At 39.5% G+C, this 1,136,921-nt stretch overlaps 2 protein-coding genes and 2 pseudogenes across 8 annotated transcripts; 2 read left to right on the plus strand and 2 right to left on the minus strand.

Annotated features, from left to right (window-relative positions):
* Positions 1-211,134: 211,134 nt before the first annotated feature.
* On the minus strand, positions 211,135-423,184 carry Runx2 (RUNX family transcription factor 2). 7 transcript variants are annotated; one of them, XM_026394442.2, is made up of 8 exons: positions 423,112-423,184; positions 330,582-330,940; positions 321,799-321,955; positions 315,663-315,767; positions 263,208-263,381; positions 243,242-243,403; positions 213,181-213,246; positions 211,135-211,613 (listed from the first exon to the last, which is right to left on the minus strand). In XM_026394442.2, exons 1-8 carry the CDS (start codon positions 423,167-423,169, stop codon positions 211,135-211,137), a joined length of 1,560 nt encoding a protein of 519 aa, XP_026250227.2. In that variant the 5' UTR covers positions 423,170-423,184. The 7 variants fall into 7 exon arrangements, with proteins under 7 accessions (XP_026250227.2, XP_026250228.1, XP_026250230.1 ...); XM_026394443.2 differs by lacking the exon at positions 213,181-213,246 and having other exon boundaries at positions 423,112-423,169; XM_026394445.1 differs by lacking the exons at positions 213,181-213,246; positions 423,112-423,184 and having other exon boundaries at positions 330,582-330,785; positions 330,864-330,956.
* Supt3h (SPT3 homolog, SAGA and STAGA complex component) lies at positions 375,710-834,131 on the plus strand. The gene is made up of 12 exons (XM_026394451.2): positions 375,710-375,860; positions 385,199-385,299; positions 600,459-600,543; positions 686,551-686,637; positions 689,626-689,716; positions 697,057-697,196; positions 725,580-725,655; positions 731,978-732,090; positions 732,935-733,042; positions 737,136-737,303; positions 744,405-744,515; positions 833,812-834,131. Exons 2-12 carry the CDS (start codon positions 385,199-385,201, stop codon positions 833,851-833,853), a joined length of 1,122 nt encoding a protein of 373 aa, XP_026250236.1. The 5' UTR covers positions 375,710-375,860; the 3' UTR covers positions 833,854-834,131.
* Positions 404,973-405,310, plus strand: LOC113186863 (eukaryotic translation initiation factor 1 pseudogene; annotated as a pseudogene).
* A 177,012-nt stretch (positions 834,132-1,011,143) lies between the features above and the next one.
* On the minus strand, positions 1,011,144-1,012,092 carry LOC144256551 (ras-related C3 botulinum toxin substrate 1 pseudogene; annotated as a pseudogene).
* Between the last annotated feature and the right edge of the window lie 124,829 nt (positions 1,012,093-1,136,921).

A 1,136,921-nucleotide genomic window follows, 5' to 3' on the forward strand; every position in this document is an offset into this window, starting at 1 on the left:
CATCGTGAGCAGGGCCCACATAAGTGGTTGACAAAGAATAACCTCAGCTTCCATGCTGGAGATGATGGAAAGGTAGGAGTGGGACTGATGTTTTAGTCTCTAGCAAAAGTGGGTAGTGTTTAAAAAGAGATCGTTGGCAACAGGTCCATAGGAAATCTGCTCTCAGCTTGAACTAAGTGGCACCAGACATGGACAATAAATATTTACAAGGTGCTAGAGGAGATTTGGAATGAAAAGGAGGAAGGAGAAGCCAAAATGCTCTTTCCAGAGCAATGGCCTATGGATCTCAGGTAGTAGGAATTCAATTTCTAGTTCTTACTAACCAGTGTGTGACCTTGAACAAGTCAACGCCTATCTCTAAGTCTAGGTTTTCTTACAGATGGAATAGAATGAATCTAGTTCACTGATCTAAAAACCATGCCCCTTGAAACCTATGTCAGGAAGGAGGAGGAAAGTGGTTAAAAAAAAAAAAGAAAAGAAAAGAAAGAAAGAGAGAGAGAGAAAGGGGAATAGGATGTTTGTCCTCATCCCTAGTTCAATCCAAGTCTCCATACTAGTAAGGTCCTAGAACTGGTTCTTAAAAGAACATTGTATAGAGGCAACATTACTTTTAAAATAACCTAAACCACCCAAATGTACACTATGAAAATTAAAAGGCACCAAAAATAAGTGAGGAAAAGCAGAGTTACCTCTCCCATCTCACACTGTCTGGGTTATGCTGTCATTGAGCCAAGTGGCAGGCTGGGTTCCAATCTCTCTCTCTCTCTCTCTCTCTCTCTCTCTCTCTCTCTCTCTCTCTCTCACACACACACATACACACACACACACACACAGGATTAAATCCTTTCAAATGCATAAACTAATGCTACTGCAATGAGCTTCCATTTCAAATTTCAAATTTGGTTAGCAAAAAGCTTTCCCAGCTATAAAGAAAAATAATTGACACCAGTAAACTAGAGACTGGGATGCCTTCCACTCCAACACACCAGAATCCAACAAGAAGAATGTAAGCTTTGGATTCAGGAGACTTATTAGAGGAACTTGGACAGAGTCCATCCAAATAAGGGGAAATTGGGGCAATTTATTTGTGCACCTAATCAGACAACCAACAGGTGTGGGAATTGGAGGGAAAATAAGCCAAAATATGTAAGCATTTCTGCATGAACACTGGAAGTCCAACAACAACCACAAGAAGAAAAAAAAAACACTTGGCATCCAGCAGATCCATAACCAACTGGCATCTCCACAAGTAACTGGTTACAAAACAGGAATACAGGAGACTCTATAGGCTGTTTCCTGAAGACATCATCCCAAGGTGATGTCAGGGCCAAAAAGGCCAATAAAATCCAAGGCACATCATCAGCATGATTGCCTTTTTGGCAATACAGACACTTGATCCAACTCCTTAATAAAGGCATGGCGTAATCCATCCAGGGTCATTTGCATTGTGCTCATTTTCCCATCCCCAAAAGGTATAATGAGCTGGACAAGGCAACCCACGAGACAAAGAGGGTAAAGAGAGCAAAGAAGCAAGAGGATGGGAGGGAGAGGGAGAAGTGAAGACCAAAGAAAAGCATATCAAAGAGAGGGACTGAAGTTATTAAAGTGGTAGAAGGTTTTTTTAATCAGGAACACCTGAGAAGGATCTTACCACGAGCTCTAAACTATCTACAAAATCACAAAAGAGAAAACAAGATGGCGGAGGGCTTTCCCTGGTGTCTCCCTTCCTTCTCCCCAATCATAGGAGCTTGAAGAAAATAGTTTGGGACTCACAAAACCATACTCTCTTTATTCAATAAAGTAACATATATTTAAAGAATACCATGGGCATTTTATTTATCTGCAGGAAATGCATGGTACTTGCTATTCTATGAAAAGAATCTAATGGTTGTTATACATTCAAGAAATTATAAAAAATCACAGATACGTTTGAGAACTTGTAGTAAGAAGATTATAACTCTTTATTTATCTTTAACTGTAGACTAGCCAGTTTCTTATGGAGGACAGCTGTCTTCTTAAAACAGGAGGATGTTCTGGAGAATCTGCCTCAAGTGTCTTTAGGATTCTCCATTAGTCTGCTAGTTCCTGGAGGGATGGACCAGTCCTGGAACTTCCTCACATCTTGCTAGCACACTGTCGTGTACATATTCAACAGTCATTAACAAACCACATTGCATTGATTCATTGAAAGAGTTGGTAAATATGGTCTCTCTAAAAGCCTCTAGGTGCTTTCAATGTTCCAATAGGAGACTTGAGATGCACTCCTAATAATCATTACATGCCTTGTCATCTGAAAAACTGCATTTTCTTAAAAGAAAAAAATTCTTTGGAAGATTTAACCTGTTTGGTTTTCCAAGATTTGTATCTAATAAACCTTTAAGAAAAACATTCAATTTGAATAACAATAGAATAAATTCAGCCTATTTGTGATACTAGGAAACAGTCAGGTCCAATCAATTTCAAAACCAATCTCACAGTTAGGGCATCCAAATAAAACAGCAGTTAACCAACAATTTTCATCAGAGCATGACTGTTCATGCTGAGCCTAAGCAGGAAAAGGGTTATTCATGAGCTATCAGGTTTGTCATCGGCCCCTTTGAGGATTAACCAACCAAGACACAGGAGATGGGGAATTAGAGTCTAGTTCTATGGTGAATTAACTGTGTGGCCTCAGGTGAATGATTTGGTCACTCTGGGCCTCAGTTTCTTCATCTATAAATATGAAGAAATTATCAACTAAGGTCAAACCCCAATCCTAGAATTCTATCCTTTTAAATCTATGGGTTAAGAAAAATATTGTGTTTTCTGAAAACCGAGGTTTTGATTTCTTTTCCTAAAAAAGATAAACTATCTTATTATAACTTAACATACAGTTCCTAGAGAAGAGTCTCTGTGTGTCCATGTGTGAGTGTGTGTTTGTGTGTTTGTGTGTGTGTGTATAGGGTAGGGTAGTATGGTATGGTATCTTAGATAATGTAAGAGTTTAAATAATAAACTCCCTTTAAACTTCCTTGATTCTAGGAGCGAACAGCTTCTCTCTGTGATGTGACCACAAGTCATACCACGTTTCCATGTGTGGGACAACCCTCCAAGAAGAAATATTCCTTCTGAGAATCTTCTTAAGGCCCACCCTCCACTTTACCTCTAGAGGAAGATCCCCTTCCATTTGGAAACTTGAGGACACGATTATTAAATGATCAAGAAAGAAAAAAGCAGAGTCCAAGGCAAAAGAATGAGCTGAGGGAGGTGTAAGAAGTGGGCTGTGGAGAATGGCGAGAAGTCTTGCCATAGAAGTCAGAGAGGAGTGACTCATTCCAGACACCATGAACCCATGAGGAAATGGAAGGACTCCTTCCAGAGTTCCAGATCTTTTCCATCCACACAGAACCCAAATCAGTGAACTCCATGCTCTGCAGTGACATACCAACAGGCTCTGAGAAAGAAAATGAGAACAGAAAAAGGCATGCTTTTTAAAAGGTGAATGGAACCAAATGACCAGTGTTTCACACATGGTAAATGCTATCTATGTAAGTGTTTGCAAATAAACAAAAACAAAAAACACTTGTGGTTCAAATCCTAGGTGAACTATTGAGCCTGCCCCAAGCATCTTGAAATGTTTTTGGCAATGTTATCTGCAAGGCTTTCTCCATTTATGAATAGTGGACTCGAGTTGTGTGAGTGTCATAACAAGTCTGCATGGAGAAAGGTCTTTTCACTTGCAGCCAACATCAGATGAATTGAAGGCATATTTTGTCCTGTGGCAAAAGAGGATATAACCAAGTAGAATGTGTGGCCTCTACCCACAAGAAGATCGCAATTGCTGGGGAGGTAAATTTATACACGTGTCCAGAGTTAAACATCTACCCGAGACGTGCCACCAGAAAGTGTAAGAAATCCCAGATGATAAAGGCCACAGGACAGAATGTGGGCTAGGCAGGTCAGAGAGGGCTCTGCAGAGAAGTGCTTGAATGGTAAGTATAAGGGGCATAGTGGAGAGAGAAAGAGAGACTTCCAGAAAGTTGGAACAGTGAATTCAGGAACCAACATCAGAAGAGAAGGGCAGTTTGGGCAGGTTAGTATGGAGAATCCCGGGGCGGGAGCGGGGGGAGCAGGAGTAAGATATGATGTTGCACATGCTCAAGCTAAGCCACTTGGACTTTATCTAATGAATAATAGGGATCCTTAAAGAGAGGCTCTTGGCCATCCAGATCCCTCAGTGAGTCTAAGATAGCATTCATTTCTGTCAGTGGTAGTCCTTGGCTCCTAGAAGCCATGAAAACACTATTCAGAGGTGCTGCTTTTCCACGGTGTCTTGTTAGATCTTCCCACATTATGGACATCCCACTAATCTTGAACAAGATCTTAGACTTGTAAGAAATTACCAAACCCTAGGTCCTAATCGTGTGCGGATTATATTTTATTATTTAGTTAGTTTACAAGATCCTCAGCAGCATTGTGCTCCCTGGGCTGGCATAGTAGACTGAACAGAGGAGAAACTAAAAAAAAAAAAAAAAAAAAGTTGGTAAGAAGCAAATGGATCCAACTATTTCTTAACCATTCTAGTAATTTGGACCTCACTTGCAGGCTCAGGCAGAATTTACTATTCAGAAAGTTCTTCCTTACCTTGAGCTAATGTCTGTCTGTGGAATCCTGACCTTCACTGGTTCTAGTTCTGCTGTTTGAAGAATCATTTGACAAATTCATGAAGACACTTGTTGGGTCTTCCTAGACTTTTCCTCTCAAAATTAGTGTCTCTACTTCCTTCATAGGGAGCTCAAAGGAACCAACCTGCTGGTGTGAATAATGCTGTATTCCTTTTTTTCTTTTTAATTTTCTGGGAAAGACAGGTTGCATAAAGGGTTGGATTCTGAATTCTGTATTCTGGAAGGGAAAAGTTCCCTCCAGAGGCTAGATCCATGAGTCCCTGAACTTTTGGACACACATGTTCCTCCAGGATGTGTTCTCAGTCTCACTACAGCCAAGTGGGCCACTTTCCAATGAGTCTGGTCCCTTCTCCCCACAAGTCCCCAAGACCCCCTGCTGTAGAAGATCTGGGCATCTGTCATCCTCCCCCACTTTCATTTCCCTCAGATGGCATTTTCCCAGGCAGGAGCATTGTCAACATCTGCTGGCAGCCTTTACCTCCAGCCTCTCTCTCTACTCTAAATCTCAGCCATTACCATTTAAGCCCACTTCCTCCAGTTCAGTCCCCAGTGCCTCAAGCAAGCAGGAGCAGCTGGTTCCTCATCCTCCACACCATAATCCTTCAAATCCTTGAAAACTTTCATTAAATCACAATTCCACCAATGTCACCACACCCTTAAGCTCCAGGGAATGTTCAACTACAAACCAACATTTCACCTTCAAAAATAGAGAGTCATAGTCAGCCTTAAAAAAAAAAAAAATAGAAAACACTAGTGGTGAGCAGAGCTATTCTGTGTCTCGGTGCATAGAGTTTTTTCATGCATTGACATGAAATGTTCGTATCTTTGTTATTGTGGATTATGGTCAAAAGAGTTTGCTAGTTTTCCCCCAGCTCAAAGTTATGGCTGTCCCTAGCTAAGGTCTGAGCTCACAGGGCTACATGGTAGAAAGAGCACTAGGTCAAGGCTATTAGACTCTGGGCCTCAAGGTAGACACCACATCTCTCTTGTTTGGCAACACCATGTCTAGCTCAGAATTTGCATAAGGGGAGTGTCTAATAAGTATTTGCTAAATGAACACCAATCACTGGCCAGATGACCTCTGAGTCTCGGTTCCTTATGTAACTCTCAGTTCACCATTTCGTGATGAACTTCGAGTCCCCTCAAGTCCTAGTCTAATAACCTAAGACCATCCATGAGCCCTGGAAAACACTCTTTCAATGACAAAGGTTGGCTCTGGTAAACTCTCTGTTCCCCAAACTCACACTGCACAAATAACCACCCTCTGGGTAGGAGTTATCAGGATAAGCTGGTGTTGAAAAAGAGCTAAGAAAAAAATAATAATAAAGTAAATTCTGCCCAGTGTATGTCATGTTGTGGTTTATACTAGATTAATGAAAGCCCCACGTGGCTTGATTGTGTTTACAGTGAGCTTATAGGAGTTTTCCCCCAAGGTAGGGAAAGGGGATGAGGTTAAACAAATTATTTAGCTTTCCCTGACCTGGCTGGCAACAGAGATGGAGAACAGTGGCTGAGGAATGACCTTCTCCGTTTCAGCCCAGGTCATGCGTATCTTGAGCTGCTTTGCAACAGGGCACTGGTCTTCCATCAGGAGGTGGGAGAGAGTTTCAAGGTGTGACCCGAGAAGATCTAAAAGCTCCAAATTGCTTCCTGTGGGCAAACTGTGCCTTGTCTAATCATGTGGAAGTGACTTCCAGCTACAAGTTAGTAAGCAGCTGGTATGGCAGGAATAGAAGTCTCTGCCTTTTTTGGATGGGAAAACTGAAGCAAAAAGCCAATGTGAACGCCTAGAACTAGAATTCCATTATCTTTTTTTTTCCTTTTTCTGAAAGAATGTCATTATCTTTATTATCGTCACCCAGCTACTTCCCACACTTCATGGAATCATGTGCAGCCCACCCCTAAAGGAGGTAATATCCTGAGCTGCTATTAAAAAGAACACACCAATCCTATCTGGATGCTGAGTCTACACAACACCAAAGAATCTAGCTTGAATTAACATTTTACCAAATGAATTCAATGAATTACATGTTGTACTGGCATGTTTGACTTTGGTCTAAAAACAAATTAATTTTAACTACAGCTCGGGGAGTGTGGATATAATTTTGCTTAGTTTTTATGGTTGATTTTTTTTTCTGTCAATCTATGGCCATTGCCAGCTTCTCTTTAGTCTGTAAAGATATTTTTAGGTATGAGACTGTACTAACAGGATGTATGTAATTTATTGGCAGAACTTTTCCGTCAACCCGTCAGTCATTTTTGATTCCAAATTACATGGGCCCAACCCAGGTCTGGGATACATTCACATTAAATGATTGTGGATCATTTATTTCAGAAATGATAGGTTGAAGAAAATGTGCTTTGCACATGAGAAATGAAATCCCACAGCACATCAAGTTTCCTGTTTCCTTGAGATCCTTATTTTTCCATTTAGCCTCTATTTTAACTTTTCCTCCCTTTTACTTAAAGGACTTGAGAGGATCCAAAAACAGACTACAAAAGGCCTCGCCACCCACTCCCAGAGGGCAGGAAGGAAATAATCACAATCACAACTGACACTTTGTAGCACCCTCGGGATCCCAGCAGAGATGTTCTGACCCCCACTATGCAGGCCAGAACACCTCATCTCACCTGTATTAGGTGATGTGACCAAGGTGACCCAGTAAGGAAATCGGGGAGCCAGAACACAAACCCTGCTCATCTGTCACCCACTGTGTTCTCTTCCCACACACAGTCTTTTTCCCAAAAATGATTTCCACCATTTGTTGAGTCTCCTTGTATACAGTGCCTAGCCCAGTGCCTGTATCCACATACCAAATTCAGGGTGGTCAGGATTGGGTCAGAAAAGCAAAACCCCTGTGATCAAACGGCGCAAGTTCTGAAATGGGTCCTGCTCTGGTCTTGGAAATTGGCTAGCGTGGGCAGCTGGGAAAGGAAGAAGGAGGTGACATGGGGGAGGCCAATGACCAGTAGAACAGGGCACTTCTCACCACCTCCAGCCCTGTGACCTGAAGCTGTTGGGATGAGCTGGTCCCTTACTTGGGAGCTGCACGTACACTGGACCCAGGCACTGTAGAAGCTGAAGGAGGATGTCTGTTGGAGCTGGAGGCCATTAGGACCCATGAAGAGAGCCAGCAGGTCAGCAGCACTGTGCCTGAGCACCAATAACACCTGCCCAGAACTTTGTGAACAAAGTTAACAGGACAATTATAGAGGTTCTACCCTGTGACAGTTCTTACATAATGATATTACTATTTACATTTTATCTATTTAAGCTTTTCAGGTATCTAATGTACACACTGTGATTCTTATGTGTAATTGTGATTGACTATGACAAATGCATACATCTGTGTAAAGCACACCCCTTTCAAGATACAATGTATTTCCATTATTCCAGAAAGTTCCCTTCTAGTCTACACCCCACCAGAAGCAACCACTCTTGTGATTTCTTTCCCAATAGATTGACTTTAGTACTAGGTTGGTATTAATACTCCAGTAGTACTAAAACTTGGTATAAATGGAGTCATACTGCATTTTTACCCTTTTGTGTTTTGGAATCTTTCATTTGAGATAATATTTAATAGATTGTCCATGTGGTTGCATGTATTAGTAGATCATTCGTTTTTGCTGCTGAGTACTATTTTATTAAATGAACATACAGCAGTTTATCCCTTCACGTTGACAGCATCTGAATTGTTTTTTTCATTTGGAAGCTTTAATGAACATAGTGACTATGAACATTCTTGAACAAGACATTTTGGGGGAAAGGTGTGACTCTGCTTAGCATGGGACTACTGAGTCATGAAGTAGGGATGTGTTTAATATAATTAGAAACTACTTTTCAAAGTAGTCATTTATGACATATGTTGGTGTCCTAGCACCCAATACCTCCGTATGTGACTATATTTGGAGATAGGATCTTAAAAGGGTTAATGAAATGATAATGAGGTTACTAGACAGGGCCCTAATCCAATATGACCAATGTCTTTATGCAAAGAGGAGATGAGGACATAGACACCCAGAGGGAAGACAAGGTGAAGACACCAGAGGAGTGGTCATCTGCAAGCCATGGACAGAAACCCCAGAAGAAACCAACCTGCCGACATCTTGGACTTCTGGTCTCCAGAACTGTGGGAAAATAAGTTACTCAGGCTACACAGTCTGTGGTGCCTTGTTATAGCAGCTGCATGAACTAATACACAGTAGCACCATTTTTATACCCCCAACAGAAATGTGTGTGATTTCTGAATCCTCACCAACACGTGAGGCTGATGGCATTTTTTTTATTTTTAGCCTTTCTAGTGGGTAGATAGTACAAATATTTATAATTTTCATCTGCCTTTTCCTGCTAGCACAATTTCGGATGCCACTTGCCCAGAAGTTCACCATATCCTCGTTGGCCTCTTTCCAAACCATTTCCTCCACAAACATCTGATCCCAGCTACCATTCAAAATCTTTAAATGACTTCTCATTTTTCATAAGATTGACAATTTGTGAAAAGGGAAAAAGAACGAATAATAACAGAATCTAACCTGGGAATACTTCCCTTGAATACCTTATAACTTATATTTTATTTAGCCAATAGGATTTGTAGCATTTCATGGTGCAGATGGTCCTGGACTTAGTTTAACTTACAATTTCTCAATTTTATGATGGTGTGAAAGTAATACATACACAGTAGAAACTATGCTTTGAGTTTTAATCTGCTCTTGGGCTAGCCACATGTGGTACAAAACTCTCCAATGATGTTGGGCAGTGGCAGCAAGCCATGGCTCCCAGTCAGCCCTTCAATCACGAGGATAAACAATCAGTACTATACAGTGCATGGTATTCAACAAATCACGTGAGGCATTCAACAGTTTATTATGAAATATCAGATGATTTTGCCCAACTGTAGGTTAATGAAAGTATTCTGGGCATGCAAGGTAGGCCAGGCTAAGCTATGATGAAGTATGTTGGATTTATTAAATTCATTTTTCAACTTAGCAGTATTTCAGACTTATGATAGATGGATCAGGGTGTAACCTCATCATAACTTAAGAAGCCTAGTGCTTATTTTATGTTATTTATACACATTTCAATAAAGTCTCAATATGGATAATACCCACTATGATTCTAGTACATTTTTCATAGCGGCAAATTTCCTTTACTCAGGTATAGCAAACACTAGAACTTGAAGCACAATATAGTAGTGCAATAAAAGGACCCTTAGAAAATTAAAAAGAGGGATAATAGAAGAATTAATGATAGGAGATATCATTTTGTTAATTGCCTGCCTGGAACATTACACGGAGTCCCCTGTATAAGACCCTTAAATACAACAGATGTCTTCAGCTTGAGTTGTATAGAAATCACAAAAACTGGTCTCAATAGGAACATAAAATAAAATCTGAAGGCACATTATCTATCAAGAAATATATTTCAGGAGCTGGGGTTGTGACTCATTGGTAGAGCACTTGCCTAGCACGTGTGAGGCATTGGGTTCGATCTCAGTATCCCATATAAAATAAAATAAACATCCATCAATAACTAAAAAAATTATTTTAAAAAATATATATTTCTTCAGGACCCTTGAGCACTATCTTTGTTCTAGTAGTGTGGTCCTATGACAAGTGAGATTCTGTCATGATGCTGTACAAACCCAGCTCTTCTCACAGTAGTTACCAGGACAACAGCAATGGCACAAGAAGTGAAAGTAAGATTTCTCCAGGGAAAGATGAGACTCCCAAATGCAAATGATAAGTAGCAGTGGTAGGGAGATACTCTCTGCCCTGGCACAGAGATGGAACCTGAGCCCAGTGAGGCTTAGGTGTTTAGGGATCCGAGCTACCTTCTGCCTCCAGGATTCGATTTTGTAACTCTCAGGGTATTTGTGCCTAATGGTAGGTATAGCGCAACCACCCCACAGGTGGTGATCACCTGACAAAATAACTGAGAAAGCTTTGTGACTATGAGTTATTGTTTTCAATCCAGGACAATGCAAAAATTAAACCCATGGCAATGCAAAAATTAAACCCACCATTTCTAAACGAACCCTCTCCTCTTTTTTTCCTATTTGTAACACTCATTTCTAGACCATTATTCCCCAAACTCCTGAATAGTCACTAAATATGGATTGCCACTGAGATACCATTTACTTCTAATTGGTATATATAGACCACTTATATTCAATGCAATTATTAACACGGTTGGATTTAGACCTGCCATTTTATTATTCTTGTTTGTTCTTCTGGTTTTCCCCCCTCATTCTTGCCTTGTTTTGGATTACTAAAATAATTTTATTTACTTTTTTGGCTGTATCTCATCAACCTTTCTTGGTATCTGTTCTATACCTAATCTTTCACAGTCTAAACAGAGCTAATATTTTACTTTATGTAAAATGAAGAAGTCCTCATGTAAAATGTAGATACCTCACTATCACATATGTCCCTTCATGTGTCCCCCTTTGTTATAGTTGACTTATGTATCATATTTTCATACATATTGCATACATGTATTATATTTGCATGAAGATTCCACCAACGTTATAATGTTTGCTTTTGATGGTTATACATATTTTAAGGAATTTTAAGAGAAAAATAGTCTTATAGTATATTTACTCAGATATTTACCATTTCTTTTATTTCCAAACTATAAAGCTTTCCTCTGATACTCTCTTTCCTGAAAAACTTCTTTAGCACTTTTTTTTTAAAAACAGCAGATCTGCTGGCAGAATTCTCTTAGTTTTCCATCATCTAGGAATGTCTTTAGAATTCTATATTGTTAGAGAAAAAAAATCCCTCAAGAATAAAGATGACATCTTTTGGCAATTCTTTCCTGTCAGCACTTTGAAGATACTATTGCACCACTTTTTGTCTTCCCTTGTTTCTAATGATACATTCACTCACTCAAATTTTTGCTTTCCTCTATAGTTTTTCTCTCTGGATGTCTTAGAATTTTTTTTTTTATCTTGGGTTTTGAGAAATTTGAAGTTTGATTAGGATGTACATGAGCTAGGATTTTTAGGGTTTATGTTGTAAAATCTCACTGAGATTCTTGAATCTGTACATTGGTATTTTCACTAACTTTTGGATGAGCTCAAACATTATGTCTTCAAATTTTTCATGCCAATGTATTTACCCAGTTCTTGTGAGACCCACTTTGGACCATAGGACCCCATTTTTAAAATTTCTCTTAATGGGAAAAATGGTTTTATCATAGGGTCTTAGGTACTCTATCTATCACCACAGTGATTGGATTGCAGCTCCACAAGGTGCCAATTTCCAAGCAGGTCCAGAAAAAAAAAATCCATATATGGACTTCCCCATACTCTTAGGCTTGCAAGAACACCTTTCTTTCTGACCAGAAAAAAGAGGATTGTTCTCAGATAATTTGCTGGTTTTGCCCACTGAGAGGTTTCCATGGCTCAAGCCACCCTACACTCAAGTCAGGGTTGTGAGATTGGGGGAGTTGATGGAGACCTTCTTCAAGTTTGTTTCTCTATCCAACATATCTGCTTACTTTCTTTTCAGAGCCCTTAAGTACTCCAATTTCTATTTCATCCAATTTTTAGTTGTCTTTAATGAGAGAGTTGAGTTCTACCACTCTTAATCAATCTTCATCACCAGCAGAGGTCCTACGGAAACTTAGCAAATATGAGAGATGTGAAATAGTCATATTTTCTAGTTCTTCCTGTGTTCATTTGGGTAATTTGTATCTTGCATTTGTCTATTTAATCTTAGTTATAAAATTCACTGGCAGAGTTATTCATAATATTTGTTATATTTTTAATATCTTAGACTGTATAAAATATCATTTCTCATATCAGTAATTTACTATTTTTTTTCTTTTGTCTTGATCAACCTAAATCTAAGGGCTTAACAAATTTTGTGATCTATCCACATAACTAATGCTTAGTTTTGTTGGCATTCTATATAGTTGTCCATTGTTTATTTCATTGATTTCTGCTCCTGATTGTATAACTTTCTTAATTTCACTTATTTTGGATTAAATCTGTTCTTTAAAAAAAAAGTTAAAAGAAAGTTTAGATCATTGATTTCACCTTCCTTCTTTTCTCAGTTAAGTATTTAAAGCTACAAATTCCCTCTCAATACTACTTTAACTACATCCCACAAAATCTGATGTTGTGTTTTCTTTATAACTCAATTCCAAATATTTTTTTCTTTTCCTGCAATTTCTTCTTCCATTTATAGATTATCTGTATTGATTAGTTTCTAAATATTTTGGGATTTCTCAGTCATCTTTTAATAATATATTTCTAATTTAATTCCACAATGGTCAGAATTCAGGTTATATATTATTTCAGTCCTTTGATGTTTACTTAAACTTGTATTGTAGCTCAGAATAAGATCTAACAATTAAGGTTTCAAGCATTTGAAATAAACTTGTACTCTGCGGTTGTTTGGTGGGGTATTCTGTAAATGTCAATTGGATCAAGTTAATTGCTAATGTTATTAGAGTCTTCTATGCCTTAACTCATTTTCTATTTGTTCTATCAATTGCTAAGAGTGTCAAACCTCACCAATGATAATTTTGGATTATTCCTTAGGTATAGATTTTTGTGTCATGTATTCTGAAGTCCTATTGTTAGGTGCACATACATATAAAATTATTATGTATTCTTTATGAGTTGACCCTATTATCATTTTGAAATGTCCCTCTTTGTCATTGGAAAGATCCCTTCTTCATAAATCTACTTCATCTGATATTTATATAGCCATACATGCCAACTTTTTTTATTAGTATATCCATGGTGTATATTTTTACTTTTTTTCCCTTTAATCTGTATGTGTTTTACATTCAATGGATTTCTTTTTTTTTTAAGAGAGAGAGAGAGAGAGAGAGAGAATTTTTTTAATATTTATTTTTTTAGTTCTCGGCGGACACAACATCTTTGTTGGTATGTGGTGCTGAGGATCAAACCCGGGCCGCATGCATGCCAGGTGAGCATGCTACCGCTTGAGCCACAACCCCAGCCCTCAATGGATTTCTGATAGATGATATATTAGAATCTTGCTTTTTATCAGTCTGAGAAATTTTGCCTTTCAAAGCAAATGTTTAGTCCATGTATATTTAATGTAATATTTGATATGGTTGAATGTAAGTCTGTCATCTTTTCTATTCACTTTATCTGCCCTTTTACTTTTCTCTTTTCCTGCCTTATTTTGGATTTAGTTTATTGTATGAATGAGGTAAAAGGAAGGTTAATTTTTTTCATTGATAATCATTGTGCTTCATTTTTCCCTGTTGTTTTGTTTTGTGAAAATTTATTATCAAACTTTAACTTATGAGTCCTCCAAAAATAAGATTTTGTTATTTCATGCACAAGAACAAGTCTCAAAAATTATACTTCCATTTACCCACCCCTTGTACTTTATTATCATACATTTCAATTCTCTATATATTATAAACCCTAAAACACATTGTTAATATTTTTTCTTTAAACAGTCTACTAGTCTTTAAATAAATTATGAACAAAATTTAGAAGTCTTTGCATTTATTCCGTATTTAGCATTCCTAGATCTTTTTATTCCTTCTTATGCCTCTGAGATTCTGTCTGGCATCATTTTCCCTGTGGTGAACCTTTCTCCAAATACTGACTTGGTAATGAAAAAATCTCTGAGCTTTTGTTTATTTAAAATGTCTTTTTTAACCTTAATCTTTGAAAATGTTTAGTTTTCATTTTGTGGAAACAAAAAGGAAATATTTTAGTTGATGTTTTTTATTTCGGCACTTTAAAGATGCTTCTCTTGTCTTCTAGGTTATGTTGTTTCTAACGAGAACTCTTTGATCATTTTACCATTGTTACCCTGTTTGTTTGCAGGATGTCTTTTTTCTTTTATGACTTTTCTCTTTTCTTTGGTTTTCAGTATTTTAATTATATGACTAGGTTTGTAATCTTTTTTTTCTGTTTAGAGTTTATTGAGCTTTTTGAATCTGTAGAATTATATGTTTCATCATTTTTTTTAAATCTCAGTCTTATTTCTTCAAATATTTTTCTATCCCATCTTTTTTTATTTTTTCCTTCTGAGATTGCATGTTAGAGAACTGAATATTGTCCCACAGACAACTGACATTTTGGTCTTTTTTTTTTTTTATTTCCCCATTTTTTTTTCCTTGTTTCTTCTTTCTGAGTGTTTCATTGAACAATTTACCTTCCTGTCTTTAGTCTCATCAGTCTTTTATTTGGTAAGTGCTCAAGCTGTGGTTTAGCCCATCTATTGAATTTTCTACTCTGACACTATATTTTTTTAACTCCAGAGTTTCTATTTATTTCTTTTTTTAATATAAATTTTTTCTTGTCCATTGATATTTCTCAGCTGTCTTCTATTATTTAAATATTTTCCTTTAAATTGTTTACCATATTTAAAATAGTAGTTTTTAAATCTTTGTCTACCAATTTTAGCATCTCTGTAATCTATCTAGGTTTAATTACATTGACTAATTTTTCTCCTAGCTATGGATCACATTTCCAACATTTTGAGTTTATATATCAGCTTTTAATTGTATAGAGAACAATGTGGCTACTATTTTTAAGGCTTTTGCTGCATAAAATCCTCTAGAAATACTTTACCACATCTCATTGATTCTTAGAATTAACTTTTCCATTTTAAATCTTCTGTAATGAAAATGCATTCTGTAATTAATGACACATAAATTTTCTTACTTTTACATAAAATAATGGTACTTCTTTTAGTTGTTGGTTCTTAAATTTCATGAAATATGGTACTAATGTCCATTCCATCAATAGTACAAGGAAGTTACTCTAAACTACTTCAATACAAATTATCTTTTCCAATACAATGGATGAATAAACAATAAATTTTTATTCCAATTTGTGTTCCTTAGCTATTAGAAGGGTCATTTGACATATAAAGTATCTGGGACCCAGGAAAGCAATTAACAACCTGATGTAAGTCCTTCCTGTCCCACTCTACTCCACACATATCTTTGGATAAATTTTACTAGTTGGAGAAATCCAAGAGTCTAATAATAATTGTTGCCCTTCACTATTATTGTACAGGCAAAACAAAAAAAAAATAATACTCACTTACTCTAAGGACTGTTATTCAAACCAGCAAGCATTATGACAGCTACACAAGATATTAAAATATTGCCAAGTGCAATCACACTTGCCTGTAATTCCAGCAACTCAGGAGGATGAGGCAGGAGGATGGGAAGTTTGAAGCCAGCCTCAGCAACTTAGGAAGACCCTCAGCAATTTAGCAAGACCTTGTCTCAAATAAGAAAATTAAAAAGTTCTGGAGTTAAAGCTCACTGGCAAAGTGCCCCTGGATTAAATCCTCATTACTAAAAAAAAAAAAAAAAAAAAAAAAAAGAGAAGAAGAAGAAAAAGAAAAAGTTAAATGACATGTTTCTATGCAAGTTGGTAAATAAATACCACCTAAAGCAGCTGAAGTGTTCCCAGACATCAACCATCCTAGTCATTCCTGTGATTCTCAAGGACCACACAAATCTTTCCCACTTTGTGCTATTGCCAATGGTCAGCCTTTAAGAGAAGCAGAGTGCATAATGGAATGAAGAGGACATTGACCTTCCAGTTATCCTCAGGGTTACCCCAGTACTGGGCTACTCAGCCTTAAAAATGTACCCTCAGAGAGAAACAGGGAAGGGGATATCATTTTCAAAAGTGGGACCAATAAGAAGTTGCCTACAGTCCTAAATCTTAATCACTTGAAACATTAAATTTTACTGTGTGAAATCTCACTTACCTAAAAGGTAAATTCTACTTATCCTGTTGGTCAGCTGGTTAGCATTACGTATTATCTACCACAGTAAGGGCACAAGTTGGTTTCTGAAAAGTCATATAGACTATGGGACAAGGACAAAATGAGATTCAGGAACAACTGAATATCTGATGTTTTTACCAGTAAGAAATCCTCATAAACACCATGAGCATGGTTTCTTACATAGAGCTACTCAGAAAAGGAAGAGACTTACCTCTGAGTTAACAAAGGAGAATGCCAAGACCAGACACATTACGCTGGCCTTCATGGAACAACACAGCAAACACATAAGAACCCATTTAGACAGCCTCAGCTGTTCCAGCTCAATTGTTCCCATTCCAAGTCTCTGCCTAGGACCATGCCTTGGTCACCTTGAGCTGCTGGTCACCACTCCCTGGCTCAGTGTTCAAATGCTTAACATTCTTTGATTACTGTGCAGGTCTTAGGGAAAGAGAGTCCTGGCCTCCTGGATCTTCCATCTAGACCACACCCTTCTCTTCCCCACCCTCCAGTGTTCCTGCAGAGATGCAGCTGGCTGCAGGCTTGCCCAGACATTGGGTGGTGGGACTGATCCCAAATCAGGGCAAGTCCTCCTCAGACACCAAGTTCCTTCTTTCCCCAAGATTGAAGCAAATTTTTTTTTTTTTAAAAAAGTATCCCATTCACAACTTTTCCTATTGTTTGGGAGAGAAAATTCTCTCTAGTATGGCAGTGTTTGGGTATATTGTTTTCAAGATGCAAATCACTACATCCTTGCTTATTTACATTCTAGAATGTACAAAAGAAAGATAAGCAGCATAAAATAATTCCAAAGAAATTTAGAAAAAAAAAACAAGAACTCATATTCTATCTGCTGCTATCACCACTGCTGACTGATTAGATATGAAAGTTTTTAAGAAATCATATCTGCTCTCCAGGATCTTACAATCTTACTTGAAAGGATGTATAAAATCCAGAGCTAATCTAATTCCCATAAGTCATTTTCAAGAATCACTCAAGTCTCCATTTTTAAGCTCTTGCTAAGAACATTAAAATCCCAATTCTGTTTAAATGAATTTGGAACATCTAAGATTAATGTATCCTATTATTTTGGTCAATTTAGCCTACCAGTGAAAAAGCAAAATAGTCAAACCGCTGACTTGGAATTGCGTGGATACCTTCAAAAAAGTAAAAACAATCAAACTGACAACTGAAATTCTGGGGATACCCTAAAAAAGGCAGCAGTGTCCACTTTTCAATGATTATACAAACATGGGTTTGTTGAGAAAGTTCATCAGCAAAGAAAAATAAAAAGAGAGAGGAAGCCTTGTACCTTTCTCCTCTATCATACTGGAAGGCCAGTTAATAAGAATTTCAGATGAGCAGAGAAATATCTATTAAAAATTTGAGTTCCTGTCTTCACAATGCCAAAATATCTAGTAAGTCTGGCTTTAAAAAAAAGATGTCAACCCAGATGTTTGGCACTGCATAGACAAAACATCCAGATGACTAGCTGAACTTGTGAATCAATGGCTGAAATGGACCAGATGTTCCAGCTACTTAGGGCTTCAAGGCCCAGTAGTCCTTGAGGACCTCAGGAGAGCAAATGGCCCCACCAGAACTCCAGCACTTGCACGCCTTCCCTGGAAACAGCAGTGGGTGTGCAACACAGTGAGGTTGCAATTAAGACCACTGAGGACCACTGTAGGAAAACCTAGTAAAAAGTTCAAGAAAGACATAATGCAATACTTATCTGAAACCCATGTTTTGGGAAGTTGCTGAGTCACCTCTGTCTGGAGGCCTTGTGGTTGCATTTCCAAATATTTCCCTTCTGTCTTTCAGCCTAGTCTCTGGGATACCCTTTTCTAAACCAGGGTGCTGTGGGGCTTCTTTTAATAGCCAACAGACAAAACAGAAATCTAGAACTTTCTCTTTTCCTATCACTTGCCCCCTGCTTGCTCCATTCTCTCTCTCCTATTCTGTGCAAAGTGGGGAAAGGAAGAATAAGAATTATACCTAGGGTAGCCAGGTGTGGTACACATGCCTGTAATCCCAACTACTCGGGAGGCTGAGGCAGGAGGATCATGAGTTCAAAGTCAGCCTCAGCAACTTAGCAAGGCCCTGAGCAACTCAGCGAAACCCTATCTCTAAATAAAATATTTAAAAAGGCTGAAGGTGTGACTTAGTGGTTAAGCACTCCTGGGTTCAATCCCTGGTACCAAAAAAAAAAAAAAAAAATCATACCCAGGGGCCTTCTGCTCTACCCAAGCATGGGTAAACTGCAGACAAGGCCCAGAGCTGGAAAAGGCAGAGTCAAGCAGGAAGGGACCACAGGGACGCTACCACTGGGAGAGGAAACCCTCCATGGGGCTGCAGCCAGAGAGACCCAGGACAGCACTTAGGAGACTGTTAACTGGCAGGGTGGGACAGAGCCACAGAACCTGGAGTCCCCTCCAGCAAATTTGTCTAAAATGGTACCTTGCAGGAAACTGAGGGCAGCCGGCAGGGAAATGTCTCAAAACACCATGTGATTACTAAGCTCCCAACTGTATTTAGAAAGCAGCTTTGGCTGCCGTCAGAAAGTCCTGACATGCATTTCATCTGTTATATAACTTTTTGTTTTCCGAAAGGGGTTTATTTTGTTTCTTTTTTGAAAATTCATTAAAATAGTTCCTTCATGTCAGGATTTTCTGGGACCTTCCCTGGGACAATTTCTGGTGCATTTTAGAAGAAAAAAAGAAAAACTGCTTTCTTGCCTCCTTTCAAGAGAGACTTATTAAAGCAATCTTCCTACTGCCACCAGAGGAGGACTTAATGCTCATCAGGATACAATTAATAGAAGGAGTGAAGAGATGTGGGAAAGAAAATAGAAAAAGGAATAATTGCCTATTTCCCTCATGAAGTCAGCTCAAGCCTCTGATGGTCAGAGGAGATCAGAATCCCAACTGGAAAGTTCAAAGAACATCAGCTACACCCCAGCCCTGACCCCAAAGCACATGGGGCGCACCCCAATTTCACTAACTCGGAAAGATGGCAGGGGCAGACAGGAAAATTTAAATATGAAAATAAAAAGTATTATTTTCCTCTCTTTGGATGAAAACATCCCTTCTCCCGTTTCTAACCACCCCCACCCTGCCTCGCTTCCCCCCTCCCCTCACCCCCTCTTCTCTCAGGGATTGGCTTTATTTAAAAAACTATATTTCTGCCCAGGCATTCAAAAATGCTGAGTGCCTCAAGCAAAGTAGTAGAATAAGCATGTTTCTTACTGCTTCTTGGCAACTCTGCGGCCCAAGACCTGCTTCCAATTAGAGATCATGTGGCTTCAGTTTAGTATTATCATGAAAATGAAATTACCACTTTAGAAAAGTCAAGTTATTTTGGAAGTGAAAACTGCAGGTCAGAGCCCACCAAAATTCCAAAAAATTTGCTCAAGAAACATCTTGTTGAAGGGTCAAAATGGCCTGGCTGATAAACATCCTGGGGTCGTGATTTGTGCCACTCCTCCAACAGGCGCCCCCAGCCCTGTTGGGAAGGTCAAGTTCATTGTCCTTCAAGAAAAGGCATCCTTCTGCTGGCAGATCCCTGCCTGCCCTGCGTACAGAGAGGCGGCTCCAGCTTCTCAGGCCCCTGACATGCTTGGCCCGTGATCTCAGCCACTCACCTGCTGGCTCTCTACCTTCTGAAGGTTTATGTCTTTTCCCTTCAATCCCCCCCAAAGATTGTAAATTCCTGAAAGCAAAGGCCATGTCTTTACCTTTTATGTAGTTTCATAAATTCTTAGACTAGGAAAAGACCTAGTCCAATCACTTAATTTTAAAGATAAGGCATATTAGCTAGTTTCTGGCGGACACGCTCTGAGGACCAAGGCCTCCAGCAATATTGGGTCTTCCTTACAACCCCTGAGTGCCTGACCACAGGTACCCTTGAAATGTGAAGTTGACCCCACACTGCAAGCCTTGTATACCAGCACTGTGGTTAAGACCCTGGAGATTCACAGGCACTAGGTCCAACTCCACTAACTAGCTCTGTGACTAGAGAAATTGCTGATTGGAGCTTTCATTTACTCCTCTGCAAAACTGGGGAAATACAAATATCTATCTCACTGATTTGCAAAAGATTAAATAAGACAGTGCACGTAAAGTATTTAGTCTATGTACATACAGTCAGTAAGTACTGAATCAATGATGATTGTTTTATTGTCATTATTATTATTATGTGGAATGGGTTTGATGGAACTCAAACACAGGGTTTCTTTTATAGAAGGTCCTACAGCATGTGATATGAAAACATGGGTTTGTTTAGAGGAAATGGCCTGTGTCAGCTTTCTGGAACCATCTCTGTTATTATGAAATTCCAGGAACTGGAATAAAATAGCAAGCGGGTGGGAGAGAGGGTTGAGTAGGTTCTTTGCGAAGCAGCTTGAACGGCCAGCCAGGGATCAGCCATGGGCTGAGCACAATGCATGGGGCACTGTGTGGTGGACTGTGGGAAACTCGGCAAAGGTTCAGCTCAGGTTCTGTCTTCCAGTCTTGTTGGCTACATGGAGTACATGGGAAGAAAACTAAAATTCCAGCTCTGTATATTGTCTCACAAGGTCTATTAACAAGTGCTTCAAATGTACCAAAATAATAATAATAATAATAATAATTATATATCTCAATGGCTTCCAAGTGGTTTGGGTAGGGAGGATGTCACAGAGAAGGTGAAGATGAAGGTAGGTTTTCAAGGACTGGGAGGACTCAGCCAGCTAGAGACAAAGGAGCATTCCTCCTGATGCACGGAGAAGGGTATATGCTAAGGCCCAGCTGAAGTCAGTTTTGGATGTGTGGCAGTGACAGCAGACTGGCTAAAGCTAATGGTACCCTTAGATTAGGGAGCTGAAGAGTGGAAGAGGTGCTTGGAAACGCTCTTCAAAGCACCTGGAATGATATACTTATTACGGGGCCTCAGTACATTCGTGCAAGGGATGGTTGTACCTTAGAATTGTGCAGGGTACAATCTTAAAGATGGTCCTAGCAACTTGTCTAACTTTGGAATCATCCTGCAAGTAGCTGGGAGGAGCTGAATTTTTCTAAGATTTTTTATTTGTATCTATGATGTTGAGGATCACTTGGAAACTTTTTTGGAAATTGGCAGGAAGTTGATGAAATAACGGACCTGCATTTGGAGGGTAGAATAAGAGAAAAACTGTGGTGCTTTAAAGCCCTTTTTTGGCATTCACGCTCTAAGCACCTTTGGAGGCTAAGAATCCTGATTCAAGTTAACAGGGTGTTTGAATTGAAGGGGGTAGGGGGTGAGGGGGGTGGATGAATTCAGAATAAATGTATCACAGTTGTCTGACCTCTCTGTGAGCTGTTCTAAAATGCTTCTTACCTAATAATAAAATTTATGGAATGGTTTAAGGGGAGAAGGGGCAAGCTGTGGGGCTGAGGGGAGGGCAGGAGGAGCCATGGTCCTATCTATAACCCATCACAGTGGCAGGAAATGAATGAGAAGTGGCTAGGGAGGAGGATTTGGTCACAATTGCCCCATTTCTTTTTTCTTTTTTTTTTTTTTTTGCTGTCTTTGGGAACAATTGTTCTGTGGCCTATGTCTAAAATAGAGACAAATCCATGATTGTGCCAAGAAAAACTCAATGACGTAGCACACACGAGGTGGGGGTGGGCCAAGGAGGGAATGTATTGCAAAAGAAAACAGTGGTGTGTGGTCCCCCTCACACTCACACACGTTGGCAATCAATGGGTAACTTCAGGGATCACAGGCTACTGGCGAGTGCCACTCAGCTCTGAGTTTTTACCAGGCCAGGCGGACAGAGAGGAGCTCGCAGCACCCTGAGGCTCTCAGCTCTGGGTTCCACTAGGAAAGACCAAAGTTCAAAGGCGACTAGAGCTTTTCTGCAAGGTGTGGAGCAGATGCTGGGGCGGGGGTGCCAATAGCATGCGAACAGATGCCTGGGAGTTTCTGCCATCAACACCTACTTGTAGATTCAAGTTTGAGCTGTCATTTGCAAATGCCTGTGTAAAATAATCCTTCTCCCATGACCTCAACGGGGCATGACTTGGCTGGGACTGAAGCATCCTGAGGAGAAAAGCAGCTTGTCCAGGACTTCACAGAAAACTTAAAAGATCCCGGGGAGGGCCCCACTGCTCCAAGGCAGGAGGATACTGTGGAGGTCAGGGATTCCACCACCACACCAAAGAAGTTTCTCCAGACTGCTGTGAGCAGGGAGGAGGAGGTGGGGTGGGGAGCCCACAGGGATGGAGCAAGGCTTCTCCCCATAAGGTCAGGTCCTTCTTACTGTGCCCCCACCTAGTGCAGTGCCTCCTGAACAGGCCCAGGCAGAGGCCAGTCCATCCCATAGCTTCCCATCCAGTCCAGGACAGACCCCCAGCTGCCCAGCCTCAAGGTATTCCTTGAGAAAGAAAAGGTCTCAGAATAGCTGACCGGCGGCCCAAGTCCGTGGACTGCAGGAGCTGGGGACATGTGTAACATGTCAGTTACAGAAGGGGCTCTGGGAAATGGCTTTGCACCCAAAGGTCTCCAGGGAGAAAGGGTGATTACCTCCTTTTAACTGTCCTCTTTCATTTCCAGTGTTGCTTGGATCATTTAAATCAAGGTCCCCAAAAGGATGATAGAGAAGAGAGAGAGCATGAGGCCCCTCCGTGCAGGCAACACTGCCCTTTGGGATATGTGATGCTTCCCTCTTCCCTTTGCCAGCCTCTGCCTGTTGACTGCCCTTTTCTCCCCTACACAGGTGTGTGTGTGTGTGTGTGTGTGTGTGTGTGTATACACGTACACACACATATAGGTATATATTATATAAGATATCACAACATGTTATGGTTTAGATATGAAGTGTCCCCAAAAGCTCATGTGGGACAATGCAAGAAGGTTCAGAGGAGAAATGATTGGGTCATATTCTTAATCTAATCCGTGAATTAACCCCTGATGGGATTGACTGAGGGGTAACTGGAGGCAGGTGGGGTGTGGCTAGAGGAAGTGGTTCATTGAGGATGTGGCTATGAGGTATCTATTTTGTATCTGGAGAGTGGCGTCTCTCTCTTTGCTTCTTAATCATTAAGACGTGTGTGGCTTCCCTCTGTCACACACTACACCATGATGTTCAGCCTCATCTTGAGCCCTGGGAAATGGAGCCAGCCTTCTGTGGACTAAGACCTCTGAAACCGTGAACCCTCAAATAAACTCTTTCTCCTCTACATTGGTCTGGTCAGATCCTTTAATCACAGCAGCAAAAAAAAAAAAAAAAAAAAAAAAGCAGACTAAAACACAACCCAATGCAACCCAACACAGTCTAACACAAGGGGAATCCACACAATGTCTTGCATGGCACCATGGACGTCAAGACCCTTGACATCTTGATTTTTTGACAACATCAATTTTACCAGCCCCACCATGATGAAATTCAGAAAGAAAAGGCTCCCTCCAAGACCCCTGCCCCCACTGCCATTTTCCCATCAGGTACCACATCCATCAATGTTCCAAATATTGTTTGTGGATGCATGTTTTGCTCGGTCCTCAAACCCAAAAGCTCCTGGGTCACTTGAATAGCCAATCATCAACAGGCTCCAGAGGATGACTTCCATCCAGCCTAGACCCACTCACTCTTGAGGATGGCAGGAGGGGCTCCTCCCAGTGCCATGGGCTCTTGGGCCTCCTTTCCTGAATCCGTTTCACCTCCTCATCTGCTCCTGTCCCCGGAGGAATCCTTGGACCTCACTCCTGCCCGTGCCTAGGTAGTGCCAGCAGGTGCATCCCTCACTCTGTGAGTTGCCGATTCCTAATTCTCCTGCTCTTTTATATCCCTGGACATTTAAAGAAAAAAATTCTCCCAAATTTTATTCCAAATGTTTTAATATTCATATATCTGTGGACATTCAAGTCACCCTCAGGTCCCCAAATCTGAATTTTGAATCACCCCAGCCATCACCCCAGCCATTTTGACCACCCCTGAGTCACCCCCAATCTCATCCGGTGACTCCTACATCTCCCACTAGGCTCAGAGATGCATCTGCCTGCATCTCATCCCTCAGTAGACCTGTTCACTATTTCATCAGCAGACATTTGTTGAACAGGCACCTCGGTTAGGAAGCAACTGTCGAAGTCCTTCAGGGTCTCACAATCAGGAGGGGAGAAGATAATAAACAAATAATAGTCAGGGAGTGACAACCATGAAAGAAAAATCCAGCCAGCTAAGGGTCTAGAGAGTGACTGAGTGGGTAGCCTTTCGGGTGGTAAAGAGCTGACCAGGAAGGCCTCTCTGAAGGGCATACACTGGCCAAGAGTGAAGGACACCTCTCCCCACTGAAAAAAAAAATAGCCTCAATTCTCCTGGCAATGAAAGGTAATGATAAATATTCCAAATCCTCATATTATGGTAGCACTTCATCATCACCAGATCATTTGCCCCTCACACCTCCATGGGCTATCAGCTGTACTTCAAAGATACTGACTGAAGCTGAGGCACAGAGAAGGGAAGGGACTGTCCCAGGACCATTCAGAGAGAAGCCAGTGGCAGAGCTGAATTGGAACCCAGTCCTCCTCATTCCCAGCCAAGGGCTTCCTAAGAGAATGGATCATGTTGGAAAATTCTGACCTCAGGTATTTTGCTCAAGATTTCCATCCGAAGCACATCATTCCTGGCTGGAGACTTCTGCATTCATTTTTCCACCAGAAATGCTCTCCCCAAGGTAAAGAACTTCCTGAAGTAGAGAGGATGTTTGTTTCTTCTAAAATAGTCTCAGTTGTTGACTGAAAAGGGTAAAGTCTTTAAGGATGAGAATGGGAATAAATGGGAGAAGAAGGATGGAGCGTGAAATAAGAAAAGGAGAAGAAAGAGAACAGAAGGTGCAGAGAGAAAACAAAAGAAGTCATGGGTGGGCGGGTGTGTGCAGAGGTAGGCACAGGAAATGACCTGGAAAAGCGTTTCCAGAGCTTTGTGATCTGTTCCTTGTATAACACATCCGGGCTTCATTAATAAGAAAGTGTGTGTGTGTGTGTGTGTGTGTGTGTGTGTGTGTCCTGGAACATGTATTAATCATACTGGCAACAAGCAGATGAAATGGATGATTCCTGAAACTTCCTCTGAAATCAGCTGGATATGCCAGGTACATGATGTTTCCTCAAACTGGAACCAATATACACATCCTCCATGGGCTAGTGTCCAGGATGCCTCCCTCTTGTGCTCACCCCTCACTCTGGGATATACTCCCAAACTCTTTTCTCCTTCTCTCCTAGAGGAGGGAGCTTTGTGTCATCTCCCCAACCGGCTTCTGCCAGGGAAAGCTTTTACTTCTCAACATTCACACTTTTCCAACAAACCTCATTACTCCACTTTCTTCCTTCTGGTTCCTTTTCCCATGGGTTCTCCCATTGGAATTTCACTTTTACTCATACTTCATCCCAATCTTTCAGAGCTAATCTTCAAACGGAGTGTACCCAAGGAGAACCAGAGAGATACCATGCAAGAGGGATACCATGCAAGAATGATTTCAGGGAATGGTATTCCATGTCCTGAATGTCCATAAATGCCCTGAAGTTTGGCACCGTGAGTCCGCCTTGTTTGCTTTCCCACTTTTTCTTTCATGGCCACCATTTTCCTACCTGACAAGACATGGCACATTTCTTGTCACCCAAATCTTGCTTTGGGGATTACCTTGGTGAGTAAAAACCTCTGGGATACCAAACAAAGGGACCGTTTGATAGTGTACAACTCCTGGAAGGAATCCCTTGAAATCAAAGCTACAAATACTTTGGTAAGAACCTTATTTTATCCAGGAACCAATTAATGGCAGTACTCTGCACCTTTCATTGTGTGTCTATCTAGCTATCTGTGAATTAGAAATGGATAGCTGTCATAGATATGCTTTTGAATGAAACTTTGTCAGATACTTTGCTAAAAAAATATAGGGCACATCTGACTGATTTGATGACGTAAACCACCTTTGCCAAGGAGAATTTATATAACTGGAATTTTCACAAACTGAATGAGTGAGTGCTAAGGTTAGGAGATAAAATATATTTAAAGTGCATACACAATATGCAGACATTACAGCATTTGCAACTATCAAACTTATAATTGAATTTTTCTAGATGTTACAATAAATCATATTTTTGTTCCCAATTATTCACTACCTTCCTTACAAGTGACTCGACTTGGATCAAGCATGGCTGTATGACCTGCATTGGCTCATGGAAAATGAGGCATACTCGTACAAAGACTTGAAAAGTCACCACCTAATTCTGGCAGAGTTCTTTTCCTTTTTCTATAATTGGCATGTCCCAAACAATATGCTCCTTCAGTCTGGATCCTGGAAAACAAGTACATGTGTCACAGAGCCACAGACAATCTGTTGCCAAAGCATTGGATAAACAAAAACACTTTGTTTTTACAAGTAAGTAAGATTTGGGGTATGCTTGTTATAGCAGCATAATCTAGTAAAAGCTGACTAAAAATAGCTGAGTGGGTAAAAAACTTTTCAAATTATTTAGAGAATGTGAGAACAAAAATACTACAAATCTCTGGTTTAGATCAATGACAATTTCCCATGAAATAAGTCGTCTTTCACTCATCCCATTCTTTACGCTTATTGATCAGATGTTGGTAGTGAGCACTGGAAATACAGAGGAAGAACAGAAACTGCCCGTTTTCAAGGAATTATAGTCTAATACAGCAACAGTATGTGTCACAGATGTCTCTGTCTGATTATCATGCCCATGGACAGGAGTCCAGAGAACAGAGGCCTCAAGGAGAAAGGAATACTGCACACATGTAAGGTAGGGGACACGGAGGAGAAATTACTGCAAGAGATCAAGTAGGAAAGAATATTTTAAATAGAAACAGAGGCATTTTAAATCCATAGAGATGTTGTAAAAGAACATGGTATGTTGACAGAGCTAGAAACATCTAGTACTTCTGCAGTCCATTTCGGAAGTAGTGGAAAAAGGTAACACCTATGGCAGACAGACCCTAGCTCCCTGCCTTCTGGTGCTCTTGCCTTTGTGTACTGCTCTTTCTTTGGTAGTGGGAAGGACCTATAGCTACTGCTAACCAACATGAAGACATGTTGCCTCATGATTTCATTCCAATGCACAGGAGATTCAAATGCCTGTCCTGGAGTCTCTCTTCCTCTTGCTGGCTGAGAAAGCAAGCCACCAGGAAGTAAGTGCAAATCCATGGTCAGGGCACTGCCGAGGCCTCCGGGAGCCTTAGGGATGGCCTCAGACATGGCCACACAAAGCGACAAATTCTGCTAACAATCCAAGTGAACCCATAGGTGGGTTCTTCCCCCACCATAAGACCACAGTCCAGGCTGATAATTTAACTGAAGCTTGTTGAGACCTGGAAGCAGAGAACCAAGATCAGTTTGTTCCCAGACTCCTGACCCACAGAGACTGTGAGATAATAAATGTGAGTTGTGTTAAGTCACCAAGTTCATGGTCATTTGTTACACAGCATTTAGTTAAAAGGCAGCCGGAGATGTGGAGAGAGGTTGTGCTAAGGAGCTCAGACTTTATTAAGTAGGTCGTGAGGAGTTCTCTCCAGGAGGAGCTCTCAACAAGGGAATGCTGCAGAAGTTCAGTTTTCAGAAGATTGCTCCGACAAGGAGCAGGGAGAGACTTCAAGGACAAGGCTGGAAGCCTCTCATCTTCCCCTAAGCCAGGAATACAAATGAGCATTTGACCTCAGACCAAGAAAAATCATGAAACATGTATTTATTGAACATCTACAGGAAGCTGTGGTCAGTGAAGAGGAAGACAGTAAGAATTACAGAGCATGGTCCCGGCCCTTAACACACTGTGTCCAGTTGGGAAGCGAGGCTCAGAGGCAGACAAAGGTCAGTTGATTGGTTTTGTTTCATCTGATCTTATTCACTAACAATTTGATCAGTGGATGATTACTTAAAAGAAGAAATGGATTAAAATCTCTTCCCACGGGTAAGGCAAGGAGGAAACCTGGGAGGAGAGAAGCTGAGGTCCATCTTGAAGGGTGGGAGGATTTGGATGAGCCAAAGGTAGTAATGGAATGGCCTGCAGACAATTTCTTGTTGAGAAAAATACACAGAGAAAGCCTAGATCTGGGAACCTGGGGAAGGAAACCTGGAAAGGGTTGAAATGAGACTGGGAAAACTTTAATTGTTCCCCTTCTTTGCCTCTAGTGCTGACCACATTTTAGAAGGGCTACCCAAAAAGGCTTCATGGAAGAGGTAAGTGAGATGGTTCTGAAAGAGAGGAAGGCTGAGATCAGTGTCAAGGAGCAGAGAGAATCTTTCTGAGGGGAGGAAGAGGAAGCCAGTGCATAGCAGGGAAGTGGGGGACAGGGGGAAGACCCACTTGTTAGAGAATATGAAGAAGCAGGGAAGAGAAAAGTCAGGTAGGACCAACTCTTTACTTCAAAAGTCTTAAAATCAGTGTCCTTTCGAGTTCAGATGTCCTAAGCACATCTATGATCACGTCACTCCCTATTTATCTCCTTGTACGATTTCATATTTGGGATAAAATCAGTGCTCCCTCCCATCAGGTACAGAGCATACCTGCTCATCTCTCTGCCCTCAACTCATACCCCACAGTCCCCAGCACTCGGCCCATCTCTGCAGAACACCCAGTTCCTTCTGTTCTCACCAGGCTCAGTGAATGGAGGAAGTAGCAGCACACTGGAGGCGAGACTTCCCTGAACTCACCCCCATTCAGGTCCTCCTTTGCCACTCGCTGTCATGGCACCTGCCTGCTTTGTGGCACGTAGCACAGTTGGGACCACAGCCTGGGTAATGGGTGGCTCAGTGTCTGGGTGTGAGTAGAACACACAAGGCCTGGTCTGGGTAGTCTACCGCCATGTTATCAAGGTCCAGCATGGTGTCTGGCTTAGAGCTGGCACTCAATAAACATGAGCCCATTGAGTGGAAGGACCCCCTGGCTCCACCCCCTGCTGGAGCGTAACCCAGTGTAGAGGTCAAGGACAAAGGCTTGAAGCTGTTGCTCCTTTCCCAGAGCATGAGAAGAAGCCATGTCTCTAAGGCTTCCTACTCACCCACTTGGGACAAAGGCGCCACTAGTTGGCAGTAAGTTGAATGCTTTCAAGGCCAATCCTCAAAACAAGGTGAGGAGAATCACAGGACAGCGAAACTGCGGCCACTTCTAGCAATTTATTATTCTCCAAAAAAAGCAGCATTAAAAAAGAAAGGAACAGGATCTGGCCGGCACCCCTGCTCTCACCGTAGCTGCAGATGCTTTTACTGGCAAGTTCTCAGAACAAACTTATGGGTTTGTGTTTTTTAAATCACCATTGATAGATAAGAAACCAAGAGATTTTGATATGCCTAAGGTCACGTGGCAAATTAGCAGTGGAACTAAGGTTCAAACTCAAAAACCACGGGAGAGTCAACATATTTATTGAACAAGCATTGTTCAGATGTGAGCTCTTGGGTTTCATCTGGTGACTTCATTCCAATTGTATGTAGACTGAGAGAAACCTCAGTCTGGCAGAGGGCTTAATAATTAGAATATAAGAGGATTTAGGACTCGCTGGGGTTGGTGCCAAACTCGGCACTGAGGACAGTGAGTTAAGAGGAAATGAGTGCCTGAGAAAGGTGACCTTCTCCAGAGAGGGAAGTGGGGAAAGGACAGCACTGGAAAGACTCAGCCAGGATGCTGGACGTCCCAGGAGGTCCCTGCGCAGGGGAAAGCAGGTCAATGGCTGGTGCTTTTAGAAACTGAGAAGAATGGTTTAAAAGTGGGATGTGGTGGTGCATGCCTATAATACCAGCTACTGGAGAGGCTTGTGACAGGAGGATCACAGGTTCAAGGCTAACTTGGGCAAATTATAGAGACTCTCTCAAAATAAAAAATAAAAAGGGTTGGGGATGTGGCTCAGTGACAGAGTGCTTGCCTAGCATGTGAAGCCCAGGGTTCCATCCCCAATGCTGAAGAGAAAATATGGGGCCACTCAACTGGGTTTGAATCCTGGCTCTAGTACTTCCTCTCTGGATGATCTCGGGAAAGTGACTTGGTCCAGTTAAGTAGTTCCTTCCCCCATGGCATTGCTACATAAGTTAAAGGGGACAATTCAAATAAAGCAGGGTGGTCAGATTGAACCCACTCCATGGCTCTGTGAATAAAGCAGAAGTAGAACACAGAAGCACGCATTCATTTATGAGTGCACTGTCTTTATGCTACCATGAGGAAGTTGGGGGCTACAAGGGAGAACTTATGGCCGGCCAAGCTGAAAATACTTACTATTTGTCCTTTCAGACCTTTGATGTAAAGCATTTAGTATACACATCCATTGAGTAAAATACAGTCAGTACACAGCCTCGTGTGCTCAATAAATTCAGATGGTCCCCAGTTTACAATCTTTCAACTTTATGGTGGTGCAATAATGATACACATTCAGTAGAAACCGTAGTTTGAATTTTGAATGTGGGTCTTTTCCCAGGCTAGTGATATATGGCATGAGGCTCTCTCGATGAGCTGTGCAGCCTCTGGGAACCGCAGCTTCCAGTCAGCCCTGCCATCACGAGGGGAAACCAGCGGTACTCCGCTGTACAGCATTGCTAAGCTAGGATGTTTAGTAAGGTAGGAGCACTAAATAATCTTTAGCTTACAATATTTTCATCTTATTTCTTATCAGGACAGAGTCCCATCATAAATCAAGAACATCTATATCATCTCTTATCATCTAATCCCTCTTCTCATGAGACTTGTCCAGGACTGCTAAGTAAGGTAGTAGAAAAAGAAACAGGGTTCAATAAAGAGAGTTTGGCAGGAAACCTGATCCCAGAGAAGTGCATGTCCAGCTCACTTCAAGGAAATCTGCACATCAAATCCCATGTCTTATGAGTTGAGCTGAATACAGAAGCAAAACTGACTAATCAAGAATAAAAAGGCTACAGATGGTAACTTTCCTAATGTGTGTTTATTTTCTTATTAAGAAAATTCAGAAGGAGAGACTTGGAGAAAAAGTTTTCCAGAAAGGATGCTTGATAGCAAGCCATTATCTGAATTAAGTTTGGGAACTGTCTAATCTTTGCAGTCCATGATTCACATGCCAGTGAAGTAGATTGAAAACTTTTTTTTGGAGAGGTTTGTAACCCAACAAACACCATCTAAAATGTAAATAATGATAACAAGTGTTAGAGTCTGTAAACAAGTCTGGATGGCGCCTGGCATTTTGCCAGAGGGAGTGGTTTGTGAAGTAACTCCAGCAAGACATTAAGTGTGGAGATTTCTTATTGGTTGACTGCTGTATCTAGTTTATGTTAATTAGATAAGCTCTGTGGAATGTATAAATACCCCTCTTGTCCTACGATAAAGGGCTCCTACTCCTGCTGTATCAAGGTACACAAGTTGTTCGTCACCCCCCCCCCACCCCCCCCCCCGTTATTTTGCCGCAGCTGGACTGTGGCAGACAGGCACAGTTGGGTCAATCATACTGATTATGTAGATACTCGTCACCTGGCTTCCACATCGCTATCCATGCAGACATTACTAGTTGATTACAGCACATTTTTCTCCCTGATTCCAGACTACTTCAGAAGTCTCTGGACTCTCATACTCTATGAATCTACCAGGTGGCATTCAAGATGAAATAAAATTGTCATTCCCTAGATCCATGGCACATGGTAGATTTTTTTAAGTTTTAATTAAATGATGAATAAATAATTGAATTAATGAATGGTTGAATAGGGATGTGATTCAACAGTGGACCTTTCTAGATGCACCTGACTGATTGCAGCAGCAAAACTTGTTTGCTTATTCAGTAAATTGTAATTGCATTAGTCAGGATCCCAGCAGGATATAGACCATGAAGAAACAGATCAGCTCAAATGGATTCATTTTGTGAGTTTAATGAAGAGATTATTAAAAAGGACTGTGCAGTACCCTGGGAGTAGAGATGGAGGGAGCCACCATGTTCCACGAGTCTGGCAGGAGATGTGGCTTCAGTGCAGGGTCCCAGCTGACTTGAATGCTGATTTGCTCCTGTCGCCTTTGTTAGTTGTGTCCAAAGGGAAGCCGAGGGCAGGGGAGCCCATGGACAAGGCTCACAGGAGCCAGCTCAGGGAGCATCGCAGGGTGGGCAGAGGCAAGGGTGGATCTGGAGGGGCAAACAAAGATGCCCAATAGTGTCGCATGAGACCCGCTCTAGACACAAAGGCACAGCAGTGAGCAAGACAAGGGCATACTCATAAGACGATTGAGGTCTAACAAGAGAAACAGTAAACCGATTACTGTGTTAAAATAAGATAATTTCACACATATGAGAAAACCCAAATCTGGTGGTATTTGTTTCTATTGCCTTTTCCTAAATTAAAAAATGAACCATCACTAACAGATAATACCCATGCCAGGAGAGAACACTCTGCCTAATCGACTGTTTACTCTTTAAAAAGAAACTAGGCTCTGTTTTCCTATCATCTTTTTATCACATGCTTGTTTCCAAAGTCAGTCTCTCTTTGATAGTTGGAGAAAACAGATTTTTCTGGTTTTGGAATGGGAGACTTGTTTAATCCTGGTTTCTGCAATCTTGGTAAATCAGGGAGAGAGATATGTCCAGTGGGCAACACAAGAATGCTTTATTTGCGTAAGAAAAAGAAAATAATTTTTTTTTCTGAGTTGCAGGAAGACAGTCTTGATAATACTTTGGTGTTTAACATCCATCATCTCAAGAGACATTTTATTTCCGATCTGTTCTGGATTCTATCCAATGAGGACCATGACGTTTCTATTCACCAAGAATCTTTCAAGGTTTTCCCCGTAGGATAGACCTTAAAGGTTATTTAAAAAAAAAAAAAAAAAGTATACTGGGCCAGGGGCTTTGAAGATTCTCTAAAAGGGGCCTGATGGAGGGGAAGCAGAGGCGAGTGGCTGGCAGGGTGTGGGGGTGAGATGGGGAGAGATTCTCTCTCTATTCTGGAGTGTTTATTACCAGGACACCAAGTCCTGATCCCAGAATCAACCAAGCTCTGTCTTAAGTTAGGAAAATAGAGAAGGTCTGGCTAGACTTCAGGAAAACACACAAGCAAATGCACAATGTGATAGGTTCACAATATTAAATTAAGTATTCAGCAATCAAACTCTTAAAACACATTCCAGAACAATGAAATGAGAGAGAGAGAGAGAGAGAGAGAGAGAGAGAGAGAAAGATCCCAAACCAGCTGAGCCAGTATTTAAAGCCTTTTTAATTTCACAGAACCCACTTTTTTTTTATGGCATCCAGGATCTGCTGCTGGCTTTTCGATCGGTCACATGATCTCTTGTCCAGATGTGAGGGTGTATATCTGGGACCTGACCAGCCAAAAACCGCAGCACTTTCCTTCAGCTCGTAGCTTGTTACTGTAACTCAACCGTACTCCTCTCTGCTACAGAAGCCCCACATTAATATGTGGTACAACAACAATAACACAGGAGGGGATAAAGTTAACCAAAACATTCGCAGGAATCTGGAAAAGAGGAGAGGCCGGGGCAGGGCGGGAGGGGAGCGAGGGAAAGCCCGCTCAGATAGGTTTATTTGTCAGCTCCACACAACACTGAAAATGAAACCTCCAAGTGCGTGGTGGTCTGAAAACTTCCCTTTTTCTCACCTACTGTGAACAGCTTCTACCCGGGACAAGACTTCCTGGAGCTTTCTTCAGGAAATTAGCAAATGCCTCTGTTTGGAACCTCAGGTTGCAGGAACCCACAGCAAGGCCAGAAAGTGCCTCAAGAACCACAGAGTGCAGGGCTTCTCCTTCAAAGAAATTTCTGGAAGCCCAGACCTTGACCACAGAGGGGGGTGGGGAGGGGGGGGCAGCTGCAAGGAGGCAACCGCCTGCCTTTGTGCCTTTGCCAGTGACCTTTGGGGGACTAACCCGTCAAGCTGTTCAGACAGCTCCTGGCATTCAATTAAATTCGTTAAGCCCTGGTTTCTTCATGTGTGAAGTGGAGATAATAATAGAACCCGCCTGAAGGCAATGCACCAGGATTAGACGGAAAGCACCCAGCATAGAGGGTGCTTCCATTCCTCCTGAATCCACAAATATTGACTGAGCACCTACTATGCACCATCTGTTTTAGAGGCCTGGCAGACCTCTGTGAACAAAACAAAGATCCTGACCACAGGTCCTTGGTATGGAAAGGAACAGTAAATAAGCCAGCAAATTAGCATGCACGAAGGAGACAGGTGCTCTGGCAGGAAGGACAGTCTGCTGGGGTACCCAAGGCAGGTGGGGAGCCTGTGTCCTTCAATAAAGACAGGTCCTGATGGGATGGTGGACTTTAAAACGAATTAAATAAATGAATGTTATTTCTAATCTCAATGCACAAAACACATCTTTCCACCCAGCTGGTTCTTCTACCCAATTTCTAACTCTAGCTGTTGAGAACAAGTGACTTCATGTGACAGAATGGATTTTTGTGGACAGATAGTTCCAACTGAGAAGCCCTTCCCTGCCAGGCCAACCTCCGATTGGCTGGCCAAGGAGGTGGAGCAAGTCACCCCTGTGGGGTGCCCATCATGTTGCTGGCTCCAGCTGGCTTGTGTGTGTTTTCTCCCACGGTTAAAGCAGAGTGGTTAAGATGAGCAGAGACCCAGGTCCCCTTCATGACATCAAGACTGTCCTCCAAAGGGGTATCAGAGGCGAGAGCCCAAGATGTATTGAGGGGAGGTCACACATTCTTTCTGCCTGACTCACCCACTTGCAGGCCCCCAGAGCGGATGTCCGCTTCCCTTACCTGACCTCGTCCACATCCAGGAGGACACTCCTCCCTCTTCCCCTGAGTGTCAATCCTTCCAGATCCTCGGTGCTCTGCTCCCTGTGACTTCAGCTCCAGTGGTGAGAGGGGAGATTTATTTCCATAACTTTCTGTGGAGAGCGCCTCACAGAAGACGCATTGTTCCAAGTGAGATTTTTACCAGGGCTGTGGAAAAGGCAAGAAATCGCCTTCCCAGAAAAAAATGTCGCATTTCTTTGAAGTCATGGACTCTGAAAAAGGAATAAAGAAAATAAATGGCAATCATTTCCTTAAGTGGTACGCAGGTATCTGTACGATGTGTAGGTTTCATGTGGGGATGTCAAGGAATACCTACACACGGTAGGTCACATTATCTCAGGGTCGGAAGGGCGATTGCAGCAAGATTTCTCTTCTCCCACGAAAGCACCGTGAACTGTGCCTGCAGGAAGTATATCCTGGGTCACAGCCTGGGGCAAACCCCTTCCAGGCTGCAGTCCATCCATCTGCTCAAATTCTGCAGAGGGTACCTGACAAGGCCCGGATCTTAATTCACAGCCTAAAGGTGATACTTGAGTTCATTTTAAAACATTTCATCTAGTTTAAGATGGATTTAGAGGCAAAGAAGTTAATAAACCCTGACTGAGTTTTAGCAGAGTTTCCCGTCTCCAGTGGCTCATAGGAACCTTTTGGAACACACTGTTTTTAATTCATACCTCAGTCTTCACCACCAGCGTTTACTCTGCTAGGTTCATTTTTGTGGCAGCAAGAAATAGTCCATTAAAATAACGAAAATGGGTGGCAAGAAGGCTCATGTATAATTTCCCCCTGATAATATCTGAAGTATAAATTACTTTCCTCTCCTCTCCTCCCCATAGGCAGACTCTGATTTTTTTTTAATTGAGCCTTTTGATTCTTCTTGCTGTAAGAATGTGATGGAGTTGAAAGAATCGTGGTCTGGGAAACGTGGTCCTCTCTGGTTCTGACACCAACGGCCTGATTCCTTTCAGGAGGGTTGTTTATCTTTCTGGCTTCAAATTGCTCTTCCATGAAAGGCCAGACTGTCCCAGGAAATCCTGAAAATCCCATGTTTTCAAAGAGGGCATTAAAATTATGGAAGGGGTGTGCTTCAGTTATCAGAGATGAGCATTTGATCCACAGCTCAGCCATTTCCTAAGCAGGTGACCATGGGCTTGGGTCCGTTTCAGAACAGTCATTGGTGAAATTTATTGGGAAAATGAATTGAAATAATATATGTGTCAGGGACACACATTTGCAAAACAGACATGATAAAATATTCGTTTTCATTTCATTGGGTTCCCTTTCTCCCCTCAAGCCCCTGAGTTGACAGGGGACTTGAATAAGGTACAAAATGGTTTAGAAATCCATCCACAAGGAATTCCTACCCATTTGAAAATCATTCTTTTCTACCCATGTGGCCCAAAGCAGAGAATTGATCATGTGGTCAACAGATTCTCTTCTCTTTCTGGAATCGATGAGCCATGTTGGGCGGCCAATGGTGGTCGTTTAAGGCTCTGGCAGGACATTTAGGAAGCAACCACCATTGGGCACCTCCAAACCACATTCCATAGTCACCCACTGGTTTTTCCAATGTCAGATGAACCTTACTTGTCACGGTCACTTCCCTGAATCACATCAGGTTGGACCCTCTGCTTATCTGTCTTTGGGTAAACATGATGTTTCAATCTTTTCATGGGAGGGAAGAGAGTCTTGAGAAATGTCTGGAAGGAAAGCAGACATTTTCTTCCCCGCCTCAAAAGGCTTTCCAATAGCCCAAGTATTCTGAGAATGTGTCCAGCCCTCTATGGGTGAGACTTTCTTCCAAGATGGAATAATCCTTTTGATCAACCCAACATGTCAAACCCAGAGATCAATAAGCCTCTGGGTTTGATAATAATTCCTTGCTGCTCTGAGGCAGTATACGATTGTAGAATACAAGTCTGGTGTGTTGATGGTTTTGTGAGCCTGGCCATTGGAAAAATATCTAAATCTGCTTTGTTCCCTGAATGAATATGATTTGGGGTGTGGAGGTGGAAGGGAGAAGAGAAAAATGAACAGGAGCTGTGTGAAACTCAACCGTTTCAGTTCACAGGGCTTTGAGTTAACTTATTTCAGTTTCGGTTCATACAGATTTCCCTCGTTTGGAGAGAAGCTTTGACTTTCAGGTTGAAAGAAGCCAAACAGAGCTGAAACCACATTATTTGACGTACTTTCATGTTGAGTCAAGGAGAAGAAAGAGGTGGAAGGGCTGCCCCAGCCTCATTCCAATTTCTTCTACAAAAACTCACACCTGATCCAGAGTTCTCCTGCTCAACTTTCCTCCCAGCTAGACTCAAGTTGGAGTGTGAATGCAAACTGCCCCTAAGTAACTTATCTCAGGGGTCCACTCCCTGAGCCCAGGCCTGACCTGGAGGGAGAAGTGACAGTCAGCAGGCAGAAGCAGGGCCCACCCTGAAAATCTTGAGAAATGTCTGGAAGGAAAGCAGACATTTTCTTCCCCCCACCCTCAAAAGGCTTTCCAATAAACCAAGTATCCTAAGATAGTCCCCAAATTTTGCCCTATTGGTTTTCTGAAATCCTCCTTGGGGCCAGGGAAGGTGATCAGCAGAGAATACCGAATCCAGCCCCACCTTCACGACTTCGGATCAGTAGTGATCTAATCACCAACCTCTTGACGTAGATGTCAATGTTTTGGTGTTTTTTCGTTGTTTCTTTGTTTTTGTTTTTAATTTCTAACATTTGTCTTACTACCCAGAATCACATTGTCTCTGACATGTTGGCCAAGTCAACGTGCTTAGTAAAGATGTGTTCATGGTTGCCAGCCCAGTCCCCATGAAAGTGCTACAGGGTTTCTGGAGGAATTAGTAAAAGGTGGGTAAGAAGGGTTCAGGAGCATAAGAGGCTGCTAAGCACTTGATACAGACAAGGATGAGCAGAGCACAAAGTACCTAGACCCCTGAGCTTGGGGCTCACAGGAAGATGGAGGTTTATGGAGTGGAGCTGGAGAATGTGGAAATCAACCCCACCTATTCCAGATTTTGGCTGCAGACAGGAGACACGCTCAAAAGAATGTGCTCAGCTCCTCTGGAAATGAAGGCCCCTCACCAGTGGGAGGGCCCTCTCAGTCCTACCCTTTCAGGCCAAGGTCATCTTTCAGGCCAGATCACATCCTGTCCCCTGTGAGGTCTACCTGAGGAAAAGGTTGACCAGTTCCCCAACCCCATGTTACATGCATTTCCAAATAGAAGAGAGAGAAAGAAGGAGACAGAGAGGGGAAAACACAGAGATAATTCTCCATGGAGGAAGACTAGCTGCTTCCAAGGTCGCTTTGATTTCCAAAAAAATTAATCAGCATGCATCCTGACAAAATTCCAACAACAGGTGGAACTGCTTTAGATAGAGATCACTCACTGGAAGGGGAAGGAGAAATCAGATTGGATCCTAAATAAGAGGAGGATCTCCAACGAATACAGATAAGCCCCAATCGATGAGAATGTGGTTTGCTGGACATTTGGGATAAACAAAAGTCCACATTTCATGGGCAGAAGAGCCTTGGTGAGATCCTATCAGGATAGATATTTGGGGAGGTCTAGCATTGTTTTTCTCTAGAAGTAGATACAGCTAAAATGTCCAAGGCCTGACCTGGGCTCAGTATTGAATCAAGCCAATCTTTCACAGCCTGAACCTCATCAGCTGATCCCACAAGCCCCACGTGATACACAGCTCTTTACAGTCACACTTCAGGCCTTTGCAAAGTCAGCCCAAGGACTGAGGGACAAAAGTATCCGTCCCCACTGTGCAGGGTGAACTTGATGTCACTGCAGAGCCTGCTAGAAGAAAGTAGTTCTAATGAAAATCCCTGAGGTATGAATCCAAACTCAGCCTGGAACCCCAAAGACCTCCCTGAGCAAAGCAAAGGTAGCAGACCACCTTTCTCCAAACTCCACAAATGCTGGTAGCAGTGAAGTACTGACTGTCCCTTATGTCTATCCTCTCCTTCCACAGAACTAAGATTCATGTGGTTTTGTGGGCAACCAGGATACAAGGCTAAGAATTGCATTTCCTGGGCTGGGGCTGGGGCTCAGTGGCAGAGCACTTGCCTAGCATGTGTGAGGCACTGGGTTCCATCCTTAGCACCATGTAAAAATAAGTAAATAAAATAAAGGCCAAAAATAAATAAATAAATAAATAAAAAGAATTGCATTTCCTAATCCCTTTTGCAGTCTAGCGTGACCATGCGACTCAGTGCTTGTGTTTGGAATTCACGTGGTGTTCACAATTGACTGGAAGTGGTTTGATAGCAAGGTTTTGCCCTTTTCCCAACCTGGGTCCTTCCCACTGGCTCTAATGTAGATATAAGGGCTGGAGTTCCATCAGCCATGGGACAATGGCTGTGTAACCTGAAGAAGGTACACATAGCAGAGGATTAGGATCCCAGATGTCATGGAGTGCCATGTCATGTCAAACCATGGTGGCCATGGTTTGACCACCTGCACATTTCTTGAACACAAGGTGGAAATAAACTCCTATCTTTTTACGCAGATGCTCATAGCCGTGCGGAATTGTAACTGATACTTTTTCCCTAACAGGTTGTTTGTTTTCACACTTATTTCCTCATCTAATTATTCCAATATTTTCTATTTCAATCATTCCAATTACTCAGTTCATAAAAATTAAGATACATAGAGCATTTATAGAGCACTTATATGCCAGGCACTCATCAAAGTATATGTGAATTTATTTATCACAACAACTTACGAAGTACACTTTCTTTCTACTCAAGAATATTTATTAAAAGAATGTTTGCAATAGTTAAAGATAGGAAACAATCTATACTAATAGGAAACTGACTATATAACTGTGTGTGTTAGTATAAATAGAACTATGAAGCTCTATATACTGTGTATTTTGGAAGCCTCAGGTGTGAGGTTAAGTTTAAAAATAATCAAAGTGTGCTTTTGAAAATCAGGAAACTGAGACGTGGAATGCTTAAAGAACGTGCTCAAGATTACATTTCTTATAAATGGTTTGGTGCCTGAATCTTGCTCATCTAATTTCAACTATGGAAAGTGGTGGAGAGGGATGGTTGGCCTGGGTTTTCAGCCACTGAGTGAGGTTCACAGTGACAAAGGATGATTCCTGAGATCCATTCTAGTTCTCAAAGTTCCAACACTCCGTGGACAGGAGATGTTGAAGGCCCTCTGGTAACCAGCGAAGATTCACTTGTGAGCATTACACTTTTCTTCCTGAGGGAAACAGTGAAGTGGAGCCTTTAAATATGATGATTCTAGATTCATCAGGAAACTCAGTCACAATTTGCATTTCCCCAACTTTCTGGTCCACTGAGCCTCCTTTCCTTCTACTCAGGATAAATTCAGTCAAGATAGAACTAAATCCTTTCCAATATTTTCTATTTCAATAATTCCAATTACTCAGTTCATGTAACTCCAGAATGGTCAGGGACATTTAAAAATAAAATTTTAAAAAACACACACACACAATAAAGAACACAAAATTATCCAAAACCCCACATAGACCATAAGCTCTTAACATAAAAGAATCCTATAGAAGAGTCTGAGACTTGAAAGCAGAAGATGTTGGCTTACGTCCTGGACATTAGGAAAGTCACTTCTGCTCTCTGAGTATCAGTTTCCTCATATTCAAGTTGGGATTGATAAGACTTGGCTCAAAAAGTTGGCATGAAGATTAAGTAGCATGAGCAAAACACATTGTAAATCAAAAAGAACTAAAACATGTAATTCCTAACTGCCCTTCCCGAACGTTGCACCTCCTTCATACGCATTTTCTCTATCATTCGTTCCTCGTTACAGTCCCATGGGGTGTGTAACATGGACATTATCCTCATTTGACAGAGGAGGAAATGGAGAACTGGAAAGGAAGAAAATTGGCCAACTTCACACCTATGACACATCAGCTTTTCTAGCAGACCCCCCCCCCCAGAGCCCCAGTCAGCCCTGTGCCATCAGTGAAGCAACAGACAGGGAAACCCGTGGTTAAGAATTTGGATGCTGGAACCAGACTGCCTGGGTGTGACTCCCAGATCTGCCACTGTAGCTTGTGGAACTTTAAGAGATAGCTTGACCTCTCTGTGCCTCAGCTTCCTCCTCTATAAAACGGGGATGTATTAAGGTCAGAGGTTCGTGAAGGCTGAATGATTCTGTGCACTATTTTAACCATGTTTTAGAAGTTTTGTTTTCAAATCTCCCCACCTCAGGCTGGCACCTTTCCTAAATGACAGTGCTCTGCCTGGTTCAAAGGGGCAATGGAGTCTGTCCCCTTTTGTTCATTCCTGCCTCTGGGCTACAGTATCTGGTGTCCACACCCTTTGCCATACTGGAAGGAAAAGGAGATCACAAAAAGCATACTGTTTCCTTGGAACCCCAGGCTATGAGCTCACCCTGGGCAGAGAATCTCCATCTCTGAACAAGAAAGGGTAGAACCTGGGGAGCATCAGGCAAAGTGGGAGGAGGGGATCCAGTCCCGGCGTGTAAATACTCCCGGGCTGCACAGACTCCCACGGCCATGCTCGTGTATGCATTTACATTGGGACGAAGGGGATGAATTGGCTCAATTCACTAACACCCTTGTTTAATTTGGAGCCATGCACACCCGACTGCAAAGCAGAATGGCCGTCTTAGAAAGCACTTGTGTATTTAGGGAACATTGCATGCATTTTAACCAGAGATTTCCTCTGTGTGTTTATTTCCAATAGTGCAAGAGCCAACGGCTGGCAGGTTTGCTGCATCTCATCTGTGGGTGCTGGGGCAAGATGACACAGGAGGCTGGTGAGGGGAGTGAATTCAAAGTCAGTGGGGTTCCTCTGTTCCCAAGGGCTGGGGAGAGGAAAGGGCCAGCTTTGTGGAGCAGGAGGAGGATATGAAAAATCTGAAGCACAGGGTGCTTTCTGAGGGTCTATTTTATCCAAGCCATCAATGTAATGCTCCCTATTTGAATATTGCTTTTCACACCTATTCTGTCAATCACTAGGCAGCAGGGAGGCTCTGATTACATCTTGGGGTTTGCACAAGATGACCCTAAGCTCAGGTAGGCTGCCCAGCTCCACAGTGGCAGGGGCATGCCCTTGTTGAACCAACACCCCGTTCCAGGCATGTGATCGTGGACAGGTGATTTAACCTCATTATTCTTCTCTTTCCTCATGTTACTAGTCATGAGATGGTGAGGATTACTTGAGTTCGTGCATGCAAAGAACTTAGACTAGTACCCAGCTTGTGGTGAGCACTCAATAAATATTAATGGCTGCCATGGCAAAACCGGTGATTATCAATGGTGATGATCTGATGGTGAAGATGCTTCTCTCTCTTCCTTTTTGACCAGTAACAGTAACAGATTACAGTCACTTAATGCCTAGTATGTGCCTCTGATGGACACTTGGTGTACATTATGGTTGGAAAAGTTGAGCCTCATGAATGTTAAATAGCCGGCCTAATAAAAAACAGAGGATTTGGATCTGTCCCTCCTGGGTCCACGGTGATCTGCCATACCCCATGCACACAGCCACTTCATCTCTAGGTTGGTGGAACCACACCAAATGGCTGCTGGGAAGGGTGGCATGGGATATAAATAGATGAAGGTGCAAACAGACCTCCTTGATGCTTGCCTCTTAGCTGTTCGTCCTTCCTCTCTACATTGTATTTCACTTCTGTCTTTACTTTTATGCCACCACCTACCAGCTCATGTTTCCAAGTGTCCTGTTCATGATCTCTCTCTTAGGAAATTGCTTTAGGAAGCTTAGAAGATTTAGAAGTCTTCCTGAGGTTCCAGGATATTTCAATACTAGTTTGGAACTCCTGAGTTAAGTGGAGAAACTGGTGACCAAAAATGATAATGGCATGTGATCTATTGCAGGGGCCAATAGAAACTGAGCCCTGAAACCCTGACTGGGCACGGTTTTGCCTACAGAGACAAAGTCCCTACTCTCACAGGCCTGAATTCTGGAATGCGATGCTACAGCTCCGGATATGTAAATGACATAATCCTACCCCTGTTTCTCTGAAGCTGCATTCTTTATGGGAAACCACATTTCAAAGCATCCACCTGTTCAGTAGAGCCTGGAGTTAAGAATCTCTGCATCCAGCTCCATTTGGGAAAGACGGGGTGGGGTGGGACACCCAAGTTCAACCTTGGTTCTTCTTTCCTCATCTTTGATCTTCAGCAAGGATTGGCCCCTCTGAGCCTCGGTTATTCCTCTTCAAGAAAGACAATGCTTAATACCTCCATAACAATGCCTTGTTTTTTCTAATACTTTTAACCAAAAAATATGTTTCACATTAATATCATATCTAATCATGTGAAGCCCATCACCAGAGTACATCTCAAGCATTGATTCTCTGGGTTTCTCCCTAGCGAACAAAGTGGTAGCTGACGACCCATATCACTACCAAGTGACCCAATTCCTTTTGCAGATCAGGGTACAGAATTGAGGAGAGTAACCCCAATACTACCGGATGTGCTGACTGAGAATGAGCAGTGTCCAGGAAGTGAGAGGAGGCTGGCTGGCCCCAGACAGGTGGCCTGTACCTCCCAGGCCCTCTGGCTTGCTCACAGTTGCTACTTAGCTTGCCAACAGAAATACGGTTGCAGATACCTACAGTCAACCAACCAACCGTGGCCCAAAAAATATTAGGTGGAAAATTCCTAAGTGTTAAACTGTGCACCATTCTGAGAATTGTGATGCCACCCTGCTACGTCCCGCTCTGGATGACACTCAGGCCTTTGTCCATTGCATTCGAGCCAGGTGGGGACTGTCACTTAGGAGCTGTCTTGGTTATCAGATCTATTGTCACAGTATCACAGTGCTTATGTTTAAGTAACCATTGTTTTAATAATGTCCCTAAGCAAAAGACAGGTGATGCTGGCGATTTAGATATGTCAAAGGGAAGCCATGGAGTACTCTGTTTAAGAAAAAAAGGTGCAAGTTTTCAATAAAAGAAAAATCTGCTGAGGTTGCTAAATTCTAGGGCAAGAAGAAATCTTCCATCTGTGAGCTCATGAAAGAAAAAGAAACACCCTGGTTTTGCAATTGCACCTCAACCTGCACAAGTTTTGGCCACAGGGTGTGATGGTCCATGCCTTGCTAAGATGGACAAGGCATTAGAGTGCAATGCTCAATGCTATCTGAGGTTCCAGGCTGTTATAGTTTGGATGTGAGGTGTCCTCCCAAAGCTTACATGTGAGACAATGCAAGAAAGTTCCGAGGAGAAACGAATGGGCTGTGAGAGTCTTAACCCAGTTAGTGAATTAATCCCTTGTTGGGGATTAATAGGGTTGTTTCAAAGACTCCATCAAATAATATGAGTCAAGAACTTAGGGCAGCAACCACTTAAAATGTATATAAGAATGACTAATTTTTATCAGGTAGAGGCAGGAGGAAGAAGAAAAGGGGGTTCAGGAGAAATAACAGGAGTCCAACACTTTAATTCAAACATTCATAATAAACTTTAATTCAAATATTCATAACTTGGGCTGGCTCTAGCTCAGCGGTTCCTTCGCCAGAACACTTACAACCAAATATTCATAACTTAATTTTATATTTAGAAATTGATTTTTTAATGGTTTTCATAATCTACATTGCAAGATACAAAGTCCACAGGAATGTAAATAAAAATAGGCCCCAGTTTTATCCAAGGCAGGAGTTAGGGTTTGGGTCAGTGTAAAATTGCCATGCCTTTCAGTAGCCACCAAGGGTGTGTAAAGGACTCCTCAGGGTCCCCCTGGTTGTGAGATTCTAACCGATGGGGGAAGGCAAGGGGGAGTAGAAGAGAACCCTGCACCTCTGAGCCTGAGTGGGGTGGAGAGATGAGTGTGGCCACGAGGCTTCGTGTCCCTCACACATCTTGCCAGCTCCTGGCCCTTGTCCCAGTCCCCACTGAAATGGTGTTGAGAGCCACAGCCAAAGGGGCCCCAACAAACTTCCAGCTGCCAGCAAACTTCAGACTGCCAGCTGATGATTGGCTCACAGTGGCCCCAGCAACATCTAGCTGATTGGCTCCTCTGCAGTCATGTTCATTGGGCTGTTTCCCTGCCCTTCAGACTGCCAGCTGATGATTGGCTCACAGCGGCCCCAGCAACATCTAGCTGATTGGCTCCTCTGCAGTCATGTTCATTGGGCTGTTTCCCTGCCCTTCAGACTACGGAACTGCTCATTGGGGGACTTCTTTGGCTCCGCCCACGCGACCTAGCCAATCGGCCTCAAGAGCAGGAGGATTGTGGGAGGTGATTGTTGGTGTGGGGGTGAGAGGCTTGTGGAAGCCGTGGTGGCAGTTGGGCTCTGAGGGTTTTTCCTGAGGAGCTGTTTTGCTTGGCGTTTGTAGTTCTAAAAATAAAGTTAGTTTCTTTTGACAAGTGGCTCCTGAATTGTGCCCAGCCAGACTGTGACAAAATGGGAAGCAGTGTTTCAAGGGGTGAGGACGTGGGGGCGGGTGGCAGTAGTAGGTTTTACAGGCCGATGTTTTCTGTCTGCCTCTTCACAGAAGAGGCTCAATGCTGGAGTTCAAATACCGTCAGTATTCCAGAATGCTCCAGAGTCCTCGTGGGATTTTTCAAACACTCTCCCAGATATTTAGGAGGTGGGGGTGGGATGAGAAGGAGTATTGACATCTTTGGCTTCCAGACACCTGCTGCAAGTTTGGAGATCCATCTTCTCCTACCCTCCACCTGCTTCCCACTTAAGCCAAGCCCGCAGAGGATCCTGGGTGACTTCTGCTTCCTCCACACCAGGTTCTGACCTTCAGTGCCAGTCACCACTGCTTCCACTGGCTGGACCGCGGAGGGCACCTGCCCTTGGTAAGGACCACAGAGGGCACCTGCCCTTGGTTAGGACCACAGAGGGAACCTGCCCTTAGTAGAGACTGAACCAGACTCAGCCCTCCTTTCCCCTGCCCAAAGCAGCCATCTCCTGTCACATCTGCTAATCTGACAGACTGCCAGACCATTGTTGCCAGGTAGGCTAAGACCAGCCCTGCGACAGCTGTAGGAAGAAGTTGGACTACTGGGGGATCACCACCTGGACTTCCAATGCATTCTGGTCCTGCCAGAACCCAGACCCTACTCAGGCATCCAGGATGCTGCCACCAGACTCAGTTGGTAGCATGGGCCTCTGACAAAATTAGGGCCTGGGGAAACCTGAGCTTCCCTCTTCTTGGGCTATGTGGACTCAGAGTGCATCTGTCCTATTCACATCTGTGCCTTCAGAGAAGCATGCAGGAATGAGGAAGAGGTGCCCCAGGCTAGTCTGGAGAGGAGCTCAGGAAAACTGTGCCAGGTGTGCACAAGACACCAGACTCACAAGAGTGAGAACATTGGGTGGCCCAGGGAGGTCACAGCCAGCCATGAGCCATGGACACACCCTCCCTCCATTACCCACCTGAGTTGGTTGTCTTAATAATGCCTGTATGTAGATAGGGAGGAGGCTAAGGGAGAATCTAGATATCTCAGGGATACTTGTCCCCAAGACCACAAAAAGCACTCACCCAGCCCTGGCAGGTAGAAATAGACTCACGCCATCTTTAAGGGCCACGCTTCTCATTCGCTCCTTTATCACAGTTGCCAAACTCCTCCATCTGCTCCAGCAGTGTGCAGGGAGGTAGATGACTGCTCAGGGATGAAGAGACTGTTTCACCAACAATCCCCTTCCTAGACCTGAAGAAGACAGAGGGCCTTCCCTGAGCACAAGCCTCTGCTCCCCAGAGCTCCACCCCCCACACCTCCCTCTGGCCCTGTGGCATCCAAGATGGCAGCCCTATCGCAGTCTCCTTGCCAGGACTGATTAGGCAGACAAGCCTTCCGCCACTGCACTGGCCCAGGCCCAAGTTCCCTGCACATGTCATTGCACCCACCAGCATTGGGGGAAGCAAGTGCCCTTAGGATTATTTAGCTGAAGTTTGACCCAAACCGTGGATGGTCAAGTGGAGAAAGAGCCTTCTTTTTCAAGCCCAGTTGAACTGTGTTATTACAGTTTCATTTGTGACTCTTCTTGTAACGTGTGGCTCATATCTATGTCGATCACAAGAACTGTGGTGTAGTGACTCCCAACATGATTCCTACTTAAAAGATCCCTAAGGGTCCCTTCAGGCCCCCTGCACAGGAAACTTCTCTCCTGCCCGTTTGCAAAATCCAAGGGATCACCGTCTTCAGAGTTTCATTCCTTTCGGTTAAGTTAGTGTCCTCTGTCAAAATATTAAAATTCCAGGGAGGGATAACACACCGAGTATCAGGCTCCAGCATCTGGGAATCCATTCATCATGTTTTCATCGCCTCCTCGCTGGCTGCCACGTGCTGGTCTCCCCTCCCTCCCACCCATCTTCTCCCCTGCCAGGGAGAAACGACCTGCATGGTCCCTTCTCGTTTCCCTACCTGCAAACCTTTGCTAACTCCCCTTCTCCTCCCAATGCAACCCAAACTCTGAGACTCCTGACAGTCCAAGGTCTCTGCCTGGGAGACAGCAATCCTTCACCGGCCTCACCTTGCCTGAGCCCCTCAGGCTGTGTGCTAGGCTCCTTGGTGTCCCCAGAACTAGCCAGGCCCTTTCACACCTAGCTTGTTCCAGGCCATCCCACTGGCCTTCCTCCACTCTCCTCCTGAAGAAGCTCACCTCACTTCCTTTGAGATCTGCCTGGAATTCTCCTTGATCGTGCTGGTTTTGCACACCAACCTACTCTATGCACACGGTCCTGCCCTTCATCACCCTCAACATTCTTCCTGGAGAGCTCTGTGCAGGCATGCATCATATGGTCCCATGATCATATAGGAATATACTTGATACCACGTTGCTCTGAGCTTTTGTAGGATACTATAATCCTACCCCCTTTCAACTAGGAATTCTTTATGGACAAGGACTATGTCTTGCTCATCTGTACACCCAAATCTCAGCCTTCCACGAACATGTCCTCTTTAACCCCTGACAGTCACCTGGGAGATTTTTATTCGGGAAAAGGAAGTGATGTGTGGTGGGGGTGAAGGCAAGGAGGGTAAATGCAATCAGTACATCACACACACGTGGACTAAAGACAACAGGCAGCCACATGAAGCCTAGATGGAGATGATTCCCCAAAAGTAAGAACCTGGAGCAGATGTCACCAGCCAATCCATGGTCTCCAGGGCCAGCCAAAGCTCAGCCAAGAGTGCTAGCGACTTTAGCTTTTAACATCTCTCTGCTAGACTTTACATTATTTTTTTTCTTTGATGACCAAGTTATTTAGAGATTTGTTTACATTTCTCCATGTGCATGTTATCTTTTTTGTTATTTCTACCCTGATTGCATTGTAGTCAGAAAACAGCATTTTTGTGATCCTGATTTCTAGTGCCTGAGGTTTGGCCAATTTCTATGAACATTTATACCAGAAAGAAGTTATGAGCCCCATCTGGGGTGCAGGGCTCTCTATCTGTCCATCACACAGGTCCTGTTCACTGAGTTGTTCAAAACCTCCACAATTATGCTCGGCGGCCATCCACTTGATGTACAGGACACCATGCTGAACACCACCCATGTGACGGTGCACCCATGGGACGGTGGGATCCACGCACTCTCCTTGTCTTCCATTCATACTTTATAAACTGGTCTGCTCTCAGTTGCCTCCAAGAGTCTGTTGCCTCCAAGGATGAGAGGGTCTGCAAACTGGAAAGGTACATGTGCAGATTAGTTATTACTGTCGAAAAATTTTGCAAGACCTGTGCTCATTGTCAGAATAAAACCCCTTTCAATAGCCCCGTAGGCCTTCCCCACTCCCCAGTGACAGCACGCAGCCTGCATGAGGCTCTTCTCACCCCTTTTGGGGGTGCCAGTGGTCACAGAGGGAAGAGCCTCGCTCAGGTCCCTAGTTAATAAACAGAAGAGGCTGGCACAGAGCCCAGGCTGGCCGTCTCCAGCACCTGTGCTTTACTGTGTTTTTTTTCATTGCTTAAATTGCTTTTGTAATGACAAAACGCTTAGTATACACACAAGATAATACACATAACGCTATAGAGAAGGTACAAAGAGTAACAAAACAAAACCCGTGTCCCCACTCAACCCAACACAGAGCCACCGCGAATGTCTTTGAATTTCCTCCCAGTTCTCATTTCCATCTCTCCTTCCGTCTCCTAAATTTTGTGGGATATTTTCACCTTGACTTTTTTATCAGTAATTTTACTATGTAGGTATATACATAGATGTGTATAATGCTGTTAGGAAGTTGTGCCTAATTCTGTACCTTATGTAAATAGGTTTATACTATACTTGTTCTTCTGCAACTTGGGAGATGCATCTGTGTTGCTAAGTTGGGGAGGAATACATTCCTTTTGTGCTGTGTAGTATTCCACTATATAAATATCTCATCATGTATTTATTTTTTTCTACCGTTGGTGGGCGTTTAGTTTGTTCCTACCTTCGCTATAACAATAGCACTATAAAGATTCTGACCTCTTAGTGCACCTTTGAGTTTTTCAAGTGTCTGAATATGAGAAGTATATCTTGCTTCAGATTCAGTGGCCTAAGCAACAGAAATTTATTTTCTCGCAGTTCTGGAGCCTAGAAGTCCAAGATCAAGATTTCTGGTTCCTGGGGCTGGGGATGTGGCTCAAGCGGCAGCGCGCTTGCCTGGCATGCGTGCCGCCCAGGTTCGATCCTCAGCACCACATACAAAAACAAAGATGTTGTGTCCGCCAAGAACTAAAAAATAAATATTAAAAAATTCTCTCTCTCTCTCTAAAAAAAAAAAAAAAAAAAAATTCTGGTTCCTGGCAATGGCCCTATTCCTAGACAGCCACCTTCTCCGTGTGTCCTCACACAGCAGGGAGAGAGAAACAGGTGTCTCTTCTCATAACTAATCGACACTCATGACCTCCCCGAATCCTAGTTATTTCTCAAAAAGCCTCATCTCCCAATACCATCCCCTAGGGTGGACACAGGGGTAAAGGAAAGCTCTAACATGAGTTTTAGGGGTGCACAGTTCCGTTTTTAGTAGAGTGGAATGCTGGTCCTAGTGTACGCAGATCTTCACCTTAACTCAATAAGTGGTGTAAAGAAGTCAATTCAAAATCCATGCCCTGAACGACTTCCTTTGACAGACCTGCCATGAACATCCTCCAGTCAGATTCAAAACATTCTCTCTCCAAGAGCTTGAGAATCCTCCATGTAGCATGACCTGTCTCCCTTTCTGTCCCTCCCCCAACTCCCTGTTCACTTCTCGCCTCCCACCTGGAGCTCCCCTTCTGCTTGTCTTCCTGACCATGACACTGGCCTGAGCTCACCCATCTCCCCAGAAAGGCAGAGCACAAAGGCCCCAGAGAGAGAGACCTCAGCCTGTCCACAGGCAACCATCAGGAGTCAGCCATACTGCTGTGATCTCCTTTTAGAGGAATTTATGGAGGGTCTTTTTATGTCCAGAGAAAGCTAGCAATGATCAGCATCTTATACCCAGGGGTTTGTTTATGGCAAGTGACAATTCCCCTTATCACCCATTTTTCCTTCCTTCATTCAGTCAGTCTTCATTGGGCAGCTGCTACGTGCCCTGTCGTAGGTACTGATGATGTACTAGAGGAAAACTTTGGTGAAACCCATCTTTCTTTCTTTTCTTTTTTCAGTGCAGTGCTGGGGATGGAACCCAGGGCCTTGTGCGTGCTGGACAAGCACTCGGCCACGGAGTGACACCCAGACCTCATTTTACTTTTATTATTTTATTTAGAGACAGGGTCTTGCTAAGTGTCCACGGTCGGCCTTGAACTTGTAATCTTCTGGCCTCAGCCTCCTGAGCAGCTGCCATTATGAGAGTGCGTCACTCCCAGAGCTGACTTTCTAACGGATGATGACCAACAGAAACCAAACCAACTCACCAACACAGGCCTTCATCCCATCTGCCATGTGCAGCTGACCCGGTGAGAGAACTCTCACGGGCTCTGGGCAGTAGGCCAGGGACAGCTTTGGGGGCAGCCATTAGTCTGCTGACCACCAAAACTGCTAGAAGGCTCTGAGTAGCAGAGGGATGTCATGTGACCTACTTTCTAAATGGCTTCTGGGGGTGGAAGAGACCAGGGAGACAAAGGTGGATGTGGGGGAACGGGGAAGAGGGGAAGGACCACAGGAGAGGGGGAGGCGTGCATGAGCAGTGCAGACTGTGGGAAGGCCTGCTGCAGGTGTGCTTTAAAAGGAGAGCCGGTGGGATTTCCTGACGGATTGGACCTGGAGGGTGACAGGAAGGAAAGAGTTGGGGTGACCCAAGGACTGTGTGCTCAGCACATTAGAGATTGAAGCTGTTGGAGGAGCAGACGCCCCATGAGAGGTGGGAGAGAGGAACCCAAGAATACTTCCACCAAGAAAAGCTGAGCTGTACATCCCTTTAGGATCTTCTGTGTTAATCGAGGAAACAAAACACCCGGGAAAACACAACTGATCACTGACTGAAACATCAGACCTCATTCTTACCAACACGCACTAGCCCCAGGGCCCTCATCTCGGGAGGCCATGCCTGTTTATTCCAAGGCTGCTGCCAAAATATTTTTGGAATCCTCTTCTAGGACTTGGGTTGATTTACGGACCATACAAGAAAATCAGCCTTAGCCAGGCACAGTAGCACACTCCTGTAATCCCAGCAACTTGGGAGGCCGAGGCAGGAGGATTGCGAGTTCAAAGCCAGCCTCAGCAAAAGCGAGGCACTCAGCAACTCAGTGAGACCCTGTCTCTAAATGAAATACAAAATAGGGCTGGGGATGTGGCTCAGTGGGTTCAATCCCCAGTACCAAAAAAAAAAAAAAAAAAAAAACCAAAGAAAAGAAAGAAAGAAAGAAAAAATCAGCCTTGTCATTTTTTTTTCCCCTCACAAGGTCCTTTTAAACCTTGACTTTATAAATCAGACCTGACTTCCAATATTGAAATCATTTCCCCCAGGATGACCATCTGCCATCACCGCTGAGGGTACACAGGTCTCCAGCTCTGGTCCGGCCATTGGAGAAGTAGCCTATAACTTTGAGGGAAGACGAGTTTCCTCCTACACACTCATCTCTGCTTCGTGGGAGGGAGGACCACACTCCTCCCGAGCTCCAGGGCTTCCTGTGAACACGGGGCAGCAGGCTGCAGTGAGGGTCTTTTTAACAGCCTGGCACTTGTTTGGATGAAAAGGTGCTAGAATAATCGGATTTAAAGTTGTGTTGCTGTGTGATAGTGGGTCATCCACACATTTCTCTTACCATCCCAACGAGCACGTCCCTGATCTCATTTCTTGATTCATTCTCGAAAATTCTTTGGAGGGAGTCTGTTCATCTGCAAGATGTGAGTGGTAACTGTGTCTCCTTCAGAGGGGGATTTTGAAGAGGAAATCAGATACTTCATAAAAAGCACTTCACGAAAGAAGATGGCGGCGAAGGGACTGCATCACCCCAGGGCGCCGCATCGCTAAGTGGGAGAAAGACAATGCAAAACGGCTGAAGGATATCTTTGGGAAGTTCCAGTGAAATTGAGGTGCTCCAGAATCTAGTGGACAGATTTCCATCGTGCGAAGTTCGGCTCTGAGAGCTCCATTTCCCCGCACGGAGGGTCGCATTGCCTGACAGGCGATCGCCCGGAGGCTGGAGTCTGTGGCGCGCGCCGGGGAGCGGCAGGGTGCCGGAGCGGGGGAACAGCGATACGGATCCAGGGGGGCTCCCGCCAGTGGTACATCGGAGCCCATAGTGCTGAGTTCCAGCTTTGAAACAGAGGAGAGAAGCGGCCCAGTTTGGTTCCAGACACCGGTCGGACCACAGTGGAGAACAGCAGCCGCCATTTCGGAGAGATGATGTAATCATCCCCGTGTTCTACTGATCTCAGCCCATTCAACTACGAACAGGTGATATCAGGCTGGTATTTGCCTGCGTCTAGCAGACAGATTTCTTGCTCAGGCTCGGGGCGGGGGTTCTTGTGGAGAATACTCCTAGAGGCTCGTGCCTGGCAAGGCGTGCGCCGGGCACTGAGCAGCTGGATTTGGGTTCCCGGGGCTAACCTGGCCCAGGTCTGAGGAAACTGCGGAGACTGCCGGCGGAGGCCAGCTCCAAGTGGAGCGTGCGCTGAGCTTGGGGCGACTGGGTTCTAACTCCTGGAACAGTTTTGGCCTGGGGCTGGGGAACCCGTGGGGGTCGCTCCCTGGAGCCAGCTCCCAGCGGAGAGTGTATCAGATCGGAGAGGCGGGGTTCCGGCTACCTAAGCTGCTTTGGCCCAAGGCTAGGGAACCGGCGGTGACTGCTTCTCAATCAGGGTCCGGCAGGGTGTTGTAGGGGCAGATTGGAGCTTCCTCCTGCGCCCAGAGCAGGCCAAGTGACCCGCCGGCGTGGTACCATGACACCCCAAACGCAGCTGGGGCTGAAGAGAGCAGCCGCCCACGCCTAGAATAGGACCAGCGATTCCACGGCGCAGTAGCCAAGTAACCTCATTTGGAGTAGGGGCTGTGCGGAGCTGCCATCCGAGCAAGCAGGGCAGGCAGACCTGCCGCCAACTGGCAAGACAGGCCAGGTAGCTTGCCACCGTGGTGGACACGTAAAACCGAGGCAGTCGCGTCACACTGGTTGGAGTGGGGGTGGAGCAGGGTCGCCGCCCGGGTCCGGAGGGGGCTCAGCGACCCATTGGAGAGGTAGTCAGGTACCCCCATTGGGAGTGGGGGCTGTGCAGAACTGCGACCCACCGGCCTACAGGTCTGCCAGCGCGGTAGACTCGTCACACCAATTGGAGTGGGGGCCCAGCTGAGCCGCCACCCACATCCAGATCAGGACCAACGATCCCAGGGCGCGGTAGTTACGTTACCACAATTGGAGTGGGGGCAGAGCAAAGCCACCACCAGTGCACGCAGCGGGGGCAGACCTGCGACCGATCAGCTGGGTAGACAGACCACCATAATTAGAGGAGGAGCACAGCCAATACCCTCCCAGCAAGGGAGACTTCCCAACTATACAAGAGCAACATAAATAAATAGGGGGTAAATTTCAAAAACACAACAGTGGCACCAAGCAGAAAGAAACGCCAGCAGTATGAAAAGACAAGGAAAGAAAGGACCACAAGTAATGCAGGTCAACTCAACTTTAGAAGAGGTAATAGCTGCAACAGATGGAATGTCAGATAAAGACATCAGGATTTATATGCTTCAGATGATCTGGAGTCTCAAGGAAGACATGAGACAGCAAAATCAGACAATGAAAGATCACATTGACAAACAAATCCAGGAAGTAAAAGATCAATTTCACAGGGAGATAGAGGTAATAAAAAACAAACAAATAGAAATTCTAAAAATGCAGGAAACTATAAACCAACTTAAAAACTCAATTGAGAATACTACCAGCAGAGTAGATCACTTAGAAGAGAGAACATCAGACAATGAAGACAAAGTATTTCAACTGGAAAAGAACATAGACAGCTCAGCAAGTCTGCTAAGAAACCATGAGCAGAATATCCAAGAATTATGGGATAATATCAAAAGACCAAATTTAAGAGTCATTGGGATACAGGAAGGCACAGAGCTCCAAACCAAAGGAATAGAAAGTCTATTCAGTGAAATAATACGAGAAAACTTCCCAGACTTGAAGAATGAGACAGAATCCCAAATCCTAGAAGCCTACAGGACGCCGAATGTGCAAAATCATAAGAGATCCACACCTAGACACATTATAATGAAAATGTCCAACATACAGAATAAGGAGAGAATTTTAAAAGCTGCAAGAGAAAGAAAGCAGATTACATTTAGGGGTAAACCAATCAGGATAACAGCTGATCTCTCAACACAGACTCTGAAAGCTAGAAGATCCTGGAATAACATATTTCAAACACTGAAAGAAAATGGGCTCCAACCAAGAATCGTGTATCTGGCGAAATTAAGCTTCAGATTAGAAGATGAAATTAAAACCTTCCACGATAAACAAAAGTTAAAAGAATTCACAGCTAGAAAACCATCTCTTCAAAAAATCCTTGGCAAAACATTACAGGAAGAGGAAATGGAAAATAACATTGAAAACCAACAATGGGAGATAGGACAGTAAAGGGGGGAAAGTAGTCAAAGAGGATAACAAATCAGGGTTAGTAACATCAATAAACAAATATGGATAGAAGAACAAACCATATCTCAATAATAACCCTAAATGTTAATGGCTTAAACTCACCAATTAAGAGACATAGGCTAGTAGAATGGATCACAAAACAAGACCCAACAATATGCTGTCTACAGGAGACGCATCTGATAGGAAAAGATATTCATAGACTGAAGGTGAAAGGCTGGGAAAAATCATACCACTCATATGGACCGCGGAAACAAGCAGGATTGTCCATACTTATATCTAATAAAATAGATTTCAAGCCAAAGTTAATCAAAAGGGACAAAGAAGGACACTTCATACTGCTCAAGGGAACCATACACCAACAAGGCATAACAATCATAAATATATATGCCCCAAATAATGGTGCAGCTGTGTTCATCAAGCAAACTCTTCTCAAGTTCAAGAGTCTAATAGACCACCATACAATAATCATGGGAGACTTCAACACACCTCTCTCACCACTGGACAGATCTTCCAAACAAAAGTTAAATAAGGAAACTATAGATCTCAATAACACAATTAACAATCTAGACTTAATTGACATATATAGACTATACCACCCACCATCAAGTAGTTACACTTTTTTTCTCAGCAGCACATGGAACCTTCTCAAAAATAGACCATATATTATGTCACAGGGCAACTCTTAGACAATATAAAGGGGTAGAGATAATACCATGCATCTTATCTGATCATAATGGAATGAAACTGAAAATCAATGATAAAAGAAGGAAGGAAAAACCAAGCATCACTTGGAGAATGAACAATAGGTTGCTGAGTGATCAATGGGTTTTAGAAGACATTAAGGAGGAAATTAAAAACTTCCTAGAGTTAAATGAAAACACAGACACAACATATCGGAATCTATGGGACACATTGAAAGCAGTTCTAAGAGGAAAATTCATTGCTTGGAGTTCATTCCTCAAAAAAAGAAAAAACCAACAAATAAATGATCTCATACTTCATCTCAAAATCCTAGAAAAAGAAGAGCAAAACAACAGCAAAAGAAGTAGAAGGCAAGAAATAATTAAAATCAGAGCTGAAATTAATGAAATTGAAACAAAAGAAACAATTGAAAAAATTGACAAAACTAAAAGCTGGTTCTTTGAAAAAATAAATAAAATTGACAGACCCTTAGCCATGCTAACGAAGAGAAGAAGAGAGAGAACCCAAATTACTAGCATACGGGATGAAAAAGGCAATATCACAACAGACACTTCAGAAATACAGAAGATAATCAGAAATTACTTTGAATCCTTATACTCCAATAAAATAGAAGATAGTGAAGGCATAGATAAATTCCTTGAGTCCTATGATCTGCCCAGATTGAGCCAGGAGGATATAGACAACCTAAACAGACCAATAACAATAGAGGAAATAGAAGAAACCATCAAAAGACTACCAACTAAGAAAAGCCCAGGACCGGATGGGTATACAGCAGAGTTTTACAAAACCTTTAAAGAGGAACTAACACCAATACTTTTCAAGCTATTTCAGGAAATAGAAAAAGAGGGAGAACTTCCAAATTCATTCTACGAGGCCAACATCACCCTGATTCCGAAACCAGACAAAGACACTTCAAAGAAAGATAACTACAGACCAATATCTCTAATGAACCTTGAAGCAAAAATCCTCAATAAAATTCTGGGGAATCGGATTCAAATACATATCAAAAAAATTATACACCATGATCAAGTAGGATTCATCCCTGGGATGCAAGGCTGGTTCAATATACGGAAATCAATAAATGTTATTCACCACATCAATAGACTTAAAAATAAAAACCATATGATCATCTCAATAGATGCAGAAAAAGCATTCGACAAAGTACAGCATCCCTTTATGTTCAAAACGCTAGAAAAATTAGGGATAACAGGATCATACCTCAACATTGTAAAAGCAATCTATGATAAGCCACAGGCCAGCATCATTCTGAATGGAGAAAAATTGAAGGCATTCCCTCTAAGATCTGGTACAAGACAGGGATGCCCTCTCTCACCACTTCTGTTCAACATAGTCCTCGAAACACTGGCCAGAGCAATTAGACAGTCAAAAGAAATTAAAGGCATAAAAATAGGAAAAGAAGAACTTAAATTATCACTATTTGCAGATGATATGATTCTATACCTAGCAGACCCAAAAGGGTCTACAAAGAAGCTATTAGAGCTAATAAATGAATTCAGCAAAGTGGACGGATATAAGATCAACACGCATAAATCAAAGGCATTCCTGTATATCAGCGACAAATCCTCTGAAACGGAAATGAGGAAAACTACTCCGTTCACAATATCCCCCCAAAAAATAAAATACTTGGGAATCAACCTAACAAAAGAGGTGAAAGATTTATACAATGAAAATTACAGAACACTAAAGAAAGATATAGAAGAAGACCTTAGAAGATGGAAAAATATACCCTGCTCATGGATAGGCAGAACCAACATCATCAAAATGGCGATATTACCAAAAGTTCTCTATAAGTTCAATGCAATGCGAATCAAAATCCCAACAGCATTTCTTGTAGAAATAGATAAAAGAATCATGAAATTCATATGGAATAATAAAAGACCCAGAATAGCAAAAACAATGCTAAGCAGGAAGTGTGAATCAGGCGGTATAGCGATACCAGACTTCAAACTATACTACAGAGCAATAGTTACAAAAACAGCATGGTACTGGTACCAAAACAGGCGGGTGGACCAATGGTACAGAATAGAGGACACAGTAACCAATCCACAAAACTACAACTATCTTATATTTGATAAAGGGGCTAAAAGCATGCAATGGAGGAAGGATAGCATCTTCAACAAATGGTGCTGGGAAAACTGGAAATCCATTTGCATCAAAAAGAAGCTGAATCCCTATCTCTCGCCATGCACAAAAGTTAACTCAAAATGGATCAAGGAGCTTGATATTAAATCAGAGACACGGCATCTGATAGAAAAAAAAGTTGGTTATGATCTACATACTGTGGGATCGGGCCCCAAATTCCTCAATAGGACACCCATAGCGCAAGAGTTAACAACTAGAATCAACAAATGGGACTTACTCAAACTAAAAAGTTTCTTCTCAGCAAAAGAAACAATAAGAGAGATAAACAGGGAGCCTACATCCTGGGAACAAATCTTTACTCCACACACTTCAGATAGAGCCCTAATAACCAGAATATACAAAGAACTCAAAAAATTAGACAATAAGATTACAAATAACCCAATCAATAAATGGGCCAAGGACCTGAACAGACACTTCTCAGAGGAGGACATGCAATCAATCAATAAGTACATGAAAAAATGCTCACCATCTCTAGCAGTCAGAGAAATGCAAATCAAAACTACCCTAAGATACCATCTCACTCCAGTAAGATTGGCAGCCATTAGGAAGTCAAACAACAATAAGTGCTGGAGAGGATGTGGGGAAAAGGGCACTCTTGTTCATTGCTGGTGGGACTGCAAAATGGTGCAGCCAATTTGGAAAGCAGTATGGAGATTTCTTGGAAAGCTGGGAATGGAACCACCATTTGACCCAGCTATTCCCCTTCTCGGTCTATTCCCTAAAGACCTAGTAAGAGCATGCTACAGGGACACTGCTACATCAATGTTCATAGCAGCACAATTCACGATAGCAAGATTGTGGAATCAGCCTAGATGCCCTTCAATAGATGAATGGATAAAAAAAAAATGTGGCATTTATACACAATGGAGTATTACTCTGCATTAAAAAATGACAAAATCATAGAATTTGGAGGGAAATGGATGGCATTAGAGCAGATTATGCTAAGTGAAGCTAGCCAATCTTTAAAAAACAAATACCAAATGACCCCTTTGATATAAGGGGAGTAAACAAGGACAGGGTAGGGACGAAGAGCTTGAGAAGAAGATGTACATTAAACAGGGATGAGAGGTGGGAGGGAAAGGGAGTGAGAAGGGAAATCGCATGGAAATGGAAGGCGATCCTCAGGATTATACATAAGGACATATAAGAGGAAAGGAGGGGTAAGACAAGATAATACAAATCGAAGAAATGATTTACAGTAGAAGGGGTAGAGAGAGAAAAGGGGAGGGGAGGGGAGGGGAGGGGAGGGGGGATAGTAGAGAATAGGACAGACAGCAGAATACATCAGACACTAGAAAGGCAATTTGTCAATCAATGGAAGGGTAACTGATGTGATTCAGCAATCTGTATACGGGGTATAATTGGGAGTTCATAACCCACTTGAATCAAATTGTGAAATATGATGTATTAAGAACTATGTAATGTTTTGAACAACCAACAATAAAAAAAATAAATAAATAAAATAAAATAAAAACTCCCCTATAGATTCCACTGTGCTAAAAAAATAAATAAATAAATAAAAAATAAAAAAATAAAAAGCACTTCACACACTATCCAAGAAACTCTGAAGAGACCTCAGCCAGGGCTGCTTTCCTCCACCCACATGTGTGAGCGCCGTTACTAGATTACGGCTCACCTTTTGTTTTTCCCTAGAAGAAACCTATTTTCTGATTCCAACTGATTTTTGCATTCTTGTCACTCTTTTCTGGCTTTCCCAGGACTCCCTTTGAGTCCCTCTACTGCCTGGCTAGTTTTGGGGGAGGGTGGCTGGGTAAGCTCTCCTCCCTGTCTTCCTCTCTCTGCCTGCCACTAATGTCCCCCAGGCCACCGTCCTGCCAACCAGCATGTTACCAATCCTCAGCCTCCTCCACTTCCTTCAGGACTGACGTGTGGTTGTCAGTGACCGACTGCCCTGGCCTCACCTCACAGAATGACATAGATTTCACAGGTGCAATGTGGGATGCCCTGTCCTTGCGGATGGGGGTGAGGAGGAGGAGGGGTGAGACCCAGCTAAACCTCAGCTCCCCCCCGCCCCCCATCCACACATCCTCACATTTTCCATTAGTCTGAGAAATGACCATCTGCTGTAGCAGGGGCACGTTTCACCTCTCACAGGGAATTTTAGGGGCATGTTAACAGGGGGATCCTGAAGTCATAGTTCATCCTGAAAATCTGATTCCCTTGTAGTTGGTTGTTTGGAAGTTTAGCACCATGGGGGAGATGGTTTTGACTGAAATGTCTTCTAGAAGCTGCACACACAAGTTGCAGAGAATCATCATCCATTTCTTCTATTGGAACACAGGTTAGCGGGGACCCTAGGGGCAGCTTGAGGCTGTGTCCACCCACTCCTTCCCCTTTCTGTCCCACTTCTTCTCTAACCCTATTCCACCCTTAAATAAGAGTCAGTACCCGGGTTGATTAGGTCATTGCCCAAATTAGATGATAAAATGGATTTAAAAGTGCCTCTCTCTGTGCCTGGCACCTAATAGTCACTTTGAAGACAGGTTAATGGTTTCTCCCATCCCCCATGTCTGCCCACCAAGACCATGAAGTCGGGAACCCAGAGACCACATGCCGACATGCTCCTGCAGGACAGTCTTGTCCGTCCTATGGAGGCTTCCCAGCCAGCTCCTCACAGGCCAGCTGCAACCGCCCAACCCTGCCTGTCTGTCTTCCTGAGACTCTGGATTTTGTAGAAACTTCCAACCCCTTGATTTGACAAATGACTTTTTGAGTGGAAGGGGGTTTTACATTTAATACATATCATAAGAGACATCAGAGCTATGCTCAGGAGATCAAATAGTTTCTTCAGCTAAGAATGTAAGCATTATCCCTATTAATATCTTTCCAACAAAGGCCCTGAGTTCTCCACCCCCGGTTACTCTATGATCTCAGTTTATTAATGTAGCAGTCCCTCCCCCTGTTAAGCTTCCCTCACCGCAGACTCTCATTCCAGCCTGATGTATACCCTCCGTGGAACACACCTCCTTGGCAAGCATTTAATGTAAGGGGAAAAAAATCCTCCATCATCATAAATCGTAAAATCAAACAACTGAACACCATCTCCTGGGAAATAAATTCTGAAGAGTTAAGAAGGGAAAAGAGAGGGCTATGATTATTTTAATCCAATCCCAGATGCTCCAGTCCTCTCCCCAAACAAAGCCCGAATTAAAGCTGAGCCTCATTCAAAGGGATAATGACTGAGCAAGTGTGTAAGACAACATTTGGCAGATAGTAGATGCTCAGTTAATGTTTACTTAAAAATAAAGGAATACCTGCATCCAGCAGTCCTGCGGACCATGCTCCAAACAAGTCCTGGCCTGGAAAGACAAGATGGGCTTTTAAACTAAAGTCCCCACCCCGACCCGCAGGTGCTCTGCTTTTCAAAACTGCCTTCGTGCTAATTAGCTAGTTTGACATAGAGAAGCTTGCACTTGTCCTTGAGAGAATGTACCTCTGCGAAGGCCCTCCAAGAATGAACTAATCCAGACAGACCTGCATGAACACTGAGAAAATTCTGTTCTCCCAAGATTTTGTAACCATTTAAAACATTTGAAATCTCTATGAATACTACAAAATAAATAACAAATAAATAAATAAATAACTGAGATTGGGCCAAAAGGGTACAGATATTGTAGAATGGATACTTTGACCTCCAAGGTCAGAATGGCAAATGTACTAGCCAGAAATGTTCCCTTGTATTTAGCCAACGCAGTCAGGAAATCAATGTCAAAATCATGCACCTCCTGGTGGATACATCTGTACAGTGGGAACAAGGAGGTGGGCTCCACTTCCCCGCCAGGATTGCTGGGGGATGAAACTAGACAGTATAAGATCCTTGCAGAAAGGAAATCCATACATACGAGCCAGCCACAGTAGGTGAAGGACAGGTCACGTGAGAACCAAGGGGAGACGTGCTTGGTGCTGAGCTGAAGAGAAAGCCCCTTGCAAAATGACACCAGGCAATAACCAGGGGTTACTGCAGGTCCCATTCCTTAATGACAAACAGTAGATCCCAGGCCCTGGTCATATTGCTAGTCCAGGACCTTAGCTCTCCTAGACGTAACTCCCAGAGTTGCCATCCACATGCTAGAGAAGATGGGGCTTCTCTTGCCTCCCTGCTCCTCACTTCTTATAGGTCGGGTAAACTAACATCTCCCTCCCAGAGAACTGCTGTCAGAATCCGGTGAATCCCAAGGCCAGGGCTCCCAGAGGTACTGCACACATGTGAATTCAACCTGAAAGTGTGGTCTTCAAAGAAACCATTCCACTCTCACAGCCCCTCAGAGGCGAGACGGGCTTCCTTACAGCTTCCTGTGTAAATTTTTCTCCAGTTCTGCCTCATTGCTCTGGGTTTCCTCCTACCACCCGCTCTGTGGCACTTCCAGGAGCCTTGGAGAGTCCCATGCTGGGAAGCAAATGGCCCTTTCCCTTAGGCTCTGTCTTCTGCTGACTGAGGTAGTGTCCAGAGGGCAGGGAGGACAGCCCAGCCTGGTGTCTGGTGGCTCCTGGTCTGCATGCCAGCTCTGGACTGGGCGGCTCTCCCAGCAGGCCCCAAGCTGCATGCAAAGCAAAAGGGAGATAGACAAAATCCTCCCACCTGGCCACCCAGGTGTGTTCCCCTCTGTCCCCACAGGCTCAGATCCCAGGAGTGCTGCACCTGCTCGCCCACCCCCATGAGAACCTCCCATCAGAAGAACTCTGGGAACCAGATAGGACTTGGAGATCATCTGTCCCAGACTCTAACCTGGGTCCCTGAGCCCACTAGACATCCTGCCAGGCAACCATGGGCTTCCTAAAGGTATCCTCAATGTTTTTAAAAAGTAATCCATAAAGCATCTAAATTTGCCCTTAAAGAAACCAGGGGGGCTAATTGTGCTTCAAATTTCTTTTGCTTTCAGTGAAATTATACCAACTCAATGTGATCGCTCTGCTTAGCAGGTAACGATAAAAGTTCTGACTAGCAGTTTGTAATTTAATTATCTTTTAATAAATGCTGCTTGTAACATTTTTTGGTTTTGTCTAAAACAAAGTCCATAGGAGAAAAAGTAATGAAAGAGTGCCTTAGTGGAAAAAAGGTGGAGAACCCACAACCTCCCCTCAATTTTACAGGTAAGGGATTAGGTCTTTCCCAAACCACGGGGATACCCTGACTCAGAAGCAAGAGTGCATATCCTGGGGTCTCGCCTCCTGCTCCAGTGTTGCCTACCACATCCCGCACGCCATGTGGAGCCTTTCAGGCAGCCTTGCTAATTAAGTGGCCCTAACCATGAAACTACTCATTGGCCAAGTGACACATAGGTGTGAACAGTTCCTTCTAGAACTATGTTGTCCAACAGGCCACCAGTAGACACGAGACTATTTAAATTTAAATGAATTCAAGTTGCATAAAATTTAAAATTCAGTTTCTCTAGCCACATATCAAGTGCTAACTAGTCACATGCAGCTAGTAGCAGCTGTGGGCTAGACTGAGCAGATACGAATCAGCTCCATCATTGCAGAAAGTTCAGCTGGGCAGACTGCTTTAGATGTGGTGATTCTAATAGGGAATGGTCCCAGCCCTATGATTGACGGACATGTAGGTGCTTCTCACTAGACTTATGCCCCATGGGCTGTCAAGGACCTAGGACCAGACAACCTGACTCCATTCCCTGGGGTCAGCTGGAACCACAGACGGTCCCACCTTGGCCAAGAAAAGATCCTCCTTGGAGTGGCCCCGTGATTTCCATGACTAGAAACTTCTCTCAAGATTCAGCCACTCTGAATATCCATGAGTTTCTCTGTCCCGGGATGTCAGGGGAAGGCGGTTCTTCACCCACCATTGCCTCTTACCAGCTGTGCACCTTCAGCAAGTAGCTACCCCTCTCTGGCACTCAATTCCCCACTAGGGAAACAACGGAGGCTTTTGAAGTCTTAAAATTCTCTGCTGCTCCTGTCATCAGTTCATGCGTCTCCCGTGGACATGTCTCATCTTTCTTGGGTATGTGTGCATTTAAAGGATTTTTCATTTTCGTCAAGGGAGTACTGTGGGGGATCACCTTAGCCAACTCCAAAATGTGTTTGAATGTAGAGGATGCAGCTCTGCAGACCCTAAGGCGCTGTTCTCCACACAAGAGTCCAGTAGGGGGCGATATTGCACAGAGGCGATTTCCTAACCGACTTTCCCTACAGCTTGTCCTTGTTCCAGCACCAACTCCGGAGGGGAGGAAATGTCTTTTTCATCCTTACAGCGCCCCGTGTCTCCTCTCCATGTACAGGGACACTGTGAGTCACAGCTGACAGCCTCCAGACAGGCTCAGGAAAGTCCCTTGTGCCCTTTCTATGCATTTAATCCTAATGAATTTTCTCTTCCCATTTCCAAATTACAAAATTGAGGTTATTTTCTCAGGTGCCTTATTTAGCAGCTGTCAAAAGTTGGATTCTGGCAAGATCAACCATTTTGAACAGCTTGACGTCCCAAAGGGGTTTTCCCCTTCTCTGCCCTTCCTCTCCCTTCTTAGAGCAAACTTTTATAGTTTGCCGGTTACCTGAGACCCTGGCAGCACACCTCTTGATAAAGAATGTTTGTAAGGAAACAAAAATGCATTTCCCATTCACCTGCCTAATTGTTTCATTTTCCTTCTCACTTTGACATGACACTCTGAAATACTCCCCAGATGAGAGTTGACGCCACCCAGGATCCCACACCATTAATCTCTCACCATCTTCTGAGAATGAGACTGGTCTGACCTTAGCACAGCTAAGAACAAAAGGTTCATTGGAATTTCCAGCTCCTGTGATTTCTCCCTTCGGTTCTTCAGAGGTAATGTGAGAGTGAAAGATGTACAGAAGGCCCAGACTGCAAGCAAGTCGGGTGGGGTGCAGGGGGTCATCAGGGCCAGCATCCTTTGCAACTTCACCACAAGTTTCCGTACAAGGGCTCCTTTCTTTGTAAATATCCCATTGAAGGTGTGAGGACTCCAGATTCTAGAAGGTGGGCCTGGATCCAGTCTCACCAGCATCACCCCATGCCAGACATTCTCTCTCCTGCAGGTGAAGGGGTGCTGAGGACAGAGACCTCCAGCAATCATGTCCTCAGTGGAAACCAAAGGCACCTGTCCCAGTCAGTAAAGCTATGTACAGCAACCCAGTTGCTGTGTCAGAGCAAAGAAAACACAGCTCTAGGTGGAGAAGGATTTTGTTCCCTGAGGGTAGCTCTGCAGGCTGAATAGACAAAGGTGCAATAAATGGGGAAATTCTCAAGCAAAATAAGGTATATTTGCTGAAGGTCTATCTGAGTGGGGATTTTCAAAATATTTTCTAAAGCTCTGAACTGTTTGGAGAACTCAGCCACATTGGATAGAGAAATAAATGCCTGTGTTCATTAGCAGAGCTGGGGGTGTGGTGAGAAGTATCCGGGCTTTAGGGTCAGACATTGGTTCAAATCCCAGTACCATCACTTTCTACTCAGATAACCTCCGAGAGGTCCCCTGGACCCGCTGAACCTCTGTTTTCTCATCTTTAAAATATTATGGTACCTTCTTTTATAACCGATGGCCAGGAGCACATTAAATGCTCTGGGTAAAGCAGCACCGGCCCTGGCATGCTCTGAGCACCCACTAAGTGTTAGCTTCAGCCATTACCTGGATAAAGAAATAACCCCACCATGTTCTTCTGAGTGTGGAGATGCAAAGGTAAAGACAGTCCTGTTTCCACAAGCAGTGGTCAAGATTAAAATTCTGATGCCCTGTGACTGACCCACAAGGAAATGTCATGGGGGCTTGTGACAGATGCTTCCTAAAATTGGCTTCACGTTCTTCCCAGTGGCCCTTGTGTGTTCGGTGCTCTAAAAATGAAGCCACATGTCAGTATAAATGGCAGAGTATTAATCAACTGAAAAACAAATATTTCTCAGATCCAAGGCAATAAAACCCTGTGGAAACACCCCACTTCCACCCCATAACTTGAACTCAGGCAGGAGACTGTCTGTCCTCATTCTAGCTCTCAATACTCTGAGCCTTGCTCAGAACATCCTCGTGGAGGGGGATGTTCCTCGTGGAGGGGGATGTGTGAGGCAGGGTAGACAGCCCCATGTTCCCCGAGGCCGCTGCCCTGTTGGTGTTGAATGGCTGGGGCCTCAGTCCTTCCCCTTCCTCCTAGAGGTGCTCCATGCTCACAGGAGACTCAGGACAGCCTGTCCTGGGACTCCCACACCAGCATGCTACTATTGCTAGTGAGGAATAGTAATAATGCAATAAGTTCCTTGGGTCCAGGCAAATAAAAAAGAATAATAATAATAAAAGTTTTTAATAAAGAACATCATTTCCACATCCTAGGACCTCAAGATTGGCTAGAAATTAACTATGATTCTTTCCACAAGTGGTCAGTAATATGTTGTCACTAACAAATGAAAACTGGACTGGTTTATTCATTTCACAAATTTTTATTATGTACCTATTGAGGGTCAGGCCAGGTGCCAGGTCAGGAAATCTAAAACGAACCAGACACAGGACCAGCCTTCAAAGACCTCACCAGGGGGCCAGGACATTGACAAGACAGGGGGATCAGAGCCACGCAGGGTGTGCATGGGGTACCATGGAGCCTGCAGGAGGGAGACAAGCCCAGGCAGTTGACACTGAGTGCTTCTCCCTACAACCATAAGGCCAAGTTCTGTGTTGGGACAGTCAGCACAGCCTGGGGCATGGGAGGACTCCTGGGGACACAGAAGAGGAAGCAAGGGAAGAGAGCCTGAGGTCAACAGGGGTCAGGGAGGTACAAGGGCTCCCAGGTGGCCACAGGTGAGAAGCTCCGACTTTCAGAGAGTAAGGGAACCTCATTCCAAAACCTCATTCTTCCCCCAACCCACAACGTCTCTGATGAGCAGTTGCACCAGATTCAAAATACACAAAGCCAGAGCACAATTCACACTGAATTTGAAAGAACAAAATTCAGATGGTTGTTCTGGAACTAGAGGGGACCTGCAGGTGTCCCTAAACATGTCCCTTCACGGTACCCCATGCACACCCTGCTTTTTGGAAACAGATCTCCCTGTCTTGTCAGGGTCCTGGCCACCTGGTGAGATCTTTGAAGGCTGCTCCCGTGTCTGGTTCCTTTTAGCTCATCTCCCCGACCCACCAGTGCTGAAATGAGGACCACGTGGCCAGGTTGTACAGCTCCCTGAGGAAGCACACGCCACAGCCTCCTTCCACAGCATTCCATGACCTCAGTCCTCAAATATGGAGAAACCTGTCTTCACATGGCCGCCATCACACTGTGCGCCAACGGCCTCTTGCTGGGCACTCATGATGTGAACAGCCTAATATTATTAGTTTAATAACAACCTTAAAAAACAAAACTTGTGAAGTCAAAGAATGAATCAAATGCCCAGACATTACACTCCACTCCCTCCCCTAGGTCAGCAGCTACAGATGTAAATGCTGGTTTCGAGCTGCTTCATCTAGTCCATGAGCAGACCTGCGGCCAGCTCAGCCCCACATTAGGTAGGATTTGAGAGGCGCCAACGGGCCTGCCTGCCCTCGGTGGCAGCGCTCCAATGACTTATTCATGTTTTAAGTGAAGGTAGTGGGAGTTTGGGGTTTTGTTTGTTTTGCCTATTTTAAAAGCAGTGGCAACCCTCTTTCATATGAAATCTTGCTGAGTACCCCTGTATGGATCATAATAGCAAATTCCTAACTGGCCTTGACTCTGGGCAGGATGTTGGACCTCATCTGGTCCAGCAGCCACCCTGGCCGCCAGACCCTGCTGTTGTTCAAGCCTCGGTGCAGAGAAGTGAACTTGCCCAACACCCCACAGATGGGAGCGGGTAGAGTCGGGGTTCAAACGCACCTGGTTTGCTTCCAGAGTCCCCCTCTCACTGGCCGAATGTGTGACCCCAAGGCGGAAGGCAGATAAAAGCAGACCAGCCCTGGTTGAGACCAAGGTGGAGGACAGGAGTTTTCAAGCTCTTCGTGGTGACCTCAGGACACATCTGTGGAAGCTTAGGACTCTGTGACACACAACTTAGATGCCACTTAGCTATCAAAGATCATTTGAAGGTAGCTTCTCCTTCCTGGAAGAAGTGAAAACATTAGTGCGTTCGTGGGGATCTGTTTTCAAAAAGCAGGGTTCTGAAGAGAAGGGGACTTAGGACAGGAGAGTGGTGACTAGAGAGAGCCCAGCTGCAGGGTGGGTGCAGACCAGGCAGAGAGAGGGCTGGACTCAGAGCCTGAGCAGGAGGAGGAAAGGGGCCTGAGACAACAGAGCGTCCTACCAGGGACCAGGCTGACAGCAGATGTTTGTGAGACTGTTCACAGGGGCCTCCTGGTGGCAATTTTCTGGGCACCGAGCACTAAACAGTGGGGTAACTCCCTGGCAGAGGTATAGCGTGACTGCAGCCCTGGGGGGAAGGTCAAGAGAGCAGTCTGCTATGAGAGCATCAGGGCTCCCCATAAGGTGACACTCTAGGTTTCGGTTTCTATCTTGATAAAAAATTTTGCAATTTTCGCAATTGCAGAACAAATAGAACCATGACTCATATCTCACAATTTGCCTGGCAAATCTACTGTAGGGTCATGTCTCTGTCAAATGCATGTTTTTCAGGGATGAAGGCATATCAGGTAGACTCTTTGGACCAAGGAGCACATGATAATGGGCACAGCAGGACACACGTTGCCCGCCCCTCCCATCTCAGGTTCAATACCAGACACCAGTCATGAACCTGGTAAACGGGTTTCAGTGGACCTGGGAGCCCAAGACTGTACATTTTGAAGTCTACGCAAGTGCATTTACTGTCTGCTTTTAAAATCATCTCTGAACCACCTTGTTATCCTCTGTAACTTCATGAGCTGAGTTGTTTGAGGTTCATTGTTTTTAAAGGGCTTAAAAATAAGAATGGTAAAAGTGTGAGTAGAAACTTTCAAGATAATGTAATTCAGGAGCTGATGATGCACAGGGTGAGATCTTGACATTTTAAAGGAAAAAGTTAAAACACATCATGAAACTGAAAAAACAGAGTTTTGCCCTTTGGTTTCTAACTAGAGAATCAAGTCAAGAAGTTCACAGTCTCCTGTGGAAGAAAAAGACTCAGAGGCCAAGTCTGTGTCACCAGTAGACAATGACCAGCATCATATCAGCTACATAAGAGATGTTAGGAACTGTCAGAGGAGCGGGTGAAGGGTAAGAATACACCTACAAACATTCAAGCTACTAAATCTGCGGGAGCCAATCTTGCCAGGCTCCCTACCCACTAACCAGATCTCACCACATTTTGGGACCATGTTCTTAGTCAAGATTGTGATTTTTTTTCTTTTTAAATATGTATTAATACCATGAGAATGAGTTAATACAAAACTAATCTTCTCCTGGTTATATCTCACATTCGGTCAGCACCTTTCACTCAGACCCTTTGAAATCATCCATATTTTCAATTCTCAGGCCAACAGTGGGCTGCGAAGCCCCAAGGTAAAGGTCATGGTTTCCCATATCTCACACCATCACTGCCTTTTACGCTCTCCCGGGTGCTCCTGGGGAACAGAAACCCAATTCAAGGGACTCAGTAGAATCCTATTCATTTGGAGAATAGTCTGAAATGAGTCTTTGTTGTGTTGCCTACCTACACAGGCACGGGACAAACTTAAAATCCTGGTTATTGAATTTCATCCTCCCAAATCACCCAGGAGGGAAGCGTAATTTTGTTCATTTTAGGAAATAAGGAATTGAGAGACTTATCCAAGCCCCAGACAGGAAAGGGCAGAATTAGGATTCCAGGCCTGGTCAAACCCAGTGCCCATGGTCTTTACATCAAGAGCTCACAGCATTAGTGAACGTAGGACTGGTCAGAAACGGGCACCTTAGCAGGACTAACACGGCAAAGGATGCTATTTGGCAGGGTTTTTCAAAAGGCCCTTAGGTGGCGGTGATATTTAAGGAGACCTCACTGCAACTCAGTTCTCACCATGTAGCCATCCACAACTCCATGGTTGCAGCAGCTTCTCAACAGGTCCCAAGTCCACTCTTGTCCCTGCCCAGGCCACCCTCCAAAGTCAGCCAGATTGATTGAATACAAATACTTTAAAGGCACCCCTTTCACACTGAAAACCCTTTCACACTGCCCATAGCACTTGGAATAAAGGACCAAATCCCCATATACCAAGATATCCTGCCCAGCACTGTCCACCCCCGAAGGCCCATCCCACTCCTCTGCCCATGCTCTGTCCTTCAGGCTTGGGTGTCCACTTCCTTCTTCCTGCCACAGAGCCTTTGCACATGCTTCACACCTTCCTCCCTGAGGGTCCTATCCCATCAGAACACCTTCTGCCCTTCTCGATCTAAAGAGTCCCTTCCTTGGAGAGGCCTCTCCTGATGACAAGGTGAGGCCCTCTGCAGGGCATTCCAGAAAGCCCCACACTCAGCTTTCATTGCACTTTTCAATGTTGGATTGGGATAATCATTTTTGTGTCACGTCAGTCTCACGTACTGCTCAGAAGGGGAGATTTGAATCAAGAGATAACTGTACGGGCAGGAAGCCCCATCGGTCTTGTTCATTTCCGTGTTTACTATCTGTGTCTGCCTCAGCATCCAGCATGTAGTAGAGGCTAAATCAATGCTTATTCCACTCACCAGACAATTAGTCATAAAATCAGGACACTCGTTAATCTAGTTTCGGGCCAAAGAGGCTAGTCATCTCCCATATCTACTATCTGACACCCTCAATTTCTGTCAGAACCAATATATGAGATGCTGATGGAGCACAGAGGTGACACACATGTTCTAGCCACCCATTTGCCAGGCTCCCCACACTATTTAAATAAGTGGAATAACAGTGACATCTAACATCTAGTAAGTGTGCTAAGAGATTGTCATATAACATAAGCCCGAACACTGTGATCCTGTACGGTTTTCACCTCAGGGGGCCTCGTCTCATTTCCAGGAAGAGCCCAGGTTCTAGGTTTGGCTCCTCTCTGACCTCATCCCCGCCTCTCTCTGCCCCTCTCCCAGGGCCACAATGGCAGCTTGCAGCCTCCAGGACACACCTAGAAGCTCCCTGCAGGCCTCTGTGCTCCTGACCCCCCAGCCTGGAGCTCCTCTCCCCAGAAGCTGCAGCTCAGATCCATTGGCTCCTTCCAGCCATCTTCCCATGGGCCTCGCCATCTGTCCTGCTCTCCCTAAGCCCCGTTCAGCTCCACTTTCCAGCTGCAGTACCTGAAGGTAACACAGGGTCGCTGCCCCTGTCTGTCCACTCACTGCCTGCCGCCCCCACCCCAGGTGGGGGCAGTGACCTCTGTCCATTTTGCTCCCTGCTGTGTCCCTACTGCCTGGCACACAGGGAAGACATCAGTGCCCCACGAGTGGATCCTTTCATTTCACGCTGGCCTCAGGCTGAGGGACAGGCACACCACCCGGGTACCTTCCTTGCCTCCTTTTCTGCTAATGCAGCGACTGCCCTGCTGGCTCTTGGATCCTCAGGCCCTAGGACACATGGGGTTCACACCACACCCTCTGAAGCCTGCTCTGAACAGGTGGCCTGTTTCAATTTCCCACAGCATTAGCCAAAGGTGAGTTTCCTTATGTCTCAGTCGATCCTCTGCCGTTTGTCAGATGTTTGCTGGAAATGGAGGCCCTCAGCGAGCCGGCCACCTGCCGGGTTAGATGCCACGTCTGCCTCTCAAAGGCCACTTCCGGTTCTTTCTGTTGAATTGTTCTCCTGTTCGCTCATTTTTCTGATCTCAAAGGAGTTTTTTGGGTTTTTTAACCTTTTCAGACATGGAGCACTTAAGAAACTTAGCATTTTAAAATAGTAGTCATGACCAGAGTTGGGAGAAAGTCTTACACACACACACACACACACACACACACACACACACACATGCACGCATATGCATGCACTCATGCGTGCACACACATACACTAGATACACTAGGCCTAACCAACAGGAGTAAATGACTGTAGCCTGGCACGGAACAGGAAACTTCCACACCTGCTCAAAGCAGCCCAGGGCTCTGTTTCTGCACACAGGGCAGGACCTGGACCCTGGGATAGCCATGAACTTGGTCTTTTTCATTTTGGAGGCCATTTCTCTGAACTCTTCACCTACCCATGACACTCAGTGCCACCATTCATTCCTCTAATCACTTTGCTTCAGTTTGAGGCCTGGTTGTCCCCTAATGAACATCCCCAAGAGGCCCTACCAGGCTCTCCACTTCCTGTCCTGCAGCTACTTTTCTATCCCTTCCACCTGCATTAAGCTCTGTCATTCTCAAAGCTGCCCCTTGATTCAGTACAACCAATTTCTCTGGCTCCATCAAACCACCCTGCTTGCAAATTCCTCTCTCTCTCTCTCTCTCTCTCTGGCACCCTCCTCAGCCATCAGCCCAGATTCCTCTGTGTCTCCCGCCACTCCACCCTGAGAATCTGAAAGGGAAGCAGTAATAGTGGAACTGAAATTCAATGTCAGTTTCAGCTAACTTGAGCAAGGCACACTTTCACCCGGGTGTCTCAGATCTTGCTCCTGGTAGATGAAGATCACACAAGCAAGGAGAAACGGCCTTTTGTCCCCTACATTCACAGATTGGGCAATCACAGTCAGTACCTGCTGCTGAAGAGAGGGTGTGACCTTGCCTTCACTCTCTGCCTCAGAGGAACCCTCAGGGCTCCATGCACCTGCTAATTCCTTGATTCAGTGTTTTGTGGATGCAGCAGTCCATTCAGGGCTTATTTTTTTGCTGAAGGTGTCATGATCTTCAAGAATTTCCTATAACTTGCAAATATTCTATTATGTATTATTGAATAGAATTCAATGGATAAAATTCAGTTCTTTTATTTGCACTCCCCTGGCATTTTGTGACATGCTAAAAGGACACTGGACTGGGACCAAGGGGCACTGAAGAGGAACTCTGCTTATTAGACTTCCTGGCTGGTTAACTATAGGCCTGACCTCCCCAAGTCTCAACCTTGCTCCTTCCCTACCTGCATCACAGGGGTTGCTATCCCTTATTATTAATCTCAGTGTCCTTAGCAATCAACGAAATACCTGACATGTGGTACAGAGGAAACTGAAAATATTTCAATTAAATTGAGTCCATGGTAAAGAAGGATCTTACTGTGGAGTCAACCATCCCAGTGATGAAGGCCTCATTTCTACATAAGGAAAAATCTCTGCATCCTTCAGGGATGACCATGGAGTGAGTGATCCATCCTCCAACCCCAAGACAGAAAAGAGCCCAGGAGACTGGGCAGTGTCAAGTACGCCAGGCCATCCCTAGGAATCACAGCCCACAGGAACAGAGCTCTTGAGAGGGACGACAAGCAGAGACCCAGGGCAGGACTGAGTCTGGGAAGCCAAGCCCTGTCAGGGAGAAGGGACAAATAAGGACCCAGAGTTAGAAAGGGAAGGCTCTAGGCTGTGGGCAGCAGGGATGGAGCAGATAAGAGTTGAGAAACAAAGTGGGGTGTTTTTGTGAAACAAGTAGAGATGGTATCGAGGGGCAGGTACACAAGGACAGACTCACACTCTGAGTGTCTGGAATGTTCTCATGCAGCTGAATCATGCTGAACGGAAACCATCCCACCCTTTTTCAAATCCCATAGCAAGGCGTACTTCCCAGGGCACTGCCCAAATGGCCTATCTTTGTGGTTCTTTGAGGATGTGTATCTTCCCGCCCCTACCAGACTAGAAAGTCTGAAGGCAAGATCCAGGTCTTACTCATCTCTGGGCCCTTCTCAGCCCACACCCCATGCATAGCCCAGTGTCTCGCACATCATCCATCTAACAAATAGTTTGATGGGTTAATAAAAATATGACACTCATTCCAAATATATCCAAATAAAATATAACCCCAAACACTATTGATTCTTATAAACTAGTTTGCTCATTTAGCTTTAAACTCCTCTGCTCTGGGTTTGTGAATTTTCTCCTCTATTTTTCAGAATTTTATAGCATACTTACTTTACTATCCAAAGATATCGCTATTCGCTTGACTGTGTTTTTCATACCAATCATGTAAGGATGGTTATCATGTATGGAAACTTGGGGGCAAAATAGGTAGCTGTTGGTCAAAAACACTTGGCAGACCTTCCAGAGCAGTCAATCATTGCTAAGAGGTGGCTGCTGAGCTAAGACTGAGTGCCCCAGCTCCTTGTGTTTGGGTGAGACAACAAAACCAGGGCTCATCAATGAAATGTGACCCCAAACAAATGCTTCCCATTAAAGGCCAGGGCTATTAAGATACTGATAAAGCTTCCCCACTCTCTCCTTCCCTTTGCCACCTGGAAGCAGAGGAATTCAGGTCCCAGTCATAACATGAAAGACTAAATCATTGAATGACAGCTAAGAAGGCCTCTTGTGTCCTCCACTTAGAGGAGCCAAAGGGAGTCACAGAGAGAAGCCTGGATCCCTGCGTCACCATGTGGAGGAGAGCCTCCTGCTTTCTCCAGTTAGTCTATCACATGGGCAGAAAATAAACCCAGATTCCATGAAACCACTGGAACTTGACATTTTAAACAACTAGTGTGAATGAATACAAGTACCTACTGCCTGCTAGGCACTTTATGCAAATTACTTCACAGGACATTTGCACCAGCCCTGCATTGTAGATACTATCACTATCGCTCTTTTTATTTTCCAAATAAGAAAACAAAAACAAAAGGGGTGAAGTTACTCAAGTTGTCACAGCTAATAAGTGTTAGAGCTGGAGTTGGACTGATATTTGCCTGGCTGTAAATGCTGTGTTTTTTCCCACTACGTCAGACTGCCTCCCATCCATCAGGGATCTTGGAACTGTCTTTGACATCATTTTTAAATTAGGGATTTCTGCCCTGATCTCGACCTACACTTTTCAAAAGCAGTTGAGATATATGTCTCCTCTTTCTTTCCAAAACTCCTACCATCACCTGGAAGAATTATGTATTCCAACCCCTGGAGTGTTCTAAAAAGACTTTAATTTCTTCCTCACCTGTTCTGACACAATTCTTTTACTATCAGAACCGAATTCTTTCTCTAGGTAAATGCTTAACCTAATACTGTTTGACTTCTGTTTTTTCACCAGTTTGAAGGTTAAGAAGAGAATTCATTATGGGTTTGGGGTGGGGGACAGGAAAGAGAGCGGGGGAAAAAAAGAAAGTGTATGGATTTATCAAATCCCAACTAGTCTCTGCTTGCTGCAGAAAGCCCTCTCGGGCATTTGATTAATAAGATTTATGTCAGTGTTCACTCTGTTGCTTTTTTATCTTCTGACTGAGACATAGAATAGTTCCAGTGACTTATCCAGGGTAATACACTTTCAAGAGGCAGACATGGAAAGAAAACTAAGTTGGCGTGGAAAGAAATAGGAAGAAGGGTCAATAAAAACCCATCTACAGGGGCTGGGGATGTGGCTCAAGCAGTAACATGCTCGCCTGGCATGCACTGGGCGCTGGGTTTGATCCTCAGCACCACAAAAAATAAAGATGTTGTGTCCACCGAAAACTAAAAAATAAATATTAAAAAATTCTCTCTCTCTCTCTCTCTCTCTCTCTCAAAAAAAATAAAAATAAAAAATAAAAAAAATAAAAATAAAAACCCATCTACAAATAGGAATTCATAAAAACAAGGTACTTCAAGTGATAAATAATGATAGTTATTCAACTTAAAAAGAATAAGGAGGCGACCACCCAAATTATTTTTGAGTAATTGAAAATAACTCAGCTATTTTGATAGTATCCTTTGTAAAAGGTTACTTGATGTATGTAAACTATATTCTTGATAATTCAAGATACATATCAATTATATTGAATTGGATTATTAACTGATGAAGTTTTCAGAGGGCATCAAAAAACATAAGGCTGTTGTCTCCATACCAGATATCCTTAAAATGCTGTCTACTACCAACCAAGTGGACTCTGAGGGCAAGGATTTCGTCTGTCTCCTCTGCTCAAGCACCTAGGCCAGTGCCCAGCACATAACAGTTGCACAGTAATAGCTTCTACAATGATTAAGTAAATGGGTAAACATTTTGCTTCCTAACCATTCCATCTTCTTCTTTGACTTGAGATCATTTTTGTCATCATTCCATGTCCCCTTAATTTGCTGTTTGCCACAGGTTGAGAAACTAAAAGAGAAAAAAAAATGTATGGATAAGAGAAATTGTAGTATAAATCAGTAGAACTTTTAGAACTTTCTGCTGTAATGGAAACTTCTGTGTACCTTGTCTACTTACTATTATTGAGCACTCTAAATATGACTAGTTCAGCTAAAAAACTGAATTTTTAATTTTGTATAATCTTATTAATTTAAATTAAATTTAAATAGCCCAGTGTGGCCAGTGGCTATTGTACTAGACAATAGAGGTTTTAAAGTAGGAGTTAAAGAAAAGTCAATAGGACTTATCTGGGGCCAAGAGACAGATATTTTGAAAATTCAGCAGACTTTATTTTTTATTTTTAACCTCTGCCTGTTGTCCCAAGGTCTAGGCACAGGCCTGGAGTTGGGCAGGTTAGTTTGGCTCAAGGGGGCCAGTTTCCTCTGTGATAACAAGAAGAAGTGGGAGCAGGTTGTCTGGGATGCTCCTGAGGTCCCAAGAAGCTGCAGAGGAATGCTGGTCTTTTAAAGAGAAACCTGTCACGGTGTCCATCCTGATCACTCAGGGCAGGCAGACCCTCAGAGCCACCCAGAGCAGCCCAGCTCCGAAGCCCCTCGGGCACAAAGCACACAACTGCTACCAGCCTAGTCAAGGTCAGCACAATGGGGGTTTTGTTTGCTTGCATTTTAAATCCCCAGGTTGGAAATGCTTTTCAACAGGAGGCTTCAAGTAATCACAATTAGCATAAAGGCTCCTAAGACTGTCTCTATCCTCAAGGGAAAGGATTGTTTTAATTTAGGCGGAAACTTCAGGATCTATTCATACATACATATCTCTTTCCTGGTTGATGATGACATTGCTCACACACAGCCTGCAGGCACAGACCGCTGACCTGCCACTGACTCCCAGGAACAGGTTTGGTCTTAGCCACTCACTCGGTGTACCAGGTCCTATTTCATGACCAAGTTCGTGTCATTCTTTTGCTTTTCAAATATATATATCCATATCTATGCATAGATACAGGTATGTATCATATGCACACAGGTATCTATACCTACACATACATGTGTATATATGTAATATAATAGCAATGACTAATCATTAAAGAAATTGTAAAAATCAAAAGCAAAAAGCGTCCCAAAGGTCTCCATCCAAAGGCAACTTCAGTTAACATTTATTTTACTGCATTTTTTACCTGTCGTTCTTCTAGGCATAGATGGGGAATTTTCCCACTTGACCTGATTGTAAGCATTACATACAGTGTGTCTTGTTCTTTAGTATCTCAGGAGCATTTCCCCTAAAAATCATATAGACTTAGCAAACATCATTTATACTATCTGCACAGTATTCTGTTAAGAGAAGGTACCATATTCACTTAATCCTTCCCTTTTGAAAGACATTTGCTTTCTATCATTGCCTTGTATGAAAGCATAATAGCAAATAACTTTGTGCACACAGGCCACACATACCCCCCCACACACACACACACCAGTTTCTGATACCCTCTCTAGCATACAAACACAGAAGTAGAACTTCTAAGTTCATGAACCTTGGTTAAAGGGAAAATGCCATGTTTTGAAGATAAAGAGCAGAGGGTCAAAGTGGACAAACAGAATCAAGTCCATAAACCAATGATCTTGACCGACTTTGTGTAGGCAGGGCAGAATCAGGGGGTCTCATTACAGAAATAAGTTTACATCCTAGCTTCTTATTAAAACGTTCACTTAATCATGCCACATAAAAATATGAAAATTGAGATCCCACTGATCCAAATCACGGTCTTCCTTTGCACATTGAATGTTACTCTTTTTCTCAACATTCCCCTAGCTGAGCCTGCCTGCCCTTCCCTCTGCTAAGACACCGAGTCTTCTTTTTTCTGGACAATAAGGAGGGGATCTCATCTGTTCTCATTATAAACCTCAAGGACTTCACTGGATTTTAGTCATATAATGTTACAATGCCGCCTAAGGAAAAGTGTTTGGAATCATTGACGAGATCCTCCAAGGAGGACAGGGACCCTGGCTCCCAACCAGGCTGTGCAAAAACACTCTGAACTCTTACCCTGTCCCTGAAGCCGAGCGTGCGCCCACTGTGCTCCTCTGATCAGGGAACAATGGGTTCACCCCAAAGAAAACTGAGAAACAAAGACAGACACAGAAACCAATCAAAAGCAGGGACCAATTCTGAACTGTACAGGACTTCAGGCCAGGCTGGGTGTGATTGCTACGGCTACCACCCAACAGGACGGGAGGGGAACAGCGGGCCTCCCACATCTTGGCCCTGGGTCAAAGTCTCCTTCTCAAAAGAGGCGCTGAAAAGAGTCTGAGTATTAATTTGTCTTTTGTGAGACATTTTAGTGAGGCTATAAATCACTCTAGATCACAAACAGGCCCTCTGAAGAGGTGTTCCTAAGCTGATTGAACTTGATGAGATCTGAAAGGAAGCAGTTTCATCTCTGTTGGGGTAGGGGACAGCTTGATCTGCATTCAGCCATTTGAAGAGATTGCGATGCCACAGCTCTGGTGCCACAAGACCTTCCAACAATAGAGAACCCGGCACCTGTGGGGCCCTGGCGGTGGAAAGATTTTTAAGGAAGCATTTCTCAAAAGCAGGATGTGTTGAGACCCAGAGACTGAGGTTCAAGGTCAAAGGAAAGGAAAGGGCAATATTCAGCTATATGTGAGAGGCTTCCTATCATTATTAACCAAGCAGTCAGACAATCCAGGGAAGTCAGGTATAAAATTGGGAAGATGGTCCAGGCACCAGTGGCCTGTCGGGATAAGACTACAGTGTTAAGACTTTAGAGTTGCCTTCCTCACATCTCCAACCAGGTGGCCCTGGGCCTGATTCAGGCACCAGCCCCAGCCCCAGGGTCCAAGGCTTAAGTGCTCCCAGATGTAGAAAACAAAGGCATGGCCCCAAGCAGAAGCAAGCTATTGTGCTGTTGTTTCTTATATAACTCTGGTATTAAGAGGCTCCTTTTCTTTCGAGTGCATGAGAAAGGCCTGGAGAAATCTCCAGTCCAACATCGAAAAATTCCCAGGGTGGAGCCCATGCATGTGAGGCTAACTCCTCTGCCCCTCCAAGGGATTCTGATATTGGAGTTTGAGGGAACTTACTATGGTTTGGATAGGGTTGAGTGCATCCACCAGGAGCCAAGGGTTGGAAGCTTGGTCCTCGGTGTGACCATGTTAAGAGGTAGGCCTAGCAGGAGCTCATTAGTTTATAGGGACATCACCCTAGGAAAAGATTGGTGTAGTTCTTGGGGCACCCTGGTTAGTTCTCATGAGAGTGTTCTTTTAAAAATGCAAGCCCCTCTTTGTGCCCCTACCATGATGCCATCCACTGTGTGGTACAGCAAAAGAGGCCCTCGCCAGAACTAAGCCAATACCGGTGCCATGCTCTTGAACTCCAAAAACTGTTAGCTAACTACATTTCTTTTCTTTATCAATTATCCAGCCTCAGGCATTGCATTATGGTCACAGAAAATGAACTAATACAGCCTTATTATGACCAAGACCTTCTCCCAGAGCCACATGCCTGGTTCCATTCATGGACCCAGACATCACACTTTTAGTCAGGGTTTGATTAGCTCTGTAACAAGCTCCATGCTCCTGGGGTGAAAAGGCCATCATTTGTGACCCTCTTTTTTGGAATGAATCACATTCATTGTCCTTTGTGCATAAAGCTGATGACTCAATTCTGGCAGCAGCCTTCTTGTAAGATGGTCCTTGCCAGGCCCCATAAGCAAAAGATTTAGTCAAATCTGCTAATGCAGGTAAGGCTATAATTAGCTGACTATGGTTTCATCCTCAGAACGGCCCTTTCGGGTTGTAATATTATTCTCCAATACTAATTCACCCCTTTTCAATCTACCAGAGCTACAGCCAACACAGCCCTCAAATAATACAAGCAAGAAATAGTGAGCGGTTGGGGCTGTTAGTTATCGTACCAAGAACTGCCTAGCACATCCCAGTTCCTTGACAAGTGAAGGAATATAGTACATTCTTTCACCCAAAAGGCTTCTTTTAAACACCTACCATATGCCAGGGATTATTCAAGGATGAATGTGCGGACTTGACAAACAGAGTCCTCCGGCCATCCCTGCCCCTCAGCTTTATCCCCCTCTGCTCTGGAAGCAGATCTCAGAACCCTTTCAAGGGCTCTCCAGCTAACTCCAAATTAAAGCCTTAGTCCTTTGTTCTGGGTTGTGAGATCCCACACAGAATCTGGCTTTTGTCAACTCTGGACCTCATTTTGTGCCACTCCCTGTGGCCAAATCTCCGGACCCCTGGGCCTCTTTGCTGTTCCTTGAACATTCCAGGCAGGCTCCCGAGCTCAGGGACTTTGTGTTTGACTTTCAGAGACACCATGGGGCTCACTCCCTCACCTCCCCCACTGTCACCTTGTCACTGAAGCCTTCTTTGAATACCCAGGCGGGGCGGTACCAGCCCCACTTACTCCCCCACCTCACACACTCAGGACCATGGCAACTGTCTTGGCAGTTCTCTGAGCTTGCTGTCCAAGACTGAGGTCCCCGAGACACACCAGAACATGCTGCTTGCCCTTCTGCACTGTGCTGGCACTCGCACTGATGGTGCAAAAGCACTGAGGAACTAAAGCACTGATGCCTGCACATGAAGTGCGTCATTAACCACGCTGGCGGTCATTGTCCCTCACTGCCACACACCCACTATGAAAATATTAAGAATGTCCCTGAGGAATCTGAAAATTAGTAACTTTATTGAATCTCAGTCCTTGAGCTCATGTCTTTTTTTTTTTTTTACACATTTTTTAGTTGTAGATGAACACAATACCTTTATTTATCTATCTATATGTGGTGCTGAGGTTGGAACCCAGGGCCTCACATACACTAGGCAAGTGCTCTACCCCTGAACCCCAGCCTCAGCCCCAGCCCAAGCTCATGTCTTTTTAATATGCATAAAGCCCTTTTGCCACCTACCAAATATCAAGGGAAAGCACTTGTGCAGTTGTGTGAGTTGCAAACTGAACTAGCAATTTTTTTTTTCATGGAACACATTTTTGGTTGCAAGAACAGAAGAGACAATCAATGGTTCTTCAGCCTTGGACATTTGAAAGGCATTTTCTGGAAAATAATTGACAGTGTTTGTTGCCAACAATAAAATACAGGCTTTCGAGCAAAGATTTTAAAGGTTAAAATTTGTATCTGCTACTTTCCAATACTTAAGGGCTTTTCTGGTGATATTGGTGAAGATTTTTTGTATTATCTAACAGTATGTTAACAGTTCATAATATGGTGACTCCATACTTTCCAAATGATCAAGTCATGAAGTATATAGAAGATGCTAAAAGTGCAAGATAGACAGGTGGGTTTTAATGGAACAGTATGGTTAGAGTTTTAGATTTGATATTGCAATTGACCTGTAAGAAACTACTGCTTGCTTAATTATGGTAAAGTGTCAAAAAATATATCCCCACAAGTAAACAAAAAGATTATTAAAACACTCTTTCCTTTTGCAACTGTATGTCCATGTGAGGTCAGAGTTTCTTTATAAGCTTCATCCGAAACAATTTATCGGCACAGACTGAATGCAAAAGCAGGTATGAGAGCCAGCTGTCTTCTATATATAAACTAAAGAGATCTGCAGAAAGGTGAAAAAAGAAAAAAGAAAGAAAGAAAGGAAAAAGAAAAAAAGTGCCCCTTCTCCAAATTTTTGTTAGTTTTGACAAAATAGTAATTTTTCTCTGTTACTTGCACCAAATGTAATAGAGATCGTATTGTTATTTTAAAATATCCATGCATAAGTATATTTTTTAAATTTCTCAGTTGTAATGTCTAGTATTGGAAATCTTGACAGTTCTAACTTACATAAAGGATAGCTCTTTGAGGCTCTGGGTAACTTGAGAGTGTAAAGGGTACTGAGACCAAAAAGTGTGAGAGCTGTTGCAGCATGTAACTTACTTAATAACTAGCTTTTCGCCTTCCTCCTTTGGAAGGCAAGTTACAATAAGGCAGAGATTGTTTTCCGTCTTGTTCGGTGCTGAGTAGCAATGCCTGGCAACAGTGGGCACTCTGTGGGGACCTGCTGGATGCCTGGAGGCATGGATCAGTGCATGAATGAAAGTGGCCTCAAGGATCCTCGGAACTCGCCCAGGCACAGCCTGCAAAGAGAGCCCAGGCCCCCAGGGCCCTCCACCCACTGTTAAGGTGTTTTCCACCCTCCCATCCTCTCCACATCCAGTGCTCTCTCCCTTCCTGGACCCCCAGGCTCCGATCTTCATTTTACTCATCTTGGCCCTAATGGCCACTGGCTTCTTACCTTGTTTATGTGAATTTCCTTTTCTTCCTGCCAGACTGAAAGATCATGGAGTTGCCACAGTTCAGGATTCTTGAATCTCCTCTCAGCTCTGAGGCAGCACCTAAGGCTGAACGGGTCTTCAACAAATGCTTTTTACCCACAAGGGGGACAGACCACATGAACAACGTGAACAGCCTTCCACATCGCGTGCACACTAACACTCAGAATTGTTTGCCTCCAGCAGCCAATTTAAACCTTTCTCCAGTGGCACCTGGACTCTACACACTCCTTTTCCTACAGCTAAGCCTTTCCAGGGCTCTTGAAGTCTCCCCCGCCAAGCCTGCCCCAGGCAATCCAGCGCAGCAGTGAGAACGACTCAGAGTCAGTGCTTCTTGGTGGGGATCCCTCACTAGCCAGTGCCTCAGATCTAGGTTTCTGCCTTGTGGCTGTGGACTCTTGGCCTGAGTGACAACGGCAGCATTTCTTGAGCAGCTACTCTATGCCAGTGATCAAGGACATAACAATATGTCCTCCCAAGACCACTCGACATCTAGTAGGGAGGGACCCTAGGAACTTGCGGTAAGGATCGTGTCTGATTGGTTTGTTGTGTCTCCGGACCCCGCAGTGCTTGGTATATAACGTGTGGCCAATCGATGTTCAGTGAATGAGTGAACCCCATAAGATGAATGCTCACTTCCCATTTTACAGATGAGCAAACTGTGCCTTATAGAGGCCACCTCGTCCCTCCATCATGACACTGTTCCACTAGTGACCTTTACCTGGACTTTCCCCCACTCTACTCTCTCCACCCAGGTGCACAAACCCCTTGTTCAGGTCGCAGGCCTTCCTGGTCTTATTGTTCATTCAGTAATAGTCTCTCGGTTTCAGTCACCTGAGACAAGGCACTTGGGTCCTTCCAACTCCTGTCACCCTCAGCAGACCCAGCAGACCCAGTGGCAAAGGCTGATTAGCCCTCTTGATTTCAGCTGCTTAGGAGCCAGTCAGAGAGCAGCCCTCCCAGGTCACAAAGCCACCGGCTGTCGATGCACATGCCGCCCAGAGCCCTTCTGTAGGCTCCCCAGGTCTCTGTAGCTGGGAGAAGAAGACAAAGAGGAGGTTGGGCCAAGTCAGGCTGATCTGCCTCTCCAAGTAGTCCCAGCCTCCCCGCCCCGAAGAGCTGCCGTGAGCCAGTGGACGCAGCTGAGGAGCAGCAAGCAACGCCCAAGTTCACCTCCTGCCCCAAGCCCAGACACTCAATGGCCCGCTCACTCGCATCCTTTGCCCAGTGATTGCCACTGACAGTACAGGGATCCAGTGGCGCTGTGTGCAAGCCAACTCCATGGCTGAGGGGGACGGCCAGGCTTCAGGCAGGGGTGGCCGACCCCAGCATGGCAGTCCTCAGGCCTCCTGGAGCTCTTGCCTAAGAGACAGCACCTACTTGGCAATGGGGGTAGAAATGATAAGGACAGTCCCTGCCCCTGAAGCTTCTGCACAGAACACAGAGACTATAGGGGCCTTCGCCAAAATGATAACAATGACAAAATAGTTTATATTATTTTCTACTTTAAAAAGTGGTACACTTCAAAGGCAAACAAGTCAAATAACACATTAAAGCACTCAGAGGAAGATTTCAATTACTGTAACCCCACCCATTACCTAGAATTAACTAGTGTGGCGATTTAGTACAACTCTTCTTTCTTCTCTATATATATCTTTTTCTTTTTTTCCTTTTTTTTTGGGGGGGGGTACTGGGGAATGAACTCAGGGGCACTCGGCCACTGAGCCACATCCCCAGACCTATTTTGTATTTTCTTTAGAGACAGGATCTCACTGAGTTGCTTAGCACCTCACTTTTGCTGAGGCTGGCTGTGAACTCATGATCCTCTTGTCTCAGCCTACTGAGCTGCTGGGATTACAGGTGTGCTCCATCATGCCCGGCGGTACATATAACTTCATTTGGTAATATATTCCTACCTTAATGTTCATCCTGTTTTGTAAATAAGCTATCCACCTACCCAACCTGGTACACATTTTCTCCACCAAGTAAATATTATTTTTTTTAATTTTAAAAGCATCCAAATGGAATTAATTTAAGCATTAATTTGTTTAACTATCCCCTCTTATTGACCATCTAGGTTATTTCCTTTTGTCACTATTCTGATCATTTGAAAATACATCATGAACTTCTTCAATTATTTTCTTACTAGAAATGGAACAACTGGGTCAAAATATGTTTTCATATATATTTTTTAAATTTTAAGCTTTATTAAAATATAATTGACATGCAATAATTGAAGTGCACAATTTCATAATTTTTGACATATGTATAAACCCAGGAAATCACTCAAAGTCAAGATTTAAAAAAAAAAAACATTTCCATTACCCCCATAAATTTCTTTTTTGGCTCTTTCTCATCCCTCTCCCAGTAACCACTGCTCTGCTTTCTGTTGCTGCAGATTATTTAGCATTTTCTGGGGTTTTAGATGAATAGTATGCAGTCCATACTATTTTTTCCTCTGGTTGCTTTTGCTTAGCACAATTACTTTGAGACTCATTCATACTGTATTATCAATAGTCTGTTGCTTTTCACTGCTGAGTCATCTTCCACCATATGGATAAAAATGTGCGCCTACTTTTTGTACTCTTGGTGCAGCCTACAAAATGGACTACAGAGCTTCTTGAGACCCTTTATCACAAAAGTATGGTTATTTAGAGGGTTGACCCCCTACAAAGTTGACATTGCAATTCCACTTATTGTAAGTGCTTCATTCTTCCCCCGAAATTACATGACCTCTGACCCTCCCTGTTTCTAACACTGTTTCCTGGGAGAAAAGAAAAACCCCAGCACAAAGACCAAGAAGAGACCAGGAGGGAGACCAGCAGTCGGATATTGAGCCCTGTGGCTGGAACCTCCACTCTGCAAGGCCAGCAGGGGCTGTTCCTGGGCCCTGCCTTGCTGGCCAAGGAGGTGACACTGAGCCAACCTTGCTCACAGGGCCCAGGCACGATGCAGCTTCCCGGAGCACACAAACATGGTGTGAGGTCCCTGTTCTCCCTGTGCCCTTCACCCTGCATGAACACTATCGACTCAGACAAACGAGACTCTAAAACAAGAAGGGAAAAGCCACTGTATTTGTATCTGCTTCCCCACTAGACGGTAAAACCACTAGAGGGGACACTCTGCGGCTGACTCATCCTGCCCCACAGCTTCTCGGGCTGGTGAACTCTCAGCACACTGTTCCTGAAGGCTGCTGACTACATTTTCTTTGAAACAGCTCAGCTCCTACCCAGAACCACCGAGACAGAAATCAGGGGACCGCAGAGAAGACGGCTGGGGGCTGGGCCAGGGCCTGCCTCAAGGAGAACATACCAGAGTGGCCTGGTGGTGCTCCCCTCCTGCGGGCTGCTCCTCCACAGGCAGCCCTGGGCCTTCCTTGAGAGCCACCTCCAAACTCCCTAACAGAGCCGGCCACTTCCTCCAGCTCCCTTAAATCCTGTCCACTCAAGTGGATTGGGGACCTACTGTGTGCCCGGTCCCCCACCCCCCACCCCCACACCCTTCATAGAGTCCAGAGCTGGTGGAGACCACTGCCATCCCATGTGTTGGAGGGACACAGGCCAAGGTGCCTCTGAGAGCAGCCTCCACTCCTGGAGTGGATAAGGAAGGAAAGGGGGTTTTCTGCAGGCTCCAAAATAAACCTTGAAAAATAAACATTATTAGATGCAAGAGGTCAGGAAGGAGGCGGAGTCCACACTGCAAGGGGCAAAGGCAGAAAGGAGGTGGGTGTGAGGAGAGATGACCAAGGTCTCCCAAACCCAAGCCTACTTAAAAGTTGGAGTGACTGAGGTGAACATTTTCAGCAGATCTCTTGTGCTGCAATTTGGGAGTGAGTAAGGAAGCTGAGACCAGCCCAGACAGACAGTATTAGAGAATCACAGTCATCAGCCAAAGAAGTATTAAAGGATTAGCGAGGAGAGTGTTGGCGGATGCAGAACCAGGGATTTAGAAGGTCAGATCGGTAATACTTAGTGTTTCATGGCAATGTGGGGGTTCAGGGGAAGGAAGAAGTCAATGGCGACTCAGGTTTCCAAAGTGACATATGTGTGGGTGCTGTCCCCATTAACCAAGACAGATAAGGCTTATCCTCCTTTCCACCCCGAGAGGCCAATACAGTTTCTAAGATATAACCAGCATTTAATAAAATGTTTCTGAACGGATTAATGGATGAATCAGTATAACAACAGCCCCAGTCTTGCCTTCACGTTCCACGGCAAGCAGACATCTATCTACACAGAGCACAAACTGGTGCCCTGGAGCTGAGCAGCTGGAGATCCTTCAGGAAAACCTTGGGTAAGATAATGCACATAGTATATGCTCAATAAACAGCAGATTTTATTATCAGAAGCAGAAACCTGTCATACAACAAGTCAACCTTTCTGAGCTTCACCGCAAAAATAAACAAACAAAAATATGATCAGGTTTTGTAAGAATTAAATGAGATAATGGAGAGTGATGTGTTTGTACACTGTAAAGAACTGCCTTAAAACTAAACTGATTATTGTTGTGTAGTATTAGGAAGGAAACTCAGACCCCTGACTCTCCTGGAGAGACCAAGGATATCCACCCAAAGCTTATGGCTTTTTGTCCTTGATTCAGAGCCTGTGATTCAGGTTGGAGATCTGCACACTGGGCTGCTTGAAAGCCAGGCTTGGGACCTCCAGGACCACCCAGGAGCCTGTACAGCCATAGGACACCAGCGTCTTGTTGACTTAAGAATATGAACCACTGGAATGTATTACACCTGTCTACTGGCCACCTAGCCTTTTAGTTCCTCAAGGTGTTTAATTTAATCTGCAGAACTCTATACAGAGGGGCCCTCATTCCCTGTGAGGTTATTGCTTGCTTTTATAACATGAAGTTAGGAAATTATAAAATTGCAGAGTGTGGGAAAAATATCAACAAAAACCTTGGTTTGACCACCTACCTACCCACTGTGTGGTCCTGAGCAAAGCATTTCATTTCTCTAAGACTTGGTTTCCTCTCCTACAAAATGTAGCTCATAATCCCTGCTTATCTCCCAAGGTTGTAATGAGGGCCAAGAAAGTATTTTGTGCAGTATAAGTCATTTAAGCGTACAAATATATGAATTTTTTTTGTCATTTCTGATGTATTAGTTAGGTTAGGCTATACTATGCTCCAATAACACAAGAGTCATATTTTCTTCACCAGAAGTAAGAAAGATGTGGATTGGGTGGCTCTTCAGAATAACTCTTCTCCATGCAGTGATTCAGGGATCCAGGTTCCGTGCATCATGCCTTGCCAATATCTGGACATCTGGTTTCCAAAGTGACTGTATCAGAGTAAGTGAGGGATGGTGGTTTACCCAGAATGTTATTTAATGTGCCTGGGAGTTGTACATCACTTCCCCTGGAAGCACCCAGTCATATGGTCCCAAGCAGAGGTTTCAGAGGTGGAAAGTTTAGAAGAGTCCATGAGGTAACTGGTGAATACCACAGTCTTTGCTACCCCTGCATTAATGACAAAGAATTAACATGTTGAGGAAAGTGCAGGACAAAGAGCAAAGATTTACAATCAAACGAATTTGCAACTTACTGCTATATGACTGAGAGGTTCATTTAATTTTTTGGATTCCCAGTTTCCTCATCTTTAAAATGTGGAAATTGGGTGGGGGAATTGTTCAATGACAGAGCCTGTGCTTAGCATGCACGAGACCCTGGGTTCAATACCCAAGAGTGAAAACACAACAAAAACCTAAAATGGGAGGTGTTAATAGAACGTACCTCACAGTGTTGCTATAAGGATTATATTCAGTAATGGACATAAAGTGCTTTATATTTGGTACATTATACATGCTTAATAAATGATAAGTGTTTACATTTGTTTTCTATTCTATGAACTTGGAAACTGTGGCCTCATTTCTTTAAGGTGAGTATTCTGTATCAATTTCAGAAGGAAAAAATTTTAAATATCTATCCTACCTATCACCACTGACACTTTTTTCCTATTATAATTTGATCAAAATGAGCTTTGGAAAGAAGCAGTCATCTGAAAGACTATATTTGTTTGTGAAATAAACAGGTTGCATGGTGCTACAGGGGCCAAGGGTTAGGACTCCCACTACTACACAGAGGACCTGTTGGCAAGTTATAAAAAGCACTTCCTCTTGTGTATTGTGATCCCGTGGGACTTACGGCTTGATAAGTATGGATTCCACCCACTCCTCACCCAGGCACCTTGGACAGTGACTAACCTGCACAACCGTAGAGGGATTTACAATGAAGAACATCTAGTGGGGCCAATTCTCAGCGCGCCAATGTCTTTGGTTTCCCTGAGTGGAGGCCACTCCCAGCCCAAGGCTCAGAAAATGTGGCCTATTTGAGACACACACCACATCCTTCCTGGGATGGGAAGCCTGGGAGGCATCTTCAAGACCCTATCTCTACGCTAACAGGTCCCTTAACCTTCCCTTGTCTCAGTTTCCCCCCACATAGAATAAACACAGGGTAAGTTTCAAGTGTATTGTGGGGGATCTAGGATGAACAGCATGAACTTAGAGAAATATAAACCAACACAGACGCATGGAGCATACTATTCACTTATGCGTATAATTGATGAGCCTGTAGAACGATTAGCAGTCATGGTTTCTGAGGAAATACCTTATAGGACACAGCTTTACTTAATTGTTCTGAGCATTTGCTTCAGGTGAGGGCAAGGTAGGTGCTAAAGGGTGATGTCAAGAATTACAATAAGGTGGGGCTGAGGTTGTGGCTCAGTGGGAGAGAATTTGCTTAGCACATGTGAGGCACTGGGTTTGATCCTCAGCCTCGGAATAAATAAATAAAATAAAGGTATTTGTCCATCTACAACTAAAAAATATTTTTAAAAAGCTGGGGACATCCCAGAAGCTCTGAGGCTGAGATACGAGGATTGAGAGTTCAATGCCAACCTCAGCAACAGCGAGGCACTAAGCAACTCAGTGAGACCCCGTCTCTAAATAAAATACAAAATAGGGCTGGGGATGTGGCTCAGTGGTCAAGTGCCCCTGAGTTCAATCCCTGGTGGAAGAAGAATGAGGAGGAGGAGGAGAAGAAATAAACAAAGTTTAAAAAAAAAAAGAATTACAATAAGCTACAAATAAGAAAAGTTTGAAAAACAAGAACATAAATGATTGAGAAATCTTTTTTCTTCCCCCTCATGTAACTTCAAGTTCAGGAACAAGGGATCCAGAGCAGATATGGTGGCGTTTCCATCAGAGACCCTTGCTCTTTCTGTCCTTCAGTCATTCATAGCTTGTGCTGTCACCCTGAGTCCCAATGTCCTCCAGCAACAGGTTCCCATTCCAGGTAGGAAGAAGGGTTGGGCAAGTCCCTGCCCTCCTTCAAGGAATGCTGCTCAGTACATGCTTCTTATTGGCCAAAGGAGTATCATATGACAACCCCTTTCTGCAAGAGAAGCTAGAGACTGTAGCTGGGCCCATGGTTCTATAGCAAGGAAGAAGGGAAGAACGGATATTGAGAAACCCTTAATCGCTCCAGATGGCACAGATGACTAGTTGATCCAAACAAGGAAGAAAATAAGTGATTTTTAAAAAGAAAAAAAGTACATGGGGTAATTCCCAGTATCAGTCATCTCCTTCTGCTGTCATGCTGCCTTACAATCACAAAACCTCAGCGACAAGCAACAGTGAGCAGCTAGGGTCAGCCGGGGATCAGTTAAGAGGCTCTGATGATTTTGTCTGGGCTTATTCTCATATCTGGAGTTTGTCTGGCATTTAGATAATCTATACTCAGATGGGACAACTGGGGGACTTGGCTGTGCTCCTCAGTGTCTCCTCCTTCAACGGGCTACCTTGAGCATGTTGTCATGGCAATGGATGATGCACAGGAGCAAGAGGGAACATGCAAGGCCTCTTGAGGCCCAGGTTTGAAACCAACACACACTACTTTCTCTTTCTCCTGTTGGCCAAAACGGATGTGTGACTAACTCCAGAAACACCACAAAGGGCAACACCAAGTTACATGGAGAAGGGCATGGATATGGGGAAGGAAGAACGGGATCATTTCTATACTCTTCCACCGGCCTCCTCCTTGGCTCTCAGACCTAGGAGCTAAAGGGGCAGTAAGTGGTTAAAAGGATTCTCTAGAAAAAAAGGTTCCTCACATGCACACTCATAGATCAGAAGCTAGAAGTTATGTCTGAGTAACATAGCTACTTTTTTTTCATTTTTGAAACTATAAAACAGTATATCATATATCTAAAACCTGACACTGCATTTAAAAAAAAACATCCTAAATATGCATTTTTTAGATTAAGAGTTTATAGCATTTTTCCCCATTTTTATTATGATAAAATACATATAACCTAAAATTGACCAACTTAACAATTTTCAAGCATACAGTTCCAGTGGTATTAAATACACTCAAATGCTGTGCAGCCATCACCACCATCCACCTTGTTTCATCTTATAACACTAAAGCTACACCCACTAAACACTGTGCCCCCAACCCTGGCAACCACCTCTCCCATCTCTCTGTTGTTGGCTACTCTTCCCCGTGTAAGTGGACTCACATAGTGTTGGTCTGTTTATGATTGGCTTATATCACTTAACATCGTGTCCTCAAGGTTCATCCCTGTTGTAGCAGGAGTCAGAATTTCCACCCTTTCTAAGGCTGAATAATATTCTGTCGACTGCATGTACCTCGTTTTGCTTATCCATCATCTGCTGATGGACCCTTGGGCTGCTTCTTAGGAATAATTCTGCTGTGAATATATGTGTGCAAGAATCTCTTTGAGACTCAGCTTTCAATTGTTTTGGGGATTGACTCAGAAGTGAAATTTCTGGCTCCTAAGGCAATTCTATCTTCAATGTTCTGAGGAACCACCATGCTGTGGAGACAGGCCTTTGGCATTCCCACCAGCTGTGCAGAAGGCCTTACTCCGGTTCCTCCACACCCTCATCAACCCTTGTTGCATTCTGGTCTGTAGATAGTTTGTTTTCATCTTGGTGGGTTTGTAGCCATCCTCATGGTATATGGAGGCATCCCATTGTGATGCTGATTCAAATTTTTCTAATGATTCATGACGTTGAGCATCTTTTCGTGTTTATTGACCTTTTGTACATCGTCCTTGAAAAAATACCCATTCAAGTCCTTTTCTAAGTTTTTAATTGGGTCATTTTGTTGTTGTTGAGTTTGGGGAGTTGTCTATACATGCTGGAGATGAATCGCTGTGCCAGACATGATTTGCAATCCTCTCCTCTCCCCTTCTGAGGGTTGTCTCTTTACTCTGTTGATGAGTAAAGAGAAAAGAAAAAGTGGGGGAGGGAACGTCTTTCCAGAAAAGTGGAGAGAAAATGTCAGAATTTTCATTTATTTATTTATTTACTTACTTATTTGGTACCAGGGATTGAACTCAGGGACACTCAACACTAAGCCACATCCCCAGCCTTATTTTTTGTATTTTATTTAGAGATAAGTTCTCACTGATCTGCTTAGCACCTCGCTAAGTTGCTGAGGCTGGCTTTGAACTCACGATCCTCCTGCCTCAGTCACCTGAGCTGCTGGGATTACAGGTGTGTGCCACCACCCCTGGCCAGGATTTTTAAGAGAGAGAAAATCCAGGGGACCAGAGCTACAGACTCATGGAGGAAACTTGTCCAGATATCCCACCGAGTCTGTTTTGAAGCTGTCTGTCACAGTGCTTCTGCTGTGTGGTGGGGGTACAGATTTAGCTAACCCTACCAAATCCATCTCCCTAGACACAGCCTGCAAGGTTGCTATGACCACCAAAGGTAAAAGACCAAAATGAAGCTCGCTCATCAGTAGCCTTGCTCCTCCCAGAGTCACATACTAGAAAGAGGTTTTTCCTCTGGGTCTCGTGCTTATTGTGTGTTTGTGGTCCTGTGAGTCACAGCAAGGAGAGAGGGACACCAGGGAGAAAAAGAAAGTGTCCACAGGAAATGGCCAACACAGAACCCAGGCTTGAGGACCAACCAGCTCTGAGAATCGTCAAGGAACCCTCTTTCTCTACTGAAAAAAGGACAGAAATGCTTGTGCTTAGGGTGAAGGAGGATGGATTGCAAGAAGCTGGAGTCCTACTTTGGGCTGTTTCCCCAAATGAGCAGGTGGAACTAGGTGAACTCAGGCTATGTGTTTAGAGAGAACCCAGGTGCCACCAGCACAGAGTACTCCTGGGGACCATGTATGTGTCCACCCCAGTGGGGAGAAGATGGCAGGCACGCTCCATCCTGGGATGGTGAGGGACTCCTAAGAGCTCCAAGCCCAGGAGAGCAGGCTTCTCACTATGAGCCTATGAGAAGGAGGTGGGTGTTCATGGGAGTCCTTGAAGTGGGACTGTCAGAGAGAAGAGGGAAGAACACCCTGAGAGTGGATTGGGATAGGGGGGTGATGGAGAAGGGGTATTTGGCAAATATCCCTTTTTGCTTAAGCCCTCCTAGGAACTGGAACAAGGAAAGCCCTCTAGGTACATGTGGGCAGCCTCCACAGTAGACCACCTCAGTTCCCAGACCCCAAAAGGGTGGCCATGTCCAACCGAGAGGGCCAGATGGCATTTTTGAACCTGATGTGCAGTTCTAAAAGGAGAATGGATTGTTGTATTTGTTATTGCAATTCAGGGGCTCAGAGCCTTTAAATTCAATGGACCTAAACACCCATTCATCAACCAGACATGATCTGGCCACCCACCCTGGGCCTGTCACCTGTGGGGCATCTTGTTCCCTTCCTATCTCTGTGCCATTACCCGTCTGCCACCTGTGGAGACCCTGTCTGTCCTGGGAGATACGTTAGAGCTACCCCTCAGTCCTGAACAGAAACCCAGCAGGAGGGCCTCATTTCCTCAGCCTCTCTTCTAGACCAAATTTCCTGCCCTGAAATGCTGTCCACGGACAGACCAAAGAGCAAAAAAAAAAGAGAGAGGCCTTTGAAAATGAACATCCGGGGTATGTGGCCGGTGGGAGGAGGGCAATGCAAAGAAGGATCTTGGAAGAGCTCCAGCTATTTTATTCTGGCTTTTCATTTCAGTCTGGAGATCTGGGACACATTGATTCACAGCTTTATAGTTCTTATTCAGCATTGATTTATGGGCTGACCAATCTGGGCCTAATCAGTTGGAGAAGGATTGGGGATTTTTTGTCTCATAATGTTATATTTATGAGCCCACGAAGTGCACCTTGGCTGCAGCCCGGCCTGGAGTCAACAGCACAGAACTTCTAAGCTCTTGCAGAGGGAGCGCGAAGTCCATTTTCTGCCCTCGTGTCATGCTTAAAGCTCCACTCTATGTTAAAGGCTCCTGGTGTCATCTCATATTTAAGCTCCAAATGGCTTTCCCGTAAATCTGTATAATCTGTAACTACCAGGAACAGCTACAGCAGTCTGTTCGCAGTTCCGTGTGCCTGTCACTTTGGTTTTTTCCTCTTTCCTCCTCTGACCATGGCAGTCACTAGCTGGAGGTGGGAACTCCAGCCACTGTTGGATGCTTGCTGGATATCTCCCAGCTGCAGAGAGACCAGGGCAGCATTTATTTGCTTGGAGAAGCCCAGCCAAGGCCGCGCAGAGTTCAGCGGGTTATCATGCACTTCCGGCTTGATTTGTGGTTATTCTGGTTCAGTGACTATAAAGAAATGAGTGTCCTGGCTAGACAGGAACTAGTTGAGAAGGCTGCGTGGTGGGAGGAAATAGAGGCACTCAGATAGCAAGCATCTTTATATATTTCTTTGATGGGAAAGGCTTTTCCTTGTCACACTCTAAGCAGCTGTCTGTTCTCAGCCCCTACCTTGGGTCAGCTCCCACCATGTCTTTTGCAGGGTGCCTTGGGCAGCAGTGCCACCTCCCAGCTCACCAGCAGTCAATGGTAACTGTGATCCCTTAGTTCGCCTTTGGAAATCTCCTGACAAATTTAGCATCAGCAAGAAATGCAGAAGGAAGAAAGCTGCTTATTCTAAATTGCAGGGCCTGAGCCCTGGGGATGTGGCCAGAACTACCTGTAAAGAGAGAGACTTCAAGCCTGAGAACCATTGCTGGGTGAACAAATTGATCATCCAACCCAGGGAGGGGCACACATTTCTGCAAAGGGGCAAGAGTGGGTATATTTCCAACTTTGAGCATCACAAAGATGTCTGTCATGTATTCTTTTTTTACAATGATTTTAAAATGTAAAAATCATTCCAAGTTCACAAGCTTGTAAGAATAAATAGTTCATTGACCACATTTGCTGAACCCTGGTTTGGGATAAAGTAGAATTTTTTTTTTCATTTAAAATTGTTGATTCATTCCCACGTGTGAACACTTGCATGTACACAAACAAGCTGGAAGACTGGGAAGAGGATGAGCGCGACAGCTCCAGGCAGTCCTAACCCGCCACACCTCATCCTTCTGGGATGGATGTAACACTGGAAAAACTCAGTCCAGGGGAAGCCAAGAGGTGGCACAGTAGAAAGAACACAGGCCAGGAGACAGGAGGTTCCTCCCAGCCCAGCTCCGCCTTTGCCTGGTGCCCCTGAGCAGATCCCCTGGTCTTTGTAACCTTTCCAATAGCCTTCATCAGGACCCAGGAGGTCAAGGCCAGTCGATGTCCAAGTTCCCTCTCAAACGTGATCTTCCTCGTAGGCATCTCTACAGAGAACAAGATGTGTTGTCAGAGAAAGGATGGAATAAAACTGTTCCACGTGTTCACTCTAGCTCAAAGCACGGCCAAGTTCCAAGTGACCACCCTGCATCAGAAACCCTCCCTTTGGGAGCAGAGTGGCTGGCACAGGCCTGATCAGGGACACCCAGGAGGAACGCTCCTTGGCTGGGAGGACTGGACATCACTGCCATGCTCACCACGGAAACAAGCTCTGCGGCCCGCACGCTGCGCCAAGAATCTGGGCGGCTGGAGGAGCCATGCCACTGTGGGCAGACATGGAGGCTCCCAGAAAGCAAGCAAAGGCGAGGCCCGGAAGCTGCAGTGGAGACAGGTCGTCCTGACCTTCCCTCCTGGGCCAGCGCCAGACTGGCCCATAGACAGGTCTCCCTCTCCATCCAGGCAGCCAGGCGTCCCTCAGGAAGCAAGAGACGGAGTTCGCCACAGCCGCGCTGTGCCTCAGGACAGCTCCCCCCATCAACATGTACTGGGCACCAGCTGCATGCTTGGATGGTGCTGGGAATCATGGGGACAGTGTGGACAGACCACAGCACCTGCTCTGGAAGACATGGATGGGCCAGAAAGTTAGCACCTCCCGCGAGCATGAGAGTCACGAAAACAACACCTGGGGCATTTTGGAGGTAGAAACTGGAGCCAAGAGCCTGGGAAGATGCTCTTGGTGGTCCCTCAATGGGGACTTTGCATGTTGATTTTGTGGAAATGGTCTGAGCCCACTGGGAACCCAGCTGGCCTTGTTCATGAAAGCCTGCTGGAGCAAAGAAGCAGTGAGGGTCTTGTTTTATAGGAGGCTTAGTAATAATTTGGTGGCAAATGCCCCCTGGGCCTTAGGACTCTAATGTAGTCACCACAGGGACCTGCAGAAATCCTGGCTTTTTCAGATGCTCTGGGCAGAACTGGTTGTTGAAGTCAGATGGCCTGAGAGGGGAGGGAGGAGGGGAATAAAATACAGTAACAACAAGCAGGGTTAGGTGTACATTAAGTATGGTTATTGGCATTGACCTGAAGGACCTGGAGAGTTATCAGTGCTTTGGAGCCACCAAGGTGACACAACTCTTCTGTCCTGTAGTACTTCCCTCTCTCCCTCTCCACCTGGAGTCAAAACCATGCCATTGGGGATGTAGCTGGAGGGCAGTGGAGGCGGAGGGTGACAAAGTCCCTTGTTTTTCACTTTCCTGGCGTTTTCTCCTTTTTCAGAGACATATTAACTTCCAGAAAGCAAATATGCTGCCACCCAGAGGGACAATCAGCAGCCAAAGGCAGCTCAACGGTTTTCAGGCTGTGAGCTACTAATAAAAGAGTGAGGCCACCCTGGATGGTGGCATAGACAGGGCTTTGGACACAGAAGTTCTGTTAGGTACCAGCTGTGTAATCATGGGCAAGTCACATGGCCTCTTTGTGCCTTGGCACAATAGGGGTCAGGGGCCCCAGTTTCCAACTTGACTTATAGGGTCATGAGAAATAAATGAGATCCTTTATAGAGAGAATAAGCAACATAGGACAGACACTTGATAAGAGCGCAATAACTGTTCGTGCAGATGTCCTTCTGATAAAGGAAGATGGACAGGATCAGTCCCTGGGAAGCATGCTGCTGTGGTTTGAATGTATGTCCCTTTCAAATTTATATGTTGAAACTTGGGCCAAATATCATAGTAATAAGTGATTAGGTCTATAGAACTCTACTCTCATAACAATGAGTGTTGGTGAGGATGTGGGGAAAAGGCACACTCATACACTGCTGGTGGGACTGAAAATTGGTGAAGCCAAACTGGAAAGCAGTATGGAGATTCCTTGGAAAAATTGGAATGGAACCACCATTCACCCCAACTATCCCTCTCCTCCATCTATACTCAAAAGACTTAAAAACAGCATACTACAGGGACACAGCCACATCAATGTTTATAGCAACACAATTCACAATAGCTAAACTGTGGAACCAACCTAGATGCCCCTCAGTAAATGATGGATTTTTAAAAATGTGGCATGTATACACAATGGAATATTACTCAGCAATAAAAGAGAATAAAATTATGGCATTTGCAGGTAAATGGATGGTGTTGGAGAAAATAATGCTAAGTAAAGTTAGCCAATCTCCAAAGAACAAATGCTGAAAATTTTCTCTGATATAAGGTGACTGACCCATAAGTGGGTAGGGAGGGGAAGCATGGGAGGAATAGACAGACTCTAGATAGGGCAGGGGGGTGAGAGGGGAAGGGAGGGAGCAGGGGGTTAGCAATAATGGTGGAATGTGATGGACATCATTATCCAAAGTACATGTATGAAGACATGAATTGGTGTGAACATACTTTATATACAAACGGAGATATGAAAATTAAGCTCTATATGTGTAATACGAATTGCAATGCATTCCACTGTCATGTATTTAAAAAATAAAATCAATCAAATATTTTTTAAAAAAATGAATGGATTAATGGCCCTGTGGAAAGGATGGAGGGAACTAACAAGCTTGTTTTTGCCCTTTTGTCCTCTACCACGTGAGGACTCACCAAGAGAAGCAGATAGGACCCTCACCAGACATTAGACCTGCCAATACCTTGATCTTGGACTTCCCAGCCTCTAGAATTGTGAGAAAATACATTTCTGCTGTTCATAAATTTCCCAATCTCGGGCATTTTGTTACAACAGCACAGAGTAAGATATGTCTTACGGGCAAGCTGGCTTCCTGTCTCTCAGAGTGGCAATACACACTGCTTTACCCTCTCTTACTCAGGGCCTCACAGCCACCAAGAAGGCTCAGAAAGCAATCCGTCCGCACTCTGCCCCAGAGCTGTCTCTCTGGGACTGTCTCTTATAGCATACTCTCCTCTCTTGAGTGGCTAAGAAAGCCAGGGTCAGGGGGAGGGTATTCACCTCAGGGCTCTACCTATGGCTGGGTCCAGAGGGCAGCATCTTCTACTGGCATGAGCAGGGCCCATGTTAATCTCTATGGACAGCCGCTGTCTTTAGATCTACTACTGCTGTGACTCACAGTACTCTGTGACAATCATTTGCCAATTTGCTGTCAGCAGCATTACCACCTTCTTTGCTCTGCTCTGTCAGAGGGGCTGGGTCCCCATAAACTGCATTTCCCAGACTCCCTCCAACTAGCTCCTACTGGTTCCCGGAAGGGGCAGCACCGGCAGGGGACTGGAAGGTGGGAGGAGAAAAGTAACTCGCTTTTCCCTCTGGTCTCCAGTGGGGTCTCTGGCAATTGTGATAGCTCTGGTGACATCTAAAGGTGACAGCATCAGTATTGAGGACTCTGGCCAAACAGTGCTGTCCCTGAGTTCCTGCCATAGCACCTCAGTTTTACAGCCAGGGCCCTGCGATTACACCAATCCTGGGTCCCACAGAGACCTCCCTTGCTCCTCCAGTGAGATGGCAGCACTTTCCTGTTGCTGCTGGTTTCTGGGTGACCTTACCTCACCACCACTCCTCTGGCAGCCCTTCTAGAACCCTTATTTCCAATTTCTGAATTAGATGCCCTCCGTGGAAAACTCTGGATGGCTTCTGTTTCTCACCAGACCAGGACTACTACCTCATTTCAGTGACCACGCATGAGTCAGTTCTTCAAGGTAGGATAGTGCATCTCTGGTCGGGCCTGCTGTGCTCTGATTTTTAAGTTTAATCTCCAGGAAACCAGTCTTGTTGTTATTTCCCCATTTCCCACAAGTTCTTGAATGAAGCCACCCCAAGCCGCCCCCCTCACCATCCTCCTACTGGTCATTCACTTCCCCTTTTTGAACCTTGAGGAAGACATAGCAGTAATCTAAAAAAAAAAAAAAAATGTGGAAGTGGATGTCCTGGGTCCCGCAATCCTACCTCTAGGAATTTAACATCATAATTACCAAAGAGCAAAAATATGTAAGCTCATATATATTCCTTACAGCATTTACTTATAATAATGAAAAGTTAGAAGCATAAGGAGAAATTGTTTATGCAAATTTTGCTCTCTAAATAGCATCTTATTTTAAAATGAAAAGACTTCCATCTTCTATTTTTGAGATTAGAGAAAATGAAAGGTTAGAGAAGAGCAGGAATACTGTGATCACAGGTAAATCGCACACATAAGATTTGCACATAGACACAAATGTTACAAAGTGTGGTTGCTAAAATATGGACAGTTGGGCTGGGGATGTGGCTCAAGCGGTAGCGTGCTTGCCTGGCATGTGCGGGGAGCTGGGTTCAATCCTCAGCACCACATAAAAATAAAATAAAGATGTTGTGTCCACCAAAAACTGAAAAATAAATATTAAAAAAATTCTCTCTCTCTCTCTCCCTCCCTCCCTCCCTCCCTTTAAAAAAATAAAAGAAAAGAAAAGAAAAGAAAATATGGACCATGGTTATCTCTTGGGAGTGGAACCTTCAGTGGGCTTTATATTCACAAACCACCTAGTGGGCTCTGGCCAAAGGCTCAGTCACTGCATCTGTATTTAGGATTTATATACCAGGCCCTCTTTTTCTTGAAAAATTTCTATTTTTATTGCTTTTAATCTAATGCAAAGGAAGTCAGATCAAATTGAAATAAGAAGCTATTCAAAGAAAAATGAGTAAAATCTGATGCTCCCAGTGGGTGCTGTTGAATGCCAGGTTGGCTCTTCTTCAGCTGAAGGGAATACCAAAGGGCAGTCCCTTTGGTCCATGGGCTCTCTTCCTGAAAATATGAAAATGTGAGTAAGGCTGAGGGCCTCAGACCTGGAAGGCAGATCAGACCAAGGCTGCCTCCAAATGATTCAGGACCCAGGAAAGAGGAAGTAACAGTAACCCAATAACCATAACAGGGCACTTGGGCAGCACTTCCTGGAGTGCCTAGCCCCTTCACCTCCATGCTTGATTCACGGAGCAGGTGTCAACCCCATTGTATACAGGTTAGGAGACCAAGGCTCAGTCACCCAAAGTCAAACCACAAGAAACCTGTTCTACCTGTGAGTGACATTGTCACCACACCCTGTGGCTTCTCCTCCATCCCCTTCAAATTGGTTACAAGCTGGAACCCTTGATAATCCCTTTCTGTGAGACACTAGGCTGGGAGGCCCTGGGGGACAGGAACCTGATCACATTCATCCTTGTGTCCTCCTGCCCCACCCTGGAGCACCAGCGTTGTAGACATCAGTAAATGTTGAATTGGAATGAACTTCACTAAAACTTCCTTAGAAGTGAGTGGCTAGAACTAACATACCTGCCTCAGAAGGAGAGAGAGAGAGAACCATATAAAAGTTTTAGTTTGAAATTGAAGACTTTAGGCAGCTGTGGGGTACAAAGACAAGCAGAAGTTGCTGGAAAACAAGGTAACCTGAACTGGCCAGAATCCCAAAGTAGGCAACCCCTTACAACTCACTCTCCATTCAAAGCTGTCTTAGACCAGCATCAAAATCTCCTTGGAGTTGATTAGAGATGCTGAGTCTCAGCCCCCACACTCATTCCCTCCCCCAAGCTGTGGAATTAGAGTCTATTTTAACTGCTCTCCACATGGTTCCTGCACACCCAAGTCTGAGAAGCACCAGGAGGGGTGGGGGTGGGGGGCTGCAGGGACCAGGCTGCTACCAGCACCAGGACAGAAGCTGGGAGCCCTGCAAAGGCTGGGGATGGAATTTTACTCTGCGAAATGTGGTTTCAGACCCTTGGTTTGTTTCTGGAAAAGGAGCAGCATGTTTGCTTCTGGCAAATGAGCATAACTTATTAAAATTCTCAAATAGGAAGGTGAGAAGAGCCTGCTAGGGAGTCAGATGGGGAGAGTTATCTCAGATTTCTGAGATTTACCTAAATAAATGGATTTCAACCAGGGGACACTGGAAATGTCTGGAGGCATTTTAGGTTGTCACGGTCAGGAAGGTGGAAGTTAGAAGTTGTCACAGTCAGGAAGACTACAGTCATCTGGTGAGTAGAGGGAGGCCAGGTTTGCTGGATCCACCCATGTTGCCCAGTTACTTGGGTCCAGAAGGAAGGAATGGAGAAATGGGAGTTTTAAAAACTCATGAGAAGTATTAGAAGGCCACTCTTCATAGATATGAGAAAAGGTGAAATAAGATGCCAGGAGTAAAGGAGGGAGGGGCCAGGCCACTGAGTCCTGGAAAGGAGGGCAGATGGAAGGAGGCAATGTGAACCCACAGGCTAACATCCAGAAAGTGGATATAAAAATTTTTATTTATTATACAAAATACTTTCTTATTATAAAAAAAAGACTTAAATACCCACTCCCATTTTCCCAAATGCATCAGTCTCTTTTCACTTCTCTGTTTTCCAGACTTCTTGAAACATGGTTATAATGAGAAAAAATATAAATTCGTTTCTCAGAAAAGATTTTTAAGAAGTAATGTGTGAAAGTCACCAGAGGGGGATACACCATCCTCAGCTCAAGAAGGAAACTCTGGAGCTTGAATTAATGCTTTGGTGACAGTTTTTTTCTCCCGCTGTCTCCCCACATCACACACAAGTCACAGGAGGTGGGTGGGGAGCATGGTTCTCCAAGTGTCTTGCCCAGGCACAGTTTCTGCCTGGAGCTCAAAACAAAAGAAGGGCATTTGAAAGGCCAGGAGGGTCCACAGGATGGGGCCGCCCAGCCCGAGAGCTGAGAGGCAGCTTCCAGACTGAATCACCAGGGACGTCCATTCTGCTAAGCAGGCTGATCAGAGCAACCGGTTCTTTTACTAGGTTTGCTTGACTCCCAGGGACCCACCGGCAGGGAGGCCTTGTGCACTGGGCACCCCTTGTCTTGGATGACCCAGCAGCGCTCTTACTCCATTAGTTGGCATCTGGGGCATCTGGCAGGGGCTGGGGCTGGGGTCCCAGGGAGGAGGCCAGTTTAGTGAGGGCCCTCGCTATGACGTCCAGGTGGCCATTCATCGTCCGCAGCTCCACCAGTATGTCCCCGACATTGGCCTCCAGGCTGGCAGTGGCGGCGGGCCGCGCGCAGGGCGGCGGGGAGGCGCGCGGGTCCTCGGTGCCCTCCTCCTTGCCCGCTGCGCCAGGGCGCGGGGCACGGCCTGTGTCCTGACCCTGGGCGGACGTCCGCTCCCGCTCATCCCTGCGGACGCAGGGAGAGGTGGCCGAGGGGCAGCCGGGCAGCCAGTCGACAAGGCGTGGGGCAGCCTCGGGGGAGGAGGCGACGACCGTGTAGAGGCCAGCGCGGCGAGGGGCGCCAGAGCCAGGGGGCGCGCCGGCGGGGAGTGATGGCGGCAGCAGGGGGGTCAGCACCGCGGGGCCTGGGGAAAAGGCCTGTGGTTCGCAGGAGGAGGAGGGGGAAGGCAGGGCGGTCGTGGAGGGACCGGGCTCCTCCGAGGAGAGGAACAGGGTGGTCGAAGACTGCGAGTCCAAGGTACTGGGCTCTGAATCTGTCAAGGGAGAAAGGAGAGAGGGTCACTCAGCCATCCATACCCATTGGCATTTATCAAGTGCCAATTCTGTGGCCAACTCCATGCTAGGTATTTGAGGAAATGAGTGAAAAGGTGGAAATTGATTTCCTACCCCTCAGAGCTTGCAATCCAGTAAGGAAGAGTTGGTTATATAGTAGCTAATGTCTCAAGAAAGAAATGGCCAGGGCTGGTACAGAAACCAGGCACCCAGAAGGCATCCTGGTGAGAGGATCTCCACTGGGCCTAGAAAGGTAGTACTGGCAGGAAGACAGAAGGAGTTTCAGGCAGGGGATGACCTTGCATTCCATCTGGGGGCAGTCTGGCCAAGGGCAGTAGGTGAACACTTGACAAGAGGGCCCTTGCCTAGGATTCTCAGAAACAGAAGTGGGCTAAACAGATGACCCCCCAACACAATCCCAGAGTCTCTGGATGAATTTCAAGGAGTTCAGGGCCAGGAGCCAGATGACCTTAGTGCTCAGTTTGCCAAACAAGGCCATAGGACAGGGCAAACCCTGTTTCTCCTTTGGAACTTGGTTTCATTTTTCCAACCATTCAAGAGAGTAAGGCCTAGTTACCTCCAGGACTCTTCTGGACTGATTAGTCAAAGTGCCTTCAGAAGTCCTCAGTTGGAATAACTGATCTCAGTCCACATCACTCTACAAACATACCTGTGTCAGTTTTCCCCTAATCCTTTCAGCCTCCAGGTAGAAAGTGGGTGGCAGCTTCTTGTGACTGGGAATGGTAACCAGGTTTACCAACCTCAGATCAAAGGTTCTACATGAGTGAGAACCACCTGAGCCCAGCTGTCTTAGCTGCGGTGTTTGCCATCTTCGGGTGCGTGGTCCATGCTCATCCTGGAACCAGTTCTGAGTTTTACTGGAGCCAAGTCTCTGAGGCTCCTCTCCCAGTTCCAGCGAGAGTATCTGCACTTGGCTTCCTGCCTTGTCTGTCCCTTCTGCCCCACCCTTTGGGGATTCCAAGCTTTTCAAGGCAGAATTTGCAGGAGTACCTCAGCTCATTATCTGAGGAGAATGGCAGGATGAGTCATGGGTGAGCACAGCCACTGCACGCGAAGATGTGTGCTCTCCCCCTCGTCATGGGTGAGCTGCTCCTTCATCTGGTGTCTGGCTGACACTCAGAGCAGCCCTAGTCATCTGGTGAGCGCTTGGTCCCACATCCGTCCTGACTTCAAGGTCCAGACAAGTTCTCACAGAGCTCTCAGCCCCAGATCTTCGGATATTTAGTTGGGTGGTTGGGGGGGTCACATCTTACTGGGCCAGAGATGCAATTATTCCTCAGGCAACACCGTGCCACCCCATTTTGAGAAAAAGCCACCAATGAACCTGAGAACTTCTGATAGAAATTTCATGGCGCCTTCTGCTATCGACTTTCCCAGAACTGCCTCACCTCCATCAAAAATAAATTTCCCAGGTTACCATGATTATCTTCTTTTACAAATCAAGAATCACAAATGCTCCTAAGCATATAACTAGATACAGGAGAAACTCCACAAACGGTTTAGTCTGATTTCACTTGAGAAAGATGTTAATGAGCTTCACATATTCAATCATTGGAGAAGATGAGAGACTTGTACAGTCAATCAAGTCTACTGTGTAAAAATGAATAGAAGCAAGCACACAGAATGTTCTAGAGCAATGTTTCCCAAACCTGAATGTCCATGGCATTTCCCTGGGACATTGTTAGAGGGAAGATTATTATTCAACATATCAAGGGTGGGATCTGAGATCCTGCATTTAATATATGGGCTTTTTAAATCAATGTCATCATTTCTTTGCATCTTCAGGGGTTCCTATAAAATAATATCAGGGTCTTGCTGTACAAACAGCCCTTTCTGGAGGTTGGCAGCCCCAGTGTACAGGTTGGAATTCCTCAAGCTCCGTAATTTCCTTCCTTGTCCCTTCCCACAGTCCTAGATCCTTAGCCTGCTTCTCTGATTTTCTGAGCATTATGACCACCTGACTCTGTGTACTTTGTTGTTGCTGTTGTTTACTTGAGTGTAAGCCCAGTGAAGGCAGGGCCCTTGCTTACTTCATTCTCTGCTGTGTCAGCAGGATGCAAATGGTGCCTGGCACATAGAAATGTTCAATGAGTTCTTATTGAACAAATGCCATGTAATCATCATCAGTCCAGAAACACAGCTCCAAACACAACAAACTGATCCAGCTGCATGCTATTTAGCCATTCAACCCTCCAATTATTTGGAACCCATGCAATATTTGGAACATACTTATGCTAAAAAAATATTCCTTGCTTATCTGATACTTGAATGTTTCTGTGCATCCTGTATTTTATCTGGCCTCCTTACAAAAAGTCTAAGCTTTCATCCTGTTTCATAGATAAGACTAAAGCAAAGATGAGTTAAATGTATGCATAGAATTAGAAGAAATCTTTGCTGCTATTTGGATTAATTGCTTTAAATGCAGAAATAGAGATCAATGAAGAACTTGCTGTTCTGTGACACAGATGAGAACTGAGTGAGAACGGCACCTCCTCCCTCCTAGTGGGCTCCCCATCATTCAGTCACAGGTCAAATATGCACTGAGGGCCTCATGTGTACCAGGCACAGCTTGAGGCTCAACTAGACAGGGTCTCCATCTGAAGGATCAGATGGGGCCATGGGATCTCTCTTCTCCCACAGGGGTTAGGTTGCCTCCTGCTGCAGAACAAAACCCAGTAGGCAGATCAGAACGGGGAAGAATTCCAAAAAAGCTGCGTGACAGATGCCCACCAGCTGGTTCGTTAGCACGGATTTGCTCACAAGGTTCTGAGCCTTACTCACAAACATGGGCTAGGCTGGTCGTGAGCCATCATCACCCAAAGATCAGGTACAAACTTCCCAAAGTTACACTCCTTCTCTCCCCCTCCATCCTCAGCCCTCATTTACTCCACCATTCTGGGGAGAGCTGCTCCTTGAAATGCAAAAGATAAGGTGTGACAAAATTCCAGTGATTCCTGTTCCCATTCCAGTCCTAAAAGTACTTTTGGAAAAATTGCTTGTGGAAAAAAAATCCTGTAAATCAATATTTGAAAAAATATTCAGGGCTGGGGATGTGGCTCAGTGGTGGAGTACTTGCCTATAATGTGTGAGGTCCTGAGCTGGGTCCCCACTGGGGGGGGGGGGAATAAAAAAAAATGTGCAGTGTCTCTAGAAATGAAAGAATGACAAATGAAAATAATAAATTACTATTTTTCACTTGTAAAATATTCAAAGTATTCTCAGGCAAACACTCGCTGAAGACAAGATCTCCAGGAAAGACACATTCTCATCCCCTGTTGGTAGCCAGTTGACATGACCATTAGCAGTAGGACACCTCTGCCTCTGCAGAAAGCAAAGCAACTTAGAAACATGTGCTCTACTATTGAGTGAAAAAAGGAAATTTCCAGATCTCATAATGTGGATGATCTTTCAACTGCTTATAAAAAATATGTACAATAAAGATTGGGAGAAAGCACATAAAGATGTCAGGCATGGGATTCCTTGAGCTTGCCTGAATTTTCAAAGACTTCCACAACAACCACACACAGGTAGCCTCCCCTCCTACTGACCTAGGCAGAAAGTGACCCCTTCACACCACGCCTGTGTGGCCAGGTCTACTGGCCACTTTCTGTTCAATCTTGTTGCTGAATTGGGCTCCATCATTTCTTGACTGGCAACTATGCACTTGGAAAATTAGGACCCATTTGGCATTCCCTGTCACCTCCCCAGACCCCCCAGGCTGAGGATGCCTGTGGAAGGACTGAAGTGTGCAGCCTGACTATGGGAACTTGAGACCCTTCAGATGTTCTTCCTGAAAACCTGTGCCTCTCACTGACCTTCCCTTCCTGGTGAATAGCCTTCCATTTGTTCAGCCAAACCCCCAGGGTCAATCCTGACCCCTCTCTTTAATTCACCCTCCCCACCTCCAATTCACCAGCAGTTATTATCAGCTCTACCTTCAAACTAGATCCAGCATCTGATCCTCTGTCTCCAGGCAGGGCCCAACTATTGGTGGCTGGGCTCAGACCAGGAAATGAGCCTCCTGAGTTCTAGGGCTCATTGTCCCCCACACCTAAAGCCTTCTAGATTGGAATGAATTATTTAGAATTGTCCCTTGTTCTTCCACCTCTCCCAATCCTTTCTGACCACCCACTACCACTGTCCCAGGAAAATCCTTTGCCTAAGTGGGTCCTATTTTGGGCATTTTAGGTAATAGCTAAATTTATTCATTGATTCATCCAGTAAACACGTACTGAGTCCCTACAGAGTGCCAGGCAGGATTCTCTACAGTGTGTAAAACCAGAGCTAAACCCTGCTCTCATCATGGGGGCAGAAAATAGTCAAATAATTGCACAAAACAAATATGTACCTGCAGCAATGATGCAATCTACATGTTATGAACTAAATATGTAGGAGGCGGGTAAAAATCTGCTAAAAGAGGAGGGTTTGACCTAATCAAGGACTTTCCCTGAGGAACCACTGCTGAGGCAGATCTGAAGGGTGAGCAGTTAAGTAGCAAGGGAGGGGAGAATGTTGGAGCGTGAGCAAGTGCCTGCGGTGGGAGAATGTGCTACAAATACACAGACACCTAGAGAAAGTCAGTGTGGCATGGGTGGAGAGAGCTAGGGGAAGGGGGCAGGAAGAGAGAAGGCTCAGGAGAAGAGTAGGGGTCAGGGGCTGTAATATATGACATGTACTACCAGTTGTCACCCAACATCCATTCCCTCACCCTCATTTTTAGCTGGACTATGACCCCTTAGAATAAGATTGCATTTTCTAGTTTCAGCTAGCAATAGCTATGTGACTAAAGGCTGTACAGAAGAGTGAAAAATGTTATAATTCCTCCTTCTGTAGCCTGGGGGTTGGTTGCAATGGCTGGAGCCCAAGCAGGCCTCTTCAATCATAAGGTGGAAACCATATATGTAATGATGACAGAGCAGAGAACTCAAGTAGCCTGGGTACTCCGTGACTTTTAGGAGTTGCTGTGCCAATTCTAACTGACTAAATTGTAGACTTTTCATATGAGGAAAAAGAATTTCGGTTCAGTAGTAGAGGACTTACTTAGCATGCGCAAGGCCTTGGGTTCAATCCCCAGTACTGAAAGAAGGAAGGAAAGAAAGGGGTGTGGGAGGGAGGGAGGGGAGAGGGAGGGAATAAGGGGGAAGGAAGAAGGAAGGGGGGGGGAGAGAGAGAGAGAGAGAGAGAGAGAGAGAGAGATGTTTATCTATTCAAATTTGGGTTTTCTATTACCAACTCTTAATATACATGGCCTTCCTAGATGTTTTAAGGGATTTTGCTGTTATTCTAAAAGCAATGAAAAGCTTTGGAAGGGTTTTGAGCCTGAATGTGTGTGTGTGTGTGTGTGTGTGTGTGTGTGTGTGAGTGACGTTCAGTTTTGTATTTCGAAACGTTCACCTGTCTGGCAGGTGAGAGGTGGTTGGGTGGAGTGGGCAGGACAGAGCTAGACAGAGTGAGAACAGTTAGCAGGTGGCAGTTACAGGTGAGTAGGGTGGAGGCTCTGGAGATGCAGGGGAGTAGACAGATTCCAGAGGCAGCTGGAATCGGGAAATGAAAGGACTTAGTATCTGCAAGGATGTGGGGGAAGAAGGTATCAGAGAAATGGGGGTCCTCCCAGGCTTCAGTGCAAGGCTCCAGAAACCCTGCCTCTGGAAAGAGAACTTTCCCTTTCCTGCTCTCTGGAGTCTGGGAGGCTCCTGCCCAGACCACACCCAGGCCTCTGGCACAGCTCATCCCTGACACACCTCATCAGAGGCAGCCCTCAAACAGTTTCCCAGGAACCTGGAGGAGCAGAAGCTCTGGAGCCCCCCGGGGTGGGGGTGGGGTTGCTGGAGGAGCAGAAGTCTGTGGGAGGTGGGGAGCTTGGTCTGCAGGAGAGACCTCACGGCTCAGCACTGCAGCTGGGCCTCTGCCTTTGATGGTTCAGCCTTGGCTGGGCTGCTGCCGGCTCCCTTCAGAATGACCGGCACACAAAAAGGAGAGCTGAGTGTCTGATGAACTCAGCTCAATAATATTCACTTCTTTTATTTTCCAGGAACGTCATGAGTCCCACAGGGCAATCTTCTGGTTTTAAGACCTGGTGAGTCAAGTCTGCAAATACCTCTGACTCAATCTGATCCCAAGTTCTCACCAGGCATCTCCCAGGAATGGGGCTCAGCAGGAGAGCGGGGACTGGCCCACCAGTGATAGGGCGAGGACGGTCAGCTTCTGAGAGAGTGGGGTGGAAAGAGATGGATACTTGACCTGAACCACACTCTCAGGGAGAGCCCACGTGTACTGGGCACTTACTAACTCCAAGCCAGGCGGCATCTCTTCCAGTCTTCATGGAGCACTGCATGGATTCTGTTATTGATCTCATCTTACCATTGAGGACTGCAAGGCTCAGCTACACTAGGTCCCCCACTCCCTGGCACAAAGCTGGAAGCTTATGCCAAAGGCTCTTCCATGTGAAGGAGGACCTGTGCTTTGGGAAGTGTTGCAGGCACCAAGAGAGGGGGAAGGAGGAGGGCCTCTGTGACGGGTCTGCTGTACACTATGCCAGAGATTTGCCACTAGGACTGCACGATAAAAACCACCTGGGAATGCCCAGCATGGAAAAAAGAAACAAGAAGTTCATCTGGAGAGCCTTCTAAACACTATCTGTGTCCCCAAAAATTCACTGAGGATGTGAGTGGGGTGGAGAGTAGGTGCCCTGTGGTTGAAAAGCTCCCCAGGTGATTCTAATATGAGGTTTGCCCAACAAAAGCAATTCCTGTGTTTTCTCACTTAATTCCAACAGTGACCCTATACTTGTTTGCAAATGGACAAACTGAGCTCACAGATTCTGATGGCTTGGACATAACCCACAGTGGGCAAGACCCATATCTCAATCTGTTTCTGAATGACTCCATTCCAATTGTGTTGCTCATTCATGTTGATTCCATTCTCTCAGATCTTGAAGAACAGAGAGGGTCAACCTCCTCTGTTTTGTGTTGAATTTTTGTCCCTTTGGCCTCCCTTTTGTTTAAACTCAAGTGCCGTCCAGCAGCTGCCTGAGAGGAGCAGGGCAGGCTCCAGCCTCTGAGTCCGGCGGATGGGCCCGGGGCAGCCAAACCACGGGCTCTGCTCCAGCCCCAGCAGGGATGTGCCCATTGACTCTCCCAACAGCACTGCCCACCTTGGTGGCCTCAGCCCCTGCTGGGCCACCATCTAAGGGTTAGAGGCCCAGCCTTGGGGAAACTGGGAAAACCCTTGTTCTCTATTTCCAGCAATGTTAGTGACTTCCCAAGGAATGACAATGGAAAAGCCATCACTCATTTACCTCTGTGTAAATCACTCAGCCTCTCATTCCCTGGTGACTGAGGGTTGGGCTAAAGGAGAAGGACATTCCTCATGAATCAAGTTCACAGCAAAACTCTGGGAAGGGTGAGGGAGCCATACGGACCTATCCTATCAGCTGGAAGGTGCTCCTTGCTCAGAGTTCTCTTAAGGAAGGGAGGAAGAGGACATTAAAGCAGGTAATGGACACTCATGGTCACAGCAGCAGTGTGCACAATAGGTAAAGGGTGGAAGCAATGTGTCCACCAGTGTATGAACAGATAAAGGAAATGTGGTACATACATACAAGGGAATACTACATGGCCGTAAAAAGGATGGGGATACATGTAGCAACATAGATAAACCCTGAAGACATCATGCTGGGTAAAATAAGCCAGTTGCAAAAGTTTATGCACAAAATAGTATATGATTCCTCTTGCATGAAATTCATGGAGTAGTCAAATGCATGGAGACAGAAAATAGAATAGTGGTTGCCAGGGGTTGGGGGCACAGGAGAGAAGAGAGTATTTCATGAGGACAGGAAAGTTCTGGAAATAGATGGTGGTGGCGGTTGCTGAACAATGTGAACATCCTTAATGCCACAGAACCATATGCTTAAAATGGTTAGGATGGTAAAGTCTGTGTTGTATGTATTTTACTATAATAAGGCCAGGAGGTATGACATCTTAATTCACAATTTTGCCCCAGAACTTGAAAAAAAAAAACCCTACATATGCATTTTGTAAATGTCCACAAAAGTAAAATGGAGGAGAGGTGACAAAACACCTGCTGATGAGGACATTATAGATCAGATGCCATGAAACACCCCAGGAGGTCCCTGAGGATAAGGAATACTTACCCAGCCCAGGCCCCAGGCTTCAATGCACCTCAAAGATGTTTCTTGTGCCAGTCAGCAGAGTGAAAAAATTCTATGAAAGCCTCTTTGTTGAGACTGCAGATGCAGGTTAGAGGAAAGGAAAGTCTAGAACCACTCCTAGACCCATTCTGGTTTCTCAAGCAAAATGCTCGCCACCTCTAGCACTTCCCAGCCAGGCTGCTGCTGCTTCCTCAGGATCACGCATTCCCACGGGCAACAATGACCACGGACACAGGAAGGAATTATTTCTGTTCAAGAGTTCCGTGGCCCTCCACCACACTGCTGGCCACCTCACCCTGTTAGCCTTTGCCCTGCTTTAACTGCTCTTTGAAGCAACAGGGGGGAACCAGGCATGCTCCCGCCTCAGGGCCTTGACACTTGCTGATCCCTCTGCCAGGGATGCGCCTCCCTCAGTCACTGCATGGCTCGCACCCCTCAGTCCTTGCTCAAAGCACCTCCTCATGAATCCTCTTAGAATCCTACCTACATGTGCCACCCCCACCCCACCGCCTCAGCCTTCTGTCCCTCTGACCCTGTGCAGTCGATGCTATAACTCTCCTGTTGGCGCGCCCAGAGCACTCTAGATGGATCAAACCGTGCCTGCATGAGGCTTGGAAGATCATGTCCTCAGTTTGAAATGACTGAGTGTCGAATGCACAGGCCGAGGGACTTCATCAAATGGCTGAAACTTTAACGAGGACAGAAGGTGGAGAGAGCTTCTCTACTAAGCCAAAGAATTTGAACTTTAAGCAGGCAATGGGGAGCCACCAAAGTGTTTTAAGGAGGCGAGTGATAGATTTGATTTGCGTTTTTAAAAGATTACTCTGGCATTCGGCCTAGTGGAGGCCGACCTGGAGAAGTAAGGCTGGAGGGGGGGAGACCAAATGTCCCAAAAGATGCTTCAGCAATAAAGGAATAGAAGAGTGAGTCCAGCCAACCAGTATTAGAAACATTTTTTTTTCTAGGAATAGATTGAATTTCAGCAAAAAGAAATTTTCCTGCCACCCTTTATGACAATACTGTGAATGTTGGCTCCTGCCCTTGTTCACGTTGGCCACCCTTGGTCTTTCATGCATCACCATTCAATAAAAAGCAAGCATGGGTTTTATGGGATTGTTTGTTAAGCCCTGAGCCAAGCTTTTTTGCTCGCTCAGTCTGGCCACTCTGCCAATTTGTAAATTGGCTGTCTTTTACATATAGGGTGTGAAAGATAACTCAATGCATCTTGGTGAACATCTTAGAAGCAGACAGATGTGACTGTACATAATAGATTTTTTTTTTTAAAGAGCTGATTGTACAACCTGTATATTCTTTGGCATGAATATGTCTGAAGTACGGGGAAAAGGAGAAACAGAATGAGAAAGCTATTCCTACCCCATAACCAACTTTGGCTCAGGAAGCAAAAGTCAAAATAGATTATGTTCCTTAGCAATGCCTCCAGGGTTGAACAGTTCCCAAATCAACCCATTTAATCCTTCCTCCTGGAAGGCCACTCACCTTTGAACTTTCTTTTCTAAAATACCATTAAAAAAATAACAATGTCAGGGCACAGTCCAGACCCTGCAGAAGCCCAGGCTCCCTGCCTGCAGAGGAAGAACTCATCCAAGGGGCCATCTCACTTGTAAAAAGCAGGCAGCCTATGAACTCCACGGAAAGAGCTGGGCTATAAAAGACGGCATTTTGGCTTTAACAAGGCCAGGAAGCCCGAGCACAGCCAGCTGGGTAGTCTGAAGGAACCCAAGGATATTAGAACCCGGGGTCACATGGAGCCAGGACGCCACCAGGAATGCAGGGAGCAGAGACAGTCTGGCGAGGGGCTGGGGGAACAACTGGACCCCTGGCCCCTAGCTGCTGCCAGCTCCACATGAGTCAACAGGAGAGGGAGGCAGCTGGGACATCAGGCGGGAGGAGCGGTCTCACAGGATGGATGACAGGCAGCTCTCTGCTCAACCATGTGGGGCTGGCCAGCACCTCTTCACACAACAAAGCTCCAGAATCTCTGGGGGTGCCAGGTATGGCAGAGGTACACAGCCACGTCCACCCACCAACTCATCCAGGACATGCATCTCAGAGTTTGCTCCAAGACGCCCCTTGCCAAGCCACCATCTGCACTGAGGAAGGACATAGTGGGACACCCATCTGGAGAGGGGAGGGGGTGATGGCTCCATCCCCTGAAGCGCCAAGCAGCACGGCTTTCAACACAGATAATTAGTGAGTTAGGACAGAGCTGAGGAAAGGGCCCAGGGTGCTCCAGGTCCCTACCTTGTCTTGGGGAATCAAGTGACCCACTTGGTTAATATTCATCAGTTGAATAGCCCTATCTCCCTGGCATTTTATGCAGCCCTGGGAGCAGATCTTGGTTCCTAAAAGCTGAGGCCCTTGTGTCTGCTGCCACCTGTGACCACAACCTCCATTCACTTAGGAGCAAATACTCCTAAGAGATGGCAGGGCCAATGTAGGTTCTCTAATTGCCCCAATGAGGCACTTTTAATACCCAGTCCTTTCTCCCAAGGATCCCTCTGAGGCTGGACTCCCAGCCGAGCAGCTTTGTCTCTCCCTCAGGACCTCTTTTCTAATTTGGGCCTGAGCTTTCCCTTCTCTTCATTCCATGCCATTCCTCCTAATGATAACCCTTTGTGCCAGGCTCAATTATATACAGAGCTCAAATGAGCAAGCCCAACTCTAAATTTGGCCTTCTCCATTGGAAGGGAGGGCCTTGGGCATCTTGCTTTGCCCAGAAGGAAAGATACTGCTCCCCGTGGAGAAACTAAGCCAAGGAAGGGGGAAAAACTTTTGCAAAAATAAAAATCTAGAATGAAGAAACAGACCAGCACCAGCTGCCCCAGTCACTGGGGCCTAAGGCTGAAGCCACATCTTCAGCCAGGCCTATTAGGACTCTTTGCCCTGCCACAGGCATGCAGAAGCAACAGACGGGCTTTGATTTTTCCTTTTAAAAACGTCCTCCAGCCTGACCCTACCTATGCTCTCACTGCAGGGTTAGCAGAGGGTGAGATGAGAACATGCGCCGGGAATTTCCTGACTTCTGTGAATTTTTCTCAAGATCTGGCTGTGAGTCAACGTGATGCACTTGTGACACGTGGAAGAACTTGCAGTGGCTTCCCCTCCCTTCTGGAACACCATGAAAAGTATCTCCCTGCTGAGTAACAGAGGATGAGAATCCAGAATGTCCCCTCCCCCATTCTCCCTCCATACTATCCCCCAGGGAGAGGAGCTAAAGGAACTGTTTCCACCAAACTCCACCAAGACATTAATACTCTGCAGAACTACAGGAAGAGCTCTGTGCATGCAGCTGACCTCCTTTCAAAATTAAGCTCTTGTATATGATTTTGTTGAACTTTACATTTTTGGCATTTAGAAAATGGTAGGGGGTAAGGAGAAAAGAAATGAAGAAGAAAGGAGGAGCCTGGCTCCGATTTACAGTGTCTGACATAATCTGAGAACCTAGAGCATTCCCTGAAAGTCCAGGCCACCTGAGGGGAGGTAGGTTGAGTCACTCTTTCAATCATATTGATGTGGACAACCAATCTCAGATCCTCAGACTAAGTAGCTTCATTACAATTTCATGTGTGAGTTGTCTGGCTACCAAGAATGGATGTCACTTGCCAGTGGAAACCAGATACCACCTGTCTCTCCTAGTGATAGTTGATAATTGCCCCCCAGAGTTTCAGAGAGGAGTACTTAAATCAACGACATCTTCAAAAGATCCTGGAATCAGAACTAAGGGAGTGTGAGGATGAGACTGTAAATGTCTGCGAAGCCTGGCCTCCCACATGGGGTTAGGAGCAGATGATCAAGCCCTTTGCCTACTATGCAAGCACACCCAACAGCAGAGGTTGTGTCACCATCCTTAGGGTGCACAAGCTTCAGCTCTTGAGACCAAAGATGAACACCTTTGACAAATACAGCACAGAATTTCTAAGGTCCTTGTGAGTTTAGGTGGAATATCTTTCTCTTTTTCAAAACTGAAAAAGGAGGACAGCAAGAGAGTTGCACCAAGAGTGAAAATAAGACTTCTTGTGCCCAAAAGCCACGCCTCTAGCCACTTAGACCCCATCTCCTTCTAGCCCAAGACCCTAGGGGACAGCCAAGCATAACTTGAAAAGGGAAACCTCAACTTGAAGCAAAAGCTAACTTAGGAGAGTCCCCCTGTCTCTCCCCTCAGTCTTTCCTGAGCGCAGACCTCAGCTCTGAACAGTGACAACTAGAGGTCGCGTGCCAGAGCAGCTCTGCACCTCCACAGATCAGGGCATGGGTTGCCCTGCTCTCCCCAGGATAGACTTTGGCCACACACACTGGGCCACCACCAGACGTGATTCCTGAGGCCACCACAGGCTCTCACACTTTCCCCCACTCTGGGTACTTTGTGTCACTCTTGGGTAAAAGTGAGACCTGTATTTTCCAGGGTGCTCTCCACCAAGGTCATTTCTCTTGTTCCCCTTCCCTCACCCTGTCCTTCTCACATGCACAAGCACACTGGCATGTGGTCTCACCACTGTCAAAAGAGACAACCTTTCAGTTTCCCTCTCATTCTGGAGCGGGGGGAAACTGGGGGGGTTATTTACTTATAAAAACCAAGAGAATAAGAATGAGGTTAATAACATGAATCAAATCTTAATGAACTAAGATTATAAAATATTTCATCTTAAATTTTAATTGTATATTATAGACATGGTTTGTTTATGGTTAACAGAACTTTTTCTTTTCCTGACCAATCACTTCACTGCTGGCTCTTTGCTTGTTGTGGGGTGGGAGGGCAGGGAAGGGCATTCTGAGCTGAGGTTCTACCCAGAGGGCAAGCCAGAGCCTCAGCCTGGATTTTGTTCAAGACCCAGACAGGACACTCTCATTGGTGGGCTCTAGAAACGTTCTCTTTCAACTCTCTGCATAAAAGCGGTAGTTCCCTTTATATAAGATGAGCAAACAAACACTCCTTTCCATGGTTGATAGGAAGAAGCTTAATTATTGTAAATTTGTAAAGTGTTTTAAGGTGCAAATATTAAAGGAGTAACATGAGGGGAAAAAACACTACCGTGAAGCAGATCCTGCTTAGTTGTCATGCAGGACCCGCAGCCCTTCCCCAGGGTCTGATGATACTTGAAACAAGTACCAGGAGCTCTGAAGGCTTTAGAAAGTCTTCATGTAACTTCTTAACCTGACTTTCTTTACCTTTTTAAAAATTTTGCCTTTTCCCCCCTCTAAATTCAGCCAAACCCTTTGCCTTCTCCGTGCATAAGGAGAATGGAAGTCCTCTTGGCATTTCCTTGCCTCCTTCCGCCATGCCTCCCTCCAGTGCCCTTGTTCTCCACTTATACCTCCTGTTTTCCCACTTGGCATGTTTTTGTAAATTAAAATAAATTTGACTTTGAGCCCTTAGCTGTAAATTTTGCTTCTGCCTCTTTGACTGAGCACCAAAACCAGGTACTGAGTCCCCTTCCTAAGCCGGTGCCCTGGCAAGGACACAGAGTCAGAGTGGAGCCCTGTGCCCAAGGAGCCCAGGCAGCACCAGATGGCTCTTCCCTACCCAAGGCTTTGGGACATAGCATTACACTCAGAGTGTGGGAAAGCACCCAGGCAGCTGCTCAGGGTGGCCCTGGAGCAGCAGCCAAGAATGCTCATTGTCCTGGCTGCAGCTGTGTCCCTAAACAGGTGCTGCCTGGAGGCTAAGTGCCCAAATGGGTGACAACCTCCCTGCCCAGGCACACAGAAACATCCCAGATCAGGAACCCGAGGGCTCTCTCCAATTCCCACTTCCTCTTCCTGAGGCTACAGAAATAGTGAGCAGAAGGCAAGTCACAGGTACCAAAAGGCAGCCGGGGCCATGTTCTCTCTGCCCTCTACCCTCAGCATGTGATTAACAGGACACTCAACAGATCAGGGCAGCCCCTCCCTGACCCCAGACTGCTCTGGCATCACTCAGGGGAGGAAATGTCCTCAGAGGAGGAGGCATCTGGTTCTTCACTGGCTGGCATCACACCAGGCACCAAACAGCTGCTGCCACCCACACCACCCTCCCTGAGAATCCCTGCCAGGCTCAGTGTTCTGCTCCCCAAGACCAGAGGAAGCAAATAAAGGAGAGATGGAGTGGGTCTCAGCCTGGGGACAGGACAGAGCTAGGCAACCTTCCTTCTGCCCCTGGGGCCCTCTTTGCCTCATCACTTCTTTCTTCTCCTTCACCTGTTCCTCCTCCTCCCCTACCAACATCTTCTCTCTTTGTCTCCTCTCCTGCTGGTCTATGTTCCCCCCTTCAGCCAGTCCTTCTTTCTTCCTTCCCAGCAGCATGATGTCTTCTCAAGGCTGGTTACCTTGGTGTGTGTGTGTGTGAGGGGTGTGTGTGTGTGTGAGACATCTCTTCAGTGGGGAGGGACTGAGCCTGGTACAACTGAACAGCAACCCCCATCCTATAATCGTGTTTTATGCATCCCTGCAGAAATGAAAACCAGATCAGAAACACTGGATGTGAGTCCTGCTGGCTTCTGTGTATAAATCTCCTACCCCAATGCGTTGTGCCTGGGGAATAAACTCCTATCTTTCTTATCTGTGTTCCACTTTGAAAACAGGGTTTCCAAGGGGCTGTTAGCTGGGGCTCCATGAAAATTCAGTCCCATGATCAACTCATGCTGATACATTCTGAACTAAACAAAGCTAAGTGGTTTCCTTACTATAGGAATTCTCTAAAACCGTAACATGATGAGGGGCATGGTAAACATGCAAGAACAAAAGACAAAATTCAAACTTTTCTCAATTTATCAAGTCCTCCATTTAGGGGAATAGTTTAGTTTGAGAGGTAAATATCCCCCTTGGCCCATGCTGCAGTAGCCATCAGCTCCTGAGTCTGCACAGTGTCTAGCACAGGACCCTGGAGAGTCTGTCCCTTAATAAACACCAGCCCCTCTGCCTTCCTTCAAGCCAGAAGAGCAGAAGTTCTTCCAGAACCTCAGACTGTCCCTTTGGCAAGTGAGGAACTAGTGCAAGTCTTTATTCTGGGGTACATTTTAGCCATGGAAAAAATAAAGAGATACCAAGGTTACTCTGTCCCCCATAAGGCCCCCATACAAAGCCACACCCCACAGATGTTCGTTATCAGCAGTACCTGCAACAGTACAACCGACTCATTGCAAAACCAGGAGAACCACAGATCTGGCACTGCAGCCTAGGACTATTTTGATTAGAGCCCTTGCCCTCCTGTTCCCACTTCCTCGGACCTGCCTCACTCTTTCAAGCCCCTCACTAATTGACATACACTTCCTGAATCTGCGGGAGCTAGGGCCCTAGGACCATGTCCTGGTCTAGAACCCTCCAGATGGCCCCATGGCCAGGACACATGCCCTTGGCCAATTTTGTTTCCTTCAAATCAGGGGAAAGTGAGGGGTCTTCTTCCTGGGAATTCCCAGAGCTGTCTGGGAATGTTGGCAATGCTGCACAGCATGGGACTGAGGTGGGTAGGAGGCACTGTGGGGGCCAAGCCAAGGAAAGGGCCCGGGGAATTCCCACAGGGCGCCATTAGCATGGAAGCTTTGAAAGGCGGCCTGTTCTTTACAAAGGATCCTTGCACCTATTGCCATTCAGAGCAGCAGTGTTGCCAGAACACTTGTTCCTATCATTTCCTTCTTATTTCCCAGTGACACTGTCCCTACAAAGAGGAATGAGGAGCATGTCAGAATCAGGCAGGTGAGAGTACCTGAACAACTGTCACTCTGCTAAGAATCATACCAGCACTGCAGACCAATACATGTTCCTTCCTCTTCTGGTGCCTTGGCAGAAGTACCTGGGGGCAGGCAGGAAAACACAGCTCAGGAGCACCCACGCCTCTGTGCCCAAGTGTAAGTCACTTTCCAGCCTGGAACTCAGTGTGCTCATCTGCAACATTCGCATAATGGCTCTCTCCTGGCCTCTCTGGTGGGGGCCTCTGAGATTCTTGTTGGTGGACAGGATATGTGAGAGCCAAGTACTCCTCACTCTTTATCCCAAAGCTTTCCCTCTTGCTGCTCAGCATCTCTTCCTCTTGAAGACTCATCCAGACTCCCTCTCTGCTAACACAGGAATGGACAGGAGACCCAAAGTTCTCAGCTTGTTCGATTCCAATAACAGAATTTCACAGCAAGTGTCCCCTGAGCTGCCTTACCTGGAACAAACTATGCATCTTAGAAAAGACAGGGCCCACCCTCCCATTCCCACTTGCCCAACACTAACTATGGCTGTCTCCTCACCTCTGCAAGCCCTTTCCAGAGAAGCTGTCTAAGAAGTGGCAGAGCAAGCATTGCTTTGGACCTGTAGAGATTTAATCAAGGTGACCTCACCTCCATCTTCCTTCCACATGTCACTCACATGAGTGAGAGGGAAGTAAACTAGTGGGGGGAAAAACTGAGGAGGAGAGAACAGGCCGGCTCTCTCACCACTCCAACGGCCAGGGCCTGTACTTCCGCCACAGATTCTCTGAGGCTGGTTCCCAGCATCGTGACCAGCATGATTCATTTGGAGGCCTAAGAAGAGAAGATGTCTTTCCCCCAGCAGAAGAGCCCTCCAAGTAGCCCAGGGCTCAGGAGAGGTGCCCAGTGCACCTTTGCCTCCCTGACTATGACTCACAGAGCCCCATTAGCCCAGGCCCAGAATTTGGAGTCCCAAGATGGGTCCCAGCCCTTCCACCCGTCTCTGTCTCAGGGAGGAACCTACTGGAGTCCTGATTCCCAAGCTGATACTGCAACTTCCCTTCTTTAATGTCAGAGCCAGAATGCTCAGTGCTTGAGGTAGCACACAGAAGAGTCCAGAAGCACCACCTGTAATGTGGGGACCCTTTATCTAGAGACAGCACACATGGGGAGAAGCAGGAAAGGGAAAAAGAAATGGGGAGAAGAGAAGAGAAAAAGGGAAGAACGTTAGGCCAGGAAACCTTTAAAAATGAACTTTCTCTTCCCAAAAAGAGGGGTCTGAATGGCCAAGGAATGCCGCAGAAAGGAGCACATACAAGTAAATAAAAGTCTGGTTATTTTAGGACTCGGTGGAGAATGGCTGCTGGTGGTCTGCGCCTTCCTCTTGGGGGGTCGGCATTCATCCCAGGGAAGAAACTGGCTCATCAGCAGTCTGGCCCTGCCGCCCGCAGTGGCCAGCATGGCAGCACGGTGGGCGGCCACACGGGTGGCGGCTCCGGCCACACCTCAAGGCTGTCCATCCATGTGTGAGAGCAGCACTTTGATATCTGGCCATGAAAGGGCAAGTTCTCAAAGCCCCCATTCATGGACCCTACACACAGGAGCAGCAAACAGAAAAAAAAAATAGTGTTTCCCATTGGTCTAGAAAGGTGGGTTCCTGTTTATTAATGGAAGACCACATAAAGAATGCATGGTTGCAAATGTTTCTTCCAAGCAGCACAGAAGCTGGTGGCTGGAGGTTAAAAAAAAAAAAAAATTCCATCCAGGAAGTACTTGGGACAAAAAGTTGCCGCTGTGGGCCCCCATACTAGTTTTAGAGGGAGAGTTCTACCAAAGCACAGGCCTTGCCTCACTAGGTCTGATTTAGGGTATTGGGGCTTCCCAGAGCCAACAGTGGGGATAGCAGTTGCAGTGACCCCCTCCTCACCATCCTGTTTCCTGCTAATTCCCCCCTTTTTCTTCCTCTGACTCTGCAGCAGTAACACCCAGGGGGAATTTTTTTTTTAAGTCATTGGCAATTAGCTCCCTGTGAAAATCAAAGAAGGGTGCAAAAGAGTTCCCTTGGAGGAAGGAGGAAGCCGGTGGTTCTCAAGGCAAGGTCGGCTCCCGCCTTCCATCCCAGACCACAGGCTGAACTTCCCACCTACAGCAGGACCGTGGAAAGGGAATTAAGGAGCAAACTGGAGATAAGATGGAGGCTAGGGCTCTCTTTTGAAGCTTAATTAAAGCAAACTGATCAGTCTTGTGCTGCACATGCCACAGACTATACAAACAGCGAAGAAAATCGTTAACAGGGAGATATGTTGTTCAAGAGCAGGGGTGTGGAGAGGAAGCCGGTTCAGACTTCAAGTGCAGTGGAGAAAATCTGGACTATGATAATTAAACACAAATCATGCCTGGAGGTGGAAAAAAAAAAAATCCTGGTCTCTCCAGATAAGGAGGAAAGGGACCAGAAGGAGAATGGATTCAGAGCTATCTACATTTAATTTATTTCTTTGGCTAATCCTTATTTCTAGGTGAAGGGATCAAACAGGCCTGTCACCAAATCACAAAGTTGTCTCAAATATGTGCAGAGTGTACCCCATCTAGCTCCCGGACCACCAGCACGTTTTATGATTTCTTTACACTACAAATATTTGGCAATGCTGAAATCACCCAATAAAATGAAACTGGGGCTTCATCTGCAGTTCTGAGGTGCTCTCCAAGTGTTTTCTGGAGACTGGCCCAAAATAACCACTGCTCATCTTATTCTAATATCACAGCAAAATATGTCCTCCTTCCCGTCTGCCTACCACACCTGTGAGGGGAGGGGAGGTCTTGATCTGGCGTGTGCGCTCGCTGCTTTTGCTGTTGATGCAGCCTCTGTTGTTTTCCATACACACAGACGCAGACGCGGTCAGGATGGATTGCCCATTGGTGACAGCCAAGTCCCATGAGCAGACTACAAAGCCAGTCTTGACCCACCGCAGACAAGGAAGTCCAGGCTAGCCAGCAAGGCAGGGGCCACACCTGCCACTGTGGGCACCCACAGAGGTAGCTTCATGGCCTGAGTCAGGAGACCAAATCACAGAATTCTTCCATCCTGAGCCTTTCTGCCTCTTACCCTCCACCTTCCAACCTAGAGAATGAGGTCAGGTCAAGTTCAGTCAGGGATGCACAGGAGCAAGTGGGGAAGAAGGCGTGTAGGAGACAGAAGGATGCCAAGGTTCAAAGGTGTCTGCCTCAAGAGGTGGGTATTGTAAGCAAGGAGAGGGAAGAAAAGCAGGAGGCAGCCTCCAGGACATCAGGCAGAGAGGCACCATCAGCAGCCACCGAATAAGAGCTCACCCCACATGAAGACCCTCACCTTTCCCTGCTACACCAGGTAGAAGTGCTTGTGTGATTTGGGTTTCACTCCAACCATCCTGGTCTTACTTAGAGGATTTGATGTACTTTTCGTTTCTTCATAGATGAGAAAATAGGTGCGAAGAATAGGTACTAAATGAATCAGAGGAAGGCAGGCAGGATTCCTGTGGCTGGGCCTAACACTCTACCATCCAGAGTTGCTCAGGATTGATGAGGAAGGTCTCAAACACCTTCCTGAAAGCCTGCAGGAATCTTCAGTTGCCTTGCTAAGCACCTGTCTCCAGGAGTCCCCATGAGTGAGTTCTAGACCTGAACTTGATGAGCAATTTCCTCCACAAGCCCACAAACTTCTAAAGCCTGGACCACACTAGGAAGGAAGCAATCCAGGACGGCAGCAAAAGGACCTGGCATTGCACCCTCCTCCCCCTGAGCCGAGCTCATGGACCCAGCAGGTTCCATCAGCATCCCCCCCCCCACACCCACACCACAAATGTGCCCCCTCCAGGAATAAAAGCTAGATCTTGGCCCCAGAGTGTAAGATAAAAAAAAAATCAGCTCTGCTGACCGTCAGATGGAGGCATATCTAAAAGACCCGAGAAGAGCAAGACAAGGACAACACAAGTCAACGTTTCTCCCAAGATCACACCATGCTGCAAAATGCATCACGATCTCTCTTTTTAATGATTGTTTTGTCAATGATTTCCCCAATTCTGCTTCTTCCCTCATGCTCAGCAATGGCTGAGATACCAACTACTAAATGCCCCCCCCCACATGCTGACATGCAACATGGAGTAGGTCTGTTTCCTCCAGTCCCTCCTCAAAATCATTTGGTCTTATAACAGTCCCCTCCCCTTTCTGTCCTCCTAAGATGCCCCTGGTTCCCGAGGTATGTTCTTCCTTGCTTCAGCAAGTTAACAAACCTAGTTCTAGTTAATGATGGGTTTATTGTCAGTGATTATCTGTTGGATTCAGTTTCCAAAGTAATTAAGGCTAAGTCTTCCTTTAGACCACGTTGTAAACCCAGCTTCCACCAGGACGATGCTGATGTTCTGCTGAGACATCCCCTAGTCACCAGCAATTGGTTTTCCAGAGAGTTGTAACAGTCCCAACCACAAGGTCAACCATCTGTGTCCTTCACCTTCCAACTTCTCCTGGAGGCTGCATTTCTAGTATGCAACCAAGGGCTCTAGGAGAAGGAAAGAAAAGGAGAGGAATACCCTGAGCTCTGAAATGCAGGAGTTATCTTTGTACTCCTGTTGTTGTTTTTATTTTTGCAATATTTTATAATTTTTGAAATAATAAACACTGCAAAAAATTCAAACTCTAGAAAAAAACACAAAAAATAAAACAAACTTGAAACCCACTAACCTATTAGTCACCATTAACATTTTGGAAACCATTCTTTCATCCATCTCTTTATATCTAAATATATGAACCCATACACAGTTCAGTATTAGTGAGATATCATGGGCACTCTTAGTACCCACCTTTTTCTCTTGTATGATAGTTATTTCATATATACCAGCTCCCCACTTCCACAGTCCCAGTCAAGGTAGCCCGTGTTAGCTCTTGGGCCTCCTGCCATGCTATGCCCTGCTCCACTGAAGGGTTAGGTTTTAACAGTGGCTTCCAGGGAAGAAATAGATGGAGACCCACATATGCAAGAAGGGAGTCTCTAGAAGTCATAAGACCTCAAAACATAGACACTGATGTGCAGCTGTCATTTTAATGATCACTGGAGTTGTTGCTGAGCCATAACTGAGTTCTGCTTAAAATACACTTGTGGAACAAACAGAGCTGCCTTAAGATGTCCCCCTCTGCCTCCTCCCAGAACTAAGTCAGATGAGTGGGAGGGCAATGTGGATTCTGACATTCCCCACCGCCCCTTTAGGTGATTTTTTTTCTGTAGGTATTTTCTGATGGTTCTCCATGTGCAGCAGTGATTTGGGCAGGATGGTACCAAACCAGGTCATTTATAGCCTCCTTGATGGCTCCACTCCCCACACAGAAACCTCTCCCCAAGCATACTAAACCCAGCTCCACTCTACTCCCATAGAGTAGCTGCCTCCTGTCTCTCTTTTCCCTCAGCAAATTACGCTAGATCTTGATTTTCCTGCCCTTCACCTAAATGGGCTAGCCATGTTTTGCATTGAATTTTTCATGCCCGCCAATGCATGCCACTTATTCAATGTCTTGAATGACATCTTCCAGATTCCAAGTAAGATAAATGCCCTCTTCATAATAAGCTACACTCTACAGCATGTGAGAAAAATAAGTGTCACTTTAATCAAATCTGCTTTAAGAAATTCAGATGTATACTGAAGATGAATTCGATGGTTATTTTTTTGCTTATAAAACAATTATTTGCATAAGGAAGGAATATCCTATTTGGGGCTACAGAAATAAGTGATTTGTGCCCAAGGTTACAGGAGTATACTTATTGCATTCAAGAGAGGGGTGCACATCTGGCTGCCTGTCTGTGTGTGTTTTCTGCATCCTTGAGCCTGGGCCTCTGGTCTTTGGCCTTTTAAAATCAGGACCAGGTTGCCTGCCACATAGCTCTCCCTGTGTGTCACTCTCCAGAAGCACCCCTGCGAGCCAGATCTCTGCTGTGCAAACAGGTGCTGCAGAGTTCACCCAAAAGATTTTTTAAAAAAACAAAAAAACAAAAACTTTCCACTCAGAGCAGGCAAGCTTTACTTTTTTAAAATAAGTGTTACTTAACAGAAGGCCTCATAAAGCTCAGAAAACACGGGAACATCTGGTAAATGGTGTCAACTTTACACTTTCTCCAGCACAGGGTACAAGACTCTTGTTTCCACTGGCATTAACTCAAGGATACAGAGCTCTGAGCTGGTGCGTCTCTGCGTTCCTTGCCCATTCTGATTTTCATGGGACAGTCCCAAGCCAGCAGGTCTGTCTTTGCCTTCAACCAGGCCAGCAACAGGCAACCTCAGGGCCCCAATCCAAGAGGCAGGGAAGAGGTGGAGAGGGCAGAATAAGATGAAAGCCCAAGGACATCACCCCTGCTTGACAGACACCCTGCACACTGGGAGTTGGGCCACCAGGGCTGGGGGAGCCAGGGGTGTCACATGTGATGGCCTTTTCTGGGTGCCTTTAAAATATCATGAGAAATTGTGGTGTTGATATTCATTCATTTATCCTAGATGTTAAAGGCCTTTGCCTGAGTTGGGTGCCAGGAGCTGGGGAGGGTTACTCAAAAACATGTAAAGTCAACATTTCTGAAACTCTCTGGAAATGCAGTCAAAGTTCCATCAGCAGATGCTATTTTCTACACCTGTTTTCGTATCATGGCAAGTAAGGGCTCCACAGTGAGGTCCTGGCTCTTCTCTTGGACAAAAGGATAACTGCCTTCCCATTGTGTGACTTTGAACCCCAAGGGTAGCCATAAGAAAATGTCAGAGAGACTATCTAAATTTTGTGTCCCTAAGAAACACCTCCAATAGCAAACACTCATCTTTGTGCAAAGCCTTTTGGAATGCATCATATTCAGGGCTCAGGACCTTCTCACTGCCCTAAATCCAGCAGGCACCTAGCAGACCAAGCACCTGGGGGCAGCTGAGCACCTGGACGTGAAGGAGGACAGATTATATGTTCTTGGGCAAGACCCTCAGCTCAGTCTCAATGTCTTCATCTGAGAAACTGCTCTTTCTCACAAGACTGATATAAGAAGCAAAAGACTTCACACATATGAATGTGGTTTATAAGCCATTTCACAATTGTTATTTATCATCATACATATATGATTGTGTTTTCTGAAATCTTCATTTAAAAACTCCATCAGTCTAATGAAAAGTAACAGAAAGTCTGCCAAAAGATTTCTTGGAAAGAAAGTTTGCTGCTGGTGAAATACACTGTGTTAGAGAAAAGAGTTCTTTGGCATACACACCCCCACCAGTTCTCTGTGTCTCCTGCCTTTGAAAGTGGAGCTGCAGCAGCCGTTCTGTAATCGTGAGGCTACAAGCCTAAGGCTGCAAAGTGAATATGTTGAAGATGGCAATCTATGCCATCTGTGCCCAGTCTGTGGCAGGAAGGAGGCACAGAAAGGGTCTGAATATTTGATGATATCACTGAATCAATGCCAGCAAATGCCTGCTTTAGGACTTTTTGTTGTTGCAGGGAGGTGTGTGTCTATTTACATAAACTATCATTGATTTGGTTTTCAGGACTTACAGCTGAAAGAGTTGTAACATTATCTGGGCCCTCTGTTCTCACAGGACCTTGTGTTTTCCTATAATAAATTCATCATATTATAATCCTTAGTTTCTGTGAGTGTGCTTATCTCTTTAATTTCTCTAGCCCCAGTTAGGTTTTAAGTTCTATAAGGGTAGCAATGACAGCTGTCTGGTTCACCATCAAACCTCCAGTTCCTGGCTCAGAGCCCAGCATACAGCAGAAGCTCAATAAATACTGGTTGAATGAATGAATGAATGAATGAATGACTACTACTTGTTTTGAATAGACACTTGTCACTTTACTTCCTACTCCAAGAAGGATTAATATGAGGATCTCTCAATTTAGTATTTAAACTCTGGCATCATGGAATGACCTCGCCAGCACTTTCACTCCAACACTCATTTGAGTCAGATTTTCCATGCCAGTCAAGCCATCTTTCCTTGAGAATAATGCCCAATGTAGACCGCCTAGAGGAACCTCAATACGTACAAATAAAGATCGAACAGAATTTGCAGCTGCTGAGAATCATTTCCCATAAGATATATGCATTGTTTCTAAAGGGCGATCAAATCCCTCCCTCTAAACCTCAAGCCTCTACCAAAGCTCTGAGAGCAGGAGATCCCTCCGTGAGCAACAACCCCCATTCAGTTACCTGATTTTGCTTCAGGAAGCAGGAAGAAATTTTTCTTAATGAAAATACTTCTTTAGCAAAGGAGCTGCTCCTGCCTGAGCTGTTACTACTTCTAGTCTCAGCTGGAACTAGCAACCAAAAAGCTGTCCCAGAAAAGAGAAGGAAAAAGAATTAAATCACACCACCCACCAGGGAGCCAGAGTTTACAAAACAGTTTCCCAGGGGTTGGCTGTGAACACGGTGTGGAGGGTGGCCTCTTTCCTCCATTGCTGCCCCTTGTCCTCTTGTGCCAAAGGGTGTATATTACCTTTCCCCCTCTGCTAATGCCAGCACACAAACTCCTGGAAAGGGTCCATCAACAATTCCGATGCAGGATCTCCCACATAAAGCAGGAGGATCCTGAGTTTCAACTTCCTGTCTCCACACTCTACCTCCCAAAAGGAGGGAGGCTGGCTCCCTGGAGGCCATAAAGCATAATGGTCAAGAACCACTATTCCAGACCTGGGAACTCTGCCACTTCCTGGTTATATAACCCTGGACATTTTATCCATCTATAAAAACTCGCTCTCTGCTTTGGTAAAAATGGGAAATAAATGAGATAACCCATGGAAAGTGCAGGCTTGCCATTTAGTAGATTCCAAAAATCATCAGATATTATTTCATCCAGGCTCAATCAGAGAAGCGCTTGCCTATGGCCCCATTCTCTGGGAGTTGTTGAATGTCCCTCAAGGCCTTTTCTCCTGATTGGTCAGTTCCCACCACCTATATCTCCAGTGCTGTGTGTCCTCTGAGTCCACCTGTCCCTCTGAATCTCTCTCCCTCTAGATGAGTTCCTTCAATTTGAAAGCCGCCTCTGGGGAGACACAGGGCCCTCAGTCACAGCCTTTGTCACCCTGAACTCTGCTCTCCCATTCTTTGTCAGGGAAATTACCTCCCCTCAGCCTGTTTTCATGGTCTGAAAAAGCAGGCATAACAATTCCTACTTTGCAGGATTGTTATAAAGTTTAAAAATTAAATATCTGTAAGTGCCAGGCACATACCAGGCACTCAAATCATGCTTAATGTTGCTATTAATATTATTCCTCAAGATCCAAGTAAGCATATGCCTAAATCAATGGGGGAAGGGGTAGAAAAGCAGCAAGGGCGAAAAAAAAATTTTTTTTCTTTTCTTAAAGTTAAGATGCAATTTGGCAATCGGCTGGGGTCTGGAAAGGGAGCCGGCCAGCCACCCAGCGCGCCGCTGCTTCCCGTTAAGATCCTGCTTTCGAGCCGAAGTCCCGCTGGGCAGGATCCAGAGATGCTTGGCACAGGACTGGCACCACCACACAAACAAAGAAGAGTGTGGCTGCAAATACACACACAAATTTGGATTAAAAATAAAGTCCCCGGATGGATCCACCAAACTTATATTTTAGAAGGATTTCTTTCTCTGTGTCTCTCTGTGTGTCTCTTTCTCTCTCTGGCAATGTTCAAGGCTCCTGAAAATAGAGGTTTATTATGGAAATGCTGACAGACCCTTAAATAGAGCACTGTATTTGCAACACTGTAATTATGCCTCCATTGAAAAGCTCCAAAGAAAACATGATTTCCTTGTGCAAATAAATCACGCATGGCTTTAAAGGCCCAGATTTAAATCATTCCACCCATAAACAATAGTTGTCTTCCCCGTAGGCATAGATTATAAATAATAACGACTTAAAAACAAGTAGGCCTACACCAGGGAAATATAGGCAGATCATGATATTTTGTAAAAATGAATTCACATCTCACTACCGTTCTGTGTGAGTAGGCACCAGATGAACCTTGTCACTGCATTGATTTGACGGGGCCTAGAAATTGCCCCTGGATAAATGAATAAGAGATCAAGATCTTCTTCCATTTATTCTCAGCACAAGATTCTTTGTCTCTCTCTCTCTCTCCCATCTAACAGTATTTGCTTTCAACCCTTCCTCAGCAAGATAATTTGATGTTGGACCCTGAAAATAACTACCTCAAGGTGACAGGATCTCGGATGTGTCCAGTGGCTACAGTTGCACTCTCCCCTTCCACAGAAAATAGTGTGTGCACTTCTCTGGGCTCTCGAAGTCTCACCGAGACTTGACAGTACCGTGAGCTTGACACAGAGCGTGTGTCTGTAGCCTCAGCAAAACATGCTCCAGATTTCACAGTCCTGCACCAAGATTGGATAAGGGGCCATTATGTGAGTCTGCAGCAGCTCCCAGCAGTAATAAGACGCACACCGTGGCATTGGATGATGGGCTTTTTTTTTTTTTTCCATCCAGATTGTGGTTTGCTTATTTTCAAACAGTTATTGATACTTCCAAATGGCAGTCGCTAAATGACAAGTTTCATTCTGGCGATTATCAAAAATGAAACTAGCAGAGTTGGGGCTATAATTCTTTTTCTGAATAGAAAAAAAATCTGCATGAAAACTGAATAGATGTGGCTATAAATACTTATTTATACCTATAAAAATTAAAGTTAAAAATTAAAGCATTAGTTTTCCAATAATGAAATTCTATCTGGATTTTTCACAGAGGTGAAAAATCTCATTTGGGGATAAGTTAACTCTTAAGTGGTCTTTCAAATTACAAATGAGAGGGCTGGGGTTGTGGCTCAGTGGTAGGGTGCTTGCCTAGCACATGTGAGGCACTGGATTGAATCCTTAGTACCACATAAAAAATAATAATAAACAAATAAAGTTTTTAAAAAGGTTTAAAATTAAAATGAAAGATTAAATTTTAAATCACAAGATTTTCTATCTTGTGACATTGTAACATAAGTCTATCTTGTAATATTCTAATTTTTTCAGAACTGGGTGGGAGTTACCTAAATCTACATACAACACATACAAACCAAGGAGCCCTGCTACCCAGGCTTGGTGCAGTGCTGTGTTAAAAACAATCCTACAGAAAACAAATATAATTGAAAGTAAATTGAATATTTTCTTGTTATTTTTAGAAAATATCAACTGAAGAGAAGGGAAATACACATGCTTAATACAAAAAATCTCTCTTTATGGACTGAATTGTGTCACCTTCAAAGTCCATACATGGGAGCCTTAACTTTCCAGGTGACTATATTTGGAGATTGAGCCTTTAAAGAGGTAATTATGGTTAAATGAAGTCATAGGGTTATCAGGGTGGAATTCTAATCCAACCAGTGATGCATGCATAAAGAGAAAAGGCCATGTGAGCACACAGCAGACGGTAGCCACCTGTAAGCCAGGAACAGACTACACCTGCCAGCGCCTTGATCTTGGACTTCCAGCCTCCAGATGTGAGAAAGCAAATGTCTGTTATTCCAACCACCCAGTCTGTGGCATTGTGTATGACAACTCTAGCAGACTAGTACAAGGCTTTTTAGATATCTTTCACACTTATTCTTTCTCTTACACCTACCAGTGCCCTTTCCCCCACTCCCACACCCTATATCCTTCAAACTTTCTACTTTATTCCTGCTTTCTCTTTTTCCAGTTCCCTCTTTGGCTTAGTCTTTATTGTATATATTTACTGGGCTTCTCTGACTACTTGAGATATTTGTATTTCTTTCTCTCTCTCTCTCTCTCTCTCTCTCTCTCTCTCTCTCTCTCTCTCTCCCCCCCCCCCGCCACCCCTTTTCATCTTACCCTAACCAATATAGGAGATTCCAGAAGATTAAGACCTTTCCCATCAGGATCCTACGGAAAGAAGTGAGGAGAGTGGTTATGTACATACTACATTTTTATCATTATTATGCACATTATAATGTTGTCCTTTTTGTATACTTCAAGATCATAATGTAGAAGTGGCTGGGAAAACAAAAAAAAAAGGGATAAAGGTTCAGAAGGACAAAGATGCAAATAACAGCACTGTCTCCATGATTTTTAAAGTATAGTAAAAATAAAAATAAAAGACCAAGTATTGGGCTGGGGTCATGGCTCAGTGGTAGAGCACTTGCCTAGCACGTGTGAGGCCCTGGGTTCAATTCTCAGCACTGCATACAAATAAATAAAAAATAAAGGTCTATTGACAACTAAAAAAAATTTTTAAAAGGCCAGTATTTTTGTCATTTAAAACAAAGAATACAAATATTTGACTAATATGTTTGCCACACTGACAAAATTGACCAAAAGTCTTGACATCCTGTCCACCTGGTCAGAAATGAGTGTGAAGGTAAACAGGTTGAGACGGTGTCAACTCTGGGACTCTCCTCTAGGAAAGAGCAAGCAGCTGAGTAAACCTCGCTGGGCCATCGCCAACAGAGGAGAAAGAAGGGAACCGGAAACGATGCATGGAACAGGGACAATTTTCCAAGCACCAATAGAAGATTGGATTTTTGTTTCGGAATGGGCTTGTTTACAATTGACAACCAAAATATTTAGAAATGTAATGAGAAGAAAAGGTCACCACCAGTTCCAACAAATTCTACTGTTAGTCAGCAAAGTGCCTGCCAGTCTGGATCCAGGCATCTGTGTGCAATTATGATAGCATTTACGATACCTCTTCCCCTTCAAAGCCCTTTCCCCAGCATTAGCTAATGAGTCCTCACAATACCCTTATCCGGAGGTGTCTTAGAAAAAGGGGATGAGATGGCCCAAAGAGGCTCCACCTTCCCTAAGCTGGAGAGAGAGGTGTCTCCTGGAGGTACAAATGCTTGGCAGTCTCTGATGGGGTACATACCCCCCAGGTCTTCAAGGACTTCAGAGTTCCTGGCCTCCCCTGACTGTAGGAGCCATCCAGAGAGGAGGCTATGAGCTTTATTGCTGCCACTCCCCACAATCTGTCTGAAAGACATGGCTCCCTTTCCCAGGAGGGAAACTGGCATCTATCCCTCTATCATTGGTTTTCACAGTCCTCCTGCAACATGGGCTGGCTTTGGGCTGTGTCATCCTAGTAAAGCTGTGACTAGAATTCCCAGAATTCCCTTCTCTTTCTGATTCCAGGTTAGGGTTTTCCTAACCCTAGGACAAAAGTCTCCAAAGGAGCCCAATCTGGAAGATGGAGGGAAGGAGGTGCAGTGTCCCAGCACCTCTGTGGCTTGCAATTGCTGCCCTGGCCCACTCACTCCTCCATCTTGAGCAGTGGAGCAGAGCAGTGGAGCAAGTTCCTGCAGATCCTACAAGATCAGATCCCTCCTTCAGCTTCTCTGAGTCCTGGCCTAGGCATGTACTTAGAATCATGGTGAAGGCCAACAGTTCCTGCAAGTCTTCTGCATTGTCAAGTTGGTGATGGTCATGAACTGAATGTTCAGGTCCTCCTAAAATTTATATGTTGAAACTAAATCCCCACTGTGTAAAATGAAGAAGTGGGGCTTTTGAAAAAGTACCCTTATAAAAGAGATTGAAGGGAGCATGTGAGGACAGCTAGAAGGCACCATCCATGAAGCAGAAAACAAACCTTCACCAGACACCAAATCTGCTGATCCCATGATCTCAAATTTCCCAGCCCCACCTCCATGCTATATATAAATTACCCAGTATTTGTTACAGCAGCCCAATGGACTAAGACACTGAGTGACACACAGGAGTTCCAGTTGTCTTTATAGGGGCTGTGTACAGATACATTCCAATTCGTCCTTGGCTCTCCCCACTTCACATCCAACCTTTGCTTCCCAACTGCTGGCCTTCAGTGACTTCAAGCCTACCATGACCTCTTCCCCAGCTCCTGCAAATGTGTAAAGTATAATCCCCATAGAAAATTCCTATATACCATATTACTCATAGTGGTTCAACTTTCTTGACCAAACCTAACTGACACAGGTGATCTCAGAACTGCCAAACAAAATGAGGCCCCAACCAGGAGTTGCATCCCCTGGAGCCACCCACAGTTCAGATGAGCCTCTCAGTTACTCCATCTTTCTCTCTCTTGTAGATCTACTTGGCTTCATTTCCTATTAAACAGGACTCAGAAGAGCTGTGAATCTGAGTTCTAAGTCCCTCATCCACCCACTGATGAAGTCACATAAGTGTCTGTAGAATGAGGAGCTGCCTAACAAGGACTCCACCTGTACAAACTTCAGTCTCAAGTGGGAAACTAATTTGGGAGCCTAAATTAGCAGTCTAAATATTTTCCAAGAAAGGCCAACTATGGAAGAAAGAGAAATGGTTCAGTATCACCCTCCCAAGGAGCTACCACTTATATAAGGTGAGTGCATTCACATTCCCTAAATCCACACTGTAAAGGAGGGCCAGTGGAGTGTTGGGGAAGGCTATCGATGTATGGATGCTGCACTGATCATTTGCTTGATACCATCAGATCCAGACTCCACCACTTCCCACTCACCCATCTATTCAAAATGGGATGACCCCTGTAAGCTACCTAGCTCCCCCAACCCCACATACACTTCTTCCAACTCCACTTGGCCAATGAGAAACATAGGCAAGAAATTGGAGAATGGGCAGGAAAGAGAAGCCAGGTTTTAACACTCCTCCTGCATTTTGGACCAAGTCAGCCACAAGATTAATGATCTCTGAAAGCCTCTATTTCTCCAAGGGCTGGAAGAACAACAGTATTACTTGAGGTCCAGAATTTGAGTCCCCAGTTGGAAGCTGGTTCTAAGACAAGTCCAACTGGTACTATCCTAGATGGGGAAGAATTCATTTCCACAATGTCTAAGTTACTGGGACTAGCTTTTTTCTATTGCTTGTAGATAACAATATACAAAGTGCTAAAGAAGAAGAAAATCAAATGGTATCTCTGCACCCAGTCTTTGGTGGGATTGTGGGGTTAGAGAAGAGACATTGATTTAAGTTTTCCCCCTAACCTGTAAGAGCAGGTATGTACTAGAGGAGTTTCTCAAGTCATAGTGATGGGTTTCCACTCATTCCTTCCACATCATCTTACTCAAATTTCACATCTTTCATATATTCATCAGCATATAATGAATATCTGAGGATACAAGATGGACAAAAATGCTACTGATCTCAAGGAACTTCCAATCTAGCACTCAAGTATGGTCACATAAAGGCCCATTCTAGTTTCAGCCCTTTCCAGTTGATCAAAGGGCAGTTAACTAACCTTATTGGACTGAACCAGTGGGATTGGCTTAGAATTACCTACTCCAATCAAAAGAGTGGGATAAATTCATCATAGCTAGGCTCTTTCTAGTTCCTGGTGTCAAGTGTTCACATATGTAACACAGGGCTCTTCAAGTTCATCTTCATGGCAATCCCCCATCCCTAGAGCCATTCATATTGGAGGTAGTGACAAGCACTCCCAGGGAGCAGATCATCTTCTCCTCAAAGTTACAATCCTAGTCTCTTCAGGGTGGGACATTCTCATCATTCACATCACTGCCCTGTGTCCTCTGACCATGGATAGTCCCATCTGCTAAACCTTCAAGGTGGTTTTATCCTTACATAGTCAAACTCTGTATCTTCCCTCTTCTTCCTTCTCCAAGTGAGACACTGACCCTCTTCAAGGTTCCTTCAGATTATCTATCCACCTCATCCTTCTTATCAGCTTTGAATCCCTCCTCAGCACCTAGGAGGTTCTGAAAAATAGAAGGCACTCAACACATGTTTGTTGAATGAATGGGTGATTAGTCTGGAGTGGGAAGTAGCCACTGATGTGTTAACTAAACATTGTCTACAAAGCACTGGTGTAGAAACCCTGCTATAAGTGCAGCAACGTGCTCATGCTCAGGCATCACTGGAGCTAAATGCTAAAAATACAAAGAATAGCACTGAAGCCCCAGCCCATGCACTGGTCAACTGTCCACAAAAGCAGGCTGACTGCTGTCTCCAGACTTGCAAAACTAGTTTTTCCCAAGATTCAGCTGGTTTTATAAAATCAAGATTTCTAAGGAAACATTAGAAGCATCCACTTCCGAGTCCCATCCCCACTGACTCTTGCAGGAAGTTGGCTCAGTGTGGATCTTTAAAATCGTCAACCAGCATTTCAACTTGCTTAAAATGTGGATCACAACAGACTATGTAGGTAGACAACTTCTTCATTTTCCTTTACCAAAGTGGCCTACAAGCCAAAAACCCACAGAGAAAGTTCCCCAGATCACAGGAGAGTGTCTGTTAGTAGCTATAAGACTTTCCTTATTCCCAGACCTCAAACCAGGGTCTCTGGCTCATTTCAGTCAGAGGTAGACTTCCCTGAGGCCCAGACCTATGCCCGGCCTACTAGAAATAATCAAGAAGCCAGAGATGACTCAGCTCCTACTTAGACCCAGGCTGACTCTTCTACCAGTCAGTGCTGTTGTTTCAAGGTACCTGGCCATCCAGGTTCCTGACCCTGCTTGCTTTCACTGCCAAGGCATGTTTGCCCTGTTCAGCCTTCACCAAGCCATTGGCTGACCAGGGGTTTGCCTTGACCTCTGGGAGGACAGGCTCTTCCCTCTTGGCCTGCAGACCCCAAGCTCAATTCCTGCTCCCTGTCTGCATGTCCAGTCCTGACAGGAGCCACCCACACTCCGGGCTATGAGTAGCTCTCCCCCAGGAGAAAACAAAACAAACACAAACCAATAAAAACCCTGGCTGAAGATTAGACAGCAGATTTGCAGCAACTTGGGCGCCATGTAGAATGAACACAGAGTGCCTCATGCCATAAGATGAAATCAGTGTTCAAAGATGAACCCAAGGATGGATTATAATGTCCCCCTGCCTTGCTGGGATTGGGTGGCAAAGGCCTGTCCTTTCTCTGCCTTCTGGGCAGGAAGTCTTCTATGGCTCTTGCATTCCATCCAAAAAACAAAAGAGGGGGTGGATTTCTCTGAACCCTTGCCAGGTCGCACTGAGGTGGGTGTTGGGTCTTTTGAAACTGTCAGAATGAGTATGCTTCTGATTATGGGGTTCCCAAGACTCTGAGCCAGGTTTTTTTTTAAGCACATACATTTTCTTCCTGGACCACAGCCACATTGCTCTGGCTATGTTAATCCCCCTAGTAGTCACACTGCTTCCCAGGGCATCCAGGGAGTTGCTTGTTTTAGGGAAATCCTGTTAGTTTGAACTCCATTCAAGAATGTGCCCAGTGTACTTCAGCCCAAGAGCAAAGTAGATTTTGCCTGGAGAGTTTAAAGCACTTGGGGTGTGGGGGCAGAGATAATCTGTGAACTTGGGAATCAGGAAGGATAGTGTGCACATCCAGGGGTCAGTTAGCTCAGCCTTGCAGCCTTCTGACCAGTGATCCTGGACTAGCTACTGGAAGATTCCCAGGATGACCCTTTAATAAAGCATCAGTTTATACTGATGTGGCAAGAACAACCTTAGAGAGGGATTTGTCTTGGTCATTATAAGACCTTCTTTTTCCAGTATGTTCTCTGGGCCCGTGTCTGTGTCTGACAGACCCAAGGCTTGTCGATGCAGTACATTTGCCGATAAGATGATGTGCTTCCAGGCTTTCCCCTATTACTTTTCCAATTCATCAAAACTTGCTCACCCTCTGTCACTATACTGATAATAGACAATTATTATTCCCCATTAATGTTTTTCACAAGAACCCTTAAAAATAACTGGAGCTGGACTGGGGCTGGGGCTCAGAGGTAGAACACTCGCCTGGCACACGTGAGGCACTGGGTTTGATCCTCAGCACCACATAAAAATAAAATAAAGGTATCGTGTCCACCTACAACTAAAAAATAAATATTAATTTTTTTTTTGAACTGGAGCAGGCCACTTCTTACATAATGGGAATTTAAAGCGTGCCAGTTGTTTGCCACCCTCACGCTCGGGACCCTCCACCTCTGCCTGAAAACTGCTAGAAGCTCACCATCAAGAATAATTTATTTGGCTGAAAGTTCTTATTGCATGTTAAAACGCAAGGTGGAGAGGCAGTGGACAGAAAATGGGACTGAGAATCAAGGGCCCAGTCCTCTTCCTGGCTCTCCATTGGCTAGTTTCGTTAACTCAGTCATTTCACTTGTCTGGTCCTCCATGTGCCAGGAGTCTATCAAGGTCCCAGGGAATAATGGCAATGTACTGACTCAATGAAATTACGCAGCCTGTAGGGGGCGCTGTCTAAATATAGCTGCACAGATGAGTTCTTGCCGCATACCAGTCTGCCTGAGAGTGAAGATGTTGTTCTGGCTTGCACTTGTGCGTTCATCCCGGATTCTTTTCTGATACTGAGTTTTATTTCTGAGGTAGAAAGAAAGAAAAAACTGGAGAAAGGAAGGTGGGCTATAGAGATAATGAGCTAGAATGTAAAACATGTCACCAAGAAAAGGAAAAGAAAGCAAAAAGGAAATTTCAAAAGGACTAAATAGTGCCGAGGAGAAAATAAGCCTGTCTTGCTCAACTTTGTAAACCTTCCTTCCTTACATCACAACTAAAATATACACCAGGGCCTGTGGCCCAGTAAATTGCGCTAATAGAGAATGTTCTGAATTTGAATCCAGACTCTTTCTCTCATTTTAGAAAAGTTATTTCACTTCCTTATCCCTTGATTTCCTATTCTATAAAAGGGGTTTCTGTTAGTCCTTAGCTGGCCAGGGACTAATTTTTATTTTAAGACTAAAAGCAATAAAGCATGTTAAGTTCTGCCCAAATGATGCATGTTAAGCTACCCCCATAATGAGTCACTGTGTGTAGACTATTTTCATTCTTAGAGGGGAACACAAATGACCTGAACTCCAGGAGGTGCAAAGGAGATCATATTCTTTAAATAAGAGGACAAAGATGGTGAGTGTTGCAAATGGGAAAATTGGCTGTGCTGAATAAGCTACATGAAGGAAGTGTCTGAGACCTTCTTAATAACCGCCAAGTAATCCATAGACACCAATTTACTCCTCTTCCGAGTGCACCCCCTGCTAAATGTCAAGTTGGACTTATCATAGCAGGGGACTTACCCTCACATGTATGACCTATTTTCTGTGACGCATTCTGAATTTTGATGGTTCTTAACCAATGAGTTATTTTTAGCTAAGAATGAACAGTTAGACAAAAGCTCTTTAAAAGTTAAATGATCATCCTAGAACCAGGTCATCTGAAGCCTGGAGATACAGCCATGCTCAGAAGGAATGAAGATGGGTTAAGTGGGTGTGTTTTCTTCTCAAGCCACACCCTGAGATTTTTATCACCATCAATAATGATGTGGGCTCATAGCTTGAGCAATGTTGTGAACTACTAGGGCACAAAAATAGTTTGCTCAAAAAGAAAAATGATCTAATAATTTTTTAAAAAAATTATTCCATAGGGTTCTTTTCCAAAGAATAAAGTAAATAAAATCCAAAGTCTTACAATGGTTTCAGTGTCTTACATAACCCAGTCCCTTTTGTGACCTCATCTCCCTTCACTCTTCCCCAGCTCCTCCTCAGTCACTGCCAGTCTCAGTCTCTCTTCAACTTGTCTTACTGTGTTTCTAGAAATTTCTCCCCAAATATCTACATGGCTTGTGCTTTCACTTCATTTAGGTCTCTCTCCAAATGGTACCTTATCTGAGAATTATTTTCCCTCATGATTACTGTGGTGTTTACATACAGTGCCTGGCACACGGCAGGCACCTAATAAGTATTTCTTGAATTAATGTATGAATGAATTTACTGAGTGGATGAATGAATGAGCAGAGATGCAGTAAGGTGGCGGAGTCATTAAGCTAGTGTTGGTTGCAGGAGGTGACTCTTCTGGAGAAAGCTGCATGGTAGTAATCCTATATGTTTTATGAAGGGGAACCCAAAATAGAAGATCTGGCCATAATGGCAATCCATTGGGTATTCTTACTTAGTCCTAAAAGATACAAGTTCCTCTTCAACTCATTGTTGTATGTACAGAAGCCTAGATTGGAACGAGGACAGTTGGATTCAATCCCAATTCAGTCACGTCTAGTACATGATCTTGGACAAAACACATGCCAGAATCTGAACTTCCTCATTGTTGAATAAAGCTAAAGACAACATCTTCCTCTGAGGGCAGTGAGAGTTAAATGAGATGCTGTACTCAAAAGATCTTGCCTAAGAGAACAGATCCTAAGTATTCTCACCACATATACCAAAAGGCAAATACATAAGGTGACAGAAATATTGATTATGGTAATCATTTTCAGACTGTAAAATAATAATAAAACATCATTGCATACTTCAAAAAAAAAGATCTTGGAATTGTAATATACGATGTCAATGGGGTGGATGCCAATGTTATATGAGAAAAGTTAGAAGGTGGCTTCCTTTTGAAAATTCAATATTTGATGAAGTGGAAGGAAGTAGAACCTGCTTCCTATCACTAGAGCAATGTTTTTTGAAACCATGGGACTTTGCCTATTAGTGGGTCATGCAATCAATTTTACAGCTTAGAACCAACTTTATGTGTGTTTTCTCTCTCTCTCTCTCTCTCTCTCTCTCTCTCTCTCTCTCTTGTTTTGTCTTTTGTTGTTTTTGTAACAAGTAAGAAAATAATGAAAAATATTTCATAAACTTTTATTTGAATTTTATGGATGTGTTTATAGTGTTATTAAATCAATTTGTCACTGTGGATTACCATTAGAAAGTTTGAAAAACTAAAGACAGTAGAATGAATCAGACATAACTTTTCTATGTTCATATATGAACACACAACCAGTGAAACTTCACATCATATACAACCACAAGAATAGGGATCCTATTTAGAATAAGCTATACTCCATGTATATATAATATGTCAAAATACACTGTACTGTCACTTATTTCTAAAAAGAATTTAAAATACATTTATTCATTTTAAAAAAAAGAAAATTTGAAAACTGCCATGCACAGTGGCACACGCCTATAATCCCAGCAACTTGGGAAGTTGAGGCAGGGGGATCACAGTTCCAGGCCAGTCTCAGCAACTTAGCAAAACCCTAAGCAACTTAGTGAGAACCTGTCTCAAAATGAAAAATAAAAAGGGCTGGAGATGGGGCTCCAAAGTCAAGACCTTTGAGGTTCAATTCCCAGTACAAAAGAGGGGGTGGGGAGATAAAGTTTGAAAACTACTGATTTAATAGAATCTATTCTGGTCCTGATTTGGGTGATCAAAACCTGAACTGGAGTACAACACAAGTAACTATTATTGCTATTTCATGTTGTCTCCATAACTCTATGGAGTAGGTTCTCTGTTACTCTTGGTTTTTCAGAGATTGAGCATGTTCACAGTCATACAACAAACAAGTTCCAGCCCAATTTTTACTTTTGGTTTCAGTGTCTCCTCCTGATCTTACAGTCCTATCACTGGAGTGGAAGAAGTGGAAAACTAAAGGAAAGAGGAGTCAATATTCACATCAAGGCTTCAGTCCTGAGTGGCTAGAAAATGCTTGTGCAAATGTCCAAAAGGAGCACATCAGCAGTGTGAGTTGGCCCATGGAAGGGAATGGAAAAAAACCTGAATTTTAAATGATGGAAGGATGCCTAAGAGTCTATAATTTTCAAGTCAAAAGAGAATTTCAGCCCTTGGTACAGAATTGCTGGCATTTCATAAGACACAAAACCTCTCTGGGTTTGTATATACTGGGATCAGAGCCAGCCCCTTCCCCTCCTCTTGTAAAGGAGCACGTCCTGCACCCAAAAGGCTAACAGGCGCTTAGGAACCACGTACTTGCCTCATCATGGCACCGACATCTTATTGACACATTTGGATTGTGGGGCCATCATCCTTCCTTTCCTCCTCCAAATTGTAGCCGCCCCCCCCCCATTCAGAGGTCAAAGAACATGACTAAAAAGTAATTTCCTGTTGTGCCGCTTCCGGCTTTGAGGGTATCTCTGAGCTCCTTTCTAACAGGTTCTTCGGAACATCTCAACCTAATTTCTCTGACTACCATGTGAGGACAGTGTCTTTAGAAGGTGTGGATACCATGTGGGCTGCAGCCTTGTGAATAAATGCTGACCCAGGGCAGCCATATACTAAGCATCTAAAGTGAAAGTCAATCTCATGAGCAGAGTGAAACTTAAGGTTCATATATCAACAAGGAGTTACCAACAGGACACAACACTGGTGTCAAGGGACTTAAGCTATTAGATAACACCTCTCTTCTCAGTTTAGTGACCCTCTGAGATGAAGATATAGTCTGTGGTTAAAGCTGTGGGATCTGGAATCAGAAAAGGGAAAAACAACAACGTACATAAATGACTAAGCTGCTAACCTAAGATGTTCCATAACATTCATGATTAGTCTGCATGATAGGCTAATAATAGTTCCCCCAAAGATATCCACGCCTTAGTTCCTAGAACCTGTGAATGTCACCTTATGTGGGCAAAAATAACTTTGCAGATGTTAAGGATTCTTAAGATGGAGCATGATATAATTTGGATCTGAAAAGTTCCCCAAAGGCTCATCTATTAAAGGCTTGGTTCCCAGTCCATGGTGTTATTGGGAACTGGGCACCTTTAAGGTATGGACCTTAGTGGGAGGTTTTGGGTCATTAGGGACATGCCATCAAAGGGGATTGTGGGACCCTGAATCCCTTCCCTCTCTCTCTCGTTCTCGCTCTTGCTGTCGCTCTCGATCTCACCTCACCACCATGAAATGGACAGTCGGCTCCACCACACTCTCTGCCGTGATGTGCTGCCTTACCACAGGCCCAAAGTAATGGAGTCAATCAATTGTGAACTGAAACTTTCAAAACTGTAAGTCAAAATAAACCTTCTCTTTATAAGTTTATCATCTCATGTGTTCTATTACAGTAACTAAAAGCTGACTAACTCAGGAAGATTATCCTGAGTTATCTTAGTAGACCCTAAATAAAATCACAAGTGTTCTTATCAGAGAAAGGCAGAGGGACATTTGACACTCAAAGAAGAAAAGGTAATGTGACCACAGAGGCAGAGACTGGAGTGATGTAGTGCAAGTAATGCTGGAAGTCACTACAAGCTAGAAGAGTCAAAGAACATACTCTCCCCTAGTCCCTCTGGACAGAGTGTGGACTTGCCAACACCTTAATTTTAGTAATGATTCTGATTTTCAGACTGACTTCTGGCCTTCAGAATATGAGGGAATATATTTCTATTGTTTAACACACTGTTTGTGGTAAATTGTTACAGCAGACATAGGAAACTAATACAGTCTGCAATGCAAGAGATGTGAAAATGCCTAGCATAATTAATGTTACATAGTAGACACACAAAAAATGTTTGTTTATTGCCTAAATGCTTTTTCCCAGCTCTTTCTACCGTTTTGTGCCTTTTGTTTTCTCACCTTCTTTTAAAAAGAACATTCAGTGTGTAAGGTACAGAAAAAGGAGCATAAGCTTTGGAGCTTCAGTTCAAGATCAGTTCAAGTCCCATTGCTACTCAAGAGATGAGAAAACTCCAGCTAGTATGTGACCTCTCAGTCTTTTCATTTGTAAAATGGAGATAATGTCCTCTACTTCACAGGGTTCTTGTGATAAGCAAAGGATGTAAAATACCTAAGTTTTCTATCATATATTCATTTGCCTTGCAGGTTCAACTTTCCATATTTGGAGAAAAAAAGAAAATGAGGAAAACATAGATATAATACATGATGATAATAATTAAACAGTGCTGGTAATTAAGACCAATGATTTTCTCTAGGCATTTGCCCAGGAAGCATGTTGCCCAGGAAGCATGTGAGATGAAGCACATGGATATACTCTTTCTTCCAGGGCCTCAGGCCTTGGATGGTTCTGCTGAAGGCATTGGCTGTGTGCAAGTACAATAGTCAAAGACGTACTTTTAATAAAGCAAGACAACTTTTTTATCTGGTGCCTCCAAAGAAACAGAAATATTTAGGAAAAATCACCAACATGGTGTCTTTTTCTGGTATTTTCATTTATAGTTTAAGCAAGCATGGTGCACACTGCATAGCCAACTTTAGAATGTAGATCCAGGCGCCATGAGACTGATGTTATGCTGATCAGGGATGCTCTGTGCCCACTCTGCCCTTTTCTTTAAACCTTCTCTGAACCAACTCTCAGGGAGCACTATAGGCACAGTGCCTGGTTTACTAGTCTTTCAGCAACACGTATTTAGGCACAATTATCCTGCTTATATCTAATCTTCATTACAAAATATTAATGCAGACTTGCGAAGATGCCACCACAGGGCTTGACTCCCCAAAGTTGGAGAACTAAAAGTTCATGAGACCCATCAAATACCACATCATCTGTACTTTGCCCTCATGCCCTCAAAAAATAATAATTCTTTTTTTTTTTTAGAGGACACTGGTCTTCCTGCAGCATCTCCTACCACTTCAAAAGTGATTTTTAAAAATTATGGCAAAATTTATTGCTAAACAACCACATCCATATCCCCTAGCTTTTGGGAGGTAATAAAACAGAGAAATAGCTCTATTAGAGTCATAACAGCCAAAACCTGTCATTCCACTCAAAAGGGAGAACCTACCCACCTTAAAAATGGGAGTCTCTCAGAAGTAGGGGGAGGAAAAAATGCTTCTCTGGCTTCTTTAAATATCTTCCTGTATTTAATTTCACTGAAAACCACACTTCTGGCCCTACCATGCCTGCAGCCTTCTCATTACCTCCAGCAATTTCCACGGCATCTTTTTTGAACTCTGAATTCCCGGACAGAGTTGAGTGTGGTGTTGCAAATTAGTGAATCATAAAAATTAGAGCTGGAAAAGGCTTGTGGGGTCATGGGGTTATCCTCTGCCAATTCGAGATGGTTCTCTGTGGTTTATTCCTGAGTGCTTTGTTCAAACTGGTTTTAAGTCAACAGTACATCCCAGAGGGAGGGGAAGAAAGAACAACAACAAAAAAGTCTTTGGCCCATCTGTTTCAGTAGCCAGCCTAACCCAAGAGAGGGAAGCCTGGAGCCACCAACTGGGAAAGGCAAGATGAATCATGGAATGGAGGGCTGGAAGGGACTGTAGAGGGCACAGGGACCAACCTTAAATCTTACAAATGAAGAGAGAGGGGTTCAGGGAGTTTAGAGCACAGTACCATGTGGTTCGCATGAGACCCATAACAAGGAAAGTGGGGCCTGGACCATCAAAGGGACTCAACAAATATTGGTTCCATTTCCTCCATCGGATCATCTTCTGCTTGCCTTAGAGTTCTCGCTGCATGTGCACATTAAATTGTGGCTTGCGAATTTCGTGAGGGTGGATTCCCTATATTATTTATTTTTACATCCTCCACAGTGCCTAGAGCAGGATCTTTAAGAATGGGATGGTTTAGCAAGCGCTAGTCATGTGGAGTTCAGTTACTATAAAAATGGTCTCTCTTCTTCATACAAATCTCACTAGCTTGTTTGTCCTTGCCCTAGTCTTCCAGACTTCAGAATGATGGGTGTACATGAGAAGAAGTGGGGTTTAGGTCCATGTGAGCAGAGTTTTCTATGGACTACTCTGAGATGGACTGGGATGCCTCCAGAGAGATGTCAGGCACAACTGGACACTGGGCAGAAACATGAAGGAAGAGGACTCAGGCATCTGAATTAGGTTTAGAGTACTGACCTCTGAGGTCTCATCCACCTTCAAGTTTTTAGACTTAATGATATAAAAGAGTTTTATTTCCAAATGCACATAAGGTTTCAACTAGTTGAATCCCTTAAAAGTCAAAGCCCTCTCAAGACAGATCCCCATAGTCTCTCACGCTTATAAATCAAACACATCAAAATATGGCTCCAACTGAGGGCAAGGGGGGAAGAGAAGTCCCCAACGTTCTCTCCCAAATGCACCTCTTGATCTAGCTTAGAGACTTCAAAAGTTATCCTTTAATACACTTTTTAAAACCTCATTTAACATAGTCCAAAGTGGAATGAGTTCTGTGAGTTAGTTTGGCAGAGAGATGAAATCACATCAAATCCATATTCATTATGGACATCCCACATGTCATCTGTAAGGATGGATGGGTGCTCTCGTGTGGGAGGAAGGGTAACTCAACAAAAAAGCTCAGGGGTTTACAGAGACCTGTCTGCTGCCTTCCTGTTTCACCTCCCTTTAATTGATTCGTCCCCAAACACTGAGCAGCCAGGGAGACTCATCCATCCCAGCTAAAACTCTTTTATGCTTAATATTCTTCCCAGTCTTCACATTAGCTAGTTATGTTTAAGCAGGTCTTGGAAGTCATTTGAAAATTTTATGTATTGTTCTTTTAAATTCTAATATATTTTGGTAGTATCATTACAAAAAAATAGAAAATATAGGTAAACACAAGAAAAACCCCAACCTTTTGGGGAGAATCCTATGTAAGTTTTAAATCTTCCTTTCTCCCCTGGTTCCTCTAGGGCAATAAGAAAAAATAGGGTTAAAGATAACTTTATAACTAGGGTCACATCAAGAATCTGCTATAACTTTTAGTTAACTTTACTCTTGAACTTTGAACAGGAAAAACCTATAATAGGGGGTGAATGCAAAAAACAGAAGTGATACAGGCTATTTAAAATATTCTCCCCCTTTTGGAGTGGAGAAGGAAGAAAGCAATGCATAAGGCCTTTTGACCTAAATTATTCAGATTTTCAGTCATCACAATCACAGCTAGCAGTTATTCAACATTTATAATGTACCCGGCATCCTTCATCTCATTGAATTTGGATCTTCTGGAACTTTCCTAGGGGTGTGCTAGAAAAGGGATAACAACGGGCATACCTTGGACGAAAGCCCTGACTTGTAGAGTTTGCCATTTTCTGTGGTGTAAATACTCACCAACTTCAAGCTATGACACAGAGTTGGAAAGAGATGCTGAGGAATACATCATTGAGCATTTCCAGCACTTAGACATAGGTATAAATATCCCCAAAAGAATGGATAATAAGTGAAATATAGTAATATAATTAGGAAGTGGTGAGCTCTGAGTATTTATTACTTATGTTTTTTAAAATATTAATTTTTAGTTGAAGGTTGAACATAATACTTTTATTTATTTATTTTTATGTGGTGCTGAGGATTCACAACCCAGGGCCTCACACGTGCTAGGCGAGTGCTCTACCCCTGAGCCGCAACCCCAGCCCCTTACTTATATTTTTAATAAAATTTATTCAATGAAAAGTTTGTACAAATTAATTTTTATTAATGGCTGTATTTAATAATTGGCTTGCAAAATTCTTCACAAGAACTAGACACAGTACTCCACTGAGACTTCCTCACGGCTTCTTCTTCACCTTGCTCGGAAAATACAACTTGATTTGTGAGCTTTTGCTTTACCTAGATTTAGACTTTGTTTTAATATCTTCTAGAAGTTTCTCTTCTTCTCCCCCTCCTTTGATCTTGACTATCGCCAACAGGAGAGGTTGGGGTAGAGAAGGGAAGTTGATGTCCAGAGTTAAAGAGTCTTCCATTGAATAAAATTTTGAAAAAGAGGAATCATAAAAGCAAGAAATGTAAAGCATGATCAAAATGATAACCAGAGCTACATGTGCATGCTAAGCACTTGAAATGTGGTCAGTTCGAATTGAAATGTGCTAGAACTATAAGAAACACACCAGATTGGAAGACTTAGTTCGAACATAGGTTAAATATCTCACTAATAATTTCACATCAATTATAGGTTAAGATGATATTTTGTACATGTTAAGAATTTACCATCAAATTAATTTTGTCTGTTTTTTTTTCTTTTAAAAATACATCTAAAGAAAATTCTACTTATGTAGCTTGCATTATCTTTCTCTTGGATATCACTGCTCTGAGGAGTAGCCAGGGGTCAAGGATAACCTTGTGTAGAGATGGCAATTTGAATTATGTAGTCTCAGATTTCTCAAGTTAGAGGCACTGTTTCTGAAGCTCACAGGCAGGCTTGGTGGGAAGGTTGATTCTCTCAGAGTTTTTCAGAAACTCAGGCTGACTCTGATTTATTTATTGCTGACTACGAGGTGCTGTGTGAACAAGAGCCAGCATGTGCTAGCACAGCATGAACAAACACTGCCGCTCCTTCACGCCATCTGACTTCCTTACCACTACTGTCCCCCAGACCAGCCACTTTAATCTAGGTCTACTGAGGAACTCCTGAGAACAGCTGGAGTCAAATTATGAAACACTTGCCATGAGCTAGCCCTGAGCTGGGTCTGTGAAAGACTGAGATTCAGATTTATGGAAGAAAGAGGCCCACAGATAGATGGTCAATCAATTTCTGACAGGAACAAAAGCATTTCAGCAGAGAAAAAAATTATTTTCAACAAATGTTGCTAGAACAATTATATATTAATATGCAAAAAAGAACTTCCATTCCTACTTTGAACCACTAAAAAATTAGCTCAAAATGGCTCATAGGCCTAACACTTAAAACTATAAAAATTTTGAAAATAAATTAATAACTTCTGTTCTTGGAAAGACAGAAAATGGAAAAGGGGCTAGGGTTGTAGCTCAGTGGTAGACCGCTTGCCTAGCAGATGTGAGGCACTACGTTTGATCCTCAACACCACAAAAAAATAAATAAATAAAATAAAGGTACTGTGTCTGTCTATAACTTTAAAAAAAAAGTAAAATGGAAAAGTGAAGCCTCAGACTGGGAGAAAATATTTGTAAATCATGCATCTTATTAAAACTTGTATCTACAATACATGAGAAACCCTCAAAACTCAATAGCAACAGAGCAAGCGACCCAATATAAAAATCGGCAAGTTGTTTGAACAGACATCTCACCAAAGAGGATAGACTGACAAAAAGATGCTCATCATTATCAGAGAAATGCAACTGAAAACCACAATGAGATAACATTACCACTAGATACCTATTAGAATATCTTAATTCAAAGAACTGACCATCAGTGCTGTAAGGATATGAACAAAGGCAACTCTCATACAATGCTGAGTGGGAAGATAAAATGGTATGACCACCTGGAAAACTGTTAGTCACTTTCTGAAAAGCTAAACATACCTGTATGCCCCCATTCTACTTATAGGCATTTACCCAAGAAAAATACAAATATAGGGTGTACGATATCACTCATATGTGAAATCTAAAAGCATTGATCTTGTAGAAGTTTATCGAATAGTGTTCACCAGAGGCGGGGAGAGTTGAGAAGGCTGGGGAAAGGTTGACCAAAGGTACTAAGTCATAGTTAGGAGAAAGAAGTTCTGACATTCTATTGCACAGCAGGATGACTATGAATAATAATGTACAGAATATTTTTAAAAGCTAGAAGAAAGGATTTTTGAATGCTTTGACTATAAATAAATAATAAATATTTGAGGAGATTGATATATGTATTATACAATGCATACTCAAAACACAATATGATACCCTATAAATATGGACAATATAAATATGTACCAGTTAAAAAATAAACTAAAAAAGAAAAATGCATGTGTATGTCCATACAAAGGCTTATACATGAATTTTCATTGTATCTTTACTTGTAATAGCCCAAACTGAAAACATCCTAATGTTTGTCAATAGGTCAATGGATACAAAGATGCCCAACATCTGAACAATGTTATATTACTCCACAATAAAAAGGAGTGAATTATTTACATGCAGCCACATAGCTGAATCCTTGAATGAAAGAAACTGAATGAAAGAAGCCAGACCATCCCTGCAAAAAGAATATATATTATTTGTTTAAAATCCTAGGAAATACAAACTAATCTATAGTTAATAAAGTAAATCTTTGGTTGGCTGGGGATGGGGAAGGTTAGGGGGAGTCAGGAGGGAGGAATTATAAAGAGCCACAAGAAAACTCTTTGAGGTGATGGATATATTCATTTGATTGATTGTGGTCATGGTTTCATGGGTATATACATATGTCAAAACTCATCAAACTGTACACATTAAAAATGTGTAGTTTATTTCCAATTATACCTTGAGAAAAAAAAAGTATAAGGGTTGGCCTTATCCTTGGGGAGCCTACAAGAGAAAGTACATAATCAATCACCCTGACTTTCCCTTTAAACCAACTAATGGATGGTGGCCGCAGAGTTTCTACAGAACAGGGGCTTACAGATGATATTCATGGGTGAAAATGGGGCCAGGAGCTCCTGGTAACTTATCCTGAAGGCCAGTGAGCATTGCAAACTGTTGGGCTTTTTAGATTGTTTATTTGGGTGGTTCATGAATGTTTATGGAGGTTACGGGAGGGCTGCTGATGCCCTCCCGCATCTTCCTGTTCTGCTGCAGAGAACACTCCGCTAAGAATCCTAAGTAAACAAGTAAACAAGATGGATTACATTTAGTATCTGGTCCCACATGGCCAGTTGAGGGCCCACCCACAGCAGTTTCCCCACCTCTCTAGCACCTTCTTTTGTCTCAATTCCACGCATGCTCCCTGGGCTACCTTGTAGCTCTCTTCTCAGCTACTCTCTCGGAGAAATTAGTGCCTGGAAAATCCTTGTGCTATTTCTCTCAACAGGATTTGTGTTTTCCTAGACCTACAGAAAAAGACTCAAAAGGATTCACATCTAGAAGGGAAATTTCAGAGTCTGTTGGAGCTAAGGAGACCTTATCCCTGCATGGACAATCTCCTGCAGTGGCCTGCCTTCCAGTGACAAGTCAGAAGAGCTTGTCCTCCTGGTTACTGGCTTGCTGGCAGGGGGAAGCCAAGCCAGTTACTCACTTCCTTTCAACTTAAACACTTGCAGAAAAGCATACGGTGGGGAAGCTCTGGACCTGTGCTGCCTATTGGAAGCCCAGTCACGCTGGCCACTGAAGTTCCACCTGTAATGGTGAAGTCCACACTGAGAAATGGGAACAAACTCAATGTCCTGTGAAAACATGTGCCAGTGAGACCTTGCCTGCCAAAGGGTAGCTCAGGGTCTCCATGAAGAAGAGTCCTTTTTCCCTCCAGGTCATAATGACTGAGCCAGGTTAGTTCTAGGTGGGGCTGGAAGATGAGCGCCCAGCTTTCTGAGATGGCACAGGCCAGCCCTGCAGGTGGCCTCTCCACAGCCCGGCTCTCCCAGGGATGGTTGAGCTCCAGGTCAGAACGCAGTAAGAAAGACAAAACAACAATACTTCTGCTAGAGTGCTTTTAATTGTTCTTTTGATTCTTTGGAAACTTAACACAGGATCAGGAAATCTCAGTTGGAAGAACAGTAGAAGTATTCTAGCCGACTCTCGCTGATACATGAATCTCTACTCCATCATCCCTGAGAAGTGGCTGTCTAGTTCTTGCCTGAATGCCTCCAGGGAGAGCTTTATTTTAAAACAAGCTCTAATTGTTAGAAAGCTCTTCCTTATATGTACAGCTGTGAAAAAGCATGAGGAAGTTCTCTGTCTTGATGTGGAAAAATCTCCAAGATACACTATCGAGTAAAAAAAAAAAAATGTGAACAATGTTTATAATATACTAAATTTTGGACCCTAAAAATGAGAAAAAGTTGATATTAATATTTGCTTATATATGCCACTAAGAAGCTCTAAAAGAATACACATAAAACTTTAGAAAACAATGACTGCTTATAAAGGAAAGGTGAAACCCAGCTGAAAGTAATGAGAGCTACCACATATGTGAAATTTACTTCATGCCAGGAACTGTTCTAAGTACTTTACACATATGAACTCAATTATTTCTCACAACAACTAACAAGAAAAGGACAGTTATTGTCCCCCTTTTTCAGATTAGGAAGCAGAGGTTAAGTAATTTGCCAGAGATTACACAGCTAGAAAGTAGCAAGTCTGGGACAAACCCAGGCCCCTGAGCTTCAGAGACTGCTCTCTTAGGACCAGGCCCAATAGTACCTACCAGAGCAGAGAAAAGGAAAGGAGGTTTGTCCTTGTACTTGTTTTTAGGTTGTTTTTTGTTTGTTTGTTTGTTTTTTGTTTTTGACACTAGAGATTGAACTCAGGGGCACTCTACTACTGAATCACATCCCCAGCCCTATTTTGTATTTTATTTAGAGACAGGGTCTCACTGAGTTGCTTAGCACCTCACCATTGCTGAGGCTGGCTTTGAACTCATGATCCTCCTGCCTCAGCCTCCTGAGCTGCTGGGATTACAGGCATGCACCACTGTGGCCAGCTGTTTTTAGGCTTTTAGTTAGTTTAGTTGTTGACTCTTTGGTTGGTTGGTTTTTGATCCACGTGAGTAACTATATATTTAATAAGAATTTCTCTGGCTGCTGTGAGAAGAGAATATTAGAAAACTGGAGGAGCCAGTCTGAGAAAGAAAGAAAAAGAAGGGGAAGGAGACAACAAGGGATGGAAGATAGAAGGAGGATGAGAGAGAGAAAATTAAAGTTCCTTCCTAGACTGAACCAAAACCTCCTTTCCTGAAGTTTCTTTTGCTTTTTGGTCCTAGGCTGGTTCTCTGGGAAGCTACCAGGTCCTGCTAAATAGACTTCCAGTTCTTTCTGCTGATTCCCAGATGCCCTAGGCTTCTATACTCTTCACCTGACTAGTTTTCTCAAATGTGCTCCATGATATCCACTACTCTCTTGATGCTGGGGCCTCAAACAGAACCTGGATCTCCCACACTGCTCTGGCCTTAGGATTATTACCTCCCTTGTTTTTACACTCGATTTCTACTAATACAGCCTGTTTGCACGTGCTTAAAAAAAAAAACCTCATTTTTCTGTTACAATTAACTAAAAGTCCAACACTTACTCCCATATATTCCTGTTTATTCAACTCTTCCCCACTCCTGACTGGTATAGTAGTTTTCTGAGCCCAAGTCTGGGACAGTAAATCTCTCACCATTAAACTTTATCTTGTTAATCTGTCTGTTCTATCTCATTGTTCTAGCCTGGCCCAGTTGGATGCTGGCTCAGTTTTCCAAAATCCTCAAGATCCCTCCTGGCTTTATCTCAGCCATTTGGACAGATAAATACACTTAGTTCCATAAAGGGGGGATTTGCCTGAAATCTCACAGATTATTGGTGCTGGGCTCTTACCCTCCACTCAGTGCCCATTCCAGAAAGGCCCTGTGTCACCTTAGGACCAACTTAGCCTGGTGCCTGCTGAAGAGCTCTATCCTGCATGTACTGTGTAGGCCCAGCATCCAGCAGGAGCACCTTCGATAGGAACTGGGAGGAAGTATGCAAAGGCAGTCCCATGACGGAGTGGTACAGTCAGAAGAGAAGGCCCTCATGTGCATGGCATATGTTCAAAGTTGGCTGGTGATTATAGAGGCTTAATACATCATGTTCTAGATTAGCTGCCTGGGGTTTTCTGAAGCTTGTGCCGAAATCAGAGATGCCGTGGGGATGACATCTTCCTTATCTGTGAAGTGATGTGCTGTGGAGTTACTCAACAAGCAATCCCCAGAGACCACGAACCAAGGAGCTGATCCAGGAATTCCACTCCCGTCCGCCTGCCAGATGTGCAGGTTGAAGTGTGTTTCGATGCTCCGCGTGTCTTCTCTCCAAGAGACAAGATCAGGCAACTATTTCAGATGAATTTTTAAAAAGGGGGGTGAGGTGGTGGGAGGTTGCCTACCTAATTCTTATGCTGGCAACATGTCTGATTGGCAAAGTGGGTGGACAAAGTGGAAACAGGGCAAGTCCTTAAGATATCTTAATGTGTGATTGTAGTGACTCCAGAAAGCATGGCAGGGAGACAGAGAGGTGCATTTGGGCTGATCGTACTCCATCACGTTGTCCCTGGGAAGAGTCAGGAAAGCACAAGTGGCAACGAGTGACTCCTCAAGAACTACAAATGCTTGTGAGCTGAGGTGATGCTGGTTGAGGAGCAAGGAGCCATAAGACAAGTGGAAGGCCAGCCTTCTGTAAAGGTCATGGCAGGACATACCACAATGCTAATCAAGTCTCAGATGTCATCAGAGACTTGGGCTTGACTACACAGGGGTGGAATTTACAATGAAAGCTTACTCTAGCCTAGAACCAAGTGGTCTCCAACTCTGACCCTTCCTCCCTAGAAGGGCCCTTGACTATTATATAACCACTGTGTGCCTCAGTATCCCCAACTGTGGGATAGCTATCAGAAGGGTAGGATGCCGGATAACAGAGATGATTCATACCATCCACCCTGCCAGCCTACCTGATGTTCCATAAATAGAGAGATGATAACAGCAGGAAATTCTAATATCTGAATTACTTAAAGAATGATGGAGAAGAAATAGGATTCTTTATTACTGCTATTTTGATGAGATTCAAAAGATTACCTATGGGGGTATGTTTTTCGAAATCCTGAAACAAAATTTCTTTCTCAACTACATAACAGTCTTCACCTTGTCAAAACATGTAATAGAAAGTCCCCAGGACTCCACCAGGAAAATTAAAACCCTGAAAAAGTGGAAAGGCCCCTAAAACATGCCCTTCTGACCCCACACCAGGAGCGGGTTAGTGCAGGAAGATGTCTCAAGTATGTTCAATTGTGAACTGGGTGCAGCTGGCACCCCTTAATGGAGAAAACTGGTTCCAAGTATGAGTCACACTGATTATACCCTTGGGACATCGTTCATAAATATCATCTGTCCCCAAAGACTTCCAAAACACAGGAGTCATGGCAAAACACACACACATATATACATGTAAGCAAGGGTTCCAACAATTGGGCCATTGTTCACAGTAGAAAAACCAGGCACACCCTTTATCTAAGATAAAAAGAAAATGCAAAAAAGCAATCAAATGAAATCTATCTTGCCTAACCTGAAAAACGACAGTTGGATTAGAACATTGTCTATGATCCATTTTCTGTGAGCCACCTTTCTGGGAGCTTTTCAGTGAGAAAAAAATCTATTTTGGCCAGCCCTCTCCTAAATAACAAACTGTTCCTTGCCATCTTCCCTGGGTCCCTTTTGTGGCTATCCTTGCAATCAATCCCATTCTCAGGGGCTCCTATAAAAATGCGTTCTTAGAAATTAGTTTCTCTCTCTCTCTCTCTCTCTCCAATTGGGAGATAAAATTTTAGCAATAACTGCCATTTTCAGCATTCTGGGCACCTTCAATCTCCTAAATAGGTGAGGTGAAGTGTATTCTCCTCTACTCCACAAGGTAGAGCCTGTATTCAGCTCCTCAGGACATTCCCTTCCTCCTTCCTCTTCATTTCTGCCCAGATCAGAAAGTCACTAGCCTTCCACAATTGCCTCTTGTTGCCACTCTGACATCCCACCCCCCAAACAAAATTCTACAGGATGCTTTTCTATAGTAAGGCCAGGTCCAGCTGCTTTCATCCTTACTGAGCCCCAGCAATGGGGTAGAGCTTGGAAGTTTGAGGGCTTTGTCCCCAACCTATTGGTATACTTGGTAGGGCTCAGGAGCCTTTCTGCACATACCATTTGGAGATACACATATAACTTGAGAACTCCTCTCTCAAATGCAAAATGAGGAACTAAACAGGAGTCCTATTCCCTCATAAAAAAAAAAAAATCCAAATGAGGTCACAACTCCCACATTCTACAAGAATACCATCTCAAAAGAGAAATGACTCACCTTATGCCTGTCCTTTAAAGGGCTTTAGTCAAACAACTTCCCATTGGACACCCATCTAATCTGCCCATCCAGGGAGCAAATGGAAAGTAGTAGTCTAGCATTGATTCTGCATATTCTGACACTCGTATAAAAGGAGAGAGACACCACACAGAGAAAGAGACAGAGAGAGGTAGACAAAGATAGGCAGAGAGGAAGGGTGATTCTCATAGACCACCTTTCAATTTCTTCATAGGTCCATTTGGTTTTTATATGTATTCTGAATCAACTTGAGTAATATACTTTAATAGGAAACTGTCCATTTAAAATACCAACTTCAGGCTGGGGTTGTGGCCCAGTGGTAGAGTGCTTGCCTAGCACATTCAAGGCCCTGGGTTCCATCCTTAGCACCACATAAAAATAATAAATAAAATAAAGGTATTTTCAACTACAACTAAAAAAAAATACCAACTTCATGGCATAAGATTATTCATGGTATTCCTTTATTTTTAAATTCCTATGTTTATAATTATGTGCCTTTTAAATAGTTGTTCATGCAAATTTTGCCCTACTTTGTCAATTCCCTGTTTGTTTCTGTTTCATTAATCCCTGCTCACACATTGTTTCCCCTCCTTCCATTTTCTTTACCTATACTCTTAAATTTCTCCTAATTTCCTAAGTTGCTCATTTAGCTCATAAAATATAGACTTTTCTAGTTGTAATGCCCACTCTCAACCAGTCAGTTACATGATCACATAAGCCCCGTGGGATCCACTCCTCTTAGGAGAATACAAGGAAGTACAACACACCAGCCCAACAGATCAGTCATGTCTTTCTGTGGAAGTCCTCACCATAGTGCAAGGGCTATTCTCTGGTTTTTAAAATGAGGTCCCTGTGGTCCAGTGAGAGAAGTAGTTTAAGATCAACAGCAAGTTAGCAGCAGGGTTGCACCTAGACCTTAGATCCTCTGTCTCTTTTCCATACTGTCTTAACTGGAAAACCAAATGGTAAGTGTTTAAGCATTAAAACTCTACCTCTACCAATTTCTTTGTCAGTCAACTGGAAATATGATCCTTCTTTTGACCATTCCAGATCACAATCTTTGGAACAAAACAGTTGCCCATAGTTAAAGGTTTTTGGTTGATTGGTTGGTTATGAGTGTGTGTGTGTGTGTGTGTGTGTGTGTGTGTGTGTGTGTAGTATTGTTGGTGATCATCATTAAATGATGATTCAATGTTTATTACCAAGTCAGACTGAGGTCAAGATGTCTTTTTCTTGTCAGTTGGTTTGCCTGATCCCTGATCTCTACATTTATTACCCCAAATGAGCCCAAAGATCATAAGTCACTTAATTCATCAAATCACATCAATGGATATAGCAGATTTCCACAGAATTCAGTGCAGGAGAGAAGTTCTACCCAGTACTATGACACATTATTATCTGGATGGGACAGAGAGAATAGACCCAAATTTATTTGAAGCCAATTTCCATTCTATATATTTTAATGGAAAGACTTTCTTTACCAGTTTAATTTCTTTGTTATAAATCCATTGAGATTTTCTGTTTTTTCTTGAATTCGTTCTGGCATACTTTCCTTTTAGGAATTTATTCATTTCATATAAATTGTTTAATTTATTGTCATAAAGTTGCTCATAGTGTCTAACCCCTTAATCTTTTTATATTCCATAGGGTAATTACCAACTCTGGTAATTTATGTCTTCTCTCTTTTCATCCAATAGCCAGTTAGTTCAGTTACAATTATTCAAGTTTTGTTGAATTTTTTTCCTAAGAATAGACTTTGGATCTCATTAAATTCTCTTATTGCTTTTCTGTTTTCTATTTTTTTCATTCATTTTCTCTCTATAATTTCTTTTCCTCTGCTTGCTTTGGGCTTAATTTACTTTTCTTTTTTTCTAGTCTCTTCAGATATAAGCTAAAGTTACCAATGTGAGATCTTTCTTCTTTTCAAATATATATTCATGGAACCACACATTTCCCTCTAAAAGCACAGGAATGATGATGTGAGGACCCCTGAACATTAATTCCTCCACAGAAGCAAAAACATTGGCAAAAATGTCAAAATAAATCTTTATGGAAATCTTTAAGTCTTTGTCTATCCTTGTGTCTTTCTGTCTAGCTATTCTGCAAGTATTGAATCTAGGGTTAATGCCCTAATAATAAATGGTCAATAGAGGGTTAATACATTCATTAAGGCTTCAACTATTGTCAAATTATCTATTTCTCCCTTCAATTCTGTCAATCTTCAGGCATTTTAGTACTCTGCTCTTCGGTATGCCTAGTCTTAAAATTTTTATAACTCCCTGGTAAATGCACCCAAGTATCATTACAAAATATCCCTCTTTGTTCTTAATGTTTTTGTCTTAGAGTCTATTTTTGTCTTGAAATTCATTTTGAAATTAATGTAGCTAATTCCAGCTGTCTTATGGTTCCTATTTGTATCATATTTTTTTCAATCTCTTTGTGTCTTTGAATTTAGTCTCTTGAAAAGTAACACATACTGGAGTTTTGTTTTTTATCCAGTGTGACAATCTCTGTCTTTTTTTTTTTTTTTTTTAGAGAGAGAGAGAGAATTTTAATATTTATTTATTTATTTATTTTTCAGCGGACACAACATCTTTGTTTGTATGTGGTGCTGAGGATCGAACCCGGGCCGCACACATGCCAGGTGAGCATGCCTCTGCTTGAGCCACATCCCCAGCCCCCAATCTCTGTCTTTGATTGGAGTATTTACTCAATTTATCTTTAACACAATTACTGATATGCTTGGATTTAAGCTGCCATGTTCTTTTTTTAAAAAATTTATTTATTTTTATGTGGTGCTGAGGATTGAACACAGGGCTGCATATGTGCTAGGTGAGTGCTCTACCGCTGAGCCACAACCTCAGCCACTTCTTTTTGTTTTCTAGGTGTCTCATGCCCTTTTTAATTCACTGTTCTTCCTTTACTATCTTATTTTGTGCCAAAGAAATAATTTCCTAGTGTGTCATTTTAACTCCTTTGTTTGCTTTTTAAACTATTGCATTATTTTATTAATGTAATAGTTTAAAAAGAGATCACACAATTTCTTTTGGATTAATATTAACTAAATTCCAGAATAGCATAAAGTTTGCTCCACGATAGCCCCATTTTATCCCCTCTTCTTTGTGCTATTATTATTATTGTCATTGTTGTTATTACTATTTTTTTTGATATATTTTTAGTTGTTGATGGACCTTTATTTTATTCAATTATTTATATGTGGCGCTGAGAATTGAACCCAGTGCCTCACACCCATGAGGCTAGTGCTCCACCACTGAGCCACAAGCCCAGCCCTGTTGTTATTATCGATGTTATTATATTATATCTTTATATGCTCTAAGCCAGATAATACAGATATATGAATTATCTTTTAAATATTATATGAGGGATAGGAAAGGTAGCAGAATACAACAGTTACTAATATGGCATTATGTAAAAATGTGGATGTGTAACAGATGTGATTCTGCAATCTGTGTTTGGGGTAAAAATGGGAGTTCATAACTCACTTGAAACTAATGTTTGAAATATGATATGTCAAGAGCTTTGTAAGGTTTTGAACAACCAATAAAAAAAAAATAAAATAAAATAATATGATATGATATGATATGAGAACGAAAGAGGAAAACATATAATAGTCTGTATTTATCTATGTAGTTACCTTTTTCAGTGTTCTTTTTTCTTCATGTGGCTTCAAGTTATTCTCTGGTGTCATTTCCTTTCAGTCCAAGTTACTTCCTTTAGTATTTCTTGTAACATAGGTCTGCTTACCAATGGACTTTCTAGTATTTGTTTATCCAGGAAAGTGTTTAAATCATCTTAATTATTGAAGAACAATTTTGTTAACCACATATGCTTGGCTGGCTTTTTTTGTTTTTCCAGTACTTTGAGGATGTCACAGATTATCTTCTGACTTCGGTGTTTGTGAAGGATATTGAACTTCATTATTCTTGTGTATGATGTGCTGCTTTTCTCTTGCTGTCTCAAAATTTTCTGTCTTAATATTTTCTTGTGTCTAGAAATAAATCTCCTTTTTCTTACAGTACTTGTTTATTGAGCTTCTTTGATATTTAAATTAATCTTTTAAATCAAGTTTGGGGAACTTACCACCATTGTTCCTTTAAATATTTTCACTGCTTCTTCCCCCTTGCTTCTCCTTCTGGAACTCACACCACATACATGCTAGCATGCCTGACAATGTTCCACAAATCTCTGGGGCTCTATTTATTTATTAGAAGCTGGGGTTTTTTTTTCTGTTCTTCAGTTTGGATTATTTCTATTGATCTGTCTTCATTCTTCACATTTGCAGATTCTGTCTATCATGATTTCAAATCTACCATTGAGGAATCCTAGGGAATTTTTTATTTCACTTATTGTACTTTTCAACTCCCAAATTTCAATCTGATCCTTGTACAGAAGAATTTATCTCTTTGTTGATATTCCCATTTGATGTGTCATCACCATGCTTTTCTTCCATCCTTTAAACATGGTTTCTTTTAGTTCTTTGAACATGTTCATGGTATCTCCTTTGAAGTCTTTGTCTGGTTAGTCCAAATCTGGTTTTCCTCTAAGACAGCTTATTTTGGCTGCTTTTATTTATTTTATTTTTCTGTGTATGGATCATGCTTTTCTGTTTCTTTACATGTCATATTTTTTGTTGTTGCTGAAAACTGCACATTTCAGTTAATATATCAGCAACTCTTGATTCTGATCTTCCCCACTGCTGAGGCTGTTGCTGCTACTTTGGTTGGTTGGTAGGACATCTGGTTGGTTAGTGATTTCCTCAGACTAACTGTAGAGTCTGTCTTTCTAGAGTGTGTAGCCACTAGTGTATCTGCTCAAATGTTTTTAAGCATAGTTTCCTATGCCTTATGTTCAGCTAAAAGTGTGTGGAAAGTTAGAGCCCTCTCTGGTCACTCCAGAGCCTCGCACTTTGGTGTAGCTTTCCAGTATTTCAGGGATGCTCTCAATGTCCACCATGGCTGTCTCACTCCTTTGTTCATTTCCATCAAGTTGCCTTCTTATTTGCCTAAACTAGGACTGCAACCTCAAGGTGGCTACAATTGATCTTTCTTATTCATTTGTCACCAATATGATTCGTGCTTCCCTAGGGTTTTCTGTATACTACTTCAAAGCAAGTCATTGTCCTCCAGCAGCAAATCTGCTGGCTTTCAAGGCTTTCCCTGCACTGGTACGATTACTGTGAGATGAGCTGGAGTGTGGGTGGGGAAGAGGAGCAAGTCCCACTCCAAAATGCCACAGGTTTGCTCTGATCTTAACTAAGGTTCAGTAGTTTATAGTGAATAAATGCTTCTCGATTCGTTGTATATCTTTAGCTGGTCTCTCAGAGTCCTTGTTGTTTTTGATAATTTTGTCCAGTTTTATCACTGTACCGGGAGACTTTTGACAAGTTTTTCATTCTACCATTCCAGACATAAATCTCATACTATATCTGACGTGCACAATACTGTAAGGTAATATTATTGTGACCATTCTATTGACAAGGAAACCAGGTTTCATAGAGGCTGAATAACACGCTGAAAGTCATGACTCATGTTTCTCAAAGGTATGTACAGAGAATTCAGGGCTCTCAACTCTGGATCTGAGGTTCCCCACTTCTTTGAGGATGATCTTTATAGAGATGTCATCTTGAATAATCTTATACATCTTCACAAATAAGGTCAGGAATCAACACTCTGGTTTTGATTATTCAGAAAACTCTGTCTTGGTCTTCGTCATGCATGATGCAGATAGAGGTTGTTTTTATGATGTACAGCCCATGGTCCACTGCCAAGCAAGGTGCTGCCACATTGCAAATTTAATCCTCACAGCAATCTGGAAAGGAGGGAGGGATGCCTGGTCATGCTCATCCTAAGACTATAGAAGCTCAGGCCCAGAATTTTCTCCATTTTTAAATGATGGAGGTAGGATTCAAACATAAACTTCAGACTCTAAGGGCTAGTGTCGTACATAGTTCAATGTTCTCCTTCAATTGGAATGTCATCCAGCTAAAATAAAGCAGGGAACATGGAAAAGCCCTGAGAAAACCAATATGAATAATGAAATATTTAGAAATAAATCAAAGTAGGAAACTAAGGATGGGGATGATTTGGTCTAGAAAGGAGCTAAAATAATAATCTTCAAGTATATAAACTGATACCAACATTTGATAAGCACTAGATTTTATTGCTGAGGAGAAAAAAAAAAAGCAAACAATAGGAAGTGTATTTCTATTCCATCAGGAAAATCCTGTTTCTTCCAAAGATTCATAAGACACTAAAGCCGGATACTCAAAGCTTCAGGAACTAACTGTTTTTCAAATCACCTTATGGTAATATGGTTCAGATAATTACAGGTGAATGGGTCAATGAGTACTGAGAAAGGAGAGGCTTGTGGAAAGAGGGCTGACCTGTGCCCAGAGATGTGTAGGCTACTAAAGACGTGAGTCCCTCACAATCGTCCTTCAGTCTAGCCTTCACTCAGATTATCCAACATTTATTCCTTGGAGCAAAGAGTTAGGAGGGGGACTTAAATCCTGCACAGCCCTGACTGTACCCCCACCAGCAGCTAAAACCATAAGCATATGTTTTTACATTCACTTTTATATTAACTTCATTTTGCTAGAGATTTCATTAAAACCCACTTCCACTGCTGATATATGCAACATGAAATCCTCCAGATGAATTGGTTCTGTAGATGGTGACAACACTCTTGCCACACTCCATGGATCAAATTGCTCTTTATCCACTTGACTTGGCTGGAATGTAAAGGCAAACGCTAAGCAAATGCTCTGAAATCAATAGCTACAGAGTGTTGGTTGGTTTTTTTCTTTTTTTCCCAGTGTAGATCCCAAAGGAGACTGACACACAGATTAGACAAATCACTTTTCATAATCCTATGGACGGCTGCATGATGTATCCAGAGTATTAATCAAAGGCTGAGACCGAGTAAAATGTGAATTAAATTTCTTAATGGAGAGAGACATGAACTCTCTGTCCTTAGATCTCTGGTTGTGGATGTCTCTAAGGCAATGAAAAATTTAGCTACCCAGTTTATAATATTCTGAGAGATATATCACCAAAGTGACAAAACTTATCATGGTTACAGTTTCTGTTTAGAGAACTGGGTTTCCGATGTGGTCAAAGGGAGCTCAGGGGCTGCTGGCAGAGAATTTAAGGGTAGCCCATGAAAACCAAGGTCCTCTATATTTGGGGTCATTTAAAGATTCCATGATCCTTCCCACTAGTGCCTGGGGGCCTGAGTCTCTACCAAACACCCGGGCTTAATATTTTTTTTTTTAATTTTGTCCATAGAATTGCAATGAAGTGAAATATTTTGCTTTCTATGCCAGAAAAGCCAAGATGAACCTAAAAGAAATAAGACTAAAAGCAAATGAGATTTAATACTAAAACTGGAAATAAGCCTGCATTGTGGTCTTCTGTGAAGGTCAAAGTCACACCATCTGAAGTCAGTGCTATAACACTGGTTGAGATAGGGATCAACAGCAAGAAGAAAATGAAAAGTCAGTAGAAGTGTTTGTAAAATGGGAACTTTTTTCTTGCCCCTCACAAAAATGTTTTGGGAGTGGGGTACTACCGAGTCAGTCCTGTACAACTGTGTATCCCAGGAGGAATGAACACAGCAGCAGTTGGAGAAGACTCCTCACAGAGATTGTCTCGGGTTCCTTGGGGATGGATGGAACCATCAACCCATGTGGAAATGTTACCAAACACAGCATTTGTATGTAAGGAACTTTCTCCTAGGGAATTAAAAGACTTTTATTGGTAATACCTGACTATCCCATGACCATCTGGTAGAATGAGAGATTTGAGGGGATACCAATCAGAAACTCAGAAAGCTCATGCTAGAAAGTGACTGACCTGAGAGAAAGCAAGCTGGTGAGAAAGAAGTAGAGGTGTCCAGTTTTCCAAGAACTCAAGAGCTGCAGTTTACATGCCTTCCCCAAAATACACACACACACACACACACACACACACACACACACACACACAGAAAGAGAGAGAGTCTGAACTTTCCTATGACTTGGTTTTCCTCATTTTAAAAACTGAGGTTACAGTGACTACCTCACAGGATTTTTTTTTCTTTTTTAGTACCAGGGATTAAACCCAAGGGCACTTAACCACTGAGCACATCCCCAGCCTTTTAATTTATTTATTTTGAGACACAGTCTAGCTGAGTTGCTTAGATAGGACCTTGGTAAATTGCTAGGCAGGCTTTGAACTTGCAATCCTCTTGCCTCAGCCTCCTGAACCACTGGGATTACAGGTCTGCACCACCATGCCTGGCAAGATTCAGGGAGATGATCTGAGCAAAATAATTGATCCTAAACCCTTCCTTTTCCATGTCCATCTAGAAACGACCAGTCACTGATGGAGGCAAAAGGTAAGGGGCAGCCAGTTTGGCTATGGAAAGAGTGAAGCCTCTTGCGACCCCTCAAAAAACTGAATTCAGTATATATTCTAGAGTTGATGTGGTCTGGATTAAAGCCACATGCCAAAATGACTTGCATTTTGTCAAGCTGTGAGAGTGCACTGAGTCATTACTGGAAGTCAGGCTTCTTCGGCCATGCCTATCTGCTTCTTTCTGTCTCCGATGGTGTTCATGGTAATAGGGAGGAGGCCAAGTTCTCTTCCAGTTTGGAGATTCTGTGAGATTATCAGCAATTATGCAGTAAATCTTGAAGATCTATTCCCCCGCCCCCCGCCCCGCCTTGAATGCAGCATGATATAGCACACAAGGTTACAAGATGCATAATTAGAACCCATTCAGCTGACAGATTAATGGGGGTGCAGCAAAGGCCACAGAGCAGTAAATTAGGTAACTAAACACAGCAACATTGGGCAGAACACTGGCACTAAACTGCACATCTTTGGCAGTTTGCTGGCCAGTTCTCAGAGTCCTAAAAGAGTATCTGTTTTATGAGGTTATTTCTTTTTAAAGCACCTCAGTACAAATACTTCTGTGGGGAGCTTGTCCTACTGGCATGCATCCCTCCGTTGCCCTACTTCAGAATCACCTGCTTACTATGCATAATATATGGCCATGGCCAATTGTGGGTTGAACAGTTAGTTAAATGTATATGTAACATCAATGACTTCTTAGGAGGACTTAGAACTACACTTTCTAACTAGCCAAAAAAAGAAAATTAACAAGCTCGAGATGTTCTTATTACCAACCGCTTAAATAAAATTTGGTAAAAAGGAAGTTTAATTCCAGAGTGTTCAACAGATAAAACCAATAGACCTGAGTGGTTAGGATAGCCTCATTCTAGATTGGACAGTTTGCTGAGACTCACATTGCCAGACAAATTCAGTATCTCCTCTCCCAGTATCTCTCAATTCTTTTTACCTTTGTCCACTTCTTTTCATATTTCTATAATTTTGAGAGCATGTTTTTCTAATCCCAAGACCCCTGTATGCCTAATAATGAGTTTCCTCCTTGTCTCTGTCTCTAATCTTTCTCTAAACCTGGGGTCTTCCAATGATTTTTTGTGTCTACCCTAATTTTTTTTTATTAAATTTTTTAGATGGCATCTGAACTTCATTATGTTGTGTTTCGATCTCTAAAAATGTACCGACTGGCCATTTGTGCACTGTACTTGTATTTCAACTCTATTCTCATCAAAATTTTCTTGCAACAGATTTAGATTATTGTGCATTTGGGAAATGTCTACTACATGACCTAAATGGCAAAACAGTCTCATTGTCAACCCTACTAGCCAAATCAGACTCACTTTCTCACAAAGAAATTCTAACTCCATTTTTCAGCTCAACTAAGTGTTTAAATATATGTTCCATGCCACAAATTTATTTCTGAATTGTTCTAACAGACCCGATGAATGAGTGGATAGATGGATAGTTACTACACATACAGGTATACATGGTGCTCACCATGAACACACACACATAGGTTCACTATAGCTTTGTCAAAAGACAAATAATTTCTTCCCCCTGGCAATATGTCTCCCTATGGTTCTTTGCTTTGTTCTCCTGGGCCTCTGCCTTGGGAGAAATGCCTCTCAAATGATCCCATTGTTTAGAGACCTAGAGGATATTTAGAACCTGATGTAATGTTCTAGAGTGAGATTGGGATGGGTGGGAGAATTATTTTTCTTTCTTTCTTTCTTTCTTTCTTTCTTTCTTTTAAAGTATGAGAAGGGCAAAGTATAAGGGAAGATTGGAAAGGAAAACGAGAAGTATGTTCTCAGGCCATCAAATGTTAGAAAAGAGTGTGCATGGAAATTGAGGATCTGGAAATCCAGGCCAGTAAACCACCTGCATCTATATAACCTCTGGAAAATCTTCAGGTACTGCAGGAAGGATGTACCACCTCTCAACATAAAGATGACTGTGCTTGATAAAACACACAACATGGGGATTATTCTGGGGCAAGCCCAGAGAAGCACCATCTGCTCCTGTTATTCAGCTGTTACAGGCAAGGAGCATCCCTGAGGGATCCTCATTCACTTATTCATTCAACAAACATCTTCTTTGTGCGAGGCACAGGCTTTGAATGTTCCCTTGACATTGAGTAACAGAGACCATCTTGAATGGTCACTGCCATCAAAATACATAGGTGCCTACAAGCCATCCTTTGTGATAAGTTCCTGTCAAACAAAACCAGGGCATGTGTAGACAGCAACTGGTTACTTGGTCAGAAAAAATCTGCCTGCAGTATTTCCAGACACTCGAGCCATCTAGATTCCAGACCTCGAGTAAAATAAAATAGTAGAGGTGGGAGGGGTGCCTGAGGGAAGAGGTCATATCCTAAACTCATCATTAAATTGCTGGGAAGTGTGAGTGATGAAAAAGGCCAGAAAATATGATCCTTTGGTGAATTGGGATCTTGCTAATGTTTAATTGGGTCTCCTGTGAGGCATTTAAATCTATGGGCAGTTATCAAGGGTGAGAATTCTACTCTAGTGGCCCCCAAATGATTTCACCTTCACTTTCATTTTAGTGATGGAGGAAAGCCAGGACATTTGCTAAAATATTTGAACTGTGGGTGTGTGTTTTAAGGCCTGTATGTGTGTGGTAGCCACCACTGAGGAAATTTAGTATTAGATGATCTCTTTCAGCACATTGGTCACCAAAACCCAGGGCAGTCACATGGAGGTCCAATCACCTTAGACATGCCCTGCATTTCTGTTCCCCTCCATAAGTCTCCTTAAGTCTGAAATTTAAGTGCTTCCAAATAAACAAAAATAGTTTGCAAAGCACTCCATAACTTCTGCACCCAAGCCTCTTCAAAATAAGCAAAAAAAAAAAAAAAAAAAAAAGTTGAATTTTCTTCTTTTAAATTTCACCTCATCACAGTTTGGGGACTGGAGACATATAGCAAGAGCACTGGACCAGGAGGCAAAAGACGCAAGTTTTAAGTCAGCTTTGTGGAAGGACTTAGGGGCTCTAGGGGTAAATATGGGCTCCAGGGTGTAAATCTGGGCTCCACACTACCTTGCTTTGTGATCTAGATGAGTTATATAACCACCCTTTGCCTCAGTTTTCCCATCTGGAGAATGAGGAGCCCACCTCACAGGAAGTGTGGCCTCAAGCCCCCCCCAACACACAGAGGACAGCTCCACCACAGCTGCTATGACATGGCAGCGGTCAAGGAACCTCTTAGTTTCTCTAGGCCTCTGTTTTCTGCTCTTCTCTCCCAACGTGGAAAAAAAAAATAAAACAAAAAGCAACACTTCATTTTTTAAATTTTTTACCAAAAAAGCAAATGGATCACATCCAGTTTCTTCCTCCATTAAACTGCAAATGTCTTTAGGCCTAGGACCCAACTCTTGTTTTTGTATCCCAGTCCTCTCCATTGCCTAACAGCGTCTTATACATGGTAGCCATCAATAAAATGTTTATTGGCTCGAATTATCTCTGAGTTTAACTTTGTGATAAGGAGTAAATGGGTGAAGCAGTTTTTGTGGGGGTGTTGAAGTGAGCCTGGGAGAGCCTGCTTGAGTGAGAGTAGGTGTGTTTATTAGTGACTTAGCAAGGGACTGGGGGCGGTGGGGGGGGGGGGTACTGCACAGGGTATAAACATTTCTGTAATTACTGAGACTGCTTGAACTGACCAAAGACTTCACCATAGCATAAATCTCCATCTGGCAGGCAGAGATGCTGTTATTAAAAGAGAGAGAGAGAAACACAGAGAGAAAGGCACATTTAAACTCCCAAATGAATCAGATTTTGACATTGATCTTCCAAAGATAAATTTGCATGGGGAGAAAATGAGTTGCATGTTTTCCATCTTTGCCCTTTCTTGCCTTGGTTTATCAAAAATATCACCTAGAAGGGGGCTTTTTTTTTTTTTTCACTTCAGGAAACAACAAAAATCAACCCATGTCTCTCCATGGGGGCCGCACCCATTACAGTTGTGAATAACACCAAGCACAGATAAAGCTTTTTGAAGTGAGCCTGGGTATCCAATACTGTACTTAAGAAATCTAAAATTAAAAACAAATCTAAACAGTGGCTATTACTTTGTTTTATTTTTCTTTTTAAATAAAGGAAAGAAAACTTTAAAAACACCCAGCATTTTACCTAGTATGTGTTTGTAATGACTCACCTCCAGAGCATTCTGGGGGGGAAGCCCACTTCAGTTCTACCTCTAGGAAATACCCTTTTCATGGGAATGAACGTCTCTGCTCCCACGCTCACAGGTCTAGAGACCATGGCCTTAGAAAGTGGGTCTGTCTCCCCTCTAGAAGCCACAAGCCCTAAGGCGAGCCAGTGCTTTCTCCCTAACCAGATCATATTTTTGGATCTGAACGATTTTATGGAGGGGGCTTAAGCGACTTCCTACATTCCTGTTGTTGCTCTTAATTTCTTCTACTTGCAGTGAAACCCCTACAGGGAAGCTGTAAAGAAAATAGAATAAATAAAGAGGGAAGAAAATGTTTCTCTTCTCTCTCCTCCCTAAACCCCCTCATAAACATCCCACCCCATGTCACAAAACGTATGGCGAGCGCTAAGCCTTGGCAGTATTTTGACACGGTGCACAGTCCTTTTCTCCTCCCCTATTCCTTTGAGGTTCATCTTGCAGCCCAAGGCTCTGTTCCCCTGCCAACTTGGTGGGAGTGTTTAGTGACTGGAAGGCTGTGGCCTGCTCTCCCCAGAACTTCACACTTCATTTTTCCATATCCCTGGGAGCAGCAGCAAATATTTCACCAGCCTGGTTTGCCGGCTACTGCCATAAATCAGACTTAGGCCTCAAAAAAATATCCAGGCCTGTCAAGGCATTAAGCTTTTATTTTCTGACTCGATCCAGTGGTAAATGAGAGCTTGTATTTTCCTTCAAAACTGTAAAGGGATTTTTAAGGATTGTCACTGGATGGCTGCCAGCTATGAAAGATACAATACAGAGTGTAGCTGGTTAGGAGAGATTTGAAAAAAGTCTTAAGTATGAAAAATGTCTTTTCCTAAAGGTTTTTCAATGAAATGAGAAACAGGGCTTAAATTTCATAAAGGTTAAGAGAAAAAAAAAAAAAGACCTGAACTATTTATGAGAGAAGCATTAGGAAATGGAAGAGTGGCGCTCTTGGAGAAGTATGAGTTATATTTGTTATGCGTGCTTACTCCTGCTCGCCCCCCTTTCTTCCTCTTTCTTCCTCTGTGTACACAGATACTCAGGCCGGTTCATTAGTCAGTTCCTGCCATCATTACTGATGATATGACAGCAAGAACAAACAGACTGGACAGTTTTATGTGCTGTATATTAATTGCTTCATAATTTAGGCCTGCAAACCAGGACAGTGAGGCAAGTCCACTTGGAAAACCCCCTGCTTAAAATTCTGAGCAAGTTTGCAAGGTGCAAACCATGCCTATGAGATCACTTCATAATGTTTCCCCTGGTTGAGTAATCAAATCTTAAACCCCAAATGCTGAACACCTTCTTGCAGTTGGAAAAGTGATGGAGTTCAAATATGCAGGTACTGCACCAAAACATCATGTCCAGGAAATCTGGAAAAAGGTGCAAGAGAGCAGGCTAAGATCGGGAGTAGGTGTAGAAAAACAGTCTGCTGAGATTTTGTGATGTGTCATGTTTCATTGAGTTTCCCATGTAATTTCAGTAAAATGTAATTAAATGAGAACAAACATAATCTTTCCTCTGCCTAGACCAGGACATATACTTGCAGGCTGGGATCTCAAGGAGGTATGGGAAGGAGGGCAAGAAATAACTATGGAAATGCTGAACCTCTGTGAAGTTTTCCAAGTAACATTTAAATCATGATGTGACTGATGCAGACAATAACCAGATCATTTCTACAATGTGATCTGACTTTATAGTCAGCAGAGTTGGGTAGGACTTATGGGAGCACAATGGCAATGGACCCTGGAAAGTGGAAAAGAAATGAAGTTCAAGGTTGTAATTGTAAGAAGAGTGGGGGCGGGGGGGGACACAAATCCTTGGTGACTTTACAAGGCTCCCACAGACCTTCGCCCTGACTAGTGAAGTTATTTATGTAAACCTCTTCCACTACAACCTCAAGTCGGTTAGTTGAAAATTTCAGGTGTTCTCCAAGTGTGGGAACCTTGTTTTTCCTGGGTGTTGCTTTTTCTTCTTGAGGGAGTTCAGAAGAACCTAAAACTAGACTTCCTGTCTTCAAGTAGTTTGAGCAATGGTTCAAATCTTGGTGCAATCTCAGAATGGATGTTTCTAAAACTCACCCTCCGCTACTTCAAACCTTTCAGTGGCACAGGGAGCCAAGCAGTCAGTGTCCTCTCTCCAACCACATCCCTCACCTCTTGCCTCCCATCCATAACCTGTAATAATCTCTTTTTGGAGGAACTTGCTCAAGGTCCTCTTATCTCCGGTCTTTCCCCTCAGCCTGAAACATTACCCCAAATGTCTGCAAACTATGGCGCATAGGCCAAACCCAGCCTGCCACCTATTTGCGTATGGTTCACAGGCTAAAAATCATTTCTACATTTTTAAATGTTTTTATTTTTAGACCAAAAGAATAATAATATTTTGACAAGTGAAAATTATATGAAACTCAAATTTTAATGCCCAAACATGAAGTTTTTCTAGGGCACAGCCATGTTCACTGTTGTACTTATCATTTCCGGCTGCTTGCAGACCATTACAGTGCAGGGGAGTAGCTGTGACAGAGATCGTGTGACCTGCTACTATTTACTACCAGGCTCTTCACACACAAAAAAAGTGTGCCAACCCCCACTCAACCTCCCCTGGCCAACCACAAAAAATGTGCCTTCCCCACACTGAGCTGAACAACCAGGCTGCCCTTCAGATCCCCCTTCTGACTGACTCCAGGCTAATTGTTCCTGCCTTATACAGGCTACATCACTTCTTTCAGAACAAATATTTTGGAGCATTTCAAATTATAATATGACAAAAACTATTAGATGAAAAACTTAAAAAGTCATCAAATCAATCACTGAAAATATCCTAATTGAAAACTGGAATAAAATACCCAAAATGTTCATTGTGGTTACCCATAATAGTGGTATACAAATGAGTTTAATGTACTTTTGATTATTTGTATTTTATATGTTTCTATATCTGTTTTCGAAATGTTCTCTATAATAGACTTGTTCCAAATTTTCTATAATGTATGAAAGTTATTGAGTACCTTTCCACACATCGCCTGAGCTAAACACCATGGGAGAAATGCAAATTTGACTCACTGGGTTGACCATTCAGGAGAGCAACTGTTACTACTACTATCTGCTGAGAAAATGTGATTAAGTGTTACTGGGTTTTGTTCTCTCTTCCAGGGGCATCAACTTATTTATCATAAGTCCTTGATATGTCTATATCCTTTTTTAAAATTAGAGCAGATGTGTTTGAATTTACATTAAAGACATTCTGCTGTGATATCATTCCTTTACAACTATTTAAGAATTGTTTTCCTAATTTCCCAAAAAGATTTTGATTATTGTTAATTGTCCAAAGACCTTATGTTAAGTGAACTCTCAGATATGTTGTGGGCTTAGCTGCTGTTGTGAATGGTATCTTGCATTTTCTCAACTTTTCTAGTTATTGCTGGGGGATAATGACTCTTGAATAAGGCAAACTTGCCAGAGAAAGGAAGACACAAATCAAACAACAGAGGTTTCTCTTACTGACCACTGTACTGCAAAGTATGGAGTTTCAGTCCAAACCTGAGACCTAACAGATTGGAACAAGGCAGAGCAGACAGGTGAGGGTGGGAGAGACATCTCTTATCTGTTCCCAATCTCAATTCTATGCTCTTTGTGCCTGTGCACCTAGCATGTCTGTGTACCTGACACCACTTTGACTATCCAAACTCATCATACAAGCACGACCCACCAAGTAATTCACCTTTCCTTAAAAAAAAAAAAAAAATCCTTAAACATCCTAATTTCTTTCCTTGGAGTCTTGCTGAGACTCCAGGCCCATAATCACTTCAATTAATCCTTGGGAGCAGCAAGCACTGGCTGTGTCCTCTCTCTAGGTTGTTTGAACCCCTGAGCTTTCCTGGTAGATTTAACATGGCCTCCAGCATCTTGCAGATGGCAACGGATGGAGCACACCTACTGGTTCAACAACATTCGGAGAATTCTGGAGTGATTGTTCATCAGAGGTTTTCTGTCCTGGCTGGTCCCTTTTTCTGCCGCCACTGCCACCTGGGCTAAGTCATTTCATTGTCATCACTTCCTATTTTCTCCAGAGGTTTGCTAAGCATGTCATTTTGTCAGGTGAAAAGCAAATCAGACAATATATACCCTTTGTCTACATCCATGAAGTATTGAGAATAAGTTTTTGAGAAGCTTGCCAAGAGGCATTAGATAGTCAAGCCATCCTTAGCTGATATTTGCTCAGCAATAAGCAATGCTAACTCTTACCATGGCTGTGCCCAACTCTTCCCCAGTGACGTGCCTTCTAAGTATAGTGAGTCATCTGTTTCCTTCAATAACTAGACCAGTGGCTTCTGATCACCTGGGAGCTTTTAACAAATACCACCCCACCCCAGCGAAACTGAATCAAAATGTTCCCATCAGCTATGCCAACAGTATCATATTCTGGTCTGAGACCAAGCAAGACACTTCTGTGGGGGCAAGGAAGGAGGAGTGGGATAGAAAGCATGTCTTCTGACCCCACCTCTCTCTAACCACATCTAAGTTAAAACCACAAAACCAAGTAAACAGGCAAAGGAAGGTTGATATAGCCATGGGAAGGAAGGGGGTGGGGTGGGTGGGAAGGATGAGGAGGATGACAGGCCCCATTTCAATAACAGAATCTTCCTCAAGTTCAGAGTTTCCATGCCCCGTGGTGGAGATGATCCTTGAATGCCAAGGCAGGTTGCTGATGCTGACATGGGAAGGACTGTACTATTCTAGCTTCTAGGCCAGATGTTACTTCCGTCTCTCCCTGCAGCTCCAGGCCACCCTCCAGTTTGTCCGTGTGTCCCCCGTGCTCACACACTGCACCTACATAAATTCTGCCGATGCTTCTGAGTTTTCCACCCACCTCTGGGAATTCACTTCCTAAAATGCCAAAACTTTGGCAGGCCATTTCAGGATCAGGGTGGACATATGACTTAGTAGGATGTGTACTAAAAACTATGGGTACTGATTTCATTCTGGGGGTACTTGCGGTGGAACAGTTTGCACAGTGGGGGTATTTCTGAGAAAGGAGGAAACTCACACTTCGAGTCCTTGTCTGACACATTCACCAAAGTTACAAAGAAACAGAAAGAGCATTGTCTCCATTTCTGTTTTCCTAAATGACTCTTTCCTGGCTCAGGTCCTCTCTGCTTCCTCTCCATGCTAATAAATAGCTTTTTAAAAATTTTAATTTGTTATATATGACAACAGAATGCATTACAATTCATATTACACATATACAGCAAAATTTTTCATATCACTGGTTGTACACAAAGTAAAGTCACATATTTCATGTCTTCTCATACATGTACTTAGGGTAATGATGACCATCGTATTCCACCATCTTTCCTACTCCTATACCCCGTCTTTTCCCCTCCCTCCTCTTTTCCCCTTTGCCCTATCTCGAGTTCATTCAATCCTCCCATCCCCCCCCATAGCATATTATGAATCAGCATCCTTAAATCAGAGAAACCATTTGGCATTTGGTTTGGGGGGATTGGCTAATTTCACTTAGCATTATATTCTCCAGCCCCATCCATTTACCTACAAATGCCATGATTTTATTCTCTTTTAATGCTGAATAATATTCCATTGTGTATATATACCACATTTTCTTTATCCATTCATCTACTGAAGGGCATCCAAAATAGACTTGTAGAACAATGGTAAAGAATAGAGAACACAGAGACTAACCCACATAATTACAGTTATCTTATATTTGACAAAGGTGCCAAAAACATACATTGGAGAAAAGATAGCCTCTTCAACAAATGGTGCTGGGAAAATTGGAAATCCATATGCAACAAATTGAAATTAAACCCCTATCTCTCACAATGCACAAAAATCAACTTAAAGTGGATTAAGGACCTAGGAATTAAATCAGAGACACTGCATCTATTATTAGAAGAAACATTAGTCCCAAATCTCCATCATGTCAGATTAGGCCCCAACTTCCTTAATAAGACTCCTATAGCACAAGAATTAATATCAAAATCAATAAATGGGATGGATTCAAACAAAAAAGCTTCTTCTCAGCAAAAGAAACAATCAGTGAGGTGAATAGAGAGTCTTCTAATTGGGAACAAATTCTTGCCACATGCATGTCAGGTAGAGCTATAATCTCTAGGATATGTAAAGAACTCAAAAATCTTAACACCAAATAAATAAATAAATAAATAACCCAATCAATAAATGGGCCAAGGAACTGAACTGAACTGTAACATCTTTCATGTCTTCTCATACATGTACTTAGGGTAATGTACATGTACTTCTCAGAAGAAGATATATAATCAATCAACAAATATATGAAAAAAAATGTTCAACATCTCTAGTAATTAGAGAAATGCAAATCAAAATTACTCTAAGATTTCATCTCACTCCAGGCAGAATGGGAGCTATTAAGAACAACAATAAATGTTGGTGAGGATGTGGGGGAAAAGGCACACTCATACATTGCTGGGTGACCAATTGGTGTAGCCAATATGGAAAGCAGTATGGAGAATCCTTGGAAAACTAGGAATGGAACCACCATTTGACCCAGCTATCCCACTCCTTGGTCTATACCCAAAGGACTTAAAAAACAGCATACTACAGGGACACAGCCACATAATGTTTATAGCAGCACAATTCACAATAGCTAAACTGTGGAACTAACAAATAGCTTTTATTGAATGCTAGCTATATTCTAAGTGCAATGCATGAACTTGTTTTCTCTCTTTGGTTATATTTTGTTTGTAGATGAAGAAATGGGGGCCCAGGGAAATTAGAACGTTTGCCTCAAGTCACATGGTCAGTAGTAACAGAGGAAGGTTTGCACTCAGGTCTGTCCAAGACCAAAGCAATGGCCTGTGACCTCCACATCATGGTGTGAGCTTTGCAGGCTACTGACTTGGTTTGTCGGTAAAATTAAGAATTGTTATTCAAAGGGTCTGACCACTAGTAACCCCATTCATCAGAACTCAGAGCTACTTGGGTAATTCTGATTGAAGCATTGTGGGCTCTTTTGGGGAGTACCCATGGGCTTAGGATCAGGTACTTGACTCTTCCAACAGCATTTGTAAAATGAGCCAATAGCACCTGCTTCATAGAGTTGTTGAGGGAATAAGATAACACAGGGGCAGGGACTGGGATTGTGACTCAGCGGTAGAGTGCTTGCCTAGCACTTGGAAGCCCTGGGTTCGATCCTCAGCACCTCATAAAAATAAGTAAATAAAGGTATTGTGTCCAACTACAACTAAAAAATAAATATTAAAAAAAGATAACATAGTGGCAACATTCAGTACAAAGCCAGGTTTACCATAAGAGTACCATAATGTAGCTATTTCATTAATAGTATTATCAGAAATATAATTGCCAAATATTTCCTCACTCTTCCAGTGAACAGTGACAGAGGGCCCTGTACCCGTCACTGAGGTACCTTTATAAACTATATATTTAGTACTGTTCTCAGTTGATGTGTTCATTATCTCCCCAATTAGACATCCTCTATGGAAAGTCAGTCACTGTTAAGAAGGTTGCCTAAAACCGTGGAGTCATCAGAGCCAGTCATAATGGTATTTTGAATTGTGACTATTTGAGGTGGCCACTTCCCTTCATATACCTTTGAATACTGGAACCAAGATTCAAGAGAGCCTGTCCTGTGGACAGGAAGGTTGGGAAGAGCAGGGAACAAGCCTTCTTGAGCACCTCCATGTAGGCTGCCTATAACCCCCAGTGCAGGAGATGCTTTTAGGATGCACCTGAGATGCTTTCATGAGAGATAAAGGCATTAATAACACTGACACACGAGAAAAGAAAGAGTTCATGCTGAAAAACTCCAGGATCAGGATCAAATCACTTTGATTCCCATGTTGTCCACACCCCTAACTAGCTGTGTTCTGAACAGTGATTTTTTTTTCTCTCTCAATCTTGATGTGCTCATATGGAAAATGGATGGACATAATAAGATTCCTTTCTCATATGATCATGTAGGTGCTAGTGGGAAGATATTTGCAGAGGGACTCAACAACTTTTACCCATCTTTATTATCCTCGGTCAGATTTTCTTATTAGTCCAAGAGGAAAGTTTCTATTGAATTTGTTGATAAATCTAACACTTGGTAATCTCCCACTTGAACCAAAAGAGAGCAATCCTGAGGCCCAGAGACTTCCACAGTCTAGCTAGGACTTAACATTGCTTTCTTCTCATTGGTGTGTGTGTGTGTGTGTGTGTGTGTGTGTGTGTGTGTGTGTAAGTATAGGTGGTGAGAGATAAACATTTAAATAAAAGAAATAAATTTTAACGGAAATAATAGAGCAGGTTGCAGCTAGAGAGTGCAGTCTGACATTCTGACTGCAGCATTCAAATGACTCAAGTTTAGGGAACATGACAGGGCAGTATCCATGCCATTGCTTCTGGCCTCCAGTTAGAAATAGGAGACTTCAAAAGATAGAGGTGTAGAGCCAAGCTTGGAGTATGGTTTTATCTCTCTTTACCGCTCTGACCTTTACCAATATGTCCTACCAATAGAATTACATCTTTGCTTTTGAGCTATTTTTCAGACTTCAGAGACCACCTCACGTTTAATGATCCCCTTCTTCTAACAGGTCACACTCCATTGCTGTAGTTTCACTCCATGGAATTGCTTCCAGGCCGGGGGATATGGGCTAGTCCCATAGTGGTATGAATTTGTTTTTTGGGTCTTCTTAAAAACTGTTTCTAGGTGTGGCCAACTTTTACGTATGGCCAATCTCACTCAGAAGGCATCACTTCTGACTACTTCCTTCCTTAGATGGCAATTGTGGCACCTTGCTGTACGTAGCCTCTCATGTTCCAACCACACATGTGAGCTAAATGATCACCTCTGGGACAGATGACAGGGAGCCAAACCCACATGAAGGGTTTATCTTGTGGCTCTGATAACTGTTTCTCACTTAGTAAACCAGTGACTCTTGGAAGACACTGTTGGGAGTAAACAGTATTACTTTGCACAGCTGTGGTTATGGGTCCTAGAAACTAGTGAACTAAGAAACCCAAGAGATGTGGATAAGAATAAGAGATGAGAATCATAGAATTTAAATGAAGTTCCCTAAAATGCAAAGCAGTATAGAGAATTCTTGGAAAACTGGGAATGGAACCACCATTTGACCCAGCTATCCCACTCCTCAGTCTATACACAAAGGGCTTAAAAACAGCATACAACAGGGTCACAGCCACATCAATGTTTATAGCAGCACAATTCACAATAGCTAAACTGTGGAACTAACAAATAGCTTTTATTGAATGCTAGCTATATTCTAAGTGCAACACATGAACTGCTTTTCTCTCTTTGGTTATATTCTGTCTGTAGATGAAGAAATGGGGGCCAGGGAAATCAGGACGCTTGCCTCAAGTCACATGGTCAGTAGTGGCAGAGGAAGGTTTGCTTTACACTATTCTGCTTTACTCTGCTCTCACATGAGGCTGTGAGAGATTACTTGAGCTGCCCAAGATCATACACATCTCCAACAGAATCCCTTTGTGTTTCTGAACCAAATTTGACCCTAGGCCTCATAAATTCTTGCCATGTCTTCTTTCTTCAATGGATAATTTAAAATAAAAATAGTAAATATAATTCCTTGTTGTACATATGTAACACCTTATTTCTGATAAATGGTGTTCCTTCAGCCTGATACACACAATGGAAGTGCTTCCGTGATAGCTCTGACTGAAGCCTCACTTCTAGTCCACACATACCACTATCAAAAGTATAGCTCAAAGAATCACTAACAAAGAGTACAGGGCTTATGTGTCACAGGCCTCATGTCTACTGTGCACTTTAGAGCAGTGCTGCAATTAAAATCCTCTCCCCCATAATATATATAAGAAATATTTATATTTAAGTTAATGAATTTTTCAAAACTACAATGAGATAGCACTTCGCTCCAATAAGAATAGCTATTATCAAAAAGACAAAAGAGGGGGTGGGGATATATCTCAGTTGGTAGAGTGCTTGCCTTGCATGCAGAAGGCCCTGGGTTCGATCCCCAGCACCACCCCCCGCCACACACACACAAAAAAAATGACTAGGAGTGTAGCTCAATGGTGCAGCACCCCTGGGTTAGATCCCAGTACTACTAAAAGACAAAAGATAACAAGGGGGGTGAGAATGTGGAGAAAAGGGAACCCCTGCACACTGCTGTTGGGAATGTAAATTAGTACAACTATTAAGGGAAATAGTGTTGAGTTCCCTTTAAAAATTACAATTAGTGCCAGTGTGGTGGCACACGCCTGTAATCCCAGCAGCTGGGGAGGCTAAGGCAGGAGTATCACGAGTTCAAAGCCAGCCTCAGCAAAAGTGAGGCACTAAGCAACTCTTTATTAAGACCCTGTTTCTAAATGAAATACAAAAAATAGGATTAGGGATGTAGCTCAGTGGCTGAGTGCCCCTGAGTTCTATCCCTGGTTATGTTACCCGCCCCCCCCAAAAAAAAATTACAATTAGAACTACCATATATTCCAGCAATCTCACTACTGAGTATATATCCAAAATAAATAAAATCAGAATGTCAAAGAGACATCTATAGTCCAATGTTTATTACAGCACTATTCATAATAGCCAAGAAGATACATCAAGTGATGAGTGGGTAAAGAAAATGTATTACATATACACAACAGAATCCTATCCATAGAATATATATAATCCTATACAAAGAATAAAATCCTGTCATTTGCAACAACATGAATGGAACTGGAGATCATTATGTTAAGTGAAGTAAGCCAAGCACAAAAAAGACAAGTACTTCACTATCTTACTCATATGTTGCATCTAAAGGCATTGATCACATACAGATTGAGAGTCGATCTCATGGAGTTGTAGGCCCTTTTGTGTGGTTAGTACTAGTAATAGTTGTACTAATAGTAAACAGTGGCAGTATAATATAGCAGTAGTAATGGTAACCACCATCATGTATTAAGCTTTTACATGGAAAGCCTTTATGTCCACTATCTTACTTAATCTTTACAAAAATCTTAATGATGTAGATATCCTTCCACCTTACTGATGACATAAACTGAAACTCAGACATGTAACTTGTCCAATATTACCATGCAAATTAAGTAAAGTCTTGTCTTTTTTTTGGCAATAGGGTAGACTAGATTTTTAAAGACTCCCTCAGAAGATGAGGAAAAATATAAAAACTGTTTAAAACATTTGACAGATCTAGCTAGAAAGTGAATAATTCCTTGGATTCCACAAATTACTAGAAAGCCCAAATCCAGAGTCATCATCAAATGACAGAGTTAGCATTTCCCTCACATGAGAGATAAAACCTGAATCCCATGATAAGTGAAAGGTCAGAATGGAGACTCTCAAACAAATCCAAGATCACTGAAGGACAATATTATTACTGAGTGAACTAGCAAAACAACCACCCTCAAAAACCAGATGATGGAGATACATGCCTGACTTGGCCTTCACTCTAAGTAAAGAAGAAACAGAAAAAGAAAAAATTCCTCTTCCTATTTCTAATTACAAATTTGCACTTTTATGAGTTTTGGGCCTAAATATACACAGCGAGTGTGGCCAAAAGAAAACCCTGAAAGTTTAAATTGGTTCCAAGTTGGTGATACCCTTAGGCATCTAGCAGAAGCACGTTCCAGTCTTCTCAGGAAGAAAATACTTTTAAATAGTGTTTCAACAAATTCCTACATATTAAGTTAAAAAGAAAATAAGTTCATTTTAAAAAATCACTAAACACACAAGTAAACAAACCACCCTTAGTGAGAGACAACAGAAACAAGGCCTTCAGAAGTCACAAACACTTGAATTATTTGAGCCTAGAATATAAAATTAGGATGTTAAATATGTTCCAAAAATATGATAAGAGATTGAAAGCACAGTAAGGGAAAAAGAGACCATCATCACTGTCCACATTTGAAAAAGGATAAGATATATTCAGAAATAAAAATATGATAAATTAGAATTTCAACGAATAGGCTAAAAAGGATAAAATGGACTGGGATACTGAAAAGACTGCACAGACTCTAGTAATTGAGGAGCGGGGAGCAATGAGAAATACTAAAACATTTAAGAAAATTTCTAGAGGAAGCAATAAAGAAAATGGAGAGTAGCAGTATTACAAGAGGTAATAACTGAAAAATCTCCAGAATTAATGCAAGACATCAGCTCACACATTGAGAAAGCCCAGAAAATATCAAGCAAGATAAATAAAAAGAAATTAATTCCCAGATATGCTACATTAAAAATGTAGAACAAGATAGATAAAGAGATTCTTAAAAGCAATCAGAGAGAATAGGCAGATTATCTAAAAAAGAATTACAAGTTGATATCTGGGTTCTCAAGAATAGCAGGGAAAAATAGATATATTAATAATCAATTATCTAATGTAAAATAAATAACAGCCTGGAATTATAAGACAGGACAGTTATCTTTCAAAAAACGGGGGAGGGAAGTCAAAGAAACACAATTTCAAACCATTGCAAACTGAGAGAATTTATACCAGAACACTCTCATTGTACAAATTTTAAAAGGATGTACATTTCAGAAAGAAGGAAATTATCCTAGAAAGTAGGTCTGAAATTAAGTGAATCAATGGAAAATTAATTGTTTTATTTATTACCTTTAGATATTACCAAATTTATTATCTTTAATTAGTTAATTAAAGGTAATAAATAAAGGTAAACAGGTGGATACAACCAAATAAACACTTACATCATAAAACAAAAATAATGTATAATTCATGAGTTTTTAAAAATCAAGAGATAATTAAAATACTGGACAACAATTACACACAAAATTTAGAGGTGAGAAATTAGAATGCAAGAATTCTTTGTTTCTTGTATTTTTCATAAAGATCTTAAATATATTGATTAACCTACAATTATATTATTTTTAATATGTATATTAATATTTCTATGGTGACCACAAAAAATTAGAATATGAGGGGGAACCTGAAAGGGTAAGATGAATAGGAGTAATCAATATAAAACAAGGAAGCAAAAGGAAGATATAAAAAGAAGGATACATGCTATTAGAAAGCTCAAAATGACAGAAATTAATCCAAACATTTTGTTATTACAAATAATGTAAATGGACTAAAATTTCCAATTAAAAGACAAAGACAATGAGGCTAGAGTCTGGCCTTGGGAGAAGTCTTTTTTTAATTATTAACTAATTAATTAATTTAATTAATATCTTTTTTATGATTAAAAACTCAAAAATAGGCAATGGGCTTCTATAGAATTTTCAGTCAGGAAAGACTTGAGAAAGGAATGTTCTTTGGGGAGAGGAGCACAAGATAGACTGAGAGATCAGGATACAAAAAGTAAAGTTGGAGAAGAAAAATGGGACAATTAAATCAACCAGTATGATAAATGTGTACAGAAGGAAAGGATAAAGTAAAAGCAAAGAGGTGACAGAACTTGTTGACTGTTCTTGTTCCTACAGCTCAGTGGTAATAAGAACAACTGAATGAAATTAAAGAAAGAAGCAAATTACTTCATGATCATGATATCAAAATTTTCTCCAGTTTGCTCTGGTGGGAAGCTCACTTCCTGCACATTCTGGAGCTTCCATACAGAATAGTGGCCCCGCTTTCTGATATCTTTCCTTTCAGTTGTCTAGCATAACAGGAGGTAAAGCACCACTATGGCCTTCAAAGCCTCCTAATATGCAAGTCAATTTAAAAAAAAAAACCTCATCTGAATGTTCCCCAAAGACCCTCCCTAATCCCAAACCACAATACTGGAGTATATGGAATAACCCTGGACTTTCACATAAATTGTTGGAAAGGAGCGGTAAGTAACCCAACTGTGTCATGGCTTTCTAATGGGGCTGGCAAGCACACCCTCTATACTCTGAACCAGGCTCTTCCTGAAATCACATTTGTCCAGTGGTTAGGTACTAAATCTTAGGCAACCAAAAGGAAAAGAAACAGGTGAAAACAGAGGCACCATTTCAGCACCTTTGGAATGGTATCATTTTCAGTGCCTTTGGAATGGTATCCAAACTGACCATTCCCCAGACCTTCTAGAGCTCTACTTGTATGACTAGCACAAGTCACTTAGACTCTCCGGGCTCTAGTTTCCTCATCTGTAAAATCATGATGGCAATAGCAGACTTGTTAGTTTGTTGTGAGAGATAAGTAGCATAATGCTATATAAATTATTTGGCAAGGGGCTGGGGTTGTGGCTCAGTGACAGAGGGCTTGCCTAGCATGTGTAAGGTACTGGGTTTGATCCTCAGCACCACATAAAAATAAATAAAGAAAATACAGATAAATATCTTTAAAAAAAATTACTTGGCAAAGTACATTGGCTAGTTCACTAACTTAATACTTATTTATTTAAATAAGATTTTAAGAGTCTTTCCATTTCTAGAGAAATGCTAGTGGAAATGTAAAGGGAGATACAAATGATAGGGAAAAATATGGAAGAAATGTAGTCAATAGGACTGATTAAAGGGGATGAAAGAGATGGAGTCTTTATGAATGTGGAAAATAAAAGCCTGTCCTATTATGGAAATCATATTATCAGTGACCAAGGTAAATATGTCAAGAGGGTAAGCCTTGTTTCTGCAATGAGATGACAGGATCTTTGAGGCAAGAAACTCTGCTTCCTCACCACAGCACTGAGCACAGATCAAACATTATTTCAGTTCTGAAAAACTAAAATCATTTGTTAAATAAATAATGATCAAGTGAAAGAGTACATGAGTGCAGGGGAAAGGACAGCAGGAAAGAGAATGGGAGAGAGCAGGAGGAAGGGAAGGAAAGGAGAGCAAACCATCAGGGTGGGGGGGGAGTGGGGGGGATGGGGGGCAGGGCAAGTGCCGCCTCCTAAGGCTGCCTGTCAGCCTTGCTAGTGGAGGAAGCAGCCCCATAGCACCCTCACCAACTTCTCATCCATTCAAAAGCTGGATGGAATTCTGAACCTCGAGGCCATTTGTACATTTTAATCAGAATCCTTTCTCAGTAGGCAGCATTTTCTTAGACTTCATCCCCTGCCTCCTCCTGGCATTTCTGGAGATCTGAGCCCTGCAAAATGACAAAAGGCCTAGAAAGATGCACAAAGGAAGTGGCCTTCATTGTTTTTGCTGCTTTGTGGGTCCAGAGGCAAGTCTGACCCTGAAGCTCTGGTGCCTGCCCTGCTCCAAGCCCAGCTTCCACCAGAGCCTGCCTGTTCCCATGGCACTAGCCAACTCCTACCCTCATCACTGGTATGTAAAGTCAAATTCAAGAATCCGTACATGGAGTCAGGAAATGGAAGGAGGTATTTATTTTCCTGAAGACAGTTTGTTCTCTTGATAAACTACAGTTTTATTTTATTAATGCTAATAGTGGATTATGTTTATTCTCATGATTAAGCTTCTTCACCCCCTTCAGACTTCAGCTATAAATAGGAACTTCTTTGTTCTGTCTCCTCTGGGCAATAATTGCAAACATAAACTGGGGGAGACACCCTCATGTCCTCCATGTCTGTTGGTCAGTTTCTCCACAAGTAGGCAGTCACACAAACAAACAGGCAGCTTTGTTTGTGTTTTCTCTGAAGTCACAATTTCTTCCACCAAATGTTTATGCATTCCAGCATCTCGAGAACCTCAGGACCAAGATTGATGGTATTTTTATATTTGTTTGAACATGTGCACTTAATGTGCTTGGTTAATTGGAGTAATTAGTAGTCTTTTCATTCCAAGGCCGTTGCTGAAATTAAAACAGGGCTGTTGTTTCTTTTAGTCACTAACTGAAGAATTTTTATTTTGAAAGTGACTCAGGGTTTGTGGGTATGAAGTTCTGTGGTGTAACAGGAGGAAAGGACAGGATTCCAAGGATCTGGGCATCTTTGGGGAGCATTCCCAGCTCTATTTAATCTTTCCAAATTTTGATCTGTCAATGACCACAAAACCCAGGGTGATACAATTTATCACTCAAACTAGGGCACTTGTGAAAATGAAATGGGATTCCATTACTGATTTTACCCCAACAACATTCCTAAACAGGCTTTGTTCTGGCAAACCAGAGTATGGTCACCCTACCAATGCCTCATATGGTCACTTTACCAATCCCTCACAGGTTTTTGTTAAGGACTCATTACTTCCCAGCTGTTCCTTACACTAAACCAGGAGGATAAAGCCTCGCTCAGCTCTAGTTTCTCTTATTCTTATTCTTTGCCCACCACACTGGCCCACACACCTGGTCAGGCAGACGGTGGTTGGTGGCATGAGAGCATGTTTGGCAGGACTGTGAAGTAGATGAGAGCCCAAGTGGCAGAGGAAAGAACTGCACCAATGAGTGGGCAGGACATCCCCGTGTGGAAGGCTGAGCATCTCCATGAGCCTCAAAAATGGCTGCAGCCTTGTGTTCTCTCCCAGCTCTGCCCCCAGGTATGGATGTTCCTACAATGAGCTCCAGGGAGCCTGTGTGGCAAAAGGAGATTAACTGAAAAAGCATGAGCTGTCATGACAGAATCTTTCAGAAGATAACTCTATACAAGTTTCTAGACTGAGAGGACTGGCCACAGGCAGCCATGATTTGTGTCCTACTATGGTAACTCTGTGTCACCCCCATCTGTGACTTACCCAGCAGGCAGCACTGATTCTATTATCATTTCTACCTGTTGCTTCTCTCCACCTCCCACCTCTCCTATTCTCATCCTTCCTGCTTGGTGCAGGCTAACGTCCTCTGCTCTGCTAAACTAATTCTCCCTGATAGCAGCATCTCTACCTTCACAATTTGGCATCCCTGTGATGTTTCCCTGTGTACATTTTCCTGTTCCATGTATTCTCATTATTCAGGTATCATCACTCAATAACCATTCGACAGCAGTAATACTTTTCACATGGAAAGAATTGAGTTTTTATTGATGGCAAATGTTGTGATGAACTTTCAAGCCAGCTTGGAGCCAGCGCAGCTTTCTACTGGGTGAACCACACTAAGATGTGGTTCCAAGGGAAGTCTTTGAAGGGTAGACTGAGATCTGCTTTTGAGAATGGGTCCTGTGAGCCAGCAAGGGGAGGGGAGAGTTTCCCATTAGCAAAATCTCATCAATTCAAATGTAGAATAGTAACATTATTAATAACCTGATAGTTACATCCCACTGGGTATTTTTTTCAATCACTTCCCTGGAATCCTAAAATGAAGGCAGGATTAATATTATTCTTTCCATGTCACAAGTTAGACAATGTTGTAACTGAGCAAGGAGTCATGTGATGAGTGGGAAGGTGGCACGTGAGAAGGAGATCTCAGTAGGCCTGAAGGACATCTTTAGAGATCATAGATGCTCTCTGAAAATCAGGAGTTCATCTGAGGTTAACCTCTACTCAGGGTCCCTTTTTCCCAGTCCAAATATTAAAGCCTGGCCACCAAGTCCAGGCACAGTGCTCATCTAAACTGCTTACCTACAACACAATTAAACTTCCTAGCACCTAATCCAGACACAACAGGAAATCAGGAGTTATTTAGCACCACTGGTATATGGTGTGGCAAACAGAATGTGAATGCCATGTAGTGACTGTCTCCAGCTTGGCTGAAAACAATATTGACAAGACTTGGTCATTCCCAAGTGGACCTAACAAGACAATGACAAACACCAGGTGCTGGACTGGTGGTGATAGTGATGCTAGTGTATTCATACACATGAGCCCGTCAGCTTGTTTGGACCTAGCCCACCCCTGTACTCCTCAGAAGCCAGTCTTAGCACTGCCTTTGTTAAAAAAGAAAACTGGGGTACTGGGGTTGTAGCTCAGTGGTAAAGTGGTAAAGTGAGGCCCTGGGTTTAATCCTCAGCACCAGCACCACATAAAAATAAATAAATAAAATAAAGGTATTGTGTCCATCTACAATTTAAAAAATTAATTTTTTTTTTTAAAAAAAGAGAGAAGTGAGGAATAAAACAGGAACTTAAAATTGATATAAGGCTGCCACCATCACCACCATCACCACCATTCTGTAAATATGGAAGCTAAAGCCTCAAGACTGAGGGAACTTGCCTGGTAGCAAGGTTAGCCAGGGCAGAGCAGTGCTAAGAACCCAGGTCCCTGGTAGAGAACGTCACCCAGCCTCCTGCATTGAACCAAAGGCTTTCTAACTGTCCATGACTTTTCTTCTTCCTCCTTAACCTATTGACTTTCCTTTGTCTGCAGCTGGTATTCAAGGGACTCAGCAGTCTATCTGAGTTGAGGATGTTTTGTCTACACATTTGTTTTCTCCACACTCCCTGCCACACTTATCGCCGTTGCGTAGTGTAGCAAGTGTCCATCCCCTTCCTTACAAGGGAACATCCCAGCAGAGCCCCGTGAAGGCAAAGTTCCTTGAGCAGCAGTTTGTGCAAGGAGCACCTGAAGGCTGCTATGAGCCCCACAGAATGTCTTAATTTAAGAGGGGAGATGCATGCTCAGTGTGCACCAGGCATGCCCCTGGAAGCTCACTGTGGCCTGTATCCTCAGCGCAGCCTCAAGCTTGTCCTGCTTCTAAAAACACCACATTTTCTGGGACAGGGTTGGGAGGAAAGGTGCTTTTATTTCTAGGCCACCTCACCTACTATTCAGGCATGTCCCTTATTAGGGCCACCATCTTATTGCTGGTCTTATTAATTGGTTCCTAATATAGCATTCAAACTCTTTGGACCTCAGATCTTCTGTCACTTCAGACCTAACCTCCCTGGCTCCTATTTCAAAGGATGTTTTCCTTCCTATCCATTTGGACTTTTTCTAATTCTTCATTTGCTTTTTATGTTTTGATTGGCTTATGAAATGTCATATTTCATTCTCAGCCAATAGGATGCTCCTATAACAGTTCAGTGTCAAAGAATATTGAAGAGAGGGCCTAGACCACGATCAGTGTCTACACTTACAGATTGTAAGACTGTAGAAAATGCCGTCTAATAGATCTGCAGCTGACCCATGTCATATGTAGAATTCTTAATTTATATTTTGCTTGACAAATGAACCAACCACTGGAAACTTTTTTTCTTCTTCCTTCCTTCCCCTCAGAATCAGCCATCTAGTGCTACTACCCCCAGCATTTGGTTGAGGAGGAAGTCAAAGCCACCAGACAGGGATGATGACTAATGAGGCCCTGCTTTCACAGCTGTTGTAGTCTCACAGGTGCCTGACCTGCCACACTGTTCTATCGCATCCTCCATCCTTTCAATATCACTCACTGTCAGGTCTTCCTCATTCCATCTTTGTGGTTTGTTCCCCTTGGGTTCTTCTGAGGAGGATTGCTTCAGGGCTGCTTTCCCATACACTCACAGCCCATTGCTCTCTACACTAAATAGTATCAAGGATCAAGTAGCTATTCCATGCCAGACACCATGCTAGGCACTTTCTGTATTTTTTCATATATGATATACTTTATATTATTTCATGTAATCCTCACCATGTTCTTACACAAAGAAATAAGAAAATCAAACTCAAAAAGGACAGAAATTGGGCCTGGGGTTGTAGCTCAGTGGTAGAGCACCTGCCTAGCATGTGTGAGGCCCTGGGTTCCATCCTCAGCACCACATAAAAATAAATAAATAAAATAAAGGTATTGTGTTTATCTACAACTAAAAATATTTTTTAAAATATAGAACAGAAATTGCCCGAGATCAACAAAAGATTCAAGTCATATACACCTAATCCCAAAGCCTGTGCACTATTCAGTATTCCACCAAGTGTTCTCAGGCAAACAGTTTCTACCATGGACGTCTGCCAAGCACAAGAACTTTCACCATAGGCCAGGTTTTCTCCTTGACCTTTGTATTTAGTTAATTCTTTCTCGTCATATTACTGAAGCCCACAATCACGGATCTGCCTTCAGGAAAGCAGATGCAGTCCAATGAACAAATACAGTTTGTGGTGCAATTAGCAATCCTGAAATAACAAACCCCTCAACCTCAGCCATATGATCCCAAGCACAAGCTGATCCCAACTGTACCCTAGCCTAGAAAGTTCATTTGTGGTTTCCACACAGACTCAAAAATTAGGAAGAGTCTCAAGGAAATCCAGAAATCTCCTAAAGAAAATTGTCTCAAAACTTTGAGGGAGCAGAAAGAGGAGAGATGCTGGAGCCGGTGAGCCCATTGTGTGTGCATCCTTCTCAACACTGGTTTTACTGACGCCATATTGGTAGCTTAAAATAGCTAATGTGATAGCATTTATATCACAAAAATCAGCAAACAATACAAACAAGAGTTTTTGTCTTTTCCTTCTCCTTCTCCTCCTCATCCTTTTTTTCCCTTCAGAGAGATAGTTATTAAATATTTGTCAGCATTTTCAGAAATATATAGCGTGGAAAGAATAGAGGCTCCCTTGTAGGCTTTGAGTGACATGCCCCACCCCCAGCAAACTCCACCTGTTCCAGGCCCATTTGCCATGTTGTCCTCTCCCAGGCCAGATCACCATGCCCATTTAGGACCCCACAAGGCTTTTCCTCCTCATCCTCCTTCCCCCAACCTTAACAAAAGTAGTCACCAGTACGGCTCTACCTCGGAGGAATTGCCACTTGGCAAGCAGTGGTGCACCTGACAAAGACACAGAGGGACCATGACTCCGTGCTGAGGAGAGCAGTGAAGTCTTCTCTGTATTCCTGGTTGGGGGAAGGAAACCTGCAGGCACAGCAGGAAAGTCAGAAAGAACTTTGCAGGGGCAGGAAGCTGGGTTAAAACTGGAGATGACAAAGTTTCTGGGTTTAGAGTTTTCATGTTTTCCTCTCCAAGTTGTAGGAAAGGACTGCTCTTCCTTGAAAACCCAGATGTATTCTCTAGTCCCCTCCAGGGTCTGTGGAGTCCCCTCCTTCCTGGCAAAGGCCCCAAATTCCCTCTTATTCAGTTTTACATTTTAGATAAAAGAGTTGAAGGAAAGAGAGGTGGAGGGAAGGTCAGAAAGAAAGAAGGGCAGAGAAATGGAGCACCAAACAAAACAGAGCCAGAAGCTGAGGAGGAGAGGCAGGGGGAGTACGGCTCTTTCTGAGGGACCCAGGATAAGGAAGAAGAGTGGGTCAGGCTGAGGACAGCCAATGGGCAGAGGCGAAGGCCTCCATTTCACACACATCTGCCATGAAGGATTTCTCAGCTCAAATCCATTCTATGCCCTGCAGCCAAGTGAGCCATCCCAAAACGTTACTTTCACTGGCCACCTTAGAAAAACTTCCAATGGCTTCCTCTGGCCCAAATCAGCTTGGCACCTGAAGTCCTCTTATCTGGCCTCAATCTCCCTTCTCAAGCCCATCTCCTTTTTTCCAAGAGCAGCTCTTCTCAGGCATCCAAGCCTTTGTCCTCACTGAGTTGTCTGCAGAGGACATTCCCAATTAAAAGAGACTAATGAGGCACAAGAGCTAATGCAATGTGTGATCCTTGATTGAATCCTCGAATTTTTGTTAAATCACTATAAGTAATATTGTTGGGACAATTTGAGAAATTTAATAATTATGATGTGGCTCAGGGGTCGTCAAGTGCCTGAGTTCAATCCCAAGTACCCCCCAAAAAAAATTACTATTTAATACATTTCATATTATTTTCTATATTAATATATTACTTTAATATTTAAGTAGAGGTAAATAATGTTTTATTGAAGTTTCCTGTGTGTGATCATCATATCTTGTATATATGTAATAAATATTTAGGTACAAAGAGTCATAATGGTTACTTTAAAATGTTTGAGAAAAAATACATATACATATGTGAATGTACATGTGTGTGTACACACACACAGAGAATTTGGTGAAATATCAGTTGGTGATTAATCTAGGTGTAGAATATTTATTGTGAAATTCTTTCAATTTTTCTGAAGCTTTGAAAATGTTTCTAATGAAGTTGGATTAAAAATAATACAACAAACCTAAGGTAACTCATACCCACCATTTACCACCATCTGGCTTGCCCAGTCACCTCAGAATAAAATCTAAAGACTTTCAAGTCTACTCATCCTCCATGGTCTGGCCTGATTCCATCTCTTACCGCTTACACTTACTCTCTATTTTCTAGCTACATTCTAGACACATAAACCTCCCCATTGTTTCCAGAGCCAAGCCTGGGAATAATAACTAAGGAAACAAACAAATATATAATCAGATAAAGAATTACAAGATTCGTTTGTGTAAATGTAAGAAGAAAAAGTGTTTGCCTGCCCCAGGGCCTTTGTATTTACCACTCCTGTTGTTTGGAATGGTTTTACCTAGAGTTATAGCTCACTCTCTCTTCCTTCAGGTTTCTATCCAAGTAGATCCTCCTCGGGAAGCTCTTTTTGGGTTAGGGGTATAAGTTAGGCACTTTCCTAGCATGCAGGAGGCCCAGTTTTATCCCCAGCAAACTCCCCCCACGACACCCCTTTCTTTGCAATATCCCCACTCACTCCTTCTTCCTTTGCTTTTAATTTATGCAAAGCCCTTATTACAACGTGATATTATCTTATTTTATTATGCATTTACTATTAACCTGCCTTTGTTACCTACAGTGTCTTCAACAGTGGATGGCACATATTTCATGTGAAATATACACACGAATGAAGAAATTACTCTTTAAATTTTAACTTGGCATAGGCCATGCCTGACTGGGTATTGTAGGTTATCTTTTCATGTGTATGTGTTCTCCATCACACCTAGTTATGGTAAATTACTTTTGATTTAATAATTTTGCCTGAGGATAATTTCAGGCATCATATACACAAATTCTTCCTTTGGAAAGTGCACGTAGAGAGAGCCTGTGTTGTAATCCTGGCTCGCTCTCCCACTTGCTGTTTATAGGACCTTGGCCAAGCTGCTTAACCTCTCAGAACCTTTGTTACCTTGCTAGTAACATCATTACCTACTCTACTTTAAAGCTGCTACATTAAAAGATCAAGTATGTGAATGCTTTATAGTTTACAAACTATAAAGTACTGCAAAAATATAGTCTATTATTTTACCTGTGAGAAAGACTTGGAAAAATAAATACCTCAAGTACCACTGAACTATTAATTAAAATAGCAACAGTACTATTATAAAAATGCAATTTTCCTATACTTACTCTTTACAGCAGTACTGTCCAACAGAGCTTACCATAATGATGGAAAACTTCTCATGCCATCGAATCCAGCAGTCACTACCACATGTGGCTAAGGAGCCCTTAAATGTACATAGTGTGACTAGGAAACCACATTTTAAATTTTATTGATTTTGTTAAGTATTAGAGTTGTGCTGTCGCATGTGACCAGAGACTATGCTATCAGACAACACAGCTCTAAGGCATTGTTTTGCAGAAAACTCCTTTAAGCCCTAACTATAAAGGGATTGGGTTTTGCAAGAATCAAGAAGCTTGGTGACGGAATGGAAATCTTGTGGTTTAAAAGAAAAAGTGTGGCATGGAATGAAGACCAGAAAAGAAGGACAGCAGAGGGTGGCTTCCTTTGTCCATTGCCACACAATTTTGAAAAGGCAAATGCAATCTGCCCCTTTGAAATTCCTTCTTATTTGTTGCATGGCCTTAGACAAGATATTGAAGCTTTCTGAGCCTTGGTCTCTTTACTGTTAAATGGGAATGCCTACCTTATAGGATTATTGTGAAGATTAAATGAGACCGGTTAATGATACAAAGTGACTCACACAATCCCTAACACAGAGCAAACTCTGAACCTTCTAATCCTCCCCTCCCCACACCCTTCTGCTACTAGAGAGCACAAGGAGGTGGGGACCGCAGCCTTTCTGGCTGCTGACCTTGCTGCTGATTGGAGCTGCGCAGCCGCACATGGAGCATCACTCCAGCTGCTGCAGCCCCAAAGCAGCCCCACTGGCTTACACCCAGCCTTCCTCCCTCCATTCAGCCTTCTGAATGCCTTGACCTCACCCAGTACTTTGCTCTGAAGATCTCTGAAGGCTTCAAAGCTTCCACTTTGGATTCAATACAAACGATGTTCCTTCTGGGTATGTACACAGGTGGGAGAAGGCTGAGGGTGGGGCCCAACCACCTCCTCAGAATCAATTTGTCCTTCACTTGGCTCTTGGGGAGATTTCCCTGCACCACCAATTCCTCTGATGATGGTAGAAAAAAATGCAAAGTCTAGTTCAGCCCCACAGGGGCTACTGAATGAAAGGGTCTCTTGGTGTCTGCCGGGGCATCCCCACTCCACTTAAAAAGCAGGTGGTGGGGGCTGGGGTCATGGCTCAGTGATAGAGCGCTCACCTAGCATGCATGAGGCACTGGGTTTGATCTTCAGCACCACATAAAAATAAAATAAAGATATTGTGTTCACCTAAAACTAAAAAATAAATACTAAAAAAAGAAAAGAAAAGAAAAGAAAAAAGCAGGTGGGGTGGCTCCAGGTTACAAATGTAGCAAATGAAAATCTTAAGCAAACCTAGAGACCATCCATCAGTGCCCAAATCTCATCTCTCAGACTGTCTCTACCCTGTAAGTAGCACCAAAGCCCTTTGTGGAGTAGTGAACTCTGCCAGCACTCACTGTGAGTGGAAGTTCAACAACATGCTGGCAAGTTCTTGACACTCCCACTTTAGAGTTGGGGCCTCCCCTTGAAAGTAGGTGGGCATGTGACTGCTTGGACCAATCTAGTACAGAGAAAACAGGAACATGTGACTTCTGAGCTGTCATGAAAGACTAGTGCTCCTACAGGTGGGCTGGGACACCTGCTGTAGGGGCCTAAGCCCCATGGCAGATGACCTTCTAGTCTAGTGACCTTCACTGAGACTGCTGCCCTGGAGAAGGCAGGGAGAGTCCTCCAGGAGGCAGTCTCAGCTAGGACCACCCCTCGACCAACTTAGCATGTCAGGGAAGACACCTCAGAAGATTCTAGCACTCACCTGTTAAGTATCCCCCTGCCTTTTGGAGTCTTCCCAGTGGAGGCCACAGACATTTATAGAGTAGAGACGAGCCATTCCTGCTATGCCTGTTCAAAACTCTGACCCACAGAACTAGGAGCATAATCAAATGTTGTTCTCTTGCATCACTAAGTTTTGGAGTGATTTATTGTGCTGTGACAGACAAGGGCCTGATATGATGTCCCATCTGGAAAACTAAATTCCATTGACTGACGTGCCCTGACTCCTTGTCAGTGGACTCATGTGGTTCTTCTACCTGTTAATAAAAAAAGAAGCAAAGTTGGACATGCATAAAAGTCGTCTGGAGTAGAATTGGCTGGTGGGGAGGAGGACACAGCCACGAGGAAGACTTCCTACGTTTTATTTTCTGAACTTGGATCTTTACTTTTTAAAATAAATCAGGAACTGATAGAAAGGAATGAAGACCTGCTAATGTAATTTAAGTAGGTGGCTTTATTTGGAAATTTTCATGTTGAAATTTGTTGGTTTTATTTGTTTTTTAATGTTTTGCTCTATTTATTAAGCTAGCATTTTCTCTTTTGGTCACTCCATGTTCCTTTGAGTCACATGGAGTATACCCCAGAATAAAGACAAAAAGTGGACATTATGAGTTGCAGTGTGGCTATGATGAAAAAATACATTATGCATTTAAAGGGACTTTATTGTATATGGAACAAGAGGAAGAAATATGGATCCACCAACATGTTGCTGAAGCTTGGGCAAATCATTTTAACATCACCAGGCTTCAGGGTGGGCATTCACAAATTGGACTGAATGAATTCTAAGGTCCCCTTTTCTGATATTTTGGAAAGAAAGAAGTTGATATATTTAAGAATAGCTTAATCTATAGATTAAGATTATAGAGATTATTTTATTTATTCATTAAGAAAAAAGTTCTGAGAGCCACCATATTTATTGTGCATATGAGGACAACAAGGGCTAGTGAAATGAAGAGTCCCATTGCTGGGAAGAGGAGGGGTGCATTTCTAGAATCAGCATGAACACCTCCAGGGAACACTGGTTTCACAGAGTTTCCCATCCCTTGTGCCCAGAGGCTTCCAGAATCTGGTTCCTTAATCTCTAATCCTCCATGGTTGGGGGGGGGGCTGGGTGGATCCTAAGTACACACCTATATACTGTCATTAAGAACATAGGTATCGTGAGCTGGGAATGTAACTGAGTGTAGAGCCCTTTCTGGATTCAATCCCCAGTATTAAAAAAAAAAAAAAGAGAGGGAAAAAGGGGGATTGTGACAAGAAATGTTAGCCTCTTTTTCTGGAGTGTCACTGTTCTGCTTCCCTGAAAAGGGGGCTCTTTGAACCCCACTGCATCTCTAAGTGACAGCAGGGAAGCCCTACCAGCACCACTGATCCCAGGTGCTCTGTCTGTGTAAGCCTAGAAGAATCCTGTCACCTAGTTTTTCCCTGCAGATCTTGAAACTGTCAAGTGATATGAACTGGCATTTTTCCTTTAACAAGAGTCCCTCAAGTGTTGGTTTTCTGATATATACTTAGTTCATCTCAGGACTCAAGGAAGCATATAATGACTCCTTCCACAAAATACTAGGGATTCACTTTTTTTTTTTTTAGAGGATTACCTTTGCTACCAAATAGAAACCTCTTCCATTACCATGGTGCCTCTTACCCTTGTATTTGAAGAAGAAATGTCTACCTGTGCAGAGATGCCTCCTGACCCTAAATCCCTTTTCCTTGCTACTGATGCTAGAATTCTGAAGTAATCACAGAATGTTGACCAAGTCCCATGCAATCAGACCTGAGAGGGATCACTGAGAACTGTGATATATAAGAGAAATCATTGTAGAATGGCCAAGGCCATGGGTTTCAAAGTCAGATGAGATGGGTTTCAACTACATGTGGTGGTTTACAAAGAACAGAAAATTCTCTGCTTCCTCTCCCCCTGAGTTCTGCACTAGCTTCTGTGATTAGATTTGACCAATAGAACACAGTGGAAATGATCCTCTTCCAAGGCAGCCCTTAAAAGATCTGCAGCTCCTGTTTTGGTGCCTCTCAGAAATCTGTTCCATGAAAGAATTCTGACTGCTCTGGAACCTGTCAGGAAGCCCAAGGCAGCCATGTGTGGAGGGGGAAAGGCCTGTGGAAGACTCCCAAGAAACTAAACACACCCTTCTTGGACATTGCAGCCCAGCCCCAACTGAATGCAGCCAAGTGAGCTCCCCCAGTGGATCCCCTGTGGAGCAGAACCATCTTGCTGAGCCTGCCTAAAGTCCTGACCCACAGAATTTATTTGTGAGCAACAAAATGACTGTGGTTCTAAACACTAAGTTGTGGCATAATGTGTTAGCCAGCAATGGATAACTAAAACAGAGTCAAGAGGATTAGAGTGCCAAACTCATGGTATAACCTACACATACTACCAATGAGATATTGGGTCAGAAATGTAAGGGAATCTCTCTAGAGGAGGGACCTAAAGATTTGTGGGAAAGGAGTGGACTTGTATGAGTGAAAGGACAGGGTAGAGGGGAGAAAATTCTACAAGATGCACTTCTTAAGGCTCTGGGAAAATGCCCTGAACATTTTGGACAGGAATTTTCAATCACTTCTACTGCAACCACCTAACAGCCTTAACTCTGGAGAGCTGGGCCTGAATTTGGCTTAAAATTATCTCTGTAAGTAAAAGGATTTCTCCAAAGTCCTGTTTTAACTTTATAACTGTTATGAATTCTACACTGCATCATGTAATTTATTCATCTATACTTAAATATAAAAAATGGTCAAAAAATTATTTACGTATTAAATTACTTAATTTTGCCCCACCCACACAAATCTCTTCAAGGAAAATAAATACTCTCAAAGAGGGGTCACAATGACACCTGAGACTCTGTCAGACTCTCCCTTCCTCTGGGGGCAAAGACTTGGGATTTTTCTTTCAGGGTCTAGTCACATATCTCCAGCAGCCAGAACTGGCTTCTGGGTTCCTCACTCTTGCTCAGTCCCACCTTGAAGCTAGGCTTATGTTAACAAGGAATCCCAGTCAAAGAGACCACTTGATGACCCTCTCCAGACATGGCTTAAAAACAATCCAGTTGTCTCTGAACTAGTCGTGTCCAGGTCCCCAGACCTACAGAGTGTCTGAAAAGCAACCTAATGCAATTCTATCTTCTCAAATGTACTCAATGCTCCCCAAACTTTTTTTTTCCTTCAGGCAATTCACATATATGTCTATAGCCTTTGTGGATGTTGACACTTGGAAGCAAAATAGAGGAAAGCTTTTATTATTGTTTGCCATTTGAAAATGATTATCAGAGCGGGTGATGTGTATTAAAAGAGACAGCTTGCAGTTAGCATCCCAGAGAAAGCTTTCTAGACCTGGGTGAGCCTACACTACCTCTCTGCTTTGCAAGAGGGGACTGCCTGGTGCCAGACTTGGATGCCTACCAACTCAAATGAGAGGACTGAGATGCCTCCTGGACAGGGAGGAGGATGCTGGAGTGAGAATGCTGAGAATTTTAAAGGGATCATCACCTCAGTGGGAGACCAAAAATCTGCCCCAGACAGAGTAGCTACCCCAACAGATGGTGCCCTCCAGTCCAGTAAGGCTGATTCAGTATGACTGTGAAATTCCAGGCCCTGTTTCTCTCCCTCCATCCCTCCCTCCTTCCCTCCCTCTCCCTCCCATCTCTCTCTCTCTCTCTCTCTCTCTCTCTCTCTCTCTCTCTCTCTCTCTCCCTCCTCTGTGTGCACACACACATCCCTCTTGACCCAGCCCAGGATCTCCACTGCTCTCCACAAGAATGACTCCCTCTCCCCTCTCAGTCCTATCTGGAAATGTAGCTGCAGCTTTTTAAAAGTGAGGAGCCCTAATAAGGTACTTTGTGAAAACCAAGTTAACTGGGCCAAACTTGTATTCAAAAAGTAATCTAGAGGTGGGAACGGGTGCAACTGCTTCTTGCATACAGGGCTTCCATTTGGGGTGATGAAAATGTTTTGGAACTAGATAGAGATGATGGTTGTTCGATGTTGAGTATATGCTAAATGCCCCCAAATCCTTCACTTTAAAAAAGTTTTATGAATGTTACCCCAATTAAAAAAAAATCCTAAGAAAGTAAAAAACCCTCTAGAATCCTACCTGCCAACACACCTTCACGCTGGATGTTAGTCTCCCATTTGCTAATGGGAAGTTGTAGGAGAAGGAGCAGTTGTGGCTCTCTCTGATAGTTCTGATTCCTAGTTGGGCAAAGACTTCAGATAATCCCAGGACACAGAGAAAATAAGATCAGCAAGCTGCCCAGTAGAGCTAAAATTCACTGGCCTTCCACAAGGTGGATTTGGCAAGTGGCTGAACTTTTCCTATGTTCCTCCTCTGTGAGCTCAAACATATCATATGAGACTCTGGAGAGGAGTCCATAAAAATGACTATAAGACTCAAAAACCTGGGGAGCTATATATCTGAATCCCATAACTTCATTTCTTTCTCAACCACTAGCTAGCAGTCAGCAATAAGTGCCTACATCAGGCAGTGCAGGATTTTTTTTTAATATGTGATTTTTATCTTCAACAGCCCTTGCCAATACAATTCAAAATAAATAGAAGAGAGACTATGGGGATCGTGCACCACACAAACCTAAAAAGAAAATGAAAGGGGTCCTTCTTACTTCAACAAGTTGACTTGATATTTAGAAAATGATCCTTTTGGCAGAAGAATATTTTTACTTTGTGTGTCTATATAAATACTCTTGATTTTTTATATAGAAAGCACATCACTAGTCTCTAAAACGAAACATGGTTTTGATTGAACCAGACTTGCATTTATATCTGAAGCTCATTTGCTAACAATAGAACTGGCTTTTCCATTTGCCAAGATCAATGTTGACCTGTTTTCACCTAAGTTTTATAGATGTCAGAAAAAGAAACTGTGCACTGCTCAGTGGCATACCCTGGCCTTTTTCAGCCACACTTGCTTGCATTTTTGCAGCTCCTTTAAATTCCCCTTGTCACAAAAGCTAACAATAAGGTCAAGTATTTCAGTAAGAAATATTGAATTATTATCCAACTTTGTCAAACAGCCAAGAACCTACGAAAGCTAACCACGAAATGTAGAAGAGAGCGGCTTAACCTCAGGCCTCCCGGTCCTGCCTCCATTGCATAGGGAAGGATTTTGGCACTGGGGGGTTGGGGAGGAAGGAGGGTGGGTAGATGGGTGGAATGGGAACTGGACGGCTCACAATCACGTCCAGGCTCCCGTCCCTCAGGGGTGTCTTGTTGCACTCGTTTGCTGCTGCAAAGAGCCAGCTTTGATTTTTCTTGGAGAGGGCTCCAGGCACCCTACCATCTCAGCCATGCCAACATCACGAGGCTGCCGAGCTCTCCTGAACCCCTGGCCATATCCCTGTCCATCAAGGCTAATTTCTGTGACAACATAAACTTCGCTGTGTAGCCAATAAACTCAAACCCGATGGAACTTGATGTGGCCAGGAAGGAGAATGACAAACTGGCAAGATGTTAGGGCTGGAAATAGAACTCATTTTACCAGCCAGTGGTTTAGGAGGGGGTAGAGATGGATTTATGTGTGTGTGCATGTGTTTTATTTGTCCTAATAACTCTAATAAAGATTCCATTAATCAATAAAGTGACTCTCACAGGAACAGAAATAAATGCAAGGCTCCAAAATGAGCCTCAGGTAAAACCATAACTCTCATTTTCACCCTACCCATGGTGGCTAAGGGCACAGATCCTTACTTGAAGTGATCTGTGCAGGGTACTTGGCAAGAGAGAGAGGAGAATGAGGCTTGGCCTTCAGCTGGACAGGCAAGAGCAGCCTGAAAGCACAGAGCAGCCCCAGGATGGGAGATGAGAGAGGCCAAAGCATCTCAAAGCACTTCCAATCTTCCCAGCAGCCTATGGAGCTTTGGGGGTGAGGTTTTAGTGATTCCAGAAAAGCTTCCTTAGAATACAAATACACTTCCTCAAGGGTCAAAGTCAGGACAGGTTCATTTCATAAAAGGGGAGGTCCACAGGACATGGTTAGCAGGTATGAGCCTGGGAGAAAGGATGAGTCTCCATATTGTCCTTTAGGGGCAAAGTGGGCCTCCCAAAGAGAGGTTCATATATATGGCTAGAGAAGACCTCAAGGTCCTGCTTTTAAATCTTATTTAGGGTGAGTCACAGGCATACCATAGTGGAACTCTCTGAATGAATGACATTCAGAGTGTAGATCTACCCCAACCATTTATGTTTGTCTCCCTTCCCTATTAAATACTGAAGGGTCCTATGTGCCATAATTTTTCACTTGGCAGTAGATGCTGGACAAGCAACTGGATAAAATATATCCATGCTGTGTACTGAAAGTGTGATATTTTATGATACCATCTCAATATTTGTTAGATCTATATCCTCTTGTTAAACATTAAAATTTCATGTTCTTTTTTTCTACATTTTGATAACATGGCTTTTAATTATTACATTCTACTATTGAATATGGCTTCCCAAAGTATAACTTTTATCCCACAGAGATTCTGATTCTGCTCAGTCTGCCCTACTCACTCCAACTCCTTACAGAATCCCTTTTGCTCTTCTTATCACAGGGCCTGGGGTTACTCTCGTCTCTTTTTCTTTCTGAAGAGCAGTCCTTGGGAGCTCCGTGGTGGAGGTATATGCCTGCTCCCAGGTACTGTGCTGTGGGGGAGATGGGGGGCTGACACCAGCTCAGCGTTAGACCTAGAACAATACATTCAGATCAATTCAAATGTCATCTTCCTGACTTTCCCAGGAGTTGCTGTCTCCTTGGTGTCCCCATGTCCTTGGTTCACATCTCTGTCAAGGAACTTTCCACACTGTTTCTCTCCGAGCAGATGATAAGCTTCATGAGGGTAAGAAATATGTCTCATTCATTTCCATAAAGTGAAGCAAAGAAAGAATAAAATACCACCTTTCTCTTAAGATCAAACTGGATTGAGAACTGTGAAGCAAAGAAATGACAACTGTTTTCTTTTAAAAAAATAGATTTTTTTGGTTTTAGGTGGACACACTATATTTTATTTTTTATGTGGTGTTGAGGATCGAACCCAGTGCCTCGCGCATGCCAGGCAGACGCGCTACCACTTGGGCCACATCCCCAGCCCAATAACTGTTTTCTAAAATAAGGGATAAGGTGAAGCTATAAATTCCTCTTCTCAGCCTCCCCCTCCTTCTGCCCTATAAATGTGAATGTCTTAGTACTTGTATCTGATAATCAGTTGGCACAGTGACGGTTGTGTCTATCATTAAACAGGAGGGTTACATGATTATGTTACTAGTTTTGTCTAAAAACACTACACTTTAGCTGTGTGCACTGTCATTGCCCTATTAGCATGGGTTTCCTGTTCTATTTTTAAATTGAAGAGACATTGGCTCTAGGTAACTCAGATAGCAAGCAGATAAAAGGTACAATTGAGATGAGAAGTATTTTTCAAGATTAGCACTTCCATTTGTTTAGGTGGCTAGGTTATAGTGTTAATCACATTAAGTCTCATCTCTGTAGAACAAAGCATGAAAAACTAGAAAGGCCTTTCCATCTCAAGGGCATCTGTCCTTAGTATGGAGGGCAAGGGACTTGCGTGAGAAAAGCCCTCCTCAGGGTTATACAAAATTACATACAAGAGGAAGTGAGGGGAAAGGGAAAAATAATACAAAGGGGAGAAATGAATTACAGTAGAGGGGGTAGAGAGAGAAGAGGGGAGGGGTGGGGAGGGAGGGGAGGGGGGATAGTATAGGATAGGAAAGGCAGCAGAATACAACAGACACGAGTATGGCAATATGTAAATCAATGGAAGTGTAACTGATGTGATTCTGCAATCTGTATGCAGGGTAAAAATGGGAGTTCATAACCCACTTGAATCAAAGTGTGAAATATGATATATCAAGAACTATGTAATGTTTTGAACAACCAACAATTAAAAAAAAAAAAAAAAAAGAAAAGCCCTCCTGTCTACTAAGGGAAAATAAGCTCAAAACATGTTGCCAATGGACAGGTCATCTTTGACTCAGAAGAAATGGCACCAATGCTCTCAGACTGAATCTTTCACCAATAAGGTAGGCCTGGTAGACAAACTTCAACCAAGTTTTTATAAAGTAATGAACAGCAGGTCTTCTTTAGGTTAGCTAGAGAGTGTGTGGAATCAGTATGTTGGAAATTAATTTATAGTATAAGAAAGTTTTAATGAATCTAAGTTTAATGCCTAAGTTTATAACAAGTCGAAATAGGCTCATGAAAACTAGAAAAGTAAATATGTATAACTGGTTAATGAAAGCAGAGCAGAAGATGCTACTGTTATAAAGGAAGGAAATGTCTCTTTCAGTAAGCAATTTTAGGAACTGCTTGGAAGTGGACTTCCTAACCCTTGACTTCCAGTCATCTATCTACAGGGTGATTTGCTTCAGTGATTTGGGACTTCATTTCCTCATTCTCTATAAAATGGACACTTTTTTGCTGGTTCCACTACAACAATGGACCCTCTTCTCTCTCCTGAGGCAAGGCAATTCCAACTGCTTCTCAAAACTTCCTATGGTTTCTCCATTCCACCTCTGTAGGTAAGAGTGGCATGGTCCTTCAAGGGAATATCTGACAGGCAATTGATGACCATCCACATTTAAGGAGAAGGTCTGGAGAGGTTAAGTGGCTAGTTCAAATAACACATCGTGGGCTGGGGTTGTGGTTCAGTGGTAGAGCGCTCACCTGGCATGTGCAAGGCCCTGGGTTCAATCCTCAGGACCACATATAAATAAATAAAATAATGGTATTGTGTCCAGTTACACCTAAAAAATAAATATTTTTTTTAAAAAGATAATGCAGCAAGTTAGAGGGGATTAAGGATCTGGAGCCCACATCTTTTGCCACCTCCTGCTGCCTCCTTTTAGATACACTGTTCAATCCTTTAATGCAGAATTGGCTTCATAACTGCTACACCAGGGAGGAAAAAATGGACTATGTGAAAATCACCCAGTTTTTAAACACCACACCACCCATACATGTGGTGGGAATGAAAGGTTCATGTGACTAAATATAGATGCTAAGTACCTTACAAATACATAAGTGTTTTAGGAAATGAGAAATAGGAAATGAAATTGGCTATAAACAGAAATCAAAACTACCTAAATTCTCTCTACAAACAAATGGCTAACTTTTTAATCTCTATTTTTGGCAATCTGTTTTTAGCCTTCTGAATTTGCTTAAAATAAATAATGGCCTCATTTACGGAGATGGAATAAGAAATTCCATCTGAACAGAAATGCTTTCCGCTGTTTTCTGATGGTGGTTGGTAGTCTTCTTGTGTATTGCCCTGCCTATGGTAGGTGTTCAATAAATATTTATAGGGACGAGAAAGAAAAGAAGGCAGAAAAGATGGGAGGGAGAGTGGTCATTTCCATTATCTGAACTTTTAGTAAAATGGAATGAGTTCCATATGAAATATATTTAAGACGACAGTCTGTTAAATGCTTTAAGATACATACGAAGATACCCACCTATTCATTCAGTGACTTCAGTGATGTAGTGGAGCCCAGCCCTGAGCTCCTCTGGCTTCTGCACATGGCACAAAGCCTTGCCCACCATAGGGTTCCAAGTCCCCTTCCAGGCTTCAGCCAGTTTTCCTCAGCCTCTCGCTTGCACCCCAGCCCTCTCCACCACACTCTTAGTGTTATCAAAAACAGGGGAGTCAGGGGCGCCCCTTCATCAGGTGGACCTGAACACCACTCATGGGAAAGAAGGGTTGAAGTTGACAGTAGTTTCTTGGTTTGGGTCTTTGTCTTATATATATGAAACAAATGCTGGCAAATTAAGTTACTTTTCACTAAAAAAAAGTTAGATTTTTCTCAGTAGCAATGTTTACATGAAACTAAATGGAAAACCTTGGAAGAGACCACAGATTTGAGACTGGGATCAAGGTAGAGTCAACATTCCTGTTCTGAATGTGTCAAAATGTCTCTTGTATTTATGTACTATGTGAAGAGATGTCTCTGTGTTCTTTATGGAAGGTACCCATAATAAATCTACTGCCAAACTTAGCTTTGATGGGCAATACGGAAAAAAAAAAGTTTGAAAGTGAAAAATATCATTTTCAAAGAGCAATATTTTTTAAATACTAAAATAATATTTTTACAAAATTGTTCCACTTGGAACTTCAGCTCTATTGTGATCAAACTAATTAAAAATCTTATTTATGCTTTTTAAAAATAACTATCTTAATTGTTATAAATAATAATAATAGGTGGCATCTATTTTACATCTATTATGTGCTCGACACTTTGCTATCTCACTAATTCATTTACTTCTCATGACCTCCATTAGACAGATGAGAGGAGATTGTGCCCAGAGTTGTAGCTTAGGAACACAGGCGTTGGGATCAGGCAGATCTGGGCTTGAGTCTTAATAGCTGTGTAGCCTGGGACAAGTCTGAACCTCAGTTTCCTATCAGTAAAATGAGGATGAAAACAGTACCAGCTTCTTCATAGGTTGCTGGGAAGATTGAGATAAGACCTGTGAAATATTAAGGAAAGTGCCAGGTACATAGGCCATTATGCTATTGGTAGCAGCTCTGACTTTTCCCCAGAAGAAAATTAAAACAATGGCTTCCAGTACCATCCTAAAGGGAGAAGCTAAAAAGAAAATAGTGAGGAAAGCGTGATGAGCCTGTGCTGCACGGGAAGGAGTGACAGATGGCGAGAGGAAGGATGGGGGCTTAGGAGGCCGAAATTAAGAGGAAGTGTAGCAAAGGCGGCTTCTTGGAACTTATTATTGGAGTGAGCTCCTCACCAGCTTCTATTATCCCTTCCTTCTCTCTCTCTCTCTCACTTGCCCATTGGCCTTGGGTGCCAAGCCCCAAAAGAGACTAGAAAGTTTTATGTACACCCCTCCCTGGAAGCACCTCTGCTCTCCGGAAGTGACATCAGGGAAGCATTCCAAGGTGGCATGAGCTGGCAACAACGTGCCTCCTGGTCACAGTCCATTCTGGTCATCCTAGCCCCATGGAGCCCCCCACTAGCTCTGGTAGGTCTCTGGGAAAGAAAGTAGTACGTTACATGCATGACATATTCTAAAACAAAATAGTATCTGATAGATTTGATAGAATCTTACTGGAGACACAGGAGTGAAAAAGATGGAACAAAGATGCCATTTTAAAATATTGGCTTATGTTCAGGATTTCACTATTTTCTATGGCAAGGAGCAAGTAAAAATTCCTGCTATTTTTCTAGAGTCACTGAAAGCCCAAAGACCCAGGGCTTCTGACTTTCCCTCTTGGGAAAGCTGAAGCTGGTCTTCTGGATAACTTAGAACAGGGTTGGATGGCAAAGACTAGAGGCTCAAAGGCCCCCAGTAAGCAGCTCAGCTAAGGAATGGGTGCAGGGGGGACAGAGGGACACACTGTGTTTTCAGCTCAGATTCTGTGATGTCTCTGCCAAACAGGGGTTTACAAAGCAAAACCCTCCAGAGAATTCTCATACTTTCTGGCTTATTCTCCTGGTGTTCATCTTAACAGGAATCAGCTGTTTGCCTTCTCACTTATACAGCATGTTGCCGGGGAGAAGTTAGCATCTGGTCTGGCTATTATTAAAAACAAGAACATCCTGCTCTGCTGGGAGAACAGCACCACTGGCAATAAAAGGACAGAGATCATTTGCATTCAGGATTCCAGAGATGGGTTTCGGCTTAATATCTGCTAGCCCTCCTCCACCACTGCTTTCATTTTAAAGTTTCCTGTTGTATCCATCATTTGGTCTCCTTTTTCGGAAACAGAGCGTACTTTTTCCTCTCACAGGGAGGCAGGAACTCTGGAGCTGTTCAAACTCTATCTGGTCCTGCAGTGTGATAAAGTTGAACTACCAGAGGAATTTTTTTCTTTCTCTCTCTCCCTCTTTTTTTTTTTTACAACTGAGGAAATGAAAAAGTAAACAAGACTGGGACAGCATTGGTATTTAGGCTCCAGCTTTTTGTTGTTGTTTTTGTCTTTTTCTGCTTTTGAGCATTGGGCTGGAGCCTGAAGGAACCATATAATATGAAAAACCCTAAGAGGGTTTTATTAGCTAATAAAAAAACTTAGTTCCTATTAACCACTTAACTCCTTACTAAAGCTCAGCATTTGCCTCCTTCTTGGAAGTTTCTCTGTCCCTCATGGCCGCAAGGACTGAAAGCTGGTCCACCAACCTCTCTGCAGTTCACAGTTTGTGTTCCAGAAGATGTGGCTGGGAATGATATTCAATAGTGATCTCCACTCTTGTCGCCTGTGAGTGTACCAATGAGAGGATTTCTATAAGGAGTCCAATTTTCTCTGTCCCTAGATCCACTATGCCAAAAAAGACTCTTCAGGCAGAAAGAAGTCAAGTTATTTTGATTTTAAATATTAATAACTTTACAGAAAACATAATGAGGTGAAGGTATTACTAGAATATGGAATGATCCCCCTGTTTGGGGCAAAAGAATGAAGAGAAATAGAGAAACAGAAAGTAAAACTGGTCAGAGTCGTTTCCCTGCTGGGGACGAATGGAATTATTTTTGAAAAATGAATTGATTTAGTAAGGAAAGTATATCAAAGGAAATTTACATCATAAAGCCGTTTTACTAATATTCCCACAATTTCGTGTTTCATGTGGTTCTGTTGTCAGCTTTTTGCTGTTTTTTAAATCATGGTTTGCACATTTACCTCAATCCATCATCCAGTTGCGCTTTGGGGGTTCTTGGTACTCCTCTAAGCACACCCTTGTGTTGTGCCACTGTAGACTTTATCTCTGATCCCACTAAACCTGCTCCCTCCTCCTTCCCTTTCCACATTCAGGCTAATACTGTTACTTTGGGTGCTCCAGGAGAAATTTTCTGAGGCCTATGGAGCACAGAGCCACTTGAGACCTGGTTGAATTTTTTGTGTACTGGGTCTAGTTCCAAGGACTAGAACTTAGCTCCAAGAACTACTCTTTGAAGGGCTCAAGAGAAGAATTTTGCTCTTTTAAAAAAACATTTTGCTATATGTTCTTTGTTTTATTTATTTATCTTGGTTTCAGGGATTAAACCCAGGGGCACTTAACCACTGAGCCACATCCCCAGCTATTATATATATATATTTTATATATATATTATATTTTATATAAACAAATATATATATTTGTTTGTTTTATTTTTGTTTTAAGACAGGGAATCACTAAGTTGCTTAGGGCCTAGCCTAAGTTGCTGAGGCTGGCTTTGAACTTGCAATGCTAAAACATAAAGCAAGTTTTTCAGAAAACCCTACTAAGTGGCCCAACATCATTACAACATAAGAGTAAAAAAATGAAATACATTTTAGTAAAAGTTAAGTGAGTTTCCAGAAACTTGACCTGCTTTCTGACTGGCTGAGCATATCTGAATAGCAGGACTGGGTTGAGTCAAAAGAAGCTTTTGAATAACAGCTTTACAAAAATGAATAATAGCCTCTTAAATGTCAGCTTCCACCATGCTCCCTTAACCGACATCTCAAGGAGTGTCCAGGATCCCTTTTCCTAATAACTGATCAGAACAAGAATAAGTAACTTCTTCACCACTTGTGGAGTGAAGGTGGTGTTTGTTGTTGTTGTTGTTGTTGTTGTAGCAATTGCAGGAATAACAAACAAACAGCTAAGACAAATCAATGCTGTGCCAAGAAGTGAGTTTATGGGGACAGTGAGCCTCATCTCCCTTTCCATTCTTCCTCCTCATACCCTGCTCTCTCCCTTCAGGTAAGCATGCATACATACACACCTGCACATACACACACACACACACTCTCACACACACCTTGGCATATTACTCTTTGTATCTTCAGTGGATCTTTTTCTTTGCTAAATTTCAATTCATAGCTTTTAAAAAATCACATTTCCAAGACCTCCAAATTGAGTAGCTACTGCTGAAAAGCCCCTGGGAAGTCATGCGGAGGTTTACCAGGATGCATGGGAAGGATTGGCAGGAGGGGAGATTGTTTTGCCTTTACTCAGAGCACATAACTTAAATATAGAAGATCAGCTTTCTGTGTATTCGTTCCTATTTGGTCTTTATTAAGCACCTTTTCCAAGGTCAAGGAGACAGTCCATGGAAGACAAGCAGAGAAATGGTTGGGGAATTATTTGGAGCATATCTGGGGTGGGTAGTCATAGGATGCAAGAGGGCCATCTTATCACCCACAAAGTCATGTCATTAGTGCTGGGACAACTCTGCCTCTTAAAATTGTCTCTGGGAGCAAATGTGAGAGTGTGCCTGCAATTTCACAGGTAAGCTGACCCCTACTCAACCAAAACTGCAGCAACCACTCTTTGTTCTACCTCTCTAGAAAAATGTAGACTGCAACAGTGTTATCATAAGCCTTCTACCTTTTCAGATGCCCCTAAACCAATTGTTTCCTTGGAAGTATCTCTAAACTGATTTTCAAGTAGTTGGGACAGAGAGGCGAATTGATTGGATTGCTTACAGTTTAAAAGAATGTAGTTCATTAAATCAAATGAGTCGGTCTCTCCATTTTTGCTGTGGTTCTTAGCTGTGTTATTATTATTTACCACCCATTTCCAGAGGGAATAAAAAAAACAACTCATGACAGTCTGTAAGACCTGTTCTCACTGACTGTGAATGAGGGCTTCCTCAACATCCTCCTTTGCTTTTCAGAATGTTTTCACATCCCATAAATATAAACATGTGGCTCTTCAGCCACATCTGTAGATAATAACTTCAGGGGGCTTCCTGTTTACATGGTAATACCCATTTCCCAGCCAAATAAACTCTGTAACAGAGAGCTAAGGTGTTTATTGGGCCAGACTCAAGCGGGTTTGAGTTAACAGGAAATACTCACTCTCACAGAAATATCTGATGATTAAATATTTGGGACATGAGGAGTCAAAAACACTGAAGAAACTGCTTTCTTCTTCTGCCTATCCTTTCAGTGAGAACAGAGAAGCCGTGATAAATCTGGCCAACCAGTTTAGGCCTAGCAAAGCCCCACAGCTGTGCTATTCACTGACTGTTACAGATCAAGGTGCAGACAGGAGGAAGAAGCACAGAGGAAAAGCCAGAAGCACTCTCACATTGCATCCAAACCTAAGGGTCCATCAGGTAAAGGAAAAGAAAAGATCCATGAACATCTATTACTGAAAAGCCTCTCAGTCTTCTGCCTGGTGACCACTTTTTAATAAGCAAGGTATTCTCATATAGCTCTGGCAATAAAGTTTGACCTAAGAATTCAGACAGAACTATAATCCAACTGTCCCCCATCAATGGAGATTTTTGGCCTCCCCCACCCTCACCCCAGGGACATTTGGCAATGTCTGGAGATACTCTGGGTTGCTGTGCCTGGGAGGTGATACTAGGATCTAGTAGGTAGAGGCCAGGGATGCTGCTAAACGTCCTAAAATGCTCAGGACAGCACCCCTGGAACACACAACAAATAACTATCCAGGCTGAAAGGTCAATAGTGCCAAGGTCTAGCCCAATACCTTTCCACAAGCCAAGAAACTGAGACTCAGGAAAGTGATGTGCTGTATACCTTGATGTTGCACAAAACTGAAGAAATGCCCATGACACCTCCCTTGTGGATGACCTTTAAAGTCACACAGATGTTTAATCTCAATAAATAAGTAAATATACATCCTCAAAAAGTCGAAAACAGACTCCCTGGCCTGAGCTCATCCAAGTGCTTCTAGGAGATTCCTATTAGAAATCAGACTTCTCAGAAAATAGGGAAGGGTTAAGACTGAACACATTTTCCTAACGGAGGCACCTAACTCTCAGTATGATGTGAGCCAGCTTGGCGAGTAACCACACTTCTCCATAACATGGTTTCCTGGGTCCCTCTTTTAGAACTATGGTAAGCCAAAATATATAAAAAGCATAGGTCATGAAGCAAGAAACCCCCCTATCCCAGGCCCTCAACCTTATCATAGGGGAGAGACTTACCAAAAATAAACAGTGGCCAAGAAATTAAAATTTTCCAATCTACAGTTTTGTTCACTAGTAGAAATTTTCTGAGGCTAGAGCTCTCTAGACCACGGTCCATTTTTTTCTTATCCTTGGGCTTTGGCTGACTTCATTTTTAAGAACTCAAAAGAGATGGGAAGGAAAATAGAATATTCTCTATATCTAAGCTACTTGAGACCTGACTACAGCCAGGGATTCACTTCCTGGGCCCTATTCATGTTCCCAGAGATTAGGAGACTGAAACCATCAAGGCTGCCATTTATATGCCATGACTGGTCCCACGGGTGCAATACAGCTTTATCCAAGGACAGAGCGAGCACTACTTTTCTTCTGACAGGTTAAGGACACGAGTTCACTGCTAGATGCTGTGTTCACCCCTCTCCAAGCATAGGACAAACAAGAGCATAGTGCTTACCAAGATTTTTTCCTCTCACCAGTAACATTTGATCTCTGATCTTACCCAGCCCTTGCCAGCCCTGAGACCAATAAGTGCCCAGGTATAGGCAGAGTAGGCATCAGACTGAAGAAAACGCGGATGAGAAAAGATCCAATGTACACACATAACAAAACCAAAAAAGCCATTTTATTGAAAATTAAATTCAAACTTCAAATTAATATTACAATCATGAGAAAAATGCCAAATAATTCAATTTACAGTTGCAACATACAATACAAATAGTCCCTTTGAATTTAAGAGTAAACTCATCCACAATCATGACCTGTGGCACAAAGCAGAATTTGTACAATATGTGCATGGAAAGCAAATCTTGGGCAATAGCAATTGGAAAAAAAAATAAAAATGAAAAGCTTGTATTTACACAAAATGCTACAAATATTTTTGTTCCACAGAAATCTAAAAATGGTAAAACATATCCAAAAAATGGAATTTTATTCAGAATACCTAAGAAATTACTGTAAGTTATGGTTTTGGCTGATATATTTTAAAGTACTGCATTAAAAAGCAAACAATTATTTGTAAACATGAAATAAACAGACAACTAAAAAATTCTCACATAAAAAAGTATTTTTAAAATGTATTATCTTTTAAGAACAACAAATTCAAGTTGGAAGAGTTATCTTTTATTTAGTTTATTGTTCTTTCAAATATCATAAGTATGATGATTAATTTTGCTAATGCTGTGTTTTCACGGTTAGCCTCTATTCTGGGGGCCCTTTCCTCAGTATGAAGGGAGCCCTTTAAGTCATCACACATATCTCCTCCTTTCTGAATTTACAGTGGATAGTCTCTAATGATGTGGATTTATTTCTCTGCTTCTTTTAAAAGGGCTCTGGGGGTGGGGAGTAGTGGGTAAGGGGCAGGGAATGAGACAGTGTAGAGACCAAACAAGTTAACCTGCTAAGACTCAGTTCCAGCCTGGATGTCACTTCAATTAATCCAAAATCAAAGCTGTGGCACCTGTTCTGGAACTCAGACATAGGTTAAAATTTGTGAGACAACTTGAACAGATAAAAAAAACTATGGCTGTGTTGGTCACACTGTGAATTCCAGCAATGTTTGTGCTACATAAAGAATGTGATGTTAATCCCAAGGAAGCAGAATGCTGACTTGGTACATGGTTCCATAGTAGGAGGAAGAGTGCTTTGGTCTCAAAATCACAAATCATACACATGACCCAGTGCAAAGTAAGGGTTCAGGGGAAGAGATGGGGGATAGGGGTATGAATTAATGAATTTTAGCCCCCAAGCCAAAAAAGACAGAATTTGTTCTAAAACAACGTGAATTATGCTTATTGGGGGCGGTCAGAGTGAGGGTGGAGAGAAGTGCTTGAATTTTTCCCAAGGAAAAAAACTTAAAGTGTTTCTGGGTTGCTGCCTGCAGCCACTATCATAACACTTCAACATTAAAGCATCCCTATGGTCACTTACTATGTGTACTGTAAACTTAAAAAAGCCCTTTTAACATTAAAAAATAATGTACAAATATAGTACCTTTTTATTAAATAGGGTGCAGCGGGCACTGATGGTAACATTTTTATGTCAATTAATTAAAAATTGAAATGTGTAACCAGACACTGGCTTTTTTAAGTGCTGCTGAAACAAACACATATTTTATACTTACAAATAAATGGACAGTGGTGTGCTTCAAGCTACCATACACAAACAATAAATTAATAAGTAGTAATAAAACAATTACTACTTCCATCTTAAGTGATAGAAAAGTGGCTTATATAGCTAAGCATACTTGGTATACAACCTTTAGAAGGCAAAGTGTTTGGGGTGGGGGTTGTTTGTTTGTTTCCCCTTAATTTGTATTAGGAATTAGGATGAATTCTAAGGGAGACTCTCCAGGAAGCAAACATAGGTCTGCCTGCCCCAAGGCTGTCCTGCGTTGTTTGTGGCCTTGAGAAGGACTAGAGCGCAAGAGGGCGACTGGGGACCAAAAGCAAATTTCTGCAAAAGTTCTATTTAGAAAATCATGGGATTCAGATGAAAGTGCCCTGATGTGAGGGTGAGAGATTGGGGATTTGCCTGGTGATGTCATTAAATGATACTGACTTGGATTGAGGATTCACTCGTGGGAGTTGGCCACATGGGTGCCAGGAGTGGTCAAAGTACATCCTCAAAAGAGCTCTAGCTCAAATTTGTACATGGTGATAGACACCAATCCACACACTCAGCCTGCTCTTGGCCCTTCTGTGTGAAAAATATAAATGTCAAAAGTGGTTATGTAGGTCCCCGCAGCTCTAGGTTTTCTCCCATCAGCTACCTGCTAGAGCTTGGAACTCAGATGACTAGCTCCCCTAGGTCAATGACTACATTCTGTTCCTTTAAATGCAAATTATTTGGAAAGCTGCCAGAGGGGCCTTGTAAAGCAGATTAGGTTCCCCTGATTTACTGTTCAATAAGGCTGGTTAAGAATCTACCGTGTAATTTTACTTTCCTGTAGTATGTGTATTATCACTGAACCTTTATCCACATGAGTGGTTTTAAGATGACTATGTCTTCATTAAGAAACCTGGCGATTTAAAGTTTTGCTTAACTATAAAACCACAAAACATTTTTCTGCAGTTCAATGACTCACTTGTGCTTGTCTTTTTAATGACAAGAGTCATAATTATCTGAAAGAAATTAGGAAACCACGTAACTCCAGCATTTCATGCTGATAAAGGGCAACACACGTGATAAAGGGCAAAGGGTAGTTTTGTAAATTCCTAATTATTGCTTTAAAAGGCAAAGCTGTGTTAAAAGCAATCAAAGATTTGAAAGAACTAAACAAAAATTTCCTTCATACATTATAAGACAAGCTACATCTAAAATATTTGGAGATGGAAGTATTTTTAAAAATCACATTGTGCCTGGATGAACTGAAATTGCTTAGCAATATTTCAGATATGGCTCTAGCCCACTGAAGAAATTTGTTATTTAATAAAGAGCACTTTTAGAGACCGAAGTCAACATATCAATATGCTAAGAAATGTTTCAAAGGTCCAAATGTCATTAAATAATTATAAATATATCTTTAAAGTTATATGACCATTCACGTTAACAAGTTACCTCAGATTTTACACATATTCATAATTTAAAAAAAAAAAGAAAACAAATAACACACAGCCAAACGCAAACACTATCTATACCATTATGGCTACAATAAGGTATTGCCATTTTCAGTTTTGCATAAAAGGAGAGAAGGATCCTAGGGGTGGGATTTCTTTTTGGTTCAATGGGAACAGGGGGGAGTATTTTTGAAGTCACTTAGAATAGGGGGGAAAAAACTGAACTAAACAGTTCAAATGAGTGCCTGCAGCAAGTCTGAAAGCAAAGTTTGGAATAGTTACTCTGAATGGATGGTACCGTAAGGGAAGCATCCATCTATCTCTTGTCCCTTAATGTGCACCAAGACTGGCTTTGTAAGCTGGCCTGCCGATACACTGGTCCACACACAGCTGCAACCATGAAGTGTGTGGTTTTAAAACACAGAGAGGAAGCAGCTTTGCTCTTCTTCCTCCTGAGTCTGGAGTCCACCTCTCTCAACTGGCCTATGAACAGGTTATTTATAATAATAGACCAAACAACAACAAAAATACCTGTTCCTTGATTGTTCCTTTGTAAAAAATACATCTTAAGTAGTAAACAATCTGAAAACCAATTATAATTGTCTCTCTTGGGCCTCTGTTTTATAATATCTACCCTCTATGGTTGCAAGATCATGACTGAGTGAATGAAAAATCTTCTAGAAAATAGGCACTTTGTAGCTAATCGATATACATATATATGCACTCTCTTTATATATGTATATATTGACACATGTGGGATGTGGCCCCCCAGATGTCACTGGGCCACTGCTGAGGAATTTCAATATGGTCGCCAAACAGATTCATCCATTCTGCCACTAGAATTCAAAACAGTTGGGGAACTGCTGTGGCTTCCATCAGCGTCAACACCATCATTCTGGTTAGGCAAATTTGGATTTAATAGCGTGCTGCCATTCGAGGTGGTGGTGCATGGCGGAAGCATTCTGGAAGGAGATCGGTCTCCCCCCGGCACCATGGGGAACTGATAGGATCCTGATGAAGTGCCATAGTAGAGATATGGAGTGCTGCTGGTCTGGAAAGGTCCACTCTGGCTTTGGGAAGAGCCGGGGTAGGGTGGTGGCAGGTAGGTATGGTAGTGAGTGGTGGCAGACATACCGAGGGACATGCCTGAGGTGACTGGCGGGGTGTAAGTAAAGGTGGCTGGATAGTGCATTCGTGGGTTGGAGAAGCGGCTCTCAGTGAGGGATGAAATGCTTGGGAACTGCCTGGGGTCTGAAAAAGGGCCCAGTTCTGAAGCACCTAAAAATTACAACAGAAGATGGGGGGAAAAATCTGTAAATATCAATTAAAATGATAGAATTTTTACAAGAAAAAAAAAAAGAAAACTTTAGCCTTCTCAAAAAGGAACAGCAAGTCACAAACAAGACTTTCAAACACACCAGTCACTTTGCAGTCTTTTTTCCACTTTTATAGTTAACGGCATTGATCCTTAAGCTCTTCACCCCCAGAGAATCCCAAAGGACTTCAAAAATCCAAATGTGTGCTAGGTCATATGTGTAAGCCAACCCAACACTGATTAGATAGGTTCACTCACCAGATTTTAAGACCAAATCCTCATTGACTTTTTTCCCTCTTTTTGTTTCTTCTTGCACTTCAAATATTTGAAGTGAAACTTTTACTAAGTCAAGCAAATTTGTTTTTAACCCAATGTAAAGAAATTCTAAAATGATTAGTTCTATTATTGGTTCTCTTGGCAGGACTCCTTCTTCAATGAAGGGACATGAAAGATACCCTAACATGTTCCTACCACTTCCTTCAAACCCTTAAAAGAATTTAAAATCTTGTTACAATCTTCATCTGAGTTACAGTGGAACCAAACCAGCTTTCAATGTAATCTGAAACGATCTTGCTTTTCTGGGGGCAAAAGGGAGAGTCTAGTCCTCAGAAAATCTCCCTAGGGTCATAAGCTAGATGAGTAGGTTTTGAAAGTACGTAAGGAGGGAGGACAGGGAGGCTTAGCACTGCATTTCAAGTCTCCATGGGAGACACAGGACCTGATTTAAGCCAGGAGCATACAACAGCTTCTGCAAAAGGCTCATTGCCCAGGTAGATTAAGAGCAGAATACCTCCCCACCCAACTACTAGGTCCCCCCGGCACCAAGTCCTACAGGATTACCTTTAGGTCAATTTGATGCAGTGACCTACAGGCTATGACACTTCTCCTAAAATGTGAAGTCCTTCAACTTCTCACGTTACCAAAATGCCTCTTTAACAGCTATTTCTGGTGCCCAACCATAGTTATAAATGAACACATGTGGAAATTTGTTTTCTGAAATGCCTAAAAACACATAGTTGTGATATCTAAAGATTGAGTTAATTATAATTTTCTAGAATTGACAGAACTGGGATGAGCCCTTTCATAACACCAGTGTTCTTAAGATTTTGATCCCTTCTAAAATCTTCTAATGATTTAGGTCTCATATATTTGTTTTTCCTTTTATCTTTTAGCTATAAAGGGAAAATACTTGGCAATTCTCTAAGACCTTAAGTGAATAGGTTATTCCTTCAGTCACATTTTTTATTCTGCCTTTGTTCTTGGATATTATAATGTCTATTAAAGGAATAATCCTAATATTTATCTTTAAAGATACTGATTGAGGGTTTTTCATTTTTGTTAAAATGCACATTGCTTATAATCTTCATAAAATGCTAGTAGTAAGTATCACAATGTGCATTTATAATAAAAAGTGACTTATAAAAGCAACATATAGTTAACAAAACTTTTTCTCACAAATCAGACAATACCAGTCAAACAGCCCAGCCCAGCCCAGCCCTACCCAGCCCCACAATTGTTTGAAAGTCTCACCTGCCTGGCTCTTCTTACTGAGAGTGGAAGGCCAGAGGCAGAAGTCAGAGGTGGCAGTGTCATCATCTGTAAAATGAGGGGGAGGAGCTCTAAGTTCCCTTCCAGCTCTAATGTCCTATGACCATGACTTCCAAGACAGAGGAGGAGCAACAGCCTCAGGAGAGGAGTAGACAGAGATTCCCACCCTCACTAGTCCCGTCCCAGAACCCACAGGCCCATCTACTAAGGGTGAAAAGCAAGTGAGCAGCTTCTGACACCAGAAGCAAAAGCTTTCAAGATGACAAGTCAAAACCTAAGCAGCCAGGCAGCTACTCTAGGCTTTTCACAAATCCCTCCCTACTCAACTTGCTTCTCCCTCACCCCTCCCCAAAATGAAATTCTGAGTTTTGAACTGTGGAAGCAGTGATTATGACAGAATCAGAAATGGGAGCAGATGAGATTTAACAGATGAGATTGAGATATCCCTCAATGTTTATGCACTATTCTAAACATTACAGCAGTAAGTGGAAGCACAGCTGTTCCTTAGAAGACTCTCACTGCAGAGCATCTAGGTGAACTTGAGTCAGCAGAGCTAATAGTTATAGACAGGTCACTTCTACATGCATTAAGTTCAATACTTAGAGCACATGAGAAAAAACAGAATTATGTAAGCAATTTAAAATGGAAAGCAGTTGCACTTAAAACGTCAATGTTTGCCCCCACAGAAGCAGAGTTCACACAGATAGACATGTTAATGTTTAAAAAAAAGCTTCTCATAAGCATTTGTACTTAAAATATACTATAGTAATAATTAAAATTCCATGTAGTTTCATTTATTTTGATGCAAAAACCTCATTAAAACCCTTTATGGGGGCCCTGCTAGTAAACTCCAATATGTTTTTGAATTTACCACCCCCACCCTCTCTATTTTTACCTGATACATTCTGCTGATATTTTTATTACCCATCACATGCCAGAACTACTGAAACTTCTTGGTTTATGGATGCTAGCTAACACAAATTGACATTCATTTTTCAATTAATGAGCTCTGGTTATGGTTTATAGAAAACAATGCAACAAATTTCCGCTAGGTTTACAGTATTTGACCAATCACTTTAGTCATTTTAGACTGTAATATCTTAAGAATTAACCCTTCTTGACAAAATGAACTAAAGTGAACTTTATAGGGATTACAGAATAATTTTTATAATTTACAAATGACAAAATTTCCTGGAATTTGCTTAGTCATTTTATGTTACCAAGAAATGTTTCTGAAACACACTGCAAAGTGTTCTATGAAGAAACATCAGCAATTTGCTGTAGTATGATGTAATTCCTTACTTAATAACATATGGTAAAGAGGTGGGAGGAATCCTAAGCTTAAAAATAAAGAATATAAATCTCTTTCTAGTTTTCAGTTTATTTTTCATCATTGTTGCCAAAGCAAATAACAACTACATCTTTCTCCTTGAGTAGGTAGGTATGTATCTGTATTTCCAATCCTTGTTTTAGAGATAAACTCATGGTTTCCTTGAGATCTCATTCTTTGGTTATTTCGACACTCTGTCCTAACTATTCATACCTTGTGTCACTAGCCCCATTATGACAACTGAGCTTAAAAAAAAAAAAAAAAACCCACTGTGTATTAAATCAACTAAAGAAAAATGTTAATTTGACTTAACAAAAGAGTCATCAAGATGAAAGTCTAGAGTTCCAAAAGTGTTATTACATCAATCTAAGTTCATAAATGCAACCCCCAAACTATCCCAGTAATGTACGTGGTAGCCTCAGAGCTCCCCAGAGCCAGTTTATAACTCCTCGCTGAAATCTGCTGAGTAAATAAAATAGCAAGGAATGACTTAACACTAATGTATTCTTTCTGCTGTTATCCATGTACCTCTTCCATGTCCAGCACATTAAGCACATTAAGCTGAACCATGTAAACTGCTCAGAAGTCAAAGGTACCAAGTCAATACAGATCTTTTGGTTCTAAGAGTTTCAAAAGAACATGAACCTACATTTTGCGGGGGTTAGGGTCTGATGGAAGTTACTGAAACCTTATCAACACAGTGCCTGTCCCTGGAGAAAAAGTCCACTAAACAACAAACGTAAATATGATATGAAGGAAAACTCAACACTGAGGTGAATTTTTAGATAAATAAAAATGACTTCAACAAAACTCTGCTATGCCCTTAGAACTCCTAAATTAGCCATGAACTCCTTCTGCTAGTTGAGATATTCTCATGGCAAAGTCTAAACTCATAATTTACTGCTTAGATAACTACAATCAATCCCCATTTGACAAATAGAGAAGCTGAAATCCAGAGAAGGGGAGCCATTCACTCAACATCACCACACAGAACCATGTCTAAATAGACCACTCTTGACTTCCAACAAAGGACATGCAGTATTAGATACTCCTCTCTCTCTCCCCTCCTGCTCTTCCTCTCTCCCTGCCTCTCTACCAACTTAGAAGTATATTTGCCTAAATGAAAAACACTTAACCAGATCCTTCTGATGCCTAAGTGTTGCCCCAATAAGAATTACTATTTTGGGGATACTATTAACAACTCTTTCTAGCCTTGTTGTTGATCTAATCTGCTAAATAGTGAGCAATTAGTTCGGTTGCTCACAGCATAATGTGAATAAGACCAAGGTCAAGGGTTTGATCCCCTTAGGACCTGCTGGCTTCCTACAGATGCATTTCATTCCAAAGCTGTTGTCTACACCTCTAGCCACAGCCTGACAACTTGCAAACAAATGGAGTTGTCATAAAGAGAGCTTCAAGATCCTTGCTCATTAAAACAGCAGCAGCAGCAATTTTTCACAGCCTAATATACATAGGGAAAATGTTAATAAAATTCCTATGAATTTCAAATAAAAATAAAATCAATGTTAAAAGTAAAAACGTCTTGCCCCTCCCCACAAAGTCTATGAAGAAAAAGGAAAAAAAGTCTCTCTTAACCCAATCAGGGTCCTAGGGTCTTCAGAGAAAGTGGAAACTGGATAAACCAAAACAAGAGGTAGTAAAAGAAACCCCCTGCACTTCTTTAATTCTCACAGCCTGCAAGCCTCCACTGAATCTTGCACATACTGCTTTCTAATGCTATTACCCTGGGTCATGTCTAACTCCCAACTGAAGAGTGAGCTCTTGAGGACAGAGATCTAATACTGCTTTGTCTCCCCTTCGGAGCCTACTAACAGCTAATACTTGACTTTTCTAGGCCTTTATTTTAACATACATTGTCTCATTTAATAATAGATGGTTTATTTAAAGTGGGAAAGGAGATCTTAATTAAGGATTAAAGAATTAAAGATTAAAGATTAAGAATTAAAGAGAGGGGCTGAGGAACTAGCTCAGTTCATAGAGTGCCTGCTTTGCATGCACAAGGCCCTGGGTTCAATCCCCAGCACCACAAAAAATTAAAATTAAAATTAAAAAAATAAATAAAAGGAAATCCAAGTTTGAGAAGAGTAACCAATGAGGTACTTGCCATTTAGGGCTATCAGCTGAGAAACATATTACCTTTCCCTCTAAGCAGCAGAATTTACACATCCCAGCTGAAGAGGCAGGTCAGGGCAGAAAAAAGGAAAAGGGCTTTGAATCCCAACTGAACATATGTTGGCACATTCACAGTCCTCTGTCCTATTTCTTTCATGCAAAAAGCCATCATGCTTCTCAGCAATGAGGTGTTAACTTCAAAGCTTCATTGGGGCCTTTTAAATTGTAGGAGTTATTGCTTCAACAAATCTCAAATAAAACCCAAGAATGTTTTATTAACCCCCTCATGGCAGCCTTTCTATTGGAACATATACAAGATCTTTGCAAAGCAGCTGCTCTCGGGTAACTAAGAAGCTTCTTCCCCTTTTGCAACACTTTGGCTGAACCTTTCCAACTGCTTTCTTCTGTAACTTCCTTCTTCACTTCTCTTCCAGTAGTATTTATTTCTATATCATTCTTTTGGGCCCTTACTACTTCATTAAATTATTAGTTATTTCTTATACTTTTCAACTATAGTCAGCTTTAGGTGGTAAAAGATTTATTTTTTCTTCTCACATCTCTCTCAGAACCCAGTACACATTGTAAGAACTTAAAATGAAGAAAAAGTGGGTGTATGAAAGGATGAACAAATGAATAAGTTAATGAGTATAAGGATCAGTAACTGTACAATAGCTAGTACTTTTTTGACACATTAAATAACAAATTATATTGAAATATATTTAAAGTAGTAAGCAGTGCTGATGTCAAACCTAAAATGTATTCCATACTGAAAGAATACTGTACAGCTCTCTTTCAGGGTTCAAAGCTATTCTTGTCTATGACTATATCACTTGACTTCACACTGCATATAGGGGCCCCACAAGTAGCTGTTTGCCCCTAGTAAACAGGTGCCCTTGGTTTGGGAGCTCTAAGGAGATGCATAGCCTATCAGAAGGTTAGCACATCCTGGGTTAAATGTTGCCATTAAGGCCATGCATTTATTTGGAGTGAGCAAAGTAACAGGTAAAACTTAAAACTCTCACATGTCTGACTCTGACTTTCTAGACAAGTGTATAGGGCCAGTAGGTAGAGTATCAAAAATCATAGGTATGGGCTGGGAGTATAACTCAGTGGTAGAGTACCTACCTAGCAAGTATACGGGTCAACACCACCAATAAAAAGAAAGAATCGTAGATGACTTTGATAGTTAAAACAGGAAGCCTGCAGACATGGTGGATCTGAGAGGCAGCTTGAGACTCTTCCATGTTTCTCCCAGCTCAAGTCCAGTGTTCTATACTAGTCTAACACAGCATGCCAGTGGAAAAGGGTAGAGGATCTGCCTTGAGCTTCCTTAGATCTACATTCCATGAAAATACCCATGACATGGGAAATTCTTCCATTCACATCACTACTTAAAGTCACACAGGTGGCAGAACCTTAAAACTAGAGTATATCATCCCCTACACAAGCATTGGTTTACCGTCTTTTAAAAAGCACAACTAAACAACTCTGCAATAAAGAGGCAAAAAAATAGGGAGGCAACTGGAGGCATATTGAGAAGCCTCTGCCCCATTTGCTAAAATCATGTCCCACTGCTCCTCAGAATGACCCCCTCTTCCTCATGGTGTGACACAGTCAGGAGCCTCAGAGTAGCTTTGCTCAGAGGCCTCTCTTCTCTCTGCCAGACCAATGTAAGCAAGCACTCTCTGCAGAGCTCACAGTTACACAAAGACTTCCAATGTGATGTACAAATTATCAGCATCATTTTTTACCATGCACACCTTGGACACTTATGTATATAAATTTTGCTGCCCCATTTATTTTAAGGTATTATCATTGTTTTTGGTAAATATTTTCATTTTTCAATTAAAAAAAACAAATTAAGAACAAAATATCTCTGTTAGACCCTAATACATAATCTAGTACTGAAAAAGATCAGAACTTTGAAAAAATTGCTAAACAGATGAGTTATATGCATAGTCTCAAGCAGGCAACATGTAATAAGCAGATATGCTATATAAACATTACTTAAAAGTCAAATTTAAACTATATGCAAAATATTACTTTGTGTTTTCCATATGAAGATCTTCAGGGGTTTTTACATTAGTTCTCTGAAATTCCTTTAATTTATCCCTCCACACTAAAAAATAATCAAGTATTTATCACTAAATTAAATCTAATTTCATCAGATGATAATTAGGGAAATATGCCATATGTGGGAGAAATGTAATGGATCATGCTGATGGAGAAGGAACCAGCAAATTGAGAAAGTAGAAATCAATTTTTTAAGGTAATGAAATGACTAGCAAACTTCATAGTTTAAAGAGAGAGAAAAGTGCCCTCAACTATCCAGTATAAATATTTGTTTTCTGTGTTGTAATGAATTGTACTTTTCCACTGCATGCTCACAAATTCTGAAAGACTGCTTGATTCTAAGGCGAAAGTATGTTAATACTGAAAGGGAGGGGAGACTGGCGATCTTCAGAAACATAAACCATGCCTTCAATCCACCCAAATGTTAAAGATATTGCTGGAATAGCATATTTCCTTTTTGTAAAGGGAAAGGGGGCAGGCAGTAGCTGTTCGAGTGAACATGTATGCAGATTGGGAGGGAGACTAAGACAGAAAGAAGGAGCCAAAGGAGAAGGAGGTAGGAGACAGAACGGGGAAAAAGAAAAAGAGATCCTGGTAGGCCTTGATTAGGAACTTTTTAAATCCTAGGAAGGGTGGATAGTCTTTGAAACCAGATCCGCTGCAGGAAGGAGGCCAGCACCCAGGACACCGTGTCTTTCAGAAGGGGCCACCCACGGTGCCGTGGCGGTCATATGACTGCTCTGTCACATCCTGAAGCCATTTCCAGCCCATGCACACGTCTGTGCTCCCATTTAGAGAGGATGGGATATATTGGGAACACACATATGGAAACACTTTCAGAGAATCAGTTTCCATGAAATTCATAATGAGCCAAGTGGCTTCAGATGTGGTTGCGTTCCTCCGATTAGCCAGGAAAAAAAAGGAAAAGAGGAGGAAAAAAGGGACAAATCCACCCTTTCAGACTTTATTTCGGTTACAGAAAAATTAAAAACCACTAATAACTTATGGCTACCAAAACATGGAGCCACAATTAAGAGAGGAAGAACTAGGAAAAAGAGGCAAACAGGTTTAAAAGTGATAGACTTTCCCTCATAGAAGTAACAGCTCAATATTAGTAATCTTTTCCTAAATCAGGGGAGGCTTTCCTGTGATGTTATCTGCCTAGAGTGGCATAATTAATTTTCTGACATTCTGGCAGAATGTAGTGAGCATGCACACATGAGGGGGTGGGAAGAGATAGGGAGGCAGAGACTACAAGACCAATTCTTATTTGATAACATATGTGGTCAATTAAGATTATTTTAAAAATTGCAACTGAATGATAAATTGTTCCTAAGTAAATCTTTCAAAAAAGACTGAATTCAGAGAGGACAGTCTGGTATTTTCCTGTAGCCTGTGCTAGTGGTAACTTGGACTATATTAAAAACAGAAATTTATGAACTGGTTGAGATGTTATATATTATACACCAAAGCCTGGCTGATAGGAAGGCATGAAATACAAGAAGAGGACAAATGGGGGAGGGTTCCTAGAGGGGGACATTTAACTGATATTAGAATAAGTTAAAACATTATTTTTATATTAAAACTAAGATAAACATAAACTTCATAATGAATTTTTAGATACAACAAGAAACTTGAAAGTATTCTCCTTGGGGAAGAATGGGGAGAGCAGGCATGGTGAAGAAGTGAAGGAGCCCTTAGTTTTCCTCTGCCCTTTGGGGTGCATCAGTGGAAAAATCTGAGCCACATTTCCTTCAAGCTTGGTAGCAAGCCGAAACCCATTGTGCAGGAATGCTCTGACTCGAAGCTGCCTGATGATGAGCTGGGAACCAGACCTGACTATTGCTTAACAGACCAGTCTTTGCTTTTCCACAACCATATGAATCCTATAAGTGATTTAATAGTCTTAGTATCCCGTAGTGTTAGCAAAGATTGACTAAGAAGAAAGAGTGGCTAACCAAGCAACTGAGATACCATTGTCATGGCCCAGTGCTGCAGAGAAGATTTACCCCACCAAAGCCCTTCTATTGGGTACACAATGTCACCAACCCCATTGTGGGGAACTAAACTCAAGCTCAAAGGAATGAAATTATTTCCTCAGAGTTACAGTAAATGGTGGCCTGGGATCTGGCCCTAGATCTGTGGGGCTCTGCTACTACAGTCTCCTCTAAGGTGCATAGATTCAGGTCATTTTCAAGAGAATTCTAACAGCTGCCCATAGCTCATGGAGGGCAATGATGAAAAGGCTCCTGATCAATTATCAATGACAGCCCTTTGGATTAAGATAGGGGGGACATAGAATAGGGAGGCTAATGCCTGCCTCTGATTTGCCATGCTTAACCAGCCCCGGAATTTGGATACTGTTTTTACTACTAATGTTCTCAGTGATCAGAAGCAAATGGCATTTTATATTCCTCAGGTTATTATTACAGAAAATACAGTCCTAGCTAGAAAATATGTGAATTGAGACTCAGAATCCTGAAGTTCCTGAATAATCCCATGTACTCAGCTCCAGGTTCAACCAAACTCTTCTGTAAGAATACTGAGAAAAGAAATGCTGCTAATGTAGAAAAAGGAGACTAAGAAAAGCCAACAATCACCTTAAAGGCCAGTTTCTGCCACTCCTGAACTGTGTTTTCAGAATTTTAATTCTCCACTTCATAAAGAAGCCATTATAAATCAAGGATCAGCCCAGTCTCAGACTATGTCTAACCAAATCTACTAGTGATCCAGAAGATAGGCCCTGGGAAAGGAGAAGTCAGCTCTAGGTGGCAGTTGATTACAAGGAAGAATCATGCAAAACCTTACAGTGTTGGTGAACCATTTTCTCAAATGCAATTCCCCAAAATAAGCAAAATAGACTGGAAAGGCTTCATACCCTGGCAGGAACCAACAGTGCTGGTGCCATCCTGGACCTTAAGGCCTATGGCTTAAACTGCCCAATGCCCCAGATCCAGAAACTGAACTGAATTACCACAGTGCTATTCAAGTCTCAGAAGTCAGCTCCAGCAGACTCCTCCACCCAAGGCCTAACACAGCCCATATTAATCTAGAGCCCAGGACAACAGGCATTAGCCTCAAAGCACATCCTGCCAGGATCCTCATCTTCATCCTTTCGTCCTTTCTCCCTCCATGGTCAGATGCTTCCACTTACCTGTTCCCCAAGGTAGGCCTGGACTGGTCATGCCCTGGGATTGGTTCCTGTCCTAGGAGGAAATGTATAAGAGGCTTCCTGATTGTGACAGAGGGCTGCCTTATATGCAAGGTCCTCTTTTGTTTGTGTTGTATCTTCCGCTCAGGTGGCTTATCTGGATTCCTGAATCCTTTCTTGTTCAACTTCCTGGTTCCTTAGAATTTCCTTGTTCTTTGCTGCCTACCTGGCCTGTGACTTCATGTCATGCTTTTGTACTCAGGCATGTTTATATTTCTAGATCTCTGCATTAGATACACACAAACATTGCAGGACCAACAATCTTGTCCCAACTTACCTTTCCAATCTTGTCTCTCATTCTACTTCTTTTTGACTTTAACAATCTAGTCAAACTGAGGCCTTTTCCATTTCTCATTTTCCCATCTCTGCTGCCTTAGTTTTCCTTATTCTCTCAGTCCTTAGTATTCTCCTTTCTACCTTACCTCAGTTTCTTGAAATTCTAAGCAGTCTTTAAAAATCTACTTCACAATCCCCTTCTTCCTGGGAGCTTCTTTGTACATTCTTGCATTACCTGCCCACCTCCCCCACCACACCACCACAGCAATCTCTCCTTCTGGAGTTACTTAGTTCTTCATTGGTATCTCTCCTGTAGGCACCTTATCACCTGCCTCCACTGACTTTTAAATTTCTTAGGAATAGGAACCTTTGTCCTACTTAATTCTAATAAATGTGTTATAGACCCTCTCATATTAAAAAAACATATAAAAATATTTTTTAAATGATGCCAAAACCAAATCTGACCTCAATTCTTGCTCCAAATGTAGTTTGTGAGTACCTTCAAACTTCTACTGGTACATCTTCAACTGCCATTCTTGACCTACTATACATCTGGGTATCTGAACCCAGTGCATCTCTTATTCTAGCCTGTGTCCTGGCTTGCCCTCTTGTTCGACCCATTGAACCTTTCTCTGACTCCTTTCAGTCCCAGTAAATGATAAGTTCTCACATTCAAGACTGACTCTCAAAAATAGTAAGTAAATATAACATCTCAAATTTGCACATTACTTTTTCACTGTTTTATACATCTGGCCAATCTTCACAAAGAATCTGTAAAGAAGGAACAATAGGTAACAGCTGATAATAAAGCTTAGTCAAAAAAAAAAAAAAGCCCATCTCAAGGACAGAGCTAGTTTAGTGGCAGAACCAAAGTGAACTATTTAGGTTTCTCATTTGTGCTCCTTTCCCACTACCACTACACTTCCTTCACTAGCATGTACTACTTTTCAACCAAACAGAATTCCTAATAATGGAAACAACAATGTACCTTTAAAAATTAGGGACATTTCAACTATTTATTTTTAAAGTGATAGCTAGTATGCTTTCTCACATTAGATATTTGGATCCAGTGACATCAGAGACCAAACTATTACCTTCTATTTAAAACTGACTTACTTTGAAAAGAATTTATTTTTCCTTGTTGCTAGGATTTAGTCTAAAACCAGTACAAAAGTCTCTGCATTACACTGAGACAATGCTCCTTATGTAACTTCCAAATCCAAATGTGGTGTTGCAGTAACTCGTTCCTCTGACAGTCTCAGAGTCTTTCCACTCAAGCCCTGCACACGGAATTAACTCAAAACTTCTGCAAGAAAAACGTCCCTTTTAGAGTTTGATTTGGCATCAATTTCAAAGAGCTGTTTGTATATTTTAGAATATGTAGAATTTTCCTTTGATTGAAACCTCTCTTTTAACAATGGACAAGAGATGATTTCTCTTCTGAGTGATTTAAATAAAAACAAACACATCTTAGTTACATACAGCCTTGTTCTCAGAGTGTTTTTTTTTTTTTTTGAGAGAGAGAAATCAAACCCTACAGATTGTTAAGCATTTGGCAAAAGCCTTCAAACAGCCAAATTCAAATAGTGAAATTTTTCTTGTTTTAGGAGATAAACAAATACTACAGGAAATGAGGGGGGAGGATCGAGACCTCCTTTCACTTTCTCCTCTGCTAGATAACACTCTTCCTGATACATACACACACACACCCCTCCAGAGGGGTTTCATCTCAATGTTTATTCCTGGTGCTATAGCAATAAACTTGCCACAAATGGACATTTTCAACATCTGTTTGTGGTACTCCCAGACTCCTTGTATTTCTCTGGGACGTGAAGCCTTCTGTCTCCCAAGTGTAAACAGACACACCTAATTATGTATTAAGGTATCTGAGAGGAGCTACTTGTTTTGATGACCAAAAAAAAAAAAAAAAAAAAAACTCGGGGAGGTGGTGGGGAGGTTGGTGAGAGAGTAAGTAAGGTCTGCTCAGTGAGCTGTGGGACAAGGGACAAACACACAGCACTCCAGTAGTAGCTCCTCAAACAGTGAAGTTCTCCGCCTTCCAAGGACAAAATCCAAGTCCTATTTTTTTCAGTCTGAGAATAATGTTCACTGAGACCACTCCAGATGTGGTCCAATACAGCTGGTGACTGATCAAGAGAGATGGTGCTACTACAGATGAAAGGCAAAACCTACTCAATCTCTTCAGAAGGACTTAATTTTAGGGTAAAAAGAAGAAAGGAGCAAAAAGGGGAGGAAAAGATGGTTCCAGGTGAGATGGTTCTGTTTTGTTTTTTTCCTTCAGGTCACAATGGCCATGTACAGCAATAAAAAAAAAAAAAAAGGAAGGAAGGAAGGAAGGAAGGAAGGAGAAAAGAAAAGAAAAATGAATATCTGCAGCCTATGAGGAAGGTAGCAGGCGAAAATAATTCCAGAGCATTGGTCCAACAGTAGGAAATGTGGGTTCTGGCCCCAACACTGCCCCCACTGAGCAGGATGATGAGGATGGAATTACTTCTTCCTGACCAACATGTTATCCAGTTAAAGGAGGGAATTTGACTAACTTATCTCCATGGGCTTTTCAGATCTAAAAGTCTGATTCTGCTACAAATGAGACAACTCTGAGAATTCCAAAACTATCATCAAAAATTCTACTAGAATTCCTGAAAAGAGAAGACCCATTCATTAAAAAACAGCATTACAGTTTTCAAAATGAGGTGATAAACTTACATACCCAATGAGAAAAAAAAAAAAAATCTAGGTTTTCTCTCCAGTTACAAAATGTCAATTCAACATTTTAGAATATTTGCCCATAAAATTAAAATATGTAATTATTAACAAAACTTTGTAACACAAGCCAAAATAAAATAGAAACACCATTAGTTTTTTAAGAAAACTTTTATCATTAAGATAAATGGAGGTTAAAACTAATGTGAGATTTACACATTCAATGAGTAATGTGAGCCATTTCTTTATTCTTTGTTCTAGATTCTTTAAGCAAATTGATTTAAGTTATCTGAAGTTAAAATAAATAATTTTATATCAATATTTCAATTCCTACAGGGTAGTATATGTTGTTATGTATAATTTAAGTAGCCTTAAATTTCTTTTTCTTATATATAAAAACACAGACTTTGAATTTTAATATGCCATTAATATGAACATTTTAGCTTCTAGAATAAAATGTTTCTATTTATAAAATTGGGAGGTAGACTATTTCCACTACTATTTCTCGTTAGAGATTTGGTAAGTTTTACTTTATTTTGAGTCCCCTGACCTGCATCAAGCATGTGTGCTGGCTACTCAGTAGGAGCTACTGGTGTTATCTAGCTGTGGCCTTTAAGAACAGTAAAATATTGGGCTGGGGTTATGGCTCAGGGATGGAGCGCTCACTTAGCATGCGTGGGGCACTGTGTTGGATCCTCAGCACCACATAAAAATAAATAAATAAAATAAAGTTTGTTTTTTTTTTAAAGAATAGTGAGATAAAATTCTTCTTTGGATGATACCCAATTGGGCTTCTGTATCAAAAGTCTGGTTTTGAAGTAGAGATTCCTATGATAAAGCATAGAAAGCATAGTAGGAAAAAGTATATTATTTGGAGTCAAAGACCTGGGGTTGGGATTTTATTCTCCCTCTCTTTCACATGTGACTCAAGACAAGTCTTTGTCTCTAAGCCCTAATTTCCTACTGGCAAAATACAAACCATAATGATAGTGATACTCCAATGAGTTGTTGTAGTGATTAAATAAGATAATGTCTGTCAAAGTGTTTTCTATGTATTTAAAACAATTAGTTACATAGCAGTCACATTGTTCTAGGTGTTATATGTAATCTAGAGATGATTTAAAATACATAGGAGGATGTTCACAGGTTATATGCAAATACTGCATCTTCTTATATAAGGAACTTGAGCATCTGTGGATTTTTGGTATTCACAGAGGGACCTGGAACCATTTTTTTTTTTCAACTTTAGACTTGGTTGGTGTGATTATTCCCATTTTTCTCTGCACTTAAGTTGTCTTAGGTTCTAATATGGTATACTTCATCTCTAAGCCTTAAGTAATTTCTGCCTTCAGAAAAGCTACTATTTCAGATGATGTGAGTGTCCTGGGTCTTTTTAATTTCCTTACTCTCTGGAGTTCCTGAACTACCGCAGAAGATGCTTCTGAAAATGCCTCCTCCTCCTTCCTGCTGGAGTCCTTATTTTTTTCTTCATGTTCTTTGCACCTGTCCAAGGCTCGGTCTCCTGGCTAACACTGCCTCTGGGCCGGTGCCTTTAAAGACAGCATCTTGACAGGCTAGCAGAGTATACTTGTCAGTTAACTGTGCTGGGCCATGGGCCTCTTCACATGCAATGTGGTGCTGTGGGAACTCAACAATCCTAACACAGAGACTGTATTTTTATCTTTTTATTCTTTCCCTGTTTCTCTCAGTGATAACCTCATTATTATATTTTTTTAAAGTCTCCTTGTCTGCCACATTTTTTGGTAACTTAAGCATTTTCATTCAATGTGAATGGCTCTATTTCACTTTCTACATAACCCAAACAGGTTCTGTTTGACTTCTAGAAACCTTCAGGAATATTTTTTCAAATTTTCAATGAGAAGTTCTATAATATGCGGTTTGAAATTTAACTTTATTAAAGTATTTGTAGGAAGACTCTCAGGTGGGGTTCACTTTGATGAAATAGTTTTTTAGTTACCAGGAAGCATAGTAAAGAAGAGCAAAAGATGCAGATTAGCATCCATTAGGGACCCATGGCATAAGCTGTGGTTCTATGAAGCCAAAACCAATACCAGCTTCGGAAACTACAAAGAGCTGAAATATAATCGTATCTTCAGTTTTCTAGCTTTAAGTTTCTTAACTATGTATTTAGTTACCTATCTCTCTAACCCATTTTTGAGATGATTTTCAATAATGTAGTTTAAAAGATCAGTAAAAAGCCATAACTGGAAAGGACTGTGAGGATGAGCAAGCCTAGCCTCTCATCTTCAGATGAGGCAATTTAATTATAATACATCTGTAACAATAGGATTCAGACCCTCTGGCTCATGGGGAGAAAACACCCATCTTTCTAGTAGATCACCCTCTCTTTACAGCTTATTTCTTTTAAAAATTACTAGACAATTTTTTATCCAGTGGCTCATTATTTGCTATTTGTCAGTCTGGCTTTGCACTCTCCTTACAGTGATTTTTTTTTTAACTTAGATTCTCTTTTACTGTACCCTTCTAAATAAAAAGGCCACAGAAAGGTTGAAAAGTACATCTGTCAGCAAAAGAAACAGCAGATCTGTCATCCAGTTTCAACCTATAAAGTTATCAGAGCTCTTAGAATTATTCTTTATTTCCTACATGGATTCCCTTTGAATGGCATCTTCTTCTGGGTCCTTTGAAATTCCAAAACTCAAAATAAAGCCATCAAGTACAGTTTCAGTAGCTTAGTGCACTGGGAAATGTGCTTTCTAGGTCCTGACTCTACTGTTCCCCATTCTTTTAAAATAAACCAACAAACAAATGGCTCTAGTGATTTTCAATACACACACCTCTGTGTTTTGGGATTACAAGCAGAAGAGGAAATGCGACCAAGCTCAGCAGGAATTTTGTTACTTTTCAAACAGGAAATGTAGGAAAAACTGCTCATATATCCATAAGGACTTGAAGCTAATTTCTATAGCTCCCAAACTGAAGATTTTCATGAGGAAGAAGCTCTTTTTCAAATTTTTTTTTGTAGTTGTAGATGGACAGAAAGCCTTTGTTTTGTGTGTTTATTTTATGTGGTGCTGAGAATCAAACTCAGTGCCATCACGCATGCTAGGCAAGCACTCTGCCACTGAGCTACAGCCCCAGCCCAGAAAGAAGCTCTTTTTTAGGGCACAGTTAACGGATCTGAGGAGGGAGTAATGGCTTAGTACAACGGTTATGCTGACAGTTTTACCTATTTAAAGCTTTCTCTTTTAATTATAGCTTGTGGTTAAGGTTCTGCTTAGAACGAGTTCCTCATCCTTAATTAAAGAGCCTATCTATTTCAGATGTGCCCGAATTTCCCAGTCCTCTAAGAAGAAGCTGTGCTGGATGTCTGTTCCATTCATGGACAGGACAAGTGCTAATATATTGCTCAGCTTTGAACTTTTCTCAGATGCAGGGTTATTAGCTTACAAGCTGGAGTTACTACTAGTCTCTTGCTCAGCATTCTCTTTACTTCAAGGACACTGCCACACACTACCCAACATGACCAGCAGAGCCAGTTTAGTCATACCTGGCAATTTTTATTTCAGTCCATTTTAAAAGCAGCAAAAGGAACTGGTGTGAAAAAGCTATGAAAGATAGGAAAACATACTACCTGCATTTTAAGAGGAAGAGAACATACAATACTCAAAATTCATCTCATCATTATACACTACTAAACTGAAGTCTGGGTTTACACAGTGCCAAAGAAGAGAAGCTACTGGAAATAATCAGATTATTGTTAATCTGATTTTTGAAAATTAATAATTTTCAACCAAACAAAACAATTTGGTTCTTAAAATAGATTTCTGGACTGAATTTTCCAGGTGGGTGGTTCTGTACTCACCTAATAAGTCAAGTAATTCCTGAATTACCACTTCATTTTGGAGTGTATGAATAGTATCAAAACAATAATTAAAAATTTATAAGATGCAATATTACTCCTTTCAAAGTAAACTAACAATTGGGAGAAAGCATCTACAAAAGGCTTTTGATGACCTAGCCAAATGCTCTTCTCTCCACTCCAGCAGCTCCATCCCACCACTTCTGGGCAAGCCACCATCCTTCCATAAGAGTGACTGCCACACCTACAGACCACACTCTTTTCTTCCTCCCTTACCCACTTCTAATTCTCTACCCAACAGTGAGAGTGGTCGTTTGTAAACAGAAATCAGTCTGCATCATGGCTCTGCTTGACACCTGACAAAGTTAACACTGCACACAACAGCAAATCCAAACCCCTGGTCTTGATCAGTAGAGGCTCTTGAAGTCCCTGACTTCCTGTCGTCTACATACTCCAGCCATGGGGCATCCTTCTTGAACACTCCAAATCCTTACTACCTAAGGGCTCTTTCACTAGCTTTTCTTACCACCTGGAATGTTCTCCCTTCTCCTGTACTTCACAGTGCCAAGTCCTTGTTATTGAGATCTCAGCTCAAAGACTGACTCCTCATCACATCACCTAGTTTTACTTTTTTCATAGTACATATCTATCTCTGGTTAATATTTTCGTATTTTCAATTGCTTTCCTTTCCAGTGACAGCTAACATTTACTGAGTGCCATTACTCTGAGGGCTTTACACATTCTTTAAACAATCTTTTGAGGCATTGTTTAAAGTATTACTATTATCACTTTTATTACCATATGCCCATTTTTCCAACAAAGAAATGAGGAACGAACCAGCTGAGTAAACTCTGCAATGATACAGCTAGTGGGTGAAGAAGTCTGGACTTGCACCCAGGAAATCAGGTTCCAAAGACTAAGTGTTTAATCTCTTATGTCATAAGCCAATAGCAAAAGATCCATGCATTTTTCTGAGTCCATCTAGTGAGTAGAACAGTGTTCAATGAATGAGTGAATTTAATGTTGGTAATAATTTGTATTAATAGACATTTTTATCATGTGATCATAAAAAACTATGACAAAAATGGTTCATTTTTTTTTCCGGGAAGTATATACTTTATTCACATACTTAAAATCTGTAACTAGTAAAAGGAACTCTGTTGTGATTCAAATCACACTTTCTCTAAATATATCTAATTTCTTTAATATTTTAGAAAGCCTTTCCTCTGATCTCATATGTTTTCTTAACAGAATTCACTTTTTTTTTTTTTTTTTTTTTTAGGTAGAGTCTTGCTATACTGCCCAAGCTGTCTCTAACTCCTGGGCCCAAGCAATCCTCCCTCCTGCCTCAGCCTATTGAGTAGCTGGAATTACAGATAGGGATTACTGGTCCCAGCAGAATTTACTTGTTCTTGTGTCTTGGTAACTCTTGGCTCATTTCTCCAGAAAGATAAATTATACCTCATTATAGCCATTCTCAGGTAAAGAAGATTAATGCAAATAAATTACATACAATCATACAAAATATCAATAAAATAAAGTTCCTTAACTTTAAATTAAACCTGGGGTTTAAAATCTGTCCATGGACTGTGTTACACACACACATATATGGGGTTTCACCTTAAGCCTCTACTGGAATCAAACATAAAGTTCTAGAGGTATAACTTTTTTACTTTAATCACCTGACCTTAGGTTCTTCCCTTCAGAATCTACTGAAGTGCAAAAGAAAGATTTTCTTACCATCAATCTATAGTTATTCCTATTACTTCAGTTCTTCAATGAAATACTATCCTAGCCTTTGTTGATATTATTGATGATAGTATTTAGTTTTCTGATATGATGATTACTAAATCTTTCCTGTATGAAAACCTACCTTTTCAGACTTTAATTTAGAAAAACAGACATCCAAAACTATGCTATGTTGGAAAACATCTTTCCCAAATAATTCAGTTCACACACGCGAAACTAAGACCCATAGAAATCCAGTGACCTGCTCAAGAACCCAGGAGCACATCCAAAGTTAAAAGAGAGGCTCCTCAATTCTTAGCTAAGCTCTGTGCCCAACACACTGCCAACAATGCTATGAGTGTTTAATCATGAGGCCATATGCCTGGATCTTGGGAAATTGTCTATGGGAAAATGTTTTCCTGATAAACCAAATCAACACAATTTTATGGAATGACTTCGAAAAAATAAATAAGATCGACAGACCCTTAGCCATGCTAATGAAGAGAAGAAGAGAGAGAACTCAAATTACTAACATACGGGATGAAAAAGGCAATATCACAACAGATGCTACAGAAATACAGAAGACAATTAGAAATTATTTTGAAAACCTATATTCCAATAAAATAGAAGATAGTGAAGACATTGATAAATTTCTTAGGTCATATGATTTGCCCAGACTGAGTCAGGAGGATACACACAATTTAAACAGACCAATATCAATGGATGAAATTGAAGAAGCCATCAAAAGACTACCAACCAAGAAAAGCCCAGGACCGGATGGGTACACAGTGGAGTTTTACAAAACCTTTAAAGAAGAATTAATACCAATACTTTTCAAGTTATTTCAGGAAATAGAAAAAGAGGGAGCTCTGCCAAATTCATTCTATGAGGCCAACATCACCCTGATTCCGAAACCAGACAAAGATACCACAAAGAAAGAAAACTACAGACCAATATCTCTGATGAACCTAGATGCAAAAATCCTCAATAAAATTCTGGTGAATCGAATACAAAACCATATCAAAAAAATTGTGCACCATGATCAAGTAGGATTCATCCCTGGGATGCAAGGATGGTTCAATATACGAAAATCAATAAATGTTATTCACCACATCAATAGACTTAAAGATAAGAACCATATGATCATCTCGATAGACACAGAAAAAGCATTCAACAAAGTACAGCATCCCTTTATGTTCAAAACATTAGAAAAACTAGAGATAACAGGAACTTACCTCGACATTGTAAAAGCTATCTATGCTAAGCCTCAGGCTAGCATCATTCTGAATGGAGAAAAATTGAAGCCATTCCCTCTAAAATCTGGAACAAGACAGGGATGCCCTCTATCACCACTTCTATTCAATATAGTTCTCGAAACACTGGCCAGAGCAATTAGACAGACGAAAGAAATTAAAGGCATAAAAATAGGAAAAGAAGAACTTAAATTATCACTATTTTCGGATGACAGGATTCTATACCTAGAAGACCCAAAAGGGTCTACAAAAAAACTACTAGAACTAATAAATGAATTCAGCAAAGTGGCAAGATATAAAATCAACACACATAAATCAAAGGCATTTCTGTATATCAGCGACAAAACTTCTGAAACGGAAATGAGGAAAAACACTCCATTCACAATATCCTCAAAAAAAAATTAAATACTTGGGAATCAACCTAACAAAAGAGGTGAAAGACTTATACAATGAAAACTATAGAACCCTAAAGAGAGATATAGAAGAAGATCTTAGAAGATGGAAAAATATACCCTGTTCATGGATAGGCAGAACTAACATCATCAAAATGGCGATATTACCAAAAGTTCTCTATACATTTAATGCAATGCCAATCAAAATCCCAATGGTATTTCTTGTAGAAATAGATAAAGCAATCATGAAATTCATATGGAAAAATAAAAGACCCAGAATAGCAAAAACAATGCTAAGCAGGAAGTGTGAATCAGGTGGTATAGCGATACCAGATTTCAAACTATATTACAGAGCAATAGTAACAAAAACAGCATGGTACTGGTACCAAAACAGGCGGGTGGACCAATGGTACAGAATAGAGGACACAGAGACTAATCCACAAAGCTACAACTATCTTATATTTGATAAAGGAGCTAAAAGCATGCAATGGAGGAAGGATAGCATCTTCAACAAATGGTGTTGGGAAAACTGGAAATCCATATGCAACAAAATGAAACTGAATCCCCTCCTCTCACCATGCACAAAAGTTAACTCAAAGTGGATCAAGGAGCTAGATATCAAATCAGAGACTCTGCGTCTGATAGAAGAAAAAGTTGGCTCCGATCTACATATTGTGGGGTCAGGCTCCAAATTCCTTAATAGGACACCCATAGCACAAGAGTTAATAAGAAGAATCAACAAATGGGACTTTCTTAAACTGAAAAGTTTTTTCTCAGCAAGAGAAACAATAAGAGAGGTAAATAGGGAGCCTACATCATGGGAACAAATTTTTACTCCTCACACTTCAGATAGAGCCCTAATATCCAGAGTATACAAAGAACTCAAAAAATTAGACAATAAGAAAACAAATAACCCAATCAACAAATGGGCCAAGGACATGAACAAACACTTCACAGAGGAGCACATACAATCAATCAACAAGTACATGAAAAAATGCTCACCATCTCTAGCAGTCAGGGAAATGCACATCAAAACCACCCTAAGATACCATCTCACTCCAGTAAGATTGGCAGCCATTATGAAGTCAAACAACAACAAGTGCTGGCGAGGATGAGGGGAAAAGGGTACTCTTGTACATTGCTGGTGGGACTTCAAACGGGTGAGGCCAATTTGGAAAGCAGTATGGAGATTCCTGGGAAAGCTGGGAATGGAACCACCATTTGACCCAGCTATTGCCCTTCTCGGACTATTCCCTGAAGACCTTAAAAGAGCGCACTACAGGGATACTGCCACATCGATGTTCATAGCAGCACAATTCACAATTGCTAGACTGTGGAACCAACCCAGATGCCCTTCAATAGATGAATGGATAAAAAAATGTGGCATTTATACACCATGGAGTATTACGCAGCACTAAAAAATGACAAAATCATGGAATTTGCAGGGAAATGGATGACACTAGAGCAAATTATGCTAAGTGAAGCTAGCCAATCCCTAAAAAACAAATACCAAATGTCTTCTTTGATATAATGAGAGCAACTATGAACAGAGCAGGGAGGAAGAGCAGGAAGAAAAGATTAACATTAAACAGAGACATGAGGTGGGAGGGAAAGGGAGAAAAAAGGGAAATTGCATGGAAATGGAGGGAGACCCTCATTGTTATACAAAATTACATATAAGAGGTTGTGAGGGGAATGGGATAATAAACAAGGAGGGAAATGAATTACAGTAGATGGGGTAGAGAGAGAAGATGGGAGGGGAGGGGAGGGGGGATAGTAGAGGATAGGAAAGGTAGCAGAATACAACAGTTACTAATATGGCAGTATGTAAAAATGTGGATGTGTAACCGATGCGATTCTGCAATCTGTATTTGGGGTAAAAATGGGAGTTCATAACCCACTTGATTCTAATGTATGAAATATCATATGTCAAGAGCTTTGTAATGTTTTGAACAAACAATTAAAAAAAAGAAAAAAAAAGTTAAAAAATGGGGAAAATGCAGCTTGACTGAGTGGACAAATATGAAAAAATAGTGCGATGTGGTCACCAAAAGAAAAACAGCCATTTTAGCCCACCCTAGCAAAGGCTAAAAATAAAGGAGGAGTTAGACTCTGGTACCAGGTATTAAGATGGACACTGACAAACTACAGTGCACCTACAGACCACTGACCATGACAGTGAGGTGACATTAAACCACATCCCATAGAAAAGGTTCAAAAACGGAACAGGAGTATATAAAAATTCCAACTTGAAGAAGGGAAGAGTTCATGAGAAATAATAGTTGTCAAAACCAGAACTTTTGTTCTCTTTTAGAGGAATACCTTTGCCTTTGGTTTACAACTTAGTTAATATAATTTCTATCATTTCTCAGAAAACAACTTTGACACTTTATTACATGATGACTATAATTATTGTCAGATTCTAAATTAGAAATCAAAAATACTATTTGATCATTTGATTTCAAACTGGACCTAAAGTATGTCTTGGCATTATTACTAACTGTTAGCAACAAGTTCTGGAAACAGATGTAGTCTTGATATGTGTTCTGAATATGAAATACATTGCAAAAAGTCTTAGAGACTTTAAAAAATACATACTGCTTATATACACTCTTACTGCACTATTTCCTGTCCTTATCAGTAATAAAGTTTCCCTTGTTTTGCCCTTTCTTTGTTATTCCATGTGAACAATATCTTTTTTCTTCTTTTTCACTTTCTTCTTCTACCTGCCCTTCTTCCTTTTTTTTCCTATCTTCTTTCTCACTAATACTTGTTTCATTGCACATTACCAAGCACCTACTACATGCCAAAAACTGTGCCAAGCTATAAGGATTCAAAGGCACTGTCCTTGAGAAGTTTACTTTCTATAGAAAGAAAACAGCACATAATCAAAATATTATACTAAAAGAAGATGTATACACATTAGAGGTGTGTCCAAAATATAGAGATGACACAGAGAATATTCTAGATAAGAGAATGATTCACTAGGAGAAAAGTGGTAGCTGAAATGGGAATTCCTAAGAGGGAACAACAGGATCCTCCCTACCAATGCAGAGAAGTGGGCTGCATGGAAGTGGAAAGCAGCATATGGCATATTTCAGAAATGTCAGGCATCTGCAAGAGAAAAGGAGCACTCTTTAACCAAAGAGTCAAATATTCTTGAAGGTAGCTAAGTAATGGCATAAATGGATTGTTATCTTTAATTAGGTCTATTTTATACTTGAGATGATATAAATGACTGCCTAAAGGTGAATGTTTAGAAATGTTATCTATGAGCAAAAATTAAGAAAAATATTTTTAATTAAAAAAACAGACTAAAGATACTAAAGATATGGAAAACCATTTGATAACAGTTTCTATGGCAGAGGAATTACTTCCTTAGGGAGAAATGCATAAAATATTTTCTAACAAGAAAGATCACTGACAAAGTAACAAAAGGAATTAGGGAGATATCATTTCTAGGTGCAACAAGAACATCCTTATGTTTTTAAAACTACAACAGCATCCTTACAAAATAACACTATTAAATAGTAGAAAAAAATGCTCCCTCCTCTTAAGCTATGAAAAGACATGGAGGAGACTTAAATATGTATTACTCAGTGAACGAAGCCAGTCCAAAAAAGCTACATATTGTATGATTCCAACTATATGACATTCTCAAAAAGGCAAAACCAAAGAGACAGTAAAAATATCTGTAGCTGCTAATTTTTCTTAATTTTGCCCATTTCTAAACATTCCCCTTTAGGCAGTCATTTATATCAACTCTCCTTGGGAGGAGAGAAGAGAGGGCAAGATAAATAGGGGGTGTATAGGATAGGGAAACTATTCTGTATGATGCTATAGTGGTGGATACGTGGTAGTATACATATTGTCAAAACCTATAGTATTGCATAACACTTTGAAGGAAGCCTAAGGTAAACTATAGACTTAATTTCCTAACAATGTATCAATATTGATTCATCAGTTGTAACAAATGCAAGATGTAAGTAAAGGGGACAAAGTAGAACAGAAGATAATAGGAGAGATGTGGGAATTCTGTACTTTCTGCTCACTTTTTCTGTAAACCTAAAACTCGTCTAAAAAATATGTATTGATTTAAAAACACATATATAATATCATTTTTCTACTCTTTTGAAACTAGTGATGCAATGCAGTTTTCCACTGGTATTCACTTGGTAAGGCAAATTTCCTTACTAAAAGTCCTAAGAACAAATGGACAGATGTCATCTTAATCCTTACAGAACCTCTAGAGTCATATAGATGGGCAATTTTGAGTAATTAATTTATACAGGACCACTGAGACACAATAAATGAACTGATTTATCTTCAAATACCAAAGAATCTTTAGTGACATTGAAAATAAAACTCCGGTTTCCTAAGTTAAATTGCCTCAACCTTCTTCTCAGATACAGTGCACCAGAGAAATCATTGTATCATGAGAAAATTAATACTTTTGGTGAAATGAGGCTCACACTCCCAGGTTTACTTCTATGAAAAGGAGACTACAGCAAATCTTTCAATAAAAATTTACAACCATGTGTTCACCATTCCTGCATAAGCATGATTCCTTTCATTACTAAATCTTTTCCCTATGTGTGGGTGGTTGTACATGTGTCAGAACTAAATCCTCACAACAACAACTGACAAGAACCACGTATAAAACCAGAGTCAAACTATGTAGGGAGGTTTCATTCTGAGCTTTCATGCCTCAGTCTAGCTACAAATAACTGTAATTAGTCATATAATCAAACTTAAGTCAATTTTGTAAGCAGGGTCAACTACCTCCAACTGATCTGGCAGGAATAGAAACCACTTCTTTGGTCCTCAGCTCAAGTAACTCAAAAGTTAGAGTAAACTGAGATCCAAGTTAGATTAAAACACATCTGCTCTTGTCAAAAGATAACCTATTTTTAGGGAAGAAAGCATAATAAATTTTGACTTACAGAATGCAAAAAAACCCCAATCAATCATGGTTGATAAAAATGGAGATGAATATTAAGCATTCCATTGTTAACACAGGGCTTTGCCTTTGTTTAGGGTCCATTAAATTTAATAACTTCCCCCTCTGTGGCTTTAAACAGAGAACTTCTTCAAAATAAGAGCAGCTCCTATTAAACTTAATTACTTGCCCGTGGCTGCTGTGGCAGAGGTATGTTTACCAAACAGGTGGCTCTTAATAAAGGAATGGGTCTGCAGTAAAAAGTAGATGTCTTATTATGGTTACTTTAACTTTCTGGTTTATTAGTATTAATTGCTGGAGTTTTCCTTTTAACCTTTCTTAAGGCGTTGTTCCCTCCTGTGCATTAGAGTTGCTATGTTAAATGAATGCTCACATATACTTGGCACATTACTGAAGCTGCTGGTTTCAAAAACTTGACTCAGGGGACTTGGTAAAGACTAGGTTATAAGGAACTTTTTTAAGTGAACAATATCAAACACCATGGGTTTGAAATTACATAAAACAATCCTCCTGACAGACCTCCAGTAACCAAATGCATTTTTCCACTGGCAATTTCTAGATTTTCTAGTAGTGATAAAATAATTTCTTAGTTAACTTTACTTACTAGACTAATGACTATTCTTTGACCTTTGGAAAGAGAAGTTTGATAACTGAGAGTCAGAAAAAGGAATAATTCTTCAATAGTCCTGTGCAGTTAAGTGAAATTTTTTAAAAATATTTTGAATGAAGAAACTCAAGACTATCTGCTTAAATAGTATTTTAAAAAACTTTCAGAAATATTATAGTTCTTAAATTTGTTCTATGTTTTAAAAATCTCACAATTACGGAGAAAAATCTTCCATATAACATGTAGTGACTTTCCAGAGCAACCAAGGCAGCCAACATCTATGACCCTTCCCTATGCATTTCCAATGAATATCTCCAAAGTTTCTATGATTCCTCCAGAGAGCATCAGAGAAGTACACAATAACCAAGAGACAAATATGTATGTAAGTCCCTTCCACCTCCTGTGTGCCAAACAGTGGGACAGTGTTGGGTCAAACAATGCTATTTCATTCAAGTGGGTGAGATGGGGAGGAGTTATGTACAGTAAAAAAAAAAAAAAAACAATCACGTAGGTTCTTCTTTAGGAAAATTATTAATAAGAGTTCATATCTAACCTTCAAGTCAAGAACCAGACTCTATAAACAGTTGTGCCTCTTTTCATGATAGGATTATTACATAAATACAAATATACTTTGAAGGTCAGCAATTATTTTGTAATAACCTCTAGAAAAGTTATTATAATCTTGTGTCAAGCTTCACAAGTGCTTTGAACATCCAAAATGCCATGGATGATATCATTACAATTATAAAGACATGCAATAGTTAGGGTTGTGTACAATTTGCTGGACCTTGCTTTGCCACACCATGCACTTTTAACAGACTCACTTAGAAATAACTTTGGTTACCTCTGTATAGTGAAATATTCTTTTAAGACCATATAAAATTGAGATAACATATAAAATCATTTGGGGGATAAAGAATGGTACTTAAATACAGCTTATTACATGATAAGACCATACTTATCATAGTAAGTGAGGGGGAGGAGGACCAACTCCCACAGGGCTGCTTCAGCACTATAATGTCATCAGACTGGTTTCTGATATGTAGTATTTGGTCTTTACAATTTAACTGAGTATAATCCAAACACATTACAGTAAAGTAGACCCTACTTGTCAATTGCGTGGCAATTACATATTGTTCAGTTATAAACCTATAATCTATAACTGTTATATATTTATTTTTTTCTGAGTGATGGGGTTCAGGGCATTGAACCCAGAGGCATTCTATAACTGAGTTACATCCCCAAACCTTTTAATTAAATTTTATTTTCAGACAGGGTTTCACCAAGTTGCCAGGGTTGGCTTCAAATTTGTAATCCTCCTACCTCAACCTCTCAAGTAACTGAGATTACAGCTATATGCCACTGAATTCAGCTCTATTATGATTCTTGTTACAATATTTAAGGTATATAAAATTAAGGAAATATTCCTGAGTCTTTATATTGTACCTCTGAACTTTAAAACATGTAGTATACATCTTTCTCTGCAGTTAAGTAGGGATTGTAGGTAATATACCTTTATCGTTTTATTTTATCTTTATTTCATTTATAATTTCTTTCCAAAAAGGATATGAGGAAGGCTACAGGAATTAAATGATATAATATCATCATCATTATTATAATTCACTAAGTTCTAGCACTGTGACAAACTTGAAACAGTATTCTGAAGGAAGAATAATAATAAAGGAAATTGTAAAATTAGTTCCTCTAAAGATCTTTAAATAGATTAAATCATGGTCTTTCTTTGACATGTTCTTTTAGGATGAAACACAATTTCTTTCTTCCTAAAAAGATCTTCCTACGGAATCTTTCTTTATTCCTCTAAGCCCTTGAAACAGAACATTATCATGCCTAGTCAAAGTAAATGTAACTCAACATATTCTATTTTACTACATAATTAAACAGCTATTTTTTCTTAATGTTTTATTTACCTTTTGGGAATAGCACCTAGTTGCTTTTAGCCTTTTAAATATTATTTTAAATCTACATAATAAAAATAGTAAATGTGTGGGTACTTTTTTTAATTCTGCCAAAATTTATTTAACTTTTTCCTATTTTAGGTTCTCTTCAATTATTCAATATTTTTTAAATGTCAGTTGAATTTATTATTGTATTACAATATCTTTACTTTTTATTGGTTCTTTTTAGTTATATGTAATATTAGGATTTATTTTGATATAATTATAAAAGTACAGAACATAATTTGCTCTAATTTAGTCCCCAGTACTTCTCCTTTCTTCTATTCCTCTCTCCCTGTTTCCTTCCCTCTAAATGTATTAAGTACTTCCATGTGCTATGTACTGTGTTAAGTGCTTTCTGAATGCCATGAGAATATTAGCTCATTTAAATACTTAAATATTCCAAAGGATTTTATTTTCTATGTGTTCTGTGGTGATCCATTTTTTAAATCCCCTTTAAAAGTTTAGAATTTTGTTTACTTGATTCATTTAGGCCAAGACTTGCCAAAAAATTATGTATGGGTATATAATTTTTAAAACATCAGCTACAATCTATTTGGCACATACTGTATGTCAGGTCTATCCTGAGTCCTTTATACCCTCACAATAATTGAGGAGATAAATATTTATCCCTATTTACAAATAATAAAATCAAGTTTCAGACAAGTAAGAAGCTTGCCTGATATTTATAAAAGCTGTAATTCAAACTTGGATCTGTACCTCTAATCTTACTATGTATGTGAGAAACTGTATTCTTTCTCATCCAAAAATCATATAAGGACTAATTTCTGTTCATGAAAAGATGTAATGCTTTGTTTGGAAAGCACCTCAAAAAGGGATCACAGGACTGTTTAGGGATGTTGATGGAGGTTTATAGCTTAGCTGCCCATGTTATAGGGAAACAGCAGTTGTCCCAGGAGTTGTCTCAGTCCAGAGAGTTTTATTTACTAAGACATTGAAGCTCTCTCTCACTCACACACACACACACACACACACACACACACACACACACACACACACTCCTCATTATGAAGTCTCACTTGTAGAAGGCTCTATTGTCGTGGATCTTAAGGATGGCTTTAGATATTGAGGAGAATAATAATAAAATAGAAACTGTTTAACCTGGCCTCTAGAAACCTATGAGTCAGGCTCGACTCCAAAGAGGTTCTCAGGATGGTCCCAGTGAAGTAAAGAAGGTGCCCACTCCAGGCAGTGCTCCAGTGTGCAGGCACAACTCCACAGCCAAGAGCAAGGTCAGGTGAAGCAGGGTTCCTCCAGTTCCCTGACAGTCCATGTCTAATTGTTTCTTCCTGTTTCCCTACATGCTGACAAGAGGGATTTTCTGTTCTCTGTATGTTTATACAGAACCTCCCACCTTGGCCCCATTTTACTTCTTTACCAATAACTCATAGAGATGCTTGTGAGGAGGAAAAAACTGGATTAAACTCACTTTTAAACCAGTTTAAGCAGGAGTTCATTTCTACATTTGGCCAAAGATCAATAAACAGCTGTATAACTAACCAGTTATCCTACCCACTTCTCTGTGAAACAGGAAGAGTTATGGTGTGTTTTATAGAAATTTTTAAGTAATTCTCAATAAAAAGACTCAAAATAATCTGACTTGTTCTACACTACACATGTAAATGATAAGCTGTGATGACTATCTGTTCAAGCAGCATCCTTTCAATGTTATTGTCAATGGTTTTCCTGGTGAATTCACATACAAATACACTTCAGTAAGCAAATGCTATAGATAAGTGTCTCTATAACTATAACGGTTCCCGGAGGTTTTTTCTTCTAGGTACTGCTACAGAAAAAAAAAAGAGCAAAATCTGCTTCAGTTGCAGAGGGTTGGGCAGACGGAAGCCCAAAGAGACCTCTACACACAGTAAATTTGCACAAATTTTGGCCCTATGTAAAATAAAACAGATTCTTGGTATGAAATACTGAAGGAATGACCAGAACTAACTCAACACCCTCAAATTCTGGGACTTCACCCCCACACCAGCTTTTGTTATCCCCTTCTGTGCCTACTCCTCCTTTCCTGTGTTTTTAATTAACGTCTGCCTAAAGGAGATAGAGATTCCAGTCAAGGGAGTTGATAACTAAAATTCTATACTCTGCACAATTCTCCAGTAAATACCGTGTGATTCATAAAAATAGTAATAGCAATCATAAATGAAAAGTGGTAAACATGGTTTTCCAAAGACTCTTGCGGTTCTCCCTCCACCCCTGTTTGTTCCCTACTCACCCCCATGGAAGTCCATCTGCTGCAGAAAATGTGAAGGCACTAGGACCAGAGAGACCTTTCCTGCTATTTGCTTGAGAAACAAAGCTTTCCCTCCTCCCAAGGTGAAAGAAATAAAGGAGTCTGAACTAATCAAAACCTGCAAGCCTGCTGGTGGAGCTTCAGCTTGTCAGTGATGCAACTCAGCGGAGAGAGTAACGGCTTCGAGCTTTGCAGAAAATGAGAGAGGGAGAGAAACAGAGACAGAAACACAAAGAGAAAGAAAGAAAGGCATTAACCTGGCCAGGAATCACTCAGGTGCTTGGGGCCCGAACGCTAAGAAGACAGTCTGGCAACATGGGATGCAGTATGTGTGTGTGCTTCTATGCATGTGTCTTTAGCTATTCTGACAGGGGACAGCATTGTAGTTCATAGGTCAGGGTGAATGGGCAGATTGTTTTTCTTATTCAAAGGACTCAAATGATTGGCTGAAGGCCTTTAACTTTTCTTTACTTGTTAGCCTAAAGTCTTACTGACATTTTCTGGCTCCCTATGATGAATTTGCCAGGATAAGAAGGAAGCAGCCATGTTATTTTAGCACATGTATTTCCACCATGAGGCATAAATTTGTTGGGTACCTTTTAAATAGTGGATTTGTGGGTACTGAGGCTACCACATTAGAGTTGACAGCAGTGTGCTGCATGCTTCCTGGAAAGGCTGCCTTGGTCTTGAGTGGGCCACTCATGGGCCACACGTTGCCTTCTGGGACTCCTCCAGGCTTCATTGCTCTTCAAATGACTAGTTTCTGATAAGGATCCTAAGTTTCCAGGATGTGTGTCTGTCTGTCTGTCTCTCTCTCTCTCTCTCTCTCTCTCTCTCTCTCTCTCTCTCTCAAAACTGGCTAGAATGGAATCCTGGCATTTATAAGTCTTTAGGAATAGTGGGCTATACCATCCATCTGTAATTTGGTTTACAGGCAGATGTTAGGAAAAGAAAGGAACACAAGCATAGAAAGGTATAAGACCCTCAGGAGAAGGCCCTAGTTGCGAGATAGTGCACCCCCCACTTCAACAGGATACTAACTGGGTGACATTAAACACGATCTTAAGAAAAGTGTGCCAGCTCTGGGGATTTTCAGTCTCTGAACTTAAAATGTTCAAATGTTTGATAATCCCATAATTCAAAAGTCCCAGTTGCTTATTGTCATTCCCTTGCTCACATGCCTCTAATAGAGAGTTACTGTGAGCACAACAGATAAGACAGGCTTGGTCCATCCCACTTCCCCAACCCCTGCACCGGGGTGGGTTTTCAGTTAAAGCTCAGTCTTTACCTGAAATACGCCTGGGCACATCGGTGATGGCAGGAAGCCCAGTACCCCGTGTGGAAGACAGCGGGGTGGTGGAGTGAATGGATGGGGACGTCATCTGGCTCAGGTAAGAGGGGTAAGACTGGTCATAGGACCACGGTGGGGAAGACTGTGCCTGCCTGGGGTCTGGGAAAAAGAAGAAGAAGAAAAAAAAAAAAAAGCTTTAGTATATCAGACACTGAAGCCTTAGAAACAAGCAATCCAAATTTAGAAAGGGTAAAGCAGAAAAAAAAATGAGAACATATAAGAAATAACTCTTCCTTACAGCCTCACTCTTGAATGCCCTGAAGAGCACAAAGCTTTCTAGACTTCAAGTTCCACTGAAAGCAGTGACATGGATCATACATGAGGACTATCGGTCTCTCTTATATATAAATATTTCCATTTGGATAGTTTAATGTCATTTAGAAAACAATCTGCTCTGGTTATTTTTACAGAGTGAAATTTATTTTACTTATTTTCTGTGTTCTCTTGAATTCCTCCATTGATACATTTTTATTTTTTTAAGTTAGAATTTCATTTTTTGAAAAATTAACTTGGTTAAATAACATATACTGTGTCCTTTACTATTACATATCCAGGTACTATTAGACGTGCTTTTTGGTTTTAAAGTGCATGATTCCATGATTGTAGCACTGTCCAATCTCTTCCCAGGCATGTCAATGGAATAGTACTTTCTAGCATAGAGATCAAGGGCTGGGATAAGAGTTAGAACAGAGGTAGCAACATATAAAAGGAGTAGAAAAGAGGAAAGCAGGTTTAAGAATTCCTGCTAAATTAAACCAGAAAAATAACCTTTAAGAAAAAAAGCAAACTTAATTTCAAAGTCAACTACATTAAAAACCAAAAAGCTTCATCGCTATCCAGTTTTAATGTTAAGCATATGAGTTTCTAACAGTAAGTGACTCAAAACAGGAGAACAGGGAAATGTTTTTAATCTGATTGAAACGTGTTTTTAAAATGTCACATATCTGGAATGTGGCCTAGTATTACCTACAGTCACTATAATAATAAAAGTAATGGGCAGAAAACTAGTTAGGGTTAATTGCTTAGAATTAACAATGTCTTTTGATGCATCTCTATGGAGTTTCTTGGAGGTAAAAACTCAAGGCCAAATAAATTTATTAAACGACCTTCAGTCTATATAAGAAAAAAAAAGGTAAATTTTCTATATGTTCCCAACATAAGAAAGTGTGCACGATTTCAAACGGTTTTGCTTACTTGAAGACTAGGCGAACAAAATCATAAGCAAGTTTCACTTATATGTTTTAAAAATCTAATAGACCAGGCTATTTACAGGACAGCTTGGTATATCAGAAAATGCATGAACTTCAGAATGTTCAGAATTAGGGTCAGAATTAGTTCTGAGATGACTTCTTTCTGTATGACCTACGTTAATTACTCAGTCTGAGCCTCCATCATCTAAAAAAAGGGAGGAAGGATTACAATACCTACACATCACAGGGTGTAAGATTCACATGAGAAAACTATCATGATGAAGACTAAAATGGGAGATATTCAGTATGTATAAATTCTCTTTTTAAAAAACAGCTCTTAGGAACACAGTGCTAGTTCCATGTTTAAAACACAGCTGAACTGGAATGAATACATTTGGAATAGACTTAAAATTATCACCTATCACTCTTTGAAAATGAAAAGCTTAATTTTCAAAAACTATTAATGTATTTAAACAGTTAATTTAGGTTTATCTATAAAAATAAAAAGGAGTATATAATAAAACAAGGATTTTCCCTGAGATGATTCCTCTCAAAGTCCCTCAGTGTTTCTATACAGTCAAAGCAACTGAGTTTCAGCTATTTCTTGTTTATTTGTTCAATTCAGAAACAATTTATTTAAAGACTGTCTAAATAGGACATACTTCCTTGAGTGGAAATAATTAACTACATCTGGACATTTATCTCATGCTAACTAACATCAACAAAGAGAAAAATTGTATCCAATTGAATTTTAAGGAATATTTACCTAAGTTTGAAATTTGAATAAAAAGTGCAGTAAATGGTCAACATAAACTTTTCCTTCAGAAATCTAAAAGATACTTGATTATTAAAAGTAATGAACTTCTGGGCTGGAGCCTAGCTCAGTGGCAAAATGCTTGTCTAGGCACAGGGTTCGATCCTCAGCACCATATAAAAATTAACAAATATAATAAAAGGCATTCCATCCATCTACAACTACAAAAAAAACTTAAAAAAAGTAATGAACTTCTGAGTTTTAAAACTTTCAACACTGAGGTTATATAGACTGGCAATATTTCAAATGTGAGTGACTGGTCCTTATTACACATCTGATATTGACATACTTCCTTGCCTTACCCTACAAATATAATTCACTATTCATGGAACTGGTAAACAGTCTTCAGATGGAAAAAGATTCATTCCTCACAGTTCAGGAAAGCAACCTCCTAAAGGCAAGCCTACTTTCGAGCAACATTTCCAAAAGACAGAAATGACAAGAACCACATAGCTAAATGAAGTGGGCACAGGACTAAAATTTGAATTTGAGTTCTAATATAACTTCATCAGATAACACCCTAAACAAGTAGTTTAACCTGTATGTCCATTTCTCTATCATGAAATGGTGCTAGTAGTGGGATAGGAACCTTTGCCTAAAAATGGAGGAAAAAAATACAAGGAAATGTAAAGAATGACTAAAATGACTAAAGTTAGTTTAAACATGTCACAAAGTAATTACGGTACTTAACTTAGATGTAAGAGACATTCTTGTGCAGAAAGGCAGCCCAGTACAGTGGGAAACAGGTGGGCTTTTTTTTTTTCAATTGTAGATGGATATGATGTCTTTATTTTATTTATTTATTTTTATGCAGTGCTGAGGATCAAATGCAGTTTCTCACATATGCTAGGCAAGCGCTCTACCACTGAGTCACTATCCCAGTCCCACGGATAGGCTTTTCTAATGAGAGAATCTGAGCTGGAGTCTCAGCTCTGCTACTAAAAATCTGACTTCGCCTGGGTTATCCATCTTTATGAATCTACTGTTTCTCATCCAGAAATTAGGCAGTGTAATACAGCAACATGAACACGGCAAAGTGGCTGAGCATACTGATTGGGCAGACAAACCTAGACTAGAATTATAGCTCTCTACTGTGCTGATCAAGTCACTTAAACGTCTGGGGCCCCAGTGGCTCATTTGTAAGATGAGAATAATGATATTTTTTGTGTTTTTTTGAGCACTACATGAACTAGGCCACATTTGATAAAAGTATCTGGCACTCTTAGCACATATTAAGTAGATAAATAAATAGAAATGCTATCTGTAAAATGACTACAGTAATAACTACTGTTGTGATTATTTGGAAAATCAGATGAGATAATAAATGCAAAAGCATTTTGATAACTGTAAAGTACTATATTAAAACTATTATTGTGCGTTTTAGGAGCTCACATGGCCAAGGCTCAGCCATGTCACCTTGGGTTCTTGCTTAATTCTGCTGAGTTTTAATTTCCTCATCTGTAAAGTGAGGGTAATAGTACTATCTCAGTTGGATTCTCAGAAGAAAATCAAATAATATATAGTGAATGGCAAGTCATCACCATTATTCCAAAAGGCTAAAAAATCTGACTTAAGCTATCTGGGGTGCTGGGTTTATCTAGTGTTTTTCTTAAAGATTTCTAAGATCAGGTTCAGTATAATTAAGTGTAAGGCCTTACGCATAATAGGTACTTAATAAACAGATATTGAATGAACCTCCACAGTGGCTTGAGTAATGGAATATTAAAACAAGGTTATAATTAGTCATTCTCTAATTTCCTCTTCAGCTATGAAACAGTTGTATCACTGAGGTTTTAGATTTTACATAAACTTCCTGGCTGCCAGAATATATACTTAGAATACTCTATTAAAAAATAGTTTTGCTTTTTTAGTGAAGACCTTTCCTGAAGATATCCCAGATTAGAAAAAATAACTTCTCAATATCCCTAAACAAGTGAAAAGCTCTTTGTTTTTGGACTCTCAGAGGACAGGCTATAGTCTAGCCAATCTCTTTCAAGGCCATTGTCCTAAGATTCTATGATAATGATAAAGAGAGAGAATTCCTAAAGAAAAATAAAATACAAAAACTGCCCCCAAGGGATTCCCTAGCTCTGATACAAGTATGTTTAAAGGGGGCAGAAACCTTAAAAAATACAAGGCAAGAATCTCCAAACACCCCATGCACTGTCTGATACCCTGAGAATGAGTCGTCATCAATCTCATCTACATGGTTTTTGGACTGCACAAATTATATAACCTATCTAAGCTTCAAGCATCCTCATCTGCAAAGTGAGAAGAAATAAGAATACCTCCTCCATAAAGTTTTTGTGAAGATTAAGTGAGATAATGTAATAAAGAGCTTAGCACACGAAAAGAACCAAATAAATGTTGACTACAATTAGAACCTCTACCTTCACTGAACCTGTATTTGCAATCAGCCCTTACCCTCTTCTTTTGGCAGAGGAAAATTTTCAGAGAGAGTCCTGAGGTTAGTGGGTTCATAATTTGAAAAATAAAATGGTGTTAGTCATGTAGATATCCCTTATGATCTTGTTTTATTAAATTATTTATTTATTCTAATTTGTTATACATGATGGAGAATGCAATTAATTTCATATTCCCTCATGATCTTTTAACTTTAATCACATTCATTCTCAGTCTTGGTAGCTTCCCACAAAGAGAAACTCACATCTTTTTAGTGTATTTTCAAATACTGTACCCTTTGACTTTTTCAATCTTATAGTAAAAAAAAAAAATTGCTATAAAATATTTTGACTTTCTAAGTGCTCAATCATTAAGAAAAATATAATCCTATCATAAATATATAATTACAGCATATTTGCTTTCTGTGAACAATTATTAATGCTTACAGTAGAGAAAAGTTACCTTAACCTGATCTTATGAAGAATTTCTGAAGTTCAGCTTCCTGAAGAAACCTGAGACTTCTGAGATTCATTCTTAACTTGGATGAGTCAGAGCAGGTGATAGTTGTTTTTTAGCCTTCAACAATCAATCCTAAAGTCACTAAGACTTTAGGGCCTTAGGAAGACATGAGGCCTTGCTATGAAACAACCTACAACTAATTAACCATGAATAAACATGAAACTGTCCTTATCTCACTTCAAGTCCCACAGAGCAAGTATAACCCATGCCCTTCCACAGCCAGAGGTACTTTGAATATATCTTTGTCTTTCTGAGTTTGCAGAAACTCAGAGGAAGTATCATGCGCTACAACTCACAGCATAAATAAGTACAGCCTTGATTTCTGCATATCTGAGGTGTTGACGGTGGCCTTGAGATTACATTCTGGGTGGCGTGTAATTAAGTGAAGGCATTTACCTATTTTCAGAAGATAACTCTATATAACTCTATATTTCACAGAGAACATCAAAAAATGAAAACTGTTGTTGAAATTTAAATATTCTTACATGATGATTTTAAAACTATAATTAATTCTTTTTACAATGGAAATTGTCACAAACCACATACATGTTATTTTTATCACTAGGTTACAGAAATTTAAAGTATCAACATGTTTTTATAAAGAGATAACAGCTTAAAAACATAACCCTCAGAGTTTATTTTTATGTGCTTGGGAAATCTGAAATACTAAATATCACAAATGCATTTAAATATGACTTCACCTCCATTTCTCTGCAAACTTCTATCCTGCCACCTAAAATAGGGAGTTTTCAAGGGAAGTGGAAATCAAATTGGACTGTAAAAAAATTGAGAGACAAAATTAGGTCTTTCCTATATAATGGGCCTGCTGTATTTATAGGAAGGATGTGATTAATCAAAATGCCTAAATGAGAGAGAAGAGAGAGCACCAGAGAACCAAGTTGCTCCTAAAGACCATGAAGATGATGCACATATTTGACCATGAAGATGATGCACATGAGAAAATAGTCCCCAGTGCTGTGAAAGCAAGCTAAAACCTGCCACCAGGCATATGTGGCCAAGCCTTTATTGGACCCCTTATATCTGTAATTGCATAACTCTAGAAGAAACTGTGGTTTCCTTTGTGAGAGTAGACCAAATCCAGCTATTAAGAGTCAGATTAAATTCTCCTCTCCTGTCTTAGGTAGAAGTCACCAAAAGCCAGCAAAGGGCACCAGTCATTTGACATAATGAATTCCTTCAGTATTTGTTTCAATTGAGGCAAAGTCTATCACATGCATGTGTTTTTTTATTTCTTTAAAAGCTCCAGAGTTAGGAATGAACAGTGGAGCACCAGTATCAGAGTATTCCTTCTAGGGTAGTGTACCTTCAGCTTAGACTTCCTGGAGAGTGCTGGCATCTGCCATCTACTCTATAAAGCCCCCAAAACCTAACAATACAGACTGGAATGTACCCAGGTATGTTGGAGAACTCTAACTGGGAGAGGGGTGGCTCATATATCTCAAACTACCTTTCATCAGGCAAAAATGAAGACAACCACTGATGTAAACCTGGGACATAAAGAAATCAAACTGTCTTCTTTGAGCTGGACCAGCACTTTTGAAATTCAATCACTGGTACAGGGAAGAAGATAGGGTAGGTGCACACTTCCTAAAATGACATATAGAGTAATGGGCTCTAACAGTCTTTATACTTTCAAATAACTGAAAAACCAAATTTCATGTCTGCATCACTGAAATTTAAACACTTGAGGTCACAATAAAAAAGGAGGGAGTAGGGCAGATAGTTATGGGGAAAAAGGAACCACAGGAAAATGAACTGACTGCAGGAAGACTTGTAGAATTCCTTTCTGGTAGATTTCAGTCGGGGAAGCAGAGCAGGAAGAGAGCTTATAAAAGTCCAGTAATGGGTCCACATGTAAGCTCAGAGGTTGCTGTTAGCAACTGTTTACCTCCCTTGGTAAACTCTTTGGTTAAATGTGTAGGTATGCAGAAAGGTCTGCTTTCCTAAGAAGCACTCATGAGGCACACCATGGACCTGGTGCTAAACTTCATGTAGGATGGGAGCAAACAAGTCAACAGGGGCAAACCCTGAGCTAGCATACAAAATGTTTCCTCCTGTTTGTGCTGCCAGTAGGCTTCTGGGTAAAATGACTCCTCAACAGCCAGAGGTTTCAGCCAAAGCTCAGTATGTCTGCAGTGAACACCTGCTCTATTTGAGGAGTAGGGTACAATCAGAGATTCCCCCACATTCCCACCCCTTATCCTCCACTCAAATTGGGCTATGTAAACCTCAAATATTTCTTGAAAAAAACTCGAGTATTTAAAACAAAGTATATAAAGCATCTTCTAGTTCAGAACTATGCCTCTTGATTACTACCAGGGTCAAATATGGTCAATAATCTTAACATAGAGAAGCAAATTTATCATTTTCTATGACCTTTTCTGTCATATTATTTTTTCTGTCATATTATTGTCATTCATCATATAAATATTTCCATATTAATACATACAGAGATTCCTATTTCAAAACAATTTACACTGAATACTAAATGTTAAATTCTATGTCTTCTCTAAGAAACCTTCTAGCTAGACTGGATTTTTTTTGAATGGCTCTCTCTAATCACTCCTGGTTTTCTTGACTAAAAGGAAATATGGTTTTAAAACAAACAGCCTCTTCAAGCATAGGAAGAGCACAGACTGGGGATTTGGGTACTACCTATGCAGTTGTGGACCAATAAATTACCTTCTCTGAGTCTCACTGTTTTGACCTATAAAATAAGAATAGATGAGTTATCTCTAAAATGTTTTCCAGCTATAAAAATGATATGATTCTAACTATGATTCAGAAAATCAAGCTCCCTAAACTCAGTTCTTTATGGAGACAGCAGTTTTAATAGAAACTACTGAAGTCAGCAGATCTGGGGTGGCTGATAGGAGCTGATAATCTTCTTATGGAGCATTTGGTTCATATCAGCAAAGCCCCCTAAATGCCTTCTTGTCTCCACCAAGAGCTGACTAAGGTGGTTACCAGAATCATTCGGCAGGAGACCAAACCAATTGATTCAGAGTTTTAAGCTGAAATTTGAGGAAAAAAGCAATAAGCTGTTTGAATAAAACTGGGTGCTATTTAGAGAACAAAAGCGTAATAACAAGTTTATAATGAAAACAATGGAAGAAAAAAGATTTAGTAAATGTAGGAGACAAAAGCAGGGAAGAGAATGAGAAATGATTAACAAAAGACAGCAGAAGGAAGTTGCATTGTTAGGACAAGGTAATAAGAAATGCCTCTGGAATATCACCAACTTTTGGCTAAATTGGACTCACAACTGACCCACAGAAATGGGGGTGCTTTTCTTATTTAAAAGAAAAAAAAACCTGAGAGAAGAAGCAGGAGGAACTACTACATGTCACACCTAAGCCTTGACATATCCTAAACTTCAATGATTAAGCCAGGAGAAGGAGAAGAATAAGATACAAATGGGTAGTACCAGAAGTTGAAATGTAACTGGGATGTAATTTCTGGCCAAGTGGCATGACCTTTAATTCAAATCACAACATCAAAGTGGTTGTAGTACCACAAGAATGGGAAGTTATACTCCATGTATGTATGATATATCAAAATGCATTCTACTATCATGTATAACTAAAAATTATAAATTTTAAAAATCATCCCTTAAAAAAAAGTGGTTGTAGTAAATTCAGGTTTGAATCAGTTGGTGTCAACATCCAGGGGGTCAGATACAGCAGCCTGTGAATTACCAAAGGTTCCCAATCATGGATGAAGATATCTATGGCTCTAAAATTGTCTTCCAGTCATTCATTCTTGCATTTAAAAAATATTTATTGAGTGTCCACTCTAATACTGTGCTAGGCAGTAGGGATATTAATAGTAAAATAGACCTAATTCCTGCTCTCATTGAGTTTACAGTTAGATAGGAGAGACTGATATTGATCAAACAATCATATAACTGTGATAAGTGCTAAAAAGGAGATATCCATGGCACCATAAGAACTCCAACTTCACCTGGGCATCAGAGAAGTCCTCTCTAAGGTGATGACTAAGCCAAGACCTGAACAGCAAGCAGAAGTCCAGAAATGACTAGGGAATATGAAGAGGACTTTAGGCCAACAGAACAGAATGTATCCAGTTCCTGAGAAGGAGGCAGTATGGCAACTTTTTTTTTTTTTTTTTTGAGGACTTGATAGGAAGCCAGTGGGTTTGCAGAGAACTGACAAAAGCTTCAAAATAGTGTGAGATGAAGATGCAGAGCAGAGAGGGAGGAGCCAGGTTATGCAGAACCTGCTGGGCTAGGCTACAAGTTTTGGTCTTTATCCTAAGTACAACAGAAGGTCAACTTAAGTTGTTTTTATTATAAGGTGACATAATCAGATATGCATTTTTTAAAAATTTCCTCTGAGTATCTTAACAGAAACAGGTAGGAAGTTCAGACTCAGACCAGACATCCAGGGATGTATGGGGAAAACAGCAGCTGAAACAGGGTGGTGACCAGAGGCTGCACTCAAGAAATCCAGAAGCAGATTTAGGGCATTTAGTGGCCTCCACATATCATCTGACTATGGGGATGAGGCTCCTGAGAGATTCAGTTTCCAGGCTGAATTAAGATTGGCTCTTGGATGGGCAAGGTGACCTGGGGGTAATAGGCCTTAAGCATTTTGATTGGCTCTACCTCATATGTTCTGGCTCAAGGTTAAAGAATGGCCACCTATACTTTTTTAACAATCTCCCCAGGTGAGGCTAATATATGCCAAAGTTTGAGAACAATGGGCATAATTTTTATTCATGACAGTTAGAAAGGAAAATTACCCAACACTATTTTGATTTAATCATCCCTATCAAGAATAATGATCTTCAAATAGAAAGTGCAGAACAAACATGCTTAAGAGGAAATTAAGGTCCAAGAGAAGTGAGGAAATAAGGAAGAACAGCTTGCTGCTTTAAATGAATTCAAGCCTCTGCTCCAAAATGAATTATGTCCCAAGAATTTATGGCAACTAGTAGGTGGTAAAGGCCTTCTACTTGACAGAGCAGGATCTAAAAAGTTCTTCCTTATAAGAAAAATATGTCTCCCTATAATTCTACTCACTACTAATCTTAGTTTTGATCTCTGGATTTACTATTCAATGTTCATGTGATAGTTGGTAAATGACTTCAAAGTTGACTACACAATATTCAGTAGGTTTTATATTCCCTTACTCCATTTACCTTATTCTTCAATGTCTTTGCTATTGGTAAATGTTTCGACTGTTTTTCTGGAGCCACTGTTGGTGTTAACTTGCTTGCAGTCCACTAAAAACATAAGTCATTTTCAAAAGCCTATGTACAAAGAACTCTTCACACTTGTTCACCACATTAACTCAGAAAGCAAAAAGACTTCACTAAAAACCTGTTTTCTAAGATGACTAGGGCAATAGATTAGAAGAAAACTCACCTGCCTATTATGTAACTGAACCTCAGCAAAGAAAATGCCTTATCTCTAATGTGATTTATTGGTAATTAGAAAGCCTACCAGAAAGTGTGTTAATACAGATCATGGCCAGCTTAGAAATAGGTATACAGTAGCACTATAGTCCCAGATCTGTCCAGCTTCTTCACCAAAGTCTTAAAGCATTAGAAGCAACCTTTCTTAGCTTCAAAATAAGACAAAATTGTGAACCAACATAATGGATAAAGAATCAGAAGTATAAAAATAATCCTGTAAGATGGAAAGAGGAAACCAGATACAATGATTCATTTGGTCAACTGCAAGACAGGATAGGAGAAGCCTATCCCTTGGACTGCAAGCCACAGTGTGAAGGAATCACAAAAGGTGAACATAACCTTAGGATACTTTAATGAAATATCAGCAAACCCCTACTGACCTTATCAGACATAGCTTGAGGTGAGTATTTTTTAAGAACAATTGGCATAAGACTGAAGCCCTGGTGAAGTCAGAACAGGGTGTGGGAATTTCCTCTGTCATGTGAGGATGAAGGAAAAGTCAAGAGTTTCCACCTTCCCTCAACCTTTTTAAATCATACTTCTACTTCCCACTTGAAGTGAACTCATATTTCCTCCTAACCCAACTGCAGTTCAACACCCAAGTTCACAACATAGGTTAATTCCTCTTGAGAAGCCTTCTTTACCACACTCTATCTCCTGCTAACTGGCTCAGCATCATCCTGTTTCCCTAACTTATACTATGTCCTCCTTGGAGTCCTAGGAGAAGATGTCATCACACTGAGGACCTATCACACCACAGCCTGCTCCTGTTCACAAACTGCCACCACTGCAGGAGATGATCACACATCCCACTGCTTGTCCCTTCCAATTACCTAAAAACTTACCATTTCTCTTCATTCTTTCCCCTACACCTTCACTGTCTTCCCCACCTAAAAGTATCTTGTCAGATTTCACCTTCCAGAGACACACATTTACAATTTTAGTTCTGCAGGTTTCAGAAATCTAGAGCCTCAGTTTTCTTATTCAGTAAATAGGGTTCACAATACTGACTCTCCGGTTAAAGCTGTCTTCTAAGTACTATTAAAAACATATTGTTTTTAAACCACTGAAAAGCAAGTCCTTATCACAATAAACAAAGCCCTAAAAAAAATCTGAGAGTCAGAACTGGGAGTAGTGTCACACAATTTTATTCCCAGAATGCTTTTCCATATATTAAAATGAATAAATGAAATAAAAATACTTTTTTAGTCTAAAAAAGTCTAAATATATTATTGTTTCTATTAATCCTCGTTAGGCAATGTATCTCTACAGTGTGAAGCCCTGGATACCTAACCATGATTAAACATTGAGATATACCACCATAGCATCCCTCATACCAAAGTGCAGGCCTGACTTGCCCCTCTCCTGAGCTACCCCTATAGTTGATTCCTTCAAAGGTACTCCTGATCCTCTTTTCCACAGTCCATCGAAAAAGGTAAAAGGAATGAAAAGGGTTCCTAGGCAAATAGTAAAGGGGAAAGGTAAGTATACATGTATGCAAACACATATACACACTCAGTTGTGTACTAAACTAAAACCAAACATAAAACTATAAAGAGAAAGATGATGCTTTGGAAAAAAATGGGAGAATGAGACCAAGATTTCCTCAGGGCAGAAACCTAAAGATGGACTACAAATGAAATAGTCTTCAGGAAGAGAAAAATAAAATGAAGCATTATACAGGAAATGCATGGACTCTTCTTATCACAACTATATATTAACTATGTGTTTTCAATTCCAAATAGAAGAAAATTACATTTGTGGAACAAGAAATTAATTTTCTCTGAGCATCATTTCTAAAATCATGATAAAGCCAGAGTATCTTTAGATAATAAGGGAATTCCAACTGACAGAAATATAAGCAAGAGTACTTTTAAGAAGCTAATCTGTGTATACTGCTAGCAGGCTAGGCAATAAAACAATTCATTGACCACCAACCCTTCACAGGGTCCTATGGAACATTGTTCTATAAAGCCAGCATAGGCTGCACCTAAATTCTACTCTTCTTCAGAAGATGAATGCCAAAGCTAAATAGATGAGAAATAGTGTTTACACACAGGATTTGTGCTTTTTTTTCCAAATAAAGATTATGATCAGCAACTTCCTCTAAAGAGATTTCCTACATATGCCTAGCAGCAGAGTATTTACCCAGCTAGCCCACCCAAAGAATCTCAAAGGAAGAAGACAGGACAGGATTTCCAGTAACTTCTGAAATTCAAACACAGTACCATCAAAGTAAAGAAAATTACTTCCAAAAATGTGTCTTTTATGGTGGCTCCAGCTACTTAAGACACAAGTTACCTACAAGTGAGTAGGACTCAGTGCCTATGGGCCTGAGCTTCATGCCCCTACACTTCAGGTAGCCCACGGTCTTTCATCCTGCTTACCAACAGTTCCTGAGGCTCTAGTGGGTTCCCTCTCCCTCACACTTATAGCCACTGCCACCCATGCCCACTTCACCTCCCAACTTGTTTCACATTACAGAATCATGCAGTCACCCAGCACTTGAAGAGAATGGTAATTTGAGACACACACTACTTAGTTGTGCTTTCCTATTTATGAGAGGGTTAGACTGTTAAATCCTTCAGGATAAGCACAGTGAACTCAGGCCTATGACTGCCAAACATGGCCTAACTGGCTTGAGAGCCACTTCACTATTAAAGGAGTTATGGGTAAAGAATCATACTGAAGCTGGGAGGAAATCATTTCACTTCAGTCAAGGAAAACTGAAGATAAGATTTTTATTCTCAGGATATTTTTTTAAAGATATTTCTAGAAATATTACCTTGAATAAATGCCTTATATAAGTATAATTTAATCATATACTATTTTTGTTGCATTTTAAAGTATAATAATTCAGATACCTCTATCACATTCCTTTTAGGAAAATATCACCTCCGAGGATCCTAAATAATACCCAATGAAGAGAAGAAAAATAATATATTTCCTTAGGACACATGTCACTTAAATTGTCAACAACATGCCCAATGTGATGGGGATAAAGGTGACTGCCTGCTAAGAATCTGGAGTTCACAGTCAACTATAAGAGCTGAGGTGGACTTCAGCATGTTCTCTTTTTTTTTTTTTTTCAGAATTGTTTTAAGGATTTAATAAGAACTCATGTAAAACTAGATTGTATCTGGTAAAGAACTGTTTAAATTAAAGTTGTTAGATATAGAAATGGAAGAAAACTGAATCATGTCAAAACCACATCAGCCTCCCAAGGTTGCACAGTGGTTAAGAGCAAGTCTCAGGCTTTAATTTCTATAGTCACCATTTTCTAAATGTAAGTGGGATCTTAGGTGAGTTATTTTACTTCTCTAGCCCTCAGCTTCCATAATAATGCTACCTATCTCACAGAGCTATTGTGAGGATATATGAGTTAAACTCATTAGAACAATGCCCATCATGTGATAAGAATTTAATAAATGATTGCTAATGGTAATTCAACCAAATAGGTACTATAAAATATTAGGGCTAGGACAACGGTGGGTTCCTGAAGAAGTCAATGAGATAGTTATTCATTAGCATACAAAAAGTCATCAAGCAGCAGGCCCTATTTAATACAACAGGGACATAAAGATAAAAAACATGGCCCAGACTTTAAAAAGTTCAAAGTCTGCTGGAAGAGACAGACATGCAATCAAGTAATTGTCACTATGTGGAACATGATATAATAGAGGGTTGCATAAGGTGCTATGGGAGTCTGACTCAGCTTGAGTAGGTCAGAAGAGGTGGCAGCATTTCATCTCAGTTTTCAAGAAAGAATAGAAATGTGTTTGGAAAAACAATACAAGGAAGAGTGTCCAGAATGAGAAAAAGGCATGAATACAATGACACATTAAAAGCAACAGTCCAAAAGAAACAGCAGGTGAAACTTCAAATGAATTGCACGTACATTACCAAAGGAGAAAGTCACTAGAAATAACATGATAGAATAACTAGCAGCAAATGCGGAAGTATCAAGAATCTACTCCTGGCTGAAAGGCCACACAAAATAGGGGTCTGAGCCAAGGGGAAAAAAAAAACTGTCCTATATACTTCCTTCCAATATTCACATACAGGCAAAATCAATTTTCAATGAATGCTCAAAAAAAAAAAAAACTAAGAATCAAGAGACACTTCTTTTTTTAGTTGTAGTTGGACACGGTATCTTTATTTACTTTTATGTGGTGCTGAGGATCAAACCCAGTGCCTCGCACATGCTAGGCAAGCGCTCTACTGCTGAGAAACAGCCCCAGCCCCTCAAGAGACACTTCTAAAGAAGAAAGAAAAAGAAAATTACAAAAGGGAATGATGCAAACTAGGAAGTATCCAGCAAGTATCATGGGAGGAAAAACACCTTGAATGGTTCTCAGGGAAGTTTTACGAGCTACTGCAGAGGTGAGAATGTTTCCTTCTTAGCATACTCTTCTTTTCTCCACCTGACTGTTTCTCTGAACTTCCCAGCCCAATCCCAACTCATTCTCCTTGAGTCTTACCCATGTAAATAAATGGCACTGCCATCCTCCAGTTGCTGAGGTAAAAAACCATCAAGTCTTATTTTCCCCTTGCCACCAGCAAGATGGAATGAACTACCACAGTTCCCTGAACATAACCCTGCTTCTATCTTTGCCCATTATGATCCATTCTTCTTCAGACAGCATCCAGACTTTCTTTAAACATGTAAATAATTAGATAATATCCTTCTCTTGTTTCATATTCTTCAATAGCACATCACTGCAAATAAAAGCTCTTTATCATGGCCATCAAGATTCTCCATAAGCTAGCCCCTGCCTAACTTTCTATATTTTTTCTCCCTGCATGAGTTTCCACCTTACAGATCTTCAAAGGTCTTCAAAACTCTTTCTCGACTTTCCAACCAAAATTAGCTCCTTCCCGCCTGAAGTTGTTCTCTATCAATTATTTCATTTCATTTTCTCACAGCACTTATTATTAGAAATAATCTTGTTTATACATTTATTTACCCATTTATCTGTCACTAAAAATAAGTTCCTTATGAATAAAACTATTTTGATCTTATTCACTTATATTGATGCCTAAAAAAGAGTAAGCACTCAGTAAATATTTTCTGAATCAATGGTTAAAAGAAATAGCAGCACATGTTCCACTCCAAAGACGAGATTAATGTTCCAACCTGTCAGACCCAAGTGCCTAAATTAGCAGAACTATTTTTCCGTATATCTGGTCGATCCAGAGTGTACTGAGTTTAAAACAGTAATTATCTGAGAGATACCTCCTAACATAGCATCCTGACCCTACTGCCATCACCACCATCATTCTGCATCAGAAGTAGACATTTGTTACAGACTAAGTGTTTCCTGATGCCCAGAGACAGGCAGCAGCTGTATGAATGATAAAAAGAGGTACAGAGGAAGCCACTTCCTCAGGAAGCCCTGGGGAGACCCTGGGTTCTCAAGTGCAACATCAGCCATCAAAGACTTCAAAAATGAGTGACACCACTGAACTGGCCATGCAGAGAAGGCAGTGCTTTGCCTTGGCTTGAACCTTTGGCCCTAAGAATTTCAGGAGGCATTAAAGAAAATTAATTATGAGACACTAAATACTTCTAAGTTCCTTGAATTTCATTTTGCTCTTCTGAGACTCTGAAGAAGTCTTTTTTTATGTTGGCAAGTCAAAGTAGTAGTAATTACTATACAACCATGACTATTATCTTGAGTTTTGAGATAAGAACTGGAGATAACAAAAGTGACAAACCAATAAGAAGTAATGGTCCTATTTCAAACATCTTTGTCCAAAGGATGGCATAAACTAAAATTCAAATGTGACATCATGGCATACAGCAAAGAAGCTACAAAATCCAGTATAGGCAAGTTTCAGGAATGTAAATTTAATCATGCAATTATGGAGATCCAAAATTAGAGTAAAACCAAATGGTTTAACTACATGCTGTTACATTGGAATGTTATTTCTGCTATTGTTCATCACCAGGGAACAATGGTACTCTGGGATAAGAAAACAGAAAAAAAAACAGTTAATGCTAATAAGAAAGGCATGATATCCCAGCCCTTCTTGCACTGATTTCTTCTCATATAAATTTTCATTAATTCAATATTTAATGAAAAATTCTGTTAGGCACAAAAGAAAATAAATCCCTACAAAAACCCCTCAGAGAATTTACAATCTAGAGGATAGAAAAGGAAAATATGCAGAAGCTGTTAAAAAAAAGGGGGAGGGGGATTCTCAATCAACTTTTAGAGATGGATAGGCAACATTTGGACAAAGATTCCAGGACTCTTTCCTGAAGACAGATTAGTGACCTTGAAGGATGAATGAAATATTGTTAGCAGACATACTGTAGACAGAACAGCCTCAGTAAAAGGGTGCAAGGAGGAAAAGGTGTGCTCGAAGAACAACAGTAGTTTAGGCTGGGGCCCAGGACATGTGGTGCAAGGGTGGGAAGGACCCAGACTGACTCAGGGACATCACTTTTATCCCCTGCTCCCCACCCACATTACCTAAGACCCTATTCTCTATACATCTGGTAGGTTCTAGGTCATACTTATTAAATACATATGAGGATAAATCCAGATATTAAAAAGTTAAATCTATTCAATTAACTTTGATGATAATGATGCTCTGGGGTATTCCTGGATTTTCCTGATTATGTGGGTTCCAGAAGAACTTTGTCCATCCTTGGTTAAGGACAGGTACTTATATTATCTCTCTAATGTATGGGAACATTTAAAGAAAGTTCACATGACCAAGAACAAGTAGATGGCAAATTTATATTTGTACATCTGCAAATTTGGAAAGTTGCTGGATCTACTACCTTGCAAATAAGAATAACAAGGAAGAGGAAGACAAGAACAATGACTGATCTATAAATCAATTCTAAGTACTATAATCTCAAAATGAAGAGCTAATACCCTCCCCCCACCACCCATGCCAGGGATTGAATCTAGAGGCACTTAACCATTGAGCCACATCGCCAGGCCTTTTTATGTTTTATTTTCAGACAGAGTCTCACTTAGTTGCTTAGGGCCTCCCTAAGTTGCTGAGGACCTCACTAAGTTGCTGAGGCTTGCTTTAAACTCATTATCCTCTGGCCTCAGCCTCCCACGTCACTGAGATTATAGAAGTGCACCACCACACCCAGCTAAAGAGCTAATATTCTTACAGAATTTCCAAAAAGCTATCAGTACCTATAAATAAACTTGTTTTATATTTCCATTTTATTTGTTTACTTATTCTCACAATACTTGGGATTGAACCCAGAGGCCCTCTACTACTGAATCTCACCATTTTTTATTTCATTTTGAAATAGGGTCTCACTTAGTTGCTAAAATTGACCTCAAACTTGTGATACTCCTGCTTCAGCCTCCTGAGTCACCAGGATTATAGGTGTGTACCACCATGTCCAACTATAATTTTATTTTTAGAAATATACTCACTACTCAGCTATTAACTTACTGTGCAACTGCAGACAATAAACTCAACCTTCCTGAGTCTCTCAACAGGGAGGAGGGTGAAGAGAAACTGACAGCCGGAGGCGAGCCAGGCCTGAGGAGATGGCCACACCCATGAACTAAGAGATGCTCTTCTGGCGTCAAATGTCCCGACCTTCTCAGAGCCTCACTATGCACCTACATCTGGTGTACAGGGATGCTGCTATACACAACTTTTCCATCCTTTGGCTGGATACTATCTAAAGCATCTGAAACTTCTAAAATGTCCTCTAGATCTATTTTATGATCTTGTTTTTAGATGTAAGCACAAAGCCTTGAAAGAAGCATCTTAAGTGAATCTAGTACTAGGCAGATTTCAAAAGCTGTTTTAAAAGCATCAGCCATTAACATAACAATTAGCAAACTTAAGAAACTAGAACATAGAAATCAAACATTTAAAGAACTCAGTGTTTGGCAAATCATAGAACATGTATGTATGTCGATGTGTGTACATACCCATCCACCCTCCCCACATACATACATACACACACACACACACACATACATACAAACACACATAATTAGTCATCCTAAGTCCATTACAAATCATATATAAATATACATACACATATGTACACACACACTCATGCACAGATTCACAGAAACTAAGGATTACTATAAGGACAAAGGACACATATTATGAGATTTAATCAAAAAGCTAAAGTCCCTACTATAAATGCAGTGGATACCTAAAGCTACATGCTTCAAATTCACAAGTTAGTGTGAATTTCATCCTTATATTGTTATCAAGGACACATGTCTAATGTCATGTTAACCTTCTGAGTCCTACATATCAGTGTCTAAAGTTTCACAAAACATGGCCATATTTCTCAGAACTCTAATATTCTTTCTTGACATAAAATTCCTGGTTCTCTTATCAATTATGTGTGTATGTATATATATATACATATATGTATATATATATATATATGTATACACACATATGTATATAATATTGATATATACACACACTCAAGCAAACCTATACATTCAAACTAATAAACATATATTCACAGAATGTAAAACCTTTGCATAGTATGGACAGAAATCAGGAGAGGTAAGTCATTTCATTTACAAACAATTATGTTTTGAGACTACTAAGGACACTTAAGTCTTACCACTACAGACAAAAAATCTGTTAAAAAAAAAAAAAGGTTTGTTTTGAGAGTTTATTACACATTTTGTTTTACTTTCTTTCTTTCTGTTCTAGTCCACCTCTGCCAACAATAGTAATTAGATGACACCTAGAATTCCTTTCGGCTCTCAAGACTTTTGATCTCCAAATTAAAGATCTATGATGATTAATACACTATCTTTTCACCATGATCTAAAAGCAATCAAATCAGTCTTAAAACAAGATGTTTTTGCACAAATAAAGCAGAAAAAAAAACCAGTTGGGGATCTTAATGCACTAAATGTGAATGATTAGCCTGCAATTTAATGCTGATGTTAATTTTTAAGAAGAAAGGTAAAAAGTAAGAAGCTTATTAGAATGTATAAGGATAAATGTCGTATGAGAAGCTAGAGGTAAATGTAAACCAGAATAGAGTTCTGTCTACCTGATGAGCCATGTGTTGATCTTGCCTTACAGCCACCAATCACAGCTTCTGTTAGCCCTGAGCATTCTTCAAGCAAACTTAATGAAACAATTGTACATGTGAGAAATGTAAGCCCAGATCTGAGTAGGTAATACTAATTTTCTGACAGTGAGGGTGTGATGTTATTCCCTACACCACCTGGATACAACACAGAAACTTATAGCAAACATTTTCCCAAAGAGTACAGTTATAACCATCCCACCAATGTGCAGATTGATAGTGTGGCTGAGTACAGCATTAGTAGAAATTTCCCAAAAAATTTTATCCCAGAGTTACTGAATATCAGAATTCCCTTAATAAAAAAGAAGAAATAAGTATCTTCAAGTCTCAATTCTTTAAAAATAAGCCATTCCACAGCTCCAAGAGTTTCAAAGTGAATACATCTCATCTGGTAGCCCCTCACCCCCAGCCTGCCAGAGTCTGCAAGTGAAACCTATGAGTCTGTCTTACCTGTAATCTGACTCTGTCCTTGTGGATTAAAAGGACTTGGTGCAGAGTTCAGGGAGGGCCGTGGGTTCTGAGGCGGGACACCTACTCTCATACTGGGATGAGGAATGCGCCCTAAATCACTGAGGCGGTCAGAGAACAAACTAGGTTTAGAGTCATCAAGCTTCTGTCTGTGCCCTGGAAACAGCAAATCATAAAATAAAAGCATATTAATTAGCTGAACAATTGACCATGCTAAATAGATATGTGAACATACATATGGGGTGGTTTAAGCCAAGGAATTATCAATATAGATATTTATAATGATGTGTCTATATAATGTCTATATAATGCCTTCCTTTTCAAATTGCTTTTTAAGTATTATCTGCTGGCAAGCATTTCTAGTTCTGTTGTATAAATGGAGAGCTGAACATTCCAGAGGGCAATTTAAGAGTTGAGAGCAAGAGGAGCTCTCTGGACACCTCCTCTGGCCTCTCAGTGAAAAGATGGAAAAAGTAGAGTTTCTCTGTTTCATGATGAAGGAAACTCATTTGAAAACTCAATAGTCTATGCATGTTAGACATGCTATCTCAAAGTTTGGGCAGAAGCAGAGGCAAACATAGTTTTCAAAGAGAAATATTCCTGAAGACCATATTGACTTTTTTTTCCTTTCTGTGTTACAACTACCCCTTGCACTGAAACCCTGTTCTGAAAAATTAAAACTCACACCTAGAGTCCCTCTAAAATAAAAAAATAAAAAGAAAGAAAAAATGTAAGCAATGAAATAAAATTATCAAGAAAAATCTAGATATTTCGTGATATGCCAAAGCCCAAAAGCATATAATAAACTCTGTTAAATCACAGAGAATTTTTTTTTTTTTAATTTTAAATCTACTGCTGTGGTTTTATAAAAGAAGCTGAAAATACTCTTTGGCTAAACATGTGAATGTGACAATCATGTTTTTTAAATAACTTTTTCTCTTCTAGGTTATTCAAGTTTAAAACCTAAGGAAATTCTGAAAATTGAAGAAATCTGCAAATTAAAATATACTCAAGATAATAAGATTTCTTAAAAATCATCAGATAATTCTTAAAGGAGAATATCAGAGACTAGGCACAAATATAATAGAAAAGCATCAGAATCTGGGTATGACCTAGTGTAATGTACCTGCAGAGTGGTTCTGCAGTGAGTTCAGGGTTAACACACACACACACACACACACACACACACACACACACACACTGTGAGGGTCCCCCTTCTCTACGTTCTGAACCATGAGGATCTAATATGCTGCCCCATCATTTTCCTAAAAATGTTTTGGTAACTGAAGTTGATTCAAGGAATAACTGCTGAGATGATGACTGCATTAAGAATTTGCACTTTGAAGAAAAACTAAGGAAATTAGGATTATTATCCTAAAGGAAAAGTCTTGAAGGAGTACTGTCAAAACTACTTGAAGCATGGGAGTTCTTCACAATTTCACTGCTCTGTGGAGAGTGCAAATATCTCATCTCCCACTTAACACAGGACAAGAGGAATCTATCAGGATAGGGTTAAGTTGAACATTAGAATTTCCCAACTATAAGCTGTCTTCATAAGAAAAAATCCTTATTTTATTTGCCCCAAAATGTATTTTCCTGTCTCCTTTTTCATTGCCTACCCAGCCCAAAGAAAACAGACAGGAAGCCAAGGCTCAGTAATATGAGTGTAGCTGTCTCCCCAGCCAAACATGTTTCAACTAGGCCCATTAACTGAAATGCACCCACCACCCTATTTCCTGCCAGTGCAAGTCTAGGGCATCTGCTATAACAGAGGGACTAGATCTCAAAAAAAAAAAAAAAAAAAGACTAAGAAAAACTAGGAGGATGAACTGTTTGCTAATAGTTGTTTTCCCCCTTATTTATGGGTTTTTTTCCCTCCAGATTACAAATAGATTTTAGACCCTAAAGGACTTTTAGAGGGGATCCAAAATAATTCGTAGACCCCTGCTAGTAAGGTGTTTACAGACAAAGTGTTTACAGATGAAGTAGTCGGCAGAGGTAGGTCAACTAGCCAATGGTCTTCAACTATTGACTAGCTCAATTCCAATGCTGGAATGCTACCTTCCTGTCCCAGTTGCTATGGAAGACTAAAAATTATCTAGATCATACAGTGAGACACCTGAAACTAGGCCCAATGAGTGAGGCATTAAGGCTGGTTTTCAACATAAGCAAAGAGAGTAGCAAGGATTCAATAACAAAGTTAATAACTCATCCATTACCCTAAACATACTGTTGTAGCCTAACTCACCAAACTTCTATCAGTACATCTTGCTGGGTCTAACTATTTTCACAGTTAGTGATTTACATAGTACTCATCACAAATCCACAGAGTCTGTGTCTTACACACACACACACACACACACACACACACACACACATTGGTGTGTACTAATTCAGCTGTAAATATTAACAATAAAAGTTGTGGGATTGTCTGTGGAAGCTATTTTTTAATAGGCCATATTTTTGGAATGGCAGATTCCCTGAAGACTAAAGGCTAGGCTACATGATCTTGCATGGTTCCTTTATACACTGAAACTTTATGTGGGGCATGGGTCATAAGAAAATTTAATAAACTTTGCCTCTGCTTTCTACATACTTTTCATTAGGTTTTCATGGAGACTACATGAGATGTGAGCTCAGTGATTGGATGTGGGAGTACATTTTTTTTCTTAGCCCAGTGCTTTAGGAAGTAATGGGAGGTTATAGGTAAGAATAAAGGACTTGGAATAGTACTAGTGTGAAAAATTAAGAGCAGAAGAAATTTTAAAATCTCTCAGTGATTTTCTTTTAGAAATTATCTTCAAAGAGAGCTACCAAGCATCTATCTGGGGAGATATATATATATGCACATACATACATACACACATATATACACACACACACATATATATAAAACATATTCAGTTTCCCCTGTAGATATTTTCCCTTCATAGCAACCACCAAAACCACAACAAAATTCTTACAATACAATGAAAAGAAAAAAGCCAAACAGGTTCTTCATCTTTCAACCATTCTACCACCAAACTACATCACAGTATACTCAAATGACAGGCTGAAAGAAGATGTACTTAAACCTTCAGCACCAAGCAAACCTTTCAGAAATTGAGAACTCAGGAGACAAAGGACACACTGACTTGGATCAAGGACAGAGTACTCTGCCATGTTGCAGGGAGGACTAAACCTCATCCAAAGGGCTGAAGAGGAGCTCTTCCAAGCAAGAGGACACTATAAAGAATAGAAGATTCTTTTGTGTTATACGTGAACTCTTTATGTAAAAGCTCAGTAGTCCTGGATTCTCTTCACTAGCTGAACTTTTTCCCTAAAACAGTGGTCCCTTCCAGCCTGTGGATAATGAAATCCCCTAAAGGGTTTTTGGAAAAAGTGGCTGTTCAGACCCCATATCAGATTAATACAGAATTTCTGGGGTGGGTCATGAGGAAAAGTTGTTTTTTAAAAGCTCACCACGTGATAAAATATATGTCCAGGGATGGGAATTACTGCCCAAGATGTAAGTTTTAGTCCCATCACAAATGCCTCTGCCCTGACTTGCAGGTTTGTGTATCCTACTGCCTATTTGACAGTTCCTCTTGAAATATCTAGAAGGTATTGTTAAATGCTTCATACTCAAAATAGAATTCTTGATTCTCTTTCCAGAAAAACCTTATTCCTTCTTAACAGTCCCCCATATCAATGAATGGCGCTAGCCACTCAGTTGCTTTAAGCCAAAAACCTAGACATTTTCCTTGATTTCTCTTTATTCCCCACTCCCCACATTCAACTCGTTACCAAGTCCTGTCTTCTTCATCTCAATACTACATCTTAAATCTATTCTATTCTCTGCTTTTCTATTGGCACAACCCCAGTCCAAATCCCTATCATTTCCCTCTGGGCATCTGACTTTGTCTCCTTTATAGTTTTCCATCCCAGGACCTTCCTACATCTCTGAAATGCTCTCCCCTTGTTACTTTGTATGACCCATTCTCATCTTTTTCATCCCTTATAGCGAGGATGAATACCACTTCAAGATACCATGTCTGGCCTAGCACAGTGAGCCGGCCTGTAATCCCAGTGGCTCAGAAGGCTAAGGTAGGAGGATCACAAGTTCAAAGCCAGCCTCAGCAATGGTAAGGTATTAAGCAACCCAGTGAAATCCTGTCTCTAATAAAATACAAAAAAGGGCTGGGACTGTGGCTCAGTGATCGAGTATCCCATGTTTGCCTACCATAACCAAAGTGGGTTCCCACCTTTTCAAGCATACCCTCTCTTTATTTCCTTCCTAGCAGTTATCATAATCTGTAATTATCTTGTGTTTTTAATTATCTCTCCTGAAAGAGAAATTTCATGGAACTGAAAGTGCCATGAGAATGAGTGTTTTGTCTTGTATACAGCTGTATTCACAAAATCGAATTCAGTGTCTGCCATACAGTAGGTTCTCAATAAATGTTTATGCAATAAATGAATGAATATTCCCCTCTTTTAGATAAATGCCTTGACTAAAAGAAAATTTTCTGGCCCAGGATATCCTATTACAATACTATCTTTCCCAAAATACTCTTCTCTTTTTGTCTGGTAATCTAATGAAGTCAGGGAGCAAAATCTTTCTTTAGAGACAAGCCCCTACTCGTGCTTCCTATGAAACTACACTGAAGGACATTCACTTAAGTAAGAGCTTGCTTGCTTCCTGAAAAACCATCTTATTTCACTATAATTCTTAAACATTGTTGAAACTAATTTAGAAACAGAAAAATGAAAAAGGAAAATGGATATAATTTAGATTCTAAATTTTAGAGCAATGTACTTCTTCTACAGAAGAGGACCTTGAGTCCTTGAGAGGGGATGTGATTTACCCAGAGTCCCATATTTAGTGGCAGGACTAGAACCCAGGTTTCCTGATTGCTGGTCCAGTGTTCTTTTTTTCATTGCCAACCAGCTTAATTTAGAACACAACAGAGCAGCAGAAGTCATTCAGGGAAAATCATGACCAATAATGAATTTAAAATGAAGAAGAAAAAGTAGTTTTCAAAAAAGATTTCTTTCAAAAAATTGAGTGTGTTTGGCTGAATATGACCTTTGTTGCAATAAATTCAGGGACACAAGAAGAATGCATGACCAAAAGGTCACAGCATTCACACATCCTTAAAGCTAACACACATAAGGATCTGTTTAGTCACTAAGCAGTAGTCTAGCTAATTGTTCCATTTATCCCTATCCACAATGAAAGTTAGAAATACTGCCATTATAACTTCTGCCTTCAAAAAATCACACATCTGAAACTCTAGAGTCTTCATGTTAGAGTAAAGACTCTAAAAATGTCAGCTCTATAAATTATAAAAATAAATTTGCCTCAAGTGTGACCCACTTTGCCCATTTTTATAAAAGTTGATTGAGAAATGCTTGACATCTCTGGAGAAGCCCCAGACAGAGGCTCACATTCCACACACCATATCCACACTAGGGTGCACTATATCAGATAGAGCACTCCTCCTAAAGGATGGCAAAAATGCACTTACAAAAAACAAAACAAGATATCTCTTTATGAAGAATGCACTATGCAGTGTCTGGTCCACCCTAACACAGTACAGCAGAGTCATTCTGCTCATTATTTAGGATAAAATTTGGCAACATCTTTTATAGTAGTATTTTAAATTGATTTTCAACACTCACTCTCTTTATAAGGTATCTACTTGTATACTGGGTATCATGAATTATTCTTAAATAAAATAACTAAAGTTAAAGCAAGATCTGCAATCTAGCATCAATACCTTCAGTATCACATCCATAGAAGGGTCAGTTAGTCTGGCTGACTAGTGTGTGTTAGATACCTACTACATGCAAGCCTCATTGAGCATTATAAAGACAAAGAGATAGAAAACTGCATAAGATAATGTCCTTGCCTTCAGAGAGTTTACAATCTATGGAGAAGAAAGGCAAGTCATTAAATATAACCAAAGAAAGACTGTGGTGAGGGCAATAACTAAAATGCTGTGCTTGGAGATCCACTGAGTAAATTTGATCATGGAGTACTTTAAAATATTAAGAAAGTGGTGATTTTGTGATTTTTCTAAGAAATGTCCTTAGTTTTTTAGAAGGGCTAACATATTTAGGATTTGTTTTATTTTTCTTTTTAATATTTTGGGCTTAAGTACCATGATATCTGGTATTTGCTTTAAGATATTTTGGCAAAAAAATAGATGAAGCAAATGTGGCAAATAAATAAATAAGGTGGTGGGTAGATATGATTGGATTAAATACAATCTGTATTATCATGTATGTTTGAAATTTTTCTTAACAAAAAAATTTAAAATAATAAACTACTATAGGAAATACAGGGGAACAATTGATTTTGATTAAAAGGAAAACTTCCCTGATAAAACCATTATGACTGTCCCTGAAGGCTGAGTAGGACTCTGATAAGCAGAGAAGAAGGAAGGAAGGAAACTAGCTGGAGGGCTCATGACGGAAACATGATAATAAATATCTTGTGACAAGATGATGCTAAACATATATGTGATATGAATCTAAACAAGCACACCATTCTTCAAATCACTTAATTCCTCTAGCCTACACATTAATTCTTTAAAAGCTATGCAATACATAAGAGAATCTGTCCTTTAAAGATAGATCTCCTAAACTATAAAACAAAACCTCCTCTATCATAAAGGCAGCCTTCCCTGGAGAAAAGAAGTGACTGGGGAGACATTAGTTGATTTTGTTGTCACCAAGTATGTAATAGAATAATATCTGGTCCAAGCTCTAGGGTTCAAGCCACAGGATATAACAATTTAAGAATGTTCATGTAATAAATTAATGAATATTGTCCTTTTTTAGACAAATGACAGTAATCTTCACAGTAAAAAGAAAGAAAGGAGAAGAACTTCGTTAGAATTACCATTTTTCAGAGTAAATTTGTTATGTCAACAAAGTTTCTGTCTACAGCAGCTCTGGAAAAAAATAAATAATGAGGCCCTTTAGCTTTAATCTCTCTGTTCTGAAAGTATCCCAAGGAGGTGTATGTTTGTAGGAAAGGATTAGGGAAAAAGCTGGCTAATTTTAAAATTTATATATGTTTAGCATCATCTTGTCTCATGATGTTTATTATCATGTTTCTATCATTTGCACTCCAGTGAGCTTCAATTCCAAATGATGTTTTTGGGAATTCTACTACTGAGGAGACTTGGTGAATCTTGGGCGTTTTAGTTGATGGTTTCTAGCAAAAGCAATTTATCAGGGATAACTACATAGACTCAGGAAGTTCTAGGAAAGCCATGTAAAGCTCTAATCCAAATACTTCATAACTACCAAGGCTTGAGATTTAAAAAACCTAATTTTCTGCATCCCTATACATGTATAAAAATGCTAATGAGGAAAGTGAAATTCTCCTCTGTTTACATTCAGATGACTATATTTCACTAGTGATTTGTGAAATCTAGAAATCAAAGACCTATACTCTTATAATGTTCAGTTAAAACCATTGCCCCTCCACCCACACCAAACAGTCCCAAGCAGTTTCTCCTCTGATTTCCTTACTTTCATGAAGAAAGGAGGAAATCCAGCTTAGGGATATCTTTGCCACCTCCATTCCTAGTCCGTATCATCTACTCAAGCCCATCCCTACACTGTCCACAGGGATGGACCCCTGCTTTCCATTCCCACTGGAGCCACTCCTAGGCTCTAGCATATGGCTCACACCAGAGGAGCAGCCTGACATATTGGGAAGGACACAAATTATTCATATGACCACAGGAAGGGGTTTAATGGAACTCTGAGGTTTAGTGTCCTAACCTACCAAAAATAGTTTGTTTCCATAATGTTTAAAGTTATTTCTGCCCCAAAATACTAACATTGATGTTACTTACCTGCTCAAATCCATTTCGTGGCTGTTGAATTAAATAAAGTCCCTTGAGCAAGGAAACAAGAAGCTAAAAAGTCTATTCCCAACGTGCACTGCATACTCATTTCCGATGGCTACCCCTCCACTGCTCCCAGCCCATGCTCTCTTTACACTGGTCTATCCACAGCGTTTTCAGAGACCTGGTGCCTTTGCCCAAACTGTCCCCTCAACCTGGAACACTCCCCACCTACTCCATTTAGCAAAATCCTCTCCTTCTGGTTTTTCTGTCTCAAGGGCCTCAGTGACCCTCTAGTTTCTATCATAACAAGCTAAGAGTAGCTGCAACTGGTTTTTGTGTGTAACTCTTGATTACACCTAGGTGTGATAGGCATTCGGTAAGCATTAACTTACTATCAACTGACACAAAATATTTACACAAAATTTCAAACCCTATTATTCTAGATTTTCTAGACTTGACTATAAACTCAGCAGGGTTGTATCATATTCTATGTCTAGCACAATCTTGGAGCCTAGGTACAGAAAAGAAACAAAACAAATGCTGTTGAATTAATAAACATGAATATGGATAAACTTAAAATTACCTCTCCTTTTGTCCAGTAAAAGAGAGAAGGGGGTGGAGGAAGGTGGCTATTGGGAAACATTTCCCACAGTAAAACTGATGAGTCTATAGTCTTTGCTGGGAAAGGCTGCTGAGTCATCTTTTTTTCCCTAAGAGTATAGTGTCTGGTTCAGGTCAAAAACTATTTCTGGACTAGAATAATGAAATAGACTAAAAAACTGCCTTCATGTTTAAAGCCTCCAGCCCCTCTGAGCCACTGGAAATTAACAACCATGCAATATGACACAGGACAGCTCATGAGAGGAGACAGCCCTAGAGCAATGTTAGTGTGTGGCTTCAGACAGAGGACTACAGACCATAAACAAGGCTCTTTCCAGGAGATTCTTCTCTGATGGCATTTCAAAAATGAGCTTCTCTCTAAGGGCTCCTCTTAATATGTAAACCAATTTCTAAAGGAAAGAAATCATAATCACTACCACATATCTTCAAAAGCTCCCTTTCAGCCCTTAAACAGAGTAAGGCATGTAGGATTCAGAGTTTATCGAGACAGAAAAGAGGAAGAACAATTTTACCCAAAGAGGTCTGAAGCCTTTCCAGTCTCTTGGGTAAAACATAATTATGGAAAGAAAAACATAAGCTACTCAAGAGACATAATTACATAGTTAAGCCATAGATTCCATAGAAATATTCTAGGAACTCCAGTTCTTAAAAAAAATGTTAAAAGTCAAATTTGCTTTCATTTAATATTAAAAGGCACCAGTTTAGTGACAAAAAAGTTCACTCAATCTCATATGTAGTAATATTTTAAGTATAATTAGATGTGTGACAGAGAGAATCGAAGGCCTGCTCATTTCAAAATTTAGGCTTCTGAATTTAAAGAATTCAAGATTTTTCAATAAAATGCAAATGAAAGTATTATGAAGTATTAATTTGCATGTAGATAAGTGCCAATTCCTTTATAACTTTTAGCTTTCAGGTTGTAGTAAATCACAATAATTAAAGCATAAAGTATCTAGAAATAAGGACAGAACTATCTGGCCAGTCTAACATCAGCCACACATCAGAGAACGAATTTTCAAAAACATGCTTAGGGCATATTTTTTTTACTTGAAATAATGGACCTAAAAATTTTAATATACCTAAAGAAAAGAAATTCATGGGATGTTAAAAAGAAAAAGAATTTGAAAAACTTAAAGAAAGACCAAATGAAAGCATAATGAAAATATACAAGAGGAGATATGAGTGACACTGTGTAGGGAGGGAAAAAAAGAGCTGACAGGGAGTGTGGCTGGCTTTACCACAGCCCATTCTCCCACATCCTAACACATCTCTAAGCTAATATGCCTCCTCATCCCAACTCTCCCATACTTTGTTGCTCTAATTCTGCTACATTTATTTTATTTTTTTGTACCAGGGATGGAACCAAAGGACTTAACCACCCTTATCCAGATGGGTAGCCACATCCCAGCCCTTTAAAAAAAAAACACTTTTTAGTTGTAGATGAACATAATACCTTTATTTTATTTATTTATTTTTATGTGGTGCTGAAGATCCAACCCAGTGCCTCACACATGCTAGGTAAGTACTGTACCATTGAGTCACAACCCCAGTCCCCCAGCCCTTTTTTTTTTTTTTAGAGAGAGTGTGTGTGTGTGAGAGAGAGAGAGAGAGAGAGAGAGAGAGAGAGAAGGAGAGAGAGAGAATTATTTAATATTTATTTTTTAGTTCTCGGCAGACACAACATCTTTGTTGGTATGTGGTGCTGAGGATCGAACCCGGGCCCGGGCCGCACGCATGTCAGGCGAGAGCACTACCGCTTGAGCCACATCCCCAGCCCCATCCCCCAGCCCTTTTTATATTTTATTTTGAGACAGGGTCTCACTAGGTTGCCATATCCTCACTAAATTTCTAAGGTTGGCTTCGAAACTGTAATCCTTCTGCCTCAGCCTCCTGAGTTTCTGGGAATACAGGAGTGCTCCAAGCCCAGCCCAATCCTGCTACTCTTGACTTTGCCTGTTACTTTGAAAGAATATTTCTTTCCCCCCTGCTTGCATTCAACAGAAAATTATATGAATTAGAACTTTTCAGAGCTATAAAAGAACACAGATTTCACTACATCAGGTTGTTCACTTTAGAAAAGTGTTCAATGTCTACGTGTTTTTGTAGACCATAACTTGCTTGAAGTCATATACAGTGATATTGGGAGCCAGGCTTCTGACCTGACCCAGCCCCTTTTTTTTTTTTTTTCATGAACCAAGCTGTCTTAGAAGGAAAGAAGAAACAAGCTAAAGAACAGAGACCAACCTGAGTACAGTGGTGCACACCTGTAATCCCAGCAGCTCAGGACCCTCGAGACAGGAGGGTCGTGAGTTCAAAGCCAGCCTCAGCAACAGCAAGGTGCTAAGCAACTCAAGTGAGACCCTGTCTCTAAATAAAAGTACAAAATAGGGCTGAGGATGTGGCTCAGCAGTCAAGTGCCCCTGAGTTCTATCCCCAGTACCCACTCCCCCCGAAAAAAAGAATGAACAGAGACCAAAAGAACAGAATAAGAAAAAGTGGAGGAATTTAGCAACATCTTTTCTCCAACTAATTACAACTGATACCCATAACCATCCAAGGTCATCTAAATCTTCATCTCTCTTTACTTTCTAAGGGAAAAAAAAACAATCTCTTTTTGTATGTCTACACTTTACTCCCAAAACTTGGTAAAACTTTAATATTTTAGTTCTGAAACCATTTCCTTTGCCTTCTTCTACATACTCTCCACAGTTTTTTTGTGTGTTACTAGCACACATAGAGCCCTCACTGGGAGATGTAAAGTTATTTTTAAGTAACATTTTTAGCAATGGAAATGGTAGTTTCCACAGTGGTTCAAAAAGTATTGCTTTTATTTGCCAATAATACAGCTAAACATGGATGGCATTATTCTTCAAAGAGTACAGTGACAACTAGCCTACAAACAGACTGCCATGCAACTCCTGGATCCTGGCTCAATCTCCTCAGCATGCAATCCTGTTTCCCTTTCATTATTGTGGAGATATATATATATATATATATATATATATATATATATATATAGAGAGAGAGAGAGAGAGAGAGAGAGAGAGAGAGAGAGAGATGGAGATATATATATAGAGATATATATATAGATAGATAGATAGATATATGGAGTATATTTTGTGAGATGAGAGAGAGAGAACACAGAAGTAATTAAAAAGTTCAAGGAGCTTGTCTCTTGACATTTGCTGCTCCAGCAGCAGAACATCATTCTCAATTTTCCCATTTTTGTAACAGGAAGAAAATGTTAAAAAGCAATAACCGAGGGAAAAGGCAGCCAGCTTCTGCAGCCTGTTCTTACTGTGCTGAATGGCAGTGAAGACCATAGAGGAAAAGAAAAAAAGCAAAAGGAGAAAAAGGGGGAAATTTTCCTTGCTTAAACTGGACAGATTCCAGTTGGCAAGAAGAGGTGGTTTTCTTAACGCTTGCGAAACCTGATTACTTTTTTTAAAGGAATGAAGAAGGAAGAGATGTAAACACAGCCATTAAAACAGATTTAAGGTACTTAGTTTTAATCTAGTCTAAGGCCTCTCCAATTGTATGCTGCTCTGCAATTCTCTGCTTGCTAGACATTAATATGGCACAGACGGCGCATGTCACTGTCCTCTAGCCAGTGAATGCTGCTGGTTGAGCTCTGTGGTTACCCTCTCAGGTCAGGCATGGAGGGAACAGCAGCTTAAGCAATAATGGATGGATGTCTGTTATGTGCTATGTCTGTCAGAAGTCTGTTTTACTACATTAAAGGACTATTGTGTTTATATCTACACAACAGGTCTTAAACAGATTGTTTAAACATGATTAAACAAGAGATGTCTTTGAAACAACCCCTAATAAAATTCAGATGGGTAAGGAGCTGAAAAATGCAGTCAACAAAATAAAAAGAAATCATTTCTCTCTAAGTTGCAAGGGTAACATGATATAAACTCCAAAATGAAACAGTTTTTACAAGTTAAACTCAAAGGATTACCTCATATATCAGCACCCTTTTCCAATGGAATAGCATTTACCCACTCATCCATCTACCCTTCCTTAATGCTGTTGCACAATTTACTAACCTTGATAGACAGATAATTGCTTTATTCAGCCATGTGTAATGAATGGAGTCTACTGTCTTAATCCTGGTATTCTTATCTTCTGTGAACTCTGAATAAGGAACTGAAAACTCTATCTCTTCATTCCAAAACTACTGAAGTTTACTCATATTCAGATCTGCTAAAGTGTTCTTACATTCCACTCTGTCACTAAAGGTGCCAAGTATTTTGAGTAGGATCAAGTTATTGTTATATATAAGGAAATCTAAAGCAGGTTTAAATGGAGTTAGAAGACAGCGAGTTCTACCCCTTCTTTTGAAGCACAGCAGAGAGAAAAGTGCATTATTTTCAAGCCAAAGGAAGTGGGATGGTGTAAATTAATAAAACAACAAGTGATTAAAATTAAAACTTTTTTTTTAATTCCAAAAGCAAAAATGGTGTTTTGTGGATTTCTGCTGGCTTCATGACAAATTATTTAATCTGTAATGACAGTTTGGTGAAATTGTTTCTTTTGTCCATGTGAAATATATAAATTATGCCCTTTCCACATATACATATATATGGATAGAAATTTATGTTGTCTCTATCATATGCATTCATGTATATATACAGGGAAGGTGAGTCCGGTCAAAGGGATAATAATGTCACTAATGTGAGTTCCATGTCTCCTTCCTAGTAATTAGGGATTATGTTCTCTTGAGGCCCAACACGCTTTATAGTACTCTACTTCCATCAAACACTAAAAGTCCTCTCTCTACTCAACACACCTTTCCTTGAAATATGATGTTCCCATCCTTCAGCCTAATTACATGCCTTTATTTCAAAGTGGTACATGCTCAAGAATCTATAAAGCTCACTAGAAAAAAACAGTAACACAATCTGGAATAGTGGAGTAATCAATGAAAGAATATTATCATTTGATTATTTCTCTTTTGGGTCCTGTTTCATAAACCTTTCACTGAGAATTTTCTCAGAAATTATATTCTTCCCACTCAGAAGATAATCTTTTCCCAAGAATTAACTAGCCTATTGCTTAATAGATCCTACTAAAAAACCTTGAGATCCAATAGCAAAACTCCATTTTATAGAACTTATTATTGCCCAAAATATAATAAGAAAAAGAAGTGACTGAAAAGAGGCATAGGTTCTACCTCTAAGGATAAGTTGTAAACTTCTCATGCACACAATTTTGCTTCTATAAATTAACAGACTATCTAACTTCCAATTCTAAGAATAATTCATGATGTGGATTCCTTTCCCACTAGTGTGTGGTGCGCATTTACACACATACACACACACACACAACACACACACACACACACACACACACATACAATGAATTTAATGCAATAGTTTAAAAGACCAAGGAAAAATGTGATAATCCTATATTTAAAGCTGGGCCTGACTATCCAAAGAAAACTTGGGAATCTATTCCTACTTTGCTACTAATTTGGTTGTGAAGCCTTAGGCAAATACTCCATTACCTCTATGACTCAACTTCCTCATCTGTCAAACAAGGATCAAGGTATCTGCATTACATGTCATCAGTATGAAATTATGAGAGGTGAAAAAGTACTATACTGAAAAAAATCACTATGCAAATATAGTATTCATTTATCCAAAAAATTTCCTAAATCCTTACTATGTACCATGAACCACGCAAAGATAGGGGGCTCATAATGTAGTAGGGGATGTATCATTATAACAAATAAGCAGGACTGGGTTGTGGCTCAGCAGTAGAGCATTCACCTAGCACATGTGAGGCCATGGGTTAGATCTTCAGCACCACAGAAAAAATAAATAAATAAAATAAAGGTATTGGGTCCAACTACAACTAAAAAGTAAATTTAAATAAAAAAGCAAAGCAGTATGATAAACAGTATAATCAAGGTATGAACTGGCAACCATAGAGGAACCAAAAAATAAATGCTTAACTTCCAGAGCAATCAAGAAGAGTTCTCAGAAGACATGGCATTTGAGGAGACTTAAAGAATAAGTAGAATTCAGTCAAGCAAATGCAGAAGACATTCCAACCATGAGGAACAGCAGGTGCAAAAGCACAGAGATAAGAAAGTACAGAGTGAAGCAATTTGGCATGGCTGGAGCTCAGTCACAGGGGTGTGGGTGGAAGACAGTTGGGCAGCTCAGATGCTGGAGAGCCTTGTCACTATGCCACAGTGTCTGAACTTCATCCTGCAAAAAACAGGAGCTACATAAGTATTTAAAGGAAGAGTGTGCCTTGAGTTGGTTTACAGTTTAGGAAGACCATTTTGTTTATGGAGAAGATAGATTTAGAAGGGAGAATAGTTAAAGGCATGAAAAGAATTAGGAAATTATTTTTATATTATAGGCCAGAAGATAAATACTGAGAGAGAGAGTGAACAAAGCTAATGCAACATGAACAGAGAGATACAAGGGAAAACATTTGAGACTTAGAAGTATAGACACTAGTACAGTGGGATAATTAGATATTAGATGTAAAGCAGAAAGGATGAATCAAGTTTCTGTTTAGGTCAACTGGATGAACTGTGGGATACTCAAAACTGGGAAAACTGAAAGAGGTTCACATTTGGACAGGGAGATTGGGAATCCCAAATGTTGTGCTAGACATGACTTGGAAGTACCCATGGGACACAATGCAGGTGCAAATACCCAGGAAGCAACTAGAACTACCTGCCCAAGGTTCAAAAGAGGTTCAAGTTGCATTTTTAGTAGTAATGGAAACATAAAGCCAGTTGTGTCAATGAAGACACCAGAGAAATGCGTCTAGAAAAGGTAGAGGAGAGATTCTACAAGGGGACCTGAAGAAGCACAAACATTTATAAGGGATAGGCAAAAAGAAGATCCAGTAAAGAGATTAGAAAAGAGCAGTCAGTGGTGTCATGAAGACCAAAGAGGAGGCAACATCCCTCTGGAGGACACAAACCAGGAAGCAGTCATTGAAATCAGTCTGAATCTTTTCTCATGCTGCTTCAAGGGCCCTGGGGAGCTCGGCCAAAGAGCCTTCTATTCCAAGGCCAAGAATACAAAATTAATTTGGCCACTATGGTTAAAAGGACAACTCTCCTCCCTTCTTTCCAAACTCATTCCCCAGGTGGTTTTGTTAACACCAATGCCTTCAAGTTCCTATGACTACCAAAAAATGCATCTCTAGTCTCTCCTGAACTTCAAATTCATATTTCTAGTTGCTTCCTGAGCATCTTTTTGTAAGAATACCCCTAATAAATATATAAGTGTGCATAGTATCTTCTGGGTTCAATCTTGATCATGTAAGTTTAAAGGAACAGGAGAAGAACCTGGTCTATAAGCCCTCCCAACTGTGTGGCAATGGTCCTTTTCTCAGCCAAGTCACAAGTCAGACTGTGGCTGGGTACCTATTACTTGCACAGGTCATAGAGTAAGCAGAACTGTTCTAGTCTAAATATGACATTGGGAATGCCAAGATAAAAGAGTCCACATTAAAGATGAGAGAATGTAAAAGAAGACATGAAGCTACAGCAAAAATCTAAAATTAACCATCATCCTGGCATATCTCCTAAACAAAGCTTCTCCCCAAAGCCTTCCCGAATTTCATGGGACAGATTATGTGACTACCTCCATCTTACCATTTGCTGCTCCAGTAAGTTTAAGAGAAATATGGAAACAAAACAGACTCAATCCCTCCTTCTTCTCCACCCTCCTTCTTTCTGCATTTTTACTTCTAATACTACCAGAAAGTAACACATGCTGAAGGATGTATATGAGAATGGAAGAAAAGAATCCATCTGTTATGGATGGAGATATGACAGGGATCCAATGCAAATAGTATGAATTATACCATTTGTAGAGCTGCAAACTTAACTTATAAAAGGACTTAGAAAAGAAAGTATGAGGGCTGGGGTTGTGGATCAGTGATAGAACATTGCCTCACATGTGTAAGGCACTGGGTTCAAGTCACAGTACCACATATAAATAAATGAAATAAAGATCCACCAACAACTAAAAACAAATTAAAAAAAGAAAGAAAGTATGAGCCATTAAGATAAACTGAAGATTTTTAGAACCTTACATGAAAACTGAAATCCTGAAGTTGTTAAATTCTAAAATAATTTAGAAAGACCCTTGAAAAAACATGATTATCACCTCTACTGATTTTGTGATGGGCTTATTTTCTAAAAATGCAAAATTACGCTCTAAACTGATCTATAATTTTATGTACTAGTTCACATTATAAATTTTTACTCCTTAATAATAATCTGAAAACAAACTTCAATGTGTATTAAAGAAATTAATTCAATTACCTGACCTATTTTATTCAATCAAATTATTTTCAATTGGCCATCTATAATGAATGAGATGTTTCACAATGGTACTGGTGCAGTTCAACAATTATCACTAAGATCAACAATTACAGAATGAAAAAAAAAGAGAAGGTAGCATTTTAATTTAATACTAAACATTAAATAGGCCCTAGATTAATCTAGAAAAGAGCAAATGATGGATGAGTTAGAAGGAACCACCTGAACCAAAGCACTAAAGCATCTGCTATTCCATTCCCATAGAATAACTTCCACCAACAGATCTGCCAATGAAGCCAAAGACAAGACAGGTTGTGAAGGGACAATTGCAAAAATAAAAAACACGTAGCGTTAGTCTTCTGAAAAGTCACAATCTACTTAGAATTTAATACCCAAAATTTTCAGCCAAGAAACCCAACTACTGATTAACATTCACTTCAAATTTCTTGTCTTCAATAAAACTTTCCCTCCACCCCTGAACAAAAGTAATCTGAACTTCTATGTCATTTCAGCTGCCACCATTCTCATTTCTCTTTTCTCATTTTCCATCACTTTCTGTTACACAGTCACTGTTATTGATATTCATGATATCCATGCCTTAATTCTCTTAGATTAAATTTCTAGGCCATATGATGGACCAGGGATGATCAGGTCATCTCTTAATTCCCATAGTTTTAAAGTATGTATGGTATGTTTGTTGAATAAAAGACTAAACAGGAAGATTGTTCCTCCCACTCCAAAAAAAGAGATGAAATCCAAATGACTCATTACAATGAACACACAGGACATATTATGTAATTAAATACATTCATAAAACTTAAAAAGATTGTTGATATTAGTTAACATATTTACTTACCTTATTTCTTCCTCCAATATTCCTTATCCATTATACAAACAACACTTTTACTCACTTTACCTATCACTCTAATATAGCTGTCTCTGGGGCACACTAGAACTGTGACAACTAGCTCAGGGGAAAATTTTATAGCCACTGGCCAAATTTGCACTAATGTTTTAGACAGACAGAGTGCCATTATCCTGACCTTAAGCAATGTTTTTGGTGTTGAAAAATCATGTTTCACTGCATTAAGGGCAATTTTTCTTTTAAGAACAATATCTTCTGGGGCAGGATGATCACAAGTTCAAAGCCAGCCTCAGCAATTTGACAAGGCCCTGAGCAATTTAGCAAGATCTTGTCTCAAAAACCAAATAGTTCAGGCTGGGGTTGTAGCTTGGAGGTAGAGCACTCGCCTCAAACTCATGAGGCCCTGGGTTCTATCCTCAACACCACATAAAAATAAAGACATTGTGACAACCAAAAAAAAAAAAAAAAAAAACCAAACCAATATCTTTTCTATGTGAATACACTATAATAAATCTCGACATCCACAAGACTTGTATCCTAATTAGAATAAGATAAGATACATTCACTGTTTCACTGTTTTTATAAATATGTCAAAATATACTCTACTGCCATGTATAACTAACAAGAAAAAAAATTTTTAAAAACTAAAAAGTAAACAAATATGAAAAAAAGAACAATATCCCTTGGCCCAGATAATAATTCAAACATTTGCACCTAAAGGAGCTAGGCTGTTTTGGCTTCATCAGCTTCTTTCTAAATAACTTATACCTAGTGACCATGAAGACATTTATGAAAAAGGCAAGGAAACATCTGACTTTCACAACTACACCCAGGATGAAAACTTGACATTCATTCTACACATATGTGACTCCTTTCAAGAACTCCTGACTCAAAATTTCAGAGGGAAGTGGCCCTGTAATAACATCTCTTCTGAGAATAGTGCCATATGGTTTTAACAGAAGTTTATTTCCTGAACCCAAAGAGGGCTGCTGATTCTCAATCCAAGGAAAATAATTATGCAGACAATTTCACTCTATTGCTTTCAGTTAAACCCATTCTGTGTGGTCCACACATGCCCACTGACACCTTCAAAGAAACATTAAGCCATTTTTATGTACTATACCCTTGATGGGTGGAATGCAAGGTAAATTTCCTTGAAGATTAGCACCTGTCGTCATGCATAAGGCACCAGCAGCCCCCACCTTTGACTACAACATGTTAATTCTCTGAGTAGGTCAAGAAAAAGGAAAAAAATGAACAGGACATCTAAGTTAAGTAACAATTAATTATCAGTCAGATATTAAGGCAAACACATACACACACACAAAACCAGAAATACTGCATCTCCCAAAGTCAACAGCCCTGCTGGGAAATTACTTCAGACACAATTGGCTGGTGGGAGGACTTGGGGGAGGGTAGAGATGAGGGAATGGGGAACCACTCCCTTGTGTAAATTCTAGCAACATTCAACTGCTAACCTTAATATAATCAAGAGAATAGGAAAATAAAATCCCTTCTGTGCAAAGACTGAACAACACAAATGCTGTAAAAATAGAGATTTAAACCAAAGAATACAACTATTAAACAGTGCTTTCAAAGAAGACCACCCTTTAAGCCTAAGAGTGTTCCCTGAAGAACAGAATAGGCTAACTCATGCCAGGTTGCACCTGAATCTGAATTTTATTATAGTAGTTGGCTATGAAATGAACTTATTCTCCCCCTCTAGACTATTAAATATCATCAAGTTTGAAAATGAACTGGTGAAAACTGTTTTGTTTTGTTTTGTTTTAATCTTGCCAACAGACTTGGTATACTGCAGAATGATTCTCTTTTCTTCCCATAAGATCTCTGCCCTCCAATACCCATCCACCCACTTCTTTTTTAATCAACACAGAAACCACAGTGGCGGGGGGAGGATAAAGATTCTCTAGAGGTTCACAGAAGTTTCACTAACTTGAATCAAATCAGAAGTATTCTTTAAAAAAGAGAGAGATGAAGAGATGAAAGCAAAGACTGTAAGGAAAGCAATGTCCAGGCCCACAATGTCAGAACAGGAACCAGATACGAGCCCGCAAAGGATTAACCCCAAGGCAGGCCCAAGAGCTGCTCCCTGGCTGTTTTCTTTAGACTACCTGAAAGTCTTGCCAAGAAACAGACAGATGCTCCTGAAAGAGTATCTTCCCCAGCTGGGCATCTGGGTTCTGTGACAGACAGCCCTACAGCTGTGCGTGTGTGGCCTATGGAACACATCGAAAGCTTGGGAGGGAATGCTTGGCAAAATGGGAGAAAACTTAAGGATGTTCTCTCTTGGGGTGAGAAGGGAATGTAATTCCAACACCATACATATCTGACTGAAACTTTCCCTTTGATTCCCATACCCAGACTCAAATTTTGTTTCTCACTTTTGCTATGTTTCTTACTGACTGAATAGAGGAATCCCTCTGCTCACTTTCATTTCCAGTAATACTATTGCATCTAGTTTTTACACCAGTCAACATCAAGGCATTTTTATTTTTAACATTTCAGGGAATGTTTAAATAAAAAACAAACTAAACTGAAAATCTTGAAATTTCTTTGGGGTACTAAGGATTGAACCCAGGGGTGCTTAACCACTGAGTCTCACTAAAGTGCTTCCCTTAATTCCCCACCCTGTTCCTACCCCCAAAGTGGCTGTGTTTGTTAAGATGGTTCCTGGGTTGATTTCCTCCCAAAAGCCACAGGATCCACCAGGGTCTTAAGCTAACAAACATTAAGAACTTGCTACATTGCTGAGGCTGGCTTTGAAGTTGTGATTGTCCTGCCTCAGCCTCCCAAACTATAGGGATTACAAGATTGCACCACCTGAAGTTTCTTAAAAGACAGAAACAACTGGAAATGGCCTAGCTATGCATCAGAACTATGCTGCCAAGCAAATTTTGGTTGAATGTTTTTAAATTAAAAAGAAAAATTCTATTAATGTTCACTTTTCAGATTCATTTTTTAAAACATTAGCAGTAACAAAGTTTAGCTTCAATACTATATTGACTAAAGTGAGAGAACACAAATAGAGTTCTGTTAGAGAAAGAAAACCAGCTTCCACTGTGTGTCCTTCAAAGTAAAAAATCAGAGTTCAACAGAGAAAAGGAGGGTATGCCTGAAAAACTGTCCATTAAAAATGAATAGCTAGTTTACAATCTTAATGAAATAATAGAACATCACTTTCTTGACTGTTTTACCTTATTTAAACAGATTTTAGGGCTAGGGGTGTCACTCAATGGTCAAGCACTTGCTGAGCATGCACAAGGTCCTGGGTTTAATACCCAGCACCATAATAAAGTTTAAAACTTGATTTAAAGATACCAAGGATGAGGGACATAGGTACTGCTTCAGGTCTGCACGGGAAAAAAATGTATAAAACACTCTTTTTAGGTTTTTAGGAATTTAAACACAGCAATTTTCTGTTTGTATGCATATATGTCACCCACACTCTAGCACTTTGTAAGAAAGCCACACATATTTCTTACAATCAGAAACTCTCCTTTGTTCTGTACCTGCTTTTTGATACACAAATCTGGTGAAGTCAATGAAAAGAAACTACTCCACCAAATTTAAAAGTTAGGCACTTCACTGAAAGACAATGGGAAGAAATGTAGTAGTAATCTCTATTAATCCCCCACCCTGTTCCTACCCCCAAAGTGGCTGTGTTTGTTAAGATGGTTCCTGGGTTGATTTCCTTTTGTCCTTGGTTCTAACTGGCAAAATCAAAAAACTGTAGCATAATAGTTACCAGAATACCGTTATTTTATAAACTCATCTCAGATTTGGGGACTTGAATTCACCAAAGTCTACAAAAATTTCCCTAGGACAGGGTGGTAGAGGGAATGGGTTAAAATGAATCAGTTCCATGGAAACTTTTTGCCCTCCCAAAAGCCACAGGATCCACTAAGGTCTTGATCTAACAAACATTAAGAACCACAGAGTATGTAAACTGAGCATCTCTAATCTGAATATCTTAAGTCTAAAATCCCCCAGAAATTCAAAACTTTTTGAGGATCCACTCAATACTCCAAAAGTTTCAGATTTTGGAGCATTTCGGATTTCAGATTTTCAGAATGGGAATGTTTGACTAGTAAAGCCTACACAAATATTCCAAAATCCAGCCAGGCATGGTGGTACATGCCTGTAATCCCAGCATGACATGATTGCTGGAAGACTGAAGCAGGAGGATCGTGGTTCAAAGCCAGCCTCAGCAACTTAGCGATGCTGTAAGCAATTTAGTGAGAGACCCTGTCTCAAAATAAAAAATTTAAAAAAAGGACTGGAGATGTGGCTCAGTGGTTGAGCACTCTTGGGTTCAAACTGTGGTACCAAAAAAATACCCCAAATCCAACAAACTCCAAAACCTGAAACACTCCTGGTCCGAGGCCTTTCAAATAAAGGACACCAACATGCATTACAAACGGAAATAGGCCAGAAAGTGAGAACTTTAATGTCCTACCTCACTGCTACCGAAAACAGTTTCTGGGCCCAAAGGAAAAAACTCATAGAGTCTCAGAAGTATTTCAGGTAACAGAGAAGAAAAAGAACAATCTGATTAAAAGACAATCTTAGACTCAGAAAGGGGCCAAAATCATTGTGATACTCTTATCTGTCTCACTTGCATAACATTTACATATACTTCTTTGCAATATCCTTCAGAAGATACTTACAAATTTCCTGGCTCTATATAAAATCCTGGAAGGCAGAGCACATCTTTGGACTCTACTGGGTCTCAAACTACAAGAAGAGCAGTTTTTTTAATTGAGTGAATCATCTAGACTCTGGGTTTTTTTTGTATCAAGCTGGGGTCTGGACTCGAATACATGTGAGGCAAGAGATGGAAAGAAAGTAATGAAAATCAATCATGTCATTTGGCTATATCATTTTCTTGGATCACTTTACATGGTCTCTATATTCAAAGACAAATACTTCCTACCTCAGGAAAAAAAATTATAAGCAAAGAGCTATTAAATTTCAACATAAACAGTAACAATGTTTTTTTGTTGACCAGCACCTATCATTTAACTATTTAATACATGAAAACCCAACCAGGTAACTACACATTGCCAGAGTGCTGCAGTTACACAGACAGAAAAAATAATATCTACTTTTCCAGTGGCAATGGTAGTGTGCAGTAGCCTAAATGTGTTTTTCATTGTCGAAAGGGTCTGATTTCTTTCATACGGATATTGTTAGGAGGCCAAGAATTGGTGATGGAGTTAAGATGACAGAAAATGAAGCCATGGCAGGAAAGAATGTACAAATGTTTCATGCTTCTCTGGTTAGAGATGAAAGGTGGGTGGAGTGGGCACTGGGTCTTCCTAGCTCATGTCATTGGAAAGAGATGCTCAAAAAGTTGAAAGCTTTCAGTTCTTGGAAATTTTGCTTATTCTTTCAACTGTATGTGTTAGAAGATATTGAGGGAATTACCCATAGTGGTTTTGAGGTTCCTGAATAAAAGGGGAAAACAAGGGAATTACAAGGGCATCCTGATTGACTTCAAAGGTGATTTTATCTGCACATTTCAGAATTGAAAAAAATGGCAACTGTATCCACATTTTCTCTAAAATGTTGGAATGTTGGTTTAAACTCTTGCTATAGATAGAGAATGATCTTATCTTTAATAATAATTCCAATGACTATATATTCATAAATATATATGCAAACCAAACCATAAACCTACAGATTTTTTGTTTGCTTTTCTTATAATTTGTACTATTAGAAATTAATGACATAAGGATACAATATAAATACCATAAAAACAAAAGTTTTAAATGCTAAAATTGGAATCAATCTTTCCTTGTTTTTCTACAAATATTCTTTTCAAAGTATATATTTATTTACACAATAAAACCTATTCACTTGGCACCTATTGCGTGCAAGGCACTGTCCTAGAAACACAAGGGAACATAACTTCTCACAATATGTCTATATTTAAAGACAAATATTTCCTACCTCAGGAAAAAAATTATAAGCAAAGAGCTGTTAAATTTCAACATAAACAGTAACAATATGTGTTCTGCATCAAGGACCTTACAAGCTGACAAGTCAGGGAATAGCTGTACATAAATAACTAACAATAAGCAATAAGAATTGTCAAGTTTTAAGAATTGTCAAGTGTCCAAGCCAGAATTCCACCAGACTTCAGACTGACAGACATCATTCGTGAAGGAAAGTTTAATGGAGTATGAACCATTTATGCTAGAGAGATAATGTTTCACAAGGGTAAGGTTTCAAAAGGTGGAAGCAAAAGAAGATATTCAAAGTAAATGGCAAGGAGGAAAAGAGGTGTGCAGCTAGGAAAGGGCAAGGAATGTTTGGGAATGGCTGGAGTAATGCAATGCACCTTCCCAGCACAGTTTCTTCAAACCCCAAGAGGAGTTTTGGAAATTTGTGGAGGCAGTTTTGATTATCAAATGGTTGGGGGTACACAAATGTAATCTGATTGACACAGGTTAGGATGCTAATTGTCCTTCAGTACACAGGACAGTCCTACAGCATTAAATGTTTTTCCACATCCCTCATGGCTTTGGAGAAAACCCATCAAGAGTGAGTAACCTGAGCCTAGAACCTAATTCTACTTCAATATACACATTTTTTTTTCTTCTACAGTTTTAACTCATTGAATTTTATAGGAATAAAACTATCTGGAAACCAAGGGAAGAACATACTTTATTTTGTTAGAAGCAACAGATTTCAGAAAATCTTTACCAAGGGTAATGTTGCTCTTGGTACTTGAGCCACCAATATACACATAAATCAATCTCAATTTGTAGCCATCACATTCGAGGTTGTTCTACACATGTTCAAGTAGGAACTAGTTCATTATGCTTTCTAGCATATTCTCCCAGTATTTGGATATAAAAATAAGTAAATATAGTTGTTTAAAATGAAGTTCCTTTTTTTTCTTTTATAGTATAGTTACGGCATTATATTGATCTTCTGAAAAATATGTAGATAGACACAGGAAATGTATGGATTTCATTTCAGGATAGTAAAGGGAGATCATTAACAATATGATATAGAAGAATACATTTAAAAACTACTAGACTAGAATGTAGGTAGGTAGGTGACCAGAGTTGTAAAGATAAAATGTTCTAAAGTCATTCTTTCCTAAAGGTTTAGGAAAACAGACTGAGAAGCCTGTAATTGAGTGTGTAACAGGTAGAGTAACCACTGAAGATTTCACAGCGTGAACCCACCATGATGACATAATAAAAGGAAGCCTTAAGAGGACTGAGGCGAAGACCTGTGTAGAGAGAACTCTAAGGTGAAAAACTTGTAGCTATGAGAATCATGTGCAATCCTGGATTATCACTACAACTCCCTATATTAAAGTAAGGAAGGGATAGCTTTTACAGAGGCACATTATTTAAAGATCAAAAGAATTTCTGGCATTTGGTTTTAGGGATAAGGAAGACAGAAAGACTGAAGATAGTAAGGATGAGTTGCTTATAAAATCAAGGTGACTGATTGTGTTTGTGACTGATAATTTAAATGAAAAAAGAGAAGAAATAGGGAGAAAGGAATGCCATGTTCAGAATTTTTGGTAATGTACGCTTTTAAGAGATAGTGGGGAATCTAAAATATAAATCAAAAGAGAAAGGAGAGAAGCCAGACAGACAGGAGGAAATTAGAAAATGAAATGAGAGAAGACAAGGATCAAAACAGAAGAGGTAATCAACAGTCTGCAGAAGGGACAAAGATGAAGAGAGTAAGTCTGCCAGAGTGAGAGGCATGGGTCAATGCTAGCAATCTTCAGGGTGGCAGTCTCAGTCAAGCTGGGGAAGTAGAAGCCAGACTGCAGGAGACTAGGAGTGAGTGGGCAATGAGGAAGTGGAAGCGACAAGTCTGACTCTTTCTAGTAGTTTGGCGGTTAGAAAGAAAGAAGAGAAGTAAGATGTTAGCTCAACAGAGTAATAAAAAAGGGGATGTCTTAGAACAATAAATCTCACCAAATAAACAGTAAAACATTACAGGGATTGTTTGTAAATTTTGTCATCTGTAAAATAAATAAGTTGAACCAAAGTAGCCTTTGTTACAACTCTAAGATTCCATGATGAACTGCTCAGCTGTACAAATTATATTAAGAAATAAAGCACTTCTAACCTAAAAAAAAAAAAAAAAAAAAAAAAGGTTTCAAAAGTCTGTTTTGTAGAAACAGGATTTATCTCTCCCTAAGATTAAGAGGTAAAAAGATACTTTTTACTCCTACTAGACTCCTACATAAAAACTACCAAAGCATTATCATACTTGGAGGACTCACCAAGGCCACCTGTGAAGAGATGTCAAGGCCAGACCAGCTACCCTTCCTGGAAACCTGAGAGACTACTGCATAACCAGACAGAAAGATGGTCTCATCCTGACAAGAACACAGGCTTGGACTCCAATGCTGGCTCTGCAATTCACTGGGTTTGAGAACTTGGGCACATTACTCTCCAAGCTCCTTCCTCTCACATTTCAGTTGAGATCATATTTGCACCTATGGGCTATCATAAATACTACACAGTGTTAGGTATTATTATTGATATTCTTAATATCCTAAGATTAGAGCTATAAAGATTAGATTAGTTTTCCTAAATTTCTCCAGAAAGATAAATTTACAAAAGAGAAATTTCTAAGCTAAATACATATGACCACATGAACTAGACGAGATTGCTTTTTAAAAAAAAAAATATTTATTTTTTTGTAGTTGTACACAATAACTTTTTTATTTATTTTTATGTGGTACTGAGGATCAAACCCAGGGCCTTGCACATGCTAGGCGAGCGCTCTACCGCTGAGCCGTAACTCCAGCCCCAAGACTGCTTTTTTATAACCTAAAAAGTCTGTACTAATTCAGATCAAATATTATATTTATTATATGAGGTAAGTGCAATACTAAAATCCTTTGCAAATAGAACTCTCATGACCAATAATATTTACCTGTAGATAATTACCCCCAAAATATTATATAATTAACTATGAAAACTAATATTTCAGAAGAATGAACTAAAAGTTGTGATATGTTCATTCTACTGCCCTTAGATGATTACACTGAGCAATGTCTCTGAAATATCCTCAGAGATCATAATAGAAACTCAGAGTTTTCAATTATCTATGAAATGCCCATAAAAATGGCTTGGCCAAGAAAGGTGAACTTATTTCAGAAGCATGCTGCTCTCCCCAGAGCACTGGGTGAATTATAAGGATCTACAGTAGAAACAAAAAGAGTCAATGAAATTCTAAAGCATTTCCCCAGCTTATACACATTTATCCTATAAAACACACAGGACCACCAATCTATGTCCTCAAGAATCAGTGTTACTTCCCTGAGTTTCCCTGTTTGGAAAGCAATGAAGCAGCCACATTATATTCATGTTCCAGATGATTAAATGGCTGCCACAATCCTACTGTGCAATGAAATACACTGTTATTCATGCTCAGCAGAGGCTTTGTCCAGACAACTTTAAAAACCATAAATTTTACTAAGGTACAAGGTAAGAACCTATGACTATCAAAATGATAACTTCTGGTATTACTGATGATGTGGGGATATTCCATTAGGGTAAAATGAGTGAATGGACAAGCTATACATCTGCTCAATTTTTATATACAGAGTCTGAAGGAGGAAATTCCTCCATTTCCTGTAAGAAAATAAGTACTAGGTAATGTTGTGACACTGGCCTAAGCTGGTTTTTCCAGCTCTGTTGAGAGCAAAGTAAAGGACACAACAATCTGGTTTTAGGCAGCAAAAGCTACCCAAGGGCAATTGCAGATGCAGCTTTAGAAGCTGACATTTTTCAAAATGAAATAAAGGATTTGTATTTCATTTTTCATTATTCTTGTGTCAATATTCTAATTCACAAATGGGGAAAATCGTGTTTATATTTAAGGTACTTATTTGGTTTAGCAGTCAATTATCAGTTCACTTACTTATTTGCAAACTTTAACGTTAACTACCACCTAACACGGAATGAGCCAGGACCTGTATATTACGATGAAAAGACATAGTCCCTGATACAAAGAGAAACTATAAATGATTATTTAGGAATCAAACTTCCTCTGCTGTTCTGGAAATTTTTCTTATTTTGAACATAATCCACAATAAATCCAACTCATTGTATAGTTAGTCTTATCCCACAAGTTAGTTAAGATGGAAAAATTCCCAATCATTTGTGTATTTCCAGAATAAAGTGAAGATTTTGATGCAAATACTTCACTGTACTGCCTCAAAACAACATAATCCAACTTAAGAAGAATAGCAAATAAATTGAAATATCCTATTCTTTCCAGGGAAAAGTAAACTAAAAGAGAAAAAGTAACAAAAGTAAGAGTAGGGAGAAGTAGTTTTCTTAAAAATTTTTAAATAAATTTGGCATCATTGTATACATAGATATCTATGGTTTAATACTGTGATACTTATGCTGAGAAAAACTGATCAGTTTTAATTCTATTATCAAAACAAAAATCTACAAAACCCAACAAACACCAAATGAAATAAAGATTAAAGTTAAAAAGAATTTTTCTCCCCAGCTAAAAAGGAAATACCTCCCCCCTTCTCATTTTTTTTGAGTAACAGAGCACTTAAATTGCCATAATACCATAATAGCAGCTTGTTTAGCATACAGTCTACCTTATAAAATTACTTTAATATTTTATGTCTCAGTCAATTCATTTACTTTATACTCTGCGTGAGGATAATATAAATGCTTCCCTGTACAGCCTTTTCCTCTTATTTCTGTATGGCAAGATTTTATTTCTATTGGAGAGTAATGGTATGTATTTTATTTCCATTGGAAAGTACCAGCATGTATTTTATTTCCTATGTTTACAGGACCAGAAAGAAAGAAGTGACCAGGAACTATATTGTTTGGTAAAGATTCCTTCTCTTTAGAAGTTGCTAATATTAAGTGTAAAGAGAAACTGGCTGTGGTGTGCTCCTGCTTAGTTCAGACAAACAAGTAGCTGTTGCTCTGTGCAGCCATTCTGCCAATGTATGCATCCTTCACACAGACTCAGATCGGAGGACAGCAGCACGTCGGCAGCCTCAGTTCTGGCCAGCAGGCACAAGCCTGGGGTTACACAAGCAACCTGTTCCTTTTCTTCCAGGAGCATAGAAAGACAATATTACACTATGGCTCACAAAAATGTGATGCTTTCCAGACATCAATGTCAAAAGTAACTTGTAGTTGATGCCCACTTGCTTAACTTTAATTCATTCGAGTTCAAATTATTTGCTCAGAAAGGGAAATGTTTACTTTTATACACATTTTAGTTTCAATCTCCAAAATCATTGCTAGAAATTAATCTTAAGCACTGAACATCTGCTTAAAAATTCAAGCCCAAGTCCATAATTTTAATGAGATCAATTACAAATATACCCTACTGTGAATTGTGGCATATTGTCACCACACAAATCATTCAAATCAGAATCCTAGCCCTGTTAAATTATTCAAAACTATAGTTCACAAATTAGTGGGCATTCATTATTTCATACTTAAAGTTAGGTTTCAGTCAATACAAGAGCTCATTTATTCAAGTATTTATTTATTCTCACCTAAATCTTCAGGTACAAGTTTTGTGACTGTTCTGTAAATCCTTCCACAGCTATACATAATACTTGTATCTTCACATATTGCTATAAATAGGTGCAATCCAACTCACTAATTCTAAACCCTTTCATTCATTTAAAACAATTTCCTAATACGGACTGCCATAAATCCCTTTCCTTTTTTTTTTATTTTTAAGTAAGGATTGTGCCCACGGGTTCTTCACCACTAAGCTACATCTCCAATCCTTTTTATTTTTTTATTTGGGGACAGGGTCTGGCTAAGTTGCTTAAGGTCTCAACAAGTTACTGAGTCAGATCTCATACTTTTGATCTTTCTTCTCAGCCTCTCAGATTGCTGTGATTACAAGCCTGCACTACTGTGCTGGCTCCCTTTAATTTATTTATTTATTTTTAATTTACTTTTTAGAAATAGTTGAAAACTATACCTTCATTTTATTTATTTTTATGTGGTGCTGAGGATCGAACTCAGGGCCTTGCTAGACTAGCGCCCTGCTGCTGAGCCATAACCCCAGCCCCTCCCTTTATTTTAAATCATTTTTTCTCTATATGTATATTGTCTAATTTATCTTAATTAATGTATTTTATTGTGATTGCTTACATGATGAGTGTCACATGAAGGGCTGTGGGGTGGGACTTGGATTTGACAATTTTTTTTAGCAGTTGGACAAGCCAAATCTAGTTATAGTTTCTAACCACAGCTGACCTGGGAACATTTTTAAGCCTATTTAAGTTATACTGTAAATTCCTTTTTTAAAATTAATGTTGCTAATTCATTTAATAAATATTACTAATTCATTTAGCAAACTATGTGATAGGCATAGAAAAATATGCAAAATCCCTTAGAAAACAAAAAGAAAATGTGAGCCTAGTTCCAGCACAGTTTGGCTTCCTCCCACACATTTCCTGCCACTAAGTGTGTTTTAGTCATGGCTTAGAACAGAGCAAGAGTGCTCAAGGAGTGTGGAGAACAGAATAGCACACAGTAGGTACTACTTGTTGACTGATGAGCTAAGACTCGTTTCATGAGTGTTTCCCCCTTCTTAAAACACTCCTTTTCTTTTTGTACTTTCCTTTTTTATGATGTTAACATTGACTTTAATGACATGTAAACTTTCTAACAATAAAAATTCAATCCTGATTCTCATTGCAGTTAGTATGTAAAATACCTTGCCAGCTGGCTTCCTTGCCTCCATATGTTCCTGACTTCCTGTGTCTTCCTTTTATTTGGTTTCTGCTGCTTCTCCCAACAAACTAAAACATCCTAGTTGCTTCAGAACACTGGAGCTCTTCTGTAGACAGAGGCGGAATTTGTTCTAATCTCTACAATTCCATATCAGGAAGAACTTCCAACCGGCTCCCCTTCAACCATCCTGCTGGAGAATTAATGAGGCCACTCACCCTACCACCTGTCCTGCTCCATCAGCTCACACTCTTCTGAAAGGCTCTAACAACCTGAATTTCCTCTTCCCCCAACAGTCATTCTCTGTTCCAATCCAGCCTTTCTCTTTACTTCCTCTTCATGTTTTCTATCTTTCCCTTTCTTTTGCCTCTAACAAATGCCTTTAGCCCACCCAATCATTCATATCCATCTTCTTCAGGACTCAACTACCTCCAAGTGGTCATGTTTTTCTTTTAGAAATCTTCTTACCCACGAATGATGACACAACGTTTGCATTTATGTTGCACTTTAAAAAACAACAAACTCTTAATATGTTTTCTTTTATAGTCACCATTATAAGTAGCTTTTATTATTACCATTTTCTGCTGAAGATATCAAGGATTTAAAGACAAAGTGGTTTGTCAAGGGCCACTTACTCTGGATAGATGAGATTCAGTTTGTTTTGTTTGCAATACTGGGAATTGAAACCAATTATACTCTACCACTGAATTACATCCCAAACCCTTTTTTGTTTTCAGAAAGAATCTCACTAAATTTCCCAGGCTAGACTTGAACAGCCAGAACATTCTCCTGCCACAGCCTCCCAAGCAGCTGGGATTACAGGTGTTTCCTGTAAGAACTCCAATTTCATAATTCAAAAATCTAAATGGTCTTTCTCTAATGCCATATCCCTGCTTCTTCATTACCTACCCATTTCTCTTGCCCTTTACAGCCAACATTCTGAAAGGATGATTACCTTCTAAATTCATTGTCCTTGCCTCATAACCCCCATTTCTCTTAACTCTAACCAAAACAGTGTTGAATCTATCCTTCCACTGACAACTCGTCTGCCAAAATTGCCAATGACGTCCACATTGCCAAATCCATGTAGTTTTTGGTTAGCAAGATTTGACACAGTAAGTTGCATTCTCTCTGGAACGCTTGAGCCCCTTACTTCCAGGATACTACATTTTGGGGGGCTCTTCCTACCGCACTGGCTGCATCTGCTCAGTTTCCCTCACTGGCTCCTCTTCCTAATCTCATTTCAAATGTTGGGAATTATTCCAGGGTTCTGTCCTTATCACTCTTCCCTATCTAAAATTATTTCTTCCTGGGGCTTTAAATAGCACTTCAGACTTGACCCACAGCCTGATTTCCAGATTCACAATCTAGATCCTCATGATGTGAGCCTTCCAGATCCACTGTATGCCCTTACCTACTTCTTCACCTCATCACCTATCACTCACTTTGCTACAGCCGCACTGGCTTCCTTGTAACTCCTTAAACATAACCAAAGAGCTTAGCTGCAATGTCTTTGCTTTTAACATCCTGCTGCCTGGATCCTTGCCTAGATATTTATAGGTGGCTCATTCCCTAAGGCAATTCAGGTCTCTGATTAAATGTCATCCTAACATCAAGGCCTGCCTATCCTACATGAAAAAGCATACTTGCTCTCCATTATCTCTATCTCCTTACTCTATTTTGTGTGTGTGTGTGTGTGTGTGTGTGGTGCTGGGGATTGTGCATGCAAGGCTAGCGCTCTACCAACTGAGCTATATCCCCAGCCACTTCTATTTTTCTTTAAAACACTTGTAATTATCTGCATATCTGCATGTTTATGCATTTATTTGTTTACTAATAGTCTCTCTGTTCTAACAGAAAGCAAGCTTCATGAGGGAAAGAAATTTGTATTTTTCTTGAAGGCCACATCTCTAACACGCAGAAGAAAATCTGGCCTATATTAGGACTCAAATACTTGTTGAAGAAACAAACATGTGAAAGTATCACACAAATGAATTCATAAGTGCCTTCAAATTGTTAATTATAGTACTATCTGCTGAACCATATTTTAATTCCTTAAGAGTAGAATTTTGTGCCGTATATTCCAAATTCGTATGCAGTTGGCATAGATGTAGACACATAGTTTTGGGTGCTCAATAAAGACTGTGGCTGCCTGATTTAAAAAAAAAAAAAAATTGTATGTGTGTGTGTGGGTGGGTGTGATGCTTGGGACTGAACCCAGGGCCTTGCCTCATTAATTTGAGCAATAAAGAGAAAAGAAGGATCACAGAAATATATTCAACAAGAACTCATTTTTAGGTAATTCTGTGAAGACTACTATGAAGAAAAATAAATGATACAGGCCCTGAAATGTGGAAATATAAGTTTTATGATACTAAAAATGAAAAATCATAATATATATGACATAAAAAGGTATACAAATAAACTTGTCAAGCCATTTTGGCAAGAATCCAAGCTAAGTTAGGTTAAACTGACAAAATAAGCATGAAGAGAGAATGTGGGCTTTTTCACTCAAAAAATCTGAATAGTTACATACAAAAGAAAAAAGGGGATTAATCAGGAGATGGGAAGGAAGAAGGTTACTGTGGCTCTCAGGTTTTAAGAACAAAGAATACAAAGAATGCTGCAATACGTCTCTGTCGACAAGTTTTCTCCTGAGAGAATCGAATATGGACCAAGAAGTGTATATCAGCAGCACCCACCACTTCAAACCAGAAACATTAAGAACACAGCAGTTCTGGAATTTCAAGGTGTCAAGAAATTCTATAATACTTCTGGATCATCTTAAAACCAATTTGCCTCTCCTGCCACACGAGTGTTATTTAGAATGGATATATGAACCTTGACAGGTTCATTAATCTAATAGAAGTTTCTATTGGCAGTTTGTTTTTCAGATGTTTTTGATGAAATTTTTTATATTAAAAAGGAGAGGGGCTGGGGTTTGAGCTCAGTGGTAGAGCACTTGCCTGGCATGTCTGAGACACTGGGTTTGATCCTCCATACCATATAAAAAATAAAATAAAGGGATTCTATCCATTTACCACTAAAAAAATTTTTTTAAAAAAGAGGAGAAAACTCTACAAATCATTTTTGTTGACTTTATTTACATGGAAAAAGGGATTAGAAAGGTCATATTGTACTTGCCAGCTAACACATTTGGGGCACTGAATGAAAGTATGCTTTATTTAATAATAACTCAGTATTTCTGATTTTTCAAAGTTATAAAGATGAAATATGAACTCAAGGAAGCTTCATCAAGATTTAAGATGTTAACCAATACTCTGCATTGACAAGTTAGAGCTCTTTTTGTTTTAAACTTCAAACCCCAGAACATACTGAATTTGTTTAGACCCCATATAGTCAGTCATTATTAAAAAATGAAACCCAATGGGCTCTAATATTGCCAGACAAATGAGAATAGGAAATTTATACCAATATTTGTTAAAACAATTTCCAAAATATTCATCTTTACCAAGCAGTTTTGGATGAAGAGTTGCCCTCTACTAATTCAAATATAAATTCAATTTAGAAGATGAAAAATAATTATGAAGTAAAAAGTATATATGAATATATATGCATACAGATATATATTTAGATTTTAAAGGAATCACATCAAAATACTAAGTGAGATTATCCTTGATGTTGATTTTCAAGGAACTTTTACTTCTTTATGCTTTCTGAATTTTCTAAATTTTTTACAACATGCTTTTCTTATGCAATAATCCAATTAAAATAAGCATTATTTTAAATGTTAAAAAAAATTAGAAGTATTGAATATCATAAATACACTTTTGTTACCAGTCCCACAATTTTATTTTCACTAAAACAGAACTTTCCAGATAATCTAAATTATCAAAAATTAAAATATTACTATTCCTCTGTAATGGCAGAGCATTTATCTATAATAGCATGAAAAACTTAACAGAAAATAATCTCATGTAGTAGATGAGAATATTCACTACTTGTGATTAATAATATTCTTACTTCCCTAAGAAGAGCAGGCAGTTTAATAAAGACAAGCAAAGCCCAGAGGAGTTCAAAGGTATATTCTGATCATCACATGAAACTCTCTTTACCCTGCTCCTTTGCTTTGCTAATTTTCACACTATAACAAGCACAGATAAAAGGATCTCAAATGATATTAATTTTTTTTAGTTGGGCTGGGGCTCAGCAGTAGTGCACTTGCCTGGCATATGTAAGGCACTGTGTTGGGTTCTCAGCACCACATATAAATAAATAAAATAAAGGTCTATCAACAACTAAAGAAAAAAATTTTTTTTGATTTTTGTTTAGTTGTAGATGAACACAATATCTTTATTTATTTATTTGTTTTTAAGCAGTGCTGAGGATAGAACCCAGGGCCTCACAGCTATAAGGCAAGTGCTCTACCATGAGCTACAGCCCCAGCCCCTTAAGTTTTTAAGTTAGTTTTTAAGTTTAGATTGGTCTTAACTAGTGATATTTATACGATTTTATAAAATTTACTCTGAGAACCCCAGATTATTCAAGCTGTAGAAAAAGTACTGAGCTGAAGTCAGAAAACCATTGATTTTCCTACTGTGAAAGACTTGGGTAGGTCAATGCAATCTCTTGAGATCTCAATTTCCTCATTTGTAAAAGAGAAACTACAGGATGTAAAGCATCCAGCACAGAACTTCATGAACTAATGAGAATGTTTGTTTTTATCCTCTCTACCACCCCCCACCAAAAAAAAAAAAAAAAAAAATTCTTTCAATTAGACGAATGTTTGTTTTATTCTATCAGCTTTGGGACACTTCCTTTAAACCCAAATGTACTCAGGATCCCCTTTTGTCAGGCAGAGAAGTGCTCCATTTCTGTAGTCAGAAATTAGGTCTAACGACTGACAAAAAGAGAAAGGCACACAAAGAAGTAGCATGATAAACTGAAAGTGGGAGACTGAGGGACTGAGTCCTCAATCAGGGAGTATGGTAGGGACACGGGACTGAAATGTGGATGTGGTTCTTGGCCAGAGGGTGGATGACTGACAGTAACATATGGGTTACTATGCAAAAACCTTTATGAGTTATTAGAAATAAAATCATTTGCTTTAAAAATTAAATTCTTGATGTCCAAATACTCTCAAAATACTCAAAATAATACTGGGCACTGATCTTGGCTTCATTACCAATTCTGCTGGTGGCCCTTTTAAATTATTTCATCAGCACCTAGCACTCAAATGCCATGAGATAGAACAGGCAAGGTATAAATGTTTGCCAATTAATATAGAAATAAAGGATAGATGTTATTAAAGTTGATTTTCTTTCCTAAGGTCAATTTATTTTAATTACCAAGATCACTGAGAACAAAAGGATGTAAGTATCAACATTAAAATTCCACTGGAATACAATTATTTTTGTCAACTAAAAATAAAATAAAACTTTAAGAATTTAATTGAATTGCTACTGATATTTTTTTAAGTTGTAGAGAGGTGCAAGGATTTAATATCCTAATATACAGATAATATTTTAAGCAGTTAGTTTAAATTACAAACCATAAGTTTTCCAATAGTCTAGCTAAAATGTGGAGGAGGCCAATATGATTGCATTTACCTAACGAATTGTCCAGGGATTGTACCAGGAGTAGAACTCAGCTATGGTTCAGCTTTAAAAAAAAAAAAAAAGAAAGAAAGAAAGAAAGAAATCTTCCAATAGCTTTTTTTTGGGGAGCAATTTGTTCCAATTTACAAAAAAAAAAAAATGGAAGAAGACATTTAAAATAAAACAGAGGTTCCACCTATTTCTTGAACAGGAGAATTTCCCCCTCCCCATACAAGATTTTATTTACAGTTATAATTGACTCATGGATCGAGTTCTTAACATACAGGTGCTCAGCAAAAGTGGTAATAATCAGAAGCATCTATCTAGATCTTCAGATTTCCTTCCTCTGGTCAGTTTGTGCCACAAATCTCTTGTTACAAAAGCTACAATTCATCTTTTGGTGTCAGATCTTTTTTCAATTCGGGTGCATTTTTTTTTTCTTTACAACATTTCAGCTTTTCTAACAAAAGAGAATGAAGAAGTGGTGTCTTTGCACCCCATTAGGCTTTCTCCAGAACTTTAACTGACAATGGAAGGTTGACCCTCAGCAAAAAGTAATGTCTACAACTATTTGTATTGTAAAGTCCCTTTCTATTAACTCACTCCCTAACAGCACTGGGCTAGGAGGTAACAAATTTTAACTACAATACAACAGTTTCTCCACATACCATCCTGAGCCTGAGTCCTAGATGACCCTGGATGGAAGCAAAGGGATCTGGCATCTCTTCTTCCTACATTATTTAGCCAACTTGGTTCTACCAAGGAACTGAAGCACCATGTCTCACAAAATATAGAATCAACACATAAGGTACAGAAAGAGGCAAAAAATATGATCTATAAAAAATGAAACAGGTATCCATCCTGCATTTTGGACCATCTATGCTTTCCCAATTGTAGAATCCAAAAAATATTGCCCACAGAGAATTTCCTTACTAAGTCTCATCTGTGCTACTAGAGTAGAATTTCATAAATACCCAAAGAGAACCCATGTGGAGATTCCCTGAGAAGTAATCAAAGCATAAGACCTTCATTGACATGAAATTCAAATCATCCACTTTTATTCCCTTAATATCTCAGGACATCAGTCACTAAAGCCTTTGTCCATCTTGATTATTCTTTGAACATTATCATAGCAATGCATACAACCTTCTGTAAAGCCCTGGCCCCTAAGAGCTCTCACTCTCTCTGCACCACAGTTCTTCTTAAGGAAAAAGAAGCTAGTTCTTAAGTCCTTCTCTTAAAGTCCTTAAGGAAGAAAGGAGCTTAGGGAAGAAGAGATAAACAAACCATTTTTGTGTGCGTACACTAATGAGCCTTTTGTTGCCTCAGATAAACCATATACAGTTTCACAGCTTATTCCTCAGGAAAATGCAGCCAACCTCAGTCATGGCATTTCAAAGGTACTGAAAAATATGGAACAAGTGCCCTTCTACTGTCCCCATTGTAAAATGAAGAGACTTTCTCTATAACAATGTATGTAGAAAAGGGTTCCTTTTTATAAAGATTAACAACAGAAGAAAACCAAATCTCTCTTCAGCCAGTTTTCCTTCCAACTATCCATGCTTCTTTGGCCTCAAAAGTAGAAAAAGGATAGAGTACTAATCCCCTTTAGGTTGCCTCAGGCAGCTATAGTTTTTAAGAATTCTTAGAAAGGGTTTTTAAAATAAATTATCTGGGAGTGAGAAGTGGGGGTGACCCAAATGTAGAAATCATGAAAAGGACTAAATAAAGACCAATAGTGCCAAGGCCACTGAACAAATATCACAGAAAAGAAAGAATGGAGAGCGAAGGAATTGGGCTGTGTCTTCTGACCCAGCAGTGGGCTGCGGATAGCTCTCCCATGGAGCTGATGTTCTGAGAAGGTGAAGTGTAGTGGTTCAAGGGTCTAAATGTGTTTGATGATCCAAGGAGCCAAGTTATTTTGGGAGGAAAGAAAAATATGTTTTCTGAGTATTTTTCCTTCCCCTAGCCTAGCACCACACCCACTCAGTCTTCTTCCCAGTTGTGTCACCTGTCTCAAAGTCTGTTTCTTTGGTCTCTTTGATTAGTTTTTTCCTTTAGAGAAAACTATATCCACTTAGTTCAAAACAAAGACCTCATCTGAGAACTACATGTGCGTGTGTAGTTTGCTTCTCATAGTTTCATCAGTGATCTGTACTTAGTGGTTACAGCAAACTATCTGTAGATACGATAATTTATTATTATAAAAGTAGCTCACAAAGGTTTTAATATGCTGAGGAGTGAATTAAATAATAAACTTAAAAACTGTAATGTATGGCTTCTCTGAGAAGGGTTAAACTAGCAAGCAGGGCTCTTTGCTTTTCTGTAGCTCCAGCCTCCAGGTGGAAAAGAACAGCATGGTCAGCCAGCGTTTCTCAGATTTGCTCTGCTTGGCTTCACTTCTCTGTCAACTTTTAAATGCATGGAGGTTTATAATCCTGCCTATTTCCTCTCTCCTTCCTCCTGTGTGGTGATGAATTCCTTGAGGATGATTTTTGGATTCCACCCCTCAAGCTCCAGGTTATAGGAACTTTGGTGTCACCTGGAAATGTTTTTAATTTCTCCCAGGAAGAAGGAAACAGAAAAATGAATCAACTTCATAAAACCCTATCTTTTGTATCTGGAATATACCAATCACATAAACCTGAGTTTTCCTAGCAAAGCATTCTTACCCTCAGGAGTAAATTCCTCAAAATGTATCTATTCTGCTTATCAATAGCAATTTTTTGATCATGTGGCAGATCTATTCCTGCTTTTGGTCATATTTTTTCTCAATTAAAGATACTAATGGCTATTGAAGCAAGACAAATTACCCTCATCATTTATGTCTAAAACCTCTGTGATTCTGAGCTTCAGAATTATAATGGGAAACAGAAATCATGTCTTTGATTTTAAAATTAGAAAGGTGGCATTTTGCTGCACTTCATAAGGACACAGAGAATCACGAAAATGGAAGAGATTTGAAAAGCCTTCCATTCAACCCTTCAGCCTTCAGTAACCCACTCTTAATTAACAACCCCTATAGTGAAGAAGTTCTTTAAATCTAACCTAAATCTATCATGCTTCACTTAAAGCCTATTTTTTAACTTCACCAGAAACAAAACAGCTGGCCACCATACATGGCTTAATAACTCTCATAATTTTGAAGTCTGTTATTAAGTCATTTTTCAGTCTCCTCTTCTTGAAGCTAAATAATCCCAAGTCTTTCAACTTATCCTTATAGGTTCAATTTTACAATCCTTTAATCATCGTCAATGCTCTCTGCTAAACATTCTGAGGTATTCCATGTTGTTCTTATGTTTTGAAGCCTAGCTCACCTTTGCAATTGCTTTTCATTGTCCATAAAAGCCCAAGGTTTAAGTGCATTACACACAGTCCTAAGAGAATCTACTCAAACAGGTAAAGTACTGCTTTGTTTGGGTTATATTTAAGACAAGCATGCTTCTATGGCTCCTTCTCAAAGAAAAGCATGTTCTTTGGGACCCAGTGTCAGTTGTAGACAACTGTCCCCCAACCACCATCTATTCCCACTCCATTTTCCTCTTCAAGATTTTCCTCAACCTACTTTCCCTACCAATTTGGGTCTTATGATGCTTTATTATAATATCAGTATCTAACTAATCTGATTTGGTCCACTTATTTAAACAAAGTTGTTTTTTGTTTTTAGAGAGAGAGAGAATTTTTTAATATTTATTTTTTTTAGTTTTCGGCAGACACAACATCTTTGTTTGTATGTGGTGCTGAGGATCAAACCCGGGCCGTACGCATGCCAGGCGAGCTCGCTACCGCTTGAGCCACATCCCCAGCCCTAAACAAAGTTGTTAACCAGGGGGCTGGGGCTGGGGCTCAGCAGTAGTGTGAGGCACTGGGTTTGATCCTCAGCACCACATAAAAATAAATAAATAAAATAAAGGTATTGTGTCTAACTACAACTAAAAAATATTTTTTACAAAGTTGTTAACCGAAAATGTCTTAAAATGTGTTACCCTTTGCAGATAACATCTATGAAGATCCTGTCCTCAAAGCCCTAACTCAAATAAGAATCCCAGGTACCTAGTAAGAATAAAATGAGAGAAATTTGAGGCCAGGAGGAAGGACATGAAGAGTCCTTCTGTGCTCCTCAATTATACCACAACAGTCTTGGGAAGAATTATGAAAAATATAATTTTAGGGCACATGATTCTACTCTACTCTTTTTTGCAAATTTCTCTTTTCTCAACCATTTAGACATTCTTAATAACCTCTTTTCTATCAAAATTAGATGTTAGATTTCAATACTGATTGTGATCAGGCCTTTGCACATGATATATACTTTACCTTGAAGTCTCTTCCATAATTAATCCTTGACCTAGTTTTTTCTTATCCTTCTAGTCTGTGCCCAAAGGCCTCCCCAAAGAGGCCTTCCCTGGACCACACTAGAATAAGTTCCTTTCTGACCCCTGCTGCCTCATTATTCTTTATTACTATACCAGTTTATTTTCTAGCACTTACCATGATTTATAATTTGTGATACAATTACAAATAAATGTTCCTTTACTGGTTCCTTGCCTGTCTTCTATACAAAATGTAGGCACCTCAAAGGGGAGGATTTGCTACCTGGCTTTGTGTGCCTGGCAACCTGGCTAACAGGAAGCACTAAAAATAACCTTTTGAATGAATAAATTTCCCCACTGTTGGGAATTTTAGAACACACCTCTTAAGGTCACCAAAAAAGGCTATGTCCCCTATTTATAAAGGGGAATGGTGTTTTTAGTGGTGGGAGAGTATTGGGGGCAGAAAGGATCCTTTGCAGATCCATCTGGTCTCACATCCTTCAGGAAGACTGGCCCTCGCCATCTTAGAGACAGCCATAAGCTAGAAATTGCATCAGGCTAATAGTCATGCTGCTACTTAGAGCAACTATTCTCACTTCCATTTCTCTCTCTCCTTTGGGCTTCAAGACATTATTCCATTCAGCAGAATCCCATCATTTTCTTGATGCTATTTGCTCAATGCTGTTACCCTCACATCTGCACTAGCACTATCAAAGAAAAAAAATTCAAGAGGATACCTATCACAATATTAGTAGTGGTGATCTTCAAAGACACTTTTTTAAATTTTTATTTATTTATTTTGCAATAGTGGGGACTGAACCCAGGGCCTTGCACATGCTAGGCAAGAGCCTTATCAGTGAACTATAAACTAGCAGGGAGGTGCAATCTTTTTTTTTTTTAACCAGAGAGTAAACCCAGGGGTACTTAACCATCCCTGGCCCTTTTATTTTTTATTTTGAGACAGGGTCTAAGATGCTTAAAGTCTCGCTAAGTTCCTAAGACTGGCTTTGAACTTGTAATCCTCCTGCCAGTGTCTCAGCCTCCTGAGATACTGGGATTACAGGCATGCGCTACCTGCACCTAGCATGGTGATTAATTTGATTAATTTTTATTTCCTAATTTTTCTGCCACATATGTATTTGTCTACACTTTACACTTGTATGATTTTTTTTAAGTTGACTTTTTTTAAAAGTACTAACCTTATTTCATTGATATACAAATGCAACTCTACTGAGGACTAATGTCTTCAACTTGTTAGTTTCATCTCAAAAAATTCAGTGTTTCCAGCTTTTGGATAAACTTTCCTCTTAATGAATTCAATGTTCACTCAACAAATACATATATATCTATGAACTCATACCTGCTGGGTTCCAGGCCTTAAACCTTGGGCTAACTGACTATTTGTCACTGCTACTACATCATTAGGCATGCTTCTCACATAACACTACTTTTTTAGCACCACCCAAGAATGCCCTGGGCCCAACAAGCAGGAGCTTCCACAACTTTAATGACAAAGACATCAGGAGCTTTACAGTGACTAACTGAACAGGAAGAGACCTGGGATCCCTGCCCATCTCTATAAATCATCTACCTACTTACAGAGTGACATAAGGCAAATGAATTTTCAGGTGCCCGTGCCTCAGTTTACCTTCCTGTAAAATGCCTCCCTGAGAGGGATGTAAAAAGAATCAGTGAGGTAATGTCTAAGTGTTTGGAACTCCTTGGTTGAAAGGCGCTACATAATTACTATTTGGTATTTAAGCTGCCCTTCATGTGTGCCAAGTACTTTATGATCATTCCTTAGGAGTTACTCCCAGCTACTCTGTGAAGTTATCTTCATGTCTATTTCCATTGAAAGGATGAAGAAAGTGAATTGGAGAAAAGTTTAGTGATTTGCTTAGGGTCACTAAGATGGCACAAAAGTCTCAAAAGAGGACTTTCCAAGTTCTCCGCTTCTAACCATAAGTGAACTCACACCTTAATACAAACCACCCTCACAGATGAATTCTGTTAGGCTACTCTTAAATAGCTGTCTTGGTATATAACACTCACCATCACTTGCAGGATAGAGTGAATGGTGAGGAGCTGAAACAGAAACAAAAGCTCCAGAATTGGTAATCCAGAATTCCCACTCACCTTTTTTTTAGCTTACACATCTATATTGTTCTCCCTTCCTGAGAACCACCTTTATAATTGGTACCTTTATAATTCCCTTACAGGCCCCATATTTTTCTACTGGTAATCTCCAGAGCAATCCTAAAGATGCATAAAAAGCAACAAAAATCATCCTGAGTATCCCCACAACCAAAACACACCTGAACATTTTTATGAGGTATAATCTCAAGAAAATTAACTTCAAGAAGGTAAAGAATGAGAAGAATGGGAATGCTTATCACAGAAGGTACATATGCCACCCAAGGATTGACAGAAAGACACAAAGTATCAGCATGCTTCCATGCCAGCTGACCTCTTCCCCACCAGCCACTTCCTACACAACTCCAAGGCGAGGCACAATAAGCCACACTAGAGTCAACCTAACCACCTGGCCCAGAAATCACTCTACCCTAGATCATGGTCTCCCGGCTCTCTTAAACCATGCCTCTGTAGTCCACACATTTATTTTATTACCTCTTCTTCATTTGGTTAATTTACCATATAAAAGAAGCAACATCTTTTGGTTCTGAGTCCTGTATTTTCATTAAAATGACTAAAAATGTGTATACACCAACATCTAAGGATTACTGTTCTGGATGATCAACAGCAAATGACCTCTTAGGATCAAAAATGATAGAGTTCCTTAACATGAATTTGGATAGGAAATCCCAAAACTTAGGATCTGTCCACAATAAAACTGTAAAATAAAGTGATTTAATTTCTTCTTTCTTTGCCTTCTCTTCTGCAGTGATTCCACCTCCTCACCACCCACGGGCCCTGGACTCTTCAGAGTTCCCCATGGTGACAAGCACTTAAACCCACTTCCCTTCTTCCATCTTCCCTCCTGTATTCCACCTTTTTAAATGCTACTCCAGCTAACCTGATAATAAAGACCTGAGAGTCTTAACACTAAGGAATGAGGAAGAGTGTGGCTCGAAGGCACTCAGAGCAAGCAGACTTTCGGCACAGTGCCTCTAACTTCATCACGTGTTGACAGCAGCCACTGAACACAACTGCTAACATTTTCAGGAACAAAAACCAAGAGCTTGGGCTAGGGTTGTGGCTCAGTGGGAGAGTGCTTGCCTAGCGTGTGTGACATACTGAGTTGTTTTCTCAGGACCACATATAAATAAATAAATTCCATTGACAACTAAAAATTTAAAAAAAAAACTGAGAGCTTACCAACAGGTTCTTACTGAAGGTACTATATCAAGAAAAAGAAAACAGAGCCCAGAAGGAAGAAGTGAGGTATAAGAAGGATGAAAAAAAATAAATCAATAAATATAATAAAGAAATGTAAAATAAGTATAAACAATTTTAAAAACTGATAAAGACTAATCCAGGAAGTATAATGTGAGCATAAACTAGAATATCACACAGTAGGAAGAAAGGGTGACTGTAGTTTAAAGGATACTAACATTCTTATATGGATAAACACCATGGTTAATTTTATTAAGACAAATATACATGTTAAAATGCTAACAATAACTACTAAAAAATTAAATGATGATTTTTCAAAGTGGTAGGGGAGGAAAGTTATCACATATCTAGAATAAAACTAGATAAAGAATTTTCTATGAAATAGAAAACTTCAAAAGTAGGAAATGCAGAATACAAACACCCCAAATTCTCACCTTAAAATTACAAAATACTACACTGGAACTGAAAATCATTGAGAAATCCACACTGCTACAGTTAACCTTCAGTGAAACTGATGCTTGAAGTAGACTCTGCACACTTTGACTCAGTGTTGATTATCTAGTGCCTAGGAGTTCACGGGTCACTCCTAAAACCTGCACCCATGTAAAGATTCTATGTAACTTGTTTTTACCTCGCTATGAATTTAAGTCTGAGTTACTTTTTCCAGAGGTGCTTGGGTTAAAGCCTTAGTCCTCAATTTTAATGAAGGGTTTTGGTCTACTAGCAAACAGATTTTAACCACCAGTGCACATTATCTGAGAAATTTTCAGAAGCATAGGGAATGCTTCCTTTGCTACTTGAGCATGTCATAGTCTAATTTTACCTGTTCTGTATGATCTTGAATTAATATTTTGGACCTAAATGGTTTTATGCTCTCTTTTAATTTCCAAAAGTTACCTGAAAAACAAGAAAAATTATTGTCCATACTTGCCTAAATTAAAACTTTTGGATTTTACATGAAGAACAAAGATGTGCTTTAGTTAACATCATAAAGGTTATCTTTTAAAAATCCTAAGTAGGGGCAATTATGAATATCAAAAGCAACACAGCAAATCTTTTGTCCCTGTTTTTTTTTTTTTTTTTTTTTTAGGATAACCTATTCTCCTCTAGTCTAGTCCTCCTTGAAGAAAATGCTATATAGCATAAACAAAATGGAAATAAACAGAGTATCTCATTGATCTATCATATTATCTCTCTTGGGAAGGAAAAGTAAAAAAATAAAACTTTTTCAAGTACCTCTTACTGTTTATTCTAAGAATGAATAATTTCTGACCTACACCGAGACACAAACTACTGACACATTTAGATGAAGTATGTGTGTGTTTTTAGAACACATATCACTTGAAAACCTGCCATGCTATATTTAGTTAGAAGTAAATATATCAACTGAAACATATGAATACAGAAAATGTGTTCTTATTGTGAAAGCTGCAGCTCCTTGTTAACACAAGTCCAATACCATGAGAAAGCATATTCAGAACTAGGAAGCCAGGAAGAGTGCAAAGGAGGGACATGAGCATGTTTTAACGGTTGTGATAATTTGCCATGAAAGGATGTTAAGGCCACAGCTCCTTGCTGCAGCATGCCATGTGCTGCTGAATTAAATTACTGCCATGCAGTCTGCTAGCAAAGGAATGTGTAAACAGGCCATATATCCTTGCATCAGTTCCACAGAATGTTGCACAACACAAAATGCCTCTCGATGTGTCATTTCCTTCTTGGCCATCTTCCCAGCTCCTGACAGTCAGTCAACAAAAAATAAAAAATAAAAAAAATAATAAAGTACTGAAAGAGATTTAAAACTTCTTTTCTCAAGAGTACATTCCACCAACCACCAGACATAACCCCCCTCCCCTCCTCATACTTCTGACCACCCACCCCCATCTTCCTTGAAGAAAGGGGAAAGAGGAAAATGTGATTTTTTAAGCTGCTGTTATTCATTTAAGTCAAAGATCTTTGACAATATTTTAAACACTGGGGGCCAAATGATTTGATACCTTTGACAATCAAACTGCTGCTTGTATTTGCTAATTTGTATATACATTTACCCATTACTTCTATTCCTTCTGCACTTCAAGGACAATGAAGAACTCAGGGAAAGTCTGCAAGTCAAGAAGTTGAGGGCTTTCCTGCTAATGCTTTGCACTAAAAAATAAAATTCAGACTTGTGGCATCAGAAGCATAACACAAGGCCTATCAAGTGTTTTGTCAATTATCTTTGTAGGTAATTATCTTTGTTGACAGCAGGAATGGGAATGCAAGTACTGTATTCAGAGATATCAAATAACCGTAAAACATTCTTCTGCTATTCCTCTATCCAAAGCATCTTACATGTCCCCCACCTCCTTTCACATATGACCATCCTCTGATAAGAATTCACTGTTGGTGAACATGCAAAGGTCATGGCCAACCAGCAAAAAAGGCAATTCCTTTCTCAAACAGGATAAAAAGTAATGAAGGATAAAAGTGAGTTGTCCCTGATATATCATCTGGAATGAGGAAGATAAAATGCCAAACCCCCCATTCTCAGCACACTTCATGGGTCTAGACAACATTCTCAGAATCAGATTCAACAGCTTGAGAGAAGAATGAGATGCTGCCTTGCCCAGTCCACCTGTTGTTAAGTCTGTTACCTTCAGTTTATTGAAGTAAAACTTTCTCAATTAAACAAAGTCTCAAGAATATTAAAAAATAAATTTTCTGTGGAGAATAATAAATTTGTTAATTAAATTGGCAGAGGTGAGAATGAACAAACAGAAGAAAATGGTCTGGATGCAGTACACTTAAACCTACCACGCCAAACCAACCAGGCATTAAGGCAGGCCTAGAAATACAAATAGCACCCTGTACTTCTGGATAATCACTTACTCACCTAAGCTCCAGTCTCTATTAAAGTTACCTAGGGAGGCAAGCAGAAAAATGTTGCAGCCATGTACTCCATGCCCACAGGAAAGAAGCTAGAGATCTCTCAGGGGAAAGGCAGAGCTTCTCCTTTCTCCCATCAGGTCAAGACAGGTGGCTCGGTAGCAATGAATGTTAGTGCCCCCAACAGGAAGTACACAGTTGACAGCTTTGGTTTCTCCTGGAAAGTAACTATGCTTTACTTCCTTAAGGTTCAACACAATAAAAGTCTTAGAAACACACTCATGTGTGTCATATATATCACGTTTGCAGGTATACAGCAAAGAATTTTCAAAACTGGATGATAAAACCTTCAGGCTTGTCCATTCTAGGATTCATAAGATATTTCTGCTACAAATTTACCATGTCACCACTTCAGGCCCATACCTCTTTTGGTTAAAACACCTAATATTCTTCTCTTGTATGAATATTGATCTCCCTCAGCTTGATACTGATATGCTAATATCAACTACATCAAAGAATACCTACCCTGAATTCATATAATATTTGCCAAATTTGTTCAATTCATAATGAAGCTACTAAAATTTAAACCTGGAGTTCAAATTAAGTTAAAGTTAACGTTAATAATAATAAAGTCATAATGTAGAACTTTAAATGTTCCTGATTTTAAAAGTCAAGAAGAAAAAAAAATCCCACAGGGCTAGGCATATAGCTCAGTTCATAGAGAACTTGCCTCACATGCACAAAGCCCTGAGTTCAATCCCCAACACCACAAAAAAAAAAAAAAAGTTATTTTTCCTGTTGCAGCAATGACTTTTGCTAGCTAAGCATTTGTGAAAGCTGATGATGTTGCTGGTCCAAAGAACCACTCTCCCATCACTCAGATCTTTGTGTGATGTCTTCCTCTTGAGTCAGGGCTTCACCTTTATCTTGCTTTAACCAACAGACTATGGAGGAAGCAACTCCATGCTAGTTCTGAGCCTAAACCTTTAAAAGACCTGACAGCTCCCACTTTGGCAGCTAAGAGATCAATGAGCTGCCATGAAAAGAGTCAAGACTCTGCTAGAGAGACCTCCTGGAAAGCCCACATGGAGAGGCCACATAGAATGGGAGAGGTCCTAGTACTACATGGAGAGAAAGGGGAGCCCAGTTCCTTCTTTCCAGCTCATCCCAACCTTCTAGCCATCCTATAAAGGCACAGGCATATGAATGAAGCCATCTTGGAAGATCCAGCACTAAATACCATCTGACTGTAGCCACTGTGCCCTCAAGCAAAACCAGCAGGAAAACAACATCCAGCTGAACCCCAGTCAACCCATGGAATCATAAAAAAATAATAAAGTTATTATTTTAAGCCATTATATTTTGGGGCAGTTTATTATATAGCAATAGATAACTGAAAATGCATCAAGAGAATCAGAAAGACATATAAAATTATTATTTTCCATCTTATGCATAGCAAACAATACCATCGGTCCTCTTGCTAACTTGGAACCATTACTATATAATATGACATGGCTAACCAAGTTTTCATCTTTCTACAGAAATTATTTAAATTAGACTGGAGTTGGAATCAAGTGCATAAATGGAACAGAGGATCCTCATAGAAACTGATGTCTAAAAGAGATAGGTATCCAAATGCATTACTGTTGCTGCTGCTGCTACACTGACTTCTCCCACTGGTGAACATACAGCAATGTTTTTTCAGAGCTAACTTGACAACAGAAGGTCAAAACACCTTGCCTGAACACAAGACTTACAAATTTTGGATCTTAAATACGATGTCATGTCTTAAAATGATAAGCTGCCAAAAAAATAAATGGTATTTTGTAAAGATGTGCACCGTTTTCATGTTTATGCTACTTAAGATGAGGGTTCTAATAAGTCATCGGCTATGTTCCTTTAAAGGGAAGTTTTATAACTGAGATGAATCACAACTGCAAAAGATCAAAGTTAGAAAACATCAATGATGCCATGGGGTACTTTTTAATCTTGTAATGAGTGATGATCATGTGCTCTTATGAAGTTAGTCCAAGTGCCAACGCCAGATGTGTATATTAAGAAAAGAAGTTGTTTGTGATGTGACAGCACTGGTTCAGCTGCCAGAGACAGAAAACATAGAAGGATGAAACCTTTTGGATTTTTGAGTGAAAAGCAAGTCTTGGCAGATGTGTTGATAAGCAAGGCCTCAGAAAGGGTACCAATGTCCTATCACCCTGCCTTGGACTTTGCTACAAATAGGAATTTATCACCAGTTCTGCACAGCTATCCCTGTACATCATGAATATCTGCACCAGGGAAGATTTATAACACTTTTAGTATCATTTACTATTGAGTAAAAATTAGTAAAGCCATCTTTAGGAAAAGAAATAAGACTAAATATCAGAATTTAGATGGTATCCATTTCCTGGCATGTACTGTAAGCAAAGTTCTATCGCAAACTTCTGACACTCAAGAAAAGTAATGTAATAACAGTTAACATTTAATGACCATTTACTACATAACACCATACTAACAATTTCATATGCATTACATCATATACTAATGAGGAAGATACTATTTTTATTATTCTCACTTTTTTGCCCTGGTGCTGGGAATCCAATCCAGAGCATCAAACATGCTAGGCAAATGTTCTACCACTAAGCTACTTCCTCAGTTCTTTTTATTTTATTTTGAGACACTGCCTTACTAAGTTTTTTTTAATTTTTTTTTAATTATACATGGACACAAAAATCTTTATTTTGTTTATTTATTTTTATGTGGTGCTAAGGATCGAACCCAGGTCTTACACATGAGAGGCGAGCACTCTACCGCTGAGCCACAACCCCAGCCCATGCCTTACTAAGTTATCTTAAACTTGCAATCCTCCTACCTAAGCCTTAATTATTCTCACTTTCAAGGCAGATTTTTGCCTGGAGAAATCCAAGGCAAAGAGAATCTAGGGAACTTGGCTGCTTTCAGGCAGCTAAAAAAAAAAAAAGAATGGTGAAATTAAGATTGCAAACCAAGTAGTCTGAACCAAAGACTCAGTTAATCCATGTCTTGTCCTTGTTCAAACAACTTAGCTACCCAAAGCAGCCTTTTCAATATATACTCATATAGTGAGAAAATCTAGAAAAATTCCATCTCTAAACAGTAACCAATAGTACAAAACCCTCAACTCCTTCAAACTACTACAGTAATGAACAGAAATATACTACCTTCTGTGACAATAACCACTACTTAACAAATTATAATTTGGGAAGAGAAAATGAAACAATTGCATTAATATCTCTTTTTTCCCCCTCTAGGAAAGCCTTTTACTAAAATGTTTCTCTATTAAAGGTTGATAAAATAAACCACCTTGAAATCTGAAGTAAGGGTTGGTAAATGACAATTTCTGGGCCACATCTGGCCTACTACCAGTTTTTGTAAATAAAATTTTATTGGAATACAGCCATACCCATGTGTTTATACACTGGCTTTGGGTCCTTCTGCACTAAAATGGCAGGGTTGAGTGCTTGTGACAGATAACCAAAAACAAGATGGAAGGAAAGATTCCATTACAGATTCCAGGCTGTAGGATTAAGCTGTTACTGATGCCAGTTCTATCCTTATATCCAGGCAAGTCACCACAAGACGTCAAGGAAATGACATCACATTTTCACAGATATTTTCGGTTTACAAGAAACGTTACTCAGGCTGAACTGAGACAGGTGGTCTGCTACTTGTAGATCTGTATCTCCTTTCCCACCTACCCTCAGCACTACCCAAAGTCTGAACTCAGGTCATACATATAGCATCTGGCCCCTCCATCCCAAAACCTCATCACTTTAGAAGATGTCTCTGCCTTTATAGAGCAGTGGTTCTATCAACTAATTCTGCCATAAACCTCTCTGAAATTAAGTAATGTTACCCACACTTGAATCAGAAGTAGCTTTCCCAAAACTACCGTGCCTCCTCACCTTTTGTCATATCTTTTAAAATGAGGAAGCATCAATTCTTCCATGTTTCCTTTTCTAACCATCAACTTTTGAGCACCAACTCCTAAGTGTACACACACACACACACACACACACACACACATACACTCTTTCTCCCTCTCCCCTTCTCCCTCTCCCTCCCTCCCTCCCCCTCTCTCTCTCTCTCTCTCTCTCTCTCACACACACACACACACACACACACACACACACACACACACAATAATGACTTCTCTAAGTACTGAAGAAAACAGCTGATATAAACAGGAAACATTTTTTAAAGACAAATATTAGCTAGGTACAATGGCACATGCCTGTAATCCCAGCGGCTTGGGAGCCTGAGGCAGGAGGATCACAAGTTCAAAGCCAGCCTCAGTGACAGCAAGACACTTAGCAACTCAGTGAGAACCTGTCTCTAAATAAAATACAAAATAGGGCTGGGGAGTGGCTCAGGGGTCGAATGTCCCTGAGTTCAATCCCTGGTACCAAAAAACCCACAAATATTAACGGTGCTAAATGTTAGTGTTAATGTTATCCTGCTTTGTGCATTACTAGAATTGTGACTGTTGCCTTTCAAGGAACTGGAGGAACTACTTAGGTAGAAGGTTAGAAGATGTCTTCCCTCATAAGGCATCATTCATGATTTGTGGCAAAAAAAAAAAAAAAAAGTCAAGTGAAGCCCCAAACCAGGCATAGCCCCTGCCCTCTTCTGATCACCTGCACTACATAACCAATGATATGTAGAACTGGAGACTTGGTGCTCACACGTACTGTGCACCAAACCACCTAATAGGATATTCCCAAACTGAATAGACAGAATAGCCCTGACCTAATACAAATTTAGAAGAAGACCATACACATGAAAGAAGGAGAACACAAAACCTCACAGCTTTTTGAGGCAGGAACCCTCCCCTAGTTCAGACAAGCAGTCGGCCTTTAAGAGAGCACAAAAGGGACAGAATCTACTGTATATTTCCATTGCTAAAAGATGTGCTATATGGGGAGAGGCAAAACCTTACCACCTCTTTTCTACCTAGAAGAAAAGATATGCTACCCTCACAGTATAGGCAGCTGTACTATCATAGAACAAATAATCTTCCAGTTATACCTCCACCACAAACCAAATGAATGCAATGGCTAGGACCTCAGTGAAGTCCCTCAATAAAGGCAGAGTTTTGTATGATACTTTCATTGGCACATAGTGTTAATGTTTTTTAATGTCAAATAACCTTTAATTTCTAAATATACTTAAATATTACCATGATGGGTTTGTTCAAATCAATTTGGGTATTGGGATGGAGGGAAGTAAACCCATTTCCATTTAGATTTAGGAGGAAAGTACATATTGACCCAAATAGGTTATGTGCATTACCTTAAACCTTCTGGATACCCAGACAGAATTAAATAAACCAAGGTAGATTTAAACCTGGTTTGACTCTGTTAAAGAAACTATCTTAACAATTATTGGAACAGGACCAAACAACAGTGTTGTAACAATCAAGCAAGTTATCATTTGCAAATAAATTCTTTGTAATTAAGCAGTGTGCTCTTTACAAAGGGAATTGAGTGGGCGAGTTAAAAAGCTAAAACACATTCTTAGGCCATGGGAAACATACCCAAATGCTTTTTGACTAAGCTTAAGAATTTTTAATTTATTCTTTGCTTCTCCTGGTTCTGTTCTGCCCTGTCCATTGTGTAGAGCAGATGAGCACAATTTCTTAGCAAATAATTGTGATGACAATAATTATTTATTCATTTACCAAAGTTATAGAGGCCTTTGCAATTTTGTGGCTAAGGTTAAAACTATAATTTTATTTTCTATTAACTGCTAAGGTCTACTAATTGTCCCTCACTAAAAATACATGCAGATAACTAACTTTGCAAAGACAGTACTTACAGATAGTATGTACATTACAGTAACATTAACTCATTTAGAACAAATTCCTCATAGGCTCTCTAAAAACTATCACTATTTTCAATAGAAAGGCAAGTACTTACTTCTGGGTTCCCGGGGTCCATCCACTGTAACTTTAATAGCTCTGTGATAGGTAGCTACTTGGGGAGGATTTGTGAAGACTGTTATGGTCAAGGTGAAACTCTTGCCTGCAGATTAAGGGGGGAAATACAGAGTAAATATAAAAGGCAGTATTGATGATTATACAGCAACTGTCTAAATTTCATTCAAATCTCTTTTACAATGAAACAGAGAGTCAAAAGTCCTTACTCTAAACTGGAAACCCCCTGACAGCCACTTTTAGGATGATTCTAAATTCATTCAGTATTAAGATCATCTTTTTCACTACAATACTATATAAGAAGGTTCTGATTCCTCCTCAATAGCTCCTCAGTAGCAATATTTGTAAATGAAAACAAAAACCCTAGTCCACTTGGGAAGAGTTCTCTTCCTTTTAATTTTTCTCCAACATCAGGAACACATCCAAACACAATTTTAGAAGCCCTTATTTAGGATTAGGTCGTGACCCCATGAGAGAACAATAGTAAATCATTGTTGATTATGTTATTTACTTCACATGGCTTTAGCATTTCATTTGCTTAAATGAACTACAATAAGAAGATGAAAGAGGGAAGTTCTTATGGGAATCATTTTAACAGGAGCCAGTGTCTCCTATCCTGGCCTTAATGTGCCTGTGGTATGATGATTTCATCATTACTGGAACAAAGTTTTTCTCCTCCCTGCCCAACCTTCCCCTAACATACATCCCTGCTGTTAAATCTTGAAATAATGCCTTGATAGTTACTTATTTTCTGCTAAATGTATAGGACATCTCTCAACATAAACATGAATTTTTACTTTTAGCAGAGGCTGTGCTTCATTGAAATACTATATCTGATGCTTCAAATTAATGAGCTAAAAGCAATGAACCAGGGTTGGGGGTGGGTTGGCAGCAGATTTGGATGTCTGCTTTCTCCAGAAGACACCAGACTCTGTTACACAGACTCACTGACAGTTGTAATCAGTTAGATTTGCAACGGTTAGTCATGTCAGATAGTCAAAACTGCAAACTGTTACAAGACAGGAAAAGGTGGGCGTGAAACAGTGACTCAATAAAACATTCAGCAATCTGGGGCCAGAGTACTCATCTAGTCTGCTCCTGTAACAGATAAAAAGCTCATTTTGTTTTGCTTTGTTTTTTGGTCAGACTTTCCTTTCTTTTACTGAAAGCTGAGGGTATTAAATCAAAACACAAATCTTAAACAATATGTAGTAATGCAAAATTTAATGCAGTCTTTTCAAAGCTTAATATGGAACAGGTTATATATAAGTCTTAATGTAGAACAGGTCTTTGGCTGTCAAGTCTAGTGAATGGGTTTTCTTTTCAACCCAGACCATGTAAGTTCCTAAAATCTGTTTAAGACACACATCATTTGTTACTGAGTATACACAGCCTTACGCCAAGGTTCAAGGGGAGGGGGCAGGAGAAAGGAAAGGAAAGAGAAAGGGGAGAAGGGGAGAATTAGATGAATATTGATTAGAAATCCATTAATCTCCCTCTAGTCCATATACATTCTCTCATTTAACCCTGCACAGTTAGATTTATCACCCTCATTTACAAACAAAGCCAAGAGGGGCTTAGTAATTTATCCAAATTCACACCATCAATAAGTGGAAAAAGTGAGGATCTAAACCCAGGCCATTCTGACCTTAAAATTAATGCTCTTTTTAAAAATTTTATTCTGCCACTCTGCCAGAGAACATGAAAAAGAAATTAATCGGTAATTTACTTCTAAATGTGTCTCAAATAGCTCTCTGTGCCCAAGAAATAGTAAATATATAGAAAGTAATGTAATACTTTAGGCAAGTATGATGAAAATACTTTTAAAGTGTCAGAGATATATCATATTTCATCCACTACATAGTAGATATCACATGGATTTAAGTAATTTAATTCATTAGGAAACAGAGGATTTATTATCAATATTATGATTAATCAGAAGAAAAACAACACAGCCAGGAGTTTAACTTAGTCACAGAAAACTGAAAATCTATAGAAATGGACATTAGAAACTTAAATAGGAACCACTAGGTTCAGATTAAGGCCTCAAAATAGTGGAAAGATTTGGAGGACTGAAATAGTCGATTCTCTAGACTGCAAGTTAATTTCCATTAAAACATTTTAAAATGTGCTTTTAGATGAAATTAGTGGTCCATGGATCCAGAACAGCAACTCTAATACTGGTTCCAATGACTTTGGTCATTGAAAGACCGTTACCATCCATGACACTAATCTTAATAAATCAAAGATGTACGTTTCTCAATTATCCTTAATGTCTCTAAATAACAACATTCTATGCATGAATTTACCTAAACAAGGTTTGAGAATATTTCTATTTTGGATCCTTACAACCTTGAGACATTAAAAGTCATCCATGCTTCAAATTCAGGGAAACACTCATGTAAAGACAAAAGTCAAATAGAAAATTCACCCTTCAAATCTAAAGCACCTAAATTCTCAGAGCAGAACCACTTTTCCCTTAAAAAGAGGTGGGTTGGGTTTGGGGTTGTGGCTCGGTGATAGACTGTTTACCTCACATGTATGAAGCACTGGGTTCGATCCTCAGCACCACATTAAAAAAATAAATAAAAGGTATTATGTCCATCTACAACTAAAAAATAAATTTTTTTTTTTAAAAAGAGGTGAGTTTGCAGGCATTGTGAGGCAAGTCTATAACACTAGCAACTTAGGAGGCTAAGGCAGGAGAATTGCAAGTTCGAGACCAGCCTCAGCAAATTAGTGAGGTTTTAAGCAACTTAGTGAGACACTGTCTCAAAATAGTGGGGGAAAAAAGAGAGAGTTCAGGGAGGAAACAAGTATTTAGGTAACAAATTTCCCAAAATCAAATCCTATGGATCACAACTAAAACAAAAATTGAAAAGGTTCCATCTACTTCGGATTGGCCTGTTCAGTAGGAACAAGCATGTTAAGTTGAAGAAACTATGACCCAACTTGACATTTGGTTCTTGTTTTCCTGGGTCAAATGTTTATGTAGGCATGATGATTTTCTTAAATTAAGAAAAGTTTTTCCAAATTTCATTTTTTAGCTCTGTGGTAAAATTAAATTGACTTTTGTCCTTACATGAGTGTTTCCCTGAATTTGAAGCATGGATGACTTTTAATATCTTAAGGTTGTAAAGATCCAAAATAAAATTGATAAAAATACAGTTCTTACTTAGGGATAACAAATTGTATCCTCCATAGTTTCATTTAGGAACTAGTTCTGCAGTATGTTCTCAAATCATATAGTTTTCAAGATAAATATAATGAACTGTCATTGATTGTCAGTTCCAATCTGAGGGGCTGCTTGGAATAGACAGGAGAGGTAAGACTATAAGCCAGAATGTATCCTAAAATGACAAAATACTGTAGATGCTTTAAAAATGCTAGTAAACTATAGGGAAGAGGGGAGGAAAGGAAAGGGAGGAGGCAGGGGATTAGCAAAAATGATGGAATGTGATGGCCATCATTATCCAAAGTACATTTGTGAAGACACAAACTGGGTGTCAACCTACTTTATATACAAACAATGATATGAAAAATTGTGGTATATATATGTGTAATAAGAATTGTAATGCAAAAAAAACAAAGTACATGTATAAAGACATAAATTGGTGTGAACATACTTTATATACAAAGATATGAAAAACTGTACTCTATAGATGTAATAAGAATTGTAATGCATTCCGCTGTCATGTATTTAAAAACATAAAATCAATTTTAAAAAAAGCTAGTAAACTAAATTTACAATTAAAAATCATAAGGTATTTCTAATTCAATGCAAGTTTCATTGATAATCTACTCCTATTTCAAGCATTTTTAAAAGTTGTAATAAGACAACCCATAAAGTCTAGTGACATAACTCATTAATAAATCCAAGACCATTTGTCAGTTTCTGAGAGTTTACATTTCTATGAGTGAAAAGGGGAAATAAGTGTAATATCTGGGGAATTTGGTGGGTTTTTTATTTTTTTAACACTATTGAAAACAGAAAACTTGTAAAGCCGGGAAAGAAAATACAATAGTAGCAGCATGTTGATAAGACACAATAACTTAAGAGAAATGGAGAAGTGTGAAAAATCAAAGAGGAAGCTGGAGTCTGTTATAAAAGCAGGTCAGGTACAAAGGGTACAAAGGCAAGTTAAAGGGTTTCCTGACACTGAAAAACTGACCCACTTTTTTTTAGAGTGTTACATCTTATCAGTGTCTCTCTGTTTTTTTCTCTCTCCATTCCAACTTGATATTACTGTCTCCTTGCATACAGTGTTGATAAAGAGATATAAAAATCTATTATTAGTGATAAATCAATTTTTCTGTCTCTCTCCACTGCTCCCCCCAACCCCCATCTAAATCTTGAAGACAAGTCTGGACCAATTTCTCCATCCTGCCTCTGGCAGCAGACTGTAGCATTTCAGATCCTCCACCAAGTCCCGGCTGCTTCAAAGGAAAAATCCTACTTTCTTCAGTTAAGATCATAAGAAATATAGGGGGAGGGGGTCAGCTCTGTTTGGACATAATTACACTTCATCAAAAGAAGCTTTCTTCATCTTCCATGCGTGAAAAGTCTGCAAGCAGTTAAGTCTGTCTTTTTTTTTTTAAATATAAAAATTGCTATTTGGGAAACCAGCCAAAACTCAGAAAGCCAATATAGTAAAACAGTGCACACCCTTTGTTTCTCTTTGAAGTTTCTTAAATAAATACGTTGAGGGTTTACAAAGTACACTATCACTTTGCCATAGTTTCTACTCAAATTGATCAGAAAAAGTTATGTAGCATCTATATACAAAAAGACAATAAAAACACTAGATTGAATCTGTAAAATTAAATATAACACCCAATCCTTCAAATACTAAAATTCATTACTCTAGTTAAAATTAAGGTAATTTTACATAAGAAGAAAGATTCAATCTAGAACATACAGGTATATTATCATGTTCATATTTTTCTTAATTTTTACTAGGATAAAAGAGAAACTTTAATTGTACTATAGTCCTGCATGATAAACTGAAATAAAAGCATTATTACATACACACACACACACACACACACACACACACACACGCCCCATCAGTCCATAATGATAGAGCATATGTCTTCTTTTCTTTTAATCAAAGTAAACTAAACATAATGCAGTGATAAACCCTCTAGTTTGGGTTCTAACAGAGGCTCTGAGCCTCACTGTATTTCAAATAACCTTTCAGTGACAGATTCTCATTAGCATGCATCATTTTTTCTTTCTTAAGTTAAAAAGTACAACTTCTTGGCCCTGTTCCTAGAAAGTAAACTAAAACTACTCATCGGAAACAGCTTTGCTTGAATTTCCCTTATCAAGTTTTTACAATGGTAATAATTTGACATCTGATCCAAACTACAGAACAATTATTAGACATGGTTTAAAAATTGGTGCTTCTCATTTCCTAATTCAAACCTGGGCTGCAGTGAATTCATAAGGCTTTCAATTCGATTTAACCTTATTCCTAAATAGATCTACTTAGTATCTTCTTGAGATACTTAAAATTAAAATTTATCATTCATTTGTTCAGGCAACTTTATATCGTCATCCTAACATAGTAATACCATTAGTCACTTATTCAAATGAACAGCTTTCTATAAAATATCATAATTTTAACAGGTTCTTATATATTATGAGAACAAATTAAATCACATAGAGACAGCCTGCAATAGTGAAGAGCATTATGTTAGCTGTCCTTGCTTCAACTTAGAGCAAAATTGATTAGTATCAAGAAATTGATTCAATGTATTCATTTTACTTTCCCCTTTGCCAATTTACTCAATTATGTGACTCATAATTCAGAATTTGATCCTCCAATTGGTCTTTTCTCTATCTTATGTGCTCACAGTCAGTGAAATTAGGAGGTAGTTCTTCTGGAAACATTGTTTGAATTTTCAGTATCATAAAACAAATGAAAAAGGCCTGAGTACTCAGAAAAACACTCAACTGCTTCTGGATGCATTTAAATAAAATTTTCTGTAATTCTATTCAGTAAAAGAAGGTGTTGATTTGTAGGCACACTAGATTTGTATACAGACAGTCCACATTTCATCAGAGGATCCTAATGTGCTTATTCCATTATCAGTATTAAAAATCAGAGACCTACCTCGTCCACTCCGGCCCACAAATCTCAGATCGTTGAACCTTGCTACTTGGTTTTTCATTACAGCAGAGGCATTTCGGAGCTCAGCAGAATAATTTTCATCGTTACCCGCCATGACAGTAACCACAGTCCCATCTGGTACCTCTCCAAGGGCTACCACCTACATAAAACAGGAAACACAGCAGCAATAATGGCACATCAGAAAGGCTTAAAAAAATGAGAATAAATTCTCATTGTAAGTGATGTGTCTTATCAAGACTTAGTGCTCTGGTCCAGTAATGGCAGAAAGGAATGAAGCATCTGTATATGGGTTATGATGCCACTTCAAACAGACCAATATTTCAGGGTCCACCCATTTCAAAGGCAGGCATAAATTTCCCTCATTTGTTTTTGGATTCTTCACAGAATATATGTACATTTTTATTAAATCCCCATGTTAGGCTGTCCACAGGAATTATGCCTCAGAAGAAAGGTTGATGCCCCATCTGTAGATTGCATCACACACATTAAGGCATCTCGTCTACAGCTTGGAGAGCCATGAGGTGTTCTCATCCAAATCTCTGGCTAAAAAGTAGGAAGTGTGATCAGCTCTGCAGAAGAAACCTTAAGGCGTAACATTTGATTTCCTGACTATATGGAGCCCTGGATATAGTGGAGTCCACATTTCATCTCCTTACATGGGGCTACATATTTAGCTTGCGATAAATGCCTACTTTGTAGTGGGACCCAGTGAAATACTTAAAAGTCTAGGTACAGAATATATATACTAAGCTGAAAATAATCAATGACAAATGAACAGCAAAAACAAAAAATATACCCACAGCCATACTTCTAATCTGTTTTATTCCATCTACCATCTTGGAATGACACATTTGCCTCCTTAATCTTCAACTGTTAGGCTGAAGCAGATTAACTCAGTTGAGTAAATATTCAGAATAATCAGTCTTTGAAACTAACAGACATTTTCGCTGCTCTACCTCTAGGGAACGGAGTTTATCCTGGTTAGCCAACTTACATGTGTACCTGTGATTAACATGGGGCGTGGTAATAGAATACTAGCAGTGTACAAAACTCACTATTCATAATCCACTACCAAGATCCTGCCCCCCAATAATACTTTCTGTCAACCAACTTCTAGGATCCTCTATTCAGGTTATTTCCATCTCCTCTTCACTTAGCATCCAGATGCCCTCTTGGTAACCCAGCTACAGGAGTACATTGTCACTGGTCTCCAGCTACAGGAGTCTATTGTCAGTACTCTCTGACAATGTTACTCTAGTGTCACTCTAGGGTGCTTGCCTGTCTGGCAAATATCCCACTTATCTTTTTCTACATATAGTGCTACTCTCTTCTTTTTTAATATTTCCATAAGATGAACCTAAGCATTTAATATAATGTTCCAAATATGCTGGTACATATTTTCAATAAAGCAAATTTCTTATAATATAGTAAAATAGACACCATATCTATATTTTAGGGATAAATTTTCCCCATCCATGAGTCTCACCCCTCTCCTACATCTTTTCCTCCAGCAAGGAAAACAAACAAAACCTTGTCATTATTTTCATCACCCTTACTTTTCTCTTAGGTTATTCCTAAGTTCTATTCCTTCTATTTACCACCTTGTTTTTCAATCAATCCAAAACCATAAACCTTCCTGAAACTATAGGGCCCACTTTCCCAACAGCCCACTATACTCAAGTAATCTTCATTTTAATGTGTGTTTCTGGGTGGATGTGTGTGTGTGTGTGTGTGTGTGTATAAGTATATATGTATGATCAACCTACTCCTTTTGATACACCAACCCAAAGCTGAGAGACTCACAAGTCCCAATTATATTAGTTTGAAAACTACATGAGGGAAGGGCCTTCATTTCATGTCTTATTTGCAGTTATATGCCTAGCTCCCAAAACAGTGTCTGGCACATAGTGTTTAATAAACATTTTTTTAAATAAATAAATGAAAGAGCTCCATAAAGAGAACCACTTTCCTTAGCCAGAAGTCTGTGGGGCTACCAGATAGAACTCTGAGAACCAGTTAAAGGGTGAGTCATCATCATTCCTCACCAGCAATAATGTGCCCTTGCTTCAGACCAGTTTTCTGACTTTTTCTGTCCCAGAGGAGAGGAGATCATGGTAATGACCCTTTACTTGTAGTATAAGGTTATTCTCAATCTGAGAAGTCTTCAAGGTCAAGAGCAAATCTTTTGAGAACTAGACTTCCTCCCTGCAGCTTGATCTAGTACTTCAAGAGACTACTGAATATAGTTAAAACTGTACTCCTGAGGGAGGCCATGTATCTTTCAAATTCACAATGACAAAAATGTGCACATTTGAAAATACTCAAATAATTGATGTTTGCCAGTATTCATCTGAACCTTCGATATTTTGTTTTAACACCTGCTGTGTGGCTCTCTCTGTCAAAGTAAATATTATAAAGATAAGAGAAAAGCTCTACTGTTCAGAAGAGAATGAGCGCACTAAATTTAAGAGTCTCCAATTTTTCCCTATTTTTGCTACATATCTACTATTTCCCCACATAAGTAACTTCATCCTCAGGAGCCACCATTTTTCAATATAATTTGGAAATAATTTTTTTAAAGTCTGTCAAATATATGTGTATCATACTATATAAACAGAGAATTGTTACAATGATCTGCTTTTTGTAAGATGAGGAGGATAACATAGTGTTCTGCTCCAACCCTGCTGATGGCTAAACAGGCTTTTATTTAGAAGCATCCTTAAAGAGTTCAACTGAATATGTGATTCTTCACTTCATGTCCTGGGATGTTCTTTGGTGTTGTTGAGGATAAAAGGATGACTACTGGTGGGTTTCACTCAACTAAGGCTAAACTACAGGAAATAATAAAAGAAATTTGCCCCAATATGATGGTTTTCAAGAGCTATGGGACATTATTATTTTACTGCATATTTTTAACATAATGAATTTTTTTAGTTAGAAGAAAAATAAAATTGATTCAATATGGGAAAATATGAAAAAAGAGGCTAAGAGTGAAATACATAAATCCATTTTACTTTGCTTAAGCAGCATAATAATTACCATATTAAATAATGGTATGTTTTACATGTCACATTTAACAAAACAAATAATCACGAGTTCACGAGTTGTGTAAGTATTCTATGAGGCTCAGAACTTGGCCTTAAAAAAAAAAAAAAAAACTAACACAATGCAGTGACAACCTTCCATGTTATGGCTGAACTCTGGTTTAATGGCTAAATATATTGTGTTTTCTGCTATTCACTCTACCAAATCAGATTGCCCAATGATTTTCTGAGGAGGAAAAAAGTGTGTGTGTTGGTGTGGAGAGTGTGTAGCACTGTATTTGACTTTATATCAATCAGAAGGGTAATTACAAGTTTGACATTTTGTTTGTTTGTTTGTTTGAAGTAGATCTCTGAAGCTAAAAAGTTTCCCTGGGAAATTCTCAATTGTGTTTATTTGAAAGAAAACCAAAAGAAGGAAGAAATTTTTACACATTTCATGTATAACAAACCCAAGCAATGGAAAAATATTTTAAGGAGTTAAGAGCAGTAAAAAATGGCTCTTTAACTAGCTAGGCGTAAGCATGAGTTAAAATTTTTATCCATATTACCCAAGATAAAAGTACTGCTACACAAATAATTCATGATGAAACCTTTATCCATTACATTTCTAGGTATTTTTAAAATATAAAATCTACAAATTAAATAAACCTCATGGGAAAGAAATTTTATGCACTGACATTTCTGAATTGATGAAGGAGTTCTTTTATTTAACATACTTCAATATAACCAGCATTTAAATCACATGTATATAGCATGTACAAAATAAAATAAAAGGATATTTAATTCTAGCAATGGATTGAAATTTTGTCTGAAACTCATGACTAAAACTGTGAATCACACTAAAAGAGGAGTAATAGAGAATTAACTTAGACCCTTAAAATTATTTCTGTGATCTTAATATTGGATATTAAAATTACTCATGAAATTTTCATGGATAGAAGTATAATCTTAGCTAATCAATTACTCTTACAAAACAATTTGCAGTATAATTAAAATATGATTATTTTTCAAGACAGAATCTGACCAAATCTCTCTTTATAATAAAAAGAGAGGTTGAGCCAATAATTAAAGAAAGCAAAAATTTTAAGTAAATTATCAAAAAGTTTCAACAACTACTACTAACTTTTAGAACTTAACCCAGAATTTACAAATTCTAAAGAAAAAAAATGAATATAATATACCATTTCAAAACATTTTTTGAAATTCGAAGAAAATTTTGATGGAAATTGTTTCAATTTAAGCCAGCAATTTATATGTCATGTATTAAGATGGTTTAAATCACCTAATAATGAATATTCTGGAATTTTGAAAGGACACAAATGGCAAGGCCAAAGGGGAAAAAATGAGACACATGTACCCTACTTTTTCTCAAACAGAAAGTTTCTAAAATTTTAAAAAATATTTCCACCTAAAAGTATTTATTCCAGCTAACTTACCAATAAGTTTTATATGTTCAATCCTAAAATATTTAACTTTAAATAAGTTTTATTGCATTTAAAGATATAACAAAAAAATGTGTCTATCTTCATATAACCTGAAATCTGCTATGATTTACATAATTTTGTATGACAATTTATGTTGTTTAATAAGGGTTTAACAGGTTTAACAACCTATTTCCTCTTTAGGTATACTTAGATTTTAAAAGATATAAACACAAAATCTGATCATTAAATACATAGGAAAAATGCGATTCACTAGTGTCACATATTTATAAACTGCATACTTGCTTTTGAAGAGAGGAAAATGGCTAAGGATGTCGAAAAATGATTTTCAAAGAGAAGCTGCTGTCATTTTGAAACTTTCTTTTTATAAATACTGAAAAGTATTATTAAAGATAGAAAATTAACTACAAGTAGTAGATCGTATAGCTAAAATTATGTTTTCTTTCTTTAACTTTGCCAGAAAAACATATGACACTGGTAAACATATATAGTCCAGTGTTCTCTTAACTGAAAACAGTGCTATAGGCTTGCACTACTTTTAGTTTTAAAATATACATCTGGACCTAAAAATTTCTGCATACTGTTTCAGCTTGAAGCTATTTAAAGAAACTTAGTTATGAACCCTGAACACAAAGCTTCACAGTGGAAACGCTGACAGACCCCTAACTAAAAAAAGTGCTACTGGACTGCAGAGTTGACTCTCCACTATTTCTACCTGACCATCAACTAATGAGCTGAATTTGCAAATTGCTTCTTTGTCACTAGAATTATCTGAGACAGAAAGGGCCCTGAATCTTCTAATAGCATGCCTTAACTATTTTAAGCTTAAAGTGAGATACACCTGAAAGAAATGTTAAAAATATTTCCATTTCCTTGACACCTGGGGGGACTGAGTATTTCAAAACTGCAGAACTTTGTTAAAAATATCATGCTGATAAACAACTGTATATAAAGTATAAAAGTTGCTTTTGTATTTTTATATGTTGAGGAATAATGAATTATTTTAATATAGTCCTAAAACAAAATCATATGAACAATACTAATACATTCCCTACTTAATGTAATACGCTGTCAATATCAAGCTGAAGCACTATTTTAAATTATTATATGAAAACAGCATACTGAATTCATCTGATTGTCTATATTTCCAAGCTCAGTGATAAAATAAGAACTCAGTAAATACTGTATTGATTTTAATACCAGACTTCTCAACAATTCAGTTCTCTGTATTTTTAAAAGCATTTATCCCTGGCTGGGGTTGTGGCTCAGAGGCAGAGCGCTTGCCTAGCATGTGTGAAGCATTGGGTTCGATCCTCAGCGCCACATTAAAAAAAGCAATAAAACTTAAAAAAGAGACACTGTGTTCACCTATAACTATAAAACATTTTAAAAATTTTAAAAAGCATTTACCTATCTGCTATCTACCTAACAACACTGTAATTTATTCTGTACGGATCTGTGAATATGATAACCAATTTGCTGTCATCACTTTTAAAAAGGAGACTTCATATTATTTTTTCATTACACGTGTATTTGATTATGTTGCAAGAGTGTAGAAAGTCTATTGCTTTCAGGCTTTTATCCAAAAGAAGGATATTTTTTAAATAGGAATGTTTTTACATCATTTGAATGAAAAGGATAAAAACTGCTGTCAAAATCTGAATGTTCAAATATCTATATACATTTTTTTAGCAGAGATACAACTTCTAAGTAAATCTCAACTGTCACTCCTTTTTTTAATTCCATTAAACACAAATATGGGGATGGTAAATCACTGAATCAGGGTTTAAGTTAACACGATTCATTATTCAATTAATATAAATTGCAATATTCAATTTAAAATAGTTAATAATAATAATAATAGTTAATAGTGGTATCTATGGTCTGTTAACTAGTTAAAATAATAAGAATATGTTCTGTGTAATTAGTAAGTATGATTAATAGAGAAATTTATTTTCAAAATAGTTTTTAAAGGATTGAAGTGAGAAAGCCTAGCCGACAGCCAAAATATCTGAGAATAGCTCAAACCACATAGAATTTTATCTTTATGTGAAAACATCCTTTCTATAGAGAATACTCATGCTCAAGATCAATTCAGCATCATAAATCGTAAAAACAGTTCAAGACAGTTATACCTTAAACGGGTAGCAAAACGTTACATCAAACATGTAAATGATATCATCTAAGAACCTAGCCTTATATGTTCACATAGCCTCATCTGTGACATTATACCTACTAAATATCTACTTATTTGTATTTTTTGCTGTTTTCATTCAGGTTTTCTGTCTGGTTTGGAGGCGCTAGGAGAGACTGATGTTAACAAATTTCCACCCTCACATAAGGCTAATTAGAACATTCTGGGCCCTCATGCGATGAACATTATGAAATACACCTCTCAAGTGGAAATTTCACTTTCTACAATTCACTTATATTCTGACCTTTTTCATATTTCAAGGAAGAAAATATTAACCTACCTACAGAATGGGTGCTTGATAAAAGGAGGAATGTCACTTTTAAATCATTTTAAAAGACCATTTCTTGAGCCAACTGCAAAATGAAACCTGCCCTAGAATACAACATCCCCTTTTCCATAACAATTCATTCTGATTCCTGTTCTGATAGGAGACCCAGCGAGATAACCGGCTCTAATTGACCCGGACTCCTCTTTCTTTCCACCCCGCCCACACACGGACTCAGAATCGGTGCGTGGGGTGGGGGTGACCCACAACTGGGAACTGCCAAAGGGCCCGTGGGAGTTTGGCCCCAGGGTCCACCCTGGAGGGACTGACAGGATGTCTCCCTTTCCCCCCCTCTTTTCTTTCCCCCCAGGCCTTGCTGATCCTGCTCCCCACAGTTCCCAGAACCTGGGGGACCCAGGCCCCCTACTGAGTTGGAGGAGTGCTCACCTCGAGGCTGGCTCACCGCCCCCTCCACCCGGGTCTCTAGCCCCGCGAGTGCGGACGGCGGGGAACCGCTCGTCGGTCCGCCCGGGGCGTGCTGCTCCCGGGGGGGTTCCGTGTCTCCCCCACGGCTAGGGCTGTCCCGAGAAACCCAGCCGCGTGGCGGAGCCGCCTTGGCACTCGGCCCTGAGGGAGGCTGGGGACCCCACACCCTCAACCTGCGACCGCGGCTGCTACTCCCGCTGCGGCCGCCCACCCGCAAACTAACGGGCCCGCGGGGCGGAAGAGGCCTCTCGGAAGCCGCGGACTCCCACCTCCGAGCCCAGGCCACGGGCGGGAGCCACCCGCGACCTGGCACCGGCCTGAGGAACCGAGGGGACTTAAGGCCTTTAAGAATAATAGTCAAGTAAACCTGCACATTTTCACCTCCCTTTTCAGGTCTGGCGAACCGAGGTTGTTCCACAGGTTTCCCTCATCCCTCTCAGGCGGCGCGAGGCGGGAAGTTCGGTCCCCGCTGCAATAGGCGGCTCGAGCGCCGGCCCCTTCCCGCGGCCCGCGCCTCCCCGCACTCCAGGTTCCGCGCTCGGGACCCCAGAGCTGCCCCGCCTCGGGGTACGCGAAGACCCTGGCGGCCCCGCCTTCCTCCGGGTAACGGGAACTGGCGCGGGTCAGCGAACAGCGCAGACGCCCCCTGTCCCGTCCCCCCTACCCCGCCCTCCGTCCCCAGGCTGGCCTGGGACCCTCCCAAGCCCCCGCCACGCTGCCCACGCGCCCCGGTCGGCACCCAGCGAACGCCAGCCCCCGAGCCCGGGAGGGGCCGGGGCCACGGAGCTCCCGCTGGTCAGGGAGAGGGAAGCCGGATAGGCATCTGGCTGGGAGGGAAGAGGGAAGGACCGCACGGAATCCCGGAGAGAGGCGGCACGGGCACCCGCGGTGCGGGGCTGGCCGGGAGGAGGACGTGGGAGTCCTCAGGCAGTGTGCCGGGGACCCTCGCCTCCTGGAAAGGGGGCGGGGAGGAGCGAGAGGGGCTTCGCTGCAAAGAGTGGGCACCTTGGGGCGCCGGGGGGAGGGGAGATGGCGCAAGCGAGTGGGTTAGAAGAGGGGCCGGGAGATGTGAAGGGTGGGTACCTGGAAGGGGGTACGTGGGGCTGAGGTCGAAGTGGCAGTGGGCACAGGTGGGAAAGAGGGGGTTTGCGGGACGACTGCCCAGAGCCCACCGGGGCATCCAGGGGAAGAAGGCCAGTCAAGGTCCCTCCTGTCGGAACCGCCGGGGCAGGAGGTCTTGGAGGACCTCCGGGCGGCCCCAGTGGGCTTGGAGACGGCCGCTGGCAGGTTCGGCGCGGCCTGACCAGGGGCGGGGGGCAGCAGTCGCCTCTTACCTTGAAGGCCACAGGCAGGGTCTTGTTGCAGCGCCAGTGCGAGGGCAGCACCGAGCACAGGAAGTTGGGGCTGTCGGTGCGGACGAGTTCGGCCGGGTGGTCGGCGATTATCTCCACCATGGTGCGGTTGTCGTGCGGCGGCCGCAATCTGGGCACAGCTGCCGCTGCCGCTGCTGCCGCCGCCGCTGCCGCCGCCGCCGCCGCCTCCTGCTGCTGCTGCTGCTGCTGTTGCTGCTGTTGCTGCTGCTGCTGCTGCTGCTGTTGCTGCTGTTGCGCAGCCACCACCGGGCTCACGTCGCTCATCTTGCCGGGCTGCAGGCTGCTGGAGGGGGGGCTGAAGCGCCGGCTGGTGCTCGGATCTACGGGAATACGCATCACAACAGCCACAAGTTAGCGAAGTGGCCGGGGGAGGGGGAGGAGGGTGGAAATGGGGGGCGAGGAGGAGGAAATTGAGGGGGTGGAGGCGAGACGAGGGGAAAGGATGGAGGTGATGGGGCTGAGAAGGTGAGAAATCAAGTTCGACGAAGCCAACTGCGGGGCAGAGTCTGATGGGGGCCCCCGGCGGCGATGCGGAGCTGTCGGGTTGGCGGTTAGGGAGAACCAGGAGGCGCAGATCTCTGCCGGAGCCTTTGGATCACCCGGGGTGGCAGCTGTGAACGGGCGCGGGGGTGTGTTTGGCCCGGGGAGGCGGGGGACTTGAGTTTGCAACTTGCAATGGGGTCCCTTGGGGCACCGCGTCCTGGGTGCGCTGGCGCCCCCTCCCAGTTCGAATCCGGCGGTGGAGCGGAGTGGATTCAGCAGACCAGCCCCGGGGTCCGCATTGCCCCGCGCTGCCCGCCACCGCCGCGCCGCGCGCTGCAACTCAGCTACAGGCGTCCGCGCCGCCGCCGCCCGCCCGCGCCGCCGCCGCCGCCGCCTCCTCCGCGGCGGCTGCCTCTCCCCCCGCGCCGGCTGCACGCTCAGATTCCTCCAGCGGCGGCTGCCAGCTCGGCTCCTTCCTTTTTCTTCTCTTCGCGCCCTCTCACTGCCACCTCCTTGCATCCACTCCCTTCTGCTATTTGCAAAGCTTCTTGGTCCCTCGCGCTTCAAGGTGCTAGGGGGTAAGTCGTGGGCAGCGGATCTCGGGGCAACGGATCTCGAGCCTGCGAATCGTAGCCGCTGCCGCCGCCCGCCGGCCGCGAGAAGGAGCCCCCGGCACGCTGAGTTCAGCTGCCGAAGCCGAAAGAGGCGGCCCCAGTCTAGGGGGATCTCGCTTGGGCGTCTTTTTGCTCCCCCCAACCCCAGGACGAGGAACCCCTTCTTGGTCCGACGAGGTTGAAGCTGAGATGCCAGAGAGCAGCCGGCTGATCTGACTGTCGTTATTTTTTGTTGTAACTTCAGGAGAGGAGGAAGGAAAATACTTGAGTGTCTGTGCTGACTTCTCAGCGCTCTTCACCCTCCCCTACCCCACCCCCACCTCTGCCGGAGCAGCTCCGGGTAGGGAAAGACAGATTTTGCTGGATTTGGGTATTTTTTGTTTTAGGTGACATTAAAAAAAAAAAATAGAGGCTGGGGAGCTTGTCAAAATAGTTTTTAGAAACTAAAGTGGAGACCCGAACACTTCTTTTATCTTATATATTCATTCTTGTCATTCCTAGAGAACAAGGATGAGTATTTTTTTAAAACTGGGAAAACTGTCAGCTTGATAATTAAGTTGCAGAAGCCTTTGCTGGGGGAAAACCCTAGCAGTTTTCCATGAATTTCAATCTTTTATTAAATCTATCCTGCGTCTCAGACTAAATCTAGTGTCTTAACTTTCTTCCTCACCGCTCCCAGGGGAAAATTTTTTTAAATAAAAAAATGCTTCAATGGATATTTATTTATGTATTTATTTCCCAATGTGGGTTTAAAAAGCGACTTTGGATCCCCCAAAAGGTTGTGGTCGAGAGGATGAAGGAGCGCGGAAAAAAAGCGGCAGATTTTTACCTAAAATGTGGTTTTTGGAGGCTGGGATTTCTAATGATTAGGTTTTTGTGGTTTATATAGACACGACTTTGGCTAAGGCGATCATTACGCTGATGAGAGTCAGAAGCACGTGGGTGTCTCCGACCAGCCTCAAACTCTGAGTCTTCAAAACAAATAAAACAATGTGCGGCGCCCGCAAAAGCCGAGAAATCCGCTGGAGGCAATTGCACCCAAGAAGCGGACACGAGGCTGTTTCACCTTCTGTGTTGTGTACTCTTACATTTCCAGTTTATTAAGTTATCTTAAACCTCCCAACACCTGACAACGTGTATGCAAAAAGAACAGTCATTTGTTCTAGTTTCAATGCTTCCTAATAAGGTATATGACAGTAATAAGTTATTTTATAAAATAAATGAAAAATTGGAATGATGGTTGAGTCATTACTTATCTCCTCCCATCTTATTTAAAGGTCTTCACATACCTATTATTTGGTGTTTTTATTGCTCAGTGCAAAAACTTCCCTCACCCTGAAGGGACCTGCTGCGACCCTCGGTTCACTTAAAAACACCACTTCCAATGGATGAGTCTGTGCCGGGGGTTGGCGCTCGGGCAGGGGCCAGTATGGGCTCCGAAGGCTTACGGGACGCGGAAGAGGATTCTCGGTGCCGGTCGCGAACCTCGGGGCCCATTTCAAGCAGAAGATGAACTTGTGGTCGCGCTACTTGGAGACCCAGATTGCACAGCCAAAGACATGCTCGGGGGATTGAGGGGCTTCCAGACACCGTGGGCGGTAACTAGGCGTGCCCTCTCACCCGGGTAAGGATGGAGATGCGGGACACTACTCTGTCCTTTCTGTTTGGTCTTTATTTTACCTTCCCTTTCTCCATTCACAACTTCACGCCTTCCTCGTCCTTCGTTCTCTTTCCCACTCTTCTCTTAAGTTCCTGGCTTTTCCCCAGATCCCACCACAAACACGAGCCTCCTCGCCGCGCCTCTCCCCCTCCCTCTCTCCACGACCGCCTGCCACCGCCACCATCCTGTACACGGAGAAACAATTCTGTGCCAACCTCTGTGACACACCCTCCCCAAACTACTCCTCGATCCTAGTGGCCTCCGTGCCCCGCGCGCCACGAGGGTGTGAGAACCCTCTTATCCTGACCAACTGGAAACGCAGCGAAGAACTCAACTGTGTCCTGCGCGTGCGACTTTAATTATCTTTTCGGTCACAGGGGAGAGCTCTAACCTTGGGTACCGCAGCGCGCGCGTAGTGCATTCTTAAGTCTCCCCAGGCACAGGCGGCCAACACAGGAGAAGCCAGGCTTCCCCTCAAAAAATATAGGAGCTTTTTGTACAAAAGTTTTTACTCTCCGCAAGCCTTACACACCCACTCACATGTGAACTTGCGCATCCACACACACACACACACACACACACTTATGATGACAAAACTCATACGTGTGGCTTTTTTTTTTTCCTTTTCTCCTTCAACCCCACCCCACTCCACTCCTGCCTTTAGTAGGGCAGTTTTATTTGGGGCAAGTTGTGCCACTAACAGAGGCGTTTGACTTGTTTCGTTTTTAAATGTGTGGGGACTGCGAAGGAAGGGAGGAGTTACAGGAAATGAATTATTTCTGTGACCAAAGATAGAAATTCCTTAGTAGGTGACATTCTACCTTCTCTGAGACTTGTTCACAGAATAGGGAACTCCCCGTAAATTTGCAGGCACTGGAAAGAGTTAAGATTTCAAACATGAGCTCTCAGAGGGGCTTTTTAGAATAAGAAATTCTAGGGCCATTTGAATCTAAGAAATCATCTTGGGACTTTTCCAATCTTTCTCCATCACTATTTAATCCTTTCTTTGTTTTACTTGGTGGGTAGGAAAATATGCAGGCCTCAAATGGTTAGAGGTTTTAAGGATGATTTAATCAATAGTGAGATTATTTATTTTAATTAATCATATCCGGTAATTCAATTTTATAGGCTTCCTCTGCATCCTCCCTCCATTAAATATTTCAGTGGAACTAATATAAGCAGCTCTTGGAAGTTACTAGTCTTGGATCCCTTAAAATATCCTACAGTTATTTATAATGTGGAAATGAAATTTTCCACTGAATACCCTAATAACATTTCAGGTATCTGGCACAGCAGATTTTGTCTCCTTTCAAAAATATCCTCTTGCTGAACATTCACACTTTCAACTGGAACTGACTGAGTCTGGAACTGATGATGTCTTGGCTCTGACCATTATATTTAAAGAAGAAAACATTTTTTACAGACCCCTGAACTAAACCTCTCCTGGTAATAGCAGACACAGGAAAATCATGAGGTTTTACATTCGTGTATTTTATGCTATATAGTTTGCTTGATCTCATCCCTGAGTTTAGATTTTCTTCTCTATCAAAATGTTTTTGGGGAAAAAAACCCCCCATTATATTTCTCTCTAGAAACACTTATCTTTTCAGTTGTATGTTATGTCATTAAAAAAAAATCATACTTTTTTTTTCCTGAAAAGTGACAACTCTGGAAGACACAAGCATAATTTCCCCCTCCCTGTCCTTTAACCCTTAATACAACTGTTTAGTAACAACACCTGGCAATTCTGACTTTCCAGGCAAAGAATATGTGAATTATTTATCCAGTCAAAGAACTGAACTCCCAAACTGGAAACAAAACTTGGGCTTCTTTATTCTGGTTTCTTGATCTAACTTCTATATGTTAATATTTTAAAAGACCCTGTAAAATCTTAAAATATTTTTCAATGGATGGACCAGCTAATAAAGTGGAAGAATCAAAGGAAAATTATGAATATACTGATAATCCCTAAAGCTTTCAATGTGTTATATGGAAAACTTTGCAAACACAATCATCGTTGTAGAATTTTCCTTTAGACCATGATTGAGTGAAGGTTGAACCCTGAAGAAGTAGCATTGTCAAGGGACCAGGAGTCATCATACACATAAGGCCAATGTGCTAAATCTGGCCTAATGGCTATTTTTGTAAAGCCTACAAGTTGAGAATAGTTTTTGCATTTTAAAATGGTTGAAGAAATTGGGGCTGGGGTTGTGGCTCAGCAGTAAAGTGTTCACCTTGCACTGTGAGATCCTGAGTTCGATTCTCAGCACCACATAAAGAAATAAATAAAATAAAGGTTTTGTGTCCAACTACCACTAAAAATATATTTTAAAAAAATGGTTAAAGAAAGTAAAACAATAATATTAATGATTCAAGAAAACAATGTTAAATTTCAGTGTCTATAGATAAAGTTTTATTGAAACACACCTATACTCAGGTGTTTATGTATTGTCCATAGCTGCCTTTACCTAAACCAGAAAAGTTGTTTATTTGTGACAAGGACTGAAATGACCAGAAAGCCTAAACTATTTACCATCTGGTTTTATAGAAAAAGTTTGCCACCCCCTGCCCTAAAATGAAAAGCAATCTAGGAATGTAGTGGAATCAATACCTTTATTTTTTAATTTATTTTTATGTGGTGCTAAGGATTGAACCTAGGACCTCGAACGTGATAGGCAGGCACTCTACTGCTGAGCCACAACCCAGTCCAGTGATTAGGTTTTTTTAAAGTAAAAAGTGTATCATTTTTTGTTTTATGTATAAACTGTTAATTAATTGGGAAAATATTCTTTTACTCAAATACAGAGAGAAAAGAATGAATTAGTGTGTTTTCCTGGAATTCTTAAGAAGAGTTGTCTAGTACATTTCTATATTTCCGTATCTTCCATTGTTCTTCAAATATAATGATAACATATTAACGAGATCAGAAAAGAATGAGGGGCTGGGGTTGTGGCTCAGTGGTGGACCACTTGCCTCACATGAGTGGGGCCCTGGGTTTGATCCTCAGCACCACATAAACAAAATAAACAAATAAAAGATATTGTGTCCATATACAACTAAAAAAATATATATTTAAAAAAATAGAGTGAGGAAACTCTCCTGTAGTCTGACATGGAAAAAAATAGCGAAGGCTTTCTGTTTTATACATGATTATACAAGAAACACAAATGAGTTTACCAAGAATTTTCTGGAATGTAATATAATCACAAGTCCTACATATACTTTTAAGACAGCTTAATAACTTAAATGATCCAAAGCTTTCTGACATTTTTTCCATTTTAATTTTTTATACAGTTAACTACTGTCTGATTTGTTTTAAGCTCAGTAATTTTTTCCCTTTGTCAACAGATTATAATTATTTGCATGGCTGTAACAAGAGATAAAATGTTTGTAGTAGCAGACTTAGCATCATAAATCTTTCCTTGTTGTTCTAGTTAACATTCCCATGGGCCATCTTTGGGTGCAATGTTGTCATAAAAAGGGTGATGTTTGCCATATGATCTTTCAGAACTCTATTTATGCAGTATCTATGTAAGTGCTCTTGAGGAAGGATATTGACTAAAATACCAACTTACTAAATGACATCCTAGTTACCCGAAGAAACCGTTTTCTAAAAAGAGTCTATCACCCAGGAGTCAGAGAAATAAAACATTTTCCCAAATCAGCCCTTTGGTATTTGGGCAATTGGCCTATGGCAATGATCAGTAGCAGTGATCTCTGAGCAGCAGTGGAATATTATATATAAAATTTACAGAAATCTGAAATGAAACATCTAAGCACACCCTAAAATTAAAGGTTTCCTGTAGTAATTCAATCATTTTTTAATCAAATGGATCTCAAATTACCTTCAATGCACTAAAGAAGGTGCTGTCTAACTCTACACTCATTTCCCATGGTTCCAAAGTTTCACTTTTGATGGGGGTGGCTACTTAACCAGGTGTGCCAGCCCCATACCCTGACATTAGCCTGAGAAATGTAAATCATAACACTCTCAATACATCTAACAAAGTTTTTTTAAAAAGTCATTATTTTTACCACGTGAGAAATTTGAATCACAAACTAGGGAGGTTTGAAAAATAGAAAAAAAATAGCAAGAGTCCAACTTAGTCACCATTCTCAGTGCTTTGTTCCTCTGGTTTCCTCATCAGAAATGCTTCTTCCAATTTCCGCCCACACCCCCAAGCTTTTCTGGATTAGACTTTTCTTGGGGAAAACACTTTCTTCTTTCCACCTAGTCATGATCAAATTCTATCAGCAATGGCTCTTTTATCTTCTCTGACTTGAAGTGATTCTCCTGATTTATCTTTTTAATGGGCCTATCTTTTTAAATCACATTCCAATCAGTCACGATTTTTCTTTTTTTAATATTTATTTTTTAGTTGTACACAATACCTTTATTTTTATTTTTTATGTGGTGCTGAGGATTGAATCCAGGGCCTCACACGTGGTAGGCAAGAGCTCTACCTCTGAGCCACAACCCCAGCCCCAGTCACGATTTTTCTGCATGACCATTTTTCTGCCTTAGGCACGCCAGTTATCAATTCACTCCCTCTCAGCTCCAAATTCACCCTTTTTAACCGGTTCTGTGAAAATGGTTCTGGGCCCATTATATATTTCCCTTTACCAGCTGACATTGACATTTTGTCAGAAGAGGGCATTGGAGAGACATTGCAGAAGGAAAGATTTTTGTTCATATAACAGGTTTCTGCAGTGAAGCACATGGATCTTACCAGCTCATGATTCCTATAGTATGCACAGACACACACACACACACACACACACACACACACACACCCCATCTTCAAGGGCCAGGTGCCACAGCAAGGCTGGCTTCTTCAGAACCACATTCCTGCAGTGCACATCAGCCAGCAGCAGCTTCCCCTAGCACCCTCCCCTCCTGGGCTATTTGTAGCAATGTGCCTCTAGTGAGATATCACCTTGTAAACAGCTTTCCCCTTCACCCTCCAAGATATATTTGCAGTAAGTTTTAACAGCATAACTTCTCAGACATCCAGTGAGTCAAAGCTTTGGAAGGCCTGTACCTCAGCTCTGAAAAGGAAGTGGGGAAGATTCCTGGAAATAGTGGATGCTCTTTATTTTCTATATTCTTTTATTTATTCTCTTTATTTCTTTTTTAGCCAATTCCTTATTACTCCAATCTTTCTATTATAGTTAATGATTCTTTATATTAATTTTTTCTGTTCAATTATTATGTAATTTCTCTCTTTCCTAATGAGACCCAGTCTGAAATGCTAAGGTTTCCATTTTCTAGCCTCAAGGATAGTCATGTTCACATTGGTTCCCATTTTGAATCACTCCATTGGGTCATTGTAAGATAAGAATTTCCAATAGTATGCACATTTATTAAGTGACTTGTCTTTATCTGATAGATATGATGAGTATATACTTAGAAGGTATGTACATTCTTAAGAGATGAAGATGTGGACTGAGAATAAGGCTATTTTAAAGCCCAAAGAAAAATTGGTCAGTATTTTCCACCAAGTCCTCTTGACATCTTCCATGAAATCCCATAGCCCACACTGCAATTGAAATGTAAGTAAAATCACACACAAACACTCCAAAGCTCCTCCATGTCTATGTCTAATAAAAAGCCAGTGCCAAGGAAGGAGGATAAATATCTTACAGTATCAGAATAGTGAAATGCTACTACCAAGGAAAGGGGATTAGGTCTAGGTGTTTTCTGCCTTATCATAGTTGAAGTCAGAGAGTAGATGATGCTGTGGCTCTATAATAAAACAAAGTTGGGAAAATACTGGATTAAACAGAATAAACAGGGGCTGGGATTGTGGCTTAGAGATAAAGCCTCGCCTAGCACGTGTGAGGCCCTGTGTATTGTGTTCAACTACAACTGAAAAAAAAAATTAAAAGAAAAAAAAACAGAATAAACAGATTTAGTATGGCCAATTTTCTCCTAACTTTTAACATGCAATGTGTATCTTGAATCTCCATAAGAAAACTTAAAATACAATATTTACAACCTTATGTAATCGTTGCTTGTAAAAAAAAAATTAAAGATCTTTGAAGTATTTTAGAAAATACTGAACTACATCAAAGGGGAGAATATGTTTTGGGGGCCCAGCGCGGTGGTGCACGCCTATGACTTGGGAACCTGAGACGGGAGGATCTTGAGTTCAAAGCCAGCCTCAGCAACAGCAGGACATTAAGTGACTCAGTAAGACCCTGTCTCTAAATAAAATACAAACTAGGGCTGGGGATGTGGTTCAGTGGTTGAGTGCTCCTGACTTCAGTCCCCAGTACCCCTTCAAAAAAAAGGGCTGGGGATGTGGTTCAGTGATTAAGTGCCCCTGGATTCAATCCCTAGTACCAATATATTGACATATATTTATATGTATGCACACAGGCACGCATACATACACAAACACGTGTGTACGTGTGTACGTGTCTGGGTGCATATGTGTGTGTGTGTGTATTAGGACATTAAAGAGATCATTCTGTCTAGAAGAGAAAATAGTAGTGTAGTAGAGAAATGTAGTCATAGCTAAGTCACAGGAGGCCTTGGTACCATGATTCCCGTCTTAGATGCACAATTATAAAAGTGAGAAAATTCAGGATGCTTTTAGAAGCAATACTCTTGGTCCTTGCTATGCTATTTCAGCCCATCACCCTCCTTGGTCTGAACAGGAGAGTTGAATGATGTTTCTCTGGTTAGGGTTGGTACTAGGATGAAGTGGAAAAGTCGTGCAATTGCAGAGTCTAAGATACTTTATCAAGGATATTTTTGGTATTAAATTTAAATTTTAAGAATTTTTTAAAAATATTTCTTTGAATACTAGGCTTTTTGGAACCCTCTTACATCATGTACCCAAAGCAAGTGCCTTATCCATTTCATTCTGGTCCAGTATCAGCCTGTTAGTATCCAGAACTTCCAGAATGATTTCTGACTTCCCTATTTTATCAACATCTTTTATATTTAATGTATTGCCAAATTTAAATACAAATTGCATTAACTCCATATTCTCCAAGGAAAGAATGCATTTTTAAACTTTCAGTACCCAATCGAGATATCAGTGGCAGAGTTTGACCTTCATTATGTGAGGGTATTTTGTGCATATGTCTGTGTGTCTAGACAAAAATACTGTCACATACCACACACATGTGTGATACATTTAGCTGGTTATCACTCTTTATCAAAAACCACACAGATTATCTGTTTATTATTAGGCAATTTTTTAAAGGTAGAAGATGTGCCTTCTTTATTGTTTTTATACATTTTAGAACTATCTTCAATTTTAGTTAAATATGTTGCAAACACAATTTATTTAGGATTGTTATCTTTCATTTAAGAATGTCCTTGATATTAAATTAGTTAGATTCTTTCTTTTGGGAGGATACTGGGGATTGAACTCAGGGACACTCAACCCCTGAGCCACATCCCCAGACCTATTTTGTATTTTATTTAGAGAGAGGGTCTCACTGAGTCACTTAGTGCCTCATTGTTGCTGAGATTGGCTTTGAACTCGAGATCCTCCTGCCTCAGCATCCAGAGCCCCTGGGATTACAGGCAGAGCCCAGCTGTTAGATTCTTTAATAAGTGAAATGGAGTCCATTATCAAATGTTTTCAAGAGTTTAAAAGAGGCAATTCCCACTGTGCCACTTTACAGGTAAACTTTCACCAGTGGGAAAAAGTAGGTAAAAGGGTATAAGGAAAAATAAAATCTCAGTTGGCCAATAATATTCTTTGCTCTGTCAATATAGTTATTTTTCTGTCTGTTTGTATCTTTGCCCATTATTTCATTTTCTAACTTTTTGTATAGTTTTTTAAAAAGTATTTTTAGTTGTATACAATAACTTTATTTTATTTATGTATTTTTTATTTTGTGCTGAGGATGGAACCCAGGGCCTCACATGTGCTAGGCAAATGCTCTACCACTGAACCACAACCCAGCCCCAACTTTCTGTATAGTTTTTGATAACCAGGTTTTCATCTTAACTATGACATGTTGAACAATTTATTTATTTATTTATTTATGTACTCAGGGGTGCTTAATCTGGCCTTGAACTTTCAATCCACCTGCCACTGGGATTATAGGCCTGTACCACCATGCCACTGTTCCTTTGATTTTTTTTTTTAAAGATAGAGAGAGAGGAGAGAGAGAGAGAGAGAAAATTTTTTTAATATTTATTTTTTAGTTTTCGGCAGACACAACATCTTTGTATGTGGTGCTGAGGATCGAACCCGGGCCGTACACATGCCAGGAGAGCGAGATACCGCTTGAGCCATGTCCCCAGCCCCATCCTTTGATTTTTAATTAGGGATATTTCACACACCTTAAAACCACATTCTTTACTCCTCATATATACAATAGAGTCTTAGCAAGTTGTAATTAAGATTTTTACTCAATGTTTAGGCTAGATTTATATATGTGTTTAACCAACAAATCCAAAATTCTATTGGGTGACATTATTCTCATTATTTCCAGGTAAGAAATTCTCCAGTAAATTGAACTGAATGGAATGTTCCAAATCTTCGTCTGATTTGCTCAGCTTAAAGTTTATTGTTTTCAGAATGCTGAAAATATGAAAATATGAGTTACATCTAGCAGTTTCATTAGATATAGTTTTTTTTTTGTTTTTGTTTTGAACTTGCTTCACTGGTGTTTATTCGGGTTTTACTAAAGAGAATTAATATGTTGTGCCTGTAAGCATAAACATGGAAACTGATTGAGGGGCTAGAATTTATTATCCATTGTCATTCACAATTTACTTATGGATTCTCTGATGCTGTTGGCATGGCATTGATTCCTACAGAAATAAATACATTTTTCAAAGACTTCTGTGATAAAATTTAATGTGAAAAATAAATTGATAGAAAGAGAATTGCTGGAAATATGACAGATAAGCAGCATAATTTATCTTACAGTCAGCTTGAAAATTGAAAGCCTTTCAATTTTCAACTTCATTTTGCTAGAGTTTACAAACTCAACCATAAAAATTCCCTCTAGGCAGAAATCTGGCAAAAATGTTCCAGTTCAACACTAGACTTTCTATAGAATGTTTTTTATTGTCATTGTTAAAATTATAAAACTGGAAGAAAAAATAGTTGAAAAGTTGCTTTGCATTTGAACTGAAAAAATGAGGGGAGAGCATATATCTTAAGAGATTAGAGTCTAAACCATCTATCAGTCCTTTTTATTAGACATGTATGAAAAACAAAAGAAATTAGTTTTAATTCACTCAATCATTCAATTGAACAATTGAAATTGTTCTGTTATTCGAAAAACTAGAGTGGCCTTGATAATTTTAATGAGTTACTCAATTTTGTGAACTTCTCACTTGGAGAGTATACAACTTTGAGCCATTTAAAGAAAAAAACACTTTCAGAAGGCTTTAAATTTTCGAGCTGACTGTAAGATAAATTATGCTGCTTACTTGTCATACTTCCAGCGATTCTCATTCTATTAGAATGGAGACCTGGTCTCTTCCCTTTGAACACCCTCTTAGCAGCAGAGCAACTAGACCACATGTAAACGATATTTCTTCTCAGCACATCCTACAAAAGTAGGTAGAGTTGCAAAATGGAAAGTCCATTGGGAAACCTATTTAACTCACTCACTATAAAACACTAAAAAGCAGGGCTGGGACTGTGGCTCAGAGGAAGAGCACTTGCCTCGAATGCATGAGCCACTGGGTTTGAGCCTCAGCACCACATAAAAAATAAAATAAAATAAAGCTATTGTGTCCACCTATAACTAAAAAATAAATATAAAAAAAAACACTAAAAAGGGATCTAAGATAACCAGTGTTATGGGATCACAGAAGTTTCCATAAACTCCACAAGGTCAATATGTTCAATGTCCCCTCCTGATTGTTTCAGGCAGAAAGAAAACAAGGGGAGACATTTATGCTCCCAAGTTCCACCACCACAACATTTTTACTTTTTCTCTGTCTTAGTAGTACCACTGTACATTACAAGAGTCTTATAATGGCAGGAACTACATTTTCCTGGTTCTCAGATTATCCAAAACCACATCATTGAAGAAAGCCAGGGACCACCATTCCTGCAGTGGCAGTCTTCTAACCAAGTGAAATGTAATTTGCTGTACCATTTAAAAAATATTCATTGTCATGGAAAATAAGGAAAATAAATAAGAAAGATAAATGAAACTAAATATAAAATCTAATAACTTGTGAGACATTAGACATTAAAGGAAATAAAGCTTACGCAGCCTGAAAGCAGGGAATAGGGGAAAAAAGAGCCAAGAGCACCAAATATCCATGATACACTAAATATGTGTCAGAAACTAGTTATTCATAAGGTCTTCAATTGGCTTCTCCTTCATGACATTCATTCTGGCCCAATAAATTCTATAATTGCTTATCAATTTAATTGGCAAGTTAAAATTGTGGTTATGTGTACACTAACACACCACCCTCTGCCAAGCCCTGTTGCTTAAACCTCAACTCCTGTTTGTAACCCTTGCACCGAGAAGGGAACAAGATACATGAACTTTGCATGCATAGATCAGAACTCAAGAGTAGTCCTTCCATTCTGCTTGTATTCTATCCTAAGCCATCTTAATCCCTTTGATTTTCTTTCTGTTTTCAATTAATTCAATAATTTGCATGATTTGAATTCTTAATTTGGTCTGAAAACCTTTGTTCAGTGACTTTTAGGATAGCTTGCCTTTTAGTTTTCTTAGCGAATACCTTTGCATCAAGGCAATTTCCCACATGATGCAGAGTTTTGTATATATATACATACCTGAAGGACACAAAAACTTACTATGAATATAGAACATATGCAACCTCATTTGTGGAGGGTTGGGGTAGAGGAAGATAGATAATTTTAAAAGAATTGATTCTCAAATCATCAAACTCATGTATATGCCTTCCTGAAAGTGAACTTTGCTGGTGAACTTTGCCTGTGGTTCCAAATTTCTCCTTCACATTTCCCTTTTCCTATTTCCCAAAAGAAAGAACACCTCACATCTGCCACCCAGAGTCCTTATTAAAAACACCACTTCATTCAACTTCTTTAAAGTGAATTTTCAAAGTAAAAAAAAAAATTAATTTTCATGTTTAATAATTATTTATGAAAAGTTGCAATGTAGTTATGTTATTTTTATCAATTAAATACTATGAATATAATAATATAATAACTCAAACCAGAAGTATTTTAAAAGAAACTATGTACCTTGGAAATTTGACAATTTGCAGTTTCAATTTATATACCTATTTTTCTGCTAAGAAATAGTCAAGCATGACTAAAGAATACATAAAGAATAAAATATATGACATTAAAATGTGGCAGAAGTGGAATAGAAATAATGTAAATTTTCTGACTGAAGAAATTCATTCATGTATTTTCTAAACGAATGAAGGCAGTCTCAAAGCACTATGGTGTTTAACTTGCACAAAATACCCCTGAAAGAGAGAAATAAATATACAGGCTTTAATTTTAAGGCAAATAACTATAATACATTGGAAATGGCATCCTTTGCAACTGTTTTAAAATATGATAAAGTATGTTAGGTGTTTTGTCAATCAAGTCCAATGAAGAAAACAGAAGTATTTCCAGGTATTTTTTAGTGAAGGAAATTTATTAAAGGCATTTACAGGCTATAGGAGAATTGAGGAATCAGCAGGGAATGTGAAACAGTCCAGAGGTTAGCAAGAGCTGGAATTGCTCCCAGCCCAGAACTATAGAAAAAACAGGACTAGGTATTGTAACCAACACTCAGAAAGCAGGGCCACCTAGGAAGCAGAAGCACAGTGGGACCACCCTGAGGATCTGGGAACCACAGAGAGAAGTGTTATTTAATGTAATGTGGAGCCACAGAAGAAAGACATGAACTGCTGGCAATAACACCTAAAGCTGGGTAAAAAACAACAACAACTCTCTGGCTTTTCCCTTCCACCTGTCCTCTAATACTCCACTAGTTCCTCCATCATCTGACACTGTTAAAAGACTCATTCACAAAAAGTGTTTCTAAGAATGCTAGTTAGATATGGGATTCAGAATATGTAATTTCAATGGCTGGATGTGTCCCCCAACTATTTTGCATTTAAATCTCTATTTATTCCCAGGATGTGGGCTCCCTGTTTATCTCTCTTATTGATTCTTTTGCTGAGAAAAAACTTTTTAGTTTGAATAAGTCCCATTTGTTGATTCTAGTTGTTAACTCTTGCGCTATGGGTGTCCTATTGAGGAATTTGGAGCCCGACCCCACAGTATGTAGATCATAACCAACTTTTTCTTCTATCAGACGCCGTGTCTCTGATTTAATATCAAGCTCCTTGATCCATTTTGAGTTAACTTTTGTGCATGGTAAGAGATAGGGATTCAGATTCATTTTGATGCAAATGGATTTCCAGTTTTCCCAGCACCATTTGTTGAAGATGCTATCCTTCCTCCATTGCATGCTTTTAGCCCCTTTATCAAATATAAGATAGTTGTAGTTTTGTGGATTGGTTACTGTGTCCTCTATTCTGTACCATTGGTCCACCCGCCTGTTTTGGTACCAGTAATATGCTGTTTTTGTTACTATTGCTCTGTAGTATAGTTTGAAGTCTGGTATCGCTATACCGCCTGATTCACACTTCCTGCTTAGCATTGTTTTTGCTATTCTGGGTCTTTTATTATTCCATATGAATTTCATGATTGTTTTATCTATTTCTACAAGAAATGCTGTTGGGATTTTGATTGGCATTGCATTGAACTTATAGAGAACTTTTGGTAATATCGCCATTTTGATGATGTTAGTTCTGCCGATCCATGAACAGGGTATATTTTTCCATCTTCTAAGGTCTTCTTCTATATCTCTCTTTAGGGTTCTGTAATTTTCTTTGTATAAGTCTTTCACCTCTTTTGTTAGGTTGATTCCCAAGTATGGGAACAAATCTTTACTCCACACACTTCAGATAGAGCCCTAATATCCAGAGTATACAAAGAACTCAAAAAATTAGACAATAAGATAACAAATAACCCAATCAATAAATGGGCCAAGGACCTGAACAGACACTTCTCAGAGGAGGACATACAGTCAGTCAATAAGTACATGAAAAAATGCTCACCATCGCTAGCAGTCAGAGAAATGCAAATCAAAACCACCCTAAGATACCATCTCACTCCAGTAAGATTGGCAGCCATTATGAAGTCAAACAACAACAAGTGCTGGAGAGGATGCGGGGAAAAGGGCACACTTGTTCATTGTTGGTGGGACAACAACAATTTGGAAAGCAGTATGGAGATTTCTTGGAAAACTGGGAATGGAACCACCATTTGACCCAGCTATTCCCCTTCTCGGTCTATTCCCTAAAGACCTAATAAGAGCATGCTACAGGGACACTGCTACATCGATGTTCATAGCAGCACAATTCAACATAGCAAGATTGTGGAACCAACCTAGATGCCCTTCAATAGATGAATGGATAAAAAAAATGTGGCATTTATACACAATGGAGTATTACTCTGCATTAAAAAATGACAAAATCATAGAATTTGGAGGGAAATGGATGGCATTAGAGCAGATTATGCTAAGTGAAGCTAGTCAATCTTTAAAAAACAAATGCCAAATGACTCCTTTGATATAAGGGGAGTAAACAAGGACAGGGTAGGGACGAAGAGCTTGAGAAGAAAATTAACATTAAACAGGGATGAGAGGTGGGAGGGAAAGGGAGTGAGAAGGGAAATCGCATGGAAATGGAAGGCGATCCTCAGGGTTATACAAAATTACATATAAGAGGAAAGGAGGGGTAAGACAAGATAATACAAGTGGAAGAAATGATTTACAGTAGAAGGGGTAGAGAGAGAAAAGGGGAGGGGAGGGGAGGGGAGGGGAGGGGAGGGGAGGGGAGGGGGGATAGTAGAGAATAGGACAGACAGCAGAATACATCAGACACTAGAAAGGCAATATGTTAGTCAATGGAAGGGTAACTGATGTGATACAGCAATCTGTATACGGGGTAAAATTGGGAGTTCATAACACACTTGAATCAAACTGTGAAATATGATGTATTAAGAACTATGTAATGTTTTGAACGACCAACAATAAAAAATAAATAAATAAATAAATAAATCTCTATTTAAAGACAGACACACACACGCACACATACATACATACATACACACACACACACACACACACACACACACACACACACACACGAAAGTCAGTTGGCAAGGAAGGGAACCTGGGAAAAGCAATTCCCTGAAACATACAGCAGAACAAGGAAGGGAAGACACATAAACAATCAGAATACGAGTCAACTTAAAAATGGGTGCGTAAAATGCAAAATAATGAAGTTAGACCCCTACCTCACACAATATCCCAAGGATATCTCTGAAATGGATAAAGGCCTAAAGGTGAAAGGTAAAACAATAAAGCTCAGAAAACAACATAGGTACAAATCTTTGTAACCATGGATTAGGCAGTGGTTTTTTAGATCTAAAAGACAAGCAACCAGGGCTGGGGATGTGGCTCAAGCGGTAGCGAGCTCGCCAGGCATGCGTGCGGCCAGAGTTCGATCCTCAGCACCACATACCAACAAAGATGTTGTGTCCACCGAGAACTAAAAAATAAATATTAAAAATTCTCTCTCTCTCTCTCTCCACTCTCACTCTCTCTTAAAAAAAAAAGACAAGCAACCATGTAAAAAAATAAATTGGAGTTAAACACAGGAGTTAATTGGTTTTGTCACTTGACAACTTTATGTTTAAATTTAAAATGTTTGAACACCGAAGAATACTATTGAGAAAGCTTACAAAATGGGAGAAAATACGGTATTTCAAATCAAATATCTGATAAGAGTCTAATGTTCAGATTATATAAAGAACTCTTCTAAATTAAAAAAAAAGAAAAAAGAACTCTTCTAAGTCAAAACAAAAAGCTAAAGAATCCAATTTTTAAATGAGCAAAGGACTAGAACAAACATTCCTCCAAAGAGAAATGCAAATGACTAGCCAATAAGTATATCAAAAGATGCTCACCTTCATTAGTCATTAGAAAAATGCAAATCAGCCTGGCACAATGGTGCAGGTCTGTAATCACAGTGATTTGAGAAGCTGAGGAAGGAGGATCATGAGTTCCTCTTGCCTAGGAGAGGTCAGCCTAGGCCACTTAGTGAGACCTTGTCTCAAAATAAAAATTAAAAAAGGGGTGAGGGTATAGTCAGTAGTAGAGTACCCCTGGGTTCAATCCTTAGTACCCCTCCCCCCAAAAAATTCAAATCAAAACCACAATGAGACAACAAATACTCACTAAGATAGCCACACAAGCTCAGCAAACCTAATTTGAAAATTGAAAATCTGGAATATTCCAAAATCTGAAACTTCTTGAGTACCAACCTGACAATGCAAATAGGAAAACCCATACCTGACCTCATGTGGCAGGTATTGGGAGTTGCCCCAGCTCCAAAGACTAACTTCCCCATCCCCCAAGAAGAGCTGTCCAATGGTGAGCCTTGCTGGCTCACATGATCCTTACCCACGAATAAGACTAGTCCTGCTGCCTCACATGATTCTTACCCACCAGTCAGAAAGCACCCCAGCCAACTGTCAAACCATTTAACCATTAAACTGTCATAAATGTCAAACCGTCCCCAGTTCTATAAATATGCAGAGCTGTTCCTCAATAAATGGGCATTTTCTCCAACAGCAAGCCTTGATCGTTATTTCAGCAGGTAATAGTCAAAACACAGATACCCTAAAACTATTATTCAAAAATTATCTTCAGGGCTGTGGATATAGCTTAGTTGGTAGAATGTACAAGGCTCTGGGTTCAATCTCCAGCACCACAAAAATAAATGAATAAATAATCTTCAGGCTATTTGTATGAGGAGTATGTGAAATAGAAATGAATTTCATATTTAAACTTGTGTCCTATCCCTAAGATATCTCATTATGTATATGCATATATTCCAAAATCCAAATATGCAAACATTCCAAAATCCAAGTACTTCTGGTCCTAAGTATTTTGGATAAGGGATAACTAACATGTAGAAAAGAATGATGGATGATAACAAATGTTAGGGAAAATGTAGAGAAATTAGAACCTTTATACATTGCTGGTAGAAATATAAAGTAATGTATCCATTGTAGAAAACAAGTTTTGTAGTTTCTTAAAAAATTAACATAAAATTACCATTCAACATGCCAATTAACTCCTAGGTTTATATCCAGAAAAGAGAAAACATATTCTCATACAAAAATTCATATATGGATATTCATAGCAGCATAGTTCATAGTAGTCAAAACGTGGAAACCAGTCAACATTGAATGAATAAACAAATGTCACATGTATATTGTTGGGAGTTACCCCAGCTCCAAAGACTAACTTCCCCATCCCCCAAGAAGAGCTGTCCAATGGTGAGCCCTGCTGGCTCACCTGATCCTACCCACCAATCAGAAAGCACCCCATGCCAACTGATAAACTGTTCAACCATTAAACTGTCATAACTGTCAAACCGCCCCCAGCTCTATAAATATGCAGAGCTGTTCCTCAATAAATGGGCATTTTCTCAGATGGCAAGACTTGATTGTTCTTTCATATATATTGAATGAAATGTTTGCCATAAAAGGAATGAAGTACTGATACACAGATGAACTTTGAAAACATTAAGTAAAAAGAAGCCAGACACAAAAGATCATATATTGTAGGTTTCCATTTATATTAAATGTCCAGAATAGGTGAATTCAGAGGGTAAGAAAGTAGATTAGTGGTGATCAGGGGCTGGTGGGAAGGGGTAAAGGGCAATGACTACTATCAGCTATAAGATTCCTCTATAGGATGATGAAAATGTTCTGCAATTAAATAGCAGTGATCATTATACCACCTCATGAATATACTTTAAAACGCTGAATTGTACTCTTTAAAAGACTGAATTTTGTGATATAGAAATGTCTCAATTTTGTAAACTAAACAATTAAAAAATGAGTGAGTGGGCCCATCATTTTCCAGAACTTTATGAGGGGGAAAGGAGCTATAGCATTTCAATTGGGAAGTTATTCCCTAGAGAAAATGGGTATATGTGTTTTAGGAGAATGTGAAGTATTGACAGCAACTCTAGAAACCATGATAAATGTGTTGTGGAGCATGTATGCATGGGGTACTATCAACAGTGCAAATGACTAAGCCAACCACACACAAAATGATTGATGAATCTCAGGAACTTAATATTGAGCTAAAACAACACATTGTTTGAGAATAAAGACATATATGAGAATGATCATAGCTATTCTCTCTCTCTCTCTCTCTCTCTCTCTCTCTCTCTCTCTCTCTCTCTCTCTCTCTCTGTTGTAGATGGACAGAATACCTTTATTTTATTTTTTTTATTTCTATGTGGTGCCAGGGATGGAACCCAGTGCCTCATACATGCTAGGCAAGTGCTCTACCACTGAGCTACAACCTGGCCCCATAGCTGTTCTCTCCATAATACCAAAAAGGGATATACTCAATGAGCATGAATAGTAGAATGGGTAAATCATGATATATTGACACAGTGGAATAATAATATGAGCAGTATAAATGAAAAACTAAATCTCATAATATCATCAAATACAAAAGCCAGGAGTGTATAAGTTGTATGGTTCTCTTTACATAAAATTCAAAACCAGTTAAAACTAATCTGTAAGACCCTCATGGTTTCACCTGCTTGTAATTCCAGAGACTTGGTGGCTAAGGCAGGAGGATCTCATATTCACAGCCAGCCTCAGGAATTTAGTGAGACCCTCAGCAGCTTATTGAGACCCCGTCTCAAAATAAAAAATTTAAAAAGACTGGGTGGGGATGAGGCTTAGTAGTAAAGCACCCCTGGGTTCAATCCCCAGTACCAACTACAGCAAACTAATCTATGAGATTAGAAGTCAGAATAATCATTACTCCAGGCAAGAAGGAGAGTAATAACTACAAGGTGGTATGGCAGACAAGGGTTTCTTGAATGCTGGTAATATTAGGTTTTCCTATCTCAGTGCAGGGTAAAAAAATATGTTCACTTGTGGAAACTCACACAGAAACACATTTGTGATCTGTGCACTTCTGTATATATGCCATATTTCAACTAAAAGTTCAGGAGGTAAAAACAACTAGTTGCTGGAGAATTAGTGATTAGGATTTCCTTTATATAGAGTTCAATAACTTGCAAAATTATATAATATATTGGAGAAACAAGCATTGGGTAAAATTATAAACGAAATCAAGGAAATGATACACCTCCAAATTCAAGCTTGTGGATCAGAGACCAAATCAAAGTTTTTCAGGTATAGACAATGTTTTATTTCATAATCAGATTGAGAGGTATACAAGTATTCATTGTGTTGATAGTTTTTATATCCAACAGCATATTCCAAATATCAATGTCTATAATTTAAATCAAAGCAAATGTGTTTCCCAGTGCTGTCTCGGACTGGAAATTGATTTGAAAAATCCGTCATTAATTTTAGTATCTTTACATACTCAATCAAGATATTAGGGAAGCAAAAGGTTTTACTTAAATTCAATGTGAGCCAGTTAACAAAGAAAAATCAATCGGTTAATCTCTATGTATAAACATCAGTTAATCAATTCAAAAGAATTGCATTACCAAATTTTGTTTGCAAAAGGATTTGGGGGGCATTGGGAAACAAATCGATACTTTCCCACAAAGCAATATTGTAAATATTGGTCAAATTCCTACCTGGCCCTGGCAAAACTTATTAAATCTGCAATAAGACAGCACATATTACTTAGAGTCTTATATTATTTCCATTGATTCTATGGAAAATAGGCCTATCTTTTACCTGAGAATTCAGAATGTCAGAACATAACCATTCTATTTCTTTAGTCCCAGTCTGTTAGAGATGATTTATCTAGAGAAAGGGATTTCTATCCCATGGCTACATTCCCTGATAGTAGCGGGAAGTAAAGAGGAGTCTCTTACAGGAGCAGAGAATGTGTACTAAGAAGATGTGGAAGATCATGATGTTGCATAGATTGAGAATGATCAAATTGTGAACTTCCTTGAAAGCTTTACAAACCAGTAGAGAATTTGTGAAGAGATGATTTAATAAAAATTAAGCCATCATTTGTTTAATATATACTACATACCAAAGACTTTTCTAAGTAATTTATGCATAAATTCATATTCTCTCCTTACTTTATGAAACAGACAATTTATTACCTTCATTTTCAGATGAAGAAACTGAGAAGCAGAGAGTAATATCTCACTGAATGTCATGTAAACAGTAAAACCAACATGAACTTGGGCTACTGATTTGTAAACTTGTCAGTTTCCATGGTGTAATATTACCCAAACGCTGAGTTGGAAAGAAATGTACAAGATTGGCTCTAGATGCTGAGGAGCACCCGCTGAATAAAGATTTTTCAAATGCTTATTGTACAAGCATACAAGAAGCGCTATACTGAGGCACAAAATTGTTCAGTCGGATGTGATGGCGCATGCCTATAATCCCAGCGGCTCAGGAGGCTAAGACAAAAGGATCAAGAGTTCAAAACCAGCCTCGGCATGGTGAGGTGCTAAAACCATGTCTCTAAATAAAATACAAAATAGGGCTGCGAATGTGGCTCAATGGCCAAATGACCCTGGGTTCAATCTCTGGTACCAAAAAAACAAAATTGTTTAAGTTCCAGCTCTTACTGTGTGGTAGTGATAGTCTGAATGGAGAGATAATATTTGTATTTATGAAACATTAAATATCATATATACAACTTTATAAGGGAACAATAGTTTACATTTATTGCCAAAGAAATGTTAGAGATGTTAGCTTGTGGGTGGAAAATTACAGTTACCTCTATGGGTAAGATTTTATGGAAATTATTGATAAATTATTAAATAATTGCAGAATTTCCATGGGTAGAGAGGAAAGCATTCTAAATAGCTAACATGTTCAAAAGTGTTCTTTAAGTAAGTTAATGTTCTTTGAAATTATTTAATAAAATCAGACTACGAAGAAAAACTGGGAAACTTCTTTCACTGGAAATTTTCCTAGCAACCTTGATAAGTTTCATCATTAATTTGCTAAGAGTCAGAAAAATGAATCAGATAATATTTTTGAAATAAAAATTTCTAAGTTCTTTAGATCTTATGTCTGTATCACTTCCTTTCTTTTTTGGGGGGGTGAGGTATGGGGGATTGAACTCAGGAGCACTTGACCCCTAAGCCACATCCCCAGCCCTATTTTGTATTTTATTTAGAGACAGGGTCTCACTGAGTTGCTTAGCACCTCGCTTTTGCTGAGGTTGGCTTTGATCCTCCTGCCTCAGCTTCCTGAGCTGCTGGGATTATAGGCGTGAGTCGCTGCGTCCGGCCTGTATCACTGTCTTTCTAAAAATGTACTCAGGAAGACATCATTCAAATCTGATCTTTCAAAATAAAATGTCCTATCTAGAGTTCATCTAATCCTCCTATGCTCCCCCTCCCAACCCTCCACTATGAATCAGCCTCCTTATATCATATGAGAAAATATTGGGCATTTGTTTTTTTTTGGGGGGGGGATTGGCAAACTTCACTTAACTCTAGATAGGGTAAAGGAGTGCAAGGGTAAGGGAGGGGGCATGGGGGTAGAAAAGATGGTGGAATGAGATGGACATCATTATCCTAAGTACACGTATAAAGACACGAATGGTGTAAATATACTTTGTATACAACCAGAGATATAAAAAAAATTGAGCTCTATATGTGTAATATGAATTGTAATGCATTCTACTGTCATATATAACAAATTAGAATAAAAAAATTTTAAAAATAGAATGTCCTAGTTCTGGGGTACTTGGAATCTTCCTCTGACTTAAATGTAATTTTATAAGCTTCTCTTGTTAAACTATGAAGTTTGCCCTTTGGTCTATTTCCTAGTACTCATCAGGTTGTTATGGGCCAGGCTATATGGGCAATGACCAAACAGACTCCATTTTACCCTGAGACTCCATATCATGTAAGAAATGCTTCTCCCATGGGAAAGCCCCACCTCTGTACCCATTAATAGTTACCTAGCATAACATATTTGGCAACACAAAATGGCAATGCTTATACAATGTAAATTTGTTCTTTTTGGTTTCCATTTTTCTTGGGCAATGTACCTTGTCAGAATTGTCAGATGTTAATAACTATTCTCTAACTTGTACTGAACTAGGGCCATTTTGACCCACTTCCCTTCTGCTTGCTTGCTGCTATGCCAACCTGGAAAGTCCCATGGGAAATACCAATGTACCCATTGCATTGTCTCGCTAACTGCCCAATTCAGCTTCTGTACCTGCTTGCTTGCAGCTATGCCAACCCAGATGTGGTTTTTGTGGGTTTTGCCTTTAAATAGCCTAAAATGCTCAGGCTCAGGGCTGTTCCTTGCAGAGACAGTTATGGGTCCTGTGGTGGGTCGTCACCAGCAGGAGGCTAAATAAAGACTCTTCAATTTGGACAAAACAGGAACTTGGTGTGTTTTCTGAGCGACCCGCCCCACAACAAGTTTGGTCCATCATGCTGATGTCTAATATGTTGTTTACACACACCCTGATAACTGTAAATTGTAAATTCAGTTCAATTGCATGTCTATTTTAAAGAATCAATTAATACATGTCAATCAACATTATCAAAAAGAATGGATGAGCTAAAAGAGGGAGGGTGCAGAAAGCTGCGTCCATACTAACTGAGGAAAATGGGGGGGACACCATTGAAGGACAAAGAGGAAGAAGTGACAAGGGAGGGACTTGGGGAATGGTGACATCTTAGAGGAGGAGAGGGTGTCAAGAAAGTGGGTCTCTGCATTTGCAGTTCCTTATGTCTAGAACACTTTGTCCAGGATATCTACCTGGTTCACTACCTCACCCTTTTAAATGTCACCTCCTCTATAAGTTCCCCAGACTATGTTTGTAAAATAGCAGTTTTACAAACTAGCTCCCTATTTCCCTTCTCCTGCATTATTTTTCTCCATTTCTCCAATAGTTCAACATTTGATGTATCTTTACTTGTTTATTTGGTTTATTTGTTTATTTGGTTATCATCTGTTTATTTGGTTTATTTGTTTATTTGGTTATCATCTGTCTCTCTCCCCCTAACTCACACTCTATTAGAATGTCAACTCCAAGAGATCTTGTCTGTTTTGTTTACCACTGAATCCCTAGCACCAGGAACAGTGGTTTACACATAGTGGGCATTAACAAACATTACTGTGAATCCAAGGAAATGAAGATGGTGTGGTCAAAGTAATAGAGGTGTTCTAGCTCCTAGAATGGACTACATCTCCAACATTGGTAAGGTATTAAGAAGAAAATCAACATGATTAATTATGGAAGAAGACAGCTTAAGCCCATTGCCAACCACTAAAGAAAAAAAAAATTGAATCCTAATTTTACATTAGTAAAACACTTAATGTAATGAACTTGGATCTTTACTATAAGGTTGTTGTGATCATATTATTTTGTTTGATATCCTTAAGAAGAAAAATGTCAACAGTGAGTGTGGACTACTTTATTAAATTGCATAAGTCTACCAAAATGTTTTGTTATACGTGTGGTAGAATGTATTTTTAAATAAAATATTTTTTATTTTTTAAAAAAAGATAATTATGTAGATGTTTAAATGCTGATTGTCATATCCAAGGTTTTAAATGAATTTTACAACTAATTATTATTTTGGGCATTTTATAAGAAGCTCTATAAAAATTCTTAAAAATATCAACTGAGAACTATATAAATGTTAATATGTATTTACTCAACTTGGGCAAAACCCATTTTAAGCCTCTTAAAATCCTTTGTATTCTTCTGTTAAAATGCTAGTTTACAGGGGTTGGGGGGATTGTACACTTGCCTAGCATGCATGAGACACTGGGTTTGATTCTCAGCACCACATACAAATAAATAAAATAAACGTCTATCAACAACTAAAAAATATTTTTAAAAAAATGCTAGTTTGCTGAGCACAGTGGTGCATGACTGTAATCCCAGAAGCTCAGGAGACTGAGGCAGGAGGATTGGGACTTTAAATCCAACCTCAGCAAAATCGAGGTGCTAAGCAACTCAGTGAGACTCTGTCTCTAAATAAAATACAACAAATAGCTTGGGATGTGGCTCAGTGGTCGAGTGCCCCTGAGTTCAATCCCCGGTACCAAAGAAAAAGCTCGTTTTAAGTTACCTGCTCTGGAAAACATCCTGGTATTGACTGTTCTTTCATAATTCAGTTTCTGATATATTATTTTTGCAACTCCAAGCTTGATATGAGACAATTTGCAAAATTCAATGGTTATTAAGGGAACAATTGTTTTCAAATTCCATTTATGTTAGATTCAACTAAGGAAGTAGACAAGTTAGAAGAAGATAAAAGATTTTTAAATTATTTTCAGAAAATGAAGTGGTAAAAACTCTTCAATGGGTAAAGAAAATTTGTGGAGAAGTAGATGAATACACAGTGAAATTATCACTACTATTAGTATTATTTTTTGTGGTACTTGGATTGAACCCAGGGGTGCTTAACCACTGAACCACATTTCCAGCCTCCCCCCCCACCCCTTTTTTTTGGTATTTTATTTAGAAATAGAATCTTGAAGAGTTGCTTAGGGCCTCACTAAGTTGCTGCGGCTGGCTTTGGACTCATGATCCTCCTGTCTCAGCCTCTTGAGCCAGTGAAATATTATACTTTAAGAGCATAATGAACCAACACTCCCTGGTACTTTCTAATCCATTTTTCTTAGATTAACAGGGAGCCAAATGGACATTGCTTTAGGTCTCAGACGAAACTGGTGGAACCAAGGCACTCAGGACCCAAAGCCGAAGACAGAGAAGTTGGATATCATGACCACTATGTGGATTGACAAGGACAGGTGAGTTTTGTTTGTACCAAATTGGCACTGCAGAAAGTAGCGGTTCTACAACAGTCTGAACAGTAGTAGCTCATTTAACAGGGCCTCACATGGGAGTAAGATGAGGGAGGGAGGGAGGCCCTTGGGAGATGTGAGCTTCCACATAAGGGAAATGTGCTGGCATTGGAGTGCCTGTTGTTCATTAGCCAGAAAGGCAAGGACCCCCAACAGTCAATCACACAGTCCATTCACATAAACAGGTTCTGCCCTCTTTTCATTATCCAATTATTCAATTACTGGTTATAGTTTTAAAAGCCCACATTATCCAATTTAATTCTCATGGCAATCCTGTGAGGTAGGCATGATTTAAAAATCATACCTTTTTTTCAGGTTAGGAAATTTGGAAATGGACTCAAAGAAATTATACAGCTAGTCCAAGGTCACACAATTATGGAGAAAGCCAGGACTTAAACTCACTCTTTGGCTCCACATTCCCTGCTTATTCTAAAATGCAACATGGCGTTCAGTGTCTCTTATGTATAAGGCATTACTAAGTTGCTAAACGTGTTAAAGAATATGTAAATAGGTATCAGATGGCTTTTTCTCTTGAAGAATTTTTTTTTCTTTTGGTATGGGAGATTGAACCCAGGGGTGCTTAACCACCCCTGAAACACAGTGTCTTGTTAAATTGCTCAGGGCCTTAATAATTTGCTAAGGCTGACTTTGAACTTGCAATGCTCCTGCCTCAGCCTTCTAAATTGCCACAACACCTGGCTTAAAGCATTCTGAAGGAGGTTTTGGTTGAGGAGATCTTAAACAGCTTGAGTGAAAAGATTAAGGGTGTGGTTAGTAAATAATACAACAAAGAAAGCTAAACTGCTTTCCCTAAGAAATGAGCAGAAAACCTGGCAGGGTTTTCTATTGGAAGATCATTTAGAACTGAAGAGAGTAGGATGGATAGCTGAATGACTTGGCAGAGAGGCTAAAGGGATGTTTTGTTTTTCCTAATATTATGAAAAATTTAAAACTGCAAAGTTGGAAGTTATTTTTGTTTTGTTTTTCTTTGTTTTAATTTTTACTACACTACCCATACACTCACCACCTAGGTTCTGCCTTAATCTGTATACCTTCCCACCCCTCTAAGTATCCAGAAACTCATCTTTCTAAAAATATGAATTGCAGGGCTGGGGATGTGGCTCAAGCGGTAGCATGCTCGCCTGGCATGCGTGCGGCCCGGGTTCGATCCTCAGCACCACATACAAACAAAGATGTTGTGTCCACCGATAACTAAAAAATAAATATTAAAAATTCTCTCTCTCTCTCTCTCTTTAAAAAAATACGAATTGCATATTAAAGTGCTAACATAAGTATAGTTAAAGGCATTTTTTAAAGAATTTGTGTTGCTATTCAGTAAAGCTTACCATACACAAAGTGTCCTTGTGAAAATGGTATTTTTGAAAAATAAAAATTAATGGAAGTGGATGTAGAGATTAAAATAAAAGAATAATAGGTGTCACACTCCGTGTATGTGGGAGATTGGTTCAGGACCCCTTATGGATATCAAAATTTGCAGATGTTCAAGTTCCTTACATAAAATAACATAGTGTTTGCATCTAACCTCCACATATTATCCTGTATACTTCAAATCCTCTCTAGATTGCTTATTATATCTAATACAATGTAAATGATATGTGAACAGTTTTTATTTTGTATTGTTTAGGAAATAATGAAAAGAAAAGAGTTTTCAAAGGGTAAAGGAGGATTTCAGTACAGATGAAATTTAAAAAATCATTTTTACCCTGCAGATATGGAGTGCTGGCTTTGATCAATAGTGGAGAGAGCTCAATTCAGTGGAATCAGGAAGTCAGAACTAGAGGTGACCATGACTATTAACTCCCAAAATGTGAAGAAGTCTTAGGGAGGGCATCAGATTTCACACAAGTTTAACAGTGGTCTACTTTATGCTTTGAATATAGCCTTTGCTGCTTTGCCACTGCAATTTATTTTTAAAGGACTTTCTTCTCTCTCTCTCTCTCTCTCTCTCTCTCTCTCTCTCTCTCTCTCTCTCTCTCTCTCCCCTTCTCTAATCTCTCCCCCTCCCTAATCTGAGGGGAAACAGGATTACCTTTCTTCCCCACCCTGTGATAGAGTTATCTGTCCTTGAGTACACACCCTTCTGAATGAAGTAATTCAGACTCAGATATCAGAAATGATGATCTCCCAAATTAAGTAGTAAATTACAACTCTGTCAGAGAACATGTGGAATGTAGTCTTTGAATCACCTTTTTAAAAGCCCCTTGGTCCCCCTGTTGGGCAGAATGACAGCCTAAAGGACAGGAATCCCCTGTGTTTCTCATTTGCTAGCATGGCAATAAAATTTCTTTTCCCTTTTTCTCAAAACCGCGTCCTCATTATTGGATTGGCATCAGGGACAAGGACCAAGCTTTGTGTAACTCAAGGTGGGAATATAGATTTGAGCCCATTTTATCTAAATCTTCTAAGGCACATTATAATGAAAAAAATGCCTAACATACAGAATAAGGAGAGAATATTAAAAGCCACGAGGGAAAGGCATCAGATTACATATAGGGGGAAACCAGTTAGGTTATATGCAGATTTTTCAACACAGACCCCAAAAGCTAGAAGATCCTGAAACAACATATATCAAGATCTGAGAGAAAATGGATGCCAACCAAGAATTTTTGTATCAAGCAAAATTAAGCTTTAGATTTGATAACGAAATAAAAACTTTCCATGACAAACAAAAGTTAAAAAAAAAATTTACAGGTAGAAAAACCTGAGGTGTTCTATCACAAAAGGAAACAGCCATTGGAAGGAGGGGCAGGAAGGAGAGGACAGGAAATAGGACTCAGCCACTGCCCGTGATTCTCCCCCACCCTCACCCCTCCATAATTTCTCTTCTTCCTTCCAAACTCTCTCTCCTGCTTCTTTCCTGCTACCCATCCATTCTTCCTCTTTCCTCCTCACTCCTTCCTTTCCTACCTAATTCTCTTCTTCCCTTTGGATGGGGAAAGAAACAGAAAAACATGGAGAGAAAGGAAGATGAAATAAAGAAGAAATGGGAAGAAAAGAAAGGGATAAGGGGAAGAGAAAAGGAAGCCCACTTTGGACACATAGCACTTCTCTCTGCTTCCATTGTGGATCTTGCTCAATTTCTACTTCTTCCTTGAGACTCTTCATTAGTATAGAAAGATGAAAGGAGGCGAAAACAAACTGGGAGGAAGAGTAGAAACATGAGAGAGAAGAGAAGGAAAAACTCCTGCAAGGTATCATCACTAATTTTTCAAAACATCATTCCTATGCACAAAATCTCAAATTCAGTTCCAGCAACTAAGTCTCACATTCCCAAGTGGATCAATGACTTTTTAGCCCTGATTAAAAATTTCCCTACAGTTTGCTTTTGTAAACAAAAGCTTAAAACATTTTTGTGTGTGTGTGTGTGCAAGAGAAGATAGCCCATGAGAGTCATAGAGATACTGTTTTCAATATGATCTCTTCAGTGACTAGAGGTGTGACTTAAGGACAATCACCAAACTACATTGAGTGTTCATCTTTTTTACATGTAAAATAGGATCAAGAAAACATACGTTCCTAGGTTGCTCTGAGGACTAAAGATGTCATGCATCACAGCATATGCCACACAGCAAGTACTCAATAAAAGATAGTTATTAATGTTACAAGGAGGAACATCCCAACTTGGATCCATGAGTGATAAACTAGTGTGAAGGTGAGAGGACCTGTTTTGTGGGGGGACTGACTGACTTCAAGAACATAATTTAAGGTGAGTTAGAAAAACTGTTCAATATAAGTGCAGACATCAAATGTTGTTAAGAGTTAGGTAGTAGTAACCAGGCATGGTGATGCACACCTACAATTCCAGTGATAAGAGGTCACAAGTTCAAAGCCAGGCTCAGCAACTTAGCCAAGCCATGTCTCAAAATGAAAAACAAAAAGGGCTGGGAGTATGGATCAGTGGTTAAGCACTCCTAGATTCAATCCCCGGTACCAAAAAAAAAAAAAAAAAAAAAAGATTTAGGTATTAATAATAATGATAGCATATTGTATTTACTTGCAGTTTCTTTAAAATCTTGTTCTTCATATATCTTTGGAATATTTGTAAGTTTGTAAAAGTTATTGGCTTCAAAAGAAAGAAAATTCATATAAAAATATTTTGAGGAGGAAAAAAAAAAGTAGCCAATCTACCATTTTGTTAATGGAAACTATAGCTAAAGTTTGGCTACAAACTCCTTTTATTTATTTATTTATAGTCAATAAATAAATAAATAAATATCTGGCAAATAAATAGATAGATAGATAAAATTGAGCCCAGGATCAGGCTCTACCACTGATCCCCCGATACACTGTTAAAATTTTATTTTGAGACAGGATCTCACTAAGTTGCTGAAACTGGCCTTAAACTTGTGATCTTCCTGTATCAGGCCCTTCCCAACCCACATCTGGGCTGGCTGTGGACTCTTCAATGGTAATAGTTCATGTTTATTGAGCACTGCCGTAACCAGGCTATGTGCTAGAGCTTTACACAGATAGCCTCACCTACTCCTCACTATAATTCTATGTAACAAATATAATTAATAGGTGAGGAAACTGGGGTCTAATAAAGAGACTAAGTAACTTTCTCAAGTGTACATAGAAAGCATAAAGTCAGGCAATCTGACTCTACATCTTACCCTCATAACTACTACATTTTATTGCCATGTGTTCCAAATCCAGGGAGGCAGCTCAGTGGGACCCTTGGCAAAGTTTGAAGGGGAAAACCTCACACAGCCTGGATTTCCAAACCTGAATGTGAAACAATAAACACAAACCAAACATTCAAAATGTTTTAGGCACAATGCTAGGGCTTGATGTTAGTTGCCAATTAGGGAATACTAAGATGAGATGGGCTCTGTGCTTTTGAAGACCTTAGCAGGTTTGTGTGGTACTGGGATTTGAACCTGGGACTCGAACCTGGGACTCTCTATACCATGACTTTTTTATTTTTTATTTTGAAAGACAGAATTACTAAGTTGTCAAAGCTGGTCTTGAATTTGCAATCTTCTTGCCTCGGCCTTCTGAGTAGCTAAAGTAAAAGGCATATGCCACCAAGCCCAGATGCTTCAGTATTGATATTCTATTGTTTTGTCTTTAAATTCAAAGACAATTATACAACAATTATATTAAAAGTATATGTGCAATTCTTGCATAAAATTTAAATTGAGGGCTGAGGTTTTGGTAGAGTGCTTGCCTAGCACATGTGAGACACTGGGTCCATCTCAGCACTGCATAAAAATAAATAAACCAAATAAAGGTATTCAGTCTCTCTACAACTAAAAATATTTTTTCAAAATTTAAATTGAACTAGGCATGGTAGTGTGTGCCTATATTTCCAGCTACTAAGAGGCTGAGGCAGGAGGATTTCTTGAGCCCAGGAGTTGGGGCTAGCCTAAGCAATATAAAGAGATGGAAATCTAAAAAAAAAAGAAAAGAAAAGAAAATTGAATCTGAAATACTCATTGATAATTCTTTATTTTAGTTCCTTAAAGTATTATGTATCTAGCAAAAGATTTAAATAGACATTTCACCAAAGAAGGTATAAAAATGATTAATATGCCATTCTTTTTTTTTAAAGAGAGAGATAATTTTAATATTTATTCTTTTTAGTTTTCGGCGGACACAACATCTTTGTTTGTATGTGGTGCTGAGGATCCAACCCGGGCCGCATGCATGCCAGGCGAGTGTGCTACTGCTTGAGCCACATCCCCAGCCCCTAATATGCCATTCTTGAAATATTAATAATTATCACAAGTCTGGCATCAGTAGTCATTAGGGAAATTATTCCACAACCACCAATATGGATATAATCAGACAGACAATAATAAATGTTGACAAGGTCATGGAGAAATAGGAAACCTGAAATATTACTGGTGGGAATGTTAATGGTATAGCTACTTTGGGAAACAGTAGCATTATTTCTTTAAAAGTTAAACATAAATTTATCACATGACCCAGAAATTCTACTCTTAGGTTTATACTCAAGAGAAATGAAAATATACACCTACACAAAAAGTGTACAAAGTACACGTACCCATTATTCATAGCAGCAGCATTCATAATAGCCAAAACATATAAACAACCTAAATGTCCATATACTGGTGAATGGGCAAACAAAATGTGATATATCTATTTGATACTTATTGATATTTGACAATAAAAAAGAATGGAACTGACATGTATTACAAAATGGATGATCCTTGAGAACATTACACTAAGTGAAAGAAGCCAGACACAAATGACTATATTTTCACATGATTCTCTTCTTGTGAGATGTCCAGAATCAGCAAATACATAGAGACAGAAAATAGATTTGTGGTTGCCTAGGAGGGCTAAGAATGGGAGCCAAGATTAACTGGACATAATATAATTGAAGTGATAAAACATTTTAAATCTGGATTCTGGTGATGGTTGTTCAACTGAGTAAACTCACTAAAATCACTGAATTATAAAACCAAAGTAGGTGAGTTTATGTTATGCAATACCTTAAAAGGTTCTTTTAAATCCTAAAAAATATTATGTGGGTAAAATTCTCAAATGTTTTAGCTGTGAATGTGGGATATATTTCTGTTCTACACGATATTTATTTTGACAAATATATTCTATATAACATTTGTTAGAGAAGTTTCCTATACTAAATCTTTATAATTTCCTGTCACTAGATCATACCTATTTGGTGTAAATTCTATCTAAATTTTAAAGCACTTAATTAAGAAATATTTTCATAAAGCAAAGAATCATTATTAATATAGTATACTTAATTAATCTTTATATAACCAATTAACATTGAAAATGGTTATGTGGGGGCTGGGGTTGTGGCTCAGTGGTAGAGTGCTTGGCTAGCATGTGTGAGGCCCTGGGTTCGATCCTCAGCACCACATTAAAAAAAAAAAAAGATATTGTGTCCAACTACAACTAAAAAATAAATATTAAAAAATAAAAAAGAAAATGGTTATATGGTGCACAATATATTTTACATTCTATATTTAAATTTTTTTTTGTTTTAGTTGGAAATGGATGCAATACTTTTATTTTTATTTATTTGTTTTTAATATGATGCTAAGGATGAAACCAAGTCACACATGCTAGGCAAGCACTCTACCACTGAGCTACAACCCTAGCCCCACAATGCATTTTATATTCTTACTAGGACTGGAAGTGTAACTCAGTAGTAGGGCGCTTGCCTAAGAATGTGTGAGGCCCTGGGCTTATCCCCAGCACAATAAATAAATAAATAAATAAGAAAGAAAGATGCTCACTTTTATTGGTTATGATGTAAAGAACCACAGAAATTGCCTCCTTTTGCACTGAATTTTTGTGATAGCTTTTTCTATTCAAAATGTTTTTTTCATATATTCTTAATTTACCTTCCCTTTAAGTCTGTGTTTAGGAAGAATGGATTATTATATTCATTTTATAGATGAAGAAATCTGAACTCAGGGATGGGGGTATATCTCGGTGGTTAAGCAATTGCCTAGCATGTTTAAGGCCCTGGATTCAATTCTCAGTACTGCAGGAAAAAAGAAAAGAAAAAATAAAGAAACCAAATGTTATATTTCAGAGTAATTTTGGAATTTTTCTCCAAAGGATAGGCCCTCCTCTACTGTACAAACCTAATCTTTTTAGGCAGCATGGATTCCCAATCATCTCCTTTTCCCCTATGATTTTCATATCTCTATTTTAATTGTCTTTTCCTTTTTTTTTTCTGTGAGCTCTTTTTTAAGGGAAAAAAAGAAATCCACAACCAAGTCTTTCCATTTATGCAACTACCCCTTCCACCTTCCATCTTGTTCCTTTTAACTGCTGAACTTCTCAAGTGACATTTAACATAGTCACATTTATACACCCATCATAATGGAGACTTGATACATCACATTAAAAAAAATTGAACTCAGAAGTCACTTCTCAATTTCTTATCCTCTTTTAAGTTCCCCATGCTTTAAAATGTTTTTATAAAGCAAACAGTTCTTTTGTGAAGTGAATAAGCACATGATAATTTATGTGTCCCTAGTTGTTTAAAAGAAAGGCAGGAGCTATGATTTGGATAAACATTTTCCCAAGATCCATGTGCTAAAGGTTTGGTTCCTAGGGTGGTGGTATTGGGAGATACTGTGTACTGTAAGAAGAGGGGACATTATGGGAGGTCTTTTGGTCTCTGGGGGCATGTCCTTGAAGGGAATTATAAAATCCTGGCTCCTTTTTCTTCCTCTCTTTTGGTAAACAGTTTGCTCCACCACATACTCCCTGACCACTACCATCTGGTATGCCCAACAGAGGGCCAAAGCAGTGAGTCCACCCAATCTTAGACTGGAAGCTACAAAACTGTGAACCAAAATAAGCTTTTACTTTCTCTAAGTTAACTATCTCTGGTATTTTGTTATAGTGAAAAGCTGACAACAGAGAAGTGTTCCTGAATACATCTCAAGAGTGATATTCAGGTTGAGGAGTCTGCCTGCCTTAGGCAACAAACATATCACTGTTCCAAGTAACTCACTTTAACTTATAAGAGATATAGCATACAAATAAAAATGCCGAGTTACTGATTGACAATTAGAAAATACAACTGTGAGGTGTAATGTAACTTACTATTGGTCTGATTATCATATTATTTACAAGGAAGATATTGTTCATGGAAACCATCATATTATTCACGGAAGCCAAAAAAATCTAATGCTTTCTTTGTTGACAGAGAATCAGATTGAGGGGAGTTTGTTACTAATTTGAATTTTAAAATGATATTAGGACTCTGATAGCCTGACCGATATATTTTCTTATTTAACCTCCACCATATTGGCATGTACTACATAATACATTCTAATTGTGTTTATTCTATGTTTCATGACTAATTTCTCTTATTTCCATAATATTTTAATCATAATAAAGGTTTTCTGGCTTGGATCTATATTCCTATTGTAATCTATTAATTACTGATTGTACAAATTAACTTTCAGAGATTAGTTGTCTTCTTTTTGTGTGTGTGTGGTGCTAGGGATTGAACCCAGGGCAATGTGCATGTGAGGTGAGCACTCTACCAATTGAGCTATATTCCCAGCCCAGAGATTAGTCTTATCTGTGCATAATTTGGGAATATTTCATTGTTACTGTATAGATTACTACAAGTGTCTTTCATATATATATATATATATATATATATATATATATATATATATATATATATATATATATTCCAGGGTTTGAACTCAGGGGCACTTGACCACTGAGCCACAACCCCAGCCCTACTTTATATTTTATTTAGAGACAGGGTTTCCCTGAGTTGTTTAGTGCTTTGCTTTTGCTGAGGCTGGCCTGGAACTTGCAATCCTCCTGTCTCAGCCTCTGGAGCCACTGGGATGACAGGCTTGCACCACTGTGCCTGTGTGTCATATTTCTTTAAGCAAGGTACACCTGGTTAAATCAGCCTGATCACTCATGTGTATACTTGGCTGTAAAATAAATCTTTAAGATCTTTTTATATCATGAATGTGTTGAATTGTCCATTGTTTAGGACATTCAAGAACATTCCCCAGACCATGAAAGTAGTTCCAAATTAGGTTCCAAATACTTGAGCAATGGCAACATTGTTGGAACAATGAGAGTATAAAATGACTTTATTATTGATATGAAAATAAAAATTATAGTCATGATCATGTGTTCAATTAAAAAGAAACTACTGAACTCAGTCTGACTAATTTCAAGTTTCATTGATATTCATTTACTATTTGTTCACTTATTTTGTCATATGTTAGTACTTGCTGCAAGATAACCAGTAACAAGGGCCAAAAGTTTAAGAAAAATTTATGGGAGAATAACTTAAAATTGAGAAAATTTAATTCATAAACATTTTCCCCCATGAATTGAGAACGGATCATCATTATTTAGTTAGAATGAGATGACACCAGTGCTGGAGCATAATTTGAGAACTGCTATTAGAGGGTGAGTCATTGAATATTTCTGATGCAGTGAACAACAATTTCATTATTCTCTATTATAAATGTAAAAATTGAGCAGAGAGGGAGGCAAGATTTTTTTTTTCAGTATTTGCTTTGTAAAACTTGGAATAAAGGGATCTCTTTGTTCTGTTTTTAAAAATCTTGTATAACACCCATTTCCAGAGAGAAACCAGTAGGATTTTAAACATCCATAAGGATATTGTTTCAAGTAAATATGTTTTCTTGTAACATGGAAAACATTACTAAAAAATGATTAGGATGTGGTAGAATATCATAGTTTGTGCTTTATCAGTGCCTGATAGATGGGGAAGTCACAAATTCTACAGAAGCCCTAGTGCAAGGGGTTCTCAAAATCAGTGTATTTCAAAATTACCTGGAGAGCTTGTTAAGGCAGGTTGCTGAGCTCCACCCTCACAGTTTCTGATTCTGTGGGTGCTGGGCAGGACCCAAATGTTCATTTGTAACAAGAAGCAGATGCAGCAACTTACTTTGAGAACCACTGCTCTATACCTGGGTTAGCTGCAATTTAATGAGTCTCTGGTTCTCTCTCTCCCATTCCCCCTGAGTGGTTCAACCAACTTTTATCACCTCATTTGGGGTTGACCCTGTCATCCTTACTTTTTCAGTAAAATACAATTTCTCTCCTCTATTAGGAAAAATTGGTGTCATCAACTATGAATTGCTTCATCAATTCTTTTTCTTCCAGTCTCTCTTTTCCATTTTAGGGCTCATCCTAAATCTTGGATTCTTAGCCAAAAGGTTCCTTTGTCTTCCAGGTTTAATTCCATCCTGGCTTCCTAGTGATTCTGTCATTTGCTCTCTTCTATATTGAGAGTTCAAACTTCCCTCTCTACCATCTTCCCCAAAGCCTCCAAACAAGCTCAAATCTTGATCCTGAAAATCTTTTCCTTGGTCCTGAATATTTTCTTTTTCACAGATCAGTTCTTGGAAATAATAAGGCAATTGATTGTTCCACTTCCTTATCTACTCTCCTCCTTTGAAGTTATTATAGCCCAGATTTTATTCCTATACTTCTACTCAAGTAGTTTTACCAAAGGTCAGCTTGAACTGGCCCAAACAAATTCATACTAATTCTCATGTTAGTGTTATTAATATATTAATATTTTATTATGTCTTTGAAACTCTGCTTTCCTGGTCTTTGGAGACACTACTACCTTCTCAATGTCCTTTATAGACTCAGCCTGCCCCACTTGTTGAATGTGTTTCAGACCCAGTCTTTGAACTCACTTCACTATTCTATACATTCACTTTGGGGCATTTCGTGGTCTCCCTTGGCTTCAGTTATGCCCATGTAGATCCTCATGAGAATGTTTTCAGGCTGCATCTAGCAACAGGGCTGTTTCATATCTAAGTGACATGTGTAGAATAATATATGCTGTATGCTGGTGGTTCCTAAGTCTAAATGTTTACCTACTCTCCCAAACTGCAGATTGTGCTCTAGCTTCTATCCCCACCACTTTGAATATTTCAATTGGTTACTGGTGATGGCCACCTTGGGTTTTGTAGTTACCTTAAACACAACATGTCTAAAATTGCCTCTTGTAATATTCCTTGTTTTGATGAATGGTACTACCATCTACTCAGTAAGTCAGGAAACCTTGGAATTATCCTTGAGTTTCCTCTTTGGATAACTTCTATCTTTATATTTTACAAATAACTATGTCCTATAAAATTCAACTTCCTTAGTCTTCTGTCATCTTCTATTCTTTCCTACTCTGTTGACTTAGTTCTAGTCCATATCATTTCTTTCCTGAATTAGTAGCTCATTTGAATCTTTCATCCTTCTAAATTTTCTTGCACATTACTGCAACTTTCTTACAGGCAAATTTAACCATGTCATTGCATTTTAAAAAAATCATCCAAGGCTCCTCATTTTTATTAGATATATCCCAAATTCCTTAATAAAACACAAAATATTTTGTTGATCTGGTCCATGCTAAATTTTTAGTTCTCTTATACCCTGTGAGCCCATCACCCTGGACAAAACTTGCAATTAATTTCCTGTAACACACTGTGACTTTGCTAATGCTGCACCCTCTGCTTAAAATTAGCTGTGCCCCTATAGAAAAGCCATGACATACTTCCCAAGATAAGAGTTTGGGTTATCTTCTTAATGGTAATACCAATAATAATGAAAAACAACATTCATTAAGTGCTTACTATGTGTGAGCCTCATGTAATCCTCATAACAAGACTTTGAAATTCATTATTTTGTATTTATAGATGAAATCATTGAGACTTGGAGGGGCTTCCTTTCTTGACATCTTTTCCTGCTCTAGTCAACATGTAGGGCCCTCAAATAACCTCCCCAACTGTGTCTCTGTTATGATCTATACATAGAGAGCTGAAATAATTTGTACTACGGCTGATAATTTTGAAGGAAATTATTCCAGAATTGTTAAAGAAAATACATTAGTAAAATCCTAGTGCATGATGCAAACCTGTAATCTCAGTGACTCCAGAGGCTGAGGCAGGAGGATCATGAGTTCAAAGCTTCAGCAACTTAGCCAGTTCTAAGGAACTTAGTGACACCCTGTCTCAAAATACAAAATAAAAAGGGCTGGGGATGTGGCTCAGTGGTTGAGTGCTCCTTGGTTTAATCCCTAGTACCAAAAATTTTTTTAAATAAAAATATAGAAAGGGGTTGGGGTTGTGGTTCAGTGACCAAGTGCTTGAGGCACTGGCACACCACATAAAAATAAACAAAGTAAAGACATTGTATCCATGTACAACTAAAAAATAAAAAAAAATAGAAAAATACATTAATAAGATATTAGGTTGCTAATAAGTTATCAAAGACTGGAACTGCTAGAATGTAAAAAAAAAGATAACAGTATCAGACATAAATAGGAATATGTGAGTAGAAAATAGGAATATGTGAGTAGAAAAGAGCAGTAAACATTCAGTAGGAAGAAGATCGAAGGGCATTGTAGAGAAACATTTACTTTTGTGTTTCTGTGATGCTTCAAAACTTTAGTAAATCTAGTGCCCCATACAGAGTTTGGTGAAAATGCTTTTATGTAAAATCTAGGAACAGAGATACTTTCCACATTTGAGAGAATAAACTTTAATTCCCCAGATAAAGAAATCTTGTGTTGGGCATTAGGCTTGTAAATAGGTGGGATGGATCAAGCCAATATTAACCTAGAACTTAAAAGTCAGGAGATCTGCCAAGCATGGTAGTTCATGCCTATAATTCCAGCAGCTCAGGAGACTGAGGCAGGAAGATTGCAAATTCAAAGCCACCCTCAGCAATTTATCGAGGCCCTACACAACTCAGTGAGACCCTGTCTCTGAATAAAATATATATTAAAAAAAAAGGGATTGGGGATGTGGCTCAGCACTCCTGGTTCAATCCCTGGTACCAAAAAAAAAAAAAAAAAAAAAATACAAAGAGAGAGACAGAGAGAGAGAGAGAGAGAGAGAGAGAGAGAGAGAATATTAAGTTGTCATATTGATAAAATGCATTAAAAATATAAACATAAAAATTTTTAATAACTAAAAACTAGAAAACAATGACAACTACAAATCACAGAACACTTTCAATTTGTTAGGAATATTCCATTTAAATCCTAACAACTCTACCATGTAGGTATGTATGCTTATCCTTATTTTACAGTGGAGGACACTTATTTTCAAAGAGGTTGAATAACTTGTCCAGGTTACTATGGGTAATAAGTGACACCAAAGGCCATATTTTAATACTGTATCGACTGAATTAATGAGATTGTTTTAAATATATTCTGGAGTGAGAAAAATATAGCATAAGCTGCATCTGAAAAAATAAAGTAACTTGGTTAAACTTGTTGGTATAGTTCTCTGAACACTAACAACTGATCTAAGCACTACTTAGTCAAAATACATTTATTGCATCCAGATTCAGAGTGTGAATTAGGAATAGCAGGTTGTATTAGCCACACTGTGGTTTATTTCACATGGCACCAATTAATTTTTGGCCCTGTTTCCACGTGTACTAGAAAAGGAAGGCAGTTATTTGAATAATTCACTGAAACACATCCAGTTTTACATTTAAAAACTTTACTGAAAATACTCTAAGGAACTGGAAGTTTTCATATATTTATCTCTGAGTAAACTGAGTTCTCCAAATTGCTTTTAGGTATTGATAGATCCCCAACATTTCCTTTAAAAATTCTTTTTTATTTAAAAAAAAAAGGATAGTTAGCTTTTCTCACATTTTCTTAAAAGAAAAGTAAAATATTCCTTGATATATACTAGGCAGGTCTAAATGAGCTTCTATTATACAAAAAGGATCAGAAATTAAGTAATTATTAAATGTTACAAATCTAAATGTTCTTTCATTTTCTTATCTGTGATGGCAAAAACACTAAAGATTACACAAATGTATTTAACTAGTACATTTATTCCCCAAACTGAATTGTTTTTTTCTTTTTAAACTTTTATTTATTTTATGTGGTGCTGAGGTTCAAACCTAAGACCTCACAGGTGCTACGCAAGTGCTCTACCACCGAGCTACAACCCCAGCCCCACAAACTCAATTCTTGATTGCTTATATTAACCCAACATAGTCCACATCCAGACTTACCCATCTCTGCTAATATAGGCAAATTCATTTTTCCATTTTCTCAGACCATTTGATCATCTTTGATTTCTCTATTTTTCTAGAACCCCAAATCCATTATGTCATCAAATCATTTTCAAAATATATCCAGAACCCAGCTTTGTCTCAAAGACTTTACAACTCTAGGACAAGATACCATCAATTTTTTTTTTCTCGGCCTGGGATACTGCAATAAGACCTCTGTCACTCTGCACACTATTTTCAATTCAGCAATCAGAGTAAGCATTTTAAAGTCTAAATCACATGATGTCAGTCCTCTGCCAAAATCTTTCCAGGCCCAGGCACATAAGATCTTCTACTCCATGACTTCCTAGTACTCCTCTCACCTCTTATAATTTTCTTCCTGGGTCAATCTTTGTCTGATAAAATGTCCTCCTGGCAATTCTTTAAACTTTACAGAATTGTCCCTACCTCAGAGACATGATATAGGTTGTTCTTTGCTGTCTGGAATACTTTCTTCAGTTATTTGTACTTTCCCAAACCCTTATTTAAATACCACTTTCTCAGTGAGGCCTACCCCACATGCCCAATTTAAAATTACAACTCTTCCATTTCACTTGTGCTTTATTTCACTCCATATCACTGGTTTTACAATTTTTCCCCCTCATAAGGCTCACTGTCTTATAACATATTATCTAACGCAGGTATTTATTTTATTGTCTAATTCCTTCTATTGGAATGAGTTCAATAATGGCCTGGATTCATGTCTCTTATTCACTGCTATATCTGCAGCTTCTAAAATATGTCAGGAACATCGTAAACCCACAATAAATATTTGTTGAAATGTAAAGTTGTTTGTTTCTAACATAAGAATCTTAGATATTGGATTCCACGGGAATGGGAATAATTAAGTTCCCATGTGCCTACAGAGTTCAAGGGCTTTTTGAAATCCTGATATTCTGATTCCCTTCCCATTCTTACTCTTAAAAACACAAACTGCTTTCTTAGAAGCCAAATGCTAATCTTAAAATATACTGGAGTGTTAAAACTACAAGAGGTTAATGATGATTATAGTCTCATAAGTTACCTTAGTTCTCTCTTTCCCCCCCAGTGCTATGGATTGAACTCAGGGCTTTGTGCATGCTAGGCAAGTAGCACTGCAATTCTTAACATTTCTTTTCTCAACATTGTGTTGCTCTTCCTGCTTTGAAATATGAGAATATAATTGGAAGGTATAGGAAGTAATTTAATTGCACATGAATAATTTTGTGATCCCCACCACCTCTATATGTCAATAAATTTGATTTTTTTTTCATGTTGGTTTTTATTTTGAAATGAATACATCAGTTGAAAATCCAGGTCAGCCTAAAGCAAGAGTTCTGCATATTCACATAATTTTTGGTAGTATAAATGCTATCATTATTCTGTACAACTTTAGAATCCATCTTTGGCCATTCCTATATTAAAGGGGAATAGAATTTCAGGACTGCAAGTTTTTTAGCTCATTTGGTTCAATCACCTCATTCTACAGATATGAAAACTGAGGCTTATAGACTTGCCCAAGTACCACACAACTGTATGCTTTTTTTTGGTCAGAAAAGGTCGCTCTAAAAATAAAACAAGATTTGAGATTATAATTGAAAAATAGTTCTCAATGTTAGAAAATTAGATGAATATAGTAACAAATGCTATTTAAAATTCGAAGTAATGTGCAATTCTACCAGTTTACTTCCATCATGACAACTTCAGTATTACAAAACTAAGGCAAATGTAGCAATGGATAAAATAATTGATAAATATTAATAAAGTTTCCATAGGCATCCTAACAAATGAGTCCTGACTCACAAGAGAGTAAAAATTTGCAGGCCACTTGAAGCAAACTATCCCCATTGTATCCACAAGTGAAGAAACCACTTTATTACAGAGATGGTTGCAAATCAGCCACAGCTTGTGCTGTTCTTTAGAGAATGACAGCAGCTTTTGTTACTTAATCCAATAATTTTTATGAAGCCAAAGGACCTTTTTACTTAGATTCGTGGACTTTTCTCTCTGTATAGGTGACTCTTATATGAAGGTTATCATTCCAGAGGAATGTAAATATCTATGCTAACACTGTTTCATATTCCTTTAGTGACTTTGTTCAAGATATAGGGACATTTTTTGTGGTGTGATGAATTAATCCACTTGGTCTCCTGATGTGTTTCCTCATCAAACTCTTAACTTCAGCAACAGTTTTATTGCTTGAGTTTTGTTATAATTAAGATATTCTAGTAATGTTGATAGTTTAGGATATTTGACACTAGTATAATAGAAAGTAATTTTGCACCACTGTGGACAACAATGTCTCAAACTACAAGCAAAACTGTGGCTAAATCAAACTCTGAAAACCAAATTTGTACAGATTACAGGAAGTAGAGGCACTAAGGTAATTCAAGAGACTTAAAGCCATGATCTCTGCCAACAGTATAATTCAAAATGTCCTAAGAATGAATTTTTAAGCTCTCTGTACCAAGGCCTTAGCTCAGTTTTCTTTCTCCATGTTCCACTTTCATTAACTCCAGTTGTATGTGATCATAGGGGAGTAAAAAATCAGTAGCCTGACAGTAAGATATGTATTCTAGTCTGATAAGCTAAGTAAAATCTGATTTCCATGATGCTGGTAAAACTCCCATGCACCGGTTACTACATACAGCAATATTAACTGAACATAATTTTAATTAAGATAATCTGCTTGGAGTTATATTTCTTTCAGTATAATTTTTCTCTTGACTATTTTCTTGGCAATGTATTAAACATCTTTTCAACTATTTTATATAAATTAGTCTCCCTTTTTAAGAAGTTAGGACAATTCTGTTGCTTTCTATTGTACTGCACTGCCTAGCAGGAACTGATTCTGGATTTACATATTTTTCTGAACTTTCATAACCTGTAAATATTTGTTTTTCCCAAGTTTTAAGGATTTGGCAAATATCAAAGTGCTCGAGCGATTGAAAGGAACCAAACGCAAAATGCATAGATAATCCAACTACAATTCATAGAGGAAATAACCAAATAAATCACTATTTTAAACAACATAAGCAAATAGGAGAAAGGGATTATTTCAGAACGTAGTATTCATAGGCAAGAAAATAAATGAAGCAGTAATGCTTGCAAAGACCTGGTAAAGGTTAACAGTTGAATTTCTATTAAATATTTCATAATATGTGACATGTAGGAATGGATGTGAGCATGGATAATCGGTTTTCTTTCCTAAGCAACTGAAAATATTACAAATATAAATAAGAATCTAAATGTTCCAAAGAGTGAAAACAGCCAAAATCATTGTCTTATAACTGTACTATTTAAAGATTTTCATCTCTAGCCAAAAATCGGGAGAGAAGACTGTTATTGAGTTTTGGGGCCTTCCAAGAAGCTGGGGCAATGGGAAGACCCCTTCTCCAAATCCTGATTCCTGCTACCAAGGCTTAAATTGCTTCTTAGAAAAGAAAACATGTGGGGATCAGCACAGTGGGCCCATTTTACAGAATTATTCTCTTAACCTCATGTTCCCACCATTCCCACCATTCTTGAAGAGAGCACTGTGTTGGCCCCTTTGGGTTCTAGAGTGGAAAACAAACTCCTTATGTAGGTGACGGAATCCTTCAGGAACGCTGGCTCTCCCACGCCAGGCCCACTCCTAAGGCCTTCAAGCCCCGATAGCGTACACCTTTTGGCTCCCATCTCAGTTCCAAACCACTGGCGACCAGAGGCCCGTAGAGCGACTTGGCACTGCACACTTCGGGCTCTCTGGCAACACAGCGCCCCGCCCCCGGGAGCCTGGCGGAAGTAGCTTGCTCAGGACGGAGGCCGCGCGTCACCTGGCTCAGTGCGCATGCGCCCGCGCCGCCAGGAGTGGGGGCGCCGATATCGTTACCAACGCAGTCTCGCCCACCCCCGCCCCGCCGAGTGGAGCTCCCGCCATCTTGCCCCGCCCCCCCATAGCCCAGTCACCTTTTCCCTTTCTACACTCTCTGTCCCCCACTCCGTCCCGTTTCAATCGTGTCCCAGGCCTCAGCAGCAGAAACCGCGCCATCTCTACCCCTACATTCTCCACGCGGGACGCGCAGCCGTGCCTACAAGTGTCCTTAAAGCAGAGGTTGTAGGGAGTGTGGGGAGCGGTGGGGAGCGGGGAAGAGGTCAAGGGACGCGATGGGCGCCGCGCGCGGAGCCCGGCGTTTCGCGCTCGCGTGCATGCCCCGCCCTGGCCCCGGCTGCTGGCGAGCAATTGGCGTGTCCGCCCGGGGGCTGCCAAGCGGGCGGCTGTGTGCGGCGCCGGCCCAGCGCGGCGCCTGGGTTCCCTGCGGTTGTGGGGTTGACTCCTGACTCCTCCCCGTTGGCCGGTGGGCGTGGGGCTCGCCTAGCTGGGCCGGCGAGCCGTGGCGGTGCTGGGCTCTACGCTAAGAGGCGCCCTCGCGGGTGTTTTAGGGAGTGCTGGGGGAGCGGGGCTCTGGAGGAAGAGGTCGCAGCATGGCCCGGTGGAGGGAGACTTCGGAGAGCTTTACTCCTCGTGTAGCGCCCAGAAAGGAAAAGCTCCACCGTTCTAGATGAAATGAGCCCACATCTGTGACCACCGGGGAAATTATGTAGCCTGTCTTTGCCTCGGTTTCGGGGTCTGTGAAATGGGGATTGTAATAGCTTAGTTTAAAATGGTGAGGTTTCTAGAACAGTGTTTGGCACTACTCAGTATGACAGCTATGATGGTTTTGATCTCCATGTTTCAATAGTTCAGAAAGACTGATTCTTATTTTCTCAGTTAAATATCAGGACACTTGGCTGACAAATGAGACTGAAGTTGTGGTATAGTACCTAAAAGAGCATCCTGGACACGGTGCTATTATTCTACACGTGAATAAATTAGCATATCTCGGGAGATAGAAACTTTACGTTATTCTGAAGAAGTTGAGTATATATTTATCTGGGAGGAGAAGACCTCTGCAAAGATGTTCTTGAAGAAGGAACTGGTGGAATTTCTGGAATGTTCCAAATAGGCTGAGTTTGACCTGCTGTGAGGAATAATTATTTGATAGTATTCTGCAAAACCAGAATGCACTTTTTTGTGTGCAGTTGCATTTTTCTTGTCTCAGGATATTCAAGCAAAGTGTTATAAGTCTAAAGGCACACTGCCCAATAGAACTTTCTGCCATAACGGAAATACAATGCAATGTTATTTAATCTTTGTGGTCTCATTATGATAGCTACTAGGCACCAGTTGAAACTGAGCACTTGAAGTGTGGAAAGTGCCACTGAGGAACTTTTTTTTTCTTTTTTTAAGATTTAAAATTATTTTTTTCTACATTTAAAAATTTATTTATTTTAGAGGAACTTAATTTTAAATTTTATTTATTAATAAATTAATTCCAATTTAAACAGCTGTATATGACTACTGGATACTGCTTGTGATAGTGAAGGTCTAAAATTTTGACAGCCCTTCTAATTTTTGTTTTGGTTGAGTTTTAAATCAGAAAAACCAGGTCTTGTAACATTTATTTTCTTAAGTATCATCATACATATATTCAAATAATGCTTTTAACTCAAATACTATAGTTCAAATCATTGGTCTGTTAGTATATATTTATCTTTGACAATTAAAGCAAAGGATTCTTTGGACTCCTAGCTTGTAAAACGACTGCAGGATTTAGTTGGCGAGGCCTAACAATGCTAACTAGAATCATTGTTATACTATATTGTGATCATGGGTTTCCATCAACTTTTATAATTTTGGTTATTTTCTTTAAAGCTTTTTCCATTTGAAAGATTTTTTTTTGGTGTTTTTAACCTTTTGTTTAATAAAGCAGTTTGATAAATTATAGTAGTTTGAAAATGGAAAATTTTCCATTATCATTTGCAAATTGGGACATTTGAAAAGAAGTTTTATTATTTGTGTTCAAAACTTGGATACGTGAAATTTGTCGATAGATCTTTCAAAGATTCTTTGAAATATGTGTTTTTCAGCACATAAAATATAAAAATAAAACATTTAATTTTTTTTTTTGGTTGCGCTGGAATAGAACCTGGAACTCCCAAATGCTAAGCATGCTTTCTACCTACCACTGAGCTACCCCCAACCTCTGAAAATAAAACTTAAAGAACCCCAAAAAACAAAACAAAAACTACAGATAGCAACCTTAACTCTGGCCTGATGCCTGTACAATGACGCCTTTTTTCTCAAGGTTGAAGATAGTTGGTAGATCTGGAACAATAACTTAAAACTCATGAATTAAGTCATATGCAGAGAATAGTTCATAACATACTAATCAAAATGGGTTCTTATGTAGGGTGGCCCTATACTTTAATGCTTCTGGGAAGCCATGTTTGTTCTAGTATAGTTATTAATAGAACCTTTTCCACTATCAAAAATGTCTCATTTGGGGTCGGGGTGTTGGTTCAGTAGTAGAGCTCCTGCCTAGCATGCATGAGGCACTGGGTTCATCCCCGGCACCTCATAAAAATAAACAAAATAAAGGTATTGTGTCTATCTACAACTAAAAAAAATAGTAAAAAAATGTCTCATTTGGAACTAAATAATAATATGGTCACCATATTTTCAGGCATGTTGAAATCCATAATATATAATTTTAGAGAAATTAACCATACTGCCATTTCAGAAATATTACTACTTCTAAAACAGTAACAGTTACTGCTTTTGTTTTTAAGTAATAGATGAGACACTTGGAATAAGGCCAGCAAGTTACTTGTCCATTTCAGGCACTGGTAATTTTAAGATTTTGTTTTGGATAGAAATCTTAAGTAGGTTGATTTTTGATTCTTGGAGTGGGGGGATCTGTTGTTGTAGGGGACTACAAAGAAAGTCTCTCTCAGTCAAATCAGAAGATTGAGAATTTGTATTGAAATAACATCTGTTTTGTTTTATGGTGACGTTGAATAGTGAAATCCGAAATCTGCTTGCTGTGTGTTAGAATGTTAAAGAATTTGCTTAGAGTTGTTTACATAAATAATGAGAAATAATTCAGACAAATGCATTATTGTATTAATTGAATTTGTACTGTAGTGGATAAAGTATTTTACTGAGTCAGGCACGCCTAGTTTGAGTCTTTGTTCAGTTACTTAATAATGATGTGATTTGGGGCAAGTTATTTAATTTTTCTAAAAAGCCTCAGTTTTTTTATTTATAAAATGAAGATAGTAATAGCACCCACTTCCTGACTTATAAGAGATAAATGAGATGCAACTTTATAAATATTAGCAATTATAGCCTTACGTTTGATCTTGAAGAGACACTAATATTCTGAGATGCACTGTGGATTGATGAAAAGAACACTTAAAATGAATTAAAAAAAAAAACTAGCTTTTGTCCTTTCTACCATATTCTCTTTGCCACTTTAGTTAAGGTATTTCACTTTTCTGAGCCTCAGTTGCCTCTTCAGTAAAATGAAATTAGTACTTCTTTCCATTCTCGCCAAAAGATTGTTGGTGAGCATCCAATAAGATTTATATTTAGCTGAGCGTGGTGACACGTGTAATCCCAGTGTCTTGAGAGGCTGAGGCAGGAGGATCGCAAGTTCAAAGCCAGCCTCAGAAATTTAGGAAGGCCCTAAGCAACTTAGTGAGATCCTGTCTCTAAATAAAATTTAAAAAGGACTGGGGATGTGGTGCAGTGGTTAAGTGCCCCTGGGTTCAATTCCTGGTACGTGCGCGCACGCGAACACACACACACACACACACACACACACACACACACAACACACACATACATTTATAAATTGTAGTCTTATTTTATTGACATTTTTATGTTTATTTTATTTCATCTTGTCAACCTAGTACCCCTGGCCATAAAGACTGACTCTAAATCTGTAAAAATTGTATATTTTGTGTAAGAGCATAAGTAGTATATAAAATGGCACTATTACTGCAAACTTTTTTCCCCCCAGACAATACTGTTGAGTCATTGCAGTGGTGCTTTATTGAGCTGGTTACAACTCTGTACACAGTATTAGCAACTCTACTAATATTGCTAAGACAGAACCAACCTTTTTCTTGGGCACTTGATGTGTTTCATGGAATTTGCTGAAAATACTTTCCCTGTATTTATTTATCCAGGCATGTAAATTTTATCTAATGATACCAATGATGCTCTTTCTTTCTAGAACGGGTTTGTCAGGTGTGTGTTTTTTAAGTATATATATATTTTTTAGTTGTACACAATACCTTTATTTTATTTATTTTTATGTGGTGCTGAGGATCGAACCCAGGGCCTCGCCCGTGCTAGGTGAGCACTTTACCGCTGAGCCACAACCCCAGCCCTTGTCAGGTGTTTTTGCACTCTAGTACTGGCCATGATAATATTTGGCTGATAGTTATTGAATGTTTAAGGTTAAATAAAGATAATGAACATTAAAAAATCATGTTATTTGGCATATGGTATGTGATCATTACTGAAAAAGTGCTGTATTCATTGAATTCAGAGGACAGTATATAGAAATAAGTTCTTTAATATTTGCATAATAAACTAAAGTATTAACAAATGTAAATTATTTAAACTATCTTGACTTGTACTTTGCTATTTTAAATGGTGTAGCTGTTTCTGACTGAATCCTATATATTTTAACTTTATTCATATATCTTCTTTTTTAAAAAATATATATTTTTTTAGTTGCAGTTGGACACAAAATGTTTATTTTATTTATTTATTTTTATGTGGTGCTGAGGATTGAACCTAGGGCCCCGTATATGCAAGGCAAGTGCTCTACTGCTGAGCCACAACCCTAGTCCTTAAACAACTTTTTTAGACATGAGGGAATTGAGGCAGAGAGGTGACATGACTTGCTCAAAGTCAGATGGTAATGGATAGAGCCTGTGTTTGAACCCCATAACCCTCCTCTTGACTGCTGCATTGTGGTTCTATTTAGGTAGATATTTCACAACAAAATTTCCTATGACAAATTGTGGCAGTCTTGTGAGTTGTGATAAACTTTTTTTTTTTTTTTTTTTTTTAATTTTATGTTTCTTGTTGGATGGTAGAAAGAACTCTGGACTACAAGTCAGCGGGACCTTAGTTTTAGTCCCGACTTGTATTGCTAAATAGTGGTGTGTCCTTGGGCACTTCAAGAAACTTCAATCAGAATGGCAATCATCAAGAATAAAAGTAAGGGGCAGGAGTTGTGGCTCAGTGACAGAGCGCTTGCCTAGCATGTGTGAGGCACTGGGTTCGATCCTCAGCACCACATAAAAATAAATAAAAAATAAAGTACATCAACAACTTAAAAAAACATACAAGTAACAATAAATGTTGGTGAGGATGTGGAGAGGAAAGGTACTCTCATACATTGTTGGTGGGACTGCAAATTGTTGCAACCACCATGGAAAGCAGTATGAAAATTCCTTAGAAAACTTGGATTGGAACCGCTGTTTGACTCAGTGGTTATCAATATCTAAAGGACTTAAAAACAGCATAATACAGTGATGCAGCCACATCAATATACTAGATATGGAAGTTTTGTGATACTTTGTACATTTTTAAAAATTTCATTCTCAGTAATTGACCATTTGGTATTATTTTTCACATTTGTAGAAATTTAGGTTATGCTATAACTTGAGTTTAAAAAAAAACAACAGAATTGATGTGCCGTGTATAATAGTGTTGCTGTAACCATAATTGTTTCCTACCTTTGGGGTTTTATGAAAATATTCCAATTGTGAAAATTTATTTTATTATGTGAGATTTTCAGACTGGATGATTAGAATTGAGACTGTATGGGTTTACAAAATTAGTGTATAGGTTTGAATTAATTTTTCTTAGCAGTGATGTAACAGGAAATGAAAAATTCCATTTTTATTATCTGATAAATTCCACTAATTAATGGATTGATTGCTAGATTTCACAGTCTAGATTTTGCTTTGAGGGTGCAGAAACTAGTAATAATGAGATTCTTAAGTCTTTGATGTCTTCTAAGCTTAAAGATGTTTCTCATGGTAGCTCTTCAAAATATGATCTCTAGATGGAAACCCAGTGTCATGTTCCTTGCATTTTGTTTGATTCATTTTTTTGTGTTTACAACAAGTAACAATTTTTTTTGGGGGGGTGGCGGCGGTATTTTCTCTGGAAAGAAGTATATCCTAAATTCCATTGCTGTAAATTAAAAAATGCTGTTTTTTTTTCCTTTGAAATGGGATTTTACAGGTGTGACATAGTATTGGCTATTGGTCAGTGATCAGGTTTACATAGTATTAATCAGAAATGAACTTCTTCTTGGGTTCACATTTAAGCTGTGGCATGTTGAAATAATCTTGATCCCAATCTGCACATCTGAATTCATTTTGTAAAATATGGCAAACAGCTGCATTTCAATTGAAAGCTGAAACAACTGTAGGACATTAACCCATTGAGAAGATTACAGTAGGTTTTCAGTTCCATGTTAACTGTATTTATTAGAGAAAATTGACTTGAGTGCTTCTGCTTTTAACAGACTTTTTTAATGTCTGGAAGAAAGGAAATAAAGCATTGAAATGATAGGACTTTGATGTGTAAAGAAGTTAATGTCTAAAGAAGTTAATTATCTAAATCATCAAACAGAATATATGGGTATGGGAAATAATTATTTTAAAAAGTCTAATGAGCTATCAGTTCATCATGTCAAGAGAAATGTTATTCACCTGTTTGATTTAAAAATTAAATAACTTGACTGTAAAAGGATGATCATGGTTATTATAAACTAGGACTGGGATCCTTTACCTCTTACCAATAAATACCCTTGATGTGAAACATTCACAGTAGGGAGACAACTGAAGAAAGCTGTGTGTGTGTTTTGTGGTGCTGGGGTTTCCTTGCATGCTAGGCAAGCACTCTATTATTGAGCCACATCCCCGGCTCAGAGCTGTGGTCTTAATATCAGTTTACTTTATGAAGTATCTCCTCTTCACAGAGGGTTGAAGCAGGGTGACTTGATTTTAAATGTAAAAGGGGCAGATTGGTCCAGCAATGTCTCAGTGAAGTTTTGGTCATAGGATAATTCTACAGAATAGCATATATATCAAATGTGGTATGAGTCAACTTAAATCATAACTGTTTTGGAGACTGGAGTTAATATGTAATGTTGAGTTTAATGTTTTCTACTAAATGTCACTGTCAGCTTTGTGTTGGGACAACAGGGGAACATATTCTGAGGTCCTTGAGAAATGCAGGCCTTCCCCCCCCCCCCCCCACATTGTCTTATTTCTTTTGGACTGTTCGTGGAAGTCCTTAGTTTCCTACCTATTTTTGCCCAATTCTGGACTGGTGATGTCTTTTTTTTTTTTGGCCCAGGTTTCAACAGGTAATGTTTCTTTTCCTGTAAGTTGTCTGGTAATAACTCCAGAACTTGACCTCTTAGATATTTTCTAATATCATATTCTTTTAAAAAGTCTTTATGAAAAATTAGAAAAAAAATTAGGGTTAAAAAAGTGATATTCTTTCTTGCATTAGATTCGTCATATATTGTGGAATTCTGGACTTTAAGTTTAATTTGAGTGGAATATTTTTTTTCTCTTTCTTTGGCCCTTGTTCTGTGCCTAGTGGTTTTGTCTGGGCCCTCAGATGAGGCCAGAAAGGTCAGTGTGCTGCTTGTCTTAGCTCTTTGTCCTGTTGCTTCTTCAGAATTGAAGCACAGAGAAATTAAGTCACTTGTCCACACTTGTGGCAAGGTAGCAGAGCTGGCAAATCAAACTTAGGCAGTCTGCCTTTGAGGCCAGACATTGACTAGATTTCTTCCATACATCCTATTTAACTTCACTTACCCTTTAGGTGAAATATGTTTTCTTTCATTATATTGAATTTGATCAGCTCAAGAGAGCCTCAGGGTACTACCCACTCTTGCCATTCTATAACAACTCAGGAACTACACTTGGGCAAGCTAAATCAGTGACAAGTCTAGCTTGAACTGGTTTCTTGAGATTTGCAGAACTGAAAAGCATCTTCAGATGTGTAAGCCATTTGTTCCACAAACCTCCACTTGTGGGGCTGGGATTGCACCTCAGTGATAGAGCATTATTAGCCTAGCATATGTGAGGCACTGGGTTCCATTTTCAGCACTGCATATAAATAAATGAATAAAATAAAGGCCAATGAATGTCTAAAAAAAAATGAAAAAAAAAAAAACCTACCTGTGAAAAGGTGCTTATCAGTCTGGTGTTTCCCCATCTCCTATTTAAACTGACCCTAAACCAACCCCCTGGGCAAGATGATCCTTTAAGTTGCCATCTCAGCTCATTTAGTTAATCCATAAGAAGGTCTTTCTCTACCACTGCCTTGTCTCCTGAATGAGTGAGTCTTTTGTCTGGTAACAATTCCAGAACTTGCCTTCTTAGACAACATTTAAAGTTCCAGGTGCTATTTTATGGTATGTTCTGATTTTTTTTTGTCCCTTAGAGTCTGTTTTTATTTTAAAGAAAATTACAATATTGCAAAGTTTACATCAACTTTATATGAAATGATATTAAACTCAATTGTATAGTAGTTGAACTTTTACCTACTTTCATTGTGGTGCTGAGGATTGAACCCAGTGCCTCGCACTCAAGTACTCTACCGCTGAGCCATAACCCCAGCCCCTCATGACTTTTGAAATGCTATTTTTTTTTTTTTACTAATTCTTATTTAATGTTATATTCATTTTTTTAAAAAATTTATAGTTGTAGATAGACAGAATGCCTTTATTTTATTTGTTTATTTTTATGTGGCCCTGAGGATCAAACCAGTGCCTCAAGCATGCTAGGCAAGTGCTCTGCCACTGAGCTACAGCCCTAGCCCCAATGCTACATTCATTAATTAAAATAGTATACATTAGGATTGGAATCTAGTTTTCTCATTATGCATTTGCTTAATTTTATGGGGAAAAATCACATTTTAGATTAAATGAGTTATTTACTCATAAGATTATAAAATTTCACAATGCTTTTCTGATCTGTTGACTTTATTTGTATTTTAGACTTTGGTTCAAGTAGAGATTACATTATGTTCTAGGTTTCTAATTTCATATTTTATAATTGTAGAACTCTTTCTTTAAATGAATTCTTACTTGGAATCCCCATATATAAAAATCAGTAGAAAAATCAGTTTTCTGGTAGTCTGGAAGAAATCGTGTTCAGGGGCCACTGGGAGCTCTGAAGAATTACTAATGAATCTCAGCGTTTCCTGGAACACATTTTGAAAACCACTGAGCTCTATTAAAATATTTTAATGAATACTTTTGTTACATTTTATAGAGAATAGGTACTGAAATGTTTATCACTCAAGTAATTGTTTATCTTACTTGACTAAGAAGCTTTTTCATCCATACTATTTCATTTGAGTAAAGAATATTAAGTATAAGCAAATAGGACTTATGCAAAACAAATGATCAGAAATATAATATTGTGGATCTTTTTGAATGGAATTTATAATTGCTTCAGTTTTTTCTCATGCATTTATAAATTTTGTAAGCTTTATGTCTCCTTTTTATTTAGATGAATAATACTGCAGCTAGCCCAATGTCTGCTGCCACTTCAGGTAGTGCAAGAAGTACAGGAAAGGCTATAAGCTTTGCAGCAGAATTGCAGAGTATGATGTAAGTATGTCTTTGCATGCTATTACTATTTAAAATTTATTTGTTGAAGAAAGACAATAGAAATAAAATTTATAAAATGTAACTTGTAAGTAATGTGTGTTTAAGCAAGTAATAGTGAAAAAAATCTCTTAACATTTTAAAGAGCCATGTGCACAACAGGCAAAATTGGATAAAAAAAATGCTATAAGGGAGTACTGTATTTGAAAAATGAATGTTGATGCATCTTTTTAAAGATAATATCATGTAAACACATTTTTTTGTAATTATTATCTGCCTTAATCTGTTATGGATTGTTTATTGCCACATTAGTTTTAGATTTAAAAAATTTTGAGACTGAGTATATATTTGGATAGTCAAATGTTTTCAAAGTTCTTAGTTTCTTTCAAATGTCATAACTTTGTGAACCTAGCTTAAATTAGTTTTTAGTTTTGATATTTGAAATAACTATTTCAGAATGTTGAGGAAAATTTGAAACATTTATAAACATATTTATTCAGTCTTTGAGTAATTGCACATTCATTTATATTTCTTTCCTAAGGCTCTATTTAGGTTGATTTTTGGCTTTGAGCATTGAATGAGACTATGTATTTTGATTTGTGTTGCTTTTATTAGAAAACTCTATTGGCACATACTGGTTTTTCTTTTTTATTGTTTCAAGAGACTGATTTTATATTATATGTTTTATATATTATTGGTTCATTGACTAACTTTATATTTTTAAAGCTTTAATGTGGAAATTTCCAAACTCTTAAAATTATTATCTGCACAAGACTGGGGCAACATTACAATTATTCTTTTCTGATGATTTACCAGGCAGTTTAAAAGAATATGTAAGTTGAAGGTTTAAGTATCTTCCTCCTGTGGGTATTGATAGGCTTCATGGTGGACTAATTTCACTGTGTGATGGTTATTGTTCAAAGGTGAAATAAATTTGTATGTCTTGTGGTTGCTTGTTGAACATACTTAAAACAACACTGAAAATATTTAGGTCATAATTCCTCAGATTTTTCTGGTCTGGGGATCTCTTGTTTTTATCAAAGACCCTAAACATTTATCTGGGTTATATTTGTAAGTATTTAGTTCTTTGTATTTAAAACAGAAAGAGCTGGGCACTGTGGCACCTGCCAGTACTCTCAGTGACTTGGGAGGCTGAGAGAGGAGGATTGCAAGTTTGAGACCAGCCTCAGCAACTTAGCAAGGCCCTAAGCAACTTAGACCTTGCCTCTAAATAAAAAATCAGAACCACATCTGATTAAGTGCCTCTGTGTTTAGTTCCCAGTACCAAACAACAACAACCCCCCCAAACAAACCCCCAAACAAAAACAAAACAGAAATTTAAAAAATTATACATTTATTTAGAAAGTAATAAACATTATTTTTTAATGCAAATAATGTATTTTTTCAAAAATTGATAACACTTATTAATAGATAATATGGAAATAAATTAAACATCAGTGTATATTGTGAGATTTTTTTAAAATTGTGGAATATTTTATTATAATTATATAATCTTTTGTGGATTACTTTTAAGTTTTTTCATTATGGTTTAATGGCTTTTTGTTAACCATCTTATGTTAATTATGTTTAAAAGTATTAAGACTCTTTTTAGAAGGTCTTAAATAAGGTCAGGAAATAAGGTGAGGAAATTCATTTTCCTGTAGAGCAGGTTCACTGACTAACTTTATATTTTTAAAGCTTTAATATGGAAATTTTCAAAATTTTAAAATTATAAAGCATAGTATAATGAACTCCATGTATCCATTATCTGGTTTTAATAATAATTGTCTTATTTAACCTTTCTCCCTACTCTTTTTTTTAAATGAAGTATTTTAAAGCAAATTTTAGAAATTTTATTTCAGAATTCATAGTATATATTAAAACAATGTATCTCTGAGTAGATTATAAAAAAGACGACCTAAGGGTTTAGCAAACTACAGACAAGGATTTGTTGTCGTTGCTGTAAATAAAGTTTTATTGGACCACGACCATACACTTACATGTTGTCCATTGCTACTTTCATGCTACATAGCAGAATAGAGTATTTGTGACAGAGACTATATGGCCTCTAAAGCCGAAAATATTTACTATCTGGTCTTTTACAGAAGCAGTTTGATGACCTCTGATCTATGAAAACAGCTCTCTATAAGAAGAAAGCTGTAGAGTAATGTTTCCCTTTGTCATTTATAGTTAGGAAAGGTTCTCCTTAATGCATTTGATGGACCTCAGGCCATTTAAGAAACTGAAGGGAGAGAAAAAAGCTAAATTTAGTACTTTCTTATTAAACACTTTGATAAACATCTTTCCAACTAGTTGGATTCAGAATGCAAAAGTTATTGTTGGCTACAACTCTGGAAGAAATGTACATTTTTCTTCTATTTCAGACCTTATAGAGAGGCTATTCTTAATAGTTAATATTCATCATTTAGAGTCCGAAGTTATTTTTTTCCCTTTATGAATTTCTTCACAGAAAGGGAAGTAGGGCCAAAATTAGGGGAGTCTTTTAAAATTTACCAATATTTTCTATTGGTATAAGATTTTCAGGTTTTCAATTTTATAAAATTAGAATCAATGTACATTTGATCATTGTTTATTATGCTTTTTTTCAGATGAGAAAGTATAGACTTAAGCAGTTGTGTTTGTGTTATAGGAATTTCATTCTCTGTATCCTTCCTTTTCTGCTGTTATTTCATACTTCTTGTAAGCCTGTTGATATTGCTGGTTTTCACCCTCTACTGCTACTTTTTTTCTGTCCCCTCATTGTTAAAGAGCTGTTTTCTTTTTGATTTTCTTCCCTCTAATTGAGGAACAATTGGTTAGTGTTATTTCCTGGGATTGATTTCACTGAAAGGTATTACCAAGGAAATTGTCTTTTCTGCTATTGAATGTAGATCTGGTAGCCAGTCTGTTCTGTTAGGGCATTATCATATTTTAAATTTAAGAAGTAAATAACACCAGTGAAGCATTTTTTAGAAATTGCTTCTACAGATTTTAAACTAAAGGATTGTAGTAAAACAGTTATCAATGGCTTGGGATGACAGTAGCTGTCTCTTACCTTATATAGTTCATATAACTGAGCACATTTATGATGGAACTCCTTATCACAGTTCTTTGAATAACATGGATAGGGTCCAGAAGTTTCTTTGAGTTACAGAAGTTAACCTATTCAATCTCAGGTTTTCAGTTCTGTAAATATTTTGATTAAATGGACACAGGTACATGAGAATAGGTTGTAAATAATAATCTAGAGTTTATAAATATTATTACTATTATATTATGTTCTTACTGTGATTATATTTTGATTATATGTTATATACTAAGTTTTTATAGGTGTTCCACATCTGGGACAGTGGGACAAAATGGATGTAAATTAAAAGGCGAAATCTTGGGGCTGGGGTTGTGGCTCAGTAGTAGGGCTTTTGCTTCACATGTGAGGCACTGGGTTTAATTCTTAGCACTGCATATAAATAAATGAATAAAATAAAGTTTCATCAATAATTAAGAAAATATTTTTTAAAAAGTAGAATATTTTCAGTTAACATTGAAGGTATTTTTAATGAACTCCTTAAGAATTTTAATGTACTTCTAGAGTCTTCATTAGGTTCTCTCTCCCTTATTTTATCCATTAATTAATTTTCTGCCTTGTTATGTATTTGTTCAGACTTATAGGCCTCATGATGATGCCAGGTTTTGTTGTTTGGAAGCACTTAGTAATTCTCTGACCAAATTAAAAGAAAAAAAAATATTTACCTATTAAAAGAATTCTTCAAAATGAAAAATTCATCCTTACTAAAAATCACGGAGTGAAAAAAATTTTGAATCATTTTTTTTTACATTTAGTAAAATTTACTATTGTATAGTTCTACAAGTTTTGCATTTTTAAAAATCAAAATTTATTGAGTTCTTATTATATGGTAAGGTCTAAATTTCTTTAAGAAGCATGTATTCTTGCACTAGAGAAGTGTATATAGACAACCAATTGTCATGAAATAATGTGAAAAATTTCATGGTAGTACAAAGAAGGAAGTGATCAACTTTTCTGGGAGTGAGCTCTACAGTTTTAATCTGTACTTGTAATTATTTCCTGGAATATCTTGAAGTATTCTATGAGCACCACAAACATAGTATATTCACAGTTGAACTAATAATTTTCCTAGTAAGATTTTTGTCTTTTGGGAATTTTTGGGATAAATAGCAACAGTTTACCCTTTGCTTCACTGGATTAGTGCATTTTTGTATATTACAGTATCACTCACATATTCAGTTGGCTCTTCATAGAATTATAAAGTTAAGAGCTGTGAAAGAATATACACCCTGTTTGTTCTTACCTTAATCTGGCTTTAAAGAACCCTTATATGTACATAACTGAATTATTAATAGATGGCTTTTAAACTGACAGACTTCCTTCAAATATTGTTTCCCTAGTACATTTAATTAGTTTTACAGAAACTGAAAGAGAAACTTGTGAAGATAAGTTGTGCTAATATTGATATATTTTAATAAGATGCTTTTGTGGAGCATTCTGTGTACCAGACAGTCTTGTGAGTGCTTCCACATACCATTTTATGTCATCCTTACACAACCCCATGAAGATAGATGCTGTTATTCCCCTTTTGTAGATGATGAAGTTGAGACACAAAGATGGACTAACTCACTAAATATTACTCTGTAGTCAGTGGACAATCTTGGATTAAAGCCAGAAAATTTGATTCTAGAGTCCATGTTCTTAGCATATAACCTAAACTATATTTCAATTAATAAAGTTTTTAATTTGATTTATAAATTTAATTCATAAATTTTTTATGAAGATTAGTTTTGAATAAATGTTATGATAATATGAAAATTTGTTTTCTATACCTAATCACCAAGTCTTTCTCAACAGGGGCATATTAGTAACCAAGAGAAAGTATAGTTTTTCAAAAAAATTTTATACTTTTTATGTATTCTCTAGAGACATATTTGTGTTATTTCATAATTTTGGACATAAATGTGACCACATTGTTGTAGAATATTTAAATGCCTGCTTTTATATTTTATCACTATTAAATAACATCAATTCCTGATATTTAAATTACACTAAAATGTCTATAAACTTATACTTTTTATGAAATGTATGTGTTCAGGTATTTTAATGTATACTCTGGTTCATAAGTAGAATAATAGGAAAATTTTCAAATTGTAATGTAAATTTGGTCACAGTTTTTCCTGAAAATGAGAATTTGTATAAAAGCAGGTTGAGAATATAAAATCACTGTTTAGTGAAAGTTGGCTATACTTTTTTCCTTTGGAAAATTAAATAAAAAATGTTTAAATTTCTGGATCCAATTGAGTTATGTGCTTGTATTAAGAGTGTCATTTTATAAATGTGGCAAAATAAAATTTTGAATTTTGTATATAAATATCACTGTAAATTATTTTCTATGGAGAAAATAACTAGAACTTTCATTTTCAGTTAATAATATAGTTGCCAGGGAGAAAAACATATTGCTAACTCTTTGAAATGAATTCTTGAAATTCAGGGAGATGGAGTCATTTGAGTAATTAATTCTTTGATGAAATTTCTTAGTTATATGGGGAAAAATAGTTAACAAAATCACAAATTAATTATCTTAAAATTGTGTTATGGTTGCTAATTATCACACTGGAGAATGGAAGTTCTGTTCATAACTAATTTGATTTCTGAACCTTATTTGTCTTAATTGATGTGCAGGGTTTTTTGATAGTCTTCACTTATCTTTAGTGTGAACAATCATGTAAAGATATTGTGTTTCTGAGTGTTTCCCTAGACCTTTCTGAAGGTATTATATAACATTTGGTTTATGGACAGCATTAAATTTCTGAAATCTTAGAAATACTGAATTCGACAATTCCTGATTCAGGTAAGGGATTGTGGACTTGGATCTACCTCATGAGGTTAATATGAGGATTAAATGAGTATGGTTCTTGGCACATTGTAAACACTGTTAGTTGTTGTTATCGCCTTTTTTTTTATTTTAATTTTTTAGTTTTTGGTTGTAGATGGACGAATACCTTTATTTTATTTATTTATTTTTATAAGGTGCTGAGGATCCAACCCAGTGCCTCACACATGCTGGGCAAGCGCTCTACCACTAAGCCACAACTCAGTCCCATGTCATCGTCTTTTAAAAAAATAATTATCATCATCAACCTATAGATTAGGTCACTTAAGTTGTCCATATTGGCTTCCAACTTGTTATTCTTCTACCTCAATCTCTCCAGTAGCTAGGATTATAGGCCTGTGCCACTATGCCTGGCTTACAAAGTATTTTAAGTGTAGGAGGAAAAATTTGCAATTTTATGGGAAGAAAGCCATAATTATAGAGAAAAAAGGGTATGTCTACATTATAGCATGCTGTTCAGTAGAACTTTCTGTAGAGATGCAAGTTTCTGTTTCTGTGTGCTGTTTGGTGTGGTAGCCATGAATCATGTGTACCTGTTGAGTGTGTTCAATAAGCTATGTAACAGAGCATCTGAATTTTAAATTTTATTTAATTTTAATTAGGTTAAAATGGAATAAAATTAGTTTAATATGGAACAAGAGGCTACCATGTTGGATAGCATAGAAGAAAGGAAGAAAATATAAATTATGCAATACTTTTTTTCTGCCATGTCTGTATTTTTATTGTAATAGGGAAAATATATTTTATATATATTATGTGATCTGTTGATTTCTATATCTGCTTATTAAAAATATTTTTAATTTTTTTAAGTTGTAGATGGACACAATACCTTTATTTTTTTTGTGGTGTGAAATATTAAACCTAGTGCTTCATGCATGCTAGGCAAGTGCTCTGCCATTGAGATACAACCCAGCCCTTATGTCTACTTTTTTCTTAAGTTTCATTGTCCTACTGTTCTTTAAAGCTTTGAAAATGTTAATTTTTGGCTACTTTAGCTTGTTAGGTTTGATTGGTAGTTTTAATATTACATTAATTTTGCATTGTAAAAAGTATGAAAAATACCGAAATGTGTTTTTTATTCTTTTTTGAGTACATGTATTTATACTTACTATTTCTGCAAGTACTATAACTCCAGCTCTGAATACATTTCATTACACTCAATTATGCCAGCACATGTATGTAACTGAATATGTAATATTATGAGTTTTGAGTCCTTTTTTTATTTTCTTTTTGTGGTGCTAGGAATGGAACCCAGGGTCTCTCACATCGTAGGCAAGCACTCTACTGAGGTATCCCTCCAACCCTTGGTCCTCATTTTTCTGTAGTAAGACTTGGCCACATTTCTGGTAGATCTAAAATTAGCAATATGTTGTGTTGTTTCTTGTTAATTCATTGTTTTTATTATGCTCAGATTTTGAGAACTTGTTGGTTCTTGATTAAATTAATCTTTTAAAAAAGTGCTGGGTAGGAATGGATTGTTCAGTAGTAAATATATCAGTGATTAATAACTTTGGGTATGAAATTAAAGTTTCGTATCCATGGTTATATATTAATTTATAGTGAATCATGTTGATACAGGATATCAGCATTCCAAATTAGAAAAACGTAATTTCGGAGTAGTAGATTCTTAATATAGAGGAATTAATCTTTTTGATTTTTGACTTAGTAGATTCTAAAGGTTCATAGCAGTTTTTAAGTTTGCCAGAGCAAATTTTTGATTTTCTCTAGATGTGAAATACTTATGCAGTTTTACATTATAGCCAAAGAAATAGAAATTAACTTATTCTGTGATATATTTTATTAACACACATATATATTAACTTTTCTTCTACAGCTATTTTTTCCCACATGGAATTTTTTTTAATAACTTTTTAAAAATTTTATTTATTTATTTTTATGTGGTGCTGAGGATCGAACCCAGGACCTTGCACGTGCAAGGCGAGCGCTCTACCACTGAGCCATAACCCCAGCTTATTAACTTTAATTAACATTTATATATATAAATTTCAATCTTGAATAAAATACTATATGCCTTTAAAAATATGTTGGTATTTTTAATAGGTTCTCTAATTGTCATTGCATGTTTTCCTAGGGCAGAACAGCGTTTATAAACCACTTTCTATAGAATAGTGAAAACTAATCCTTAATCTGTTAATTTTTTTTATATTTATTTTTTAGTTGTAGTTGGATACAATAACTTTATTTTGTTTATTTTTTTTATATGGTGCTGAGGATTGAACCCAGGACCTTGCAAGTGCTAGGTGAGCGTTCTATTGCTGAGCCACAACCACAGCCCCTTACTTTGTTCTTTGACTTTTTTCTTTACTTTTGATAGGTTTTCTGTCTTAAAACATCTCATTATGATCTGTTTTTGTCCTGACTAGAAGAGTTTTACTAGCCTTATGTGGCTTTTTCATTATTCCTCTGTTAAACTGTTGACAATGTGTATTTAGTAAAAAGGGGTAAATTAAGTTTTCAGGGGTCTGGTGATTAATATTTATTTTTTCAAGAAAATGCCATTTTTTCACATCAATGTTCATAGCAGCTCCATTCACATTAGCTAAGGATGGAACCAACCTAGGTATGCTTCCACAGATGAATGGATAAAGAAAATGTGGTACATATACACAATGGAATATTACTTAGCCATAAATAAGAATGAAATTATGGCATTTGCCTGTAAATGGATGGAACTAGAGACTCTCATTATAAGTGAAATAAGCCAATCCCCACAAACCAAAAGCTGAATGTTCTCTCTGATATGCAGATACTGATTCACAATAGGGGCAGGGAGGGAGGAGTGGAGGTTCACGGATATGGCGGGGGAAATGGGGGAAGAGAGGGAGGATGGGAATGGGAAAGACAGAATGAATCAGACGTAACTTTGCTATGTTCATATATGAATACATGACCAGTGTAACTCCACATCGTGCACAACCATAAGAATGGGAGGTTATACTCTATGTGTGTATGATATGTCAAAATACATTCTGCTGTCATGTGTAACTGAAAAGAACAAATAAAAAATTTAAAAAATGCCATTCTTTTTTGTATGAAATTATTCTCTAAACAGTTAAACTTGGAGTACAACTCATCTTTTGCTCTTGTTTCCTCTAATTCTCTCCCTCCTTCCCTTTCTCTATTATTGGGGTTTCTGTGTGTTGCCCAGGCTAGCATTCAATTCAGCCTTGAGTAGTTGGAATTGTGGGAATGCACCACTTTTCCTGGCCTTTCAACCCATTTCTAAGTTAAGCACTGATAGTATTTTTTATTTACCTCTTGGCATCCTTCATATATCTCTAATCCTTTGTAAGCGTGTGAACAGCTAATGTTTATTTTTAAAGGACAATAAAACTTCACTTCTGTGCAATTTGTAATAAATTATAAATATTTTAATTGGCAAATTGATTTGAAGAAAAATAATGCCACATCTAAGTGAGTGATTAAGGTAGCACGATACAGTGGAAAGAACTGTAGATTTGGAGATAAAGTTCTTGGTTCACTTTTCTATTTTACATGTTAACCCCCCCCCCCAATTAAAAAAATCTGGAAATGTTCTGGGTAGGGGACTTGAATTGTTATCATTTTATTCAGAGTGGTGTGATTGTTTTATATTTATTATAGAAGAAGTTCATATTATTTTCTGAAAAGAAAAAATTCAGAAAATACAGAAAGATTACAAGGAATACCTAGCCTTTCTGAGTTAGTGCTAATACTGTTTTGGTATTTATTGTTCCAGTGCATTGAAAAAACTTAAATACCAAAATCTTATATTATAATTACTTCTGTGTAACTTATACAATCAGATTTTTCATGTTGACAAAATACAGTATTATTGCTTTAGCTACACTGATTTATATTCCATTATGCGGCTTTAAACACTTATTAGATATCTTAGGTTGTTTTTAATATTCTGGTATTATGGAGAGCATCGTAATCCATCCATCCTTTATTTTATCTTACTAATTTGTCTTCTTACCTGCTAACTATCTTTGAACCTGTTATAACTGGATATTTCATTAGGACCAATCCCCATAAATGGAATTCTTGGCTCAGAAGACATTTCTACTTATTTTTAAGATTATTTTTTTTAATATTTATTTTTTAGTTGTAGTTGGACACAGTACCTTTATTTGTTTTTATGTGGTGCTGAGGATCGAACCCAGGGCCTCGTGCTTGCTAGGCGAGCGTGCTACCACTGAGCCACCACGCCAGCCCATTTTTAAGATTCTTGATGGATTTAAGTAAGTTATATTTCATTGTTATAGTTTCACCAATAGAATACTTATTATGCCTTGCCACCATTGAATAATGTTTTTTATATATATACATATGATTTATATATATATATATATATGAAAATTGTTTTCAGGATACTTTTACTAGTAATACATGTATACATTTGAAAATAGAAATCAAAAAGTTCTTATACTTCTGTTGCTTGGTTTCCTCCCTCTGAGTTACAACTTGTATTTTTCCTTCTGTATTCTTCAAGAGTTTCTTTATTCATATATAAACACATGCAGATATATTCTTTTGTATCTTTTCACAGAGAACTTTGTTGGAGATCTTTGCATAGAGGAGATTATTTGTGTGTATATGAGTGTTTGTCTTTCGAGAACTTTGTAGTTACTTTTTGATTAGCTCAGGAAGTCTCAATAAATATGTGGAAGCCTCTCATTCAAGAAAACTGAGACACCTACTAAATGAGTTACCTAACTCAGAAAAGGTTATAAGATCTTCATATTCATAAGCAAAAAACCATAAAATCTGTCTAGAATCCTTTATGAAAGGAGTATCCTACATTTGAGGTGTGTGAGTTGATTTTTTAAAAGTTCTTAGTAACTTTTAATCATTACTGTCCTTTTTGTGATATCTGCCTTTTTTGCATACTCAATATATCTTGAACAATTTTCTGTTATGTGACTTTATTTCACTGTAGGAATATCTATCATGTTATTAATTCCTTGTTGAATCATTAGATAATGTTCAGTTTCTCAAATATTATTAAAAATGATATAATCTTGATAACTGAATTAAATTCTTAGAAGAAGAATTTTTGAGTCTAAAGTCTTTTCTGATACCATAACTTCTTAGTTTTTCTTCTAGAAAAGTTGAATAGATGGGGCTGGGATTGTGGCTCAGTGGTAGAGCACCCGCCTAGCACATGTGAGGCTCTGGGTTCAATCCTCAGAAACACATAAGTATAAATAAAAATAAAGGTATTGTGTCCAACTACAACTAAAAAAATATTAAAAAAAAAGTTGATGGGCTGGGGTTATAGCTCAATGGTAGAGCACTTGCCTTGCATGCGTGAGGCACTGGGTTCAATCCTCAGTACCACATAAAAAATAAGTAAATTAAGATTAAAAAAATGTTGAATTGATTTACATTTATATCACATTTAGGAGCACCTCCCTCCATCTCTCCATCACTAACACTTTAACAGTAGGAACATGTGTTTAAAAGCTTTTGGTTGCTGAGTTTTCAAATATTTTGGCCATTTATATTTCTTATTTTGAGGTTCTACATATTCTTAGCATAGTTTTACCAAGTACTTATTTTTTCCTATTGCTTGTTAATGACTTTTTTATATATTTATTTTTTAGTTGTAGTTGGACACAATAACTTTATTTTATTTATTTATTTTTATGTGGTGCTGAGGATCGAACCCAGGGCCTCACACATGCTAGGTGAGTGCTCTACCGCTGAGCCACAACCCCAACCCCTATTAATGACTTTTACCCCTATTAATGACTTCTTATAGATTAAGAGACTTTAACTCTTTGTTGATTATATATGGCATCTTTCACCAATCTTTTGGTTTCCTTAAGGTTTATTTATTGTGATTCTTTATTTTTTATATTTTTAAATTAAAAATTTTTTTTATTCCATCTGCTGTTATTTTATAAAAAACATTTTTGTTATCAATGAACCTTTATTTTTTTAAAGTTTTATTTATATGTGGTGCTGAGAATTGAACCCAGAGCCTCATATATGCTAGGCAAGTGCTCTACCATTGAGCCACAACTCCAACCCCTGCTATTTTTATTTATTTATTTTTATGTGGTACTGAGGATCTAAGCCAGTGTCTCACACATGCTAGGTGAGCCACAACCCAGTCTCTATCATGATTCTTAAATATGTGAGATTTTATTTTTAATGTAGTTTAATCAGTTTTTTATATCTTGTTGCTTCTGCCTTAGACCTTAAGTCCTATCCTCAATTTTGATACATATGTCCATATTCTTTTATATTTTATATTTTTAGTTTGTACAGTTTAATACTTGATCCCTTTGTTGTATGATGTCAAGAAGTTCCAAGTTTAAACAGTTTTATTTTAAATTGATTTGCCGGTGGTCTTAACCACCACAAATTACATAAGCCTTCCTTTCCCCTCTAAATTGAAATTCTACCTTTATCAGATAATAAATTATTACTTTTGACTTTTCTGCTTTGTTCCATTGAATTTTCTATCCCCTTGCCAGTACTACATTATTTTAGTTATTATAGCTTCTTAATATGTTTTAATATTTGATATTACAGTTCAAGTTAATCCACATAAGCTTTCTTTTAAAAATATTTCTGGACTTTTATTTTTATTCCTCCAGTTGAATTTTTAGGAATCATTTCATCAAGTTCCAAAACAAATTCTTAAGTGCACATTTTAAACAGTTTCATTTTTCTTTTCTTTTTCTGATTTTTGTTATATACTCAAATTTCAGACATTGGTCTTTGCAATTCATTTTACTTTTAAAGTTGATTAATGAAGTGATTTTACATTTAGAAAGTTTATTTGAAACAACACTGGATAGAAACAGTAACAACAACTAACTAATGAGTGAGTTGGTTTACCAGTTTATGATTAGAGACTGAAAATCTTCTCAATTTTCTTTAATATTTGTTTTTCTTGTTCAGATGTAGAATTTTGCTGTGACTGCAGTATATAAAACTCAGCCAACTTATTATCTTAATTTTAAATCCTACAGTCATTGTCTTCTTATTAAATGGTGGACATGGTTGGAAATAAAAGGCAAGTTTAATTTTTTAATAGGAATGTAAAACTGCATTCTAATAAATTACATATTGATATCTAATCTCATAGAGAATAAATACATTTATTTTATAAACATAATTTTGTGATCAGGTTTTTTTTTGGCCATTTTAATGCAAATATTTCTAGAGTAGATTGTGGACATTTTTAAACTACTTACAGAAAGAGTAACAGGTATAATTGCACTATAGTCCATTCCACCTCTGAGATGCTCTATCCAAGACATCATAGAGGCATAAAATGTACTTTGCTTCTATGATAAGTTGTCCTACTTTGCCATTTTATTTGAATTTGTATATTTGAATAGTTTTTATGTTTTCTGTTTCATTGCAGCTACTAATTTTGTTGCTGTCATGTCAGGTTTTTAGTTTATAATAGACTGGGAGCTGCGGTGTTTCACCTTCTCCCTTTTCAAATGCTGCTCCCACAGTCTACTCTAGACTATTAATCAAATGTATTAGGTCTTATCTAAAGTAAGAGTCATAAGTTAGGAAAATCTGACATACTTTCTTTTCTGAAAAAAAATTACTTGATCTTAATAGCATTTTTGAAAGTTGAGTTGCTTGTTTCTCAATTTCTTTTGTTTTATTTTCAAAGGCTGAGATTGTCAGGTAGTAAATATAAATTCATTAGTTTTATGTTATTTAATCTCTTTCCGTGAAATAATGTTAAGACTTTTACTTAGATTCTTGGATTAGTTCTGTATAATTTTTTTTAAAGCTTGTATAGAAGGTCTGAAGTAATGATAATTTTTAATTATGCCTAATTACTCTTCATACCATTTTGAAGAATTAGGCAAGGCCTCTGGCAAAGAAAGGAGATAGGGAAGCTTGAGAGTGGTGAAGGTTTGTAATGCCAGGAGTAGAGTTAGGGAGAGAAGCTAATTAGAAATATGGTAAGTGTTGCATAAGTTGTTAAGGGTTCAGCTGAGCATAGTCATCTCTTGGAGCTAATAGGATGTCAGCAGTAAGGTTGTATAGTTTTCTATAGCAGTGCTTAGCTGCTGGGCACAAAGCTCAGAAATAGATGATTAGATTGATTCAAAAAATTGGAAAGACATACACTGTAGCTTGGGAGGCCAAGGCAGGAGAATCACAAGTTCAAAGCTAGCCTCAGTGAAGCAAGACACTTAGCAACTCAGTGAGACCCTGTCTCTAAATAAAATACAAAATAGGGATGGGGATGTGGCTCAGTGGTTGAGTGCCCCTGAGTTTAATCCCTGGTACAAAAAAAAAATTTTTTTTTTGAAGGACAGATGTAGAAGAAGGTTATTGAACTTGAGGTGTTGGTGATTCTGATCACTGAGCCTAGTCTGGTAGGGAGGGATGGGATAAAAAATACAATGGGATTTATTGACCTGGAGAAAAATGGGGGAAGAAGAGATTAGAGATTTCAGTGACTAAAAAGGAGGTAGAATACCAGTAGTATTTAGGAGAACTAGAAAGATACGAAATTAACAGAAAGTAGATGTATCATCTTGGACATATCATATCCTCCAGGAAGTTTTCTCTGACCTTTCTGGTATTGTAAATTAACTTTATGTGTTTGGTACTTTGTAAAACTCTTCATTTTATGGTGGTTTATTTTATTTATTTATATTTTCTGAAATAGAATTACAGGGATTTTTCTTGTTTTACAGTGCCTAATACCTAGTAGATGCCTGTTAAGTGTTATTTTTGTACAATGACCAGGAAGTTGTGATAATAGTGGGGTAGCATATTAGAAGGACAACCTCCATGGGTATGGCTCAGTTGGAAAGAGGTTAAAAGTCTTCAAAGTAGCTGGGTGTGAGGGTGCACCCCTGTAATCCCAGTGGCTCTGGGGACTGAGACAGGAGGACTGAAGGTTTAAAGCCAGCCTTGGCAGTTTAATGAGGGTGTGAGCAACCTACTGAGACCCTCTCTTGAAATGAAAAAATAAAAGGGGCTGGGGATGTGGCTCAATGGTTAAGTGCCCTTGGGGCATGGGTAATCTTTATATGGTGCCCATATTAGAAATTCAAATGACTGCTTTGTTTTGGTCTTTTTCTTATTTTTTTTAAGACTTTGAACATTTTAATGTATTAGGTAATTTTTTTCTTCTTTATTATTAACTTTAGAAATAAAGTTTAACATCCCAGTATTCTCATTACATTGACTTTATTTTTTTCATCTTAGCCTCATGAAAAACAGTTTTAGGTGCTACATTCTATATTTAGAATTCTGATTTACTTGGCACCTCTTTACTGCTTCCTTAGAAAATTATAATATATATGAAAAAAACCCTAAAAAATAAAAATTATATATAATATACATGGTCTGTGAAAGGAAGATACTGAAAGTTTACAAATACAAGTGAGTCCTATTCTATTTTAAAATATCTCTGAAACTTATTTATGAAATCCAAATAACATCATTCATCTGAGTTCTTGGGTGTGAATTAAATCAGATTATACGTGTAAATCATTTACATAGTGTTCTGTGCAGAGCTCTATATAAATGTTTATACTTTTAAAATTAGATTTTGTAGCATTACAGATAGAATTGAACTTTAGTGTGTATATATTTTTTTTTTAAAGAGAGAGAGGGAATTTTTTAATACTTATTTTTTTTAGTTTTCGGTGGACACAACATCTTTTTTATTTTTCTGTGGTACTGAGGATTGAACCCAGCACCCCGCACATGCCAGGAGATCCCACTACCGCTTGAGCCACATCCCCAGCCCCAAACTTTAGTATATTCTTGTAGGACCAAATATCTGCTATTTAGAAGCAAAGGAATCTGAATAGTATATCACTTAGATGGAATAGAAATCAAAGTGTCTTTAGAAATTGCTGTAATTGGTGTTGACTATTCCTCTCTTATTCTTACTTTTTAAACTGCCAGCACATATTTAGTTCTTTATTTTACTTTTATATTTGAGATGACACTGCAATATTGAACTCACTTTAAAGTGATGGGCAAGGACATACAGACATACAGACCTTAATTTTTTTATGTGCTTTAAGTTCTGTTCAGCTATTATAAATTTGCTTTGAAAATGTAATGATTTTATTTAGATATTACTGGGATGTCTTAAGTTTCATAATCAAAAATGGAAATTTACCTGACCCAAAAAACCTTAAACTTTGTTTTTTGTTTCTTTCGTATTTCATAACTTTTTGTTAAAAGACATAGTGGTGTAATTATAGCCACTTTTGGGCTGTGGCTGTGGCTCAGGCTCAGTGGTAGTGCACTTGCCTGGCATGTCTGAGGCACTGGGTTCGATTCTCAGCACCACATATAAATAAATAAAGGTCTATCAACAGCTAAAAATATATTTAAAGAAAATTATGGTCACTTTTCAGAAGCCAGACATTATTTTTACAAATTATTCTTTGCTTCAAAGTTAGTTTTTCCCCTATTTTTCCCTTTCATTTCAACTCTTAATATGTAATCTAAAGTACTGCTACTCAGCATAGCCAGTTTGTGAACTGTGACTGATCTGTGAGATACGTATCTTGAGCCAAAATGTATATCAGTTTCCTACTTCATTGAGATAGTTTTCTTATGCTACAAGTGTAATTAAGTGAAGTGTATTAGAATCACCTTTGTAAAAAAATTTTTTTGTAGTTGTAGATGGACAGAACGTCTTTCTAAAATTTGTTTATTTATTTTTTAATGTGTTACTAAGGATGGAACTCACACATGCTAGGCAAGCCCTCTGCCACTGAGCTACACCCCCAGCACCTAATGCATTTGGTTTACATTCTGGTGCAGACATCTTACTTCTCATTGTAGCCTTGAAACAAACATTTCTTAGACTAGCATTTGTTGGCAGACCACATTGGTTCTAGAAAAACAAATTTGTATTGTATGCTAATTTTTTTATACAATAGTATTGTAGTATTAGAATCTAATGTTTTTTGTTTATTCATTCAACAAATACCTTTGATTGGCTCTCAAAATATGGCAGTGAATGAAACCAACAGAATTCCTAATTTCATGTAGCTTTGAATTCTAATTCATTTAGCAATAACATTATTAGTTCCCCAAAATGCTGTTGTTTTTGTAGTAAACTCTTGTACTTTACAAATTTACGCCCTAAAAGCCTTTGATTTAATTATATATACCTTTACGTAGGTAGTAGGATTATTTTAAATTGCATTTTTCAGCTTAGATTTTTTTTACTTATGACTTATAAAACCTTTGAAAAGAGTAATTTTGTGTTTGAGCCACTTTCTACTTCTATTGAAATTAGTTTTTTTGAAGCAAGGATCTTTTGCTTTAGAGGTCATAGAAGGAATGAGTTTCCAATACAATAGAATAGTGATAACATGAATTGTTTATCCAGCAAATGGAATAGACATTAAACAATCATCATTTCCTTTTTTATATTACTGACAGATGACCTGTTGGTCAAACTTGAGAGTATTTCATAGGTTACACTGAAATATTATAATTTTATTGATGAAATATAAAGACTGGAAAATTAAATTGATGAAAACCAATGAAACAACATATGACTTCAAAAACAAGTCCTCTAATGCAGTTGTTCTCAAATTTCAGTGGGTGAAATATGTATGTAAAACCATTTACCAATATCTAGACATAGAGCATTTTACTGAAATAGACATCTGCTTTTGAAGTATGAATTATTTGGTAAATAATATCATTTTTTTAAAAATACTTTTTGTAGTTGTAGATGGACAGAATGCCTTTATTTTGTTTATTTTTATGTGGTGCTGAGTATCAAACCCAGTGCCACACGATTGCTAGGCAAGCACTCTACCACTGAGCTCCAGCCTCAGCCCCTAACATACTAATTTTTAGCCTTCATATAGGTAATGAGAAGAGATTTCACTTTTTTTTTTAGTGAAATGAAAAACATTCTATTACAGTTATATTTTAGAATCAAATCTGGTAAGTCATTCTTTAACCTTGTTGTTCTGATGAAGTGAAATTTTTATGTTTATAACCTAATATTTTATACATAAAAGTTATTCATTTGAATTTCAGCCTTTTATTGAAGATACAGTCCCATAGTATTGTGTTTCTTTATTTATTGTGTTTCTTTTATTTGTATTTCTTTTTATTTTACTTTCATAGACAGACTAGCCTTACTAAGGATGCCAGAGTTTAAAAATGTATGGAAAGAATGGAACACTTTGTTGCATTTATATTTATTAACTGATTTTAAAAATTATTAAAGGGTGAACTTTGTTTTTTAGTTGTAGTTGGATACAATACCTTTATTTTATTTATTTATTTTTATGTAGTGTTGAGGATCAAATGGAGTGCCTCGCCCAGGCTAGGCGAACGCTCTACCGCTGAGCCACAACCCCAGCTCCGAACTTTTGTTTTTCTCAAAGTTATCTTACCAGTAATGATATATGCCTATTCTTTTTGGGTTTATTATGATTAATAGTGATTTAGGTTGAGTTATTTCTTTTGTGTACATCTACTACCAAGAAATTTTAAATACAGATGTAGAAGTTTACATTTGTAGCTTGAGAAACATGGAAATACATTTTAAAAAGAAAATTGAAACACTATTCCTTAACAATTACACATAAATCAGTGAAATAGAATTCATTTAAAAACTTATAATTTCTCACTGTAGTTTGCTATATGCCTTAATTTTAAGCTGATGTATGTAATTTGAGTTTAGATATTAGCCAGACATGATATAAATATTAAAGCCTTAATATGATATGTGTAAATAATTTTGTTTTTAGTTTTGGCATTTTTTAGCAAATTTACACTTAGATTTTAGTTGGAAACATGTCCAGTTTTTTTTTTTTTTAAATTACGAAGTATCTACCACCTTTTTTCCTGTCCAGCCATAAATGCTATTTTTTAAAGTTTTGTCCTTTTTCTTTTGTGGTATTTAGCATGTCTTTTTCTTCTTTCTCCTATAACTGTTAACAAATCTCTTTTCTAAGTCTTCGACATTGTGGTTCATTTGTTCATCTGTCTGCTCATTAATTCAAGAAACGTTTGTATATTAGGCATTTGACTAGATGTAGGAAGAAAGTGAGCAGAAGAGAGAAAGAAAATGAATTCTTTTGTTTTTGTGCTGTCAGTATTATGCAGTATGTCTTTTGTATCTTGTGATTATGTGATCATCGATGAGAAGTTTTGCTGTTTTCATTTTACAGTTGTGGATTTAAATTTAAAGAAATTAGAAATTTGAATAAAAAATAATTTGTAAGTAGAAGAGATAGGCTTTGACACCAGGAATATCTGATTTTACAGTGTTGTCTTCTTACATGGATTATAGGTGAGTAAAATAAGTACACTTCTTGTTGTCTTGGAGTGTGTAGTTAAGTGTTCATTTTTATAGAGTATGTAGTTTAGTGTTCTTTGTCTCTGTGCTTTGTGAAGATGCCTGTGGGGCCACTCAGGAAAGGGAGTGAGGTTCCAGCTCCCTCTCAACCCTTCTTCCAGCCTAATAGTCTTCTTTCAAATTTGATTTTATTTATTGGGTTTTCTTAGAAAATCCCAAGAGAAAAATAGAGTTTTGCAGTTTTAATCATACTAGAATCACCAGCCTAGAATTATATATGTTTACATATACATAGAGAGAAACTGAGACCAAATGATGTGGTAGATAGAACTCGGTTGTAGGAAATTTAGATTAAACTGTCAATTAGTATCACAATGTGGGAAGCTTGAATGGTAGGCTAAGGAGTTTAGTCTTTTCCACAGGCCATTTCCACCAAGGAAAGTGAATTGTATCATATGTCAGCTATCCAAAACCCCCACTCTTTTGACCCCTTTGCTGATGCAAGTAAGGGTGATGACCTTCCTGTTGGCACAAAGATTACATTTCATATTAGAATTCAGCAGAGAAATGTTAGGAAGATAGTTACTATTGTCCAAGGAATTGCTGATGATTATAACAAAAAGAAACCAGTGAAGGCATTTAAGAATAAATTAGCCTCCAGTGGTACTTGAACATCAAGAATATGGAGAAATAATTCAGTTATAGGGTGACTGACCAGTGCAAGAACATACACCAGTTCCTTGTAGAGGTTGGACTGGCTAAGGATGATCAGCTGAAGGTTCATGGGTTTTAAGTGCTTGTGGCTCACTGAAGCTTACGTGAGGATTTCCTTGCAACGAGTAGAATTTCCCTTCTGTCCCTTGTCACAAGTTTAAAAACCTCACAGCTTGTATAATGTAACCACTTGGGGTCTGCTTTTAACTTGGACTAGAGTAACTTTTTCCTGTAGTAAAATGGAAAGAACCATGCTGTCTAGTCTTAAATTCTCTCACTTAAAAATTTGAGATCAAGCAATAGGTGCCTGGCAATGTCCACCCTGAAACAAGTAATAATGTGGTGTTTCAGCAAAGCCCAGATCCCCAAGATCAGATAGTTGTGTTTGACCAGAAACTCTTCACTCAACAGAGTCCCCTGTCCTAAGAGTGTTATGACCTCAACAATCTAGAGGATGGGGTAAGACAGCTGTACCACCAGAGGGGGCCTTTGGTAGTTAAAAGGAAAAAAAAGTCCCTGGTATCTAACCTGACCAGGTGGGCAGAACTCAGGCCCTTGTCCTTCCAGTGAGGTTGTGACATCTGGCTTGCCACCAAGGTTTTCTTTGTGACCAGACATATTCTAGCTAAAGGGTATCAAAACTACAGAAAGTGAGGCTATCTTAATATCAGTTAAACTTTTGACAAGGGAACAAAGCCAAACTGATGGTATCAGTCCTGTAGCAGCTATGGAACCTGGGACTCACTGGGCTGGGGTTGTGGCTCAGCGGTAGAGCGCTCACCTAGCATGTGCAAGGATCTTCGTTCCATCCTTAGCACTACGTAAAAGTAAACAAATAAATGTATTGTTTCCAACTACAACTTAAAAAGAAAAAAAGGAACTGGCAACTCACTAGCAACAGCCGCCCAGTGCCATATGAAGTAATAAACTGGTTTTGTTTTTTTTTTTCCCTTCTGGTTTTAATGTTATGTAACCTATTTTAAACACTTGTTTAAATAAAACTTGTTTTCAGGGGGAAAAAAAGATTTTAAGATTGTCTGTTTTCTGCTTGTTTTATTGTCTCCCTTGTCTTTGCTCTGAGTCTTGGTATATCACAGTCTATTTCTGAAGTGGCCTTCCTCTTCCACAGAGTCTTAAAGGCAAACTCACCTTTCATATTTAAATTTTTTCTCTAAGCCTTCTTAGCTAAGAGTAAAGTGTTGGTTTATACATAGCTTATTTACCCAGTTAAATGCCTTTTTTGAATACTCTTAATTTTTAATGCATTTTGTGTTTGTGGCAAGCATAGGCTCTTAATAGTTATATGTTTTAAAGTGGCTGAGTGCTTAATTAATTGATTGTTACTATTCTAGGTGATATTAAAAGAGAAAACTACAAACTTTCTGCTATAAATTTAGAATGTAGGGCGATGCTCATGGTATACCAGTGAAAAGAAGGTTCAGAGAGAAGAAGGAAAAGAGTAATTAATGCATGAATGGGTAATAAAGTGTATTTGCAGCTAAAGGCAAGCCTGGTTTAGTAGTGGACAGCAAGAACAAATGCATGGGTAGGGGGAGTTTTAGGTCAAGTAAATGAGGGAGTTTCCAATATATAAGAAATAAGGTAATCAAAAGTTCTGCCTAAGTAGTCTTTTTTTTTTTTTTTAAGTTGGAGATGGATACACAATATCTTTATTTATTTATATGTGGTGCTGAGGATTGAACCCAGTGCCCTACACATGCGAGGCAAGTGTGCTACCGCTGAGCTACAACCCCAGCCCTGCCTAAGTAGTCTTAATGAAAATTTTTTCAAAAGATGTTTCTAGGGGTTCTAATGGACTAACTTTTAGTATATGGCTGAATCTAGCAGATGTTTTCTTTGTCACATTTATTTCATATTGCCTTTAATCTCTAAATAAAGGAAATATGAATACTCTGGCTTGATAATTCTTCACACATAATATTGTCTTTAGTATTTCTTGTTTTATTCAGTCAGTTGTCTTGGAAGAGTTGGGTGAAGAATAGGCAACTGTGATTGTAAAATATTTTACTAGTAAACAAGTAGTGTGGAATATCAAAGGGGTACTACATGCACAGTGGAAGTTTGAAGCATCTGCTGTCTAAATTTCTAGAGTGAATTATTAAAGGCAGTATTTCTTTCTTTCTTTCTTTTTGGTACCAGGGATTGAACCCAAGAGCGCTTAACCACTGAGTCATATTCCTAGCCCTTTTTATTTATTATTTTGAGACAGTGTCTCACTAAATTGCTTACAGCCTTCACTAAGTTGCTGAAGCTGGCTTCAAACCTGCGACCCTTCTGTAAAGACAGGATTTGGGAGCTACTAGAGTATGAATGCTAGGAGCCAAATGGTTTTATTCACTGTAGCCATGCCTCACAAACTGCTATTTCAAAGCTACTAAATATTGTCTTAAGAACATGGAATCGATAGCATTTGACGAGTTAGTGGTGAGATATCATTGACAACATGAAGAAATATAGATGAGTAGCTCTTAATACTGTTGTGCAGTTTAATAATTTGCTGAATGTCTCACATTATTGAAGACATTGCTCAATAGGAGGACTCTCTTGTTCAGTCATGGGTATACTGAGGAGGTGGGTGAATGTGAGCATCATCTTCAGATTTGAAAAGTTGCCTTTTGGAAATGGAATTAGATGAAAATTTTCTGTAAAAAAGTCTCTTGATTCCCCCAGAATTAGGAATTAGAAATAAACAACCTGGTGCTTTTCTTAATGTCAGAGCTCTGTAACAGATGAAGTAGGTGACTTCAGGGATTGGTAATAAACAAATTGGACACTCTGATAGGTGAGTGTTGTTTTGAGCAGACTTCTCAAACTTTGTTTCCTGGAGATCTTATTAAATTGTAGATTCTGATTTACAAAGTCTGAGGTAGGGCCTCAGATTCTTTGTTTTAGCAAGCTTTCAGGACATGATGCTGCTGCTGGCCTGGGGACCACATTATGAATAGTTGAGTTTAGATTTCAGAGGATTTAAGGATTGAGGTGGGAGGGAAAAGGAGGAGGCAGAGGATTAGCAAGGATGGTGGAATGTGATAGACATCATTAGCCAAAGTACATGTATGAAGACACAAATTGGGTGTCAACATACTTTATATACAAACAGATATGAAAAATTGTGGTATATATGTGTAATAAGAATTGTAATGCATTCCGCTGTCTTTTTTTAAAAAATCAATAAACAAAAAGGATTTAAAGATTGGAAAGTTGGTTATACTCAAATAATTGTCAGATTGAATGTAGGCACTTTACATTTTGTTTAATTTTCACAGAAAACTTTCCGACTAGGTGATAGTATGTAGATGAGGAAATTTAGACACAGGGGGTTTAAATAGCTTGCTCAAGTTTATAACTTGTATAATTGGGATTTAAACTTAAAGAATATCAAAATACTTGTTATGTTTATCATGTTCCATGACATCCTGTGGTTTTTGTGATAATAATTTCTCCACTTTATTTAAAAATAGTTTCTAATTCGGTCTTTGGCTCTATTTCTTACAGCTGGAGCATGTAAAAATGAAAAAATGGTTCCCTGTATCACAAACTTTTTGTATGGGTTTAGGAAAGATAACCTTTTCAAACATTAAAGCATACTATTAACTGAATTTTTTAAATTGTAATATTTAGTCAGTTTTAAAATTAAAAATATTGGCAAATATATAAAAAACAAATTTTCTTGTTTCTTGCCACTTCTTAAACTTAACTGTTTACTGTTTGGGGTCCCTCTGACATATACACACATCCCTTTATAATTAAAAAAAATGAGATTTTGTTGTATATAATTTTTTCTTTCTAAGCACAACTTTATTAATGACAAAGAAAAAAACTCTTTTTACCCTTTCCCATTTTCCTCATAATTGTTAGTATCATCACGGTTCAATCCAGACTACAATCTCATTTTCCTTATTTTTTCCCTCACCTAATAACTCTGCTATGAAATTCTTCTATTAATTTCTTTTTAAAAATAATTTTAAAAAAATGTTTATTTTTTAGATTTAGGTGGACACATATCTTTATTTTATTTTTATGTGGTGCTGAGGATTGAACCCAGTGCCTCACGCATGCCAGGCAAGCGGGCTACCACTTGAGCCACATCTCAAGCCCCTATTCATTTCTTTATAATATCTTCCACTTCCCTATGTTTTTTGTGTTCAGTCTCAGTTGTTGTATACAATATTAATGACTACTACCCATGCTGTTCCGAAATTTATAGTATTCCCTGCTTCCCTGATTGACTACTTTGGATGTACACAAAACTTTTTGTCTTACATCTTTAGTGTCTTCTGATGAAATAAGTGTGAACATTTGTGGAGCCTATTTTAAGGGCAATGCATTATCTTAACTCTGTGCATTTTTATTTCTAATTACATCTTTTTCTAATTTCTTGCATCCATTGTCAAGTAGGCTACTAGAATTTAACTTGTATTAATATCCCAACTACTGAAGACTTTTAACTTATTCCATAGTTATTTCAAAAACTATACTGTAGTTTGCCCATTTCATTGCTTTCCTTCTCTTGAGTTGTACTTCTTACTAAGTTGTCAAGACAAACTCACTTTTAACCTTTTTCTCTGGACATTTCTCATCAAAACAGCATGTTTCCTTTTCTAAAGTGTTATGTTGATTTTTACGCTTGTATATGAGTTCATTTAATTGGTAAATCTACCTTACTAGTCTTCTTAAAGTTGTTGGTTTGATCATTAAAACATAGTCTGTCAAATTAGACGTGGGTGCAGAATGATTGGAGAAGTCTGCTGATGTTTGCAGATCGCCAAATAGCTTTCTCTTCTCCTCAGTTCTTTATCTTGGTAACAAGTCTTGTTTGACTACTATCACTTATGGGTTTTAGTCAGGGCATCTTTTCTCAGTAAAACCACATAGACTGAAAAAACATAATTTTACAGCTTTATTTCACTCTATACCAGCGTAAAAAGTAGGTACAGTTCTTTTGTGGCTTCTCTGAGAATTTTTTAAAAAAGTAGTGTTGAATTTGTTGTGGATGAAATTGGGGTGAATAGTACTTGTCAAAGATCGTTTCTAGAATTTTGCACAAATTTTGTTTCTAGAATTTTGTATCTTCTTGGTAGTCAAAGAATAAGGTTCACTTACCAGTGAATCTTTAGGAATTTTACAAACGAATAAGAATTTAACAAATTATAATTAGAAATTAAGGTTGTATAGGTCACTTAGCATAAGTGTGGGGGTACATTTTAGATAGGACAGGTACTATAATTCTGGTTTAGGAATACAGATTAATATAAGAACTGGGATTTGACTCCAGATCTGACTGACACCAGGGTCCATTGTTGTACCATTATTATTTTAATTTCATACATAAGGAAGGATATAAATTTTTGGTGTTTAAGGTTTAATTTTTTAACTTCTAAATGGATTTTCAGTACACCTGTAGTATATGCTGTGTGGTATGGATATTGAATAAGATTATTATGATTGGTTAGGAACTGATTTAGTTCCTTGAAATTTTCACTTTCTAATCAAACCTAAACTAAATCTTATCCACTGATCATATACTGTTTTTGGTTGGGAGTAGTGCTGGGAATTGAACCTAGCATGCGCTACCACTTAGCTATATTTCCAGCCATTTTTTATTTTGAGACAGGCTTCATTAAGTTGCCCAGACTTGCCTCAACTTTGGGATCCTCCTGCTTCAGCCCCTTGAGTAGCTAGGATTACAGGTGTGCACCACTGTGCTGGGCTCCCTTGATATTCTTTTATTTTGTCTGAGTTCCTTTGGTTCTTTCTGATCAATCTTAAAGATGTGTGTTAAAATAATTGAGAAACACAAAGATTATTTCCTGTTTTTTTTTCTTGTATTTTGTCAGTTTAAAAGCTTTAGAGTAATTATGTTTTGGACAACTAACGCTTTTGCCAGTGAAATTGAGAACTAGAAAGTTACTTCATTAAGGTCACGAGTAACACTATGAAGTAGTAATTAAGGGTTAAAAGGCTTGAGTTTGAATGTTAACTCTTCAACTGTGTGACCTTGAGCAGGTTTCATTACTTCATTCTGTTTCCTCATCTGTAAATAATTATGGTACCTACCTCATATAAGAGACGTGATAATTAAAGGAAGTGATGTTTATAAAAGGCTTATCACAATACCTGGCACAGTAAACACTCAACAAAGAAAAACTAACATGAAAACAAAGTACAGTTTCAGCTGAAGTGTACTCTGTAAAAATCATAGGTCTCGTTAGGCACTTTGATTTTTCAAAATATATGAATATGAACCCAATTAAAGTTTAAAATGCTGTATTTTTGGAGTAGATTCATCATTACTTAGAATAGCTATTTGAACCTATTAAAGAAATAAAAATACTGATGTTTTTGGCTTTGTTCATCTTACTGAATCATCTGTCCTTCTTTATTTTCTTCATTAATGTTATTAGTCTAGTGTTAGATGACTAACATCTCTACTAGAAGAAAGGGAAGGAAAGAAAGGAGCTATTAATGTTCTACTTCTTGTGAATAAGCTTTAAAATGTTTAGTGGGGAGACAGTTTGGAATTGATTTTTTTTTTTTGTATATCCATCTTGTCTTTTACCTTATTTTAGGGCATATTAAAAGTCCGCATTCTCTTGTCTTCCAAATTGGCTAATTTATCTGGGCATCTTTTTAAAAAACTTCCCAAGGCTTTTCCTCCCTCATTTGTTATCCCAAACTTCAGGCAGTTTGGTTGATCAGCCATATTTAGATACCATTGGAGTATACAATTTATGTATAGCTCTGTGAAATCTTTAATAGAACATACTCTCTCAATTAAATTGTTTAGAAAAGCTAAGTAACTTAGTGAGACCTGTCTCTAAATCAAATGTAAAAAATGGCTGGAGATGTGGCTCAATGGGGAGTACCCTTCCCTTGAGTTCAATCCCAAGTATCAAAAGAAAAAAGAAGTGTTATAGTCAAGTAAAAAAGCCACTTGATTAACTTTGAAAGATATTATTGGCAAAGACTTTTAAAGAAAATTCCTGAGCTGTTTGTGTGCTCTTAAAATAACTACTGATAGAGATTAAAATCATTAGATCTAAACTATTTGCGCCATCTGACTACTGATTAGAGTGTATAGTGATATTATTCTTTTAATGTGTTTAAATGTAAGTACATACATAGAACATATAAATCAGTATCATAGACATGTAAGTCATATTTTTAATTTTTTTATTCTTATATTCCTGTGTTTCTATGTTTTGTGTTACTCTGCTTAGTATATGTTTCATGAAACGATCTTTACTAATAAGAGCAGAACTAGGACTATAATAAGACAAGCAAAGTGCCTAAGGCACAAAATTTAAACAGATTTTCTTTTTGAGGGTTGTATAAGAAAGAGTATGCTTCCTTAAATTTTACACCTTAGATGCTTCCTGTGTCTCATCCTAGTCCCAGCTTTAAAGTAGTAGTCTGCATATAAATTATTTGATTTTAGTTTAGCATAGTCTCATGCCTGCTTGCAAATTTAATATAAAATATTGACAAGATGAAAGTAATGTAGTCAAATCCAAATTTATGTTATCCAGAATAAAAATGTTAATTATTTGAAAAAATTACATATTCTTGCATGCTCAGGAATTGTCAGAACTTTGGAAAGTCCATTTTAGTAGACACTGAAATAGTCTGACACTGAAATGAGCTTGGTTGTTTTACTTACTGGTAGCTACCTGAAGTCAGTGCTTTTGTAGCTAATCATAAGTTTTTTATTTTGATGGATAGTACCTGTAGCTCTTTAAACTTATGGGTGGTCATTGAAGTAATTAATATGTAGTGACTCCAGTTTTGCTACATTGTATTAATTTAGAATTCTTTGAGAATTTGCCTATGATTGTGTGTGTGTGTGTGTGTGTGTGTGTGTGTGTGAGAGAGAGAGAGAGAGAGAGAGAGAGAGAGAGAGAGACAGAGAGAGAGAGAGAGAGAGAGAGAGAGAGAGAGAGAGAAAGCGCGCTACATCTGGAAATGCTCAAAAGTTGTTTGCCTTTTTAAGAGAACAGTCTGCAGTGAAAGTAGGACTTCTTTAGAGGTGAGGTTCAAGTTAAGGAATCATGAACTATAATGTGAGGAAGCATAATACTGTGAATTATTTGGCATACATGCCTAACGTTAGGCACTGGCTGTGATAGCCATTTGTGAAGTATCACTTGTAGAAAGCTAGAGAGATAGTCTACACAGAACTTTCACTGTAAACTCTCAGAATGTAAACTAAACACAACTTAGTTTTTTATTCAGTAAGGACTAAATTCTATAAATTTGATATGCTTGTAGGGTCCATGATTAAAATATAATTAGGGTATGGAAGGAACAGTTAGAATAATGTCCAAATTTGTATATGTGACATCATTGAGAAGTTAGGATTTTTATTCTTTGAAGTTAGAATTTATTTAAATACGCTTTCTTTTTTCCAAAATAAATTTTTTATTTCTACTTACAGTAGTGCCAAGATAAGTTTTCCCAAGTAGAATTATTCAATATTCAGGTCCACTGATAGTATTTAAAATAAAAATAAACCGATAACAACCAAGGGTGGAGGGGTGTCTAGATTTGTTTTTAGCTTTCTTTTTCATGGCTTCTCAGAAGTGTATCATATTATAAATACATTCAAAATGTTTTGCTCTGAGGATATGTAGCATTCCTATAAAGGTTAAATCAATAAAAATGATTTGGACACATTCCTAAGCATGGCTAGAACAGGTAGCTCGTTGTTTTAGGTACCCTTGAGTTTCTGGAGCAGATCATTATGGCGTAGCAAAAGAACTTACTAAAAGTTGCTTTCTATGTGTAGATGCATCAGCTTTAATAAGATTTTCTAGCCTTCTAGAAATGAGTATTTTAAAAGTAGCACTGTATGTATTGATTTTAATTAAGTACTGGAAACTCAGTTTAAAGTTTGGAGGTTTTTTCTTTTGAATGCTGAAGATACATCATAATTGATAAGGAAGAGGTACGTACAGGAAAAATGCAATGGTCAAGGCTTTTCAGCAAATTTAGAATAAATGATAGTACTTTGATTAAAGAAAGTATCACATAATGAAAAATTAGGAATTAGATATTTCTTTATAGTGTTGCCAATTTAGAAGAAAATTCTGTAGTCATTGAGTTGTTCTGTTCATTTGAGCCGTTCAGAAGGCAAGCTTAAGTTTGAACTTTTATTTTAAAAAGCATATGTATATCTTCTGAGCTCAAAGTTGGCCTTTTGTTATGTTGTTATTGCAAGTTGTTTTATTTCATGTATTTTTGCATTTTCTTGTTTGTTTTATATTTTGAGTATATAAGTTTTCAGATCACAGTTTTATAGCTACTTTTGAACAAATATATGTCAGTTTATAATAATGAATAAGACCATTTTTCTTAGTTTCCTTTAAAGCAGAGTTGAAGATATTAAATGTTCTTGTATTAAAAAGAAAAAAATTGCAATGAACTGACCGTGAATTTGAATAATGTTTTAAATAAAGATAGCCAACTTGAGTTACATGTATTAATGAAGTCTCATCATATAAAGTATCTTTCTATCTTTTGTACATGTTATATGATTGATTACTTTATAAATAAATACTTTATATAGAATAATGTGTTACATTATTTGTTGGAGCACATGACTTAATTTCATAGCTAAGAAAATGGTTTGGATATGTCTCAGTAAGATGTATATATATATATATATATATATATATATATATATATACATACACACATACATACACACACACATTTAACCATTTAATAATAAATAATTCAGCAATTTAAGTAAAATATTTTGCTTTATTAAGAGAATAATTATTTAATTGTGTTTTGATAGATTTAGAATGTTTATGAAACTAAAAATAAGCCTAATAATCAACATATGTTTCTAAATTTTCTTTCTGGGTCCTTGTTAATGATGATTTTAAAAAACTGAGTGTGTATTTTCTAATCTTATTGGTGCACTTGAATATTTTATTATGCTGCTTATGCATGTTATAAGGGAAGTACACTTTTAAATCTTTACTATTGGATCAAGAAAAATTCTTCAGATAACACTATTGCCCTTATCTAGCTAAGATAATACCATTTTAAAATGAGAGGGATGATGGTTGTAAAAGTTTTAAAAATGTTGTTTTCCTTCTAAATTATGGAGGAAGGGAGGGAGTGGTGCCGGGGCGGGGGAGAGAAGAAAAAAGGGAGGGAGGGAAGAGGAACTGGGATGTATGTGTATGTGTTTGTTTAGTTTTAACAACTGGAAGAATTCTTTGTGTATACTGGTTTATAAGAATTTGTAAAAGAAGAATTTCTGCTGTGGAGAGAAGGTGGGATCAATGACCAAATATTGGATTACATTGCATTTATGTTTACGTTCCTTTATAAAAGCACTGTAATACATTGTCTTTATGAATAGTATCTGCCTTATGGATTGTCTTCTATAATATATTCATTTTTATATTGAACTTTATATTTATTAAGAGAAATAGCAATTTTTTTCCTGCAGTTTTTGAAGAGCTGAATTACCTAAGAACTTTACAAATTTCATGAGAAGTAAAAATTACTAGGTTATCTTTTCTAACCAGTTATCTTACCAAACAGTAGCATGCTACTTTTTTGATGGGTATTTTCTTACAGACTTCTCGTAATGTCTTAAATTTTTTGAATTAGATATTTAGGTTTTTTTGTGTGACATGCTTACATAATTATATGGGTATCAGTTTTATAGAAAACACAGAGATCAATTATAGTGTGGATTATTAGCATAAGGAAGTTTTCTTTCTGTGATACCATATTGTTGCATATATCTGTAATCTGATTGAAGTTAATGAAATAAAGTGAGAGTTCACTTTTCTCCATAAACAGGGTTTTTTGAGCTTCATTTATAGAAAATACCTTTTCAGATTATTAAAGAGAATCCATACCCTTTACCTTTTTGAAACTCAGAAATCTTTTTTCTATTATCAAGTGACTGTGATATAGCAATGAACTGAAATACTAATTATAGAATATAATGCTTTATCACATAAGTATGTTGATCCTTTATTTTTAGTTTCAAAGTGAATTCATGTTGGTTAGATCATTTAAATAATTTTAAATTATTTGGTAGAAGTAATTTAGCCTTTAAAGGACCTTTTAATTCTGTAACTCATCTTGTTTGGGGATAATACATTAATTGATGTGGTTTCCATTTATTAGAAGAAAGCATGTTTATGAAAAAATATGCTTTAAGGTTAACTCCTGTTCTTCAATAATAACAAGAAACTTAAAATGTTTTATAGGGTATTGCTTACATTCATTCAACACTGTTCCAAACTTTGAATATACATAGGATATTTTTCATTTAAAGATTAGCCTGGGAATTTAAAGTTTTAAATTGAGAAGTTTAGTACAGAGATTTTTTAAAAAAATAATATTATCAAAATGATCATAAACTAATGGTCCCCACTGCTTTGTTCACCCAGTTTACATGGAGAATGAGTACACATATAGAAGATATATCTGTTTAACTTACAGTCAGGGTTGCTCTTTTTGATGTTATCCATAAACAGGTATCTCTTATCAAATTAATTCCATTCATATTTGTCCTTGTAAATGTAATGATTTATGTAGCCTACATCAGTTTCTAATAATTGTTATTAAGTGTATATCTAGAAAATTATGGTATTAATTATTTTTACTTCTTGAATTTCTTCACAGATGCCTAATCTGTTACTGTTTTTATAGATGTTTCTCAGTGTACTTGCATAAAGTATTTTTAAGGAGCTACAAACAATACCTCAGTTAAAAATTTACAGTTATTTTTCTTGGGTAAAGATCATTATTCCAAGTTCTATAGTCACTAGTTTGTATGCATTCACACTCATACATATGTAAATTCTGTATATAAAAATTTTAAGTTAGATCAGTGGCCAAAGAACTTAGGTTGAACATATATGGCAGGCATTTTGTTTCTTTATAAAAATATTCCCATATTCATATAAAGTTTCATGGAATACCACAACATTGTTATCCTAGTTTTTCCAAAGAAAGACTGTGGTATATGTTTTAAAAATTTTACTGATCATTGTAACTGTGTTTTGGCTAGCATTTTTCCTTTATTTTTTGCTTTTACTGAACCACAAAATAAATTTAGTTGTGAGATACCTGACCATAGAAATAGGTAAATAATGGTTTGGCACACTCAAGATTTATGTAATTTTTTTTGGGGGGAGCACTATAAATTTATATTTTAAGTTTTTGGAATTTTTAAAATATTTTTTTTAGTTGTAGATGGACACAATACCTTTATTTTACTTATTTATATGTGGTGCTGAGTATCAAACCCAGTGCCTCACACGTGCTAGGCAAGTGCTCTACCACTGAGCTAAAACTATAATCCTAGCCCATATTTTTGGATTTTTAACATAATCTTTTTTATAAATATATATTTATAGTTGCTAGCATAATAATTCCAGGTGACCATAATAATGTTAAAAAGTCATTGGAACTGAAAGCAGTATAATAAAATAAGTTATTCAACTTTGTGGTAAAAATTATTTGCCTTACATAGGATATTTAAACCTACCATACCTTGTTAGAAATGGCACTAATCGTGTGTAACTCAAGAGAATTGTCAGTAGAACTAGTGGAGATAACAAAGACTTTAAACTAGTTGTCAAAATAATCTTAATTACATTTTTGAGAATAAAACGGTTAATAGGTAATTTTCTAATATCAGTATAATTTTTAACTAAACATCATTAATACTGTATTCACTTTGTATAGAAAAATTTCATTTCTTCTGGCAGGAAATATAAAAATGATGAAAATTATTGAATCAAGGTAAACTAACATTTATCATCTTTCACTTAGAGTCTAAATTATACTAATAGGTATATATGATTTCAGGTTCTTTGATACATGCTAGATTTTACTTTTAATGGTACTGGTGATTGAACCCAGGACCTTGCACATATGAGGCAAGTGCTTTCCTACTGAGCCATACCTCCAGCCCTTATATATTGAAATTTTGTATATTGAAAACAACATAGGATACATTTTTAGGAAACATGAATAACATTTTTTTCACTGCAAATATTAAATGCTTAATGTAGCAAGTAGCCTTTAAAGGACCTTTTAATTCTGTAACTCATCTTGTTTGGGGATAATACATACATAAATGGTTTCCATTTATTAGAAGAAACATGTTTATGAAAAAATATGCTTTAGAGTTAGCTCCTGTTCTTCAATAATAACAAGAAACTTAAAATGTTTTATAGGGTGTTGCTTACATTCATTCAACACTATTCCAAATCTTGAATCCTATGTCCTTAATAGTAGTATAATGGGGAGGAAATTCCTATGAATTCCACATAAGGTGAAGATATTGTGTACAATATAATAAAGAAGCATTGAATGTTAGTTGCTATACAGGTCTTAAAAAGTTATTTGGGAATGTATGGTCTGTTTTATGTGTATTTTCTGTTGAATGGACAAAAGCCTGTGGTTAACTGTGGTTAAAATTGTAAGGAAACTCCCTTTGAATAAGGTATAGAGTTTCACCATTATTTTTTTTTGAATTGTAACACATTAATCAAAATATATATCCAGCGAATTCCATAATCTTTTTGAAATGACAAGAGGTTGTACTAAGGTATATTATTTCATTATGTGAGAGTTCCTTTTAAAGATTTGTTTAAAATATTAAAACATTTCAGATTTGATGAAGATTTTCCACATACTTTAGACAGAATTCTTAAGAAAATAATCAAGTATTGAAATTTATCATTATCTTTATTATAGTAGCTTAGTGGTAGTTTTTTTTTTTTTTTTTGAGTAGAAGTTAGAGTTCATTGATATAAGAGGGAAAAAGTAATGCATTAAGGTAACCTGTTAGGAAGTCTCTGCCTAAGTTCGCATTGAAATTGCTAGTACCCGTTTAATAAGCCTGGCTTGGAAAATGACTAGAGAAAAATAGTTATGGATTGTATAATTATAATCTTAGTTTTGGCAGGAAGGATTTTTTTCTTTTCATATTGAATTGATGTTATTTGTCTGCTTGGCCACATGTATAATATTTTTAAAGAGACACTGCAGAGGTAGATAGTTATAGTGAATTCTTTATATAAATATGTCTCTAAAGACTTTAAGTAATAAAATTTTCAATCTTAATGCTTCTGATGAGCTTTTGCATGACTTCACTATTGACATAGAATTGTCAACAAATGTCTAACAAGTGTTAGAATAGCATGAAAGGTTGGTATTTGTGTGCTTTGGAGAGCATTTTGATGTTACCCTGTTTTGCCATGGGTGTTCAAGTATGCACGGGTGCATCATTAATCATAGGAAATGCAAAAATAAATAATTCAGTCCCATTGGATTTTTTTATATGAATACTTACCTTTTCCCTTTTTTATATATACAGTTGAGGTATTTAGGTAACCCCTAACCTTTTGCTTTAACAAAGAAGTACAGTATAAAAATATTACCACAGTTTTCATTTGAGCAGCTCTTGAGAGAGTGAAAAAAAGCTTTCTAGATGAATATTTGTTAAAAAAAAGTTGTGATACAGAATGTCTTAACTCAGCCCCAGTATAGTACTTGAGGACCACCAGTGTGTAAAATTGAAAGCACATGAGTTTTGAAGCACTAGAAAAGGTTTGTAATTGATTAGCGCTGCTTGAAAGTATTGAAGTACAGTGAGATTTGATTTGTGAATGGTTCTATTCAATAAAGATTAATTCTGTGTGTTTGATAAAATCTTAGTGCCTTCAATGAGTTAGCTACCCCCGCCCCCACAGTTTATTTAACCATCAAATATTTCAGTGTTCTTCTAACAAACTGGAACATTTATATCTTACTGGATTTAACTTTAGCATAACTGATTTAAACAAGTCAGACTATTAGTGATTAGTTTGAAGAGTGTAATTGAATAGATTAATTTTTGTTCCATTAAAAGAACTAAAATATATCATAATGTAATCATGCATATTTCATGCTTTTTTGTAATTTATAGAGACTATCTGGAGATTCATACACACTAACAAGATCTTTTTCTTTGATGTCTTTTGAATTTTTTATATATTTTAACATTTAAAAATGAAACCTTCAATAATTTTTCTTGTAAAATTAGAATTTTATAATTTAAAATAATTTATAATATAAGTCTTTGGAAATTGCTTGGTATTTTTCACTTTTTAATAGTTGTCTTCTTTGTTCTTGACTTTTTAATTCATCTCCCTGGAAAGCAGAATTTAGCTCTCTTGTTTAAGGAGCAAATTATAAAACTTTGTCACTAGTAAATCTTTAAATTATAAAAGTATTATTGATATGGAGCATAATTATTGTTTTGGAAATCACTCTTCACACGTGATGTTTAATCAGTTACTTTGGTCAGTTAAAAAGATTTTTAGTAGAAATTTAATCAGTCAGCAAATATATTTTCGTAAATAAGTTCTTAATTGTAAGATACTTGATTAATCAGTCTGTTTATAACAGGTTTTAATTATGATAAATAATGGGCAGATTTTGAGTAGCACATATTAAAAAATCTTGATTAATTTAAAGTGAAATATACCAAGAGATCAAGGACACTGAGACTCACACTCTCTTTCTTTTTTACACACACAAACACACATTTTTAGCTCATTATATTTGAGATTCAGTAATTGGTCAATGTATGCTTTGTTCTTCATCTAGAATTTCTCTTTTGCAAAATTGGGTCACATACTTATTATATTTATACTTTATTAGGTGGTTATGATAATCATTGCAAAAACGTAAAGTCTAAAGTGAGGTTTTAAGCTTGACAGAGATTAATTATGGAATGGTAAGATGTGTGCAATGAGTGTACACTACTATAAAGAATGTCCACTACTCACCTGTAATTAGTCTGGTGTAGTGGATTCATAATTAGTTTTCTATCCAGACTCAAAAGTACTATTGGATTGGTGGTGGGGGGAGGGTGAAACTTTTCAGAAAGGGAAGGATTAGTTATAATGGTAAAAAAGTTTGACATGCAACAGAAGATGAGCTTTATTTAGTTTACTTTTATGTCTTATTTAGGAACTGGCTTAGATTTTGGAAATTTTATTATTGATTGGCTATTGAGAATGTGACAACAATATAAGATGCCTGTTAAGTTAGAATTAGGAGCATTTCAACATATTCTTGGGGACAATTTTAACATATTCTTTGTGGCAGCTTTACTTGTAATGCTGAGGTGTTTCTTGAAACTTGTGATGTTCCTGATCTGGTTAGAAAAAAAATCTATTTTTAAAATAAAAAACTAAGTAATATTGTGAAAGATAAATTAAACTGTTTGAAGTGCCTGTTAAAACTAATTCTTCTGTACAACAATATTTTAAACCATTTCTTTCCTAGGGTAGTAAGCGAAAGTTCTCATGTATGGGGCTATAATTATAACATGAGCTATAAAGCAGTCTAGTTGTAGTTATTTTCTGCTTCCTAAATTCAGAAAGTTTTAAAGTAATGCTTAACACCTACCATTAAAATTTTAATAATCTTTGATTATTATATTATATGTATTGTAACTTTGAGAAGACTCACTTATAGCTATTGAGGGAGTTATTACAGCAATTTTACTTTTTTTTTTTTTTGTAAAATACAAAGTACACTTCCTTAACCTTTAAGAGAAATTTTCCCTACTTCAGGTTTTATTATTTCTCTTTGACCTAAACTAAGACTGATCCTCTAGTAGTAGCCAGTTAAAATGTGTGAAGTAGGAGGAGTAAGGGAAACTCCAATCGTTAGTTGAAAATTGCAAAGTTAAGTTAATGGAGGTATATGTAGCAAAAGGATTTATTTTAAAGGATAAAAGAAAAATTTAAAAAACTGCCTTGTAGCTGGAACATGTTGGACACCATAAGGAGAATCTTGTAAGTGCTTAGATATTTTATAGTAATACCATGTCAGCTGATGAATGTTGAATGTTTACATATCTGTATCAATACTAAATATTAAAGGACTATATTATGCCTGTTTTGTTTAAAAGTCGAGCATGATTTAATAGGTATGGCTCTTTTAAATCATACAGGGAGGGTATCCTTAAGGAGTTTTGTTTTTCATGAGACTAAAAACGGTATTCATTTTGGTAGGTCCAAAAATGTGATTAAAAGACGCTTAGACATTTTGATGTCTGTTATGTTTATAAGAAGTGCTATATATGGGCAACAGTATATAGATGTAAACTTAAAATACATAGAAAAGTACAATTGTATGTACGTTTTAAAAGACTTCCATGAACTTTTAAATATCCTGGGCAACTCCAAAGGTCTTTTAAAAACAGCTATAATATACTTAGAATGATTTTTATTTCAGTTGAATGTATATTTCAGTTATATAAAGTTGTTTAGAAATAAATTAATGTAGTTGTCTTGTACAGTTTAAAATTATAAATACATTCCTTTTAGTTGAGCTGGTTAAATTGTTAACTTTACTGCAGGTTTATTTCTATATTGTACATGGTAGACTGTAACATTGCATTAATTCTGTGATGTGCTATTTTGTAAAATTGCTTCCTTTTTGAAGTCTTCTCAAATTTTGGGAGCTGCTTTGTCGATAAGTCATAGCAGTGATTAATTTAGCATCAGATTTTTTTTTCTAATGAGGGCTGATAAGTATATTACATTTCACTGTTTTAACGTCTCATTTCTGTAATTCTGGGAAGTCATTTTGATTAATGAATATAATTTAATTTTGTCTATTTCAAGTATTACTCTGAGAGTTAAAGTTACAGAAGCCAATATAGCATTTCATTTTTCAATTTGTAATGAACAAAACCGCATTATTATTATTATGATCTTTAATATGCTATTATCTCAAAAAGCTAGCAGTTTTAGAATCAAACCTTTATATTTAACAGATTAATACAGGATTTTAAAATATGGGAATACTTACCCCAAAAGAAGTTTTGCTGACATGGTGTCACTGTGCTGAAGAGGCTGTTTGATGCCATAGTCCCTCCTTTTTTTTCCAGATAGAACTTGTACCCTCTGTTGTAAATACTGCTTGCAGCCTTAAACTGAAAATACAAACCATACCCAAATCTTGTTTTAGTTTTACAGTATGCCTGGAGTACATAGACTTTATATTTATTTTTTTCTGTCAAGAAATTATGTAGCTGGTAACATGTGAAAAGCAAGGAAACAAAACAAAAAGAGAATGAACAAATATTTGAAGGACCTACTATTATTGCATAGACTGTGGTTAGAGAGCACTCACTGACTCTGTTGGTCTCGGTGGCTGGTAGTGACCTGCGGAGATTAACCATTTAAAAACCAGAGACTTCTTGCTGTCCTCCTGGAGAAAGTTTGCACCGCACTTGTGGTTCTGTGGTTGTTTGTGAGGCGAATGAAGCATTCACACAATCCAAAAAAGCAAAAGCTTTAAAACTCCTTTTTTTGCAAGCACTATTACTGGAGAGACAGAATCATGTGGTTTGTGACCTCACAGTACTCAAAGTAAAGTGGGACTGCCTACTACTGTGGCTTTCCCCCCCTTGCTCTTTCCTTTCTCTCTCTCTCTCTCTCTCTCTCTCTCTCTCTCTCTCTCTCTCTCTCTCTCTCCCTCTCTCTCTCTCTCCCTCTCTCTCTCTCCCCCCCCCTCTGTCTCTCTCCCTCTGACAAAAGGCTTGTGGTAAGGCCTTTCCTGGCATCCAGAGGGATATAGCTTTTTAATTTTTGTGAGTCATGAGGATTTGGATAGAATACAAATACTGAAGGAGACCAAACTCCTGTAAGGTTAAGCATTTGTAGAACAGAATGCTGCAGTTAAGGGCTTTCCTTTCCTACCACCTCTCTCTCTCTCTCTCTCTCTCTCTCTCTCTCTCTCTCTCTCTCTCTCTCCCCCCCCTTCTCTCTCCCTCCCTCCCTCCTTTCCCCCTCCCCCTCCCTTCCTTTCCCTCTTTCCCTCTCTCTACCCCTGTCTCTCTCCCTCTCTCCCTCCTCCTTTCTCTTTTTAGCATTATTATGTTTGTGGAAAAGTTAGCAAAATTGGCTCAAGAGGCCGTGTGAAATTCTGAACAACAGTGATGATTTACAATAATTTACATCTTTGGATTGTATCACATTCTGGGGTCTGCTTCATATTTGCTAGGGTGGCTGAATTCCTTCTGTTTTCCTTTTTCTTGTCTTCTTAAACTTGTGAATCTGTAACTCATTGTAAAAAAAAAAAAGTTTACCTTTCTTAAGGTCTGGTTGCAAACTGCTTGCTGGGCTTGACTATAATTGGCTGTCATGAAAGTGTTAGTCTGGGGATTCTTTAACAAATATTAAATCATGTCTGTCTACCTTATTTTCAGTGTGATTGTGGACCTTAAAATAAAGGTTAGTTGTAATTAATATCACTTAATATTATGTCTACCTTTATCTCACGACTACTTTGAAGATCTTAAAAAGCAAATGGCAGAACTATAACATGTAATCTATATATATAACATGTTATAGTTTGTTGGAAGAATATTAGTTTTCTATTTTTCCTAATTTTGTCATTCAGGAAATGTACTCATTTTGTGTAATCTTTAGTTTGTACCATAACAGTTTTTGAGTGAGAATCTCATATAAAGTAAAATACTATAACTTGGATTGCTCAGTATTATGTTTTATGAGCTCAGAAGGGAGTGGGTTAACAGAAGCTGTATTTTTTTGTTTATAATGGAAGCTTTGAAATAAATTACAAAATGCTGTGTGTAGTAAGGAATAATGCACACAGACAGAATATGTTAGTCGTCTCGATTTGCTAATTCTGATTCAGAAGAAAATTGAAAACATCTTTGTGAAACTGTCTTTTTTTTTTTGCCCCTTTGGATATGTATGTATAGAACTCATTTTCTTATTAGGATGATTATATATCATAGGCAGTGAATTTTATATTTATGAATACTGTTTCCTGTTTTCATCAGTTGAGAGCAATGAGGTATTTTTCAACGAAAATTATAAAGGTGAATAGACCAATTTTCTAGGCATTTTTGCCATTTATCTACACCACTCTGAATTTGCATGTTAGACGTCTTATTATTGTGATAGTAACTAAGTTGGTGAGAAATGACTGGGAGTATGGGCGGAGACAGTGAATTACAAAATATTATTTGGAGTGTACAATAGAGTGAGGACAAAGAAGGGTGTTAGAACTGTGTATTCTTCCTAGCACAGCTCATTATCAATTTTTAGTTCATATTAGATAAAGATAACTAGACAAAAATATTCAGAAGATTCTTCAGAAACATTTTCAATTTATTCAAAATACAGTGGGAGGACATGGGAATGATTTAGTCCTTTATTATTTAGATATCCTGAACTTTTTCAGAATGAACTTCTGATGTAGAAATCCATAAATACATGTTGGTGATTTATTTTAAATTTAGATGTCATCATTTCTTGTTGTGCATGTGAACACATTTTACATTAAAAAGTAAAAGTTTTCATTTAACAAGCAGTTATTCTTGCAGTGGAGAGAAGAGTTAGTTATCCTCTTTCATAAATAAGGTGTGATCTCTGTTATCCAAAGTAAATAAAAGGATTTTGTCCATATAATTTGTGGAATTTCCAAACATAGTTCCATATGCACATTTAGTAGCAGAGACAGACAATTGAAAAAATTTGGGTAGCTGTTATATTATAGTAAGCAAATAAATACTTTTCTCCTTTTTTTTTTTTTTTTTTGTATTGGCGATTGAACCCAGGGACTTGAATATGCTTGCATTCAATCCCTAAGCTGCGTCCCTAGTCCCATACTTTTCTTTTAGAAATGAGTTTTCAGTTTCTGCATCAAGATTCTCTTACACTTCTCACAGTCCTAACTTTTATTGCCAAATATTCCCTTCCTTAAGTTTTTTTTTTTTATTGTGTACTTGGTTCTCCAAATGGATGTGAAATGAATTTAAATAATTTTTAACGTCTCTTTTGTCTTTTAATAGATTGTTCTCTTTTTGTAGGTAACCCTCCTGCATTTAATCTTTGGGTGAGGATTTACACTCATTTATAAGAGTTAAGTAGATATTGTTGAATATGTCCTTTCTGTCCTTTTTTAAGGCCCATCAAATTCTGGCAGGAGAAAGATAGTGAAATCATGTGTTTTATTAAAGTTTTATATTTATTATCCATATGTATTTTCACATCCTAAATCATTCCTCTTTGGAACAAATATCTCTTTTAGTAAAAATTAAAAAAAATACAGTGATAACTCCAGGGTACATATTTGATAATCTATAGTGTTTCATTAGAAATGGCTTACTACATATGATGAAAAGAGCTCGATTCAGTGCAGTCATTGTAGATAAAACCCTTGATTATAGATTTATACTATCCTTATAATCAGATATTGATTGTAAGTTTCATTATATAAATTACGGTTTTTAATGCTCTTAAAATAGTTTTGAACTTGAAATTAGTGTCCAAAAAACTGAAACAGTTAGTGTCTTGCTTTCCATCACTTTATATTAATAAAATTTGTCAAAATTGGTAGAGCTTTTAAAAATACCAAGACATATAGAATAAAACAGTATAATAATGTTTTAATGCTACATGTGTTTTCATTGTTGTGTTTTGAATTCATTTTTATTGTCTCAAGTAATGATTGTATTTTAATATAATGGTTTTATTTTCTTAATACTGTGTCCATTTCAGGGTTTTTTTTTAAGAGATTGTTACTTATATTTGCTGTTTTTAAAAATTTCTTTTAATTGAAAACAATAGCAAATAGTTCGTAGCAATTTTATAAATTGTAGAAATTCTAACTTTGCTTAAATATTATGGTTATGAGGCTTTAGCAAGGGATTTTCTTATTAACTTGATATTCGATATGTTTTGACAAATTTTTTTAGATTATATATAGCTGTTTAAGCTTATACAATATGTATTGATGACTTGAAACTTTGTTGTATTAGTAAAATATGTACAGTTTTATTTTTAAAATTTTGATTGAGACATTCCATTTCCTTATTTTAGTGGAGTATATGTGTGTATATACAACTAGATGCTTATTTGTCTGAGTTGTTTAAGTATATAAGGTACTATTTTGTACTTTTTTGTTAATGAGAATAACTTTATTTTGTTCAGTTTGTTTTAATTTGATCATGGTAAAACCCAAATGTCATCATTTCCTTGATTGTTTGAATAAATTCATTTGGTTAGTTTGAGCAGCTATGTTTCTAAATGTGATATTATGTAGAAATTGGATGTCAGGAGAGAAAATACTAAATCAGTGTCAGTCTCTCCCTTTTTCTGTTTGTCTTGTCTCCTGCCTCCTTCTTTGTCTCTTCCAGGTTTTCTTTTGTTTTGCTTTTTTTTCTTTGTTTCTCTTTCCATTTTTTGACATCTTCTACAGTGTCAAAGTAGATACTGAAAGTTCTAAGGGATATTGACATTAATTCACACTAATGAATTATCTAGTAGATTTGAAGCTTTTGACTTTCATTGCAAATTGTTATATGCAATATATGCAAATTGATATAGTATACCTCATTTGTTAAAGAATATTGGCATCTGGTTACAGAGATTTTCTTTCTTTTAACTGCTTTGACTTTCTTGAATCCTTCCTTTATGCTAATTACATTAACACACTGTTTCACATGATATTAACCCACAAGGATTACTTTGTTTTTTTCTTTTATCATTCTTTGAAATGCAGCATGATCCATACTTGATTAATGTAGCTGTAAGAGTATTGTATATTTCTTATGTTTATCAGAACAATTCATCTTCTAATGCTGTCACTTTTGTAAGATGAAAAAAAAAGGTGACAACTTGCAGAAAATATAGGAAACATGCTCATATGACAGCTAAGGATGTGGCTAGACTAAAGCAGGAAACTACTACCCACAATGCAATGTTACATACACTACCACTTAATAAAATTTATATCAAACATGCTACTGACAAAACCAAAGAAAAATAATATCCAAACGCTGCTGGTAAACGTATTCAGGGAAAAGTGAAACTAATCTTTTTAGAATTTTTGTACCTAAGAGAATACAGTAATTGAAACTCTGGGACATCACAGTATATTACAGTAGTGCTGTAATTTGCCTTTGTGTTATAGGACTTGATTGTGGGTGAAAGTGCTCTACATGAGAACCTTTTGAGTATTAGCTTTCTTGGAAAAGTCACAAAGGGACATTTCTCTTTTTCATTTGAATTGTTTCTGTATGTAATAGTGTTCGAAGATATTGTCATCTAGAAGGGAAAAAAGTTAAAATTTGAGATACTGATCCTTGATTATTGAAACTTTCTATATAGCCAGGTATTTTCATTATTGTTTAAGTTGTCCTTTATTGCCAGAGTGGGGTGAGGGGTGGCATTTGAATTATCCACTGAGACATTTCAGAGTAATTGTGTTTATTTCTCTTTATGTTAATCTACATGTACCTTACCCAGTAACCTAAAGCAAAAATGTGAACTGCTTTTATAATGTGGTCAAAAACAATATTAAGACATCTTCTTTAAAAAATCAGGTTTTAATATATTTATAGAGTTTACTTTTATAAATGTTAATGTGCTGTGCTCTTAGCTGTCAGATTTAAGCAATTTTGATGAATTTGGTACCTTAGTAATTTAGATATATTTTGAGGCTTTAGAAAGGATGTTGTTTAAAGCTTACATAAGAGCACATAATAGAGTTTTCAAATTGATAAATGCATAGAAATTTTATTAGATGAAGAATAGAAAAGACTATAAGTTGGTGTTGCTTATGAAACATCCCATCTGAGTATTCAAATCTATAAATTTTTCTCAATGTTTTATTTCAGAATTGGCATGGTAATTGTCACCTCATCATTTAAATGTGAATATCATTGTCTATCTAAATCTCTATTAAGGATGATTTGCTTAATTGTTTGAAGTTTTTTTCTCCTTTAGAAACTGCTTATCAATAACAGCTGTAGCATTGTGGCTTTTCTCCATGGACTCATGGTGGTCTTTGGAACAACGTTATTCAACTTTGACAGGTGAGACAGAGGCTCTCCAGTGCCACTGCTTTTGGATGAATCTTAACTGTGGTTGGGTAAAGTGCATCTTGCCAAAATATATGGGTGAGACCACACACAGCCTTTAAAATAGTTATTGTAGGCTTATTTTTAGGAATACATGTCTTGACAGTTCTTTTATTTGCATGCCAGTTCCATTGCCGTGTATAGATTTTTCATTGGTTTCAGTGAAGGCAACTGCAGATTTAGGACTCCTTTTCCTAAGGTTTGTATATAATTTACGCTAGAAAATACTCTGCATTCACGTGTATAGAACATACATTGAAAATGAGACGTTAGAATACTGATCTGTTTTTGTTTTGATAAGTTTGACAGTATCCTGTTGAAAATCTTAAATTCTCAGATGTTTTAGCAGTGACAAATTACTTCATTTTGACTTTAAAAAATTTGGAAGTGGATGCTAAAATTTTCATGTTCTATAATAATATGAATACCAAAAATTGTTATCAGAAGTATATATTCTTATAATATTGTATAATAAGGCATTGTTTAAAGTATAATTTCATATTTTAGGAAAAGCTTAAAAACATTGAAACAAATTACTGAAGAATTCAGTTTGTCGGGGCTGGGGATGTGGCTCAAGCGGTAGCGCGCTCGCCTGGCATGCGTGCGGCCCGGGTTCGATCCTCAGCACCACATACCAACAAAGATGTTGTGTCCGCCGAGAACTAAAAAATAAATATTAAAAAATTCTCTCTCTCTCTCTCTCTCTCTCTCTCTCTCTCTCTCTCCTCTCTTAAAAAAAAAAAAGAATTCAGTTTGTTAACATGTGGGCCTAATATGCAAGTTATCCAGCCTTATGGGATAATTAAAACTTCATTCAACTTGATAATTACAAAATTTAAAGCTATAATTAAAGCTAAAGGTTTTTAAAAAAGTACTTTAAATCTTTAAAAAGTGGCTGTTTTCAGTGAATGGTAGAGAAACTCCACTGTAGACTTTTACAAAATTTTGTTCCTTTATATAAAATGATGTATTTGAAGAATTAATCATTGTTATTACTAAGTTATTTGTGATACCAGTATTAAAACTTCTTGAGTTTTGGCAGGTCAGAAACCTTTTTGCTTGATGAGTGAATGCTCTTATATATTTTTAATATGTTTAACCATCTAAGATAAGATTACAGTTTTGTTCTAGTTTTATGGGGGGAACGATCTACAGAGATAATTGGAATCCAAATTTCCCCCCACTTCTTTTGTAACATCCTTCCATTGCTGAATTGTTCTTGCAAGAGTACTGGAGTAATTGTGTTTGTATAGTTTTTCCAAAGAATGCTTGGGAGAGAAAAGAGTGTATGTTATATACAAATAGGTTGTTTTAAAATATTTGGTCTTTATCTCTCAGAAATTAGCTAGATATGTGAATCTTGATTGGATGCTAGATTGAAAAGAGAGTTTCATAAGGTAGTTGTAGACTATTTGAGAAAACTCAAATATGGACCTTTGATATCAGTTATATTATGGAATATTTATGAAATTAGTCTTTTTTAATTGGTTTTATTTTTTAAATACATGACAGTGGAATGTATCACAATTCTTACTACACGTATAGAACAATTTTTCATACCTCTGTTTGTATATAAAGTATGTTCACACCAATTCTTGTCTTCATACATGTACTTTGGATAATGATGTCTATCACATTCCACCATCCTTGCTAATCTCCTGCCCCCTCCTTTTCCCTCACACCCCTCTGCCCTATCTAGAATTCATGTATTCCTCCCATGCTCCCCCTCCGTAACCCACTATGAGTCAGCCTCCATACATAAGAGAAAACATTTGGCATTTGTTTTTTTAGATTGGCTAACTTCACTTAGCATTATCTTCTACCATGCCATCCATTTTGAAATTAGTCTTGTGAATGTTAATGCCCTTATTCTTAAAAGAGATGCATGCTAAATTATTGTTATGAAGTCAGTAATATACTTAAATACTTTTATGAAACAATGTATCAAAATCTTAATTGATGAAGTTAGGTAAAGGGACATAACTGCATTCATTTGATTGCTTTTCAGCTTAAACAGTGAAATTTGAAAGTTGGCACATTTTTTTAATGGTTATAGGAATTTGATTTGAAATTGAAATCAAATAATTGTTTGAGAATAATTATTTATATGTATAAATAGTAAATTTTTAAAAAAGAATGGATAGTTAATAGCTTAGACTATACACATATATGTATCAATTTTACAGTTATACTTTTATCTTAAAATTTTATTTAGAGCAAAAAATAATTTTTTTAAACTTACTTGTGACAAATACAAAATGAAGATGATAAACTGTTCTATAAAAATCCCAGTTTTAAAAATATTAAATTTGGTCCCCCACAGTGGTGCATGCCTGTAATCCCAGTGGCTTTGGAGGCTGAGGCAGGAGGATCCCAAATTCAGAGCCAGCCTCAGCAATTTATTCTATAAAATGATATACATTAGATCACGGGTTCTGTAAATACAGTAGAGGTAGCAGGAGTGAGAAAACTACTGTAGCAGTCCAGCTGCTTAGTGGAATACAGTTACACTCATTTAATTACTTATTGTCCACATTCAGATTGTGCTGGTAGATCCTAAATTCACAGAAACCCTATGGGCCACAAAGCCAGTCCATCATCTGGACTTGAACAAAAAAAAAGGATGTTAACCTCTGATAATATCAAATAGCATAACACATTTAAAATTAATATTTCATAGATAGAGAAATAGACATCTGCTCATGAAATACTGCTTCAAAACCTACTATTTGGAAGTAATTTAGTGCATTTTAGTAGTAATTATTTAACATCAATTAATTTAAAAGTACTTGTTTATAGCCTAAAAGAATTAATTAAAAATATTAAAAGTGGTAAATGAACAACAGATGCTTGATTTGTTCCTCTAAAAATACTTGATTTTTTCTTGGGGTGGGGTGTGGGGATTAAGGGCGCTTAACCACTGAGCCACACACCCCTAATCCTTTTTTAAATTTTTAAATTTTGTGATAGCGTGTCAATAATTTGCTTAGGACCTTGCTAAATTGCTGAGGCTGGCTCTGAACTTGTGATCCTCCTGCCTCAGTCTCCCAAGCCACTGGGATTACAGGCGTGCATTACTGCAGGTGACCAAACTTAAAATTTTTAAAGTTGGGATTTTATAAAACAGTTTAACATCTTCATTTTGTATTTGTCACATATAAGTTTATAAAAAATAATTATATTTTGCTCTGAGTAAAATTTTAATATAAAGATAAAAGTAAAAGCTAAAATATAAAATTGATACTTATATTTGTATAGTCTAAGCTATTCATCATGTATTCTTTATCAAATTTACTATTTATGCATATGAATACATTTTTCTTAATACATTTATTTGATTTCAGTTTCAATTCAAATTCCTATAACCATTAAAAAATGTGTCAACTTTCAAAATTCACTGTTTAAACTGATAAGCAATCACATGAATGCAGTTATATTCCTTTACCTAACTTCATTAATTAAGACTTTTTAATAGTGATCAAAAGTTTAAAAAAATATTTTTAGTTATGGCTGGACATAATACCTTTATTTTATTTGTTTATTATGTGGTACTGAGGATCAAACACCATGCCTCACATGTGCTGGGAAAGCATTCTACCACTGAGCTACAACCATAGTGCCATGTTCAAGGTTCTTATAAATTAAAATGGAATTCTTCAAAGTATTGACAAGATCTTTTAAAATAGTCTATTTTCATGTGGAAGGTGATGTCTGTTGTGTTTAATAATCATCTATTAACCTGAACCATCTAATGAACTTATAGTGCAAGTTCTTTTTGGTCACCTAATTATTATATTGTATATAGTTATAAATTACCTTGACATCCTTTTAAGGATAAAATTGGTATACAAATAAATAATCTTGGTTAGACTCCATCCCTAAATTATAAATCTTGGTTTTTATTTAATTCTTTATTTTTTCTTCACTAGTAGGATGTTGTTTCCTATTCCTCTTATTCACAGAAATGTTTGCTTTTTAAAAAATTCATTGACTTTAATGCCCAAGTATAATATATGTAAAAGAAATCTTACTGATGGTTGTGATTAGTTACTTTTCCTATTTTTGATCATATTTTAATTTTATCCTGATTGGCAAAATTTTTATTAATTTTAATATTACTTAATTTCCAGAATCATTCGTTGTGCTCACCAATGGACCTAATAACCTCCAAAATTAGCTTTCTGAAGAATCACCTATTTTATCTGGACTTTGAGTATTATTTATTTGTGATGATGATGATAATAACTACTGTGTATTTTTTTATTGGTGAAGATCAAGTAAACCCATGTTTTGATCTGAATTTCAATCCTTTACTGTATTAATACTTAAGGTTTGAAAAAAACTGTGATATGTATACATAGACATATATACAATGGCTTTAAGTAACAGCTTATGATTCATATTATTGTACACCTTTTTTTATGAATGATTATTTTAAGCATTTCCAGTTATTAGACACAATAGCTAAGGATCAGACAGTTGAAAAAGTATTGTTTGTCTTACGTAATTTTATAAAGGAAAAGTCTTCCTGCCACCTTCCTTCTCTCTTACAAAATCTGGTCATTGCTTGTTTGCTCTCATTTATGATAAAGTGCTAACATGATTATTTAGACAATTCTCTCTTCCTCCCAGTATTTGATAATAAGACAGACACATAAAACAATGTAAGTAGTAAGGATAACCTGTTTGGGAGGAAAACAAAAGAAAAAAATAGAACAGAAACTCAGAGCTTCATCCAGGGTCATTTAGTATGAAGACAGATTGGTTGCCTTATCTACTTTAATAAAGTTTTAAAAGGGTAATCACTGTTATAGTAATTTGATGTACCAGAGCTGGAGGAACGTTTAGATTGTTTACAAAGATTAGAAAATACTTATGTAGGGAAGATTTTCTTCCAAAATTAATAAGCTAAAAAGTTTTGTCATTTAAAGTTATAATATTCACTTAGGAAAATAAACATCTGAGCACTGAAACCTTACTTAATAATAAGTCATCAATATAGATGTATATATTTTGTTGTCTTTTGGTACCATTTTATATTTCTAGGACTCTTGCTCAGTTTTGTTCTAAGTTCATTCTTGAAAAGAATTAAGATGGCATATTTCTGAAAGAATTTATGAATTATTGAATGTATATATATACTATAGCATTTGCTATTTAATTACTTAAATATTTTTAAAGTTTGCTAGTGAAAGTGTCAAAAAGAACTGTTTTAAACAAATTAATTGATTTTTAAAGTGCTGTTTTAAATTTATAGAAAAATTGAGGAAGAAAAATTCACATAAATTCCTTTTACCTCCAGCAACCCCCAACTTTCTTTGTTAACGTATTGCATTGGTGCCTTACTTTTGTTAATGGTTGATGAACCAATATCAATGTTATTGTAATGAAGTCTTTATTAGAATTCATTCTTCCTGTGGTAGGTTTTATGGATTTTGCCAAATTTGTAATGTCATTTATCAAGTACTGTAGTACAGACATAGTCATTTCATTGCACTTAAATTTACCTGTGTGCCACAGATTTATCCCTTTCCCATTCCTGTAAACAATGATCTTTTCTCCACTTTATTTTTACTAATTTATTTTTCATATGTGTGCATTTGCGCAAGTATACAAATTTACCAATTTAACCGTTTTAGCAATTGATATTTTAATTCTTATCTGTGACATTACTTTTTCCAGAATACCATAGCCTCTTTAGACTGGTTTCTTTAACTTAGCAATATGCAGTTAAGTTTCCTCTGTGTCTTTTTGTGGCTTGATAGCTCATTTCTGATTTAGTCTTCAATAATATTCCACTGTTTGGATGTACCGCAGTTTATCCACTAACATATTGAATGACATCTTAGTTGTTTCCAGTTGGCATTTATGAATAAAGCTGCAGTAAATATTTAAGTACAGCCTTTTCTGTGACATAAATTTTCAGCTCCTGTAAGTAGATACCTAGAAACACAATTGCTAGATTTTTTGGTAAGAGTATATGTTTAACTTCATAAGAAACTACTAAACCATCTTTTGTAGTGGCTGTATTCTTTAGCAGTCCCATCAGCAATGAATGAGAATTCCTGTTGCTCTACATTATAACATTTGCTGTTCTCAGCATTTTGGACTTAACCATAATAAGGTATATAATGGTATCTCAAACATTTTTTTACTTTACAAATTCTACATTTTGATGCTGACCATCTTTTCATATTCTTATTTGCCATCTATATATCTTTAGTGAAAGTTTCTTCGTGTCTTTTACCCTATTTTTTAATTAAGTTGCCTTTTGTATTATTGAATTAGAAGATTCTTTGTATTTACTATATTTATCGGTTTTATCTGTTGATAGGCACTTGGTTGTTTCCACTTTTTGGCTATTGTGAATAATGCTGTAGTTGAACACTGACAAAAATATCTGAGTTTTGTTTCAGTTCTTCTGGGTATGTATAGCTGGGAGTAGAATTGTTGGGTCATAGGGTGATTCTATGTTTAGTTTTTTGAGTATGTCCTAAACCATATAATGTGTGTTTTACAAATATATTCTCCTGGACTGCGGCTTGCATTTTCATTCTCTGTGCAGTGTGCTTGACAAAGCTGCAGTGTTTCATATTAATGAAGTCTAACTTAGGAATTTTTTATCACAAGGCATACTTTTGGTGTGTGTCAAAAATTCTTTTATTCAGAAGTGCCAGTGTCACTAAATGTTTTGTTATTTTTTAGAAGTTTTAGGGTTTTGAATTTTATGACTTTATATTTAGGATTATGACTCCTTTAGAGTTATTTATTTATTTTTATAAAAAGGTGTGTGTGGGGAAAAGGTGTGTGGGGGGTCATTGTCTATATGCAGGTTAGTTGTTTTTAAGTTTCAATTTTTACTTGAATATCCCACTGTTCTAGCATCTCTTTGAAAAAACTGTCAATTGGATCTCTAGGTGCTTTTCAAAGATCAGTTGATTGTATTTGTGTGGATCTCTTTCTGGATTCTGTTTACTCATTCATTTATTTGTCTATTCTTTTGCCAGTACCACAATATATTATTGTGTCCTTATTATATTAAAGTAACATTCACTTTCTTGATATCCAAAACCTGTTGGGGTTTGTATTGGAGTTTTAATGAAAGTGTACATAATGTTGGGAAGAACTGACATTTTAACACTGTTGATCCTTCCCATCAATAAACATGCAGTATCTTTTTATGTATTCAGATGTTTGATTTCTTTCATCAGAGTTGTTTAGTTTTCCTCATACAGCTCTTTTTCTATATAATTTTTTAGGCTTTTTCCTAAATATTCTTTTTTTAATGCTAATGTGTAAATGGTACTTTAAAAAATTCATCTTCTAATTGTTTATTGTTGGAGTACAGGAAAGCATTAATCTCTTTTTGCTAACATTTTACCTTATAACCTTTCTATAATTACTTCTTATTTTTAGGAGTATTATATTGAGTTTTGGGATTTCCTACAAAATCATGTCATTTTTGAACAAAGAGCTCTTTTTCTTCCATTTCAATCCTTAAATTTCTTATTTCTTTTTCTTGTGTTATTACATTGTTTAGAACATTCAGTACACTATTGAATAGAAATGATGAAATGCAATATCCCTGCCTTGTTAGTAATCTTAAAGCATTTAATTTCTCAGCCATTAAGTATGATTTGTTTTACCACAATGAGGAAGTTAATTCCCTTCTGTTCCTAGTTTGATGAGGTCTTTATTATGTGTGCTGTTGTATTTTATCAAATTCTTTTTCTGTATCTGTTGATAGGAATATATGATTGAGTGGTTTGTTCTGATTTATTATACATGACAGCAGAAGGCATTTCAGTTCATACTACACAAATGGAGCACAATTTTTTCATTTCTCTGGTTGTACATAAGGTAGAGCCCCATTCAGGTCTTCACATATGTACCTAGGGTAATGGTGTCAATCTCATTCCATCATCTTTCCTACCCCTGTCCCTCCTTTCTCTCCCTCCCCTTTGCCCTATCCAGAGTTCCTCTATTCTGCCCATGCTCTCCCCCGACTGCCATTATGGATAAGCATCTACTCGTCAGAGAAAACATTTCAGAGTTTTGAAACTTTAAAAATTTCAGAGTTTGGTTTTTGGGATTGGCTTACTTTACTTAGCATGATATTCTCCAACTCCATCCATTTATCTGCAAATGCCATGATTTTATTCTCTTTTAATGCTGAGTAATATTCCATTGTGTATGCATAACACAATTTCTTCATCCATTCATCTATTGAAGGGCCTCTAGGTTGGTTTCATAGTTTAACTATTGTGAATTGAGTTGTTCTTCTTTTTCTAGGGCTTTGACATTTAATGTTAGGTCATTTATTTGTTGACTTTTTCTTTTTTTTTAGAGACAACTCCATGCAATGAATTTTCCTTTTAATACTGCCTTCATAGTGTCCCAGAGGTTTTGATATGTTGTATTGGTGTTCTCATTTGCCTCTAAGAATTTTCTAATATCTTCTTTGATGTCTTCTGCAATCCATTGTTCATTTAATAGCTTAGTATTTAGTTTCCAGGTATTGGAATAGCTTCCATTTTTTATTTTATCATTGATTTTTAATTTCATTCTATTATGATCTGATAGAATGCAAGGTAGTATCTTTATTGATTATATTATCAAGTTTTATAGTTTCTTTGTTAGCTTTTGCTTGGAAAATTTATCCAGTGGTGTAAGAGGTGTGTTAAAGTCATCCAGTATTATTGTGTTGTGGTCTGTTTGACTCTTGAAATTGAGAAGAGTTTGTTTGATGAATGGAGATGCTCCATTGTTTGGGGGCATATATATTTATGATTGTTAAATCTTGTTGATGTTTGGTTCCCTTGAGCAGTTGGTAATGTCCTTCTTTATCTTTTTTGGTAAATTTTGACTTGAAGTCTGCTTTTTGATATGAGGATGGAAACCCCTGCTTGCTTATATTGATTTCTGACCTGCCATGTTGGTTATGATGTTGCTCCTATTATTGGATTTTTAAGGAAGAGAATGTCTGATTGCAATGTGGAGAATAATACATAGTAGAAGGCACTAGGAGGATTTTGTAATGAAAAGTACTGGGTTCCTAAAAGAACTATCATCATAGAAGAAAAGGAAACTCTTAAAACCATTGTTGAAACTCTGAAACCATTGTTGATGTGGCTCAAGTGGTAGCGTGCTCGCCTGGCATGTTCGGGACGCTGGGTTCGATCCTTAGCACCACATAAAAATAAAAAATAAAGATGTTGTTTCCACCGAAAACTAAAATAAATAAATAAATTAAAAAAGTTGACAAAAAGAGCATTTTGTTGAAAATTATTAGAATAGACACATCTAAATGAATTTGGGGAGATATATTTTTTAAATGACTTTTGTCACTTCTTGAAAAATTAAAAACACAAGAGACCACATTAAATGAAGTAATTGTTAAGTAGAAATAATAAATATTACAGTTATATTAAAGCTGATATGAAACAATATGATGTCATATTATGCAGGTGGTGATATGAAATGAGTTGTTTAATAATGCAAAAGCTGTTAGTTTATCTGCTAAAGGCAGACATTTCATATTTCAAATAGTGTAGCTAGTTTGGTGTTTTAGATTTTGAAATTCTATATGCTAGGGTCAGTATTTTTTCTTGAGTTTATGCTTTCAGATAGATAACACTGCCCTTTTTTTGGATTTTCCTTTGGAAAATAAACAAACAAATGTAAAAAGAATGGAGGAAAATCCTATCCATGAGTGATTCCTGTTGCAACATTGTGTCTTCAGAGTTTAAAGATCAGATCTTGGATCTAACAGAAATAGAATTAATCCTTCCTTTGTTTTATGTTCTTCAGGTTGAATTTCTTCAGTCAGCTATTTTCAAGTTCAGAAGTTTCACCCTGCTTATTTCTTATATTCTTGTAACATTTGTAATATTGAATACTATTTCAAGTTTTTTTTTTTTTTTAAGATAAAGGAAAACAAAGTTTTATTGCTTTGCCAGCAAAGGAGAAACACAGGGGACTCCTGTCCCAGAATTCTCTCAAGTGGGTTTTAATGACAAATATATTATAGATTGGTGTAGATTTGGTACCATTGGTGCTTAGAAAAACTAGTTACAATGGCATTGTGCATTTTCTTAAGTTGTTTTTTGGCATTCTTAATTATTGAAATGATTTTATTGATAGTGTGAAGAACTGAAAATACAATCATTGAAGCCATTCTTTTCTGTTTGTGTGGGTTTTTTTCTTTCATTTTGACTCTTGTTTCTTTCATTTTTTACTCCATGTTCTTAATAATTTCTTGTTGCCCTTTCCTTTTAAGAAAAAAAATCCCCCCCCCAAAAAAAACTTTAGAGATGTGTCAGTGCCTGCTAATAAGCCGTTTAGTTTTAGAAGAATAATACCAGCCTTTTAGAGCACTAGAGTAGTCATTGGTATTGTTAGTTTCAAACACAATAATACAGTGGTGGAAAATTAATTATGTCTAACTTTTTGGATTAATACATTGAAGTGTGTTTATCTTTGAGCAAAATTTTAAAGTGATTTATCTTTCCTTTAAATTATTTAAGTAAAATTCTTCACTATGATGAATTGGTTTCCAAAATTAACAGTTCTTTAATTTGGGTGAGTGGGAAGAGAATAGTTACTGTTATCTATAGTATTTTCTTGTAGCAAGTAGTTTTAGATATTTTTTTTTTTTTTTAGAGAGAGAGAGAGAGAGAGAGAGAGAGAGAATTTTTAATATTTATTTTTTAGTTCTCGGCGGACACAACATCTTTGTTGGTATGTGGTGCTGAGGATCGAACCCGGGCCGCACGCATGCCTGGCGAGCGTGCTACCGCTTGAGCCACATCCCCAGCCCAGTTTTAGATATTTTTTAATGTATTCATAAAATTATAAAAAAAATTAAAAATGCAATTGGCTTTTATTTGCCATTCTGGAATCAGGCTACACCTCATTCTGTAACGTAGAATGAGTGTACCAATGAGGTAAGCAGAGGAAGCTGGCTTCGTGGACAGAAAATGGCTGAAGAAGCATAAATAGGCAATGGAAAATGACTAGGTTGTTTTGTAGTTGCTTTACTTATAGGATAAAAACAGAGGGGACTTCTGTCATACTGATGCAGGTAAACTATGTCTCTTCTCATTGGTTTTTGTGAATTACCTGATTTTTTGAAAACCAGCTCATTTTAGTTTATTTGGTTATATGTCACTTAGCATGAATGACTACTCCATTCTGGAGTAGACTATTTCCAAGACTGTATTATTCTGGTTTGGTCTGGTCTGCTGTGGTCTAGTGCAGAGGCTAGTTGAAAAAGCTTTGTTGATTATAAGTCAAATCCACTTGAATAAAGGGCATTGACAGATTATATACTTTATTATATATATACTTATTATATATAACTCATATATAAGTATATAACTTATACACGTGGGTATAAGTTACATTATAATAAAGTATAGTTTAACTGAACAAATTTTTTAAAAAAGTTTTCTTTTTGGTGCTGCATACCAGCAATATAAATATCAGTAAAGCCAATTCATCCTTGCTTTCAGTTATATGACAATTTAAAAAGACAGTTTTATAAACATAATGTTAAATCATAGCTATGAACAGGGGTTTTATGGACACAAATTTGAGCAACCACTTTTATGAAGTGATGTGACATGAATTAGAATTTGATAGGGAAGAGAAAGATCATATCAGGCAGAGCTGAAGGAATCATTCCCTTTCTCCTCTTCACCCCCAAAACAAATAAACCCACCCCTAAACATCCAAAATGATTAAACAGAAACTCAAAACTAAAATCAAGGGATAGGGAATAGAAGGGGAAATAACCCTTACCATTGTGTTTTAATAGCTGAAAGCCATACAAAGGTGGGATGGAAAAGAGCATAAGCTGGGGCTGGGGATGTGGCTCAAGGGGTAGCGCGCTCAGCTGGCATGCGTGTGACCTGGGTTCGATTCAGCACCACATACAAAGAAAGATGTTGTGTCTGCCGAGAACTAAAAAATAAATATTAAAAAATTCTCTCTCTCTCTCTCTCTCTCTCTCTCAAAAAAAAAAAAAAAAAAAAAGAAAAGAGCATAAGCTACAAGGGAAAGAGTTAATTCATACTAGAGCTGTAGTTGCTATATGATCTGTAGGTAAGTCCCTTAATTTTAAATTGTGTTTTCTTTTTCTTTTTTTAAATTTTTTTGTAGTTGTACATGGACAGAATGCTTTCATTTATTTGTTTATGTGGTGCTGAGGATCAAACCCAGTGCCTCACACATGCTGGGCAAGCGCTTGGCCACTGAGCTAGCCCATGTGTTTTCTTCCTTATAGATACTTTTGGTACCTCACATAGGGTCCTTTTACCTGGATGGTGTATCTCTGCCTCACCCTCATTGTGGAGTTGGTGACTCACAACTCTGAGTTCTTAACACCTCCATGAAATTGCTGGGAGCTACCTGCCCAGAGACACCTGAGATAATAACTCACCTCTTTTCTAGGAGGTGGGTAGGTGACCTTGTGTAAAGAGGTGTCTTAGATTTTACTTCTCAGGAACTTGACCTAACCAAGCCTTCTTCCTCTACTTATAAAAATTGTGATTAGATGTACATAATAAAAATTTACCATAATGTTAAATTAAATATCATCATCATCATCATCTAGTTCCAGAACTTTTCATCAACCCATAAGATAACTTTAAACCCATGAATCAGTCACTTCCTATTCATCCACCCCTAAATAGTTACTGATAACAGAGACTGTCATAACACCTAGCAGTCATGATATTGATAACACCTAGGAGTGCAATATTGGGTCATGTACTAATTCTGTTTTTAATTTATTGAGGAACTCCCAACTCTTTTTCCAGAGGCTACGTCATGTTACATTACTAAGAGCAATATCCTAAGATTCCAGTTCTTCACTTGCTTACCAATACTTACTCTTTTCCATTTTCAATTTTATAGTTATCTAGTGGATGTGGACACTTTTCTCTGGAATTGAACTCATAGTCATCTTTTTTAAAATTTTTTTCTTTTTTTTATTGGTTGTTCAAAACATTACATAGCTCATGACATATCATCTTTCATACATATGATTCAAGTGGGTTATGAACTCCCATTTTTACCCCAAATACAAGTTGCAGAATCACATCGGTTACCCATCCACATTTTTCCATAATGCCATATTAGTGACTGTTGTCTCATAGTCATCTTAAATGGCAAAAATCATTTGGGATATTGCAAAGCAATGTACAGTGCTTTTATGTGATTTGTGGTTCAAACTGAATTTGCATTTAAACAACAGGTTTATGTTTAGATTTTTTAAGACTTGAAAGATATCATAAAACTCAGTTGTGGTAAATCATAGGTTGAACTTATTGAATTCTACAGTATTAACCTTTTTGCTTTTCTCTTTTGCAATTAAAAGATGTTGCTCTGATGATATAGTTTAATTGTAAGAAGAAAGAATTGGGAACCTATTTCATGTCCAGTGCCTCCTATTGCTTAAAGGGCTACTTTTACTAGACCCTGTTGTTTTGTTGTTTTATAAATCATGTTTATATACTGTGGGAAATAAAACTCCAGCAAAATGTTGGGCAATATGAAAAGCATAAAAATACATAAAATTATTTTTACTAGATATGAAAATTTTATTTTTTCTGTATGTATTTGAGACACATATGTATGTATATATTGATACCTATATGATTTTGTTGATTTTAAAAATTATCATATTTTGTGTTTTCTGAATGTATTAGAAATCTCTGTAGCATCATTTCAGTGACTATTTAATATTGCTTTTTGGGGGTATTATAACATTTTGATATTATTAGACTTTTATTTTTCTATTCACGTGACATATTTTTGTGTGTGCAAACATAAGATCTTGTATCTTTAATCAAACATAAGATCTTTTATATTTAATTATTTTAAGATTTTTGTTTTGTTTCCAGGGTTACTTTCTTTATAGCTTGGTAATATTGTTTTTACATAATCATCAGTTTAATATCATTGCTTAAAAAAACATTGCTTCATGTAATTCTTTTTCTTTTGTTAGTTGTCAATGGACTTTTATTTATTTTATGTGGTGTTGAGAATTGAACCCAGTGCCTCACACATGCTAGGCAAGTGCTCTGTCACTGAGCCACAACCCCAGCCCCTGCCTCATGTAATTCTGTAGAATACTTGTACTTGTTTTGATTTTTTAAAAAAATATTTCTTAATTGTCGATGGACCTTTGTTTTATTTGCTTATTTATATGTGGTGCTGGGAATCAAACCCAATGCCTCACACATATGAGGCAAAGTGCTCTACTGCTGAGCCACAACTCCAGCCCCTGTTTTGTTGTCTTTAACATCATACTAGAGTGATTTTATGACTTTCTGTCAGGAATAATGAAAAGTTATTGTATAAAAATGATACATCCTTTTGAACCATTACTTTTATTCTGTGGTAACCTAACATAGATTCTTGTGAGATTAAGATAAAGTTGGCAAGAAATGTAAAGATAAAACTGGAGATTTCAAGAATATTTCATATGTTCCAAAGAGTACATTGGTGAAAGGTTTAGTTTGCCATATGTGATGTTTTCACATTTTATCATTCACATTATTAGAAAAATAATGATTACTTTGGTAACCTGCACACATTTTCCATATTTGATCAGTTCTGGTAGCTGTGTTTATTTTATAATGTATTGGCTGGGCATTTGAGTAATTTTTTAAGAGTTAGACAACATTTTAATAAATATTCTTGACTTAGTTTTGGACCCATTGAGGAAGACTCCTTTCTGATTTTTGTAAACAGTTCTTTTCCTATATTACAGTTGAATCATGGCACAAGTGTCTGAGAATTAATTGTCAAAAATCTCCAATTCTCAGGATTCCTTGTTCTTTACTTTTAAGTAATAAAATTAATTTTTTTCCTGATCCTAAAACTTACACATGTACATTGTTGAGTAGTGTAGGAAAACAGAAATTTCTAGTGGCACCATTATTTTTCCAGTAATTAGTTTGGTACTTGTATTATTTGGCTTGTTAATTTTTGTTGGTTACTGTCAGTTTTTTGCCCTCTTGTCTCCCTTCTTTTATTTCAATTTGTCCGTCTAACCTTATTACCCTTTGACTTATGAATTATGATTTGGCTTTTCCACCTCTGAATTTATGTACTCTAGTAATTTAGTAATTTTTTCCCTACCTCTCCATTAATCTTTACAAATCTCCTTTATGTTCTCATAAGTTAAATGATTGTTTGGTTAATGGAAGTGACCAGATGTCACTTCCCAAAATTGCGCTGTCTTCTGTGTTTGTGCTTCAGTTTGTTTCTCTGTCTGTAATGACCTCTTTGTCTTTACTTCCTGCAGTTCTGGTCACCCATTAAGTTATTACAGGATCTATCTTTTCATAAAACTTTTAAATATATCCTTAAATGAAATGAGCTTTACTGTGAGCAGAGCATGAGACTTTGAAAAAAGTACTAGCTTTGGATTTTGTCAGAACATTTTCTGGTCCTAGCTCTGTTGCTGTCAACCTGGTGACCTGCAGCAAGTTATTCATCGTCTGTTTTTCTGCTCCTTTATCTCTGAGACGGGCATAATAATCCAATTAAGGATATTGGTGAGCATTAAAGGAGATCATGCTTGTAATGTTACAAACCTTAGTGCATATATATAGCACCCAATACAAGGAGCTGGTAAGCAACTTAAGTTGAACTGTTCAGTAAATGGTATGGGATGTCTGGTATGTGCTGGGCTTTCTTTGGGCATAGGGCTGCATAGGTGATAGATGTTGAAGTTTAAACTTTTTCATACTATTGATAATTTGGAAAATTGCAAGTATGAAACTGCCTGAAAGCAAGATGGTCTTTTTTATTTTTAAGAACAAGAGCAAAATTCTCTATGCTTTAGTGTCTGGAGGGTCTACTTCTTATATAATACTGCAACTTAGAGACTTGTTTACAAAATGTAAAGCATTTGTTCAGACCTGGGTAAGCATGGGAATGGAGTGCTATTGGATAAACCCACTTTATCTTTAAAGTGGGCTTAAGACTGTAAACCCCTTCTCTATTTAATGCATGTAAAGAAAGCAAAGTGCTACCTGCTATTTCTCATAATAACACTATGGAATAAGTACTGTTATTTTCCCATTAAAAAAGATGAACAGATGGAAGTATAAAAAATTAATGGACTTATTTATATTTTTCAGTTAATTTTAGTGACATCCAAAGCGGCTGTTACCCACTTCTCTTACTTCTGATCTCATCAATTTTGACTGCATTCATTTTCTAATACAGATCTTTTTTACATAGGAGAATAGAAAATTGGAGAGAACTACAGTGAGTTTTCCTTGGCTGATGGTGTGATTTGGATGTGGTTTGAGTTGTGTCCCCCAAGGGTTAATATGTTGGAGGCTTGGTCTTTAGTCTTAGTGTGGCAGTATTGAAAGGTAGTGTGGACTTTCAGAGTTGAGGCCCAGTGAGAGGTCCTTAAGTCACTGGAGGCCTTCCCCTCAGAAGGGATTAAGATAGTTCCCCTGAGGTCTGGAATTAGTGCATATGAGAGGAAGTCCAGCCCTAGAACTGATCTTCTCTGGCTTCCTGTCTTGAAATGTGATCTCTTTCTCCTGCAAGTCCTCTTGCTATTTTGATTCCATCTCTGTGAGTTCTTAACCAAAGTTGAACCAATGCAGTGCCATGTCCTTGAATTCCCTGAACTCTGAGTAAATAAACCTCTTTTTTATAAAAAGTTACCCAGCTTCAGGTATTTTATTTCAACAATGAGAAATGAACTAATACAGCTCATAAGTTTGATAGGAAGTGGCATTTCAGTGTTACTTAGTGCTGGTAAAGGGACTAGAAAATCTTTGTATTCATAATTACTGTTAGATTATTGAAAGATCATAGGAACTGATAATTTGCCTATGGTTCAGATTAATTTTTAAGATAATAAGTAATGTTTTTGAAAACTATTCAACTTGGTGACACCATTGCTATAAGAGGAAAGACTCAGTACCTTTGATATTTCTAGGGTCTAATTAATCTATGCATAATTCTGTGACTTCAGGTAAATTATATTGATATTAAAAAACTATCTTAAAATGTTATAAGGGATCATAATGTATCTGGAAAGATTATTGTTAGGTCTAAATGAGGATGTTTAATTCCATATGGCATAATAGTTAGCTCATAGTAGAAATGATATTTATGTTTTATATCATTTAATTTTCATAGGCTGTGAGGGTGGTTCTGTTTTTATCCTTATTTTGTAAATGAGGATACAAGTTCAGGGAAAAAGTTGTATGAATTGCTCAAGTTTACGTAGCTAATAAGTAGTGGATTCAAGATTTGGAGGCTTATCTATCTGTGGGTCATTGGTAACTAGAATATTGTTTAGTAGAATGGTATCATTGATGGAGATTTATAGTAAAGAGGCAAATTCAAGTCTACTGATAGTTTTCATAGAAGCTTCCTCTCAATTTTTTTTGTCTGTTTTTTTTCTTTTTTTCTTAGTTCAAAGGATTGAACCACGGCCGCACACATTGATAAGCAAGCACTCTATCATTGAGCTACATCCCCAGTCCTAGAATTTTAAAAAACTTGAAATGTAATATATATGTATCTTTATGGTGTACATTATAACAACTTGTTACATGTATACAATGTGTAGTTATCCAGTCAGATTTGATATCAGGAGTTGTTAGCATTTCCATCTCAATCATTTTTATGTGTTACAAGGTTCATACTTTTCTAGTCATTTTGAAATATATCTTAGATTTTTTAATCCTTAGTGACTCTACTGTGATATAGAAAAATCTGAATTAATTTTTATTCTCTGTGTTTTGCTTCCCATTATTGAACTGCTTTCTTTCCCTCTTGTTCTCTGTACTTCCTGGTCTCTTAGAGACCTCGTTGTGTTCCATTCTTCTCTGAGATTAGTGATTCTCACAAGTGAACATGTGGTGTTTGTCTTTCTGTGTCTGACTTGTTTAACTTAACATAATGACCTCGAGTTGTATCTTCATTGCTGCAAATGACAGGATTTCATTATTTTTATGGCTGTGTAATATTCCATTTTGTTTATAGAACACATTTGTTTTATCCATTCACCCCTGAAGAGTAAGTAGGTAGGTTGATTCCATATTTTAATATTGTCAATAGTGCTGCAATAAACATGGGAGTGAAAGATCTTTGTGATATCATGATTTTATCTCCTTTTGTTATATAGCAGTAGAGGAATTTCTGGATAATAGTTCTATTTTCAGTTTCTTGAGGAATCTCCATACCATTTTCCATCTTGGGTATACTAATTTTGCATTCCCACCAAGTGTATGAGTGATCTCTTTCTCTGCATCCTAGCCAGTATTTATTTTTTTGTGTTTTTTGATAATAATCTTTATAAGTGGGGTGAGATGATATCTCTTTGTGCCTTTTATTTGCATTTCTCTCATAATTAGTGATATTGAGCATTTACAAAAATCTGCTTTTTCTCTCTTGCGGCCTTTAAAATCCTATCCTTATTCTGTATGCTAGACATTTTCATTATAATGTGTCTTGGTGTACATCTGTGGAAATTTTGTACATTTGGTGTCCTATAGGGCTCTTGTATTTAATTTTCCAATTCATTCTTCATGCATGGGAAGTTTTCTGATATTATTTCATTGAAGAGATTGTACATTCCTTTGGTTTGAATCTCTGAACCTTTCTCTATCCCAATAAATCTTAAATTTGGTCTTTTGATGGAATCCCATAATTCTTGGATGGCTCAGTTCTTGGTTTCTTACCATTCTCACTGTGAGGTCAACTTTATTTTCAAGATTGTGTATTTTGTCTTCATTGTCTGAGGTTCTGTCTTTCTCTAGTCTGTTGTTGGTGCCATCTATTGAGTTTTTAATTGGCTTATTGTTTCTTTTATTTCGAGAATTTCTGTTTTTTTTTTTCAGTATCTCTTTCTTGAAGTAATCTCTTGCAACCTGTATTTGTCTCTTTGTTAGAGTGATCGTTTTTGCTTCTATCAGCTCACTTAGGTCTTTTTTAAATTCCCAAATCATTTTAGTTATATATATTCTGAACTCCTCTGATATTTTATGTACTTCACTATCTATGGATTCTATTTTTGTAGTATCTTCTTTTGTTTGGGGCACTTTCCTCCCTTGTTTTTTCATGATGTCTATGTGTCTTCCTCTCTGCAGTGTAGATCTGAAGTATTATAACTTCTGCCCTATTGTCTTTTAGTGTGCCAACAGATTATCAAAACCGCATGTTTAAGGGAGAGATCAATATTATAGTACTCAGTGTACCCAACATGCAGCCATATGTCAGGTTCTATTTTTACATTTACAGTTTGTCATTATAAACAGAAATGATAAGTTATCTTCAACCATATAATCAATAGGTTTGCGTAATGGTTTACAGTTTCTGATGGTGGAAGGGGGGACTGGAGTGTTGGCTGAGATGTTTATTAGGTAGGATGTAAGAATATGGAGGTATTAGATTTCATGACTAGTGAGAGGGTAATCATAGGATCTGGCTATTAGTAGGAGAAACAAGACCTAGGCAACCCTATGCAAGACACCCTGTTACCTCAGCCACAGGCTACCTGTTAGCACCCCTAGTAGAGAAACCTCTGGTGACATCTTACCAGGTCCTCATTGTTGTCTCTTGGTAGAAGCAGTGATATCCCAGTTTCATGATGGTGGCAGCCTCAAGCCTGTATGTTTCCTGATGTTGGGCTATGGAACCGCGCTTTGGTGAATAAGGAACCCCAGTGTGGGGTGGCTCTGCCCCAGAACTCAGGGCTCCAGGATGCGGGTGTGGGGCGGATGGGCTCTGCCTATGGAACTCCAGGCCACAGTGGGCAGGCCGGGGGGATATAAAACACTTTTAAAGGGAGAACATGAATTTGGTAAGGCATAAAATAATGTTAATCTGTGTGTAACTGTTCTCTCCTTAGCACTTTTGGTGAAAGCCATTGAGAGTTCTGCAGTTGGTTTCCCTTCACACACAACAGATCCTCTATAATTAGTTGATGTTTTAAGAGGATCAATTTATATGTTTTCTTCTTTCTCAAATGTTTAGAATTCCTTGAAAAGTAAGACACAGGAGATTGGCAAATTATGATAAAAATACCAACTTTTAACTAATAAGCTGATTGGAAAACATGGTTCTCTATCTCTTAAGAATTTTTGCTCACATTTTTGTCTTTAGTCCTAGAGAAGTATTTGATTTGAGGTAATCTTTGGTATAGATAAATTTTTGTGGTCTTATTATTTCATGAGACTGTAAGGCACAGAAGGAAGTATGAACAAAAAATTTCCACTGTTAGGCTCTTGAAAGGTTTATCCTACTGCATTTAGACATTTGTTAATGAGGGTACTGAATTAATGTGTGTGAAATGTGGAGTGAGAGCCTTTTTTTCTCTTTTTGTTATTTACAGGGTCTGTTCAAGTATCATTTCCAATGTTTAGAGCTTTCTCACCCATTTACCTAGTTAAATCATTCATAATCTATCTGCCCAGTGTGACTTTCTCTAGGGAAAGAAATAGTAGAGCAAATCACTCTGTGTGCTTCAATTAGTGATTTGTTTATGTAGTCTTGGAAACCCTGCAATGACTGTAGACTTTGCTGAGTTTCTCTGTATTTGACTTTAAATGTAATGAGCCCCTGTTTTTTTTATTTTTTATGTTTAAAGATGGTACCAGAAAATGAATGCATTGGTAGAACACAGTATCATCTTTCTTCTTTCTTAATGTTTACTATGATTTAATAGTCTAGGTAGGTATCCTTTGAGCTGTGTTCTTCAATATTCCCAAACCATGCTGGTTGTCCCAGTAGACGTATACTATGTTGTCTTCCAGTTTGGGCTGTGTTCAGGGAAGTTAGGTTCTTTGTTTTATCTTTACTGCTCTATTGTGATGGCATTCAATTATTCTTATCTCCTGGGTAAAAATTAGTCTATATGGTATCTTTGTGTAAATTAAGGAGTCCTTTCTTGGCATTTATTTAGAAAAGGACTCCCTCTCTGGGCTAAAAGCCCTTGGCTATACACATTGATGAGAAGATGGCAGCCATAAAAAACAAAAACGATTTCTTCTCTCATCATGTACTCTCACAAAAAGGTACATAACTAAGGTGATTCAGCCCTTGCCCATTTTTGTAGTCAGGTGTGCTTTTTTTACCTTGTTTAATTCTGATATGCATCTTTGATAGCCCTGTTTATTTATTTCCTATATTGAAAACCATGTGCCATGGAATCATTTTACCCTTTCCTTCAGTTTTTCATTCTTAATAATTTTCAGTATACCATATAGTTATATTTGTGCTTTGTTATGGCACGGAAGAGAGATTTAAAGAATATTAAAATATGTTAAGTGTTAAATTGGGGGTACCTAATTAACCTGCATTTGTCCTGATACATACTGAAATTGAATCTTAAGGGAGGTAGTAATTATAGCTAACATTTAAAGACTATGTGTCTCGTTATCTTCTAAGGCCGTTTTCCTCTTTCCTTTATAATTTTAATAGTTTAAAAAATTACAATTAGCATTATTGTATCTTTTAAGGCCTTATATATATTAATTCCTTATCATCTCAACAACCCTGTCATCAGCTGGCAGTCTGATGGGCAGGGAAACAGCCCAATGAACATCACCGTGGAGGAGCCAATCAGCTAGATGTTGCTGGGGCCGCTATGAGCCAATCATCAGCTGGCAGTCTGAAGGGCAGGGAAACAGCCCAATGAACATCACCACAGAGAAGCCAATCAGCTAGATGTTGCTGGGGCCTGATTGGCTCATAGCGGCCCCAGCAGCATCTAGCTGATTGGCTCCTCCACGGAGCTGCTCATTGGGGGACTTCTTTGGCTCCGCCCACGCAACCCAGCCAATCGGCCTCAAGAGCAGGAGGATTGTGGGAAGTGGAGAGGCTGGTGTGGGTGAGAGGCTTGTGGAAGCCGGTGGTGGCAGTTGGGCTCTGAGGGTTTTTTCCTGAGGAGCTGTTTTGTTTGGCGTTTGTAGTTCTAAAAATAAAGTTAGTTTCTTTTGACAAGTGGCTCCTGAATTGTGCCCAGCCAGACTGCAGCTCTTGGTGGCCCGTACGGGGAGCGACTAAGGGTAAGTAAACTGCTCGCCCCTGAGGTCAGGGCGAGAGGATGGGTAGCCATTCTAAGTTTCCTCTTTTGTTTTGCTTCATTTTTGTTTTAACTTGCCTGTCCTTGGAGATGAGTGAGATGGAAGAAAAACCGCTCACATCTGAGGAAAAACTATTTGCGTCTGAGGAACAGATAGGGAGAAAGGACGGATGCACACGTCAGGAGGATAGAAAGGCTATAATGAATTTTTGTTGTTCCATTTTTATTGGATTCTGTCTCGGTTTTGTTTGGCGTCATCTTGTTGGATTGTATTATAGTAGAAATATGGGATCAGAAATTAGTAAAAAACAAACCGAAAGAGTGTTAAGTAAATTGTTAGAGGAAGGAGGCATCTTAGTAAAATCAAGAACAGTCAGGGCATACGTTGATACAATACAAAAATGTAGCCCATGGCTTTTTTTTGTAAGAATTTTTAAACATTTATTTATTTATTTTAGTTATTGGCAGACACAACATCTTTGTATGTGGTGCTGAGGATCGAACCCGGGCCGCACGCATGCCAGGCGAGTGCGCTACTGCTTGAGCCACATCCCCAGCCCCTAGCCCATGGCTTTTTAAGGAGGAGTTGTTAAATATATCACAGTGGGACCATCATGTTGAAGATTTAAAAAGAATAGAAAAGAACAACCCAGGGACTCTGCCAGTTGGCACATTGCCATTGTGGACGTTCGTATCTGGTTTGCTTAGTCCAAAGCCTTCAGTTCAGACAAAGGTAGAGGAAGGAGAAGACATATTGATTCAAGTAAAAGAGAATGTCTCTCAAGTTAGTCAGAAAGAGGAAAAGATTCAAGTAAAAGAGAAGGTCTTTCGAACTAGTCAGATAGAGGAAGAAAGTGTAAAGCAGAAAAAGCCAGGGGAAAAGTTACAACAGGAGTCTGCTAATAACACATTTCTATCAGAGAGCGTAAGTGTCCAACCAACAGCACCACCTCTACAGGAGACTGCTACTAACAGCATTCTATCACCAGAGGGCATAAGTGTCCAATCAACAGCACCACCTCCATATGCTAGGAGACTCCCAACCCCTGCAGTTGATAGTTGGGATCTTGAGACAGGATCTCAAGTGTTAACATGCCCTGTATTTGAGGTAGGAGGGCAGCGAATTTACCAGGGTTTTATTTTCAAAACAGTGAAGGAGCTAAAAGAGGCTGTAACAACCTATGGTCCTCTAGCACCCTTCACTGTAAGCTTGGTTGAATCCATTAAAAACTTGAACATGACGCCAGCAGATTGGGCTAGTATGTGTAAAGCTGTGCTAAATGGAGGTCAATACCTGTTATGGAAGGTTGCCAATGAGGAATTTTGCAAGGAGACGGCTAGGCGAAATGCAGCAGCTGGTTATCCTCAGAGAAATCTAGATATGTTGTTAGGAAAGGGACCTTATGAGGATCAGCAGCAACAAATTGCTTATGATCCTGGCGTATACTCACAAATTGCTGCAGAGGCGATTAGGGCATGGAAGACTTTACAAGGACATGGAGGTTTACAAGGTCAATTATCTAAGGTAATACAAGGAGCTAATGAACCTTACGCTGAATTTGTAGATAGGCTTATTCAAACAGCTACCAGAATTTTGGGGAGTACAGAACAAGCAATGCCATTAATAAAACAACTGGCTTATGACCAAGCGAATCGTTGGTGCAGAGATATCATTAGACCATGGAAACAGGAAGATTTAAACACATATATTAAATTATGTAGAGACATTAATGAACAAGGGCAAGTCATGGCAGCTGCAGTAAAACAGGCGTTAGATGCCAGAGACATTAATGAACAAGGGCAAATTGTGGCAGTTGCATTAAAACAGGCTTTATATGCCAGGAGAAGAACATGCTACAATTGTGAACAAACAGGACATTTTAAAAGGAATTGCCCCATAGGAGGAGGGTTTAACAAAACTAGGTATCAAAGGAGTAGAATACCGGGTATTTGCCCACGATGCTGGAGAGGGAGACATTGGGCTCATGAATGCCGTTCTCAAACTACCATAGAGGGTTCTCCATTATCAAAAAACGAACAAGGACAAGGTGTTTATCCACAATATCGTGGACAAAAGCATCGGGTTCCGTTGCCAAAAAATGGACAGGGGGCCCCAATGCTCCGGGGCCCCAAACCACAAATATATGGAGCACTGGAGGAACCCAGCAACCCCAGCAACCCCATCAGGGTAGTGCCCAGGACACATTGTCCATCAGATCCCTCATCAGACAAACCAGAGGGAGCACAGGGTTGGACATCTGCGCCTCCGCCAGATCAGTACTAACTCCAGAGATGGGAGTTCAGATCATTCCCACAGGGGTGAAAGGATCTCTTCCCAAAGGAAGAGTAGGCTTATTATTGGGATGCAGCTCTTCTACTCTAAAAGGACTTTTGATAAGTCCTGGGGTAATTGATCCCGATTATGAAGGTGAAATAAAAATTATAGCCAGTTCTCCAAAGGGTATATCAGTAATTTCACCAGGAGATAGAATAGCACAGTTACTAATAATACCAAGCCTACATGATAAATTTTCCAGTCATGCTGTAGAAAGAGGTTCCAAGGGATTAGGCTCCACAGGTGTAGATTGGGCTATGCTTTCTTTAAATTTAGATTCTCGCCCCATGCTAAAACCAAATAATCAAGGACATGAATTTAATGGGCTACTGGATACAGGTGCAGACCTTAGCATCATCTCTCGTCCAGAATGGCCAAAACATTGGCCATTACAACAAGCCACTCAAACGCTTCGAGGCCTAGGAGTGGCGACTAATCCCCACAGAAGTGCAATGGTATTAGATTGGAACGATCCTGAAGGATGTGAAGGAACTATACAGCCATATGTATTGGATCATCTTCCCGTAAATTTATGGGGACGAGATGTCTTAGATCAATTAGGCTTGACATTAACAAATAATATCAATCAAAATGCACCCACTATTATGGCTAGACAAGGTTTTTAGGAAAGGAAAAAAATTAGAAAAACAAGAACAAGGTATAGCAGCACCAATACAAATAGATCAAGGAACAGACAGACATGGGTTGGATTTTCACAAAGGGCCACTGAGACAATAAAAATTACATGGAAATCAGAAAGACCAGTATGGGTTCCTCAGTGGCCCTTGACTAAAGAAAAGATACAAGTAGCCCATGATCTGGTCAAACAACAATTAGCGGAAGGACATATACAACCTTCTGAATCTACCCATAATACTCCCATTTTTGTCATCAAAAAGAAATCGGGTAAATGGAGATTATAGCAAGATTTAAGAGCCATTAATAATGAAATGGTCATTATGGGACCTGCTCAATCGGGGATTCCTCAATTGTCTGCTTTGCCAAAAACTTGGTATGTTTTAGTTATAGATATTAAAGATTGTTTTTTTTCAATTCCAGTTCATCCTGAGGATAGTCCACGTTTTGCATTTACTATCCCTGCACTGAATCATGAAGGTCCTGATCAGAGATATGAATGGAAAGTATTCCCTCAAGGGGTGGCTAACAGCCCAACTATGTGTCAAATTTATGTTAACAAAGTAATCCAGCCCCTTAGAAATCAAAATCCTGAACTACAAATATTTCACTATATGGATGATGTATTATTAGCACACAAAGCTAAAAATACATTGCTAGAATGTTATGCCACACTTACAAACTTATTAAAAAATTATAATCTAGAGATAGCAATAGATAAAGTACAATTAAATTTTCCAATTAATTATTTAGGAGTTCTATTATCCTCAACCATGGTCTGTCCACCAAAAATTCAAATACGAGTAGATCAACTCAAATCACTTAATGACTTTCAAAAGTTATTAGGAGATATAAATTGGATAAGGCCTTATCTAGGTATTCCAACAGGAGAATTGGGACCTTTATTTGATATCCTAAAAGGTCCATCAGATCCAAATTCACCCCGAATGTTAACGCCTGAAGCAAGAAAGGCATTAAAAATCATTGAAACATATATGGAAAATATGCATTTGGATAGAATTGATATAAGTTTGCCTTTATTATTTATTGTACTACCAACAAAAAATATTTCTACAGGAGTATTTTGGCAAGAAGGTCCATTATTATGGATACATTTATCTTATTCTCCTAACACTATTCTTACTAGGTATCCTGAGGCTGTAGGACAGTTAATACTCAAAGGAATAGAAACAGCAAAGGGAGTATTTGGAATTTCTCCCAATAAAATTATTACTCCATATACTATGAATCAAATTCATGAATTAGCTAATGAGTTAAATACTTGGGCAATACTCATGTTCAAATCTAATAAGATTCAAAATTCTGTTGAGGAAATTCTCTGGACTTGAAATAATTGTATTTATGCAAAGGAAAACAATGAAAATCCTAGCTGTTCTTTTCTCACGAAACACTTCATAGGGGAAATTTCAGTTCGAATCTAAATGATTTTTTTTCTTTCCATTAGATACTCTATATACATTTATTTTTCTGACACGGTGGTCTTCTCTCACATAAAATCTTTCTTTTTCTTTTATGATGGTTCTTGTGTTCTCAAAATTTTTGCCTGTCTTCTTCTTTCCTCTCTCTTTTGTCCTTTCTCTTCTTCATCATCTTTTCTCCCTCCCTCTGTTTCTTCCTTGCTTGCAAATACTATAAGAGTAAGGCATTGTACTAAAAGCCTCACAGATAGTGGTTTAAACAAGTGGTTTTTAAATTTTTTAACCCCTCCCTCACTTATTGTAAGAACAGGATGGATAGTTCAGGGTTGTTGTGACTTTCAAGACACTTGCTTTCTTTTGTGTTCTTCTTGTCTATCAGTATGCTTTCTTTCTAATAGTTGGCACTACTATTAGTTTTATCCAACCTCCACTGTACTTTCTTATGCCTACCATTATCTTTTGTTTGATTGTTTCAGAATGACTTTATTGAGATATAATTTAAATATCATAAAATTCATCCACTGTAAGTGCAAACTTCAGTGACTTTTAGTAAACGTAGAGAGTTTAGCAATTATTATCCATATTCAATTTTAGAATGTTTTCCTCACAGCAAAATAGTCATGTCAGCCATTTGTAGTCCAGCTTTGATCCCATCACAAGTCCCACCTGATCACTGATCCTCTTTCTGTTTTTCATAATCTCGCATTGCCTTTAAAGTTTGGTTAGCTCACTTTTGAGTTAGTAACATTTTTACCCATTGCTGATGGATTTGTTTGTGGGCTAGAGATCATTTCATGTTATGGCTGTGTTAAAAATCTCCTTTGTCTTTTACTACTTTTGTGGTATCTCATGTCTTTTCTGTGTATGGGTATACACACTATAGAATACTGATGTGTAGATGACTGTACCCAGGTTGGTCTCTATTGTACGTGTACCCAACCCCTCCTCCATCTAGGGGATGTGAAAGGCTCATCAGCCCTTGTTTGGCTATTCTTTTGTTAAACCCTTGGCTAATCTTCCTGTTTAGTGCTCCATACCTAGTGAGCCCACTTTAGCAGCAGCTGCTGGTTATCATTGCTTCTTCTACTCTAGTTGAATTACTGTGCTGATAGAACTTTGAGTGATGAAATCATTTTTGGGCTGAATTCTTCACACTCATGCTGTGTTTTTTTTTTAAATTTAATATTTTTTCATGAATATATGCTTCTCAGTTTGTTGTATTTTCTTGCTTGATTTCCACAGATGTTCATTTTCAAAGTTTTTCCAGCTTTGTAAGTGTATTTGTTGCCCTCCTTACTGTGTCATACCCAAAGTGTATTCCTAGCCCTATTGTCTCTTGCCTGTTCCCCCACTTCTGTGGCCTCAAGCCTCCACTAGTATCCTAGTTTCTGTCCTTGCTCTCCCTATATTCTGTTACGCATGTAGGCACTGAAGTTTAAAAAAAAAAAAAACCAAAAAGGTATTTTTTTTGGGGGGGTACTGGGGAATTAACTGAGGACCTCACACTTGTTAAGCAAGAGCTCTATCACTGAACTATATCCCCAGCCCTTTTTATGTTAATCTGAGACAGGTTCTAGCTCAGTTGCTCAGACTAGCCTCCAACTTATGATCCTTTTGCATCAGCCTCTAGTTGGGATTATAGGTGTGTGCCACTGCCCCTGACTTAGAGTAAAACTTTAAAAACAAAAATCAGATCATGGATTTTTTTTTTATTGTTGTTGCTTAAAACCTCAGTGGTTTCCTATTTTGTTCATAGTAGAAGCAAGAAAGATTTATGAAGGCCATTGTAGTCTTCCATGATCATTCTCCTTTATCTTTCTGATCTTTTCTCTCCTATTTATCCCCTCTTACTATATTAGTTTCTTTGAATTTCCTCCGAAATGCCAAGGATATGCCTATGCTAGCTCTCGTGCATTTATTCTTTTCTCTATCTGGAATGTTGTTTCTTTAAATTCACATAACCCATATCCTCAGTACCTTGAGCCTGTTTTGAAATGTGAAGACTTCTTAGTGAAGCCTTCTCTCATTACCTTATAATACCTCAAACTCACAAACAATATTTCCCCTTAAATACACCAAATATCACTAATTTTCCCCTAGCATTTTATATTGTAGATATGTATTGACTCATTATATGTCTACTTCATTCTGATATGAACTTCACTAAGATAGGTTTTTCTTTTTTCTTTTTCTTTATGGTTCTGTCTATCTTCAGGGCCACAACTGTGCTTTTCATAAAATAGGCCATTATTACATACTTACTGGATGAATGAATGGGCACAAGACTTTTCCTTTTAGGTAGATAGTGTTGAGGACTATTGGTAAGACATGGCCCTTTATAGATTAGGTGCTGATTCAGTGGGAGTTAAGTAGGATGTACTAACTACAATGTGAGGAGTTTGTGCATAATATGTGTTCAATTAGGAATCTTGTGCTGGTTTAATTTAGCTTGTAGAAGTCCAGAAATATTTCACTGAGGAAGAGACCTTTGAAGTAAGCAAAGAAGTCTACTGAATGGTAAAAGAAGAATTTTGAAAGTATCCATTCTGTTCTTTTCCAAGCAAATAAGGAAAGAGAGCCTCATGAGATAATAGTTTTATCAAGGAGGAAATAAAAATCTATTTAGAAATCCTCTTCAACTGTCAGTGTATTACACATTCTACCTAAGATAGTCAAGTGCAGACCTGTTGAGAGAAAGCAAGCTGGGAACATGCTTCAGTATTTCAGAATGTCTGCCTTTTGAAAATTGGATTAATTGTAGAGTCATTAACTGTGAGGGAAATCCACAGGGTGATGCATATGTATGGGAAATACTATTTACTTAGTTATTGTATTCTTGACTTGGAATGCTTATGTAAGGCTTTTGCTACTGTGTTTAACATTTCTCACTTTTCTTTTTTCTTTGAGTTCAAATTTTTGTTAATGATGATATTTTTAATTCTTTGAGACTTTGAACATCCTATAAGGCTTCTTCTTTGCTTTGCTTAGACTGGTTTTCAGTGTAGTGCTTGAGGTCTCAAAGGGAGAGAGAAGTGCTTTGCTTAACTCAGGCTAGATACACATCCCAGATAAGACTTTTTTTTTTTTTTTTGGTAATAAACACGTGAAGATATCTGGAGACTGGCTTTGATATTGTTAAACTCATTGAGCCTGTGTGCATCCAAGGGAGCACTGATTGTCACCCGTTTCATATGTAGTTATCTTTGTTTATTTCACTAGAGAGAAATAGAGATAGCTGCAGGAGGGAAAAACATAGGTTGTTTAATCTCCTATGTGGAAAAAGAAGAACTCCAAATGTTATATTCTGGGAAATTATATCTTAATTTGCAAACTATCTAATTTGATTCTTAATCAAATTCTTATCAAAACTTTATGAGGCATGCGTATCAGTATATAGTAATAAATACATTTTATAGATTTAAAAAGCTGAATCTAAAAAAAGAGTAGTGATTTGTCTATTGTGTTTCTGCTATTAAAGAAGAAGCCTTGAATCCACTCTCTGGCCTTTTGATTTTAAATAAGTTTAGGTGCGAACAGATAATACTTTAGACCCAAACTCAAAAGCAAAAGTAAAAAGAATAAATAAGAGTGCTAAAAAGTAGGATTATCTCTAGTTACTTTTCAGTGAAAACTGTTACTGATACTTTTTTTTTAAAAAATTCACAACCAACCTGCTTATTAAGGGCAGAAAAAAAAGTAAAACAGAGATAAATGCTAAATATTGTGTGATCTACCTCGCTATCATGTCTACCTCTGAGCTCACTGTCTAGTTCAGAAACAGACATACAAACAAATCGTAATATGGCATGAGTAATGACTTAATTGAGATATGATAGCTTATATTTATATATGCTATTTTTATTATAGTTAGAACATGTCAGTATTTTGTTCCCATACACCTCTCTTGTTTTATCTTTCACTATTCCTAACATGTATTCTTTGCTTCAGCTAGCAAAATTATTTTGTTGTTTTGATAATTAATCTCTTTCATTTTTTTTCCAGTGCCTTTACATTTCCCTAATGCTGGGGTTCCATTTTTCTACTTGTAATACACGTGTCTTTCAGTTACTAATATTATTTTATGCCCTGTTGTACTGTAGGGCTTTTCAGGCTTAAGAAGGAATCATTTTTTACTTTGAATCCTCAGTACTTGGCCAGTGGTAAGTTTTAGTAAAAGTTTATTAGCTAAATTGAATTGTCTTAACTATAGCTTCATAACATTCTTTTGAATTCATATTACTATTCTGAATTTACATATAAAGTAATGACTGTGATATTGAGATAGTTATTTAAATTCTCACAGTTGGCAAGTGTTAGAGTCAGAATTCCATTTGTATTCTTGTGCTTTACCTGAGAGATATACCATTGATGACTATTCAGCAAAGTAAAGGTGACAGATTGTGCTGGTTTAATTTATCCTGTAAGTACTTGACTCGCTTATCAGAGAGTAATGGAGAAAGTAAACAAAAGTCTTGAAATCATTACAAGTTTGCAGTGGAGTGAATTTTTTCCACTGGAAATTAAATATTTCTAGGTCCCTTATTTTGACTTAATGATGTCTTAGCAATTCAAGGTTTTTTTTCCCCTATCTATCTATCTATTTATTTATTTTTAAAATTCAACTTAGTAGTACATGGAGAGCAGAATAACGATTCAAATCATCTTACACAAATGGAGCATAACATTTCGATTATCTAGGTGTACATGATGTAGAGTTACCATTTATGTAATCATACATGTACCTGGGGTAATGATGTCCATCTCATTTCACCATCTATCCTATTCCCATGAACCATCTCTTCCACACTCTCCCCTTTGCCCAATTCAAAGCTCCTCCATTCTTCCCGTGTCTGCCCCCTTTCCGCATTATGGATCATCATCCACTTATCAGAGAAAACATTTTTGAAGATTGGCTTACTTTGCTTAGTATGATATTGTCAAACTCCATCCATTTACCTGCAAATGCCATGATTTAATTTTTTTAAAATGACAAGTAATATTCCATTGTGTGTGTGTGTGTGTGTGTGTGTGTGTGTATCACAGTTTCTTTATTCATTCATTCATTGATGGGCATCTCGGTTGGTTCTACGATTTATCTATTGTGAATTCAACTGCTATAAATATCTATGTGCCTGTGTCACTATAGTATGCTGGTTTTAAGTTCTTTGGGAATAGACTGAGGAGTGGGGTAGCTAGGTCAAATGGTGGTTCCATTCCAAGTTTTCTAAGGAATCTCTGTACTGCTTTCCAAAGTGGTTGCACCAATTTGCAGTCCCACCAGCAATGTATGAATGCACCTTTACCCCACATCTTGCCAACACTTATTATTGCTTTTATTCTTGATAACTGCTATTCTGACTGGAGTGAGATGAAATCTTAGTTTTGATGTGCATTTGTCTAATTACTAAAGATGAGCATTTTTTCATATATTTGTTGATTGCTTATATATCTTTTTGTGAGATGTGTCTGTTCAGTTCCTTAGCCCATTTATTGATTGGGTTATTTGTTTTTTTTGAAGTTAAGTTTTTTTTTAGTTCTTTATATATCCTGTAGATTAGTGTGTTTTCTGATGTATGTGTGGTAAAGATATTCTTCTATTCTATAGGCTCTCTCTTCACATTACTGATTGTTTCTTTTGCTGAGAAGAAGCTTTTCAGTTTAAAGATTTGGGCCTACTTTTTCTTCTATTAAGTGCAGGATCTCTGGTCTAATTCCTAGGTACTTGATCCACTTTGAGTTGAGATTTAGGCAGGGTGAGAGATAGAGGTTTAATTTCATTTTGTTGCATATAGATTTCCAGTTTTCCCAGCACCATTTGTTGAAGAGGCTATCTTTTCCCTAGTGTATGGTTTTGGTGCGTTTGTGTAGTATGAGTTAACTGTATGTATGTGGGTTGGTCTGTGTATCTTACATTGTGTACCATTGGTCTATACATTCTATTTTGATGCCAATGCCATGCTGTTTTTGTTACTATTGTTCTGTTTTATAGTTTAAGGTCTGGTATTGTGATGCCTCCTGCTTCACTTTTCTTGCTAAGGGTTGCTTTGACAATTCTGGGTCTTTTGTTTTTCCAAATGAATTTCATGATTGCCTTATCTAGTTTATGAAGAATGTCATTGGGATTTTAATAGGAATTGCATCAAATCTCTATAATGCTTTTTGTAATATGGCCATTTTGACAATATTAATTCTGCCTCTCTAAGAGTATTGGCGATTTTTCTGACTTCTAAGGTCTTCGTCAATTTCCTTCTTTAGTGTTCTATAGTTTTCATTGTAGGGGTGTTTCACATCTTTTGTTGGATTAATTCCCAAGTGTTATATTTTATTTTTTAAATTATTGTTAAACCTTTTATTTATTTATTTATATGTTGTGCTGAGAATTGAACCCAGTGCCTCACACATGCCAGGCAAGTGCACTACCACTGAGCCCCAGCCCCAGCCCCAACCCCAGTATTTTGTTTTATTTTTTGAGACTATTTTGAATGGGATAGTTTTCCCAATTTCTCGTTCAGTGGATTTATCACTTATGTATAGAAATGCATTTGAAGTATGGGTATTGATTTTATATCCTGTTAGTTTGCTGAATTCATTTATTTATTCTAGAAGTCTTCTGGTGGAATTTTTTGGATTTTCCAAATATAGAATCATATTGTTGACAAATAGTGATAGTTTGAGTTCTTGTTTTCCTATGTGTATCCCTGTAATTTCTTTTGTCTCTCTGATTGCTTTGGCTAGGATTTCAAGGACTATGTTGAATAGAAGTGGTGAAAGAGGCTTTTGTTGCCGTATTTGGTGGGGGCAGGTCTCAGATCTGATCTCCATCTGGACAGGTACCTGGTATCCAATGCTGCCCCCCTCCCCAGCAGCTATAACCACTCAACAGTGACCACCCAACACAAAAAAAGCACTCAGTTGGGCATGTGTTCAGTTCGACCAGGGCGCCGCCTACCTGGTGTGAGCCTTAGTGTGAGAGGTCCCACAGTTGGAAACTGGTAAGTGAGAGGGAGATGGGTCTAAAGTTTGGAGCCTAACAGAGAAACCAGGAACTGGGAAATCTCCAGGCAAGAGAGAGAGAGAGAGATAATACCAGGTGCTCAAGTCAGATGAGCGGTCCCAAAAAGAGACCCTTGAAGTGCAGTCTTCCTGCACGGTCTGGCGGGTGCCACTCCTCCTTTCCAGATGCCCTGCACCAGGACCAGTCTTCCCATCCTGGTTTCCTTACCCATCCTGAGGGCAGAGACACCAGCTTAAAACATTCAACCCCACCTACTGGATGAGAAGAGAAACAGAAAATATCCGAATCTCGAAAACTAGCAACAACCCAGGTTTTTTCTTTTGAGTATTTTTTTTTCTTTTTCTTTTTTCTCTTTCTTTTCTACACCCATATCCTCCAGCCCTCACATCCCCAACATATGTGAAACCAAGAACTTAGCATGAAATAGGATTTTGAGGACTGAGTCATCTGAATAATATAATATAGAGGAGTTGTATATGCCCTTTTTTCTCTTTTTTCTTCTTTCATTTTTCTTTTCCCCTCCAAATTTTACTATTTTAACATCCTATATTTTTAAAAGTTTTTAAAAAATTTATTATTATTATTTTAATATTTATTTTTTAGGTGTAGATGGACATAACACAATGCCTTTATTTTTATGTAGTGCTGAGAATCGAACCCGGGTCCCGCCCATGCTAGGCGAGCGCTCTACCGCTGAGCCACAATCCCAGCCCTAACATCCTGTATTTTTCTAAATATATATGTGTTTGTATTATGTACTCTATTGTTTTCTCAAGTACTTGTCTACCCTAAATTACTTCTTGTCTATTCTCTTGCTACTAACCCTCTTTATTAGATTTCTCTTTCACATTTCCTAAGATATATTAACTCTATATCCTCACATCATTTCTCCTCAGGATATTGTTCTAGCCCACACTCCTAGTTCATTGTCCACCGTCAGAAACTGTAAACATTTTTACAAAGCTACTGATTGTATTTTAGATAATAATTGAACCCAACGTTTCTGTACGTTGAAACTAAACTGTAAACGTTCTTAATAATAACAAATTATTAATAAGTGTTTATCACTATACATTGTTTTTTTTATTGTTGGTTGTTCAAAACATTACATAGTTCTTGATATATCATATTTCACATTTTGATTCAAGTGGGTTATGAACTCCCATTTTACCCCGTATACAGCTTGCAGAATCACATCAGTTACACTTCCATTGATTTACATATTTATATACTCATGTCTATTATATTCTGCTGCCTTTCCTATCCTCTACTATCCCCCCTCCCCTCCCCTCCCCTCTTCTCTCTCTACCCCCACTACTGTAATTCATTCCTCCCCCTTGTATTATTTTTCCCTTTCCCCTCACTTCCTCTTGTATGTAATTTTGTATAACCCTGAGGGTCTCCGTCCATTTCCATGCAATTTCCCTTCTCTCTCCCTTTCCCTCCCACCTCTCCTCCTTGTTTAATGTTGGTCTTCTTCTCGTGCTCTTCTTCCCTAGTCTGTTCTTAGTTACTCTCCTTATATCAAAGAAGACATTTGGCAATTGTTTTTTAGAGCTTGGCTAGCTTCGCTTAGCATAATCTGCTCTAATGCCATCCATTTCCCTCCAAATTCTATGATTTTGTCATTTTTTAATGCAGAGTAATACTCCATTGTGTATCAATGCCACATTTTTTTTTTATCCATTCGTCTATTGAAGGGCATCTAGGTTGGTTCCACAGTCTTGCTATTGTGAATTGTGCTGCTATGAACATCGATGTAGCAGTGTCCCTGTAGCATGCTCTTTTTAGGTCTTTAGGGAATAGACCGAGAAGGGGAATAGCTGGGTCAAATGGTGGTTCCATTCCCAGCTTTCCAAGAAATCTCCATACTGCTTTCCAAATTGGCTGCACCAATTTGCAGTCCCACCAACAATGTACAAGTGTACCCTTTTCCCCACATCCTTGCCAGCACTTATTGTTGTTTGACTTCATAATGGCTGCCAATCTTACTGGAGTGAGATGGTACCTTAGGATGGTTTTGATTTGCATTTCTCTGACTGCTAGAGATGGTGAGCATTTTTTCATGTATTTGTTGATTGATTGTATGTCCTCCTCTGAGAAGTGTCTGTTCAAGTCCTTGGCCCATTTGTTGATTGGGTTATTTGTTATCTTATTGTCTAATTTTCTGAGTTCTTTATATACTCTGGATATTAGGGCTCTCTCTGAAGTGTGAGGAGTAAAGATTTGTTCCCATGATGTAGGCTCCCTATTTACCTCTCTTATTGTTTCTTTTGCTGAGAAAAAACTTTTTAGTTTGAGTAAGTCCCATTTGTTGATTCTAGATGTTAACTCTTTTGCTATGGGTGTCCTATTGAGGAATTTGGAGCCCGACTATGTAGGTCGTAGCCAACTTTCTCTTCTATCAGATGCCGTGTCTCTGATTTGATGTCAAGCTCCTTGATCCATTTTGAGTTAACTTTTGTGCATGGCGAGAGAAAGGGATTCAGTTTCATTTTGTTGCATATGGATTTCCAGTTTTCCCAGCACCATTTGTTGAAGATGCTATCCTTCCTCCATTGCATGCTTTTAGCCCCTTTATCAAATATAAGAAAGTTGTAGTTTTGTGGGTTGGTTTCTGTGTCCTCTATTCTGTACCATTGGTCCACCCGCCTGTTTTGGTACCAGTACCATGCTGTTTTTGTTACTATTGCTCTGTAGTATAGTTTGAAATCTGGAATCGCTATACCACCTGATTCACACTTCCTCCTTAGTATTGTTTTTGCTATTCTGGGTCTTTTATTCTTCCATATGAATTTCATGATTGCTTTCTCTATTTCTACAAGAAATGCCGTTGGGATTTTGATTGGCATTGCATTAAACCTATAGAGGACTTTTGGTAATATCGCCATTTTGATGATGTTAGTTCTGCCTATCCATGAACAGGGTATATTTTTCCATCTTCTAAGGTCTTCTTCAATTTCTCTCTTTAGCGTTCTGTAGTTTTGATTGTATAAGTCTTTCACCTCTTTTGTTAGGTTGATTCCCAAGTATTTTATTCTTTTTGAGGATATTGTGAACGGAGTGGTTGTCCCGTTTCCATTTCAGAGGATTTGTCGCTGATATACAGGAATGCCTTTGATTTATGCGTGTTGATTTTATAACCTGCCACTTTGCTGAATTCATTTATTAGTTCTAATAGTTTCTTTGTTGACCCTTTTGGGTCTGCTAGGTATAGAATCATGTCATCTGCAAATAGTGATAATTTAAGTTCTTCTTTTCCTATTTTTATGCCTTTAATTTCTTTCGTCTGTCTAATTGCTCTGGCCAGTGTTTCGAGAACTATGTTGAACAGAAGTGGTGAGAGAGGGCATCCCTGTCTTGTTCCAGATTTTAGAGGGAATGCCTTCAATTTTTCTCCATTCAGAATGATGCTAGCCTGAGGCATAGCATAAATTGCTTTTACAATGTTGAGGTATGTTCCTTTTATCCCTAGTTTTTCGAGAGTTTTGAACATAAAGGGATGCTGTAGTTTGTTGAATGCTTTTCCCACATCTATGGAGATGATCATATGGTTCTCATTTTTAAGTCTATTGATGTGGTGAATAACATTTATTGATTTCCGTATATTGAACTGGCCTTGCATACCAGGGATGAATCCTGCTTGATCATGGTGCACAATTTTTTTGATATGTTTTTGTATCCGATTTGCCAGAATTTTATTGAGGATTTTTGCATCTAGGTTCATTAGAGATATTGGTCTGTAGTTTTCTTTTTTGAAGTGTCTTTGTCTGGTTTCGGAATCAGGGTGATGTTGGCCTCGTAGAATGAATTTGGAAATTCTCCCTCTTTTTCTATTTCCTCAAATACTTTGAAAAGTATTGGTATTAGTTCCTCTTTAAAGGTTTTGTAAAACTCTGCTGTATATCCATCCGGTCCTGGGCTTTTCTTAGATGGTAATCTTTTGATGGTTTCTTCTATTTCCTCAGTTGATATTGGTCTGTTTAGGTTGTCTATATCCTCCTGACTCCATCTGGGCAGATTCTATGACTTAAGAAACTTATCGATGCCTTCACTATCTTCTATTTTATTGGAATATAAGGATTCAAAATAATTTCTGATTATCTTCTGTATTTCTGAAGTGTCTGTTGTGATCTTGCCTTTTTCATCCCGTATGCTAGTAATTTGAGTTCTCTCTCTTCTTCTCTTTGCTAGCATGGCTAAGGGTCTTTCAATTTTATTTATTTTTTCAAAGAACCAACTTTTAGTTTTGTCAATTTTTTCAATTGTTTCTTTTGTTTCGATTTCATTAATTTCAGCTCTGATTTTAATTATTTCTTGCCTTCTACTTCTCTTGCTGTTGTTTTGCTCTTCTTTTTCTAGCATTTTGAGATGAAGTATGAGATCATTTATTTGTTGGTTTTTTCTTTTTTTAAGGAATGAACTCCAAGCAATGAATTTTCCTCTTAGAACTGCTTTCAATGTGTCCCATAGATTCCGATATGTTGTGTCTGTGTTTTCATTTAACTCGAAGAATTTTTTAATTTCCTCCTTGATGTCTTCTAAAACCCATTGATCATTCAGTAACCTATTGTTCATTCTCCAAGTGATGCATGATTTTTCCTTCCTTCTTTTATCGTTGATTTTCAGTTTCATTCCATTATGATCAGATAAGATGCATGGTATTATTTCTACTCCTTTATATTGTCTAATTGTTGCCCTGTGACATAATATATGATCTATTTTTGAGAAGGATCCATGTGCTGCTGAGAAAAGTGTAGCTGCTTGATGTTGGGTGGTATATTCTATATATGTCAATTAAGTCTAGATTGTTAATTGTGTTATTGAGTTCTATAGTTTCCTTATTCAACTTTTGTTTGGAAGATCTGTCCAGTGGTGAGAGAGATGTGTTGAAGTCTCCCATGATTATTATATGGTGGTCTATTAGACTCTTGAACTTGAGAAGAGTTTGCTTGATGAACATAGCAGCACCGTTGTTTGGGGCATATATATTTATGATTGTTATGTCTTGTTGGTGTATGGTTCCCTTGAGCAGTATGTAGTGTCCCTCTTTATCCCTTTTGATTAACTATGGCTTGAAATCTATTTTATTTGATATGAGTATGGACACTCCTGCTTGTTTCCGCAGTCCATATGAGTGATATGATTTTTCCCAACCTTTTACCTTCAGTCTATGTATATCTTTTCCTATCAAATGCGTCTCCTGTAGGCAGCATATTGTTGGGTCTTGTTTTGTGATCCATTCAACTAGCCTGTGTCTCTTAATTGGTGAGTTTAAGCCATTAACATTTAGAGTTATTATTGAGATATGGTTTGTTCTTCCACTATACATTGTTCATATTGGGATCTGTTAACATTGTCTTTCCCCACAAAGAAGGGATCTTGGAACCCTACAAGAGCACTATAAATCTATAGGGTAAAAACAATAACATCCCAGACCCACAGAGATGGAAAGGAAGACACACGAGCAACTTGAAAAGACAAGGGAAGAAAGTACCACAAACAAATCAAAACACCGCATCATTACAATCATTGGCAGTCACAGCAGAAAAATTACAGAGAAAGATTTCAGGATATACATGGTTAAAATGTTCTGTGAACTCAAGGAAGATACAAGAGAGCAAATACAAGCAGTCAAAGATTATTTCAACAAGGAGCTACATAAACAAATCTAGGCAGTGAAAGATGATCTCAACAGGGAGATAGAGAGTCTAAAAAAACAACAACAAAAAACCAAAAAACCAAACAGAAATCCTTTAAATGAAAGAAACAATAAACCAAATTAAAAGCTGAAATGAAAGTATCACCAACAGAGTAAACCACTGGTAAGATAGGACATCAGACAATGAAGATAAAATATATAACTTGCGAAGAACATAGACCACACAGTGATAATGGTAAGAAACCAGGAGCAGAACATTCAAGAAATATGGGAAAGCATAAAAAGAACAAATTTAAGAGTTTTTGGGATAGAGGAAGTCATAGAGGTCAAACCCAAAGGAATGAACAATGTGTTCAATGAAATAATATCAGAAAACTTTCCAAACATTAAGAATGAATTGGAAATCCAAAATAAAGAAGCCTACATGACGCCGAATGTACAAAATCACAATAGATCCACGACAAGGCACATTATAATAAAAATGCCCAACATACAGAATCAGGAGAGAATTTTAAAAGCCATGATAGAAAGGAATTAGATTACATATAGGGGAAACCAATTAGCAGAACGGCAGAGTTTTCAACACAGACCCTGAAAGCTAGAAGATCCTGGAACAACATATATCCAGCTCTGAAAGAAAATGGGTGCCATCCAAGTATCTTCTCTCCAGCAAAAGTAAGCTTTAAATTTGAAGATGAAATAAAAGCATTCCATGATAAACAAAAGTTAAAACAATTTATAGCTAGAAAACCAGCACTATAAAACATCCTTGGCAAAGTATTCCATGAAGAGGAAATGAAAAACATCATGAAAATTAGCAGAGGTAGGTAGTATCCTAAAGGAAAATCTAATCAAAGAAGAAAATCAAGTCAAGTATAATAATGAAAATAAACAAATATGGCAGGAAATACAAACCATATCTCAATAATAACCCTGAATGTTAATGGCTTAAACTCACCAATCAAAATACATAGGCTAGCAGACTGGATTTAAAAAAAAGACCCAACAATATGCTGCCTACAGGATACTCATATGGTAGGAAAAGACATACACAGACTGAAGGTGAAAGGTTGGGAAAAATTATGGACTGTGGAAGCAAGTAGGTGTTTCCATCCTCGTATCAAATAAAGTAGACTTCAAGCCAAAGTTAATCAAAAGGGATCAAGATGGATATTACATACTGCTCAAGAGAATCATACACCAACAAGACATAAGAATTATAAATATATATGCCCCCAAACACTGGTGTAGCTGTGTTCATCATACAAATTCTTCTCACGTTCAAGAGTCAAATTGAGCACAACACAATAATCTTGGATGACTTTAACACACCTCTCTTACCATTGGATAGATCTTCCAAACCTAAGTTGAATAAAGAAACTATAGAACTCAAAATGCAATCAATAACTTAGACAGAACTGATGTATGTAGAATATTTCAACCTGCATTAAGCAGATACACTTTATTCTCAGCAGCCCATGGATCCTTCTCTAAAACAGACCATATAATATGCCACAAAATAACTCTTAGCAAATGCAAAAAAGGAGAGATACTACCGTGCATTTTATAAGATCATAATAGAATGAAATTTGAAATCAATGACAAAAAATAAAAATTTCTCCAACACTTGGACACTAAACAATATGCTATTGAATGAACATAGACAAAAAGGAGAACCTAGACATAAAGGAGAACATAGACACAATGTGTCTAAATCTCTGGGACACTATGATAGCAGTACTAGGAGGAAAGTTGTTTGCATGGAGTTCATTCCTTCAAAGAAGAAAACATCAACAAATAAATGACCTCACATTACATCTCAAAGCACTAGAAAAAGAACAAATCATCAGCAAAAGCAGTAGAAGGCAAGAAATAATTAAATTTTGAGGTGAAATTAATGAAATTGAAACAAAAGAAACAATTGAAAAATTGGCAAAAAGTTGGTTCTTTGAAAAAATAAATAAAATTGACAGACCTTTGCTATGCTAATGAAGAGGAGACAGAAAACTCAAATTACCAGCACATGTATTGAAAAAGGTAATATCACAACAGACACTACAGAAATACAAAGGATAATTAGAAATTATTTTGAAAACCCACCAATAAAATAGAAGACATTGAAGGCATTGACAAATTTCTTAAGTCATACAGTTTGCCCAGATTGAATAAGAATGCTATGCACAATTTAAACAGGTATCAAGTGATAGAACTTGCCATCAGAAGCTTACCAACTAAGAAAAGCCCAGGACCAGACAGATAATCATCGGAGTTCTACAAGACCTTTAAAGAAGAACTAATACCAATACTCTTCAATTTATTTTAGGAAACAGAAAAAGAGGCAGCGCTTTCAAACTCAATTCTATGAGGCCAATATCACCCTGATCCCCAAACCAGCCAAAGACACATCAAAAAAAGAAAACTTTAGACCAATATCTCTAATGAACATAGATGCAAAAATTCTCAATAAAATTCTGGCAAATCAAATACAAAAGTATATCAAAAAGATTGTGCACCATGATCAAGTGGTATTCATCCCAGGGATGCAAAGTTGGCTCAACATATGGAAATAAATAAATGTAATTCATCACATAAATAGACTCAAAGATATGAATCATATGATCATCTCAATAGATGCAGAAAAAGCATTTGACAAAATATAGCACCTTTACATGTTCAAAACAGTAGAAAAACTAGGGATAACAAGAACATATCTAAACATCATAAAGTCTGTCTACACTAGGCCTCAGACCAGCATTGTTCTAAATGGAGAAAAATTAAAAGCATTCCCTCTAAAAGCTGGAATAAGACAGGGATGGCCTCTTTCACCACCTCTATTCAACATAGTTCTTGGAACAGTGGCCAGAGGAATTAGATGAAAGAAATTAAAGGGATATGTATAGAAAAATAAGAACTTAAATTAGCGCTATTTGCTGACGATATGATTCTATACCTAGAAGACCCAAAAAGCTCCATCAGAAAATTTCTAGAAATAGTAAACGAATTCAGCAAAGTAGCAGGATATAAAAATTAACACCCATAAATCAAACCATTTCTGTATATCAGTGACAAATCCTCTGAGAAGGAAATGAGGAAAACTACCTTATTTACAATAACCTCAACAACAACAACAACAACAAAAAAAACTTGAGAATCAACTTAACCAAAGAGGTGAATAATCTATACAATGAAAACTACAGAAACCTAAAGAAAGAAATCAAAGAAGACCTTAAAAGATGGAAAGATCTGCCTTGCTCTTGGATAGGCAGAATTAATATTATCAAAATGACTATACTACGCTAGAATCAATACATACTCAACAACTGTTAATTGAGCAGCTACACTATGCTGAGCAGTTTGTTGCTGCTGGGGACATAGAAATACAGAAGGCAGATGTGGTCCCTGTACAAACTGTACACCCTACCAAAAGCACTATACAGATTTAATGCAATTCCCATCAAAATTCCAATGGCATTCCTCATAGAAAAGGCAATCATGAAGTTCATCTGGAAAAATAAGAGACCCAGAATAGCTAAACAATCCATAGCAGAAAGAGTGAAGGAGGTGACATCACTATACCAGACCTCAAACTATACTACAGAGCAATACTAACAAAAACAGCATTGTATTGGCATCAAAAGAGACTGGTAGACCAATTGTAGAGAATAGAGGACACAGAGACTAACCCACAAGATTACAGTTGTCTAATATTAGACAAAGGTGCCAAAAACATGCATGGGAGAAAAGATAGCCTCTTCAACAAATGGTGTTGGGAAAACTAGAAATCCATATGCAACAAAATGAAATTAAATCTCTCTCTCTCATCCTGCACAAAACTGAACTCAAAGTGAATTAAGAACCTAGAAATTAAACCAGAGATCTTGCACCTAATGGAAGAAAAAGTATGCCCAAATCTCCATCATGTCGGTTTAGGCCCCAACTTTCTTAATAAAACTCTTGTAGCACAAGAATTAACTAAGAATCAATAAATGGGATGGATTCAAATGATAGAGTTTCTTCTCAGCAAAAGAAACCATCTGTGAGGTGAACAGAGAGACTACATCCTGGGAACACATTTTTACCTCTTTCACGTCAGATAGAGAACTAATCTCTAGGGTATATAGAGAACTCAAAAGGCTAAGCACCAAAAAAACCCCCCAAATAGCCCAATTAATAAATTGGCCAAGGACCTGAATAGACACTTCACCGAAGAGGATATACAATTAATCAACAAATAAATGAAACAATGTTCAATATCTGTAGCAATTAGAGAAATGCAAATCAAAACTACTCTAAGATATCATCGTACTATAGTCAGAATGACAGCTATTATGAAGACAAACAACAATACATGTTGGCTAGGATGTGGAGAAAAAGGTATACTCATACATTGCTCGTGGGACTGCAAATTGGTGCAGCCAATATAGAAAGCAGTATGGAGATTCCTTGGAAATCTGGGGATGGAGCCACCATTTGACCCAGCTATCCCTCTCCTTCGTCTATACCCAAAAGACTTAAAAGCAGCATACTACAGGACACAGCCATATCAATGTTTATAGCAGCACAATTCACAATAGCTAAACTGTGGAGCCAATCTAGCCCTTCAGTAGATGAATGGATAAAAAAAAAATGTGGCATATATACACAATGGAATTTTACTCATCAATAAAAGATAATAAAATCATGAGATTTGCAGGTAAATGGATGGCATTGGAGAAGATATTACTAAGTGAAGTTAGCCAATCCCCTCCCCCCGCCAAATAAATGCTGTATGTTTTTTTCTTATATAAGGAGGCTGATTCATAGTGTGGACGGAAGGGCTAGCATGGGAGGAATAGATGAACTCTAGATACGGCAGAGGGGTGGGAGGGAAAGGGAGAGGGCAGGGGGTTAGCAAGTAGGTGGGATGTGATAGACATCATTATTCAAAGCACATGTATGAAGACATGAATTGGTGTCAACATACTTTATATACACCATAGATATGAAAAATAGTGCTGTATGTGTTTAATGTATGTGTAATAAGAATTATAATGCATTCCGCTGTCATTTATTTAAAAAAAAATCAATAAAAAATAAATATGTTCTAATGTTCAAAAAATAAATTTGCTGCTGAACTTAAAAACAAACAAAACAAAAAAGTGGTGGAAGAGGGTATTTCTGCCGTGTTCCAGTTTTTAGAGGGAATGCTTCCAATTTTTCTTCATATAAAATGATGGTGGCCTTGGGCTTATCATGAATGGCTTTTACAATGTTGAGTTTTGATCCTCCTATTCCTAGTTTTTCTCATTTTTTGACCATGAAGAGGTGCTCTATTTTATCACATGATTTTTCAGCATCTATTGAGGTAATCATATGATTTTTATTTTCATGAAATATATGAAACAACCCTAAGAGGCAAGTAGCACTGCTTTATCAACATTTACAAACATAAAAACTGAAGCTTAAAGAAGTTAGAAATTTGAACATGGTCATGCAGTTTATAAGAGGTAGAACTCATAATCCAATCCAGGTCTGTCTGACTTGAAAAGTAGAATCTTTAAGTATGATGTCATCCTTTCACTTCCCTCTACCTAATCCAAGGTAACGCTATTCTTTTTTTTTTGTTTGTTTGCATTACAATTCTTAATTCAAATATATACTACAACTTTTGTATCTCTTTTTGTATATAAACTATGTTGAAGGCAGGGGATGTGGGGATAAGAAAGATAGTGGAATGAAATAGACATTAGTACTGTATATATGTATGTGACTGTATGATTAATGTGATTCTAAAATATGTATACTCAGAAAGATGAGAAATTGTATCCCATCTATGTATGATATATCAAAGTATATAAGTGCATTCTACTGTCATGTATAAGTAATTAAAAAAAATAAAAATTTAAAAAAGTAAAAAAAATGTGTATGTCCTCCTGTTTCAGTTTGGGTAGAACATACATTTCTAAAAATTTATCAGTGTCTTTGAGATTTTCTATTTTATTAGAGTATACATATTCAAAATAGGTTGTAATTATTTCAGTAGTATTGCTGTAATATTTCCTTTTTCATCATGAATTTTAGTAATTTGAGTTTTCTCTGTCCTTCTCTTTGTTACTTTGGCTAAGAGTTTATCAATTATATTTACTTTTTTAAACAACCAACTTTTCCTCTTGTCAATTTTTTAGATTATTTCTTTGGTTTCAATTGCATTGATTTCAGTTATTTCCTGTCTTCTATAACTTTTGGTGTGGATTTGTCCTTCTTTTTCTAAGACTTTTCGATTTAATGTTAGGTTATTTATTTGTTGACTTTTTATTTTTTTAATGAATGACCTTAATGTAATGAACTTTCCTCTTAGTATTGCCTTCATAGTGTCCCAGGGGTTTTGATCCGTTGTATAGTGTTCTCATTTGCCTCTGTGAATTTTTTAATATCCTCCCTGATGTCTTCTGGAAGATCTTTCCAGTGGTGAGAGAGGTGTGTTAAATCACCTAGAATTATTGTGTTGTGGTCTGTTTGTTTCTTGAAATCGAGAAGGGTTTGTTTAATATATGTAGATGCTCCATTGTTTGGGACATAGATATTTTTGATTGTTATGTCTTATTGATGTATGGTTCCCTTAAGCAGTATGAAATGACCTTTTTTAGCCCTTCTGATTAACTTTGATTTGAAGTCCACTTTATGTGATATGAGGATGAAAACCACTGCTTGTTTTCTCAGTTCCTGTTCGTGACATGTTTTTCCCCCTCCCCCATCCTTTCACCTTCAGTCTGTGAATGTCTTTTCCTGTGAGGTGAATCTCTAGAAGGCAGCATATTGTTGGATTTTTAAAAAATCCAATCTTGCAGTCTGTGTCTTTTAATTGATGAGTTTAGACCATTAAAAATTAAGGTTATTATTCAAATATGGTTTGTATTCCTGGTCATTTTGGTTTATTTTTGGGTTTTAAACTTGACTTGTTTTCTCCTTTGATTGCCTGTTACTTTAGTGTAGTTCCTCTCTTAGCTGATTTTCGTTGTTGTTTTTCATTTCCACCTCATGGAATATTTTTCTAAGAATGTTCTGTAGTTCAGGCTTTCTAATTATAAATTCTCTTTTGTTTTTTATGAAAGGTTTTTATTTCTTCCTCAAATCTGAAGCTTCATTTTGCTGGGTATAAGATTCTTGGTTGGCATCCATTTTCTTTCAGAGCTTGGTATATGTTGTTCCAGTATTTTCTTTAATGGTCTGTTTGAGAAATCTCCTGAGATCCGAATTGGTTTTCTTCATATGTAATTGGACATTTTTCTCTCATGGCTTTTAAAATTCTGTCCTAAGCATTTTCATTGTGATGTCCCTTGGTGTGAATCTATTGTAATTTTGTACATTTGATGTCCTGTAAGCTTCTTGTATTTGATTTTCCAGTTCATTCTTCATGTTTGGGAAATTTTATGATATTATTTTATTGATGAGATTGTACATTTCTTTGGTTTGTATCTCTGTGCCTTCCTCTAATGCCTGTGCTTTCTGATAATTCTTAGATTTGGTCTTTTGATGTTATCTCATAATTCTTGGATGTTCTGTTCATTGTTTCTTACCATATCTACTATGTGGTCAACTTTATTTTTAAGATTATATATTTTGTCTTCATTGCCTGAGGTTCTGTCTTGCAGATGATCTAGTCTGTTCTTGATGCTTTCTAGAGATTTTTTTTCCTGCCGGGACCTGAATGATGTTCTTGTAGGTCCAGGATGTTGTCACTAGATCGAAGCTTGTGGGGAGAGCCATCCACATGTTGGTTGATGGAGGGCTACAGCATGATCACTCCCCTCCTTTTGTGGGGTGGGCTGGGGTGACAGGCTGTTTCTCCTCCTTCCTCATGGAACAATTGAAAGTTGATAATCAAATTTTAGGTTTCAGAGATGACACGGGGCTGGGGCTCAGCAGTAGAGCGCTTGCCCAGCACTTGTGAAGCACTGTGTTTGATCCTTAGTACCTCATAAAAACAAATAAAACAAAGGTGTTGTGTCCAACTACAATTAAAAAATAAATATTAAAAAAATTTAAAGATGACACAGTAGTAGTGCAAATCTTTTTGAGTAAGAGGGTCAGTGGAGCCATCTTGAAGAAATTCTTTAAACCCATTTATTACTATCACATATTTTAATGAGATGTAATTAGTTTTGCTTCTTCACTGTAAGTTTAATTTTTTTGATCACCTTGGCAAATAAAAGAAAGTTGCCTGGTGAAATTTCCCCCATTTTATTGCACTGAAACAATTTAAAAATATGTATGAAAACACTTTCTATAAAATACAATATGATTTTGTACCTGTCTAAAAATGAGATTACACATTCAATCCAGTTTTAAAAAATGTACTGAATTAATGCATTGTTTGTCATTTCTGTTTTTATAGGCATTGCATAAGCAATAATACTTATGCAAATGATACTTCTCAAATAATGAGATATTTTTATTATTTTCATTTTTATTAATCTATTTTTAGTAATTCATCACTTACTGCTTCCCACATTTCTGATACATCACCACTGAGTTGCTCCCTAATGAGATAAGTAATATTTTTCTGTAATTAGAATTTGCTTATTTAATCTGATCTGATTTTCTTTCAATGTTATGTTGGAGGATTGATCTTCTGGAAATTATTTAAGTATGTACATAATACATTTATATAGCTTATTGATAAGTTAACATAATTTCATATAAATCCATGTACATCTTTTAAAAATTATAATTGACTTACCACTTGTACAAATTTCTGGAATTCAGTGTGATATTTCCATACGCATACATTGTGAGCTGAGCACACCTAGCCAACCATCTTTGACCACTTCTACCTTGTCCCTAGTAAGTCTTCTTCTAATTTCAGCTTATCCTTTTTCTTTTAAATTTATAAATTTGAATATAATAGGACTGGTGTTACTTGTCTTCTCATTTCTAGCTTTTTCTTCCTTAACATGATTCTCTTTCAGTTTCATCCTTGCTGCAAATGACCAGATTTCATTCTTTTTTTCTGGCTGAATAATATTTTATTGTATGTATATGTGCTTTATTTATTCATCTGTTATACATTCAGCTAGGTTGATTCTGGATATATTGGCTATTGTGAAGTGTGCCACATTCAATGAGGGTATGCTGATGTCCTTTTCTTTCCCTGAATTTCCTTTGAATATATACCCAGTAGTAGGATAGCTGGATCATGTGATAATTCTGTTTTCAGGTTTTTGAGGAACCAGCATACTATTTTCCCTAATGGCTATACTAATTTATATGCAAAGCCCATCAAATTATCAGTGAAATTCTTCACAAAACTAGGAAAAAATTATTCTAAAAAATCATATAAAAACAAAAAATACCCCAAATAACTAGAGCATTCTTGAATAACAATAGTTTACAAAGATCCCTTTTTTCCTACACATCCTCACCAGCATTTATTTTTGGTTTTGTTTGTTTTTGGTAATATCCATTCTTATTGGGGTGAAATGGAATTTCATTATAGATTTGATCCACATTTCCCTGATTGATATTGAACATTTTTTTCATTTATCGATCATTAGTATTTTTTCATTGAGAAGTATCTGTTTATGTCATTTGTCTAATTTTGAATTGGATGGCTTGTTTTTTTTTTAAGTTTCTTTTGAATTCTTTTATAGTCTAGATATTAATCTTCTGTTACTTGTTTGGCAGGTAAAGAGTTTCACTTATTCTGTAGGCTGGTCTTTTCAGTCTCTTGATTGCTTCTTTTGTTGTATAGAAGGTTTTTTTTTAATTTGAAGCAATTACATTTTTAAATTCTTGATTTTGTTTCCTATGCTTTGGAGTCCTTTATAGGAAATCATTGTTTTTACCAATGTCTTAAGTATTTCCTCTAGTAGTTTCAGAATTTCAGGTTTTATGTCAAGTTCTTTAATCCATTTTGAGCTGGTTTTTGTACAGAATGAGAGAGAGGGGTCAAGATTTAGTCTTGTTCATAGGCATATCTAGTTTTCCCAGCATCATTTATTGAAGATACTTTTCCTTTGATGCATATTTTGGTACCCTTGTCCTGAATGAGATAACAGAAAATGTGTGGATTCATTTCTGGGTTCTCTATTATGTTTCATTGGTCTGCTTGCCCTTTTTTAATGCCCATACCATTATATTTTTGTTACTATTGAAATCAGTAATGCTCTGGCTATGTTCTTTTTGTTCGTTTTTGCTTTGGTTATTTGGGGTATTTTTCCTTCCATATGAATTTTAGGATTATTTTTTCTAGTTTTGGGAAGAATGTCATTGGTTATTCGATGGGGCTTGTATTGAATCTGTGAATCACTTGGGTAGTATAGATGTTGTACTAATAGTCTTCCAATCCATGAACATGGGAGGTCTTTCTGCCTTTTAATGTTGCCTTTAACTTCTTTCTTAAGTGTTTTCTAATTTTCATTGTAGACATCTTTCACATATTTATTTACATGTATTTCTAGGTAGCCATGTGTACCTTATATAACTTTTTCACCTGTGGTATTTCCAGTGTGATTCCCAAGTTGAAAGATTCTTCCCTTAATGTAAAGGTTCAGGTAGAACAGGTGATTGAGACTCAAACAAATGATTTTATACAGTAAGGATGGTTTTAAAAAATGTATTTGACAATATGTAGAAAATAATGCTCACAATAAATTATATTGTATTTTCATATATAAAATTGACAGCTATCATTTGGAGCTATATAGACTTGGACTGTTTTTCCCTACCTAGTTTCTGTGTGAGAATATTAGAAATTATAGTACTTTTGTAAATAACAGTTTCCTGGATAGGACTCCAAAAACACAGGAAACAAAAGCAAGAATTGGCAAATGAAATTATATCAAATTAAAAAGCTTCCCCATAACAAAGGAAGCAGTCAACATAGTGAAGAGACAGTTTACAGACTGGGAGAGAATTTTAGCCTGCTATTCCAAATTCTAAATGGGATGGAAAACGACCTATTTTATGTATAGATTATAATGAAATAAGTAAAATATATCATTAATATAGTACCTAGCACATAGTAGGTATATAAATGTTTCCCCCCTTCTTCTTTATTTCCTTTTTTTCCTTTTTCTTCTCTCTCCTCCCTTCTTTTTCTATCTTTCTTAATAGATAAAGGACCCCACAGGTAGGAAGTTAACAGGTAATAAACCATAATTTGTGACAAAGTCACAGTTTTGAGAGGGCATAGCATTTAAATGCTTATTTGGTTGAATCTGTTTTGAAATATATTACTAATTCTCTGTTTTATGTTGTTGTAAACATTAGTTAGCTCTTTTATTGACTCAAGTGACCCACTGTGACATTTTCATTGTTTTTAGATAAGGAATTTACTCCAAGGAGTAGGACTAGGACTGTGACACAGCTAGATCAAATGTCTCTGCTGGTAATTTTCATCTTAATGGCTTCTGTGACTCAGTTTATGTTTTCATATATTTCTTTACTCCGAGAGTAGATATTGAATTGTGATTTTTTTTTTTTTGCTATTTACTGAATTGGTAAGAAATTCTTCTTTTGTTTACATAATCTTTCTATGGGTAACCCATGTAAGGAGTTTTTGGTGACAAAGTGTAGTGAGGATTTTTTTGGATATCTTCATACAGTTATTCGATAAGAAGTCAGCAGAAGTTATTAAGTATTCTTATGCAGTTAATTTGTTGTTTTATTTGCTGAATTAAAATGAGGAGACAAGAAGTAATGATCTGTATTATAAAAGACCTAAACATCTATAATAGTTGGCCTATTATTAATTTTAATACACTTACATTTAAAAGTGATGTATTATGATTGTGTTTCAATCAACATGGTGTTTATTTAGAAAGCTGAAATTTAGTTTAAATTTTTATAAACATATTAAACTATTTTTATTGATTTTTTGATAGTAATAAATTGAATGTGTAATGACTTTGGCAGTTTTGACCATAATTATTTAGATAAACCACAACTAATTCATAAAAGTGTTGTGGACCCTTCAGTATCTACCCATTATGGGCAGACTGTCAACTTGAAAGTTTCCATGTGAAACATTCTTTCACTTGGCCCCTGAAAAACTCCCTATCCTACTGCATGGAACTTAGTTTATTTACTGAGAAGAAGGAATGGTTGAGTCAACTCACAGGAGATAAATCTGTGGTAGATATTACAGGACTGATTTTTAAACCACACAACATCTCCCTCTTTTAGTTTCTTTTACTTGCTAATATGTAAATTTTATTGATGAAGCCTGCCATGCTCATTCAAAGGTTTTTTAGGCTCCTTTTCATTGGGAAAAAAAAAAAAACCCAAAACAAAACAAAACAAAACAAAACAAAAAACAGTGCCGTTGTGGGAAAACAAATTAGTTTTGTGAACGATAAATGAGTTCAAAACATTTAGAATGAAATTAAGTTTTTTATTTGATCTGTGTTAAGACATGAGAAAAATAACCATCCAATGTTAATTTATGTTTAAGGATTAATTTACACTGTTAAATTGCAGCATTCAGTGTTATCTTCCTTCAGATTAACTGAAGTGAGCCTGTCTTTTCTTTTTTTTTGGAACCTGTCATTTTCAACATCAGTTATGTACATCAACTTTATGCTGACTTTAATGGAAGGGATCTGTGTAAACAGCATCTAGGTTGCAACCAAGGCCCAGACAAGGCACCAAAGATACTAGTTTTTACATAGTTTGATTTTAAAAAGAGGAGATTTTTATGCACTGAAATTTTCTCTTTTAAAATGGGCACATTTCCCAGTGCAAATATGATACTTCTATACTAATCAGGATGGAGTCTTATCCTGCAATGGGACTTACATTTTGGGCTTTTCACCACATCATTGCTGTTTTCTACATGGTCAAAAATAGATATAGAGTAAACCAACCCCAAAAGTCGATTACAGGGTTTTATAGTGATGTACTGTGAAAAATTTGGTCGTGTTTTTCATTATACAGAATGTTCTTTCCAAAGACATAAACAGTAAAAGCACATATGTTTGATTTTAAAAATAACTCTGCTTAGCTCTTTCAAATGCTGGAGACATTCTGGATGCTTTTAAATGATCAGTATTATAATTTATGATAAACCTATCTGAAGGAAGGCCTTGTTTGTAATTATTTGTTCAACTGTTGCCACCCACCTTTAAAATGAGTAAACTCATTTTGCACAAAGTAAGTGCTCCAATGTACTTTATTACTTTTGGAGTGTGCATGTTGATTACAGGTATTGCATTATAAATGTTTGCAAAATGAAAAACCATTTGTTATGGAATAATATGTAAAATATGAATTATGAAATCAACTTTCTAATATAATTATTAGAGTAATGTAAAGTAGTTTTAAAAATTATTTAAAATTAAACTTTTCATTTCTAAACTTATCTAAGCCTCACAGAACTTTAAAGTGAATGAAGAATTATTATAAGGATATTTTATTGGAAGAGATACTTTGAAGCTTTGTAATTTAAAATCCTGATTTTTATTAATGATTATTTGCAATATTTTCTGCTTTAAACTCCAGTTAATTTTCCTTGAGGGTTATAAAATGTGCAGGTAAAATCTATCTTGTTTAATACTTTATTTACTTCTATAGTCAGGCTTAATTTTAATAGTAACATTTCAACCTAACCTAAGTTTTGGTTTCTTTACTTTATTCAAATAATTGCTTCATTTGTTTTGAAGCATTTTATTGACTGCCGAAATATTTATCCATTTACTCATGCAGATAGTACTAGCAAAATAGAAACTGAATGGTAATTCTTTTTGAAGTGTGGCAATTTCTCTCATTTCTGAGATGATATAAACAAGTAAAACAAAAATTTTATTTGTTTCCATATATACCGGTTGCAGACACTATCCTTTGGACTGATCAAGAACCATTTCATACCTTTGCTCTTTCTGGAAGAGCATTAATTTTCCTAAGAAATCCTGAGTAATCTAATCCAATTATGGTTGTTCTGATTTGAATGCCCCCTTCAAAATGTATGTTGACATTTAATTACAGCACTACTAAGATGTGGGATGTGTGTGTGTGTGTGTGTGTGTGTGTGTGTGTGTTGGGAATTGAACCCAGGGGTGCTTAACCACTGAGCCATACCCCCAGATTTTTGAAAATATCTTAGAGACAGGGTCTCCTTAGGTTACGTTGAGCTTCACTAAGTTGCTGAGGCTGACTTTGAACTTGTGATCCTGCTGCCTCAGCCTTCTGAGTTGCTGAGATCTCAGGATGTGCCACCATGCCCAGCAAGATGTGGGATTTTTAAGAGGTAATTAGGCTATTAGGGCTCAGTCCTCAGGTGGGATTGATGACACTATAAAAGGATAAGATTGGCCCCCCTTTGCTTGCTAACTTTCTTTTTTTTTGACACAGTATTTTTCATTTTATTTTTATGTGCTATTGAGGATTGAACTCAGTGCCCTGCACTTGCTAGGTGAGCTCTACTGCTGAGCCCCACAATCCTAGCCCCACCTTTTGCTTTCTTGACCTTCAGTTGTTTGCCATGGAATGTTGTAGCAGGAAGACGCTTGCCAGATATTGGCCCCTCCATCTTGCACTTCACATCTTCCAGAACTCAGCCAGTAAATTTCGGATCATACACAGGATTCAATCCGTGATAGTTTGTTATGCCAGCACAAAAGAAACTAATACAAAACTTAAGTATTTCATTCTTTTTATAAGTATTTCGTTTAGGAAGGGTCTTGTGATCCAGACCTAGTCTGTGAGATATGAAAATTCTAAATGGCTTCTGGGAATCTTTCCTCACTGATAAAAACAGACTGCTTGGAGAAGGCTGCCTTTCTCACATTGGATAATAAAATAAATGCCTGAAATTGCTCCAGGCATGAAGAATTGAGGCCAGGGAGCCAGGTTGCTTGGCTTAAAATCCCAGCTTCTCCTGTCCTAATGTTGTGACTATGGGCAATTTATTTAATCTCTGTGTATCTTTTTTTTCTTATTATAGGACTCATATGGTACATTAGTTATTAGGGAATAGCTCATTAAGGAAATGCACATCAAAATAACCAGATACCACTTCATATTCCGTAGGATGACTAGAATAAAAAAGTCATATAATAAGTTGTGTAGAGGGTGTGGAAAAATCAGAAACTTCGTGTCCTGCTGGTGGGCATGTGAAATGATCCAGCCACTTTGGTACAGTTCCTCAAGAGATTAAACAGAGAGTCACTATACAACCTAGCAATTTTATTTTTAGATATATTCTCAAGAGTATTGAAACCCAAGAGTATTGAAAATATATACCAACAAAGAAACTTGGACCCCAATTTTTATAGCAGCATTATTTATAGTAACCAAAAGACAGAAACAATAATAGCCAAAAGTTAGAAATGTCCATCATGATGAATGAATAAGTGTGGTATATTCATATAGTGGAATATTATTTAGCCATAAAAGGACTGAACTACTGATTCAGGCCACATTGGTGAACCTTGAAAATATTTTGGTAAATGAAACAAGCCAGTTATAAAAGACAATATTGTATTATTCCAGTAATATGAAATTGTAGGGAAGTTTGTACAGTTAGAACATGGATTAGTGTTTCCTTGGGCTGGGAGAAGGGTGTTCAGGCAGATTGGCAGTGGGAGCCAGGAACAGAGGAAAGTACTATGATCTGAATGTTTTTGTGTCCCTTAAAAAGGGATGTTGAAACCTCATCCTCATTGTGCTTCTGTTGAGTTGTATAGTCTTTAGAAAGTGCTTAGTAGTAGGCCATAAGGGCTCTGCCCTCGTGAATTGGATTAGTGTCCTTATAAAAGATGCTTTGTCCCTTCCTCTATGTGATTGCACTGAAAAGAACCATTGAAGAGGGACACTGTCCTACCAGACACTGAAGGTGCTTAATCGTGGACTTTTCAGCCTCCTTAACTGAGGAATAAATTTCTATTATTTACAAATTACTTCATCCTCGATATTTTGTCACTGCAGCTAAAACTAACGGTAATAGCTAAAGGATTCCAGGTTACTTTCTTTTGTATGATAAAAGTGTTCTGAAATTGATTCCAATGATGGTTGCAAATATCTGTGAATATATGAAAAGATATTGAATAGTATACTTCAAATGGGTGGTGTGAAGTATATCTCCATAAAGCTGTTAAAATGGGTTTAATAGTATCTGTGTGTTCAATATATATTATATATTAATATTAATATATTCAGTTCTTACAATAGCCTGTAATGAATGCAAAGTTTGAAAAACTGCTTGGTGCAATGCAAGTATTCAATAAAATAAATATGGTAAAAAATTAGTTATATCCATGTGAGGAGCAAGTCAAGAAAAAAGATAATACTCAGAAGAAGGAAGGTCCTTGAGTTGGAAAGAGCTCAATCTGCTTTGCTTTGGGGCTAAGTATGTTATAAAATAAAGCATGTGATTTCAGGGTTTTTTGTTTCAAAGTTTTCTTGTAGCTCTAGGCATTTTATTTGCTAAACCTTTCTTCTGTAATCTTACTTATCATTTTCCCCAGCATTAAAGCTGTTACCTTCTCTGAATTTTTGTAATTAGAGATGTTGCCATTTTTAGTCTTCTATTACTAATATCTGTGTGCTTATTTTTAGTTTGTTTGTCATCACTGGGTTAAACACTTGTTTTAGGGCATGGGCTGTATTTTAAATTTTGATGTCTTGTATACCTCGAATTGAGGATTGAGCTTACTAATAGTACATAGTTAATTGTTAATTAGAGAGTAAAGGAAGTGACTTAAAATTTTATTGCCTCTAAAATTTGCTAATTTATTCTGCTTCTTTTCTGTGCTTATGTTTCATGGTTGAGATTTAGTAAAACTTATGTTTGTTTTTCGATTTTGATTGAACTAGAAATAATGTTTAAAACGCTAATAACTACTTGACTGAGACATTTACCTAGTTGCCAAATAAAGTGAGACTTCTTTTCCTAATTATCAATTTGGCATATAGTCTTTCAAAGAAAATGTAGACACAAAGTATTTTTAAAAAGTATAAAATACTAGTAAACCCAACACTTCAAGACAATGTCAATTTGTTCTTTGATATATATTGCTTCAAATACTGATACTGATATAAATTTAGATGTAGATATAACTGTGTGTATACGTACATGTATTTTTTTCTTTTTGGTGAAATACATGTATGTACACACACACTTATATCTACATCTAAATTTATATTGGTATCAGTATTTGAAGCTTACTCTTAACTTTTGATTTGTGATATTTATATATATATATGTATGTGTGTGTGTGTTTCCCTGGTACTTAAATTTTAATTGTGAGTTGGGAATAGAATGGGGTCAAATGGAGATCTGGATTAAATGAAGTCTAAAAATTATGCTCAATTATGTTCTCTGGGAATGGAGTTCAGTTGCTCAGTAGTGGTAGGTAATTAGTAGATTATCCCTAACTATGAAATATGGTTTTGATTTCTAGGTCCCTACCCATGCTCTGAAGAATTTTTTTTTTTTTTTTTTTTTGCACTGAGCTACAATCCAGAAGTTTTTATTTGTTGAGATAGGATCTCACTAAATTAGGGCCTTACTAAGTTGCCAAGGCTGACCTTGAACTTGTGATACTGCTGTTTAGCCTCTCAAGCTGCTTGGATTAACAGGTGTGCTGCCACCGAACCCCGAACTTCAAAAAGATTCTTTTTGAATTATGCATCATTCCTTAGGCAAGTTAAAAGTATTGAGATATTTTCTATTCTGAGTTATAATCACTCTCTATATTAAGGGAAGTTCTTTAAATTTTTTATATTGCAAGAAGTTTTCAGTTTATTACTTGAAACAATATACTTACATGTTCATAATATTTATTATTTTCATTCAGAAGTTTAAAAATCTGTATATCACACATGACAGTTTTCTTTCTTTTGGTTTTCTGGTCTTGGTGTCCTGCTGTGTAAATACTTTTTGGTAGTATTAGTAATAATTTACTCTCTCATAGCTACAATGAATAGCTTAGTGAAGACAGCTAGGATTACATGTTATTTATATGTGTGTATGTGTGTGTGTGTGTATAAAAGTTTTTTGTAGTTGTAGATGGACAGAATACCTTTATTTTATTTTTTGATTTTTATGTGGTTCTAAGAATGGAACCCAGTGCCTCACACATGCTAGGCAAGTACTCTGCCACTGAGCTACAGTCCCAGCCCATGGATGTTATATTTTTAGTCTATTTTAATGATTATTATACACGATTTCCCCATTTCTTCTTTCCATCATAACCCCAAACTACTCACTTATGTTTATCTTGTTGATTACCACTAAATATGATTGGCATGTTAGGATTGTAGAAAGTATTTTTTGGATATCATAGAAGTAACTGGTAGATACCTATTTCTCCTGAATTTATGTTTTTTCATTATTTTACTAGAAATAGGCTTCACAGCATAAGAGGTACATTCCAGTGAAAGTTTTTATTTTAAAATTGTGGTATAAATCATTTTTGGACTAAAACCATTTCACTTGTAGAATTCAGTCAGGAGCTCTCTCTCCCTTATTAATTGTGACCTTGCCAAATTACTTGATCCTTCTCAATAGTTTCTTGTCTATAACGTGGAACTAATGCCCATTGTTGACAAGGATTAAAGGACATGTCTATAGTATGTTATGTGGTACATAGTTGGGAATCAATAAATATATGCATTTTTTGTTATCTACAGAATTTTGTTTATGAAATATCCCCCTAAAGGCCAATGTGTTCAAGACTGGGCCCCAATCTCCTGGCACTACTGGGAGGTGGTAGTTCTTTAAGAGTGGATCCTAGTACTTGGAAAATAGGCCACTGGAGACATACCTTCACAGACATGTGGGATTCCTTCCCTCCTCTCTGTCTTTAAACTGTCCCTGACATGAACAGATTTCCTTTGCAACATTCTTTCAATATGAGATTTTTGCCTTCCCACATGCCCCAAGCACCCCCACTTAAAAGAAAAAATGGGGTTTGTGTGTGGGGGGGATTTTGAAAACTTCAAAACTGTGAGATATTGTTTTCTTTTTCTTTTGGTACAGGTATTGAACTCACTGAGCCATATCCCAACCCTTTTTATATTTTATTTAGAAACAGGGTCTCACTAAGGGGCCTAGGACCTCATTGAGTTGCTAAGGCTGGCTTTGATCCTCCTGCCTCAGCCTGCTGAGCAGCTGGGATTAAACATGTGTGCCATCCCACTGGCTAGGTATTTGTTATAGTAATTGAAAGCTGACTGCCTTATTATTATTCTCCTTATTTGAAACATAAAGGTTTTGAACACATCCTCTTCATCTTCCAGTCCTCTGGATATTTTCTTCATTTTCATTCTACTTCCCATTTATAAGATCTCTTTGATTTAAGAATAATTAATTGAAATTTAATACTTGATGTAATGTTCTAATTATGTTCTTATATGTAGCCTTTATTTTCTTGGTGTCTTGTTCTTTTACACTTATTTTTTTAGGGAGGGAGGGAGAGAGAGAGAGAGAGAGAGAGAGAGAGAGAGAGAAGAAGAAGAAGAAGAAGAAGGAGGAGGAGGGAGGGAGCGGGAGAGGGAGAGGGAAGGGAGGGAATATTTTTAATATTTATTTTTTAGTTTTCGGTGGACACAGCATCTTTGTTTGTATTTGGTGCTGAGGATCGAACCTGGGCCTCACGCATGCCAGGCAAGCGCGTTACCGCTTGAGCCACATCCCCAGCCCTCTTTTACACTTATTGACAGTATCTAAGACTTTGGAGACTCTATAGCCTTGTGGAAGAAACAGTTAAATTTATCAACAGGTAAAGAGAAATTCACTTATTTCTCTGACTTTTTCCAATGACAAAATGAAGCTAAAATTTGCACCCCCATTCCAGTATGCAAGGTATGTGAAAGTTCTTTGAACTTGGGAAATATTTCAGTTCTGTAATTATTGGGTAATGATATTTCATTGAAGTATATGCTTTTCTTTTTTACTTGAAATGTAGTTTACTCTATTACTATGGGAGTTTTTTAGGACTCAAATTGTCATAAATACCTTTATAATTAACTCTGTGTGGGAATTACCCACAGCAAATTTTTAATGTTACTCTTTCTACTGGTATTAAGTAATCCTTTTGGCAAACTCTCTTCAGAGACTTTTATTTATTTATCTATTTGTTTCTTTTTGGGTACTGGGGATTGATCTTAGGGGCATTCAACCACTGAGTCACATCCCCAGCCCTGTTTTGTATTTTATTTAGAGACAGGGTCTCACTGTGTTGCTTAGTGCCTCACTTTTGCTGAGGCTGGCTTTGAACTCATGATCCTTCTGCCTTAGCCTCCTGAGATTCTGGGATTACAGTTGTGCTTCACCACACCCTGCTCTTTATAGTCATTTAAAATATATCTACAGAAGAAACTAGTTTCAGAAAAACACCATTTAGATGTTAAATATTGTTGAAAATTTGTATATAACAAATTATAAAGCTAAGCATAATGGTTGAGAATATACATACACATTTCAGATTATTTTTGAATAAATTTCATATTTGACAATAGATTTTAGGTTGCAATTCATTTTTTCATAAAACTTTGATGCCTTTGTCCCATTCTTTTCTACCTTCCATTTTCACTGTAGAGGAGTCTCATACTATCTGATTTATAGCTTTTCTTTCATGACCTTTTTCACCCCTTATTACCGACCTTAGGATCTTTGATCTGTGTTTTGAAATTTTATTATATTGTGCTCTGTTATTCTTTTTATTCATCTACTTTGTTGTAAACATTTATCTCCAGTTCTTGGAACTTTTCTTTCATAATTTCATAATCTTTTCTTCTAGCTTTCTGGAATTACTGTTATTGAGCAGTTGTACTGCTTGAATCAGTCCTTCAGCTTCTTATTTTTTCTGTCCCATTATCCATCTTTTACTTTTTCCTCCTACTTTCTATGGTATTATTCTAAACTTTGTCCTGGAAGCTTTTCATCAGTTTTGGTTTTCCTTCTAGTTTTAATTTGAATTTATAATGGTGCTCCATAAGAACTTATGCTGTATTCTGGTCTTTAGTCCCACCAAGCATCCCAGTCTTTGGTTCCCAAACTTTGTTAGGGTTTCTGTAGCACAAACCTGCTTGAGTTTTGTTGACTTGTTCTCCCGGGGGCCTTGATTTTTTACTTCATGGGGTCTGCTTTCTAGCTTCCAAAATGTGATTAACAATTCTCTTTTCTGTCCTCTCCTTTCCCTTTTTCTTTATTCGTTTGTTATTCATTTAGTAGTTTTACTAAAGTAGATATATTTTTACCTCATTGTTTTTAAGTGTAGGGCAGAGATAAATGTCCTTTAACTAGACATATCATTTTCTTTTTAAGTTAGAGCATATAATGGTTACATAAAAATTTATCTACATGACAGACAAATGAGATACAGGAAAAGTAAAATGACAGTACAGATAAAGATAAATATCTTTATAGAATGATATATTAAATGTCAGAAAATGAGGAAAGATTATGGTATTTAACAAATCAATTACTGAAATATTCTCCCATCTATTGTATAACAGCTCCTTTATTGTGACTATTAAAGTTTCTAAATTGGTAATATATATAGGAGTGGAATTGCTAGATCATATGGTAGGTATATGCTTGATTTTATTAGAAATGAACAATTGTTTTCCAGAGTAGCTCTAAAATTTTGCATTCAGAAAAACAGTATAGAGAGTTGTAATTCCCTTGCATCCTCATTGTTACTTGCCATTGCTAGTTTTTGTTTTAATTTAGCATTCTAATAGGTATTAAGTGGTATCTTATAGTTTTAGTTTTCAGTTCCCTAGTGACTGATGTTGAGAATCTTTTCATGTGCTTAGTAGATTCTGTATGTGAATGGTGTTAAAGCCACACATTGAGAAACATTCTTTCAGTATGTCATACTTCCTTCTCCTCAAATGATGAAATACTGTAGATCCTTTAATAATCCCATTGAGAGAATTTCATGCTACTTAGGGGAAGGACTTACTTACACGTGGGTCATGACATCTTTAAGTGGACTATGCAGTGGAAATGAAAAAGGCCTCAAATAGTGAATGGTAAGAATGTTGTTGATTAATTTCAAAGACATAGTTGCATTTTACCTGTCTACATTATTATATATGACTTTTAATACTGTCTATATATTTTAAATCATTTATTTTTATACAGTATTATCATATATCCTAAAGTTGATGTGTATAATATATATTCAACTCAAATATTTGTTCACATTTTTATGATTTTTAAATGTAATCTTTATAAGCATTTCACTCATAGGAGTGTGTGATTTGTAATTTAACATTGTTAGATTAAGATTGTATTAATATTTTAGATTAAGGAATTCAAAATACCCCAGTAAATTAGAGCTTCAAAGTAAGGTTTAAGTAGAATTCTGAGTTTGATTATATGTAATAATTTACATTATAATGTGATAAGTATAGCAAATATATATTTATAATATTTATAATATTTTTAGTAATTTTGAACTCTATTTATTCAGAATTTGCTGGAATTTAATTTAACCCACAAGCTACCTCTAATTTATCTGTTATAAGCAGGTAGATAAATTAAGGATATATATCAAGAAAATGTTTAACTTTTATAAGTAATTTCTTTAATATACACTGTAGAGTATGAAGATTTATTAATCAATAAAAATTTAAGTCCTATAGGTAATTGATATTTTAATTTTAGGAATCTCATATTTTAGGTTATAATTACTAATTACAGAGGAATTTACATACCTTAGTGAAATTTTACAATAGCCTATTGTATAGTTCTTTTCTTTTTTAAATTTCAACTTTTTTTGAGATAATATTCAATTCAAATATATTTTCAAGAAAAAATATGGGGAGATGTGTGCATACTTTATCCAGTTCCCCCCCATTAGTAACATTATACAAAACTACTATCATAGTCAGAATATTGACATGGATAAAATCCACTTATCCTATTCAGACTTACAGTTTTACGTGTGTGTGTGTGTGTGTGTGTGTGTGTGTGTGTGTGATTGCTCTGCTTATTTATTTATTTTTGGTACTTGGGATTGAACCCAGGGGCGTTTAACCACTGAGCCATATCCCCAACCCTTCTTGTGTTTTATTTAGAGACAGTTAGGGTCTCACTGAGTTGCTAAGTGTGTAAGTGCCTTGTAAGTTACCAAGGCTGTTTTTGAACTCCTGATCTTCCTGTGTCAGCCTCCCGAGCCTCCGGGATTATAGGTGTGCGCCACCATGTTCTATTTATTTTTATTACTTGTACTTCCAATTGTCTATGGCTGTAGTCAAGATACAGAACAATTTCTTTGCTGTGGAATTACTTGTGTTGCCCTTTTATAACCTCTACTAAATCTGTCCCATGTCTTCCACCCCTATCCCTATCCTCTGGAAACACTAATTTGTTCTTTATTCCTCTAATTCTGCCATTTTAAGAATGTTAGATGGATTTATATAAAATATAGTCTTTTTGGTATTGATTTTTTTTTTAAACCATGCATAATTCCATGGAGATTCACCCAAGCTCTTGCATTCATCTATAATTTGTAGTTCTGTTGCTAAAACATTTCAAGGTATAGATATATCATGGTTTATTTCATATTCATCCTTTGAAAGACATGTGAGTTCTTTCCCATTTTTTGCTAGTATAAATAAAGCTTCTGTGAACATTTGTATACAGGATGTTATGTGAACATGTATTTTTGTTTCTTTGGAATAAATACTCAAGAAGATAATTGCTGGATCATATGATAATTATATGTTTAGTTTTTGAAGAAACTGCTAAACCATTTTCCAGATACCTATACTATTTTATGTTACCACTAGCATTGTGTGCGTGAGCCAGTTTCTCAGCATCCTAACCATACTTTGGTGCTCTTACTTTTTTTTTCCTTTAAAAAAATTTAGCTATTCTAATAGATATATAGTCTCTTCATAGTTTTAATTTGTACTTCCTTAATGTGTAATATGTTGAAAACCTTTTCCTGTATTATTTGCTGTCTGTTTTCCTTATTTGGTGAATATCTGCCTGTCCCTTTTGCCATTTTCTTATTGGATTGTTTGTTGTTTTACTGTTGAGATCTGAGTATTCTTCCAGATTGTAGTTTGTCTTTTCATTCTTATAACATGGTATTTTTTGGAGTAAGAGTTTTTAATTTTGATGAGTTCCAGATTGTCAGTGATTGATGTATCTTGATTTTGATTCTTAGGATCAAGCTTACCTCTAGTTCCTGAAGATTTTCTCTTAAAACTTTCATGTTTTACTTTAGGCCTGTAATCTATTTTGAGTTAGTTTTTATACAAAATGTGAGTATTAAATTGAGTTTCTTTTTGTTTTTTGCATAAGAATGTTTAAGTGCTGCATCACCATTTGTTGCAAAGGCAACATTTTCTCCATTGAATCACAATTGTAAATTTAAGAATCCAGTAGGTTATATTTGTTTGCTTTATTTCAGGGTTCCCCATTCTGTTCTATTGTTATATTTGTGTATCCACTAATACTATCTTGTTTTATTATTGTACTGAATATTGCATAGAATGAGTCTTCTCATTTTGTTATTTTAAAAGATTTTTTTAAGGTATTATAGGGCTGTAATTGAGAATAAGCTTCCCTATTTCTTCAAAAAAACTTTGATGAAATTATGATAGGTGTTGCATTAAACCCACAGATCAATTTAGGGAGAATTGACATCTTTAATATGTTGAGTTTTCCAATCCATGAACATGATATGTCTCCATTTATTAATCTTTGATGTCTTCCATCAACAGTTTATATTTTTCATTATATAACTCCAGTTCATGTTTTTTACACTTGATCTTAGCCAAAAGGCCGAGAAGCGATGAGTTCATGTTTTTTAAATATCTAGGAATTCAATTTTCTGTAGAGTAATTATAATTTATTTAAAGAGTTTTAATTTATCTTTCAACATATTCATTGTATGTATATATTTATGTATGTATGTATGTATGTTTGTAGTTTCAAGAGATTCTCTTTGATTCCAAAAAGATATACCAAACTTAGGATATACATAGTTGGTAGCCCATTTGAATAAGGAGAAGGGAGACAATCTGTTAGGAGGACAGTTCTAGGCATTGTTCACTCTGATAATTCCAGGTGGGCACATTCTCTTCATTATAAGCATTTAGAAATGGTTTGATTTTTGTTTTGATCTTTTATTCTATAACCTTACTTAACTCACTTATTAGTACTAGGAGTTTTTTTAATAGATTTTTTTGGTGATTTTTTTCTGTGTAGATAGTAATGTCATCTGTAAATAGGAACCATTTCTTCTTTTCCAGTCTTTATGCCTTTTATGTCTTTTATTTGCTTTATAATAGTGATAGCTAGAACTTCTAGTAGTATGTTGAGTACGACTGGTGAAAGTGGACTTCTTGGCTTTGTTACCAGTGGGGGTGGGGGCTTGTAGACTTCCATGAATAATTTAGTTGTCATTTTATTTTTTCATTGTCATTTTTTGTTATATGGGAGAATTTGAGAGTTTTTAATTATGAAATTATATTTGGTTTTGTCCATTATTCTGGCCTCAGTTGATGTGATCATAATATTTTCCTTCTTTAATGTGATAGATTACATTGATTTTATTTTTGAATTTTGAACCAGCCTTGATTATGTGTAATTTATTATGGTGTGTAATTGTTTTCATATATAGTTGGATTTGATTTACTTATATTTTTGTTGAGGTTTCTCACTTGTAGATTCGTGAGAAAAAAATGGTCTATTATCTTTTTTCCTAATTTCTTTTGTCTAATTTCCTAATGTAATTTTTGTAGTGTCTTTCTTTGGTGTATCAGAGTATTATTATTTTTCTAAAATGAGAAACCTTCCTATTCATCTGTTGTATTGACCAGATAGTGAAAATTTATGTTAAATGTTTTTTAAATGTTTGCCTGACTTTTCCACTGAAACAGACTGGGCCTAGAGATTGTTTGCAGGGTAAATGGGGGAGAGTGGCAGTGCTTTTAAATACAATTTCTTGAGTTGTATGGGGCAAACATATTGGTTGTTTTGGTAGTGTGTGATTTTCAAGGCATTAGTCCATTTCTTTTAAGTTTTGACCATTGTAACTTTAAAGTGTTTTTGTAGTATTCCCTTATTATCCTTTAAAAATGGCTAAAAATATTTATAGTGATGTCCTCTTTTTCATTATCAGTGTTTCTAGAGATTTATCAATTGTATTGTTTATATTTTTTCCAGCGAATCACATTTTTAAATTATTTAAGATTTTTTCTTCTGTTTTGAGTCTACCACCCCATGTCCTCCTTTTTTTTTTTTTTTTAAGAGAGAGAGAGAGAGAGGGAGAGAGAGAGAGAGAGAGAGAGAGAGAGAGAGAGAGAGTTTTTAATATTTATATTTTAGTTTTCGGTGGACACGACATCTTTTTTTTATTTTTATGTGGTGCTGAGGATCAAACCCAGTAGGCTCTCTATTCACCTCACTGATTGTTTCTTTTGCTCAGAAGAAGCTTTTTAGTTTGAATCATCCCATTTATTGATTCTGGTGGGACTGCAAATTGGTGCAGCCAATATGGAAAGCAGTATGGAGATTCCTTGGAAAACGGCAAATGGAACTATCATTGACCCAGCTATCCTACTTCTCAGTCTATACCCAAAGGACTTGTAAACAGCATGCTACAGGGACACAGCCCCATCAGTGTTTATAGCAGCACAGTTCACAATAGCTACACTGTGGAGCCAACCTAGATGCCGTTCAGTAGATGAATCAATAAATAAAATGTGGTATATATACCCAATGGAATATTATTCAGCATTAAAAGAGAATAAAATCATGGCATTTGCAGGTAAATGGATGGAGTTGGAGAATATAATGCTAAGTGAAGTTTGCCAATCCCAAAAAACAAAATGCCAAATGTTTTCTCTGATATAAGGATGTTGATTCATGATGGGGTTGGGAGCAGGGAGCATTGGAGGATTAGATGAAAACTAGCTAGATAAGGCAAACGGGTGGGAGGGAAAGGGAGGGGGCATTGGGGTAGGAAAGATGGTGGAATGAGATGGATATCATTACCCTAAGTACATGTATGAAGACATAAATGGTGTAACTCGACTTTGTGTACAACCAGAGATGTGAAAAATTGTGTTCATATATGTGTAAAATGAATTGTAATGCATTTTGCTGTCGTATATAATGAATTAGAATAAATAAAAAATATATCATGGAGGATGCACTCTAGATGAAGTTTGTTAATCATATAGTCACAAAATTAGTTTTTAATTGATATGTAATTTATGTATATTTATGAAATACAATGTCTTATTGGAACACATGTATCTGTTATGCAGTGATAGAATTAATTAGCACATCCACCTCAAATATTCATCATTTCACAAAGGATTACCCTTATATATTTTTATATACTCTTATCTTTGTCCTTTTAAATGGAATATTTTAGCCATTTTCATTAAAGTTAATTAGAATAATGTTTTAGCTTGTTTTGCATGTTGTTTCTTGTTTTCTGTATATTTTGTTACATTTCTAATTTTCTGATTCTTGAGTACTTGAGCAGTTTTTCTATCTTGATTTATTTATAGTATTTAAAATATATTTTATATAACTCTGTATAATTTCCATACTGGTTGCTTTGGGTGTTAAAATAATCATATCATTTATATTGTTCTACTGCTATTGGTATTTTATCTCTTTTAATGAAGTGTAGAAAGCCTATTTGTATTTGGGTCACTTTACTCTCTTTTAAATATTATTATCTTTAGTATCAGATATTGTTATATGTTTTGTTCCATCCATCAAATAAGGTTTTTGAAAACTTTGGAGAACAACAGCTTATTGTATGTATCCATACTTCTGCTCTGTTTTTCCTTACCAATTTTCCCTTTTTCATTTCTTTTAAAGAAGTGTCTTTAGCCACTCGCCTCAACCCCAGGACCCCTCCCTCTATGGGAATTGAGCCCAGGAATGTTAACAAGGCTCTTAAGACTGCTCTGGCTTTGAAGTCATTAACACTAAACATATATTAGAGCTGTTTGCCATACTTTTTTTTTTTAACTGTTAGGGAAGACAGAATTTGTCAAAATATAATTCAGTGATCAAAATGTTATAATAATCTGCATATTTGTAATATTTTGTTAAGATTGAAATAATAATAGTATCTTAACAGTAATATGAACATAGTATTTTAACAGTAATATGAACATATTATAATAAATCTATTACATTTTCCACCAATTCACAGTATGAGTGAAGTAGAGTTATATTTTCAGGTTGTTGGGGATGCCAGGAAATAGATGTTATTAATGGAAGTGTCTTGTTTTGAATTTTCTCAGCTAAACTGGAGCTCTCTTACCTTGATAGTATACTCATAAAAGGTGATGGCAATTAACTTTGTAAATTGTTACATATGAATTTTATTGTCTTGAAGTAAATTAGGGTTGTATAAGCTTCTGGCGCTTACCTTTTATATGAAATTATTTTGACTAGTTTTGGAAATAGCTTTCTAATGACTTACACCTAATGACTTACCTTAATATCCTCAGAATGTGTTTTTCTTGTGTGTTCGTAAGTGGCTAAAATGAAATAGTCCTATTTAAGAATCTGTACTTCATGAACATTTTAAAACATGTGTTTTCATTGTTTTACATTTATAGAGTTAATCATTAGACCAAATTTTCTTCAGTTCTTTGTATATTTTTTCTGTATTTCTTTCCTTTATTTGATTTTCTTTCCTTAGCTTTTACTATCTCTGGTATTTTTGAATGTTGTCAATCAAGTAACTTTCCCATTTGGCATAATTTTATTCATTTTCAGATTATATTTCCTTAGTTATTTTTGCTCCTCCCTAACTACCACTATTGAGAATGTGTGTGGTCACATATTTAAATTTTTTTTCTAAGGTGGTATAGAAAACTGCTTTCTTCCTTTGGAGCTGTTATGTACTTGGGTGGTCACTGACTAGTTTGATACTGAAGCTGTGTGCTATGCTTTCTGACTTATATATTGTTTTATTGTTGCAGATCTCTTCCTATAGTTAATCGCTTTTAGTATATTGACTTTTTTCCCCCTGTGCTTTGCAGTCTCAGAATTTTGAATGTTGTTGACATGTTTGTTTATATTTAAGTATAACTATGAAAACTTAAATGTATTTTTGAAACTTTGAAATAGTTCCTTTACTACCAACTTTCAAAGCTGTCCATAGATCATTGATTCCAAGATGAGAACTTAATAGATCTTTTGGTAAAATGATAGTATTTTATTTAAAATTATTATCTTAATTGTAAAATTGGAGTAATTTTGGTGTGACAGACTAAAAACTTAGAGACATTTGTATTGTTACCAGCTTTTAAATATTCACCTAATAGTTAATGGTTGTCCTTGTTTTTGATTTGTTCAACAGATGATTTTAGATATAATCCTAGAAATGAAACCACTGTTTCAACAGGATTGTGCTTTTAGAGATATGATTAATATTACCAAATTCTTAAGTGAATGTTCTTACTTTTACTCTTTTTAAGTGTCTATGGAAATTTCTTTCTTCAGCAGCTTAAGCACTAATGTTTATCTGTTTTGTCTTGCCAATGAAGACTGACAGTTTTTTCCCCCCTCTCCTTCTTTGCTGTACTGAGGATTGAACTCAGGGCTTTTTGCATTCTAGACAAGTGCTCTATAGCTGGGCTATAACTCCAAACTTTCACTGATAGTTTATTTAATTTACATTTCTCTTAGTGGTATTGAACATTAAAAGAAATGTTTTGGCCACTTAATATTTGTTTTTCTGTGAATTACAAACCATTCATTTCCTTTTGGGGCATTCATTTTTTTATATATTATATTTAAATGGCTCTTTACGTATTAAAAATATTGACTTTTTTTTTTTCGTAAAATGTGTTACATTCTTCATCCAGCAGTTTGCTTTAGATACAGTTGATCATGAGAATGCTTGCATTTAGGGATTGTGTTTGAACAGTGAGTTCTCAAAGGTGGACATTCAGTGTGGTAAGATTCTCAAGCTAAATGAAACATGAGGGAAAAGACAACCACATCTAAGTAGGAAAGAATGTATTTAAATAATACTGCATCCCTTCTCCCCTTTTTTTGAGTACTGAGGAAAGAATGGTATTTAAATAACACTGGATCCCTTCTCTCCTTTTTTTGAGTACTGAGGATTGAACTCAGGGGAACTGTACCACTGAGCCACACTCCTAGCCCTTTTAAAAAATTTTATTTTGAGATGGAGTCTAAGTTACTGAAGTTCTCTCCAGGTTGGAGGCTGGGCTTGAACTTTTGATTCTCCTGCCTCAGCCTCCCCAGTTGCCGGGATTACAGCTGTGTGCCACTGTTCCTGGCTTCAACACTGGATCCTAGAAGATTATTGCCTAAGAGTTGAGGGAAGGTCTTTTTTCTTTTTCTTTTTTTTTGGTATTGGGAATTGAACCCAGAGGTGCTTTGCCATTGAGCTACATCCCCAACCCTTTTTATTTTGAGGCAGAGTCTCACTAAGTTGCTTAGGGCTTTGGTAAACTGCCTAGGCTGGCTGTGAACCTGGGATCCTCCTGCCTCATCCTCCCAAGTCACTGGTATTACAAATATGAACCACCATACTTGGTTATTTAGAATTCTAACGCAAGCAAATTGACAGCTGTGAAGTCAGAACAAAAAGTATTTTAGATATTCAAGCATTCAGAAACAGAGATACTTTAGGTATCCTCTTTGGAAGTTTCTTGAGGGTGCCAGTAAAGTAAGGGAGAAAATTAAGAAAAAGGAAGTCCTAGGACCTGGAGAGCAGTGGATCCATCACATGTGTGGGTATGCACATCCAGTGAATGGAATTTTGAAAATTGAGGTTCTGGAAGAGTATTCTGCAGGAAAGAGAAGGAGACTTCTTGTAATAGAGCAACATGATTTAATTGAATGGAAAAACTTGAAGACTTCAGGACATTATTTTTCAACAACAACAACAACAAAAAAACAATTTAAATGCCAGCCCTAGAAATTATATAAGAAATTCAGGAAAGAAATAAGAAGTATAGTAAAATGAAACATGATTTTAAGTGATTGATAGAGTATAATAAGTAAATATGTTTGATTTTGCTACTAAAACACTTCTCTTTTAATTAGCCTAGGGATAATTGGATAAGCACAAAACATAATCATAATAACCATAATTTGTATTGTTTTTCATTTTTAGAGTCACTCTGGTGAAAACATAAATGACTTGGTTGTGTTTAAGGGGCAAAATATGAATCTTAACCACGTTTGTAATATAAAGACAAGTATATATGTAAATGAAGAGGAACATTGCAATGGTTTGAATCTGTCTTTCAAGTTTATGTATTAGAAACTTAATGTGGAAGTGTTTGTAATTGTGGGAGTGGCTGTGTATATATTACAAAGCAGTTGCAGCCTCCTGTTGCTTTCTTATGTATACACACTGAGAACCCCTGCCCCTCCATTTTGTTATTCTTTTATAGCAGCACAAAATGGACTAAGACACACAGGAAAGGGCAGAAAAGGGTAGGAGTCTTAATACCATAATGGTACAACAAATACTGTAGTATGGTAAAAATTAAAATTTAATTTACATTTACAAAGATTAGATTTTTCCTACCACATAAGTGTATATTTACAACTTTTGCATTTGTGCAATTTTCATCTATATTGTTGTTATGTTGGGAGATTTTAAATTAAAATTTTATCTGTATAAAAATGGCAATGTGATAAATGAGTCCTCTGAAAAAATACATTTTCCCAGCTCCCTCATGGAATGGTCAATGAAATTGAATTATTGGATGGAGGCACTACAGGAATAGTATTAAAAAGAGACTGGCTCATCCTGAGGCTTATCTTAGCCCCCTTTTCTTCACTTTTTCTTCCTTGAATTTCTGCCTGGTGGCAAGAGGTATAGTGGCCACATTGGAATCATGAGGGAAATAAAAGTATTGTAAAAGACCTGGGCTTTGAAATCTTTGAGCTGTTTACATAGAATAATGGACCCCAAAGAAGTTTCATCCTAATCCTTAGAACTCATGAATATTTTAGTATACATATGAGAAAGATTTCATGGATTTGATTAAAACTCTTTTAAAATGATAAGATTGTTTTGTATTATCCAAATGGTTCCAATATGTGGTTATAAGGGTTTTTATTAGAGGAAGACAGAAGAGTTATACTGAGAGAATCAGAATGAGAATTAAAGATATACCACTGCTGGCTTGGAGGAAGGAGCCACAGGCCAAGGAATGTGGGCAGTTTTAAGAACTGCATTAGGCAAGGAACAGAGACCATATCTGAAGGTGTAGGTGAGACTTGCCAACAGCTTATACTAAATCAGTGGCAGCTAGACTGAAGAAAAGTACAAAAATGTGAGAAATGGAAGAATTAGAACTTAGGAAGCAGAATGGATGAGAGTTCAAAAGTCTAGAATAGAATTTTGACCTTGAGAGGTGATCTGTTAGCCAAAAACTAGCATAAAGGAAATATAGTTTTAGGAAGTGATGCTATCTTCTATTTGAAGCAAGTGAAACTTGAAGCGGGACTTCAGTTGATAATCTAGTATTTTAACTACTAGATTAGTTAAAATATGCATGTAGAAGAATTTGTACACTAAGGAATTAGCATATGTGTAGCAGTTGAAGCCATGGCCATGTTTGCGTTTTCTCAGAGAGAATGTGTATAGGGCACAAAAGAGTCAAATAGAGACCCTTAAGATACACCAAAATTGTGAATGTTAGCTTTTTATTGCTATAACAAAATACCTGGTACAATTAATCTATAAAGAGTAATGATTCATTTAGCTCCAGTTTTGGAGGTTCCAGTTGTTGATTTATTTACCTGGTTGCTTTGGGACTGTGGTAAGGCAGCATAGCATGGTGGAAATGCATGGTAGAACAAAATTGCTCACCTCATGGCCAGCAAGAGAAAGAAAGAGGAAGGGTCTGGTTTGCGATTGTGGGTCCCCTTCAGGGGCACGCCCCTTATTTCCTAAGGACTTCCCTCTAAGGCCCAGCTCTGAAAAGTTCCATCACCACCATGTAATGCCACACTGAGAACCAAGTCTTTAACAAATGGGCTTTTGGGGGACATTAAAGATCCAGACTACTGTGTCTGAAAATTATTTGGAGAAAGTGAAGTAAGCAAAAAAACTGTGATGAAATAATTAAAGAAGAGATAATACCAAACACGAGTTTCTAAAAGTTTGAAAAGTAAGATTTTCAAGGTAGAATTTATCGAGAGTATTAAGGAGGATAAAAAGTGCTAAGTACTCCTTGTGTTTGAGGGAAAGAGCTGATTTGTGGCAATGGAGAGAAACCTGTCAGTAGAGTAATAGAGGAGAGGAGCACAAGCCAGATTATGAGAGTAGACTGAATTCTCTCAGCCTAACAGAAGTATCTGTGTCTGGACCAAAAATACAGTTGGATTCCTGAAGTGCATTCGCCTCTCTTCTCATTCCCAACTGTGAGGGTCCTTTCTTCCTTCACATGCTTTTCTAATGTCTATCCTTCATTTCAGTCCTTGATATTCCTATATTTCCAGCAAATCAAATCTTTGCTGTGGTTATGGATGTGGCTTATTGGTAGGGTGTGTGTTTAATATGCACAAGGCCCTGGGTTTGATCCCTAACAGTGAAAAAAAAAACAACAAACAAAAAACTATAGCAACTTTACAGTCATCTTCAACTCCTCTTTCTTTCACAACCTACATTAATTTCCATGTCTGCATATTGGCTAAGCCATCACCATCATCTTTCATCTGGATTCAAAACAAAACAAAACTAAACTAAACAATCTTTTAATTGGTCTTTCTGAATCTACTTTTACCTCTTTCATTTCTATCTCTTATCCCTATCTTTATCTCTCTTTTTTCGCATGATAGCCAGAGTAAAACTTTAAAATTCAGTTCACTTTCATTTGCTCTTTTGTTCAGAATTCTCTAATGGTTTCTCATTTTACTCAGAGTAAAAGCCACATGTTTTATGATGGATTATGTGTCCTTGTTCCTGTCTACTTTTCTGATCTTGGTTCTTAGGGCGCTTACCCTTACTATCTGCTGCAAATTTACTATTCTTTCTTGAAAATGTTAAGTGAGCTCCTGCATTAGGGCCTTTATACATTTTTTTTAAGTCATTTGGAATGTTTGTTCCTCAGATTTCCTCTTAATCTGTTCATGTCTTTGCTTTAAGGTCACATCATCTTTGAAGATCACATTAATCACCCTATTTGAAATAGCAGTCTTTCCCTTTCCCCTTTACTTGTCCCTACCTTATTTTTCTCCAAAGCCTTTCCAGTGACTTTGTAAATATTTAACATATATTTATTTGTTCATGTATCATCATTCTCTATTATTAAAGTGCGTCTTTCATGAAGATATTTTAGTCAGTTTTGTTCACTGGTATTTTCCCAGTAATTGGTAGGTTCAGAGTAAATGAGTCTAACATTCTGAACAGGGAGAAAGACAACTAAAAATTAATATAATGAAATAGCAAAAAATTTCAAGTAAGCCTTGTAACCTGTATTCAAACTCCAGCATTGTTGAGTCTAGACTCCTCTTTCATAATTTTGGTACTATAATGCTTCCTGTTAAGATAGCTGGAGTAGACCTTGATCAGAAAAACGGTGGTGAGCTGAGCTAGACTAGTTAGTAGTCTAGTTCCAGAACTACTAATTTAGCTGTGTGACCTTGAATAAATTGCTTACTTTTTTTTTTTTTCTACCCAGGGCATTTAGCCAGGGAGACATATCCCTACCCCTTTTTATTTTTTATTTTGATATAGCCCCTGGCTAAGTTGCTGAAGCTAGCTTTGAATTTGTGAGTCTATAACCATGCACCACTATGCCTGACAAATGCTTACTTTTTTGAACTACAATTCCTAATCTATAAACAGCATATGGTAGGCCATATATTTCTTGTGTCTTCTTGCCTTAATGCTTAGCAAATATGTTTAGACTTTTGTTTAGGTTCTGGGGAATGGTAAAATACAAAAGGATGTAGTTCCTCCCCAGTGGAATTTATAGTTTACTATAGAAGCCATCAATTAAAGTTAACAATTACGAGTGTAATCAATACTGTGATTGAGAAGTTGCAGGTACTCTGAGTTTGTAAGAAGATCCCACACAGTCCTGAGGGATGAGTTGAGGGATGGTCAAGGAGGACTTCCTTTGGAAAGTTACAAAGCTCTTCAGAAAGCTGTCTTGGAGATAAGAGAGAGAAAAATATCATGTATAAGAGGAACTGAGAGAAGTAGAAGTCCTTCATGGCATTGGCAGTAGGCTCCACCCAAGGCTAGAGAAGTACAAGGTCTAACTGGAAATATAAGTTGAGAACCCAGTCAAGAGGCTTCACATTTAAGATTCCCTGCTTTGTTCTGAAAATGTTGGCAATCCATTTAAACTTTTCTTTTTCTTTCTTTCTTTTTTTTTTGAGTAACACAATTCAGTTTGCATTTCAAATAGACCAAGGGAGACTGACTACCTTGGATGACTGAAAAGTAGTTCATGTGAGAGTGAGTGTGAACAATGGATGGTGTTACAGGGGAACTAAAGATGGGAACTACAGGTTAACATAGGAGGTAGAATTAACAGGAATTGGTGATAGGTTAGCTACATAGTGTAAGGGAGAGGAAAGAATGACACTTGAGATTTTGACCTGAACAGTTGGGTCAGAATGTCATTTATTAACTTTATGACCTGTATCTCCTTTAGTTTTTTTTCATGTTGTTTTCACGTACCATTTTCTATTTCTTGTGTTCCATCAGTATCTTTGTTTATCAGCATCTACTTCATGTCCCCATGTTCTCTGAGGTGAGCATGTGTTTTGACTTGTGTTCATTTCATTTTGAAACCTTCTAATCCATGGTAGAAGATTTTCTTTGTGGAGTGTACCATTGATAGTCTTAGTTTTGATTATGTTATATTTACTGTGTTGTTCATCATTATCTGTGTATAATTGTAGTTTACTGTGTTGTTTGACATTGAATTGTAATTGCCCTCTAGCTATTTTTATTTCTATATATATGTATTTATAAGGTGTCCCCAAAATTTATATTGTAATTTTACTCTATGTGTTGAATATCTGCACCTGAAAATCAGAGTAAAAAGCACAAATACCACATCTTGTTACATAAATTTTTCTTTGTAGAATTTTATATTGTTTTAAAAGGTCAGATTTATATTATTGAGAAATATTACCTGGTCTAGGTACATACACTAAATTAATTAACAAAAGATATTTAAAGTAGAGACTTTGGAGCACTAGTGATATAACACTTTTTTTTTTTTCCTCTTGACGTTAGCTATTAAGTAAGGTTTATGGACAATATTATGTAGGCAGTTTTCCTAAATGGGACATTTGACTACTTTATACAAAAGGTCATTGAGTAAAACCAATCTGATTACGTTTATGAATTTAGTAAACACTTTTAAATTTACTGTCAGAAGAAATAGTAATCTTAAATTTGTGTTACAGATTTTTGCTTTTTAAATATTTTACTACGAAGCTTTGGAGACCATTACTATTTTCCTGTTTTGCCTTTCTCTCTCTTTTTTTTCCTTTCTCTAAATATTTTGTTTTTGAATCATACTGGAGCTGATAGTTATTTTAATCCATTTCATAATTATCTGCAATCTTAAAATTTTGTAGAAGTTTCAAGAAAGATACACTTAATTAAAAGATTCTTATGGTATGTTATGTTTTATAGTTCATGATTTACTTTATTTTTAATTTATAATTATTGGGTAAGTCAAAAGATAATAATTGAAAATTAATAGTATTGATATCTAATTTTTATAACTTGATTCCTTTTTCTGGAGGAGGTTATATTCAAAGTGAAATTAAAATGAAGCCACTTTAATATTAAAATTAATTTGTACCATTTTAGGAAGTGACATGAAGGCCAGTCAAAATAAGTGAAATTTCAAAATTTAGGAAATTACTGATGTAAAATGTTGACTAGGTATTCATGCCATGCTACTTTTTACCGTGTTAATAAAATAGAAAATTTGAACAATCTTTTATAAGCTTAACCAGTTATAAATTAAAGCTAAATAAAACCATAATGTTTTACAAACTAAGCATAAGGCAGCTTGGTAAAATTTAAGAACATGAATGTTTTAGTTGGAACAGATGTAAAAGACATATTATTTTAAAGAAAAATGAGGTCCACAACTATCTGTTTGGAAATGTCTTTCAATTACACTGGCGTCCCTGAATGTTGGATTTGAATGAAGATTTGGCTAGAACCTTCCTCCATCCTATTCTGTATTTCCTTCTGAATAAGAAATAGCATGTGTAAAATACATTTACAATAATGCATTCCATGCTGGCTAATAAAAATTCTGTGAAGAATGATTATGCACAGTAGGAAATTATCCCGATTATATGTTTTTTTTTTTCAGTTTCAGCTGGTAGTATTTTAAAGTTTGTATAAACGGTAGAGTGTGTTGATATATTAATTTATTTTTAAAAATAGGAATATGGAATAACTAACTCTCATTATAGACAATCACATTCCACTGGTGGTGTGACTTCCTGTATTTAACCAAATGGGAAACATTATTCACTGAAAAAAGAAGTAAAACACTTTTCTGAGTGAGCAACAAACCAAATAATTAGAAATGAATTGCTTGCCTTTTTGGGACATTGCTAAATGAGATTATTTGCATTTACCAGTTCTTACATTAAATTCTAGGATTGCCATTAGATCTTTTTTCTTTTTTAATATAGGGATAATTAAGACATTTAAAAGGGTAAATTTAGTCTAGACTAAAAAGAAAATGAATGATTTAGTATCTATATTATTCAAACTTAAATATTAAAATTTCAGTTAATAAAACTAGATTTAATGTATACACTTATTAATGTTAATATTTGATACTGATTGTAAGAAAATATTGTATTTATTTTGAAATTTATTTTTATAATTCTGAAATTTTCATAAGGAAGTAGTATGTATGTGTGTAGATTTATACACATGATTAATTAAAATTGCCAGTTGATAAACATGATCATTGATAAATATCCTTTCAATGTAGATGTTAATTAGCAAGGTACAAAATAAATAATTCATTACAAGTATAATTTGTATAAGGTTTAGGGTAGTATGCTTAAATCAGAATATTTACGTATTTGATCCAGGAATTGGTATTAGTGAATGTCACAGTTTCTTTTTATATTTCAAAGTCATATTTAATTGTGATGCTTACAAAGATAGGTAGGCCTTAAGAGCATGAATTGGAATCAAATTGTCGCTTAATAACTGTGTGACTTCTGTTCAGTTTCTTAACCCCTCTGAGCTTTATTTTTGTTATCTTTAAAGTGAGGGATATTTTGGGCATTAGGGAGTTCACAAATATAAAGTGCTTAAGCACAGAACTTTATACATAATAAGTACTATTAATATATATAATATGTTAGATTACCAGCATACTTAAATAAATATGTCATTTTAGTATCTTCTTAGGATTTGTATAAAAAATATCTCAGTAAAATCTGGATGTGCTTTAAATGCTTTACTAGACATTTTGATTATGGACTAATTTTTTGTTAAAGTATTATTTTAATACTGGAAAATTTGCCTTTAATATTAGTAATTCTTAGAAAATCAGACAACAAAATACATAGCAATAATATGAACAAATGTTGTACACTAATACAGTTAGAGAAATTTCTAGATGTTTATAGAGGCCCTGGCATCCCATAAATCTGGCACTCATTATGATTACATATTAAGACTTTGTTAAAATGTTTGCCAAATTGAAATATGTTACATAACTACTTACATTTATGATATATAGTTACTAATTATTTATACATGTTTTACTTTATCTGAATTTGCTTTTCTTTTTTCTCTGTTTGTTGCATAGAATAATAGTTTGTTATTTGGTTGATGGAAGATGTAACATTCGACTAAGTGCCTGTCCTGCAGATAGATATCTGCTAGATGGAAGCTAGATTCTGACATTTCAGATTCAAACTGACTGACTTTCCCTGGAACAGAAAAATTCTTTTCAGTTAAGCCACAGACTCAAATAAATAAGGTTCAGGTCTTAAAGAAACATAATGTTTAACTGATCTTTGAAAAATCTGAGTTCAAAGTCATGCATTGCAAAAAAGGAAAACATTTCTGAATTATGAATGTTTTTTGTAATGCTGACAGATAAAAGATATTACTTTTAGGGTTAAAGATTGAAAAAAATACCCTCAGTGAAACAGAAAATGTGTTATAGGTTTAACAGTGGTTTATAGTAATGTGAAAAATTATGCTACTATAAAACTACTGAAGAATTATCATCTAACTATTGAATTACCTACCAATGTCAGTCTTCAATATTTGGTAGGGTTTGTTGCCTGACCATAATATAGGAAAAATAGTCTATTTGACTTCAATTTTTTTGTATGTTCAAGTGAATGTTTATATGATAAAAATGTGAATAAGTAATCAATGTGCAAAAAGTAAATTTTTCATAAAATTATTTTAGGTGTTACTGAACTGTGAAGGTTCATGCTTTCATTGGTAATTCCCAGATGACCATTGTATGCCTCAGATTACATTATTTGTACATAATGTAAGCTTTGAATGGTGTGAAAACACTTGGAAATTAAACTGAATTTTTTTTTCAGTAAAGAAAAATAAATTTGATTCAATTGGAAGTATTCATTAATCATATCTATAAATTTACTTCAATATAACAACATTTACAATGTTTTTATAGTATAGTTATTATCTTTTCATTAATAAATTTTAAAATATAAACTTGTATTCATTTCCAGCTTGAAATAGACTGTCTCTCCAAAGATGACAGTAGACTTTTTGGAGCACTACTTGAAGATGCAATTATACCTCTTAGATTTATACCTCTTAGATTTTAAGTTGTTATAACTTAATACAAATATTTGTACAGAAAGTTAATAGCATGAGAAAGTGTTATAATTATTCTGTTTGTTACTATTCTTTTACATTTTTCTGTACCTTTAAACAATATGTCTTGTTTTCATGTTATTCAGAGCTTAAAGTGATAATTGTGATTTGAAGTTAATATTCCTACTCAAAAAAGAAGAGATAGGTATTTAATAGTAATAATTAAGACATTAGTGTTTCAAATATAATTGCAGGAAGTATGACTTAGCCCAGAGTAACTCAAGAGCTCTCTAAATTGAATTAAAAAGGAAATAGTACCTTACATAGTCAAAAACTACTTATGTCAGCTAATATAAGTAACCAGGCTTAGTATTCCTCAAAATCAATTTTATTTCATGAAGTTAGAAATGGATGTTCTTTTAAGTGTTGAAGATGGGGAATTGATTAATTGTTATGTGGTTATTCCTAAATTCCAAAACTTTATTTATTTTTACAAGTTAAATTTTCAGGTATTTATTCTAATATATTGGTACTAGTTCATTCCTTTTCTCTCCATTTTCTCATGGTTAATTTAAGGGAAAAAAGATCTTTTACTCAAAAGCTATTATAAAGTATTAGGAGGAAAGTTTGTAGTTTTAAATTGCAAGGTTTGTGTATACCATTAACTGCTAGGGTTTAATTTTGCATTTCTTTCCATCTCAGAACTTATGATTATAGTAAATGGGGTAAGTAGACATTTATACTTTTATTCTCCCCCCCACTGTTCTAAATACAAAAGGACACTCCATTTTTTATATAAGTGTTCCCGTTTCAAATTAAAAAAAAAAAAACTACATGAGTGGAATATATATTCTTATTTTGAAAAGCTGTTTTAAAAATATTATTTTGTTCCTGGCTTTCATATTGATTAGACCAACTCTTGTTTTAGGAAAATCTGATTAAGTATCATTTGAAAGTAATAATGGGCAATTTAAAGCAGCTAACCTTTCAGATAATATTTTTTTCACCAGACCAAAAGATGAGAACTTTGAGACATTTTTAGATAATCTCTGGAAATGCGTAATGCAGGGTTTTCAAGTTTGTGTTAAACAGCATTCAGAGTAGGAAAAAATTAGCTCCGAATGATTTTATAAGTTTCAGTCCTGAATGGATCCCAAAATGAGATTAGAAAAATGCATCTTTGTTTCTTAAGTAGTGCTGTAATTTGTATATTTTTTGAGATTGTATTTGGCAGTTAGATTCATATTCTGATTTATCAATTCAAAGAAAAACAATCGTCTTAAAAATTTCATATGCAATAGTATAAGATTTGGGGAAGTAAATACTGCTGGTAGATTATATATAAGGACCTTAAAAAGCAAAGCATATTAATTTTATGGTCTTGATCTTGTTTTCACTAAATAAGAAAAATAACAAAAGTCAATTTTTTCTAAATGCTCCAGAACCTTTCTATTTGTCTGTCTCTTTTACATTGCATAATATAATTTGATTTTTTGCATTATTTTCATTAGTTTAAAAAGCATATAGTAGAAGGGACCTGTAAGTATTAATTAAAAAACACATTTATTGAATCTTTAGTTATGTTTACTGGTTAAGTGTGATTGGCAAAAATGCATATAAGAAAGAAACTCCTTTAAAACCAGAGCCACTTAAAATTTCCTTGTTAATTTCCCTTTCATTCATTTAAGTAATTAGATCACAGTATGTCATGTTTATTTACTAGTGTTTGTTTCTTTTTTTTCGAGAAGGAGTCTGTTGTTTCATCACTGGTTTCAAATTCCTGGGCAGAAGTGATTCTCCTCCCTCAGCCATCAGTGTACCTGGCTATTGTGCACACTACTGCACAGGGCTTCACTAATATTTGAATCATTCAGTTAAAAAATTTCAAGGAAAGCAAAAATTATATGAAGTGATCTAATACCATTTTGTTTTCATTTTTTTAGTCATTTATTCATTAAGTGTTAATTCAGCACCTTTTTGTTTTTTTTTGAAGGTCAGCTTTTTTATTGAATAAATCAGAGACTAAACAACAATATTTCAATATTGCTAGTTTAAATAGGTAGCATTAGGAATTTTAATATTGAAATGAAAAATAAAAATATTGAAAAATTATTCCTGGTGACAAAACTTTTTTCTACCCTTCCCTGTCACGTTTAACATTAAATATTGTTTATTTTCACCCTTTGTACCAGGGATGTTTTCCTCTTCTTTCTCCTCTTAAAAAGCTGAGGATGTGTTATTTTTAGATATATACCCATAACAGGGAATAGACACTAAACTATGTTGTGGCTTTTATATATTTTATAAAGGGAGTATTTTTTTCTCCTCCTTTTTCAAATTAACAGCAACATAGTAAATCTGTCTTCCCTATGTTTCCCTGAATCTTTTTCATATTCTTGCCCTTAGCAGTAATTTTCACAATATTTTTGTGGAACCAAATGCCTCATAATTGAAACACACACATAATCTTCAAGAAGTCATAAAAATACAATTCTTCTGCTTAATGACATCCAGAAAGCATAATATTCTGAAAAAAGATATTCCCTTTAGTCAATTTAGGATTAAACACTCTAATGCAAAAGGATATCTAAGGTGAAAGATGTTTGTGTAATGCTAAACATAACCAAAGAAACTGTGGTTTTAGCAAAGGTACTATTGCTCTATTTTATCAAGTGCCAGAAACTGCATAATGGAGGTCTTTCAGTTAGTGAAAATATAAGTAAAAAAACATAAAAATACCACCCAGCTGGTAGAGATCTTCCTAATTTTTACCTGATTGTATTTCTGAAGAAATATGGCAGGACTGTCGTAAATTTTCAACATGAACTGCATTTTTGTTGCCAATTTCCATATCCTTTAAAAAGTGCTGAAGCGTGCATTTGCTATTTATGTTTGCAGTAGACTGAGTACACTTTTACTATTTGTGGTTTTAGAAATTGGAAACAACCAAACAGTGGTGCTATGGTCTAAAAAAATAAATTTTAAACAGCTGCAGGACAGTATTTTTAGAATGGTAGGAGTCCTTCTAAAGTAATGTAACTGCCCCCTCCCTTTTTAAGTGATGGAATATTATCACAGATATCATTCAGTAAGGTTTTCATTGTCATTTTATCTATGATGGATTAGATAAAGTAAACAGAAGTATGCTTTTGATTGATGTGAAACATACTTTTATTCTCCCTAGTGTTCAGGTCTCTGCTAAATGGTGAATGTTAGTCATTGTATGCTAGATTTTAAGACTAGACACTTCAGAATATAAAGACCCTTCCTTGGATAACAACTGTCATTACTCCTGTAGTACAGATGAGAAAACTGAGGATTCAGAGGCAGTTAACGTGCCTGGAATTACAAAATTTATTAATGTTAGACCTGGGGCTAGTTCTGTCTATTCTAGCCCCACTAATCCAAGTGTTTTTTAGTCTTATTAATAAGTGCAGATCTCATTAAAGAGTGAAAAGAAATCCAAATGGACTCCATTTTTCACTTAAAGCATTTTTCAACTAATGTTATTTAAATTTGTACAAACATAAATATGTATATAACAATTCCTAATTAAAATAAATTGAACCCATGATATAAATCACTGTCTAAATAATGATTTAAATGTAATATAGCAGGCTTCTGACTCATGGAAATCAGTCCCCTTTCTTAATGTTTTAATGATGTGTACTCTAAAAGTTGGTCACATATTCCTAATGGTTTGCACTCTTCTTCACTTAATGGTATAGTAAAAAATGATAATATTCATGGACCTCTTAATGTAGAAGTAGTGGGTTGTTCCTGAGAGCGGACAACAAACCAAGGGACTCTTAAATGCTTCTGGCCCCAGCCAGCCACTCCATACACTGAGGGGATTGAAATATGTTGTAAATTCTGCTTATTTGTTGTTGTTGTTGTTTCCTTGAGCCAATTTAATTTCCTGTGCCTTTATCTATTCCAGTTATTACAAAATATTGCATAGTATTTCACAGCATTGTTTGGCCATCATTTGTACATTAAAGCTAGGCTCAATCCACGTTTTCTCTCTCTGCCCTTTCCATTATCCTGCTACAACTAAAGAGGCTTTGGCTGCCAGTTGACTTTTTTTGTTGTTGTTGACATACAATTTTTATTGTACAAAAAAAATTAGAAAAAACTTGGAAATTCCCAAGAATTAATGTCCAAACTTTAACTAAACAACATGTTTTATAACTTGGATCCTGGAAACAGATAAATGTGCTACAAAAGTAACTACTTCTTTTGGAATCAAAATTGTTAAGCATTATGAGATTTGATGAATACTACTCCAGATGAGATTGGGCTTAAATTGAATTGAGTCACTATAATAAAAATAATCACATTAGGTTCAGTTTAATTTTCCTTCAATTGCAGCTGCATTCTTTTTGTTGCATACAACTATAGCACATTTTCTCTAGAACTAAATGTTTTCCTATTTGTTTTGGGGCCCTTTTGGAGAACTGCTTTTGACTTGATATTTAGGTGTGTATTTAAAATATTTTGTTACATACATTAGAAATTAAATTACTTTTGTATCAATAATTTAGTCATAGAGGGTTTTAGTGATAATTTTACTCTGCTCATTTTGGGGAAAACAGTTATCACTAATACAAAAAGCAATTGGATGGTATTCCTTGAATTTGTGATTTTTAGGTTTTCCTTTTAAATAATTGTTTTAGTTAAATATACATTTACAGATGTATGACGGAGTTGGGTTTTTTCCTTCCTGTACATCACTAACAAGATTTTTAAAAATTTTTTTGGTACTGGGGATTGAACCCAGAGATGCTTTACCATTGAGGTACATCCCAATGAGGCATGCCAGCGGTCTCCCCACCCCTTTTAATTTTTGATTTTGAATCAGGTAATCTAAGTTATTTAGAGCCTCTTTAAGTTGCTAACACTGGCATGGAACTCATTTGTCCTCTGACCTCAGCCTAGTGGTGCTTGGCACCACTAACAATACTTTTTGTTTTCTAATCAACTAAGTTTCATAAGACATGATTCTCCTAGAGACAAAGGCTATGTATGTTGTAGTAAAATAAAGTTAATATAAGAATGATAGAAAACTGTTTTCCTATTTTATCCTTTTTAATGGAAACTCTAAAATCTACACATTGACAGAATCTTTTTGGTTGTGAACTCATGTCAGTTGTGAAACACCAGCATAACCTATGATTAAACTTACCAATAATCAACAAAAAGTTTTCATTAATTGCTAATAAATGAGTGAATTAGAAAAGGAAGTTGAACACTTGGATGTATAAGCTGATATTTTAAGTTTCTAATGTGGAAAAGCTACATATGCTGTTCAGTGTCTCTTTAAACTAAGAGACGTTTAACAAAAATAGATAAAATAATTTAAATTTCAAAAGCATGTTATAGAACTAAAGTTAATTATTTTTGTGTGTCAAAACCTTATACTCTACATGAAGGCTAATTTTTTACAATACTTCTGTGTAACAGTCTTTGATATTTATCTCTACTATTATAACTGTTATTGACTATACCTTGAACGTTTTTAAAAAAGCTAATAAGAGTACATTGACTTATTCACTGGTGTTCACTTGTTCAGGAACAAGTATTCGTTGAACACAGCCCTGTTGTAGACACTGAGAATACAGAAATTAATTTGATGCCATATACTCATATTTAGTTTTTCTTATCAATGTTTTTCATGATGTAATTTTAAAATATTAAAATATCCTTAATTTTAAAAAGTCAGAAATTTTTAATTAAGATTTAGAACTGGATTTTAAAATGTTTTATTTTATTTGGGACTTCAAACATTCCTGAACAGGGCTTATTTATAAATAATATATTATTTTAGGGACTAATGTATACCATTTATATCAATGTATATTCCTTCTAATTTTGGGGATGTATATTTGTTAATCCAAACCATTGGTGTCAGAGAGCTGCCTTGATCCCTGACTAAACATGCCTGCATTCTGATTTTGTCATCCTTGCCGTCCCTTTCCTTCCCTCCCTTGCCCTTCCCCTTTCTCTATCCCCTGCCCCTTCTCCTTCCCCAGGGATCAAACCCAAGGCCTGGAACATGCTAGGCAAGCAAATATTACTTAGTCACACCTCAGCCCTGATAATTCATTTTTGAAAAAGTAATGGTCATGATCTGTCTTAATACCAACCATGTGAGTTTTAAAACGCCATCATAGAGAGTTCTTTGAAACTCTATCATTGCTGTTTGTTTTTGTCCTAGTCCTATGACCTCTACTTTTTTAGATTCCATATACATGTGAAACCATGTGAGATTTGTCTTTTTCTGTCTTTCTTTATTCAAAATTATGATCTCCGGTTCCACCCATGTTGCTGCAAAAGACAAGATTTTGTCCTTTTTATGGCTGAGTAGTATTTTATTGTATGTGGCTAATCTTGTCTAATATTTGCCGCTAAGAATGTTTAGATTTGATTAGTTCTTGGATAGGAGTATATTTAGTTTTGTAAGAAACAATCAAGCTCTTACAAAGTGGGTGCTATGTTTTACATTTTCATTAACAGTGAATGATAGTAGCTGTTGGTGTAGTTTTTTGCAGCATTTGATAATTGTCAGTATTTGCTTTTTTTGCATTTTAATAAGTGTATATTTTTAGCTCATGATTTTAGTTTGTAATTCCCAAATAACATGTTGAACATTTTTTCATATGCTTATTTGCCATCCATAAATCTCCTTTTATGAGGTGTCTGGTCATCTGTTTGGCCTCTGTTTAATTGAGTTGTTTTCTTATTGTTGAACTGTTAGTGTTCTTTGTATATTTTGGATAAATTTGTTTATCAGATAGATGTATTTTTCTTCTCTTTAAGTATGTCTTTTTGAATCTTATAGACTATGTGCATTTTATTTTTTATTTGTCCTAATTAATTATACATGGCAGCAGAATGCATTTTGACTCATTGTACACAAATGGAGCACAAATCTTATTTTTCTGGTTGTATGCAATGCAGAGTCACAGCATTCATGCAATCATACATGTACATAGGGTAATAATGTCCATCTCATTCCACCATGCTTCGCAACCTCATACTCTCCCCCTCACCCTCACTCCTGTCTGCCCAATCAAAAGTTGCTCCATTCTTCTCCCCACTCCACCCCCATATGGATCAGTGTCCACTTGTCAGAGAGAACAGTTGGCCTTTGTTTTTGGGGGGATTGGCTTCTTTCACTTAGCATGATATTCTTCAAATCTATCCATTTACTTGCAAATGCCATTATTTCATTCTTCTTTAAGGCTGAGTAATATTCCATTGTGTATATATACCACAGTTTCTTTATCTATTCATTGATTGAAGGGCATCTAGAGTGGTTCCATAGTTTAGCTATTGTGAATTGAGCTGCTATAAATGTTGATGTGGCTGCATCACTGTCATATGCTGATTTTATGTCCTTTGGGTGTAGATCAAGGAGTGGGATAGTTGTGTGAAATGGTCATTCCATTCCAAGTTTTTAAAGGAATCTTTGTACTGCATTCTGTAGTGGTTGTACCAATTTGCAGTCCCACCAATAATGAACGAGTGTACCTTTTCCTTCACATCTTCACCAACACTTAATGTTGCTTGTATTCTGGATAATTGCCATTCTGAGTGGAGTGAGATGAAATCTTAGCATAATTTTTATTTGCCTTTAATTGTTAAAAATGTTGAACATTATTTAATTTTGTAATATATATATTTTCATATATTTGTTGATTGATTGTGTATCTTTTTTTGTGAAGTGTCTGCTGAGTTCCTTAGCCCATTTATTGATTAGGTTATTTGGGTTTTTTGGGCAGTGAAGTTTTTTGAGTTCTTTATATATGCTGAAGATTAGTTCTGTATCAGAGATACGTGTGATAAAGATTTTGTCCTATTCTATAGACTCTCTCTTCAAGTTATTGATTATTTCTTTTGCTGAGAATAAGCTTTTTAGTTTGAATCCATCCCATTTATTGATTATTGATTTCTTTTTTCTTGTGCTTTAGGAGTGTTGTTAAAGAAATCAGGTCCTTAAGCAGACATGAAGAAGATTTGGGCCTGTTTTTTCTTCTGTTAGATACAGGGTCTCTGGTCTAATTCCTAAGTCCTTGATCCACTTTGAGTTGAGTTTTGTGTATGGTAAGAGATAGGAGCTTCTTTTCACTTTGGTGCTTTTGGTTTCCAGTTCTCCCAGCACCATTTGTTGAAGAGGCTGTCTTTTCTCCACTGTATGTTTTTGGTGCTTTTGTCTAGTATGAGATAACTATATTCATGTGGGTTTTTCTCTGTGTCTTCTGTTCTGTACCATTGGTCTATATGTCTGTTTTGGTGCCAATACCATGCTGATTTTGTAACTATAGCTCTCTAGTGTAGTTTAAGTTCTGGTATTGTGATGCCTCTTGCTTCAGTCTTCTTGCTAAGTATTTCTTTGGCTATGCTGGGTCTCTTATTTTTTTCAAATGAATTTTGTGATTGCCTTTTCTATTTCCATACAGAATGCCATTGGGATTTTAATTGGAATTGCATTAAATCTGTATAATGCTTTTGGTGTTATGTCTATTTTGACAATGTTGATTCTGCCTATCCCAAGATTCTGGGAGATCTTTCCATCTTCTAAGGTCTTCTTTAATTTCTTTCTTTAATGTTTTGTAGTTTTCATTGTATCGGTCTTTCACCTGTTTTGTTAGGTTGATTCCCAGGTATTTTAAATATTTTTTTGAGGCTATTTTGAATGGAGTAGTTTTCCTAATTTCTCTTTCAGAAGATTCATCACTGATGAACAAACATGTATTTGATTTATGGTTATTGATTTTATATCCTGCTACTTTGCTGAATTCATTTATTTGTTCTAGAAGTTTTCTGGTTGAAGGTTTTGGATCTTCTAAGTATAGAATCATGTCCTTGACAAATAGGGAAAGTTTGAGTACTCCTTTTCCTGTTTGTATCTCTTTACCTTCTTTTGTCTGTCTGATTGCTCTGGCTAGAGAAGTAGTGAAAGAGGGCATTCTTGCTCTGTTCCAGCTTTTAGAGGGAAGGCTTTCAGGTTTTCTCCATTTAGAATGATGTTGGCCTTGGGAATAGAATGTGGAGATAGAATAAACATAATATAATATGTTTCTATTATCCCTAGTTTTTCTAGTGTTTTGAACATGAAGGGGTATTGTTGTTTGTCAAATGTTTTTTCTGCATCTATTGAGATGATCATATGATTCTTATCTTTAAGTTTATTGATGTGATGAAGTACGTTTATTGATTCTCTGTCCGTTTAACCTAACCTTGCCTCCCTGAGATGAACCCCATTTGATCATGTTACATTATCTTTTTAATATGTTTTTGTATTCGATTTGCCAGAATTTGAGAATTTTTGCTTCTATGTTCAATAGTGATATTGGTCTGAAGGTTTCTTTCCTTGGTATGTCTTCGTCTGGTTTTGGTATCCAGGTTATACTAGTCTCAGAATGAGTTTGAAAGGGTCTCCTCCTTTTCTATTTCATGGAATAATTTGAGGAGTATTTGTATTAGTTCTTCCTTGATGATCTTATAGAACTTGTCTAAGAATTTATCTGGTCCTGGGGTTTTGTTGGTTGGTAGGCTATTGATGCCGTCTTTTATTTCAGTGCTTGCAATTGATGTGTTTAAATTGTGTATGTCCTTCTAATTTAGTTTGAGTAAAACATATGTCTCTAGAAATTTGTCAGTGTCTTTGAGGTTTTTTATTTTATTGGAGAATAAATTTTCAAAATAGTTTGTAATTATCGACTCTATTTCAATAGCATCTGTTGTGATTTTTCTTTTTTGTCATGAATTTTAGTAATTTTAGTTTTCTCACTCTGTCTCTTCATTACTGTTTCTAAGGGTTTATCACTTTTATTTATTTTTTAAAAGAACCAACTTTTTCTTTTGTCAATTATTTTGGATTGTTTCTTTTGTTTCATTTTCATTGATTTCAGCTCTAATTTTAATTATTTCAGCTCTTATTAGTCTTCTACTACTCTTGGTGTTGATTTGTTCTTCTTTTTCCTAGGGCTTTGAGATGTAATGTTAGGACATTTATTTGTTGACTTTTTTATTCTTTTAAGGAACGAGCCCAGCGCAATGAACTTTCCTCTTAGTACTGCCTCCATAATGTCCCAGAGATTTTGATATGTTGTATTATTGTCTCATTTACCTCTAAATTTTTTATATCTCCTCCTTGATGTCTTCTGCTATCATTCATTAATCAGCAACATATTATTTAGTCTCCAGGTGTTGGAGTAGCATCTATTTTTTTATTTTATCATTGATTTCTAATTTTATTCCATTATTTTCTGATAGAATGCAGGGTAGTATCTCTATTTTTTTTGATCTGCTAAGAGTTGCTTTGTGACATAACATATGGTGTGTTTTAGAGAAGGACCAATGTGCTGCTGAGAAGAATGTATATTTGCTCAATGATGGATGAAATATTTTATATGTGTCTGTTAAGTATAAATTATTGATTGTATTATTGTGTTCCATAGTTTCATTGTTTAGTTTTTATTTGGAAAATCTACTCAGTGGTGAGAAAAAATATGTTAAAGTTACCCATTACTTTTGTGTTTTGGTCTATTTGATTCTTGAAACTGTAGAGAATTTGTATGATGAACACAGATGTTCTATTGTTTTGGGGCAAAAATATTTACGATTGTTATATCTTGTTGATGTATGATTCTCTTAGCAGTATGAAATGTTCTTCTTTATCCATTCTGACTTTGGTTTGAAGTCCGCTTTATTGGATGAGAATGGAAACCCCTGATTGTTTAAGCAGTCCATGTGAGTGAGATATTTTTTTCCCATCCTTTCACCTTCAGTCAGTGGATGTCTTTTCCTAAGAGATGAGTCTCTTGAAGGCAGTATATTGTTGGGTCCAGGCCATTAACTAATATTTAGGGTTATTATTGAGACATGAATTGTATTCCCAGTCATTTTGGTTTATTTTTTATTTTTAACTTGACTTGGTTTCTCCTTTGATTGGCTTTTCCTTTAGTGTAGTTCCTCCCTTAGTTGATTTTTATTGTTGTTTTTCATTTTCTCCTCCTGGAATATTTTGCTTACAATGTTCTGTGGTGCAGACTTTCTAGTTGTAGATTCTTTTACTTTTTTTTTTTATCATAGAAGTTTTTTATTTGTCCCCAAATCTGAATCTTAATTTTGCTTGATATAAGATTCTTGGTTGGCATCCATTTTCTTTCAGAGCTGGGTATATGTTGTTCTAGGATCTCCTAGCTTTGAAAGTATGAGCAGAGAAATCTGTGTTGGTTTCCCCCTGTATGTAATCTGATATTTTTCTCTTTCGAAAATTTAAAATTCTGCCCTTTAAAATTCTATCTTTATTCTACATGCTAGGTATTTCATTGTAATGTGTCTTGGTGTGGATCGGTCATAATTTTGTACATTTGGTGTTTTTAAGCCTTCTATATTTGATTTTTTAATTCATTCTTTATGTTTGGGAAATTTTCTGTTATTATTTTGTTGAAAAGATTGTGCATTCCTTTGGTTTGTTTCTCTGTGCCTTCCTCTATCCTGATAATTCTTAAATTTGCTTTTTCATGTTATTCCATATTTCTTGGATGTTCTGTGCATGGTTTCTTATCAGCTTCAGTGTATGATCAACTTTATTTCCAAGATATGTAACTATATTTTGGGGCTGGGGTTGTGGCTCAGTGGTAGAGCACTTGCGTAGCTGGTGTGAGACACTAGGTTTGATTCTTAGGACCACATATAAATAAATGAATAAAATAAAGGTCATCAACATCTTTAAAATATTTTTAAAAATTAAAATTAAATTAAATAATTAAAAAACATTTTGTCTTCATTGCCTGAGTTTCTGACTTCCAAATGATCTGGTCTTGTTGGTGATGCTTTCTACGGAGTTTTTTTATTTAGTTTATTGTTTCCTTCATTTCAAAGATTTCTGTTTGGTTTTCTTTTCAGAATCTATCTTTATTGAAGTAATCTTTTCCTACCTGTGTTTGCTCTCTTATCTTTTTATTGAAGTGATATTTTGCTGCTGGCACATGCTCTCTTATATCATGCTTACTTTGCAGATCATTTTAATTATGTACATTCTTCTACTCTCCTGCCAGTGGATTCTATTATTGTAGCATTTTTTAAGTTGTAGAGGAACACAGTACCTTTCTTTAAATTTATTTTGATCTACAAACCCAGTCCCTCACACATGCTAGGCAAGCGCTCTGCCACTGAGTCACTACCCCAGCCTGCATCTTGGTTTTTGTGTGGTGCTTTCTTCCCTTTTAATTTTCATGCATTTGTGTGTCTTCTCTGTCCGAGTGGATTCAAGGTATTTTAATTTCTCCCTTATAATTTTATAGTGTCTTTGTAGGTTTCCAATACCTCACCTTTTAGGGGAAGATCAATATTAACAGCATCCAATGCAAACAGTATACATCCTTAAACCAAATAGCTTTTATTAAGATGTTTACAGTTTTGTTGCAATAAACTGAAAGGATGTTTTCGATTATTAACTACAGTATAAACAGTAGGTTTGCGGAAGGGTCTACAGTTTCTGATGGTGGACAAAGAGAATTAGGGTGAGGTGTAGGATGAATTTATAAGGTAGGAGGTGAGAATATAGTATTAGATCATAGGAATTGTGAAAAAGAAGTCAAAAGAAGTTTGCAGTTAGCAGGAGAAAAGAGAGAAAAAGACTACTGGAAGACAGATAAGTGGGAGGAAAATAGAGAGTGAAAAAAAATTTAAAAAGAAAAAGAAGAAAAATGTGAAAATAAAAGAATATATAACAAACCTGTAATATACTATTCAGACACCCAGTCCTCAGTAGTCTGATGCATGAGAAGTACTTGCTTTCACAAATGTTGGGGATGTGAAAGCAGAAAAAGAAAGAAAGAAAAAAAAAATCTTGAAGGAAAAGTGAATGATTGTTTCTTTTGGAGTTCAATATTTTCCCTGCTTCCCATTCTCTTGGGTTAGGTGGGGTTGTTTGGAGTATGCTGGTATCTCCACCCTCAGGATGGTGAGGGTTACTTGGGTTATAGGGTCAGTCCTGGAGGTGGAACACCTGGAGGCAGGTTATAGCAATTGCGGGTTCATGTTGGAAGATTGCTCCACAGGAATCTACTTTAGGGTCCATTCCTGTAATATGGGAGCCTGGTCTCAGCCCTTTATATCGCCTGTGAACCCCACATTTCCTGGTCTTTAATTTAGTCTCTAAACTATATCTCTCTTGTCCCTTAACTTTCTCCTTCATGAACCTCTCTATCTGGAGGTCCTGAGGGCTGAGTGCTGGGACCTGTGTGCTGGTCATGGAGATCAGGACCAGGTGTTGAGAGCTGTGGGTGGCGGCCACATAGCTGCAAGTGCTGGGCCCAGTTGGCAGCTAGGGGGTTATTGGGAGACTGAGATTGGGGAGCTGGTGGGCTCTGTTGATTGCCAGACTGGCGGGACCAGATCATCAGTGGGTGCCAGATTGGGGAGGGAATTGGGGAGTAGCCTGGTGTCTGGTCCTGGCAAGTGCTGCCTGAGTTGGCCCAGGGAATCCAGTTGGTTCTGGGCTGGGTGTGTGAGTCATGATCAAGATTCCTTCATACCCTCTTCTATCCTAATGACCATGTGCTAGGCTCTCTTCTGTCTCTGCAGCAAGATGGTGGCAATTACTACACCTAGTGGGGAGACCTCAGTGTAACCAACTCTGCAAGAACCTTGGTGATGGTCTGCTAGGCCCTAGCTGTTTTCTCTAGATGGAAGTGGTCATGTTTCTAATTGGTGGCGGCAGCAGCTAACCAGTAGGTATCTTGATGTTGGGCTTCCAGGCAATTGCTGTGGTCCCAAGATGGAAGTTGCCCCAACTAAAGATGGCAATGACAGCATTGGAGGTAACCCAAGATGTTGGCGGAGGTGTCTCAAGATGAAGACTTTCAGAACTGGGGTATGGAGGATGGGCTGTGCGGTGGAGTTGTGCAGGCTGTTCTGAGATCCAGTGTTGTGGTGGGCTGTGTTGCAGTGAATGGATGCCTCCAGGCCCTGTCCTCTATCTCAAGGTAGAGGCTACCAAGTCCAGGGAGCTATGGAGGTAGCTGCAGGGTCTCAAGATGGAGGTGGCCAGAAGAGCTCTGTGTTGGTAGGTGGTGGCCTTTTACGGGAGGTCCTGTGGGGGTGGTAGTCTCTTGCACTAGCGGTGGGGGCAGGGTGACTACATTTTTAAAATCCCTATTTTTATTCAGACCTAAGGATCCATTCCCAGCTTAATTTAATGATCCAAATGAGAATTATTCCAGAAAAACCTGTATAATTTTTCACTTCATTTTCAGCACAAGAGATTAGTATGTGTATAGAGTTTAAATATGTAAAAGTGTTTGTATAATTTGAATGTCAGATTTGAAATCATTTGGTATGTCTTGCTTTTTGAAGCTTTGCCCTGAACCACTGATTTCTTTGGGTTAATTAGAGTTTCTTATTCATTTTACTTTATACTTAAAATAATAATTTCTTCAACTGTGGAATTTGAGTATTTTTGTAGGATGTGTATATAGATTCTTTTTACCCATTAAATTTTTATTTCTTAATCACATATTTTGGGAAATATTTTACACTATATTTTATCATTTGGATATTAGCAATACACATTAAAATTCTTAACACGTTTTTAAAAAACAAATGTTTTTTATTTATTTATTGTAATAAAGTCCTTGACAACGAAACCTGCTCTTTTGGAACTCTCATTAAAGGTTTCAAAATGCCTTTATGCAGAACATTCCTGAAGAAAATGATGCCCTAGAGCGGCATTCAGTAGGAAAATCCCTTGGCCTAGTTCCAACGGGAAGATAAGTTAAAAAGTTTAAATTTTTGCTATGAGCATAGAGGGATTTTTCTTTGGTAGTATTTCAGAAGATATCTCCAATCCTGTGTTTATTAAGTTGCCATTTGTGTTTCATATAGTTTGGGACATCAAGAAAAATGGGATTATTACTTAATGGCTTTCCAATTAAAATACAATCATTTGCTATTTTATAAAAAAGTGGTCTCAAAGGTAAGGGTTTTGGTTTGATTCACAAATAATTCTTCTGGAAAGGGTGTTGTTTTCTTTGGTGGTAAGGACTTCCTTTTTGATTTTCTAAGCTTTGATCAATGAAATGTCTCTGGGTGGCCTTTTAGCTTGGGGGATTGATATAGAAGTCTTTCTTTACCTTTTGTGATAAATAGCCATTACAGTTGTCCATATTCAAACTTCATGTTAATTTCCTCTATAGGTTTGACCAAATGAATAGGATTGGCTCATGTACTTTTCTGCGGCTTTCTATTTTAAAACAGAAACATGTTTTCCTGAAATTTTGTGCTGACGAGAATTTTATAATTTTTTATGTGAACTGAAATGAACCTAAGATCTGTTTGCATTGAAAATCATACTTTTCATTTTATAGACTGATATTTCAGAAGTTTTTTTTTCTAATTTAAGACTGAATGAGCCTTTAATGCCAAGTTGTCATTTATGAACATAAAAAGGAAAAAAAACCTCTTCCTTTTGGCTTTTCATTCTTCAAGAGTCTATTGTGTTTTTGAAATTTGTAGGTTAACTTTCTATGTAGCTTTCTGCATTCATTCATTCTTCATATGCTTATTTTCCTTGAATATTTTATTTTGCTGTACAAAGTCATTTTAGTACATACATTCTATATTATTTCTAAGTCTGTTAAAGATGGTTTGTAATTGGCTTTTTAGGATTGTTATTTCTTAAAATAAAAGAAAGGGGGAATTGGAGAAAACTTTTTATTTAGATCAAAGAATGAATATCAAACCTATGTAACAGCACTCAGTGATATAGTAATTATATCACTTTTTATTTTACTGCCCAGAGTTTATAATGCCTTATAATGCTTTTGCCCACCACAGTTTCATTCATTTGGGAACAAGGTAAATGATCTCTCACATTTGTACTTTGAAAATTTCTTTCTGGGGAATTGCCAATGATATAGTCACCTTAAAGAAGATTTATTATATAGTGAATTAATTTTCTAATTATATAGCAGAATAAAAAGATTTCATTGAGGTGAATTCATATTACCTATAAAATGAATATCATAGTTTAAGGAGGTAGACATTGTGCTCTAGTGGAAAGAGATCTGAACCAGAGACCAGAAAGTTGTTTTCTTAGCTCTTCAAATGCATCTGGTATGCTCCCCAAGCACCCTTTGTACTTGCTAATTTCTTCTAGAATTCTCTCCTTAGCCCATGTCTCCCAATATTTTCATAATTTTACTCAATTCTCTTCTCATATTACCCCTTATGAGATCACTTCCTGTCCACTCTATCTACATTAACTCTCGTTACTCTGTTCCTTTTTTTTTCACTGATTTTTAATTTTTATACTTTTTTGCTTCACTGTACTTTTTTCTACCTGTCATGATAGTACCATGGTTGAAGGATAGTAAGCACTGAGCACACTGTGTAGTGTGCTGTAGGAGAGAGAGATCAGAAGCAGCAATGGGCTGAGAGTTTTTTTGATCATTAAATGTTGGATTATGTGATATGCTTCTGTATCAGTTTCTGTGATTCTATGTTTTCCTTAATCTGTTGATACAGTGTATTATATTCATTGATAAGTGTTTTAATTGCTTTTTCTATCTGGAATGAATTTTACTAGCCATTTTGTATGATTTTTAAAGTCTATTAGTGGGTTTGATTTTCTGATTTTTTTGGTTGAGCATTTTTGCATCTTAGTTCATGAGAAATATTGGTCTATCATTTCCTGTTCTTATTCTTTGATTTTGTTATGCTTTGGTCTTTTTGTACTGTGTTGTTTTCACAAAAGCAATTGGAAATTTTCCTTGGTCCTTTATTGTTTGGAACAGATGTGTAAGTTTTATATGTAGAAGAGAAAAATTATCATTTTCGTACTCATTGTAAGTTCAAGAGCAGGTTAATAAGAGAAAGGATAAGTTTATTTAATATAAGTTTTGCTTGTCTGGATAACCTTCATAAGGAAATGTAGACCTGCAGAAATAAGTTTAACCTGTATATTTTGATGTTAGATTTGATGAAGGTGTGGATGGGCATGGAGAACTCAGTTGGATGAAAATGTATGAACTAATGGTAATAAACTAGAAGAAACATAGTAAGTTCTGTTTGTTCAGTTTGTTTTCTGTGACCCTGTATCTTCAGAGGTAAGGATATTCCTTTCTTCTAGGTATGGAGAGGGTCTCTATCAAGTGAGGGCCGAGGGCCTTTGTCAGGGGCAGTTCTGAAGGCTATAAAATCTTATGACCTGCTTCAGGAGTAATGATAAGAAGAAGGTGAGAGTTGGACTTTGTGCTCCTGAGATTTTCTCAAATTCCTTTAGCTTAACATATTTTGGGGTAGTGTGTCCTGAACCTGTTACTATTTTTAACATTTGATAGAATTTTCCTGTGAAACTCTCTGGGCCTTGAGTTTCTTCATCATCTCCACTGCCAGCATCCAGTTCATCCAGTAAGTTCATTTTGGTTATAATCTGTTTATTTTTAAAATTTCTTTTTCTTTTTCCTGAGGCTTTCTATTTTTTAAGATTTTTTTTTTTTTTTTTTGTGGAGAATTGAACAGAGGGACACATGACCATTAAGATATATACCCAGCCATTTTTATTTTTTATTTTGAGACATAATCTAGGGCATTGCTAAATTACTGAGGCTAGTTTCAAACTTGGGAACCTCCTGCCTCAGCCTCCAGAGTCACTGGCATTCCTTGTGTGTGCCACTGTGCCATCTGTTTCAAGAGAATTTTAATGGCTTTTTGAACGTGTCTATGATGGTTACTTTAAAACGTTTGTCAGATAATTTTGTCATCAGATTCAACCTGGTTTAACATTCCTTGGTTGTTTTCTGTCATTCATGTTATGATTTTCTGGTTCTTGGTATTACCGGGATTTTAAAAATCAAATCCTGAGTTCTGAATCATGTTTAACTAATCAACCTCTCTCCATCACTCCCCTGTTCCCTACCTTGCTCTTCTAGGCTCTGTTATAAAATGAGAAGGGCTGGCTGGTTGAGTATATATGTTCAGCTTCCTACTGCCCTCCTGTTATGGTTTGGATATAGGTGTCCCCCAAAAGGTCCTGTCTTGACAGCAGGATGTTCAGAGGTATAGTGATTAGATTATAAAAACTGTAACTGAATCATTTATCCTAATATGAATGGGCTGAATGGGTGGTGATTATAGGCAGGTGGGGTGTGCCCTTGGGGTTTATATATTGTCCCTGATACCTTAGTCCCCCCCACCCCCCAGTCTCTCCCCCATCTCCCTTTCCTTGCCCCCTGCTTCCTGGCTGCCATAGGTGTGTAGCTTTCCTCTGCCACACCCTTTTGTCATGATCCCTCTCACTTTGGGCCTAGTGTGGGTAAATCAAGGTCTAAACCCTTGAAAGGAAACTCTTCCTCCTCTGAAGGTTCTTGACAGGCACTTTGGTGACAGCATTAACACACTTCCAGTACCACTACAGCACAGTGGAACACAGACTTGTGCTTATGCTGCCTTGGTGCAGATGAGGATTTGGAAGTTTACCACCTCTTTAGCTTTCTTGTGAAATGGGCCACTTTCTTGCACTTCTTTTTTGGCAATGGTTTAGACTGTGAGATCAATTCCCTGCTGAGTCCACTGCCACCCATAGTGGGAGGGGAAAGTGGAGTACCAACTATCTCTGCATCCTACCATCTCCTTTGGCCTTACTGATGCAGAATTTGTCCCTTTAACCCTCTGGGTCCTACTGACCTTGAGGGTGGGTTTGGCATGGGGAATGGAGTTCTGACTTACCTTTGGTGTTGCATCCCACAACTAAACACTGGAGGTCACTCCAGGTGAACTGGGCTGGCACGAAATAATCACGCAGTCAAAGAAAAATACCTTTTTCTTTGGGTCCTGTGACAGCTCCTCTGACCTTAGGGGTTTGTGGAAAGAGAGGGAGCATGAGGAGCACTTGCTGAACCCTTTTATTGGGGAGAAGCCATACAAATGAGTCAGGGGGTCAGGTTTCAGGGGGTTGAGTCTAGCTTCCTGATGTCTGTTGTCAGCAGATTGACTTCTGGGAAGGCCTTGCCCATCTCATTAGCTGTGTGGGGGTCATAGGCAGAGTGCAGGAAAAGACCAGAGCGAGGCCTGCCCAAACAGAGGGGCAAGGTTGGTTCAGTCCACTTTGTGCACCCAGTGTTCATAGTTCACACATACACACCCATGGCTGGCTCGACACATCTCCACATTCTCATCGCTCAAGAGTAAGGAGCGCTCATTTCCTAGGTGGTAGCTCCTGACACCTTGGCACTATCTGTTCAGTCTCTTTGTTGCTAGGTATTCTAGCTCTATCCTGGGCCTCAGTGACACCAGGAACAGGAGAAAAGTATAGCTCTGACCAGCCCTCACTTGTACTGCCTTGGTTAGTCTCTTTGGTGCTATTTGGGGATGGAGGTACAGCTCCTTTCTGGCTCCTGCTGACAATAGGCCTAGCAGTAACTAGTTTTGTTTGGAACTGTGAGTTAAGACACCTCATTGCTACTAGATGGACATGGGGGCTCAGCTTACTGCTGTACCCTGGAAGAGAGTATTCTGTTGGAGTATTGAAGCAACAGCGGAATTCCCCACCTGTGCTCCACTGGCAGCATCCCCAGGAGTGGAGTTCGGCCCCCCATGGATCTACATGTTGGATGATGGACAATTAGCTTGCCAACTTCTGATTCTTTATTGATCGGTGAATTAGGCTGCTTTCAGTTGGGTGGTGATTTTGGAATGAAAATTTAATTTACCATTTGGTCTGTTGAAAGGAGGGTAGAACTCTTTTTTCCATGGTGATTGGTTAGAGTGAGGCAGATATTGCCAAAATGTTTTGTTTGTTGGAACACCTTTTTTTTTTTTAAAGGTTTTGTTTGTCTCTGCTTCTTCATGGCAAGAAGGAAACCTAGGGGACTCATTACCATGTTGTTCCTCAAATTGTGAGGTCTGTAGGCATCAAGGCTTTCTTTATTTTCACCTTTCAGAAATTTCATGTGTCCTTTTGTTATGTGATGTCCTGGATTTTTTAATTTTAAGAGGAAAGGCCTGGGAGTTCTGGGACTTTCTATCTTTGTGGAATCAGAGATCTCTAAAGATAAGGTCTTTTTTATTCATATGGAAGCACTCAAAAATAAATCTTCTTGGGGCTGGGGCATGTACTGGCCTGGCATGTGTGGGGCACTAGGTTTGATTCTCAGCATCACATATAATAAAGGCCTATCAACAACTTAAAAAAATCTTCTTAATATAGTGGAGTAATATTTGGTGAGATTTTTTTTCCCATGAAGATTTTCTTTGTTGTCTGTATTGGACTGTGATTATTATTAGATAAGCTTTCCCCTATGTCAGATATTTTTCTTATGAATTAAGGAATGCCTGTGACTTTAAATTTTTTTGTGGATACAATGCAATATAAAGTTTGCAATCAAACCATTTTTAAGTGTATAGTTCACTGGCATTACATTCACAATAGTGTGCAGCCATCAACAGTATTTCCAAATTTTTTAAACACTGATTTTTTTTGAGAAGTTTTAGGTTTACAGAAAAATGAAAAGAAAGTATAGTGTCATGTACTTTCTCTTTCTCATCCTTCTTTTCTGTTTAAAAAGTCTTTCATTAGTGTGGTACATTTCTCAAAATTGAGGAGTCATTTTGACAAATGTATAATGACTTAGATCCACTTTCACAGTATGATGTAAATTCACTGCCCTAAATATCCTGTGCCCCACCAACTCATCCCTCCCTCTTTTCGCTTTATGCTAACACTGAGGTTTTTTTTTTTTTTAACTGTCTCCATAGTTTTGTCTTTTCCAGAATGTCATACAGTTGGAATCAGAGAATATGTAGCCCTTTTAGATCAGTTTCCTTTACTTTTTAGTGTGCATTTGAGGTTCTTCTGTGTCTCTGTGGCTTAATAACTTTTTTTGTTTATTGCTGAATAATATATTCCAAAGCATTTTCATCACACTTAACAGAAACACTGTACACATTACATAAATCAATCCTCATTCATCTCTCCTTCAAGTTCTTGGTAAACACTAATCTACTTTCTTAGATTCGGTCGTCTGTGTTGTAGCACGTATCAGTGCATCATTCTTTTTTATGTGTGAATAGTATTCATTTGTATGTATATGCACTTTTTAATCCAGCTATCTTTTCTTGGACGTTTAGGTTTCCAATTTTTGGCGACTATAAATAATATTGTAAGGTAATATTGTAAGGAACACTGATATACAAGTACTTTTTAAAGTCTCTCTTTACAAGTTGTTGTGTATATAGGTAGCAGTAGAACTTCTGGGTTGTGTGTAAATTATGTTTAATTAAAGAATCACCCAGCTATTTTCCCCAATGATTGCACCATTTCATATTTTCGTCACCAGTCTACAATGATTGCAGTTGTTCTATATCAGTCCAATTCTTGTTATTTTCTGGATTTGTGTGTTTGTGTATATGTGTGTGTGTTTGTTATTAGACTTAAAAGTAGTTGCGAAGTAGCATTTTTGTGCCCATCATTTTTTTCTTGATGTAAAGATAGGTTGTCTGAAAAGCAAATATATTAATCTACCCTATCTTCTGTAGATAAAAGACTTCATGTTAGATTTTACTAGAATCAGATACCACATAGGAATTGCCACTTAAAAATTGAAACACTTTGGTGTGAACCTAAAACTGCTCTAAAAAAATATAAAGTGTGTTAGAGAAAGAACCACTGAGTTGTTTCTGTGTAAGGTCCGTGGCACAGTGGTATCGGCAGCAGTAGTTCCTTCAGAATATTGAACAGTAGACATTGGAATAATTGGTTCAGGTTCATCTTCTATTATGAGTATCTTTCAAGGCAGCAGCAGCTGAAGCACCACTGGTCTGTAGTACATAAAAATTTATTAAGTTGTAAAACTGAAAAAAGGGAAAAACTTCAGGAAACTTTAGGGTAGGCTTTTGGCAACCACTGTGCCTTTGAGACTACAACTAGTATTTCCTTTCTAAGCATACATTTACTTAGTCACTTTGAAAAGCAGTTTTATTACACAAAGTATTTCTTTCCCTACCACTATGGTGTTCTAGTAGGGTGCCTTCAAATATCTGTTATTCAGTGAACTCATGAGTTCTGGGTGCTAGAGATAAAAAATGTTGGTGAAGTGGCAGTAACCTGTGTCATCCAAGACTTCATTCTAATAGTAAAAGATGATCTACTGGACATATAGTATTTTTGTGTGTGTGTGTGTGTGTGTGTGTGTGTGTGTGTGTTTATTATTGCATGTAAACATAAAAGTATGTTATTGTACATCTATATGCACAACAAAGTTTTTATTACATGGTAAGTGATATAGTAGGAAGTTCCATGTAAATAAATACTGCTGTTTACTATCTAGAAAATATTTTGACAAATAACATTTTAGATGAATCCGTGAGGAGAAATAAATGAAGATATTTTAGATAGAAATTTCAAGGATTAGCTAATCATTTTATTTCTATATATACCTAATTATTTATTAAAGTATTCATTTTTTAGATTATAAAAACATTTGGGGAATATAATTATACTTCAAAATGTCAGAAAGATGAAATAATAATGTAAAAACTTTAAAAAATATTCAATTTAAATAGGATCTCTTTCTACACACTATTGTGTTCTTTTGGAGTATTTTCCAAAGGTGCTATTTTGGTTTTTAGCTTATAAAAGTGAAAGTCAATATAAGCAGTTAGCATTGTGTGCCACTAAGGCTGTTGATGGTCATGTTTGCCCAGAGTTCCTCTTACTCAATCTCTCTTTTTTTTTCTAGTATTTATTTTTTAGTTTTAAGTGGACACAATATCTTTACTTTATATTTATGTTGTTCTGAGCCACAATCCCAGCCCTCAACTTCACTTTTTATAATTTGTGGTTCTAAAATTACCTTATGCTCTTTATCTTCTTAGATTTGGAGCATATATAATAGATTCTCAATAAAGTGGTCAGAATCTTTTATGATATGTTCTTAAGTGTCCTTATGAGAGAGGAAACAAACTTATTTGAAGAAAATCAAAAACTAACATGTATTAGAGTTTTACTTTGTGATAGTGTCTTCATATATTAAGTCTGTTGACAAACTCAGGGATCAGAACAGTGGGTAATTTTGTACACAGTCACATAAAGTGTTTATGGCAGAACCCTACATTATCTTGTGCACTATTTAGTACTTTAGCTAGGAAGGGTGGGCTACACATTCAAACTTTTCTTCAGACTTCTTTCCTTTGTGATGTTGAAACCTAGTTGCTGAAGTGAGCTATAATGAAAGAATAGAATCAGGTGGATTCCATTTATTCCTGGATACAAGAATTGTTAGACAAGTTTCTTTATTTAACCATTGGGGCTATAGTGTAATACACATGTGCTGTTATTAACAATTCTGTAGGCACCATAATACAAAGATAAAAGAGCAGTGTTTTGAGTAAACAATAAAGTGGATAGTGACAGTACAGTGTGTTCAGTACTATAATAGGAATACATGGTAGAGTATTGGTGATGTCTTTTCATAAAAGCGAGTAGCTAAACTGAATTTTGTTTTCTTTAGCACTAAAGGTATGTTAATGTCTTTGAAGCATCTGTCTTTGAAGCATATGACTTTTAAAGTACATATGTTGCCCTTTGTGGCTCTGTGTTGACATGGTTTTCCTAATCCCTCAAGTTTCCAAGCTGTGCTTGAGAAACTTTGGTTTTCAGTTATTGGTTTAGAACCACTGAAAAGCATCAAATTTCTGTATATATTACAAGATAAGACTTGTCAGTGATAATAACACTCAATGAAAACTAGTTTTGTGATAGTAAGATATCAGCTGTTAAGTTCACTAGACCTGATTTGACTTAAACCCTGCTCCTACAACTATGTGACCATGAGTAAAGTAGATAACCTCTATAAAACTGCTGTTTTGTCAATTATATGAGGTTATGCTTATACAGGTCTCAGTGCCTGATATGCTCAGAACTGTTAGCTGTATTTATTAAGAAATGACCCTTACCTAAATTGTGTTTATAATTGCAAAAAATATAGTGGTTACTTTAGTGCTAAATTTGTGCTGAAAATAGTTAGAAAAATGTTCTCTTTAAATTTATGTAGACTTACAATAATATTTTCAATAGTAACCATAAATTTAAATGTGTGTGAGAGAGTGAGAATTAAGAACATTTTTATTTTGGTAAATAGATATTTATACAGTGTTTTTCTAAGAAATCCACAAAGAATTACCCGGAGTTTTTCATTATGTGGTATCAGGATGTTTGTTATTTGATTGTTAACGTGCATCATCTCCAGTATTTGTAACTCTAGATGCTTTGTGTACATCTGTATTTTATCACCTCTTTGGACTGAAAAGGATTTTTGTTTTTGTTTTTTGTTTTTGTACTGGCAGATTGAACCCAGGGGTGCTCATCCACTGAGCCACATCCCTAGTCCTTTTTGTTATATATTATTCGAGACAGGGTCTCACTCAGCTGCTTAGGGCCTTGCTAAGTTGCTGAGACTGGCTTTAAACTCAAGATCTTCCTGCTTTAGCCTCCTGAGCTGCTGGGATTATAGGCATGTGCCACTGTGCCTGTCAAAGTTTTTGAAAAATCAGTTTTTTTTTTAATTGATAATTCAAGATTGGTTCTTTGGTCTGCTGAAGGATTACCAATATAATTGCTCAACTACCAATTTTTTTTTCTGTCTTTAGGGGGTTTATCGCCAGACATCTTTCCTTTTTTGAGGGACATGTTCATATTTAATCATAAAAAAGTTGTGATCCCTGGTTTCAAGAAGTTAAAAATCTGAGAGGAACAGGGCTGATATAGAAACATAATATATAATTAAACTTAGGAATAATAATTTACACAACAACAAGAACATGAATATGTATAAGTGACCATGTTCCATTGGAATCCTGGCAATTTTTAAAAATCAAGTGGAATTTCTGTGAATGAAATGATTTTAAGAAATCATCTACATTTATGACACCTATTTAATATTACATTAGATTATGATCTTTTATCAATATTGAAGTGACTTACTGTTCAAGTTAGGGGCACTGGTTTGAAAAGTCCTCTTCAGTTATAAGCCATAAAAATGCCACGGTGGTTTGGGGGTTTGGTTAAAAATAGCATGTGCTGATTTCTATGTAGGTGTGCTTACCATATTTATTTACATTTATTCAATGTTGGTTTTGCGTTTATTTCAAGCAAATATTTCCTAAGTGTATTTTTGTCTTGTTTGTGTTGCAAAATACAAAAACAAAACAAAAACAAAACAAAAAGCCTGAATGTACAAAATCATGCACAATTTATAACACTAAATAAAGTATTTGTTCTGGAAAATAATAGAGAAGTTGCCTTTTTTTTCTTTGCCTCTTTTTGAACTTTCCTCCTGTTACATTGTAACCTTGAAATTAATGAAAACTTATTGTACAGATCATGCCTAACTGTAATACAGGAAAAAAAATACTATTTAGAAGTTTGGACAGTTACTAAGCATTTAAAAACAGCAGTAGCTTACATGTATGTGCTACTTTTACAGAGCCTTGTATCTACAGGATGTTCTTCCTGATTTTATTTAAACGCAAAACATGCACAAGGACTTTTTCTTCATTTTCTTTCCTGCCTAGCCTAGCATTCAGATTCCAGGATTGCTCTTTCAAATATGGCCTTGCAATTCTTGGAGGAAATGTTGCAAACATTCTCAGCACAGTAAGATTTGTTGCATATAAGCAGCACTTCCAGCTTCTTGACTTTGTGGACTAGGTAATTCTGGAAGTCACTGAGTAGCATGTGTGCTGTTTTCTTTTTGCTCCTAAGCAGTGTTGGGCATCAGATGTGACCCTGGAATTTAATCTGTACTCTGTTGTCAATGACTGTGGGTTTCCACCAGGTAGGCTTAATTTTGTCCTGTTGGTATGACTCTTTGTCAGATGAACCTCTTGGTTGTCTTTTTTTTTTTTTTATAAACTATATTGGGCTTTAAATGAGTTTGAGAGGGGCAAAATGCTGAATAGGAGATAGCTGCTATCTCCATCAACAGTACTAAAGAGGAGAGAACAGGATGTCTTTTCAATGCTACCACTATTATGATGAAGTGTCGGTATCTCAGGACTTGCCTGTGTCATGGCACTTATTAAGTGACACCACCAGAATGTTAAGCTTTAGATAGCATGTTCTTTTTTACATTCCACAAGAAAATGTTTTGATTTTAAAATTGATCTTGGATATTGGACAAAAAAAAATTAAGCAATTATTCTAATGTTAATAGTTAGGAATAACAGTGTGGAGGTACTGGGCAAAAGTTGGGCCCTATGAAAATATCTTAGTTAAGTAAAAGCAAATTATCATTCATATTTTGAAAATAGAATTGCATGAGAATACAAGATTCAGAATTTTTAAAGGAAAATAAAATAAAAACAAACCCAAACTGCTTGTTTTCCATGTAAAGTCATTTTTTATTTCAGTGATGCTCTTCAGATACACCATTTAAAATTACAATAGCCTTGTGAGCAGGTTTGTGCCTGTAGTTCCAGCTACTCATGAAACTGAGGCAGGAGGATCAGTTGAGCCCAAGAATTAAGGACCAGTGTGGGAAGCCTACTGACCTCACCTCTCTTTTAACAGTGCTTATGCTAAACTACACAGATATACTTTTTAAAAAGTTATACATTAATTGTGTATATTAGTGACATTCATTATTATATTCCATATATGCATACAGCATGCATTCCTCATTTCCAACCACCCTTCCTGCTTCCTTACCTTCCACTTCCTCAATAACTATCCTTGTCTCTTGTAATTACTTTTCTACTATCAGGTTGGCTTTTTTTTTTTTTTTAAGTTTACATATATGAGGAAGAACCACTTGACTTTTTGTATGTGGGTTATTTTGCTAAACATGATATCCTCTAGTTCTGTCCCTTTTGCTGAAAATGACAATTTCATTATTTTTATGACTAAATAATACTTCATTGTATATATACATTGTATTTTCTGTATCCATTCATCTGCTGGTGTACCCCTAGGCTAATTCCATATATTGGTCATTATGAAGAGTGGCACAGTAAATATAGACATGTAGGTATCTCTTTTACATGCCAACTTCATTGTCTTTGTATATACATTCAGGAGTAGGATAGCTGGATCATATGGTAGATCTGTTTTTAGTTTTTTTTTTTTTTTTTGTGGAAACTTCATACTGGTGTCCCTAAAAGCTGTACTAATTTACATTTCCACCAATAGTGTATAAAGTTACTTTTTCTCCACATCATCTCCAGCATTTGGTATTTTTAATTTTTTTTGTAATAGTCATTGTAACTAGGGTGAGGTGGTATTCCATAATTTTGTTTTATTTTTCCCTGATGGCTGATGATATTGAGCCTTTTTTCCCATATATTTATCGGCCATTTGTATTTCTTCTTTTGAAAGTGTTTATTCAAATCATCTGCTCCCCCACTTTTGTAGTGCTGGGGGTCGAACCCAGGGACTTGTGCATGTGAGGCAAGCAATCTGCCGTCTTCCCATTTTTTAATTGAAATTTTTGTTGTTGTTTTTACCCCTCCATTTTTGATACTGGGTATTAAATGCAGGGACACTTAACCAAGCAGCTAAGTCCCCAGTCCTTTTAATTTTTATATTTCAGACAGGTCTCACTAAGTTTCTGAGACTGGCCTCAAACATAGGATCCTCCTGCCTCAGCCTCCCTGATCACTAGACATACAGGCATGCACAACTATGACCAGCTTTTGTTAATTTTGTAATGTTTTTAAAAACATGTCCTGAATATTAATCCTTTGTCAGATAGTATCTAGTGAAGATTTTCTCCCATTATATAGGCTGTCTCTTCCTTCTGGTTTTATAAATCATTTCTGCCTCCTTGGGGCTATGCCCTAGTGACTATTTTAAGTTGTTAGACTATAAAGTAAGTATTTTTACCCACTGGCTTGAAACTTAACTTTTTCAGTTACGAACAAATTACAGTTAGAGCAGTTTATTCTTTTTCATTGACTTATTGTTTTTTCATATACTCATTAGCCCTTGAAATAATGCAATGAGGATTATTTAGACATTTTCAATATGTCATTGTTTTGGCTAGAAAATAATAAAATTAAATTTCACAGAATGAGGCTTTTAAAGTAACGTCTTAGATCACTAGCACTCATCAAGGCGACATCACTGAATAATCTGAAGAACTTTTTCTCAGTTTCCCCAGATGATTTGATTGCACAGGTCTGAAGTACTCCTGTGAGTGGCATAGTTTTATAAAGCTTCTGAGAATATGATTCTGATGGACATTCATAATGCAGAATTTTTTAAACCGAATGGCTTACTGTTTCATATGAGTAAAATGAAGTCCTCGAACATGTTCTGATTTATCCATAGATTTGCTCTTGATAGAGCCCAGATAAGATCTTGGTTTCCTGCCTCAGTTCTTACAGTTTTTCTCCACTTTATCAAAGTTGTCTCCAGACTTGGATGTTTATACTAATACTACAGAGCCTTCTTTTCGTTTTCTCAGTTGTTTCAGGCTAGTGAGCTTTTAATGCATAGGATCATTTACTTTTTTGTGTGTGTGTGAATCGCTATCGTATGAAATGCTTTTAAAAATCTCTAAGCAGTGATATTAAATATTAAGCAACTGTGATATAGGGATCAAACATACTGAATGCTGTGTTTTGAATAGTTATTTTTACAATGCCACTCAATATTTATTAAATGCATAAGTAATTATAATTTGAAATAATGTAGCATCTGGAGCCACACATACTAAGTTCGAAGTTGAAGCTTAATTATATTTATTGGATAAAAGCCAATCTTCAGGAAGTCTTTTTACATTTTTAAATCTAATTTTCCACATAATTTATATAGAGTTTAGAATGACTTTTATTTTTCTAGAATAATTGTTTTGTGTAATAGCACATTTGTTACTACTGAGTAGTAAAAACAAGAGTAGTGGATTTAATGTGAAGCTGAATTCACATCACTTCATTTGGGCTCAATTTCTCTTTATTTGTAAACAAATGAGTTGGGCTGGATTTCAGCTCTATTATTATATAAATATTTTTGATATTATAAAAATATATAGACTCTAACTATAAACTTTTTATCCCCCACCCCCATTTCATTCTGTGATCCATTATAGTTAGACTTCCACACCCATCACCCCACTAAAACTAGTCCAGTGTTAATATTACACACAGTTGACAAGTCTATGAAGTCTCTTGAGCAGATCAGCAAGTTTTTGTCTTTAGTTTCTTATCCCTCCAGTCACTCACTCTGCAACATATTAAGCATTATTTCATAAAATTTAATTCTGTATTTTCATGCCCGAATCTCTTTAATGACATTTTTATTCTCTATCCCTGTGTTTTTTAAACCCCGAATGCAGTTCATTGGTGGATAGTGATTTAAAAGTATTTCATTTTATGTACATCTCTGGGGCAGTGTAACTAACAAGCCCCCTCCCCCCCTACACACAGCAAGACAGAGCATGCACGTGCAAGAGAGAGCATGAGTGTGCAACAGAGATATGGTTTGGAGATGTTTGAGCCCAGATTTCATTGTATGTTATTGATGGCCTTTCAGAGTTTAAGCCAAGTTTTCCCTTCTTCTCATAGTTTTTTATTAAAACAACAAGAACAACAACAAAAACAAAACACCTTTTCATTCTCTTTCTGTGCAAGGTACTTATGTGCCCACCTGTCTGTTCACAGTGAACACACACAATCCAACTTTGGCTTATTTTTAACCTGAACCTGATGGAATTAGAACTCCAGGTTCAGGGATTTTAAGTAATTAAAAGCAATGATGGAGAGTTTCACCTGAGATCGTACTGATTTAGTAACAGGATAATTTGTTCCCAGATGATGCCATTACTGCTGATATGGGAAACACATTTTGATATTTCTTATAAATCATGAATCTTCAATTCAGAGCCTGTAGAGATTTGGTTCTAGACCCCTATCCTAGACCCACTGAAATAGAAACAATAGAATGGGGCCCAGTATTTGTATAGTAATAAATCTTCCAGAGGATTCTGATGCATTCTTAAGTTTAAGGACTATTGCTATGCCAAAGAATATGGTTTACATATTCCTGTACCATTTCTTAAACTCTTCTTTCAGCCAAGTTTAGAAAGAACCTACTATTAATACTCTTGCTAACTTATCCTGATTCTTTTCCATCCTAGAAATCACAGTACAATGCAGACTCCCCATCAGATATATCCAGTTGTAAGACAATTTCTTTTCTTTTTTCCAGCCTTTCTTCCTTTGCTCCTTTCTCTCTTTCCTTCTTTTGCTCACCCTTCTCTACTCTTTTCACCTCATTTCACTCCACCTTAGTACCCAACACTATATTAAGCAGAAGAGAAAGAGCAGTGAGGAAAACAGGTTCTTGCTCTCAAGGAAGTAATAATGTTTCCTCTACTCAAAGCAGATAACATGCCAGATATCTCCCTTCTAAAATGTGTAACATAAATGATGGCAGTCCTAAAACCTTTGAAGAAAAAAAAAAGCAGGGTAGGGATACTAGAGAGAAGAATAGAAATCTATCTGACTAGGTGACATTGGAAAAGAGTCCTGAAAAGTAAAGAAATGTGATATGTGGGTATCTTGGGGGCAAGGATATGTTATGTTTGTATGTTCAAAACTACTTTATTCATAATAAGTCAAAACCAGAAAACTTCAGTAACTGGTAAATGAATAAATAAACTGGTACATACATACAGTGGAGTCTAGTCACAAGAAAAAGCAACAAATACAAAAGTCAATATTGATATTTCTTAAAAGCATTATGCTACTTGAAGAAAGTCAAATGTAAAAGACTGCATATTATATAATTCCTAATGGTGACACTGTTTCAGAGATGAGGAGATGGGATTAACTATAAGGGTCATAAGGAGACTTTTGGGGAGAGATGAAGATGGCACATGCCTGTAATCCCAGTGACTCAGGAGGCTGAAGCAGGAAGATCACATGTTTGAAGCCAGCCTTAGCAATTTAGTGAGACCATGTCTTGAAAAATAAAAAGGATTATAATGGATGTGGCTCAGTGTTTAAGCATCCTTGGGTTTGATCCACATAAATAAATAAATAAACAAACAAACAAATAAATAGCTTTATCATCATTTCAGTATCTCAAGGTGAAGAATTCTAACAGTTTCACAGGAAAGATGAATGCTTAGTATTTAGTAAGCTCTTTGAAAGCCGTGGAGCTAGATATTCTAAGAGAGCAGCCTTTGGTGTAACTGAAGTATATGCTGAAGTGGATGCTTTTCTTCTTTGTTCTTGTCATGCATTAGGTTAAAGTGATGAGAAAGTAATGACTTTGGCTGGCTCCTATCCATACAAAGCACTTCATCTAGGTCAAGTCTTTTTAGAGATCCTGGTGTGCTTCTGGCAGTTCAAATTTAAGGCTATTGTTTAACCATTTATTACCTAACAGTGGGACTGCTGGGTCATACAGTTTGTGTTTACTTGTACGAAAAGTTGTTAAAGGATTTTCCCAAGGGCTTTTGTATAATGTTACTGACCTACTAGCAATGCATGAGAGTTCTGGTTTCTTCATATTCTCCCCAATACTTCTTGTTGTCAGTCTTTCAAATGTTAGCCATTCTAATGGGTTTGTAATGGTATGAAAGTGTGGTTTCAATGACCAATTGGATTGAACATCTTTTCATGTGCTTCTTAGCCATTCAGATATCTTCTTTTAGGCAAGTGTCTGTTCTAATCCTTTGCTAAGTTTTTGTTTATTGTTTTGTTTTGTCTCATCATCTTCTTATTGAGTTATGAGAGTTTTTATTTAATCTAAATACAGGTTCTTTATCAGGTATGTGTTTTACAGATATTTTCATCCAATATGCTGCTTATTTCTTTTCCTTCTGAGATTATAATTTTACATAGGTGAGACTATTTAATATTATTACTAAGCTCTTCAGTCCTCTGTTCTCTTTTTTCCTTTTGTGTTTCAGTTTGGATTATTTCTGTCTGCTCACCTGTCCTCAGGTTTACTGATTATTTATTTAGTTCTGTCGTTACTGCTGGTAAGTTCAAGAAAGTCATCTCTAATGTTCAATTTTTTATTTCTATTATTTCCATCTTTTTTTTGGTTGGTATTGTATATTTCTGCTGCAATCCCCCATCTGTTCATGCATGTTGTACATTTTTTCCACTAAGACCTTTAACTTATTAATACTAATTATTTTAAAGTTCCTATATAATATTTCCAGCATCTTTGTCATCTCTAATACTTTATTGATTATCTTTTCATAAAGGTTGTATTTTATTTACATTTTTTTGTGTCTCATGATTTTTGATTTAATGCTTGATATTGCCTGTTGAAGAACAGTATACAGTGTCCTAAATAGTATTTACTTCGGAAAATGGGCACAGCTCTGTTAAATGTAAGTGCTTGAGTCAATCAGTGGTTGAATCGGTTTTGGATTTTGTTGTTGCTGTAGTCATCTTTGGAGCACAAGACTTCTATTGCTGATATGTTTTCTCCATTTTCCAACTCTTAGGAAAGCTTTCAGAGTCCTTGAATGGTTGTACTACTTTAGTAGACCAAAGACTGAGTCCAATAAAGTTTCCTCTTGCTTTTTGGTGCTTTCAGCTTTTATTTAACAGTATGAGATAATGGGGAAGAGGAATGGATTTCATGTGTCACTGAGACCCATACTCACCCTTGGAATTTCATTAAAATTGTAGCTATTTTCTTTTTACCCACTTTTATGATGGTTGCTTTTCTCTCTCTTGCTCCCTGAATGGTGAAACACTTTGTACATTCAGTCTCGTGTGGGAGATTCTTGTTATTGTTTGGAATTTTTTTAATTTGGTGTCTTAAAACTGTGATATGTTCTAGAAAAGTTATAATGTTGTACATTATCTGGATTTTTTAAAAAATATTTTTTTAGTGGTTGGACACAATATCTTTATTTTTATTTTATTGTTATGTGGTGCTGAGGATGGAGCCCAGTGCCTCTCACGTGCTAGACAAGTGCTCTACCGCTGAGCCACAACCCCAGCCCCCATAATCTGGATTTTTATTATTTATTTATTTATTTTAGGGGTGTGTTCTTGCTATGTCACGTCACCCAGGCTGGCCTAAAACTCTTAGGCTCAAGTGATCTTTTTATCTAAGCAGGGACTACAGGTACATACCATTGTACCCAGCATTTTATTTTTCTCTTAGTAAAGGTTGAAACGACATATTTTGTATTGGTGTTTTATGTCCTAAAGCAGGGTGCTCAATACCTTCAAAAGTATTTTTAATGCTTCTGAAAATATGAAAAAAATGGAATAAATTTTTTATGACGAAATAAAATATGTTTATAGCAAACTTTTGCATATTTCTCAAACTAGTATTCATATTCCTCTCTTCTGACTCTAGAGAAACTTTTGTGGAAAGTTTGACAAGTACTGAGTCTTAGGCCAAACACAAAACAAAGGCAGAGAAACGTACCTTAAAACCTCATCGAGTCATCAGTAAGGATACCCTGGTAGGATGGCTAACTCAGCACTCATTCCTAGACAACTTCCTTATCTACCCTTATAAAGAGTATGGGAAAGCTAAATACGGTCAACTAATGTAGTTTGTGGTTTTTATGTTCTATAAAGTCATCATGAACACTAAATTAGTTAATAATAATTTGTGTGTGTATACACATACACACATACACATTTATATTGACTATAAATCATAAAAACAACTCATGCTGGTAGATTTTATTTTCCATTCTAATAGATTTTATTTTATTTTTTTTACAAAAAAATAAGCTGAGATTCAGATTTATGACAACTTTCTGAGGCTACCTGCTAACAGGTCCCAAATTTGGGATTCAGGCCCCATTCTCTGTTCTTTGAGTTGGAGAGCCATTTTTTTAATACTGCACTGCCCACCAGAGTTTCCATCTTCCATCACCTCTGTATGTGAGCTGAAACAAGAAGACAGAGTATCTCCTTGTGAGTCCTCAGCTGGGAGTATGTGCTTTGGGCAGCTTAGATTTTTCATTATGTCTACTAACAATCATGAGAATGCTACAAGTATTGATTTTGAAGTTGCAAGTAAATTTTAGTAAGTGTGCAGATACACAGCGTGGAATTGCAAACAAACAAATAAATAAATAAATAAATTTTCCAGTCTCTCTAATAGTTGGGGGTAGGTTTATGATGGAGTTTTGTCTAAAGAAGAATAACTAAAAACCTGCTACAGGGCTTTCACTTCTTGACAGAAGTAACAAGTGACCAGTGCTATCTGACTCTTTTCTTTATGAGTTAATTTTGATTTAAGTTGGAAAGTGACAACATACTAACAGACATGAGGATTAAAAACAGAATAGTACAGTTGAAAGATCCTGGTCCTTAGTTGTGCCAGTGACAGCTAACCCCATCCTAGCAACCAACTACCTGTAGTTACTTTAATTTAAAAGAACAACCTTTTGCTTATATAAGTGATTGTTGATTAAGCTGTTATTTGGAATACAGTGCTTTCTTAATTGATGTAGCCAATAATTGTACTTTTACATTTTTTTAAATTAAAATTGAATGTTAGTATACTTATTGGCAGTTGATTATGATCATCACTGTATGCAAAATTTATGTATTATATTAGATAGAAGATCATTTTTTTTTTTTTTATTGGTCGTTCATAACATTACATAGTTCTTAATACATCATATTACATGGTTTGATTCAAGTGGATTATGAACTCCCGCTTTTACCCCGTATACAAATTGCTGTATCACATCAGTTACCCTTCCATTGATTGACATATTGCATTTCTAGTGTCTGATGTATTCTGCTGTCCGTCCTATTGTCTACTATCCCCCCTCCCCTCCCCTCCCCTCCCCTCCCCTTTTCTCTCTCTACCCCTTCTACTAGAAGATCATTTTAAACTGTTTCTGTTCATGAAAATGCAAACAGTGATTTTCAGTAGTGTTGGTGGTACCTACTTTTAGATGATGTTTTAAAGTTCTGTTTCATTTTTCTGAAGACTATACCATAAATTGATTTTTTATTAGACAGCTTGGTCATGTCCTTCAGTGGGAGTGAAATGGGACTTAGAGATAGGATTCCCAGTACAATAACTTTGGATCTTTTTGATAGACATTATTATGAATTCTAGAATGTACAAATAGTGATGGATAACCAGTCAGATTGAGTGGTGTGTTCCTTGCCATTTGGATTTGAGCCTTTTACACTCTTATTTCTTTGCCCCTGTACCTACCTTTCCCACTTTGGAGTCCATTGCTTAGCAGGGACCATATCTGCCTGTGGGTAACTAGTACTAGGGTTATCAGTTGTTGTTTTTTCTTTATCTACATATTGTGGTGATAGTGTGCTATACAATGTATTATGATTATGACTTCTGGTTCTGTACCTTCATAATATAAAACAGGCATGTTGGTGTGGTGGGCAATAGAAATATTTCTGGAAACCATTCTTCTACCATGAGGAAGTTTCTATTAACCATTAATTCCAAACTAAAGGTATCTCCTATTCATCTCTCCTTAGCAAGATTCAAAAAATGCCTGTTCTGGAAAAGTATTATCCTGCATAGGGGTCAGATCTTCTGAGTTGGTTGTAGTCAACCTAAAAATTATAATGCAGCTGTGAACTGTTATTCCTTCTGGGGCCTACGAATTGGTTCTATAGACAAGCTCTATAGTATCCTCCAGATACTATACTTTCTTAAGTTAAATATTAAGTTAAATAGAGGCAGGAAGGTTATAGATTAGGGTATAGGAAAATGAACATATATGAAGGACTTCACATTATAAAGTAATGATATTAGTTTTCAAAGGTTTTAATTTTAGAAATATTTTTAGAATTCTGATCACGGTCTAGAGCAAAGATTCTTATTCTTGATTGCAGATTACAATTATCTGAAGTGCTTTTTAAAATACTAATGCCTCAGTCCCTACCCATAGTAATTGAATCAGAATCTCTTGGGGTTGAGGTTTGCGTATTTTTCAGATCTGTAGATGATTCTAATGTGCAATCTGAATTATAGAATGGGGGGTTAATATCGTATGAATGATATGTCAAATATATTCATCTTTGTTTTTAAAATTATTCACTTTTATAATAATGTGACATTTCAAAGTAAAAAAATTGACATCCTGTTTTCTTTATCTTATATTGATTAAAAAGACTTTTGAATCTTATATTGATTTCTATATCTTATATTGATTAAGCCTCTCCAATTATGACATTATTGCAACTTCTTTCTACAGTGTTATGTAAAACAAAATAAAGTTGAATAATAGTCTGTGAAGCTGAAACAAGGAAAAGTGAAGGTTTTAACAGTGTTTTTAACAACAAAAAAACCCATATTTTTTGGCCAGGAGATTTCCTTTTCATGGAAAATTGTAGGACATAGTATTCCTTTAACTCATTAGTATTCTCTGATCTAATCTGCAGAAATTTAATGTAAGTGGTGATGCCTGTTAATTATTTACACATTTCTTATAGTTATGGACATTATCATAATCCCACATTTTTCTCACTAGAAACATAGAAATTATGGCCTTAATAAATCATTGACTCACTTCTTTATATCACTTTTTACCAAAAAAAAAAAAAATAGAAGTTATTTTAAAAAGTCATTTTGATGAAGTGGAAAAATATTTTTATCACTTTAAAATAGACATATTTTAATAGAAAGCCAGTTTCAAAAATATTATATATTTATTTCTTCACCCTTGCTTATAATTACTATCACAGAATTCAATCATTAAAAACATGTTTCTTGTTCTGAAAAAATTCTTAATATTTTCTTGGGGCTGATCGATGAACACAGCAAAGATGGCATTGATTTAAACATTTTATTATCAAAGGTTCCTGAAAGCTTTTTAATCCTACTTAATCTTTAAAAAAAAAAAGAAGAAAGAAAGAGAGAAAAGGCCACATTTTGAAATTTATGCCAATCATTAAGCATATCCTTTTAAAAACGAAATGTATCTCAAGAAGTGTTTGCATTGGACCCTTTGACCATTCTAGTAGTCAGGAAGGATTGAACAGTTTTGTTAGTTAAAAAACACTATACAAATGTTGAGGATGTCTGAATTCACATTAGGGGATTGAAAGCATTTTGTCATCCTGTGATAAGAACAAAACCAGGTGGCTCTCTATTCTGTGGCTTAGGATGTGGGTTTCTTTGGTTCTGCTAGTCTTAGACACTAAGAGAAACATGTTACATATGCAAAACGAGCTGTTCTTTTTAAAGCTCCTTATAGCTTGGTACCATAATTATTGGCCATGTAATCTGTTCTACTGACCATTTCGTGTGAGAAACTGTTTGTTAAATTCCATAGTTTAGATGGGTCATGCTAAGAAATCACACATGTATTAAGATAAAAATAATGAGTTTGGCTTCATTTTGTTGCATTTGAATGTCAGGTGAATTATTTGCTCTAATGTGTATTTCAAAAATGAAAATTTGCCCGTTTGTGGCTAGATTGACTTATCAAAGGGCATGCACGCACACACACACACACGCGCGTGCGCACACACACACACACACACACACACACACACACACATATATTTTGGGTGTAATTCAGCAGAGGCTCCTAGTAGCCTTGACCCAATACCCTAGGGTTTTTCCTGAGCACAGTGACCTAGAATCTCAGTCCTTTAGTTCCTCTTATCTTAGTTTTCTGTGATTCTTTAAAATCAACATTCTCAAGTCATTTGTCCATAAGGTAAAATCTACTTAATATTTTATGAGAAAATTCATGGTTTTTATGCTTTGTGTGGGGATTAGAAGTAACCAGCTTACTCACAGATTTTAATCAGCCTAAGAAGTTTCTCCTTTTAGTTTCTACTTGTTTCACACTAATTTTGGTGTGCTATCTTTCTCAGATCTACCTTCATTTTTTCTAAGATCTCCAGAGTTACACTCTATAAATTGAGGATCAAATACTACCTTCTCCTTAGACCATGTGTTGAAATCCACATATCAGACACTTAGGTATAAGTCATCTTTCTTAATTCTCATGACATTTGTAGAAATTTACTTCTTTATTTTAAAAAAATATATTATTTTTCCTTGTAGATGGACACAATACCTTCTTTCTTTCTTTCTTTCTTTCTTTCTTTCTTTCTTTCTTTCTTTCTTTCTTTCTTTCTTTCTTTCTTTCTTTCTTGTCTATGTGGTTAACATCATATGATCATGAGACAGATTGTCAGCAGTATTATTCTTATTTTAATATAGCTATTCCAATAATAGGAAGCATTGGTAATAAGGACTCACTCTACCTTACACCTCAAATAACTCCCTCCATTTAAGTTTTACTTAAATACAAGATTCTAGTTATTCAAAAAAGAAATAGAAAATTACTTGAAATGACTGTGCTACCTAATCTTTAAAGTCTATTGTTTTACCCTAGTCAAAGGCTCTACCCCTGAGTTATAACATCAGCTCCCTTCCTCCCTCTCTCCCCTCTTTCTTTCTCCCTTTCTTCCTTCCTTCCTTCCTTTCTTCCCTCCCTCCCTCCCTCCCTCTCTCTCTCTCTCTTTCTTTCTCTCTCTCTCTCTCTCTTTCTTTCTTTCTTTCTTTTTTTCTTTCTTTCTTTCTTTCTTGTACTATTTTTTCCTTTCTTTACTATTTCCTCAGACTAAAGAAGACATTGAATTCAGAGACAATTCTAAACATGAAAATAAAATAAAATTGAATTTTTCTAGAAATATAAATGATGATAGATAATTCACTTCCATAGACAATATGGAAGAATTTGTATAGAAAGGGACTTTAATGTTTACAAGTATGCAGGCATTTTGTGTGGTGAAGGGTGATTAAGGGAAATACATGATTTGACAGGATGGGGTTATGGAAATATTGTCACCTCATATTAGTAAGAAAAATTAAACCTAATGAAATTAGTAAATTTTTCATACCTATTTTTATTTTGGAATTATGGGCTTGGAATTCAATAAGTGTATAGCACCTTGTGAATGTTTAGCATTATCTTTTGACCTATCTTTGGTTAACACAAATAAGCACAGTCATTTTCTATTTAAAGTTTTAATAAAGTATTACAGTTTCTGTGTAGGTTTAGCCATCGGTTTCTTTTCATTATTCCATTATTAATTTTACTTTGTCATTATTTTCAGTTATTTCATGAGCATAAGAAATACATTTTAATGCCTCCCTGTTATCCCTATTTAGTGATTAATTCCTATTGTGGCTATTAATGTCTCTCTTAAGGGACTGATTAATTAATTGTTTTGCCTACCATCCTTGAGTTATTGTTCTAGGACTAGTGAATAAGATAAAGTTTCTGTCCTCATGAAGCTTACATGCTACTGGCAGAGGTAGAAAACAAATACAGGATGTGTATAATATAAATGTTCTAGGAATAAAATAAAATAGGGTGAAGAGATAGAATGAGATAGAAGGTGACTTTTGTTTTTAAGGGGGGCGTGGAGGGATGCTGAGGATGAAATTGAGGACCTCAAGCTTGCTATACAACCACTCTACCAGTGAGCTACATCCCCAGTGTAAAGCTGATCTCTTCAATATGATGATCAAGAATGGCCAATATGAAAGGAAATGTTTGAGAGGAGATCTGAATGAAATTCTGCCAATAGGTGGGGAAAGAGCAGTTCCCATTAGTGGGAATAGCAGATGTTAAAAATATTTACTTGGGAGTGTATTTTGTGAGTTTGAGTATCAGCAGGAATGGTTGTTTGTGTAGCTAGAATTGATTTTGCCTTTTTAACCTGAACTTAATTTGTCAAACCACTCAGTGTCATTTCTTTATCTGTAAAATGAGTATGATAATAGTGTTTATTTCATAGAGTTACTGTGGTAATTAAATGGATGGCTATTGGTATTTAGAATTCCAGCCGGCATATAGAAAGTGTTTAACGAATGTTAATTGTATCATGTGTCAGAGTCAGCCTCAGCAACAGTGAGGTGCTAAGTCACTCAGTGAGACCCTATCTCTAAATAAAATACAAAATAGGGCTGGGGATGTGGCTCAGTGGCTGAGTGTCCTTGAGTTCAATCCCCTGTATAAAAAAAAAAAAAAATCAAGACTACGTCTAGTTCATCCAGTATTGTCGCTCTAAAGAAATCTTTTGTATTAGCTATCAGTCATTGAGTCTATTTGTATTATTGCTACCTGAATTATGTACATAATCTTTTTAGCTATTAACTGTGAGTAAGAAATAAGAAAAAAAAAGGGCTGGGACTGTGGCTCAGCGGTGCAGCACTTGCCTAGCACATGTGAGGTACTGGGTTCTATCCTTAGCACCATATAAAAATAAATAAAATAAAAATATTATGTCCATTTATAAATAAAAAACGTATAAAAAAGAAATAAGAAAAAATGTTTTAAAACCATAATATGATCTAATGTTCTTCAGAGTTTTTGGTAAACAGTAATTGGTTAAATATAATAGAAGTCACTTTATAAAATCAGAAAGATTTCATTCTGTATTTTTATTGCCAGTTACTTACATTTTAACTGGTCTTTCTCTGATTATTATGTGTTTTAAGTCATTCAATTTACTTTTAACTTTAATTTATAATAAAAATATTACAAAAATAGAGGCCTTCCTCTGAAGAATGAGACATTATTTTCATGATAGTCTAATTGAAAAGGGGGAGATTTTTAAATAAGGACTGTGTTTATATGCTTTAATTACAATTTTTCTCCAATATTTATGAAGATGATAATGCCACTGAACATATCAAACTCTAGGAGATTTGAGTGCTATTTTATGACATGAGAGTTGAAGTTAGTGTTGCAAAAATAATACATTTCACACTGGTTTTTACCTACTGTTAAAAATTGATACATAGTATAAAATTTACTATGTGTTGACTGATTTTTAGTAAACTTATAGAGGTTTGTAACCATCACATTGCAGTTTTAAAAATTTCTATCCCTATTAATTTGCATCTTCTGAACATTTCATATAAATGGAATCATATATTGATAGTATTTTCCACCTGATCTCTTATATAAAGCAGAATGGTCTTAAGATTTATCCACATTGTAACATGTGTTGGTATTTCCTCCATTTCAATAGCACGTCAATGTTTTCCTTACAAAAATGTTTTTTTTAGTTGTAGATGAACCCAGTATCTTTATTTTTTATGTGGTGCTAAGGATCCAACCCAGTTCCTCACACGTGCAAGGCAGGTGCTCTACCACTGAGCCACCGCCTCAGCCCCAAGCAAAACAATGTTTTATGAATATTTGGTTTATGGTTTACCAATTGGATACTATTTGCTTTTTATTTCTTGTGAGTAATGCTGCTATGAACATTTGCGTCAAGCTATTGCATGGATTTATGTTCTCTGTTCTCTTTGATGTATTGCTAGGACTAGAATTATTGTGTTATATGTTCAGTGTATGTTTAATTAAGAAAATGTCTGGTTCTACCAAAGTTGTTGTATTACTTGATACTTTTACTAGTAGCATATGAGGATTCCAGATTCTTGTGTTCTCAACAATACTGTTTATTGTTTGTCTTTTTGATTATAGGCATCCTAGTAGATATGAAGTTTTATCTTATTGTGTATTTGATTTGCATTTCCTAATGAATAATAATCTTAAAAATATTTTGTTTTATTGCCCGTTTGTATAGATTCTTTGGAGAAATGTCTACTCAAATCTTTGCCTGTTTTTGAATGTGATTGCTTATCTTTCTATTGAGTTTTAAGGATTTTTGTGTGCACAAGTCAGTCCATTTGATATGCAGATATTTCCTGTTATGTGTCATAAGCCTTTTCATTACTTTGTTTTTTGAAATGCAAAAGTGTTCAATTTTCAATAAGTCCAATTTATCAGTTTTATTTTTTATTGCTGTTATGTAAGTTGGGTGTTGACCATATTCATGTTCATTTAATGTAAGCACATACTGTTGTGGTTGGATTTACAGCTGGTATATCTATCTATCTATCTGCTTTTTTTTATTAGTTGAACACTTTAATACTTGTGCTTTTTGACTTTTTTAAAGGTATGTCTGTTGTAATACGTTGTCTCTGTTGTAGTATGTGGTATGTCTATGTGTGTAGTATGTTCTAGGAATTATACTATACTTTTATATTTGTTCTTATATGTTTCAAAATAGTACTTCCTTGATTCTGGTAAAATATAGAAACTGTTGAGGTATATTTCCTTTTTTCTCTCTTTTGCTCTCTTGTCATGTATATTATACTGGTCTATATTGTAAACCTGGTATACAGTTATAATTAATGTTTTTTACAATCATATATGTGTGTTACTTTGCATTTTACATTTTATGTAATTTAAAGAAGTTGAAAAAAGAAATGTGAAAATGTATATTTTGAGGGTCTTTTATTCTTACCCCCACTTTTTTGTTTTAAGTACTTTACCTTTTGCAGGATTTGAGTTACCTTGTCATGATGTTTGCATTAGTATTTCTTTTGAGCCTGGTGTGATAGCAATACATCTCAGTTTTTGTTTGTCCTTCAGTTTTTATTTTTTATTTATTTATTTTTTTTTAAAGAGAGGGGAAAAGATTATGAGACTCATATCATTCTTTTATTTTTTTATTTATTTTTTAGTTCTCGGCGGACACAACATCTTTGTTGGTATGTGGTGCTGAGGATCGAACCCGGGCCGCACGCATGCCAGGCGAGCGCGCTACCGCTTGAGCCACATCCCCAGCCCTGTCCTTCAGTTTTTAAAAATGATTTTGCTAGATAGAGATTCTTGGTTAACATTTTTTTTTTCTATTTTTTTCATGCTCTGAATACAATCCATTGCTTCTTGCATTCATTGTTTTTTAATTAGAAGTCAGCTGTAAATCCTTCTGTGATTCCTTCATATGAAATGAGTCATTTACCTTTCACTGCTTTTAGAATTTTTCTTTTTGGCATATAAGATAATTAAACATGGAGTCTCTGAATTTTTACTAATTGTAACTTATTGAGATTAAATGTGTATTTTAGATTTTTCTAAGTTTGGGATGTTTTCAGTTTTTTTTAAGCTATTTTTCATCTCCTATTTTTTCCTCCCTACTACTTCTGAGACTCTAATACAGGTATGGTGCACTTGGTGTTCTCAGAGGGTCTTGCTAATTTCTTTTTCAATTTTTTTCCCCCTTTAGAATCAACAGTTTGTGTAGTATTCTGTTTAAGGTCACTAATTCTTTCTTTTGATATCTCAATTTTGCTATCCTGTTTCTCTGGTGAATAATTCAATTCCATAAGTATACCTTTCTGTTCTTGAATTTGTTTAAATCATTTTTTCACACTTTGTTTCTTTGTACAAGATTTCCTTTATATTTTTGACATGTTTGTAATAGCTGCTTTGAAGGTTTTTATCTGTTAATTCAGTATCAAATATTCAGAGATTTTTTTGACTGCTTTTTTTTTTGCTGTGCCAATAAGTTATAATTTTATTGTTATAATTTTATGTTTCTTTGTACATCTTATAAGTTTTTGTTATTATTGATGGAATACTGAACTTTTTAGATAATATTTTGTAGAAAGTATGGATTTTTCCACTCTCCTGACAGTATTGTTTTGTTTTCTGTTGTTTTGTTAAATTGCTAGTTGAACATGTCACCTAAGTTTTGCGTCTACTGATAACTATGTTTAATTTTTTAAAAAATTTTCAAGCTTAACTTTCTAAGTATTTCCTCCATTTTCTTAAAACTTTTCATTTCAATTATTGATTAGTCTGAGATTGTGCTCAAATAGTTTGAGTAAGTAAGACTTCTACCTCTGCTCATGGATCTATGTGTGGACATGCAGTGGATTCATTGACTAGGTTGTTTTTCCTGTATTTTCTTTTCTATTGCTCCCCCCCCCCATGTTTGTGTGATTTCAATTTCTGTTGCTAAGTATATATGAGTGGCTTATGTACATTCTTGTCTGTGCTATGCAGACATATATCAGCCTCAATGAATGCTGGATATTTGGTGGTTCTGCTGAAACCCATGTGGGTGAATCACCTTCCAGAATTACCTTTTACATCCTTGTTTTGCCTACATGTCTTCTTTAGTCAGGTCAGAGTGCTATAACAAAATATCATAGATTGGGGCCACTCATTAACAACAGATTCGTCTTCCAATTTGTAATTGGAAGTCTTAGGATCAGGGTTCTAGGATGAGTGGTTCTGGTGAACATTCTTTTTTGGGTTCATATTTCTGACTTATTGTGTAACCTCACATGAGGGTCGAAGGGGCAAGAGAGCTCTCTGTGGTAGTTTTTATAAGGACACTAATCTTATTTATGAGGGTACAGCCCTCCTGAGCTAAGTACCTTCCAGAGGCCTCATTTCCTAATACTATCTATCACTTTGGTGCTTAAGAATTCAACATTTGCATATTGGAAAGACACAAATATTTGATCTGTTGCACTGCCAGTCTGTCACTTATATGAAAAAGGCATACTACCTCAGTTAGTGGAGGTGCTGGCCTTTTCTGTTCATGTGCCACTAACATCACCACTTTGACAATACTTCAGATTAGCACCCCTTTGGCATTATTAGCAATACTTCTTGTTATCATATCCAGTCTTATTCTGTTTGAACTATCATATACAGAGCTGGGAACTTGTCCCACAAAACCCTCCACAGACTTGTACTGTTCTTAACCAGAGTTCAGTTGTTTTCATGAATAACCACTTCTCAGTTTTTTGGTAAGCCTATGGTTGATTTTTTGAGGGCTGAAACAGTTGTTTTTGACAGTTGCATGGAGCTTTATAATTTTTTGAAATTGCACAGAATTTTTGTTGCTCTCCTGTTTAGCAGGAATAGATCCGCTTGAGCATTTTAACTATATATCTGGTGCAATTTATTTTTAGATTTAAAATCATTCAAAAATGAAATATAATCTGAGTTCAGGTTTGCTTAGCTATCTTCTTTTCCTGAATACACTGTATTTGAAAGAACAATTCTGGGAAGAAGAGAACTCTTAATTTATATTTCAAAGCACTTTTTAAAGATAAAACTGCAAGAAATTATGTATCTGGGATGGAGATCTGAATAAAGTAGCAAAGAGTTCTAGCAAGAAGGAAAGGTCTTTGTATGGAGATGCTCATTCTTGAAGTTTAGAACTTAGATATACCTCTTCAATTTGAGTATGTACTGTCAAATCTAAGTAAATAAGTAGCTTCTGGCAGAGTAAGCAGTCAGGTATTATTATGTGCATGCATGTATGCCTGTGTTTGTGTTTACTATTTAAAGATTCTTCTTCTTCTTCACCCCTTTGTTGTTCAAATTGTGTCTGTTCTTGGGAGGCAATATTTGAACTGATTAAGAGGTCAGGTTGTGGACTTAAACTGAGACTCAAAACACTTAACCACCTTTATATTCTTGGATAAGTCACATGACCTAAAAAGTCTAAGTTTTCTTTTCTATTTTATTTTATTGTTTTAGTTGAGTAAAGGTCGGGCGAGCGTCGGAGGAAGAGACCACCAAGAGACAGTCTCATGCAACAGCAAGGGGTTTATTGGGGGACCAGCATGCTGGGGCTCAGAGCTCACTTGCATAGAGCAGAGAGAGCCCTGACAACAGCTTAAGCAGAGCTCATATACTTTTCTTGGAGAGGGCAGGGAGGGAAGTTAATTGATGGGTCAGGGCGAGTGGGCGGTTTGCCTGCAACCCAGTGAGGGAGTGCATTCTGCAGTTTGGCAGTTGGGGACAGCACATTCTGGGAACAAGATTAGCAAACAGTTCTCAAGATTTCAACAGTGTTTTGTTAAGCATACAGAAAAATGGAGTGACAAGTACCTTTTTTATTAACCTTTCAGTTGTAGATGGACATATGCCTTTATTTTATTTGTTTATTTTTATGTGATGCTGAGGATCAAATCCAGGTCTCATGCTTGCTAGGCAAGCGCTCTACCACTGAGCCCCAGCCCTCAGTTTTCTTTTTATAAATGAGATTAAGACTAACATTTTCATGTCTTTCTTTGAGAACTGAATTAGAACATTTCTATTATTGTGCTTGTTCTATCAGTTTCTAGAACAACACATCTCTAGGCAACCTGTGTTGAATCATTTTGCAAAGTAAATAAAATTAACATATAAGAAGACAATCTCTTTCTAACTTTACTTCTGTATATTTCTTTGGTATTTTCTAAAGCATAATGTTTGGTATGTTTTTTTCTCCATGAATAATCACCAATAAAGATGTAATGGAATGATAATCTAATAATTTTCTAGAATCATTACTAAAAATTTCAATAAAAATTTAACACTTTTAATAATTAAAATGATGATTTGATACCAGGGATTGAACCCAGAGGCACTTTAACACTGAGCCACATCCCCTGCCTTTTAAAATATTTTATTTAGAGACAGGGTCTGGCTGAGTTATTTAGGGCCTTGCTATGTTAATGAGGGTGGATTTGAACTCATGATTCTCCTGCCTCAGCCTCCTGAGTTTCATTTTAAGATAATTTAAGATGAAAAATCACTGGTCTTAAGAAAGGCCTACAAGACAAAGAGATTTTCTATTCTGTTATTAGTTTTGTTGGATGAATTTTGGATTATGCTATCATGTAATAGCAAAAATGTTTAAAAGTAGGTATAAGGTCATCTTTTGCAGCAATTTTTATTTAAAAAAATAGATCTGCTAGGCCTTACTATTGTCTGTCAGCCTAGTTGGTCTAGCAGTGCTGATGAGAGATTGTAAACAGACTGAGGAAGCAAAACTTCTTATCTTTGATTTTTGACTGCTTCTGGAGAATGCAGAGATCCAGTTTTAGAGGGGATTTGAAATTGCCTACTGGTACAGGAAAGTTAACTGAACATTGTTCTAACCACCTTGAAATATCTGTGTAGTATAATTAAAATAATATTTAACTAAAGTTGTATTTTATCTCTTGGTCTCTATTCATGTTGCTTGGGAATAACTTCATAGGCTCAACTAGATGATAATCGTTAGAAGTAAGCATTAATAATGTTAGATTATTTTTTCATATTATCACTTTGATGTTATGTCTTTTCTTTCTTTCTTTCTTTCTTTATTTACTTATTTTTATTAGTTGTTCAAAGCATTACAAAGTTCTTGACATATCATATTTCATACATTTGATTCAAGTGGATTGTGAACTCCCATTTTTCCCTATATACATAATGCAGATTCACATCGGTTACACATCCACTTTTTTACCTACTGCCATAGTAGTGTATATTGTATTCTGCTGCCTTTCCTAACCTCTACAATCTCCCCTCCCCTCCCCTTCCCTCCCCTCGCATCCCCTCCCTTCCCGTTTTCTCTCCCTACCCCATCTACTGTAATTCATTTCTCTCTCTTGTTTTTTTCCCCCTTTCCCCTCACTACCTCTTATATGTAATTTTGTGTAACAATGAGGGTCTCCTTTCTTTACCATGCAATTTCCCTTCTCTCTCTCTTGCCCTCCCCCCTCTTATCTCTGTTCAGTGGTGATCTTCTCATGCTCTTCCTCTCTATTCTGTTTTTAGTTGCTCTCCTTATATCAAAGAAGACATTTGGCATTTATTTTTTAGGGATTGGCTGGCTTCACTTAGCATAATCTGCTCTAGTGCCATCCATTTCCCTGCAAATTCCATGATTTTGTCATTTTTTAGTGCATAGTGATACTCCATTGTGTATAAATGCCACATTTTTTTTTATCCATTCATCTATTGAAGGGCATCTAGGTTGGTTCCACAGTCTAGCTATTGTGAATTGTGCTGCTATGAACATTGTTGTAGCTGTGTCCTGATAGCACACTCTTTTAAGGTCTTTAGGGAATAGTCTAAGAAGGGGAATAGCTGGGTCAAATGGTGGTTCCATTCCCAGCTTCCCAAAGAATCTCCATACTGCTTTCCAAATTGGCCGCACTAATTTGCAGTCCCACCAGCAATGTACAAGTGTACCCTTTTCCCCACATCCTTGCCAGCACTTGTTGTTGTTTGACTTCATAATGGCTGCCAATCTCACTGGAGATTGAAAAGTATTGGTTTTAATTCTTCTTTAAAGGTTTTGTCAAACTCCGCCGTATACCCATCTGGTCCTGGGCTTTTCTTGGTTGGTAGTCCTTTGATTGCTTCTTCTTTTTCATCCATTGATATTGGTCTGTTCAAATTGTGTGTATCCTCCTTATTCAGTCTGGGCAAATCATATGACTTACGAAATTTATCGATGTCTTCACTATCTTCTATTTTATTGGAATATAGGGTTTCAAAATAATTTCTAATTGTCTTCTGTATTTCTGTAGCATCCGTTGTGATATTTCCTTTTTCATCTCGTATGTTAGTAATTTGAGTTCTCTCTCTTCTTCTCTTTGTTAGCATGGCTAAGGGTGTGTCGATCTTATTTATTTTTTCAAAGAACCAACTTTTAGTTTTGTCAATTTTTTCAATAGTTTCTTTTGTTTCAATTTTGTTGATTTCCGCTCTGATTTTAATTATTCCTAGCCTTCTGCTATATTTGCTGTTGTTTTGTTCTTCCTTTTCTAGGGCTTTGAGATGAAATGTGAGCTCATTTGTTTGTTGTTTTTTTCTTTTTTTGAGGAATGACCTCCAGGCAATGAATTTCCCTCTTAAAACTGCTTTCATTGTGTCCCATAGATTCTGATATGTTGTGTCTGTATTTTCTTTTGTCTCTAAGAATTTTTGATTTCCTCCTTTATGTCTTCTGTAACCCATTGATCATTCAGTAACATATTGTTCATTTTCCATGAGATGTATGATTTTTCCTTCCTTCTTTTATGGTTGATTTCCAGTTTCATTCCATTATGATCAGATAAAATGCATGGTATTATCTCCACCCCTTTATATTTACTGAGGGTTGCCCTATGGCATAATGTATGGTCTATTTTTGAGAAGGATCCATGTGCTACTGAGAAAAAAGTATATCCACTTGATGATGGTCGATATATTCTGTATATGTCAGTTATGTCTAGGTTATTGATTGTGATATTGAGTTCTATTGTTTCTTTATTCAACTTTTCTTTGGAGGATCTGTCCAATGGTGAAAGAGGAGTGTTGAAGTCACCCATAATTATTGTGTTGTGGTCTATTTGATTCTTGAAATTGAGGAGAGTTTGTTTTATGAATGTCGCAGCACCATTATATGGTGCATAAATATTGATAATTGTTATGTCTTGTTGGTGAATGGTTCCTTTTAACAGTGTATAATGTCCTTCCTTATCCCTTTTGATTAACTTAATCTTGAAGTCGATTTTATTTGATATGAGGATGGCCACCCCTGATTGTTTACGAGTACCGTGTGTGTGGTATGTTTCTTCCCAACCTTTCACCTTCAGCCTGTGTATGTCTTTTCCAATCAAATGTGTCTCCTGGAGGCAGCATATTGTTGGATTTGTTTTTTTAATCCATGTTACCAGCCTAAGTCACTTTATTGGTGAGTTTAAGCCATATATGTTTAGAGTTACTATTGATATATGATTTGTATTTCCAGCCATGTTTGATTATTTATCTTTTTTTTTTTTTAATTTGGTTTGTTTCTCCATGATTAGCTTTCCCCCTGCTCTCTGGCTTACTGAGGTACTTCCCATTGTTGGTTTTGGTTATTGTTTTTCATTTCTTCCTCGTGTAGTGTTTTGCTCAAGATGCTTTGTAACACTGGTTTTATGGCTGCAAATTCTTTTAACTTTTGTTTATCATGAAAGATTTTTATTTCTTTGTCGTACCTGAAGCTTAATTTTGCTGGGTACAAAATTCTTGGTTGGCATCCATTGTCTTTCAGAGTTTGAAATATGTTGTTCCAGGATCTTCTCACTTTCAGCGTCTGTGATGAAAAATCTGTTTTTAACCTTATTGGTTTACCCCTGAATGTAATCTGCCTCCTTTCTCTTGAAGCTTTTAATATTTTCTCTTTGTTCTGTATATTGGATATCTTCATAATGATGTGTCTTGGCGTTGGTCTACTGTGATTTTGTATACTCGTTGTCCTGTATGCATCTACAATTTGTACATCCATTTCCTTTTTTATGTCTAGAAAGTTTTCTATAATTATTTCATTCAACAGGTTGTCCATTCCCTTGGTTTGAACCTCTATGCCTTCCTCTATCCCGATGACTCTTAAGTTTTTTTTTTTATGTTATCGCATATCTCTTGGATGTTTTTGTTGTGATTTTTTACCAGCCTTCCTGAGTTGGTAGACTCTTTTCAAGATGATATATTTTGTCTTCATTATCTGACGTTCTGGCTTCTACTTGCTCCACTCTGTTGGTGATACTCTCAATTGAGTTTTTAATTTGGGTTATAGTTTTCCCTCATTTATAAAATTATTGTTTGTTTTTTTATAATCTCTACCTCCTGATAAAGATCCTTATTTGCTTGTGTATTTTGTTTTCAATGAGTTCTTTCATTGTTTGAATTTGCTGTCTCATATCCTCTCTAAGATTCCATTCCATCTGTCTAAGGTGTTCTTTGAGTTCTTTATTTGGCCATTTTTCTGATGCCTCTAGGTGCTCCTGTATATTTATTGTGTCCTGCATTGTTTGTACTCCTTTTCTTCCTTGCTTTTATATGCTGCTTATGTTACTTCTTGCTCTGTTTGACTGCTAAGTTACTGATTACTCCTATAAATTTATTTGGGTTTGTGTGTCTCCGGGGTCTCTCTTTTGTGATGGGAGACTATGACTAGAGATGATGAGTCTTGTTGCACTTTAATGTAGATTCATTCGTTTCCTAAACTGTGAATGGATTCTGATGGCATATAGTGGTGTGCGGTTTGGTCTTGTGAGTTATATTTCGGTCGAATGATGTGATGGTATTGAGGTTAGTATCTCTTGGCAACCTTGGAAGGTTGCTCTACTGAGGAGGGATATTAACAGGAGAATGGTCTGGAGTATTTGGGGGAAGTTAAGGTCTTGGTAGCACTATATAACGCCTCGGAACATTGACCTACATATTTAGTAAATTACACATAAATAGGGTCTTATTGCTTGGGAGGAAAGGTATTAGAAGGAAAGGGAAGAAGTCACTAAAGAGAATGAGAGTGAAAAGATAGAATTCAAGAAAAGGGGAATAAGGAAATTGAAAAGAAATGAAAAGACAAAAGAAAAAAATAGAGAATAAAAAAAGAAAAAATTAAAAAAATAATAAAAAAAGTAATAGTAAAAAATAAATAAGTAATACAAAAAATATTTTAATAAATTAAAAAAGAAAAAAATTAAAATTAAAAATTAAAAAATATAGTGTTAGAGTTCGATTAACTTCTCTTCCAGTAGGTGGAGCTGTGCTCACCCGGCCAAAGCTTCTCCTCTCAGTGCAGGAACCAATCACTGTGCAGCAGCTCCTCCTCCCCGACTGGGCGGGTCTCCACTCCTGAGTGTCTGGGGCCGATTCTTGTGTCTAGTTACCTCAACACTGGCCCCGTTCACAGGTGATGCTCACAGGTGACCTGGCTACACGCCAGGTCTGCTGCTCACGGGAGCCCTATCTTCTTTAACAACTGGGCACCCTATCCCTTCTTGCGAATCCCTCAGCCCCTAAGGTTGTGGAGATTGGGGCTGAGAGCCCTCAGCGTATTTTGCTTGCCCTCTGGTAGCCACGCCCCCAGGAGCTGGTGCAAGAGACCTCGGTTGTCTGTGCTGGTGGTAGTGATAGCCCAGGGGTCCTGCGCGGTGGGTCCTGCTCCACACCTGAATCCCTCGGTTTGACTATCTCACTCATGGGAGAGCTGGGAGGGGTCCTTGAGGTTTCCCCGCTGTGTGGAGGGGGGGCTAGGGGATTACACACCTGTCGCAGCTGGTATCAATGAAGTTATCTCCTCTGCCGCTTTCTGATGAAGTCAGATCTCTGTCATGTTGGTATCCCACGTGAATGGCAGCATTTCGTTCCCTTTGCCAGGTGACCAAAGCAACGGGTGGGTCCTGACTGGCCCTCTCAAGCCCTGTCTCAATCCTGTTGCCACTGCCTATGAAGGCTCGGTTGGTATTTACCTCCACTGTATTCAGCAGGACCTGGATCTAGAAGCAGTTTCCGCGGGTTTTTTAGCCCTGAGGCAAAGTAGTTTGTGAGACACAGGCGAACAGGAGCCGAATGGGAGCCGGAATTCGTCCACTCCGGGCTCGGTGTGTGTTCTGATAGGAGCAGGCTCCGAGAAGCATTTTCCGCGGGTTCTTTAGCACTGATCCTGAGCTGCCATCAGTCGAATACAGGCAATGGTGGCGTCAGCTCTCCAAGATGATGGCCGCTGGCTTCCTTGGTGGTCTGATCGGTGTGGAGAACCGAATTGGACTGCTTCCTTCCCCCATCTGAAACCCAGAATTCAGCACTGAGCACAGTGAGGGCACAGCCGTCAAGAGCCTGCAGAATCCGCAGCACCTTATCTTTGCGTTGCTAGCTTGTCATTTCCAGGCGCATGCCACAGTCTCTAGCAGCAGGGCCATTTGCAAATAAGCAGCTTGACCCTCCGTGCGGACAAATCGCTCGCGTTTGGGCCCCAGTAACTGATCCTCTGGCGATGGAAATCCTTCCTCTAGGTTTTGGAGCACCCCAATTTTGCTGAAAATTCCTAACAAGATAGCTTTTAGCCATTTTAACTCGTCATTCTCCCGCACGTGGGTGATGCATTCCCTTCGCCTCCATCTTCTTCGAAATTATATCTTTTGTTAATCTGGAGATGTTGTAATGTGTGATGTAAGGAAGAGGGCTTTCTTCTCCAACCCAAATTGCTTGTCTTGTTTTTGTAGTACTACTGAATGAATGAATGATCCATTCTTTCCTCATTTACTTGAGAATCCTTTTGTTAGTCTTTTATATAAGTGCTCATGTTCTTATAGTTTGTTTCATTCATTGACTCATTTCTTCAACAAATGTGTCTTGAGCACTTAGTGTGTTATCAGGCAATATGTTGTAAAATACCTTAGGGTAGGTGAGATAGCTATTAAATAAATGATTTACACATCATATACATCTGGTACAGTTTAAAGCACTATATTAGAGGTGCTTAATGCTGTGCTATGTTTTACAAATTATTTATCTATTCCTGAATGTTGCACTCTTTTTGTAGAATTTATTCTTTTATTTAATAAGATAGTACCCTTTCCATAGTTACTTTAATATATTTCTTAGTTTTAAAATCTGCATTCCTGTTGGATTGGTTTTGTGATAATAAATCTTTGTATACAGAAGTATAGTGTGATTTTTCTATATCTGGTGTATTTATATATGTCTATTAGAAAAGTTTATTCATATAGGACTTACATAAATGTTTTTCTTGTGAAGTTGGTAGTTACTATTGTAAATGAGATTTTTGGGTATGTATCTTCTATTGGTGACAAAAAGGAAAGCTACATTTTTTTTTTGTTATTTCTGTGTCTTGCCTCCCTTATAATCTTGTTTTAAAAATTTTTATTTGTGATACTTTTCAGTAGATTTACATTCTTTTTCAAAGTAGACTAACTTGTCATATGCATATTTTGACAGTTTGTGTTTCTTTCACGGCAGATTTCAGTGACTATGACTTCTAGTTTCAATATTAATAGCACATATTCTTGCTTTGTTTCTGATTTTAATGGAATATGCCTTTTTTCACACTCCAATACTGTGTTAGCAGTGTGTTTCAGATTATTAAGTTAAAGAATTTTTTTTTAATTTGTAAAGGATGTTGAATTTTATTATTTATTTTTCGGTAGCTATTTAAATAATGTGTTTTTACAAAGTCATGTACTCACTCATGTACTCATCTTTTTATTCTTTAACATGTCAGTTTTCCCAGATTCTCCTAGTTATAGATTACACCATGTCATTGAGTTCTGGCCAATGAAATGTGAGTAGAAGACCATCTGAAGGCCTAACTCCTAAAATATCTATTGCCATCCTCCATGCTTTCTTTTGTCCTTCTTTCATATGCTTGGATGTCCTCTCCCAGGGTGATCTCAGGTGCTGCCTGCGGATGTTCCTGAGTTTTTGCCTGAATTACTGCATTAAGCAGAACTGCTATATTGTGCCATCCCCACCTCCAACTGTGACTTCAATAAGACATTTAAATTCTGGGATCGATTACCTTGGCCACTAAGATTAATTCTCTGTCTTGTAATTTGTTTTTTGGTTTTGGTTCTTCTGTATTTCTGATGTTAAGAGTCTTTGCTAATTTTTCTATCTCGGTCAGAGAATAGTGTATTCTGTTGTTTGGAAGCCATGGAATACTGTGATATTTTCTTTGTGTTTTTTCCAGGTATTTGGCTGGAAAGTGTTATTTAATTCTATAGTCTGTTGTATAGCTTCTATAAAGACTTAAATGTTGGCATAAGTTTTATTGTTCGATATTTTTCTCTTAAGTACCAAAATGAATTTTCAGAGGAGTGTTTTTGAGAATAACATTTGTATTATCGATGCCAAGTATTTTAGGTGAGTAGTAAATTGAGTTAAATCTTTTGAAGTATGTTTGGAGTAAGCATTTTTTACAATAAATTTTTTTAATTCAATATTGTTTGTCCTCAAGCAGTGGGTGCTTGTCATAATTATGGAACTTTACTTTGTAGAGCCATCAGCAGGTTACAAATTAGTTTGAACTTTATATACAGTTCTGTAAGATGGACAGAATGAGTGGTTGGGATTCCTTTTTTTTTTAATGAGAAAACTAAGGCTGAGGCATTTAATAAATATTGCTATTCATTCATTGATTAAAGCATCTGTATGCTGGGAAAACTGGTTATCCATATGTAGAATAATGAAACTAGATACTTTTCTCTTATCCTGCACAAAAGCCAACTCAAAATGGCTCAGAGACCTATGAAAAAGACCAGAGACTATGAAACTTCTGATTGGGGTGGTGGTGGTGGTAAAATCTAGGGTCCATTTTCCAGCAAAAAGGCACAGACAATGGCTTTCTCAATAGTACTCCTAAAATTCAGGAGATATTGTCAAGAATTAATAAATGGGATGGCATCAAAATAAAAAGCTTCTGCACAGCAAAGGAAACTGGAATGTGAAGAGAGAGCCTACAGAATGGGAGAAAATCTTTGCTAACTACTCTTCTGAGAGGATTAATATCTAGAATCTATAAATAACTCAAAAAGTTTAATACCAAAACCCAAATAATCTTATTAATAAATGGGCCAATGAATTAAACAGACACTCCTCAAAAGAAATACAAATAGCCAACATATATGTCTAACATTATTAGCAATCAGGGAAACACAAATCAAAACTATACTAAGATTTCATTTCACATAAGTCAGAATGGCAGTCATTAAGAATAAAAAAAAACAATAAATACTGGAGGGAATGTGTCAAAAGAGGAAGACTTTTACACTCTTGGTGGACTGTAAACTAGTACAACCACTATGGAAATCAGATTGGATGTTCCTCAAAAGACTAAACATGGATCCTCCATGTGACCCAGTTAAACCACTCGTAGGTATTTACTTTAAAGAATTAAAAGCATCATACTATAGTGATGTATATATATACCAATTTTTATAGGAGCACAGTTCACAGTAGGCAAACTATTTGATTTTGAATTTGATGTTTCTGTACAATTTATATTAGTATAACATCATTGGAAACCACTTTATCTTCAAATATTTTTGTGTTACACCATTATGCATGATCATTGTGTAGTGATTATTCAAGTGCTGAATTCTTTTATTCAAGTTCATTTTTATGATTCAAATACCTAGATTGTTTTTTTTTTGTTTTCAAGGATAACTTATTGAAAAAGCCACATTCTGAAAATTAAAGAACTATTTGTGGTATTGGCTTATATGTAACAATTGTACTTTATTTTTTTTTATCAGAACTGACATGTAGGATATTAATACGTGTGTTTTTATTTTGAGCATTTATTAGAAGCGCATGTATACTTGAGGTACAGTGGTTATACATAGGCTTGGAAATATATTAAATTATGCTGGACCCTGGGTAAATATATAATTAGATAAAGAATAAATTCCTAATTTATTGTAGTCTTTGTTAACATAATGGAATGAAGTTTTTCTCTCTGCTGCCTTATTTCACTGTATCTGGACGGGGTAAGTCATTAATTTTAAATCATAATATTTTAAAACATAAAACAGTCTTTAGTTCTCTTTAGCCCAACATCATCTAGTTACAGATAAGGAAACTTTGGTTCTTACAGAGGGAATAACTTAATCAGGATCATGGAGGTGAAAGCAGTAGCACTGAATAGGTACCTCAAATTCTTGGTCCATTTTTCTTTCTTGGTACTTGAACTGTTTGATTTTTTTTTCCTCATTTAAAGTTTATTTCCACTAAAGGGACTCTTTTTAATTCAAAGGATAAGGGCTATCCTCAAATTATCTCATTTGATGAAGTTACAGTAAAAGTGTAGAGAAAGTATACACACATGGACCTGTGTTCTCAGAACTCTGTCCCCATAAAAGGGTAGGAATAAGCTTTTATATAAATGTTCACTGCAGCCTTATTCACAGTAATCAAAAAGAGGAAAACAGTCCCATCAGTTGAAATTTATTATAAATAAAATATGATTTATTCATATAATGAAGTATTATTTGGCTATAAAAAGGAATGACAGTGATAAAAGCCAAATGATACATGATCCTTGAAAGTATTATATAAATTATTCACAATATCCAAACCTATAGAGATTGAATTGTTTAGTGGTTGCCTGAGACTGAGAAGACATTGGGAGAGGCAGTGAGAATGTGGAATGACTGGGTAGGTGGCAGAGGTAGGGAAATTCTTTTTAGAGTGATGAAAATATTCTAAAATTGTATTGTGACGATGGTTTCATAACTAAGTGAATGTATTAAAACCCAATCACCTATATTAAATGGGTAAGTTTCATGATATGCTAATTATATTTTAATGAAGCTATTAAAATAATTTTTAGAACACTCTGATCATTTTGTTGTCTTGGCCATTTTTGTGACATGACTCCTTTTTATTTCTCCTATAGTCCTCTCAGTTTCTGTCTTTCCCAAGTTCTCCATAAGGAATTTCCCCCAAAGAGAAGAGAAGATTTGATTTGTTAATTGCCAATTGCAGTAGACACCTTTTTTCTTGCATAGTATAATTATTGTCATAGTAGAACGTTTTATTTTAAATAAAATAAAAGTAGAAATGTATATTTGGTTATAGAAAATAATAAGTAATAAGTAAAACAGCACAGCTGGTAAAGGTGGTAGGTATTCAACTGACTGAGATTTTGGTCCATACTGGTCTAGAACCTCATAAGCTTTCAGTAAGTGATCTTTATAACAGACAATAGAACAAATCAATGAAAATAAAAGCTGAGTCTTTGAAAACATCAATAGTCTAATTCTCTTTAATAGTCTAACTAATTCTCATTATGATAAAGCCTAAATTGTTTAAATATATATACAATGATATAAAGAATTTGAAATGCAAGGCCACATAACTAATTTGCTGGAAAAGGATTAGATTCCACGTCTTGAGAATCACATACTAAGTCTTATTTTATTATTGAGCACCATTTTCCAGATTGCCAAGCTAAAACTTCCTTACTCATCAAAGATTTTGTTTAGAACATATTCTGGTAGTGACTAAATATGTTTTTTTTTTTTTTTTTTTTTTGTGGCAGTAAATAGTAGTTACTGTGGCAGTGCAGAGAGTGTATTTGAAAGGCTTTGTCCTGTGGAGTGTCAGGTCAGAATCTCTGAGTAATGGATAACTTAATTCGTACCTAGTGATGAATGTGTTTTTGCTTTGTAAAACGTAATAATACAAATTGCAGTTCCCATGTTCATGGTGTTTATGCATGTGCGAGAAACTTAAATTTTTTTATTAAATTTTAAAATATTTTACTTACTAAAGTCCATGAAATAATAAGTTTGTTATAGTTAAATGGAATAAAGAATTTTTAAAATAGGAAATAATAGTCTTTTAGTTCTAAAGACTGGATTCTTAGGAATGATTATATTTTCCAAGACTGTTTTAGTTCATGAGCTATTCTTGTAACTTCTCAAGAAAAGTCATTGGATTTTCTTGGGCATGCAAAGTCTACTCACAAGAATTGGTCAAACTGGCATAGCTGTATTAGTATCAGACAAAGTATACTCCAGGAAACGAAACATATCAGAGATAAAGAGGGATGTATTAATAAAATGGTCAGTTCATCAAAGAAGAACAATAATCTGAAGGAAGTGTTCACTTTATAAAGAGAATCCCAAAATAAATCCTCTGGTGATACCCACATTCTCCTTGATTGTGTTCCTCAAAGGCATCTCATTTTTCCCTTGAATGTGTATATACTTCCTATATGAACACCATCTATGCCTTTGGGGGAAAAATACCTAAAGCAAAAACAAGAAAACAAAAGGTAGACGTAAAAACATACATATAACAAGCACAAGATATCAGAACTTGTAAGATAAATCTGAAACAGGGTTTACAGGAAAATTTATATCTCTCAGTTTTTTATTAGAAAAGAAAAATTTCAAAATTAGTATTCCACCTTAAGAACATTGAAAAAGAAATGCAAATAGAATCCAAAGTAAGTTGAGAAAGATATAATGTGAGTATAAATCAATTATGTAGAAAACAAACAGTAGAGAAAATCAATAAAAATAAAAGCTGATGCTTTTGAAAATATATAAAAAATAATAAATTCTTAAACTGATCAAGAAGGCACAAATCACCTGTATCAGGATTGGAAGAGACAACATCACTATTGAGATTAAAATAACAATAAATTTATATTGATAACAAACTAAATGGATAGATTTCTTTTAAAAGAGATTGCCAAAACTGAAGAAAGAAGAAAGAAAAATTTGAACATTCATGTATCAAATAAAATATTTTAATTACTTACTCAAAATCTTTGTACCAAGTGAGCCCCAGCCCAAGTGGCTTACTTTATGAGATCAGATTATCATCCCCAAAATAAAAACATTACAAGGAAACTGCTGACCACTACCCTAGCATAAAATCTAAAAATCCTTAGCAAAATATCTACAATTGTAATACCGAATATATAGAAGGGATAATATATAATGACTAAGAATTTATCCTAGCAATGCACTTATTCAGCATTAAAAAAAAACTTATCATGTTTTTGTACATTTACAGAATAAAGGGTAAGAATTTTAACAATAGGTACAGCAAAAGCATTTGATAAAATTCAGTGTCTACTATAATAACTCTTATCAAATTAAATATCTTATCAAATTAAATATAAATGGATATATGCTTAAAATGATTAAGGTCATCTCTGAAAAACCAAATGTAGCATAATTAATAGGAAGACTGGATACTTCCTATTAATATTTTTTATTACTTTGAGGATAAAGCATGATGTTTGCTTGTACCACTTCTATTTGATATAATACTGGAAACCTTCACAGTACAGGAATAGAAGGCAAAGAGAAATTCTAGTTGTGAAATGAAGGAAATAAAATTGTCCTTATTGATAATTTTTGTGTGTAGAGAATAAAATATCTTATATAAAAAATGCTTAAGGGCTGGGTCTCAGCAGTAGAATGCTTACCTCACAAATGCATGGCCCTTGGTTCCATCCCCAGCACCACTTAAAAATAAATAAAGAAAATAAAGATATTGTGTCCATGTATAACTAAAAAATATTTTTTAAAAAAGCTTAATAAATGACAATAAGTTTGAAAACTACTTAACCACAAAATTATCAACATCATAGGATATGAAAGTAATGTAAATTAATGTATTTCTATTAACTAAGCAGTTAAGAATTAAATGTTCAAACAGTAGCATTTATAACAACTTTAGACATCATAAAATAGCAATAAATTTAAAATGACTCTTCTGTACAAGAAAGTTATAAAATACTCCTGAGAGAAATTAGGGACCAAGTTAAATAGAAAAATTTACAATTTAAATTTACTGTCAGTTCTCCTTAAATTGATATTTAATTGGATGTTACTGCCAATCAAAATCATTGTAGGCATTTTAAAACATACAAATTGACATCTTATAAAATTTAGAAATAAAACGTGGCCAAAGCAATTTTTTTTTTTTCGGGTGGGGGGGTGTGTAACACGGATTGAACCCAGGGCCATTTAACCACTGAGCCACATTCCCAGCCTTTTTTATTCTTTAATTTCTTTTTTATTCTTTAATTTATTCTTTAAATTGCTCAGGGCCTTGCCATGTTTTTGAAGCTGGTTTTGAACTTGCTATCTTCCTTCCTCAGCCTCCCAAGCTGCTGGGATTATAGGCATGGGCTGCCATGCTTGGCCCAAAGCAGTTTTTAAAAAGAACAAAGTTGGAAACTTTACAGTATCTGATTTAAGTAAAACACTTCAGTAAACAAGCTCTTGTGTAGTGGCTAGAGGATAGACAGTGCAAGAGCATAGAGTCTAGAAATAAACCATATCTGTTGGTTTCGTATAAACATAGCAAGATAATTCAGTGAGAAAACGATACTTTAAAAAAAAAACTCATGCAGAATTAACAATATTTATATTGACGAAAATAAGTAGGCAAGCTGTAGACCAGGAAAAAATATTCTCAGTTCTTATATCTGACAGAAGACTTATACCTAGTAGATACGTGTGTGTGTGTGTGTGTGTGTGTGTGTGTAATGTATAAAATAATCACACTTTAATAATGTTAAGGAAACCAGTAAAATTTGGCAAAAGAGTTGAACTGGCCCTTTATACAGGAAGGCTTACAAAATGCCAAGAAGCATGTGGAAAAGTACTGAACATTATTAATATTTAGGAAAATATAAATTGAAAGTATAATGAGATAGCATTATATACACTCTCTATGCAGCCTACTACTTTTTGATGCTCTTTTCTTGGTCTCCTGTTTTTTGCTGTGGCTTCCCTCTCCATTACTTCACTTTCTCTTTCCACACTCCTCTTTTTACTCTTGTAGCGTTTTAGTTGTAAAAGGCACCTTGCTTGAACTTGCTGCTTTTTCTTTTGTGTTTCATTGTTTCCTCCCTACTTCTGATCTTTGTCAGGTTTTCCAAACAATAAATATAACCAGGTAATACTCTGTAAACAAAGCTATTATATTGATTCATTCATTATCTTCTGGCTTGCCAATAAATGTATATCCTTAAGTATTCATTTTATATATCCCGGATATTGAGATCATCAGGGAGAATGTTTTGTCTTTCATTCACTGCTTTATGCCACCAGTGCTTAGAAGAATATTTGTCATAAAGACAGTGCTCAGTGAATATTTTGATGAATGTGTTCTTTGGTATCTTTGGAGGATTATTTTCAGGATCCCCATAGGAATCAGAATCTGCAGATGCTCTAGTTTTTCATGAGAAATGGGCATTGTATTTTCATGTAATCTATGCACATCCTCCCATATATTTTAAATCATTTCAGGATTATTTATAATACATAGTACATGTGTTATATTAGTTTAGATTTGGAATGGCTCCCAAAGTCTCATTCTATTGTCCGTAACACAACACAACAGTACTCAAAATTGCAATTTTTAGGATGTGATTGAATCTGATTGTGTCAATGGATCAATCCTTTGATGGGTTCATAGTTGAATGGCCTGTTGAGAGGTTGTGGAAACTGTAGGAGGTGGAGCCTAGTTGGAGAAATAGGTCATGGGGGATGTGGCCTGCAGGTATATATGGGTTCTCTAGCCTCTTCCTTGCTTTTGTAAGTAGTCTCCTATCTCACATACTTCTGCTACCTTAATGATCTGCTTTGCTTCAAACCCAAAGTAATAAAAGCAGTGGAGCTTGGACTGAAACCTCTGAAAATGTAAGACAAAATAAATATTTTTTCATTCAAGTTGATTTTTCTCAGGTGTCACAGTGACAGAAAACTAACATACAGTTTAAATGCTTTATTGGTATTTGTTATACTGTATTGTATAGAGGATGTTATGGTTTGCATAGGAGTTTAGAAAGGACCTGTCAAATATTCAAATGATTAGAATGATTAGATTATGAGAGCTGTAACCTCCAAGTCCATTGTCATTGGAATGGAGTGACTGAATGATAATTGTAGGTAAAGAGTGCATGGCTGTATAACATGAGGCACAGAGAGAGCATTTTCCCTGAAAGTTTTGTTTTTCTCTGTGGCCAATTCCTCCATCCCCCTTGCACTGCTTCCTGATCTCATTATTAACTGAGCAGCTTTCTTTTGCTGGGCTCTTCCCCCATCATGACAAGCTGCCACATCTGGACCCAGAGCAATTGAGTTGGCTATCTGTGAGCTGAGACCTCTGAAATTGAGAGCTCCAAGTAAACGTTTCTTCCTCTAAGTGTTGCTTTTTAGTATTTTGGTCATAAAAAGCTAACTAAAACAGAGGATATTAAAAAATTCATACATGTTCAGTATAGATGTAGCTTTTCTTTTGTTTCAGATATATTTTTTTTTGTTTTAACTTCACTTTTTCATTTGTGTAAAAGGTACATAAATTAATAACTCTTAGTTACATATCCAAATGTATGTTGTTATTATTTTCATCTTATAAAAATGAGAAGTATATGTAAGATATTAATATTTCCATATTTGACTGATATATTAGTAAATATCTCATCATTTGTCTATAAATCAACATTCCGTGAATGAAATATAATCAACATTTTGTCTGTATATTATTTCTTTTTCGCATAGAATCCTGTTTAGACATAAATAAAAATAAGATAAAGTATTAGTGGGCTACTGTTCAGGGGAATCAGCTAAAAAAGTAATGTTCATTCAAACTCATAAAGAGTACATCATCTATTTATTTATATAATTTTTTGTGAAAGCTTATAAGAAATATGAAACTGTAAAATGCAATGTACTCTTGCACACATAAAGAGTTTGCAATCTAAATCGTATACATTTAAGCAACCATTAACTTTACAAAGACCCAGACTCAGTTTTCTGAAAGATTGGGATTAGTTGGGGTATACTATGAGATACTGATGATTTATCCAATGTGATTAGATCATTACCATATCCACCAATGGAGCTGGGTGGGAAAGAAAAATATACAAGTAAACGGGAGAAATAGTACAGAAATAGTACATGAGGACAGAAGGTCACTCGAGCAGGCATCAGTATGAGTGGATATTTTGATGAACTAATTTTTTTATGTGCTTTAAGAAACTTTCAGAAAAGTTCTTAAATTGAATCCATATAAACTATGCCTAATCTTCAAAAAACAGTAATTCCATTAGGAGCACTAATGAATGAATAGGGACTAAAAAGGTAGCTCCTTTTCACATGGAATTCATGAACTATTTGAAAGCCTATAATGCACAAAGTATTACAGAAATCTATAGACTCCATTAACAATGAAAATATGTCTGAAATTTTGCTTCAGGCCTTAGTGATCAGAGTAGACCAACTTAACTGTTCTCTCTAGTCATTAACCTAAGGTATGTTAAAATACATATTGGTAAATGGCAAAATAACACCTCACCATTGTGATAAAATTATTAGGGATTATTTTTAAAGTGTACTCAGTGAATTCCAATACTTTCAAGCACTCATATAATTTATGATTGAATGTACTTTAAATGTCACATCAGCTTTAATATTTCTATGTCAAGAGTAAAATCTACATATAAGCCTTGAAAAAAGTTCAGAGGTTATTTTATTTTTTAAAAAAATATCAATAAAAATAAGCACTTGGTAATGTTATATTTTAATTTAAAAAGTTTTAGAAATATATTTTTTTTATTGGTTGTTCAAAACATTACAAAGCTCATGATATATCATCTTTCATACATTTGACTCAATTGGGTTATGAACTCCCATTTTTACCCCAAATACAAATTGCAGAATCACATCGGTTACACACTCACATTTTTACATAATGGCATATTAGTGACTGTTGTATTCTGCTACTTTTCCTATCCCCTACTATCCCCCCTCCGCTACCCTCCCATCTTCCCTCTCTACCTCATCTGCTGTTTTTCAATTCTCTCCTTGTTTCCCCCCTTTCCCTTCACAACCTCTTCTATGTAATTTTGTGTAACATTGAGGGTCTCCTACCATTTCCATATGCTTTCCCTTCTCCCTCCATTTCTCTCCCCCCACTCGTCTTTGTTTAATGTTAATCTTTTCCTCACGCTCTTCCTCCCTGTTCTGTTCTTAGTTGCTCTCTTTATATCAAAGAAGACATTTGGCATTTGTTTTCTAAGGATTGGCTAGCTTCGCTTAGCATAATCTGCTCTAATGCCATCCATTTCCCTGCAAATTCTATGATTTTGTCAATTTTTAATGCTGCTTAGTATTCCATTGTGTATAGATGCCACATTTTTTAATCCATTCATCTATTGAAGGGCATCTAGGTTGGTTCCACAGTCAAGCTATTGTGAATTGTGCCGCTATGATCATTGATATGGCAGTATCCCTATAGTATGCTCTTTTAAGATCCTCAGGGAATAGTCCGAAGAGGGCGATAGCTGGGTCAAATGGTAGATCCATTCCCAGCTTTCCCAGGTATCTCCATATTGCTTTCCAAGTTGGCCTTACCAATTTGCAGTCCCACCAGCAGTGTATAAGTGTACCCTTGCCCCCACATCCTCGCCAACACTTACTGTTGTTTGACTTCATAATGGCTGCCAAACTTACTGGAGTGAGATGGTATCTTAGGGTGGTTTTGATTTGCATTTCTCTGACTGCTAGAGATGGTGAGCATTTTTTCATGTACTTGTTGATTGATTGTATATCCTCCTCTGAGAAGTGTCTGTTCAGGTCCTTGGCCCATCTGTTGATTGGGTTATTTGTTATCTTATTGTTTAATTTTTTGAGTTCTTTGTATATTCTGGATATTGGGGCTCTATCTGAAGTGTGAGGGGTAAAAATTTGTTCCCAGGATGTATGCTCTCTATTTACCTCTCTTATTGTTTCTCTTGCTGAGAAAAAACTTTTTAGTTTAAGTAAGTTCCATTTATTTATTCTTGTTATTAACTCTTGTGCTATGGGTGTCCTATTAAGGAATTTGCAGCCCGACCGCACAGTATGTAGATCGTAGCCAACTTTTTCTTCTATCAGACGCAGTGTCTCTGATTTGATATCTAGCTCCTTGATCCATTTTGAGTTAAGTTTTGTGTATGGCGAGAGAAAGGGATTCAGTTTCATTTTGTTGCATATGGATTTCCAATTTTCCCAGCACCATTTGTTGAAGATACTATCCTTCCTCCATTGCATGCTTTTAGCCCCTTTATCAAATATAAGAAAGTTGTAATTTTGTGGATTGGTTTCTGTGTCCTCTATTCTGTACCTTTGGTCCACCTGCCTGTTTTGGTACCAGTACCATGCTGTTTTTATGCTGTTTTTGTTACTATTGCTTTGTAGTACAGTTTGAACTCTGGTATCGCTATACCTCCAGATTCACACTTCCTGCTTAGATTTGCTTTTGCTATTCTGGGTCTTTTGTTTTTCCTTATGAATTTCATGATTGCTTTATCTATTTCTACAAGAAATGCCGTTGGGATTTTAATTGGCATCACATTAAACCTGTAGAGAACTTTGGGTAATATCGCCATTTTGATGATGTTAGTTCTGCCTATCCATGAACAGGGTACATTTTTCCATCTTCTAAGATCTTCTCTGTCTCTCTCTTTAGGGTTCTGTAGTTTTCATTGTATAAATCTTTCACCTCTTTTGTTAGGTTGATTCCCAAGTATTTTATTTTCTTTGAGGATATTTTGAATGGAGTGGTTTTCCTCATTTGCATTTCAGAAGTTTTGTTGCCAATATACAGGAATGCCTTTGATTTATGCGTGTTGATTTTATATCCTGCCACTTTGCTGAATTCATTTATTAACTCTAGCAGTTTCTTTGTAGACCCTTTTGGGTCTGTTAAATATATTATCATGTCATACGCAAATAGCGATAATTTAAGTTCTTCTTTTCCTATTTTTATGCCTTTAATTTCTTTTGTCTGCCTAATTGCTCTGGCTAGTATTTCAAGAACTAAATTGAATAGAAGTGGTGAGAGAGGACATCCCTGTCTTGTTCCAGATTTTAGAGGGAATGCCTTCAGTTTTTCTCCATTTTAGATGATGCTAGCCTGAGGTTTAGCATATATAGCTTTTACAATGTTGAGGTAAGTTCCTGTTATCCCTATTTTTTCTAGTGTTTTGAACATAAAGGGATGCTGTACTTGGTCAAATGCTTTTTCTGCATCTATCGAGATGATCATATGGTTCTGGTCTTTAAGTCTATTGTTGTGGTGAATATTATTTATTGATTTCCGTATATTGAACCAGCCTTGCATCCCACGGATGAATCCTACTTCATCATGGTGCACTATTTTTTTGATATGCTTTTGTATTTGATTCGCCACGATTTTATTGAGAATTTTTGCATCCAAGTTCATTAGAGGTATTGGTCTGTAGTTTTCTTTCTTTGAAGTGTCTTTGTCTGATTTGGGGATCAGGGTGATGTTGGCCTCATAGAATGAATTTGGAAGAGCTCCTTCTTTTTCTATTTCTTGAAATAGCTTGAAAAGTATTGGTATTAATTCTTCTTTAAATTTTTGTAAAACTCCACTGTATACCCATCCTGTCCAGGGCTTTTCTTGGTTGGTAGTCTTTTGATGGCTTCTTCAATTTCTTCCTTTGTTATTGGTCTGTTTAAATTGTGTGTGTCTTCCTGACTCAATCTGGCAGATCGTATGACTTAAGAAATTTATCGATATCTTCACTATCTTCTATTTTATTGGAATATAGGTTTTCAGAATACTTTCTAATTATCTTCTGTATTTCTGTAGTGTCTGTTGTGATATTGCCTTTTTCATCCCGTATGTTAGTAATTTGAGTTCTCTCTCTTCTTCTCTTTGTTAGCATGGCTAAGGTCCTGTCGATCTTATTTATTTTTTTGAAGAACCAACGTTTAGTGTTTTCAATGGTTTTTTTTGTTTCCATTTCATTGATTTCTGCTCTACTTTTAATTATTTCTTATCTTCTGCTACATTTGCTGTTGATTTGCTCTTCCTTTTCTAGGTTTTTGAGGTGTAGTGTGAGTTCATTTATTTGTTGGTTTTTTCTTTTTTTGAGGAAAGAACTCCAAGAAATGAATTTCCCTCTTAAAACTGCTTTCATTGTGTCCCATAGATTCCGGTATGTTGTGTCTGTATTGTCATTTGTCTCTAAGAATTTTTTTATCTCCTCCTTTATGTCTTCTGTAACTCATTGATCATTCAGTAACATATTGTTCATTTTCCATGTGATGTAGGATTTTTCCTTCCTTCTTTTATCATTGATTTCCAGTTTCATTCCATTATGAGCAGATATGGTGCATGGTATTATCTCCACGCCTTTATATTTACTAAGAGTTGCCCTATGGCATAATATATGGTCTATCTTTGAGTAGGATCCATGTGGTGCTGAGAAGAACGTGTATCCACTTGATGTTGGTTGATATATTCTATATATGTCGGTTAAGTCTAGGTTATTGATTGTGTGATTGAGTTCTATAGTTTATTTATTCAGCTTTTGTCTAGAGGATCTGTCTAATGGTGAGAGCGGTGTGTTGAAGTCACCTATAATTATTGTGTTGTGGTCTATTTGACTCTTGAACTTGAGGAGAGTTTTTTTTATGAACATTGCAGCTCTATTGTTTGGTGCGTACAAATTGATAATTGTTATGTCTTGTTGGTGGATGGTTCCTTTTAACAGTATATAGTGTCCTTCTTTATCCCTTTTGATTAACTTAGGTTTGAAGTTGATTTTATTCGATATGAGTATGTCCACTCCTGCTTGCTTCCGAGGGCCATGTGAGTGGTATGATTTTTCCCAACCTTTTACCTTCAGCCTATGTATGTCTTTTCCTATTATATGAGTCTCCTGAAAGCAGCATATTGTTGGATTTGTTTTTTTGATCCAGGTTACTAGCCTATGTCTCTTGATTGGTGAGTTTAGGCCATTAACATTTAAGGTTTCAATTGAAATATGATTTGTACTTCCAGTCATGTTTATTTATTGATTTATTTAAGTTTGGCTAGTTTTTACTTTTTGGTTATTTTCCTCCCCCTTTACTGAGATACCTCCTGCTGTTAGTATTGGGTACTATTTTTCAATTCCTCTTCTGGTAGTATTTTGCTCAAAATGCTTTGCTGTGCTGGTTTTCTGGCTGCTAATTCTTTTAGCTTTTGTTTATCATGAAAGATTTTAATTTCCTTGTCAAATCTGAAGCTTAATTTTGCTGGATACAGTATTCTTGGTTGGAATCCATTATTTTTCAGCGTTTGAAATACATTGTTCCAGGATCTTCTCGCTTTCAAAGTCTGTGATGAAAAATCAGTCGTTAACCTAATTGGTTTATCCCTGAATGTAATCTGCCTCCTTTCTCTCGTAGCTTTTAATATTCTCTCCTTGTTCTGTATGTTGGCTATCTTCATAATTATATGTCTTGGAGTTGGTCTATTACGGTTTTGAATGTTTGGGGTCCTGTAAGGCTTCCAGGATTTGGCAATGCATTCCATCTTTTATCTCTGGGAAGTTTTCTAGAATTATTTCATTTAATAGGTTGTCCATTCCTTTGGTTTGATTCTCTATGCCTTCTTGTATCCTGATTACTCTCAAATTTGTTTTTTTTATAACATCTCATATCTGTTGAATAGATTGCTTGTGGGATTTAAGCATCTTTTCTGTGTTGACTATATTCTTTTCACGTTGATAAACTTTGTCTTCATTATCTGATGTTCTGACTTCTACTTGATCTAGTCTATTTGTAATATTCTCGTTTGAGTTTTTAATTTGGTTTATAGTTTCCTGCATTCCTAGGATTACTGTTTGATTTTTTTTTAAGATCTCTATCTCCTGGTTATCTCGTTCTTTGCCATTTGAATTTGTTTGTTTAATTCATTTTCAAAATATACTTTTATTGCTTGGACTTGCTGTCTCATGTCTTCTCTAACATTCCTTTCCATCTGAGTTAGGTATGCCTTGAGTTCTTTCCCTATCCATGTTTCTGATGCTTCTAGGTCCTCCTGTAGATTTAAGTTGTCCTTCATTGTTTGTACTCCTTTTTTCCTTGTTTTTTCATGATGTTCACGCTACTTTCCAGCTGTATTTGATCGCTGTTTCTGCTCTCTTCTATAAATTTGTTTTGGTTTTTTATATCTCTATTGTCTCTCCTTTGTGTTGGTAGACTATGCCTGCTAATGTGGATTCCGCTAGGAAGGAATTCCTCTGGCTGAGCTGCAGTGATGTCACCTATCTGCTATGGTGGGCCCCTGGCTCCTCGCTGGGTTTCCGAATGGGGGGGTGGGACTGGACTGTCTCTGGTTGGTTTCAGCTCCTGTATGCCAGCGGGCAGGCGGACTCCAGCCTCCTAGTCTCGCGGGCAGCCGGCGGGCGATCGGTCGCCCGCCGGCGTGTGGTCTCCAGCTGCTCAGTCGCAGGGGCAATGGGCCGGCTGTCGCTGGTGGGTGGGTGATCTCTAGCCGCCCAGTCGCAGGGGCAATGGGCTGGCTGTCGCTGGTGGGCGGGCAATCTCTAGTTGCCCAGTCGCGTGGTCGGTCGCCGACGGGGGGGTGGGCTCCAGCCACCTAGTCGCGTGGGCAGTGGGTGGAGTTTCGCTGGCGGGCGTGCATTCTCCAGCCGCCCAGTCGCGAGGGCCTGGCCTGTAGTCCCCTGGTTTCTCCTGCTAGTCCTAGTTTCTCCTGCTAGACCAGATTTCCCCTGAGTGATGCGTCTCGGCAGTTCAAACTGTACTCTGGGCCTGCTGTTTGTTGGGCATGGAGGGTGGCTATTGAGAACCCTGGCACTCTATTGTTTTGATTTTTTTCTGCTTGCCCCTCCTCCCGCGCTGGCAATACAGGTTTAGTTTTCTCCGCTGATGGGAGGGTGAGTTGAAGGTCGGGTGTCTCTAGTTTTCACTGCGTCTTTTTGCATGCTTGCTCTGATAATCCCTCTCCCGGAGAGCCTAGGAGAGATTTTATGCGAATTCCCCGCTGTATGGGAGATGAGCTGAGTAACACGCACCTGTTTTATTGTTGCAGTCTGTTGGAGAGTGGTGGTGGTTACTTCAGCTCTCCAAGATGGTGGCCACTGGTTTCCTTGGTAGAGTTTCTGTTGTGGGGGATAGAACTGTACTGCTTCCTTCCCCATCTGAAATCCCGAACTCAGCCTGGGGCTCCGTGAGTGCTCAGGCGGCAGGATTCCACAGAATCTGCAGCAACGTTTCTCCCTGCTTGCTGGTCGCTTCTCGGTGGCTCCCTGCCATCTGTAGCCCAGGGGCGGGCCATGCAGATCAGTCAGCCCGGATCTCCGGTCGCACAGTTGGCTCGTGCATGAGACTCAATTACCGGACCTTGGTGCTGGAAATCCTTCCTCTAGGTTTTGGTGCACCCCCATTTTGCTGTAAGTTCCTAACAAGATAGTTTTTTGTCGTTCTACCTCGTTATTCACCAGCGAAGTGGCGCGGTACACGGGGTGTGATGCACTCTATTAGCGGCCATCTTGGGAAAAACCTGGGAATCCGAGGCAAAAGGAGTGTTTCAGATATTTTTGATCTATGGTTGAAAACACATATTTGGAAACTTTGCATATGGAGGCCTGCTGTACATTTGAGGAAGAGGCTGAATGTGGCTTCTTCACTCATAAAGGGACATGAACATGTCATATTCAAAATTAATCCTTACAAATTGATACTGTCAGGGAATGCTATTATTAGGAAACTATGTGCTTTCTTCTTCTTCTTTCTTCTTCTTTATTCTTCTGATGGAGACTAGCCTAATACTTAAAGGGTTCAGTTTTCACTCTGGAGTTAATTTTCATTGTATCATAATAGGCAATTCTGGTGTGTTTATGTTTTTGATGAATTATTTAATCTATTAGTTCTTCTTTTTTCTCATCTATGAATTGAAAGTGACAATATTTATCTCATAGTATTGTGGCAATTTATGAATTAATAATGTCAAGTCCTAAGGAGAAAGCTTGGCACAGAGTGATGTCGGGTTGTTATTTATTATCATTGATATTGATTTTAGAGTTAACATTGCATTATTCAAGTCAAATAGGGGAATTTTGGAGTTCATAATCTGTTTTTAACTGAATTTTTTTAAAACATAAGTCTTTTCCCCCCTCTTTCTTCTCCCCCTTTTAAAACATGAATTAAATTACAGAGGTGTTTAAACATTAGGAGTCACTGTAGCAACTTACAAAACACTTCGTAGTCAATAGAGAAAAGATATGAAGTTTTGCTCCATGCCTCTTTCTTTCTAATCTCCCTTTTTGGTAAGTACTGTTCATTTTTGTTGTTGTTGTTCTAAATTCTAGGCCCTCCCTTTAAGGACAAGGGTGTTCAGTGCCCTCATATGTTCCGTGCTGTCATATCTTTTTTGGAGAATCTTTAATTATCAATCCCAGAACATCCTATAAATCTTCATTAGGAAATTCCGTCTGAACTTTTGCTGAAAAGTAGTTACTGTGCACTCTGTGTGTAGCAGCTGTTTGCCTAAGTTAAAAAAAAAATCACCGTTTTAATTTGCTTTAAAAATATCCACTGGCACTGGTTCTTATTACAGATGTGTGGTTGTAACATTTCATTTTTTAAATGTGTATCCATCTTTTTTCAGTTCTAAAGGAGTCCAAAGAAACCATCTCAAACCTTAATAATAACCACTAAACCTACAGTGTTTTTGGTTTTTAAAAATTCTCAAGGGAGGACATTTTTTATCTTGGACCTAAGCTTCATACAGGGTGGCCCATTTAAAAGAGGCCCTGTACACAGCCACATTATTAAATGGGAACTGTTTTAAATGGGCCACCCTGTAAATCACAATTTTTCCCCCAATGGATATTTATTTCTTTGCACACTTCTGAGTTTAGTGCAAGTTTTGAGTTACTGTACTTGATAAGTAGTCTTGAAATTTAAATTTGAGCATTTAGGTGACATGGAAATATGCAAATATGAGTTCAGTTGAAAGATGTAGAAGCTGGTAAGTTTATAATTTTGAGACGTTATGTTTGGATGTTATTCAATTCTTGGCCAAATTCTGTAGTAATCTTTTTCAATACGTTTTGTTTTAAATGGATGGAATAAAAATAAATGGAAATGGTAACTCCTAAGTTAAGCAGTAAAATTGGTTTGGACTTCTTTTACTAGAAATCTTTTAAAACAAGACAGAAATCATTTTTTATGGTTTAGTACAATTGTTCTCATTTTTTTTAATCTAAAGCTTCCAAACACATTATTCTTTACACACACACATACACACACTCACACACATACACACACACAAATTCTGTGCTAGAAATGAGTGCTTGGACCATAATGTGTCTCATTCAGGTTTTGATGAAGAGTACCCCTAAAATTTATAGTGCAGAGAAGGTAAATGAGTGGACAATCTGTACTGTATGAAAATGGTACCTTGTAATGCAATAATCTGTTGTATTCATAACACATGAGAAGATTTGAGAACACGAGCTTTTCTGTTACTGAAACCTCAGCACTCTCCGCAGCAGTGTCCCTTCCTGTCAGCACCAACGTTTCCCACAAGCTTTGGGGCATTCTGTTGCAGTTGGCTTTTGATTTGAGGACTGGAGAGAAGTTTCCTCCTATGGCCTGTGTGGTGTTAGTCATAAGAAAAGTTACCTTGGGTAATGGGCCTTGCTGCACCAATGATGAGTATTGATGTTGATGTGTTTGTGACATTCAAGCTCAGAATAGAGTTCCCTCTTAATACCTTTTTAAGTAATATTATTAAAGCTATATTAAGTTTTATTGACTGTTGTAGAAATCTTAGCTTCTGCATTGAAAATCAGTGGAAGTGGAATACATGTCTCCAAATTTGTACCTAGTTTATCTCTGATTTATTAACCTAAGACATCTCTTTTATTTATTTCCCAGTATTTTTTTCTTAGAACATTACAGGTCATTATAATTTTGGAACTGTGGTGAATGGCTTGGTTTAGAACCTACTACCTTGTTTTAGTTCTATACTTTAGAGAAAATAGTACCAGAAGTGGGGTAGGGGGAGAATATTATAAGATTTCAGATAAAGTATTTGAATAAATTGGAAACCTGAAAAGAAAAAACAAAATAAGATGTTTTAACAGCTAAGTATGGCATAGATAAGTCAGCTTCCTATAGGGGAATGTAAAGCAACTCAAAGGTAAATTTTTCTTTAACATTCCTAGTAAAGTCACATTTTCATAGGTATTCCCTCAAAACATAGAATGAAGGTAATTCCAGTCCCTCTTAATAGTCATAAAATATACTACATTGTTTAAATTTTAGTGATTCATGCATATTCTTAAAATAATTTTAAAAGCAATCTAACAATTCTGTGGTAGCCTTGATGTGACTATCTGATCTCTCTCTATCTTTTTTTTTTATGTGTTATTTTTTTTTGGATAGTTTTAGATGGGCAGCATGCCTTTATTTTATATTTCATTTTTATGTGGTGCTAAGGATCGAACCCAGTGCCTCACACGTAGTAGGCTTGTGTTCTGCCCCTGAGCTACAGCCCCAGCACCTGACGTCATTTTTTTCTGAGTGGTTTGATCCCCAATAGTACCCCAATTCCTCGTCCTTCACTCTTCTCTGCTCCCTGCATTCTCCTTCTCTTCACCCTCCCCTTTTTCTTTTCCTAATGAAGTGAGGCTGTGCTGCCATTTACATCATTAAGAGACCATTTATTAAAAAACGTTAAAGCAAAACTTGTCTAGGGAAAGATTTCTGTGTAAGGCATATATGCTTTTATTTAATTTAAGAAAAATGTATTATTTAATGAGGAGCTTCACCATGGAAAAATTATATAAAAATAGATCTAGGGGCTGGGGATGTGGCTCAAGCGGTAATGCGCTTGCCTGGCATGCTCGGGGCACTGGGTTCGATACTCAGCACCACATACAGATAAAATAAAGATGTTGTGTCCGCAAAGAACTAAAAAATAAATATTGAAAAACTAACTCTCTCTCTCTCTGAATAAAGTCTATCTTTAAAAAAAATAGATCTAAATGAATTTTCTGGTTGCTTATGTTTTCTCCATTTGGAAGCAACTTGGTCTTACTGGTTGTTACTTGGATTATTCGGGAGCACACTAGACTTAGTAAACAGATTCCCAAGTGGACATTGAGGATGCCAGGGCCTGTTAATATAGTCTATTTCATGATATTTTCACCTTACACCAAGTGGCAACGAGATAGGTAAACATGCTTTTATCTTTCCTTCTGCCTGCTTGCCACAAAGCCAAAGAACATTTGGTTTGAAGTAAAATGGAAAAAAGACAAGGAACAACTTGTTTTGTAGCCATATCATGCATGCAATGTCAATTTTATTTTAACACAATAATGATTTTTTAATGAATAGGTTCATTTTATTTTGGAGTTAGTATTTTATTTGTTCATCAAATTGTGACATGTTATTTAATCACTGTAGTGTTTGATTTACAAAGTGAAAAACATTCTTACTATTTTGATGTGCTTTTATACATTAGTTTCCTAGGGCTGTTGTCATAAAATTAACCAAAAAATGTAAAACATCAGAAACATATTGTCCACAATTTAAGAGGCTAGATTTCTTTCTTTTTTTTTTTTTAAAGAGAGAGAGAGAGAGAGAGAGAGAGAGAGAGAGAGAGAGAGAGAATTTTTTAATATTTATTTTTTAGTTTTTGGTGGACACAACATCTTTATTTTTATATTTTTATGTGGTGCTGAGGATTGAACCCAATGCCCCGTGCATGCCAGGCAAGTGTTCTACCGCTTGAGCCACATCCCCAGCCCCTAAGAGGCTAGATTTCTAAAATCAAGGGTCATGCTCCCTGAAGACTGCTGCGGAGAACTCAGTCTTGTCTCTTTCACTTTCCCATATTTGTTTGCAATCCTTGGCTTTCATTGGTTTTTAGATGTTCTACTCCAATTACATTGCTCTCTTCTCTGGGTGTGTTTTCATATCATTTTCTCTCTGTGGTTCTGTTCACTTGTCCTCTTTTTTATAAGAATACCAGTCCTTTCCAAGTCATATTTCCAGTTCAGGTCATATTCTGAAGTATTGAGGAAGGAGTAGGATTTCCACCCATACCAGTATTTCAAAAAGTAATAGACTACACATTAAAACAAGAGCATGAAGCCTAATTGCGTATTTTCTACGAGTTTTGACAATTTTAAAAATTTTAGATGCATAGTTTTCTTCCATATACTAATTACATTGTAGCTGTAATACGTGAGTTATCAGTATCCTTTAATCAACCCACACCCTAACTTAAACATTTCTTTGAAGAAATTTTCTTGATATTTCTAAACTTATTTTCCTTTGTCTTCTCTCTGAACAATTATAGTAAATGGTCAGTATCTACTGGAGTCACTCTTAATTAATTCATGTGTTATTTGATATTGGTTTTGATTATATCAGGGAATTTGCAAATTACAGCTTGGGGGCCAAATCTACTCAGCTGCTAATTTTGTCTAACGTGTAAAGAATGTTTTTTACCGTGTTTAAATTCTTGGGGAAAAAAGCAAAAGAAAAATAATATTTTGTGACATGCCACAGTTACATGAAATTCAAATTTTCCTGACCATTAATAAAATTGTACTGGAACATAGATCCATTCATCTATAGATTATGACTGGCTGCTTTGGTGTAACAGTGATAGTTGTATAGTTTTAACAGACACCTAATGGATTACATAATTGGAAATATTTATTTCTTTATTTTAATTTTTTTTAGTTGTCAATGGACTTTATTTATATGCAGTGCTGAGACTCAAACCCAGTGCCTCACACATGCTAGGCAATCACTCTACCACTGAACCACAACACCAGCACTGGGAATATTTATTGTATGACTTTTTTCCTGAAACCATTTGCCTATACCTGGATTTTAATAATAGTTCTTTTCCTAACCTATTAGGTGACCTTACACATTTAAAAAAAACGCAAGTCAGTGTTTTTTCCAATTGTATATTATATATTTGTGCCAGAAATATGTAACTTATACTTCTAAAATTTTTTAAATTTTATAATAGTACAATTTTACATTAAACTAACTGAAAGGGAAAATTATATTGATTTGTATGCGCACTTACCAATGTGTTATATTCTATTCCCACAAGGACTTGATGTTATTCCTGATTGCATTTCTGAAACCTTTATGTTCCTGGTTGATGCTCAGTAAATATTGTTAAACTGTACTAAATGTACTTGTAAATTTATATGTATATGTATGTCTGTGTTGGGCATTTTTAATTAGAAAACTCAGTCCAAAAAAACAGGACTAAATTTAGTGTTACACTTACATGTGAAGTTCTGGAGCTCTCTGTTAAATAACAGGGTTCTTTGAATATTTAACTAATGTAATGAAATTCACTGAAGATTTTCAATATGTTAATGACAAAACTGAAAATAGAATATATAGATTCCAAATTTCTACTTTTCATAACTCAGAATGCATAACTCAAAACAAAAGACTTTAGCAATTTGCAGATGATTATTGCAAATTGGATCTGAATGTGTAGTATTCAGTGTGTTTTCAGCTTAAACGACATATGAAGTACCCCTCCTTGTTTAATTTCAAATTATTTCTTTCTTACAGTAATCCTCTTCAATAATGCTCCAATTTTTTCCTTTCTATGGAAATTAGAAAAAAATTATTTTAGTGTTATAAGAACAATCCTTGTTCATCTTTTCTTTTTAAATTATTTATTTGATGATTTATCTTTAAGACTTAACTTTGTTAACTAGTCCTTAGGGTAAAGTTAATTACCAAAATAAGAACTAGAACTCTTTCAAAGTCTGTTGCTTTTTTTCTGGTAGGAATCAGATTTAAAAGATATATTTAATACATCAATAATTTATAAAATCTTTTTTCTTTTTTTAAATTTATTTTCTCGTTGTAGTTGGACACAATACCTTTATTTTATTTATTTATTTTTATGTGTTGCTGAGGATCGAACTTAGGGCCTCTCATGTGCTAGGAGAGCGCTCTACCACTGAGCCACACCCCAAGCCCATCTTTTTTCTTATTTCAGTGGTATTGGGAAATTTTTATAGTATATAAATTCTTTTACTATATAAAGGATGTGTAATTGTAAGAAATTGAAATACTTATACTGAATTAAACCAATTTTTTTTCTGTTATGTCTTGGTCTTATAACATGGAGTAAAAGTGCAGCAGACAGCCTTGTTAGTTTTCTATTCCCTGCCAGCTCCCTATTTTACTCCTGATTGTATGTAGATTATTGCATTTAAATTTTTTTTTAAGTTGCAGATGGACACAGTACCTTTTCTTATTTATTTTTATGTGGTGCTGAGAATTGAACCCAGTGCTTCACACATGCTAGGCAAGTGCTCTACCACTGAGCCATAACCCCACCTGGCTATTGCATTTTAACAGCATAATAAAGATAACACCCTTGTTGAGAATATAGTAGAGATTAATTTTACATTTTCATTGAAGTTGAAGCTTATGTATGTAGAAAGCATAATTTTATAACTCTGGCACTTTTATTTTTGTACTTCATTTTTAACGAATGAAACCTCTTTCACTTAACCATCTTAGAGTGTCTATAAGTAGAAATAATTTCTGTGATTTTATTGAAGAATCAAATAGTGTATTATGAAGAGTTTAATTTGTAATGCTAAATATGATTTTGAGTCATCTGTGAAAGATATACTTAGTCAGATAATCATAATTAAAAAGATTTTGAAATCTTTGCAGTGGTGGGGAAGGGGGAGATCCTGTTTCTGGGAGAACTCACACTGTATATCTAATATTCTAGTTCCTTATCAATATTCAGGTTGTTTAAGCTTACGCTTGTTTGGATCCTGGAAACCCTATGGTATTACAGCATCGGCTTTCCCCCCCATCAGAGTTGATAAGGCATTCTCTCTCAAGTTTAAGGGGAGAATCACTAACAGGTTTGAGAAATGTAGTTCGTTTCCAGTAAGAGAAAAGATAGTACTTACTCCATAGGAAATTGAGGTAATGGATATTATAGGTCCTGTATTCAGGGAGTCATTTGAGGAAGTCCCAGGGATGAGATTTTTCTTGGGAAATTATTTTATCTTTTATAGAACTCCAGAAACCCAGGAATTTCTATTTGATTTATGTGTAATGACACCATGGATTTTTCCAGTTAATATAATTTCACTATATAACATTAATTCTTGAGACTTAAAAGTACTGTGAATTTCATGTGATAAATTCATGTATATGAATCCATTTAGAGAAGGCGTTTATTTACATTTCCTGGAAGATTTTTTTTCATCCTTCTAATATATTCCTTTTCTTGGTTAATAATACAGAAAATGGTTTGATATTCCAGTTCTCCAGATTTTTCTCTTAATCTTATAAGCTGAATTATTATATCACTTGCATATTTCATGCTTAATTTTTCAAAAAGTCGCTTGTAATTTTATCCAAATGTCATTCAGTACACTATTGGAGCCACCACCCTTGTTGAATATATGTTGTTTTAATTTATTTTACTTGTGATTGTTGTGGAAGTTGAAATAATCTGTGATTTCTTCGTTTCCTATGAAAGATAATATATTAATAGCCAGGAATTTGATTTTAGAGTTTGTAGTGAAGACTGGTGGAACATCGTGTAATCTCCTTAGTCCCTTCAATAAAAGAAATGGAAATAATAGTAGTACCAATATCATGGAGTTGTTTTGACATTAAAAATAAGTTCAGTAGTGTCTAGCGAATGTAAGTCCTTAGTATGAATTGTTTGAGATTGTCATTTTCCTCACCACTGTTGTCATCACTACTATTATTGTTATGCTAATTCTCCATCTTCTGTCCTTTCAGATTAATTTATCTCCCTCCCCTTCTTTCCCCTTCACTTCCCTCTTCTAAATATCTGCTGCATATAAGAAATATATCATTAGGACTTGTGGTATAGCTCAGCAGTAGAGCACTTGCCTAGCATGCTCAAGGCCCTGGATTCAGAACCCCACCTTCACAAAAATCAGAAACAAAATAAAGAAAAAAATCATGAATCTGGTAACTTTTTGAATAATTTTTATCTATCCTCAATGCATAATTAATGCTTTAGTAAGTTTTTGCAGTGCTGTGATCAGGAAGACTGACAAGAACAATTGAGGGGAGGAAAATTTTATTTTAGGCTCCTAGTTTCACAAGTTCTTTCCATGGTTGGCTGATTCCATGGCACTGGGCCTGAGGTGAGGCAGAACATTATGGCAGAAGCATGTGGAGGAGGAAAGCAGCTCATGATATGGAAATAGGAAGCAGAGAGCTCTCCTCACCAGGGAAAAAATGTAAACACCAAAGCCATACTCCCAGTGATGTAATTCTTCCAGCCATACCCTCCCTGCCATACATGCCCAGTTAACCCATATCAGTGAACCAGTTCACTGATTATCTTAAAGCTTTCTTAATCTAATCTTTTTACCTCTGAACCATTCTTGCATTGTCTCAAGCATGAGCTTTTGGGGGACACCTCAGTTTTTGGTACTGAGGATTAAATCCAAGGAATGCTTTACCAATGAGCTACATTCCCAGCCCTTTTTATTTTGAAATAGGTTTTCACTAAATTGTTTAGGTCCTTGCCAAGTTGCAATCTTCCTGCCTTGGCCTCCTGAGTCACTGGGATTATAGGCATGTGCCACTGTGCCCAGCAGTGGAATTTTTCTGGCAGTAGTTTCTTAAGTAAAGGGGGCTCACTTAAAGATTGGACAGTTTCTACATGTGGCGACAAGGATAACAGCATTTTGCTCCATTGAGATGAGTCACTGTACTTGCTTTTCTCTGTCCTCCAGAGCTAAGGAAACTGGCTTTAAGTCTGTTTTTTATAAGTTGATTTTTCAGTGCTATGTAACTACTAAGTGGGCTTAAAAAGTTATTACATAAACAGTAAATACATTGAAAATCAAAATTCTTTCCTGCAGAACCTATCAAACATCTAATATGCTAACATGCATTCCATATCTAAAGAACAGTAAAGTATGAAGCATTTTCCAAACTCATTTAACTATAGAAGTATTTTCCTAAGACTCCATCAGTCTGAACAGTGCTGCTACAGTATTTCACACTTACATCCATTTTGTATGATTAATTTTTCTAAAGATCTGATATTGGAAAATTCTCCTATCTCAATGTGAACTGATTATACCATGTAATTATTTTGCTTACTATTGCTGATGCCATAGACAAATTCCTAATTTTATCGAGACTCTCCAATTCCCAGCTTATGTAATATAAGTCAAAATAACCTTTTTGCTTATTTTACAGGACTTTTGTTTTTGTTTGTGGTGTTGGTGATTGGAGCCAAAGGCCTCATGTATTCTAAGCCAAGCTCTACCATGAAGTATACCACCAAACCTACAGTGTGTTTTAAGTAGTAATGAGAAAAGTTCTCCATGAATGTAGGATGTTATGGTGTTTATAGTTGATTTTTTGGTGATCTGGGAGGTACTGGGGATTTAACCCAGGGATGCTTTACCACTATCCTAAATTTCCAGTCCTTTTAATTTTTTGTTTTGAGACAGAGTCTGCTAAATTGCTTTGGGCCTCGCTGAGTTGCATATTTTTGTCCTAAACTTGCTATTGTCCTGCTTCTAACCCCGAGTTACTGGGATTATAGGCATGCGCCTTCGAGGCTGGCTATAGTTGATGTATTTTGAAAGTTGTAGGAAGTTAGGGCTTTTTTTTTTAATGTGTTTCTGCAAAAATAAGTAGTAAGTTATTAGAGTTATTGGAAGTTTGGGGCGTCTAAGGAATGAAAATAACTTTCTTGAATCTATTAATTATCTCTCTGAAAGCTCTGAAAAAATAACTGTTACACAAGGTAATTGAACCAGGCATCCTGTTTATTAATTTATTAATCTTAATGTTTGGTAAATGATCATGTAAGGCCAGTTTTGTTAATTTGTTACAGTTTTTACTTGTTTAGTGTGATATTGTACAGAAGAGTTATGGGTGAGTTAAAATTTCTAGCTTTTGCTCCAACTGGATTTGTGACTTTGATTGGTTACTTAACTTCTCTGACCTGTTTTTTATCTGTTTTTGTTTCAAAACAAAAATGAATGGACTGAATGTTAGATTTAGATTCTTCCCTGACCTGGTTCTCATTATCTTTCTTATTCCTCAAACCTATTTATAATAATTTTCTTTATGTTGTATTGGTGTTTGAAGATGCAGATATTAGGTTCTTAGAAGTACAGGATATATAAGCAAAATTATCTTACATATTATAGAAGAAGTTCATGTAGATATCCTGCTATGTTTATAAATTTCCTTATATACACATTTTCTTGCTTTGTTTCTATATGAATAACTGATAATTCTATATGAACTTTCATAAATTGTTTTTTTATAAAATTTTCTAATTTGTGTATTTCTTTTTCTATTTCTTTAAAATTATTTCTTTCACACATCAAAAAATTTTAATATTTCACCTGTTCCCCATCTCAAACTTCCCATCTTCCCATTCTGATCTACACTGCCTAATTTTCTGTCATCTTTTTAGAGAACAGATTATTTAGTAATTTATGTAACTTCACTCAGTTTTTTTTTTCTGTTTTGTTTGCCAGTATATTCCAAGTTACTAGAACAGCACAATTGGTCACTCTTTATTACTTTTATTTTGTACCAGGGATTGAATACAGGGCCATTTAATCACTAAGTTACATCCCTAGCCCTTACATTTTTTAGTTTGAAGTCTCAGGAAGTTGCCTCGGCTGGCTTTAAATTTACAATCCTTCTATCTCAGCTTCTTGAGTCCCTGGGATTATAGGTGTATACCGCCGTGCAGGGCTTTGACACTCAATAAATATTGATCTAGTGATTAATATGTATAGATGACTTGTGTTGACTTTTTCAAAATGTTTCCCTGTTACCTTTTATTTTATTTTAAACAAATATATATACTAATATGTCTGTAGTTTTCCATATCAATATTACTTAAATATCTATTTTTATATACCTTCAGATATTTATACTTATTTTATGGAATGTGGTAAGATTCTAAAAATATTCTCTAAGTTAATTCATATCCGGAATGGGGAAATGAATGTTGAGGAGTCATGCAAGCAAATGATAAAAAATTTTGCTAGGAAATCTCTTGTCTTAGATGTTTATTTGATACTTTGATTTACCTGTAAGTTTGGCTTTCTCAAAGCCACTATCAATTGAATTAATGTCTTCCTTTGAGAAACAGGTCGATAAAATCAGAGTTGTTGACAATTAGAGGTATATTGAAGAATAAGGATAATTGGCATATGTTTATGTTTCTGATTGCTGTCAATGACTGATTATAACCAAACTTCTGCACTCTCCCATTCCCTTAAACAGAGGGCAAATCAGTCTCAAAAAATATTGGGCAAAAATGATGTACACAGTATGATTTCTTTATTTGCATATGCTGTCTAGTGCTAGGTAACTGCTGATGAAAGTTCATGCTTTTCACTCTAATTCCAGTTAAGAGAAATTTGTGAGTATTATAGTAATATCTAGTCTATAAAAGTGTAATCAAGTAAGTTGCTTTGAAGGGAAAAAGGAAACTTTATTTTTGAGAGGAAAATCATCCAGGGTCTTCTTACACCAAGCAGTAGTCATACGGTGTACATTCCAAAATAATGTCAGTTACCTGGGGGTAGGAAAACATCCAGAAAACCAGAGCTAATAAAAAAAAAAAAGTAACTAGCTCCCAAGACCACAGAAATTACTTAACCACAGCATCCAGAATCATTTAACCACATTAGTGTTTGTAGGCAGTGGAAGTATTGAAGGTAGCTCAGCATCCAGGAGAAGCACACATGTTGTTGAAGAAATATCTCTTTGTCTTTTGTTTTATATTTGGTTCCTGGATACTTCAGTAACAGATCTGCTGTGGGCCTTCTGTTCTTAGTAAATAGCACAGATTATTAATAGACTTAGCCACTTTGCTTCTGTTTTAGAAGTTCTTTAATTAAAACTTCTTTTAAATTAGAATTTAATATGTACTTTTCTTCTGTTCTTTATCAGGGCTTAAGTATTTGAAGACTAGTTGTTTTAGATTCAAAACTAAACTTATCTATTAAATATGACGAGTACAAAAAAAGAGGTAACATTCTACGATAGTATGCCCAGTCTTTTATAAAAATGGATTATGTCTTGGAAATTATTTCCACATAAAACACCAACAATAAATTGTAGACTTTTCCCCTCTCCTCCTGACCTTTTAGTATTAATTAGGTTGATCTCTTTGGTAGAGAATATTTTGGAAAACTCTTCATTCCCAGGCAAATTGCAAAAGGTTAGTCATGGTAGTAACTCTATATATTACATATTTCAGGGAGAGTAGCAAAATGATTTTCTCACATCTATAAACAAAATGCTTACTTAAAAAATGTTCCTTTTTAAAAATTTATCTCCTTTGATATTTTTGTTTCATGTTATGCTTTTATACCAAAATCATGGACATTTGTATAACTGAAGTCAATATATACATAATGCATATGTTTGCTTAAAGTATTTTTTGTCTCTGTTAGTTTATGCCATTAAAGGAGTTTGGAGTTGACTGCCTTTCATAGCAGGGACCCATCATCAGATACTTACATTTACACAGGATCTAGAAATTAGAAATAGATTTTGGCAAGGGAAACGATACTTTAGAATTTAGAGAGCCAGGCATGGCGGCACACTCTTGTAATCCTAGCAGCTTGGGAGGCTAAGGCAGAGGATACAAGTTTGAGGCCAGTCTCAGCAACTTAGGTCCCAAGCAGCGCACCAAGACCCTATCTTAAAATAAAAGGTGAAAAAGGGCTGGGGATGTAACTCAGTGGTTAAATGTTCCTGGATTCAATGTCTGATACCCTACACCCCGACCCTTGCCAAAAATCAAAAATAGAAATTAAAAGACTAATGCCATATTTAGGAAGCATCTTGGCAGAAATAACTAAGGATTACAAATAGCTGCTCAATACAAAGTAAGATGTACATGTCTTGTTCCTTTCTTTTTAAATCTTTAAAAAAAAAAAAAACTCTTGAGGGCTTTTGAGGGCTTAGCAGTAGAGTGCTCGCCTCGCACTGGTGGGACCAGGGTTCAATCCTCAGCACCACATAAAAAATAAAGGTATTGTGTTGTGTCCATCTGCACCTTAAAAAAAAAAAAAAAAAAAAAAAAAAAAAAACAACCTCTTTTGAAAAAGTGGTATGAGATCCTACTGATTTATTTTTTTGTTGAGAACACAATGACTATGTACATATTTACTGTTTATTTGTAAAAAGTGGTTTAATGTGTTTTAGAAATGTCCCTATAGAAGGTATTTTTTTTTCATTTTACTGGCCACTTTCTATTCACAGATTTTTTTTCTTATTAAATGTTTAAAGAATCTCTCACAATTTTAGACTGTATTGGACATATGCATAACACAAAAATATTGAAAGAGTTGATCATAAATTCTGTAGGCTTTTTGAAACAATCTTCCATGGTTTTGTTTAGTATACATATTCCTGTAGTGGAGCTTCACTATAAGAAGGATCTTATTTCACACTTCAATTATGTATTTTAGGGCTAACTACCTTAGTGCCCATTGAAACCATTGATTCTGGGATTGAATAAAATCAGTCTTGTTTGGGTGAGAGCAGAAGTGGCTTTACTAATCCCTTTATTAAATAGAATTATTTTGGACTACTAATTGTAATTATGACTACCAGAGTCACAGTCCTTCCTAAAATGGAATGTTGTTTGTTACAGTGGTAAAACTAGTGCAGGAAACCAAGGAGGGGCAGGCTTTTCAGGAAAGTTTGCTCAGAGGTTCAGTGGTTAAGTGCCCATGTATTCAATGCCTGGTACCCTGCCCCCCCCCCCCAAAAAAAAATTAAAAACAATAAAACAAAAACAAAATAGAAATTTAAAGACTAGTGCCATATTTGGGAAGCATGTTGGCAGAAATAACTAATTAAGGATGACAAATAAGGGCCCAATATGGTCCGACAGTATGGGTATTGTTATAGGCATTTGGCAATACATGTGAAAGAAATGATATTAGATTCTGTTCATAGGGAATACATGTCAGTGACTAGTGAGGCCTGTCTTCAAAGGGACTAACGGTTAAAGAAAGAGTCCTATGAGTATCAATTACTTACCTGTCAGTGGCTTACAAATATTATATTATTTGGATTTTCTCTTTAACTGGCTTACAAATACTACTTATGTTGCAGAGTTAAAAGGAAGTATCTTGGCCTATGTACAGTGATTTTTCATTTTTATTTCTTCCAAACTAGCCAAATAATATTTTGTTTTGTCTGTGTATAGGAGGGTAGAAAGTGGGGATGTGGTAAAAGTAATGTGAGAAAAATAGAGAAAAGCTGAAGTACCAAGTCTTGAAAATTAATATACTCAATAAGTCATATATCTGATTTTAGATTTAGATATGTGATATTTAGATAGCTCATGTGTACTAATAAAAAATTGGTAAAAAAGTCTTAACTTTTCTACAAACTTAATGTTTTGTCAAGCCCTTATGAGATAACTTTAAAATTTGACAATTGTATATTTTGTTATTTATTGGAGGTATGAATTGAATTTGTGTAGCTTTGTACTTCTTTGTTGTTGTTGTTGTTTTGTTTTCTTGCTCTACTGGGTATTGAACTCAGGTATGCTCTACCACAGAGATACCCACCAGCCCCCGCCCCCTACTCTTTTTTTGGTTTTGAGACAGGATCTTGCTATGTTGCCCAAGCTGGCCTCACACTTGTGATCCTCCCATGTGGCCTTTCTAGTTGCTGAGAATGTTGTACTTTGTGATATTTAATAATGGGAGGAAATTAGTGTATTTTGATAAATACACTACTTAAAATTTAAAGTATTTTTGACTTTTTGGTCTCTCATAGAAATATATATATAATTTTAGTTGTCAATGGACCTTTAGTCAAAATACTTTATTTATTTATATGCGGTGGTGAGAATCAAACCCAGTGCCTCACATGTATTAAGTAAGTGCTGTTACCACTGGGCTATAACCATAGCCCATGGTTACTAAATTTTGTTCAGTGATTTTCTTACACCTATTGAGATGATCATAATAGTTTTTATCTTTATTCTTTTCTTGTTGTGTTTTGCTTTATGTTGTTTGATCCACACCCCTCCTTTTCAAAATATTTTATTTTTTTAATTGTAGTTGGACACAATGCCTTTATTTTATTTACTTATTTTTATGTGGTGCTGGGCATCGAACCCAGGGCCTCACATGTGCTAGGTAAGCGCTGTACCTCTGAGCTGCAACTCCAGCCCATCCCCGGCCCTTTTGATGTTTTGAGATAGAGTCTTGCTAAATTGCTGAGATCTCAAAATTTTCCTGGCTTATCCTCCGGAGTCACTGGGATTACACTCATGTGCCACCACAACTGGCCTCTTTTTCGCATTTTAAAGAGTGTAGTTATATTAATAGATATATTTAATGTTAAGTTCCTGCTCTCCTATTAGGTTTCTCCAGAGAACCGAGGCACCCCCCAACACACACACACACACACACACACACACACACACACACCCCGCTTATTTTAAGGTATCCTTCATCCGAATCTCTTAGGTGAAAAGTCCCAAGATTTGCTGTCAGCACACTGGCAACTCAAAAGAGCCTGTGGTATGTCGTTCAAGTCCTATTACAAAGACCTGAAAAGCAGCACAGTTGAACATGTAAGTTCCAATTTTATTTCAAGCCCGAATCTCAAGACAAAACCAGTATCCCTGCTTGGAGAAAATTAGGAAGACAGAGTGAATTTTCATTTAGTCATTCTTTTGTTTTATTCAGGTCTTCAGTAGATTCGGCGAGGCCAGTTCTCAAAGGGAAGAGCACTTTGGTTGAAATAGTCCACAGATTTGAATTCTAGTCCTATTAAGAAACACTCTCACAAATATATGTAAAATAACATTTAACCATCTAGTCCTAGGCTTTTCTTGCTTGTCATGATTTTGATGGCATTTTCTCAAAAGATGCAGGAAAAAGCATTTGACAAAATACAGTACATGTTCAAAACACCAGAAAAACTAGGGATAGGAACACAACCTCACCATTGTAAAAGCTTTATATGCTAAATCCAATCATTCTAAATGGAGAAAAATTAAAAGCATTCCCACTAAAAACTTGAACAAGGCAAGGATGTCCTCTTTCACCACTTCTATTCAACGTGATTCTTGAAACTCTGGCCAGAGTAATTAGACAAAAGAAAGAAATTAAAGGGATACAAATAGGTAAAGAAGAACTCAAATTATTATCAACTGTTTGCTGATGACATGATTCTATACTAGAAGAACCAAAAAACTCCACCAGAAAACTTCTAGAACCGATAAATGAGTTCAGCAAAATAGCAGAATATAAAAATCAATACCCATAAATGCAATGCATTCCTATACATCAGTGATCAATCCACTGAAAGAAAAATTAGGAGAACTCTTCCATTTACAATAGCTTCAAAAAAGTAAAATACCTGTGAATCAATCTAACAAAAGAGGTGAAGGAACTCTACTGTGAAAACTATAGAACACTAAAGAAAGAAATTGAAGAAAACCTCAGAAGATGGAAAGACCTCCCATGCTCCTGGATAGGCAAAATTAATACTGTCAAAATTGCCATACTACCAAAAGCATTATTATACAGATTTAATGCAATTCATATTAAAATCCCAATGACATTCTTCATAGAAATAGAAAAAGCAACCATGAAATTTATTTGGAAAAATAAGAGTACCAGAATAGCTAAAGCAATCTTTAGCAAGAAAAGCGAAGCAGGATACATCACAATACCAGACCTATACTACAGAGCTGTAGTAACAAAAACAGCATGCTATTGGCACCAAAATGGACTTGAAGATCAATGGTATAAAATAAAGTACACAGAGACAAACCCACAAAAATATGGTTATGTCATACTAGACAAAGGTGCCAAAAACATTCACTGGATAAACAATAGTCTATTCAACAAATGGTGCTGGCAAAACTGGAAATCCATATGTAGAAAATGAAATTAAACCCCTATCTCTCACCCTACACAAAAATTAACTCAAAGTGAATCAAATACTAGAGACCCTGTGCCTAATAGAAGAAAAAATAGGCCCCCATTTCACCACGTCAGCCTAGGATCTGACTTTCTTAACAGGGACTCCTAAAGTGCGAGAAGTAAAATCAAGAATCAATAAATGGGATGGATTCAAATTAAAAAGCTTCCTCTCTGTAACTGATGTGATTCTTCAAGCTGTATACGGGGTAAAATGGGAGTTCATAACCCGCTTGAATCAAAATGTGAAATATGATATATCAAGAACTATGTAATGTTTTGAACAACCAACATTAAAATAAATAAATAAATAAAAAGCTTCCTCTCATCAAAGGAAATAATAACTTGAGGAGAGAGGCTACACCTCTGATAAAGCATTAATCTCTAGGATATATAGCAAACTCAAAAAACTTAACACCAAAAAAATGAATAACCCAATCAATAAATGGGCTAAGGAACTGAACAGACACTTCACAGACGAAGAAACACAACTGATCAATAAATATATGAAAAAGTGTTCAACATCTCTAGCAATTACAGAAATGCAAATCAAAACTACTCTAATATTTCATCTAAATCCTGTCAGAATGGCAATCATCAAGAATACAGGCAACAATAAATGTTGGCAAGGATGTGGTGAAAAAGGTATACTCATACATTGCTGGTGGGACTGCGAAGTGGTGCAACCACTATGGAAAGCAGTATGGAGATTTCTCTGAAAATCAGGAATGGAACCACCATAAGACTCAGTATCCCACTCCTTGGTTTATATCCAAAGGACTTAAAAATCAGCATACTATAGTGATTCAGCCACATCAATGTTTATAGAATCTCAATTCACAATAGCTAAACTATGGAACTAACCTAGGTGTCCCGCAGTAGATGAATGGATAAAGAAAATGTGAATATTTTCAATGGAATATTACTCAACTTTAAAGAAGAGTAAAAATATGAAATTTGCCAGTAAATGGTTGGAGTTGGAGAATATCACACTAAGCGAAATAAGCCAATCCCACAAAACCAAAGGCCAAATGTTCTCTCTAATATGCAAATGCTAATGCACAGTAAGGCCTGGGGAGGGTGGGGTCAGGAAAGAATAGAGTTACCTTAGATTAGGTAGAGGGAAGTAATGGGAGGGGAGGGGAGGTGATATTTGGATAGGAAAGATAGTAGAATTAAGCAGACATTATTACTATATGTGTATATGTGATGGCCTGACCAATATGATTCTGCATCCTGTACACTCAGAAAAATAAGAAATTATATCCCATCTATGCGTGCTATATCAAAGTGCATAAATGCATTCTACTATCATGTATAACTAAATAAAACTAACAAACAAATAAATAAAACTGAGAATAACATTTAACCAAACATCTGGGCATCCTGTGACCTAGTCAGTTTGACACATAAAATTAATCATCACTAGGATAATATTTACTTGGTCATATATTATCCTTTTCGTTTTAATACGTTACAATATTCAGTTTACTATTTTTAAATTTATGTAGATGACTGAAATTATAATCTTCCTTTTTTATAATCTTTTTTCTGATTTTTTTTTTTTTTTTTTATGTGTGGTGCTGGGGATTAAACCCAGGGCCTTGTGCATGCAAGGCAAGCACTTTGCCAACTGAGCTATATCCCCAGCCCGCTCTTTTTCTGATTTTGATACCAAGGGTACACTAGCCTCAAAAAGTGAGTTTGATAGTGTTTCCATTCTCTGAAAGAGTTGTGTAAAGTTAGAATGACCTAGTTTTGCAAATTGGGTAAAACATAACAAGCGAGGAAATGTTTATTTTATTTACTGATAGACTTTCTTTAAATTTATAGGACTAATCAAGTATTCTGTTTCTTCCTTGTTGGTTTGGTTTTGGTTATTTATATTTCCTAGAAATTTATCCCTTTCACTACAGTATCCAAATTTTTGGCAGAGCTTTGGTCATGATAGTCTCTTATTATCCATGGTTTGTTATGGTTGATTTTTTCAGATATGTTGTTGAACACATTTTTTTTCAAGCAATAGAAAATTTATTTGCTTATAGTTCTAAAGTCTGCAAAGTCCAAGAGAACACAATTATTTTAGCTTCATGAACTCTGCTCTTAAATTCATTAAGTTCTTATCCTTTAAACATTGTAATAAAATATACATGACATAAAATTTACCATTTAACTCTAAGTAAACAGTTAATAACATCACATGTATTCACAGTATCATGCAGCTATCTCCACTGTCCTTTGCCAGAAATTTTCGTCATCCTAAACCAGAAATTCTGTTCTCATTAAGCAATAACTCTTCATTTCTCTGCTTTCCTCCATTTTATTTTCTGTCTCTATGAATTTTCCCATTCTATATATCTTATATAAAAAAGATTATCCAATATGTGCCCTTTTGCATCTGATTTTTTTCACTTAACATAGTATTTTCAAGTTTGACTTATGCATCATTATGTTCCAGATCTTTGTTTTCACGGCTGAATAATTTTCCAGGAAATATATGTACTAGGTTTTGTTCATCCATTCATACATATATGGACACTTCAGTTGTTTCCACATCTTTGCTGTTGTGAATAATATGAATACTATTGTGCAAGTAGCTTTTGAAACTCCGTTCTGTTTTCCTGTGTTACAAAGGACTGGAGTTGCTGGGTTATACAATTTCTGTGTTTAATATTTTTAAGTTTCCCCTTACTTTTTTCCCAGAGCTGCCACACAATTTTATATCACATCAGCAATGTGGAAGATTTTCAATTTCTTCACATCCAGCCTATTTTTAAAAAGGATGATTAAACTATCTTTTCTCCAGTGAATATTTTTGGCACCTTTGTCTAGTCTGATGTAACTCTATTTATGTGGGTTTTTCTCTGTGTCTTCTATTCTTTACCATTTGTCTACAAGTTTGTTTTTGTGCCGATACCATGCTGTTTTTGTAATCATAGCTGTGTAGTATATTTAAGTTCTGGTATTGTGATGTAACTGGATACAATATCTTTATTTTTTTTATTAATTTTTATGTGGTTCTGAGAATCGAACTTAGTGCCTCACACATGCTAGGCAAATCCTCTGCCACTGAGCCATAGCCCCAAGCCCCTCTCCCATTAATTTTTAAAATGCTATTATCATATTTTTTATTTATATTTCTCCTTGGTGTTTTTAAAAATATAACTAACCAATGTGTTGTATTTGTTCCTATGTGTTCTTTTCATGTTTTAAACATGAGTTATATAGTTAATTTATTATTTAATTTTTCAGGCATGTTTAGCTTTATGGGTCTGATTCTGCCATTTGTTGCTTCTGCTCACTTTCATTTATGATGATTTATTTCCTAGTATATGTTGTAAATCATAAGTTTGAAGTAATGATCCTTGATATGTCCTCAATGGGAATGCTTTCAGGTGTTTGTTTAAATGTGTTCTTCAAGGAATACTGCTAGGTATCTATGAGTGCTATCAATAAAATCACTTTAAACTAATTTTGTTTTTGCTTTATTAGTCTATATGGGTATCAAGTATTCTGATATTATGAAAGTTGAATTTATGGTTAACAATTCTTAGGGAAGATTTGTATTTCTTCAATGCAGAGCCTCTATAGGTAAAGTACATTTTGTTTTGTGAGCGGAATTGAACCCAGGACCCCCTTTACCATTTAGCTGCATCTCTGGTCTTTTTTTTTTTTTTTTTTTTTTTGAGACAGGATCTCACTGAATTCCTGAGGCCGGCCTTGAAGTTATTATTCTCCTTTCTAATCCACTTGGGTTGATGGGATTATAGGCTCTTGCCACTGTGCCCTGCTTCAGTTTAAGTACATCATTAAAATGGATGGTTGCCTAGTTCATTTTTCACTAAAAATGTTACTTACCATAACTGACTGTTATCTTTTCAACTTTATAGTAGATTTGCTAACTATACCTCTTACCTTACTTGGAAATCCTGGGACTCCTTTCTTTTCTATATATTGAATACCATGCTAGTTCAATTCAGGCTGTGATTTGCTGTCAAAGGAGTCTTATTCAATTTGGGTTTAGAGTACTTATTCTTTGGAACTATACTTTGACATCTTACCTGACTTCTGTTTTGTCTTTTCTACTGCTACTTAAGACATGCTTTGAATCAAAGATTTTAATTCATGATTTTGCATTTGAAATGATTTTTACCTGGAGGCAGTCTCTGCACATCTTGTCTACTGTATGAAAGTAAGAAGTCTTTTAAGACCAATTTGTAATCCTGTTTGTAATTGTAAACCATTATTGATGTCATTTTCATAGCAATTTTCAGTTTTTCTTATATCACATGTTTTAATAACTTTTTATGTGGCTATTTTACTTGGCTATTGATGATTTGGATGTGAAATAACTTTTGGTTGTCTCTTTTCTGAAGTAGTTGTTTTTTAGCTTGCATTTTGACACAGTAAAAGCCATTTTAACATACTATACAAATCAAGAAATAGTGTAGATAATATTGCACTCTTCCTTGGAAATGACACTTTGTGTAAGAAACATTAACTTTCTCAATAAAAACTTTTGTATCCTTAGATCATTTGCAGCAAGAATTTGTATTCTCTTTATTTAACTGATTCTTAAAATACACATATAATTCACTTTTTGCCATTCTTCATTTACTATTCTTAGTATTAGTATGTTTATATTTCTTTTTATTTTGCAGGTTTTCTTTAGGTGATGCTAGGAGGCCTCTTTATGAAACAGCAGTTTTGGTAGAAGATGTGGTGCACACTCAGTTAATTAATCTGGTAAGAGCATATATAACTTTATTTGGTATGCACTTATAATCTATTTGGTATGTCTTCTCTAAATGCTGCTTATGTTGGGATTGCAACTCAAATAAAAAGTTTAAAATTTTTTTCTTTTTAAATCAGTAATTTTTTCACATTTTTATTGAGATATAATTTTATTGTATTTACTTGTTTAAGTGTATAATTTGATGAGTTTTGACTATGTGTTATTGTCATTAACTATCAGAACAATCATAATACAGAAATTTTTCACCACCTAAAAACAATCCCTTGTTTCCCTGTGCAGTTAGGTTTTTCATTCCAACTTCAGGTACTTAGCACCCAATGATCTACTTTTTTTCCTTTAAATTTCTAGGAATAGTTATTGAATGGGCTTCTTTTTAAATGTTTTTTATTCTGATTAGTTCTACACGACACATTTTGACACATCATACATAAATGGAGTATAACTTATTTTTCTTGTTGTACATGATGTAGAATTATACAGGTCTGGTAATCATATATGCATACAGGGTAATAATGTCCATTTCATTCTACTATCATTTTCCCCCCATGACCCCTCCTCTTCATTAGTTCCCCCTTCTAATCCTAAGTACCTATATTGTACCCCTCCCCACCCCCCCACAGTTGTGAATTAGCATCCTCATATCAGAGAAAACATTCAGCCTTTTATTCTTTGGGATTGATTTATTTCAATTAGCATAATATTCTCTAATTCCATCCATTTACTGGCAAATGCCATAATGTCATTCTTCTTTAAGACTGGTATTAGTCCATTGTATATATTCCACAATTTTTTTATGCATTCATCTGTTGAAGGCACCTAGTTTGGTACCATAGTTTAGCCATTGTAAATTGAGCTTCTGTAAACATTGATGTGGCTACATCACTGTAGTATGCTAATTTTAAGTCCTTTGGGTATAAACTGAAGAAATATAACTAGGTCAAATGGTGGTTCATTCCAAGTTTTCTGAGGAATCACTGTACCACTTTCCATAATGGTTGCACCAATTTGTAGTACCACCAGCAATGTATAAATGTACCCTTTTACCCTACATCCTTGTCAACATTTACTGTTGTTTGTATTCTTGGTATTTGCCATTCTGACTGGATGAGACAAAGTTAAGTGTATTTCTGATTTGCATTTCTCTAATTGTTACAGATGATGAATATTTTTTCATATGGTTGTTGACCAATTGTATTTCTTCTTCTGGGAAGTATGTATTTAGTCCTTTGTCTATTAATTGATGAATTTTCTTTTTTGGGGGGGGTTGTTGTTGTTTGGTTTTAATTTTTTTGAGTTCTGTATATATCCTGGAGATTAATTCTCGTATGTGTGATAAAGATTTTTTCCCATTCTATAGTCTCTGTCTTCATGTTATTGATTGTTTCCAACTATGAAGAAGTTTTTAAATTTGATTCCATCCCATTTATTGATTCTTGACTTTACTTCTTATGCTTTTGGACTCTTGTTGAGGAATTTGGTTCCTAAGCTGACATGGTGGAAATTTGGGCCTACTTTTTCTTTTCGTAGGTGCATGGTTTATGTTTTGGTTCCTAAGTTCTTGATCCACTTTGATTTGATTTTTGGGCAGGGTGAGAGACAGGGATTTAATTTCATTTTGCTACATATTGATTTCTAGTTTTACCAGCACCATTTGTTGAAGATGCTATTTTTTCTCCAGTGCATGTTTTGGCACTACCATGAGATAACTGTGTTGATGTAGGTTTGTCTCTGTGTCTTCTATTCTTTCTATACCATTGTTCTGTGTATCTCTTTGGTGCTAGTACCATGCTGTTTTTGTGACTATGGTTCTATAGTATAATTTAAGGTCTGATATTGTGCCTCCTGCTTCACTCTTCTTGGTGAGAATTGCTCTGGCTATTCTGGGTCTGTTATTTTTGAATAACATGAAATCATGAATTTCATGATTGCCTTTTCTATTTCTATGAAGAATGTCATTTGGATTTGAATAGAAATTGCATTAAATCTGTATCATGCTTTTGGTAGAATGGCATTTTGACAATGTTAATTCTGCCTATCCAAGACCAAGGGAGATCTTTGCATCTTCTAAGGTCGTCTTCAATTTCTTTCTTTAGTGTTTTGTATTTTTCATTGTAGAGGTCTTTCACTTCTTTGGTTAGGTTGATTCCCAAGTATTTTATTTTATTTTTTTTGAGGCTATTGTGAATGGGGTAGTTTTCCTAATTTCTCTTTAAGTATATTCATCACTGATATATAGGAACACATTTGGTTATGGGTGTTAATTTTATATCCTGCTACATGAAGTAGCAGGATATAAGTTTAGCTCTAGTAGTTTTCTGGTGGAATTTTTTGGATCTTCTAAATATAGAAAAAAATACTTATACAGGTAAATGAGAACAATGATACAACATAACAAAATCTCTAGGACACTCTGAAGGCAGTGCTGAGAGGAAAATTCATTGCATTGAGCTCATTCAATAAAAGAATAGAAAGTCAGTGAATAAATAAATGACCTAACGTTATATCTCTTAGCCCTAGAAAAGGAAGAAATCAATGCCAATAGCAGTAGAAGATAAGAAATAATTTTAAAAAGAGCTGAAATCAATGAAATTGAAACAAAAGAAAAAATTCAAAAATTGACAAAACAAAAAGTTTGTTCTTTAAAAAAATAAATAATATTGATAATCCTTTAGCACACTAACAAAGAGGAGAGAGAAAACTCAAATTACTAAAATTTGTGATGAAAAAGGAAATATCATGATAGACACTTTTAAAATACAGAAAATAATTACAATCTATTTTGAAAATTTATACTCCAATAAAATAGAAAATCTCAAAGGCATCGACAAATTTCTAGAGACGAATGAACTACCGAAACTGAATGAAGAGGACATATACAAATTAAACAGATCAATTTTAAGCAATGAAACAGAAGAAACCATCACATGCATACCAGCACAGAAAAGTCTGATGGATTCTCAGCCGAGTTTTACAAGACCTTCAAAGAAGAATTAGCACCAGTATTTCCCAAATTATTCCATGAAACAGAAAAGGAGGGAGCCCTTCCAAAGTTATTTTATGAAGCTAGTATATCACCTGGATAACAAAACCAAACAAAGACACTCCAAGGAAAGGAAACTTGAGACCAATATCCCTGATGAATATAGATGCAGAAATTCTCAATAAAATTCTGGCAAATTGCATACCAAAAACATATTAAAAAGATAGTGCACCCTGATCGATGGGACTCATCCCAGGGTTGCAAGATTGGCTCAATATCTGGAAATCAATAAATGTAATTCATCACATCAATAGACTTAAAGAATCTTATGATCATCTCAATAGATGCAGAAAAAGCATTTGACAAAATACAGTACCCCTTTCATGTTAAAACACTAGAAAAACTAGAGATAGTAGGAACATGCCTCAACACAGTAAAAGCTATCTATGCTAAACCCAAGGCCAGCATCATTCTAAATGGAGAAAAATTGCTCTAAGAACTGGAACTAGATAAGGATGCTCTCTTTTACCATTTTTATTTAACATTTCCCTTTAAACTCTAGCCAGAGCAATCAGACAGACAATAGAAATTAAAAGGATATGAATAGAAAATGAAGAACTCCAGCGATTACTATTTGCTGATGACATGATTCTGTATTTAGAAAATCCAAAAAATTCCACCAGTGATCTAGTTTCTGTCATTTTATCACTATACTTTTTTTCTTTTAGAATTATTATAATATTTTTTATTTTGAATTTTGTTATAAAAAATTTTATAATTTGTACTAAGAATGCCCAGATATCCTTCAGTTTTCTTTAATGTTAGCATCTTTTCTGATTATAATATGATGATGAAACCAGGATATAACTTAATTATAATACTATCTATCCATATTACTTGAATTTCATTCATTTTCCCTCTGTTCTATGTCCCGTTTTATGTTCTATGACCCAATCCAGGATACCATGGTACATTTACATATTATGTCTTTATGACTTCCTATGATAGTTTATTAGTATTCCATTTTTTTCATATCTTTAGTATTTTTGCAAACTACTGGTTATTTATTTTATAGAATGCTTTTATCTTTCTGTTGTTGCAGTGTTTTCTTATGATTAGAATGAGGTTATGAATTTTTGGTAAGGTTACCACAGAAGTGACAGATCCTTCTTAGTATACTTATTGAAGGGGTTCATGTTATTGATACGATATATTTGTGATATTAGATTTGGTAACTTATTTAAGGTGGTGATGCTGAGTTTCTACACTGTAAAGCCACATTTTTTTTTTTTGGTGTGTGTGTGTGTGTGTGTGTGCTTGGATTTAACTCAGGGCTCTCGACATGCTAAATATGTGTTCTTCTCATCTTACTGTGTTTTTTTTAAAAAAAATTATTGGTGAAATAGAATTATACATACAAGCATACTTCATTGTGATATGCTCATATGGCCTGTTTAATTCCACTGTACCTCCTTTTCCCCTCCCCTTTTACTTCTCCCTGATATCCATTCTCTGCTTTGCTGATCTCCCTTTTGTTTTCATGAGATCCCCTTTTCTCTCAGTTTCCATATGTAAGAAAACATAATGACCTTTGTTTTGTGTTTGGCTTATTTTGTGTAACATGATGTTCCTTCCATTTTCTTGCAAAAGATAGAGTTTTATTGTACTTTATGGTTGAATACAACTCTTCTATATATGTATACATATATACTACATTTTTTCCCGATTCATCATGATCATCTGTTGATCTAGGTGTCCACGTGGCCTAGTTCCATAGTTTGACTATTGTGAATTGTGCTACTGTAAACGTGGGTATGCATGTACCATTTAATACTGTGGTAGATGACTTTACTCCTTTAGGATAAATTCTAAAGAGTGGTATATCTGGGTCATATGGTGGTTCATGCCTAGTCTTTTGAGGAACTTCATTCTGCAGTCTTCTTGCTACTGTTTACTTTCCGAATTTAAAGATATCACATGTATTCTGTGATATTCTTTGTCTTCAGTTGAAGAGGCAATGTAGAGTGTGCATACTTCATCTAAATTCCCTATGTATATTATTTTAATAGATTTTCTTAACCTGAGTTGATTTGGCTCAATGAGTACAGTTTCTGATTTTTTTTTCTTTATTCTCAGAGTCCTTTTTTTTGGGGGGGGTCATAGCATGTTTATTTTACTATGATCTAAGAATTATTCTTTCAGATATTGATGAAAATAAAAAGTACATTACAAATGGGAATTTATTTGTAATAAAATGAAGTAATTCATTCCAGATTTAAGCTGCTTAATTCAAAAATAAATTGCTTGTTTGGATACCTGTGGTAGTCTCCTATTATTCTTTTTCTCTGAGATTTAACCTGCTAGGTTAGGCTCTTGATAAGTTTAAAAAAATTGTTGTTGTTTTAAGCTATAGATTATGTTGTGATGTCACTTGGTGATGATTGGATGTGACTTAAACACCGAAGAAAACTCTTCTATGTGGATAAGGCTTTATGATTTACTATTCAGAAACCAGAGTTTTCAGCGCTGTGGTATGTTTCCAGATGCAGTAGCCATATATCTCAAAATATTCTGCTGTTGATTTGCTCTTATGAAGGAATCGCTATCTGACTAAGGTGTTAGCACGAAGTCTCAAATTATATATGTAAATGGCTCTCAGGTGTTCTTAGTACATTAAAGTTTTCTTTTAAAAATTGTTTTTAAAGCAAAAGTGTAATAAGGCTATCGATTAGTTTTCAATTTGCTGTATATTGTTTCATCTGGTTTCTGATTTAGTAAATTATTAGGTATTTTTATTTTATTTATTCATTTTTATATTTATTTATTCAGAAAGCCTTTCTTGAATGACACTAGATGAAGCTCCTGTCTAGGACCCAAAGATGAATAAAAGCATAAAGTTTTTTTCTGATATAGATACATAAAAAGTGATTTGAAAACTTTATGGTAACTGGTAATGCTGATGTGCAAAAGTGAGTTGGGGTTTTGAGAAGAGGAATCAGGTCAGCCTGAAATTCTTCATGCATTTGTATCTTCATGTCTATATAAAAACATATTGTCAGGCTGGGGATGTGGCTCAAGTGGTAGCACGCTCACCTAGCATGCGTGAGGCACTGGGTTCGATTCTCAGTACCACATAAAAACAAAATAAAGATATTGTGTCCATCTAAAACTAAAAAATAAATATTAAAAAAAATATTGTCTTTCATAGGATTCAGCGTCTGTTTATTGAGTTGAATTGAGGGAAGTATCAGCGTAGAGCTTATAAACTGTTGACTTGAGGATGTGATGTAGAAACATCTTTAATTTCATTTGCACTGATTTTTAAAAAATGATATGTATTTAGTTGCCAACATTTAAAAACCAGAGCATTTTACCATTAAAACTTAGGATTTCTAGCTTCTCTTGAAACTTTGGATTGCTTGACAACATAGGCCTAATTTTAGAATGGAAATCTGAGCTTCATAGCTGCTTCTACTTATAGACTGGGTACAGTCTGATCATTCCCATCCCCTCAAGTCAGGCCAGTCTTATTTCCTTGATGAGTAAAACACCCAGTATTTATGAAGTATACCACAAATTTTTGCTGTTTTTTCCTTCTTAGTCCTTAACTTCAAATTTTGCAGAAAACTTATTTGTTAATTTTGGGAAAAAAGTAATGCATTTTATAAGAAATCTTCCTTCCCTTCAAAAGCTGGAGGAGGAACAACATTATAGAATTTTATAGGCAAAGGTAATAAAGGTTATTTACCAGTATGATTTACCTTTTTTTTTAAATAATCTGCAACTTGGCTCTGTTAATGGGAGTGTGACTTTTGAAGTTAATACCAAATTATGAAAGAAATAAAAAGCACCTAGATTCTTGTTGCTTTCTATTTAGAAGAAACAAAAGTGATTCCATCAATATATCCTCTGTTGTGTCTCCCTGGGACAGTGAGCTAGGACTTTTGCAGCTAATTTATCTTTTTTTCCAGTGGAAGGACCCTAATACCTTCATCTGAAGTTCAATGTGAAAGAAAATATGGAAAGTCAATACTATTGCTCATATTTCTTCACTCTTCTTGGTGTATCCTCTAGCCTGTTTTTTGTTAAAAAAAAAAAGCAGGTATATATTGGATTGCTGTTCAGTTTTTCAGTTGAATGAATCTTCTATGTCATGGTGGTGCCTATAAAATCTAAATTCTCCTTAAATGCAGATTCAGTTTTTCTTATCAAAGTGTGTGAGAATTCTTTGCAGAATGTGAAATTCTAGATTCCTAAGAGATTTTTTTTTAATAATGTCTTCTGGTGGAATTAAAGAGTCGGTATTTTAAATATACTTTCAATATCTTTGTAATCCAAACAGTCCAAGGATGAGATTTGAGAAACACTAACATACATCTATCTATATACACATGTAAATAGACACATATGCCTGTAATTATATATGTACATATATACATGAAGTATCTTTTCCCTCCCCATTATTCTAATGGTTTTAAATTTGGCAGTTAATCTCCTTATGGACAGATCTTGTATAAAGTACTGTTCAATTCTCATGACCAGTTCACTGAGGCTATCACTTTTGCCACCTCAGTAATATTTTATGGGTATGTTTTAAAATTTCAATAAAATTTCCTGTGAGAACTTCAATTATAAGAGTTATCAAAACAAGACAAACCAATATAATTTATGATTGAATAAAATAAAGGAAGTAGAGGTCCCACAGAGACCTAATGAATCATATGATGGAAACTGTCATTTAGCTAACCAGACATTCGACTTTCTACTAACATTAGAACATATATATATGACTCAGCAAACTAGTATTTACTTGGTGCTTACATGAAGGAGATATATGAGTTTACAAATACCATCTGGGGAACTAAATGTACAGAGTAATTGTTAAATCTCCCATGTGGATTAACATTTATTGAATTCTCAGTCCCTCTTTCTGTTATTTCTAATGATTTTTAATTTGGAAAATGTTGTGCAGGTGCTCTTTTCTCATTCATTTACATTTTTTGTTCTCTTCTGTAGCTGAACTAAGAGAAGTTTAGATTCCTATTTTCCAGTTTCTTTTCAAGATTTTCAGAAAAGTCTTTTATCAATAACTGTACATATTCTTTCTCCAATGCTGCCATTACTCCATTGGTGTAGTGATTTTGCAGGAAAGGAAGTAGGAGTTAGTAAGTATCTACTGTGTTTGAGCCAGTCTGATAAAGATTTTATTTATATTATTTGATAATACATATTATAAAATACAATAATATTAATAACATTATAGCATATAAGACCAGTTTTTTCAGGTTTCAAAGTAACCTGTTATTTCTGTATAGCTTTTAATTTAGAAAAGTTTAACTCAGTTTGACTTTATCTTATTTGTTATATCAATTCAATTAGAAGCTTTCATTAATTTTTTTTGGATTTCAGTTTCATATATTCTACTGTTGAATAACATGTAACAATTATTTTTTAAATATCTATTTTTAGTCCTTTAAGTTATGAAAAGAACTTATCACATCCATCATGAATTTATATTTTGCTACATAAGTTGCTATGAAATTCTGTATTGTATGTATATGAAATTTAAAAGGCATTATTTATAGTTGAAGCACTGAGAATGAAACTGATTTTGAGTTTTCAATGAAAAGATAATTAAGGTCCACTAAAATATGTGTGTCAATTAGAAAAGAATTAAGTAAATAGCATTTATTTATTAGTAAATTTTACTGACTTTGCTTGTAATCCAGCTATGAATTTGGTGTTAGGTAATAAATGTCAGAATAGTACTCTGAAAATCATGCTTACTATTCAGGGTGTGTTTAATCTAAAAGTTTGTCTGCTTTTCCTTTTTGCAGTATAGCAGAATGCAGAGAATCAAAGCAATTAGTTACTAAAATAAAGGTTGATAAGAAGTAGCAAGGAGTTGTTAAAGTGTAGAACCAAAATTAAATATTTTTTTAAAAAGCCCTCAGATACACAAAATTTTAGGTCATCTACTTGGTTTAAAATTTATAAGCTACATTCTAAAACATATATTGAAATATTTAAAGCCTTCTAAACCTTTTGGTGGAAAAGACCTTCACTTTGTTTTATATAGCATGTTAGATTGATATTTGCAGCCAGTAAAGACTTGAAACAATTAGACAAATTGATATATTCAAGACAGTCTTTAGAAAGTGAAGGTAGTGTGTAGGTCACTTAGAGGCTTTTGCAAAAATAAAATTTCACATTTTTAAAAATTAATCTGGAAATTTCATTATATATAGTATAGAAGATGTTTCTTAAAAGACCAAAACTTTCTTACCCACAAATGGTTTTTGTAAAGATTCCTTGATTTAGGAAATATCCTTAAGGAAATTTAAATAAAATTATATTTAACCTTTTTTTGTATGTTGGTTTTGACAGAATGGCAGCTTAAAAAAATAGTTTATATACTGTTTCTGCATATGTACAGAGAAGATGCTGTCTTCATTTATAGATTTGGAAACTGAAGACCAGAATGATTAAGCAACTTGCTCGTGTCATACAACTTCTAAGCAGTAGATAATTGAAATTGTTTCTCCTCCAGAGAGTTTGGGAGTCTTTTGTTTGAAAAACAACATTTTGTTTTAATGTATATTTACCTGAGTTTACTGTATGTCTCTCAGGTCCTTTGTAATTCTCAGTATTCCCTGGCTTTCTGAAGTGGAAAGAGTATTCCTTTCAGAATAGAATTTGTATTTTGCAAAGGGTTAATGGTGAAAAAAAAGGGGTCCCACGAAGTTGGTAAGCAGAATCTTCTTTTTTTGTGGAAAATAAAAATTTAATTTCAAAGTCTATAATATTTATCATACTTTAAGTTTGTAAAGAGAAAGATTAACATTCTCCAACACAAGGCATGGCCCCAGTAGCTAACAACATATATAAGCATAAGGAGTAATTTCAAAATATGAAAGTAGGGGCCATTTGTAGAACACTAGACAAAGGTAATTAAAAACAAAGAATAAATATAAACATTCTTGGAAAAGATACTTAAAACATTGTGGGCTTTTCTAGAAATCTACTGCATTGTTGTATTGGTCATAGACTTCATAGAGATAATTTCTAGTAGAGTCTTTTTCTACTGAAGTTTCTTCTTTAAGTTTCTCCCTAAAGACAGTTTTCATTAAGATCAGCAGACAGGGTATAAGACTTGATGTTAATAGCCTAAATAAAAAATCTAAGTATTCCTTGCCAAATTTTTAATCTATATATAACAAAAAGAGTAATATTGTTTTTCATTGCTTAATTTTTATTCCACCACTAAAGTCTCAGCTTTTATTTTCAATCATTTTTTTTTTTTGGTAAAGGATTTGATTTCATTGACAAACATAAGGTTGCCATAGACACCTTGTGTTTATTGGATATTCACTTTTTAGTAATATTTCCCTTTAAAAGAAAAAGTAGCATATTAACATTAAAAAAGTAACTTTGGTATTTTATATCATGTTGAATATAAAACAAGGTCACTGCTTCGTCATAAAAATCAGATGAGGCCTGTTGTGGTTGCACAGGCCTGTAATCCCATTTACTTGGGTGGCTGAGACAGGATGATCACAAGTTTGAGGCCAGCCTCTGCAGCTTAGTGAGGTCCTGTCCAAAGTTTTTTAAAAGGGGGGGGGGGTCTGGGAAGAAGCTTAATGATAGAGGGTCTCTGGTTCAATCCCCATTACCAAAGGGAGAAAAAGAGTTCAGATATCAGGTAGTGATACAGCTAATAGTTTCAAATGTCTTTCTTGAGAAAATACTGAAATTTAGTTTCTTAGAATGAACATTATTTATTTGTTGAAATCCAGTTGTTATTTCTAATATAATTTATTTGTTATTCCTTTTATGCTAGTTAGGAAATCAGTTTCATGCAAGGCAAGAAGGAAGTTATTTATGCATGTCAGTATTGAAGACTCAATGACTACTCTCTCTAGAAGAGGGAATGATAATTAATAAATTATTTTATTTACAGTTGAGTATCAAAGTGAATTGTTTCTTTGTCTTATTTGTTTTTATTCTCCCATAATAAGCTACTTAGTATCCATTAATAGCTAAAGTTAGTTTTGGATATCAGAATGGATTTAAATGATGTTGTCAGGGGTATTTTTAAATGTCAGATAAATTGTACAAGTTTTGCATTTTATGCCATGGAACCAAATACAGCCATTAAAGTTTTATATGAAATCACCTCTGATCAAGCCATATGGATTTCTAATTGGGATATGAGCAGTGTTTCCTAAATATATACAGGGGAAAGGGGATGAAAAAAATTGGGAACAGATTTTCAAGGTCATTGAATTTCAGACTGAGTAATTCTGTAGATAGCTGGGGGCTATTAAAAAGTTTTAGAGAGTTACATAATGATGAAAATGGATAGCATGACTTGTCATTTTTATATAGGATAGTAACTCAAGATGCCCTTTCTGGAGAGATCAGTAAGAAGGATATTGCAATGTCTAGACAAGATATGCCACTATCTTTAAGTTAGATGATGATGAGTTCTGAATAAAAGACACAGGAGCAAAGACCCTATTTTAAAAAAAATCAGTATGGAGTTTAGAATATACAGAATTTCTTTGCTATACAGGGATAAGATAAGAGAGAGCAAGTCAGAGATGATCCCTAAGCAGTTGGGAGAATGACAGCTTCATGGCTTGAAATAGAAATATTAGGGGGAAGAACAGGTTTGTAGGAGAAATTAGGGGTTTAGACCCATATGTTTTTGATGCTTTGATAAAAAACTTAGGGTTAAAAAATGGTTTTAGAATACTTGAGAGTAGTGTTTCAGGGATATGCTGTACTTGCCTAGAAACAGGCTGGTTACAAGTTAAGAAAGGGAAACCTCACCCAAGGGGAGGCTCAAGAAAACTGTGTTCTGATGTGAGAGAGAAGAAAAAAAATAACTTGTAGATTTATATTTAAATTTATTAGAATGATACAGAAACTTTTCAAATTTTTTTTTATTCTGATGCTTGGAAAGAAACTTTGAAAAGTATATGTATTTTAACTTTTATTTTAACGTGTACCAAAGTGAAATGCAGATTTGCCTTGGTGAGCTTTTTTTGTGATAAATAATACCTTTCTGGTATGGATGAACAAAAAGCTAAATGTAAATACTTGTTACTACATTTTCTATTCATGTCTCCCCCCAACCTCCACCCCTGTACTGGGAATTTAACCCACTTTACCACTGAACCATATCCCCTCTTTCCTCTACTAGGGTTTGAATCCAGGAGAGCTCTATCACTGAGGCATATTCCTAGCCTGTTAAATTTTTGTTTTATTTTGTTCTTTTTAAATTTTGAAGCAGATTTTCACTTAGTTACCCAAGGTTGCCCTTGAACTTGGAATCCTGCTGCCTAGGTTCCTATGTAGCTGGGATTACAGGTTTGTGCCCCCACATCAGCCTAATTGTAAAGAAACATCATTGATTTTGTATCTTCACTTTGTAATTTGATATTTATGCAATCTTGAGCATATTCCTTAATCTGAGTCTCTGTTTATCTATTGCAATTTATCTGTCTCACAGGCATTATATATGATAATATATGATAATGACCTAACAGTGATTCACACAGTGTTTGCCAGGGAAAGCGAGTAATTCATGACAGCCAAAAATTTTATTCATAAATCTAAAATATTCAGACTAACAAAGTATCAAGGACAAAGACAGTCCACAGAGAGTTTTAAGATTTATATGGCATATGTATTTCTGGGGCCACTTTTCTGCTTTAGAATATTATACGATTCTTTCATTCTCAACATTCTTAGATAACTTAAAACTCTATTTGGCAGTTTAGATAATTTATTGTACATGAATTTCCCTGTCTCTTTCCTGCCAGTTCCCACATGACTTCATGTCTAAGTGGAAAATACCTGTAGATGAAACCTGTCTAAATTTGTCAATGCATTTTAATCACAGGGACTTTGGAAGCTTTTCCACATACTTTATACCTTTTCATTTTATAATTGTGACTGGACTAGAACTTAATTGTCATTGAAAAAAGAACAGTCTTTATTAAAGCCACCCACTTTTGTTACTAGGGATTGAACCCAGAGGCTTTTAATCACTAAGCCACATTCCCGGCTCTTTTTTGTATTTTACTTAGAGACAGAGTCTCACTGAGTTGCTTAGGGCCTTGCTAAGTTGCTGAGGCTGGCCTTCAAATTGGGATCCTCTTGCCTCTGTTTCCTGAGCCACTGGGATTACAGGTGTGGGCAACCATACCTGGCTAAAGCATTTATTTTTATTCAGTAATTCTTTGAATGTTCTCTAAATTTTTGAGTTCTTAAATTTTATATTTTAGCAAAGACTACTATGCTTATTTTGTTCCTTTCAACCACAGCGGTTTTCAGAATACTGTATGAAAATGCTCCAAACAGTCTTGAAAAACACAGAAGTGTTCATAAGTACAAAGTGATGTAGAGTTTGAGAGAGGTGGGACAGAGAAAAGGATAAATAGGTAAACAGAAGAGAGTTCAATAGATGGAAAAAATATTCAAGCCCCCCTAAATGACCACTTTGCTAAAAATAAAAAAAAAAAAAAGCTTAGGTTTATTAAATGACTCTTATTAGGCCTTACATGAGAAATTGCTCTAACTGTGCCTTATAAAATATAAGTCACTATTTTGATGTTAACTTTTCCTTTTATTGTTAATGCTAGTAATAATTATCTTTTAAAAATTCATTTTTAAAAAGTCTTTACTTTGAAAAATCTAAACAGAAAACCTTATCTGAAATATTGAAAAAGCTATTACTTGGCACTTTTGTATTATCATTTATATCTTAAAAATCTTTAGGTAGCAGAATTTGGGGAGAACCAGTCATATTTTCAAAGTTCATATGTTCTTTTTTTCCAAGTTAAACTTTTAAGCACGTTAACTTGTAATAATTTGAAATTTTTCTAGGATAGTTCTATTCAGGAGAAAGCTTAAATTTCAGTACTGTTTTGTTTTGTTTTTGTGGTGCTGGGGACTAAACCCAGGACCTCATACATGCTAACAAGTGATTTACCCACTGAGCCACATCCCTGCTAGCACTCAGTAACCTTTTTAATCATTATTATTTTGAATCTATTTTTTACTAAATAAAATAGTGCAACATAATACTTACAGACTTATATCTGAAAAGGTATACCATCATATCAGGCTAGTTATAACACCCTTCTTCAACATGTGTATTTTTAAAAATCTTTTTCTCTGTAATTGTAGATGGATCTTTATTTTATTTATTTATATGTGGTGCTGGGACTCTAACCTGGTGCTTCACACATGCTAGGCAAGCATTCTACCACTGAGCCACAAGTAAGCAACTTTATTCTCCCCCCAACTTTCTTCAACAATGTTATTTCTTGAATGTTTAGTATGGATATGTTCTTTTGTCATACTATTCAATCTTAAGATCCTCTTTATTCCTAAATATTTTTAAAATTTGCATTCATTAAGCTTCAGTTTTTTGTTATTTTTTTTGCATTACAATTCATATTACACACATAGAGCACAACTTTTCATATCTCTAGTTGTACACAAAGTAGAGTCACATCCTTTGTGTCTTCATACATTATTTAGGGTAATGATGACCATCCCATTCCACCATCTTTCCTACCCCTTTGTCCCCTCCTTTCCCCTCCCTCCCCTTTTGTCCTCTCTAGAGTTTATTTAATCTTTTCATCCTCCAGTGCCTGCATTGTATTATTAATCAGCATCCTTAACTCACAAATCATTTGACATTTGATTTTCTGGGATTGGCTAATTTCATTTAGCCTTATATTCTCCAGCTGCATCCATTTACCTGCAAATGCCATGGTTTTATTCTCTTTTAGTGCTGAATAATATTCCATTGTGTATGTATACCACATTTTCTTTATCCATTCAACTACTGAAGGACATCTAGATTAGTTCCACAGTTTAGCTATTGTGAATGGTGCTGCTATAAACATTGATGTGGCTGTGTCCCTGTAGTATGTTGTTTTAAGTCCTTTGGGTATAGACCAAGGAGTGGGATAGCTGGGTAAAATGGTGGTTCCATTTTCAGTTTTCCATAGATTCTCCATACTGCTTTCCATATTGGCTGCACTAATTTGCAGTCTCACCAGCAATGTATGGGTGATTGATTTATGAGTGTTTTGTATTCGGCTACTTTGCTTAATTCATTTACTAGTTCTAGAAGTTTTCTGGTGGAATTTTTTGGGTCTTCTAGGTATAGAATTATATTGTTGGCAAATAGTGCTCATTTGAGTTCTTCTTTACCTATTTGTATTCCTTTAATTAACTTCTTTTGTTTCTCTAATTGCTCTGGCCAGTGTTCCAAGAACTATGTTAAATAGAAGTGGTGAAAGAGGGCATCCCTGTCTTGTTCCAGTTTTTAGAGGGAATGCTTTCAATTTTTTTCTATTTAGAATGATGTTGGCCTAGGGCTTAGTATAGATAGCTTTTATGATGTTGAGATATGTTTCCATTATCCCTAGTTTTTCTAATGTTTTTAATATGAAAAGGATGCTGTATTTTGTCTAATGTTTTTTCCTGCATCTATTGAGATGATCATATGATTCTATCTTTAAGTCTTTTGATGTGATGAATTACATTTATTGATTGTTGAACTAACCTTGCATCTCTGGAATGAATCCCACTTGATCCTGGTAACTATCTTTTTGATATGATTTTGTATTCAATTTGCTAGAATTTTTTTGAGAATTTTTGCATCTATGTTCATTAGCAATATTGGTCTGAAGTTTTCTTTTTTTGATGTGTCTTTGCCTAGTTTGGAAACAGGGTGTTATTGGCTTCAGAAAGAGTTTGGAAGTGCTCCCCTTTTTTCTATTTCCTGAAATAAATTGAAGAATATTGTTATTAGTTCTTCTTTAAAGGTCTTGTAGAACTTGGCTGTGTATCCATCTGGTCCTGGGCTTTTCTTTGTTGGTAGGCTTCTGATGGTGTCTTCTGTTTCATGGCCTGAATTTGATCTGCTTAAATTGTGCTATCATTCTGATTCAATTTGGGCAAATCATATAACTCTAGAAATTTGTAATGCCTTTGATATTTTCCATTTTGTTGGAGTACAAGTTTTCAAAATAGTTTCTAATTATCTTCTGCATTTCTGTAGTGTCTGTTGTGATATTTCCTTTTTTTCATCACATATGTTAGTAATTTGAGTTTTCTCTCTCCTTTTCTCCATTAGCATGGCTAAGGGTCTATCAATTTAATTTATTTTTTCAAAGAACCAACTTTTTGTTTTGTCAATTTTTTCAATTGTTAATATTTCAGTTTCATTGATTTCAGCTCCGATTTAGTTATTTCCTGATTTCTACCGATTTTGGTGTTGATTTGTTCTTCTTCTTCTACGGCTTTGAGATGTAATGTTAAGTCATTTATTTGTTGACTTTTTCTTCTTTGAAGGAATGAATTTCATGCAATGAACTTTCCCCTTAAAACTGCCTTCATAGTGTCCCAGAGATTTCAATATGTTGTATCTGTGTTCTCATTCACCTCTAAGAATTTTTTAATCTTTTACCTCATTTTTGATGTCTTCTGCAACCTATTGTTCATTACGTAGCGTATTATTTAGTCTCCAGGTGTTGGAGTAGCTTTTATTTCTTATTTTATCATTGATTTCTAATTTCATTCCATTATAATCTGATAGAATGCAAGGTAGTATCTCTACTTTTTTATATTTGCTAAGAGTTGGTTTGTGGCTTAATCTATGGTCTCTATTAGAGAAGGATCCATGTGCTGTTGAGAAGAAAGTGTATTTGCTGTTGAAAGATGAAATATTCTGTATATGTCAGTTAAGTCTAAGTTTTTGATTGCTTTATTGAATTCTATAGTTTCTTGTTCAGCTTTTGTTTGGAAGATCTATCCAGTGTTGAAAGAGGTGTGTTAAAGTCACCCAAAATTATTGTGTTGTGCTCAATTTGACTCTTGAACTTGAGAAGAGTTTGTTTGATGAACAGAGATGCTCCATTGTTTGGGGCATACCTATTTGTCTTTGTTATGTCTTGTTGGTATATGGTTCCATTGAGCAGTATGTAGTGTCCTTCTTTATCCCCTTTTGATTAACTTTAGCTTGAAGTCTACTTTATTTGATAAGAGGGTAGAAACCCCTGCTTGCTTCCGCATTCCATGTGAGTGGTATGATTTTTTCTCAACCTTTAACCTTCATGTCTTTTCCTATGAGATGAGTCTCTTGGAGGCAGCAGATTGTTGGGTCTTTTTTGTTTTTTAATCCAATCTGCTAGTCTATGTCTTTTGATTGGTGAGTTTAGGCTATTAACATTCAGGATAATTATTGAGACATGATTTGTATTCCCAGCCATTTTTGTTTATTTTTAGTATTTAACTTGACTTGTTTTCACCTCCGATTAGTTTTTCCTTTTGTATAAAACCTCCCTATGCTGATTTTCGTTATTGTTTTTTCTTTCCTAATTGTGGAATATTTTGCTGAGGATGTTCTGTAGTGCAGGCTTTCTAGTTGTAAATTCTTTTAACTTTTGTTTATCACGGAAGGTTTTTATTTCATCATCAAATCTAAAGTTTAATTTTGTTGGATATAAGATTCTTGGTTGGCATCCATTTTCTTTCAGAGCTCGGTGTATATACCGTCTCCTGGCTTTGAGGGTCTGGGTTGAAAAATCTGCTGAGATACGAATTGGTCTACCCCTATATATGATCTGATTTCTCTTTCTTACAGCTTTTAAGATTCTATCCTTATCCTGTGTGCTAGGCATTTTCATTATAATCTGCCTTGGTGTAGATCTGCTGTAATTTTGTACATTTGGTTTCCTGTAAGCCTCTTGTATTTGGTTTTGCAGTTCATTCTTTATGCTTGGGAAATTTTCTGATATTATCTCATTGAAGAGATTGTGTATTCCTTTTGTTTGAAACACTGTGCCTTTCTATCCCAATAACTTTTAGATTTTGTCTTTTGATGCTGTCCCATAATTCTTGAATGTTCTGTTCCTGGTTTCTTAGTATATTCATTTTGTGGTCAACTTTATTTTCCAGATTGTATACTTTGTCTTTATTATCTGATATTCTTTCTTTCAAGTGATCTAATCTATTAGTTATGCTTTCTATTGAGTTTTTTATTGTTTCCTTCATTTCAAGGATTTTGGACTTTTTTTTTCATAGTCTATCTCTTAAAGTAATCTTTTTGCTACCTATATTTGCTCTCAATCCCTTTGTGGGATTGACCAATCTTTGCCTTTATTTGCTCATTTAGGTCATTCTTTAATTCACAGATCATTTTAATTATCAACCTTCTGAATTCCTTCTCTGACATTTCATCACTTTTGCTGTCCATGGTTCTGTTATTGTAGTATCCTGGTTTGTTTGGGGCACTTTCCTCCCTTATTTTTTTAATGTGTCGTCCTTTCTTGCAGTGTGGATCTTAGGTATTACAGTTTTTACCCTATATTCTTGTAGTACCTGTACCTCACCTTGATGTTGGGCTTCCAGATGCTGCTGGTGTCCCTCAATGTATGCTCCTGCAACTAAAGGGGGTTGCAGCAATAGCCAAAGTAACTGGAGGTAACAGTGGAGGTGCCCCAAGATGGGTGCAACCTCTTAAGAGATGGGGCTTAAAGAGTATGCCTTATACTGTCTTTGGGATGCCTGCTCTGAGAAGCAGCTGCTTCTAGGCCCGGTGGATTGTTGAAAGGTAGGGGCTACTGTGTAGGGAAGGCTCTGGTGATGTCTGCAGTATCCCAAGATGGAATGGGTTAATCTTGGGCTCCCAGGTGGGGGGGCGGTGGCGAACTGTGACCTACCCTGGGCCTGGGTCCTGCATATGTCAGTGTGGTTGGATCTGGGTCAAGCCTGAGCTCCTGTGGTGGTCTGCTTTTTGGAAGTGGCAGTCCTGTGTTGGAGCCTGAGCTCTGGCGGGTGTCTGCTGGTGGTGAGATAGAACCAGGCCTACTGTGGGCCTGGATCTCTGGCTGGTCAGTGTGGGTTGATCTGGGACCGGTCTGAGCTCCCATGGTGGTCTGCTGGTCTGAAGAGGTGGTCCTATGCAGTAGCCTGAGTTCCAGTGGGTGTCTGCTGTTGGCAGGATCGACCCCAGTCTACTGTGAGCCTGGCTCCAGCGCAGGTTGGTGTCAAAAATGTGTATTCTTAAAGGTAACATTTGCTTCAAAGTATATATTCTTAGAAGTTAACAGTTTCCTGCGCTTTATGTAGCTGAGGTCACATAAGACTTGTAACTTTGAACAATCAGCTTAATGTGATTTTAAACTCTTAATAGTTTTGGAACAGGAATTTTTGTTTGAAAGAAAGATTGGCTTGTTAACTGAATTATGCAGTTATAAGTAAATTTGGTCACAGCTGGTTTTGGTTATTTTTGTTATACACCTGATTAGACTGTAACAGGTTTTTAAAAAATGTTTTTTTCCATTTCTTACACTGACACCTAGTGTTCACTATTTCTGATATCTTATATATTGAATTCTTTATTAATAACTATGGTAATGACTAACATAATTGAACATTGAACATAATTTAAGAAGTTTATCTCTTCATGATCAATAATTGTTATTTTCTACACCTGTGATTATAATATTTCTAGTTACTTTTATGATATCATTATGACCCAATTGCTAGCACTATCTTGAATGCTACAGAACTCTCAGAAGCATAGAACTTAGAGGTGGAAGGAACTTGAAGAAAATTTTTAAACAAAATTTCTTAACATCCCAGTACTTTGTTATATACAGAATTCCTTCAAGTCATAAGTCCAAGTGCATTATTTAGTTTATGTGAGTTTGATCCTTGAGTTATTGAGATATTCAATCATACAAACTTTATCTTTGACATTATTAATTGGCCAGGAATAAAGCAAAGTTAATTAGCTTTTGGAATGGGGAACTTTGTAATGTTCTGTTTATCATTTTCTGTGAATTCCTAAGGATGATTTAAAAGCCCCCAAAGGTCTAGAATAGTATCCAATTATCCTTAATTCAGGGAAAATATATAACATGTAAAATGGAAAAATTTATGAATGATAGTTACTAGGAAAATGAAAAATTTTAACTAAGATTGTGTATTTAAATTTGCAATGTCAGTGACAAAGAGTAAATTTAATATCATTTCCAATAGAATTGCTGGAAACTTCAGTGTTTGAATTTTCAATTGTATTTTTCTATAAAATGTTTATTCTTATACCTAAAAAGTAAGCACTTTAAATATAGGAGATAATAGTGAGATTTATTTTAACAATTTTCAGTGTATTTGTGGTTTTTATTCCTACCTCATAAGCTGTTGATTTGTAATTCATGAATTTATACTTTTTCTGTAGACAAGTAAAACTCCCATTGATCCATCTAACAGGTATTTATTGATCATCCTCTGATAGATACTATCCTAGATAGATTCTGGAGGTTAAGGTGAAGTCATCATTAATCTTGTCTTTGTTCATCCAAAAGATAACAATAGAGAAATATAGAAAAATTACGACAAGATGAGATAAAGGATTTTTCATTTCATTTATATACTTTTGGTATGTTTTTCATGCGATCCTTATTTTGGGTGGATTTCATTAACTTCTGAATAATTATTTTCAGAATAATCAGGTTTACCCTTGAATCCCTCAAGTTCTTAGAAACAAGATGCTGAGCCTCTTTAATTGTGTCTCTAGCACTTAAAAGCTTTTAAAGGAACTTGTCACATATAACAAAAAGAGTTGTAGATAATAATTGTCGAGTACATAGTTTTTTCCTTGGTTTGAATGGGTTGAAATTTATACTTTGGGAATGTCACATACACTTATGCTGGATTGAAATTATACAAGTATTAAATAATGTGCATAAGTACTTTGTTTCTACATGTATGTAGATAATTAAATATTTAAGCCTTCCTGTTGAAAAGCAGAACAGAATAAGATTTCAAATTACATTTTTTTTTCTTCTGGCACTTAATGAAAATGTATAGATGTTATGCTTTATTTATTTGAAAAAAAAATTGACTTCCATTTTATTCAAATTGATTTTTTCACTGAGAAGTCGAAATAAAATAAAAGCAAGGCAACACACTTACATATAATTAAATGAAAGTTCACGTTTTTTCCTCTCCCGTCTGTTCCAGGTGCAAAAATTGGCTGAAATTGCTGGAGGAGGCAGTTATTTTAGCATAGTTTCTGGTTTAATATTGTATGAGGCCCAAGAGTAAAATATTTTGCAACTACTTCGTTTTTTTTGCTACTACTTTTAAGGTAGAACTCTGTTAAAAATAGTGTATAATTATGTGAATTCTGATATTATAGAAGTAAAATCCTGTTTTCTAAGTCATACTGTATATACCAGAGATGGAGTTACATTGAATGGTGACTGTTATCAAAGATTAGTAAGTATTTCAAACATCATTTTAGGTGTTAGGGATAGAATGATAAATAAAACACAGTCATTGCCCTCATGGATCTTATATTTTGTATGCAAAAATATAATGTTAACAAATAAATAGTATCAAATATGAAGAAAAAAATGCAGACTAAGGAATAGCAGCAATAAAATTAGATTACGTAAGAGGAGCTGATACATGAGTAAAAATTTAAATAATGTGTAGGAGAACACCATACATAGATTTAGGATAAGAGCACCAGACTGCAGGAACAGCAAGTAGAAAGGCCTGGAGCTAGGGATGAGCTCCAGAAACACCAATAAATACAATTATATCTGGAGTGCAGAGAGTGAGGGCTACATGGTAGGAGATGAAGTATGAAAGGTGGACAGGTCAGATTATGTACGCATTGTTTTTCAGTCTGAGTCCCCTTTCATTTTCTTTGGCTTTGTACAGGAGAGAGGTTTCAAAGGGTTTGGTTTATATTGATAGGAAAATAGTGTTATGGTGTTGGATCTGGCTCTGGGCATATAGGAAGCCATTAAAGTATTTAAGTAGGAGTATGACTTATACTTGAGTTTTTTTTTTTTGTTATTGTTTTTGTTGTTGTTGTTGTTTAATAGTTTTAGTGCTGGGGATTGAACCCAGAGGCACTTAACCACTTGGCCACATCTCCTGCCTATTTTTATAATCTATTTAGAGACAGGGTCTTTCTGAGTTGCTTAGGGAATCACTAAATTGATGAGGCTGGCTTTGAATGTGGGAACCTCCTGCCTCAGCCTTCTGAGCTACTGGGTTTACAGGTGTGTACCACCTGTGTTTTAAGGTGGATTTCCCCCCATTTTTCAGAATTGGATTCTAAAAAAAAGCAAAGTTTGACAAATTTCAAATGTATCTCTCATTGAGGTGAAGTAAACTCACTAGTTATTTTTTCACCCTCCGAACTATTTCCAAGTACTAAAAGTCAACATTTTTACCCACATTGAACATTGTTACATGACAGATCCCCAGAATTGTTCCTCTCCTACTCCTTGATGATTTAAGTTTAAAGATTATTTTGACCACTTTATGGTGATTAGGCTATAAAAGTTTCAATGTGAAAGCAGTAGCATTCACTGGTGTGGTGGTGGTAGTGGCAAGTGGTAGTGATAAGTGGTTCAATCTGGTTTGATTTTTAAAGGTAGCATCAAAAGAATTTGGTAACAGACATGAGGTTTGTGAAAAACAATGATTTCTAGTATTTTTATCTAAGCACCTTGATGAATATTGTTTTGTTTTTATTTTCTTCCAGAGATTGACTGCAGGAGCACTTAACCACTGAAGGACATCCCCAGCCCTTTATTATTTTTTTATTTTGAGACAGGTCTCATTAAGTTTCTGAAGCTGGCTTTGAACTTGTGATTCTCCTGCCTCAGCCTCCTGAGCTGTTGAAATTATAGGCATGTGCCACCATGCCTGTCTACTTTTTTTTTTAATACAATAACCCATTCTCAGAGGAACTAACTCATTTCTCAACACACTACCCACCCTTACACCATCTTTAGTCTATTCATGAAGGTTGACCCCTAAGTGGGATCAAACTACCTTCTACTAGGTGCTACCTCTTAAACATTCTACCACCTTAACATGGACACAGAGGGGACTATAAGCTTCCAACAAACGTACCTTTTGTGGATACACTTAAAGACTTATTCAAAACCATAGTTTTCTAATAAGCGTGCAATGGTATTATATCTAAAAAGCAGTGTATATACCTTAATTTAGAAGTATTTAAGAGTTTAAGAATGCTAAAAATGCTAAAATCATCTGAGCCCTTAGTGAGTTGAAGATTTTTTAGGTGGAGAGTCTTGTTTTGATGTCCATGACTGTTGACTAATCAGATTGGTGGTTGCTCTGTCAGTTTCTTAAAATAAGACAATGAAGTTCGCCACATTGATTGAACTTTCCTTTCATAAAACTTTTCTCTGTAGATTTTTTCAAATGCTGTTTGATACCATTTTGCCTGGAGCAGAACTGCTTTTAAAACTGAAATTAGTCCTCTCAAATCCTGCCATTGCTTTGCCATCTTAATTTATGTAATGTCCTAAGTGTTGTCATTTTTAGCAGTATTTATAGCATCTTCACTGGGAGTAGATTCCATCTTTAAAAGTAACCTTTTTTTGGTTGTTCTTTAGAATTCTATCATGAGATTTCGGTGATTCAGTCATAACTTTAGGCTCCACTTTTCAATTCTAGTTCTGTTGCTATTTCTACCATATCTTCAGTTACCTCTTTATTGAAGTCTTGAACCCCTGAAAGTCATCCATGAGGAGTGGAATCATCTTCCAGAATCCTAGTATGTTGGTATTCTGACTTCCCCCTCCTCTCATGTATTGCAAATGCCCTTAGTGGCATCTAGAATGATGAATCCTATCTAGAAGTCTGCCCTACTCCATGAGAGAAATCACTGCCTATGCATCTATAGCTTTATGAAAAGTATTTCATAAATTTAAGTTTTGAAAGTAAAATATAGTCTTTGATCTGTGTGGTTCAGAATTGATATTATATTAGCTAGCATGAAAACAACACTAATTTCATTGTACATCTACATCAGAGCTCTTAGATGACCAGGTGAATTTTCAGTGAGTCATAACGTTTTGAAGGAAATATATATTTTTTTCTTTCTGAGCAGTAGGTCTGAACATTGGGTTTAAAATATTCAGTGAAATATATTGTAAGCAGATGTACTGTCTTTTTTTTTATTTTTTAGTTTTTGGCGGACACAACATCTTTATTTGTATGTGGTGCTGAGAATCGAACCTGGGCCGCAAGTATGCTGGCCGATTGCGCTACCTCTTGAGTCACATCCCCAGCCCAGATGTACTGTCATATAGGTTTTGTTATTCTAGTTAGAGACCAAAGGCAAAGTAGATTTAGTGTAATTCATAAGGGCCATAGGATTTTTGGAATAAGTGAACCTTTGCTTCTACTTAATTGTCATCTGTTCTTATCTCCTAATAGCAGATTCAACCTGCTAAATGATATATGGGGGCTGCCTAAATCCAGACAAAATCATGACCTAGGATTTTATTTTGTTTTATTTTAAGTAAATATCATGAGAAAAAAAATGAGTTCTGTATTAAAAATCTGAAATCAAAAGAATTTTTATTTAATCTATATTAGTCAGTCATGTTTTGAACTTAAATGTTTATTTTTATTTTTCTCTGATTTTTTTCCCAATGATATATCTTCTGAACTCTTCTTGTATATATCTTCAATAATTTACATAATGAAAGTAGCTTTTCGTTTTTAATTATGTAAGTACAACTTATTGTCCTTAAAACCAAGGAAAAAAGTAAAAATCATCTGAATTTGAACTAGTGGTCATTTTGAGGTGTCATCTTTATGAACATTTTGAAGATCATTCTTTTCCTTGTCCCTTATTCTCATGAACACACATAAAAGTTTATAATTTTAAATAAATGGGTTATGTCATTTACCATTTATAGCCCCAGTTTTTCTTACTGCCCCCACCCCAGTCCCATTCTTTCCTTCCTGTTTATCTGGCATGTAGCTTTCCATACCTTCTCCATAAATATGTAAAGTGAGAACCATATAGAATCATAAGTGTTATATACGTTCCCAGTGTTTGTGTTTTATACTTAACATCGTATTAATATCTCATTCTTTTTCATTGCTTTGTGCTATTTCAGAGCATGAGATTACCATAATTTGTTTAGTGTCCTTTCATTTATGTCCATTCACTTCTAGTTTTTTGGAGCTTTCAATAAACAATGCTTCAGCAAATAATCTTGTAATGCATATCTTTTTGTACCAGATTTCCCAGAGTCCATTGCTGAACAAAGGGTATGTTAATCAATATTATGATATAGGTCTTTAAAAATACACTAACAGTTTTTGTTTGCACTAGCAGTATTTGACCTTAGCCTTGTGTCAACCATGATTTCCCCTGTCTGATGATTCTAGTGACATGTCACTGCTGCATTGATTTTCATTTCACTACTAGTGAGACACAAGTACTTATTACACATCTTCAGCTGTTTAAATTTGTTACTCTGTGAATAGACTATTTACAGTTGTTATCTACTTTTTCTGTTAAATGTTAGTTGTATTTTTGTTATCCCTTTGAAGTATTTTGGTTTTGTTGGAAATAGTTTTTACACTTCTCCATTGAGAAGGGTGTTAATCAGTTGTTACTATATATAAGTAGTAGTTTGCTTTTTTTATATAACTTAGAAGTTTTATTTAGAAAGACTGCTAAATTTCACTATACATATTTCATTACCACAAATATGTCAATGTTGATATATGATACATCTTTCTTTTTTCCCTTAAATCTTTTTGTTTCAGATGAATAGGTTCTCTGTTAATGGAAATTCTCTTGCAGTGTGAAACTGTAATTCTTTGAGATGCTGCTGGATTCTATTTGTTAATATTTTATTTAGTGTTTTTGCCATTTTTTCCTAGTTATTGTATTTTTTAGGGCATTGTTTTCATCAAATGAACTGGCTAGCTTTCCATTATTTTTTGAGATTGAAAAAGTATAATTAAAATTGAATTTTTTAAAAGGTTATATTGAAATAATCTGAAATCTTTTTAAACACTTGGACCATTTTAAATGTTTAATCTTTATTAAAGTTTTCAGATTCTTTCATGATAATTGGTCTGGTCATGAGTTTTGCTTCTTTTTGAGGGTTGAGGGGGTACCAGCGATTGAACACTACAGGGGCATTTAACCACTGAACCACATTGCCAGCCCTTTTTAAATGTTTTATTTAGATACAGGCTCTCACTGAGTTGCTTAGGGCCTTGCTAAGTTTCTGAGGCTGGCTTTGAACCTGGGTCTTTCTGCCTCAGCCTCCTGAGCTGCTGGGATTATAGACATGTACTACTGTGCCAAGCCATTTTTCCTTCTTCTAAGCTAAAGTTTATAATTTGTTTTGCTAGGTGTTATAATTAATTCTGTTTGTCAGCTTAACTGTATTGATGAGTAAAATGTTTCTTCTGGGGTATATGTGAGGATGTTTCTGGAAGATATTAACATTTGAATCAGTGGGATATAAGAATAACTCTTGCCAATGCAGTATTCATCATCCAATCATTTTGGGTCCTGGGATTGAACCCAGGGATGCTTTAGCACTGAGTTACATTCCTTGTCATTTTTATTTTTTAATTTTGGGTATGGTCTTGCTAAATTGCTGAGGCTGGCCTCAAACTTATGATCCTCCTGTCTCACCCTCCTGAATCACTGGGATTAGAGGTACATGCCGCTATGCCTGACTTATCCAAACTTCTAAGATCTTAAATAGAATAAAAATATAGAGAAAGGGTCACATCTCTTTGTGCTGGGTCATCTGTTTTCTGTCCTTGGACAATGACATCACTGGCTTTTCTGTTTTTTTCAGCTTTTAAGTGGATGTTTCTTTTTAGAACCCTCAAAAGTTTGATTTTCATTGCAGTTTCCAATTGCTTACTCTTACATCCATTCTCCTTTTCTTCTCTAGTGACAGAATTTCTAATTTTGGTAGTCTGCCCCATACTAAAGACTATTTTTCAGCCTTTCTTGCAATCATGTATTTCTTTATGACAGATCTTTAACACTTGGGGAAATTCTGCTTTACAGGAGCTGCCTTTTCTCCTTCTTTTTGGCTGAAACTGAAGGTGATAACTGGAGCTCTAGCAGCCCCTGTATTTTCAACAGTGGCTTAACTAGTAAGCAATTATAGGAAGCTTGCAAGATACAAGAATAATATACAAAGTGAGTTGCATTCCTATATACCAGCAATGGTCCTAGAAATATTAGACATCTACATATAAGAAAGGAGTCTAGATACAATCTTCATAAAAATTAACTCAAAATAGAACAGAGACCTAAATGTAAATTATCAAGCTCTTGGACTATACTCTAGGAGAAAATCTAGATGTCCTGGGGTCTGATGATGCCTTTTTAGATATGACACTAAAGATGTGATTTATGCAAAAAGAATTGATAAACTGGACTAAATTAAAATGTTTGCTCTGTGAAAAATGTCAACAGAATGAAAAGACAACCACAGACTGGGAGAAAATATCTGTAGAACACATTACCTGATGAAGGAATGTTATCTAAAATATACAACGAACCCTTAAAATGTAATAATAAGAAAAGAGATAGGCTTATTTAAAAATGAGCCTAAGACTTTTTTTTTTTTTTTTGAGAGAGAGAGAGAGAGAGAGAGAGAGAGAGAGAGAGAGAGAATGAATTTTAATATTTATTTTTTAGTTTTCGGTGGACACAAATCTTTGTTTGTATGTGGTGCTGAGGATCGAACCCAGGCCACACGCATGCCAGGCGAGTGCACTACCGCTTGAGCCACATCCCCAGCCCAAGCCTAAGACTTTTAACAGGTATTTCATCAAAGAACATACACAACTGGAAAATGGGCATATGTAGAAAGATGGTGCATATCTTATATCATCAAGGAAGTACAAATTCAAACAATAGTGAGAATCATCATAATTAAAATCTTCCAAATCCATAACACTGACAACCCCTAATGCTGGCAAGGATGTGGAACCACAGGAACATTCTCCTTCATTGCTGGTAGGAGTGGAAAATGTCATAGCCACTTTGGAGCATAGATTGATAGTTTCTTACAAAACTAAACCATATAAAACAGCTGTTGTACTCAAACCCATTTACCCTTAAGTTTTCAACTTCATGCCCTCACCAAAATCTGTACACAAATGATTGCAACAGCTTTCTTTGTTATTACCAAACTTGAAAGGGACTGAGATATCATTCAGTAGTACATTCAGATAATGAAGACTTATTTGCTGCTAAAAAGAAATGAGCTATCAAGTCATGAAAAGACATGGAGGCAAATTAAGTGTAGATTAATAAATAATTAATAATCCAGTCTGAAAATTGTACATATGTATGATTCCAAATCAGTTACAACATTCTGAAAGAGTCAAAAATATGGAGATGGTTTAAAAACAACAATTTGTCAAGGATGGAGGGAGGGAGGGAGGGAGAGAGGGAGGGACAGATGGAGGGAGGAATTGATTGTAGGAGGAAAATTCGTTTTAACCCAATTTCCTCTTTTGCCTCAAATTATATTTCTTTGTGTTCTGATTAATTTGATGCTTGTCTACAGAGTTTATCCTCAGGTGTTTCACATATACAGGGTAAGGCAGGAAATATATTTACATATTTGTATATACTATAAATACTGTCCTTTACTTTGTGGAAGAATAAAATAGTGTAGTTTTGAAAAGCAATCCATACCTATCATAGTATTATGTCTAAATATCTAAAAGTTATGAATTGAGCTAATTATTATATAGAATATGTTTTGTACCTTACCTTGATAAATATATCTTTCTAACAGTGTAAACTAGCTTCAAATTTGGAATTATTTTGCCTCATGGAGTTCATGCTGGAAATTTATGGCATCTCCTTCTCTTTCAACCCTACCTCCGTGATGAAGGATGTTTCATATATGTGTGTGATACACAGATCTCATATCCAGGTACACATTCAAGGTGTGTTTTGTTGTTAAGAAGCTGTTCCTGTGAAGAAACTACTAAGGTCTTGAAAGTAGGATGCTTGAGACTAAGCAGAGTTTCTAGGAATATAGCCTTTGTGTGGACCTGCTCTCGTGACCTATGAACTGTACTCTCCATGGGATGTACCTTGGTTTAGGAGAGGACATCTGATTCTTTTGTGATCACTTGCTGCTTTATCTGCATTAATCACCCAGATGATTGACCCAGGGGTCTCTTTTGCTTTATAAACTCTGAGTTTGTAGGGTTCCAGGAATTGATCCTGCCTACCTGAAAGTCTCATTTTGCTTATGTTTGAGATAGTGGTATTTCAGCCAGTCCTTTCTTCCATCTGATTTTGTTTAATTTCTTTTAGGAGTTCCTCAAAAGTTTGGTTCACTAATGCTGTTCTTTATTTTCCAGGGTTGTTTTGATTTACTTCCACGCTCCCCCCCCCGCATACACACTTTTAAATCTTTATGAAATTTTAAGCAAGAAAAAAAAAGTTTAGGCATGGACAATTGGTTATTTTAAGCTGTATATCCTTTACTTTATTTATTGTGTTTTTCTACTGATAAGGTGGCATTCTATAATATATGAGAAAAAATATCTTAAGTGTTTTCCATACCACTGCAGTACTTAGCCCTGCAGAAATACAGGCTTTTATTAATTTTTTCTGTGAATATTTTTTAAGCACTTATCCTAAGAGAACTCCTTATATCCATAGTGGTGATCATCCATAGTGGACATATTTGGAAATTAATGCCTTACTAATAAGATGGAATGTTTAATAAGGTGTCACAATGGTTTAAAGAGTAAGAAATTACTACTGCCTCCAAGAATTAGGAAAAGCTTAATAAAGAAATGATTTTTAATCTGGTCTTGGAAGTGGTAGTGTCATGTAGAGATTGAGAGTGAGATAGTGGAAGGTACAGGTAGGAAAACAGTTCCAGAAGAATAAGTAGTTAATTTTGAGGTCCATATAGCATAATGAAAGGAAACATGAAGATAAAAATAAACTTTTAATAGAAATTGAGAGCCATTGAAAGTTTTGAGTTTAGTTTTCAGCTGTTATTTTTAAGATGATAGCCTAATATTAGTACCTAGATTAGTTTAGGGCAGAGAGATCATTTCTGGGGAACCTTTTGTGAAACTGGGTACCTGGACTCCCAGGACATTACAATAGGTTGGATTTTATTTGAAGCTGATTGTAAGAAATCAGTAATGATACTAAGTAAGCTGTAATTTAATCATTTTATAGGAAAAAACTAATAAGAGTGTCAATTTTTCAAAACATTTTGCCATATATATGTAACCTCATATCACTGTATTTAAAACTACAAAAGCATATGGATACTGCAGAGCCTTTGACTTTGCTGATCAGCATAGATAAGTTGTATCCCAGGATCCAGAAGAGTTTCTGTCCAAGTTGTCTCTCCTTCCCCCACCACAGTTTCACAACATATTCTTTATGATATCAGACACAGTAACAGGAAGAACATCTCCATCTGGTAATCATTATCTTTAGGATGTATAGCTTGTATGTGTCTTCTGGAAGTTAACTTCTAGTGTTAAACAAAAGAAGCTGATCAAAACCAGATGTAAAACCTTTGTATAGTTCATATTTTATACACTAAGCATTGAGTTACTGTGCACAGGACTGCATGTTTGAAGTTTTTTTAAAAAATAAATAAGGTAAATCTTTCCCTTTAAATGAAATTAATATAATTTTGATTTTGTAGTTAAGTCAACTTTGTTTCACTGTTTAGCAGGAAAATCTGATGTAATTAACATCACTATGTATGAATTTTATACACCTTGGAGAAGTAATGGCTCATTTATTGACTGTGTACCATTATTAATATATTTTAAATGAACTCAAAGTAAGAATAATAAGTATGTTGAAATTTAATTTATCTAATTTAAAATTATAAGGTAAATGTAGAAACTCTCCAGCCAAACATATAACAGACCATTAAATATATCATTTGAACTAATTATATAGATTCTGAAAATTACTCTAGTAATATTCCTTTTGATACATGGCGTTCATTGTAATTCTAGGTATGCACAAACAATAATTTGAGACCATTATTATTTATGATAAGAAATGACTCAGGATTTTTAAGTCAAGAAAACATCTCTCTTCTTCCCTTTTTCTTAATTGAACTTAGAATTCGAACTGTGGAATTTGGGGAATTAGGATGTTATACTGGTCAGTGTTTTATATACTATTAGAACATAGGGTATGTTAAATAATAACAGTTTCTCTTGTCTGGAACTTGGTGCTTGTTATGTACACAGAACAATTTTGAAATCACAAAGAAGCACATGAATTTCTAATAGCACATAACTTGTGCAAGATCAGTAACCCAAAATTTTGAGGATTTGCTATCATGAGGTGGAATTTCATGATGAGAAAATGTACTAGATAATGGAATGACTCAGGCATAACAATCTAAGCAAAAGACAGTAAGCTTTTCTCTGCCCCCAGATATTTGGAAATTCATTGGTTGTTTTTGCAAATAATTAACACTGTTTTCTTGGAAACATTCTAGACTGAAGAAATCCAAGTGTTGCTCACAAATATCGCTTAGGCAGAAAAACCAAAGACAATTAAAAGCTGTGGCATAATTTCAAGTACTATCGTGTCTGATATTTGTGCCACTGTTGTGATAGTGCTTTTCTCAGGGCCTTGTTTTCTATTAAGTTTAGAAAGATATTTTAAAATGTAAATAAGCACATAATGACATATTATTTTTTAAAGATACAGGATATTTTAATTATATGTTGAAAGGGCACTGAATCATGTTAGCTCTCTAAAATTGATCTTAAGAGGGAGATTTTTTAAATAGTATTTTAATCATAGTATTTGTGTTGGAACATTGAAGTCAATTTAAGACATGTCCATTTTTAACATAAAAGTAAATAATTTGAGCTGAGTGCAGTGGTGCATACCTATAATCCCAGCAGCTCAGGAAGCTGAGGCCAGAAGATCACAAGTTCAAAGCCAGCCTCAGCAACTTACTGGGGCCCTAAGACACTTAGAAAGATCCTGTCCCAAAATAAAATTTAAAAACAGCTGGAGATGTGGCTCAGTGGTTGAGAGTCCCTTGGTTCAATCCCTGGCACACCACCTCCACTCCACCAGATAGATAGATAGATAGATAGATAGATAGATAGATAGATAGATAATTTGAGTACTTAGCATATACTAGGAACTCAGTAGATACATGTTAGGAACTCAATAAATGCATGTTTATGAAACTACTGTATCAGAAGACTTAAATATATTTAACACCACTTCTTCTATTCTTTATATGTGTGCATGTGTATATGTAAATATTCATGTTTGTATTTATAAAATTGACCAAACAAATGAAGATTCTAGGTGCTCAGGTTATGGAGTTTTGACAGTTTAGCAGTTCCCTTAAACCACAGCCCCAAACAAAGAATAACTTTTCCATTAGCTTAGAAAGTTCTTTCCAGTTTCAGTTCTCTTTTTCACTGTCTCCAGGTGATTTTTTTTTTATCATTACAGTTTAACTTGTTTAATCTTGCATTTCATGTAAATAGTATTATATGGATTATGCTCTTATGTATAGCTCCCTGATTTTGTTAGCCTTTAAAAATTTTATGTATTCTATCCTACTGGGTATGTAATGTTAGTTTTACTTTGATTTTAATTTGTTTCCCTAATGATGAATGATATTGAACATCTTTCAGTTTTCTTAACTGCTATTCATACACCTCACTTCGTGGGTGACTGGTTAATTTTTTTGCCCTTTTTATAATACTTTACATGTTTGTCCAATAAATTGTTGTGTACCAGAAGTTGATAAAGAGATTTTTGGGTGTTTCTTTATGGTTATGGAGGTTATGGGCTTTCCACTTAAGTCTGCAATCCTCCAAATTAATTTTTATATATAGAATGATGTCCCCTAACCCAATCCAGCTGTTCTAGCAGCATTTATTACCATGTTTTAGGAGCAGTTTTGGACATGGCTAAAGGACAGTGTGATTCAAATTATGTGTTTAGTTCATTAGAATTTCTGTTTTCTTAGCCCCTTTGAATTTGCTTTTCTCTTCAAGATGCATATCTTAGGCTTGGTTAAATATGGAGCTTTAGCCAGTAGCGAGACCACTAAACTGTGTCTTTTACAACATTTCAAAAGTTGATATCATTAAGCAGTGCAGTTTTCTGTTCTCTTCCATGGAAATATATATAGACTAATTAATCTGTTAATATGGTGTGACCTACAGGTGAATTAGTATTTAACTTTTATTGTGCATCACTCCTCATACTCTTATTCTTTACCTGTTCTTCTCATAGCTGAACATAAAGATGTGAACCCCAGGACTCCACAAAACAAGTCATAGATCTCATGTATTTTCTGAAAAGATTTAGCTGAGTTTTTAGAACATGATGCCACCAACATGTAAAGGTGTTAGATATTGTAGTGTCATAATGATTGGGGCCCAGCGGCTTTTAAGATTTCCTAGGAGTCATGTGTTCATTTTGGGAACACATTTTGATGATTCACACCAAAGGATAGATTTGAAGTTTTTAAAATTAAATAATTTATTTTGTCTATTTACCCTAGACTGATTTATAATCTAGATGGTCAGTTTATTAATTTTAGCTTAGATTATAAGTGATTTTTATCATATTAGTTTTTTTCTGTACTTTTTAAGCTTTCTATGATAAACATTTCTTGCTTTCATAAGCAGGGTTGAGAGTAATCATGAATAATATCTATAAGTAGAGTATGTGTCCAAAACTTTTGTCAATACTTAATTAATTATAAGCAAGGCATGATTCAATATTAGACATTTTGATTAACAAATTCTTAAGTTAATATAAATAGAGGATGGAGAGAGTAGAGCTTCTAGAAAGCTTTCAGGTAGTATGTTTAATCATAGTTGTTAGAGCTATAGAGATGCATAAGTTTAAGTAATGCATAGACTACCCACACATCTTTATTGTAGGTGATGATGACTGTCCTTCAAAGTATTATTCAAAACTTGGTATATGAAAAACAGACTTTAAGGGAGAAAGTAATTTTTTTTTCAAATTTATTTTCCTACAAATAAATAGAACATGGAGAAATTTTAGAAATGAGAAAACCAATGAGACCTTTGTTTCATGGCTTCTAAAATATATCCTCCTCCATCGCCGCCCCCCGCTCCCACCAACATGCGCACACACACTATTTTTAAAAGTCTGATTACTTGAATATATTAGGATAGTACTGTTGCCTGAGTCCTTCTGGTAACATAGAGAGAGAAAGAGAAGGCAAATATCCTCTTTTGAAGGGAGTGTCAGTATCTGGGATTAAAGCCTTGGAGTTCTTTGGAGATAGCTTTGCAACAGGAAAGAAACAGGGTACCAGTGACTCTTCATCTAAAAATGATTGAGTCAGACTGTGAATGTGAAAAAGTTTTATGCATAATCTAATCAATTTATCTTGCAGCTATCTGTTTTCCTTTTTTATCTGCAAGTGAAATAATACTGTGCCTTTTGTCAGTGTTTCTCAGATCACCTGATGTAAAAATCTTTTAAAATTTTTACCACTTTTATGAAGTATAATAAAAATTGTCACCACAATATCCAAAGGTTATAAAAGTTTCTAAACAATCTCATATTTTCTATTCTTAATTAACAGACTAATAACAGTTTATGATCTAACACTGCTCAGGGCCTACATTTTGAATGGCACTGATAAGAAAGGATTGATTGTGTCTATTTAATTCACAGAATATCTGTTTTCCTTAGTGGTAAAATAATGCTGATCTCACACCTGTTGGTGTTAAGAGTTTTGATAAAATATTTGATATGTATTATCTAATTTCTGTAAAAGCAGAGGTTATAGAGTCAGCTTGCCTAGGTAACTTTTGGGCAAGTCCTTTATTCTTTCTAAGGCCCAGTAGTCTCCTAATGGTAAGGACTAATAATAGATCTTCTTCTTCTTCTTCTTCTTCTTCTTCTTCTTCTTCTTCTCCTTCTCCTTCTCCTTCTTCCTTCTTCCTTCTTCCTTCTTCCTTCTTCCTTCTTCCTTCTTCCTTCTTCCTTCTTCTTCTTCTTCTTCCTCCTCCTCCTCCTCCTCCTCCTCCTCCTTCTCCTCCCTCTCCTTCCTCCTTCTTCTTCTCCTCCTCCTCCTTCTTCTTCTCCTTCTCCTCCTCCTCCCCTCCCTCCTCCCCCTCCCTCCTCCCCCTCCCTCCTCCGCCTCTTCCCCCTCCTTCCTTCTTTCTTCTTCCTCCTCCTCCTCCTCCTCCCCCCTCCCCCTCCCCCTCCCCTCCTCCTCCTCTTCTCCCCCCCCCCTCCCGGATTGAACCAGGGGCATTTAACCACTGAGCAACATCCCCAGTTCACCCCACCCTTTTTGTATTTTTTACTTTTGAGAACTTTGGCCATCACTAAATTGCTGAGGATGGCTTTGAACTTGGGTTTCTCCTGCCTCAGTCTCCTGAGTTGCTGGGATTTCAGGCATGCACCACTGAGCCTTGAACTGTTGTGATGATTAATTGTGAAATTTCATGGAAATTATTTGACATGACATTTTATTATATATAATGGCAATAGTCAAGACTTTTTCTCCTAGGAACTCAATGACAGTGAATTGTAGAGAAGCCATTAATTAGTGCAACAGGTCTGTTTTGGAAAAGTTAGAAGAGATTACACCTCCTTATAGAGCTATTTCTTAAAAACCTGTGAAGTCAGATATAATCTAGGGAATACCAGTAGCCTGTGTATTTCTTTTGTACATCTGGATATCAGGCATCTCTGTCAAATTGAAGGAAGATGTCTGGATTTATCAAAGTTATTCTTTAGTGAGCAACGTATAGAAAAATCAAGATCAGCTTTTCCAGGGGAGAGAGATCAGATAAAGTCTAAGATGGCTCATCAGGAGTCAGTTTGGAGAGGCTAGTATTCAAGGTAGGACCCTAAAAAACTAAAACAAAACAAAAAACCCAGAATGCAATGTAATAATCAGCATAGACCCTCAAGTCATAAGTAATGGTATGTACATGGCAGAGTTCCCCATGCCTGTGTGTACTGAACTGATGTGAACCTTAAGATCTTAACTGTCCTGGATGTTGGGCTGGGAAAACTAGTTCTCCTTTTCTAACTGCTGAATCCTCATTGGCTCTAAACATAGTTAGGACTAAGTTTGGATGTCAATGATCTTTAATGGATATAATAGGGAAGGCAAAGCCGGAAATAATAAAAAGTTTACTAGATTTGGTTAAGGAATTACTTATGATTTTTACAGCTTTTAGAAAAAAATATTGGAACCCGCCTTTCAAAAAGAATAGAGACAAAATACTGAGGAATAGTTTTTTCAATTCTTGAGATGATTGTTCTTTATATTATTTATTCTAATTTAATAGTAGATTGAACATACTGATTATACTAAGAATAAGTAGCAGGAAAAGACTCAGATGTTTATTGCTTATACATGTGCCTTGTTGCTTCTTATATCCTTGATGACTCCAACATCAGTGATAGGAGATGTTTTCTGTACACTGATAGTCACACTAGCCTCCATGTCATCATCACTCCAGTTGTAAAAAGAAATTGCTATTATTCTGAGATTGAAAAATTTGATTTTCCCAACTGTTGTCCAGTCATATGACCCTTTCACCAGCACCTTAAACCTCTCAACTTAAACTTGAACTCTGAATGAATTAGATTGGATCCTATATTTCTAGACTAAGTGATTTGGAAAGGTCAGAAATCTCCTTTATGATCTTAAAGTTCTGTGTAATCTTCATAAATTATAACTCTAGTCTGGATGGTGAATATTATTTGGGTAAGTTTCTTGGGTAGCAATGTTTTTCCCCCCCTTCTAGAGTTTTCAGATACTGTGAAGTAAATTATAATATGTTATATATAGCTGATGAAAATAAGAATATGTTCTTCTATGCTTTGGGTAGCTTCAAAACCAGTTCAGTTAGAAGTCCTTTTTGGAAATAACCATGATTTATTCATATATATATATATATATATATATATATATATATATATATATATATATAGCATTAATCTGATGGTTCTTTATGGCCACTTTGTTGCACACCTTTCTAAAGTGAGCAAAGCCACTCCCAGCAATTACAAATGCTTGCTCTCAGTAGCTATTGATAGTCTTTTCTCTGAGCATATTTAAAATGGTTAAAATATGGTTACTGTGTTTTCCCTTCACATGAGGGAAGTTAACTTAAGACCTGCAGAGAAGATACCTCAATATAACCATTGATACATTTTCCAAAAAGTAAAATAAATTCAGTGACTGCTTTTCTTCTCTCACCAGACTGGGTTCTCTGAAAATATAATTTTGTCATGTTAAACCATGGATCTTTTTTGGTGGTTTCCTTTTACTCTCCTCATGTATTTAAGAAACTTTTGGTATAATACTGAGGCAGTAATCTTTAAAACTCTTTACAGGAACTTTCTAGGAAATATGAAGGCAACTCTGAGGATTCTATTTCCTTTCATTGGTTTATATATAGTTATATGGATCATACTTACATTTTTTTCCTTTCCAAACACTCTCGAAACTGAGCCAAATATGCCATGCCAATTTATAGGGACCTATAAATCTAAGTAGTATTAAAAGCTTGGATCCATCCTTTTTTTCTCACTTCCTACAACCATAAAATGAGTCCCTGTGGTGGTGTTTGGATTTCAATATTCATTTCTCCTATCTCCTCCCCTTCTCACACATACTCTATACCTAAACACAGCTTTTATCATGTCACCTCCCCTGGCCTAGGTTCTTAGAATGTTGTTTAATACCTTTTGCATTAAGTTTGGTTTCTCTGATACCTTTTGTTTGTACAGAAGATTTTGTGTGGTGTTTTTCACAGTTTGCTGCCTTTATCAGGTTTGGGTGATAGCTTTTAGAACATTGTTTCATGCTCACACGGTCAGTGTGGTATTTATTGGCTCTTTACTGTGCTTTAGGTACCATAAATTATATTAGGAATCATAAATGAAAATGGTAAAATATACTCCTAAGAAGCTTGACCAACTTCAATGCTCTATTTAATGTGCATGGTCTCTGACGTTTACTAGTATCTGATACTGGTGAGAAATTTGTCTAAAAATTTTAGTTTTATGATGTTTACCCTCTTGCTCTGGATTTAGGAATCTATTATTGTGTAGGTTCATAATTTTATCGTTTTAATATTTCACAGTTTTTGTGTCTCTGTGTTACTTTACTTTGTAAATTAGTTAATTTATAAGATATGTAGTACTATTGCTTTGAGATTATCATGGGCTGGATTGAAATGAATAATTTTAAAAGACATCTGTATCCTTTAACTCTACCATATATGCTAGATAAAGTGTATATTCATACAAAAAAAATTGCTTACTTTGTATTTAAAAGTGAATCGATATTTGGATACTGTCGAAACTGATATTTGGATATCAAATAACACTTTAATATTGATAGCTTATAACTCTTTATGTAACACATTATCACCCAACTGAACCCTTTCAATTTGAATTTGGATCCTTGCCAACAAAACACCTCATACATAAAAAGCTGGCTGAATGTATAACAATTGATTTTGGACTGTAACATTGAATTTACAGCTCAGAACAGTGGCTGCCTTTTTCAAATAGATCATAGCCACAATTCTTTAAAGCATCAGTATTATCTAAATTATTAGTCATATATATATATTATTATTAATTATATATATATATATTATAGTCATATATATATTATTATTATTATTATTATTATATATTATTCACTTATGATGTGTTTTTGAACTATTCCACATTAGTTACCACTTTTCTGTGGTATACAGTCTAAGACCTCCAGTGGATGCCTAAAATCCTTGGCTTTGAATCTACATTGTAATGAGTTCTATTTTTATAAGCATAAGTAATCCCTAATTTCTGAACAGGGTGTGTTCCAATGTCATACACCACAAATTAATTCCATACTTTGTAGAAGTCACTATACTAAAGTGCTAACAGAAAGGAAAGCAAAGCTGAGTGAGATATAGATCTTACCCTCCTGATACTTTCTCTTATAATCTATGACATGTCATAAATAAATCTAAGATAAAGTTTATTTTATAAATTACAGTAAGAAATTAACATCAATAATGAATAATAGAATATAACAACTGTGACGATATACTATAATAAATTAAATGAGCATTGTTTTGTTCCTCTCAAAATATTGTGCAGTATTCAATACCCTTTTTCTTGTGATGATTTGAGTATAGTGCTTATAATCAGATGAAGTAAGGTGAATGCCTAGCATTGTGATGTAGCATCAGTCTACTACATTAGCAATATTTGACACAAACTCTGTAATACCACAATAGTTGGCATGATAACCAAGGTGGCTACCTAATGACTAATAGTAGGTAACATGTACAGCATAGATATGCTAAACATAGGGTGTCCTGGGTGGGATAGATGGGACAGCTCAAGGTTTTTATGACCTTACTCAGAATGGTGCACAATATAAAACTTACAAACTATTTATTTCTGGACTTTTTCTTTTCAAAAATTTGAAACAGTTGTGCCTGAAGCAACAGAAAGTGAAAGCACAAATAAGGAAGGAAGACAGCTGTTTACATATGATGTTAAAAAACTTAAAATAATAAAAAATTTTAATCTACATTGTAATAAGTTCTATTTTTATAAGCATAAATAATCCCTAATTTCTGAACAGGATATGTTCCAATGTCATATACCACAAATGAATTCCATACTTTGTAGAAGTCACTATATTAAAATGCTAACAGAAAGGAAAGCAAAGATGAGTGAGATTGATCTTACTTTCCTCATACTTTCTCTTATAATCTATTACATTTCATAAATAAAATAAAATATATAAAGTGCTTAGTTATTTGAGGAAGAGAGGTTGATTTAAAATATCAGGGATGTGGATATAGTGCAATGGTAGAGTGTGTGCATGCATAAGACCTTGGGTTAGATCCCTAGCTCTACATAAAAATAAAATAATAAAAATGAAATTAAAACTACCTTATTAGTTTTGAGGTGATATCTTTAATAATTAAAAAGAATTTGAGTGGAAAGATGGATGAGGAGGTGCAAGCATTCAAAGCCAAAATTAACAGATGTTTGTGAACATATACAGTATAGGCAACTTCGTAGACAAGTAAATACTGAATAGTAAGTTTGACTACAGCTAAGAATGATGGTGGGGAAAAAAGGAGGTAATGAAATTGGAAAGGTAGCTCAAATGATTCTGTAGAACAGTGTTTCTCAATGACAGTGGAAAGGATTAACACTTTAAAAGAAGAGGAAATCAGTGCACTATTTATGTACATGGGAGGCTTGAAAGAGCCCCACAGGTACTTCTGATAAGTCCTCTCTAGAGAATGTACTTCCCAAATTGAAAATTACACTGTAGAAAATAATAGTTCTTTATGCTGGATATAGTACTAAGAGCTTTGCATCCATTATTGCAATTCTTATAGCAAGCTTGTGCATAGCATAATCCCTAGAACATACAGAAGATGTTCAGTATGTATTTGTTGAGTGAATAAATAAAAAGGAATTTAAGAAGTAAGTGCAAATTGTGTAGGTATTGTTCAAGTTTTCCAGATGAGGAAACTAAGGTACAAATCCTTTAGTGAGTTGCTGAACTGAAAAAAAAAAATGTGCATTGTCTCAAGAATGCGTAATGAAGCCTCTGTAAAAGTCCTCATCAAAGGGATTTTGAGAACTTCCTAGTTGATGAATTCATGGAGGGACGTTGTAGGTATGCAAGGAAATTTCCTTTCTGGCCTCTGAAGATCCAGTGGAATAAACTAAGACAGACAGATTAAGTAGGAGAAAAGACATACAAATTTATTAATGGGCAAAGGGGGAAAATCACAGTACAAGGAAAAATCACAGGAGTATTATTACCCACTAGTCCAACATGATTCAGAAGCTTATCCCCTTTTTCTATAGGGCCAAGGAGAATAGGTGATATGGACAGTTCTTAGGGGAATAGTAAATGACTTCTTGGAGAATATGCAGTGGCCTGGGATAAATTCTGTTTGGCCCACACAATAGACAATGGATTGTAAATGACTATGGGATCAAAATAGAGGACAATAGTGTGTGATAAAAGTCTTGTGTAGTTGTGTTGACAGATTTAATCTTTTTTCCTTTGATGTAATTTAGTCTTCTCTGGTTAATGGAATTTCATTAAGAAGACTAAAGATGGTGTTCCTTTTCCAGTGAATCAGGTCGGATATTTAAGAAAACTTTGCAGAAAGTCTCTTTATTCCCTGTGGGACAGTGAGAGTGGAGAAGGGAAGGGCAGAGGGATCTTAATTTTGAGGTACTTTAGATCAGATGGTATTTCATGCCCCGCAAAAGTCTTATTTTGGGGGTATCATCCTCTCTGTCTCAACAAGGTACTGGGAGGGTAGCATACATACAGAGGGAAATCTTATCCTATGCCTCTCTTTTTTGAATTGCAATAAACCCATGTATGTAAGTAAATATTTCCTGAGACTTTGAATAATTCTAGCAAATTATAAAACCTGAGGAGGATCTCTGAGAATCCCCATTTTATACCCAGTTAGTTAGAAGTACAGTTCACACCAGGACTTGCAATTAGTGCTGAAGTATGGAAGAAGGATACCAGTCTGTGGGACTGAGCCTATAAATCGTGGAATCAGTTCGAGTTAGTCAGAATTGAACTGACTTGTTGAATACCCAGTTGTTGTCAAGAAAGTTGGAGGATTGCTTAATGTTAAAGAAGAAAAAAAAACATGAATTAGGTACAGGTGTATTATGTGAGTATAGAGAAAAATAGAGTTTATATTTTAAATGCAAGTCTAAATTTTGGGGAGTCTAAAATTGAGGGTGTGTACATACTTCTTAGTATATAAATTTTATGTAAGAAAGGTGGGTTGTTTTAATATAAACAACATTTTCTATTCATTAATTTATTCACACATTTATTCAACTGGTATATATTGAGGGCCTACTATGTGTCAAACACTGTTTGACAATATCCCATATCTAAGGATATTTCCTCAAAAGCACAATGAAAATTCTCACCTTCATGGAGCTTATATTTGACTGCTCTAGATTTTTTTTTTTTAGTGTTTACTGTATGTGACAGTGTTTTTAAAGCATTTTACAAATATTAACTCACATAATACTCTCGCTCATCCTGAGATATCTACTACCTTGTTTTATAGATGAAGAATCTGAGGAAAAGAAATGTGAACTAATTTGTTTAAGGTCACAAAGTTCAAGGAATTTCAAAATTGATATTTAGACACCTGTCTGGCTGGCTTCAGAAGTCATTAACAGGTAATTTCAGGTCATCAAGTAAACTCAAAGCACATAGGATTCCGTTAGTCAGCTTAAATAAGTGTTGGAATAGAACAGAAACATTGAATAGTAAGAATTATGATAAACATTAATACATGGCTATAGTGGGTTGTTGCCATGCAAACCTCATATTATCAATTTGAAAATATTTCATTTCAAGAGAAGTTGGAAGTCTGGAATTTTATGCGAAATCTCCTGATATTTAAACATTACAAAATACTTTCAATTTTAGTAACTGTGCAAGTCAACTAAAACATATTCATGGGCTGGATTTGATGCAAGGGATGCAATTCTGCATGGCTTGTTTACAACTTTATTATTATGGTTCTAAGTGTCTCTTTAGTCTTAGACATTTACTGTACCTCAGATATGTATCTGAAACCAAACTGCTTAGCTCATCCTTCAAATTCTTGGTTTTTGCAAATGTTTTAGTTTTTCTGTGGGATACTTTCTTCCACCAACTTAATGAAACTAAACACTAGGAAATCATCCTTGGCTCTCTGTCTCCCTCCCTCTCCCCCCCATCCCATGCCCTCTCAGTCCTATGTTCATCACACATATTTTCTGATCTCATGATTTCAGGAATGCCCTTGTCTTCTTTCATACTCTTCTCCTCACCCCTCCTTTCCTGGTTTTTATTGCACATTAAACTATGGCCTATCTAAGGGTAAGGACCACATTTTCGTCATCTTTGCATTCCCCGCCTCTGGCGTAGTGTCCAGGACACAACTCAGGAGTTTAGGATAAGGTATAGTTTATGCATTTATATCTCATGATTGTGGGACTAAGGTAATGTCTCTTAGTAATAATGGGGCATTTTCCAAGAGCTGTATTTATGTAGTAAATTTGTTTTGCTATTGCTTTAAATTGGTGAAATAAGAGTGTCTGAGTCAAAGGTGTTTAATTATATTGGCAATCATCATCCACTGAGAAATGCAGACTGTACAGAATTTCGCCATTTTATGTGTTTGCATTTTTGCAAAACTATTTCAAGGTATTTGTGCCATAATCCGGAAATTGTTTTCAGCGCATTCCTAGAAACTCTTTCAGTGAAACTTGGCATATATGTGTCTGTGACAGTCTTATCTCTGATAAAAATTCCACACCCTTCTTTAGTACCAATTAAATTTCAGAATCAATTAAAAACAAAACAAATTAAATTAAATTAGATACAAAATTAATACAATATTAATAAAATAGAAATGAAATTAAATACAAACAAATAAATATAAAACAAATTATATCAATCTTATTTATTTGGTTGGTTTTTTGTTTATTTATTTATTTATGCATACATACATACTGGGGATTGAATCCAGGAGTTCTTAACCAACCCTTTTTTAACTTTTTATTTTGAAACAGGGTCTTGCTAAGTTGCCTAGGGCCTTGCTAAATTGCTGAGGCTGGCTTTGAATTTGCAATACTCCTGTCTCAGCTTCACAAGTCGCTGGGATTATAGGCATGTGCCACCAAGCCAGGCTGAGTCTTAATTTAAAGGTGCTTTATAAAACTCATAATGTCCTAATGACGTAATCCTCTCAGCCTATTCATTAGCTCATTTCAGAAAATATGTTTAAATCTCCATTACTCTCTCCAAGAGAAATTTTTGTTCACCTCCCTGTTTTAACTAAATATATCATTTCGCCAGATAATAACACAAAATACCTAGTTCAATATTTCTGAATTTTCAAAATATTTTATTATCTGGCCCATTTTCCTTTTGTTCATCATATTCCTGCTTTCATCCTTGGTCATTTCAGTAGCCTTGTACATAGTTCTTCTAACACCCCCTATGTTTTTAAGTTCCTGTCCTCCAGTGATACTGTTCCTCAACTTAGATGGGCCATTAATTTCACAGTAGTGCCCTAGACCTAGACAGTAACTGCCACCCTTATATAACTTCAATTCCAAGTAGTCTACTCTAGGGCTGGAGGTATAGCTCAGTACTAGAGTGTTTGCTCAGCATGAATGAAGCCCTGAGTTCAATCCCCAGTAATGCAAAAACAATATTCTGCGGTTGTTACCATCTTCCTTATGAGTCACTTAAATTTACATTTCATGGTCAATAATTGTAATCACTCCTTGCTTATGTGCTTAATTCCTTTGGCCTCTTTTCCTTTATCTTACTCACCTGGCAAAACCTAAGCTGATCAAATTTAGTTCTACATCAGTTCTTAGCTTGTACCATGCAGCTGAATATTGCTGGAGGAAAAAGCACAAACTTGCTGATTGGTCTCACATTAAATTCCTGACCAGTATCAACTACTACTACTATTACTTTTTTTTCTTTCTTTTCTTTTCTTTTTTGTTGTTGTTGTTTTTGTTTTTTGTTTTTTTGTTTTTTGGTATGGAGAATTGACCCAGGAGTGCTTTACCACTGAGGTACATCCCCAGCCATTTTTAATTTTTTGGTCTAAAGCCAAATTCTCCACTGTGTATCGTATTCTTTTGCATCTATACAAAGACACCAGCATTTCTGTCTTCTGTATAATCACTTTCCTACTCTGTTAGATAATTCTTTTTTTAAAAAAAAAATATTTTTTAGTTGTTGATGGACCTTTATTTTATTCATTTGTATGTGGTGCTGAGAATCAAACCCAGTGCCTCACACATGCTAGGCAAGCACGCTACCATTGAGCCACAACCCCAGTCCTAGATAATTCGTTTTTAAAGAAAAAAAGTGTGTTTTGGGGGGGATATCAAGGATTGAACTCAGGGGCACTCAGCCTCTGAGCCACATCCTCAGCCCTATTTTGTATTTTATTTAGAGACAGGGTCTCACTGAGTTGCTTAGTGCCTCGACATTGCTGAGGCTGGCTTTGAACTCGTGATTCTCCTGCCTCAGCTTCCCAAGCTGGTAGAATTACAGGCATGTGCCAATGTGCCTGGCAAAGAAAAAGTGTTTTGAGAATGGTGAGTCAGTATATAAATGTATCATCAGTTTTTGAAGTATTTGAACATTGAGGAATGCGAAGAAGTAACTTTTGAAATTTATCATGTCTCAGCTCATTGGACCTTGATGCAGAATAAGAAACTATCTTTCCTGAGGTTTTAAAACAGAATCAAAAGCAAAAAATACATGGCATGATCTATTTTTTACTATTCAGTGCTATAGGAACCAAAAATATTTCAGTAAGTCTCTTTAATGCATAGATTGAAATGCTTTTTGTGCCTCCCTCCTCTTCCCCCACAAATCAAAGTTTCTTTAATGGAAACCCAAACTATGTTTTTCCCCCTCTACTTTTTAATGTTTTTGTATTAACTTCTTATATTATTTTGTGCTATGTTATACAAAATATTTTGCAGAACATGTTCATGATCAGATGATTTTAAAATATATTTATGAATGTTTTAAGTGGAAGTATGTCTTTTACACACACACACACACACACACACACAAAACCTTTGCAGAAAAGGCAGCTTGGTAACGTGTTTGCTAGTCAGTGTGTGGACTACTGCCTGCATGCTTCCAAGAATTCTATTTCTTCTTCTGTTGCCTACCTAAATCATCTGCAACTGCAGAGGTAGTTTTCTAACCATGTTTTCTAGAAGTGTTTCAGGGACAGGATTTATTTTTTTATCTGATTCAAGTATGACATTTTTACCAGAAGGTTCTATGGCTTAATAAAGATTTGCCAAATATCTATTTACTGTCAAATAATTAGTCTTATTGTAGTTATTCTTTTGGTTCTCATTTTATCAATGGATACATAGATTTTAAGTATATTATATAGTTATTCTCATGCAAATTTTAACCCTTATTTTAATTATAATAGGCTATTTAAAAAGCATTATTATTTTTATATTACAAGGATTAGCATTCAGTAGAAGTAATCCAATCAGAAGATAAATGCAGTGAAGAGTGAAGAGATTTTTTGATTTGAGTTGTTTTGGTTTTCTTTTGCTTTTTTATCTATATTGAGCATTGAACATTAAATGTGCTTGGGTAGATTCAAATGTAGACTACTTTGGCCATGTCTGTCCCTACCCTTACTTACAATGGTCTTAAGCTGTGAGCTGGCCTAACTTTGGTAGGTGGGCAGTAAAGATAGTGATAGTCAGCCTTGAAATGGCATACATTCATACAACATCAGAGCTTATAAAAATTAGATTCCTGAAAAGTTTATACCCCTTGTTTTATAGTGGTAAAGTAGGGTCTCAGGAAGGAAAAGTGACCATTTAGCGTCACATATAGACCTAACTTCCTGCTGTCATCTCTGATGACATGCTTCTTGGGCTGTCTCTGTCAGTAAGGCTAACCATATGGAGCTGTCTTGGGATATATTTGAATGAGAAATTCTCTTAAGGTTCACATGGTTAAGATCCAGCACCAAAGACTTAAGAGTTGGAGGCAGATCTCTGGCTAATGCTAGAATCTTTCTTCTCTTCTCATTCTGTTTTTAACCTCTGTTAGAAGTTTCTTTGAACCTAATGAACAGGCTGGAGGGAACGTTCCCATCCATCCCTCCTGACGCATGAGGACATAGTGCTTTCTCTCTGTAGGGCACAGCAATAAGGCTCCATCTTGGAAGTAGGAAGAGCAGACCTCATCAGACACCAGACCTGCCAGCAATTTGATCTTGGACTTCTCAGCCACTGAAACCACAAGAAATGAATGTCTTGCTTATGAATTTTTAAAAATAAGGTTTCTGTAATTGACAACTAGGAATCATATGTATTTGTTATGTACAGCATGATATTTCGAAATGTACAGTATGTTGTGAAATGTCTAAATTGAGCTAATTAACATATGCATTACTTCATAATTTTTTGTAGTAAGAACACTTAAAATCTATTCTTACCAATTTTTAAGAATATAATGCTTTGCTATTAATTATAGTCTCCATATTGTGCAGTGCATTGCTTGAAGTTATTCCTTACTAAAATTTTGTATCTTTTGACCAATATCTCCCTAATTCCTACCCACCCCAGCTTTGGTAACCACTATTCTCTCTACTTATGTGAGTTCAAGTCTTTTAGATTCAGTATAGGAGAGAGAGCAGATGATGTTTTTTCTTTCCATACCAGACTTAATTTGCCTTAACATACATTCTCTTTGTGTTTATTTTCCCATCATCCATGTGAAATGATTTTCTTCTTTTTGAAGGCTAATTAGTACTCCATTGTGTATATGTACCACATATTCTTTATTCATATTTTGTTTACACTTAGGTTGCTTCCACGTCCTATTGTTGATAATGCTTCACTGAACATAATAGTGCAGATTATTTCTTTGACATATTTATTTATTTATTTTTGATTATATACCCATCAGTAGTGGGATCTATTTTAAATGGTGTTGTTGGTTCTATTTTATTTGGTGCCCTAGCTATTCTGCTACATGAAGAAGAATGTAATTAGACCTTTACCTTATACCATATAGAAAAAATAAACACAAAATAATTATGCAAGACAAATGTAAGACCTGAAACTGAATGCTACAAGAAGAAAGTAAGGGGAAATGACATTTGTCTGGGCAGTTATATTTTTGGATATGAGCCCAAGCAACAAAAGTAAAAATACACAAATGAGATTATAGCAGACTAAAATGTTCCTGTCCAACTAAGGCAACAATCAACAAAATAAAGAGACAACCTATGGAATGGAAGAAAATACTTGGAAATCACATATTTTATAAGGGTTAAAGTCTAAAATATATAAGATATTCAACTCAATATTAGGGAAAAAAACCCAAGAACCTGATTTTAAAATGGGCCAAGGATCTAAATAGATTTTTTTTCAAAAGAAGACATACAAGTGGTTAACAAGTATATGAAATTATGCTCAACATCAGGAATTGCCAGAGAAATGCAAATTGATATAACATTGAAATATTAATTCACACGTGTCAAAATAACCCTTATGAAAAATAACATTTTATTGGAGAGAATGTGGAGAAAAGGGAACTCTAACATTGTTGGTGGGACTATGAATAATTAGTACAACTATTTCATTAAACAGTATGAAGGGTACTTAAAAAACTAAAACTAGATTATTCCCTGCATAAAAATATGCACTTACGCCTTTAATCGAAAACTTTTTTTAAAAACATTCTTTCTCTAGATGTGGTCTTTAATACCAAAATATTTGGACCATTCCTGCTATTCTGCCACTTTTCCTTATCAGATTCTTATTGTATATTTTCTAATTTCTTTCATAACAAAAACTTGGCTACCAACAACCTCAATGTAAGTACTTCTTTGTTTAGTCTTCAAATACACAAGAAAATGGTTGCAGGATTGCTATACCAGGTACCTTGTCCAAAAAAGCAAACCTACTTAGTAAAATTCAAGACTAATGTTTTTCTCTTAAGAATGAGGGCAAGACCAGGCATAATGTTGCAAACCTGTAATCCCAACAGCTTGGGAGACTGAGGCAGGAAGATCCCAATTTCAAAGCCAGCCTTAGCAACTTAGGCTCTGAGCAAATTAGTGAGACCCCATCTCAAAAAATAAAAACAGCTGGGGATGTAGTGTTTACATATCCCTAAGTCCAATCCCTGGTACCAAACTAAAAAGAAAACAAAACAAGAATGAGGATGCCCCAATTGCCAAGTATTAGACATCCTAATCAAAGATAAGAAAATTTAAAAGCCATATCAGATAAAAAGGAAAACTGCAGAAAACATAACCATGTAATAGAAGATTCTGTAAAGTTCACAAAACAAATTTACTAGACTTTAGTAAGTGATTTTAACAAGGTCAAAAATGAACCCGTCTGTAAAAATCAGTTATATTTTTGCATACCAGCAATAAAACAGAATTTTAAACTGCTTTTTAAAATACCATTTAAAATATAAGGTACCCAGGATAAATTTGACAAAATCTATATGTTTTGTACAACAAACTCTAAAACATTGCTAAATGAAGTTAAAGAAGACCTGAATATATTCAGTGAAATGATTGTTCGTGGATTGGAATACTTTTTATTGTTCAGCATGATTTTTGTCTATTGAATGCAACTCCTATTAAAAGTGCAGCAGTGCTGGATATAAGGGCCCATTCCATTGACTCTGGAAGCTGAGGCGGGAAGATTTAAGTTTGAGGCCAGCCTCAGCAACTTGTGAAGACTATCAGTAACTTAGCAAATCCCTGTCTCACCTGTCTCAATGTAAAAAAACGAGAAGGTTGAGGTTGTAGATCAGTGGCAAAATGCTCCAGGGTTCAATCCCCAGCACCATCACCCTCACCAAAAAAGAGAGAGAAAAAGAAAAGAATAAAACCAGAAATACAAAAAACAAAACGATAAAAAGAAATCAATGGTGATGGATGCTGGTAATCCCAGCTACCCTGGAGGCTGAGTCAGGAAGTTTGCTTGAGCCAGGAATTTGAGATCAGCCTGGACAACATAAAAAGACCCCATCTCAAAATCAAAGCTGGATATGGTGATGAACACCTGTAATCCAAAGGATTTGGAGATCTGAGGCGGGTAGATGGCAAATTTAAAGCCAGACTATGCAAATTAGCATGACCCTTTCTCAAAATAAGATATAAAAGGGCTGGAAATATAGCTCTGTGAAAGAGCACCCTTAAATTCAATCCCCAGTACCATATAAAACAAAAATGCAAATTACAGGAAATATTTGTAAAATATTTATGTAGTAAATATATTTGAATGTAGAAGAATATATAAAGTACACTTTATCTGGAATAATGTGACAAATAATCCATTAAATGGGCAGAAACTTACACACTTCAGAAAAGAACATATGTAAACTAACAATAAGCACATGCAAAGATTCTCAACATCATTAGTCATCAGACAAATGAAATTAATATTCCAGTGTGATACTGTTATATCTCTGTTACCATGGCTACAAACTGAAAGGGTGAAATTGTCTTTTTTTTTTTTTTTGGTGAGGGTGACTTGCTGATGGGAATGTAATATGGTATAAACACTTGAGAAATCAATTTTTCTTTTTCTTATACACTTATCATAGGACCCTACAACTTCACTCCTATGTATTGATCCAGGGAAATTAGAACCCCAATAAAAAGTGTTTTCATGAAAGTCCCATGTACTTTTCATATGTATGTAAACATAACACATCCATATGTATACATTTCTATATCCATTCATACACATGTGTGTGGATATGTGTACATATACATATGTATATATAAATATCTTCACAGAGATATCTTGTTTTGCATTTAGCAGTGTCTCTTGAAAATGACTCCATATTAGTTCATAGGGGTAGTCTTTATTTTCTTTTTACAGGTACTTACATCTACACTATACAACTGTACTGTAGTTTTTCAGCCAATCTGTGTTGTAAGTGGTTTTAGGTGATTTCCAGTACTTTGATATTTCTGAAATTTAGTGCTTACAAATATTTATTTAGTGGTGTATCATATCTTCACCTTTCCCACTGTGTTTTTTAAAAATTAAATACTGAAATTCCAAATGTAGTTGGATATATTTCTGAATTTTTTATTATGTTGTGCTGGCTTATTTATATGCCAGTACTACACTTATTTAGTCACAAAGGCTTTATAGTACATTTTAATAATCTAGATAGAGCTAGTCTCCCTTCTTTGTTCTTCTCATTCGAGGTTTTTCTTATTATTGTTACAAGTTTATTTTTCTGGCATATAGCCACTAACCAATAAATATTTGGGTCTTTACTGGAAAATGTCAGGAGTACTCTCTTATAAATTGGTTTGAAGGCAGTTGCAAAATGCTGTCAGTGATGACAGCATTATAGGCAGAAGAATATAACCATTTAGACAGACTGCTTTAAATAATAGAGTGGTCTGATTGTGTTTATGTTTTAGACCTTGACATTAGATATGTTAGAGAAAATTCATTTATTGAAGGTAAAATCTTTAAGAAGAAAAAGAGAAAGCTCTATTACAGAACAGCTGGTGATTCCATTGTTTAAAAAGAAGCAATGGGAAAAAATTAAATCAGAGCTGTGTTCATATGTATGTATCCTACAGTGATACATATGCTTGTTCATATGTTAAAAGTTCATTGCCTTATTAAGTGTAACTACATGACTGCCTACCATAAACAAGGTAATTTGGGATTAGAACAGTGTTCTAAAAGAATTTTGGGGTCTTAATACTTTGATATTTTTGGCTTCAGGACACTGTGTTGCCCTAACCAAAAAAAAAAAAAATCAATATCTTGAGTTACTAAGGAGGAAGCAGTTTCATATCTTATAACAGTCATTCCCAAAGTATGTTCCTCACAGATTGCTGATCCTCTCTTAGGATTCTATGGGTGGTCTGCCAGCTGGTTTCTTGAAATACTAGGGTTTACAATATGACAGTGTCTGTAGTCTGTTTTATTGCATGGATTAATAATTTACTTACAACATTTCTAAGGTATTTTCTCTGGTGCCATTCTCCCCAAGAATAATGATGATGTTTCTTTTCTATGGTGTAGTGAGTATAAGTGGAGTTGGTGATTCACTCATTCATTTTTCTTCTCATGAAATAATCCACAGTGTGAAATTGAGAACTCTTACTTTAGGAACTCAAGATGTATGTATGATCATTAAAGTTTTGAGAAGTTTATCAATGGCAATTTCAAATATTAAATTAATTTTTAAACAGAAATGTTAGTTTACATGCTTTAAAATTATTCTTCTGATGATCAGAGATTGGTGGTTTGATTTTCTAACTAGAAGAATTACACCCAAGAACCTAAGATCTAAGAACTTTAGATCTGAGAATATTCTTTCAGATGCCAGCATAGGGATCACCTGGCTTCAAACCCAACCAGCCTGGGTTTATTCCTAACCCCATCACCCAGTAACTGAGACCTTGATCAAGTTATTTTCCATCTCTGAAACTATCTTGTCATTTAAAAAATTTTTATTTGCCCTTTTTAGATATAGATGATAAATATTTTGATATGTTATTCTTACATGGAATATAACTTCCTATTCTTATGGTTGTACATATTTTGGAGATACTCTGGTTAGGTATTCATATATAAATATAGTAAAGTTATGTCTAATTAATTCTACCATCTTTCCTATTGCCATTCTCCCTCCCTTCCCTTCATTCCCCTTTGTCTAACCCAATGAATTTCTTTTCTTCACCTGCCCCCTTATCCTGTGTTAGCATCTGCATATTAGAGAGCATTCCACCTTTTTGTTTTTGTTTTTGTTTTTGTTTTTTTTTTTGGCATTGGCTTGTTTCACATAGCATGATAGTCTCAAGTACCATCCATTTACCAGCAAATGCCATAATTTCGTTGTTCTTTATGGCTGAATATTATTCCCTTGTGTATAGGCACTGCATTTTCTTTATCCATTCATCTGTCGAAGGGCACCTAGGTTGGTTCCATAGCTCAGTGAATTGAGCTGCTATAAACATTGATGTGGCTATGTCACTATGATATGCTGATTTTAAATCCTGTGGGTATACCAAGGAGTGGGATAACTGGGTGAGTGAGTGAGTTCCATTTGTGAGTTGGTGGTTCCATTCCAAGTTTTCTGAGGAATCTCCATACTGCTTTGCAGAGTGGTGGCACCAATTTGCAGTTCCACCAGTGATGTATGAGTGAGCCTTTTCCCCCACATCCTTGCCACCAAATATTGTTACTTGTGTTCTTGAAACTTGCCATTCTGACTAGAGTTGAGATAGAATCTCAGAGCGGTTTTAATTTGCAGTTCTCTAATTGCTAGTGATTTGAAACATTTTTTCGTATATTTGTTGACCAGTCATATTTCTTCTTCTGTGAAGTGCCTGTGCAGTTCCTTTGCCCATTTATTGATTGGGTTATTCGCGGTTGGTTGGTTGGTTTTCTGGTGCTAAGTTTTTTGAGTTCTTTATATATCCTGGAGATTAATGCTCTATCTGAGGTGCAGGTGGCAAAGATTTTCTCCCATTCTGTACGCTCTCTCTTCACCTTCTTGATTGTTTCCTTTGCTGGAAGAAACTTTTTAGTTTGATACCATCCCATTTATTGATTCTTGATTTTACTTCTTGTGCTTTAGGAGTCTTGTTGAGGAATTTGGTTCTTATGCCAACATGATGGAGAATTCGGCCTACTTTTTCTTCCAGTAGGTGCAGGGTCTCTGGTCTAATGGTCCTTGATCCACTTTCAGTTGAATTTTGCATGGGGTGAGAGATAGGAGTTTAATTTCATTTTGATACATATGGGTTTCCGGTTTTCCCAGCACCATTTGTTGAAGAGGCTATCTTTTCTCAAACGTTTGTTTATGGCCCCTTTGTCTAGTATGAAATCACTGTATGTGGGTTGTCTCTGTGTCTTCTCTTCTGTACCACTGGGCTTCATGTCTGTTTGGGTGCCAATATCATGCTCTTTTTGTAACTACAGCTCTGTAGCATAATTTAAGTTCTGGTATTGTGGTGCCTCCTGCTTCACTTTTCTTGCTATCCTGGGCCTCTTATTTTTCAAAATGAATTTCATGACTGATTTTTCTATTTCTATGAATACCATCATTGGAATTTTGATAGGAATTGCATTATATCTGTACAGAGCTTTTGGTAGTATGGCCATTTTGACAAAATTAATTCTGCCTATCCAAGAATATGGGAGATATTTCCATCTTCTAAGGTCTTCTTTAATTTCTTTCTGAAACTATTCTTATTAGTAAAATATTAAAAGGATTTGTTATACCATGTTTATCTTCCTACTGTAGTACTTGAAACATGCATTTATTCAATCAATTTATTGAGTATATACTCTAATGCTAGATGCTAAAAATGAATAATGGGATAGGATGTGATTTCTGACCTTAAGTTATTTTGAAGATGAGTGGTGGAGATAGAGAAGATTCTACCGTTTTGGCACAGTGCAACCATTTATTTAGTAGGGCTCTGGACACTCTGAGAACCAGGGAGTTAGGTAAGGTTTCTTTCTTTTTTTTTTTTTGTTAGAGTTTTGACCAGTTTATTTTATTTTTTTTATTGGTTGTTCACAACATTACAAAGCTCTTGACATATCATATTTCATACATTAGATTGAAGTAGGTTATGAACTCCCAATTTTACCCCAAATGCAGATTGCAGAATCACGTTGGTTATGTATCCTGAACTGAATTTGAGGGGTTGAGTAGGTGTTAGGTAGACAATGGTTGGGGAGATTGTTCAAGACTGATGGAGCAATAGATTCAAATTCATAGCAGCAGTATAGAAATCCTTTGGCCCATTGCAGTGATCAGTAACTTGGCAGTGGAGTAGGAGACGGTAGAGATTTGGACAGGGGCTTAAGAAGTCAGCAGATGGAAACATTGACTGTACTTCACTACTCTTTCTTCAATTTTTATATCACTTGTATTATAATTTTAGATAATTAGATGAATTAAAGGGAACTGAAGCAGCTCACCTGGAATGAAACAGTTTAGCTCACTTTGTTACAAATTAAATACAGGATATATGTCCTTTTCTTGACTCATATACCTGAATGTAATAACTCTGCTTATAATTTGCATCATTCTGAATTTTCCCAGTTTTTGAAAAGCAATTGAATTGTTCTTGAAAATTCCAAATTGTTAATAACTTCAGTGCAAATTCGTTATGTTCACATGGAGTAAGATTTTCAGTGTCCAACATGTCCTACCAATTATAAATGACGATTTTTGTCAGAGGCTATTGCATGATTATAATCTGGTGGAACTTACTTACGAATTTCCCTCCTTCCCTACCTCTCCCCCCCTCCCCCCCTCTCTCTCTCTTGCCTTTATTTGTATCTTCTTTGTAATCTGCCTTCGATTTTGTACTTTGTTGTTAGGAGGTAAGTCTTCCAGAAAAGTGTGTTTTTATGTAATAATCCAAATAACCCAGTAAGACAGAAAAGATTGTTTTTGCGTGAGTTGAATGAAGTGTGTACACACTTCGTTTAATATTCAGAAACAGAGAGCAGCACTATTTTGTAAAATCTTGTTTTTAACAGAAAGTGGAGAAAAGAATAATTCTTTAATAAAAGTCAAGTATTAGGGACGTATAATTTATCTATTAAGCCCTAATAGCTAGTTTTCCTTAATATGAATATCAGCTCTGTTCTAGGGACATGGCAAGCTGTCTAGGTATTTTGTGGGTATGTTTTAGGCTCTTAGCATACATTACCAGTATAGGGAGAGATCACACTGAATGGATTCTTAAGCAAGTTTGATAGTGGTTTTGAATTTTTCTTTTTTAATTAAAAAATTAATTCATATTTTGTCTTCTATGCCATAATGTTTCTGCGGATATTTTAATGTAAAATTATCTTTTATTCATTCTCTAATAAAGTTGGTACCTCCTGAAGATTGCCACATTTATTCTTTAGCTTCTCTTATGCTGATGTATAGGATTGCCTACACATGTTTGTAAAAGTCTGTAGTCATCTTATTATCCTAAGGAGGAGGAGTTGCTATTATGTCACATTTTAACTGAAGAAACTGGAGCCCAGAAAGACACAGTTACTAAATCCTGAGAATATTCAGATATTTCTTGTAGTGTCCTATTGGTACAACATATTTAATTTTACATGGTTTTCTGAATTGTGAGGAGAAAATATTTGGATTATAAAAAAGTGAAAGATAAGGATAAAGACATGTTTTTTTTTTTCTTTGCATCTTCTACTCTTCCAGGAAATTTCCATTTTATAAATAGTTTTTCTTATTTGCAAAGTTGCCATTTACTGTTCATTAATTTTGAAGATTATGATCAAATTTCCAACTTTATCCTTAGTTGGCTGTTGCCATTTTCTGTGTCCTCATTTGTTCATTCACATTTCTCATTAAAGGTTGTCATCTCTGTTTCTCCCACAATCTGAAGCTACTTCTATGTATTCCTTCTTCTGCCTACCTGATGTGCTAGTCTGGACCAGTTTTCTTCCCACCAGGGAGTTCCCTTTGAATGGCTGGGACTTATTATTCTTTAGGTCTCAAATCTTACTTAAAATTTCATCTACTTACAGAGGTATTTCTTAACACCCTTTCTAATATGAGCATTAGACTCCGTTTCAGTGAATTGTTTTCTTGGGCTTTTTTTTTTGTCATTTATTTTGACTCAAAAATATTATATTTCTTTATTTATTTTCTATCATAATGAACTTGCTTCTACATGGGGACCATGGCTATTTTTTTTCTCACTATAGCACCCTACCTCCTACCTCCTAGTGGCTACTATTTCATAGGTATCCAATAAATATTTAAACAAATGGAAACAGATTGAATGCAAAAGCTTGCTTTAGTCTTGCTTCTATAGGACAATAACCAAATAACCACCAGTTCTCTAGTGAGATTTGTTTGCTAAAATTTTTAAACAGAAACAGATTTTACATCAGGACATTGAGGCCCAATTTGTTGCCTACACATATAAGGCAGGAAAAGATCTCTCACAAAGAGGAGTGAGATAATAACTTAAATGAAAGGAGTTAAAAGCTTGTAACTTGTTGTGGGTTTGTTTGAATTTCCTTATCAATGTCAACATTTTAAAATAAGATACATGTTCAAATTGTGGAGCTTCTTTGTCATTCAGCATGATTATTAGTGATTAGTATCATGTAGTTTACTATTTGAGATCAAACGAGAATATAGTAAAAACACAATGTTTAATGTGTTGTGCTTATACTTTGCATTAGAAAGGGTAAAAACACTGTTAGAAAGGGTAAAAACACACAAAATAAATGTCAAAGTCTTTTTTTGCCTAGCTCTCTGGAAAAATGAACCAGGGAGATCTCAAGATTGAGACCATTGTAGTAAACATAGGGAGACACTATAAAATAAACTTTTAAAAAAGGATCAGACATATCTCAGGTGTCGAGCACTTGCTAGTATGCACAAGGCCATGGATTCATAGAAAAAGAAATTGTGTGCTCTCCTTCCTTCCTTCCTTCCTTCCTTCCTTCCTTCCTTCCTTCCTTCCTTCCTTCCTTCCTTCCTTCCTTCCTGTTGTTTTGAAGTTTAAATTATTATCTTTTTAATGTATTTTTTAAATTAGAGCTTTATAGTTCTATATCATAGTTGAGTTTATCCCAACAAAATCAGTTTACGATCTCCCCATTTTCCTCCCATCCTCTCTCCCCTTCTCCCTCTACTCTGCTAGACTTCCTTTCACTCATCTATTTATTTATATTTGATTGGTTCTTTTTACTTATACATAAAGGTGAAATTCTCTTTGCTATATTTATGTGCACATAACATGATTTTATAAAAATGCATTCCTCATTATCTCCCCTTTCCCATTCCTCCACTCTCTGCCTCTTGATCTCCTTATTCTGCACTATTGATCTTCCCCATATAATCTTTATGATAGTCTGTCTTTCCCTTCTCCTCATGTTTATTTTACTCTAGCTTCTACATATGATAAAAAATATTAGACCTTCAAGTTTCTGAATTTGGCTTAGCATGATGTTCTCCGTTTCCATCCTTTTACCAGCAAATGCCATAATTTCATTTTTCTATAAGGCTAAGTAGAACTCCATTATATGTCTATACTGCAATTTCTTAATCCATTCATGTATTGACAGGCATCTGGATTGATTCCATAATTTAGCTGTTGTGAATTGTGCTGCTATAAACATTGAGGTGTCTGTATGGCTATAGTATGTGGATTTTAGTTCTTTTGGGAAAATGCCAGGGAGTGGGATAGCTTGGTTAGATGATGGTTCCATCTGTAGTTTTTTAAGGAATATCTATACTGCTTTCCAAAATAGTTGTATAAGACTGCAGTCCCATCAACACGGTACAAATGTACCATTTTCCCCACATCCTTGTCAACAGCTGTTTTTTTTTTTATTTTTAATTATTGCTATTCTGACTGGAGTAAGATGAAATCTTAGCATAGTTTTAATTTGCATTTCACTGATTGCTAGAGATGTTGAATATTTTCTCATATATTTTTCAACCATTTTTTTTTTTTGTTCTGAGAAGTTTCTGTTTAATTCTTTTGTCCAGTTACTCATTGGGTTATTTGATTATTTTGTTGTTAAGTTTTTTGAGTTCTTGATATATTGTGGATGGTAATGTCTTATCAGAAGATTGGGGGTAAAGATTTCCTCCTATTCTGTAGGTTGTCTCTTCATGTTTTCCCCATTTACCATCATATTGGCTTTGGGATTGTTCTATATTGCCCTTATGGTTTCTCAAGTGTTTTTATCATTAATAGATGCAGAATTTTATGGAAAAATTTTTGCACCTCTTGAGATGACCATGATTTTTTATCATTTATTCTATTTATGTGGTGAATTATACTTATTGCTTGCATATGTAAAACCATTCTTGCATTCCTAGATTGGAAACAGCATGGTCATGAAGTGTAAACTTCTTAATATGTTATTGAAAATGATTTCCTAATAGTTTATTAAGGATTTTTTTGTATCTAGGTTCATTAGGGGTATTGGTCTGTAGTTTTCTTTCCTTGATGTGTTCTTATCTAGTTTTGATATCAAGGAGATAATAGCTTCCTACAATGAATTGGAAGTGTCCCATTTCTTTCTGTTTTATGGTATAATATTAGGAACACTGGCATTAGTTTTTCTTTAAAGATCTGGTAGAACTCAATTGAGAATTCATCCGAATCTAGGCTTTTCTTTGTTGGAAAACTTTGTATTACTTCTTCTATCCCCCTGCTTATTTTTGGTCTGTTTAGGTTTTCTGCATCTTTTTGGTTAATTTAGATGGGTTTTATGTATCTAAATATGTATCCTTTTAATTTATATTTTCTCTTAATTGAAGTATACGTTTCCAAAATCGCCCCTATTTTCTGGATATTTTGGAGCTTCTGGATATTTGTGATGACTGGAATTTCTCCTATTTATTTTGTTAATTTAGGTTCTCCCTGCTTCTCCATTTTTTATGGTGGTTTTGGTAAGCATTCATTAATTTTGTTTATTCTCTCAAAGAACCAACTCTTCATTGATCCTTTGTATTTTTCATTTATAATTCTCTATTTCCTTGACTCTGGCTCTGGTCTGAATTATTTCTTCCCTTCTATGGTTTTGTAATTGGTTTGTTCTTGTTTTTAGTGTTTCATAGGTTATGGTTCATTGTATTACTGCTCTATTTGATTTGATTCTAAGAATTTTGAAAATTGCTCCCCTGATTACTTTTGGCACCCTTTCATCATTCATCATTCAATCTTCATGTGTTTATATTGTTTCTGTAGGTTGTGTGTATGTTTTTGTGTGTTTTCTAATTTCATCATAATCTGATACAATCAAAGGAACTATAGTGATTTTTTTTAACCTAAGAGTCTCTTTTTTATTAGTTGTTCAAAACATTACATAGCTCTTGACATATCATATTTTATACATTTGATTCAGATGGGTAATGAACTCCCATTTTTCCCCCGTATACAGATTGCAGAATCACAACAGTTACACATCCATGTTTTTACATACTGCCATACTATTGTCTGTTGTATTCTGCTGTCTTTCCTATCCTCTACTATACCCCCTCTCCTTCCCTCCCCTCCCATCTTCTCTATCTACCCCATCTACTGTATTTCATTTATCTCCCTTGTTTTCCCCCCCTTTCCCTTCACCTCCTCTTATATGTAATCTTGTATGACCATGAGGGTCTCCTTCCATTTACATGCAATTTCCCTTCTCTCTCCCTTTCCCTCCCACGTCTCGTCCCTGTTTAATGTTAGTCTTCTTCTCATGCTCTTCCTCCCTGCTCTGTTCTTAGTTGCTCTCCTTATATCAAAGATGACATTTGGTATTTAGTTTTTTGAGATTGGCTAGCTTCACTTAGCATAATCTGCCCTAGTGCCATCCATTTCCCTGCAAATGCCATAATTTTGTCATTTTTTAGTGCTGAGTAGTACTCCATTGTTTATAAATGCCACATTTTTTAATCCATTCATCTATTGAAGGGCATCTAGGTTGGTTCAACAGTCTAGCTATTGTTAATTGTGCTGCTATGAACATCGATGTTGCAGTATCTCTATACTACGCTCTTTTAAGGTCTTAAGGGAATAGTTCAAGAAGGGGAATAGCTGAGTCAAATGGTGGTTCCATTCCCAGCTTTCCAAGGAATCTCCATACTGCTTTCCACATTGGCCGCTCCAATTTGCAGTCCCACCAGCAATGAACAAGTGTACCCTTTTCCCCACATCCTTGCCAGCACTTGTTGTTGTTTGACTTCATAATGGCTGCCAATCTTACTGGGGTGAGATGGTATCTTAGGGTGATTTTGATTTGCATTTCTCTGACTGCTAGAGACGGTGAGCATTTTTTCATGTACTTGTTGATTGATTGTATGTCCTCCACTGAGAAGTGTCTGTTCAGGTCCTTGGCCCATTTGTTGATTGGGTTATTTGTTATCTTATTGTTTAATTTTTTGAGTTCTTTGCGTACTCTGGATATTAGGGCTCTATCTGAAGTGTGAGGAGTAAAAATTTGTTCCCAGGATGTATGCTCCCTATTCACCTCTCTTATTGTTTCTCTTGCTGAGAAAAAACTTTTTAGTTTAAGTAAGTCCCATTTGTTTATTCTTGTTATTAACTCTTGTGCTATGGGTGTCCCATTAAGGAATTTGGAGCCCGAACCCACAATATGTAGATCGGAGCCAACTTTGTCTTCTATCAGACCCAGAGTCTCTGATTTGATATCTAGCTCCTTGATCCACTTTGAGTTAACTTTTGTGCATGGTGAGAGAAAGGGATTCAGTTTCATTTTGTTGCATATGGATTTCCAGTTTTCCCAGCACCATTTGTTGAAGATGCTATCCTTACTCCAATGCATTCTTTTAGCCCCTTTATCAAATATAAGAAAGTTGTAATTTTGTGGATTGGTCTCTGTGTCCTCTATTCTATACCATTAGTCCACCCACCTGTTTTGGTACCAGTACCATGCTGTTTTTGTTACTATTGCTCTGTAGTATGGTTTGAAGTCTGGTATCACTATACCGCCTGACTCACACTTCCTGCTTACAATTGCTTTTGCTATTGTGGGTCTTTTGTTTTTCCATATGAATTTCATTATTGCTTTATCTATTTCTACAAGAAATGCCGTTGGGATTTTGATTGGCATTGCATTAAACCTATAGAGAACTTTTGGTAATATAGCCATTTTGATGATGTTAGTTCTGCCTATCCATGAATAGGGTATATTTTTCCATCTTCTATGATTTTCTTCTATTTCTCTCTTTAGGGTTCTGTAGTTTTCATTGTATAAATCTTTCACCTCTTTTGTAAGGTTGATTCCCAAGTATTTTATTTTTTTTTTTTGAGGATATTGTGAATGGGGTGGTTGTCCTCATTTCCATTTCAGAAGATTTGTCACTGATATACAGGAATGCCTTTGATTTATGTGTATTGATTTTATATCCTGCCTCTTTGCTGAATTCATTTATTAGCTCTAGTAGTTTCTTTGTAGATCCTTTTGGGTTTGTTAGGTATAGAATCATATCACCCGCAAATAGTGATAATTTAAGTTCTTCTTTTCCTATTTTTATGCCTTTAATTTCTTTTGTCTGACTAATTGCTCTGGCTAGTATTTCGAGAACTAAATTGAATAGAAGTGGTGAGAGAGGGCATCCCTGTCTTGTTCCAGATTTTAGAGGTAATGCCTTCATTTTTTCTCCATTTAGAATGATGCTAGTCTGAGGCTTAGCATATATAGCTTTTACGATGTTGAGGTAAGTTCCTGTTATCCCTAGTTTTTCTAGTGTTTTCAACATAAAGGGATGCTGTACTTTGTCAAATGCTTTTTCTGCATCTATTGAGATGATCATGTGGTTCTTATCATTAAGTCTATTGATGTGGTGAATAACATTTATTGATTTCCATATATTGAACCATCTTTGCATCCCAGGGATGAATCCTACTTGGTCACGGTGCACAATTTTTTTTGATATGGTTTTGTATTTGATTTACCAGAATTTTATTGAGGATTTTTGCATCTAAGTTCATTGGAGATATTGGTCTGTAGTTTTCTTTCTTTGAAGTGTCTTTGTCTGGTTTCAGAATCAGGGTGATGTTGGCCTCATAGAATGAATTTGGAAGAGCTCCTTCTTTTTCTATTTCTTGAAATAACTTGAAAAGTGTTGGTATTAATTCTTCTTTGAAGGTTTTGTAAAATTCCGCTATACACGCATCTGGTCTAGGGCTTTTCTTGGTTGGTAGTCTTTTGATGGCTTCTTCTATTTCTTCCTTTGTTATTGGTCTGTTTAAATTGTGTGTATCTTCCTGACTCAATCCTGGCAAATCATATGACTTAAGAAATTTATTGATATCTTCACTATCTTCTATTTTATTGGAATATAGGGTTTCAAAATAATTTCTAATTTTCTTCTGTATTTCTGTAGTGTCCATTGTGATATTGCCTTTTTCATCCGGTATGTTAGTAATTTGAGTTCTCTCTATTCTTCTCTTCGTTAGCATGGCTAAGGGTCTGTCAATGTTATTTATTTTTTCGAAGAACCAACTTTAATTTTATCAATTTTTTCAGTGTTTTTTGTTTGTTTGTTTCAATTTCATTGATTTCCGCTCTGATTTTAATTATTTCTTGCCTTTTACTACATTTGCTGTTGTTTTGCTCTTCCTTTTCTAGGGTTTTGAGATGAAGTGTGAGCTCATTTATTTGTTGTTTTTTCCTTTTTTTGAGGAATGAACTCCAGGCAATGAATTTCCCTCTTAGAACTGCTTTCATTGTGTCCCATAGATTCTGATATGTTGTGTCTGTATTTTCATTTATCTCTAAGAATTTTTTGATTTTCTCCTTTATGTCTTCTGTAACCCTTTAATCATTCAGTAACATATTGTTCATTTTCCAGGTGATGCAGGATTTTTTCTTCCCTCTTTTATCATTGATTTCCTGTTTCATTCCATTATGATCACATAAGATACATGGTATTATCTCCACACCTTTATATTTACTAAGGGTTGCCCTATGGCATAATATATGGTCTGTCTTTGAGAAGGATCCATGTGCTGCTGAGAAGAACGTGTATCCACTTGATGATGGTTGATATATTCTATATATGTCGGTTAAGTCTTGGTTATTGATTGTGCTATTGAGTTCTATAGTTTCTTTATTCAACTTTTGTCTGGAGGATCTGTCCAATGGAGAGAGCGGTGTGTTGAAATCACCCATAATTAGTGTGTTGTGGTCTATTTGACTCTTGAACTTGAGGAGAGTTTGTTTTATGAACGTTGCAGCACCATTATTTGGTGCATACATATTGACAATTGTTATGTCTTGTTGGTGAATGGTTCCTTTTAACAGTATATAGTGTCCTTCTTTATTCCTTTTGATTCACTTAGGTTTGATGTTGATTTTATTCAATGTGAGTATGGCCACACCTGCTTGCTTCCAAGGACCATATGAGTGGTATGATTTTTCCCAACCTTTCACCTTTAGCCTGTGTATGTCTTTTCCTATTGTATGAGTCTCCTGAAGGCAGCATATTATTGGATCTGTTTTTTTTAATCCAGGTTACCAGCCTATGTCTCTTGATTGGTGAGTTTAAACCATTAACGTTTAAGGTTACTATTGATATATAGTTTGTACTTTCAGTCATGCTTATTTATTTATTTTAATTTGGCTACTTTTTCTCTTTGGTTATTTTCCCCCCTTTACTGAGTTACCTCCCACTGTTAGTTTGGGGTGCTGTTTTTCAATTCCTCTTCTTGTAGTGTTTTGCTCAAAATGCCTTGCAGTGCTGGTTTTCTGGCTGCAAATTCTTTTAATTTTTGTTTATCGTAAAATATTTTAATTTCATTGTCAAACCTGAAGCTTAATTTTGCTGGATACAGTATTCTTGTTTGGAATCCATTATTTTTCAGCGTTTGAAATACGTTGTTCCAGGATCTTCTCGCTTTCAATGTCAGTGATCAAAAATCAGCCGTTAACCTACTTGGTTTACCCCTGAATGTAATCTGCCTCCTTTCTCTCGTAGCTTTTAATATTCTCTCCTTGTTCTGTATGTTGGATATCTTCATAATTGTGTGTCTTGGAGTTGGTGTATTACTTTTTTGTATGTTTGGGGTCTTGTAGCCTTTCAGGATTTGGCAATTCATTCCATCTTTCATATCTGGAAAGTTTTCTAAGATTATTTTATTCAACAGATTGTTCATTCCTTTGGTTTGGACCTCTATACCTTCTTCTATCCCAATGTTTTTTTTTATGACATCCCATATCTCTTGGATGTCTTACTCTTGATTTCTTACCACCCTTTCTGCGTTGACTATATTCTTTTCGAGTTGATAAACTTTGTCTTCATTATCTGATGTTCTGACTTCTTTTGATCTAGTCTGTTTGTAATATTCTCGTTTGAGTTTTTAATTTGCTTTATGGTTTCCTGCATTCCTAGGATTACTGTTTGATTTTTTTTTAATCTCTATCTCCTGGTAGAGTTCATTTTTCTATTTGAATTTGCTTATGCAACTCATTTTCAAAGTATTCTTTCATTGTTTGGACTTCCTATCTAATGACTTCTCTAAGACTCCATTTCCTCTGAGTCAGATATGCCTTGAGTTCTTTCTCTGTCTATATTTCTGATGCCTCTAGGTTCTCCTGTAAATTTAAGTTGTCCTGCATTGTTTGTAATTCTTTTTTCCCTTGTTTTTTCATGGTGTTTACGTTACTTTGCAACTCTGTTTAACTTCTGTGTTTCTATTTTCTCGTATAAATCTGTTTTGGTTTTGTATATCTCTGTGGTCTCTCCTTTGTGGTGGGAGACTATGCCTAGAAATGTTGGGCTTTATTGTAATTTAAAGCTGATTCATTCAATTCATAAAAGGCTTACGGATTCTGTATGCATATAGTGATTTGTTGTTTGGTCTTAGGACTTTATGTTTAGGTTAGGTAATATGATGGTATGAAGGTTAGTATGTCTTGGCTACTTTGGAAGATTGCTCTACTGAAGGGGGATATTAACAGGTGATTGGATCAGGGTATTTGGTAATAGCTAGGTATTTTGGAGCCTTATAGACAGCCTCAAAACAATCACCTATTTTCATTTATACAATTACAAGTAATGGAAGACGTAATGCTTGGGATGCAAGTTAGGGGGAGGGGAAGAAAAGAGTTCTTAATGAGAAAGAGGGAGATAGAGATAGGTAGAATAGAGGAGAATGGAAAGAACAATAAAACTTAAAAAGGGAAAACAAAGAAGGAAGGAAAAAAAAGTAATAAAATAGAAAATAAAAAACATATATAAAAATAAAATGAATTCATAGAGGTCCATTTTCTTCTCTTCCAGTAGGCAGAGCTATGCCCTCCAAGCCGAGCTTCTGCCCTCTGTGCCGACAGCAATCCCTGGGCGTCTCTCAATCCTGTTAGTCCAGAGCCGTTTCTCTTCTCCGTCCCCTCCCCTTCTTCCTCCTGCCTACCAGCTAGACACCCCGCTCACCGGAGGCGCTCTCTAGGATCTGGTTACACTTGCAGGCTTAGTGCGTGCCCTATTTCCCGAATGACTGAGCACTCTCTCTGTCATTCATCCAAACTCCAGGGCTGTGGAGTGGTGATCTGGGAACTGACAGTTTAATTTGTCCGGACCCCTTTGGTGGGCATGCCCCCGGGAACTCTGGCTAAGACCTTGAGATTCGCCGCTGTTGGTAGGGGGAGTTGGGGATCGAGAATACCCTCTGCTGCCCTCGGCCCCTACAGTCACACCCACCCTGCTGGCGGTAGTAGGAATTGGGGTTCAGGAATCTCCTCTGCTTCCCTCGGCCCCTACAATCATGCCCATGCCGCTGGTGGTAGGGGGAGTTGGGGATGGGAGTCTCCTATTTTCCCTTGGCCCCTACAGTCACGCCCACAGAGCTCTGGGTCGAGATTTTTGAGGTTTCCCGGCTGTATGTATCTGGTGGGTGTGGGAGTCACACACCTGCTAATGCTGATTCCGCTGGGAAGGAATCCCGTCCAGTGAACTCTCGTGACGTCACCTCTCTGCTATGGCAGGCCCCAGACTCCTTGCCGGAGTGTCAGATTGGAGGGGTGGGTCTGTCCTGTCTCTGGTCTGACCCAGTCTCGGTTGGTTTCAGTTCTGGTTCTCTGTTTCATGAAGGCTTGGTTAGTGACCTCTTCATAGGGTCCCTACGCCACGCCTTGCTGAACCGCTTCCTACTGTGCTGGACCTCCGCGCCGCGTGTCAGAGATTCACTCGTCTGGGGTAAACTGTCACCTCGAATAATCCTACAAATTCCCCAGCAGGTCTCACTTCAGTATAATTTTGCTAGAAGTTTCTCAGCAGGTAGAATCTGAACGTATTAATGCGCCTCTCTGTCCCCATGATTGAGGAAGTACTGAAAGCGCTGCCTCCCCGCCCGCCGCAATGTTGGGTCCCTCTCTTTTTGATCTAATTTATGGTCTGCTGTTTTGGACAAGGTACCTTGAGCAGCTGAAAAGAAAGTACATTCAGATCTTATTACATGAAATAATCTATGGATATCTGTTAGTCCATTCAATTTACATTACTTTTTAGGCATAAAGAATCTTTACTGAGTTTATGTCTGAATGACCTATCTGTTTGTTAAAGATGTGTTGAAATCACCCAGAATTATATTAGTGAAGTTTATCTTATTTTTTAAGTCAAGTAGTGTCTGTTTTATATAATTAGATCCAGCATTTATTATTATTATCAGAGAGAACATCCGGCCTTTGGTTTTTTGGGATTTGCTCACTTTGCTTAGCATGATGTTCTCCACCTCCATCCATTTTTCTGCAAATGCCATAATTTTATTAGATTTTAATGCTAAGTACTATTCTATTGTGTACACATATCACAGTTTATGTATCCATTCATCTACTGAAGGGCATCTAGGTTGCTACCACAATTTGGCTATTGTGAATTGAGCATTGTGAAATGAACATTGATGTGGCTTTGTCCCTGTAGTATGCTGATTTTAAGTCCTTTGGGTATCAACCAAATAGTGGGAAAGCTGGGTCAAACACTGGTTCCATTCCAAGTTTTCTAAGGAATCTCCATACTGCTTTCCAGATTGGTTGTACCAGTTTGCAATTCTACTAGCAATATATGAGTGTGCCTTTTCCCCCACATCCTCACCAACATGTATTGTTGTCTGTATTCTTGATAACTGCCATTCTGACTGGCATGAGATGAAATCTTAGAGTACTTTTGATTTGCATTTCTCTAATTACTAGAGATGTTGAAAATTGTTCATATATTTGTTGGTTGAATGTATATCTTACTTCTAAGAAGTGTCTGTTCAGCTCCTTAGCTCATTTATTGATTGGGTTGTTTTTTTGGTGATAAGTTTTTTGAGTTCTTTATATATCCTGGAGATTAGTGTGCTGATGTGTGTGTAGCATACATTTGCTCCCAAAATATAGGCTCTCTGCTCACCTCATTGGTTGTTTCTTTTGCTAGAAGAAGCCTTTTAGTTTGAGTCAATCCCGTTTATTAATTATTGATTTTATTTCTTGCAATTTAGGAGACTTGTTAAGGAAGTTGGGGCCTAATCTGACATGATGGAGATTTGGACCCACTTTTTCCTCTATTAGGCATAGGATCTATGGACTAATTCCTAGGTCCTTGATCCACTTTGACTTGAGTTTTGTACATTGTGAGAAATAGGGGATTATTTTCATTTTGCTGCATATGGATTTTCAGTTCTCCCAGCATCATTTGTTGAAGAGGCTATCTGTTCTCCACTGTATTTTTTGGTGCCTTTGTCTAGTATGAGATAACTGTAATTATATGGGTTTGTCTCTGTGTCTTCTATTCTGTACTGTTGGTCTACATGTCTATTTTGGTGCCAATACCATGCCATTTTTATTACTATAATTTGTGACATAGTGAAGGTCTGGTATTGTGATATCTTCTGCTTCACTCTTCTTGCTAAGGATTACTTTGGCTACTCTGGGTCTCTCATTTTTCAAAATGAATTTTGTGGTTGCCTTTTCTGTTTCCATAAGGAATGACATTGGGATTTTAATTGGAATCATATTGAGTATGTATAGCACTCCTGGTAATGTGGCCATTTTGACAATATTAATTTTGTCTATCCAAGAGCTTGGGAGATCTTTACATCTTCTAAGGTCTTCTTCAATGTCTTTCTTTAGTGTTCCGTAGTTTTCATTGTGGAGGTCTTTCACCTGTTTTGTTGATTTCCAAGTATATTTTTTTTAGGCTATTGTGCATTGAGTAGTTTTCCTAATTTACCTTTCAGAGAATTTATCACCGATATACAAATGCATTTGATATATGGGTATTAATTTTATATCCTGCTACTTTGCTGAATTCATTAATTCTAGAAGTTTTCTGGTGAAGTTTTTTGGATCCTCTAAGTATAGAATCATGTCTTCAGCAAATAATAATAGTTTGAGATCTTCTTTTTCTATTCATATTCATTTAATTTCTTTCATCCAGTTGCTCTGGCTAGAGTTTCAAGAACCATGTTGAATAGAAGTGGTGAAAGAGGGCATCCCTGTCTTGTTCCAGTTTTTAGAGAGAATGTTTCCATTTTTTTCTCCATTTAGAATGAAGTTGGCCTTGGGTTTAGTATAGATAGCTTTTACAATGTTGAGGTATGTTCCTACCGTTCCTATTTTTTTCTAGTGTTTTGAACATGGAAGGGTGCTGTATTTATTTTGTCAAATATTTTCTCTGCATCAATTGATATAATCATATGATTCTTTAAGTCTATTGATGTGATGAATTATATTTATTGATTTCCATATGTTGAACCAACCCTGCATTCCTGGAATGAACCCCACTTGATCATGGTGCACTGTTTTTTAATATGTTTTTATATGTGAATTGCCAGAATTTTATTGAGAATTTTTGCATCAATGTTCATCAGGGATATTGGTCTTAAATTTTCTTTCCTTGATGTGTGTTTGCCTGGTTTTGGTATCAGGATGATACTAGCTTTGTACAATGAGTTTGGAAGGGTTCCTTCCTTTTCTATTTCATGGAGTAATTTGGGGAGTATCGGTATTAATTCTTTGTAGATTTTATAGAACTCAATGGTGAGTCTGTCTGGTCCTGCACTTTTCTTGTTTGGTAGGCTTTTGATGGCATCTTCTATTATTTTCCTAAATAATTATCTTATTCCTTTATTTAGTTTTCTGTGTATCTACCAATAATTCATATCCAGCTCTCAACAAATGTGGACCCCCTATCAATATAAAAACGTCATTTCTCACAATGACGTGTTTTGGGAATATCTTTCCCAGATCTTTCTGTCTGCTTGCTTTAGAAGTTGCTCATCCTGGGATCCACAGTCACATCATGGAAATTTCCTTTTATTTCCCTTGGACCCCTTATGTCCCACACAACTTCCTATAAAAGAGTAAACCACTGAAAGGGCATCCTTTTTCTTGGTTTATTCCCTTATTTTGCTGGATCACATTCTCTATTAGCCTTGTAAAAAGAGACTGTGATTGGTGTATTTGTATATAATTTGCATGTCTTAAATTACCTTACTCAATCTTGATAGGTTTTAGCAGTGTGAAAACTTTTGGATTAGAAATTATTTAACCTCAGAATTTTGAAGACATTTCTCCATTATTTGCTAGTGTTCAGGGTTGTTAAGATGATATTCTAATTATTTAACATTTACAAGTGGTCTGTTTTTCCGTTATCTCTGTAAATTTTCAGTATTGTTTGTCCTTGGAGTTCTGAAGTTTTATAATATGTCTGAAATGTTTTACATGACATGCTCCTCTCCTCCACCTTGGATACTTCTCTGATTTCATCCCCCAACACTCTCCCATCTTTCAGTATGCTGTGGCCATGTTAGCTTCCCTTCTTTCTTCCAGCATGTTCAAGCACAGTCTTCCCTCAGGACCTTTGTACTTCCTATTCCCCCTGTATGGAGTATTGTCCCAGATATCTGTGTGATTCACCCTTTTATTTCCTCTGGATTCTGTCCAGATGTTACTTTAATAGTGAGTACTGCTCTGATCTGATATGAAAAGTTGTTTAACTGTGTAAAATAACCTACATCATCTATCCCCAGCATACTTTTTTTAAAAAATATTTTTTAATATTTATTTTTTAAGTGTAGATGGACACAACACAATGCCTTTATATTTATGTGGTGCTGAGGATCGCACCCAGGTGCCGCCCGTGCTGGGCGAGCGCTCAGCCTCTGATCCACAATCCCAGTGCCCCCCCCCCCCCAGCAGCATACTTTATCCTTTCTTAGTTCTTATTTTAGCATAGAAGTTATCATAACTTGTTAATTTATTATTTGTCTTTTCACCATTAAAATATAAGCTCCATGACAATATAAACATTTATATATTTTGTTCAATGTTATATCCCACTTCTCAAAAAATTATTATTCCCACTTCTCAAAAAATACTAATGAATGGATAAGTGAATATGACTTGGAATGGTCTTTTTTCATCCAACATGTCTAGCATTAAGTAGAGTTATTTGGAATATTATATTTTTATTTCTGGAATATTTTTTGAATTTTTCCTTTAATCATTTTTTTCTCCCTCTTCAAAAACTTCTGTTTTGAATGATGAATACATATCAATCCTCTAATTTTCTTTTTTACTTTTACATTTCTTGTCTAATAATAATATACTATATAGTAGGTCTAAGTGCTTCAGAAAAGCAAATAAAAGTGCTAAGTGGGGCTGAGGTTGTGGCTCACTGGTAGAGCACTTGCCTGCCACGTGTGAGGCCCTGAGTTTGATCCTCAGCCTCACATAAAAATAAACAAAATAAAGATGTTGTATCCACATATAACTAAAAATATTTTTTAAAAAGTCCAAGTGAACTTTCTACCCATGGTTATTTTTGAATCTGTAATAAATACTTACCACTTGGCAATATCATAGAAGTTAATACAGTTTGGGGTACTTTTTTCATTTCTACTTCATACTTGCAACTGGGGCTGTACTTTAACTCAACAAATGAAACAAAATCCATAGGATAAATATTGATGGAGGTTGGACACCGAAGTCTGTACATAAATGGCACCGAAATCAAGTTAGGTGTTAAAAATTCTCCCTCCCACATCTATCTCTACCTAGTAAGGAAGCAGAGAGCTGGATTCTAATCAGACTGTGGGATAGTATTTTTTTCATATTAATTCTGCATATCACCTTTTGGACAGAAAATAGTAAAGATGCAATGAAAATTAATGTCTTTTGAGAATCTGATATCAAAAACTATTCCAGCCTCTTTGCATGTACAATATAATACCTGTACCCAATTCTGAAATAACAGTGCCATTTAATCCATATTAAATGGGGAAATTGAAGGTAATTACCTAGCTCACAAGGTCATACAACCAGTATTAGATCTGATACACCAACTGAAAAAATTGAATTTCATAAATCTTAAAAGCAAACTAAGACTTCTAAAAGAATGTCATAAAGAATTGCTGTGTATTTTAATAATAGATCTGTTACAGACCATATGAAAAGTTATTTACCTATTTTTAAAAACAAAACATTTGAACTGGAATATTCGTGGAATTTTATCAGAGTTTTACATCTTCATAAAAATTTTATTAAAACCTGCTAATTTTGCCTAAGTCCAATAATGATGAATGTTGATTGGGCAATTATATCACATATTTAGATATAGTTTACATGAAGAAACCATTAAATATTAGAAAATTAGCTATCTACTAGCTGTGGAATTAGGTGGAAACAAGGAATAATTGTCCGACAGACTTGTTCAAATCCTCTCTTCTTATTTTAATGTTGTGATTTACTGTTCCCTTGTATGTAAAATGTTTATCTGAAAAAAAAATCTGTAAAATACTAATATCACCTTACCTTTAAGTTTTTTTTCAAGGATTAGAAGAATAATTTTTCAGAAGTATGTGAATCAATGAGACATTTCATAGTATACTCAACAAGTATTAGTTTATTCTTGTTCTAATTACTGATGCTGCCCTTTCTTTAATTAAGTTGTGGAATCTAGAATTACAGTGTTCATCAGTGGACCACATTATTTATTTGGCAGAGTACACTTTCCACCCATTTCTATTTTAAAATTTTCTGAAGAGAAATATTTTTAGAAGGTGACAAAGAGCATTCCACTTTAAGCATTTGAGGGGTAAAATGGTCCTGGCAAGTTTATCCTTGTTAAGTCTAAAGACTTAGTGATATTGGATATCCTCAATTTATCCCTTCATCCTCTCTTTGCCCTAAATACTCCTGTATCTTATGTGGTTCATCTCTTTAGATCTGTCTTGCCCTTGGCCTTTTAGCTGAGTGTGGCCATTAGGTCCTGAGTGGCATTAATGTAAAATCAGGGTTAGTTGTATCCCTGTCAGGTGAACTTCTCTAAGCTTCCAGGTTTGGGCAACTTCTATATCCCCCTGCTTTTCTAAGCCTAGGTTTAGAAAGGATTTCTTGCTGTTAGTTGGAGGTGGGCTATATTAGAGTAGTGGCATATAGGTACCATACTATCCCTGGTAGTTTCCCTAAACTACTCAGATTTAAAAATAGTTCCTGTGTTAAACTCTTCTGCAACTACCCAGTTAAACTCTGCTTTCTGTTTTTCTCCAAGCTCCTACTGATAAACATGTATGCAAATAAATATTAATGATCTTCCAAGATGACTTAGACACACATATATTAGTTTAAGTTCAGCCAGATATATTCTGAAAACTGAGTTTTTCTCCAAATCCTGATTAAAGACTAGAAGATATAATCTGAAATGCCTTTAGGCTGGAAATTAATCATGGCTAGTATTCAAACATTAACTCCAGATGACTATGGATATTTTCTATAGACATTTTATATAATCTATAGAATGTTATTGGAACTCTCAAAATTAATAACCTTAAAATTTGGCTTGACTTCCTTATACAACTTTTGCAAAGGTTTTATGTTAATACACTGTTCAACATTTTCAGCATAGCCTCATTGAACTTGTATATTTCGAATAAAATTTTATAGTTGTCATAAGATCTGCTGACATTTATTATACATCTTAACTAGAAAATAAACCATCCATAAAGTCTGTTAGATTAAGGACTATGCTTTAATTTTTATTCTTGTTTGTTTCTGTTGTTGTTTCCTTTTTTCCTTTGCTTTGCTTCTGATTAGTGTGATTTCCAGTTCCCACCCTCATGACTGTCTATACTAGGTGTTCCATAACTGTATATCAAATGAACATACCAGAGATCAGTGTTAAATTAAAAATAATTCATCTTTTACTCCCCATGCCTGTATATTTCATTTTAGCCATCACCCCCCCAAAAAAAACAATAGTTGGAAGATTTGCCCCTCTGTAATATCACTCTGTTGAGAATCAAGAAAAGGAAATGCTAGATCACTATTATGTGTTGTTATTATTATTATTATATTGTTATGTGTTATTGTGTGTTAGGTATTACCATTTCTCTCTGCCTTTTTTCCTCACTTATTTTTAATATCTCTGCAATATAATTGGTATTTCTTCTGGATCTCTTTGTTTCTTTGCTTTGGTTAGTTAATACACTCTCTATTGCATTAAGTTATTGATCACATTCTCTCAGAGCACAGAATATTACTCAGCAGTCCTTAGCCTTCCCGCTGTAGTTCTGTGCCTGTTCCCTGCATCTGGCATAAAACTGTTAGTCTTTCTTGGCTTTTGACAAATTACTTAAGTAAATACCAATTTACTTCATTCTAGAAATATACCTTAATGGAGAGTTTTCATCCTGGAAGGGAAACCTTCTTTAAGAGATTATTACAAAACAGAAGTGATACTGGTAAACTGGCTGAAGTTACACCAGGTACCTAGGCAGCCCAATGAAAAGGGAATGTGATAGGTCTGTGCTTCAGTTAGAGAAATCCTCAGAGATATGGGGACATCTCACTTATATTTTTGAAGGCCATAGGTTTCTATCTTTTTATGTTATTTACTTTTTCATAATATGACTATGTAAGTATTGTTGAATAATTATATCCTGATATGAATGAATCTAATGCAGTATCCCAATTTTGGTTTTAGTAACCAAAGCTAGACATTTTCCCAGCCTACCATATTCTCAATGAAATCTCTTGGCCTTTCCCAAATACACTGCTGTTTCACCTTCCCCCTAACCAAAAATGCACCCTTCCTAAGCAATATCTTATGTTTATATAGTTTGTTTTTATCTACACAACATTATTTTATTTGATCTTTACAGTGATCTGAGTGTAATATGATGTAAACTTATCATCTTATTGAGCCCTTCTTAATAACATAGTGGAATATGGGACTGACATCTGGGCATGGGAAACCTACCTGATTTTTCATTTTGTTTTACATATACACATCTAATTTGGTAAATACTGTATACAACATATATTACTTTTCCTATGCAAGCAATCTTTAGGTAAAACATTTGAATAAGGGCTACTTTCTCAGACAGACTAAGGGGGAAGTATATACAAATTATCTCTATTCACCATATGATAAAACACAGGGCAGATAGGAAATAGATACTTTGTTAGTGATTACAGTGCTATAATCCCATTTTGCTACTGTCTTTGGCTTTCAAATACATCTTAAACTATTAGGAAGGATACTGAAATAATTGCCTATATCACCTGCTGATTTGTGTACTTTGGTAACCATTATGGTAAAATAAATAATTAATACTAACTAAGAGCCCAACCTCATAACTGCCTTCCGTACTCATACAGTTAATTGGGTTGGTTGTTATTTCCACTGGTTTGAAAATTGATTCCCATATGCATTTTACCAGGTTGCACTATTGCTTTTTGTGATTCTTATTTATTTCTTCTCTCTTTGAGGCCAACACTTAATTATGAAACCAAAAATAAACTCCACTAGGTTTAAATACTAGGATCAGATAACAAAAGCAGAAAGGCTCTTTGGAGCTCATTTGGTATTTATCTCTCTTTACTTACCACTTGAAGAACTTGAAAATGAGAAAGATCAGCTTTTTTGTTTAAAGCTATTGCTGTGAAATTGTATGAATACTAATGGATGCGTTGTATTTAATATCACAGTGATTTCTACATGAGAAATTATTAGAAAAACAATTAATTCTTTATCAAAAGAAGCCAAATAATTTTTCCATTTAAGTTTACATGAGAGTTACCTTACATCTTTGAAGAAAGTGATTTTAGTTATATATACTTGTGCGCACACACACACACATCTCCATATTTATCTTATAAATGTGTATTTTCATATATGTGTGTAATATATCAATACAAGTATTGATATATATTTATATATATAATATATGTATTTTCCTATATGTGTGTATATATATCAATACAAATATATATGTATATGTGTGTGTATGTATGTATGTATATATACATACATACATACACACACACACACATTAGAAACTATTATGAAGGCATTATGGTGGTACACACCTATAATCCCAGCTACTCAGGAGGCTGAGACAGGAGGATTGCAAGGTGGAAGCCAACTTGAACAACTTGGTAAGACCCTGTTTCAAAAAAAGAAAGGAAAAGAAAATTAGAAAGGGCTGTGGGTATAGTTCAGTGGTAGACCACTTGTCTACCATTCATGAGGCCCTAAGGGGAATCGCAGTGGGTGGGGGAAATATAACACATTTATCCACAGAAATTATTTAAATCCTAACTTTGTTTATGGGAAAGCTTTAATGCTAAATAAATGTCTGGTAATGGCTCTCAGACTTTATGAATACTAAAAGCTACAAACTTATTTTTATGAGTACCCAAAATTTTAATTTCTCTTTTCTCAATAAATGTAAATTATATTTGAGGCTTTCTATATGCTGAAAGACATTATCTCACTTAAGCATCAAGTCATAAGCATTTAAAAATGTTATGAAAAGAAAAAAAAACAAGATGTTATAGAAAATTTAGGGGGGGTGGTATCAGGGAATGAACTCAGGGACACTCGACCACTTAGTCACATCCCCAGCCCTATTTTGTATTTTATTTAGAGATAGGATCTCACTGAGTTGCTTAGCACCTCGATTTTGTTGAGTCTGACTTTGAACTTGTGATTCTCCTGCCTCAGCTTCTGGAGTCGCTGGGATTACAGGTGTGCACCACCAGGCCCAGGTAGAAACTATTTTTAAGGTAATGGTTTTTAAATCTTATTAAACTAGCATGGAGATTATTCACTGTTAGACCATAAAATGGAGGTATAGGAATCTAAGTGCTCTGAAACACTCCAATATCCTATAGTGACCAAGAAAGCCACACCTTCACTGAGTATCACAGCATATCTCTTCTGTCTGCTTCACACCTAGCATCAGAAACTGCAATTCGAAAAGTCTAAAATTGGCTTTCTGCATATATTTTCTTATCTAAAAAACATAATCATAAAGTTGTATTTGCTAAAACAAGGGTAGTAGTAATACAGATAATATTAGAAATCAATTTTCTCAATCCCCCTAATTATTCTTTGGCATTACCTTCTTTCCATTTGGTAAGGATCCCAATCATTGGTCTGTGTGTGGTCTGGTGTAATTTGATGCTTTTAGTGCCCTGATCTCAACATGGGGATTTAATTCAAGACCTATGTTTATTCCTACACATTCTAGGGTGAAATGAATTCAAGCTATCTTATGAAGAATAAGGAAGAGTTCTGGAAATATAGCAATAAACATTGTTTTTTATCTGCTATATTTTTGGCTTTTGAAGAAATAAGAAATAGCTATAACTTTTTCCTAGGGTACCTTTTTAGAAATGTGAACAGAAGGAAATGAGGAGGAGGGGTGCAGATTCATCAAGAAGTATACAGAGAAAGAGGAGGCATAGAGGCATATTACATGTCAACAAGGAAAGCACACATTCTGTAAGCTACCAAAAGTTTTTATGTTTATAAAATTTAGGAAATGCAAGTGAAATGTATGTCTTAGGACTTTAAAAATATAGAACTTTTTAGTGAGATCCTAAACAACTTAGTGAGTCCCTGTCTCAAAATTTTTAAAAAAATTAAAATTAAAAATTGTATATAATTATCTAGTTACTGAGTTATAAAAGATAGCTCTAAATTATGTAGTACAGATTCTTAAGATAAGCTTCCATCTTTCAGCAATTTTATTGTATCTTAATTTAGATACTTAAGTAGATTGTATTTTACTGTCAATAGTTAAATAGTAGTTAACATTTTAAACAGTATTTATGTAATTAACAATATTGTACTTCCAACTATAATCTAGTTTTAGTAGAGAGTGGTGTATAAGTTTTAGTATAATAAGTACAGTTATTCTATATTATTTAAACTAGAATCTGGTTTAATACTTTTATATTAACTTTTAAACATTTCTAAAATACTCCTTTGCTTACTTTTAAAATATGGATACATTTAAACTTCAAAGTTGCTTATGAATGGCTTTTATGCAAAGTAGGTTAAAAGAAAGTATTCAAATCTTAATACTTGCTTTCCTAATTTCATATTTAAATGAGTAACCAAAGAATTATTTCATGTCAAAGTTGCTATCTTCAGACAAATACAGAATCATTGTTTTTTGGACATTTGTTAAAGCCTTGTAAGATCACATTGATTGTGGTTTGGTAATTCTTTTGAAAATAAATATATTTACATATATATTTCTATATAAGAATTCTTTGAGCCCTGAAATATTGATAATTACAACCATATATTTTTAAAATGTTAATGATTTGACTTACTATTCTAAAAATAAGAGTAAGAAGCAAAACTTCTGAAGTTATACACCACTTATAGCAATTTATATACTTGTTTACGTTTCAAATGTTAAAGACAGTGAAAGACCAGATATCAAGAAAAAAATAAAGTGTCATATAATAGGAAAATACCAGGTCAAATATCTTACATTTATAGGGTTCTGAATGTTTATTTCATTTAGTTATGACTATATTTCCTTTAAAACACTTGCTTTTTTTGAGTGGTGGGAACCAGGGATTTAACTCAGGAGTACTCCACCACTGAGCCCATCGCCAGCCGTATTTTGTATTTTATTTAGAGGCAGGGTCTCACTGAGCTACTTAGCACCTTACTTTTGCTGAGGCTGGCTTTGAACTTGTCATACTCCTGCCTCAGCCTCCCAAATACCTGGGATGACAGGTGTGCACCACAGCACCTGGCCAAACACTTGCTTTGTTCTTAGTTGTTAGGCTATATGTGTGTATAAAGCCACTGGCTTACATGTTTTGATCCAGTATTTTGTTTTTGAACCATTCATTTGCCAGCAATGGAAGAGATTTTTATAGGTAAATACAGATGTGTTTCACCTTATTGGGGGTCACCTCCTGTTAAGCTTATCATCAGATGAAAACATCCCAAGTCAGAAATGCATTTAATATGCTTAGTGTACCTCAGAGCAACACAATACATGGCAGTATATCAGTTGTTTCCCTCATGATGGCAAGGCTAGCTGAGTATCACCAGAGCACAACAAACCTGCATACTGCAATCATGGTACCATTTCTACTGAATGAGTAGTGTTTTCACACCATTATAAATTTGAAAAAAAAAATTGTTAAGTTGAACTTTGTAACTTGGGAGACATCTGTTAATATTTTATGCATAATTTTTTTCAATGCAACATCAGGTTTAATTTGGTGATCACATTTTCCTTTATTCTGAATAAGAAATAATCTTGGAGAGAAACATGAACGCCTGGATGTTGAAATTTTATTACTAAATATAACAGTTTTGTATGTCTGGACATCTCTCATAAATGTCTTGAGTGTTGAATGAGATAATATGTAGAATATCTGAAAGACAGGGTATTGCATTCAATAAATGTTAGAATTAAAAATGGAGTTTAACCTTTTGATTAAACGTGAGTGGAACATGTGCTTTTATCAAAGCTCTCAACACCCCAGTAAAAAACAGCACAATCATCTATAAAGGCATAAACCCACAAAGACACAGAAAATGAGAATTGTCAAAAATTCTGTTAGGTTAAGGTAGATAGAAATGACAGACCTAAGAAAAATACAGCCATTGGAACATAGGAAAATTCAGGATTAAAGGCACCTCTAAAGTTTTGGATGAACTAAAAACAGGAAGATTTATAGAAAGAAAGGCAATAATTTATACTAGGGTCCTATCCAAACTATATATCCAACAATTCCTTTTCCATTTTGGTAAAACAGAAAAGTTTTACTGTCTTGAGAGGTTTAATTAAAAAAGATTCATAGTATCAGATCCCAGGGACAAGTCCACCAATATTCAATTAATAGACATTCCAGGAAGAACCCATAAAACAGAAGGAAGGAAATTTTCATGAAAATCAAAGAAAAATTTCCAGATGTAAAGGACAAGAATATGCAGATTGTAGTATCCCTGTGAGTACCCAGCAAAATATATGAGGAAGACCCTTACCAAGGCACGCCTCATGAAATTTCAGAATTTGAAGTATAAAGAGGGCAGCAGTAAAAGTTTCTGTGAAGAAGGAGAAAGTCATATAATGGCTTAGAAGTCAAAATACATGTGACTTCTCATTAGGAATATGTTAAGCTAGAAAACAGTTACAAAGAGTCTTCAAGGTTCTGAGGGGAAATGATGTTAACCTAGAATTATATTCTTAGCCAGATTATCAGTTCAATATGAAAGTGTCATAAATACATTGTAGTCATACAGATATTTTAAAATTTATTTTTTAAGAACCCTTTCTCAGCTCTCAGAGGTCCATTTCAACTGTGGAGAGAGATGATGTAGTTTGAGTCCATTCTCATTAACTCCCTATTTAAAAAGAAAAAAATTGCCTTTTCATCAAGATGGCACTGAAAGCAAAGAAGGAAGCTCCTGTCCTTCCCAAAGCTGAAGACAAAGCAAAAATTTTGAATGCTAAGAAGGTAATGTTAAAAGGCTTCCATAGCCACAAAAAAGGAGATAAGATCCACTTGTCACGTAACTTCCAGTGGCCTAAGACATGCAGCAGTAGAGGTAGCCCAAATATCCTTGGAAGAACTTCCCTGGAAGAAACAACTTTGACCATTAGACTATCATCAATTTTCTTCCACTATTTAGTCAGCCATGAAGATTGAAGACAACACCACACTAGTGTTCATTGTGGGGCTCAAGCACAACAAACACCATTTTAAACAGACTGTAAAGAAGCTCTGGAACGTTGATGTGGCCAAGGTCAATGCCCTGGTCAGACCTGATGGAAAGAAGGCATAAATTTGACTGGCTGATGATTCTGGTGCTTTGGACATTGCTAACAAAATTGGGATCATATAATCAGATATGTAAATATACATTTTTTTCAACATAAAGAAAAAGAAAAAAGTCATCTTTTTTTTTTTTTTTTTTTTTTTGCTTACTGGGGATTGAACCCGTGGCCTTGTGCATGCAAGCACTCTACCAACCAAGCTATATATCCTCAGCCCCAAAAGTCATCATTTTTTAAAGAAATGTAATGTCCAGACTTCTTATAATATGACAGTCCCAATATCTCAGATGAAGTCCCAGATTACTTAAAATATGTAGTATAAGGAAAACATGACCCATACCAAAGGGGAAAACATATTCAATAGAAGTTAACTCTGAGATGTCTCAGATGTCGAAATTAATAGACAAGGATTTTAAAGCAACTATTATAACTGTACTCAAGAACTAAAAGGAAACTTTAGAGCATCTGTTCTACCAAAATGAGAAAGTACATTAAGAAAGATCAAAAGCTGAGATGAAGAAGGATCCAAAACAAGAATAGGAGAGAGTCTGGAGAGCTCCAGGTGAGATCTCATCTAAAAACAAACAAACAAAAAAAAAAAGCAAGAAACCCAAGTGTATTTCAAACTGTCAAATGTCTCCTATGAAACAGTATTAGGTTTACTGGGGGAAAAAAAGTACAAGGAAAACCAAGAAGAAAACAAATTATAAAAGAAATTTAATTATAGTGACCAGCCTGTTTATAATGTCTACATTTACATAATAATATAAATACTGGTGGTTAATTTGACAAAAATTACAATTTATAGGTAAGATCAGAATAAAAGGAAGAAGATGTTTAAATTTGGGGCATTTAAAAATTCTGAATATTTTTTACCTCTTGTAATAGTTGCAAATATATAAAACTGAAAATTAAAAACTTATAAGTTTATTTCAGATATGCAGACAACAAAAACAAGCTCAAAAAGTTGAAAATGTTTGCTGATGAAAGCAGGATTGTGGATTGGAAAGAAATATGGCAAGGTTCTCCTCTCTGTCCTTAAAACATTTATTGTATTATTTGATTTTTACTGTTATATACATGTTACTTTAGATACTAACTTTTTAAAATTGGAAGCTTAATACTTATAATACACATAGCATAGAGCCTAGTACAACTTAGGTACTTGACAAAGGGGTGGGAGGGGAAGGAAGGGGACATGGGTGTAGAAAAGATGGTGGAATGAGATGGACATCATTACCCTAAGTACATCTATGAACACAAATGGTATGAATGTACTTTGTATACAACCAGAGATATGAAAAATTGTGCTGTATATGTGTAATATGAATTGTAATGCATTCTGCTGTCATATATAACAAGTTAGAATTTTAAAAATGAAAAATAGGTACTCAATATATACTATACTAGCTATTATTATACCAAGATTATTAATTCTAAGAGTCATTCAAGTCCCAAAGTACCTGTTTTAAATGAAAGAGAATCATAAACCTACAAATCCAGAGAAGTTACTCACTGTATCTAAATGTATGCAGTTACTTGATAGTAAAACCAGAGTTGTAATATATATATATATATTTAACTCCAACTTCTTGAGTCACATTGTGGAAAATTCAGAGAGGACTTTTGAGGTTATTTGTGGCTGGTAAATATGGTTGTAAGCAGGACTGTCCTTTCATAGCCCAGGCTGGCATCTACCCTGGTTAGATAGTTTATGCTTGATAGATGGACAGATGGCTAGAAAGACAAATAATTTAGATCTGGCAATAACTTAACCTAAGATCCTACCTTTTCATTATAATGAAACAACGCCTGTCTTTCACTATTTATCTTCACAAAGGAAAAGACCTAGGATTTGGGGAAAACATAAAGAAAAGAGATATACAACAGAAGCATTGTTGAGATGTACTATTTTCAATGTCTTAATAATTGGGGAATTTTCAGCTTAATTGTTGTACATTTAAAACCATATGAAATTCTAGAGAAATCTGTCTGCTGAATTTATGTGGGCCCCAGCTTCAATATAAGTGTATGGACTTCATGTAGCTCTTCCTTATATTATAGATAGAAAACTGAAAATCTTGGAGGGGAAAATAGGTCGCTGACACTTAGCAAATAATTATAAACTGCCTTTTGGGGATTTGTTATCCTAGACCTAGAAGTTTTACTTGAAAGGGAATTGGGAGATGGGAGTGTTAGGAAACTGGTTGAGGTAGATAAAAAAGAAACTTGGTAACAAGTACAATTAAAAAATTGTGCACTGAGCATTTACATTTTATGGTTAGGGTATGTGATAAACATTGTTATATGAAGATAACCATAGCTCTAATTTCTTTGAGAACATTATTTTGAAGCCTATATTTTAATAAGAACATGCTGCATCTTTTAAGAAGAATCAAGAATTTTCATAATTTGAATATACTACCATATTAGGATTCTACTATATATATTCTAATATACTATCATATTAGGAGGCCAAGTCCCAGAAGAGCCAACTTGTAGATACGTAGTCTGAAAGTTGGCAGCCTCCAGACACAAGAAGAGGTGATGTTTCTTTCAGGTGAATGCACACAGCTCCCAGCTCAGTGAGGCAGAAACTATTTCCTCCTGTGCAGCCTTTTCTACTCTGTTAAGCTTATTCAGATGCTTGACTGTCTGGATGAGGTCTGTCCACTTAGGAACGATGCTGTGGTTTGAATGTCCCCTCCAAAGCTCATGTTTAAAATTACCACTGTAACAATATTAAGAAGTGGGGCCTATAGGGGTGACTAGGCCATGAGGACTCTGCTCTCATTCATGGATCAATTCTCTTATCGTGGGATTAGATTAGTTATAGCAGGAGTAGACTAGTTATACTGCGAGTGGGCTCCTAGATTAAGGATAAGTTTGGCCCCCACCCTTTCTATGTCTTGTACATACTCACTTTTCTTTCCGTCATGTTATAATGCAGAATGAATGCCCTCACCAAATTCTAGCACCATGCTTTTGGATTTCACCACCTCCAGAACTCTGAGCCAAATAAACTTCTATTGTTTATAAACTACCTCGCCTGTGGTATTACAGCATCAGAAAGTGAGCTAAAACCAGGCAGTCTGCTTTACATGGTCTATTTGCTGATTCACGTTAATCTCATCCAGAAGCATGCCCATAAACACACCCAGAATAATGTTTGACCAAATGTCTAGACACCCTGTGGCCCAGTCAAGGTGACACATAAAATTAACCATCATAAATACATAGACAAAAATTATTGGAGCTTAAATGTGGAATTATATGAGAGGAAAACAAAAAATGGAATGGAATGAAGATATAGAGGGAAAATATGAGTCATTCAGGGTAAAGACCATTCTTATGTTAGATAATAGTGAATTACTTTGATCTCCAAATAAGAATTGAAGATGATATTTGAGTAAAGTCATCGTAGCAGTTAAATTAGGATATTATGGGGCTGGAGTTTACTCAAGTGGTAGAGTGCTTGCCTCATATGTGTGAGGTACTGGGCTTGATCCTCAGCACCTCATATAAATAAATGTTCATTAACAACCAAAAAAAGTATTCACTTTAAAAACTTAGGATATTATGCTTAATAAATATCTTAATGCCTAGCTTATATACTCATTAATAATATAATCCAACACCATATTTGAGGGAGATCATGTTAACAGTTAAGATGAATAACAATTTGTAGGCATTGCAATTTAGAATCCAATAGTTTAAAGGTCCCCTAAGGTTTGTCAATCTGTTTTGTAAGATAGTGCTGTTATATTTGATTTGCTCTTGCTGCTAGGTGTACATGGAAATTTTTAGAAGTATCCCAATGATAATACATTTGTTGGTGTAGATACTTTATTTACCTGATCCATTTGATCCCCTCCTTTGGTAGAGAAGAAAAGGTCAAATTACTTCATGGGAGAGTAATTTTGAAGCATGGGACACATCAGAATTGGACAGGCCCTGGTAAGATAACCTAGTGATAACTTTCAGTGACAGTGGCATACTAACTACGCAGAGCCCTGGGTGTTCTAGGGAGTGCTGCAGTGCTAATCCGAGTAAGAGTATTTTATTAGTTGAGAGTAATTAGAAAATCAGGTAGATAAATTTTGGCTGATAAACATGACAACTTTGGAGAAGGTGATTTATCATGTTGAACTCTGCTGTGTCTTTGTTTTTTATTTTCACTATCTTTCTGGTTGTACTGTTTAACACATTTTTATAAACTGACATTTTAAACAGTGTGATAGAGATTATTTATATGTAGTATGGGCAAACCATTTAGTAATTGGGGGATACATATTTCTCCTGATCCTTTCTTAGCATGAGTGAACTTACGTATATCTACGTATTGATTTTCAGTTTTCAAATCACTATACATTTAAGAACACAAAAAAGTTACTTAATGTACAATACTGTCTCTGGTTCTCTCTGTGTGTGCAGCCAAATGGATATGCAAACTCATGTTGTTCGACACACTGACTGCATGTATTTTAGCTGATAGAAATGTTTGTATTTGAAAAAGGATATGTATACATATTTTCCTGACACTTCCAGTTTTTAGAAAAAGTATGTTCATACATTCTTAAAACTGTTGAGTTTATTTTTGGATAGATACATCATCTTCTAAAAAACCTTTTCCCCAAGATTTCTTTTTAAATGGTTAAATTTAAATTTCTATATTTAGGTAGGATTATGTTTATATACCAACCACCAGTATCCAGGAAATTCAGTGGTAAATCTGACAATAAGGAGTTTATAGTCTGTTTTGTAGTCTGTATATTTACAGAAGGTTTGAAGCTTATTTAGTAAAATTGTGTTAACATTGAAGCTAAATTTCCTCAGCACAAATGCACTGTTTAATTTGATATAATTGTTAAGATAACAGTGCCACTTTTAAAAGATTAGTTTAGGAATATGTATTAGATTTATTTCTTTTAAAGAAGAATGCATTCAAGAACAGCTTTGATATGTTAAAATGTTTATAATATTTCATATTGGATAAAGTTGCTTCAGTGTAATCAGCATGGCTTGATCATATTTGGAAGAAGTTACAGGCTCATTTTTGTAGTGTTTTCTCCAGCATCTTTATTTTTTTCAGATGGATGTATTTTATGTTCTTTCTAACTAATCAAAATAAGAAACTGAGTTTGTCTTTGCCAAAAAGTAGAACTATCATTTTTCACATTCTTTTATTTTCCAGGTCAGTTTCAAGTAAGATTGTGTTTCTAGGGCTTCAGAATTCCTGCAAACTTGACTTTGTAGATATAAAGGCCCAGATGAGCATTTCAAGGGGAATCTAACTTTTCATGCAGTATGTTTCGTGTTGTTGTGCATTCCAGATACAGTTAACTTTTTGTGTGCATGTGATTAGGGTGGAAAGAAATTAATGTAGTCCAGTATTATGATTTATGGACTGAATCCTTTCCTCACTGAAGATTTGCCAAAACTAAAAGTATTTTTTTTTCCCTTTGGATATTAGAAACAGCTACTGTTTTTGTTGATCTTTTAAAGTTCTGAATGGGGCTATTTCAAATCATACCAGCATGGGAGCTCAGATTAATAATATACTTATTCAGCTAGTGATACTGAGTGAAACCATTGCTCACATGGGTATGAAGGATAAAATTTCATAAAATTATTTTCAGGTGCATTAATGCATTTCTGGAAGCTGTGTATGATTTTTTCTATTGCATGAAAGAAATCAAGGATTTCTGTTTATTATATCAGTTACAGGTGGGCTCATAATTTAATGGCATTTTTTTATATCTTAAAACATAGGGTATTTTGCTTTTAAAAGCAATAATGTGATTGCTGAATTACTCCCAAAGGTTTTTAGTTCTTAGTATATTTATCTCTCTTGAGACATCATAATTATACTGTGTTTAATTTATATTACTGAGAAAAATTCCTAAATTTCCTTTATTAATAGTTACAGCAAGCTGCTGAAGTTTCTCAGCTGCGGGGAGCAAGAGTAATCTCTCCTGAAGATCTTCTGTTTTTAATGCGCAAAGATAAGGTAACATAAAACAATTTCATTGTGTTAAAATTCTAGTCCTAGTATTTAATTGAACTCATAAGGAAACTGTGTCCTTATTATATAGCTTTTCATTTTGAATCATAACTATCAAACTAATGTTTTAGTCTATAGTTTACACACCAGAAAAGATATACAGGGAGAAAGGCACATATGTAAAGACACTTGTGTCAAAATGTGCTCACAACTAATCCTCACTTATCCTTACATGTCTGTGTATGTATTTTCTTTTCTTTTTGCTTTTTGTTTTAAGTACTGGGGATTGAACCCAGAGATGAACCCACATAGCCATATCCCTAGCTCTTTTTACTTTTTATTTTGAGACAGGGCCTCAGTAAGTTGCGTAGGGCCTTGCTAACTAAGTTGCTGAGGCTGGCCTCACACTTGTGATTGTCCTGCTTCAGCCTCCCAAGTCACTGGGATCACAGGCATGTGCCACCACACCCAGCACAATTTCTATTTTTTATAAACATCTCCTTTTTCTGTTTAAACTCTTGGTATTAAAATATTCACACTGCTCTTTGTCTAATTTTATAATTTATTTTCCGAGTGTAGCTATTTGAAAATAATTTATAATATTTAATATGTTTTAGTTAATCATCTCTCAGTTAATAAAAAATATAAAGGGAAAAAAATAATGACTTCACTCTCAAGAGATTATGATCTGGTTTAAGAAATCTTTATGATTTGAAGAACCACTTTGAGGCTTACCAGAATTTCAGAGTTATGTGATTTAGATGGAGAGTCTGAAGGATTTGTTGAAGTTGGGATTTCTAAGGTGAAGCTTTCGCAGTCCTGCAGACAGGACCAAATAACCCAGGATGTTGGTTCAGTAATCAAGGTAAAATATGATTAGTATGGTGACTGGAAATGAGAAGGAAGAACTCAGATAAAAGTAAGCATTTGCAAGATTTGTTCACTCTTTTTTAAAACTTGGGAGATTTTTAAGGAGAAATTCACATCAAGTACTACATAGCAGTGGTGCTGTGAGGAAGAAGCCTTGACTGCAATTGGCAGCAAGGAGACCCTAGAGCAGAGATTCTTTATAAAAATAGCTGGGAAACTACAGAGTTAGCATTAGTTCCTTGTAGAACATTTTGTCAGGTTTTTGTTTCACTGGTGGAAATAACAAAAGATCAGTACATTCTACATTCCACTCCAACATTTTTTTCTTGCCCTTTTGTGGAAATCAAATTTTAAATCATATTTAAGCTTCAGAAATATATACCATTTGATACTACTTTCTACAGTTCAAAAGGAATCTTTTTACCAATAAAAGACATAGGTGACAGTTGCCAGTTTTCTCATCTTTCTCTTCAGTATAATAATTTTATTTATACACTGACATGTTTCAAGAATTTAAAGTAGATAGGTGAACTATCAGATAAAACAAAATGAAAATACCAAGTGGAATCAGAACAAAGAGAAAAGAAGGGTAGCCATCCATGGGCAGGTGGATTTTTTCCTCTTAATAATTTCTAGTTTTGCCAGGTGCAGTGGCGCACACCTGTATCCCAGCAACTCCGGAGACTTAGACAGGAGGATCACAGGTTCAAAGCCAGCCTTAGCAAATGTGAGGCGCTAAGCAAGTCTGTTAGACCCTGTCTCTAAATAAAATACAAAAAAGGGCTGGGGATGTGGCTTAGTGGTCAAGTGCCCTGAGTTCAATCTCTGGTACCAAAATTAATAATAATAATAATTTATAGTTTACATTCAAGCAGTAGTTATTGACTGCTATATTGACTAAGCAGCTTTACCTTGTTTCATGAATTCTTCACAATAGGCATGATAGGGAGGTACTTTTCTTACTTTCGAAATGAATAAACTGAGATTTAAAAGTTATGTTCTACTTCTGGCTATGCTGAACTTTGGTTGTAAGACCAATCTTTACCTCTGTTTTCCTGTATATAAAATGATAATTATATTTGTCTGTGTCTGAGGGCTATTGAAATGCTTGTGAAGAGCTTTGCAAAATGTGGTACATTTCAGTTATTATTAGAAATTTTGGACAAGGGAGCCAGGCATGCTGGCACTTGCCTGTAGTCCCACCTACTTGGGAGCCTCAAGGCAAGAGGGAAGACTGAATGTTCAAGGCCTGCCTGGGTATTTTATAGCAAGACCTTGTCTCAAAAATAGAAAAGGACTGATGATATAGCTCAGTGGTGGATCAACTTGCCTAGCCCAAGGCCCCAGGTTCTATCCTTAGCACCACAAAACAAAAGGAAAGAAAGAAAGAAAGAAAAAGAAGAAGAAAAGAAATCTTAAACCTGAAGGTCGGAAATCAGTCACAATGTCTTCTAAGTGTAAATACAAAACAGATTACTACTACGTATTACCAGTCACTTTTAAAGTTAAGTGGTATTGTAGTTTTCTAATAAATCTGAAGAAGGCCATCATTAATATCTAACTATCATTCATGATCTTTAAGTTTTTTAAAAATAGTTTCTCAGGTTACAGTATAGTTTCACCAAAATATCATACACAAACCAATTCTTCTGGTGAAAAGATCTCAGATGATAGAAAAAAATAGATGTAAAGGATACATATATTTTTTAAAACAATTGTTATAAATCCATTATCTAGATGTTTATGAGTCACTTTTTAAAAATGAAAATTTGTGTATAAAAATTCTACAGCATAAGGATACTTAACCTTAGTATGCAAATGTGGTATTTATTACAATCTTCAAAAAGAATTTTAAAACTTTTTATAAGACACACAAAAAAATAATTATTGTGATTCTGGATACTTGCATAAGATAGGTAATTTTAAAACTACTTTTATTTTAGCATTTATATTTCATTTAATGACTACATATTTATTTTATAGAATTGTTCTATAGATTGCTGTATTTTCTCCAGTGATTCTGGGTTGCTGGTTTATTAAATTTTATTAATCATAGTAGTCCTTATTAAATAAAATGAATATGTATGTAAGTTTTATTATTTACTTATTTCATGTTTTTAATAGAAAAAGCTTAGAAGACTACTAAAATATATGTTTATTCGAGACTACAAATCAAAGATCGTCAAAGGCATAGATGAAGATGATCTTCTAGAAGGTAACCAAAACAAAACACTAAGATAAAAACAGTAGCTGTGACACATGTCTGTTGAATGACACATTTTTTCAAAGTTAATATCAATATCCCCTTCATATTAGGATGGAGATATATATATATATATATATATATATATATATATATATATATATATATATATATATACACACACACTATTAAAAATAATAGTTTGGAAATTATCCAAATATTTAGTTGTTGGCAGTTTAATATTGTGACTTTCTATTTAGATGACTTCATCAGAGTTTGTTTCCTTTTAATAATTTGTGTACTGTTTTATATCAGAAAATCATGACACAAAGAAAATTGTATTGATTCAATATAATTGGTTTTTGCAAGAGTGATTTTTTCTGTGGTGGCTTAGAGAGCCAGAAAAATTTTGTATTTCTGTGTGTTTAGTTTTGAAATTGACATGTACAGGTTTTATTTATTTGTAATAAAATGTATCTGATGTTTTATAATATAAAGTCACCTCGTTCTGGTCTATTTCTAACAAAAGGCATAATAACAGCTGGGTACAATGTTGCACACCTGTATTCTCAGTGGCTGGAGATGATGATACAGGAGGATCAGCATCAGCAATTTAGTGAGGCCCTAAGCAACTTAGTGAGACCCTATCTCAAAATAAAATATTTTAAAAAGGGCTGGAGATGTGACTTAGTGGTTAAGCACCCCGGGTTAAATTCTCAGTACCTTCCCTCCACCCCACTAAAAAAAGGTAATACAAAGTAGAAAATTTTCTTTCTCTAATCTTTTGAAATCATTTCCCATTTTAGAATATTTAGTAAAATATTAATGTTGCAAAATCAAATATTACTAAGTTGAAAATAGATAAGTACTTATTACTGAATAAAAATAAATTCATAGGCTTTATTTAGAAATAAAACTTATTTAGAAATATCTTAAGAAATAATTTATGTTATTTATAAGTATTTTGTGAAAGAATCCATTTTTAGAAATAGCAAACTATTTTAGAAATAGTTTGATTATAGTCATTATACAATTGTGTCCATTTCTAATAGATAAATTAAAAAATAAGAAACTGACAAAATACTAGCTAATGAATATTTCCAAAAACTAAGGTTAACAATTTTGAAAAAGAACCAGTTATTTTCATTTTCTGTCAACAAATGATGTGAAATAGCCTTGAAAAAAAATGATTCTAATTAAATATATTACACAGTATCCCATATTTAACACTACAAAACTTTTATAAAATTTAATTCTGGAAAACTGTTGTCAAGTGAATTTAAAGTTTCCTTTTATTGACTGCTTAAAGAATACAGACTTGGAGTAAAATAGACATGGATTCCAATCAACCCCACATATTTCTCTGTATGTGACCTGTAGAGTCAGTTTTCTTATTTCTAAGAGGAAGTTGTGCTTCTTAACATGTAAGTTCTTTTGAGAGTTCAACATAATATTCTAAAAGCATTTCATACATGTGTGTCACTGAATAAATGATAGTTAATACCATGCTTTGAATACCTAGAAACTTAGACTAATAAGACTACTATTCAGTTTTGCTAATACCAGAATTTGATCTGATGTGCTCTTTTTCTTTATTTGAAATCATTCCTCTTAATCTTCATTTATAAGCTCCAATTTTGTGTATCTTTTAAAAAGTCCACTATTTTTTTTAAAGTTGATATTGGCCAGGTGCAATGGTGCATGTCTTTAATTCCAGCTACTAAGGATGCTGAGGCAGGAGGATCACAAGGTCAAGCCCAGCCAGAGCAACTTAGGAAGATCCTGCCTCAAAATTTAAAAAAAAATATTAATAATAAAATAAAAAAATTAAAGGCTAGGCAATATAGCTCAATGATAAAGTACCCCTGAGTTCAATCCCTAGTACCAAATATAAGAAATTTAAAAATTCTAAGACAGCCATCTGTGAAGACCCAACAAACAACATCATACTTAGTGGTGAAACACTGGGTACTTTATTTCCTGAGATCCAGAATAAGACAAGGATGTCCACTTGTGCCACTTATATATAATATTGTGTAGGAGGCTTTAGCAAGGGTACTTAGGCATAAAAAGAACAAAGGACATATATACTGGAAAGGAAGAAGTAAAATTATCTCTATTTATAGATTACATAGTCTTATATATAGAACATTCTTAAGAAACCTACTAAAAACTGTTAAAGCTAATAGACAAGCTTAGCAATTTTGTTTTGTTTCTGTTTTTGTTTGAAACTGGCAATTGAACCCAGGAATGCTTTACTACTGAGTTACCTTCCTAGCCCTTTTGATATTTTATTTAGAAATAGGGTCTCAAGTTGCCCATGGTGGCCTCAAACTCATGATCCTCCTGCCTCAGTTTCCCAAGTAGCTGAGATATGGGAAACTCAGTGAGTTTTGATCATAGAAATATATAAAAATCAAGCAGATTCTGATAAATTGGCAATGAACCCTCCAAATATGAAATTAAGAAAACAGTGCAGTTTGCAGTAGCATCAAAAAGAACAAAATATTTTGAAATGAATTTTACCAAACACCTCTAAGACTTCTACATTGAAAATTACAAAATATTGTTCAAAAAAAGAAGGACTAGATTAAAATAGGTATCCTGTTTTTATTGATTGGAATACTTATATTGTTAAGGTGGTAGTACTCCTCAACTTGATCTATGGATTCCACCTGCTTTTGGTAGTAATGAGCAAATTGATTTTATCATTCACATGAAATTTTCCAATTCTGGCATAAAATGACCCATTTTCTAGGATATTCAGAACTCAAAATAGGTAAAACAGTCTTGACAAAGAACAAAGTCAGAGGATTCATGCTTAGTGATTTCAGCTCCTACAAGAATCAAGACAGAATGGTACTGACAAGAGGATAGACATATTGATCATAAAGGAATAACCATTTGGAATAAATTGAAATTGAGAAACCAGAAAAAGCCTTCACATTTAGGGTCAATTGATTTTGACAAGGGCTTCAAATTAATTTAATGGGGGGAAAATAATCATTTCAACAAATGGTGCTAGAAAAACTGGATATCTACGTACATAAAAAAAAAATTGACTGGTTCCTAACAAAGTATACAAAGGCTAACTTACATCATGGAACTAAATGTAGGAACTCAGAATAACAAATTCTTAAAAGGAAATTTTGACTATTCCACAAATAATACTCTTTTCATAAAAAGCCAAGAGTTCAGAGAGAGGAAGAAAGGATGAGGCCAACATTTTTCACAGGTCTGTTGGTGGGGAGTGAAAAGAGGGAAAATGAAAGTGTTCTGAAAGTCTTTCACTGAATTGTGGGTAAGACTAGGAAAAAAAATTATTGGGGAAATGTTACCTCTTGTTAGAAGTATAGTTGATAATTCATTTAAATAATAGTTTGAACTATATTGTTTAAATATGTTCAAGTAATGGATCTAAGTAGAAGAAGGGGAGGTCAACATTATGAAAATGGAAAAATAGAAGGTAACCATGAAGAAAATGGAGAATTTTTTACAATTTAAACTAACATAAGAAAATGGAAGGATTAGCAACATAACCAAACCAGTAAAAATAAAGGAAAAGGAGGAAAAAAATGTGAGATAAATGCTAAACATGAAGTAAGAGAAAATAATAAAAATCAGTTGTACATTGGTAATCACATTAAATGTAAATGGATTGAATTCTTCAATTACTAGACAAATTGCAAACAACAGCAAAAAAAAATGGGAAGCTCAAAGTTGTAAATAATGAAATGAACAAATATTAGCAGGAGGGACAATATTAACATGCAAGGTAAAATTCAATATTAAAAGCTCCAAAAGGATAAGGAAGAATATTATATAATTGTAGAAGACACAAATTTTGGAATAGTAGACCTTAACAATAAATTAGCAAACTATCAACATATGCTTACCTCCCTTGTTAAATTGACCTCTACAATGAAAACTACAGAAAACTAAACAAAGGAACTGAAGAACACCTTAAAAGTTGAAAATATCTCCCATATTCTTGGATAGGCAGAATTAATTTTGTCAAAATGGCCATACTACCAAAAGCTCTGTACAGATATAATGCAATTCCTATCAAAATTCCAATGATGGTATTCATAGAAATAGAAAAATCAGTCATGAAATTCATTTTGAAAAATAAGAGGCCCAGGATAGCAAGAAAAGTGAAGCAGGAGGCACCACAATACCAGAACTTAAATTATGCTACAGAGCTGTAGTTACAAAAAGAGCATGGTATTGGCACCCAAACAGACATGAAGCCCAGTGGTACAGAAGAGAAGACACAGAGACAACCCACATACAGTGATTTCATACTACACAAGGGGCCATAAACAAACGTTTGAGAAAAGATAGCCTCTTCAACAAATGGTGCTGGGAAAACCGGAAACCCATATGTATCAAAATGAAATTAAACTCCTATCTCTCACCCCATGCAAAATTCAACTGAAAGTGGATCAAGGACCATTAGACCAGAGACCCTGCACCTACTGGAAGAAAAAGTAGGCCGAATTCTCCATCATGTTGGCATAAGAACCAAATTCCTCAACAAGACTCCTAAAGCACAAGAAGTAAAATCAAGAATCAATAAATGGGATGGTATCAAACTAAAAAGTTTCTTCCAGCAAAGGAAACAATCAAGAAGGTGAAGAGAGAGCGTACAGAATGGGAGAAAATCTTTGCCACCTGCACCTCAGATAGAGCATTAATCTCCAGGATATATAAAGAACTCAAAAAACTTAGCACCAGAAAACCAACCAACCAACCGCGAATAACCCAATCAATAAATGGGCAAAGGAACTGCACAGGCACTTCACAGAAGAAGAAATATGACTGGTCAACAAATATACGAAAAAATGTTTCAAATCACTAGCAATTAGAGAACTGCAAATTAAAACCGCTCTGAGATTCTATCTCAACTCTAGTCAGAATGGCAAGTTTCAAGAACACAAGTAACAATATTTGGTGGCAAGGATGTGGGGGAAAAGGCTCACTCATACATCACTGGTGGAACTGCAAATTGGTGCCACCACTCTGCAAAGCAGTATGGAGATTCCTCAGAAAACTTGGAATGGAACCACCAACTCACAAATGGAACTCACTCACTCACCCAGTTATCCCACTCCTTGGTATACCGCAGGATTTAAAATCAGCATATCATAGTGACATAGCCACATCAATGTTTATAGCAGCTCAATTCACTGAGCTATGGAACCAACCTAGGTGCCCTTCGACAGATGAATGGATAAAGAAAATGTAGTGCCTATACACAAGGGAATAATATTCAGCCATAAAGAACAATGAAATTATGGCATTTGCTGGTAAATGGATGGTACTTGAGACTATCATGCTATGTGAAATAAGCCAATGCCAAAAAAAAAAAAAACAAAGGTGGAATGCTCTCTAATATGCAGATGCTAACACACGATAAGGGGGCAGGTAAAGAAAAGAAATTCATTGGATTAGACAAAGGGGAATGAAGGGAAGGGAGGAAGAATGGCAATAGGAAAGATGGTAGAATGAGTTGGATATAACTTTCCAATGTTCACATATGCATAAGAGCAATGTAACTCTACATTATGTACAACCACAAGAATGGGAAATTATACTGCACGTATGTATGTCAAAATATACTCTACTATTATTTTTATCTAAAAAGAACAAATTAAAAACAAAATAGATATGCTTATAACTTTTATTACCCTGGAATGTGTGCATTATTTTTTCCAAAATGTTCACAGAACATTTACAAAAATTCTTTGTCAATTGACCACAAAGATTACCTTTACAAATTAAGAGTAGATCTTTGATAGGAATCAATTCACTGATGTTAATTCAATACAATTCTAAAAAATAATAAAATCCCCAAATCTTAACTACTTGGAAATTAAGAAATGTATTTCTAAGTAATATTAGGACAAAGACAAGTATTTTACAAAGCAATGAATAGCAAAATGTTTTGTACAACCATCTGTAGGACTTAATGAGAGCAATCCCGAGAGTTGAAATAGGGGGAAATTTGTCAATTTTGACTATCAAAACTAATAAAATTAGGAACAAACACAACAAGAAAGGAAAATGTAATTGAAGGGCATTAAATATGTCAGTTTACCCTAAATTAAGTTTTAAAAAGTTTTTTCCTAGAATTCTGTAAAAATATGCTTAGGTTTCTATGGGGGAAATAAATGTTCCTATGTAGCTAGGGATCGAATAAAGTAGAAGAATAAGAGTGTATATAAAGGGTTGCGGTTGAGGCTCAGTAGTAGAGTGTTTGCCTAGCAGATGTGAGGCACTGGGTTCCATCCTCAGCACCACATAAAAATAAATAAATAAAATAAATGTATTGTGTCCATCTACAACTAAAAATTTATACACATTAAAAGATATTTTTAAAAATGTATATAAAGCCTGTGGTGTCACTGAAGACTAAACATAAAGATGAGTGAAACAAAGTAAAAGAATCTAAGATATATAAGAATTATAAGATGTGGCAAAAGTTTTCTAAAATATAAAAATGTATATGAATGGTACTGTACCAGTGATACTGACTGCTAGATGGTTAATGTGGGTCATATCTATCTGGAATTTGAGATTGGCTGATAAAAGGGAAGAAAGTGGGGACATTGAATTAAAGAAAAAACACTTGAAGAGGCAACATTTCACTTATGGATGTTTATGAAAACTTTTGAAAATAAAGTTTTTAACAAAAATGATAAAAGTGAAGAAAAATGATTTATGGACCTAAGATAATAAAGTGAATTCTCATATCTTTATAGCTATTAAAACACATTTGATCCATGAACTTTACCTTGTCAAATTGTTCAAATATCTCATAATTATGCTTTTTAATAAGTTTTCCTTTTATTATTCATTTATTATTCATTTTGCTGTTATCTTTGTTGCATAAAAGTTTATGTTAATTCTCCTTTTATTATCAGATGCTATCCTACTCTATCTCATTTAGTGCTGTTGGTCATGACTACATTTTATAACAAAATGTTACTAGTGACTGTGTTTATCTCATATATTCTTACTTTTCACTTTTTTCTATTATTTGTTTCACAAGTATCAACTATAAATAGTATATAACAGTATTTTTTTCGAATCTTTAAAAAGTAATCATATAACCCTTTCACACTTACTATAGTAATTAATAACTTGATTTTATTCTTTTGATCTGATTGTGATGTATAGATGACTTAATTCTATATGACTTCCACATTTATTTTGGTTACAAGAATTCTCCTTTCAAAGATAGTTGTGAGAGAATTCCAATTCTGAATTTTATGTATTTAATAAATGCAATGGTTGATGCAGACAAACTTACTGAGACTATTTTTCTTTCTTCCGTGATATTCATGAAGATAAACTAAGTGGCAACAGTAACACAAACAAAAGACAAAAAATTGCTCAGGACTTTCTCAACTCTATTGACCAGACAGGAGAACTTCTGGCAATGTTTGAAGATGATGAAATTGATGAAGTTAAACAAGAAAGAATGGAGGTATAGTACATGCTTCTCTTTTTACAGTAACGTAACAATCATCATGGTGCTTGTATATTTGGTTCTTGTATTCTTCAACTGTTTTCTGAAATCCCCAAATCAATTGTTTTATGTCTCATGGCAGCAGTATACAGAGGAGTAAGGTCTGGAGAAAGATTCAGACATTGCCTTTACAGTTGAGTTCAGGAAATAGCTTAGTGTTTCTCTGTTTCTTTAAAAGTGAGTAGGTTTCCCTAATCTGGATCTGACATTTGCTGGGTTTTATTTCATTAAAACTTGTACATAATTAATCATTTACTTATTTTTTGTTATAAATTATCTAGTTGTATTTGGGGCAGAGGTAATTTTTACTGCTTTTGTTTTGGCCTGTAGAGTGCAGAGATGTTTTTTAGACTGTTTCTAATAGGCTGTGGTCAGCCTCATCAGTTAAGATAGTATCTAAAGCAATTGCATGTTTTATATCACTGTAACACAAAGTTAGTGACATATATTTGGATTCCATAGATTCATTGTAACAATGAAGAAGAAAACATATGTCTTCTACTTATTTTAGCTATCTATAAATAAAATTGATTCTTTAAATATACTTCAATAAAATTAAGAGTAATAATTTTGTCTGCATGCCTTCCAAACTGCAAGGCAGTGGTCTTATATTCTTATTATAATACTTTTACATGTAAGACATCACAGTTTTTCTCTTTTCTTTAAATTGGGCAAGAGAGGTAATTCCAGAATTCCAAAAGATGTTGCTAAATGTCTACATTATCATACACTTTATCTACACATGCTAAAAATAAATTATTTCATGTTAAATTCTGGAGGAAGTCCAATAGACATAATGCTTTATATACTGTAACAACCTTCTTTAAGGAATTAGTATGCTTAGATCATGAACTGTGATCTAAAGGCAATGTTCTTTTAGGTATCAATTACTTTAGAAATGTGTGGTTATCTTGGTTTGGGGCAACTGCAAATGGTTTTAGTTCAACTTTGCCTTGGGCCAAAAACATGCTAAGTTGTCCAAAACAGATGATAAACATGCATTTCTGGTGTCATTATGGCCTAAACAGGATATGATTGTTTAGTGGCATGGTTTTGTTTATGATGTATTATGTAGAGAGAAAATCTTGTTTATGCTTTATTTTTAAAATATTTTATATTATAAAAATAGGCATTAAAAGTCATTAAGGAAAGGGTCTACATAAAACAATTAAAATTGAACAAGTAGCTTTTCAAGTTTGATGTGAAAATTTTAGCTAATCAAGCTTGTTGCCCAGAAGGGGATTCCACAATCAATGAGGAAGAGAAGAAATGGAGCATTTTGTAACTCTGAGCTCATGCTTGGAAAATCAAGTCAGTAAGGTACTAGTTAAAATCAATAAAATATTTGGAATTTAAGAGTAGAAAAATCTTGAGCACTTACATAGTCTGTATACCACTTCCCTATGTTATATTGGATAATAAAACATCAATAGTTAATAAAATTAGTGAAATTCTGCTTCATCTATATAATAAGCAAGAGATTAACAGGTAAAGTTTTTATAACTAAAATCTTCTGTAACTCAGACAATAAAAAATAGTTTTGATATTCTACTCATCCATATAACAGAGTGCATCTGAATAAAATGTGATGGACTTGTAGACATAACTATAGACAGTAGAAAGTGGAACTGTTAAGAGCAAAGGCCTTGCCTGCTTCTAATTTGACAAGTTACAGTTTCAAGAGTAAACCACAACTGTGGCAGTCCATCTGAAACCACTTTGGACTCACAGACTGCAATCTCTTGCTTTTAAAGTGCAGTAGAATAATCATTCTTGGCATCATTGAGTGATTTGATTTTCCTCTAAGTATGACTTGGAGTCACAAAAACTATTTACTGTCTTCTCCTCTAGAATATATGAAAATGGTATAGACCTACCAACCATGCCTACTTTGTGTTCTTTTTGTTGTTGATGATGATGTTTCATTAGTTTATTTAAATTAATTTAAGAGAGGGAAACTTTTATAGACATAAAATCTCACTTGGGATTCCAGTTTTGTCCCAAAACATTGATCAAGCATACAGAAAACAGAATGGCTTATTTGCTATGGTTTTCAGCTATATGTGTGTGCCTGCCTTTGTGTTTCACTCCTAATGTACTTCATTACTATTAAGTACTATGTGACATGAAATATGAAAAATGTCTTACTTTTACATCCTTTTACCTTGCTAGTTCATCATCAAGATAGCTAATTAATTCCTACCTTGTTTATTGGCCTCCAGCACCAAATTTCTTAACACTTGGGTGTATCTTTAGTAGAGATACATAAATATGATCTTTGAAGAGCCTCTCAGATTATCAAATAAAATTTAAAAATGTTCAGAGTCATTTTTAGTGTCTGAAGGACTGAGAAGTATAAGCTGGAAAACGGTAATCATAATAATAAATAAAAATACAGCTCTCTTCCAGCTACCCCTCATTATACCTATTCCCCTCCTAAATGAGGCAGGTGTGCTCTGACGTTGATAATGTTTTGTTATTTCATTTTTTAAATTCTAATCAAGTAAATGGACTTGGTGTAAACCAGAAGTTTAGAAAAAAGGGAGAAGTATTGTCATTCACAGAACATTTCTACCTAAGATGCTGCTACTCTGCTTACAGAGGAACCTGAGAAACTCAGGTTTACCATTGGCAAAGTAAATTATCTAGCTACTGAGTTCACAGAGGGCATGTAAACAGTGGACACTTTAAAAACTTAAGTAAACTGTGTCTTCACTCCTGTCTTCAAATTGATTATGAGTATTAGAGAGCAAGAATTATAACTTACTGGAGAAAGTGGTCTTTAAACAGGTTAGGGTGCAGAAAATCCTGTGTCTATTTATGTTAAGTCAGTGGCTTCATACTTTAATCTGGAAAGAAAGCAGAAAGGTGGGAAATAAAATTTAAGGTAGCTTTTTTTTTTTAAATAAACCCAGGGGAGCTCTATCACTGAGTTATATCCCCAACTCCTTCTTATTTTATTTTTAATTTTAAGACAGGGTCTCTAAGTTGCTGAGACTGGCTTCAAATTTGCAGTCCTCCTGCCTCAGCATCCCAAGTAAGTGGGATTACAGTCATGTGTCACTGTACCAGACCTAAAAGTTTTTGTTTTTTTAATAACCTTAAAATTGAGTAGTATTCTTGATGGCTATTTGAATTTGCTTAACCTGAAATGAAATGGCTATCAATTTTTAAAACAAGCGTCTCACCAAGCTTGAATGATAAGAGAAATTGGGCATATTGTTCAACTGTGCCTCAAGTATTATGAGGTTGTGATCCTTAGGGATTTTCTGTCCCAAGCTTATGAAATTTTAACAGGTAAATGAACTAGAAAACATATCAAAGAGCCATGAGGAGTAAATGACTATGAAAGTTCTCTATCTTCTTCTATTTTTCAAGTGTCTTCTTTCTTTTAGTCCCTATTTCTACCTGTGATGATATTTATTAATTATGAAGGAAAGGAAAATAAAATGCTTTTAAAATCAAAGAGTCCAAATATACCTTAAATAAGAATGACACAAAAGAAAAAACACTAATACCAGTTTAGATAAACATTTACAAATATCAAAAAATTAACAGATTGATTTAAAACCTGAAACTCAAAAAATGTTAATAATTTAAATGTATGTGGCATTAAGAAATTAAGATAGGGTTGAGGTTGTAGCTCAATGCTAGAGTACTTGCTCAGCATGTGTAAGACCCTTGGTTCAATTCCTAGCACTGGAAAGAAACAAGAGAAAGAAGAAAGAGCCAGGCACAATGGTACATGCCTGTAATCTCAGTGGCTTGGAAGGCTGAGGCAGGAGGATCTTGAGTTCAAAACCAGCCTCTGCAAAAGCAAGGTGCTAAGCAACTCAGTGAAACCCTGTCTCTAAATAAAATATAAAATAGGGAAGGGTATGTGACTCAGTGGTCAAGTGCCCCTGAGTTCAATAGCTGGTACCCCCACCCCCCAAAAAAAGAAAGTAGAAAGACTAGGAAGATGTATGTAGTTTATATATATATATATAGATAGATATATATATATATATATGCACAGTTTTATATAAATATATACACCTATGTCCATATAGATATAGTATATAGGAATGTAAATCATTGGACTAGATTTTTTTCCATATTTTTATTGGTGCATTATAGCTGTACATAATGCTGGGATTTGTTGTTACATATTAGTACATGCATAACCTATAAAGACCAGTTTATTTTTAAAGGTAAAAGAACAGTTAGAGATATGTCAGACAGCCCCAAATGCTAATGATAACAACATTAGTTTCATTGAAAGAGAATTTAAAGAGAAAAGCTTTTAAATGGAATAAAGACAGTGATTTTATATTACTGAATGATGTTGCCTATATTGAAAATAAAGTAAATATAAATCCCAGAGCATTCAATATAACAAAAAAACTTTGGGTAGTTCAGAAAGGTCACAGAAATGCATTTGTGGTAGAGACTGGAACATACCATTCCTGATCTTTAACAGATTGATTCATGGAAATAAGATTCAAATAAATATCTATCTGCTGAATATGTGTAAATTTTATAAATAAGCAACAGTTTTAAAATCTTATTCAGGTAGCTCCAAAGAGTCCCTGAGGAGTAGGTGGCCCCTACCTAACCCCCACACCTTCTTTAGTCATCATTCTGCAGTTTAATGTAGTGCCTCTTCATCTCATCAGTGAGGAAACTGTTTGTCTACTGTTTTAATTGATAAACTATTCAACTGTCCATAAGAAGAGTCAACAAAGGATATGATTCATCAAAAGAGCATATTGCCATGTCTGGTTATTTTAAGGGTAATTTTTGTTCAAATGATTTTAAAAGTACTTTATGAAATTATTATTCAGGAAATGCTAATAGAAGCACCTCAAGGACTTGATATTTCTAGCTATACAGGGCAGCATTAATGTAACTTACTATGTTTTTCTGACCTAGAAGCTACAAAAATGGTAGTATTATTTAGTTGTAGAAGAACTCAAAATTTTACATATAAGATGTAGCTCTGATTTCTATTTGTGACTTTGCATCTGCTATCAAATTATATTTTATCCATATCTATCCTCTTATAGTAAAGGTAAATACAAATCACAGGAGAAATAACAATAATGAGCATAAGATAACTGCTTGCAATTAGCAAAATTCATTTTTGCCTATAAAATCGTGAAGAATAAGAGGATTGGGCACATACTATTAGTAGAAACGTAGGGTGGTAAAATACAAAGTATTTCATCTGATACCACATAAAAAAAGATGACTAGGGATAAGTATGAACCACTGAATGCTAATGAATTTGAAAACTTGAAAGAAATGGTTGAATTTCTGAACACATTTGACTTAACCAGAATTGAATTGTGAGTTCAATAATGTTTGTCTAAATTTCCCTTGGAGAACACACTTTCAGTGTTTATTGACATGAAAAATAAAGTAGAAAACATTTTCAGGTTTTTATTTTGTTTTGTTTTTAGCATTTTCTAATTCTTACCCAGGTCTTTGCCAATACCATTGATCTGACAGGTGGTTGTCAAGGATCTTTTAGGATTTTCTTTTCTTTGTGAACTAAGTTAAAGTTATTCTTTGGTACATCCATGCATTGTGTGAAAGTAGAGGTGATTGTAGGATTTTTGTTTATTTTATTTCTGTTTGTTTTTTAATTATTCTCTAGTATTTCTGAATATATAATCTCACATTGTTGCTTTCTGTGGGAAAATGTTACAACAAGATAATTCAGATGACTGCCATCTTTATGATAAATTTTAGTATTACTACCATTTGTCTTTTACCTTCAGAGTTATTCAAAATTCATTACCATTAGTTTTGGGGTGAGATTTAAAAGAATTTTTTTTTCCCTCCATGACCCTCTCCTAAGTCTGCTGTGGAGCAAAATACATGTTGGTAGCATTGAAACTTTACTCAGAAATCCAGTTTTTCCTCATCTAAATCAGAACATATGATCTGACATCCACAGGTATCCTTTGTTATTGAGAAGGAATATTTTAAATCAGGATTTGGTAGTAAAATGTAGGAACAATGATTACTGTTCACTTCCACCTTTCCCACATCAAGGGGTAAAGATAGATATCAGCACTACTAACTATAAACATTATTGTCCACCAGTGATAATACATGTGTGCAGGCCTTTGTGGGGCTGCTGTTTATTCTTGCACAAATGGATTTGATGAACACATACTGATTAAACTGTTCACTTAAGTTTTTATAGAACCAATCAATATTTTGTCTCAAGTAATTTCAGTTTGTTCTTTTTAAAATGAAATCCTCTCTTTTAGGATACATTTCAAGGGTTTTCTTAGACATCCAACTTGTTTATAAAACACCTTGGCAGAGAAGAGTTTTAAAATATCATTGAATTTAAGAATACCACAGGATTTACCACTAATTTACATTTAATGTTTATAGTTCTCAAATTGTGGTTGTTGTAATAACCAAACTATTTTTGCCTTGAATATTTTGTGGATTATATTTCCCTATTCTTTCTCCTTCACCCACATTCTCCACAGTAGGTGGGCAGATTGTTGTTTTATAGTCTGGTTTTTATTTATGTTTATTGGTTTAATCTCAACAAGTTAGTGTTTCTAAATCTGAAAATAAGTGTATTCTGTGTCAAGAGTTTTGTCTTTTTAATGCTTCAGTTTATTTAGTGAAATTAACAGATCATTGCTTCTTTAAATAATTTCTCTCTACTCTCTTCTTTGCATCTATGGTAAGGAGCTACCATTAGTTTACTTATTGTTGCCCCTACCTTCTGATAAATTGTACAAACGAGGCTCTTCAGTATAACTAGATGTATTTCAATGTCATTGTATTCTTCACTTAGAATTAAGAATTTTGGATTAAGTCATAAATATTTAGTTAATCACAATTACACAATCATGAACTTTTTATAGCATCAGTTCACAAAAAGTCTGATCAGATCTTGCCAGTATACTGGTTTTTATGGCTATCTTTTTTTCTACAAGAGTCTTTTCATCCTCATCTCCCATCCTCCCAGCACCCCCACTTTTTATGTGTATGTACTGTACCTGCACACACACACATACACTCACAAACACTAAGGAAGGAACTCTCTTAAACTTGCGTTTTCCTAAATAAGACATTTGCTTTGTTTTCTTTTCCTGGACTGTTCTTCATCTTATAATACCTCAGTTCAGATATTTCAGTATATGATAAATTATGGTGTAATTAGTTATGTTTGTTTACTTTAACTTCCTCAATAAGTTCCTTGAGGGCATGCACTTATTTAGTTTCATCTCTTTTACACTTACCATAGTACCTCAAACATTATAAATTTTCAGGAAATGTTTGTCCATATACAATGAATAAAGTAGATGTAATTTTACAGCTGGAAGTGTGACTATAACTGTTTTTCTACTTTAAAAATGCAATTTCTAATTATATAAAATCAGTTACTTCTTCTGACTCACGTAAGATTATAAAAAGATGTAACCATATAATTATTTTAGTTATGTGCCTTTTCAACACCAGGATTTCTTTGGCAAATCTTTTATTGGTGCTTTTCAGTTGCTAAAGGTTTTCATTGCTTGCATAAATTCCTGTTCAAGTTTTAGCAGTAACTTCGTATTCTAGCTATAGAAGTTATCCTAACTGCACTGCTGAGTAACTAGTGATAAACATTAACAATTTGGGCATTTCATCTTACTAAATCTTACTTTCAAACGTATTACTTTGAAGAAAGGACTTCTACACCTTGTAGTATTTCTGCACCTCAAAGAATAGAAAACAATCATTATTAATAACATTAAATGTCCTGCTTTCAGGAGGCAAATGGAGAAGCTGAAAATACAAAAATGACCACATTTTAGGAAAACACTTTAGAAAAATTCAGAAATACTGGGTGATTGTTTTTATTTTGAAAGAATGCTTTATTACATAAAAACTCTACCATTGTATTTTAAATAACTTAAATAATTAAAAATACAACTTTATTTCCCAAAATGTAGCACATACACAAATATCTGCCAAGAATGCGACTGTATCCCTTACTGTATCTGTAAAAATTATCCAAGCATGGGGCAACAAAAGAAGGGGAGGGAGAGAACTGGGGTTGACAGATGAAGAATTGAAGCCCCTTTTTCTAGGAGTAGCTCTGTGTGAAGTTTTCATTATCCATCTATCTGGAAATGAAATCAAGACAATAGTTCTATTTAAATACCATAGTATCAGAAAGAATAGAATCTTTTTCTCAGAGTTTGCAACACTTATTTTATTTGATCATCATCTCTTTAATTAATTTTGATTTTAGCAATCTCTTTGTCTTTCAAAGAAATGTCTGAAATTCTTTTTTATTAGTTGTGCATGACAATCTAATGATCTTGACATATCATACATTTGAATCAAATGGGGTATAATTTCTCATTTTTCCAAGTGTACAGGTTGCAGAATCGCATTGGTTATACAGACACGTATATACATACAGCAATACTAGTGTCTATTCTGCTGCCCTTCCTGTCCCCCCTTCACCTCCCCTCCCCTCCCCTCCCATCACTTCTCTCTACCCAATCTAATGTGACACATTTCTTTTTTTTCCCCCTCACATCATCATACATGTATTTTGTATAATGATGAAGATAAGTTTATTCAAGGAGATAAAAGAAATCGAAGAGGCATATAAATGGAAAAATAACCTGTGTTCGTAGATTAGAGGAATTAAAATGTCCATGCAACCTAAAGCAATCTACAGATCCATTGGTGTCTCTAACAAAAAATCCTAATGGCACTTTTCGAAGAAACAGAAAAGCACAGTTCTAAAATTCATATGGAAATCACAAAGGACCAAATAGTCGTCGTCTTATGAAAGAGAACAAAATTGAAGGCATCCTATTTTCTGATTTTAAATTGTATTACAAAGTTATCGTAAGCAAAAAAAAATTGGGAATTGACATAAAAAATACATATATAGGGGCTGGGGTTGTGGCTCAGCACTAGAGCACTTGTCTGGCATGTGTGAGGTGCTAGGTTCGATCCTCAGCACCACATAAAAATAAAAAAAAGTAAAATAAAGGTATGATGTCCAACTACAACTAAAAAAATTTAAAAATACATACATAGACCAATGTAATAGAAAACTTAGAAATGAATCCATATATATGTAGTAATTAATCTTCAGCCAAGGCACCAAGAACACAAAATAGGAAGAGGATAGTCTGATCAATAAAAGGTTTTAGGAAAAATGAATGTCCACATGGAAGGGAGGGAGGGAAGAAAAGAAAGGAAAGAAGGAAGAAAATTAGGAAGGAAAGAAATTAGATCTTTTTCTTTTCTTTTTTATTTAATATTTATATTTGGTACCAGGGATTGAACCCAGGAGTGCTTAATCATTGAGCCACATCCCCAGCTCTTAAGTTGCTGAGACTTTCTTTGAATTTGCAGTATTTCTGCCTCAGCCTCCTGAGTCACTGGGATTATAGGAATGCACCACTACACCTGGCAGATCCTTTTCTTTAAAAAAAATTTTTAATTGATTTTTTAAAAATAAATGACATGGGATAGGGAGTGGGAGCATGGGAGGACTGGACGAACTCTAGATAGGGCAGAAGGGTTGGGGGGGAAAGAAGGGGGCATGGGGTTATTAATGATGGTAGAATGTGGTGATCATTATTATCCAAAGTACAGGTATGAAGACATTAATTGGTGTGAATATACTGTGTATACAACCAGAGATATGAAAAATTATGCTCTAATAAGAATTGTAATGCATTCTGCTGTCATATATAAATAAAAATAAATTAATTTAAAAATAAAAATAAATATAATACGTCTCTAAATAAAAATAAATAAATAAATAAATAAATGACAGTGGAATGCATTACAATTCTTGTTACCCATATACAACACAATTTTTCATATCTCTGGTTATATATAAAGTATGTTCATAACAATTCGTGTCTTCATACATGTACTTTGGATAATGATGTCCATCACATTCCACCATCCTTGCTAACCCCCTGCCCCCTCCCTTCCTCTCCCACTCCTCTGCCCTATTTCGAGTTCTTCTATTCCTCCCATGCTCCGTACCCCACTATGAATCAGCCTCCTTATATCAGAGAAAACATTTGACATTTGTTTTTTTCAGGATTGGCTAACATCACTTGTCATTAACTTCTCCAACGCTATCCACTTACCTGCAAATGCCATGATTTTATTCTCTTTTATTGCTGAATAATATTTCAGATCATTTTCTTACACCACACAAAACTCAACTCAAAATGGATTAATGGATTAAAGATAAATAAAACAAACTTTAAAACTGCTAGAAAGAAACATAAGTGAAAAAACTCATTGACATTGGCCTGGGCAATGTTTTTTTGTATATCACACCAAGAGCTCAGGTAACCAAAGCAAATATTAACAAATTAAACTATATCAAACTAAGAAGCTCCAATACACTAAAGAAAACACTGAAACTGAAAGGCAATCTGTGGACTGGGAAAAAAATATTTATAAACCATACATCTGATAAAAGATTGATAGCCGAGGTATAGAAGACACTCACACAATGCAATAGCAAAAAAAAAAAAATTAAAAAACAGCAAAAGATCCACAAATCTAATCATCATGGAAGTGGAAGTCATAACCACAATGAGATCACTCACACCTATCTGAAGAACTAGTATCAAATTGGTAACACATGTTGTATGTGTATGAATGTGTGCATATCTATGTGTGCATGTGTATAAAATATTGTTTAGCCTTTAAAAAAGGATATTACGCTAATGAAATAAGTTAGACAAAGAAAATTACTGAATGATCTTGTATATGCACTCTAGACAAAGAATAATTGGTTGTCTTGGTGGCCCTGGACTTTGTTTCTTTGAGATATCAGTCACCTCAAACTAATAAGATCTTCTACTAGTGTCTCATGGTATTAATATAAATCATTGCATCTACTTGTTTGGGACTTTGGTACTTTTTATACATATCATGGCGATAGGTCAGTTGGGTGTTTAAAAAAAATTTTATTTTCTGAGGCAAGAGACATCTGTAAGAAAATTTACAAATCATTTGTAGTACATTTTAATAATACTGAATTTCATCTTCCCCTTCCACATTGCAAAAACAAAATCAAAACCTGGAAAAAAAGAATTCACATTTTGAAATGCTGGAAAATGTGTTTTGTTTAAATGTACCAAGAATTGTTCAATGTTTGTATGGGTTTGTAGAAATAGGAATCTCATATATAAGTTATATAGCTATCTGGAAGTACATAGGGCAACATCTATTAAACATGTTAAAAACAAAACTCCTCTCTACATGTTCTTTGATCCAGAAATTGCATTTGTAAGTATTGTCCTAAGGGAATAATTTTTGGTTTAATAATGGAAATACTAAAGCTGTACATTTTCCTCTTCATTTGCTTTTGATAAAACCTATAGATTTTTAAAATAAATTATATTCTACTTATTAAATAGTATTTTGTAAATTGCTCTTTTGAATTGCCATTTGACCTAAGTTACTTAGAATATTCTAAATATAGAGACATATATTTTACAAGTGATTGTTTAATTTTTTCTTCATTAAATATTTTAGTTGTTTTATTGTATGCAGACTATTAGATGTATTATTTTTAGCTGAAGAATTTGGTAGAATTTTTGGTGGTTTCTTTGTGAATGTTCTATGAAAAAGTTAGGGAAATTTTTACCTATTAGATCATCATTATTAATAGAGTTAACTGCCTTTTTAATAATTAGTCTCCAAACCTCCTTTTATGACAGATCCTCATTGGTTAGAATTTGAGAAACCACACTTATTCCTGCCCTCATAAAGCCACAATTCTAATTAAATCCAGTTCTTTTCTTATTACATGGCTATTGTACATCTGTTTCCTGGGAACTGAACATGGTTGGAGAAATATCAGGCTGACTAGTTTTTACCTCAGATTTATAACTAAAAGCCTCATATAGCCCTTACTGCTGCCCAGCAATCCTGGAACAGTCCCTAGTGCACTCATGCTTCAACCGTACTTAATGATTATTTAAATATTTCCTCTCTCATCAAATCTCTAGCACTTCTCCCCTTTCTGGTTCTCTGATTCCTTGTATCCTGTTTCACTGAGAAAAGAGAAGCAATCAGAAGAACTGTTCCAGAAGCTCAACACTGATATGCCATATTGGTTAATGTTTAACAGCACAGAAAAATGCTGTAATTTCCCCTTTCTTAAAACCAAAAAAAAGCTTCCAGCTACATTTTTTTGCTCTCCTTTAGTGTAAAACTCCTCAAATAGATTACATTGCTTGTCTCCAATTCTCTTTAGAGCCCACTTGTCTTACCCTTTCATCCCCAGGACTCTATAGAAATTGCTCATGTTAAAGTCACTGGTAACCTCCATTGTTACCAAATACATTGATTATCTTCCACCTTATCTTTCTTCAACTATTAGCTCTCAGTGATTTGGAACCAGACAAATATGTGGCAGCTTCCAGACTTCTTTGTGCACTATTGTCCAGTTCTTTTATTTCCCTTAGTTCTCATATCAGAGTGATTCTGTCAGAGTTTTTCCCCAAGAATGCCCTTTGAAAGACACTGTAGTCTAATTTGTGTCCCAGCACCACCACCACCCCAAAATAATTTATTGAAGCCCTTGCTCCCAATGTAATGGTATTTGGAGATGGAGCCTTTGGAAGATAATAAAATTTGGATGAACTTACAAATGTAGGACTGTTGTGATGAGATTAGTAAATGTCCTTTTAAGATGAGGAAGAGCCTCTAGAGCTTTCTCTGCCATGTAAGGACACAGTGAGAAGGCAGCTGTCTGCAAGCCAGGAAAAGAGCCTTTATCAGAGCCCAACTGTGCTGGCACCATGTGGTCAGACTTCTAGCCTCCACAACGGTGAGGAATAAATTTGTTATTTAAGTCATGCAGTCTTTGGTATTTTGTTATGACAGCCCTAGCAGACTGGGACAAAAGGAATATTTCCCATAACCCAAGCCTCTTGTGTCTTCACCCCACTATATTACTGTTCATGGCACTTGCCATCTTTGAACTTTTATGTATGCTTATTATACATATGTCTTAACCCACTAGAATGTAAGCTCTAGGAAACAAGAGTTTTGTCTGTTTTATTCACTGCAAACTCTCCTTTGCCCAGAACACTGTAACTATAGTAGGTCCTCAATAAATATTATATGAACAAATAGTAATAATGAAAGTATTTACAAACACCTGTAGATCATGGATATTTCATCATATGGAAAGCACTTATTTTCATACTACTTTTACCTTGAAGGTATATATACATGTTTCTTTAACCAGTCAGTGGTCATCACTGAAAAGTTCAGCAAATTGTAGTACTTGTCATTTAAACAGGGAAAACATTCATTTGTCTTTAATTCTTTATACGCCTCTTCTTTGTTGGAGAGAACCTCTAAACTTTTTGGTAGTATAAAAAAAATTTTGTGTTTACTCTATATTTGAATTCAAAGTATTGCAAAAACTCTGCTTCTGATGATATTTTCTCCCATGATGCAGACATCTCCTATTCCAAGTAAAATGCAGTGAATTATAATGTCCTGGCAATTAGCAGTAGTAGTACAGTCCTGTGTAGCACTTACTACATGTTGGATACTGTTCTAAACCCTCATCTATGTGTTATCTCGTGTATTCTTTCCCTCAATCTACCTAGGAGATAGTTTCTATTGCTGAACCCACTTTGCAGATGAGGACCCTGAAGCACAGAGATTAGATAACTTACCAAGGGTCATGACTATAATATGAAAAGCACTAGGAAGGAAATAGATGGTTGTATGTATTATGTGGAAAAGGAAAGTAGTTTTATATTTTTTCCATTCTGGCTTTTATCTAGAAGAATTTCTTGAATTTAATGTCTTAGGGTTACTAGTCTCCCTGATTTCAATGCTGATAAAATCATTTTCCTTTATTTTTAAAGGCATTTTTCCCTTAATCTTTAACCACTTCAGTTAATTTCTTAACAGAATCACATTTTTAAGGGTAGCATTTATCAGGGGCTGGGGTTGTGGCTCAGTGGTAGAGTACTCACCTAGCACATGCGAGGCACTGGGTTTGATCCTTAGCACCACATAAAAATAATTAGATAAAATAAAGGTATTGTGTCCAACTACAACTAAAAAAATACATTAAAAAAAGATAGCATTTATCATATTTGATTTACAAAAATGAAACCTCGTTTTTGCAAGTCCACAGTTTCTTAAACCATACTTGATAAGGGATTATTGTGTCTTTCAGAATTCTTCAAAAACATATGAAGAGCCAAGGACATTCAGTTACTTACATATTAGTAGGAATCATTGCTCATCTCTTCAATATTAGCTGAGAGGGACCGTGAAGAATTTTGGTCACAAAGAATAGAGACAAAGTAGTTTTGAACCTTAAAGAAATTTGAAGTGTAGGGAACTTTAAATGACAAAATAATAAATGGATTATTGTGGGAAAAAGAAAATTCTAGAGAAAGGTGCTGGGAAGTTGAAAAGTTTTCAAAAAATGGCATGAGAAGAAGTCAGAAGCCAACTTTATATTTTCAGAATCTTGCCTAATATTGGTCCTTGTGGAAAGAGAACAAAATTTTCAGAATTGTGGCCCTTCTTACACCTACATAAACTGAGTATAGTCCAAATGCATATAGGTTAAAGAGGTTTTTATAGATTACTTGGGGACTTGACAACCATTTAAGACAGTGTATCTGTGGGAAGATACATTCTGAATTTAAAATAGACTTTTAGGATACAACATATTTGTGAATTTTAGGATTCTGTATTTTAGTTCTAAATATCACTTTTTGAGACAATAGATTTTTAGTTGAGACATGACTGCTTGTCATCTCTAAAATCTTTTTTTGTGTGTGTGGTGCTGGGAATTGAACCCAGGGCCTTATAAGAGGCAAGCACTCTACCAACTGAGGTATATCCCCAGCCTGTCATCTCTAAAATCTTTTATCAAACTTGTTCTCTGTGGAAACAGAAAACTACTAGTATTAAAGATGAATATTAAGTAAAACTTGGCACTCTTTCCAGGTTGCTTATCAGATTATTATAAAGAACTAATTATAAAGAACTTGACAAAGTACTGGTTACTTAAGAGAACAAGGTAAGTTATTTCAGGATACCCATATTTGTTGTGTTTCAATAGGAAAACAACTTGTGATTGATGTATGTCTATATAAAGATCATGAATTCATATAGAGGCTAGGGATCATAAAGAGGTTACATATACATTTACATGTTATTTGATAGGTTGTTTTGAAAAATAGTTAAATTTTCATGAACACAAATTTCTTATGTTATAAGGATGATATCTTCTTGTGTGTGGCCCTGGGGGTGGAACCCTAGGGTGCTTTACCATTGAGCTACATCCCCAACCCTTTTTATTTGTTATTTTGAGATAAGATCTCTCTCAGTTGCCAAGTCTGGCCTTGACCCTGCCTTAATCTCCTGAGTAGCTGGGATTGCAGATGAGCATGGTAGGATGTGTATCTTCTAAGCACTCTAAAGATGGAAATATAGCTGGCCCTCAGGAACAGATATAACAATGAAAGGAATTTTTTGTATGTTTCGGATCTCTGCTGTCATCCCAGTCTTGAATTTTTCTCAACATGTTGAACTGTTACCTGAAGGACAACATACCATCAGCAGTTCCCCAAATACTTTCATCTCCAGAGAGAAGCAGGCCCAATTGTCTGCATTATCAATCTCAGATCTCAGGAAATGGTCTCCTTGGACCCAGTTTTTGTCAGGTGTCCAGGACTGGACCTGGTAGTGTAGCTGGAAGGCAGGGACTTGTTGTATCTCTTGAACATAGAGGATTTTAGGGCAAACTTACAGAGATGTAGGCAGCAAGAGTAGACAGTGCCTTAGATACTTACTCTGCTAGAACACCTGTCCATTCATCCACTTGACATTTGTAACACACACACACACACACACACACACAGAATTATCTTGAAACTGACTATTCATGTTTTATATAAAAAATGTTTTTTATAATCTAAACCTCATTTTCCCTCCTTCTTTCCTTTGCTTTTTTTTTTTCCTGCCCCTTCCAAGATGGGGTCTTGCTATGTTGCATAGGATGAAATTTATTTTTCTTTAAAAAGTTACAAGGGATATTTAAAGGAAAATGACTCATAGAGGAGTAAATATAGACTCCCCTTAAAGTTCACAGAATGACAACGAGCAATTAAAATATGCTTCTAGTCAACTCTTTCTTTTAAAAAATGTTTTCACCAAAACTATAAAACATTTCAATAAAAGTATTTCTTCAAATATGTTATTTTAAATACTATTTTACTTTAGCAAATATTTAAATACTATATATATTAGTTTCTCTGCATGTTAATTCTACCTGTTTGCCAAGTGTGTTGAAATCACAGATTCATTTTTATTTGCCAGGTTAAATGTTTATTTTGTTTTCCCACATAATATATTCTTTAAAGTGTTACAAGCATACCAAATCCTATTTCTTTTTAATAGGGACCTTGTAGGGCTCTTTTTTAAAAAAATTATTTGTTTCTTTGTTCAGTTTAAGGGATAGGATGTGCTTCTCTAAAGGAGTATATAAAGGCAAAGCATACATGTTCTCTAAGACCTATTGCTTTGTTAGCTGTTAGAAAATAGAAAGTTTAAAACATGTTCACTGAACTTAACATACATTTTTAAAGCCTCACTCTTATTTCCTTATAATCAGAATACCAAATACTTCTTATAGAGTTTCATCTTTTATCTAACAGGTCACTCTGAATAGACGAGTACAACAAAAAAGTATGAGGCTATGGTGATTTATAAATAACTGGCATTATTTGATATGGGTTTCTCTTTCCGTGCTTATGTGACTCAAACATCCATTTAAAACTTTATTTTCATAGTTATTTTCAAAGAACATTGATGTGCCTCTGAGCCCTATGAATTCTTAGATCTATTCTTAAAAATATCTATTTGATAAAAGCTTTTAATGTATGTTTTATTTTTTAAAAAAATAGACTTCATATTTGGCTTCTCTGTGATTCACATGATAGTTTCTGCCTTTTGAAGAGTTCATTAGTATATCTTTTCAGGTTTCTTACATTGGACCTAATTCACTTTAGTAATGACCATCTTGAAGAGAAGCTATTTGAAGTGATTTGGTAGTGATTATCCTGTTTTAATTTCCCTGATTAAAAAGTACTGGAATTCTCTTTTCTTTTGTTATCTATTATGAAAATACAGATGAATGCCTATTCTTTCTTTCATTACCAGTATCTCAAGGCATCCTGATACCTTAAATCAAAAGGAGAAAACATTCCTTGTGAGAGGAGACTCATATAGATAATGCAGTAGATTACATAGATGTGTCATTTCCACAGTTGAAATGATTCACACACACAATTTTGAAATATCTGGGTGTTTCCCAAGGTTAAGAACCTGATGGCTTTTTTCAGTAAGTTTCTTCTATATGAAGAATAATTGAAAATAACTTTAATCTATTTGAACAGGTCCTCTGATGTCTTATAACTTAGGACTAATGGCTATGAGATATTTCTGAAGATCTCAGGACTTCTCTGAGATACAAGATACACACAGCACCACAAAATGTCAGAATTGTATTAAAGAGAACTCAGTCACAGTGAGATGAGGCAATCTAACTAGATTCCTATGATGTGTTAGAGGTAAAACCAACACCTAGTACCCAGGTCTTCTGATTCCCACATCAGCATTCTAATTACTACTAACTCTGATGTTTCTCTAAGGGTATAATGTGGTTTTATAATGTTTAATTAAGAATATTTCAAGCATTTAGATAGTGATTAAAACTTAGTGATCTCTGTTCAGCATTATTGAGATTGGGTTTGAATTATATTAACCCTATGAGGTACCCTACTTATTCTTTTGCAGATATATCTTGAATGCCATCTTATATACTTTTGATTTGCATCTTTCTCCTCAAAATAAAACTTCATCTTGAGAAGTATGCAACTTTTTGCAATATTAAGCTTTTCATTAAAAACCAAAGCATGGGCTAGAGAAACAACTCAGTTGGGAGAGTGCTTGCCTTGTGTGCACAAGACCCTGGGTTCAATCCTCAGTACAATCAATCAATCAATCAATCAGCCAACTAACACATTATTTTCCAGGTTTATAGCTTCTTCATTAAAATGCATCCTGCATTTATTTCTATCCAGTTCTAAAGACATTCTCTCTAACTTTCAAGTTCTTGTTCTTGGGATCACTTTAGCCCTCACACACTCCTCATTTACTTCAATAGTCTTCTTTTTCTTTGATGAAGTTTGACATCCATGGCTTTTCATTAGCTGTATCTCAGCTTCCAGTAAATGGTTAGAATAGGACAGGTCAAGAACAATGATCCATTCTGCCAACCGGAACTTATATAAAAATGCATAAATGAAAAATGGCAAAATATTTGAGAACCTATTGGAGTGATTCTTTGTCAAGTCCCTTTTTATATCACTTACCTTTCATGAATTGTTATCCTCTGTGTGAGCGCTGAATAGATTGAAATTAACTAAATTAATTTCTTTCTAGACTAGCACTTCTAAGCCTTTTTGGATTTAGGGCAATATTCGTGGGTATTTATTTTGTCTTAATGTTGCCCTCTGAAAGGACTTCATGAAATTTAAAATTACATAAAATAATTTGCATTTAAAAAACGTTGAATGATGTGATGAAAGAGAGTTTTCTTTAAATTCATTACAGGCTCCATTGACTGCTAAAGATCAGTTCTGGAAATCAATATGGCACATAAATGTAATGAATTTAAACCTGTATCATACCACCATGACAGAGATAGCTACCAGCCACCTAGAATCTGTGCTTTCTTCCTCTGTAACAAATCTGATTTGTAACTTGATATTTTGCTATCCAGAAAAACTACCACATTTCTCTTTTTACCTTGTAGCTTGGTTTGATCACATGACTGAGTTGTGGCCCGTGAAATGTAAGCATAAAAGTTCAATGGAAATTCTAGCAGTTTTTGTTAAACAGAAGTAGTCTACCCTCTTTCTTCCCTTTGTACGTTTGATTGGGTTATGCAGATGTGAGAGCTAAGAAGCCAATATGAATCATGAAAACAAGGCCACAGCCTGAAATGTCAAAGCAGATGCTGGATGAGACTGAGGATTTATTGACTTCATTGTGTGATTATGTCAAGCCTGAATGGTTATCTCCAGAATTCATTTGTGTGAGAAAAAGTCAATTTTCTATCTTTCCTAAGTAACTACAATTTTTGGTTAGAGTGTATGTAATTAAAAAAAAGTCTTAACTAATAAAACCTGTGGATGAGCCCTTAGATTATTAAGAATATATTTACTTCTGGAAAATAGTCATTGAGGGAGACATGGTCTAATATAAAAGTTGTGCTAGTTAACAGTTTGATAAATGGAAAGATTTGGGCAGTTCCCATAAATTTGGCAGTATTTGGATTCTTCTTGCCTGATGCTAATAGAAATCTAGGTTCTCTCATACAGTCTATATCTCATTTTTGCTAGTGAACTAAATTCATAAGTTTATAAATTGTGAAACTTCTTTATGCCAAATTTTGTTAAGACTTATTAACATCAAAAGGTTGAAGAAATCATTCAGTATTACTTAGTATGTTTCCTGTCTCTTAAATTCTGGAAGAATGTGGGGGAAAGGATTTGATTTTAGGTGTTGTTTTGTTAATCAAAATATTCATCCTGCTACTTGTGAAATTAAAATATTATGACATAATGATAAGTACCATCTGGGCTATCTGTTTTTCTACCTCCTCTAAAGAACACAATGCAAAGGAAGGTATGCAAAGTAACAGAGCATGCTCATTTAACTATACTTATGGGATACCTGATATGGTATAATAGGAGTATTACTTCAAAGTTATATATTAATCAAATCATAGTTTATCACATGGTAAATGTTCCAGGAATACACCAATATAAAAGAATCCTAAGAAGATAGCTTTTGTTATGTAAAGAATCTTAACTCATTATTTTGACCAGTTTGTATTTCCATTGTGTGGATTTCTGTCACTCATTTGAATATTGTCCATGTTTTATTTTCTTTTGTTTTTAATCCACTTATAACATTTGAGCCATGCAATAATGAAATCTGTTACTTCAGTAATCATTATGTTTATTGGCTTGCTTTAATGAAACTCTCCTCTTCCTACTTACCTCGTACCCTGCTTGCTTGTTAATCCTAGGTAGATGAAACCATGCTTATAACGCAGTGTTTTCCTGCATAATTCAGGTAATTTTAGTTATTCAGATAGAAAAATTTCTATCTGAATAAGGAGTTTTCTTTTAGGAATCAATAACTAGTAGAAATAGCATTGGTTTTGAAGTAGGAATGTTAACTCTTTCTAGCAATGTCTTATTGATGAAAAGCTACAAAAGCTCTTAGGCAACTACTAAGTAGACTTTTCCCTGAGTAGCTGGCAAGATCAGTTAAGATGTGATTGGGGTGGAAAGGCTGGGCAAAGAGTATACAGAAACTCTTTACTATATTTGAAATTTTCTGTAAATTGAAAAGTTTTTGAAATAAAAAGTTGTTTTAAAAAGTCAGAGTCATTGAGCTTTAATTTCTTCATCTATAAAATGAAAATATAATGGCTGATCTTCCTAGCTGCCAGTTATTCAGAGGATGGACACATAAAGCAGTAAATAAAATTTTAAAATGTTGCTGTTCTGTGCTATAATTCTTCCTCACTTCCCCCATTTACTAACTCTAGTTGTTCCTTTCTCTAACTGCCAAAGTTGTCATTTGCTTCTTTAAAGCATTTGCAGTTCCTTTATTTAAGTTGAATACTACCTCACATTGCCTAGTCACTAAAACACTTCTCCTTTCTTCATCTATCTTTGAAATCCATTCCACACTCCCTTGGCATGCCTTCCTTAAGCCTTCTTACCTAAGTACTGGGCCTAATGACCACTGACATTTAATCAAATAACAGTTATAATACATTTACTCATAAGAAAAGAGAATAAAATTTGGGCACTGACTTCTAAGAGGATGGGAATTTCATCATCAAATATCTTAACAGAATCCATTTTGTTAAATAACCATAATTACGGGTTTTGCCTGTCTGATTCCAGGGGATTTTGCCATTCTACATTCTTTGAAGTCCAGGAGGCAACCATAGTGCTCAGGCTACTTGAAATACCCATACTGAATCTAAATACAAACAGGCTTTCTTCAGATCAGTCTCTGCAGGACTCTTTCTTTCAGAGTTTTTCACTGTCAATTTTAAAGATGGTTTCTAGCTTTTTAAAAAATGTTTTTAAATTAGCTATGTAGACTTTTAAGATAAGAATTGAAAATAGACATTAATTTTCTGAAGATGTAGACAATTCTGCTTTTTCTTGTTAAGTATTTGGGGATGTCTGTTTATTGCATTTGAAACAAAAGCAGTCTTGACTATTTTGCTTATTGCTATATTCTTATGATAGTCATATTTGATGAAATGATGATTTTCTCTTTTTTTCAATGTTAGTCATTGATTTAGTGTGTTGCCATATCAGGAAATCCTTGTCTTCTTTTTATGTGAACTCATGCTCCTAGCTGGATCAGCCTCTGTGGCAAGGTCTGTGGATGAGTTAACTCATTCTCTGACTCATGAAAACAACTCAGCTAATTGTGAGAAAAGAAATGTTAGTTTTAATATGATTAAATGTATTATTTTTAGGGAAATAAACCATTAACTTGATTTGTTTCTAAACTTAAATGTTGTTAAATTGTGAAGCCTATTTTTCCTCTGTAATATATTCCCTTGAAAATTTTTCCAGGATTAGTGACTTCAATTCTTTAGTGACGCATAATGTAATAGCCTTCATTATTCATAGTTTTATAGTTCTTTCTTTTAGAAATTTTAAAACGTGATTCAGTTTTACTGTTAAGCAAGTTTTTTGATATCCCCATTTCCTTTTCAGCTTATCTGCAACAATATTTTCCTTTAGTTAAAAATTCCTACTGTATAATTTAACCATCTTCGTAAGATACCTTTTTTGTTAGAATACTTAAGGCTTACTACATAGATTTTCAAATATATAGAGAGTCAAACTATCAACAAATTATAGAGATAATACATGATATAAACTCGTGATCTTAATACATCTCTGAGGCAACTATTTCTGCTGTTGATTAACTTTTCTGGCAACAGTAGTGTAGCTCTCAGAAAAAGTGTAAGATGAAGTGATGGGAGGTCTTAGAGTTTTGACTCATAAGAGTTAAATGCAGTGGCTGTGCTCTGGTCTGTGTAGTAGGAGCTCTCTTTCCTAAGTGTTCTACAGATAAGCCTGCCATTTTCACAATAGGCCATGATGTTAGAACCAAAGAGAGGTTTGATAGAACACAACATGATTCATATTTGTAAGAGATTACTCTGACTGATTTGTTGTTCCTTTGGTATCATGATCATCCTGTGAGTCTCACATGTGAAACAGCCTCTGTTTTGAAGTCTGAAACAGTGTTTGGTGTTTGTTCCTTGAAGGGCAAATAGGGTAGGCTAGTACAGTGGAAGCAGGAAGACCCTTTAGGAAACTGTTATAGTAATTCAGGGGAGATGATGATGATAATTGAGACCAGAAGGGTAGTAGTTAAGGTGGAAGATGAAGAATGAGGTTTATTTCAGATACATTTTGACAGTAGCACAATGGAACTTGCTTCAAAGGAATTAATTGATGACTTAACCTGTGATAAGTATTTCATTTTCACTGAAAACTTAAATATGTCACATAATAGCAACCAAGAAAGATTACAAGCTGTTCCATACAGTTTCATAATCTATGAGGAGTGTTGCACTGACAGGCTTCCCTTTTCACAAGATTTTCATTTAAAGATACCAGAGTTTCAGATTATGTAAGTAAAACCAGGCTCTGTTGAGTGTGCATGTTTGACCGCTTGAGAACCTGATCTTGGCTAAGCCAAGATGGACAGATCTACAATTCTAACTCAAAGTCAAAAAGAAAGTATCAGCTAGATTTTGTGCAATAATGCTTTGTATACATATTTTCCAGGCAGTGTCCTGAGGTTTTAACCTGAAATGAATGACTAAAATATTTAATGGATATCTTTATAAGTTTGCCTTATACATTTTTCAGCTCATCTGGATATTACATAAACCTCTGAGAATTTTTAGGAATGTTATTCAGTATACATAAAATATCTTACATGCTAACCTAGTATGCTAATTTTTATGTATACAGTCAAATAAAAAACACACAGAAAAGAGTTATAGCATCCTCAATTAGGAAAAAAATTAAAGGGGGTATTTAATCTTCTATTAATCTAAATAATTAGTTTGAGCAGAAACTTACATAGCTTTTTATGTTATTTGTCATTTTTGATATTCCAGAGCCTGTTTACAATGTCAGGGAAACAGTAGCAAAAGCTTATTACACTAAATGTGAATTTACAACTAAACATGAAATTAGACTGTATAATACTATATTATTTTTTTAAAGGATACTTTTCTTAGCATACATTTTATCCCAGGACAGGATATATACATAATTTCCCCCAACTACTAGCTCAATATATTGAGATTAAAATTTTTAAAGCTATTAAACCATTTTTAAATATATTAGTTTGATTTTAATACCTATATTTTTATATATAATCAATTTATGCTCAATCTTCCCCTTGCCAGGTACTGATATAGTCTTTTTAAAAATATTTTTTAATGTTTATTTTTTAGTTGTAGTTGGACACAATACCTTTATTTTATTTATTTATATGTAGTGCTGAGTATTGAACCCAGGGCCTCACACATGCTAGGCGAGCACTTTACCGCTGAGCCACAACCCCAGTCAGCCCTCTGACATAATCTTTATTGATTAAATAACTGAAAAGTAAAAGATGGCCACATACTAAAAGTGATCTTGCATTTTATAGCAAACTGGGTTTTCCCCCCACATTTTTAAATTGGTGCATTATAGTTAAACATACTGATGAGGTTTATGCCCAATTTTGTTATTTCAAAATACATTTAAAAGTTAAAAAGTCTTACATTCACCTTAACTAATATTTTTAGCTACATTGGGTGTAAACCAAAACTGTATAATCCATTATTTTCAATCATCTCCATTATGAACTAAAATCCTCTCAAAGTGAGAGCAGATGAACTTTCAGTTTGATTTGACACTTATATTCTCTAATTCTAATACTGAAGAAAGATGAATGTCATAGGTCTTGAGAAGCTGCTAAGAGATATGGCAGCACATAGCTTCTGTAACTGTTTGATATGCTTCAGTGAAAGCAGTCAGAGAGGTTAAATGTATACACTGTACAAGTCATCAACCATCAGAATGGTATTAGGGATGGGGGGCAAATGGTGATTGTCCTCACTGAAAGTAGTTGTCAAAGACGCAAGCAACTTCATGTTAATTAAAGTTAGAACCATTCACAGAATGTTTATATTTAAAAATATATACTGAAAATCTGTTATGTTCAAGATATTGAAAAAATTATTCTGAGTACTATATATGTAGGGATATTTCCTTTACTGTTTTCATTTAAATAGTACCTAGAAAATGAGTTTATCTGTATAGAAATCTGCCTTCTAAGTTTGTTTTACAATAACCAGAGAACACTATAACTTCTTGATAGTCAGCATATAGTAACATAGCTATTCTCATAGCTATCTCTTTTATTCTGTTAAATTTTTAAAATATTTTTGAATATTTAAAGGAAATTTTAGGAATAATTCTTCCAAAAGTAGTTTTTCCAATACTTGACTATATTGCAATACTAATAAGATTTAATTACAGAAAGAATGAGTATGTTATGTATTTTTTGGAAGATTCAAGAAAACTGTTTTGGGCACCTAAAGAAACCTGGGAATGGATATAGTTGACACATTAAGCACAAGATAAAGTGAATTTGCAGATAGAACACCATCACCAGTCTGATCATGACCTTACATTCTTGTGACAGTCTGAGATAAAGAAAATATTGTGTGATTTGAAAATGTTCAATATGAATAAAGCTGGGATAAACTGGCTATAAATTTTCAGTGATTTTTACTTTCGAGATTTGTGTTTTTAATATTCTAGCAACATGATATCTTTTTTATTCCAGTTTCATGACCCTATAGAATGGTCAGATGGACTTTATAACTCCCTTTAAAGTTACACTTTTAAAATTAAGTTGGTATTCTGATACTTGGTTCAGAATAAGCTAGAACATAAATGGAATACAAATTCATTATAGTGAATATGATAGATATATGTAATTCTTTTCTTGTTTTTCTTTTTTCTTTATTTTTTTTAACAGTACTAGGAATTGTACCCAGGGCCTTGTGCATGACAGACAAACACTCTTTGACTAAGCTACATATATCCCAAGCCCTTTTTATTTTTTATTTTGAGACGGTCTTGGTAAGTTTTGTCAGGTTGGCCTTGAACTTGCAATCTTCTTGCTTTGTCCTCCCTATTAGCTGGGATTATGGGCATGCACAACCATACCTGATTCTAACTCTTTTTGTAAGAAATTTTGTGTACTTAGGGCCTAAGTTTTACCTCTAGCTTTGTCTCTTTGTTAACTATAAACATTGAAAGTTTTTTTTTTTTTTTTTTGGTTAATTTCTCTAAATCATAGTGTTCTTAGTTGTAAAATGGAGTTATTAAAACTTCTGTCTTAGAGGTTTTGCTGTTCTTTGTAAAGAGGAGGCATTATTATTTTGATCATGTTCTTACAGTAGGCTTATGATTATTTTTCCCTTTGTACTTTGTCCAGAGATTTCTTACAATACCAAGATTAGAAAAGAGCTGCCAGTGTGCACTTCAGGATGGATTGGAGTCTGAATGGGTGATCTGAATAGAGGCCAAATGAAGAGGAAATTTGCATACCACAAAAAATAAGAGTCAGGCTTATTTAACATATGTTCAGGGACTTGATTTTTTTAATGGGTCATTGGTTTAAAAGCTGCCTACCCTGTCTGTAATTCATATAATTTGATTACAGTTCCTATGATTCCTGGTCATAGAACAGCCAAGGAAGATACTGGAGTAAAAAAATTACTATTGTTTGGAAATAGCTTTTTTATATTTCCAATAAGTTAGCTTGGGAATTGGAAGTCCTCAGCTTCAGTTCTAAGTTAGTCACCTTTGGCAAATCATTTCTCTCTGAACTTCAATTCCCTTGTCTTTTTAAAATGAAGAGGATTGAATAAGATAAACTTTAAGCTACTTTCTAGCTATAGTACACCATGCCTATAAATCCTTGCTGTTGAGTCAACTGCCTTACATTTAGTATTTCCTGTGTGCTAGGTGCTGTATAAATAGTTTGCTATGAATGTTCTGGGGCCAACTTCCTGATACCCTTCAGATCAAGGCTTAAATACTGCAGGAATTAAAAGAATTAAGATGCTTAAGAAACAAAAGAGGTTAGACACTGGAGAGGGTCTCTGAATGGAATGAAACTAGCCATAATAATTGAAAACCCTTCAAATGTTTATAGCTATCTCTGAAATGTAATCAGATTGATAGGCATTGAAGTCCAAAAATGTTCCAGCTAGTTAAATACTTCACTCAAAGCTGGCCATCCTGACAACCTTAGTTTCTTAGGATAAGTTTTCCTGATTTAAATGTCTAGAATCAGTGCAGATACATCAACTATGTAATGATGTGTACAGATGCCAACTTTTGATTATCCAACTTGGTAGAAGAAAAAACATTAAGAATCCATTTAGGAACCTTCTCTCTTTTTCCACAGCTAGTTTATCTAAGTCCTTTTTGTCTAAACGTGTCATGTAGATGAGGCTGTTTAGTAGAACAGCAGAGAACTTATGTAGGAATGCAAAGATAATTAAAGACTGGCTGCACTATGGTGATAGTCATTGTTTGCCCTGTAGAATAAAATGATAGCATTTGTTCATTCAAAAGTGTTCATTACTTTTTATGTTCAAAACACAGACATATCTTCCCATTCTTTCTTTGTTTTCCATCAGCAATCATGAATCGTGTCAGATACATTGAAAAGAAGGTCAAAACTAAATAATGCATTTATATATCAAAAATATTTTTAGTATACAGATATTCACCCAATAATATATCCTTAAGGATGGTACGTCTGATGCATACACAAGAGAATACATATGCAGTCATCTGCATATACAAATGTGTTTTTGTGTACACTTCATATACGTAAAATATTTGCTTATATATGCTCCAAAAAGACACTTGAACGTAGAGGGTAAATAAACATGAGAAATCTAGGTTTATGCCTGCACATGTGTATGTTTGTGAATAAGTATGGGGGTGGGTGGAGGCAAGGCAAAATAAGTGAGAAGGAGGGCAAAGGGGGAAAAGATAAGGAAGGGAATAAACAGTGTTCTTAGAAGGAACCACAGTAGTTACTAATTTTCACTATAACTTCTACCACCCTATATTTGTTTTCTGCAGAGCTCTAGCTAGTACACCATTATTCAGCCTATCAGTTGATGTTATCAGTGAAAATTGACTACCCACTAAAATTAAACAAAAAGAAAAAAGAATGACTTCAGTTTTAAAAATACAAAAACATTCACAGACATTAGAGGATAAGGGCTCCAACAACTGTGATAAAGATAACTTGCTAAAAGTCCTTCCACAGCAGGGGAAAAAAAAGTTAAATCTCAGGGATTTTTTTCCTCTACAGGCCAGAAACCCATTCCAAGAAGTACCAGCCTGTCTCATTTCAAAATGCTCTCCTTACCAAGGAAGCGGAAGTGGTTATATTCTTTCCCACCAAACCATGGGTGAATTATAATTATCCTACCTCTTGTGGGACAATGAAGCAGCAAACATCTGCTATACTGAATCAAAAAACCCACGAATGAAACTATACCAAACTCTGAATCATACCTGGACTCAGATTAAAGGATCTGTATTGTGTTTACTACCTTTTTTTCTTTTTCCTTTGCAATTTAAAAAGGATTTGTTAACTGTGGCACCAAGTTCTAAGGGGAAATATGGATTTCATTTGCTGAGTCCATTGACTAACATTGAAAAAATTACAGCTTTAAAGCAGATGAACAATAATAGTTACTAATATTTTGTTTGGTTTGTTGGTTTATTATCCCCTAACAGTTTTTTTTTCCCCTTTAAAAGGATGGTCTAGTAAGAAAATTTAGAAGTACATAGTCTTAAGAAATTTGGTCTTTTAGTTTTAGTTTCAATAACAAAGTAGAAATAAAATTTTAAACTTTATTTCCAAAAGAAGCAAGTTTCACAATTACTGTTACTTTTCATATGTGTCATGGTATATAATGTAGCACTTGGTAGTACTTAACTTTATTTGCCTGGGGTAAGGAAAGCAGAGTAATACTTCAAACTTAAGTTTTAGCTGTGAAAATGTATGTAATAGTCTACTTCCTTGAAAACGTTTTGTCTTTTCATTTTTTTTCATTAGAGGGCAGAAAGACAGACACGAAGTATGGATTCAGCTCAATACGCAGAGTTTTGTGAAAGTCGACAATTAAGCTTCTGTAAGTATGCATTTAACTACTTAATTATATGTTAATGTATAAGAGATTTGTGTTACAGATGCATAAAACTGACATGTTCTTTATTCCTTAGAAATTGGTGTATTTAATATATACATAGTTGTTGCTGTTACAGAACAACTTGCATTTTGGGGAAACCTAAAGATTTTACAACATTCTACTGTTTTGCAGTTAATACTATTAAGAGATTTTAAAGGGCACTAGTAATATACAGAGTTATGTTAATTATTCATATTACCTTTAGTCAGAAAAATTTTCATTTTAATTTCTTTGCCAGTTTCTTGGTCATATTTATGCTAGTGTTGCTGACTCTAGTTGATCCATAATGGACTCCAGTAGTACAGTCATGACATTTAAACGCCCCCAGTATTAATTATAATACCAAACTTTGTCTTTATGCATACTCATATTTCCACAAATGAGCATATCAATAGTCTTTTCCATTTTTGTCTTTAACCTCCTGCTGTGGCATGCATTCAGCATTACCACATTCATTAGTCCATGCTCTCCTAACATGAATGACCTACCAGTATTATTAGTGCTTACCCATCATTGAATACCAGCTTATTAAAAGTACATAAAGACTCATCGTAGTGAACTGGATTATGGAGCAAAACATCTTCACAGCAACTGTTCAGTGATGACTAAGGCTCTTGGGGTAAAGGTCAGAGTGAAAGTGTGATGAAAAGTCCAGTTAAAAATATGACAAATTAGCACATGACATTGATTTGAGGGATTATAGAAACAATGATGTCTTTAAACAAAAAGCTATTATCTGGTCATAATAACAAAGTATTTGATTTGGAAAAAATGAGAGCTTCATTTATAGATCATAAAGTACAAATGAATGACACATTTCAAACAGTGCCCCATGTAAATATCAGAAAAATATAGGAAAACATGTTTTGAAAGATTTTTTTTCTAACTAAATATACTTTCCAATCTGACTAACAACTTGGCATGCATCTGTGAAACATTAAGTAAATGACACTTCAGATCATGGCAATTTCAGCAAATGAGAGGTTTTTGTATCGTAATTTTTAGGTTTAAAAATGGCATTCAAGTCTTTTATAACTATAAATCTCCACTTTATAAAATAACATTTGATGCAACATAACTATTTTTTAAATCATATTTTAAATTTAATTCACTTAAAGGAATAGAAGTAGTATTTTACACTAAAACTGACAATCTTAAATTCTCATACCTTTCATTTGAAAATTAGATTTTTGTTCACTTTTTGCTTTTAACACAAAAACTAGATTAAAAGTAACATTTTCCCCTCTATAAAATAATTATGTTTTAAAAAGATTTTTTTTAGTTGTAGTTGGACACAATACCTTATTTTATTTATTTTTATATGGTGCTGAGGATCCAACCCAGAGTCTCGCACGTGCTAGGCAAGGGCTCTACTGCTGAGCCACAACGTCAGCCCCAATAAAATAATTGTAATATAAACAATACACTATGCTTAATTTTCTTTTCTGTAGGAAAGAAGAAATTCATTATTTAAAAATATTTGTTCACATGGTGTCCATAGAGGCTTCATTATGAAACCTTGATGGAATGATCTGTTTTATATGATAGAATACTGAGGTTGAGAATACATTGTACAAGTGAGTCACCAAATTTAGAAAGCCATTGCTGTACTGGTTAGAAAGTTAGGTTTTTTTTCCTTCTTCTCCTGATAAATAATCACCAGAATATAGGAATTGTTATTCTACCATATATGTCTTCTTACATACTTGTTCATGGCAGTTACTGGTATTATTTTAAAATAGTGAGTATTACTTTTTGGGCAACGGAGCAAAACATCTTTACAGCATGAGTTCAGTTATAACTAAGGCTCTTGGTCTGTCTTTTGTTTGTATATTTATATAATTCACATAGTCATTTTACTTAAAGTCTTTAACACCTCCCACCCCTTGTTTCTGTGCGTGGGCTCTTTCTCATTCAGCGAGGAGGTCCACGGAACAGGGTAGAGGAGAATGTGGCTGCAGAGTCGCTAATCAAGACCTCCAGAGACCAAGCAGGAAGCAGGTCTGATTTATTGCGCAGTTACCATGTATATATATATTCAGGCAGTAGCTAAGCAGATTACAGGCAGCCACCAATACAATTTCTGGCCAACTGTTCCTGCAGTGACCAATCGAGGAGTGGGCATATAGCAAGTGCAGGGACTGCAACACGTGGCTTCATGCTCAGGGCTGTGCCTACGGGGTAAGTGGTTTCCACTTACATGCCTAGCATGGGAGGATGTTTTGCCACTCAGAAGCCCTTAATGTATGCCATGTATGCAGTACTCCATGCACTTGTCCTCACTTGTCTGTCTGTCTTTCTGTGTGTCTCTTGTTTTTTTTTTTTTTGTTTTTTTTTTTTAAGTACTGGGAAATGAACCCAGAGCCACATCCCAAACCACCCCACACTTTTTGTTTGAGACAGGGTCTAAGTTGCTGAAGCTGATCTTAAACTTATGATCCTCTTGCCTCAGCCTCCCAAGTTTCCAGGATTACAGGTGTGTGTACCCCCACTGGCTAAATCTTTTAAAACTTAACATTAGCATTGACTCACAACGGTTTTTCTGGCAAATCATATTGCAGTTCTTTCAAGCATTATTTTTATTTTTTTCTGAACAGTTATTACCTAGATTTTTAAAAATAAATCAGATCAAAGAGTCTCTTTTAACTGATGAGTTCAAATTGTATCTACATTTGATTTTATATGTACTGTTATATTTTGTGTTTTAAATGTACTATGTGTTTTTATTTATTTTCCTCCTCCTTTTCTGTGTTCTGTTGGATTCATATGGTTTTATTCATTTCAATTTTTCTCTACTAGTTTATTTATCTTATATTCTATTGTGCCATTTCAATAACTACCTTTATTTTTTAAATTTATACCCCTGATAATATTTTTAAATATTAATAATTTAAACTTTCCTTTGGGCCTAATGTCATTATTCCTGAGACTCTGAGTGATCAAAGTACTCATTTTTGTCTTGAAGTGGCTTTATTTTCTAGCCATAATTAAATGATTATCAGGTGGGCAGGAAATTGTGTATTATAGTTATTTGATATATATGATTCCATTCTCTTTTTGCCTCTGTTAGAAAACTGCTGTCCATTGACTTATTCTGTATTTTTCTTGTGAGAGTAGCTTCAAGAGAATGAAGACATTGCCTGAAGGCCCTCTGTTATTAGGAAGTGAGCAGGCTAGATAACCAACCCTAGCTGCCCATTGAAGACATATAGAAAGAAGGGAATAAGGAACCCTTACTCTGGAGGTTCCAGAGGAAACCTTACCCTTGAGGAAGGCTATTTTCAATCAATGCAAAGAATAGTAATTTCAAAGGGTTGAAGTCACAGAATTCTTGGTGAGAACAGATGTAGTAGAAATCATGAAATATTAGGCAGGGGTGGGAGAAAAGAATTTTGTTAGAAACTTAAATTTGGCTAGTAATTATTGATAAGAGATATAAAAAGTGTTTGAGATTAACCTTAAATTTCTGTATGAAATTATAATGTAAAATTGTTCTAAGTGTAGTCTAGTATTAGAAAGCTGATAACACTAGAACTTTTGGACATTGTTCAGAATTCTACTTAAATTATTAGTCAGTTTCCAGATTACCCATTTTCCTGATATATGGGGAAGAGGAGTAAAGAAGAAACTCATTTGTTTAGAAGCTCCTTCAGCTCTCGGTGAAAATGAACTGCTACAGCTGGGGATCATTGTGCTGCTTTTGGTAAAATCAATAATATCCTGGAAGCATCAGTCTCTGAAGCAGTCCTTTCCCAGATGACAGGGAACAAATGGCTCAGAGAATGTTCCTTCACTTGTTGATGGAACAGCAATAATGCAAGTGGTTTATGGGAAATCTGTGCATCTTTTTTGATACATAGAAAAGTTTGGACTCTGCCTTTTTTTTAAAGAAATATCTTTTTCTTTCCTTTCTTCATTTCTTTTAGAAATACTTTCTTGTGAGTCTGCCAAAGAAAGGCATTATTTTATTTTCTGAGGATACAATGGTGGAGTCATAGTCCTAGTTTCTGTGCTTATAGTCTAGTAAGGAAGCTACTAATTCTTTTGCTTCTATGCATAGGTCTGACCTAATACTAATAATCATCCTTTTCATAACTTTCAAAGTAAAATTTTTAGAGCATAGTCACTAAATATCTGTTTCTGTGTTCCTAATGATCTGCCAAAAGGAGAAGTAAATAAGGTACATTTCATTGATCTTGCCAGATTGCTTCCTGGTGACTTTAATTCTGTCAGTAGTATTTCAGAGATGTCTAGCAAGTGTTCATGAGCTGTTGCAGCTTACTAGATAGATGGAATGTTTCATGTCTGAATATGTGGAAGATGAGTTACTGTAGGGAGATAACTTTAAGGGGGCTAATCATAATTCTGCCACATTTGACAGCTTTAGATATAGCAGGATTTCATGTCTTCTGTGATTTATTTAAAACAAAACTCTTCTGTATATGGAATCCATGAAGATTCTATCTGTAAGAATCAAAATGCCATGCTCTAAGTTATTAAGTGTTCTGTAGACCAGTGGGATGATGTTAATCTAAAGAATAATAAGTAGCTTTTTTTAAAGATCATGTAGATTTGATAAAAAAATTTCCCTATCAATCATTTTCCCTCTAGGGTTCTATTTAAATTAGTAATGTCTAGGGAAAGCTCTATATCAAATTAGATTTTTCTTAGTACTATGGCAGTTTGGATATAGTTAATTGAAGGTCCCTTATGTTTCTTGGTCCCATATATGCTTGGTACTGTTAGGTCTGCAGAGAGATCTGATTCATGATCTTTGCCCACAAAGAACTTATAATATGGTTTGAAAAATGATAAGCACATATGAAAAATACCCTGTATTTCAATACATGGCTAGAGTGTGAAAGTATATCCATGACTTATATGGTCAGAATTCATATGAATGATGAAGAGAGATGGGGGAGCAATCCATGGAAGGAAAGGAACAAGAATGACCATAAAAAGGATTAAACCCAAGGCCACATGACAGCTAAATAGGGAAGCAATGTAAAGAAAGGCTGGAATCAGCCTAAATAGTTTTGAGAGTCAGGTTTAAGAATTTGGGCATCTTAATCCAGAAAACATAGCTACAAGTTTAAATCAGGCCAGATATCAATTTATTTTATTCTAAATTAAATAAAGGGGAAGGCAGAAGGCATGGGGTTATTAATGATGGTGGAATGTGATGATCATTATTATCCAGAGTACATGTATGAAAACACGAATTGGTGTGAATATACTTTGTATACAACCAGAGATATGAAAAATTGTGCTCTATATGTGTAATAAGAATTATAATGCATTCCACTGTCATATATAAATAAAAATAAATAAATGAATTCACAACTTTGAATTTTTTTGTATGATAGATACATTTTGAAAAGTATTGGATGGGCAGTTTCTGTATGTTTCTTTCTTCATCATAGGCTTTCTCCTAGTTTTTTATTTCCACGAGTATAAATTAAAGTTACATCAAGCTAGCATGATAGTGCATGCCTGTAATCCCAGTGACTCTGGAGGCCGAGGCAGGAGGATTGCAAGTTTGAAGCCAGTGTCAGCAACTAAAGAGACCCTAATCAACTTAGAGATTTAAAAAGGCTGCAATGTGACTTAGTGGTTAAGCACCCCTGAATACCAAAATAAATAAATGAAAATAATAAAAAACAAAAACTTTACATCAAACAAATCTCTGTTGATGCAACTTAAGCAGTGGCCAGTGGTAACATATTTTGAAGCAATATGAAAAGTACTAAACTTTAAGTAGTTTAGTATACTGTCATGTACCACAGATACAGAATAAATGCATAGGGATTTCTTAAAGGCAGCCATTGTGTTGCGTTGTAATCAAGGGATGAAACTTGTACATCTTTTCCTTACTTTGGATGGGCAGGGGATGTACCAGAGATTGAACCCAGGGGCATTTAACCACTGAATCATATCCCTAGCCTTTTTTAATTTTTAATTTTGAAACAGGGTCTTGCTGAGTTGCTTAGGATTTCCCTAAGTTGCTGAGACTGGCCTTGAACTTGCCAATCCTCTACCTCAGCCTCCTGGGTCTCTGATATTCGAGACCTACTACACCACTGCACCTGGCAAAACTTGTATTTCTTGGGTCTAGAAAACCTCAAGGTCAAAACATTGCTTTGCTTTTATGGGCATTTTTCTTTGTATACAATTCTCAGGAAAGGTGTTTTTCAATTTATGATTGTATATGCAGTATTAGGATACTTTAAAAATTAAATTTTTCCACTTGTTTTTTAATGACTAGCCAAAAAAGCTTCCAAATTTCGAGACTGGTTGGACTGCAGCAGCATGGAGATAAAACCCAATGTTGTCGCTATGGAAATTTTAGCTTATTTAGCATATGAAACAGTGGCACAGGTAAAAATTCTAAACTGTCTGTCATACCACACAGGGCTGGTTTCTCATTTCTGTCCTTGATCAGTTCTGCTTACACCCTCTGCTCTACCATCCATGAATTCTTTTCTGTGACAGTTATATCATTTACTAGAATTTAGTTCAGTTATGTTTCTTTGTATCCTTAGCTCTGGTGGGTGTTAGGATAGAAAAAGATTCTAATTATTCTTTTTTTATAATTTTTTAATTGTAGATGGACCCAATACCTTTATTTTATTCATTTATTTATTTATTTTTATGCTGAGGATCCAACCCAGTGCCTCACACTTGCTAAGTAAACTCTGTACCACTGAGCCACAACTGAAGCCCCTCTAATTGTTCTTGAAATTGAACTCTGAAGTCCTCACCTGCCTTTAGAGATACTGTTTGAAGTTTGGAAAAATGCCTGTCTAGGTATGTGAGGTCTCCTAGTGCTCAACAAAATCTGGATCTGGGATCACTGCCATCTGCCAGTTTCTCCAAGTATTACCATCCCCTCTGTACATGTTTACAGTGGGAACTCCAAGACTACCCACTTAGAACAGACCTACTAAACTAGAATCTATGGGCTTGTAGCCCAAAAATCTATATTTTAAAATGCTTCCCTACTGATTCTGAAATGAGCTTTGAGAATTACTTCCCTAGAAAGTCAGAATATATCATTTGTATTCATAAGTAGGTTATGAATTTTATCAATTAGTGAAAGTCTGTGCTCATATCCACAATACAGATTTTTAGATAAAGTATTATCAATTAACATTTTGAATGTATTGCTTTTAGGTTCACCACTTTAATGGTATTCATTATTTTCATTGCTCTGATCTTCTAGTTAGTGGATCTGGCTCTTCTTGTGAGACAGGACATGATAACCAAAGCAGGGGACCCCTTCAGTCATGCCATTTCTGCAACTTTCATTCAGTATCACAACTCTGTTGAGGTAAGTATCAGAAAATCTGACTTTAAGACATTGGTGAATTTTGTTATGTATCTGTTTTTACATTAGTAGTTCTTTGAAAAAGATTAGTAAAGTATAGCCTTCAGTCAAAAAAAACTTTAAAACATACACCAAATAAACATTTATTGAGAACTTACTATATGCTAGGACTTAACAGTCTGCTTACTAGAACAATTTTTGTTTCAATTTTTCTTTTCCTCACTTGACTTTCCTAGACCTTCAGTAAAGGTGGGATATTTGCAAAGCATTTTTCATTTCTACAGAAAATAAACAACTGGTTTAGTTAATTGAATAACATTGGGAAAAAATTATTTCTTTTTGCCTCAAAGATGATAGAATTTGGCTGGGATGTAGCTGGGTGGTAGAAGAGTGCTTTCCTAGCATGCAGAAGGCCCTTGGTTCAGTCCCCAGCACCTACCCATAAATTAGAGAATTATTATTCATATAATTACTAACATTTATTGAAATTTATTAAAAGCTTCCCATTTAATTTATTGATTCATCTATAAACATGATTTAAACACCCTTGGCTCATTAGCTTTAGATTAGCCTATCATGTAAAAATCAGATTCTTTTCTGATCTATTTACGCTGATGGGCTTCCTATTTATGGGGACTATAAAGTCTTCTTTCCAGTTTTAAACATTTACATAATAATTTTCCACAACTTTTAGTATATCGAATATTTTCTGTAAACAGCATGTGCTTAAAAGCCAGAAATAAAATATAACATGTTGAATATATTTGCTAGTATCTGACCTCTTTTTTGCTAACAAAAACAGTAGTTTCTTACAGTTAAGTCAATAACTATAGAAAAGACATCAAAAATAGTAACATCCAAATGTATGATCGCAAAGTGGATTTTAGATCACGTGAAGTGAAATGTTTAACCTGTTTGAAAATTACAAAGCCCTGTGTTACATCTGTACCTAAATTATAAATTTCTGCTCCTTGTTAATATCTATAGGTAAGACTGATGACTAAAATAGTTTCTAGGAAATAATTCTAATTTGTTTTAGGCCACACCTCTTGAGAATCTGATGAAGAGTAAAAACCTCTTTTTCATAAACATATTTGCCAATTTTGCATACAATTTTATGTTTTTCAGACACTTCTGAATTCATCTATGATCTAAGGAATCTATAAACCCTATGAATCCCAGGTTTAAATATCTTACTTTACAAATGGAAGACATGATTTACAGTAGAAGGGGTAGAGAGAGAAAAGGGGAGGGGAGGGGAGGGGAGGGGAGGGGGGATAGTAGACAATAGGACAGACAGCAGAATACATCAGACACTAGAAAGGCAATATGTCAATCAATGGAAGGGTAACTGATGTGATACAGCAATTTGTATACGGGGTAAAAGCGGGAGTTCATAATCCACTTGAATCAAACCGTGTAATATGATGTATTAAGAACTATGTAATGTTATGAACGACCAATAAAAAAAAAAAAAAAAAAAAAAAAAAAAAAAAAAAAAAAAAAAAATCTTACTTTACGGTATTTAGAAAATATATTAAGATATCATCTTATTACATACTTTTATTACATAAAAAGTCAACTTGATGTCTTTTTATACCTCTTGGAGAATCAGATTGGCTTGAAATCCAAGTAGGAATTAAATGTTTATGCCCATTAAAAAACCATTTCTTTTCTTGGAAAAGGTCATACATTATTATCAGCCAACATACTTTAAAAATCCCTAAAGCTTACTTAGTTGATTAAACACTGTTTTCTTTATGTTTCAAACCCAAATTATGATGTCAAAGAACACCCTTTAAAATGTCTTTGATGCACATTCACTTTATGAATGTGTATATAAGTATGCTTTCCATTAACATCAGACAAATTTGTTTTAACATTTCTAATTGAGGAAATTTACTGTGAACATAACAAGGCTAGTTTTCCCTTAACATTCAAGTGATTGCTTGCATGGCTAGGAAGGTTCTTTGTGTCCCCACCCTGCTTGGTTCTCCAGGGTGGCCAAGCTGCCCTGGGCAACTGCTCAGCAACCACAGCCTCTGTTCCCAGCTACATGGCAGTTAAGAAAAAAAATGTCCTATGTATGCTGGATTTCCTGGGCTCTCTGGGAGGTGGGAACATGAGTGTCATTGAGCATCCTTACAGATTATTAGTATAAGCCTCAAGCTTTTCCTGGCCTGGCAGACACATTTCTTCCTCTGTGACTGGTAGTCAAAGTGGACATTCATAAAGACTGTCTTCTTTACTGCCCTTTATTACCTAATGAAACACAAAGAGAATGATACTATAAATCAGAAATCTTAGTCATCAACACTGCAAATCAGCAGCCAATCTCTAGGGCCTGCACCTTAAGTAATGTACCAAACAATTCAAGATAAAGTAACAAAATGAGTGGCCCAAACAGAGAGTGCAGGGGTTGAAATAAAATCTCTGATTCTCTCTCTTTTCCCTCACTCACACACAAACACACACACATTCCCCAGTTACAGTCAGAAAGCTGAGTATTAAAGGAATGAGAACCTCAAAGTGGGGAAGATGTTCTGGGCCTGGGATGAAGCATAAGTATGATTATACATGGGAGGAAAAAAAAACAACTCTGATTGAAATATTCAAGCAAAACATTCATTGAGAAGGGATAGTAGCAAGTTTGGTTAGAAAATCATGGCCCAGATTATATAGGGTCTTAGAGTGCAGGAATCATTAAGAAGAATTTGAATGATTCTTGACTGAAGGAAAATGTGTTCAAAAGGATGTTTTAAGAAGATCCAAATGATTGTGCTATGTTTAGTTGATTGGAATTGAAAATTCAGCATCATGATGTTAATGTTCATTGCCTTACATTTAAAGGAAGATGATTCTTGAATACTAACCATAGATGGGATTGAGCAAGTTAAGCTTGGGTTCCTCATACTAGATTAGCAAATTTAATATTAATTCAAGTTAATTTTCCAGGTTTTGTCCTAACATATGATTTGTACAGAGGTAGCTATGATCCCTAAGAGCTATGCAAATATTCCAAAAGAAAAAAAATTCAAATATGAGACACTTCTGTTCCAAGCATTTTGAATAAAGAGATACTCAACCTGTATCTTGTTTTTCCAGGAACAAGTCATGGCAGGTTAGCCTCATTCCCTTTTGTTTAACAGTGGTTCTCGAAAACATCAAGGAAATACTCTTAAAACCAGCATCCAAATTTTCAACAAATCATTTTACAAAGTGTGGCATAAGTTTTTAATACATTATAGAAATCATGGACAGTAGATAGTATGGCTGGTATGGTTGATAGGATGAGGAATGTTTAGATTAATCATATTATACTAAAAAAAAGAAAGATTTTTTTTTGCTTGTATATGTCTGAGATGGCAATATTGTGATGCAACAAAGATTTTTTTTAGTTTAATTTATTTTAGGTGCCATCCTTATTGGATTGACATTTAGCTGGTACAGAATGTCTAAAGGAAAGTAATGGAGATGGTGTGTTTGAAGGAGCATAAAAGCACATCTAGTAATAACTGGTTGGAATTATTTAGAATATTTAACCATAAAAATGAGGCTACAATGTATAGCAGTCTTCAATATTGAAGTACTTCTACATGAAAGAAAGGACAGACATGCATTCATGACCCAAGAAAGTAGATAGTTATGAGGGATATCAGAAAGGAAAGGAAGAAAGGAAGACATTGCATGTGGAAAGGACTAGAGTAATCCACAGTGACTCTAAGGGTGAGTTTGAGTTACTGGGAAAATTCTAGTCACCATTGTCACAAATATCATCTAAAAAGCATCATTTTAAGGAAACTTGTGAGACAGGTAAGTTTGAAATGCTAACAAAATTTCCATCTATCTAACAAAACCAGAGGCTAAAAGTTTATACATGAAGAATTCTGATTTTGTCTAAGTAATTAGATTAAAAATTAATGTGTTTAGAACCTCAACAACAAGATAGTCATTTCTATTGACTACATAGGAATAATTTGTGTTTTCATATTTGAAAGTCATAAGTAACATGAAATTCATTAGCTATATTTTTTTAAAATTGTAATGTTAGTAAAGGGCCTGGTTATTTATTACAAAGCCATGTCTCTTTGGGCAGGGGTCTTGCATGAAGTCCTGCCCCGACTCCCCTGAGAACACACCACCTCCTACACCAACAGCTCCATCATCTGGATCCCAGCACTCTGGGAGAACCACATCAGGATCCCTAGGGAGTGGGAGTGCTACACAGGACTCTACTAAAACCAAGCAGAGGAAGAGAAAAAAGGTCAGTGATGATTTTTTTTTTTTCCTGGTACAGAGTGAAAAGAGCCTTTAAGTTTCTTTCAGAGATAGGAAAAATGTACCGTTTTTCTCTCAACTCAAAATATTAGAATTACCCAATTTACATTCACCCATTTTCAATGAGTTCTACTTAAACTTTTAAAACAACTGTAATCTGGATAAAGAGGATGCTGATTTTCTCTAAAATTTTACTATAAAAATCTTCAAACATACAGAAGATAAAAGAATTATAAACACTTCATATCTACCATCCAGATTCTGTAATTAACATTTAAGTATATTTATTTACTACATATTTACTGTATAACATTTACTATATCTATTTATCTAATCATCCCCTTTATTCTGTAGTTTCATTCTTTTTAATGATACATTACGAAATAAGTTGCGGACATCAGTGCATTTTATACCTAAACAGTTTATTGTTTATAATTTATGGTTCCTTTTTTTAAGGTAAAATTTATGCACAGTGAACCATTTGATTCTTTTTTTAAAATATTTTTTTAGCTTCAGATGGACACAATATCTTCACCTCTATTTCTATGTGGTGCTGAGGATTGAACCCAGTGCTTCATGCATGCTAGGCGAGCCCTATACCACTGAGCCACAACTCCAGCCCCTTGATTCTTATATGTACTACAAAAATATAATTTTGACAAATACATTAACCTATGTTTTTCCAAAACTCTTTCAAGATACAGAACATTACCATCAGCTCAGAAAGTTCCTTCATTTTTTCTCCCAATTATTGACACTATCTTCTGAAAAGTAACCACTGTTAATAATTTTTTACTATAGATTGGTTTATTATATTCTAGAACTTTAAATAAACAAAATATAATATGTACTCTTTTGTACGAAATTCTTTTACTTAGGAGGTTTTTTTTTAAATTTGTTTTTCAGTATAATGTAGTCCTCTTTATTACTGATGAATATTTCATTATGTGAATATGTCAGCTTATTCATTCTTTTGTTGGTGGATACTTGGAATATCACCAGTGTTTCAGGTAATGTGAATAAATCTGTTAGGATATTTCTGTGTTACTCTTTAAATACAAATGTTGTCATTTCTTTTAGGTAGACAGCTAAGAAGAAAATTGCTGGTGGTAGAGTTATACTGCAAGACCTTTTTTTTTCCCAAAAGGATTAAACCATATTATACTTCCACGAACAATATTTAAGAATTCCAGTTGTTCCACATCCTGATAAACATTTTATGTTGTCATTGTTTTTACTTCCAGCCATTCTATTGAAAATTTAGTGGTAACAATAGTTTGTGCATTTCCCTAATGATGTTGAAGACTTTTTTTCCATTTACTGCTTTTTCATTCATATAGCTTCCACTGAGAAATAGCTGTTCAAATTCTTTATTCAGGTTTTTATTTTTTGTTAGTTTTATTATGTTTTTGGGGGGAGGTCATGTTGACTTTCATTACCAATTCATAGGGATTTTTTTGTCAATTTTTATTTTTGGTGTTTTTTTGGTACTAGACTGAACCCAGGCCAGGGGTGCTTTACCCTTAGCTTTTTATCCAGACCTTTTTGTTTTTTTTATTTTGAGACAGTGTCTTGCTAAATTGTTGAGACTGATGCAAAACTTGCAATACTCCTGCCTCAGCTTCCCAAGTGGCTAAAATTACAGGCATGCACCTCCATGCCCAGCTATCAATTTATAGGAGTTTTTTATATATCTTGAATTGTCCTTTGTCAAATATATACTTTTCACATATTTTCCCAGTTTATGGCATACCGTTTATTGTCTTAATGGTATCTTTTGATGAGCACAAGTTCTGAATTTCTCAAGAAGTCTTATTGGGTCCTAGCCCAAGTCAGGGTGATATTTTATAGTTTTAGTTCTTGCTTTAGTTTTATTAATTTGGGCAAATTAAGTTTTGTATATGTATAAGTTGAGGCCACATCTGGTTTTTACATATGGATATCTAGTAACTGCAGAACTTTTTGTTCTTTTTTTCTCATTGTTTGACAGCTTTGTTGAAATGAAAATCAAATGACCATGTATCTATATGAATTTATTTTGGGGAATTCAACTGTTTCATTGGTTTGTCAGTATTGATTTCCCATCTTGATTACTATAGCTTTATAGTAGTATAAATTCTCAAACTGTTATTTTTAATCTGTTTGGGTATGTTATGTCCTTTGTATTTCTATAAAAATTTTAGCAGAAGCAGAAAAAAGAAAAAAAGAAATTGTTGGTGGCATGTTGAAAGGGATTGAATTGATTGCTTATATCCATTTGGGGTGTGAATTTCTAAATGATATCAAGTCTTGTAATCCATGGATGTGAAATAATCTATTTATGTTTATGAAATTTCTCTTTTTCTTACTGGCATCAGTATCCACCCTGATGTCTGTTTTATCTGATTGATGTAGCCATTCCAGCCTTCTTACGTTTCTTTTTGTTTGTTTGTTTGTTTTCTTTTTAATTCAGTTGCTTTTGATCTCATTGTGTCTCTGTCTTTAAATTTAAAGATAAATATATTTGAAGTGTATCTCTTGTCAACAAACAGTTGGGTCTTACTTTTTTATCTTTGCTTTCTGCCTGCATATTTTAATTATGGTAATTAATTCTGTGACATTTAATGCACTTATTGACATGGTTGGATATGGGACAACTACTTTCTGTATGTTTTTAGCTTTTATTTCTATTTGTACTTTTTGTTTCTCTTTTTTCCATATTGCCCTCTTTTGGGTTAATTGTATAACTTTTTAGAAATTAATTTTAAGTATCTGTTGGTTTCTTTATGATAACCCTTTCAATGACTCTAGTCTGCTATATGTATTATTCTTCTATAAGATTTAAGATTTCAAATTTAGCAAAAGATGTAGCCTAACATTATAGATGAGGAAAGAAGAGACAGTTGTCTAAGATTCCACATCCTTCTTAAACATTGAATTACTGTGGTAAAGGGAAGTTTGAAAAAAGATAGGACACTTTATAAGTTGAGAAGAAAACAGAATAAGTAAAAGATCTAGGAACAACTGAAGTTTCAATGTAACTGCCTTCTACCACAGTTGAAAGTTCATGCTTCTGAGAGATTTTGTTCAATATAAACCAGCAAAGACAAACAGGCAGTAGTAGATTTAATGTGTATGATGTTCATACTTCAGCTTCCAATACCAACCATCAGTTTTAACGTGAAGAAACAGAAATAAAAGATTTTAAAGTCAATGAAAAGGAAATTTAAAAATGAGTATGAATGCAGCCAAGAGAAAGAGGACCTGACACAGGGAGAACTTACCAAATAGAATTTTATCATTTCATTTAAGGTAATATAGAATTCAGTTCCCCACAGATATCTCTGATAGCACGGTATAGACAACACTACTCAGTATTTTGTCAAATATGTGGATTTAATTTTTGAAAATTTCAAGAATACCTAAAATGTGAACATAATGAGGATGGAAAAGATGAAGTGACATATAAATCTAACAGTTCTCACATGTATTTATAACATATATGAGATCCTTAATAACAGAGAACAAATATGTAAATTTAATATTAAGTTTTCTTAAGTAATTTTTAAAATATTATAAAATGCTAGAATTGTTGTTAAATTAAAAATTCTAAACTTGTGACAAATTTTTTATTTTAATAGATCATGAGCACCTCATTAAGGAACTGAACATTTAAAAAAAATTTTCTTAGTTGTTGATGGACCTTTATTTTATTTATTTGTATGTGGTACTGAGAATCGAACCCAGTGCCTCACACATGCCAGGCAAGCGCTCTTCCACTAAGCTACAACCCTGCCCCAAGGGACTAAATATTGATGGAAGATATTTGTTGAAGTAGAAAATAAAGTCTAGGAATATAACATTTCAGGTTAAAATACTCCATTCCAAAGAACCCTGTGGGTAAACCAAGACAATGTAGAAGTACACATGGTAACTTCATTCATACTAACGTTAACAGTTGTTTAATTATGGCAGATGAACATGAAATTGGCAAAGTGGATAATCTATTGACTTTTTTCTCAAAAATGAATTTTTTATTTGTTTATAAGTTAATATCACCTTTTTTGTCAAGGGCATTAAGATTCAATCAGGCAAACTTACTTGTCTCCATATCTTACAAATAGCCAAAGCAAGGCAATTTCTATGTGATTCTGGCATTGCCCATTAGGACTGCTATAACAAAATGTTTTAAAATTCACTTAAAGGCAGTAGCAATGTATTTTTCACTTTCTTTAGTCTGGAAATCCAAGATCAAGATGCTGGCAAATTCATTGTCTGGGGAAGGCTTAACTTCCTGGTTCACAGTTAATCATCTTCTCACTCTGACCTCACATGGTGAAAGGGTTGAGGGCTCCACCCTCGTAACTTCATCACCTCCCTTAGGTCCTATGTCCTAATGCCTTGGGGGGAACACAAAGATTCAAACCCTAGCAGTCTCCTACTTCAGTGTTCCCAAGTCCTATTTGATTGCCATGCTGGTGGTTCTGAGATTTTATCAAAGTGTTCTATACCAAAACCAAATTTATTAGAGGATATAGAGAAAAGGTATCATTTCTGTTGGCCAGGGAGAAAATAAATGAAAACTAAATCCAATTTGTAGGTAGAAAAGAGTGAATTTAGGAGAAACTGTAGAGGAACACATGGACAGGAGTTCCTCTCTGACTTAGCTTATCGGATTCTGACCCTCTCAATGCCTTTCTTTTCACTTGAGATTATACTGGAAGACTTACTCTTTAGAGTCCAGCCCAGGTAAATTCTTGTATGTATTTTACTGCAAATACATAGAATGTCTCAACCTCCTTCATAAGTAACTGTGAAGCCCAGCAAAAAAATGAGCCTATATTAGTCATATTCTTATTGTGAAACAGAATAGATTCACAGAAGAGTCTTTACCCTCATCTAGGGACCTGATGATTGCATTTATTCTAATATATTCCAACTGAAAGTAACTGGAATGAGAATTTAAAAATCATTCAAAGAAACCTTGTGTACTTTTATGCAAGTGCCAAAGTGAGGATTAAAATAACCAAATTTGTGTTGTTATGGGCATAGAAGATACATTATTTAGGGTATTTTTGGAATGAAATTGAGAAAGATCTTCTAGAGTATGTCCTATTGGCTTATTTAAAATTTAGTTATAATAATAATCAAGATCTATTTTGAATTTTTATTTGTTTTAGGCTCAGCTTGAGTAACTACCAGATATTCTTGTAGAAATTTTAAGAATATTTTACCAGTTTGTAAAGGAAAGCATGCATGCAGTATAAAGGTACATTTTTAAAGTACAGAAGAATATGTAATGAAATGCCAGTCTCCATGTAACGCCCATCCTTCTGCCACCCACTTAATATCCATGAGATAAGCATTGTTACTCATTTTTGGTGTACCCTCACAGTGTATTTTATGTGCTTAAATAAGTATATAATAGTCTTTAAAAAAAAGTAGTAACAGTGCCACACAATTAGATACTTTGCATTTTTTTCATATAATATATCTTAGAAATAGTTCCATTGGGAGTGATTATGAAATGGCCCCGAAGTGGTTGCTGTGGTTTTCTTCTTCCAATAGCTGTATCAAAATTTATTTAACCAGTCCCTCATGGTGAACATTTGATTCATCAGTTCAGATACTACAGTAGTACTGTAGTGAATATTGTGTGTGTGTGTGTGTGTGTGTGTGTGTGTGTGTGTGTGTGTGTGGTTTTGCACCCATGTTAATAAATTCTTCAAGGTGAAATTGCTGGGTTAAGAGTTTGTGCTTTTTCATTTTGGTAAGATTTTGCCAAAGTATGATCCAGAGAGGTTACTGTCCATAAACTTTTATTACCTTCCAAGAATTATGAGCCATCTGATTCAAATGTATGATATGTCAAGATCATTGTACTGTCGTGTGTAACTAATTAAAACAAATTAAAAAAATTTGGTAATCATCAAGAAAATTATAGTAATTATAATAGTAATCAGAATAATGATTAGTTTTAATTAGGTGACTATGAATGAGTTCTAGATCACAGTCAAAGGAATATGTGAGCTGAATATTTCTTTCCATTGATTCTTTAAGATTGATGATATGGTGTCTGGTATCTATTACCTACTATAAATTAGCTTACCATTTCAAGAACATGGAGGTTCCATTTTTAATCCTTAATTTAAATAATAATGTAGTACTAAGAATAGCTAGCATATGCCAGGGACTATTCTATGTTTATATATTTCTCCTCATTTAATTTTCACAAAAATCCTATAAAGCAATTATAATTTTTGTCCCAATTTAAAGAAGAGGAAATTGAGGCCCAGAGATACTATGGTAGAGACAGAGCTGATAACTGATAGGACTGGGATCTGGACCCAGGGTAGTTGATAAGCCAGAACTTGCAATTGAATCATTAAACTGTAATGCCCTACAGAGTGTTGTAATTTCTTTTGAAAAATCATGTTATATACACATCCATACACCTCTATCATTTCTTGAGTTGATATTTGTACTCATTGTACATTAGCTTTCTCTTTCTTGTGTGTTTTTGTGCTTTCAAACTGACTTCCATAGATGAGACAGATTAAAATAGAAAGTTTTTGTTTTATTTCGTTCTGAGGAACAGAACACTTAGAAAATTAGGCACCAAGTTGAAACAGTCTTTTATGACATTCACCAGTCTGATAAATGAATGCATAGAAGTTTTACATTTTTCATTTTAACTTGATGACCCTGTGTTATTTCAGAAATATGCTCAAGAATCTCCCAAGAAACATTTATAATAATAAATGTTTTTTAAAAAAGAACTTCATGTGGTTCTTTCAACAAGCTCCTTGACACTTTTTGTCGGCATGCAAGTGGCTGTATTCTCCTTACCTTGACATGCTGGCTTAGGTGAAATATTGTAGGCATAAAAATTGCATTTGGTAGGTCTAATAGGAAGAGGTCATGTAAAAGTCATCTTTGATTTTTTAATGGAACTTTTTTTGGGGGGGATGTAGTATATGGCTGCAGTGATGTGTACCCTAAGGGAAAAAATGATACTTTTTATAAAGGTTTATTTTAATATTTTATACACTGTAGTTCTGTTGTGTGTTTTTGATTTAGTAACAATTTATGTGTTTTTCTGTTGCAGAGCACTGCAGCCTGTGGTGTTGAGGCTCACAGCGATGCCATCCAGCCCTGCCACATCAGAGAGGCCGTTCGACGCTATGGCCACAAGATTGGCCCCCTTTCCCCATTCACAGTACGTAATAACAGAGTTATAAAAAGTTATATTTATAATCTGAAAGAATTTTGATTTTCAAGTGGTCAAATGAAGAAGCAGTGGAATTGTTGAAAGCAATTTGTGGTAACCGTAATTTTGTTGTATAAAAGTGGCATAATTCTCTTGGGAAATAAAACTCATTTTTGTCTCTTTTTGAAAGGACAGTTTTTTTCATACAAAATATTATTTTCTTTCAGTTACATATTAAGCTTTTTGTTGGAGCTTATATTTGCTATTTTTCAAAGCTTAAGTTTATAAAAAATTTTGTCAAATTATATGTATTCAAATATTGCCAGAAGCACTTTATATTTTAAAATTGGTTAGATTGGCATTACCACTTCTATCAGATATCCTTCCCCTAAACATACTTTGAGTTGGAAGAAGAAGAAATGATTTTTTTACTTGGCACAGCCTTTCACATCTTCAAATGACCTGAAAGCTTCTAATCGGGCTTTTTTTTTTAAATGAGGAATTAAAGATTTTATATTTTAGCAATATGTTTGGGGTGTTTAATTAAATACTCATCGCCCTTTTTTTTTTACTTTTCTTTTTTTATTTTTTTATTGTTGGTTGTTCAAAACATTACATAGTTCTTGATATATCATATTTCACACTTTGATTCAGGTGGGTTATGAACTCCCATTTTTACCCTGTATACAGATTGCAGAATCACATCAGTTACACTTCCATTGATTTACATATTGCCATACTAGTGTCTTTTGTATTCTGCTGTCTTTCCTATCCTCTAGTATCCCCCCTCCCCTCCGCTCCCCTCCCCTCTTCTCTCTCTACCCCCTCTACTGTAATTCATTTCTCCCCCTTGTATTATTTTTCCCTTTCCCCTCACTTCCTCTTGTATGTAATTTTGTATAACCCTGAGGGTCTCCTTCCATTTCCATGCAGTTTCCCTTCTCTCTCCCTTTCCCTCCCACCTCTTATCCCTGTTTAATGTTAATCTTCTTCTCATGCTCTTCGTCCCTACTCTGTTCTTAGTTACTCTCCTTATATCAAAGAAGACATTTGGCATTTGTTTTTTAGGGATTGGCTGGCTTCACTTAGCATAATCTACTCTAATGCCATCCATTTCCCTGCAAATTATATAATTTTGTCATTTTTTAATGCAGAGTAATACTCCATTGTGTATAAATGCCACATTTTTTAATCCATTCGTCTACTGAAGGGCATCTAGGTTGGTTCCACAGTCTTGCTGTTGTGAATTGTGCTGCTATGAACATCAATGTAGCAATGTCCCTGTAGTATGCTCTTTTTAGGTCTTTAGGGAATAGACCGAGAAGGGGAATAGGTGGATCAAATGGTGGTTCCATTCTCAGCTTTCCAAGAAATCTCCATACTGCTTTCCAAATTGGCCGCACCAATTTGCAGTCCCACCAGCAATGAATAAGAGTGCCCTTTTCCCCGCATCCTCGCCAGCACTTGTTGTTGTTTCACTTCATAATGGCTGCCAATCTTACTGGAGTGAGATGGTATCTTAGGGTGGTTTTGATTTGCATTTCTCTGACTGCTAGCAATGGTGAGCATTTTTTAATGTACTTATTGATTGATTGTATGTCCTCCTCTGAGAAGTGTCTGTTCAGGTCCTTGGCCCATTTGTTGATTGGGTTATTTGTTTTCTTCTTGTTTAATTTTTTGAGTTCTTTGTATACTCTGGATATTAGGGATCTATCTGAAGTGTGAGGAGTAAAGATTTGTTCCCATGATGTAGGCTTCCTATTTACCTCTCTTATTGTTTCTTTTGCTGAGAAAAAACTTTTTAGTTTGAGTAAGTCCCATTTGTTGATTCTAGTTATTAACTCTTGTGCTATGGGTGTCCTATTGAGGAATTTGGAGCCCGACCCCACAGTATGTAGATCGTAGCCAAGTTTTTCTTCTATCAGACGCCGTGTCTCTGATTTGATATCACTCTCCTTGATCCATTTTGAGTTAACTTTTGTAGATGGTGAGAGAAAGGGATTCAGTTTCATTTTGTTTCATATGGCTTTCCAGTTTTCCCAGCACCATTTGTTGAAGATGCTATCCTTCCTCCATTGCATGCTTTTAGCTCCTTTATCAAATATAAGATAGTTTTAATATTGTGGATTGGCTTCTGTGTCCTCTATTCTGTACCATTGGTCCACCTGCCTGTTTTGGTACCAGTACCATGCTGTTTTTGTTACTACTGCTCTGTAGTATAGTTTGAAGTCTGGTATCACTATACCGCCTGATTTACACTTCCTGCTTAGAGTTGTGTTTGCTATTCTGGGTCTTTTATTTTTCCATATGAATTTCTTGATTGCTTTATCTATTTCTACAAGAAATGCCTTTGGGATTTTGATTGACATTGCATTGAACCTATAGAGAACTTTTGGTAATATCACCATTTTGATGATGTTATTCTGCCTATCCATGAACAGGGTATATTTTTCCATCTTCTAAGATCTTCTTCAATTTCTCTCGTTAGGGTTCTGTAGTTTTCATTGTATAAATCTTTCACCTCTTTTGTAAGGTTGATTTCCAAGTATTTTATTTTTTTTTGAGGATATTGTGAATGCAGTGGTTGTCCTCATTTCCATTTCAGAGGATTTGTCACTGATATACAAGAATGCCTTTGATTTATGCGTGTTGATTTTATATCCTGCCACTTTGCTGAATTCGTTTATTAGCTCTAATAGTTTCTTTGTTGACCCTTTTGGGTCTGCTAGGTATAGAATCATATCACCCGCCAATAGTGATAATTTAAGTTCTTCTTTTCCTATTTTTTTTTTAAAGAGAGAGTGAGAGAGGAGAGAGAGAGAGAGAATTTTTAATATTTATTTTTTTTTTTTTTGGTTCTCGGCGGACACAACATCTTTGTTGGTATGTGGTGCTGAGGATCGAACCCGGGTCGCACGCATGGCAGGCGAGCGCACTACCGCTTGAGCCACATCCCCAGCCCCTTCTTTTCCTATTTTTATGCCTTTAATTTCTTTTGTCTGACTAATTGATCTGGCTAGTATTTCGAGAACTAAATTGAATAGAAGTGGTGAGAGAGGCCATCCCTGTCTTGTTCCAGATTTTAGAGGTAATGCCTTCATTTTTTCTCCATTTAGAATGATGCTAGCCTGAGGCTTAGCATATATAGCTTTTACGATGTTGAGGTAAGTTCCTGTTATCCTACTATCCCTACTTTTTCTAGAGTTTTGAACATAAAGGGATGCTGTACTTGGTCGATTGCTTTTTCAGCGTCTATAGAGATGATCATGTAGTTCTTATCGTTAAGTCTATTGATGTGGTGAATAACATTTATTGATTTTCGTATATTGAACCATCCTTGCATCCCAGGGATGAATCCTACTTGATCATGGTGCACAATTTTTTTTATATGGTTTTGTATTCGATTCACCAGAATTTTATAGAGGATTTTTGCATCTACCTTCATTGGAGATATTGGTCTGTAGTTTTCTTTCTTTGAAGTGTCTTTGTCTGGTTTCAGAATCAGGGTGATGTTGGCCTCATAGAATGAATTTGGAAGAGCTCCTTCTTTTTCTATTTCTTGAAATAACTTGAAAAGTGTTGGTATTAATTCTTCTTTGAAGGTTTTGTAAAATTCCGATGTATACGCATCTGGTCCAGGGCTTTTCTTGGTTGGTAGTCTTTTGATGGCTTCTTCTATTTCTTCCTTTGTTATTGGTCTGTTTAAATTCGGTGTATCTTTCTGACTCAATCTGGGTAGATCATATGACTTAAGAAATTTATTGATGCCTTCACTATCTTCTATTTTATTGGAGTATAAGGATTCAAAATAATTTCTAATTTTCTTCTGTATTTCTGAAGTGTCTGTGATATTGCCTTTTTCATCCCGTATGCTAGTAATTTGAGTTCTCTCTCTTCTTCTCTTCGTTAGCATGGCTAAGGGTCTGTTGATCATATTTATTTTTTCAAAGAACCAACTTTTAGTTTTGTCAATTTTTTCAATTGTTTCTTTTGTTTCGATTTCATTAATTTCAGCTCTGATATTAATTATTTCTTGCCTTTTACTTCTTTTGCTGTTGTTTTGCTCTTCTTTTTCTAGTATTTTGAGATGAAGTGTGAGATCATTTATTTGTTGGTTTTTCCTTTTTTTAAGGAATGAACTCCAGGCAATGAATTTTCCTCTCTAAGAAGTTTTTAATTTCCTCCTTGATGTCGTCTATAACTCATTGATCATTGAGTAACCTATTGTTCATTCTCCAAGTGATGCATGATTTTTCCTTCCTTCTTTTATCATTGATTTCCAGTTTCATTCCATTATGATCAGATAAGATGCATGGTATTATCTCTACTCCTTTATAATGTCTAAGAGTTGTCCTGTGACATAATATATGATCTGTTTTTGAGAAGGATCCATGTGCTGCTGAGAAAAAAGTGTAACTGCTTGATGTTGGCTGGTATATTCTATATATGTCAATTAAGTCTAGGTTATTAATTGTGTTATTGAGTTCTATAGTTTCTTTATTCAACTTTTGTTTGGAAGATCTGTCCAGTGGTGAGAGAGGTGTGTTGAAGTCTCCCATAATTATTTTATGGTGGTCTATTAGACTTTTGAACTTGAGAAGAGTTTGTTTGATGAACTTAGCTGTACCATTGTTTGGAGCATATATATTTATGGTTGTTATGTCTTGTTGGTGTATGGTTCCCTTGAGCAGTATGTAGTGTCCCTCTTTATCCCTTTTTATTTACTTTGGCTTGAAATCTATTTTATTTGATATGAGTATGGACACTCCTGCTTGTTTCCGAAGTCCATATGAGTGATACGATTTTTCCCAACTTTTCGCCTTCAGTCTATGTATGTCTTTTCCTATCAAATGCGTCTCCTGTAGGCTGCATGTTGTTGGATCTTTTTTTTTTTTTTTTTGATCCATTCTACTAGCCTGTGTCTCTTAATTGGTGAGTAAGCCATTAATATTTAGGGTTATTATTGAGATATGGATTGTTCTTCCAGCCATATTTGTTTATTTATGTTACTTAACATGGTTTGTTTTTTCTCTTTGATCATTTTTCTCTTTAATGTACTACCTCCCACTGTTGGTTTTCATTGTTATTTTCCATTTCCTCTTCCTGTAATGTTTTGCCGAGGATGTTTTGAAGAGATGGTTTTCTAGGTGCAAATTCTTTTAGCTTTTGTTTATCGTGGAAGGTTTTAATTTCATCTTCCATCCTGAAGCTTAATTTCACTGGATACACAATTCCTGGTTGGAACCCATTTTCTTTCAGCGTTTGAAAAATGTTGTTCCAGGATCTTCTAGCTTTCAGAGTCTGTGTTGAAAGATCAGCTGTTATCCTGATTGGTTTACCCCTAAATGTAATCTGCTTCCTTTTTCTTGAAGTTTTTAAAATTCTCTCCTTATTCTGTATGTTGGGCATCTTCATTATAATGTGTCTAGTTATGGATCTCTTATGATTTTGCACGTTCGGCGTCCTGTAGGCTTCTAGGATTTGGGATTCTGTCTCATTCTTCAAGTCTGGGAAGTTTTCTCGTATTATTTCCTTGAACAGATTGCTCATTCCTTTGGTTTGGACCTCTATACCTTCCTGTATCCCAATGACATCTTAAGTTTGGTCTCTTTTATGTTATCCCATATTTCTTGGATGTTCTGCTCATGGTTTCTTAAGAGTCTCACTGAGCTGTCTATGTTCTTTTCAAGTTGAAATACTTTGTCTTCTTTGTCTGATGTTCCATCTTCTGAGTGTTCTACTCTTCTGGTAGTATTCTCATTTGAGTTTTTAAGTTGGTTTATTACTTCCTGCATTTCTAGGTTATCTGTTTGTTTTTATAACCTCTATCTCCCTGTATAATTGATCTTTTGCTTCTTGGATTTGTTTATGTAATTCATTGTCGAAGTGATCTTTCATTGTCTGATTTTGCTGTCTAATGTCTTCCTTGAGACTCCAGATCATCTGAAGCATGTAAATCCTGAATTTTTCATCTGACATTCCATCTGCTGCAGCTATTACCTCTTCTAAAGTTGAGTTGACCTGCATTGCTTGTGGTCTTTTCTTTCCTTGTCTTTTCATACTGCTCGTGTTTCTTTCTGCTTGGTGAAACTGTTGTTTTATTGAATTTTCCCCCTATATATTTATATTGCTCTTGTATAGTTACAAAGTCTCCCTTGCAGGGGTGGGTGGTGGCTGTGCTCCTCCTCCACTAGGGGTGATCTGTCTACCATGCTGGCGGCCCGCTGGGCCGGTTCTCCAGGCTACAGGTCTGCCTATCTTGCAGGCGCGGGCGGCGGCTCTGCTCTGCCCCTCCTCCAATTGGGTTGACGTGTCTACCCTTCCAGCGGGCTGCTGGGCCTGTTTTGCCAGTCGGTCGCAGGTCTGCCTAACTTGCAGGTGCCTGGTCTGCCTACCTTGCAGGCACCTGCCTACCTTTGCAGGTGCCTGTAAATCTTATCTGATGGTTTCCTTAGAATGGTCAACTAGAAGTGAAGTTCTAGGATCAAAGGATTGTTTAAATTTCCTAATAATCTTGTCAAAATAATTTCTAAAAAACTTAAACCAATTTATAATCATATAAGGAATGGTTAGGGTATAATCTCTAATCATCATTGAATATTAATTTTATCATTCTAATAGGCAAAAATAAAATAGGCGTTAGAGCAACTAATATTTATTAAGCACTTTCATATCATGCACTGTACTAACTTGCTTCTCACCACAGTCTTAAGTGGAGACTACTCTTCTCATTTTATGAATGAAGAAACTACCAGATTTTCACTAGGTTTCTCAAGTTCACATTCAGTAGTTTAATAATGTATTTTATTTGTATTTGATAATTGATGATACTAAACATTTTATGTACTTGTTGATTATTTGTATTTCTATAAATTTTGATCAGATCTTTGATCAGAACTTTTTCTATAGGGCATTAGTAGATTCATTTGTATCAATCTAATTTATGCAAAAAATGAACAGTTAAACCTTACATTAGGTTTGTTGAAGATATGTTTTCCAGTTCTTCATTTATCCTTTAATTTTTTTCTAATATGACATTCTTTTCAGTATACAGGATTTTACAAAGGATTGGTAGATCTATCATTTTTCTCTACAATTTTCCATTGTCCTGTGATTTTAAAAAATCATTTTACAGCTTGAAATTAAATATGCATATGTTTTCTCAGTTTTTTAATTTTATTTTTGTGATTTTATTTATTTATATATTTATTTTTTGCATACCTGCAATTTTACTACTACTTTCTTTCACTGTTTTTTTCTTTTTAGTGCTAGGGACTGACCCAGGGCCTATCTGCACACTGAGCCGGTGTTCTACCACTGATCCAACAATCCCAACCCTTCCTCTACCTTTTGTATATAACATGTGAGAACTTATATGAGTAGTAAACATGAAAAAATTCAATTAAGTGAACAATCCTATTCTATTTGTTAATATTGCTTTATTATAATCTACTGTTATTGTATTAGTGTATGTCAGTTCTTTCTGTTTTCTTTTTCAAAAATATTGGTAATATTTTATATATATTATATAAACATATGAAGACAAAAATGTTAAGAAAGGTATTAGGGTCCCTAAAAAAGTATGGAAAAATGTTTGAATGGTTTATCCTATTGGAAAATTCACATTAATAACTGTTTAGAAAGGTTTTTTTCTTAGCCTACAGATTTTTGTTAATGGGTCTTTCTTTTTTTGTTGTTTTTATTTATTTATTTTTAGTCATACATGACAGTAGAATGCATTTTGATATATAATACATACATGGAATGTACATACATCAATCATATTGTCTATTCTATTCTGCTGCCCTTCCTATCCTCTCTACTCCTCCCCTCCTCTCCCATCCTTTCTCTCTATCCAATCTAATGTGACACGCTTTTTTTTTCTCATTACAACATCATATATGTATTCTGTATAACAACAAGGTTCTCCTCCCATCTTCTGTGCAACTCCCCTTCTCCCTCTTTTTCCCTCCCACCTCTCTTCCATATTTAGTGATAGTCTTCTCATGCTCTTCCTCCCTATCCCATTTTGAGTGACCCTCCTTATATCAGAGAAGACATTCGGCATTTGTTTTTTAAGGATTGGCTAACTTCACTTAACATAATCTGTTCTAATGCCATCCATTTGCCTGCAAATGCCATGATTTTATTATTTTTTAGTGCTGAGTAATATTCCATTGTGTATAAATGCCACATTTTTTAATCCATTCATCTATTGAAGGGCATCTAGGTTGGTTCCACATTCTAGCTATTGTGAATTGTGTTGCTATAAACATTGATGTGGCTGTGTCCCTGTAGGATGCTTTTCGTAGGTCTTTTGGGTATAGTCTGAGAAGGGGAATAGCTGGGTCAAATGGTTATTCCATTCCCAGCTTTCCAAGGAATCTCCATACTGCTTTCCAGATTGGCTGCACCAATTTGCAGTCCCACCAGCTATGTATGAGTGTACCTTTTTCCCCCGAATCCTCACCAGCACTTATTGTTGTTTGACTTCATAATGGCTGCCATTCTTATTGGAGTGAGATGATATCTTAGAGTAGTTTTAATTTGCATTTCTCTGATTGCTAGAGATGGTGAGCATTTTTTTCATGTATTTGTTGATTGATTGTATATCCTCTTCTGAGAAGTTTCTGTTCAAGTCCTTGGCCCATTTGTTGATTGGGTTATTTGCTTTTTTATTGTTTAACTTTTTGAGTTCTTTGTATACTCTAGAGATTAGAGCTCTTTTTGATGTTTGAGGGGTAAAAATTTGTTCCCAGGATGTAGGCTCCCTATTCACCTCGCATATTATTTCTCTTGCTAAGAAAAAGCTTTTTAGTTTGAATTCGTCCCATTTGTTGATTCTTGGTTTTAACTCTTGTGCTATAGGTGTCTTATTAAGAAATTTGGGGCCTGCCCCCATGTGATGAAGATTAGGACCAACTTTATCTTCTATTAGATACAGAGTCTCTGGTCTGATTCCTAGCTCTTTGATCCATTTGGAGTTGACTTTTGTGCATGGTGAGAGAAAGGGATTCAATTTCATTTTGTTGCATATGGATTTTCAGTTTTCCCAGCACCATTTGTTGAAGATGCTATCCTTTCTCCATTGCATGGTTTTAGCACCTTTGTCTAATATAAGGTAGTTGTAATTTTGTGGATTTGTCTCTGTGTCCTCTATTTTGTACCATTGGTCTACCAGCCTGTTTTGGTGCCAGTACCATGATGTTTTTGTTACTATTGCTCTATAGTATAGTTTAAAATCTAGAATCGCGATACCACCAATTTCACTCTTCCTGCTTAGAATTACTTTAGCTATTCTGGGTCTCTTGTTTTTCCAGATGAATTTCATGATTGCTTTTTCTATTTCTGCAAGGAATGTCATTGGGATTTTGATGGGAATTGCATTGAATCTGTAAAGTGCTTTTGGTAGTATGGCCATCTTAATAATATTAATTCTACCAATCCATGAACAAGGTAAATCCTTCCATCTTCTAAGGTCTTCTTCTATTTCTTTCTTCAGAGTTCTGTAGTTTTCATTATATAGCTCTTTCACCTCTTTTGTTGATTCCCAGGGTTTTTTTTTTTTTTTTGAGGATATTGTGAATGGAGTAGTTGTCCTCATTTCCATTTCAGAAAATTTGTCATTAATATACAGGAATGCCTTTGATTTATTGGTATTGATTTTATATCCTGCCACTTTGCTGAATTCATTTACTAGTTCTAGAAGTTTCTTGGTTGAATTTTTTGGGTCTACTAAGTATAGGATCATGTCATCGGCAAATAGTGCTAATTTAAGTTCTTCTTTTCCTATATTTATGCCTTTAATTTCTTTCTTCTGTCTAATTGCTCTGGCCAGTGTTTCAAGAACTATGTTAAATAGAAGTGGTGAGAGAGGGCATCCCTGTCTTGTTCCAGATTTTAAAGGGAATGCCTTCAATTTTTCTACATTTAGAATGATGCTGGCCTGAGGCTTAGTATATATAGCTTTTACCATTTTGAGTTAGTTTCCTGTTATCCCTAATTTTTCTAGAGTTTTGAACATAAAGGGATGCTGTATTTTGTCGAATGTTTTTCAGCATCTATGGAGATGATCATATAGTTCTTATCTTTAAATCTATTGATGTGGTGAATAACGTTTATTGATTTCCATATATTGAACCAGCCTTGCATCCCAGGGATGAATCCCACTTGGTCATGGTGCACAATCTTTTTGATATGTTTTTGTATTCGATTTGCCAGAATTTTATTGAGAATTTTTGCATCTAAATTCATTAGGGATATTGGTCTGTAGTTTTCTTTCTTTGAGGTGTCTTTATCTGGTTTGGGAATCAGGGTGATATTGGCTTCATAGAATGAATTTGGAAGTACTCCCTCTTTTTCTATCTCCTGAAATAGATTGCAGAGTATTAGTATTAGTTCTTCTTTAAAGTTCTTGTAAAACTCTGCTGTATATCCGTCTGGTCCTGGGATTTTCTTGGTTTGTAGTCTTTTGATGGCTTCTTCTATTTCATCATTCGATACTGGTCTATTTAGGTTGCTTATATCATGATGACTCAATCTGGGTAGCTCATATGCCTTAAGCAATTTATTGATTCCTTCACTATCCTCTATTTTATTAGAGTATAGGGTTTCAAAATAATTTCTAATTATCTTCTGTATTTCTGAATTGTCTGTTGTGATGTTGCCTTTTTCATCCCGTAAGCTAGTAATTTGGATTCTCTCTCTTCTTCTCTTTGTTAGCGTGGCTAGTGGTCTATCAATCTTATTTATTTATTTTCTCAAAGAACCAACTTTTAGTTTTGTCAATTTTTTCAATTGTTTCTTTTGTTTCGATTTCATTGATTTCAGCTGTGATTTTAATTATTTCTTGCCTTCTACTGTATTTGCTGCTGATTTGTTCTTCTTTTTCTAAGGCTTTGAGGTGTAGTGTAAGGTCATTTATTTGTTGGCTTTTCCTTCTTTTAAGGAATGAAATCCATGAAATGAATTTTCCTGTTAGTACTGCTTTCATAGTGTCCCAGAGATTTCGATATGTTGTATCTGAGTTTTCATTTACCTTTAATAATTTTTTAATTTCCTCTTTGATGTCTTCTGTAACCCTTGGTTCATTCAGTAGCATATTGTTTATTCTCCATGTGATGTAGGATTTTTTCTTTCTTATTTTATTATTGATTTCCAATTTCATTCCATTATTATCAGATAAAATGCATGGTAGTATCTCTACTCCTTTGTAATTGCTAAGATTTGCCCTGTGACATAATATATGGTCTATTTTTGAGAAGGATCCATGTGCTGCTGAAAAGAAAGTGTATCCGCTTGATGTTGGGTGGTATATTCTGTATATATCAATTAAGTCTAAGTTATTAATTGTATTACTGAGCTCTGTTGTTTCTTTATTCAACTTTTTTTTTGGAAGATCTGTCCAGTGGTGAGAGAGGTGTGTTAAAATCTCCCATGATTATTGTGTTGTGGTCTATTTGACTCTTGAACTTGAGAAGAGTTTGTTTGATGAACATAGCTGCACCATTGTTTGGGGCATATATATTAATGATCGTTTTTTTCTTATCCTAAAGATTTTTGTTGGGCTGGGGATGTGGCTCAAACAGTATCGCGCTCGCCTGGAATGCATGCGGCCCGGGTTTGATCCTCAGCACCACATACAAACAAAGATGTTGTGTCCACCAGAAACTAAAAAATAAATATTAAAAAAAAATTCTCTCTCTCTCTCTCTCACCTCTCTCTTTAAAAAAAGAAAAAGATTTTTGATACTGGTTTTTCTTTTTAGATAGTCTTAAAGTTCACTTGTACACATTCAGAAGTAAAAAGCTTTTTAAATTTTTTGATTAATCATTTGTTGTTTTTCTCTCAAAGGAAACATTCTGAATAATAACAGAGTGTACTCCCTTGTCTGTGGAATACAAGGCCATCCCACCCACGTTTTACCTATTTTCTCACTATTTACAAATAGTGGGTGGTGCCCATGGTTATGTACTCTGGAACTCAAGCCCAGCTCTCAATGGGAAATGCTGTAAATGGCTGATATAAAGTCAGGTCTATAATTGTGAAAGCCAAAAAGAAAGAAAGCTGTGTTTGCTGAGTGTGATGATATAATATCATGTGTACTGCCTAAATCTATTTTAGTTTCTCCTGATAATCAAGTGGAAAATATGTTGAACCCATGAGCTTGTGTATTGTCAGGCAAGTTTTTTTTTAATTGGTTCTTTTTAGTTATACATGATAGTAGAATCGATTTTGACATAATTATACAAACATGGAATATATCCTGTTCTAATTAGAATCCCAGTCTTTTGGATATACATAATGGTGAGATTTCACTGTGGTGTATCCATATATGTACATAGAAAAGTTCTGTCAGATTTATTCTACTGTTTTTCCTTTTCCCATTCCCTCTCCACTGAACTTCTACACCTCCCCCTTATTGTGGGTGAGCTTCCACATATCAGAGAAAATATTTGACCTTTGGTTTTTTGGGATTGGCTTATTTCACTTAGCATGATAGTTTCCAGATCTATCCATTTACTGGCAATGACATAAAGTCTTTCTTCTTTATAGCTGAGTAGTACTCCATTGTGTATATATGCCCATTTTCTTTATTTATCTATTAAAAGGCACTTAGATTGGCTCATAGCTTTGCTATTGTGAATTGTGTTGTTATGAACATTGAAGTGACTGCATCACTGTAGTTTGCTGTTTTAAATCCTTTGGCTAATCTACTGAGGAGTGGGATAACTGGGTCAAATGGTAGTTCCATTCCAAGTGTTCTGAGGAATCTCCATACTGCTTTCCAGAGTAGTTGCATCAATTTGCAGTCCCACAAATAATGTATCAGGTAGCTTTCTATTGAGCTAGAATAGTGAGGGGATAAAATTGCTCTATTAAGCATAGTTATTAACCTAAGTAACCTTAAGTACTTCCCCTAGAAGGGATTCTCCATTATCCACTCAACTGTCTTAAATTCTAAGACAGAATCATAGTATTTTAAAGCTGTTTAGTGGACTGGGTATGGAGATACATAGCTGTAATTCCAGTTATTTGGAGGCTGAGACAGGAGGATTGGAAGTTCAAGGCCAACTGCTGCAACTTTATGAGACCCTATCTCAAAATAAAAAATGGAAAGGGACTAGGGGTATTTTAGTGTAGAGCATCTCTGGATTCAATCCCTAGTGCTAAAGTAAGCTGTCTAGGAGGGAACCAGTTAGAATTGGCCTCAAAGAAGCTTTGCAGTGCACCAACCCAAAGACATCTTTCTTGCAAGGGTGTGACAGGACTACCTCTAGACTCCAGCCTCCTGATGATTCTCCATTTACTGCACTTCCACTTCAGTCACTTACTTTGGTGTATATAGATTTATTCAGGGGTTCTAGGGATGTTCTCACATCATTAATTTTCCAGGGATGTTCATAATAGACCAGGAGAGATAAAAAAAAAACATGAAATTTTCTGTAAGAATTCCCCACATTTAACTTTCAAAGACAACAGTTACATGGCACGTGGCTTTGAGTATTTTGATCTAGTTTCACATTAATGAATACAACACATTATGTTTGTCCACATTTTGTGTTCAAACTAGAAAATTTAATATCACAAAATACTAGAATAATTTCAAATGTAAATACCAAGTAGAAATTGTGTAGAATTCTTAAATATTTGTATTTTTACTAGAAGTAAAATTCTTTTCATTAAATCTTCTGAGAGTACTTACTAAACCTATCATTCTAGTTTGGAGCCCAGTACATTTTTATAACTATAGGCCACTTATTCTCAGAAAAAAATTAACATGTAGCTTATTTATCATATGAAAATAGCCTAAAATGGAGTGTTCTAGGAAAGCATGAAACTTATAATTGTTTTTAATTACAAAATAGGGTGGAGTGTATATTTTAAGTTATAGAATATATTAGGCCAGTTTATAAGCAACTACAATTTCTTTAGGTCAAAAATAATTGAATATCAGAAATCTTATATGGTCCAGTTAGTACAATATTAAGTTTAGGATTATTCAGAGAGATCATGTTGGAAATGGTGGGAATAAAGAAGTGGAAGAGTTAGGAAGACAAAATCTAAATCACCCAAGGATCTGTCTCTGACAAATATTTGCTATAAGTTTCAGAGTCAAATTTATTTGCTTTGCTTATTGAGTCCAAACTTGGATAAATTTGTTACTGATACTTTTTTCTGCTTTAATAATGTAACATGATCATTCTGTATGGATAAATGGAGTTGGTGTAATCATGTTATGTTGTAAAGCTTTTTAACTTTTTTTCATCAGCACAAAAATGGAGGAGAAGGGAAGAGAGCCCCTACCTCCTACCTCCTTTTGGGGATCTGAACCCAAGGTACATTACCACTGAGCTACAGAGCTACATTCCCAACTTTTTTTTACTAGATACTTTTTTCTAAGAGTTATTAGAATTACAGACATGTGCCACCATGCCAAGTGCTCTTACCTCTTTTGATCTCTGAGCAGCAAAGTCTTAACTTAGGACAGCCAATGAATTTTTTGAATGGAATTATGCAGGTCTATATTTTAAAATCCTGTTATTATTAACCACTACTTTTTTTCTCTGCAGTATACACTGACTATAGAGGCAGGCACATTTTGTTTATTCCTGCCTTTACTTTTTTATTAGTAGAAAGACCTCATATGAAGTTCAGCATAGGGCTTACATCCTAAGGTGGTGCACTCTTGCACAATTTTGTGTAGGATATTTCAGCTGCTTTAAATATAAAAAAACCCTCAAATTCCAAGATATAACTTCCTAATCAATAAAATGTTCATACAAGTTCAAGTAAAACTATAGATGACAGATCTATGGGCATTCATACCAAACATATGAAACCCTAGAAGCACACCAAAGAATTTTAGAATTTCCAGAAATGTAATTTGTAAAAAAGAAAATCAGTCTTCTCCAATGGAAGTGTATGGCTAAAATAACAATAAAGGCTAGTAGCCCAAATCTGCCCTAGATGTTTGTTCCATGTTTGCCTCTTTCAGTCTTTTTAAATTGGAAGTAGTTTAAAAAATTAATGAGTTGTCCTATAAGGAACTAGAACTCTGTTCTAGGGAAAGGAGGAAGATTTTGAACATGAGAAAGAGAGGTTATTGACACCAAAGAGAAACTTTTTGAACAGAATATTCTGTAAGGACTAAATCTTGAGGTTTAAGTGTGTTATTATAGTTTCTGGAGATAGAATGGAAAAATATTTTGAACATTTCCCAAAAGGAAAATATCTCTCTTTAAAAAAGAAAAAACAAAATCACAAAATTTCTTTAACTCATAACTTTATGAAAGCACCAAAAGAATTTGTTGGAGAAACTAAACTGAGTTGAAATATTTCTACATTTAAATATTATGCTCTAAAAATAACAAAAGTCTATAAATAAGCAGGAAGATTGTAAATATTCAGTTTAGACTTACAACTCATTCAGTATATCAAACTGCTGTTGACTTAGCAAAAATACTATTTAAAATTTTAATTAGTATTTTATATCCAAATTATATGAGTATAAGGTAACATATCAATTTTATTGAAGTAGATCCTTTACTTACCATTGCCATACCCACCTAGTAATCTTAAGCAAGTTGTTTAAATAAAACATTTTATACTGTTTTATTAATAGTGTGACAAATATCTATGATGAGAGCCTGCTAAATTGGTGGTGATTTTTTTTTTTTTGGTGATTTGTTAAGCAGTGTTTCACCTTTTAGTTAACAAACATAATCATTGAACTATCATTTAATTTACTGATATACTTGCAAAGTTAACTCCACAACGTAATGAGTAGATTGTTATAAATGGGAATTTGCACCTTCCAAAAATGAAATTGATACCTTGCTCTTTTTGTGCTTTACATATATTTAAGGTTATACACAAGGTAGGAAAAATATGTGCAAGAAATAAAAAAAAGAGTATGGCTTGTTTTCCTGACTGGTGTTTTAATTATGATTTGATTTAAACCAAATCCCCTAGGCTGTATATGCACAGACCAAATATTCCACTCCCACATGCTGCCTTTGCATGACCCTAAGCTGTGAGGAGAGAAAATTCATAGCCCATATGTCATTCAGATGTGAAGTTTTGCTCTGGCACTTGGATAGGCGCTCCTACCTGATTAGAGTGCACTTGCAATTCTGGGCATATGCCCAATGTATGGAGTATGTGTCTATATCTGGAAATATTTTGACTGATTAGTTGGCAGAAATCATGAGGATAGAGCCCAATGTCAGGTTCTGAATTTTCCCAGGTGCATTCAAGGTGATACTTGGGAACCAGACCCCTAGTGAAATACCAGGGAGGGAGTTTTTGAGTTCACTGTCTGGCCGTGGATGTCCACAGCATGGTGTACAGCTTCCTGTCTATTCCAATTCAAACAGTTGTGCAGATTTTACAGTTTCCAGTAGAGAAGTAGGAGACTATATTTCTGGCTCATATTTTATTCTACATTCCTGTTCTAACCCAAAACACCCATTCCCATATTCCAGACTAATTAAGTATAATTTGTATAAGTTCTAATATGTATAAGTTCTAGTTGACAAAATCCCTCATCCAAGCAGGCTTACAGTGGAGTGGGGATAGGAGAGAGGAGGGGAGAAAAGAAGATGAAAAAAGCAAAGAAAAGAAAGGTAGGCCTCTATGCTGAGTCTTTCTGTGAAGCCACTGTCCAAAGAAGATAGCACGAGTGGTTGCTTCTGACATGGGTGAACTAATTTCAATTTAGTTTTTGATGGCAAACAATATCTGGTCATCCATACAGGTGATTCACATATAGCCAAAAAATAAAACAATAATGAAGCAAAGCAGGACAATATACAGCTATGTGTCAATCTGTCACCTGCTGCTTCTAGAAAATCAATTCAAAGCATATGCCTTCCTGACTGAATGAAAGTGCATTTCACATACCACAAGAAGCCCTTGATTCTGAGTATAAACACTTTATTTGGTGGAATCCATATTCATACAACTGAACTACACACAATTAAGTGAAAGAACCAGTGTTAACACCCACATGTCCTAAGATTAAGCTTTTATTTTAAAAATTTATTTGTAAACAAGGAGCTAATTTGGTGGGAAGTTGGAGGGGGGATTGTTTGTTTGTTTGTTTGTTTGTTTGCTTGTTTGTTTAAGCAAGGGGCTGATATGAACAGCTCTGTATGAGAGAGTTAACTCAAATGGTAAGGTAGAGTAGAGATTGACCTAAGTTGATGCAGTAGACTGACAAATCAGAGATGTTGCCACTGCAGTACCACAGGCAGGAGACCATCTCTGGCACTGACAGTGAGGATGGAGAAAACAAAATGTATTCAAGAGATGTTTAACTATAGAAGAAGTAAGATTCTTTAATGAGCGGAGAATAAGTGATGACAAGTTTATAATTTGGGACATTGCATAGAACAGACAATTTAAGAAGTTCTCAAGACTAAATATGGTTTTACATTCTTAAAAAGAACTTTCATGAAGTTTTAAGACTTAAGAAGGAAGCTAATTTCAAGGGAATTTCCTGGTTAGTGGATTGGGGTAGGTGATGGATGGGGCTTAATACTTAGATAACCTAAACTTAAATATAAAAAAGACATTCTAGCTTTCTTTTTAACTCCTAAGAGTGTTTATATGAGCAGAAATTCCCATGTATTATTATGCTGTGTATTATTATGAAATTTGTTTTGATGAACAAATTTGACTTTTATCTAAGCCATTAATGAATTTGGTCTTACATTCCTGAAAGATAACTGTAATCTAACCAAATTTCAAATTTTTTTTTCATTAAAGCCATGGCTTTGATAGCTTTGTGGCAGTGTAAGTTCCAAAGCATCTTTTTTCTTAATTTTGATTAGCAGCTGTTATCTCTGTATGAGCATATTATCTCTACCACTCCTTCTCCTCCCTGACTCCCAGAAAGAAACTATCAGGAAAGTACTCAGACTCCAGATTTTATAGGACTCATGCAATGATATGTTAGCATTTTTTCCTGTTTAACAGAAATCCAGTCATGCTGATTGTAGTGATGCTTCTAAATAGAGATTTGCTGTGTAGTTCACTCTAACCCACATAGTCACTCCACCTCAATGAGCACTTCCAGGCTATAAGGAGCCCAGTCTCAATTTTAAACTTTTTGCCCTTCCCTTATAAGAGTCCCTCCTTCAGATTTATGAAAGAAAACATTTCTTTCTGTGAAAGGTTTTTGTACACCCGCATCTGGAAGTGTTTATTTCAGTGGCATGTAAGCTATCTGTGGATTTAGTTAGCACCAGACCCCCTTTTGTGTACTTCTGCCTTAAAATTTTTATAAATGATCTTATTGAATTTGTGCCAGTGTGCACATGGTTTGGCTGATTGCTGCACATATCCTTTACCTGCCAGTCACCTTTGATTTATGTTCATTCTGCTAAGCTTTTGCCTTCCAAAAATGGTGCCACTGAACTGTCCTCTAAATCATCTTATTGGTTAAATTACTCCAAGATGAGTTGGTATGTTTTTGGTTGCCTACAGACAGAAGAATTTATATTTTTCTGCCTCTGCCCTCTTCTAGTAAAGCCACTTATAGGGGAGGATTGGACAAGTTGTGTCATCGATCTCTTTATTCCTAATGAATACCATCTGAAACACTGTGCCAAATCAAGACTAAAGTGATAAAGTGTTCATTGGCATTCACTTCTGTTGTGAGTCCTTCTTTTCAAATAAGTCTGTGCCTCGAACTCACTCTGATGTGGGGACTTATCCTTTTCAGTTCTCAGAACAGGGGAAATAAAGTCTCTCAAATAAAATAAGTAAACTTTGTCAGAAAGGTAGAGATTTTATAGGCTTTACTAGCTTGTGAGTTTTATGAGGTTTCCTGGAGAAAAGCAGGTGGCTTGGCAGTTACCTAAAATGTTGGCTATTTATGGTCGTGGTTTCAAGGTGTCTCATATTCTAAAGAGGAATCCTGAAGAGCTAATTCTTAAAGAGTGTCTGAAAAAAAAAAAGATAAATCATTTTGAACTAATTTTCTAGATGTTCATTGGTCCCCAAATGTGCTATTTAATCTGATGTTAGATGTTACCACTGAATTTGCTAATAAGGATTCTAGTTTGTGTTGATAGAGCTTGACATTATTATATAATTTTTAAGTAGGCTCTGGGTACTCAAATATTTCACTTAAGCAAATTTTATAGAGAACTTCCCTTCTATTTTATATGATGGTGGAGAGCATTTTCAAATGTTCATGGTTATAGTTGAAAGTGGTGTGGAAGCATTTAAAATACTTGAACTCTGTGGATCTCACATCATAGTTCACAAACTATTATAAGCAAAGAATAGAACTTCTAGGCTAGGCTGCTGACTGTGTTCTCATCAAGCCTGGAGGTGTTTATTCCAGAAGACTCTGGAGACCTCATTTATAGTCTTGAAAATGTATATGGAACTCCCTGTGTTCTTCCCAGTTAAAAGCTGTCTCAGTCACGTTTTCATGGTTTAGTCAGTCAGGCTACTGACATACCTTTTCAGAGAAACAGCACATGGAGGACTGCTGCTATTAGAAAGTCAACAGCAGAGATCTGAGCACTGTATTTCCATTAAGGTGCTACTTTCATTTTAACAATGTCATCTTTAAAGAGAATTTATTTATGTGTACATATAATTTTGTTTTAAAAGACTGTCCTAAACAAACCAAAAATTTCATTAATAACTGTTTCATGTATATCACTGCTTAACATTCTGCTGTCTTTGATGGGTTTTCAAGGTCTTTTGAGTCAGTTTGCCTGAACCTCAGTTTTATCATTTATAAAAGTTAGCAATTTTTACTGTTAACAATTTTTATTGTTAAAAATAACACTTGAAAGCTTTTAGCAGTGTCTGGTGTATAGAACATATTTTTTAAAAATGTGAAAAGGGCATTTTGTTTTTAAGTCGTGGTCATTCTAATAGAACTTAAAAGTATAGATTATAGTGGTAGTTTGTCAGCAGTGTCCTTTGAGAATTGTAAAGGGAGGCCCAGCCTGATATCTTGAGTATGAGGTAGAGACCCAGATTCACCTGCTGGTTTTCTTTATGGCCTGCAGAAAATGCGCTAATGTTCCTGTGATTATTTCATGTGTGTAGAATGAGTAACAGTGTGTTTTTGATGCCAGAAAGCTTCAGGGTCTCTTGAGATCCATGAGTTCTGGACTCCTTTTCTGTCCCACACGTTTGCCCTTGTGTGGGTAGGCAAGCCATGCTGAGAACCATTTTACTTCCGGTGGTGGTGGCATTACTGACCACATATGGTGAGTAAAGCTTAGAGACAGAAAGGGTATGGTAAAAAGATGAAAGCTTTCAGAAATTGTGGGTTCCAAAAAGTGACTGCCAAAAGCTTTTCCAGGAATGAGAGCTTACAGCAGTTGGAAGCTTTAGATTGAAAGGAAAAAATGAAAGATGTAGTGCATTGTGAACTGGCTTTAATTATAAGTTTCCAACTTGAGAGTCAGGGAGGGATCCTTACCCGGAAATGGTTCTACTCCTACTTTCAACAAATTCCTAAATTTCTACTAGTACAGAGTCATTGCCCTCTTTTAAAATACATTTATACCTCTGAAAATTTATTGTTTGAAACATCTAGGTCAGAGAATCTATAATTCAACAAAGTTGTTTGGTGATAGTACTTTAACTTGATGACTTAATATAATCTTTACTCCATTCTTTTAGTCTATTTCAGCAGGACTTAAGTAAGACATATGAAAAATTTCCCAAAATCTTTTGTTTCCAAACATTTCCTAAGAATTTAATTGTGAAATCTCTGTTGTTAGTTATTCCAGCATCTAATAGTTATATGCTTTTTTCATACATCAGTTGAAATTTTTTCTTTATTTATCTTCATTGGAAAGAAAATATTATAATATTATATGAACAAACCCTTTGAGGTCTTTCCTAATTTTTACAGCAGTATTTTTCAAATACTTGGTTGAGAAAATTTTGCCACTGACTTCACTTTAATCTCAAGATAGCTCTGAGTACCCATTGTTTTTTTAAAAGCTGGTGTAAGGCATGGTAGGAAGAGTCCAGATCCCCTCTCCTTCCCATTTCCTTGACTTTGAGCTGTTTTCTCTTTTTGAGTCCAGTTGTAATCTTTGACCCACTTTCTCCAAAATGTATTTTATTTCTTAATCTGATCCAAATATAGTTAGGACCTCTTCTCAGTTAGACAAAGGGATTACATCTTAATCATGTTGGTACCTCCCTCAGCAAAGGACAATTTTTTTTCATTTGGAGCTCAACATAAAAGATGGAAGAATGAATGAACAGGTGTATAGAATGATGGTCTGAAGAAAGAACAGCTTTCCAATGACAGAATCTAGTTCTAATCTTGCTGATTAAGTTTTAGCACCAACCCCAAATCTGTTCTGACAGAGTACATGAGGATACATTCCTTTATACTATTTTTTCCTTTGTTTGTAATCTTGAGAATTCTTCTATTTTCCCAAAGAAAGTAGAATCACAGCATCACTAAGTAGATTGTGTGTGTGTGTGTGTGTGTGTGTGTGTGTGTATCATAAAAAGAAAGGTGAATTCTCCAGTGAGGAAACATCAAGTCCCATCTTAAACCTGAATTTGTCCAGCTCTTCTATTTACTATGTGATTAGAAAGACTTTCTATGGACTCGGGATAAATCTGATATCCTGATAATTGCAGGCATCAAAAAGAATTATATGTTTGCTTTATTATTACTATCCAGTATTGATCATTGATTCCTCAGGAATCTAAGACAAAATAACACACAAGCTATTTCATGAGTGGTACCTGTTTTAAAATGAAATGTTCAGTGACTAGTTATATACCATTCATATTGAAAAACCCTAATCATTCTGGGAAAGGTATGAAGCTCTGCTCCTGGCATCATGCTGGAACCATAATTGGAGCTAACTAATGCCTGCAAATAGGCATTAGTTAGCTCCGATTATGGATGTATACTTAGAACCTCATTCAACACCCATGAGCAAAGTGCATATACCCAACGTATAAGAAAGAACTTTGCCAGCAGTTGTAAGGCTCTCTAAGGATTCTCTTTTAACATCATTGAGGAGACTCTCCTATCATTTTTCAGAGTGGTATTTCAGAAGTTAGGTAATACGTATAAAATATCCAACCTTCGTGGTTATTATGTTATCTAGAACCTGATCCTGTTTGCGTAGTTGTTTTTAATAATAAAATTTTAATCTCTGTATTTAGTTGGTTAGTGGCCAATTATTAAGCTCTGGAAGTACTATCTTGGAACAGAATATTATTCTTTGTAATATACTTGATGAAGCAAGATTTTACTCATAAGGCTAACTGAAAACATTTAGTGAGGACTGAAATTTATATTTAATAAACATTTGATATTAAAATCACAACAATTACAAATAGAAAACTGTCCTATGGTATGGTAAGGGTACACTGACTGCATTATTACTATCCATTTAGTAAGCTCCTGTGCAAAAATGTTCAGCATCAGAAATAATCACTTAGAAAACAGTATTTGAAGAACTCCAAACAGAAAAATGATTTGGTAATATTAAGACATATCTGTTTGTTAGCTGATTATGTGTTCTCATGGACACCAACCTGATTTTTCTGATAAAAATGCTTATGTTAATTGTATGTACCTGTATAGCTTCAGAGACATCTTTTAATGATACATTTTAATATGTCATTAAAATACGTTTTAATAGCCATCAGTGAGGAAAAAAAGTCTAGGCATCTTGTTTTCAAACTTGTAAGACCTGTTCTGTTCTTGGATAACGACCTCACATGCTACCCTGAAATACATCAGGTTCCCACATAGACGACTTGTCTCTTTTCTTAGCAAGGCACTTTTCTTTTACCTCATTAAGAAACAAATTCTCAACTTGTAATGTTTTTTGCTCTTTGGTAAGTAAAAGAGCTGGACAATATCTAATTGATGATAGGACTTGACCTCTTTCCTTACTGAAGGAAAATCACCTTTATAGGGGGGAAAAAAACACATCCTTAGGGATAATATGATTATATTGGGTAATATGAGTATATATGGAGAAAATTACAAAAATTCTCAAAATTATAGCAGAGGCAAAAAGTAGTGCAAAGGAATGTATCCTCATGTATTCTGTCAACTGAAAGCATGATGATTCTGCTCTCAGAGGCAGATAGAGACAAAACTTGGGGAGAAATCCCCTTTCCCATCTGTATTCAGGAAATTCATTTCTCAGAGGCCTTTTTTTCTTTTTTTTTTTTTAATTGGTTGTTCAAAACATTACAATGCTTTTGACATATCATATTTCATACATTTGTAAGCATTGGTTTCCTCTTTTCACCTCTCAGGGAAATCAGTTTCCGGGGAGCTAGGAAGTCTAAGGATCATGAGTAATTCGCACATTTTTAGGAAGAAGGTGTTTTCCAATCAGCAAAAATTTTGAATTCTCAGCTTATAATCCATGTCATGTTTGAGAATGAAAAGAGGAGAAGAGAAATAAAATTGAATATCTACTGAGCCCTGTCACCTGGCACAGTAACTGGCACACTCAGATCTAGTGTATTTTCCTTCTCAGTTAAATACTAATAGCTGGGAACAAAAAGGGATCTTGAAATTAAATTGTGGGGATAGCAAGGGTAGCTCATTCTATTGATAAGTGTCAAACTCTACTTCCTTAATTGGAGGTACTTTAGGAAGGGAAATCTAAAAGCTTGTTGTAATCAAAGACTCTGTACCAGTGCCTGTTGTGGGGCAGCAGTATAGTATGCTCCTAGACTCACGCAGGAAGGATTCCTGTCCGAGGCCCCAGAGTATAGGATACCCCATCACGGATACTTGCTCAGTTCCCACATCTCCATATCTTCTAACACTACCCTGAGTCAAAAGTCAACTGCTAATGAGTGGGAAAACAGAATGTAGCAACTACCCACAATAGAATGTTATTAAGACATAAGAAGGAACAGTACATCAGAGATGAACCTTGGAAACACCATGGTGAGGGAATGCACCAGATACATGTATGGAACTGTTCTACTTATTTGAAATATCTAGAATAGGAAAACTGATAAAGATAGACAGTAGGTAGAGGTACAAGGGATGGGGAAATTTGTTTAGAGTAATGAAAAGAAGTTTTGGCAAATAATAATGATGGTTGCACAGTATTGTTTGTGTAATTAATTTCATTGAATTGTGCACTTAAAAGTAGTTAAAATTGCCTGGGGCTGTAGCTCAGTGGTAGAGCACCTGCCTTGCATGTGTGAGGCACTGGGTTCAATCCTCAGCACCACATAAAAATAAATAAATAAAAATATAAAAAATAAAAATAAATTGTTAAAATGGCAACTTCTGTTAGTTATATTTTACCGCCACCACTACTCTCCCAGCAGTGAAAGGCAACTGTTGCCAAATGCCATGAAGTATGTGGAATTGCTGTCCCAGGTGTCTTAGAAGGACACTGCTTAAGTAAGAGTGAAGGATGGATTTGAGCTGCAGGAAAAAAAAAGGCAAATTAGCTAATTGAGCTTCCCTTTCCACGTGAATGCAGTACATTCAGTCCTTAGAAAGGATTGTTTCCAGTGATGCCAAGCAGATTTTTGCTTTTCCATGTTCTAATTCAAGGCTCCAAATAGCTCACAGGTTAACACAGTGTCCACAACAGTTGCATATAGTGTCTGAAAAGCAGTAACAATTACTGTATGTATACATGTGTATACCATATTAATTAAGTGTGGGAATAGTGGCTGTAGATGTGGTGTATGATGTGTATAGTCATTCTTTATATTGGCAACTAGAGTGGCATTGAATTTAGAATTGCAAATACCATTATTGTTTAATAAAATATTAACAAAATTATATTGAACTTTTAAAAAATAAAATAAAAATGGAAGTTTTATTTAAATAATTTAAAAGCATCTCAAGGGCAAAAGGATCCTAAAGGTATTAATATATCTGACAAAAGAAAAAGTATATGTGCCAAATTTTGGCATAAATTCCAGAAGTATGATTTATGCCTTAAGCAATGCTTAGTTTTGAATTTGTTACTAGGAATTGTGGTCACAACTTTGCCAATAATGATGACATTTTTTGAAATAATCTGAATATTATTTATGCTTTTTTCTGTATCTGTCCAAAGAAAGAACCTCTTAATAAAGTAGATCAGAAGTTTGACCTTGCAACCCTTGTCAAACCTATAACAGATGCTGACTCAACAGTTAAAATGATTAGATTAATTTTGAGAGAATGAAAAGATGCATTAAATAACAGAATATTCTCAGATAAAGGGTGAATCAAGGTCTTTGGAGGAAAATGAAACCAGTTTTTAATTGTGTTACCAGCAGTTACTTCCTACAAATAATAACACTAACAAAAGCTTACCAATAATGTGAGCAATAGCTTGTAAAACAAAAATTTTTCACAGTTGGTTATTTTATTTATAAAAGGCATTGACTTTTTTAAGTTTAAGAGAAATTGGTTTTTTTTACTTGAAAGAAAAATTTGAACAAGAAAATGAAAATATTTGCCTATCATGGAGAAGATTCATAAATAATCTTAAAACTAATTTCGGTAGAGAATGTTTTCTGTTTTTTTATAAATCAAAGTACATTCTTTAGAGAAAACCATTTCCGTGAATCTCTTATTTCCTGGTTTTTAAAGTTTATTGTTGTTTTATTGTTGCTGTTATTTCTGTGGCTTAAGTTCTATGGAGTGAGGGGATGTACATTGTTTGAAAGTTTCAAAGGTATCATTTAAGTTTAATTGGAAAATGAGAAAATGCTTACTAAGTTTGAAAATGTAAACTATGAGAAATAAAGAATCGTCTCTACTAGTGAGATTAGCAGTAGAGAAACCTTGGGTGAAGATAGGGACTAGAAGTTAAGCTGACTAGGAAGAATCAGAAGCTGATGTTAAAGAATGGCCAGTGGAGGAGGTGAGGGGCCTTTCAGTGAGGCCTTTCCAGCCCTAAGGTTCAGGATTTAGGGGAGAAGGTGGAGGGGGTATGGAGGAGGCAGGTTTTGCAGATAGACAGAGATGAACATGATGGCTCCTAATGCTGTAAGGAAACAGACCCCCCTGGAGCAGAAGGTAGGAGTTCATGAGTAGAGAGGAGCATGGACTTCAGTAGTATAGTTCTCTTCTTTCCCTGAAATGCTTGAATACCGTTGGTATATGTTACCCAACATATGGCCATGCCATTATACTCTCCCAGCAGCAACTCATGTAAGTTCCGATTTCACTGCATTCATGCCAGTTGTTCTTACATTTTAAACTTCATTAAAAGTTTCACAATTTGTTAACCTGCCAAATTTCTAAAATAGTAGCACTGCAATAAAACTAAAACCATACCCATTTTTCATATGTGTCTGGAAAATTTGGAAAAAAATAAAATAAAATATAAATGTACCCTGAAGATTCATAATGCTCTTTGCCTTAGGTATAGTGAGAAGAGCCCTTTGCCTAGGGCAAGTGTCAGAGCCCCTGCCTCTATGCTTTGAGGCCAAATCTGTGAGCCTTTCTCCATCTATAATGTGAAAGTCATAATGTATGCCCTGCTTCCAAAAATGGTTAAAGATAAAGGGAGAGAATAAAAGTGAAAGTCTTTATAAATAATTAAATTCTAAGTGAATGTATAATTTCAGATAATTTTTTATGTTATATTAGTATAGCTTATGTTTCACTTAAACTGAGTACCTGGTTCATACAATTGTATGAGCTGTTGTATCACTTCTGATCCCAATATTTAAAAGTCAAAATCAAAAGTAGGGAAGGGTCTAAATAGGTGATTCAGAAGTTCATTAAAAGATTAAAAATACAGAAATAGCCAGTAAATTTCCCAGAAAGCATAAGTTCAAGGGTTTTTAATTAGCCAGATGGATATTAAAACATAAAGCTATAGAAATGTAAAAGTTTAGTATTGGCACATGGATTAATTAATTGAGCAGCCTCGAAAGACCAGAAGTACAACCAATATGGGTGATTAATTTAAGCATATGAAATGGATCAAAAAACAATCTTCAATATTTGTTGCTAATCAAACCAAACAAAAAACTTAGAATTATTATATTTTTCTTGAAGGCATATTGCTTTCACGTCATCTTAAAAATCATGAGTCAAACCATTGTAAGTCAGGAACCCTCTGTATGTCTACATCTATAGGTATACACATAAATGTATGTACTAATATTTACATTGAATTCTCTTCAAGGACACAAGAAACTGATAAAAGGTGTTGTTGAGGATATGAATGAATTCAAAGATGAGAGGGAGGCTTATAAATTCATATTACCTTTTACTATAGATTGAAGTTTTTAAACCAATTTCAAGCATTATACAGTTTTAAAAATTTTGAAGAAAATATTAACTCAGAATAAGGCTGAGCCAATGGGTAATGCTACAAATCAATTATCTCAATTTTTTTTAACTTTGTCTGAACAAGAAACTGCCAGATGTCTAGTATCAAGAAACTGCCTTTCTGTAGTTTCTTTGCATTAGTCCTGGGCACAAAGTTGGCTTGCATTGGAAGCTGAAGGTGTGAAGGTATCTTTCCTTTTCCACCGAATGGGTCTAATTTAGGAAGCAGGATTGCATAGTTGGCAGTCCTCTTAAATAGTTTCCCCATAGTACTAGTGTTAAATAGCAACCTTTTGGCAACCAGACAGGTTCCATGAATTCATGTGTAGTATTTCTTTTCTGTTTGGAATTGAGATCCAGTGCCTAGCCTTCAAAATCTATCTTTCTAAAAATCTTGCTCCATTTCTGTACTGATTGAAATTAAGCACTTTGGACATGTCAGGAATTGTTAAGATTTTCCTCCTGTAGGAAGTCGCTGAATGAATTTCAGCAGATTTGTTTCTTACTGCACTTTCAAATTCCCCTTGTTTTGGCCCTTACTTCATCATACTCAGAGCCACAACATCAAATTTATCTTCAAATGTAGGCAAGTTTCCTTTTTCTTTTTCTAACTTCATATTGGAGAAGTATAAACATTACAGATAAATTAGGAAATCATGAATTTTTTAGGCTGTGAAGTCAATATCTCAAAAATGACAACAGCCATGTTGTACATATATGATTATCTTAAAAAATATCATCTGCCAAAATAACATTTGCCCCCCGGTGATCATTAGAAATGGTATATTCTGTAAAAACCGATGTTATTATCGAATTATTTCTGCAAATTAAGAATTTGGTAGCATTTTAGCTTGACAGCTCTGGCATGTTTTCCCATGAGATTGTAGTCAGAAGTCGGGTAGATGCTCACTGCTTTAAGATGGCTCACTGAACATAGCTGACAGATCAGTACTGTCCGTTATCTGTAGGCCTCACTTCTTCTCAGGAGTGCTCAAGTGTTCTTACTAGATGGCACCTGGATTACTCCAGAGCAGATAATCCAAGAGAGCAAAGTAGGAACCATGGTGCCTTCTATGACCTAGCCTCAAAGGTCATACACCATTACATTTAGGTTGGGAAGGCACAAATACCAGGAGGCAGAATTGTCTGGGGCCTTCTTGGAAGCTGGCTACCACAGTAGTTCATATCAGAGCATTTTGGCTTTGAGCTAGCAGAGAACTCAAGGAATCATAAGATGCAAGTTTTTAGTCACTTATTTTCCATAATTGAATGAGCACATATGTTCTGGAATTAGAATTCACACATGAGACCATTAGGAAAACTCGAGCTTTGGGGGGTAAACTTGTATTAATGTATAATAAGCCAAATGTAATTTGGGTAACAAATTTTTAAATTATCTGGTTGGGAAACCAGTGAAAGCGAAAGAAAAAGCATAGCAAAGATGACCTTAAGGAGAGGAAATAAGCTGCATCTGAGCTGCATGAAGGTAGAGCCTGGATCACCTTTGTTCACCATGTGTCCCAAGAAGCAGCACAGCACTTTAACACAAGTAGTTGCCCAGTGATTTTTTTTTTTTTTACTAACTTGTGAGATTGGAAACTAGGGTTCCTGGGACATGGAGAATGTATACAGGGATTTGAACATTGGGGACTGGGCCCTTGCAGTTAGGTTTTGTGATTTGTGTACATTACATTATCAGTAAAAAACACAATGCAAAGTCTGGTGCTTCATCCTTCCTCCGTAAGTACACTGTTGAAGATTATGCTATATTACTATAGTAATTGGTGATTTTAAAAGAAGAAATTTCTGTTGAATAAGGAACCACAGCCAAAGAATGCTACATCATTCAATTTCTGTTCCCACTAAATTTTTTGGAGGGGCAAGGGGGTACCAGGAATTAAAATCAGTGGTACTTGGCCACTGAGCCACATCCTCAGCCCTATTTTGTATTTTATTTAGAGACAGGGTTTCACTGACTTGCTTAGTGCTTTGCTTTTGTTAGTGCTGGCTTTGAACTCATTATCCTCCTGCCTCAGCCTCCTGAGCTGGAATTATAGACATGTGCCTCATTGCCCAGCCCCACAAAATCTTAAATGAACATTTTTCTAATAGTGGATTTCTATAGGAATACTTATGGGCTGTAAGGGAATTCAGACATTGTTTAAACTCATTTTGTAAACCTGAGATTCTGCTGAAAGAGTTGAGATTAAACCCAATTCTTTCAAAATGCACAAGTCTATGTGCTCATCACAGAGAGAAGGCCATCATTTCATTCTCTATTTCTAGGCCAAAGCCCATGCTAACTAATGTGCTTGGCCGTCAGTTTATTCTCCAGTAGGACCTTGAGCTGAGTTAACACAACTAGGATTTGCATTCTTAACTCCAGAATATCTGCATTTTGGTCAAACCTCAGGCTTAACCATTCTCTAGTTTTAAAACTGATAACATTTTAAATCATACTCAAAGGTAGATCTAGTATTAAATGAGATGATGTATGTAAGATGCTTTGTCACTAAACCCTGAGCAAAATTTGGATGCAATAAAATAAGATGTGGCCATCCTCACTGTGTCATTATTTTTATTTCATACAGATGACCTTGACCCGATGTCCAGCTGTACTACATGCTGACTTCAAAGTTTTATATGAGTTTTCTAATCTGTTATATTAAAAAGTAGAAGTTGCATTTCTTTCCCACTTTTCTGCCCTAAAGGAAATTGTGTGTGTGTGTGTGTGTGTGTGTGTGTGTGTGTGAGAGAGAGAGAGAGAGAGAGAGAGAGAGAGAGAGAGAGAGAAAGAGAGAAAATAATATATGAAAATTGCTTAGTGAAAAGTAAAAAGGAAATAGGTACTTTTTAAAGGCCATGGGAAGACTGGGCTTTATTTCAGTGATAGAATACTTGCGTAGCATGTGCAAGACCCTGGGCTCAATCCCCAACACAACCAAAAAAAAAAAAAAAAAAAAAAAGCCACGAGAATAAGAACAAGAAGATCTAGTTAGAAGTCCACAGTTATTCTTTTACGCACCTTAGGTACCTCATATTTATAGTTAGTTCTTATATTAGGTAATCTGAAAGATCATTTCTTGCTATAATTTAGATCTAGAATGTCCCCCAAATGACTTGGGTTTGAAGATTTGGTTTTTCCTTGGGCCTGTTGAAAGGTGGGGGCAAAGTGAGAAGTTTTAGGTTATTGGGGGTATACCCTTGGAGCAGATTGTGGGACAACAGTTTCTTCCTTTGTTTTTGCTTCTTGGCTACCATGAGACTTTGCCCTAGATCATGCTCCCTGCTCTGATGTGCTGCTTTGCCACAGGCCCAAAAGCAACAGAGTTAATCAACCATGGACTAAAATGTTCAAAACTGTTAGCCAAAATAAACATTTTTTTCTTTTTAAGCTGAGGGTCTCAAAGTATTCTTCTATAGTAGTGGAAAGCTGATGAACACACCTTCCATTACTGATCACCTTACTGATTTTCTGTTTGATCTCACAACAACCCTGTAAAGTGTAATTATCTTTGGGTAAGTTACTTAACCTCTCTAAGCCTCATTTTCCTCAAACAGAAAGTGTGACTAATAACAATGCCTTTTATGGAGTTGTTAAGGATTAAATGAGTTAAAACATGTAAAGCCTTTGGGATATGGTAAGCACCCTAACTGGTGATGGTGATGATTTTGAAGAAGAGAAAACTAAGCTTTGCGAAAGTTACTTAATTTTTCTCAGGTCTACAGTGGTAGAGCTGTAACTTGAATTCAAGTCTTATGAATTCTTCTAAACCATATTATTTGCATATGTGTCTTTTCAGACATTCTTATCTATTTTTTTTAAATAATAACCATCACAGCATCTAAACAGCTTCACCCTCAATCATATTCTGCTAGCTCTTTTATCGGTTATATTACAGAAAAACAGTAAGGAATAAGCAGTTGGGATATTGTTCATTCCCAGTCCTCTGAATGTCCATGGGACTATGGCAGTGCCTCCTTCAAAAATAAGAAGCCACACTTAGTAGGGCATCACTGCCTAGGAAAGCAGAGGGAAAATATTCCTGCTTTATTACCAAAGGCTATTTGTTTTCATCTCACTTATTACTTCTACCTTAATAATGTCTCCACATGTTTTTCACTTACTTGGGTGAAGAGTATAAATTTCATTTTATATTATGCAACCTATTAAAACAGTAAAATAATAGTTTAGTTTTGGAAAAGATTCTTTGTTCTTCAATTCTCCAGTCTTTTCCCTAATTATGGTTCTGCCTTGGGTGAATGCATAAAAAGTAAAATCACATTCCCTCTACTGCACCCCAGCCCCTTACAACAAAAATATTGTTTTGCTAAAAAGATAATTGAAACTAGAAAGTAATTGGTTAGTTTGGTGGTTCTTGTTTTCAGATATAACCAGAATATTATTTCACAGAGACTCACTCTTTCTCAAAACAGTATGTCCTTGAATATCTCTACTATTCTAAACAGTGCTGCCTTTGCTCAAAATATTTTTGAAATCAGTCTTACAGTTGTCTTCAGAGCTAACAGCACATTTTTTTGAAAGGACAGAGTGGTGACAAATTAGTCACATTACTTTATTCTCACACCATATAGTTACAGATTCAAGCTGCTACTTACATAAAAATGGAAAAAGAAAAATTGTGGCATGCACTGTATTGTGGCTCAATTCAGTGACCATGTAGAGTGAATCCAAATTGAGGGAAAAAATTAAAGAAATGTTAAAGAAAAATGTTTGAATGTTAATTTCTAGATATTATTGGCACCTTTCCATTGTATCAACATCATTAAGGGTGTTTATCTTCATGCACTCAAAATTTACCTAGTGGAAAACTGAAATAAAAAGTTCTATAAGAACTTTTTAAACAGAATAATGTTCAATTATTATATTGTTCAATTTTTGTGTTTTTTATTTTAAATGTCATAAATGTGTTATTTTAATGCCCCATAAAACACACATGCTTATTAACTTGGTTTTCTTGGTCTATTTATATGAATGTTATATCAAAATGGATATTTTAAATGTTATAATGATGTAATACTTTGCTAAATTAGACTATAAATGATTAATTTGGAAAGCAAATTCATTTTTATTATTTGTCTTGAATGCCTCTGTATATTGTAAATAGGCAATTTATTAGAGAATAAGATATCTTCTAAGTGCAAATATGCTCTTTGGGCACATGGGCCTCTGCAGCAAATTAATTATTGAGTCAACATTTGTCCAATTTATGTTTGATTTGGGGGTGGTTGTTACTTTTCCTTTTGAATATTCACACATATTTTGTATTTGTTCAGAAGGCTTCACGTTAGTTTATATCCTATGTGGATAAATTGATGTGTGGTTAAAACAGTGTAAGAGGAGAGAGAAAAGTACAGCCTCAGAAAAATGAAACTGAACTTCTGAAAGAGATACTAGTGAAAGGAAATTATTTTGACTGCTAACGCTTAGCTCAAAGATTTGATTTTCTGAGGCTGTGGGCATGACACAGAGAGAAGTCAAGAAAACCTAGAATGGAACCGTCATATGACCCAGCTATCCCACTCCTGGGTCTATACACAAAGGATTTAAAATCAGCATACTATATAGTAACACAGCAACATCAATGTTCATAGCAGCTCAATTCACAATAGCTAACCTGTGAAACCAACCTAGATGCCTTTCAATAGGATGGATGAAGAAACTGTGAGATATATATATATACATACACATACACACACACACACACATATACATACATATACATATGTATATGTGTGTATATATATATGGTTTTACTCAGCATTAAAAGAGAATAAAATCATGGCATTTGCAGGTAATAGATGGAGTTGGAGAATATCATGCTAAGTGAAGTAAGCCAATCCCAAAAACTCAAAGGCCAAATGTTCTCTCTGATAAATGAATGCTGATCCAAAATGGGGGAGGATATAATGGGATAAATGGAGGAATTATGTTTGGGCAAAGGGGAGGGAGTGGAGGGTAGGGGGCATGAAGGCAGGAAAGATGGTGGAATGAGATGGACATCATTACCCTAGGTACATGTATGAGTACATATATGGTATGATGCTACATGGTATACAACCAGAGAAATGAAAAGCTGGGCTGCATTCTGCTCTCATATAGATCTAATTAGAATAAATAACTAAATGAAAAATATTTTTTGAAATAATCAAAAAAGAGCCCTGGACTTATGTCCTTGTTTCTACAAGTCTTTCTGAAGGACCTCAGACCAGTCACTTGACCTCTGTGGGCTTCTGTTTTGTCATCTGTAAAATTAGAGGTTTAACAGCTTATTGCTCAAACCCCTTCAGCTGTGACATTGTGCCGTTCAAATTCTGCATGTACTGATTCACATCTTGTTTTGCCTCTGTATTATTTGCATACAATGTATCTAAATATCCATAGATGTCTACACTCCAAACTTTGTATTAGTCAACTCGACCTGCCATAACAAAATACCATAAATATAGACTGGTGGCTTAAACATTGGAAATTTATTTTCTCATAGTTCTGGAAACTGAGAAGTGTTTTTTTTTAATTATTTTTTTTAAAGAGAGAGTGAGAGAGGGGGGAGAGAGAGAGAGAGAGAGAGAGAATTTTTAATATTTATTTTTAAGTTCTCGGCGGACACAACATCTTTGTTGGTATGTGGTGCTGAGGATCGAACCCGGGCCGCACGCATGCCAGGCGAGCGTGCTACCGCTTGAGCCACATCCCCAGCCCGAGAAGTGATTTTTGAAAGTACAAAATCAGTTCCTGAGACACTGCAGTTAACCAGCCTGGCTTGTAAATGGATACATCTTCACTGTGTCTTCACGTGGCTTTTCCTTTGAATATGCACATAAAGGACATTTTATTGTATTTTATTTTAGTTCTATTCTATTCTGTTAGCAAGGCTAGGGATCAAACCCAGGGCCTTGCACGTGCTAGGCAAGTGCTCTACCACTGAGCTGTATCACAGCCATGAGAGCTTCCTTTTATAGGAGGCCATCAGTGCTATAGAATTAGGACCCCACCTTTATGAATTCACTTACCTTTAAATCCTTAAAACTCCAAACTCCTTAAGTCTCCAAATATAGTCACATTGATGGTTAGGGCTTCAACATATAAATTTCTGGACAGGTGGGGATATGATTTAGTGAATTGCAGTTTCATTAGACATTTTTATTCTAGACCCTCTCTTCATTCGAGGTTCTTTGGTATTCATTATCCTCCCTTTTAAAAGAGAAAAAGAACCAAAATTTCACGAGCTTCCAAAATAAATTTAGAAATAATAAATATAACATCAACAATTTTTAAAAAGAAATAGCAAATAGAAATTCTTAACAAAATTTTTCTTAACATTTCATTATGAACGTTTTGTAACATACATAAAAGTTGATAAGTTCATCGTGAACACACACTACCTTGTATCCACAGTTAATACTTCTCGTTTTGTCGCAGATCTATCCATTCTTCATCAGCAATCCTTTATCTCCCTAGACTTAATCTTTTTCTTTTCTGTGTTAAAATGCACATAAGGTTTACCAGTGAAACCATTTTTAAGTGAACAGTTCAATGGCATTAAGTGGGTTCATAACATTGTGCATCCATCACAACTATCCACTGCCAGAACTTCTTATCCCTAACAGAAACTCTATACCCATTAAATGATACTTCTTTCCCAGAACCCCATGGCCCTGGTAACTGTTCTACTTTGGGTCTCCAAGCATTTGCCTATTTTAGGTACTCCTATAAATGAATTATATTTTGTGTCTGGTTCACTTCACTTAGCATAATATTTTCAAGTTCATCCATTCTGTAATATGTCAGAATATTTTTTAAGTTTGAATAATATTCTATTGCATTTATACCTCATTATGTTTATTCATTTGTCTATTTACTGACACTTGGGTTGTTTCCATCTTTTAGCTATTGAGGAAAATACTATGAACTTAATGTTTAAATATCTACTCGAGTTTCTGCTTTCAATTTTTTTGAATGTATACCTAGTGTATACCTAGGAGTAGAGTTGTAGGATCATATGGTCATTCTATGTTTAGCTTTTTGAGGAGCCACCAAAATATTTTGAGTAGTAGCAATACCATTTTACATTCCCAACAGCAATGTACAAAGCTCCAATTTCTCCATATCTTCACCAAATGACAAATAATTTTAAACAAGGAAATAATATAATATACAGTGTCCTTAACGTGATACTCTGTTTATCATAGAGTCCTCATCTTCAGAACAAGCCCAAATAAAATGTGTCCCCCCCGCCAAAAAAAAAGCCACTCTTAGGATTCATGATAGGAGATGTCACCTTCTTTTGGAGTTCAGATTCCATTTAAAGTTAAAAATACATCTTCCTTTGATGAGCATCACCTTTGAATATAATTTAATCTGGCTACAAATGCTTTTAAATCAACTTTGTTTTAAAAACAATTTCAAAATTGATGATGCACCACATTCTATAAAATACGTTCAAATTAAATTTGGAAATGTTGCTAAAGCCTTTATCACTATTAAGAAACACACCTAAGTGTTTTTAGTAGCTCAAGAATAAATTAGAATATGCCAAGACTATAAGTAGATCTAAAATCAGAATACCTAGATAAGAGCTGCTATGATTGTATTCTGCTCATAGTAGTTTGCATGTAGTGCTGAAAGGACTTGTTTACTTAAGGGTCTTACTTGCATTAATGTCTGAACAAATGAAGAGACAGCATATTATTATCATAAATTTTATATTTAATTGCTTTTAGACATGCTACAGGAATTTACAAAAAACATTCTAAGCTGCAAATTACATCAAGCTTATTCAAAGAACCTTTGGAAATCAGTAAGGAAAAAAAAAAACAACACCAGTAGCCCAGTACAAAACTAATCAAGATGAAAACAGACAATCAAGTATGATTACAAATATCAGACTTCAGGGATAATAGAATTCTATAGAGACAGTGATAAATCAAATGCCTACATTAAACTGACAGATTTCAACATAATGCTTGATACTGCAGAAGTTTACATGAGAAGTATAGTCTCAAGGACAATTAGAGACAACACATGGATACCACTTATGTCACTGTCTCTGCCCTATAGCCATCCTGCAGACGCAAATGAGAATGAACAATTTTCATTTAAGGGTACTTACTGCAGTATACTTGCGTTAATGAAAATTTGGAAACGGTGTACTTGCCATTAAAGAGGCAGCATAACATATCAGTGCACTGAAATATTATATAGTCATTAAAATAATGTTTTAAAAAACATTAAGACTTGGAGAAACTTTCAGCATATTATAATGAATAAAGAAGGCTCAGTTACTTTATATAGAACCAATCTATAGAAATAAACTAGAAAGAACTATTAAATTAAAAAATAATTTCCAGTTTTATTGAGTTATAAATGCCCCATCTTTTATGAAATTCAAAGTTAATTGCAGAAATCAGTATTTAAGCATGCATGTTATTAACTAAAGTTTAATATCCTTTTTTTACGATAAATTGTCGTACACTGAAATGCACAAACCTTGAGTATTCTATTCTGATGAAATTTTTGATCATTTAAAGTCTTGTTTTGTTCTGTATCCATATTAATTGAAGAACTATGTTGTTGGAAAGGGACATTATCCTGTCAGTAGAAGCTGTTTGAAGTTAGGCTTGTTGTTGAAAGCACCATTATTTGCCAGATTGAAATTGAATCATCAAAAAATGGTGTTAGAAAATGCAGAAATTAAGAGAAATGACGAAATTGTTTGTTTGTTTGTTTTAATGGGCAAATAATTGGGGGAAAATGGTTACAGGTGTTTGGGTACTTATACATAATTGCTTGTATACTTTGCTGTGTACATGTAGGGGCAAGAAAATGGAGATGTTCTTCCCCATCTCCACTGTCTTCTTTAGAAATCCTCATCTAATGAAGAGAACTTCCTGTTGTCCTGGCATATGGTTGATACCTTGTTAAAGATTGATGGGTGAGTGGATGAGCGAACAGACTGTCCTTAGCAATCTGAAAGTACTTTCTAGGTATTTTCTAACCAATGGCTATGAGATAATTATGACATACCTTCCAATAGAATGTTGCATTATTTTCTCCAAAACTATTAAGAACAGACTGTCCTTAGCAATCTGAAAGTACTTTCTAGGTATTTTCTAACCAATGGCTATGAGATAATTATGACATACCTTCCAATAGAATGTTGCATTATTTTCTCCAAAACTATTAAACTATTAAAGGAGTATCTTCCTTTATAAGCAACTTAGTTTCAGAACTGAGAAAAAGGGGGCTTTTTCATTCATGGTTATACATAATTTGTTTATATTTCTTTGCATTTAATTAGACACACACACTCTCTTTCTGAGAATATTAGTAATATTTGCCAGGATACTACTTCTGCTAGTCCCTAAATTAGTTGCAGATTTTCAGAACAGTTGGAATATAAAGTCTGTCTGATTCTACTTGGTTTGTAGTTGCTCTTAGTGGTTTATATCTTAGCTTTTTGTTCACTGCTCAGAATTCACCAGTATCTAAATGAGTCATCCAGCATCCAGTGTTTAGCCGTATCCATGAATATTTTTCTCCCAGACACTGAAAATAGTTATTTGTACAGAAGACAATTGGTGAAGATGGGTTTTGGTATTGACACAGCCAATGTGGTGTGATAAACTATTTATCTTTCCAAGGAAACACTCTTGAAGATGAAAAACAAAAACAAGCTGACCTGTTTTCAGTGTTGAGAATTGCTTACTTTTGATGTTTGGACGGAAACTGGCACTGCTGGAGATGTTCTCCCTTTGAAGCAAAGCTCATGCTATCCACGTGAGCACAAATCTTGTCAGCTCTCCTTTCTAGTTTAACTGTGGAAAAGTGAACAATACAAATATCAGTGATATTTGGCCCTTTTTATTTAGAGCAATCCCCTTTACAAAGAGGAGCCTGGATCAACAGTACAACTACTCCCTGAGGCAGTATAGATACTAAGGAAATGGTCAGCATAGAAGCCTGGCCTCAAGGCCAAAGCATAGCATTCAAGGATTGCAGCAGGGGGTTTCAATTATGATGTAGCCAAGAACCAGCATTAGGAGTCCAAATGAGGCAACAAGAAATCTATACCATCTGGAATTTGGGACAAACCTTAGGCCACACAGGAAGTCCAAGAACCTAGGCACAGCTAAGTTGCTTCAAAGAGTGGGGACAAAAGCAGGAGTCAGTATATATGGAAGCACCCACAAGCAGAAATGATACCATCAAGAATCCCAGTAGCAGTTTACTTAAAGGAGAGGTAGAAGCGGTGTTGGTGGACCAATAGCTAAACAGTCAAGGGCATGACAAATGGACAGGCTAGGTTCCAAGCAGAGAAAGCCATCTACTTACCTTGTCACCCTTCTAGATAAATATTGTGAGATGCAGTCTCATCTAAGTAGGCGGATGGTGACATCATCCTTACAGGCTAAATGGATGGTTCCATCCTTAGAGATTTTTCTTTAAAAGGTATAATTATTGAAGCAAGAAAAACTGTTTTGAACTTGGTTTTTTAATCTTACTTTACATTTTCCTGGGGTTTAGTTCTGTTTGCTTCCAGCATGGTCCAAATACCTACTTCAAAGCAAACATTCTAACAAGAACTTGTTAAAAGGAAGGGAAACCAGCTCCTGTGGCTTCTTGTGCACCAGCTATGGAGGAACTCACAGAACCACGTTTGTGAGTTGAGTGTAAATGAATCCGAAACCTACAAATTAGATTTCCCTTGAAATACACATGGGCTTAAAACCTTAACGGGAAAAGAACTTGGCAAATCAAATCTGACCATATTCAGTAAAACCTCACTAATTTGCACTAATGATCAAGAGACCCATTGAGAATTAGCTGAATTTTTGTGAGTGTGTTAGCATGGTGAAAAAATACCAAAAAAGGGAGGGGAGTTGGGGATAAGGTGGGATGCAGAGAGAGGGGAGGAGGGAAATCAAAGTTCCAGCATCAAACAAACATACTTTACGGTACAATGAAGAATGTATTTGAACAGTTACTGGAATGAAACTCAATAGCTTAATGAGTGCCTTACTGCGGTACGCCTGCCCACTGGGGAGGTGGCCATGTCATATGGCCTGCCTAAGCCAGCAGCTAATGTGCACTTAGGCAAAGAGGCCTCTGCTTTATTGAAAGTCGGGGGGTTGTGGTTTTTGCAGGGGTGTTAACCTATGAGGTTCTACTATGTGGCATGCACATTTGTTATGGATTTGCACATGCATGCTATGATTATAGATCAGAATCGGAGGTGAGATTGCTCATTACTGCTTAAAAAGGAAAATATGCTAGAAGGAGATAGCAAAGGAGTTTGTAACTCTGTCTTCCTTAGGTGAAATGAATTATACATATTATAGAAGACAGGTAATTTGAAGACTCCTAAATCGAAGATTAAATATTTTATGGCCAATTAGTTTGACCTGAATTTTATTAAAAATAAAAGGAGTATCTTCCTTTATAAGCAACTGTCTTTAAAAGTTCTTTGAATATTTAATTATTCACAGTTCAAATTTCCGTAATCATAATTTTTTTTGGGGGGGGGGGGTAACAGAGATTGAACTTAGGGGCACTCAATCACTGAGCCACATCCCCAGCCCTGTTTTTAGTATTTTATTTAGAGACACAGTCTCACTGAGTCACTTAGTGCCTCCCCATTGCTGAGGCTGGCTTTGAACTCATGATCCTCCTGCATCAACCTCTGGAGCCACTGGGATTACAGGCATGCACCACCATGCCCAGCCATAATGGTAGTTTTCATCAGCTTCATTTAAGCCATAGAATACTGTTTCAAGACATGCTATTAACAGGACAGTGGTATTTCCCTCCCTTCCCTCCTATCTGAGCATATCTAGGGTTGGGCATGCTTTGTAACTGTGGAATATCTTAACAAAACATGCTGTTCCTACGCTGAGGAGCAGCCCTAGGTAATGATTTGTGTTTATGCAGGTATTGATGGCTCTTTCAGACTTGCCTTCCTTCAGTCTGTCATTTCACCAACTGAAGAATCCTTTAGGACTTCCACTCAAGCAGCCATTGGAGGCTGTGGGAGATAATAAATATGTATGGCCATGGCTTTCTCTAGGACCCAAGTTGATACAAATGACTTTAGGTCTTATGGTGCTGCCACTGGACCAGAAAAGGAATTGTCACACCAGCTGGTGCAGAAAAGATCAAATCTTATTTGACGGATAATAGAGCCTTCAGCTTTCATCATGTTTAATCTTCCCTTTCCCCAATTTAACACTAAAATATAATTCACTCAGACCTTCTGTGCCATTGCTTCCTCCTCAAGTTCTGTCCTGTTAGTAGCACATCTTGAAATATTATTCTATGGCTCAAGTGAAGTAGATGAAAAACTACCATTATGGCTGGGCATGGTGGTGCATGCCTGTAATCCCAGTGGCCCTGGAGGTTGAAGCTAGAAGGACATTTGAGAGACTCATTGTGTAGCCATACAGAAGTTGTTCACTCTTCTCAAGCCCCTAGTTTTGCTCTGTGACTCAAACAGTCTGCTTTGCTGGCCAGAAACAAGGAAGGGAAGAAAGAAGGAGGGGAGGATTCCAAGACCAATTATTTTCTTTTTCACCTAAAAAAACCTCTTATAGTTTAACTCCTTTTTCTGTCTTAGACCTTTCTGAAGAAGTACTCATTACTTGGTCGAGCAGGGCTCCCAGGCTACCTTCCCTCACTGCAGGCTCTCTCACTCTGCTCTCCTCCCTCTGCATATGAACAGACTGAGCTCTTTCCCATCTTAAGTCCTGGCCTTGAAAGTTCAGATGACTGTTACTATTGCTGCCCTTTATAGTGGAACTTCCTAGAAGGTTATATATGATATGCCCTAGGTCGACATCTCTATGTCCCTCCATGATCTCACCCATGGATGTCTCTCTTAACTCATCTTCTACTACCTATCCTCTTGTTCATTCTGCTGCAACCATACTGGCTTCCATCCTGTGCCTCATATACCCCACTTGTACTCCTTCCTCAGGGTCTTCCCACTTGTAGTTCTGTCTAGATTGCTCCTTGTCATATATCTGTGTGGCTTACTCCCTTGTTTACTGTAGGTCTCTCTGCTCAGATGTCACCTTCCCAGACAGGCCTTCGACCACATTTATGAAATAGTAACTCCATCGCCTCTGTAGACTCCCCCATTGCATTTCCCCCAGCAGTCCTCATCCCCAGACCACACTGTGCAGTTGTCTCCTGTACATGTTGTATGAGGTCATGGACTTTGCCTGTTTTGCTCATAGGTCTATTCCTAGCACCTAGAAGAGTGACTGGTAAATAATCAGTGAATGGTGGAAGAAAGAGAATATAGATACACATAAATATTCTACAAGTATGGAGTGAAACTTTATCTAACTTTGTTGTTTTGTTTTTAATTAATAATTTTTCAGTTTCTTCTTTGGAGGTTTTTTTTAATATTTATTTTTTAGATACAGTTGGACACACTACCTTTATTTTATTTATTTATTTTTATGTGGTGCTGAGGATCCAACCTAGGGTCTCACGTGTGCTAGGCAATCACTCTACCACTGGGTTTGTTGTTACATATTCACACATGCACACTCCAGCCCTTCTTTGGAGTTTTTATAACAGCTTTTTAATAGAGTTTTGTTCTCTTGGCTACAACCTATTGCTTCATAAGAAACAGATACTATACCACACATTCAAGCCTTATTGAGACTCAGTTCCTAATTTATCTTGAAATTATGATGTTCACAAAAGAGGAGAAGCCTTTTTCAAAATTTTTAAAATTAAAGGCTTTGATTAAGTTCAGGATAATTTTTTTAAGTCCTTCAGTAAGTCTTTACTGAACTTTTTTCCTTTGTTTTTCCTTCCACATTTTTTGTTAGTGCATTGTAGTTTTACATAATGATAGGGTTTGTTGTTACATATTCACACATACACAGAGTAATACTATACAGTTTGGCCAATATCACTCCCTAGCACTTCCCTGCCTCCATCCTTTGATCCCTTTCCTCTATTAATCTCTCTTTGATCTTCATGAGACCCTCACACACACACAAACGCACACACCTTTCTTTTCCTTTTTCCTCTCTAGCTTCCATTTATTGAACTTTCAAGCACTAATATTTTAACAAATATAAAAGATAGTTACAGCCCAGAAGAGATAGTATAGAATTATATTTCTTTGTAAGTTGTAGTTACTGTGATACTCCTTCATAGGTGTAAATGGGAGCAATAGAGGGTACAATTCCTGAAGAAAAGGCTTACTATTTCACACAGAAATTTCTCACTCTTATTAAAAGGGTGCAACAGATGTGACAAAGAAAAAGAAGCAGTACCCATATTAACAAAGGCTTTGAAGAAGGATTGACTTGGCTGAATTTTAAAGGCTACAAAGAGTTTAGCCAAGCAGAGGGAGGTGATGCAAGAGGCAACCTGAGCCTTGCAGAGTTCCAAGGAGGTGTGAACAGTACCACACAGTCAGGAAATTAACCAACATTTTGAAATTATTAAAGCATGAAGTGCATGGTGTAAGGAGTTGCTGGAGATGGGAAGAAAAGGAGAGGTGGGAGCTGAGGATGGAAAAAGCTCTATTTAGGAACTTGAGCTTAAGAATACCTGGTGGGTGTCCTTGCAGGGTTTTACACTTAGAAGTGAACATCAGAGTAAAAAAAAATATGATGGCAATTTGTAGCTATTCAGGGATTTTCAAACTTCAGCCACAGAACTTATTTTTCCAACAAAAGCATTCATGTTAGCTTAATAAGAAAATCAGATCAAAACAGAACATACCCATTTAATTTGGGTGGAAAACTCAGAATTCCTAAGCTTGACTACCCTCACTCTTCTGTCCCCTTTGGGCATTTCCTAGGACACCTTCAGAGAATTTCTGGGACTTTTCTTAAAACATGACCCTTCTACACAATTAAAACATGATCCCTTCAGTTTACAGGGTAGAGAAAGTTGACTTAGAAAGTTAGGGCATTTTTAGTGAATTTATGGCAGAGCCCATTATAGAACCATGTCTTTTGATTTCCAGTCTAGCACTTTTTTTAGTTTAAATGTACTATCATTGGAGGAAAAAAAATAGTATTTTATGAAGCAACTTCTCACTCTTATTTCATAGGTGCATTAAATGAGATTTAAAAATTATCAAAGTTGAGTGACTTTTCTATATTGAATGTATACTTATTAGTCATTTTGCAGGATTTTTTAAAAGCCATATTAGAATCTCTTAGAATTTATCATATAGTTCCCTTTGCTTTTTTTTTCTTTCTTTTTTTTTTTTTTTTTTTTTTTTTTTTGGTGGAGGAGGGAGTACCAGGGAGTAAAGTCAGGGGCACTGGACCACTGAGTCACATCCCCAGGCCTATTTTGTATTTTATTAAGAGACAGAGTTTCACTGAGTTGCTTAGCACCTTGCTTTTGCTAAAGCTGGCTTTGAACTCACAATCCTCCTGCCTTAGCCACCAAGCCGCTGGGATTATAGGCGTGCACCATGGTGTCCAGCTGCATTTTTTCCCCCCTCAGTATTTTTTAGTTGTCGATGGACCTTTATTTTATTTATTTATATGTGGTGCTGAGAATCAAACCCAGTGCCTCACACATGCTAGGCAAAGGCTCTTCCACTGAGCTACAACCCCAGCCCTCCCTTTGCTTTTTCATACTGGTGGAGAGTGTACCAAGTTATTCCTCAGCTTTTTAAGAATTAAATACAGGGAGTTTTCTGTTAAGCCCTCCTGTAGGCCTTCTGTTAGTAGAATCCATTTCCATTAAGCTTGATAGTGCCTGAGTCACTGACCTTGTTTAAATAGTATGTCATGGCTGAAACCCTGTTATAATGGCAAAGGCAGTAGAATTAGAGTCAAGAGACCTGATTTCACTCCCAGTTCGGCCATTAACTAGCTGAATAACATTTGGAAAAGTCACTCAAGCTGAACTGTACAATGAGAAGGTTGAAGTAAATTACCTCTATGGCCCATTCCTGCTCCTACAGTCTGTGATTCTAATTATAGCATATGCTATCTCTGAGAGTTGTGGCATTTTATAGACTACTATAAGCTCTCGTTTTTGGTGGTCCAGATGACTCAGGGTAATTGGGTGCACAAAGCAATTAACTGAATATCTCCAAAGAGATATAGAATGGGCATTTATTCAGGGCAGAGGATATATGTTAATGATATGTGTTATTTGTTTGTAATTATATTCCCAATCTGGGAATTTGAATGGCTTCTCTGAAATTCTGGTTATACATTCCTCATGACTTTATCAATGTACATCTTAGCCTTGGACAATTCATTTAGCAGATAGGAGAGTGTTTTTATATAAAGAATTCTGTTTATTTCAGTGAAGCCATGGTATATAAACTCTTTTAGGACTTTCAGAATTATAGATGGCCTTCTTGGTCTTTTTCTGAATCCCCAGTCTTTCATTCCACAGTCTCATTCTCCTGCAAAAGGCCTTTTTCAATGTGCTATTTAAAATCCTTCCAATCAAGCCCTCTTACTTTAAGAATAAATGTGATATAACAAACAATGACATTATTATATTGTAAGGACAAGAAATAGGAGTTAAGTTATAAAGCAGAACATTTTTATTTACACAGCAGTGTTTTAATAACCAGGAAAATTTTGGAAGAGAACTAGAAAAATAGTTAAAAGATAAATGGACTTATGTTTCAATGTTATGATTTTTCACATACACTAAAGTTCATTTTTACTTTTCTAAAATCCTTGAATTTCGGACAGGACCCTAGGAGAGTTGTTGGCATCCTTTGGTCAACACATTTGTCAGGGTATTTTCTTTTTTCAATATCCTTCTATGGTTCTGTTAAGCAGTAACCTCATTAGCAACACATTCTGAGTGGTATGGTATGATAGCTTTCCTACAAAGGAGTTCTGTATTTCAGGTGCCAGGATATAACACTCTTATGACAGGGGAGAAAAGGAAAACTTGCTGTGAAGGGGAAGCTTAGAAATTATTTACTCTAAATATTGGAGCTTTCCATTTGAAAGTTTATAGAAGCTAAAGAATTGTTGAATTTGGAGATTTTGAAATAAAAATCTCCAGCAAACTCTAAAAATGTTCCCACCTTAAAAACAAGTTCTGTTCCCTTCTGTGAGCATTTGCTATACATAGCTTTGAATTAGCCTATGTTATTTTCATCACAAATACCTTTCACTGAGAGACACAGTATCACCCTCTTCTAAAGTGAAACAAACAAAACATTCTGGTTCCGGGCTGGGCAACTTGAGAACAGACTGCCCGTTATGTTGGGTCTTCATATCAAGTCTGTTTTTTAGGCTGCATCAGGTTAGAGTAATGTAAATTCTGAGAGGTCCAATCCAAATTAAGACTGGCAGTATTCCTTCCAGAAGTGTTGGGAACTGGCAAATTTAGATCATTTTTTTTCTAAATTATTTTATTTTCCCTTTGGCTTTATGTCATCCTACATGAGTTAAAATTATAGAAAAACATTTTAATTACTGATTTTCTCTCTTCTGAGAACCTTGACATGTCCTACACAAGCAGAATGTATTACAGCCAATGCCATTGTTCAGAGAAGAGTTATATGTAGGAAAGATATCCGGCAGCCATAGAAATAAAAATGTTGACAGAGTTAAAAAGAATTTTGTGCTTGAATGCCCTCCCAGGTCTCTATCCATGTACCTGCCACTCTCTAGCATGACAATATGTAAAAGTGCACTATTCTTTAAAATTGTGGGTGATATAAAGATAGGGCACAGGAATGAAGACTACACTATAGTTAAGGTTAGGGTTAGGGTTAGGGTTAGGTTATTTGATTGTCAAATTTCAGTTGAGTCAACCTAATAATTATTCTGATCTGTTATTAATTAGCAGTTACTCTTAAATCTGCCCTCGTTCCTAGCACAAAGACTAAATTCACCTAAATTGACAAGCCGGTCTAAAACAAAGCAACCCCAAAGATCCAGGAAGCTCTTTATAAAAAATTTAGTTTCTTCATCTATAAAATGGGAATAGGAATGGCCCCTATCTTATAGTGTTGTTGTGAGGATTAAATGTAAAGGGTGTGAAGACAAGGAAAATTTGCCTCTGCCCTTTGAAGGTTCATTGAAATGGACTGATAGTAGACAGACTTAACAGGAGAAAAAGCAGATAAATAAATACATTAATGTTCTTAAATTCAGGGGCCCTACAAAATAGGGAACTCAATGGGGCAGAGGTTTGAAACATAAACACCTTCTTCCTGGGGTAGAGGGAAATGGAGGGTGCAACTATACACTATTTTAGAGGGATAATAAGTGATTTGGGGAAGAAATAATTAAGCTCAAAGGACAGTTTTCCTGGGACAAGGTTCCTCTCAAAGGTGGGGGAGGCAGCAAGGCATCCTCAGCATGATAGGCAGAGTTGCCTTGAGGGCAGATTGCCTTACTATGCAAAGTTCCAGATAATCTCCTGGAGCTTTGAAAGGAAAAGCCTGTCTGGGCATATAGCATTTATTTTCTTCTCTAGTATGTAATGTTTTCTGGTTATGTAATAAGATCCCTAGGGAGGAAAATCTCATTTTTTTTAAGATAATCCCAGTGTTATGTGAGGGAACTTCAGAGAGAGCCCTTCCCTGCTGGGGGGTGGGTGATAAGGGAAGGCTAGAAAGAACTTAATTCAGAGGCAACTTGTAAGGCCTTCCAATTTCCTTACATTCAAAGTGCTCAGCATTTCAAACTGTCATAAATTGAGGTGTCATTTTTTTTTCTGAGATCCAACAAGGACTTAGGATAATGGTTGGCACATAATCAGTACTCAGTAAATTTAGCCATTAGTAGCATTGTCATCATTATCAGCAGGTTACTAATTTGTTCAATGAACATTTAGTGGCATCTGATTGATTATATGGCTGGGTAAGTGTCAGATACTGGGACCACATTTTAGAACAGACTATCTTCTATTCTCAAGAGGCTTACGGGCAAAGACATAGGCAACTATGATTCCATGTAGTAAGTTAAAAGTAAGAGATGATGTGAGGCCTAACTTTGTCGGGGGAGGCTTCCTGATGGAAGTGTCGTCTAAGCTAAAACCTAAAGGATGAGTCAGGTTTGCCAAGCAAGAAGAGCCAAGAGGTGCAAGCTAATCAGCACAAGTATAGAAGCCCAAGGAAGAGAGAGCATTAGATGTTTTGAGATCAAGTAGTTAAATGTGGGAAGAGCGGGGAAAAAGAGTGAAGTCAATGCTCCCCTCGTTCTTTGTGCTTGTTCCCCGTGCATGAGCAGGTTTCATTTCTTGCCACTGAGGCAAAAATATCCATGATTCCTACAAACACAATCAAGAACTTATTCTAGTTGTGTATTTGGATAGCCTGAAAGTGGCCTACTCTGGGATTTTGACTATAATGTCTGTCTTCCTCAGAGTTGGCTTTCTCTAATGGTAATTTTATGTAATCCTAGGCAGAAAAAGTACACTATATATATGATCCTATTCTGGCCTTTAGAGTAAAAAAGGACATTTAAAGGAAATTTGTTAATAATTCCACATAATACAAGCATCGTAAAATGATGGTGGAAGAGCTGGATTACCTACTTACCTGAATAAGGGTACTTTTTTTTTAAAGAAAAAAAAGAAAGAAAGAAAGAAAGAAAGAAATAGGCAGTTAACATGGACTTCAAAAATCAACCCAATCGATGTGGACTCTTTTTCCTAGAGCAGAGTAAAGTAATTTTCTATATCTCTGTTTATGGTGCTTTATGTTTTATAAAGGTCTTATAAGTGGTGCCTTTTTTTATTATTATTTTTCTTTTATTTTCAGAACGTCTTCATAAAAAGTTTTAAAAAGTAAATTGTGGGAGAAGCAAAACAGAGGCAATATAAAGGAAAAAGAAGATCTACCAAATAGTATCTTCTTGAGAATCTGAATTTTTAATAAGGCAATGTGTTTCTTTGAACCTAAAAGCCTGCTTACTCTTCACCCCAAATGGCTTGGGTTGGTTTACGATACAAAAAAATTGATTCAATTGCAATGTATATCTTTCTCCCATATAATAATATACCTAACTCTATACTCATGAATGTTATAAAGTCCCCATGATTTCTTTATTGCAGATTTTATTCTCATTTATGAGTTCCATGTTAAACTGTTAAATCAACAGAATCATCACCTTATCCTTAAATTAGCATAGCACATCATTAGGGAAAGCAATGCAATACATTTAATTGTCATTTTTTAGAGTTCTTTCATGTTGTCATGCCCTACATTTGTGTTTGTGTGTTACCATGTTTAATTTATAAGGAGTTTATTTAATTTACAACAAGCTTCTGGGCTGCTTCCTGTTGTTCATTAACTCCCTCGAAGCTCAAGTATTCAGTAATAACCGTAGCTATTGCTCTGCGAATATTTGAAATATAGTGAAACTGAAATGATATAGGGTAAGAGGGCAAATGTTAGAGAATTAAAAAAATAGAAAAACAGTGCTGCATGAAATGTCAAGCCACATTTTAGGGCACTTTTACTGTATTTCCATAAATGCATGAAGGAATTATGTTGCAAATACTTGAAACTGTTTCTTTTCATTTTTGGCCTGAATTTCTAGTATTGAAGAAACCATGTCTAATGATCTTGAGTATTCTTAAAGAAAAAGAAATTTTATTTTATATAATGGTTTGCATGTGTGAGTCCCTCTGGCAGAAGCACTATAATTACTGTGTCGTTTCTCAGAAAAGAGACTATCTGTGTTAAAGATGCAGTGGCCACATTTGACTGCTAGAGCTGAGGGCAGAACACTGTGATTTTGTTAAAAGATAAACACCATCCCTTTTCACTTATTCCTTCTCCCCTTGCTGCTTTGGCTAAAGCAGGAGAAGCAAAGGATAACTTAGTATAGTTTTCTTCTTTCCTCATTCAGCAAACCATGGAAAAGATCTTGGCTTCTTGACATTAATAACTTTGTTTCAACTCTACTTGAAACTATTTGGGCAACTTTTCAAAAATGGAAAAGGTACAGTAAAAGAGGACTGAACTTCCTGTTTTACTCATAAAGTAGCAAAGTCAGCAAAGACTCACTCTCTTCTGGGAACAGCCATATTCCTCCCTGGAGACCAGAAATTGTAGGATATTATTTCCTTGCACAACTTTCATTGAAACTATTAAAAGACAATCAGCTTGAGTAGAGGAGTGACAGACAGTATTTTTCAGTCTTGTTATTAAACAAGAATTATGTTAGTATATGTATGCTTGGCTATAGCCAGAAATGTCCCTGGTTTGGAGTGGTGGGGTGGGTACCTAAAGGCTGTCCTTAAACCAAACCAAACAAAAATGTGAATGCATTTGTAACTGGTGTGTGTGAGATGTGTGGCTGTGTCTGATATCTATCTGTACTCAACACTTCCCATAAACTCACACACACCATCTGTCATAATAGCTTCGGCTGCATAATAACCCTTAATTCCCTGCAATATTTGAGAAACTCTAATTGACCAAAGGTCAAATGTGGCACATATCAGGTCGATACCGGTGACTACATGGTAGGAGTAAAGAGGTGAAGAAACCATTCTGCACATAAAAATGACAGTTTCAATAGAAGAGCAAAATAAGAACGACAGTGCCTACTGATTCTGTTTTGCATTAGTTTGAATTCGTTTTTGAGTACACTAGAGACAGGATGTCTGCTATTCCTTATCTATTACAGTGTGAGCCATAAAGCCTGGGAGATGAAAAACTGCTGCTTTGGTAGAAGCATCTGCCAGTCCTAACTGGCCAGCCTGAGATGGGATTCGGCCCTAGCAGCACCTCACTGCTCCACAAGTGACTGGAGAGAAGGGGAGCAGCATTGGTGTGTGGGATTTTATGACACTGCCTAGAAAGTACAACATGTTTCTATACAAGACCATGTGATGGAAAGAGTTGTGAAATCAGAAACCAGGGGTTTGTCAGGCAGAACTAACTGTTCATTGATAACCCAAGAATTGCAAGTTACACAACCAAATGGTGAAGAATGAATTCTGTGGTTGTTTCCATTGTTACATGTACCTCACTCATCAAGGACACATACTTTGTGTCCTGTTTATTTTTATCTTTTAGATAAGGAAATGTTATGTTTTATCTTTGGAGGTTTTCTTGGAACTTTAAGGGACAGAAGTAATCCTGCCTCATAAGATAGACCTTCAGGTATTTGAAGATAGTGATCATGTTTCTAGATTCTGTTAGAAAATCTTCAGTTTAATAGAATTATCTAAGTTAAAATAAATTTCTGTTTGTCTTATGAATATTTTTTAAATCACATTTTAGATATATTTTAAATGCTTACATTTTTGTTTTAATGTGTTTATGATCATGTGCAGAGACTGGAACATAAGGGAATACTCAGTGAATTCAAAACTGAGCAGAACTGTGTCTGTAGGAGGTGTGAAGATAATAAAGGAGGGTTTTAGGGGGTCAGTTATCAACTGGGAAAAGGGAGAGGAATCTCAGCAGAGGGATGATATTGACCCCACTAAGCCACCCCACCTCAGAGCCAAGTTCAACAAAACATACTGACTCACTCTGACTGACTGGTTGTTTTCACAATAGATGGTAAAGGATCACTCCAAGTGTCCTACGTCCTGAGGAGTAGCAGGGAGATCACTTAGGAGGAGATTAGCGTCATCCATGGAAAGATGATGGTGCAGTGAATTTTGCTTTGGGAAAGTTTGACTTGGGAAACTCGGTTTTTTCCAAGGATGAAGTCCTTCAGTAGCCTTAGAATCAGAACAGGTTCAGTAAAAATGTAAAAGCAAAGACTGGTAAAACTCATTCTCTAAATCCTTTCAAGGTGGTCCCATGTTATATGGTGTGGTTTTCAGTGTAGTTAATGAAGCTGAACATATCTCCGCCAAGCTTAATTAGGGGAAAATAGAACAGTGGAATTAGTTGAAAGGTAAAAAAGCAAAGTGGAAAAGGTGACTATGGTGGTGAATTTACCTTGTTCCACCAAGAGTTACTTTTCCTCAGGTGTTCATTTACCTAATTCTGGCTTAATTACTTCTAGATGGTTGATTCTGAGCCTCTTTCTTCCTCACTAGAGTAGTTAGTTTCCCCAAAGCTGAGAAATAGAAACTACAGTATCAATTCATGAATTGGTCTTCTAACCTCTGAGGATGATGGATTTTCCATTTCATTTGGCACTCAAATTCATAGAAAATTCATTGGGGTCCCCCTTTTTAAACAAGGAGTCAATCTTTGTCCCTTTAGCAAGTTAAGTTCCTAGAAAAGGCCTGATGAGTCAATACAATATATGTCAATTTTTATTTTTCCCATAGAAACAGTGTTCAGTAGCAGTTTATAATCTTGATCAAGGGTTTGATGCTAACTTCTTATAGAAATAATTCCAGATTTCAGATATCATCAACTAAGTCAATTAAAGGAGGTATTCTAGTATTTCATTATTTTTTTATGATTTTTACTGTAAGGTCATAGTAAGCTATCTGGATTCCTTTTTGAAAGTTGTTCTGTCACTTTTTTTTTTAAACAACAATATGGAAAAATATGTTTGCATTTAAAAGGCTACTTGGGGAATGTTTTTACACATTTCTTTATATGGTGGCTCTTTCACAAAGAAATCACACTTTTTTCTTATCACAACCCCACTATATCCAGCACAAGTTTGAGAGAATGAGGATTTTGGTCAATCAGTTTGAGGTTAGATTCATTTCCTCATAATTGTCTGACAAGTTGTTCTGGGTTGCCAACCGTAATTGTGGTGGATACTACACAAGCATGCTAATTGTTGTTAGTCACAGCAGTGTCCCTCAGAGCCTGTTTACCAATAAAACAGAATCTCTTATATCCCCACTTTGTTTACCCAGCCATTTGCAAAACATTTTATTCCTTGGATGTTTCTGTGGCTTTATTTTTCTCCTGTATTTAAGTAAATTTAGGTACAAATATTTGAAAAATATATCTACAAAACACCATGGAAAAGGTTCTCAAAAGTATTGAAACTATTCCTATGAGGAAGGATAAAAGCAATTCTCTTCCTTTGGTCTCTACACATAGATAAACTTGAGTCCTTCATGTTTTTATCCAGAGTTCAGTGTGTACTGTCAGTAGTCATGCCTTGTCATTGGATTCTGAGCTCCCCAAAAAGAGAGGACTTGGTCCATGGTTGTAATTTCTACACTAGCAAACCTTGACCAGCTGGGCATGGTGGCACACACCTGTTGTCGCAGCAGCACAGGACGCTGAGGAAAGAGGATCACAAGTTCAAAGCCAACATCAGCAAAAGTGAGGCACTAAGCAACTCAGTGAGTCCCTGTATCTAAATACAAAATAGGGCTGGATATGTGACTCAGTGGTTGAGTGCTCCTCAGTTCAAGTTCCAGTACCAAAAAAAAAAATTGAGTATTAGTACATTCTTACTTAAGTAATTTTTTTTTTTTTGTATTGCCAATTCTGTTTCTTGGAAGTAGTCTCACCATTGAGTAGCATTTTTGTTTCACAGATTTTAGTCATCATCTCTAACCAGTTTTTGGCCTCATATCCACTCGGCAACTTCTCAGACTTGACTGTCTAAGGAAGAAGTGGTATCTAATGATTTGCTCCAAATGTCAACCAGTGGTGATCCTCAGGCCATGTGTGTTAGGAGCATTATTACAAATACATAATTGCTGTGCTCTTCCAAGCTAAACATATCACCACACAATGAATTAGCTTTTATAAATGTACAAATACATAGGCTCTACTGTTATACTCAGGTCCTACATCTGCTTGATGTGCTGGAATAGCTATCCTTTATTCTTCCTGCCTAGTGACTTTAATTTAATATGTAGGTCTTGTGGGCTGTTTTCAGTTAATATTTTCTCCTGTGAATATTTAGTTACATCCTGAAAATATTCTTCCAGACAGGAAGAATACAGGACCATGTCTGTGTGTCTTATCACTCATTAGTCTGTCCTTGTCTTCCTTGAAGACTAATTCAACCAGAATGCTGTTAATTTTCTGACCCTTTCTCCATATCTTTACAATTAGATCAAAAGAGGATAAAAATTAAAGATTCATTTGGAGTACTTATCTCTACATCTGTGCTGTGTAGAAATATGCATTGCAACAATCATGTAATTTTGTGTACATTTGTTCATTCAACAAATATTTGCTGACCCATACTGTATTCCACGTACTTCTTTAAAGTACATTAAGATGTTCCCATGTACAGAACACAGCATTATAACTATAATTTACCCTTTAATATCACTTTTGAGTTGGAATTAGTCACAAAATAATATTTGTTTCAGTAGTTTAGTTATTTAACCCAAAATACCCCTTAAAAGTAAGTCATCCTGGGCTGGAGATATAGCTCAGTTGGTAGAGTGTTTACCTTGCATGCACAAGGCCCTGGGTTCAATCCCTAGCACTATAAAAAACAAACAAACAAAAAATAAGTCATCCTTCATTAACCACTATTCTCCTTCAGTGGATAGTCAGGTGGACTAAATAGTAGAAAGCTTAGTGGATTGGGTATTACATGAGCTGGTTCTGTATCCTGGCTCCGTCAGTGAACTGTGAGATTTAGACAAATCATTTAACCTTCCTGAACCACAGTTTTCTCATCTAAAATGGACATAGTAATTCTACCTGCTTTCCAGAATTATTATGAGGTTCACATGAGATAATGCATATAGAAATACTTTGTCAGCCATAAACCGGTTTGTAAATATGCACATAAAATATACTCTTATTGATGTGAACTGAAACAAATGATAAACATAAATCAAGGAAAATGCCATAAGAGCTAGCAGTTTGGACGTCTTTTAACATCTATCAGTCTTTAAGAGAAAATGCTATTTATAAGCTAGCTTACGGAACCCTGATTAGAGCATCCAGTTAAAGAGATCCACACAACAGGAAAACATAGAATGTTACTGTGATATTTTTCTTATCACAGGGGATAAAAACAATGGGAAACTAAGAGTGGAAATAAATCTGAAAGAATGGAAGTTTGATTTTTTTTTTTTCCCACTTGGACTAACTGTCCACTCCTCACCCCACCAAACATTGTGATTCATGCTGAGGCCCCACCTTGAGAAATTAATTGGTCTAGGATACAGTCTGGGCCTTAGGATATTTAAAAGGTCACCAAGTGGTTCTGATATATCACTATCTAGTGCTGAGAAAAGTCACTGTGCTAGAGAAATGAAAAGACCTTCAGAAGTCTAATTGGAAAGATAAAATTTATAGACACAAAGAGCTAACTGTCAACCTATGTGTTAATGGTTGGATGTGAGGTATCCTTGAAAAGCTCATGTTGGAGACAATGCAAGAGGTTCAGAGAAGAAATGATTGGGTTACAAAAGCCTTAACCCAATCAGTGAATTAATCACCTCATAAGATTAATTGAGTGGTAACTGAAGGCAGGTAGGGTGTGGCTGGCAGAGGTGGGCATTGGGGGTGTGACTTTGGGGTATATATTTTTATCTGGCAAGTGGAGATCTCTCTCTCTCTCTGCTTCCTGATCATCATGTGAACTGCTTCCCTCCACCATACTTTTCCACCATGATGTCTTGCCTCACCTCGAGCCCCGAGGAATGGAACCTACTATCTGTGGACTCAAGACTTCTGAAACTGTGAGCCCCCAAATAAATTCTTCCTCCTCTACAATTGTTCTGGTCAGGTCTTTTTGTCCCCTCAACAAAAAAAGATGACTAAAACAATATGTGTCTAATGAATCCTAGAGAAAATTATTAGGACCTCTAGGTCTCCAGCAATAGTTAAATAGCTTAGATTGACATTTTATTGTTGGAAAATAAGAAGAGGAGGAGAAAAGACAGGAGCTTAAAATTTAAATCTTTCTGTAATTGTTAAAAATTCTATTTAAAAAGTAATTACAGTCAGTAACATGATAATTAGAGTGAGTCATGTCAACAGATTTTGTAAACATAAGTGTTATTTTTACAAGTCTTATTCCCTGTAGTATTTACGTAATGGTTAATCTGAGTTGTTATAACCAATCGTGGCTGGTTCTCTTTAATGTATACTTTGATTGTGACCAGACTTGTAGTCTCAGATCAATTACAAAAATGCCAAAAAGGAAAAAAAAAATTTTAGCCTAAAATGGCGTTTTATGCCTAGCAAAATAACTATATCAGCAATTGGGGAAGTATAAAATAGTTAACACGGTTTCAAAGTAAAATACAAGGAAGAAATTACATCCTTTCATTGTGATGCTCAGAGTCCAGTTCCCAGAACATTATCTTTATTTATGCCCAAGGGTTTAATCAGATCCTTAATGTCAGTCACATTCTTGTGCTTTTAAGTTCTGGGTTTTTGTTTTTTTGCAGGGAGATTTTTGTTTTGTTTTTGGCATTTGGGTTTTTGTTTGCTTGTTTGCTTTGTGGGGTTTGTGTGTGTGTGTGTGTGTGTGTGTGTATGTGTATGTGTGTGTGTGTGTGTGTGTGTGTGTGTTTTGGAATGGTCTGAGATCAAAACAAAGCCTTACACATGCTAAGCAGGTACTCTACCACTGAACTATACTCCCAGACCTCAAATGCTGTTTTTAAACACAAGAAAGTCAAAATAAAGCTAAAAATTCTACTTCTGATGTGGAAAGTTATTCTCCAGTCTTCAAAAAAAAATTTTTTTTTAATTGTGGAAGACAAATGTTTGGAAAAGTCTGGAATCCTGTGTTCTCTCCAAAGAAGTTTATGCTTTCTTTTCCCTGCAAAATACATTTGACTGTTCCAGTCGTACCTCCTTTTCCCAACTCCTTTTCATCTGAGAGCTGGGGCAGTTCTCCAGAATGAGATTTCAAGTGCTCCAGAGAGGAAGACCATTTCAAAGCTTTGAAGTGACTGTTGATCATGCCCAGTGGTAAGGTACGCATGAATGGTTTAGATCTACTAAACTATGAGTCCCAGGATACCCGACTTTGAACCTCAGATATATGTTTTCCTCCCATAGTGCCTACCCAGTGCCTGGTAAATAGTAGGCATGAAGTAAGTATTTGCCAAAATGAATTTATTTTATAATTATATACACTGTTTACCTTGCTCTTAAGGAAATAATGCTAGCCATATAATTTTTCTATTCAACTGGACCTTTCTAATAAAAACATAGTATGTAGCCAGGTGGAAAACCAACAGCTTGGAAATTTTAAAAGTGTTGTTTTCCATTTTCTAGTACTCTTCAAGTCAAATCTTCTTTCTGCCTGTGTTGTACAAATCTTGACCATCCCCCAATACACATCATTAAAAAAATTTTTTTACTAATGGATAACTTACATACAATAAAATTTACTCTTTTTAAGTTAAGTATCTAACTGAATGTTTTGACAAATATATGCAACCACTATGACAATTAAGATACAGAGCATTTCTGTTGCTGCAAAAATGTCAGTCTTCTCTCCCCATCATTTCCAGCCCAGTCAACCATGGATCTATTTTCCGATCATATAAGTTCCCATAACTAGAATGCCATATAAACAGAATCATATATGTTTACTCCTTTTGAGTCTGACTTCTTTGGCTTAGTATAATGTATTTGAAATTCATCCATGTTCTCATATGTATCATAATTCTTTTATTGCTAAGGGATGCTATGGATGTGTCACATTTATCTATGTAATGAATATTTGAGTTTGTTTCCAGTTGTTGGCAATTTTGAGTAGTTTCCACGAAAACGTGTATATTTATATACATATCTTGATGTGGGCATATTTTCATTTTGCTTGAGTTTTGATTTGTTTGTTTGGCAGTACTGGGTATTGAACCCAGGGCCTTTTAAATGCTAGGCAAGCTCTGTATCATTGAGCTACACCCTCAGCCCTTGACCTTGGAAATTTGAAGTAGTCTAATTTATCAGTTTTTCTCTGTATGTAAGTATGTTACCTAAGAAACGTGACTTACCATAAAGCCACACAGATTGTCTCATGTCTTTTACTAGAAGTTTTATAGTTTTTATGTTTTGAGTCTGTGATCCATTTTTAATTAATATTTATATGGCGCATTTATTGCTTGGGCTATTTGTTTGTTTGTTTGTTTTGATGTTTAGCTTTTTGAGTTGTTTATATACCCTAGAGATTAGTGCTCCATCTGATGTGCGAGTGGTAAACATTTGCTCCCTTGGCTCTTTATTCACCTTAATGTTTCATTTGCCAAGAAGAAGCTTTTTAGTTTGAATCCATTCCATTTATTGATTCTTGATTTTAATTCTTGTGCTATAGGAGTATAGAAGTTGGGTCCTAATCCTACATGATGGAGATTTGGGCCTACTTTTTCTTCTGATAACTTCAGTGTCTCTGATTTACTTCCTAGGTCTTTGATCCACTTTGAGTTGAGTTTTGTGCATGGTGAGAGGTGGGGGTTCAATTTCATTTTGTTGCATATGGATTTTCAGTTTTCCCAGCACCATTTGGTGAAGAGGCTATCATCCAAGAACCAGGGAGATCTTTCCATCTTCTAAGGTCTTCTTTAATTTCTTTCTTTAACATTCTGTAGTTTTCATTGTATAGCTCTTTCACCTCTTTCTTTAGGTTGATTCCCAAGTGTTTTTTTTTTTTTTTTTTGAGGCTATTGTAAATGAGGTAGTTTTTCTTGTTTCCCTTTCAGAGGATTTGTCACTGATATACAGAAAAGCCTTTGATTTATGGGTGTTGATTTTGTATCCTGCTACTTAACTGAATTCACTTACTAGTTCTAGAAGTTTTCTGGTGGAAGTTTTTGAGTTTTCTAGGTATAGAATCATATCGTCAGCAAATAGTGTTAATTTGAGTTCTTCTTTTCCTGTCCATGTCCCTTTAATTTCTTTCATCTGTCTAATTGCTCTGGCCAGTGTTTCAAGAACTGTATTAAACAGAAGTGGTGGAAGAGGGCATCCTGTCTTGTTCCAGTTTTTAGAGGGAATGCTTTCAATTTTTCTCCATTTAGAATGATGTTGGCCTGGGGCTCAGCATATAGCTTTTATGATGTTGAGATATGTTTCTATTATCCCTAGTTTTTCTAGTGTTTTGAACATGTAAGGGTGCTGTATTTTGTCAAATGCTTTTTCTGCATCAATTGAAATGATCACATGATTCTTATCTTTAAGTCTATTGATGTGATGAATAACATTTATTGATTTCCATATGTTGAACCAACATTGCATCCCTGGGATGAACTCCACTTGATTGTTGTGCACTATCTTTTGGATATGATTTTGTATCAATTTGCCAGAATTTTATTGAGAATTTTTGCCTCTATGTTCATTAGAGATATTGATCTGAAGTTTTCTTTCTTTGATGTGTCTTTGCCTGGTTTTGGAATCAGGGTGATATTGGCCTCATAGAATGAGTTTGAAAGTGCTCCCTCCTTTTCTATTTCATGAAATAATTTGTAGAGTATAGGTATTAGTTCTTCTTTATAGGTCTTGTAGAACTCAACTGTGTATCCCTCTGGTCTTGGGGTTTTCTTGGTTGGTAGGCTTCTGATGGTGTCTTCTATTTCCTTGCTTGAAATTGATCTGTTTAAAGTGTGTATATCATCCTGATTCAATTTGGACAAATCATGTGACTCTAGAAATTTGTAAATGCCTTCAATTTTATTGGAGTAGGTGTTTTCAAAATAGTTTCTAATTATCTTCTGCATTTCTGTAATGTTTGTTGTGATATTTCCTTTTCATCACATATGTTAGTAATTTGAGTTTTCTTTCTCTTTCTCTTTGCTAGCATGGCTAAGGGTCTGTCAATTCTATTTATTTTTTCAAAGAATCAACTTTTTGTTTTGTCAGTTTTTTTTTCAATTATTTGTTTCAGTTTCATTGATTTCAGCTCTGATTTTAATTATTTCCTGATTTCTACTGTTTTTGGTGTTGACTTGTTCTTCTTTTTCTAGGGCTTTGAGATGTAATGTTAAGTCATTTATTTGTTGACTTTTCTTCTTTGAAGGAATGAACTCCATGCAATGAACTTTCCCTTAGAACTGTCTTCATAGTGTCCCAGAGATTTCGATATGTTTTATCTGTGTTCTCATTCACCTCTAAAAATTTTTTAATCTCCTCCTTAATGTTTTCTGCAACCCATTGTTTATTCAATAGCATATTATTTAGTCTCCAGGTGTTGGAGTAGCTTTTATTTCTTATCATTGATTTCTAATTTTATTCCATTATGATCTGATAGAATGCAGGGTAGTATCTCTACTTTTTTATATTTGCTAAGTGTTGCTTTGTGACATAATCTGTGGTCTATTTTAGAGAAGGATTCATGTGCTGCTGAGAAGAAAGTTTATTTGCTTGTTAAAGGATGAAATATTCTATGTATGTCAGTTTAAGTCTAAGTTATTGATTGCATAATTGAGTTCTATAGTTTCTTTGTTCAGATTTTGTTTGGAAGATCTGTCCAGTGTTGAAAGAGGTGTGTTAAAGTCACCCATAGTTATTGTGTTGTTGTCAGTTTAACTCTTGAACTTGAGAAGAGTTTGTTTGATGAACATAGAAGCTTTATTGTTTGGGGCATATATATTTACAGTTGTTATGTCTTATTGGTGTATGGTTCCCTTGAGTAGTATAAAATGTCCTTCTTTGTCCCTTTTGATTAACTCTTTAGCTTAAAATCTACTTTATTAAAAAAAATCTACCTTATTTGATATGAGGATGGAAACCTCTGCTTGCTTCTACAGTAAGTGATGATTTTTTCCAACCTTTCACCTTCAGTCTGTATATGTCTTTTCCTATGAGATAAGTCTATTGGAGGCAGCATATTATCCAGTCTTTTTTTTTTTAATCCAGTCAGCTAGCCTATGTCTTTTGATTGGTGAGTTTAGGCCATTAACATTCAGGGTTATTACTGAGACATGATTTGTATTCCCAGCCATTTTGTTTATTTTTGTTATTTAACTTTACTAGGTTTTTCCTTTGATTAGCTTTTCCTTTAGTGTAATTCCTCCCTCTGCTGATTTTCATTGTTGTTTTTCATTTCCTTTTCATAGAATGTTTTGCCAAGGATGTTCTGTAGTGCAGGTTTTCTAGCTGTAAATTCTTTCAACTTTTGTTTATCATGGAGGGGTATTTCATCATTAAATCTAAAGCTTAATTTTGCTGGATACAAAATTCTTGGTTGGTATCCATTTTCTTTCAGATATCTGTTGTTCCAGAATCTTCTAGCTTTCAGAGTCTGGGTTGAAATATCTATATATACCCTAATTGGTTTCCCCCTATGTATAATCCGATTCGTTTCTTTTTTTTTTTCCATTTCACTAAAACTTTATTTACAAAATGATCAGTGATCCTAGATTACACATGATCTTGCCTAGGTCTTTGATTCAATAACTTGAAAAGAGCAGGAACAAATAGTTATGCAATTTAAGGAAAGACTTTGTTAGTGAACCCAGTCAACTTCATTTTTCAGATGAATTCTAAGAGATCCTGGGTCAAAATAACAAACTGGTAGCAGAACCAGGACTGGAACCTGTTACTTCTGACTCCTGATACAGTTTCTTCTACTTATGAATTTTACCTCTACTCTTCTGGGAGTCACAGAACTAATTGTAATCTTGTGCCATGTATAAGAGAACATTTTTCTTTGGTTTCTTGGTGTCCAGATATTACTAGTTTTTAAGAATTCATCCATTCTATTACTGTCACCTCACCAGCACCACTGTCACCATTGCCACCATTGCCAGGGTCACTGCCACCACAACCACCACCATTAGCAGCAGCATCAATGTTATTACCACCAGAATCACCACCAGCCATCTCCAACAGAAGAGACAACTAAAGGTCCTTACTGACAGTCCGGAGGTCACAAAGTTGGGTTTTTCGGTTTGATGTGGCAGATTCTGGGAAAAGGGTTTGTGATGAACTTCTTGTAGATTTGGATTTATGCTGGCAATGCTGAGGAGGAGTCACAACGCAGAAATTCATTCTGGATTGCATTGCTGTCAAGAAATGGACAGCTTAATGATTGTCTCTTTTTTTTTTCCATCCGTTTTATCCAGTAGGTGGGAAACTTTTTGGCAGGACTATACGAATCATGGCTTTTAATATTCTATCCTTATTCTGTATGTTAGGCATTTTCATTATAATGTGCCTTGGTATGGATCTCTTGTGATTTTGTATATTTGGTGTCCGGTAAGCCTCTTGAATTTGGTTTTCTAATTTGTTCTTCATGTTTGGAAATTTTTCTGATATTACTTAGTTGAATAGATTGTTCGTTCCTTTTGTTTAGAACTCTATGCCTTCCTTTAACCCAGTATCTCTTAAATTTGGTCTTTTTATGCTATCCCATATTTCTTTAATGTTTTGCTCATGGTTTCTTAACATTTTCACTGTGTGGTCTACATTCTTTTCAAGATTATATATTTTCAGGGCTGGGATTGTGGCTCAGTGGTAGAGTGCTCACCTAGCATGCGTGAGGCACTGGGTTCTATCCCCAGCACCACATAAAAATAAAGATATCGTGTCCACCTAAAACTAAAAAATAAATATTAAAAAAAAGATAATATATTTCATCTTCATTGTCTGAGGTCCTGTCTTCTAAGTGGTCTAATTTGTTGGTGATACTTTCAATTGAGCTTTTAATTTGTTTTATTGTTTCTTTCATTTCAAGGATTTCTGTTTGGTTTTTCTTTAGAACGTCTATCTCCCTATTGAAGTAATCTTTTGCTTCCTGTATTTGTTTATGTAGCTGTTTGTCAAATGATCTTTTATTGCCTGTATTTGCTCTCTTATAGCATCCTTTAATTCACAGAACATTTTAATTATGTACATCCTGAACTCCTTCTCTGTCATTTTATCTGCTATGCTGGCTATGGATAATGTGGTATCCTGATTTGTGTGGGGCACTTTCTTCCCTTGTCTTTTCATGTTGCTGTATGTCTTCCTTTCTAGCTCTGTGGATCCGAGGCATTACCATTTTTACCCTATAGGCTTATAGTGCCCCTATAGGGTTCCAGTACCTTTGAGGGGAAGGACAATGTTAACAGATCCCAATATAAACAAAATACAACCTAAAAACAAATAGTTGTTATTAAGATGTTTACAGTTGGGTCACAATGTACTGAAATAGTGAATTCAGTTATTATCTACAATATTATCAGTGGGTTTGTAAAAGGGTTTACAGTCTTTCTGAGGTGGACAAAGAACTGGGGGTGAGGTGTAGGAAGATATGCTGAGGCGGTATGAGATGAGGATACAGAGTTATACTATCTTAGGAAGTGTGAAAGAGAAATCTAAAGAAGAAGGTTAGTAGCAGGAGAATAGAGAGGTAGTAATCTTGGGTAGACAAGTAAGAGGGAAGACAGTAGAGTACATAAGACAAACACACATATTAAGAAAAATTTTAAAAATGTTAAAATAATAAAAATTGGAGAGAAAAAAAGAAAAAAAAAGAATATACCACACAACTATAATAACATACTATTCAGTCATCTCAGTCCTCAAAATCCTAATACATGCAAAGTACTTGGTTTCACATATGTTGGGGATGTGAGAGTGGGAGAATAAAGAGGGGGAAAACAGAAAAAAATAATAATCTTGAAGGAAGAAACTGAAAGGAAAGAAAGCAAGAGACCATGGAGCAAGAAATGAAGGATGGAGACCAGGCAGATATCCACACAAAAGTTTATTTGTCAAAGCTGACAAATAAAGGCCATCTCTCTATAGAGTGGAGAGAGGCCTGGAGATGTTGGGGTATTGAGCTTTTGTGGGGTGGGGACTTGAAGTTGTAGCTGTGGTGCTATGGGATAAGATCTGGAGTGCTTGCCAGAGCTAGATGTGTGGGAATAGCATGGGATTGGTTTAGGTCAGTGGCACCATGGGGCTTTCCAGAGTCAAGGGGTCGTGTCCTTCTGGGATTGCCTTAGGGTTTGGTATCATGGGGTAGGTCACTAAAGGGAGTGGGGGGAATTCAGGTAAGAGGAAGTACAGGAAAGTGAAACTTTTCTCATAAGGTGGCGGTTAACATTTAAGATTGCTGCTCAGATGTTAAATCAAGACCCTATAGAAACAAGGATTGTTTGGTTGGAGATCATTATCTTTCCTGCTTCCCTTCTCATCCAATAGGTAGGGTTGTCTGTTCTTAGTTGGTATCTCAGCCCTCAGGAATGGTGGGGGTTACTAGGGTGTGAGGGTTGGTCTTGGGTGCAGGGCACCTGGAAGTGGGGTATGGCACCTGCCGATCCTGTTGGGAAACTCCACCTAAGGATCTCCTTTGGGGTGTGCTCCTGTGATGTGGGCGCTGGGTCTTATCTCCTCCTCTTGCCTGTAGACCTCACAGTTCCTGCCTTCTAAATTAGTCTCTAAAGTATATCTCCCTCACCCTCTCCTTTCTACTTCCTAATCAGGAACCTTTCTCTCCTGGGTCTTGTGTGTTGCACTCTGGTGGCTGCACACCTATCACGGAGAGTGTTTTTAGAATTGGGCACTCTGCTGAGTTAATGGCTGCTGGGGATTAGGGGAATTAGAAAACTATGGGTACCTGGCTATCCGGTGTTCCCAACTGATAGTTGGCCCCACTAAAGATGGTGATGGAGGTGACCTAAGATGGAAGCTGCTGCTTTCAGCGATGGGGTGTCGGGCCAGGTCAGGAAAGCCAGGCGATGGCATTGTGGGATGCGTTCAGAGATGAGCTCTGTGATTTGTAGTGCAGCCGCTGTTAGCTTTCTTCAGAGCCTGTGATATCCCCAGGTGCAGGCAGGCTACCTCAAGTAGTGGACTATGGCAGTAGCTGCCGAGTCCCAAGATGGAGGCGACTGGGAGAGCCCCACATTAGTAGATGGGGGTCCTCACGGGAGTGGTGGCCGGAGTTCCTGCGCGGGGGTCCTTCATGGGAGCAGGGGCTGGGAATTCAGCACTGGTGCTAATGCACGCGGTCCCGCTAAGTCACCCAGGAGACCTGCGTGGGCAAGTAGTCGGGAGTTGGCAGAAATTTTCTAACACTGAGGCCCGTGACCGTGATTCCTGTGTAGGATCAGCTGTGGAGGGGTTCTCTATCACCCTCAGCAAAGCAGTATTCCCACTAATTGAGACCTGCCACAGAGAGACACAGAATGCTGCCTCCCTCTGGCCTGCCATCTTGGATTTCCTGTTTCTCTATATCATTAGAGCAGTGATATAATTTGATACTATCAATATTTTTTTTAGAACACCAAACTGTATCTGTCCTGAAACTAGGCTTTTATTTCTTAATATTTCTAAAATTTTAGCAATATTGTATACTTTTTTATCCAATTTGGGTGACTACAATGTTAGATAATAATTCCCTTCCACATAATAATATGTTTCTTTCCAAAAGGCAGTTGACATGTCTTTGTCATTGAGCAGTGTCTTTCTCCCACCCAAAATGTGACATCATTTAACATTGAGTATGGTTCATTCTGATGTAACCATGTTCACAGTCGCCTCCATAACCTTGTGCTGGTAGATAGTAATGCAGTGAATTGTACCCTTATGTCTCACAAGAGATTGGATAAACAGGCCTTTCTTTCACCACATAGTAATCATGTCCCCTTGTGTCAAAGCAAGAACCATCAAGCTAATCTTAAATCACCAGTGTTTAAAAAATATTTTTATCTTTATATTATAGTATATGACACCGTGAAAAATCTTTGAATGATTTGTAGGTGGTAATTTCTTTCTCACCTCTTTACATTCATTCCTTGTATTGTAATAATCCCCAGGCAGTTAGGCAGCACTGGCCAGCCTCATGATCTTGTATCCTGACAGGTACTTTTGTAGAAGTAGAACTTCTACATTTATTTCTAAACCCAACCTACTTTCATAAGGCTTTACCCATGGCCTAGCCTTCTTAGCCGTTATGAAAACCCCGTTTCTTTTTGAAAGAGTTCATATGAGAGATAGACAGGGTGGCAGATACCTGTAATCCCAGAGACTTGGGAGACAGAGGCAGGAGGATCACAAGTTTGAGGCCAGCCTCAGCAACTTAGTGAAACCCTGTCTCAAAAAGAGCTGGAGAGTAGCTCAGTGAAAGAGTGCTCCTGGGTTCAATCTCTAGTACTGCAAAAAAAAAGTTTGTATTATTTGTCATGGGTAGATGAGCTCCCTATAAGAATCTCAGAATGAAGGAAGTAGTAGGTCATGTATACTACATGAAGGCCTTTGAGATACTGGTTAAGATAATATTTCTTTGCTGCTGTATCTAAGGACTTCAGATGAGTGCCCTGAATATGTATTCAGTCTCCTTCAGGTGCCTTCACAGTACTGATGGGATTGGTTTAAAGGACTTTGTGAGGGAAATATATCACTTAAACTAGCTTTTCTGAGGAAAGATTTGTCTGAATTGTCTTTAGAGGTTACAAAAGAAAATGAGAGAATTGGTTGGAAAGTGGTTTATTATTTGCAAATATAAATAAACCAATAGCTCAATTGATAGCACCAACACTTAGCACTTGCCAATGAGAGCATTAGCAAAACCACTGACTATTAGTTATACTTCCTTTTTTGGTTTGAAGTCATGGCTTTGTCACTTTCTTGGGTCTGAGTAGGGTTGTGACCATCATTCTTTAAAAGGTGGTCTTTTAAGGCTTTACTGTGCATGATTATACATGTACACACATGAGTACACACATATACCTGCATGTATGTGTATTTCCCACCACCACCACCCCCTGGCCCAAAGTGAGACTCTGTCTAATAAAAGCCATGACTGTTTCACTATGTGCCTTTCACAGAGAACATACACAGGAAAATAAAAATGTTAGAAGGAAGATAGGTGAGGCAACACTCCTCCCATCTCTCTCTATCATCTCGCCTTTCCTTATTTGTCTTTATAACATTTATTGACACTACAGTATGGGTGTGGGGGTGTCAGCCCACTAGAAATGAAGATTTAGTGTGTTCGTGATGTATCCTCATACTTAGAACAATGCCTGGCATATTATAGGCAGTTAATAAATGCTTTTGAGTTAATGAACAAATGAATAAACATTTGTAAGCCAGGAAGGCATTCCAAACCTGTGACCCTAAGTTCCTCAAGAGTCCCAGAGTTAGAATGGCATATCCTCAGACCCAGATGCACATTGAGTTTTTCTGCAGAGGGAAGAATTGATGTCTTAATCTTTTTTAGTGGTATGTGGATGCTGTTATGATTAATGAAGAACACATGACTGAAGGCTTTTGATCATTACTATATTTCACTGCATAATCATTGTGGATTTTATGCCAAGTTTTGGGGAGTTTTGGTGTTTTGTATTTTGGTTTTGGGGGGAGGTTTTGTTTTTTGTTTTTGCAAAAAAAAATTGGGGTGTGACCATTATGTGAAACTTTTTTTTAATTGTGCTGGTATTACTGGAAAATCATTTAGTACTGAACTCTTTGGTGCAAGACTAGGATACATGGAATATTCGTGAATATACATTAAAATGAAATAATAAATTGATGCACATTATGTCTTTGTGACAATTTAAGAAATATTCTTCTAATCTAAAACACTTAGTTGTTATTGATTCGTGTGTTATTCATATAATTGAAATATACTTGAGAATTTATTGCAATTTTGTGAGGTATGGACTTACAAAATTTAATCTTCCATGTTCAAAGTTTCTGCGCCACTATCATTGGTTTCGTTATCTGATGTGGTCCTCAGCTTTAGATGTGTTTACTGTTAGTACTGCATCTCTCTAAACAACCCATGCAAGTTAGCTTTTGGCAACATGTTCACAATGTGTATTTTCTGAAAATTCTTGCCTTCTAGGGCACAAGAAAAAAATGCGCATCCATATGCCCCTGGTAAAGACATTGCTGCTCTTTTTGCCTTGTAAGTGGCCTGCGAATAGAATTATACCATGTGACAATTATGCAGTGAAACGTTGTAAACCAATCTTTGGACTGAAAAAAAAAAACAGGGTAAAATGATTATACAGCAAAATATTGTACATATTTTCTCAGTCATTGGTTCCCAGAAGTACAACTACTAATCCCATGTGTCCTTAACTTATATTTCCTCAGACACAAATTTTTTCACCACAATATGTTTTCTAATATTCCTTCATACATTATAAAGATGGAGGTTACTGATCCTAGGATTTACTAGGCCAAAAATAAAGTAAGTTTCTCTTTCTTAGTTAACACTATAACGAAAGGATTGTGTCGTGAAGTCCATTATCAGGAACCTCACTTTTAAAATACCACAGGCTTTTTCCTTTAAAGGCCAATACTTGATGTCATCTTTTCTTGTACTTTCATACAGCGTCTTAAGTGAAAAGGCCACAGTCTTGAGGAGATCATCTTAAATTTTCCCCTTCTAGGTTTGTCATTTAGGAAAGCATTTCTAAAAGTACACTTTGGGGCCAGTCTTTGTTTCAAGTAACAGTGGTACTCCTGTACTTGCTGTGAAAGCCAGAAAGGGAAAATTTCCTGGCAGGGTGGAAGCAGAACCAATCTCATTTTGACCATGTCAACCCCAAAAGCAACCAATTCTACTTCCTGGGCTGATTCAGGTTTTTGAAGACTTTAGCAGTGGCCCTAGATTCCAGGCTATTTGGATTAAAACTAAATAGCTTTTTTCATAATACACAAATCTGTACTAGAAAATAGTATAAGTAAGTGGGTTACCATATGTATTAGTTTTCTAGGACTGTTGTAACAAAATACCACAAATTAGATGGGTTACAACAACAGAAATTTATTGTCCCACAATTCCAGAGGCCAGAAGTCTGAAATCAAGATGTCAGCAGGTTTGGTTCCTCCTGAGGGTTCTGTTTCATATCTTCCCTTTTGGTGATTACTGGCAGTTCTTAGTATAAACCTGGCTTGTAGATGAAATCACTCCAGTCTCTGCCTGTATCTTTATAATGGCATTTCTGTCTCCTCTTAAAAGGACACCAGTCATTTGATCAGGACCCATCCTACATCTTAATCTGGTTACATTTGCAAAGACCTATTTCCAAACAAGATAGCATCCACAAGTTCTGGAGATTAGGACTCAATATGTCTTTCTGGAGAATTTTACAACACCATCTTATTACCATTATATCAAGACATTATTTATAAATAAAATTAGTGCCAGTGTAAGATCCATTATTATGTGAAACAAATAATAAAAAAGAAAGAAAGAAATCAACTTTGACTCATTAAAGTGGTATCAATAAATTTTCAACATCTTTGAAAAAATCTCAATTATAACCTATGTCTAGAACAATAAAATAATGGCATATCTCCCTTCCACCTGCTCATTTATAATAGAAGTTGTCTTGTTTTCACAAGTAGGATTGATTGTGAGCAAAACTGAGAGTGGTCAGAGAGTTGGTCTTTGGTATCATCTCATCTTACCTTTCTGCACTCCACACAAAGAACTCTCAGGTGGACTAAGGATTAGAGAATCCAGATTAGAAATTTTAGAAACTTGTCACTCAGCACCAGCTCTCCGGAGTCCCTCTACCCTTGAATATCAAGACCCTGCCATGCTTTACCTGGATAACCCACCCATGTTCTAGGGCAAGGTTGGTGATTCACAACTGTCTTTGATAGATTTTGTTATATGTTGTTATAATTGAATTAAAAATAATACTTTTACAGACACCTCCCACTTAATACAGACTTGTGTTTTACCAAATACTTGTATCTGTATTATATCCAAACTCTAATTTTCTCCAAAGTTAGATGACAGACAACATCATGTTTTAAGATATTACAACCTTACTGGCCTTTCTTTCATTAGATGTCTGACACTTTAATATCACCATATAATTATGTTTATGTGAAGAATTGGAAAGAAGACAGAGTCTCCATATGTTCATTTCAGCCTGGGTGGCTAAATGGCTTATAATAGAGAATGCATGAAAATGGCCTAGATTGAATAAATTAGCAAAATCACAAAAGGAAACCACTATAGGAAATAGTTTTACACATGTAATTGCTGAAATCCTCTAGTGAATGTGTCAATCTGTACTAACTAAATAAATTTGTTTATAGACATGTTCTGTATTAGCTTCCACTCTTTCACAGTCCTTTGCCAAACAAAATCCCACCAGAAGTAGGATGTTCACACCCGAGTAGGAGTTTCTTGAATAAATATTTTTACTATATGGAGACCAAAACCACTTTTATAAATTTTAGACTTTGATTGAAATACTATATTATTTCTTTAGTTTTCCCCCTCCTCCCATCTTTTCTCTTGGCAACTACTTCTCCTTGAGCTTCCCTCCTCTCACCTCCCACAGCTCCGGTAAGCAGGAGTCTGGCTGCATGCACAGGAGGTGGTGGGTCCTGAGACTGGTGCGACCCAGTCTACCTAATCACTGCCACCACCAAATGAACTGGAGAGGCAGAGAAAGGTCCATTCGTAGAATGGCTTTCCTTCTCCTCTCCTAAAACCTAGTTGAAATGATTCATTGAATAATTTAAGTATAGAGAATATACATCCTGAGGCTGTATTTTATAGAATGCCTGTTTATATTTCATTTGAGTGTCACATGAATAGAATACATAAAGGTAGAATTCATTCAGCCAGCCCTCAAGAAATCATGGTAAGAGTTGTTGAAATATAACAGACACATTCTTTCATAAGGACGACTGATTTCAACTTTTGCCAGCTAGTTTGGAAGAAGAGTATCAACTGACTTCCTAATTCTCTAGAATTGGTACTTAATTCTGCATAGGCCTACTAAAGATCTATTTTATCTTAGCCATTAACTATGAAAACCAAATGTCTATAAAAGTATGTTTAATTGTAATAAATTCTATTAATAGTGAAAGTAGGAGTATTTTTTTATGTGCTAAATCTAAACCTTTCACAGTTTTTGAGAGACAATATGACCAGTAAACACTTGATTTGGACAATAGTATGACAGGGATCTAGGCTAGTGCCTGACCTTAATTTCTGTGACCCTAAATGCTCACTTTTTAGCATTAATTAAAACAACACACAATAAAATGAGTACTTTACTACCTAAACAATATATCTGACTTGGGATGGCTTCATATCTCAGTATGATTAGATTTTTTGTGTTTTTATTAGTTCATCATAACTATACATAATAGTGGGGTTCATTTTGACATAATCACACATGGATGAAATACTTGTTCCATTTCATTTCCCTGTACCTCCCTCCCTTTCTCCCCACTTCTTCATCCCCCTCCTCTACTAACATGATAGTTCTGTTCAAATTAGTCTTTCACACGGGATAAGAAGCTCTTTTGATTACTTATGACAATTTGGAGGTAAATTTTCATAATGGCTTTGGTATATTGTAAACTTCCATGGCAAATTTCATTAATACAACTCTGTTATAAAAATACAGGTGTATAATGCCAGGCGCAATGTGCCTGTAATCCCAGTGGCTCAGGAGGCTGAGGCGGAAGGATCACGAGTTCAAAACCAGCCTTAACAAAAGCAAGGTGCTAATCAACAGTGAGACTTTGTCTCTAAATAAAATACAAAAATGGGGCTGGGGATGTGGCTCAGTGGTCAAGTGTCCCTGAGTTCACTCCCCAGTACCAAAAAAAAAAAAAAAAAAAAAAAAAAAAAAATATATATATATATATATATATATATATGTATATGTGTGTGTGTGTGTGTGTATATATATATATATCTCACACAGGCATAGAAGAGGTATGCCTTTCCATTGTTGGTTCACAAATGTTCAATTTTCAAATAAATACCAAGAAGGAATATTCTAATTTCATATAAAGAATTTCTATCAGGCCCTAAAGCAGTGATTTAAAAGAATAGGTTGTGATATTAACTACTACTTCTGATGATTCTGTCATAATTTTTAGTATTCATTGTCTCATTCTTAAGAACCTTAATTATAATTTATTTACTGTTCAATAAAATTAGTTTCACCCATTCACAAACAGCTATTGCTATGCATGTTCCTATTCCTTATATTGTCATTTTTTAAAATGTATTTATTTTTGGTAGTTGTAGCTAGACAATACCTATATTTTATTTGTTTATTTTTAGTGGTTCAAAGGAGTGAACCCAGTGCCTCACGTGTGCTAGGCAAGTGCTCTGCCACTAAGCTACAGACCCAGCCCTATGTTGTCATTTTTTGATGTGGCAAAAGCCATTGAGGCAGTATTTATCTTTTTGTCTTGTATCATTGTCTAAGACCTTGAAAATTCAATTGAGTTACATGACCTCAAGACCTGTATTGTTAAAAAAAAAAAGGTAATTATCTACTATAAACTTAATTACAGTTTTCAGTATTAGAACCTAAAATGTTTAGACTGATAGTGGTATTTTAGATAATTTAAATACTCTTTCTCTGGCAAACAAGGCAGTTGTCCAGATTGATGTGTAAGTTTTCAATCCTGGCAGACCTTAAAGAGAAGCCAGAAATGCTCCCAGTGGAAACCTGAGACCTAACATGAGAATAACTGTTTTCTTTGAATCATTGTTAGTGATTAGATTATCAATCTCTTTATTCCTCCCCATAACAACTGTTGCTGATAATTATCTTTCAAAATAATGTGTGGCCTAAGCTTAATTTTTAGGAACTGAGACTAACCCAGCTCCTGCTCTTATAATGAACACATTAGAATTTCTCATTATTTTCCAGAGAAAACTAACCTATCCACTCATCAGATTCATTAATTCATGAAATGATTTTTAAGCAGATCATGTGTTTTGTTACCACATACCAATTGTATGTATTAACGGCATTCATTGTGATACTTGCATACATGCATACAGTGTATATGTCCAACTACCCTTGTTGCAAATGACAGGATTTCATTTTTGTGGATGAATAATACTCCATTGTGTGTGTATTCCATATTTTATTTATTCATTATTCTGTTGATGAACACCTAGGCTGATTTCACATCTTAGCTATTTTGAATAGTGCCACAGTAATAAACATGTATATGCAGCTATCTCTTTGGTATGCTGATTTCATTTCCTTGGATATATACCTGGGATTAGAATTGCTGATCATAGTAATTCTATTTCTAGTTTGTTGAGGAACCTCCATAGTGGCTACACTAATTTTTATTCCCACCAATTATGTATAAGAGTTTCTTTTTTCTCCACATCTACTCAGCATTTGGGGGAGGGGTGTTGGGGGTTTTTGTTTTTGTTTTTATAATATTCGGTCTAAGTGGGGTGAGGTGGCATTTCATTGTAGTTTTCATTTACATTTCCCTGATGACTAATAATATTGAGCATTTTTTCTTATATTTGTTGGCCATTTATATTTTTATTCAAGTTTCTTGAGTTCTTTATATAATGTGAATTAGTACCCGTCTGTCAGATGCAGAGTTGGCAAGAATTTTTTCCCATACCAGTGGAGGTTGCCTCTCCCTCTGTTATTTGCTTTGTTGTGCAGAAGGTTTTTAATTTTATGTGATCCCATTTGTCAATTTTTGCTTTTGTTTCCTGAGCTTTTGGGTTCCTGTCCAGAAAATTGTTGCTATACCAATATCTTCTTGAAGTGTTTCCCTTATGTTTTCTTCTAGTAATTTCAGTTTCTGGTCTTTGATGCATTTTGTGTTGATTTTTGTACAGGGTGAGAGCTAGAGGTTAAATTTCTTTTTTTTTTTTTTTAAGAGAGAGAGAGAGAGAATTTTTTAATATTTATTTCTTAGTTTTGGGCGGACACAACATCTTTGTTTGTATGTGGTGGTGAGGATTGAACCCGGGCCGCACGCATGCCCGGTGAGCGCCCTACCGCTTGAGCCACATCCCCAGCCCCCTAGAGGTTAAATTTTTATCTTCTGCATATGGATAACCCAATTTCCCTGCACCTTTTGTTGAATCCCCTTTCTCCTGTGTGTTTTGACATCTTTGTCAAGAATCTGTTGGCTGTTGATGTGTGAGTTTATTTCCTACGTCTCCATTCTGTTCCATTTGTCTGTCTGTTTTTATGCTAGTACTATGCTGTTTTTTGTTACTGTGGCTTCTGTAGTATGTCTCAAAATCAGGTACAAATTGTGATGCCTCTAGTTTTGCTCTTTTTGCTTAAAATTGATTTGGATATTCAGGGTCTTTTTTGCTTCCATATGGACTTTAGAATCTTTTTTCTAGTTCTGTGAAGAAAATCATTAGCATTTTGTTTGGGATTACATTGAATATAGATCACTTTGTGTAATAGGGTCAACACTTTGTGTAGTATTTTCACAGTATTAATTCGTGTAATCACTCAACATGGGAGGTCTTTTCATCTTTTAGTGTCTTCAGTTTCTTTCACTGGTGGTTTTGTAATTTTAATTGTAGAGAACTTTTACTTCCTTAGTTTAGTTTATTCTTAGGTACTTTATTTTTTTGTGTAGTTAACAGAATTACTTTTTTTATTAATTTCTCAGCAACTTCCTTGTTGGTGTATGAAAAGCTACTGATTTATGTTACATTGATTTTGTATCTTGCAACTTTACTGAATTTGTTTATAAGTTCTAACAGATTTTTGATGAAGTATGTGGGGGTTTTTTGTGTATAAATTATGACAGCAGCTGGGCATGGTGGCACATGTCTGTAATCCCAGTAACTTGGAAGACTGAGGCAGAAGGATTGTAAATTCAAGGTCAGCTTCAGCAACTTAGTAAGATTCTGTCTCAAAATAAAAAATAAAAAGGTCCAGGGACATAGCTCAGGGGTGAAACACTTCTTGGTTCTATCCCTGGTTCCTCCCACCCCCTCAAAAAAAAAATCATGGTAGCTTCAAACATGGACAATTTAGCTTCTTCCTTTCTAATTTGGATTTGCCTTTTATTTCTCTTGCCTAATTGCTCTTGCTAAGACTAGCTGTACTATAATAAGAGCAATGAAAGTACACACACACATCTTGTTCCTGATATTAGAGGAAATGCTTTCAGCTTTTCCCCATTCAGTGTGATATTGGATTGGCTGTAGATTTGTCCTATAGGTAGCCTTTAATATGTTGAGGTATGATCCTTTTGTACCTGTTGTTGAATTTTATCAGATGCCTTTCCTGCATATATTGAGTGAATCACATGAATTTTAGCCTTCATTCTGTGGATGTGTGTGATATACTATGTTTATTGACTTGTATCCCTGTAATGAAACCAGCTTGATCATGGTGTTTGATTGTTTTTTTGTGTGCTGCTGAATTCAACTAAGCACTTAGCTTTTTTTGTTTGTTTATTTATTGTTATTGTTTTTTCTTCACTATTGACTATACCCTGGACATACAGAGATAAATAAAATAGCAAGTCTGTGCCTTCTGGAGGCTGTGGTCAATTAAGAGAAATGAGGTTTAATTGTTAGAACTGAGCATTTGCCTTGCCCCCCCAAAAAAAATTATCACTTTTCAGTTAGTAACTCCTGTCAGTTTGGCATTTTGTACATATATATTTATATATATGTTTAGTGCTTAGAATAATGTTAAACCTCTTTATTTTGATTGTGATATAAAGTAGCTGAATTAATGTTTAATATTATTGGCATTAAACTATTATTAACTGTAGATGTGTTTAAACATATAAAATATCATGGAAAGAATAATGTATACATGGAAGTATATACACTTTTAGTCTTGTAAAATTGCTAGAGATAACATTTATTTTTAAAAAAACTTTTTCTAAAGTACAGCGTGGTTTGTATCAGCCACTTAATTATTTTGCTTAACAAGAACAGGGGGGAAACCTTATTAAAACATCTCTCATATAATTTGAAATAACTTGGGCAATTAGAAATTGTAATTTTTAATAACTGAATTTAATTTAGTGATTTTTGTATTAAGAATGCCAAAACAATAAAATTCTTGGTAATAACCCAAGAATTTATAAAAAGTCCAGTGTTAGTTTTCTTTAATAAAGTAAAAATCTGACAGAGAGGGAGGAGCATGCATAAAGCCATAAGTTCCTCAGGATTTGTGGGTTCCACATTACTTGGAATAAAGAGAGTTAACACTATTCTGCCAGCCAGAGAGGACCTCCTACTTAATAGGCAGGGCTCCATCACCGTTATTAAATGAAGACTCTGCTCTTGGACAAACAGCCCTCCATGATTCTCACAGGGTATTTATAACATGGGGGAAGTACCCAGAACAGAATGTTTGTTGAGAATTTTGCATGTTATAGTGCTATACATCATATGGTTCAATTTAGGTTCTCTGAAATATCAGAGTTACAATGAAATTATCAAAAGGGAAAAAGTCACAGGCAGTGTTACAAACAAGATGCGCCTATTTGTATATATGCTTGCTAATGCAATTCAGTCATGATTCTCACTTTGATTTTAAGAGTGTTAGACCAACATTCAGCTTTACTCCTCATAATTAAATCTCTTGCCCACACGCAGACACAGGGCAGCAAAGAATAGGAGCACATTTTATCTTTTAAAAAGATATTGCATGGCTTTGATGAAGCTCCGGAGCCTCAAAGAGTTATAGTATAAAAGCAAAACAATATGTCTCTGAGGGTACGGTCATCTCTTAAGCAAGAGAAGGTCCAGAAGAGGGTTCGGACACTGAATCCATCAGACCCACAGAGGACAGACTTGATTTGAGTGTGTGGGGGCTGTGGAATTTGAGACAACCAACCCAATTTTGGTTTAGTCTCCAGTTTTGGCACCAGAAGAGAGGAAGAAAAAGGCCAATTAACAAGCACTACAAAGTTTTACTGTGAAACTTGGGAGTGAGTGGGACAGAAAGGGGGTCTAATTTAGTTGACTCAAGAAACAGCATTTATACATGAAATTTAGAAAAGCACCTACCTTTCTAGCCCCAGCTCAACTGAGTATTCCAGTAAGCCAGACATCTCATAAGGGCCGATGGAAGCCTTTTGCTCTCAGTTTACTCTGCTGTCCCCCTCCCCATCCTTCCCAGTAGAGCAGAGCCAGGACTGAGGAAGCTCTACCCTTGTGCTCACCGTCTTCTCTCTTGTGCAGTGGAAAAGAGCATTGGGGAAATTCCCAGGCTTTCAGTAACCAGCATAGCTCCTGTGGCCCAAAAGTCATCCAGAATCTGTCTTATACTTGATTAAGAGTTAATGGTGGTTTGGGAAAGGGTGACTGTATGCCCCAGGCCTTTTTATTGTCCCTATTACTGCTAGATTTAATCCAAAACAGATACAGGTAGGCCACATTATTTGCTCAACCCTAAATCAGACACTGAACACAGCCTTAGTGGGACTTCACTGTCACCCCTTGAATGTACTAAAGATGCTTAAATTTCCCACAGAACCTTTCAGCCAGTTTTATCTTAATTATTTTGATTTTTCAGCCATGTACCAAAATTATTATTTTGACTACTCAGGGAAATGAAGTGATTCTCCACAGACTGCCAATCATGTAGCAGAAGAGGCTACCGCAGAACAAAAAGCTTCTAACTACTCAGCTGTACTGGTTAGGACATCATTAAGTCCCCACCCCACTCCCTGATCTCTTCAGCTTTGTTCTGCTCCCAAGGGCTCTTAATGTTAAAAAAAAAAAAAATCTTATATCTGTTTTCCTCATTAAGACCAGAGAAGCTAAACACATAGCTCTGGGCAGAATCAGAACCATCCATAAAGAACCCTAAGCTAAGTAATCCTGGACTCTTCCTGGTCACTATCTCTGAGTATTAGGTTTTTCATCTGTTAAATTAATAATTGGGCTAGAAAATTTATCAAAGATACTTTCTAATTCCAAAGTTCTATTGTGCCTTGACTCTAGAAGCTAGCAAAGGGTTTATTCAGCATGGTTTAGCAGGCTTAGTTTCCAAATTTCTTTTTCTGTGGTATGAATAAACATTTCAGCACCAGTCAGTCAGGCTGAGCTCCTTACAGTGACATCTCACCATCTGAAAAGGAAAAATACAAGGAATCTACAGATGGCCTGAAACTAAGAAATGTAAGAGATATAGGTAACCTATCTGCTGTCTGGGTAAAAGCCATAGTGTGAAACACACAATTTCTATCTCTTCTGCATTAAGTTCATTAGATACCAACATTAGGATGTTAAGAAATATTGTTTACTGAATAATCATAACACATTCTGAAAGCATGCCATTTATTGACAAAACTGTTTTGGGGTCCTCTTAATGGTATATGCATCCATTCTACCACCTTCTCAGCCCTCATTGTATATACCCTGGGGTGCTTCAAACATGTTCTAAAACCTAAACATTAAACACCTATTGACTCTGAAGAGCTAAAGCATCTTATTTTTTTAAAGGTTCCCTAGTGATCTGGACATGATGTTTGGTATGCTGTTCTTATAAGCATTAGTTAAGAATCTCCCTAAACTGAAGATGATTTAGATTCAGGGTCCATCTCTGCACTTGGAAGTATTATGCAAGGATGATTGAGTTTGAATTTGAAGTAATATTTTAATTTACCCTTTAAATGAAGTTTAACAAGAATTGAGCTTTCTAGGACTGAGAGAATATGTGTGAGTGGTAATCTGGGTGGACTACATTATACCAAATTTCTGAGAGGGGGGAATGTTGTTTTGTTTCAAAGTAAAATACTATGGTATAATGAAAATAATACAGGCCCCAGATGTAATCCTAAATCTACCTCTCATTAATCATGTCACTTTAAAAAGAAGAATATTCGGGCTGGGGATGTGGCTCAAGTGGTAGTGCGCTCACCTGGCATGCGTGGGACACTGGGTTCAATCCTCAGCACCACATTAAAAAAAAATGAAGTAAAGATATTGTGTCCACCTAAAATTAAGAAATAAATATTTGAAAAAAAAAGAAGACTATGCAATCTTTTAACTTGTTATGGCTCAAATCAGATATACACATGAAAGTACTTTATAAAATCAATTTTGAGAAATACATAAATCTCATGCCTTTTTAAAATGTTAAATATTGTGATTCAACCTTTGAGCAAAAAAGCAAATAAAAATGCTTTATTTTCTTCCTCTTTTCCTCCTTAAAAATGGCTTCTCAGCTCCTTTTATTGTGGTAGTTAAAACATTATTGTTAAATTGGAAACTTTAAGCCAAGGATAGTCTTAGTTATCTTGGTATCCTTTGTAATACCAAACACACAGTGGTTTACACAGAGTAAAATGAAGTATTTGTAAAGGAATTTGGAACCTGCTACAATGAAAGTTGTTATAGTTTAGATATGAGGTGTCCCCCAGAAGCTCATGTTTGAGATAATACTAGAACATTCAGAGGTGAAAGGATTGGATTATGAGAGATTTAATCTAATCAGTGCATTAATCCACTGATTGGGATTAATTGGTAGTAACTATAGGCAGATAGGGTGTACCTGGAGGAGGTGGCCCCTGGGGGCATGCCTTTGAGGTATACACTTGTCTCTGGTGAGGATGTCTCTCTCTGCTTTCCTCCATCACACCCTTGATGTTCAGCCTTACCTTCAGGAATCCAGAGCAGTGGAGTGGTCCGTTTATAGACTGAGACCATGAGCACCAAATAAACTGTTCCTCCTTAACATTGTTTCTGTCAGATCTTTTGATCACAGCAGTAAAAAAGCTGACTAAAACAAAAGTCTTATGCTTTTATTTAAGTTTGGAGAAGCAGAAAGGAATCAGGCAAGGTAATGAGAATAAAATAAAAGTCCAAATTTGGGGACTTAACATGGTTTTTATCTAGAGTTAATGCTGTATTAGGCTAATGGCACAAATAACACATACAAATAGTATTTAAGTTGGGACTCTCAGATACATTTTACATATTTATCTTCTTATGCTTAAGATAAATATTAATGCCTTCTTTTCAGCCCCCAAGGGGTTATCCACTGTGTTGCCCTGAATGGCCTTGAACAACCCTCTTGTCTCAACCCCTCAAGTAACTGGGATTATATGCACACGCCACTGTGTCCAGCTCTCTCATTTTCTAATACTAGTTTATGTTCCCTAAAATCTGCTAATCAATGACCCATTTTTAAGAAAGAAAGAAATCTGATAGTTAAATGTTTTCTCTAGCTTATCCACACAGAGTTAACAACAACAACGAAAACAGTCCTTTTATTTTAAATGCACACTTATGAATGCCCAGTGTAGCGAGTAGAGAGTCTCTGTCTGCCTATCCAGTCATATTTTTTAGCTTAGTCAATAAACAAATGTCAAAAATTGGGAACTAGCTTGATACTCAATTAAAAAAACAACAAACCTATGAACTACAACTGGTCTTTGACAAATTAAGTATCGTCTTTATTGCTGACTTTGAGAGAAGCTCAAATGTTTGAGCTTTTCAATAAATTCACAGAAGAGCAACTAGTAATTGAGAATAGAGTTTTATTAAATCAGAAAGAAAACTGACATGGCACATGGCAGTTAGGACCCAGTTTTGGGGGGGAGATCTGATTGTGTTATTGACTAGTTTATAATTTTCAGTATGGATGGGAGTCCAAACTGTTTCCGGTCAAAGTCTGAGTTTTACTATCTAGGAGTATGTAAAGTTGTGGAACTGGGAATCATTTGTAGGATTCAGCAGAAGAAAGTAAGTAGGATGCAAAGTTTCATGAGAATGTGACCTCTGGAAAACCCTTACACCAAGCAGTGTTTAAATTTGGTTAAATATTCACAACACAAATAGAAAAACATTCATAGTTGACACAAAGATGAGTTTTGTTCATCTTCCTGTAAAGTTGCTTACTCAGGAAAGGATACCAAATTTGGGACATTCCCATGGTTGCCTTACATAGACAACATACCTCCTTTATACACCAAAAGGAAAAAGCAGTGATTCAGGGTGTAGGACTCTAGGAGATTGGTTTGCTGAAATTGTTCTTCACTAATTACACATGATTGTTTGTTCCTTCTTTATTTTAGAATAGGAATGACTCATTACAGAAATCTGAGTCATCTAAACTTTGATTCTCTCATTAGAGTTGGCTACTTGAACATCTTTGTTAAGTAAGCCCATAATTTTTTAGTTATTTGTGAAGAATTCAGTTAAATCATCTGCGAAGGTGAATTAATTTTAAAGACACCTATCAAGTATTAAGGAGAATCACTCCATTTTGCCTACTCTAGAAAGGTTCAACCTAGTTATTTCTCAGGTAAGTTCAGCCAAGACTCAATTTTCCCCTACCCCAAACCTCATTTCATGAGCAGAGCTCATTTCAATCATATTCCTTTGGGAAGAATCTGGTGTTACTGCCAGGTCCATTACCTACATGTAAAGTCATCCCTGAGCTTTAAATACTCTGTTATGTTGAAGGTTGTCATTTCGATTGTGACATGTAAAACTTCAGGGTCATCAAAGTGTTACTTTGGCATAAGCCCCGGTGGCTGGGGGCTGTTCAGGAGCTCTCCTGCCTCCTACTGTGGAAAGATATCCTCTACCCCATTCCTGTAAGATTTTGGAGGAATCACTGAATGCTGTTCTCAAATCTTAGGAGGTGGACTTGGGAGTTAGTGTTTGCTTCAATCCAGAAGGCTTCTATCTGCAGCAGAAACAGCCCTGTATAAGAATGGAGAGAGAGAGAGTGATGAACTTAGATTTCTTACCCTTGATAAACTGATGCAGGGGGACTGCATAACAGCATAACAACTGATAAAATTCTAGCAAGGCTTTAAAGCCTGACAGCCCTGGTAAATCCTCTCTAAGCAAGATATTTGGAAAGGTTTTCAAGTTAATTGAATTTTTTTTTAAGATTAAGAGTCTTTTGTACCTCCTTATCATTATCTTGATCATAAAAGGGTAGTGTTTTTTTTATTTAGACATAATATTCATACCTCCTTATGGGGTACATTATAACAATTTGATACATATATATAATATGTAATTATCAAATCAGAGTTACAGGCATTTCCATGTCTTCAAACATTAATCTTTTTTTTTTTTTTACATTTGGGAATTTGTACTCTTCTTGTTATTTTGAAATATAGATTGTTTTAACTATAGTTAGGCTGATATGCTAGAAAAGCCAGAACAAATTCGTCTTGTGTTTTGTTGGTCCTTATCTTTCCTCCCTCCCTCTGCCCTATCCTTCCCAGTCTTTAGTGACCACTATTCCATTCCATTATTCTATGCAAATGACCTACTACTTTCCATAAATGAGTGCGAAAATGTGGTATTTTGTCTATCTGTGCCTGGTTTACTTCACTTACAAAATGACCTCCAATTGTTCTAGAACCATTTTTTAAACACACTATCCTTTTCCACTGTATGTTCTTGTGCCTTTGTCAAAAATCAGTTGGCTGTGTAAAGGTAGGATTAATTTCTGGATTCTCTACATGTCTGTTTTTATGACAGCTCCTTACTGTTTTGGTTATTGTAGCTTTGTGATATGTTCTGAAGTCAGGTATTACGATATCTCTTCCTTTGGATTTTTTTTCCCCCTCAGGATCACTTTGGCTCTTCTGGGTCTTTTATGCATCCATATGAATGTTAGGATTGTTTTTCTGTTTCTGTGAAGAAAATTGTTAGCATTTTGATGAGAATTGCTTACTTTGGTTTATATAATCATGTTAATAATATTCTGCCAATCTGTGAACATGGGATATCTTGTGTGTGTGTGTGTGTGTGTGTGTGTGTGTGTGTGTGTGAGAGAGAGAGAGAGAGAGAGAGAATTTTTTCATCAGTTTTATCATTTTCATTGTAGAGTTTTTACTTCCTTGATTAAATTTATTCCAGAATATTTTTGTAGCTATTGTGGAGATTGCTTTCTTTTTCAGAAAGTTCATTATTGGGGTATAAAAGTGATAGTTTGTTTGTTAATGTATTCCTGCAACTTTACTGAATTGTTTATAAGTTACAACAAATTTTTAAGCGTATTTAGGTTTTTCTATGTCTAAAACCATATCATCCTTTCCAATCTGGATGCCCTTTATTTCTTTCACTTGCCTCATTGCTCTTGCTAAGAATTTGAGTTCTATGTTAAATAAGAGTGTTCCGATTTAGAAGAAACGCTTGGGACTCTTCTGTGTTCAGTATATTGGCTGTGGGGTTTTCAGTTTATCATTTATTGTGTTGAGGTATGTTTCTTCCATATTCAATTTTTTCAAGAGTTTTTATTGTGAAGAGATATAGAATCTTTTCAAATGCTTTTTCTATGTGTATTAGGTGGACTTTATCCTTCATTCTGTGGATATGTTTTATTACATTTATTGGTTTACATGTGTTGGACCATCCTTGTGATGAATTCCACTTGATCATGGTATATGATATTTTTGATATGCTTTTGAATTCAGTTGACTAGTATTTGATTGAATTTTTATACCTATGTTCATCAGCGATATAGGCCTGATAAAGTACATTTTTGTTATAGTTCTTGTAAGTCTTTGTCTGGTTTTACTATCAAAAAAGTTTGCTAGAGTTCCTTCCATTTTGTTTATTTTGAGTAATTTAAGAATAATTAGAATTAGTGCTTCTTAGAATTTAGCAGTATGGGAAATTTTCACCTGTGCTTTAATTTCATTACTCATTATTGGTATATTTAGATTTTCTATTTTTTTATTCAGTTTTGGCATATTGTATGTGTTTAGGAATTTATCCATTTCTTCTAGGTTCTTCAATTTTTTCATACATGTATTTGTTCTAGTTTCTTATGATCTTTGTATTTATGTGGTATCAGTTATAATGTTTTTCATCTTTGATTCTATTTGAGTCTTTTTTTTTCTTGGTTAGTTTACCTAAGGTTTTTTTTAATTTTGTTTATCCACTCAAGAAACTGTTTCAATGATCATTTGTATTTTTTTTAGTTCTTATTTTTTTCTTTGATTGTGATCTTTATTATTTCTTTCTTATACTAATTTTGGATTTATTCTTACTTTTCTAAGTCCCTGACATACATTGTTAGGTTTATTTAAGATCTGTCATGTTGATGTATGAATTTGTTACAAAATATTATATTACTGTCAACTTCACTCTCAGTTCTGCTTTTGTTGTGTCTCATAGATTTTCATGTTGTGTTGTCATTTTCATTTGTTTCTAGACACTTTTTTATTTCCCTTTTTAATTTATTCAAATACCCATTCATCATTTAGGAGCATGTCATTCAATTTTTTCATATATTTATATACTTTTCATTCTTATTTTATTCTGTTGTGGCCTGAGAAGAAACATGATGTGATTTCAGTATTTTAAAATTTCACATTGAGACTTGGTTTGGAGCCTTAACATGATCTGTTATGGTTTCAATGAGGTGTTCTCCAAAAGCTATGTGTAAGACAATGCAAGAAAGTTTAAAGGTGAATTGATTGTGTTGTGAAAGCCTTAACCTAATCAGTGTGTTATTACCCTGATAGGGATTAACTGGGTAGTAGCTGTAGGCAGGTAGGGTGTGGCTGGAGGAGGTTGATCCCTGAGAACCAGCCTTTGGGGTATATATTTTGTCCTGAACAGAGCTAGCACACACATACCCTCTCCCCTCCACCCCTTCTCTCCTTCCTGGTGCCGTGTCCCTAGCTGCTTTCCTCCACCTCACACTTCTGCCACACAATGTTCTGCTTCACCTCTGGCCCCAAAGAATGGAGTCAGCTGTCTGTGGACTACGATCTCTGAAACCACGGGCCTGAAAATAAACTTTTCCTCCTCTAATTGTTCTTGTCATGTCCTTTGGTCACAGCAGTGAAAAAGCTGACTAAAACATGGTCTATACTGGAAAATGATACATTTGCTGATAAGAAGACTGTGTATTCACTGTTCAGTGTAATGTCCATTTGCACTAAAATGTGGTTCAGGTATTTCTTTGTTGATTTTCTGTTTGTATGATCTGTCTATATAGATGGGAAAAGTGGAGTGTTGAAGATTCTGGCTAACATTGTGTTTTTTAAAGTTTGTCTCTCCCTATAAATCTAATATTTGCTTTATATAGATGGTCCTGTGTTAGGTACATACATAGTTATCATTCTTATGTCTTCTGGCTAAATTGACCCTTCATCAATATATAACAGCATTCTTTATCTCTTTTTATAATTTTTACTTTGTTGCTTTATGGGATATAACTACTCACTTTTGTTTTCCATTTGTACAGCTTCTCTTTTACTAACCTTTCACTTTTAGTCTATGTGTGTCTTTACCAGTAAAATGGGTTTCTTGTAGGTAACATAGAATTGGGTCTTTTTTTTAATCCATTGAACCAGTCTATGCCTTTTGATTGGTTGATTTAGTCCATTTAAATTCAAGGTTGTTAGTGATAAGTTTTAACTTCCTTCTGTCATTTTGTTAATCATATTCTGCTTGTTTTATATTTTGTTTCTACCTCTCACTATTTTTGTGATTTCACTTATTTTTCTTTTCTTTCAGTAATTTGAATATATCATCCCTTTTCTTTTCAGGTCTGTAAAATTTCTTCTGAGAAATCTGCCCTAAGTCCAATGGGCATTCCCTTAAATGTGACTTGATGCTATTTCTCTTTTTATTTTTGGGATTCTTTGTCTAATTATTTTGACTAGAGCATTCCTTGGTGAAGGTCTATTTTGACTGAATCCAGTTGCAGCCCTTTGAGCTTCTTGCACCTGGAAGTCCATATCTCTTTCTTTTAAGATTTGGGAAGTTTTGATCTCTTATTTCGTGACATGGGTTTTCAATGCCCTTCCCCTTTTTTTCACCTTCTGGAATTCCCATAATGAAAATATTTGTTCACTTAACAAATATTATGGAACTTGTATTATGTCCCATAAGTCTTGACATTGTGTACGCTTTCTTCATTCTTTTCTTTTGGTCTGGATTAATTCAAAAGACCTGTCCTCAAGCACAGATACTCTTCTATTTGTTCTACTCTGTTTTGGAAGCTCCACAACCTTCAGTCAGCAACTGTGGATGTGACCCCATAGAATGTAAAAGATACCTTCCCCAGAACTCTCAGGATGGTTTGGGGAGATGTCTGGGCCTATAGCACCAGTAGCCATAGTTCTGGAGCCCCAGGATGAGATGAGACCTTCCTCACATACTACAGGGATGAGCACAGGTGATGCTGCAGTCTGTGACACCAGGAATTGTAAACTTGAGGTTGTGGAACATAAAGGGGACATTCTGTTGGTCCTAGGGGACAATTAGTGCTGAGATCAATAGTGCTGTTATCCACTTTCATTGAGCTATAGGACCCAGATAACTTCTTCAGGTCCCAAGGGACAAGAACAAGCAGTCCCAGGGGTTTTGGCATCAGCAGCTATGGTTCCAAGTCCATGGGCTGTGAAAAACCTTCCCTGGGACCCTCAGGGTATGTGCAGGTAACATTTGGACCTGTGGTACTGTTATTCATATACTGGAGATGTGGGATATGAAGGAGACCTTTCCTGAGTTCCACAGAATGAGTACAGGTAATATTGGGACTTTGGGCATTGGTATTTGTGGTCCTAGAGCTTCAGGAGGTGGATAGGAATTCCTAGGTCATGTGGGGCAAGCTTTGGTGGGGACAACGTTTGTGGGATCAGTAACCACAGTCCTGGAGCTGCAGAACATGGATGGAACCTTTCCCTCGTTACCAGAAACAAGCTTGGAAGTGATACCAGGTTAGTTTGTAATAGCATCAGCAGGCCCAAGGTAGTGGGAAACCTTTCTGAGTTCCTGACAGGTATACTCAAGGTACACAGGTGGTACTAGGGTTTGGGGCTGCTGGGATCTTCCCAGCTCCCAGTGAACAAGTGCAGGTAAAGCCGGGACTTTGTCCCAGTAGCTATAGTCTCAAGGCTTTGGGCTGAAGAGAAGATTTTACTAGTTTATTCCCATGAATCAAGAACAGATGGGACTCAAGTTTGTGGCTGTAGCAGTCACTGATCCTGAAGCTGCAGGACACTGAGAGGGCTGTCTTCTGCCCAGTGAAGCAGTTACCAGGCAGAGACTGTTGGCTCTGATGGGCAGGTGGCTGCAGTCCCTAAGGCAAGATGATATCCAGCAGTATTATGGCAGCTTGGGTTCTAGGAGTTGGAGGCCCCAAGTGAGTTCCTTCCTTGGAGAAGAACAATCACTCTTATCCCAGCCAGCTCCCTGGACTGTACTTAAAGGCCTTAAAGATGTGCACTTCTCTTACTGTTGGGACTGCCGGTCTGCTGCTATGATTGGGGCTGCTGGCACTCTCCTGCTTGCCTTCTCCCAGAAAGAAATACACCAGCCCCTCCACTCTGGCTACTAAAAAGCTGGGGCTGAAGTGACTGTTTGCTTGTTCTTTCCTCTAGGTTGCCCTCTAAACCTTCTATGCTGTTTAGGGTTCCCATTATTTCCTTACTGATTTTCAGAGTTCTCCCTCAATTACTGTCCTCAAAAAAGAGTTTTTGCTTTGTTGTTGTGATTTGTCCCTAGGCCAGAGCCATGAACAGAGCACCTCTAGTAGCCTGCCTCTTCTGTTTCTCAGAATTAGGCTGCTGATGACAAATTCATTGGGCTGAAAGAGTACAGCTTCACAAATAGCCCAAGAGTTGTTAGCTTCAGGGGCAGAAATCCCTAATATGAGATTTTATCATTTTTCTCCATTTTTCTGAAAACAGATGGTAGAAAAAAATGAGGGTTGTGTATTCTCTGAATGTGACTGCTACAGTTCAAATAATGCAAATTATGCCAGTGAAAGGGTGTGTGGTTAATTTAATTTTGCTTCATATGGATTTCCAGTTTTCCCAGCACCATTTGTTGAAAAGGCAATCTTTTTGCCAATGTATGTTTTCTGAGCCTTTGTCTAGTATGAGATAACTGTATTTATGTGGGCTTGTCTCTTTGTCTTCTATTCTGTACCATTGGTCTACATGTCTATTTGGTGCCAATACTATGTCATTTTTGTTACTATGTCTGATATTGTGATGCCTCCTGCTTCACTCTTCTTGCTAAGGGTTGCTTTAGCTATTCTGGGTCTCTTATTTTTCCAAATGAATTCCATGATTGCTGTTTCTATTTCCATGAGGAGTGTTGTTGGGGTTTTAATTGGAATTGCATTAAATCTGTATAATGCTTTTGGTAGTATGGCCATTTTGACAATATTAATTATTCCTATCCAAGAACATTGGAAATCTTTCCATCTTCTAAGATCTTCTTCAATTTCTTTCTTCAATGTTCTGTAGTTTTCACTGTATAGGTTTTTCACCTCTTTTGTTAGATTTATTCCCAAGGTGTTTTTTTTTTTTTTTTGAGGCTATTATGAATGGGGTAGTTTCCTAATTTGTTTTTCAGAGGGTTTAATCACTGATATATAAAAATACATTTGATTTATGGATATTTATTTTGTATCCTGCTACTTTGCTGAATTCATTTACTAATTCTAGAAGTTTTCTATTGGAGTTTTTTTTTTTTTTTTGATCCTCTAAGTACAGAATCATGTCATTGACAAATAGTGATAGTTTCTCTCACCATGCACAGTACTCAACTCAAAGTGGATCAAGGACCTAGGAATTAGACCAGAGACCCTGCACCTAATAGAAGAAAAAGTAGGCCCAAATCTTCATCTTGTCAGTTTAAGTCCTGACTTCCTTAACCAGACTCCTAAAGCATAAGAAATAAAATCAAGAATTAATAAATGGGATGGATTCAAACTAAAAGCTTCTTCTCAGCAAGGGAAGCAATCATTAATGTGAAGACAGAGCCCACAGAGTGAGAGAACATCTTTACTACACGCACATCAGATAGAGCATTAATTTCCAGGACATATAAAGAACTCAAAAAACTTAACACCAAAAAAATTAACAACCCAATCAATAAGTGGCCTAAGGAACTGAACAAACACTTTTCAGAATAAGATATACAATTAATCAACAAATACATGAAAAAATATTAAACATCTCTAGTAATTAGAAAAATGCAAATCAAAACTAAGATTTCATCTCACTCCAGTCACAATGACAATTATCAAAAATACAAGCAATAATAAGTGTTGGCAATGATGTAGGGGAAAAGGTACACTCATACATTGCTGGTGGCACTAAAAATTGGTGCAACTATGCTGGAAAGCAATATGGAGATTACTTAGAAAACTTGGAATTGAACCACCTTTTGACCCAATTATCCCACTCCTTGGTCTATACACAAAGGACCTAAAATCAGCATACTGTAGTGACGCAGCCACATCAGTGGTTATAGCAGCTCAATTCACAATAGCTAAACTGTGGAACCAACCTAGATGCTCTTCAGTAGATGAATGGATAAAGAAACTATGGTATATATACACAATGGAATATTACTCAGCATTAAAAGAGAATAAAATTATGGCATTTGCAGGGAAAAGGACAGAGTTGGAGAATATAATGCTTAGTGAAGTTAGCCAATCCCAAAAACCCAAAGGCTGAATGTTTTAATAAGTAGATGCTGATTCATAATGGCAGGGGGCTGGAGGAGGCCGGTGAATGAGAAGAATGGAGGAACTTTGGGCAAAGAAGAGGGAGGGGACAAGGGAGGGTCTTGGGGACAGGAAAGATGGTGGAATGATGGATTTTATTACCCTAGGTACATGTATGATTTCACATATGGTGCAACGCTACATCATGTACAACCAGAGAAATGAAAAGTTGTGCTCCATATACGTACAATGAATCAAAGTGCATTTTGTCATATATACCTAATTAGAATTAGTTAATTAATTTTTTAAAGGGGGGTATTATTTCTAAGTTCTGGATTTTAGTTCTCTTCCACTTTAGAATAAAATAAGATTCAGGACAATTTACAAGAGGCCCTGTGTTTTCCAGTTCTAAAATGAAAAAAAAAAAAACTATTGACATGAAAATCATGTAGTTTTGCTTTTTTCATTGATTCATTTACTATTGCAATTCCTATCCATTTTCCTGTTTTCTTTTATGGCAATATTTTATCATACCATGTATATACATTACTATACCAGTAAGTATATGTATGTATATGAAAGTATGTAAGGGTTCAAGTTTTTCATACTCTTTATTATGTGCAGAATTCTAAGATCATATTTTAGTGAAGAGGTAAGCCCTCTGTTGGTATCTGTTCACTCAGACTATAAATTAGGGTTAGAAAGGCTATAATGAAATGAGTCAGTAATTTATAAGCTATTAAGATAGTTATAAGTGATTCTGGAGCATGTTGAATAGAGAACATATGTTTATGAAAGAAGCAGATTCAGCACAACATCTCTTTGGTTTAGCCAAACCCAATCAATTAACAAAAGGGGATGTCTTTCTTTGCCTGTCTCCCACTTTCCAAAAATAGCATCACTAACCACTTGTTAACCACACTGATTTTTGTAATAGAATGGTTGCTATAGCTTTGCTACCAGAAATATTCAGATTAAGCACCCTAATAGATCATAGCCAGCAGTCTACAAAACAGAAAGAAAGCTCTGCTTGCTTCTTGCCTTCTTTCCTTGTTTGACTTGATGTGATAATTCATTGCAGATTTCTTTTTCTTTGACAGAGTGCCTACCGCAGAAATGGGATGGCTTTTCTAGCCTGTTGATGTGACTGTGCCTGCGATGACTGGAAAGGCAGTGTTATACTGAGGTGATCTCTTGAACAAAATAAAAGTTTACCTTCTCCATGTCCTAGGGAGTGGAATGGCTTATTGTGACTCCAACTAGCTGACTCCTGCTCTTTTCCAGCCCCCTTAACACTTTGTCTTGTTTACTAGATGGACCATTTAGCTAATAAATGGCAGGATGTTTGGGATAGTGTGTAGGTGGACAAGAATGTAGATCACACGATTTTGAAATTTTAATTTGGCATGGATTTGCTACCCTCAACACCCGTATCCTAAAAGCAATGTCTCCCCACCCCACTGTGTTTGGTCAGTGTTTATTTGATAACTTTATAATCCAGGTTTGAGACAAAGGAGACAAAATTAAAAGGACAGTTGATCTTCTCCTCCCACTGTCCTACCAGCTTTACTTTCCAACACTTGTTGATTGCATCTGCATGTATTTTACAGATACCTGTTTGTTTTGTAGCTAATCAAAGATCTGATTGACCTGCTGAACTGCCTTTTTCCCTCTCTTCTTCCCTCATGTACTATATCTGAATATGGGTCATTTCCATGCCTTCTTCCCATCTTCCTGCCATCAGCCATGTGTTTCTCCTCATACAGAACTTTTTCCAACATTTCCCTCCTTTCCCCTGGTCCACTTGCCAGGGCCACCATCCTATCCATTCCCTGTCCTATCAGAAGCAGTAGAAAGGAGCAGAAACGCTTGCTTCCTCTCTTCAGCATCCCCACCCAGTTGGAGACTAGGCAGCCACATTGCTTGCTGGGAGCAGCTGTGCTACCCTCTGGCATCTGTGTTTTCTGTGGTAAATGAGGAACTGTAACTCCTGGGAACAAACCAAAATATGGCAGATGAAGTTGTACAGTTCCTGATTAAACATGAATTGCAAAGAAGGAAGTTATTTCTTTAAATTCTGTGGGAATTTTGTGTAATTTAACTTTTATCATGGTTTCACACAAACCAAAACAGTCTTTTATAAAGAATTAATAAAAACAGAAATGAGAAGCGTGAAAATTTTTTTTCCTTGGGACCAGATCATTGAGAGTCTCGGTGTAATTGTCCCATGTTATTCACATTTGTTAACTGTCTTTTACCTGTTCTATGTTAATACTCTTGGAAAAAAATCTGCACGTCAGAAACAAAAAACAGATATATAATATCAAAAAAATTGCTGAATGGTTTTGATATTGCATCTGTGCTGATTGAAATGTACAATTAAACTTTTCTTTTTATCATCATCCTTATTTTCCTTGGCATCCCTAATGGTGGAAAATTATAAGTCTGCAGTAAACATCCTAACTTTTAAAATGACAGCATTTATTGTATTTGGTTTCATCTCCCAGCCTTAAGGAAGGTATAAAATTTTCAGTGGCTAATTTTTCATATTGAAATTTCTTCTGTTCCTGCACATTATATATTTTAAAGTTTGCACAAGATAGAAAATACAGGGGTTAGTTTTTTCCCTTCATTTTATTCTACCTGATCTCCACATAGTCCCAGAGAAGGAAGACTCAATGTACATTTCTCTCAGAAATATGACAGGTCTGTGTTTTCGTTGGTCTGGTGTATGTTTGTCTATCTTGAACAGTCTGACAGGTAATTATTTATAAAATCTGGTTTTGCCCAGTAAGTTCATATAATAACCTTTCACTTTTCATCATAAGCCAGAGAGCTGAATTTAGAATAAAACAAGGTCATTTATGTCTGTCCTGAACCAGCCTAGATGTCCCCATAATTGCTCAATATTTATATTTTTAATTCTTTTTTTTTCTTTTCTACACTTAGGTTCTTTTCTTACACTTTCTACAAGACTAAATTTGAAGTGAAATAAAATTCCTTAAGTAGTGAGTATAGAAATAAAAGAAAATTTACAGAATGAAAGTTTCAGAAAATGTAGTTTAAGATTAAAATAACAGAGCAGAATCTCTTAGATAACAGAGCAGAATCTTAAAGATAGTTGAGGACAGACTTTCATTTTTCAGATTAAAAAAAAAAAAAACATTTCCTAGAGAGGAAAGTGACTTTCCCTAAATCACTCAATAATGGCAGTGACAGAGATTAGAACCCATGGTCCCTTGCTTTTAACCTAATATTATATTCCATTATATTGGATTTGCATTAGAATATTACAAAGACTCATTGGAGTTTTATAGTATATTTATCCCAGTAAATTGGAACATATTTATCCCAATGTAAATTTATTTTTAAAATAATACTAACTATGGACATTCCTAAAGCATAAGTGCTATGTGTTAAAATCTTCAGAGGGACTTTGGCATTAACTGACTGACCTATGTTCTTAAACATCAGGCTCAACTCTAAGTCAGTGACTGTATACCCTAGTTTGTTTTTTGTCCCTTGTGTTTTAGAGTCAGTGTGAAAACAAACCAACGAATAATGAATAACCTCTCTTCTAGATTTACCCCCTAGATTAAGGGTAAAGGAAAGAGAAATACTTCTCCCTTCACCTAAATTTGGAAGCATGACTTTCTGAACATAGCACTTGGAGGTTATGTCATTAACCTTCTTGTCTTCACATCTTGTAATAGTTGAGATTCAAAAATAATATTCCAGTTTTAGGACTGAGGGTTTTTATTTGAAAACCATCAGAAGCACACTTTTTAAAAATGGTGTATATAGTTTCTGAATCTAGGGAGAACTCTTCATTTATTACCATCTGTCCTTTGTTTTTATGAAATAATAAACAACCCACATTTAATGCTTTTACCACATAGAAGGCAAATAAACACAGTAGTGATTCTTGGTCTGAAAGGAAACAAGTTTACTTGTCTAAAAATTATAAAGTTTAATTATATGAATTTTTTTAAACATAGTTCCCAAATCAGGCATTGCTTTCCAGTTCCTGTAACTCCTTATATAAAACTAAATCATTATAGAGAATGTATTCTCTCATCTGCCCTTCTGGAATTTAGATAGAACCTTCCCAGGTTGCATTTAAAACTCTACCATCAACCATGTATACATCTCATAAAATATTTTACAGTTTCCTGTATGCTCCAGCTGAACATTCATAGTATATAAACACTTCTGCAAATAATCTAAGGGCAAAACGTTGAGTATGTCTTAGCAGTGTCCCCTTATAAAGTTAATTCTCCAGCAATGTATTTTCTTATTCTATCTTCTTAGTTGAAATCCAAGATGAATATTTCTTGTGCTGTTGTACAGTGGTGGGAGTAGGAAGGAGCAGAGGACACAAGCGGTTTCAGTGGAGTTGTGTTCATTAAGGCAAAGGCTTTCTGCAGAGGGCATCAAGCCAAGCTTAAACAACAAAACCAGGCCTGCAGGAATTGGATGTAAATGTGATGGTTAAATAAGGGCCAGATGCCTTTAAAGATTCAAATATTAAAAAGTCACATCTCTTAATGTTTCAAGTTTAGGACAAGAATACTATGGCACTTTTTAAAAAAAAAAAGAGAGAGACTTTCATTTGTTTTCTGGGATAAAATATCAAGTATTCAAGCTGTCATAAGTCATGGAAATTTTGGCAATTGGAACATATTTTAAAACAATCAATTCCTGCAAAGGCACAAGAAACCCACATACAATATTTCATTGTTGACAAGCCCCTGTGATGCTGCGTAGAGCTTTATATTCATGGTCCCTTTTCTGCTCATCACCACCCAATACTCACTGTTCTCATTTTTTCCCAAAGGAAAGTAAAAAACAAAAATATTAAAATGAAGATGACCAAAAGATAGTTTTACTTACATCAGATAAAGCTGCATTTGCTATTTTAACAAAAGACATAACAGCATTTTAATCATTACAGCACATCATATGTGCTATGTACTTTGTGTGTTCATCTCATCTTCTGTCACAGCCCCTCTTAGAGTTACACACAGTTACAGGAGAGAAGAACAGCAGGTCAGTACCTTCTGCAGTTACCCAAGATGGAGCTGGCACTAGTGCCCAGCACTAATCCTACAATTACACAGCATGAACTGTCCTAAGATTTCTGAAAACATATTAAAGAGAGTTGCTGCCTAACTTTGAACCTAGAAGCATTTCTCAGTACCAAAAGACCTCAATTATAAGAAAAGTTTAACTTACCATTCCTCTCCCAATGCCAAGTATTATATATACACAATAAAATAACATACAACATATAATAAAATTATACAAAATCATGCCAATTCCTCTTGAGTGTCTTAAAGCTTAAAATAAAGATGTATGATCAATGAATGTGTTAAGAGTCCCTATAAAAATTATGAGAAAAACTTCCTTAAAGATCTACTTATGCAAAGTCTCTCTTGTTTAAAGATGAGATTTCTCCAGAAGACTAATCATACAGGCTACTATTCTATGATTTCATTAAAATTATTTATCGTGTTACAAAATAATCCCCATCTTGTTTACAGTGTGTTTGCAGTAGCAGATACTAAAGTACACATGTCAGTGCTCTGCAGCTTTATAAATGACCCTTTAAAGTGTTCTCCTTCATTATGATACAGTAGTCATGGTTTCTTCTAGCCCTGCATGCTTGTGTGTGTTTGGAGGGAAGTCATGAACAGAGATAAATAGAAAAATGCAAAGAAAGTTGTTGAGCACAATTTGAATGACAAATGATAACTTCCCATTCTAGCCAGTAGTTAGTATCTTCTTTAATTCAACCCTAGGTCTGTTTTGCCTTAGGACAAGTCACTTCTGATTTATGTCCTTATAGATGACAGGTAACAGAACACCAACTTGTGGTACTGTAGCTTTTTTTCCTGATGGCTTTGCTTTGCTTCTTCCAGCCACTTACAAGAAGCCAGTTCACCTTTCAATGCTTGGGCTACTTCTTATCACCCCTCCCTGACCTGTCTGTGCTCTTCATCAGCTGTCCCTAAGCTGTGGCAACTGCTGCTTTGGAAATTTATTGCTCACACAGCAGCATAAGCAAGATCTTTTCACAGTCCTAATCCCACAAGAAGATAAGACAGTGGGGCCAGATGGTAGAAGATCTGAATAAGTGGTAGTTCACTGTGTCATGGAGTTAAGAACCAACTCTAAACACAGGAAGTTTTATGATTTGTATCCCTACCCAAGGTGTGGCTGGGGGTGTTGTAGAGATAGAAAGTGCTGTGCCTCCCAGAACCAGGGAGGTGGACAAGAGGCAACCTATTGGCAGCCTGTGTGTCTTTGGGGATCACAGGCTATGGGTGAGCCTTGCCTGGGTGGCCTGCACGGGGATGAGTGAGACCTCCTTGTGCTCCTGCACAACACTGCATAGAAGTGACTATTTTAAAAAAAACCAACCTACCTCTTCTTTCCTAGGTTCTCTTGGTGCTCTCTTTTCCTATTTCCTTGCCATAGTTTCCTGTGTGGCTGAGCACAGGCAGGAACTCATTCCCCGAATCTTTAAGCCCCTGTTGTTTTCTCTGCTTCCTGTGTAGGGTCCCCAATTATCACTGCATTGCCATTAGCTTGCACCACATTAAGAATTTCTAGAGGGAAAGTCTTGAACTGACACCTCTTTGTAAATCACTACATGTACTTATTACATACTCAATAAATATTTGTTGTTTGATTGATGGAAGTTACTCATTTAAACAAAAGCTCAGAAGCCTTTAAAATGTTATCAGTGCTTGTTGCACTTATGAGCCAGCAAATCTCATGAACTATAGAAAATCACTGCCTTTTTCTTAAAGACAAATACAGTATCTCAGAAAAACAATGCATGCTTCAAGTTTCTTGTGGCTTTTGTTAGAAGGTCACTTTGACTTGGAGTCCTGTTTTGCAGGGGTTAAGGACCTCATAAAGAGATTGCCCCAGTCACATTTGCACTGCTAAAGACCTAAGAATTTTTGTGTCTCTTCTAAATTTGTATAAACTTGAAAAAGAATTACAGACTAAGAAATTCTCTATTTTTGTAGATGGTCCATCTTTGAAAATGTACTATTTCTCCCAATAGTTTATTTTTAAAAACAATTAGCTTTTTAGGATGAGATTTCCCTACAGGTATTGGAATAACATGTCCACTGAATTTAAAGTACATATTAAAAAATATCTATTGAGGCTAAAAATAATGAATTTTTCTGTTCATTCATTCAAAAAAATTCTTTGTAGCACCTATGAAAGCAGGCAACCAATTGAAGCCAGAATTAATAGACAGGCTGCTAATGTCCTCAGAGCCCTTCCTTCACCCTTATCAAAATAACCTGCCCAGGCTCCAACCTGTTGCTAAGGTAACCTGTCCTAGGAATTGTCCCTCCCTACAGGGAGCTGTTAATTACACCCTCTTCCTGCCCAGATCACTCCTACCTGGCCCTTGCCAGCTCATCTGCTTCTCAACTTTTGGCCATCCCTTTGAGCATCTCCTGGGCCTAATCACGTAAAACAGCAGGAGAACAAAGGAAGCCTAGGACATATAAAAAGAACACCCCCACTTCTTGGGATACCAGGATACAGCTATGGCCCCCTTCTCCCTCCAGGGAGAAGTCTATGTTACCCTTTTTTTAAACAAACCCTGCTTCATCTGTTTGCCTGGGCGTGCTTCTCTAATATTATGCTCCAACATGTGAGGAAGCAGAACTCACCAATAACAGATATCACAGTAATGGAGCTCCCCAAACAGGGAGTCCAAGGCCCAAGGGGAACTCTGGAATTCCAGAAAGGGACTTATGAAGCCTCTAGGATTAATTCACCTGTAGCGTAAATAAAACATGTTTTCCCATTATATGTGCCACACTTTATATTCGTACGTGCCATTGTGATTTTAAAAATATAAATTTATTTAAGAGTGACACTAAAATCCTGGTAACTTTTTGACATTTTTTTTAATTAAGAAACTAAAAGCCAAATGAATTTATGTTACAGCTTGTTTTTCAAGCTAAAAATAAGAAGGTAACCACCGTTTTTATATTTTTGCAGTAAATGCGATAGTCTCCTTAGTGCTTCAGTAGTGAGTTGACTATACCCTCTGAAGCTTTGGGGCTGCTTTAACTTAGGCTTAAGGATAGTTTTTTCTCTTAACATAAGTATCACCTGAACTTTTTACATGTGTCTTATTTGGGGAAAATTTATGATATTTTTAACATTAGGAAGTTTTGCTTTTCCTGACATTTTATTACTTTGCGTATTTGAAACATTTCAATCCCAGACAATAAATATTATGTGATTATTGTTTTCATATGGATAGACTATTTCCTCCTGTTTTTTCTAACCCCTTTCCCAGCTTATGATACTAAAAATTTATTAATACTAAGCTGTGCCATTCAGCTTTCCCAGAAACACATATAGTGAAAATTGAAAGAGGGGCAGGTTTGAGAGAGAAGGGGTAATAGTAGTTAAAAATAAATTAAGGTATGTGGTTTTCTTTTGGTAGGAGCTCAATTTTTTTCTTGGTCAGTTGTAATAAAGATTATATTTATTCTGTAAATCATTTGTATAAATTGTCAAAGCCAGTTATCACATTAAAGGATTTTTTATATCATTGATATGGAAGCTAAATGACGTTAGCTTAGTACACCATGAGTTCTCATTGTCTAAAGCCTGCATGTGTAACTCAGTGGTAGAGTGCTTGCCCAGAATGCACAAGGCCCTGGGCTTTATTTCTAACACCACGAAAATAAATAAAAACAATTCCTTTATTTAAAAAAAAAAAAAGCATTCACATTTAAAAGCTGTCATTGTGGCCCCCTCACTCACTTTTGAGTTTTCCATCAAATATCATCATTGTCTCAATAAGGCTTTCCCTTTTAAATATTAGAACCCCAGTTTCTGCCCTTGCATACTATCTTCCTCTTCCCTGCTATTTTTTCCTTCTTCTTTTGGTACCAGGGATTTAACCCAGGGGTGCTTAACCACTGAGCCCTGTCCCCAGGGCTTGTTTGTTTATTTGAGACAGTTTCTTTCTAAGTTGCTTACTTCATTAAATTGCTGAGGCTGGCTTTGAACTTGGGATCCTCCTGCCTCAGTTGGGATTACAGGCAAGCATCACTGCTTCTGGCCCCTGCTTTCTTTTTTCACTCTAACATTTACCGTCTTCTAGCTTACCACATCATAGATTGATTTAATTTGTTTATAAAGTCTCTTTCCTGTAGAATGATAACTTTGTAATTAAGGATTATGGTCTGTTTTGTCCATATCCCAGTACTCAGAACAGTGCCTGACACATAGTACATGTTTAGTCAGTGTTTACTAAATGAAGGAACAGTTAGTTGATCAGCATTTAATTCTGTGGATTCTTGAAACACTAGTCTCATTTGTTTTATTCCATTTCTCAATATTAAGCCTTCCCTTGATTTCCCCCAACTCCTTTGAACTTATTTCTTCAACTGTGTTTTTCAACAGAACTCTTTTTAAACATTTTTTCCTAAATCACAATGCATGTTCAACAGCGTAAGAAATCTAACCATCACAATCAGAAATTGGCAAAAATGTTATATCAAATTAATGTCTGTTTCACTACTTATTCAGATTTACATTACATCACAACTCCAGATTAGCATTTGCTTATCACTTCACATACTACAGAATTTTTTAGGCAAGGCACAGAGAACCTGTTTCTTTAAAATCAGTTTAATGTGGTATAGTTTACATATAGTAATAAACCCTTTTTAGATGCATAGTGCTGTTCAGTGACTTGGGATCACAGTTGTGTAATCACCACCATAATCAGCATACAAGAACTCAAAAAGTCCTCTTATGTCCCCTTGTAATTGATCCCCTCACTACCACATCACTAGCCCCTGATTTTCTATCCCTAGCTTTACCATTTCCAGAATGGCATCCAAAATGTAATCATTCCATATAAATTTGAATTTCCAGTTTTTTTCTAGCTTTTTTTACTTAGTATAATGCTTTTGAGATTCATTTGTATTGTTTTGTATATCTTTATCTTTTATTGTTGAATAATATTCCATTATATGGGTGCATTATAATTTGTTTATCCATTCATTAAGTCAACATTTGGGTTGTTTCTATTTGCTGGGCATTAAGAATAGAGTTGTTATGAACATGAATGGACAAATATCTGTGGACTCGTATATTCGTGTGAATAGGGTGAATACCTAGGAGTAGGACTGCCAAGTTATATGGTAAATGAATATTTAACTCTGTAAGGAATGGCCAGCTGTTTTCCACACTCCCTGGCATTCACGCCAGAAATGTGAGATTTCTAGTTACTCCCTATCTTCACTAACATTTGGTATGTTTGTTTTGTTATAATTTCAGGCATTCTAATAGGTGGCATCTTACTGTGATTTTACTTTGCATTTCCTTGATGACTAATGATATTACACATTCTTCATGTATTCACAGTCATCTGTATTTCTTTCTTAAGTGAATTTTTAAATCTTTTGCCCATTTAAAAAAAATTACTGGTTGTCTTCTACCTACAATGTAGGAGTTCTTTGCTTATTTCAGATACAGAACCTTATCAGAAATGTGTTTTTCACAACTTTTCTGATTCTTGGACCTATCTATATTAAAATATCTTTGGAAAATCTGAAGTTTTAAATTTTGAAGGCTAATTTATCAATTTTCCTTCTTTTATGGCTCATACTCTTTGTATCTTCTCTAAGAAATCTTTAACCCAGACTCACAAAGGCTATGTTTTCTTCCTGATAATTTAACTTTTGCTTTCACGTCTGTGATTGACTTGGAGTTTATTTCTATATATGGTATGAGGTTAGAGTAGAGGGTCTTTCTTTTTGGTGAATGAATGTCTGATTGTTTCAACATCATTCATTAAGAAATCCATCCTTTTTTCACTGAATTACTTTGGCGATGTTATCTAAAATCAATTGACCATAAAAGTATAAATCTGCTTTGGATTCAGTTTTGTTCCATTAATCTATACGTTCTGTCCCTATACCACTACTTCGTTGTCTTGATTACTCGTTTTATACTAAGTCATGAAATCAAGACTATGAGTCCCTCAACTTTTTCCATATTTATATAAAAACATTTTCTTGGGTTTTGATTGGAATTTGTTTTAATCTATGGCCAAATTTGGAGAGAATTGATGTCATAACTACATTAATCCTTCTAATCAGTGAATGTGGGTAGCACTGCATTTATTTAGGTCTTTTCTTTTTTTAGTGGTAGATTATATTGATTTTTTTAATGTTGAACCAAGCTTCTGTTAGTGGGATAAATGTCACTTGATAATGATGTATTAGCCTCTTTTCAGTTTGATGGATTTGATTTGCTAATTTTAAAAGTATTTTTGTATCTGTGCTCATGGAAAATATTGAGCTTCTTTAAAATGTCTTTTTTTTTTCCTGTTTTTTTTACTAGGTCATGCTAGCCTCATAAAATGACTGATTTTGAACTTTTTCCTTTTCTATATTCTGAAAGTGTTTCTTTGGAAGTGGAATTATTTTTTTCTTAAAAAACTCAATACAATTCACCAGTGAGTCCATTAGGGCCTGAACTTTTCATTGTGGGACAATTTTTAGCTCTGAATAGTATTAGATCATTGCTGTTTGGGTTTTTTGTCACTTCTCAAAAGAGCTTTGTTAACAAATACATTGGCATAAAGTTGTTCATAAAATTCTGTTATTATCCTTAAATGTCTATAGGATCTGCAATGATACTCCTCTTTTTAATTCCTGAGAATGGGCGTTGGTCCCTGCTTCATCTACAGGTATTCATCAGTTTTACTGATTTTTTTTCAGTCAGTCAGCCTTTGGTCTCATTCATTTTTCTCAATTTTTTTTTCTGTTTTCAGTGCCAACAATCTACTTTTATCTGCATTATTTCCTGCCTTCTGTTTGCCCTGGGTTTATATCATCAGTTTCCCTGTAAGCACTCTTTAGCTATACCCAACACACTTTGATGTTTTAGTTTTTATTTAATTCAGAATATTCACAGATTTTCTTTTTGACCCATGACTTATGCATTGATTAGCTTCAAAATATTTGAGAATATTTTAGGTATATTTTTATTAAATTTTAGTTTAGTTTCATAATAGCTAACATACTTTATATTACAATCTTTTAGGTTTGTTAAGGTTTACTTATGGTCCAGGATATGTGTATGTGAAAATATGCATATTCTATTATAATTGGGTATAGTGGTAAATGTCAATTGAGTCAAGATGATTGATAGTATTGTTCACTTATTCAGTCTACTTACTGATTTCCTATTTTTTCCAGTTAGTTACTGAGAGAGGAGAGTTGAAGAAGCTTAATATTGTATGTTTGTCTATTTCTCCTTCACTTTTTTTTAAGTGTTTACATAATGTATTTAATGTATTTTGAAGTTCTGTTCTTAGTTGCATAAGTGTTTAGGAATGGTACATCTTTTTTTTTTTAAAGAGAGAGTGAGAGAGGAGAGAGAGAGAGAGAGAGAGAGAGAATTTTAATATTTATTTTTCAGTTTTTTTTGGCGGATACAGCATCTTTGTTTGTATGTGGTGCTGAGGATCGAACCCGGGCCGCACGCATGTCAGGCAAGCACACTACCGCTTGAGCCACATCCCCAGCCCCTGGTACATCTTTTTGATTCACTGACTATTCCCTATAGCATTATGTAATTTCAGTCTTTACATTGGCAACATTTCATATTCTGAATTTTGCTTGTTCTGATACCAATAAATCCACAGTCTGTATTTTGATTACTGTTTGGAATATACACACTTTTTCATGATCTGTCTTTTAACTTTTCTGTTTCTCTATATTTAAAATACCTTTTTTGGCATGATGCAGTGGCGCACACCTGTAATCCCAGTGGCTCAGGAGGCTGAGGCAGGAGGATCGCGAGTTCAAAACCAACCTCAGCAAAAGCAAGGTGCTAAGCAACTGAATGAGACCCTGTCTCTAAATAAAATGCAAAATAGGGCTGGGGACGCGGTTCAGTGGTCTGGAGCCTCTGAGTTTAGTCCTTGGTACAAAAAAAAAAAACCACTTTCTCATTGACAGCTTAGAGTTGAGTCTTGCTTTTTGACCCAATTTAGTCTCTGCTTTTAATTGAAGAAGACTAATTAAATTGAATATAATTTTTGGTTCACTTACATTCAAATATATGGTCTTGTGCTTTTCACAACTCTCTGACATGAATTTGTATTACTTGGTTTTAATAATTTTTTATCATTTGAACCCTTTGTCTCTATAACTCTATTTAACTTATTACTTTAAAAAAACACATTCATTGCAAACAAAAACATAGAAGACTCATAAAAGCACAAAGAATAAGAATTATCTATAGTCCTTTCAACACTGAGACTAAACATTGATATTAAACATGTACCACATACATACAGTGTGTTCATTCAGTACACACTCGGTAGCCTGTCCTAACCTTTCCTCAGGACAGTCCAAGACCACTGAGTATTCCATATTATGTCTGATTCATTTGGGATATTTTTCCTAAAGTTTTGTCATTGTTATAGAAGACGCATTATTTTTGCACACATCAGATTCATTTCTTTGTTTTTCAACCCCTGCCATTGTGTTGTCCACCTTACTGTTGCCCTCTCTGTGAAGGTAATGTGTCTGCTTTTCTCTGGCTACTTTTGAGATTTCTTTTTTTCTTTTATTTGTCAACAGTTGTAGTATGACATGTCTACAGATAGTTTTCTTAGTATTTATCTTTCTGATGTTTGTAGAACTTCTTAAATCTGTGACTAGACATCTTGTCAATTTTCTTCAAATTTTAGCTACTTTAAAAAAAAATACATTCATTTATGTCATCTTGGCCTTAGTCATGTGTGTGCCATCCTGTTTAACTATATACATTGTGGCTCCAGTGTTCTCTTCTGTATTTCCCATCTCCTTTTCTGTCTACTTCAATCTGGATTATTTCCTGCTGATCCTCTGACCTTTATTGAGTATCTTTTCTGCATCTGAAATTCTATTCAGCCCAATGATCGCATTCTTAATTTTAGTGTCTTCTTAAAATTATTTTTCAGTCTTTTAACATTGATTCTTTAAAATATTTTTTTAAAAATCCAGTGCCACTCCCTTCCTGGTTGCCCTAATACTTGTGGATCTATTTCTGTTGTTTGGAATTTTTCTTCTTGGTTTCCAGTCACTGGGTTGTTTCCTGTTTTGCTCAGCAGTTTTTTTTATTGAATGCTACACACAGCATATGGGGGGGGGGGGGAAGAGTGAAGTTCTAGGTGATTTCTTCCAAAGAGAGTTTAGCTTTCTGGCCCATGGAGCATCATCAGATGGAGACTGCTGCATGTCTGCTTTGCCCTCATTCCTAGGAATCATCCCTGTGTTGTTTCCCAGACCCCCACCACCTTGGTGGAACCTGAACTCGAGCCTCTGACTCTCCTGCCCCATGAGATTGATGAAATTTCTGGTCACCCTTCAGTGTGCTGCTGCTGCTGACACTGGCCCACACACGTGCAACCCTAGGGTTGACATGCACTTCTGAGGGAAGCTGCAGAATCACAGGCTCCCCTCTGCAGCTTCCCCCTGTCTTGAGATCATAATTCCTCAGCTACCTTGGTGGCCCCAAACTCACACCTCTGCTTCCCTAGCTCAGCACTGTGCCACGAGCCCAGACCACTGCTTCGTGCCTGGCCTCTGCTCCCCCACAGCTACAAATTCCCTAGGGAAAAATGATTTTTGTTTTCTTGGTCTCCAATATCTTGCTCTTTAATCCTTCCTACTTCAGGTGTTTTGTTTTGATTCATTTTTCCTGATGCTTCCAATAACTCACAGTCCCCCAACGATGTCCAAATCCCCAGAACCTGTGAATATCTTACATTACGTTAATGGGGGAACTGCAGTCGCACATGACATTATGGTTGTTAATCAACTGGTTTTAAGATGGAGAAGTTATCCTAGATTGTGCAAGTGGCCCTAATCCAATCGTGTGGGCTTTTAAAAGCAGAAGAGAGAAGCAGAAGAAAGGATACAAAATATGCAACATCAAAGGACTTGGCACTGCTGGCTTTGAAGATGTAGTAAGGGGGCCACAAACCAAGGCCTGTAGTGGCCTCTAAGATAGTCCTTGGTTTCCAGCCAACAAGAAAATGGGGACCTTGGTTCTACAGCCACAGGAACTGAGATCTTCCAACAACCTGACTAAACAGGAATCAGTCCTCCCCAGGGAGGACTTAATTGTTTTTGTTTCTGGTTGTATACTCAGTATATTCACACCATTTGTATCTTCATAACTGTACTTAGGATAATGATGTCCATGACATTCCACTGTCTTTCCTACCCCTCTTCCCCCTCCCTTCCCTTTGCCCTATCTAGAGTTTGTCTATTCATCCCATGGTCCCGCTCCCTACCCCACTATGAATCAGCCTCCTTATATCAGAGAAAACATTTAGTATTTGGTTTGGGGGGATTGGCTAACTTCACTTAGCATTATCTTCTCTAACTCCATCCATTTACCTGCAGATGCCATGATTTTATTCTCTTTTATTGCTGAGTAATATTTCATTGTGTATATATGCCACATTTTTAATCCATTCATCTACTGAAGGGCATCTAGGTTGGTTCCATAGTTTAGCTGGTGTGAATTGTGCTGCTATAAACATTGATGTGGCTGTGTCCCTGTAGTATACTGTTTTTAAGTCCTTTGGGTATAGACTGAGGAGTGGGATAGTTGAGTCAAAAGGTGGTTCCATTCCTAGCTTTCCAAGAAATCTTCATACAGGTTTCCATATTGGCTGCACCAATTTTCAGTCCCACCAGCAATGTATGAGTGTAACTTTTCCCCACATCCTCACCAACACTTATTTTTTGTATTCTTAATAGCTGCCATTCTAACTGGAGTGAGATGAAATCTTAGGGTAGTTTTGATTTGCATTTTTCTAATTGCTAGAGATGTTGAACATTTTTTCATATATTTGTTGATTGATTGTATTCACCTTCTGAGAAGTGTCTGTTCAGTTCCTTGGCCCATTTATTGATTGGATTATTTGTGGGGGTTTTTTTGTTTTGTTTTGTTTTTGGTGTTTAGCTTTTTGAGTCTTTTATATACCCTAGAGATTAGTGCTCTATCTGATGTACAAGTGGTAAAAATTTGTTCCCAAGCTATAGGCTCTCTATTCACTTCACTGATTATTTCTTTTTCTGAGAAGTTTTTTAGTGTGACCTCCCATTTATTAATTCTTGATTTTAATTCTTAAACTGTAAGAGTCTTATTAAGGATGTACGAGCCTAATCCTATATGATGGAGATTTGGACCTACATTTTCTTCTATTATATGCAGGGTCTCTGATTTAATTCCTAGGTCCTTGATCCACTTTGAGTTTTGTGCATGGTGAGAGATAGGGGACCTTTTATAGTTGTTTCCAGTTCAAGAATGTCTCTCACAGCTGACTCTGTCAGGGTTCAGCCACAGAATCAACCTCTATGTGCTATGGGACAGGGCACCAGGATTCAGAGCTTATGCAGTTACAGGAGGAGCTGGGAAAATGAAGGCCTGGGAGAGATGTGGGAAAATCAGAGAGAAAGCCACCAGCTCATCAGTTGGAGAAACCAAAAGTGTGAGGGCATGTGTGAAGCCATGTTTGTGTGTGACTACCACCTCTGTGGGCCCACTTAGTGTCTGGTAGTGAAGCAGGAGCCACTGTTGGTCAGCAGGATACTCAGTCAGCACTGGATACAGAGTAGAAGAAGGTGAAGGAACCAGAACTCGGTGGCAACTCTGTGCCTTTTGTGGAAGTGCATCAACCGCAGCATACTTTAGCACGTAAAAGCTGCTTCATGTCCCCTTTCCAATTTTTCATAAATTTCTCTTTTAACCAACTCTGACTCAGAACCATATAGGGAAGGGGATTCTAGGAGAGCAGTTTTAATGTTACCAAGCTGGCATACTAGCTGTGGCCACAGCCTACCCTTTGTGAACTGACACCCCACATGCCTTCTAACCACACTTAATCTCCAAAGAAAGCCAACAGCAAGATGCTCCCAACTAACGTGAAGCACAGCAACCCTTGGCCGTCTTCCTCTCAAAATCAACCACCCCACTCTAATCTTGGAGAAAGTGTCATAAGAATCTCAAATATCTTACTATCAACTGTCAAGTAATGTCTGAGAAACTTAGCTAAGAGGAGACAAGGTACAAGTGCATGTAGTGTCCTGGATGTGATTCTGAAACAGAAAGAAGTCATTACTTAAAATTTAAGGAAACCTGAATAAAGTATGGGCTTCTATCAATAATACTATATCAGTATTGGTTCATTAATTGTGACAAATATGTAAAATATTGGTAATAAGAAATTGGGTATGGCTTATATGAGAACTTTATTATCTATGCAATTTTTCTGTAAATTTAAAACTACCATAGAGTTGTTTTTTTTAAGAGAGAGAATATTAAGTCCTAGATGGGATATCTATTTTGGGGTGATGATGGTTCCTCTTTCTCTGAGTTTCACTCCCTTTAATATTCTATAATCTAAATACAGAAATATGTGGCTACTGTTAATACATCTTAGGTTAAATAGTGAGGGAACGGGAGAGGAGAGAAATTAAGAGAATGAATTCATACCTAAACAAATAAGCTGTATCTATATTAAAGTTAGAAGAAACACTCATAACCATATTGTCACCAGGCCCTACCCTAATTGCCTTCTGAAATCAGGCACATTCAAGGAACCATGGCTGTAGATTGTGTCATCATTTCTGTAAGTGATCCAGACAGAGGTCATCAGTAGCCAACCCACACTCCCTCTGCCCTCAGTAAATGTCTAATAGAGTGATCCTCTCTGTTCATATTTTGCTGTGTAACAAAGCACCCCAGAAGTTAGTAGCTTAAGATAACATGATTAATTCTCATGCTTGTGGCAGTCAGGAATTCAGATGGGCCTTAACTAGGCAATTCTGCCCAGTTGGCATCATCTGGTTAACTCAGCAGCCATTAAGCATGCAGCCCAGCTGGACCAGAAGGACTGAAGGGGCTCCCCTGTCAAACTAGAGCCCCGTGCTCTTCCATAGGATCTTTCTCTTTGCATAAGACAAGATTTGGCTTCTTTACAGCATGGTGGCCTCCAAGTAACTGGACTTGAAAAGCAGCCACCTTCCAAGAGAGAGGAAAAAGAAATGGCCAGTCCTCTGGAGGCCTCTCTTGGAAGGCCCACATCACTTCTGCTGCATTTTGCAGTCAGAGCTAATTACAAGGCCAGTCCAGACAAAGAGAAAGATGACAGCAGCAGTGACTTTGTGTTCATCCATAATTCTCTACACTGGTTGTAGAAATCTTTATTTCCTTTATGGTAAACTGGAGTTGAAATTGCTGCATCACAGATATTCCCTATTTTTAAAACTTAACACATCCAAGTCACTTTGTCTTCAGGTCTTACCAATTTGTATTCTCATTAGCAGTGTTTGAAAATCAATGTCCCTGTGTCTTCCCCAATTCTGGATATCACCCTTCTTAGTCTCCAGTTAAATGAAGACAGGCCTGACTGCATCTATTTGTACTTTTGCGTACCATCCAAGTGGAACGTTTTGTGTTTATTGGCCATGGATAGATGTTCTTGTTGGAGATACCTAATCATGTATTTTGCCTATTCTTCTCTTGGACATTTCTTTTTTGAGTGTTGATGTTGTTCTGAAACCTGGGTCATTAAAGTTTAATTGACCTCAGATAACCCTGCTAAGTTTTAAAATGTAATGAATTATTACTCTTGCCCAGAATAATTTATCTTAATTTCCATTCATTTATTCTATATTTCCCTAGGTCATATCACCTTCTTCAATTCATTCTTTTTTCAAGATTCACAATGCTAAATTCACATTTTAGAACAGCAAATTACCTAGTTTTTCAGGTTAAGCCACTGACATCAAAAGAAGAAAGGACCTTGTTCAGAGATGCCGAGAGCAGTGTACTCGATCCAGACCCACAGGTCTCATGCTGCCTTCTGGTCAGAGCTACAAGTCCCGAATGTCTGGCTCTGTCACCACAGGTCTGTGCCTTCCTTGATCCTGGCACTCAGAAATTCAAAGTTCAATCTGTCCATAATTTGCTTGATGAATAGCATGGGTCCTAAATTCTCCCTCTCCAAGCTAATTTTGGCATTTGATAAATTGCTTTAACTTAGGGGCCTTGGATCCCCCATCTCCTGATTGGAAACACTGAATTTATGCTAGATGATTTTAAGACGCTCTTTTTTTTTTTTTATTAACTCATGAAATCTGATATTTAAGAGGTGCACTTAGAGAGTATAGATTAAGGGAATTTAGACTTTTATTTCCACCTAAAATGTCTATTTTTGAAAATAACCTAATCAAAACTTTTTAAAAATAGTTTTTAATTATAGGTTTGAAACTGTGTTATTTGTAATACCTTTTTAGAAGCATGAAAATAGCATTTCTCTCTCTGTACCTACTTTGTGCTTTTCCATTTGGTAAACACTGATTTTATTTCTCTCTGCCTGTGGGAGTTAACCATGCCAATTCAGCACTTCCTCCTTGCTCCCTTGCCATATGTACCATCAAGGGTGACAAACCTGCTCTCAAAATAAGCTTCTTTGGCCCAGTTCTTCACTTTCTGGTTGGGCCGCCAGCCTATCAGTATTTAAACCAGGAATCGATTTGGCTACTACAACCTTTGCTCTGACTTCCTCCTTCAACTTATCAGAGGAAAGTACCTCTGTGGAGGGGGGGATGGTTTTTAGCTGAAGGATCACACAGTACCTTTCAGCTGAGAGTGTCAGAGCAAACAGCTCAAGCCTGGCATGTATGGTACAAGGACAGCAGACACCCTGATTTCCTCTGGAGAATCTCAGTGCTTTAAATGTCTACTTTTTTAAGTAAGAAGGCTGAGTTTCATTTGTATTGAGTGACTAAAGTGTAAGTTTAGAAATATTTTATGTTTCCATCATAGTTGATTCTGCTTAGCATAAATCATCAGGGCCAACCATAACTTCCCATTTGCTGGAGCTTTCTCAGAGCCAGTTGTGTTGCACTCATGTCAGACACACCTTCCTACAAGTCCCTCAAGGTCAATAGTTTAGAAATTCTGCTTCTTCCTTCCCCTGCCCCACTCAACACTTATGGAAATATATGCTAATTGGAACAGAAGCAGCCTACACAACTAACAGGGTTAGACCACTCTTAACACAAGATTAATGAGAAAGAAGTTTAAGGAAAAAATAACATTTCTCAAGCAGTGAGAGTATATGCCAAGTAAAAGCCAACAATCTGGATCCCTCAAATCCCAAGCTCTGCTTTCCCTCAACTTCCCTCAAAGGAGTTGAAGAAAGGAAATCCTGTGCGTCCAGCCTAGCTCAAGCCACTCTCACCACCCCTCTGGCTCCCTGTAGCTCCTTCTTGAGTTCTTCTGGCTTCAGCTCAGCAGTAACCATTGTGGAAGACAGAACTACAGAGTCAGGGGTTGCAATGAGACCACACACCATTTACTAGGGTGACGAGTGACAAGGAATGATCAGGCACAGAAATACCACAGAGCTGCCTGTTTTCATGGTTGTATCCATGCCCATGTGTGATTTATATCAATTTATATCCATAACAGTTTTATAGACAATGGATGTTTAAAGTCACAGATATTAGCAAGAAGTTAATTTAGTGAAATAGTTGATCTGTTGATGTTGACTGAATCATGAGTTAACAGATATCAAGAGCCAACAGGAGGGTTGACATATTTGTGAAAGAGTTGTAGGCAACAGTATTTGCTTAGAAAGATAAAACCCTAAGGATCTTACCAATTTTCTGAGACTAACTGGCACCCTGAGTTGTCCCCTGGGGGCAGAGAGAAGCTGATGTCCTAGATTTCCAGCTCTTTCATGATACAAAGGCAGGCCATCACCTCTGGAACATGCTCTACTCTCTATAAACGATCTTCCAAAACTGACCAAGCACACTAGAGATAAACTACACCTTTAAAAAGTGACAGTCCTTCACACCACCTACCTAGATCTTACTTTCAAAATATCATTCTCCTTTGGTATTGAGGGCTTGCTCCTTGGAGAAACGGCTGATTCCAGGAGGGCAGGGCAAAGATTCCTGGAAAAATGAGTCTGGAGCATCTTATTGCATAAGAAAATAAGGAGTTGCTCAAAGAACCACGGAGGCATGTCCATACCAGGAGCTAGAAGAGGCTCTCAGCAGCCAAATCTGGAATAATTTCTGCATCCAAATAAATAATGATAGTAATGAGTGGTCATCCATGGAATAAAATAAATACTCATGAATCCACACAATATAAGTGAACCATGTAAATGGAAGAAAAAGGGAAAGTCTTTTGCAATAAAATACCAACTGATGAATATAGATGAAATCGTGGCATTGAAAGGCCATATTGGGTGAGAAAGACTGACAAGGAGGAGATATTTATACAGTCTCAAATTATCTCCCCCACAAATTACTTATTCATTACAAAGAAAAATAGTAACAAAGAAAAAAACCCAGTGGTATCTCAATTATTGACCTCCAGGGGACATGAACCCTATATATATATACATACATATACCATGTATACATACATATACATATACCATGGTTTTCCTGTGCATGTATGTCTATGATAAAGTTCAATTTCTGAACTAAGCACAATATGAGTAACAATATCTAAAAATAGAACAGTAACAAATACTGGGGTAAAATTACCAGCATCACTACTCTTGCAGTTTGGGGTCATTATTAAGTAAAATAAGTGTTAATTGAACACAAGTACTGTGATACCATGACAGTTGATCTAATAATTGAGACAGCTCTAAGTAATTAAGAGGTAGGTAGCATATACAGTGTGGATATGCTGGGAATAGTGATGATTCATGTCCCAGGGAGGACAGAGCAGGATGTTGCAAGATTTCATCATTTGTACTACTAAAAATGGTACTAAATGATTTTAAAACTTGTGAATTATTCCCTTCTGGAATTTTCTATTTCTTACTTTTTTTTTTTTTTTTTTTTTGTACTGGGGATTGAACTCAGGGCCTCATGGGCACTCAACCACTGAATCACATCCCCAGCCCTATTTTGTATTTTATTTAGAGACAGGGTCTCAATGAGTTGCTTAGTGCCTCACTTTTGCTGAAGTTGGCTTTGAACTCTGGTCCTCTTGCCTCAGCCTCCCAAGTCGCTGGGGCTAGAGGTGGGTGCCACCACACCCATCTGTTTATTACTTTTAAGACCGTGGTTGACCATGAGTAAGGAAAACTGGAAAGTGAAACCACATATAAGGGTCCCCCAAACAAACTACCATAGTTTTTATTGTTTGGGTTCACAAATGGGTAAGTACTTCTTTTGCTTAAATTTCATCTTTCTGTAGGTCATGCTATTTATTAAAAAACAGGGAGAAATTAATTCATAATAGCTCAAAGAATATCTCCAATGATAGCAAATCCTTGGATAAAAAAAAATACTGTGGTCAAATGCCTAAGACAAGTCCTTTTGTTCTGACTCATTCTGGAAACTTCTTCCTTCCAGAAGTCAGAACAGGATAGGCTAACACTGGAGCACATCAGGGATGTAACAGGAACAGAGCTCCTAGTGCTTCAATTAAGAGACAGAGCTCTACAGCACCTGGTAGGCAAAGATGTGGCCATTCCAGTGTGCCACCTGAACTGTGTGTTCTCTCCCACAGTGAGGATGCTGACCTTTGCTACTCCCCTTTTGTTATCTATGTAAGAACCAGAAACACTGCTTTCAGTGATGGTGGTGGTCATCCATCTTAGGCAGGATGCCAAAGTCTGTGAGGGCAGATTGGGTGAACAGGATACTTAGATAATGCTGGTTCAGCCACCTGGTTATGTGACGGGGGCAACAGCACTCCCGAGACTGGACCAGCACCTCTGAGACTGCATGCAGACGTTAAAATGCACACCCACAAACAGCCATCCCAGACCTCTAATCTTACTTTATGACCAAACTGTAATTACATTACAGCAATTACTTGAATATTACATTTTTATTACTGTTATGTCATTATGTCTACTAGGAAAAATATATGCCTACTTTAACCAATAAAATTCTTAATGACTCAGTTAAGCTGTGTCTACATGAAACCCCTGACTTAAACATTTTAGTCAAAATAAATTTTAAGGCCTGGGGGAAGAAGAAGGTTAACCTCCATCTATATGATTTCCCCAAAAGCAAGAAAAAGTTCCATTTGTAGATGTATTTCTAGAGGTTAAAACATTCCAGCAAAGGCTAATCAGAAAGTTATGATGGTTATGGTTAAGAACTGAATTTATAAAGCCATCAATTCTTTATCTTCTGTTGATTGGTTCCAGCTATTAACAAAAAGTAGAGCTAGGAAAGCAGGAAGGAGCTGTGTCTCCATCCTGCACATGCATGGGGGTGATTCTCTGTCCCTCCAACTTGGCTCAACTGTGAAAAGATTCTTATAGACCAAGCAGGGCACGCCAGGTTTTTTTCTTTTGTTTGAAGCTGGGGATTTATTTGGAACTCATTAAGGACACTCCTCATAAAGTCACTACTGTTTGGTACCAATATTTTTAATCATTGCATTTTGTCCCATTACTCTTTTAAGATAGTATCTCATTGTCTGTACATCAGTGGCCTGTAGAGCTTATCTTGCTAAAAAAAAAAAAAAAAAACACAAAAAAACCAAAAACACGATGTCAGTCTTGGTGCATTTTCTTGTCAGGATCTCTGACCCTTGTCACCTCCCAGCTTAGCTTGAGTCCTGGTGTCCCTTTCCCAAGTTTGGCAGGCCCAGACAAGTATAGAATGTTGTCTCAAAAATAATTCTATTCTTCAGGAGCCAGAGCTAAGAAACTTGAATTTTGAGGACTTAACATCTGAGCTGAAATGAGTAAAAACACCTAGATTTAGTCACTTTTGAATTAGCCCAGAATGTTCTATGCAATAAACAAACACTTCCCTACAAGAAAATGAAGTGGTTCCAGGTTTTGCTTCCCCTGGATAAACCAAGCCCAAGACAGGGGTTTTTGTAGCATTTTCTAAAACTCCTTTTGGCAAATATGTGTTCTCTTTATAACTGTAAAACCCAGGGCCAAATTCTGAAGTCCTGTACTGGACACACACTGTTAGACGTTCATGATTGCCTACAAATGTGAAAAGTATCACCCAGGTCTATTTTTAACACTGTTTTTGGCAAGACTGTCAATGTGAGGGGAAAAATCCTATAGAATCTTAATGAGAAAACTGAATGATTCTTTGAAATGTGGTTGTGATTCCCTGACTTATTAAGTGGTGATGTCATAGTGTCGAGCCACAAGACACAGTGCAGCTGCTCATTTGCCAGTGAGCCAGAGACTCACAGCAAAGGGGATGAGCGCAGCTCCACGGGGCTGCATCCACCCTGCAGCGCAGAGTCAGCGCACATTCCTACCAGGACACACTACTACCCTTGGCTTGTCATCTCTTCGAGCCTACATCATGGGAGGGCACAGTGTTTATGTGTTTAAAAAATCGCCTGATGTGATCTGCATGTGGCCTTTTTATGTCCATTACCCACAGCTATCTTACACAAAAGAATCACCTTCTTTCAGCTGTTGAAGAATGACAGTTTCTTCCAGCCCACCCAAGTTCTCACAGTATTTAGTTTGCAAGAGACAGAAATTCAAAGAAGTCTGGCAGGACAGAAGGATGCATTTAAGTCTAAAGAAGGAGGCCTTTGATTTTGATGTTTGAGTAAGATGTCCAAACTGCATTTTGTGCTCAAGGATAGGGAGGGTGGTAGAGGACAGTCACCTTTAATTGCAACAAGTATCCTTTCCTCATGTCCTGACACTGTCCCCCAGCTCTCTTCAGACCTCCGTGCCACCTAATTTGACTCCCACTTGCCTAAGTGGGCACATGGCCTGCAGGAACAAGGCTGTTTGGTTGCAGCAGGTGGGACTGGGCAGGGCTGTGCTGATAGTGCCCAGCACAAAGGGCACAGGCTGGGGCCATGGTGGGGCTGGCTTCCAGCCTGGGCTCCAGTTGCCAAGCCTCCTGTGCCAGCACAGGAGCTGTCAGCCACCGTCCACTCAACGTGAGTGTTGCTACCTTTTCTGTAATTCTTTGTCCTAGGAGGACATTTGCCCCTTTGTACAGAGTTTCCTGTGTGCTCACAGGAGCTTGCATTGGCCCTGGAGGACATGGGACGCTGCGTGCTAGAGGGGCGGATCTGTAGCAGGGAATGAGGTCATCACTTCTCTGGAAAAACTGCTAGAGAATGGGTTCTTTCATCCTAGACAGCAAGCCTGGAACCTTTCAAAGGATGGACCCCAGCTTCAGGAGGAATGATCCCTAGCCAGCCAGCCCACAGCACCAGTAACTGCAGTGTCCCGTGTTCCATCCAAATTAGGGGCATTGATGGAAATGGGATGTGAGGGCGGCCTCACTGCTCTGTAGTCCTCCGTAAAGTCACAGAGTCACTGAAGTCTTGAGCAGGGGGACATGTTGGGCCCTCTAAGCCCCACTCCTCACTTTGTGAGATGGGCACAGGAACTCAAGGCCAGGCCTCATTACCCCCGGAGGAGGTGTTCCCCAGCCCCAGGAGCCTGCCTCTCCTTCCACACCCATTCTTCTCTATCCTGATACCCTGGATCTTTGGGGGAGGGGGTCTGATTCCTGGGCATGGACCTACTTGTGTGCTGCTTTCTTTGACCAGTTCTTTGTGAAAGACCACAAATGACCCAGTGATGTCCACCATCTGCACAGAATGACCTGGTAGCTCAAATTCTCTTTGTCTGCCATCCATGATTGCCACAAGCTTCCAAAGGAACTCAAAGCCACCATCCTTCCATTTCAGCCCACTCCTGTTCCCATCCCAACACACTTGTCATGATGCCCATTCTCACTAGTGTCCAGAGATGCTGCGTTTCTGTCCTGGGTTCTCGAGGGCCCTTTTAAGTCTACTGAAGTGGTGCAAGGACCCATCCTGTCACTCCTGTGCACTCTTTCCAAGACACTCTTATTTCCTGCCCCTTCACCTTCTGTCTGGCTGAGATCTAGCTTCAGCTAGGTGGGGAAGGTCTGCTGGCATCAATCTTCTGAAGACCCTGTAAAGACACCCACCAGGCCCACTCAGCAGAGCAGACTCCCACCTAGGGCCCTGTTTAGTGCACTCCTTGGACAGTGATTTATTATTATTGGACAGTGATTAGGGCCATTGCTCATCTTCCTTAGAGAAGACTCTATATTCTGTTCAGCTGTCATAACTCCAGCACCACACATTACTCAATGACCTCCTTCTGTCTACCGGTCCCCACTGAGGTTACACTGGAGATGGTATGGCATCTGAACCCACCCTTGGAAGTTTGTCTTTGCAGGACAGGCAAATTTGGAAAATCTCTAAGGATGAGGATTCTAATTTCACATCACATTTATCACACTGCATGTTATTTTAGGATTCCACTGAAATAATTCACTTACTGTTAGAATAACTTGGGTTTTTATAAACCTCATTGACTTCCTTTCAGAGACTGTCTCTCACATACTAATATTACATTATTCTGAAACCCAAGACCACCCAAGACATGACCAAGACACTATTTGATGTGCTGTCACATCCTCCTGTCCAAGAATGTGGCCCAGGGAAGAGCCCTCAGGGCTGGCAGCCACATTGCTCCTCTTGGTGACCAATTATGTGTGCTGCTGCTGTTGTCCAAGATATTGACTTTGCCCTTAAAAATTAGTTCTAGCTGATTAATTTTGGCCAAATCTTCCACAAGCTTTGTATCAGTTAGTTACTGCTGCCTAACAGACATCCCCAAACTCAATAGCTTAAACCAAAAAGCATTTACTATTATTGATGAACCCAAGTTCTTTTAATCTTGGCTGGACACTATTAGCTGCTTGGAGTCAGTGGCTGTATCTGGTTAGGATGGCTATAGCTAAGAAAACAGGGCTCTTATCCATATGGTCTCACCCTCAACCTGGGCTTATGCTTATAGAAGTGGCAAGATTTCATGAGAGAAGAAGCACACTAAGTCTCTTGAGCACTAGGCTCAGAACTGGTGCAGCATCACTTCTTCCATATTCTCTTGGCCAAAACCAACCACCAGGACTGTCCAGGTTCAAGAGGTAGGAACTTTTGTGAAGTGTGGATATTGTGATGGATCTACCGATGGTCTACTAATAGTTCTTTCTGTTATATTATTTTACATAATATGCCCAATCCACAGGCTTTCTGGATGAGGAAAACAGAGGATCTAAGAGATTAAGTTGCTTGCCAAGAGCTTGTATGTGGCAGTATCAGGACTATAACTCAGGTATTCTGATATCAAGTTCAGAGCCATTACCTATATTCTACTCTCAGATGATCCTCTTGGGATAATGTGATACCTTTAGGAAATAGTTTCCTTTACAGGAGGGAACATTTGTAGCCTGTGAAGGGAGCAGAGGTGGGAGTTCCCCAAATGATCCAGTCAGAGCCTGACCTCATTTTCTTGGTCTTACCTCCTCAGCACAGTGTTGGGACCCTTAGAGCTAAGTAATCCCAGCCCTGCTGTGTTCGTCAGCTTCTCATTGTTTTGACCAAAATACCTGACAAGAACAACTTAGAGGAGGAAAACTTTATTTGGGACTCACAGTTTCGGTGTTTCAATCCATGATTAGATGACTCCATTGCTCTGAGCCTGAGGTGAGGCATGAGGGTGTGGTAGAGAACTTCTCAGCTCATAGCAGGGAGAATGAGAGTGTGCAAGGAGCCAGGGACAAGACATAATCCCTAAGGGCACACCCCTAGTGACCTACTTCCTCCAGCCATACTCACCTTCCCTCAGTTACACCTAGTATGGCATTCAAATTATTAGTCCATCAAACGGATTAATCCACTGATGAGGCTACAGCTCTCATAATCTAATCTCACCTCTGAACACTCCTGCATTGACTAACACGACATTTGGAGAGCATTAAGGATCCAAACCATAATACCTATCTTGGAACTTTAATCTATTTCCACAGTCACACTGCAGTCTAGCTGCATATCCCAACCTCAAGCCTGCCACTCGTACTTGGAGTGTGCCTCCTCATTTCTGGTGTCTTCTTGACATCTCAAGGTTGTTGGGTTTCTTCCCAGAACTCCAGCCCTCAACCAGTTTTGACAGGACCAGCTGGTGCCCTCACACCCTCCTCAAAAGTGCTACAAACCACTTAAACACAACCAGCAGCCTGGGAGTTTTAATGAGAAACTTGACCTGGGAGCAACTGGGTGGCAGCTCAGTGCCTGCTAAAGTGTTGCTTCCCCTGGGCCTCACAGGAGGACAGTAAAAGGCTGGAGTTCTGGAAGTTGGAGAGGAGGCAGATGGCTGCCTGTGGCCTCTTTTAATTTCTTCCTGGCAGTGTGTGTTCTCCGGAAGTCCCTCTACTGAAGGCCATGTGTTCAAGGCCAGCAGTGGCCTAAGAGGCCAGGTGTGGTATGAAGAGAAGTGGTGATGGGTCACACTGTTTCCCTTGACCTTGGTGACACTGCTTGGCTTCCCAACTCCACTCTGGAGTCTTGAAGAAAGCTCGTGGCCACATGAGGGCCTACTCCAAAATTCCCCTTTGACCTTCTTTTATCCAAAGCAGGTCCTAGGTAGCAAAACTATCTTTGGGGATTCTGGAAACTGCTGTTTTCTGCTCCTAACAGCTTAGTGTGACCCCTTATGAGGAAGGAAAAGTGAATCTTTGAGATTGGGTCAAGACTTGGCTCAAGATCTGCCAAATGATGACACCTGGCAGGTCTGGACAGAGGCCCCAGCTTTTCACTCTGGGGAGGTAGGGGGAGAGTGAGAACTGCTTGTTTATTTGGTGTTTCCTTGGGGACTATAAAATACAAACAAACAAAAACAGCTTGATAAAGAGACCATTTACAGCAACCTGAGATGAAGAGCTCCTGAGCTCATTGCTGCTCTCCAATCAGCCCCAATGCAGCAGGCTGTGCTAACGCAGCACTGAGCCCCTGCCAAACACCTTCTCAGGTTTTTTCCCCTCTGCATTTTGCTAATCCCTGCATGAAACATAATCGCGGAGAAATGTTCAAGGTTGGACAACGGGGAGGAACTCGGCATTGGCTCCCACCCAGTGGAAATACCATGCCACGGACCAAGCAGACAGGAGTAAGGACATTAAACAAACGCTTTCTCCAGCCCTCCCTAGCAACCGCGAGGCGCTTTCTGCAGAAGCCCTGAATTTCCTCAGGTGGTTCATTCTGCTCTAAGGTTTCATCACCTGAGATACATTTGCTAAAAGAGAAATAGGCAGGGGAGTCAACCAGCAAAAATTCCAACCAGGAAAAGAATGGAAAGAGAATTAAGTCATTTATTCCTCTCTAGGGCAAAATAAAAGCAACAAAGTTATTTATATATAATAAATATAGAATTATATGTAATAATTAAACTCCAGCAACTTGCAACCATTATTCTTTTTCACTTTTTCTCAAACCAGAGGAAAATACTTCTCCCTATTGTAGTTTCACATTAAGATTTCTGAATTTGAAGTTCCAGGTTCCAACTGCCTCCTGTCGTCTGTGTTCTGCTGATGGAATGGAAAAGGAAAACAGAGAATGCAACAGAACTTTCTGTCGTGGAAAGAAAAAGGGGAAAAATGTCCAAAGTTACTTAAAATATCACATATGTCTAAAATATACATATTTAAATCTCATCTAAATCTCACAACAATCTTGAGGGTGATGTCATTATTCCTATTTTATAGATGAAAATCTGAGGTGTGGAGGAGTTGAAGACCACACAGATGAACGCCAAGGGGACTAGAGATCCCCACACAGTTCTCCCAGACAGAGACGGGACTCAGAACCTTTAGAGAAGCAACTCTACCCTAAAAACTACAGCACATTTCCCTACTTCCTGATGGCAAATGCATACCAGAACATGGCCAAAGTTCTTGACCTTTCCCTGAGGGACTCAGACAGTGCTCAGTGGAGATCTTGATATCTCTGCCAGTCACTGTGGAGAAAGCTCTGGTGACATAGATTTGTGAAGTAGATTTGCCAGAGGGCATGACATAAATTTGTACTGAAACCAAACCTGGACTAGACCTCCCTGTGACAGTGAGTCCAGCTCTCATGGAATCAGACATGGCACCCAGGAGGAACACTAGTATTTTTGCAGGTTCTGAATGGAGAGAGTAAAATGGCGGCTCTGGTTACTGCAGCTCCTGGAATGGACCCTTGTGGCTTTCTTCGGTTGCTTGGGACTTCTCTTTTCCTGAAACAGAAACTGCTTTCTGGGCCTGAGGCCCTAAAACCTCAGGCCCCAGCACTGGCTCAGGAAGCTGTCAGAAGTGTCGGAAGCATGGCAGGCACCCCATAGTTCTCACATCATCCAGGACTCCTCTTCTGTTCACCCTCCATGTTCCAAGCTCTATGGCACACAATGACAGTGCAGGGAGGAGGCAGGGTCTGAGTGTTTTCTCAACCAAGTGGAGGGAAGCTCTGCTCTGTGCAGCCACTATTAAATGTGTAACCCTCTCACCCTGAACTCACAGTTTGCTGAGACTTGGAGGTGATAGGAAGGAGTGAGAACCTCCTGGGCTTCAAGCCCTGGTTCTGGTTCTAGTTCTAGCTATCAACTGTTGAGCCTACCACTTGACTTCTATAAGCCCGACTCCTCATCCATGAAATCCAAGTGATAATTCCTACCTAGCAGGACGTGGGACAATGCCAGTTAATGCAACTGGCACAGAGCACCACATTTGGTTTTTATCAACACATCTCGAACTCCAGTTTATTCTGAAGATTTCTTTTTTTCCCTCCACAGTAATTAATCCCTAAAAGCCAGATATTCCATGCACATCCTGGTGTTTGGTTGCTTTTTGTTCTTTATTTGATTTCCTCCAGTAAAGTATTTTGCCTCCCTCTTGGGTAACTAGCCAACTTCTTTGAAAGCCTTTGGCTGAAGGGAGTAGATATCTAATGAAATGCCACCGGAGAAGTGTGGAGGGAGGGACCATGCACACTTCTGTCTAGAGAGTCTTTTACAGCATGAATCGCTTCCTCACCTACTGCTTCAGTTCATCCCTTCACGATCCTAACAGTAGTCAAGACGGAGACTGACAGCCCATTTTACAAATGAAGAAACTGAGATTCACAGACTGTATATCTTTCCTGAGAACAGAAATGAAGCCAGACCTCTAAGCCCCTGACTCCCCACCAGTGCACCTTCTCCTGCAGGAACCTCTTCTGGGAAAAGTTCTTTCTTATTGCAAATCAAAGGCAGGGAGGGTTTTCAATTCTCTCTTAAGGGCATTGGAGTGGGTGGCTGAGGGACCCTGGCCTGCACTGATGCCCACATTTGCTGAAAAGTTCTCACTACAGCTTCCTTTTCCAGGAGCACAGGGAGTTTGGGCCTCTGTTATGGTTGCATTAATTCAAATCTAGAGTCACTGGAAGTCTAGGAGTCACTGGAAGTCTAGGATCTTATCCACCAGCCCAACCAGTTAAGCGCCCATGTGTTACTCCCTGTGAAACCCTATGTGAGTGAAGACCCTGTGTGAGCCTCGGTCTTCTCACCTGTTAATTGGGATAACGATGCCGGCTTCCCCCTGCTGGGGTGTTGTGTGTGAAAGCACCTTCCATAATGAAGGCACCTTAGGTAGGTGTATTAGCTGCCAGCAATTTCTCCAGTGATGGAGATTAGCAGGGATGGGGATTAGAGGCCTCTTCCCTGCTAGAGGGGGATTGGGGATAATAACACGTAATGGACAAGATGCAGTCCAATAGTAATAACTGCCCTGATATATGATTTAATACATAAATGAATGTTTAAAGATTATATTAACAAGAAGAAATCAATTTAACTTTATATCAAGTCAGTGATATAGCCATAGACAAAAGAAATATTCCAGATCACTCTAAAAGATGGTATTTTTATTATAAGAAGATCCCTGAAAAGATTATCAGGACAAAAACAGCCACAAAGAAATCTTAAAATGCATTGAGAATTCTTATTGTAATCTTAAATTCATACTGGAAAATCAATATGAATTCATAATATTTTTTCCCTTAAAATATAATGTGTTTCCTAGTTCTGTTCATTAAAGAGGCTTTACAAGCTGACAGCCCAGTAGCATAAGCTCCTGGGTGATGATCTCTAAATGTCATTTCCTATCCAAAGGAATCAAATATTCTTGGAGAAATGGTTGATTCAAGGTCTAAAGCAAGAAAGATACAAGATGAACTTGGGCTATATTGTACCAGGACTTGCATCAGAGAGCTGTTATTAGGATGATATGTACTAGCACTTCTTAACAGAAGTGCTTAAATATCACCCTGGTCATTGCGGTGGGGACAGGTACCTAGGATTGAACTCAGGGGCACTCTCACTGAGTTGCTTAGCACCTCAATGTTGCTGAGGCTGGCTTTGAACTTGCAATCCTCCTGCCTCAGTCTCCTGAGCCACTGGGATTACAAGCATACACCACCACACCTAGCTCATCTAATTATTGTTGACAGAGGATATACTACATGCTAAGAACTGTGCTAGGTGCTGGGGGTACAGTGGTGAATAAAGATGGCCGCCATCCTAACCCTCCAGGAGTTTACGATGCAGAAGATACTGACTGAACCATCAGGGTTATGGCGTTACAGTTGTGCCAAGTGTTGGGAAGGAGAGGGGTCTAACTATCAAAGACCAGCTTTAATGCGTCTACTCATTAAAACAGAATATAGAGGTCTACCTGAGGGACTCCCATTGGCCTCCAACAGAAAAACTGGAACATCAAAAAGATTGAAACATATCATATATGTACATGAATCTATGAGTTTAAAACCATTCAAAAGTGAAAATTCATGTTACTTTTTGCGGATAACTGAGCTATCAACTCATATTCTGAGACTTGCTTTCAAAAAATGATGAATTAGCATTTATCCTATGCTAAATAACCAAATTGTTCTTGGGGGAAACTTTCATTTATAGAAAAATCTCAGATTTTAAAAAATGAAAGGAGGAATTATAGCAGTATAAAAATCACCATTTTGTGGCTTGGGAGGCTGAGGCAGGAAGATCATGAATTCAAAGCAAGCTTCAGCAACTTATCAAGGCCTTATCTCTAAATAAAATATACAAAAGGTCTTGGAATGTGGCTCAGTAGTTAAATGCCCCTGGATTTAATCTCCAGTACATGCCCCCCCCCAAAAAAAATCATCATTTTGCAGCTCCTAATGAAATAATGTATCAAGTGGCAAGGACTGAAGGCTGTCCAAATGACCATATGAAAAGTTGAGGGGGATTTACACTGGCAAGGTCAAACGTGATGTCATCATGTGACATATGCCCTCTGAAATACTGCCAAATTTGAATCTGATCCTAATTAAACTTTAGTCCGAACTACCAGAGTGTAGGAAATCCAGGGGACAGAGGGACACACCGAACAATACTATGAGGAAGCGAACAGCCAAATAAAACACGTGGACCTCCTTCAGGTCAAAGAGCCTAAGGAATAAAGAAGACTTGGCAGCCGGGACTGCCAAATACAACCCGTAGTTTCTGCTTAGAACCTGATAATAAACCAACTACAGGAAGACTGTAACAAGTCAGGAAACCCTGAATATGAAGTATTAAGGAATTATTCTTAAACCTTCAGGTCTGATAATGGCATGGAGATGTAACTTAACAATTACAGATGCACACTGACTTATTTAAGGGAAAGTTAAGTTCTTCTGGAAGGCAGAAGAATGATCCTAAAGATGTCTACATTTTAATCCCCAGGACCTGTTGTTACTCTTCACGGCAAAAGGAGCTCTGCAAACCTAATGAATCCAAGGGTCATTATGGAAGGAGAGAGCATTCTAGATTATCCAGGGGGGCCAAATCTAATTACATAATTGCTAGAGAAAGGAGGCCATAGCCCAAAGAAGCCAGAAAAGGCAAGGAAATGGGTTCTCCCCCAGAGTACCCAGGAGGACCCCATCCTTCAAAAACCTGTAAAATCATAAATTTGCATTGTTTTAAACCACAAAGTTTTGAGTAATTTGTTAACAGTAGGAACAGAAAACTTATACATATGAGATTATTTTAAGGTATTTCAGAAAAAAATGGTGGAGAATACATGAAAGATCAGAAAAACACCAGTAATTATGGAAATGGGAGATGAGCACTTTGAGATTCATTTTACATTCCGTCTACTTTGTATTTGAAAATATACACCAAAGAAGTTTTATTTAGGGGTTGGGGTTGTGGCTCAGAGATAGAGCGCTTGCCTAACACGTGTAAGGCACTGGGTTTGATCCTCAGCACCACATTAAAAATGAGCAAATATAAAATAAAGGCATTCTGTTCATACACAACTATATTTAAAATTTTTTCCAAAAAAGTTTTTATTTATTTTCTAAACTACTGGGGAGGGTGGGTAACAGGTGAGAGGAGGCAGGTTTGCAGGAGAGGATGAGAGGAGGTTTTGTGACACAGCGTGGGATCAGAGGTCTCAAACCAGAGACCGCAGAGAGTGACACATCACATGGGTTAGAGCGAGGCTCCCAGCCTCCCCTGCATGGTGCTGAGTGCTTTCTGAAGTAAAGGACCTCCCCCAGAAAGGGCACAGACTCATTTACTGAACACCTCTCGGGCATCTCTGAGGCACCATAACTCAGCTTTGTCATCACTGGGGCCAAAAGTACCTGGCGAGAACTCAGAGGAGGAGAAGTTTATTTGGGGTTCATAGTTGCAGAGGTTTCAATCCATAGAACTGACTTCATTGCCCTGGGCCCATGATGAGGCAGCACATCATGGCAGAAGGGCCCAGGGGAGGAAAGTTGCTCCCCTCAGGGAAGGGTCATGAAGGAGATGGGGGGGGAGGTGGCAGGGAAGATGGTTTCTGATCTTTGCCTGAACAAGGACAATGATGAAACTCTGTGCCTCTCATCTGTGACTGAGGATGGAGAGACACAGTCAGGTAGCAGGGGTGGTGGTGGTGGCCTGTGGCCTGTGGCCTCCTTGCTAAGGATCATGGGAGCCAGGCTCTGGTTCCTTCTATTCCAGAACCCACCCTCCAAGTCTTTGTCATCTCTTGAGATCATCAGTGAGTCCACACTGCCAAACCCAGTGGTCAGCCTTCTCTTCTCAGTAGCCTCTCAGCAGCACCTGGCCATTGATCACTGCCTCCTTCCTACTCAGCTCTCTCAAACCGAGGGACACCTTTCCTTTATTTTATCTTTTTATTTGTTTTAATTAGTTACACATGACAGTACAATGACCTTGACATATCATACATTTTTCTACCTGGTCTCCTCCTACCTGTTGCTAGTCCTTCTCAGTCTCTTTTGCTGGCTTTTCCTCTTCTGATCAAACATTTAATGTTAGACGCCAAAGCTTGCTCCTAAGTCTTTTCTACCCAGTCTCTCCCTAGATCAAAGTCTTAAGACTTTGAATACCATCCCTGTGCTCATGATTCCCACATTTATATCCTGACTTCTCTAATACATGTCTCACTATTATACCCAACTGCTTGTATGACATCTTCATTTCTGTATTAATTCAAATATGACATGGCAAGCCGGGTGTGGTAGTCATGCCAATAATCTCAGAGGCTCAGGAAGCTGAGGCAGAAGGATCACGAGTTCAAAGTTAGCCTCAGCAACTTATGGAGGCACTCAGCAACACAGTGAGACCCTGTCTCTAAATAAAACATTAAAATGCTGGGATGTGCTCATTGTTCCTAGATTCAATCCCAGTTCCAAGACGAGTCAAACAAACAAAACATGGCATGGTCTAAAGATAACTTTTATCTTCTCCCATAAACTTGTTCTTCCCAGTGTAGTGAATGACCCCAACAGTCACCCAGATGCTGGAACCCAAAATGCAGGGAGTCATCCTCATCATCCATCCTCTTGGCCCCACATCCCATACATCAAATGGAAAAGCAGCCCTTGTGCACCCTCCTCCCTCCATCGTCACAGCAACCGCCCTAATCCCAGACCACATTCCTCTGACCTGAGCTCCTGAAGTCATCCTCTAACTTTTAGCTGCTCACCTCCCTACACAGAGAACATGGCTGATGGCCTCCTGTCACTCATTCTCAGCTCGAAATCACTCACCTCCTTGGTAGGGACTCCCTGGCCTCCTCTGCTGACCTGCTCAATCTCTGCCACATCACACTATTTTATTTTATACCAATGATATCTTGTTAACTTAGTTGATTATTTTATGTCTCTCCTGATCAGAATATAAATTCTATGAGAGCAAGAATCTACTTGTACAACTACACTGTACCAGGCATTCGATATTTATCAAATGAATGAATCCACAAACTTATATGAAGCTGGGACAGTGTTTCTGCTCCAAAAGCAAACAGGGTGTAGGGGAGAAGAGTGGGTAGAGCCCAGACTTGATAGGAATCACTGCTTATGGAAGCACAACTGGATTTGGGGATTAGGGAAGGAGGAGTCTCTTTCTTAGTTTCTCATGATGTGCCCATCAGAGAAGTGATTTGCCCAAGTCACACAGCCAGTCTACAGGATTTGGGCTGCCAGACACCCACACGGGTGCTCCTTCATGACCAGGTACCACTCGGCCCTTCTCCTGAGCTCCTGGGAAAGCTGAGCAGTGACCTGCCTGAATGGAGTGAGCTGAACCTCCATGCTCTGGGCAGCTCCCTGGTTTAAGGACACCAGCACGTGCAGGACGATGCCAGCCAGGCTCCTCACCAAGGGATGCACTCTGTGCAGACCTTCCTCAGCCTCATTGAACACATACTCAGGGAACTCATGGCACGATCACCCCCAAGCTTCCTTTTGGTCTTTGAACCATGTAAGGGGCATTGGATGATCTACTCCAAACCTCTGATTCCACAGATGAGGAAACGAAGACCCAAAGAGGAGTGTCACTTGTCTGAAGTCATATGGTGAATGAGTGGCAGAGCTTGAGCATAGTCCAGCCCCTGCATAGAGCAATGTAATGTGCCCACCTCCCAGCTTGAGAGGATTTTCACATTTTGCCAAAATTGGCTACAGTCTTTGTTTTACAACTTGGAAAAAAAACTGGTTAGTTTTGTTACATAAAATACATGACACAATTGAAGGTCCCCACATATTCTGTCACTTTCAAATCCTCACTGCTTCCCCAGAGGTTAACACTAAGCTGAATTCCATATTTATCATTCCCATGTTTTTAAATTGTTATAACACATGAATGCTTCTACCAACAGTGTGTAGAGTCCTTGTTATGTTTTTAAAATTTGATATAAACAGCATGGCATTTTAAAAGTCCTTCTGCAAGTGGCTATGATGTCCTCAAGATTTAATGATGTTGATCAACGCGGGGTTGATTCATTCATTCTAACTACTCAGATGCCACAATTTATCTCTGACTGAGGACACTTAGGCTTTTTTCTATTTTCTCCCCACTGTTACGAAAAATGTTGCTGTAATGATTGGGGGGACACAATCTCCCATTTTTCTATCCACAGACTCATTTTTCCCAGCATGTGGCCATCTCTGACAATGCCGCAATGTCTTCTAGACACGTGGCCCAGAGTTTCTCTAGGGAATTTAGCCCGGAAGGGAAGTTGCTGGGCTTCAGCTTTACTAGATATTGCCAATTTGCTCTCCAAAAGTGGTCGTACCAATTTACACTCCCACCCAGTTCAGTAATCTTTCCATTATGCCAAGCTGCTGCCTTACTCTGCTTTCAATTCCTTATAATTTATGAAAGGAAAATATAAAAGAGGTGCTATTACCTTATTAAAAAATCCAGCTTCCTTTCCCTGCAGAAAGGAGAGGAGAAAGAAGGGCAATTGCATATTGGATTAGGGCCTGGCACGCATTCATCAACTTTATAGTAGCGCCGGCTTGGAATTCGGGTCTCCTGAGGGGAGAGTGGGGCCACTGGAAACAAGAGACACTTTCACCACGGCCTTCTCCAGGAACGCAGATATAATTTACTCTAAGGTACAAAAACGTTTGCACTTACAGCCTCCCTGGTTCCAATCAGGACATGAAGGGAAAGTGCCAAGACACCAGAGAATAAGCCAGTTCTCATAAACTTTCCAGCCAAGTGCTGCACACTCTGGAAGGTAGACTCAGGGCTGGTAATGAACCTGAGTGCTTGGGCCCGGTCAGCTCCAAGCTCTTCTGAACAGCAGCTTATCTGTGGCCCCTCAGAATGGGGAGGGCCCATGCTTCTCCCCCTGCCTTGCAGGGTATACCACAGACCTGTCCAGACCGGTGCCTTCTTCCCCTGGGGTCTTATTTCAGAGAAGAGTTCTTCTAGTCTCCCTGAAGCCCTTCTCCCTCCCCTGTCTAGACTCATCTCTCCTGCTCCTTAACTGTGATCCCCTGAGGGCAGGAACCATGTCTCCCCATCCTGGCACCCTGCCTGGTGTGTGCCCATGGGTTTGTTCTGGAATGAAAACAGAGGAGGCAAAAAACAGACACAGTCATTGGGCTGTCTTTGCGCTCCCTGTCCCTTCCCAATATCACTCATGCTGTGAAGATTTGCCTTCCCAGCAATCTCCACGCCAGACTGAGGGTTTCTGGGAGCAGGGCCCACACTGTGCATGAGTGTTCAGTAGTTGGGGAATGGCGTGTAGTAGGCGTGTGTTGAACTGAAGGGCCCTGAAACTGCACCTTCCACTTCAGAGTCTCCTCAGCTCCTGGTGTCTAATTAGCTGCAGGTATCTCTTTATTGGTGGAAAGAGGATGGAAGAATTCACTCATAATAGTTTGAGGTGGAAGGAAAAAATTAGGGTCCTGCTGACTCCCCTTAAACAAAGACTGAAGACGAGAGAAAGCCTGAGGGGAGGAAGAAAGAGGCCCATTTTAATTGGAAGGCTTTTACCCCTTTTCTTCTTCTTGTTTTTAAGTTCAGACTTGGATCCTAGAAATTACAGGCTCTTTCAGCATCGCCTCTGCGGTTGGAAAAAATGCTCATTTCACTTTTAAAACAAACAATGGAAAGTTCCTTTTAAAGGAAAAATCTTATTAGCCCAAGTCCAAGGAAATCTGCCCAGAGTTTCTGTTGAATCTGCAGGGATTGCCCACCAGGCAGAGATGCCCCCCACAGTGGGCAGCCCCAAGACAGGGTCTGTCTGACCCTCCAACTCAGTGGCTCAGGAGAACCCCCACCCCTCCCTGCAGAGCCCAGGCGCACAGAAGACCTCACAGTGAAGGCTCACAGGAGGAAACGGCCCAGACATGAAAGGGAGGAGAACATCCTTTACCCAAATAAACAGCCAGGGGAAGATGCAGAGGGAAGCAAGTCCCATCAGACAAAGCCACAAATTAAGATCACAAGAGACTGGGCTTGGGATGCGGGCTCTGGCTTTAAAACATCTTCCAGGAACCTTCCCCTGGGGCAGCCCTGTCATCGTGGGGCCCTCTGTCATGCTGGGCCTTGAGTGGTCCTATGGTGGCATCTGTGTTGAGTAATCAGCGACACTGGGTGGCTGGGGGAGCCTGAGCAGGATGGGGGTAGGGGTGAAAGGGGCTATAGTTTAGGGTCACTGAGGTGTAAGGGGGACTGTGGGAAGGGGGAGACAGAGCCCTTCACAAAACCTTGGGTGGCACCAGATGAATGAAAAGAGCCTGGGGCCCAAGCTGGCTCTCCGTCCCTGACAGAGCCCCCTCCTCCCACAAGTGAGGCCCCCGGCTCCCCACAGGGACCAGCACAGACAGATTCCCAGGACTCAACTCAAATTTTTACCTTGCACCGTGGGCTCCGCTCAAGGTGTTCCCCCTCTCTGTCACCACAGCCCTTGGCCTGGGTTGGCAGCCTCCCAGATGCCAGCTCTACTTGTGTGGTGAAAAGTGGGGAGGCATTCCGGGGCCTCCTGAAGGCTCACCTGGCCTTGCTTAGATGCTCTGTGCTAGGATGTGAGAACACAGGAACTGCCAGAGAGAACACGAACAGGTACAGCCAGCCCAGAAGAAAACAACAGTATTTAAAGAAAACGCCGCGTTTCCCCAAGCTCAAGCAGTTTTCCACTGGCTGCCCAGGGGCTAGGTACGAAAATCTCCATGTGATATCACCGCAGCAACGGGGCATTTAGAGAATCCTAAATGTCCATCTCTAGGGGCGTGGACAAGTCAAAGGAGGTGGATGCAGACCACGGGCACCATGCAGGTGGCTCTCAGAGCTTGCGAGATGCAGCTAAGGAGAACTGGAGGATGTTAGTTAGGGTTCTCATTGCTTAAACAGAAGATAAGTAAGGGTCAAAATGAGTGAGATGGCCATCTGACTTAACTAGTCAGGAAAAGAACATAATAAACTAAAGTAGAAGGAAATAATAACATTTAGGGCAGAAATTAATGAAACAGAAAATAGATACTGGAACTGACAAAATTCTTTGAAGAAATCAAACCTGGCAAGATTAATTGAAAAAAAAAAACAACACAAAAGCACCAATTTTAGTAATGAAAAATGGGGCATAATCTATGTCTTTTGTAGAGATTAAACATATTGTTAAGAAAATATCACAAATAAATTTTTTAAATTTTAGATGAAACTAAAAAGATAAATTTTTAGAAAAATACAACTTGCCAAAAATTAATTAAACAGAAATAAAGAATCTGAATAATATCATAACAATTAAGTAAATGGAATCAATTGTTTAAAATAGTTTTTAAAAGAAAATATCAGTTTAGAAGACTTTATACTGAGTTCTATATATCACTCAAAAAGAATTGATAATGCCAGTATAATCCAAGGAATAAAATAAGAGGAATTTAGTCCTCACTCCAACTCATTGAGTAGAACGAGGACACCAAAGCCAGATAGGAAAGAAGGAACAATCACAAGACACTCTCACCCCTAAACATAGATACATAGAGTCTGAACAAAAAAATTAACAAATAAGAAAACTAACACATCTTTACTAAGTTAGATGCTATATATTAACAAAAAGAAACCCTTATGATCATCTCATTGCTTTTAAAAACAATAAATTTCTTTAAAACCATTAAGTGAAATTCAAAAATTCATAATGAAAACAGAAGTTCTTGGCAAACTAGAAATAGAACTGTTCTTGAATCTAATAAAGACCACTCACAAAGAGCTTCAACCAATGTCCTACTTTAAAAATCCGGAAGCACTCTCTTTGTGACCAGAAAAACTTGGGGATGTCTACTCTTCCTCTTCCTGTTCGATGATATCCCAGCTATCACCACAGAACCAGAAAGAAATGGAATGATGGGATTGGAAGAAAATCATCATTACTTGCAGATGATTTTGTCTTCCATATAAAATCCAAAAGAATCTAGTGATAAATTATTATAATCCATACAATAGATTTAAAGAGTAATAAGTAATCCAATTCCCTTTTTTTACACCAGCAACAACCAGCTAGATACTGTAATTTAAAAATGTCATTTACGGTAGGAAAAAATAATATAATGTGTTCAGAAGTAAATCTTCCAAAGATTTGCATGTTCTTCATAGATAAAGTTATAAACATGTACAAAGAGATACAAAGACCTACATAAGGCTATACGCACATGACAGGAAGATTGTATCGACTGAAGATTTCAGTATTTTCCCAAGTTGATTTATAGAGTAAATACAATTGCAAGCAAGGTCTTAATAGACATGTATACAATGTTGATTGGGGTGGGGATAAGTAAGCAAGATGATTCTAAAACATATATGGAAGAACAAAGGGTTAGAATAGTCAGACGAAGAACAAAGGGGAGGGACTTTTCCTATCCAATGTCCAAACTTTTAATAAAGCCATAAAAATTAAGATAGTGTGGTATTGGCATAAGAAAAAGATGAAGAGACCAGCAGAAAAGAACAAGCCCAGGACAAAATGAGCATTGCTGGCCAGACTGATCAAACATAGCTAAGGCAATTTGTTATCTATATGGGACAAAAATGAAATTAGATCCTTACCTCACACCCTACATTAAAAACACACACAAATACCAACTTCAGGTAGATTAAAAACTCATTGGGGTAGGGAGGGGGAGCATGGGAGGAATAGATAAACTTTAGATAGGGCAGAGGGGTGGGAGAGGAAGGGAGAGGGCATGGGGTTAGAAATGATGGTGGAATGTGATGGAATGTGATCATTATCCAAAGTACACGTATGAAGACACAAATTACTGTGAATGAATATATATTGTATACAACATCACCTCCACCATGAATCCCTGAACTTGAGATGGAAGGTTTTTTTCATTCTTGTTCCTGGTATCCATGATGATAAAGATAAGAAAAATTGTGCTCTATATGTGTAATAAGAATTGTAATACATTCCACTGTCATATATAAATAAAAAATAATTAAAAAATAAAAATAATAATTAAAAAAACTCTTGAAAAGCAGAAGTTTACATCTTTTAGAAGACTATGGGGCAGTATATTTTTGTGATCTCAGAGTTCAAGAAGAAATTCTTTAACAAGAAATGTAAGGGAAAACTATAAAGGATGACATTGACAAACTTGACCATATGAAAATTAATTGACCATCCAGTATATAGTATGCAACAGCAAGAAATGATGAACTACATGCTCATATAATCACATGGATGTTTCTCAAAACATAGTACTGAATGGAAAATATGAAACAGAGCAAAAATTATAGCATATTACCATTTATGCAAATTAAAAACATATATACACAAAACATTACATATTTTGCAAGGATACAAACAAGGATATTCATTCAGTGAGCACCAATTGAGAATAAAAGAGAATGTGAGTCAGAGACAGGGGAAAATGGAACAAAACAGAATGGGAGGAGGGCTCGCTCAGGCTGGCGAGGAATAACCCAGTGAACTAGGGAACTCCATGACCTCTGCTCTGCTCCCAAAGCCCAACAGGAAAAACAAAGCAAACCAACAGGAGCTGCCAATGTCACCTCCACCATGAATCCCTGAACTTGAGATAGAAGGTTTTTTTCATTCTTGTTCCTGGTATCCACGATTTCATAAAATGTCCCAAAATCCCACTATGAAGTGCACATATCTTGAGTGAGCAACACTTACTGTCATTGGTGTTTTTAGGCTGAGATTCCTAGAAGCAGGTCTGACATAAGTGTCCTGCCCAGGTGACTCACTGAGGGAGTGAAGAGGGAAGAAGCAGGGCAAAGATATGGACTTAGCTCAAGTCTAACCTCAGTCTGATCCCATGGGGGGTAAGGGAGTGCGAATGACACCCCAGGCATGGAGGCTAGACTCATGCTGCAGGTCACACTCAGGGACAGGTTTTAGCTCCTAGATGTCTCTTAGTGACTTGACTCTGGTGGGGGTTATCTTTGAGGCTGGATACCAGTTTGTCTCCTGGTTCCCCCAAATTCACATCCTTCCCATTCACCCCTCCCCAAGTTCCCCATTACAGCATCAGCTCAAGTTTGGAATGTCATTATTGTAATGGGGCTAGGTACAAATGAGGCTCCCTAGCTAGTTCTCCTAGCTCCTTAGGTGAACTCCTTGGATACAGTTCCTTCTGATCTTCCAACTAACCAAATTATCCTCCCCCTCCCTGGCATACAATATTGGAACATGGATAACTGCTATCTGCATTCCAGTTCAAAAGGGGGAACTGGGAGATACCAAGGGCGGGGGGCAGCCCCATAGCAATCCTGAAATCCACTGGGCAGGTGCTGGAAATTCCTTGATTAGAACTCACTCTTACTCCTGGCAGGGAATAATTCTCCATGGTTCTTGACTCTACCTTCTGGACTCTTAGTTCTACTCTTTGGGGCTCTGGATTTCATCCTTTGAGTCACCCCTTTTTCCTCACCCTATTTCCTGCCAGTAAAAATTTGTAGGTTCAAAGGCCTCGATTTATTTTGTACAGTTTCTGACTCTTTTCAGTCCACAATGGCGGTATTTTTGTGAATATAATTATCTTGTGTGTTAAATATTCTTAAAATTGGTTTTTCTGTGAATGTCAGGGGGGGGTTGTCTCCATTAGACAAAAGCTACACACAGAGATCTCCTTGCCATGAGCCTTCTTTGTCCTTGAGCTATCCCTGCAAGGGGTGATCTTATGTCCAGCTGTTTCTTATGTGCTTGAGAGATCTGAAAAACACATACTTAAACATTTTCGCACCTATTGTCTAGCTGAATGGTTCTAAGATGGCCTTTACATCTTTTGAAGGTCACAAAGGATTTTATAGCTATGCCCTCAGTTTTAATTTTGGCCTATGGTCTCCTGATAATACCTTTGATTTCATCCATAGTTAAAAGATATTTCTTAATTTTATCATCACTTGGTATCTACAGATGTGAAGAAGTTTCTAAATGAGCAATTCCTGGCTCCTTTTTTTAAAAAAATCAGAGATTGAACCAAGGGGTGCTTTACCACTAAGCCACATCCCCAGCCCTTTTTCATATTTAGAGACAGGGCCTTGCTAACTTGCTGAGGCTGGCTTTGAACTTGTGATCCTCCTGCCTCAGCCTCCTGAGCCTCTGGGCATGCACCACTGTGTCTTCCTTTGGCTCCTTTTTGTTGAATGTTTTTTTCTTTAGCTTATTTCTCTCACAACACCTCAAGAACCAGGTGAAACACTTAACGCTCTGGAGACATCACACAGTTCATTAGGTGCATTTTCTATTTCCATAGAACTACAGGTGACATTGATACTAAATTTCCTGCCAATACATATTCAGGGTTCCTTATCCCTTTTCCAGTTTTCAATGCCATGGTCCTTATTTCCCCCTAAGCCCCAGCAGCAGCCTTCTCACACAGGCTGTTCAGGGCCCTGTAGGCTTTCATTAACATCTTCTTCAATGCCCTTCTAGCTCCTGCCTACCTCCTAGTTCCAAAGCTGTGACTGCATTTGTGGATGTTTGTTATGCCAGCTCCTCTATTGCAGATGCCAAAAATCTGTATTAGTTATTCATTGTTTTATGATAAATTACTACTAAACTTATATTATCAAAGTTTCTTTGGTTCAGGGATTCAGGAGCACTTTAGCTGGGAGGTGGACTCAGGGCCGCTCATGCCAGCAGGGACTTGCCTGGGGCTGGAGGATGGCAATTGGCAGGAGGCTCAATCCCTGTCCCTGTGGCCCTCTCCCTGGGCCCTGTGAGTGTTACCACAACACGGCAGCCACCCTCCTCCGCAGCAAGTGATACAAGAAGCTTAACTCTGTGTTTTAACAAGGATCGCTCTGGTTGCTATGTGAACAGACTGTAAGAAGTCCAGGGTAGAAACAGGGAACTTATTAGGAAGCTAATATAACGAGGCAGGCAATAGTGGCTTAGGCCAGAGCAAAGCAGCAAAGTTGGTGGGAAGTGGTCAGATCCGGGTGCATGATGATTTGTTTGAAGGCAGTGCTGGCCAAATGTGTTTGTAGATGGATAAGGAGTCCGAGAGAAGAGCCAAGAACAACAACTTGGCTTTGATCTGAGCAAACGGAAGAAACAAAATCACATCGCCATTAACTGAGATGGCCATCCTCCACGTGACCTTAGGATCCTTCACTCTCCATATTTTACAAGTGAAGGAAGTGAGCTTTTGAGTGATTAGATAATCTGCTGAAGGTCTCCCAGATAGCAAGTGAAGTCGTGAGTTCTTAACTATCACCATTGCCTGCTGAGCCAGGAACATTCCTAGATGGAATCACTTGTCAGCACTCTTTGCTAGAAGCCACTGGCAGACGCCTGGGCTGCTTCCAAATGGCTGCTCCATGGTGGGGACAGGGGCGCAGATGGGAGGTCCATCCCCTCCCTAACACGTGTGGAGACACGCGCTTGCTGCCTGGGCCATTCACTCTGATCCTGGGACTCTGGCCAGGGTCTGGTGCTGGATGTGAGTCATGCTAAAGTGGCAGCTCCAAGCATCCACCCAGCACTCCGGGGAGAAGGCAGAGGTCAGGGGAAACCTGTCCCCCACGTGCCACCAGGCTGGCTGCTTCCAGCAGGCAAATGTTCGTGCCCCTTTTGGAATTCTCTGGCGGGGCCAGCTCTGCGGTGCAGACCTGCTACTGGCTTTGCTCTAGAGGACGGCAGGGGCAGGAGGCAGAACATCAAGTCAAGCCTCTGGGATAGTCGTTTCTGCAGCTGCCCACATCTGGACCGCCAGGAGAGGCAGAGTTCAGTGTTTCCTAGTCTCAAGATTCTTATCCAAGGACATTCTAAATTTCCTCCTATGACCCTGCATTGGCCCTTAATAAAAAGCACCTCCTCACTTGCTCTGAAAACGTGATCTCAATTACTTTAATTCATTAGCTGACTGACTGAACAAATGTTCGTTGAAATATTGGCATGTGCATTTACTGTAAAGATACTGCTGGAAGACAGGGGTTTAAAGAAGGCTCACAGTGGTTTTGCTATCTAAGAAAAAATATTGGAAACAATGATAGGAAATGTATGTGTAAGTCATTAGAACTGAGTCGACATTGAAATTGTGGTACAGGAGGACATGTTGTGATACAGGAAAACAGGCGTCTTGTATTGTCAAAGACAAAGCTAGACACGACAAGGAGTCCTACCTATACAAGTAAAACCTATGTATCTCTCATATTATATAAGACAGACAACAGCATGGCACAGTGACTAGGAGCTCAAATTCAAAAGCCAGGTAACCTGAGCAACTTAATTCACTCTCTCCAAGTCTCAGGTCTTCACCTGTGAAGGGGTGACAGAAGGCCCTTCTTCACAGAGTCACTGTGAGGTTGAGCCTGGTGCCCATGGTCTGGAACCTCTGCCTGCAGAATGCTCAGCAAATGGTAGCAGGTCGAAGTGTCTCTACCAAAGTGGAACAGTGGGTCCTCCCGGGGAGACGTGCACACATTAATTTTCTCAGTTGTCTCTTGGATTGTCTGTGTTTTCTGTATATTACTAATGCAACATGTAAATCCACTAACTCTTAAAACAAAAAATTAACTCTAGGCCCAGAACTTCAGCAGAAGGGGAAAACTGAGGGGCCAGCCAAGGAGACTGGGAGGGGTGACCCTCGGCAGGCCTCAGGCCCACCCTGTCCCTGCCCAATGGGCTTCAGTTAGCACTAGGGCAGGAGAGCGGATCCTCCATGGTGCCCAGGCTTGGCCCCTCTCTGTAGCAACTCATTTAGCCCATGCAGAAGCTGTTCCTGAGAGTCTGTCACCATAGAGGTGGAGATAAAGTGCCCATTTGAGCCAGGATCCCCCCCTATGCTAGGACCCCCACATTCCTTTACTCAAGGGGGCTCACTGCCTGGAACCCTGCTCTCCCTCATCTGTTTGCCCCTGCCCTGATCCTCCTGGGCCTTCCACGCCCAGCTCAAGGGCACCTCCACCGATAGGTTTCCATGGGCTGCCTTAGGACCCAGAGTCTCATTCTCTCCTAAACACTTACATCCCTGCAGAGCTTGTAAATCACAACCCCACACATACCTGGAGATCCTCCCCAATTCCTCAACTTTCATTTCAATTAATAAACATGGTTCCAGTTTACAATGTGTATGGTCTGCATGTCACCTGACCTCTCTGGGCCTATTTATCATCTATAAAAGGGGAGATAATAGCACTGCCCTGCCAGGTTGCTGTAGGCATTAGAAATAAAACATGCAGAGCAGGTACCACGCAATAAACAGTAGCTGTTGTCATTAAGACCTAACATCTCTTTTCTTTTGGAATTCACCCTTCCTATCTATAGAAGAGGGAGCATGCAGGCTGAATGGAGGCGGGAGGAGTTCAACATGAGTAAAGAACATAATCTTTGGCACATGAGCCTCTGGGAGGTTCCAGAACTTTTCTGCTTTCTTCCTCAGCTGAGCGCAGGAGAGGGGTTTCCCAACGTGTTGTATGATTTAACCATTTTACGTAGGTTTCTGTTCCCACTTCGGAAAGCGTGTTTCATATCTGATGCCACATACCTTGAATCTGAGTAAAATTTTCCAGTACTTTCCAGATTAAAAAAAAAAAAAAAAAGAACTGCCCAATGACGGAATTTCCCACGTTGGATGAGTCAGTTGGGGCAGTGGCACTGGCAGAGACCCCTGCATTTCAGGCACAAGTAAGAATCCAGCATGTCTCCTTGAAGAGTTCACCAAGGAGACCACATGTGCAACCAACCAGATAGGCCAGATTAGAGGCTGACACTCAGGTGACAGGCACGGGTCTCAGTGATGCAAGGAATCCAGGTCGAGCTAAGAGCGTGCTGTGATGACCACTAGGCGGTCCAACAGTCCCCTAGCTAGGCACTTCCATGGCTGACATTCTCCCCTGTGCTTATTCCACTGGGCTCTGCACCCTCTTTAAATATGATCATACTTGGGGCAGGGGCAATTATTTAGCCAAGTGAGCTTACTTTCACTTAGATGTTGTTGAAAACGACTGACAACTCACATGAAAAATGGCCAAAGGATATGAACAGTCCGTTTATAGAAAATGAATATAAATGTCCTCTAAACATATGAAGAAATGGTCGATCTCACCCAGAAATGCATGTCAAGACCCCAGTGAGATACCATTTCTCACCTGCCCAGCTGGCAAAAATCCAAATGTTTGACAACTCAGAGTAATGCCAGTTTTAAATTATCCATTCTCAGCTCCAAATCCACCTTTCTCTCATTTGGTTTAGACTGCAAATCACACCTTGCTTTGGCGCTACTTTTCCTTACGCTCTGCCAACAGGGGGCGCTAGAAGGAGATGGCAAGACCCCTGCAGGGGGAACTGAAATCCCTCCTTCCTATTTTGCACAGGGGTTGTTCTTGAGAGGACTGCTCTGGCCCTTGACTGATAAAATTGGTGGAATTAGTGAAAGTGCAAAATAGTTTAACACTTATGTGGAGCAATTTAGCTACATCTAATTCACAAAGTCAATTGCCACTTGACCCAGTAACCAATACAGTTCATTCCAAATGGCACATGTTCAAGATCATCTATTAAAGCATTATTAAAAAGAGCAAAAAGTACCCATTTTTAAGGGACTGACTAAATAAACTGTGGCATGTCCATACAATGGATACTCTGTAGCAGTTAAAATGAAGAAAAACTTACACTGTTAAGAAGAGCAAAATATATCACTATGAACACAGTGTTCTGCTTTTATATAAGAGGGTAAAATTAGAAAATACGTTTTTATTTGATGATATTTGCATATAGAAACCCCAAAAGGACACACAAGAAATACAGACACTTACCCAAGTGGCTAGGCATGGGGTGTTGGGAGACAATTTTCTGTATGCCTTCTGATCAGAGGCCCTGACGTTTATTTGTTGTCAATTATAGCTTCAAGCATGAATGTACAGCCTTAGAAGATAGAGACCGTGTCCCTCTGTATAAGAAGGGTAAGAATAAAAGGTTCAAGGCTTCCTTGGAATTACCTCAAATTCCTAATAAGTCAATGGCAAAAAGAAGAAGAGAAGAAAAATATAGGGTAAAGGAATTTGAGTGGGCTCTTCTACAAAAATATGCATGGACCAAAAATGAGGTCCATCTATTCAAGGATTGTAGTTGGCCTTGAAAGGCAGAGTACCTATAGAAAGTGCTTAATCAAGGGTTTTCAAGTGAGTGAAAAACATATGTATTACTGTCACTCAGGTGAATTTCTTGAATCAATAGTATAATGTTGGCTATATCTGAGGACCAGAGAAGGATCACACTGATGTCTCTATTGCTGTGAAGCTCAATAGAATGTAGAAAAAAAGGTGGAGGATGGGCCCTGAGAAGGTGTATCTTCTGTGAGACCAGTTCCCCCTCCATTCCTTCCTTCCATCACCCATCTATACCCACTCCCCATCTATCCAGCCAGCCAACCCCTGTCCTGGAGGAGTTTGTGTCTTGGTGGAGGGGAGATGTTCAGAGATCCCAAGAACAGAGTGTAGAGAGCTGGGAGGACATCATCCTCACCAACCAGTGAGCCCCTCAAAGGCGGGGAATGTCACCTCATCAATTTCAGTGTTTTGGGTTCAGGATGGCACATGGTAAGTCAAGACATTTGTTGAACAAAAGAGCGTGTGTGTGTGTGTGTGTGTGTGTGTGTGTGTGTGTGAACTAGATCACACTCTGGTAGCCAGAATCTCAATGGCTTAGAATAAACAATTAACAAAAAGTTGATTTTTTTGCTCATGAAACATGTCCCTCCACTAACCAGGAACTCTAAACTCTGAACTCTCAACTCAAGTCATCACTGCACTTGAGTTGATGGACAGCACCTGTCATGGAGGCTGAGGAAGAGACAGAATGGCAAGCGGAGAGAGAGAGAGAGAGGACAATCCCCCATGGGCTCAGGGACAGGGAATATTTGTTGTTGAGTCATGTGGTTATCTATTACAGGCTGCCCTTCTGTTCACAGAATATTTTATTAACTCTCTTGACCTCATGAAAAATCAAGTCTCTTCATCCCCAAGGAAGAGATCTGGAAGCCCATGTGGACTTCCAGGTGAGGCACTATGGTCTCAGCACCAGGGCCATCCGGATCCGGCTGCCCATGAGAGATTATCTACCTGCATCCCCAATGTGTGAAGGGGCTCAGGGACAGAATGACACTTCAGTCCCAAAAGGGGAACAAAGGAAGACATCTCAGACACTGAAGTCCCCCTGAGGACAACTGTCCTCAGATGGGGACTGCTTCTCAATTGGACCCCGACTTTATGCTCTGGGAGAAGCTCCCACTGCCTGCTGCCCTGTGCCACCTCCAGACCAGCCGTCTGGAATATTCCTTCTCTTTCAATTATCTTCTTCGGCCAAATCACCAATGAGCTTTGGGGACTATGTCCCCACTGGGGCCTGAAGAGCTTTCTCAAGACGCTACTATTAGGTAGCAGGGTAGCCGCCACAGCAGAGGGAAACACACATGGAAGATCGCATTGGCTCTGAAGGCTCCCCCGGGGGGCACATGTCACTTAGGGGTATATTTATTGGCCAAAGCATGTCACATGGACAAGCCTGGCTTGAAAGGGGGCAGGGAAATACAATCCCCATGTGCCTGGTAAGAGAGTTGGAAGCACTAGATGAGTGACATTTGCGGTGACTGTTTCCTTTGGCTCTGGAGGTTGGACCAGTTTCCAAAAAAAAGGCAATTTGCTTGATTTAAAGAAGGGTACAGAGGAGGGCAGCTTTGACCCAGAGGAAGCAGGAGAAGGGGAAGGAAACCTAACTAGGGCCATTCCTCAGGCTGAGGGGTGGGAGCTGAGACAGCACACTGGGACCCAGGACAGTAGACCTAGTCGACTTCCTACGGCCCACCCTCCAGGAGTCCAACACGCCTGAACTCCACACAGGGTGAGGCTGCAGGATTGAGTGAGGCCCCTCTCCCCAGGGGGGAAGTGAGGAGCTCACGGAGGACCTACATCATTTCTTAGGTGACACAAAGGAGGCCCTGTAATGCTCAGAAATGAAGCTGTCTTAAGGGTGATGTCACCACAGCTCCCAGCCCGGCTCCTCCTCACTCTGCCCCAGGCACTGGAAAGCAGAGGGGAGCCTGGGGCTGACCTGGATGGCCATTTTTCTGGGTCTACTTCACATGAACTAACTGGAAATAGATAGAATTTATAGAAACTTTCAATGACAGTCTGTTCTTAAGGAAATCAAACATTAAAGACATGCATCTTACTTCTGGGGGACAAACAGTAACCCGAAACAAGCTCCTGGCAGGCAGAGGTTCTCGCAGCTTCCTCTGGTGTGACAATGGAGCATGAAATGGAACTAGCACATCAGCTGGCTACAGGAAAACTGCAAAGTCTGAAGTGAGCTTGAGCCATTTGTTCTCCTAAATAGATTAAACACCCCACCTCCATCTTTCTTCCCTTTGCAGGCAGCAAGCTCTCTGGCCTGGCCCCCACCCAATTATTGCCCCCACCCAATAATTGCTATGTCCACCTGTGGCATCTCTCAGGGGAAGCTTTATCCTGCTAATATGCATCTTTTCTCCATTGTGTAGAACTGTGTTAAATCTTGGACTATTTCTATAATCAGCAGCAGCAGCTCAGCTACCTGATCTTGATTTTTTCAGAAAATTTAAAGCTTCGAATCCACGTGGAAGAATCCCTTCCTGTCTGGAGAGATGGCAGGGAGTGGAAGGCTTTCTGAAGTAAGGAAGTGGCTTTCACAGGTGACAGTGCTGAGGGAGGAGGCTGGGTTCCCAGGGAGATGGCTTTTCAGCCTTCCCTAAGTCCTGGAACTCGGCTTCCTAATGTCCCAGAAAAAGTCCTGTAGCAACATGAGTTTGCACCACCGGCAACATCTGAGCTATTTGAAGAGCTTTATATGAAAGCTCTTGCAGGACAGTTTACTGAGATATGATTTGTGCTGTGATTTTCCCTGTATTCCGAGAGGGAACCCTTTGGGCCCCTGCTCCTCCGAGGAAGCATGGTGCAGGTTGGGTAAAAGCTGCCTGGAGAAGATCCACTTCCTGGTCTTCAAGATCCAGAAAGCAGAGCTGTGGATCCCCTGCAGTGGGGCAGGAGAGGGCAGGCAGGGAGGCAAGGCACCCACTGGGGTAAGAGAGAGTCTGCAGGGCTTCCCCAGTGAGCAGGACTGGGAGCTCCCCAAGAAGATGGCAGGACCTCCAAGAGAAATGGTCACCTTGTGTGTCCAATTGATGCAAGGTGAGAGTAAGGGACCCATGGTCCCAACTGGTCCAGATTGAAGGGGTTCCCAGGATGCAGGACTTTTGATGCTCAAACTGGTAAAAACCTGGTCACTCTGGGGGTTCAGAGGTCTTGGTAGACCCCAGAGAGAAAGTCTCACTACGAGGACCTGGAGGGGAGCCTGCACCTGCCCTGGTTCTGCCCCCCTAGACTCTTGTGCTGTGTTAGGAGAGAGACCCCCCAAACAGCAATGGGGGTTTATTTAAAGTAAATAAATAACAGGTTTGATGTTTCTTCTATAGCAAGTTTCGGGTACACTCTGAGAATCCCCCTCCCCCCACTCCAGGTGTCTGCTTACCTCTTCCTATTTCTTTTGCAAACTTTCCTCACCTCTTCCTGTCCCCATCTTGAGCCAAATGAGCTCCATGGTTTAGTGGCCATCAGGATGGCAGAGGAGAGGCCATGCAACTGACTTCTCTCCAACCCCTGGCCCTAGCATCCCTCCAGGGTTCACCTTCCCCCACAAACAGGAGGACATTCCTGAGCAGCTCTTGTTCCCTCCCTCAGGAACTGGTGGGTCTGGGGACAGTGCCAGCACTCAGCAGAAATTGCTTCAGTGCGTGCTATTTGTTTTCTGAGACTTCCTCTGACATATGCAGGCTGCAGCCAGGGTACCAAGCTGTTGGCAGGCATTAAGGAATAAGCCAGGTGTCCCTACCTTCTGCTCCACAGAAGCTGCCCACCCAGCAATCCCTCCCAGATGCAAATTGCCCAAACCCCACCCTCCAGGCAAAGCCAGGTAAGGGAGACCACCGGAGGCTGAGCACCCCCAGCTCAGCTCCACCCGTGAAAGAGTATGTCCTGTGAGGCAGCCCTTTAAAGATGAATCCTGACAGAGGTTTCTCCTGCAAAGCCCTTCAAGATGGTGCAACCCTGTGTCAGCTGGGGCACTAGCCCTTCAGATCCAGACCTGGTGAGCGTTTGAACCTGCCCCATCGCATGCCCAGGGACCTCCCCAATGATAGGGGACAGACAGATGTGGCAATATGAAGTCGAAGGAATAATTCTATAAGCTGGGCCCACTGTGTTGGCCCCCATGTGCTCTCCCTTTTAAAAAAGCAATTATCTGCAGCCCTGCCTGGCATAAGTGGGGAGGTTATGTTACATTTCTCAGCAAACTACCTGTTTTCTGCAGGAGAAATGTGGGTTCAAAATAATTCCAATAAGAGGAACAAAGTTACCCTAAAGGGGGTCTTCTGTGATCTTTTCACAGACCAGACTCTGGAATTCAAGGAGATAATAAGGATAATTTCCCCCTAACCATAAAAATGTATAAGAACAGGTTCCAATTAGAACCGATCAGCATGGGCCAAAGTGATCTAGAGTTGTCATGTACAACAGGGACCTGAAAGTCTGATGTCATGCTGCTGACAGTCAAAGGCAAGAGGTGGACCTGGGTGGGACTCTCTGGAAACTTTCCGACTTGGGATTCTCAGAGATGCAGTGTCTGATGGCCTCTTCTGGCTCTGGTTTCAACCTCTCTTCTGATGAGGCCTCCCCAGCATTGACCCAGATACTTGCCCAATCCCCAAGTCTCTGAGCACAACCAGATATGAAAGTTGAAGGTGGAGACTTTTCTGAAGATTCAGGGGCAACAGCAACACGTGTGCATCTTTGAGCAGCAGAGAAAATGGAAAGTGGACGGTGACAAATGGAAAGTGGACTGTGAGGTTCTTCAGAAGTCCCTGGGCATTTCCTTCTCTTTCCCTTCAGGGCCTCCTTGCTATAGCCCTCCCTCCCAGGCCCCTCCTTGGCTGACTCAGTCCCTTCTGGTGCATAAAGAGCTGGTTCTCCATTCCTCCTCTCCCTCCAGCCTTCCCTAAGGACCTTCCTACCCCCAAGTGTCAGATTGGTGTATTTTCCAAATCTAAGAGTGGAACTGGTGCTGGCAGTGGTGAAGTCATCATTTCTTCCTCTGAAAGTACCATTAATTTTACAGATGAGGTCATGTGGATTCAGATGCCCTAAATAACTCAGTGCAGATCCCACAGCTAGTGAGCGGCAGAGCTGGGATGGTATAGAGAGCAGGCTGTGCCCTGATCTGAGCTACGCCGTGATGCATGAAGAACAGTAGTTTTCAGGCTGTGCCTGGCCCCAGGTTACTCCATTTTGTGAAGCAGTAGCTTGCCATGAGTTCCTCCACCACAAGTGTCAAGATAGAATGATTCTATCTGGTGCAGTTAAGCCATCATCTGCATAGCACAACTATATGGCGTAAACTGATAAATTAATTATGCTAATAAGTAATGACCACCTATGAACTTATCAAATTAAATCAGTAGCACATGGGTGCATGGACATATCAATCCCAGATCAGAAAAACAAGGCCATGAAATGAAACAGCCCACCAAATGAAACAACTCCCTCCCATGAGCCCATAAAAGGTGCACCTCCCCTCCTCCCCACCGTTCCCCAAGCCTGGCTGCAGCAGCACACACCAAACTGTCATCAGGACATTCACAGAACACGTCATGAGGTTCGCAGGTGACAAACCTATGATTCTCTGTCCCCAGGCTTCAGCTCACCTCAGTCTTCCAGCTTAATCTTCCTTCCAAAACTACCTGCCACCCAGCCCCCTGGCCTAGATAAGTGCCACACTCTGACAGTTCTGAACAAGTTCTTTGGCTGGTTGTGACCCCACCTTTACTGTACCTGACCTCTTTCCTTTCTATCTTTTTCTGCCTTTGCTCTCACAGCCTTCAGGAGCCCTGTGGCCACCTTACCCCTTTCTATAACATACACATGTATTTAAATCTATATTTACATGTATCATTATGCAAAGTACAATGTGTGACTTGAGTATTATAGATATTCATGATTATTTTTAGAAAAAAAGAACATGAGGTTGCCCAGCTTAGGACTACCAGGTGACTCATAAGAACTCCTTGAATTGCAACCGATAAAAGTGATGAAGCATGTGTGTTTATTATTATTCAATAAATTCTGACACTGTGGAAAGACACCAACATGTTTGGTCTACGTTAATGGCATAGTTCACACACAACAGTTAGCACTCAAAGCAGTTTTTACCCAAAGCAGTCTTTCCTCGCAGGCCAATTTCGGGTGCAGCCCAGGCCTTGGCCTGGAGGAGAGGTCTGCAAGACCCAGTCAGGAAGCAAAAGTGCCACTGCCTTAGTTCAGTTCCAGAGCAGCAGGGCCTGGAATGCTGCAGAACAGGCAATCCTAAGTCTCTGGGAGCCTCAAGGTGCAAGCGTCTCTTGGAGAGCCCATGCTGAGTGGCTGGGCCAAGCCCCCCTGAGCTGGAAGCAGGCTGAGGGATTGGCAAGGAAGGCAAGGCCTCAGCCCCCAGGTAGTGGGGTTCAGGGTGGAGGGAGCAAGAAAGCAGGCAGGACTGGGGCAGGGGGCGGGGGGCCCGGGAGGAGAGTTTAGCTATAAAACACAGTTACAATCCCAGGTACCAGGAATAGTGCTGAAGGCTTACAGCATCATTTCTAACCCACACATCCAGCCTGAGAGGGAGCATCCTCCTGATTTGAGAAAAAGAGAAATCTGAGGGTCCGTGGGCTCAGAGTATCACAGGTAGAAAGCAGTCAGCCAAGATTCAAATGGAAGACATCTGTGATCTGTGTCCAAGGTCTACTATCCATTCCCAGCTCCACATGGACCCAGCTAGGCAAAGCGGGGAGCAGAGCGCCTAGTCATGTCGGGGCTGCCGATTCCCAGCCTGGGTTAGTGTCCACTGCCAACAGGTCCAGACCGCCATGTTGGTCTGGGAGAGTGTTCAGCTGCCGGGAGTTGATAAATCATATCTGTCTGTTTTCCCCTCAGAGACTTTGTACCTCCTCTGGAATACCCTGCTCCCAGATTTCAACATGGCAGGCCCCATCTTGAGGAACTAAACTCAGACATCTCCTACTTGAAGAGGAGCCCCAGGCCTCTCCCTTACCCTATTACGCTTGCTTCACACTCTTGGATGTTCTCATTCATTCTTTGTCTTCCTTCTCCTCAAACATAATGGCGTCAGTCCTTGTCTTCCCGAATCCCCACTGCCTAGATCCACCGACACTCATCTACAGCAGGTGCTCACCAAATATTTGGTGAAGACATCAGAAAAGGTGGCAGAGTCTGACCACCAGCAAAAGCTACCTCTGACCATCCCAGTGGTCCTCTGTGCAGCTGCCACCTCAGTGGCCACGTGGCCCTTGGCCATCACTTGCCCAGACGTCATCTAACAGTCCAAAGCAGACCTCACTCACTGCCCTACCTTGTGGGTCTCCAACATGGCTGCCCCTGCCCTGGTGCGGTCCCTGAACCCAACTCTGCCTTCCTGTCACCCCTCATGCCCTCGCACACCGAGGCTTTAGGAAAACAAAAACAGTCTTTGAAGTAGGGTCAGGGCCCTGGTTTCAGATGGCCAAACCCTCTCACAAAATGGAAAGAATGCAGGGCCTGGAGTCAGACAAGGCCCAGACCCTGGGTCAGGGACCCACGTCTCCTGGTCTCATGTACACCATGTTCAGCATTCCTGGGCCACAGCTAAACTCCTCCTCCATCGAGTGGATTCTGCCACTTTCTCCCCCTGCAGGGAGGCCTGCAGGTCAAGGAGACACAAAATCGGGTGCAGGTTGTGCTTCTCAGATGAAAAGTCAGACAGTTTCACAGCTGCGCTGCCTGACTGTGCCAGGCAAAATTGCTTTGTCTGGGAGATTTTTATATGCATGTGAGGTTTAGAGTTTATAGAGAAAAAAATATAGCTCATTTCATAGCACTATTCTGGGATTTTCTCTGAAGCACAGTCTCTGCACAGCCCTGAAATGTTTTGACAGCTCAGGCAAATCTTCAGGAAAACCTGAGGCCAGAGTGTTGGCCCGTGAGATGCTTGTCGCTCAGCTCCCCACACCCCCACCGGGAGCCCACACCACCACCCTGACCTCGGGGCCAGCTGCGCAGGCCACTTATGAATCAGCCTTGTCCTCCTGTTCTGATGCGGGAAAATGGGATGATGAATTCATTTCCATCACCACGCTGCCCATAAGTCACGCCTGAAGGGCCTTTTTTTCTTTTGGAGTTTCCAATGACAAAGATTTCATTATCCCAAGCAATAATTTTTAACCAGAGCAATGTACGATTTCACTCGACCTGGATTAGGCCCATATGTGAGGGGCCGCCCCAGAGCAGCAGTGTCTGGGGGAGGCCGGGAGAGGGATGCAGGGTCTCCTGTGCTCTCCCCTCCCCAATTATTGCCCCTTTCTTCTCCGTGGGGTTGATTTTCTTTGTTCTCAGCCTCCCTCCTCTACTTGTGGCCCTGTGCCCCCCAGGTAAGGAGTCCCTCCTGATGTTGACAGCCAACAGGTCCGGCTGACATTCTGTTCATCCTGTCTGTCTGTCTGCTCCCCTCTCCTGTGCCAGATCCCCTCCCTGCAGAATCAGAGGCAAAGAGGGGCAGTGGTGTTTTCAAATGGAAGCCAAAGGGCCTTCCCTATGAACCGAAAAGCAATTCCAAGAGCAGGCAAGAAGGACCGTCCGGGGGGTTGACTCCCCTCCTGCCAGGCTGCATCTCTCCCAGGTGGTTTTCACGGAGGCCTTACGTGTCCAGACTGGGAGCCTAAAGTCATAGAAACACAAGAAAGAACCCAAAGAGCAGCTGTGGAGATCTTCAACAGCAACTTGGGCTCCTGAAAAGCAGCAGCTGTCCTTTGGGCTTTCTTCCTGATCGGGCGAGGCCCAGGAAGACCAGGAGCCCTGCTGAGATGGGCTTACCCTGGGGCAGGACTGGGGTGCCTCTGCCATCCCCCACTGCCTGTCACAATGCATGGAGTCCCCCTGCTCCACCTGCTTTCCTTAAGCCATGATGCCACCATTAGTGCAGGGGCAGGCCCAGGTCAGAACACTAGCAATAAGCCCAAGATGAAACCTTGGTTTCATCGGGTCTGAGGGAACATGTCTGCATTTAAATAAATACTGTTTCTAGAACACTAACCAAACAAAAAAGGTAAATGCATAAGATATACTGCACCTCCTCATACAGCAGGTACAAAGAGGCTACACTGAAATATTCGAAGTACCCACATGGTGGTTTCATACTGCTGGCTGACATCCAGGCCCCAGGCAGACCAGACACCAAGGCCCAGTCAGTGACTCCTGGGAGTCCAGGAGGTGGAAGCTTCAAAAGAGTCCAGGGGAGCAGCGTGTCCTTCAGGAGTGGGCAGTGACGCCGTGCAGCTCGTGGGGACCAACCATTGAGTCTGGGAGCCAAAGCTCTGGACCTCATAATGGTACCCGCTCAGTCACACAGGAGGCATCTTGAGGCTGTCTCGGTCCCCAGGTCTCAGCCACCACTATTACCTCTAAATTCCTCCCACAATATGCCGTAGAGCAGATGACGAGCCTTACACTGTGTGGGGACCAGGAGGAGGGGGAACGAGCTCAGGGCATGGCCCCCATGGTGGCGGGCCTCTCTGTCCACTAACTGGCCAAGAGGAGCAGCCCCAGCTGCCCTTGCCCCTGGCCCCTCTATAGGCCAGTCCCCAAGTCCCTGCTTGATGACCTATGAACCACCTCATGTCATGAATTAAGAGTTCTGGACAAGGAGATGCTGACGACGTGCCAGGGTGCTGAGGGATTTGTACGAAGTGGCAATGGGGTATTTTTTTTATCCTTCTTGTTGTTTTTTTAATTCAATAATTTTTTCTTAGAAGTAAAATTCACTTAACATAAAATTGGCCATTTTATTTTACTCTTTTCAACTTTTTGGCAATGCTGAGGACTGAACCCAGGGCCTTGCTCCTGCTAGGCAAATGCTCAACCAACCGAGGTACAGCGTCAGCCCCCAAATTAACCATTTTAAAGTGCACCATTCAGGAGCATTTTGCACATTCACAATTTTGTTTGTCCCTGCCTTCCCCTCTCCCAGAACATTCTTATCACCCCAAAAGGAAACTCCATACCACCAGCAGTCACTGACGTGCTCTCTATGGATTTACCTAATCTGGATATTTCATATAAACAGAATCATGCAATGTGTGACCTTGAGCATGTTTTTGAGATCCATCCATGCTGAGGTATGTGTCAGAATTTCACTTCTTTTAATGACTGAATAATATTTCATTGTGTGTACACTAGATTTTGCATACCCCTTCTATAGTTTCCACATTTGGCTGCTGTGAACAGTACAGTAAACATGCATGTGTAAGTATTTGTTGAGACCTTGCTCTCAGTTCTTCTGGGTATATTCTCAGGAGAACTGTTGGGTCATATATTCTATATGTACTTTTTGAGGAAGAGCCAAATTATTTATTTATTTGTTTAAGGGCTACATCATCTTATATTCCCATTAGGGGAAAAGGTTCGGGTTTATCTGGCAGTTTTGTGTGATGTGGATCAGGGCTGGGGGAGGCCAGGCTGGGGCTCCTACCTGGCACCCCCACCGTACCCAAGCCCTCACCTTGCCCAGGCCCCAGCACAGCATGCAGCTCAGAGCAGGGCCTCGGAGTTGGAGGTGTGAAAGAAAAAAAGGGATGAAGAAGGAGGGCAGGATGGGGTGAAGAGTAGGAAGGAGGTATTGATCATGGCCGTGGGCCACAGAGCCTTGAGACATGACAGCTACAGTGAAAATTGAGGTCAAGCACCAAGACCACACAGGGCTTCCTGCTCAGGCCCTGCTGTCCACAGAAGGCTGGGCCGGGGCTGGATGCCCCAGCAGATCCCATTGCTGGGGACTAGGCCACAACATAAAATGATGAAAATGTAAAACACGAGGGAACATGTTGAAAGTCACTTATTGGCAGCCACATCCAATCTGAGCAAGACGCTGCAGTAGCTCAGGATTTCCACGCTGACCTGGACCAAGTTTTCCCCTGGGGTGCCAAGATCCTGACCTGAGAACTGAAACCACGCAAGGAGAACACGTCAGGGGCCTGACTCATCCTGTCCTCCAGCCAAGGCCATCACCCTGAGTCTGCTCTGGGCGCTAAGCCCACCAGCCCTGGGCCTGGAGAAACCTTGCTCCCCTCGTGCCTAGATTTCCCTATTTGCAAAGTGATGACGCCTTGGCTTGAAGAGCCTTCCAGCATATTCCAGATGCATCTCTGATTCACAGAATTTTCCCACCTTGGCTCTCTTACCATGAGAAAACTCAGATACAAGGAAAAGAAGTGACCAGTTCCACGAGGTCCTATGGACAGGATGCACAGGGCCAGTGTCAGTATCAAGGTTCCCCCACAAGGCTGGGCCAGGTGGGAAACGGGGGCTGCTGGGGATGCCTAGAATTCCAAGCCCAGTTGGCACCCCCATGAATGTGCAATATGAAGAATGCGGTCCTGGCTGCCAAACCTGGATTTAAAATCCAACTAAGAAAGAGAGTGAGATGATGGGCTGTCCACCTGCTTTCCAAAAGGGCTTCTTCCGATGCCTTGACTCTGCACCTTTCTGCAGTCGTGTGCAGGCTGAAGTCGAGATTGATGGGAACGGCTCTGATGCTACCAGGTGGGTTTCCTCAGTTCCCTCTTTGCTGGGCCACGAAGCCAGCCCTGTGTAGGAGGTGGGGGAGGAAAAAGAGATAGAACCTGGGGGCTCAGAGGCCCCGCAGGCCACAACTGACTCTGACGAGCATGAAGGCCAAGGATGGAGGAGAGAAACTTGAGTGGTCCCAGCCAGTGATTCTCACTTCTGGACTTCAGTTTCCTCCTAGTGGTGACATCAGACCAGATGATCCCTGAGCCTCTCCAGCTACAATGTTCTAGGCTGTGTTCATGGGGCATCTCTGTGCAGCTCTGGGCAGCCAATCCCAGCTTGAGCCAAGCAAAAGCACAAGCGAGTCTCCCCCACCCCCCAAAGAGCAAAGATGGTGTTGTCCCCGCCACAGACCGCTCAATTCTTCATCTCATTTCTTCTCTTAGATTCAGAGTCCATGCAAATGGTTCCCATTAAGCACATGTTGTTGTCCTGCCATCTGAATAGCATTTAGCCAACAGGAATCCCAAGATGTTGCCATGAAGTAAAAGATCACAATCTCCATCTATGCCACCGGTTACCAAATATACCAGCTACAACAGCTCTGCAGTGAGGTGAAATGTCAGGACCGCCAGCCACTTCCTTCGCGCCACCTAGCAGGTTCCCCAGGGCCCCTTCAGACTTCCTGCATGTGGCGGATCATCTCCCCAGACTGACACTTCCCAATCAGAATCCTTCCATTACCACCCAATAGTTCCTCTCACAGGCTTGGGCACAGTGCCGGTGCTTAATGTATGTGGATTTGTTTCCAAGAGCTGCCTAGGTAAAGACCATTAGATTTTAGTAGCTGTGGCTGCCAAAGAAATCACCCACCACTTAGTAGCTTGAAACAATGATTTCTCATGAATTTGAGCACTGACAGGGCTCAGCAGGGTGGTTGGCTGGGCTCATCCAGCAGCCGAATTCATCTAGGAGCTTGGTTGGGGCTGGAGAATTCCCTAAATGGCCTTCGACATTCCGGAGCCTCTCTTCCATGACCCCACGTCATCCAGTGGTCCGGTGACTTCTTTACAGCATGGTGACTGGCTTCCAAGAAGACAAGTCCAATGTGCAAGTACTTAACAAGACTCTGCTTATGTCACACTTACTAATATCCCATTGGTCATAGGAGGCCTCATAGCCAACTATAGTCAGTGTGGGAGGGATCACACAAAAGTGTGAATTCTGGGAGATATGCATCATCAATGCAATAACCTACCACAGCTGTGAATCCCTCATGGGGAAGGAGCCATGACACCCTGGGCCACCCTCCACTCTCCAGGGAGCTAGAAGACAGGGAGCCAACAATTTCACATAGAAGGTGAAGGAGTGAAGTCACTCACCCTTAAGAAGGGGGCAAATTTTCCCCATGATCATGCTCAAATGTCACATTCAGTAAAAGTGACTTTTGCAGCAAAGTTTAGCCATTTCACAATGAAGTTAAACATATTTTCAAATGCTCTAATTATTCACCTGTTACATTTCTCAAAAGAACTATAAAAACACAACACTAATTTCAAAGTGACCATAAGTGGTATACTTATTGCTCAGGTTTTTTTTTTTTTTTTGGTTTTTTTTTTTTTTTTGGTACCAGGGTTTGAACCCCGGAGGCACATCCCCAGCCCTTTTAATTTTTTTTTTTTTTTTTGAGACAGAGTCTCACTAAGTTGCTTAGAGCCTTGCGAAGTTGCGGAGGCTGGATTTGAATTCATGATCCTCCTGTCTCAGCCCCAGATTTGCTGGAATTATAGGCAGGCACCACCATGCTTGGGTGTAGCTCAGTTTTTTATAAGTGTCCCATGTACAGGACAATGGGACATTATTCTCCAATGTGATTTCATGTCTGCCTGTTTTCATATGTAACCCATCCCTTACTGTGGGACATTTACAGGATTTGTCATTTCTCACAAGTAAACTATGATGGCTATCCTCGTGTCACCCAACTGTATCCTCAGAACAAATCCCTAGAAGAGAAAATCCTGGGATCACAGGGAATGCCCAGTAATAGGGCTGCTGATTCACATGTTGCTGGCCAGCCTGGAGAAAATGACCGTGCCTACAGCAGCAGTCCGAGAGGAGTGGGTGCCTGCCCTCCATGCTGATGGCCACGGGGACTGCCTTGTTCTTACCAGGGACATCCTGCTGTAGTGTGGGCCAGAGCCACCTTCAGAGTCCCAGGGGCCTCCTGCCTGTCCACCACTACTGACTGCCCCAGGTTCCCACCCGAGCCTCTGATGCCTCTCTCTAGATGCAGGATTGCCCTCCTGAGGCCTCCAGCAGTCGACTCAGCCACGCACCCTGCTCTGATGCCTGGACCTGCATCTCTGCCTCGATGTCCCACAGGTCCTCACACTCAGCCAGACCTCACTCAACCTCCTTGTCTTCCCCATAACTGGCTCCTGGAAGCTGTCTGAGCAGGAGCCCTGGCTTCCACTCTGGCTCTGCCTTCGCTACCCAGGAGACTGGGGACAGGAGACTCGGCTGAGATACAGTTTTTCTTAGCTGCAAAATGGAGATTCTATTGTGGGCCTCTCAGGGCTGCGAGGACTCACTGGGGTGACAGAAGGCCCTGGGACTTGAGTTAATGCTTGATAAATAGTAACAAGAGCAATGATGATTGTTACTTTCATGGTTCTTACCCAGCACTCCAATGGGAAATCTCTTGGTCATCCTGCCTGCTCTGAGGGTCTCTGCCCTTCCACAAGTCCAGAAAGTGACCCTGAAGGTTCAGGCCCCTGAACCTTCTCATTGCACTCATCCATCCAGGGGCCTCCCAGGTCCCTCCCCCCAGCAAGTCAGCACATAGCAGATGCCCAGCAAGTTGCATGAGTGAACAGACCCCCTCTAATGAGCTGCGTGATGCAGTAGAGCATTTCCTTCCCCAGACCATACTTCCTCAGCTGTTAAACCAGGGGCCCTCACAGCTAGAAACGCTTCGATCCCCCATCCCCTTGCCGGCCCCTGGAACGGGGACACGAGAGTCTGGCAGGCAGATTCTGAGCAGAGATGACAACTACTAGATGATTCCTTTTTTTATCTCCTAAACCATCAGACCCTCCCTGAGATTTCTGGACTACTATCCCTCGCTGGCTCAGAAGTTTATTAGCTCTACCAATATTTTCTTTCGTCGTTCTGTAAAGCAAGCTCAAACTCAGTGAGCACTGCCTATGCAAAGACCTTAAACCACATGTTTATTTTCCTGAGCTATAAAAAGTTTATAGGGGACTGGACTTCTTGTCCAGCACCATGCTCAGAATTGCTACTGCATTCCACAGGAAGACAGAAGGCTCTGTGTCAGCCCGGGGGGTGGGAGGGAAGTAGGTGGGGTACAACTGTGCGACTCCAGTGGAAAGGGCATAGGGCATGGGATGAGACAACAGAATCGTACTCTTACGGGGGAGGAATACAGCAAAGTCACGTGATCAGAAAGCCAAAAGGCATGGTTTAGCCATGTGTTCTGCTCTTCATGTCTCCCTCCTGTCAAGGGAACTTTGAAGACACCAAGTCAGCAGACGCCCCAGACCTGGTCCTGGCTGAAGCTCACTTTCTGGCACAGCCCCTTGTTCTAGAACATGGAGTCACTGAAGCTTGATGCTGGAACAAACCACCCAGGGGAGACACCTTCTCTTGGTAACCCTCTAGTTTCCTGATGATCCCAGCCCATCTCTTTACTCATTTCCACCTAGCCCAGTGACTGAAGAGAATCAGATGCCACTGTGTCATTCAGAACTCAGATCCTAGGACATATTCTGAGACACAGTGAGCCTACCCACCAGCATGGCATTTCTGAAACTCCTGATTCCAGCCATGGAAAGAGTCTCTGAGAGTACAGCACTTCCACTTGGAATTCAGGTCCAGGTTCTCCACTGAGCTGGCATCAAGATCTTTAAGTGGACAACATCTTGAGTGGTCTTGAATCCAGCATCTACATACCCTCCTGCCAAAACACTGTGAGGTTTGCTGAGACTGAGTTCTTGGTTCCCAGGCCCATTTCCCATTATGTCCCATCCTGGGACTTCAAGGGGAGCAGGGTGTCATATAATAGGAAGAAGGAAGCAGGCAGACAGAGGTGTGTGAAGATCCTGAGTCCTCACTGCAGCTGTGCATGGTGGCACATCTCTATAATCCCAGTGACTCAGGAGGTTGAGGCAGGAGGTTTGCAAGTTTGAGGCCAGCCTCAGCAACTTAGTGAGGCTCTAAGCAACTTAGGTGAGACTCTGCCTCAAATAAAAAATAAAAAGGGCTGGGGAAGTGGCCCAGTAGACAAGTGCCTATAGGTTCAATCCCTATTACCCAAAATAAACAAACAAAAAAATCCTCATTCCAACTGCACAGATTTAAGCACTAAATGAAGATAAGGGAGCAGGACTCCTTCCAAGGCTTCTTCAAACACTAAAATCCTATGATTCTTTAGAGAGAGAGAGAGAGAGAGAGAAAAACAACCTACCATTTGCTTTGAGCAGTGATTCTAACCTTCCCAAGTGCAATTTCTGTTTTCTATTACGATTATTTCATAATGCTCTTTTACTATTCTGAAATGAAAGTGAAAGGTGATATATCCACACTCATAATTTTTAAAGGTCAATGTCCTAACTGTATCAAAAAAAAGCAACTTAAGTTAAATTATATAATAGCTTAAAAAAGGAGAAAAAAACTTAGGAGTAAGTGTAACTAAGGAAAATTACAAAACACTAAAGCAAGAAAATACTAAAAGATATAAAGACCTAAAATATTCATGGATAGGTACAATTAATATCATCAAAATGGCCACATTACCACAATTTACAGACTCAAGGCAATTCCCCAAATATCAATACATTCTTCAGAGAACTAGAAAAAAAAACAGTCCTAAATTTATATGGAAGAATAAAAGACCCAGCATAGGCAAAGCAATCCTGAAGAGCAGCAAGAACAGGCTGGAGGAGTCACAATATCTGATCTCAAATTATACTGAAGGGCTATGGTAACAAAAACGGCATGGTATTGGCATAAAAACAGGTATGAAGACCAATGGAATAGACTAGAAGAAGGGGCGAAAATCCTCATAATCATCTGATCCTTGACAAAGTTGCCAAAAGCATATTTTGGAGAAAAATAGCCTTTTGGAAAAATGGTGCTGGGAAAACTGGCTATCCATATATAGAGGAACAAAACTAGATCCCTCTTACCTCACACAGAAAGCAATTCAGAGTCGATCAAACACCTAGAAATTAAACCAAAAACAATAAAACTACTAGAAGAAAACAAAGGGGCAACCTCCAACTCATTGGTGCAGACACTGACTTCCTTAGTAAGACCCCTACAGCTCAAGAAATAAAACCAAGAATCAATAAGTGGGATGGCATCAAATTTAAAAGCTTCTGCACAGCAAAGAAAATAATTAAGAGAATGAAGAGAGCGCCTACAGAAGGAGAGGATCTTTGCCAGCTACTCTTTCAACAGGGTATTAAAAACCAGAACATATAAAGAACTAAAAAACTTGATACCAAAACTAATAATCCACTCTATAAATGGGCAAAAGATTGAGAGACATTTCTCAATAGAAGAAATGTAAATGTCCAACAGTTTATGAAAACATGTTCAACATCCAAAGAGATGCTAATCAAAACTCCACTGAGCTTTCACTTCAATCCATTTAAAATCACAATTTCCAATAATACAAATAATGATAATTGCTGGTAAGGATGATGGGGAAAAGTTATACATTGTTGTTAGGACTGCAAATTAGTATAACCACTTTGGAAAACAGTATGGAGATTCCTCAAAAGATTAGGAATAAAATCACCATATGACCCAGCTATACCACTCATTGGTATTTATTCAAAAGAGCCCAAATCAGCCTATTATAGTGACACATGCATCCCCTGTTTATAGCAGCACAATCTATAATAGCCAAGTTAGGGAACCAGCATAGGTACCCATCATCAATAGACAAATTGATAAAGAAAATGTGGTATATAAACACAATGCAGATCCACTCAGCCTCTAAGAAGAATGAAATTATGTCATTTACTGGTGAATGGATGAAACTGGAGAATATCATGCTAAGAAAAATAAGCTAGTCTCTCAAAGTCAAGGACTGAATGATTTCCCTCATATGTGGAAGGCAGAGAGACAGAAGGAATAAAAAAAGGGAATCTGTGAAAATAGAAGGGAGGTAAGTAGAATAGAAATGTGAGGCCAATGTGTAAAAAGGTGGAGAGGGAAAGAGGAAGAACTGGGCAGTACAGTTGACCAAATTATGGTATGCACATGTATGGGTATATCAGAATTCATTCCAATTATATATAATTACAATGCAACAATCAAATAAATAGAAGGAAGCCCAACAGAGTAGAGGAAGGGGATCAAAGGCAGGGAGGGAAAAATAAAGTATGGGGGATTAAAATGGAACAAACTATGTTACTTATGCATTTATAAATAGGTCAAAATGTACCCCAATATCATATATAGTTATAATACACTGATATAAAAAAGTAAATTACCTTATATATTTGTAAATTATAAAGAGTTTTTTTTCCAGATTTTTTTTAACCTAAAATATCTTGTCCTTTCTCAAACCAACATAGTGTTCTTCCCTAATAACATCGTTAACATTGATGGATTCACTTGCTCATTCCAAAGATTTGACACCTCCAGTGTACCTATTAAGAGACTGGGTCTTGTTCACAGCGCCAGGAAGTTTGTATGGAGAGCAGATGGGGGATGGGGTGCTTCAGACAAGAGAGGAATGAACTGTGAATCACAGGAAGAGGGGGACCCCACTTGGTGTGCAGAGAGATGCACCTGTCCCTCACTTATGGAACCTAATTTTATATCATGATACATTACGACTGATAGCATTATCCTCCAAATATGGTTTCAAAGGATAAACAAATAATCAGAAATGTTTTCTTTTACACATTAAAATTTCACCTTCATAAATTTAAAATGTTTTCCTTACAGATGATTATTTTAAAAGGCATATCTGGCTTCAATGCAAATTAATAAAAGATAATGTGTATTCCCACATGAAAATGGACACTGAGCCCCAAGGAAACACAGTGTGGTATCTCTGCCTGGGCTTTCTGGGCTGGTGACATCGCCAATGCACAATGACAAGATGGCTCACACCGGGATCCAAAGCCAAAAGCCACACGGCTACTAGAGACAAGTTTCCCTATTGTAACCACTTTTGAAGTATGTTTTTAATGTTCACGTTGGTGGCATTCCTGGGAAATTCAATATATCCTAAAATTATGCAAAAGAATTACATTGGTTTCTAACATAAGATGATAAAATAACGTTTTTCACCGTAAGAGCTGTCTAGCTGGACATCTGACAGTTGTGCAGGGCACAGGACAGTTCTTTATTTTGTAGGACAGTGTCAGGCACACTTTGGTCTGCCTACAAAGTGCTAGCTGGGGCTCTCAGCCAGTGATGTCACCTTGTTCAACATGGTGAACTGCAGTTTCCTCTCCACCCAGTGCCACAGGAGGCAGGAGATAGGACCCCGAGCATCATAGGTTTAAGGACCACAAGATTTGCCAGGACATAACTATGGTTTGTTGGAGAAGATATGGAGGTACCTGTGTCAGGCCACTCAAGGCTTCTGACCCATGTCTCCAAACTCCTCATCCCAGCTTCATCTCTCACATGATCATCAGCCTCAACCCAGCCCTGACACCATGGGTCTTGTTTAGCTTTAGACCTGTTTACAAACCAGGCTAGTAGCAGCCACAGGGCCCAGGAGTGGCCATCTCTTGTTTGGGAAAGAACTCAGATGCCCTCACTTTTGAAGCAGACACTGTCTACACACATGTCATTTTTTGTAGTGGTTTTCTTCTAATCCCGACCCTAGCTTAACTCTGTAAAGGCTTTTATAATCGGAAGACTGAACGGGAGGGGGGCATTCAGTGACCTAGGTAAATTGTTTAACTTTTCTGTGCCTTGATTTACTCACCTGAAAATGGGATAACATTCACCTCATAATTGTCCGAGCTCAATTAGACCATATTTATGAAGGGGCATTTTAAACCTTGAAGCACAAATGTAGGGCACTACTTTTATTTCAGAATACTATCAATAACACTAGTCACTGAGCCTATCCAAGGCACATCCATCTTAGGCCTCAAAAGAAGAGGAGGCCTGGGAAGTCTGGGTCTCCTGCACCAGGACTGATAGGCTCTTTCGAGGCTGGTGCAGGGGAAACTCCCCACCTGTGGGACCCTGGCTGGGCTCCCTGCAGGAAGCCCAGGCAGACAGCAAGGCCACTGTGGGGGAGGTGGGCAGGGACAGGCTAGGGCACTCATTCCAAGGTCCAGTTCCTAGAGGAATCTGGCCCAATCCAGGGGAGAGGCCCAGAGCCATACGTGGGGTGACACATTGAGAAATGAGGCTGAAAGTGCCAGGACCACAGCTGAGAGCAGACGATGCAGGATCTGAAGGCCTGAGAAGAAACAGAGAAGGGCCCCAGCTGTTTAATTTGCTTTATGGCCATTCATTGCTCTGACCTGGCTCTCATTTCCACGGGCCTGAGATGGTCATTGCTCCACACAGGCAGCGGGCTCAAGGACCACTCAAGTCTACTATCTCTCCTGGGCCTCCTGGGCCTCTGATCCCTCCTCTGGCCACCACCCGTAGGTGGACGCCAGGGGAACCCTCAGGGGAGTGCTGCAAGTACTCATGGACCTGCTACTTGCTTGCAGGTCCGTGGTGTGGATCATATGTGCTGAGGCTAACCCTGCCCATGTGTAGGGCATGCTCACATGGTCCCCCTGAACCCTTTGCAGGCTCCCTGTTTGCTTGTGCCAGATCCTATGCGTGCTGATGCCTGCACCCCAGCAGCTGGCCCTCCCACTGACACGCTGCAGTAAAGTCCCCTGGATCCTGCTCCTCGGGTGGTGCTGTCCACCTGGCTGAAGGATTCACGGTCCTGGCTGCCCAATGAAAGCCGCTGTAAATTGTGGAGACCCTCCCTGAGCCCTGGGGTCTGCAAATTTAACACTGGCTCGGCTGCAGCTGGTATCAGCCAGTTCACATTTGACATCTAATTGGAAGCATCTGAGAGACACCAGAAAAGACTGAGCAGGTCAATACAGACCGAGAAGGTCAGAAAGAGAAATTCTGGCCTTTCACCCAAGCTTGTCTCCTGGACTGGGGTGAAGAGGAGGAGCTGAGATGAAAATTGGGACTCAGGCCCTGGCAGCCCTGGAGAAAGCACGTCCACAGGCAGGAAAGAACTTGATTTTCCGATTTGAAAACTAAATTGTATTCACCCCTCGAAGGAACCGGGTAGGTGTTTTGTATACATGGTGAGGTGAATACTCCCATTTGTGTTCTACAGGTAGAGAAACCAAGACCCTGGGCAGGTAACTCACAGCTAAGAACTGGCAGAGTTCAGATTTGAACCTGAGTTTTCCTCCAGTAGAAACGGTTCCTCTTTCGGCCACTCCACCCAGCCTTTCCAATTTAAAGGGAACAGAGGCCTCCCTCTTCAGCCCTCTCAGGGCAGGGTGTGGCTCTTGAGCAGGACATCTCAAAATTCCAGAGACATGTCTGTCCTTTGTAACAGGGAAGGACACTGGTGGTGAACCCCCAGAGCTCTGGAGATACGGCCAACCAGCCACACGCAGAATGCATTTAACCTTTCACGTTTTATCCCCAAAACTCCTTGTAAAGTTTGCTTTTTACTCCACAATACATCCATGTTTCCTTTCCTATAAAAAATGTTTGAAAGATGTTACACATGAATAAAATTGTTTTTCCAAGGTGGACTCCATGTCTCTGGGCAGTTTGGGGAGCAGAGCCTGGGCCCCGGGAATCTCAAGTCTCCTGTGCTGTGGACCTTTCTGACTACCTGGAGAAGCCTAGAGACCCCATCCCAGTAAATGCATGAAACACTAAGAAAAGGAAACCAGCTATATCAAAATACAATCAATGTTTCTTTTACAACTTAATCTGCAATATATTGGGGGTGTTCTTTTTCACTGCATTTTTTCCCTAACCAACCATATTAACCATTTTAAGTGTACAGTTCCAGTGGCAGTAACTACATTCACATTGTTGGACAACTGTCACCACCATCGATCTCCAGAGCTCTTCATCTTGCAAAACTGAAACTCTGCACCCATTTAATACTAACTCCCCATCCCTCTCCCCACAGCCCCTGGCAACCAATCACCAGTTTACTTTCTGTCTCTATGAATGTGACTCTTCCAGGTACCTCACATCTGTGGAATCAGACAGTATTTGTCTTTTCATGACTGGCTGATTTCACTTTGTCATGTCTTCAGCATGCATCCATGTTGAGGCCTGTGCCAGAATCTCCTTCCCATTTCCAGGATAATATCCCATTGTGTGTCCACATTACACTTTATTTATCCATTCATCAGTCAAAGGGCGCTTAGGTGGTGCCTACCTTTTGGCTCTTGTGAGTAATGCTGCTATGAACACGATACAAATATCCTCGTGGCCCTGCTTCACTTCTTCTGGGTACAGACATGGAAGTGGAATTGCTGATCCTCTGGTCAGTTCCATTTTTATGTTTTCAAAGAGCTTCTACATGGCTTTCCATAACAACTTATGGCATGGTTACATCTCTGCCAAGAGTGCACAGGAGTCCATTTTCTCCACCTCCTCACCATCATTGTGATTCCTTTTTCTTTTTAAGTTGGCCAACCTAGTGCATGTGAAGTATGATAAAGTTTTCTATGCACTCCTTTATTAAGCTCTTAAATAATAAACCTTAGTCATGGGTCTACTGACTATTTACCATGCCAAAGTAGTGATGGGTATAAATAATATTTCCTGATAGATACAACTGGAATATGAGAGTACCTACGATTCTGCTGATAATAAAAGCTACATTGGAAAAGAATGCTAAGTTGCAACTTGAGGTGAGTAAAAATATAAATGTATATATTTTTTCTCATCCAAATTCAGGGAACTTCCTGAAATCTTGACCTTTGGTTAAGAAAAAAATCTGTGCTAAATAAACACCTCAGGAAAAAGACATCACAGATTTGTGAGCAGGAGGTCTAACTTCACCCTACCTTGCAACAGTGACCTGGCGGAATGGCCCAGAGGGTAAATGTCTCTCTTCCACCATGTGCCCCACCACAGTCATTGGCTGAACTCCACCCATGACAGGAGTCTCTGAAGAGGCTTTGCCATCCACTGTGGCTCTACAGCTGCTCAGGGACTGTTATGGTTTGAATGTGAGGTGGCCCCAAAAGCTCACATGTGAGACAACCCAAGAAGGTTCAGAGGAGAAATGATTGGGTTGTGAGAGTCTTAACCCAATCAGTGATTTGAATCCCATAACAGAGATTAACAGTGATAACCAAAGAGGTGGGGTGTGGCTGGAGGAGGTGGGAATTGGGGTGTGGCTTTGGATATATATTTATTTGTATCTGGAGAGTAGAGTTTCTCTGCTTCCTGTCATGATATGAGCTGCTTCCCTCTGCCACACTCTTCCACCGGTGTTTAACCTTACCTTGAGCCCTGAGGAATGAAGCTGGTCTTCTATGGACCAAGTCCTCTGAAACTGAGAGTCCTTAAAAAAATCTTTTCCTCCTCTACAATTGTGCTGGCTGGGTCCTTTAGTCACAGTAGCAAAAGAGCCATCTAAAACAGGGTCCATCTCCACCTCTCCAAGCCTTGGTCTCCAAGTGCTGGGAAGGAAAAAAAAAAAAATCACCTACCAGGTCTTGTGACTTCTGTGAATTCTGGCTGCAGAAAAGGGGAGGGGTCATGGATGTCCAGAGGGTTGACTGCAGGTACAACACCACTGTGAGAAATGAAGCTGAGACCAGGTAGGGCCTTTCAAAGCCCAGAAGTCAACCGCCCAGCCGGCCCAGCCACATCTTGAAGCATTTTTACTATCAAGAAGGATCTGCATGCAAATTTCAGAATCTGTCGGTTCTTTTTGCAAAGAGTGTTGGAAAAGTGGCTTGGAAGGAAATCCAGAGAGACAGGGTAATGGGTGTGGATGACTGCTAATGGGACCTTCAAGTCCCCGGGCTGTCAGCCCTGTCTCCCTTAAACACACATTTTGGAGTTCAAATTCAGCAAGGTGGAGTTGTGTTCTGATTTGTTGATTCTGAGGGGAAAGAAGAAACAGGAAAAAAATCAAAATCACTTTTCTTTCAGAGACTTTGCATTTTAAGAAAAAAAATCAATATTTTAGCCATTCATATATTCAGTGAGGGCAATGGCTTGTTTCAAACACTAGGTTCTGGAGAAGTTATGAACAATTTTCCTCATATGCTAAAAATTACTTCTTTGTGTTCTGCTACACACTGTATGCATTTGGGGGGGAAAGAGTGACACCAATTCTGAACAGGAGGATATTTCTTTACAACTTCTGTTACTATTTAATTTTTCAACAAGTTTTTTCATCCTCATGATGGAATCTTTTTTTAAAGAAAAACTGAAAATTGTAACAGAAATGCACCTGGGATGGCTGGCTTTACAGTTTAGGAGTCAAAATATAAACCCCAGTATTGGCTGGAAGGGCCTTGCTTGAGGTCAGTATATTGAGGCCTTCTATCACCTTGTCTCTCCCTTTACCTTCCCTTCCTTGTATGTTAAGGAGACTCCAATAGGCTGACGTGGCTGTTCTCAACAAAACCCAGCTACATAGGGAATTGGGATCCTTCCATTTGAGGCTCGCACACTGTGCAGGAAGCACTGTGGTCATTAATGTGGGTCCTGAGCTCTGGTCATCACCACTCCCCTGACTTTATTTCAGGAGACTTATGTACCCTTATGTCTGTGGAGTGGGGGCCAGCTTCAGATTTAGCCTAACTAATGTTCACTTGAATTCACTGGGAAGAAAAGTTGGAGTCTCATTCTAGTTATTCTCAGAAGACTCCTGAGTTCCTTATGCAAACGTACTCCCATCTTTCCAATAAGTTACAAGCCAATCATACACGGGCTACCAGAGTAATCAACCTGCTATAGATAGGGTATCCATTATTCATTTCCGTGTCACAAGCCATCCCATAATACAGTGACTTAAGAATCATGATTTTACAGTCTTGTGACAGGACTGAAATCGATTAAGTCAAGAAAGCCTCACCCAGACACTTGGTCCTTCAGCTGCTGTGACTGGAGCAGCTGAGAGCAGGTGGGACCTGTGTCTGTAGCAGGTTGACTGATGTGGGGTATCTCAGAGTGCCAGGCAGTTGAGCTTCCAGGCCTCTTTCAGCCTGGGCTCAGAAGTTCCAGAATCTTACTTTCTACAAAATCAGCCCAAATTCAAGGGGAGGAGAAATAGACTTCTCAATGTCCATAGGGTGGGAAGAATTGGTATTGACTGTATTTGCAGACAGTCTAGTCTTTTTTTTTTAAGAGAGAGAGAGAGAGAGAGAGAGAATTTAAAAAAAATATTTATTTATTTTTTTTTTTAGTTTTTCGGTGAACCCAACATCTTTGTTTGTATGTGGTGCTGAGGATCGAACCCGGGCGCTACTGCTTGAGCCACATCCCCAGCCCCAGTGTAGTCTTTTTAAAAAAATATTTTTAGTTATAGACAGAACAATACCTTTATTTTATTTATTTATTTTATGTAGTGCTGAGAATAGAACCACTGAGCCACAACCCCAGCCCCGAATCTAGTCTTACCTCTGGACGATTTTCTACAAATAACCATCGCATCCCTAACTAGTAGGTTCTGTGACAGTGAGAGAGATGATGTCATGTGCTTCCTTCAGCTGAGGGCAAGACACAGGGGCCGTGGGGGCAAGGTGGAGTGCAGGGGAGGACACATGTGGCTCTGAGGACAGGATTCGTGGAACTCCTCTCCCAGCTTGAGGGGTTGGCTTCAGAAAGATGCAACAAAATGAGAAATGAAGACAAAGAAAAGTCCTCAGAGGCTGTGGGAACCTTTTCACAAAGCAAGAATGATCGTCTCTAAGCAGTTAATAGAAACACAAGTTTGGTCAGGTCAGTTCAGCCTGATCAAAGGCCGGAGGGGGCCCTGTATCCCCCGACCCCTTCCTAAACATGGACTGCAGGGAAATGGGAAACACAAGTGAGCAGATTTGGGGGCAATTTAGGCTGTCATCTGCAGAGCATGTCATAGTTTACAATGTGCTTTGTCATTACTTGTTTAATGTGGCTGATTTAACTTCACCTCATAAACCGATAGCCCAAGCTCTGTGTTCATGATACTTCAATTTTACCCACAGGACTGTTCAGCTTGGGACAAACAGAGGAGGCCTAAGTTGGAGTTTAGCCTTACGTGGGTAGGTCTTAGAAGCACATGGAGGGTTCAGTATGTGACTGAGGGAACAAGGAACAATTGAAAGAACCCAGGCTAAAGGACACGGCAGCCACGTGGGGGACCATGTGTGCCAGTCAAGAGAACACCCACAGGGTCCGTGAGCACCATGATTCTAAGAGTCAGAACTTTAGACCTCTCACTCTGGTCTGTCACCTCTGAAGTGCACATGGGCTTTGTTCCTGGGACCTCAGAGGGTAGAAGGCAATGGGGAAACAGATCCTTTATTGCAGGGACACGTGACTACATCCATCAGGGTCACTCCAAGTGAGTTTGGGCTGACTAAAAAAGACACAGACGCAGAAAGTACCTTTTTCTTTGGGTTCAGTGACCACTCCTCAGCCATAGCTCCCATAAGGGAGGCAGGCGAGCAGGAAAGAGAGAGACCACACGAACCCCAACCCGGGTTTTATTAGGGAGAAGCCATTTAAATGAGGCAAGGGGTCAGGTTTCAGGGGGTTGAGTCTAGCTTCATGATTTCTTGCTGTCAGCAGATTGATTGACATCTTGGAAGGTCACGCCCATCTCGGGTGCTGTGCGGGTACCTTCGGCAGAGCGAGTGAAAAGGACACACATCGCCAGCCCAAACAGAGAGGCAACGTCAGTCCAGTCTACCTATGTGCTCAGTGCTCATAGTTCACGCACACACAGCCCATGGCAACAAGATGTGGAGGAACACAGTGGTGGGACCCTTCAGCAGGCCCAGACAACAAGAGGGGACTGGCTTGCCCCTGGCCACAGGCTGGGCCTAGGAGGACAACTCCCAGAAACACTTGGGGGGACATTTGGCAGTGGCTGTGGAGGTGAGAACAGTGAAATGTGGGTTCTTCAGTTAAAGAAGCCTGCATCTGTGCTAACTGGCTAGACAAGCCTGGGAAAGCGGGACCCCAGCTGGAAGTTGGAGCTCAGCAATGGACATGAACTTAGAACAAATATCTGCCCACCTCTCAGGTGAGACTTGGTCCTGCTGAAGGCTCTTCTGAGTGCTCATGTGCCTCTTAGGCTGTTTATAAAAAACTGTAAAACAATGATAACAAAATCCATCTGCGCCAGGGTCCTACAATGTGAAGCATGTGCTTCTAGGACCTCTCAGACTGCTGTGTTTCAAGATGACTGTGGGCCTCCAGTAACTTGCAGTATTTGCAGGTGTACACGCAACAGGGAACACAGGTCAGCTCTCATGGTCAGCCTTTGAACTGACCTAAATCATCAACTCCAGCCCAACCCAAGCCGCTCTCTTCAACTGAAAGCCAAACCAAACCCAAATGCCATTTTTCAAATGTTGCCTCTAACCAAAGCAAAGATTTTTCCAAAAATCCAGCAAACCTCGTTTAAAAATAATAATAATAATTGGACCTGTATAAATTTTTAAAAATGAAAACAAGAATCTGAACTGGGACAAAAGCAAAACATAAAAGTAGTCTCCAAATTGGATACCATGGTTGGGCCTGTGGTGAAGTATCTACAAAACTTCATAGGACATCAAATCAAGGTTCAAGGGTCTGGTAAATACAAGGTCACGGTCTGTGCCTAAGCTGTAGAATCCATTAGAGAAAGCCTGTTTCTTGTAAAAATAGCTCTCGTACAGGCAATTATATGAGTTTTCATATTTTTTATTCATTCGGCTCCCTTGATACCTCTGAGACAGTTTCCACCTTTGTCTCCATCTTATAGAGGAGGGGACCAAGGCCCCGAGAGGCAAGGAATTTTTGCCCTTTACTAACAAAGCCACTGGAGCTGGGATTTGGTGTCTGTGCTGAGCCTCTCCTTGTGACAGAGGCAGACTGTGGAACTGAACAAGTGGTTCCATCATGGAGCAAGAGGCTCCTTGGCCGGATCTTCGGCACCCAGGAAGCTTTCGTCATGCGTGCCATGTGAAATGCTATTTTTATTACCAAATCACTGATGTGGGCTTTTAAATTGGAAAGTTCAGGAAATAGTATCTGATGATTCTGTGGCTCATGTTTAAAAGGATTGGGACCCTTAGGAGACCCAGAGGCCACAGGCTCTATACTAGAGCTCCTCAGCATCTCCAGGTCTGCTGCCCCACCTCTGTCACACCTGCACCCTCTGCCTGCTGTTCCAGTTGTCCACCACCCTGCCTCTGGGAAGGAGGCTTCAGGAAGTTTGGTATCCTTGCCTTTTACCTTGCATGATACCATTCTGATCCACCCTGCTGCATCCAGCAGGCTATGGGTCCTACCACGATCAGGGTCAGCTCAGAGAGGTGTCTGAACTCTTTGGCCAGGTGGAGCCTCTGATAGAACCTGTCCCTAAAGAACTCAAAGCATGTCTCCAACTCTGTCTGCTGCAAAGGTGCCCTCTGGGTGGTCAGAGTAGCTGTGCTTTGTTCACCTTGGAGATGGAAATAAGATTCCTTGAGGAAGTAGGTGGAAGAGGGTGAGAGAACTGTCCCTGCACCCAGAAGGCCCAGAGGTACCTGCGTGAGCCATCAAGGTCCTGCACTCATGCTAGTCAGGACTGACAGACATCAAGAATTGGAGGCTCATGTTAGTGGGGCTTCCTTTGCACTTTGTAAGTACAGACTGCACTGTTATAACAGCCCCAAACTGTAATGTCTCAAAGCGATACAAACTAATTTCTTGCTCACAGCTGCTGGGAGAGGCAGGGAGATTCTCTATTATTCAGGGAATAATAGAGAATTCCTGAACATTTTGACAATGTGCATGTGTGAGGGGCTTGGATGTCAGGGAAGTGGCTGGATCAGGGAAGTCAGGTAGAGGGGGAAATGGGGAGGGAGTTGAGGGGAAGCAGGGGTTGGAGGATACATGATCTTGAAGGTCACAGTTGGAAGTCTGGATTTAATTCTAACGACTGTGGAAAGCCACTAAACATTTTTATGCAGAGAAAGGACATGATCTGAATTGCATTTTGAGGAAAGGGACCTGGAGCCATTGTGTGGAGGATGGATTGGGGGAGAGACTGGAAAAGCAGTGAGTGCAGAAGGTGGAGGCCACCTGGAGGTGACCAAAGTTGTCCAGACCGAAGAGGCAGTGGCAGTGTGTGGATCCAAGACCCACAGGACCTCCTGATGACTTAGGTTTTGAGGAATGAGCAAGAGGGCACCACTGAGGAGGAATTAGAGATTTTCGGCATGAGAAGGTGCCAAGTACCCCTGGCTGAGGTGATCATCAAAGCAGTAATCAAAACCAAGAGTCCCATTTGAGATTTGCTAAATATGAATTAGTAGATTAACTAATGCATTTGATTTTCCACCAAGGACCACGGTTGGGCCTGTGATGAAGTATCTGCAAAACTTCTATATGACATTAAATCGAGGACACACTCTGAGAGATTCCCCAATTATTTTCATATTGATTTCATTTTCAAAATACCAGTGGAAGGCAGCTCCTCTTTGAACAGAGAAGGTAGCTGTGTGGTAGAGGTAGCCACAGGTTTGGGTTGGTGTTGCAGATTGAAGAATAGGGAGGCAGCAATTCCTCTACAGGAATCTGCAAAGCCACTGTGCACAGTTGTGACTATCACGGGGCATGGAAGTGGAGGAAGGGGAAGGACCAGCCTAGGGACAACTGCTGGGACGGGTCATCATCTCCAACTCCTCCATTTCCATATTTTGAGCTGAGCAACACCCCGTATGCATTTGGGCTCCACACTCCCTAGCTCCGGCATGGAAGTGCCTACATATTTTAGGGAAATCTGTAACCGATTTGTGAGCAATCTGCTTACCCTGGAGCAACTTTGTCACAAAGTATAGGATTTTCGCATTCTTGGTGAAACCACTGATGTGTCGGCCCCGGCTCTCAGCACACTCCCACCCCGCCAATCAGGGCCTCTGTGCACACATCTAACTGTTTCAGAATGGATGCCAAACCCAGCAACTGGTTATCTCCAAAATAATTTCCATCTTCCATGGGGCCATGTGCTCCAGGGGAGTGGTTAAGAGAAGGTATACTGTAAATTAGAACCGTTTATTTTCAGAAGCCATGTTTTAGAAATTTGATAGCAGCCCCATGTTCTTGATAACCAGGCCCCTTGGAGGCCGCAGAGAATCTCTGCGGATGCTTGACTGGGCGCTTTCAGATGAGCTGGTTGGAGCAGTCAGATGGCTCCGCCCCTATCCTTGCATTTTGGACTTCTGGAAATCCCAAATGCCTTTTGCCTCCACCCTTTCCCTCCGGGTTGAAATTCTGTGTATTTCAGAGAAATTTCATCCATCTGTTTCTGATTCATTTACCCCGGCTCATCATGATATTTGTTTTGCAAGAGATATTCAACATCGACAAAGTTATGTTCAAGTTCTTTGAAGAGAAAGCTTATGTCTCCTCGAGGACCAAGAGAATGTCTAGGCTGGTAAAAGCACCTGAATTCCTCAACTACAGACAAGACAGAAACCAAGATGGTAACAGGAGAGGTCTGGAATCTGGTTACAGGTCTCACTCCCCTTTTCTGGTGAATCCCCGGTTGAGGAATCAGGAGGGGCCACTCAGGTGGCATCCCAGGCTTCTTCTAGGAATGCAGGACAGGGAAGGAGGAGAGGAGACAGAAGACACATCCCAGTGGTCACCTGGGTCACACACTTGCTCCATCAGGGCAGCCTCCTGAGGTTATGGAAGCAGCAGAGGTACTGGGGGTGGCAACCTGGGATGAGGAGCCTCCAGGATGTGACGCTGCATGAGGGCGATCCATGGGGACTTCAGTCCCAACCTCCCAGGAGCAAAGATGCTCTGAGATGGGAACTTTAATCATGACGGACACTCTGTCTTATTTCAGAAAGGGTTTGGAGCTGTGTGTCCTAATGGGTCCAGAGGGCCCCAATCCAGGGGGTGCAGGAAGGGCAGGGGCTTCTCCTGAGTTAGGTGAGGGTCTGCACTCAGCCAGCCCCTCTTGGGAGGCAGGATGCAGTGGGCCCCAGGAGCCTGGCTATGGGCACAGCTGAGGAAGGTCGTCCTGAGAGGAAGGAGGCACATAGCGCCTTGGTGGTCTCAGGGCTGGAGTCAGAGCCAGGCCACCAGGAGCTCAGCCATGCGCTGAAGGTTGAGGGCGCTGGCTCTGGTGGCCCATTTCCACGGTGGTCACAAGGGTGGTTGTTGCTGCCCGCCCCTCCCACCACTGCCCCAACTGCATCTGGCTGTGGCCACGGTGGAGGGGGCGAAGGTCCATCCCGGTCACCATCCGTGTGTCTGGCAGGCCGGGCAGAGGCGCGTGGAGAACACGGCGCAGGGGCAGGGCAGGCGCCATCTGGGAACCATTAGAGTCTGACTCTTATCCCGGGGCCTCTGTAAACCATCCATCAGGGAGGCCGGGAGGGAAAACAACCTTCTTTCCCTTTTTATTTATTTATTCTCTGCTTTGTTTATAGTGACAGTGGTCACAGTTTCCCTGAAAGGAAATCACTGAAAATTACAGGGTGTTTGGTTGGGCTTTTTAAAAATTAATTTCCTCTATTTTTGCATGAATCTGATTTGTTCTCATTCCCGTCCACTACCTCACGCTTGGTGAAAAATCTCTTTTGATTTGTTCTTAATGTGGAAAATGTTGGCAGTTCCACAGGGCGATTGGAAAAAAGTCCAAGGAGCACACACCAGGTAGTTTTCTGAGGCTTTCCAGAACCCAGGAGATCATCTCTAGGAAGCCAGGCCACAGCTGAAATCCCCGTCTGGCCTTTGCCTGGTTCCTGGGGAGCCCCCAGCTCCAAGCCTCTTCCTCAGGTCAGGCAGGGCCCCCCAATTCTGGCTTTGTCTCTTTCCCCTCTTCAAAGCCTCCTTCTCTTTCTATCTCTCGTCTAATTCCCTCTCCAGAAGACCCACTTTTCCTGCAAGGTGTCAACCACTGTGTCCAAACTGGAAATTCACTCTTAAAATTAACACAAGATGCTGGATGGCTTCTGTGGGCTCAAGTTATAAGGTCCTCGGGATTCAAATAAAGGTCCTACAATTTAGTTCCTTACAAAAGACAAAACCAGGGGCCCTGGACATCTAAGGACCCAGGGGCAGCCAAGGCAAGGGCCCAGGGCTGCCATCCACAGCCTTGGACGTGGATCACAATACTTTGGCTGGGGGCAAGAGCTCCAGAGGGAGAATCAGAAAATCTGCTTCCCCCATCCAGTCCTACAACCACCAGAACTTTCATTCACAAGTTGCCCTGTCTCTGCAAGTTTCAGTTGCCTTATGGGACGCTCTCAGTATTGTTAGCATTGTACCTCCTCTATGTGTGGAGGTGTGCCCTGGGCCAACTCTGTGCCAAGCTGCATCCTCATGGCAACCCAAAGGGGTAGGCATTTTTATTCCCATTTTATAGATGAGGGAACCGAGACTCTGGGAGCTTAGATTATTGTTTGAGGATTAACAATTCAATAAGAGGCAGACCTGGGATTCAAACCCAGACTGCCCAGCTGTAATGCAAGTGCGCATAACCACCGTTGTTTCATTCTGCCCACCTTCCAGTAATAACCGGTAACAGTTTTGAGTGTTTGTGCTGTTGTCCGGGCATGGCAGGTAGCATGTGGCAGGGAGGGAGGCAGAGGCCAGCTCAAACCTCGAGAAGGGCCTGGAAAGAGCAAGGCTGGGGCAGAGCAGGGATGCAGTGGGCAGGGATGGGGGAGGGTAAGCCTCAGCCCAGGTGACACACGGGGAACAGGGTAGTAACATCCGTGCTGGCTGGCCTAGAGATGAGGCTGGTAGTCAAGGCCCAGAGGAGGGCAGCAGAGGAGGGACCAGGCCAGGCAGAAACTACTTGTATTTGACTCTTTCCAACTGATAGGGTGATGCCAAACAAAGGTTGAGTTAGGGAATCTTCTGCAAGGAAAGATGTCCATTTGGTCCTCATTTCACCTGCTTTAAAAATGTCACACTGGAGTATAGACTATAGCCTGACTCCTTCCCCATCTTTCCCCTCTGTTTTAATCAGTTTTTTTACTATGGTAGCTAAAATACCCAACCAAAGCAACTTTAGAGGAGGAAGAGTTTATTTAAGGGCTCACAGTTTCAGAGGTCTTAGTCCATAGAAGGCTGGCTTCGTTTCTCAGGGCTTAAGGCAGACCATCATGGCAGAAGAGTGTGGTGGAAGGAAGCAGCTCACATGATGATCAGAGAGCAGACAGAGAGAGACTCCACTTGCCAGATACAAAATATATACCCTAAAGGCACACCCCTAATGCCCACCTCCTCCAGCCACACCCTACCCACCTTCAGTCACCCCTCAGTTTATCCCACCAGGGGATCAATTCACTGATTGGGTTAAGGTTCTCATAACCCAATCATTTCTCCTCTGAACCTTCTTGCATTATCTTACATCTAAACCATAATACCCTCCCTCTTCCTTGGAGATAAGAGGTAAGGATTCCTTTGTTCTCCTGATAAATCTTTTATTTCTATCACGAAAGAAAGAAAGAAGGAGTTTCTTGATTACCACTTTTACTTTTGTTATTATTTTCTAGTACATGTATATTTTTTGTTCTTTTTATCCCTTGCTTCAACTCAATTCTTAGTACTATTTAAAAAAAATCAATATTATTTACTGATTGCTTTGCTTACCATCTTATCTTTTTTTTTTTAAAGAGAGAATTTTAATATTTATTTTTTAGTTTTCGGCTGACACAACATCTTTGTTTGTATGTGGTGGTGAGGATCGAACCCGGGCCACACGCATGCCAGGCGAGCGCGCTATCGCTTGAGCCACATCCCCAGCCCTTACCATTTTATCTTGCAGCTCATTCTTTCCTTATTATTTCAATCTCCTGTTTCCTGGAATTCATCCTTTAGATCTTTGGTGAGGATCTCTGAGCCACAAATTCTCTTTATCTTTGCACCACTGTAAAAATCTGTATTTTACTCCTTCAATTGAAAGGTATATTATCTAGGTATAGAATTTTGGGCAAACAGTTTTTTGTTTTATTTTTCCTTCAACATATTGGAGATATTAGTGCATGATTTGCATTCCTCTAATTGCTAGAGATGTTGAACACTTTTTCATATATTTGTTGATCAATTGTATTTCTTCTTCTGTGAAGTGTCTGTTCAATTCCTTAACCCATTTATTGATTGGTTTATTTGCGTTTAGTTTTTTGAGTTCTTTATATATCCTAGAGATTAATGCTTTATTGGAGGTGCATGTGGTAAAGATTTTCTCCCAATCTGTAGGCTCGTTCCTCATGTTATTGTTTCCTTTGCTGAAAAGAAGCTTTTTAATTTGAACCCACTCCATTTATTGATTCTTGATTTTACTTCTTGCACTTTAGGAGTCTTGTTAAAGAAGTCAGATCCTAGGCCGATGTGGTAAAGATTTGGGCCTATTTTTTCTTCTATTAGGTGCAGGGTCTCTGTTCTAGTGCCTAAGTCTTTGATCCACTTTGAATTGATTTTTGTGCAGGGTGAGAGATAGGGGTTTAATTTTATTTTGTGGCATATCAATTTCCAGTTTTCCCAGCATCACTTGTTGAAGAGGATATCTTTTCTCCAATATATGTTTTTGGTGCCTTTGCCTAGTATGAAATTAACTATATTTTTTGAGTTTATCTCTGTGTCCTCAATTCTGTACCATTGGTCTACAAGTCTATTTTGGTGTCAATACCATGCCATTTTTGTTACTATAGCTCTGTAATATAGTTTAAGGTCTGGTATTGTGATGCCTCCTGCTTTTCTTGCTAAGGATTGCTTTAACTATTCTGGGTCTCTTATTTTTCCAAATAAATTTCATGATTGCTTTTTCTATTTCTATGAAAAATGTCACTGGGATTTTAATAAGAATTGCCTTAAATCTGTATAATGCTTTTGGTAGTATGGCCATTTTGACAATATTAATTCTGCCTATCCAGGAGCAGGGGAGATCTTTCCATCTTCTAAGATCTTCTTCAATTTCTTTCTTTAGTGTTCTGTAGTTTTCATTGTAAAGGTCTTTCACCTTTTTTGTTAGATTGTTTGACTTACATTTTTTACATATTGCTAGCAGGTGATAATGGACGATGATGGTCATGTAAAATTCAAGCAGGGAATATGATACCCTTGAGTTTGGGATGTTAGTTTCTTGACATTCTTACTTTAGTGGCATGACCTTAGAGCTCCAAATAAAACTATTTCAGTGCTGGGCTCACTACCCTTAACCACAACTTTATAGTTGACCACTCCACAATACAGAATCTGAGAGGCTAAAAACTGTCATTTCCTAGACTCCCTTTCAACCACAGTTCTGAATGACAAGTTTTGCAAATAATTTTTTATAAATTTATAGCTCAAAACCCCTCCCTTAAAGATCTAAAGGATGAACTTCAGGAAACAGGACATTGAATTGAAACAGAAAGAATGACCTGAAAGATAAAGTGATGAGGAAAGAAATTGATAAATATCAACTAATTCTAAATAATTATTGATTTTTGAAATAGTAATAAGAACTGATTTGAAGTAAGGGAGCAAAGAATAACAACAACAAAATTATACCTATTCTAGAAATAAGGCAGAAGAGCCTTTGGCCATTTTCTGGTGGCAAGAAATTCATGAAGATACAGAGTCCAGTTTTATTTTCATGCATGGGACGAGGTAGTTGATACAGTGTGAGCTGAACTCAGCAGGCCAGAGACCAATCACCAGCATTTTGGGTGTTGAGGAGCGATATTGGTGATGGTGGTTTCTTTTTGTCCCCCTCTCCAGTCCTGGGAATTAGACTCAGGGGCACTCTGTCACTGAGCTATATCCCATTCCTTTAAAAAAAAAATTGTGTGTGTCTGTGTTTTGAGACAGGGTCTCACTAAGTTGCCCAGGATAGCCTTAAATTTATGGTCCTCCCTCTTCAGCCTTCCAATCACTGGGATTACAGCAAGCACCACCATTGCCCGGCCTGGCCTGATTTCTGAAATCCTAGTTCAGGCACTGAACTCAATGTGCTCATCAAACAGTCCTGAACTCAAAGGCTCCTGTGATGGACTCCTGATTTCCTACCTCCCTACCTTCCTAAGGGTGGGTGCTTTCTGTTGTCTTCCAGAGTCATTTCTGGTGGTCCAGCTACAAGGCTGTTCCTCCTCTCTTTTCAGTGATTTAAGAAGAAACTCCTGCATGGTATAAAATGCCTTCCCACTTAAAATATAGAGTGGTTCAGTTTTCATGCATAGGATTCTGCATACCATACAACAATGTCAAAACCAGGTCTCTTAACAATGGAGAGAGTGGGTGTTTGGAGCTAGCTGACCAGATCTGGGTTAAACCCTTCTCTTTTACTTTCTGATCTTGTGACCCTTGGAAGGCCACTCACACTTTCTGAGCTTCAGTAAAGTGGGTCATATTCACAGGGTCTTTAGAAAAATGAATTACTGTATGAATCATTCCTTGTAAGAAAAGGACTTCAACAAGTTTTAGAAAGAGATCTTGAAATAAGATTTCTACAGGGCAAAAAAAAATTTGAGAGAAATAAAGCTTTTAAAATACTTGTATCAGGGGCTGGGGTTGTGACTCAGTGGTAGAGCGCTTGCCTAGCACGCATGAGGCACTGGGTTCAATTCCAGGAACCACATAAAAAAATTTTTTTAAAGGTAAAAAAATTATTATAAAAAATACTTGCATCACCTTAACCTAATATTTCTCATTTTTGTTCTATCTCCTTTTAACTTTTTTTTTTAAATCTGAGTAATTTCCTTAATGCTATTTCCTAGTTCACCAATTCTCTCTTCAGCCAAGCCTAATTTATTGTTTAACTGGTCCACTGAATTTTTAAATTTTTAACCCAGGGGTGCTTTACCATTAAGCTACATCTGAAGTTCCCAGCCCTTTTTAGTTTTTGTTTTTGAGGCAGGGTCTTGCTAAATAGCAGAAATTGCTGAGGCTGACTTCTAACTTGAAATCCCCCTGCCTCAGTTTCCCAAGCTTCTGGGATTACAGGCATGTGCCCCATGCCCAGCTTCCCTTTTTATTTTTAAGTACCCCTTATAACAAGGGCCTCTAGTTCTTTCTCTCACTATATTTGGTGTTAAACTATCTCCAAATGATCGACTCCTGCTATGAATATCTATGTGTAGGAAAGTATTGTTTTCTAACTAATGACCCTTGAACTACCCAAGGCCTTAGCCCTCTGAGACCTCGTGGAAAGAGATGCCAGGAATGTAGCCAAGTCCCTCTAGACACCAAAATCTTTCCAGGGAAAGAAATCACTCCAGGTTTGCTTTTGTGCAGCCTCAAAACAGACGCCAAGCAGAGAACTTTCTTGTCTACACAGTGAGTACCTCTGGCATTATTGCTCTTACATGGCCCACAGGCGTGCATAGCTCGTCACACCCAGTTGACAGCACCTGCCTGGGTCAGGCCACACAATGTGGAGGCCTTCTTGGGGTGATTTCTTTTCATCCTCTTGCTCCCATTCCTCTCTTCCCATGGAGAACTCCTCTAATGTGCTTTGCATGTGTGCTTGAGTGTGTGTGTGTGTGTGTGTATGTGTGTGTATTATTTCTTAAAAAATGCAGTGACTTGGGCTGGGGTTGTGGCTCAGTGGTAGAGCGCTCGCCTAGCATGTGCGAGGCCCTAGGTTCAATCCTCAGCACCACATAAAAATAAATAAATAAAAGGTATTGTGTCCAACTACAGCTTAAAAAAATAAATATTTTTAAAAATGCAATGACTTTTTATTAGGATTGTATTGAATTTATCATTCAGAGAGGAGATTTCATCCTTATAATGTGATGTCACCCCATCTGAGCATATGGAGCATTCTTTCTAGTAACTTAGGTTGTTTTATGTCCATTAGGTAAACTTTAACTTTCTTCTATGGTATATTTTTTATTATTATTATTTTATTTTAAGGTGAGGCCTCACTAAGTTGCTTAGGGCCTTGCTAAGTTGCTGAGGCTGACTTTGACCTTGTGATCCCCCTGCCTCAGCCTCCCAAGCTGCTGAGTAAACAGGGGTGCACCATCACCCTTCCATGGTATATTCTTTTTTTTTTAATTGTAGTGCTGGGGATTGAACCCAGGGCCTTGTGCGAAGCAAGCACTCTACCAACTGAGCTATATATCCAGCCCCCCATGGTATATTCTTAAATTCTGGATACCCCAATTATTCTGTTATTAACAGTTCTTTATTTTTACTATGTTTTTAGTCATCTATTGCTAGTATAGAAAAAACAATTAATTGAGTTTCTTTTAAACTTGTGTCTAGCAGCCTTACTAAACATCCTTGTCAGTTTGTGAGTTTGCTGATTATTAATATTATTGTTGTTTTGTTTCATTATGGATTTTGGGGGGAAAGGGAAATGTTTACCATTTTTTGCCAAGACTAACTCTTCACTAAGTCACAGTAGCAATAGTAGGATCCCTGATTTTGTTCCAATTCTAAAGGGGATATTATTCTGTAAAGTGTCTCTATTAAATATAATACCTACCATACCATTTGATGTATATGACCTTCTTAGGTTGAAAAAGTGATTACTGAGTTCTAGTTTATAAAGAAGATTTACATTTTCTGGTCATGCATTAATGTTGAAATGTAGAAAATGCTCAAGGTGATAATGTGATTCCTTTTCTCCTTAATACATGAAAGTAGGTGGGGAAATATATTGATGGATTTTCTTGGTTTTAAACAATCCTTTTCTTCAAAGGGTAAAATCTATCTAATTGGGATGATAATTTTAATAAACTATTGAAATAGGTTGGCTAATATTTTGTTTGAGATTGTAAAAATTAAACCTCCTTTCTAAACATAGTCTTTGAGAACCTATACTGGAAATAGAGGTTCAAGTCACAAAACCACCCATCATGGCTTTTGCTCAAATGTTAAGAAGTCCTAGGTAGCAGGGCACGATGGTGCACGCCTGTGACCCCAGCAACTAGGGGGGCTGAGGCAGGAGGATTGCGAGTTCAAAGCCAACCTCAGCAACAGCGAGGTGCTAAGCCACTCAGTGAGACCCTGTCTCTAAATAAAATACAAATTAGGTCTGGGGGTGTGGCTCAGTGGTTGAGTGCCCCTGAGTTCAATCCCCGTTATCCCCCAACCCCAACCCCCCAAAAAAGAAGTCCCAGTCAAGGTTCAGGCTGAATTTAAGAACGATAAAAGAGACCAAGGAGGGGTTACAGGGTGTGTGAACAGCACCAGTGCCCGTGGTCACAGCCTGGTCTGCAGGCACACAGGTGCCCTCTGTGCCCATCCAGAAGTTTCCAACTCACCCTCCTTCTGAAGATGGAGCTGCAGCTCCCGAGGCTCAGGCCACTGAATGGTAAGACAACCACTGTCTCAAGCTGTTTTCTGAGATACCTAAGCAAATAGGAAGCAAGGCTGGCAGAAGTACACAGTAGTTTAAAAAAGAAAAAAGAAAGAAAAGTACAGTAAAAGACATTCATGTTACAGTAAAGCAAAGACATTTGATGAATTCATTGGAGTTCGTGTTTCCTTGGAGAGGGAAAAGCAAATGAGAGGGAAAGAAAAATCTCTGAACTCACCAAATTTTCTTCTTTTCAACCATGACTTTAAATCAGTCTTATGATGTTAATCAAACATCTGTTGCTTTTCAATCAGGGCTTCATTCTTCAAACATCTTCCTCAAAGATCAGACGAGCCTTCCAAGGAGTTCCAACTTGTTCCACATGTTCTACAAGACAGGCTTCTGGCAGAGGGACTCTCTCCTCCTCCCCACCATCCCTAGGAGCCCAGGCAGTCTCCGGTGGTGCCTACCTTCTGTCCCTGCCTCTGGTCACAGGTCAGTGTGTAAGGGTGGCAGTGTCCTTTCTCTTTTGTGAGAACAATCCTTCCCTCAGGGCCACTCCATGCACTCGTCCTCTGGAGCTGGTAGTGAACACACAACCTACTTCCTCTGGCCCAGGGTGTTGGTCTTGTTTTCATTGGAAGAGGATATTTAATCCCTTGGGAGAAAATAACAGATATTTTTCTCCTGAATTTCTCTGACCCCTCCGTATCCCCAACTTTCCCAGGACTGGGTCCCACTGGCCCCGTGAAAAGCACTTCTCAGAAATGACAGGAAGCACTTGGGTAGCTGGAAGGAGGCAATGCACAAAAATCAACTTCCAATGCATCTTCTGGGTGGTGGAGAATATGGAGACTATCCCTCAGCCAAAGGAGCCATGTATCATTACAACCAACAGTAGCGGGACACTGTCATGTTTATGTGCCCTGCAGATTCACATGTTGAAATCCTCACTCTCACTGTGATGGGATTAGTGCCCTTTTAAAAAGGGTTCAGAGCCCCATGCGGTGGTGCACACCTATAATCCCAGCATCTTGAGATGTTGAGGCAGGAGGATTGTAAGTTCAAAGCCAGCCTTAGCAACAACTAGGTGCTAAGTGAGACCCTGTCTCTAAATAAATTACAAAAAAAAAAAAAAATAGGGTTGGGGATGTGGCTCAGTGGTCAAGTGCCCCTGAGTTCAATCCTCAGTCCCCCTCCCCCTCAAAAAAGGGCCCAGAGACATTGTTCCACTTTTTCATCATGTGAAGACACAGAGAAGGTGTTGTGAACCAGCAAGTGCGCCCTTACCAGATGCTGAATCTGCTGGCAACTGCTCTTGGACTTCTCAGCCTTCAGAACTGTGAGCAACAAATTTCGTTATTGATAAGTGATTCTGTGTATGGGATTTTTGTTTTATCAGCCCCAAGAGACTACACCAAGCACCACCAAGGCCCCAAGGCTAAATGACAGGCATTGTGCAGAGAACTCTGTCATGATCTCATTTAAATCAGCCAGCCTCCACAAAAGACTGGGATGCTAATTTGAATAGGATAGACTTCATGTTTGCATAAATATGTCAAAATTGATTTTACTGTCATGTATAACTAAAAAGAACAAATAAAAAATAACAGATCCATCAGCCAACCTGACAGGTGGGTCTTATTATCCCCATCTTATGGGTGGAGCAACTAGAACTCAGCAGGTTAAAAAAGTCACACCATGTCACACCATGGTATACATGGGGGTCTGGATCCAAATCTGGCTTTAGGCCTGTTTTACTGTCTCCCTTATGCTTTTGAGCAAACATGGTCCATTATGCAGCTATCTCACAAGAGAGTCGTGGAGAGTTAATCAGGAAATGTAGTGTCTCATCCCACCTCTGTCCCTGACCCACGAGTTCTTCCTCTCTAGTGCAGCAGGAGGTAAAGTAGATGAGTTTTCAAGGAACACTTCTAGCCATGCATCTGAGGCCAAGAAAACATCACACACTATTTCACACTAAATTCCACCAAATTCCTCATGCCCAGAACCTAGTGGCCCACATGGAAGAGCCCCCAATTAATAGGTTTGTGGAGTCCGGGTGTGGACAAGCGACTTCATGGGGGAACCCAACCCAAAACATCGCCACCGGCAAAGACCACCAGCACACTCTCCAAACCTGTGCCGAGAGGCTGGCCACGATGGAAATCTGCAATTAGCTGTTTGAATCCCTAAAACAGCTTTGCTACTGTTGAATATAGTAACGTAGGAAAAGAGAAAACCATGGGCCGCCACAGCCAGGTCAGAGAGAGATGGAGATTCAGGCCTCAGAGCGCCAACCTTCTATTTGAGTTGTGTGCGGTTGCAGATAATGTTCTGATTTCCAGGGAGCTGACAGCTGGGATGAACGGCTGCTTAACCTGATTAGATATGCCTCAGCCACAGACGCTGGGGCCACAGACAACTGCTCATTTGAGATGCATGCCACTGGCACCCGTCTGAAAGAATAAAGGCCAGCCTCAAACAGACAACACATTCTTGGATGCAAACCTGATGGTTTCTGCACAGAAAAAAAAAAAGTTTGTAACCGCCTGGGGTTCCTTTGCATTGAATATTCTTTGTTGAAGAGTGTTTAGAACAACTTGTAACTTTAGCACTTAAATGTAATTGCAGCTTGTCATTCAGGACCTAGTGGTATGTGGGGAACCCCGAGGAGTCGGGGGGGATCTGAGAGCTCCTGAATTCCTCCGTTGAATCCACTGTCTTCCTGCTGGTCCTGGGGAAGTAGCTCCTGACCTCTCTGTCAGGACCCAGTGTAGCCAGGAGGTCCTGATGCCTCCCTGACTCCCTGTTGGTTGTCGAGACTGGACAACATCTTTTCTCCCCCAGTGGAAGTCACCACCCAGAGGTTGCCTCCTGGATGCAGCAGCAACCTACTCCACGTGGTTCTCAGCTGCTGTTCTTAGGACAGCAAGGCCCCTGCGGGCTTCCCTAAGAGCCTTGTCAGGACCCCGAGGAGGCTGGTGGAGAGAAGAAGGGCTTCTTCCAGATGGTCCTTTCCCCATCACCTAAAGCTGGCAATCCTCACCTTCAGGCCTTGTGATGTTTTGAAATGTCAAACACAAGATATCATGGTATACGCACACGCCATGGAGAACAAGAACCTTTTAGTGTTCTGATATCGTTTGGGTCTGGATCATCCCCCAAAGGCACATGTGTTGAAGACTTGGTCCAATGCAGCCATGTTCAGAGGTGAGGCTTTGGGGAAGTGATCGGATGGCATTATTGGAAACTGCAGGAGGTGGGGCCTAGTTCGAGGAAGTAGGTCACAGGGGGCATTCCCTGGGAGGGTATTTCTTGTCCTTGACCCCTTTCCTCCCCCATTTCTTCCTAACTGCCATGAGGTGAGCAGCTTTTCTCCCACTCATGCTTTTGCCATGATGCTTCTGTTGCCTCAGGCCTGAAAGCAAGCCAATGGACCATGGGCTGAAACTTCCGAAATGGTGAGCTAAAGTCCATCTTTTTTTCCTGTAAGTTTTCTCAGCTATTTTGTGATAGTGATGGAAAGCTGACTAACACAGGTTCCCTCCTGGATGGACAGAGGTACACATTGCACCCAAAACTGCAGCAGAGAATTGATCCCTTCGCAATCCCACATGGGAACCTAGTACATATACTGAAGTGTCAGTCATCCTTATAAATTCAAAATCCAATTCAAAAATTGAAACCTACTCAGATATTAACTATGAACTATGAATCCTAAGTCTTCCTACTCATTTATCTCCAAATGATAGACTTTTCCAAGCCCTTTAGTGGATCTTCCTGCTGTAGTTTGGAATCTGGAATGTCCCTCAAAGGTCCATGTGGTACAGACTTGGTCCTCAGCTAGTTGCTATTGGGAGGTGGTGGACCTTTAAGAGGCGGGGCCTAGTGGGAGGTCTTTAGGTAACTGGAGGATTGCCCTTAGAGAGAAGAGGGAGACCTCAGCCCTTTCCTCTTCTCTTTCACTTTCTGGTCATGAAGCAAACAGTTTTGAATCATCACGCATGTTCACAGGTACTGCCTCACCTCAGGCCCACAGCAATGGGCCCAGTCATTTATGGACTGGGCCCTCTGATAATCCTTTTCTCTTTAGAAGTTGATTATCTTGGTTGTTTGTTACAGTAATGGAAAGCCCACGTGCTCCCCTGTCCCCACAGTGAAGAAAGAATGGACGGGAATGCTGAACTCGGATGCACAGAACACAGCAGAACCTGACCTGGATGATGGAGAATGAAAGTGCTGACTTAGAGTCAAATACTGGCTCAATCTGTTTCCTCATCATTAACTGGGAGTGATGAGGACATCTCCTGACAGGTTTTTCTGTGATTGAGTGAGATGTGGAGTGGAAGGCCCTTAGAGAGGACCCGATGGACCACAGGCTCAGGGAATCTGAACGTCATTGTCATAACAGCTCATCCTCTCCCCTGTGACCAATTTGACTTTACTTGAACCACTCTGGGGTCACTTTCCTGGCTTAGGTTTCCTTATGGAGAATTGCCCTGCCCTTGTTCTGGCTCTGTTCTTTTTCCTGTTATTAGAGTTCTAAGCTCCCGGATGGCAGCTTGGATCTAAAACAGCCTGTGCATGCTGAGCGGCACCCTCGCACACGGTGTGCTAGTGATACATCAATCACTGCTCCAAAGCCCTCCACGATGCTCTAGATCCCTCCGATTGAGGTCCAGGTTCCTACCATAATGTCTGGATTTCTTCCCTTAGGCCCAGATTTGCCTCAAGTTTCTGTGGTCTCACACCTTTGCTCAAGCTGTTCATGTTGCTTACAATCCCAGTCCCACCTCCACCAGTGTCAAAGCCCACCTTAAGTTACACTTCCTCAGTGACATATTCCCAAATTCAACAATCAGATGGGCTTCTTCCTGCCTTTCCCCTTCTATAAATTTTGAAGTTAGTCCAAGATTCAGCAAACTTTTGTTCTGTAAAGGGCCAGATAGTGAGTATCTTGGCCTTGCGGGCCATGAGGTCTTTGTCACAATTATACAACTCTGCCAAAACATAATCACACACAAACCTAAACAAATGGACATGGGTACAGCCAATAAAACTTTATTTTTAAGACCAGGTGGTGGGCCAGTTTTGGCCTGAAGGCTGTAGTTTGCCAACCTCTCCTCTAGTCTCTGATGAAAGAATGGATGGGAATGCTGATGTGGATCATAAATGATGTGGGAATGCTGATGTGGATCATAACTATGGAATAGTTATTTGAGGTCAGATCTTTAGTGAAAGTTTCTTGGGGGCAGGGACAATATCTTTCTATAGTCACACAGAAAGTATTTAATAGATATCTTAAGAAAATTCAGGAGTGTGGTAGGGGAGAGGGTCTGGGGTGAGGGTGGAAGCGACAGACACAGAGAAGAACACACACAGAGGTACTAAGGATACAGAGTCAGAAAGAAAAAGGGGTTCAGAGATAGAACAAAGACAGACAGACTAGCCAGGAAAACAGGCAAGTAGACCCAGCAGATCTGTCCCATGCCTGGGCCCCTACCATTCCTATGTTGAAGTCCTGACTCCCAGTACCCAGTACTCTGCATTCAGGGTTAGGATTTTTCAAGAGGTGATTAAGTTGAAATGAGACTGTTAGGGTAGACCCTAATCCAATCTGACTAGAATCATAAGAAGAGGAAATTCAGTCACACAGATAGACACCAGGGACATGTGTGGTGAACAGAGACAACCACGTGCTGACACAGCGAGAAGATAGTCATTTGCAAGCCAGAAGGAAACTTTGGAAGAAACAAGACCGGACCTGCCAACACCTCGATCTTGAACTTCTGGCCTCCTGAAATGTGAGGAAATAAATTTCTGTGGCTTAAGCCACCCAGTATGTGGCATTTGTTATGGCAGCTCACGTTGACTAATACACAGAGGAAGGCCAATTAGAAAAAAACAAATGGGAGGGTCTTGGCAAACTCTAATGATTTCAAAAAACTTTGCATTTTATTTCCCCCAAATAAACATAACTTTCTGAAGATATTAGAGTTTTATTCTGGTGGGAGGTGAGGGGCCAGGAGAGTTAAGAATAGCTTTGGTTTCTTATTCTGGTTTCAAATTTGTCCTCCGGGCTTGCATTTCTCATACCGTCAAATCCTGGCGATGCTGCAGAGTGCTCTCCTGGCCAGTTGCCTTACAGTTTTCCAGAAACATTTCTTACATGTCCACTCAACCTTAATCACCTAAATACCTGCCATGGATCTTTGAAGGGTTTTGTTTGCTTTGTCGAGTTTAAGGAAAGCATTTGATTTTTCTATCCTTGTAAAAACTCTAGTTGGGAGAAATAATTTTATTTTCCCCTCTGGGTTTATTTTGTTTAGCTAAAGCCATTAGAAATAGCTTCAGTTTTACATTTTTCTTCAGTCTGCTTGCAAAGTGTGTTAACACGGTGGTTGAATTTCAATGGTTTGGATGGTTTTAAATGACTTCTGTGTTTTTGTTCCCGATTCCTCAAATACTGGTGGCTATCTAGGTGACCAGGTGAAGGAGTTAATTATCAAGTATTTTCACTGAGTAAAGACTTAAATGTGCGTATCAAGGTTGAAGATGTGATGTTCCTATAGCTACAAGTTCAACTTGTGTACCAAAAGACCCAGCGGCCAGTATTTCCTCTCAGTAGCAAGTGACTCTAAGACCTCACAAAGCCAAGGCCTTGGGGCACATGCTGTGGCCTCCGTCCCTGGAGAGCACACCCCTGTTAGGTCAGTAACCAAAACCACCTGGAAGGGTTCAACAGAATTACACCTCTCTGGAGCCGTCTTGTGGCCAACAGTGTGGTAGGAAGTTTCCACTTTAGCATAATTTCGAGATGCTCATACCAGACTCCCAGACTTCCTTGTTTTCCTAACCACCCTGTGGAGTTAGGCGGTTTTTGTTACCATCCCCATCACACAGATGAGGAAACTGAGGCGAGGGAGGCAGGTGAAAACTACCTCCAGCGTCAGTTCTCTTTTGTGACTATGCCTTGTCAATCAAGAACTCAAGGGTGGAGATCCTGGGGGCAGGACTGGGGCCCCGTCACTCCTTTATGTCCCCTCTTGATACCTTGTAATGTTAGAAACAGTGACAATGTGCTAAGGGTTCTCAGTACTTGCAATTTAATAAAATGTTAACCAAAATGAACGAGATCCTTAACTGAGGGATTTCCGAGATGGAGACAAACAAGTACCAGAGAGATATTTTTGATCTTGAATTTTCCCAAGGACACTCCTAAAATCACACCATGGAGGGGACAGTGGCTCCTCTGCTAGCTGTAAACTTTGTCAGACGGACATGTCCTGAGTTTTACTTGCTTCCCTGACCAAACTGAGCATGGGCCCTGGGAGGTGGGTCAGGAGGGAGTGCTCCCTGGGGCAGGGTGGGCTGTGGGGCAGGCTGGCCCCGTTCTATTGGAGACGCTGACTGTGGCCAAACCAGTCACCTCATGCATGGTGGCACTGGGGCGATCACATGGCCTGCTGCTGGGCAGGGCTCTTTTCCTGAGGTTGGTGTGTGTGGAACAGTAGTTAGGACTGACTCTTACAATCAGCATAAATCCTGAAAGACAAAGAATCAACAACCAGTTTCTCCCCATTTCATTTGAGGTACCTGGGGCCCAATCTTAGTGAAGAAACCAAGCATTGACACACGCACATCAAATTAGACTTCTGCTGTAAGTGTTCCTTCCATATTGGGACCGTTCCCTGGCCTGGCTGTCCTTATCAACTTGGGAAACTGCCCTATCCTGCCTTGCAGAGAGTCCAAGGACAGGGCACGGGGCTTCTGGCCTGAGCTGACACTGTGGCCTGGGGCCCAGCCCCACTCCCAGCAGCCTTCGCACCTGCAGTGCCATGATTCAGTGAGGGCTGTCAGGGATTATCGAGTTGGGAACTCTCTTGCATCCGCCAGGTTCTCATGAATGAGGCATTTTGTTCAGCTGCCTCACTTGGTGTTTCTTGGAGCCAACACAAAGAGAAAAGGCAGCCGGTGAGCAGCTATTTTGGGCCAGGGTCTAATATTTGAATATTGCATGATGAAATAGTGGAACGATCGGGTTTGTTATTTCTGTAGCTTCCTTTTCTCTTGCTCTTCCTCCCGCCTAGCCTCACCCCACCGTCTCCCCCATTGTGGCCCCTGGGCCCTGCGGTGCTCCTGCCTGTGGGCTGACTACGGTGACTCTGCAGCCGGTGAGTCACAGCTCAGTCACTGAAACAGAAAATACCTGTTGCTGCAAATCCCCAGATGAATGGTCACCGGAAACTAGGGCCTGCAAAGGAGGGGCTGGAGGCCAACTTTTGAGCTCCCTGAGCTGGGTGGACTTAGCATCCGACTCACACTGAATCCTTCTTGATCCAAGTTAATTTTCTGGGGGAAATCTAATGGGGAAAGGCCTTAAGGTTTAGTAGTATTTTGAGGTTTAAAGAACATTCATCAATTAAAGAAAAAGAGAACGGGGACCTGGATATTCAGTTGCTTTCGGTTGATGACATTTTGGTCAGGAGGAGGCAGACGCTCAAGGCAGGTGAGGCCCACTCTCCTGGGAAAATGGAGAGAGGCAATTGGGCCAGACTCAGGCCTGCAGGCAGGACTCTCCTGTCACACGATGCAGTTGCCATCATTAACAACAATGATAAGCATGTATTCCTTGGTTCTTTTTACGGTTATCACTTCCAGAGAAACCCAAAACCCTCCTCCATTGCTTTTGGAGAAGAACACTGGTAGTTTTCATTATTGATAAACCTCCTTCTCACTGCAGCCCTGAGAAGACTTGTGTGGGACTTTACAGTTCACAGGATTTCTTCACATACGTTTCTTCATACATAAAAAACATTTTATCTTGAATTAAAATGTTCCCTGTCGATGACTTATCTCTGCACTATGAGGGGTATTTTCCTCTCCCTATATCCTGCCTCTGAAGGAAGTCGTAGACCATGAGCAGTTGGAAAAACGAAAACAAAAAAAATAAGCAGGTTGGAGCCTCACAGGTAAGAGGTTCAGGAGAAGAGGAAAGAGGCCATTGTTGAGTTGGTAACCATTAAAACAGAGTCAGGCAAGACGGCCCTCAACAAAGTAGCTCTTTGTGGCTGTTGAATGCAATTCTGGACTGAGTCCACCACAAACCACAGGAACATACAACTTAGGGATTCTTGTAAGGACTGAAACGCAAGCCCCGAACTTTGGTGTCCTCTGACAGGCATGGCTGCTGGACATCCCGCCTGCTCCTCAGAGAGCCCAGGGAGGGGTGCCTCCCTCTCATGGGGCAGCTTTGGCCCCGGGCTCTGCTGCGGGGGCCTGTGTGTCCTGAGGATGAGGGTGGCTGTGTGCAGCTGCACGCTGTGGCTTAGACTTCGTGTGATTGCTACGGATGCAGTGAAGTTGGCTATGGTGTCATGTAACCAGGGTTGGTCAGCGGTTCCGGAAATCTGAAGGTAAAAATAACTGCAAACCCGCCAACCTCTGGCCAGTGCCACCATGGTGGACAGGAATGGCGGGCTGGAAAGTGCTGAGTTTTATGATCTTCCTTCCGGTGGTGGGAGCTTCTCAGAATAAGAAGATCTGGGCTTTGGGTTTTTCCAAAAGACTTCTGGATGCTTCCCGGAGCTGCTGAGTCAGGGTAGTTGGGCTCAAGTGCGCTCTCAAGGAGGGCTGCGGGGCTGTGAGATGGGGGTGTGAGCAGTGAGCCCATGTGGGCCCAGTGGCCGGGGGTAACCACAGAGAGCACCCACCGATTCCCAGCTTCCCATGGCCCCAACATCCCATCACTGAAGGTGACAAATGGGCCCTTCAGGGCCAAAGCCTCAGCTTGGCTCCTCCATCTTCCCAGACTCTTGCTAAATCTGCCTCCGCATGGTGCTGTTTTCTGACCTCTTCTGTCTCTGAGGGAACTGGTGACATGCCAAGTCCATGGTCAAGTTCCCCTCCCTTGGGTACCATTGTATGTCCTCACCTCCTGATCTTACCCCTGAATCTCTCTGTACCATATTTTCCACATTTTTTTCTGGTAAATTTTCAGTGCAAAAATGCTTCAGGACTCACTGAGAAATGGACAATGTAACCTTTCCTCTGACGCCCTAGAGAGACTGTTCTAACCTGGACTAGAAGAAAGACACCTTTGGACCGGATGCACGTCTATGTTCTAGACTGTCTCTGGAAGAGAGGAGACCTCCGTATTTCAGAGCTAAGTAATTTTCATGTAGGCTGGCTAAAGTTGAGGTGGCACAAGCCCTTTGATATCCCACATCAATGATTTGGGAATAATTTTTAATCACTAGGTTCATCTTCCAAATAAAACGTTCTTCTGAAAAGAATGGGCTTCTGAAAATATTTGGTGGAAACTTAAGTTTTCTTGGACCTTGTCAAACCCAACTTATCCCTCTCTTCATTATGCTCATGCAAAACTGTATTTTTTATATTTATTGTGTGTGTGTGTGTGTGTGTGTGTGTGTGTGTGTGTACGCGCTCACCCACATGTGCAATTTACTGGAAGGCTGGCCTATGAGCTCCCTTTGAAGGGGACAGATTCATTTCTGTCCTCCTTCCCAGCACCCAGAAAGTGCTTATGAAGTGTTTATTGAATTGGACAGGATTACATGGATTAAGGATTCTTGTGGGAAATCTTGTTTACATTATTAATTTTTGTGGCAAATTCTTTCCTTCTAGATAGCCATAAGACACCCTTCATTTTCAGCCCTTTCTCAAATTGAAAACTTTACCTTAGGGGGGTTCCACCATCTCTCACTGAGCCTGTGGATAGTTATGTCTAATGGGTCTATATTTCTTCCCACAAGTCTGCAGGCTTCTCCCATCCCTGGAGCGTGGCAAACATGTGGTGAGAGTCATGTGCTTGGCCCTCTGTGGTCCATGAAAGCCCAGAGGCCCCATTCTGCATGCTCCCAGGCCCGGTGCTGTGTGTATGCTGGTCTCAGAGGGGAGAGGGAAGCTGGAAGGGAGGGGCTTTAAATAAGATTCCCCTGATTGAGATCCTGGCCCCAGCACTTTCTAAGTGTGTAACCTTGGTCAACTCAGTCACTCTCACTGATAGTCTCCTTTCCTGTAAAATGAAGAAAATAATACCTTACCTACAAGAGTTATGAATGAGTTGTAAATAAAATATGCAAAAATGGTTATTGTAGGGCCTGGTAGCTGATTAAACATGTGCTTTGGGCTGAGACGTAACTCAGGGGTAGCAGCACTTGCCTAGCATGTGCAAGGTCCTGGGTTCAATCCCTAGTGCTGCGAAAACTTTAAAGCAAATGTTCTTTGCACACTGTGGGTGAATCACCCCATCTTAACAAAGGTTGACCCTTTTTGCTTCTCCTAGGTCAAGGAGATGTTGAAAATCCATTCACAGCAGGAAGTTTTGACTGGAGAAGAATAGTAATAGTAGCAAATAGGAATCAGACTTCCACTATGTACCAAGTACGTTTCATATAATCCTCAAACCACCCATTTTACAGATGAAAAAAGTAAAGCTCAGAGAAGCCAAGTCACATGTCTAAGTTCACCCAGCTGGCCAAGAGTTGGGTCAGTTCTAGAAAAGAACCAGCTCCACTCCAAGGCCAGGCTCCTGGGAGGTTCAGCCTCCTGCCTTCACAGGACCTTCAGAGGTCAGCCTTTCCCTGGGCCTCCTTATAAGGATCCAGCCTAGCGGGGGTAGACATGGGGTTCAAGGGAGGAACAAGCCCACTCTGCACGTGTCACAGAGCACAGAGGTTAGTCCAGCCAGACTCCCAGGGAGAGAGCGAGGCTGTGCAGGGGAAAGGGAAGCTTCTTTCATCACGTGACTGCACTGTGCAGAGCTGGGACCAGCCCAGTCCTCCCAAGTAGAATAGCGAGAGGGTAGGAACCAGCCCACTGGCCTAAGCCCTCAGCATCCTCTGCCTGACTCATGCTAACAAGCTCTGGGGGCGGCGGTAGAAGAAAATGGACAAAACCAGTTACAGAAAGAAACCTGGATGGGATATTTAGCTTCATTCAGGACCAACAATAAACCGCACCTCTGCCTGCCAAACCCAACCATCGTCCCATGGTCGAGCCCTTCTTAGTCACTGTCAGTTGCTCTACAGGGGCTGGTAAAACAATTACGAGAATTCAGCCCTAATCTCTCCCTAGTTTTCATCTTTCAGTTTTATTTCCCAATTTTTCAGAATTTACCCTCATTAAACATACAAGCCCATGCTTTCCCTAGTGCTGAGCTTGCACCAGTTCAAAAGCCATTTGACCATTTGACATGTCAGTGTCTCCCTCTGCCTGGTTCTATTATGTAGATCAAAGTCCCATAGCAGAATCCTGGGGTCTCATGTCAGCATCAGCAAGATCAAAAGCCCCCCACCCCCACCCCGGGCTGGGTGCAATGGCTCATGCCTGAAATCCCAGCACCTTGGGCAGCTGAGGCAGGAGGATGGCAAGTTCAAAGCCAATCTCAGCAATTTACCAAGGCCCTGAGCAACTTATTGAGACTCTGTCTCAAAATAAAAAATAAAAAGGGCTGCAGATGTGGCTCAGTGGTTAAGCACCCTTGGGTTCAATTCCTGGTACAAAAATTTTAAAAAATCCCCTCAGAAGCGAACAGACTTGAGGAGCTGCGAGCCAGCCAATGACATCTGCACACTATGGTGTCCTGAAGACTGAAGGCCTCAGTGGAGAAGGCCAGTGACGGCTTCACCCCGAGTCCAAGGCTGGTGGGGGGGTCACAATCCATCACAGCTGGCAGTACACACAAAAGGCAAGCAGGAGCCTGCTTCCAGATCCACCCTCTCTGTCCAGCCCCGGCTGCTCACAAGTGTGTATGCACATGAGCATGTGTGCCCACATCCTCTGGGTAAAGAAGGAAGACTTGGAAGCTCTTGGTCAGAGGGAGTCCTTGGACATGGAGACTGAACGCTCTGCTTCTTTGGAACATGGCTTCTGCCTTTCTGAGTTCAGAACATGGTGGGACGGAGTCTTCAGCCTTTGAAGCTGAGAGCCATGAGGAGAATTCCCTAGCACCATCTCTGGGTTCACAGAGTGGACAAGGAGATGCCACAGGTCACACAGCCAGTTAGTAGCTGTGTCCTCATGCCATCCCACATTCTTTCCAATGATGCAGTGACCTCAGTTAACACCAATGCACAAGTGATTTAATAAGATATTTGAGAGATGAAAGGTCACCTTGGGCAGGAGAGAGTGATTTAATGAGATATTTTGTGTTATTACATGAAAAGCGGTATCTCGATTGCCATGGCACTGTGGACCCTCCAAATCACTTAACTGATGCCTAGAAGAGGCCCCAGTTCTGGCCAAGAAACTTCCAGAGAAAATGGGGCAGGAAAGAGTTGCAATGCTTCCAAGGAAATGGGATTGGACCCCAGCCTGAGCCCTAGAACACACCATTCAGGGCCCATACACACTTAAAATAAAAAGCACACTCTATTCCCTCTGCCCATGCCTATCTTTCCTTCCATGGGAGACAATCCTAGAGGAGGTGCCCCAGGGGCCCCTCTCACCTTCCAGGGGGGGTTGACGCTCAGGTTGGGCGCTGACAGCTGGCCTGGTTGAGAGGCGTCTCCAAGCCACAGGCCTCGGCTGCATCAGTGTGAACTGTCTCTGAGCCTCCTCCTGGGGCAGCCACGGCTGACACTGTGGTTCCTAAATGGCTGACAGATTATCCTGTGAGCCCGGGATTGTTGCAGGAGGATTAGAACTGTCTGCCCCATCCCATTACCCCTCCAGCTGCCTCTTCCTCCAGAGCTCCATTCCGGCGGCGTGCAAAGATGTCATCATCTCAGCCACATTAAAACATTTGTAAATGACATTTTCAAAACTGGAGCGTGACGGATGTGTGCAAGTGACTGAGTGTGTGTGTGCGTGTGTGTGTGTGTGTGTGTGTCTAAGCCATGAATATATCAAATATACCCTCTGCCTCCAGGGTGGGTTTTGGGTTTGGAGGGGAGCTGAAGGAATACATGAAAGTTCCTTAGGGACCTGTCCACCTCTCTGTCCTGCCCAAGGTGACCTTTCGTCTCTCAAGATCTTTGTCCCTGAACCCCTTCCCCAGCATGGAGGGAATCCGTGATCCAAGAGCACATGTTGGAAAAGCACATCTGGAGACCAGCCCTCCCGTGGCTCTGCCTGTGCCATGGCCTAAGGCAGCACAGCTGGGCCCGGCTGGCAGCTGCACATAGGCCTCCCCTCTCCTCCCCAAGCCCCAGATGCTGCTTTCCTTTCTTCTCAGCCCATCCCTCCCTTGCTGGACGTGTCAGAAGTATCCTTAGGACAGAAGCCCTCCCTGGCTCAGGAACGACATCAGACCTGCCAGGTCTGGCTGAGACCTGTGTGCAGTTGCTGTACCTGGGTGCCGCTGTCTCCAGCAAGCTCAGTGGGGTCAGTGTCCGAGGTGGCCGTGCTGCAGGGCTGTGGGTTGCCCCTGTGCATCTGGCTGTGCTGCCCACCAGAGCTCTGAAGGCTGCAGGGAGACTCCCATCTAGGGGCAGAGGCCACATCCCCAAGGTGGGATGGCACGTTCCCTTTAGCCCTGTGTATACCCTGGTGTCCTTAGACAGGGACTCCTTGGGAAGAGCCAGGCCCTCCCTGAGTTGAATTCCAGGTCTCTCAGGAGTCAGAGGTGAAGGGGTCTGTCACCACTTGGGGCCATTTTCTTTCCCAGAGACCGAGTGAGCAGGCTGGTAGTGATCCTCAGCCCCCGTCCTGCCACCCCATAATGCCTGCCATCCTGCACCAGCGCTGTGCTGCAAATCAATCAGCAAACCAATTGATAATTTCCAAATCATTTGTGAAGTTTTAGAAATTATTAGTCTGATCTTACGATATTCTACATAGCTGTCACTAGCCAAATAATAATTATATCCAATTATTTTTACCTATAGGACTACATCAAACTCTCCCAAAGACTCCCTTTAGAAGCTAAAGTCACTAGGTAGCTTTAGTTTGAGAAGGTAGATATTGTTTATGATGCTGGGTCTTCTCAGTTCCTGACAGCAGCACATTAGAACTTTTTCTAACTCTTGTAATACTGTTTGTGACATTTTCTATAATTGAAGGAGTCACCCAACATTATTTATTGGAATGTCATACCCAATTGGCCTAAATTTATGAAGTTGTTCACCTTTAAAAACCCAAGTATCATTTGGTCATGTTTCAGGATTGAATACATTGGAAGATCGTGAACTTTCGTTATATTTTTCATTTTGCTGTTATTGAACAACAGATTTTCTTTCTTTTAAAAATAACTTAATTTTCTTGGGAAAGAGACTTTTTGTTGTTTCAAATGACAATGGAATCAACCCCCCGGGGTCCCAGCAGGAAACATGGAACTCAAAAGTAGAAAATTGGAAGAGACAGAAATAAAGGGACTCTTCACTATTATTTCTGTTAAAACAAATATCCAACTCCTGGAAGGATTTCCACCCTCCTTTTACCGTCTTAGGCTGCAGGCTGGCTGGGTGGGTTTGGGGAGGTGACAAAGGGCTGTATAGCATCCCAGGGCCCCTCATGGGACAGCCACTGCTCCACCTGGTCCTGATGTGTGGAGAGGAAGAGGGCAAAGGGCAGCCGTGTGGGGGCAGGCCTGGTGATAATGGCTTTGACCTCCACTCCAGTCTCTCACAACCTCTGCCTGGTGCTCTGAATCAAGCCCAGCTGGCAGGCTGAGCCTCACTGGGACAAAAGGAGAGAAGGCTGGAGGCAGCAGAGGTGTTCTTCACTAGAACCTCTTCTGCTTCTCGTGCCATTTCCTATCTTTAATTTATCATGCTGTTATATGTACGTCACTATAATCGTCCCCCAATGATCCATCTCAGAAACTTTTCTTCTCTAAAGAAGGAATTGATATTTTTGTCAGGATATCACTTATTAAAGTAGAATCTCTAAAAACAAATTTCACTTCAAAATGTTCAACCATTGCCATTTTTATGATTTCTGTGAAAACAAGCATCCCACCCCGACAGGATTTCCAGCCTGCTTTTATAGTTCTGAGGCTGCAGCCTGGCTCTTGAGTCTGGATATTCTCCCAGTTTTCATAATTTAAACTCGAAGCTCTTCAGATATATAATTTAATCCTTAACCGTCTTTTATTTGAAGAAGGGTGATACACATCAAGGAAAGATGGAGGAAAGATTGAAAGTGGCGTGTTTTACACTGTGGCTTGAATCTCCCCAAGTCACCGAACACAGGGACAGACGTCAACAAATTAGAACACTGGGAAATTTTTCTAAAATTTTGGGTTGATCAGATTTTCTTCCTGATATGACACACTCAGTACAAAATTCATTGAGAATTTCATGTAACTATTATATCTCAGTGAAAAATTAGTATTCCAAGCATTATAAAGTCTTCTGTATTATTTCAGATGTTAGTACTTCCATAAGATCAAGAAAAACCCATTAAACTATCTTCAAAGTTTTAAATTTCACGAAGTTTTAATTTTCACACATAAATTAACGTTTTAATGTGGAACAGTTGAAGGTTTGCCAACTTTTTTTTTTTTTCCAAAAGCACTTTCACATCCTAGTAGATAAATGTTGTATAACAAGCAGGACCAGAAATCTGGAGTATAATAATATACTCACATTAAAATTATTGTTTTTTAAAGTTTATAAAGTATTTCATATTCAAAAATATTCAGTGATTTTTTTAACTAACCTCTCAATAGTGCTAGAGACTCTAATATTACTTTCAAAGTTTTAAAAAATTTCTTCATTATTTTTCTTAGAAATGCTGATGGTTTCAAATGCTGTTTTATGTAAAATTGATTCACAATCATCTTTTATTTTTTTCCTCACCAATGATTGCAGACTTAGGTTATAAGATTTACCAGAACAAGATTGCCATTCTGATAAAATAACTAAATATTTAGCATTCTTGACTTTTGATGATTTGATTTCCAAGCACCATTTGCAGCACATACTTAAATTACCTGCAAAATAAGCCAGCCATGTATTGGTTGAAAAAAATCAAATTATAAATTATCTTTCATCCCAGAAATATAAAATATTTGGTTTATTTTGTACCAAGGCTTTAATAGTATTGCAAAACGTTCCATTTAGCTGTGTGGCATTGGGTTGGGAGATGTGCCAGGCTACAGTTGACTAACTCTGTCTTCTTTGTTTCCTGAAGAGTGGGAAGATTAACATTTATGATATTTTAAAAGTAACATTAAGAAACTGGTCTCAACTTTGATGTTTCTTTGCTATGTGTGGGCAGGGTTTTGTTTGTTTTTAAGAATATGTTTCATTAATGGAACCAGCAAGATGGTGGACTGACTCAAAGAAAAGTGGAGAGAGCTAGCTATTCGGAGTGACTGAGAGAAAGAATTCTCAAATATGATTGCTAATTTAAATGTGGGACTGCTAATATCCCACAATGCAACCACACTGTCACTTTTGGGGTCTTTTTTCCCCTACCAGATAGAAGTACTTATATCTCCACAAAACAAAATTCACTTATACAGCCACTTAAGTCATTGGCATCACTCTCAATTTTCAAAAAGTTAACACCATCTTAATATATTAATAACATATCCTAAATCAATAGTAAGTAATAAATCCAAGAAATATACCTCTAGGAATCCAGTAATTTCTAGGGGCCTGCTAAGAAGTGCTTAGTACTGAAAAGACATGTAATCATCCCTTTGCCTAATTCCAAGCTTTGACTAATTTTTCTTAATAGTCTTCCCTATGATCATAAATAATTTCCAAGTATTATTCAGGGACTCTTAGGAGGAAGGAGGAGAGGGAAATCTAGTAGATTATATTATGTAGCTATTCTATAAAAGTTAGACCCATGTTTCTCAGGAGAGCATTCACAGGTCTCCTGGATCTTCTTGTAATATAGCCAAACCTTGGGAAAAATTATCATGACAAAGGTAGCTCTTTGACTTGCCAACACTTCCCATACAGCTTGTGTGCTAGTGTAGGACTCTCTAAGAAATATGAACAATAAACGATCCTTTAGCATCCCTCTTTTGATAGGGAGAAAAAAAATTGGCAGTCTTCTTTGGAACACCTCAGTCGATCATTGTAAATGTGAAAGAAACCCTGAAAGTTTTATTTGATTTTAGTTTTTTTTTTTTTTTTTAATTTAAGATGTGATTTGGTGTGGGCAAAACCCAGTGAATTATCAGAGGAAATCTGGCCACTTGATTAAGAAGAATCATGAGTGTCTGAGCACAATAAATGGCTGCAGCTAGGCTACCTGGTCATCAAAATGACAACACCATATTTTTATATTTTAAATAGCAGAGAAAATGGTAAAATAATGCTTTTGTGAGGAACCAATTAATACTGCAGGTCCGGTGGCTCTCTCTTGCACATATCAATAGGACCATCTATAACTGACCCTTGGACAGTCCCTAGGAACACAGTCCCTGTGTTCATGACTTATCATTTTGTTCTGTACACCTTGAGCAGTGGACGTGCCAACTTATCAAGATTGCCATGCACAAACATCAAGATGGATGATGCGATTTTGTTGGAGTTCTGAGTTCAGATTGTCATGCCTGGCTGCAGAGCAGACTGTCCCTGCGAGATCAGACCTCCATGAAAGTCTCATACCCGGAGACTCCAGGGAGAAGCTCCTCACATGTGTTCCTGACATACAAAGCCAGAGAGAAAACGTGCTCTGTGCAACTCCAGTTGGGGCCAAAGACTGTCGAATCTTCTGTTGCTCATGCTTCACAGTCTTTTTCTGTAATTACCTGAGCTGTGATTATAATTGGCTGACAGGTTTTGTGAATCCTAAAACCAGCAAATCTTGTAAGGTGGTCTTGAGTCTCCTGAAACAACCTTCAAAGAAGCTCAGCTTTTTAAATGTAAACTTTTTTTAAAAGAGAGTTTCGTAGTTTGCTTTGGTAACCTTAACACAAAGCACAGAAATTCAATCTGAAATATGGAATATCTGCTATCTAGGTAAATAAAAATATTTTACTACCATTTGTTAAGAGCAGACTGAATACTACATTACCAATCTGTCATGTTAGCAGAGATAAAACAGAATTCTGATTTTTTGCATTAACTTTATGATGACAAATACTTAACAAGTTTCTTTTAAAATATTTTTGTTTATTAATTTATTTTAATGCAGTGCTGAAGATCGAACCCAGTGCCTCACACGAGTTAGGTAGGTGCTCTACCACTGAGCCACAACCCCAGCCCAACAAGTTTCTTTTATCTGTCTTTCTTTTTTTTTTTTTTAAGTTTGTCTGTAAACCCATTTAAACTTGGCCAACATTGACAAAATTTTAATGCATTTTGTAACCACATACAATGGGTTTTCCTATTGATAAGTGTAAAGCCAAAAAGCACAACCAGATGATAAAAGATTAATTACCCTCAGGGACTAAGGAGAGTACTGGAGTTATTTGCAAAGCAATGTTCTCCCAGGAAGGGATCATGGGGATTTATTCTGGGAGCTTATCCTTAGACAAAGTGAGGGCACATTTCTGGGCATGTTCAGCTCAAGGTCTTAGAGCACATGTTCAAGAAAGATGGAGTACACCACACCATTGGGCATGCTTAATTCTGTGTTATTCTAGGCGCCTAAAAGAATGAGTCAGAGTGGCTCAGTGACCTGGGTTTGTTCTTCATAAGTTTCTCTAAAAAGTTTTAGCCGAAACAAAAAAGGAAGCACACTTCGAAGGTGTGTCAATGTAGGAGAGCTGTCTGCCCCACTTAGCAGCTTACACTTTCATTGATCTATTCTATTTCAGATCATTTCAGTTATCTGCAAATGTTATCATTTAAGGAAAATAAAATTCTTTCCATAAACCTTCTATATGCTTCGTATATTCTTTATAGAGAGAGGTTTTGTCCTTTACTGTCCTTTTTCAAATTCTAGAATAATCATTGTCTTTATTTTAGAACCAAAATGTCTTACCCTTAATAAGCAAAACACCTCCTACTATCTTGCAAAAACAGATGTGCATGCCACTACTATTATTCCTAGTATAGCCTCAATAACCCATGTTAACTATTTTTTTTCCAAAGTAGGCCAATTTGGTTCCACAGTGAAACTGGAAGGTACTTGTAAAATTTTGTCTTATTTATTTATTTTGGTCTGAGAACATTTGTAATTCCACCCCAATTTTCATATAACAGACTGTTAGGTAGACTTTATAGAGACAAAAAAGACAAGTTATATTTTAAAGTTGAGATATTTGATGAAGAGATTCTAAATAAATTCTGTGCAAACTTGGATGCTGGAAGGCTGGTCTAAGAGGTCTATGCTCTGTGGATACAGACATGTCTGAGAGTGTTTGGGATCAAGGCAAATTTCACATACAGCCTGGAGAGCCCAATGAATCTCTGAAAGAATTCTCCAGGAAGAAGAGGGTTGCAACTAGTTGTCTGTGTCAACATAACTGAATTGATGTGACTCCTATATCAGTGATCCCCAGAGAGGTGTGGTTGATGGACATCTCAGCTGAATCGATTAGGTCTGCAAGTGGCAGAAAACACAAAATAAGAAACAATGGCTAACTGTGGAAAGCAGACTGTGCCCTATTCTGAGTTTCTCCCTGATGAAAAGAATAGTGGTTTTCAGGCTGTGCCTGACCCTGAGTTACTCAATTTTATAAAGCAGTAGTTTGCCATGAGTTACCCCATGTTGAATGTAAGTGCTAAGGTGGAATGACTCTACACCTTGTTTATATAAATAAAAAACCACCATCTGCCAAGCACAACCATAAGTCATGAGCTAATGAATTAATTGTGCTAATAAAGATGGCCACGTGTGAATTAAATTAACCAGGAGCACATGGATGTATGGGCACTATCAGAAAAACTAGAGCCATGAGCTTATCACCAAAAGAAAGACCACCAAATGAAACAACTCCCTCACCTGAGTCCCATAAAAGGAAGAACATTCCAAGATGGGACCCAGCAGCACCCTGACCCAGTCTCCTGGTCACTCATCATAAGCCCTGACCAGGAAAATAACTAGCGACAAACCTCTGATTCTCTGTTCTCAGGTTTCAGCCTTCCCCCTGCCCGTGACAACCCATGGTCTACCCTACACAGTCCCCTCCAAACCGACATCTCCAGCTGACAGTCTGAAGCTGCCATCCCTCTGGACCAGGGCATGGCCTAGAATAAATTCTGTGCTTTGACAGCTCTGCACCCTGAGCAAGTTCTTGGGCTGGTTCATAATCTTATCTGAACACCTACAGTGACTCTTGCATTAGTATCTGCTCTCTGCCTCTGCTCTCAGCTCAGCCCCCTGAGCCCCTATGGTTGCCTTAACACTTTCTTAGCCTTTCTATAACACACACACACACACACACACACACACACACATTTTATATATAGTGTGTGACTTGGTTGTTATAGATATAATTAGTGAAGATTGAAATAAAAGAACAGGTGACTGCCCAGTTTATGACTATTGGGTGACCCATGAGTATTTGGTGCATTGCAGCCACTGAAAGTGGTGTAGCTTGTGAACTTACTGTCATTCAATACGTTCTGGCATTGTGGAAAGACACAAACATGTTTGGTTGACATTAATGCCATAGCTCGCTCATAACACTAACATAATTTAAGAATTTTTTTTCCTCACAAAATAAGAGATCCAGAAGAATTTGTTCCCTGTATTAGTTCAGGGGTTTAAGGATTTGGGGGCTGAGGTTTCTGCAATTTCCTTGGTCATAATATGGCTGCTGAACTTCTAGATACTAAGTCCAAATTCCAGCCAGAAAGTAGAAAATAGTAATAAAGGGGAGGAAAGAAGGAAAAAGGGGCACTATCTATGTCAGAAAAGCACAATGTTCCCCCACATGCTCAGTAGACCTTTTGCTCATGATTTATCTGTCAGGATGGCCAACATTTGGACCTTTTAGCCAGACAAATGGCTGCCTTACTAAAATCAGGATTCTATTCATAAGAAGACGTTATGAATGGATTTGTGTCTGCTCACCACTGCTGGAGGGAAAATATGACCCATGTTTTTATCCTGTCCCTAATTCAAAATGAGTGCCCCTCACTGGGGAGTCTACCAGAGGCCTGCTGGCAATGGATTCTGGGAAATGTAGTTCTCAGGCTTTCAGCCCCTGCATTATGGAGGAGATGGGCCCCGAATGGTGGTGAGTTTCAAGAGCCATTTATCAGAGTAGGTAACTAGCAGAGTGGACTACATCTGAGCCTCAGAATCTTTGGTGTGGGTATGAGAGAAATGCAAATGCCATCAGGTGTCTTAGTATGAGGCCACCTTTGAGAGTTGTTCTGTAAGGAAAGAAAGGTACAGGTGTATATATTTGGCACAAGGACAATGGGTTTTTTTTCCAGGGGGTGTGGAAGTTCTGAAAATAATTTGAATGTTTGTAATTTGGATCATTTTCCTCTGTCCCATGCTCTTTTATCCAATGTCCTCAAACAAAGGTTACCTGGACCTGTGCCAGAGTGCCCAAGGAAGGACATTGATGCAAAAGGATTGTGTTGCTAGGACCAAAGTTGCTCCTCCATCAAGGGAGGGTGCTTTGTTCACCTCAGGCCAAGATCTCTCAGAACAAGGGCTGGGAGCAAGTTGGAGGCTGCAGTGACCTGGGAGCTACCTGGCTAATATCAGGAGTGAAAGAAGGTCTCAGTGAAAGAGCCACCTGGAATGCCAGCCTTGCCAACAGAGGCCTTTGTGGCCAGGACCTAGAAATGCCACAGAATGGCCCCCGTGGTGCAGGAGCCAGGGAGTGATTTGGGCACAACCATCACAACTCTGAGCTACAGGAAATGCTGCCTTCTTTCATTATTGTGTGTTATTAGTGTGGTCTTACTGGTTCCTTCCTCAAAGATAAGGGTCAGCCTCAGTTCCAGGAGCCTGGCCATATGAAACTTATTACTCTAACAGTGATGAGCCGCTCCTGGCAGCAAACTAGACCCTGTGGGAGGTGCAGATGGGAGTGGGGAGACCAGCAGCGAGGGGCGGGTCTGTTTCTTTCCTCCTGACAGTCTGGGAGCAGCTGAGCTTCACTGCTGCTTTGTGTCTTGAAAGCTTGAACATATTTAAAGGGGATTTGAAACATACTTGGTCGCGGTTGCAGGGATTTCCGCCGGAGGGCTCCCAGGAGCCAAAGGCGTCACACGCCTCGGCCCTTTGGAATGGTCGCTGTGTGAGCTGCAGTTGACCTCAGAGCTGGGAGGTTCGCAGCCACGAGCGGCTCTTTTTAGGTAATATGGAGCGAGTAAGACCAGTGGCTCTGGAGCCAAACCCTAAAGTGGATGTGAACTTGTCAGTGGAGCCAAGGCAGAGGTTTTTAGGAGGGTGATGTCATGACTGAGTGGAGCTCAGCCTGCTACATGGTCATCTGGTCACAATTCTGAGCTGGAGTTGGAGAGCAGCCTTGGCTTCATGAGCCGGTGGGGGGTGAGGGGGTGGGGGATGGAGGAGCTACAAGCAAAGGGGGATGGGGGCCACACAGGGGGGCATGGACAAAGCTGGGATGGCTGTCCTGGCCTCCATCCATGGAGACTGACAGCTATTTTGTGTTGGCTGGGGATGCAGGTGCACAGTGAGTCCTAAGGGTCAAGGATTGCAGACTGCTGGCTTTGGAACCGCTAGCCCTCATCTCCCCAGAGTGGACAGAGCCGCGCTGCTGTCAAGGATGTCATTGTGGAGTTTGTGAGGATAGGCCCACTGTCCCCTGCTGGGGGCTCTAGGGGCTATTGGAGCCTCCTATGATTTCTCCTGGAAAAGTGGGGGGACCTGAGATGGGTGGATCTGCTGGCCCAGGTGAGTGGAAGGAGGGAGCCCCCACTGCCCCCCTACTGCCTCCTTGGTATGTGAGTGGGGCAGGGTTGGCCCCAGCCAGAGGCAGGAGTCAGAGCTCTGGGTGGGACCTGCCACCAGGCGCTCAGCACCAAGCTCCCAGCTGGCCGGATTGGATTCCACTTGAGAAAACTTAAGAGTCATCCAGGGTTGACCTTCTGCAAACCACAGGGTGACCCAGCAACCGCAGGACGGGGATTGGGGAGCAGGGACAAGCTGGGTCAGAGAATTTGCATAGACTTAAAAAAAGAGCAGCTTGTCACACTGGGGGCTACACGCCAGGGGTCAGGCCAGGGGTCAGGCGGTGGGGCGCACATTGCAGCTGAGGATGCTGGAGGAGCTGTGTGGGGTGCAGGGAGACCGAGCAGAAGCCAGAGAATGAATAATGGGACCCAGATGAACAAGCTTCTGCAGGGGACCGAAGGGGGGGTGGGAGAGGCTGCTGGGAAAACCGCCGTTTATGTGAAAATAAATAACTGACCTCTGAGAGCTGCCTAGATGCTTTTGGTGTCTCCTTTCGACCACTCTTGAGCACACCTAGGCTCAGCAGCCGGACTCCTGGTGGAGGAACAAGGAGCCACACAGGCGGGGGCTGGAGAGGGAGACTGTGGACACATAAGAGATGATTCTTGAAGTGCCCTGTGGGTACAAGGAGCCAGAGCCCCCTGACTCATCTATCAGGGCAAAACCAAGGTCACCAGAAAGGCCAACATGCCTGCCCTTCTATGTGTCACTCATGCCCTGCAATTTAGCCGCCCCAGAGGTGTGAGAAAAGTGAGGCTTTAGAGAGAGATTAGAAGAATGTGCCTGAGGCTCTCAGAGGGTCAAGGGAGGGGTGGGAGGCCTCACTTGACCTTGGCTTTACAACTTCTTCCCAGGTCCTATCTCACCTGGGACAGAGAGGTAGAAACAGCCTTCCAAGGCCCCTCCTAGGTCCCCCTCCTCTAGAACACTTGTGACATTTGTACAATAACTGAGCATTTAGGTCATGTCTTCTAAGGGTCCAGTGTCATTTTAGTCTTTTGGGAGAGTTAATAATAATAATTATAATGAAACAATAATAGTGACAATATTGAGATGTCCTCTCTGACTTCTCAGATCTTATACTGTATTGGGAGTCTGATTTACACACCTGTGACTTAACCCGGCCACGGTTACCAAGCCAGCAAACCCGACAGGTGGAAAATGCAAAACACCTGCTAATGAACAGCAAGTGCAGATGTCCAAGTGGAGCTGGGGTGACCCGGGAGGCTTCCCCCGGGGGAGATGAGCTGTACAGGGACTTTAGAGCATGCAGTGTGCCCAGCTGCGGAAGCCTGCCTCCCAAGAAGGGGTGAGGTAGTCACAAAAGAAGGAAGGAACCGGGGAACAGTGTTCTGGAGCAAGCAACTAGGAAAGGAATTTGATTGGCTTTGCTTTGGAGCAGAAGGTCTACGGAGGAGAGTAGCCACCCGTGGGCTTGTGAGACCATGTGGTGGCTGTTGGAGGAGACCTAAGGGATAAATAATTGTTGAATGAAGGAATCACAAACATTCTGTCCCTATTTATTAATGACTTCCTTTAACAGGGTCACTTTGACTTCCACCTCTGGGACTGTTGATCCATTGTATGATATTATTTGATTCTGAGGGGTGTCACATAGACATGTGCGCAGAAAGAAACCAGGGAAACAGGAATAGGAGAGGCCAAAGGCGTGGGTGTGATGGGTCTCCCTGGCAAAGGAACAGGGTTTATCCACTCTTAGGTCTGAGCTTTTTCACATGAGGGCAAAGTTGACCCTGGAAATGGTAAGTGGTCTCCATAGCGATCATGCTTAGTCGACCTGAGTTAACAGAAGATTTGAAACTGCCTCATATATGAATCATGAACCATGTGAAAACAAAGCCCCTGTATCACCCCTGTGTGCCTTGAATAAGTACTGAGAGGGGATGTGATTTTTGGAGCTGTGGCTGCCAGATTGTGACAAATGAGGAACCCAGCATAATCAGGGAGAGGATGGCAGAGGAGATGCTGGGGAAATCCTGGATTTGGTGACATTTTTAAATCACTATACCAAGGGGCCACCTCTCTGAGTTTCTTATTCCATATTTAATGTCTTTGAGTGGATTAAGTTTTCCAAATTTGGGTGCCCTGTTATATACGGCCAAGACTATTCCTGGCACCCCATTCTGTCACTCACGAGAGCCTGCCCCACCGTGTCTGTTGGCAATGGTACGGCCTCTCTGGACGGGAGGGCAGTGGAGTGGGATGGTGCCCTCCCTCTGGGTAGGTAGAAGAGACAGAAGAAATGTCACACACACGAATCTGTCACATTGCATGGCAAAAGAAACTGAAGACATCATTGAGATCGGGGAACTTAAAAGAGAAAGATGATTCTGGATTTTCTGAGCAGACCCATTATGATCATGAGCTCTTAAAAACAGAGACCTTTCTGCAGCTGGAGCCAGAGAGCTGCTCCAGAAGGGAAGGCAGAGGGATTCCAGTATAATAAAGTGACCTTGACCCATCTGTGCTGTTCAAGGTGGAGGGAACGATGGGGAAGGTGGCTTTGGGGAGCTCAGAGAGGCTCCCCGCTGACCTACAGCAAGGAACCGGATTCTGCCAACACCTGAATGATTTTAGAGGCACATTCTCCCTCAGAGCCTCTAGATAAGAGCCTGTACCAGAGGGCATCTTGATTTGGGCCCATGAGACCCTAAGCAGAACCACACAGTCCAGACCTCAGACCTAGAGAACCGTGAGAGGAGGAACAGGTGCTGTGCTAAGCTGCAGGGTTTGTGGTCTTTTGTCACAACAGCAACAGGAAGCTCACACAGCCTCCTAGTTGGCTTTGCAGAGCCCCAGGACACCAACCTTGGTCTTAGATGATCTCTTTTCCTTAGGGGGAAAAAATACCACCTGCTCCCAACTCTACGCTTCCTGGGACTTGCCTGGGAACCAAGAAGCCAGTTCCTGCTAACATGCCAGTGGCAGCAGCTGAGATATCTTTTGGCTGAGGCTCTGGAGTGGATTTCATAGGAGACTCCCAGGCGTCCACCGGGGTCAGGGCTGGCGACGCAAACCAAGCCAGCGGGGCTGACTCTTGCCTGGCTCAGCCTTCTCTCACAAGTAGGACTTCCAGTATCACTTTGGAGGGATCCAGTCATTCACTACCTTGGGGCTGACTCAGCCCAGGGTCTTATGGGATTTGAAAGTCAGGCTCCAGAGTGTCTAGGACTGGGACAGGAGGCCACAGGTTCTGGCCAGGCCCTACCTGCCGGTAAACACCTTCTTCTGCTGATGAGGAGTGCTTTGTTTCCTGGAAGCCACCTCTTCAAAGCTGCTAATCGGCCCCTCTTCTCCTCCAGGGAGACCAACAACTGGAAAGATGGAGCTTTTTGAGCCACACAGACTCTTCCTGCCTCTACAATCCCCCCGACGCAGCTCTCCACTTGGTCTCCAGTGTCTGGTGGAAGTGCTCAGCACACCAGGGCCCAGGGTAACGATGGTGGAGACCTGGTTCCAAGTTCCAGGATTAACTCTAGGCCCTGTGGCCCTCCTCCAGGAAGTGACTTTCAGGGTCACCTCCGCCCCACCCTGTCACTGCTCCCCCATGACTTCAGTTCAACTAGTCATTCCCACACACACACATGGGCCCAGTCCAGAAACCCAGTATCCGCTGTCTGCTGAGAGCTAGACCTTGCCCCAGTGCAAGATGACATGGAGAGACGACATATGTGCCCCCCCATCATGTCCCCTTCTGGGGGATGCTCACCAGTGTGACCCTGTGGTTAGGGCTGCTGAGGTATGAATCCTGGCTCTGCAGCTGGCTACCCACCTGGACCTGTGCTGTTCAGTCACAGAATGTCACACCCTCACCTGCAGGGCAGAAGCCACCACCACCACCATTTTACAAGGTGGCCACGAGGGTGGGATGGACAGTAGTGCAAGTGAAGCTCACACTTACTGTCATCTCTACCTGCTCTCTAGGTGTTGGCAAGCCCTCACCAGATACTCCGTTCCAGATGCTCCTGCTCATTATCTGCTTTAGCTAAATATTTCAGGAGTGCCCTGCATGCCCACTGGGCAGCTGTCCTTGTACTAGGGGTGCACTGGCTATTTTTAAAACAAATACCGTCTAACAAGGTTGGGAATAGGTATATTACAGGTCAGCAAGCAGAGTCTCAACCCTGGGCAGAGACAGCTTCCACACACTGGAGTTCGAGGTGGGTGCACAGCTCAGTCCTGCCCTCTCCAGATTTCTCCAGGACTCCGCATGCTGATTCACAGGTACTTTTTCTGAGTGAATGAATGAAGAACAGTAAAAGACGACGTTCTCTGGACATTCAGGATTGAATCCAGGGGTGCTCCACCACTGAGCCACATCCCCAACACTCTTCGGATTATTTCGAGATAAGGTCTTGCTAAGTTGCCAAGGCTGGTGTTGACCTTGGGATATCCTGCCTCAGCCTCCCCTGTAGCTGGGATTACATAGTGTGCTCCTGCACCCGGCCTGCTTTGGACTCTTCTGATGGAAAGACCGCATCTAGGTTTCTCTCAGTTTGGAAGATTAAACTGTGATGAAGTTTGCAGGCCATTTCCTAAATATCCCCCACTGGGTTACCTGCACCTGCAGGGCCCTCACCCACTGTTCCCAGCCTGAGCCTGGGCCTGGGCCTCCACAGCCAAACTTGGGAGACAGACCTCCCGGAGGAGGAGGGCCACTCCGCCTGGGTCCAGGGCAGTGGGCCCTGTCAGACCTTCTGGTGGAGAAGCCTGGCAGTGGATCTTGGTAAGACCTTTGCCCTCTGAGGCACCAGCCTCACCCCAGGTAATTCTCTGGAGGAACTAGATTTAGAAGCTGGGGTGACTAATGGCTGCACCCTGAGGGTGGAAAGGAGATTTGCAGACAGGGAGGGTGTGCCTCTGTGCACTGGATTAAGGCATTTTGAAGTCTAATAACAGGCTTTCCAGCAGCTCCCTTCTGAGACTAGCAGGATCTATGCAGACTTCTGTGCCCCAGTGGATTGTCTTCCAAGGGCCTCAGCAGGGTTCCATGAGGGCACCTCCAGAGGGGATTTCAAATGCTGGGTTACTGTCCTCCCAGCCCAGCTCAGGAGGAAGGCCCAGCCCTGACCTGGAGATCTGAAGTCCTTTCATCTTTCTGAGCCGGGGCTGCTGGGCCTCCTGTCCCTGAGACTCTTCCTCTGTTCCCTTGTGCTTCACAGCCCGGCTCTTGCAGTGGCTGAAGAAGTTCCAAGTATTCAAAGACACAGAAATGTCAGGACCTCGGAAAGGTCTTTGCACAAGGTTGTACCGGGAGGTCTGGAGAACACATGGGCCTTCTCCCGGCCTCCCTCTCAGGAAGCATCTCCAACCTCCACCTGGTTCTCGCTTTCCCCTCCCCCAGCCTCGTTAATTCTGCATCATTGCACTCATCTGAGTTTTCCATTATATAATGGTGGGATGATTTTGATGGGGAGTAGATAGAGCTACCTGTATGGAATTGCATGATGGTACACTGTGCAATTCCAGGCCATGGAGGGCGTTCATATGGATTAGGATGTGACTGCACACCAGGAATTGTGCAGTACATGACCCGCACACCCACAGATGCAACTCACTGTGTTTTTAGCTCCTGGCAGAGAACCTAACATTTGGTAGATGCTCAGTGAATGCTGATTGAATGAACACACATGGGTGCAACTTAACTAGAAAAATAATATATGCATCCTACACATATTATTTATTATAATATAATATCATTTTAATATGATATATTACAACATAATTTAATATAATATTATATTATGAGTGAACCTGGATATAATCAAAAGATCCTAGAACATTAGAGATGTTGTGAAAAGAGCAGCCCCAAATACAAATATTTTTGTTGTCATTTGATCATAATAGCAATAGCATTGATAAGTCATCTTGCATTCCCCAGCGCAGTCCACATAGTCCACGGTTCCCAGCACACCCCGTGGAGGGAACCCAATGATCATTTTCCTTTTCTTCTTCTTTTTTAGTTATCAGTGGTCCTTTTTATTGTATTTATTTATATGTGGTGCTGAGGATCAAACCCAGTGCCTCCCATATATTAGGCAAGCGCTCTACTACTGAGTCACAACCCCACCCCCCAATTATTATTTTCTTATTGCAGAGGAGGAAGCCATCCCTCAGGGGAAAACCACTCAGGTCCTAACCACTGCACCGAGTGCTGTCTGACTCCCAAGCCCATGCTCCTGCCCTGGACCCCAACACCAATGGCAGGGTCAAGACCATTCCTTTATTTCTTCCCCCAGAGAGGTGGAGAGGGGCTGAGCTTACTCCTGAGCTCTGGGACCCAACAATTCTCTCCTGGTGATCACTGCTCCCACCTGGCCTTGCCTGGGGGTGAGAGCGTCCTGCAGACCCTTCTGCTTGGGTTAATTCCTGGAAGGCAGGTAGAGTCATGCCTGTTTCACAGCTGGGGAAAGTGAGGCTCGTTGAGATCAATAACTTGCTGAAGCTCCTTCAACCCAAGAGTGGCAGGTCTGAGAGTAGAGTCCCAGTAGGACCCGTCAGGATCTAAAGCCCAGGCCCAGGGTGCTCTTTGCCTAAGACCTCAGACCAGCTCTCTGGGTGTGGACAATGTGAGGACCTCCTGGCCCCTTCCACCTCCCCCCACCCCCGCTGCCAGAATGGGCACCCATTTTCTGTTTTGGTGGAATTTATCCCTTGCCCAGCTCATGAGCCAATCATGTCCTGCTCCATCTTCTCCTGGCCTTAGTGATAGCTGTCTACTTGTGGAAAGTGATGCTGAAATAAAGAAAAATCCCACCCTTAAAAGGGCAGGGCTGAGCACATTTCAGAGAAAGGGAGACGCAGTCCTGATCAAACCACTCCTGAAGGTGTTCACTCCTGGACATTCAGTTGCACTTTCTCATCTTCCGTTACTGTTCAAGCCCATTTTGAGCTGGCTTCTCTGTGAATCGCACTAGCAATGAGCACACCCAGCGAGAGGCTGCCGTGAGCCGGCCTGGGGTTGTTCTCTCCATAGCTGGTCTCTATTCAAAGCAACCGGTCGCAGATGGGGTGGAGAAACAGCTAGCGAAGGATCCAAGGTGCGGGGATACAGAGGTAGCCCCGAGTCTGCAGGTGGAGGAGTGAGGGAGGCGAGGAGAGAGGGTGAGGGAGTGGACTGGTGGGGGTGGTGTGGTGAGCCAGGAGGGAGGTAGTAGAGGGAGGGATGATGTGGGAGGAAAAAGTGGAAGGGAAGGAGTGGGCCAGGACAGGAGGGGGAGGCCCCTGTGCCACCAGCAGTGCCAACCCACTTCTGGCCAGCAAGGGGAAGTCACCTGTCAGGGCCCCAGGTTGGGGGAGGGGGTGGTGGGGTCAGGGTAGGAACCAGGAGTGAGAGCCAGGAGCCTGGTGAAGGAAATTGTTGGGGCCATGTTCTCCGTTCCTTGTTGCCTGATTTGAGGAAGCTAGCCGTGAGCTTTCCAGGTCTTTATTACGGAGAACTACACACAGGGGAATTCGCCTACGACAGGGACAGGGATGCTTTGGGGGATGCAGACACTACCCCTCCCTCTTGCCCCAGAAAGAACTTGGTGAGGTTCCAGGGAAGGAAGGCAGGCTCCACTGTCCCCCGTGAACATGGCATACAGGAAGCTGAGAGGACAGTCCCTGGCCCTGGTGACAAAATGGGTTCCACAGTAGCCGACCCGGAACAAGCTATTTAAGTGTCTTTAAAATCAGGTCTCGGGACAGGCGCAGGGGCACATGCCTGTAATCCCAACGGCTTGGGAGGCTGAGGCAGGAGGATCATGATTTCAAATTCAGCCTCAGCAACTTAGCAAGGTACTTGGCAACTCAGTGAGACCCTGTCTCTAAACAAAATATAAAAAGGGCTGGGGATGGGGCTCAGTGGTTAAGCACCCCTGGGTTCAATTCCTAGTACCAAAAGAAATACATACAGTCTCAATTCACAGGAAGCAGGCCCCATCTCACGAATGCACCTCTGTGGGCAAGCAAAGCACTCCCAAAGATAGGGGGCACCCCAAGGACTGGCCACTGCCCAGTGACCTTTTCTTTGTGCATTGGAGTCCTTGCCTCAGTGTCTCTGCTCTTCTTATGGTAATGCAGACAGGTCCCCTCAAAGGGGCATATTGGGCCTCCTCGTTCTAAAAAGACACACAGGCCATGGTCTTTTCACTAGCCCATCCCTCTTCCAGAACTTTTGGTTATAGAATAGTGGCAAGCACGTTGAAAATCTTTCCCAAATGTGGCTGTGTGGCTTGAGTTATGTTTCTCAACCTCGCTGCGCTTCATTGTGTTCCTCTCTAGCACCTATAACCAGGTCACAAGGCATATGAAGTAAGAAAAATGCACTTCAAGGCACAAACCCTGACAATAGAGATGTTGAGCAAATTATTTAAAGAAAAGAACACACCTGTGCAACGTATGGAAGGACATATGGAAGGACAGATCCACCACCGTGCTCAGATGCAAACAGCAGAGTAGACCCAGCTAGTCAGCATGAAAAGGGCTTTATTAAAGAGCACTTGAGAGTCTGTAAAATTTCTTGGAAGGCCAAGATGCTGCACAACCAGGAACTATGCAGAAATGCACAACCATACCCCAGGACCACCAGTCAGGATGGCTCCAAAATCAAACAAACAAAACAAAGAAGACAAAGGTCTCTCCAGGAGATCCAAGGTTCCCAAGCACAGGGTCAGCTGTATTCACTGCTCATGGCCACTTCAGTGCCTCATGTGGGGACGCCACCTGATAAACCTGGGCCACTAGCAGAACTCTGGGAGGCCAGAGAAGGCTGCTGGGGCAGGTGCTTCCTGGGGTGACTTGTAGGGTCTGCCATGGGGGTTTCTCAGAACCTTGTGGCTTCTAAATCCAGGTCCAGAAAGTGCCAGTCCTGCTGTGGTTCCTGCCTCAGGTCATGGCCCTTAGCTACACACTTAGTCTTGGCCATGCCCCTTCACCTGCTCCCCAACTACTCCCGTGGCCTCCTGCCTCCTGCCAGCCCTTGGGACATCCGGGGAAGGTAGGCACGGTGCATGCAGTCGCACCAAGTCTGAAGATCAAGTTGCACCTCTGCTGTTCATTAGCACAGAGTACAGCGTGACTGGGACATAGGAATTCCCTCTGGGCTCTAAATCCCTCATCTACAACCAGACAATCGTGACACCTCCCACTGACACGAGGCTCCCAAGAAGGACCACGGGAGACAAGTGTTTGGTAGAGCGCTTCTGTCGCCTGTTACTCAAAACCTTCCCAGGGTCCTTGGAGGCTCAGCTCCACCTGGACCTCGCCCGCCCATCCTGCCTGGAGTCAGCTCTTTGGGGACTGTCCTCAGAGCATGCTCGGCTTTCTTGCAAACATCTTTCCAGGCTGCTAGTTCTCCTCATTGAAGGGTTGATCTGAAATTTAGAAGCAACTGAAAGGCCCTGGAAGCCAATCCCCGTGAATTAGATGAGTAATCAAACCGGGGAGTAGAATTTTTTGGTCAATAACGAGGTGGGATGGAGTGGTTTATTATTTTTTCCACGTGGCCCACACAAATGGACTCTGAAGGCCATTCCAAAAGAGATGCCACAAGGTACTTGAGCGATGGCAGCTTCCCTGGAACAGGCTGGAGCTTTCCAGTGGAATGTCTTTGGAGTCCTCTTCTGTTTGCTGAAAAAACACAGTCGTTATTTTATGATCACATCTTGCATAAACATCAGCTTTTCTCTCCTGGCTTTGAAACTGGCATATATAAACAGTGTTCCCTCAATTTATTTTGAGCAAATGACCATATTCCACAGACAAGAACCTACAACGACGGAATATATGGATGTGAAATTTTTAGTGTTGTAATTAAATCAAACTTACAGTGAGTTCATCATCGGATGCCTACTCACCGATTTACCTAGTCATTGCCATGTGGCTTGGTAACAAGGTTTCCTCTAATTCTGGCACAACCGATTCAAGCAGTTTGGACTTGGGCTGGGATGGAGAGAGGGAGGGATGGGAGGGGGAACAGCTTGCCAGCCCTCTCCTCCCACCCAGCAGAGGCCCTCCAGACCCCAGCTACAGTGTTCCCCTCACACGGAGCCTGTGGGCCAGCACTCTGCTGCTGCCAGTTCTGTCTTCTGGAAGGAGAAAAATGAGCTAGAACTTGGGCCAGTGCTTCGAGTCCAGGAGGCAGGCGACTCCTGTGCAGGCAGAAAAATCCAGCAGGGAACAGTGATTCCTCCCTCTCTGGCAGGTGACTCCGGCTTCCTATTAACTCCCCGAGCCTCAGCAGTCTCTGTAAAACTCTGCAGGGTTCTGTGGGCCATGGTGTGTCACGCTGGTGCCGAGAAGGTGCTCTATAAAATAAATCCTGGTCTCTTCTTTCCTCTGCCCCAGAGAAGCTGAGAAGCCCCAAAGCAGAGGCAAGGGCACTGGGTTGGGGAGCAGGAGCAGTAGGTGGCTTTGCAGAAACTGCACAGGGCCATCGAGAGGGGGTCCTATGCAGAGCTGCTCAAGTGTGGCATCCTGCCTTTCTCCCTCCCCCCCCTCCACCGGAGGAGACCCTAATGCCAAATAGAAGCAAGAGGTGTTTTTATAGGGCTAGAGGAAAGAAAGGGCTTTCTCAAGAAATAATAATAGGACATGCCCCTTGTGAAGCCACCAGTGGCTAAGGACACTTGGGGTCAGGCACAGGCTTGGCAGCACAGTGAGCCCTGCATATGAGGCAGGTGGTCAAGGTCCAGAAGGGAGGGGCCCCCTGGGAGGGAGACCCGAAGGAAGGCGTCCAGTGAAATGGGGGGTCTTTGTTTTCTGTAGATGGAGAGACTGTTCTCCAACCATCCAATGATGGAGCTATTTCTGTCATCACTGAGGGGTGCCCTGGGTTGGGGGGTCTGATCACAGGCAGGCACAGGCATGAGTGAGGGGTGTGGAGAGAAGTCGGGGTTCCACCAGACATCCCAGCAAGGTGCCCGGTGGGCGGCCCCCCAGGTTTGCTCTGTCCAGAGCCCAGGAGCGCTGTCCTGCTTAACCTGGAACTTGACTGTTCCAGGTGTGGGGTCCAGCCCTGGAGGGTCCCCATGACGGGGGTGGGGGTGGGGTGTCTCCAAGTAAGCAGCTGGTTAACAAGAAAGATCTTTTCTCTGGAGATAGAAAGGGAAAGAGAAAAGCAGCCAGGGGTGGAAGAGTCCAAACAGCCAGAGAAAATGAGATGGTCAGAGCCCGGCCCTCCCTCGCCTCCCCCACAGAGGCCCTTCCAGGCCTAAAGACTGGCGTGACTCATTCATTAATGTGAAGAGAGAATGGGACGAAAACAACAGAATAGTCCAGACACAAGCATTCTTTTAATGCCTTCCGTTCCCCAAACACACATTTCAAACCAGATTCCTTTGGCTTCCCAGAATGTCTTAATTTTCTGCTTTCATGAGTGATTAGAGAGAAGAATTCTGAACCCAGAGTGGGGGCAGCAGGCAACGAAGCAACGTAAGAATTGAGGCCTTGAGCAGCGGCTGGGAGAGTGACAGCCTGGGGTCCCTGAACTCCTCCAGCCATGTCCCCTTGTCCTGGTGAGGGGCCTGGGAGCAGGGAACTTGCCCCCCACTCTTTCCTCCCAGCCTCTGGGAGCCTCACACCTTTTCTTGCCACTTCTCCCCTCTGGGTTTCCTTTAGGTGGCCTTAGGTCACAGAGACACAGCCGCTCTCCTTGTCTTATAAATAAAACTCCCACAGAGCAGATCGGCCTCTGCCTTGCTGCTTTGCAACACAGAGCCGACTTACCTGCCTCCCCGCATGGCTTAAGCAATTATTTTTAAAAAGCAACAGCCGGCTTGGAACACTATGTGAAGGGGCTTTTCTTTCTGCTTTGGCTTTTTCCTTTTTGTGAACCAGCATCTTCTCCCAGCCCCGTCTGCACCTCTCCGGGCCCCAGATGCTTGCTTTGGCTTGGGGGAAGAGGTTTCTCGATATCTGACACCTCTTGAAAGTGTAGTTTGGCAAACAGAGAGTTTGAAATCCACTCCAGCCAGCCAGGCCTGCACTGAAGGCTGCCTAAAAACACCTGGGTACCTCCTCGTGTCGATGAAAGCCAGGCCTCCTGTCTAAAAACCCAGTGGCAGGGCCTCCGCCCTCCCACCCGGCTCCCTGCTCTGCTCTGCTGTCCTTTGAACACTGAAATCAATTAACAGCTTGGGTACTGGAAACAGGTGGTAGAAGCCACAGGAGAGGCCTGACTGGACTGGAAGCATCTTTTGAGAGTTCGGACGGGGGATTTTTTGTTGTGGTGGTTTATCTATTTCTCTCTTTCAAAATTTTTTTTTATTTGTAAATTATACATGACATTAACATGCATTTTAACACGTCATACATAAATGGAGTGTAACTTCTCATTTACTGGGTTGTACATGATGCAGAGTTACACAGGTCTTGGAATCATATATGCACATAGGGTAATAATGTTGGATTCATTCTACTGTCCTACAACCCCCAGGCCCCCTCCCCTCCCTTCACTCTTCTCTGTCTGTCTAATCCAAAGTACTTCTGTTCTTCCCTAGCCTCCCTCCTTCCTGGGAATCAGCATCTGCATATCAGAAAACGTTCAGCCTTTGGTTCTTTGGGATTGGCTTCGGATGGGGGATTTTTGAGGTGGGTTCATCCCTCCAGGCCCTGATGCACCCCTCTTCAAGGCCTTGCAGGTGTGTGGACTAATTTAGGGCATCCCTGGAAATGACAGGGAAGACATTCAAGGGGTCTTTAACAAGCTTCACCAAGAAGCCCTCTCTTCACAACCACCCAGAAGGCTGTGGGAGTTGGTACACCTCTTCTTCCTGGGAATCAGAACTACTTTCCAGGGCTCACATGTGGGTGAGTTTCAATGGCCCCCACATAAACGAGCAAATACCCTGTTTAAAGAAAACCGTTTTTAAGGTGCAACAGAACCAATCAGAGTGGTAAAGCTGTAGCTGGGCAAGCAACCGTGGGCACATAGAGGAATGTGCACACTGTTAAATCAACATATTGGGTAACACGTCCTAGCACTGGGCAGGAGGGGTCTTGATGCTGGGTGGAAGGGGCCACTGCCACACAGACTCACATGGTCTCATCCAGACCCACACCCAGCGCCGTCCCCATCACACTGTGCATGGGTGTGCATGCATGCATACCGTCACAGTCATAATGAAGGGATTTTTGCATCATGTGATAGACACATGATGTAACTTGCATTTTAAAAATTTTGGTGGGGTACAGTGGCACATGCTGGTAATCCCAGTGGCTTGGGAGGCTGAGGCAGGAGGATTGAGAGTTCAAAACCAACCTCAGCAAAAGCGAGGTGCTAAGCAACTCAGTGAGACCCCGTCTCTAAATAAAATGCAAAATAGGGCTGGGGATGTGGCTCAGTGGTCAAGTGCCCCTGAGTTCAATCCCTGGTTACAAACAAACAAACAAACAAACAAAAAAAAACCCAAGGTGTAAATTGTTAGGGAAAAAAGGAAAATGAACCCCAATACCTACCTACCTCCCATCCTTCCTTCCTTCACACCCTGCCCCCCAGCTCTGAGGATTGAACCCAGGAGTGCTCTACTTCTAAGCTACACTCCTGGGTCCCCATTTCTATTTGAGACAGTCTCACTAAATTGCCTACTCTGGCCTTTAATTGGCAATCCTCCTGCCTCAGCCTCCCAAGTAGCTGAGATATTCAGTTTCTTTTTAAATGGTGTGTTCTCAGAGAAGAGTGATGTTGCTGAGAACAGCCTCCTAGTCCCCAAGCCATGGCAGTGCTGCTCCTGAAAAGGGCCTGTGTTGGGGGCAGGGCACGGGGTTCTTTCGGTATCTGCTTTCCCAGTCTGTAATCCAGGCTCCTCCTCTGGGGACCTGTTTCTGCTCCACTGTACAGTGAAAGCGTGAGGCCTGATGAGCTTGGGAGCTCTTGGAGGGCTGATTGATGGTTTGGAAACCTCAAATGCATAAAAGCTTTGGTTACTTTGCAATTTATCCGTTTGCTCCCACTCACTCCCAGCCCAGCCCATCGCCCTTGCTAATGGCTTGCAGTGATTCCATTTGGACCTGCCTGTGGGCATTTCTCTAGATGTCTATCCTTGTTCTCTGTTAAGGAGGGGGAGGAGAGTGGCTGTGCAGCCTAGGTGAGGGCCACACTGGGCTCTGTGTGCCCTGGGTCACAGGGTGGGCACAGAACCCAGATGGGGTCTTGGAGCATGGCTTCACCACCTTGTGCCAAACTTCTCATCTAGGTGGCTTCAGAGCAGGGCCCTCTCAGCTGTACCTGGGATTTCTTTTTTGCCTAACTCAAGTATCTCCACACACCGGGGCTGGTCCCAGGGAGCTGTGAGCTGAATCCCTCTCCGGCTAAGTGCATAACTTTTCTTTGGCTCCACATGCATGTTCCAAATACAAGGGTTTACATATAGACATATCTATTTGCAGATAATTTGTCTGAGCCCTTATTATCCTGTAATTGGGTTAAATACTGCTGTGTAGGCAGCAGCATACCAAAGCCATTGCGGAATCCTTGCAAGACCTCAGCACCCACCCCCTTTCCTCCTGCAGGCCTATTGGAAGAAAAAGGTAGAAACATGAATTAAGAAAAGGAGAATATATTTCTTTCTTGGAATGAGCTATTTAAAGAATGAGCCAGATGTGCAAGTAGACATTTTTTCCCTTTGCTCTTTACATTTAAAAAACTGTGTGTGCCTGGATGTGTGTGTGTGAGAGAGAGAGAAAGAGGAGAGAGATATACCACTCCCCTCTTCCTGTGGAGTCCATCACACTTAAGTAAATAAATGCTGCTAGCTGGTGGATCTGCTGTCCTTGGCTTTGGTTCAGAGCCCCTGGTCTGTGGCAGACGGGCCTGCTCAGAGCTCTTCACAAAGGCCACACACACTGTCCTTTCACAAAGACTTATCACTTTCCCACGAGTTCCCAGGTGAGATATAACCCCTCCAGGAGACCCCAGCCCTGCCCTGGCACCCCCTAGGATGGACAGGGCCTTTTGGGAAGCCCATGTGTCTAGTGGCTGGAGTGCAAGCTTTACAGTCCCCGCTCAACAGTGGGACCCAGGCCTCATGTTACCTGGTTCTCCCCAGGGAAGACACTCTTTAATATTTGAATGGTTTTATAGAATTCTTCCTAAAAAGTGCATATATTGGAGTTAAGGGTGTAGCTCAGGGGCAGAGTACGAGGCCCTGGGTTCGATCCATAGTACTGAAAAGAAATTTTTAAAAACAGTATATACTTTCATTGAATATGTAAAATGGAGTAAAATGCAGATCAGCCCTGCCAGCCTGGGACAGGCTTGGCACTGAGTGTCAGAGCCAGAGGGCATCATTTGCTGAGATCTTTTTTTTTTTTTTTTTCTGGTGCTGGGAATTGAACTCAGGACACTGAGTTGCTTAGGGCCTTGGCTAAGTTGCTGAGGCTGGCTTTGAACTTGTGATTCTCCTGCCTCAGCCTCCTGAGCCACTGAGATTACAGGCAAGTGCCACCATGCCCAGCTATCTGAGGTCTTGATAGTGCCAGGATTGTCCCCATACAGAAAGTTGGCCTTGCCTTCTGTGGATGTGGGAGGGTGAAATGAGGTAAGCCCACTGTCCCTTCCCTTCCTCTTTGTTTGTGCTGTCCTCATGCCTTCTGCCTTGCTGGCCAGAGTCACTGTCAGTCCCTAAGTCCCTAAGTCATGGACAGTCCCTAAGTCATCCTGGCTCTGCCATGCTACCACCACCTCCCAGGATCCTCTTCTTCTCACCTTTTCTTTCCTGATGCTTTTGGTCAGAAAAACCTTTCCAAAATGTAAATCCCCCGTGCCTCCCCTACTGAAAATCTTCAGAATTCCCTGTGCTCTGAGAACAGTGTGAGTGCTTGACGGTCACTTGGAGCATCCTCGTCCAGCGCTGCCTGCCTCCCTCGTGCCGGGCCCCTGTGCTTTGCACTCCAGGCCACCCCCTGGCAGGTCAAAGCAGGCAGGTCTTTCCCCTTTCTTGGCTAGTTTCTGTTTCTCTTGGGCTCAATCCAGTTGTCACCTCCTCTGGGAAGCTTTCCTGGACTGCACTAGATCTACCTGCTCTGGGCTCCCTTTTCCATGGAACTCATTACCCCAATCCTTCCTGTTTTCCCACATAACTCTCTCCAAGGGGCTGGGCCTGTCTCCCACCCCCGGACTCCCAGCATCCGGAGCAGTGGCAATGAGCAGCCGCTGTCCATCCTTGAGGCTCTGTGGCTCCTTCGTTGCTCCTTCTTGCTCTTGAAGATCTAGTGTCATCCCTGGTGACAGGGATGGTAATGACCACCCCAGGAGCTGCAGGCTGAGTGAGGCTCTTCATCTCCACCCACTTAGGCCCAAACCACGGGGACTTTAAATAGTCCCTCTGTTGGCTCTGCTGTCAATTCTCACCTCTTGCTGCTGAAGGCATGCCTCACTTTATTTAAGCAGTTACTGGGCAAGGGCCTCGCCTATTTTACAAATTAAATTGCAGGGCTCTGAGCTGTTTTCCCCATGGGGCGGGAGTCTTGTTCCCTACCTTTGTGTCTGTGGCTCTGTGGACTGTTGGGTGACAGGCGTCTGGCTTTTGGACCAGCGGTGGGGGCTGCTGTGTGAGGTGCGGGAGCTCCTTCGGTGTCAGCTGCAGCAGGGAGCACTTCCGGATTGTTTCAAGGGCTCATTTGATTAAGAATAACTTGAATTCCTGGAACCTGCTTTGAAAGCTTGCATCTGTGTAAATGTCAAGTTTCTTAGTGTCAAATTAAAACCACAGAAAGGATAGATGTTTTGCTTAAGCTGGAGGAGGACTGGCCCACTTGGAAGAAGGCTGCACGGGGAGGCCAGATGGGGCAGCCACCGTGGAGTCCGGGCCCCAAGGCGCCTCTCCTCTCACCCTGTGGGCGCGAGGCAGCGTGGCCTGTAGCCGTGTCCTGTCTCTGGGGCAAGTCAGTGCACAGCGTCCACCTTGAGAAAGACACGGGAAAGCCAACCATCAAGCTGATATGGCTCTGGGAAGATGGATGGTTGCACCATTGACCTGCAAAGAGCAAACCGCCAGCAGCAGGACCCAGGACCCCACCGAGTCTGATTGCCTCGAGGAATAATTTGCCAGAAAAAGAAAGAAGGAGGCAACCTAGGGACCAGGGTTTCTTGACCTGCACACTCTTGCCCTCGGGGCTGGGTGATTCTTATGTTGTTTTGGAAGGTCAGGAGGCTGTGCTGAAGTTCAGCAGTCTCCCCACTAGTCTCCCCCTAGATGCCTCCAGCACCCCACCCAGTGTGACAACCAAAACTGTCCCCAGACATTGTCATGCCCCCTCTTGGGAGCAAAATAGCTCCAAGCTAAGTACTCCTGCTATACCTTATTTGGATTCAGAAACAAAGTGTTCAAAAATGAAAACAGGACCATGTAGGAGATAATTACAGGGCTATATATTTGATGCTATTAAAGAACTGTAAATTTCCAGATACGTAATGACATCATGAGTACCCTTGTCAAATTCCCTTATATCTCAGAGATATACACTGAAATATGTGAATGAAACGATCATGAGAGGTGGCTGATGTGTGGGGCTCATTATTCCTAGCCTCTGTATTTTTTATGTCTATTTGACAATTTTCACATAAAATATGTAAAAGGGGAAAAAAAGAATAAAAGGAGGGAAATAATAGGATTTTGAATCTGGAGACATTTTTTTTTCTCCTCAAGGAACCGCTGTCACGTTCTCATCGCCTTTTCCAAATCTGCCCTTTAATCAGATCCCTCTGGAACCCCGTGTCCGAGGCATTTACCACCTTAAGGAGCTCAAGCTGTGCAAAGAGAAGTCCCATCTGGTGGAGCCTTGGCTCCTGGAGAATTTTAATTGTGAATGTTATCTGCAGGACCCGTCTTGCCCAAGCAGCTCTCTCCGTAATGAGTTCTGGCAGTGGAGGCCAGGCATGCCACAAATGGCTTTGGCATGCAAGCATCCGGGATGGAAGGAAGGAGCGAGCATATGGGCAGAGTTCAAGGTCGTCTGCTGGGTGTGGGAGAGATGGGGTAAGACGTAAGTCACTGCCTAGAGGAGTTTGCCGTCTAGCTGGGGCTAGAGATGTTTAGACCACGAACGTGAAAGCCATTCAGAAGGAAGTCAGCGCTGAGAATACTCAATGCGACAGGGCATGGCCAATTTCAAGGAATGAAGAGAGCAAAGTCCCAGCTAAAACCTTGGGGACTGATCTCAGGAAGAGCGGCACGAATTCTTATGACATCCAGTTGCTTTTCTTCGGTCCTTTCAGTTGTGAAGTCATAAAAGCCTCCCTACTCCCTAACAGATTTTGGTGGGGGGGACTTGGCTGGCTACAAAGGGGGGAGAGTCTGCTTACATTCAAAAGCGGGGGAAACCCTGTTGAACTACTGCAAGAAAACGAAGAAATCAAAAAAAGCTGTTGATGGCTTAATATGCTCTTTAGCGGCTTCAGAAGATCTGAGTCATGCCTTTTCCTAATGTGTCTTCCCATGTCAAAATCCACCACCTCAAAGGGAAGCGGAAGATGGTCTTATGGAGACCACGCTCATGACAGCCACAAGTGAGCGGTGCCAACGCGTTAGCTCATCGCCCGGAGCGCAAAGCCCTTTTAGGAAATTGATTTTCCTTGGATAAAGTCACTTCCCTTCCCTGCACCTCAGTCTCTTCCACTGCGAGATGAAGCAGTTGGATGAGATCAAGCATGGCAGATTTGCGGCTCACTCGACACTCCTTCCTGCTCCCTGCCCATGGCAGACATGGCTAATTGATCTAAGCACCCTTTTCCCCACCCAGCCCAGACTTGCTGGGTCGCCTCAAAGGAGGATTCCAGGTGCCCACCATCCACAAGAGGGAAAGGATGCTTGCCTCAAAGCTACTTATTCCCTCTGGCCTTCTACATCCCTGAATCCTGTGAGTTAAAAAAGCCCTGATCACGAATACATCAATAAGGAGAGAACCCCGGCACACAATCAATTCACGTCATTGTTGTCAATAACCAAAAGGGCTGAGTGATGTCACAGGAGCTGAAATTTGGGCAGAAGACAGGCTCCACTCATCTTCTTCCTCCCAACACTGAAGGGGCTCATGATTTGGGCAGGGAGGGAGGCATTTGAGAGGAAAGACCAGAGCAGGGCCAGTGAGTGACTTGGGATGTTCAGCAACCAGGCTGCAGAAGCTGGGGTTGGTGACACGAAGGGGGCAGTTGGAACAGGTTTCCCAAGAATAGGAGACTTGAGTTAAAGCTTGAAGGATGAGCTGAGCAGACAAAGCAGCCAGAAGAGCCCTGGTCCCCCAGAAGGTGGGTCCTGTTGAGGGTGCTCCTCTGCTCTCAGGGGTGGTAAGCACGCCCCCTTCTCTGTTTCCTTTGCACCAGGCTCTTTTCTCTATCCATTCTCCCAGTGAGGCAGCATCCCAGGGTGCTAGGTGGTGAGGCCGTCCTAACAGCATCCAGGGGTGGAAAAGGACATTAAGCTTGAGAGACCCACATTTTCTCCCCACAAGGGAGATACCTGGATGATGTTCACTGGTGTGTGAGTCTTCTACCCATTTGCCCAGAGATCAGGGAGCCCCTGATCTTAACTAATCTTAATTAATTCTTAATTAAAAAGAATCGAGAGTGTGCCTCAACCAAACTGTTAAGGGGTGTACCTGAGGTCTCCTGTGTCTCTTTCTTGGGTCTGACCACAGCTCAATGGAGTGTGGTCTGAAGGCGGGTCCTCCCCTCCCAGTAGCCAGGTTTTAATGCAAGCTGGAGCACAGCCCCTGGACTGTGAGCCCTGGGAGAGCCCATTTTCATAACAAACACCTCAAGCAGTCCCCCAGGCCACTAAGGACCCCATCCTTCAGACCCTGCCTATCTCCAGGCCCATTTTCTTACTATTGTCTGAGAAATCTACTTAACAGGTCAATGGGACTTGCATGTCAAATAAAAATCAACATCTTAGAAATCTGAAAATACCCTACCTAAATACCCCTCAATAGTCAATGGTTATGTAAATTGTGGTAGAGTCATATGGTGGAATACTATACTGCAATAAAAACGAGCAAACTGCAACCATACTCAGAGTAGGAGAACACGTAAACATGATCCAGGATATAGAAGTCAAGAGAGTGATTCTCTTTGGAGAATAGTCTGGAAGGCAGTACGAGGGGGTTCTGGGTGCTTGTAATGCTCTGTTTCTTGATTTGGGTGGTGAACACTTGAGCTGATCTATTTATGAAAATTTGACAAGTTGTTCAGTTAGGATTTGTGTGCTTCCTGCATATTATACATCAATAAGAGCATTTTAAAAATTGGTCTTTTGTGTATATCTTGTTGTATGAAACATCCAGAATGGATAAATCCATGGAGACGTAAAGCAGACTGGCCGTTGCCAGGGGCTGGGGGTAAGGGTAGCAGCAGCTGCCGGATGACTGTGGTTTCCTTTTGGGGTGATGAAAATGTTCTGGAACCAGACGGAGGTGGTGGTTGCACAACATTGTGAATGTGCTAAATGCCACCGAATCGTTCACTCTAAAATGAATGGTTAATGGTTAATTCTATGTTCTGTGAATTTTATGTTAAAAAAATCCTTGTCCAGCGTGGGCCACCCTCTGGGACCATCTTTGTTGCCCTGATTCCTGCAGGCCGATGGCTTTGCCTTCCCTCCTGGCTTCTGTGGAGGCTACAGATGGCTGAGGTTGAGGGGCTCTGGTCTGAGCCCCACATCACCAGGGCATGAGGCCTAGAGAGCTATGACAGTGACGTCCAGCCCACTCCAGGGCCAAAGGGTTCTGGGCTCCAGGGCCTGCAGCTCTGTCCTTGCCCGGTCCTAGGCAGAACCGGATCTGGACTGTTCCTGGTGGCCTGGGGAGGAGGCTCCCATACGAGGCAGTGTGGGAGCCTGGCTGGCCAGCAATGGCCCCTCACACTGTTATGCCTTTCTTAGCAATAATGTTTAGGTTCTGGAAAGAGTTCCAAGATATATATAATTCCTCATGCTGAGTAAGGGCTCCAGCCCGTCCTCTGCTGCTGCAGGGGCTACTGCTCTCTCCAGGAATGTTATTACACCAGTCTTGGCCCGCACTAGGGATGGGAGCCTCTCAATGTCCTCATTATGTGCTCCGTATTTTTCAGGTCATGTAATTCAGCTGTAAAAATTTGCCCCTGGCTGCACCTGGCATAGGAGTGGCACAGTGGGTGTGTTTATTTTTTTTTTAAGGTGCTGTTAAAAATAAATTTAATAAAAGAAAGAGCAAGAGACTGAGACTGTGTTTAATTTGAACTATGGAGGAAAAGACAGGAACACAAGGGCTGCGATCCTGGCGCTGGGGCTATGTGTGTGTGTGTGTGTGTGTATGTGTGTGTGTGTGTGTGTGTGTGTGGTGTGCACAAGCACGGGCGAATGAGCTTCTCCTGCATGACTTAAAGCCAGCTTTGTTTATTAAACTGAAATTTTCCAGATCGTTGGGTTGTGATGTGGCTTACTTTATACTGTGCCATATCCCATCTTAAACACACATAGGTACATAAGTGAAAACCAACGGAGCTACTTCAATTAGTAACAGCACGGGCAGCAATTAACTTTAAATGAACATTTTCATGAGGTCCCCCCCGCCCTCCTTCCTTCCCTTAGCCATGGAATTAATGAGCTTCTGGATGAAGCTGGTCTCTGTCTATGGGACTGAAAAGTTTGACTCTGGAATCCAGGACATGTAAAGAGAGAGGGAGGTAACTTCCCTCCCCCAAAGCTCAGGTGGCAGGTGACACAGCCTGGGAGATGAGATGTAACCCAGCTGACCTTATGATCTAAGCCAGACCCCAGAATATTTGGTCTGACAAGGTCTGTCCCACGTGTGGCTGGGGGCACCGTGTGGGACGTTGGCTTCTCCACCAGATCTGTAATGATTTCGAGAAAAACTGGAATGTCTGAAACAGGCATGTCCCAGAAGGACAGAGATGGTCCTGGTAACCAGGAAGTCAGGGTGAGGGGTGGGGGGACCCTGATGCACCAAGTCATGCCTTTTCCCACTAAAGTTATATGGCGAGGTTTCTGTCATGTCTGTGACCTGCTCAAAGTTTCTACCACAACCAAAGCAAGAATGGAGGCTGGGTCCACCATGGAAGAGGACAGGGTCCTGGACGGCAGGGACTGGTTTTGAGGGGCAGCCTGGCATCAGAGACTCCTTTTCCCCACTAGGAATAGAAACTGGGGTCCAAGGAGGATCCTTCCTAACCAGATTCATTGGCAGTGTCCACGTGGGCACCCCACTAGGTGAAGCCACAGAGCTGGTGCGGGCGCCTCTCCAGGGACTCTGGGAAGCCAACCCCGGGCTGAGCTGCAGGAACCTTCCAGGTCCTGTCCTCCGCCCTGTGCGCACAGCCCCTGACGGTCACTATCACTGCCGTGGACAGAGGCACGCCACCGCTGGCTCACGTGGAGATGAGGCGCATCCACCTAGGCTCCCAGCCACATGCCACCTGACCTCAGCTAGGACACCTCTCTTGCTGGCGGTAGCCTTTCCCCCCACTAGTTGACCGTCTGTGGACGCAGTTTCCCTGCAGACATCAGCCCACGTGCGGCTCAGTCTTCAGCCCGACTCGGGCGCCACCTGGTGTTCACAGGGGTCACTGCCGGTGGATTCCAGCGACCCGAAGAGCACGGGGGGGGGGGGGGGGGTGTTTGCTTGGACTTTGTTTTCCATGCTCTTCTTTTATACCTGGGAAGGTGGGTAGGCTCTGTGGTGAGAGATGGGGTCTGTCCCCATTAAGTCAGCTTGATAGTCACGTCCAAGGTCACGCTGTGTTGTGCTTTCACAGGGAGCTGGCAGGGGCCCTCAGTATTTCAGGGGGTTATTTTTTATGTAGGTGAATGATCCATAGGTAGGTAGATAGTAGGAGATGTGGACAATGAACTGGTTAGGAGCCTTATCCCCACCAGTTGCTAACTGTCTGATGGTGGGCAAGTTACTTAAACCTCTGTGAGCCTCAGTTTCTTTGACTGTAAATAGGGATAACTGTACCCACTTCAGGGGACTATGTGAGATGCGACATGAGAGAAGTCCTGCCCAGCTCTTGACAACCAAAAGCATCCAATAAATGTGACTACCTTCTTTCTTAGCAGATGTAAGGAGACAGAAAAAAATAAAGTCAGTGGCACAATGAAAGTTTATTTCTTGGTATGTGTGGACAGGCTAGAAGAATTGTGGTGTTAGGGGGGACCGTCCCTTCTTGCTGGCCTCTAATTTCTTCCATAGTGTTTGCATAGCCAGGGAAAGTCTGGACGCAGTGTGGTGACACTGGCCACACCTTTTTCGGAGAGGCGACTTTCCATTCCAGACCTTGTATAAAACAGGTTAGTAAGTTATGAAGAAAACCACTGCTGACCACGGGCTAGGAAAGTTCCCCAGGACCAGGCACCCCACATGGGCAGACTCCACAGGGTGCTTCTCCCCCTCCCTGATGAACACCACTGTGACAGAGGCTCACTCCGCAAGTTCAGGAACACTGCCCCATAAGGACTTGCAGCAGCCACTGGGCCAGGGGACAGTGAGGGCCATACAGCTGCAAATCCTATCTGTCCTCTTCCTGCTCCTCCCCTCTGCCTTTCGGAACTGATGATCTCTTCGGGGTCTCCTTTTGGAGCAACAGCCTGTCCCTGAACCAACCAGAATCGCCTTTCCCCGTGGGCCTCAGCCCCAGGCATAAATCAAATCTCCATTCCTGCCCATGGGTCATTGGTGGGGCTCCCAGCTGTCTTCCAGGGGTAGTTCCTGGCATGTGGCTATATTGAGAATGTGAACCGTAACATTAACACTTAAAAGAAAGAAAGAAAGAAATACCCCTAAAGAGACTAACATCAGGTCCAGCCAAGGTCATAAATCAATGTCAGTAAATTTATAAACAGTTCATAAATGTAAGTGCTTTTCACAGGGCTGTTTGTTATTGTGTCGGCGGAGGAGGGCCGGGGGCGCAGGGAAGCCCTGCTGCACTCTGTCCTCCCAGTCTCCGTCGCTCGGAGGGCTCTGCTGCACGGGGACAGCCCTAAATGCTGACATCCCCTTGGTTAGGGCTCAGCAGAGCCCGAGTAAGGGTGTGAGAGCCAGCCTGGCTGACAGATAAGCTGAGCCCCGAACTTGAACTGAGATTTTGAAGACATTTATCAAAAAAAAAAAACCTCAACAATAGCAACTCTGACTCTTTCTCCAGTTTCCCTTGGCTACTTTTCTAAATATTCTGCTCTTGGGAGCTCTGGTGGGTAGTGCAGGGCTTGGGAGGGTAACAACCTCGACAGAGGGTGGAATTCTGTGTGCACACAGCCCCTCTGCATGCTCAGGTGGAATTCCCACCAGCGCTTGCCTCCCCTGGGCCCAGACACTGGCTCTGAGGCTGAGAACAGGACAAGCCAGAGAGTCTTGACTAGAGGGGAGAATGGCTGACCCCCACTGCCATCCTCTGCCCCGGGGCCGCACAGCAGCAGTGCTTGGGAGTCGGAAACTCAGAGCAGGTCTTGGAAAAGGGCTTCTTCCTCTCTCTCTCCATTGAGACTAGGAAACACACACTGTCCCCTCTGTAGTTACCCCTTGACTCATGTACATACCACTTCCCCATTAGCCCAAACCAAGAGCCCCTATGCATAGAAACTCCTGCTAATGAGCGCTTGGGGGTAGGGTCAGGGCATGGGGAGGTCCCCTTTCCTCCCCAGAAAGCTCAGGTTTCTGGGGATCCAGCTCTGGTCCAGCCTTGGAGCCCTCTGGAGTGTCTACCCTGACACATAGCCACGTACCTGACCCATAAAAGTGGAGTGTGTAAGACTGTCGACCTCTTTACTTTCCAAACTCAAGATTCATGAGTCCCTCCAGAGTGGCACAATGAAAGTAGGTGCTTAGATCCAGTGCCTTCTGGAAGCTTCTCCCACCTCAATTCGGAGACACATACATTTCTAGGTATGAGTGTAGCTCTGCGCACAAAGTAGTTCTTTTAGAGAGTCTTTTTGACAATGCAATTGTCCATTGATTTATAAAAGTTGTTCTATTTGTTCTATAACCTTGTCCCACCATTTCTGGGAGACCCTGGTCACTGCACCCTCTTTGAGAGTCTGCTGAGTTTGGACAGAGCTGCCCTGTGCGGACAGAACTGCCCATGAAAAATCCCTTCACCGATCGCACCTTCCAGGCCAGTACTAAACAGGGATTTCATTTATTTGAAAAGTAGGTATTAAATATGTCAGATATAGGAAGTTAAATGTAATGGGCCCAATTCCACACTCGGTTCCATATGCGTAAATCCCACTGATGGAGAACAGAGCGTGGCTGGGGCTGCAAAAATGAGGTCCCAGGTCTGTGGGAGGAAATTGCACCCTTGATGGATCTTAGCTGACATTCTAATGGACATCAAATCAGGACTGTTAAAACTGCAAGGGGCCCTCAAGTTCCCAGGGTTTGGTTGTACATTTTCAAGCTGTGGGGGTTCTCACACACCTCTGCTTTATTGCTTGGAGATTTTTGTTTGTTACTTCCAGTAAACATTTGCCATTTTTGTTTCAATTCAGAGGTACTTGAGCTGTTTTCCAAGAAGGTGACTGGATGCTCGACTAAAGAGCAAACATTTCAGAGCTTCAGTGTGGGAAACAACCCGAAAGCCTCTAGCAACTGAAACAGGATTTCAAGTCTTGCTGCTCAAAGTGTGGTCCCGGGACCAGTGGCATCAGCATCTCCCGGAAATCTGTGAGAAAGCAGGGTTTCCAGTCCTGCTCTAGAAATACTGAATCCAAATCTGCATTTTGGGGGAGATTGTACTCAACAATAGCAACTCTGACTCTTTCTCCAGTTTCCCTTGGCTACTTTTCTAAATATTCTGCTCTTGAACTCAGGGGCACTCAACCACTGAGCCACATTCTCAGCTCTATTTTTTTGCTTTATTTAGAGACAGGATCTCACTGAGTTGCTTAGTGCCTCCCTTTTGCGGAGGCTGGCTTTGAACTCTGATCCTCCTGTCTCAGCCTCTGGAGCCACTGGGATTATAGACATGGCCACCACACCTGGCTCCAAATCTGCATTTTTAACACAGTCCCAGGTGATTCATGAGCACATTACAGCGAACGAAGCCCTGGATTAGAAAATAAATGTTGGACATGACCCATCCTTTGGTGTGAATTTATCACCAGGGACCATCTTAAGAACTGCAAGAATCAGTTCAGATGCTCATGGCATGTCTGCAGCGGTACCTGACTTGCACCAAGTTTGTCCCCCTGATTGGGCACTAGACTCACCAGGGGAACTTTTCAACAATGTAGGTGTGCAGAATTTACCCCAGAAATTGTGACCGAGTTGGCATCTGAGACGGGGCGGGGATGTTCACGTTCACTTAGAGTTCTCCACGTGATTCCACTGTGAAGTCTCCCGACAGCCCCTGGGATAAAATACGGCCTTGAACAGCCAGACTTCTTTAGGAACAGGAGTTTGTCATTTTCTGATTCAATCCCATGATAGTGTGCGGGGCCTCAGGATAACACAGAAATGGGATGCTGCTGTTGCTCTCCAAGGACGTGGAATTCAGCTGAGGAAACATGAGGTCCTTCCAGGGTGAAGGGAGAGCTAAGATGAAGGGCCACAAGCATGATTCGAGGGCCTGGCAGGAAGGGACAGAAATCAGACAGAGCAGAGAGAGCTGGGAAATGCTGGGTCTGAGAGAAGAGAGGGGCAGGGCCTGAGGGACACGTCCCTGTGGCGTCTCAGAGCTGGCAGGACCTTAGGAACCTTCTAGTTTTGCCACAGGAGACCATAAGCAGGGTTTTTCAATCTCAGCCCTATTGACAGTTACAGTGAGATAATTCTGTGCTGTTAAGGGCTGCCTTAGGTGTTTGGGGGGCCTCCCTGGCCTCTGCCCACCCAACGCCAGTAGCATCTCCCTTCCCAGCTGTAACAACCAGAAATGTCTCTGGATCTTGCCAACCATCCTCTGGGGAGCACGACGTGGATGTTGATTGCAATAAAATGGTGTGTGTATGTGCACACAAGTGCATGCAAGTGCGTGTGCAAGGGTTGTGCCCAAACAACAGAAGTGCTTGCCTCCTCTCTGGGTGGCTAAAGCAGGATGCTGGTGCCAGAGCTTCTTATTTCAGCTCGGCCACTTTCTACCTAACCTGGCCAAGCTCCTGCATCTCCAAGTGCCTCAGTTTCTCCATGTGTAGAAAGGGTCTAGCAGTGCCTGTCTCCATGGGTTATCATGAAGGTTGAGTTCAGTCACTGGGGCTTGGTACAGCATTTCTAGAACATTGTTCTCAGGCTGGAGCCTTGCTGACCATTACTGGCTCTGAGAAAGACAGAGGTATAAGAAGAGATGGAGGTTCCAGATTCTGCTCTGTCCATTTATTTGAATCTTGTGGGATGAGATTGTATTCATATACTGATTGTGTAATACAACACATACCCAGAAAAGAAAGATTCTAGTTTAGCCTACCTTATCTTTTTAAATGAACTCTTCATTTTGGAATAGTTTTAGGCTCACCAAAAATCTGCAAAGGTAGTGTGGCATTCCTGTATGCCTCTTAGCCAGTCCCAGCTTCCCCTAGTGCTATTGTGTTTCATTTCTGTGGTGCAATTGTCTAGATGAAGAAACGTTGATACATTACTATAAGTAAGAGCCAGACTTTGGATTTCACCAGATTTTTCACTAATGTTCTTTTCTGTTCCAGGATCCCATCCAGAATATCATATTTCACTTAGTCATCCTGTCTCCTGTGGCTCTTCTAGCTTTGACCATTTCTCCATCTTTCTTTGTTTGGATGACCTTGACACTTTTGAAGAGTACTGGCCAGATATTTGGCAAAATGGCCCCCCATTGGCTAGGAACTGTGGCATATGCCTGTAACCCTAGCTAATTGAAGGCTGAGGCAGGAGGATTGCAAGTTAGAGGTCAGCCTCAGCAATTTAGCAAGATCCTGTCACAAAATAAAAAAATAAGAAGGGATGTGAGTATAGCTAAATGGTAGCACACCCTTGGATTCATGCACACATACACACACATACACACACACACACACACACGCAACTGGATGTGATGTTTTCTCACGATTAGACGGGAGGGTAGTTTAGGGGGGCAACAGAGAAGTGAAATACCCTTCTCATGGTGTCACACTAAGGGGTCCAGCCACCAACACAACCTCTCTGGTGAAGCCACTCTGATCATCAGGCCTTGGGCATGGTTTCCAGGTGTCTCTACTGCAGTGAGCCCTTCCCTCTACACTCTTTGGGAGCCAGTCACCATATGCAGCCCATGGCCAGCTGAGGGAGAGACAAAGTCCCTCCAGGAAGGAGCGTCTGTATGATTTGGAGTTCTTCTGCAGATTTGCCTCTTTTCCCCCAGTATCTATTCATTCCATCATTTCCTTATGTTGATGTGCACTCATGGATATTTATTTTAGAATAGATTATGATTTATTAGAAGAAATCATCTCATGTGCTTTTACAGACTGGCAGGTTCCAAGATCGACAGTCATCAAACTGAGACCCAGGAGAGCAGATGATGTAAGTTTCAATATAACAGTGATGTGGCTGGAGACCCCGGAAGGGTTTCAGTTCAAGTCCAGAGATGGGTGAAGGCTGATGTCTCAGTTCTAAGCAGTCAGGTATGAGGAGCCTCTTCCTCAGCCCTTCGGTTCTATTCAGACCTTCAACTGATTGAACAAGGCCACTCCCATTAGGGAGGGCAATCGCTTTACTCAGCTTCTCAATTCCAATGATAATCTCGTCCAGAAATACCCTCACAGGCACACCTGGAATAATGCTTCACCAAATAGTCAGGCATCCTGACATCTAAGGGTTGACCAAGAAATTAGCCATGTGGGATTAGCAAGCTTGGAGCCTGGACAGGGACCCTCAAGAGAATCCTTCAGACCCCTCTGTGTGAGGTCAGAGGGGAGCCCCCAGGGAAAGGACATAGTCAAGGGATCTAGAAGTGCAATTTCAAATCCCTTCTTGTCTGGGAAAATCAGGCACGATGTGGGAGACCGAGGTCAGGACAGAAACGGTCAGAGCTGTTGGACTTTGCGTTGTTTGGGGATCAACAACATGTTGAGATCCCCAGTGTTTGGGGACAAAATGTGGGATGGAAAACATGTAATGACAGACTGTGACACTAATGGGGTTGGACCAGCCTGGTGACCGCCAGTCAGGCAGTCTGTGAACCTTGTCATCTTCCCCCATGGAACCCACAGGCTGTGGAAAGGCCCCTCTGTCCCCCCCTGGCTCCATGGCACCTTGGTCCTTTGCTCCCTCCCCCAGGGTCCAGTCTTCTCCTTCCCTTGGCCCCCCAGGAGGGGTCTCAGGTCCCTCTGCTTATTCTACCCACACTGGTCCAGAGGTGGGAGAATTGTGGGGAGGGGGAGAGAAGGGACAGGAGCCGAGGCTGGCCTGGTAGTAAGGGGATCTCGGCCAATGTCACGCCTAAGTCCCCTTGAAGTGTCCTTGGAGCTAACTAGGAACTGTGGAATTCTCCACGATTTCTTCCCACATGGTGTGGCTGGTCAAGGCAAGAATAACTCACTCTGGAACAAGAGGTGAGTCAAAGCCAACAGTGTCCAGGAGTAGGGCGCAGACAGCCTGACCACAGGCAGGCCCCCTGGTCTGCCTGACTCCCACACACCACTGGGAGAGCCTTCCTGGAAGCTGGAACCCTCCGGCCAGGAAAAAAAAAAAAAACAATCAATGCCAAAGGAACCACATGTGGATCCCTGGACTCAGACCATCAAAGAGAAAGAGGAGGAGGAGGAGGTAAGGAAGGCCAAGAAGAGACTGCGATGCAAATGCACTGTCCATAGACCAGCTCCCAGAAACCATGGTGTGACATGTGAGTGAGACGCTCCAGCACAAAGGGACCCCAGCCAGGCTGCCTCTGGCTGAGAGGCTTCCCCTGCCAGGCAGTCCCCAGGGGAGAAGGAGCTGGGAGAACGGGGGTTTCTGGGCCAAGCAGACAGCAGGACGGCTGATTCTGGTCCCAGCAGACTGTACCAGGGCTCTAGGGGACCCAGGAGACATAGTCACTGCCCCCCAGTGGGCTGAGCATCCTCTTGAAGAGGCAGACCTGGCCTGGGGGAGTAGCACCGTGTGGGGACCCAGAGCCTGGGCTAGGTCCTCGCACAGCCCTTCATGAGGTGCAGGCTGGTGTCCGTGAAGGTGGCATCAACAGACTGAGAGACAGTCTCAGAGAGATCAAGGGACTGTTGACAAGAAAACCCGAAGGACTCAAGGCTTGCAGGACAAAGAAGATAAAGACAACCCACAGATGGCTTTCTAGATGGACTGCAGAGGCCTGCCTCCCACTGCCACCAAAGTGGCTGGCAACCCAATTGGCCTCCGCTGGGTCATACTCCCATAGTCCACCAGTTGTCCTGGTCTTTGCTCCCACCTTTACGTCTCAGGCTGTCCTTGCCCTGCCAACCCCTGCTGTCAGCATCTGGGTGGCCACTGACCGCTGAGGCAGGTGCTCTGCTCTGTCTCCTTCCTCCTCTCCTGTCCCCACATTGTTCAGGGTCTGCAGCTCCTGCCCAGTGTCTCAGCCATTCTTTCCTGACTCCAGGAAACCTGGCTTCCATGCCTCCTGCTGAGTTGGACTTGATGTCACTGCACCCAACTTGGAACCCACAAGTGTGTCGAAGACAGATGCGTGGGACAGTGTCCCTCACAGAACAGCCTGTCATTGAGAGAGCAAAGAGGTTCTGACCCTCTGTTTGCATCCAGCTTCATCTTTTTCTCTTTCACTTTTAATTTTTTGACTCTGGTTCTTGGAGAAAGTTTGTATAGGATTCTCTCATAGTGATAACATCAGTGATCATGATGGCGACTTATTAAACATGTCCCCATAGAGATGGAGCTTCTGAGCTAGGTCCTCATCTAGTCCTTACAAGAACTACACAAAGTAGTTGACGTTATTCCCATTTTACCGATGTGGAAATTGAGCAAAAGTGACAGCAGAACTCACTGGCAAAGACTTCTGATTTGGGCATTATCAAATGTAGACTCTGTTTTCAATCAATGGAAAAGTATCTTTAAGATGTGAGTAAAGGTGTAAGCATATTTGTAAAAGAATGAAACAGAACTTCTAGAAATTCGAAGTCTAGAAATGAAGTGGAAATTAAGAGCTCAGTGGATGTGTTTAACAGAAAAATGTACGAGAGAGAGAGAGAGAGAGAGAGAGAGAGAGAGAGAGAGAGAGAGAGACTGACTAAGGATTGAGGACAGAACCAGAATGTAGCCCAGAGAGGCAACAAAAAGATTAATGCCATGACAGAGAGTCTGAGAAGGTCCACTATGTGTTTCAAAAAGTGAGGAAAGATGGAATGGGTGGGAGGAAATTACAGCAGCAGAGAACTTTCCAGAACTAATAATGAGGCTGATGTACAGAGCCAGTGGGCCTTTGTGGGCACCAAGGTGGGAGGTGTGGATTTGGAAGCTCAGGGTAAGGTGTGTGAGAAGCAGGTACCTGGGAGAGTGCTGGGGCGGGGCAGCCCCTGGGAACTGGCCTCCCACACCTGCCGGAGAGCCAGGGCTTGAGGGGGAGTTTGTGCTGCAGGGGGTGCGCCATTCCTGCTGGTGGGGGAATATCGCGCCCCACGCCTCAGGGAAAAGCAGAAAGAATAGCAGGGTGGGTTCCTGTCATTTGGTGGAAACACCCTCTGAGAAAGGGAGAGAAGGGACGTTAATGTGTCCATCGAGTGGATTAGGGAATCATAGCACAAATGACAGAGTTCTGAAAAGAACTATCGTGGGCAGCAGCCCACCATCAGAGCTCTTCTAGCAAGACCCCGGGGTGGCCCCTCTGGATGACCACCATAAACGCACCAGCCTCAGTGACCAATGAGCCACGGCCATCGTTTTTAGAAGCAGAAACAAATCCCAAACATCGGTGTCTCACAATCCCTCGGAGACCCAGTCTGTCCCTTCCCCACAGCAAAGTCCTAATTACTGACTGCAGGCTCCTGATCACTTAGCCCCCACCCATGCAGGCTTGTGACATCTATGACAGTGACCCGGACAGGAAATTTAGGAACATTCACTGAACTGAAAACGGGGCTGACACCCATTTTCCCATGTGCCAGGTGGTGAAGCACAGGTGGAGGCCAGCAAGCCAAACTGCCCCTGCAGGTCCGGTCCCTGCCCACCTCCTCCCACTTGACCGTCACCTGGGTCATTCTAAGACGCTTGAGTTCAGGAAGCAGGACACAACGATGGCTACCCAGGGCCTCTGAACATAAATTCCAGGCCTCTGACTTTCACGAGTCATTTAGCACCTCCTAGTCTCCCTTTTCTGGCAGAGGACACACTAACTCTCGGGATTAAATGAGATGATGTATATTTGGTACATTTATCAGTAAATGGCAAATATTATTACGAGGCTAATTTCTACTATTCCCACTTTATGATTGAGTTAAATATCTGAAGGATTTGGTTCATCTACAATTAGACATGGTTTCTTCTGACTTAAGGTTTTGAAGGAGGACTTGGAAAATGATCATGGCATTTCAAAATGAGGTACCAAGAATGGTTAAAGAAAGAATAAAACTGGGGCTGGGGATATAGGTCAGTTGGTAGAGTGCTTGCCTTGCATGCACAAGGTCCTGGGTTCAATCCCCAGCACCAATAAGTAAATAAATAACAAGAAAGAATAAAATTGCCTAAGGGGGAAAAAGTAATGAGCCTGTAATCCCAGCAGCTCAGGGGGCTGAGGCAGGAGGATAGTTGAGTTCAAAGCCAGCCTCAGCAACTTAGCAAGGTCCTAAGCAACTCAGCAAGACCCTGTCTCTAAATAAAACATAAAAAAAGGGCTGGGGATGTGGCTTAGTGGTTAAGTGACCCTGAGTTCAATACCTGGTATAAAAAAAGAAAAAAAAAAGTAAATGAGTTAGAAGTTTCACTTCCTTTAGATCCTTGTTTGACAGCGATTCTCAAGTGAGACAGCCTGACTTTTGCATGCATCTTGAAGATGTTCTTCCCATTTTACCACATTCTGCATTTTTCCTACTTCACTGTACTAAACAGGGCCCAGTGGGTTTGAGAGTAGAAACAGTGGGACCCTGGCGGAAAGAGATGTGATGGTGTTCATGTGTGTTAGAGGATCAAAGTTGTGGTTAGACAGATGGCCCAGCCTGGAACGCATCAAGATCTAAGGGACAGGCCCCAGTGTCTGGGTGCTGCAGCTCTGAGGGCTGAAGTTCGAAAGTGTGTCACAGGCCAAATAACGTTGGGAACTAGTGTTCTGCACATTTGAGGAGCAGGCACGGTGGGTGGTCTGAAGGGATCCGGGCAGGAACATGACAGGAAGAAACGAAGGAAAGGAAAAATTAGATTCAATAAAAAGCAAAAAAAAAAAATTCCAAATGGTGAGTTCGTTCTATTTGGCTGCAGTAAAAACCCCTCCAGGGAACATGGTGGAACTTGAGTCATTGAAGCCTTGGCTGGGAAAAGCCGTGGAGGATGTATGAGAGACAAAGCTGGAGTGTGGGTTAGTCTGGTGGTGGGAGCAGAAGACCCAATCGGTGATTTGAATCGACGTGGCTCTGACTCACCAGACATCCCCCCCTGCTGTCAGATTCTGTTGAGGCTCAACTCAGGCCAGATGATGGACGGGGCCTGACACATGTGAATGGATCCGTGTGTAGAGAAAGGTGTTTTCCAAGTTGTCGTTGCCACGTGTTCGTTTTTTATGGCCGAGGGGGGAGAAGAGAAGCAAGGAAAGGAGATTCCATTTGAGTTTTCAGGAAATAATATTTTTAATTAGAAACCTCCCACACATTTCAGATTTCTCACTAGTGCTTAAGTTCACTGCTGTCTTGTGTGTGTGTGTGTGTGTGTGTGTGTGTGTGTGTGTGTGTTTCAATAAAAGCACACTACTGTTAATTATTTGTTTTTCCTAGAAAGTGCTGGTTAAGGTGCCAGTTCTTTGAAATTAGGCCGCTTGGTGCCATCCATGTGATCTGTGTTTGGTCAAATGGCACACTCTGTGTGGTTTGATACTTCATAAAGTGATTGGAAGCCAGGAACCTGCACTCTGCACTTGATATAAACCAGGATTTTACATTCCGAATCATCCATATCTAGCACAACACTGGGTAAATAGATAGTGCTCAATAATTGTATGTTGACCGTTTTGAGATGCTGCCTAAAGTAATAGACCTTCCAAGGTCTATGTGGGGAGCAAACCAATTGGATGATTAAATCTAAGCCACTTTCTCAAAAACAGTTTGAGCCAGGCGCGGTGGCACACACCTATAATCCCAGGGGCCAGGGAGGCTGAGACAGGAGGATAATGAGTTCAAAGCCAGCCTCAACAAAAGCGAGGTACTAAGCAATTCAGCGAGACCCTGTCTCTAAATAAAATACAAAATAGGGCTGAGGATGTGGCTCAGTGGTTGAGTGCCCCTGAGTTTAATCCCTAGTACCCCCCAAAAAATAAAAATAAAAAACAGTTTGCTTTTCATTTCAGAAATACACAGGAATGCCAGACAAGAAGAAAAAACAAAACTAGATTTTATTTGAAGAGCCCTGGTTGGAATGCCACCCATCAAAGACTTAGGCAATATCCCATCAGCCCCTCCTGCCTTGGCTTCTGCATCTGTGAACTGGGGAAGCTGCACCCGACGATCTCCTGCCCAGGAGCCAATCCTGGGTAACAGCACTGCTGTTTGAAAGATGAAATGGGAATATTCTCCTAGAGCAAATGAATGATCCAGGGAGTAAGTTATACTAACACATCCGAACAGAGGAATCAGGAATAAGGATGCCGTGCTGGGATGTAAGTGTACCCCAAAGGCCCATGTGTTGAAGGTTTGTTCCCCAGACCATGGAACTGTTGGGAGATGGTGGAACCTCTAAGACATGGAACCTAGTTTTAGAAGGTTTTAGATTATTGGGAACATGCCCATGAAGGGGATTATAGGACCCCAGTCTGCCCACCTCTCTCTCTCTCTCTCTCTCTCTCTCTCTCTCTCTCTCTCTCTCTCGTGCACACACACATATCCTGACCATGAAGTGAACAATTTTTGTTATGCCACATATGCCCTTGAGATGTGCTGCCCCCTTCCCAGAGGCCTAAAGTTATGGTCCCAAACCAATGTGGACTGAAACCTCCCAAACTGTGAGCCCAAACAGTCTTTTCTCTTTGTTCATTGATTTATCTCAGGTATTTATTACAGCAACAGAAAGCTGACTAATACCAAGGACACTTTGGTTCTGGTTTTGATTTTTTTTTTCCTGGCCTAATTTGTTGTATGATCTTTGACAAGTTACTCAATGTGTGTCTGTACGGAATGTTCTACAAACATAAAGGGATATTGCTGTCGATATTACCAGCAGTCATTCATTAAAAGTGTCTTTGTCTGCTTATTTCTTTAGCAATTCTCAGTCCTATCCCCAAAAGATTTGTAATAACTTAAAAATTAGGTAAGACCCTAAGGAAAATCTGCCAAATCAGAATCCCTTATCCATGCCCCTCCCTCCCTCCCCTCCATCTCCAATGGTAGTCATGAAGAGGACAGTGAACTAACTAATGGGTGTTCTATTCTAATCCTGGTCCTGCTAAACCATTGACCTTGTAACTTGAGGAAAATCACTTCACCCTCTGGAACTTGGGGCCTTGAAATGTAAAATCCTGCCCCACATTGTTTGCACTCGTTCCATGGAGAGGTGATGCCCAGTTCCCTTCCCATGACTCCTCCTCCTCCGTGACTCACTTCTAACTAGTCGAAGTGCAAAGTGTGGCGGGGCAACCCTGTGTGACCTCTAAGGCAAGGCTTGGTGCCTGCTCGGGATGCGTATTTTTGGATCCTAAGTCACTGTGTGGGAGTGAGGCTACCGTGAAGCCACCTGCTGGAAAGAGGTACCTGAGGGAGCCCAGCCATTCAAATTTCCCAACTCACCTCCCAGACATGATGGTAAAGGAGCTTTCAAGATGACTCCAACCACAGACACTGACTGTAAGCTCATGAGAGGCCCTGATCTAAAACAACAGACAAATTGGCCAAGACACTCTCAATCTCTTTCCAATGGTGGAATCTGCAAGCCTACAAAGCTAGGATGTGAACAAGACAAAAAGAAGAAAAGATAAAGAGCATAACCTTGGGAGATTTTCCAACATGGAGAGGGGAGGCCAGGCACTGCAGATACATGCAGGCAACAGACTCACTAATGTTAAGTGGGGGACATGGCAGAACCTGAAGTTTCCCCAGGACAGCATGACACAAAGTCATTTCTTCAGCCACTCTTGAAGCATGGCACTATTGGTTGACTGTGTCCTCCTAAAAGTTATATGTTGAAACTTAATCCCCCATGGGATAGTATTTGCAGGTGGGCATTTTGGGAAGTAATGAGGTCATGAGGGTGGGACCCTCCTGAAGAAGATTAGTGCCCTTATAATAAGAGATGGGAGAGCCCTGGTCATTTTCTACCCAAAAAGTGAATGTAGAATGAGAAACTAGCCATCTAATCTACAAATCAGAAAACCAGCCTTCCCCAGATGCTGACTCGGCTAGCACCCTAATCTTGGCCTTCTCAGTCCCCAGAACCATGAGTTGCTGTTTAAGCCATCCTGCCCAGAGCACCTTGTTATAGCAGCCTGAACCAAGACAGTGTTTACAAACAGTAGAGTTCATTCTGGTTCATTTAAGAAAAAAAAGGTGAGTTTAATCAAGAATATCTTAGAGCCCATAAAATGTCCAGGAGGGCCAGACTCTGACATTGGCCATAAATAGTGCCCTTACCATATAGCAGGATATGCAGAATGGATCTCCTAGGCAACCAAAGGCCCATAACGATGGGTAGGGTGTAAATAAGCAGGATGGGGAGAAGCTCTTTCAGGTGAGGGGAAATGGGGTGGGTAAGATGGGGAGCAAGAAGGGCTGGGGAACAGAGCGACTCCCCTAAAGGCGGGCTGAGTGGCTGAGGGCGGGAGGAGGGGAGGCAGGCCGACGTGCCACGAGCCCTCCATCGCAAGATGCCTGTCGCCTGGCTGTCTGCGCCCCTTCCTCCTGGCTCGTGCCAACCCCACTTGGTCTTTTGGAAGCCGCCGTGCTTCACAGAGCTGGCGGTTCGCAGTTGGCAGGGAGCACCCCGCTCGCCCTCAGCAGCCGTCGTCGTCTTGTCTTTCCCCTTTCCAACAGGGTGAATGCATTTCTCTTCTGCCGCGCATGCCAACATACCTCGGATTTGCTGGCAACAAGTGCTTCTCGTGTGTTGGTTTTGGAGCCCTTTCGGAGTTTGTCCTATTTCTCTTCCATCTGGGCTAGGAACATGCCAACCAGAGTTTCTCTGGATTTTTTTTTTCCCTTAGCCCTGGGCTGCAACCCAAGGAGTGCCCATCTAGACCCGGTGGGTCTCAGGCTCTAGGGCGCTTCCCCCTGCACACCTCCCAGGGGGCAGCCAGGCAATCAGCCCATCTAGGTGGAGTCCCGACTGGTGACCCCCTCGGATTCGTGCTCAGGAGCCAGGTTATTACAAATGGACATTCGAGCTTCCACTGGAAATTGGTAATATATATTCTTGGCAGCAATCAGAACAGGCTGTGAAAATTCTTTTAGTGTTGGGCGGTTCCGGAGTGGCGGTTTGTTTTAGCATATTCACAGGCAGTGCCAGCCGGTGGGGGCTGTGTAATGGGAAAACCAGGCTGGCGTTGGGGATGTCCGAGGATGGCAGGTGGAACCCACAGCCATGTGTCCTGGGAACATCAGTCCTGCCGCCTGGAAGCTGCTCCATTATTATTTGTTGCAAAGATGGTTGGATAAATGCAGGAGAAAGGGACGCTTCCTAACACTTGAACTTCACTTGATTGACATATTCATCATCAGTATTGGTCTTGTGTTCCTTGAGTCTACCTCCTTCGCCTTTCCAGCCCACTGTCCTCCCCCTTCTCTCCCCTTCCACAAAAGTTCTAAGTCCTGCCCTCAGCAGCTCCCAACCAGGCTTCTGTGACAACTTCTACTCAGGTCACCAGCCTCCAGTCCATTCTCCATGCCCTGGGCACCATTCATCTTTCTGAAAACAAATCTGCTATATGTATCATCCTGGATTGGACCTTAGAAAAGTCAGACGACATCAGTATCAAAACTAGGAAAATCACAAAATTCTGAAGCCTACTTCATAACAATGTACCTGTATTCACACTTAACTGCTACCAAATGTGCCATCTCTGTGTAAGATGTTCACAGTGGAGGAAATTAGGTGAGGGGGTTTGTCTTGGTTTGTTTTGTGCTACTATAACAGAACACCCAAGACTGGGTCATCAATTCATTAATTGATTAATTTCAGTAGTAGGGATTGAACCCTGGGGCTCTCTACCACTAAGCTATATCCATAGTCCTTTTTATTTTATTTTGAGACAGGGCTCACTAAGTTGCCCAGGCTGGCCTTGAACCTGCCTCCACCTCCCAAGTCACTGGGATTATGGGGTTTGCGACTATACCTCATGAGACTGGATAATTTATTAAAAACAAGCACTTATTCTTTCATAGTTCTGGAGTATGGAAAGTCCAAAATCAAGATGCCAGTATCTGACCTGGGCCTTCTTACTGCTTCCTCACATGGTGGAAAGCAGAAGGACAAGAGAACAACTCTGCTCCCATGTGGCAGAAGAGCAGGACAAGGTGAGCCCACTCCTGCTGGCCCTCCTCATAGTGCATGAATCCATCCATGTGGCCAGAGCCCTCATCACCTGAACACCCGACATTGGGTCCCACCTCCCAACATCGATGCATTAGGAATAAAGTATCCAACACATGAACTCAAGGGGACTCCTTTAGACCATAGCAGGTATACTGGAGCTCTCTGTACTATCTTTGCAACTTTTCTTGCAATCTAACCTTATTCCAGAATAAATTTTTTTAAAGGCAGCAAATCTGACCATATCACTCTCCTGCTTAAAATTAGGGTGACCACTCATCTGATTTGCCCTAAGGTGGAAAGATTATTACCTGGGATGTGGGGTTTTTACTCTTAAATTCAAGAAAGACCCTGGGTAAGCCAGAAGAGCTTGTTACTCTATACCCACAAATGGCTCCTTGTTAGATAAAGATGAAGTGCTGCTTCCTCAGGCTAGCTGACCAGGCCATGCATGGTTTATGTGCCAACTCCTGCCTTTGGCTATAGACCTCCTATAGTCTCCTGTACCTAGAGACTTTGCTCATGCTATTTCGCTGCTTGTAGAGTCTTCTCTTTCTTTTTTACCCTCCATCCCCCTGCCCCGCCACCACCAACATATGCAGTACTCTTGTTTCAAGGACAGCTTGGCTTTTATCTCCTCTAAAAAATCTTTATATACTCCAGTAAGTTGAAAAGTTATGGCCACACAATAACCTGCATGTGGATGTGGATGTGTGTGTGTGTGTGTGTGTGTGTGTGTGTGAGTGTGTGTTGCTGGGGATCTAAGCAAGGCCTTGTGCATGCTACTCAAGTGCTCTACCCTGAGCTCCATCCCCAGCCCTCATACACAATAACAGCTTCATTCATAATTGCCAGGACTTGGAAGCAACCAAGGTATCATCAGTAGGTGAATGGATCAATAAACTGTGGCATATCCAGATGATGGAATAATAGTATTCAGCACTAAAAGTAAATGAGCTTTCAAGCTCTGAAAAGACATGGAGGCACTTTAATTGCACATCACTAGTGAGAGAAGCTGGTCTGAAAGGGCTACACACTATAATTCCAATTATCTGATGTTCTAAGAAAGAAAACGTATGGACACAGGAAGACCAGTGATCTTCAGGAGTTGGAGGAAGGGGAGAATGAATAGGCAGATCACAGAGGATTTTTAGGGCAGGGAACAACTTTGTATGATATTATAATGGGGGACACCTGTCATTATACATTTGTTAAAACCCACAGAAATGTACTGCACCCATAGTGAACTCTAATGTCAACTATGAACTTTGGATAATAATGACATCCACATGGGTTCCTTGATGTAACAAATGGACCCCTCTAGTGCAGGATGCGGATAGTGGAGGAGACTGTGATGGGAGGGTCGGGTATGGAAACTCTCCATACTTTGCTCTCAGTTTTTCTGTGACCCTAAAACTCCTCTAGAAAATAAAGTCTACTTAAAATAAACAAAACAAACCAAGGGACTAGACATCTCTCCAAGTACTTGTCCCAGTCTCTCCCCTAGGATGGCCCACTCTTACTCTTTTCTGGTTCCTCTACTCTGAGCCTTGATGTGCCGGAGCCCCTGTAGCAACGTGTTAAACCTCCAGGCTGGAGGGCTGGTGTCTTCTGGTGCACTAGGAGCCCAGCGAGCAGGGCTGGAGGCCTACTCATTCCTACAGCCCAGAGCCCAGGGCATCCTGGCATGATCACTGTTACCCCTCTCCTACAGAGGGCCAGACACCCTTTCTGCTCTCTCCTGAATGCTTGTATTCTTCAGGAAGGAAGAAACGTCCTCTCCCTGGCTGTCCTTCCTGGATACTGCCATATTATTCCCTTGTCATGACACACGCCAGCTTCACCTTCTGCATTTCCTCCGGTTCACTCCTGCTTCCGGCCATCCAGAATGCGTGCATCTGCAGCCTTGCTGGGTGCAGCTTATGCTGCCCTCCTTCAGCTCAGACTTGGATCTGATCTGCCCATCCTGACCCCCAGTTTCCTCTGCGTCCACCTTGGCTTCTCACTGAGCAGTCCTCCCAATTCTGGCCTCACCTGGTCCTTGGCCAGAAGCTGGGCAGGAGTCCCTGCTCTTTCACTGGGCTCCTTCACTCCAGCCCTTCCTTCTCAGCCCTCTGCTGCCCTGGGGTGAACATCTGGCCCAGTCACTTTCCATGGCCCCATGGCAGGGTCATCTGGGTCCCCTGAGAACAGGAGCTGGGAGCTCTGCCCTACGGCTGGTGCACCAAGGGCTGCCTGGTTCCCATTTTCACAAAACCAGGCCCATTTCCAGGCTTCTTCTCACCCAGACTCTCTTTAGGATTGGCTGCTGTTGGCCCCTCTATCCAGGATGACCCTTGATAAGGGATATGGGTCAGTAGGGGAGAAGGACTTCAGTGAGTTTTATTTAAGAGAATTTTACATGCTGATGCCCTGTTCTGGGACAGAGTAGGAGAGCATGGTCCACTTACTTCTCACAAGCAGCCCAGCTCTATGGACAGAGGAAGACTAGGGGCCTCTGCCACACACACACTGCTATTTGCCTTCTCAGAATGTATCAATATTCAAACTGTGCATGCCCTTTAATCCTTCCACCTAGCAATTCCAATTCTAGAAACCTACTCCAAAGAAATGCTCATATCTATGAATAGAGATGTGTGCACAAGATATTCTGTTCATTAATAAGGGAATGGTTGTAAAAACTGAGCTAATTCATGCAAGAGAAAAGTTTTGTAGAATGCAGCTGTGCCTGTGGCTCAAGTGTGGTCTACACCCCTGCATCAGCTGAGTTCAGTAGATGTGACAGAGACCACACCTTTCACAAACCCAAACTGCTTACTATCTGGCCTTTTACAGAGAAAGCTCACTGGTCTCTCTGGTTTCCACCATGTGAGGATAAAACCAGAAGAGGGCCTAGACCAGAGCAGAGCCATCCTGGTACCTGATTGCGGACTTCCAACCTCCAAACTGGGAGAAATAAATTTCTGTTGTTTATAAGCCAAAAAAAAAAAAAAAAAAAAAGGAAAGAAGAAGAAGAAGAGGAGGAGGAGGAGGAGGAAGAAGAAAAGAAAGTTTGCTGTCCCCAATCTAAGTGATAAAAAGCAGAATACACACAAACACACACACACACACACACATACAGCTGATTCTTGTTATCGGTGGTGAGCACATTCTATAAACTCTGCAAACACTGGAATAGAAAATACTGAACTCTTACTTCCAGGGAAATGCAAGGTTAGGCAGCTGTGAGCCTCTGGTCACATGTTTGTTAACTGATCAGCAGGTAACCTTGCTATAGTGCGATTCTGTACAAAGACATCTTCTTTTTCTCTGTCAGGCACATCACACTCTTCTTTGGCTAAGAACACTAAATAGCTCTCTGGCATTATGTTTGGGGGCCATTTTAAATAGTGAAATCACCAACTAAAAGCACAAAAATGTGAAAAATGTGGCACTAAGTAGACCACAGTTTACCCTTGTTTACAGTGTAAGAGCTGGAGCAGAAGAGAGTTGTCATCTTGTTTGTCCTTACTGGGAACATGCCCATTGGGTGACTCAAATTTTCACCACTCTGCCCACGTCTGAGCATGGGTGTCAAAGTGTCCACACTGACTGGGGGGGAGCAAATAAAATTTAGTGAGGTGCAAATTCACAAATACAGATTTCGAAATAATGAGATCAAGTGTGTGTATGTGTAATATAAACACACATAAACATATATTTATATATTATGTGTTTTAGTTAGTTTTTTCATTGCTGTGACCAAAATGCCTGGCAAAAACAACTTTGGGGAGGGAAAATTTATTTGGGGTGCACCATTTCAGAGGTCTCAGTCCATAGACAGCCAACTCCATTGCTCTGGGCCCAAGTGAGGCAACACACCGTGGCAGAAGGGCCCAGTGGAGGAAGGCTCTCAACACATGGCAGGATCAGGAAGGAGAGAGAGAGGAGGGGCACCAGGGCAGATGCACCCTTCCAGGGCCAGCTTCCAGTGACCCACCTCCTCCAGTCATGCCCCAGCTGTCGACAGTTACCACCAGCCCCTAGGATGGACTGATTAGGTCACAGCTCTCCTAATCCAGTCATCTCCTCTGAACATTCTTACACTGTCTCACACAGGAGACTCCAGAGCCAACTTGTATCCAAACCATAACGGTCCATATTTGTGCATTGCTTTTATGTGTGTCAACGGCCTCCTACAAGGCAGAGACCGCAGCACAGCAGAGAACGTGCCGGCACATCCCCACAGCCCCTGTTCTTGTGGAGCAGTTGGCTTCTTGGGCGTCTATGAGCAACTGCTTCCTGGGGACTGGCAAAGCCACACTCTGTGGGGCAGCACAGACACCATCAGGCCGGCCAGAGGCACATGGCGGAGAGCAGGCTTGTCCTCACCTGGGCTTCCTTTCCTTCCTTCATTCACTCACAGGATTCATTCGCGACTGATGCCTTCGCTCTCTTCTAGCACCCTCTCCACAAACCTTCACTGGGACCATTTGAGAGGCACAGTGTCTTGCTCTGTTTTGTTCTTCCTTTCCTGGGTACCACCTTCTGTGGCCAAGTTGGTGTCACCCAGGCTGCGTTCTATGATGGGAATGAGTGCCTGGATGGACACCCCAACTGGACATTTCACAGGAGAGCCCTGGCAGAGGAGTGAGCAGTTGGACGAGGAATTCTGGGTACGTGCTGCGTAGCCCCAGCTCCCCCACCCAGCTGCCCGCCTCCTCCCAGAGCGGCCCACCCAGCACCCCACAGAGCAGGCACACAAGGCCCCATGGAAAGAGCACCAAAGAGTGACCGTCGAAGGGGAGCCTGTGAGGCTGCGGGAGAGGGGGGGCCCACCGTTCAGGAAATATGATTTCTAGGTGGAAAGCCACCGAACAATCTTGCCCTAAAATGAAAAGTGTAAGGTCAGCACCACGTAGCACTGAATTATATATGTTTGCCTATTGTCTCATGGGCCTTGGCATCTTAGGCTTGTCTTCCTACTGACTTTTAAGAGTTCCTGTGAGTAGAACCATGTCCTCCTGTCACCCATCCTCCTGAGAGACTCTTAAAATGGCTGAAAGGGACAGTGGGACAGTCAGAATCATTCAACAGAAGCAGGTTCAAACTGAGTTCGATGAAACAGGAAGGTGAGACACACCCAGGACCATGTTTAATTAACTTCCAACTCAATCTGAAGCTCCTGAGGGAATTCTCACACTGTCAGGGTGAAGGACCTGAGTCCAGTCCTCAGAGAGCCGGACAAGGCCCCGCCCTTGAGCTTGGGGCTCGTGCAAAGCTCTGTTGCCATCTTGTGGTCAGCAGAGGTGAGCCTCGGAGCTCTGGCGGCCTCTTCCAGGCTGCTATAGAGTAACAGGCTCCAAACACAATCCATCCTTCCCCAGGGCTTCGTCCTCCAGACACCTCCACTGGGAGGTGCCCTGGACAAGGCCTGGGCTGGTTCCATGGGAGACTGGCTTTGTGGCTGGGGGAGAATCCTTCTTGCACTCTGGGCCCTTGGTCTTGCCACTTCAGGTTTGTCCAGGTCGCACCTCAGAAACCTCTCAGTCCCTTCCAGCTTTTACAAACGAGTGGTAAGGTCACTGTTTTGTACAAGGCCCCAGGAGAGGGAGGGCAGGGGTTACAGAAGCAACTTTTCCCAGAGTGCCTGGCATCCTGTGGGGTTGGTGCACTGCTGCACCAGACAGCCTGTGGGTAAGCTCCTCTGTCCATATTGTCCTTAGAGAATTTCCACTCAGTCTATCTTAGTAAGCAAGGGAACCTAAGAGGACAGTGCCTATCGTGCCATATGCAAAGATGGAGGACCATCTCTATATGTGGAGGCCATAGGTACCATGCAGACCAGTCCTGGGAGAGGGCCCAGTGGGAGAGAGGATGTCCAGTGTGTATATGTGTATTATGTTTGAGATGTGTGTGTTTCGGGGTACGCATGTTTCAATGTCTTTTTCATATAAGAAGAGACAGGCTTGGATAAGACCTGATGTGGGGGGGGCTGGGGTTGTGGCTCGGTTGTAGAGCGCTCATCTAGCATGTGCGAGGCCCTGGGTTCGATCTTCAGCACCACATACAAATAAATAAATAAAATAAAGATATTGTGTCCAGTTACAACTAAAATATAAATTTTTTTTTAAAAAAGACCTGATGTGGGAAAGAGGGGACAGAAGAGCTCCTGGGCCTGTTGGCCTCTGGGGAAACTGCATTGTGGCTTCTCTTCCATGAAAAGTGAGACTGAGCTAGAGAAAAACATCAGTCTGCTCCTGGGCTATCCGTAGGACCACAGTCTGCAGCCCTGTTTCAAGTCTGGGTGAGATTTGTGTCGCCTGTGATGGCAGAAACAGAGTGTCCCACTGCAGGTCACAGAAGCCTGCCGGTGTCTCTCTGGGCACCCCAGCCAACCCCACTCCTTCTGGATCACCCCCTCTCATTCATGCCCTCTTCTCCCAGCCCTGTTCCATCTTCTCCCTGGTCTCTGCTGTCTCCGGCACAAAGCCAGGCTTTACCCCTGCTACCATCATAATCATCTGCCCCACGGCTCCTGGAGATGCCTGGGACTCAAGTCTAAGGTGGGTTCCTGCTCACGATCCAGTGCTGCCTTGTGGATCAGGAAGCTCATGCTCCAGGGTGCTACACAGGGCAGCGGTTGACAACTCCAGGCAGGTGTGCCTTTCCTACTCTCCAGAGGGAATGGACAAGTTGCCATGGGCTGGGGTGGGATGGGAGGACAGGGAGAGAGTACCAAGAGGCTGCAGTTGTCCCTACTCTGTGGTGGGGAAGACAGCCCCAAGTTGGGTAGCCTGGTGGGTCTCTGGAAGCATCAGAGTTCATAGGTGAAATGTCTATGTTCATTGTGAAGGATGTCAGTATCACCGGGTCCATTTTACAGGAGAGAAGTCTGAGGTGTGCAGTACCAATACCCCAATATTTTATACTTACATGTATTTATCTGAATATGTATATTATTTACAGCTAATTTGCATTTTTACTTTTTGTGTGCGTGTGTGTGTGGGTGTGTGTGTGTGTGTTACTAAAGATACCACCCAAGGGCTTGTGCATGCTAGGCACCCACTGAGCTACACTCCCTCGGCTCCATTATCTTTCTTCATCCCCATAAGCTCTGTGAGGTCCCTTGGCCCATAATAGAGCTCTACTAGAACTTGGCTTCTGAGTTATCTGGCTGGGACCATGGTTGTTTGTTTAACTGCTTTCCTTCCTGACCCTCCTAGCAGAGTCCAGTCATGGTCTGTCTCTGCGATGTAACACCTGTGCCTCGGGGGAATCCAATCCCAGTAGTTAGGGTGATTCAAAACTTCTTGTTTGTGTTGGGTTCAGAACTTTGAGTCGGCCAGGCAGCCCCAGGTGGTAGTCTAGAGGCGGCTATTTGTCCAGGTGGTGGCTTAAATTTTTCCCATTCAGACTGGAGGGGAAAACACTTCCTCTTTCTCCTTAAACATGTCCACCAGCAAGTGCTAGAAGGTGCTGCCGTGAGGGAAGTCGGCTGAACCACAAAGAACTAACAGAGAGCAGAGTGAGCAAGACCGTGGGAAACCAGAGTCCACACCCTGGTCACACACCCACCCCAAGACCCAACTCCACACTTCTTCCCAGTTAGGTCAGCATGCATTGACTTTTCTCTTTGTATCCAAAGCATCCTCGGAAGCCCATCTGGATGGACATGCTTTCCTCTACTTCTGCTGTTAGACGTCTCCTTGTCTTCCTCCAGCCTCTGTCAAAGCCAAGTCAGCCCACACTGAAAGGGCCAGGGCAGACTGAACGCCTCTTCTGGCCACCACAAGTGTCTTTTGTGATGTCTTAAGACTTTAAAAACTGTGCAGGGCACTGTGGCCTAGCTTGGTCCTGCTTCCCATTAGGATAAACACATCCCTCTGTGGAGGGACCCATGAACAGTTCCAGAAATAGCCTTCCCACCAGAGAAAATGTACTTTATTTGACAGGCTTGCCACAGCCATATCATTATCATATAATCTCTTTTATCCACCCCTTTCCCCCGCCTGGAAGTCAAATTGCATCTTTAAAATGTCTAAATAGCAGCTTGCTGATCTTTGGGGAAGCTATACTTGATTCTGAGCTGGGAAAATCAACGTCAAAATCCCAACTTGAGAGAAGTTCTGGTGAGGGGTGGGTGGAATGTTCTACATCCAATTATTTTTTTCTGAAAAGAAAGATGGGCTGAAAATACTTGACCATGGACTAACTGTCAACATCCCAAGATCCAGCTTTCAACTTCAGGGTCAACAACATCAACTCCACAGACCCCACCTGGGCACCAGGTGCTGGTTATTACTCCTGGCTTCCTTCTCCGGGGCTGGTGTGGCCATGCACCGTGCAGCTGCCCAGGGGTTCCAAGAGAAGTTGGGCAAGATGCTAAGAGGCAGCCCCTGGAGAGAATGGAGGATGCTGCCTTAAAAGACCAAGCTATTCACATAGGGACTGCTCAGGGCAAAGACAGGGTTAGAGAAAACCGGGCTGAGTGCATCAGAGGATGCAGAGGGGCTCTCCAGGGGGTGCTGAGGGACAAAGACTCCGGAGCTCACTATTTGGCTGGTGGGTGACCTCCACTTACCCAGCACTGGTTCTGCCTGGCCCCTCCTCCCTTAGTGCCCTTCACTCTTCCTCCTCCCTCACTGAAAACTTGCTGCAGATGTTTCCTGGGTCAGAGTCACAAACTGCAGCCCCAAGAACTGAGGGAGAGCTGGAGAGGACCCTGGGAACAGGGACTGGAGAGGTTTTGAAAGAAGGCGTGGTGGGAGGTGGTCTCTGACCTAACATGGGGCTTTGACTCCTTATTGCCTTTTAAACCTACCTAGGGTAGCAAATATCAGTGTCCAGTCCATAGTAGGCAGAAATGGGCAGGGTGGATCATTGCAGGCCTCAAATTCAACCTCTCTTCTTGTTGCAGGTTGCACCCAATCAATGCAGGATAGTTGCATTGGCCATTCTAGGAGAAAGGCAATATAGAATTTTCTGGAAAAACTCCAAATGCCCAAGCTCACAGGGGTGGTTGGAGCACTTCCTCCTGCCTTCTATCAGATCCCCCAGCAGTTCTCAGCTCCTCAGAGTTCCCTTCCCTTTTTCCTCCCAGGATCTCCACCATCCTGACACACATGTGTGTACTCATACACACACACACAATGAGTTCTTTTCAAGATAAAAAACATATATATGAGCACATATAATCATATTTTCTTATAGGTTTCTGGAATATTTTAAAAGGTGAAGGTCTGAGGCTGTAGCTCGGTGACAGAATGCTTGTCTAGCACACATCAGCCCCTGTGTTTGATTCCCAGCTTAAGAAAAAAAAAAAGTTATTATCCCTACACTTTGGGTTAAGGAAAATTTCAATCATCACAAAGAAGTAACACAGAAGCAGAGCAGATCTGTTTCCAATGACCACGTTTGGGGGAAAGGCAGCTCCTTGCAGGGTCCTGGACAGTTCGCAGGCACTTTCTACTTGTGTGAGCGGCTGCGTAGGTCGGAGCGGGTGTGCACACGGGTGCCCAGACATCCAGCAGCTCCAAGTTGCCTCGTCCAGCCTCAATCAAGCAGCAGAAGATCTGCATTTCATTGCAAATGTAAAAATAATTACACAGAAGCCCAAGCTAGCATCAAAGCTAGGCGTCCTTGACTTAGGGCCTGAGCCACGGGCATCTTTTTACTGAAATGCTTATAAAGCTATAAAGTATAAGTCAAAATTTCTTCAAGAACATGTCTTCTTTCATTAGGGTGATTTCACTTTTAAGAGCATCCCGGCCTTTTCCGGGGGAAAAAAAGGATGGGGTGGAGATGGGGATTTGTAGGGCGAGGGAGGGGGACTGGCAGGACGCCTGAGATCTGTCTTAGAGATGTCTTGTTTTTAATTATCCATGTCTTGGACGACAGTGAAGTCAGCCTCTCTCTAGAGTTTTAAGCTCAGATGAAATGCTCGGCATCACAGGCTTCTCTCGGCCTTCCCCTATTTGAAGATTATTTATTGCTTCTTAGCCACCTTTCACACCGCTAAACGATTCTCCACACTTAGGGAGGAAAATGGCCCCGCAGATTTGATCCGATTTCTCCCAGCGCTGACCTTGTCCTCCCACCTCTCCCCCAGGAGCTCCTGGGGCTGGACAACCAGCTTTGCTGACTGCCCTCCCGCCTGCTCCCGGTCCTTGGCTTTAGCGAAAGGCCCAGAGTCTCCCCTGGTCACAGGGCTGTCTCTGGGTCTGGATCTCTGCACTTGCAAAAAAAAAAAAAAGGGGGTGGGGTGGGAAATAAACTACTTTTAGAAGCTTGCTGAGAAGGTCTTCAGTCTGAAACGCCCCAGTTCCAACTCCCCACCCTCTGGGCTATTCAGTAGGTGGTCACCCTGATGGACTTTAAAATGCAGATTTAGCCGGAGTGGGTGGATGCCAACGTCTCCTGGCTCCCCACCCAGGTCCAAAATAAATTCACACCTCCTCATTTCTGACTTATTAATCAGTCAGTCAGAGGGAAAAAAAAACACGCCAGCCAACCCTGGCCAGTTGGATGTAGCCACAGAATACATGTTTTCAGAGATTTTTAAATTAATTTTATTTCCTGCTCATATTTTTAATTTTGCTCCCGTTACCAGAATGCAACTGGGCTGTACCTCTTAAAAGGAAAACTGCCAATTCTATAGTTAGACTCCCCGCCCCCCCCCCTTTGGAAACTTGGGGCTATATTTGCAAACTCCACTGCCTACCTCCTAGACCGTGATCTTGGGGAGGAGGAACCTTCAGCCCCCTCCTCGGAGTCCTGGCCCAGGTTGGCCAATGCCCACCAGGCCCCAGACCTGGCTCTTTCCAAGACTAGTTGTTCTTCCTGGCCTCGTGGATTGAGGCAACCTCCCTCCTCCGCTGTCCCACTTCCCCACTTTCATGCTTCTGGTTCTTCCTGCCTCTAATATGCCTCCTTCTTCTGTTCTTGAGTCTCTTTTTTTTTGGGGGGGGGGGAGTCTAAAGAGCAGGTCAAAAATATTTAAAAGATTTTTTTTTTTTTAAAGTGTTGGAGCCAGGGCCTCATGCATGCTAGGCAAACATTCTACCCCTGAGCCACACCTCCAGCCTCTAAAACAAAATTTAAAATGTTCTTCTACATTGACCAAGTTCCAGGCACTGGCCTAAGCACAGATTAATCCATCCACTCACAACCACCTCGTGAGGCAGACACTATTATGATCCTCGGAAGCACAGAGAGGTGGAAACTTGCCCGACATCACCCAGCTAAGAAGTGGGAGAGTCAGGATTTGAATGCAGACAGCTCCTAAAAATGGCACTATTCTCCTTTTCTTGTGAGAAATTTTCTCCAGTTGAAAAGTACGTTTTATCATGTTTACTAAGTAGTATCTTACTTCTCAAGAAGTCAGCTATTTGATCATCTCAGTCACGCAGACCTCAACCAAGAAATGAACATGTACGTAAAAGGGGCTCGTGAAAAGCCAAAGTAGAGTTCCCAGAGTTCATATTCAAAGGCTCCCAGGAAAGCCACTCAGGCTTCCTGCAAGCTCCCAGGGCCCCATTGACTCTAACTTTACACCTAGTTCTAACAAACTCGGTCGGTGATTTCCCAGGTGCAGGGTCCTAGAAGCAGCACATAAGAAAGAAATGACCGTTAAGCTTAAAGGGCTGTGTGGGTTAAACCATCGTGCCTTGCCCAGCAATTTTTGCAGCAAATATTGATGTTGGTGATGAATTTAAAGTCAGCATAGGGAAATAACTTAAAATGTCAGTTAAAAGCAAGCAGAATACAAAATTGTGTTTATGGTATCACTTCATTTAAAATAAACAAAAGTCAAAACGATGGAGAAGTGAGAATATGCCAAAACTCAGGGGTCTCAAGATGCCCTAGGTGGTTTCATTCTCCACTTTATCGTTCTTTCTTTCCTTTCCCCGCCCTATTTTCTGTCAATGGGCTTTCTCTAATGAAAAGCTCCCAATGAACTTTAAAAAATTTAGAGAAATCAGGAAAGAGGAAGAGAGAGCAAAAAAAAAAGGGGGGAGGCAGAGGTTCACCCGAGTCAGGTGCAAGCCACCGTGCAACTGGCGGCAAGGGAGAGGAAGAGAAACCACTGGGTTCATGCCCAAGGACGAGAATGTCTCACTGTCCAGGGGCCATTTCCTGGAAGGCCAATTGTTCTTGTTGAACATCTCACCATCTAATCCACTGACCAGAGAAAAGCTACTGTTAATGAAGCATCTACTTCTTTCCAGACCAGCGCTTTACTTACAGAATCACTGGGCCTCATAGGACGCCTGAGGGAGGTGGCCTTTCCTCAGTTTACCCATGAAGACCTGCGGCACCGTAGTGGATTTGCTATGGGGCCCAGGGTTGCCTCTTTCATAGCCCCCAGCTGAGAAGGCCATGGAGCAAGAAATAAAAAGGGGAACTATTCTTATTTAAAATAAAGGGAATGAAAACATTATTGGGAGGGAAGTTTCAGGTATGAGAAAAAGTGACCTTGCTAGCACCCCCGATGGGGCTGGTGATGAGAAAATGAGGAAACCCTGTTTGATTCTTCCGACCTCAGTGCTTCAGCCTGGGAGGGCCCATGCCTGGACAGGCCCTGCCTCTGGCACTGCCTCCTGGACCCTAACATCCTGCCATGGGTCATGCTTTACGTTGTCCTGCTGTGTCCACAAAGTCCATTGGAAAGAAAAGAGAAGGGAGGGAGGAAAAGAGAGAAGGGCAAAAGAGAGAGGGGACAGAGGAGGAAGGTTCTATGACCCGGGCCACAACTCCAGGCACAGCCTCAGTGGCTGAGGCCGCCTCACACACTGGCATCCGGGGCCTCTGGGAAGCCCCAAATGGTCAGTCTGGAATGAGCAGGTGTTAAGGGAACAGAGCGTGGGAGGGGTGGGTGCTAATGAGGTGCTATGGGGAGGAAAACCCGTGTGGCTTTTCCTTCGAGGCAGAGTTCATTTGAAATACAGCTGTTTTCACAGTGTCTTGACATTTACCTCTGAAAGGTACCTCCACCATCATCTGGTTCTGGTCCAATTGTCTTAGTTGACATTGAAGAAAAACGAGTCCCAGAAAAGGGAATGGGATTTTACTCAGGGATTTACTCAGGACTACGCTGCTGTATGTTTGTAGCTGAAGCCAAACCAAAAAGCACTTCACACTAGACCAAACTCATTTCAAAGCCACCGCACAGAGATAAGGCTCCCTTCATCTTCCAAAGGCCGTTTGATGCCACCGCCCGCAGAGAAAATGCCACGTGCTTCCCAGATATTGAAAATTCTCCCTGTTGTGGGTTCCCAAACCACGTTGTCCCCCGCCCTTTCTCTCTGGGATGGGGTAAGATAAGGGTCTTAAGAACAAACCACCCTGTAAAACCCAAACCAGAAGGGACCTCAACCCTGGGTTAACCCTAATCTACACCTAACCCAAATGATGATCTTTTGTTGAACCACAAAAGGAACTGAAGTCTTTCAGAAAAAGTCCTGGTGAAACATTGAGAAGCAGATTCAACACGACACAATTCCAATGCAGCTGAAGCAGAACAGGACCACGGGTCACAAGGTTCTGACTCAGGGGAGCTTCAGCTCTTGGCTGTCAGTGTGACGTGGGTAAAGAACAGAGGGAGTGGTCTCAAAAGAAGCCCCTCCCCTGGTAGGAGGTGGAAGTTAGGGTTAAATCCCTATGGATGTGTTGGATTCCCAGGAGGGTATCTGGAACTTCTGAGTGTGGGGTGACACAAATAGCCCAACATGTCCCACCCAGCCTCCATAGCATTGACCCCTACAAGTCAGTGATACCAAAGTGTCCCTTGTGACAAAAGTAAAGACTGAGACAGTCAGGGTCTTGTGTTGGAGTCGATTGTTAAACTGTGCTTTGTGTTATAAAAGGGGCATTGAGTTAGGAAGACTAGATTTGAAGAAAACAGCAGGAATGTCACCTATCTTGCTTCTTATCAGAGGGGCGGTATTTTAGGAATTTACCAACTAGTTATGTCAGGAGAAGGCATACACCAGCAGATTGTGTTAGCTCTCTGGATGGGTGTCTTCGAACTGCCAACCAATAATTTGAGGTCTTCATTACAATTCATCTTTTATTTCCCAACTCAAATGTCCACTGAACCCCCTTGATTATTCCACACCCTCCCACCATGGAAGCATTTCCCCCCCTGATCTGGCATGGAAGTACAGCCGGACACCTCTACAACCTTGAATCACTTCTACTTTTCATGGTGTTTATGGGTCCCTGTGGGCAGTTTGGGGAAAATCCTCGTGTTTGATTGTCCCCAACTCCTAGGTGCCTCAGGTGGCACCCATGTGTGAGAGCCACCCTATACCTGTTCATTGAATGAATGAATGACTTCCCAGATTGCTCTCTCTCAAGAAGAGCAGCCTTAGCTTCCATGGCTGGGCTGAAGAGAGCAGTAAACCCACAGCAATCAGCCCAGACTGTGAGTACTGTCCTTACACGTAGGCACCACTTGGGAAGAATCCATGATTTTTATCAGATTTTCAGAGGGATTCCGTTTTCAAAAGAGTTAAAAACCATAGCTCCAGGATTGTCTGGGGATGGTCAGATGAGGTGACCCCTGTAAGAGAGCTTTGGATTTCCATCTGGGGGAATGTTTGGGGTTGACCTTCTGGAAGTTGGCAGATAGGTGACATTTCTACTGTGTCCCTCTCCAAGTCTCACTCAACAATAATGCCATCCATCTTAAGGACGTATTGAGTGTCAGATTTTGCTAACATTACAAAGGAAGAACCCAAGGCTCAAAGAGGAAGGAGAATTGAGGTCACAGAGCTGGTAGGTGCAGGTGTGGAATCCTTACAGCACTTCTGGGGTGGCTTATAGGACACAGACAAGGAGGACTTCAGTAGTGTCCCTGGCGTGATACAGCTTCCAATGAGGAACCCCCAGAGTTCCACATATATAAAGTATGTGTGTACGTGTGTGTGTGTGTGTGTGTGTGTGTGTGACAAGAACTAGACAGATTAGTGGGTAGATGGATGGATGGATGGATGGATAAGTGGATGGATAGATGGTCGGACAGACTGAACACTGAATGGAGGGGGGAGAGAAAAGGACCCTTGCCCTTAGCTTCTTCTAGATGTTAGTTTTCCCAGTCAGAGGTGGCCACAGACTGTCACCCAGATACACACTGACGTAGAGAACAATAAATTCAGACAAGAATGTAGGTTCTATTAGGAGTTGAGTTGTAGTCCCCTCCCCCAAATATACTAAAAGCCTAACCCTCATAACTTCCAAATTATCATCCGATTTGGCAATAGGTTCATTGTAGATATGATCGGTTAAGACGAGGTCATCCTAGAATAAGTGAACTCCTAATCAATATGACTGATGTCCTTATAAAAAGGGGAAATTTACACACACACACTCTCACACACACACACACACACACACACACACACACAATGCCACATGAAGGTGAAGGCAGAGATCTATACACAAATAAACACCCAAGATTGCCAACGAACCATCAGCGGCGAGGAGAGAGGTGAGGAATGAGTCTCTCCTCACAGCCCTCAGAAGGAGCCAAACCTGCCACACCTTGACCTTGGCCCTCTAGGCTGCAGAACCCTGAGACCACACACTTCTGCTGTTGAAGCCCTCCCAGCTTGTGGTACTGTTACGGCAGTCCAAACAAACACACTCTCTTCCTAAGAAAGAAGTGTTAAAATGTGAAAAGGTGCATGTGAGCTGAACTCTCCCTCTGCCCCATGTGCCACATTCCCACCCTAACTCCTTTGGTCCCCTGCAGAATGGGGACACGCAAGGCAGGCCGCACCAGCTCGGTCACGGCAGGAAGACCAGCATGCATGGACTGATTTGGCCCAGCCATGCCTTGGTTTTCATCAATCTTTTCTTAAATTTTGGACACTGCTTCTGAAATCAACCCACTGCTTATTTGCTTGTTTATTTCCCAGGGATAATTGACCAAATCAGAAGCCAAGGCTCTGGAAATCTGGCTGGAACACTCCTTCTCCAGTTTCTAGCCTTATGATTTCAGCTCCAACTCTGACCCAGGAATACCAGGCCCAGGGCAAAGCTCCCTGAGAGGTAGGCAAAGAGGCCTGAGGACAGAGGACCCTGACCACAAGGACCTGAAGTCCAGCCCAAAGGACAATACAGAAGGGTGCCACACTGTACAAGGTCTACATAATGACAACAGGCGGGAGTGCCAGAGAAGTCATGGCAATGACCAAGTGTAAGACACTAGAGCCAGGTGATGGGTTTGGAGAAGGAAGGAGGAGGTTTGGGGAAGTTGAGAAGATGAAAACACAAATGTGCAGTAACTTGAGATTCAGGCTTTGTCCAAGTCAAGGGGAATTGAAACTCAATTGTTATCGGATCGCAGCTACATTTAGAGCTGGAGTTCTAAGTGGGTTTGAAACCTGGCCAAATTGCCTATCTTTTTGGCCTAAAACTCTGCGTCTCTCTGAAGCCCAAAACACAGCATTTCAAAACAGAGGAACCAAAAGCAGAGCCATCAGCTGGGTTGGGCCCTTCCTTATGGTTAATGTGCCCCGGTCCCAAAGGAGAAGGTCTTCCCCCTGTTGAAGGGGCTTCATTGACATTCTCTTTTCACCTTGTTCACCTTCTCTTGGCCCAAGGACTAAGCCATACACAGTGTGCGGCACCAAGCCCAGTCCTGCAGGATGGGGCTACAGAACGGGCCAGCACGGATGTGAGAGAGAAAGTTCCCTAGGCAGTGGCTGACAGTCCTTGTCCAACTCATAGCTGTCAGAATTTATCCCCAAGATGATCAAATCTTTAGTGAACCCGTGGAATCTAACCATGGAGGACATGCTCTCCTGAGGATTCCACCGCCACTGACATTCTAATTCTCAGTCCCGGTGAGTTGGATTTGACCTGGAGGAAGCCGCAGACGCCTTGGAGGTGCTGGCGTGGGTGGAGAGCGCTGCGACTCCAGCGCTGGCTGGGAGGAGATGACAGAGGGCAGCTGTGCAGGTGATGTGGTGTGGTCTTCCACCAGATTCTCCCTGATCCCTAGAAGTGGAGACCCAGGGGGTCCTCCCAAAGGCAGGTGTCTCCCTCTTCTACTTCAGCATCCTTCAGGAACACCAAGCAACCAAGGAAAGTAGAGCAGAGAAGCTGCCAGACCAGACGGAGCAGCGAAACGGTTAAGAGCTTGGAGATGGCTGAAGGCCCAGGACTCAGAGTGCCGGTCAGTAGGCTGCAGGCAGCTCTCCAGGGTAGCCCACAAGTTCAGGTTCAGACCTGGATTCTGTCCGTTCGCCCTGGGTGTATGGGACCTGGTCAGGTTAAGACAGATCAAAGGGAATGCCAATGTGCCCTCCTCGCATGGTAGGCCAGCTGGCCTGGCCACTTCCTCCCAGGGGGTAGGTCTACTCAGAAATCAAATCCCCAGGTTCTTGAGTAAGCAGAGGGTTAGGGTGAAGATGAGGGTTAGGGTTAAGGTTAGGGTTAGGTTTAGGTTAACAAGTCTGTTTCTCTCTCTCTCTCTCTCTCTCTCTCTCTCTCTCTCTCTCTCTCTCTCTCTCTCTCGGCTCCTTCTTGCTGCATCCTCAGTGGTGAAAAGGCCCAACTTTCTGTTCTAAGAAACCTAGCGCCTTCCTCTGGAACCAGACGCCCATTCATTGGGTACTCTGCATCCTAAGGAGGGAGACACGTGTAAAATGAGGTGACAGGTGTAGGAAATGGGCCAGCTCTGAGTTCCGTGTCCATCACTACTACTCTCTTCCACACAGGCTCTCTGGTCCCATTTAGAAAGTAGAACAGCATCACGATGGATTGCTAAAAGTCCAGTACAATCTACGTCGAAGAACCAGTGCCTTATCTTTTCAAGCTTTTGTTTCCCCTCCCATCTAACCTGGAGTCTCAGCAGAAACTCAAAAGCAACAGGGATAGCATGATCGAGCTCTCTCTCACATGCAGCGAAAGCACCAAGGGTTCAGTGTCATGTTTTGTCCTCTTGCACTAAACTATGTGTGGTAATGACCTAAAATCTCAGCAGCATGAAGCATCGAGACTCAGTTCTTTCTTACAGTTTATGTGCCCGTTGGTATGGCTCCACTCCATGTGGCTTTATTCATGAGAGCCCAGGATAAAGGAGTAGTTTCATCTGGGACACACTGTACCTACAGCAGAGAGAAGACTGCAGCAGCCAAGCTGGGCAATGGCTTTTGAAGGTTTTGACTCAGGCAGAATGTGCACCACTTCCCTCTCACATTCCTTTGGCTGAGTTAAGTCATCCAGGAATGGAGCCAGGAAGTAAGTTCCCACCCCACTGTGTGCCTCACGACACAGGTAGGGAGGTACAGTCCTCCTACAGACAAGTGGCAAACAGCTGGAACAATAAGATCATTTACCACAAGTAACCTTTTAATAATTTCCAAAAGGAATCATCATTTTTTTCAACAACACTCCTAAAGAGCAAGAATTAAAATCAAGGATAGATAAATGGAATGGCATCAAACTCAAAAGCTTTTTCACAGCAAAGGAAACAATCAAGGATACGAAGAGAGAGCCTGCAGAATGGGAGAAAATCTTTGCCACCTGAACCTCAGATAGACCATTAATCTCCAGGATATATAAAGAACTCAAAAAAACTTAATACCCAAAATAAATAAATAACCCAATCAATAAATGGGCAAAGGAACTGAACAGGCATTTCACAGAAGAAGAAATATAAATGGTCAACAAATATAAGAAAAAAAAATGTTCAACATCCCTACCAATTAGAGAAATGCAAATTACAACTACACTGAGAGTTCATCTCACTCCAGTCAGATTGGCAATTATCAAGAATACAAGTAACAGTAAACGTTGGCAAGGATGTGTGGGGGAGTTGGGATTCCACTTATGTGGTACAGGATTCCACTGTTTAAGACTGTCACACCACCATGCTGTGGGCTGTCTCACTGGAAGGCCCATGGAGCAAGGAGCCCAGGGTGGCCCTAGGAACTGAGGGCAGCGTCCACGGACAGCCAACAGGAAACAGCAACCGGCCCTGCTACAGCTGCCAGGAACCGAACTGCACTGATGAAAGCAACCTTCCCCGGAAGAGCCTCGAATGAGACCAAGCCCCACTGACTTCTTGATGGCAGCCTTGAGAGACATCGTGGAGAACCTACTCAGTCAGCCCCAGACGCCTGAGCCACAGAACCTGAGATGATAAGTGCCTGGTGATTTATTAGGCAGCGATAGAAAATGAATGCATCACTTAATCTTTGCAAGATTCTCCCCACAGGGCGGTGGAGAAGATATCAACCGCCGGTCCACCCGAAGGCTACACTCGGGGCAGAATGACTTCACCTGAAGCCACACAGCTTGCTGGTGTCACAGCCAGGATGAGGCTCCCCCTTTCCCACCTTCTTGCTCAGTGATTTGTCAACACTGGAGGAGCTCCCTGTCTGGGGTGGTGTGAGTCTTTGTCACTTAGAGGTTTGGTTGAACGATAAAAGTTTCTACCTTAAGTCTAGTCACACACCCAACTTGTTTTCGAATTTAATTTTGGTGCCCTCCTCCTGCCTGCTCTTTCCTAAACTAAACCTGAGCATCCCTTTACAACAAGCAGCCCAGCAGTTCAGAAATGCTTGAAATTAACATCCTGAATGGTAAAAAAACAGGCAAGCTATCCCATCACAGATAAAAGAGAAAGATAATATCATTTCCAAAAGTAAAAAAAAAAAAATGTTTGTTAGGCACAAATGAAGCACTAACAATAAAAAAAAAAATCAAGTCCATTTGGGAAGCACCAGATTGTCATGATTGCAACTAGTCAGATTTGAAGTGAGACCTCAGTGCGCATCCCCGCTCTCTGACCTTGGCCATCATCCTGAGTCCCAGTTCTCTCAAGTAGAGATGCTCGTTTTCTGCATAACAAGTTACCACAAGCCACAGCCTTGAGCAAACCCATTTATTATCTCACAGTTTCTGTAGGACAAAATCCAGGCGGGGTCCTCTGCTCAGGATTCACAAGGCTGAAATCAAGGCGTGGGCCCATCTGTGTCCTCTCTGGGCCCTGAGAAAGAATCTGCTTTCTAAGCTCCATTCAGCTCCTAGCAGGGGTAAGCCGGGGTCTTCATTTTCTCTCTGGCTATTGGATTGGATGGCACTCAGCTTCCAAGGATGCCCTTAGCACCTTGCCATATGGTCCCTTCCGTGGGCACCCCTCAACACTGCAGCTGACTTCTTCAGGCCAGCAGGAGAAAGAGGAAGTCCTGTATCTCACCTAACCATGGGAACAACTATCCCATCCCCTTTGCCTTATGACCTCACCTAATCACTGGAGTGGTGTTCCAGCATATGAATAGGTCCTGTTCACATATTCAAGAGAAAGGGTTGATTCATTAGGGCATGTTGGAATTCTGCCTACCATGGAGATACTGTTGCCTATACCTTAGGGTTACTGTGATGTTAAATAGACATTGTAAATAAATCTCTTAGCTCAAAAGTCTCAGAAATGGCCATTATAATCCCCACCATCAAAATGTGTGGGAGAAAGAATAATCAACCCCAAAGATGCCCACAGAACCTACGACTATGTCAAGCCACAAGGCAATGAAGTTTTCAGATGGAAACAAAGCTGTGAATCAACACCTTAAAATAGGAGCTGATCTGGAGTTAGCTCCTTGTGTAAGCACAGGACCCTGCAGGAGAAGAGTCAAAACCAGAGGGATGGTGGCGTGAGAAGATTTGGCCCAGCTTTGTTGGCTTTGAAGATGGAAGAAGAGAGCCATGAGTCAGGGATGATGGGTGGTCTCTGGAAACTGGAAAAGGCCAAGATGAATTTTTCTTTAGAGCCACCAGAAAGGAGTGCAACCCTGCTGTCCCCTTGATTATAGTTCAGTGAGACCCATTTCAGACTTCTGACCTCCAGAGCCGTAATGTAATAAATTGGGGTTGTTTCAAGCCACCATGCTTGTAGAAGTTCGTTACAGCAGCTATAGAAAACTGATACAATATGTCACCAGTTGTGTTGGGTCTAAAGATTAAGTCCACGACGTTTGGGGTGCATATCGATCATTTGTAAAAGCTGATTGAGAAACTTTGAAGTGGAAAGTCCAAAATGGAGTAGGCGACAGTCTCTCTGTGTCCAGTCTGCGTGGCCGGAATATACACATGGTGTGAGGCCTGCAGAGGACGAAGACAAACAAATGGAGCACAGATGTGAAGGAGAATGGCATGTCCCACACAGAAGAGTGGAGAAACCAGAAGCATGTGGCTGGGGGGCTGCCATGCTTATTGGGAAATACCAGATGGACTGTCTTTGGGAAGAAGACTTAGAAACATTGAGCAGCAACTGGATGGGAGCTACTGGAGCCCAGCACTCAGTTCAGTATCAGTAATTGCTTTCTGGATTATGTCAGTTAAGACTAGATTGAACTGTGAATATCAGAGCCCAACGAATGGTGGCTTAAAAGATGAGCATCTTCTGTTGTGGCCAATGCCCCCTGGAGGGGACCATTCAGGGCTGTCTTGATAGCCCCATGATGTCATGGATCTGGGCTCCTTCTCCCCCGTGAGCTGCCTCCAGGAGGCTGACGGTGTCATCCACGTGGTCCATGCTGGAGCAACAGCACATCCACATGCAAGCCTGCAGCAGGGAAAGAGGGACAGCCTATAAGTTCTCATCCCAGTAACTGCACGTATCCCTTCTGCTTTCATCCCAACCACAAGAACTAAGTCACGCCCCCACCTGGCTGCCAAGGAAACGGGAAAACGTTTATTCTGGGTGGCTTTGAAACTTAATCAAAACTTGGAGGTTCCATTACCCTGGGAGAGGAAGGGAGAACAGACTGGGGGCAACCAGCTGGCTCTGCAGCAGTGGCTGGGTGATTTCAGAGGTGGGGATTTTCCTCTCTGAGGGACCTGCACTCCTTTAGCACTTCAATAGCTAAATTTCTTTAGATGATTTTGTTCTGAGGATCAAAACTTTATCCCATGGAACCTTCTGGTGAATCTATCAACGGGCTCTTCCACAGCCAAGAATGCTGTCATTCACTCTGACTCCAGCCTCAGGGACAGACTGACTCCATTGATCCCATTGAACCACCCAGTTCTTGCCCTATCTCAGACCAGTTCTAAGTCTTTCTTTGTCTTTCCAAAAATAAAAACAGAACAAAACTCCCTTTCTGCTTAGATCAGTTAGAGGAGGTTTCTGTTGCTTGCAACCTACAAGCCTGCCTCTTTGAATCTTTAAGCAGATACCAAAAACCTCTTGATGGAACTGGAAGCAATCTGATTGCAGGGCAATGTATATCTTAGTATTGCATTGGAGAATCAGACAGCAAAACACTAAGTTAGATAACTTAAGCTGGATTTATATTGCTATCACTAAGGTACTTGGGGATAAGCAATCCAGAATTGGTATAAGACACACTGATCCCATTAAGAGGTATTGGCAAACTTTCTCTGAAAAGGCCAGATTGCAAATAGCGGAGGTCTTGGGGACTGCATCACCTCTGTTACAACTAATCCGACGTTGAAGTACAAAGTACAAAGAGAATACATAAAGAATTGGGCATGATTGTGTTCCAATAAAACTTTATTGACAAAAACAGATGTCAAGCTGTATCTGACCTGTCTGGGTCCTGTTTTGCTGACTCCTACCATGAAAGACTCCTCTTGCTCCTCCCACTCTGCCTTCACCCATGGCTTTTGTTATTCTTGTCCTGTTGTTGGTACAAGAGGCTACTCCACCTCTAGCATCCTTTTCTTGTGGAGGGTCTTGCTAGATCCAACCCAATGACTTCCACCTGCATCTTATTGGCCCAAACCATACCTCATGATCATTTCTACCAGCCACAAAAAGGGTGGGGGGAGATACGTAGGTTTTAGAAGGATACTAAGTAAACCATGTTTTATGGGGAGATGAAAGGAGAGAGGGAAGGAGGAGGGATATGGAGTGAGGAAAGAGTTGAGTGTTCCACAGGCTGAGACTATGTCTGGTTCACTCTGATGTCCCCACACCCAGCATGGCTGCGGATGGTAAAAATCTTCACAATGAGCTAACTGGGTTCCATTCACTTGCTTATTTAACCCTAAAAAGAACCAGGGCAGCATCAGTACCATTATTTTTTCAGGTTTACAAATCATGGAGATTGAAGTTAAGCCACTTGCCCAAGGTCACTGATAGGAAGTGAATGGCTGGGATTCAAACCTGAATCTGTCTGACGTCGAGCCAGCTCTCAAAGCTGCTGGATGGCCAAGACGTGTTTATGGAAAGACTGAGGCTGAAGCAGCCCTTGGCAGCCCTTCCGCCCTGATGGCTGCGATAGCTACTGTTGCTTACACAAACTGAAATAAGCCTCCCTGTGGCTTCCTTCTCATACCCAGGACCAGGCTCCAATTACTGTCCTTTCCAATTTTTCTTTCCCCAGTTATGCTGACCATATTTTCTGAAAGAAAAATCAGGACACATTTGTCTGGCACTAGCCTGACACGTGGTCTCCCAACACAGCAGGGTGTTTGAAATAAAGACTTTCCTGGAAATTCTGGGATACAGAGTGGCCACCCCAGGGTGCCTCTGACCAGAGAATGTGGGCCCCTCCCAGCCCAGGCACAGGCCCGGGGCCTCTGCCTCCCCCTCTCATGTTCATTCAAGGCCAAGAAGATGCTGGGTAGCTGAAGGCGTTTGAGACATTACAGAACCTACAGACTTTTTCCTTGCCTCAGAACAAAACGTTAGCAATCAGGAACCTGGAAAACTCAGGTCTAGAGGATGAGACCCTGCCTCGCTGAGGCAAAAATTCTGAGAATCAGAGACTAGAACAACAAAATGACCATTTGGATTCAAGTTGGACACCCAGACCAGGGTTCTCTCAAGGGTGGGGAAGGAAACCCACAGAATCCAGTGCAACTGGCTGGAATGGCCCCGCTGGTTGGGATTTGCTCAGCTTGCTGACCCTGGGTGTAGGAGTGAGGAGGGAGCATGGACACCTCCCTGGCTCTGCCAGCGTCCTCTTCCTCTTTGGAGACAAGCTCTCTTCTGCTTCAGTACATCTCTGAGCCACCTCCATATTGTCCTGTGAAGCCAAGTCTCCTCCTGGAAGTTCCCTGCACACGTCTCTCTCAAAAAGCCCTTCTCATGGACTGCGGTTGTAGCTCGGTGGTAAAGCGCTTGTCTGGCACAGGTGAGGTACTGGGTTCAACCCTCAGCACCACATAAAAATAGATAAAATAAAGGTATTGTGTCCATCTACAACTAAAAAGAAAAAAAAAAGAAAACAAGAAAAACAACAAAAAGTCCTTCTCATATTCTCAGCTGCACTTACACCTAATTTATAGCTGGGAGAAACTGTCACAAGAGGCCAAATGGCACCCCAGAGTTGTCCAGAGGAAAGGGCTGGACGTTCTTCCCCCAATCATGGGACTGCTGGTCTCCCTGACCCCACCCAGAGCTAAATGAGAAGGTTTTGTAAACAGAGCAGGAGTTGTGAGGGTGGTGTGGGGACTCACAGGGATCACCACAACCCCACACACTTAGACTGAGCAATGACAGTTTAATCCAGGCCTCGACCCTTCCGCAGCTCCTCTCATCACACCCCGACTCAGACACTCGACTGCCCGCAATGCTCCTTCATGCAGAATGATCTCCCCAGGAAATAGGATCCTCCAGGAAAAGGGCCATGTTGGGTGATCCAAAGAGCGCTGTTTCCATCTGCAAATGGGAAAAGATTATTGTTCTTCTAGAACTGCCAGGAGGATTCGAGGTGACGAGGTAATCAGAGTACCTCAAGCCACGCCATGCACGCAGGAGCTAAGGGGCAGAAACACGGAGGAGGGCTCTGGACATCTGTACACATACAAAAGGACAGTCCAGGGAGAGGGGACCAGGTCTCCATGGAGAGGGTTTGTTTCCAGGCTTCATATAAATTCTATCTGTGCAGAGAGGCTGTTTATCAAGCATGCAGTCTGAGCCTGTCCCCGGTCCAAATCCCAGGTCTGCCACACACTAGCAAGACAGCAAACCCCTCTGTGCTCTGCTACTTTGCAGGTCAGTTCCCTCAACTGTGAAATGGGCTAAGGGGATTGATGGGATGTGGGGTATAAATTGCTTAGCAGGACTCCTGACTCCTGGTGAAAACTGAGGAACCGCTTACCACTGTCACTCAAACCAAAGTTAACAGCCACCTTTTTGGACAGTACAGAGTCGGGTGCAACCGTCGTCTTCAATCCTCACACAGCTCCACCATCTGATCACAGAGAGGGAGGCTCAGGGAAGCAGGATGACTTGCCCAAGGCCGTCTAGGTGGAAAGAGACTGGGCTGGGATCGGACCTCCAGGGGTCTGGCAATAGTAGCAGAAGAAAGGGCACAAGATTTTACGGTCACTCTCGGGAGGTCAGTGGAAACCAGAACCACTCCGTCCAAGTTCATCTGCTTCCACCATCTGTTTCTTGCCTCCCTACCAGTAAAATGATACAGAGAGACAACTCCCCAGCACTTTGGGATTAAAACAATAAATTTTTTAAAAGCTGGTTAAAGATGGATTGAAACATCGGGCTGGTTCTCAGATTTTCCTGCTAGCCTGGCCACATCACTGCCTCACGGGGGCTTTCTGAAAGCCTCGTTCTCATGGCTGGGGTGAGGACTCTGGCTCCCAAATATGCCTCTTCTGACCTCAGGAACTGGGCCTGCCCTGCCCTGTCCACCCTGTGTCTCCTTCTCTCTGCCCTGCTCTGCCCCCACCCTGTAAATCCTGCAGCTCATCTTGGGCAGAAACCTGAGTCTGTAGGGCCACTTGATCAAATTCCACTTGTGAGTTTGTGAGTAACCTCCTTCTGTTAGTATTCCCAAGAGCTTTCCTGGGAGCAGGTGTGCACGTGTTTTCTCCCCTTTTTCCTTGGTTCATCACCCCTGCCCCCCTGTTCACACTTCTCTTTCTCCGCTGATGAATGACACCTGCCAGTCCCTAAGTTCACCCCTCTACAACCAACTCCCAGAAGCCCTAGTGCAAGGCCAAATTTGAGCACCTGCCCTCTGCGAGGTCTCTCACCTTGCCTATCCTTAGCCCTGCTGGAATGCCTGATAGGTCATTTTAATTAGGCGATGGTGCCTGCAGCCAGGACTTTGAAGGGAACAATGTAGCCACATCCCATTCCCTTTCTGCTCTCAGTCACCCCTTTTCCCAAAGAGAGACCCCCTCCTCTATTATCGGCAACCCCCAGCATGGCAGCCTGCCCCCAGCAGATGGCCCATAGCTTGCGTTTATTCTCCGAGGAGAACCCAGTGAATGGAAATCAGCAAATCACAGGCAGAGAGGGCCATCCAACATGGAGCTGGCCCTTAGCAGGTCCCCTTCACCACAGGATCTACAAGTCCAGGAGAGGAGCGATCAGAGGTTCCAACCTCATCCCAGAACTCCACACAGGCCTTACTCCTCCAGAGACACAGATGCTTAGCCCTGGGAGGGGCTCAGGCACATAAATCTTCTCGCCACCTCCAGCCGTGTTTGAGAATCACTGAGCCAGACCATCTTCATCACAGGTTTTTTTTTTTTTATGATTCAAGAATTTATTAAGTCATACATGCAAAACATACTGCTAATTGCATTAGCAAAAGATCAATGTAAAAACACTCCACAATTCTGCAACTGTCAATTTAAAAAATTTTGTTCTAGTGGTTGAAAGGTCCAACATTGTGTTCTTGCCAGTGAGTTTAAGTTGTACAGAACATTGTTAGCACTAGCACAGTTTACAGAACCTCACAGACCCAAAGGAACATCATTAGGCAAAGCCACAACAGGAAGCGTGTGTCCGTGTGTGTGTGTGTGTGTGTGTGTGAGGTAAACAGGGTCAGTATTAGTCACGTGACAGTGTTGGTAATCTGGCAAGACAGTGATGTTAAGAAGGTTCATGGTTGAAGAATATCTAAAATATTTTAAAAACTGTAAAGCTGCAACACATGATTTTTACACCTAGTTACTAGAAAACTAAGGAAAGCACTTATTAGCTTTGAATAAAGTAACATGAAAACAGGAATGCACTTTTACTAACCTACAAAAAAACTAATGCATTATCAGAAAGATTTATAGTACAATTAGGAGGCATATTGCTCATTAAGAAGGGGTTCTATAAGAAAAGCACTTACTAAGTTAGCAACTATGGGAATGGCCGTTCAAAAGTGAATTAAATGCCCAATTCTGGGAGGGATGGCAAGTATAGGAAAATGGAGAAGCTTAAGAAAAGACACTTAATACCGACCTTTCTTTATCTACTGCATTTGACAGAAATTAATCTTAATCTTTAAAAATCTTTACCCGTGACACTTTATTCAGTTGAATTATTCTGTGTACAATGTAGTGTAAATTAATCTCCACTTATATTTAGTCAAAATACTGTCTTCATCCTTTGATCACGTCGTGTTTCACACACTCCACCCAGCACACCCACGACTAGGAACAGAATACTTCATTAGAGGAAACACGTGAATGAGAGTTCTGTTCAAAGTCTCTGCAAAAGCTAGTCGACTGATTTAAAAAAAAAAAAAAAAAAAACCTCACTATGAAATCAGAAACTTATCCAAAGAGCTGAGTTATACTCATTTCATTACAACATACAGTACAGTTACGTGGTGAACATGGGCTGATAAGTTACTGATGCATTAAACGGCAACATTTCATTAAGGAGGCTGTGCTGCTTCACACGATCTCAAACTACTCGGAAAGCGTCTGCACCTCCTGACTTCAGAAGCGCAGTCTTCTTAGACAAAGGTCTCCCAACAGTTTAGTGCTCAGTGTTCTCAGCACAACGCAACTTAGTTCAGAAGGTATTTTGGCAACTCTTAATCTGAGCAAGAATAGGGGCTTTTGAAAAATAAGGCTTTAAGAAGGCTTGTCACTTTAGGGCTAAATTTTAATAGAATGTGAGTTGGAACTCATACACTTAAAACAAACCCTTAAAATTACTGATTGGTTCAAAATGGTTTTATGGAAAAATTAATCTTTAACAAAAACTTGGCATTGAGTGCGAAGGCTCCACTGTTTTTGAGCAAAGCATACAAAGGTTCCAAGGGGCAGGATCAAGAACGAGGGACTTGGACATTTACAACAGCAGGCATTTTCTCTTCCTCTTCTTGACAGGAGGTGGGCAGAGAACTGCTCGGATAGCTTCATCAAACACTGTCTTGAGGCCTCGCTGTGTGAGTGCTGAGCACTCCAGGTATTTTACAGCACCAATCTCCTTAGCCATGGCTAACCCTTGTGGATACGTGATGGGAGTCTGCTTCTTCTCCTTCAGTTTCTCAATTGTGTCTTTATCATCCCTAAGATCAAGTTTAGTTCCCACTAGGATGATAGGAGTGTTGGGACAATGGTGTCGCACTTCCGGATACCACTTTGCACGGACATTTTCAAATGATGCAGGACTCACAAGGGAAAAGCAAATTAAAAAAACATCTGTTTGTGGATAGGAGAGGGGGCGCAATCTGTCATAATCTTCTTGTCCAGCTGTATCCCATAAGCCCAGATTCACAGGTTTCCCATCTACCATAACATTGGCAGAATAGTTGTCAAAAACAGTGGGGATATACTCTCCAGGAAATGCATTGGTTGTATAACTGATCAGTAGGCAAGTTTTACCAACAGCTCCGTCTCCCACCACCACACACTTGATGGCCTGCATCTGGGCCGCTCGCGGGGCCGCGGCAGCGGCCGAGAGCTGAGATGAGAAGCGGCGGGCGCGGAAAGCGGCGCTCGGGCGGACGCGCGGCTGCGGGCGGCGGGGCGCGGGGTGCCGGGGCCGCTGTCCACGCCGCCTCGCCCTCCGCGGACTGGAAGCTAAAGCCTGGCAGCGGCCACCACCCAAAGCTGAGGAAAACTGCAGAGAAACCCATCACAGGTTTTTGAGGGGCTGGTGTGAGGAGTCGATGGTTAAATATTGCTCAGTTAAACTAGCATCTGTTAGCAGACTCACAGTTGCAAAATCTTGAACAAAGGCTTGTGAAGAGGAACAAGGCATGACTGTGGCCCTCTGAGGGCCACCTAGAGATCTACCAGAATAAGAAAATGACCTCTCAGCCCTTCCAAACCTGACACCCAGGGTGCTTCACTGCACAACACCATGAACTTTAGGGGTGTCCCCAGAGGGTGCCACCAACATAGAATGGATGCATATAATGCCCCACATATGCCTCCTGGGGATACTGCTGAGAGCCCACGTTATTCTACAGAAACCTAAACAGCAAAGGAGAAAAGAACGTTAGTTCACCCTGTAGCTGTAGCCAGCTTTATCTTACTTCCCTCATTCTAACAATGAGAGCTGCTTATTTTCTCCTTCTAGATTGTTCTCCCGTAGCATTATTACACTGAGGGTGAACATATTTGTTGTCTGAGCCAAGGTGCTCCTGAAATTAAAAGGAGGCACTATTAGGAGTTGCTCCAGGACCCCAGGTGGGAGCCAGGACTGCCCCAGACAAGTAGGGCCTGTGGCTCTCTGTTTATGCTCTTTCTGTTCTCTCTCTGGACCCAGCACAAAGCTTTGTACGTGAGTCCCGTTGAGAACTGTGGAGAATGTCAAGTGTTCTCGTAGCCGATGGATTCACTTCCCTTTCTTGACTGAATCAAGCACAGAAATACTTGGAGAGTGTCCTACTTTTCAGCACCAAAGAAGGAAGCTGCCTCCTTAGGCTCTCTCAGTATTGGGTTAATTTTCCTGGTAAACAGAAAAGCCACGTTGCTCGTTCCTTTATCCCTCACAGAACGTTAGAAAGTGGGGAGCCAAATGCCCCATTCCCCTCCACTTGGAGGGCTTGTGGAGGGCTGCTAGGCCTTGTTCCTGATGTTGGGTTGTATCAGGGGAGGTGGGAGCAGGATTTCCACTTCCTTTAGAACCTGGTGGAATAACAGGAGGTCACTGGCAGAAGGGTAAGTGGAAGATCTGTCCCACGCAGTCTGGGACCAGTGCACACCCTTGAATCAGTTGGCCAAGACAGTGAATTTGGTGGAATCTGGGCCTTTCTACCTCTCTGAACCCAACAATTTCTCCACACTCTGCCCTGTAGACACTTCCTCCACTGGGTCTTCTCTCCCAGTCAAAGCTGCAGATATTTTCCTCCATATAAAGACTCCTGTCCTGTAGGACCCTCCCTTCATCATGATCCTCCCCAGCAAAAGCCTGCCTGGGCTTCCGTGGCTGCCGATGGCTAAAGTAGCTTGGCCCTATCTCTTCGGTCATTTCTTTTTGACAGGAGCCTTCTTGTCCCTAACACATGTCTCCTACAAGGAGAGCTTCTATTTCAGGCCAAAGGGTAGTTGGGCATTTTGAAACTCTTAAAATTACATCCTATATAAGTGGACACTTCTCCGCTGACCCACAAAAACTGTGAGGAGAGACGCCAAACCCATCGGTAGCTGAAAAGTGGTGCTCTGGGACACTGAGTCGTGTTCCTTGGTTTTGTCTGTGACTTGCTCACAGCCCAGAGTCTTGAAAATAGACCCACTGTGATCCCTGTGGCTGGTCTTTGTGGTTGTTCCCGCCACAGAGCCCATCTGCACACAGCATGGAGCCGCACAAGGGGACAGACACCAGTCAGGGACGTGGAGGGTCTCCTGGGGAGATGGGGGATTGGAGCACATATTGCAGGTATCGTGTTCCCTGGGAAGTCTGAAAAGGAGAGGGGAGAGGAGAAGTGGCGGAAATGGCCAAGTATCTCCCAAAGCTGGAGGCTGGGGGTGGGGGTGGGGGGGCTCCTCTTGTTTTCACCGGCTTTCCTGACAGCTGTTTTTGTTTTGTCCAGTGTACTGGAGTTAGAATGCTGATTGGAATTCAAGTCTCAGTTTGAGGCTTCAAACAGGACTTTCTCTCTCTCTAATGAGGGGACTGCATCTCATTAGCTACACAGCAAGGAACACGTGATGACCACTTGCCCAGGTGGACTGCAGAGCCCCGTGCCCAGCACAGGTACGCTGAGGGCCTCCATCTCTCTGCTTGTGTTGATGCATCCAGGACCAGGTAGTTCCTGTCCCTGGCCCTCCCAAGAGCTCTCGTTCCCAGACCCTGGGAGGACCGCCCTGCCACCCTGGCACAAGACCCACTCAGCCCATCTCTGAGTGCCTCCTCTTTCCCGCCTCATCCCTTCCCCCAGAGCCAGGGAACTTCCTGGACACTGCGCCATCCCTCAGACCTTTACAGGGAGAGCTAACATTTGTTGAGCATCTAGGGGTCCTAGACCCTCTGCTCACCACCATCACATTTAATCTCCATGACCCAAACACAAAGAGGGAACTTTCTGGTCGCCCAGATGGCCCTTGTGAGAGTGGGCTTTTGAAACCATCTCTGTACAGGTCCCTTTGTCCCCACTCTACTATTCTCAAAACTTACTATTAACTTTGAAAACCCTTTGAGTTTCACTCTGATAACTAAAAAGGTGCCCTTGACACTCACAGATAGCCAAACTCCAGAAAGCGTCTTCAGAGACCCCAGGCACCAAGAATCCTGAGCTTCTATCTTCACACTCTCTTGAAGTTCTCTTTTCACCCAAAAACAAAGTACTGAGGTACACCCACAAGGGGAGAACAGGGTGCACTCCCTACATACAAACCACCGGCCCCCGTGCCCCACACAGCAGTGTCTCAAACTTGAGTCTCAACAGATTTCCTTATTCCTAGTTACTTCTGGGAATGACCAAAGACAGGAACTCTGTAGGCTCTCCCCAGAACACCAAGGGCTGGCCAAGCAGAGGCCTTCTGTCTGTGCCTTCTGGGTCCAAAAGTTTCCCAAAGCTCTACTCACAGTCCCCTCCCCGTGGATCAGGCAGGCTGTCTGAGCCCAGGGTGCCACTCAAGGGCCTGGTGGGTCCCAATATTGGGGTGGGGCGGGGGATCTCAGATTTCTAATCTTGGGAAGGGGCTAAGCCATGGAAGACAGCTAGGGACCAGGAGCTGGAAACACAATGTCCTGGAGTAGGAAGAAGGGTTCTCCTAGTCCTTGGGTAAGAGGAGAAGGTCTCTGAGAAAGTAAGAGAAGGGAACAGAGAGGAGCATGGGCGGGCGTCCGGCAGCCACAGAGAGTGATGGCAATCTAATGACCTCTGGATTGCCCTAAAAGACCCCTGGCCAACTGGGCTTCACTGCCTGGCCTCAGTGCTGAGATGCCACCTCACAGACCATCACGTGGCTGCTTTAAGTAGGCTTCTGTTCCCTGATAATCTGCTCCGGGTTGGGTTGGTGCACAAGGCCCAAGGTTGTATGCCCTGAGCTGCTGCCCCAGCTGTGGGGCTGGCCAGGGTTGCCAGTCTGAGCCAGGCAGCTGGGGGCTTTCAGGGGCAGAGATGCATCCCAGCATAGCAGCTCCCTTCCCCCAGACCCCTGCTGCAGGGCCCTGTCTTCAGGCCTGTACTCTGCCTCCCTCTCTGATAGGCTCCCAGGTCTCCAACACCAGCCTGAGTTCTACTCCCCTTTTCTGTGCAGTTCAGTCCTGGCTTTGAATTTTTCAATATTTTTTTTCTTCATTATAACAGCACTTGTCTTCATAAAAAACCAGGACATTGACCCCCTCTGCGAGAGCCACAAGGAAAGCCTCTGGGGTCCTGGTAAATGTTCTCTTGTGCATGTTCATGCTTTTCTATGTTTATGTCACTTCTTGCAATAAAAAGAATACCCAAAACCCAAGACAGCAGCCCGGGCTGTCTCTGCAGGGAGCAGGAGGTGACGCAGGATGGAAAGAGACCACGTGGAGAAGCCCACTCATCTTGCCCTGTCCTGCCCTTGCTGCACCTGCTCCTGGGCCTGGGAACATGCAGATGACCTCTCCCGCTGCTGCTCCATCCCACCTGCCTCGCTCCCCTCCTAGTTTCTCTTCCTCCCCTCCTGCCCACAGGCCTCCCCACAAACCCTCAGCCCTCCGAAGGCCCCCCTTCTTCTTTCTATCTTTGTCTGAGGTTGCTAACTTTCTGTTCTGGATATTCACATGGTGTCCCCTCTCCCCACCTCCAAGGCCCCTTCCCTGGTCTCTTTTTCTAGGTGTTAGTGACAGACCTTCTCGTTCCCCAAACCCCAACCCAAATGCTATGCCAAGTCAATGTGGAGGAGAGTGAGCTTGGGCTGGGAGGGAGATGGGGGAGACGGGGCAGGGTCCCTAGTTGTTCATGTCATTATGAATAGCTAAGCTCACTCTGGATTTGGAAATGTTCCCCATCACCCAACGACAGCTTTCCACACCGAAGCAGGATGAAAACGGATGGAAAAGCAAATAGAAGCCTCCAGCCAATGGAAAGTCAAAGTCAAGTTGCCCTGAATCTTGGCTAGGAAGACTCAACATTAGAACCAGAAGAAAGGAAAGAAAAGATGTCACTCTTTTCTTGTTTCAGTTTTTGATTTAATGATCGTTCAGTAAAATGCTAACATGTTTTTGAACTAGATTATCTGATTCTAAATTTCGTATGGAAAAATAAATCATAGTCTAGACAACTCTGGAAAGAATAGAGAAATGAGGGGACCGGCCCTGCCAGATATTGAAAAGAAACATTCTCACCGTTGTAAGGACTGACGACACTATAACAGACAAGTTAGCAGATGGCACACTGTGGAAAGATAGAAACGTGTGTCACAATGCACATGGCATTCCCAATCATTAGTTAAAAAAAAGTTATTCCATAGATGATACTGGAATGTCTTGGTAGGAAACTAAATAAAATGTGGACTCACTCTATTAGAAGATTCAAAATTGATCAAAGACTTGGATAAAATAAAACTATAAAAGTGGCTAGGAAAAGATGTGGGAGAATTCTTTTAAGACCTCAGCTTAGATAAGGTCTAACTATAACAGAACATCCAAATTATAAATCTGACTTGATCTGTGAAAATCAAAAACTTGTGCACATCAATACGAGAGACAACAAAAAACACCCTAAGGAAAATATTCTTAAAAATCACATGAACAGGGGCTGGGGATGTGGCTCAAGTGGTAACGCGCTCACCTGCTATGCGCGCAGCCCTGGGATCCATCCTCAGCACCACATACAAATAAAGATGTTGTGTCTGCCGAAAACTAACTAAATAAATAAATATTTTTTTAAAAATTACATGAACATATCAATGGGAAGAATTTTTCACAGCTTGTGATCTCCAGAATAAATTGAAAGATCCCTACAAATTCATAGGAAAAAAGATTAATAACACTACAGAAACAGACCAAGGATGGCATGGATAATTGATATCAAAAGAGAACTATAAAAATATTTCTTAAGCATATGAAAATACATACAACCTTACTTATGATGTAAAATATGTGAATAAAATCTACTTCATTTTCTCCTGACAAAATGACAAGTCTGAAAATTTGAACACCAATCCATTTTTTTAATAAAACTACAGAAGATTGGTGCTCCCATACAGGACGGGAGGAGTAAAAATTGGCACAATAAAACTCCCAGAGAGAGCAATTTTGTATCTATCAAAAATGTAAAATCAGCTGGGGGTCAGTGTGCATGCCTGTAATCACAGAGGAAGGCTGAGGCAGGAGGATTGCAATTTCAAAGCCAGCCTCAGCAAAAGTGAGACACTGAGCAACTCACTCTATTAGAAAATTCAAAATTGAAATACATATAATGCTTTTATTTAGAGACCTTGTTTCTAAATAAAATACAAAGTAGGGCTAGAGTTGTGGCTCAGTGGTCAAGTGCTCCTGAGTTCAATCTCTGGTACCAAAAAAAAAAAAAAAATTGTAAAATGCAGCTGGGCCCAGTGGCACTTCAGCTACTCGAGAGAATGAGGTAGGAGGATCACAAGTTCAAGGCTAGCCTGGGCAACTTAGCAAGACACTGTTTAAAATTTAAATAAAATAAACAGGACTGAGGATGTAGCTCAGTGGTAGAGTGCCCTGGGTTCAATTCCCAATACCAGGAAAAAAATGTAAAAATGCATCTCTAATTCAGCAATTTCACTATTAAGAATTTCTCCTTCAGGCATATTTGAATATATGCAAAATGACATATATGGGTGTTCATTGTATTATTATTTGTATCAGCAAAATGTTGGAAACAACCTAAATATCTATCAGCAGGAAACTAGTTAAATACATCATGCTATATGTTTATATGGTGATAGAAAATCATACATCTATTAAAAAAGAAAGAATAATATTTATGTTCTTTGTTATTGTACAAAAGTACTGCCAAGATGTAGTCAATGAAAAAAGCAAGATACTTTGGCAGTTTTTAATAAGAAAAACAAAGATATCCAGGCATAGTGGTGCATGCCTATAGTCCAAGCAACTCAGGAGGCTAAAGCAGGAGAATCACAAGTTCTGGGCCAACCTGGACAACTTAGCAAAATCCTTTTTCAAAATTGAAAGAGAGAGAGAGAGAGAGAGAGAGAGAGAGAGAGAGAGAGAGAGAGAGAGAAAAGGGAAGAAGAGAAGAGAAGACAAGACTGGAGATGGAGTTCACTGGTAAAGTGCGTCTGGATTTAATCTCCAGTACACCCCACCCAGCCCCAAAAGAAAAGCAAGAAAAAAAACACTGCATATCTCAGTTATCTTGCAAATTTACAAATAGGATCTAAATGAAAATAATAAATTAATATTAATAGTTGCTTGTGAGGCGAAATGAGAAGTGAACAGCTGGGGGAGCATGTATAGACCTTTAAATACTTTTTAATGTTATGTATATATAATCTATTTAAAATAGCACAGAAAAAGAAAAACAGAAACGGCAGTTAAGTGGCTTAACCATAAAGGATGTGGCTGGTAAATAGGCAAGTCCCAAAGAGGAGCCCCAAACTGGCTTGAGCAATGCAGCCTGGCTAGAATGGGGGAGACTTGGGGCTGTTCTCCATTCTGCTGCCATGACTGCTACTCAAAGATTGGCTGTTTCTTTGCTCCAGTCCAGAGCACACCTGGGACCAGGCCCGTGAGGCTCCACAGATACGCTGTGTGATTCTGTACCCCTGGTGCTGGGGGCCTTACACAGGGCACCCCTTAACTCCAGAAGGTCTCGAATCCACCCTGAGGCTAGGGCTATGGAGGGACAGAATTGAGGCTGCCCTTAAAGTGCTTCCTTCTTGTGGGGCAAGGTGGCACCCTCCTGTAATCCCAGCTGCTAGGGAGGCTGAGGCAGGAGGATTGAGGGTTTAAAGCCAGCTTCAGCAACTTAGCAAGGCCTAAGAGACCCTGTCTCTAAATCAAAAATTTTGAAAGGGCTGGGGACGTGGCTCCATGGTAAAGTTCCCCTGGGTTCATTCTCCAGGATCCCCCCCCCCCAAAAAAAAAAGTGTTCTCTTCTTTCCCTCCTTCTGCTGCCAGTTCCACTCACTTGCTGACCTCACTCTCTAAACCAAGTGGGGTGGTCCCTCTTCCTCCCTGTTGCCACCTCTGTACTTTTGCTTGATATTCAACAGTCCCATCCGTTATATTCTACCTGCATGACCCTGGGCGACTCCCTGCTATAGTTCATTCCTCCATAAAATGGTAAGATAGGACATCATTGCTTTCCTAGGGTGATTATTTATTTGTTGGTTGGTTGGTTGGTTGGTTGGTACCAAGGATTGAACCCAGGAGTGCTTAGGCACTGAGCCCCATCCCCAGCCCTTTTTATATTTTATTTAGGGTCTCCCTAAATTGCTTAGGGCCTCTCTAAGTTGCTGGGGCTGTCTTTGAACTCGAGATCCTCCTGCCTCAGCCTACCAAGCAGCTGGGATTACAGGTGTGCATGGCCACCTTGCCCAGCTCCTAGGGTGGTTATGAAAGTTGTGTCTCTCCACAACTCCTGGAGAGACACTGGTGCAGGGGTTGAGGTAATCCAGGAGTCCATGCTACAAAAGCACAACAAACCTGCACGTCTCAGAAGCTCAGCAGGATTCAGGCCTCATGCTCACTTGGTGAGAAATGGGCCCAGGTTGGACAGCCTTCCCTTATCTTGCAGTGAAGCCGTGGGGACCTCATGCTCTTCAGTCTTGCAGAGGACAGGATGGAAAAGGGGTTCTGGCTTTAATGCCTCAGCCCACGAGCGACCCTTGACCAGAAGGAGCCTGGACTCCACCTTTGCTCTAGACAGGACACTGTCCTTGGCTCCCCTGGACCCTCACTGGGTCAGCTCCAGCTGCTGCCCACCTTGCCATCCAGGAAATTCCTGCCTACCTTTGCTATTCTGGGTCTAGGCGCAGTGGTGGCACAAGATACTAAAGATGGAGAAGGTCCTCGTCCCCATCCCCTGACCGCATGCGCAAACCCCAGCTCATCCCTTGCCCAGCCCTCCAGCCCTCACACTGTTCCACCTGGGCTAAGCCACCACCAGAGGAACCCAAGCAGACAGGGGTGTGCCATCAAGAACCAGAGGCAGTGGGAACAACACGGTGGCGACCAGGGCAGGAAGAAGATACTGGTCTCTTTGACCTATGACCTCCGATTCCTTGCCTGAGGTGGCTACAATCACTCGGTGCTTATGTGGGACCATGTGCTAATAGTCCACATGGGGCCATCATACAATTCATGTCACTTTCTTTTGTCCACAAAACCCCAAAGGAGTCCCAGTAGGGGCAGAGTCCTGTGGCCTTTAGTGAGAACCCAGCCAGGTTTGGAGGAGGGGAAGGCCTTTCTCTGTCAAGGTCACTTACATTCTGAGGCCACTGTGGCAATGAGGATGAAAAACAAGTCACCCATGTGTCAGGGAGATCAAGTGGAGGGAACTAAGGCACATCCCTTCCGGCACCCCCCTCTGACCCCACCCCAGCTCCAGTCCTCACATCCCCTCCTTCCCAGAATAGCCTGGGTGGAGAGGAAAGGAATGGGTGGGGCAGGCACACCCCCTGCCTGGGCTCTGCAGCTTCTGGCTGCCCCGGGTGGGCAGCTGCAAGGGGCTGCTTCCTCCTGCAGACTGTCCTGGGCAAGCAGCAGTGGCTGTCACTGCCTGTGGGCGCAGTGCCCTCCAGCCCCATTGCAGTCACCCTCTGAACCTGTGTCGCCCACGTCTGGAGACCCCCTTTCTTCTCACAGCCATGTGAAGTGGCTCCGATTTCCCCCAACAGGAACATGGGAGACGCAGCTTCACCCCCAAGTCTGGAGACTCCAGGGAGGCGCCTGTTCTCAGTCACCCTCTGGTGGCTGCTGTCTTTCTGGAGCAAAGTGCAGGCGGGAGAGTTGTCCCCTGAGAGCCGGCTGACACCTTCAGTGCAGCCTTTGGGCCTGCAGAACCGTGGAGAACGAAGGTCTGTTTTTGTTTTTTTGAAAGATATTTTTAGTTGTCGATGGACATCACTTTATTTATTCATTTATTTATAGGCAGCGCCGAGGGTCAAACCCAGTGACTCACACATGCTAGGCAAGTGCTCCACCACTGAGCCACAACCCCAGCCCCATGCCCGTTGTTTAAGACACCCAATTTGTGGTAATTTGATATGGCAGCCCTGAGAAATGAATAGATGACTCAAACAGACCCCGGCACATAGTAAGTGCTCAATGAATATTAGCAACAATTATTATTGGATATATTATTAGATCTGATTATTTTCCAAATCTAACTTTTCATTAAAAATAATAATTACAGGGGAGAAAAATCAGCACATTTTGCTAAACCAAAGAGACCCTTAGCTGTATAAAATACCTGCTGAAACTTTGAAGTTACTTTCTTTTAAGAGCAAATCCTGAAACTGGCTTCCTGTCCCCACCACCAGTATTGGGTGGACTCTTTCTTGTCACTTTCCAAAACGCTCCAATCCATTCCTTTGGAGCCTGAACTCTTGGTCTGAGTGGTTTCCGATGACTTGTCAATTCCCCAACCCCTTGCTCCTGCCAAATGTGGGGACTCATTATTTAACCATAGTTCCCTAAATCTTCCCCATCCCCTTGCCTGTGCCCACCATATTTCTGGAGCCTGAAATCACCCCCCACCCCATTTCCATGGGTCCCAACATTGCCCACCTTTTAAGAGCCCACATAGACCCTGTCCCTCTGCAAACCCTCCTGGTCAGGGGAGAATATGACCTCTCTTGCCTGCTGCACCTCTGCGGGCACTCCTAACCTTCCAGCAGGATGCCAGCTTCCACAGCTGATCCCACTCCTGTAGCCTGGGTTGATGCCAGCAAATCACTCCTCGATGGTTCTTCAGAAAAGTGGGACTGATCATTTCTTATGCTGTGAATGGGGCATGAGCAAAAGCCGGTTCATGCCTAGGATCCCACTAAAGGAATGTTCACAACTTCCACACAGTTCTAGTTCTTATAACTGCAAAGTACCTTAACATTACTCCTCAGAGTTATCTTACACAGACAACCTCGTTTGAGATGTTTAAAAGACTAGAAAACGAAGGCCTAGAAAGATTCAAGTTCAACTAGTATTTACTGAATGCACTGTCCATGCAGGTGTTTAACTCAGTTCAATCATGTTATATTTTTTTGGGAAACTTTGAAGCAACTACCATTTCTCCAATGTTATAGATGAGAAAGTGGTTAAGAGAAGGAAAATATCTTGGCCAGAGTCGCTCAACTAGGTTACATCAACGCTGGAAATTGAACCCAGGTGTCCTGACTCCCAGAGCAAGAATCGGAGTGACTCACATTTCCACCCGTAGAGTCAAGTGGCACACTCTGTGGGTGGTGATTTAGAGCAAGAAGGAGAGCAACTCTGCTTCTGGGTCAACTCTGTAGGAAAGTTGCTTCCTGTGATTCAGTTTCTCCATCTGCAAAATGGGAGAGCTTACAGAATACCTGGGGACACTGGTTTGTTAAGTACTTTGGCATTCACTGTCTCAACTAATTGTCACAGCCATATTATATCCATTTAACAGATAAGCAAACGAAGGCTCAGCTTCCATGCCCATTTAGCCAGAAGAGGTAGATCTCAAACTCCAGACTGCTGTTCAGAAGCAGCTCTCACACCCGAAGTGTTCCAAGGTCTGCCCTCGGAATTGAATTTCTGGGCTGAGGGTGACAGACAAACTGGACTGCTTTTAAGGTTCAAATAGAGAGGACAGGAAGTGAGTCACATGACTCAGGTAAGCCCCCACCCCATCCCCATCCCCACTCCAGGAACTAGAAGGATCACAAAGGTGAAGGGTGTCATCCAAGGAAGTCACCTGAGGCCAGTGGCATGGATCCATAGGGCTGGTAGAGAGATAATGGATGTGTCAGACCCAAAGCATTCATCTGGCTCCTAAAGGGTCATGTTGCAAGGTTCAAGCCAGGGTGCAGTTTGGGAGCATAGAATTATGAGGTATTTATTGAGCACTTACTATATCAGACTATGAACAAATGGCCTTGGAAATATAAATGGCACATAAGGCTGGGTGCTGTGTTCAAGGACTTTCAGTCCAGTTAGGGAGACAAGGATAAAATATTAAATGGCAGGAGAAGTGAAATCTGTGCTCAGTAATAATGTAAACTAGAAGTTGTGCAGATATCAGACCAGAAGACTCTCAAACCAGAGTAGTTAAGAGATGTGGGAGGCAGAATGAGGAAGATGATGTTTCTAATCAGAGTTCTAGAAGGAAAGAGGAAAGAAGATGGAGGAGAGGTAATTGTCAATGAGATAGTGGCTTCACTTTCTCTAGGACCCACAAGAGAATTGGACCCACAGATAGAAGAAACACACACTATATCAATCAGGTCTCCTTCTCACCCAGACACATGATAATGAGCCATAGAACACCGACAATGAAGACATAATATTAAAGTAGCCAGAGAGAGAAAAGACAGATCGTTAAAAGAAAAATAAAAAAGGCTTTAACAATTAGGGAGCAAATATAGAAACCATCTTCAAAATACTTGGAGAAGACCATTGTCTACCTAGATTTATGTACTTAAAAAATTTATCTTTAAGACTTTGGGTGAGATAAAGATATTTTCTGATAGACAAAAATGAGCCATTATGAAAAATAAAACTTCTAAAACTATGCTTTAGGAAAAAGAAAAATGATCCCATTAGATCATTTTTACCTGTAGGATGCAAGAAGGTTTGAGGAACAAAGAGATTAATAATCCTGTGTATAAATCCAAACAAACATTTTTGACATAAAGTTTTAACAATATCTATTTTTTAGGGTTTTTAAAAACACAGAAGTAAAAACTTAGCATAAATCATCCAAGTCTGAAAGGTATGCACAAAGAGTTACTGTTCTACAGATTCTTGTATTACTTGGAAAAATGGATGAGATATTAATTAGCATTATTTAATATGCATCATAAATGTCAATGAAAGACCAGAAAGTATATATAACATCCTAGTCAGTTTGGGAAGGGGATAAGAAAACAAAAAAGAAGAGCAAGAAAGGAGTAAAAAATAATAGAAAAAGCAGGAATAATATAAATTGCAAGACAACTATAGAAACAGGTCCAAATATGACTGTAATCACAACAAGTATAAAAGGACTAAATGCATCACTTAAAAGACAGAGATTATAAAGTTGCAATTTTTTTAAAAAATCTAACTATATGCTACTTATAAAAGACATATCAAAAACATAAGGACATGGAAAGGTTGAAAGTTAGAAATAATGGGAAAAAATACAGCAAAAAAATACTAATCAGAAGAACGTTGGGAAGGCAAACTTAATATTGGACAAAATAGACTTGAGAACCTGAGGAGTACAGGAAGACTCATGGTGGAGGTAGGACCCGCTTATTGTTCAGAGAAGCAGAGAGGTCAATCTGAATGGGAAGAACTAAATAGATCCATGCCATGGGGGAGAAGTCTAGACACTTGATGGCACATTTGGGCTCTTCCAACAATACAAAAATATAAAAATGTCCTCCTAAAGAGCACTACAGCAACGCACCAGCTGCCAGGATACACACGGAGCCTGAGCTCACTTACATGAGGCCACCGCCCTCTGCAGATGGAGAAATGAAAGCCTGGCTTTGTTGAATACCCAGCCCTTGGACAGGTTCCTCTAGCTGATGACAGGGCTGCCCCTGGGGCTTATATGCCGTGAATGGGATATAAGGGCACTTTCTATTTAGTTTCTCAAAAGGAGCTTCTTTTTGGTGAGTGAACAGGATTCAGATGGATGGTTTAGGAAATTCTCCTGAAATGCAACATCTCCCTTATGCCATCAAGAGAGGGCTGTCAGGGAGAGAGCTGAGCTCCTCAGTGCGTCTGTGAATCTGGTCTTAGTCAGAGCTATGCCTGGCTTTTGCCTTTGCTCCTATGTTCATCACAGCCGGCTCCAAATTCCATCTGCTTCACCTGTTCCAACTTCTACAAATCCAGTAAATCCTGGGGTAACCAGAACTTGAGATCACACAGTGTCTATATTCTCAGAGAGAAATCATTTGCATTTTCTTTGAAAGCTCAGCTTCTGGAATAAACACTGAGATCAGTTTGTAGTCAGCCCAAATCCAACAATACCTTTTAGTGATTATTTATATTCAGAATTCTGTCTCTGAGTAGTAACGGTTTAAACAAAGAATCCATTATGTTCACTCTCAAAAGCCACAGCAGCCACAATGTGAGGAAGGACCATGGATAGAGAAGGTCGCCTTCAACCTCAGGCCTCAGTCTCCCGACTTCCCTGGCACAGGAAGGGACTGCACAGCCACTTGTGCAACATCCTCCATGTCATCTACAAGGCAAGTTTGCAAGGACAGGGTGTGACAGTTATCCTTACATTTTTATCTTCTTTCATGGAGATACATTGTATTTGGGGTAATGTCCAAGTGCAAATCTATGAAACCATTCTAGGCTATTTGCTTTGAATAATTTAAAACTTCTCTACACAATGACAAAGACAGTTAAAAACACAACCCATATTTTCCTTCTGGAACTGTCACCCCACCAGTCACCCTCTCAAAGAAATGAAGATGACTGACATTTGCCCTATTGTGTCACAGCAGATTTCAGGTAGGAAGTGGAACTCATGAGTCCCCTGTGCCTCTGCTATTCACACCCAAGTCTCCAGTTTCTTTTTCTTTCTTTCTTTCTTTTTTTTTTTTTTTTTTTTGGTACTAGAGATTGAACCCAGGGCACTCGACCACTGAGCCACATCTCCAGCTCTATTTTGTATTTTATTTAGAGACAGGGACTCACTGAGTCGCTTAGGGCCTCATTAAGTTGCTGAGGCTGGCTCTGAACTCGTGATCCTCCTGCCTCAGCCTCCTGAGCTGCTGGGATTACAGGTGTGCGCCACTATGCCCATCTCCAGAGTCTCCAGTTTCTAGACAGGCCTGGAAACACTTCCAGAGGACAGCGAGAGCCACAGTGAGAAACACTTAGAAGCAGTCTAGATAACAGGAAAAGGGAATTCCTGTGACTAGTGACAAAATAATAAAATCTTACCTTTGATTGCATCAAGAAGTGTTAGAGAAGATGGAAAGGGCAGGCATGGTGTAAACGAGGTTGTATTTTTTAAAAATACACCAAAGATGAATTTCAGAGACAGCTAACAACTTTCCACCTGATTTTTGCCTGAGGCCTTGCTGCTTCCAGAGTGGCCTCCCTTCCTCAGGCTCTTCTTACTGAGGCGGGGATAGAGTCTGATAAGTTCATCAGGATTTGCATCCTGAAGATTCAAAACAAAAAGAAGTTTCTTCTTAGACACCCGTTTTTCAGAATCCTACCAAAGCCCTTTCCTTAAAGCTAAAAAGAACAACTCATGATGAGGTTGACATGGTGCAGTAAAGTCACTTCAGGGTCCTGAAGCTGTGCTTACGTTAGCAAACTTTAATAATCATGGTAACAATTATTGGCCAAAATCTAGTGCCTCCAGTCTACAGCAATGGTATTATTTCCTAGAAGAACCTGTTATTGAGCTAGAACTTAGCTCAATCGTTTTTTTGTGTTTGAGCAAAAGGGAAAAAAATTCAAAGACCAAGAGTAGAGTTGTGTGTTGATGCTGCTGGCGAGAGGAAACAGCCCCAAGCTCTCCAACAGTTCTCTCCCCTGGGTTTTTCAACTGGGGCTGAAGAGAGAAGCTCCTTTCTTCTCAGGGTTGGATCTGGGAGAGTCAAGAGCAAGCAGAACTATGGCTCCTTGGTGGAGAAGAATCCCACCCCAGGGAGGAGGAAGTGGAGCAAAGCCACAGAGAGACTTCTAACTCTCTCACACTCCCCACATCCCGACATCCCATCCCTTTTCCTTTCCAGTTGGCCAAGGCTGGTTCTAGCTGGGTTCCTGTCACTTACAGGCAGGAGTCCTGACTAGTACAGGAAGTGTCCTGCCAGGGGTCCCCACCTGGTTAGTGACTGGGCTGAAACAAGACCCCAGAGCTTCCTCAGGTCCCTAGGGGCTTTGTGGGATTGTGGGATCTGACAAGCCTCAGCCCTGTTCTGGATTAGATATGGAGCTGACCTCCATGATCACAAGGGCTTATCAAGAAATATTTTTTATTTTATTTGGTTTTAAAGCAAAGGAAGAGGAAGAGAAATCACAAGTGAGAAACAGAAAATGGAAGAAAGGGAGGGAAGAGATGAACCGCTGCTTTCAAAAAAAATGGCATAATTATTCTTCATTCCCTGCTATAAGTTAGAAAGGTGAGATGATAATTTTTTGGTTTTCAAACCGAACTTTTTGGTTTTAAAATGTGCAACCCAAAACTAAGCTTGAGAAGAATCCAATGACTCATCTTAAAAAGAGCTATCGGGGTGGCTCAAGTCAGTGTGGCCAGAAATAGCAGGAGGCTTCTAGTCCTTTAGTGCATAGGTACTCTGTTGTGACAAACACATGCAAGGGCCTCTCTTCTAGCGAATCTTATGGGTCTCTTTAGGCCTGTCCGCCCCCACCCCTCCTGGGATAAATGGGTCACTAGCTGAAATTTCTGTGGCTCGGGGATTTCCAATTTACTACCCTGGGTAATGACAGATCAAGTGGTTTTAGGTCATCGGTCAGGGAAGCAGATTCCAGATTGGGTTGGTTGAGCAGCCTGGTACTAGAAATGTTCTTGGAAGCTTGGTCCTGAGTATTTTTCTTCTACTCCTCAAAGAAGTCTAGGGGTTAGCAGATATCTCTCAATACACCTTCTGCTTAAGTGAGCCAGCTTCAATTCTGTTGCTTGCAATTGAAAACTGTAATACAAGGTAGAATGGAGGTGGGTGGGGAAGAAGTATCAACCTCAGACCAAGAACCGCAGATGGTACAGACATGGCCTTGTGGATCATCCAAGAAGCCTGTAAGAGAGACATGCTGCCTTCACCTCGCACACTGTAGAAATTCAAGTCACAGATGTTAAGCTGTCTTCCAGAATTTTGGAGGGCCCAGATTCAAATTCAAATCTGAATCCAAAGCCGACTCTTTCCTCAGCTCCAGGCATTCGATGACTTTTCATGAAAGCATAATTTTTTTTTCATTATGTTTAAATATGACTTAAGAATTAGGTCTGATAGATCTGAGAAATGTCCCTGGGATGCCCCAACTCCCTGTGGCCTCCCCCAGCCACGTCTCTGTGTTTCAGATCTCTCAGGACAGTGGGTACACAAACTGACCCCTCAGATCATCCTGCTTGACGTGATCTCCACCTCTCTGTCCAGACGCTTCCTGGATCACTCTTTCCCCACTAGCTCACACTGTTCCTCACTCTGGCCTTCTGTCATCTCTTGGAACATTCAAAGCTCTTTCCTATCTATTTGTTCAGCAGGGCTAACAGAGAACCTGACACTTATAAGGGCTCAGTAAATCTTTATTAAGTGAATGCATGGGGATTTCCTCTGAGGAGGATTCCGTGTTGAACCTCATGTAGGACAGAGAGGGTTCCAAAGACTTGGGGTTCTCCCCAGGTCCCCATGGTGAAGGGCTATGCGCTGCAGGATCTGGCCCACTTACCTGTCCTGTGATGGGAAAAGGTAGAGGGACACAAAAAGCAAAGACCTTCTGTGACTCTTCCAAAGAACTTCAATGATCCTGTCCATTGAGTCAATTCTCTCCAGAGATCTCAAGCTGGGATTGAGATTGGAGAGGTAGGTATCCAATGCATGGGGAAGGATTCCCAAAACACCCTCACTGGATAAGTCCATTCGGCACCATTCAGCTCTGCCTGGCAATTGTGTGCACACACGAGCACTTGTGAATGTGTTTAAGTGTCCACCTTGAATATTGACCCAGAGGTTTCATGGGTAGATGATCACCCTTCAGGAAAGAGGAGGAGGATGCACAGGTAGAAAAGAAGGATGAGTGTTTTTCCAGGGGACTTCAAAGGAGCCATATTCTCACCCAGCAAATGTCTATGTCGGGTTCCAGAGGCCTGGGTTGGTTCCCCCAGGAGTGGTATCCTTAGACCTGTCCTTGTGCATTTTCAGGAGGTGACCTGAAGTGAGAGTCATTATCATCGTACAACCCATCTTGATTCCTTTGCGGTCACTAGATTGAAAGTTCACAAATTCTTTGGAGGTGAATAGATGATTTATTTGCATTCTTCTTAAGTAATAAAATAAATCAGTGTAAAACTTATAAAATACCTTAGAGTTCACCCAATGTGGTTGCTCCTTATTTTAAAGGATGGGGAAACTGTGTTCCAGGGAAGGAAAATAGTTTGCCCTGAGTCACTCTGCTGGCTGAAGCAAGCATCAGGCCTAGGTGTCCCAACACCCGGCCCAGGTCTCTTGTCGCAGCACCACAAATGCAACCACCCAGGATTGTGGCTTGATTTACACCCCAAACCTGTGAGCTTTTACAGCCCCCCAACCTGAGCTCCCCACCACCCCATGGGGTCTGGATGTGCCCCCTCACCTCACACGTCGACTTTAGCAACACCAGCCCATTGGTGGCTCCCATTGTTAATCATCTCTTAAAAGAGTTTAACATCTGCTGCAGAGAAATTTACTGGCCTCAAGTTACCAGCTATAATTTTGGTCATTTGGGGGAAATAATGATGCTATAGTCATCACTTTCCAAATGTTGCAGGAACCTGACCCAAATCAAGAAACCTCTCAATAAATCAGCTCGAAACCAGCATCCATTTCTAGCCTTGCTGTTTAGAATGCTGCAGCTCTGAATCAGTGTCTGGGCTGGAGAAAGCATCCAACGCACAGTCTCTAGATTTTAATAATAGCTGCCATTGTTCAAAGAGGGATTCATAACTCTCAGTGGACTCCAGCCAAAGGTCCCGAGCCAGACTCAGTATTTATGTGTGTTTGGATGTACTAAGTGCTCTATGGTTTTCAAGAGGAGTTTTTTTTCAACAATGGGAGCTGCCCAGATCTCCAAGTCATGGTCCTGCTTGAGGACATCACTTCTCACTGAGCCCTCCCTGCCCACAAGCTACCATAAGTCTTCTTGGGCCCTAGATTTATGTACAGATGGCTGGGATCATTGTACATCATGACATCGGTCATTAACAGTAAGTGCAGCAGCTAAGTCGTATGAAGGGTTTGCCCTGGGCCAAGAGCCATTCCATTAATCCATACAGGCCTCACAACAACCCAAGGACACAGGTACTACTGTTTTTCTTCACGTGTAACATCAAGAAACCAAGGTACCAAGTGTGTAAATGACTAATATAAGATCACGCCTAAAAATCAGAAGAGCTTGGGTTTAAGTCAAGGAGTCTGGCTCCTGAAACCCCCATCTCACTTGGAAACAGATTTATTGATATATCATTCACGTACTGTAAGATTCACCCTCTTAAAGTATACACCATCTAAAGTATACAACAGACGTTTTTAGTATATTCATAGTTGTACAATTAATGTCACTAATTCCAGAACATTTCCATCACCCTTTAAAAGAAATCCTGAAAAAAAAATAGAAAAGAAACCCCGTACACAGTTACTGCATTCCCAATTCCCCCTTCTCCCAGCTCCTGGTGCTCACTGTCAATCTACTGTCTATCTGCTGTCAATCTACCATCTCTGGGAATTTACCTGTTCTGGGCATTTCATATAAATGAAAGCATGTAATAGGTGATATTTTGTGTCTGGCTTGTTTCATTTAGCACGTTTTCAAGGTTCCTCCATCTTGCAGCAGCATCAGTACTTCATTCTTTTTATGGCCACAAAAGGTCCCATTGTATGGAGGCACCATATTTTGTTGATCCATTCACCAGTTGATGGGCATTTGGATTGTGCCCATAATGTTGAGTGCTGCTATGAACATACATGCTTATACAGGTTTTTGTGTAGACATATGTTCCCTTTCTCTTGGGTGTATACCTAGGAGTGAAATTACTAAGACACCTGTTAACTCTATGTTGAACTTTTCGAGGAAATGCCAAACTATTTTTCAAAAATGCTGCATCAGTTTACTGGCCACCAGCAATCCATGAGGGGTCTGATTTCTCCATGTGCTCAACACATTATTTTTTATTGTTTTGATTATAGCCATCATAGTAGATGTGAAGTAATATCTCACTGTGGTTTTGATTTGTATTTCCATAATGACTAATGACATTGAGTGTCTTTTCATATGTTTATTGCCCATACATATATTTTTTTCTTTGGAGAAATGTCTATTCAAATACTTTGCCCATTAAAAAATCATTCTTTTTTCTTGTTAATGTTGAGTTTAAAAAAGTATGTGTGTGTGTGTGTGTGTGTGTGTGTGTGTGTATATATATATATATATATATATATATATATATATATACATATTTCATGATATATGTCCCTTATTAGTTCCTTTCTCTTTTTTATTTTTGTTGTATATGGACATAAATATTTATTTATTTATTTATTTATTTATTTTTATCTGGTGTTGAGGATTTAACCCAATGCCTCACATGTGCTAGGTCAGCTCTACCCCTGAGCTACAACCCCAGCCCTTGGTCCCTTTCTTGATGGTGTCCTTTGAAGCATAAAAGTTCTACATGTTGTGAGGTCCAGTGTGTCTATTGTGTTGTTGTTGATCATGCACTTGGCACTGTATCTGAGAAGGCTTTGCCCAACCCAGGACCATGAAGATTTGCAACTGTTTTTCTCTAAAATTTTTGAAGTTTAGGATATTATTTTTCATATTTATTTGAGTCTATAATCTTTTTTGAGTTAATTTTTGAGATGGTCTTGGTTAGAGGATCAACTTGACTCTTCTGTAGACAGACAACTGTTGCAGCACCATTTGTTGAAAGATTATCCCTTCACCACTGAATGGTCTTGGCACCTCAGAGGTCTCTCTTGACTACTACACTCAACTGCCTGTCTTGATGATCTTGGGGGATGAATGCCAGTATGTGTGTGTGTGTGTGTGTGTGTGTGAGAGAGAGAGAGAGAGAGAGAGAGAGAGAGAGAGAGAGAGAGAGAGCTAAATTTCTAGTCTCTCCTGAATTTAAATCATCAGATATTTAAAGTCTAAAGGATAATAATACCAAGGTTAGATTTCCCATCTGCCCTCCAAAGGTTGGAACACACTATTAGAAAGGAGATGGGGGTCTTGGAAAGCTTGAAAAACAAAATTCTCACAAGGAAAAAGGGAGAGAACTCTGTGAGGAGAAGATACTGCTAAACAAGCAGATGTCCTCTGGTCATCTCATGGATGAGATCTAGTGTTTTCTGCCAAAGACACATTTGAGTGGATACATAAAGTTAGATAAAGTCGGCCAATGGTAAGATTAGAGTTTCAGACCAGTGATCCATCCTTCCTCAGAGATCTTAGGGCTATTCCTTTCTTTGTCACAACTGTTAATATAAACTTCTTGCCCATTAGGCTAGACTCTGCCCCAATGGTGACTCATGGTCCCCAACTCCTAGCTACTCCTGTAGTGGACAGAAAATACATTATTTTGTTACCCTGACCCTTCCACAAACATTTTTTTAAGCTTTAGAAGGGGCCCTATCATTATCCAGTTAGTGATTTATTTCTGCTTCTCCACAGAAATCACCTTATACTTGAGGGGTGCTCAGGTAACTCAGAAAGCCATGACTTTCAGAAATTATTCCTTTGAAAAGAAAGATGTCATATTGAAGAAAACAATATGTGGTCAAAACAAGTGTAATCAAGTAGTCAAGCCCCAATTACTCTTCCTTGAAGAGCCCCTGTAAGGGTTGCTTTCCTTTACTCTGCTTTCATGAGATACCTCCTTATTCACACCCTCAAAAATCTTACAGAAGTCAGGATAAGTAACACTGGTTGCTATAACAAGCAACCCCCAAAATGACAACAGTTTAATTCAATAAAGGATCACTTATCTGTCCTATAAAGTCCAATGCAAATGTTCCTAGCCACTAAGCAGCCTTCCATGCAGTGGTTCAGTGACCCAGGGTCTTTATCTTGTATCTCTTTTATATTCTTAGGACTCTTAAGTTCTCTAGTGGATTCTTTCCATGAAGCCAGCAGATGGGAAGAAAAGACTGAGAATGATTCAGCTAGTGTTTGGAGGCTAGAACTGGGCAACATGCTGAATCACATGGACACACCTATCTCCAAAGGTGGGAAGGTCCTGTGATGAGGAGAAAAGGGAAATGTACTTTGGTGAATACACAGCATCTCTGTATACAACTCTGAAGATGCAAAATTCAACCGCTATGTTATGACTTTGTGATTCTTCCAAACTGTCCTAGGATGCTCCTTCCTCTGAGCTCAGAAAGTCCTTCCTAGGCACCTGCCCTCCAAGTATGACCAGATTGCTAAGTGAGGTCAGTCTAGGCAGATCCTTCCTTTCCATACAGTTCAAGGCTATCAAACAAGCATTTCACAAATCTTGAAGCTCCTTAATAAATCAGGAAGAGGTCCAGAGAGCCTGGCCTGGATGCAGGAAACGGGTTTGCTGTGGAGTCTGAGAGCATGGGCACCAGAGAGTCACAAAAACAGCCCTCTCACTCCAGAGGACTGAGCGCAGAGGTAAAGCCAGATACCAGGCCCTGGAGCATTAACCAATCTAGATCAATAGCTAAACATCACAAAAAGAGAAACAACTAGACATTCCATGGCGCCAGAGAAAAGAGCACACCATCCCCTATTATCTAAGGGGAAAACTCAAACCTGAATGTGGTCAAGCTCGAGTTCCAACTACTAACTTCCCAGAAATTCACAAGGTGAAGGAACCTGCTAGAAAGCTGTCAAAGATGTGGGCCAAACAGACTTGTAGTGCTTGCAGATGCATAGAAGCATACTAAGACGTGGCCACCACAAAAGCCAGTCACCTTGGCATAGGAGAACAGCCTTGGTGTCCCAGAGCAGATGAGAAAGTGGCATGAGCTCAGGGGAATTGAGCTCAGATCCCTGCCTGGTTCTGATAATCAAAATGAATTCAAGCAAGTCTCACCTCTCTGGGTCTTTCTCTTCTTTAGTAGCAACAGTGAAGTCAAAATCAATTCTCCCAAATTCCTAGGATTGCCTGAGATCCAAATGAGCCTGTGCCACCCACATGACCCCTTGTCCCTGGTGAGCTGGATCGGCATCCACCCTCACCCTCCAGAAGACAGAGCCCCACCCCCACCCCACCCACCTCCTGCTGACCCCACAACCATCAGCATGTCATGGACGTCACAGCTAGCTTCTTGTGAGTCTTTCTCAAGTTACAGTGCTATCTGTTCCCGGTAAAGAGCCTGATCACTGTAAATAGAGTCAGTGGTAGACAGGCTATTGAATAAACAACATATAGGAAAGTCTCTGCAATAATTTCAGTGTAGGAAATGTTAATTATTCCACTTATAATCTTCACTGAGCTACAGGATGAGGCCACTAGGAGAGAAATTATCAGGGCTGGAAGCTTTGACAAGCTGGTTCCTTTCAGGCAAAGAAGACCCTGATGATGGAAGAAGGGAAAACAAAGATGGCAGTCCTGGTCACTGCTTTGCCTTAGTAGGGTAAGCAGATGGCGGCACCAGAGAGTGTGGCCAGAGGAGGGATGGGGGACAGATCCTCAAGCCAAACCTGTCTACAGTTTTAACTTTGTTAGGGCTCATCTGTGATGACTAGGTAACAGACACACTCTGCCTCTGAAACAGCTTGGAGAAGAGACTTAATCAGCCCAACACCAAGCCTTCGCTCCTGGCCCTCATAGTGACCTTGAACTATCTGATGGTATCCATCTGAGTAGTGGGCTTCCAGGAGGCCACGCTGGCATGAATGAAACCACACAGGGTCCAAGATGGAAGGTGCCGAGCAGGTCCAACAACCCATCTTCAGTGTGTTTCCCAATGGTTTATTTGGGAACCCCAATACTAAGGGGTATTAAAAGTCAATAAAGGATAAGGGATTGAATGTAGGAAATACTGGATTGACCAGAACGAGACAGACTTGTTTAGTGCAGAACTTATCAGAGGCTTGAATAGGTTAACACCTGCCAGGATTCTCCAAGAAAGCAGGCAATGCTTCCTCAAAGATTTTGGATTTAGAAGCCTATTTTCATGAAGCATCTTAGGGACTTCATGTGCTAAGGTACAGTTTCAGGGAAGGTTGGTAGAGACAGATGTCAGGGTTGGGGGCTGGAGTGTTATTCAGGCTTTAACTAGGGGTTTGAGGGACGGACAGCATGCAATCACATAGTATTCACGAGCGATGGTGGATGTTGGTCTGTCCATCTTCACATCCCTGCTCAGCCACATGGGTAAATACTTTGGTTGGACAATCCTCTGGGCTCTTGATTCCTCTGGCCTTACATCCAGGTGCCACAGGAGGCTCTTTGACAAGGCAGATTTTAGGGCATTAATCATTTCTTCTAAGTAAGCAACAGTCATGTATGGCACCTGTCCGGGTATCCCCAGACAGCCATGCGGTGTTAACAGCCCCACCTACCATAAGGCCAGAATCCAGGAGTAGGTACATCAGACGAGAGATGGGTGCAAAGGCTCATGGTCCACCTCCCCCACCCCAGAAGCTTCCCAGCCCAGGTGGTGAGGCCTGAAGTAATTTATCAATCTGGTGGCTCCTCTTTTCAGAGGTCTGGGTGGCTCATGAAACCAAAGTGACATTTCAAATGCCTCCCAAGCAGCAATCCCTCTTGCCCACCATGCAGGCCGTGTGTGGCAGGATCTACAAGATGATATCAGAATTTCCTACCTGAGAATCCTCTGCTGTGTTCCCAGGACTTAAGAATAATATCCCAGACCTCTTTCTGTGACAAGCTTTGGAAAAACTGAAGTGAGACTGAGCTGGACGAAGCTCCTTGAGCCACGTCCAAGGCCAGGTCCGTGAGGAAGTGAGAGGGAACAGCCAGTCCCGGCTCCTCCTGCTGTTGCTGCTGCTGTGGGGGCCCCTGTGTTCTCAGCCACCCCCAGCGGCCCTCCTTTCAGCCGCGGCTGGGGTGAGAATTATGGAATTGCTATTATTACCCCAGCTCAGCGTCCAGGGCTTGATGGCTGCTGCCCTGGCAGCGCTGGCCCAAAGGGGAGCCAACTGCAATGACAATAAAACAAAGTCCTTGGCAGCTGAAGGCCTCTCGTCTGTGTGCAAGGCCTGACAAACGGGATACGGAGCCAGCCCTGACTCCGGCTCCTTGGGAAGTCTTGGAGCCGGCCCACCACCTCCCCAGCATCTGATTCCAACAGCATTTTTCAGCTCAGCTGGGAAAGCCGCGACAGTCAGACAAGGCCCATTCTACCCACCCTCAGGAAAGAGTCTCCAGCCTCCTGTCTCAATGCTCCAGGGCATCTTCTGGAAGAGGAGGAGATGGGCTTGCTCTTATTTTTCCACTGGCTTTGTCAACCAACAAAGCAGCATTTAGAGAGCACCACTGCATGCACGAGAGCATTGCTCAAAACTTAGGCACTTAACACATTTTTCAGAAGCACCTACTATGTGTCAGGCATTGTGCTAGGGCGTAGGGACGCATCCATAGACAGAGAAAATAGAAAGCCCTACCTCCCGGAGAGAGAAGAGAAACAGAATAAATCGGTAGTAATATGGTGAATTAGAAGGTGATCAGGTGCCCTGGGGGGACCTGGGTGGAATTCAGGGGGTAGAAGTGTAGCAGGCAGGAGTGAGTCTAAAGTAGGCCACTGGGGAGGGACTTGCCAAGAAGGTGGCCTTGGAACCAAAGGTTTGAAAGAGGTGAAGGGTCAAAGCCTAAACCCCAAAGTGACTTGCTTTCCAGAGTTTACTTCTCTGAAGGACAGCAGGCCCGTTCCTGGATGGCTATAACACAGCAAGTGCCGTGTGCAGTACCAGGCAGAGAGTGGGTGGGTGCTCAGAGGGGGCAATGAGCCTATCTCTTGCAACCAGTGGCGGGGGTGGGGGTGCGCCTGCAAGCTCTCATTGCCTGAAATTTGAGTGAGATGTCTTAAGACAGGAGGACTTGAGCTTGGGAGACCATGAAAAAAATATGTGACTGGAACATGGGAAAACAGAGTAGGTGGGCCAGGGGCCCGTTCCAAGGGTGGCACAGCCCACCAGGGTAAGTACCTGGGGAGTTTTGGTGGACTGAGCCCATGAGAACCTCTCTTCCTCTTGCCTGAGAAAGGTTCAGCTCTGTCGACTGCTCTAAGACCAAACCCTCCCGAATAAAGGGTCTCACCCATGCCTGCTCACCAATGCCACGTGCTTTATAATAATACAGTGTACTATTTTTATAATAATGGTGTCCTGGGTCCCATTCTAGATTTATAAATCAGACTGTGAATTTTTAAAAGCAATCTAGATGGTTCCAAAGATCAATCAGGTTCGGAGACCACCATTCTGGCTCTTTGCTGTCGGAGTTTCAGTGCTTGAATCATCCAGAGGAAACTCAGGGGGTAGGAAAAGGAGGGGGCTTTTCCCCACATGCCATGCTCCACCATGAGACTGTGAGCCCCTTGAGGACAGGAACTGTATCTCACTTTTCTGGGTGAAAGTACAGTCCCCCAAACATAAGAAGCATCTGTAAACATGTTCTAAACAGATCAGCTAAGCCAGGTTCCACCAGGTACAAGCCTTCTGGCTGTGGTCAGGATACCTAACCTCCCTGGGCCTCAGTCTGCCTCTATAAAATGGGTACAGAGATTCCTCCTGTTCCTGTCTCCCAGGATTTCTGAGAGATCCAGATTGGGGCAATCTGTCTATCTACAAAAACATCTGAGCAGCTTCCTCAGGAATTCCCAGTAGAAGAAAAGCTTGGCCCAAATGACCCCAAACAGACCATCTTCAAAGCGTGCGTGGACTTTGGAATCCATCCCGTGAAGGGTTTGCCTGGCTGAATTTTTCTTTCCATGTGACTAAAACTCATCCATTCATATGAACAAAGATTTAATGATCTACTATGTGCCACACACTGTATTTGATGATGGGGACCCACAGATGAAGGAGACCTAATCCTGACTGTCACAGAGCACACATCTGAAGTGGGAGGAGCCAAGGCATGGACCGGGGACTCTGACCTAAGCAAGTGGGGGGAGGACTCTAGCCACGGGCTTCACTCTCAGACCTGAGGCAATAAGCAGAAGAAAACCTCAGGGAGGTCAAGGCAGAAAGTGCACCGTGTCCAGACAAAGGCAATGCGATAGAAAACAGAGAGCTTACTTAGGACCAGCAAGTCAGGTGACATGACTGGAGTAAAGAGAAAGTGCAAAAGATGCAAGAAAGAGGCAAAAGGTGTGGAAATCAGACTTGGTCCCCAACCTTGAGCATGAACTGTCCCCAGGCACTCACTTTTAACAAATGGGGCATGGCTGAAGTGATGGGTGTCACTTCCAAGACCAGATTGCAAAAAAATTCTATGTCTTCCTTCTAGAACATTCTTTCTTGCCATCTTACTAGCTCACTCTGATGGAAAAGTTGGTTCCATGCTGTGATCTGCCCCATGGAGGGTTCTGTATGTCAAGGAGTTAGTGTCTCTGGTCAACAGACAGCAGGACCTGAGAAACTCAGTTCACCCGCCTGCCAACAGCCACATGAGTGAGCTTGGAATTGTGTCTTCTCCCAGTCGAGCCTTCAGAGGGACACATGGCCAGGCTGCCGCCTTGATCTCAGCCTTATGTGACTCGAGACGGAGGCCCTAGCTAAGATGTCCCTAGATTCAATGGTCCGCAGAAATTGTAAGATAAATGCTTGCTGTTTTCAGTTCCTGAGTTCAGGGGCAATTGGTTACCCAGCAATAGATAACTAATACATCAGCATTGTCAAGCATGAGAGTGAAATAATCAAACCTGTTCTTTAGCAATTGTGTTGATGGACAATGAGGGGCCTCAGCAGGAATTCCAGCAAGGAGTGACGGGAGCCTGGACAAGGCAGTGGTAGAAGGCACAAGGGAAGAGGTGGGAGAGATGAGGAGGTAGAGTTGGCAGGACTTGGGTGCCAGCGCCCAGGCTGCCCATTCATCAGACCCCTCAAGCCAAACCCAGCTGTTGCTATTGTTCTCCTAACCAACCTTCACCTGCCCGCAAATCCCACCCTCACCTTTCCGTCCCTCCCCAGGACTACTCGAGACAGCCAATTCATGTTACCACCCCGCTCAAAACCCACCAATGACTTCCAGCTTCATTTAGAATAAAGCCCCACGTCCTCCCCATGCCCTTCAAAGCCCCATGTGATCTGGCCTCTACCACCCCCTACTCACCTGTCTTTCCCATTCTTCCTACATACTCAGCCCCGGTCAGAGTCCCTTGCTTGCCCTCAGCCTGGAATTCTCTCCCTGCATCTACTGTGTTTGCAAGGTTTACTCCAGTCCCTGCAAACTGGCTTCCTGATGGGAGCCGCTTAAGCTGAGATCCTAAAAGAAAACCATGGAACACTCCATCTTGGACAGCTTCGGGGGATTTGCCACACCCACTGAGTCACATCACCTGCAGCAGGATTCATAGTATTAGTGGAGTGAAAGCTTTGCTGTGTGATGACTATAGACCTGGGGCCTGATGACCAGAGACAAAGGGGACATTCTTCTTGCAGGTGTGGAGCATCTTGATAACAGTTCCTCACACCTGTCATTGCCTTTAAATTGCCCCCAGATGCTTCCTCTCTTAGTCCATTGTCTGTTGTTGTAACAAAATACCCGAGGACAGACAATTTATAAAGGCAAGAGGTTTATTTTGGCTCATAGTTCTGAAGGTCTCAAAGTACATTGCCAGCATCTGCTCAGCTTCCTGCTGCCCCAAACCTGGTAGAAAAGCAGAAGGGCAAGTGGGGCACATGCAAAGGAGGTCACTCATGTAAGAAAGGAGATGCCAGGGTTGTTTTACACCAACCCTCTCTCAAGGAAACCAATCCAGTCCCTCCGGAATGAGAACCCACTCCCAAGAGCAGTAATCCCTCTGAATGAAACCATCACCCTCTACAGAACCCAACACCTCATAATGCTGGGCTTTGGGGACCAAGCCTGCACATGAGTTTTGGTGAGGACAAACCATATTCTAACCGCAGCCCTTCCCAGGCACCAGTGGTGTTGACCTACCCAGCAAAGCTGCAGAGAATGCATACTATTGTCACTGTCACTACTACTGGACATTTGAGGCAACAGAGGCCAAGTGCCTTGTCCCAGGGTCCCTAGGTTGCCAGTTCAAGTGTTCCTCTTTCTCCATGGGTCTTCAAAACCAGGACAGCTAGACAGGAAAAAATACATCTTAATAAGAAAATAAGTGCCATGTAAAAGCTCTTTGCCAGTTGCTATTCATTTAATGGCTTTTAGCTTACTGCTGTGGTCCCGAAGTAGCCACAACAGTGAATGTCACTGGTCAGCTGCTGACCACATGCTTAAGCAGCTATTGACATAAAGTCCCCAGAATGTGCCAGGGTGTGGCTGGTGGGGCTCAGGGTGGGCTGCTCAGTCTGCAAGTCTGGGGAAGTGGACTTGGAGAAATGGGGCTTTAGGGGTGAGTTGCCTGGAACTGGTGAGACTCACAGCCTCTGTTGGGCACCCCATCATCTGCCCTGTGAAGGGTCTTCAAGGTCCTCTGCAGAGTCACCTGCACTTCTTTGCATTCATGCAGCTGGTGTGGCTCTGGGCTCCCAAGGGACCTCCTGTGGGTGCTGGAAATGGGGTCAGCAAGTCCACATGGAGTGGCGATCATCTCTTGGTGACCCACGAGTCAACAGAGAGCCCCTCCTCCCAGCCTTCTAACTCATCACCCCCCTCACAGGCCACCCACAGGGTCCGTGAAACACCAGCCCTTCTATTTTCTCTTTTTCCCTAAAGACAGAAGGAAAATGGCCAGGGACTGGGAAGAGTCCAGAAGCCAGGTAGTGCCTCAAAGAGGAGCCAAGATGAGGAGCCAGACAGGGTGGTGGCTAAGCTGGGGGCACAGGGATTTGTGACAAGGGACATTCAGACCTCCCGGGGTGGTAGCCTCTCTCCTGTGCTGACACCAGTCTCTCAGACCCCCTTGTCTAGAACAATAAGGGCTTTTAAACCATCTTGCCCAACCCTGGATTCAAGTCAACTGATGTTCAAAGTGACCAGCTGATCTGCCCATGTCCATCATTAAGCCAGATTTGTTCTGGCCCCAGAGAATGGAAGAGAAAGTTGAAAAAATAGTTACCTTGGACAGAAAGTCCAAGTTTGGAGGCACTCGACCATAGACCATAGAAGACACCTAATCATTTACCCATCCTGAGTCCCCGCCCGGCTCCCTCCAGGCCGGTCTCTAGCTCCTTCGGGGCAGGGGCTCCTTCCAAGCTTCCTCTTGTTCTGGACACCCAGGAAATGTTGGCCTAAATTAGGTTAGAAAAGGGAACAGATGAAGCCCAAGCCCTGAGGAATAAATGATGAGCCAAGAGACGCCTCCTTCATGGCCGACAGCTTGTTCACACTGAGAAGTCAAAGCCAAAACTTAAAAAGAAAAAAAAAAAAGTGTGGACCTAATGGAAAAACACAGAATCATCCATAATTATAGTAGCATTATTAACAATAGCAAGAAACAAATATCTCCTAGACACTCTTTTGTCACAGAGGTGCTGATCGGGGCAGGTCTGGGCCACACTGGGTCCGCTGGACCCTGAAATCTCAGGGAGAGGAGCTGCCCACTCTTTCTTGCCTGAAGCCCAGGCAAGCTCTGAACAACTCAATTTCCACACCTGCCGGGAGTGAAAAACAGCCTTTTTCGGTGCCTGCCTTGTGTTGACCAGATTCTCCAGGGGACTTGAAAAGTTTGGGGAAAGTGTGTTCTAAAATTACCATTGATTTTTTTTTTAAGTCACTATTTCATTTATTTTGAAATTTCAAAAAGCATCAAGAGTGGGCACAAGATCTTTTAACGCTCATCTGAAGGAGGCCTGAGTGGAAAGACAGAAATCTCACGAATGGGCCTGCTTCTGCCCAGGCCACGCTCCCCGGGGCCTTGCGTCCTCATGAAGCGGTGCAGGGGAGTGGGGGCTGAGGTTTTCTTTTCTGGAAAGGGAGACAAATAACCCTCCAGTGACATGAGGGAATCGCTGTCATCCTCCTGCTTTAATTTGATCCTGAGCGGGTAGGATGGGAGCCAACCTCATTCAGCAGCCTGGGTGCTCTGCAAACAAGGACCCGGCCTGGGGCTTTCTTCCCGTGGGTCTGGAAGCAGGGCCTTGCTAGAGGCCTCCAGTTTCTGGGGGAAGGAGGCCCAGAGCAGAGAAGGAGTTGTCTGCTATCTCCTCATCAATGCTAGGGCCAAGAACAGATCCCTGCTCCCTACAAGCCAATGTCCTGGCCAGCACATCACACTGTGCCTTCAGCTGTCCCCAGCCTGGAGGGGGAAAGAGGACAAGAGAGGGAGCCCAGCAGGCCATCTGCTCACAGTGGGCCCAATGGTCTTCTGTGCCTTTGAATCATCTCACACAAACCACCAGCACCACCACCAAGTACTGGGAGACTCATTACCGCTCCCGCCCCTGGTGTACCCAGCTGTAAAATGCTGTAACCACATGTGCTCCCCAGGGTTACAGGGAGGACCAGTGAGTCCAGGCTCAAGGACACAGGCACCAGGTGGGACCCCTACCCGACCCCCTAGGCTGCATCTCCTTAGCCTTGTTTTGCATCTGAATCACAGAGATGTGATGTGTTGTTGCTGGTTGGTGACATCAAAGTCCCTGACTCCCAGCTAAGAGCCCTTCCCCAGCTGTGTCAGGGGACCCACCTGCAATTAGCTGGGTTTACCCTTCAAGAGCAAGGGGAATTCCAACAAGAAACAGTCCTGAGGCTTCACACGCACCAACTAGGAAAGCAAGCACCATGGAATTAAGTCAGACAGGTTTGCCTCTCCACAAGGTCTGTTGCAGGTGTGTGCAATTGTTTTCAGGGCTTGGGAACTTTTGCTAGGACACCAGAATAACCCAGGATCATGCTCCCTGTGCAAGGTGGTGCGGGCCCAGCGATGGGTCTCCCGTGTTTCTCCAGCACACGGTGTCTGCTTGTTCCTGGCTTTCACACGGGTTCTGATCCAGGCAATGGTGCCCCAGGCTGCAAGTGTGGGTAGAATCTGAGGCCTCTGCTCACAGGGCTCCTACACTACCCAGAGTGCACAGGCCACGCTCTGGCCAGCCCCACCAGTGTGGGATGTGGTGATCTCTACCAATGTCTGATTCTTTGAAAATTGGTAAACTTCATATGATAATATGAAATTTCTGGTTACTAAAAGAGATTTTCAACTTGGAGAAACCCACTCCCCACCCCGAGGATACTGAGGCTTGCTCCTTTGGAGTTCATCTTATTTCTCTCCTTAAACCCTCTTTATGTTCCTCTTGGGTTCTCAGAGTAGTTCATTGCAAACAACAATCCAGATGTCAGGAAAGAGTTCTCTCACTTACTGATTTCATAGAAGTCATGTGAAGGGGATCCAGATGGCTACCGAGGGCCGCTGTGCACTTCTATGAGTGCCTGGGCTCTAGCTCTAGCTTGGTTACTATGCTGTGTAGTATTGAACAAGTTACTATCCTTCTCTGAACTTCAGTTTCCCGATTTATAGAACAACCTGCTTGTTGGAGATGGAGTCTAGGTAGCCTGCCAGCTTTGAGTTCATAAGGACTGGAGAACCAGAGAGACCTTGAGTGAGTCACTTAACCTCTTGGTGCCTACATTGAGATGGTGAAAATAAGATGACTCCTTTGGGTTGTGAAGAATAAATGAATTGATGCAGTTAAGTTCACTGGACAGTGCCTGTGGACTGTGGTCTCTGATGGTGCTTGGGTTACTTGGACAGCACAGAAGGAGCTTCCTTGAGGCAAGAATGTACGGTCTTACCTTCACACCCTAAGCACCTGGTACAGAGCCTGGACAGCCCGGGATGAGAGCGGAATTTAAATAATGACTGAAGAAACATCTAACTTTGAACCAAATATGGGAAGGGGAGGGCCAAAGAGGGACAGCTCTTCTGTGGAGTGACAAATGCATTCCCTGACCCCAATCCTTGGATGGCATTGGGGGTGGGTAGGTCGATATCTTCAGCCCCTTCCACCCACTTCTAGATGCTGGGGAGACCAGGCTCCCCGACTCCTGGTCCGGGTGGCCCCATACAACCCCACCCTGCTTGGCTCATGTCACTTGCCCCTCTTTCAGCCAGCACTTCATCTTCCAGCTCCAGGGAAACGGTAGCAGAAAGAAGCTGCCGGCACCCCTGGCCCTGGCCGTAACCTGAGCTGCAGCAGGAGAGCAGCAGTCTGCTGGGGTTTCTCCCCTTCTCCCGCCTCTGCACCCCGTCATCCTTGTCCGTCTTTTGAGGGCTGGATGGGTCTGCACCCCGGGGAGCTGGAGGGGGCCCAGCAACCCTGCTTAGGGGCCAGGGTGGGCGGGGGCTGCGGGGCGCCGGGCGGCCCCCCCCCCCATGGCAGTGGCAGGCGCGCCCCTGGCAGAAGGAAATTTATTAGCAGAGGCTGCGGCGGGCGGGGGTTTCTGAGACTTCATTACTCTTACAAAATATACTGTGGGACGTTTACTAGTGTCCCGTGAAGTGTGGCCATAAATCAGGGGCTCCGCAGCACTTGTCAGAAGGAATGAGGAACGTGCGTTTGCCTGCAGGGGCCTTGCTGGTGACCAAGAGCAGGTCACTGAGCAAGGCCACAGCGCAGGGCGCAGCCACCGCGACACCCATGCGGTTGCACGATCTGGATGAAAATGTCACCCAGTTTCAAATCCATGCGCATCACATTTTGAAGATCTCCTGGAAAGAGTATTTTCCTCTGCCAAGTTTATTCTCCCAACCCTATGGACCCGTTTATGGTGTGTGTGTGTGTGTGTGTGTGTGTGTGTGTGTGTGTGTGTGTGAGAGAGAGAGAGAGAGAGAGAGAGAGAGAGAGAGAGAGAGAGAGAGACATCCAAAGGCAAAGGTTAAAATTGATTCTGGAACAATCATAGGTGATTTTTATTACTTTCTTTATACTTCCCATACTTTTCCCACCTTAACAAAAAAGTGTTACTTTTATAATCATAAAAATATTACTTTTAAAAAGAAAAGAAAAAAATGAGATCACAGGAAAATATGAATAGGTTCATATTATTTATAAAAATATGAAACTGTAAAAGACCTAAATGTGCAGCAATTAGTCCACATTTCTGAAACAAGATATCACACAGTCATATAATGCTGAGTTTAAAAAAATAAAGCAATGAGGGCCCAGTGGTGGCTTAAGACTGAAGCAGGAAAATCACAAGGTCAAGGCCAGCCAAGGCAACATAGTGAGACCTTGTTTCAAAATAAAAGAAAATTTTTAAAAAAGCATTAGGAGTGGTGGTGCTCACTTGTAATCCCAGCAGCTTGGGAGGCTGAGGCAGGAGGATTGCAAGTTCAAGACTAGCCTCAGCAAGTTAGCAAGGCCCTAAGTAATTTAGCAAGACTTTGTCTCAGAATAAAAAGTAAAAAGGTCTGGAGATGTGGCTCAGTGGTTAAGTGCCCCTGGGTTTGATCCCCATTACCAAAACAAACAAACATAAAACCCAAATAAAAAGAAGGCCATTATTACATGTATATGCTCATAAGTAGTATATTAAAAGTATGCATAAGGAAAATGCCTAGAAAGAAGTATTACTGTCATAGTAAGTGGTGGGCTTCTGGAGTATTTTCCTTTTCTCTTCTGTTTTCCAAATCATAGTTTTTGTGTCATTTTGAAGTGGCTGAAAAATGAAAACGTGATATGGATCCTGACCCCCGCTCCCTCCCCTCTGGCAGGTACCACACACGTGTTCTTGCCCCACATGAAAACAGGGGGCCGGGGATGCCATGGTGGGTTCAGTTCCGTTGAGACAATCTGGAACAATCAACTCCATCAATGAAATTTTTATGGAGTTTTGGACTTTGAAGCTAAATAATGAGACTTGGCCCCTGACCAGACCTTGGAATGTTCAAAGTGGCCTCCTCCTCAATTAGCTATTCCCAGGCATCCAAGGTAAGTAGTCAGTTGGGCAGCGAGCCGGCAGGAGTTGATCAAAAAGATGGCTGAGGTAGGTGCCCCTGGCCAAAGAGGTTGAAGGCCCATGAGGGTGGTGCTCCAGCCTGTGGCCATCCTGGGGCACCTCATAAGGCCCCCCAGCAGCCCTATGAATGGGCACCTTCCTCCTGGCTGACATCTAGGGACAAATCCAGAGAGGAAGGTGGGTGACGGGTATTTGGAATTCTCAAGGCTATGAGTGGCTCTACCAGTCAGAGCAACTTCTGCCTGGAGGATTGGGCTGGGCACGAGCACCCCCTGGTCAGCCAGGATGCCCCTTCCCCGGGCCTCCCCTCCCACCCCCCTCAGCACAGCCTGAGGCTGCTTACAAAGGAGCTGTCCCTCTCTCCCACCCCAAGAATTTAAAACTGCCTTGACAGTCCTCAGTAAGGGGATCCTTCAACTTCAGAAGAAGGACACATTTTGTTAAGTTTGGCTTTTGAGGTTTTGTTGGGCTTGCCCATTTGTTTTTGGATAAATAGTCTCTGTGTCCTGCAATGGTGGGGAGTGGGGGACAGGTGAACTCTGCCCCTGCTGCTATAATCACCCTTCACTCTACATTTTGAATGGGTCTTGCAGCATTTGGAATTTCAGTGGCATTTGGTTTTGATTAAAAAAAAAAAAAAATTCTGCCTGAAGCAATGACTTCTCTCTGTTGCTCTCTGGAGTCTGGCAATGTTGAGATCTTTACTGGCAGGGCTGAGAAGATGAGCTGGTTGGTTGTGGTGTGTTTAGAAGTTTAAAACAGCAAAAAGACAGAGTGAGGGTTTGCAGGAGGGGGGGCCGTGCCTGGGGCAGGGGAGGGGGGGCAGGACCTCCAGATCTGTTCTCCTCTCGACTGCAAATTACAAGCCTGCTTTTTAAAATTTCCTTTCCCAGAACAATGTTATTCATTCAATTCCAAAGTAAACATGGGGCTTAGATCCTCAACAGTTTGGGAGAACAGACTGTCCTCGTTGTTAGGGTCTTTACCTGTCAGGGCCCTGATTAAATCCATATATCTTCAGGGCAAACATCAGCAGCCACTGTGGGCTACAAGGAGGGACCGGGCACCAGACTCCCCCCAGACCCCGCCCTGCCCCCCCCCCACATATTCCTGAAAAAATGGGAACAGCCCTTCAGTGCCAGCCCTGGGCAGGCTGGACGTCCCCTCTCTCACCAGCAGGGTGACAACAGGGGATCTGTTCAGGGCTGCCGCCTGACCCTGAACCTGTAGGGCAAGGAGGCCGATCAGAGGAAATGCTGGGGGCCTGGAGGGCACTGGGGAGGGGGAGCAGGAGGGGAGGGTGGAGTTCAAACAGCCTTCAAAGTGATAGATGTTTGTACTAGAGGGGAGTTGATTTGGGGAGCAATGCGAGGCTTGGGTAGTAAATCGTGCCATCTGACGTCGGTGTTAAGAATATGGAAACCCATTTCCTTTCTCCGAGGGGAAGGCCGCTTAATTAAGAGATCTCCGGGTACTCGACTTTCCTCATAAATTTTGGAGAGCTATAAAAGGCAGCATGTGCGTGTGCGCATGCTCGACTGTGGGTGCATCTTCAGGGTGGGCAGAGAAGAGTGCATGGGGAGCTCTGTTCCCTCACACCACCACCCACCTCAGCCCTCCGTGCCTCAGTTTCCCCATATGGGGAATGGCGATGATGAGGCTGCCCCTTCCACCTAACTTGCAGATCAGCATCAGGACCCCAGTTTGAATGGAAGCTGGGCTGGGACTTTGATCCCGAGGCCTGTGTTGGGAGGGGGCAGACCCAGGCCCCAGATGACAGTTGCAGATGTCAGGAGCACAGCTTCTATCCTTCCAGCCCTCCTCCCTGGGGTGCCCCAGTTTCTCTGCTGAGGCTTCCTCAGAACCCGGGGCTGGAAGCTAAAGTTTCCTGCTCTCCTCGAAGGAATATTTAATTTCCATAGCCCCGCCTGTTTCTTTTCCAGAAGAGCTCGTTTCCCCTCCTGGCTTATCTGATGGTGGGTATCTCAGGGAGCAACTTGTCACCTATCATTTTCCACAGAAATGAGTGTTAGCAGTTGAGGAGTTGGGAAGGGAGGGCTGCTGGGGAGCCAGCAAAGCAGAAGCGGGTGGGAGCAGAGTCCACGGGAGGGAGAGCAGTCAGCCCAGAGCAATGCCAGCCTCAGCAAGCTTTTGCTCCCGTGCAAGGGGAATGCTCTTGTAGGGCATTTGCCTCCATAGTACACTCCACTCCCACTGAGGCATGGGTCCCACAATGTCCCAGCAAACAGGACAAGTCGGGACTGTTGCAGCGTGCTGCAGTAAGGGAAGGTGAAGTGACCTGTCCCATGTAGGTCACCATGCCAGAGGCGGGAAGTCCAGTCCTCAGACCAGCTCTTCCAGGCTCTTATCACGTTGGGTCCGCCAGGGTAGGCAGCACCCAAGGAGTTACAGCTGAGAAAGATTGAGGGGATAAATAGGGGCCAGTGGCACATGGCTTTAATCCCAGCAGCTCAGGAGGTGAGGTAGGAGGATTTCGAGTTCAAAGCCAGCCTCAGCAACAGTGAGGTGCTAAGCAATTCAGTGAGACCCTGTCTCTAAATAAAATACAAAAAAGAGCTGGGGATGTGCTCAGTGATCGAGTGTCCCCGAGTTCAATCCCTGTACTAAAAGAAAAAAAAAAAAAACTAGGGGGAGCCTCCAGTTTCATCTTAGGACTGCTCCTGAGTGGTGCTGTCAGACGTCACGTCACATGACAAACACATGGCATCTGCAGCTCCAGTGCTGGTGACATACGGTGATCCAAGGCAGTGACCGTGGTCTCTGCAATGGTCAGGCACACTCTCACCCTGCCTTGTCCTCCCAAGTCCAAGGTTCCATTTGGTGGACAGTGTTGTGTGGATGACAGACAGCATCTGTGAAAGGCCTGGGTCTGGAGGTGGCTCTCAGCACACGCTGTAACCATTCTTCCAGAAAATGGGAAATTGCCAAGCAACTAGCAGACTCAGCCCTATCCCAGGCTAAACCTGTGGAGAAACAAGTTTGAACGCTGGGACTAGGTTGTTCAAGCGGTTCCTTCCTTCAAGGATGACAGCACCAAGGATACAAATAGTGAAGATCAGGACACACAAGTGAGTTTCTGGTGCTGTAGGAAAGATTTAAATATCCAGAATATTCCAGAATATTCCAGCCCCTAAGCATGCTCTCCTTGGACCTGTGGTTCTATCACATGTCAAAATTTTTTTCTTATCTGTTTTTTTTTTTTTGCTATAATAAGTATGCATGAATTGTGTAATGCCTGAAATAATAGAATGTTTTTACAAGAAGATTCACAGTCAAGTCACAGAAAACTCCTAATGCTTTTCCTTGTCAAAGTTACTCAGGTGCACGATAAGGTAGATTAAACTCTGTTTATAAGGCAAATCCTCGTGAAGGATCACAGTTCCATGGTTCAATGAACAATGGAAGGATGTCTCATGTATGTCAGGTCCTGTGCTGAGGGCTGGGATGCAGAGATGAGCATATCATTTTTCCTGCCACCACCACACAGCTTCAAATGAAGCCACACATGCTAATTTGCACATTCTACCTCTAGAATATGGGGGATCAAATTCCTGCCTGGCCAAGGAGGAGTCCTACCAAGGTAGTGGGAAAGGAGTTCATGCACCTAGCTCTCTGTGACTTTGGGATAATCCTTTTCCCTCTCTGAGCCTCAGTTTTCCCATCTGCACAAGGGATTGGCCTATAGAATTCCTTAGGCACCTCCAACCAGGGGGTACTGTGGTCCAAACCTCCTCTTGCCCAACTGTGGCCCTGTTGTCCTCCACACTTCTGTCACATGCCGACTAGATCTGGGGCCACCCTAACATCCCACAGAGCTTGTGCACACCTGGGTAGCGTGGCTGGCTGTCCTGACATGGACTCAGTCTAGGTCCAGAATGTAGGACTTTTCTGGAAGGTGAGGGGTGGCCCTATATTTCCCCAGCCCTCCTTGCTCTCTCCAACCCACTCTGCAGAAAGAAGACAGGAGAAAGACTCCAGGTGAAAAAGAATATAAAGAAGACTCCCAAACATCCCTACTTTAAAGGAAACATGAATCAAAGGCAGAGGAGGAGGGGGGCCCTAAAATGACACAGGAGTCCTTCTGAATTGTGGGGAAAGAGGCTGCAGTGCCAAGCAGATGTCATGTTCCCATTCTTTATGTCTGAATGAGAAATAAAAGATGCCTGCTCTGAGGTTAGATGTTATACCCCATAATATTTAGCAGAGTGCTCCCTTTGAATTCATAGCCCTGCTTGATCCAATACAGCTAATGTTAGTGTGAGAGGAAAAGTCCCCGTCCTGGAAGACCTGGCTCAGGTCTCTCTACTGGCCACCCAGGTGACCAAGAACACTTCCCCATCATTTTGGGGCCTCAGATTCTCCTTGCATATTGAGGGAGGACCACATATTCACCCTGCATAGACCTCCAAGACTTTTCCAGCCCTGGCTGCTGGACACACAGGGCAGGACACTAAGGTGAGGCTGGCTCTGGTCACACAGCTTCCTCAGGGCATGGAACAATGGCCCCCTCTAGCCTCCAGGTGCTGATGGGCACACCTGGGCCGTGTGATGGTCAGGCTCAAGGCTCTGCTGCCTTTCACTGTGTGTATTTTGGAGGCCTCCCTGAAAGCCCCTGGGGCAGCCAGCATTACCCCTCCCTCTGATCCCAGTGGAAATCTCTTGGCCACATCAAAAAGCTGGCAAGGGTGACTTAAGATTCTTTGTGGGCCCAGTCATTTCCCAGAGGCCTGGCTGCACCGTTAACTTCCCACAGTTCAGTTTGCTGGACAGGCCTGGGATGTGCCTTTGGTCTCCATATAATTATTAGCACTGCCTCCTCTCACACCCAGATTTGACCCATTTGGAAGACAAATAAATGGTGACTCTCCCCATGATGCAGAGCGGCCTTCCCGGGAGCAGGAGTGAGGCTCTAATACACCCAGTTCAAATCCATTCTAGACCAAAATAGGAGTAAACTTTGGATCCTCTTAGTCTCGCCACTTACTTTGCTGCTCCTTAACATGAACCAACATTTCATCCCCTTCCCAGGAGTAGGTATCTCTCAAAGTTACCTGTCCCCACTTCCTAGTGGCTCTCCAAGTGTGGTCCAGACCAGCAGCACCCAAGAACTTCTCAGGCCCCCCTTATTGGGAACTCAGGGGTAGGGCCCAGCAATCTGTATTTTAACAAATCCTCCAGGGGATAGGAACACCTACTCAAGATTATAAAATGTTAGAAATGAACTAAAAAATGACCTAACCTGTGCTTCCTCTACCTTAGATTACAGACTTAGAGGCCGAGGGCCAAAGGCAGTGTTGCTCTACCCTAAGTCATACGGAGACGATACCCACCTCTTGGCATACTATACCTCACTGCTGGGCGAATCAGCCGTCAGACCCTGAAGTTGGGCTAACTCTGTGCTCCCAGCCAGGCACTTTCTCCTCTGGGCCAGGCCTGAAACCTGAGCTTTCTCCTCTGGTCCTCAGCTTCTTCCTCAGTGCAGTGGAGGACGGGCTGACTGACTTGCTTTAAGGTCCCTTCCAGGCCTGACATTCTGATGAGATGCCAAACTGTGTGTTCATAAATCCTCTTCCAGGAGACCTACCCATTTCCACGGAAGCCTCCTGGACAAGGGAAGCAAGATCATCACAGAAGACATTTCAAGGCAGAGGGTTTTCTGGCCACCCTCAAGTCCATTGTAAAATCAGTCTCCCCAAAATCAAAAGAGGTTTAGGGGTAGGGGGCTGTCGTGGGGGCCGCTTTGTGCATTGGGGGGTGTTCAGCAGCCTCCCTGGCCTCTGTCTTCTACATGCCAGCAACATCCCCCGTCCCCGAGTTGTGACAACTAAAAACATCTCCATTGGCCAATGTACCCTGGGGGATGAACCACTGCTCCGAGGCTCTCTGGGCACCCCCACAAGCCTCCCTGGCATTTCCCCCACCCTCCCCACAAAGCAGGAAGCACTGGCGTTTGCTGGCTTAGCTTACAGGGGGTCACAGGAATGCTCAAGGCCCCTAGACTCCACTGCTCCACCCAGCCCGGCCCACAGGGACTTCACCCAATCCTGCCCTCCCCACTGGCTGATTCTGTGACCTTGTACAAATTACTCAACATCTCTGAGCCTCACTCTTCTCATCTGTAAAATAGGAACAATAATATCTACTGAAGTGACAGTATCGGGTGGTTTCAATGGGAGGTACATGGAGCATGTGTCCAGGTGGCATTCAGTGGGAGGATTTGGATGAGAAAATGGAGATGAGGCTAACATTTTTTTTCTTCTGTCTCCAAGCGAACATCTTACCTTCAATCCCTCCAGGAGAGACTGCATTTGATTCATTTGCTTCATTCCTAAAATGCCCAGCTGCCTCTTACCATCAATGCATGTGAAGCAAAAAGGACATTTTGGAGCAGCTCTAAAGAGAATTTGGTTATGTGGATCTTGGGCTGAGCCAAGAAACAGGGAATTCCAGACCTCAGACTCTGGGCCTCAGGGAAGCCAGGACATGAAGAAAGGCCCAGAGACCTGGGAGGGTACAAAATGTCCCTTCTAAAGGGTTCCCCCACCCCCACCTCTATACAGCTTCACATCGTGGTTCTGCGAAGGAATGTGAATCTGCCATTGTCACGGTTTCCGGTCACTCATGAGTAGCCAAACATTTGGATTTTCATGAAGTGAAATTTCCAGATTTTTTTTTTAAAGTGTGTTCATTTGAAGCATTTGGTAGAGAAGGACCCCAAAATAATTCAATAACTTAATAGTCACTCAAAACAATCCTATGAAATAGGTACTATGATTATCCTCGTTTTATATTGAGGAAAATGAGGTATAAAAAAGGTTAAAATAACTGGCCCAAGTAGGTGGAGAGAGCCCCACACAGGAGGGGCTGAGGAGGAACCCTAGGCCCTGTGTTGAATAAAAGGAGACAGAGCCAATTTTTCTACCATAACAGTAAATTGGCCCCAAATTAAGCCAATACCCAGTTCTTATTGCTTCTGCAAAGAATTAATAAACCATGACATCTTCTGAAATGGGGGAAGGCCAGCTGCTCAGAGAGATGTCAGAAAGCTTTTTACAGAGTTGGAGATGTTCCGCCTTAGCAAGTAAAATGGTTATGCCGCAAACACGCAGAGTGGGACAGTGCCCACTCCCGGCTGGGCCCAGACGTCTGCCCACCCCAGGAGACAAGGCCTCACAGTAGCTGGCTCTCCAGGCGTTAATCGCTGCGGCCTCCCAGAGAACACTCTGGAATATTTTAGGTTTATATTTTGCAGATGGCATGCCCAGTCGTTCCCTCACTCTGCCTATTAGATGGTTAGTTTCCTTTTTCTAGTTAAAGGATTAACTCGAATTATCAGTAATCATGAGTTTCCCCCACAGGACAGGTCAAAGGAAATTAATGGAAACTGCAGAAATAGGGATGGGGGTAGCAGCACAAAAGGAATTCCTGACTGGGAGGATTGTCCCTGGCATGCGCTACCCTGGGTGGATTAGAACCTGTCATGGAAGCCAGGCAGGCCTGGAGATTTCCGCAGGCCTGGACTCAGAGCGGAGGCCAAAGGCGGAGAAGCAGAGGGGGTCAAGGAGGCTTCAATTGAAGGGGACTTTGAAAATATGCCAAGCTGACCCCTTAATTTCCAGAGGAGAAAATGTGAGCGGAGACTGGTAATAACTTGTTAAGGGTCACACAGCCACGTGACAGCAAAGCTGGGACTTGGAGCCCTGGGCACAGTCATGGCTTTCCAACTTGGATCTAGTCACATAGAGAACAGTAGAGAGCGGACCGCAGCCTTCTCAGGCTCTTAGTTTGTGGGGCTATAAAATGGAACACAGGCTCCACGCACCGCAATGCAATCAGCTGTTTAAATTTCTATTCTCAGGTACCTGGGGTCAATGCCTCCAGGGTGGGACCAGACCATCCTAATCTTTGTCACTGAGTGCCCTCCACATGACACGGCTTTGGGTTAAGGCTCTGAGAGACTGGGTTAAGGCTCATCTTTGAAGGTCCTAAGGCTTAGTTCCTGCACAGAGAAGGTCTGTGAAGTGCCACATACAATGTCCCTGTACCACGGGACGTGTCATCATTGCAACTGGAGCAGATAAGAAACCAGGGTGCTGGGAGCTGCACCAAATACGGCAAACGCATTTCCTTAACTCTAGGTGATGGACATGAGGTCATTCAATACACTCTTCATCAGTGCAAAAGGACTCATTGTACTTTTCTGTTAGTTCGAACATATTCATAGCAAATAGTGGGAAAAAAAATCATTATTCAGAGATGACTGTTGTAGCTAATAGAATGTTCTGGATTCTTGGTAGCACCAAGTCCTCAGGGAACTTGAGGGGAAATGAGACTCTGGTTGACGTTGCCACAAAGCAAGGCAAATGTGGGTGCAGGGGAGATAGGAGAAGAGTTGGATTGGGTTATCCAAGGGGTCGGTTCTGCCACTAACCCTACCCACTGACCAACCCAGCCACACTCCCCGGCCTACACCATGGGCAAACCACGTAGTTGGAGGCAGCTGAAGGCTGAATTTCCCTCGGGAGAGCTTGTGGCCCCTGTCCTCCATCCCTCCTCATTTCCTGTTTTGGGAGATTGGTACACACAACCCATGAAGTTTAGGTAAGGTAAAGAGCCACGAAATGAAGCACAAAAGTGCAGAGGTATGGAAGGAGAGCAGAGGCTCGTCACTGAGGGGATTTGTGTTGGAAGTGGGAGCAGCAAGTGTACGGGCTGATGATGTGGTTGTGAGAGCCACTGCCAGCAGACCAAGGGCCATAGCTGCTGGGCATCTTGGTCAGTCTCAGAGCACAGCATAAGAACATGGAAAAGCACCACATTTGGCATCAGATTGTGGTGCATCCAGATCTAGGCCCTACCACTTACTGTATTCAGAAAATTGCTTAGCCTCCCTTTTCTGATCTGTAAAATGGGGGTTACGTGGGGTATCTACTTCCCAGGGTTTGTGTAAGTACTTAATAAGATCAGGCAGAGAATGCACCTAGCACAGCCTGCCCCAGAGTGGATACTCAGCGAACACTCCCTTAATTCTCTAACCTTGCCTCTTTGCAGGGACAAGGGGTTTGAGGTCATACACCCACAGAAGAACGTGGGCACCTGCTCTGGTTTTTTGGCTCAGAGTAGAAACCCAAAACCATCTTCTGTAGGTTTTTACTTTTTGTGATAACACCCACCTCTCTTATGGAGGCACCGTCTCAGGCAAACACTCAACTAGGCTGAGGGTGTGCAGAGTTGATGTGGGACAAGACCAGAAGGATAGGGGGAAGTGAGGCCAGGAAAGGAAGGAAACCAATGAGAACAGATTACCACTGGGGGCAGCTGGGGAGCAACTGGGTAGCTCGGTCCCTCAGGGCATTCTGGAAGACTACATCGGGATTACTCTTCCATCTATCATTGGTTAAGGGTTACTCCTGGACAGATGAACTCCTGGGAACTTCTTATCAGCTTTGTAGAAAGGCTAAGATAAAGCCTCCAGGCTCTCAGTTATAGGTGTCTTGACCACCAGGTCATGGGATACTCTCAGCACTTACTGAAGTGAGGAGCAAGAGGTATAGATCAGTACCTGCAGCACCTGCTATTCCCCTCACATGGAATTCCTTCTTTTCAAAGGTATTTTAGCTTGGCTTCTTGGTCACTTTGGGGCTCCATTTACATGAAGTTTCTACCTATGTTTTCTTGTAGTCTTCTGAAATCTTTCAGCTCCAGATAAGTATGTAGTGTGACCTACTGAGACATGCATAATATGGATTCAGACTCTGAAATTCTTCAGGGCAGCATCTTTTCTTTTACTGTGGCTTTGGGCTAGTTACTTGCCCTCTCTGGCCTTGGCTTCCTCATCTGTAATATCAGGAGGGTTGCCCCACTTTGTGATTTTTATGCTGTCAGTCACCACCCCAAATTCTTGGTATAAGTGGAGCATGTGGCAGGCATTCCCCAAGGCTGGTGGACTAAACAGAAGACACATACATGTGCTGTTCCAAGCCAGAGGTCTTTCTACTGCTCCAACTGGTGGGACAAGAGATCAGCCCTCCTCCCAGAAAGGTGGTAAAGATGAGAAGGCTGGCAGCCAAGATGGCGGCCATCGGAAGATGAACAGAGGAGCACTGGATTCTGGGAAATAAATCTAAGGGCAGAAATGATATTCGGATATGAAGGGTTATGGAAAATAATATTCCTACAAGGAGGGGAAATTAGCCAAATATTAAACCCCTCCCAGTATATCCTTTCCCAGTAGCAATGGGCCCTGAGGGAAAGAGCAAACTTCCATCTCTTCCTGGGTTCATCCCTAGCATCTCCACCAAAAGCAAATATTTACCCCTTCCCACCCACAATGCATCCTGAAGGAGGGAGGTGGATACTCAAACGCTAGGCCCTGAACTTTTCCCCTCCCATTGCAGATGAGTCCTGGAAGGAGAAAAGCAAATGGTGAAGCTCTGGGATATAATGGGCGCTAGAGGAAGAAGATAAGCATTGAACACCGAGTTGTGACTTTGCCCAGCGACAATGAGTTTCAAACTTTACAACTGCCTTCCTGAGTTTTAAAATTTTAACCTGCCCAACTAGGTCCCTGACGGTCCAAACAGCAAGTCCGCAGCCTCCAATGATGAATTCACCCTCACTGTAAACTATAAAGCCCAGACTCCTTCTGTTACCCTCGAGCCATTTCCATACCCAGAAAATGAGACCTCCCGGGTCTGATCAATGGACTTTGCTAGAGAATAAAGGAAAGTTTTCTTCCAAGGTTTGCTTCCTGGGTCCTGCCCCCGTCATTTGTGCACCATGTGCTTACAGGATAGCCATGGAGATAACCCTGAGAAGTCACAAAAATCCATCCATACTTTTTGGCAATACTATGCTTGAGCCCTTCAGAGAACACAGGTCATTTTTTAAGGCCTACAAAGAACTGGACAATGTCTGGCCCTGCCATTGTAAACTACAAACCATGCTGTCCCAAAGAGCCAGAGAGACAGACAGAGAGAATGAATATGGAAGGAAGGAAATTGTCCTGAAATTTTAAGTCAAAATATCTCAGTTTCAGCTAAATGACACAGGCCATGGGTTTTGCCCCAGGACCCTGCAGGAACAACTGTTCACCCTCCCCACATAGGGCCAGAAGTGCCTGGAGCCCCCGAGCCTTGGTCTTGCTCCTCTGGCTCCGGGCTCACTGGAGATGGTGAACAGCTGTTTGCTATTCTGAGCGGAGCAGTCTTTCATATACTTGACGACATGTTAAATCATCCCTTAATGATGGCTGGGAGGACTTCTTGTTACAGCTACCGCATGGATAAAAAGCCTGAGCCAAACGGCACTGGTGTTAAATTCATCTGGGCCGTGGACGTGCAGGGATAGGGTAGACCCCCAACAACAAAATATCCTGTGTTTAACACTTCAGCTTCAGGCCAGGAGACTGTTAAAAGGCACACATCTCTTTAAGAGACTCAAATATTTAGCAACCATCTAGTCCTGATGGAATGACAGGCAAATTTTATTTCCGTGTATTTTTTAAATTACCTACCATGCACATGAATATTTTTATATCCAAGGAAAAAAAAGTAGTGATGTATACTTATAAACATATGTGAGTTTTGTAAGCAGCTTGTAAGTTGATAGCCCCTGGGATTTGAATACAATACTGCTTGGAGATGGTAGCGAGACAGAAATAAGAGAAGGAGGAGGCTGAAGGAGAAAAGTCGAGAAGGAGGTAACAGGAGGGCAATCCTGACAGGGAAAGGCTAGTGCTTGCCCAGCGTGTCTTAAACACAGAGTTCCCCTTTATCTTCAGAAAACAGTGGTTGGCAGATAGAGGCTGCATCTCTGAAGGAAGCTTTGGAAGGATCTGTGCATTAGACTGTTCATTCTTTTTTTTTTTTTTTTTTTGGAAAAAGAAATTTTTTTATTTTATTTTTTTTTATTGATTGTTCAAAACATTACAGAGCTCATGATAAATCATCTTTCATACATTTGACTCAATTGGGTTTTGAACTCCCATTTCTACCCCAAATACAGATTGCAGAATCACATCTGTTACATACTCACATTTTTACATAATGGCATATTAGTGACTGTTGTATTCTGCTACCTTTCTTATCCCCTACTATCCCCCCTCCCCTCGACTGTTCATTCTTGATACTGATTAAGAAGTGTCTTTGGCTTTCAGAGCATGATTGAGGTTGAAGGGTTTGCCCACGCTTGCCTAGGAAGGAAGGAATTCCCCAAACATGAATGCATGCCCCCCCCCAGGCATGAATATCAGGGAAATGTTGAGGATAAAAGGATAATGAAAAAAAACAAGCCATAAAATGACGTGGTGGTGCACACCTGTAATCCCAAGGACTTGAGAGGCTGAGGCAGGAGGATCACAAGTTGGAGGCCAACCTTAGCAACTTAGTGAGACGCTGTCTCACTAAGAAAAGCAAGCCATAAATGACTAATAAAACTTTGTGTTTTAGAGATAAAGACTCAAAAAAAAATCAAAATAGTTGCTGTGCTGGGGTAATTATATTCAGAAAGTTATTAATATAATTATCAGTTTCTCAGAATTTTTTTATCTGACATTTCATTATGAAAACTTTGAAACTTTTCAGCAAAGTTGAAAGACTTCCAGTGACCACTCAATTACCTCCCACATAGATTCTGCCTTTCATGCTGTTCAGGTTATAAACTCTCTGAAAGCGTTTGAAGCTTCTGTTCTACGATATCACAGTTGACGCCTATTGGCACGTGTAGATGGTAAAGCCCAGGCACCAAGGGACGCCTTGGGAGTCGAGCATCCCCTTCAGCCTGCAGCTCCATCCCACCCCCTGGCTGTCCCCGGGAGTGGCATACACGGAAGTGTGCACTGTCACTACGTCCTCAACTTCTGATGGCTGTTTCCTGCTGCCTCCAGGGAGGCTGCAGTGACAAAGTGCCCTGACGTCTCCACCGCTTCACACCTCAGCAAAGGTGTGTTCTTACCTGAGCAAAATCGACTGTGGGTCCAGCTCACCTTCCAGGGTGACTGTCCCCCACTGTCCAGCTTGCTTGGATCATACTAGGCCACCAACTTAGTAGGAGGTGGCCTCAATTCAGTGCCTCAGCATAGGAGTGACACGTGCCCCATGCCTTCTCAGCCCACTGGCTAGAACTAGACACCCAGCCTCACTCCCCTGCAGGTGAGGAGAAGCATGATCCTCCCAGGGGCCCAAGGAGAGGAATCCAGGTGTGGGTGAGCCTCGGAAAGCACCTCCAGATTTTCCCCAAGCAACGTATCACAGTCACGCATCAATTCATGATGGAAATATGTTCTGAGAAATACATTGTTAGGGGATTTTGACTCCGTGCAGACATCATAGAGTGCACTTACACAAACTAAGATGACTATGCTGTCACTAAGCCGCATAATCCTACAGGCCCACCATCACCTGTGTGTCCTCTGTGGGGTACATTGCCAGAAACATTCTTTAGTCAGAACAGGACTACGTTGACTTTTTGTTTTTGAGCTTCACTGAGAAACATAAGGGTCATCATGCTGGGGCAGTCCTCTGCACCCTGCTTTTTCTCATTCCCCAGCATGTCTCTAAGATGTCTCCATGTTATTGTAGGTAGCTATATTTTGTTCATGTTCACAGTCATATAATACTCCATTGTGTGTGAATGATACACCTCCATGTGTTGTCCACTTTTAATTTTTTGGTCAGCTACTCCACTGCTGTGACTAAAAGTTCTGACCAGAACAATTGTCGGGGAAGAAAAGTTTATTTGAAGGCTCACAGTGTCAGAGGTCTTAGTCCAATAGAGGTGCAGCTCCATTCCTTGGGGCTCAACTTGAGGCAGAACATCATGGCAAAAGAGTATGGCAGAGGGAAGCAGCTCACATGGTGATCAGAGGCAGGTACAAAATATATACCCCATGGCCACCTCCTCTATCCATACCCCCCATGCCTTGATTAAGTTAAGACACTAACCTAATCACTTCTCCTCCAAACCTTCTTGCTTTGTCTCACATGTGAGCTTTTGGGGGACACCACATCTAAACCATAATATCCATTCTCCTGTCAAGGGACACGGGAGACCCCCGTCTTTTGCTAACTGGAACGATACCTTTAGACGCAGGTCTCCAGGGGCAGAGGCACAAGAGTGTTTCTAGGGCACAGCTTGCTCAGGTTTTTAAAGTTAAATGTTTTAAGGAGAAGGGGAAGAAAAGGAAGCAGCCAAGGGTGGGAAGGGTTGGTACTTTTCCATCTCACAGGAAAGTTTGGGCACAAGATTTCAAAAAATAAAGATAAATGACAAAAAGCTGATGCCAGGGTGCAACGAGGTCAAAACTCGGTGCTCGCCAGGTGCAGTGGTGCACACCTGGAATCCCAGTGACTTGGGAGGCTGAGGCAGGAGGATCGTGAGTTTAAAGCCAGCCTCAGCAACTTAGTGAGGTCTTGAGCAACTTAGTGAGACCCTGTCTCAAAATGAAACATAAAAAGGGCTGGGGATGGTGCCCAGTGGTCAAGCTCCCCTACGTTCAATCCCTGGTATAAAAAAAAAAAAAAAAATTGTGCTCTTCTTCAACAAAGCACAAAGTACAGGTTCAACTGAGGACAAATAAGTCCGAAATAAATAAATATCTTTGGTAAACCTAGGGAACCATTTCTTTCACATAATTTGGAGTTTCTAAGGCAGTTTTCCCGGTGTCACAATATCACCATCACAAAAAACAATCCAAATCCTCAGAGGATTTCCATACAAGGTTCATTTCCATTTGAAAACAAATAAATGCCGTGCTGTGATCTTTTCCCCTTTTTGCTAGAGGGAGCATGTCTCAGAATCAAAGAAATAATGACAAGGTATTTCAACTCCCCAAAGATTGGTAATCACCAGCATATGACCCTGGAAGGAAAGAAATGAAGCAGGAGAAATGAGGCTATCAATGACAGATTTTGACATTGACTAACTAAGAAATAATGTTAATCACATAATTTATCCTACCCGGTTCCTGGCAGGCTCCTTCTACTGTGGCTTTGATGAAACCTGATTTATTTTCAATGTCTTAGGGTAGTAGAGGTCCTGGTGGGTCAAAATAGAAATGGATGGTCCTGAAGGGTTTTGGAGAGGATGGCTCATGGGCAAACTGGATGGCTTGTTGAGAGAAGTCGGGGAGCCTGTCACCTTTGCTTTGTTGACAAGAAAGAAGAGTTGGAAGGTTCGCAATGCTGACCCTAAAGATCAGGAGCAACCCTGGCCTCTGACCAAGGGTAGAGGAAGTGCATCCAGGGCTGGGGCTCCTTACCCTGGGGATGTCAAGAGAGCAGATATTGATGAAGCAGTAGGAGCGACAGCTCTTAATTCAAGGATGAAAGAATGGAGCTTTATCAAGTTCAAACAAAAGGAGATGCATTATTTGCTTTTGCTACTATGAAGGGGTTTTTTCTCAGTGCCATTCCCCAGCCTGTAAGGCGGATGAAGCTATTACTCAGGCTTCTCAGTGGCAAGTGATAGAAACCAATTCTGGGTGGTTTCAGCAGAAAAGCAATTTACCCAGAGGGTATTGAGCATCTCAGAGAGTCATGGGATGTCCAGAAAATGTGCCAGAGCTGGAGGAAGCCAGGACCTGATTTCAAAGCATAAGAAATCAGTGCCTAGTGTTGATTCTACCAACACTGCAGCTGCTGCCACTCAATAAATTCTCCACCATCCACCACATGTCCCTGCATCATGCCCCACATTCAGAGTCCTGGGTAGAAGAGTGGACTGCACTGAGCCTGGGCCAGCAGATGGGGTGAGGTGGTGTAGCCCAGCAGGGAGAAGCAAGGGTCTACATTTTAAGCTTTCTTTCTTACTATGAAGCAGCCTCGGCCACCATCAAGATGCAAAGAGGGAGAAGTTTCCCAATTGTAGGCAGGAACTTCAAATGCCAGACAAACGTAAAAACCTGGCCAAGGCCCCGCAGAGAAGGAATGAGCATTGCCCCTCTTTACAGATGAGGTGTTGGGAGATTGCCTGTTGCTGAGGCATCATGGCTGTGGGGACTTTTCTGGTTTCTGTCTGCATTAGGCTAACTCTGACCAAGCAGAACTCAGATGCCCTGAATTGGAATGAAGGAGTATGCAAACTGTGATCGCTAACATTTTAGGATGCTTTACAAAGTGCATGACCTATTCGTTTTGTTTGACCAGAAAAAAAAATCCTATCTCCGAACTTGATTGCTGGAGAAGACAGACAATCTCCCCCTGCTTGGCACATCAAAACGGCAAGCAATCAAAGGCGAGGACTTACCTCTGAGCAGAGTAAAACAGATATTCGGCCACAGTTTCATGCTGGCCTATTGGATCATTTGAGTATTTGGCCGTTTTTCACTCGGTATTACCCTGTATTTAATGTTTTTATAATTACAAAGGCCTGGCTTCTCAAAATTTAACATGTACTCTAATCACCTGGGTATCTTTGAAAAATGCAAATTCTAATTTAGCGGGGCTGGGATGGAGCCCAAATGCACATTTCTAATCAGCTCTCTGGGAATGCTGATGTTGCCGGTCCAGGGACCACACTTTGAGTAGCAAATATTTAGAGAATTAGTAATAAGGACTAAGAGCAGATCACGTTTCTTCATCTGTATCACATACCTGCAATATTAATGATTTGGTAAAGAATTGGAACAAAGTTGACAATTTTTGATTTTTCAATGTTTTGATCTTTTTGTGTTATTTCCTTACTAGGTTGAAAGGAAGAGGTGTGAGGGGAAAAGGTGTTGTACAGATGAAGTGATCCTTGTTCCATTTCTAGTTCTGCTCTAGAGAGAAGCACACACACAGCGGGTGACACAACAACTCCGAGGCGGCCAGGTTCAGAAATACCACGGTATGCTTCAGAAATCTGCCAGTCATTAAAACAGGAATTTCACAGATAATATATCTCAGCGTGCAGTCCAAGGAATTCAGAAGCAATGCTCTCATTTCAAAAGTAAGCTCTCCTGAAAAGTTTATAAACACCCACCATCCCTGCATGGAGACACACACACACACACACACACACACACACACACACACACACACACGGAGGAGAGAGGCAGATAAAGCAAAACCCTCACACTGAGTAGAAGCTCTGAGGGCCACAGCCGCGCTCCAAGCAGCCACTGAACAAAGTCAGGAAGGCCCAGCTGCAGAGGAATGGCCACAGTGCCTGATTGGAACCAGTTCCCAGAGAGTACCACAGAGGGGAAGGTAAATGGAGGGACCTGGACGATTTGAACAGAAGATTAAAACAACTGAAAACTGAAAAGAAAACAAAGCAGGGGGGTTAATAAAACAACCGTCTGTCTCCTTGAGAAAGTAAACAAAGGGGAAAGAAGCAAAGAGAAACCAGATGCAAGGTCTGCTAAACCCCAGCCGGAGCTGGCAGGGGAAGCAGATGAAGGCGGCAGGGTAGCCGTGGCTCTGTCCCCAACTCAGCCAGGAACCCAGAAAATGCGAGAACTGTGGGGAGATGGGATGGGGCAGGGGTGCTGGGGCCATAGCTGGAGTTTTGATTAGTAAAGGGGGAATGGGCACCCATCAGCCCTCCCTCCACAGACAGGTTTGGGGACAATTATCAGAAAGTTATTTTTGTGGTTTCCTTTGTCTCTCTGAATCACGAGTTGAAGCTGCCCATGTATTCATCTGTTTTGCAGCCTGAGAAAACACTGCCGATTTTTGCCCAAACCCTTGAACTTAAAAAAAAGAAAAACACCCATCCCGATGTCCACAAGTTATTTCAGTCTTTTGGAGTATGTGTATTTCTTTTCAAAGGGGTATTACTCAGCATTTGGTTTCCTTTCTTCCTCTCTCCATCAAGAATGCCTTGTGTTTACATATCAAAGTAAGAAAACAAGGGTGGAAATGTTTAAGTCCATACATGGGGGCTTTGGAGGGACAGGGGTGGGGACATGCTAGTTCTCACCACTGGCAGGAGGTCATCTGCTTCAGAAAGGTTATCTCTTGCCAGGTGTGGTGGCACATGCCTGAAATCCCAGAGACCCAGGAGGCTGAGGCAGGAGGATCACAAGTTGGAGGGCAGCCCAGGAAACTTAGCAAAAGCCTGTGACAAAATAAAATAAAAAGGGCTGAGGTTGCAGCTCAGTGATGGAGCACTTGCATAGCATGCTCGAGGCCTGGGATCCCCGGCACCAGAAAAGTAAAGGAAGGAATGAAGCTTCCTCTGGAGCTCTTTCCCTCCATGTGACCTGGGCCCTTTCCATTCCTTGAAGTAGGAAGCAGTGCATCTGATGGCCCTGTTCCCTGGCCTAAAGGACCAGCCACCCTCCCTCTTTCCCAGGGCCCTTCTCTTCCCTCCCAGTCACTGTTCCACCCACTGGGGTTACTATGGTTACTACTAACTGGTTCCGGCTCCGTATTTAGATTTATTTTGCTTCCTACCACCTCATGATAGCCCTGGAGACTCCATCAACATTGTTAAGATTTGTCTAATGGTTCCCAGACTCTGTGCCTGTAGGTCATGACTGACAGATAGTATCGGTACTTCCTCAAATGAAAACGTCAGGCTCTTGTCTCAAGGTGTCAAGGAGCAGCAGGCCCCCACGTAGCCTGTGGGAGCGTCATCCTTGGGCTTCCGCTCACACACTCTGGTAGGACCTCCCAGCCTCTGCTCATTACGTCTGCTGTGGTCTGAATGCATCTCCCAAAACGAATGTGTTGGAAGTTCCCAGGGCAAGTGTCAGAGGTGCTGAGATGGTGAGGGTGCCCTTCCCCCTTGTGATTGGATTAATGCTGTTATAAAAGAGCTTGATGGGGGAGCATGTTTGGTCCCTCGTGCCCTTTCATCTTCTGCCACATGAGGACACAAGTGTTCCTCCCTTCCAGAGGACCCAGAGTTCCAAGCACTCTCCTGGAATCAGACAGTAGCCCTCACCAGAGGCCGGGACCTTGATCTTGGACTTCCTCGTCTCTGAAACTATGAGAAATAAATATCAAAACTTGTAAAATTACTCCATCAGTGAAATTTTGTTATAGTCGCACAAACAGACCCAGGCAGCATTGTTCTCGTCTACCCCTGTTTACCTGCCTCTTACTCAAATCCTACCCTTTCTTGAGGTCACTCTTAGGAGGCAGCTCCCTCAGCCATCGTGGCCCAAGTGCTCCCGAAACATTGCCCAGTCGAGGCGAGTCCCGGGGAACTTTCTGAGTTTTGGAAAATCCAGAGCTCGCCTCATGCAAGACCCACAAGTATAAGTGGACACTGATCTCAGCACCCCAAATTGAAGAGCCTCCTGTCTCTAGACCTGGGGCTACCTGCCATGAGTCTCCCCAGACCCACCCTTGGCTCCTCAGGTAGGAGGCAGACCTAGTGAGAGTCCTTTCTGTGCCTGGTTTCCTGTTATTGATCTTTTCATTTAATAGGTGGGGAATGAGGAAGGAGGGTCTGCAGAATTTAGAATTGTCTTGTGCTCCGGGGAGACCATCCAACATGGTTATGATATGCAACCTGAACTTTTCTCTTCTGTAGTCACATCAAAGAGAGAAATGGCACCTAGAAGTACAGCTGACTTATGTCCCCTCTGTCCAGCACCCACACCACCCAGGAATCCTCTCATGACCCCAGCTCCTACAGATGTCTCCTTTTTATAAACTCTTTCATTAGGAGTCAACAAACTACAGCTCACAGGCCAAACCTGGCAAATCCTTAATGATTAAATAGTCATGTCAGGATGTTTTTTGCTTCAGAAATAGAAACGCTCTCAGACTCAAATTATCATGGCATTTATTGTTTCAAAGAACAGTAAGCCCAGAGGTAGGGCAGGGGGGGGCACTGGCAAGGCTCAGCCTCTCCACCCAGGTTCTGCTCATGTGCCCAAGATGGCACCTGGACCAACTGCTTCCTGGTGTACATCCAGCAAGGTGGGAGGAGAAGAGCAGGTGGGACTGACTTCTCTTTCCTAAAAGCCCAGAGCAACCCTCCCCTTGACTTTCATTGACCCAAGAGAGCTTATGCCAGCCTGGCACTGTGCCAACCCCTGGCAACAGGGACTGAGTCAGCAGGACTGAACTAGGCTGGTCAGTCACCTGGGTGTACTGGATGTTGGGGTGTCAACCACGGTTCCTACAACCGCAACTCACAAAAACTGTCATATCACATCTTCACCTTCCAGTGTACTGTGTTTTGAAACATTTCAAACCAAAGCCAAATTGTAAATTAAACACTAAGAACACTGGTGTACATCATGTGTCACCTGGTCTTCGTGATATAATTGAAACTGTTGTGAGTAATCCCTTAACGCTGTGATCCCAAACACACAAAGGCTCTGCCCGTCAAAATCACACTAAAATGACCCAAAACATATATTCTCCCTATATGACACACTTACATTCCAAACCAAAAGTATCAAGTCAAATAAATTCCAGCACTTTTAATTCACTAAACCAAAGAAGATTTCCCTCGAGACTTGCATTTCTAGAACTTCAAAACAGGACCCACGCTGCTCCCCACCATGTCCCAGCTAACTGGAATTCCAAAAGGCCCTGGCAAGCATTTATGGTCATAGGAAAATACTTGATACCTCTATGAATGACGTGCCTGCTTTAATACCCTCCTGACTAGCTCTGGTTCTCCCAGAGGTGGCCGGAATGTTATTTCATTCCAAGAAAGGAACGAGAAAAAGAAAGAAGATAGGGAGGAAGGAAGGGAAGAAAAGAAAATTAATACTGTTTTCCAGAAAAGAACAATGAGATTTTGCTCCATTGAATAATTACATGAAGACACACAGAGGACTGGCTTTAACCAGACCACCACGATTCCACTCCATGCCAAGAAGGCTGTGGCTTCCCGTGAAGGGTAACCCACGAAAAGGTCAGGGAGGCCTAGGCCAAGGGTTCCACACAGGAATGGCAAGAATCCACCAAGAGCAGGCCTGTGGGAGGTATGTGGCAGCCCTTGATAGAATGTGTCACGCAAGGTGCTAAAAATTCATCCAGAGATGGCCGTGGCCCATCTCACCAGTTCTCAGGGACCAGGGACCACCTGGCTTAAGCTAGTACTGAGTCCTGCTAAAGAAGCAGGAGGGGAGTAGGGCTGGCCTGCTATATATAGCAACAACATGTCAGGCCTGGCCACATGAATTATAGGCTGAGGACCCGGCTGTGGTCTGGTAGGGAAGAGATCCGAGCCCGCCTCTGAGAATCACTCCCACTCTCCCAGAGAAGCTGTATGTCTGCCACCCTGCCGAGGCCCTGCTCCAGGGAGAGAGGAGAGTGCTATTAAGTTATGTCACTTTGATATAAGAGCCTCTGTCTAAAAATTCTGTGTTGAATCATGGCCTGCCTGGCTTGAACAATACCGAGGTGGGCGGCCCGGGTCCCCTGGGTGGGTCGGCCTAGGTCTGGACTCCTGAGCAATGATGACATCGCTGCTGATGTAAATAATGAGTGTGATTTATCTGGGCAGAGCGGTTTATGGGGCCGACTATCTGCAAATTGCAAAGAGGAACATTGACAGAGCTGATTTAAGGAGAAAGCCAAGGGCCACCTTTCTCTAGTGGAGACAACCGAATGCCACCCAAGGGGTCTGTTCTTATCAGGCCAGCATCCATCTCATGAAATCTGATCTGCTATGAAGAAAGGAGAAATGGGGGTGAGGTTGCCTTAGGATCTCATGGTGCACAGCGCTCGATGCCCCCGTCACTGATGCCAATGATACAACTTGAAACATCTCCATCACTGCTCTGTCACTCCCCAAGCCACCCTTGTGGCCATCAACATTGTGCTGTGACCAGCCACCACCCTCACCATCCTCTCTGTCAGCCTCCGTCAGCCATTGCCAATGTCATTGCCACCACCATCAAAACCTCCATCAGCAGCTTCGCTGCTGTCCTCACCACCACCAAAGTCCCTTTGCCGGGTCTTAACTCATCTTGCCTTTTCCTGTGTGACGGAGCTGAGAATGGACCATTCCAAAGACACCTTCTCGGGTGCCCTCTGCTTGCTGCTAGCCCAGGTCATTAACTCAGTCTAGACTCCCAGTGTCACCAATAAGCAGAAGGAGTTCTTCCTCCTTAGAGGGTCACTAAAGTTATCCCAGATTACCCACCTGCATCCCAGTGACCATACCTGCCATGCTCATGCTCACTGCCAGCATCGACTCTGACGCCATCCTGACCACTAGCATCAGCAGGAAATGGAAACCATGCCGTGGCACAGAGGGCTGTGCTGGTTCTGCACGGAGGACTTCAGAACCCAGGTTTCTAGAAGAGTGGTCGCCAGAGAGTATTCTCTAGAAAATACCCCCAGGAGATAACGTCACGGTTAGGAGGACATTTCATGTACTCATGGAGTGTCCTCTGGCTGCCTTACAGATGCATTATTTATGCTGCGCTCAGTCTATGCGGTTTCCCCTTCCCAAGCTTGAGAACATCCCACGGCTCTGGATATTCACTTTCATGGGCAAATAACTTAGGAACATTTCACTGATGCCTGAGCTCCCACACAGCCTTCCCCAAGTGCGGAGTCCCTGCCTCGGAGGAGGGAGATTTCACAGTCCAACCCCAAGAATTGGGCTGATCGAGGATAATGTTTTCTTTTCCTTTCTTTTCTTTTTTTGTTGTTTGTTGTTTGGTTTTGGTACCGGGGATTGAACCCAGGGGCACTCAACCACTGAGCCACATCCCCAGCCCTTTTTATATATATATATATTTTATCTAGAGACAGGGCCTCGCTGAGTTGCTTAGGGCCTCGCTAAGTTGCTGAGGCTAGCTTTGAACTCGCCATCCTCCTGCCTCAGCCTCTTGAACCCCTGGGATGACAGGCATGAGCCACTGCACCCAGCGAGGGTGGTGTTTTCTTGATCCGAGATAGAAGGAGAGGAATGGGGCCTCAGAGGAGTTTTTGCGTTTTGTTTTGTTTTGTTTCATAAAGCTCAATGTGGAATCTCAAAGAGAATTCTGAGGTTGTAATGCCTACTTTAGGAGTTAAAACATCCTTAAATAAAGCTGACTCTAGATGGAATGCATTTCCTAGGGCAGTCATAACAAGGTGCCACAAGTTGAGTGGCTTAAAGCAACAGAAATGTACGGTCTCAAGTTCTGGAAGAAGAAGTCCAAGCTCCAGGTACTGAGTGGGCTGCGCTCCCTCCTAGGCCTCCCTTGATTGAGTCCTCTGAGGCCTCCTTTGACTCCCCCTAGCTCCTGGGGGAGCTAGAAATCCCATGTCCCTGGACTCGGAGCTATGTCACTCCTCTATCCTGCCCATTGTCACGTGGACTGCTCCCCTGTGCCTGGGTCTTCATCTTTCCTCTAGTCCAACTGTCCCCTTTTTATGTCACCAGTCATATTGGATCAGGGGCCCACTCTACTCCAGCATGACCTCATCTTAACCCATTACATCTGCCATGACCCTAGTTCCCAATAAGGTCATATTCACAGGTACCAGGCATTTAGTAGGGCCATAACGGTAGAATTTTTTTATATATGATTTTCTTACTAGACAAAAGAGAAAGTCAGCATCCCTTAAGCCAAATCAAGATGTTGGTTTGGGGCTGGGGATGTGGCTCAAGCGGTAGTGCGCTCGCCTAGAATGCGTGCGGCCCAGGTTCGATCCTCAGCACCACATACAAACAAAGCTGTTGTGTCCGCCAAAAACTAGAAAATAAATATTAGAAAAAAAAAAAGATGTTGGTTTGGTTTTATTTCGGTTGTTGTTTTATAGGTGAGTAAAATCTCACCACCAGGAAGCTGTCACAGGGAACATTTCCCCACTGTACCAACTCCTCACCGCAGCCTGGGCTGGACCCTAGCCTCACCAGGAGGGCTGTGGGGTGAGGGCTGACTCCTGCCTCACTCTCTCCTCCCGAGGAAGCCTGGGGCATTAGGGGTCTTGCCCTCCACACAGCAGGAACTGAAGGTTAGAACCCAAGTGTCGGGGAGTCTCTTGTCACATCCCCACAGGGTCACACCCTGACACATCCCAACCCCAGCAGGTTTAGACTCAGGCCAGAGTGACCCCACCAATCCTCCTGCAATAGTCTCTGCAGGCAGGGCCCATCCCCTAGCCTGGCTTGGGCCTCCAAGCTCCAGCTGAGGCTTTGTTGATGGGGCATGCTTCTTGTCCACTGGGCACTCTCAGGGACCTTCTGGAATGACAGTTGCTTGGCACATAGTAGGTGCTCAAGAAAAGCTTGTACAATGAAATAGGGTTCCACATTCCCCATTCATATTTCATTTATTTGGCTCCTGCTTCCTCCCCTAAGCCAGACCTCTCTGCTCACTTTCCCCTGGCTGTGGCCAGTCCAACTTCCATGCCTCTGCTCATGCTATATCTTCTGCCTGGACTGCCCTTCCTCTGCCTGGTGTGGCACAGCCCAGGCACAATGTTGAGGGCAGTGCCTTCGTCCTCTGTGACCATGCCAGCCACTGACCCTTGAACTCTGCACTAGACATTTACGTCTCCACACTGTCCCATACTGTCACGATGCTGCTCGTCAGAACACATTTCCCTCAGCTGCACAGGAAACGCACTGACGACCAACTCCAGAAACCAGGGTCACAGGCTACTACGTCCTCCCTACTCCTCCTGAGGCCCTGTGGCCCTGCCTCACCAGAAATGCATGTGGTTCAACTCCAGACAGCCCTGGGTCCAAATCCAGCCTCTGCCACTTCCTAGCTATGACACCAAGGGGTGTCACGCCTGTAGGAGCCTCATCTACACAATGAGGATAGGAGGCAGCCTCTTCATTGTGGACTCAAAGATGCACCTCCCAAGCCCCCTGTGCACTGGAGGCCTCTCTGGCTCCCCTCCAGCTTGGGAGGCGGAAGCTCTGAGAGGAAGGGCCTTGAGGGGGATCGTGAACCCCAGCCCCTTCCTCTTCTCACTCAATTCTTGGCCCTCAGATGGGTGGCTTTGCTCCGCGGTGTCCCACCCCCCCCCCACCATGGTGCCACGCCACCACAGACCCAAAGCAATGGGTCCAGCTGATCATGGACTGAACCTTCTAAAGCCACAAGACAAAATAAACCATTTTTCTTTATAAGGTGATTTTTCCAGGCATTTGTCACAGTGACAGAAGTTGATAACAGCCCTCAAGGATGCCCTGCTGCCCCTGTTTGGGGGGTGAAATCAGGGTGCAATCCAGCTTGTTGTCTCCTTTGGGATCTGGCTCAACCGGACAGAGCTGCTGCTCCTCCCCCAAGGCCACGTCCTTCCCAGGACAAGACTTCATTCAATTTGGGAGCCAGAGGAGGGTACAGGCCGAAACATTTTGACCCAACTTGGTCGCTCTGATGGGCAGTTCTCGCTCTTCACTCTCTGGGGGGGGGGGGTGACCCCAACTGTGTAGGGGTTTGTGTTACGGTTCAGTGTCTTCTCCTTATGTCCCACTCCCTCCCCACGTCTTCCCCCTGTTAACCCATGAACATCTTGTGCTCCACACTCCATCTCAGCATTGAGAAGCCAACCTGCTGCAGAATGTGACAACCACAGATTAGGAACCGAAAAGGCCCAGCCTGAGACCCAACGCTGGTGCTCACAGTCATCACTGCCCTCCTGGCGCCAGTGGGGAACAAATAGAAGACTCCGTGGAGCAGGAGTTGAATCTCTCCAAAGGGCCAGGAGAGGCTCAAGAATTCCTGCATTCCTGGAGAGGCAGCAGGGGCCCAAAGACACCAGGGCCCTGTGATTAAAGAGACAGAAGTGGATTCAGATGGTCAGGAAATACTGCAACAGCCCGGCAAGGAGCAGCCAGGGATGAGTGGAAATCTATACGCAGAGTTAATTTTTTCCAGCTCCTCCAGCCAATGCTACCCTGCAGACTTCTGCTGTCTGCCCAGAAGTACAGAGCTGCTCAGCTTCGAGGAGTTTTTCCTATAAAAAGAGCCCCCTGGCTATTATTCTTTACAGTGTGAAGTGGGAAATTACCTGGATGAGGTTTCATGTGAAGCAGTAGGGTTGTTGAGAGCTGGAGGAGCTCCTGAGCTGGGAACAAGAAATAGAGCAAGTTCTTGGGACACAGAAAGAAAAGGAAGGGAGGAGGGAAGGGAAGGAGGGAGGAAGGAGGGAAGGAAGGAGGGAAGGAAGGAAGGAGGGAAGGAAGAAAGAAGGGAAGGAAGGAGAAAGAAAGTTCTGACCGGATGTGAGAAGCTGAGATTTGATCTCTCCAACCTGAACAACCTGAAGGCGGTTCCTCTCAAGGACATCATGGAGTACCTGGGACCCAGGGAGGAAACAGCGTTTTCAGAGTCAGGCAGCTCCAATCCAGCCTCAGCTCAGCTGTGCAACCCTTAAGCAAGTTACTCAGCCTATCTGAGCCTCAGATGGCTATTCTTCTCTTCATTATCATGTTCTCTCACCATGAAGGCTTATGATCTCTGAGCAAAAAGTGATCGTGCTTTGAAGCAAAGGCAAATCAGGCTCTCCAGCCTATTGGAGTTCGCCAGAGTTAGTGCAGGCTGGCTGCGGCAGGTGGCTGAGGGGGCCTCGGCCATTCCAGCCGAGCCTTGGAGGGCAGATTTTGAGGCCTGGTAAAAAGGGAGGAAGTAGGGGGCATACAATGTGTGAATGGAACGGCAAAGGCAGGAAAGGGCTTGGGATGCTTGTGGGACAGAGAGAATCTGAGGAGGGGGTGGGGGAGGATACAAAAACAGGAGCCTCTGCTCTCCAGTCCTGAGGATTCAAGGTGAGTCGCATACAGTCTGGAAGAGGGAAGAAAAATGAACAGTCAGGTACACAGAGACCCAGGGAGGACATGAGGCAGGCACATGACCAGGCTCCCCCAAAACAGCCAGGGGGCAGGGAAGGAAGGGGGACCAGAGACAGAGCTGCCCAGGCTCAGCCAGTCCTGCAGCCCTCACCCCCAGCTCCTCCAGGACAGTCACCAGCCCCACAGTGGACGGATCCCCAAGGAAGAGCTGGATCCGTGGGGGTTGAGGGGACACATGGGGCTTCACAGGGAAGGTGCTTGGCACACGCTGCAGGCCTGTGGGGTGCCTAGATGGACACCGCACAACTACCCACCGGCCTCTGTGCCCCATGCTAGAGCTATTCACGTGTGCCATCACGGTCTCCCACCTGGCCCTGGCTGGCAGACCCAGTCACTGGCCTGTGCCACAAACGCTTTAACATGAGCAGAACAAAGACAGTGAGCACAGGAGGGCAGTCTGTGCTCCCCGTGAGCTGGGACGCCTCTGTGGTGGACACTGAATTTGCTGTGAGGTGGCAGCAGATAGTCCTCAGCTATGACCCCCTCAACCCTGGCCTCAGCTGAGAGCTGGCTGCAGAGAGCTGGCTCACTCAAGGGCACGCCCTTTCCCAGGCAGGACACAGCCAATGACTGAGTAATACCGGGATACTGGGAAGAGCCACCTCAGGCAAAAGCAGCTCCACAGTGCTGGGTGCAATAGCACACGTCTAATCCCAGCTACTTTGGAGGCTGAGGCAGGAGGACTGCAAGTTCAAGGCCAGCCTCAGTAAAATAAATAAATAAATAAAAATATATATATAAAGGGCTGGAGGTATGGCTCAGGGGTAGAGCCTGGGTTCAATGCCCAGTATCCCCCGACCACACACACACACACACACACACACACACACACACACACACAGCAAAGCAAACACCAGGTCCGTTGTGAGTGGACCATGCCGACTCCACAGCTCCTGGGGGGTCACCAGGGCTGTGGCTGAGCCTGTGCTACAACTTGGCTTCTCCCTCTGCTCACGCCTGCTGCCCTCCCAGCCCCAACAGCCCCACCGCCTTACTAAGCACCCTGCACATCAGCTCATCTTCTGGAACCCAACCCACAGAGGCGGCAGCACGTGCAGGGCCAAGACAGAAGGCAAGGTCGCGCTTGCTCCAGGAGCATCTGCATTCCTGTGCTGAGCTCGGGGCTGTCCCCACATTCACAGAGCTGCAGTCAGTGGGCGGCCAGGGTGGAAACGCCTCCTGGGGAGCTCCAAGGGTGAACTCACCCACCAGGGCTGTGGGACAGCTTCCATGGTGGTAGACGTTGGCTTGGAAGGGCTGCACAGAGGCCAGGGCAGACAGGAGACATGTAGGATGGAGCCCGGAGTATTCGCCAGGTCCCAGAGGCAGGGAGGAAAGAGATTGGTTCAGGAAAGATTGGTGCAGGGCGACATTCCCATAAAGACAGACAAAGACCAGAATACTACGACTGGTTTGGATTTTCATTTTTTAACTTTTTCTTTTCTTTTTGGACAAAAGGACGGCTTTTAAGGGGTTTTAAAGCAAGGGAAAATTATCCTCAGTTTTGTTTTCTGAGAAAATAGGGCAGCAGAGATAGACAGAAAGCTGAGAACTCAGAGGATCAGGGGGAGAGTGAAAATGGGCTAAGAATGTGCTGGAGCTCAGAACAGGCTACCTGGCGTCCATGTGCTTGGGACTTCAGTGGGGTTATGTCCCAAGAAACCCATCATCAATTAAAAATAGAAGTGGGCCAGGTATGATGGCACATGTCTGTAATCCAGGCAACTTGGGAAAACAGAAGCAGGAGAATCACAAGTTCAAGGCCAGCCTGGGCAACTTAGGGAGACCCTGTCTAAAAATAAAAAAACAAAAATAAATAAATAACTCAATGTGGTAAAGGGCCCCTGGGTTCAATCCCCAGTACCGGGAAATAAATTATAAGTGGAGTGGAAAATGCATTTAATATACCTCACCTACTGAACATCAGAGCTCAGCAACACCACAGAGTCTCCCTTGTTTCCTTCATGGTCATGGGGCTGACTGGGAACTGTGGCTCACTGCTGCCGAGAGTATGTGATTGACTCTTGCTAGCCTAAAAAAAATAATCAAAATTCCAAATGCAGGTTCTACTGAATTCATATGGCTTTCGCACCATCGTAAAGTTGAAAATTGTAAATCAAACCATCATAAGTGGGAGACCCTCCATACTGAGCCCTTTAAGCTGAAAATTTTTGAGAAGAACAACAGGAACAGGAAGCCTCCTGCCCTGCCCTCTCCCCCCACCACCACCCCTGCAGAGCAGGTTGTAGGAGAATTCTCTGCCTTGCTGTAAGTTGGTTCATAACACCTTCTGTCCAGAGAGTCCTTCCTATACCTGGAGGCAAAGAACAAAGACAATGGGAAAGAAAAGAAGCTGAACAGATAGATTTGCGTTCCCCCCTAGGTATTTCCCCTTAGATCAGACCCTTTAGTCCATAAAAATACACAGATTTCCCTGTGTCTCTGGGTCTTCATTTCTGAAGGCCCCTGTGCCGTAAAACCTACATTAAATAAACTTGCATGGTTTTCTCTTGTTAATCTGCCCTTTGTTACAGGCCACATCCAATGACTGAGCAATACTGGGAAGAGCCACCTCAGGCCGAAGCAGCTCCACAGTGCTGGTGCAATGGTACACGCCTGTAATCCCAGCTACTTATGATGAGTGAAGAAAAGATATTATTTTTCTCCTCTACCACAGCAGTAGGGAGGAAGCTGTTTTACGGTATTTCAGATTGACAGTACTGTTAATTCAGGAATATTCAGAGTGAAATGATTGGATCATGAGAACTATACCCTAATCAGTTCATCCTCATTTGAATGGACTGACTGGGTGCTAACTGTAGGGAGGTGGGTCACTGGGTGTGTGCCCTGGAATTGCTCATGTTCCCTGTGACCCCTCTCTCCCTCCTCCCCACTTCCTGGCTGTCATGGGGTAGGGGGGCTTCCTCCACCCGCCCTTCTGTCATGATGTTCTGCTTACCTTGGGCCCAGAGCAAAGGACTCAGTCGACCATGAACTGAACCTCTGAAGCCATAAGCCAAAATAAACTTTTCCTCCTCTAATTGTTCTTCTCAGATGTTTTGTTCACAGTGATGAAAAGCTGACAAACTATCTGTACATCTCCTATAACATCATGTTGTATACTTGAAATATACACAATAAAACAGATTGTAAAATAATTAAAGAAAAGACCTTGCTTTAAAAAATGGAAATGTAGCCAGATGCAGGGGTGCATGCCTATAATCCCAGCAGCTTGGGAGGCTGAGGCAGGAGGATCACGAGTTCAAAGCCAGCATCAGCAACAGAGAGGCCCTAAGCAACTCAGTGAGACCCTGTCTCTCAATAAAATACAAAATAGGGCTGGGGATGTGGCTCAGTGGTCGAGTACCAAAAAAAAAAAAAGGAAAGGAAATATTACTTCCAGAGCCCAGGGTATAAAACAGAGAGAAGGTGAGACCCACTTGAAGAGAGGTGAAGGGGGGCTCCTCACCCACTCAGGTAGCCATGAGGAGAAGTGTCTGAAACCTGACTGCACAGCTCAGAGAGAAGCAGCCGGTTGATCACACAGGCCCTTAGTAGAAGCACCAAGTACAAGGCCAGGGCTCGCTGCCCCCGCACCCCCACTCCTGTTTCTACCGCTCAACCTCCAAACCTGGCCACCAAAAGTCAGTCATGACACTTTGTTCCTGGGGCATGTGAGGACTACACAGCAGCTGGGAATGCAAATGAGGAGGTGGGTATAGCTCATTGATAGAGCACTTGCCTCATAAGTGTGAGGACCGCCATCTGCAACACAGAAAGAAAAAAAAGTGATTTAACAAATGATGGGACCATGATAGATGACTGCAATTTGATGTTTGCGTTTTTCAAGATTTCTTTCTTTCTTTCTTCCTTGCTTCCTTCCTAACATTAGTAAAAATTCATCCACCACCACCCCCACAATCAGTTCAAGAAACAGCTTCATCTCAAAGCCCAAAGTCCCACTTTCTCACCCGCCATGTCCAGCTTGTCTCCTAACCCAGACAAGTCTTCAGAAATGGCTCTCCTCCCGTCCACCCTTACTACCATCACTCCTGCTTCCTCCCCAATTTATCTCCTTCCTTCCCAGCTCCCCTCCACCATCCCCTGAACCACACCTAAGCTGGGTGGCTGTCCCTGAGGCACGGCATCATGGAGGCACCAGTGATCAGCCAGTGCACTCCCTTCCTAGCCTGGTCTACTTGGTTTGCTCTAACAAAGCACCTCAGACTGGGTAGTAAGAATTAATATTACTTCCAGTTCTGTAAGGCTGGGAAACCAAGATCCAGGTACCAGTGACTTGGAGTCTGGTGAAAGGCTCCTCTCTGCTTCTAATTTGGGGCCTCTTGCTGCATCCGGACGTGGAAGAAAGGCCAAATGATGTGTGCTCACATGACAGAAGGGAAAGTGCAAAAGGGACCTCTTCCATGCAGGGCACGCCTCTTAATACTCCCACGTTGGTTACCAGTGCTGACACATGGATGTTGGAGGGACACAAACACTCAAACCATAGCGCCTCCCTCCTTCCCACTCTGGGCTGCCCTCAGCCCTCCTAGGACAGGACTCCATCCGGAAGAGGGACCTGAGGGATTCCATGAGGTGAGCTCAAGTTCAAAGGGTGTGACCCCTAACAACCCCTTGCAGCCATTTATTGTCATCTCACCCAAGCCATCTCAGAACTACTGTCACGCCTAGGGATCCAAGCAGGGTCGGTTCCAGGACTCCTGTGGATACCAATATCTGAAGGATGCTCAAGACTCTGACAGAGTGGTATAACATTTCACAGAACCTAGACGAGTCTTCCTGTCCATTTTGCCCTTTCTTTGAGCACACATTAAGTCATTTCTAGATTACTTAAAACCCCTAATATAAAATAAATGCTACATAAATAGCTATGTTGTTCACAGAAAAAGACAAGGACAAAGCCTACACGTGTCCAGTACAGACACGATTTTTTTGCCCTAAATATTTTCTATCTGTATTGAATCTGTGGGTGAAGAATCCACAGATCCAGAGGGCCGATGGTATTCCTGTTTTCAGCTTAAGCCTCTTGTCAAAGCAGTAAGTTCCCGACATCTCCTCTCATATCTGGGTTTTAGTTGTCCAAAAACTCCTGTGGCTCAAGGAGTGCAGGGTTTGGAGAGGATTCTGAGGCCCTTATCTCCAGTGAACACATTCACTGTTCCCCTGTCCATGAATGCTTCTGTCTGTAAAATGGAGACCAGAGTAGTTGCCTCTTCAGATTATTGCTGGGCTAATAGAGATTATGCCTTCTAAGCACCAAGCACCATGCCAGGCTCCAAATAAGTTTTTTTTTTTTTAAAAATTAGCTTGAAAAAATAGTACCCTGGATGGATGCCCTGAAAACAAAAAAGGAAGAAAAATATTTCTTGAGCTCCTTTCCTGGCAAGGTATCATGCCAGGCTCCACGTATGCTCTGTCACTCGATCTGTTCAGCTGCACCTACAACTATATTCTATACTTCTAGCCCAATTTTTACCATTTTATAATTTCAGAAACTGAGGATCTGTCAGGGCAACCTGCCCAAGATTTCTAAATGAGTCAAATGATCAAAGTCAACTTGGACAACCTTGATGGTTCAGAAAATACAACAAAGTGTTTAAGAACCAAACCACATGTGCGCAAATCAAGGAGCAGCCAAGCCTCAGAGCCACCAGAAGCAGGGACTCAGATGCCACCAGGCCTCTAACTGCACCTTTGGTCCTTGCTCTCACTGGAGATGGGCTTCATGCAGGAGTCTGTCCTACAAAGACTCCACCCCTCAGTTCTACTTTCAGGAATGCTCTGATTGGTTTAGCTTGGGTCCTATAACCACCCCTTAACCAATCAACTGTGGCCAGTGGCCTCGGGGATGTGGTCATATGAGAATATGCAACTTCCCACAGTGAGCACATGTACAGAGGAGGAGCATGAGCAATCTGCAGAAAAGGGGTGTGCAGCTCCGAAAAGATAGGGGTGTGGGGCCGGCCACAAAATAGCAACATACTCTAGTTTCATCACCAGGAAATAGAAGAACCTGGACTTGTGCCTGGACCTGTGGAGCTCCAAAGCCCACATGCATGCTCAGCCACACGCAGCCTCTCTGAGACTCAAGTGTCTACTTGAGCTGTTGGAAGCCAGGTCTGGTCAGTCAGCTCTTCAGAAAGTTAGAACAAATTTCCTGCCTTGGTAATAATACCCATGAATACAGTGTTTCTGGCATCCAAAAGCAGGTGAAGCCAGGAGCCATGTTCCCTTCTTCTGTTTCCTATCACCACCTCCATCACCACCTTCTTCATCATCTATTTTAATATACCCTGTCCTTGAAAGTAGGGTTTTTCTGACTACTAGAGACTTTCTAGAGGTAGTATATGTAGATGATTGATTTTTAAACATGGAAATCATAGATTGTTGGAGTGAAAAAAACCCTCAAAACTAATATATTAAATGACTCCATCCTTATCATTTTATAGGTGAGGAAATAATGACCAGGAAGAGAGCACCATTGTTGGAAACTGGACTACCTTGCAGGTTCCCCCATTTCTGGCCTGTGTCCAGCAGCCTCCCCTCTCTGCCTTTGCTGGAATGCACAGTACAATGTAGAATTGTATTATTATTATTATCATCATTAGCATTGGGATTGAACTCAGGGATACTCAACCACTAAGCCACATCCCCAGCCCTTTTTTTAAAAAATTTTATTTTATCTAGAGACTGAGTTGTTTAGTGCCTCAATAAGTTGCTGAGGCTGGCTTTAAATTCACAATCCTCCTGCCTCAGCCTCCCAAGCCACTGGGATTACAGGCGTGCACCACCACACCTGGCTGAATTGTCTTATGTTGTACCAAAAGTAGTTTTGGTACAGAATCTTATTTTTCAATGATCCAATAAGCATTTCTGGTTTTAGTAGGTAGGAATAAATTCCCTTTATTCTTGCCTTCCTAAAAGAATAAATCCTTCACCTCCTCACTCTGCCAAAGTCCTGCTGGCCTCAGAGGACATCACTTCCTTTGAACTCTGGCAATAAGAGCCGCTCATCCTCATGTCCAGTGGACTTGGGCTTGAAAGTGCTAACAGTTCTGCATGGATCCTTCACACTTCAGCACATCTCGCCTGCAGAGGTATTGACTACCTTCATTCTGGACTTTCCTTTCAAGAGGGCTGTACAGTGATCAGGCTTGGAAGACAGAGGCATTGTCTCCCCCAGGAACAAAAGACAGATATGTCTACTGACCAGGGTAATAAAGATAATGACTCCTCCAGAGCAAAGGGAAGGCCAGTTTACCTCCCGTTGTAAAAGATTTAGAGACTCATATCTCAGGATTTCTCCCCTGAACCATGACCTGCTTTATAGACAGGCATCATTTCACCTTGGTTGCACTTCATTGTTGGAACCAGGCCTCAAAAAAATCAATACATCTGGGAAGGGAAGGGGATGTGACCCAGTAGTTAAAAGCTCCTGGGTCCAAACCCTGTACCAAAAAAAAAAAAAAAAAAATCAATACAAATGTAAATACTCTGGTTCCTGCTCTTGCTATGAGTAACAAATTGTCCCTTTGACTCTGGCCCAAGAGTCTCCAGTCTTCTGCCAGCATCCATGGAGCTATGGAAGGCTCAGTTGGTCGCTTGTAAGTGAGGCCAAATCCCAGACCCTTCACAGTTATTGACAGAGAGATGCGATCCCTCCTTCTGAGTCCCCAGTGCTATTTGCAGATCACTTCTTGGATTCTCACTACATTTTGATCTCACATGCAAAATCACTCTTCAGCTCTCTTCACCTTGGTTATCTGCTAACCTTCCCCATCTTGCAGCAATAGCGTAGTCACCTGGCTGCCGGCCCGAGAACTGCTGCATTTTGAACAACTTCACAGGCCAAAGCAACAACTTCCTGGCCTGTCTGTTCCTTCATCATTTCAACTCCTCGTGTTGACTCCTCCACTGCGACTCAGCCACAAACTCCCTGTTATGGTTTGGATGTGAGGTGTCCCCCAAAAGCTCATGTGTGAGACAATGCAAGAACATTCAGAGGTGGAAGGACTGGGTTGTGAGGGCCTTAACACAAGCAGTGAATTCATCCTCTGATGGGATTAACTGAGGGGTAACTGAAAACAGGTAGGTTATGGCTGCAGGAGGTGGGTCACTGGGAGTGTGCCTTTAGGTGTATAAATTTTGTCTCTGGCAAGTGGAGTCTTTCTACTTCCTGATCATCATGTGAGCTACTTCCCTCCGCCACACTCTTCTGCCATGATGTTCTGACTCACCTCAAGCCCTGAGGAACGGAGCCAGCCTTCTATGGACTGAGACCTCTGAAACTTCGAGCCCCTCAGATAAACTTTTCCTCCTATACAGTTGTTCCAGTCGGGTCTTTTAGTCACAGCCCTGAAAAAGCTGACTAAAACACTCCCCCTTGCCATACTTTAGTCAATATGAGCACCAGTAACTACTCTATCTTAGAAACCTCAAAAAACAAACATCATTCTCTACTTTGATTATTCTGTTTTTCAATTCTAAGAATTCTAGTTGATTTTCAAATCTTTTGTGTCATCTTTCAAGTTTCCTGTTCCCTGCAGATATTTCTAAGTTGGTCTTTATTTCTTGAAACATAGTAAGCACAGTTTTTTCATTGTCTGTGTCTGATAATATAGTATCTGAAATCAAGGAGTTTGTTACATCTGTGGGTCCCTAATGGTATCTTATTTCCATGTGTATTTAGTTATCTTTGACTGTGTGCTGAATATTATACTTGGAAAATCATTTATAGAGGGTATGTGTCTGGAAGCCTCAGTTTAGAACCCACCTCAATCCAAAAATCAAGGTCAGAGTTTCTGTGGACCACCCAGATAGTACAAATCTGAACTTCAAAACCATGTAAGAATTGGTTTAATTCGGTTCACCCCTGGCTTTAAGGAAACAGTCTTAGGAAGCCCAGTTTATGGTGGCGACAGCCTCCTGCTAGACTCTATGGTTTGCGCTAGTCTTTGACTTTGATTTTGCAGGCAAAACAAAAGTTCAGATTTGCTAGATGTCAGACTCCCTCAGGGTAAAAGCAGACTTTATGCCGACTTGCCTGTTCAGCTTCTTCTTTGCCCTTTAATATTGGCCTAGTAATTCCTTACAGTTTTGTCAGCCCTAGTTACTTTTTTTTTTTTTCTTTTTGGTACTAGGGATTGAACTCAGGGCCACTGAACCACTGAGTGCCATCCCCAGCCTGTTTTGTTTTTTATTTAGAGACAGGGTCTCACTGAGTTGCTCAGTCCCTCACCCGTTGCTGAGGCTGGCTTTGAATTCTCAATCCCCCTGCCTCAGCCTCCCCAACTGCTGGGATTACAGGTATGCACCACCATGCTAGCAGCTCTGGTTACTTTTGAGAAGATGTTTCTATGTTCTATGCAGCATTCTTGATTGTTTTCAGCGGCCAGGTTAGTCCAAGCAACCTAGCTCAGTGGACCAGGAACCAAAGCTCTAATTGTCCATTCTCTCTCAGAGATCACCTGTCCTTCTACCACTCTCCCCTCACTAATCTCTGAGCTTCTATGGTTAACCTTACCAAGACCTCCAGGCCCGTGGCTACTTCCTGTGCCCCAATCTCCCTTTATGTGCCCTCCGTCTCCACTCCCTTCTTTATACCCCATCACTTCAACCTTGCTTGCCAAAGCTCTTGACTCCTATGCCCCATTTTCTTTCCCTTATATCTGTCTGAGAAAAACTTATCCTCGATGGAGCCAGTCTTCTTTGCCCGTGTTCACACTGCTAAGTACTGTGGGAAAACCCACTCCCCCACTCATTTTGGTGCTACTCTTCTTTCTTAGTCCATGATGACCACTGGGCAGACACCCCAATGACACAATCAGTCCATGCTAGTTCCTCCCAGGACTTTGCTACTTTCCCTCTTGTGAATCCCTTTGCTGCTCCACCCGCGCCCATGCTCTCAGATGCAGCTCATTCCTCCCACTTCACCCAGAACAGCCCCCACGCAGCCACCTCTCCCCATTCTCCCCCTCTGGCCCCTCGTCCACCAGTGCATCCACACCTGCGTCCGCCCTGGTCTCTCCCTCACCTGTTGCACAGGGAAGTTCTCCTTCCTTCTAAGGCTCATGCTCATGCCTCCACCTGACTTCATCTGGTAAACACACTCAAGTCCACTTATTTAAAAAATGACCTCTTTCTTTCAACTGTACAAGTCCTTCCAAGGAAGTATTCCTCATCCATCTCCCCAATATGGGGCAGTCACTCTTACCAGTCCCCACTGCACCCCCAGATTATTGGTCTGTGCTCTTGGATGGCAGTTCCTCCCCAAAAGACAATGAGCTCTTGAGGGCTGGAACTTTGTCTTAATCACTCCTGAATCCCCAACACCTCGCATAAAATCTGTGGAAGGAATGAAAGAATAAGACCTGGGGTCATTGTTAAGCCCAGCGGTTCCATTAATCTCCACGTACTGGTTACCAGGGAGCTCTGCTTTGATGGGAGGCCAACTGGCCATGTGCTTAAAGGTCCAGAATTACTGATGTTGTGCAATTCTGTTCAGTCTATGGAAATTCTGGCTTTATTTAGTTAGTATCTAATTTGTGGGTTAATAAGTCTTTGTCTGAAGGTCTTGGTGCTAGCTAGGATCACCTTTCTCAGACTCCCCCGGGGCTTGGGGTGGGGGGGATGAGTGTGTTTGAGGCACTGACTCTTTGGATAGCTTACAGGATCTCAGTCTGGACGTATTACTCATTAGGGTTTATTTACTTTATGTGGTGACCTAGAAAAAACTAAACTTAATGAAGTGGTTACCAAAAGCCTTTAACATCATATTTTCCACAGGGTTCATAAAAATATTGACAGTGGACTTAGCTGCCACATCACATCTTTCAAAGAGATGAACAAAAATGGCATGAAGTCTATTGACTGGATTATTTTATAAAGTCTTCATAGTGAGAAGGGCAGCGCGGGGGCTCTCATCCACAGCAGCGGCAGCTCGGCCCTCCCTGGGTGAGAAATGAGTGTGTTGGCCTCGGGACCTCGGGCACACCACTGTCCCTCTCTAGGTCTCAGTTTCTTCTCTATGATAAAAAGCTTGGCTGAAACAAGTTCCAGGGTTGTGTCTGTTTCAGAAGAGAATAAAACTATGCTTTCTAAATCCACTCCCAGGACCACACGAGCCTATTGCTTTAAAGAGAGGGGCAATGAGATTTTTTTTTTTTTAATCTCTAAGATGTCCCACAATCAGTAGAGATGGACAAAAAGTTGAAGAAAATGGTGACCGTCCCTAGGCACCATTGACATGTTCTTGCAGGCATCCTGGTCTCAGCCTTTCTTCGTCCCCAGCTTAGCTTCCCTGAAGCTCAGCTCAATGGAACCTTCTGGCTCCACTTCCACCCTCCAAACTTCCCTCCCTGCAGCCTCCTCAGCAGATCAGAGATACCTGAACTATCAGCTCTGGGTAACCCTTAGTGACATCCGGACAGTGGGGTGTTCACAAATCACCTGGATAAAAAACATCCCGACACCCCAGCTCCATCCAAGACCAATAGCTTCTGAATCTCTCAGGCTGGGGCTCAGGTGTCTTTGAAAAGCTCCTTAGGTGATTCTTATTCATGGCCAGGGGTCCACAACTCTCTTGGGCCTCCTTGCAGACTGTTCCCCAAGATGGAGCCACATGGAGTTTGGAGCAAGGCTGAGGCACTGGGCCAGGTGTGAGTCCTGCTCCACACTCACTCCCTGGTTGTGCTTTCCTCTCTGCATCGCCAGGGATGGACACTTGGCAGACCACCTGGTCCACGGCAAGTGCCCAGGTAACTGCTGGCTCTCACCACAGACGCATCGCACCACTGACATTATCTTCTCCTTCTCCTCCTGCTCCACCTTCCCCTCCTCCTTGCTCTTCATCAGCAACACCACCATGACTCAACAGTAGGTGAGCCCGACTCAGCCCATCTTAGCCTGTGATCGAGAACCTGTGCCTCACTGACCAAGTCTCAGTTTCCTCATCTGAAAATAAACAGCTAAATAGCCAGGTGCTGTGGCGCACGCCTGCAATCCCAGCGACTCACGGGGCTGAGGCAAAAGGATCGCAAGTTCGTTTCTTCACTGATCACTATGTTTCAGGCATCATTCTAAGTTCTTTATATGAGGAAAGTAAGTTAAAATGAAGCACAGAAAGATTAAGTAACTTGCCCCAAGTCACACAGCTAGAAAATGATAAAAAGAAAAAATGCAGATGACCATATATCTCATGGGGCTCTTGTGAAGATGAACTGAGATAAAGTTATAAGAACTTACTACCAAGCATAACACACAGCAGTACTCATTCTCAGATCTCTCAAGCCAGAGCTAGAGGCCTGCACTGGGCAGGAACTTACTATCCCCCCACCCCACAGGTGCACTTTACCTGTCATGGAAGCCTAAAATCCCAGGATAAACTGCTCATCCATCAGGGATTAGAAGGAGAAAGAACATGCTGGGCCCTTTCCCCCACCTCCAGGCACGGTCTTTACCTGACCCTGAACCCCCTGTACATATCCACACACTCACAAGCCCACAAATACCTGTCTACAGGATTTGCTTGGGACTAAGAGTCAAAGGAATCTGGGATCCGTGTGTGCCACCCAAGCATCAGGCTGTGCCTCCCATAGTATGGATCCTGAGCTTGAGTCCTGGCATCCCTCATGGACAGGACACACATGCTGGCCCAGGTGCCTTCCACCCACCATCCATCCTCCTTTCTCATAGATGGCAAAACCCATTTTTATTCACATAAACATGTTCAGTCCCCAGAGACAAAAACTGATCCAACTAAAATCATTTGTTCATGGCCACCCCACTTTCCTTTGCCAGGGTTGGGTGGGCATGCCACCTGACCCTGCCCTGGTCCATAACTTGTAAAGGGAACTCTCAGAATATTTCTGGAAAAAGAATTTCTTCCCCCTGATAAAAGGTGAGGGGTATGAGAAGAGTTTCCTGCTCTAGTTCAGTAGAGAGAGAAGTGGAGACTTGAGAGGAAGGCCCAGGGATTCACAGACACACTGACTGTGCACCCTGAGGTCACTGAGTGCCTGTCAAACCCAGAATGCGCACCTCAAGACCTGCCCTGACAAACAGCAGAAGGATGTAGATCTGGACCCGAGCACCTTGGAACTAAGGTGCTAGCTCTATCACTCAACTTGAACTTGGTCAAGGGGCTTCCCCTTCTGAAGCTCTGTTTCCGTACCTGTAGCATGGAGACCTTAGTAGCACCTCCATCACAGAGATGATAGGACCAAATGTATGACTGTATAGAAAGTGTATGAATATATAAGAAACACAGGCTGGCAGAGAGCAGAAACTACTTAAGAGTCCACTGTTAATACATGGGAACATTAAATACTTAAAACAGCAACAATTAAGATCTCTGTTCTTACAGGTAAATGCATTCTAATTGATTCATGTCCCTTATGACTAGGACCTTGAACTTCATTTCATAATGTTCGGTTGGGCTGAAACGGAATACTCTTCCTTGGAAACAGTTATTTGAATTAATCAGTGAGTGACTATTTATTGAAGGGTCTGCAGAGGCAGGAGCCTCACATCTAACTTGGTCCTCAGAAACCAGGCAGGGAGGAGTGGCCCCAGAGGAGTGGCCCCAGGAAAGCTACTTGGGCTGGCAGGACTCACTGATCAGCCAGCTCTGACCCAGAGCCCACGGAGCTCTGCTCTGGGGATGCAATGATGGGCACACAGGCAAGACCCTGCCCTCCGCCTAGTAGGGGAGACAGGCTGAATGAGTCTACACTCGTACATAAACAACACAGATTGTTAATTGCTCCGGAGGACCCAAACAGGATGCTGTGGTAGATATTTAAGACAGTTGAAAGAGTCATGGAGGTCACAGTTAAACAGAGACCAGGAAAATGAGAAGGACTCAGCCCATGACTAAATGGAGAGCATGTTCCATGCACAGGGAACCATGTCAGAGCTTTGAAGCAGGAAAAGGAGTCACTTACTTAAGGAGCCCACAGAAAGCTAGTGTGCTTGGAGCCCAGGGAGAAGGGGCCAGAGCCAGGACTGGCAGGCAGAGCCTGGGACTGTGGGAGGAGTTCATCTTGTAGCCCAAGGGCAGTGGGACCCTACTGACAGATTTGCCGGTGAGGTGAGAGCTAGTCCTTGGGTAGAAAGGAGGCAAGGTGTCCTAGAAGAAAAGAAAAGGCTGAAAAACCAAGCGGGCTGTCTCTTGAGTGCTGATCAAGGGGAATTATCCACAAGGTCGCTAAGACCCTCTGGGAACTCCGGAACTGCAGTGATTGGGCTATATCAAAGCTCTCCCTGTTTTCTGGAAAATCCTTGGAAATGTTAAGCTTTAATAAAAAGAAAGGATGCCGAGGAATTTTAGGAGATTTTAATTTTAACCGGCTTGCAGGATTAAAAACCACCCTCAAATCCAACGCCCACACGCCTCCTGATAAATGTCAGCTGGATCCGTATTGAAGCCACACCCGGGGGAAGCAGGCGGGGCTGGTTTAGCTTAGGGTGGCCGAGCACAGCCTTCCCCAGCTTGGCAAGTGACAGGGGCTGGCTGCCCAGCCTCTCCCCATCAGGCAAGAACGCAAAATCCTCTACCCCGTTTCATATGAAAAGTTCAGAGAGAGTTTGAAGATATTGTGCCAGGATTTCTGGAAGCCGAGTAAAAACGACCTTGAAAATAAACCACATGCTGCTGCTAATTAATCTTAGTTCCTGGCTCTTTCCAATCAGACCCTGACTATAATCCATCTTCATTATGCTTCTTTTAAAGCAAAAATAGTGCATTTCCGCAAGTCTCATTAAGGAAAGAACATTTAAGGCCTTGGGTCATAACTCTTTGCTGGTCACACGTGCGCATGCGCCTGCGCAAACACACACACACACACACACACACACACACACGCATGCATGGCCCACATGCTTAAAAACTCTACAGGACTTGCTTATTGGCAGCCCCTCAAGAGCTCAAGGAGGAATGAGATGGCCAAGAAGTGAGGCAACTCTCCATGCAGTTGTCTCCACCTTGCACACATCCAGCCACCACACTGCTGTATACACACCTGGTAGGCCTCCTAGAGGTCATGGATTGGCTGTCTGGCCATTGCCCCAGGGGATAAAGCAAGATGAGCCTAAGCCAGGTATGATGGTCAATGCTCCTGGACAGTAGTTGGTCTGAGCTGGTGTGTGACTAGTAAGATCCAAGGAGAGGTCTGTTGGGGCTTTCTGGGAAAGATTCTCTTCCATGGTAAAAAGATGGGTCCTGGATAGAGATGAGATGAGAGTGAAATGCTTGCCTCTGTGGCAGCCAACGAGATGCAAAACCAGGAGCCACCAAGAGGAATGTCACCTGCCTGTGTGCACCTTCCAAAGTGGGACATGAGTTCTGCTTAGGGAAGGAAGTGTCAGGATGAAACCGTGTTATCTCTGAAGGCTGGTCTGATCGTGACTATCTAATGTGTGAGATCCTAGAAGAGTTGGAATGTTTTTCAGGACCCATCTCTGAGGTGGACTTCACACTGTGAATGGACCATGTTGGGGCCATGTTGGGGAATCTGGTAATAGGGGTTTTTCATTGACACATTCCTTACCCTTTAGCCCTGGATAAATCATGAGGGAGTTCTGAGCTTTCACAGTGGTGGAGATTGGATAGTTCCTACAAGCCTCCCACAGATTTTATTTATCTAAAGTCCCTGAACCTGTTTACCATGAAGGAGCCTCTGTGAGGCTTGACAAAGTCTCACTGTTACTCACCCACACCCACCTTCCCCATCCCATGCCCTGTCTATTGCTGTGGCTCCTGTCAGTCAGATCCTGGAAGGACCTGATTCCAATTCTAGCCTAAATTTTACCAACAATTGCACACCATGAAGAGAGATGCAGCAGTCATTGGATTTCCTCTTTGAAATATTTAACAATCCCTTCAGATGATTCCTACTCATCATATGATCTGTTCAGTACAGAGGCAGTGGTCTAGACCAACTGCCATTGAAGTTTAAAGGTACCCAAGAACCCAGGCCTGTGTGCTGTGCTCTTGGAGACTATATTCATACACGCATACTTGTGTGTGTTCACACCCCCAGCCAGGGGGTCTTCAACAGCAGGGTAAGGGAGGAGGCTGTTGGGATACTACAGTTGTCATGTTCTGTTGACAGGAAGGGACCATAAAGATCAGCAGGACTAACACTCTCCATATATACATGGGAAGCTAAATCCAAGGAGGAAGGTGTCTTGGCCAGAATCCCAAAGGTCTGGGCTTAAAATGAGTGAAAACAAGTGAGTTCATATGGTGTTGGGGATGCTGGTTTCCTGCATAAAAAGGCAATAGGGATGACTTTGTACACTCTCCAAGGATAAGACTCATGATGTGGTGGAAGTTCAAAGGGTATTGTAGATACCTCTTGGGTAGTTCACTGAACTTCTCCCTTCAGTGTTGGACACAGCCAGACAAAGTTCATGTCTCTGCTACAGGATGTCACCCCTGGTCACAGATGACTGACCACAGGAGGATGCTTGGCCTCAAATGGGTTGGGCACATTCTGCTTTCCAGGAATTAGACAGTGACAGTGACACTTGAGAGATGGGAATCTTTAGGGCTGGGTCATGCCTATGGGACTCCAGGTGAACTCGTGCTGGTAAGGTAGGGGGCAGCCTCACTTCATTCCAAACCTTGGGCTCAAGCTTTATTTTGACTTATGAAGTATCCCATGGACCCTCAAACAAATTACTTTTTTCTTCGCCTCAGCTAATCAACAGGCTTCTGTTGCCAGCACTCAAAACAAAATCAACAAAACCCCTTATCTGATTAGGAAAATTCTGGTGTGCCCAGGTTGCTGCCCCATGGATAGCGTATCTGAGAGGTCTATAGAGTTGAGCTAATAGAATCATGTGGCTTTATATCTCACACTCCTATATCCTGGGGGAAAATTATTTAATTAAATGAACAAGGCTATAACACACCATCAACTGAGCATTTTAAAGACATGTTGAGTTTTATAGAGAATATTTACTAGTATACATAAACACCACTCCAAAAAGGATGACATTTTATCCAGAAGATGATCCAGCTCAGGGGGAAATGGTCACATCTTCAGAGACCCCTGGCCAGATCTCCAGACTCCAGATCCTGGGTTCTTTTCTGCACCACAGAACCACGAGCTAAAGGATTTGATCTTTAATCTTTATTCAGCTGCAAACAAGACACTTTGTCTCTCTGGAAGCAATTTCCTCCACTATAAAATGGAAGTATGGAAATAAATTACTTCTTTGTTCCCCCCATAACTATAAAATCCCCCAATTCTATTATCCAGCCATTAGAAATCTCTGTTTATTCATGTTTGGGCACCAGTTCCTTAAGTCCTAGACCTAAAGATACTACAGAGCTTACTGAGTGGGTTACATCTCAAACAGATTTTTGTTTTTGTTTTGGTGCTGGGAATTGAACCCAGTGCCTCACACATATAAGGCAAGTGCTCTACCACTGAGCTACATCCCCAGCCCTCAAAAAGATTATCATAACAAGCCTAGCAGAGGACTCTGTGGTTGCCAATCTCCACAGTGACATACACACCCTCACAAAGTCCTTATACTGAATCAGGACCCATGTGTGTGGCCAACAGAATACTGTAGAAATGATGGTGTGTGGCTTCAGAAGCTAGGTTATAAAAAGCAGTGTGGTTTCCTCCTTGGCCTCTTGGATCACTCACTCCAAGCAATGTCAGCCGCCATATTGTAAGGATGCTCATGCAGCACCGAGGAAAGGTTCCTATGAAGGAAAGACTGTGGTCTCCCGCTTCTGACCAGCACAATTGTCACCTCATGAGTGAGCCACCTTGGAAGCAGAGTCTCAGATGATCATTGCACTGCTCAATACCATGACCACATCCTCATGAAAGACTCCAAGCCAGAACCACCCAGCTCACATTCCTGAACCACAGAGACCATGAACAATAATCAATGCTTATTGTCAGTTTAAGCCACTTTGAAGTGGCACCCCCTTTCTCCACAGAAAAGACTTAACTGAGCTTCTCCAGAAATCTTCACCCAGTCTGATTTTAGGACTGTCAGCAAAAGAGTTCAATGTAGAAAGACTTCCTATTTTCGTGTCACCCTGTTTTACTTGGCCACTGGCTGAGAAGATACCAGCACTCCAGCTGCTGGACACCCCCTTACTAGTTTTTCACAAACAAATCCAGTATAGCACTTTGAAGGAAATGTGCAAACAAGGCCTCTGGCCTTGAGTTGGGCTTCACAGAGATGTGTACATTTTTAAGATAAGTTACCAACTGGACTCCATGGTAACAGCTGGCAGAGGGAGGAAAGAAAGGGGAGAAAAAGCTCTTCCCTTCTCAGGTGTTGTCCTTGAAGGGTTAATTTGCCCAAAACAGTGAAAGAAAAAACTGCTTTTATGTGAACTTCTGCAGACTGTGAACTTCTGAGCCCCTCCCCTTACATGCTGGGTATAAAACTCTGAAACTCTCTGAACTTGGGGTTCAGGGGATTAATTGATTACAGCAAAAGCTGTGCCTCTGAACCTGGCTGCAGCCAAATAAAACTGTTTCCTGCTATCTTCGGTGCCTGGCCTCGTTTGTCCCTACAACAACTTAGCTTTAGGGTAATTTGTTACATAGCAAAAGATAACTAAATCATCTCTAAAAAGATTGCATGATATAATATTAGAATTTCTTACAAAGGTAATACTAATCATATGATTGTTATGCTACTTTTTCCTCTAAAAGCTAAAAATGTTTTCAAATATCTTTCATAACTTTCCCTGAGAGACTTGTCAGGTCAGTAGGGGCCTGTGAGAGACTTAACCCTCTCCTTGTCACTTGACAGATTTGCACATTGTTTTTAAAATTATAATTGATTTGGTGAAACAGTGATAAACTGATGGGTATTCAGGAGATTATCATGTTATTCTATAACATTGGGGAAATGTTCTACTCAAAAAGATTACAATTTCTCAATCTTTACTAAGGTGGGCAGAAGGGGGAGAACTCCTTGGGCTGTGGACCTTGCCTCCCTCTCCATCTTTACCCGCCACCCCTCCTCCCCAGTCTCACTCTACCCCAGACACTGGCCTCCTCACTGCTGCTTGAGCACACCCAACCCACCTCTGCCTCTGGTAGAGACCACAAAGAAAGAGTCCACTAAAATTTGGAGCACCCAACTGAACTTTGTTACCCAGACTCTCTTGTAGGTGATGTGACCATGTCACCAAATTCACTGCCATGGAACATGAACACAAGTGATATCTGACCCATAGGAAACACCCAGCATGTTCCTCCAAGCTCCTTTCCCTTCTAACCAAGGTGACCTTGGTGGTTACCTCTGAAGAGGATGGAGCAGCTATCAGCTGGGTCCCTGGATGTCGATGCAGAAGACAGACATCCCACCAGCCCACTTCCCCACTCTGAAGGATCACAGGAGAGATCAGTAAGCATCTTCTTCTCTAAGCCTGGTGATATCGAGGATCTATAACTCACACAATCATCTCCTCACATCATCCAGACTTCATCCATCTCAGATGTCACTTGCTCAAGGAAGACTTCAGCACACTGCCCTGCGTCCCTTCATTTCAAAGACCTACCCCATCTGTCATGGCACCGGCTGGGTTCAGCTGCTCCTTGACTGTCTCCCCCATTAGAAAGTAAGATCCGTGAAAGAGGGATGTTGCCTGTATCTCCAGCAGCATTATTTTTCTGAATGAAACAGATATTTGTTTGTTTGTGAAGGAATTAAAGCATAAACGGACTTAACAATCTGTTTCCTAAACCCCAGGAGCCATGTCACCTGGGGAGCTCATTGAAAGCACCAATTTGGGTTTCCTACCCAAAGAATCTAACCCTGTCAGGTCCATGCACTGGGTGGGCCCAGTCTGCTGTGTGTTGATGATGCCTGACCAGGTTTAGGACCTGCTGCTCTCACTCTGTTCTTAATAAGCATGCACTTCTCAGATGGTGGAGGATCCTCAGAGCAGGAAGGAGATGAACTTTATCCGACTTCCAATTGCTCAGAGGGATTGAAGACCAGCTCCCCAAATAAGCCAATGCTCCTTAGGAGGCCTTCATCTTACATATGGACTTAGCCAGGATTGACAGAAGCCTCACCTCACAGTAGCTTAAACATGGGTGACCTTCATTTCTCTCTGAAGTAAGCAATCTGAGCTGGGAAAGCGATTGTGGGTCCAGCCTGCTCCCATCTCGTGGTGCTGCCATCTATAGAGTGTCACTTCCACTCACATGGTCCAGAAAGCTCTCCACCACATCTGTAATCCAACCCACAGGGACAAGGAGAGACACACCCTGGCTCCTTCTAAGGGCATGACCCAGAAATTGTACACATCCCTTCTCCCCCTATTCCACGGGCAGAACTTGACACCATGGATGTACCTGGCTACAAGGAAAGCTGGGAAATTGACTCTCTAGTCTGGGTGCCACGAGTCCAGCCAAAAGTCCCCTGACAATGGAAGAAGGTAGGAATGGATCACGGGGACTATGGAGCCATCACTACCACCAAGGCCAAGTGGCTACTGGAGAGAAGAGAACCAAATGCTGGTACAAAACCCCAGGCCCAGGGATCAGGCTGCTTCCCTCAAGTCTCACAGGCCACAGAGGGAGACAGTCACTGTCACTACTGCTAGATGTACCCCAAGTGGGTGGAAAGCTTCCAGAAGCACAGAGGACAGGTGGCCAACTCTCACCAGGGTCAAGAAGTTTGTCCCCAGGGCTGGGGATGTGGCTCAAGCGGTAGCGCGCTCGCCTGGCATGCGTGCGGCCCGGGTTCGATCCTCAGCACCACATACCAATAAAGATGTTGTGTCTGCCGAGAACTAGAAAATAAATATTAAAAAAATTCTCTCTCTCTCTCTCTCTCTCTCTCTCTCTCTCTCTCTCTCTCCTCTCTCACTCTCAAAAAAAAAAAAGAAAAAAAAAAAAAGAAGTTTGTCCCCAAAGGACCTAGTTCTACTGGTCCTAAATAGATATGGAGGCCACTTGGCAAGGAGGGACTCAGGCAAACAGGCCACACCAGCACAGAAGCCAAGATGTACAAAGGTCAGAAAGCCTAGAAACGCCTGGCATCTTCAGAAAAGGGAGAGAAATCCTAGATTTAGATTCTAGAGAACTTGGGAGAAGAGCAGGAAGATGAAGGTGGAAGAACAAGTAGGCTGAACTTGACAGGAGCCAAGCTGCCTGAGTTCAAATCCCGACTCCCCACTTTCTACCTGTGTAACCTTGGCATGCCCACCTAACCTCTCTGAGCCTCAGTTTCCTCATCTACAAAATGGAAATAAATAAAGCATCTCCATCTTAGGCTTTTAGGAGGGTTAGAGGAGTTTGTACAGGTGAAAAACTGAAGAGAGCGCCTGTTAGTGCTGACTGCTATTTTTTCACTGTGCTGCAAAGGGATTGACTTTATCTCTAAAGTTCCTCCAGAAAGGTCCAAAAGGTTCCTACTGAGTAGGAAACTGAAAAGTGTCCTTCCCCCCCAACCCCATGCTGTGTCTGGAATGTGAAAGAGGGCAGTTGGCAGTGTGACTCAGTGCTGAGAAAGAGAGGGAAAGCCCAAAGAGAGGGAAAGGGGACAGTCCCCACCGGTTCCTCCTTGGCCTCTTGGGAGTTGGTTTCCAAACTGTCTTGTGCTTGTTTTATGAAAGAGAAAATTATCAGCCCCAACCAAGTCACGACTCCAACTCCCAGCAAGAGGCATGCTGGTGGGCTCTGCAGCTCTCGCAGAGCATGAGGATGGGAACCTCTACCTTGAAGACTGTCCACCACCATCACCTCCATCCCTGCAGAGGGACACATAGCTGACGGCCTGGTCATTTATCTTCTTTGTTTTCCTGCTCATCCTTAACCACACCTGGGATCCTGGCTTGGGTAACTGTTGGCATTGGGTAAAACAAACCTGCGGGAGTAGTTTGGACTTGGAAGAGGGCAGAGATCAGCTTTGGGATGGTCACTTTCCCTAACCAACAAAAAACAGGCCAGGCACAGTCTGGCACACACCTATAATCCCAGGAGCTTTGAGGCAGAAGGATCATGAGTTCAAAGCCAGCCTTAGCCAAAGTAAGGCACTAAGCAACTCAGTGAGACCCTGTCTCTAAATAAAACAAAATAGGGCTGGGGATGTGGCTCTGTGACCAAGTGCCCCTGAGTTCAATCCCCAGTATAAAAAAAAAAAAAATGGCTGAGCCCACACTTGAGCGAGGGCCTCCTGGTTCCTCACTGGGGATAGAAGGAGCTGAGATGAGCAGCGGGTGACAAGTGAAGCGTGGCTCTCGCCATTCAGCACCCAGAGAGGTCTTTATCAAGCTAGACAGAGAAAGGGGCTGGACCTGGGATGTCTACAGCACCTGACACCTTCATCTACAGATGAAGAGTCAGGCCCCATGAGTCAATCAGCTCCCATGTGTGACCCAAATGGCAATTCCTTGCATGGACCACCCAATTGGGCAGAGCAGGGAGAAATCTGTTCACAATGGCACTGAACAGCCCTCCATGCACACAAATCCCGGCCAGCTGCCATTGAGGGCCAGCCCCAGAATCTTCAGGGAGACCCTTTCTCACTGCTCCAGGGTGGGCAAGAGGCTGGATGCTGCCTAACCTGTTTCTCTCCATTCCCAAACTTTATAGCAAGAAAGGGAACCGGCCTCCACGTGTATATTCTCCCCAATGAGCAATAAAAAACCCCTAAATGTCAGTGTGCTGCACGTTAGAAGGTTCTATCCTGCTCAGATTCTGAGGGTCTGCTAAGTCCCATAAATTAGGCAAACATCTTTGGGCTCAGGAGCCCCTCACAAGGAGCCTCACAGGCAACCAGAGCAACAGAGACCCCCAAACAGAAAGGATCAGTATCAGGCCAGCCTGGCCTTGGGGGATGAGAGTAGCTGACCCCTGAATTTCCCTCAGCCATCCTCAAGAAAGGTCCAGACCACTCTGTGATTCTCCAGGAAAATGGTTCTCAAAGGGTGGTCCCCAGACCAGCAGTGTCAGCATCACCCAAGAACTTGCTGGAAATGTAAACCCCTGGACCCTGCACCAGACCTTTTGACTTGGTGATACTGGGGTTCCCACTGGCAACTTGTATTTTAACAAGCCCCCTTAGCTAGCCCTCCAGGGGCTCCTGATGCTCAGAAAGAGATGGGAACCTCCACCTTGAAGACTGTCCCTTTTTAGGAAAACCAGCCACACAGGGTTGTAAGACAGGCCAGGAGTCGTGGGAGGCAAGAGAGGTTCCTGCGAAGCAAAATCCAAGATGATGTTCCTTGCTGGGGCCACACAACAGCTACCCCTGGTCCGTGGTGAGAGACGGTAGGGGCTGGTAAGTGGAGCTGAGCTGGGGTCTGAGGCCTGGGAAAAGCTATGACAGAGGCCAAACTCCAGAAGAGGAGTGTGTCCCTCCCAGGAGAGGCTGAGCTGGAAGCTGGGTGCTACAGGGACAGCAGGAAAGCCTGGGAGCAGAGGTCCCACTGAGGCAGGCAGTGTCCATGACGGAGCATGCCCACGCAGGTGCTGCCCACCCATTCCCCTCCCCAAAACCTGTGCCCAGCAGGGAGGACGGCTCCATGGTCCCATCTTGCTCAGGAGGAATCTGAGGCTCTCAGAATCCAGGTTCTTCATTCAAACTCAACCAGCGGGGGAGTCCCATTACTTCCTGGGGTAGAGGCTGTAGGGAAGGAGAGCAGAGGGAGAAAGGGAAGGGGAAGTTTCCTGAACCTTCCACATATATATATTTGGGTTTGTGGTGCTGGGGATTGAACCCAGGGCCTTGTGCATGTGAGGCAAGCACTCTACCAACTGAGCTCTATCCCCAGCCCCTCTAAATGGTTTTGAAAAGCCTTTTCTCCACAAAACCCAGACAGCAAATCTGTTTTGGCTTTCGTGACTATTGTTTTGGAAGTCAAAAGCCTGAATAGCAACTATTTCTCTCTCTTTGCTTTCTGCCCAGGTGCAATCAGCCCTCATCCACCAAGGTCATTCAGGTTGGGCTGACTCCCAGGAGAAGGCCCAGCACCAGCTGGGGAAAGAAGCATCAACCCAGATCTCAGGAGATGAATTCACTGTGCTGAAACGTCAAATTTTAGAACCTCAGAGATGATTCCTATCTAATCCCTTTGTGAAGCACAGAGATGGAAGGTGACCTGCTCAGAGACACAGAGCAAGTTGGTGACTGGGGTCTGTATCCACGAGTCTTCTATGAGCACAGCAGAGAAAAGAGCTCAATGTGTGTGAGTTCCGGTAATGACTGCCACAACCTGGAACTGTGCCAGTCTTCACTGTGTGTGACACATAGCTATCACCCAATAACTACTAGATTGTATAAGTCAACAATTAAATGAGGCAAAAAAAAAAAAAAAGAAGGGAAACCTTCCCAAGCCCCACTCTCCACAACTGTCCATGTCACTTGATCCCTGGGCAGCAGGGATCAACTGATCAATCATCAGTATGACTCAATAATTCCTAATGGTAATGACAAATATGTTCTTTGCCCTAAAAGTGAGACATTATTAAAGGAGTACTGGAAATGAGACCATCTGCTGATCCCAGCCCCGGGGGGCCATCAGGGCTGGAATGCAGGATTCCGGGCAGGACTTTGTGGTTGAAAGAGCTGGAGGAGGTGCCGAGGCTGGCAGTTGGGCAAACGTCACTGGTAACGCCCATCCCCTCTGCACCTTTCCCTGATCCAGCATGGGAAGCCCACCATGGGCTCTGCCAATGACCCACTTGTCCTCTGGCTTCTCTTTCGGCTCAGCCAATGGGAGGCCCCAACACAAGAAAGGAGAGCGTGAGACTTGGGGCCTGGTCACCTGCTTCCCTCCCTGTGCCTGCATCCACTGCTTCTCCAGATGACTCTCTGTCCAGGTGCCAGTACCTAGTGCCCTCTGTGCTCTTGTGCTAGGAGCAGTCTCAGTTCAGCCCATACAAGCCCTGGCCAGGCACAAGCCCTTCACCTCCCCCAAGAAAACACCAACCTCAACTCTGACTGGAGGGAACGGCCATGTATGTCAGAGGCCAAATAAACACATGAGCCTCCCTGAGGGAGGGGAAGAGGTGACAACTCGAGGTCTCACCGCCAAAATGCACTGATCTGAAAGGTCACAGACTTGCTCCCCAGACCTTGGAATATACAATCAGGAGAAACTGGCCCCTCAGCACAACACAGGTCTGTGACAAGCGTGAGGAATCATCATATAGATGTCAGAACCTGGGGTCCCTCCTTGTCCCAGCCCCCTTCTCTGGGAATTGTCCCTCCTCATAACCTCTGCTGGAAATGAGGTTCAGAGGGCTTGTTTGTGCTTACATCCCTGTCTCCCGCCCCCTGCTATGACTGATTGGACCAGGAGTGGACAACTGACACAAGCTGGACCAATCAGATGCTCCAGCCAGAATCTCAGCTGAGTCTGATGGTGCCTGACAGAGCCTGTCCAACACTCTATCATGTAGGCTTTGAACTTAAATCAGTGGTTACTCCAAAAGGTGGGAGAGACCCATAACGTAATGCAGAACAAACAAGTTGGACACATCTACCAACTATTTAAATGAATTTCTTTCACCCATGCCTCTTTATAGATACATGACAAATGTATATAAAATATGTTTTAGCATATTTTAGGAATATTAATATTTTTGTTGATAGTTACATAAATACATAATTTTTATATATCGTATGTAATTTCTTCTCATATTTTCAGAATAGATTCTTTTTTTTTTTTTTTTTTTTTTTTTTTTTTTTTTTTTTTTTTTTTTTTTATTGGTCGTTCATAACATTACATAGTTCTTAATACATCATATTACACGGTTTGATTCAAGTGGATTATGAACTCCCGCTTTTACCCCGTATACAAATTGCTGTATCACATCAGTTACCCTTCCATTGATTGACATATTGCCTTTCTAGTGTCTGATGTATTCTGCTGTCTGTCCTATTGTCTACTATCCCCCCTCCCCTCCCCTCCCCTCCCCTCCCCTCCCCTCCCCTCCCCTTTTCTCTCTCTACCCCTTCTACTGTAAATCATGTCTTCCATTTGTATTCTCTTGACTTACCCCTCCTTACCTCTTATATGACATTTTGTATAACCCTGAGGATCGCCTTCCATTTCCATGCAATTTTGTATAACCCTGAGGATCGCCTTCCATTTCCATGCAATTTCCCTTCTCACTCCCTTTCCCTCCCACCTATCATCCCTGTTTAATGTAAATCTTCTCAAGCTCTTCGTCCCTACCCTGTCCTTGTTTACTCCCCTTATATCAAAGGAGTCATTTGGTATTTGTTTTTTAAAGATTGACTAGCTTCACTTAGCATAATCTGCTCTAATGCCATCCATTTTCCTCCAAATTCTATGATTTTGTCATTTTTTAATGCAGAATAATACTCCATAGTATATAAATGCCACATTTTTTTTATCCATTCATCTATTGAAGGGCATCTAGGCTGGTTCCACAGTCTTGCTATCGTGAATTGAGCTGCTATGAACATCGATGTAGCAGTGTCCCTGTAGCATGCTCTTGTTAGGGCTTTAGGGAATAGACCGAGAAGGGGAATAGCTGGGTCAAATGGTGGTTCCATTCCCAGCTTTCCGAGAAATCTCCATACTGCTTTCCAAATTGGCTGCACCAATTTGCAGTCCCACCAGCAATGAACAAGAGTGCCCTTTTCCCCACATCCTCTCCAGCACTTATTGTTGTTTGACTTCCTAATGGCTGCCAGTCTTACTGGAGTGAGATGGTATCTTAGGGTAGTTTTGATTTGCATTTCTCTGACTGCTAGCGATGGTGAGCATTTTTTCATGTACTTGTTGATTGATTGTATGTCCTCCTCTGAGAAGTGTCTATTCAGGTCCTTGGCCCATTTATTGATTGGGTTATTTGTTATCTTATTGTCTAATTTTTTGAGTTCTTTGTATATTCTGGTTATTAGGGCTCTATCTGAAGTGTGTGGAGTAAAGATTTGTTCCCAGGATGTAGGCTCCCTATTTATCTCTCTTATTGTTTCTTTTGCTGAGAAAAAACTTTTTAGTTTGAGTAAGTCCCATTTGTTGATTCTATTTGTTAACTCTAGCGCTATGGGTGTCCTATTGAGGAATTTGGAGCCTGACCCCACAGCATGTAGGTCGTAGCCAACTTTTTCTTCTATCAGATGCCATGTCTCTGATTTAATATCAAGCTCCTTGATCCATTTTGAGTTAACTTTTGTGCATGGGGAGAGATAGGGATTCAGATTCATTTTGGTGCAAATGGATTTCCAGTTTTCCCAGCACCATTTGTTGAAGATGCTATCTTTCCTCCATTGCATGCTTTTAGCCCCTTTATCAAAAATAAGATAGTTGTAGTTTTGTGGATTGGTTACTGTGTCCTCAATTCTGTACCATTGGTCCACCCGCCTGTTTTGGTACCAGTACCATGCTGTTTTTGTTACTATTGCTCTGTAGTATAGTTTGAAGTCTGGTATCGCTATACCGCCTGATTCACACTTCCTGCTTAGTATTGTTTTTGCTATTCTGGGTCTTTTATTATTCCATATGAATTTCATGATTCTTTTATCGATTTCTGCAAGATATGCTGTTGGGATTTTGATTGGCATTGCATTGAACTTATATAGGACTTTTGGTAATATCGCCATTTTGATGATGTTAGTTCTGCCTATCCATGAGCAGGGTATATTTTTCCATCTTCTAAGGTCTTCTTCTATGTCTTTCTTTAGGGTTCTGTAATTTTCATTGTATAAATCTTTCACCTCTTTTGTTAGGTTGATTCCCAAGTATTTTATTTTTTGGGGGGATATTGTGAATGGAGTAGTTGTCCTCATTTCCGTTTCGGAAGATTTGTCGCTGATATACAGGAATGCCTTTGATTTATGCGTGTTAATCTTATATCCTGCCACTTTGCTGAATTCATTTATTAGCTCTAATAGCTTCTTTGTAGACCCTTTTGGGTCTGCTAGGTATAGAATCATATCATCTGCAAATAGTGATAATTTAAGTTCTTCTTTTCCTATTTTTATGCCTTTAATTTCTTTTGTCTGCCTTATTGCTCTGGCCAGTGTTTCGAGGACTATGTTGAACAGAAGTGGTGAGAGAGGGCATCCCTGTCTTGTACCAGATCTTAGAGGGAATGCCTTCAATTTTTCTCCATTCAGAATGATGCTGGCCTGTGGCTTATCATAGATTGCTTTTACAATGTTGAGGTATGATCCAGTTATCCCTAATTTTTCTAGAGTTTTGAACATAAAGGGATGCTGTACTTTGTCGAATGCTTTTTCTGCATCTATCGAGATGATCATATGGTTCTTATTTTTAAGTCTATTGATGTGGTGGATAACATTTATTGATTTCCGTATATTGAACCAACCTTGCATACCAGGGATGAATCCTACTTGATCATGGTGTATAATTTTTTTGATATGTATTTGAATCCGATTCGCCAGAATTTTATTGAGGATTTTTGCATCAAGGTTCATTAGAGATATTGGTCTGTAGTTTTCTTTCTTTGAAGTGTCTTTGTCTGGTTTCGGAATCAGGGTGATGTTGGCCTCGTAGAATGAATTTGGAAGTTCTCCCTCTTTTTCTGTTTCCTGAAATAGCTTGAAAAGTATTGGTGTTAGTTCCTCTTTAAAGGTTTTGTAAAACTCTGCTGTATACCCGTCCGGTCCTGGGCTTTTCTTAGTTGGTAGTCTTTTGATGGTTTCTTCTATTTCCTCTATTGTTATTGGTCTGTTTAGGTTGTCTATATCCTCCTGGCTCAATCTGGGCAGATCGTAAGACTCAAGGAATTTATCTATGCCTTCACTATCTTCTATTTTATTGGAGTATAAGGATTCAAAGTAATTTCTGATTATCTTCTGTATTTCTGTAGTGTCTGTTGTGATATTGCCTTTTTCATCCCGTATGCTAGTAATTTGGGTTCTCTCTCTTCTTCTCTTCGTTAGCATGGCTAAGGGTCTGTCAATTTTATTTATTTTTTCAAAGAACCAGCTTTTAGTTTTGTCAATTTTTTCAATTGTTTCTTTTGTTTCAATTTCATTAATTTCAGCTCTGATTTTAATTATTTCTTGCCTTCTACTTCTTTTGCTGTTGTTTTGCTCTTCTTTTTCTAGGATTTTGAGATGAAGTATGAGATCATTTATTTGTTGGTTTTTTCTTTTTTTGAGGAATGAACTCCAAGCAATGAATTTTCCTCTTAGAACTGCTTTCAATGTGTCCCAAAGATTCCGATATGTTGTGTCTGTGTTTTCATTTAACTCTAGGAATTTTTTAATTTCCTCCTTGATGTCTTCTAATACCCATTGATCACTCAGCAACCTATTGTTCATTCTCCAGGTGGTGCTTGATTTTTCCTTTCTTCTTTTATCATTGATTTTCAGTTTCATTCCATTATGATCAGACAAGATGCATGGTATTATCTCTACCTCTTTGTATTGTCTAAGAGTTGCCCTGTGACATAGTATATGGTCTATTTTTGAGAAGGTTCCATGTGCTGCTGAGAAAAAAGTGTAGCTACTTGATGTTGGGTGGTATAGTCTATATATGTCAATTAAGTCTAGGTTGTTAATTGTGTTATTGAGTTCTATAGTTTCCTTATTTAACTTTTGTTTGGAAGATCTGTCCAGTGGTGAGAGAGGTGTGTTGAAGTCTCCCATGATTACTGTATGGTGGTCTATTAGACTCTTGAACTTGAGAAGAGTTTGCTTGATGAACACGGCTGCACCATTATTTGGGGCATATATATTTATGATTGTTATGTCTTGTTGGTGTATGGTTCCCTTGAGCAGTATGAAGTGTCCTTCTTTATCCCTTTTGATTAGCTTTGGCTTGAAATCTATTTTATTAGATATGAGTATGGACACTCCTGCTTGTTTCCGTGGTCCATATGAGTGATATGATTTTTCCCAACCTTTCACCTTCAGTCTATGTACATCTTTTCCTATCAAATGCGTCTCCTGTAGACAGCATATTGTTGGGTCTTGTTTTGTGATCCATTCTACTAGCCTGTGTCTCTTAATTGGTGAGTTTAAGCCATTAACATTTAGGGTTATTATTGAGATATGGTTTGTTCTTCTATCCATATTTGTTTATTGATGTTACTAAACCTGATTTGTTATCCTCTTTGACTACTTTCCCCCCTTTACTGTCCAACCTCCCATTGTTGGTTATCAATGTTATTTTCCATTTCCTCTTCCTGTAATGTTTTGCCAAGGATTCTTTGAAGAGATGGTTTTCTAGCTGCGAATTCTTTTAACTTTTGTTTATCATGGAAGGTTTTAATTTCATCTTCTAACCTGAAGCTTAATTTCGCCGGATACACGATTCTTGGTTGGAATCCATTTTCTTTAAGCTTTTGAAATATGTTATTCCAGGATCTTCTAGCTTTTAGAGTCTGTGTTGAGAGATCAGCTGTTATCCTGATTGGTTTACCCCTAAATGTAATCTGCTTCCTTTCCCTTGTAGCTTTTAAAATTCTCTCCTTATTCTGTATGTTGGACATCTTCATTATAATGTGTCTAGGTGTGGATCTCTTATGATTTTGCACATTCGGCGTCCTGTAGGCTTCTAGGATTTGGGATTCTGTCTCATTCTTCAAGTCTGGGAAGTTTTCTTGTATTATTTCACTGAATAGATTGCTTAATCCTTTGGTTTGGAGCTCTGTGCCTTCCTGTATCCCAATGACTCTTAAGTTTGGTCTTTTGATATTATCCCATAGATCTTGAATGTGCTGCTCATGGTTTCTTAGTAGACTTGCTGAGCTATCTATGTTCTTTTCAAGTTGAAATACTCTGTCTTCATTGTCTGATGTTCTATCTTCTAATTGATCCACTCTGCTGGTAGTATTCTCAATTGAGTTTTTAAGTTGGTTTATTGTTTCCTGCATTTCTAGTATTTCTATTTGTTTGTTTTTTATTACCTCTATCTCCCTGTGAAATTGATCTTTTACCTCCTGGATTTGTTTGTCGATGTGATCTTTCATTGTCTGATTTTGCTGTCTCATGTCTTCCTTGAGACTCCAGATCATCTGAAGCATGTATGTCCTGAGCTCTCTATCTGACATTCCATCTGTTGCAGCTATTACCTCTTCTAAAGTTGAGTTGACCTGCATTGCCTGTGGTCCTTTCTTTCCTTGTCGTTTCATACTGCTGGCGTTTCTTTCTGCTTGGTGAAATTGTTGTGTCTTTGATATTTTCCCTCTATTTATTTATATTGCTCTTGTATAGTTGGAAAATCACTCTTGCAGGGCAGGTAGTGGTTGTGATCCTCCTCCAATTAGTGTGAACCATCTACCATGCTGGCAGGCCCTAGGTCTGCTTTGCTGGTCGGTCAAAGGTCCACCTACTCAGCAGGCGCCAGGGGCACCTGTGTCACTCCGTAGGTTGCTGGGCCTAACCTCCCGATGGGTTGCAGGTTCGCCTCGTTTGCAGGCTCTGGGGGAGGGGCCGGTTCCACCCCTCAGCAGGCTTTGGGCCCGCTCTGCTGTTGTTCCCAGTCCCCCGCCTACCTGCAGACACTGGGGGAGGGGACGGGCCTAGCCCTCAGCCGTCCACCGGACCTGTCCTAGTGGGTCCGGTCTGCGTTCCCCCGCAGGCGCGTGTATCTGCTGTCTCTTGGCTGGTTGCTGGGCCTGACCCGCCCGCCCGTGGCTTGCAGGGTCGCCTTGCTTGCAGGCACTGGGGGAGGGGCCGGTTCCGCCCCTCAGCAGGCTTTGGGGCCGCTCTGCTTTTGTTCCCAGTCCCCCGCCTACCTGCAGACACTGGGGGAGGGGACGGGCCTTGCCCTCAGCCGTCCACCGGACCTGTCCTAGTGGGTCTGGTCTGCGTTCCCCGCAGGCGCGTGTATCTGCTGTCTCTTGGCTGGTTGCTGGGCCTGACCGGCCCGCCCGTGGCTTGCAGGGTCGCCTCGCTTGCAGGCACTGGGGGAGGGGCCGGTTCCGCCCCTCAGCAGGCTTTGGGGCTGCTCTGCTTTTGTTCACAGTCCCCCGCCTACCTGCAGACACTGGGGGAGGGGACGGGCCTTGCCCTCAGCCGTCCACCGGACCTGTCCTAGTGGGTCCGGTCCGTGTTCCCCGCAGGCGCGAGTATCTGCTGTCTCTTGGCTGGTTGCTGGGCCTGACCCGCCCGCCCGTGGCTTGCAGGGTCGCCTTGCTTGCAGGCACTGGGGGAGGGGCCGGTTCCGCCCCTCAGCAGGCTTTGGGGCGGCTCTGCTTTTGTTCACAGTCCCCCGCCTACCTGCAGACACTGGGGGAGGGGACGGGCCTTGCCCTCAGCTGTCCACCGGACCTGTCCTAGTGGGTCTGGTCTGCGTTCCCCGCAGGCGCGTGTATCTGCTGTCTCTTGGCTGGTTGCTGGGCCTGACCCGCCCGCCCGTGGCTTGCAGGGTCGCCTCGCTTGCAGGCACTGGGGGAGGGGCCGGTTCCGCCCCTCAGTAGGCTTTGGGGCCGCTCTGCTGTTGTTCCCAGTCCCCTGCCTACCTGCAGACACTGGGGGAGGGGACGGGCCTAGCCCTCAGCCGTCCACCGGACCTGTCCTAGTGGGTCTGGTCTGCGTTCCCCGCAGGCGCGAGTATCTGCTGTCTCTTGGCTGGTTGCTGGGCCTGACCCGCCCGCCCGTGGCTTGCAGGGTCGCCTCGCTTGCAGGCACTGGGGGAGGGGCCGGTTCCGCCCCTCAGCAGGCTTTGGGGCCGCTCTGCTTTTGTTCACAGTCCCCCGCCTACCTGCAGACACTGGGGGAGGGGACGGGCCTTGCCCTCAGCCGTCCACCGGACCTGTCCTAGTGGGTCCGGTCCGTGTTCCCCGCAGGCGCGAGTATCTGCTGTCTCTTGGCTGGTTGCTGGGCCTGACCCGCCCGCCCGTGGCTTGCAGGGTCGCCTTGCTTGCAGGCACTGGGGGAGGGGCCGGTTCCGCCCCTCAGCAGGCTTTGGGGCTGCTCTGCTTTTGTTCACAGTCCCCCGCCTACCTGCAGACACTGGGGGAGGGGACGGGCCTTGCCCTCAGCCGTCCACCGGACCTGTCCTAGTGGGTCCGGTCCGTGTTCCCCGCAGGCGCGAGTATCTGCTGTCTCTTGGCTGGTTGCTGGGCCTGACCCGCCCGCCCGTGGCTTGCAGGGTCGCCTTGCTTGCAGGCACTGGGGGAGGGGCCGGTTCCGCCCCTCAGCAGGCTTTGGGGCCGCTCTGCTTTTGTTCACAGTCCCCCGCCTACCTGCAGACACTGGGGGAGGGGACGGGCCTTGCCCTCAGCTGTCCACCGGACCTGTCCTAGTGGGTCTGGTCTGCGTTCCCCCGCAGGCGCGTGTATCTGCTGTCTCTTGGCTGGTTGCTGGGCCTGACCCGCCCGCCCGTGGCTTGCAGGGTCGCCTTGCTTGCAGGCACTGGGGGAGGGGCCGGTTCCGCCCCTCAGCAGGCTTTGGGGCCGCTCTGCTTTTGTTCCCAGTCCCCCGCCTACCTGCAGACACTGGGGGAGGGGACGGGCCTTGCCCTCAGCCGTCCACCGGACCTGTCCTAGTGGGTCTGGTCTGCGTTCCCCGCAGGCGCGTGTATCTGCTGTCTCTTGGCTGGTTGCTGGGCCTGACCGGCCCGCCCGTGGCTTGCAGGGTTGCCTTGCTTGCAGGCACTGGGGGAGGGGCCGGTTCCGCCCCTCAGCAGGCTTTGGGGCCGCTCTGCTTTTGTTCACAGTCCCCCGCCTACCTGCAGACACTGGGGGAGGGGACGGGCCTTGCCCTCAGCCGTCCACCGGACCTGTCCTAGTGGGTCCGGTCCGTGTTCCCCGCAGGCGCGAGTATCTGCTGTCTCTTGGCTGGTTGCTGGGCCTGACCCGCCCGCCCGTGGCTTGCAGGGTCGCCTTGCTTGCAGGCACTGGGGGAGGGGCCGGTTCCGCCCCTCAGCAGGCTTTGGGGCCGCTCTGCTGTTGTTCCCAGTCCCCCGCCTACCTGCAGACACTGGGGGAGGGGACGGGCCTTGCCCTCAGCCGTCCACCGGACCTGTCCTAGTGGGTCCGGTCCGTGTTCCCCGCAGGCGCGAGTATCTGCTGTCTCTTGGCTGGTTGCTGGGCCTGACCCGCCCGCCCGTGGCTTGCAGGGTCGCCTTGCTTGCAGGCACTCCAGAATAGATTCTTAAAGCAGAGGACCTCAGCTGTACCGAGTGTCAGGCTCAATGCCATGTGCTATACATAAATTTTATGTGGAATTTTCACAATTCCCTGAAAGCAACTATAATTTTCCTCATTTTTGAGGTCAGAAGGTGAGGCCCGAAAAAGACCCAGACATGAAGTGAATGTTTTCTGAGCTCCTATTATGTGCCTGGCCCTGTTCTAGGCTCTGGGGAAATGTCTGAGCCCTCATCCCCGTGGATCCAACGTTCTGACAGAGGAGAGAGATAAGAACTGAATAACTGGAACTGGTGGCGCATTGGCTCACAAATGCTGTGAAGAATAGCAACCTCTTTGCAAACACAAAGAAGAGTGTTAAGGATGTGACAGGACAGGTGGGGCCAAAAGCAGGGCTCCACCATGGTGCCCACTGACACAAGATCATACAGACACCAGAGTGTGAGCCGCACGGCCATCTGGGGAAGACTGTTTCAGCAAAAAGACTCCACGGCACAAATGTAGGGCTGAGGCTGCACAGAGGAGCAACGGGGAGCCCAGAAGCCTGGGGTAAAGTGAGCAAGAGGAAGGAAACAGGAAGTGACACTGGAGAGGTAATGCAGCCGAGGGCAGTCGGGGTCCCAGGGGCATTAGCAGGACCCCCAGGCAGACAAAAGGCAGCAGTTGAAGAGGCTGAGAGAGGAAGGTGGAAACTCCACCAGGAGCAATGGCAGGGAGGGTGACAAGTGGTCAGAGGGTGGATGTGGTGTCAGGATGAATTTCACAGGATTCGCAGACTGAATGTGATTGTGAGAGGAAGAGAAAAGTCAGGATGACTGGGGAAGTTTTGGGTCTGGCGACCGGGAAGAGAGTGTGCGTTACCAGCTGCTGCGTAACAAACTTCCCCAAAACCTAATGCTTCAAAGGGTCATTTGATTTGCTCAGGATTTTGTGGGTCAGGAATTAGGAACAAGCTGGGCAGATCATTTGTCTCATCTCCGTCCAACATCAACCTGGAAGGCTGGCAAGCAAGGCTGTGCTTCCAGGGTGGCTCGTCCACTCACAGTCAGCGCCTCTGTGCTTCTCAGCGTCCTAGTTCCCTGTGCCACATCCTGCAGGGACCATCCGCATGAGCTGGGGCTTCTCACAGCCTGGTGGTCCTTCAGTTGTCACACTTCTTACATGGCAGATGGCTCCATGAGGCAGGAAGTAGAAGCCACCAGGCTAGTTAATGACCATGCCTCCAAATGGCACAGTGTCCCTTCTACCATAGTCCATTGCTCCAGATGGTCATAGGGCCTGGGCCTATTTCAAGGGGCTGGAAAGATAACCCTGCCTCTTGATGGGAAAGTGGTAAGTCCACATTGCAGAGAAGTGTAGGGGACAAGGGATATTACTGTTGGTGTCTTTGCCATTAGGCATGGATGGATGCTAAGGTGGGGGCAACAGTGTGGAGCAAGTTGGGGGAGAGCAGAGATCAGGTTTAGGTGTGGTAGGTTTGAGGTGCCATCGGGCATCTAAACAGAAATGGAAAATACAGCCCAACATCTACTTTGTCCACCCACCCATCTGCCAGTTGCCCATTCAGTGGCTGAACAGCTTCAGAGAATTTTATAGCTTTCTGCAGGGGAGAACAGGAGAACGGAGATAAGGAGGGATTAGGACAGCTCCTGCCCAGGCAACAGTGGCCATTTGCAGTCATAATAAACCCTTTGGCTGGCTCCATCCAAGGCCCCAGCACCAAGGTGTTGTAAAAAAAAGGCCCCAAGTCAACGAGAGGCAGCTGGTTGAAGCATTTCCCAGTTTTTCATATGACTCATAAATTTGTTACATGGTGAGGAAATTCCCTGAAAGCTTTTTGGCAGTCTCATCCAGTCTGACCAGTAGCTAAGAAACACATAACCTTCCAGTTAAGAAAAGGAAAGAAAACACACAAGGCTTTGACTCGGGGCTTAAATGGAGGGTCACTTTAAAAGCTTTCCTTCCACCAAGTTCACAGGGATTTATTAGGAAGGTTTGCAGTTGCAACCAGCCTTCAAGCTCTAGGTAGATCAGAGAGGTGTTTGTGGGCGTGTGTGTGCACAGGCCTTAACACCCAGGCCCCTACCTGGAGCAGACAGAGGGAGGCTCCCCCACCCCACCCCCAGGCCTTTCTCTAGCTGCTGAAAAACGCAAGCCTGCTCCCTCGACACGCAGACGTGCACTCCTCTCCGTAGCTAGGTCAGGGCCAGGATGCCGCAGAGTGAGGCCACCCTCCACTCTCAGCGTACCACATACACCATCCATCATTGCAGCTCATGTGATGGGTAGTATAGTAGAAAAAAAAAAAAAGCCCCAGTTGATTTAATCACAGCCTAACTCAGGCAAAGAGCTTCACCAGTCAGAATGACGGCCACCTTTTGGGGCAGCACCAGAAGGGACATGCTAGTTTCCATGCTGGGTGGTGGTCAGTGGATATGTCGCTTTGTGCCAATCCATCAGATCTAATGAACCATCCTTCTTTCCTTCCTCCCTTCCTTCCTTCGTCCCTTCCTGCCTTTCTTTGTTTCTTTCTTCTTTTTTATTTTTCTCTTTTCCAGCAAGTTGCATGCTACTTAACATTTTAGCAGCATCTGATTCTGTCAATCAATCTCTTCTCTTGATTTCTAGAATGTGGCTTTCGCCATAGGATGTGTATGCTTCTCTATATGTATACATCAGTTAAAAAGTTTATTTTAAAAAGTTACCTTGGGGCTGAGGATGTGGCTCAAGCGGTAGCGCGCTCGCCTGGCATGCGTGCGGCCCGGGTTCGATCCTCAGCACCACATACCAACAAGAATGTTGTGTCCGCCGAGAACTAGAAAATAAATATTAAAAAATTCTCTCTCTCTCTCTCTCCCTCCCTCCCTCTCTCACTCTCTCTTTAAAAAAAAAAAAAGTTACCTTTTCTATCTTCATCTCAATCTCCTCATTTGTAAAATAAGGTTAGTAATAAACACCTTGTGGTAAGGATGAGAGGTGTTGTCAGAAACTGTCCAGCACAACACCAACATATCCTAGACACTAGCTCCTACTGAGGCCACACATGACAAAAACATGTTTTTGTGTCAATCCCCTAGGGTCTGTTAGTTGTTTGACATTTGCATTCTATTTGTGAGTCAGGTTTCAGAATGAGAATTACAAGGTCAAAGGATAAAGAAAAGAATTAAGGGTTTGAATATATCAATGAATTAAATTGCATTAAAAACAAGAACTCTTGAAGATCCAGTGGATGTTACCAACTTGAATAAGAAGCAGTGAGTACACTCTAGTGGGAGAAACTTCTTGTGGCAATGTGGAGGCAAGGAAGGGCCTGGAAGGCATAGAAAACATGGGAGAGGAAGCGTGAAGGCCTAGGTGGAGGGACAAGGGACAGATTACATTATAATTCCTGGGGCAGAGTTTATATTTCCCCCTGAATGCAGAGGAAGGCTCTGGAGTTATTAAGTGTTGGGGCAGAGCTGCATTTCAGAAAGAATGTCGTGGAGAAGGTGGGGATTAGAGGAAGGTCAAGAATCGGAAGACGTTAGAGCACATTTGCTAACCATGTTCAAGGGTCCTTTTAGTGGCGTTAGGTATGTTCACATTGCTATGCAACCAATTTCCACAAATTTTTCATCCTGTTAAACAGAAATTCTATACCCATTAAATAATTCCCCATTTACCCTTAGATTGCTTTGATAGGTCTTATTGACGTACTATGTGTGGGATTGAGGCAGAGGGAGAAGATGGGGTGACTGACAGTTTCAGAGACTGGAAAACTTGATAAGGAGACTGCTATTAACTACTTTAGGGGATAGAAGATACTTCATTTACCTTTTTCCCATAACAAATCACTCCACTCCAAAACCTAGTATCTTAAGCCAACAAAGATTTTTTTATTGCTCATGATTCAGTATTAGCTGGGGTAGGGTTTCTGCTGGCTTTACCTGGACTCCTCATTTGGCTGCCTGTAGGTGGAGGATCCTGGGATAGAAGGTCCAAGCCAGTTTCACCCTTGAGCCAGGTGATGGCCCTGGCTGTTCCCTAGGCACTGCAGTTCATCGCCACCAGATTCACCACACCAGGGCTAGCTTCTCCTGAGACCTGGGCTCCAGAACTCACAATGCCACTCCGGTCACATCCTATTGGTCACAGCAAGTCACAAGGGCAGCCCAGATTCAGAGAGAGAGGAAATAGATTCCACTTCTTAATAGGAAGCATTTCTTTTTTTTTATTATTATTATTATCACTTTTTTTTTAAAAAATATTTATTTATTTCTTAGTTCTCGGCGGACACAACATCTTTGTTGGTATGTGGTGCTGAGGATCGAACCCGGGCCGCACGCATTCCAGGCGAGTGCGCTACTGCTTGAGCCACATCCCCAGCCCAATAGGAAGCATTTCAAAGAAAGTGTAGCCATATTTAATCTGCTCCATGAGTGGAAGATGAGTTTCAGCAGAGAAAACAAATTTATGGTCCTAGAGATAGAATCAGAAGTTGAAATCAACTCAAGAGGAGATCCCAATGCAAAAGAGATTCCCCAATGAAGGTAAAGGATAGGTGAAAGGCCCTAACGAACACGGGAAGAAGATTTTGATACAGTGCTAAGAACAGACATCAAATTGTACCAAATAATGAGCCTGAAGATACTGAATTTATCTGTGAATACACAAGACACATCACATTGGCAAATGGAGATGCTTATGGTAGAGACTCTAGTCAGAAGATTATTTTTCCCACCCCACTGACATCAGGCATGGCCACGTGTTCTGCAGTAGACAGTAGGATGTGGAGGGAAGTGAAATATACTGTATCTAAGCAGGGATTTTAGAGACACACATGGTTCCGTGATTATTCTTTTTCCCTCTGCCTTGAGAATGGCATGTTCCCGATGGGAGCTGCTGGATTCCAGAAAGATTAGGCAGTATCACAGCTATTGAGTTGTTGAGGCTGCTTGTTAACACAGCACAACCAAGCAAAGGCTGACTGGTGACTCATTACACTCTTGCAAAACTGTAGACACTCAAGAAAAAGTGGTAAGAGCCCAGAATTGGAGGGGTGAATTATGACTGAGGTAATGGTCAGAGAGGGACTCCAGAGGAGGAATCATCTGTACAAGACTTTGAAGTGTGGCTAGGCCTTAAAGAGAAGGCAATTGGGGAGACAGTAGGTTAATACCCTAATAATCAAGACCAGGTATTCTTAGGTTCCTTTCTTATGTTATAAATTCTTCATAAGAACTTTTTAGTTCCTAAGAATACTCATTTAATAGTATGCTTGGTTCTCTTTTGAAATGTACTTCAAAAACCTGTAATGGCAAACAGGGGCTGAATATTAATGGCTTGGCCCAGCTTATGCACAGGAGATCCAAATAAAATTGGAGTTTCACAGCAGAGAAAATAAAGAGGGATCTGGAAATAGCTCCAGATTAGTTCCTGAAAAAGAAGAAAAATATGCTTCTCTTTAAGAGACAGACATCTAATGTCCTGGAGAAACACATCCATATAATCTGAATGTGGGCAGTGAGGATGTGGGCAGTGAGGATCTTTCAGGAGGAGGAACTGATTGACAGGACTTGACATGACCCCACTAAGGGCTCTCCTCTTCCATCTGGGGGCCTGGCCATCTTTGAGTTGCAGATAAAAAAGACAGGCTGTGAACAGGTTGGGAGCTGAACCCTCTGGAATTCAGAGGCTGTACCAAACCCTCTAGAGGCTGTTCCAAGCCCTTGGGTGAGCAGATTTGGTGGGGATGATGGTGTGTGTGTGTGTGCGCACACACTCATACATGTTCAATTTAGCAGAGGAAGTCAAGGCAAATAGTTTAATCACAACCATCCCTAGAGGCAATCTGGAATAATTTTCTCATTAGAGAATGTAACGTGCGGCATGACTAATGTTCAATCAGACAGTAGCTCCAGCGCCCTCGCTCACCGCCATTACGTGCCTCTGCTCTGATGGGGGCGGGGGGCTTCTTCCTTCCCCTTCAGGCCTGCGATAGTGGATAGAGTCTGGTGGGGGGGTGCTTTTTTTCAAACATGAACCTGAGAAGTAAACTAATGGGACCCCTCAGGGCTGAGCAGAGCTGATTAAAGCTGGACCCCGGATGCTCGGGCAAGGCTGCCATCCACGCGCCTGCCCTGGGCTGCGGCAGAGCTGGGGGCCTCTCTTTCTTCCTTTGTTCCCCCATTCCTCTCCCCTCTCCACGTCTGCTCGCCCCCTCTGTCTTCTTCCTTCTGTCTCCCTGTCTGTCCAGCCTGGAGTCTTTCTTCCTATCATTCCCCCCTCTGCAGCCCTCTGTGGTCAGCCCCCAGCCTGTTTTGCCTTCTCTCTACCTGGAGGAGAGAGAGAGAGAGAGAGAGAGAGAGAGAGAGAGAGAGAGAGAGAGAGAGAGAGAGACCTCGAGGCCAGAACTGGGTTTTACTCAGGAAACCCTCCAACATGAGGAACCCAGTTTCTGTCTTCCCACCTCAAAACCGCAGTCCAGGATGTTCAGGATGGAAGGGCTTCTCGGACATTCTCTAGAGTGTCTCTGCTCCCCGTGGGGTCTGTAACCAGCAGACCGGCATCACCGGGCACTGGCTAAAAATACTGGCTAAAAATTTCAAGCCCCCTCTCAGATCCACTAAGACAAAACCTGCATTTTGTCAAGGTCCCCTGGCGATCTGTGTGCACAGTAAGTAAAAGCCGGAAAGGGCTGGCCTCCCTGCCCCACTTCTGAGGAGCTGTCTAAGGCCCAGAGTGACATGAGTCACCCCAGTCAAAGAGGTCCGATTCCAAACCCAGGACCTCTGGTTCATAGTAGTCCATGTCTCCCTAATTACAAGAGACCCTCTTATTGTCTAGGAGACCCCCATGTTAAGATAACACCTTTTTTATTTTTTATTTTTATTTTCTTTCTTTATATTATTTGTTTGTTTGTTTGTTTGTTTATTTTGGTACCAGGAATTGAACCCAGGGGTTCTTAACCCCTGAGCCACATCCCAAGTCCTTTTTCTTTTGAGACAGGGTCTCACTAAATTGCTTAGAACTCTTGCTAAATTGCTGAGGCTGGCCTTGAACTTGTGATCCTCCTGCCTCTGCCCCCCTGAGCCACTGGGATTACATGCATGTGCCACCACACCCAGAATGCTAACCCCTTTTTGAAAGTCTCCTTTAGAGGTCACTTTGGAGAAGATTTACCCAACTTCCACCCCCAGTGCCAAAGGATTCCTTTCTCTGCAGGAGCCCCACCCACCGTCCCTGTCCTCCCAGTGCATCTAAGTTACAGGCATTCAGACAATTTAATAGCACACACACATTTATGTTTAAGACATGCTTATTGGACACAGCAAAATATACCCTTCTTCAGGCCATCAGGGTATAGCAGTTTAGACTGCTGTAACAAATTGTCAAAGACAAGGCGGCTCATAAATAGCAGAAGTATATTTCTCACAGCTCTGAAGCTAAAAGTCCAAGATCAGGGGCCAGTGTGGTCAAGATCTGGAGAGACCCCCTTCTGCTGTGTACTACCCACTTCCCATTGGGTCCTCATGTGGTAGAAAGAGAGCTGGACGCTAACCTCATCCTTGGGGGCCCCACTGTCATGACCTAATCACCCCCGGAGGCCCTGCCTCCTACCACCACCACATTTGGGTCCTACACACAGTTCACCCAACCAGCAAGTCAGTCAGACAGGACTAATCTGGAGCCAGATCTTCTCAAAAGAAGATGCTCAGGGGAAATCATCTCAGGGCCTCAGTTGTCCCTAGTGCTAACCAGCAGGAGGAAGGGGTCACTTTTATAGTTCCTGTTTTCTCCCTCCAAGGAGTCTGAGGCTTAGGGTAGCAAGCCATGGAGGGGCAGGAGAAGAACGAACCCCCCCCCCCCCGCTTCTTCCTTTCTCCTTCCTCCATTCCCCTGTCTCCTCCTTGGCCCAACAGGATCTGATCTTGATACACCCAAAAAGCAGCAGATGACAGCACTGAGCCAGACACGTGGACTTGGGGACATTTTTTTTTTCATCATCTAACCTAAATCCTGCAAGTTAAATCAAGGGGAGGGGGCTGGGGTTTCAGCTCAGTAGAAGACTGATTGCCTAGCATGCATGAGGCTCTGGGTTCAATTCTCAGCACCACATACAAATAAATAAATAAAGGTCCATCAACAACTAAAAAAAAATGTATATTTAAAAACAAAACAAGGCAGGAGAGCATGAGCTGTGTGAGCTGACTTGGGGAGTCCCTGTGGGCATCTCAGCTGCGTGAACAGGGGCAGCTTCTGGGCCCCTCAGCTTTGTCTTCCTTGCCTATAAAGCAAGGAGATTCAAGTCTGGGCAGGTATGTGAAGGCCTTAGCAGTGTGTACCTGTGGAGATCCAGTAGGTGCTCGATAAAGGACTATTACCCATACTGCAGAGGAGAGAGAAGACCCGGATTGTTTTCCAAGTGTTAGTATTGCTTGGAGCCTCAGCAATTCCAGGCGTCCAAGGTGCCAGGCTCAGAGGTGTGGGAGAAACCCTGGGGCCACCACGTGCTGATTTTCATTAAACAGTGAGTAGGACCAGAAGTTCTGCCTCCCTCCAGGGAGCAGGAGCCACCTGGGCCAAACCAGGACCCTGCACCCCACTTCGCAGCTTAGACTCAGGGGTAGAGAAAACACCTAGGATCTACCAGGTACTTAGCTGGACTTACCCCCTGTGACATCACCCCTGGCTCCCAGAGAAGTTTGGAGAGGTGAGACACCTACAGCAATAAATCACTCCACCCTCCACTGGCTCCCACCAACACAGCCAAACTTCCACCACACATGCAAAGACAGTGGGTAGCACCAGCGAGGGGGGCGAGGCTTGCCTCAGTGTACCTGTTCTTGCCACTGCTTTACCAACCTACATCTTGGGAGCAGGCACCACCCATGACCAACACCCCCACGCATCACGTCAGCAGCCTCCCTCCCCTCAACAATCCACAGAATCTTCACAACACCCGGTTGTCTGGCACCTGCTAAGACCTTCGTGCATAACCCTCAAAACACATCTGGGACGTTACTGGAGAACCACCAGCTTAGGGAGGGACTGACCTTTAACTGAGCCATTCAAGACTGTTAACCCAAAGCCAGGACTTTGAGTTAGCAAAGTCCTCTCCCTTTTCAGGGCAAGGACCCTGGTTAACTTACCATTCAATCCTGCCACAGCCTTGAGGGCTCTTCCTGGCACCTGGTAAGAGATACACAGACACTTCGTTGAGTGGAAGATGAATGAATGGATATTCTGTGGCTAAAAGGCGACAGAGGTGTGCTGGAAGGCAGGGGATGAAGGATGTTGATTGCTGAGCCCCATGAGTGGCCCCTTCCTGTGGATGGAGCCAGAGAGTAGGGTACTGCCAAAGGGCTAAAGCTGGATACAGCATCTCAGCACAGAAAGCCACACACCCCATCATCCCCAGTCAGCTCTTCAATTGCAGCTCTGCAATCCTAATGATGAGCCACAGGAAGCAGGACCTTGGATGAGGATAGGGACCAGGAGCCGCCAATGCCCATGTGTAATATCCAGTTCCCAGTGTCCCTGAGCTTGCCCAGGTAGGAAGTTCTGGCTGGGTTCTGTTGTCATGTCATCGGGCTCAGCCATGCCTCCCAGAGGCCTGGGGCAAGTCAGGCTCCTGATTGGGCCCAGGCTTCTGACCAGCCAATCTCTTGTGGCCCTTCAGCTCTAACACTGTGGGGTCTGGGGGCTCATCTAACCCAGATGCTTACGGTGTATGTGATCCAAGCGACCATCAGATCGGAGGTCAGGGAAGGCACACACACGCCACAAATGTCTCCCCCTTAACTTGCCCCTTACTCTTTAAAAAGCCTCTGGTCACTTGGCATTTTGACATAAGCTTCACTGCTCAAAGTGGTGTCCAGACCAATAGCATGAGCATCCCCTGGGAGCTTGTTAGGAAGGCAGCCTCCGGCCCACCCAGAGTCTGCAGTTAACACCGTCCTCGGGGGTTCACATGGACATTCTGCAAAGTGTGGCTCTGAAGCACTCTGCCCCTGGAGGAGGTGGTGGTGAGGAAGTGGAGAGGACCTGAGTCAGGCCTCAAGAGCAAGTGGCTCTGCTCCTTCCTAGCTATGTGGACACAGCAGCCTTTTGCCCAGCTGTGCTCAGTCTTAAAGTGGATGGACCTACTCACATCAAATATCAGGTAGGAATGAGATGTCAATCAGGAGTAGAGGCCATGAGGACTGGAGCCAACCTCTACAGGTCATCACAATTCAGAGGATCAGCAAGAGTGGTCTAGAAGGTTTGACCCAAACTGCTCATCATGGCAAATTGGGAGATGAAGAGATGAATTGGGAAGAGGCTGTTGTTTTCTCAGTGTTGTTTGAAATCTTATTAAAATTGGTGTTTGAAAAATGTACATGCTGTTTGAGATATTATCACTACCGTTATTCGTAAATAGACATCATAGTGCTAGTGACTTGATCCATGAGAAATAACACCTCCAAAAGTTTGCATTTCTAATCTCCCAGGACCAAGAAAGACAGTGGAAACCAGGGGACAGCATGAGGCCCAGGAGGTTCTCAAACTCAGCTCCTAGAAGGAGGAGGGTGGCTGTTCCAGTGACACGGCTCGTGGAGGGGAGAACGTTTTCCAAGGTCAGCATCCCCTCTAGAGCTTCTGTCTCTGGTGAAATGCCACTGGTCTCTAGTCCAATACGGATTGAAATGGCACCCTATTGAGAACAAGACTGTACTGAGCTCAGTTGTCTTGAGCAGAATATTTTTTCTATCTTGTGGGGATCCAGTAGCTGGTGGAGGACCTGCTGGGGGGGGGGTGGACACCATGTGAGGCTTGCCAAAGGGTCAAGGGCACTGCAAGGAGAGCACCATGATGGGCAGGCCAGGAGGTATCCCCAGGAAATGAAGGGCAACCAGCCAGACCTCTCTGCCTCTGTCCAGTGATACCCCAAAAGTAAGCTCTGTGCAACGCATCAAGGAAAGGGAGCGTGTGAGCTTTCTGTTACTGTGACAAGTTCCTGAGATCATGTATGAGGAGAAAAGGTTTATTTTTTGGCTCACAGTTCTAGAGCTTTCAGTCCATGGTCAATTGACCCTGACTCTCCTGGGCCAGCAGTGAGGCAGCACATCATGGTGGAGAGCCCGTGGGGAAGCGAACTTCTCATGGCCAGGAGGAGAAAGAAAAAGAAAAGCGGCCAGAGTCCCACCACCCCCTTCAAGGACATGCCCCCGTGTCCAGAAAAGCTCCTGCTAGGTCCCACCTCTTAAGGTTTTACCACTCTCAACAGTTCCAAGATGGGATCTAAGTCTTTCACACACAGGCCTTGGGGGACATTAAGACCCAAACTATAACAGGGAGGCCAGAGGAGGGGTCCCGGGATTCCCCAAATGTACCACCCATGCCACCCACTCACACCCAAATGGAAAACTTGAGAGAAGGCAGAGGAACCCAAGAGGAGGTCAGATGGGCCAGTCCTACTGAAAGGACAGGATTTGGGGGGAACTCACTCTTTGCCCAGGGCCTCTGTGTCAGGTCACTCGAGGACCTATATAGAAAGTTAAGGGATCACGTCCAAGAAGCATTTCCAAATAGGCTGCCAGATGAAGCAGAAATTGGGAATGGAACCTGGGCAAAGGACTGGGAAACAAGGGAGTCAGGGCAGGGTCAGCACCAACAGGACAAGCACAGAGACTTGGGTGTTCACCAAAGGCCTGGCACACAGCAGGTGCTCAATAAACACCACCTGACTCCTGCAGCTTCAGGGACTCCTGTTTCCTGCCACTTGTCAGTGCTTGGGGGCTGCCTCAAGTCCAGGGATGGATAAACCCTGATGTCCCCTAAAGCCCTCTCTAAGAGGAGGATCAACAGGGGCCCCTTTCACAGTCAGTTCCCCATGTCCCTGCTCATGTAGGCTGCCAGATGAAATGCAATCAAAATGATAAGAGTACTCATTGTTTTCTTAAATCTGCTCTTTGGGGGTTTTCTTTTGTGGTCCTGGGGCTGGAACCCAGATCCTTGCATGTGCTAGGCAAGTGCTCTACCACTGAGTTATGGCCCCAGCTGAAATCATTCATTGTTTATCTGAAATTCAAATTTAACTAGGCATCCTGTTTAGTTTTACATCATTTGTTTGTTTGTTTTAGGCTAATCTAATCTCAGAACAATCTTAGGAACATGCAGCAAAGATATCATGATCCATATTCTGGAGCCAGGAGAGAGGCCTCGGGGTTTACTGTGCTTACTTCCCAGAGCTGGTGAGTTGATGGGGTAGGGACTGGCTCTCAGGATCTCGGGGTCTCTGATTCCCAGTCCTTTTACCCTGTAACAGTCATTCTCAATCTTCCCACGCAGCACCTGGGGGTTTATTAAAAACACAAACAAGACTGAAGAGAAAGGTATGCGAGGATATACCCCAAAAGAATGGTTCCTTGGGAGGGGAGTGGTGGACATGGAGGTGGAAAGAGACAACTGTGCATCTTGGTTTCACGCACCTTTGTGTGGCTTGATTGGTCCCCCTTGAGCATATGCTGCTTCTGTAATTTTAAAACTAAGGGAAAAAATGGCAAATTCTCCCTATTAGCAGAAAGCAGGAGGTAGGTGCAGTACAGAGGTGGAACCCAGCCCAAGACATAAACTAAGTATTTAAAAGTCGACTGTAGAGTTTCTCACACATACACACAGGAACCCATCTCAAGGAAGAAGTCAGAAGTGCAGAGATTCCCCCATGCACAGCCCATGCAGACCATTCGTTCAACAATATTGAAAGTCATAGGGAAATATGCATGATGTTCAAAAAGAAAAAAACACAACACTAGGTATGTAGTTCTGGCCCAAATGGAAATGCACACAAAATTAAGACAGGAGGAAAAGGTGCAAAAATGCTCAGTGGACTCTGGAACTGCCAATAGGACCCTGTGCTTGGTATTTCCTTAAATTGTCCACACAAGCACTCATACTAAAGATTTTTTGAAACAAAAATGAAGATGCTTGAGTCCCACATCAGGTGGACTAAGGCAGAATCTTGGAAAGCTGTGAACCCTAAAAATGTGGAGCCTGGAACCCTTCTGCATGCGCACCGTGCCAGAGCGCATAACTGCCCAGAGGGAGACACAAGAGACCCCACTTCCGCCCAGTGAGACTCCACCCACTGGCTCCTTTGTTCTTCCAGGTGGTTCTAAGCAGAGGTGGGACTCAGGATGGAGGGGAAGCTGTGGCACCTCAGGACATCTCCCAGGCAAATGTTCCCTGGCATGTGACTTCCTCTGACTTGGAAAGAAATAGATCCCCATGGCTCTAGGGAAATCACTTTGCAAATGAAATGGAAAACGGTGTTGGGGAGGACTGCTCAGCGGGAGGACCTTCACCTGGACACACAGTTAGAGCCACACAGGTGGTGTGTCGGTGTGATCCGATCAGAGGCGTATCTGTGAGCTGACAAGTAGCAAGAACTCTTTACAAATCCTGTGCCATGGGGCCACCATTTAGGAATTTAGAGTCCAGGAGGCCCTTGTGCTACCAAGAAGAAAAGTGCTGAGGCGAATCAAAGATGCCTAAGCATCTTTAACCACTTCAGTCCCTGCTGGAGGGGCTTCATGACACAGTGGGAGACAGAATAGGTGAACTGGGATTATCAAGAGCATATTGACTCCAGTTCTTCCCGTACCTCTCTCCCTAGAGTGTCTTCCCTTCCCCCCACCCCCAAAGTACCCAGAGCTCCCTATTAGAGGTTCCACCAAGCCTGCACCCCCTGAAGGTCCATTTAGCTGAAATTCTGTCTCCATCAACCCTTTTCATCCAAATTCCCAGCCCCCTGGTGGGCAGGGCTCTGCTACATGTTACAGAGAAGAATGAAGAATCACACTCAGGTGTGATTGACTGAGGTACCAGCCCTGTGAGCCAGGGGAACTGGGCCAGCCCTGAAGAACATCTTGGTTCCTGTCCTGAGAGGCTTAGAGGGCAGCAAGATGGCTCTGGATAGCCTCAGGCCCTGAGCAAGGAGGCTTCTTCCTGGGCCTCCCCCAGAGTCTCAGCAGGCCCTGAGCCGGGGAGAAACTCATGGGGCAATTACATCAGCACAGGACGCCTTTGTTTTGAGCTCAGGCTGGTGCCCCACAAGCGACTGAAATAAATTAGAGCGTTTTCAACGAGGGCGGTTGAAAGCGGCCCTCTTGGAAAAATCTCAGCAGCTGCTCTTTATTGGATTATAACTAGCAGCAAAACACCCCAAACCACACAATCGCCTGTAAAGGGGGGAAAAATCAAATCAAATACAACATTGTTGTAGGCTCTGGAAAATGTTTCCCCAGGAAACCCAGCCTGGGAACCTGGTCAATGTTCTCTTGCTCTGCAGCTTGGGGAGACAGGCGCTGCGTCTCGGGGGTCAGATGCAGTTTGTCTACACACAAGCAGCCAGAGACCGGCAGACAGCCACACACAGGCAGGCTGGAGACGGGGGACTGGCGCCCCCTGAGCCAGGCTGCTGCCACAGGGATGGACGGAGGCCTGAGGAGCAGAAGGTCCTGTCTGCTGGGGTGGCCCAGCCCAGAATGCCACCCAATGGCTTTTCTCTGAGAGAACTTAAAGATGGGTAGACCCTCCCTGCTTATGGCCTGAGCATGAAGCCCAATCGAGGTATTCAGTTCAGCAGATGGCTTGAGATGGAGAAGGAGTTTCGAGATCAGCATCTCGATGGTTCCAGCTCTGCCACTACCAAGCTTTCCAAACTTGGAAACTTTGCGGTCTCTGAGCCTCAGTTCTCTTGTCCATAAGATGGGGATCATCCTATTGTGTTCCCTCTTTCCAAAGTGAAGGCAGTGGGTGTTCATATGCCTCAAAAGAAAAACCAGAGGAGACAGAATCTAAGCAGGAGCAAGACAGCTTGGAAGGGCAGAATTCTCTGGGCTGATGCAAATGTGCTGTGTCCTGACTGGGTGACTTCCTGGAGCATATTGTATTTGTGCAAACTTGTCAAACTGTACTTTAAGGTCAGTGCATCCGACTGTATGCAGATTATGCCCCCATTTTTTTAAAAAAAAATGAGAAGCAAAGTTAAAGTGCTAGAGAAATAAAGCTCTGTCTACCATAAAAGGGGGCTTTATTGGCTGCTGTGAATAGGATATTCCCAAGTAAATAAAGTCTCACTTCACCTCAGATAGGAGATTATTTTGAAGTTCAGGTTCAATAGTTTTAGAAAACACATATGTTTGTGTCTAGTTCAAACTGGTTTGGTAGGTATTTAAGAGAAAACATTAGTTCAATTCAGAGTTCAGTCAAAAATAATAATATTTGGATTCGGTTCGGGTTCAGTGAATCGGGGCAGTGTTTTCCAATTTGGGGGTCACGGTTCGGTTCAGTTCAAGTTCTTGTTAGGACAGCCCAGCATGGGGGTTGGCCCCGGGGGATGCGGATGCCTGCCGGCCACGGTCTGCACTCTGTCGTCCCTTCCCCATCAACAGCAGTCAAGGGATCCCTTCCAGCATCTTTCCCACACCTTCCAAAAGCAGAACACAGAACTTAAAAGAAAAACAGTTAAATTCTTTGGCTACGTCAAATCAAACCTAGGTCCACGCTCTGGCACATGTGGGTGAGAGGCAGGACTCGGTCTCTGAGATGCTGCCACCCACCAGGCAGAAGACAAATAATCATGGCATGAGAGCAGTCTGCACCCTGGGTCCTGGGTGGACCCTTCCACAGGGACGCCAAGGGGAAGGCGTGTGACTTAGCCGCACACCAGGGCAGTGCACAGGGCAGAAGTTCTCCCAGGCCACCCAAGAGTGGGGGCTTGCTCCTTCCCAGCTCCCATTGCCCACCCTGTCCCTGGGTCATCCCAGCAGACACATGTGAACAGCTGCGCTTGCTCCTGCAGCCTCCTGGACATTTCTGCTTGAGAATAACTCTCCCTGGTCCCCAGCAGGAGCTGGAGCAATGGGCAGGAGATGGCTTGGGACTATTGATGGGAGTTTGGAGAAAGACCATGGATACAGTGAGGAAATAAATCTCTAGGAAAAAGCAGAGTCACCTCCTCTCCTGTCCTTCACTCTGGCTGGCTCAGCCTGGCCTGGGCCTAAACCACAGAACACCTGCCAAAGGCCGGGCCACTCCCTCTGACCCCACCCCCTGTCCCCTGCAGTCCCCACCTCAACAGGTTATTCCTTCAGCCCCTGGGCCCTTCCCACTTTTCTTCCTGAATAACTTCTCCTGTCAACCAGGATCTGCTTCTGCCTGCACCTTCCAGGTGGAGGTGACCACTCTGCATCACCCAGCTTGCAGATACCTCTATCCTCGCTCTGCACCCACTCACACCTGGGGCCTCCCTCCTTTCTGATGAATTCTCTCTCACCGGGATGTCAGTCCTTTACAGAACCAGCCTCTGTCAGCAGCACCTCAGTGTACAATTGTGCAGTCTATGCACTGAGCAACAGGACCTGTTAAGGGGCCCCTGTGAAGTCTGAATTCCATTTGCCACACTGTGCTGCCAAGGGTTCTGGGCACTTTTCTCTAATTCCCACCTGGGCAAGCAGCAGGAGCCTTGCTCAGCAGGTTCCTGCAGATCCCAGGGGAAGACAGTTTGGCATCTTGACCAGCCCATCTGGATAAGCTCGTCGTCGTTCATCTTGGGTGCAGTGACTTGCTAAGAAGTCTGCCCTGCCGGCGGCTGCACAGGCTGCTCTGCAGGCAGGGATTAGGGAGCTGAGGCTTAGCGCTGCAACAGGAGCCTGAGCACAGTACCCCGCCTGGGAGACAGGCCAGCGGATAACAGATGGTTCTGCCAACTGAATCTAGGCCCCTGGGGCACCACTCAGTTTGGTTTCCATGCTCTGGTCACGTGTTTGCCCAGCTCCTCCACTGCAGCCCACACCCTCTCCTAAGGAGCTGTCATGTCAGGATGCAGTTCCTGCCACTCCCCAAGGAAGACCCCAGTGAATGTCAACCAGGATGTGCTTTTGCCTGCCCTCCACCCCTGCCACAGGTCAGCCAGATGGACCTTCCCCCTGTGCTGTCACACCCAGGGCTTGAGCTCACCAGGCTTGGGTGTTGGTTCTCCTGCTAAAAGATATTTTAGGTAAACAGCTGCCTCTGTTTGGATCCACAGGGGTGCAGCAGAGAGAACATGGGTGCGGCCATTCTGTCTGAAAATGTCAGTGATGCCCTCCCCACCCACCACCCTGAGGTTTAGGGCAACTTGTTTTGTTTCTCTGACCCTTTGTTTCTTCTTTTTTGCAGTGGGAACAGTAATACTACCACCAATGTGGGTTAAATGAGATAATGCCTGAAAAGTGGCTGGTACCCAATTAGAATGGCCAACTTGTCCTAGGTTGCCTTATGCTGTGTGTTCCCCTTCCAGCTGACCCATCTCTCTGCTGGATGATAAAGTCCATAAGGGCTGTGTCCCCACCACCCTTCATCCGTACACCCGCAGCTCTGGGATTCCTGGTGAGTCCAGCAAAGGAGGATGTAACCCAGCAGACCCACATGGGGTCCCCTTGGGGGAAGGAGAAAGAGGCAGAAGTGAGAGGAGAACAGTCAAGCCAAGCCCACAACTCGGGTGGACAAAGCCATTTGGTGGGTGCCCCGTGTGCTGGGCGACAGCGCCCCCTGCCGGCCGCCGCCGCGCCTGGCTGCGGACCCCTGGAGGACGGTGGAAGGAGGCTGCCCTGGGCCTCGCCTGGGCCAGAGTCTCATGTCCTACTCTGTGACACTGGAGCCAGTGGCCAGGAGGCAGCTCACGGGAGGCTGCGGGCTGTGCGTCCTTATAGTGGAAAGGACCAGTGGCTGTCACGTCCAGTGCCTCAGGAGCCAGGCCTTGTCGCACAATCAGGAGGGACCTGACCAGAGCTGAGGGGCCAAGGGCAGCTGCATGCGCCCCCGCCTTGCAGTGACAAGTATCCTCTTCAGGGTTTCCCCAAATGACCCAAGAACACATCACATGAAACTTCATTCTAAGAACTGTCCCTTCGCAGAATCTCCTTTTTTTTTTTTTTTTTTTTTCTTTCAATTCATGCTAACAGCTGGTTTTCTCTCAGGGCTTCCTCTAGAAAGCAATATTTCTGCCGTCCATGAGTATGCTGGGACGTGCCTGTGAGTGTGTACCACAAAAGACACATGGAGCCTTCAGCAGCCTCCCCAGGAGGCCAGCTGCCCGCTGCCCACACTTCAGCCTCACACCACAGCTACCCAGTGGCTCTCGAGGGCTGATGCTCCACAGGGTGCGCGGCACTGTTGGACAGATGGAGGTAAGGAGGTAAGTGGCCGCAGGGAGCGCAGGGCCAGCCTGAGTCCAGCCTGTGCACCTCCACTCCAGCCTCCACTCAGGGAAGAGCCCGTGCATGGGAATGCCTTGATACCAGAGAGAAAAACTGAATCCAGGCCTCAGTACTGACCAACAGGGGCTTCATGCCACAAATAACTCACATGGATACTATGCTGACCTCGAAAAAAAAAAAAAAAAAAACAAGTTTCACACACAGATGCAAATTATAAAACAATCTTTGCTTATCATTAATCAGGCTCCCAAAAAACTCGTGGTGGGGTGATTTGAGGAAAGTTGACTAAAAGGGTTTATTTATCAAGTTGAAAGGGAGCGTAAAGCACCAGGGGCTTGTGACCATCTTTAGGGCTGAAGGGGTCAAGGGAGGACATAGTCCTGAGGATCCAGAGAGGACCACTGTGAACAGGGAACCACTTGACAGGAGCACTGACCCAGCAGTGGATCACAACCAGTAGCTGACCCTGAACAGTGGGGGACTCAATATCCCAGCCACACTTCTCAGTAGTGCAGGGCTGAGCCCTTTGGTGGAAGGCAAGGCAGGGTGGGCCAGGGCAGAGTCCCACACAGGTGACCACACACAAGAATGTCCAAAAAGAGACAGCCTAGGGCTGGGGCTGGGGCCCCGGGGCAGAGCGCTTGCCTAGCATGTGAGGCACTGGGTTGGATTCTCAGCACCACACATAAATAAATGAATAGAGTAAAGGGTCCATCAACAACTAAGAGAGAGAGAGAGAGAGAGACCCCAGGGTGCTAAACTGTTAGGTGTGTTCATGGTGGGTGGGGTGGCCAGGAGAAAAGGAGATGGACACTGGACTTTTATTTCCCGTGCCTTTGTATTTGGAGGCATAACAACTAGCAGATATGGAATTTATCATCCCCAACAGTAAAGCATTCTGTCTGGGGACCAGAACACAGGATATGGTGAGCTCCTATGCAGGAGCCAGCCGTCCCCGCACTGTTCTGTCCCTCAGGAAGCCCTGCCTGTTTTCCACTCCAACACGTCCTCATCTCCCCTGCCCAGAGCTCCGTGTTCCCCTCCAGCTGAAGGACCAGCTCACTTTGGGCTACTGTGTCCTCTCCCACTCAAGTGCCTTCTGTGCCTCCTCAGCTAGCCAGGGGCCATTTCATGTCCTTGACAATGGCCGAGCACTGGGCACAGAGGAGGTACCCAGGAACGCATTCATGACAGACTGATCAAATGCACAGGTTCCACGTGTCACTAGTGGGGTGACCTGCCATGTGAGTGACTTAACTTCAGTGTCCTCATCTCTCAGGTGCAGAGATGGATAGAGACCTGGCTCACCTTCCTGCAGCCATGATTTAAAAACCCTCTGAAAGGGCGAAAACACGTGCAGAACCAAAGTGTGGCGAGTAACACGCTTGGGTTCATGCACCTTTGCAAATGCTTTTCTTTTCTTTCCTTTCTCTTATTTTTTATTTTTTTATTTTTTTTGTTAAAAAAAATAGTGTTTAAGAAGAGCGATCACTTCTCTTCATTTCCTGCCCTCTCCCCTCCGCAGGGGCATGAGACATTTTGTTCAGGGTCGCAGATTTTGTTTCCGTCTGGGGGGAGGTGGGCCTCTCGAGGGAATTGGCCCCCTTTAGGAATTTATACCGGCGGGGAAATCTAATCCAGTGTTTTCCAGCCATCATTTAGCAAAGAGTTGTCATCAGAGTGGTTTGCTCCCGCCCCAGGCTGCCTCCACCTCGCCCCCTCCCTGCCCCGGAGGACCGACTTGGTGACTCTCTTCCTAGTTATGAACAAGCAAATCTGCGAAAACTTAGGAGGCCTCGGCTGAACCGAAAACATTTTTCAAAGAAACACTTTCCAGCCCAAGAAAGGTAATATCCTGGAGGGCTGCCTGCCTTCCTGCAATTAACTGGAATACCACCCAGCGGCGCTTTTGTTGGCTACCATTTCCCATGGAAATACCTCAAATGCTTTTCCTCCTGGTGGTTCAGCAACTAGAGACATGGAAACAGACAGCAGCTCTAAAATGGGACCTTTGTCTCTTTCCTGTTCAAGCCGCAGAAGGGCAGCTGGGACCAGAGAGCCCTTCCTCCGCCACCCACTGCAGCCCAGGCGGCCCACAGGGGATGAGGGCCTGCTCCCGGGTGGGCTCAGGAGCCAGGGGCCCTGAGGCTGGGAGGGGTGCCCTCTGGAAGAGGGGCCTGGGGTTGAGACTTGACCAAGTGTGCATTGAAGCTCAGCCCCACTAGAGAGCCTCCAGCTCCCTGAACTTGACCAAAGGCCAGCGCCTTCCCAAACCCTCAAGCCTTAAGTTAAGTGAGGAAGGAAAGTCTTGCAGGGTCGTTGTGAAGAGTGAGTGGGGTGACTTGTGCATGCTGTAGGCACTGGTGATAGGGCACTTTCCATCTTATTCTTCAGACCGGAGCATTGTCTTCTGATGTTCCCAGGTTTCCTTTTTAAATAGCTGCTGGGTGGTGTGTGGTGGGGTAAGGGGGTGGCTGTGAGAACGTGCCTGGGGGGACCGGGCAGGAAAGGACTAAGGGAAAGAAATGGTCAGGAAAACCAAGCTGCAAAGCTGCTAATCTGTCATATCAGAGTTGACGGCAGACAGGTCCCCAAAAGTAAGATTTGGGACTTCCAACCAACCGGGGCCCCCTAGAAAATATCTCCTCTGATGAAAGGACTACAAGAGCCACCTCTGTCCCAACAGAGTTGTCTATACATGTCATCAAAACAAAAACACTCATTGCTTGCTTCACCACCAACAGGGTCCAGAAAGGGACATGACAGCAGGACTCGCTCCTCCAGCTTCAGGAACCCTCATGAACCTCCAGGACATACACAGGCCTACTGTCCCACCCCCCCACCCCCTCCGTCACCCACACTGCTCTGCCACCACCTGGGTTAGGGGCCTGCCACTTTCCTTGTCCACCTAGAGCAGCCTCCGCAGCCCCAGAAGGACCCCAACCCAGGTGACCTGTCCAACTTCAATGTCTGCATTCAGAACTCCACCACTCTCTGGTTCTTCTTTAAGCAGGAAATGTACAATTTTGAAAACATTCAAACCGTGGAGGAGATATGAGAAAGAATAAAGAAAGCCGGGCATGGTGGCACACGCCTGAAATCCCAGTGGCACCTGAAATCCCAGTGGCAGGAGGTTGAGGCAGGAGAATCCAGAGTTCAAGGCCAGCCTCAGTAATTTAGCGAGGCCCTGAGCAACTCAGTGAGACCCTGTCTCTAAATAAAATATAAAAAAGGGTTGGAGATGTGGCTCAGTGGTTGAGTGACCCTGCGTTCAATCCCTGGTAGCAAAAAAGGAAAAAAAAAAAAAAAGAATAAAAGAAAAAAGAAGAGGTGGGGAAAAGGGACCTTTGCTGTTGTTAACAAGGAACATGGAGATGGAGAAATGAAGCAAATATTATTTTATGACTCTAACTTGTATTTTATTTTGCTCCCTGAATATCCCATTAGGTATAATTATCCTTGATCCTTTTTTGAACTAGAGCAATGTATAAACTAGTTATTTAAGTTATTCAAGTTGGATGGGTTAAATTTAAAATATAATTTAGTCAGAAAATAACAAATCTGGTAATTGAATTTCATGTTTATCTTTGTGTGAAAAAACCTATAGGCCGGGGCTGGGGTTGTGGCTCAGCAGTAGAGTGCTCGCCTCACACGTGCAAGGCGCTGGGCTCGATCCTCAGCATCACATAAAAATAAATTAATTAAATAAAGGTGTTATATCCAACTACAACTAAGAAAAAAAAATTTTAAAAAAAGACTGCAGTTTAAAGAAAAAAAAACCTATAGGCCATTCATTCTTTGTAAATGTAGCATCTTAACTTTGGCTATTTTTGAAAAGCAGTTAACATCATAATCAAAGAAGTCTTTGCTATTACAGAACAAAAGTTTGGATGTGCCTGTTCTTTGGACAATTTCAAAGAAGGAAGAATTCTGGTTCCCAAAACAAAATCAAGACGGCCAAGGACTGGGAAAGAAGAGAGATGAGGGCCTTGTGCCACACCCACCTCGTTCTGCAGAAAAGGCAGTGGGGGGCGGGGCAGGGCACAGACACCAGAGTGAGGAGTTGGGAAGGTAAAATTCGCCCAATTTGTTCTTTTGGTAAAGAATGTCACCAGTGCCAAATAATACCTTAGTAGATTTGTTGTTGTTTATGCTGATTTTTTTAATATCATGCAATAGAATCAAAAATGTTTTGGCCAATCCTAGACTGTTTTTAAGTTCAAGACAATAATCACGCAGATTCACACCACTCTGAGATAAAAAAAAATTGTTCATTTTTTTTACTGGAACATTACTATGAGGCATGAACTGATATAATCCTGCTTATTTGGCTTTATTATGGGTTTCATGACAAGCAGTCTGTTTTGATAATCCCCTGCTATACTCATTAGGAAAAAAATGTGAACTTCTTATGTACTAGTTGGTGAATAGCCCTCACCACCTGGGCCCTTCCCCAGAACTCTTGCACTTGACTACAATCCAGCAACATCTGGCTGGGAGGAGTTAGGGCAGGTAGGTTATGACCCCAGAGGGCCTGGGGTGCTCTCCCTAAGGATTCCCTGTGTTCATCAGCCCTCTATCACTCCTGAGGGTCAGATTCCCTGTGTCCCCTGGGCCCAGCAGCATGGACTCCTCAGTGTGTGGACATCCTGGCATGGAAGTGACCATCCCCAACTGCCCCTTCCCTGGCGACGCCCTCACATGGCCATGTGTGGAACTGCAGCCTCTGAGCTAGGCAAGAGCAGGTGGGCTGGCAGAGAGGGACACTACAGGCCCTGGTCCACTGCTGTCAGTCCTGACAGCATGGGGCACCCATGAGAAAGAAGGAGGGATGCCAGGTCCATAGGAACAGACTGGCACTAGAAGTCACCTGGGGTATAAGTTCCTTTTTCCACAGTCTCAGCGGTAGAGGTCAGGATTCAGGCAATCTGAGGCCAGCAATGAGCAGCTCCTTGCGTCCACCCAAAAGGTTAGACTGGCTCTAATTAAATAGATACTTCAGGGAATGATTTCATTAGTCACCCAATATGGGACATATGGAGACTTCAAAATTCTTAATAAGGCCTAGAAAATGTTTAATTGCAGTTAGTAAAGCAGACACTGGAAGTCAATGCCATTAACAATATCACTGGTGTGCAGGCAGATTGTCCACTTACTGAGGCTACAAGCCACCTGGTCACATGGCTGGGAGAGTTTGCAGCCCTTCCCTACGTTACAGCATGGCCCAAACCAAACGGCAGCACCATTTACACTAAAGGTCATACAGACATCTACAGAAAATTAACAAATAACTTGGATATTATAAGATTTATTTGATGGACCATTTATGCTATAATTTAGAGAATAAAGGAATATATTTTAAAATCTTTGGCATATTTATTGGATTGTGTGATTTACATTTAATTCTAGTTAAATATTTTGAGTACCAAGACCTGTCCCTCCCAATGAAGTGTTACCTGTTGGCAAGATTTTTATAAATGCCACCTTACTAAAAATATTACTGCTCTTCTTCTCTCAGTGATCCTTTTTTGGAGGAAGAGGTATTAGGGATTGAACTCAGGGGTACTCGACCACTAAGCCACATCCCCAGCCCTATTTTGGCTTTTATTTAGAGACAGGGTCTCACTGAGTTGCTTAGTGCCTCGCTATTGCTGAGGCTGGCTTTGAACTCACCATCCTCCTGCCTCAGCCTCCTGAGTCCCTGGGATTACAGATATGTACCACCATGCCTGTCTCAGTGATCCCTTTTTATTGCTGCATAGCACCTCCTTTTGTGACTCCCCCATTTTCTAGTTGTCCTTTCCCTCCTTATGGATACTCAGGTTGTTTCCAACCATGTGTTCCTTTGTACAAGTTGACAAGTTCCTCTGGGGCATAAATGCTGAAATAAAATTGTTGGGCCATAGGATACAAATACCTTCCATTTTACTAGACTGCTGGGTTACTTACTCCCACCATCAGAGTATGAGATCACAGTTTCTCTTTTTATCTTCACCTATCTTCACCATCCATATTTTTAGGCTAATTTTTTCGGTCTGATGAATGGAAATGGCATCTCGATGTTTTGATTTCGATTCCCCTGATCACTTGTGTGGTTGAGCAACTTTCCTTGTGTGTATCAGCCAAGGAGATCGCCTCCTCTGCAAATTGTCTTTTTATCTTTTTTTCTTTTAGGCACAACTTTTCATTTTTATGTGGTATCTTTTGCCAGCCTGTAAATGAAATCAAACTACTTATTCTTTCCCTTTAGATTATCGGGTGCGGACTGGTAACCTTATTCAAGAACACCTCTCTACCTGAGATCTTACAGATGGTTTCAGGATTTGTTTTTTGTGTTCGTTTCTTAAAGCAACTGGAATTTATTCTTCTGTATGGTGTGAGGGAAGGAGATAAGCAGAAGAGGATTCAGGAAAGGAGATGACAGCCATTGAAAATATATCCCAATTTGCCTGGGATAGCCCAATTTTCCCAGATTTCCCAACTTACAGCACCACCACCACCCTCCTTAACGTATGTGAGACTCAGACTGAATCATGTTTTAACACATCCCACTTTTTACATATTAAAAACTCATTAAGCCAAATTTGCAGCTGTTGAATGGGAATATCCCAGCTCACCATCTGCAGCTTCATTGTTTATATTTTGAATACAAAAATTCCAAGTGGTCATATAGATGACAGAATTAAAGTTGCACAACCTCTGCTTTTTTCTCTTTCATAGTCATTTTTCTGTCCCCATTTATGTCAACTTTATTGTTAAAACCAGGAGTGCTCCTTCAGGGTTGGAGGCATGAACTACTCACCAAGCCAGCATGACTTTGAAGAATTATGAATTTATTCCCCAAATGAATGAATTATGAATTTATTCCCCAACTGCATACCTGAGCCTTCTCCAGATTGGCTTCCTTGTGTCCCCGTGCTGTGGAGCCAGCCATCACATCCACAGCATGACCTGCAGAAATGAGGGTGGGGGGAGGACACTCCTCCCCACACATTCCTGCCTCTGTCCCCCTGGCTAGGACTTGACACATGGCTTTTTTATTTTAGCTTTGCAAAGGGGCTGTGGAGGAGTGTTGAGAATGTTCACTGAGTAAAAGTTATTCCGAAAAACTACAAAACAGCCCTCAAGTCTGCTAGGCCTGGTGTAGCAAGTTTGGGGCTTGTACTTTGGAATACTTTTCCTGAAATTTAGTCCATGCAGCAGGGCACACCTATAATTATAGCCATTTGGAAGACTCAGGCAGGAGGATGGTGAGTTCAAGGTTGCCTGGGCAACTTAGTGAGACCCTGCCTCAAAATAAAAAGGGCTGAGGATATCACTTAATGGTCAAGTGCCCCTGGGCTCAATCCCCAGTATCACACCCACACACACAAAAAAAGTAGGTTATTTATTTGTGAAGTCCGTGTATTTGTTGGGATTGTCAGCTGTAGCAGGCAACTGCAAAGGAACAGTTGTTTGGTTCTGTTTTTTGTTTCTGCCTGCATTAAGTGGCAGTAACACCTGCCATTGGCTGGGGCCTGCTGTGCACCAGGGACAGCCCTAAATACGTGACAGTTAATTATCCCAAGACCTATCTAGGAGGGCCCCACTTTACAGGGAAAGGGACTAAGCTCAGAGAAGAGAGGCAATTTGTTTAAGGTCACACAGCCCCCTTTGCTCCACATATTGCAAAAACCTGTGCTCTCTCCACTCCACTGTGAGCACCTTGGCCAGACTCAGAACAGGGCTGCACCAGGGGTAGGACGACTTGGACAGTAGAGAGAGCCATGAGGGCCTGGTGAGGGAACATGGAGCAGGATGACTAGGGGGTACCCCCATCACCGAGGGCAAGAGGGAAGGGCTGTGGTATTATTTGTGTGGGTGTTGCTAAGGGTTAAACCCTCTGGTGGACATTAAGGCTGTTCCAGTCTTTGCTACCACCAGGCCATACCTGGCGTTGCTGGTGCACCTGTCCATCCAATTCCCTAGATGTGAATTTGCTCCTCAGCACATTCCCCAGAGGATGCTAGGCTCTGGCAGGAACCTCCCCCTCCACAGGTACTGAGGGCACAGTGGGGGCGAGACCAAGCACTGAGTCGTCATAGATATAGGTGAACCGTGCTGCCACCCTAACCTTGTCTTAAACTGTTAATCCTTGCCAGGTGCGGTGGCACACCTATCATCCCAGCGCCTTGGGAGGCTGAGGCAGGAGGATTGTGAGTTCAAAGCCAGCCTCAGCAACTCAGCGAGACCCTTTCTCAAAATAATATATAAAAAAGGGCTGGGGATGTGGCTCAGTGGTTAAGCACCCCTGGGTTCAATGCCTGGTTACCCCTCCCACTCCACCCCCCTCCAAAAAAAAAAAGGAAAAAGTTGTTGATCCTAACTCAGGCATTCCTCATTTATCTCATCCCTTGGAGGTTTGCCCTTGTGTTCACATAGTAGCTATGAGATGCGATCTCAACTGAGTTTGAAGTATATTGAAATAGCTTTCAAAAAACAGGGCAAAAAAATAAGAGTCCACACAAGGAATGCTGTTTTATTTATACAAGGACAACAAATCAACAGTAATGACCAATGGATGGGAAGATAAAGAAGTTGCCCCTTATTTAAAAAAAACTGCAGGGGGCAGGTGCTTTGAATTTCAGGTAGGAAAAATATAGACACGTTTTGTATGGACAAACCCTTCTTTACATGGAATGTAGAGCTATATAAGCATGCAAATACCTTTGTATTTAAAATAGCATCTCACAGAGCTGTCAATGAAGATTTTGTTACGTAAAACAGCCTGCTTCCGGAGTTAGTTCCAAACCAGTTAAAATAAAATCAGGAGATGGTAACATAAATATCGTCAAAAGTGTACAAAGACAGGAGGCCATTTGTTGTTGCTTTTTTTTTCTTGTTGTTTTATTTAAATAAGGGTTCATGAAAGTCTTCATCTTCTAAGCCCCATGTGCAACGCAGAGTTGCCTTTTCTCACTGCCCACCTGTAGTGGGTGACAATCTTTGTATAAAAAGACCAAGAGGTTACAGACTGTCCAGGGTGATTCAAGGTAGCCAATGAAGCTGGGGCTTTTGGCTTTGGGCTCAGGAGATGCCCACAGCTCCCTGTCACTTCCCACAGAAGCAGTGAACATAGATGCTGCTGTTTATCAACTGTTTACAAAGCCCGGTGGAGCAGGATGACACACTTGCCCACTCATGTCTAGGGAAGACAGCTCAGACTTTGAGGCCGTCTTTGGGCATGTGCAATGCAATTGTGAACTAGAAACAGATTGCCACAATTTAGTAGCCAATATATCTCACAAACCTATATGGATTCCCAGAACAGACTATCCAACAGAACCTTCTGCCATAGTGGAAAGATGGCTGGGGTGAATGAGGAACTGCATACTTAATGGTATCTCAATTTGAATCACTGCATGTAGCTACTGGTGACCGTGCTGGACGGACAGCACAGTTCTGGAAGAACCAGGGCCTTTCTGAACTTCTCTTTTCCCTTGGGTTTCTCTGCCTCTTTATCAAAGCACAAAAATGGCAACTGTGGACACAGCGAGGGCCCTTGTTCTCCCACCCCCAAGCTCCCCCCGCCTTTTCTAGAGTCCTCCTTCCACCCAACTTCTGTAGAGTTTTCTAGGGCCAAATATTATTTCTAATAACAGAGCTTTCTCATTTCAGTTATAATCACACAGCCCTCTGGGGAGAAAGTCTTAGTACAACAAATGGCCTATCCAAAGTTTTCAGAAAATTGCTTTTTAAAAACTCTTTGGAGTGGACTATGCAGGGAAATTCAATAAGTATCAGGTTGGTTTGAGTAAGTTAGCACATATGCCCCAAGAGCTTCAGGGCATGTTAAGAGAAGGCTTTTTTCCACTGGTTCCAAATAACGGACAAATTGTTAATATAATGAGTGATCGAAGAAGGCGGAGCCTTTGGAGCAGGAAGGCCTCTGCAGGGAGGAGACTATTAATCAAGACTCCTTGAGAGCAGCAGGCAGCCAGCTGAAATCCAAGCTGCTTCTTCATGCACAAGGCAGCTCCTGGGTGAGGCCCAGCAATATTTCCCAAACTTAAATGTGCGTGCACACCATCCTGGGAGTCGCATTAAATTTCAGCTTCCCAGTCAGCAGGGCCTGATGGTTCTGGGCCTCCAGGCCCTAAAGCTCATGGGCAGAGTCCACCCATAACAGCCACTGCCCCGACTCCCAGATCTGCCTCTGCCTGCAGAAGGCTAGGTTCCCGAAATGAGCATCTTGGAGTCTGTCTCCTTCAAGACATTATTTCCACCCTGTTTTGTAAACTTGCTCACTGAAACCAGCAATCAGCAGACCTCCCTGAAGTTGCCAGAATTCATCCAAACATAGGACTGAAGCCCTGAGACCAGCTTTGAGATATAATACAAAATCTTCTTCCTGTTATTTCCCGCATAGTCCAGAAACTTGGATGCTATCCGCAAGCTGCCTGTTCCTAACTCCCCACAAGTTGGTCGCCTTCGTCTTAACACCTCTCAAACCTGTCAGCAACTCTTTCCCATGGCAGCAGCCGCCCTGGTTCAGGTCTTCCTTGCCTCTCTGCCCACCCTAACCTGGCCCCAGTCCTCTGCCCCATGCCAACCTCCTTCTTCTTATACCTCTGCTGGAAACTCTCCTTCCTGTCCCCTCGGTAAAGTTTTCCATCAAGTTTTTTTTAGTCTATGATCTTTGCATCAGCTAAATGGTTCAGTTCCAAGTTACAGAAACCAATACCAGTCAGCTTAAGCTGATGGGCCGGGGTCTCCCAAACCTAGGGTGCAGGTTCACAGCTGGGTTTCAAGAAGATTCAGAAAGCAGAACAGAGGCCGGCAGAATTCTCCCCAGGTCTCAGGAGAAGTGGGGGTGGGGAGACATCGGGTAATGCTTGGAGGGAAAGGATGACTATTGCTAACTGCTCTTTCATGAATTCAGTTTCAAAGAGATCAGTACAAGATACACTCCCAAGATATAGGAAGAACCGCCATGATGAGTCATGATTCCTCCAAAACTTCAGTTTATGTCAATTTTCAGGGAGTCAAGTCCCTTAGGGTTACTAAGTAGAATAAACGGCTGTTTTATGTAAAGATTAAGAAGTGCTCTGCAGAGACAAACCCACATAAATACAGTTATCTTATACTAGACAAAGGTGCCAAAAACATACAGTGGAGAAAAGACTGTAGTTATTGATAAAGAGACAGAGTTATTTCCCGCATAGTCCAGAAACTTGGATGCTATCCTCAAGCTGCCTGTTCCTAACTCCCCACAAGTTGGTCACAGGGCCTGATGGCTCTGGCCCTCCAGGCCCTAAAACTCCTGGGCAGAGTCCACTCATAACAGCCACTGCCACCTTTCAGCAAATGGTGCTGGGAGAACTGGAAAGCCATATGCAGCAAAATGAAAATAAACCCCTATCTCTCACCATGCACAAAACTCAACCGAAAGTGGATCAAGGACCTAGGAATTAGACCAGAGACCCTGCACCTAACAGAGGAGAAAGTAGACCCAAATCTTTATTAGATTAGGCCCCGACTTCCTTAACAAGACTCCTACAGCACAAGAAATAAAATCAAAAATTAATAAATGGGATGGATTCAAACTAAAAAGC

Source organism: Urocitellus parryii, chromosome 8 (assembly GCF_045843805.1).
Source record: "Urocitellus parryii isolate mUroPar1 chromosome 8, mUroPar1.hap1, whole genome shotgun sequence".
NCBI classification, from domain to species: domain Eukaryota; kingdom Metazoa; phylum Chordata; class Mammalia; order Rodentia; family Sciuridae; genus Urocitellus; species Urocitellus parryii.

Coding starts and splice junctions, on each gene's coding strand:
- Supt3h (XM_026394451.2), top strand. CDS start 385,199: ATGAATAATACTGCAGCTAGCCCAATGTCTGCTGCCACTTCAGGTAGT. Junction 732,091..732,934: donor CATATGAAACAGTGGCACAG/GTAAAAATTCTA, acceptor CTGATCTTCTAG/TTAGTGGATCTGGCTCTTCT. Junction 733,043..737,135: donor AGTATCACAACTCTGTTGAG/GTAAGTATCAGA, acceptor CTCTTTGGGCAG/GGGTCTTGCATGAAGTCCTG.
- Runx2 (XM_026394442.2), bottom strand. CDS start 423,169: ATGGCATCAAACAGCCTCTTCAGCACAGTGACACCATGTCAGCAAAAC. Junction 330,941..423,111: donor TCAGCAAAACTTCTTTTGGG/GTAAGTATTCCC, acceptor GTATTCCCGTAG/ATCCGAGCACCAGCCGGCGC. Junction 243,404..263,207: donor AGGACAGAGTCAGATTACAG/GTAAGACAGACT, acceptor TCTTTTTCCCAG/ACCCCAGGCAGGCACAGTCT.